At 38.6% G+C, this 1,153,433-nt stretch overlaps 1 protein-coding gene and 1 long non-coding RNA gene across 3 annotated transcripts; one reads left to right on the top strand and one right to left on the bottom strand.

Moving 5' to 3' along the window:
- Positions 1-61,453: 61,453 nt before the first annotated feature.
- On the top strand, positions 61,454-159,493 carry LOC105724754 (uncharacterized). Of its 2 annotated transcripts, none has more exons than XR_001109105.2 (9): positions 61,454-61,622; positions 92,982-93,125; positions 93,292-93,445; positions 95,124-95,165; positions 103,810-103,886; positions 108,478-108,653; positions 111,468-113,374; positions 114,461-114,536; positions 159,060-159,493. It is a non-coding gene; the product is annotated as an uncharacterized LOC105724754 (long non-coding RNA). The 2 variants fall into 2 exon arrangements; XR_010339123.1 differs by having other exon boundaries at positions 111,468-113,089.
- On the bottom strand, positions 75,740-614,766 carry CA10 (carbonic anhydrase 10). Its single transcript, XM_012463586.3, has 9 exons — positions 614,682-614,766; positions 518,726-518,800; positions 376,020-376,162; positions 192,051-192,236; positions 98,315-98,410; positions 93,829-93,901; positions 80,908-81,062; positions 78,856-79,030; positions 75,740-77,043 (listed from the first exon to the last, which is right to left on the bottom strand). The coding sequence occupies exons 1-9, from the start codon at positions 614,740-614,742 to the stop codon at positions 77,021-77,023; spliced, it is 987 nt and encodes a 328-aa protein (XP_012319009.1). The 5' UTR covers positions 614,743-614,766; the 3' UTR covers positions 75,740-77,020.
- Between the last annotated feature and the right edge of the window lie 538,667 nt (positions 614,767-1,153,433).

Consider the following 1,153,433-nt stretch of genomic DNA (forward strand, 5'->3'; position numbering starts at 1 on the left):
ATGACCATAGCGCCATCACTTGGTAGCTCTTGGAATTAAGTTTTCCACATTGAAGTTCAAAGAGTCTGGGATGCTTCTGAGTCACAGCATTGCCTGTTCTCTTTGTTAGCCCCAGACTAGACTCTGGCTTATTGACTCTGCCTGGCTCTCCAGGAGAATACTTACCCTTGGCTAGTGTTGGCCTGTTCTGACCTTTAGGACAGTCTCACATGTATGCACCATATATCTACCAGCTGATGAAGGTGAGCCATAGTTGTTTCAGGGCTGTTTATTGCAATTGACTTGCACTCTGCTTGCTTCTGCTCTGATGCTGTCCCTGCCTAACTCTGAACCCTTGGCACTGCCCCCACAGCGTTATTCCTCTGGGTCTTTGACTTTTGTATTTGCATTGGTCTCTTTGGCATTGGATTCATGGTTCTCTCTAATAGACTTTGGCTTGTAACCTGTCTCAATCTGAACTGCCCTCACTATACATGGCCCTTTAGAAACTAATCTCTGATAATTTCTTTTTGGCTGATGCCCTCCCTCATTGGGCTCCCCAGCGAGATGGTTAGGAGTGGTATTCCAGTAGCTATGACCTTGATGGAGGATCGAATCATGCTCCTCATTCTCCTAGCCACTAGCTAGGGTCCTATAATGAATAAATCGATCACTTGAATCATGAAAACTCTTCCCTTGACTTCATGTAATCTCCACTCTTGAGCTTTGCTATTGTGCTCTTCTGTCAGTTTGGACTTGTCAGCGTTGATACTCACCCAGACCATGCTTGAGCTAATGAGACCCTTTGGTCATGACATCTTGAATTGATGGGGTCCTCTCTGAAGAAAAACCAGCTTCTATAGCCTGGTCAGCTCCTTACCTCAGCAATGCCCTCTCAACAGCAGCTGGTATTGCTGGCTCTTAGCACATTTTGACATTGATTCCAACCATATTCTTTCCAAACAGCTTAAAGGCAAGAGTATGTGGTGAGTAGGTAAATTATGTGGTGACTTCAGGAAGGCAGGTGTCTTCTCCTTTCTGTCCCATTTAATAAGCATGGTTCCCTTATCCATGCTTGGAAAACCTGCTCTGGCATTTGTAGATTCTATTTCCAAACATCCTGTAGACCCCCTCCTAACCTCCCATTCCACCACTCCTTGCTCATGGCTTTCTTATGGCTCAGTCTTCCCTTATTTGGATTCTAATTCCCAATTTCCTTTCCACACCTTGGTTGGCCCCCTGGTTTGAGCCACTGTTTTGGCTTTGTCATTGACAGCTTTCTAGGAAATGATCTTGATATTGGTCCTCCTGCCCCACATACGGGGGTTGGGGGTCTACAGGTAAGAGGCATCCTGACTGTGTGCTACCTTCTTACTAATGGGACTGACCTCCCAGCAATGTTTTCCTTGACCTTTGGCTTCCTTGTTCCTTCCTTTCCTTGTTAGGGTAAGTAATTTTATTCATAGACACACTCTGGGGACTGATTGTTGGAGATATTTCCTACTTTCCCTAAATTTTCTGGGAGAACTTCATAATCAGCTCAGGCTTAGTAGACCAGTAGTTTTACCATTTTGCTAAGATGCTTCATTTTGGTAGTCTTTCCCCCATCTAGATTAGGGAGTAATAGGGTGACAATTTGGGAAATTTTAAATGTGGAGGCTACGTAAGACTTGATTGTTTGGCTAATCCAGTACACACTCCTCTTGCTCACCTGCTCTATAGAGGCTAGAAAAGCTAAATGCTCTTTACTCAGCCTCCCTTGCTCCTGGGAATGGTCCCCCCATAAAGAGATGAACACAGCTGACATCATCTCTACTTTTTCCCTTCTGAGAACATGTAGATCAAATAACTGGAGCTGAAGCTTCCAACTTAAAACCGTGTGGGAAAGGCTAAGAAGATTGCCTAGAAATTGGCCATGCAATCATTGAGCTACTTTCAGCTGTTTACTTTCAGACTTCTTATGGGGAGAATGTCTTATTTGTTTAAACTAAATAAAAATACTTTATTTGCTTAAATTAGAGTGTCCTATTTTATATTTTTCAGCCCAAATCATTCCCAATTGATAGAGACCCTGGCTGATAACAAAGGCGACACAATGAACTGACCTAGAGGAGTGGACACAGATCTGTGCTGCTGCCTGGACATAAACTACGAGGGGGGAAAATTAGGCTTCTTTACCCAGAGCTTTAGGGGAGAACTCATGATTGTCATGAGGATGCAGGTTGCAGAGCTGAGCAGCTGTCTAACATGCTGCAGACTGATTATCTTAGACTAATAGGGAAGATAATCTGAGGCAAATATGATGAGGTCACATTAGCCTCTATTCTCTTAACCAAATAAACTTGGGCAGCTCTCAGCCTGAGCTTGAGCATATCGCTCTTAATGGTGATAAAAGCTATCAGCTCTTTGACCCAATTTAGCAATTTGCTTTCTTCTCTCTTTCTTATTTGCCTGACCTTAAAAGTATAACTGTCTCTCTGAAAAAGAGAGACCCTGTGCTCATATCTTGGGTCAGTAGTTCTGGGGCGGGGGGGGGGGAAGGTGACATTTCCTCTCCCCATGCAGGGGACATTTGGCAATGTCTGAAGACATTTTTGGTTGTCACAACTTGGAGGGGATGCTCCTGGTTCCTAGTGAGTAGGGGGCAGAGTTGCAGCTAAATGCCCTGCAGTCCACAGGACAGCCCCTTACAACGGCGGTCCCCAACCTTTTTGGCACCAGTGACCGGTTTTGTAAAAGACGATTTTTTTCATGGACTGGGTTGGGGGTGGGAGGAGATGGTTTTGGGATGATTCAAGCCATTATATTTATTGTGTACTTTATTTCTTTTTATTATTACATTGTAATATATAATGAAAAAATGATAGAATTCACCATAGTGTAGAATCAGTGGGAGCCCTGAGCTTGATTCCTGCAACTAGATGATCCCATCTGGGGATGATGGGAGACAGTGACAGATCATGAGGCATGAGATTCTCATATGGAGCAAGCAACGTAGATCCCTTATGTGCACAGTTCACAATAGGGTTTGTGCTCCTATGAGAATCTAATGCTGCCACTGATCTGACAGGTGGCGGAGCTCAGGCAACAATGTGAGTGATGGGAGTGGCTATAAATACAGATGAAGCTTCCCTGGCTTGCCTGCTGCTCACCTCCTGCTGTGTGGTCAATTTCCTAACAGACCCTGGACCAGTACCTACAACAGTAGGGCCCCTACCCTACAACAGTAATTATGCAACCCAGGATATCACTAGTGCTGGGTTTAGAAGCTCTGTTTTGGACCCATTAATCAATTGCATCATTTGGGTTTAAATCCTCGGCTATCTCTCAGCTTCTACTTCTGTTCATAATAACTGTTGGCTTTGGGATTCCTATTGAATCTGTCTCCAGGACTCTGTTTGGTCATTGCCCTCATTAGGTCTGGCCTCAAGCCCTGAAAAAGAGACTCAGACAGGAGCGGGGTGTGCCAGAGCAACATTGTCTTGTTTTCCTAGTAAGCCCTGGGAGAAAGAAGTTAAGACAGAAGCGATTAGGATAAAGTGTAGGATAGTTTTGTCTGAGTGGTAGAGATGAAATGGGATCTTGTCTGTGTCAGGTAAAACTAGGAGGCCCATGACATGAAGGAATTGGAAGTAGGTTAATGGCTGCTAAAGCTGAACGGGAAAGGGTAATTGATGCAAAGTAGCATGCAAAGAAATCATGTAAGGTGGATTTATAGGAGGTTAAATTAAACTTACATTGTTCAAGGTACAACACTGCACAGAAAGTGGAAGGCAGGACAGAAGGGAGAGTCAAGGAGACTGGGAGAGTCCCAGTGGTGGATGAGCTACCTGTACCTCAAAGCAAGAGGGCTTTGAAATGGACACAATGCCTGCCCCAAACAGCCTCTTGCACTCTACTAAAGTAAGAGAATCACTGGCAGTTTAGGGCTTAATAAATCTCTGGTTTAGCTATAAAGGCTCCTGTTAGGTAGCAACTGGCTGCACTTGCAAGACCAGTGGTTCTTAATAGGATGAAAGGAATTTCTTCTCACCTACCCACGTCTGCTCTATCACCATTTTAGGGAAGTTTTCTGATACACTGCATGGCCAAGGAATCAATTTTTTGGTTAATTGGACACTTTAGTTAATGCAGAATTAACATGAGGCTGGGGAATGGTGGCAAGAATCCTGGGCTTAGATCAAAGGCATAGCTCTGTTGCTTTTTAGTGAATTACATCAATTATCCAAGCTTCAGGCTTTGAATCTTCTGAGTATCATACACCTGGCCTGTTTGCCAGTGATAATGCAGAAATCAAATGAAGCAATGATGTAGGAGTGTTTTGAACATTCTATATTGAAATATACATATTGAAGAGATTATATTATCACATATACTAACCATGAATTGCTATTTTCAGGGAATTAGAATAAAGTACACATGAAGTTCAAATTACACAGAATAAATTTTATTCTCTTACATGATACAGAATAGTTTTCTGTATCAGAGAGAAGGAAATGGTGGAGAAAAAAGAAACGTAGAAATTTCAAAGTCACTGTCCAGGGTTCTGGCCTCTAAAGTGAAAAACTTGATGTTTCACCCTTTATTTAGTGAAACACATTAAGATGTTTCAGATTATGCAAAGGAAGACTCAGGAGTGTAGGTTCCAGAGGTAAACTTGGGAAGAGTTGAGTTTCAGAAGAAGCCAGAGAGTGAAGGGAGCCTAGAAATGAAGGGACAGAGGAGGCTGAGCACTGTGGTGCTGTAAACCTCCACTCTTCAGATCTTCAGACACCTGCTACTTCCTCAAATGACTCCAGAGAGTAGTGTCCACTTTGGGGCAGATGTCGAGTGTCACCACAGAAAATGGGCTGAGTTCCAGATGAGTGAGAGACAGAGAAAAAAGAGATGCTGTAGGTGTTGGTAGTGAAACCAGAGTAGCTGGGACTCAAAACTGTAACATAGGGTAACTCTTAAGGTCTCTCTTAGTTTTAGCACTGAAACTATATCTCAGGAAACCCCTTAGTCCCAGGCAAATGGGGAGAGTTGGTCACCTTCTAAGTGTGATGCTGGGATAGGAAAAGTCAGAATTTCCAGGTATCTTTGGAAAGCCGTTGGACCTCTCACCAGGCATGAATAGAAAAATGAGACAATTAAAAAATCCCTAAGGACAGAATGACATCTTGTTTGATATGTGTACTAGAATATTTAGGTTAATAAAGACATTGGGTTGACATGGAGGTAGAAGAGAGCACAAGTCTTGCTGTTTTCATTGGTTTGCATTAGTTTTCCCTAATTCTGAAATTTCCTGGGCTATTGTTTCTTTAATTCATCTTAAAAGAAGAACATATTCAAGGTTCTTGCATGTGAAATTCAGGGTAAAGAAGAAACATGACTCTAAAAGTACTCATGAATAAAAGTAAAAACAAAAGCCAAAAAAATGCCCATTTTATTAAAAAATAGACTTTCAGAAAAGCTACAAGAAATGGGATATAGTTTAAAGACCACCAATATACTCTTATTCCAGATTAGCTATTGTTAACATTTTAGCCCATTTGCTTTATGATTTTTCTTTCTACAAACACACACACACACACGCACACATTTTCTGAAACTTTTGATATAAGTTTGTATATATCATGGCCCTTTGCCCCTAAATACCTTAAATATGTATATCCTAAGAATAGGAATATTCTCTTATGTGTCAACTTCAGTAATTTAACACTAATATGATGCCTTAATCTGCCATGCATATCCCAATTTTGTCAATTAATTCAATAATGTCCATTATAGCATTTTTTTTCCTTCCAGTACAGGAACAAATGTAGGCTCAAGTACTTCATTTAGTTGTCGCATCTCCTTAGCCTCCTTTAATCTGGAACATTTTACAGCCTTTATCATTTATGACATTGTTGTTTTTGAAGGTACAATCCTGTTTTTGTGTTTAACAGAAAGTTTCTTGTTTTGGGATTTTTCTGATGTTTCCTTGTGGCTAGATTCAGGTTATGTGTCCTTGCTTGAATGCTGTATAAGCAATTCTATGTCCTTCTCAAGGTATCACATCGGAAGGTGCCCATCTCCATCTGTCCCTCACTGATGTTAATTTTGACCATCCAGTCAAAGAGTTTCTCCGATTATGCACTGTTGAGTTACTGTTCTTCCTGATACACGTATGTTCTTTTTTTCTGTTATATTTTAAAAATACATTCTTTATAAATTCTAAATATAGATATTGTTAGCATCTCACCCGATTTCAGACCTGTACTTTCTTTGCAACCATGGGCAGGTAAAAAGTGTGACATGTTTTCATTTCTATTTGCACTACAAGAGAAAGTTGTATTTAAATTTTATACTTTGTTTCTGGAAATAAACCAACCTCTGAAGGTTTCTTTGTACTTGAGTAAAGAAGTGAAAAATAAAACCAAAAAACAAAAGAAAGAAAAGAAAACAAATATCCTAGAATAAAGCAACCCTACCCTAGTCACTCTGTCTCCTCCACTGGAGGAGATGATTGGGTTTCACTGAGCTAACTATTCTAAGAGCAGATTTCCATTTGCTGCCTCTTGATGAGAATTTGACTGGAAGATCCCTGGAAAAATGAGAGGCAACTGGGCTAACATCTTAGTCATAAAACAACACAGGAAAAATTAAATATATCCTAGTTATGAGTTCATATCACTTGTATCATATTGACACTGATAAGCAGCGTAGCTTTCAATAAGAGGAAGGCAGAGAGTTCATTGTTAGTAAAGACAAATTTGATTTCAAGTGAGAATAATGTTGGCCTAACATTACATCAAGGACTAATATGGACCTAGAACATGCTTGCAGGTGTTCAGCATCATAGACGAAGACGTAGAAGTGCTCTACTTTTCTACAATGTGTGGCCTTCCTATCTGCCTTTTCTATTGTCGAGTTTCTCTTCTACCTAATACTTTCACCTACAGTGCCCTGTGGCCACCCTTGGCTTTGATTCCTGGTTTCTTTTTGAGATTCAGTTCACATGCAGTTTTCACGTGAACTGATAACTGGGAATAAGCCCCTGGTTTGGCATAGGCTTAGGATATTTGATACTTGTGTATCACTCTTATGGACTGCTCAGCCTGGCCCCATGGGCACCAGATGAAGAGGGGCATGAACTGACAATGCTGAGAGAACTATATTAGACCCTAACTCCTGACACAGTTGACCATGTACAGTCCTTCTCCCAGTGTGGAAGAAGGCAGGGAGCAGACCCACTACTTAGCCCCTGCATGGGATCAGGTAGCAAATAAGCAAATTTGTGCCCCCAGAGAGTGTGGAGATCCAACAGATCTTAAGCAGGGTAGTTAAGGAAGGGACACCAATCTTAGGACCAAGATTTAGAATCAAATGGGGGTCAGCACATGGAGGTAGATAAAAAGAGGTAGAAGCACGGTAGAATTAGTGAGCAAGATTGTTGCTTGAGCTAATTCTGGAGGTGGGGATCTTAGGTCAAATTTCAGTTTTAGAAAGTCAAAGGCGTGTTGGGAAGATCAGGCTGGGTTCATTTAAAGGCACCAGCATGCAATAGACAACCTCTGTAGTGCTACACTGATGTTCTGGCAATTGTCTAGCAAATTTGAACAGGGAAGCCCTACGTCAAAGGAACAATGTAGAATCACTCAGTGGTGAGGGTTACAAGCAAGGTGACTGTTTAAGTGTCTCACTGATTTTAAGATTTCTCACTTAAGGCCAGGCATGGTGGCTCACACCTGAAATCCCAGAATTTTGGGAGGCAGCGGTGGGAGGATCAGATGAGGCCAGGAGTTCAAGACCAGCCTGGGCAACATAGGGGACCTTATCTCTAATAAAACTAAAAAAAATTAGATGAGTATAGTGTTGCATGCTTGTAGTCCCAGCTAGTCAGGAGGCTGAGGGTGGGAGGATCACTTGAGCCAAGAAGTTCAAGGTTGTAGTGAGCTATGATTGTGCCACTACACTCCAGCATGGGTGACAGAGCAAGACTCTGTCTCAAAAAAAAAAAAAAAAAAATTCTCACTTAGAATCTTGGAAATTGGAAAGTTGAGAAAGCAAATGCTAGTGAGGAACGTTGTCTCTAGGTTTTCTCCATACTTATTTAAAAAAACCTACAAGATTTTCCACAACATTCCTTGGTCAGAGCTGGGAATTTTGATTGTTCCAGATATTTTTATCAGCTCAGGTTGCTATCAGCTGTAGTTATATTATTTTGGCACCAGCTTCTGCTATACTACTAAGCTTAGTTCTCATAATCCTGTGAAATGGGTACTATTGTTTTCCTCTTTTTAAAAATTAGAACATAAGAGACATGAAGTTAAGAAATTTGCTCAAGTGGCCAAGCTGAGGCTTAAACGTGGGGCTCTTAGTCCTGTGTTCTTCTGCAGTGCTTCTTAATCCATTTGAGGTCAGGAATTCTTAAAGCCTATGTTATGTAAGCTGTGGATGCTCTTTCCAGAAAATTGTACTGTGGGCATTTTATCTAATGCTTCAGGGGGATCAAGACCATCTGGGATTCCTCTGATGAACTGAAAGTTAAGAACTTCTGAATATATGTATGTGTGCATATATACATTTACAATTTTTTTAAAGAAAAAGATGTGTCTATATATACATAATAAATATTTTTTTTTACAAAAATGCATTCTGAGTTTAAAATTGTTCATATAAAGTTTTAGAATACAACATATTTCTGAGTTGAGGTTTGCTAGCATAAAGTTTTGAAGCAAATACTACCCATGCCTCACCTGCATTTTTTTTGGTACTTGTTGTTCTAGCATATTCTAATTAATCCTACTACAGGCTCTTAAAATCCTACACTTGAGAGTTTTCTAAACTTGCAGTTGGGGCAACCAGAAGTGTTGGGGGTTTAATGACCCTGGGAATAGTCACTGGCCAATGAAATATGGAAACTGGAGGATAAATAACCCTGCTTCCTCACTCCTTGAGAGAGAGACAACTCTGGGGTGGGTTCTGCCTTGCCTCTCAGTTTCCCAGCTGCACTGAACTTCAGATTCTACAGTGGAAACCTGTTTGATAACATACCCTTTATTGACATTCTTCCCATCTCCGTCTCACTTTTCTACTTCCCTAACCATGTTTCTTGGGACCACATTCCAAACAAATTTTCTGTGCTCAAATCCTTGTCTCAGGGTCTGTTTCTGGGGAAATGTGGCATCAGGTAAGATTGTACAAGCATGGTGACAATTTTTAAATGATACCCTATGCAATGCAATGTTTTAGACACTTATCAAATGACAAAGTCTAGCTTTGAATGCTTTTGTCGTTGTGTAAAGCCCAGTTTAACCTGTTGGAGGATGAGAAGCCATATGGAAAAGAATGTTGCCCTCCCAGTCAATAGTTACAACCATCTGCCAGATGCCAGACATGTGAGTGGCCATTGGGAACCATCTAGCCCAGCCAACTACCACTTGAGCATAAAAACATGAATGAATGCAGCTGACGCCAAATGGAGTAAAGAGGAGCCATCCCAGCTGAGCCCCTGCCCAAATTATCAGCCCTTTGAATAAAGAGGAGCTGTACCCAAACAACCTTGACTACATTAGAACATGCTACAGATCATGGGATCATGACTTTGAGCCTGATACTGTGATTAAATGAGAACTTGGGAATCTTGGGAGAGGGTGAGTATATTTCATGTATTTCACATGAGTCACTGGGGCCCGAGGGAGGACAGTGGTAGTTAGTTGGAATACTGGCCCCCAATAAATGATGCCTCCTTGTCTTCTCCCTTTGCAATGTGACTTTGTTTTTCCCTTCATCCACACATGGAGTCTATTTCCCCACTTCCTGGATCTGTGCTGTCTTTGTGACTTTCACTAATAAAATACTACAGAAGTGACATCTGAGACTTCTGAGGCTCAACCTTAAGAGACCTTACAACTGTCACTGTCATCTTCATGGAATGCCCCGTCATCATGGAAAAAGCCTGGTCTAATTACTGGGGAAGAGAAGCCTTTCAAAGGATAGGCATAGCATACTGGCTGAAAGCCCCAAGTAATTGCCAAACATGTGACTGAGTCCCTCTGGGTCAGCCAGCCAATAGCTGACCAGCACAAATGCATGAGTCAGCCTAGCTGTTACCATGTGGAACAGAGATGAGCCATCCCAGTGGAGCCCTACCAAATTCACAACCCAAAGAATTGCTAAGGGGAAAAAAAGATAATGTCTACACATAGTGCTTAGTCTTGCTGAGTTTTTCTCTCCATGGCCTCATGACACCAAGCCAGGGAAACAAAGATGGCTCCAACATGAAGGCTGAAGACCCTGCCTTGGCCACTGCCAAGATTACTTTCTCAGTGAGGTCCAAACTCAGTATTTTCTTGACTCATATATCCATGACACAGGGGCTGAGGGTCCTTTGGATTTGTTACAATGAAAGACCACTGGGCCTTTCCAATTTTCCCTGGACTTGAACCAACCACCGAGCTAAAAGAGATTATGTATAGCAAACTGGCATTGATGAAGGAAGACTCTGAGCAGGACTCAGGATTTTTCATGGATCTGTGAATCTTGGCATCTCCTTGTAAAACTCAAGAGTATGTAAGTGAGTCACAGCCCTGTTACTGTACTTTTGCCCTTTGCTTCTCATGTTAAAAGTCATGGAAAATACTTTAACTGAGAAGAAAATACAAATGAGAGAAACAGAAGGGGATGTTCATCAGAAACAGGCAAAAAAAAAATAAATAAATAAATAAAAAAGGCACCAGTCTCCATGTAGCAGTGATAATTACAATTTGAAATAGTTTTGTTTTGGGGACACTTAAAGAAAGGTGGTTTTGACACATTTTTCTCCATCCTCTTCTTTCTTCTGTGTCCATCATGAGATGTTTGTATTGGAGCTTCAGGTAAAAGAGCACATTTTGGGACAGCTCTCCTTTCTGAACATTTATCCTTCTTTTGTGGAGAGACATTATAACACTTTGTACATGTGTAATTTCAGATTTCCTGCCCTTCCCACTTTTGTTCTTCACTTGTCCCCTTTGAGGGTAGAAAATGCTAGAGAAAATGCTGATTTCTGATGAAAATAATGCAATTATTGATTTTCCAAGCTACCTTTGAAGCTATTCAACTACTGATCAATTTATGCATATATTGTATAGTTCCTCTAAAAATAGCAGAGTTTTCCAGACCTCAAAAATACAGGTTCATGGAGGTCATTATGTTAAGTCAAACCAGCCAAGCACAGAAAGACAGATGTTGCATGTTCTCTTATAGGTGGGAGCTAAAAAAGTTAATCTCATGAAGGTAGAGAATAGAATGATATGTACCAGAGGCTGGGCAGGGTGTGCAGTGTGAGTGGGGAATGAAGACAGATTGGTTAATGGGTATAAACATACAGTTACATAGAGAGGCTAAGTTCTAATGTTCAAAGCCAAGTAGAGCAACTATAGTTAACCACAATGTATTATATATTTCAAAATAGTCAGAAGAGAGTACTTAAAATATTCCCAACACATAGAAATGATAAATATTCAAGGTGATGGATACCCTAAATGCCCTGATTTGATGATTACACATGTATGCATGTAACAAAATGTGAGTACCCCCAAAATATGTACAAATATTATGTATCAATAAAAATACAAGGTCATTTTCTCCTATTACTAAATTTAAATTAGAGGGAACTCTACATTGCTAAAAGTACTTTTGCAAAGTGTATGTACATTTGAACACTCTTCTGTTTGCTACAGTCCTTCTGGTCTGTTGATCCCAGGCAGCCCTACGGTTAAAAGGGCAGGGACAACATCCAGGGACTATAATGTAGACATAACCTCACAGGAAACACAGTGCAGATAGAAAGTCACACTTTAGCCTTCCCATACTCCATAATGAACCAATATAATGGTTAATTAGGAAGTTTTTGCTTATTCATACACCCAAAATCTGTTTTTTCTTTCTGTAGTTACACTTGTGACAGGCAAGAAAAATTATGACTCTATTAGTATCTTTGTAGAATCTTTTCCACTCCAAACCTTTGCTAGGTAAACTTCTGGGTTTTCTGTTTGACTTTATTCCCTCCTTTCATCTGCATTCTTCCCCTAAATCCAACCAAGATGACATGAGAGAAAAAATAACAATGGCAGAAGGTGAGACGGAGGAAGGGAAAGGAAGATTGAAGGGGTGTTGAGGAAGGCAGGGCTGTTTGTTAGAACCTCCTTGGGAGTGTTTTTAAAATGCCATTGCAAGGATTCCTGGGCAACAGCTCCAGTCTGCAGCTCCCAGTGGGACCACCTCAGAAGGTGGGTGATTTCTGCATTTCCAACTGAGGTACCCAGTTCATCTCATTGGGACTGGTTAGACAGTGGATGCGGCTCATGGAGGGCAAGCAAAAGCAGCGTGGGGCATTGCCTTACCTGGGAAGCACAAAGGGTTGGGGAACTCACTCCCCTAGTCGAGGGAAGCTGTGAGGGACTGTGCCATGAGGGATGGTGCTATCTGTCTCAGATCCTATGCTTTTCCTATAGTCTTCACAACACACAGACCAGGAGATACCCTCAGGTGCCTATACCACCAGGGCTCTGGTTTCAAGTACAAAACTGGGTAGCCATTTGGGCAGACACCAAGCTAGATGCAGGAGTGTTTTTCATATCTCAGTGACACCTGGAACACCAGCAAGACAGAACTGTTCACTCCCCTGGAAAGGGGGCTGAAGCCAGGAGCCAAGTGGTCTAGCTCTGGAGATCCCACCCCAATGGAGCCAAACAAGCTAAGATCCACTGGCTTGAAATTCTCACTGCCAGCACAGCAGTCTGAAGTTGACCTGGGACACTTAAACTTGGTGGGGGGAGGGGCATCTGCCATTACTGAGGCTTGAGTAGGCAGTTTTCCCCTCACAGTATAAACAAAGCCTCCAGGAAGTTAGGACTGGGCAAAGCCCACCACAGCACTGCAAAGCTGCTGTAGCCAGACTGCCTCTGTAGATTCCTCCTCTCTTGGCAGGGTATCTCTGAAAGAAAGGCAGCAGCTCCAGCCAGGGGCTTATAGATAAAACTCCCACCTTCCTGGGACAGAGCACCTGGGGGAAGGGATGTCTGTGGGCACAGCCTCAGCAGACTTAAATGTTTCTGTTTGCTGGCTCTGAAGAAAGCAGCAGATCTCCCAGCGCAGTGCTCAAGTTCGACTGAGTGACAGATGGCCTCTTCAAGTGGGTCCTTAACCCCCATGCCTCCTGACAGGGAGATACCTCATACAGGAAAGCTCAACCTGGCATCTAGGGGGTGCCCCTCTGGGACAAAGCTTCCAGAGGAGGGAGCAGGCAGCAATCTTTGATGTTTTGCAGCCTCCGCTGGTGATACCCAGGCAAACGGGGTCTGGAGAGAACGTACAGCAAATGCCAGCAGACCTGCCGAAGAGGGGCCTGACTGTTAGGAGAAAAATTAACAAACAGGAAGCAATAGCATCAACATCAACAAAAAGGATGACTACTCAAAAACCCCTTCTGAAGGTCACCAACATCAAAGGCCAAAGGTAGATAAATCCATGAAGATGAGGAAAAACAAGCACAAAAATGCTGAGAATTAAAAAAGAACCAGAATGCCTCTTCTCCTACAAAGGATCACAACTCCTCACCAGCAAGGGAACAAAACTGGATGGAGAATAAATCTGACAAATTGACAGAAGTAGGCTTCAGAAGGTGAGTAATAACAAACTCCTCTAAGGCAATGGAGCATGTTCTAACCCAATGCAAGGAAGCTAAGAACCTTGATAAAAGGTTACAGGAACTGCTAACTAGAATAACCAATTTAGAGAAGAACATAAATGACCCTATAGAGCTGAAAAACACAGCACGAGAACTTCATGAAGCATATGTAAGTATCAATAGCTGAATTGATCAAGTGGGAGAAAGGATATCAGAGATTCAAGACCGACTTAATGAAATAAAGTGTGAAGACAAGATTAGAGAAAAAAGAATGAAAAGGAATGAACAAAGCCTCCAAAAAATATGGGACTATGTGAAAAGACCAAACCTACGTTTTATTGGTGTACTGGAAAATGACGAGGAGAATGGAACCAAGCTGGAAAACACACTTCAGGATATTATCCGGGAGAACTTCCCCAACCTAGCAAGACAGGCTGACATTCAAATTCAGGAAATACAGAGTATACCACAAAGATACTCCTCAAGAAGAGCAATCCCAAGACACATAATCATCAGATTCACCAAGGTTAAAATGAAGGAAAAAATGTTAAGGCAGCCAGAGAGAAAGGTCGGGTTGCCCACAAAGGGAAGCCCATCAGATTAACAGCGGATCTCTTGGCAGAAACCCTATGAGCCAGAAGAGAGTGGGGGCCAATATTCAATATTCTTAAAAGAATTTTCAACTCAGAATTTCATATCTGGCCAAACTAAGCTTCATAAGTGAAGAATAAACAAAATACTGACAAGAAAATGCTGAGGGATTTTTGTCACCACCAGGGCTGCCTTACAAGAGCTCCTGAAAGAAGCACTAAATATGGAAAGGAAAAACCAGTACAGCCACTGGAAAAATGTACCAAAATATGAAGACCATCAACACTATGAAGAAACTGCATCAACTAATGGGCAAAATAACTGGCTAGCATCATAACAACAGGATCAAATTCACACATAGCAATATTAACCTTAAATGTAAGTGGGCTAAATGCCCAAGTTAGAAAAAACAGAGTGACAAATTGGATAGAGTCAAGACTCATTGGTGTGCTGTATTCAGGAGACCCATGTCACATGCAAAGACACATACAGGCTCAAAACAAAGGATGGAAGAAGATTTCACAAGCAAGTGGAAAGCAAAAAAAAAAAAATGGAGGGGGGTGGCAATCTTTAAAGTTGGTTTAAAACAGACCTTAAACCAACAAAGATCAAAAAAAGAGAAAGAAGGGCATTACATAATGGTAAAGAGCTAACTATCCTAAATATATATGCACCCAATATAGGAGCACCCAGATTCATAAAGCAAGTTCTCAGAGACATACAAAGAGACTTAGACTCCCACACAATAATAGTGGGAGACTTTAACACCCCACTGTCAATATTAGGCAGATCAACAAGGCATAAAATTAACAAAAATATTCAGGACTTTAACTCAGCTCTGGACAAAGTGGACCTAATAGACATCTACAGAACTCTCCACCCCAAATCAACAGAATATACATTCTACACAGCACTTATTCTCAAATCAATAACATAATTGGAAGTAAAATGCTCCTTAGCAGATGCAAAAGAACGGAAATCCTAACAGTCTCTCAGACCACGGTGCAATCAAATTAGAACTCAGGATTAAGAAACTCACTCAAAACCACATAACTACATGAAAATTGAACAACCTGGTGCTGAATGACTACTGAGTAAATACCAAAATTAAGGCTGAGATAAATTAGTTCTTTGAAACCAACGAGAACAAAACACAATGTACCAGAATCTCTGGGACACAACTAAAGCAGTGTCTAGAGGGAAATTTATGGCACTAAATGCCCACATGAAAAAGTGGGAAAGATCTAAAATTATCACCCTCACATCAAAATTAAAAGAGCTAGAGAAGCAAGAGCAAACAAATTCAAAAGCTAGCGGAAGACAAAACTAAGATCATAGGAGAACAGAAGGAGATAGAGACATGAAAAACCCTTCAAACAATAAACGAATTCAGGAGCTGGTTTTTTGAAAAGATTAATAAAATAGACTGCTAGCCAGACTAATAAAAGAGAAAGAATCAAATAGACATAATAAAAATGATAAAGGGGATATCACTACTGATCCCACAGAAATGCAAACTACCCTCAGAGAATACTATAAACACCTCTACACAAATAAACTAGAAAATCTAGAAGAAATGGACAAATTTATGGGTACATACCCCATCCCAAGACTGAACCAGGAAGAAGTCGAATCCCTGAATAGACCAATAACAAGTTCTGAAATTGAGGCAGTAATTAATAGCCTACCAACCAAAAAAAGCCCAGGACCAGAAAGATTCACAGCCAAATTCTACCAGAAGTACAAAGAGGAGCTGGTACCATTCCTTCTGAAACTATTCCAAACAATAGCAAAAGAGGGAATACTCTCTAACTCATTTTATGAGAGTAGCATCATCCTGATACCAAAACTTGGCAGAGATACAACTAAAAAAGAAAATTTCAGGCCAATATCCCTGATGAACATTGATGTGAAAATCCTCAATAAAATACTGGCAAACCAAATCCAACAGCACATTAAAAAGTTTATCCACCATGATCAAGTTTACTTCATCCCTGGGATGCAAGGCTGGTTCAACATAGGCAAATCAATAAACATAATCCATCACATAAACAGAACCAATTACAAAAACTGCAAGATTATCTCAACAGATGCAGAGAAGGCCTTTGATGAAATTCAACCATGCTTCATGCTAAAAACTCTGAATAAACTAGGTATTGATGGAATGTATCTCAAAATAATAAGAACTCTTTATGACAAACTCACAGCCAATATCATACTGAATGGGCAAAAGCTGGAAGCATTTCCCTTGAAAACCAGCACAAGACAAAGACACCCTCTCACCACTCCTATTCAACATAGTATTGGAAGTTCTGGCCAGGGCAGTTGGGCAAGAGAAAGAAATAAAGGGTATTCAAATAGGAATAGAGGAAGTCAAATTACATTTGTTTGGCGATGGCATGATTATATATTTAGAAAACCCTATAATCTCAGCCCCAAAACTCCTTAAGCTGATAAGCAACTTCAGCAAAGTCTCAGGGTACAAAATTAATGTGCAAAAATCATAAGCATTCATCTATACCAGTAATAGCCAAATAATGAGTGAATTCTCATGCACAATTGCTACAAAAAGAATAAAATACTTAGGAATATAACTTACAAGGGATGTGAAGGACCTCTTCAAGGAGAATTACAAACCACTGCTCAAGGAAATGAGAGGTTACAAACAAATGAAAAAACATTCCATGCTCATGGTTGGGAAGAATCAATATTGTGAAAATGGCCATACTGCCCAAGTAATTTATAGATTGAATGCTATTCCCATCAAGCTACCAATGACTTTCTTCACAGCATTAGAAAAAAAACTGCTTTAAATTTCATATGGAACTAAAAAAGCCTGTATAGCCAAGACAATCCTAAACAAAAAGAACAAAGCTGGAGGCATCATGCTAACTGACTTCAAACTATACTACAAGGCTACAGTAACCAAAACAGCATGGTACTGGTACCAAAACAGGTATGTAGACCAATGGAACAGAACAGAGGCCTCAGAAATAACACCACACATCTACAACCATCTGATCTTTGACAAATTTGACAAAAACAAGCAATGGGGAAAGGATACCCCATTTAATAAATGTGTTGGGAAAACTGGCTAGCCATATGCAGAAAACTGAAACTGGACCCCTTCTAGTTTGTAAACTTTATACAAAAATTAACTCAAGATGGATTAAAGCTTTAAATGTAAGACCTGAAACCATAAAAACCCTAGAAGAAAACCTAGGAAATACCATTTAGGACATAGCTATGGGTAAAACACCAAAAGCACATGCAACAAAAGCCAAAATTGATAATGAGATCTAATTAAAGAGCTTCTGCACAGCAAAAGAAACTACCGTTAGAGTGAACAGGCAACTTACAGAATGGGAGAAAGTTTTGCAATCTACCCATCTGACAAAGGGCTAATATTCAGAATCTACAAGGAACTTAAATTTACAAAAAAAAAAAACAACCCCCAAAAAGTGGGTGAAGGAAATGAACAAACTCCTTCCTTCCTTCCTTCCTTCCTCCCTCCCCTCCTCCTCCTCTCTCTCTCTTTTCATTTCCTTTCCTTTCTTTTTTCTTGTCTTGCTCTGCTGCCCAGGCTGGAGTGCACTGGCACAATGTTGGCTCACTGCAACCTCTGTATCTAAGGTTCTAGCAATTCCCTGCCTCAGCCTCCCAAGTAGCTGGGACTACAGGTGCACACCACTACACCCAGCTAATTCTTTGTATTTTAGTAGAAACATGGTTTCACCATGTGGCCCAGGTTGGTCTCAAACTCCTGTGCTCAGGCAATCTACCTGCCTCGGCCTCCCAAAGTGCTATGATTCAAAAGAAGACATTTAGGCAGCCAACAAACATGAAAAAAAGCTCATCATCACTGATCATTAGAGAAATGCAAATAAAAACCACAGTCAGATACCATCTCACACCAGTTAGAATGGCGATCATGAAAAAGTCAGAAAATGACGGATGCTGGAGAGGATGTGGAGAAATAGGAATGCTTTTATGCTGTTGGTGGGAGTGTAAATTAGCTCAACCATTGTGAAGGGCAGTGTGGCAATTTCTCAAGGATCTAGAACTAGAAATAACATTTGACCCAGCAATCCCATTACTGGGTATATACACAAAGGATTATAAGTCATTCTATAAAGACACATGCACACAGATGTTTTTATTTATTTATTTATTTTTTATTGCATTTTAGGTTTTGGGGTACATGTGAAAAACCTGCAAGGTTGTTGCATAGGTGCATACGTGGCAGTGTGATTTGCTGCCTCCCTCCCCTTCACCTATATCTGGCATTTCTCCCCATGCTATCCCTCCCCAACTCCCCACATCCCCCACTGTCCCCCCACTCCCCCCCAACAGACCCCAGTGTATAGTGCTCCCCTCCCTGGCACACAGATGTTTATTGTGGCACTGTTCACAATAACGAAGACTTGGAACCAACTCAAATGCCCATCAATGATAGACTGGATAAAGAAAATGTGGCATATATACCCCATGGAATACTCTGAAGCCATAAAAAATGATGAGTTCGTTTCCTTTGCAGGGACATGGATAAATCTGGAAACCATCATTCTCAGCAAACTAACACAGGAACAGAAAACCAAACACCGCATGTTCTCACTCATAAGTGGGAGTTGAACAATGAGAACATACGGGCATAGGGAGGGGAACATCACACTGGGGCCTGTTGGGAGGTGGTGGGAGGATTGGGGAGGAATAGCACTGGGAGAAATACCTAATGTAGATGATGGGTTGATGGGTGCATCAAACCACCAAGGCACATGTATATCTGTGTAACAAACCTGCATGTTCTGCGCATGTATCCCAGAACTTAAAGTGTAATAATAAAAAGTAAAATCCTAATGCATGGACCTCTGACTTAACTGGTCTAGGGATTGGCATTTTAATAAAACTACGTTGGTGATTCAACTGAGCATCCAGTGTTTAGGGCCATTGAGGTTGAGATTTGATTGAGGGTTTGGAAGGAGGAGGTTCCAGTATAGCTTTGGCTTGTGAGAAAATTGGAAATCAAGATGATCAGGAGAAAGAGGATTTAAGGAAGTGTTAAGTAATAGTGCTGTGGGCACGCTTGGTTTCTCAAGTTGCCTGCTTGGCCCCCTTCCAAGTTTTACTTTCCTTCTTTCATTTCCTTCCCTTTCTTACTGTTCTAAAGCTTTTTAATAAACTTTTTCTCCTGCTCTGACAAAATAGTGCTGCAGATTATAAATTGGATCTTTAATTTTTTTCCCAAGAGATGCATGTAGAGATTAAAATTTCTTTTGGATGCTAATCTGTAGTCTTCAAAGACAACATCATGATGCTATGGCAAGACTTTTCCTCTTCTGGATTCACCAGTCCTCTTTATAGAATTTAAAATGAAGGGATCCACAGAGCTTTCTATGAAACTGTTAAGACCATGTACTTCTCACCTTTAAACACCCTGTATACGAACTCCCTGCCTCCTCTGTTTACACTGTCCAAGAGACCATTTCCAAGAAGGACATCACTAGATCTGATTATCTGCCTCCTTGTAAGCCAGTGTTTTCCAAATTATAGAGTAGTGGATCAATTCAATGTATTGTGACCAGCATGTTGTCTTTCTAATGAAAACAAAATAGACAAGGAAATAAACAGATTTTTAAAACAAGCCGCGTGACAGATAGTAAAGGCAGGTATCATCTGTTAAAGCCTTTGTTTCACTATATGTACATTAATGCAGCATTTCTTATATTTTTTTAAAACTTAAATTGACAAAAATTGTATATGTTTACATTATTTGCTGTGGTTTGAATATTTGTCTGTCCAACATTCATATATTGAAATCTAATTCTCAAAGTATTGATATTAAGAGGTGGTGCTTTTGGGATGTAGCTAGTTCATGATGGCAGACCCTACATGAATGGGATTAGTGCCTTTATTAAAGAGGTTCGAGGGGGTTCTTTTGCCCATCTACCATGTAAGGACTCGGCACAGGGCATCATCTGTGAATCAGAGAGCTTTCATTAGACATTGAATCTCCTGGTGCCCTGATCTTGAACTTTCCAGCCTCCAGAACTGTTGTTTATAAATTACATGGTCTAAGGTATTTTGTTATGGCAGCCCAGATAGGCTAAGACAGTATACAATATGGTGTGTGTGTTTGTGTATATACACAATATAACAATATACCATATACTTGAAAATCGCTAGGACTGTAGATTCTAAATGTTTTCACCACAAGAGAAATGTTAAGTCTATAAGGTAATGGATATATTAATTAGCTTGATGTAGCTATTTCATAGCTAAATGATACATTATAACTGTGTGTGTGTAAGTTCAAGATCAGGACACCAGCAGATTCAGTGTCCGGTGAAAGCCCTCTGTTTTATAGATAGTGCCATGCTGCTGCTGAGTCTTCACTTGGCAGGGGGGCAAAGGAACTCCTTCAAACCCCAAACCTGTGTATATGTGTAGTATACATATTGTGTATAATGTATAATTTAGCTATGAAACAGCTAAATTGAGCTAATAAATATATCTATTACCTTACATGCTTAACATTTCTTTTGTGGTGAGAACATTTAGAATCTTCTGCTCTAGCAATTTTCAAGTATACAATATATTGTTATTAACTATAGTCAATAGGTTGTACAATAGATCTCTTGAACTTATTCTTCCTGTCTAACTGAACTTTGATATATTTTGACCAACATCTTCCCCAAACCCCTCACTCTCAGTCCCTGGTAATCACCATTCTACTCTGATTTTGAGTTGGAATTTCTCAGATTCCACAGATAAGTGAGATCATGCAGTTGTCTTTCTGTGCTTGGCTTATTTCACTTAGCATAATGTCCTCCAAGTTTAATTATGTTGTTGAAAATCAGGATTTCCTTATTTTTTTTTAAGGCTGAACAATATTCCGTTGTGTATATATGGCACATTTAAAAACATCCATTGATGGGCACTTAGGTATATTTCATGGTTGGTTATTGTGAGTAACCACATTGAACATGGGAGTTCAGTTATCTCTTTGACATACAGATTTTATTTCTTTTGCATACATACCCAGAAGAGGGATTGCTGGATCATATGGTAGTTCTATTTTGAATTTTTTGAGGAACCTCCACATTATTTTTCATGATGTCTGTACTTATATTAGTGTTGTTATAAGGTATTTCTTTTGGCGAATTTCAGTCAGAAGTGATTGAAAGCCACTGCCCTAAGTGACCACAAGGACCAGTTGCATCACACCCTTATGTGTGTTTACCTCACTTACCAAGGCTTTCAAGCTTCTAATTTGACCCATTTTCACTTGGACTCTCATCCACGTATGGGTGTGTACATCCCCCTCTCTGACCCAATATATCACTCCTTGAACTCCTCAGACCTTTCCACTCTGCCCTTTGAAACTCATTGGTCTGTTAATAGCAAAATTCCCAGCATTCTCAAACTCTCTTTGTAACATTACTTCCTTTCCTTGCTCTATATGAGAACTGACTTTCCCCTGAAGCCCCTGATTCCCCTATATCCTCTCATGTGGGTTTTCCTTACCCCACTTCCTGCCAGCTACTGGTCTTGAAGGTGCTGTAAGTATCTTTCTGTTCCTCATGCTCACTTCCAGACCATTGTTTCTTCTGCACCCTTAAAGAAACTAGCTCCTTCAGATCATACCATTCACTGCCCTTCCTTGTTGCAGTCATCTTCAGTTCTTTTTTTTTTTTTTTTAAATATACATATTTTATTACATTTAGGTTCTCGGGTACATGTGAAGAACATGCAGGATTGTTGCATAGGTACGTACATGGCAATGTGGTTTACTGCCTCCATCCATGTCACCTATATGTGGCATTTCTCCTCATGTTATCCCTCCCCAACTCTCTACCCACCACTGTCCCTCCTTTAGTCTTCCCCAACAGACCCCAGTGTGTGATGCTTCCCTCCCTGTGTCCATGTGTTCTCATTGTTCAACACCCGCCTATGAGTGAGAACATGTGGTGTTTGATTTTCTGTTCTTGTGTTAGTTTGCTGAGAATGATGGTTTCCAGGTTCATCGATGTCCCTACAAAGGACATGAACTCATCATTTTTTATGGCTGCATAGTATTCCATGGTGTATATGTGCCACATTTTCCCTGTCCAGTCTATCATCAGTGGGCATTTGGGTTGGTTCCAGGTCTTTGCTATTGTAAACAGTGCCACAATGAACATACGTGTGCACGTGTCATTATAATAGAACAATTTATAATCTTTTGGATATATACCCAGTAATGGGATTGCTGGGTCAAATGGTATTCCTATTTCTAGGTCCTTGAGGAATCACCACACTGTCTTACACAATAGTTGAACTAATTTACACTCCCACCAACAGTGTAAAAGTGTTCCTATTTCTCCACGTCTGCTCCAGCATCTGTTGTCTCCAGATTTTTTAATGATCGCCATTCTAACGGGTGTGAGATGGTATCTCAATGGGGTTTGGTTTGCATTTCTCTAATGACCAGTGATGATGAGCATTTTTTCATATGCTTGTTGACCTTATATATGTCTTCTTTTGAAAAGTGTCTGTTCATATCCTTCACCCACTTTTGAATGGGTTTGTTTTTTTCTTGTAAATCTATTTTAGTTCTTTGTAGATTTTGGATATTAGCCCTTTGTCAGATGGGTAAATTGCAAAAATTTTTTCCCATTCTGTTGGTTGCCAGTTCACTCTAATGCATGTTTCTTTTGCTGTGCAGAAGCTCTGGAGTTTACTTAGATCCCATTTGTCTATTTTGGCTTTTGTTGCCAATGCTTTTGGTGTTTTAGACATGAAGACCTTGCCTATGCCTATGTCCTGAATGATTTTGCCTAGGTTTTCTTCTAGGGTTTTTATGGTGTTAGGTCTTATGTTTAAGTCTTTAACCCATCTGGAGTTAATTTTAGTGTAAGATGTCAGGAAGGGGTCCAGTTTCTGCTTTCTGCACATGGCTAGCTAGTTTTCCCAACACCATTTTTTAAACAGGGAATCCTTTCCCCATTGCTTGTTTTTGTCATGTTTGTCAAAGGTCAGATGGGTGTAGATGTGTGGCATTGCCTCCAAAGTCTCTGTTCTGTTCCATTGGTCTATATCTCTGTTTTGGTACCAGTACCATGCTGTTTTGATTACTGTAGCCTTGTAATATAGTTTGAAGTCAGGTAGCTTGGTGCCTCCAGCTTTGTTCTTTTTGCTTAGAATTGACTTGGCTATGTGGGCTCTCTTTTGGTTTCATATGAAGTTTAAAGTGTTTTTTTCCGGTTCTGTGAAGAGGGTCATAGGTAGGTTGATGGAGATAGCATTGAATCTATAAATTACTTTGGGCAGTATGGCCATTTTCACAATATTGATTTTTCCTAACCATGAGCATGGAATATTTCTCCATCTGTTTGTGTCCTCTCTTCTTTCATTGAGCATTGGTTTGTAGTTCTCCTTGAAGAGGTCCCTTACATCCTTTGTTAGTTGTATTCCTAGGTATTTTATTCTCTTTGTAGTAATTGTGAATGGCGGTTCATTCTTGATTTGGCTCTCTTTAAGTCTGTTATTGGTATATAGGAATGCTTGTGATTTCTGCACATTGATTTTGGATCCTGAGACTTTGCTGAAGTTGCTTATCAGTTTCAGGAGATTTTGGGCTGAGACGATGGGGTCTTCTCAGTATACAATCATGTCGTCTGCAAATAGAGACAATTTGACTTCCTCTTTTTCTAATTGAATACCCTTTGTTTCTTTTTCTTGCCTGATTGCTCTGGCTGGAACTTCCAATACTATATTGAATAGGAGTGGTGAGAGAGGGCATCCTTGTCTTGTGCCAGACTTCATAGGGAATGTTTCCAGTTTTTGCCCTTTATGTATGATATTGGCTGTGGGTTTGTCATAAATAGCTTTCATTATTTTGTGATATGTTCCATCGATACCTAGTTTATTGAGGGTTTTTAGCATAAAGGATTGTTGAATTTTGTCAAAGGCCTTCTCTGCATCTATTGAGATAATCATGTGGTTTTTGTCTTTGGTTCTGTTTATGTGATGGATTACATTTACAGACTTAGGTATGTTGAACCAGCCTTGAATCCCCAGGATGAAGCCTGCTTGATCATGATGAATAAGCTTTTTGATGTGCTGTTGCATTTGGTTTGCCAGTATATTATTGAAGATTTTTGCATCTATGTTCATCATGGGTGTTGTCCTGAAGTTTTCTTTTCTTGTTGAGTCTCTACTGGGTTTTGGTATCAGGATGATGTTTGTCTCATAAAATGATTTGGGAAGGATTCCCTCTTTTTCAGTTGTCTGAAATAGTTTCAGAAGGAATAGTACCAGCTCCTCTTTGTATGTCTAGTAGAATTCGACTGTGAACCCATCTGGACCTGGGCTTTTTTTGGTTGGTAGGCTATTAATTGCTGCCTCAACTTCAGCCCTTGTTATTGGTCTATTCAGTGTTTCGACTTCTTCCTGGTTTAGGCTTGGGGGGGTGCAAGTGTCCAGTAATTTACCCATTTCTTCTAGGTTTACTGGTTTATGTGCATAGAGTTGTTTGTAGTAATCTCTGATGGTAGTTTGTATTTCTGTGGAATCTGCGGTGATATCCCCTTTATCGTTTTTTATTGCATCGATTTGATTCTTCTCTCTTTTCTTTTTTATTAATCTGGCTAGCAGTCTGTCTATTTTGCTGATATTTTCAAAAAACCAGCTCCTGGATTTACTGATTTTTTGAAGGTTTTTTTGTGTCTCTATCTCCTTCAGTTCTGCTCTGATCTTAGTTATTTCTTGTCTTCTGCTAGCTTTTGAGTTTTTTGATCTTGCTCCTCTAGCACTTTCAATTTGATGATAGGGTGTCAATTTTAGAGCTTTCCTTGCTTCTCATGTGGGCATTTATTGCTATAAATTTTCCTCTAGACATTGCTTTAAATGTGTCCCAGAGATTCTGGCATGTTGTGTCTTCGTTCTTGTTGGTTTCAAAGAACATCATTATTTCTGCCTCCATTTCATTGCTTATCCAGTCGACATTCAAGAGCCTGTTGTTCATTTTCCATGAAGTTGTGTGGTTCTGAGTTAGTTTCTTGATCCTGAATTCTAATTTGATTGCACTGTGGTATGAGAGACTGTTTGTTATGATTTCTGTTCTTTTGCATTTACTAAGGAGTGATTTATTTCCAATTATGTGGTCAATTTTAGAGTAGGTGTGATGTGGTGCTGAGAAGAATGTATATTCTGTGGATTTGGGGTGGAGAGCTCTGTAAATGTCTATTAGGTTTGCTTGGTCCAGATCTGAGTTCAAGTCCTGAATATCCTTGTTAATTTTCTGTCTTGTTGATCTGTCTAATGTTGACAGTGGAGTGTTAAAGATCTCCCCCTATTATTGTGTGGGAGTCTAAGTCTCTTTGTAGGTCGTTAAGAACTTGCTTTATGTATCTGGGTGCTCCTGTATTGGGTGTGTACATATTTAGGATCATTAGCTCTTCTCGTTGCATTGACCCTTTTACCATTATGTAATGCCCTTCTTTGTCTCTTTTGATCTTTGTTGGTTTAAAGTCTATTTTATCAGAGACTAGGAGTACAGCTCCCCCCCCCCCTTTTTTTTTGCTCTCCATTTGCTTGGTAAATCTTCCTCCATCCCTTTATTTTGAGACTGTGTGTAACGTTGGATATGAGATGGGTTTCCTGGATACAGCACACCGATGGTTTTTGACTTCTTATCCAATTTGCCAGTCTGTGTCTTTTGATTGGAGCATTTAGCCCACTTACATTTAAGGTTAATATTGTTATGTGTGAATTTGATCCTGCCATTTTGATGCTAGCTGGCTGTTTTGCCCATTAGTTGACACAGTTTCTTCATTGTATTGATGCTCTTTACCATTTGGCATGTTTCTGGAGTGGCTTGTACTGGTTGTTCCTTTCCTTGTTTAGTGCTTCTTTCAGGAGCTCTTGTAAGGCAGGTCTGATGGTGATGAAATCTCTCAGCAATTGCTTGTTCATAAAGGATTTTATTTCTCCTTCACTTATGAAGCGTAGTTTGGCTGGATATGAAATTCTAGGTTGAAAGTTCTTTTCTTTAAGGATGTTGAATATTGGCCCCCACTCTCTTCTGGCTTGTAGGGTTTCTGCTGAGAGATGTGCTGTGAGTCTGATGGGCTTCCCTTCATGGGTAATCCAACCTTTCTCTCTAGCTGCCCTTAGCATTTTTTTCCCTTCATTTCAACCCTGGTGAATCTGACGATTATGTGCGTTGGGGTTGCTCTTCTTGAGGAATATCTCTGTGGTGGTCTCTGTATTTCCTGGACTTGAATATTGGCCTGCCTTGCTATGTTGGGGAAGTTCTCCTGGATAATATCCTGAAGAGTGTTTTCTAGCTTGGATTCATTCTCTCCATCACATTCAGGTACACCTATCAAACGTAGATTAGGTATTTTCACATAATCTCATATTTCTTGGAGGCTTTGTTAATTTCTTTTCACTCTTTTTTCTCTAATCTTAACTTTTTATTTTATTTCATTCAGTTGATCTTCAATCTCTGATGTTCTTTCTTCTGCTTGGTTGATTTGGCTATTGAAACTTGTGTATGCTTTGCGAAGTTCTTGTGTTGTGTTTTTCAGCTCCATCAATTCATTTATATTATTCTCTAAGCTGTTTATTCTCATTAACATTTTGTCAAACCTTTTTTCAAGGTTCTTAGTTTCTTTGCATTGGGTTAGAACATGTTCTTTTAGCTCAGAGAAGTTTGTTATTACCCACTTTCTGAAGCCTGTTTCTGTCAATTCATCATACTTATTCTCCACCCAGCCTTGTTCCCTTTCTGGTGAGGAGTTTTGATCCCTTGGAGGAGGAGAGACATTCTGGTTTTGGGTGTTTTCATCATTTTTACACTGTTTTCTTCCCATCTTTGTGGATTTATCTCCCTGTGGTCTTTGTAGTTAGTGATTTTTGGGTGGGGTCTCTGAGTGGATATCCTTTTTGTTGATGATGAAGTTATTTATTTCTGTTTTTAAGTTTTCCTTCTAACAGGCTCCTCTGCTTTAGGACTACTGGAGGTCCACTCCAGACTCTGCTTGCCTGGGGATCACCTGTGGTGGCTGCAGAACAGTAAGGGTTTCTGCAAGTTTCTTCTTCTGTTATCTTTGTCCCAGAAGGATACCTGCCAGAAGTTAGCCTGAGGTCTCCTTTATGAGGTGTCTCTTTGGATATATGGGGATTGGGGAGCTGCTTGAGGAGACAGTCTGTCCTTTATGAGGAGCTCAAGTGCTGAGCTGTGAGCTCTGTTGTTCCATTCAGAGCTGTTGGGCAGGTACGTTTAAGTCTGCTGCAGTGGAGCTCATAACCACCTTTTTTTCCCAGGTGCTTTGTCCTGGGAAGGTGGGGCTTTATTTACAAGTTCCTGACATGCTGCTGCCTTTTTTCAGAGATGCCCTGCCAAGTGGGGAGGTAGCCTAGTCACAGTCTGCCAGCAGAGGTGTTGCTGAGCTGCCGTGCACTCTGCCTAGCTGCTGTGCAAGCTTCTTTGTGGTTTTGCTTATAGAGGTATAGTTAAAACTGCTTCGGTAATGGCAGTCTGCCACAGTAATGGTGGTCTGCCTCAGTAATGGTGGGCTGTCTCTGTAATGGCAGACTGCCTCTGTAATGGCAAGTTGCCTCAGTAATGGCAGACTGCCTTGGTAGTGGTGGACTGCCATGGTAATGGCAGACTCCCTTCCTGCCACAGAGTTGGACTGTCCCTGGTCCTGCTGTGCTTGCTGTGAAACTCTCAATCTAGAGCGTTTCAGATTGCTGGTATTTGTGGGGGTGGGGCCCACCAAGCCAGATCACCTGGTTCCCTGTTTCAGCCCCCTCTTTTTCAGTTGAATGGGCAACTCTGTCTCCCAGGCATTCCAGGCTCCAGTTGAAACGGTGCCCAGATTTGTGTGTTTTTGTGCAGAGACCCGCTGCACTGGCTGAAATAGCTGTGCTGGAGACTGTTGGCACTTTTCGGCCTGGGAATCTCCTGGTCTGTGGGCAGTAAAAATTCATTTGAAAATGCTGTTATCACTCACCCTCTGTGTTCTTGCTGGGAACTGCACTCCAGAGCTTTTTCTATTCCGCCATCTTGGATTGTCCTCCCATCTTCAGTTCTTATGGTTAAACTCGTTCACTGAAAATTACAGCAACTGTTTTTTGCTTCCTTCTTTCCATCCCTAGTCCTCCCATCATTCTTGGTATTTTCAAAATCTACATGGTTGATCCATCCAACGTTCTGGCTTCTCAGTTCCTTGGCTACCTTACTGCAATGGCTGTGTCCACCACACTCAGCCAGACGTTGTCATGATCAAACAGTAGACCTTTACTGTTCAGTAAAACAGTAACTACCCACATGCAACTGTCTGAATTTGAATTTAATAAAATATAAAAATTAGTCCTTCAGTAGCACCAGCCACATTTCAGTTGTCCAATTGCCATGTGTGGTTAGTGGCTACCATATTGAAGAGCATAGATATAGAACATTTCCATCATTGCAGAAAGCTCCATAGAACAGTGATGCAGTAAGACCTTATCATTACAATTTCAAACATTAAAATTACAGACTACTATCTCATATCATTGCAGTTAACTCCCTCACATACCTCACTCTAATAACTCTTCAACTCCACCAAGACCTTCAAAACACTAACCTCAACACTTTCCATTGTCCATTATCTTTCTCATGCCCCCACTGTCTCTGTTACCCAACTTAAATTACAAGGCACCTGTTTATAGCCCTTTGCTGTTATGGAGCAACTCTCTTGCTCCTATTTCCCCCTCTTACTCAATAAGACAAACACTATCCCAGGTTAACTCTCTCCTCCTACACTGTATCTGCACCCAAGGAGCTGAATGTGGCTGAAGAAAAATTTTAACTGTAATGACTGTTTGACCTGAAGTTTGTGACCACAAAACAAAAATACCAAAACCTAGAAATAAATTTTAAAAGCTTTGACAAAACTTGTACCTAGAAGATGAAAAAATTGAGAAACATTTAAAAACAAATAGATTTAATATGTTCGTGCAAGGAAAAACTCAAGACTGTAAAAAGTAAACACTCTCTAAAGTGATTATATATGCATTGCAATCTCAATAAAAGTTAAAACTTTATTCTTTTTAATTTGACAACTGGTTCCAACTTTCATTTGGAAATGCAAAAGTCCAGGAATAGCCAAAGTGCTTTTGGATACAAAGAAGATGGAGGATTTGTTCAAGACTAATTTTAAAGGATTTAAAAACTCATTCTAGAGCTAAATAATTTATACAGTGTTATTATGCTAGTTAGCAATTTATTGACTTGTAGCTCTAAATTTACCCTTCTTTGCTCTGCTTTGTGATAGTGGAGCTGGACCCTGTAAACATTTCAATGCCAGGTGGAAGACTGTTAGACTTTGTTAGTAGAGGGCACTGGAGGGACACTGCAAGGTGTAGCAGAAGGAGGAAGAGGGTGTTTCTTTTGGCTCTAGGATGCTTTTCTTCATCTGATCACATGGCCCTCAGCAGCTTGTAGAAGTCTCAATAGTGCCCACCTTCTAGCTTGTTCTGCCAGCACCTCACTGGATACCTTCCAGCTTGCCAGCCTTGGACTGTAGCACCAGGGCTAGTAGCTACTCCCTATTTTGCTATTTCTGTCTTCCTGAGAGTGTTCTTTAAATTATTTTAGCAGCAAACTACCTTTTGCTAGTTAATACTTCTTTTTAAAAAACTTTTAAGTTCAGGGGTACATGAGCAAAATGTGCAGGTTTGTTACACATGTAAATATGTGTCATGGGGGTTTGTTGTACAGAATATTTCATCATCCAGGCATTAAGCCTAATATCCATTAGTTATTTTTCCTGATTCTCTCACTCCTTCACCCTCCACCATCTGATAGGCCCCATCGTGCATGATTCCCTTCTATGTGTCCATGTGCTCTTATCATTTAGTTCCTACTTATAAGTGAGAACATGTGGTATTTTGTTTTCTGTTCCTGTGTAAGTTTGCTGAGGATAATGGTCTCTAGTTTTATCCATGTCCCCTCAAAGGACATGATCTCTTTCTTTTTTATGGCTGCAGAGTATTCCATGGTGTATATATTTCACATTTACTTTATCCAGTCTATCATTGATGGGCATTTAGGTTGATTCCATGTCTTTGCTATTGTGAACAGTGCTGCAATGAACATATACATGCATGTGTTTTTATAATAGAATGACATATTCCTTTGGGTATATACCCAGTAGTGGGATTGCTGGGTTGAACGGTGTTTCAGTCTTTAGGTCTTTGAGGAATCATCACACTGTTTTTCACAATGGTTGAACTAATTTACACTACCACCAACAGTGTATAAATATTCCTTTTCTATGACATCACCAGCATCTGTTATTTCTTTTTTTGACTTTTTAGTAATAGCCATTCTATCTGGTGTGAGATGGTATCTCATTGTGGTTTTCATTTGCATGTCTCTAATGAGGAGTGAGGTTGAGCTTCTTTTATATGCTTGTTGGCTGCATGTACGTCTTTTGAGGAGTGTTTGCTCATGTGCTTTGCCCACTTTTTGATAGGTTGGTTAGTTTTTTCTTGAAATGTATTTAAGTTTCTTATAAATGCTAGATATTAGACCTCTGGCAGATGCATAGTTTGCAAATTTTTTTTCCCCATTCTGTAATTTGTCTCTTTGCACAGTTGATAGTTTCTTCTGCTGTGCAGAAGCTCTTTAGTTTAAGTAGATCCCATTTGTCATTTTTTGCTTTTATTGCAATGGCAGAGCCTCCCTGGCCTCTGCTGTTTGTTGGACACAGCAAACATGCCCCTGCCTCAGAGCTTCTGTGATTGCTTTTGCCCTTGCTTGGAATGTTCTGCCTCTGGATATCTGCATGGTTTCATTTAGCTCTGTGCTCAAAACACCTTTCCTTAAAGGGAATTTTCCTCTGAAAAGAAGAAAATAAAAAATATTATTTCCCGGTGTTCTTTAGCCCCTTACATTATTTTATATTTTTTCATAGTACTAATTTTAAATACTCATGTGTTCATTATTGGTTATTTCCCTCTTTAAATGTAAAATCCATCAGGAGATACATTTTGTTTTATTTAATGCTCTATGTCTAGCACTTAGTTTTCAACAAATATTTGTTGAATGAGTAAACAAAAGAATGAATGAATGATACTGACACTGAGCCATGTGGGCCCTAGGATTTATCTGGGTTACATGTACATGTTCATATAGTCTCTAAGCTGCTGTTTTAGACTCACTCCAGGGGAAGCTCTGCTGCTTACTGGCATCGGGCTCTTCCTCTAATGACACCTATTTTAGAGACTGACTTTCATTATATTGAAGACGTTAAAACTTGATAATGAAAATGTAAGTGAGATTATTTCACTTCCATGCTTAAAGTATCAAATAATTTCCAGTTACAAAATAAAATTCAAACTCCTTTCTCTGGCCAAATAGACTTAACCCTATCTGTCCTCTTCCAATCATTTTCTGACCCCTTCTCCTCGTAGTCTTCCTTTTGCTCCTTCTCCTTTAATCACACTTCGTTTCCTTCTGTTCTTTGGACACCACCCTGGCTCACTCCTTATTGCCTTTAAACTTATGTCTCTTGTTTAGAACACTATTCCCAGATTTTCATTTGCTTAATGCTTTGTCAGTCAGTGCAAACATCACCTTGCCAGAGAGATCTTTATTGCCAATGTAGCTCTCTCCCTTGTACCACCTTGCTTTATTTTTCCAAGGAGTCCTTCTCACTCCCTAAAAATTATCAGGCTTTTAAAATGGTTGATGCTGTCTCCCTTCTCTGGCAGAACCTTGTTTTATTTGCTAGTATATTCCTAGTGCCTAGACAAACAGTGTGTGATACTTAATAGGTGTGCAATAAATATTTGCTAAATAAATACAGATACCCCTTGACTTACAATGGGGTTACAACCTCATTAGCCTATTGCAAGTTAAAATATCTTAAATAAAAAATGCAGTTAATATACCTAACCTACTGATCATCATAGCTTAGCCTAGCCTACCTTAAAGGTGCTCAGAACACTTACATTAGCCTATAGTAGAACAAAATAATCAAATACAGCTTATTTTAGAATAAAGTGTTGAATATCTTTTGTAATCTGTTGAATACTGAAAGTGAAAAGCAGAGTGGTTATATGGGTACTCTAAGTACGATTTCTTCTGAATGTATATTGCTTTCACACTAATGTCAGAGAATCCAAGCTGAACCATTGTAAGTTGGGGACCATCTGTAAATGCTTCATCAGTATCATTTAAGGGATAAAATGCTAGCTTTAGGTGAAATGTAGATGCTGTTAGAAATAATATGAGCACTTTGGGGAACTTCCTGTTTGCAATAATTATAATAAATTGACTTCACATTCATGCATACTTTCTTACAAAAGCCTTTCTTGGTTCAGAAAGAAGACATTAATTTCTAGTTGCTGATTATAAATAGGGTATGTTTTGTCACTCATACTCTTCCTTTGAAGACTGTTCTTACTATGATTTGCTGCTTATCTGAGTCTTGTCCTTTTGTGAATGCATGTAGGCTAGTATTTGCCTCTCGTCTACGGGGTCTTTGCCCTTGGCTTCTGGTATATCAGCTGCAGTCAGTCTCTGCTACTGTTAAGAAGAAAAGTATTAATCTTCTTTATTTATTTTATGTATTGTTTATGCCCCACCTGCTTCAAAAACCAATTTGAGGCAGCTAACTTATCTTAGTTACATTTGCCTTTGTCCTTTGAAGCTTCCAGGCCCTGTAAGGTTTTTCAGCAGTGTCACTGGGTCTTTGATTTCTTCTTGAAGAGTACAATGTTGGGTGAGTGGATTGGATAATCTCTGGGATCTTTTATAGTTGTGACATTTTGAACCTCCCTTCAAAATAAAGGCAGTTAATGACCAGTCACCTAGGGAGGCTGCATAACTCACCCACTTTTTCTCTTTTTTGGTTATGTCTTCACCACTTTCAGCTATACTTCTTGGGATCTAAGTTTGAAATGTAATGTATGTATATTTTCTTTTTTTAAAAAATTAAAATGTGAACTCTTAAGTTGTTATATGTGAAGCTCTAACACCATTTATTGAGCACCTACTATTTGCCAGGTACTATTAGTTTTCTTATTTAATGTATATAATTTAATTTATACAAAATTTCTATTATGTAGATATTAGTACCCACATTCTGCAGAATAGAACAACTAGGGATCAGAAGAGTTAAGTAACTTATGTAGAATAAAATAATAATAAGGGCCAGGACCATGATTTGAACTTGGCTCCATAAATCAGAATACTCTGACGCTGGCCTCTGCATATGTATATACTCCTATGGGTATAAATCATAGAAAAAGAGACATTCAATCTTAGCATTGGAGTTGGGATGACTAACGGAAGCAAAAAGCTGTGGATAGAAACAGTGCCTTCTCTGCTTCTGAATTATACATATTCGTGAAGATACATATATGCTACAACTGTTATGGCAACAGTAGGCTGTTAGATAGATAGATGGGATCACATTTGACTGTGGTCTTTAAGGTTTCAAAACAGTTAGCTCAGTCAGCAGAATGGAGGTTGAGGTAAAGAATTTGCTTTCTAGGCAGAATAAATAGCATGTGTGAATCCCTTAAGATGAGGTGCACTTGGAAACTATGACATGTTTGGTAGAACCAGAGTGTAGGCTCTGACTGGCTACATGTTTGAGAAAGGGTTGGAAATGAACCTGGAAAGATCAGCAGAGGCAAGGTTATGAAGAGCCTTTTGTATTTCACTAAGTATCTTGGCATGGGTCCCGTGAGTGATGGAGGATCGTTGAATAATTGAAGAGGAGTGATGTGATCTGGCTTTGCCTTATAAAGCTTGCTTTCCTCCAGTATTGTCTCTATCTCTTAGGACCTGACTAGCTATTGTTGGCCAGTTATGAGTATTCCCTTTGGAGAATGCCTCATCTTTCTGTGGGCCAGGATTCTCACCACGTTACCCAGCACCTGTGTATAGAAGGTGATACATCAAGGACAAGCAATGTCAGAGCCTGAATGGGACTCTGCAGATGGAAGGCTACAAAACTCAGTTTTCAAAGGCATTTTTCTATTGCTGTTAAGATTACAAGGGAGGCTGTGTTTGCCTCAAATGTCAAGGCATTCTGTGAGTAAATTTTCTGCTAGAGGTGAATCGGTGTCAATTTGAATTCATACAATAAACTCTGGAAAACAGAATTCAATTATGGTCCTCTTTCCCTTCATAGCTAAAAGGAGCTGAATACTTTGCCTCATGTTCAGACACCTGGAAGGAACAGTGGACAGCTTCTGGAGTGAACCAGAAGGGAACAGAGAAAAGGGATGGAGACCTTGAGGCAGAGGTCTTGTCTATAGATCTTCAATACCTAGACAGGATTCTGACACCAACCACAACACTCCCCAGGCAATGCATTTAAAATGGAAGTGTAACCAATGTTTGTTAACTGCTTGTCAATTGGGAAAACATTTTCCAAACACATAGCTTAAGGTGCCTTGCACAGTGCTTGTCAATTATCAGATACTAGAAAGTACGGTTGAAAATTCTTAAAAGTTACAAGTGGAAAATTTAAAAAAAAATTTTTAAATTAATTTTTGATTTTATAAACTCACTTTAGATTGAAAATGTGAGGTTACTGAGTAGTAAAATTTTTTAAAGACTCTTTCCCCAGTCTGACAAAACATGCCAATTCTGTTGTAAAAGCTACATGTGATAGGGAGGATGATAGCCCAGTGGTTTACAGGCTTTGGAATCAGACAAAATAACTTAGAATACACTCAAAATTTGAGTGTCAGCTGGGCATGGTGGCTCATGCATGTAATCTCAGTAACTTGGAAGGCTGAGGGGGATCGCTTGAGCCCAGGAGTTTGAGACCAGCTTGGGCAACATAACAAGACCTCATCGCTACAAAAATTTAAAAACATTTAGCTGGTTATAGTGACACTTGTCCATAGTCCTAGCTACTTGGGAGGCTCAGGCTGGTGGATCGCTTGAGCCCAGGAGTTCAAGGCTGCAGTGAGCTATGATAGCATCACCTCACTCTGGTCTGGGCAACAACAAAGTGAGACCAAGTCTGAAAAAAAAAAAAAAAAAAAACCAAAACAGAACCAAAACCCCCAAAACAAAAAAACATGAGTGTCCTTGGGTCAATCATTTCATCTCTGTAAATTTTAGTTTCCCATCTAGTCCATCCGCATTTCTGATACTTACTTCCAGTTCTGGCACTGACTTGCTCGATCAGAGTTCTCAGTATTTATCTTGGCCTCCTGACACTTCCATTTTCAGTTTATCTTTCTACCTGACATTAGTGCTTGTAGATGACTGATAATAACCCTTTGTCCTTCCATCATCTCCCAACTACCTCCTGCTCTGGAAGGTCCTGAGACCTCCTTCCTTGTAAACTGCCTGTGATTGGCAGAATAATGTCCTTCCTTCCTCCTTCCTCCCCACAAAGATGTTCATGCTTTCATTTTCAGAAGCTGAATATCTTATGTTATATGATAAAGGGGAATTAAGGTTGCAAATGGAATTTAGGCTGACAGTCAGCTGACCTTGAATGGGGAGGTTATCCTGGATTATCTGGGTGACTCCAATGTAATCACAAGTGTCTGTACTAGGGAAAGGGGGGTCAGGGGAGTCAGGGTCAGAGTAATGTATGTGAGACTTGAATGACCATTGCCGGCATTGAAGATGGAAGGGGCTGTGGCCCAGGAATGTGGGGAAGCTCTAGAAGCTGGGAAGGGAAAGAGGACAGTCTTCCTGAGCCTCCTGGAAAAACTGTTCTGCCAACACTTGGATTTTTGCAGAGCAAGACCCTGTTTAGATCTCTAGGACTGTAAGATAATGCAGTTCTGTTGTTTTAAGCTGCTATATTTGTGGTAATGTGTTAGAGTGTCAATAGGAAACCAATGCTCTGCTCTTTCGGGCAGACTGTGTGCCTTCTGGTGGATCAGCTCAGACTTAAAGACAAGAGGACAAGGTAATATGGATTTCAGAATATTTCCCAAAAGACCTGATACACAGGCAATTTAGGACAAATAATACCAATCCATTGCTTACCCCAGCTATCCAGTCCCATTTCAGTGTGGAGAGAAAAGACCCTTTATGACTTTTTAAATTATTTTCCACTAAATACTTTGGTTAATCATCCATCTTTCTTCCCCTTCTCCTCCCCCTTCCCTTTCCCTTTCCTTTTGATATGGAGAGAAAAGACCCTTTATTACTTTTTATTATTTTCCACTAAAATACTTTGGTTAATCTCTCTTCTCCTCTCTCCTCTCCTCTCCGAGAGAAAAGACCCTTTATTACTTTTTTTATTTTGTATTGTACTTTAGGTTCTGGGGTACATGGGCAGATCATGCAGGATTGTTGCCTAGGTACATACATGGCAAGGTGGTTTGCTCCCTTCCCCCCCATCACCTATATCTGGTATTTCTTGCCATGTTATCCCTCCCCACCCCTTGCTGTCCCTCCCCTAGTCCCCCCCAACTGACCACAGTGTGTGATGCTCCCCTCCCTGTGTTCACGTGTTCTAATTGTTCAACACCCGCCTATGAGTGATACCTTGCGGTGTTTGATTTTCTGTTCTTGTGTCAGTTTGCTGAGAAAGATGGTTTCCAGATTCACCCATGTCCCTATGCAGGACACGAACTCATCGTGTTTTATGGCTGCATAGTATTCCATGGTGTATATGTGCCACATTTTCTTTATCCAGTCTATTGTTGGTGGACATTTGGGTTGGTTCCAGGTCTTTGCTATTGTAAACAGTGCTGCATGAACGTATGTGTGCATGTGTCTTTATAATAGAACAATTTATAATTCTCTGGGTATACACCCAGTAATGGGATTGCTGGGTGAAATAGTATTTCTATTTCTAGGTCCTTGAGGAATCGCCACACTGTCTTCCACAATGGTTGCACTAATTTGCACTCCCACCAACAGTGTAAAAGTGTTCCTATTTCTCCATATCCTCTCCAGCATCTGTTGTCTCCAGATTTTTTAATGATTGGCATTTTAACTGGTGTGAAATGGTATCTCAATGTGGTTTTGATTTTCATTTCTCTAACAGCTAGTGATGATGAGCATTTTTTCATGTTTGTTGGCCTCATATATGTCTTCTTTTGTAAAGTGTCTGTTCATATCCTTTGCCCACTTTTGAATAGGCTTGTTTGTTTTTTTCTTATAAATCTGTTTTAGTTTTTTATAGATTCTGGATATTAGTCCTTTGTCAGATGGGTAGATTGCAAAAATTTTTTCCCATTCTGTTGGTTGCCAGTTCACTCTAATGATTGTTTCCTTTGCTGTACAGAAGCTCTGGAGTTTAATTAGATCCCATTTGTCTCTTTTGGCTTTCGTTGCCATTACTTCTGGTGTTTTAGCCATATGAAGACTTTGCCTGTGCCTATGGTTTTGCCTAGGTTTTCTTCTAGGATTTTTATGGTGTTAGGTCTTATGTTTAGGTCTTTAATCCATCTGGAGTTAATTTTAGTGAAGGTGTCAGGAAGGGGTCCAGTTTCTGCTTTCTGCACATTGCTTGCCAGTTTTCCCAACACCATTTATTAAACAGGGAATCCTTTCCCCATTGCTTGTTTTTCTCAGATTTGTCAAAGATCAGATGATTGTAGATGTGTGGTGTTGCTTCTGTGGCCTCTGTTGTGTTCCATTGGTCTATATCTCTGTTTTGGTACCAGTACCATGCTGTTTTGATTACTGTAGCCTTGTAGTATAGTTTGAAGTCAGGCAGCATGATGCCTCCAGCTTTGTTCTTTTTGCTTAGGATTGTTTTGGCTATGTGGGCTCTCTTTTGGTTCTGTATGAAGTTTGAAGTGGTTTTTTTCAGTTCTTTGAAGAAGGCCGTTGGAAGCTTGATGGGGATAGCATTGAATCTATAAATTACTTTGAGCAATATGGCCATGTTCATGGTGTTGATTCTTCCCAACCATGAGCATGGAATGTTTTTTCGTCTGTTTGTGTCCTCTCTTATTTCATTGAGCATTGGTTTGTAGGTCTCCTTGAAGAGGTCCTTTACAACCTATGTTAGTTGTATTCCTAGGTATTTTATTCTCTTTGTAGCAATTGTGAATGGGAGTTCACTTTTGATTTGGCTCTCTGATTGTCTGTTATTGGTGTATAGAAATGCTTGTGATTACAATAAAAAGAAATTTAAAAAAAGAAAAAGAAAAAGGAAATGCTTGTGATTTCGGCACATTGATTTTGTATCCTGAGACTTTGCTGAAGTTGCCTATCAGTTTCAGGAGATTTTGGGCGAGACGATGGGGTCTTCTAAATATACAATCATGTCGTCTGCAAATAGAGACAATTTGACTTCCTCTTTTTCTAATTGAATACGCTTTATTTCTTTTTCTTGCCTGATTTCTCTGGCTGGAACTTCCAATACTATATTGAATAGGAGTGGTGAGAGAGGGCATCCTTGTCCTATGCCAGATTTCAAAGGGAATGTTTCCAGTTTTTGCCCTTTATGTATGATATTGGCTGTGGGTTTGTCATAAATAGCTTTCATTATTTTGTGATATGTTCCATCGATACCTAGTTTATTGAGGGTTTTTAGCATAAAGGACTGTTGAACTTTGTCAAAGGCCTTCTCTGCATCTATTGAGATAATCATGTGGTTTTTGTCTTTGGTTCTGTTTATGTGATGGATTACATTTACAGACTTAGGTATGTTGAACCAGCCTTGAATCCCCAGGATGAAGCCTGCTTGATCATGATGAATAAGCTTTTTGATGTGCTGTTGCATTCGGTTTGCCAGTATTTTATTGAAGATTTTTGCATCTATGTTCATCATGGGGTGGCCTGAAGTTTTCTTTTCTTGTTGATTTCCTGGTGGGTTTTGGTATCAGGATGATGTTTGTCTCATAGAATGAGTTGGGGAGGATTCCCTCTTTTTGTATTGTTTGGAATAGTTTCAGAAGGAATGGTATCAGCTCCTCTTTGTATGTCTGGTAGAATTCGGCTGTGAACCTATCTGGATCTGGGCTTTTTTTGGTTGGTAGGCTATTAATTGCTGCCTCAACTTCAGCCCTTGTTATTGTTATTCAGGGTTTCAACTTTTTCCTGGTTTAGTCTTGGGAGACTGCAAGTGTCCAGGAATTTATCCATTTCTTTCAGATTTACTGGTTTGTGTGCAGAGTTGTTTGTAGTAATCTCTGATGGTGGTTTTTATTTTTGTGAAATCTGTGGTGATGTCCCCTTTATTGTTTTTTATTGTGTCTATTTGATTCTTCTCTCTTTTCTTTTTTATTAATCTGGCCAGCAGCCTATTTTGTTGATCTTTTCAAAAAACCAGCTCCTGGATTTATTGATTTTTTTGAAGAATTTTTTTTTTGTGTCTCTATCTCCTTCAGTTCTGCTCTGATCTTAGTTATTTCTTGTCTTCTGCTAGCTTTTGAGTTTTTTTTATTGTGCTCCTCTAACTCTCAATTTTGATGATAGTGTGTTGATCATTCTCATTGGTTTCAAAGAACATCATTATTTCTACCTTCATTTCATTGTTTATCCAGTCGACATTCAGGAGCCAGTTGTTCATTTTCCATAAAGTTGTGCAGTTTTGAGTTTGTTTCCTAATCCTGAGTTCTAGTTTGATGCACAGTGGTCTGAGACACTGTTCGTTATGATTTCCGTTCTTTTGCATTTGCTGAGGAGTGATTTACTTCAAATTATATGGTCAATTTTATAGTAAGTGCAATATAGTGCTGAGGAGAATGTATATTCTGTGGATTTGGAGTTGAGAGTTCTGTAAATGTCTATTAATTTTGCTCGGTTCAGATCTGCATTCAAGTCCTGGATTTCCTTGTTGATTTTTTGTCTCATTGATCTGTCCAATATTGACAGTGGAGTGTTAAAGTCTTCCACTATTATTATGCAGGAGTCTAAGTCTCTTTTTAGGTTGTTAAGGACTTGCTTTATGTATCTGGGTTCTCCCATATTGGGTGCATATATATTTAGGATAGTTAGTTCTTGTTGTTGTATTGATCCTTTTTCCATTATGTAATGCCCTTCTTTGTCTCTTTTGATATTTGTTGGTTTAAAGTCCATTTTATCAGAGACTAGCATTGCCACCCCTGCTTTTTTTTTGCTCTCCATTTGCTTGGTAAATTTTCTTCCATCCCTTTATTTTCAGTCTATGTGTGTCTTTGCATGTGAGGTGAGTCTCCTGAATACAGCACACTGATAGTTGTTGGCTTTTTATCCAATTTGCCAGTCTGTGTTTTTTGATTGGGGCATTTAGTCCATTTACATTTAATGTTAATATTGTTATGTGTGAATTTGATCCTGTCATTTTATTACTGGTTGGTTGTTTTGCCCTTTGGTTGGCCTAATTTCTTCATTGCATTGTTGGTCTTTACCATTTGGTTCTTTTTTGCAGTGGCTGGTACCAGTTTTTCCTTTCTGTGTTTAGTGCTTCCCTCAGGAGCTCTTGTAGGGCAGGTCTGGTAGTGACAAAATGTCTCAGCAATTGCTTGTCCATAAAGGATTTTATTTCTCTATCACTTATGAAGCTTAGTTTGGCTGGATGTGAAATTATGGGTTAAAATTCTTTTCTTTAAGGATGTTGAATATTGGCCCCCACTCTCTTCTGGCTTGCAGGGTTTCTGCCAAGAGATCTGCTGTGAGTGTCATGTGCTTCCCTTTGTGAATGACTTGACCTTTTTCTCTGGCGGCTGTTAGTATTTTTTCTTTTGTTTCAACCCTGGTGAATCTGATGATTATGTGCCTTGGGGTTGCTCTTCTAGAGGAGTATTGTTGTGGTGTTCTCTGTATTTCCTGTATTCTAATGTTGGCCTGCCTTGCAAGGTTGGGGAAGTTCTCCTGGATAGTATCCTGAAGAATGTTTTCCAGCTTGGATTCATTCTCCCCATCATTTTCTGGTACACCAATCAGCATAGATTAGGTCTTTTCACATAATCTCATATTTCTCGAAGGCTTTGTTCATTTCTTTTCACTCTTCATTCTCTTTTCTTGCCTTCTCCTTTTGTTTCATTGAGTTGATATTCAATCTCTGATATCCTTTCTTCTGTTTGATCTGTTCGGCTATTGAAACTTGTGTATGCTTCACGAAGTTCTTGTGCTGTGTTTTTCAGCTCCATCAAGTCATTTATGTTCTTCTCTAAGCTGGTTATTCTAGTTGGCATTTTGTCTAAACTTTTTTTTAAGGTTTTTAGTTTCTTTGCATTGGGTTAGAACATGTTCCTTTAACTCAGAAAAGTTTGTTATTATCCACCTTCTGAAGCCTGCTTCTGTCAGTTCATCAAATTCATTCTCCTTCCAGCTTTTGTTCCCTTGCTGGTGAGGAGTTGTGATTTTGTGGTGGGGGAGAGGCATTCTGGTTTTTGATGGTTTCATTCTTCTTGTGCTGTTTTTTTCCCATCTCATTGGATTTATATAGTTTTGATCTCAGGTAGCTGCTTGAGGAGGTGGCCTTTCCTTTGCCTGCAGAGGTGCTGCTGGGCTGCCACGGGTTCAGTGGAGCTGCTGTATCTTTAATTTACTCAGGAAAGTTAGGCCGGCTTCTGCAATGGCGGCTGCCCCTCCCCTACGGAGCTGGATCGTTCCTGGTGGCTCTCTAGGTGTGAAACTCTGGCGTGAGAGGTTTTTTCAGTCTGCCGGGCTTTGTCGAGGGAGTGGGGGACCTGTCCTGCCATATGGGCTGTTTCCCTGTTTTCAGTTCCCTTTCCCTCTTGGGGGAGGGTAGATCCATCCAGTTGGCTTTCTGGCTTTCACATCAGCCAGTGCTTCTGCCAAGATCTATGCTGACAGCCCTGGCACCGGCCGAAGTTGCTGTTCTGCCCTGTTCAGGCAGCTCACTGAGGCTTTTCAGCCCAGCGAAGATCTCCTGTTCTGTGGGTTGTAGAGGTCTTGGGTAGAGTGCCTTATCTGAACCGAAGTCCCAGAGGAGGAGATCCCTTTATTACTTTTTTTAATTCTCCACTAAATACTTTGGTTAATCATCCATATTCCCTTCTTCTTCTCCTTCCCTAGCATTTTACCATAAGCACTACATTTTTATCCTACAAAAATATTTTTAAATGATTTAAAAAAGGATCATGTTATAGAAGCATAGAATGCTAAGGGAGGTTTTTACACTTTTAATCTTCTTAAGTAGTGGTCCTCTTTATCAACTGAAATATGTATGATGTGACTGCATAATATATAAAACAGATGATGGGAAATAGTTCAGGTAGAAATGGACTGACGATGGGAAGGGGAGAAGGTCCCCAGAGTTCAGCCTCATCCTCTGTGGTCCCTGAGGCATTTTGTTGGAGCTCCAGTGAAATTGTTCCAGATTTGAGCTTTCATTCAACAGATGGGGACACAGTCAGTGCAAGAGCTCATGACCAGGTAATGCCAGGATGGAGTCTCGAACCTGGGCCTCTAGGCCTGGCTCTCAAACTGTGTACTTTCCACTAAAATACATTAGCCTAAAACCAAACTCTTGTTTTGTTTGTGTTTTCTCCCTCACTAATAAGGTGAGACACAGGTGTTCTCTGGTGGGGGAGTGGCAGAATATTTTTTCATCCAGGAAATTCAGATATCATCATGTATTAGCTACTAAAATAATTTCTGAAATCTGCTACAACCATTCTCTAGATGAGGAAACTGAGATTCAGAAAGGTGAAATGACATACCTCCCATCCATTTCCAGCTCAGATCTCAATCAGAAAGTGTTTCTGCCCATTAGAGGTGATGAAAACCCTCTTCTATCCTAGTGGAAGGCTGTGCCACCTTCCTAAGCACTCTGGTTAAAAAAAAAAAAAAAGGAAATATGAGGATTTATTCTTGATAGGAATACACACAGCCACTATTTTGCGCTTGTTGGATTACATTAGAGGAAAATATTGCCTTCTGTGGAAATCAATGAAAAATGGCTAAATTCTTAAGGATTTCTCTTTGAGCAGGTGGAATTAGTAATGAGGACCTATAGCAAGAAGCTAGCTTGGGAAACAGGGGATCCTTAACATTGGAAGGAAAAAGGACCCATTCCAGACCAGCACTGAGAGTTATCATTGCCCTTTCTTGAAGAGTAAGCATGGATGAGGATCAGGACTCATGTCTTTTTTCTAGCCCACTTAATACACATTCACATAGTAAGTAGTACTCTTTTTTTTTTCTCTTTTGAGATGGAGTCTTGCTCTGTCACCCAGGCTGGAGAGCTGTGGTGTGATCTCAGCTCACTGCAACCTCTGCCTCCTGGGTTCAAGCTATTCTCCTTCATCAGCCTCCCGAGTAGCTGGGACTACAGTTGTGCACACCATGCCCAGCTAATTTTTGTATTTTTAGTAGAGATGGGGTTTTACCATGTTGGCCAGGATGGTCTCAATCTCCTGACCTTGTGATCCACCTGCCTCTGCCTCCCAAAGTGCTGGGATTACAGGTGTGAGCCACTGCGCCCGGCCGTAAGTAGTTCTTATTCCAGACTAAGGCTCTAATTGTTCTTCACAAATCCACCCTAGGCATTGCTGTGTCTCATATTGGGGCTCGTGCTCGGTTAGTACACACCTCTATGCCTTACCAATAGGCATCTGCTCTGACTGGCCAGGGCTGATGCCATAAGTGTCTTTACAGCTTTTGAATATCACCCCTGATATAAATACCAGGATCAGTCAAGATTCTGGTGCCTATGGTGAGCCAAGCTAGGTAAGCAGGGTCACTTAGAGAATTCCTTCTCAGTAAAATTTATTTTGATATGGGTGAACTATTAAGCGATGGAGCCCGAATTCCAACCCCTTTCTAATCGGCTTCCATGGCCGTATACTTTTCAGCACATGGTGCTGCTGCATTTCAGGTGATGAAAAGCATTTTTCAATTTGATGGTTTTCATCTGCATTTTATTAGTCTGTTTCTGGAAAAAACACTATTTGTACATCATTTTGCTTGCAGGCTTGTCCTTATTATTTTTTTCTCTACCTCACGTGGTGGGCCCAGGATCTGATTTTCTCTCACCTCTTGGCATATTTCTCATTCCCTCTTGGAGCAATTTACCCTCTGTGACAGTCCATCTGTCTCTCCTGCTTCCACTTATGAATACTCTGCCTTTTCCAATTTTCCTTATTTCCTCTTTAATATCATCTGTGTAGTCTTCCCTGACCTTTTCCAGCCCTTCAGATGGCCCATTTATTCCTTATCAATGCTGTTTGACTGGTGGAATCTTGCAGAGTGCGTTGACAGTGTTTCTCTCATATCTTGCCCTGTCGTCACTCTTTCTTAACTGTCTTATTGACCTTTAGTTGTATGTTATGGGTTTGTGTTTTTCTGTTATTAAAAATAAAAAAAAAACTGCAAACATTAAATGTGCAGCCATTATCTGAGTGTTCCTATTTGAGAGCTTATCTGGGCCGTGTGCCTGCTGAAGTTGGTAGAAGGGACTTTGTGGACTTATACGTTTCAGAGGCCACCTCTGAAACTTGTGGAGGATTATTTGATGGTCCTTGTTGATGAGTGTCACCAAGTACATGGTTAAAAGAAAATCCTTAGCCAAATGAAATTTAACAGAATTGAACTAAGCAAAGGACGATTCATGAATCAGCTAGCCTACTCAGCCAGAGTAGGCTTGGAGACACTCCCACACAACCATGTGGTAGAAAAAGATTTTTAGAAGGAAAAGGAAGAAAAGTGACATACAGAAAATGGAAGTAAGGTACGGAAACAGCTGTGTGGGTTACAACTTGGCTTTTGCCTTATTTGAACACAGTTTGAAGAGTTGGCCCCCTTTGAATGGCCAAAACCTGGCAATTGGCACCAGAGTGGGTTACAGTCTGTTTACTCCTCCATTTAAGTTATAGTTCACTATGTACAGAGAAATCTTTAGGCTGAGGTTAAAAGATGTAAGGAAGGCTGAGCAGGTGGATTGCTTGAGCCCAGGAGTTTGAGACTAGCCTGGAAAACACGTCAAAACCCTGTCTCTACAAAAAATATCAAAATTAGCTGGGCATGGCAGTGTGTACCTGTAGTCCCAGCTATTTGGGAGGCTGAAGTGGGAGGATTGCTTGAGCCCAGGAGGTTGAGGCTGCAGTGAGCTGTGATTGCACCACTGTACGCCAGCCTGGGTGACAGAGCAAGACCCTGTCTTAAAAAAAAGAAATAAGGAGTCAGCTTTAGGCTAAACTTCATTTAATAACATTTACTCTCTTACACAGGATCAGCAAACTCTTCCTGTAAAGGGCATGATGGGAAAGATTTTCAGCTGCTCAGGCTATACAGTTTCTGTTGCTGTAGCACAAAAGCAGCCTAAGACAGTATGTAAAGGCATGGGCATGACTGTTTCAATACAGCTACTCACACAAACAGGCAGTGAGCCAGATTTGTTTGAGGGACCTTTGTTGACCTCTGTTTTAATTTTTATTTTATAGCTTTTACTTTTTCTTGTCTATTTGTGCTTTTGCCTTGGGTATATTTAAAAGTGTTTCTTCAGTAGTAAGTTAGCATTCCGTCCTGGGATACTCTCAGAGGTCACCTAGAGAGGGAAAGAGCAGCAGGGAAAAGGGAGTTTGGTGTGCTGTTTTGGCATTGACAGAGGGTCCCTCATTCAGACCTGCTTGAAGAAGTTGGACGTGTTGTAGGTGGGAGACAGCCTGAGTTAGGAGAGTGAATATTTGGCTGTGACCCTGAATGTTTTGCTCAGGAGCTTGGTAAACTGGAGTAAGTCACTTTGTGTTTTTGGATTTTACTGATCTTATCTGTAAAATGGGGTCATTATTATTAATTATTACATGTAATCTATACTGTTTTACTTCACATCTCTGATTATCAGTTGCTAGCTGGCACAAGGACTCATATCTTGAGAGCATTGTTGTCTTCTAATATCTCAAGAATAATGTAGTGTATAAATTATAATGAAGTCTTCCTGTAACAGGAAATCAAAATATTAGACATTAGAAAATACAGATAAAATTGAAGATAAAAAATGCACAAGACCCATGATAATTGTAATACCACAGTACATATTTTCTTCTATATTTTTCTGAGTGGTTATATATTGTATATAATGGGGCATGTTGTTTTGAAAATGGCTGGTTTACACTTAATGTATTCTCAATGAATATTCATCTTATTTATAATAGCTAAAGTATCCTATTTCTATATACAGAATATTTTGTGTACCACATGTGTATTCATTCTTTTTGCTCCATAAAGACAATGACATTATCCTCTCTACCAGTGAACCTGACTTTAGTTGGAGGCAGCATAGAATAATAGTTTAGAGTACTGGGCTTTGAATTCAGATAGATCTTGGCATTATTTCTGGATTTGTCACTTATAAGTGTTAACCTCATCAAATGAAGAATGATGAAGTTCATTAATTTGGAAAGGAGGGCTTTATTTCTCATAAAGGGTTGTAGCTTGCCGGGTGGCCATTCTAACAGGCTGGGAAGCATAGCCTTGGGCTAGAAGCCAGTAACAGGCCTTTGAGGGAGAGGCAAAATGAATGGGAATTTGTGCTGAATGAGGCGGCCAAATACACATGTTTAATAAGCTGCAGGAGGAGTCATGAATGCTTATGAAATGAGAAACATGTGCATGCACTCTGAGCTTCATGTCACTCCATGGATCCCCTGTGCAAAAAAGGGCAGCGTTAGCATGATCTGAGGGTGGAGTTTTCATCCCTCTGATATCAAAGGGTGAAGCAGAGGACATAAAAACCCTTTCTGCATATCCTTTGTAGACTGGCAAGAATCATTCCATGGTCATTGGTCTCTTATTAGGAAGAAATGCTGGTTGGTTGTGGGGAAACCACAAAATGGCTGGGTAGCATTAGGTGGTTGGTTGATATCAGTGGTTGAGTCTTTCAAAAGAGCCAGTTTCTGTTTAAACCTTAGGGAAGAAAGCCTAATGGTGGTTAGTGAGGGAGGAGGTATAACAAGGCATATCTGATCACTCATCCTGTTGTGGCTGGGGATTCAGCTTCCAAGGCTTCTCTGGGATTGCCTTTATTTTTATTTCTCAATTTATACAGTTTGTATATTTGTCCCCACCCAAATATCATGTTGAATTGTAATCTCCAATGCTAGAGGGTGGGGCCTGGTGGGAGGTGTTTGGATCATGGGGGTGAATTCCTCATGGCTTGAAGCTGTCTTTGTGATAGTTCTTGTGAGAGCTGGTTATTTAAAAGTGTGTGGTACCTCCATCCCCACTCTCTCTCTCTCACTTGCTTCTGCTTTTGCCATGTGATGTGCCTGCTACTCTTTTACTTTCTGCCATTATTGTAAACTTCCTAAGGCCTCCCCAGAAGCTGAGAAGATACCAGCACCATGCTTCCGATAAAACTTGCAGAACCATGTACTAACTAAACCTCTTTTCCTTATAAATTACCCAGTCTCAGGTATTTCTTTATAGCCATGCAAGAATTGTGGAACACAGAAAATTAGTATTGAAGAATGAGAAATTCTTATACAGATATCTGTAAATGTGGAAGCAACTTTGGAACTGGGTAACAGGTAGAGGTTGGAAGAGTTTAGAAGGCTCAGAAGAAGACAGGAAGAGGAGAAAAAGTTTGGAACTTCTTAGAGATGGGGTAAATGGTTGTGAACAAAATGCTGATAGTGAGATGGATGGTGAAGTCCAGGCTGATGAGATCTGATAGCAGTGAGAAACTTATTGGAAACTGGAGCAAAGCTCACACATGTTATACCTTAGCAAAGAACTTGGATGCCTTCTGTTCATGCCCTAGGGATCTGTAGAAGTTTGAACTGAAGAGTGATAATGTAGGGTATCTGGGGGAAGAAATTTCTAAGCAGCAGAGTGTTCAAGATATGGCCTGGCTGCTTCCAGCAACCGGTGCTAAAATGTGGGAGCAAGGAAATGACCTAAAGTTGGAACTTACAGTTAAACAGGAGGCAGATTGAGTTTGGAAAATTTACAGCCTGATCCCATGGCAGAGAAAGTAAACACTTTTTAGGGAGAGGAATTCAAGCACCCTCCAAGCAACCACTTGCTAGAGAAATCTGCATAACTAAAAAGGAGCCAAGTGTTAATAGCCAAGACAATTGGAAAAAGACCTCAAAGACATTTCAGAGACTTTTGTGGCAGTTCCTGCCATTACAGGGCCAGGCCCAGGGCCCCACTGCCGTGCACAGCCTTGGGACACTGCTCCTCACAATCAGCTGCTCTGGCTCCAGTCGTGGCTCAAAAGGGCCCAGGTGCAGCTCAGATTGCTACTTTGGAGAATGCAAGCTGTAAGTCTTGGTAGCTTCCATGTGGTGTTAAGCTTACAGGTCCACAGATTGCAAGAGTAAAGAATGCTTGGCAGCCTCTGCCTAGATTTCACAGAATGTATGAGAAAACCTAAGTGCCCAGGTAGAAACCTGCTGCAGGGTCAAAGGGAATTGTGGAGTTGGAGGCCTCAAAAAGAGTCCTCAACGGGGCATTGTCTAGTGGAGTTAAGAGAATGGGGCCACTGTTCTCCAGACCCCAGGATGGTAGATCAACTTGCAGCTTGCACCCTGTTCCTGGAAAGGTATGGGCACTGAACAACCTGTGAGAGCAGCCTTAGAGGCCGAACCCTGCAAATCCACAAAATGGAGCCACTCAAGGCTATGGGAGTCACCCCTTTCCACCAGTGTGCCCTGGATGTAGGACATAGAGCCAAAGGAAATTATTTTGGAGCTTTAAGATTTAATGACCATCTTTCTAGGTTTTGAACTTGCACAGGGCCTGTAGTACCTTTCTTTTGGTCAATTTCTCCCTACTGGAATAGAGAAGTTTATCCAATGCCTATACCTCCATTGTATCTTGGAAGAAGTAACCAACTTGTTTTTAATTTTGCAGGCTTGTAGGTGGAAGGGATTTGCCTTGTCTCAGATGAGACTTTGGACTTTTGAATTAATGCTGAAATGAGTTAAGACTTTGGAGGATTGTTGGGAAGGCATGATTGTATTTTGCAATGTGAGAAAGATAGGAGATTTCGGGGGAACTCCTGGCATAATTGTATTTTGCAATGTGATGTAAAATCCTAAGCCCCCTCTCCAACCATCCAAATGGATCCCCCCTCTTGGCCAAGGGCATCCAAAGTTAACCTGAAAAATCTATTTCAGGTCATGATGAGAAGGAGGAGCCAGACATGCATCATTAATTATACCCACTTTCCTTTTGGAATTACTGATAGAACAGACTCTTTAGTCTGATAAGAAACATTTACAATCTATTCTCTCTGAAGCTTGTTACCTGGAGGCTTCATCTGAATGATAAAACCTTGGTCTCCACAACCCTTTATGGTAACTGAGACATTACTTTCTATTGATAATAACTCTTTCTACCAATTGCCCATTAGAAAATCTTTGCATATGTCTATTATTTGGAAGTCCCCACTTCCTGTTTTCTTACCTTTCCAGACCAAACCGATGTACATCATACATGTATTGATTAATGCTTTATGTCTCCCTAAAATGTATAAAACCAAATTGTGTCCCAACCACCTTGGGCACATGTTTTCAGGATCTCCTGAGGGCTTTGTCATAGGCTATTAGTCACTGATGTTTTTCTCAGAATAAACCTCTTCAAATATTTTACAGAGTTTGACTCTTCATCAACAGTGAGAGGACATGAGATTTGGGAGGGGCTAGGGGCAGAAAGATATAGTTTGGATATTTGTCCCCACCGAAATCTCATGTTGAATTGTAATCCCCCATACTGGAGGTGGGGCCTGGTGGGAAGTGTTTTGATCATGGGGGCAGATACATCATGGCTTGGTGCTGTCTTCATGATAGTGAGATCTTGGAGATCTGGTCATTTAAACATGTGAGGCACCCACCCTTCTGTCTTGGTCCTGCTTTCATTCTTTGCCTTCTGCTATAATCAAAAGCTTCCTGGGGCTCCCCAGAAGCTGAGCAGATGCCAGCACCATGCTTCCTGGAAAGTCTGCAGAACCATGAGCCAATTAAACTTTCTTTTATTATAAGTTACCCAGTCACAGGTATTTCTGTATAGTGATGTAAGAATGACCTATACATCAACCTAAATAAAAAGAGAGAGGTTCTCTAAAAGTAAATGATATTTATTTGGGAGTAGGGCATTGCAATGGGATCACACATGCCCTAGTAAACTATGTGAGTATTCAGGGAAGTAAAATAAGACAAAGGGTTTTAAAGAGAAAATGAGGAGAATTATATAACTGTTTTGAGATAATTATCCTTGGCAACAGGGATTAATAACAGTCTGAGGTTGAACAGTCTGTTGCTGGGCAGATGTCCTTGCAGAAGTATATTTTTGTATGAAGTTATGATGGCCTTTGTGCAAGGTTGTGTTTTTTTGCAGTCTTTTGTGACAGTTTTTGTTATCACCACTTATGCATGAGAATTCTCTCTTCATGGCCTTCCACATCTATTTGTCAGGGTTATTTGACACAAATGAATTGATTTTTATTCCGACAACTTTCATATAAGCCATATGATTTTAGGGAATTCTTTTAACTTACCCCAGTTTCACTAGCAATATAATATGTATAATAACTCTAACTTCACAGTGGTATTTTGAGAATTAAATTATATATAAAATATGTAATGTTCTTAGCATAGGGCTCAACACAGAATAGTTCTGCAGTCACTGGTAAGTGCAATGACCATTCATTTATCAGTGCAATAACATTTACTGAATAGCTATAGAGTTTCAGTCACTATGACAAATTCTTAGGCTAAAGATTTAGAATATAGCCCTATCCTTGCCTTGAAGAAGCTCCAGATAAATAAAAACACAGTTACAGAACAAGGAGATAAGGGCAGCAACATTGAGGAATGCACAGGGAGTCAGGAAGGAGATGGTGCATAGGCTTCTCAGGTGGCATGTCATATCAGGGACACAAGTATCATGCCCTCTTAGGCTTGTCTTTACTTTCTCTTTTCCTCATGCAGCAGAAATGTGGTGTAACAAAAATCATATTCGGTCCTTGTTTCTGGTTCTGGAAATAGAACTTCTAAGTCTTTGGAATTTTCTGAGTGATAAGAGTGTCTTTTGTTACACAAAACAAGCAATGTTTGATTATACTTCAGTTTAGGCTAACGACTGATTTCGGGTGGGGATCCTAGACAGTCTCTGGATAGGTCCAGCTACCAGAAAGACCAAGTGATTAAAGAGTAGACACTTTCAGTTCCACCACCAAGTATTAGGAAGGAGGATAGAGCTGGAGATAAAGCTTTATAAAAACTCTTGAATGACAAGCTCTGATGTGATCCCAGGTTGGTGGACACATGGAGGTGTTGGGAGGGTGACATGCCCAGAGAAGGCATGGAAGGAAGCACCATATACCTCTCCACCTCCATCTGTGCCTTATGCATCTCCTATTTGGCTATTCCTGAGCTGTATCCTTTATAATAAACCTGTAAAAGTAAGTATAAAATATTTCCTTGGGTTTTGTGAACCATTCTAGTAAATAATTGAACCCAAGGGGAGGAGGTGGTAGGAAGCCCCAATTTATAGTCAGTTGGTTAGAAGTATAGGAGGTCAGGACTTAGAACTGGCATCTGAAGTTGGCGCAGTCTTGTGGAGTAAGCCTTCAACTTGAGGGATCTGTTGCTGACTTCAGGTAGTGTCAAAATCAATTGAGTTATTGGACACCCAGTTGGTGTCCAGAGAGTTGGAGAATTTCTTGGTATATATTTGGTATCTGAAGTGTTGTGTGAATGGAGGAAAAAGTTTTTACAGAAGAGGAAATCAGTTTCTTTTAGGACCATGAGTAAGGATGCCTGTATCAGCTTACAAACATGTCTCCTGTGCGCTTGCTCTGTGACTTGGAATATACCTTCTCCATCCCTAATATTTATCTTCTGGAGACATGTTGTTCAAGGCCAAGAGAGATTCAGCCTTATGAAACCTGGGCCAGCCCAGGTTGGCCAATGGGTCATGAATGACCCGACAGAACAGTGCTTATCAGATAGAAACTTCAGGTTGAATATCTCTTATCCAAAATGCCTGAAACCAGAAGTGTTTCAGATTTCAGATTTTGGAATATTTTCATATACATATTGAGATATGGGGATGGGGCCCAAGTCTAAATGTATAATTCAGTTATGTTTCATATATATCTATATATGAGAAAGGTAGTTTTATATAATATTTTAAATAATTTTGCGCATGAAACAAAGTTTGTGTACATTGAACCATAAGAAAGCAAAGGAGTCTGTCTTATCACCCATGTGGATGATCTGTAGTTGTCTGACATCACCGTCATTCCTGACTGAATTTATATGTTACCATAAGCAATCATTTTGTTACATTTATTCACCCATAGGTACTTAACATTAAAAAAATGACATGCTATTAATAGAGTGAACAAATAATATGTTCAGGATAACTAAGCAGCACAGTAGCGTCTCCATAATACCTGCATCTGCTGTTAGGCATCAGCAACGGTTGCCTAGCAGGCTTTCAGTCTCCACCTTCGATGCTGTGTTTTGACTTAAGTTACTGTGCATTGTATTTCATTTTCCTTTGGTGAGAAGAAAAATCTGAAGCAGCTGAGGGCCCAGGACATGAGTCACTTGGGATGAGGAGGCATTGTGCTGGATGGCATTTTAAATCTGTTTCCTCGAGGATCACTTGCTTCATGATTGGTTTTTATCTTAGAAGATTCTCTGGTTTAAACTGACATGATTTCTTGTTCCGTTATGAATGCATACTGCTCTAGTTCTTCTAAAAGCCCGTTATACATTTTCTCCATGTTGTCTACGGGCACTTTTTCTGCAGTGTTAACAGTGTCATCTTTGTCACTGTTCATCACCTTGATTTACAATCACTTGCTATCCGTCAATGAATGAACAACTGTAACCTTATTATTAACTTTAAAAACTTCTTTGATATCCACTTCTTCCAGCTTGCTGATGGACTCTGAAGGTATATTTTTTGCATATGTAAGGAGGTTAGACATCATTTTCTCCTCACTTGACTTACAGAATCCTTCAAAGTCACCACCTTGTTGACCATCTTCACTGAATGTAGTTGCAGGCCAGAGGTTGTGCCAGGCATGCCCAACTGTGTCTCCAGTCACTGTGTTCCAGGTGTTGGCCACAGCATATATGGCATCCTTTGCACTAAACTCCTTTTGAAAACCTCTCACACCCATGCCTCTCCTCACTGTTGGTAGCATGCTGTTCAAGAAAGTGTTTCAATATTTACTCTTCATTGATTTAAGGATAACCTGATCACATGGCTGAATTAATGAAGTCACATTTGGAGGAAAATACATAGCATAGACATGATTTTTGATGGGACTTTCAGCTGGAGGATGAGCATAACAGTTGACAAGAAAGAACAAAATCTTGCAGTCATCATCCAGTCTGGCTTCCCGGTAGTGAGTATAATAGTGAGAGAAGTCTAACATAGCTGACTCCATCTCGCTTCTGACCTCACAGGCTAACCACCTTTGCTCATTCCTGCATGTAAGCCAAGCCAATTGTGGGAGGAATTACGTTTACAGTTTAACTTTAAAAGTAAATGTGGCCGGGTGTGGTAGCTCACGCCTGCAATCCCAGCACTTTGGGAGGCTGAAGCAGGTGGATCACAAGATCAAGAGATCAAGACCATCCTGGCCAACATGGTGAAACTCCGTCTCTACTAATACAAAAATTAACTAGGCGTGGTGGCATGCACCTGTAGTCCCAGCTACTCGAGAAGCTGAGGCAGGAGAATCACTTGAACCTGGGAGGTGGAGGTTCTAGTGAGCCGGGATCGTGCCACTGCACTCCAGCCTGGCAACAGAGCAAGACTCCATCAATCATTCAATCAATCAATCAAGATGATAGCACACCCTTTCCAAAAATAACTCCTGAGGAGATAAGGAGGGTGCGCCACAAGTAACAATGTTATTTAAAAAATTTATAAGAGCATTGTAATTGGACCAAGAACAGAAGTTTCGCAAGCCCTCTCGTATCTGCACCTAGGAGGAGTTCTGGTATATTCATCTAGGAATTACTGAGGGATGACAGTTCTTTGGATGGGACCATTCTTAAACATATACCATGTATGTTTTATAGCTGATGTGGCAGAAAGATTTACTCTACTGGGCCAGTTTTGGTTTATTCATGTTAGCTACCTAGAGCACTGCCTTGACACAGATTCAAGGGCCATGTTCAGGCTCAGTGGGATAGAAGGTCATGACTGCTTGGTGAGTCTTTCACAGGCACAGGAAGGGTCAATGCTTGTACCTATTAAAGAATGAGTAATATGGGTAGAGAAGTATTTGTAGGGATTCTGTATATGTTATAAAAAATCTTGCATCTATTAGAGTTTTCTCATTCAAGCCCTCTGCTTAAAAAGCAAAGTAAGGGATGAATTAACATATTTAATAGACAAAGGATTATTCCTATTAGTATATAAAGAACTTGTACAAATCAGTAAGAAAGACAACCTAACAGAAAAATGGTCAGAATTACAGATAATTTACAGAAGAAAAAAGAGTACCAATAAATATTTAAAAAATTGTGTACTCTAATAACGAAGGAAATAAAAATTTAGATAACAATGAATGAGAGATTATTTTTTAAACCTATCAGATCTGCAAAAAAACTAAAAAGTAAGAAAGCCCAGGATTGAATGGGATTGTGAGAAAATAGGGACAGTCATATACTGTAGATGGATGCACCAATCAGTAGAGTCTTTATGGAGGGCGTTTTGGCCATACCTATTGAAATTTTAAATGAACATGCGTTCACCCAGAAATTCCAATTCCAGATTTTTGTTTTAGAGAAACACTTATTCATGTGCACAAATACGTACAAGGATACTCATTACAGAGTTGTTTGCACTTGTGAGAGTTAACCTAAATGTCCATCAAGTGGAAGTTGATTGAATAATTATTCACACACACACACACACACACACACACACGATGGAAATTGACAACAGTTTAGAATAGTGAGATAGATGTACACATGCCCAGACATAGGAAGATCGCTGAGATAGAAAGTTATTTTGCATATTTTATATAGCATATGACACGTATAAATATATATAATCTTATTATTTAAAAAATCCAAACAGTGCTTTCATATGTGCACTGTAAATATGAGAATGCATTTTTAAAAAGTCTACATAGATAAAACCTAAAATGTTATATGATTACCTCTGGGGAGGAGGATGGCGTTGGGGGTAAGAGGTGGAAGACAAAGAAGAACTTTTTTCTTTTACTCAATGTATTTTTTTATTGTTTAACATTTTAATCCTGAGAATGTGTTCTCAATTATTTTATAAGAAAAAGTCAAGATGTGGGAGCATGTGTCATTCCAGAAAAGTGCAGCTGGGGACATATGCTGGGGCCAGATGATGCAAGCCCTGTATCTCAGGCTCAAGGTTAAACCCATTCTGCAGGCAATGGGGAGCTATGGGAGGGTCTACAAAGAGAAGAAAGGGATAAAGCCTACATTTCTGATGGCCGCCCCTGGCAGCAGCTAGAGAATGGGGGATGCAACAGGGTCACTATGTGTTTATCAAACAAATAGGTGAATGACTGATTGCTTGTGGGAAAGTCTGAGTGTAAAATCACAAGTTTCACCTCTGAGATGATTTGTCTCCCTCTTTCCAAATCAGTTCAAAGAATGCGTTAGCAGCTTTGAAGTCAGTTTGAAAAATGAGGGCGCCAGATTGAATACAAGTCGTGAACCATCATCATTAGTGTGATTATTCTCAGTAGTTGAGTCTTGACTCTTTGGTGAAGTTTGTCATAACCAATTTGTTGGTAGTAATGAAGTAACAGTGTTTGCAAGCAGTGTACTTAGGAAAAGTGAGAGCAGCCCCAAGATTATGTTTATAGAATTATTATCCCCTATGTGTGGCATTCTGATATGTTTTCTTCAGTGGAGGGGAAGGGATGGGCATCAGGCAGGGTGCTGGGAGAAATCAGACTTATGTGTCTTTCCTGTGACATTTATTGGACTGGGAGGATATTTTCAGAGCCACGGTCTTGAGGAAAGGATTATGGCCCCCCTTATAGCTGAAGTACCATAGAATTGAGTATGTTGTTTAAAATAGCTTTCCATTCATTCTATTCCCAGGTGAATTTCTAATCACTGACCCTGACGCTCTGGTCACTTCCAAGTTGTTCACTTTGCCATTGGTATGCTGGTAAACCAGCTCTCCAGGAAGAAGAAAAAAGCCTGGTTTGTAATGTTTGCCAATTTCCATGATGTAAATTGCTCCCACTGTGGCAGATTTCAAACCACCAATGGTTTAACAACTAGCTTACAAAATTCTTGAATACTTTACAGTCAGCTTTCTGTGAGCTGGTATGAGTTGCCCCAGTACACCATTGCTCCTTGACCTGAAACATCATTGTAATTGAAAACAAAACAAAACAAAATCCTGTGTTCTGTTCTAACATAGGGAATGGCTTGGTGAAGAGGTATTATTAACCTACATCTCTCCTGTCTCTCTCCTCTACTTTGTCGGGAACTCTTTCTTGATAGCACAGTAACCTAAGTGATAATAACCCCATTTTATGGAGGAGAAAGCTGAAATTCAGAAAGAAATAACTTGCTCAAGACTCTATGTGTCAGTATATCTGGATGTAAATTCCCTCGAGAAGAATGGGGCTCCCCCAAGTTCCAGTGCATCAACTCCTGCGTGACAGACCCTTATGATCAAATATAGCAGCTCATGCACAGTCCTCTGTAGTTATAAGGAAAACAGCATGACTTAAGTGTTTCCACAAAGATTTAATTCTCATAATACTTTTACCATTTATGAAAACATTAAGTGAAAAGTGATTGGTTAATTGTAAATGTGAGAGATGTTAGTTAATAACTACTTGTTCGTATCGACAATAATGTCATTCATCCTCACAGTGGCCGTATGTCATAGGCAAGATGATCTCCAGGCTGGAAGTGAAGATGCCAAGGGTCTGAGAGGTTAATTCATTTACTTGAGGCCTGATAGCCTGTGAAGGGCTAATCCCAAGGGCTGGATCTGCAACCCATATCTTCAAAAGCCCAGCATGTTCCATCACATTGCTTCTTTGTACATGTCCTTTCTTCTCTACTGGGTTATGACCCTGTGAGGGCCAAGATTCTCCTTTGACTCTGATGTCTTTGCTGTTCACCAGCCAAAATGAGCTTTGATTTCCAGGAGGTAGTTTTTGGCCTGGACTAGGTAACACGGTTAGCTAATGCAGTCTTTCAACTGATTCTCATACTAATCCCTTAGCTCTCTAAGGGAGAAATCCAGATAGACCTTTTACATCAGATAAGGCACTTGGGAAATTGCAGCTAAGTAAGAAATTGTTGTTGACTGAGTTCTCCCTATCTGTGCAACTGGAAAAGAAGCCCAAGGTTCCTGTACAAAATGGAGCTGAATCATGAGCTTTATAAAGAGGGCTGCACATCTGTCAGGTCGCTGACATGAGATGTCTGCTTCTGAGTTCCCAGTCTACCCACAAAGGGTTTGCATTTCCCACCATTCCCTCCATTCCCCACCACTCAAGTGGACTTGCACACATTTCGCCTTCTTGCCTGCACCCAGTTGTTGTGATTTCCTGGCTTTTCACTCCAAGACTTATTTTCTGCCTTGTGGTCAGTCTTTAATAACCTGCTGAGAAACAGAAGGAAGGCCAGAGTGTAACGAAGGATGGGTAGGGTTGCGGGAGGTGAGCCTGAAGTGAGACGTACGGGCAATATGCATTGTGTACTGACTTGCGTTCAAACTTTTTCTGGTAGGTGTGTCTTTGCAACAGTAGGTTACATTCCTCCTACAGGAGCCAATTCCTGTTCCTCAGAGTAAATAGCACAGTGAAAAAGTAAATATTTATTGAATGAAAGCCAGTGAGGAGAGCTGGTGTGGCCTCGGGCAGGTCACTTGACTTGTCTGTACATCACTTTGATAATCTTAAAATAAAGGTAGGAATAAAAATACTCCAAAGTTGCAAGGTATAAAAAAGGGATCAGCAAACTGTTCCTATAAAGGTTCAGAGAGCAAATACTTTAGGCTTTTCAGGCCATATGGTCTCTGTGGGACTACTCAACCCTACTGTTTACCACAAGAGCAGACACAGAACAGTGAGCGTGGCTGTGTTCCAATAAAACTTTATTTATACAAACAAGCAGTGGGCTGATGCTGGTATAGAGAGAAGGACTTGAGAAATGAGATTAGACCCATGGGGGCTTAACTCCTACCTTGGACACTAGAGAATTGACTTCAGGCAAGTTCATTAATCTTTCTGATCCTGAGATTGTTCGGCCATAAAGGCCATGTCGATAATACTAACTTGCAGGGACGGTTGTGAGAACTGGATGAATATATATCTAGTATGTATCCTGGGGTCTGGAACAGGTAGTCATTGCTGCTTTCATTATTATTTTCATTATTCTAGCTCTACTATTCAAGGAGTCTCTGAGTCTCAGAATCCCGCTGGTATTGTTAGTTTAGGCATCTCTGAGACGTAGGCTGACAGCTCCTAGGTGACATTTCCTTTGAGAAACAATAAACAATTTGAGCAGATTCCTTATCCAGGCTTGTGCCATGGGGATAGATAAAGAGAAGCTTTAGGAATAGCATTCTGGGTGGGCTGGTGGAACTTTACTTTTTAAAATGCCAGCCTGGGTCAGGCACAGTGGCACACAATCCTAGAACTTGGGGAGGCAAAGCGGGGGGACCACTGGAGGCCAGAAGTTTAAGACCAGCCTGGGCAACATAGAAAGACCCTGTCTCTCCCAGAAAAAACAGAAAATGCCAGCTTGGGCCCCACCCTCTGGTATTTTTTCTTTTTCAGGCAGCCTGTGCCCTCTGCTCTGAGCTTCAGAGAGGCCCACCTAGGTCCCCTCCGTGTGTTATCCTGGCCTTTGCTCCCATTCCTTCCCAAGGCCTCCATCAGAGGACCTGGAACCTGGCCTCTTAGGTCACAGGAAACACAGACCTGCAGGTCAGGTGCAGGTCATTGACTGTCAGGGTTCAGGTGGCATCGTGTAATTCAAGGCAAGTATGGGAAATAAAGCCAGGTCTTCTGAGACCTGGGGAGTGATGAGGAACTGATCACAGTATCCCCAAGTAGGGGTTGAGCAGGTAGCCCTGTTGTCAAATTGCCCAGGTGTGAATCCTGGCTCGCCACTTGTTACCTGTGGGACCCTGGGCAAGTGCTGATTACCTAATGTGGAAAATGAAGACTATAATTGTACCTATGACATAAGAGTGCAGGAAGGGTTAACTATGGCTGTTTCTTCTAAGAAGCAGCTTGATGTCCAGCTGCTGAGGGGCTTCTCTGTTCCCTCTCTCCAGCATGCATACTTATCGGCTTGCACAAGACCCCAAGTGCTGACTTCAGCTCTGGATTTTACATGACTGTGGCATTGCATGATTGCATAGTTTGATTTCTCGGTAGCTCTTCTTAGCAGTCATTTAATTATTTCTTTAATTCATTCTTTATTCATTTACATATCTCTTCATTCCACATTAATTGGGCATCTACTTTGTGCCAGGCATTATGCTTCCTGCTCAGATTACAAATAAGACATGATGCTTGCCTCCAGGGAGTTGCTCATCTAGCAGGTAGTAGATAAGCAGACAACTGGAGTACAGTGCAAAAGTGCAATACAGACATGTACATAGAGGAAGGGCAGGTGGCGAAGTCAGGGGAGGGTCTGCCAGGAAGTGGTACTTAGAATGCTTTTACTATGCAGGTGAGAGCGGTTGGGGAAGGATGTTTCAAGCAGAGAGAAAAGCATATACCAAGGCTTGAAGTGCTGTGCTTTGTTCAAGGCCTTTGCCATGAAAGGTACAAGTATTTGTGTGATTAGAACATAGGAGATAGGAGAGAGAGTCTGAGGTCTGGGAGCCATGGGGAAAGGTGGGGGTCAGATGATAAAAGGCCTTAGGGACCCTACTAAGTGGATTAAATTTCATCTTTATTCCAAGGGCCATGGGGGACACTTGAAAGATATAAAAGCAGGAAGTGAAAGGTCAGATGAGCCCGGGGGCTGCAGGGGAGGCTTCTGGAGACTTCCTCAACAAATCGGCTCTGTTGCCATTGCAGCCACAAGCCCTCAGTGTATAGCAATGTTTTTTCCTTTTTGCATTATTTTTTCTTTTTTGGACAAATCCATAAGAAAATGTCATTTACACTCTAAAGAGTGTTTTGCCCAGGGCAGAGCTGGACATCAGGCCAACCTGATTGCTGTAGGAAATGAGGTACTTGGCGTGAATAGGTAATGGTCCCAACTATTTTACAGAAAGCTCAGAACTTCAGACTTGAACTCTTTCAGGATGCGTTTTCCGTCTCCCAGTCCCGGGTAATTGCTCCCTGCACTGTGTACCCTTTGTGTTTTGTTCAAGTTTTGGCTGACCTCCACCTGTTTCAGATGCAGGGAGATAATCTGTCTCCCTTGTCAGAGTCCTAACCTCTCTGGAAGAGCATGGGGCTTACCTCATCTTGTGTCCTCCACGGCCCGCTGCAGAGTTGCCTGCCCAAGGGAGATGATTAATTAAGATGTTGTTTAAAATCTGATTGTTGTTTTAAATCTGATTTAAAAATTCCCTCCTTTACTGTATGGGTGAGGAATTTAAGAGGGAGGGAGGAAGGGAACAAAGAAGGAAGGGAAGAAGGACAGAAGGAAAGAAGGAAGAAAGGAAGGGAAGAAGGAAGGAAAGAAGTTTTTTTCTTTTTTCTGATATTTTTTCTTCTTTTACTGAAGGCTCCCCTCTCTGGCTGGCACTGCACCTGTATTGCTCATTTCGTTGTCAGGAAAGGGATGGTTTCACCCTGTTTTCATAGATGAGAAAAACGAGGCTCAGAGAGGCCAAGGAACCTGCCCACATTTGTGAAACAAATTACTGTCCCATCTGAGTCTAGACTCAGTTCTCTTTCTAGCACATGCCACATCTCCCTGGGCCTGAGGCTGCAGTGAGGACCCACGCTGCACTGAATCTATCAGCCTTGGGGTCTAGGTCCTCATTTGGCCTCCGAATCTTTGACATGGGATGCAGCTGCTCTCTTGGAGGGGCCACCAGGTACCCAGACACACACAACATAATGCCTTAGCCACGGGAACATGGTGGAGACTCGCGTCATGGATATATGAAACCCATGGGGCGGAGGAAGGAAGCAGCTGATTTCTGAGGCCTTGTAGCTACAGGGAGGGCTGGTCCCTGGAGCTGTGGCCTTTGACAGACAATCCAGACACTGTGAGCCTGTTGCCTGGGAGAGGGAGCTCTGGGAATAAATAGCTCCACCTCACTCTCTCCCCATCGTCTAGTCTCTCGCTTGTCACAGGACTATTACTGGTCCCAAATGGGAGTGAGAGCCAGGGAACCTGCTAATGGGTGCCAAGGTCAGTCTCCTGGGATGCAGAGCAGGATAAAGACGAGTGGAAAATGAGTCTGGAAGGGAAAAGATTACTAGACGGTATAGTACCCGGGGAAGTGGGGAAGCTCTGTCCTGGGACTTGTGGATGGACAGGGCCCAGGACTCGGGTGTCTGCTAAGTGTGTGTGTTCCTGCAGCAACGTTCGCTTTCACAGACGGCCTTCCCCTTGTGAGGTAAGTCTCCCTTTCCTAGGGCTTGCACAGGTAGAAGGGCAGGCCAACCTGCTACTGAGTGAAATTGTTACCTCCCACCCAGGGCGCCCAGCTTTCTCCCAGGACAGCAAACCTTCTCAAGAGCAGGATGGGCCCTGGAGACAGAGTAACTGTTTCTTTCTTTTTTTTTTTAATTGTACTTTAAATTCTGGGGTGCATGTGCAGATCATGCAGGATTGTTGCATAGGTACATACATAGCAACGTGGTTTGCTGCCTCCATCCCCCGCCGTCTCCTATATCTGGTATTTCTCCCCATGTTACCCCTCCCCACCCCCTGCTCTCCCTCCTCTAGCCCCCTTCAACAGACCGCAGTGTGTGATGTTCCCTTCCCTGTGTCCATGTGCTCTCATTGTTCAACACCCACCTATAAGTAAGAACATGTGGTGTTTGATTTTCTGTTCTTGTGTCAGTTTGCAGAGAATGATGGTTTCCGGATTCATCCATGTCTCTACAAAGGACACATACTATTTTTTTATGGCTGCATACTATTCCATGGTGTATATGTGCCACATATTCTGTGTCTGTGACTGTGTTTCTTAAGGCAGCAGCAGAGTGGGTAGCACTCCTCCCTGTACTGCCTGTATAGGTGTGTATTGCAAAAAAAAAAAGGAAAAGAAAAAATATCTGTATTGCAGACACTTTTGAACTGTAGTCTAATTGTTCGCTTATCTATTACCTGCTAGATGAGCAACTCCCTGGAGGCAAGCATCATGTCTTATTTGTAATCTGAGCAGGAAGCATACTGCCTGGCACATAGTAGATGCCCAATTAATGTGGAATGAATAGATATGTAAATTAATAAAGAATGAATGAAACAACTAAATGATAAGAGCTGCTGAGAAATCAAATCATGCATTCATGCAATGCCACAGTCATGTAATATCCAGGGCTGAGGCCAGAAAAAAACAATTTTGTCTCCCTTCTAGTCAAACAGGAAGACTACATTTCCTAGTTTCTTTTGCAGTTAGAATGGGCCATGTGATTGGATCCTGGCCAGTAAGATATGGCTGTGAATGAAAGATGACACTTCCCAGTCTCAACATTAGATCTCTTGAGTCGTTGTCCACAAACTCTGGTTTTCCATCTATGCTGCTAGAAGCAAAGGACTCTCTTCTTCAAAATTGATGGTGGTACCTGTGATGGTTAATTTTAGGGTCCACCTGACTGAATTAAGATATACCTAGAGAACTGGTAAAGAATTACTTCTGGGTGTGTCTGTGACGGTGTTTCCAGAGAAGAATGGTGTGTGAGTCAATGGGCTGTGTGGGGAAGATTAGCCCTCAACGTGAATGGACCCACAGCTAATTGGATGGTGCTTGTCCACATTGAAGACTAACCTTCCCCACTCAGTCTATCTCTCCCTCTCCCCCTTCCTCCCTCCCTCCCTCCCTCCCTCCCTCCCTCCCTCCCTCCCTCTCTTTTCCCCTCACTCTCTCTCTCTCTCCCTCTCTGCCTCAGCCTGTCCCTCTCTGTTTCACCCTCTCTGCCTCTCCCTCTCCGCCTCTCCCTTTCTTTCTCCCTCTCCCTCTTTCCCTCCCCACCACCGTCCGTATCCTATTGGTTCCATCCCTCTGGAGAATCCTGATTAATGCAGTGGCTGTATGTTTAATATAGCAGTGTCCTAAATGGGAAAAAGAACTTGGATCCCTGAGTCACCCCCTGCTCAGAGGACACCTACCAAAGAGAGTTGACATTGATATTGAACTGTAATGTAAGAGAAATGTAAATTTTTCTTATGTTAAGCTTTTGGGGTTGTTATAGCAGCTAGCTTTAACCTCACTAATTAATACACTCTTCTCCTCCTAGTTTTAACATGCCTAATTCATGCTACCTCAAAAGTGTGCTGAGCCTTTAAATGAAAATATTCAGGGAAACATTTCTACCAGTGTGTGGGAGGAGATACTACCTCTATTTTGGCATTTTACTCTTAGAGAAAGATAAAAATGACACCTGATGCTGACTCTGTGTTCAATACTATGCTACGCATTTAAAAAATATGCTTGGCATGTTCACACATATTAACTCAGTTAATCCTTTCAACAATCATGAGAGATTCATTACCTCTGCTTGGCATAAGAAAAAACTGTGGCTCAAAAAAAATTAAATAACTTTCAATCATTGCACAGCTGGGGGGCCATCAAGTTACTAATAATCTGGAAGGAAGAAGGAAACTTTAGATGACACAATACAAGAAAGACTCAAAAAGTCATATGAAGAACAAGACATTATCTGTAATGCAGAGGGGACCAGAGTCAATGAGCTGTCAGAATTCAGAAAAGTTCAACAAGGATCGTGTAAAACACACATATATGTTCTCAGTGGAAAAAGAAAAAAAGAGAAGGCAACACCCTACCCATTTTTGTGAAAAAACTGAGGCTCCTAGAGGTGAAATGTCTCATCCATGTCACCTGGCTAGTAAGATGGAACCCTGGGATTGGAACCCATGTTCAAAGCCCACTCTTTTTTTCTTCTACTGATAATCAAACCTCCCCTAGAAAGTGATCAGTCTCTAATCAGAGCTTCTAGAACTGTTCCTGCTTAATTTAAAAAGGAACCCACCATGTAGCCACATTTCAACACTAGAGGAACTGAGCTTGGGTGATGGTCCTGCACCTTCGGTAGGTGGGAGCAACTGGCACATAAAAGGATCCCAACTTTGACAGATTTCTTCACCCAAATCAAAGTCTTACATTCACTTTGCTTCTGCTAATATGTGTGTGTGTGTGTGTGTGTGTGTGTGTGTGTATGTAGTTATGAATCTAAAAACTATCAGTATCAACCTATAACTTTAATTCTTTTCTTTCCAAAAGCCATCAATTTTATAGAATGTGCTCAAGGAGAGCCCAACTAGCTCTCTCTTTGATCTCAAATGTGGGCTGATGTGTGGGGGTTTCTTGGAGTTGGTAGAGTAGTTATTTCCTGAGGTTTCTGGCAGCTAGGGTAACCAAATGTCTCCTCTGTTTTTATTAAATTATGCTCTCCTACTAAGGTTTCCTTGGTGTCATCAGTTCTTCTTAACTCAGCTTTCTGTGAAGCCCGGCTTGTTTGCCGCTTGAGTGAGGGTTCAGCTGTCTGCATTCCTGGAATTAAGCCACTTGCCCCACTTCCTCTTGTCAGTGTCCAGTCTCCTCTTGAAAATATTTATTATCTATCTTTCATTCTCTGCTTCCCTTGGGTGTTTGACAGATCCATAGTTATTTTCAGACTTTGCACACTGCAGGAAGGAGTCTGGGTTCTCTCTGATGCTGGGCTTCTCTCTATAATTGGTTTGGGTCTTTATCATGCAAACTTCCCTTCTGAATAATTCTGTAACAAGAGTCGAAAAGATGGTCTCAATGGTTTGACAGTTGTTTTAATTCACTGGAAAGAAAACAATTGCTCTAAGCCGCAATGACTACTTGTCTACCTCTGAATAGGGAAAAATAATTGGAAGCCCATGGCTGAGCTGCCTACTATTAGTTTAGACTCTGGCAGGCAGGGAACTCCATGGCATTCTGCTGGTGGGAGGATGAGCTCACTTCTCTTTGCCCAAAGGATGGTAAATATCTGAGGTGAAAGTATTGCTGGATGTCTACAGTAGCGATCTCCTCAGTCCCAGAGTAACCCAGTTATGAGGAGGGATGCTGACGTTTCAGGGACAGAGGATTAGTATAGTAAGATGCAGTGTTGAGCAATCTGAGAGACCTGGGCTTCAGTCCCGGGTCTGCCACTTTACTAAGATGAGGCTATTGAGCAAGTTCCTTCAACACTATGAACCTTTGTTGGGCTCACTGTGCTTAGGGACAAGTATTATTTTTTAATGACAGAATACTATTGGAGGATTGGATAAAATCATGTTGGTAAAGGGCTTAGCATAATGTCTGGCACATGGAAGGTATTCATGGGGTTTTAGAGAGGTTTTCTTAATATAACAAACAATAGAAAGCCATTGTAAGTTGTGAGCAAGAATATGGCATAGCCATATGGGATCTGGAAATACATCTGGGACTTAGATCCAGAGAACCTGTGGAGGGGAGGGAGAGGCAGCTTTAGATCCCTGCTGGTCAGATGGGAATAAGCGCAAAGCCCCACTCCTCTAAACTTGGTGGCTCCCTGGTCCCCTCTCTTTCCACCTCCTGGTGACCACCAATCTGTCTCTATGGATCTACATACTCCGGATATTTCACAGAAATGAAAGCATGCAGCATGTGGCCTTTTGTGTCTCGCTTCTTTCACGTAGCATAATGTGCTTAGGTTCATCCCTGGTGCAGTGTGTATCAGTACGTCATTCTTTTTTATGGATGAATAATAGTCATTGTAGCATATTTTGCTTATCCATTCATCCATCCATAGGCATTTGGGCTGTTTCCACCTCTTGGCTGTTGTGAGTTGTGCTGCTGTAAACATGCTTGATGTGTACTTGTTTGCATACCTGTTTTCAGTTCCTTGGGGTATATTCTGGCTACTTATTTTAATTAATCTCTGCTGTGTTTTTTGCCACCACATTTTCTGAGGGGCACCATGACAGAGTGATGAGGCATGAGGACTCTGGTGCCTGGCTCTCTTCTTTGCTGCTTACTGGTTGAACCATATTGGTCAAAGGGCTTGACCTCTCCGTACCTCTGTGTTCCTCTCTGTAAAATGGAGTTCATCCTCTGTAGGATTGTGATGATCAGATAAATTGACACCTGTAAAGCACATAGTCTGTGTGTAATGCACATTAGCAATCACTGCTGTCCTCTCTTTTTAGTACTTACTTCCTGGACTCTCCTTTTGGAGCTCGCTCGTATTAGGATCTTTCATTGTTTCCTGGAGCAGCCGGTGACTAAAGTTTCTTCCTGGGTAAGGTGGTTGAGCCACTGGGCTGTCCCATTAACACAGAGAGTCCTGGGAACTTTGGGAGTCAGCTTCTCAGGAACAGGAAGAAGGCACCCACCAAGTTTAGAGGAGTGAGGCTTTGTGCTTATTTCCATCTGACCAGTAGGGATCTAAAGCTGCCTCTCTCTCCCCTCCACAGGTTCTCTGGATCTAAGTCTCAGATACATGTGCAGATCCCATATGACTATGCCATATTCTTGCTCACGACTTACAATGGCTTTCTATTGTTGGTCATATTACGAAAACATCTCTAAAACCCCATGAAGTAGATAGCTTTCTCTCCATTTCATTTTTGTGTACCTGCTTGCAAAGAGGGTAAGGGAGATTTCTCTACTTTCTATGGATAAGGAGTCTTTGACTCATAGGCATGACATAATTGTCAAGTGTCATCAGCATGTGAATTGCATAGCCCAGACTAGAAGACACGAGCAGACCCAGGAGCACCTGCTAATTCTGGTTTGCACACTGCCTTCCCTCTCTGACCTCCTGGTATCAAACCCAGCTGATTTTTCCTTGGTCCACTTTCATCTGATATGTACTAAGCCAGTGAATTCTGATCATGCCCAGAGCTCCTGCCAGGCTCATTCTAGCTTCAGATCTTAGCCCCAGCTGTTCTGTTTGTCTGGAATACCATCCTGCCTCCCACCTATTCCAATCCTGCCACCTGGCCGGCCTAATTCAAATCCCTCTTTCTTCACTAAAGTTTCCTACTGAGCTTTTCAATCAAGACCTTGTTCTTCTTTTCTGAACTTCCTATCAATTTTTCAAGTTGCTGCTCTTTGGCCCTCAGCTAGCACAAGCAGTGTCTTTGTGTGAATTACAAGAAGGCATTCATTTACCCTAGGCTGATGAATTGCAAAAGGATGTCTTTAGTCTTCTTCTCAGCTGGGCACCTTTGGACAGTGTGCTGACTGTACAACCATACTCAGCCAACTTGCCTATCTGAGAGTTTCAAAATATTGCTTTCTGAGTGTTAAACATTCTTAAGTCACATAGATTGCAAGATTTCCATGCTCATTTGTTGTGTCTTCCCAGTTAGATTTGAAGCTTCTTGAGGGCAAGAACCACTGGTTTTCTTCAGTTTTCCCCACTGTGCCTGGTCCAAAGCCAGGTGCTAAGTCTCTGGTGTCCAGCAAATGAAGTGACTTAGAGAAGTTTGTTAGCCTTGGCTCTGAAGGGACCCAGCAAAACTCTTGCAGGAAAGAGCTGACTGACACCCACAGGTGACCTTAGCCACACTGGCTGTTTCACTGTTTTGGGGGCACACCCACTGACTGCCGTTCCATCATTTTGAGCTTTATCAGCTGAAATGGCACTCTTCAGGGAAGGCTTCTCTCTCAGAAGCCTCTGTTAGAATCAATTTCTACCTCCCATAATTTTCAAGGTGGCCTCTTCTAACCCACAGTTCTCAACTCTCAAAAGTATTTCTTAAGATGCAGCTCAAATTTTTACGTTTAAAATCTGTATCAGGGAGGTATATCCCAAAATACATTGGGGCCACATCTCCCCTTCTGTACTATGTTCTTTTGTGGACAAGGTTTGTGCCTGGCACATAGTAGGCCTTCATGCAATGGCTTTTGAATCTGTGTCCACCAGGTTCCCTAGTTGTGTACGTTTTCCAGCAATGCATCTTCATTCACTGCAGCAAAGGTATTTGTATCCCTTCTATTAGCACTATTTGACATTTGTTTAACACTTTGCCCAAGCTTTTTCTCATCTCTTCTGTGGTTTTGTTTTCTCAACCTGTTAGGTTGTGAGAAAAGAAATTATATGCATTTCACTCATGAGGCACCTTAACTCCAGGAAGCAGAAGTATCTTATCTCATTGTCTAGTGACAGGGGTGAGGCTGTGACTCACTCAGGTGACCACTCAGGCACAGTGACAGTTTAGCTCTAGGTTCTTTCTCTTAACTCTTGTCTGAAGTTAACCACTCAATGTCCTTAGAGTTCCCAGAGTCTGATCCCTGGGGTAAAGAGGGCAATTTGGGTGGGAGGGGTCAACATCCTCGTCAACTCTAGAACCTGCTACAGGTTGAGCATTGCAGACCCAAAAATCTGAAGTCCAAGATGCTCTAAAATTCAAAACTGTTTTGACTGTTGACATGGTGCTCAAAGGAAAGGCTCATTGGAGTATTTTTGATTTTCAGATTTGAGATGCTCTAGAGTGGTATTCTGCAAATATTTCAAAACCTGAAAAAGTCAGAAACACTTCAGCCTTTCAGATAAGGGATAATCAACCTGTAGTACATCTCACTGTATTCATGTGTCAGAACCTAGCATCCTGGGCCCCTAAAAGAATGGCTTTTTTCTTTCATCCACTCTTAATTCTACCTTTCTATCTGAGCATCTGTTTTTCTGTCTACAGTCCCAAAGGGAAGCACTATTCCATTCTGGCATCAGCTAAGAAATGTTCACCCGAGGCTTCTCTAGCCTCAGCCTTTGCTGTAACCTGTATGCATTTGGAACTGTTTGGAAAAATACCTTTTTTTTTCCCCCCTTGGAAACTATTTTCTAGAGGAAAGCAAATGTTCTCTTGCAGATAGAAGAGTAGAATCACCTGTGACTTTGAAAAAAACATTAAAAAATATATTGATGGCATGGACTCAAGAATCAGACTGATTTAATTGGTCTGGGGTTGGGAACGATTGGCAGAGTTCCTGTACCTTGGGTCCTGTCTTAGTCCATTTGGGCTGTTTTTAATAAAATGCCATAAACTGGCTGTATTATAATCAACAGAAATTTATTTCTCACAGTTCTGGAGGCTGGAAAGTCCAAGATCAAGGCAGACTCAGTGTCTGGTGAGGGTACTTTCTGCCTTATTGATGGTGCCTTCTTGCTGTGTCCTCACATGGCAGAAGGGGTGAGGCATCTCTCTCCTGCCTCTTTTATAAAGACACTAATGCCATTCATGAGGGCTCCACTCTCATGACCTCATCACCTCCCGATAGCCCTACCTCCTAATACATTTGCCTTGGGGGTTAAAATTTCAACATATGAATTTTAGGAAGGCACAAACATTCAGATTAGGCCAGGCATGGTAGCTCAAACCTGTAATTTCAGCACTTTGGGAGGCTGAGGCGGGAGAATCACTTGAGCCCAGGAGTTTGAGATCAGCCTGTACAATATAATGAGAGCTTGTTTCTACTAAAAATAATAAAAATTAGCCAGGCATGGTTGCACACACCTGTAGTTCAGCTACTGGGGAGGTTGGGGTGGGAGCATGGCTTGAGCCCAGGAGATCAAGGCTACAATGAGCTATGATTGTGCTACTGTACTCCAGACTGGGAGACAGACTGAAAACCTGTTTCAGAAACAAAAAAAAAATTCAGACCATAACTTAAAGAGTAAGACTAGATGGCTACAGTCCGAAAGGACAGCACTATCCATTCTGGCATCAGCTAAGAAATGTTCACCTGAGGCTTCTCTAGCGTCAGCCTTTGCTTTAACTCTGTTTCCATTACACACCAGCTATATAATTCTGGATGTGTATGGTTAGCTCTTTGATAACTTCCTTGACTATAAAATAAGGTCAAGAGCTACTTGTCAGAACTGCTCAGAGCACCAAATAAAATAAAGAATGTATGTAAAATACATGTAAAATAACCCAGCACTGTGCCTGATACACTGTGCCTGTACTTAGGTCAACAACTCTGAATTGAAAATAATACTACCCTCCATTCCATAAGAAAATTCTATGTAGGAATTTTTTTTTTTTTAGTATCTCCTATTTTGCAAAGCATTATGATGTGATTTCTTTCTATTTCTCTTTCTGTGCATAGAAGGGAGAAAGACAAAGATGAATGAAGAGATCATCTCTGTCTTCAGGGAACTTCAAATTGTCACACGCAGACAGAAAAATATAGAACCACATGAAGTTTTTTAAAATGTATTACATACACGCATTTCTAGCATAGAACCGAATGAAGTAAATGTTAATTAGAGATATAATCAATATGCTGTGTGAGCTCAGAGGATGAAAGAAATCATTTCCCCTGAGGAGATGAAGGAAACCTGCAAAGTGGCATTTGAGCTTGGTCTCTTTAAAGGTATGTCATGTTTCCATAGGTGGAGAAGAATCAGAAAGAGCATTTTAAGCTGACCGATGACATGGACTGTGGTTAGGTGGCTAGAAAGTATGAGCGAGTGTCTGGATGTCAGCACAGGGTGTAGGATAGCTGGTCCCCCAACATGCATCAGGAGGGCTGAGACGCAAGTTTTTGGACCTCTGCTAAGAATCTATTAAGAAAGGCTTTGTGAAGGATTTTGATCATTTAACCTTGAAACAACTGGGGACCATTGAAAGCTTGAGTGTCGGGAGATGTGGTCTGGTTGGAGGTTTTCATTCATTGGTCCTAGTGATGAGATAGGAGTGGGCTGGCAATGTCCGGGTCGGAATGTGACTCTAACCCTTCCTCCCCACCTGAGCCATGGCTAAGACCTCAGACACCTTGTGAAGAGCAACTCAGGCAATTCTCCTGGGTTCTGATTCCTATATTTATTCCAGGTCTGGCATCCAGGTGCTGTCCTCTTGCATTGCACCTGAAATCAGTTTCTCTACCAAATCAATTTGGAGTGCTGCCCTGTTGGATTTTCTGTGTAGCTTTGTGTTCTGGTATCCTCTTTGGGAAGTGTCTGAGATTGTTCCCTACGTACTCCTCAGACCAGCCTAAATTTCCTTCAACATTTATTCAGGGTGAACTCAGGTTCCCTTTATATGAGAATGGTGTTTGGGTATTTTTATACTCTTGACATAGGGTCTTTCACTTATCTGGAGACTGGAGGCAGAAGGACCTTCTGGGTAGATATTGTTGTAGTCCAGGGCCAAGAGGATGAGGGCTGGGACTAGGTCTTGTCACGGGGCTGAAGGGTTGTGGGAGGGAGTGTGACATGAGAGAGACTCGATGGAGTTAGAACTGATGGGGCCATAGCTGGCTTATAACTTTTAGTGATGGACCAAGCTTATGTTTCTGAAATTCGGGTATCCTGACTCACAGCTTGTTTTCATTTGTTTATAATAGTCTGAGGTGTTGGAAACTTTGCAATCTGAGTTATTAGAAGTGAACTTGGGGTAGATTTTAGAAGACTGATGCCAAGCCAGTATTTCAAATAGTTATGTTTCTGTTACTTAAAAAGAGAGAGATTTGTTATTCAAACTCCGGACCTGTTAATTGGAGGAAATTGGGATGGGGAACATCTGAGGCCATCCAAAATAGTTAACATGCATAGGAATCTGGATCTGATTCTGAAAAGGGAATGGCCATTAGATAACTCTGGCCTCTGGGCTCCCATGGATGCCCCTCAGAGGTGAACACTCCTCTGAGAAGGTCCTTTAGATAGAGGTGTGATCCCCAAACTTTGCTGCATGTTGGAATCATCTGCAGATGTATACACTGAAGACTGCTCCCAGACATCCTAATTTAAGTGATATGCAGAACAACCTGGGCATTGGGATTTTAAAAACTTTCTAGGAGATTCTTTTCTAAAATTGTTACTATTTATTTTTATGGAATTATATTTTTATTATTGACATATAAAATGAATGACATATAATGTAATTATATTTTTATGATATATAAAAATGTTGCATATATTTAATGTATGTATATCTTTTATATATATATATATGTCTTGATGAATTTGAAGAAAAGTATACACCTTTGAAGCTATCACCATAAATAATGCCTAAATGCAACATTAATCTCTAAAAGTTTCCTCACCTTTTGTCATAGGAACACTTAGCATAAGATCTACCCTATTATTTTTATGTATACAGTTCTTAAAAATAAAAGATAGCATTGTGAACTATAGGTATTATGCTCTACAGTAGAGCTTTAGGACTTACTTATCCTGCATAACTAAAACAATGTACCTTTTGACCAACACTGCCCTGATTTCCCCTCCCCTAAGGTCCTGGTAACCACCATTCTACTCTCTGCTTCTGAGTTTGACTATTTTAGATTCCAAATATAAACGGGGCCATGTAGTATTTGTTCTCCTGTGTCTGGCTTATTTCATTTAGTACCCACACAACTCAATAGCAAAAAGCCCAAATAATTGGATTAAGAAATGGGTAAAAGACCTGAATAGTCATTTCTCCAAAGATGACATACAAGTGGCCAACAGGTATATGAAAAGGTGTTCAACATCACTAATCATCAGGGAAATGCAAATCAAAACTACAATGAGATACCACCTCACACATGTTAGGTTGGCTATTATCAAGCAAACCAAAGAAAACAAGTGTTGGCAAAAATGTGGGGAAAAGGGAACCCTTGTATCCTATTGATGGGAATGTGAATTGGTACAGACTATGGAAAACAATATGGACATTCCACAAAAAATTAAATAGACCCATTGTATGATCCAACAATCCCACTTCTGGGTATATACCCAAAAGAATTGAAATCAGGATTGCAAAGAGATATCTGTACTCCTACATTCACTGCAACATTATTTATAATAGCAAAGACATGGATAAAAGCTAAAATGTTCACTGACAGATGAACAGGTAAAATGTGGCATAGACAAACAATGGAATATCACTCAGCCTTAAAAAGAAGGAAAGCTTGCCATGTGCCACAACGTGAATGAAGTTGGAGGACACTATGCTAAGGAGGTTCTACTATGTAGTAAAGTTTGGGAACTTCTGGAGTAGGAAGTAGTAGGGATGAATATTTGATTTATGGTGGTTCTCACATTTGAGTGTGCATCAGAATCATCTAGGGGGCTTGTTAAAACACAGATGGCCGGGCCTCACCCTCTGAATGTCAGTAGGTCTGCAGTGGGGTCTAAAAATGTGCATTTCTAACCAGCTCCTACGTGATGCTGATAATTGGGGCCATGATTTGAGAACCACTGGCTTAGAAGAGTTGAGTCTGGCATTACCACCTAAGAGCTATGTGACCCTGAGTCTATCACCTGGTCTATGAGAAGCCCATTTCTGCATTTATAACCCAGGGACAGCAGTGGCAATTACTTTGTGGGTTACTGTGTGGGTAAAATGAGATGGTATTTGTAAATTGTTTGGCACAGGGCTTGGAGCACAGAAAATGTGCAACCTATGGCGGGCCTTATCAATAATAGTATGTTTTTTCAGCTGGAGTCTTGCAAGATCTTTCCTTATGTTCAGTTGTGCTAGTTGGTGAATAATATTACAGTGAGTTTCTGCTCCTAGAGGTCCCACTTTTAGGATTCCTGGAACAGGAAAACTGAGATAATCTCATGAATTGCAGGTGTTCTGGGTTCCAGCAGGAAGGGTCCACCCTTGGGGTGTGGGCATATGCTAATTGACCATTGTCAGTCATCCCCTTTGGCCTGATGTGTGTGTTATGGGCTGTGGTTAAGGACTGATTTCCTGTCCAGCTTCCATGTGATTCTCTCACTGTCCTGTACCACATTGCAGACACATTTAGTGCAGCGAGTTGTGGTTGTCCTGATGTTGCCATGGAAACTTAACTGCTACAGAGGGAGATGGGAACAAGGCCTTAATGGTCTTAGAAACCACAGAATGTGTCCCCAAGAAGGGACTGGGGCTGTGGATTTCACACGATGTTTTCTTTCTTTTATTATTATTATTTTTGAGACAGGGTCTCTGTTACCCAGGCTTGAGTGCAGTGGCATGATGGATCTTGGCTCCCTGCAAGGAATAAAAATACATCAATAGATTTCGCAGCCCATGAGCACTCAGGAAGTCCAAGGGCTCTTTGGTACTTTAAAAACTACCATTTCTTTTTCTTTTTTTTCCTTTTCTTTCTTTTTTTTTTTTTTTGAGTGGTACTAATCTAGCTAATCTTTTTATTACTCCCATGTACTTTGAGGGGAAAGTGACTGCATTTTCTCTTTATAGTTTGGGAAACCCAGTGAGTATGGAGAAAAGGGCATTTACGACTGGCCCAGAAAGTCAGAGACAGGAGCCAGTTTGTCCCATTTGAGTCCTGTTTGGCCAAGGTGAAAAGTCTGCCTATGCCCAGGGACCCTAGGAGTTATGTAGCCTGGCTTTTTCTTTGTTCTCACTGGACTAAAGAACTGAATGAGAGGCACAGTTAGGGAATGAAGAGTGGAAAGGCCAGGGGAGGTCATCTTGTCCAAACCATTTTGTAGACAAGGACTCAGTCTCAGGGAGGGGAGTTGACTTGCCCAGTGTCAGAGAGGATGCTGTGACAGGATGGGGCCTAGAAACCCAGTTGCCTGTCTGCCTTCTCGCTTGTGCTTCTCCTTCTCTTCCTCAATGCATCCTAGGCATTTATCTATGTGCTGTCTGCTGGGTATCTATTGCTTTTGTTTGCTGTCACTCTAGTGTCCTTGTTGTGACTGATGCTACCATCACCCTGTAAAGGAAGGCATGGTATGATTCAGATAAACTTTTAATAGGAAGGTCATACAAATGTTCTTCTATTGGTACCATTTATAGAACAGCCATTGCAGGTATTGTGCGAGCTGCTTTAAGTAGCTACATAGAGTTTAAGCCTCATAACTCATAGAGGCAGTTATTAACCTCCCCAATGTACAGATAGAGAAGTAAAGCAACTTGCCTAGGGTCACACAGCAGGCAAGAGGCAGAGTAAAGTTGATTTACCATTTATATTCTTCAGCTCTTATACTATATTGCTGCCTGCCATTGCAGGATAAGGAAGATTCTACCTCAGAAGCAGTAGCATAGTCAGGTTTAAAAAAAAAAAAAAAAAAAAAAGATTTCCACCTGCTCAGTGAATATTTAGTTCTCTGGAAAAATAAGGTTGCTCAGAAATAGGCCTAGATGCCATCATAGCTAAGGTTGTCGTGTGTCTGACATTGATGCAAAAAGTAAAAGAGAAAATCCAGTTAAGTAAAGTATATTATTTTGAATATGAAATAACTGGGTGTTTTGAATTTTTTATTGTCAATCTACCTAGTCACTAGGCTGAAGTTTTTGATATGCTTGGGAATGTTCTCATTTGCACAGACTCTCCTTGCCTGAGCTTTCCCCCTGCCAGGAGAGTGTGGCAGAAAGGAGAGATGAAAGTTATTTTTAATTTGGCCACTGAACAAACATCCAAGTATTCTCTTCCAGCAGCTAAGCCTATATGTTTTCTCAACAGGGTATTAATTACCTGGCTCTGGGAATGGCCAGACAGGCTGTTCTGGCTGCCCTGCCAGCCCCATATGCAATTGCTCCTGTACCCAGCAGGACTCAGAGGCTTCAGCAGGGAGCATCCACTTTTTCAATAAACTCAGACATGGGTACTGGGTAACTTGTTAAACACATTTATTGATTTCTTGACAGTAACCAAACACAGTGAGTGACCATTATAAACAAGAAAAGAAAGGCATTCGTTTGTACTTTGTGAAATCTGGCTGCACCTGGAGAGAAAAGATACCCCTTTCCCAGGAACTTACAAGGCAAAGTGCATTCCTTCACGGGAGCATCACAGGGGGGCATGGCAGTTTTGAAACGCAAGAAATCTGTCGCCTGCTATCTCAGGCTGAAGCTCACCTCATGTGAATGATCGAGCCATGGAGTGGAGTTAAAGTTATACTTGCTTAGCAAATGCATTCCTGATTGCCACAAACTCAGTAAAAACTGGCTGCAAATGAACAAAACATGTAGATGACGGAACAAGTGAAATCAAAGAATGCAGTTGCATGGAGCCAGGGCTTAGCCTGTAAGGAAGGAGAACAGACCAAAGCCAGAAAAATGAAATTAACTCGTTAAACACATTTATTGAGCTGTTAACAATAACCAAACACAGTGTATGACCTTTGGAAAACAAGAAACAGCAAATGGATCATTTCTGATCTTGGCAAATCCTACTACAGTTATGTGACAAAGAGGGAAATAATTCCATTTCTTTATAGTCTGTGGTGATATATATATACAATGTGTAGCTCTTCAATGTCTGTCCTTTTTTTTTTCTTTTTAAATTGTTGAGTAAACAGAAGAATCGTAATCTAGAAATAAGTGTCCTTGGCTAATTTTGTCCTGCTCACCTGCTACCAGACCCTCAAAGGATCCTAGGACACTGTCTGAAATTACCTGATGCAAAGTCCGTTTGATGCCATCAGAGCTGTATTTTCTCCTCTCTCTTTTGGAAGAATTTTTTATGTACAAAGGCTGAAAAGTCTCATTGAGTAGATTTATTAGTTCAGGAAAAACGGTATCAAAATTGTAATCAGGTTAACTGGTTATTTTCTTCTAAGACTTCTTATGAATGAATGAGACTTTTGTTTCTGAAACTTGACTTCCCATGATGGAGGTTGTAAGAGAGTGTATGTGTGTAGGTATGTTTGCATATGTGTGTGTGCATGTGCAAGTGTTTGTGTGTGTATGTTTGTGAGTGTGTGTGAGATATGTATTCCTCTGCCATAGTTTTGCAGACACTTTTTATGAAGAAAGGGCCAATCCCAAGAATGAATGAGGCTTGGGGAAAAGGAGGAGAGAGAAGCAAGAAAGGGGACATTCTAGGTTACATCAATTCACAGTTGTAGCATTTCACTGAGGTGGGATTCTTCTTGGCTTTGTTCCCTACTTGAGGAGCCATTCATTTACTGCAAAGAGAGAAAGAAAGAAAAAATCACACATACAACACAAAACAAGGCATACTGAAGTAATCTGCACACAGTTTTAGGGAATTCCGCCAAAGGGGAAGGGCCTGTTTTGTAAATGCCTGCTTACTTATATGCATTCTAACTACCCCCTTCCAATTCTCCATGACCTTCTAGGCCTGTACTGACCAATATGGTGGTCACCAACTGCCACATGTGGTTACTGTAAATTTAAATTAATTAAAAAATTAGTTGCATCATTGTACTAGTCACTCATCCAATGTTCAATAGCCACAAATGGCTAGTAGCTGCTGTATTAGACAGTGCAGGATAGCCCCTCTACCTATCATGAAAACATTCTCATGATCACAGACAGTTCTAGTGGATGACACTGCTCTATACCAGGGATGGGCAAACAGCAGTCCACAGATCTAATCCAGCACAATACCTGTTTTATAAATAAAGTTGTATTGGAACACAGCCATACTCATTCATTTACATATTATCAATGGCTGATTTCACACTACAATGCCAGAGTGCCACAGAGATTTTATGGCTTCAAAGCTTAACATATTTACTTTCTGTCCTTTATGGAAAAAGTGTGTAGACTCCTGCTCTAGACTGTAAGCTCTGTGTGAATAGGGGTCGTATCTGTCACCCATCACCCAGTTAAGTAACTGACACATAGTAGGGACACAATATAGGGGTGTTGACTAAAGAGAAGAAGCAATGAATGAGTTGGGTATTTATTTTTCTGGTAGTTCTGGCTGGAAGGGAGTGGAAAATAGATAGTTTGGGCATGGAAGTGTGTCTGAGAGAGAAAAGGGAACATGGGGAAGTAGGAGGAATGAAGTAGAGGATCAAGGGGTAGTGGTGGAGGCTGCTTCTAAAGCTGTGTGGTAATAAACACAGTCCTCCTATTTGGGGGGCATGTTATTTCTGCAAAGTGCTTTCCATCCAGGCTCTTGTTTGCTTCCTTTAACAAGCTGTGAAGTAGATGGCATAGGAACTGTCATGTAGAAGCCAGGTCTAGGAGGTAAACAGTGTGGCTGGGTTTGCACAGCTTGTTAGAACCAGGCCCAGAACTTGGGTGTCCTGACTTCCAGTCCAGGGCTCTCCAGGACCCCATCCTGCCTCCATCTTTCCTTCCACAGTGAGTATTTACCACAATGTTTAACAGATATTTAGTAGTAGGCAGAAGGGAAGAGAGAGAGGGCTGGGTGTGGACCACAGAGTTACAAGAGGCAGATGTCACCTTAACCACTTCTAGGGACATAGCACTGGGCAAAGCTACATTCGCACACTACCCCATTGGATCCTAATGGCCTGGCTTTTAGAGTATTTGTTCACCTTATACGGGAAAGAGGGTATTTCTTGCATATAATTAAATGTCTAATGCTTTTGGCTGTCCTGTTCTAACAGATAACCTTGGGAACATCAGCCTTTATGGGCTCTTCTGTAAAATGGCAATAAAAAGAAGCTGTCTTGCCTGATATAGAGGGGGTTTAAAGGTTTGGTATATGTGTTTAAGGGTTATATATCTCTCACATATATCAAAACTCTACATTCTATCTATCTACCTACCTACCTACCTACCTACCTACCTACCTACCTACCTAGATGTATTCATACAAATATCTGTATCATGTATAACAAACCTTTAGACCTTCATCACCATGCAAATGGAGCGTGATGGTTATTGTCATTTATAATCATTCATATAATGGAAGATAATGCCAGGTCTTTAAGAACAGGTCTCAGAAGAAGGACTGAGCTCTGGTCTAGATCCTCCATGCTCTGAGCCACTGCACCCACCTCTATACTGAAGCTTCTGGGCTCGGTTGTTGGGACAGTCCTTCCCCTGTAAACTGAAGTTGATGTTGGTGCGGATGCAGCGGTTGTTGAGTGGCTGTACAGGCCTGAAGTTGTCACTCATGCTCAGAAAGATCTGAGATGGCTGGTTCTGGCTTAGCAGGCGTAAGGAATGCATCTGAGGAGAGAGAAGTAGCCGTGAGTTCCAACCATCCTCTTAAATGCTCTAGGGAAGAAGTAAGATCACAGCGACTGTGGCCAAGCTAGGTGGTATTGGCTGGATGAGGAAAGGGCTGTATAAGCCCCACAGAGTCCCTTTTTCCCATGGGTTCAGTCGAGCTGAAGGCCCACTATGCCTCCAGGCATGAAGCCAGCCTTGCTTCTAGCTTACTAGTTTGTATATACCTCTGAACAAGTCACTTGCACTCTCTCACCCTCAAATGCAGCATCCATAAAAGGAGGAAATCTGGCTAGGTTTCTCTAGGGTTCTTTCTTTCTCTGATACTCTTTGGTTCAATAATTCCATGACTCCCACATGGTATTACCTGGACCATAGTGATTGGTCCAGGGGTCAGAGCGAAACTAAGCTGGACCAGTTTGGTTTCTTTTCGGTGAGACTATGAGGGCCAGGAGGCTGGACCATGTTTGCAGCCGTGTTCTGCCATAGGACTGCAAGGCAAAAGAAGATAGTCTCTAGTAGGAGAGAAGAATGAAGAAAATGTGTGGTGAGAAGAGGGCGACAGAGAAGGCACTTCTTGGGTTCCCATTCCAGTACATTTCTGATTTTAAATTCTGTAAGATGCCCCCATAGCTCTTGAATAAATCCTTTTTCTAAGCTTAAGCTGAAGCAGGGAGTTACTGTTGCCTGTCACCCAGCGAGTCCCAATCAGTACAGATAGGATAAGGAACTTCAAATTGTTCAAATGGTTGTCGGGTGCTGAACACATATCCTGTCAAGGAGATTGGCTTCTGCTTCCTTTGCTCATCTCTCTTTTGAATTTTTTTATAGGCTCCCACAGTGATAGAATGTCAGAACTGGAACAAACTCATGTAATTTATCCCCCTCTCGATAAAGAAGAGGAGTATTCATTTCGTAGAGGTGGGGTGACAGGCCTGAAGAGCACAATAAGCCGTGTAGCTGAGCTCACACAGGAGGACCGATCTCCTCCCCCTCCAGTCCTGAAGAGTACTAACTCTGTGAGATGATCCAAAAAAACCCCTACATTCAAATACGTGTGTGAAAGGCTACGTATCACACCACTTCCTCTTGAAGACTGACGCATGTATTCGCATTTAAAAAGGACCCCAGAAGTTCTTCAACAATGGAATCTATTGAACTTTTTAAAACCCAACTTTTTCAAGTGCATGATGACATCTTCCATTTTGCTTCCTTTCTGAACACCATAGTTGCAGAATACACTCTGGGAACTAACGGCTGTCTTTTCCCACTGAGACAGGTGAGATACTTCTAAAATTAGTTCAGGCTAAGCCTTTTGGATACAGGCTTTTTAAACTTAGGCATATGGGTTGAATTGTGTACCCCTGAAATTCATAAGCTGAAGGTACTGGTAACCCCCAGTACCTCAGAATGGGACCTTATTTGGAAATAGTCACTGCAAATGTGATCAGCAAAGAGAAGCTTATTGGGGTAGGGTTTAATGCAATATAGAAGGTATCTTTATAAAAAGGGGAAATTTGGACACAGAGCCTCAGACACAGGGAGAACACCTGATAAATATGGAGGTAGATCTTAGGGTGATGCTTCGAAATGCCAAAGCACACTAAAGATTATCAGCAAACCACCAGAAGCTAGGGGAGATGCATGGAACACATGCATCCCTCTGAAGGAACCGGTGCTGCTGACACCTTGGTCTTGGACGTCTAATCTCCAGAACTGTGGGGCAATAGGTTTGTGTTGGTTTAAACTATCCGGTTAGTGGTACTTTGTTACTGTGGTCCTAGTAAACTATTTCAATAGGCACTGCACAATTCAGTGATTTTTTTTTTTTTAACATCATTCTTCTCCATTAGTTAAAGGACCAGAGAGAAACTCACCTGCATCCTGGTTATATAGACAGGTTTGTTCATTATTATCCAACTTGCTGTCTCATAGCAGGGTGGGATAGTCATCGACCCATCGTAAGTAATGAAACTAGAGGTCTCTGGATATAGTTCCTCTATATTAAGTCCCTGTAGTAAATATGCATCATCTAGAGAAGAAAAGAAGATTTAAAAATTAGGTTTCTTGAGAAAGGGATGGTATTGCTGACATATATACATACATATCTGTATTTCCTTTTTGAATTCCAGAAGGCTGTATCTGTCAGGATAGGCAGCAGAAACAAGCAGCTGCCCCCCAAATCTCAGTTGTTTTAAGCAATAAGGATTTAGTCCTTGCTCATATACATGCTCATTCCAGGTTGGCTGAGGGCTTCCCTCCATGTCACTGTTGCCCATGCTTTGGGACCTGGGCTCTTAGAGCAGTAAACACCTGGACCCTTGTGGATCAAGTGACAGAAGCGAAAGCGTGGTGAATGCGTGTTCTCTCTGAAAACTTCCATCCTAGAAGTGGCACACATCATTTGTGCTCATGTTTTGGTGGCCAAAGAAGTCACATGGTTAAGGCTGATGTCAGGGATGCGAGGAAGCACATTCCTTCCACAGGATGGGACCCTAAGCATCGCTGAGGTGTAAAGCAATGCCGTCTACCACAGGGATTGTTGGGGGAGTCTTCGGTTCCAGTCCCTGAGATCTGGATTCCTAGGCATTACAGTTATCATGAGATGGACAATTAAAGCTTCAAGACTGTTGAAAGTCACCTGGTGACCATTCTTAAAACAATAATAAGAAAATATTTTTGGATAAAAAAGTAAATCTGGCCAAATCCCACTGTGAGATTCTGTGGTTAAGCTCAACAACTGATTTTTTTTGTGGATTTCCTCTCTCTCAGGTCTATGCAGATAGCCTCTTCTCTTACACCTATTTGAGGTATTCATACCCATATATCTTGTATTATTAAATATAGTAATTCAGTGGTAAAAATGACATAAGTACATCTCAGACTATATGAAAAAGAGAAAAAGAAAACAATTTCAATCATCTAAAACTGTTACTATCAGCATTTTGGTGTTTTTCCTGTTAATTTTTATTCAACGTATTGGTTATATTTTTGATAAAATTGTATGCATTGGAGTTTTAAAATATCAGTAAATTGCCATGTATCTCTCATCTCCTACCCTCTTCATGATCCTTCTTCCTTTCTTTTAGCACATGATTGCTCTCTTCTGCTGGCTTCAAAAACAACATAATTAGTATTTCCATTTTTCTTGCCATTCCTTCTCAGGTTCTGTTGTCTCCTGATCTTCTGCCTGCTTCTCTCAGTGATGCAATTCCCCAAGGATCAGTCCAAGGCTCCCTTCTTTTCTTACTCTATCCTCTCATCTGAGAGTAGCTTATCTACCTCCATGGCCTCACTTGCCGTCACTTGTATCCCAGTGATTCCAGATCTGTGTCTCCAGAGGTATCACATCCCTATGGGTGACATGAGCATTCATCACTGTGGCCAGTCCAGGAGACCTGGAGAACACATGGCAGGGTCCCAAAGCCTGGCTGGCAGAGGGCTAAGACTGGCTCCCCAGGCCCATGGATGCACACATGTTCCCTCGTCCATCTGTCTAACTCCCTGTGGGAAAGGACTCACTCTTCAGTGGTTGAGGTAACCTCTTCAGTTTAGTATTGTGCACATATATGGTAACGGAGGACTTTCGCATACAGCTGGAACCTCACTGACACAATGAGATGGGTCAAGCAGATGGTAGCATCCTCACTGACAAGAAATGAAAGATCAGAGAGGCAAAGTAACCTGCCCGAGGTCACAGGGGTAGCTGGTGACTGCAGAGTGGAAATTAGAACTCGGATCTTCCGACCTCCAGACCAAGGTCATTTGTTCATTCAACAATTATTCACTAAGAACCTCTTCGTGCTAGGCACAGTGTTAAGCTCTGGGGACAGAGCAATTAACAAGAAAGATGCATTCCCTGCCCTTATTCTAGTTGGAGAGATAGATAACAAATGGCAAAATAAAGATGTGTAGGCTATAATGTCACCGTAATAAGTGCACCTTGACCTGCCTGTACTTACCTATTAATTAATGCTGCTAATTTATTTTCCTGGGCAAAGATGCCCTCTCCTCCATTTCTTCCTCTAGTAATTGCTCATTCAGCTTTCTCTGATAAGAAAGAGCCACCTTTGCCAAGGGAACTTGAATTTCAGTGTTGCTTTGTCTATTAAATTTTGAACAAATCAATGGAACTAATGGTTTGGGATGATATAAATACAATTTGCCTACTCCATTCAAAGCTGCCCCTCCTGGCCTCCTACTCCCTTGATGGGGTAAGGGAACCCCTCCAGGGTTCCATCCATGCATAGCCTCTGAGGAAGAGAGCTCCATTAAGCTGGATTTGGAGACCAGCCCTAGGAGGAAGCACTTTCTTTCACTTTTCATTTCAGTGTTTCTACCTTTCTGTCAAAACACCAAGGAACAAGGACCTGTTCAAGAGAGACACAGCGTTTGCAATATAGCCGGCCTGGGTCTGCTCTATGGCCTGTCTGGGCAGACGCTTCCATAACAAAACCACCGTGCCCAGGGCACACACCCACGTGAGGGACCTTGGGAGTTACATCAGGGGCCAGCACAGTAAGTTGACATTGGATATCAGCATTTGTCTCAGACTGCCTCTTAAGTCCCTAATATGTGTCGGGCACTAAGCCAGGTATAAATGAGTAGGAAATAATTAAGTGAATGCAGAAGGCATCATAGAGACAATGACATCAATCTGCACTAGGGCCAGAGAGAGGCTGTGAATTCTGCCTGGGGTGTGGGTATAGGGGACTCGGGAAGGAATAAATTGAGGAGTTGACTTGAACTGCATCTAAAACAGCAGCAGGTGATCAGTGTGTAGCTGGCAAGGAGGTAGGGTGTCAAGGGCACTGTAGACAGAGCCACAGTAGAGGGACAGCCAAGGAAAGAGTGGTGTGTATTTGGGGATAGATGGAGTGTGAGCTGCAGGGGGATGTGGAGATGCAAGGAGAGCGCTGCCATGAGAAATGTGGCTGGTGAGGTCAGCACAGGCCACTCCAGAAGGTCTTCCCTGTGCTACTGGGACTTTGGCTTCATCCGGAGGCAATGCAGAACCACTGAAGGGTTTGAAGCCAGGGAGTAGCATGACCAGATTTGCACTTAATGAGGCTTGCTCTGATGGTGGTTTGGCCTGAAGATTAACATATTGAATAAGAGAAGGAAGCATTTGGCACATTTTTGTTAAAGGTCAATGTGATTTGTTTAACCAAGCTTGCACGAGGTGCACATTGGGTACTCTAGCATGCTGTTATTATTGCATTTTATTTTATTCAGGGCGGCAGGGAGGAGTAAAGGAAGCAGTAGAAAGGCATTCCAGGCATGACTGGAGGAAAGAAAAGGAACATTTTTTTTGTTTCTCTGAAACTAAAACCAGCCTTTGTACTGCAGCTGTATTTGTGGAAAAGATTGGGGGCTGGGTGTGAGGCAGGCTAGGAGTAAGAGGCAAAGGTTATGCTCAGGGATTTACCATACACGGCAGGTTTCCAAAACACTGTAGTGCTGATGATACCCCAGACTCTACCCACTGAGGTCCTGCCAGGAGATCCTCTTAGTCCACTTCCTCTACAAGATGCAGCAGTCATCAGAGGACACAGGCAGCTTCTGCTCTCCTGACATCCTCACTCCCCATTGTGTTCTTTCTGTGAATCTTGTTAATACTTCTACTCTGCCTTTTGCCCTTTTTATATCCTCACACAACAGAACTTTGAAAGACCCAGTGTGGAGAGTGTGAGTTTTAGACTCACATCTCAGTTGGAGTGCTGGCTTTGTTGCTTACTGTCTGTGTGTCCTTGAACCCACAGGTACCCATCTGCGCCTCCGTTTCCACCTCTGTAATATGCAGATGGTTGGGGTACTTGGCTCATGGGGTTGTTTGATGAATAAACATGATCATGCTTTTCAAGCACCTAGCACAAGGCGCGGTCCAGGTTTGTCACGTCCTCCTGCCCTGCCCTGGAGTGTCCTTGCCCTGCTTCCCCGGGATAACTACTGCTCCTCTCTGCAAGGACTCCCTGGCTTCCCCAGCTGGGCCAGCACCCTCCTCTTTCACTGTATTTACTGAATTAGCTTGCCAGTGATTATTTGCCTATTTGACTGTCCCTGCTAAGCTGTGAGCCCTCAGGGGAAGTGTTTGCATCTTTTATCTCTGAGCCCCCAAATGCCAGCATGAGTCCACCACAAACTGGGTGTTTGGTAAACACTGCATGAATGAATGAATGAATGAAATGATTTCTGCTCAGCAGCTCTACCTGCTGGCAGTGCTCGGTAGGAAGCAAGGGAGGAAAAGAGGCCATCATCTATCAGATGATGGGAAGCATCTCTGCGGTTCTATTCTAGTCAGCATCTTTAGCTTAAATCCATGCTGCCTACCATCTCCCCCATATGTGTCAAACCCTAAGACATCAGAGTAAGATTGCCTGCCCTGTTTCCACCTCCCTATGGTATTACCAGGGTTTCATACCAAACACACCTGTACCTTCATATTTGCATTGCTGAATCTGTGTGCATTTAACATGTAATATTTGTTTTCATGACTCATGATGCTGCCTCAAAGGCTGCCATTACATCAGTGTCTATCTTTTAGGTATTGGCATTTGAAAACCACTGGCTACCTTTTTGCCTCTTCTTTTCTCTCTATTGAAGCTTGCTTAGTATGTTTGATAGGACAGAAGCAGGAGGGACCCAAGAAAAGAACATGAGTAAAACAGAAGTTTTCAGCCCTAATGTCACTGGGTTTTTTACAGGGCCAATTAGGACAGGAACTAGTTTTCAGTCACAGACTATCTTGTCCATATAGCAGCCAGCAGAAAACCATTGTTTGATTTTTATCAGCGTTACTGTCTGGGCATTATAGACAGAAAGGAGACTGAGAACCAATATGCCAGAATGGGGATTCTCCTCTTGATACTTTCATGGCTCTATTCATGAGTAAGGATGCAAAGATCTAGAGGAGGTCAGAGTTGTTTGTGAGCAAAGATGCAAATTTGGGACGAAGCTCAGAGGCCAATGGGAGTGATCATGTATGCGTCTGCTAGCTCTAAGAATATTTATTGGAGGAAGTGATGACAGATGTTCACATCAAGTTTCATGAATAGTTTTATAGTGAGGTTTCTTTACCTATTCCTTCTCTCTCTCTCTCATATCTCTATCACCTGTCTATTTACTTGTCATATGAGAAAATAGCTTATAAAGGGCAAATCCTAGATGTCAAGTTGAGAGTCTTAATTCAAGTCTGAGTTCTAATGGTAGCTTTGCCAGCAACTCATTTTTCCTTCATAGAAAAGAACATAACCTCCTACTTGAGGGTACCAAACAGTCATGGAAAATTGCATCATCAGGTATTATAAAAAATTCTTTCTATGGGTCCAAAAACATCTTCCAACATACACAAGCTTGTTAGCCAAATTTATCTTAGGTACAGTGTTATAATTTTTTATGTGTTGGCTATATCTTTATAGTAAAGGAAGACCCGTTGGATCTTGAATAATCAGTAAGTGTAGAATATTTGTGTATAGCTTGTAGCCCAATTTTATTATTTCAAATGGCTGCAGAAGTTGACAGCTGAACCTTTGATTTTATGATACATTTTTGATGAATCTGTAATTTATCTTATGCTGAGTTCTTAGTCATGGTTACAACTCCCAAGTTCACTTTTTCTTTTTGTAAGAGACGTACACTATGATAAAATGCCTAGGACGGCATGGGGTGGGTGGAGGGAAATTTTCCCTCAGTCTGAGCTTTATTTTATTTTATTTTCTAGTCTGCATTTAACAGGCAGCCTCTGTTAAATGCATTGTGCTTACTCATGTGGGCCACTGATGAGATTTAATATTGCCTGGCTTCCTGCTTATGAAGTTCCCATTTGAAGAGAATGATTCCAATGAGAACAAGGCATGGCAGTTTCAGAGATCAATACTAAGCTTGTTCCTGATCAATATGGAACTATTTGGCAATTTTCTCATATAGAATGACATTTCCCCTTGTAATCTGAGGCAAATTTAACTGAAATGAAAAAAGGCAATTACTAAAGAATGAAGTAATATGATATTTTGTTTTACACAAACAATAAATGGAAAAAGGGGCCTCTGAGAATTGGATTCATGGAGGTAAGCTGCTCCTGTTCTATTCCTTGCTGACATTAGTAACTACTTAGATTGCAACATGGAAAGTGGTGTGCTGCATTTCGAATTCTGTGAAAACATTTCCTAAGCCGTTCCTTTGAAATGAAAGTACAAGTTCAATTAAGCATAGAGAAAGGCACCAGGAGCAATATGCTTAAACTCCTTGGTGATATTTCATCACATTTAACATCGCATCCCTCTGAGGAGCAGCACGTAAAACACTTCCCAAAGAACAGAGAGGTATAAGGCAGTTCCAAGTTGGTCGGTCCTTGCCTACACATTCATCTTTTAGCTGAATAGAAGATTTGGGGGTGGGGTACAGAAAGCAAAGTTATAAACAGGTAAGACTGAAAAAGATGCTTTAAAGGGCTTATGCCACGTGTCAAAACACTGTATTTAAAAGCTATTTAAAAGCTCTCCTCCAAATGCCTTCAGTGGTGTGGTTTCATTTCCTTAGAGGAAATACATTAAGACAATAGCCATATTCTCTTTTTTTTTTGATGGAGTCTCACTCTGTCACCCAGACTGGAGTGCAGTGGCGTGATCTTGGCTCACTGTAACCTCTACCTTCCAGGTTCCAGCAATTCTCCTGCCTCAGCCTCCTAAGTAGCTGGAATTGCAGGTGCCTGCCACCATGCCCAGTGAATTTTTTTATTTTTGGTAGAGATGGTGTTTCACCATGGTGGCCGGGCTGGTGTTGAACTCCTGATTTCAGGTGATTTGCCCATCTTGGCCTCCCAAAGTGCTGGGATTATAGGCGTGAGTCACTGCACCCGGCCGCCATACCTTTTTAAATTTGAAATTTGTGATCCTTTGGATTCTTATTGGACTAAAGCTCACCATTGTATTTATTAACTATGAAATGAATGAGGCATGTGACTTTGAAGGAGAATGAAGCTACCAAAATAATACTGTCCCAGGATGTTGGAAGCAAGTGATCATTTATATGCAATGTTCTGAAAGCTATTCCCTCTTACCCACTTAAGAAGGCTCTTTGCATTCCATTGGTCACTAGTTTAGCCACTTGAAAATAGCATAAAATCTCTTTTTAAGAAAATTCTGGCTCAATGAAATCAGGTAGATACTAAAATGATAAGAATACTACCTTTTATTTAATTGGGGTTCTGTTAATCAATGCTAATTAACACCAGAAAAATAGAGGGATATTAGCATTATTCCAATACACTACATTAAAAAATTAAAATACTTCAAGTAAATTACCAGTATCTCCTCCAGAAAATCCATTCAGAAAATCTATTTTTCAATGTCATGATTTCAGTCTTAATTCCCAATCTGTTGAAGGGGAATTTGACTTTAATAAAATGGATTTTCTTTAGAAGACTTTCTAAATTCAGCCTGAATTTAATTCAGGCTGGTCTTTTCCATTGCCAGTCCCAGTTACTCAGAGTGTTTTATAAGTTTCACTCAGACATATGAAATCTAAGCTTGCAAGGAAAGTAGTAGAATCTCATTAAGTCATTACCATCCACTGCATGGATTCAAGCACAGGAGCGGTGTTTCATTTAAAGTAAGCAAATTCTGTTGCCTGTGTGTCCTGTATTGCATTTATCTTCAACATAATTTTTACTTGGTGTCATAGCAACCTGCCTCCTGCCCTGCAGGAAGCTGGATTTGACAGCCACATACCTTAGGACAACTTAGAAATACACATTTATTGAACACCTAGTTTATACCACTCATTGCTCAGGCAACTGACTCATTACCTTGTTTGATTTCACGACAGCCCTCTCAATATCAGCATTAATATCCTCCTCTTACAGATGAGGGAGATGTTTAGAAGCTGGCTTGAGTCAGGCAACAAAGGAACTGGTAGAGCCAGGATAGGAGCCCAGATCTCTCTTCACTTGAACACACTGCCTCCCATGAGTGTGGTGCCTTTACCAGCATGGCATTTAGTTTCCAAAATTCCCAATCCTTTTGGCGAGATTCTCCCTCTTTCCTCCTCTTATAAATTCCCTGGCATTGATTTTCTTAGCTGGTTCAGAAGAATGATTTTGCATAGTTCACCCCCTTTTTTGGTCATCCATCGTGTGCCCAATCCTACAAACCGGGCAAATGGGCGGTATCTCTTCCAGCTGCCATGTTGTGATTTCACCCCGCTGCCTCCATGCCTGCAGCACCTCCCTGCACCTTCTCAGCGAGCTGATGAGGCAGCCACGCCGGAGCCTTTTCCAGGGTGGGATTTTAAAGATATCTTTAGCAGTGATTTTCAATCCTAAGTCATGGAGATCTGAGTTGCTCTTTCAAAAGTGAGGACACGTCCCGCCTCTCTTCTCTATTTATTCTTACTCCCAGGATTTCACCAGCATTTAAACACCATCTGGGTGCCAATGTCTTCCACATTTATATCTCCAGTTCTCCCTCCTGAGATCCAGACTCATATAGCCAACTGCCTACTCCACACCTCTTCTTGGGTACCTTATAAACATCTCAAGCTCAGCATGTTCAAAATTTCTGATTTCCTTCCCACCCACGAATCTGCTTCATCCAGTCTCCCCATCTCAGTTAATGAAAATGTCTTCCTTCCAGTGGCTCAGGCTAAAAGCCTTAGTCATCCCTCACTCCCCTCTTTCTCTCACATAAAACATCAGATATATTATCAGATAGCAGTACATTTCTTGTCTTTTTCTTCAAAATATACCCAGTTATTTCTCACAACCTCCCTGCCAATCCCCATCAACCTGGTCATGATCAGTGCCATCGTCTAATTTGGGTTGCTGCAATCATCTTCTACTGCTGACTCTACCCCTTGTAGTCTATTCTCAACCAAGCAATGAGGTGATCCTTTTGTCAGAGATTATGTCACTCTGCTTAAAGTCCTAGATTGGCTTCTCGGGACAATGACCTTCAAGGGGCAGATGTGCAGAAGACTGACCCCCTCTAGAATTAATCTCTGTGCCTTCTCTGGTGACTATGTATATCAATAATGGCAATGTCACTGTGTCCCTCTGAATGATCGATTTCCACTGGAGATCCCATGTTCAGGGCCAGGCAGGAGTTGGAGAGAGCTTGGGTCAGGATGGACTTGAACTGCCAAAGTTCCCGTCAGTTGTGTGGTTAGTATATGTCCCTTTCAAGTGGAGGAACATGCAAACAGTGAAGAGATGCTTTTTCAAACTGAACCAAAGTTGGAATTAAGAGAAAAACGTGCTGTTTTTTCACATTCTATGAAAGTATCTGTATTGCAATTAGTTTTAAGACCCCAGAGCTAAGCTTTCCTTGCTCCTTAAGGAGAAAGCACTATAGGAAGGAAAAGACAGAGGAAACAGTACCCGGGACGACCTGTGTTTGGATCCTTGCTCTTCCACTGTGGAAGAATAGACTATTTTTTCAGGAAATGTTCCCTTCTTCCTCATCTTCTTCTCCTTGGGAGGATTTTTCATGTTCAGCTTGACCATATGGCTTGCTTTGGCTTGTGGAAGTGGACAGAGTGAGTGTGTGAGTTTCATGACTGGGCCTTAAGTCACATCACTTATTTCTGCCCTCCACCATGAGAAGTACTTGCCCTGGACATCATCTTGATCCTAGAAAAATGACAGCCATGTGGAGCTGAGCTGCTTCTGTAGCTGGAGGCAAAGCCACCCCTACCAACCCACAGAGGCAGCAACAGGAATTCGATGCTTATCACTGAATGCTTGTTTATTATGCAGAAGCTGCTGACTGATACAGCCAATTACTCAGTGTGAGTCATTGGTCACATGACTTCACTTTTGAAGCCTTGATTTTCCCGTCTGTAAACTGGGGATGGCAATCGTACCACTCTGCAGGACTTTGTGAGCACTCGGTAAGGAGCCTGTATATAAAGCATAGACCTTGATGTATGGAAAGTGCTCAGTGAGCATCACTCCATATTCCTGGGGCTCAGCACCTTGCAGAGTAGATACGGCATGTAAATGAGAAGGGCAAATTGAAGCTATGCTGGGATGCAGTTCTGGGTAGCAGCAGTAGAATGGGCAGGGGTGGAGGTTAGGTGTCTCAGTAGCGTGGTAGAAATGATGGAGTGTGGGTTGATTTCTCTCTTTGGCACACTTAGAAGGTTGAAAGCAGGATACCCTGATAGGGCCCCCTGAGCAGGTGGTGTTGTCTTCATCTTAACCTGAATTTATGGGTCAGTGCTGACCTAACCTGCCTGTTGCAGAGCCTGGGGAGAAACTTCAAGTCTAGTGTTCCCCACCCACTGGCTGTGTTCTAGTGAATGACTCCTGTTCCAGACTCCCCTGCCTGCCACTTGGGCCAACCTGCTGGCTGCCCTAGGGACAAAAGAGAGCTGTGGTTTTCTGCTGAGCAAATTAATCCGTTTCTGCCACAGTGTTCTGGGCAAAGCAGTGTTGAGGTCATTCCCATGAATTGGCCATCATTATCCCTGTGGTGCTGCTCCCTTCAGGTATGTGACAAAGGTCACTACAGAGGGCACCTCCATTATTCCCTGCAGGATTACAGGAGCACAAAATTCCCGTTATTAGGGGGCCCAAATCAGCTACCTTTCCCATGCAGGCCAGGGTCTCTCTATCTTGCTTTGGCCCGTTTCTCTTCCCTGGGCCCTGACAAGTGTAGAGTGTGGGGGTCAGAAGGAGAGGGTGTTCCTGCTGGCTTCTATTTGCATTTCTAGGAATGTGTCTTCAGAGGGGGTAAGGGTGTTTAAATGTCTGCCTGCCTTCTGCATAAATACCTTAACATGCCTCCAGATCTGGCTCCAGAACATCTTTCTTAGCACTCCCTCTGCCCCGTCACTGCTTCTAAAGGAGGCCGTTTGTCCTTGTATTCACCCTGGCCATCACCAGTGCTCATTGGGCATGCCTTGTCTTAGGCACTGAGATGAAGAGCTGATGAAGACACTTCCTCCCTCTGAACTCTTCGCTGGCCTTCAGTGCTCTCCAGGTTTTGTGCATTTGGTTCCCCACACTTGGAATGCTTTTCCTTCCCTCCCTCCCTTTCTTCCTTTCCTTCCTTCCATCCATCTTTCCCTTCTTCCCCTTCCCCTCCCTCCCCTATCTTGCTCCTCCCTCAGTGGCACAAGCCACAGCGCTTAATATTAATCAGGCCGGGGGTAGGGGTGGGGGTGGGTGGGGAGGAAAGTCCCTCTAATGATTGACTCTGCAACTGGCAATCTGTTAGACTGTGTGTTGGGGCTTAATGTGTGATTTCATGCATTTTCACGGTCTCTAAATTGCAAATCCAAGATTATTTGAAAACATTTTATTTAATTTTCATGCTTTTTTAATCAAAAAAGTTAAAAGAATAATAATCTTTTATGGGCAGTTATAAATGTGCTATTTACACACAAGACAGAAATATCTCCCTTAGCTGAGCAATCTAAGTGTGTGCTTAGCGAGGACTCCATAGGAATACTAATGAGGAAAGGCAGACGATGCTTGGAGACAGCTTAATTCATTCTTCTGGGCAATGTCTATCTAGGTGGAGTGGGATTCTCTAGGTTCATTCCTCAGCCCTCCCAACCTCCCAGCCTATGCAGATGGGAGGGATTTGGCAGGGAGCGCTGGGTAGGTGTAGGGCTGCTGCCTGGGCCATCTTTATGTCCCTGGGGCCTTGCTAGGTGCCTGTCATGGGGCAGGCATGCAGGAAATGCTTGTCGAATAAGTGAGTAAATGGCTGAGTGAAGGATTCTCCATACTCTCCCTTGGCAGTCCAAGGTGAGATCTGTACACAATCATTCATTTTTTTTTTTTTTTTTTTTCACATCGGCATTGGAGATAGAAGCAGCAGACACAGCTGAGCTCCTGGCTTGGTGAAGGGCACACCAAGGTGATGTTGGGTTGTGGGGTGCTGGGATGTTTGCAAACTGTTTTTCACTTTTGTTAGAATCATTATTTACCTATTGCTTGATTCAGAATCCCAGACCTAGAAGGAATTTGGAAACTTGAAGTTCAACTTTTTTACTTTACAAGATGAATGACAGAGTTAAAGTGAGGAAACTCCATGATGAAGGACAAAGCCAAGACTTGAATCCCAGTATCCTGCTCATTCCTAATTAGGTAAAGACAGTTTTCTTTTCTCATACTTACTTTTTTCATCTGTTAGTGTGCGCTATCTAACACAACTTTTCCCAAATCCTGCAACGTCTGGGAGTGCTGGGGATGGCAGCAGTATCTTGTTTCCTTCCTCCTTTAACTTTGCACTGTTCTCTCTTTTCTGTGTAAGGAGTCTGGGGATAAAACACTCTGGAAACCAAGGAAACTGGACAGAGTCCTCTATATCCATTGGACACACATGTGGATAAGAGAGATGCCATCCTGTCTCTGCCTGGAAAGGAGATCCAGCCACACACAAAGAACTGGTCTAGCTGAGGGCTTCTGTAAGTGTTGAGATTGGATCCAGAGTACCTGATGAGTGCTTTCTCAATCTCATAATTGGCAAAGCCCCAACTGTGGCCAGCTGACATGGTGGAGCGTGTTAGCCAGCAGAGTCCCCTGGCTCATTACCAATCCATGGGATAATGATGACCACCATAATCATTATTGCCTTAGACAGGCATGGATGACAAAGGCACCCTGGGGACTTCTGCTCGAAATGAGCTGCTGCTTAGCCAAACCCCACTCTCTAGAGTGACTTCCGATGGAATTGCAGCATCATGAAACTGAAAAGGGCCCATGGAGATCATCAGTTCTGGCTTTCTGCCTTCAGGCAGGACTAACCTTTATAGAACAGTTGCTATAGAGGAAATTGAATCAAACTTACTTTTATATGTTATTCTTGTGATAGTATCTCTGTTGAGCATTCGATTAAGAAATGGGTTTGATGAATCAGAAACCTGGAGGAGAAAAGAAAATATTAATGACTGGGCATCATTCTTGCAGGACAAAGATCTCCCCCCTGCATTCACTTACTCACTCATAGTTACTGAGTACCTACCATGAGCCAAACACAATGACACCTGGAAATTCAGAGATCAAAGCCAGAGTCCCTACTCTCAAGGACACCTTAGTCTAGAGAGGAAGACAGGTAAATGAACAAATCATTCTCATATAATGTGAAGAGTGTTATAATTGAGTCATTGGTGTAATGATGTTGGAGAAAGACCGCCCACCTCCTGAGAATGTAAGTCATGAGTCTGGGGGGATGGGTAGAAGTTAACAAAGTGTTTTGGTGGTAGAGTGTGGAAAGGGAGGAAAGGCAAGGAAAAGCATTTCATACAGAGAATCTGTAAGTACACGGCCATGAGGAAGTGAGAACCAGGCATGCTCATGCAAGGGCTTCAGTGTACTTGAAACTGAGGGTGTGGGGAAGGATGGGAGGTGAGCCTAGAGAGATTGGCAGGGGCAGATCACGTCAGGCTTTTAAGCAAGGTAGAGACTGCCATGTTAGGAAGGGGAAATTTATCTAGGTAGAGAGTGGGACAGAAAGAGTACCCAGAATAGAGGTATCAGGAAAAGGGAAAAAACTGAGAAGTAGTATAGAACCTTGGTATATCACTGCTCATTATTGCATGAATTGACTATATCATAAGCCATGTTAATTCAACCATCCATCCATCCATCCATCCATCCATCCATCCATCCATCCATCCATCCATCCAACAGATATTTGCAGAGGGTCTATTATGGGCCAAACATTGTACCAGATGTTCAGGGATCAGTTCCCATTTTATGCCTATGCCCTTATAGCTTCAAATTCCTCCTTAGGGAGAAGAAACCAGGTTTCCAGGGGCTTCAGCTAGGGAACCATCATTCATGAGACTGTGATGTGGCCCTACATAAGAAAAGGGTTTTCTTAACAACCCCCGTTTACTCAGCCTTTTCCGGAGGACCATTGTTCATCCTAATCATTTCTCTCCTACCTTGCATAGCTCTGCCCTGTAATTTATGCCTCAGCAGCTAATCGGATGTTGTGACACATCAACATTTTACATCTGATTTATCTGAGGGTTGGAAAAACTGCAGCAGATGATTATTATTATTAGATAAGCAACAGGTAATTTTAGCTTGGAGAAAGCACAGACTGTTTATTTTCCCTCCATCTGTCTCTTTTTGCAGTTTCCTGGCTGTTGTGGTGAGACACACACTAAAGGGAGCTTGGTGAGTGACAAAGCCCAGTGGAGGTAAAAGTCCAGCCCTAAATATAAAAAGTCCCAAATTGAATACTGTCGCTCCCCTCAGTGCTATATACAGTGTTTACTTTGACATCCTCTTCAGCCGTTTAAAAGATAGCTTGGAGCCTACTTCTGGTGCTGATGCATCCCATGAAAGAAAGATGGCTAGGAATATACTGTCGTGGCAGGTAAGGGATCTGCCATCTACCTTATTCCCTGGGTGCCTTGGGCTTTTGATACCTGGTGAGTCTGGGCAGCCCTCACATTGGGATCAGACCCTTTTGAGTTGATTAAAAATAATTGAAAAATTTCCAAAGTGCACACAGATGATTTGTGGGCTCTAGTGTGTTGGCTGCGTGGGTGAGAGGATAAAATATGTACTTGGTATAAGTGAGCTTAAGTGGGAAGTTAATGGTGTGTGATTGAGCAGCAATTACAGCCAAATCTCAGTCCCCTGTGGTCACAGCAAGGGCGGGGGATTTGTGGAGGACAGAGATAAATAAAACGCACAGATAAGCAAGTATCTCCTTTTAGCCAGTAACTCCAACTTTTCTATGGCTCAGCTTTTAGCCAGGGCGATAACTCTAGGGCTAAACTACTAGGATGTGGGGCTTGTCATATCCCATTCCTGCCCACCCTGCTGGGAAGGGAAGGCAGAGAGTTCAGAAGGAGGGGAGGACAACTACAAGAGGTTGTGCACCCTTAGAGACCGAAGGCTTTGTTCATCCCATTTCTGGGTACCAGTGCCTAGCAGACGGCTGGCTTGTAGTACCCCATGCTCCATCAGAATTTTGAGATGAGTTAATGGTCAGCCACAGCTTGGATAACTCACGGTGTTGGTTTTCTGGGAGTTGATTATGTGGAGCAAAGACAGAAATGTTGTGGCTTATTTTGAGATCTAGCAAGAAAGCTTCAGGTCTGCTCAGGGAAAGAATGGCTTCATCCCTAGGGGCTAAATTGACCTGAGAAGATGCAGGAGCTAGTCATTATCCCTTCACTGACCTCAGAGTCCATAGCTTAAGTTCTTTTCAACAACCTGTGGGCAAACAGCCAGGACCTGCAAACCTAACTGCAAGTCATGATCTTGGTGGGAGTGAACGTTTCTATAGGAACACTTGTGAAACACACCAGTAGTTTGCTGTTGGCTTCCTGGAGTATCCATCACTCTGTCAGCTTTAATGTGCCTGTGCTTCCAGGATGACAGTCACTGCCTCAAGCCTTCATCCGAGGCAGGCAATGTCAGGGCCAAGGCTGAGACACCCTCCAAAGGACAGGCATTGCTGGGGCAGGCAGGATTTGTGCTGTGAAAGCCACAGGGGGAGGTGAGCTCCTGGACATGCATGACAATATTGTGACATATCTACAGGCTTCACAGCGAGTTGCAGCCCAGGCTGAATGCACAAGTTGGTTATCAATGCCATAATCAGGGCTGGATTAAGAGATAAAGGAATTTGCCCTGTGCTTATGAGTAGCATGGGGTTGTGGGGAGCATGGGAAGAATGTTTTAAAATGTCATTTTATCCTTTCTTGCCCTAGTTGCTTTCTCCCAGCTCTACGGAGAGGCATAGAATGAGAATAAGGTCATGAGTATTAAAGTCAGGGAAGACTTGGGTCCTCTCCTGGCTGGGCTGTTGTAAGTGACCTGAACTTGGGTGAAATGCCAAAGGTTCTCTGAACCATTTTACTCATCTGTAAGATACAACATTAATGCCCAACCTCTGAGTTTATTAATTATTAAACAATCAAATAGGTGTAAAATGCATATCATAGTGTCTGGCATTGAGAAATCTACTGTTTATTAGTCCCGGGTTTGTGATGATGCCAGGAGAGATTTACAGATACGATTAGGATCTATGCTGGGACCAGTTTCCTTTGAGATGTCATGTCAAGTATCACAAAAGCACAAAAGCCTAAAAATATGCTTCCTTGGCCAAATATCCCTTCCTGTCTTTGCTAATGACAAAGCAAAGGACGGACAAACCAGGGGAGGTTGAGGTTAGTGGCCAGGGATAGCAACATGCCATAGAGGCTCGGTTCAGTCCCTGCCCAGTGCATAGATCTGCCCTGATCTGACCGAGGGGAGGGTGAGGAAGTTAGGAGAGGGTATGAAGTGCTGATGACCAGGGAGGGTGAAGTGCCCGTTTTACAGGGAAATGCTTTTGGGGGGCGGGGAGAGGGAGTAGTGCCCATTCTTCTGAGTAATGATGATGTCGTCATGAGAGCCCTATTAAAACTTCCTGGTGGCAAATGCTGGGTTTCTATTGACCATCTCCATCAGATTCCCAGTTCTAATTGGGGCACTTTCTGTAATGATCTGGCCAAAAGTTTGCCAGGAGCTAGCACAGTGACTGCCAATGTTTGGAACTGCCACACATTGCTTTTTAAAATTTTTATATTTCCAATTAGAAAAGCAATTTCTTTTTTTATTAAAAAATTTGCATACCTGCTTCTCTCTACATCTGCTAAAATGTTAAAGGTAATTGGTATTATTATTATTTTCTTTAACAAATTGGAACGTGCTTGGTTGGAGATTTTATGTTGTTATTGTTGACTGTTAGGGAGATGTGGAGTTTCCTTAGAATGTCATAAAGTCATTGTGGGTGATCTTATTGCCAGGGATGTTTATGAAGGAACAGGAGAGTGAGAGAGAAAGATGATGCTCAGAGCAACTGCGGGGAAGCTGGAAGGAGCTATTTAGTGCAGTGCCTGGAGGGGAGAGACATCTTGCTGCTTCTTGTGTTTACAAGGGGCAGCTGAATGGCGAACAGGACTTTAATCCTGTGGGGCATTAGTGAGCCACCCATCCTTCTAGTATTACATCCTTCTGATTTGATTGCATTAGGTGGGTCTTAAAGCCTGCTCCTGTTTCCAGCACCCTTTTTCTTTCTAGGACAGAAGCTGCTTGAATCCTCAGGCCCTGATGCTCTGAAATGGAGCTTATCATTTTTGCATCTCACTGCAGGGGACCTCATTTTTCCCAAATCTCATATATATAAAAGTCACCACCCTGTAGTTTTCTTAGGCATGGATAGCACCCCTTTTAATATTTCTAACTCCAACCGAGACTGTAAATTGGTATTCTGATTGAGGTGGGGATGGTGAGAAGAGAAGAATGAAGGAATGCAAGAGACTTACTTTTATAAATATAGAAACTACCACCAATCCATTTGGACTCTTTGCAGCTTCTGTGACATTTGTATATAGCTCATGGTTATAGTGGATGAGCTGCACCTGGCAGGAGGAAAAACGAGAATCAGAATAATCCAACATGAAAAGGTAGGAGGCATAGCATCTGCGTCTACATAAGGGTGAACTGCAAAGTATATTGAGGAACAACTTGGAAGACAATCCTAATTGAAGGGATTTCAGAGGATGATATGTGTATGTATGTGTGTAAAATGCATGCACACGCACACAAAAATGCCCACACATATTTGCAAATGTTTTATGGTAACAAGCATGCTTTTAATAAGGTCAGAGCCCATCTGGCTCTGGCTCCATCTCAGGACTTTTCCCCTAAAGCGTGTGTAAAGTGAATTTTCCTTATTAGGAATGGAACTGCCCTGCAGGAGTGGACATTGTCTCCCTGCTGCACCAACAGCTGCTACTGGCAGCCAGTAAATCTTCCTTGTAGCCACGGGGCAAACAGGGAGCTGTTAGGTCCTGAGTCAGCTGTGACCTGGGATGAAACTGGCCAGCCTGAAAGAGGGAGTAGTAGCTGATGGATCAGGCTTCTGATGCACCGGCCTGCCCCAGTCATCTCGTTGTGCAGGACTTGACTTCCTCCTCTTTCAACAAGGATCAGCAGTCTACCTGCTGAGCCTTCTCCTTGTTACTTAATTTTTTAAATTCATTTTTTAAAATTGTGTATCAGCATACATATGTGTTGAAACAGATGCTCCAGCAATTTTTAGCCACATGATCAAGTTACCCCCCATCACTGGGATCAATTGTTTCCTCTGAAAAATGGGTATGATTATCTCTCCTTGAAATTCATCTCAAGGCTGTGATTTTAAAATACTTTTTTCTTAACAGTATGCAAACAAAATTTTTTAACAAATTAAAATATAGAAGTAAAAACAGTGATGCCCCCAGCCACCTCTTTCTAATTCTAGTCCAAGCTATACATACAACTATGAACAGTTTAGTGTACATCCTGGTGGATGCTTGTTTTGTGCCTATAAATCAAACACACACATATAGGTATAAAAAACAATCTGCTAGCCCACAGTGAGTGTTAAAACATAGAAAAGGGATGATTAATAATTATGCTTCTGAACTTGATTTTTTCAAATTTAAAAGTAGTTTTTAGCTATCTTTCTTAGTCAATGCATATAGACCTCCCCAAGTCTTCCTAATAACTATAGAGTTCTCAGTTGCACAAATGCCCCATAACATATTTAACCATCTTTTACTGGCTTTTGGGTTGTTTCTATTTTTTTTTTTTTTGTAGCTTATAAACAATGTCACAGCAAGCACATCATATATCTTTCTGTAATGGTGTTAGCATTTTCCACAGGCTGACTTGAGAATCCAATAAGGTAGTGCATGCAGAAGTGATTTGTGACTCTGAAAGTGTGAGAGTACTCATTATTGCCAAGATCTTGTATTGCATTAAAAAAGGTGAAGTTTTAGAAGTTGAGAAATGTGATGATCAAAAAAGATGCTTTTCCTCGAACTTTGAGGAAAAAAAACCATATCAAACCCAGTGGTTTGCAGCCTTCACTGTGCATCTAGATCACCTGGGTGCTTTTAAAGCCCACCTGTGCCTGTCTATGCCTTCTCACATTCTGATTTAATTGATTTGGGGTGATATTTGTGTTCATCAAAAGCTTGCCAGCTAGAAGGAAGTTAGAGCTGAGAACAAGTGGAACATAACCAATGAACATGAATATCCCATCAATGCCTAATCAGATGGACAGTACCTTGAATCTGAGAATATCCTGAACCTCCTCAGGTAGTGGAACTTCTCATGAAGACAGAACATGTTACTGATGCTCTTGAAATATCCTGTTTGCTTACCGGCTTTTCACCTATGAGTTTTGCCAATGGAGACAGATGACTCTGCAGTAGATACTCTGCCACCAGAAAGGCAACCACAGGCAGAGGTTGCTTTGCCTCTGCAGGACTTTTAATCTCCCCTTCCTTATACCCCACACAACCAGGGACTGGGGGGTTCTCACACGCTCAGCACACTTCCCTTCCAGTGCTGAGTAAGCGTCTAATGAGAACAAAACACATCCTGCCATCTGCTAAGATCTTCCCACTGATACAGGTGACCAACAAAACTGCCAGGGGATGTGCCAGTGCTTCCAGACATGCCTTGAAGTTACAGCATATTCTGAACACCAGAGCAGGGAAGTGAAAGGCAATCCAGTGAAGTGATCCTTCTGTCCAGCTTGCAAGCCAGAAAAAGGCAGGAAGAAGTCTCTTGGGCCATGGGATACCCCATAGGGTGGGATTCTTTCAGGGGCCAGGAGCTGTAAGAAAGGGGCTGGTGAGTACAGGGCTGAGGCTGTGCTCTGCTTTCAGCTTAAGTTAACACATTTAAAACTTTGATCTGAAGTCATGCCTCTTCTCTGTTCCAAGGTAAGTTGGCTAGGATTCTGATATCAGGAGCTTTGGTTTCTATTAGCAGTTGTTGATGGACTGCCTATTGTGTTAGGTGGAACCATATGAAATTGACCTTTTGCTTTACAAAACTGGTAAATTTATAGAGTTAATACGTTCTAGAAATAAAGCCATTTTGAATATGAGTTTTGAGCATTTTCTTTCTGACCCCCAGTCAGATGTTAGTAAGATGACATAGTGCTTGGCTACTCAGTGTGTGCTCTAGGGATGAGCAGCAGCCTCAGCATCTGGGAGCTTGTTAGAATTTGGAGCGCCATCCCAGGTCTCCTGAATCAAGCTCTGCATTTTCTCAAATTCCTAGTGATTTGAATGCATGCTAAAGTTGCAGAAGCACTGCTTTAGCAGATACTGTTGGCTGGTGAGCAGAGTCCTATTTTATCTGGCTGTTTATCCCTTCTCCACTTTAGTTTGGGTGGGTTATGGAGTCCACGCATCACCTATGTTGGAAGACAGGCTGAGTCCAGATCATAGAAGACCTAGAACATCAGCAATAGAAGGGCTTTGAGCAGGGAATGAGATAATCGGCTGGTCTGTAAGAGGGCAGATTGGAGCCAGGAGAAAATAGAGGTGGCAGTTGGAGGGTGTTTGATGTCATGTGATGGCTATTAAGGCAGAGATGCAGTCTATAGGCCTTTGCAGTTTATAGAATGTGTATGTTTGTGTGCTGAGGTGGCACCAGGAGAATCCCCTGGCAACGGAACATCTAGGAGCAACAGAAGAGCCCAGGAAACAGTTTGACAGTTACCAGGTTTTCTGTTCTCAGATGTAAGAACACAAATTGGGCATCAAAGGTAACCTGGGACCTGTACCAGTTCATGCACCAGCAGCAGGGCTCGAGCATGAGCCTCCCAGGCCTCTGTTGGTGGCGGTCACACTTCCTGCAGCTACTGCCTTTGCTCTTCCCTAGCCAGACACAAGGATGCCAACCCAGAACCCACTAACCACTTACAACATGCATGAGTCCATGTGGGTCTGGAGAAAAGGGGGGTTCACCGCTTTTCCTACCATCAATTTGGGCTTGTGGAGCAGCAATGTGCAAATCACGTCCCGCTAGGGAGAGTATCAGATTGGCAGACAGGTTTTGACAGTGATGCCTGTGGATTACTTTTTGCCATTTATAGGTAACACTTTTTTTTTTTTTTTTTAATTGCATTTTAGGTTTTGGGGTATATGTGAAAAACATGCAAAGTTGTTGCATAGGTGCATTCATGGCAGTGTGATTTGCTGCCTCCCTCCCCCTCACCCATATCTGGCATTTCTCCCCTTGCTATCCCTCCCCAACTCCCCCCCCGCGCTGTCCCCCCCACTCCCCCGCAACAGACCCCCGTGTATAGTGCTCCCCTCCCTGTGTCCATGTGTTCTCCTTGTCCAACACCCTCCTATGAGTGAGAACATGTGGTGTTTGGTTTTTTGTTCTTGTGTCAGTTTGCTGAGAATGATGGTTTCCAGGTTCATCCATGTCCCTACAAAGGACGCGAACTCCTCATTTTTAATGGCTGCATAATATTCCATGGTGTATATGTGCCACATTTTTCCTGTCCAGTCTATGAAAAAATGCTCATCATCACTGGTCATTAGAGAAATGCAAATCAAAACTACATTGAGATACCGTCTCACGCCAGTTAGAATGGCGATCATTAAAAAATCTGGAGAAAATAGATGCTGGAGAGGATGTGGAGAAATAGGAACACTTTTACACTGTTGGTGGGAGTATAGGTAACACTTTTAAATCTCAACCCTATAAAGTCTGAATTTTGAATAACTTAGATGGGCCCTAAGCTATACTTTAACTGAGCCCCAACTTTAAGGCTTATGCAGAGTAATCAGAGTGTCTGATATGAAACAGATGATCAGTAAGTGATTGTTCAACTGTCTGAGTAAGTGCATGATTTGACTAAGACTGCAGGGACAATGAGAGCAAATTCTTTGGGGACTAATGATGACATGCTAATTAAACACCAAGTTCAAGACTTTAAGACATCATTAAAGAGATGCCTTGAGGGCTTCTGCTAGTTTAGTTGGAATTACCATGTGAAAGGACTAAACCTGGATTCCTGGAAATTATTTTATAATCTTGAGTTTTAAAAGTAATTTTACATGAGTATCCTCCTAGAGAAGCTTCCTGGAAATGCAAGACTGAGGAACGTCAGGCAGTCTTCCAGGAAGAATACTACCAGTCTTGTCATGATGCTCCAGCATGGCAGGTGCCATGCTCCAGTGCATTCTCTGTATCTAAGTCCTCCATGACCTGATGTGACTTGTCCTTGTGTTCTCATCTCAGAAATGCCACCTCACCTCGGTCCTTTACGTGGGCCTGGAATTCATTGGTTCCAAAAATCTTTGAGGGCCAACTATGAGCTGAGGTCAGTCGGGATAAAGCTGAGAAAGTCTTTGCCCTCTTAGAGATAGTTTCAGATGGCAGCAAAGATAGCTTTGAAGGAAACAAAACAAGATTTTGACTTACAAAGTGAAAGGCAGTAGTGGAAGGAACGGGGGCGGGGATGCAGAAGTGGAAGCGACATTCAGTAGTATAGTTGGTGAAAGCCTTTGGGGAGGCTAACATGTGAGCTGAATTCCAATGATGAGGAGGAGCCAGGTACGGGAAGATCAGAGGGAGGCCTATCACTTGCAGAGAGGACGGCCAAGGCAAAGAGCCTGAGATAGGGACAAGCAGCTGAGAATGGCTGGGAAAGGATGAAGGTGGCTCAAGAAGGAACCAGTTCATGCAAGTCTTTGTAGACCATGGTGAGGGGCTTTGATTTTATTTGAAACACAATGGGAAGTCACAGGTGTTAAAGAAGAAACCAGTTGAGCTGATGTGCACTTTTGAAAGATCTCTCTGGTGTGGAGGAGGGGAAAGTGGGGGCTGAAGAAGCCTTTCCTACCCTTCTTTACCTTATAGTTCTGCTGGGATTGTGCCCAGTTCCTACGACTATTTGAGTTCACACTCAAGCACATGCTATTTTGCAACGATTCTCTCTGTGTCTCATCTTCTCCAGGACTCCTTCCATGAAGCACTGACTCTGAGCACCAAGTGCAGCTCCTCTCTCCTCTCCTCGGTGCTGTCATCCAGGAGGCAAGTTTGTGATGGTTAATTTTATACGGCAACTTGACTGGGCAAAGGGATGCCCAAATAGTAGGAAAAACATTGTCTGGGTGTGCCTGTGCAGATGCGTCTAGAAGATATTAGCATTTGAATCAGTAGACTGAGTAAAATAGATCTGGCCCTATCACTTTGGGTGGGCAGCTTCCAATCTATTGCAGATATTAATAGAATAAAAAGGTGGAGGATTCTTTTTCCTTGAGCTGGGACATCCCTCTTTTTTTGCCCTTGGACATCAAAGCTCCTGGTTCTTGGGCCTTTCGATTTTAGACTCTGGGACTTCGAACACCTCTCTCCCTGTGGTTTGGGATTGGGAATTACACCATCAGCTCCCCCCAGTTCTCCAGCTTGCAGACTGCATATTGTGGGACTTCTTGGCTTCTATAATTGTGTGAGCCAATTCCCATAATAAATCTCCTCTTATCTATCTGGATATATATCCTATTGATTCTGTTTGTCTAGAGAACTCTGACTAATCAAAATTCAAAATATTTTGCAACCAAAATAGCATGGGGACTGGGTGATCAGAACAGATGTAAGCCACAGACGCCAGGTGCAGTCACGTGCGTGCTGAATATCATCGTCAAAGTTAGTCATCACCACTTGATGACCGTCACCAACATTTGTTGAGCACCTCTTTGTGCCAGAGATGATCCCAGCAGAAACATCTCATTTAATTCTTGAAAAATTCCATGAGTTAGTGCCATGATTTCCATTTGAGTCACAGGGACACCAACCCTCTGAGAGACAGTGGCAGAGCTGGGATTGCGCCCAGTTCCTATGACTATTTGAGTTCATATTCAAGGATGTGCTATTTTGAAACTATTCTCTTTGTGTCTGTCTCTACTTTTGGGCAAACATCTCAAGGCCATGGATATTCATCATCACAGCCCCAGTGATGGGATCTGGCTCAGAAGAGATGTTGGCAAGCATTTGCTGAATGAATACCAATTCTGCATCTTGTAGAGTCTTAGTCTTAGAAGGGGTCTTAGAGAAAACCAAGGCCTTAGTTCTCAGCCCATTACTTTAAAGAATGAAGACAATGAGGATCAAAGAGGAGCTATGTCTTGCCCATGATGACACAGTCATTCATAGATCCAGTCATTCAACATGTGTTTACTGAGCAACTCCTAAGTAAGGGAGAGTGGTATGAGAAGAAATTGTATTGGAAGGCAGGAGAAGACCGTGGAGATCTTGGCAGGCCAAGGTAGGGGAGGCCTTGATTCCATCTGAAGGGTGATGAAGAATTTCACTTATGTCCTAGAATTCTCTTAGGACCAGAGGCAAAGCTTCTCCTGTGCACATAATTGAAGTGGGATCCTGAAAACCATTGGCCTTTGGTGACCAGTAGCTCAGCTTTCAAGCTAACAGACAAGTACTCCTCTGTGTTAAATGAGCAGAGCAGCTGCAAGCAGGCTTCCAAGTTGACACAAGTGCTTGTCATCAGTTAAGCTGGGAGCAGCTTTAGCAGCACAGGTCTCAACAGTTTTCATTTTGTGGTAGCAAGGTGAGGCACCAGTGCATGCCAGGGGCTGCTCACTCGCCCCTCATGCCTCAGGAGGGCAACGGGCTGTGTTCTCAGACTTTAGATTTCCTTTCTCAGCATGATGCTCCATTAGCAGAAGCCCTTTGGGGAATGCGAAAGAGCAGCCTTGTAACAGAAGACCACACATGGCATTCGAAGTGACAGTGCTGTCACCTTACCCCTGCTTAAACATCTCAGTGGCTTCCCACTGCCTGTAACATAAAGATGCACATCTGTGGCCCCTGACTTTTCTAACCACATCTCCTTGTTTTCTGTGTTCTGCTCAGTGTCTTTCAGTCTCTCTTATAAACTGAGCTTCCTCGTTTCCCAGAGCCTGTTCTTATTCTGTTTCTTATGCTTCCCTTCCCTCAAACAGAGAAGGGAGGGAATACCCTTAGGACCAGAGGCAAAGCTTAGTTTCCTAAGGATAACTTAGGACCTAAGTTAATGACTTTCTATAAATAAGTTCTAGCTTATAATTGTTGTTCCAGCAACAGCTGCTGAAATCTGATCGCCCCTCAAATACAAAACACCTTTCCTTTTTTCTTTACTTTCTTGTAGAAAGAGACTATGTGCATACTCTCAAGTAAAATGAATAGTCACTGTCACTTTTTGGCCGTGTGACCTCAGAAGACGTGCTTAACCTCTCTGTGCCTTAATGTCTTCCTTTGCCTATTTTAGGAACAAATGTGGTATTATGAGTGAGCTCTTTTATTCAGAGAAGAATAAGGGAAGACTAAGAGAAGAGAAGGGAGGGAATACCCTTCCTTCCCTTCTCTGTTTGACTCCTACTTATGAACTCCTTTGTATCTTAGCTCAAGGGTCACCTGTTGAGGGAGATCCCTATAACCCACTCTCATGGCACTCTGTACTTTTCAAAATACGTATCATAATTTTATCTTGACATTTACTGTGGGACTGAGGAATGCTCACCTCTTTCACTAGACTTCAGGCTTCATCCAGGCAAGGGCTCTATCGTATCGGTCCCTGTGACATCCCCTATACCCAGCACTGTACCTGGTACATATTAACTGTATCAAGGCAGAAATAATTGGTAAATGAATTAATGAAGCAGTGCAGGCTGTGTCTTGTACAATGAAGTGTGATGTCCCAAGGGATGGGGGGAGCAAGGTGCTTGGCTGAGAACAGTTAAAGCATAGTCTGGAATTCCAAAGGGTATCTCTAATGGGAACCAAGACACTGAGTATCACATTGGGCTATGTGGGTTGCAAAGCCTGGTTTCACCCCTGGGTACCGTTAGGTGAGTAAGTCTCTCATCTATAACAGGGATAGTAATAATAATTTGTAACTAATACTCATAGAACTGTGTGATGATTCTATAAGACTGAATATACAAAAGCACTTAGCCCAGGGCCTGACAGGCAGTAAGCATCCAATATTAGCTATTATTGTTGTTATGCAGTATTTATTATACAAGCAATAGATAATATAGCCTCAACTCCTGCAGAAATAGGGGTTAGGTATGTGCAGGTCTCCTTTGTGGATCCTGCCATTGTGTCTGTTCTTCAAAGAATCTTGAGGAAGTGTCACTTATTGGAGCGCCCACTGTGTTTCAGACACTGAATGAGGCAAGAACTTTTAAAGAGAAATGCATTCTGAATGGCTCACACTGTAATTCAAAGGTCAGCAGACTTTTTTCTGTAAAGATTCAGATAGTAAATAGTTGTATCTACGTCAGCTATATAGTACGTGTCACAGCTACTCAACTCTGCTTTTGTAGTATGAAAGCAGTCACGGACGAAATATAAAAGAATGGGCGTGGCTGGGTTCCAGAAAAACTACAGAAACACCGAGTAGGCTAGATGTGGTCTGTGACTGTAGTTTGCTGACCCTTGCTAGTTTAAATTTGGGAGACGAATAAAGAACTTCCAGGACGTATGTTTTCCAGTAGGTGTTCTATACAGAGAGAAGGAAAATACATGTTGAGAGAACCTAAGCATTAAGCTCTCCCTTTCCTTTAAGTGATGATGATTACTATTGTCACCTTTCTATGGTCCTTTAGACTTTTCAAGGAATATTCAACTCAAGTGAGCTTAATTCTACTCAACACACAGGTCCCAAATGCCCACCTTATGCCAGATCCCAGAAGTCCAGAGATGAATGCTATATATTCCATATTTTAAAGGAGCTTATGCATATGACCACATTTGTTCCTAAAATAGGCAAAGGACGACATTAAGGCACAGAGAGGTTAAGCACGTCTTCTGAGGTCACACAGCCAAAAAGTGACAGTGACTATTCATTTTACTTGAGAGTATGCACATAGTGTCTTTCTACAAGAAAGTAAAGAAAAAAGGAAAGGTGTTTTGTATTTGAGGGGCGATCAGATTTCAGCAGCTGTTGCTGGAACAATTATAAGCTAGAACTTATTTATAGAAAGTCATTAACAAGGTTGCCTTTATGTGTAAGAGCACACATAGTCTGCAGAGAAAAACACAGTTTGATGTTTACTAACCGCCACATTCTCACCCTAAGGTTCGGCAGTTATCACTGGTCTGCCCAGTGATGAGATTTTCTTCATCGTAGGATATGGAATGCAATTATGGCTAAAAATAAGAATTTTTTCATAGTTTCACTGAATGAAGACCCCCCAAATGTGGTCTGGCTATCAGAGCAACCTAGAAAACCAGAGTGAAATATAATTATTTTCTCCACAAAAAAGAACAAAACTTAGATTTTTTTTTCCTACTTCTCCCTTTTGGAATAAAAACTTGGATTTGCACAAATGTAGAGTCAGATATTTGGGTGCAGAATCATGCTGGAAAATGCAAGACCTTGAGGCTAGTCAGACACCTCTTCTGTCCAAGTAACTTAGCTCCTCTAATTATTTTTTAATCCATAATATAGGGATGCATCTAAGAATTGTCATGAGAGTGAAACAAGATAATCAATGTCACAGTCTTTCAGGAACTTGGCAGGATATAAGCAAGCAAGAGAAACAGATGAGATAACACACATAAAGAATCAGGGATGCTCCGTAATGCTTTTTTTTTTCCCCCCTAAAACATTCTGAAATAGCTGCTTCCAGAAGCCAACTTTTCTTCTATGATCATTTTCCCAAAGCATCTGTATCCTTTCCACTTCTCATTAAAGAAGCTGCTGAGAGCCAGAGCGGGATGAGCCTCCTGCAGTGACGTCTAGATCCTCCCAGAAGTGACTTCTAGGCAGTGGCTGCCACCATGCAAGAATTAAAGGTGAGGTCTGCAGGTCCTTTTGAAACCTCTGCTGATTTTAGTTAATACTCCTTCTCACTGATATCCTACAACTTGCCCTCTTTTTCTCTGCATCTGCCTATTTCCTCCCCATGCTCCTGTGACCTCAAACTCATCACAGCACAGGGCATGGATGAAGAGAGTTTGGCTCTGGATTCAAGTGCTGGGTCTTTTGGTCTCTTAGAACTTCGGCTTCTTCACAGGCAAAACTGTGATGACAACATAACCACTCAAAGAGTTGTGCTGATTAAATGAGCTCAGGTGTATGCATGAGATAAAGGGGGCTTCAAATGCAGTGTCTGGCACAAAGTAAGCCCTCATTAAATGGGAGTTGCAATGATTATTATTAAAAATGTCTGGCTGCCGGGGATTAGAGAGGCTCTAGAATGATGAAGTGACTTGTTAAGTTCCATAGGTAACAATAACGTCAGGCCGTTCACACTTTTGGACCGTATTTCTTGAGTGTCCATATATTATTCATGTTTGTGTCTTACTTTATCTTATTGTCAGATGACTACCAAGAAGATTTTGCCAGCCTTTTCTTTCTGTAGCCATATTCTTGTATTATGAAAATAGATACACTGAACATGTCTCAAACTATATACCTTGTCTCTTAGGATTCTTGTCAATTCTGTAGAAGAGTTTGCCCCTTGAGAACCTCTGTACTGGTATGTACAGGGCATTTTTGTTAAGTATTTATTAAGTCATCCCAGAATCCACAAAAATACTGTTAATAAAGTCTCGCTTTGTTTTAACTAATTTAGAGATTTAATGTTAAGTAGTTCATTCGAATTAAGGCAAGAATTATTTTGGTCATCTCCTACCCACAAAAAAGTGTTAGTCCAGATGGGTTTGCAAGTATGTTCCAGCAGATATCTGAGGGGGAGATTATAAGATAAGAGATATCTTACAATCATATATGCAAAAAGCCCAAATTAATACTAGCTAGTGGAAAACAGCATTAAAAATAATTTATTACAATCAAGTAGGGCTCATATCAGGAGTTAAGGGTAAATCAATGATGGAGAAAACTTCCAATGTGATCTTGCACATTAACTGAATGAAGTAGAAGAAAAAGGGCCATGAACATCTCAATAGGGACTACCTATGTTTACATACATCTAACCAAATTAACATCCATTTTCGTGGAATTACTTCTCACTTAAATGGATGAACTGTACAAAAAAAAAATAGAATCCAATACTTCAGCCTGATACCTGGGATGTCTTTTGCCTGAGGTCTGAGCTCTGGAGTGAATGAGGAAGAGAGCTTCCTGGTGATCATGAGACAATTTCGGCCAAAGCATGTCTCTGGAATGCTGAGAAAGGCTCTGAAAGCTTCAGCAAGGCAGTGTCCAGAGCACACTGTGATTGAATGACATTTCAGGGGACCACAATGCAAGGTTTTATCCTCTTCTAGTTATTCATAAAGGTTTATAGCTTCACTGGTATAGATATAACTAAATTGAAGAGGAATGTGACTTGTCAAATATCCAGGGCAGTGACTCTCACTACCTGTAATAGTGGATGCACATCAAAGGCTTGACTGAGAAGACTCTTCCTAGCTCACTTCACAGTTAGTCCCCATCCTGGAGGAAGGAAAGACGGAATCCTCACACACTGTTTGCCAAAGCCCTCTTATTCACTCAGGGTTAATTCAGAAGAGTCACTTTAGGTGGCTACTCTCCTAACTGACCTATTCATGGAAAATAGACACATAACATCTATTAGATAAGAGAGGAGGGTTTTCTCTCCTCTCATAAATGAAGCTGCATAGCAATTTGGATAAAATGTTCACAAAACTAGGCTTGATTTTGTACACATTAATTGCATAAAGAGTGATATTTAAAAAGCAGAAACACATACTGGTTTGTTTCAAAGCCATTAAACCTGCAGTGGAGTGACTGTAGGGATGAATACTAGAAAGTGCATAGGGCTGGGAGTCAAAGGGGCTAGGTTTTAAGTGACAGCTCTGCCACTCATTAGGTAGGTGTGCTCAGTAGGTCACTGTCCCCTTTTAGACCTCAGGGTCTTTATCTGGAATACATGGAGATTTTAAGGACAGGGTTTTGTGATTCTTCTAAAACACTGGTGGGAAATATAGGATGTTGCCTCCTAAATTTCCATCAAAGTCAACTAAGTTACAGTCATACGTTCCTTAATGACCAGGATGCATTCTGAGAAATGCATTATTAGGTGATTTTGTCATTGTGTGAACATCATAGAGTGTACTTACATAAACCTAGATGGTATGTGGTATAGCCTATTGCTCCTAGGCTACAAGCCTGCACAGCATTTTACTGTACTGAATACCATAGGCAATTTTATTGCACACAGTGGTGAGTGTTTGTGTATCTAAACATAGAAAAAGGCTCCATCTAAATATGGTATTATAATCTTAGGGGACCATTGCCACATAGGCAGCCTGTCTTTGACAGAAACGTTGCTATGTTGTATGTGACTGTACATAGAATTGAAACCAAATATTTAAACCAAAGTTTCAGTAGGCAGAATGTTTATGCCCAGGGTTGCAAATGGGTGACTATGGGACCAGGCTGGTTGCATTGACAGAGAAGAAGGCTAGGCAAAGACCATGGCCAAAAAATATATAAATATGCAGCTTAGTCCCATGGCCTCCTGGCAGCCACTTTGTGACTTCTGGTTTCTCCATTTGATTGTGTTTAGGTCAAATTGAACCAAATTCAAACGAAACTAAATATCCCAAACCTGAGAGCTGCAACCCAAACCTTCACTCATTTATTCTTCCAACAAACCTTTATGTGTTTCCCTTTGCCAGGCACTGTGCTGGGCATGAGGAGATGAAAAGAGGGAAGACTTTCGAGGCAGTAGGAGGCACACGTGCAAATATCCTGTAGCATCATGGAAGACCATATGTAAGAGGAAGAGGCTGGAGCCCAGAGGGAAGGGGAATGAGGTAGGCTGACCCAGGAGAAAAAGGTAAGAACAGATCACATTCAGTCTTGGAGACCCTGGTAAGAATATTGCCTTTATCCTAAGAACAGTGGAAAGTCATCACACGTTTGAAGATGGAGAAGTGGGTATACGTGCAGGAGTAAGGAATGTTGATGACAGCAGCTTTGTTTCTAACACTCAATTGAAAACTCTAGAGAGAAGTGACCCTTTACTATACCATATTTTCTTTTCTTTTCTCTCTTTCTCTCTTTTTGAGATGGAGTTTTGTTCTTGTTGCCCAGGCTGGAGTGCAATGGTGTGATTTCAGCTGACTGCAACCTTCACCTCCTGTGTTCAGCAACTCTCCTGCCTCAGCTTCCCGAGTAGCTAGGATTCCAGGTGCACACCACCATGCCCGGCTAATTTTTGTATTTTTAGTAGAGATGAAGTTTCACCATGTTGGCCAGGCTGGTCTCAAACTCCTGACCTCAGGTGATCCATCCATCTCGGCCTCCCAAAGCGCTGGAATTATAGGCATGAGCCCCCATGCCTGGCCATATAGCACATTTCCTCACTGTGGCATCTGATTCTTCCAGAAATTATGCTGCCAACTGCCTGCCAGCTTTCCCCTATTCCTGCCCTTCCAGAGCCTGCCTAGCTAGGTTCTTGGTTAGCCAGGCATTCCTAACCCTGGAATCAAATCACCCAAATTTAATAATGTCTCTCATATGCCAGTACTTGACAAAAGTAATTTGAATATCTGCCTGAGTATTAATATTTTAACTATACAAGGCACCACAAATTATTTAGTGATTTATTTTCTTAATAAAAACGCAAATAAGAAAATGATGTATCATTTCAGATTACAGGGAATAGGAGATCCCAACACAGGCTTCTGAAAAATTGGGAAAAGCATCCGAGAAGATTACAAAAGATGAGTAATAAGCACAAAACCACTTTTGGCGAACACTGAAAAGTATTAGTTTATTCCAAGAAACAAGACACATTTCATCCAATTATTGGAAAATAAATGGCAAGAAATATCACATACCAAGAAAATCCCCGTATTTACGTGGAAAAGTACAAAAGCATTGATTCAGGAACTAATTTGAACAATCCAGGGTTAGTCACATTGATTCCCACCTGTTGCTGCAATTTGAAATGAAGCCGAATGCTAGAGGACAATGACATCTGTTTTACAGGCTCTTACATGCCATGTAGGAGGGAGGGAGCCACAAGGACACACCACATTGAAGAAGGAATTATGAACTCCGATGAAAGGGCCTTTGCAAGTTAAATCTCAGCATCCAGCTCTCCCCCTGTTCCCCAGACAGTGTTACTAGAGACCAGTGAACAGTGGGGTCTGAACAAGTCTTCATTGTGTGTGACCGTCCCATGCTTGTAGGGCCTTTAGAACCTTGGAACCACTCCCACTAACTGCTTGCAGTACTTCCATCATGATGTCAACCCCAAATACCCCCTACACATTTGAAAACAGCCCTCATGGTATGTATGTGCGTGTCCTGCCCAGATGGAGGGCTGTGGCTAGGGAAGTCAGTTTCCTTTCCGGTAAATTGAAAGAATGATAGGTTCTTGTGCTACACATTTCTGCTGAGCATCTTCATGAACGCTGCAGTGTCTTAGGGGTCCAACAAAAAATGACCTTGGGTTGTAACATCCTTCCTGCTGCACCCTGTGTGGTCATTCAGTGTCACTTCTGTGGTGGATGCAGCTGGTTCTTTCCTAGTGGATTTTGTTTTATAGAAGGATCTTTGGTCCTGTGACTGAAAGGTGAGTTGGGGGTGAGAGTAGGGAAAGGCAACAGGAGGAGGGAAAGCCAAATTACTCTCACTGTACTGCAGGGAAGTCCAGATGGTGCCCTCGTCCTAAGCTTCCAAAATATACTCTGGGAGGGAAACAGAGACAGCATTTTGCTGACAGCACTTGGGAACAGGCATGTGGGCAGTCTATATTAAGACTTCAGTATCCATTCCAAGTGTATCTCTGTGTATGTGAGAGCACTGTGGCTTTACTTGGAAACCACTGGTCCCAATCTCCCTGAGGCAGATTGCATTTTTCATTCTTTCCTCCCTATCCTTGTAACCCAGGCCCAGCCAGTCAGCAAAGGGTTTAGCCCCAAATACCATGGCTCCCTTTAGGACCTCTGTCTTTTGCCAGGGCAAAGGCTGTTTCCAGTAGAACTAGGTCAGCTAGAAGGGAAGGTCTTCACCCCTTGGGTATCCAGAGTCTGAGGCATTCCCAACGGTGAGTGGGGACAGTGTGGTTCCCATCCACAGAGTGGTGGCACCCATGCCATACCAGCTACTATACCAGGGAGGGGCAATTTCAAGATGGAGACTCAGTCTTGGCCTCAAGCAGTTCTAGTCCAGGGAGAGAGAAAACCAGCTCTTGCAGGCAGAGCTTTATAATTTACAATGTGTCTTCCTGCCCACTTCCTTTCTGAACCCAAACTATAGCCCTTCTGTGAATTAGGCCAGGGTGCTTTGAAACTGTCTTTCAGACAGGAAGGACTGAGGACTCAAAGTCACTTAATTGTTTATAAACAGATCTAGACATGAATCCTGGTCTCTGATTCCCAAACACAGTTTATTTTCCATCTGTAGACTTGGTCAAGCTGCTGATTTTGTCTGGTGTACCCCCCCGATATAGTTTGGCTGTGTCCCCACCCAAATCTCATATTGAATTGTAGCTCCCATGATTCCCACGTGTTGTGGGAGGGACCTGGTGGGAGTTAATTGAATCATGGGGGCGGTTTCCCCCATACTGTTCTCATGATAGTGAATAAGTATCATGAGTTCTGATGATTTTATCAGGGGAAACCCCTTTCACTTGGTTCTCATTCTCTCTCTTTGCCAGCTGCCACGTAAGATGTCCCTTTGGCCTTCCTTCGCCTTCCACCATGATTGTGAGGCCTCCCTAGCAACGTGGAACTGTGAGTCAGTTAAACCCCTTTCCTTTATAAATTACCCAGTCTCAGGTATGTCTGCATTAGCAGTGTGAAAATGGACTAATACACCTCCCTACTCTTGTCTGCCCGTCTTATCTTGCCTGATCTTCATCTAGAAGAATGACAGTAGCTACCATTTAAGGAGGGTTTCCCATGTGCTATCAGGGTCCTAAATGCCCTACAGAAGTCATCTCATTCAGTTCTCACAACACATATACAGGCAGAGATTACTGTCCCCATTTAGCAGATGGGGAAACTGAGGTGGGGGAGGTGAAATAAATAACTTGCTTGAAGTCACTTGGTTAGTAAAAGGCAGAGCCACATGTTTGTTGGCCACAGAAGCAGCCCCTTTTTACCAAGGGTTGAGGGGAGCTTCTCTGATCGTTTAGGTCCACATTCTCTCTTTTTTTCCTGGACTCTCTGGTACACCAACTTACGTGTGAACCTGGGGAATTCATCTCTTTTTGGGCCCTGGCTGAGGGGTTCAATGACTCCTGAGCTGCATTCGAGCTCTTTCTCTGGCTTTATCTGGATCATCCATACTTCCCCAAGTTTCCAGGCATTTCTCTCTTATATTCACAAGGAGTAACAACACAGCTAGTGAACACTAGCGAACATTATGTGAGCCAGGCTGTGCTAACCAGTTCTCATGCACTATTTCATTTAATCCTCACAGAAACACGTATGAGAACTTATCACCTCCAACTTAGAGTTAAGGAAACTGAGGCTTAGAGATGTTAAGTAATGTGTCCAAGTCACATAGTTATTAATAGAAGAAGAGCTTGTATCTGATGCCAAAGACAGAATGTTAGGTACTAAGTTACTTGGCCTCCAATGGGTGGAAGGGATTGTCACTCAGGCTTAGTGGGTGGCTAAATAAATGAGTCCCTGTGGAAGAAGTCCCCTTGCATTCTTGTACTGAGTGTTTTACTTCATGCCAGCTGTGGAGAAATAGGTGCAGCTGGCTTGGTGTATCTGTCAGCTGTAAGTCTTGGGTTCTGTCTTCTAGGTAGGAGCTACCCCAGACACAGCACTAACCCTCTCCTGCAGGTTCTGATTGGGAAACAGTCTTTGGCTCTTCGCAGCTGCTCATGCTGTCGCCTTCCCACCTTCAGGCCTCCCTGCCTTGAGCTGTCTCTCTGTTTTCCACAGCTCAGTTCTGACTTTTCCAGCCTTCTCTCATCTCCTCCTCAATAGCATGTACCTGTTATTGAAGGGGCTCTTTCAGGCCCCCTGAACATGCCCCACAGTTTCACACATTTGGGTCTTTGTCCATGTGGTTTGTCTCCATCCAGAATGGCCATTGTTTTGGCTGTAATTCTGTTAGTGGAAAGCCCCTCCTAAATTGCTATCTCCTCCATACTGGCCTCCTGGATTTTCCTATATAAATTTGCTCTCTTCCTCCTCCTGAATTCCTGTAACATGAAAACGTGGACCTGACTGTGCTTTAAATGATAACTTTGGTGCTTGTAGCAGTTCCTCCATAGCTTGTGAGTGCATACAGGAACACAGCATGCCAGAGCTATAAAGTTCACTAGCAGTCCATGGGTTAGTCACTGTTTTGCAAATGAGTAACTAGCACCTGGGTTGGGATCAGTTGACCTAAGTTAGTACGGTAATACAGATAACATGTATTGGGTACAACCCCAAGGCATTGTACTTGGTGTTTTATAAGCATTATCTTATTTGATCCCCCTAATGAATCCCCTATGGGGTTAGGTAATAACATTTTCATCATGCCTATTTTGCAGTGGCGGGGGCCGGGGGACCAAACCTTAGAGGTTAAGTAGTTTACCCAATAAGTTGAAGAGCTAGAAATTGGACCCCAGGAGCCTAATATTAGAGCCTGGCTCTTAACCAGAAACCAGAATGAAGGTGAACCGCAGAGAGCCTGCAGTATTTTCAGAGTACTCTCCAGTGTCCCAGGAAGAGCTTCAGAAATTCAGAAAAAGCTCATTTCTTGATTCCCACGCCATTTGCCCAGGGGAGCTGAATTGAACAGAAATGAATTCTACCAGCCTGGATCCCTCACCCTGCCAGTCCCAGTCTTCTCCCAGAATAGTTAAAATGAGTTCCCCGAGGTCTGGCTGCTTTCTAGTGGGGAGGGAGCTCCAATGGCTTTGCAGGAGGGAAAACCTGGAAGAAGAACTCCACCAACTTAGTTTATTCCAAGGCATACCCAAGAAACGGATACTCTTGACTCTGTCTTGGCTGAGACAAAACGCACACCCCTGCTGTTGGTCTGAGTTGAAGTCTTGTGGCCTTAATGCCTATCACATTGGATGGTTTCAGGCAAGGGCCATTCTTTGCTTTCTTGGTCCATGAATTCAGAGCTGCGTTGAGCAGTGATGAGAAAATGAACCCCCTAGTCCCAGCCAGCCCTGGATCTTCTCGTGTTCATTTTCTTTTGTCATTTGGTAAGCAGGAACCTTGATGTCCCAGATGCTAGAGACAAGGGATGGCCCCAGGTAATCCATGCAGCTACCTCAGCTGGCTGTGGTGAATCATTGTCTATGCAAGTAGGACTTATGAGCACTCAGTGGGAATTCTGTACTTCAAATAGCCTATTCCCAGGCAAGCTCGTTATCCTGCCACCCCGAACTCCACTCCAAATCGCCGCCTCCTCCTCCTGCGTCCCCTCTAACATGGCCATCATCCTCCCAGTGCTACATTTATAGACTTGAGCGCCTACAGAGACTCTTTTGTCTTCCTTATTCGTGAGAGCTCATTAGTCACGAAGTTCTGTGGATTTTTGTAATATGCTTCACGGTTCTTGCAACTGTTGCTGTCCTCGTTAGGCCCAGTGCTACTGCTTCAGATCAGGGCCTCAAGTCGTCTTACCTTATTATTGCATCATTTCCTATCTGGCCTTGCTGCTTCCAACCTTATGTCTCTCCAAGCCAGTCTCTCCATAGCCATTGTGATGGCTCTAGATCTAAACATTTCACTTCCTTGCATAGGAAATCCTTCGGTGCCACCTTAGGTTCCTCTGGCAGATATCCAGGCTCTTTTATCCACCCTGAAAGGCCCTCCATGACCTCCAGCCTCACCATTCACCTTCCTGCCCAGCCCACATACACTGGCCAGCCAAGCTACTGCATCTTCCTGGGTGGACCTGGCTGTTTGCACATCCGTATCTGTAAACACACCTTCCCCTCCTCCTAGAATGTCCTTCCCCCAAGTTCATCTGGGAAACTCTTACTCATCCTTCAAAACCCTGCTCAGGCTTCACCCTGCAGGTAGAGATGCTCATGCATGCCTCTCTGCCACCATCACACCCACAAAATACCTCTATTGAGGCCTCAACTGCTCCATATTGCAATTATTTGTGTATAGGGCATCTCCGAGGTAAAATGAGAATTGTTTGAGGGCCGGACAGTGGTTTGTAGAAATTATTTCCCCAGGACCTAGCACAGCTCCTGACACATCATATGCATTAAATATACTTTGTCGATGTAGATGGTTTTTCCTGAATTGATAGAGCTGATTCCTTTCACAAGCACAACCACCTCAGGGAAGAAAAACAGTCCTCTTACTTAGGAAAAAAATTACTTGACATGTCTTAAAACTGTAAAACCCTTGAACAAGCACTTTATTCTTCTTGTGTGGTTACTTTTTCTTTTTTATTGTGTGGCTGTGGCCTGGATAAAGTTGTCTGAGTTTTATTCATTTCTTAACTCTGATCGTTATCTTGCAAGGGAGGGGGGATGGGATGAAACAACAATAAATATATTCTAGCTTTTTTCTTTCCCAGAGACATATATAGAGTGGCCTCTGAAGAAGTATTAATATTGGAAAAGATGCTATTATCTGCATTATATTAATTAATCCATACATCTACCTGTCATTCTTTCTTCGGCTTTTCTCAGTGGTGTGCTCTTCCACCGCTGGTAAATTGGCACAATAAATCTGGGGGGGACCACCTCTATTTCCAGCAGTTCACTTAACATTTTATCACATGGCTGTGGACTCAGGATTGAAGTCAGTTAAAAAGATTAATACCATTTAATACCACCCAGAAGGAAGATGCCAGAAGTCTGTTTAAGGTCTTGTTATTCATGTCTTCATTTCCTTTGTGCGGGTATTGTGATAAGCATAGCCATCCTTTTTAGGTTGCTGCTAATAACTACTTAAAATGATTAAGGTAACTAGTTATTTCCTGTAAGAAAATTGCTCTGCTGTCATTAACATGAAATTAACACAGCTCCCGTTTCTTCTTTAGCACACAGCCTGTTGCCCCCGGTTGCCTTAAATAAACAGAACCACCTCCAGGAGGGTGTGTGCTCCTTTGTAAGAGATAAGTTCTGAAGAGGCAAGGAGGTAAGAAAGTGTAGTTTTGCAGAGGACATTGCCCATGGAGGTTGCTGGTGGAGGGAAAACCATAGTCCCCCCAAACTGCCATGAGGTTTGGAGGAGTAATTAGCATAATTGTCATTATTCTGTGGCCTGAGCAATGTGAATGGAATCCATGCCCTTTAAAATTACCAATTAGCAGCTGGGCATAGTGGCTCATGCCTGTAATCCTAGCACTTTGGGAGGCTGAGGCGGGTGGATCACCTAAGGTCAGAAGTTCAAGAACAGCCTGGCTGAACCCCATCTCTACTAAAAATACAAAAATTAGCCAGGTGTGGTGGCACACACCTGCAGTCCCAGCTACTGAGGTTGCAGTGAGTTGAGATCATGCCACTGCACTCCAGCCTTGGTGACTGACAGAGTGAGACTCTGTCTCAAAAAAAACAAAAACTAGCCAGGTGTGGTGGCAGGCACCTGTAATTCCAGCTATTCAGGAGACTGAGGCAGGAGAATTGCTTGAACCCTGGGGGCAGAGGTTGCAGTGAGCCGAGATTGCACCACTGTACTCCAGCCTGCGTGAAGAGCAAAACTGCGTCTCACACAAAAAAAAAAAAAAACCTTCCAATTCTCTGAATCAGTGGTTCTATTAGGTTCTATTAGCAATTACTTTTATACTAACCTAATAAAATTTTCTCTTACTTGGACACATGCAAGAGAGTGAGAGACACTCCCATGGAAATACTCTGCTTTTGAGAAGGATCTACACATATCTTGTAGGGGCATGAAGTGCTGTGATGCTTGCAATGTCCTGAGTATTAATGGTAAGTCAGCAATGGCTGGTTATTGGGAGTCTTGGCACAAATAAGATTGACTAGTGCTCCTTAAAGTGGAGTCTGTGAACATGTGTGTACAAGTTTTAGTTTGAGTAGCTGTTTCCAGTTCTTTTGGGTATATACCTAGGACTGGGATTGCTGGGTTATATGATAAGTTTATGTTCAACTTTTTGAGGAACCACCAAATTGTTTTAGTATATTTTAAAATTGAGCACTTATGAGCGCCAGGCCCTGAGTTGAAGAATTCACAAGATAGTGTACTTGGACAGTGAACATCTAGAGCCAGGAGGAGACCAGAGGGCCGGAGTAGTTCCAGTCATCTTCGGGAATCTGTCGCAGTTGTCCCTCTTGCTCACTTACTTTTCCTTCTCTACCCTACTCTGATTGATTGTCTGCTAGGAGTGGCATCACCTGACGCATATTAGACCTGCAGAATCTGGCACCCTGCCCAGACCTACTGCACCAGGATTTCCGGGGGTGAGGTCCAGGAATCTGTTTGTAAGAAGCCCTCTAGGTGGTTCTGATGATTACTCAAGATTGAGAAGCTCCGAGATAGATGTAGGTGCAGTGTTATCCTTGTTGCTCTCACATCAGAAACACTATTGGCTGCAAAGTGAGCAACAGATACTGCTTTGGAGATAGCTTTGAATCTGCTCTAATTTAAAGACAGTGAATCATATGCAACACTCCCTATTTTTAGCAAGTTATGTGCATTCACTTCACTTACAACTAACTGTAAAACCCTATCATTCCAGGCAGAGTCACCTCAGTTCCATGTCATGTCATGCCAGGGGCTGTTAATTTGTCACAGCAGAAATAATCCAGTGTCATTTTAGTAATCCTGAAACTGTGCTCTTCTTTACCACCCAGGCCAGCCTGCATATGTAATGATGGGTCTGCCACAGAGTCCACAGCCACTTCCTGACAGCCAAGAGCAGCCTCAATTTGATATTTGGGGTTTGTTTTAAGCCTTCCCTGTTTCTGCTGTCAAGAAGTGGCAATGTAGTAGGGTGTTGAAAGAGCATACATTTTGGTGTCAAATAGACCAGAGTTCAAATTCTGATTCTGCTACTTGAGCCTGCAAAATGGGTGAATAATATTTGTTCAATAAATGGTTGTGATGCGGTTTGGGTCTCTGTCGCCACCCAAATCTCATGTTCAACTGTGATACCCAATGTTGGAGGTCACTGGATCATGTGGGTGGAGTTCTCATGATGGTTTAGTACCATCCACTGGGGGCTGTTCTCTTGATACTGAGTTATCATGAGATATTGTTGTTTAAAAGTGTGTAGTGCCTCCTCCCTTGTGCTCTTCCTCCTGCTCCAGCCATATGAAGACACCTGCTCCTGGTTTGTCTTCTGCTATGATTATAAGTTCCCTGAGGCCCCTCTAGAAGCAAATGCCAGCATGCTTCCTGTAAAGCCTGCAGAACATGAGCCAATGAAACCTCTTTTCTTATAATGTACCCAGTCCCAGGAATTTCTTTATAGCAGTGTGAGAATGAACTAATATAAGTAGTTATTGATTACTGTAATTAATTATTGCTGATAATTAAAAAATATGTGCATAAAAAGAGGGAGACAGGGTGGAGCGAGAGAGTACTGTCACAGATTCCTAAAGACTTCTTCGGCCCTCTGTCTCCTCTTGGCTCTAGATGTTTGTCATCCAAGTGCACTATTTTGTGAACTCTTCAACTCGGTGCTTGGTACAGGGTAAGTGCTCAGTTAAAAAATGTAGAAAACAATTTGGTAGGTGCTTCAAAAAGTTAAACATATAATTACTATATAACCCAGTAATGCCAATCCTAGATATATACCCCCGATACCTAGGTGAAAATAGGTACCCAAACTGAAAACTGTACACCCATGTTCATAGCAGCAATGTTCACAATAGCCAAAAGGTAGAAACAACCCAAATGTCCATCAATGAATGAATGGACAAATTGTGGTATACCCACAAAATGGAGTATTGTCCTGCCATGAAAAGGAAGAAATTACGATACATGCTACAATGTGGATGAACCTTGGAAACATGCTATGTGAAAGAAACCAGACCAAAAAGTGCTCACATACTGTATAATAATATGAAAACTCCAGAACAGATAAATCTATAGAGACAGGTTGCCAGAAGCTAGGGAAGGGAGAAATGGGAGTGACTTTAATAGATAATGGAGTTTCCTTTTGGAGTGATGAAGTATTTTGGAACTAGATAAAGGTGGTTGCACAACTTAATGACTGCTAAGTGCCATTAAACTGTTCACTTTAAAATGGTTACTAAAATAACTCCAGATGGATTAAAGACTTAAACCTAAGACCTAACACCATAAAAACCCTAGAAGAAAATCTAGGCAAAACCTTTCAGGACATAGGCATAGGCAAGGACTTCATGACTAGAACACCAAAAGCATTGGCAACAAAAGCCAAAATAGACAAAAGGGACCTAATTAAACTACAGAGCTTCTGCACAGCAAAAGAATCAATCATCAGAGTAAACTGGCAACCAACAGAATGGGAAAAATTTTTTGCAATCTACTCATCTGACAAAGGGCTAATATCCAGAATCTACAAAGAAAACAGATTTACAAGAAAAAAATAAGCCCATTCAAAGGATATGAACAGACACTTTTCAAAAGAAGACATATATGAGGCCAAGAAACATATGAAAAACTGCTCACCATCACTGGTCATTAGAGAAATGCAAATCAAAACTACATTGAGATACCATCTCATGCCAGTTAGAATGGCGATCATTAAAAAATCTGGAGACAGCAGATGCTGGAGAGGATGTGGAGAAATAGGAACAATTTTACACTGTTGGTGGGAATGTGAATTAGTTCAACCATTGTGGAAGACAGTGTGGTGATTCCTCAAGGACCTAGAAATAGAAATTCCATTTGACCCAGCAATCCCATTACTGGGTATATATCCAAAGGATTATAAATCATTCTATAATAAGGACCCATGCACACGAATGTTCATTGCAGCACTGTTTACAATAGCAAGGACTTGGAATCAACCCAAATGCCCATCGATGATAGACTGGACAGGGAAAATACGGCACATATACACCATAGAATACTATGCAGCCACAAAAAAATGATGAGATGATTGTGTCCTTTGTAGGGACATGGATGAACCATCATTCTCAGCAAACTGACACAAGAATAGAAAATCAAACACCGCATGTTCTCACTCATAGGCAGGTGTTGAACAAAGAACGCAGGGACACAGGGAGGGGAGCATCACACACTGAGGTCTGTGGTGGGGAACTAGGGGAGGGAAAACATGGGGAGAAATGCCAGATATAGGTGATGGGGAGGAAGGCAGCAAACCACATTGCCATGTATGTACCTATGCAACAATCTTAGATGTTCTTCACATGTACCCCAAAACCTAAAGTGCAATAAAATATATGTATAAAAAAATAAAATGGTTACCTTTATGCTATTAAAATGAAAAAAAACTAATTAATATATATATGTATATATGTTTACAGAACAATAAAAGATGAAAGACCGAGCCTGAATAACTGATTTAGTTATTCCTGAAAAGCAAAGTTATTTTAAAAAAATTTTACTTCTATTGCTTCTGGCTGTAACTGAAAATCCCTCAGTCCATGTGGGGAACTCAGATGAAGAATATGCAGCCCTCCAGCAAGTGCATGTGGTCATTAACTTGGCCTTGCTGGTCCAGGGATTTCAGGCAAAATTCAGGAACTATGAAAGTTATTAATAACTCAGTTGCTTCTAAGGTGAACCTGTAAGACAGGACCATAGCAATGGTTTAATGCAGTCAAGAGAAAAATGTGAGGGAGAAGGATGCAGGCAAGTTCTCCTGAGAGACAGATCCAGGAGCATAAAATTGGCAGTTCTTCTCCATTAAACGATTTGGGATGATCTGAAGTCTCCTCCAAGTTCCTGTCTCTCTCTTTATCTTAATTAGCAAAGAAAGTATTAGGTACAGTAAGCCCTCTCCTTCCCTAATGGATTAGCCAGCAAATAGGAAACTAAGCTTTTGGGAGAGACTAATAATAGAATGAAAGGAAAGAAGGACAAGGACTGCCTGTACAGTTAAGCTTTCTCCATTCATTCCTTCATGCTCCGAAGCAATTGCATTTCTTACTTGTATAGTAGTCATTCTTTACCCTCAAAGAGTTTACCATTGATTGATGGGGGTGGGGGACATGGACACAAGTGTACAGTAAACCACAGCATTGCATGTCAGGCTGCACTGTGCACATGAATCCTTTGGCAGTCTTGTTAAAATGCAGATTCTGATTCATTATGTCTGGGGCAGGGTCTGAGACTGTGTAAGAGCACTGAGGTGAAGACTGTTGTCCTGGTCTGAGGGATTAGAATGTGATAACCACAGTAAAAAGGTGATGCTGTACAACAGATTCAGCAGACAGCCTGCAGGCCACGTCCTATTTTTGTATGGCCTATGAACTAAGGATGGTAATACATTTTTATGTGGCTGGGAAAAAAACCAAAACAAATGAAGAAGGTTGTTTTGTGACAATTGAAAATTACATAAAATTCAAATTTCAGCATTGTTTCATTGCAACAGCCACCCTATTTGTTTGCATATTGTCTATGACTGCTTTCCCACTACAAAGGCAGAGTTGAGTAGTTGCAACTGAGACCATATGGCCCACAAAGCCTAACATATTTACTATCTGGCCCTTTACAGGAAAAAAAAGTCTATGCCTTGTATAAAGTAATAGGGGATTTCAGGAGAGAGGAAAAGATCATTTAGATTCATCAGGGGAGACTTCATGGAGAAAAAGCATCTGAGTAGGTTGGCCAGTGGGTAAGATCTGAGTGGCAGCCTTTGGGGAGGAAAGAAATCTAGTGAATGCACAGGCTTGGAAGTAAGCAAAGCAGGTGGCATGACTGCCGATCTCAGTGTCAAAACCCTTAACAAGCCAGGTTGCTGTCCAGACTGCCAGCTCCCCTCTGAATGGGAAAAAGAAATGATCTGACACAAAGAAACTCTGGTTCCCAGCTCTGGAAGATAAAACCAACCGGGCAATGAGTATCTGTGAGCAATAATGAAACCCAGGTATAACAGTGGATTTCTGGGTGAACATTTGGAACCAGTGGTTCTCAAAGTTGGGGGGTGACAATCCCACACCCTGCTGCCCAGGGAGTGTTTGGAAATGTCTGGGTTGTCATAATACTTAGAGGACATCTCCTAATATTTACTGCCCAGGAGTCAAGAATGCTAAAGGATTTGCAGTGGGATACAGAAGACGATAGTTCTGGGCAAGGTCACATGTCCTCTCCTGAATGTCAACAGCACCCTCAATAACACACTCTATGGTGTGGAATGACCATAGGTTGAGAAATAAAAAGTCTTGGATGAAGGGAATGGAACCTCCTTGGACAGTGGTGAATGGAGACCAAGCAAGAAGGCGGATTGATGCTATTGCTTGGCAGTGAGACCAAAAGACTTCGACTTCCCCCTTACATTCCAGGAGAGCCAGAATGACAGGGTAGTGTACAAATCCAAAGATAATCTATATTGTAAGGGATATTTATAGTGCCTATGAAATATAAGATTTGCATGATGGGTAAAGGTCAATGACCATTATTCACAACCAGTCTTCCAGCCTTAATCTGCAATCAGAAAGAGCTGGGTATGATTTCAGTTTTGTCTCTTCCTAGCTGGGGAGACCTGGGCAAGTTATTTAAAATTTTCTTATTTTCTGATCTGCAAAATGGATATGGTAATAGATTGTTTTAAGTATTGATTGAGATAATCTGTGGGGCAGGCTTAGCACACTATTGGGGCCCCTAGTGGTGCTCTGTGAATGAGTTTCCTTCTCTCTTTGCTTCAATGAACACGAACTGATTTTCTGATGCCATCAGTGCTGCTATTGGTATCAGAATAGCAGGTGGGAAAACTAGAGGGGAACCAATTTTAGCCACCTGTGGCATTGGCTGATGTCAGGCATAGCTTCTCAACCTTGGCACTATTCATATTTTGGGCTGGATAATTTTTTGTTGTGGGGGGTACTCTGTACATTGTAAGATGTCTGATAGTATCCCTGGCCTCTACCCACTAGAGATGCCAGTAGAACCCCCAATCATGATAACCCAAACTGTCTCTAGACATTGCCAAATGTCCTCTGAAAGGCAATATGGTCCTCGATCGAGACCACTTGTTTAAGGTGAGAGAAAAATAAGTTGTGTCTGTTTATCTTGGTATACAAATGTAAGGGGTACAAATGCAGTTCTGTCACATGGATATATTGTGTGATAGTGAGTATGGGCTTTTAGTGTAACCATCACCCAAATAACATACATTGTAGCCATCAGGTAATTTCTCATCCCTCTCCCTGCTACCCTTCTGAGTCTCCAGTGTCAATAAGTCCATCCTCTACGTCCATGGGTATATATTATTTAGCTTCCACTTAGACATGGGAACATGAGGTATGTGACTTTCTGATTTGCAACTACTTGAGAGGAAGAGAGAAATGCAGGGTTGCTTTGATTTTTGTCTTAGCAAAAATTTTGACCATAAATCTGTAAATACAACAACATACCATGTTTTCCTTTAATGCCATGCACTGCATTCGATCCTGGGGACTAGATAGAAATAAGACATGGCCCCTGTTCTCTAGGTAGGGGACATTATTTTTTTTTGCAGAGCCCCACCTGGTGAAGAAGACTCTTGAAACTCTGGCCCTCAAGCAGCCATTCGTTTTCCAGGCAGAGTCTGCCATCGGGTTTCTAAAAAACGTGGTTGGGCAGCCACACTGATAAGATAGGAGGCCAGGTGGATTTATGTGCATGTTTAATCTGAGAGTTGGACCAAGGCACAAGCTGAACCTACTGGCAAAATGAAAGTTCCCCTTGCCATCATGAGGAGGCTAAATTTATCTCGGGAGATGTGGTTTGGTTGACAAGACTGATTATATGGGGTTTATTGTTTGTATGAGTATAATGTACTCGGGGCTCAAGGCAGAAGGTGGATTTTATAAATCAGCAGATAAGTCAAATAAATGCATTGGGCTAGATACTCCTGCTTCCTGGATAAAGGTGAAAGGGGATGGTGAAATACATTTAATGCAGAAAATGGAGAGAATCCAATAAACCCAGCGGATTCTTTAAGTGACCACTTACTGCCATCACCCAAAGGCTTCATCCCATTTACCCCACCTACCCATGGCCATGTATTCTATGAGAATATTCTGGAACTTTGTATATGCATTGGAAACAGAAGCTTGTCTCCTTACCATTAATAACCAAATGTAAGGAAATGGAAAGATGGAACATGCCCTGATAAAAGCGGGGTGAAGAAAAGAAACCTGATGATGATGAAGGACTCCTGTGGCAGGCACAGTGCCAAGTGCTTGATATATACATCATTTCATTTAATTCACACAAAAATCCTGTGTGTGGTTATTTCCCAAATTTGCCTGCTTATAAGAACTACCAGGCAGGCTTATGATAAATCCAGAAGTCTTTGTCCCTCCCTTGGACCTACGGAATCCTACTCTCGGGGGAAACATGAAAATCTGTAACCATCACTTCAGGGGTTTCTGACGATCAGGCTAGTTTGGAAAACACTTCATTAAACTGTAATTCATCCCCAAGTTATATAGATGTGGAAAGTGGCTTTGCCTGACCCTTAATTCTAAACCCTTTTCATGGCTTCATGCTGCCTCCTTAGAAATGACAGGTCCAATTAAGACTCAGACAAGATGGGCTTAAAATTTGTCTCTGCTTTGCATATCAGCTCCTTAGAGCTTTGAGAGGCAGTGTGGTGGAGAGGACATGACCGCTGGAACTGGAGTCCAAGGACTGAGTTACAGCTGTGCAGCTGATTAGCTCTGTGACCTTGGGTGAGTTACTAAAGCTCTCCTGGTCAGTTTTTTCATCTGTAAAATGGTGATAAAAAAAATCACACTTGCTCTGACTGCCTCCAGATCCATTGTGTGGACCGAATGAGATAATGGACAGGAAAATGTTTTGCAAATGGTAAAGCTGCCTATGGGGTCTTAATGATACCCAGTCCTGATGGAGTTGATACCCCAATCATCTGTGTAACCAGTTTCTTTTTGTGCAATATGTAAAGCTTTGAACTTTTCTTCTCACCTTTGGATGGCTTCACATAGCGTGGATGATGTGAAAACAAGGAATTCACATTTATTGACAGACGAAATAAAGTATGAAAAGTGCTCTCTGGCAAAGGCTGCTAGTCAATGCAAGAAACCCCGGGACAAGCCACCCGCTGAAGGCATCTGCACGCGTGTTCTCTGAAATTCCTGATATGAGACAGCCAGTGCTCCATTGGATTAATGTGGATAAGTGAATATTAATAGAACCACAACTTTAGGAAGGATAATTGGGGGTTGCCTAGATCACTCTCTAGTGGCTGAGACACTCAGAGCACCTTCAGACTCCTAAGCCTGGTCCCACCCTGCAGCAGGCTGAATAAGTAGGTCCTCAAAGATGTTCATGTTCTAATCCCCGGAACCTGTGAAAATGTCATCTTATGTGAAAAAAAGAACTTTGCAGATGTAATTAAGTTAAGGATCTTGAAAAGATGGGGGAGATTATCCTGGATTATCCAAGAGGGCTCAACATAATCACAGGGATCTTTCCAAGTGAACAGGGGAAGGAGGAGAGCAGAGGAGGAGATGTGATGTGGGACCGGAGGTTGGAGTGTGCTGAGTGTGAGAAGGTCTCAACTGGCCATTGCTGCCTTTGAAGATGGATTCTGCCCTCCGTCCTCCAGAAAGAATGAAGCCCTACCAACACCTGGATCTTAGCTCAGTGAAACCCACTTTGGGCTTCTGACCTCCATAACTATGAGATAATAAACGTGTGTAGTTTTGAGACACTACATTTGTGGTAGTGTTTGAGCCACTACGTTTGGTAGTGTGCCCTGCTATGCTAGGAAACCAGTGATCCCCACCTTTCCTGGTGTTTATCAGTGGGGTGCTGTTGTCATGTGAGTGGAGGCTGGGTCTTAGCATAGCAGGGTGCCTAGCACCTGGTAGGTACTAAATGCCAGCCTCTCTCCCAAACCATTGTTAACTACCCAAAATGTGCCATGGCCTGGTTGAAAGGCACAGCTTACATTACTGGGACATCTGGAGACTAAAAGAATATGTGGGAATGGGCTTCAGAAAAGCAAAAGTAAAAAAATACATTTAAAGCTTAATGGTTCTCTTTACTATTAATTTGCTCATTATGAGACTGGAAACTTCTTTATGCCTACATGACCTCTGTACATCCAGATCCACCGCCTGGCCCAGAGCTGGTGCTAAGTGCTTATGAAGAAAATAAATGGATTATTTGATTATTTCTCACTCCTCCAAAAAGAATTTATGATGCCTTAAAATATTAAAAAGTGTAAGCTGAAAATAATGAAATCAAATGCCGTTAAAAGGAGCAGAGAAAGAGATACCTAGATGCCTGGGGTGGCTGAAAGCAGGGTGGGTGGTTTCTTGTTTCTTAGCTCCACCTTTGGACTTGAATTCCTGACTGCAAAAGTTAGGCATTACCCACTTGAACACCTTCTTGGGTCTCACATGTGGGTCAAAGGCAAATTGTAGGATGTTAGGAGGGACATACTGTTTACCACATACAGCCATCTGAGGACTCTTATGCTAAAAATACAAATATATGTTTGATCTCCAGAAATATCCCTTACAATTAGGCTAGGGATGGTTGAAAAACACATCCAGCTTGATTAGAGATAGCCAGAGGCATGCTACTATGAACAGTTTATTATTGATATTTCTGGAGGCTACGAATGATGGGAAGATGGCATGAAGACTCAGATTTGGAGTCTAAATCATTTGAGACTCTCTCTCAGTGTCATAATCAGGACTGGAAGAGAAGTCCCAGATGCGGGGAGAGGGAGATGGGAGGGCTAGAATGTCATTGTGTCTTCTGCTAAAGAAAACAAACAAGCCCACGTCCAGCCCCTTGTGTCTCCTCCTGCCTCTACAAAGCTGCCAGGTACAACTGCTCTGTGTTATTGATGCTAATGACCCACGTAATGACCCTGCAAGAAGGATTTCAAATCTGCAAATGATGGCTTTTGCAGGCACGACAAATCACTGAGCCTTGCAATCAAATGCAGAGGGTCCCAGATCACTGAAGGACTTGGGATGATGAATGATAAAATGCAGTTTAATGCGGACAAACGTAAAATAATATGTCTTGGAACAAACAATCAGAAGGAGGAACAGCTGCTAAATGAATTGGTTTGCAGTACACTGACCAGGGAATAGAAATGGGCTTGAGCGGCAGCCAATCAACAGAGGTGAAGGCTGAAGAGGCTGGTCCCTGTTGTAGGAAAATAACCCTAGAAAAGTCAGAGGGAGGAGAATGATCAAGTTAACTCCTGCCTCACAGGGACCTGATACTCCACAAAGAGGAATACAAATGGCCTGACACCCATTCTGAGTTCAATGCTCAAGCTCCAAATCTGGGGTGCCCCAGGGTTTGGTGTGCTAATATGGTTTGTCTGTGTTCTCACCCAAATCTCGCCTTGAATTGTAGTAATCCCCATGGGTCAAGGGCAGGACCAGGTGGAGGTAATTGAATCATGGTGGGGGGCCAGTTTTCCCCGTACTGTTCTTGTGGTGGTGAATAAGTCTCACGAGATCTGATGGTTTTATAAATGGGAGTACCCCTGCACAGGCTCTCTTGCTTGCCACCATGTAAGACATTGCTTTGGTCCTCATTCACCTTCCACCATGATTGTAAGCCCTCCCAGCCATGTGGAACTGTGAGCCAATTAAACTTCTTTCCTTTATAATTACCCAGTTTCAGGCACATATTTATTAGCATCATAAGAACAGACTAATACAGTTGCTCTAGGACTTGGGTCTTGGCTTTCTCCTCTTCAGCCTCACTATCTCACCAAAGAATCTCAGTCAGTCCTGTGACTTTTAAGTATCATCTATATTCTGAAGATAATCAAAGTTACATCTTCAATTGACCTCTCCCTAGCTTAGGTCTCTGAGTCAGTGGGACTCAAAGTTTTCTATGCATTATAATCACCTTAAGGATATTTTTAAAAATCTTAATATCTACAGTCAGGATCTCTAGGAGTGGGACCGAGGCATTAGTTTCAACTCTGTGGTAATTCCAATGTACAGCTAAGTTTGAGAACCACTGCTCTAGACTTCTATACCCAACTACTTAATCTCTTTTCTTGGATGTATAATTAGCATTTCAAACATAATATGACCAAACAAACTGCATTATTATTCCTACTTCACACTTGATAATCTTTAGACTTCCCCATCCATTGATTGCTCAAGCCCCAAATGTAAGTTTGATTCTAGTATTTTTCTTTTTCTCTCACTACCTATAACTACTCCACCAAACTCTTCAGGTCCAACTTGAAAACATACAATGTCATTCTACCATCAAGTCCAACCTGGACCACTGCAAGTTTTAATTAGCCTTTGCTTACATTTGGCTCTTTGCTCCCTTTTCCCTCTTGTATCCAAAGTAATCTTAAAATTAAAACCAGGTCATGTCACACCCCTGCTTAAAAACCCAATGGCTTCTATCCCATGTAGTACAAAATCCAAGCTCATTGTCCTGACTTCCGAAGCCCTCAATGACTTTCTCCATCTTAACTTTTCTGATCTCATTTTGTATCATTCATCCCTTATTCATCAGGCTCATTCCCATGTTTGGAATTTTGCACCATTTCATTTGTGTAAAATGTATTTCCTTTGATCTTTACAGGGCTCATTGAATCTTGTCATTTAGATCACACCATAAAAATGTCTCCTTTTTAGATCATTCTTAGTCATTCAATATCAATTAGTCATTTATAACCATGTAGTATTTTCTTGTTTATTACCTACAAGCCCTCACTAGAATGAAAATTCCATGAAACAGGAACCTAGTCTATTTTGTTCACTGCTAAATATTCAGTGCCTAATATAGAGCCTGGTATGTAATAGGTGCTCAATAAATATATGCTGAATGAATGAATGAATTTTATCAATGAAAGAAAGCAAGGCCCAGAGAAACTAGCTTAAGATTTTATAGCTTGTAGTGGCCATGCTCTATGGTTTATACCAGTGGTTTCCAGAGTCTTTCCAGGCCAAAGTTTTTGTCAATCCAAAATGAAATAAGAAAGAGATCATGGCGGTTCTATCAAATATAAACAACTTCCTGATATTTTGAGATCATTTACTTCTTGCTTTTTTGGTATTAAAATGTCCTTGATCTTACAAAATGCTATTGATAATGTATGACAACTTATTTGAGAGTTTATTTTAACTTTCTCAACAAAATAAAAATGTGATAACCCAATAATGTTTCTAGTTTACTAAAAAAGTTACGATTGTGGTATCCAGCCTCCAAGAATACCCCTTAATGATCCTTGCCCCCTCATATTCATGCTCCTGTGTGGTTTCCTGTCATGTTGCATAGAGTTGAACTGTGAAACCAACAGGATACTGAGTAAATGACAGTGTGTGACTTCCAAAGCCACATTATAAAACACCACATCTTCCTTCTTATGCTCCCTTGATCACCTGCTTTGGGGAGATATGGCTGCAATGTCATGTGAACACTCGGAAGCAGCCCTATAGGAAATGTGTGTGGTGAGGAACTGAGGCCTCCTGCCATCAGCCAGCACTGACTCACCACCCATATGAGTAAGCCACCTTGGAAGTGAATCTTCTACCCTAGTCAAGCCTTCAGATGACTGCAGTCTTGGGTGACATCAGACTGCAACCTCTTGGAAGACCCCTAGTCAGAACTACGCAGCTAAGCCACTCCCAGATTCAAACTGTGTGAGATAATGTTTTTTTCTTTTAAGTCATTACATTTTAGGATAATGAATTATGCAGCAATGGATAACTAATACATTGATTAATAAAATTCCAAGAGTCTGGAGACCTCTGCATTGCTCTAATCTTTTCTGAATCATGGTTTTCACGACTGGCGAGTTTAACCACTAAACATCCCTAAGCTTTACCTTTCTTGTCTGTAACACAGAAATAGTATTACTATTCATTTGTACTTCTTAGGAGATGATGTCTGTTGTTCTATATTATTAAGGACTATTTCATGCCTAAATGTCTTTGCCTTACTATCTTCTATGCCTGAATTGTATCCCTTTCCCCATCTGCTTGCAGAATTACTCGTTATTCCAGATCTAGGACAAGTATCTGTCCTCCATGATGCCTTTCTTGACCTTAGAAGAGCTGATTCTTTCCTCCTTTGTCCCTGTATTCTTTTCTCTATTATAGCACTTATCATTGTGTATTACAATTAGTTACTGACATGTCCATCTCTTCTACCATATACAATCCTACCAAGCACTTGTTTGGCCATCACTACACACCAGGTGTTAACACTTCTATGTATCGACTCATGTAATTGTTAAAATAACTCTATGAAGCAAGCACTATTTTTATCTCTATTTTTATATAAGGAGAAACGGAGGCACAGAGAGGTTTAAGCATGCACTAGAGCCAGGATTAAAACCTGGGCATTTCAGCTCCCAATGTGGTGCTCTTAACCATATTATTCCCTAAGAGAAAAGGAGCCCCCTATGGACAGAAACCCTGGCTCACTTATGTTGGCCTCCCTAGTACCCACTAGAGTTTTGGGAATATGGGAAGCTTGTAATCAAAATAACAGCAGTTATTATCTGCTCCATAAAATACTATGCTGAGCACTTTACAAAGCAGGGATTTAAAAAATCGCCATTTACAAATGAGAACCCTAAGGCTTAGTGAGGCTAAATAACTTCATGTTAGGCTCCTAGGGGTGGCATAGCAGTCAGGATTCCAGCCCACAGCCATTTGATTCCAAGGGCCATTCTTTTTCATGACATCAAACACTCCCAATAATCTTGAATGAATGAATGAATGATTACATAAATATGTGATGGAATATCTTTGTCATAAGTTGGCAAAGGAGAAAGTGGATGATCCATGTCTACTTATTTCTACTTTGAGATAAATATAATTTGAAATGATAATGGAGTTATTGAGATATAAGGAAATGATGCCACAGTAAGAAGAACATTGGCTTTGTGCTGGATATTTATTTTATGTGACCTGCTGATTGCCAGTGACAACTTCCAGTATAGAGACTGACATCCTTTACAATTTGAGCTGTCCCCAGCCTCCACGTGCCCTGTGGTGTGGAGAACATGCCTTTTCTTTCTCTTTTTTTCCCCTCCCTTCATCTTTCGTTTAGCATTATTTTAAAATTTATTTATATTTTTAACTGACAAATGAAATTGAATATATTATGTGCAATGCATTGTTTTGAAATACATTGAAATCTAGCTAATTAACATATGCATTACTTCACATATTTATTTTGTTTGTGGCAAGAACACTTAAAATCTACTCTAAGCAATTTTTTTTCTTTTTTTTGAGACAGAGTCTCACTCTTTCACCCAGGCTGGAGTGCAGTGGTGCGATCTCAGCTTACTGCAACCTCTGCCTCCCTGGTTCAAATGATTCTCCTGCCTCAGCCTCCTGAGTAACTGGGATTATAGACACATACCACAATACCCAGCTAATTTTTGTATTTTTAGTAGAGATGGGGTTTCACCATGTTGGTCAGACTTGTCTTGAACTTGTGACCTCAGGTGATCTGCCTGCCTCAGCCTCCCAAAGTGCTGGGGTTATAGGCATGAGTCACTGTGCCTGGCCCCTCACTTAGCAACTTTTAAGACCACAGTACATTGCTATTAACTATAGTCATCATGTTGTACAGTAGGGCTATTGAACTTATTCAAACTAAAATTTTGTACACTTTGACTGACATCTCTCTAATCCTCCAGCCTTCCTCCAGCCTCTGGTAACCAACATTCTTCTCTAGACTTCTATGAGTTTAACTTTTTAAGATTCCATGTGTGATATGATTTGGCTGTGTCCCCACCTAGATCTCATCTTGAATTATCACTTCCCTAATCCCTATGTGTTGTGGAACGGACCTGGTAGGAGGTAACTGAATCATGGAAGTGGGTGTTCCCGTGCTGTTCTCGTGATAGTAAATAAGTCTCGCAAGATCTGATGGTTTTATAAAGGACAGTTCCCCTGCACATGCTACCTTTGCCTGCTGCCATGTAAGATGTGCCTTTGCTTCTCTTTCACCATAATTGTGAGGCTTCCCAAGCCATGCAGAACTGTGAGTCCATTAAACTTCTTTTTCTTTATAAATTACTCAGTCTTGAGTATTTCTTCATATCTGTTTGAAAATGGACTAATACAACATGTGAGATCATGTGGCATTTGTCTGTGCCTGGCTTATTTCACTTAGCATAATGTCTTCCAGATTCATCTAGGTTGTCTCAAATGATAAAATTTCCTTCTTTCTTTTTTAAGGCTGAGTGGTATTCCATTGTGTGTATCCACCACATTTTCTTTATCCATTCATCTACTGATGAACACTTAGGTTGATTTCATATCTTAGCTATTGTAAATAATACTACAATGAACATAGGATGCAGATATCATTTCAATACACTTATTCCATATCCTTTGGGTATATATACAGTAGTGGGATTTCTGGATCATATGGTGGAATTTTTTGAGGAATCTTCATACTGTTTTCCATAATGGCTATGCTAATTTGCATTCCCATCAATAGTGTTCCAGGGTTCCCTTTTCTTCACACACTTTGCACATCCTCTCCAATACTTATGTTTCATCTTTTTGATAATATTCTAAGTTATGAGGTGATATCTCACTCTGATTTTAATTTGCATTTGTCTGATGATTAGTGATGTTGAACATTTTTTCACGTACCTATTGGTCATTGGTATGTCATTTGGAGAACTATCTGTTCCATTTTTAAATCAGGTTGCCTATTTTTAAATCAGATTGTTTTTACTACAATTGAGTTGCTTGAGTTCCTTATATATTTTGGATATCAACTTCTTATCAGGTGTATGGTTTACAAATATTAGTACTTTCTCTCCTGTAGGTTGTCTCTATGCTCTGTTGATTATTTCCTTGACTGCACAGAAGGTTTTCAGGTTGATGTAGTCCCATTTGTTTATTTTTACTTTTGTTGCCTGTGCTTTTGTGTTCATATACAAAAAAATAATCATTGCCTAGACCAATGTCATTGAACTTTTCCGTTATGTTTTCTTCTAGTAGTTTTACAGCATCAGGTCTTACGTTTTAAGTCTTTAATCCATTTTTAGTTGACTTTTGTGGTGCTTGCTGTGAGTTAGTGTCTAATTTCATTCTTCTACACATGACTATCCAGTTTTCCCAACACCATTTATTGAAGAGACTGTCCTTTCCCCAGTGTGTGTTTTTGACACCTTTGTCACCCTTGCTATCATACTGGCTTGAGTTACTTTCAGATGTTGCTGAGAAAAAAAAAAAAAATCCCAACCCACAGGGATGCTTAAAAATAAAACATGGCTCGTAAAACTTGTTTTAAAAGTGCTTTAGTTATTTGAGATTTGTCAGGATTCCACATTTTAGGATTTTTCCTATTTCTATCAACAATGCCATTCGTATTTTGATAGGGATTGCTTGAATCTGTAGACCATTCTGGGTAGTATAGACATTTTACCGATATTAGTTCTTCCAGCTCATGAGCATGGGCTATCTCACTACATTTTTTGTGTGTCCTCTTCAATTTCTTTTCTTAGTGTTTTATTGATTTCCTTGTGGATAGCTTTTACTTATTTGGTTAATTTGTTCTTAGGGTTTTTTTGGGGGGGTGGTAGCTATTGTAAATGGGATTGATTTCATGATTCCTTTTTCAGATTGATCACTGTTAACATATAGTAATGCTACAGTTTGTTATCTATTTAGTTTATCATTTACCATAGGAATAATAGAACTTTTTAAACCTAAGATTATCTCATTTGCAAACAAGGATAATTTGACTTCTTTCTTTAAAACTTGGATGCCCATTATTTCTTTCTTTTGCTTAATGGCTCATGAGCCCTCCAGTACTATGTTGAATGAATGTGGTGAAAGTGAATATCCTTGTCTTGTTCCAGCTCTCATTTCTGTTTATCACTGAATAATATTTCATTGTGTAGATGCACCATGGTTAATTCATTAGTTATTGGCCTATTGAAGGACATATTGGTGCTTCTAAGTTTTCACAATTATGAATAAATCTGCTATAAATATTTGTGTCCAGGTGTTTGTGTGGAAATAAGTTTTTATTCATTTGAATGAACATCAAGGAGTGTTATTATGAATTGACCAGTTTCAACTGGCTGTGACTGGCTTTGACTGGTTTTGAGCAGCCATCATCACTGGTTTTGGCTGTCCACAACCAGCTTCAACTGGTTTCCACCAGTTTTGAATGTTCTTGGCTGGTGTTGACCAGTTTCAACAGGTCTTGGTTTCAGTCAGTTTCAGTCAGCTTCAGCTGGTTTCATTTGGTTTTGACTTGTTTCAACAAGCTTCTGCTACTTTGCACTGGTTACAACAGATTTTGGCTAGTTTTGGCCAGTTTTGACTGGTTTCAGCAGGGCTCAACTGGTTCCAGCTGATTTTGACCAGTTTCTTTTGGTTTTGACTGGTTTTAGCCAGCTTCAGCCAATGTTGACTGGTTTCATCCAGCTTTGACCAGTTTCAGCTAGCTTCAGCCATCTTTTTTGACTAGCTTCAGCTGACTTCAACTGGTTTAAAGCAGTGGCAGCCAGTTTTAGCTGGTTGTGACTGGTCTTGAACAGTTTAGACTCCTCTGGGCAATTATACCTTTTTTGTTCTTTTTTTTAAAAAAATAATTTCAACATTTTTGACTTGGGGGTATATGTGCAGGTTTGTTACTTGGGTATATTGAGTGTTGCTGAGGTTTGGGCTATGACTGCTCCCATCACCCAGGTACTGAGCATAGTGCCCAATAGTTTTTCAGCTTTTGTCCCCCTTCCCAGCAACCCCCGACCATCTAGTAGTCCCCAGTGTTTGTCTCTGTCATCTTTATGTCCATGAGTACCCAATGTTTACTTCCTATTTATAAGTGAGAAGATGCAATATTTGGTTTTCTCTATGTTAATTTGCTTAGGATAACAGCCTCCAGCTGCATCCATGTTGCTCCAAAAACATTTCACTCTTTTTTTATGGCTGTGTAACATTTCATGGTTTATATGCACCACATTTTCTTTCTTCAATTCACTGTAAATGGGCACCAAGGTTGATCCATGTCTTTGCTATTATAAATAGTACTGTGATGAACAGAGGGGTGCATGTGTCTTTTTGGAAGAACTATTTATTTTCTTTTGGATATATACCCTGTAATGGGATTGTGGGGTTGAATGGTAGTTCTGTTTTAAGTTCTTTGAGAAATCCCCAAACTGCTTTCCACAGTGGCAGAACTAATTTGTATTCCCACCAATAGTGTATAAATATTTCCTTTTTTTCCATAGCCTTGCCAGTATCTGTTGTTTTTCTGACTTTTAGTAATAGCCATTCTGTCTGGTATAAGATGGTATCTCATTGTTTTTTCGATTTGCATTTCTCTGATGATTGGTGATGTGAAAAAATTTGTTGTTGTTCTTGTTGTTGTTGTTGTTCACTTGTGTGTTTTCTTTTGAGAAGTAGCTGTTCATGTCTTTTGCCCACTTTTTAATGGGGTTATTTTATTTTTTGCTTGTTCAGTTGTTTAAGTTTCTTGTATGTTCTGGATATCAGAGCTTTGTTGGATGCATAGTTTGTGAGTATTTTCTTTAATTCTGTGGGTTCTCTGTTTACTCGGTTGATAGTTTCTTTTGCTGTGTGGAAGATCTTTCATTTAATTAGGTCCTACTTGTCAATTTTTGTTTTTGTTGTAATTGCTTTTGAGGACTTAGTCATATACTATTTTCCAAGACCAACATCCAGAATGGTGTTTCCTAGGTTTTCTTTTAAGATTCTTATAGTTTGAGGTCTTACATTTATATCATTAATAGATCTTGAGTTGACTTTTGTATATGGTGAAAGGTAGGGGTCCAGTTTCATTCTTCTGCATATGGCTATGCTGGCTATTCCAGCACCATTTATTGAATAGGAAGTCCTTTTCCCATTGCTTATTTCTACTTTGTTGCATACTAGATGGGTGTGGGTGTATGGCTTATTTCTAAATTCTCTATTCTGTCTCATTGTTCTATGTGTCTGTTTTTGTACCAGTACCATGCTGTTTTGGTTACTGTATAGTATAAAGTTGGGTAATGTGATTCCTCCAGCTTTGTTCTTTTTGCTTAGGATTGCTTTGGCTATCCATGTTCTTTTTTGGTTCCATATGAATTTTAGAAGTTTTTTTTCTATTTTTGTGAAAAATGATGGTAGCTTGATAAGAATAGCATTGAATCTGTAGATTGCTTTGAGCAGTATGGTCATTTTAATGAAATTGATTCTTCCAATCCATGAACATGAAATATTTTTCCATTTGTTTGTGTCCTCTATGATTTCTTTCAGTTTTTTTTTTTTTTTTTTAATTCCCCTTGTAGAGATCTTTCTCCTCCTTGGTTAGATGTATTCTTATGGGGGTTGGGGTGTGTGTGTCTGTTATAAATAGGATTGTATTCTTGATTTGACTCTCAGCTTAAATGTTATTGGTATATAGAAATGCTAGGTTTTTGTGCATTGATTTTGTATCCTGAAACTTTACTGAAGTCATTTATCAGTACCAGAAGTTTTTGACAGAGTCCTTAGGGTTTTCTAGGTATCATATCATCAGCAAAAGGAGACAGTTTGACTTCTTCTTTTCCTATTTGGATGCCTTTTATTTCTTTCTCTTGCCAGATTGCTCTGGCAAGGACTTCCAGTACTGTGTTGAATAGAAGTGAGAGTGAGCATCTTTCACTGTTTCCAGGTCTCGAGGGAAATGCTTCCAGCTTTTAACTGTTCAGTGTAATGTTGGCTGTTGTTTTGTCATAGATGACTCCTATTATTTTGAGGTATGTTTCTTTGATGCCTTGTTTTTTTGAGGGTTTTTAAAACATTACAAGGGGTATTGGATTTTATTTAAAGCTTTTTCTATTCTATTGAGATGATCATATGTTTTTTGTTTTAAATTCTGTTTATGTGATGAATCACATCTATTGATTTGTATATATTGAACCAATCTTGTATCTCAGGAATGAAGCCTATATGATCATGGTGAATTAACTTTTTAATGTGCTGCTGAATTCGGTTTGGTAGTATTTTGTTGCAGATTTTTGCATCTATGTTCATCAGGGATATTGAACTTTAGTTTTCTTTTTTGTTGTTGTATGTTTGCCAGGTTTTGGTATCAGGGTGATACTGACTTCATAGAAAGAGTTAGGGAGGAGTTCCACCTCCTTGATCTTTTGGAATAGTTTCAATAGAGTTGGTATCAGTTCTTCTTCATTTATATGGTAGAATTTGGCTGTGAATCCACCTGATTTGGGCTTTTATTGTTGTTGGTAGGTTTTAAATTACTGATTCAGTTTTGGAACTTAATATTGGTCTGTTCAGGGTTTCCATTTCTTCCTGATTCAATCTTGGGAGGTTGTATGTTTTCAGAAATTTATGTACTTCTGTAGGATTGTTGTATTGCTACCTTCACAGTTTCGGATTGTGCTTATTTGGACCTTCTCTTTTTTCCTTTGTTAATCTAGCTAGTGATCTATTAATCTTGTTTATCTTTTCGAAAAGCCACCTTCTGGTTTTTTGGATTCTTTGTATTGATTTTGGATTGCCAAATTCATTCAGTTCTGTTTGATTTTAGTTATTATTTCTTTTCTTCTGCTACCTTTGAGGTTAGTTCATTCTTGTTTTTCTAATTCCTCTAGATGTGATGTTAGATTGTTAATTATTTGAGATCTTTCTAACTTTTTGAGTCTGGTGTTTGGCACTATAGACTTTCCCCTTAACATGGCTTTTGCTCTATCCCAGATATTTTGGCATGTTGGACCTCTGTTTTTATTTATTTCAACTAATTGTTGGATTTCTTGGATAGAACTATACAAGCATGGGCAGCACAAAACAAACATATAGTTTCATCAAACTAAAACGAGTTTGATGTAACTATATTCTTCTGCACAGCAAAGAAAACAAAAGTGAAGAGACATCCTGTAGATTGACATGTGTATATATCTGTGTTGATGTGATTCTGCTATGGGAAATTATTCAGTAAACCACAGGACTTTTATTTTAATTTATACACATGGGTAGGTATCCTCCAGGGGCTTCTTAAGAGGTAATAATGCAAATTAATAATTAAAAAAAGCATGTGTTAGAGGTGGACTGTACCATCACGTATGTACTATCTCCGTGTGGGCAAATTACTTAAACTCTCTGTACCTTTGCCTTCCTATCAGTAAAATGGAAAGAGTATCATGTATTTTAGTTTCAATGTGAGAATTAAACATACATAAATCTGTACCTGACTTGGCTTTCCATCCTTCTCCGAGCTTATGTCCTAAGATACTCTCCCCAATGCACATTTCTTTCCAGCTGCCTCAGTTTCTTAGTCATTCCTCAACTTCACTGGGCACGTGCCTGCCTCAGGGCCTTGGTACCCGCTCTCTCAGATCACCAGATGGCTCACCACAAATCTTGGCTCTCATGTCTCCTCCTCCATGAGGCTTATCCTGATTCCTCTGATTAGTTCTGTATTCTCCTCCTATCACTCCCAAGACCCCTTGCTTTGCTTTCTCTTCTTTCCAGAGCAGTTAACATCTCCTTGTAGATGAGATGTTGTATTTATTTATTACTTAGTATCTATCTATCTCCAACTGCTAGAATGTAAGCCATATTATGGCCAGGGTCTTTGAGTTTTATACTGATATATCCCCAGAAACTAGAACACAGCCTGGCATGTAGAAGGCACCCTATAAATATTTACTCAATGAATGCATGAATGAAATCACTCAGTACAATGCCTGGCATATTGTATACATCCAATGAATGAATGTGGCTATTATTGTTGTTACCTGGATGCCCCCAGGCTTCTCATCCTGGGGCTGTGAATAATTTTAATGCCCAATTTCACTACTTGCCAAACCTGCACACCTGCAAGATGTCACCCTCCTTTTCAACCACTACCATGATGTCTCCTCCAGTCATTTATAATTGGGGCCAGGTGGCCATCTGATTTTGTTCTTTAGCTCTGGGCTTGTGGTGGCATTAGGTACTTGAAATCCTGTGTGGGTGGCCCCTCTCTGCCCAGCAGCTGCTGCCCTCTGTGGCATGCTGCTTCCCTGCCTCCCTGCTGGACTGGTGGGTCCTGCTGCTTCCCTGCCTCCCTGCTGGACTGGTGGGTCCCGCTGCTGCTTCCTCATCACCTTGCCAGACACAGCAGATGCTGCTGTTGCTACTCCCTATCCTTTCTGACTGCTGTCGCTGTGTACTCCCTAGAAACTCAGAAAACGCTTCGCTCCCTCACCCTCCGTCTGCTGGCTCATCTGGACCCTGAAGTGAAGCAGCGTGTGCTCCAAGCCTCTCAAGGTCACTGGACAAAACAGTCGTCTTCAGTTTTCACTTAGGACCAATATCGGACAAAGAGACACCATCCTGCCCTTAATTTTCTCATCTCCCCTCTGTTTTTCTTCCTGCTTTACCGAGGTATAATTGAAAGAAAGCAATTGTATGTATTTAAGGTATACAACCTGATGTTTTAATATTTGTAGACATTGTGAAATAATCTGTCAACTTAATTAACATATCTATCATCTTACATAGTTACCTTTTCTCTTTCTTCTTTAGTGAGAACACTTAAGAGCTACCCCATACAAATTTCAAATACACAATACGGTATTGTTAACTATTGTCACATTACAGTGCATTAAATCTCCAGAATTTATACATTTTGCACACTGAAACTTTGTACCCCTTGCCCAACATCGCCTCCTTTCTCCCTCCTTCCAAAGCCTTATAACCACCACCTACTCTCTGCTTCTATGAGCTTGACTATTTTAGATTCCATGTTTAAGACATCACATAGTATTTGCCTTTCTGTGCCAGGCTTATATCCCTTAGCCTAATGTCCTGTAGGTTGGTCCATGTTGCAAATGGCAGGATTTCCTTAGTTTTTAAGGCTGGATAATATTCCATTTTCATTATTTTCATTACCCATTCATCTGTTCATGAACATTAGGTTGTTTCCATATCTTGGCTATTATGAATAAGGCTCCAGTGAACATGGGAGTGCAAATATCTGTTCAGAATAAAAATTTTATTTCCTGAGCTGGGCATGGTAGCCCACGCATACCTCTAACCCCAGCACTTTGGGAGGCTGAGGCAGGTGGATCACCTGAGATCAGATGTTCGAGACCAGCCTGGCCAACATGATGAAACCCCGTCTCTACTAAAAATACAGAAAAATTAGCCGTGTGTGGTGGTGGGTGCCTGTAATTCCAGCTATTTGGGAGACTGAGGCAGGAGAATCGCTTGAACCCAGGAGGTGGAGGTTGCAGTGAGCCAAGATCGTGCCATTGCACTCCAGCCTGGGTGATGAGAGCAAAACTCTGTCTCCAAATAAAAAAATATATTTCATTTGGGTATATATCCAGAAGTGGGGTTGTTGGATAGTAAGGTGGTTTTATTTCCAATTTTTCAAGGAGCCTCCATAGTGCTTTCTAGCTTTCTTTGAACTAATCTCCTCCCTTTCTTGCAACCAGAGACACACACGACCCCCAGACCTACGAATTCCTGCAAATGCCTATCTGCCAGCAGGTGTTTGCTTAGCCCAATCTTTGCTTAACTTCAGCCAAGACATCCCTCCAGAGCATTAAAAAAAGTCATCATTTTTAAAAATATAGAAAAAATCTAATGCTTTATTGCATGTTGGTAGACTGCTGTTCCCTTTGACGGTCCATTTCTGCATGACAAGGCTACTTGCATGTCCCAACAGATGGTCCATGGTAACAGGGCATTGCTGATCTTGTTACAATGAAATCTATTAAATGAAAAATTCTCCCCAGCAGATGTGTACACCAGCTTCATCCCCATGTGGGTATCAGTCTCTTCATGAGACACTGTTTTGGTGGTATTTATAAGCAGACAGTTGCAGGATAAAGAGAGAGGCAACTGTTATTAGTATTAATTATAATCTCTTGCATTTATCTAGTGCTTCATGCTTTTTCAAAACTGCTTCCACAGCTGTTCCTTCATTTGACTATTGCAACGTCCCCATGGGGTAGACATCAGAGTTGATGGCAAGGGAGCAGGGAAGGCATGCGAAGTACTTTCCTTCCTTCCTTTCAAGATCTCAGAGTAAGTTTGCATCGTGGTGGTGGAGGGAGGCCTGGCCATCAGGTGGTAGACTGCATGATGCTGTAGAGAGAACCAGATTGGGAATCCCAGCTCTGCCTTTGAAACAGGAAAGTGTCCTTGGAAAACTGGTGAATGTCCCTGTCAATGAAGTAATCTTAGCTGGGTTGCTGCAGTGGCCTCCTAACAGGTCTCCCTGCTGTCCTTGTCTTGCTTCCATCTGTCCTCAATGCAGCATCCAGAAGGAGTGTTTTAAGTCATACTTCAGATCATATCACTGCACTGCTCATAGACCCTCCCAAAGTTCCTCACCCCACTCAGAGTAAGAACGGAATCCTGGCAATGGCTGACAAGACCCCTGGGTTTTGTCCGATACCGTCTCTGGCCCCTTCTCCCACCTCCATTTGCTCACACTGGCCACATTGGCCTTCTTGGTGCTCCTTGAACATGGCACAATTCCCTAGGCCTCCATGGCACCTGCTTCCTCTGCTGCCACATTCTTCCCCACCTGTGCCTGCCTCGCTCTCTCACAGCCTTCCATCTGCTCATCTCACCTCCATGAAGCCTGTCCCAAAGACTCTATGCCTTCCTTGCCTGCCTGGCCTCTCTTTCCTAATCCTTCTCACCTGTTCTCTGGATTGATTTTCATGACAGCACCTAGAATCGCCTAACATTCCATAAGTGGTCGGTTCCTGGGGCTGCCAGAACACCACAAACTGAGGGACATGGATGGAGCTGGAAGTCATTATCCTCAGCAAACTAACACAGGAACAGAAAACCAAACACCACATGTTCTCACTCCTAAGTGGGAGCTGAACAATGAGAACACGTGGACACAGGGAGGGGAACCACATACCCTGGGGCCTGTTGGGGGCAAAGGGAGCAGGGAGGGAGAGCAGCAGGATAAATAGCTATTGCATGCAGGGCCTAATACCTAGGTGATGGGTCGATAGGTGCAGCAAATCACCATAGCACACGTATACCTAGGTAACAAACTTGTATGCTCTGCACGTGGATCCCAGAACTTAAAAATTTAAAAAAATACATAGAATTTCTTTTTCAAAAGTCTGATATCAAGGTGCTGGCAGGGTTGTTTCCTTCTGGAGGCTCGGAGGAAGATCTGTTCTATGCTCTCCTCTAGCTTCTGCTGGTTGCCAGCACCATCACTCCAGCCTCTGCCTCTGTCTTCACGTGGTTGTCTTCTGTCTGTGCCCAAACTTCCCTCTTTTCATAAGGACATCAGTTACTGGATCAGGGCCCACCTTAATTCAGTATGACTTCATTTTAACTTCACTGAGCACATCTGTAAAGGCCCTGATTCCAAATACGGTCACATTCAGAGGCTCTGGGGTTTAGGACTGCAACATATCTTTTTGGAGGAGTCAGTCCAACCCATGACACTCGAATTTATTTATTTTTATGATGTCTCTTGTTTCTTATTTGTTTACCTCTGCTTAGTAAGCTCTGTGAAGGTTGGGACCTTTAATATATGAGCTCGTAGGATCCCATGATACAAATGTCAGCTTCCTTCCCTCAAGTTCTTAATCCTTTAAATATTATTTATATCCCCAAATGAAAGTCTCATAATAGTTAATTCTCAGTTATTCACCCATATTTGGTAGCTGGCCAAAAAAGCAATTTCACAGTCATTTGTAATGTATTGCCAGAAAAATCCTATTTTGACAAATTAGACATTCTATTAAAGTTTCTAGCTTGCATTCACATTCCATTTACTTAGAGGCAGCCACAGTCTACAGAAGGTTATATGACTAGAGACAGTTCTCAGACACATTGTCTCCACTCAGAACCTCTTTCTGTGGACCTTGTAGTCACATGTGCACCTCTGGCCACCCCATCCTGCCCTGGGTCTTGCCCTCAGCTTGACACCTTACCCAGATGTCACAAATGCTTCTCAGAACCTGCCAACCAGACTAGAGAATCAGACCCCTACCATCCGAGAGCCAGAAGGGGTCCTAAAAATCATTCATTTATTCACTTCACAATATACTTCTTGAGCACCTGTTATGTGCCATGCAATGTGAGTTTCCTATTCTATTCCCTTTGAACCTCACAGCACTGTGCAAGATAGATATTATGGTCCCTGCATTCCAGATGAGAGCACGGAGGCCAAGAGTGGTTGAGAGACTTGTCGTGACTACTCAGCTAGCAGGTGGTAGATCGAGATTCAGATCCAGCATTCCTAGATCGGGAGCCCTTTACGTGACCTTGCCTTGAACTACTGGACCTCTGCTGTTCAAACACTCTCATCTGTTCCTTGGTGGCCCACTAGACAGCTAATAGAAGGTGGATGACAGGTCATTCTTATTCTTGGGCTTGTAGATAATTTTGTATACTAGTTGACATTTTCTCTTTTACAGAGAATCTATACCTTTATAAGATCACTTTCATGAAGGCAGAGCAGGTTCTGTATGATGGTGGCTTCCACCTGCACCCCAGACTCCCTCTCCTTTTTTCTCTACTCTGCCTGAGGAGACCCACTGTGTGCGTGGTCTCACTCACTGGCTCCATACTTCTGGCTATCAAAGGTTTCTGCCATGGCTACCCTGGAAGGAAACCAGAGGGAGGTGAACAGGGAGATCAGGGCCTTTCTACCCTGCTTCCTGCTCTGTGAAATTGTCTCAGGCTGGCTGTGTCCCAAAGGTCCCTGCATCTCTCAGGTATGCCAACTCTACAAGAATCTCTCCCCTTCCAGTTCCTATAACCTCTCCTTGTCTCTTTAGAACTTGGAGTACTAGCAGCCAGGCTCTTTCTATCTCCAGGTTGGAGCATTATCTCTGGTGGCTTCCTTACACCCATACCTTTGTGAATGGTGTTTTTGTAATACACTGTCCTCAAATAATTCAATTTTGAGTGTCCTATGTGCATCCTGCTGGGAGTTTGTTGTATATACATTACTGTGCCCATTTAGCAGAGAAGGAGACTGAAGCTCAGGGAGGTTAAGTGTCTTTCTCTAGGTCATATTGTGGAGAAAGTAGCTGACTGGGGACTTGAATGAGGTCCCTAGTTTCATGCTCTAAGGGCAAAGAGGAATGTCCATTTGACCTGAGATAAGCCTCTTGACTGTACATAATAGTAACCAACAAATGTTGGCTGATGATGAAGATGTTTTCTTTGTTCATCAGTGATAGTGATTACGTTCTAAATAACTCCAACTAGGAAGTCAGCACATTTGGAATATCATTATCTTTCCATGGAAAGTGTCTGGAACTGCGAGTGTCCCTAGCAGACCTGAGTCTGTGTATTGGCCCTGGGGTGGGCAAGCCCCTTAGACTCTATGGTCTCATTCTCTTTGTTTACAAAATTGAGCTAAGGCCTCATTCTCCCCTCCATATTGTTTTGAGAATAAAATGAAAGCATATGTGTCAAGGGTATGTTTTGGCAATAGTCTCTGAGCCATTTTCTGAACATCCCCATGCTGCTGTCACTCAAGATAATATTTCATCAGCATTCCATTCAGGGTCCTCCCTTAATGAAGTATGGGATGTACAAGAGTCGTGGGGTGGCAAAGGCTGGGCTCCTGAGGAAACACTTAGGAAACTGGGCTTTCTGCCATTAAAAGAGACAAACCTTTGTGGTGACCTAATTAAAGTTTTTAAAATTAAATTTGGACAGTTAGCAAGCTAGGCTCCTTTCCAGGAAAAATAAGGAGTCAGTGTATGACCTAACCGGTCCCAGGCTGCTTGCCATTCCAAACCACTGCAGTAAGTTTATCACCTTCTTTCAGGGACTGAGGCTCCCAGGCACAGACTTGGATAAGAAAGGATGTCCTATGGGTCACACTGATGCTGCGGCCCAAGAGTGGTTGCCATGACTTGAGAAAGGTTATGAAGTATAGTTCTCACTAAAGGAAAAATGATTTCTCTTTCCACTGTTTCTATGGAAGCTTGTGGATTGCAAAAGAAAAGGTATCCTTTCAAATCCATCTATCCATGTACCTACCCGTCCATCCATCCATCCATCCATCCATCCATCCATCCATCCATCAATGCATGCATGCATCGATCATTCATTCATTCATCATCCACCCATCATCCATCCATCTATCCACCTATTCTTCCAGCCATTTATCCACCCATCTCTTATTCATCCTTTCAACATATACTGAGTTGCCACTTCCACCAAACACTGGAGATTCTATACTAAATATGACAAAATCAATACTTTGAAGGAGTCCAGGCTTCATGTAAATGCACATAACTGAAACAATGGTTACAAGCAGAAGGCTTTAAGTCAAAAGACCATGGTTTGAGAGTTGACTTTGTAATTTAAGTGGCCCTGTGGTCTTGGGCAAGTGTTTCTCTGTAGGCCAAATTTTTCATCCATAAAATAATGTAGCTGAACTAGAAGAATGCTCTCTAAGATCACTTCCTGGTCAGATATGATAAGATTCTATGTCCAGGCAAATTCAGTGGAAAATAAGATCATCATGTGAGTGCAGACAGTGCAATAATCTAGTCAGCAGTCTCTTCTGTCCACCTTGCCCATCCACTCTATCTTCTACGGTGTAGTCAGAGTCATCTTTTCAAATGAAAATCTATCACAGCCAGACATGGTAGCTCACGCCTGTAATCCCAGCACTTTGGGAGGCTAAGGTGGCAGATCACCTGAGGTCATGAGTTTGAGACCAGCCTGGTCAATGTGGGAAAAACCCTATCTATACTAAAAATACAAAAATTAGCCCAGTGTGATGGCACACACCTGTAATCCCAGCTATCAGGGAGGCTGAGGCAGGAGAATTGCTTGAACCCAGAAGCTGGAGGTTGCAGTGACAGAGATCGTGCCACTGCACTCCAGCCTGGGCAACAGAGCAAGACTCTGTCTCAAAAGAAGAGAAAGGAAAAGAAAAAAACAAGAAAAGAAAATCTATCATATCTTTCTTTTCATTCATCCCTGTAGTGGTGGATTCTATTCCTCTTTGGCTAAAGATCAACATTCTTAAGGAAAGTCTTTGCAGCTCTTCCCAATTCTCCAGCTCATTTTGCATCAAGCTTTGACTTGCTTTCTTTGCTCCTTAAACTTGCTATGTTTTCTCTTATTACAAAGCTTCCATGTGGACCACTCCTACCTTTCTCCATCTTCTATCCTGGGAGAACCGCTCATCCTTCAGATAGCAGCCTACTCACCATTTCTTCAGGGACACTTTCTCTCACCTCCCAAGTGAGGCCTGGCTTCTATATATACACATAGGCCAATGTTTCTTCCTTTTAGAGCACAAACCCTCGCCCTGAACCCTAGCAGAGGGGTTCCTTAGTTTAACATCTGCCTGCCCCACCAGCCTACCAGCCTCATGGGAGAAGGAACTGGGTCTAGTTTGCTTACTTCTGCATTTTCTAAAACAGTGCTTGGCACATAGAGGACCCTAAGCAAGCATTTTTCTGAACAAACATGGAAAATATAGTGAGTACCATAGGCTGACAAATATGAATTCCTCACACCTGGAGATGACAGAAAACGGCATCCTTATTGGGGTAATTCATTTGAAAAAAAAAAGTCTTAAAAGAAAGCCACCCATATGATGTAAACTCGCTGCACATAAGAGCAAGGTGCTCTCTAAACCCCACAGGTCGTCCAGGGTGTCTCGCAAACTTTTGAACCAAAATGGATGTAACAATAGCTGTGAAGCCACTGCTGAGCTGTTGACGGAGGGTATAGGTGACAGGTAGAGATGGAGAAAAGAAAAGGCCAGAGAGACAGAATTTGACCAGGGGTCTCTGCCACTGTGCAAGGCAGTGGTTGTTTTTCAGTCTAGAATTTTGGTGAAGTAGTTGAAAAAGCCCTAGAGGAAAAAGAACAATCCATAAGTTTTCTTGAGTGTGGTTAAAAAGCATTTTGAGTAGGAATCGGGTAGCACAGTGGTGAGTGCATGGCAGACAGGCCTGGTTGAAGTCATGGTTCCAGCACTGAGAGGCTGTGCAGCGCTGGACAAGTCACTTTGCTCTGAGCCTCAATCTCCTCATTTATGGGGACAATAGGATGTTTAGCAGTGGGCTTTTGGGAGAGGAAACGGAGTATGTCAGCTCATGCTTAACACAGGGCCTGGCATGTTCTCAGCGCTCTGTAAGTGAAGGCTGTTGCCAGTGAGATGAATTACTTTGTCATAATTCTGTGCTCACCTAACTGTCCATCTGGTCTGCATTTGGTTCCTGAGTAAACCCATTTGCCAGAAATGGGCTCTCATGGAACCTGCTCCTTTTTGCGGCTCTAAACCTTGACTCCTCTCTTTTTCTCCATAGCATACCAAGTCTAGCTGCAACTTGAGTTGGCTCTCCCTTCAAAATGCATGCAGAATCCAATTGCTTCTCTCTCCTTTTGCTGCTGCTGCCCTGGTTCAAGCTGCCAGCATCTCTTCCCCAGATGACTGCAGTGGTCTCCTAATAGGCTTCCCTGCCTGGGCCTTTGCCCCTGTGGTCTCCTCTTGGCCAACAGCCAGAAAAAGCCTGCTAAAAGCTGAATCAGATCATGCCACTCCCCTCCTTGAAGACCTCTGATAACTCCTATCACACTTAGAAGAAAACCCATATCCTGATCCAGTATCCTAAACCTTCAGAATTCACATTAGCCAACTTTTTGATCCTATCTACACTCTCCTAACACATAGGTTCCAGCTACAGTGGTCTTGCCACACCAGGCACACTCCTGCCTGAGGACTGGAAGCCCCTCTACCTAGAAACCTGCAATCTGGCCTTTCCATCTCTTTTAGGTCTTTGTTCACATGCCACATTCTAACTGAGGCCTTCCCTGACTGCCTCATTTAACACTGCAACCCCCACCCCACACTGGACGCCTTTTCCTATAACTCATCTCTACGTTATGTTACCCACAGCACTTGTCACTATTTTATCCCTATATATTTTACATATTTGCTTATTGTCTGTCTCTCCCATAAGTTCCATTACAAAAGAGTTTTTGTTCCTTTTTTGTTCCCTGTTGTTCCTCGGTGCCTAGATTCTCATAGAAGCAACATGCTAGGTGCTTAATAAATATTTGTTATATGAATGAATGAATGGTCAGCCTACTTCTTAGGGGTATAGAAGCCTTCTGTGTATGCTCAGAGAACTGTCCTGGATTGTAAGGTTAGTGTGGGCCAGGCTCCCCGAGCATTCTCTTTACAGAGATTCTGCTAAAATCAAATTGCTGAATCCTCTGGACTGCAGAGTCAGTCCAGGACCTTAGATGTCCCTGATACCCAGCTTAAGCTTTAGGCACTGTGACACATATTTGCAATGGTGGAGAATGAGTCAGACTCTGATAAGGTGTAAATATTCGGCTACTCACCTCCTGAAGGTGAATTAGCTCTCACAGGTCACCATAAATATCTCTCGGTTCCCTGAAGCAGAAACACACTTGCTGATGTGCATAAATAGCCAAAATGGTGGGAAGTGGTAGAGTCTGCCATTATTCATCAACTTTCCAGGGAAGGAAAATGGATAAATATATTATATATATGTGAATTAACACAGGCATTGTGCCTGCTGAGCAGGTCTACAGGGAAGGAAAGTGGATGAGAGAGAGAGAGAGAGATAGAGATAGAGAGAGAGAGAGAGAGAGAGTGTGTGTGTGTGTGTGTGTGTTTCTCATTTCCTATCCTTAATCAGGAAAATGGAATTCCTTCTGGAATACCTCATGGCCAAATTTGAAACTGTACCTTTTTTCTGTTTTGGAGAATAGTGATTTGGTTTTATAGAAAAACTGGAGGTAGCTCTGAGTAAGAGAAACACAGAGGTGGTGATTCCTAGAACTCTTCAGGCTTCTCCAAATTGGGACACTGCTTGGTCAAAGGATGAGCTGCTGGCGATTCATGATAAAGGCACTTGAGGGGATAAGACACTCACGGAGACACTGGAAGCAGGACACCAACCCAGGAAGGATCTGGAGTAGAAGTGGGTGGAAAATGGCACTAAAAGTGGAAGAAAATCATGAAAGGCATGATCTCTCCTTGCTGCTTCAGTGTATTACAAGTAGGATCCAGTAGTCCTTTCAATCGGATTCTGTTGAAGACCAGCGTATTATTTAAATGCTTCTCTCAGAAGCTTCAAAAGGAGGGGGAGCAAATAGAGAGGGAGAGAAAAGAGCTCTCATGCCTCCACTATGGCTTGGCCCTGGGTGGGGAGGGCACAGGTGCTGGATGGCAAAGCGTTGGCTTGCTATTCTGATGGCCATGCTGATGGGACACATGGAAGGAGAGGCATTGAACACTTACACTTTCACAGAATTTTCATCGTCAATATGCAACTTGTGATAGGTTGTAGTTAAATAAATTAGTTGTTGTTTATCAACATTTTGTGCATCGTCATGTTAAGGAACTCAAATTAGAAAATAATGTCTGTAGAGCAAGTATATTTTTCCCCAGGTGTACTGAGTGGCAGCTCTTATCAAGTGAAGTATACTATCAAAAATAGTAACTTGGACTCTGTGATGGTTAATATTGAGTGTCAACTTGATTGGATTGAAGGATGCAAAGTATTGTTCCTGGGCATGGCTGTGAGGGTGTTACCAAAGGAGATTAACAGTTGAGTCACTGGACTGGGAGAGGCAGACCCACCCTCAATCTGAGTGGGCACCATCTAATCAGCTGCCAGTGTGGCTAGAACAAAGCAGGCAGAAGAATGTGGAAGGACTAGACTTGCTGAGTCTTCCGGCCCTCATCCTTCTCCTGGGCTGGATGCTTCCTGCCCTTGAACATTGTACTGCAGGTTCTTCAGCCTTTGGACTCACACCAGTGGTTTGCCAGGGGCCCTCAGACCTTCAGCCACAGACTGAAGGATGCACTGTGGGCTTCCCTACTTTTAAGGTCTTGGGACTCGGACTGGCTTCCTTGCTCCTCAGCTTGCAGACAACCTATTGTGGGACTTCACCTTGTGATCCTGTGAGTCAATACGCCTTAATAAACTCCCCTTCATATATACATCTATCTTATTAGTTCTGTCTCTTCAGAGAACCTGACTAATACAGACTCTAAGGGCAGAGACTCATTCATTCATCTATTCATTCCTATATCCATCTCTTCATTTACTTGCTCATCTAGCAAATATATTTTGAGCACTTACTATGTATCAGGCAGTTGTCCTGATACAGAAGTCAACAAGATGAACAAAATCCCTCTTTTGAAGCTTGAATTACAGTGGGGAAGACAATAAATAAAAAATAGAAAAGCTAACTTTAGAGAGTGGCGAGTACTATAGAGATAATAAAATCGGTGAGTGATGCAGAGTTCTAGGGGTTAGAGTTCAGGCGACTTCAGAGAGGATGGCTAGGAAATGCTTCTCTGGGAAGGGATCTTGGTGCCCAGACCTGAACAATGGGAGGACCCAGCCACATGAAGATTTAAAGTAATGACTCACGACCTTTGAAGTGCATTAATATCACCCAAAGCTTTTAAAAATAGATGGTGGACCCCACCTCCAGAGGCTGAAATTTCCTTGACCTCAAGATGAAGCTTAAAATGATTCTAACATGTAGCCAGGGTTGCAAACCGACCTAGACTAGAAGTGAAACTTACTAGACAGAATAGCATATGCAAATGGCCTAAGGTAGGGACTGGCTTGGAGTGTTCCCAAGGCAGAAAGAAGCTAGGTATGGGTGGAAGGGAATGACTGAATGAGAGGGCGGTAAGACACAAATTTGGAGAGTGAGTCAGGGTTTATACCACTTAGGTGAGCTGGTGAGCATGTCACGGATCTACAAGTGGACCCCATAGTACACAGAAGTCCACAGAAAACCGTCGCTCCTTGCTGTATGCAGTGGCATTGTCTTGTGAGGAGCCAGGGAGGTGGAGTGGGTGGTAGGGAGAAAACCCCACACATTTCACTTCGTCAGTGTCATCACCCAGCAAACTAATCTGAACTGCAGAATTTCTCTGGTGATCAGCTGCCTATTTTCCTGGGGTGATCAATCTATGAAAAGTTGCCAAATTGTGTTAAAACTGCCAGTTTCTCGACAAACAGCACAGAGTGTACTTTCCGGGGAGAAAAGTTCAATAATTAAAATGAGTCAGCACTGAAGAACTGGAGGGCGGTTTGATCTAGTTTAGCAGCCGACGTTTTCTTAGCAGAAAAATGCAATATCTATAATACATTATTTTGTGCTGAACAGAAGTCAACTAGAACAGAAGTGTCTCAGGAGGGACCAAAGTCAGCTTGCCAGAAAATCTCTTTGAAGGCAGCAGAAAACCTGGTCTTCAAAAGCTGAAGTTGGGGAGTGGCTGTGGGGCCATGTCTCAGGTGCCTGCAGGCTGGAAGAGCTTCCTGAGCTGTTTTGACAGGGGCTCCCCTCTTGCTCTCTCCAGAGCAATTCTAAAGGGCAGATAAACCCAACACCCAGGTTGTCTCAACACCTGGAGTTTAGAAGCCTGACTTCTCACCAGCAGCAGGAAGACCTACTCAATATTGGGCAGCTGTTATTCTAGGGACTAAGTCTGCCTTTGCTTGGGGTGTTACCACAGGAGGTGGGTGTTCGGGGGTAATTTTTCGTTTTTCTGAGAAAAGAAGAGCTATTAAAGGAGAACATCATTTCCTCTGGGTGGTAAGGGTCCCTGCAAAACATCCCCCCACTGAGTTTCCAGGAAGAGTGAAAACTGCCAAACCTGAAAGTGGTTTGGCTTAGAGTCTAAGTCTCGGCCAGAGGTTGCAAGTTCTCCCAGTGCCCGCAACACAGTCCCTCTTCCTGGGCTGGCTCTGCAACTTCAGGAAAACAGAGAAATTGGCTCTCTTCTGGCCTCCTGAAGTTCATGCAGTTATGGTCCCAACTAAATTTGTGTTAGATTATGCCAAAGACTGAACAACATTTTGCTGCTTTTTAAAAAAATTTTTTTTTTGCTTCACTGTCAATAGTCCAAGAGAGGAAGCCTTCAATCAGAGTAGCAGAAAATACTGATTAGAATCAATCAGCACCTCTAGAAGTTTAAACACTTAAGTTAATTAAATGGTTCAGTAAACTTGAAGTGAAATTTGCAAACAGAAATTGCAATGTATAAAAGGATGCTTAGATTTTTAAAAAACAGATAATTATCCAACAAGCTCAACATCAACCTCACCAAAGGCTCTGTGAAAATGATCAGGCAGGGAATGCATTAGTTTTCAATGCAACTCACACTTAGGTCACATCACTACTCAAAAGTAAAAACTCATGACTCCTGTCAATGGGTGTGATGCTCACACACACACACACACACACACGGACTGGTTTAGAGATACACTGTTGGGAAACTGGCAATGTACATGTGGTTATTTGAATAGTCCTGAATATTTTAAGAGATCACTGTTTCCTTAGTCAGTACAAACAAAATCCTGCAAAGACAGATCTTGCTGATCTTGTTTAATTTTAGGGAAAGGCCCAATCTGAATGAGTGAAAACATGAAATACAGATTTTTTTTTTTCCAGAAACTAAAAATTTGTAACTCTTCTGCTGCAAAATAAAGTCAAACTAGATGTCTTCTGCTGGGTTCCCTTAGACACAGCCTGAGATGGAGGGTCTAGTTCTAGTGCTTTGCTGAGGATATAGTCCCTAGAAAAGAAGAAGAAGGAAAGTGGGATAGAGCTGAAACAAAGATCTAAGCAAGGCTTTTGGCTTTCCTGCAGATTGCTTCAGTCTGAGTCCATAGAAAAGTGCTAGAGTATGAATCTCACAATAAAATTAGTTCCACCCGAGGCAAGAAGATCAGCCACTCATGCCTCTTGACATGCATGTATTAGTCGCTGGCTGTGGGCTTCTGCTGCGGGTGAGGTGGGAGTGTAGCCTCTTGAGCAATTAGCAAAGAGCAATCCCCCAGGAAAAGCGGTGGCTGTGAGATGTGATCAGAAGAAGTCACAGCTGCTGGGGGAGAGGTGCAGCGGCTACCGGATGGGATCTGGGCAGGAAGTATACATGACTGGACCAAGGAACTTCTGCCTCATGGAGAGGCAGGGAGGGATACCATTAGGAGAAATACCTAATGTAGATGACGGGTTGATGGGTGCAGCAAACCACTATGACACGTGTATACCTATGTAACAAACCTGCATGTCTGCACATGTATCCCAGAACTTAAATTATAATAAAAAGTAATAATCAAAATAAATACGTATAGATATAAACACACTCAAACATTTCACAAACACCCCACTGAAGATGAATAACTTGCTACTTGAGGTCAGTCCAATCAGAAGACATGGGTTGAGCCCTTGTGTATTTTTTCACTAGGAATGAGGCCTTGTACCTCAGTTGTCCAATCTTTAAAATAAGGAAAAATCACAGCATGACGGTGCTGTTGTGAGGGTTAGGAGAAATGGCACATGAATATACTTAGTAATTTAGCTTTTTCTCATAAAATGCTTTTCTTTGGCAGAAAAACTGAAGTGCAGGAATAGAGACACTTCAAGCTAAAGGATTAGAAGCCTCTAATAATAAAATTTTACTCTGTAAAGATAAAGTAATACTGGAACTGTGCTGTAGTCAATAGTCACTGGGGATTGATATTGATCTAGAGAATACACTTTTAGGAATGAAGCTACTCCATAAAGCCAGGCACGTTGAGAGTGAGCATCTCATTGTTTCATCTCCCCGCATAGTTTGCAGGTCAGGCTTTGAACTCTTTTTAACTAGAAAAATTGTGAGTTGCAAATAAAACAGGCGTTGGCCATTAATGAGGTCTCTATGTGCAACACTTACTATACTCTCTCTCGGACTACGTGGAACAGTTTCTCCTTTTGGGGGTTTGCCAAAAACAAAGTAACATTTCCTACCGCCTTCCATAAAGGCAGGAGGAGAGTGAGTGTCTTTGTCTGCACAGGACACAGAGCTGCAGGAACTCTGTGACTTGGTGTTCCCACTGTCTAATGATCTGCTATGTCCTCCACAGACCCTCTTTTCTTGCCCCCGCTGGGCAGCTGTCTGTGGGTCCAGAGCAGACGGTCATCACAGAAACTCAGCCAAACAGTAAACTGGAGGTTAGTTTTTATCAGGACCATGAAGACTTCACTTGTTCAACCAAGTAACTCCCCAAGAAAGTATTTGCCTACTTTAGAGATCTGGAAGGACTGGGAGCTGCTCAAGATGACCTTGCACAGTCACTGAATGGTTTGAGCATCGTTCTTATCATTGATTAAGGGACTGGATCAATGGCTGGACTTCAGGCATGGTCAGAAGGAGAAAGGAGCCTATGATTGGCTACTTCTTGGCTGTGTCATGACCAGAGCAAGGGCATAGATGTTTAACAGGCAGCGTAAGGTTACGATTAGAAATATCCATTAATTGAACCCATCAAAGATGTCTAGTGGGGACAACAGGAGGACCTGAGGACACTGGACATTGGTGATGGTAAGTCATTTGACAAAAATAGGGCCTGAAAAACCCACAGATTTTGGTTCTGTATCTTTTGAAAAATATCACTCCCTAGTTGACACTTCAGCCCAGAACCAAGGGCTAGCTTCCCTAATCACTAGGCTTACTTCCTAGAGCAAAGGGTAGAGTGTGGGTACAGGCATCTGCTGTTATCTTGCCCAGCATCTATTTATCCCCCTTCCCTTGGTAACAGCACCCTTCCTTTTGTTTGGAGAACTGTGCCTACTGCGTTTCCATATGGCCCTGGGGGACATCAATCCCAGTACCCTGCTCCTGGGTAGGTCCATAACCTTAGAGATTGGCTAGACTCAGTCTCCCAGGAATCTGAATTATAAGTGCAGTGAAATATAAATGGAAGGTGAATGAAGACAAGTCAATTTGATTAGAGTGCTCGAAAAAAAAAGAAGAAGAATCTGAGATCCCTGGTACTGACCTGATGTTCCTGACCTTCTTTTTGTCCTTGATTCTATGAATTACCTAGTGTTCTCTCAAATACAGTAATCCTTAAATTAACTAGAGTGGCTTTCTGCTTCTTACAGTCAAAGAACACTGAGTGGTCCAGTGTAGGGGGCCATGGTGCCCCTAAGGAGAGAAAAGTCAGTCTCTCTTTCTCTTGCTCTGTCTGTATATGTGTGCATTTGTGCTGGTATATAAGCACTGACACCAGTCCCTGAGGCTTCCACAAAAGGTACTTCAGGCCCTTTTCAATTTGAGAGGCAGGGTGTGATATTATAGGTTACCATCCATCACTTTCTTAAAGAGGCAGAATCTCAGAGGGCAACAAGCGTAGGTTTTGCAATCCAGAGAAAATTGAGTTTGACAGCCGGTTCCATCATTTGCAATTTGTGTAATCTTGGGCAAGTTCTGTATCCTTTCACTTTCACCACCTGTAAAATGGGTACACTAATAGCTATCTTCTCACAGGGGTTTGTGAGATTTAACTAAGGCAATGTACAAAAAGGGCCAAGCATTGTGACTTGCACTAGAAAAAATAATTTCCTCCCTCCCTCTGGAGCTCTTTGGGAGATGGGCTGGAGTCCTCATCACTGTGGTTATTTTACAAGGTTGAACCTTCTTCAGATACCTGATGAGGCCACATTCAGGTGGGTGGGTAGAGATACATGGTGGTTTCAAACATGGGAGATACGACTGAGAAGGCGATGGTTGCTCTTGCTAAGACAATGCACTTCAATGGGGATGGGAGAAGCTTAGTTTAGATGTAAGCAAGGATGTGCTCAGGTGGAGAGAAGAAGGAATTCACTGATACAAGAAGTCTACAGAATGCCAGTTTTTAAATCTACATCTATGTGGGATGATTTCAGTTTGTGGACTGAGAAGATACTGGGCAGGGAGGAGTTAAATATCATGGTTCTTCCTTCACATTTGTGATTGTGGCTAAATAGGTGCTCATTATTCAGAGAATGAAGAAAATAGCAGAGCCTGGCAACACAGGAACCCTCTTCTGAAATTATCAGTACATTATAAGAGTTCTAGCTTTTCAATAACCATAGTTTTTATAGCTTCATGTTCTCACATTCTAAGTTTATTGTGGTGAAAAGAACAAAATAAGGGAGGATTAAAACATTTTTGTGGAGAAGTTTCCAAGTAATTGAGAAATTGTTTTGCCTTTTTAAAAATTTTTGTGGGTACATAGTGCTTGTACCTATTTTTGGGGTACATGAGAGGTTTTGATATAGGCATGCAATGTGAAATAACTACAAAATGGAGAATGAGGTATCCATCCCCTCAAGTATTTACCCTTTGTGTTACAAACAATCCAATTACACTCTTAGTTATTTTAAAATGCACAATTAAGTTATTATTGACTATAGTCACCCTGTTGTGTGATCAGATAGCAGATCTTGCTCATTCATTCTTTTCTGTTTTTTTCAGATGGAGTTTTGCCCCGTCATCCAGGCTGGAGTGCACTGGCGCAACCTTGGCTCACTACAACTTCTGCCCCCTGGGTTCAAGGGATTCTCCCGTCTCAGCTTCGCGAGTAGCTGGGATTACAGGCACCTACCACCATTCCCAGCTATCTTTGTTTTTTAGTAGAGATGGGGTTTCACCATGTTCGCCAGGCTGGTCTGGAACTCCTGACCTCAGGCGATCCCCCCACCTCAGCCTCGCAAAGTATTGGGATTACAGGCATGAGTTGCTGCTCCTGGACCTCATTCTAATTATTATTTTTTGTACTCATTAATAATTCCCACCTCCTCTCCAGCCCCCTGCTACCCTTCACAGTCTCTGGTAATCATCCTCCAAGTAATTTGATTCAGAATTTTGTGTTTGTTTTCCTGAATCAATAAATCCTACACAAAACAATGTGAAAATGGCTATTTTATTTCCCTTGCTCCCCACCTGGGGACGGTCCCCTGAGTCACCTTACTCAACAGTTTTCCCTCTAGATTTGATCCAGCAAATGAGATTGAGTGATATATTATAGACCTTTTAATCACTTTCAGAAGAATTGGGTTGGGGTGGAAAAGCCCTGGGCCTGGACGTGAGTAGATTAGGGAACTGGATCAGTATTTTTGGGAGAAGCAACCTGGGGTAAGAAACTACCCCCAAATAAAAGGATGCCTCAAATATTCATGGTTCCCCACCTTTTTTTGGCCTCAAAAAGTGATATTTATTCAGAGAGAGAAAAAAAAAGCCCAGAAGTCCACCCACTGACTCCTTCTCGGTCCCCTCCTGGTTCTCGCCAGCCCCCAGGGTTGAGCTCTGGTTGGAATGTGCAGCATGGTTGCCCCTAAGCTGATGTTAGTGACATGGTTCAAATACTGTCTCTCCACTTACCAGTGTATGAATTTGGGGCTCAGTAAGCTGCAGCTCCCTCCATGGCATCTTGTAGGAGAGTTATTTAAGGATGTGCTGCATACCCCACTGAATCACAGGCCTCAGTAAATGTTGAATTAGGTATAAAATCCTTTCCTTTATGCACCCTTCAACTTTAAGCCCTATTACTGAACAATGATAGGAAAATGGTTTATCATTCAACAGAAAGCCCAAGGTTGGTCAAGGTCATGGTAGGTCCAGCATTTGTTCATCAAGTTTATATATAGTTTTCTGAGCTTTGAATATGTTGGCAGGGAGATCTTAACTGGGATGAGACACAGATAAATGAATTACAGTGTTACTTGAGTAATCTTTGCCATAAGTTGCTGCCATCTTTGTAACCCTCACTTGTGAAATAAGACATACAATATTGGTCTCTGTCACAGAGCTGGCACAGAGCTCCTAAAATCCCTGTAATTTCCTGAGTGACAGGAGTGCTAGAACTTTTTGTTCTAATGCTTAGCTTCTGCTTCAGTTCCTGAGACAGAGCTCCTAATACCCTTGTAGATAGGGGTGCTGGAATTTTTTAACATTTGGTCCTTGACCCCCTTTTTCTGACACAGAGCTTCTAAATCCCTTGGAATGTCCTGGGTGATAGAAGCCTCTTTTGTTCTAATGAGATGACTTTTGGTGGGCACCTGGCTAGCCCAACATGGGCCTGGTTGCCAGGAAAATGAACCATGTGATTAAAAGTAGAACTACTATTTGATCCAGCAATCCAGAGGAAAAGAAATCATTATTTGAAAAAGATACTTGCACACACATGTTTATTGCAGCAGAATTCACAATTGCAGAATCATGGAACCAACCCAAATGCCCATCAATCAACAAGTAGATAAAGATACTGTGGGGTGTGTGTGTGTGTGTGTGTGTGTGTGTGTGTGTGTATATATATATATATACACGATGGAATACTACTCAGCCATAAAAATGAATGAATTAACAGTATTTTCAGTGACCTGGGTGAGACCGAGGACTATTATTTTAAGTAAAGTAACTCAGGAATGGAAAATCAAACACTGTATGTTCTCACTGATATGTGGGAGGTAAGCTATGAGGACACAAAGGCATAAGAATGATACAATGGACTTTGGGGACTTGGGGGGAAGAGTGGGAGTGGCTGAGGGACAAAAGATAACAAATATGGTGCAGCGTATACTACTCAGGTGACGCGTGCACCAAAATCTCATAAATCACCACTAAAGAACTTAAGTAACCAAGTACCACCTGTACCTCAATAACTTACAGAAAAAAAGATTAAAAATAAAATAAAATAAAAACAAAGTAGGTTACAGTAAAAAATAAATAACTAAGTAAATAAATAAATAAAAATAAAGTATTGGAACTTTTAGCTCCACCTCAACCTCCAGGAAGAAGAGAGAGGCTGAAAGTTGAGCTAATCACCAATGACCAATGATTTCATCAATTGTGCCTAGGTAAGGAAGCCTCCATAAACACTCAAAAGCACTGAGTTCTGGGGACTTCCAGATAGCTGAACACATGGAGGTTCCTGGAAGGCAGTGGGCCTGGAGAGGGCACGGAAGCTCCTCAACCCTTCCCCATACCTTGCTCTGTACAGTTCTTCCCCCTGGCTGTTCATTTGTGTCTTTTGTAATATCCTTTGTAGTATACTGGTCAGTGTTTCTCTGAGCTCTGTGAGCCACTCTAGCAAATTAATTGAACCCAAAATAGGGGTCATGGCAACACGGATCACGTGGGAATATGGGTCACAACCTGTGCTTGTTACTGGCATCTGAAGCAGGGGGAAAACTAAGCCCTCCACCTGTGGGAGCTGATGTTATCTCCAAGTAGATAGTGTCAGAATTGAATTGAATAAGAGAATACCCAGCTGGTGTCTGCTGCAGAATTGATTGCTTGGTTGATGGTGGGAAGAAATCCTCACTTGTTTTGGTAACCAGAGGTCACAGAAGTGTTGATTGTTGAGTGAGAGGATAGAAAAGAAAAAACACTTTGCTTTTTTTCCCTCCATATCTCATACTACTGCCTGAGGATGTCTTCTCTACCTCTATTTATAGCATAGCATCACACACTAGAAGCACTGGCACTTCCAAAAATGGTCACACTTTTTCCTCTGACCTCACTCCAGTTCTTTATTCCCTTCTGAGAGCTCATCTGAGCACACCACACATCAGCATGTGTGCAGAACTACATTATGGAGAAGAGGGATTTGATGAATCATAAAATCTCACACAGCACTGGAAAAAGTCCGGGATAAATGGGCTTTGAATAAAATAAATGCCACCAGAACCCCCACATAAATGATGCATGACATTGCCTGCAAATTGAGGCATGAAGGCATGAAATTTTAAACTCCCAGATGGCTCCTTCTCTGTTCTTTCCAACTTACCCTCACAAAACTTCTCTCACCACTGAACCTAGATGACACGTGAACTTCACCTATTGCTGAAAAGTAGACTAGAAAGTTGAGTCACTGGGGAATTGAAGGCAAGATCCATGGTATATTTACCCCTGTAGCCCAGCACCTAATATAAGTTTGGGACACAGCAAGTCTCAGAACATGTTTTTGGCATGTTTACAAAAGGGAAGGAGCTGCCTCTGTTCTAGAGAAGACCCATCAGATGCCTTTCATTCATGATGTCCCAGCCCTCCCTATGTTTGGGTGATTTAAAAGGTTAAGTGTTGGCCAGGTGCCGTGGCTTATGCTTGAAATCCCAGCACTTTGAGAAGCTGAGGTCGGGAGTTTGAGACAAGCCTGGGTAGCATAGTGAGATCCTGTCTTTACAAAAAGCAAAAAAAAAAAAAAAGCCAGACATGATGGCATGAGCCTGTAATCCCAGCTACTCAGGAAGTTAAGGTGGAGGATATCACAAGTCCAGGAATTCGAGGCTGAAGTGAGCTGTAATCCCATCACTGCAGCCTGGGTGGCAGAGCCAGACGCTGTCTCAAAAAAATAAAAAGTAAAAAAACTTTTCCAGCTTTTAAGAAGGCAATGAAGTGGGCTTTGAGACCAGAGAGGCTGCAGTTTGGTTCTCAGCTCTAGAACGTAATAGGCATGAGATCGCTGAACCTGAGAGGATGATAACAATAAGTGTAATAATAACTGTGGTATAATAATTATTATTTGGTTAATAAGAAATATTATTTGGTTTTTGTCTGTGGTTCCTGGCACAGAATTTCCAAAACTCTTGGTATTTCTGGCTTGGAACATGAAGACAGGAGGAAGTGGGATGGGACAAGTAGAATGAATTGTTCTGTTACTTGAGTAATCTATGCGATAGGTTGTGGCCATCTTTGGAAACCTACCACAGTGAGGAAGTCTTCTGCACTTCCTTCCACAGCACAGTATTGCATCCTGGAAGCAGTGGACATGCCTGAATGACGAGAGAATCTTTTGCTATTCATAATGAGCCCCTTTTAATCATATCTGAGTTTATGCTAATGAGATAACTTAAGGTGGAGACCCTACATAGCCTCAGGAAGAGGCTGGTCACCAGAATGACCAACTGATTAGAGGGATGAAACTTTAGTCCCATCCACCAACCTGAAAGCTGGAGATATAAGCTCTGTAAAAAGTCTTGAACAACAAGTGTCCATCAGTGGATAAATGGATAAAGAAAATATGGTATATATACACAATGAAATACTATACAGCCTTAAAAAGGAAGGAAATTCTTGATTTGCAACGACATGAATGGAACTGGAGGACATTATGCTAACTGAAATAAGCCTGGCACAGAAGGACAAATACCAACTGATCTCACCTATATGTAGACTCTAAAAAAGTCAATCTCATAGAAACAGAGTAGAAAGGTGGTTACCAGAGGTTGGTGGGGAGAGGGAGGGAGAAAGGGTAGAAAATTTCAGGGAGACAGGAGGAATAAGTTTTAGTGATCTATTATGCTCTGCTCTGTGATGACCAAAATTAGTAATAATGTATTGTATATTTCAAAATTGCTAAAAGAATAGATTGTTAGCATTCTCACCACAAAAGATGATGTTAGTGAGGTGATGGATGTGTTAATTAGCTTGATTAAATCTTTTTACGATATATACCTAGTTCAAACCATCACATTGCATCCCATATATATACACAATTATTATTTGTCAGTTAAAAATAAACTTTATTAGGCTGGGCGTGGTGGCTCATGCCTGTAATCCCAGCACTTTGGGAGGCTGAGAGGGGCAGATCACCTGAGGTCAGGAGTTCAAGACCAGCCTGGCCAACACGGTGAAACCCCATCTCTACTAAGAATACAACAAAATTAGCTGGGCATGGTGGCATGAGCCTTTGATCCCAGCTACTGGGAAGACTGAGGCAGGAGAATCGCTTGAACCTGGGAGGCAAGATAATGCCATTACACTGCAGCCTGGGGGACAGAGCGAGACTCCATCTCAAAAAAAAAAGAGAAACTTTTATTTTTTAAATTTGTTTTTTTTTGAGATGGAGTCTCATCGTGTCACTCAGAATGGAGTGCAGTGGCGTAATCTCGGCTCACTGTAACCTCCACCTCCTAGGTCCAAGCGATTCTCCTGCCTCCGCCTTCTGAGTAAATGGGATTACACAGGTGCCTACCAACATGCCCGGTTAATTTTTCTATTTTTAGTAGAGATGGGGTTTCACTTATTGGCCAGGCTGTTCTTGAACTCCTGAGCTCAATGACCCACACTCCTTGGCCTCTCAAAGTGTTGGGATTACAGCATGAGCCACCACGCCTGGCTAGTTAAAAATAAACTTTAAGGGCCAGGCGCGGTGGCTCACGCCTGTAATCCCAGCACTTTGGGAGGCCGAGGTGAGTGGATCACGAGGTCAAGAGATTGAGACCTTCCTGGTCAACATGGTGAAACTCCGTCTCTACTAAAAATACAAAAAAAAAAAATTAGCTGGGCATGGTGGCACGTGCCTGTAATCCCAGCTATTCAGGAGGCTGAGGCAGGAGAATTGCCTGAACCCAGGAGGCGGAGGCTGCGGTGAGCCGAGATCGCACCATTGCACTCCAGCCTGGGTAACAAGAGCGAAACTCCGTCACAAACAAACAAACAAACAAACAAACAAACTAACTTTAAAATGTCTGAGTTAAAAAAAATCCTATCCATCAGGTGAGGGGTCAATTTTTTTTTTAAAAAAGTCTTCATGAGATTTGATGAGCTTTCAGGTTGGTGAACATATTGAGGTGCTTGGATGGTGGTGCACCCAAAGAAGGCCTAGAAGCTTCCTGCATATCCCCTGGCCCTGCCCTTAGTCCTGCTGCAACCTTACACTGTGCACCTGTTCCACGTGGCTGTTCCTGAGTTGTAGCCTTTATAATAAACCAGAGTTTCTGATGTTTCATTGAGTTCTGTGAGTCACTCTAGCAAATGATCAAACATGAAGAAGGGTTGTAGGATTTATAGTTGCTTAGTCAGTTTGAGGCCTAGACTTATGATAGTCCTCTGAAGTAGGAGGAGTCTGATGAAACTAAACACTTTATCTCACGGGATCTGATGTTAACTTTAGGTAGATCAGTCTGAGAATGGAATTAAATTGTAGAACAGTCAGCTGGTGTCTAGAGAACTGGAGAATTTGTTGGTATTAAAAGACAATAATAATAATAATAATAATAATAATAAATGATGCTTTTACAGCATTACTTCTGAGACAGCTGAATTCTCTAATGCACCCAGAGTGACTAGAAGGCAATAGCACTGTATCAACGCTTGTTCTCTGTCATGCCTCCCCAGCCTCTTCGATGATCTGGGCTAATTCCAGTGGCCCAACTCCTCGCTCCAACATCAAGGTCCATTGCAAATTTGTAGGTGTGTGACATTTTACCCCTAATAAGCATCTTTTCGACAGGACTGATGTGGGTATCCTGTTAATCCGGTTATATTTTGCATGCTTTCTAAGTTTTCTTTAATTGAAGAAATGAGAAGGAGGGATGCATTTTTGTAGTCACAGCTCATGTAAGTAACTCTGCTAAACAGTACGTTGTGCAATGGCCTCAGGGCCTCCTGCGCTCCCTGCTCCTTTACCAAAATTAAAAGTGCGCCATGGACTTTCATACGGTTTCTTATCTGACACTCACACTAGCCTTGGGAGGACGTTTCGAGTAGACATATTATCACTATTTTCCAAATGAGAGAACGGAATCTCAGAAAGACAGACTTATAATAAAAGAATCAAAGTGTATTAGACCTGGAGGGCATTTTGGAGACCATGTGGCAAAATCCCTTCCTTTTATGAATGGAAAATGAAGCCTGGATCAGGAAGTGATTTGCCCAAGGACACATGGTCACTGGTAGAGCTGGGATCGAAACCCCTTTGTCTTGATTCTTAGTTTGCTGCTTTTTCCTTTGGTTATGTCATTTAGGCCCCCAGTACAGATTTTCTTTATGGTAAATCTAGGATTTACCCCCTCCTGTCCCTGACAGTACTATTATCTGTGAAATATAGACTCCTCCTCAAGTTAGTTTCCCTCCTGTTGAGACAAAGATTGGAAAAATGTAATGAGACTAACAGCACTCAGCTTTATTAATGAGCCTTTCAAGATGCTGCCTGGTTCCCACATGTGGGGCTGGACCAAATGGGACAGCTGCCCAACAAGAGCCCAAGGGAAGGAGAATGTGAGACATGAGTGAAACCTGGACATGCACTTACTCAAGCTAGCCTAGCACATGTAGTGGGTGGGAGAACCTGAACTGTGACAGGGAGGATGAAGGTTGCAGCTAAAAATTAGTGCTGAATGTCAAGTTCAAAAGGTGAGGCTAGGGATGAGACTGGAGGATCAATCATGAAGTTGAAGCCAAAAGATTCAAGGAAAGGATGGATTTAGTATGAGAAACGTGGTTCAGAACTCAAGATGTGAACACCCAGTAAGTGCTACTGGTGTGCAAGCTTGGTGCCTGGGATGTGGTGATTACTACGCAGGACAAGACAGGCATCTTCTGAGTGCTCCTGCAGATACCATCTACTGGAAAGATACACACTTTAGGGAAATAACATCCATAATTTCAAGGAATTACATATATATGCTCTCTGGGGAAGCTTTTTCAAACTCAGTTCATCTTTCCTTTGATGTGAAAAAAGCAGAATTAGACTGAAATCTTTTTTAGGCTACTTGTCATTCAGATAGGGTGCTTGCCGACCCTATTATCTTTGCCCAAATCAGAATCCTTCATGTCTGACACATGTGCTGGTGCAATGCTATCTGGGCTTCAGTGTGAAGCTGTTTTCCCCCTCTGCCCTCTTTTCCATCTGTCCTTGCATTTCTGAGTACAGATTAAAAGCCTGGCACTCATTAGCTGGGCACCACTGCAGCCAGTCAGCCCATGTTTACTGGGTACCCAGGGGTGCCTGGCATTGCCCTGGGCACCTGCAAGAGAAGCCAACGGCTCTGACATCCCTTGCCCTGAATCCTGGCTCCCAACAGTGCTGCAGGGCAGATGAACAGGCCTGACAAATAGTAATTAGGAGGATAAGCGGGGCTGGAAGTTTGTAATTTTGAGGGGGCTGGAGAGGAATGAGGTTTTGGATAGAATTAGAAAGTGTGAGATTTTGTAAACAGCCATTTTAAATGAAAGAACTTCCAGTAAGTACAGTTTATATTACTGTCCTTACAGAGTGGCAGACACACCCATTCTCATGAATTCTGTAATGGATGGAATATGAAAGAATATTGCCAAAACAAGTGACATTCCTTGGTTGGGAGATGTATTGAGGTTATTTGGGTCTGCCTGCTATTTTCTACTTAAGGAAAATATTCCATATATTAGGAGGGTTTAGTTGGGACATGCACTTTTAAATAACCTGGATGTTCAGAGTGGGCTCACTATAAACATTGGCAGTTGCCAGCAAAAGTATAAGATCGGCTAGAATTCCCATGCTTTGGATGAGGTAAAAGAGGCCCAAATGCCTCTGAATGAAACACTATTCCTCACTCTGTCTTTACCTAATAAAACTGCACTCACTCTGGACTTCGGAAATCAAAAGCAGCTCTGATTTTTGTGGAGAACTGTGGGTAAATTTTTTCCTTTTTTTGTTTTCTCAGAATATCATTATGTTGTCTGTGCAGGGTGGAAAAACAATTACCTGCTCTCTAAAAAGATGAAGGTTTGCAATTGAAAATACAATGTAAAAGAGAATATTTCCCTTCCTGACTTGAGAATAAAACTGAACCATGCCTATCCCTGAAGACCCAGGGAAAATTCCATTCCCTCCATGAATTTCCCCTCTTAAATATATTTGTGCTTCCTGAGGGCCCAGCATACTGGTGTGAGTCTACTGGCTGCTCAGTAAATACTTGAAGATAAAGGGCGCAGCAATAGCTAATCTAGTGATAACAGTTTTCACTGTTGAGTGCCTACCAGGAGCCAGCTCTGGTGGGAGCAGTTTTATGGTCCTCAATAGTCAGCATCTGCATTCCTCATAATGAGCCAGCAAGGAAGGAATTATAGCCCATTTCACAAACGGTCAGCCTGAGACTCATAGAAGTGAAGTCTAAGGCCACACAGTCAGTAAGTGGCAGGACTGGAATCTGATTCCAAAGCACCTGCTCCATGCAGAGACCTCCGTGGCTTCTGCATAGGACAGGACAACACGTGGCTGTGACCAGCCAGTGTGCTCCTCTTTATTTGCACCTGGACAGGACAAAGATTCATGAGTGGGCCAGAGCCCCTTTGAAAATAGCTTTTGAATAACCCATGTGAGAAAGGACCAGGAAGTTGGCTTGGTTTCTTGGTTTTCCCATTGCTATAGCTTGAACTTTAATAAAATGCACATCTTTTATTAGTTTCACTAAATGTCAAGGTTTCATCAGTGTGAGCCACACTTTTCAGGGAGTGAAGTGTGCACCACTGCCCAGCATATCAACAAGGCAAGGAAAGCTTTCCCAGTAATCCTCTCGGTGGCAGGGCCAGCAGTGCAGCCCTCCTGGGCGTCTCCACACGTCCCTAGGATGTGGGAGTGGGCAAAGGGGAGGTACCCAGTGACCACTTGCTGGCTGATTGATAAAGAGTAATTTTTGGTTTCTCTCTCCTTCTCTAGCATCCAAGGGTGTGTGTCAGCTCACTGAGAGAGACCCTTTTTCTCTTGAGATTTCTCTGCCCTTTCTCTGCACCCATCCTGCATGCCTGTTTCTCAGGCTTGAGTAGAAGGCAGATGCTCACAGCCAGCTGTGACGAGCTCTGGGCTTGTCCTTTACTCATATATGTGTGCACCTGTGCATTCATTATTTATAGAGCGCCTACTCTATGCTCAACATTGTGTTCTAAGCAAGACAGGAACCCTGAACCATCTTGGGGATGGGAAGACCCTCTAGGTACAAAAATATGTGAAGTATGATGAGGACATGTTTATACATTCTGTGAGAGCGCCGAAGAGTCATCCATTCTGTCAGGGAGTGAAAGTGGTGATGCTAGTGCTGTAAGAGAAGTCTTCATTGCTCAGGTGCTCATTTAAACTGAATCTTGAAAGAGCAGTAGTAGGATTTGACAGGCAAACAGGGCAGGGAGATGGAGTGTTCTGGGCAGACGAATGCCTATATAAAGGCCTGGAAAAATGTGGTTTTCAGAGAAGAATCTAGGAAATTCTCATTCTCTGTTTATGTAAATGTGACATATCCTTTAAGTCCAGCCCAAGTTCCCCTTTCTCTGAGAGGCTGATCTAGACTACGCCAGGTAACACCTTGCTCTCCTTTTAAAATAATCCTGGGCCGGGCGTGGTGGCTCATGCCTGTAATCCCAGCACTTTGGGAGGCTGAGGAGGGTGGATCATGAGGTCAGGAGTGCAGGACCAGCCTGGCCAACCTAGTGAAACACCGTCTCTACTAAAAAATACAAAAAAATTAGCTGGGCATGGTGGCGCATACCTATAGTTCTAGCTACTCAGGAGGCTGAGGCAGGAGAATCTCTTGAGCCTGGGTGGTGAAGATTGCCGTGAGCTGAGATCGTACCACTGCACTCCACCTTGGGCAACAGAGAGAGACTTCGTCCCAAAAAGAAAGTAATAATAATCATCCTGATGTTGGTCAAAGGATCCAAAATTTCAGTTTAGACGGGAGAACTAAGTTCAAGAGAGCTACTGAACAACACAGTGACTGTGGTTCAGAACAACACGCTGCACTGTGTACTTGAAAACTGCTGAGAGAGATTTTTAAGTATTCTCACCACAAGAAAACGATAAGTACGCAAAATAATGTATGTGCTAATTAGCCTGATTTAGCCCTTCCACAAAATACACATATTTCAAAACATGTTATACACCAAAAATAAATACAATTTTTGTCAATTGAAAAAAACTTTAAATATATACAAAAAATTCTGTAGCATTATCTGTCTATACTTAGTCAACTAGTGCCTTGTGTTATTACTTAACTCTCCAATGGATATCTATTTTTTCCCCTAATTATACTGGTAGCCCTTGGAAGGCACAGAGCATACTCTATACATATTCTGTTTCCCCTACTATGACGAGCAGAGAACAGAGTACTTAAAAATATTTAACATGTATCTAGAATGAGCCAGAAAAAGAGATTTTTCAGAGAACTGCCCTCATTTGACAAATGAGAGGCTCAGAAAGGGGAAACGAACTTTAATGAAATCATTTGGTGGCACAGGCGGGACCAGAACTCAGGTCTTCTGATTCTCAGGTAATGGGCTGGCTGTTTCATCAGCTGCTTCCCTGTTTGTTGTGGGCGGGTGGATAGATGGATATCATGGGTGTGCGATGCATGTTCATTGCAGCCTTGTCTCAGTGCCACCCACTCTTCAGCTATCTGCTAAGCCTCTTCATCTCTTTCTCTGTTGCCTCCACACCATCTTGGGGGAGGCAAGTTTGTATTTCCAAAAGTGGAGACTCCTCAGCAATGAACTATCTCCTACCAGAGCCTTCTGAGGACACCTTTCACAGAGCAGTTGGTATTAAGGGGAGGGGGGAAGAAAGGGAGTGTAGAGGATGTAATTTCCTGCTTTCATTTCTAATTCTTCAGGAGGAAAAGTCTTCCCCCCTCTGTCTTTGGTGAGTGTTTTCAGAGTAATAATCAGCTGTGGAGTGGGAGGGGTATCCCACACATTTTTAATGAACTCAGATTAATGAGATGTCACCAAGATGATTTTTTTTACTTTAAAATGAAGTTTCTCTTGTCTTAGAGCCTTTGATTCAGAAAAGCCTTATGAACAGAGATGACTGCATGTCAGTGATGCCCAGAAATGCCTTGATCACATACAGTGGCTCACACTGGTCCTGGGCTAAGCTGCCACTTTTTACAGCTATGCCTCAGGATGTGGGCAGTCCTTCTCCTATTCTAAAATCAAAATAGGGTAATAGTGATATTTCCTTATATTTGTAGTGACTTGCGAAGTACTTCGAGCTTGGTAAAGCACTTTAAATGCTTCATTTATTTTTTTAAAGATGGCATCGATGATTTTACTGCATGTCCATCCTATTTATTTATCAAATATTTATTGAGTGCCTATTACCATTCTAAACATTAGGAACACAGCAGTGAAAAAAGACAGACAATGCCCCTATTATTGCAGAACTTTCTTTTTTTCAAAAAAAGACAGGCTGGGCGCAGTGGCTTGTGCCTGTAATCCCAGCACTCTGGGAGGCCAAGGTGGGCGGATCATGAATTCAGGAGATGGAGACCATTCTGGCCAACATGGTGAAACCCGGTCTCTACTAAAAATACAAAAATTAACTGGGTGTGGTAGCACGTGCTTGTGATCCCAGCTACTCAGGTCGCTTGAACCCAGGAGGCAGAGGTTGCAATGAGCCAAGATTGTGCCACTGCACTCCAGCCTGGGCAACAAGTGCAAAACTCTGTCAAAAAAAAAAAAAAAAAAAAAAAAAAAAAAAAAAAAAAAAAAGACTTCTGTAGATCTTTTTTTTTTAAAGACTTAAAAATATTTTTAATGACAGAGTCTCATTGTCGCCTAGGCTGGAGTGCAGTGGCATGATCATAGTTCACTGCAGCCTTAACACTTGGGCCCAAGCAATCCTCCACCTCAGTCCCTTGAGTAGCTGAGACTGCAGGTGCATGTATGTCACCACACCCAGCTAATTTTGTTGTTGTTGATTTTTGGTACAGACAAGGTCTTGCTATGTTACTCGGGCTGTTCTTGAACTCCTGGACTCAAGCGATCCCCATCTTAGCCTCCAAAACTTCTGGGATTATAGGTGTGAGCCACTGTGCCAGGCCTTTAAATACCTTCTATTTTAAAATAATTGTAGATTTGTAGAAGAGTTGTTAAGATAGTAGAGGATGTCTGCATATAACTTGCATCCATCTTCCCTTAACATTTTTTTATTGAAAAAGTTAACACTGGCACAACACTAGGAACTAAACTAAAGACTGTATTCAGATTACTTTTTCTACTACTGTCCTTTTTCTGTTGCAGGATCCAATCCAGTATCTCACATACATTTGGTTGTTATCTCTACTGAGTCTCTTCCAATCTGTGATAGATCCTCCGTCTCTCTTACTTTTCACAACCTTCACACCATTGAAGGGTACTTAGCAGATTTTTTTGTAGAATGTCCCTCAGTTTATGTTTGTCTGATGTGCTCTTACAATTATACTGACCTTCTGGATTTTTGGATACATATCACAGAGGGGGAGTGCCCTTATCGTTGCATCAGAGGTACCCGATATCCACATGACGTCCCTGGTACAGTTACCTTTGATCACTTGGCCCAGGAGGTGTCTGCCAGGTTCCTCCTCTGTGAAGACATTGTTTTCCCTTTCTATTTGCTCTTCTTTGGAAGCAAGTTATTAAGTCCTACCCACCACACTAAAGGGGAGGGGAATTAGCAGAGCTTGCATTTTAGTGAAAGGATTCAGAAAATAATGGAGTAAATAATCATGAAAAATTATGAGTGAATGATGTTTTGAGCAGAGAAGTAAAAAAAAAGTGATGTGATTGTGAGTGACTGGGTGGTTAGGGACAGTTTCAGTTGAGATCCAAATAATGAGTCTGCCATGAAAAGACCAGAGGGAGGAGCATGCTAGAGAGGGAACAGCTTCCGGGGCAGGAGCAAGCTTGGCATGATCAAACCATGCCTCTCCCTGTCCAAAACCCTCCAACGACTCCCATTCCACCAGAAGGAAAGCCGCAGTCCCAACACTGGCCCACACAGTCTGCACAATCTGTCCCCCATTCGACCTCTGGCCCCATTGACCACCTTGTTATTCCTCAAACACACCAAGCACACCCCACACTTAGGCCTTGGCGTTGGCAGCTCCTTATGGAGAAACTGTTCTCCTATTTACTCCTGTGGTCATCTCCCTCACTTCTCTAAGGTTTTATTCAATGTCATCTTTTCAGATACTTAACCTTTTTTTTCCTGTATCAACACACACACACACACACACACACACGCACACACACACAGAGAGAGAGAGAGAGAAGGTGCCCCAGCCCCTAGAAGTATTGGCACGTGGGTTAGAGGGAAGCCCATTGCATATAATTAAGTCTTGGAAACTTTCTTAAGCTGACTGGGCCTGCTTAAAATGCCAATAGGCAACTGTGACTCTTTAGCGTCCACCTCCTTAAGGATGTTTTTCTGGCCGTTATCACCACCAAGTTGACAAGTAATCAATTCCTTTGCTCCATGCTTTAGACACTGCCTACATTTCAGGTATTAGCAAATTCTGCTGCTCCCTCTTCATTTGCTGGTGATTAAAGAGGCATATGTGTCATGCCTCCCACCAGCTGGCATGAGTTGTATATCATACAGTTTTTACTAAACATCATAAATCTCTGCTTTCTCTAATGATGTGGATGTGGATATTGAGGTTACATTTCTTTTCAGGGAAAATAAAAGGCAAGTCAAACCATGTGGTCAGATTAAGAGAAATAAGTCTTGAATAAGAATCTCTCCTAAATGGCCAATGAATCAGCACAGAAAATAAATTAATGAGGCATAAGTTAGTACCACTATAATTCTCATTTTACAGATGAATAAACTGAGGCAGGGAGTAATAAATAACTTTCCTAAGGCTAGTGCCAGCAACAGAGCCAAGAGTCAAGTTCAAGCCATCTGGATGTGCCCACAATCCCCTGGCACTGGCTGTAGTGAGGAGAACTCCTATTGTAGACAGTGTCTTCTCCTAGCAAAACATCACCAAAGACAGACTGTAAATATCTCCTTCCTAGAATGGAAGCTCCCTGAGGGCAAGAATTATGAATTACTCATAATTGAACCTAGAGATTGGCAAAATGATTCACACAGTAGGAACTCAAATAGGTATCTGTGAGGAATTAATATTATTCATTATACAGAGTTTCGATTATTCATTGTTTTGGATTAGTCATTCTTCTGTTTCCTTGATGAGGAAGGCATCAGAGACACTGATCAGACTGTAATGCAAGAATCTACTTTCCTTCGTTGGATTCCTTTTCTACACTTTTTGGGTATTATTTCCTTGTAGAAATGTTTTGTAAATCTGGCCAGAAAAATCAACAGGGAGTTAAGGGAGGTTAAAGGAATTAACATGTATTTGCATCAAAGCGAGTCACGCTGTAGTTAAGGAAGTAGTGGTTTTGTAAATGTAACCCTGACACCAGCTCTGAACCCAAGCAAACATTCTTTTTCCTTTAGAAAAGAAATCAAATACATGCTAGTATGAAAAAAATGACTCTTCCATATTAAAGGTCCACTGTAACTAAACTTTTAATTAAAACAAGCACAAAAATTCAATAATATAACCTGCAATGTTGATCAAGCTTAGCCTCTGCTCAAGAAAGCTGTGTGTTTCTAACCTATTGACATTTTTCAAAACATTAATAACGGGAAAACTATCCCAGTGGGGATATCTTGGACTTAAATATTCAAAAGGTTTTTAGAAGGTGTCCTACATCTGGGACTATTAAAAAGGTAAATCAACACGAGGGATTAAAAAAAAATGCTTGGGTTGTTTTAGTACCTTGGAAGGGACAAATACTAAATACAGTTGTTATAGACCAATCTCCCCTCCCTAGATCAGATGATCCCTGACCTGAGTGGACAAGAGGGAGATAGGAGGATTGGCTGCACAGGACGGTGCACACCTACAGGCTCCATATCAAGGAAGGGAAATGGATCCTGGTCAATGACTACTCTGGAACAATATAAACAATTCTTTTTGGTTTGAGTTCTGGAAACTGACAGGGAGACAAGAGATGAGGACATATCTGAAGGGCCATTATGTAAGAAAAGTTCCTTCTTGGTGGTGGGGGGAGTCCTTGTTTTAACTATTCTGTTTCTACATTAGACCACATGCATTTTTAAAATCTATGACATCTCATCAGCCTGCAACTGGAAAAGAGAGAGGCAAGGGAAGGGACTGGTTAAAAAAAACCCAAAAAATCAAAAACAAAACAAACAAAAAAAAAACATTATTTTTTTTTTATGAGACAGGGTCTCACTCTGTTGCCCAGGCTGGAGTTCAGTGACAAGATCTTGGTTTACTACAATCCCCGCCTTCTGAATTCAAGCGATTCTTGTGCCTCAGCCTCCCGAGTAGCTGGGATTACGGACACCCACCAGCACACCTGGCTAATTGTTGTTTTCAGTAGAGACGGGGTTTCACTATGTTGGCCTGGCTGGTCGTCAACTCCTGGCCTCAAGTGATCTGCCTGCTCCAGCCTCCCAAAGTGCTGGTACCCTGTGCCAGACCCAGTGCTAAGGTTCTTTATCTCACACTAACTCCTTTTATCCCAACAATAGCCCTTTGAGATTGACATTATTATTATCACCACTATTCTCACTTGGGAAGAGCCTAGGTAGAAGGCACACAGTAGGTGGCAGAGCTGTCATTCAAATATGTTTGCTTGAAGCTAATGCCAATGCCAGAGCAACTCATCTGAACCCCACCCTGTGATTATGCATTGACTGGCAGAAAGGAAGGAGAGGGAGAACAATGTTAGCAGCCAGGAATATGAATCACATGGCTGTGATGTGCCACTGATGTCCCTGGGATGAGTGAGACTGTTGTGACACTCAATTACAAGATTCTAAATTGTTTGAGTGCACGTTATGGATTGCTTATAGCTATTCTTTCTATTAATGGGTGATATTCCTGTTTGTCTGGGATGCTTTTATCCTATTTCAGCTATGTTCATGCTTCTCTTTTAAGATCTTGCTTATGTCAGAAAGTCTTCTCCACCCCCCTGATTTGAGTCAGATGTGTCAACAGCACTTGAGCTTGTGAATTTTGTCAGGCTGATCTGAATAGAACTGTCTATCTTCCCCACCAGGGCAGACATCTTTTAGGGTGTCTGTGTAACTGACAGTGCCTACCTTCTCCAGATAACTGTTCTGTCCACCATACAGGCAGGTAACCAAGACCTATTTATCTACATGACTTCATCCCACATAGATAGCTGATTAGATCAGAGGGGACATAAGGTCTAGGCTGGGAAAACCAATTTCTTCTTTGGAGAATTTGGAATTGGGATAAAGAGCCAGCCAGCTAGTCAGTACAAGAAGGTCTTGCAACAAAGGAACATAAACTTGGGAGCTGAAGTGGGACCATTTCTACCCTCTATGTACACAGAAAATTACAAAAAAAAAGAAGACAGCTCATGAGGAGAATGAGAATAAGGCCATGGTGAAGAGATGAGCAATGGAGTAGGAGTGATGACCTGGTTCATGACCCGGTTTCAGTTTCGGCTTTGGCTTTCAGTTCCTTCATTTGCCCAGTTACCCTTGAGTTCTATGACATATCCCAAAGGTCTTCTAGTCAATCTCCCTTTCAGCTTAACCCCATTTGAGAGAGTTTCTGTTACTTGCACCCCAAAGCACTTTACCTAAGATTCAGGAACTAGAGCCCCCAGAGGACAGTGGGAGGATTTGTTCATGAGTGCAGTCCTAAGCTAGTACAATTCCTCACTTAGTTCTATGAATTTTTGTTGAATTTTACTGACTCGATACAGCTTTTCTATCTATGAGATAGAGATAACACTACCTGGTCCTCCCCAAATTGCCATATGCTCTGGGAAATTAAATGAATTGAAACCAAGGGCTGGCTGGTTCCACTGAAAGCCACACTTCACCTCACTGTTGTTCCGTCTCGTTTCCAGTTTGAGAAGGCAGGGAGGCTGGGAAGCCGAAAAGCGCTCAGAAGGCACGGAACAGCAGGAGAAAGTGACAGGCGAGACAGGGTTTGAAAGGGGCTTGTTTTGTTCTGAGTGCTTTGGAATCAACTTGTTCTTTAATTAAGGGGGAAAATCTACCCTCCAGCTAGTAAAGACACCCCTAAGACAATTAAAATAATGTAAATCAAGCTAAATGAATACTCCAGAAGCGGCACTAGAGCTTTGTAGGATGGAGTGTTTGGATGCCCCTGAGGTTTTAAAAGCAAAGCCTGCAACTGCTTTTTGGAGCAGAAACACGCTCCCTTTTGTTCGATGGCAGAGGAGGCTAAATGCCAACACCAATAAGATTCACGCAGGAGTTGGAGGTGACAGAAGCTTCTTGCTGCTTCTGCTCTTTGAAGACCACAATTGAAAAAAAAACCTAAGTGGATGATGCTGATAATTCCCGGGGTTGCTTCCTAGGGGTGCTCAGTGCAGAGAAATCATTTAACTTGTAATTAATTATACAAAGCAAAATGGTTCAAGGGGAACCTAGAGTTTCTCGTAAAATACCTTATTCACTACAGGGGCATTTTATCTGGGAGGTGCAAAATGACTGAGGTGTGACTGTGTGTGTGTGACTGTGTATGTGGGGGCGGCTGTGTATGTGTGTGACTGTGTGTGGGGGGCCGTGTATGTGTGTGACTGTGTGTGTGACTGTGTGTGGGGGGCTGTGTATGTGTGTGACTGTGTGTGTGACTGTGTGTGGGGGGCTGTGTATGTGTGTGACTGTGTGTGTGTGTGCATGTGCACATGTGTGTGCGAGTGCATGCTACTAGTATGGTAGTGGCAGCAGCAGGAGGTTCAATATTTTAAGCATTGTACCAAGAAAAGGTCACACATCCAAGTGAGCAGAACAATCTGAACTTTGATTTTTGATGTTACATCAAATGACTTAATTTCCCAAGATTTTACCTCAAAGGAGGTATGAGGGTGGTTACAAAGTATCTACTCAATCTTCACGAGTTGGGGGGAACCTCTCCAATATTACACAATGAATTTATTACACGTCAATGTTTCTGACCCTCAAGAGAGCACTATAACTCCTCAATCAATGGTTTATAAGTGATGACAAAATTATGCAGTATTTTACTTCCATAGGCCTCTTGGTGCTGGAAGAGCTATTCTAATCTTTTCATTGCTGGATGAAGGAAAAGAGATCTAGAGAGAATAAGTGGCTTGGCAAAGGTCACCTAGTCCTAGGGTGATCATATAATTCATTGTGCAAACTGGAGCACCTCTGAAGGTGAAAGGAGGTACTATAATATTAGTTATACCAGGACTAACTGGTGTCAACCTGGACTGTTCAGGCAAAGCAAGGCAGGTGATCATGCTATCTAGACAGCTCAGGGCTTTGCTTCAAACTCACAAGGAATGAGGAATATTCTATTTGCTGGTCTTCTTTACTAGAATAAACTGCCATCTGGGGGCAGGGAAGGATACCACCTGGAGGCCAGGAAGGGGAGGGTGCTTTCTTGCAGAACCTCAAGCTGATGCATTTTCTCCAAAATTAACTGGGCTTAGCAGGGGCTTTACTGTCTTCCGCAGGCCTGAGTGAGTGTCTTAGTCCATTTATATCAGAATATCAGAGATGGGGTAATTTATAAAGGGCAGAAATTTATTTTTCACAATTCTGGAGGCTGGAGAGTCTAAGATCAACACAGCAGGCTCGGTTCTCTGGTGGAGGCTGCAGCCTCTGGAGGGGAGGAATGCTGTGTCCTCCCATGGCGGAAGGCAGAAGAGAAAGGAGGAGGAGGAGGCTTTTTCTCCTGGCAGCCCTACAGCAGGGAGCACTGACGCTGATAAGAAAACAGCACTCAGAAGGGCCCTCAATCGATCTTCTTAGAATAAGCGTATCAGGAACCAACTCACAACTGCTGATGTAATTTTTAAGAGTTTCACTTCCTGCATGGAAGATGCTCTGGATTCTTGTTAGATGATGATGGAAATGCGGACCCTGTATATATACAGCATGGAATACTACACAGTCATAAAAAGAACAGAATTATGCCTTTTGCAGTAAGATAGATGCAGCTGGAGGTCATTATCCTAAGTGAATTAATGTAGGAACAGAAAATCAAATATTGCATGTTCTCACTTATAAGTGGGAGATAAACATTGAATACTCAGGGGCATAAAAATGGCAGCAACAGACACTGAGGACTCCTGGAGGGGCAGAAAGGGAGGGAAGCAAGTGCTCAGTACTATGCTCAGTACCTGGGTGATGAAATCATTCATATCCTAACCTCAGCATCACGAGATATACCCAATCAACAAACCTGCACATGTACTCCACCTCCGAATCCAAAATAAAAGTTGAAATTATTTAAAAAAAATGTGGCCCACAGATGATGCAGCTTGAAGAAGCAAGTCATTGCTAATAAAAACCACCATTTTTGGGCACTCGTTCTGTGCAAGGAACTATTCTGAGTATTTTTTTAAACATTGATCCTCTTAATCCATAAAACTACTCTATGAAACGGAACCGTTCTGTCTCCTAATTGTGCTGACGGTCATCCAAATCTATCTACCTGTTAAACTTCAGAGAACTGTAAGACAAAAGAAAAAAGTCAATTCTACTGTATGACAACTTAAAAACAACAACAACAACAAAAAGACTATGTACTGTATACATCCACGGATTGAAATTCAAGAATGGCAAAACTCTAGTGATTGCAGATCAGTGATGCCAGGGGCTAGGGTTTGAGGGAAAGGACTGCAGAGGAACGTGGAAACTTTCTGGGGTGATGGAAGTGTTCTAGACCACTGTGGTCATGGTTACACAACTATATATCTGTGAAAAAGCATCACATTTTGCAGTTTAAATTTTTTTTTTTTTTGTATGCAAACTATACCTCAACAAAGCTGGGGGAAACCACCCTGTAGCATGGACATCATTCATATTTGTCTCAATAATGAGGAAATTGAGGCACAAGGAGGTTGAATAAATTGCCCAGGGTCACAGCTGACAGAGCCAGGATTCAAACACAGGAATGAATAATTCCACCAATTTTCACTGCCACAATTAACAGCTGCTCATGCAAGTAGGTCATGGCCCTTAACCTGGGCCATGGGAACACATTAGCCCTAGAGAGGCAGCTGCAACAGGCAGGAAATGCTTGACCCCCACAGAGGACCTTACAGAAACAGCAGCTGTTTGGGGTGGCCATTTGAGTCCACACACAATTAGTCTTTCCCAAAGCAGGCACAATTATTTGATTTGAAAAACTAGTGCCGGGATGCTAAGTCCTGATGCAGATATCTGGTGGCCCCTGGGCCTTCCCCGCTTTTCTTGGCTGGGAGTGTGATTTAAATCCCCCTGGCTAAGCTCATTTTGCCAAATAGCTCCTGCAGGATTCATTTCCAAGGCCGAGTCCAGAAATTTCTAGCTCAGCAAATAGATCCAAAGCAAGATAATGAATTCACCCAAGCTACCTCTATGACTAAGGAATATGGTTTCTTGTGCTTTGCAGAGGCAAATAGATGTGTTTATACACAAATTTACAGACATACAATGCCTTGCTTGTTATAAAGAAGAGAAGAAAAATATAACTCTACATCTGTATGTAACTTCCCAGTAGCTGTCCGTCTGGGAGGGGAAAGTGAATGAAGCCACGGTCCTCAGCAGGAACACAGAATGATGCTGTGTCATATTTCACACCGTTGCTGTACCACTTGGAGAAATAGGCTCCTGTCTCACTTTACAGCTAGAAAAAGTGCAGACTGTTCTTAAGGTTAATGCAGAACTGAGAGGAACTGAAAGATCATCTCAGGTAACAGAATTGGGCACTTATGATTAGAAGAATGGACTTAGGATCAATCAGCTACTTAGTGGCAGAGCCAGAGAGGTAAGGTGACTGTCTAAGGTCACTCAGTGCATAGCTGGAGTCAGAGACCTGGGTTCTCTTCCCTGGACCAACCATGCAACTGAAAGCAGGTTCTTTAACCTCTCAAGGTTTCCATTCCTTGAATATAAAATGAGGCTAATTAGTGCCAGCTCTCAAGCTTATTGTGGGGACCAGCTGTGATCAGGCCCTAAGCACAATGCCTGAGACGCAGTACATGCTCAATAAATTACAGCTGATGGTAGAAGTCCTTTTAGTTCACTGTGGTTATGCTAATATATCTTATCTTCAAGGGCTTTGGACTAGATGAGTTCTAAGGTGAACCTTAGAACTTAGTTATTAGCTAGCCAATAACTGACTTGTACAGCACTTTATGGCTTAAAAAGCCCTATCACAGAAGAATTTTCTTTGCATTGCACAATTATCCTATAACATATAGAGAACCAGCATGATAAGCCCCATTTTCCAGTTTAAAAGACTCAAAAAGGCAAAGCGATTTACTGAATTCTGCCTTTTCCAAGATCACACAGTTAGTAAGTGGCAGAGAGGAGTGTTGAAGTCAGATCTTCTAAGTCACAATGTTGCCCTCTGTCCGGTGGCCCAAGTGTCCAACTCTTAGGCCACTGTCCTTCCCCTTAGTGCGTGTGTTTGTTCCTGCTTCCCTGCAGCTCCCCTTCCAGGCCAAGCCAACCATTGCTCTTGGAGTCTGCCTCTCACCAGCCAATCCAATGAATAATCATGAGAGTAACCCTACTATAGCCCTTTTACTGCACAGATGGGGATACATTTATAGAGGCTGACTCTGGCTGGTATTTGGGAACAGATAATTACCTTCACTTACTATATCCTAGGCTGCTTTGGCTAAATATTTACTGCCCGGAATTCTGCCCTTTCCAGCCAATTCTGAACACGAGCTTGCCATAGGCAACTAAGTGGCATATTTCATTTGGGGCAACCATAAATCTAAAGCTTCCACCAGAAATGATGCAAAAAATTAATGGAACATGAAATCAAGTAAATGGAATTGAGTACAGTAATTAGTTCATATTTTAATCCTCAGGTCTGTTTATTATCTGTCAACTGGTGAGCAATTAAGTCGGCACCATTGAAATGATTAGCTTTGTTTCAGCAGAAGTTTATCGATATGTCAGAGCAAATGAATCTGGGGGTTTTAAACGGCTTTATTTTGAATTGTAGAGCAGCACATCCATGGAGCAGCTAGACATCTAATGATTTAATTTAGCAATATTATTATCTAGATTACTTATATTTAATATCACATAACTGTTCTGGAGGGTTATTGGGGAATGTGGGCGGGGGAGATTTAAACTGCACAAAAGCATTGCTTCTGTTCTAAGGTTCTTAATGCAATAGTATGATTGCCTTTTCATATTGAGACCTAAGAGGAATGTTTAAGATATTATATTTTTTGGCCAGGCGTGGTGGCTCATGCCTGTAATTCCAGCACTTTGGGAGGCCGAGGTGGGCGGATCACAAGGTCAGGAGTTCGAGACCAGCCTGACCAACATGGTGAAACCTTGTCTCTACTAAAAATACAAAAACTGCTGGCCGTGGTGGCGCACACCTGTAATCCCAGCTACTCAGGAAGCTGAGGCAGCAGAATCACTCAAACCCAGAGGTGGAGGCCGCAGTGAGATGGGATTGCGCTATCGCACTCCAGTCTGGGTGACAGAGTAAGACTCAAAAAACAAAAAAACAAAAAAAAAGATTATATTTTAGTCTTCCAATCTTTAATTCTCAGATTTATCTCAGTTGGGCACTATTATGGCTTGCTCTCACATTGGTGGTCTTTTTTCAGGGTGATTTGGTGATTTCTAGATCCGTTTCTTCACGGATGCTCATCATGGCTTGTGTTGTGTAAAATAATCTGCCAATGTCTTTGCCGTTTTAAGGCTGACGCTATAAAATGCCCTGTGATGGGGCTGTGCTCACAAATGCAGGAAATCTGATTCTCAGGCTCTATTTGCTCTATGAGGTGACTAAACCAGGGGACCCAAAAAGGTTTTTTGAATCTTGGGATTCCAAAATTAAAAATCCCCAATTAAGAGTCAGGAAACTTGGGTTCTGGTCCTAATTCTGTCGCTAAATCTCAGTGACCTTGGGCAGGTCTCTTGCCCTTTCTGACATTTGATTTTTCCTTTGTACATACAGGAAGTGCACTGGAAGAGATGGCCTCAAAAGTTCCTCCCTTTAGATGGAGACTTGGAGTAGATTTGTCCTTTCCAAGTTCAGGTCTCTCTCTTGAAGTGAGAGATGTGACCTTTCACGGAACCTCTACAAATTTTCATCAACTGTTGATCATATCAGAGTCACAATGAATATAGGCCATTCTTACTTAACACTTTCTTTTCCAGTTGATTTTATTCCTGTGGCACTGGAAATGAGTTAAAAAACACAGCTGGTTCACGGAAGCACTGTGAGTGATACTTGTCCCTCGAACTGCAGTTTCTTTGGCTACTAAATAAATGCAGGCCTCGTTCAACACTTGCAAAATGATAATAGCCATGGTCTCCATGGTGACAGGTCTGAGGCAGGACCCTGATCAAATTCCAGTTAATGCCTGTCTTTAATATTGTCCTTTGTAATGCCACACTTCCCTCCTTGCTTTGGATGAAACATCAGCCGGGAGATGAGAGGCAAGTGGAGGAGGATGGTGGCTGTTATATGCCATCCTGGGGGTCCAGGCGAGAGTTATGATGCAGATTAGGCTGGAGTCAATGGGATAATGAGTTGATTGCAGGAGGCTGTCTTCTAATGCAATGTCCTCTCTCTTAGGCTGCACTAGTGACTAATACTGGCAGTTCAGGAACTGCTGACTTGATTGGGCCGTGCTTTCCCAGAAGTAATTATAAAAAATGCCCAGAGGGAGATCTTCTTCTCCTTAGATCAGAGTCATCATTTGCTTGCTGGTATCGCTGTAATGCGCCTTGCCACCATCTGAGTTCCTGCCTGTTTTCTTTGCTTCTCGAAGGCCAGTTTGCTCACTCTAGGTGGGGCTGGCTCCTAGAATCTAGAACTTTGATGTCTAGCATTGGCAAAGCTCCCTAGTCTGATCCTAGGAGTAATTCCAGGGCTGAAATGAAGACTCTAAATGAATTTTTCTGGTTCACGGGCTGTCAATTGTTCCATTATTTCTCCCAGGCACACTAAACATTTTATTTACCTTGTATTTGTGAATAATTTAACATAAAAAAGTTCTAGAACCTCTTATATTGACGACAACTTTATTAGGTTTGCCATTATGACTACAGAATTTAATTCATGATATATTGGGCGTAGTTTAGGTACTTTGAAAGCTACAGTCTTAAGTTATCTTCATTTACTCATTTGATCTCTGCTCAGCAATACCTACCCAGTGCCGATTATGGGTATGGGGAGATATTTAAAAAGTACAACCCACTCTGCGACTGTAGGGAGTTAACAGTCTGATTGGAAAGACAGGATTCTCTACTAGACTGGAGGCTCCTTAAAGGCAGGCTCTATGGCCTATCAGTCTTCGAATTTCCCTACCAAGCTAGGGTCCAGAGCAGACGAGTAATCATTTGTATTGGGTTTATGGATAAACTGTGGGCTACATGAGGCAGTGTTACAAATCAGAAGACCTGAATTAAGTCCAATCTTGGTTACGTATTGCCTGGATAATCTTGGGCCTTTGTTAACCCAAGAAGGTTGAGAGCAAACCTCCTTGAGGTTTAGTGATCAAATGGGAGAATTTCTGTAACTGTGCTTTGGAATTCATTCGGAATAAAAACCGAAGTCCATACAAAGTGCACATAAAGAGGACCCGCGTGGTCTGCAGCAGTCCCTGGCCCTGCTCTGCCCTCTCTAACCTCCTGCCCCATCACTCTCACATGTGCTCATGCTTCCTCCGCTCTTCCTTGCACACTCACAGCTCCCTCCCACTTCAGAACCATGGTACCTCTGCCTGGGATGTCCTTCCCCAGACATCTCCCTGGCAACCTCACCAATGTCATCTTCTCATTGAGGCATATACTGGCCACGCTATTTAAACTTGTAGCTCACTCCCACTCCTCAATCTCAGATCTCTCTTATTTTGCTCTAGTTCTGTCTCTGTAGCATTAGGCATATTCTAAATTAACATGTAAATGTGCTCATATATTATGTTTATTATTTATTATCTGTTTACCTTCGCTAGACGGTAAGCACCTTACGGGTAGACATTTTTATTTGTTTTACTCACTGTAGCACATAATAGATACTCAATCAGTATTTGTTAACTGGATGAATGAATGAAGGTAAACGACAAGGCATGTCAACAGTGGCCAAGTGTTCGCAGTGAGATTCTGCAGCCACCTGTGGGAATGACTGGGTGAGTTCTAGATTGTGCTACACATTAATTAATTCAAGCCTGTGGCTTGTCCTTCCCATGGCTCTTAAATCCCTCCAGGGTAGCACTTAATTGTTCAATCCTTTTGTTCCCTTTACCACCTTTAGGATAGGGCTAGGTGGGTGCCTTCTAAATACATTTTAAATTTCTCAAAGCATATTTCTTTCCCAGAGAAATTCCAGGATATGTCTTAGTAGTAACTGCAAACTGAACCACTCTACTTCTTTTAAAGTTTCTTTTCTTTTCTTTTTGTTTTTTTAGATGGAGTCTCACTCTGTAGCCCAGGCTGGAGCGCAGTGGTGCTATCATGGCTCACTGCAACCTCCACCTCCCAGGTCCCGGTTCAAGCAATTCTCCTACCTCAGCCTCTCAAGTAGCTTGGATTACAGGCACAAGCCACCATGACCAGCTAATTTTTGTATTTTTTAGTAGAGACAGGGTTTCACCATGTTGGCCAGTCTGGTCTTGAACTCCTGACCTTGTGATCTGCCTGCCTTGACCTCCCAAAGTGCTGAGAATACAGGCGTTAGCCATCGCACCCAGCCTTCTTTTACAGTTTCTAATAGAATGTAATGCTTTGGGTGGCCTTCATTAAAATGCTCCATCTTCAATTTAAATGGGGCTGTGTATTTCCTGTATAGTCAATGAATGCAACATACCTCAGAATTTCAGAGGAAAAAAAAGTCTATAAGATTTTTGTTCCTGGGACACAAATGGTTGACTGAGTTGTTGACTCAGTGATTTAATGACTCATTCCACAAACACCACTTAAGCATTGACTATGTGTCAGGTACTGTGCTAGGTGCATGACATGCAAAGATGAATAGGTCTTGTCCTTAAGAGTTTTACCAAGGTCATTTATTCCCTCATTCAGTATATATTTATTGACTATCCTCACATCCAGACAATGTGTGAGGTGCTGGGAATATAGCAATGATCAATATAAAATTCCCATCAACAGAGGACTGTGGTTCCCATAGAAGTGAGATTAAACAGTTACAAAACCCACAGTGATGGGCAATATAATAGATTAGGGTCAGCTAAAAAGGCCAGGTAGTAAATATTTTGACTTTTGCAAGCTGCATGTGGTCGGTCAGTCTCTCTCTTTTTAATAGCATCCTTCAAAAATGTAAAACTAGGCTGGATTTGGCCCACAGGGGATGGTTTGTAAACCCCTGTAATAGATGAATAAACAGGATCTTCTGGAAGTCAAGAGGAGGCAGCAACTTCCTGTCTGGGAGGAGAGAAAGGGGCTTGGAAGCTATGATGGGGGACTGTGGCAGATGGGGGAAGGGAGATGGGGCTGGCATTCAGAGTTGAGGGAACAGCTTTACCATGGCGTTTAAGTAGCACTTCTGTATGTACTGTCCATGTACCTGTTCTTAAACATCCCGATCCTCATTCCCTCTCAATCTCCAATTGTGCCAACAGAACACCAACGGAGCATCTCTACCAGGAGGTCCTGGCTGAGCAGCAAAGTGCTAATTAGATCGCCTGAGCACCCCCCAAAGCTATTCAATACCTAATGGGGCCCTGGCTCTCAAGGATGTTCTCCTCAGCACTTTTCATATGCTAGCACACTTCAGGACAATTTGATGTTAGTTGGGTATTCCTACAAATTTGTGTTTCTTTAGTGAAGCCAGTCTCTCAAGGATGCAAATAATTGATTCCTGGAAGAGGACAAGGCCTGCATTTTCTGTTGTTTAGTTTCAGTTGTTGGTTCTGAGATAATTGTTTTCTCTTTTCTGATTCAGAGCCACTGAGAGAGGGAGAGAAAGCCCCATATTTTACAGATGACTTTAATTCTCTCCTTTTAATTAAACACATCCTATCTACATCACCATAGCAACAGCTATGGACTTTTCCCTCTCTCAAATGTGTTTTGAGCCAGATCAGAGATTCCAGAGGCTGAGATGTAGAAAGGTCAAGGTGTTTCTACCTTGCCTTCAGAGGGAGCAGCAAGTGGGTCAGGTTGCACAGCTGCTCACCCATTCTTTCCTTAATGCTATCCACTGAGAGCTATTTTATAATCCCCTTCTGGAATAAGCCTCAAATATAATCCACATTATGTGGTAATATCAATATACATATTCCTCGATAGACTTTGCACGTCTGTGGGCAGAAGCTGCCCTCTGGCCCATGCCTAGCTCAGAGCCTATCACACGGCAGAAGCACGAGAGTCATGTGACGAGTGAGTGAAATTAACAGGAGCAACTGGCTATAGATTTTGCACGAAGCAGCTAATACAGTTCTCAGTGTACCCCTCTGCCCCCTTGGAAAGAAGAACTTAAAGGATTTTTAAATGAACTTGTCCGATTTATCCCAAAGAAGAAAGATTCTTCTTGTCTAGTCCCACTACTGCAATGGAAACCAAGGAATGATTCTTTTCAAATATTTTTTGTCTGGCTAATGTATTTGCTTCTTTTCATAAATACCCTATGTTATACTGGACATTAATCTAACCATTTAGACATGATTAGCAAGCTAAGGGTCTTACTTATTAAAAACAGTTAATTTTTCCTTCTTAAAGAAATGGAGACATTTGAATCCCTGAATGTGCTCATTTATCACCAACTCCCAACAAGGAATCTAGGAGTTCTCTGTGTAGGACATGAGTAATTTCTATAAAAATGCAGTTGCTGACTGTGTCATACATCCACGCAGCTTTATAAAACAAGGCAAATGATTACCATCAATTATAATAACCTTGCTAGACAAGACTGCAATTCATCTACAGCTCTTCAGATAACGACTGTTGCACTGTGCCAAGGAAAATGCCTGGCATTAATTGACTTATCACGATCAGCAATGATAGATAGGGCAGATGGCAATGGGATTATTCACTGTCAACAAAATAAACACATGCTTTCTTGCCAGAAGTGTCTACTTGGGTCCTCTCAAAGGACAGCCAAAAATAGAGGCCAAAGGTGGCTTTGAAGGTGGCACAAAATAAAAATTAAGTTAACCAGAGTCACACAAGCTACCCACATAATAAACCTGCACGTGTATACTTTAATCTATAATAAAAGTTGAAATTAATTTTTTTAAAAAGTTAACCTTCAGGATGAGATATACTGACTTTTACTGAGGTGAATCCTCAGTAGAACACAATTGAAGGAAATTTCTATAAGAAAATCATGGATTGGTGTGGTGGCTCACGCCTGTAATCTCAGCCTTTTGGGAGGCTGAGGTGGGCAGATCACTTGAGGTCCGGAGTTCAAGACCAGCCTGGCTAACATGGTGAAACCCCATCTCTACTTAAAAAATATAAAAAACTAGCCAGGCCTGGTGGCATGCACCTGTAATCCCAGCTACTAGAGAGGCTGAGGCAGGAGAATCGCCTGAACCCGGGAGGTGGAGGTTGCAGTGAACTGAGATCATGCCACCGCACTTCAGCCTGGGTGACAGAGCAAGATTCCATCTCAAAAAAAAAAAAAAAAAAAAAAAAAAAAGATTATGGATTGTGTAGAATTTCAACATCAGAAGATACATTAAAACTGACAGTTTCTCCTGCTCATTCAAATGTGAGTCACTTTTAAGGAGTCACCGAGTTCTGTTTGGTGTTTAATAATTCCAGTAATGGAGCTGGGTATAGTGAATCACACCTATAATCCTAGCAATTTGGGAGGCCAAGACAAAAGAATTGTTTGAGCCAGGGAGTTAGAGGTTACAGTGAACTGTGATGGTGCCACTGTACTTCAGCCTAGGTAACAGAGTGAGCAGAGTGAGACCATTTTTCTCTCTCTCAAAAAAAAAAAAAAAAGAATTCCAGTACTAGGAAGTCACAATTTTTAGAGGCAAATTCATTTCATCAATGTATCATTTTCTTCATTAGAACACATACATAGCTGAATTCCCTTTTTCTGTAGCTTCCACCTACTGGCCCTAGGTGTTTTCCCTTACGCTACATGGAAGATGCCAAACTCTTCTTGCTCACTGAATCCTTAAATGGGATCTCAAAGGTCAACTGCTTATCCCACTACTTTGCATATAACATTGTTCTGAGGACTTCAAAATTCTGGTCTCTTGCACCTAAACCCATACTGTTCGTCTATAAACTACTGACATTGAGGGGCTTGGAAACAAATGTGAAATGATGAATTCAGTCTATCCAGGGCAAGGTATAATTATACCTATGCTGAGGCCAGTGCTCAAGCCTACCTTGGAGCAGAGGATATGTACATGTGACCACCCAACTTGGGAAGCTGTTCTCCAAGTCTCATCAGTCTAGATAGCACCCTAGCCTTGCCATTTCCAGGGGACAATGACCAAGGTGTCCTCCTTCCCTCTCTTTTTTGCAGTGTAATTTAATTAAGTCCCCTTTGTTTAGAAAACTAGGATAATTCAGGAAGAGTTTCACCTAAAATTGGCATAGTGGTCGCTAACCAAAATCTCTTGGGGGAAGTTTTACAAATGTGCAAATTTGGACCCTATTCCCTGAGACTCTGATTCAGTTGGTTTGGGGAAGGAATGAGAGGAAATATTTGACGAGGCTTCCCAGTTAATTGTGATTTGCAACCCTGCTTACATGCTTTCTTCACTCTATACTTTCTTCATTGGGAACATATAATAATGTACGAATGTGAAAGTACTTCACAAGCCTAATCGTCAGACTCTCTTGGGAACTTTTAAAATGAAAATTCTTTGGAGCACCTGATACCTGTGGTCTGGGGTAGGTCTAGGAAAATTTATACACTAAGAGATCAAATTTCTATGTTTCCCTTAAGGGTTTTGGAAGCACTCATTTACTCTAAAATTGTGGTTCATGTATAAGTTACAAAGCACCCTTATCATATACTAAAGAAAAGAGTGACACTAAAGAATAATACAATGTAAGAATTTTAGCCTAGTAAACATCTATATGTTTTCCATCATTCACTTAAGAAATATTTCTACTCTGAGGCAATGTTGTGATAGGTGTTAGAATATGAAAGAATATGGGGGAGAAAAAGAAATAATAGCAACCAAAAAAATGAGCAAGTAAGCCAACAGACAAAATAATTACAAATCTTAAAATAACTTATTAAGAGGAAAAGTTCATCTAATTTTGAATATTCTCTAATTCAGACGGGCAGTACCCAGTCATGCTCAAATTGTGAGTTTTGGTCCTGCTTTCATTATATTTCTTGTACTGTAGTTCAGAATCGGCAACTTGGGAGCCTTGCATTACATTGCATTTGGCAGACATCCCTAATCAATCCTAGCATGTTTTTCCCCTACAGATCCAGGAGAGAGACCCATACTACAGCTCAACCCTATTGTCTATGCAGGCATTATTAATAGATCACAGATAAAACGCTAGATGAAATCTTTATGCAGTTTCTCTAGCACACACTGCCCTGACATGCCTTGGGGCTTTTGCTCACGCTAGCCCTCATTTCCTGCTTTATCATTGTTGTCTATCAATCATTGAGTACTTTCAGTATTCTTACATCTGGAATCTCACTTTTTAAAATAACCTCTAAAGGTGTCTAAACTGTGCCTTAGAAGGCCCAAATAACACCCCAAGATCACACAATGTGTATCAAAGCAAGACTACAAAACTCAGGTCATTGGACTCCAAAGCTGATGATCTTAAAATTGTTCATTATTGCCTCTCTTTATAGCCCAGTTCAAAGGGTGCCTTCTGTGTGAAGCTTCTCCTGACCCCTTCAAGCAAAATTTGTCCCTTCTTCCCTTGAGTTTTCCAGGGCCTTTGTACATCTCCATTACAGCATGACATTATACTTTAATGACTTGAATATAGCACTCTGAGCTCCTCTGTGGTAGGAACCTTTTTTTTTTTTTAAATCTCTGTATCCCTGGTAACTAGCTGAGTGCCTAGGCAGGCTCTTAGTGATGTATTTTGAATGCATATTAAAATCTGGCTGCTGGACTCATTAAGATTGCGGGTCTATTTCTTAGTGCTTGGTCTTAACACTAAAAACAAGGCCAGATTTATACATGACCTTTAAAAAATTAAAAAGACCACATGTGATACATATTTTTGTAATTTCAAAGCCTTCCTGACATCAGTTATTGAGGACTAGCAGAAACCTAGTTACAGGGCATTTAGCATCTAAGGACCCCTGATCCCCAAGTTCATAAACATCCTCCAGTATAATGGAGGTAAAACAGATCAAATTAACTACACCCTGCTTGTGAAGTATCACACCACAGACGACAACTGTTTACACTGTAGCTCTTGTCCAATAAATGAAACTGTGGTTGAGCTCTCTGCTGTGGCCTGAGTTCTGTCTGGGTTGATGGTGGCACACAGTGACATTTCCATTTTGCAGAAACTCAGGCAAACTATTTAGTTGCTTGACACTTATTTCACAGTATGTTATAGTTTTATGCAAATATGACTCATTATATTCAAAAGAAAAGTGATGGAATCTGTGCTTTCATATGTGACACATGAGAGGCCGATCACCCAGATAGGTGTGAGTAAAGATGTATTATATATATAAGGTGAGGGTTTGGGGTTGAAATAATGCTCTAGAAATATCACTGGGCATGAGTCTCAAGAGAGCTGCACCCGTGTCCAAGAAGGAAAGAGTCAGTTTCATTACAGCCTTCCCTGGGCAATACTAGAAGCTTGTTACTGACTTTCATGTCAATCTGCAAAAGACAGATGGAGAAAGAAGGCATGGGCCTTCTCACATCACAGATTAGAGAGAATCTTTCCCTTTGTTATGTTATCCCATCTTGGATATAAATAAGCACCCAATCTTATAAGTGGACATTTAACCTTAGTACTTTGACAGACTAACGTACCTCTCCAGAGAAGGCCTGTCCATTGAGGAGGTGCTCCGACCCTTGGCTGTCCTCACTCCCAAAGTGTAGCCGGATCTCCTCCAGCCGGTGGCTGTATGTCATAGGCCCTCCAGATATGTTGACCAAGTGCTCCTTGTCCAGGCGAAGGGATACGTGTCTTCCAGTGTTGTACATGGTCCCACTGACCTGCAAGGCAACCAGCAACAGGTCAAGAAAGGCCCTCCTTCTTCTATGCCTCCCCAAGCCCAGCATGGTGCTTAGATCAACACCTTTTGCTTCCTCTTGATGGGAAGATGGGCTAATTCCACATATGGAGTAGGGAGTGGCAGCTGCCACAGAAGGTATACATGGGATCTATGGTAATTTCTGTGAGGCATAAACCACATTATCCCTTTGGAATTTGAGGTAAGAATTCAAAGGAGACTTACCAATTGTGACTAATGTTTTGTGCATTGCATCTTATAAAAAGTGGAACCAACCTAAATAACCATCAAAGATAGATGGGATAAAGAAAATGTGGCACATACACACCATGGAATACCATGCAGCCATAAAAAAGGATGAGTTCATGTTCTTTGCAGGGACATGGATGAAGCTGGAAGCCATCATTCTCAGCAAAGTAACACAAGAACAGAAAAACAAACATCGCATGTTCTCCCTTATAAGCGGGAGTTGAACAATGAGAACAATGGACACAGGGAGGGGAACATCACAAGCCGGGACCTGTCATGGGGTTGGAGGATAGGGGAGGGAGAGCATTAGGAGAAATACCTAATGCAGATGATGGGTTGATGGGTGCAGCAAACCACCATGGCATGTGTATACCTATGTAACAAACGTGCACATTCTGCACATGTACCCCAGAACTTAAAGTATAATGATTAAAAAAAAAAGAACTTGTCCTTCTTACTATAAGTATTTGGAATGTAAAGATACCGCAAGAATTCTAAAGCTGCGAGAAACTGGAGAAAGCAGTTAGCAAGGGGTGAGATACTAAGAAGGCCAAACGAGACAGGCAAGAGAAAATGAGTGAATAGAAGCAGACCCTGATGGGAGACCGAAAGCCTGGGTCTGAATTCTCAAGTGCCACCTGGTGTGTCTTGGTAGGTACTTTTCCTGCCCTGCAACCAGACATCATTTGGAATCCTCACAGCTTGTGGGCCTCAGTGTTAAACTAAAGGATTCACTCAAGCTTCCAATGTCATAGATTCCCAGACTTACTCCTTATTCCTGATTCCATCTTGCTTCAGCCTCTCCAAACTGCTAACATTACTGCTTGGCATCCCTTTTCCTTCTTTCCTTCCTTGTTGGACTTGATGTTCAGCTTCATTTGCCTGACTGTGACCTTAGCACTTCCCAACCACAATTGATTCTAGAACACTCATTCCCACTGAAACTCAACTTTCTTACTCTCTTGGGTGGACTTAGCTCTGGGAGTAGGATCTGGAGCTTAGGAGAGATTTGAATGAGTCTGGAAGGAGTGTTTCTGGGTTACGGGATGCTGAGCTACTTGGATTTTCTTCCTGCTTACTCTGACTTCTTTGGGCCAAACCTTCAGCCCTAGTGATTTCCTGAAGGGCTTCCATAACTTCTGATACCTTCAATAGACGTGGTTTTCATATATATGCTCTATAGCACTATCCTTTACCAGCCCCTCCAACCTTTCTGACACTGGTATTGTGAATGATTCTCTCTTGGGTTGTTCACTGTTGCAGAGATCATATCGCTCACCAAATACTCCAGTGACTCACTTTGTTTGCCGCCACCTTACTGTAGAATGGAGCCCATGTGACCGGCGGGGGCCGTGGGCTGGGAGGGGTCATGGCAAGTGTCACTTCCAGGCTGAAACAGTGGATTCCCCAGACTCACCTTCCCCTGGTACATTGACCAATGGCACTACATGGGAATGGAAATGTGGTACAGCGACTGCATGGAGCTCATGTCAGCCTGGGCTCCCAGAGATGATGTGCAGTTTACAAAAATTGCAGGAATTCTTCCCCTCCCTGTAACTACGCTCCCAACAATGTGACTTTGTAGCTGCTCTCATCCAGATAAGAGGCTATTTCTCTACCTCACGTCTGGGCCGGCCTTGTCACTTACTTTGGCCAACAGCATGTGGTGCATACAACATGCTAGTCCTGAGAGCAGACCTTGAGGCCATGCATGCTTCTTCACTTCCTCCTGGAGCTGTGAACTACCATGCAAGTGAGCCTGGGCTAGCCTGCTGGAGATGGGACAATAGTGAGGAGAGCCATCCCAGAGAGGCTGTCCTAGACTGGCTACTCTGTGGCTGATCCACTAGCTGACTGGCCCAGCTGAGATCGGCTTAGCCTGGCCTAGATCAGAAATGTCCACTGACCCATAGGCTTGGAGCTAAATAATTATTTAAGTCTCTACGTTTTGGGGTGGTTTGCTATGCAGCAAAAGTGAACTGATATACACTAAGTCATCTTCTCTCTCCTGTGAATCTGGAACTATCAACAGAAACTCTCTGGATAATCTCTGTTGAGTTCCTGAACTGCAAGGTCACATGGGTCCCAACCATATTGTTAAGGAGAGAAAGGCAGATCAGAGAGAGGGGACTGAGGCAGATGTACCAACGGCGACAGAGGAGAACACACACTAGGGAAGGAATGGAGAGAACAGTAACTCCAGATATCTTTGTATCTCTTTGTTCCAGTTCCTTCAAGAGGCCTGAACTCTACTTTCTAATATTCTACATCTTACCAAAAGATTTTTTTTAATCTCCAGTTTTCTATTCCTTGCAACCAAATGATCCCTGTCAATGACATCACTCCTGTTCTCCAGCCTCAAATAAATGTATATTTAGTTAGTGTGACATAATCAGAACTTGTCTTCTTTTCATTTCCCATATCTTCCTTTCCAGTACAATAGTTCATGACAGGTTTGTATTTGACATGACTTCCATCTCTGAATATAACTTATTTTTCTAATTATTAAGATAATACACAGGCATTATTATATGGTTCAAAAGATATAGGTCAGCTCAGGAAAGAAAAATCAGCCACAATTTCACAATTAACCAGTAATCACCACTAATATTTTGGCATATATATATATACATACTTTTCACAGATTTTAATGAGATCATTTTATATATGTGCATTATAAATATATAATAAAATACTTTTCATTTGAATAGATGTGTATTATATAAGACTTTATATGTTATTTTCACTAACATATGTATTTCCATGTCATTAACTATTCTTTAGCAATATCACTTTGAAATGTCTACATCATATTCCCTTGTAAAAATATATAGCTGATTGTTGAATCTTTACATTCCTTTCACGTTTTCATTATTGTAAAAAAAATCTGTAATAAACATCCTTACGGATAAATCTTTTCACTAATCTAGAGATATTTCATTATGCAAATCCTAGGTCAAATAGTGTACACATTATTACGGCACTTACTATGTACTGTGGCATCCATCTGCTGTGGGGACTAGATCCCACAGAGCAGGGCTGGAGCTCTGTAATTCCCTTCAAATGACATTAAGCACAGAACCATAGAATTCAATCCAGTGATATTCTGTGATATGAAAGGCAACAAAAAACACTGCTCTGAGTTCCTATGGCATGCATGCTCTGTGCCATTGGGCAAGTATCTTGGGCTTCCTATCACTTCTAGAAATTCTTTCATCTATGTCTGTCTAATGTTCCCATGAAAATTCTTGCCCATCGAATCAAGGTACTGACTACATTTTATGCTTGTCTGAATTTTCCCAGGACTTGGGAAACACGCTGGCATCAGCAGGTGGAAAAATCAGGGGCCCTGGAGTCAAAAGATTCTCAGTCTGCCTCTTGTTAGTCATGTGACCTTGGGTGGTTTACTTAATGTCTTGAAGCTCCAGTTTTCTTAACCATAGAGATAACAGAATTTCCTCTATGAAAATGATAGACAAAAAAGCTATAAGGCATACTGAAAACAAATAGCAAAATGACAAAGTCTCTTCTTATCAGTAATTAATTTAAATGTAAATGGATTCCACTTGTACGCTGTATCTAAAGTAGTCAAAATCATAGAAACACAAAGTAGAATTGTGATTGCCAGGGACTGAGGGAGGGAGGAAGAAAGAGTGTTTAATGAGTATAAAGTTTCAGTTTTGCAAAATAAAAAGAGTTCTGGAAACAGATGCTGGTGATGGTTGTACAACGATATGAATGTACTTAACACCACTGAACTGTACACTTAAAATGGTTAACATGGTAAACTGTATGTCATAGGTATTTTACAACCATAAAAGGTTGGTAAAAATCGCCCTCACGAGGTTGCTGTGATAATTAAATAATAGATGCAATGGTCACACACGTTTATTCTCTTCCTTCCCTTACCCTTGGCTATTATGGCATGGGTGCCTAGGTGATATTGAAAGATTCTCATTGATCTATTTTCCCCATGTCTTCCCCAATTCCCAGAGCCCAGTGGAATATAATGTTCCTTGCTAAATGTCATAATGAAGAACTGGAGCTGACTTCTGCCTTGTGATGATTCACTGGCCTCTCATTTTGGATTTTAAGGCGCTAGATGTGAGGAGAATGCAAGATCATCCTGAAGGCCACGAAGCAAACCCCAAACCAGAAGGAGAAATATACCAGTGTGCCTTCCAGGTTTTCCATCTCACTTTCAGACCCCTTCTGCACACATGGCTCTGTCTTCATTGATTCATTCAATTGGTCAATTACACAGGAAAAAAAACACAAAAACATTCAATGCACTTAACTGTGTGCTAGGAGCTGGAGCTGGGGTTTGTGTGGATGTGAACAAAGCCAGGCCCTCTCCCTGCCATCATGGAGCTCATACTCCATTATAGGAGACCTGAATGGGACATAAAGTTCTGGACAGTGCATAACTGCTATCGTTCTCCTATGTATTCTTACAATTAGATGCAACACCCCCTTATCTCCACTCTTCCCCTAGACACCGAAATAACATTAATTTGTATTAATCAAAAAAAGCTGTGTAGCCAGGGTATGGTTTGTTGCACTTTAATTTAAAAATAAAGGCTTGACAATGTTATGTATGATATCTAAGGGTACATCTGCACTACAGTAATTAACATTGCAGCAGTGTCATTTTATCTCGAATGCTAATTACTGTGTTTTCAATGAACGACTTTGGTGCACAGCATGTTGGAAAAAGTTGTATTATGCAGACCAGGAAACAAAGCAGAATGGAGAAGTTGAAGCTGCAGGGGATATCCAGGTTGCCTCTGGCTGCCTCACCGTTCTTTTTGCTTTATCTTAATTCACTGCAAAATAAGGTGCCAGATGTGTGTGATGTCCATTTTACCAGCAAGGGAAGTAAGTGGGGGCTGGTGGAGGTTCAGTGACTTATCCAGAATCACACAGTGGTAGGTTGTAAACCCAGGTCTTCTGATTCCAAGACTAATGATCCTGATGTAAGCAAATGCAAGTATCCTCGCTCATTTCAGAGAAAAAATATGTTGGGGGGTCAGGCAAGGTGGCTCACGCCTGTCATCCTAGCATTTTGGGAGGTCGAGGCAGGTGGGTCACCTGAGGTCAGCGGCTCGAGACCAGCTTGGCCAACATGGCAAAACCTCATCTCTACTAAAAATACAATTAGCTGGATGTGGTGGCGGGTACCTGTAGTCCCAGCTACTGGGAAGGCTGAGGCAGGAGAATTGCTTGAACCCAGGAGGTAGAGGTTGTGGTGAGCTGAGATCAGGCCACTGCGCTGTAGCCTGGGTGACAGAGCGAGATTCCATCACAAAATAAATAAAACAAAAGATAAAATAAATAAAAATAAAAAAAATATGTTGGGGATTTTCATTTATTCTCCGGTCTGCATATGCAGATCTTAGGCAGTTCAGAAAAAGTGGGATCTTTTTTTATTATTTATTTATTTTTAGGATATTCCTAATGCCAAAAAGTGGGATCTTTTTCAGGAAAAGAGAGGACTGTAAGTGGAAACTAGGCTGCTGAATTTCATTCCAGGAGGAGGCCTGGAGAAACCTGAAGGTCAAGGAAGTCCCTCAGTTTCCTCACCTGCAGAATGTATTCTGGTTTGAGACTGGTTGGAGCTAGATATATTGAGGGCAGCAGGTAATAGGTACTCCACAGATGTGTCTGTCCAGGTTGTATGCCAATCAACATTATCTTGATAGCCTGAGACCATCTAGAAGCAATATGTTCTTTTGCAAAGTAAAAATTTTATGACTGGTGTATTTATTTTGCAAAATTAGATGTCCTGGCATAGCAAACACAGTGCTTTGCAGCAGTCTGTGATTCAGGGCCTCTAATAAATGGGGTCATCTTTTTTCATTCTGGTGACACCATCCTGTTAGAGGGAAATAAATTTGGTCAGTACATTTTTAAGGTGAGAAAAATTTTTATTCTTTGGAAGTCAGCCACAATCCTGTTTGTAATAGATGGCATATCTTGGTTTGAAGCCTTACTGGGTGTCACTGAGGGTGGCAAGTTCTGAACCTGAACTTTCGCTGTCAATCCTCACAATTTCTCCCTCACCAAACCCAGCACCAAACATGGGTGGTACTTGACACCATTTGCTTATTCTCAGTGGGAAGATATTAGACTTGACCTTCATATAGAAGGCAGGCCTCGCACAGGGCATACCTGTCTTATTTGGCTTCTGTGGCACTTTCCATAGAAGCAAACAGCCATCAGTAGGGGGCCAGAACTTGCCCTCAGCTATCTTTGGTTCTAAAGCCTATGCTTTTAACCACTGGAAATTTTTAGATTGTGCAGCTATTTTTTTTTTTTTTTGAAACTGTCTCGTTCTGTTGCCCATACTTGAGTGCAGTGGTGCGATCTTGGCTCACTGCAACCTCCCCCTCCTGGGTTCAAGTGATTCTCCCACCACAGCCTCCCGAGTAGGTGAGATTATAGGCACCCACCATCATGCCTGGCTAATTTTTGTAGAGAGAGGGTTTCACCATGTTGGCCAGGCTGGTCTTGAACTCCTGACCTCAGATGATCCGCCCACCTTGGCCTCCCAAAGTGCTAGGATTACTGATGTGAGCATTCGTGCCCCACCGCAGCTGATTATTTAACAATGTAATATTTATAGTATTTTTCTTCAAGAGGTGGGTTGAGAGTGTGGGAGCCTCACAGTAGTTTGGAGTTCAGGATGTTTAGGATTACTGTTTCTCTAGAGAAACAGAATTGTGTGTGTGTGTGTGTGTGTGTGCATGCACATGCACACACATGTAAAATAAAGAGATTTATTTTAAGAATTGTCTCATCTGATTGGCAAGTTCAAAAGTTGCAGGGTGGGCCCGCAGGCTGGAGACAAGAGCTGATGCCGCCGCTTCCCTCTGAAGGTTCCCTGCTGCAGAATTCTTTCTTGTTCAAGGAGGTCAGTCTTTTCGATCTCTTGAGGTCTTCCACTGAATGGACTCATCCATCAACCTTATGTAGGACCATCTGCTTTACTCAAATTCCACTGATTTAAATGTTTATCTCATCCATAGACACTCTCACAGAAATATCCCAATTAATGTTTGACCAAATATTTGAGAGCCATGGCCCAGCCAAGTTAACATGTAAATTAACCACTACACTTATTTTCAAATTCTATTTGCCTTCTTTGTTACATCTGTTCAAATAGCTGTTAACCACATAGTTGTTCTGATACCACACATGAAGGGTTATATATGTAATACAAATATGTGTGTGTATATGCATGTATATATTACATAGATACATTATCTACAAATGTATATACTTAGATATACACATGTACATTATATATAATACAAACACATACATTTTATGTGTATTTTATATTTCCTATATCACGTAATTTTAAAAGTCAGCTATATAAAGACCGTTTTCCAAATGTCAGTCACATGGAAGAAGAACCACTTTGAAAAAATGTACATCTGAATGACAGAAGAATCATAAAAAAATAATTCAACTTTTCTCATTAAAGAACAAGGCAGGTTTATCCTTGAGTATAGATGGGACCTTGGAGATTATTTTGATGTAAATCCCTTATTGTTTTGGGTCTTAGATGTCATATAACCTCATATTTTTAGATAAAAATGAGGAGGAGGTATATTTTTTTATAAAGACCAATTCACAAAATACATGTGTCAAAGGTCTTTGGGTTTAATGGAGATAGCGCTTGTAGGTGGATGCTTATTGCAGAAAGCTAAGTTAGAGGAACTCTTACCTTCAGAAATTCCAAAAGATTCGGTAAGTAGCTACTTGCTTCATGTAACACAAAGATTATGTGAGGTTTCCGATATGTTCTCTCTCAAGGCAGTCTGACTTAGATCTCCTCTAATATAGTAAAAATAATTCTCTGCAGCTTAAATGGAAATATCACCCTACAAATGGAGTAACCGGGAAGAAAGAGAACTTCAGTCGGGTTGAAGGAAGAGATGGCCCACCTGACGTGTGCAGGGGCTACCTGCATTCTTCACACAGGAAAGGAAGGGTGGAGGGCACCTACGAATTTGAAGGATTTACTACGTGTCAAGTGTTATACTGCTTTTTAGATTAGAAAACCAGGCACAGATAGGCTAAGAATTCTACTCAAAGATATAAAAGGAACAAGTGAGGGGACTAGAATTCAAGTCATCATGACCCAAAGCTCATGCGCTTCCCAGGGTCTCAAAGAGCAGCTTCAAAGCCACTGTAGAGAGGGTGCACCCCCATTTGTCAGTGACCCTGTACATTCCAGAAACTTAATAATGTTATTTTTATTTATTTACTATTCTATATGGAATTGGCACCCAGGCCCTGTTTACTGGTAGCATAGGAGCACTGGCGTTCTTGCCTTTGGGATTTGGGATACAGTCTTACTCAGCAGATTTTTTTTTTTTTTTTACCAACAAGAATGAGCTTTAATCAACATATTTTCTTTTACCGTAACCATAAAAACACATAACTACAAATATGCTGGGCGGTAATGGACCACAACATCCACGACAGCGGCTTGAAGGTGGTGTACGCTGGGCCGTGCACTCAGTCCCTTTCCATACATCATCTCATTTCATCCTTACACTGCCCAGGTGAGGAAGGCATTATCCACATTCTACGTATGAGGACATAGAAGCTCAAAGGGGTTAAACGACTTTACCTAAAGCAACATAGTTGGAAACTGGCGGCCCCAGAGTTCTAGCCCTGGCCTATTTGATGCACATTCTATAGCTCTTTGAAAGAGAAGTCAGAAGTTGGTAAGAAGAGTATCGGGAGATGAGGTAGTTTTTAAAAAGCTTCTGGGGTTAGGGATCAACTCTTAATCAAAATACGAGGTCTGCATGGATATGCCAGATTGGGTTTAATGTGTCCAGACCTGGTCTAGACCCAGGGTGGCAGGACAATTTCAGTCCCCGCTTGCTGTGAGTTGAGAGATGGGTCACACCTGACTCTCCTAGTGTTGGCTGAGCAACTGGGTGGCTGAGCTCATAATGCTGGAAAGCCACTCAGTGCTAAGAAGAGTTAGTGAAGAAGGTTCAACAGCCATGTTGTGAATTAGGTGACCTTTCTTTGCAACTGATGTTTCCTGTTATATGTCTCTGGCCACTCTCCTGAGGTGTGGAATAGGCCTTCTTTGCAATGTAATTAGTGAGGCTGAGATTTAAGAACACAACTTAGTCTAGTTTTCTGCAAAATAGCTCAAGAGATCACAGGGCTGATGTGTAAAGAGTGAATACACAAAGCCAGTGTGCTGCTTGCTCACATGGGCACTCTGGAAGCATCACCGCAAGAAAAAAAAATAGTGCCAAAAACTGGAGTCAAATCATTGGCTTCAGTGCAGCGTAGCAGACACACAAATTAGCAAACTTAGGGGCGTGTGGATTCTAAGCTAAAGGACTTCAGAGATCATCAAACCCAACTTCTTATTCAATAAAACAGGGAACTAAGACATAGAGTGGCTGAGTGAGCTGTCCAGGATTATGCAAATAAGTGGCAAACCCAAGATTAGAAATCAACTCACTGTTTCTTGCTGTGTGTAGCACACTTCCCCTTCCACTTATTCTCTTGCCTTTCCTTTAAATTATCTCATGCTGAGGGTACTTAAGAATACTAACTTAAAGTTAGAAATGCTAGAGCACTATAATAAGTGTGTGTATACACAACTACCACAACCTATAGAAAAGTAGAAACAATTCAAGTTGACATCTGAACCTGCCGTTTACATGACACCATGAATCTAGATACTGGGCTCTTCTCAGTGTTTGTCCAGAGGTTTTATGCTATGTAGATTTCATCGTATTGATTAGAAATGGAAAAGATTAGAGGCTAGATGAAAGCATGCTGGCAGAGGGTGTGGAGCTTCAGGAGTAGACTTTTTTTTTTTTTTGCAATGCATCTTTGAAAGAAAGCAGAAGGAAAATATTTCGAACTTGTGGGCTGGGGCTATTAGGAAGAGAGTAGCTTAGATGTAGGTTAATAAGAAAATGGAACCAGACTAGAGTAATCTGCTTTGAGTTACCATTGGTAGGACTGGGTAGGAGAGTTGACGTACTTCTAAGATCTCACCCACCACTCTTAACTCTGCAGGGAAAATAGTATTTTTGTTTTTCCTTAGTAATGTTGTTTACTCTGATCTTTCTTATCCGTCCAACCGAGTCAGCCTGTGTTTCCTCTGTGAAAAGACTAGGATTTTGGAATCCACACTGAAAAGCTAGATGAAATGATCACATGTGCTGCTTATTATTATATTAATCCTATTATTATTAAAAACATTGAATCTGTTTTTGATAATATTGACTCTTCAAATAATAGATAATTTATTTTCACACCCTGCAGCGATGCTAGGTAGCACCATTGCCACGAAGCATCTCTTCAACTTGATTGATGCTGGTGGTAATGACAAAAGACACAGAGAACAGATGTGAAACATACTGCCTGGTCCACTAAGACATAGGCTAAGTCAAGAGAATGCTCCCTTTCCTCTATTCTACCCAAGGAGACCATGGGTTGGTGGCTGGCATTAGGCTGAACATGTTCTCGACACATGTAGTCATTGGCACTGAAGCCCATCACCTATTTCAGGCTGCCCAGCCTCTGACCAGGAAGGCACACTTCAGAGAGTGGTATCTGGAATGAGTGTTTCCCTCACAATCCTGGTATGTGGGTTTCTGGTGTTGAGTCCCATGTATTTCTTTCCTCCTGAACCACCACTGCCAACCAATGGTTTTATTGGTTTAATATTGTTATTTTAATAATTCAGTATTATAAGTAAAATTCAAATTTGATATTTTGTCTTCTGTGTCTGCTTAGATGCCTCATGAACATTTAAAATCCTGACACAAAACCTGCAAGGTCGGCATGAGCTTCCCACTGTCCAGTAGGAGGGTGGTGCCGTGTGCTCAGGTCATATGGCCAGTGGGTTCAAGAGCCAGACGGTGAATGCAAGACTGTCTGATTTCAAAGTCAGTCTCCTTATGCTTCACTGTGCTTCTCCTAACTGTCAACAAGCAGGCCTAGTCCGTATGACCCCAGTTCAGTTTGGGTTTCTGGTTTAGGTCTGCAATTCCTTTACCTGGGTTAAAACTCTGCTGTAAACCTTAGCTCACTCTTATGTGGAGAGCGCAGAGTTCTTGCCAAGCCCGTCATTGTTGGTTGTCTGGAACCATTTTTTTTTTTAACTTCTTAGTGAGTGGCTGGAGTCTTATGCCAACTGGATAAAGTTACTGGAACCAAGATGGTACCAGCTGATTGATTAGCAGTATGTCCCCAGTGGAACGGTCTGCACTGCTGCTCCTTTCCTGGGTTGGGGGCCCACCTTAGCTGTCTATGCCAGCCCAAATCAAGCTTGGGTTGAGTATACTTCTTTGCTCTGTGTGTGTGCTTAAAATATATTTTAATATATCAAATACCTGTAATATATTATATGTATTTTAGATATATATAAAATATTTAACATGTTTTATTATAATATATAATAATCTATATTTAATATTTTTTGGAGGGTAAAGATAATATAGGCATGATCGGATGTCTATTTACCTATCTTGATTCCTGCCATATCTCAGCACTTTTGCAATGTTTGCTTTCCATTTGTTGAACGAAAATGGATAAGCTTTTGCATTGAGCATCATCTGGGTACCTGGGTCCAAGCTCCACCCCCTATTCTGCCTCAGTAGGTCTGAGGTGGGACTCAGGAATCTGATATCTTCCTCTTTTGGTCTCCCTTTGATGTTCATTTGAACTGGGCTTCCAGTTCTTCGGTGCTGGGGGAAAGGGGTACAGAAATATAGAGTAAGCTTCTTTATCCTTTCTCCATCCTCCTTTCATGACTTAAGGAATTGCTTTGAGAATTATAAAGATATAGCCCTGGCCGGGGGCGGTGGCTCACGCCTGTAATCCCAGCACTTTGGGAGGCCAAGGAGGGTGGATCACGAGGTCAAGAGATCGAGACCATCCTGGACAACACGGTGAAACCCCGTCTCTACTAAAAATACAAAAAAAATTGGCCTGGCATGGTGGTACGTGCCTGTGGTCCCAGCTACTCAGGAGGCTGAGGTGGAAGAATCGCTTGAACCCGGGAGGTGGAGGTTGCAGTGAGCCGAGATTGCGCCACTGCACTCCAGCCTGGTGACAGAGCAAGACTCCGTCTCAAAAAAAAGATATAGCACTAAAGCTCTTTCTAAATATATGTAGTAGGTTATACACTGATTCATCTTCAGGCCATCATTTTCCCTTAAACTATGAAAATTCAAGGTTAAGCTGCTTTAATTAACATACTAAAACTTACCTTAGAAACCTTATTTCTAGTTTAAAGTCATTTAATTCAATCCCTGATTCACAGGGCTTTAGGCAAATAACTCCTGATCTCTAGTTATTTTATCTCCAAAAAGGAAAATGCCTTTTAAGGGTTCCTGTGGAACACAGTGGCGCACAGGACGCTGCCAGGGTCCACAGATCACCTTCTTAACATTCCCCGTGTGCTCGTCACTGGTCAGATGTTAGAATCCTTGATGCCAGTTTTTCAAAGAAAGTAGAAATAGCAAATGTTTGGGGATAAGTAGGTAGTAAGTCTCTTTGCTCATCTGTCATTTAATTGTATGCAAGTTAAGCATGTAACATTTATTTCCCACGGTGTCCTTGCCCCTGTGGACTCACTCACTGTGACTGCTGTCCTCTAGGACACACTCTGCCAGCCACAGTGGTCAGCAGGCAGTGTAAATCAGTGAGAAGGCCAGGTGTGTGACAGCAGGGAGCGGTGGGGACAGTGGCGGTATGGAGGAGCGTCATCTCTCATCTCTCAGATGTCTTTCGGGCAGTATTCAGGACACCGGGAGGTGGCCCCTGGAGGAGGGGCAGAAAGGAACGCAGGAAAAGGAGGGAAGGGGATGCGAGACTCACTTTTCATTTTGTGCCCTTTCATGTTTGAATTTTGAAAACAAACGAAATGATTTTTAAAATGAAATAAAATACACTGTAGACAATGACATCTGATGGTATAACCTGCCCTGTGCGACGGGAGTCCTGTCCAATACAGCACCTATCCATTAGAAACAGAAGGCAAACTACATCTGCAATTTAAAAATTTTCTAGTAGCCACATTAATGAAACAAAACAGTGAGATTAATGTTAGGGGCATATTTCATGTAACCCAATATAACCAAAATATTATTTGAACAGGTAATCGATATAATAATTATGAATGAGGTATTTTACATTCACTTTTCATAAGGTGAAAATTAAAATTCTCAGAAATTTGATTTGTATTTTATACTCAAAACATGTTACAATTCGAATGCACCACATTTCAGGGACTCAATCCCAGCACGTGGTTAGTGGCTGCCATTCTGAACAGTGCAGCCCGGTCAGTTTCCTTCCCAAGCTGTCCCCATTCGTGTGATCACAGCTATATTAAGGAGCAGCCAGCTGCACAGCTGCTGAGGATACCAGGCTCCAAGGAGGCTTAAACACTCCAGGAATAAATTAGGAGTCTAATGCCAATAACTTATATTTGTTTCCTACCCCAAAAATAGACAGATAGGCCTCTATCTGTTTGGGTTTTTTCTTTTTGTGTGTGTGATTCATCTTGCAAGCTTTATGGTCCAACCATCCTGGGAGCAGCCAAGTGACAGTCGCTTGGGTTGGCAGTTAGAATCTATTGATGTTGAAACTCAGTAATGCATAGCTTAGTGCTATTTACTAGGAATACATAATGTGTCCCATTATCTAAATTATAAACCTCTTCATATCTCTCCTAAGAATTTGGTGGAATCTGAAAATCATTAAAAAAAATGAAAAGATAAATGACATAAAAGTGGGAAGCCTTTTGTTCACAGGTATATTTGTTGGGGAATCATGGAAGAATTCCCAGGGGCTTTCATTTCACTGCTTCTTCCTCCTCCCAAGATTACATAATCCCTGCTCCCATCTTGAAGGTCAATTATTACTCTATTCATCAAAGCTCTTAGTCCAGTCAGTTAATGACTGTGCATTTGATATTTCACATTGCTGTCCAGTTTTCACATATTTGCATTTCTCAGTGGCTCTGCAAGTGTAATGAACATTTTCTGTGCTGTGGAAGCAAGGCGTAGGGTCTTAAACTGATAAATAAACATCATCTACAACCAAAATCCAAACAGGATTCTACCCTTCATACGCTTATTATTGGATTCACCACTGATGCTATTTACTACTGAAGCCCTTAACAGGTGAAGTGTGACCATAGAAAAAGATACCAATTTCTAGAAACTGCACTCATTTTTTCTAGAAGCAAGCAACCAAGACTGTATTTTCTAACTAGAGGTCACAGCTAGATATACTACTACTGATAATCCATCAATAGCACTACCATCTATTGAGCTCTATAGGGCTGCAACTGCGCATGCATTAGCCACTTGATCCTTGCCACTACCCCATGAAGTGGATATTTTTATTATCACCATCTGATGAAGAAACCGAGGCTCTGTGAGGGTAAATAGGCCACAGATCTATAAGTGTAAGAGATATTATATGTGAAAGAGCCCATGCTGATTGCATGCTGAGCTGCTGTATTGGCTCTAAGGAAAAGAGATGATTTCTGTCCAGGGGTACCAGGGACATTTCCTGGAGGAGTGGGCATTTGAGAGAGGTCTTGGAGCATGGGTTATTGGCCCTAAGGAGGAGAGAGAATTTCTGTCCAGGGGTACCACGGGCATTTTCCAGGGGTGTGGGCATTTGAAATGGGTCTGTATGGGTAGGATGCAGGCATCTGGAGATACCTACAATAGGGAATAAAGCCAGTGAAGGCTTGGGAACTGGCAAATATAAGGTATGCAAAGGGAATGGTAATAGTGACAAGTCCAGTGTTCCCAGAGTGATTGGAACGGGAGCAGCTGAGGGGAGGGGTTTGCACAGAGCATCTGTGACAGTAGGTGCCAAACACCCACTGTGTGACAGATCCTTTGCTAGGGCTTCACACAGTTCTATTATTTACTTTCCACCAAAATCTGCATGATAGGAAGTATTACTATCTCTGCGTCCCAAATAAAGAACACCAGGCTCTGAGAGGTTACGTAACTTGCCTAGGTCACATGCTAGCAAGAAAAGGAGGGAGGATTTGAATGCTCATCTGTCCAACCCTTTCCACTACAAAATGAAATAAACCATGTTTAAAAAGGACACCTTTCCTAGGACATGATGTCCTGTTTTTAGGCTCTGCCCTGCTACACCAATTCTCCAGATTTGCCACATTTCTGTATCGAGGAAGCCCCCACTCTCGGTGCCTCCTCTGTGATAAGCACCCCCATCTCCACTTCCACCACACCTCTTTCAACAGTCACCTCCCTCCCTCTTGCCTAGTCTTTGCCTAACAGGAATAAAATATAAAAATCAACAATCAAGGGAAGCCCAATGGCATGATTATCAAGTAGCTGACAGCACTGGCTAGGATTTTACCTTAGGGGTGAGAAGATTTATATTGCAATAATCAATATCTCAGAAATATGTAGCTCAGTTTATGTAACTGACATTCCACTTCATGGTTTCAAAGCAGTGGTTCTATTAGCCAATTTGGGTGTTTAATATAGTGAAATGCCTACTGAGGGAAGTTGGTGGAGTATGTGCTGTGAGGGTGGGGAGTCTTTATTGCTATCTAATGACCTTAAAATCAGTTCTCTGAGAATCCAGCATGGGAAAGAAAATGGAACCCTTCAATCTCACCCATGACAAAAGTATTGAGTGGCTCTGAAGTTATTTGTACAATTGATCCAGCTAATATCAGGAAAGCATGTTCACCAGATGAATTAGAGACAATTAAATGCAATTCTGTGCTGTTTTCTATAAACAGAAGACAATAATAAACCCATAGGGTCCAGATGAAATCATATGATCCATTTTAACACCCTTTCTGTCCCACTTTCACCATTCTAGTCCACTGAAAAGCCTCTCGGATTTCTACTAAATGTGGTGATTTCATGGTACATTTCTGTTATGTAATCCCCCTACCTCTTTTACTGACAATGAACTTAAATGCTCATAGCAGAACCTATTTTCACGAGTTCCTTCCAGCTATTTATACACACACACACACACACACACACACACACACACACATCAGAGGAAACTTTTCTTCTTCTCCTCCTTCACCTCTGACATACAATCATTCAACAATTTAAAGAAATTCCACCTCCTAAAAGCCCTCTATAATCTTCCCTTTCTCTCTGTCTCTGCTAAACTATCTTATTCTATCCATCACCTTATTCTGTCCCCTCCTCTCTGTCCCCCAGACATGGCCCATTTTAAGCCCTTATTTTACCATGTTTCCTGAAGTATGCCATAGGTTGCAGAATATATCCTGATTTTATGTACCACCATGAAAATTAAAAAAACTACAAATAAAATAAAATATGCCATTGTTTGTAAGATGCCTCTTAAAGAGATGTTGAAATAGGAAAAGACAATGTGCATCTTAAATGGGCGATACACAGTATCTCCATGAAACCCTTATCACTGTCTCCTGACTGCTCATGCCCACGATCTTGTAGTGGCACAACTGGGCCTTCACAGTCAGGTCTTAGTTGCATCTCCTTTTTCTAGTCTTAGAAAGCCCCTTCTCATTTTCCAAGACCACCTCCTCAAAGTCCTTTGAAACCCCACAGGCTTGTGATTATGCTTCCCTGAGTTCTTATGACATCCTTAACTTCCTCAAGTGTAATAGCACATACACATTGCTTTGTAATTATCTGCGCATGTCCCACTATGAGAAATCCTTGGAGGACAGACTATGTGTCTCGTTCACCTGAATATCGCCAGTCCCTGACATAGGATAGGGCAGGTCCTCTGTGAATTGCTGAACGCAAAGGGCTGAGTGATACATGTAGCTTCTGAGCATAGTCACTAGAGGGCAGTGTGGAACCATCCCATTGCCCAGAACTGCGGTTCCCCGAGAATCTAGGTTGCAGAGGTTGTAGGAAGCTGGCCTCCTGTGGACAAAATGGCTGAGAGCCTAGGAGGCTATATAACCCCAAGAGCCCAGTACCATTCTGCAGAATCGACCCTGAGGATGCTCCTAGCATCTCCGTATTTCTTGCCAACCTGCCCACTAGGTGCTTTCAAGTGGCTGCCTCAGCACATTACTTGATTAAGAGTCAAATGCTCTTCCTAGCTTTCCACCCTATGGGGATGGGGGCAGAGGCCACAGACAGGAAAATAAATGTCTCCTTAACATCTCCATTTTCATTTCTAATAAAGGCAGGCTTACTGTGAAGGGCCTGCAATATAATTGCTCCACTTTGAAGAACAACAGGTAGCAGCATCAATATTTGATTTTTAAAAGGTTGTGTGAACAGTTTTAAATATTAAAGATAAAGGCAAAGACTTAGATCGTCTTTTTATCTCAGCAGTTGAAGATTTTAAATGAAAAATGGTGCTAATGAGCAGAATAAGACCGTTCACCCATCAAATGGTATCTGGTTGCAATAAAGCAAAATCATTTTGGGGTGGGGTGGGGAGAAGGGGTGGAAAGCAGTATCTGCACCAGGGAAGTTTTCTGTTCATTATCTCTGTAATGACAGAAAAATAAAGCCGCTCTGCTGGAGTAACTTTCTTCTATCTCATTGTGGGCTGTTTAGCTCCCTCAATGAATGGTCTGGGACAGGCTCTGAGAAACCTCATAAATTAACTATCCAACTTCCTGGCTAATGAGCCCAATATGTCAATTTCTAGTGATCAAAATGATGCAATTCAATAAAGCACAGTTCATTTTGTAAGGAAATATACTCTCAATAGAGAAAACTGCAGGGTCACGGTCTTCCCAAGGTAATTACGGGCCAGAGGTATTAGAGGCATGGAGCTGTACTTACTGTCTGGAGGTATCCCATGGGGTTTGTGTGGCAGATATTGTCTTTCAGGGACAATAAATTCCTTCATTATATTTCCATTACTGCATTAATGCAGTGATCTCAGTCTTACTTGTAACCAAGAAGGTTGGTTATTCCCGAAACTTGGCATTTAATGCTAATGAGAGCTTGCAAGGCAGGCAGCTCCCTGCGTGTGTGTGTGTGTGTGTGTGTGTGTGTGTGTAGTTGGGGGGTGGGGGGTGTCGGTAGAGAATCCAGCAGAAATTCCAAGAACTAAAAGGGTACCAGGGTAGCGTCTGGAGGCCTGAGATGGCTCTGGCCAGATGGATATCTGGAAAAGTCAGGGGTAAGTGGTCTGAGAGCTAAGAGTAAATTACAGCTGAAAAGAGAAGCTGAGATCACTAAGACGTAAGCAGTGCCAAGTCCAGCCAGAGAAAGCAGGTGGTCCTGAAGGTGAAGCGAACAGATGCAATTTAAAAAACAGGAATGCTGGGCAGCAAAAGCATTCAGGAGCCAGGTTTGGAAGTAAGACGTGATGTTGGAAACATTCTAATTCAGGGTTGCCTACGAGGTATGATGGTGGTGGAGCCAAGGGCAGCCCCAGCCTATGGTGTCTCTTTCAAAGGCTCCAGCCCAAGATAGACCCTTTAAGAGCAAGGACTCCATGTTCAGTCTTGCTGGAAGTGCTTGATTCTATAATCTGCACCCAAGAATGATAAGATACTTATTTGGTTTTGAAGTTAGAAGTGGATGAAAATGAATTCCACAAGTCTTCATGTGGGAGCTGATGAATATCCAGCATGCTACCTAACCAGGCTGGGAGGCTGTGATCTGGTGGGGAGAACCAGGTGGGAAATACTGGTTTCACTAGCATTTTTCAACTTGACTCTGGTGGAGTGGACAGGACAGCTCCTGGTGTCAGCCTCAAGTTCTGCCTCCTTTGCTCTTAGCACCATGGTGTTGGGCAGGTTGCTTAACTTCTTTGAGCTGTGGTTTCCTTAACTGACATTTAATTTGCTGGGCAATCTATCTATTTGCAGGGAAGTGGGGGAGATAAATGAATATGTCAGTTTGCTTATTTTTGCTTATTTTTATTTCTCTAACACCAAAGATAAGAAAACATAAGTTATAAACAGAATCAGGATTCTTTCCCTTGAAGCCATTCTTATCTAAAAGGGACTTTCGCCAGGAAAGTAAGGTTGTTGTTAACTCAAGTAACTTGGAAGAATAATCTGTGAAAAGAAAAATTTTCTACGAATCAGAGGGCTCAAAATTCTAATGTGTTAATTAGGAAGTGTTTACTTAAAGTGAGAAGTGGATTGTGCTAAGTTCAACATTCTGCCAGAGGTCCTTGTTAGGCAATGACTAGCAATGCTCATTAGCTTGCTCCATCCTTGAAATAAAACTCATTGTCCGGAAGTTTTGGGAAGTGCCTTGGCAGAGAGTAGCTACTAGTTTGAAAAATATCTTCTTTGACTTTTGACTATTACCTTGTCTTGGAGTTTGACTAAATCTAACTATTGTGCACTGAACCTTTTCTAACTGCAAGTTCATTTTAAATGTTCTTTCATTTGATGTTTATAAGGATTGCATGAGGAGAGTTTAATTATGCCTGTATTTAGAGATGAGAAAAGTGAGGTTAGGGAGTTTAACTTAATCATATGGTTAGCTACTAACAGAAGAAGAGGGGAGCTTCATACTCACACTTCATTCACCCTTGAGTGGATTCTGTATCTCACATTTTTTTTTAGTACTTCATCCTCAGTGACCTCTAGATTTGAGTCACTTAAATTTGTAGACTAAATCTGATATTTTGGAATAATTTTAGTAGGTTTGCAGAAAAGTTGCAAAGATAGTACAGAGAATTCCATATATCCCTCACCCAGCTTCCCCTAACGTTGACATCTTACATAATCATTGTACGTTTGCTACAACTAGTAAGTTAACATTGTTTCACCACTATCAACTAAACCAGTGGTCCCCAATCTTTTTGGCATCAGGTAGTGGTTTCATGGAAGACTATGTTTCTAGAGACCTAGGGGTGAGGGGACAGCTTTGGGATGATCCAAGTGCATTACATGTGTTGTTATTATTACATTGTAACATGTAATGAAATAATTACACAACTCACCATAATGTAACATCAGTGACCCGAACACTGAGTTTTTTCTTTTTTTTTTTTTTTTCTGCAACCAGATAGTCCCATCTGGGGGTGATGGGAGACAGTGACAGATTGTCAGGCATTAGATTCTCATGAGGTGCACACAACTTAGATCTCTCACATGCACAGTTCACAATAGGATTCATGCTCTTAACAGAAGCTAATGCTGCTGCTGATCTGGCAGGAGGTAGAGCTCAGGCAGTAATGGGGAGCAATGGGGAGTGGTCCATGGAAAATCAAACTTGGGGGTTGGGGACCCCTAAACTAAGCTACAGACTTTATTTGGATTTTACCAGTTTTCTTCACTTGTGTCTGTTTTCTATTCCTGAATCCAAGTTGGGATACCACATTGCATTTAGTGGCTCTCAGTTTTAATCTGATTATTTGCCACAACTTCATTTGGGAAGAGGTTGGGGTAGGGATAAAGGCTAACGTTTTTAGTAGCCTGGATCCACACAAAGATTTGCTTTTCCTTTCTTGCTTATTTGTTCATTTTTAAATCTTGCTTCTGGTTGTAGCAGTTCTTAAAACTCATGGCACATGATACTTTCATTTCAGCCTGGGATCTTGGTCTGCTTAGACCATGGGCGCCAAGGTTTGGGATTGAGATTCGGTGTTCAAAAGCAACTCTCCATCATTGTCTTCTTTCAAGGACAGGAAATTTCAAATCAACTTCGGGCTTTAGCATTCAGCATGCCAGACATTCCTGAAGTTTCCATGATTGCCAATAAATAAGACATTCCATCATCTTTAAGACGTCAGATCTTCTGATAAATTGAATTTCATAACATATTGCTCTATTGATCTTAGTGCTCAACTTTCAATAAGGCGAGCCAGCAAGAGTTGCTGGCTGGTACTTTTTCTGCAGTGAGGATGTCATGTGCTTCTATGGTGAGAGACATTTATGAGGCCAGGGTCCCTGACTTTAAATTTCAGTTCCTGGCACTATATCAAGTCCACAGTGATGAGAGTTACCTTCTCTCCATCGCTGCTGCTTTAACTTTACAGTAAAATTTTGCTTATGCTTATTAAACAGTGTGGAGCAAACCCTGTGAGTCTCCTCTGCAAGTCATGTAAGCTAGCACTTGGCACACAGTGGGTTTGTGATCTCTGTTAAATCTCTCTTTCCAGCCAGCACAAAGGAAAATGAAACTTGTCTCAGAACTCAATTTTTGAGAGTTCATCTCATTTTCAGAAAGGAGAGGGTCAGTGATGAAAACTGATGACATGGCAAGACTGAGAAGAAAAAGCACAATATTCCTTCTCCACCCCAGTTTTTCCAGGGCTGCTCTGGGAATCATCTGCAGTGATGTGCAGGGTTTTTTTTTTTTTAATTTAAAAACAAATAACATTTTCATACTTTTATAATGACAACAGGTCTTGAATGCCATCTGTTCTTGCCATTTGTTACGGCAACTCAGTGAGAAAACAGCATTTGGATGACTAATATTTAGCTTGTTCATAGTTGTTAAAATGGATGGACAGATTCCCTTGAGATTACACCCCAGGATCTATGATGAGTTAGTGAGGTGGGCGTTAGACCACTGGGCACACTGGGTCACTCACCTAGCATTTCTTAAGCAATCACAAGGTGCCAGGTAGTGTGCTACAACTAGAAATAATAGAAAGATAGAGAGTCATCTCTCTGGTGGGGACTGAGTTGTAATTACACAATTTTATACAAAATGGTAAGTGCTAAGACAGAGGTTTGCAAAGGGTGCTAGTGAAATATGTAAAGGAAGTTAATGACTCACACCGTGTGTGTGTGTGTGTGTGTGTGTGTGTGTGTGTGTATTTGGGGGTGATGGGGAGTGGGTAAAGGGATACTTAGAAACATTTCCAGGAAGTAAATAAACCTGACATCAGTGTAGCAGAATTAGTAGACATCAGCCATATGTAAAAAGGGGTAGATCCAGGCTCACATAAATTCTATGAGATCTGCAGAGTGCATCAAGGATATATACACTCAGTCATCCTTCTGCTAGAACTGGGCCAGAGAAAAAGAGTATTTAATACAGTTGACTAGTGAGTTAAACACGACTTCCTGGGCACTCACCAGCACATCCTAAAACAACTGATCAACATGAATTGATTGCTCAGCCCCAGACCAGGTAAAGAGGGGACACAAGAGAAGCCAACATGGTTGATGATGGGAGGGCAGTCGCAATTCAGCCACAGGCAATGATCAAATAGCAATGCGGGGCAGTGTGTAAAATACGGGGGTCCATTTGTGCTTAAGGAATGGATGGATCTTCTGTTAGTCTGAGGCCATAAAGTTGCTACTCTGAGTCTTTTTTAGGCCAGTTGCTGGAGGATCGGGTGTAGAAAAGCTAGACAGGAGATCTAGGAGCCTTCCTCCTGAATCTGAGATTCTGTATCTCTGTTGCTCTTTTACAGGACTGAGGTTAAACCTTTTAAAAATAGCCTCTGTAGGTTTTTTTTTTTTCATAGAGCTATTTGGGAGTACCTGTCTGTTTTTAATTCACGAGAATGCGCAGTAACTGCACATTGTAAAATGCATTCCTGACACTCTCCCCGCCCAGAAATAAAAAGCTTTTCAGGCATGACTTCTACCTTACGCTCTAAATCATAGTTATCTGTGGTGAGCAGCAAGTTACCAAGTACGGCTATAACATCCTATGTTTTTTTCATATACTATGGAGAAACAAAGAATCCCTAAACAATGAAAACTATGGAGACACAAATCCTCCCCCCAAACCCTAGGCTTGGAGGGGCACAAAATAAAACCACCATTAATACTAATATCTGCTAAACTGTATTGAATGTTTCCTCTGTGCAAAGCCCTGTGCTGAGCACAATATCTCACTGAATCATCACGGCAATCCTATGAGCTGGTACTGATTGTATTAGGCTGTTCTCATGCTGCTATACACAGATATCTGAGGCTGGGTAATTTATAAAGAAAAGAGTTTTAGTTGGCTCATCGGTCTGCAGCCTGCAGAGGAAGTGTGGTACCATCATCACCTTGGCTTCTGGGAGGCCTCAGGGAGCCTTTATTCTTGGCAGAGGGCAAAGAGAGAGCAGGCATCTCACATGGCCAAGTGGGAGCAACGGCGGGGGAGAGAGAGAGAGAGAGCGAGGGAGCGAGGGAGGGAGGGGGGGAGGTGCCATACTCTTTTGAAAAGACCAGATCTCCTGTGAACCCAGAGTGAGAGCTCACTCATCACCAAGCCATTCACAAGGGATCCACCCCCATCATCCAAACACCTCCCACTGGGCTCCCTCTCTGATACTGGGGATTATATTTCAACATGAGATTCAGATGGGAACAAATATCACTAATATTACATTTGTTTTATAGATATAAAAACAGAGACTCAGAGAGGATGATTGATCTGTCCAAAATCACAGAGCTAGGAGGTGATAAAAGTAGGTCACCAAGCCAGGCTTGCCCACTGCGAAGACTTCTCCCTAGTCTATCACCTCCCAGAAGTAAGAAAATGGAGTTTCCCCACACCACACCCAGCATTGCCTACAATCCATAATGGCTGTGGTGGATCTGGAGACCGATTTTCCATGAAACTCGACAGTCATACACTTGGAAATCTCAGGTTCTGTCTTTCCCCGTTTTGCCACGGCGGTGGTCCCACTACGTCTCGGCCTTGCCACCTCTTCCTAAATTTGAGAAAGTAAATTTTAGCCAGCCCTGACTCTTTCCTGTTGACTAAGCAAGCACTGGTTGAACTTGTACTTGGACCAAGGTTTTCCTAGGTTCTGAGTGGTGGAATGGGGCAGGAGGGGAGAAGACCGGTGAGGCGAGGCTTGGCCAATATCAAGCTGGCTAACATCAATATGACTCCTTTCCATTCAAAGAGGGTTCACATACCCATTCTCCTACAGTTCCCAGAGAGGAATTTCTGAAGTAGGAACAGGCACCCCATCTCACAAGTGAGGACAAAGCCTCTCACAGAGTGTATGCACCTCCTCTGTGGCCACGTGCCGTGCAGAACCACAGTTCATTGACTATCCCTGCGATGCCTCCTGGAGTGCTCTGCGTTGCTGCTGGAGTCCTACGTCTCCTCTTACTTACTTGCCTCTATTTTGTTCTCACACTCAGCTGAACCTCTCTGTGCCTCACTTTCCTCGTGTGTACATAGGAGAACAATAGTGGCTACTATTTTGTCATGAAGATTCGATAAGGTGATATATGTAAAGACAGAAGAGTACGTAACACATAGTAATTACTTAACAAACATGAGGTTCAAGTAGTTAGTTACTACGACTAATTACTGGTATTACCATTACTGCCAATCCTATGATGCTCACACAAGTAACAATTATAAAGTTATATGCAAATAAATGCAAATGAGCACAGGCACTTGCTTATTATTTTACAATGAAAGTGTTGAATGATATGGGGCCAAAAAAAGTGATATAAAATAAGATTTCCTAAACTTGGCTGTTTCTGATATGTATATTCCTAACATTTCATGTTTCAGTAATTAAGGCCACAAAGAGAACTAAAATATGGACTAAATCCTGGAGGAATTTCCAAATGGGAAAAAATAGAAAGACACACAGAGAGAGAGGCGACCAGGTTAAAATGAGGCAAGGCCCACAACTGCCATGGGAACAGGGAAGAGAAAGAGAGGGAAAAGAGAGAAGCATTTTTTTTTTTGTTTGAACTAGGCCAGCTAACACAGTTACGTAACTTAATCCTCACAACTGTCACGTGAGATACATGGTATTAGCCTCATTTTACAAATATGGAAATTGAGACTCAAGTTTAAGTAACTTATTGAAGTCACAAAATGAAATGGAATTTTAACAGCCATTTACTCTAAAACCCACGCTTTTTCTACCTCTCTACCACCAGCAGACGCCTCTGGGGAGCACCTCGGGAGAACAGCTTTTGGGGTCTCTCCTCTCTGAACTCTCAGAGCACTTGGCATCTCTGTAATTCACACACACAACACGCACACACGGTATGCATTGCTTTATGTGCACACCAGCCCATCAGCTTCGTGAAGACAGAGTCAGCATCTTAGTCGCTTTTATATTTCCTGCCTAACATATTGACGTGAACATGGCAAGTATCTGTTGAATAACCTAGCAGAGAGGAGAGATTCTATGATATAAAAGGTAGAGGAGAATGCAAAAGCTTTCATGATCAAAAGTTGTTCAGTGTGTAGAACATTCTGGAAGCCAGGCTGGAGTGATACATTCCCACCCCTGGTCTTAGACGACTGACTTGAGTATGGATCCTTTACTGAAGCTGAGCTGCTCAGATAACTGTCTTTCTAATTTGGGCCTAAGACTAGAAGATTACGTCTGTGCTGGTCTCTTAGATACAGGGGATGTAAACTGAGGCATTGTGGGCTGATCATCTCCTGTCTGAGAAGCAGAGAGAAGGATGAAGTAAACATTTAGTAGGAAGAAACACTCAGAGTCTGATGGAGAAGTTGCTAGATTTCTGCAGGGTGATCATCATGGAAGGATCTCACCGGACCTTTGGAGCCAGATTGCTCAGGTCCAAATCTTGGTTTTGCTCCTTATTATCAGTGTGACCATGGGAAAACTGTTTAACCAGCCCATGCCTCAGTTTACCCCTCTGTGAAATGAAGATGATAATACCTCCCCCAGGGTCCCATGTCATGTGCTTCAGCACAGTGCTGGATGCATCATACAACCTCGATGAACTGTGGCTATCATTTTAAGGTTGTGCATCCATTTGATTCTGCTGGGCTTTCCATCTGAATGTTTCCAGCATCCTGGATACTTTTTCCTTCCTCCCTTCAGAACCCTTAGAAGTCCAATTGCGCTTGCAACACAAAACAAATCAAAGTTGGCTTGGTTGCTGGTAGAGAGACCTGTTTCTTCGATGGTTTCTGCCTGAGCGTATTTATCAGCTACTAGCCAGAAACACACACCTGTCTTTTTATAAGTGGCACCCCAGGTCCCAGCACATTTCAAAGCACAGACTCTTCCCTCCTCCTATGGAGAAGGGCCTCTGTTTGTTTGTCGTCTTTGATTCTCAGGGCTTATTAATTTGGTATAGGGCTGGGGACATTAATGTCCTCTCATTGTCAAGTACATTCTCCAAAGTCATGAATAATCATGTCGTCATGCCTGTGTGACTTAAAATACAAAAGGTGCAATTTATGCAAGTTTTAAAGTTTCTTTTTCAAAAGAGTTCAACCAATGAAGCTGTCAGGCTGTCAGAATGTAAGCACCAAACTAGAACCTTAGCTGTTACTTATGAATTTTCAAAGGACTTTAGCACATTTTTAATTGGCTTCTCCCCCTGCCCCCAAGCCTGCAAAACAATCTGTGTGGCTATTATATTCTGTGAGTGGGGTGGCAATATAATGCTAGGTTGGTGGGAGGGGTGAGTGGAAATCTTGCTTCATTCAAGGTCATCTTCTAGGCTCAAGGCCATGGGCCAAAGACTAGTTTTTTTCAGACCATAAGTAATTTTTATTTTTATTAAAAGAAAGATAAGGAAAGAAAGCAGGATGCCAGACAGCCAAGGTGCATGCAGGGGTTTTCACTATATATTCCCTATAGTTACACACCATTTCTCCAAGCACTTACATGTACCCCAATCCACCTGACCTTCCCAACAGCACTGTTTATTCCCCTCCTCTTACAGATGAGTAAGCAGGTTCCCAGGCCTTGGGTGACCACTGTCCCCCATGCCTCCTGACTCATGAGAAGGGACTCTCACCAGAGAAACACTTTAGGACTCTGCCCCCTTCTCACTCCTCTGAAGTGGGGAGGGGCTCCCTACTCTGGTGACTTTGAGTGGAAGGGCCGGGCCTGTGAAGCTCAATGCCACAATCTCTGCTCTGAAAGGCCTGCTCACAGAGGGGGCACAGTCTTGTTTATTCTCTTGGCTGTGCTGGGACTTCAGTGGTAAAGGCTTGTCCTCTCTGAGGTCAGCCTGATGGTTTAGGGTAAGTTTAATTTGGGGTGATGTGAGCAATGTTCTCAAATTCACTTTGCAGCATATGTTAGCTGCATCCTCTAACATAGTTTTCATCATCAATAAAGCTAACATTTTGGCTTTCACCTGACTCCTGGGTCTTTCTCTTACTTAATTTGAACCATGCAGGGTACAAGGGGGTGGGAAGGGAATGTTATTTACTAGCCCTCTCCAACACAAATAAGAAGAATCTATTGTAAAGAGCAAAGCTGTTATTTATTCCACACATATTTATGGGGTATCTACTATGTGTCAGGGCCCAGGTTTTAAATAAAGAGTCCTTATCAAGTATGTATTTTAGTGGTGGAGAAAGGCGCTTAACAATTAAATGCACAATTACACGGCAATAAGGAAACAGCGAAGAAACGTGGGATGCCAGGAGAATGTGTAACAGGGAGCACAACACAGTCTTGTCTGGAAGTTGAAGGTTGTTTTCTCTGAGCAAGTGACATTTAAACAGGACTCTGAGGGATTAGTAGGAAGAGGGCCAAGCAAAGTACGTATGTGGGAAAGAGTGAGGGATGATTTCCTCACATGGTACTTGGGAACCTGAAGGGAGGCAGGGGAGGCTGATGCAGCTGGTAAGGCAGGCCAATTGTGCAGGATCTAGAGAAGATCTTAGAAATGGGAAGGCATTGAAAGCCTTAAAGCAAGAGTGAGATAGTCTGAGATTTGACTTTCACAAAGGTCACCGTAGCTGTTGTGCAAAGAATGGATTAGAGCTGAGGCAGGGAGATCTCCTGAGGTCAGGAGTTTGAGACCAGCCTGACCAACATGGCAAAAACCTGTCTCTACTAAAAATACAAAACTTAGCTGGACATGGTGGTGCACACCTGTAGTTCCAGCTACTCGGGAGGCTGAGGCAGGAGAATCACTTGAACCTGCGAGGGGGAGGTTGCAGTGAGCCAAGATTACGCCATTGCACTCCAGTCTAGGTGATAGAGAGAGATTCCATCTTAAAAAAAAAAAAAAAGAATGGATTAGGGCAAGAGCAGAAGCAGGAACCTACCTACCTAGGAGGTCATGACCATAATTCAAATATGACATAGAGATAGAAACTCACCTCGTTTTAATAGAGATGGTTTAGGTATCTTAGTCTGCGTTGCTTTCAAAGCAGACCCTGAGACCCAAATACAGTAATTTATCTGGGAAGTGATTTCAGGAAACAACAGTGGCAGAAGGGGATGGTGAGAAAGGGAAGAGAAGGAAGTCAATAAGGCATGAGTAATCGAGCTACTGTACTGAGGGCAACTGGAGCTTGATCTCACTGGGACATAGGCCTTAGAGCAGCACTGACCACTGGAAACAATGTAGGATCAGGTATGTAGTTTAAAATTTTATAGTAAGGGAGGCTGAGGCAGGAGAATTGCTTGAACCTGGGAGGTAGAGGTTGCAGTGGGCAGAGATAGCGCCATGGCACCCCAGCCTCGGCAACGGAGTGAGACTCCATTAATAAAAAATTAGGTTATAAAAAAAAATTTTTTATTGTAGCCACATTAGCAAATGAAAAAGAAAACTGATGAAATCAGTTTTAAGAATATAGACCATTTAGCTCAATGCATCCCAAAGATGATCATTTTAACAGGTAGTCAGAATAAAATTATTAATATTTTACATGCATTTTTAATATGAAATCTTCAAAATCCAGCACCTCTCAACCTGAGTTCCAGATTTTCTTATAAGTACTTGATCTGTGTTTAAATTTTGCAAACTTTATAGTTGAAAAAAATATTCACACACTTAAGTCATACTGACAGATTTAAAAACTTTCCTGTAACTGAACTGAGTATCTGTTTTTCAATTTAAATTAGTCCAAATTAAGTAAAGTTAAAATGTCAGTTGTTTGCACTGGCCCCATTGCAAGAGCTCAGTAGTCATATGTGGCTAGTACCTACTTGTATTGGACAGTTCAATCCTAGAGAATCCCATCTGTATGGTGGGGCAGGGGTTTTCATATACCAACTGCAGTCAGTGGCTCAGGACCGCTCCTGGCACCTCAGGCCTGCTTGTGATTGGACAGAGAGGACTCTGGCAGCCAGAAGAAGCCACAGACAATTGGTAGTTGAGTGGCCATGAACCCTGCTGTAAGTAAAACCCAAGGGGAATAGGGTAGGGCTGAAGCCACTCCAAGAGGATTCATGTTGGAAACAGTTTCTAGATTGTACAAAATGACAGGAAAAAAAATCAAATTATTTGTAGGTTTCTGGCTTACAATTGTGTGAATAGTAGTAGCATTTACTGAGATAGGAAAGATGGGAGGAGGCCTTGGTTTGGGAAGAAGACCATTGGTTTGATTCTGAACATCTGAGTTTGGAGTTTCTGTGAAAGATCCAAGGGCTGATGAGTTGGCTTTGAGATAGACCAGCTGAGAGATCAGGAAAGATTTCAGGACAGTTTAGAGCTTGACTAATCAAAATAACATCTACAGTGGACCCATGAATGGCATGGGTTTGAAGTGCATGTTCACTTCTACACAGATTTTCTTTAACCAAATGTGGATCAAAAATGCAACGTTTGAGGGATATAAAACCCACACATATGGAGGGCTGATCTTTGTTCTGTACGTGAGTTCTGCTGAACCCATATAGGACTTGAGTATGAGCGGATTTGGGTAGACTTAGAGGTCCTGGAACCAATCCCTTGTGTATACTGAGGGATAACTCTAAAGAAAATAATCAGATATGTGCAAAGTCATCTTAAATTTTATAGAATAGCTCCTAGGCTGAGCACAAGATAATGGCCAATTTGCAGATATTAATATTTATAGTCCAGGCGCAGAGGCTCACGCCTGTGATCCCAGCACTTTGGGTGGACTGCTTGTACCCAGGAGCTCAAGGCCAGCTTGGGCAGCATGGCAAGACCCTATCTTTACAAAACATAAAAATATTTAGCCAGGTGTGGTGGCATGCACCTGTGGTCCCTGCTACTCTGGAGGCTGAGGTGGGAGGATTGCTTGAGGATGGGAGGTTGAGGCTTCAGTGAGCCATAATTGTGCCACTGCACTCTAGGCTGGGTGGCAGAGCAAAACTGTCTCTCGCTGTCCATATATATTACATAAAGATATATATGATGTGGTTATTGATGGAGCCTCATGTGTTGTGAGACAGGATTGGCTCACAGTGCTCCCCTCAGTTTAGACAGAAAAGATCCTTTAGGAATGTATGTTCCCCTTTGCTCTCTGAGTCCAACCACCTTTTGTTGACAAACGATGGTAAAGAGAGCTGTGTTGGGTAAAGGAGATAGTCTTAAGAAAGTGCACTCTCATTCTAAATAACAGCAGGCTTCAGATTTATGCCGCCTTTTTCTGGGCGTTTGTTTACCTTGGCTAGTCTTTTGGGACCCATCAACTCTGAATGTCCTGTTTCATGGGACAAGGCCACTACTGGGTACATGGGAAGCTCTCCCCAGACTCAAGTGATGGACTGGAGAAGCACCGCAGGCACGGCTCACAGCCCTTCAGACCCGGCATTCTGTGGAAGTCAAGCGTGGCCAGCTGGCCTTGCCTCTACGCTTCTTCAGGGGCATGGATTGCTGTATGAGTACTCTTCAGATAGCTTTCTACAGATAAGGCCACCAAATAGGTGATCCAGATGATGAAGTCTTATAGGATTTCACACTTTACTAGTAGGTTTTGTTCCATCAACTTAGAGGGGATTGCAGAAAACACACCTTGACCACATAGTAATAGTCCTGATGGCTGTAAAATCACATATGACACCTTTACACGGAGGAAATAATTCAGCGTCAATCATTTGTTCAACTCAAAGTGGTAAAGTGCCTACATTTTCCCAGGCCTTGTGCGAGGCATGGGACTCAGAGGTGAGCAGGGCAGTTTCTGCTCCCGAGACAATTAGAGGAAGGCATGCTAGAAGTTACAACAAAGGGAGGGGACCCCAGAAATGGGGCCTCTAGCTCCAGCTGCTCAGGGAGGAGGAGAGGGGTAAGCATTTCCTGGAGAAATAAATTGCTTAGCTGAAACTGCTGAGGAAAGAGAAACACTGGAGCCTCGTGTTCTTGGGTCAGAGTTGGACCTGGGAACTTCGGCTTCTACCTCCTAGAAGGACCTGACCTCCATCAGCCAGCTGAATTAGCGCTTTATCTAGAGCAAGATCAAGAGAGAGTTTGGCAGGAAGTGCAGAGTGTGGGGATTGAGAAGAAACAGAAAACTATAATAATATTGAAGCCCTCAGAGCCAGGGAGGGGACTTGTGGGTGCAAAGGAACAGGTGTTTGGGAGTTGGTAGGTTATAGGCACTGTTTTCCCTTTCCAAAAATGGGAGGAAGATAAGTGCTTCGAGTGAGACCCCTGTGGAGGGGCTGGGTGTCTCGAGGCTCCCTGCCTGGCACCCCTGCTGTGCCCTACACCTTCCCAGATGGAATTCTGGCCACAAGTTATCAGGTTGCAGATAAACAGTGAATACTTTACTTTTCTTTTTTGAATTTCATCATTCTTCCCCCTAGTATGATTCATTACAAATTCCATGTCCATGTGATGCATTAATATTGATTAAGAAACAGGTGCTCTCAGATTCAATTAGCAAAACCGCAATTATTCACAGAGGGTTACGCTGGAAAATTGGGGGAAAATGTGCAGGTGTGCAAAGAGCCTAATCTGAAGGTGCTGCAGCAGGTCTTGAAAAATGCATCTCCTCCAGCAAATGCTTTCCTGGAATTACCCTTTGTTCGGGTGACTGATGGACTTGCCATTTCAACCAAACAGTGATGCTGAACCTCCATGGCTTAGGAGCCAGCAGAACTTCGCATTTGGAGTCAGACTCCTATGGCGGCATTCCCAAGCTTGCCTGTTGAACCCCTGAGGGTGTTTGAAACACACAGCTTCCTTGGTCCCACTCTAGGCGATTCAGATTAAGCAAATTTAGGGGAGGAACCTGAAAATCTGCACCTTGCACAGTAATTCGTGTGCCTCTTGTCACAGACAAGTTAGGGAATGCGCCTCAGGAGAAGGCTGGAGCTGACTGGGGCTGGGAAGTGCTGCCTGTGGTTGGATGATGGTGGGTACCACAGTGACATCGGCCAACCCCTTTCTGGCTTGGCTTTGCCATATGTAGTAACCAGAGGCTACATCACTCTCTGAGCATGCTGAGTGAGTAGCGCTCTACTCTAGCACACATAAAAACAGGAAGGAAAACCACGATTTGGCAATAAATACTTTTTTATAGAAGAAAACTTTAAATAGATTCTAGAGTATAATCACAGACACTCAACCTGGACTTCTAGAACATTATCAGGCTTCTTTCTAGCAAAACCTCCTTTGACAATAAAAGAGTTTGTGACTTAGCGGTCTTCCTGACTGTATTTTAGAGTGCTGAACTTCAGTCATAGGCATCAGAGTCTCAGGATTTTCAGAGCAGGGAGGGACATTTGCGATAACCTAGTTCAACCCTTTCATGGTGCAGATGAAGGCATGCAGGCTCAGCGAGGTGAAGGGACTTGCTCAGTGCTTTTCGGGAGACAAGGCGAGAGACCTAAAGATGAGGCACCACATTTTCTGAGTCTTGTCTTCCAGCCTCCGGTGCCTCTTTCTGGCCAAGACACTGTTTCTGAGATCCCCTCATTAGATGACTACAGTATGCTAAGAAGCAGGGAAATCAGCAAGGATTTCATTTTCTTTCCAAACATATTAAGTGAGAGCCCAATATGTTCAAGGAATTGAGTGGCATGATGAGGGGTAAGGATGCAAGCTCACAGGGACATGCAAATGAACAACTGCAATGAAACATGACAAATGCAAGAATACAAGTACACACGGAACCGTGGCAACTCAAGAGACAAAGTGACTAACTCCTCGAAAAATTAGGGGCATCTTCTCAGAGGGTATTGAGTCAAAAGTCAAAGCTTCTTACATCTTGATGAAAGAAACGACACTCCTGGCAGAAAGACCAGCATGAGCAGGAGCCTGGAGGTTTTGAACTGTAAAGCAAGTGTCAGCAAACATTTTCCGTGACAAGCAAGGAAGCAAAGATCTTAGGCTTTGTGGGTCATATGGCTTCAACTCTGTTGTAGCAGGAGAACCACCATGACAACACGTAAGTAAATGGGCATGGCAGTGGGCTGAGAAAACTATTTACAAAATCAGGCAGAGAGCCAGATTTGGCCAGTGGGCTGCAGTTTGTTGACACTCGCTTCAAAATATGTGTAAATCATAAGTAGTTCAGAATGGTTGGAGCGTAGAGCTTGGGGAGGAAGAACTGGGAGGGCAGGTGTGACAAAAGATGAATCTGATCAGCCTGGTAAAGATGAGATCAAGAAGGGACTCAAATGGTAAAGACATGCTTGGACAAGTTATTTATCTTTTCTGAACCTTACTTTTCTCATCTGTAAAGTGGGAATAAAAGTAATTCCTGAGAAGAACTGTTACGGACATTATTATAATATCTAAGATAAATCCAACACAGTTCTTGCCATTTAGTGGGTGTTATAAAATGTTGACTGCTATTAAGGGCACTTTCTCCATAAATGGGATGCATTTGCAGATGGAAATGTGAGATTGTCATGAGTTCAGAAATATGCTCTAGAAGCAAGGTGCTTTGTTTTTTTCCAGCAGGTTAAATAATGAGAGATGCTATTTGGCCATGAGTCCAGAGGGAAAGTCTTCAACTGAGGCTCCAGATCAAATGGACTCTTATTTGAACTCACTTGCATTAATAATGATGAAAATCTATTTGTTCATTTCCTCCAATGGACTTTGAGTTCCTTGAAAGTGGACCAATTCATTTGTCATCCACAGAACCAAAAACACCATGGGACTCAATGAATGGCTAATAAAGATGCCTTTGTGTCTGTTTCTCTGTCTGCATGTGACGCTTTCCTTCTCCTTTCCCCTTCAAGCCCCACCTTTATCCCTATGCCATGTAGACTTTGCTCTTAGATCATGACATGTAACAGTTTTTGAATTCTTATATTAATATTAATATTAGCTTACTCCATATCATCATTAGGAATTTTAATCTATCGATCTCAGCTAATATAATCTCTATTATGCCTACGAGGCATAATATTATCAATATTTATTATAATCACTCTCATGACTTTAAATATACATTTCATTCTTGCATCCATAATACCCATTATCCTCTCAGTGCTGACTGCCTGAGAAGCTGCAATAGGTCTTACCCTATTAGTTTGAATCTCTAACACATATGGCCTAGGTTACATATAAAACCTAAACTTACTTCAATGATAATCCTTAACAATAAGTGTATACCATTTTATATCTTATATAATAAGGTAGGCATTATATGACAACGAGACAGGTATTGTTATTATTCCTATTTTGCAGATGAGGAAACTGAGCTCAGAAGATTTGCTCCAAATCTTAACAGCTAGTAAGTGGCAGGACTGGAATTTGACTTATCTGACTCTCAAGCCTGAGTTTGTGCACTGTCTTCCACTGCTCCAATTCATTCCATGTAAGTTAGTCTCTTTCCCCGAGCAGACTATTTGCTGAATATTTTCTTTCTCTCATACCCAACCTAATGTGGAAAAGCAGACATTTATTAAATACTCAGAGATTTAATTTGAAAGGACCTTTGTCCCATGGTCATCTTATTATTCCAAAGAATGTACTACTAACTTGTTCTGGCCTTTGGGAATCACCACTCCTTTGACATATGGGAAAAATGAAAATATTTTTCTCTGTTTATATGCTAAGCAGCATTCTAACAGCTGCCTGAAAATCTAGGCTTCCCATCCATCACACTGGCACCTGGATGCTGTAATCACAGATGACAAACCAGCTCATCAGTGCAGCCTCTTTGCAGAACAGGCTTGATACTAGGGAGCTTCATGGAGAAAACATTTTCTCCATCAAAATGAAGCCAAGGCCCACTGAACTAGAATCTTCCTTTTAACAATGGCAGATGGTATCCAGCATTGGTTTGTTCCTTTCTGATAAGAAAAGGCCAAACTTGCTGCTTTCATCCTTTCATTCTCCATGGAATCAGGAAAACAGAAAGAAAAGTATGATAGAAACGTGTCCATTTTCTGATTGTCCAGCATCCAACCCCCTTTACCAAGGGGGACTCTCTCTCTCCTTCAGTGTGTATGGCCTTTGCAGGAAAGCAGTTCTCAATGCCTGTCCCCCACTCTAGAAAGCTGGGGCTTAGATCCTTCCAATATTCCTGGATCAGCTGGGAGGCGGGATGTTACATCTTGAGTATGTGATAGCAAATGGTGGCTTGGTGGACGTCAGCTTGACCCAGCAGTGGTAGAGAAGAGATGGCAGCAGTGATGTGTCAGTGTCACTGACAGCCTCCTGCCCAGAATGTGGTCATCCCTGATGCTTGGCCTCCCTTGCTCCAAGTCTGCTCTTCTACTTTCCCACCAATCTCCTTCCAGAAAAATCTCCATTTTGCTTAAGACAGCCAGAGCTGATTTCTGTTGCTTGCAACCATGAATCCTGAGTGTCATAATATGGAATATAGACTTTTTTTTTTTTTTTTATCAACAATCACCCAACTAACTACTGTCTAAATAATCATCTCTTCCCCAGAGTTGTTTTACTGGCTGAAGAGAAACTACTTTTTTCCTTCCTTCCCATATTTCAGAGACAATGATAAGCAGGGCCATGTCCCCAAAGCAGGAACTACATTGAAAATGAATACTTACTGAATGGCCCGTTAGAGAGGTAGGAAAGCCTGTGTTGATTTTGCTCACTGCTCTATTCTCAAAATGTAGAACTGTGCTTCACACACACTGGGTACTCTGATTAATAAATTAATTAAATGGTACTTATTAATGGCTAGATAAAAACTCAGATATTTTCACATTTAGTCTTCACAACAAATACACAAACTAGCTACCACTGTCTACATTATACACATAAAGAAAAACCAAATCCCAGAAAGGTCAAGTCACTTTCCCATTATAGCTGATTAATATTGGAGCTGGAATTCTCAGTAAGGACCACCTAACTCCAATCCAGGCTTTTTCCATTCCCTGTACTGAGGCAAGCAAGGAGAAGAAGAATGGAGAAGGAAAAAAGGAGCTGAAAAGAAAGAAATAGAGAAAAGAAAATGAGAGACGAAAAGAAAAGGCAGTAAGGTGAGGTGAAGGTCTGGTTGGTTTAAAGGTAGGTCCCTTTATTCAGATAAATGAGAATTTCCTGAGGCAGTACTTTCTCAGATACAAATGGCAGAATAGGGTGGGCTCTGTTGGGTGCTGAAGTTCATCCTGGCCCAGACAAAGCAGGTGTGAGGGGGCCCTGAGTGGACAGCACAGCAGTTCCCAGAAACAGCTGTGTCAGAGCAAGGCTGGAAAGCTGGACTGCTCCCCATCTTTAGAATCTGTCTACTGGGCTCTTTGAGAGAGGAGAGGCCTGCCAGGGATGTGGAGTGCAGCAGGGATGGCGCAGGGAGGGACCTGCTTCATTCAGCAGACAGCACTGTGTAAATGGTACCTGGAACCCTTTCTTTACCTCTACTTGCCTAGGGGTTAAATATTATTATTCCCATTCTTCAGACAGGGAAGCAAATCAGACAGCTTCAGGTGCCCAAGGTCAAGTGCCCAGTGTAGACTCTGGGAAGACTTCTCAGAGGAGCTGGCTGGACCCCAGGGAGCTGGCAAACCCATGTATGTGGTGGTAATGTTACCTTCTCAGCCAGGAAGGAACACCCCATCCAGCTGGTGCCTGGAGCCCAGGAGAACCCTGCAGTGCTGTGATTCTCTTTAGCCTCTGGAAGGTGTGAGGGAAACATGGGAGGCAGTTATGCCTGGTTTTGGAAATTAGGGAGGTTTAATTTAAAATGTGTCAATTTAAAACAGCTCTCATCAAAACCTACTATAGAACACTAGAACTTACTCCTTCTGTCTGACTGAATTTTTTTTACATAACCAACCTCTGTTTAACTCTTCTCCCGCCCCTTCCCAGCCTCTGGTAATTACCATTCTATGTTCTACCTCCATGAGAACAACTTTTTTTTAGCTTCCACACATTAGTGAGAACATGCCATATTTGTCTTTTTTAATATAATTTTTTAAGTTTTGTGGGTACACAGTAGGTGTATATATTTATGAGGTACATGAGATGCTCTGATACAGGCATGCAATGCATAATAATCACATCATGGAAAATGGAATATCCATCCCCTCAAGCACTTGTCCTTCATGTAACAAACGATCCAATTATTCTCTATTAGTTATTTACAAATGTATAATTCAATGATTGTTGACTATGGTCACCCTGTTGTGCTGTCAAATATTAGGCCTTATTCTTTCATTCTATTTGTTTTGTATCCATTAACCATCCCAACCAGCCCAAAGCTCCCCAGTATGCTTCCCAGCTTCTGATAACGATCCGTCTACTCCCTATCTCCATGAATCAATTGTTTCGATTTTTAGATCCCACAAATAAGTGAGAACATGCAAAGTTTGTCTTTCTATACCTGGCTTATTTCACTTAACATAATGATCTCCAGTTCCACCTGTGTTGTTGCTAATGACAGGATCTCATTCTTTTTAATGGCTGAATAGTACTCCATTGTGTGTATGTACCACATTTTTTTTTTTTTTTTTGAGACCACGTTTTGCTTTGTTGCCCAGGCTAGAGTGCAGTGGTGCGATCTCAGCTTACTGCAACCTCTGCCTCCTGGGTTCAAGCAATTGCCTGCCTCAGCCTCCCAAATAGCTGGGATTATAGGTGCCTGCCAACATGCTCAGCTAATTTTTGTATTTTTAGGAGAGATGGGGTTTCACCATCTTGGCCAGGCTGGTCTTGAATGCCTGACCTCGTGATCCACCCACCGTGGCCTCCCAGTGTTGGGGTTAGAGGCATGAACCACTGTGCCTGGCCCACATTTTCTTTATTCATCTGCTGATGGACACTTAGGTTGCTTCCAAATCTTGGCTATTGTGAACAGACCTGTAATAAACGTGGGAGTGCAGATATCTCTTCAATATACTGATTTCCTTTATTTTGGGTGTACACCTAGCAGTGGGATTTCTGGATCATAGGGTAACTCTATTTTGAGTTTTTTGAGGAACCTCCAAACAGTTCTCCATAGCGGTTGTACTAATTTACATTCCTACCAACAGTGTACCAGGGTCCCCTTTTCTCTACATCTTCGTAAGCATGTGTTACTGCTTGTCTTTTGGATATAAGCAATTTTAACTGGGGTGAGATGATGTTTCACTGTAGTTTTGATTTGCATTTCTCTGATGATCAATGACATTGAGCAACTCTTCGTATTTCTATTTACCATTTGTATGTCTTCTTTTGAGAAATGTGTATTAAATATTTTGCTCATTTTTAAGCAGGATTATATTTTTTCCTATATAATTATTTGAACTCCTTATATATTTTGGTTATTAATCCTTTGTCAGATGGGTGGTTTGCAAGTATTTTCCTCCCATTCTGTCAGTTGGCTCTTTACTTGGATGACTGTTTCTTTTGCTGTGCAGAAAAGTTTTAACTTGATGTGATCCCATTTGTTCATTTTTGCTTTAGTTTCCTGTGCTTATGGGGTATGACTCAAGAAATCTTTGCCAGACTGATGTCCTGGAGAGTTTTCCCAATGTTTTCATGTAGTGATTTTATAGTTTGAGGTTGTAGATTTAATTATTTAATCCATTTTAATTTGATTTTTGTATAAGGAAAAAGATAGGGGTCTAGTTTCATTCTTCTGCATATGGATATCCAGTTTTCCCAGCATCGTTTATTGAAGAGACTGTCTTTTCCCCACTGTATGTTCTTGGCACCATTATTAAAAATTAGTTTACCATAGGTGTGTGGATTTGTTTCCGCATTCTTTGTTCTGTTCAATTGGCCTATGTGTCTGTCTTTATGCCAGTACCATGCTGTTTTTGTTACTAGAGCTCCGTAGTATAATTTGATGTCAGCTTTTGTGATTTGTCCAATTTTGTCCTTTTTCCTCAGGAAAGCTTTGGCTATTTTGGGTCTTTTGTGGTTCCATATACATTTTAGAATTTTTTTTCTATTTCTGTAAAGAATGCCATTGATATTTCAATAGGAATTGCATTGAATCTGTAGATTGCCTTGGGTAGTATGGACATTGTAACAATATTGAGTCTTCCAATTCATGTACACGGAATATCTTTCCACTTTCCACTTTTTTGGTGTCCTCTTCAATTTCTTTCATCAGTGTTTTCTTGTTTTCATTATGGAAATCTTTCACTTATTTAGTTAATTCCTAGGTATTTAATTTTATCTGTGGCTGTTGTAAATGGGATTACTTTTTTGATTTCTTTTTCAGAGTGTTCATTGTTGGCATATAGAAATGCTGCTGATAAATTCTATTCTTCTAGAAGAAAGGGAGAAAGCATTAAGGGAAAACCAGTGGTCTCTGCCACTGAGAATGAGGGAGAATTGCCAGTTTTCTCCCCTCAGGAAAGGGTAGTGTGATGCGCTTGGAGCTGTTTGGAGAACCAGAGTCTCTTAATGCCCAGGATTCTCTTGGAAACCCTCTTCTCAGTTATCTAGATTCCACTCCTTCCCAAAAATGTTCTTATGAGCCACAGCCCTGGCAAAGATGTAAATCTAACTGATACTGTAATCTAGCAATTATAAACTCTATCTCTGTTTCATCAAAAAAAAAAAGAGAGAGAAATGCTACTGATTTTTCTATGTTGATTTTGTATCCTTCTACTTTACTGAATTTGTTTATGAGTTCTAATAGCTGTGTGTGTGTGTGCGTGTGTGTGCGTGTGCATGTGTGTGTGTGTGTGTGTGGTCTTTAGGCTTTTCCAAATATAAGATCAGGTGGGGCACAGTGGCTCATGCCTATAATCCTAGCACTTTGGGAGGCTGAGGCAGGCAGATCACTTGAGCTTAGGAGTTCAAGATCAGCTTGGGCAACGTGGTGAAACCCTGTCTCTATGAAAAATAAAAAAAAAATTAGCCAGGCGTGGTGACATGTGACTGTAATCCCAGCTACTCAGGAGGCTGAGGCATAAGAATCACTTGAGCCCAGGAGGCAGAGATTTTAATAAGCTGTGATTGTGCCACTGCACTGCAGCCTGGGTGTCAGAACGAGATCCTGTCTCAAAACAAACAAACACAAACAAACAAAAGATCGTATTATCTGTAAACAAAGATAATTTGACTTCTTCCTTTCCAATTTGAATGCCCTTTATAGCTTTGTCTTGTCTGATTGCTCTTGCTAGGAATTCCAGTAATGTGTTGAGTAATATGTTATTCAAAGTATGTTATTCAGGAGATTGGGCATTCTTGTCATGTTTCAGTTCTTAGAGGAAGGGCTTTCAGATTTTCCCCATTCAGTATGATACTAGATGTGGGCCTGTCATATATAGCTTTTATTGTGGTGAGGTATGTTCCTTCCATACCTAGTTTTTTTGATGAATTTTGTAGTAAGGAATGTTGAATTTTATATAATGCTTTTTTTTTAGGATTAATGGAAATGATCATGTAGTTTTTGTCCTTCACTCTGTTGACATGATGTATCATATTGATTGATTTGGTATGTTGAACCATCCCTGCCTCCCAGGGATAAATCTCACTTGGCCATGTTGTATGATCTTTCTAATATACTGTTGAATTTGGTTTGCTAATATTTTGTTGAGGAATTTTACATCAATATTCATTAGGGATATTGGCCTGTAGTTGTCTTTCTTTGATGTGTCTTTGTCTGGTTTTGGTATTAGGGTTATACTGGCCTCATAGAATGAGTTTGGAAATATTCCCTTCTTCTCCATTTTTTGGATTTGTTTGAGTAGGATTGGTAGTTTTCTTTAAATGTTTGGTAGAATTCAGCAGTGAAGTCAATCAGGTTCCAGGCTTTTATTGGGAGACTTTTATTTACGGCTTTTATATCATTACTTGTTAACAGTCTGTTCAGCTTTTGAATTTCTTCATGGTTCAATATTGATAGGTTGTATGTGTTTAGGGATTTTTCCATTTCTTCTAGATTTTCCAACTCATTGGCACATAGTTGCGCGTAGTAGCTAGTGATAATCCTTTGAATTTCAGTGGTATCGTGGTTCATTCTTTCTTTCTTTCCTTTCTTTCCTTCTTTCTTTCTTTCATTTTCTTTTCTTTTCTTTCTTTCCTTTCTTTCATCTGTCTTTTTTTCAGAGTCTCACTCTGTCACTCAGGCTGGAGTGCAGTGGTACAATCTCAGCTCACTGCAACCTCTGCCTCCCAGGCTCAAGTGATTCTCCTGCCTCAGCCTCCCAAATAGCTGGGGCTACAGATGAACACCACTATGCTGGGCTACTTCTTTTTTTCCTTTTGTATTTTTAGTAGAGATGGGGTTTCACCATGTTGACCACACTGGTCTTAAACTCCTGACTGCAAGTGATATGCCTCTGCCTTCCAAAGTGCTGGGATTACAGGCATAAGCCACTCCACCTGGCCTCAGTGGTATCAGTTTTAATGTCTCTTTTTCATATCTGATTTTATTTGGATTTTGTTTTATTTCTTAGTCCGCATAGAGGTTTTTCTATTTTGTTTAACTTTTCAAAAATCCAACCTTTTGTTTCATTGATATTTCATATTGTTATTTCTGCTCTGTTATTTATTATTTCTTTTCTTCTACTAATTTTAGATTTGGTTTGTGCTTGCTTTTCTAGTTCTTTAAGATACACAGTTAGGCTGTTTATTTGAAGTTTTTTTTCTTTTTTGATGTAGGCACTTAGAGCTATAAACTTCCCTGTTACTACTGCTTTTGCTGCTTTTTGCTATGTTGTTTTCATTATCATTTGTTTCAAGAATTTTTAATTTCCTTCTGAATTTCATTACTGACCCACTGGTCATTCAGAAGCATATTGTTTAATTTCCACTTATCTATTTAGTTTCTGCAATTCCTCGTTATTGATTTCTAGTTTTATTCTATTATGATCAGAGAAGATGCTTGATAGTATTTCAAATTTTTTGGATGTTTTAAGACTTGTTTTGTGTCCTAACATATGGTCTATCATTGAAAATGGTCAAGTGCTGAGGAAGCAAATGTGTATTCTGCAGCTATTGGGTGAAATGTTCTGTAAATACCCACCATATTTGTCTTTCTGTGCCTAGCTTATTTAACTTAACATGATGACCATGGAGAAAAACTGATTATGCCAGTCACTTGATTCCTGTCTCTGCTGTTCCATCTTTTTTCTGTCTCTATGGCCAATGCAGAGGACTCAGCATGCCTTGCATGTGAGCTCCAGAAATGGGAAATTTTGCTTTATGGTTTAACATCACCTTGGGGCAGAGGGGAATAGGGAGAATGCTGGGCTATGAACTTCTGGCACTGCCTGAATTTCCTGACAACTTCCTTTGTTATCAATGGCCATTTGGGGGGAAAAATCAAGGAAACAAAAAATAAGATGTTATGAAACCACGTGGTTGCGGTTTTATATGATGGGAGTGGGTTTAGGATTAGTTGCTTGCCCTATCAGTTAGTCACATGATTGAAAAGGAGGAAAGACTGCAACAAACTGAATCAAGACTGGAACAGGGCCAGGCATAATGGCTCACACCTGTAATCCCAGCACTGTAGGAGGCCGAGGCTGGCTGATCACGAGGTCAAGAGATCGAGACCATCCTGGCCAACATGGTGAAACCCCGTCTCTACTAAAAATACAAAAATTAGCTGGGCATGGTGGCACGTGCCTGTAATCCCAGCTACTCGGGAGGCTGAGGCAGAAGAATCCCTTGAACCAGGGAGTCGGAGGTTGCAGTGAGCTGAGATTGCACCACTGCACTTCAGCCTGGTGACAGAGCGAGACTGTCTCCAAAAAAAAAAAAAAGGAACAATAATCCTTGACAATCTTTAATTTGCTAAAAACTTACTACATTATAATCTGAGAGGCTAGATACCCCACAGAAACCAGGTTTTGTCCTGTGTTAAAACTGCTGGCAAAGATGGGAAGCTAAAACAAAAGGTTTGTTTGGTTAGAGGTTGAGTGTAGAGACATTTGCTGTAGTTTGGTAATAAACTTGTCTCCTGCACAATGGACAGTGGAAACGCTGAACAGCTGCTGATTGGTAAATTAGTACACAGACCCACATGGTATCTGTAGAGGAAAGACAATTTCTTTTTCCCTTGTGTCTTTTAGACAGATGTTTGGTGTTCCTTGTGCTTTCTTTCCTTACCATTTCATTTCTGACCTTTCTTTGTCAACTGTTCATTCAGTGTGGGGTTATCATTTATCCACCTGCTGTGCCTCCATCTGCCTTCCATGCCTGAGCATGCTCAGATTCTGGACATCCAATGAAATCTGATAGGGAATTACTTTTCAGAGTCCTTTTCTCTTTGTACACAACGCATCAAACAGCAAACGGTGACTGTGGGATCCACCTCTGCAAAGTCAACAGATGCCAGGTAGTTCAGAAAAAGGCTGAATTGAACTAGGCAGGACAGATATCTGCAAATTAAAACAACTGCTTTCCTGTGAGGGTTTCTGTTGGGTCTTGAAAGGCCCATGGAGAGAAGTTAATTACACCAGTCACCTTGAATTTCTTAAATATCACAAGAGGGAAAGGTGTGTTTTTAGTTTCTGGTTCCATTGTTAACAAAAATGAGCCTGTTAACAGGGCATTATGCTGCCTGCGCTCCCACATGTTTAGAGAGGGGTGTAAGAACTGGAAAGAAAGCTGCTGGAAGTGGCCCCTTCTTCATTCTATCAGCAGAAAACTGAGGTCGGAGAGGCTACATGGTTGGTTCAAGGTCATATAGCTAATTGTGGTAGAGGTGGATGTGGAGACGATGTCATTTTACCCCTGGGTTGGCAGGTGTCATCTCACTAGATTGTATTAATTTTAATTCCTCTATATTGGGCTGTAAGACTCCGCTTCCTAGTCAACTAGAGTTCTATTTTTATTTAAAATTTAATCGTGTGGTATTTACTAAATAACACCAAAGACATAAAACCATATAAGTATCATGTATTATATATCTCTATATACACTACATATAACATGCAACATCATCAATTTTCTTATTCTTTCAACAAATATTTATTTAGGGCCTTTGTGCAAAGCACTGGAATAGAGATTGTCAGAGTTTCAAAGGTAAATATAAGAAATCTACAGTGGAGTGAAGAAGTTGAGAAATAAAAAGTAGGGAGTACAACCCACAAAATGTATTAATCGCGGGTTAACCAAAGGTATTTCCATGTCTATAAGGCAAGATACTTGAGGCTTTTTAAAACATGCCAAATCCTCACTTTAAACAGGGTTTATTGTAAAATTTTATTTAACTAGAGGGAATTATTTGGGATGTTCAGTTAATCAGAACTGTTTTTGCTAGTTCTGCTTTGGGAGAAAGAAATCACAAAGAATGCAGGATGGCATCAGAAAGAGCCTGGGTTCCAGGCCAGATTTTCCAGAAGTCTTAACTTCTCCATGGCTCAGTTTCATTTACTGAAAAAGGCCAATGTGAGGCTTCATTGTGTGGGTGACAGAATAAAATACGTGCAGAGTATGTACAGGCCCCGAGTCTGACATTCAGCCCCTGCTTAGTAAATGCTTATTTTCTTTCTCATTTCTAAAAATGCACTTCCCGAGGACTTTCCTGGGCTTGATCCATACTCAAAGCTGTCTCTGGCACCATCCACACCATAAGATAAAACAGTGAGGACCAACATTCAAAATGATGGCAGTGAGGCCCCAGGAAAGCTGTAGCCATCTAAACACAATTCCATTCTCACCAATGTGTTCCAATTACTAAAGAAGAGCAATGGAGTTACACGTTTTGGAAGGGCTTTTTAGCCAGAGAAAAGGAAAAAGCATTTGCCACATAGTCAACCAGAAGATTTAATGAACCAAAATACAGCGGCTATGAGAATTGTGGGTGACTGAGGTTTTGTTTCATATTAACAGAACAAAGGTGCCTTTGGTGCAGGTCTGTGTTTCTCGGCATCACTTCCTCCAGGAGGTAAAGGACCCAAGTGCCCTTACTAAAAATAGTCTCTCGCAGATCTGTCCAGTGCTGACAGAGCTCAGGGCTCACCCCAGGGAGGCACAAGGTGACCTCTGCATGGCCCTCATCCTCACTTGTGGTGGTCACAGGGCGTCAGTGTCCTGGGCAGTTGTAGGAAGGAACAGGTGTGAGTGTCCACGTGCTAATGCTTCCAAATGTGGCAGATCTCCCTGCTTTCCAAAAATAGATTTTACGGGTAGATTGAAGTGAGAAAGAATTCAAAGCACAAGAAAATCATGGCATAAAAAAGTTGTAGAAAGCAGAGCTATTGATCAGAAGCTTTATTTTATAGAGTGGGACTTGCGGTCTGGAATGGGACAGAGGTTTCTAGTAAGTAGCAGCAGTGAGACTAGAACCTGGGGGTGCTGGTTTTTCATCCAGTGCTTTTTGCTGACATCTCTGTGATGACCTGGTTCTTGACCTTCTTTCCTAAGGCCACCCTAGGACCCCTAACATGGAATTAGATGTTACCGATAGAAGGCATTGTACAGAGTCTGTGTTCCAATCCTGTTCTTTTTTTAAAGGTGACCACTGAGTCCCAGAAAAGGGAAAGTACCTTGTCTGGGATCTCATGGAAGTTAATGATAAAGCCTGACTGAGATCACCTGCACTACCATAGACCCAGTGCCATTTCTACTGCAGTGTGCAGATTTCAAAGAGGACCAGTGTGCTCCCCTCACCCTCAGGGACTGCAAGTTCAAATGTCCTGTCTGCACTATCCTGAGGCCATTCTAGAGCACTGTGTAGAGAAATCTATATTCTATGGGGTATGGGAGATAGAGAGGAGATTGAGTCAACGAAATAGATTAGTTGACCTATTATTCCCTAGTCTTAATATTTTTTAGGTAATTTGAGTAAAACTCATGAATCCTGGAGCACTCTAGCTTGGGGTTAAATCTAAGTTCACAACAATAGTCATAAAATTGTATTGCTCTGGGCTTTTTCTCCACCTCTAATTAGAGTGCCTGGAACTCTTCAAATGGGGGAGGCCATTCTCCTAACTTTAATGTAGCATCTGTCATTGCATCCTCTTCCTCTCCAACTCCCTGAGGTCTTTTCCATTGCCAAGTCCTCTTGCATCCATACAAGGAGCCCTCTATTTTCACACAAGCAACCCACAAGGCCTGGGGAGGTCACAGCAAAGCCAGTTCCCACAGCCATTAGATACATTGGCATTTTTTTTCTGTACACTATAGAAAAGGTGTCATTAAAGATGAGGATGGTGACCTCCCTAACAGTGATCCAGTCATTATTCCCATCTTTAAAGACCTATTTTTACTCCCAGAAGCATCTCATACACACTTAGGTTTTAAGCCACAGACCATCTGCCAGCTGTTTCTGCCGGAACAGCTGCCCACCGAAGGAAGATGGACCAAGACAGCCTCTGCACAGCTCCAGAGTGCATCTCCAGCATCAGAGAGGCGGGCAGCCTTGTCATGGGCAGCCCCAGCTGTTGGTGGATGACACAGCCAACTTGGACATGGAACAGGCACCGAGGGCATTAAAGCAGCATGAAAAAGGATATGGAGGTGTCCACATGGTGCAATGTGCTGCTGTTTCTGTGGACTTCCCACGGTCAAGCTTCAAACCCTATCTTGTTCTAAATCATAGCATGCATGTACGCGTGCATGCGCGCATGCACACACGTGCGTGCACACACACAGACACACACAGACAGAGTCACTGACTCATGAGGTGACCTGACCTGAGAATCATTTAATCCAGTGGTTCTTAAAATTGACTATACCTACTGACCATCTGGGGGGCTTTTAGAAATCACAGACTCCCAGGCCCTAGCCCTGACATACTGAATCAGAATTATCAAGAGGTAAACCTCTTCACTCTCTTAAAAAGAAAGAAACAAAGAAATCTATACTTGACAAGATTTCCAAATCATTTGGGTGTAGCTAATCTCCCACACATCCATGGACTAGCATGTAGGGGCTACTGATCACAGTTCAAGTATCCACCCATCACTGCCATTTTTATTGAAGAGGACACAATGGCCTTGGGAGAGGAAGTGACTTGCTTTAAGCAAAGCCCTGACAGAAATGGGACTATGAGACTAGAAATAAATGGCTTCACTTCTTATGTTTTGCTCCTCACAATGCACGTGCCCTGTTCCTTAATGATGGCCACAGCTCCCTTCCTATTTCTCTATATTCATAATACAACACATGCATATTTGGCCAGGCAAGCACATTTACTGATAAAAAATATGTAACCTTCCTTCCTTATGGAAGTTCAGGTTCCTTCTATGTTGTTTAAGGGAAGCCCCGAAAGCCTTAGAGATCAGCCTCTGAGAATGTATAAATACTATTGTGTATGTGCATCTGTGTCTGTTTTAGGCAAGAAATTTCATAGCTTTCACAGATACTCATGGCATTTATCTATATCCCTAAAATGGCTAAAACTTCTGGCTTACAATATCCCTAATAAGAGGCTACTGTTTTGAAGGAGATGGTTTAGAACTTAAAAAAGAATAAAAAATAATTTTACTTGAGAGATGCAGCTTAAGTTACTACTTTTTGGTACATCTAGCTGTGCCGGCCATAGTGGAAATGTTCGATAAAATGTCAGCATAGAAGACATGATCATAAAAGCTAATGCAGCTTAAGAATTTTTTTTTTTTTAATTGGCTTGAAGTTGCATTGTCACTAGTGGGAAGCACAAGTATGGCCAACCCAAAATGCCTCAAGGAGAAGGCAAGAGAAGCCAGAGAAGGCTTAAGACATAGACTTGGAAGGATAATAAAACATTTTATCAGGGCAGGACTTGAGAGGAATATAAAGCAGTAACTTTTAATTAAAGTTATGCTAGTACACTAATTTGGGCAACCAAGATTCATAATTAAAATTTTATGCCAACTCTGCGCATCACCAAACATTTTTAATGGCTCCAGGAAGAACATGATGTGGGTACAGGATACATTGCAGTGAACATCAAGGGAGCCAGTCAAATGCACAAGGTGGGGAGATAGGGGGGAGTAGCTAGGAAGCTTTGTTCCACAAACTCTGAGAGCTTCCTTCAGTCTCATGAAAGCCCATTTTCTCATGAAAAATGGGCAGTCATAGCTACTTGGTCAAAGGAGTGTACAAATGTCTTTCACAGCACAGCAGAGTATCGTTTGCTGGTACTTTCCTGCCTTCCCCAGTTCAATATGGTTCTTCGAAGGCATGAATCACTTCTTTCATCTTTTTATCCTCAGTGCTTAAGACACTGACTTGTATCCATTATTTAGTTCCTTAACAGTGCTGCAAAATAAACCACCATAAACCCTCAGTGGCAGATAACAATTTATTTAGTTTATAAGTCTTTGAGGTTCTGGTGATTTTAGCTGGATGTGCTCATATTTCTGTGGTAATCTGCAAGTCATCTAGGCAGCTCTGCTAAGCTTGCTCTGTTTGCTCATCTAACTGGGGAATTGCTGGCTCTTGGCTGATCTAGCATGGTCTTAGTTGGGAGGATGGGGCAACTTGGCTCTCCACCATGAATCTCATCCTCCAACAGGTTCCCTTGGGTACAATCTTCTAACGTTTTATTGGCCACGCAAGTCACGTGGCTACGTTCAGAGTCAGAAGGAGAGAGTGCTACCAAATTATGTGGCAAACAGTATGAAAATAAAAGACAGTAAATAATTAGGGCCATTAATGCAATAAGTCTCTTACATGACTAGACTAGGGTAAAGACTCAAGAAAAATTTGTTGCAAAAAATGAGTATATTATCCAAGGAAGATACACAAATGGCTCATAGGCATATAAAAAGAATGATCACATCAATAACGATCAGGGTAAAGCAAGTTAAACCTACAGTGAAAGGCCATTTCACTCCCACTAGGATGGTTAAAATTTAAAAAGTCAGATAATTACAAGTGTTGATGAGGATGCACAAAAACTGGAAGCCTCATAGACTGCTTGGAGAAATATATGTTGGTGCAGCCACTTTGGAAAGCAGTTTGGAATTTCCTTAAAAAGTTAAACATAGAGTTACCATTTGATACAACAATTCGACTCCTAGGTATATGCCCAAGAGAAATAAAAATATATGTCCACACAAATGTTCATAACATCATTAGTCATAATAGCTAAAGGGAGAAAAAAACCTGGATATTCATCAACTGATTAGCAAATAAAACGTAGTAGATCCACATAATGAAATATTATTTGGACACAAAAAGGAATGAAGTACTGGTACATGGTACATGAATGAACCTAGAAAACATTATGTTAAATGAAGGAAAACAGACACAAAGGGCTATGCATGCTATGACTCCATCTATATGAAATGTCTAGAATAGGCAATCTGTAGAGCTAGAAAGTCGATTAGTGGTTGTCTAAGTCTGGGTGGGTCAGAGGGAAATGGGGGTGACTTCTAATGCATTTCTTAATGGAGCGATAAAAATGTTTGAAAATTGATCATGGTGGTGGTTGCACAACTCTGTGGATGTACAAAAAAATTATACACTTGAAATGGGTGAATTTTATGGTGTCTCAATAAACCTTCTACAAAAAAAGAACCAAATGAGATAACTCCTTTAAAGTTACCCGGCACAGTACCTTATGACCTTGGCTAAGTTAACCATACTTCATAAAATCTATGATGCTGTAGATTGTAAGAGACACCATTATTTAATATCCACCAAGAAAAAAAATTACCAAGTAAACTATGACAGATAATCAATTATAAGATGTATCTTAATTTTTAAGATGTTAAAATGTGGAAAAATGCATATTACAACCAATGAATTATGGCATGTGTTGAAGAAATAGCATCTGAAGTTAAATCTATTCAACTGAGTAGATGCTTCTGTCTTCAGATTCCATTTTTAGGCTCAGATATCTTTCCTAAATTAATGGATTTTGGGGGTGCCCATCTTTAACTCTTAGTCCTCATCAAATTCAGCAGGTGCGCCCAGAAGAAGTGCCTGTCATCTCCGGTCCAGTCCTACCTCGTGCTCTGTCATTTCCCTTACAGCTCTATCCTAGGAGTGCCTGGTGTGCCTGAGAATCTCCTGTGTTTTTGAAGGCATGGATCCCTTAGTGTGAAATGGACCTCCCTTTCTCTCATGGACTGGAGGTCACTTCTGCCTCCCACACCCTTCAAGTATCTTCTCCCTCTCCAATGATGGGATGTGACTGGGATAAACAAGGAGAGTGCTTTGTTGTGGCAAGAGACATCTGGTCCCCAGTGGCAGCTTTCATGGAGAAGAGACTAAAACCACATACATGTTCACTTTTGTTTGGGTGAGGAGTAGTCAGAGCTGTTGACTGACGGATAATAGAATATATGAAAAGTCCACCCATCTATCTTGTGGTCATCAGTAAATCTCTAGTCTCCCTTGGGGACTGGGGAGAATTATTTTCTCTCTCTTGCAATTTACAAATCTCATCTAGGAAAGATAAGACAATGGCTTCATTGTTGGCAGGCTGTCATGCACTTTCTTAACAGCATGAGTGTGCTTTCGAATTTTCAAACTGGAGAAAAACAAAAAGACAGGCTCTTCAGTTCTGTCTTCCATATATGTGAACCTTACATGAGCTGCAGAATTATTCTGTGAAGACAGACAATGAAAAATGTGTGATCAGAAACCTTTCTTAGAAACAAAATCTAGAAAGAGAAGAGTAAGCAGTGTGGTAGATGCGACAGCTACATCACTACAGTTCTCTTCGGCTGGCGTTTTGTTCTGGGTGATTCCAGGTTTACAGCAGAACTTCATGAAAATTATAGTGAGGTAAGAGGAAGGCATTCTAGTGCCAGACAGGCCACATTTCATGATAGGCGTCTAACCCAGTGACACCGGGAAGTCTTTGATCATGGTGCGTAAGGTGTGTAATTCCCATAGCGGTTCTTGTATTTGACACATGTGAGATTTTCTTTTTGAAGTCTCAATTTCAACCCTAGTGAAGACACTGCTCAGAGAACAATTACCCATAGACCACAGCTGATGAAGTTTCCTGGGAAGGAGGTGCAGGGTGTGGTCTAGATGCCTACAGTTTCATCAGAGATGAAAAATAGCATCATTCTTCATCTGGATTCCAAATGGTGGAAAGTGACTACTTGGCATATCCTGTGAAGGATTCTGAGGCTGCTTTAGAACTTCCGGTGGAAGCCAGCTATTATTGATCATGCCTATCTATGGATTTAGCTAAGGCTTGGGGTGGAGTTGAGTTCTACCCATTATACTACGTCTCATTAATTTCCTCTCAGGGAGACAGTATCTTAGCAGGAAACGAATTGGAATCAGGCAAACCCGGTTTCTATCCTGGTTCTGTTTTCCATCACATGATAGTGGGACAATTTATTTAATCTCCCTGAACTTCCATTTTCTCCTCTGACAAGTGGGAAGAATGACCGCAAGTGATCTCTAACATAGAGCTCACTTTGCCATGCAATGTCCAAGACAGATTTGTCTATTTAACTCTTGCGATCTTCATAAATGCCCAGCAGAATCAATACCTGGCATCTGTAGAAGTAAGACACTTTTCACATGGGAAAACTCTTTCCCCTCAGGCTAGTGCCTTCAGACCCAGTCTAATGTACTCTGCAGGCTCTGCTTGGATCGTTGCTGCCTGAAGTCTGAAAAAAAAACAAACAAACCCAGAAGCACTCCCTACATCTGGGAATTAATCCTGAGGTGAAGGGGGGTTGCTGAGTCTGGATTCAGCCTGAGGGGCAGATGGCTAGGGATGTCCTGAGTGTCCCCACCTCCAGTTCATGTGCAGATGACACTGACAGCTGTGGTAAGGAAGGGCCTTGCCACCTCCATGCCATGCTCATTAAGCCATGATATCTAACAGCCAACAGCTCTGCAACCTGTACCTGCTTCTGAGGAGTCAAGCTCTATCTGCTTCCAGGCTCTGCTGAATCTGCTTATATTTAAGTGCCCCATTCCCTTCCCAATGGTAGTAAAACAGCCATCTCATTGACATTAAGTGCAGAGTAGCAGACAGCAAGACTCCTATTTCAAAATCTCAGGACCCTGCCAGCTATGACAAGACACCCTTCTGGCTACAGAATTAACATGCTACTCCTGGTTTAAATGGCGCACGGGGGCTGGCCGTGGGGAGGGGATTAGGTTAACACAGGGCAAACCAGTTTTTTCCTTATTTTCCCTGACATCACTTGAGACTTCCCAGAAAATGGATAATTTTCAGCTCTCTGATTTGTGGGCAACTAGGATAATCTTGCAGGAAGGCTGTTCAGGAAGATGGTTTTGGGGTTTGTTCCCTGAGAAGCTGATGAGGATGGGGTTTTCTGCCTAGTGATTTCTGCAGCAGAAGTGGCCCTGCCTTCCATCCTCCTGGGATGGGGCCTCCTTTTCCTGAGCCTTCACTGTCCCACAATGGCGGCAGGAACTGGACAGCTCTCCCTGCAGTCTCCTGCTCCCGTATTCCTACATTCCAGGCCTCAGCTGGAGACCACACTTTTCCTTCCTGCCTCTTCTCTCCAAATCCTGGTTTCTCAGTCTCTCTCTTAGCCTTACAATCTAATACAACAACCAAAAAAAAAAAAAAAAAAAAAAAAAATTCTGCCTATTTTGAAATCATGGAAAATTGTTGGTTTATTTCTACCTTTTTTGGGTGGCGTGAGGGAACAAGCAAAGAAATACTACATTTTAGGAAAAGTAGAAATGCACACAATGCTTATTTTTAAGTTCCAGTTTTAGTCAGTTGAGGAGCATAAGGCTATCCTCTACAACTCAGTTTTCTGATTAACTGGTGACTGGTATATTACATTTTAAAGTATAATTTAGTCAGACAATAATTACCAGTGAACTAATTAAATTTACTTTCAATGTTTTTCACTTTCACTGCAGTGAACCTGAAAGTTACTGAGCTGCAAGGAAGCTAGCATCTTTCCTTTTGTCAGAGAATGAAAAGCAGGCAAAGCAACGATAATCAAAGAGACTTTCTTCCACACTGTATTTTATATGAACTGTGTAGTAGTTAAGTACACAGGCTCAGGAGCTGAGCTGTTTGGTTCATGGTATGACTTGGATACTCACTGGCTGTGTGATCTTGACCAAGTTACTAACCCTCTCTGTTCCCCAGTTTCTTCATATTAGTGCTCATCTCATAGAGTCATTGTGAATAAATTAGTCAGTTAGTATACAATTTAGAATGGTGCCTGGTACATATTTAAATTAGTATTCTCTATGATGATTTTTAAACAGTCTTTGCACTTTCTAAACGTATCTCCTCCAACGTCAAGCCTATTAAAAATACAAATTTCTATAAATGAATCTGAAGAAAAAAGAGAACAAGAACATAAAGTCATTGATGATAATATCTGCCACACAAAATTAGCCAATCATTCATAAATTCTAACCCATCACTGTCCACACTTTTGTTTCCAGTGCTTCTCTTTCATCCGCTTCCCAGACGGCTGCTGGCTTACTGAGCTCGGACCAAGTTCCCTCCCATCTTGCCCACCTAGCTCTCCCCACAGCCCTAGACTCTTCTTTTATTTATTGGGCCTTCTCTTTTGAAATTGGTCCCTGTATCTCATTCACGGTCAACTTTTGACTTCATGTTGGACATTCTGGTTTCCCCTTATTGAAATAAGCTTCTGTTTCTGTTAATATAGACTCTCAGTCTTCACTAAGACACGACCTTAGTTTCCATTTTCACTCTTGCAGCTTGAATAGAGCACCAAAGAGAACAAATGAATGTGCTTTCCCAGGAGAAATAGTTACACACATTTCACTAAAAATGGGGGAGGGAGCCTGATAACTTTCTAGCTCATTTTTACTAATTAAACATGTATGTGATGCTATTTGTATTTTATTATCTAGCAACTTGTTTTTGTTGTATCATCTTAGTGAATGCAAAAACCACCATAAGAGTTTGCACAGGTTTATAGCACTTTCTTTAACCCTCTTTTTGCCAGAAGGTCTTAAGTTCCTCAACTGCAAATTTTCCCACTTTGAGGGTGGAGAACTAGGGAAGGGAGAGAGAGTACCTTTCCTGAACTTTCCATTCCATATTGCTGGGCTCCTCCACGGAGCACCTGCATTTCCTGTGTCTGGGGTTTTTCCACATTCCTTTGCAAGGTTATGTGACCATGATGCTGGTTTCAGTGGTCCCTTTCAGCACTGTTTTGATGATTTTCACAGAAACATCTTCGTTCCAGCTACGTTTGCCACTCTGGGCAGTTCTTTGGCAAACACACCATGTTAACATGCCACGTTCTTTCATATTTCTGTGCCTTAGTGAGGGCTTCCCCTCCATCTTCCGCTATTCTATTTATTTGTTTAATAAACATATTATGCAGCTACTATGTGCTAGAGACTGGGGATTCAAAGGTGATTGAGTAACAGTCTCTCCCTTAAGGAAGATTTTATTGTAATTCCTGAGAAGGACAAATACTGAGTAAACAATTGAGTGACTAAGACAATTACAGTGCTGTGAAGGCAATAACAGGATGATAGTGCAGTGTTTCTCAGTTGTGTATATACATCAGAATCCTTCGGAGAGCTTCCAAACTTAAGGGTGCCTGGGCCCCATTCTCAGATCAATTAAATCAGAATTTCTGAGAATGAGGCCTAAGTTCTTCTTTTTTTTTTTTGAGAAGGAGTCTCACTCTGTTGCCCAGGCTAGAGTGCAGTGGTGCAATCTTGGATCACTGCAACCTCTGCCTCCTGAATTCAAGTGATTCTCCTGTCTCAGCCTCCTGAGTAGCTGTGACTACCGGCATGCACCACCATGTCCAGCTAATTTTTTGTATTTTTAGTAGAGATCGGGTTTCACTGTGTTAGCCAGGATGGTCTCAATCTCCTGACCTCATGATCCAACCTGCCTCGGCCTCCCAAAGTGCTGGGATTACAGGTGTGAGCCACCATGCCTGGCACCCTAAGTTCTAGTATTTTTAAAGGCTCCCCAAGAAAATTTTAAAGACAGCTTTATTGAAGAATAATTTACATACCATAATATTTACCCATTGTAAGTGTAAAATTCAATGATTTTTTAAAAATTACAGAATTGTGCAACCATCCCCACAGTTCAATTTTAGAACATTTCCATCACCCAAAAAGCTTCCTCCTACCCATTTACAGCGACTCCCTCTCCCATCCCTGGACAACCACTTATCTGCTTTCTACAGATTTGCCTTTTCTAGACAGTTCATTCCCCAGGAAGTTTTATGGTGTAGTCTGGATTGAGGACCTTTATGACTGAGCAAACGAGGAAGAGAATGGTGAAGTTAGATCTGAAGGATGAGAACAAACCAGCTGCGTAAGCAGTGTGTAGAAGAGCCCTCTGGCAGAGGGCATAGCAAAGGCTAGGATGTGGAGGAGGGAAAGAGCTTGGTCCAGGAGCAGAAAGGAGGCTACCGCACTTAATAAGCAAGGGTGAGAGTAGAGCAAGAGGCAGGGTCCAGAACCTTCAGAGCTTTGTGGAATGGTGAGGAGCTTGAGTGTTCATCCGGGAGCACCGGGAGATCACAAAGGGGTTTTACATAGCGTGTGACATACTTCAATCCTCATTTAAAAAATTCTGAGCAGTTTTGTAGAGACTAGATTAGAGGAGGGCAAAAGAGAGAAGCAGGAAGGTCAGTTAGAAGGCTACTTCTATGTGACTGAATGCAACTCATTCTTTAAGGCCTGATTAAATGTGAACTATTTTTTTTTTTCCTGAGACGGAGTCTTGCTCTATTGCCCAGACTGGAGTGCAGTGGTGTGATCTCAGCTCACTGTAACCTCTGCCACCCCAGTTCAAGCGATTCTCCTGCCTCAGCCTCCCGAGTAGCTGGGAGCACATGCCACCACACTCAGCTAATTTTTGTATTTTTAGTAGAGACGGGGTTTCACCATGTTGGCCAGGATGGTCTCGATCTCTTGACCTCATGATCCACCCACCCTGGCCTCCCAAACTGCTGGGATTACAGGCATGATAAATGTGACCTATTTTGGGAGACTTTCTCAGTGTTCCTGCTTTTGCTTCCATAGAGCTCAATTTACACTTTCATTAAACAAACAACTATAATAATCTGTTTACATGTCTATCATAGGCTATCAACTTGTTTTGTGGATTGCATGGGGAAAAACATCTCACTGAACAAGTAAATTAATGGTAAATACAACAAACAAATAAAAATGAGAAAGAAGAATTATATGTTGTTTTTCCTTCTATTTCTAGCACTTGGCACTATGCCTGGTGCAGTAACAGGTGTTCAGGAAATAAACGTCTGTTGAATTGAATGATGCATCTCTTTAAGGATCAAGACCATGCTTCATGTTTTGAATCCCCACAAGAAGCATAATTTAATGTACAAAATAGGCAATGCATAATTTCATGTTGCATACATGAATCTACCTTGAGACTGGATTCCATCAGCACATGGAGTATAACGCGTGATAATTATGTATCGTTTTCAAAGCACTTTCCTTCATTGGGGAAACTGTTGCTGAGCACCTATGAGATAACAGGCATTATGTTATGTGGCACTGGCTAGTACCTGGTTTAACCAGATAGTAAGAGTCCCCTTGAGAGGGGCTGTGGTTTTGTTGAAAGAAGTTAAGGAGCGGGGGATCATGTAACAGACTTGAGGGGAGAAAAGTCCAATTTCATTATCCCCATTTTACAGGTTAAAGTGCCTGTCTAAGGTAATCGTTGCGATGCAAACCTGTGCCTTCTGCCTCCAAGTCCTTTTGCTGACTAGTGGCTCTTGGAAAGGAATGCCACATCTGGGACATCTGGGAGTTTCCCTGTAGAAAGCAATGACTGTCTCTAGGATGCACACCATGGTGAACTCTTTTGAAACATGGAATTTGCAGCTGGAGGAGACCTTGGAGAGCATTTGCTTCAGCTTTTATTTTATAGATAAAGAAACTGAGGCCCACAGAAACAAAAGGACTTTCTTTCAGGTTACACAGGTGTTTAGTCAGAAGGCCACACATTCCCAGAGTGAAAAGTCCTCATTCATTTTATTGTTAAGGAAATTTAGAACCAGCGACATGAAATGATTTGTCTAAAATCACACAACTAGGAAATGACAGAGCTCCAACAAGAACTCAGGTCCTTTAGCTCTTGGATCACTTTTCTCACCACTATTTTGTAGAACACTTAAATGCTTATATCTGTTATCCACTAAAAGACATATAAAAATGTCCATGCCACCTTTTTTCATAATGGCCCCAAATAGAAATATCAAAAACATTCCTCAGTGGTAGAATGGGTACATACATTGTGGTTTGGTGAGAACATGGAATATTACCTAACACTGAACAAGAATGAACTACTGCTTCACAAAACAAACATGGGTAAATCTTAACAGATACAATGATGCGCAAAAGAAGTCAGACAAAAAGAGTCCAGACTGCATGATTTCACTTATGTGAAGTTCAAGAACAGGCCGAATAGTGACCAAGGTCTCAACAGTGCCAGTGGCTATGGCTGAAGTGGAACATCAGTGGACCCTTGCAGGGTGCTGGGAATGTTCTGTGTCTGGATCTGGTGGAGGTAGCACAGGGGTATCAACATGGATAAAAATTCACCAAGGTATCCTCTTAGATCTGTGTGCATTTCCAAATGCAAGTTATACCTCAATAGATGCAGTAAATGAAAAATAAAGTTACCATCTGTCTCATCCTATTGTTTTCACGACAGCTCTGAGAGGTAAGACCAGGTTTAAGAATATGAGGCTCCACTGGGTGCAGTGGCTCACAGCTGTAATCCCAGCACTTTGGGAGGCTGAGGCAGGTGGATTACAAGGTCAAAAGATCGAGACCAACCTGGCCAATATGGTGAAACCCCATCTTTACTGACCAATCTCAAAGCCCAGGGAACATGCCAGCCCAGCCACAATCTCTACTTGAAAAAGCTGCTGGTTTTCAGTCAATAGAAGAAAGATTTTAAGTTTCTTAGAGAGTTTATAAATGTGTTAATTACAGTCATCAAGATTTTGTATTGCAATAAATGTTTATCTAATGGGTTTAGATTAGGCAATTTAGGCAACTTGCTTGTTATTTTCTAATTAACTTCTGAAATCCTCTTTATCTGACTTTTCAACCTATACCAATGGAGTCTGGATCTAAGGAATTTTATTTTTTCTTTTAACAGTACCTATAGCTGTTTTTTTCTTTTTTACCCATCTAAAAGTTCTACAGGCAATTTCAGATTTATATCTGCATCTCTGTTTCTTGAACTGTTGATTTTGTTTTGTTTTGGGGGAAGACTCTATCCATGCAAAAGCTTACTGCTATTATTTAGAATAGAAACTAATAGAAAGCAAATAAATGACCAATGATAGGAATGCTTAAATAAACTATAATGCATCTGCTACATGGAATATAATGCGGCCATTAAAATCTAACAATAGCTTGGGAAGTGCTTATAATATGGTAAGTGGAAAAAGCAAGCAGAATTGTTCATATAGCATGTCTTGATTAAGCAAAATTACACATGTATAAAAATAAAATATACTAAATGTCAACAGTGATTATGCTTAGGTAAGGGAACTAGGGTATATTGTTCTTTTTCCTACTTTTCTGTATTTCCCAAATTTTCTTTAAAGAATATGCACTATATTTACAATTTCAAAAATGTCATCTTTGAAGACAAACAAAATTCATTCCCAATATCTTTAAGGCTTCCTTTCTAAATGTATTCCATTTTTCAAAGCTATTGAGTTTCTCTTATTACTAATAACATTATAGTTTTAAATCAGCAAACTGAAGTTTATTAAGCCCTGACTTGGCATCTAGAACTTCTCATAGCATTATACAGGCTAAAAAAAAAAAAAAAAAATGATGCTGCAAATAAAAGGAACAAAAGCAATAGGGAAAAAATAGAGGCTAATGTAAGAATGAAAACTAATGCTTTATTTTGACCTATTACTTACTAGACCCTTGAAATAAGTTTTCTTATATATAAACACTCCCTGATGAAGGTAAATATGATCATTCCCATTTGTTTATTCCACAAACATTTCTAAACACCCATTATGTGTCAGGCACTGTGTTCAATGCTGGGGTTACAAAGATAAGTAAGATACTAACCTTATGACTGTATGTAAATTACACCAAAATTATTACACCTAAATTTATACTTAACAAAAGTATAGCCCTTTATCTCAAGGAAGCTTTCCCACTGAACAGATGTGAAAAACAGATTCAGAAATGTTAAATGACTTGTCTAGTGTCTCACAGAAAGACAGTGCTGGAGCCAGGATTTAAATGAAGATCTCTTGGGCTTAACATGTTCTTTGTAGCACATCTGGTGGCTTCTCTGCAACATGCTGGTGTCGAAGACCACCACATGATGCAGATGACGGTTGCCACAGGACTGACAAACTCCTCAGTAGCTGGCAAGCCTTTCCTGAACAATGGAGGACCTCACTGGGCTTTATTGTGCGTAAGATTTGGATATGTGAACATACTGGGGAAGATATTAATAGCAGCTCAGAAAGGCAGGCAGGTGAGAATGATCCCATGATCATGGTGTTGGGATGTAGCAGGGGAGGGTGTGCTGGGTTGAGGTGGGTGGTGATTTTCCTTCAGGGAATCACAACTGAGTCCAGTGAATTATGTCAAATACAATGCAGAGGCTGCAATAAGAAATGACAAAGAGCCAGCCATTGATTCCTCAGATACTCATCAAACATCTATATTTCGTTGGGGGCTAGAAATGATGTGTAAGCCACCATCCAGCCTCCCTGAGTCTTGGAAGGAAAGTGGGTCCATAATCAGATCATGAGTGCCTAACATGGGACAGAATGTTGTCATTCAGCTTTCAGCCTCAAATTGTCACCTCTGCACAAAGGCCCAGTCTGTAGTAATGATCCAGTCATTTCCCAAAGACCTCAGTCTTAAATCTATACAGAATATTAATCAATATTGGTTATGTTTCTCAGTTTGTCACTTTTAAGCAAAAATTATTGCTTATTTCTTTTCATTAGAATATAAAATCCAAGAGAGCAGGAATCATGCCTGTCTGATTTCTAGCTGAATTCTTAGATCCCCAAACAAAGCTTCGAAAAGAAAACATTCACTAAATATTTATTGAGTTAATTAAGTGATTTTTTTGGAGCACTAAGAAGGGTTTCTAGCCTGAACAGGAATGGGGGGGTGGATGTCAGGGAAGGCTTCCTGCAGGAGGTGGCAGTGAGATGAGCCTTAAAGGATGAGCAGAATCTCTAAGGAATCAGGGCAAGAACGAGAGGGCTGAGGAAAGGCAGGAAGGGCATTCCAGGGCACAAGGACAGCAAAGGCAGACAACGGTGGTGAAACGTGGTATGCAGGGGAGCTGGGAAGTGTCAGGCAGGACTTGCCTAAAGAAGAGGTTCAAGAAGAAGCCCTGGAACCTTCTGTTTTATTTGAAGGACAAAGGAGATCAATTAGAGAGTTTGTAGGTGGAGATATGACATGATGAGGTCTGCATTGTGGATCATCAAGTCAAGAGATCGAGACCATCCCGACTAACATGGTGAAACCCTGTCTCTACTAAAAATACAAAAAAAAAAAATTAGCTGGGCATGGTGGCATGTGCCTGTAGTCCCAGCTACCAGGGAGGCTGAGGCAGAATTGCTTGAACCCGGGAGGCAGAGGTTGCAGTGGACCGAGATCACACCACTACACTCCAGCTTGGCGCCTGGTGACAGACCGAGACTCTGTCTCAAAAAAAAAAAGTTATGCAGTATAGAAAGACACATTTGGGTGACATAAGATTGGGGTGAGGATCCCTGTTGAGAAAAAGTGGTCCCTGACCTCCAGGAGCTGGGCTGGGACTATCAGTCAGGACTTGATGCTCATTTGATCATCATACACATTTTCTCCAACCACATCAGGCAAGTCCACTGCAATTCCAATGGGTCAAGTCAAAAAACAAAGTAACTCCATAATAATTTCTGAACACAGGCTGGGCGCAGAGGCTCAGACCTGTAATCCCAGCACTTTGGGAGGCCGAGGTGGGCAGATCACCTGAGATCAGGAGTTTGAGACCAGCCTGGCCAACATGGCGAAACCCCGTCTCTACTAAAAATTCAAAACTTAGCCAGACTTGGTGGCAGGTACCTGTAATCCCAGGTACTTGGGAAACTGAAGTGGGAGAATTGCTTGAACCCAGGAGGTGGAGGTTGCAGTGAGCCAAGTTTGCACCACTGTACTCCAGCCTGGATGACAGAGAGAGATTCCATCTCTCAAAAAAAAAAAAAAAAATTCTGAATGAAAACAAAAAGCATGAACATCGTCCAAACTATAAAAATGACCAAACATTCCCCTTTCTTGGCCAATATGAGTGGCTAATTTTTTTTCCTAATTACAGTTTTAATCCTGCTGCATTCCTCCAGCTGTGTAGATAAGATTTACTAGGATACGCAGTCTTAGAACTAGCCCCACTTCCTGACAGCACAGTCCAGAGCAAAGCCCTGCTTCCTTGAACTCTCCTCCAAAGTATCTCAATCTGAATCCTGTAAGTCCCTCCTAGAACCTCTTGCTGATATGCCTTATGATATCTTACACTATGTATTGTCTCTCATTAGAAACAGCAATCCACTCACCTTGTTCAACTGCAGATGTGTTCCCGTCTTTGTCTGGAAGGCAATGGCACTGCCAAAAGGTTGCTGCAGTCACTAACATGTGGGAGCCCACCCGTACCAGCTCTTGTGAGCTGATTGCCAAATTTTTAGGAATTTCGCAAGCCAAGTATTAAACATACCACTACTACGAATTAAGTTATATAAACTTAAAATTAAATACATTTAAAGATATTAAAAACAACGGCAATACATTCTCAAAGCTCATTACTTTCTAATTTTTTTCATACTTTTACTATTACGTTTTCTCTGGAGTACATTAGCATCGGTTGTATCTGTATGGTAGAAATAGCACAAAATGGTGTCCTGCTGTACATCTCTTCGCAATTCCATGTTTAGTGTCACCATGTTGCTATGAAATTTGCCATAGTGAAAATATTTACACCACTGAAATTGGCAAACACTACAAACCAAGGCTTCTGCTCCACTTTCTCCAGTTGATTGGTAAGCATTTGCTAGCACACCACTGCTTACACTAATGCACAGATGTTGAGGCCTTATACAAGGCATTGAGAGCAAGGCTGGAGACCTGTGGATGGATTCAAGAACTGTTTAGGTGATAATATAATTGATAGAGGAGGAAACTAATTATCTACACTCTTTTCCTGCCCTCTGGTATAAAAAGTATAAGCATCAGATTTCCTTTGTCTAGAGAGCTCTGTCTTTGGGCACTAAGATATCCTTTTGTAATGCTGTCCTGAGTCCCACCTGCTCCCAGGCTGATTGCTTGTCTACAGCTTAAGTACAAGAAAAGGCAAGAAATAGCTCAGGGAAGTATTGCTGACAGCACTCTTGGAGTACTGATGAGAGCCATCAGGATGAGGGGACCTGCTTAACCATCTCCCAAATAGCTCCCCATTTTCAACTAAGAGAACGGTCACAATAGGTGAGCCTTATTTTTATGTCACGGGCTGTTTAGAAATAAACATGCACAGGTTATTTACTGTAAAAAGTTCAATCAGCATTAAAATTTCACTTGGACTAAATCAGATAATAGAAAAAGCACAGAGTGAATTGAAAAAGCACAGGGTGAATAGAAAAGAGAGTCACAGATAACAGATTAAAAATTATACCACCGGGAGAGGAACAAGAGCACCGCACTCTAAAGGAAGCGGTTTCCTCTAGTGATGGTATCTGGCACATTAATAGTCCAGGTAATTAATGGTTGTAAAACACTTCAAAAGCATAAAGCACTGCATCAATGCTGAGACATAATTGTGCCATTATTTCAGAACGTGGAGCTTCATTACTGCACACCTACAGTGCAGGTTTTTAAATTGCTGCAGTTTTGGCATAAATCCACTGGTTTCCATCAGGCACTGGCCTGCCCCATTCACCCAGGCTGCTGTCAGGGGCCGTGCCTGTGCTTACATGTGAAGTAAGCGGTGGTCAGCACATCCCCCTTCTCCCCCACGGAGCCCTTTCAGATGATCAGGGCCTGTTTAGAACTCCAGTAAGTCCCACTATTGGGTGAACCTAAGGTCAATGTTATGTTTCACTGGAAGGTCTAAGATCATTCCATCTGCTTCTCTTACCCACTGTGAAGGGACCTGCCCATCAGCGAGAGTTGCAGCTTTAGTGGATTCTCCATAAAGCTGTGCACAATTGCACAATGAGAGTGAAAGCTTTCCCCTCTGAACGGCTCCGCTCCCACACTGTAGTCCTGATGTTCCATAGAATACACCGAGTTTGCCAACCGCTTTTGGGAAGCAGGTATTATATAAAATTTCTACTTTATAGATAGGGGATGAAAGGCTCAAAAGGTCAAGTCAAATGCAGAGGGCTCAAGCTTAGTTCTGACCCTAAATCTAGCATCCTTTCCTCAGTGCTTCCAAGCTCTCTGGTGGCTTATGCCACCGTTTGATTTTCTACTGCCTTGATTCCTGCTGCAGTCAACAATCACGACGCCAATGACAGGAGCCACTGACATTGCAGAGAGTGCTTTTCCAGCGCTCAGAGTGCTTTGGTATTTGTCATTTTAATCAATCTGGTCTGTGACTTCATTTCTAGCTGCATGACCTTGAGCAAGACCTTAACCTCTTGGGGCCTCAGTTACTTCAATTATCACATTCATTAGCTCAACATTGAAGAAGGCAGGCAAAATTTTATTAGTAGTAAATTATTAATAAATATGCATTAATAATGAACTCTTAAACTTTTATAACTCTTCAGAGTTTACAAAGCACCTTCTCAAGTGTCTTCTCGTCTCTTTGCCCAACAGCTCTGGAAGGTCGGTAAGGCAGATGTTACTACTCCCGTGTGACTGTGAAGAAACTGGGGCCTACAGAGACTCCAGAGGCATTTTATATAAAATGTGTTTTGGGAAAATATTAGTCCCTGAAGATACTCTATAAAGAAATGGATGAGTGGAAAATGCTGCACGCTATGTCCCCTACTTACAAAAAAGGGCAAGGTAAATTAAAGGCTCTGATAAGAGCTGCAGTACGGAAACCTGCTTAAGTTTGTTTAAATATGAAAGAGAAACTGCCTTCTCTGAACACATATTAATATTTTGTAAAAGTAGGTTTTTTGGTGTTCCTGTTCTGTGGAACATTTAGCATAATCAAGACGAAGAAATTTAATCAAGGTCATGTGGCTGGCGGAAGCAGTTCTTCTGTTTCTGAGTCAATATGCAGTTGACTTGCATAATAGCAGAAACATCTTAAATTTCTCTGTCCATGACAAATTTAACAATTTTGTTCAGTTTCCTAGCTGTTCTGGCTCAGTGGAGGTGGGCAACCACTCCGACCCCCACCAAACTCCACTTGCTGCCAGTTAAATCCTAAGTTACCTGTACTGAGCAAATTTCACATCACTGTGTAGCTGGTGCAGATTCTCCCTTGTCTCTCTTAAACATCCAGCCAAAGGTACGGGGGTGGGAGTTCAGGGAAAATTGTGGTGAAACTTCTGGGGTCTTGTTGGCTTTTCTTTCTGGGTTGCGTTGAACATTCTAGAGACAGTACGAAACACCAACAACTAGCTAAAGAGACTGAAACAGCAGTTCTCAGCTAGGAGCAGCTCCACCCCTGCCTCCTGCCTGGGGACATTTGAAAGTATCTGGGGACATTTTTTGCTGTCACCCCAGGTGGGTGGTACTGGCATCTAGTGAGCAGAGGCCAGGGATGATGCCGAATACCCCATGATATGAAGGATAACTTTCCACAACAAAGAATTAACCTGCACCAATATCAAAAGTGCTGATGTGGAGAGACCTCGGACCAAAGGAAGTGAGATGGTCTGGGTTGCGTGTCCAATTATTGAGGCAGCTTGTCTTCATGGAGACACCACTGCTCGGTTGCCTGAAAGTCAGTGTTCAAATCCTGCTTGCACCAGTGTGAGAAAGACTTCTGGTGTTCACTGCCATGCAGTTCTCCTCTCCTTCCTGGTGCAGATAAAATTCATGCAGTGAGCTCCTCCCTGCCTCTTACCGTGGACTGGTGAGTCCTGGGACTTAGTGCCTGGCAGTGAGCTGCAGAGGAAATGATGAGGCCCCTAGGCCTTACTTTTCTCTAGTAGGTGGTGGTGGGGAGGGATGGACTGCAGGCTCTTTACTGCAGATAAAGAGCCTGGAGGATTCTACCCTCCCTGGGCTCAATGGGAAGCCTGGAGCTGGCTGGACACAGAAGAACACAAAGCATGCCTGCCACCTGTGGACCCTGTGCGAACTGAATTTAAAGCCAGAACCTTTAGTCCCCTGTGTCACTTGCTTGACTAGTTAACTGTATTGATGGGTACATGGGTTTGTTTCCTTTTATGAAGCAGACAGACATCCTCAGATCTGGAAGGCATGCATGGGGCAGAAGACCAAAGCTGGTTTGTCCCGTATCTTTCCAGTGGTACACCCCTTAGCACCGGTATGTAGCAGTGCAGAAGATATGCTCACACCCAGTCTACGTATGAGGAAACTGAGTCACAGAGAGGTTAAGGGAATATGGGAAGGAACCTACCATATAAAGACAAGTGTAGTCAAAGAATTCGCCCACCGTGGTGTAATTAGTAAGTGGCAGAGCTGGGATTTTAACCTAGCTTGATTCCATGCCTAGCAGTCTACCCAGCCCAACATCACTTTCTCCATCATTTTCACTGCTGTTAGTATCATCATCTGACAGCCTTTGTGCAGTGTATGTGTTTGCCAAGTATAACTGTGACAAGGCTGCTGCCAGAATGGTCTTTCAAGTGATGCAAGTCAACTCTTATTTGTCTCTGCTGTTGAATTGCTGTGTGATCTTAAGAAGGTCACTTAACCTCTCTGAGCCTCACTTCATTCAACCATCAGAACAGAATTGTAATTCTTATCCTACCTCACTGAGTAATTCCAAATTCATTTAAATAAGAAAGGAAATAAGTTAGCTGCGTAAATCTTCCTAAGTCTCTGCACTAAAAAATATTTTCCTTTGAAATACTCATAAAACTGACAACTGCCAAAATTAGCATCTGACTCTCTTAAGTATATCTTATTTGCTTCTATTACCACAGCACATCATAGAATGATGTAATGCCAGCCCTGGAAGGGCATTTAGGTCACCTTTCTGAACGAATCCTCCTTTTAGCTGTTGAAGAAACAGGCATCTAGGGAGGCAGAAGGATTTGCATCTAGGAATTATGAGCTGAGACTAGAACTCTGGTCCTTGGTTCCCAGGGACCTGTGTTCTCCACACTACCCTGACTCCTGAAGGGGGGATCGCTTTTGTGATGATGGTTATCTGAGTGCAGAAGTCACAACTAACATGTCTCTTTTCTTTCAGGGTAGGTGTGCAACATTAAATCCACCAGCTTTGGCTTCAGAAAGACCTGAGTTTCATTGATGCCTCTGCCACTGATAAACCTTGGGATCTTGGGCTCTTTTATTTCCCTCCTGCAGATTCTTAGCTTCCCTATGTGTAAAACAAGAATAATAGCCCTTACCTCACAGGGTGTCGAGAGGTTAAATAAGATGATGTGGATAAAGCATGTAATAAAGTTCCTGGTATGTAGTCAGGCTCTATCAATGTGGCTGTTATCATAGTTACTGTTTTAGCTGCCCAGCATAAGGATCCTACATCAAAGCCTCCTTTGCACAATTTACTCATGGGGCAGGAAAGAGGCTATGATGTATCCTCCTGAGGTCCATAAACAGGATGCTAAAAAAACAAGTCATAAGCAACCATGGCCATCTGCCCAGTTTTATAATTGAGAAAAATGCCATGTTAGAAAATCACTGTTAGTTTAGGTCTCTTGCTTGGAATCACTAAATGTGAGTTTAAATCTGTATTTATTTTGTGTTCTTATGTCAGCAGGTGTGGGTATGAGGAAACCACCTATAAACACTTTAAACTTCCTGAGTTAGAGCTCCTGTAGACGCTTTCTTTCCGGTCAAGAGTTGGTATGGGCCACTTGATTCAATCGCCACTGGGGGCAGCCTCCTTCCTGGCCACAGAGCTGATCCTCAGAACTTGGTGGCTCCGGAGATCCATGCCACCGCAAACCCTTACTAACTATGAGATGTCTTGAAGCATTAAGCTTTGAGGAAGGTAATGCCCAGGAAACAGGCCCCTTTGCCACTGACAGAGGTCACAGGCTCGCCAGCTTACACACAACCGAGCTCTCAGTGGAGCCCTGCGGGGATGGGAGCTGTTTGGGGCTAATTAGCCTCATTAAGAAACTGCGGATGAGCTAATGGAATTGAAATGTAGTCACCTTCTGAAGTCACTTAGCAGATTTGCAGCCTAAAAATAAAGTAACTTCCCAGCAGTTTCCCAAGGCCCCAAAGTCTGTGCTCATATTTCTTCTAAGAGAAAATAGTGCAGATGGGGTTCTCTTCCCAGCTGGGCCAGAGCCTGGAACGTGGAGGGGCTTCTGGTACAGTGAATAACTCTCCCCTCTCTTCCTGTTGCCTCTAGACTCAGCCTCCAGAGCCCTACTCAAATCCTGCTCCCTACTGGAAGATGCATGCATGCTCTCCATCCGTCTTTCTCTCAGTTTCTTGGTCGCTGTCTGCATGTTCCTCTTTGTTTATCCCCCTCTCTGTCTCTGTCTGTCCTTGTTTGAGGATTTACTCTGTGCTGAGTTCCCATATACATTTTCTCAATCATCCTAAGAACCTGATGAGGTTGTTACTGCCATTGTTCCTGTTATGTAGATAAGGCACAGAGAGGTTAAAAGACTCGTCCCAAGTTCCACAGCTTGCAAGTTGCCAGAATTTGAACCCAAGAATTCTGACTCCAGAACATGAACCTGAGACCTCCCCAGGTAATACTCCCTTCAACTATGAATTCTTTGAACGTTCTGTTTGCACCTACACAGTTTCCCACTCCAATGTGTTCTTACCTTGTGCATGTACAGCGAACCTCCCCAGCTGGCGCACAGTGGGTATTCAGCCAATGTTTGCTGGAGGACTCACGGGGTATAATCTTTTGAAGGCAAGGATCTTGTTTTACAAATCTGGGGATTCCCCTGCCCCTACTCTGATTTTCTTGTGCCAAGTTGAGCTCATAGTTTGAATCTGTTATGTTCTTTCTGAATAGCAGGTAGTCTTTTTTTTTTGAAAAAGTTCTCATGTCTAGATGAAATCTCTGACACACAAACACATTTCCTATAGTCTGAATCACATTTGAAAATTTCCACCTACACCTGAAGACTGCTTAACACCAAGCTACTTTAATAGGGCAGAAAAACATGGAGCTTCGAGTCAGAAGACCTAGGTTTGACACCCCGTTCTGTTATCCATTGGCTGTGACCTTTGACAATTGGCTCAAGATTCTCGAGCTTCAATTTTGTCATTTGTAAAATGGGCATACTAGCATCTACTCATTTAGACCACTTCACAGAGTTACTGTGAGGGTTAAGTTAGATAATACATTGCATCTAACTTATACATCAGTTATTATTCTTACTGACCACAAACTGAATGCAGAAGTGTTTCTCTTGGTAGAATAACTGAGCAGTGATTTATTTTGGATACCAAATCCAGTAGAAAGTTTGAGGATGGTTACCCCAGGTGAAATTCCTTAGTCAAAGGACTGTAGCTGATTAATTTCTTCTAAGATCCATCCATCCATCCATCCATCCATCCATCCATCCATCCATCCTGCCTCCTTCCCTCCTTCCCAATATTTACTGTGCACAGAATGCATGTCAGGTACTAGATGCTAAGTGATAGATATTCAGGTGCTAGATGCTGGGTAGATGAAACCAAATGAAAAAGCTCCTTCCCCTCATGGGAGCCCACAGTTAAAAAGGGATTAGAGACCGGTGAATCCCTAACTACCTTGAAGTAGGTCAAGTGCCATGGACAAGTGGAAAGAAGGAAAGTCATTGTTGAACCAACGTCCTTGGAATCATCTTTGACTCCACGGTTTCTCTTATATCTTGTAGTTCATCTATCTGCAAATCATGCCAGCTTTACTCCAAATACATCATGAATCTGATCACCGCCCTTTCCCCGCAGCTGGCCCCTCAGTCCAAATGATTACCATCTCTCCCAAGAACTAATTTGAACAGCCTCCGAATTGGTTTTCCTGCTTTTACCTTCACTCCTATCCGATCCAGTCTATATCCAGGGGTCAGGAAGAACTTGTAAAAATCTAAGTCAGAACACGTCACTCCTCTGCTCAGAGCCGCTTAGTGGCTTCTCATTTCACTCAGTGTAAAATCTGAAGTCCTCACAAGGTTCTGGATAATCTGATCCTGGATGATCTCTGCTCTCACCTGTGGTCACCCCTTTCCAGCTCAGGCCACATACATCAGCCTCCTTGCTTGGCCCTGATGACTTCCAGCACATGCTCACCTGAGAGTTTTTGCAGAGACTTTGACATCAGTCCTGGCCTAGACGATCCTGTCTGCAGATATACACATAGATCATCCCTCACTTTCTTTAGGCCTCTGCTCATATCTCATACTAAAAACTCCATCCTTGGCCAGATGTAGTGGCTCACGCCTATAATCCCAGCACTTTGGTAGGCTGAAGCAGGCAGATCACCTGAGGTCACCACGACAGGCCTGGCCAACATGGCAAAACCCTGTCTCTACTAAGAATACAAAAATTAGCTGGGTGTGACGGTGTGTGTGCCTGTAATCCCAGCTACTCAGGAGGCTGAGACACGAGAATAGCTTTAACGGAGAGGCAGAGGTTGCAGTGAGCTGGGATCTGCCACTGCACTCCAGCCTGGGCAACAGAGCAAGACTGTCTCAAAAACAAACAACAAAAAACCATCCTTGATCATACTCACTCATTATTACTACCCACATTCTCTTATTATTACTACTCTCCTGCTTAATTTTTCTTCAAAGGACTTAATACCACTGGACATACATAAATTGCTGAGGTGTTTACCATCCTTCACTCCATTAGAATGAAAGCTGATTTGGTTCATTGATGTATTTCTAGTAACTGTTACCAGTGTCTGGCACATAGTAGGTACTCAATACATATAAGTAGAAAAAATGCATAGGGTGGTGCACTAGAGACAAAAAAGGGGTCATCTAACTGCACTTGGTCATGAGTCCTTCTTGGAGACCTGCTCCAAGATTTGAAGAATTGAAAGGTGTAAGGAAGGAAGAAGGTATTTGATGGGAGGTCCAAATATCATGTGAGACCATGATTAATTTTTGAAATTTTTGGTGTTTCTAGATGGAATGACAGCCAGAATCCTTCTACAATGGCCTAAGGAGGAGGCATAGCCATACTCAAGCGCCCTCCCTCACCCACTTTTGCTGCTTAATAATCCACTAGAGGTTTTTATCAACGGAGAGATTTTAAACATTTCCCCATGCCTGCCTTTTCTAACCTGGGCAGCATTTTATTTATTTTACTTTTGTTTTCCTTTTTGTGTTTTCCTTGATTTTTAACAGACACAGAAAGTCCAGATGAAGAAGAGGTATTTTTCCTCTCTTTACATGTTGCTGTGCTGGAACCCAACAGCCACGAGTTAGTGAAACGCCCAGGCGGTCACATCAGAACCTCAGCAAAGGACCACATGGGCTGGGCCCAGACAGATCAGCCGACCCCCAGGAAGCTGCAGTGGGTATATGCGCTCAGGTTGCTGCAGTTCAGAGTATGGAGCAGCCCCTCCAGTTCCAGCCAAAGGCAAGAACTTGGGCGACGTTCTCTACCCGAGGTTGGATGCTGCTCTGGGTAGGAATCATGTTCACTTTGGATACTAATTGTCAAGGGGCTGCTTTCCAGTTCTGTCCATCATTTTTACTCTCTTCTGCATATCTGGGTTCTCCTCTGTTCTCTTTGTATGGAACAGGATGAAGCTCAAGTGTGCTCATTATGGAGGGAGAAGAAGGTGAAACTTTTCTGATCACTCCATTTTCCAGGTCTCAGGGCTGGAGAGCTTCATGCTCCCAGAGCTGAACCAGGGGATGAGGACCACTCTTAAGACTTGAACACTGTGTCTGTGCACTTAGCGGTTGAATTGTTAGAATTGCCCAGAGTTCTGAAGTGTCAGCTTCATAGGTGGCAGCATAGCCATGTCCATGGGTCCCAATCTGTCATTCCAAACTTATCTTTTTCTAGCTAGAGCCACATAAATAATCATTTATTAAGTCACTAGGCTGTGTTAGGCATTGTGACACACGTTAGACATAATTGTCTCATTTATTCCTCTTTATAACCTTTCTCTAAGCTCGTCCTTCTTTCTTACCCCTCTCTGCTGCCATCACTCTGTCACTCCACCCTGGTTTGCTTTTCTTCTAAGCATTTACCATAACTAGGCTACATGGTATTTCATACTATTTTTACTAATCATTGCTCTCTCAAACTAAAATGAAAACATCTTAAGAATAGAGATGTTTCGTTTTGTTAACTTATATTCCGTATGCCTCAAGAACATAATAGGTGCTCAATACATATTTGTTGGTAGATGAATGAACATATGAGTTAGGTTTTATGACTCTTTTACTGAGAAATAAACCAAACATTTAAAGAGGAGATAAATTACCCATGGTAACATACTCAGGATGTGGCTGGGAACAGATCTGAGCCAGGACTTAAGCTTGTGCCAGATGAGTTCAAAGACATCTCATTTAATACATCCCTTCAGGTGGTCTATACTCCAGCAGGGCCAGGTATTGGCCGGTATGGGGAAGAGAGGTACTCATCTCCAGGCACAATTTAAGAAGGCACCAACATTCAATGACCAAAATAAATAACATTGTAATATACTTTAAAAATTCAGAAATTTTAATGCCGAAAACCCTAGGGTGAACAAATCTTTAAAATTTTAAATAAAGGCAAGATCAGTCTTACTGATTTTTTCCTTTTGCCTCAGACTTCAATATGGCTCAGACCAGCGCTGATCCCATCCTTATTTAAAATGGTAACACCATGACCCCTACCCTGCACTCTGGTCATAATTATGTGTTGGATCTTTTATTCTTTGGACATTTCTTCCCTCCAGGTCTTTGTGCTCCTAGACTTTGGGGTATCGGCCTCTTGAAATATGTGCACTTTTGTGTGTTTTATCTATATTCTTAAACCACAGTGAGCTGACCATGTGCCACTGTGTGACATCCTCCCATATCGCTGCTTCATCAATTCTGACTTCCTTGCTTTCCTAACCGATGGCCGTTTGCAGGCGTGGCCTCGGCACTGGCTAGCCACTGGTTCGCTTTGTCAGCATCACTGTCTACACCGCCCGCTGTTCAACTTTCGGATCGTTTTGTTGCATTTCCTTTATTATTTTGTGATCATGGGTGGAAAGCAGAAAAATGAAAGAGCTGAATCTAGCAAGAGGAAGCATAAGTCTGCTAATCTAATCTAATAGGAACAAAAATGCAAATCATTAGGCATGTCAAAAGCAATGCTTTCTCAGCTCAATCAGAGGCCCGCTGCACTTGCCTGTTGACTGTGTGTCCACATGCGTAAGAGCAGAACAGGATTAAAGAATGTATACAGCTGCCGAAGATACGTTATCAAAGACAATGTCAAAAGCTGAAATTTAATCAGGCTTTGATGCTTTCTGCCTTCTTTTTAAAGCTCTTCTGGGACCATCTTTGTAATATTATTATAATTATTAACGTAGAATATACTCTGTACCCAACACTCATCTCAGCACTGCATATGAATTAACTTACATAATCCTCATAAGAACCCTATGGGGTAAGTGTGAACCTTGCCTGTTTTACCTGTGCTACCTATTATAGATGAAAAAGCAGGCACAGAGAGGTTAATCAACTTGCACAAGGTCACACAGCCAGTGAGCATCAGAGCATGGACTTAACCCAGTTACTCTGACTTCACGATTCCATCTTTTAAACCAGGACACCAAACCTCTTATGCAACATGTACATCAACTGGACTTCACGTATTTCACTTTTGCACATGTTTATTTTTGTTTTCAATTGCACACTCATTACATACAGGCACAGTATCTCGCCTATGCCCCTCTCCCATTTTTGCTCATCTTAACCCTTGCCTTTTCTAAGGCTCAGATTAAAGCTACCTCTTCCATAATAAAGGAAATGCAGCAAAATGATTCAAACGTTGCACAACAGGCAGGACAGACAGTGGCTCTGACAGACTCAACCAGTTGCCTTCCCTGGTACTCCAAGACAGGACTTCTCTGTCATTCCTAGAATGACATAGCACCTATTTCTTAACGTACTTTATTGCTCTTTCACTCTACACACTTATAATCTCTCTTAATCCATTGTGTGGATTTCATCTTTGCTTTGTGCAAAATGGCATGATAATAAGTTCTTGCTGAAGTGGGTACAGAGGGATGGGGTCCGCCCAGGAGGAATGGCCTCTCAGCTCCTGGGAGGCCTGAGGTTTCTGTGGATTTTCCATGGTCTTTTTATGCTGTGGATGGGAAGTATAAAGTGCTATACACATGTGGAAGAACTGAAGTGAACTATCTACTGGAAAGTGAAGCAGCAAGTGACTAATGACAACATCCTTTCATGGAGATGACCCTTCTGGGACACCGTCAGCAAAGTACATCATTGATGGGGTGGAAATTGCACCAGGTTGGTTTCAGGAAATTCTGCCTTCAGGTTCCAACGTGACCTTTCCAGCTCTGACGTGAGAAAGGCAGCTTCTTCATGTGTAAAATATGGGTAATTACTCCTGTGCTGTGTACCTCAAGGGCTGCTGTGACAGCAAATGAAAGATGATATGAAAGGACTTCATAAGCTATGAAACAATGAGGCAGTTGGAAGGCGATCAGATTTTCCCTGGGTGGATTTAATCATGCTTAATCCATTTTCCATGCATCCTTCAGAGCCTTGCTTGTGTGGATATTCAGAGTTACCCCTTGCTCCGGCCTCCTCTCTTTCCCACCCACCTCTGCTCTGGGAGGTCGCCCTTGAGGGTCAGCAGTGGGCTCCCTTACACTCTGCCTTCTGGTTGGGTTTAGCCAATGGGGGTCCCTGGCAGGAAGACTGGAATGAGGAAGGAACAAGAAGCCAGGGTATTTATTCTATTGTCCTGTCCCTACTCAGGGTCTCATTGGTCTGGTTTTGTCCCTCACCTGAGGTCACTGCTGCCTTCAAGGCAGCCCTCTCTACCTGGCTTTTTCATTCATGTATCCCTTCAAGCCTAAAGGCAGTGACAGCCAGTGCTGGGCACTGCACTATCCCTGTGGTTTCTCTACACCCTGTACACAGCTTTGCACAGTCCCTCTACCAAACTCTCCTCAAGTTCTCCAATAAGTGCTATTGTTTCCTACTGGGACCCTCGTGATTCATCTGTGCAAGGTTTTACTTTCTTTCTGAGGCCTTCCTAGCAAACCCCAACCCAGCAGACAGCGACTCCACCTGGCACTGAACCCAAAGCTCTGTTTTTTTTTCTTTATCAGTTTTGCCAAAGTGAATACCATGGAACATTCAATCTCATGGATATTAGTGACATAAAAAATTATTTTCTAAAATATCTTTGGGAGACACAAAGTTAAGCAGACTATATCACGACCACCCCCTTTTATTTTCAATCTGCAAGACTTCTCAGAGCATTTCATGTGGTTTTGTGCAAATTATGCATCACTAGGAGACACACACACACACACACACACACACACACACACACACACGTGATGGGGAGGAAGGCAGCAAACCACATTGCCATGTATGTACCTATGCAACAATCTCACACGTTCTTCACATGTACCCCAAAACCTAGAACACAATAAAAAATATATAAACAAAACTGTAAGGAGCCTTCTATTATAAAATGTATCACTATTTTAAAGGTGTTAAAATGTGAAAAAATGTTGGTTTTAGAATCATGTAATATGGTAATATGTAGACATTACAAGTTTTCTTACTTGAGGAACCATTTTTGGAACAACAACCTCACAGAAAGAGAGCTTTAAGGACATATTTTGGCAAACTCATAACTTTTACCAGCTAACAGCATACATGATACCTATATATTTCTTTCATGATTGCATTAAATATAATAGCTGTAGATGATTAATCTCTTGCAGGCAGTGGTCATTACTAGTTCCATCTTTGGACATAGAGCTAAGGCATCCTATGGGCTGAGTGGGTACTTGGTGATTGAGTAGGCTCTGTGGCACAGGCTAGCTAGCTGTTTACCTAGCCTGGTTCTGTTTCCTCCTGTACACAAAATGAACTGCATTTCCCAGCTTTCCTTAAACTTAGGTGTGCCCACGTGAGTTCCAGCTAACAGAATGTAGTTAGAAATAATGTGGACCACTTTCAAGCCCGTCCCATAAAACGCTCCCCTTTTTGTTCTCTTCTCCCATATGCTGGCAGGATGTCAATACCCAGGATAAACTTGGAAACCTTGCATTGAAGATGGCAGCCACCTCTCCGGCCTCCATCTCTGAATACATGAACTTCCCTTATACCCTCTTCCCATTGCCACTATTTGGACTTAGAGTAAGCAGTAAATGGCCAGGCATGGTGGCTCACGCCTGTAGTCCCAGCACTTTGGGAAGCCGAGGCAGGCAGATCGCGAGGTCAGGAGATCGAGACCATCCTGGCTAACATGGTGAAACCCTGTCTCTATTAAAATACAAAACTAGCCAAGCATGGTAGTGCATGCCTCTAGTCCCAGCTACTCAGGAGGCTGAGGCAGGGAATCACTTGAACCTGGAAGGCAGAGGTTGCAGTGAGCCGAGGTCACACCACTGCGTACTCCAGTCTGTCAAAAAAGAAACTTCTACTGTACAAAGTCATTGAGATTGTAGAATTCATCTGTTACTGTGTCTGGTGTTGTACAAACCCACCCAGCCTCTTGTGACTAGGGAGTTAGGAGGGTTAGGGTGGTCACCTATGGCTGGGCACTGCAGCCAGTGGTTTTCCTGGAGATTTATACAGCCTTGGCCTCTTCAAACTCAGAACATCCCTCTGCATCCAGCCTTCTTCTCTCTGAAGTCTCCCCCACGTCCCAGCCTGCCTGGCTGTTCCCTTGCCCATTCTTCCTGCTCCTGTGCACATAACTTTATGCAAGCACTTGTTAAACTGCATTTCATTTCTCTGCATACATGTTGATTTTCCTCCTTTGACCATGAGATCCATGTGGTCAGAGACCTTAATGTTATTACTGTCCTTCCTCTCAATGTTTTATGTGGGGCTTGGAATTGGGTAGATACTAAAAAAATAAAATAAAATAATGAATGAATTCCTAGGACTTATTATAACCAAAATAAGGCATCTTGAACTTTTACTTCCCTACATATTAGACTGCCCCCGAGTAAGTTCTACCACTGAAACAAATATAAAAACTAACTCAAGACACTCGGAGAGGAATCAGAGCTTCAAGAACAACGAACATGGTAAACAAAACCATTTTTATGCTCCAGCTTTCCAAAAGGGAGGTGTTACAGCTAAATGCATTTTGTTCACGAAATAAATCTTTCCAAGATTTACTGGCTGAGTAAACATTTATGTTCAGTTGCTTCATCTTTTTTTGTCTCTTTTTTTCTCATTTGTAATGTGTGAAGAATAAAAATCCCTCGTTGATATGAAGAGTTATGTTAAAATAGTGCATGGCATACAGTAAGTGCTCACTAAATGTTAGCTATTTTTGTTATTTCATAGGTGAAGAGTTTCATTCCCTGATTTTATTAAGATGTCTGGTTGTTACCTGAGTCAGTAAACTACCCCCCTCCCCAGGTCAGTTTCAGCTCATAGCCTATGTCTGTATGGCTCTGCAAGCTGAGAATGGTTGTTATATTTTAAAGGGATACAACAAAAAAATAAGAGCACAGAAAAAAAAAAAAAAAAGAACATGCCTAAAATATGTACTCTTCGGTTGTTCACAGAAAACCGTTTGCCAATCCTTGCCTAAGGGTAATAGCTCAAAGACCGGCCCCATGGATGTGTTTGGAATCCTCTAAATAGCCCATTGCAGCTTCCCTGCAGTTTCCTCCTTGAATTTTTAAAGTGTTTGACATCTTTACCAAGTCTGTAGCTTTGGTGGCTGTAAAGATTCATTATACATAGGGATTGTCCAAGTTGTTAGAGAAACAGAGCAGTGAGGTGCTGAAGCTGTGTTCCATGAGGGTTCAAAAGATTACCCCTGTGACATCTTGCAAAGACAGTGCTTTGCAAATAAAGGCAGCCATGAGGAGCTACATTGAAAAGCTTCATGCTAATACTTAGGAAAAAGTGTCATAAGGGAGGTATGCATTTGACAATCAATGCCCCCCTCTAAGCAGAAAGACTACAAAGGGAAAGAGATGGAAACATAGCATTTATTTTGGTACCTACTATATGCCAGGCATTGTGCCAGATGCCTTCGTTAGCATTTCATTAAATGCTAGCATAGTAGCATTTAAATTCTCATACCAGCCCAGCGAGGTGCTTATAATGATCATCCCAAATTTTCAAACAAGGAAATTCTAGTTTAGAGAGGCAAGTGGCTTGCTCAATCAAGGTCTCATTCGGACAGGATTGGAGTCTACGCTAGGTTGATTTCTAAGCCCCTGTTCTTTCCTAGAACATAAGGTGGCTGAGACTTTGTTATGACATTCAGAAGTAGCCCAGCCCACAGGAAGGAAGGGATCAATGTAGTCATAAAGAGGTCAAGAAGGTATTTACACACAGGTGACTGAGCATGAAGAGTGGTCTGGGGATCCCAGAAAAGTCTCTGAATGTAGTAATGAGATTCATGCACAGTAGAACAGGGATGCCTTCCCACACCCCCTCCTCAGATGTACCTAATTTACAAAAAGTATTGTACTTTTAAAGAAACAATTTCTGAGATCCATTCCAGCCTTACAATTCTATGCTTCCATGTTTTGTAGTTTCCATTGCTTTTATTCATGAAGGGTTTATGATCAATTGATGCCAAAAAGTTATAACTCTTGACTAACTTTAGGAATTCACCTCGTTAAATGGCTTTGTCACAACCCTGAGCTTGCAGGGTCAGGGCCCACGCGTTCCAGGGATAGAAAGCTGACATTTCGGCTTCAGCAAAGAGGCCAACACGCAATCTCTCTGCTTATTTCACACCTGACAGAGGGGAGAGAGCCATGAAACAGAATACTTGACTGACACTGGCTTAACGAATGATGATGTGTTTGTGTGACTCTAGTAGATAGTTGCCATTTGTGGCTGTTCCACATCTTCCCTATATTTTGGTTAAATCTCATATTACAAGTTTTTCCTGCTCAAAAATAAGAGACTAGAAAACTGGTGTTTGAAGACTTCGCAGTTAGAGTTCAGGCCTGAACTTGTGTTCTATTTTCACAATTGGATGTAATGGCAGAAACTGCTATTGTTATGCACCAACTTATACCAATCGACTATACCCACATAAGACTCGGATTCATGAGTGAGCAACGTGTGGGGGTGGCCACGTGTGAGCACTCACTATGCCGAGATTCACCATGGCAGAGGCTGCTACTTCTTCCAAGGAGCCAAGCAGAGCTTCTAGCATTCCAGCGTGTGCAGAACTGGGGCTGAGAGGGAACGGCTACAATGGTGATGGTGATGCTGTCACTAAAACAGGTGGCATGGCTGGACACTGTTCTTGTCTCTGTAGTTTCAAAGGCTGGCTCTCTCTGGCCCTCCTGGAGAGTCTGTGAGTCATTAAAATTATTGCTTTTTAACACTTGAACTAACTACAGTGGATGCTGTTTGCAATTCAGATTCCTGACCAGGTGCTGTTGTTTGCAGTTCAGATTCTTGTCAAGTAACAAGAAGTAAGGGGCAGGAATAGGTGATTTCAGGGTTTCTGTGGTGGCTCAAAGTATCAGTAAGGATTCAGCCTCCATCTTCCCATGTTTTGTGAGTTTATTTTTTATATTAAGGCTGGTTGTCTAACGGTCACTGTCAATGACCAAGAAGGCTGTTAAAGGCTCCAAGTAGCACATCTTCTCAATTTATTTTTCCAAGAAGAAGAGAAAAAGAAAACAAAAATGAAAGGAAGACATCCTCCCAACTTATTTTTCCAAAGAGAAAAGAAAAAGCAGCAGCAGCCGCAAAAGACCTTCCTTCCACCTTATTTTTCACTGACTGGACAGGGTTATTAGGTCACCACTAGTTGCAAGAGGATCTGACAAGGAAGAATGTGATAGACATGGTAAGCTCAGACCAACCATGCTTTATTACCAGGGGCGAAGACATTCAGATTCTACTGTTAAGAAAGAAGGGAGGGGAGGGGCTGCTGGGTAGACAGCTGATGTCTACCAGAATCCCACTCCAAGCTTGTTCCCTCTTCGACAAGATCTGAAAATGAGACTCTACTCCCAGAAGAGGGAGTTTTCCTAGAAAATTCCCATTCCTATTTTCCCCTGGGCAACTTCTAGATGTTTCAGGACCTTCAGTTGGACCCATTGTCAGAGAGACCTGGGTCTGAATCTGGCTCTTCCACACCCTCAGTGCAACCTGTGCCAGGGTTTCCTCTCTTCTCTTTCTTCATCTGTAGTGTGGAGATAGCAATAGTGTTGTGAAGACTGAATGCTATAGTGACACACAGTCCCTGAACATGATAAGAAATAACTACTTTAGAAGGAGGAGGAGGACTAGTGTGGAGTGTTCTGACACACAGTCCTTCTAGGGAGGGTGACTGACAACACATGTATATAACCCGGTGATTTTAGAATACAGGTAGTTTGGTGCCATGTGTAAGGTGAGGGTTTCCTCAGATATGTGCTTACAAGTGTGTTGCAAAAACAATGTTATGTGCCTCAGCTTATTTAATCTCATACAACACCTGTATACAGGTGATGACTCAAAGACTTAAAGATGTTCATGATGAATCTGAAGGGAGAATATGGTACGTGTTAGGTAGAATCACTCATTCAGGTCTACCTGGGCTCTTGACATTCAACCTCAGTGCCTGGAAACTGAACAGGAATGTCAGTAGCAGATTGCCTGATGACCATCAAGGATTTACCTGGAGAAAACCCAGGAGCTTTAAGCTGGTTAAGCTGGTTTTCTTTAAGTATCAGCAGCACTGGCTTGTGAAGCAGCAATTTCATGTATATGTTTAGTCTCCAGAGATTGAAGATAAGGATCATATTACTGGAGAGAAATTTTGAACAACAGAAGAAAGGGCATCGGGTATAAGCTAGGCAACAGTGAAATGAGTGGCCTCAGTGAGCAGTGAGTTCCTGTCACTGGGGGTAATGAAGCAGCACATCACCTATAGAGGTGATTTGTGCTTCAGATGGAGGCAGGGAAGCAAGGGTGGATACTTCTGACGACCTTTTCAGTTCTGAGATCCCAAATTCTGTGAGAGCTAGGGGCAGGGCAACACCAGCCACACAGGAATTTCTGGAATGGATGGAGCCTACCCTTCCAGCTGTGAGGGGTGCTGAATTTAAAGAGGCCCTCTGGAGCCAAACACAAGTGTAGATTCCTCTGCTCTTCCCTAGTGCCTCTGCTGGGACAATGACTATAAAGTCCTCCCGGTATCCAGGCTTCTCCCTTGAGCTTTAGTTAGAGCAGCTTGTTCTGAAAGGGAATCTGGCTGTCCATTCTAACTGGTGGATCTCAGGAATGCCACCATCCTGGAGGCAAGGAGAAACCAGTCCATCTTCTTGTCAACATTCTTTCCCTCCAACGTGACACAGATTAGGAGCTTATTTTCCAACAGCCTTTGATGCATTTTTAAACATTTACCCTCAGGATTATTTCTCTTTCTCTTGTTCTCCCAACTTCCAGCCAGCTGATTAAAATTCCAGTTCAGTTGAAATACTCTTTCAAAGTGGGCCACTCAGAATTAAGCCAAAAGCACTGAACTTACTAGAGGTCTAGCACTTTTGATTCATCTTTAATTAATACTTTGCTTTAATTTTCAATGCTACCTTTAAAACACAGAGCTGTGTTCAAACCACAAACTCATTATCTCATCATTCTGAAAGGCAGGACTGTCTGCCAGAGAAAAAGAAAAGGGTACTGTGTAGTAGTCTCTTCCTGGAAGTCAGTTTTGTAAAGCTTGCATTGATAGACAGTAGTTCTGAAATATGTATATATATATTAGAAGACAACCATCTTCTAAAAGATCTAAAGAATCAGCTGGGAGAAAATTATGGTAACACAGGGTAAAATAATATTATGCTATGTTGACATAAATTTATCTTTATTTATCCTGATGATTTTATGTTTTTTATTGGTGTATTACATTGTTGAAAATGTGGTTTATAATTTAATTTCCACTGCCAAGCACGGAGAAGCCACTGGAGGCATTGTAATGAGGAAAGAATAGTACGACCACAGAAAAAGATGCGAAGATGATTTATGTAACTTTCTTTTCCCATTTGCAGTTCATTAAGTCACTGTCTTTTCCCAATGGCCAAGTGAAAATTAAAACACTTCAGAGAAGAACTTGGGGTTCAGCATCATTAGGGGCAGAGAAATGGATGCCTTGATGAACTTGACTATGGAAACCTATAGAGAACAACTTAGCCTTCAAATTGATCTTGGATGCTCAAAGGCAGGTTTAAGACTGAACAAATCTTTTTAATGCATGTTCTTTCCCTTTCAAAAGCAACATATGATGCATGCATGAGAACGATTTAGAGATTTTCTCACTTCAATTCATAAAGTGTAACTGCATGTAGCACTTTCTGGGATTTCATGGGAAAATAGGAAGAGAATGGATTCTCTTCATGAACCTGCCTCCTTCCTCAGATTCTCTGTCCATGCCCCTGAAAGACCTTATCTGTACAACGGCAATTACTTAGAAAAAAGGGAAGTTGCTTGCTGTCCAAATAATCATAATAAGATCAAGCCATGGATGTTCCACTTTCTGTTTAACTGCACGTTCAGATACACCAGCAGACTCTATGCATCTGGGCTGGTAAGAAGCGGTGAGGATTCTTTTCACCAGTAGCACACCATCTCCCTCCTCCATGAGGAGCAGGAGCTTCCACATGAGGCAGGTGAAAAAACAACAAGGCTTTGGTTTCAGACAAACATGGCTTTGAACCCCTGCTTCTCCACTTACTGCTAGTCCTTGAGCATGTGGCTGAAATTAGTTGAACTCCAGATTTCTCAGTTGCCAAAAGGTGCCAATTAAACTTACTTCATATAGTTGTCTAGAGAATTAAAGATACTCATTAGTGGGGACTAAAGGTAATGGCAACCATCTCAGTGTCATGCAAAGGAGACTTTATTGGGCAATTTATGGGCAGAGGATCAGCACGACAATTCTATTTGGTCCTCTGACAGAGAGCAGTTCCCAGGAGCTGAGTTGGCCGGATATAGTGCGAGGTTGTCCTCTGGGAATGGGATCCAACCCATCCCTGCTACTCTAGCTTTTTATAGGAAGAACATGTGAGAATTACCAAAAGAGCAGCAAAAGCAATCTGACCTTGTGCCCCAGCTGCTCAAGGGAGTTGTAGATAAACATATTGCAGCTGGACATCAGCTTTTCAGAGGTGTATTTATTCCTAGGCTGATAGCCCCCATTTGCAGGCAGTCTTAGCCCCTTCCACTGGAAGAGTTAAGTGTTAACCAGAGAGTGATACATGCTGGGCACACAAGGTGGGGCAGATGCTTTCAGCAGCAGGCAGCAAGGTTTGCATTTTAGTTGAGGCTATGCCTTGGAGTATATGGTTGCAAGGAGAGACCACTTTCCCTTGACCCATATATTTTGTGAGTCAAGATTTACTTCGTGGCACTTCAGAGGTGGAACTGTGGCCTGCTGAAGATACAACTGTACTTCTTAAATATCCCAGCTATCTATGGCTTGCCACACACATTCAGCAATCAGGCTTTCCTCCTCTGCTACGTGGTGAGTTCAGTATCAGCACTGAAAGCAAACTAGCAGAAGGCAAAATGAAATTAGGTTTCTAAGAAAGGCGTTGTTATCTTTCGATTCAACAAAACAAACATTCACATTGTACCTACTTGGCGCCAAGAAATGTAGCTGCAGGAGGGGGTTTAATAACAACAACAATAATTCCTAACAGTGATTGAGCTTGACTGCCTGCAGGCAGTGCTCTAAGTACTTTATGTGTTTTATAAAAATAACATATAACACCTGCCTTTGATTCAAGTGGGAAGTCAGCTACTTAACCAACCTAATAGGCAGTGGTGCTAGCGCTCAGTGCCATGACAGTGTAATAGACAGAATTCAACTGCAGCAGAGAAGGGTTGCAAGGAAGGTCACAGAAGGTGACATTTGAGCCAGAAGGGTAAGAATTAGCCACACAGAAGAGGAATGGAAGGAAGAAGATGAATAAAGGCATAATGATGGTGTTGATGATGATGGTGATTAAGACCCAAGGGCAAGGAGAGAAAAGAGGAGGAGGAGAAAAAAAATGAAATAAGATGTAACAGAGTTATACTTGCAGCCATCATCAATAAACCTCTCAGTGAAGGTTTATGTTTCCATACACACGTTTCTTTCATGGACTTGGAAGGGACTGTGAGAAGCAAACACAAATAGGACTATAAGAGCCTTTCTTGACTTGGCCAAAAAGCAAGGCATCCTGTCTATAGACTAAAGGTTGGTTCTCCATTTCAGGTAAATACACTGTTAAGGAAAACTGCCATTACTCCTCTTGTGATCTTTCAAGCCCTCATGAATCGTTTGTAAATTTGGTGAGATGCTCTATGTAAAAGCACTTTGAAAAAGGTAGCAGGACCCAACAGGCAGGCAAAGTTAGTCTGGTAAAGAAATCAGGTTCCTCCTTTGCAGTCAGAGCTCACAGGTCACAGGCAGCCATGGCCAAGGAGTCCAAGGGCAGAGCTACAACAGCACAGGGCACTTGGATAACTCAGGTCTTCTTCCCACTCGCCTGTGGGGAGCCCTCAACATAGCATCCTGCCCACACCCTTCCCCACCAGGTAGTAAAGGCTCCCAGAGAAGAGAAAGACATGGGTTCATTCATTTGCAAATGCTTAACATTTGTGAAGTGCCCAGGTCAAGTGCTTTGGATACCTTTGTTAAGGATCTCTCAGTGTATGAGGAAAAGAGACTTGTAAGAAAATAATTGCATATAACGTGCTGAATGTTATAAAACAATGATGGCACAAAGGAGGGAGGCAATTGATGGGGTGAGATTTGTCAGGGAGGGTGTGGGTACAGTAAATACTCCCCAAAGGTGAATATGCTTGAATATGAGAGAGAGAAGGGAGCTTGTTATGAGTCTTATATTTAGTTCCTTCCATTGGAAAGTTTTACCCAGGGAGTAAAGCACTTGGCAGGGCATAAATGAGTAATAAAGGAGGGAAAGGGGGCATGAGGCTGGGGAGAAGGATGGACTAGGGAGTGAAATACTGTATGAGCATTTATAATGCCATAAGAAATGGTACATATACACTGGTTTCAGTTCAGACCACACACATACACACGCACACACACACACGCACGCACACACACACATGCAACTTGGGAAGGTCAGTGATAAGGTTAGTGCTATGTAAGCTCAAACCTTCAGGAAAATTCTCCAAGGAAGAGGTCCTAAAGGAAAACAGAGTTAGCAGGACTTTGCACAGCTTTCCTTTGCAAGTCCAGTGTCCAGAAAATATAAAAATCTTTTAGCATTATCCTGGCACCTGTTATAAAAGTAGGACCTTCTTCTACCAATTACAGTGGAGATGAGGGGAGGGCTGATGTTTCTGAGGGTCTATCCAGATTAGATGGACAGATTGATATAGATATATAAAATTTCATTTGATCCTGATGACCACATTACAATGTTGAGTATGAAAGGCTAGATCCATTTCACCAATGTCTGGAAATCGTGGCTTAGAGTTATGAAATAATTATCTAAAGTGACATCGGTGGTACAAGTCAGGACTGGAACCCAGGCCTCCTTTATGTCAAAGCATTTGTCTTTCCCACTATACAGTGTTTCCCTGAAAGCATTAGCTGGAATCATTGCTTCATCAGAGGGTGCCTTTTGTTTGTCCATGATCAAATGTGAAACTGTAAAATATTTTATATATGTCACGTATACCTCTATAGTTATTTGTCATAATTTCAGTGTTATTGAAAACTTTCCATTATTTATAACTGTAAAATTTTATTTTTGAGTCGAGTCCATGGGAGGCTAGATATTTGGAGTTTCAAATCAGTTAATTATCTAATAAAAATGCAATATAACATCTGCTCTTCAAGTTAACATTTCTTCTCTCCTGGTCAAGGGCAAATTTGGATGAGGAAAGCATTTGTACATTCTCAGACTCTGAAATCCTTACAGTAATATTTATCACCACTGATCTAAAAATTGGAGGGCAAATGTCTTGAAGCATTTTATCTTTCCAATGTATAATTAATTACCTTGTTTAAAACTCTTATGAAGTAGGTGGTGCAGGTATTATGATCCTCATCTTACATTCCTCCACTTATTCATTCATTTTACAAATATACATTAACAGATTTTAAAAATCTAAGCCCCAGGGAGATAGTTGATTTACCTCTAAGTCAATAGAAGGAGCAAATGACAGACTGGAATATCAAGGCTCCTGGCTCTGGGTTCCGAATTTAGGGCATTTCTATTAAACCGTCTTGCCTGAGTCTCAGTATTAACGTATGTCTTTTGTATATATATCCTTGATATCTTAATGTCTTGGCATATTTAATATTTCTATGGTAGAAAATATCCTGATGGAATCAGTAGCTTCTAAATCAACACTCATTTGCCTCCAAACCCCCCTCCCCATGGAAATGTGGGTCTTAGGACTGCTGTAGTTTCAGCAATCCTGAGAAATAAATGTATGAAGTGGCTTGTGCACTAACTCAATTACAGGGGATGGGACTGCTTAATTGCCATGAGGAGCTGAATGCAGTTAATACTCAGAGGAAAAGAGCCTTGTTTCTTAGTTTCTTTGAAGACGATTATTTTGTGGAATGACTTCATGCATTATCAAAACTTCCACAGAAATTCAATGAGACATTGCATAGTAAAGCAAGAGCCCTTTCCCTTTACACAGCAAATATCTCTACATACCCTGTGCTTCTCAAACACAAAGAAGATGGTTGGAAAACACACAGTTATGCTCAAGGGAGCCTGCAGATTAGCTCTCCAGCACCATCCACAACCTTGCTCCTGACCTTCTCATCTCCACTTCTCCCATCAAACAATAAATCACTTCTTCCCATCTACCATCATTGTGTCCTTTATAGACCTCTACGAATAGTAAAGCTCTTTTGTTTTCATTTTTTATTTTCTTTCAAAATAAACTGTGTGCTCACCAGAGTCAGCGATTGATTTTGTTTTATTTTCATTTGTAGCCTCAGTGTCTAACACAGCACCTAGCACAAGACAGGAACTACACAATGTTTGTTGGAAGAGACACAAATGCACACAATCATGGTTTCCATCCTCAGTTAATTACACGTTCATTGTTAAGCAAAAGCAGCAACAGGCTTTGAACATATTCCGGTGGTTCCCTACCATGTGCAGAATGTTGTGATTAGAAAGGCACTACCTTGTAGAAGAGGCAGTTAAAAACAGAAATGATGTAAAAAGTTCATTGATTTATTTCTCAGATATTAGGTAAATACTCATTCTGCTCCAGGTATGAGCTGATAACTAGACATATAAAGTAATGGCAGGGGACCCTGGAGGGGCTTATAGCTTGATAGAAAGAGATTGGCCTATAATCAACTAACTAAAATAAACCAAAGTCCTAAATGGAAAGAAGACTGAAATGTAAAATTAGAAAACTTCAGAAGAGATGCAAATATAGTTCTGGCAGAGAAATCCACGTGAAAATCAATTCCAGGAATCAGCAATGGGTCTCTAACATTTAGATAAAATGTTACTCAGTGTTAGGTGGTGTTGCAAGTTTCTTCCTTCTATAGTATCATTTATTCCTTACACTTACCCTAGAAAATAAATACCCAACTCCTTTTACAGATAAACACCTGGGATCATGGGTATAAAGTAAATATAGTGGTTAAATATACCTGTTTTGGAGTCTAGCAGAACTAGGTTTGAATATTGGGTCCATAACTTAACTGTGCGACCTTGGACAAATCATGTTAAGCCTCAGGATTTTTACCGCAGAAAGTGGCTGATGATAGTGCCCACCTCAGTGGAGAGCAGGTAAAGTATTTAATATGGACCCCACTAAGTGCTGACTATTTCTTTAGTTTGAGAGCATATTGCGAGCAAGGATCAAGATAGGGTTTCATACTCAGGCTTTCTTTATCACAGAGCTCATGCTGTTTTTACTGAGTGTGTTGCCTTTCTGGGCAAACTGGATAATTGAAATACATTCATTAGATGTCTGATGTGGGCAAAAAGGCAGAATGCAGTCCTTCTGATTGCATTATTAGGGCATTTCTGTCCCAACAATAGATTTTGTAATGTACTTGAACTCTGAATCCAATCCCAACCTTTAATTCACACACACACACACACACACACACACATACACACACACACGTAATATAGTTTCTTGTATCTATAACACAGAGTCGGTAAGTGATAGGTAACGGGAAGGAGAAATTAAGACTCCTTCCTGTGTTTTTGACTTTGGAGAGTAGGTCTTAGCTTGAGGACGGGAAGGATGATGATTTCAGTTTTGAATATATTGGGTCTGAGATTCCCAAGCATTATACAAGTACAGAGGAAAGTACAAGTGGAAAAGCTCTCATCTGTAGGAAACTGACTATAAGAGAGAAGGCCAAGAAGCTTTGAGCATGAAAATACAATATGAAAACCACAGCCAAAAAAAAAAAAGTGTGGCTGTGACTACAGATATCTTAAAGAAAACAGACCAGCACTGAAACCAAAGCAGCAATGGAGGCAGACCTCAGGGAGAACAAACTCACAGTCTATCACTTACGAAACAGAAAGCAAACCAGAACAGAGTCCATTTCATGAGACCCATGTGGTTGCTCGGAAGCAGAGCTGAAGTAACATTCTGGAAGGCTAAGTGATGGGAGTAGAGAGAGATGGTAATGGCCTTCAGTTTTATCAACCAGGTAGTCAGGATCCTGCTTTCCTGAAGAGAATCAGTTTCTTATGTGCCAAGTCCCTTTTGTTTACCCATAAGAAAGACTATCTCTCTTGGTTCCTTCCATTCCTTTTCCTGTGGGGGTTCAGTTAGGATGGTGGGAGAGACTATAAAATTATAAAAGTCACAAACCTTCTTGGAAGGCCAGAAGGTTTTTTCAAAAGCCTTGGGAAGGAGGTTATGGCTGAAGGTAGCCTAATCCCCTTTCCTTGTGCAAATCACATAGAGCAGATAAAAAGGAATGTAAGGGAGTTTATCTAAGTAAGTTGTTTACTCATGTGGTCCTAAAACTAGCCTTTCATTATTCACGGGCCGGATGGCTCTCTTGTGGGGAGGGCAACCAGGTAGGTTTATTACCCATAAATGGTGTTTGCTTTAGCTCTAGGAACCTGGCCTTTAATCTTTACCCTCTAATGGTGTTGACTCAAAGCCTTTGTCATTGAATGTCTGCTGAATAAAGGCTGGCAAGGCCAGAGAGTTGAGGCTGTGGCTGCTGTATCTTTACAGCACTCTCCTTGAGTATCTGTGAGTGGCCATGGACCTCAAGTCCACTCTTTCACTGTATTCTGTGTTTGAGTGTATTTGTTCATACATCACTGGGTTGGGGTCTGCAGGTCAGACCCCAACATGTCAGGACTTCACCCTCCTACACCAACCTTGAGTCTTCAGTCCATGTGTCATTCATAGTTGCCATCTTATGTGACTGTGTGTAGAGAGATACTGATAGTTAATTTTCATAGTTCCCTTTCTTGGTTTCCTGGCCTCTACACACAGCTATGATACTAGTATTGTCTCTAACTCTGGCAGCATCTTCCCCAGTAAACCAGTGTGCAAAAAAGTGTCTCTTCCTTGCTAGTGACATTTTACTGAATGGTGCTCATGGCAGTGTTTCTGGTGGACATCAGGCTCTTTCACAGGGGAATTTCCAATGTGAGTGTAGGAAGAGAAACCTACAAATAAACTCCAATAAATAGGATAAATAGCAGGATGTATGCACAAGGTTTCATGAGAAATCATGCTAGAGTTCATTGCACTTCAAAGAAACCTTGGCTAATCTTCAAAATCACCACGTAAACGCAGGCAGAAGCTCCCTCTGAGCAAAGCACACAGCATGGGTTGATTTATTATTTTGGCTACTTTTTCAAACCACTTTGGCAAAAGGAGCAGAAAATCTGGACATCTGGACTTAACCAGCTTAAATTTAAGATTTATTATCTCCCAGAGCAAGGTGTCCACAGGTCAGGAGAGCTCTAGGGAGGTTATCTTAGGACCCTGACCTCACTTCACTGTGACCCTGTCTTCCTTTCCAAGTTTTTCTTCCTCAGCAGATCCAGACATCCTATCTAGGCTTGCCAATGACTAGAGGAAGACAAAGGGCTTTCTTTTCCTTGTGCCTCTTTTATTTTTTAAATTTTTTTGAGGAGTTTTGCTCTTGTTGCCCAGGCTGGAGTACAACGGCACAATCTCAGCTCACCACAACCTCTGCCTCCCAGTTTCAAGGAATCCTCCTGCCTTAGCCTCCCAAGTAGCTGTGATTATAGGCATGTGGCACTATGCTCGGCAAATTTTATATTTTTAGTAAAGATTGGGTTTTTCCATGTTGGTCAGGTTAGTCTCAAACTCCCGACCTCAGGTGATCTGCCCATCTCAGCCAAAGTGCTGGGATTACAGGTGTGAGCTACTGTGCCTGGTCTTCTTTGTGCCTCTTTTTAAGACCAAGGAAGTATTTCCCATAAATGCTTTGACAGTTTCTCATTTCACTGGTCTGAACAAGGTCTTTGTGCATAGCTCTAAACCCAGTCACTTATAAGCGGAATGGGATTCCTGTGATGGTCTTAGACTATTCAAAATTTGTCCCTCAAGGGGGATACAGTCATGTTTTCTGAGAGGGCCTACCTGAACAAAATCGATACTCCAGCAATGAAGAAGAGAAGATCAGATTTGAAGTGTATAGCCAACAGGGTCTGCTACAGTTAGTCTCTCTATATAACACTTTTTATTTTTTTTTAAAAGAGAAGAAACAAAAACAAACACAAAGGATGCTATTAGAATAGGACCAGCCTCAAGAAGATACACTGATTCTGGGAAAAGGAACTCTGCTTATGGACAGCATGACACTATTATAGAGAAAATCTGAAGATCTAAAGAACTGACTGCCTGTGAGCAACAGCTGCAGAAATGTAAAAATATCTCCTGTGTATCCATTAAACACTACTGAGATTGAGCACTACGCCATGTCAGATAACTGTGTTCACTATCAGAACGTGTGCAGTTTTAGAGTGAGCAGTCATTACACGTTATACCATGTGCAGTTTTAAAGAGTCACGGTCACTAGGTTTACTTGTTGGAAACATATCCTTGTAAAAGATGAGGCGCCGTTGGCATGCATCTCTTTCCCATATGTACTTACACAGAAAAATATGTATAACTAATCATTTATTTTTTCATTCATATTAAACCTTTTTTTTTTTTTTTGCTTTTAGTAGGAGTCATATCAATGAAAATGGAAACATTTAGTCTGAGAAAGTTAACAGCGTATGGTATGGAACCACACAACCTGACCCCATATCTTCAGCTGGCGTTCAGTCTTTATAAATGAACTTGTGAGAGACAATCAAAAATTCATTTCTGTTGCAGAAAAATGAGCAGAATGAGGGCTATGAATGGGTTATTTTCAGAAGCTGAACAAGGGGACTGCTTATATGCAGGCTTATTAAATTACCTGCAAATGATAAGTACAGTGACCATCTCCATTGTTAAAAATTCGTTGTGAATGTGTGGAAGCTGGGAGTGATGGAGATACTGAAGTGACAGTCAAAATTCACCCAGAAACAAGCTAAAGTGAAGGTTAAAAAAAAAAAAAAAAAAGAACAGCTGCAGAAGAAACAAACCGTGGAGACATCTGCAGCAGCTGAGGTAATCTGTTCTTGAAGACAGCAAGGAACTCCAGGCATCTAGCACATTCCAAGTGGGTAAAGTGGGACTGGAGTGGGTTGCTGCGGAAAGGAGCCATTCTCTAAAGAAAGACAGACTGCTTCTCATGGCCGGGCCTCTAATATTTGGCTTGAAAAACTTATTTAACTGACAACTCTCTAACTACACAGCCTTTGAATAAACCATGACATTTGTAAGAAAAGACGTCCTGTCATTTATTTTTGTTGCACTGGTTTTTGCCTTGCACACTGGTTTAAGACTTTGTGGGAGTTCTAAAGAACAAATTTTAGACCCCTGCTGCAGGGCAGGTTAAAATGGAATCATCCAAAAAAGAACATTTTACTTGATTGTTTGCAATAGTGAAGAAAGAAAACAGATTATATTAGTCAGTGTGCAAAAGTAAATAATTTACTGCTCTCTGGGTATTTAAGAACCGCTCCTTACAGACTGTTGTAATAGGTACACATAGAAAATGGCAAAAACATAAGGTGCAAGTCAAATTAAATACTAAATGTATATGTTACACAGTAGCTGGCACATACTGGATACCTATTAAATATTAATTACAGAAGTGAAAAAAAAGTGGAATCATCCAGTTGCTGGTTGGTTTTTTTCCCCCACACATGAAGTCTCCCTTGGAATCAAACAGATCTCCTCTTGGTTATCTGAAATGATGTGTGCTTCTCTTCAGTAAAGAAGTTCATGACGCAATTAGATGCTAGTAATAGTGTCTAATTATATATGCCAACCTTTCCCTACAGCAATATACTTCCCTTCAACATAATTCTAATATTATTACTTTTTATGGTATTGCATGAAAGAAGATAGATTTTAATGATATCTTTTGGAGGATAGAAGCGTAGCTGTAGAAAGAAGAGAAAAATTCAGGGAGTTCTTACTGCCTGGTTTTCATGATTGGAGTCTCCACAGTTGCAAAGTTTTACAGAAAAGTAAATCCACAATAGCATGAAAATGTCATCACGGAATTGACCACTTATAAAATCAATCTCCATTCAAAATCAGTCTCCACTTAACACTAGAATCTTAGGCAACATCAAAACTGATCTCTCACCAACTCTTGTAAAATAGTCTTATAAAAATGCTCTGTAAATTGATTATAGGGTAAGTTTTTAAATTTCCCTCAGAAATGGGAGACTCATGAAGTTAAAAAAAAGTGATGTTGAAGAACTGCTGGAATCACATGCAGAATTATTGGTATGATGATGTGACAGAAACATTACTACACCTTATTTGAAGAAGAGGAAATTTTTAAGGATAATGATAGTTGAGGCTTATAGAAGAGAAAGCCATGAATCCCAATGGCATTAGGGAATATTGATAAAATATTTGAATTTTGCAAAATAACCCTTTTTATGATTATGTTGAGAAAGTCAAATTTTACGTGAGGAATATGTTGTAAAATCATTAATTTTTCCTTAGAAAAATTGCACCCAAAAGTTGAAACAAAACATGACAATTTATTCTTCAAGAATTAGTGAATGGTTATATTTATCACCTGAAATATTTTTCAAATTCAAGTAAAATATACTATTTTTTAAATAAATTTTTATTGCAAAATCCCAGTCAAATTATTTGTACTTATTTTTTTCTTTCTTTTTATTATACTTTAACTTCTGGGGTACATGTGCAGAACATGCAGTTTACATACAATCATAAAGGCATGTGCACACATGTTTATTGTGGCACTGTTTACAATAGCAAAGACTTGGAACCAACCCAAATGCCCATCAATGATAGACCTGATAAAGATATTGTGGCACATATACACCATGGAAGACTATGCAGCCATAAAAAGGATGAGTTCATGTCCTTTGCAGGGACATGGATGAAGCTAGAAACCATCATTCTCAGCAAACCAACACAAGAACAGAAAACCAAATACTGCATGTTCTCACTCATAAGTGGGTATTGAACAATGAGAACACATTTGCTCATCTTTAAATGAATTTTGGTTCTCGTTTTAAGATAACTCACTTAAAATAGCCTTTTCTAGGTATCCATTGTCATTAAATAACATGGAATGTCTGTAAATATTCTTTTCTCTTTTCACTGAGCTACACAATCTCACATGAGACTAGAAAGTGCCAGCATAACACATATCTGGAATGGAAGTGTAACACTGTTCTTGGGGTAGTTTCAAAATATGTCCACAAATTTTTTGATACTTCTCTCTTCAAGAGGCAGAGCCTAATTCTTCTTGAGTGTAGCCTGTACTTATGACTTAGAACTAATGAATAAAACAAAACAGAAATGATAATGGGTAGAGTGGATTGCACAGAAACACTCCCACCCATTCCGCAAATTTGATGTCCACCCAGAACCTCAGAATGTGACCTTATGAGGAAATAGGGTCTTTGAAGATATAATTGGTAAGATGAGGTCATTATGGCTGGCCCTAATCCAATGACTGGTGCTCCTAGACAAACAGATACACAGGCAGAAGACAGCCATATAAAGATGGAGGCAAACAACGGAATGATGCATCCACAAGCCAAGGAATGCTGAGGTTTGACGGTGGCCACCAGAAACGAGGAAGACGCAAGGAAGGATTCTTCCCCTAGAAACTTTAGAGGGAGCACAGCTCTGCTGACATTTTAATTTTGAACGTTTCACCTCCACATGTGAGACAGAATAATTTTTTTACTGTTTTAAGCCACCAGTTTGTGGTACTTTGCTATGGAAGCCCTAGAACATCAGCACAGGAGATCACTTCAAAGACTGTGAGATAAAGGCACTGCGGCTTCCTCTTTGTTCACTCTCTCTTGGATCTCTCACTCCAGTGGAAGTTGGCTGCCAAGTTATGAAGATACTCAAGCAGCCTGCAGAGAGGCCCCGTGGTGAGGAACTGAGCCTCCTGCCAATGGGCATGTGACTGAGCTGTCTTGAAAACAGACCTTAGTCCAGACTCCACATGACTACAGCCCCTGCCTGAGGAACCCTGAGCCAGAACCCCAGAGAAGCTGCTTCCAAATTCCTGATTCACCAAAACTGTGTGAAACTCAATATTGTTTTAAACCACTGCCACTTACTGAGCACTTACTTTGTGTCAGGCCCATCTATGAGCATATTTAATGACCAGAATAACCCCCTGAAACAATGCTCTTGGCATTGCCATTTCAGAGGTGAGGAAATAGAGGCATAGAGAGGTGAATGGCTCCAGTTCAGGCAACATGCCAGGTGGGGGCCGGGAGAGACCTGGGACCTGAGCCCAGACAGCTTGAGAGCTGTGGGAGTCTATGCCAACAGCACCAACTAGTGCTGGCTAAACACCTGTTTTTACCTTTATTTTTTGAGATACAGTCTAGCTCTGTCACCCAGGCTAGAGTGCAGTGGCGCAACCTTGGCTCATTGCAACCTCCACCTCCCGGGTTCAAGTGCTTCTCCTGCCTCAGCCTCCTGAGTAGCTGGGACTACAGGCATGCCCCACCATGCCTGGCTAATTTTTTTGTATTTTTAGTAGAAACGGGTTTTTTCCATATTGAGCATTGGCATAATTTTATGCAGCAACGAAAACTAATACAGTCCCCTTTGTTCCCTCAGATCCAATTTCCCCAAATCAAAAGTTTCTGAAGACCAACTTTATTCAAAATGCACTCAACATTGAACAGATCTTTCTTCTTCCAAGGCTCTGATAACTTTTCATAACTTTATTTCCACTCTTTATCCGCCTCTTTTTTGACAGGATAAAAAGTGGGCTTCCTTCTTGCACAGAACACTCTGTCATAGAGGCTCATCATCTCTGATATGTGAAGCTTCTAAATAAAGGGCGACTGCCTTCTGTGAATGAGATTTATTAGTTTTATTACCTTAGATATTTCAAAAATGATCTGAAGTTTCTCATATTCCCTTGGAAAATGCTCGTGGTTGTGAATGCCAACACTGGCATTCTATCCAGTAAGCTTTAGAGGACATTCAAGGGAACTCACATATCTATGTGAACAGCTGGTCCCTGGTCTCCCTGATTCTTCAAGAGCCCAGTGAGGGCAGCTTGCTGCTCCAACAGTTTTTCCAGTGAGGAAGGGAGAGGATACTGTCCATGGAGCAGAAAGAATAGAAGCACTTACAGACATATCACAGGTTTACAGAGGAGGCATTGATCTTTGCCTGAGTTCACCCAAATTGATCAAGTGCCTGCCATGCACTGGGCACAATAGGTTAAGGGCCTGTCATTATCCACCAGGATGGACCTTCCATGTGATAGCTGCATCCATCCAATGTTGAAGACAGAAGAGTTAGAGCAGGGGAGGAAAAGCAAATCCACTTATACAGCAGCCTCAGAACTGCAGGCTCACACCCCTTGGGTACACAGACAAGTTCTGATGACTGTCTGAGTGTGGAAACCCTGAGCTGGGGCTGCCTATGGAAAGAAATGCCAGCTAATCTTATGTGCCCATTGCTGCACAATGATCTATGGACTTTACAGATATTAGCCCTGGAAATCCTCATAATAACCTTAACATGAAGGTACAATTATTATCCTCATTTCACAAATAAAGACACTGAGACATAGGAAGAGGCAAAGCTGAGTTTAAACCTGGGCGGTCTGGCCTCAGGCCATGGCTCTCCATATTAATCTCTGTATAGTCTCTTGAATGCCAGCAAAAAGGATGCTTTACTCTTTACTACATCTGATTTGGAATTTTGATAAAAATGATGTGAGGCAGAATTTCAAGCCTTTTAAGCAAATCAGGCAAGTCTAATGTTGGCCAGCTTGCTCTACCACTGTGGGCTGATTTGTGTCTATGCTGAGTAGATAGGTTTTAGGAAAGTACATGATGGGAGGGAGACTCAGCTGTTTTCTGATCATGTCCTAAAATGGTTAGGAAGCCAGTGGCTGACTTTGATCGGTGTAGCACTGTGAATAAGTCTAAATAAATATTAATGTAATATTTTGGAATGAAATTAATTACGTGTGTTGATAGTTGCCTGGTGGGGTAGGCAGATCAGTAGAATGTGGAATAATAGGGAGAGTTTCGTGTTATATAACAAACCCAAAACCATTCCTATGACGCCCTGGATGACAGGGAATTTCTGGAGCTCAACATAGATTTACTTTAAATAGAGGCTGGTAACGAAAAGAGATTCTGAGTCTCACATTAGCTACACTGCATCAGCCCTCTCTCCTTAATCTGTGGCTCCAAATAATTTTGTAAGTAGATAAAATTCTGAACCCATCCAAGAATAATATAATCAGACAACTAATACTGCAATCTTTCCTCTCTCGGGGAAATCTCTCCAGAAGGCAAATGATGTGGTCTCCTTTTTAAGCATCCTCTGCTTTTCTGTTAGTTTAAAGTTAGTCTCATTGCAGGGATCACATCAGCTTTTGACAGGCTGAGGGTGATGAATGGACCTCTGGATATTTAGAGAATGTCAAAATCCTTTTATGTCTGTTATTGCAGGGTACCCTTGAGTATAGTAGTCTCCCCAGCTTTTTCAATATCATGGTCACTTGGGTATGATAATAACACATTTTCCCTAATTCCAAAATGCACTTTTTTGCATGATAAAAATCTCTTAAGTTGGGATATATCTTACAATTGTTAGTACCTTACAATTGCTGTCATCTTGGCAGCAGGAACATGGTACATAAAATCATGCTGCTTCTTATGTTGGCTGGAATTAGTGGGATATGCTATTTATGCAGCATGCTGGGGTAAATGCATTAGGCTTCATCTGGCTGGAGGCAGCCGTTCCTGGGTCTCTGTAGCCAACGCTTCTAGGCAGCACCCCTTGGGGACTGTGAAACTCAATCTCTCAGGAGCACCTGTGATTCATCTGTGACACCTCAGGAGTGTGTCTTGAGACTTGCCTCCTCAAGTCTGAGCCACCCTATCTGTAAAACAGAGATCAGAACAGCGCTTTCCAGATGAGACCTTTTGGGGACCTTCTGCAACTTTATGTACGGAAAGTACCTTTCATATCATCTGACATCAAGGAATTTCAGTTACTGCTGTTGGCTTTACAGAGCCAGGGCTAGGTTAAGGCAACTGAGGCATTCGCCTTGGGCGCAAAATTTAAGAGGTGCCAAAATCTCAGTAACTGAGATAAATACTATTTTCATGCAATATTTTTAAAAGCCAAAATTAATTCAAGAAAAGATAAAAAAAAAATCAAAATTTTAAACAGAGACAGGATCCAGCTCTTCATTCGGTTGATGCATCTCATTGACTTAGCCTGGTCAGTCCTTTCAGATACTGTCTTGAATATTTAAAATACTGCATTAAAATGCTATTTATCTTGATTACTAAGTTTTTTGGTGTCCCCTTAAATTTCGCACCTGAGGCTTGTGCCTCACTCCCCTCACCCTCATCTCGACTCTGGTGACATTTCTGATGATTGTTTCGAATTGTGCCTAAATTGGTCTGATGTTAACTATCTGTTGAGTCATATACTCATTCAGCAAGCTTCCAATCTGTTTCTGGTACTGTGGCAGGCAATGGAGATACACAGCACTGGCCTGTGGAGAATGCACATAAGCAAACAAACATGTGCCATATATTCTTCAGGGCTATCATGAATGCATCTATTCATTGATTCATTCTAAAATGTTCAGGAAGCACCTCCTCTGAGTGTGCCCAATATGAGCCTGGGACAACTGGAGTCACAGGAAGAAAATAGTCACTATGTGAGTCAGTGTTTCCTTATAAAACATTTATAGTAGCAGAAGGCAGTCATGAGAAATCCTTTTGGAACTAAAAAATTGCTGTGGGCAGGGCATGGTGGCTCATGGCTGCAATCGCAGTACTTTGGGAGGCCAAGGCAGGAGAAACACTTGAGCCCAGGAGTTCTCCACCAGTTGGGGCAAAATGGAAGATCCTGTTTCTAAAATAATAATACAAATAGCTAGACATGGTGGTGCATGCCTGTGGTCTCAGCTACTCAGGACGCTGAGGCAGGAGGATTTCTTGAGCCCAGGAGGTGGAGGCTGCAGTGCAGTGAGCTGTGTTTGTACCACTGCATTCCAGCCTCAGCACAGAATGAGACCTTCTCTCTCTCTCTCTCTCTATATATATATATACACATATATAAAATATATAATTATGATAAATATTATATACTATATTATGTTATATTTAATCAAACATATATAATATATAATATATATCAAATATATATATTTGATTGTATATATATCAAATGTATACATATATAATCAAATATATATATATATATTTGATTACTAAGTTTATTGGAGTCCCTTTAAATATATGTAGTTGTGGCTAGCTCACATGATCACCTAGCTAGCACGTAAGATACACTTAATTAAATGTCTGTTGAATGACATTCAAATAAATGGCTTCCTCTAAGTAAGATGGAGATGATGAGGTTACACTATGCCCACCTAGAACTCCTTTGTGTGCTCTGGATGCTGGAGGGTTTGGTGCAGCAGAAAGATCTGTGGTCAGTAGATCTGAACTTGAAACTTGGTACCATTCATTATCTGTGTGACCTTGGTCAATGTATTTAATCTTTCTACAGCTATTTCCTTTAATAAGGTCAATAGTGCCACATGTGCAGGTCTTTAGTGGGATTACAGATCTGTGAAGTGCTTCATAGTCTGCCTCAAAGAAGGAACTTGGTGGATGTGCATTGCTTTCTTTTCCATTTTGTTTCAGAACTTGATGGAAGAAAGGCTGAGTCAACCCCAGGCAAAGATGATCACTTGGGAAAGGGGCAATGAGATTTCACAGCAGCTGTCATGCCAAGGGCTCTGACCATACAAAGAACGAGACCACTCTGCTTCTTTGCATTAATATCCCATAAGCAAGTCGAATATGGGATGTGAATAACTCAAGTCCATTTCCACAAGACAGTCATGGAAGGATTGGCTTCTTCAGGAAAGATGCCAAACTGGGGTCTTTAGAAACAGCCTCCTGAAGAAATGCTTCAAGGACAGGGAAATACACATGCTGCAAGCAGGGAAGTCCTGAGTGCGATAGCAGAGATGCAAATTGGGGCTGTGTCATGAAAACAAAAGTTAAACCATAAAACGTCACTTTACATGCAGTTTAAGAGAGATCTATGAGATATAAACTTTAGAAAACTGCTCACATATATCAGTGTATTACAGGTGCCTGGAAGAGCATTTCTATGAAAATATGCAGTATGGCATATGTATAAATCTGTCCTGAGTTTTATGGTTTCATATACAGAATCATAATGTACATAAAGAGGAGGAACACGGAGATCCAGTTTATTGCTTTAACCCATGCTAGTTAAATGGACTTGGAATAATCCACTGAACTTACACAGAATCAAACAAGTACAGTCACCATCTAGTGGAATGCCAGCAGCAAAGGCAGGTCTGTTTGCATGCATTTTGTAGGGTGGCAAGTGGGTGGAGAACAGACTGAGATTTCTTGACCACTTGCAATGAGTGAGGTCTCTGCAAAGCACCTTGCATTCATTCTCTTCCTTCAGCCTTCCCATAACTTTATGAGGCAGGTACTACTGTCTCCATTTCATGGATGGGAGAACCGACAGGCAAGAGGTTGAGTTACATGTGGAAGGGCACACAGGCAGCAGATATTGCACCGGAATAGAAGCCTCATGAAAGCAAGGGCCTTGCACATCACAGTATACTCACCTCTTAGAACAGCGCCCAACACCTAGTAAGTGCTCAGTGCATATGTTGAGCAAGTGAATGAAGATGGCAAATCTGGATTCAGCTGACTTTTTGTCTTGTGTCTTCCCATAGAATCTTTGCAGTGATGACAGGAATGAAGCAGCTTATATGTGCAGAAGAGAGGATTCATGGGAGTGCAGAGAGCTGCAGCCTCTGAGAGGGCAGGTGATGGAGATCCTTTGGAAAGTCACAGTTTAAAAGGCAAGCTGTCCCTTCTTCCCAGTGCCTGCCCTGACCATTCCTGCAGACTGTGCTGTCATACTAAATTCTTCTTGTGCTCACACAGTAGCTTCTGAGGAGCAAAGGGGAGGCAGCATGGAGTCTAGAAAGACCGAGATGCATGGGGGCAGCAGACCCAGTTCCAAGCTCAGCACTGTCACTTATCAGCTATGTGACTTTGGAGGTGTCAACCGACCCTATGAAATGAGTACATTAATGCCCATCTTACTGTCTTACAGGCTGAACACAGCTTCACAGGCTAGATAGTGCCCAACTCCACAGCCTGTAACCTGCAATGCAAATGGTGGCCCCTGAAGTTGTGCAACACAGTGGCCCTGCTCCTGGATGAGGACAAGGGTACACAGGAGAAAGAAGGCACAGACAGGCCGGGCACAGTGGCTCAAGCCTGTATGTAATCCCAGCACTTTGGAATTCCGAGGCGGGCAGATCACAAGGTCAGGAGTTTAAGACCAGCCTGGCCAATATGGTGAAACCCCATCTCCACTAAAAATATAAATATTATCCAGGTGTTGTGGCATGTGCCTGTAGTCCCAGCTACTTGGCAGGCTGAGGCAGAAGAATTGCTTGAACCTGGGAGGCAGAGATTGCAGTGAGCTGAGATCATTCCATTGCACTTCAGCCTAGGCAACAGAGTGAGACTCTGTCTTAAAAAAAAAAAAAAAAAAAAAAAAAAACAGAAGGCACAAACGGAGCCAGCCAAACCTGCATTCAAACCTCAGCTCTGCCACTCTCAAGCTGCGCCATGTTGCCTCAGTTTCCCCACCTGTAAGTGAGAATAAAAGAAATATCTACCTCATGAGTTGTTTTGAGGATGAAATTAATACATGTAAAGAATTTGGAAGGCATATAGCAAGTGAACAAGAACTATTTTATTGTTATTTTAAATTTATGATATAATTTTACTATTTTTTACTCTGTATCAAAGCAACTTATTTTAGGGTCTTTTCCTGACCAGACTGGAAGCTTCTGGAAGTTAAGAGTTGTATCCATTTATCCACATGTCACCCTTTGTTTAGTGATGGGCAAATACTGGGCCCTTGATAAATATTTGCTGAACTAATATGAACCAAATAAAATCCCTAGTCTCTTTGACTATGTCTCCTTATCAATTACTTTCTTCTGCTTCAAACATTGGAAAATTTGAGCCAAATGCTTGTTTTGGTTAAAAGGTTTAGACTTCACTGAACTTCAGATTTTGTTAAACTTTCCTTCTCCACTTTTAGTTCCATCTTAAATCCCCATATTTTGAAAGAAATTAAGGAAAAGCTCTCTATCTGGCTGCTAGCCAGAAATCCACACATAATAAAGACTTCTGTTAGAAAGGGGTTTAACAAATCTGCTGCTCTTTTTTGGGTCATACAATTAAGTAGAAGAAATATAAAGAGAACACTTTCCACCCAGGACCCAGCCAGCAACATGCAGCCTTTAAACCTTCCAGGGCCAGTGTTAGAATCTGGGCAGCAGCACTGGGTTTGTCACTTGCAGTATTCATTTGTCCATGTTTGCAAGACAGTATCGGGGTGGATGGGCACTCAGCCATGACCACAGCCCAGCTTCTTTCAAATAGATTCCAGCTGCACCAAGTCGGAGGAGAGGATATCAGGTTTGTCTGTGTTCTCCCCTCTATAATGATAACTGGAGGTGATCAAGTGCCAGAGAAACTGCAGACAAAAGCCCCCACTGATTTTCTGAAATACTTAGGAATTTGGGTAATATTTCTTCAGCATTAAATATGTGTCACAAATAGTGCTATTATAGTACTACTAGGCACTTGCTTACATATTAAATTTAGCCATCATGTCAGTTAAGGCAGGGATGATGAAACTTCAGATTACAGACTCAGAGAGGTAAGGTAATTTTCCCAAAGTCACACAGCTGAGATTTAAATCCAGGTCTGAATCTAAATGCCCTATGCTGAGTTAAACACTTGGGCTGTGGACTCAGAAGGATCTAGATGTAAATTCTAGGTCTGTTGCTTAAGAGTTGTATTGTTTTGGGGAACCTATTCAGCTTTACCAATATCAATTCTACCACATGGTAAAATGAGAGGAAGAACTCCACTCATCTTATAGTGTTGTCGTGAAGGTTAAGTGAGATTTGGCACCTGAGTCTCTCAGCACAATGTTCCCCACAAAGTAAACAATTAATCAAGTTCAGATTGTTTATTGCTACTGTTTAAATTTACTACTCCTACATCATGCTACTTACATAATTCAGGTATCTCCCATTCTCTTAATTCTTAAGAGAACATTGGCTTTACGGATGTTTAATTTAGAAACCCAAATTTGTCTAAGGTGTTTTATTTAAATGAAAATGCATTCTATTTAGAAATAGTGGGGCTTTATCATACGTCCTTGGAAAAATTGAAAGGGGACAGTGGATAGCTAAATAGAGCTCGAGTCTACTGAGAGACATTAACCTGAATGCTAATATATTTGTTGCTTAATAAAAGAGAAAATGTTTTTAAAGTCCAAATGATGATATTTAACTGTGTAATAAGCCCCACAGAAACTGCTGTTTGGGAGTGGGGTGATGAAGTACTACAGATATCTAATGCTGGCAGCCTTGGCATTGCCACCTGTTGTGCCTGCTCTTCAGGCTGTTCTGCATAAGGCTGGACAAGGGATGATCTATGGGGCACGGCCTGGAGCTTGTCTGCTGTCCCTGCACTGATCAGGGGCCTTGCTCCATGTGCAGGGAGCTCTGGCTACTTAGAATGTCTGCCCCAGTGATTCCTTTAATCAGATATGGCCTGCCCATATTGGGAGTCCCCTAAACCCCAACAGAGGCACTTGCTCATGATTTTGAACATAGCCCAGGTTACCTCTTGGTGCATTTACTCCAATCTGTGTTTCTGTCTGCTCTTGGTTCCTTGGTTCTCCAGACCCGTTAGCTCTCTGTGTCCACCGTAGGATTCCTGACATGGTTTGGCTGTGTCCCCACCCAAATCTCATCTCTGTAATCCCCACGTGTCAAGGGAGGGAGGTGAATGGATGATGGGAGCAGTTTCCCCCATGCTGTTCTCACGATAGTGAGTGAATTCTCATGAGATCTGATGTTTTTGTAAGTGTTTAACATCTCCTCCTTCATATGCTTGCTCTCCTGCTGCCTTGTGAAGACGGTGTCTGCTTCCCCATCTGCCATAATTATAAGTTTCCTGAGGCCTCCCCAGCCATACGGAACTGTGAGTCGATTAAACCTCTTTCCTTTATAAACTATCCAGTCTCAGGGAAGTTCTTTATAGCGGTGTGAAAACAAACTAATACACCTGGCCTTGGTGACCTGTTATAGAGGTATGGTTTATGACTCAGTCTCTGCATCTGCTTTCAGATACACTTCAGATGTTTACCTTCTGGTCCTGCACTTGCCCATGGATGAGAGGCACCTTCTCCTCCCCAAGATTCTCAGGGAGTGTTCAGCCAATTGGCTTGCTCAACAGTTTTCTTTCTCTACCCTCCTCAGGAGGTTACTCTGGGCAACCAGTGGTCCCTAACGAGAAACCAAGGCCAAGTAAATGGGTTCACAGAGCAGGGGTGGCAGCAGCTTCACCCCTGCCGGACATTGTTAATGTTCAGTGAGGTCAGACAGTCTTTGGTCATGCAGGAGACCTAGGATTAGGACCAGGCATTGGGAAACAATGGCAGAGTTGTGGCTGGGAAATGTTTCTCCAGGTGAGAGTGAAATGCACGTCCATGCAATTTGTAAATGAACAGCAGGGACTCAATCTCTTGGCTTTATGACTACTGGCATGAGTAGTTTTCAGGGGCTAATTTTGTAGGCAGATCCCCTTTAGCCTGCGGAATTTGGATGAAGAGATGAGACGGCTGAGAAGTCACTTCCTACTGACAGCAGCATCTGAGGAAGCTGAGTTCTGCTCAGTCATCATCCCAGGACTGTGGAGGGGTCCGGGAAGGCAGAGGCATTAAGTCTGTGGTTCCCCTTTCTCTCTCCTAGAAGAGGATATTTGGTACATGGAACTCCAAAGGCTTCTGGGCACGTGGCTTATGACCTAACACAAAAAATTGGAGCACATTCAAGGCTTACCGTGGTGCCCACAGGGGATTAAGCAAACCAGAGAATAACGTGATCACTCATCTTTCCTTAGCATTGGGTGTGTGTTGGGTCAGTGTCCCAGTGCTTTATCCAGCTCAGCTCACTTAACCCTCACAACTACCTTATGCTCTTTTCACCCCAAGATCACAGACGAGAAAATGGAGGCACAGGGAGACTGAGTAACTAGCTCCAGGTAACTCCAGAGTCAGTATTCTGATGCTGCCCCTCTTACCACCCATTTGGTTCTGGGGGAGACTGAGTGCAAAACCTGATAGGAAGAGAGGTGAGAAAAGGACCAGTTTTGGGTTAAAGTCACCCTGGGTGGGGCTGTGGCTCTGTATCTTACTGCTTTGGTACACTGGCAAAATTACTTTGCCTTGGTTTTCTTCTCTATGAAATGGAAGATAATGCCAGCTTGCAGAGTTATGAGGAAGAGGTTAAATAGTGTATCTCACCAAGGCCACAGTGCCTGCTCCACAATGAGCATTTGATATATGTTAGCTTTTATTACTATAAGAAAAGCACTTTGTAAAATTTGAACTATAATAGACCTTTAAAATTCATAATAGCAAGAGTGTAATATGCACCATCCTTTAAAAAAATAAAGTTAACAATTAAACTATCACACATCATTGACTATAAGACCCATCTCAACTTCAGTGATGCTAAATGCAAAATATAATATAGTCGGCCTAGGTGCAAACAACTCAAAAAGCATTTGAGATCCCCTTTCCAGCAAGAAGGGAAAGAAATGCAAAGGAACAAACACAGAACTGGTTTCTCGAGGAGCACAGTGCCCGGATCATAAGACAAAGGAACAGTAACACCCAGATGTTCATCCAGGCCAGCTTTCTGCTGGTAGGTAAAGCATGAGGCAACTAGGTGCTGGCTGGTCTCTTCAGCATTCATGGAGCTGCAGAGTTTAATAATGTTGAAATCTGGTGCTCCCCCAAAGTAAAAAGAGGTAATGCTGAAAGTTGTAATTAATTCCTTAAATGAATCCTAAAAATGTCAAAATTTGAACTAGACGAGTAATCAGTGTACAGAAAGATGCTGCAAGGTATAGAGGAGGAAAGAGCGGGGAACTTGGAGCCTGAAGACTGTTGTCACGGTCTTTGCTTTCCTCCCTAATTGCTGACACGACCTGGACCTGGACAAGCTGATTCACCTTGGGACTCAATTACTATATCTACCAATGAGGGCTGAAGGAGCAAACAGTCAGGTTCTTCCAGCTCTTAGCAGGTATGCCTGTGCCCAGGGCAGATGTGCAAGGGTTCAGCTGAAGAGGGTATTAGGAAAGTGAACTTCCTAATGTTTCCAGTTTCCCAACCTGTGCCCTGGACCATCCTGGCTCTTGGCTGCCAATGCTTTCTATTTGCAGAAGGACTGACATGCTTGATTAAAATGTCTAAAGCACATCCAGTCCTAATGTATTAGATCTTTCTTTCCTTCCATGCAATAGCAGCGGCAGAAACTCTGCATTGCAAACTCATAGTCTGTTTCCCAATGTTAATTCTAGTTATTTAAGGGGTCAACCACATGAAAACTCGTGAGGGAGACATTTCAGTAAAAACAACAACAACTCCCCGGGTCCCCAAATGTTTTACAGGAGACTTCAAGGAGTCTAGAAACACTTAATATAAAACAACAGATAGTTGTAAAGTAAGTGGCCGCCAAGGAGCACAAAAATAATGATGAGGCACGCAAATCACAGATAAACAAGTAGAAAATTCAGAACCATGATAGGAGCAGCATAAACACCAAACTTCTGCACAAACCGGCCCTTATTGATTTACTTGGTCCACAACTGGGAGATACACAAAGCTGAATATGCCACAATTCCCCTTTCCAGTCGGTTCCCACATTCTCATGGAGCAGAAAGGCAGCCTCAAGATCTGTTTACTGCAAGCTGCTTGTACAGAGTCCTAGGATGGAGGTATGATGAAAGGTTACCCAGAGGTCTGAGGAACCCCAAGTTGAATCAGGAGGCTTATGAAAGGCTCCAAAGAGGGGGAGGTTAGGTGGGGTTCAACAGGCTCACGAAATGGTTCTATATGTAGAGAAAGATGAAATTGGCATTCTAAATGACTGAAGCAACATACATAAAGTCCATGGTTCAGGATAATAGTCCAGGGTGAGTGGTGGCTGAATTATGAATTTTACAGGTGTTTGTGTGTACATGTGTTGTAGGAGACAGAGAGAGGTTGATCTTATCTTATATGCAGTGCAGAGCAATTCATTTGTCTTGAGGAGGAAAGTGATATGAGAATTGCATAAATCAAGGATTTAAAAAATTACAAATTGAAACCATTGTTTTTTGTTTACCATAATATTGTCATTTATGAAGTGTCTAACATCACCAGGTGTTTTACAATTGTGATGTCCTTGCCAAAACCCTCCTAAATATGTATTATGATCCCATTTTACAGATGATGACATTGAGGTTCTGAGAAGTAACATAATCTGCATATCATGGCAGATCGAGGACTAAAGAAAAGGCTGTCAGATTCAAAAGGCTGCTCTCCTCCCACCTGCAGTATGCGCCTTCTACCACATGCTACTGATTTTGGCAGCCAAGAGCATGACTCTGTATTTTAAGAGGAAAAGCCAGAGATGAAAAGTACCATCATTAGCATAGCTCCTCAAGGTCACTCTTAGGAATCCAAAGCACCATACCATACAGCATTATACAATAATCTGGTTCGCATAATGATACTGGCCCAATTTATCTGTCATGATACAGTTAAGACACACATGGCTTCATGCATCAAACTACTTTGCAACAAACTATCAGCAAAAAACTATTACGGGGTTTGGGGGAAGAGCAACAGTCCTATTTTGTATCCCCACAGCCATTCTCATAGGAAAGCGTTGAAAATAGAATGGAGTTTATCTTTATGATCTGAATGACGTAAGAGACAGTGAATGATACAAGCCCAATGTTCTGTTTTCATAATTTTATGATTTCCTGTCTAGTCTGCAGGAGAAAGTAAAACAACAACCTCTCTCATTCTGTGACAGCATCTGTCCTTAGAAAACAGTCATTTTTAGCACAATCAGGGTTGAAACTGGATGAGAAATTCAGGAGTTTCTCCTTAGCCTCAGTCGTTCGAACTTCAGAGACCCACTGTCTGAAATTCAGGGGAAAGGGGGCTCGGTTAACTTCATACTGACTTTTTCTTCATGTTTATAACTGTGACATGAAACCATAACTATATTATTATGTAAATTGAGAAACAGAAGAGGAGAGAAGTGACTCATTATCTATCTCTCTGAGAACTTCCACCAGAAATGTAAATCATGTAAGTTTCAGAATTCTAGGTGGGCACCTAGGATCCTCCACTTGTAGTTTGCTTTCGAGCAGATTAAAAAGAAAGGAAACCATATGTTCCACTTTAGTGAGCAAGAGTGAAGGGCCATTGGTATTAAAAGCAGAAGCAAAACAGGCAGATGAGAGCTTCATTTTCTAGTGAGAAGGCATGGGTGCAATTCACCTGCAGGCCATTTTCACTGGAGGACGCAGAAAATGTGCCTGTGCGGAGAAAAGGCATCCCTATAGTCTATCCCTTCCACCAATTTTCAGTGTTTTCCTGAACAGATTTCAAGCTACCAAACAGTCAGCTGCTGGGTAATAGCTCCAGTTACAGCTGAAAATGTTAGTCATTTCATTATACACACTCCAAAAGGGGTATATAAAAGTTGTTTACAAGGGCAAAGCCACAGTTCTGAAAGCTGGCTAAGAGCTCCTTCTACCTTGCCATATTTTAATTCTTTGAACCTGCAGCAACAATTACATTTTTATAACTGCTGGCACAGGAAGTTATTAAAACACTTGGCTCTATGTGTCTTGGTCCTTGCCTCTGCTGGAACATTGTAAATTGTTATGGCTAGCACATTTGTGCAAACCTACTGAGAGAAACATCGTATCAAAATAATTTCAGTGGCTAGTGAAGCGTAGTTCAGGACCACCTTAAAGTCTAGGCTGTGTGACGCAGTGATTAAAAGGAAAGGTGCTAGAGTCAGAGGGACCAAGCTTGAATCCTAGAGCTGCCTTTTAATCCCTATGGGAGCATGTCACTTAGCCTGTCAAAGTCTCAGTGTTCCCATCCACAAAATGGGAACAATAAGGGTACCTCATATATAGGATGTGGTAGGAATTAAATGAGACATACAAAGCATCTAATAAGTACCCAAAGTTAATTAATAATTAACAAACATTAAATGCTAATTACTAACATTTATTTTTATTACCAATTAGTTGTTAGTAATAATTACTAATAAAAAGTTAATTAATAATTAACACTAGATGTTAGTTCATTAATAATTAACACTAAATGTTAATTATTGGATTGATATCATTTTCTCTTCTACATCAGGGCAGAGTTCTTGAATCTGTGGCAGAATGAAATTTCATGACCAAATCCATACAAGAAATTGTTGCAATCACTTTCTTAAAAGTACTGAAAGTGAACAATGACAAAACTCTACCTTGTCTCTCCTTCACCAAGGGGTTCCAGCCCACAGCAAGATTTACTCTCCTGCCTGGCCACGTCTGTGAGTGAGTGACAGCAGGTAAACAATTGGTAGCATCCCAAGCTAGTACGTTAGTGTCTCCCCAGTTGCCCCATTTGTTATCCTCTTCCCTCGTATTGGAATTACTTGGCTCAGGAGAGTTGCCAAGAATATACTTTTGGCTGGGTTTTGAAATCACCCTGGGATACCCAGTCACCCAGTGAGGCTTTGTGGCACATGGTTCTTTGTGCCACGTTTCACACAGGTCACTGAAGGGCTGTCAATATTGGCATCAGGAGAGCCGAGTTCAAGTCCTGGAGCTTCCTCCTATCGATGATATAGTTTTGGGCACATCACCTGAACCCTGAGCCTCTGTTTTCTCATATAAAACATGAAGAATGGAGATCATATTATTTATTTCATGGGGTTTTTGTGAAGACTAAAAGATGTGATGCAAAAGGGTATTGTAAAGCTTAAAGAGCCACATCGATGTTGTCACTTTTGGTGAACAGGACCATCAATGTTGGATCAGTTGCTTATATTAAGAATTCTGAGGGTTTCTGTGGCTGAAGATTGCCATGATACACATAAGAATAAATGTTATATTTCTTATTTAAAGGTTAGAGAGGTGAGATTGGATAAGGATAGCGCACAATGGTGAGAGGTGAGGGGTTGTTTGCCCAGGGCTGTGTCAGGCTACAGGGATGCAGTAAAGGAAGTGTGCAAAGAGACAGCAAGAGGTACGTACTCCTGATTTATTAGAACTGAACTTCTTTACACTTTTCTTCCTTCCTTACAGACATATCCCATTTCATCCTTATGTTCTTTTCAAATCTCATCCCTGGAAACTCTTTCTCCTCCAGTCTCTTGCGACACTTTGGACTTAGCACTCATCAAGCATTCATTTTTAAACAGTATATGCTTTTACAGGATCCAGTGCTGACCCCACGAAATTAGCCCTTCCTATTTAGAGGCCACCCAATTATGTAGAGGCTCCAGCACAGCCAGATTTTGCAATTCTCTTTGCCTCACCAGTCTTAAGGCTTTATTTTCAGCATTGTCTCGTTTTCTTTCTCCAAAACACCCAGCAAACTGAATGGCTGGGAGTCTGACTGCAAACAATGGTTAGGAGAGTGGCCAAATATGTGATGTTTCTGAACATGGAGGAGGTGGGCCTGGCATTCCATGCTGCAGATATGCAAGAATAACTGAAGGAAGGAACCAACTGGTGGGGCATGGTTGGCTCCTGTCCACATTCACTTTTCCTAGAGAGTCTTGGAGGACGGATGCTTTTCCCCTAAGTTAGGCTCTATCCTCATCCTCCTCTTAGGCTTTTACCTATATAACAGAAACAGGCTATGGACTTTTAATGATATATTTGTATATGCCAGTAATATACATCATACTTTATATATATCTAGAGGTGATACCACTGCCTATCAACAGTTGCTCTGCTGTATGTATATAGAAACACAACACAGCAGTTATTGATTTCTCTCCCCCACTAAAATACCGTTAGAAATAGAAGCCCCTCCAGCAGCCATCTTGATGAACTAAGAGTTGGGGAAGCAAACAAAAACAGACTGAGCATGGCATGAAGATATCACACTAAGTATTGGACTTAATCTTACTCCCCACAACCTGTGGGCTATATTGGGCTGACCTCCTATTAAGCCAGGGACAGAACGCATACTCTTTGAAATCTTAACATAAAATATCTTACCTGCCATTTATGAAGTTACTGTCCCTCAGCTTCACGTCTAACTTCCCATACTTTGCTTTGAGGTGCTGGGACTAAGGACTAGCAAACTGCATTTCTGCTTTGCCAGCTGATCCTTGTTAGGCTCTGCCAGTAGGGGGTGCTAAAGGAGACTGTGAGGCCAGAGGACGCGGGAGAGATTTGATACCCTTAGTAGTATCTGCTTAGCGTTTGCTCCTGGCAAAGTGTTACTGGCCTCGCTTTTTCATTCTGGCAGCAGCAGTGTTCCTCCCTCTAACAGCAACCTAATTCAGTTTCAGCTTCTCCAACATTGCAGAACCAGCCTCGTTGTGGAAATTTTCTAAAACCACGAGTTAACATTGCAAAAGTGGAAAAATAAGGATGTGAGAGAGAGAAAAAAAATGATAGACATACATGAAGTATATAGGATTAGAAAGGTATTAGGAAAAGCTTTACCTGTGAAAAATTCCTCTTTTCCCCCTATTACATTTTAAACCTGCTGAATCTGAAAAAAAAAATGAGAACTAGGTCACAATTGCAGGTGTGTGTGTGTGTGTGTGTGTGTGTGTTTTGAATGAGATGATTTGGGTCAACTTTCTATCTACCAACTTTACATACTGTTGTTTCAAAGGAGACAGCATAGCAAAGAGAGCATAATAAAAAATTCATGGGAAAAAAAGCTGCAATCAATGTAGAATGAGACTTTGAAAATTAGCCAATTAATCTGGCTTTGCTTTGTTTCCCTCATATCGAGGGACTTGATTTACATAAAATAAGTCTAATGTGAACAATGAATACATACACAGAAAATAAGAGCTGAATAAAAGATTACTTATGTATATGACTAGACACTTCAAAGGCTCATCGTGAAAGATGAATCACCAAAGGCTAGATCTGAAAAGAACTCCAGACCATGATTTTCTTAAAATGAACTGTAATGGATTCTGTAAGGCTAGAAAGGGTTCAGAACAGAACTGTAAGACTTCTCCATGGTCCACCATATACAACAGCCATCTGCTTGCTATTGCCATTAATTTCTGCCTTAATTTTCTTGTAGATAGAACCAGATAGAACAGTCTCCCTCTTGCTAATTCCATTAATTTTTGCCTTAATTCTCTCACAGATAGAGTCAGGACCAATTAGTGGAAAACACACAGTGGTAAATTTCAACTCCTTGAAGAAACTTTCTAATGATCTCATCTGTATGATGAAGACATCAGCTACCTATCCTACCTAGGAAGGTAGTTAATTTGCTACAACTAGTATTAGTCAAGGTTAAGCTGGAGCACAGCTTGAATCTAGAATCAGATGGGGGAGTCCCTTTTGCACTGAAATTCCTAGGGTTCTTTAGCAACTAGTAACAAGAATATGTTACAATAGAAATTTACAGCTCTATTCATTTAGGTAAGGGAGGATTTGAGACAGAACCGGCCTTTAACAGGAGTCTTTTTTGGGGCTTCAACCTCAGCACCTTCTCTCACCTCCAGGTGTGCATTATACCCTAGAGGAGACAGGAAACCTTACAGTAATCATATTTTTCAGAGGCTAAGTTGCTCTTCCCAAAGAAAATACAGTGCAATAATCATGGATAAGAGTTCTGGTTTCAGAAACAATCTTTGCTTGGATTGCCACAACAAAATATCACAGACTGAGTGGTTTAAACAACAGAAATGTATTTCCGTACAGTTATGGAGTCTGGAAGTCCAAGATTAGGGTGCCATTGTGGTTGAGTTCTGGTGTTCTGGGTTTTCCTCTGTTCACATGGTCTTTTTTTTTTTTTCCCTGTGTGTGCTTGTGTGTGTGAGTGGGAGGAGTTGGGGAGAGAAGAGAGCAAGCTATCTGGAGACTCTTCTTAGCAGGGCACTAATCCCATCATGAGGGTCCTGCCCTCACAACCTCATCTAACGCAAATTACCTACTGAAGGCCCCATATCCACATACCAATACTCTAGACATTAAGGCTTCAATACAGGAATGTGGAGGGGAGGCACAAATATTCACTCCATAACATAAACCGGAGTGTGAAGCAAAGGTGTGGCAACCCACTAGCTGGATGACTTTGGGTAAATGGTATACACCCTCTAAATCTCACATACTTCGCTGGAAAATACAAACTACAATAACTTCCTGATGAGGTTTTGGGGTATAAGTCAACAAACAGTAAGCGCATTTCACGTAAAAATAGTCCAAGGAAATGTAGCCACTACTACTGTTATTATTATCATCATCAATTCAGATGGGACAAGGATGACTCTGGAAGTTATTCCATATGCTGCTCTTTCTGTCTCCATTACCTGGCCCCAGCCTTGCTTTGCTAATTATTAGTCATGCTTAAACTCAGCTCAAGTTTTACTTTGTCTAGAAGGCCACCTTTTATTATCCCCATGAGTTAGATGGCATGGACCTTGCTCTTTCATGACATACTAGGATATATTTGCATGCAAGCGGCCTTTCTACTGCTCAGTGAATGTGATTGTTTTTCTTTTAATTTGCTAGCTAGACTCTGAGCTACTTGAAGAACTACCTGGAGTTAGTCCAAGCTTCACAGTTAAGGGCATAGTTTTCTACAAACTCCTCTCACTTAAGATGCCAGTCACAAGTTTGTAGGTCTCTTGGGTCACTGTCACTTTTGATCAGCTGGATACAAATTCACTGGTCCCCATGGATACCCTCAGGTTTGGTAATTCGATAGAACACCTCACAAAACTCAGGAACATGCTATGCTTGTGATTAGAATACAAATAGGGACCAACCAAAAGAAGAGATGCATAGAAAGAAGTCTGGGAGGATTCTAAATGTAAAGCTCCCACCATCCTCAAGGATGTCTTGCCCTCTTGGCACATCAATATATGACAATACTTACATGACTGCCAACCAGGGAAGCTCACCTGAGCTGTGCCCAGAGTTTTTACTGAGACTTCATTATGCCCACTGATTGACTGAGCCATGTGGCTGAACTCAATAACCAGTCCCTTTCCTTTCCCCAGGGTTGGGTCAGTATTAGGCAGCTCAAAGCCCCAGCCTTCTAATCACACAGTTGGTCTAATGCAGCCAGCTCCCATCTTGACTCACCTTATTAACGTGATTTACACAAAAGTCCACCACGAGTCACCTCACTAGCAAAAACTATCAGGTATCTGTTCCAAAGGGTCCACCATGGATAACAAAGACATTCCTATCACTTGGGAAATTCCAACAGTTTAGTGGTTACTTCCCAGAAATCAGGGAAAAAGGAAAGCCAAATTTTTTATTACATAGGGACAAAGATTATGCACCATAAGCTGCTTAGCAGTGTACCCAAAACATGGTAGGTGGTCCATAAATATTTGCTAAATGAGTAACAGAGTGAATAATAAAAGTCAAGACAAGGCCACTGTTTTAACCTTACATAAAGAGAGTTGGCCAATTTATTTTTCTGGATAGATTTACTTCTGGCATTTGAAAGCTTCACATCTCTTGTTCTTTTTCCTTCTCTACTTTCTCCTATTTTCATTGAATTCTTCCCACTATCACCATTTCTTACTACTGTGAAACAGACTTTGAATTTCTAGTTAAAACCCTGCTTTTGACTTTCACACCTTTTCAATGGGATTTTACAGTTCTGAGAGCTGAGGAAGTGAAACAGAAAACACTGTGTAAGAAAATCAAGTTGTTCTCTCAGTAACAGAAGTGCCTTGATGCAGGACAGCATTTCAGTTCTGGTGTTCATTTCCCTCCACATTATATTAATGTCACTTGAGTTGCCACTCCATTACTTATTATTAGTCAAATCAATAAGCAACATGCAGACTCAGAACTCACTGCCTGTCAAAATGAGGCGTGCAGGTGGAGCTGTTAATGCAAACTGATATTTCAGATGTCAAAGGGCACATTGGCTCCTGAGCAAAGTTTGAGGAGTGCAGTTTGGTTCAACAAACAATTATGGAGTGCCTCATATGTGTCAGATGTTGTGCTGGGGGCCAAATACCAGTACTAAGAAGGCACAGCGTCTTCTTGAGGAACCTAGTGTCTTAGGGACAGTGGGGATAGGGACAGGCAGAATGGACTTTCCCTCTGAGGTCCTTTAATTCAAAAAAGTTCTTCAGGGTCTCTTCATCACCTTCTGAAGAATGACTGGTATGCTTCATATTGCATTTATTCTATTGCACCCCGACACTCCTCACCTTACTTTCCTGCTTAATTCTTCTCCATGGTACTCACCAACCTCTGACACACGATGTAATTTGCCTATTGGTTTATTTGCTTGTCTCTCCCCCAGCTAGCATGTAAGCTCCATGAAGGCAAGGGTTTTTGTCTAGTCATTCATAGCCAGATGTCTAGTTTCTAAATCTGCATCTGAAACATGGTAGGTGTTCAATAAAAGTTTGTTAAATTAATGAATGTATCTACTAAATAGAGGGTTCCCCCTGTTGCCCAAACATCTAAGACTCCTCTTGGCTAATAAAAATTTTGCAAAGACCTTTATATTGCAATTACCCTCCAGAGTGGGCTAGACATGTTCCTGAGGCTGCCAGGCCACAGGGCAGTGTCCATGTCTTCAGGAAGGAGGGGAGAGAACCAACGTGGAGTCAAAACTAGACAACATAATACCTGTTGTCTCATTCAACCCTTGCTGCATCCCTGTGAGATAGAATTTTTTCTTCTAATTTCAGAAATGAGGAGATGAGTGGTGAAACAGCTTGTCTATAGTCCCACAGCTCATCTGTGCTAGAGCTAAGCTTTACATCCATGCCCAAGGGATGCCATTGTTCATGCTTTCCTCACCTATGATGTTAGGCCGCCGCTATTTCATATCCTGGTGAATGTGAAAAATAAGCAAGATGCATTTGCTCCACTGGAGGCACTCACAGCCTAAACTAGACAAATATGCACAGAGGAAACCACGTTGATTCTGTAAGATGGGACCATGCATCCCTTTGCACCATTCACAGAAGGCTGAACAGGTATAAAAATGATGCAGTGAATGAGCTACTGGCTTCCCTCATCTGCCTGTTGACTGTGCCTTGGTTACTTACTCTTAAGAGACATCAAAAGAGGAAATAAATGGCTATTGCCAAATAAACAAAGGCAATGTTTTAAAAGTCTCTGTCATGTCCTGCTAGCTTCTGACTATGCCACTAAGCCCATTTCAACTGTCTTTAATCTTAGTCTGACTCATTCTGGTTGAGGACTACCGCTCCCCATGTCTGAACCAACAATGCCCCAGGGAGGCACTAGGTTAGGAACCATTCCATCCCTCGAGCAGGAAGAAGACTCTGAAAATAGCATACTGTCTCCATGCCCTGCTTGAAGGTGGACTGGAATTCACATAATAGCATCTGTAAGTAACCATACCTCCTGCACTCCCCCTAAACCTCCTTGCCACTTTGTGGCTCCTTTTCTTGGCAGCTAGTTTTTACTCTTGTTCTTTCCTGTGTTCTCATCTCACTCCTGTCAGTGTTTCCCCCAAAGTGGGCCATGCTTCCAGCAACTCCTCAGCCATGACAGGTTTCTCTGTATCTAGAGCATAAGCAATTAGCTGATGCTAAGACCTCTGCTTTTTAATTGCCCTTGCTCCTTCTGCACCCTGGACATCTGCTGACCTTCACTGAACTAACACTCAAGATATCCACCAGACTTCATAATTCCTGGCTACTCCTTTGGAGGTGACAGGGCTTCCTCACCCTCCGTTATACCACTTTTAGGGTGGTCAGCTAGCCAACCATTGAATCAATCCAGATGTCTCCTAACATAGTCACATGGTTTATGATGTTTTGTTTTGTGAAGCTTAGAAGAAATGTAGCTCCATATAGTTGTTTTCAAACCCTATAAAATAACACTGAATATTTTAATGTAAGTTAGATAATTATCAATATGAAAATTAAAGGGAAATTTGAAAATGGTAGGAAGAGCAATTCCTCAGAAATACTCTCCTTAATTCAGAAGTTAAAACTCAGAAGTACCTGGATCACACCAAGCTGATGGACACCCAGTATACGGAATGACCACAATGGTTTATTTCTGTTTGGTTGGCAACAAGACTGAGATATTTCCTTGGCTCACCTGTGCTATTAAAAAAAGAGCCTCTAAATAGAGACTACTGCCTATTTCAGTAAGAAATGAGGCCACATGTCAATAAAATATAGGTAACTAGACATTTATAACACTGGGCAGTGATGCAGAATTGATTAGCAAGTATAATTGCAGTAAGTAAGATGCTCTCTGCTCCTGGTAATGATGACTTGTGGCACACTAAAAGGAAAAAGCACGATTTTCAAGGAAATGAGATTCTCAAAATTAAGATGGGGTCTAAAAGTGCCTAAATAGATTTGGAAATAACCTAACTATTGAATGAGACTGTAGAGTGTAATGGTTAAGAGCATGGGCTTTAGAGGAAGACAGATCTGAATTGAAATACCAATTTTAACAGGTATTAGCTTTGACATGCAGTAAGTCCTTTAAATTCTCTAAGTCTCAGTTTCCTTTATAATGAAACGAGATGCTCACTGTTTATTCTCTAAGCGATTGTGAGAATTAAAGAGACATTGCAGATAAAGGACAGACTGTGCTTGTCATACAGCCAGTGCTAAAACAAACAGACAAATCAACCAATCAACCCCAAACAGAAAACTACCTATATTGTTTTCATAGTTCACCAGCAATTCCAGCTGCTGGAAGACAACCAGTCAGGGACCTACTGAAGCTAAGTCAGTCTACAGATGAGATGCATGTCTGTAACTGATTAGATTCAGACCTAGAGGCAATTGGCAATCTGGTCCCCTCTGGGCAGAATCTGGGGTTCTGCCTCATGAACTCAATCTGTATCAGGAAAAATCTTCCCAGAATGGGAAATGTTAAAAGAAAGGTCCAAACATGCCTGATTATTTCTAACAGCTTCTAAAAACCTCTCAAAAGGAATTCTGCATAAGATGTAAATCTAAACAGTTTGATGATGACTGACAATTTCTACATTATCCAGTCTTTAAAAATAAATAAGCTTGGGTTTTCTTTAAACAATTCTATGACAGGGTTCAAAAAAAGCAAGTGTAAGACGCACATAAACACACACACACACACACACAAAGAGAAAGATATTCTACTTTGGCTCTCTCTTGTATCTGGAAATCATTCATCTTATCTGCTGCTCACTCTCCCTCTCTCTTTTTAAGTAAACATTAATCTGCACAGATGGTGAACCCCGGTAATCTCTGCTACCAGCTGCAGAGAAGAATTTTTAATGAAACGGGAATTTAAAGGTTTTTACACACAAAGCACCAGAATCTATTTCACTCCTTCTCATAATACTCAAATTATTTTTACTGCCATGGGTTATAAATGCATGTTTATGGTACTGCTTCTGAGAGAAACTGACCTATTGCTCAGAAGATGCTTACTGCTTTAAGCATGCTGTCTCCTGCCTCACCCAGTATAAGGGTGTCAAGTCCCCAGTAAAAGGCACTCAGTGGTTCAGATTACAAGATTTATCACTGGACTGACCTTATTTTACACTATGAACCCTACCCAATCTGTGTCTGACTTTTGTTGATATGTCTCCTGATCTTCTGGCCTCCCTTTTAATAAATTCCACAGAGTTGTGGCCTTCATTTAGCTGCATCTCTAACTGAAAGATTTGATTCCTGTTTTTTCTCCCCCTAGTCCAGCACTGCTCAGACTAACCACCTGGTATTTTGACATCTCCTGCTTGGCCTCATGACCTCCCCTTATAAATAACACTTATGGGCATCTCTGTTGGACACCACTCAGTGTTTAGAGTCACTAGCTTACCTCAATTCTTGCCCAAGAGTATTGATATTAAACAGTCATGATCATTCTGAAATCTTATAAGAAATCCCAAGTTAGCCATGAAGCCAAAGTTGTTGTTTTTTTAAACAAAAGATGTTTTAAAAGGTTACATAAACAAACAAGTATAAAATTTAATTTAAAAAATGTCACAAATTAAGGCTACATATACAAGAAGAAAATATTAATAAGATTAGGAAGTTCATCTCTATTGATGTTATGAAAGTTTCAGTCTTGAACATTGACTTATGGCCACAAAGCCAATCACAAACCATTTCAAATGCACTGGGAAAAGATTTCAATGTCATGGAAAGTGTATCTGCTTAAAGGTCAGAAAGCCTAAGAGCTGGTCTTCTTGGTCCTGCCATCAACTCACTCAGTTGGTAGGCCTTTTCTGGACTCAGTTTCCTGATGTGTAAATTTACTTCTGTGGCTTCCCAGGTCTGATTAATATGAAATCACCAGGAAACGTTATAAAACATAGCAATAAACTTAACAGGAGACTCCCTTGAAATGATTTCATGTGATGGACATGTAGAAGGCAGTTTTCAGAACCCTGGACAGAGCTAAATTGACTCGGAGTCACGGAGTGAAAGTAATTTAGGCTAAGTATAGCGGCTCACGCCTGTGACCCCAAAACTTTGGGAGACTGAGGGGAGAGGATCACTTGAGACCAGGAGCTTGAGACAAGCCTGAGAAATAGAAAACCCCTGTCTCTACAAAAAGTAATAATATGAAAAAGCAGTTTTTCTTCCAGAGTAGGGAAAAAAAAATCAAAGGATGAGAAAATGTATGAATGCCAAATTTTTGGGAAGACTGGCCTTAACTACCCAAAACAGAGTTTCTGACTACGTTTTTTGTGCTCCTAAAGCACTGTATAAAGATGTCTATTAGAACCCACGTTAACATTCCTAGCAAGATCATGAGCTTCTTAAAACAGGACTTCTCAATGTTTTAGTGTTTGCCTGAGTCATCACAGCCAATCTTCAGACCTTCCTGCCCAAATCACTTTTTAATTAGTATTTACTAAGACCAATCTATTGCTGCACGGACTTTTAGGATTCAAGAATCTGACATACAGTTACGATGCTCTGTCTTAGCCTCTCCTTATAAGGAAGTTGAAAGCCGAAAGAATCACATTGAATCAAAGCCAGTGATAAAATTCTTTCAATGACTGACTATACTTATACAGTTAGCAGCCCCTCCTAGGAGATTGCCCTGCTGATCCAAGAATCACCAAGAGCTTTTCCTGAGCCATAGCTTTATAGGGCATGTTATGCTATTTTGCCCATCATGAAAGAGCTGGCAGTCCACAAATCACCTGAGGGCAGGATCACTCTCTGAAGTGACTTCAGCAAATGATTTGTGTAAGTTAATGTGAACCTCCTATGGCTGTGCTGTCATCAAAACACTGGGTCAAATCAAGTAAGTCCATCAAGGTGCTATAAAATATGCATGCAAAGAGAATGGATGTGATGTTGTTCAGAATAATAAAACAGTCCATAAAAGCTATGAAATAAATCAGCTGTTCTTTCAGGCATGGAATACAAAACACCACATACATCCATATATATTATATATGCTGTAAGCACACATTTATTATATATGAGTACTTATTGACCTGCTAGAGAAAACAAAGTGATTAAGGTGTTTGTTTCATGGAAGTGTTCACCATCAAGGAAGCATTGGCACAAAGACTGAAACAATCCTTTGCTCTCTGATCAATGGCTTTGCCAAGGACAGCCTCACTGGTGAACACTTCTTGTGGAGAACATATGTATCCCTAAAAAGGATGAATTACAAATAAAAAATACAGTAGGTGTGGGGGGGGATCACTCTTATGCCATGACTCAGGCAGCTAGCTCTAAGATGTTCTAAAGAGATTCTTTGCTTTCCTCTAAAAACATATTCTTAATATCAGATCATGGGGAAAAATGCACCCTCACCCTTCAGAACAAACAATGAATGGTAGAGATTTCTTCTTTTTCCTTCCCTCCTTCCTTCTTTACTTTCTTCTTCTTCTTTTTTTTTTTTGTGTGTGTTTGTGTGTGTGTGTAGGTGTGTGAAACAGAGTCTCATTCTGTCACCCAGGCTGGAGTGCAGTGGTGCAATCTTGGTTAACTGCAACCTCTGCCTCCTGGGCTCAAGTGATTCTCATGTCTCAGCCTCCCAAATAGCTGGGACTACAGGTGAGTACCACCATGCCTAGCTAATTTTTGTATTTTTAGTTGAGATGGGATTTCACCATGTTGGTCAGGCTGGTTTCAAACTCCTGACCTAAGGTGATCCACCCACACTGGCCTCCCAAAGTGCTGGAATTATAGGCATGAGCCACCGCGCCATCCCTTCTTTCTTCTTTAACCCCTCTATTTGTTTTTTTTGCAGGGGGGCAGGGAGGTAGAGTGCACTCTAATACCAGTTGCTTCTCTGCATGCTATATAAGCAATATCAGCATTATTTACTGAGCATGCATATGTGACAGCCCTTTTCTATGTACAGAGGAACAGTACCACAGACACAAAGGAGCTACCACCACTACCCTGAGAAAGTACATCAGGTACCTTCAGAGACTCATGTGTAGGCAATTAATGCTAATGCCAACAAGAATGAAATATGTACCTTGAAAGACAATATAAGCAAAGGAAAGAATTACTAATCCCAAATGTAGAGATTCTGGAAAAGGGTCCCAGTGTACTGTACAAGATGGCATTTGAATTTTGACTGAAGAATAGGATTTTTATTGGTAAAGAAATGGGAAAAGCATATCCAGGTAAGAAACAGCATTTTTAAAGACAGAGAGCAGAAAGGCAGTGACTACACTTAGTCTTCTCTATGGAGAATCTCTGCAGTGCTGGTGCTCACACAAGTCTCTGGCTAGAATGGAAACACCTTTCCCTCCTTTTGATAGCATAAAGAATAGGGGCTATTCCACAGAGTGACTTGGAACCTTAGTCATAGTGTTTTTTCAGCTTTATTACTCACCTACCTGTGATAAGGGCCTCCCCGAGCAAAATGTCTTGAATCTCTAAAAGTTTCTCTCCTTTGTAGGGCTCATGGTTAACACAAGGGCCAGAGACCAAGCAAGTTCGAGAGTAGCACCCGAAACTATTGTTTCTTCAGATATTATCAAGCCCATCCCACCAGATTTATGACAAACCTCTGGTGTCCTTCCTCTTCAGAGACTGCTTTGTCTCTCTCTGCTATCCACCTTCTGTTAGGAGATTTCCAGTGTTTAGACATCTCAGTACATGTCAGAACTCCAAATGTAGAAAGGATTCAAGTTTCCTTGTAAGGGTATCCTAGGTCCTGAATAGAGACCATTTACAGAGCTGTCTAGAGCTGGCTTGTACCGGCTTGCAAGAGCCAATTGTTAAATTTTCAGGAATTTTGCAAACTGGTTGGTACCATATTGGTAGCTTGAAACTGGCCATGGTTGGATTATTTATATCACAAGGGCTGGCAAAGGCTACCGTACAGGACTCTTATTTTCAGGGAGCTTGTTATTAGATTTTTCCAGTACTGCACCAAGTATTTAGCTCTAAAGAGTCCTCAAACATTCCATACCAGTTAGCCAAAAGCACCTCAGTGGCTTTCAGAGGATTACCATCTTACTCCGTATGCATGGAATGTTGGTGTCTCAGGGACTGTTGAGAGATACACATCAACAGTGGTGCTGATCAAACACCCACTGTCAAGACTTCAACGTGCTGTTGGAAGAGAAGTGCTAGAGTTTACTTTCTAAGTGTGTTGGCTCTAATCTTTACTAACTGTGGGATCTGAGGAAAGTTACTTAAGTGTCTGCTTTTTTTTTCCCCTCACCTGCAAAGTGGGAACCATAATACTTATGTAACAGAGTTACATTAAAGATTAAATAATAGTTGAAGGTACTTAGAACAATGTACAGAGCAGAGTAAGAACCAAGTACATGATGACTATGAGGATAGACAACTAGATGTGAATGCTGGCACTGTTACTTTTCAGTTTTTACCATCTTGTTAAACTTATTTCACTTCTCTGAGCCTCGGTATTTTTCCTATAAAGAATTAGAAAAACATAAACTCCTTCACAGGGTGCAGTGTATTAGGTAGTTGGCACTCAGCGTTCATTCTAACATCCTTCTGATCTCAGTATTACAGGACCTGGGAGGCTAAAAACTACATTTCCCACACTCCCTTGGAGCTAGCATTCATAAGTGAATTAGGTTCCACCAATATGATGTATGTGTTTGAAATGCAGATGCAAGATAGAGGCCAATTTTGTGCTTTTTGGCTTTCTTTTTTGGCAAGCAGGGCTGTGGAAATGTTGGGCTTAACTGCAGCACTATTATCGTAGAGACGAGGTCTCTCTATGCTGCCCAGGCTGGTCTCAAACTCCTAAGCTCAAGTGATCCTCCCACCTTGGCCTCTCAGAGTGCTGGTATTACAGGCATGAGTCAGTGCACCTGGTAGTTTTTATTTCTTTAGAGTCCATGATGGCCATGGGGGTGTTGAGAGGCAATTGTGCTGGCTGGAGTGCACCTTGGTTCCTCTCCTTTCGACTGTGGCAGTAGAAGCAGCTCTCCTGGTTTCCACAGTGTTGTTCTGGGAGTCACTCGTGAGCATCCAGCCTAGTGTTTTTCTTCAGCCTGCTCCATGATGTAAATACACAATTCACTGCCTAAAATGACCAAAAACGTGTTTGTGTTCTGCAACTAGACCCTGATTGATAAGCAGGTTTGGAAGGATTATATAGGCATATAGAATAGTGCACCTGCAACATTTACTATTGTGCTTGGCTACTGTTGTGTATTCTTAATGAATTTCAGTTCTTTTTCTTCCAGATGTATCAACCCTTCTTTCTTGATGAAAGAAAAAGACCCAGGTCACCATAGCTTGTAATCATTATGTTTTGTTTTATGAACTTTCTGTGTCTAGTGTAGGGGAAGTGTATATCTTTGCTTCCTGAAGAATCCAGACCAATGCTCTAAGTCCATTTTTGTACATATAAATACTCAAAGGATACCAAACAATATTACAAGACTGTGGCTCTCATGGATAGGACTATGTGGTATATTTTCCTTGAGATTTAAGAACAAGGTTTGGGTTCATTTATGCCCATTCTTAGTGGAGGTTGTGTCCAACCTGAAATATTATCTTATTAATTCCATTAAAAATTTCTCATCTGAGCATCTACTCTAGGAGTCATGATTAAAACAAAAACAAAAACCAAAAACTCAGCTCTCCTTTTTCTGCTCTTTTATTCAAATCATTTTCAAATTTGTTTCCCAGGCAATAGTAATTGTTTCAGTAATTAAAAAGGCAGGAGGTGGGCAAAGCTGATTAGAATAGCCTCTGATCACCCGCACCAATAAAACCATATGAGAGAATACCAGGTGACCTCATTATTAACATGGTCTATTATATTAACCTTGTTCCACATGTAAAATACACTGAAAACATTGATACTCAGCTCTTCCTGGTTTTGTTGCTGATACCTCAGGCTCACTATTAGAATTAAACGTTGCAAGATTATTACAAAATGAAGGTCTGAAAAAATGAAATGTATACATGAGTTGAAATAACTCTAACATCAAATTCAGTGTCTGCTTCTCTTCTCTTGCTATCGCAACTTGAACTGGGTCTTTTCTCCTGGTGACATGTCTCCATGGTTACCCTTGGGCATCCTGTAGAGGGTATGCATCCTGCAGCCTTGACCACCTGTGTTCAAACCATCCCCCCACCCAAGTAGCTGGGACTACAGGTATGAGCCACTATGCCCAGCTAATTTTTAAATGATTTTTAGAGATGGGAGTCTCCCTATATTTCCCAGCAACCAGGAGAGGTGCTTCTACTCCTTATATTTCCCAGGTTAGTACTGAACTCCTGGGCTCAAGCAATCCTCCCAACTTGGCCTTCCAGTGCTAGGATTAGAGGTGTGAGCCACCGTGTCCAACCTAGAAAGGTAGTTTTGACTTGGATCTAGATCTGTGTTTCCAGACTGATGGAGAACCATAATAATATTACAAGGATCCCAAGTCACAATGAGCACACTTAACACTTTCAAGAGTCAACACAATGGAACAACAAATACTTTTGAACTTAAGTCATTTAAGCTCTGCTTACAGCTCAGAGTACTTCCTTGTGTGGAGGCAGCTTTAAGCAATGGTGAAGAAGGCTGTCTCTACAGTCATTCTAATCTGGGTTCTGTTCCTTATTCTGCATCTCAATCTCTGAGTCACAGACAAGACTCTCAGCCCCTGTTCTTTTGTGTTTTTACTTATTTTTAATTTTTTCAACTTAAAAATTATTTACATTACTAAAGTTTATTTTTTGCCAGGGGAGGTACATATTTCAATGAGTTTTAGTACATGTGGATTCTTGTAGCCACTGCCAAAATCAGGATACAGAACAATTCCAAAATCCCTAACATTTCCCTCAAGCAGTTCCTTTGAACTCAACTCCCACTCACCACCCTCTGACACTTCTTACTCCTGGAAACCACTGACTATTATCTATTTCTATTTTTTTTTTTCCAGAATGTTCTGTAAATGGAGTCATATAATATATAACTTTTTGGAGCCAGTTTCCTTGACAGCATAATGCCTTTGAGATTCATATATGCTATTGCATTTATCAATGGTTCATTTCTTTTTAATTGTTGAGTAGTATTCCATTGTATGGGGGACCATGGCTTGTTTATATATTTAACTGTGGAAGGACATTAGAATTCTTTCCAGTTTTCGGTGATTATGGATAATACAACTATAAACATTCATGTATAGGTTTTGTGTGAAGATAAAATTTTATAATTTTATTTCTTCCTTCTCTCTTTCTTTTTTTTTTTTTTTTGAAGCAGGGTCTCACCCTGTCACCCAGGCTGGAGTACAGTGGCATGATCTCAGCTCACTGCAGCCTGGACCTCCCAGGCTCAAGCAATCCTCCCACCTCAGTCTTTTGAGTAGCTGAGACTACAGGCGCATGTCACCACACCCAGCTAATTGTTTTCATATTTTATTGTAGAGATGAAGTCTCTCTATGTTGCCCAGGCTGGTCTCAAACTCCCAAGCTCAAGTGATCCTCCTGCCCTGGCCTCTCAGTGTGCTGGGATTGCAGGCATGCGTCAGTGCACCTGTCAGTTTTCATTTCTTTAGTGCAAAATTTCTCCACCTTGAATTTAAAATGGAATAATCATTTGTTGTGGGGAATGTCCTGTGCATTGCAGGATGTTTGGCAGCATCCTTGGACCTACTCATTAGGTCCCTGTAACAGCCTCTGAACCAGTTGTGAAAACCAAAATGTCTCCTCACATTACCAAATGCTGGGGGGCAAATTTGACTTCAATGAAGACTCAGTGCTCTAAGGTGAAAAAGTCATAATCAGGATCCTGGTCCATATTGTAAGTGTATGTTTCACTTTAAATGAAGCTGCCAAGCTATTTTTCGGGGCATCTGTACCATTTTGCATCCCCTCCAGCTATGCCTGAGAGTTCTACTTGCTCTGTATCTTTGTCAGTACTTGAAATTAGCAGGTTTCTTAAATATTTTGCCATTCTATAATTAGGAAGTTTCTTGATTTTAAAATCAGGGATAATGACACTGTGACAGATATTAGTGCATGCAATTCACTAATATTTCTAGTTCTGCAATCTCCTCACTTGAGAAAGTTTTATTTCCTGCTTTAAGTTGTATGTGACTATGTAAAGTGGCTTGGCCAGAGTGAAAGTGAGGTGGGTCACGTCATGGTGGACATGTGTAGGAGCTACTGCTCCATCTTCCCTCCCCCAAGCTTTAACAACCACCTACAGTCCAGATGGTGGAGATGTCATCAGCCAATATTGCTGAGTGGAAATGACATGGAAGAGAGTCTCTTGCCAAACCTCAAATGGACAAGAGGTACGAGTGAGAAATAAACCTTTGTTTAAATCCACTGGTATTTAGAGATTGCTTGCTAGCTTATTTTTGACTAAATAAAATTCCTATGTGATAGGCTCATTGTGAGCATTTATATGATGAATATCAGTAATGAATTTAACACAGTTCTTGTCTCAAAAGAAGTTCAGAGTGAATGATTGCTACTATTATAACTATTCACTCTTCCCTGACCATCCCACACCATGATGATTCTCCCTCTCATAAACTCATGGCTTTTACTCTCTGTGACGCATTAGCAGAACTACCTTAGCTTTTTCAATGCACCTGGCCTATAAATCAAATTCAAAGATACGAAGTAAAGTAGGTACCCATTTCATTGACCACCTGACCATCAGGTGTGCTGCTATACCATCTAAGTTTGGTGCTGGTACACCATCTAATATTCAAGGAGGTAGCATCACTGTGTCGACACAAACATATTCTTCAAAATGATAATTAGCATTATTAAGTCATTTTAAAACCTGTCTTCTATAGGCCAGTGTATAGAAGGTCTTTCATTAACCAGCAACTTTTTCACTTTTTTTTTTTTATCTGCTTGTCCATTTCCTAAGAATGTAAAGAGAGGTAAAGAGGTGTAAAAACACACTGCTTCTCAAAGCTGATCAGAATTACCGCAGAAAGTTGGGAATTCTGGTTCTAAAATGTAACCACATTGAGTCCTGAGGCTTAACATATTTTTTTTTTTTTTTGAGACGGAGTTTCGCTCGTTACCCAGGCTGGAGTGCAATGGCGCGATCTCGGCTCACCGCAACCTCCGCCTCCTGGGTTCAGGCAATTCTCCTGCCTCAGCCTCCTGAGTGGCTAGGATTACAGGCACGCGCCACCATGCCCAGCTAATTTTTTGTATTTTTAGTAGAGACGGGGTTTCACCATGTTGACCAGGATGGTCTCGATCTCTTGACCTCGTGATCCACCCGCCTCGGCCTCCCAAAGTGCTGGGATTACAGGCTTGAGCCACCGCGCCCGGCCCGGCTTAACATATTTTTAAAAGTTCTCCACATAATTCTGATGGGTAGACAAGTTCAGAATCCCCTGCATTAGTTGTAGAAATGTAGGAAGTATGGCCCTAAGAAACCTGGCAAGACTCAGAAAAACTCCTGCAGTCACCCCAGCTATTTAGGGATGTGAATAGTCTATACAACCTACCTGGCAGAATCACAATCTATCATAGGATATTTTTCACATTATTGTTCAAGATTGAAATGTATCCCTGGCTCTGATCTAACTGGCGGACAGACCTGGGGAATAGAGCTCAGCTCTATAGGCACCTGGGATCATATCTGCAAAATGTGGTTTGCACTTCCACCTATAAAAATCTTGGATTATCTTCTGTGATCCAGGTATTCATTCTAATTACTCAACTAGATTATTACATGTGTTGAGGTATCTTCTACCCTTTCCAGCATTTTAATACATAATGCGAGCCAAAGAAATGTTTCTCAAACTTATAACTATTCATTCACCGACAAACAGTGTGCTCTTCCAAGGATCTCATCAGTTCAAGTTTTGGTTTTAAAATAATATTTTTATCATTCCAAATATAATATGTTCTCATTCTCTCTTTCTGTATATTTTATATATACAGAGGGATAATTTTATTTATATATATATATATAAAATGAACAAATATAACAATAAAATTCTATAATTCCCAAACCTCAAAATAACCACTGTTGGTATTTTAGATTATTGTTTTTATTTTTAAATAAAAACATATGCTATATAACTTTGTAACTTTTCCTTTAAATTTTCCATTATAACATGAGAACTTTCCAACGATTCAAATTATTCAAAATGGCCCTTAAACAACTGAATAGTATCTTATTAGATGGTTATCATACTTACGTAGCCATTTACCTACTGTCAGATATTTCAGGTGGTTTCTAATCATTGTCCGCTGAACATGGTATTACAGTGTTTTATGTGTACCTATATTTCTTCAGAATAAACTACCAGAATTGGAATTACTGGAAAGACAAATACTACAAACAGATGCATAAGCCTTTAAATTGTTCTGTTTTAATTCATTCCTTCTTCTACTCATCTTCCTTACTACTCCCAAGATTATCTATGTAACCCAGAGATTCTACCCTCTCTGTATTCTACTTCATTAACTCTATTATGGGATCTCCACCCATGATGGTAGAACTGATCACACTTATTTAACAACTCCCAACTTCTCAATATTATTAAAATGAACAAAAAGTTCTAAAATAGAGAACTAAATCAATGAAAACTCTAGAAAACAGTAATGGATGAAAACTTTGAGAAACTTCTGAATGATGAAGAGCAAATAAAATAGGCCTGGCTGAAAGTGAAGGCAAGAGAACAGAGCACCCCAGAGTTGATCAATGAAAAGCTCACTGCATCAAAAAGTGGGCGAAGGATATGAACAGACACTTCTCAAAAGAAGACATTTATGCAGCCAACAAACCTATGGAAAAAAACTCATCATCACTGGTCATTAGAAAGATGCAAATCAAAACTCAATGAGATACCATCTCACACCAGTCAGAATGGCGATCATTAAAAAGTCAGAAAACAACAGATGCTGGAGAGGATGTGGAGAAATAGGAACACTTTTCCACTGTTGATGGGAGTGTAAATTAGTTTAACCATTGTGGAAGACAATGTGGCAATTCCTCAAGGATCTAGAACCAGAAATAGCATTTGACTCAGTAATCCCATTATTGGGTATACACCCAAAGGAGTACAAATCATTCTTTTATAAAGACACATGCACACATCTGTTTATTGCAGCACTGTTCACAATAGCAAAGACTTGGAACCAACCCAAATGCCCATCACTGATAGCCTGGATAAAGAAAACGTGGCATATCTATACCATGGAATACTATGCAGCCATAAAAAAGGATGAGTTCATGTCCTTTGCAGGGACACGGATGAAGCTGGAAACCATCATTCTCAGCAAACTAACACAGGACAGAAAACCAAACACTGCATGTTCTCACTAATAAGTAGGAGTTGAAAAATGAGAATACATGGACACAGGGAGGGGAACATCACACAGCAGGGCCTGTTGGAGGTGGAGGGCTAGGGGAGGAAGAGCATTAGAAGAAACAACTGATGTATATGATGGGTTGATGGGTGCAGTAAACCACCGTGGCACGTGACTACCTATGTAACAAACCTGCACATTCTGCACATGTACCCCAGAACTTAAAGCATAATTGAAAAAAAAAAAAAGAAAGAAAGAAAAGCTCACTGCAGAGAGGTCAGTCATTGCTCCCAACAGAATTCTGGAGAAACTGTGAACACAAGGAGCAGTAATGAAATGCAAAAAACTCTCCTATTAAATTCTTCTTATCCATATTAGAGAGGAGAATTCTCTTAAAAAGAAAAGGAAGTGACGTGTATCCATGAGTGAATTACACTGACCAATGGCACTCCTTGAGTGAAGGTGTATTAAGCATGTCTTCTATTTTCTGCATGCTTCGGTATCTGGGGCATTGTTGACTCAGGAGGAAGTTCTCCCCCTCCCCAGGGTTAGCCAGTTTCTAGAGAAAACAAACAATTTGGTTCAGTATCCCTTTCATATACAAACTGGACAATCCAAAATCCTCACCTCAACTATGGGCTCTCATACTCCAGGCCACTAACCACCTGCTCTAATCACCCCAGAGCCTGCTGAAATTACCAAATAAGTCAATCCTAACTCTGCTTTCCTTGCCTTGCCTCTTCCAGCAGAAACCATAATAAAGGCTCTTGCTCGCAGTTCCCTCCTCCCTTTATTCCTCCTGACCAACCCTGGTATGTCCCTACGTGGTACTGAGCAGATTGGCATTCCCCTTCCTCTTGGGAACTGTGAGCAACAAATATTTGCCTGCCTTCTCCCTTCTCCCTTTCCTTTCCTTCCCTTCCTCCCTTTCTTCCCTCCCTCCCTTTCTCTCTTTCTTCCTTTCCTTTCTTTCCCTTTCTCTTTCTCTTTCTGACAGTGTCTTGCTCTGTCTCCCAGGCTGGAATGCAGTGGCACGATCTTGCCTCACTGCAATCTCCATCCCCAGGGCTCTAGCGATCCTCCTACCTCAGCTTAACACTTAGAGGGGACTACAGGTGTGTGCCAATGCACCCAGCTAATTTTTGTATTTTTTGTAGAGATGGCATCTCGCCATGTTGCCCAGGCTTTTCTTGAACTCCTGGCTGAAGCGATCCTCCTGCCTCAGCCTTCCAAAATGCTGGGATTATAGGTGTGAGCCATTATGCCCACAAAATGTCTTTTCAGTGGCAATTATTTCCTGATCTGTTGGCCTCACTGTACCTCACATTTTTAATATGTACACCATATTTTTGAATACAAGCCTTCCTTAATGTGGTGCTTCTGGTGTTCCCAACTTAACTGTTGACTCCCTGCCAATCTCCTATAGAAAACCATGTTTATTGGCATATGCACTAAGTTTCAGTAATAAAAAATACATAACTAATAAAAGACCTATATGGAAGCATGAAGAAAAAAATAATGTTCATAGTGCATGGATAGATGAAGAAAGAAACTAAAAGAGGGAGCACAGAACAGATTTCTATATATACATGTAGAAATTTAGTTGACTTTCAAATTAGTGGTGGTTAAACTATTTAATGAATTGGGTAATTGAAAAAAGTTATATCTTTTTATCATGAAATGAACTTTTTAACATGAATTAAAAATAATTTTGAGAGAGATTATAGACATAAATGTAAAAAAAAGATTAAATTAATATAATACTTGTTTTTAATCTTATGCTAAAGAAGGCTTTACCAATAAAGGATAAAACCCAGAATTCACAAAGATTGACGCATTTTATATTTTAAAAATGGAAGTTTTTGTATACAGCAAAAGTCACCATAAACACATTCAGAAGGGAAATGATAAAAAAGAAAAAAAACTGCAACACCTAAAACATGAGAATGGTTAATATTCATAATGCATTAAAAAAACATAAAAATCAATATGAAAAAGACAGCCTTTCTGATAGAAAAAAAAGAACAGGGATATGAATAGGCAATTTACATACAAAAACAAAAGGCAAACACCTGAAAAGGTGATGAATGTCACTAACAGGGAGATGCAAATTTTGTCAATAACGAGAAGGTATTTTTCCCATATTAGACTGTCAAAAATTATAAAGACTGATAATATCCAGGCTTGGCAAAGCTGGTGGGTGGTGGGTGGGGATGGAGCATCCTTCACTGTTAATGAGAGGAAAACAGCTTTGGAGAAGACAAATAGGCAGAATCTATCCAAACCACAAGTTCGTAAGTTTTTAGTTTGGCAATTTTACTTCTAGATACATATCTTACTGGAATGTTTGCTCAGAGGCATAACGACAAATGTGCAAAATGTTAGATGCAATATTATTTGTAATAGTAAAAAAGTGGAGGAATGCTAAAGGTTTATCAATAGACATGGTTGAATATTGTGGAAAACTTCGCATTGGCTAAAAACAAAAGAATAGAGTCACGTGACCTGACTTTTAAATAGACGCAGATGTTACATTGTTGGCTAAAAAGTTGCAAAATGATACAACATGTACAGTATTAGCTATGTATATGTGTTTATAAAGATACTTTATATAAGATAGCTATTTATATACACAAAATATAAATAATTCATGAAAAACTGTTTCCTAATATTACTATGTTATATCATCATATCCTTTTTCATTTTTCCCAGCTGATCGTTTGAACTCCCATAAGCTTTAGCACAAGGAAATCCAGGATCTCCCACCTGAGATTGCCTATCTCCAAAATTGCCCAAAAACCTTAGCACCTCATGAATGCCAATTGTAAATTGTGTGTGTGTGTGAGTGTTGGGAGAGGATGGTAATTCATCTTCCAGACTCAAAAGATGCTGCTAAGTGGGGCTGGTTTTCTCAAGGTGTCACCTGACTACACCAACCTGGCATAATCAGGTCTATGATGGTAACACTTGACTGTGATGATGCCCCCTGATTTAGGCATGTCAAGTACTTGGTACTTGTAGGGGGATGCTCCCCACGGCCATGGCTTTTGGGCTGAGTTTAGCTGCGAGTATGGCTCTCTGTGCTCACTTCTCTTGTTCCTACACAAACAACTTCCAGGGTCCCTGCCATCCAGAGCACTGAGTCAAGACTGGAATCTGTCAGCTTACAGACCCAATCTTGCCATCTGCCTTCCCTCTCTAGGGAGCCTACGAAGAGGTCCAGGAAGGTTTTCTTTTTAAAATCTCAGAAGTTGCTGTGTGTTCTCCTTTCTCAGAATAGAGTAATAGTTTGGCACTTCTCTCTAGAAAACAACTGTGCTTCCAACAGATATAATCCTGGCTGGGTACATCTTGGGTAAGGTACTGGTGGAAAATTTTGTTCGTAGGATAGATTTTATGTGCACAGTGCAGGTCTAGAAAAATTTACACTAAACTATTAATTAGTTGTGAATCATCTCCTTTTGGGAAGTCGGGGAGTGATGGGAGCAAAACTAACTACTGTCAGCCACATTTACTCCTTAGCACTTTGGAGTAAACTTTGGTTCGATTTCATTTTGAGAAGGTTAACAAACTTCGACATACACACACATACACAAACATACATGCGAATCAACTTAAAAATAATGCAATAAAATTTCTCTCCTTTGATTAATTTTTCCTTTTCTGTTGGATCATTCTTCTCAGTGTATACTCAATGCTCTGCTATTCTTTCCAACTAAAAGAAAATTCCCTCCTGATTACTCTTCCCACCTGTGCTATTACTACTCCATATCTCTGAGCTTTTTACATCAACAGTCCTCAAGTGTTATCCATATTCATTTGTAAATCCTTTCCTCCCATTTTCTCACAAATACATGTTAGCGATGTCTTCCCCCATCCCATGCACAGGTACTGCTCCTGTTAAAGCCACTAATAAATGGCCTCCACGTTGTCGACTCCATGGTCATTTTCAGTCTTTGCCATACTTGACCCACGAACAGCCCCTTCTGCCTTAGTACCCTTTTTTCTTTTGTCTTCCAGGATATCACACTCTTCTAGTTTTCTGGCTCCCTCCCTGGCAGCTCTGTCTTAGCCTCTGTTTCTGATTCCATCTCATCTCCTCCCCATCTTAATGGTAGGTGCTCCAGGGCTCAGTCCTTAAACCTTTTGTTTAGCATGATTTCATTAGTCATGGCTTTGAATATCATCTATGTTGAACACACCTGAAAATTTTTATTTTAGCCTAACCCTGTCCAGCATTCTAGGTTGATATACTCTGTCTCCTATTTAAGGTCTCCATTTAGATGTTTGACAAATATGTCAAGCTCAGCATACTCCAAACTGGCTCATCTCATGATATTCTCTCCCAAACCTGCTTTTCTTATATTCTTCTGCAAAATGATAAAGGATAACTTCAATCCCTTCAATTGCTCAGGAGAAAACCTTGCAGTCATCCTTGACCCTTCTTTGTCTTCACATTCCATATTTAACCTATCAGCAAAATTTGTTGACTCTACCTTCAAATTCTTCTCACTAGCTCTTCTGTTACCTTCCTCAAGACACAGCCACCCTTTTCCCGGATTGTTGCAATGCCCTTTTCACTGGCCACCTGGACTCAGTCTGTGAGAACCTTCAGTAGTTTTCAACGCAGAGTGATGCTGTGAAACTCTAAAACAGATGGCCAATTTGCTCACAGACCTACAGAATTTCCTCACTGTGCTAAAGTTGAAAGCAAAATCCTTGCAACCCCTCTCACCTTATCATCCTCTACTCCTCCACTCTCCCTCTCAGCCTCCAAGCTTTCTCCAGAATAGGTGTCTTGGGACCTTTGCATCTGCTGTTCTCCCTGCTTGGGCCACTCTACCCTGCAAACATCCAATGGCTTGCAAATTTAACTCCTCCAGGTCTTTGACTTATGTTCTGTTCTCAGTGAGGCTTTCCATGACTATGGGATTAAAAATAGCACCCAGCTTCTCCCACCCTCTATTTCCTAACCTCCTTTTCAGCATTTTCTTCTTCATAGCACTTAGTACAAAATGATTAGTATTCTAGGGCTGCTGTAACAAATCAGCACAACCTGGGAGGCTTAGCACAACAGAAATGTATTGCCTCACAAATTCTGAAATCAAGGTACTGTCACACTTGGTTCTTTCTGGAGGTTCTGAGGGAGAATCTTGCTATGCCTCTGTCCTAGCTTACGGTAGTCACAAGCAATCCTAGGAGTTCCTTTGTTTGTAGATACGTAATTCCAATGCCTTTCTCCATTAACACATGGCTTTCTTCCTTGTTTGTCTGTATTCTTGTACCTTCACATGACCTTTCTCTATGAGGATACCAGTCACTGAATTTAGTGCCCACCCTAATTCAGTACGACCTCATCTTAGTTTGACTATATCTGCAGAGTATTTCCAAACGAAATCACATTCACAGGTATCAGGGATTAGGGCTTCAGCATATATTATTGGGGGAGGTAATTCAACCCCTAGCACCATATGACATACAACATATTTTTCCTTAGTTTGTTGTCTTTCTCTTTATACAAGAATGCAAGCACTAAGAAAGCACAGAGTTTTGTTTGATTTTTTTTCCCACTGGTATACCTGGGTGGGATGCAACCCATAAAGACTTGTTGAATGACTAAATCCCCCTGCTAGCTCCTCATGACCAAGAGGATAAAGGTCCAAACACTGGATACAGCATTCATGCTCTTAGGCAAACTGGTCCTCACTGAAGTCTTCACTCTTAGCTTTCATCACTTCCCTCAGTATCTCGCCTTGCTACGAAGGTGAACTCCTGGCTCTTCCTCAAACAAACACTTTGACAACTCCCCTTATTTTCTCTTTCATTCCCCAAAACCCCTGTCTACTCCTCTTTTCCTTTACAACACATATTTCTCTGTTAAAATCTTATACATTCTTTTAACACCAGCTCAGTCCTCACTCTGAAACCTTCCATACGAACAGTTAATAACCTCTTTTTCTGGGTCCCTTTCAGTTGTTCTTTTTTGCATTAGAAATTTTATCATCTTAGTACATGAATGTATTGGTGTTGAATCATGACAACCAAGATCATCTCCATTCATTTGGGAGATCTTTCAGAGAGGGGCCAATGCCTTCCTTATCTCTTCATTTTTCCTTCAGTCCAACCTCCAGCATCTATCCAGTGCTGAGACTGTAACAGCTACATGCTAATTACCTGTCGACCAAATGAAAGAAGTAGGGTAGATTTGCCTTCTTAAGCTTTGAAGTAACAGCAAATACAATTTTTACACTGGATGTATGTACTACAGAGTTAGCCAATAAGTAGGGGTGGGAAAGATGAGGTTTCTAACCAAGGCATTTTGGAAGTTACTAAAAACAAGTGCCTTCGAGGAAAGGCCTCAGTCATGGTCAGAGAGTCCAGAGAGATGAGCATAGGAGTACACAAAATACACTGTTCAGGAGGGCAAAAAATGGACTTAAGCTGTCTAACAGCTAATGCCCTTCCAGTAAGTGAAGGGGAGAATCCTCCCACAGCCACCTGCATTGTTTCTAAAGACCATCCCTTAGAGCCACTTTTAGAGGTATTCTGAGCATTGTGGGTGAATTTAGCAGTGTGGTCTTAGATATAGATGAGACTGAGTGGCTATAAAAACTGCACCTTCCAACTATAAAAACTTCCTGGAGTAACAAACAATCCCCTCCCACAGTGTAACTGAAAAGTGCAATTGATCTTATCTTTAAACAGTGTTCCACAAAATCTTAGAGCCACTCTGTTAGAATAACTTGACTGATTTTAATAAACCTAATTCCTGAGTCTCATCTAAGATGCCGTGGAATCAGATCCTTGCAGTAGTGTACTAGAATTTGCATTGGCAACAAGCTCCCAGGAAATTATGAGAATACTAACATTTGAGGATTTCTACATTAAGGAAACCCATCCCTAAATCCATCTATATGATTTATCATGGTCAACCATTGTGATGGTTAATTTTATATGTCAACATGACTGGACTCATGGATGCCCAGATAATGGGTAAAACATTACATTTGGGTGTGTCTGTGTAGGTGTTTCTGGAAGAGATTAGCATTTGAACCAGTAAAACTAGTAAATAGTCCTCACCAGAATGGGCCAGCATTATCCAATCTGTTGAAAGCTCAAATCGAACAAAGCAAAAGAAGAGTGAATTTGCTCTCTGCTTGAGCTTGGATATCCATCTGATCCTGCCCTGGGATTTTGGTGCTTCTTGTTCTTAGGCCTTCAGACTAGAACCTGGACTTATCCCACCAGCTCCCCTTGTGCACCCTGCTCCATTCTCATGCCTTTGGTCTTGGGATCGAAACACACCACTGGCTTTCCAGGTTCTCTAGCTTGCAGATAGCAGATCACGAACATTCTTGATATCCCTAATCATGTAAACAAATTCCTATAATGAATCTCCTCATACAGATATCCTGTAAGTCTGTTTTGGTAGAGAACTCTGACTAACACTATTCTATTCTTGAAAAGCTAGAAAGAACAAAAATGAGAAAATCACAAGTCTTCGTATAGATTTATTTGTCTTCAAGTTAGGGTCTCCTTAAATACTCACCTCCTCTAATAGAACTGCTCTTAAAGAACAGACATCCAGAAAGAAGCCTGCAGGCTGAGGCAAGCAGACTCACAAGGCTGAAACACAGAATGGAGGAGAGCAGCAGTTCTTGAGAGCTTGTTACCAATCACGCCCGAAGGCAGGCGGGGACTCTCAGATGCGTAGAAACTCTGGGCAGCCATTCTGTATACTTTCCAGCAACCCAGAACTAAATGTAGGCTTCAAATACTGGAAACAGCAAAGTCTTTGGACTAAAAAATAACATGGTTGGGATCCTTGCTCTGCCAGTCACTTTTGGTTCAGTGAATCTGGGTAATTTATTTATCTCAGCCTCGGTTTCTGCATCTGCACAATGGGAACATCACCACTTGGCTGGCCTATTCTGAAGATTAAATGAAATAAAGTGAGTGTGGTCACTTCACATGATAGTTGAAACTGGGAAGTCCCTGAAATATAACATCTTCTAGATTTCTTTTTCTTGTCTCCAGTAAGAGATAATCAGAAGGTGACACTGATTTAAAAAAAAAAAAAAAGGGGTGGGGGCCGGGCGCAGTGGCTCACGCCTGTAATCCCAGCACTTTGGGAGGCCGAGGCGGGTGGATCACGAGGTCAAGAGATCGAGACCATTCTGGTCAACATGGTGAAACCCCGTCTCTACTAAAAATACAAAAAATTAGCTGGGCATGGTGGCGTGTGCCTGTAATCCCAGCTACTCAGGAAGCTGAGGCAGGAGAATTGCCTGAACCCAGGAGGCAGAGGTTGCGGTGAGCCGAGATTGCGCCATTGCACTCCAGCCTGGGTAACAAGAGCGAAACTCCGTCTCAAAAAAAAAAAAAAAAAAAAAAAAGAAAAGAAAGGAAAGAAGGAAGGGCGACAGGAAGTAAAAAAGAAGGAAAAGGAAATGGAAAAAAAAGAAAAGATATATAAATAGAAGAAAATTAGCTTGGTTCAGTTTGGCCGATAAAATAAGCTACCTGCAAATATAATCTTTTACTGAATATTTACGTTAAAATCTTTAAGGGGTACACCATGCCACTGATTGCTCTAAGTAACTACATAGTAGAATAAGGACCACTTTCTATAGCTGAGAATGAAATAATATGAAGGTAAACATTGGAAAACTCTTAAAGAATCCTTATTTTTCCTTCCTTCAGATGTCAAAATACTCATCTCAGAAGATATTTTTAAATTGCGGTCCTCTTTCAAGATCCTTCTATCCCTTGTGTCTCTTGCTTTGGAATGAAAGAAATAACTTAGTTGGAAATGACATAATCTTGGTAGGATGGGAGAGGAGTTCAAATAAATTCCAATTGACCATCTTATAGATCTTGGTAGATATTGATAATGTTTTGCCACTGAGTTTGGTGGAAACTGGAGAGAAAAATAATCTTTTTAGTGTGTTCTGCTGTTCTCATTACCTACTGCTACCTAACACATCAACTTCAAAATTCAGTGGCTTATAATAGTTATTTATTATTATAACTCATGGCTCCATGGATTGAGTGGAATCAGCTGGGCGACTCTCACTTGGGGGGTCATTAATATGGCTATAATCTGGAGAAAAATTATTTGAAGGTTCTCTGGGCTGGATGTCTAAGATAGCTCATTGCAAGGCTGACAGTTGCTCTTAGAAGCTGGCCAGGAGCTCAGCTTGGGCTGTCAATCGGAATAACAACACTTGGCCTCTCTAGATAGCTTTGGCTTCTTGGGCATAGTGGCTGAATTCTGTGAGGGAGAGTCCCACAGTGGGCATTTCAAGAGACGCAGGAGGAGATTGCAAAGTTTCTTATGACCTAAATGTGGAAGTCATGCAGTATTACCTCTACCACCATCTACTGATTACACAGAGTAGTCAAGAATCAAGCAGGTGGCCAGGTGTGGTGGCTCATGCATGTCATCCTAGCACTTTGGGAGGCTGGGGAAGGCAGATTGCTTGAACCCAGGAGTTTAACACTAGCGTGGGCAATGTGGTAAAACCCTGTCTCTACAAAAAATTAGCCAGGTGTGGTGGTGCAGGTCTGTAGTCCAAGCTACTCAGGAGGTTGAGGCTGCAGTGAACCATGATTGCGTCACTGCACTCCAGCCTAAATGACAGAGTGAGGCCCTGTCTCAAAAAATAAAATAAAATATAAAAGAATCAAGTGTATTAGTACTTGAGTGCACAAGGTTCATTGGGAACGACCTTTGGAGACTAGCTGCTGGGCTTGCCTACATTGTAATTAAACTTTCTGCTCATAGGAGCATTTCTGTCTTTGCCAGATCAATAGTGGGATCACGTACCATTTAACTACAAACTTCAAATGGAAGTTTCACCTGCGTGTGTGAAAACAAAGTTTCCATCAAAGGTAACAAAACACATGACCAAACGTGTTTTTGCCAAAGAATTTGGGAAAGCTTTTTCATTAGATGAACACCCACTGGAGACATCATGCTTTGAGACTTTCTGACTTCAATCCCTAGAGAGAAAGAGAGTTGGAGTCTTCCAGTTTCCAAGCAGTCCTGGGGAAGTAGGTTGGCACAGATGAACCCTTTATGTTGATTATCTTGGGCAGCTCAAGTCACCTAGTTTTCTTCACTTAAAGAAAAGGAGGTCGGGAGGCTGAGGCAGGAGAATTGCCTGAACCCAGGAGGCGGAGGTTGTGGTGAGCCGAGATCGCGCCATTGCACTCCAGCCTGGGTAACAAGAGCGAAACTCCATCTCAGAAAAAAAAAAAAGAAAAGACGGTAGCAACACTGGATGAATTTTAGGGCACTTCTCTCCTGCTATTCCACTAATGTGCCAGTGGCTTAGTGTTTTGGAGGGAACTCACAGAATAGAACACTTCAGTGAACTTCTGGTTGTTGCATTACATTTTTACTTAATAGTCTCTCTTTTGTCTGTGTTTTGATTCATTCACGGGGATAGAGTAGGCAGGGTATGTAGAATCTTACTCCATCACAGCATGAAGCTGAGTGAAGACGTTAGACCATGGCACCTGCATATATTGGGCTTGATTTATGGGTTTTTTAATTCATGAGTATATGACCCATTGACACTTGCTCAATATTTCTGATCCTTGGCTTTCTCATTTTGTAAAAAAAATACCAAACCCATAATTTTGTTGAGAGGAACCAAAGAGCTGAACTTTAAGACCCTACCGTAGGTCTCTGTACTACTGGGCTATTTTGTTGTTTGGTTTTTGCCTTTTTAACCTCACTTGAATGATTTAATAGTTATGGTGAACCTGTAGCTTTTAGTTAACACACATCTCTTTGAGAAGTAGTCAGGGTACAAATAATACACACAAATAAAAAATGAGTGAACAGTATATTAAAGCAAAGTAAGCCTGTTTGGAAAGTTGAACTCAAGTCATAGTTTCAGACCCAAAAAAATATTTATTGGGTCACAAGTATATGTAGTGTACTGTACTAGGCTCTGTAGAGGACTGAACTCATATTTCGTCCACGTATCCAAAGCCGTTTTTATTCTACTTATCCAGAGGTTGCTGAATTTGGAGCCAGTTGACAGTTATGCCAGGAAAACAGACCAATCTGCCTGCCTGTCAAGGAGAGAATTAAAAACTTGTTTCTGCTCAGTGCACAGCAGACAGCCCGGAAAGAGTCTTGTGAACCAAGCACTGCAAACAAGGCTATTTCTTCTCCTTTCCAGGTTTTTATAAGTAGGTCAACAATAGCTCAGGAAAGATGGGATTTCAGATCTAAGAAAATTAGATTTAAAAAGATGCAAACAGCAGTAGAGACAAATAAGAGATTCCAATGATTATCAGTGGTATTTAAAACAAAAGGAAAGAACCCAAAACAATCGCATCTACTACTAGCCATTCATTACTATGGAGGTACTAAGGATCCACTGGGCAAGGTGCTGTGCAGGGATTAAGGTGGTGTGCGTGATTGGGAGGGGTTGTTGGTGGTGAATAACAAGGCTTATGGTAATGCACAAAGGGAGAGATGAGACAGATACTCAAATAACTGTAATTTAAGAGAGACAGTGCTAAATATTAAAGAAGACTCCAGTTCTAAGGAATGAGAAATGGCACCGTCAGGCAACATGAGGAAGACCTGTTGAATGGGGAGGTTAGACTTCAGCCTGGCCTTGAAACAGGCTGAAGTCTGACATCCCCATTCAACAGGTCTTACTGTGGTAACCATTAGCAATTTGGTTTAGATGAATCATAGTTCATGAATAGAAGAAGTGGAAGACAAGTCTGGAAAGAAGATAAGAGATCTTCTTTCCAGACTTTTCTTCTTTCTTCTAGAGGCCAGACTCTAGAGCATCTTCAATATTGATCTGAAGGGTTTACATTTTACTTGGGAAGTGTTATCAAGTAAGAATGCAGTCAGCTACAGTTCATGGAAAAACATAACAGACAGTGGTTTACATGAGAAAGGAGTTGGTTTATTGCATGGAATAAGAAGTCAGGAGGCAGGCAGGTAAGGGTTGGTATGGTGGCTGAGGAGATCATGGAACACTCAGACTCCTTCCATTTGCCCCACTCTGTCATCCTGTGCAGGTGGCTTTCACTCTTATGATGGGAACATGACTGCTCCCTTCCAGCCCCATGTCTGCACTATAAGCAGGAAGAAAGTTTAAGGGTAAAGGGACACACTGGCCAATCCACTCCAAAAAACTGTCACCTACATCTCACTGGCTAGGAATGTATGGTGCCATCCCTAACTACATGGGAGGCTGAGAAATTGAGTATTTTCTATTTTCTGAGTCTGTGGGAAAGAAAACTCAGAGAAAAGGTAACTATGAGTCCCTTTTTAATAGCTAGTTCATGGTGTCCGCCATTTAACTATTATTATTTTTGAGTGGAGAAATAAAACACTGCTTGATGATTAATTTGGCTGTAATACATAACCAGACTTGGCGAGAATAGTTACAAAGAGAAAGATGAGAACTCAAGGTGCAGAGACATGAGTGCTGGATTCATGGTCCTCTACGAGTAAGTGGTGGAACTGGGATTTCAATCCTGGCTAGTTGTTCCCAGTCTTTTTCCACCTATCTCTGAAAGCTGACTCAGTAAGGCCTTTAACAGAACAATCTCTTATATAGAGCCATCTGCCTAAACATCAATGCTAGGAAGCCATTAATTCATCTATTCCCTCAATTCTGCTTTAATTATGTATACTGTTGCTTTGTAAACAATTCTGGGAGACAGTGTAATAAAAGGAAAGAATGAGAATTCAGAGAAAGATGGAGATAGGTCCAAATCCATCCACTTCTCTTGCTAATGGTATGATTTTGCGTAAGTCATAAATTCTCTGGCCTTCACTACCCTTAGAGGAATAACAATGGCAAAAATGTATAAGATAAGATCATCTGGTTATGGCAAATATATGGCCAATATGGGTTAGTTGGCCCAACTTCCATTCCAAATTTATTCTCCCCAGCCAATTCCAGGCAGTTTGCATGTTACTATTCTGGCCAATTAGACACAGGTGCGATCGGCTATAGTCTCAATGATACTTTTACTACTCTTATACCGCTTTCTTCTTTTTTATGGCTGGAGTTGACTCAGTCATTTTAGCACAATGTGAACAAGACCATGTGAGTACTAGAGGCTTCATTATGAATGACACTGAACAACTGGACCAGCGCTAGCAGCTGCAAATCCTCACACTTCTGATTATGTGACAAAAATAAACTACTTGTCTTAGACACTATGGCTTTTTCATCACTTCCAGTTAAAAATACTTAAAATTGATACAGTTTGTAAAAGTACTTGGTACCTACTTTATACTCAATAAGTGACATTTATTATTATTCTTGTCATCATTAATATTACTTTTATTGTTTTTATAAGTTCCATAACATCAAGTTACAGGCTAACTTATAGATGAAAAGACTATCATCAAAATACATAAGTATGTGATATTCTCATGAAAAAATGAAAATAAAGTCATCGTGAAGGACTGAGAGTAACATAAAACCATGTTGGTTCTGCATGGGTGGAAAATGTCTGTACAGATGTTGGGAAAATCCATGCTCTAAGCCTGAAGCCAGGGCTATAGTAAAGGACTCTCTCCAGATGCAGAAACACAGCAACCATGACAGGGGATGAGAGGAGGGAAGCATTTCCACTGGGGCATTTTGACTGATGACTGTAAAGTTAGTGCTTGGACTTCAAAAGAGGGATTTTGTCTCTATGACTTAAATGTGTTCAGTGTTCATGGAGAGAGAATGTAGTCAAACTAGCAAAGAGATTCTGGTTTCTGGGAAAGAATTTAGAAATAGGGAAAGCTAAGGGCCCTGGAAATGAATTCTCGGACCTTCAGACTTCTCTAGCCAACTACTGAATGAGATACATTGATAATCTATAATGTATGCTAAATGTTCAGAATAAAATTAAAGTGCAAAATTGAATCATACAAACAATAGACACCATGAAGAATAAAAAGGCTGATTTTTTAAAAAAGTAACTCCAGTGAATAACATAGCTTAGGTATAGATATGTTTGCTAAATAAGCAACTGATGCAGTAAATAACAATGTTATTCAGACAAAATCAGAGATCCTATATTTGTGAAGGTCAATATAGATCAAAATTTTTATGTACTTTTTTTTTTTTTTGAGACAGAGTCTCACTCCGTTACCAGGCGCCAGGCTGGAGTGCAGTGGTGTGACCGCAGCTCACTGCAACCTCCGCCTCCCGGGTTCAAGCAATTCTCCTGCCTCAGTCTCCCGAGTAGCTGGGACTACAGGCGTGCGTGACCACGCCCAGCTAATTTTTTTGTATTTTTAGTAGAGACAGGGTTTCACCATGTTGGCCAGGATGGTCTTGACCTCTTGACCTCGTGATCTGCCCGCCTCAGCCTCCCAAAGTGCTGAGATTACAGGCGTGAGCCACCGCACCCAGCCAATTTTTATGTACTTATCTATTGTCTATATAACTTATATTCACGTATACATTTTTTTAAAAATATTTTTACAATTTACAGAGACACATATATGGCAGTAGAATAAACAATAGAAAAAAGAATTTAGTATTCAAGATAGTTGACTATGCATGTCTCCAACCTCATATCCCACTGAAACACAAGATATTCACAAAGAGGATGAAATTACATCACTAGAAAAGTATAGGGAGCTTGCATTTGGTAGATCAGAATATTGAGGAAAGTCTGAAAGGTGTAAGGCAGATAGTAACATATTGACTGAGAATATAAAAAATAATTCATAACACCCAAAATGGAAGAAAGAAGGGGCCAAAAAATATGATTTCCCAGCAAAATTCTTTGGGGACTCCAAGATCGGGGGCAGAGAAAGGTGAGGGGTAACTAAATAAAGAGCCCTGAAAGAGCTATCCCATTCAAAAGGCTAACACTGTGTTTTTCCCCGAGCAAAGCTGAAAGAACAGCTTCCTGAATCAACTGGTGAATCATCTGTGAGAGGTTCCCAGAGTGGGCACTAGCATCAAAAAAGATGCAGCAGTGAACTCCCAAGTTACTTTGATTACCATAACGGTCCATTAAAGGATAAATTCTCATACTTTCTAAAGAAAAGACTTCCCAGGGCTCCATCCACTGAAAGGAACCGGGGCTCTGTCTTCAGAATCCACACCCATTGTTGGAGGCACAAGAATTTTTTCATTTAAGGAAAATTACATTTCAGGTACCAATTATGTTTTCTTAGATTCTGATTTATAAATGTAAGTAAGTAACTTTATTCCTTCAAAGGAATGCCCCTAGTTAACATCTTGATTTTAGCCTAGTAAAATCCATTGCAGATTCTAACCTCTAAAACAATAAAATAATCAATTTGTGTCGTTTCTAGTCACTAAGTTTATGGTACTTTGTTACAACAGCAATAGGAAACTATTACACAGAGAGAACAGATTCAATAGACCCAATACCTCTGTAGTAAGAAATCACAAGGAAAGAAAGATGTAGATGGAGGGTATGATGCAATCAAATAAATATTAGAAAGATTGACTCTAAGCTAGAAGGGGACTTGAGTTTTCAGAGAAGAAATGGCAAACTGAATCCTTTATGGCAAAATTGTAAAAAATTGGAATCCCTAAGGATAAAGAAAAATCTCACAACCTCCCATAAAGAAAAATGTAAGGTTGGTATAAAGGAATTATTATTCTCATCACTGAGTCCATTATTTTTTGAGCTAAGTATTTTACTTTAATCATCACCACACCAGGACCCTATACCATGCTCTTATCTACTAGTATGAGGATATGGAAAAAGAGGATCCTCGAAGTTATGCAGTTATGCGGCTAGTAAGTGGTAGAAATGGAATTCAAACTCAAGTTCAGAAACATGGGTTTCTGGAGCCCATTACATTAATTGCTAGCATCAAACTTCTCATTTACAATTCAACAAACAGGAAAACAATGAACCAATGCCTGTAAGAAGCTAAAGACGTACATTTTCAAGCTCAAGTCCTATCATTAAAATAAGGGGTAGAGGAGAATGTCACTTTTAGACATACAAGAACATAGAAAGTTTACCACTCGCATAACCTTTTCTGAAAACAAAGCAACAACCAAAAACATCAGGTTGTACTTCAGCAAGATAAAGTTGAGACACAGAAATACATAACATACCAATAAAACGAGCAATGATATCAGTAAAACTTACAGCTAATACTAAGTAATGGGTGAAAATATGGCAGTGAAATTTAATGGAATTGTTAAGTAGGTAGTTATAAAACAGAAGAGGCACAAAGTAAAAAATTAACAATCTGGAACCAAAAATTCAAGATAATTTTCAATAATACCAAAGACGTAGTAAGGCAGAAATAAAGGGAGGTTATAAAGTACCAATGATACAACCTGTATTTGGTTTAAGTGAGGTTGTTGTAGACACTATTTTTATTTGGATGGGAAAATAATTTGATCGTGATAAGTTTAAGAATGTCCGTTAGCAGAACAAAAATGTAAGGTGAAAATTTCAAACTGTGAGGTAAACTGTAAATAAAAAACAAGAAAATAAAGAATGAAAAACATGAAATAAGAACAAATACATAAGACAATATAATAAATATCAGTTGAATGTTTGCTACCTTCTCTAAAGTATTCTAGAAATAGGCAATGTTCCATGTTACAGTTTTTTAAAAAAACCGACTTCATCAAGTTATTAGTTGCATACAATAAAATGCACAGATTTTTATTTATTCTTAACGTTTATATTGGATTTAGGGGTATGTGTGCAGGTTTGGTATATAGGTAAATTGCATGTCATGGGGATTTGGTGTACAAAGTATTTAATCACCCAGGTAATAAGCACAGTAACCGGTAGGCAGTTTTCTAATCCTCACCTTCCTGTCTCCCTCTACCCTGAAGGAGGCCCCAGTGTCTGTTGTTCCCTTCTTTGTGTCCACATGTACTCAATGTTTAGCTGTCACTCATCAGTGAGAACACGTGGCATTTCATTTTCTATGCCTGCATTAGTTTACTGAGGATAAATTGAGTTCCAACTCTGTCCATGTTGCTTCAAAGGACGTGATCTTATTCCTTTTATGGCTGGGAACCATGGTGTATAGGTACCACATTTTCTTTCTCCAGTCTAATGATGATGGGCATTTAGGTTGATTCCGTGTCTTTGCTATTGTGAATAGTGCTGTGATGAAGACACATGAGCATGTGTCTTTATGGTAGCACGGTTTATGTACCTTTGGATATAAAACCCAATAATGGGATTGCTGGGTCAAATGGTAGTTCCGTTTTAAGTTCTTTGAGAAATTGCCAAACTGTTTTCCATAGTAGCTGAACTAATTTGCGCTCCCACCAGCAGTGTATAAGCATTCCCTGTTCTCTGTAACCTCCCCAGCATGTTACTTTTTGACTTTTTAATAGTAGTGAATATTAATACTGAGAACAATACATAAAAGAGAAAAGAATCAAAGAATGATTTTATTAAAATACATATGGGGAGCCGAGGCGGGTGGATCACGAGGTCAAGAGATCGAGACCATCCTGGTCAACATGGTGAAACCCCGTCTCTACTAAAAATACAAAAAATTAGCTGGGCATGGTGGTGCATGCCTGTAATCCCAGCTACTCAGGAGGCTGAGGCAGGAGAATTGCCTGAACCCAGGAGGCGGAGGTTGCAGTGAGCTGAGATCGTACCATTGCACTCCAGCCTGGGTAACAAGAGCGAAACTCCCTTTCAAAAAAAAAAAAAAATACATATGGGGAGATTAAAAAATTCTGTGGATACCAAATTAAGGATATAGAGAATTTCAGTAACATAATTAACAATCTAGAAAGAATGAGAGAGAAAAAGGGAGAGAAGAAGAAAGCAAGGAAGGAAGGATGAAATGAAGGGAGGGAATGAAGGAAGGAGGAAAGAAAGGAATTAACAAAGAGGAAACATTGAATTTTGTTCCAGACATACTGAGACTGTACGTTCCTTTTATATACCTATGAAATATTTACAAAAATTGATCACACAGTTTGCCACAAAGATAATCTCAGTAAATATACAAAGACTTATATACTACAAGTCAGATTCTCCACAATAAAGTTGGATATTAAAAGTAAAGTTGTAATAGAAAAGTTAAAAAAATAGGAAAATCAAAATTCTTGGACATTTTAAAGCACTCATGTACGTAATGTTTTAGGTAAAGAGAATGTCAAAAGTGACCATCCAGACTCCTTTGAGATGGGAAAAAATAAGAATAGGATATGAAGTTCACACAAAAATGTCATAAAGAACATCAGGTTTAGAAAGCAAAAACTTAAAACTTTTTATGTAGCAATAGTCACAAACTGATTAAAAGAAGAGAAAAAACTCTTACAGACTATTTAATAAATGCTTAGCACCAATAACATACAAAGAGAATCTACAAATTAAGAAGAACAAATTAACAGGTCAATAGAGAAACGGGTAAAGATTTATACTGGCAAATGATCCAGAAATAAATAGAAATGGATAATAAACATAGCAACAATGTTCATGTCGGCAATGAATGAGAGAAATGCAAATTAAAACAAGATATGGTTTTTGCCCATTAGACTGGAAAACATTTTTAAATGTTCTACTATCAATTTTAGTAGGGTGTGTAGAAAGAAGCTTTTCTTTTCTTTTCTTTTCTTTTTTTGAGACAAAGTCTTGCTCTGTCGCCCAGGCTGGTATACAGTAGCACAAACAAGGCTCACTGCAACCTCTGCTTCCTGGGTTCAGGCAATTCTTGTGTCTTAGCCTCCAAGTAGCTGGGATTACAGGTGCATGCCGCTATAACTGGCTAATTTTTGTATTTTTAGTGGTGATGGGGTTTTGCCATGTCGCCTAGGCTGGTCTCAAACTCCTGACCTCAAGTGACAAGCATTCTAATACCTTATTGGTTAGTGTTTACATTGGTTCAGTCTCATGGAAGGTAATTTTAAAATATTGATTCTTTTAACATATAAATTCCTCAGAAATTTTAAAATATTGATTCTTCTACATAGACTACTTCTCGGAATGTATACTGCAAGAAACTCAGTGTATGATTATTTGAAGAGAGAAAAACTGAAGATTTCAATTTTGGCAACAGAATGGCTAGACAAAATAAAGATCTGCCATACCATGGGATACTAAGCAATTTTGTAACAAATATAGAACTTTATGTACTGCCATGGAAGAATGTTCATATATTGCTAAGTAAAAAAAAAAAAGCATGTGCACATGCACACACCTGTTTACATGTACACATGTATGTATCTATATATGCACATATGTTAGGTATTTGACAGTTTAAATTGTCTAAAAGGATACACAATGCTGAACTGTCAACAATGAAATTCCCTAGATATTGATCCTTGGGACTTCACTCGATACTACTGTATTTAAACTTGAACTTGTGCCAGGTGCTCACGCCTGTAATCCCTGCACTCTGGGAGGCTGAGGTGGGCGGATCACAAGGTCAAGAGATTGAGACCATCCTGGCCAACATGGTGAAACCCAGTATCTACTAAAAATACAAAAATTAGCTGGGCATGGTGGTGCATGCCTGTAATCTCAGTTACTGGGGAGGCTGAGGCAGGAGAATCACTTGAACCCAGAGGTGGAGGTTGCAGTGAGCCGAGATCGCACCACTGCACTCCAGCCTGGCAACTGAGGGAGACTCCATCTCAAAAAACAAAACAAAACAAAACACAAAACTTGAACTCGTAACATTACTTTTATAATTAGCCCCAAAATAGACAAATTGATCATGGTAAAGGCAAGATAAGATTAGGATAATAAGAGGACACTGGGGGTACATGAGTTCACACAAATCCAGAGATTTAATAGGACTAGTTGAGTCATAAATCCAGTATTGAGCGTCCCAGTGGTCAAAGCAAGAAGGAAAGCATATCTAGTATAATGGTCACAGAAACCATAATAACCTTGCAAAACAGTGGCCATATTCTCCAGTGGTACCATTTTTTCTAGCATTTTCTACGTATTCTCCTCGGGCTTCATATAAAGCACTGATGCAAGTGACCTCAACAACTCTATCCACAATAAACACCACGACTAATTTCTAAGGCTACTTCTTAAACTAACCACTCACTTATCAGATTAGTCCCAGAGAAGAACAAATTTCTTCTTTTTTGAGAAAACATCAGTGAGTCTGAGGTTAGTTCTTCAGACAGAAACATAGTAACGTCATTAAAAAAAAATTGCTACCCACTTGTACAAAGTGAAGATTGAAGGAATGAATGCTTGGTGGGGGAGTTTGAGATGAAGCAAGGTTTGCTTTCACAAACTCCTCCCTCAAAGATTGAAGCTCCTTGTAAACCAAAGCCATGACTGCGACTGGATAAAGAGTATGATGACAATTTGGGGATGCAGAGACTCTACCTCATTCATACATAATATGAGGAATTGATTCATTTCATGTTAGCAAGTGATAAATCTGTTCCTGAACAGGACAAACAAAGTGTAACAATTTGTGACTTAGAAAAAGATCAGGCCAATACATTCCAACAAAGGGATCCCCATTATGATGTCCTGTCCTTACTTAAGAAGAAGATGGTAAGGAAAAGGATATTAATTCCAAAGTGATGTGAAAGGTTTACCTTGCCTTGTTTTAGGGTGGGACATAATTATCCATGTCAGTCATACTTGTTCTTTTGCCTTCCTAGCATATGAATTAAATTTGTCACTTCATGAAGCACGAAATTACCTTTTCAATACTAATGCAATAATAATGTTGAATAAACTCTGAGCAATTATCACCCTAATAAGGAAATACTATCACCCCTGCTCCTGCCTCCATCACCTTTAGTTACTAACAATAGCCTTCTTTGTTTATACTGTAAAGGAGATAAAACTGATTTGATGAATATTTCCAAATCAAGGTAAACAGAAATATTTCAAACATTTGGAATCCCAACCCACGCCCCACCCCCCAGACATTTACTACCTCCTTGAAATTGCTGGAACCATTTATGGCACTGTCACCTTTATTATGGTGAAAAACACATTAAGTCATCCTCTAAGGGCTTATGCTTTTAGTAGTCATAAGACCTTTTGTGATCAGATCACAAAATTCTAGACAGAGCAATAATAAAATTACAAATAACAGAAGCGTTAGTGGTAGTAATTACTGTAATACTATAACAAAAATAATTGTTACCCTTTCATGGGTGTTTATTACTTGCTAGGCATTTTGTTAAGTGCTTCCCTAGTATTATTTTATTTAATCTTCATAGCCTCCTTGCTTCATATAGGTGGCAAAATTGTGGCTTAGTGTGTGTGATGGACTGAATGTTTGTGTTCTTCCAGAATTCACATATTGAAATTCTAACCCTCAGTGCGACACTTTTAGGTGGTGGAGCCTTTCGGAGCAATTAGGCCATGAGGATAGAGCCTTTATAAATGGGATTGAATGCCCCAATAAAAAAAGACCCCAGAGAGCTCTCTTGCCCTCTTTCTGCAATGTGAGGATATAAGGAATTGGCAGTCTGCCACACAAATGAGGACCCTCACCAGAACCTGTCCATCCTGGCACCCTGATCTCAGACTTCCAGCCTCCAGCACTGTGAGAAATCAATGGCTATTGTCCATAAGCCACTGAGTCTATGGCACTTTGTTATAGCACCCCAAATGGACTAAGAGTGAGAGGTTCTGAAATATCTTCAAGTCTCAGAGTTATTAAGTACAAAATTGTGATTTAAATCAAGGCCTGAGTATACAACCCCATGACCTCTCCATTCTTCCACACTAGCAGAAAAAGTCGCAGAAAACATCAAGTCTGTGGCCATGTAGTTCTGTAATAGAGGAAACATTCCGAGTGCACAAATTGGGAACCCAGGTTTATAATTACAAGTGTTTACTTCTGGCTGCCCTTGCCCAGAATCAACAGCAAATGAGGAGAAAATGGCATTCATTTATTCAATACATTTTCATTTTGGCAGTTGCTATTTGCTAAGCAGTGTGCTGGGTAAAATTATGTGGTTCCTGCACCAGTGGAGCTTGTGGTACAGTGGGGAAGGTAGGCAGAATTTAAATAATTACACAAATGTAGGTAAAATTGTAATGGTCATAACTGCTACAGAGGAATAGCAAAAGGTTAAAAAGAGTTTATTATAAGGTCATGGTAAGGAATTTTGTCTTATCATAATCACTTGAAAAAGTTCTCCAGGGCCGACCCTTCTTAGCTTTTGAGATCAGATGAACACTTGGAAAATTTCTGAAAGGTTTTAAACATTGCTAGTGTAGGAGATTGTGAGATTCTAATTTCAAAACCTCTGGATAAAGAGAATGGAAGATGAATGGGAACATATCAATGAGAAGATTATTAAGTTGCCTTGGAAAGGGAGGATGATCTGTTTAGGATAGAGTTGGGAGTACACAGAGAAGTGGATGGATTCCTGGAGGTATACAGGAGGAAGTACCGACATTCACATATGGCAAATCATTCTCATGAAATCAAGCCTAGACTGTGGTTCTTAGCAAAACATGATTTCCTTCTTCTAACTATGATGGGGGCTTTATCCATCTATTTGAATCTTAATTGATTTTGAACCTGCTTAATAAGGTTTTTGTTTTTTTTTTTTTTAGACAGAGTCTTACTCTGTCACTTGGGCTGGAGTGCAGTGGTGTGATCTTGGCTTACTGCAACCTCCAACTCCCAGGTTCAAGTGATTCTCCTGCCTCAGCCTCCCAAGTGGCTGGGACCACAGGCACGCACCACCATGCCCAGCTAACTTTTGCTTAATACAGATGGGGTTTTGCCATGTTTGCCGGGCTGGTCCTGAATCTCTGATCTCAAGTGATGTTCCCGCTTTGGCCTCCTGAAGCGCTTACAGGTGTGAGCCACTGTGCCTGGCCTTAATAAGTATTTTAAAGGTCTGTACTTAATGGAATGCAAGGAATTTTTACATGTGTTTTTCTTCTAAGTGACTCTAGTTAAAATCAAATTGGCGGCCGGGCACAGTGGCTCACGCCTGTAATCCCAGCACTTTGGGAGGCCGAGGCGGGTGGATCACTAGGTCAAGAGATCGAGACCATCCTGGTCATCCATTTCTACTAAAAATACATAAAGTTAGCTGGGCATGGTGGTGGGTGCCTGTAATCCCAGCTATTCAGGAGGCTGAGGCAGGAGAATTGCCTGAACCCAGGAGGCGGAGGTTGCGGTGAGCCGAGATTGTGCCATTGCACTCCAGCCTGGGTAACAAGAGTGAAACTCTGTCTCAAAAAAAAAAAAAAAAAAAAAAAAGTCAAATTGGCTTACTATACGGTTGAGAGAGATATGGGCTCTATGGGTCTCTCTGAGATACAGAGGGAAACTCAAACCATAGTGTATGCTTCTTATCTAAAAATAAAAAAATATGAGGTACTATTGGTGAGTTTTCTGTTAGTGTTCCATATTACACTTTCTCAGCCCCCTCATAGCAGATGCCTCCACTTGATAGCTCATATATATTCTATATGACACTGTGATATGCTGTGTATGATTCACCTGGCTGGACCATGCATCAAAGTAAAAATAATTGCTGTAAATCTAAGATAAAATTAGCCCACACTTACATGAATCATGCAATGGTATCATTGTCTAGTTATGGTTAGGTGTAAGACTTTGTGTTTTGCCAATTCTGAGATTGATCTCGCTCTCTCATCTATTTTTAAGTAAAAAATGAACAGTCTCCAGTAAATACTGGATCATTTGGGCAGTAGATCCACCCTTTGGCAGGGGCCAAAGAGAAGACAGATAAAACCATCTTTGATGCAAAGTTCCCACACTTTTCATAAACTTGGTCTAAACTTCTTTCCTCAATCTAACCTCCTCTTTATCCTCTATGGCAGATGATTTTCTTTTTCACTCCTGTTTTTATTCTCCTTACTTCACCCTTAAAAGTTGACTTGGTACCACTTTCCAGGCTACAATTTTAGTTCCTACTCTTGATTATAATTGATGTTGTCTTAGAAACCCTACTTCAGATCACTTTGAGAAGAAGGATATGGAAGAGGAAGGGAAGGAGGAGGAAAATAAATGATACTGACAATGTCAATAATAGGTAACACTTGTCGGGTGCATCTCTTCAGCAGGCACTGCACTGAGCACTTCACATAGGCTGCATGCCCCCACAATCCTTCCTGATGAGGAAACTACTGTAATTATTATCCCCATCACATATATCAACAAATGACTCTCTGAAAGGTTAAGTGACTTACTCAAGATCACACTGCTAAAACATAACAGAATGGAATTCAAACCCAGAGCCTTTGTGCTTAATCACTGGTACGTTGCCTCTATGAATACCCTTTCTTCTTTAGTCCAGGCCTTCAAATCCTCTCCTGTGGACCCATTCTAGTCCTGCAGGACAGGACCCAGTAGGCAGAAGTCATGAAGATACAGCTCTGTCTGTGTAACAGGGCCCAGGCTAGAGTCAGCTTTTATTGAGTATTGCTTCTATTAAGTGATGATGACAAGAAGGCAACAGTCTACTCAAAGGTTAAATGCTCTAACCTACATATGCTGGCAGAGCTATGAATATGAGCACCAGGAACTTGATAAATTCTCACGGGTGTTCCTATTATCTAGCTATACCACTCATATACATTATGAGTCCAGTGTAGGAAGGCTAAAGGGGAAAAAGAATTATTAGTGTCATGTAATTTTTACAGGTTTCTATGTTCCTTGCATTTTGAGAGGGTTTGATTATGATAAGGCAACAGTGAAATAATTCCTTAAGCATTTTATTAAAAAATGAGGCTGGACACGGTGGCTCACGCCTGTAATCCCAGCACTTTGGGAGGCTGAGGCGGGCGGATCACGAGGTCAAGAGATTGAAACCATCCTGGCCAACACGGTGAAACCCCGTCTGTACTAAAAATACAAAAAAATCAGCCGGGCATGGTGGCAGGTGCCTGTGGTCCTAGGTACTCGGGAGGCTGAGGCGGAAGAATCGCTTGAACCCAGGAGGCAGAGGTTGCAGTGAGCCGAGACTGCACCACTGCACTCCAGCCTGGTGACAAAGCAAGACTCCGTCTCAAAAAAAAAAAAAAAAAAAAAGAATTAGTAGTGTAGGTATTATTTATAATGTCTAAAATTCAGAAACACTACATGTCTAATACAAGAAAACATTAGGTCCTGGCACTTTGGGAGGCCAAGGCAGGCAGATCACCTGAAGTCAGGAATTTGAGACCAGCCTAGCCAACATGGTGAAACCCTGTCTCTACTAAAAATACAAAAATTAGCTGGGTGTGGTGGTGCACACCTGTAGTCCCAGCTACTCAGGAGGCTGAGGAATAAGAATTGCTTGAACCCAGGAGGGAAAGCTTGCAGTGAGCTGAGATAGCGCCACTGCACTCTAGTCTGGGTGATGGAGCAAGACTCTGTCTCGAAAGAAATATCAGGTACACCATGGTAATTTTAATAATGATGACAATGTGGTTGTTGACAACAGCAGCAGTTAACATTTATTGATACCTCATTAGGGATCATTAAGAACAGATTCACTATCTCATCTTTTTCCTCACAACAATCTCGCAAAACTAAGTTATAAAGTTAGTGTAAGATAATGTTGCCAAGAGTTTATAATAAAGTGAAGAAATGGAAAAAGAAAGACATACAATTTTATCTTTTATAAGGGAAAAACAACTTACTGAAAAAACTGGAAAGAAATATATATAATATTAATAGCTGTTAGTTCTCAAAGGTAGAACTACGTGTAGTTTTTCCTTTCTTCTTTTCTTTCTTATTTTTCTCTTATAAGCCCTTGTTACTTTTACAATGGGAAAATACGAGAAAATTTATTTAAAATAAATAGACGATGTGCAATTTCTTTTCTGGAGATGACTAGGCAATGTGTGTTCTCAAAGGATCTTTTGGAGCCTCAAGGAAACCTAGGTTAGATTTTGCTATTCATCAGGTAAAAATGCATTTCCTACTGTTCCCTCTTGGAGGGACCACTGCAGAATGCACCGAAAGAGAAACATGGTTTTAGACTTCTCAGAAATGGAAAGATGTTCTCTGATGAGTGATAATGGAAAGAAAGAAGTCACCTCAGGTATCATGATGATTTATACTTTTCTCAGTAACTTTGTATCTTTTTTTTTTTTTCCCACATTTGAGCCTCCTTACAAGAACCACAGGAGACTAGGACACCAGGCATTATCAATGCCTATGTTACAGAAAATGAGGGACAGTGAGCATAGTTACCTGCCAAGGCCACACAATGAGCTATTAAAAACCTGAGCACAGAACACAATCTTAACTCTTAACTCAGTGCTTTCTCCATGACAACAGCTTATCTGTGAGTCCTGATTACTCTTGTCAGGAAAGACAAGCCTATCAATACATCAGCAATCTAAGATATTTATGGATGAATGTTCTGTGTAACATCTGCTGTAAATTCAGTTTACAGCTCTCAGCAAGATCAAAGGAATACCAGTTGTATCCCACCTTTTACTCTGCCATTCATTGATGCTCACTGATTGCTCGCAGAGAACTATCAAAGTGTTGCACATTCAGTGATGCTTGCCTTCAGGTAGCTTATAGTGGGGAAGCAGTTAATTAAATCTAGAAGCATGATACAATGGGATCAGCAACATGAAGGAGACATAATGAGGTGTCATGGGGTCTCAGTAGAGGAACATGCTGCGTGTCATTCATTGACTCATTCATTCAACAAATGAAAAATGCCTTTTTGTTGCCACACTTTGTGTTGAATTCTGGGGATACACAGTGAAAATAGACACATGATATTTATCCTTAAGGATTATCATCTAGTGGGAAATTTAAGATTAACCAAATGATTCTACAGACCTACATTAAATCAGAAGTAACAAATGTGGCAAAGGATAGTGCTGTAAAAAGCATGTGATCCAGCAAAAGAAACTATCATTAGAGTGACAACAGAATGGGAAAAAATTTTGCCATCTACCCATCTGACAAAGGGCTAATATTCAGAATCTACAAAGAACTAAAACAGATTTACAAGAAAAAAACAACCCCATCAAAAAGTGGGTGAAGGACATGAACAGACACTTCTCAAAAGAAGACGTTTATGCAGCCAACAAACATGAAAAAAAGCGTACCATCACTGGTCATTAGAGAAATGCAAATCAAAACCACACTGAGGTATTATCTCATGCCAGTTAGAACGGTGATCATTAAAAAATCAGGAGACACAGAAGCTGGAGAGGATGTGGAGAAACAGGAACACTTTTACACTGTTGGTGGGAGTGTAAATTAGTTCAACCATTGTGGAAGACAATGTGGCAATTTCTTAAGGATCTAGAAATAGAAATAGCATTTGACCCAGCAATTTCATTACTGGGTATATACCCGAAGGATTATAAATCATTCTACTATAAAGACACATGCACACATATGTTTATTGCAGCACTGTTCACAACAGCAAAGACTTGGAACCAACCCAAATGCCCATCAATGATAGGCTGGATAAAGAAAATATGGCACATATACACCATGGAATACTATGCAGCCATAAAAATGGATGAGTTCATGCCCTTTGCAGGAACATGGATGAAGCTGGAAACCATCATTCTCAGCAAACTGACACAAAAACAGAAAACCAAACACCAAATGTTCTCATTCATAAGTGGGTGTTGAACGATGAGAACACATGGATATAGGGAGGGGAACATCACATACCAGGGCCTGTCGAAGGGTGGAGGGGATAGGGGTAGCAGCGGGGATAGGGAAGGGATAGCATTAGGAGAAATACCTAATGTAGATGACGGGGTGATGGATGCAGCAAACCACCATGGCACATGTATACCTATGCAACAAACCTGCACATGTACCCCAGAACTTAAAGTATAATTTAAAAAAATTCAAAGAGCTTCACATACAATAAAATAAAATATCCTTTGTAATAAACTGGTAAACATTAAAAAAAAAAAAAAGCATGTGATCTATCCTTTTGATTCAAGGTTTTCTTTGCAGCCTTCTACTAGAAACTTTGTACTTCTCTGGAATAATAATAAACACTACTAATCAATTCTCATCCTTAATAATAATAATGGCTCTAGTAATAAAACCAGGAATAGCCCCCTCTAGTAGTAAAATTAGGAATTCCCCCTTGGAGGAAAATTTGTATTTCCTCCAAGGCTTGGCCGTTCATAGAGAGTTTCAGGTGCTGATTGGAAGAGGCTTATTTAATATTGCTTATATCCTTTATTGTGATAATATGATAGGCCATTTCTTATCACACTGCTGCTTCCTTTTCCTCCTCAACAGCCCTGCATATAGTAGATGCTAATCCTCCTGTTCTCAGTTTATATATGGAGTGTAATGTTGGACTGTTCCTCTTTACCCAATGAGCCAGGCACACACTAATGGAGAGAAAACTGCAATCATACCCACAGTGTTCATAGTAAAGCATTAGCTCCCAACCTGAAGCATCTTCTGCTGAGGGTAACAGATGGCATCAGAATGCCTATGCTAGAAGTAAAGCGAACCTGATTATACTCTTTCTAATTTTTTCCCCTCCTACATGAAGCATGCTGTAGCCACCTCACAGAATATGGTGATGTGTCAAAACTTAATTAGCCAACACTTATACCCCATCTACATTATGTCAAAAACTACGCTTTCAAGAACAAGAGAAGAGAGCTCCAAAATATTCTGGCAGACAGAGAATCCTTAGAACACGAAGGAAAAAGAATAATGTAGTAAGCTATTTTCTATTATCAAGGCCTTAATTCTTTCTTGGTTAATCAGAAACAGGAGAAAAATTTATTGGTTCCCTGGATGTACTAAGAGTGAAACTCTGTCTCGAAAAAATAAAAAAAGAAAAGCTCTTGACTTTCTTCATGGACAGAGGATGGATGAAGCTGGGGGACTCTTCTCATGCTGCAGTGGCTAATTGAGCATTCAGCCCCAAAGCTGTGAGCATGACCATTAAGAGGCAAGGAGCTGGGCCATAGGAGAAGAAAAATGGTCGGAGAGGGGTGAGGGGTTTGGGCAAATGGTTTGCACTGAGTCTCAGGGGAGTTAATTCCCCCTGACCTCAGGGGCCTATTGGATATACCAGGATTGCCCTATCTTCCTTACAAAAATGGAAAAATCTATGACCTGATGATGCATGTGGGAAATCTATGGTCTGGTGTGTGTGTGTGTGGAACTAGAAGCAAGCATATTTGAAATAAGCACAATTTCTGTTTATCTGGTATGCATCATAGGGTGACCAACCAGCCCTGTTTGCTTAGGATGGAGGGGCTTTCTAAGATGCAAGAACTTCAGTGTTAAAACTGGGAAAGCTCCAGGCAATCCGAGACATCCCTCGATGAGTATGATGTATGACTCTTAAAAAATTCTTATATACTTAGAAGGTCATGTTGATCTGTACAGTGCTGTCGCCTTTGTTATCTCCTCTGACCAACGTGGAGGAATGAGGCTGCCTACTTGTAGGAACATCAGAGATCTTTCTAATTGCTAAACTGGCTCATCTACCCAAACCCCTCACCCCACTCCCGCCATTTTTCTTCTCCTTGCCTCTTAATGGCCATGCTCATAACTTTGGGGCTGAATACTCTATTAGCCACTGCGGCATGAGAAGAGTCCTGCAGCTTCATCCATCCTCTGTCCATGAAGAAGGTGAAGAGCTTTTTTTAAATTATTGTTATTTTGAGACAGAGTTTCACTCTTGTTTCCCAGGCTGGAGTGCAATGGCGCTATCTCGGCTCACCGCAACCTCTGCCTCCAGGGTTCAAGTGATTCTCCTGCCTCAGCCTCCTAAGTAATTGGGATTACAGTCATGTGCCACCATGGCTGGCTAAATTTTGTATTTTTTTTTTTTCAGTAGAGACAGGGTTTCTCCATGTTGGTCAGGTTGACCTCAAACTCCTGACCTCAGGTGATCTGCCCGCCTCAGCTTCCCAAAGTGCTGAGATTACAGGCATGAGCCACCACATCTGGCCCTTTTTGTATTTTTCTAGGGATTTTTCACCAGAGTATAGAAAAAAAAAATCATGAGATAAACTTTAAGTCATAAAAGGGACTAAAAAAAATCTCACAATAAAAATATGCATTTGGAAATCTTATATGCACACGGAGCAAGTTCTCAGTTTGCTTATATATTAAGTTCATGCCCAAGAGGGTCAGTGCCTCCTCTAATCTATTCCTAAGCCCCCTTTACCTCTATTATTTGCAGGCTTGGTGAGGAAGCCTCTATCCTAGGCTGCGTCTGCTTCTCATGCCCACAGGAGGCAGTGCATGTAATACAAACCATATGGAATTTGGACCTCTCTAGCTTGTTCAGAGCCAGTTTAAGGTCCTTGCTCTGCCACTTTTTAGTTCAATATACTTAGATGAATTATTTAATCCTCTAAATCTCAGTTCACCTGTTACATTTTCAGAGACCTAGAAACATTAAAAAATACTATTTACATGTTCCCAACCTCCTAAGGTGGCTGCTTCATTTGCCATGTTCAGCATGACAGATAATTGCAAGACATACAAGAATTACAACCATCAAAGATATAAGTAAATTCTCTATATTCTTCTCATGATGACAAAATAAGCAGTTGAATATCTGTCCTAAGATTGGAAATCAAAAAGTGTATCCATCAGTGCTCCATAAATTGCAGTTGACTCTTCCCTGTGGCACTAAGACAGCTGTGCAGGTGGAAAATGGGGCTTAGACTTGGAGATAGGAGTCTTTGGGCAAACGGTTTGTGCTGAGTCTCAGGTGGAGTTAATTCCGCCTGACCTCATGGACCTGTTGTAAAAATTAATTGGGAAGTGATCTAAAAGGGTATGGCACAGAGTAAGCTCTTGACTGTTGGTTAAGTTGGGCACATTTCTTTTCTCCTCTTGGCACAAGGCATAGAAGTGCCACATGCTATTAAGTGGTATTTCTGTCATTTTCTGGCTCTCCTTGCCTGCTTAGAGTTCATAGTCCATCATCACTATCAGCCCTTTTTTTTTTTTTTCAACTCAACCCTTTGCTATTCTCTTTCATCAAACTCACCTGTCATTCTTTATAGCTGGTGGACCTAGCTCTCTGCCTTCTCTGTTCTTAGCCCCAAGCTATCCAGTGAATCTGGATAAAGACATACAGTTATCATTTCATCTGTAACCGTACATCTCAAATGTGTTTCACAATTCTCCCACATTGTTCCAGTCAACTCATGCGCCCACATTCAGGGATAGCTATTTCATTATCTGCCTTCCCCATCACCCAGATTTCCAATTCCAGCTCCTCACTCTCAGTTGATGACCTCGATTCTCATTTGACAACATAAAACAGAGGTACTTTATCCTCCCACAGCCAAACCTACTTCCCCAGCTGCTCCCACATGGAGACCCTCCTCTGTCCCTCCAGTTATGGGGGTGAGCTATCCCATCACCTACTGATGGCCAGCACCTCCTTTCTTGGATAGGATCCCACATTCTCTTGCGTGGAGGAGGACTTGACACCTACAGAGAAACTGTCTTTCCTTAGCATCACCAGTGAATTGGATTATTCCCATCAACATGAGTATGTCCTAATATGTCCTGGATGAAAATAGGTCCTTATTTTGATCACTATTTCTCTCTAGCTACCCTACCCCCATTTTGTGCTCCCTTTTATGTCAAAAAATTTTAAATAGTTTTTATACTGTCTTCATGATCTCATTCTATATTCATGATCTCATTCTATATTTATCGACTTTCTGAGCAACTATTTTCCCCCCACTATTCCACTGAAAGTGCTCCCATCAATGACTTCTGTCTTGCTAAATCAAAGGATCAGCTAATTGCTCTTTCCAGGAAAAACTTTGTTCTTCATCTGGCTTTTATGACACCACAGTCTCTGGATTTCCCTCCTTTCTCACTGGATGTGCTGTCTCAGTCACCATTGCTGGTTGCCTCCCTTGCTGCCAATCTCTAAAAGTTGGGATACTAGAGGACTCAATTCTTTTTTTTTTTATAGTTTTACAAATTAAGTTTATTAATATAAATAATTAGTCCCTATGTTGTAAATTGTTATAATTATTTTTTTTAAAATTTAAACCCAAAGTGGGAGGATCTCTTGAACCCAGGAATTTGAGACCAGCCTGGGCAACACAGCGAGACACCATCTTTACAAAAAATTCAAAAATTTGATGGGCATGGTGACATGTACCTGCAGTCCCAGCCATCTGGGAGGCCAAGGTGGGAGGACTGCCCGAGCCCAGGAGGTTGAGGCTGCAATGAGAGCCATGATAGCACCACTGCACCCCAGCCTGGGCTCAATTCTTAGCCCTCTTTTCTAACTATACTCACTCCTTAGATAGTCTAACCTAGGCCCATGGCTTTAAACATTTGTTATATGCCATGGACCAATAAATTTATGTCTTTGGCCCCACTCTCTCTCATAGTTTCCAGACATGTATTTTGCCTATTTGACATTTCTATTTGCATGTCTAAAAGGCACCTCAAACTCAGTAATTCCAAATTTGAATTCCTGATCTTCCATCCCTGCCAAAACCCCCTCCTCCCTCAGTCTTCTCTATTCAATGTATCAAAGGCCCATTCACTCAACGACTGCTCTGTTTCACAACCAATGTCCAATCCATCTGCACATCCTGCTTGCCCTACCTTTGAAACAGATACTGCACTGCATCACTTATCTGCACCTTGCATCTACCATGTCTTGTATCTTTTCCAGATGACACAGTGGCTTCCTGGCATTTTGTTTCCATCCTTACCTTGTACAGTCAGCTTCACACACAGCACTTAAAGTGATCTTTTAATGACTTAAACCAAGTCCTTCCACTTTTCTACTGAAAGCTTTCCAGTGGTTTCCTGTAATATCCGCATTAAAATCAAGCTTGTTTCCATAGCCTATGTGGCTCTTGACAATCAGACTTTTGGGCATTCTTCTGTAACCTGAATTCACCCTCTGCTCACTCTCCTCTGTTTATAGTGACCTTCTTCCTGTTTATTGAACATGCCAAGTCTGTACCACCTGATGGTCTTTGAGCAGCTGTTCTCTTTGGCTCAATAATCAATTTCCTGGTGTTCACCTGCTCACTCCACTTAGGTTGGCTCAAATGTCACCTCTTCCTTCAGTGGGGCCTTTCTGGCTGCCCAATCTAAAATAGCAACTCTAGCCTTTTTTCATTCTGTTTTATTTACACTAAATTACCACATTAAAAATACTTTACATATATATGTATGCATACATATTTATGTGCTTTTTTGGTTTAACATCTGTTCCTGACCAGATTTCTCTTCAAGGCTGAAGGACTTATTCCCCCAACTGCTGAGAGTCCTCAGTGGCCATCTCTTTCCCAGAATTGTCTTTAGCTGATAAGAGCCCCTGTCCAAGATCACACCTCATTCCCAGTTAGCCCACAGTCAATGACTGACCTATACACTTGTCTGAAGATGAGGGTTCCCTCGCCTCAGTGGGGGACCATTTTGAAGGGTCATCCCAGCTTCAGAGCTTTCCACAAGGTCAGCTGCAGTGTTTGCTAAGCCTGCCTCACAGTCTAGTCCTTCTTTCTTCCTTTTCCCTGCTGGACTTGAGCCCAAGATACGTTTCCAATTAACTTCCTAGGGAACCTGATCTGTAAAACCTTCATTAAAACCTAAGTTTCACCAGTGCTTAGGCCTCATCTGTCTGATTTTCAGTTATCTGCCCAGAGCCTATAACAGTGCTGGCACATAGCAGGTGTTCAATAAATAGTGAGTAAATGAACGAATAAAGTAGAAGGGCTGGGATCAGACCCAGTCCTGTATGATCTCAAAGGCGCTGTGTTCTCTGCCCCACAAACACTACCATCCAGGCAATTCTGACTTACAATTAGAAATTCAGTTCCATTTGAAATTTTGCCTTTGCTTCTCCATGCACCTGGTACCAGATGAAACTTGCAGTTAGCTAAAGCACACAGATTAATTGAAAGAACTCATTCCCACAAATGGTGAACCTGGGAGAGCTCATGCATGGCGGTGTAATTACTTTGGTCACACTGACACATCAGAAGGTCCCTGGAGATCCCAGAGTCAGGCTCAGCCCGAGGTTTCCATCTGAACTTTGAATTTCCATAGGCCTCTCTCCCTTGAAGTTAAATGACATAATTTAACAAACTTTGAGTGTGTGAATAATTTCTCCTTTTCTTCTGCCCTGGTATGTACACTGATATTAAAGACTAAAATATTTATCATGCTGGCAGTTCCTGCCTGCTGGATTTGATTTTGTTAAGAAGGTGAGTTTTCCTCTGAAAGCGTTTGACTTCCTATCTTCTTATTCTTGACTTTCACTTTAGACACTTTTGGTATTAGCTAGTTCTACACCAAAATAAAATGGGAGGCAGCCAATAGGTATAGCTAAGTATACTGACCATATTTATTCCTGACTACTAGGGAAACACAAATCCTGTTACTAAACAAAAAACCAGTTCAGATAAGGAATGATGCTATATCTTCCAAATGATTCCTGTCGCATTCACTGGATTAAAACCTGCACCATCACCACTTATATTCCAGTGATGTATTTAGTACCCTACTTTACCAAATCACTAGGAAAGCCAGGACTGTAACATCTGTCCAAATGCAGAGAGAATCAAACTCTGATTATGCTAATCTGATATCGACACAAAGACATTAGTAAAATAGGTCACTCTCACTGAATAAAATGTCCTTCGCTTTCATAACTGATATTTTTGACTTCATCTGGTTTTCTGCAAAAGCCAGAGATACAGTTGCATACATTTCAGGGAAGACTGTACCTCCAGTGAATGCATGCTCCAGCACACATGATATTTCAAAGCAGCCATGCTGTCTTTCCCATAGCCACTATAAATGTGCAGGCATTTCCTCGTCACAGGTGAGATAGGAGGTGAAAGGTGTACTGAGATATCTCTTTCCTGGCCTCTGTTAAAGAATAAAAAAACTCATTTTTCCAGCTAAAGCAATACCAAATAAGACTGCATGTCATCTCTGGTTCTGCAGAATTACACTGAAGAGGAGCTCAAAGTTCTTTGGAACTGGAAATCGGGCTTGCAGAATTAGTCACTATTTATCTGAAGACCGAGAATCCAGCTTGCTACCATGATTTCAAGGAATTGAAAGCCACACAAGTCAGGTGGAATTCAGAGGTAAATGCTGCAAATTTGAAATAGGGAAGTTCAGCGTCCTCTGCTCTTTTTACTGAGCTATTTTGAGACACAGGAAGACACTAAAGAAACATGGCAAATATTAGAAATAAAAAGCAATCCTTTATTAGAGCAAAATTACATTGTTGAGATGAAATGGAACCTGTCAATTTCCAATCACCCATTCAGAGGACAAAGACTCCATTTCAGGGAATCTTCTACAGATGTTCTTTTGATAGCTTTTTATTTAATAGTCAAATGGAGGCTTAGCTTTTTATAATTTAGTTTCCCAGAAAAAGCATCCTATTCTCTTAGATCATTTAGTACCTCTGAGATTTGCAGTATTCCCTTTTCGGCAATGTTCTCATCTCATTGACGTTACTGCAGAAAGTAACAAGAATGTCGAGAAAGACCCCTTTCGTCGACCACCTACCTGCCAGTCCATTGCCCCCTTATCCATTTTTGCTGCACTGGCTCTTTTAAACTACTACAAGTTCTTCCACTCTGTAATTGGAAATATTTTTCTCTTCAATTTTAAAAATTATAGACATATAAGTTTGCCCTGCACTGCTTGCTTAAACTATCTGTTCCTCCTCTTACTGTCATCTTTTCTTTTCATATCCTGGTAACTGAGGCTATTTAAACAGACGCACCATGAGAAGCAGGGTGATAGGAATTAATAACAGGAGGGGAGGCTCATGTCCTTTTGTGGGTTCATCCTGGAAGGTGGGAGGAAGAGAGGCTAGGGAGGGACATGGTGAGAGGGCAGCATTAGAGAAAATGTGCTCAATCCCCCTTGATCCTGCCCTTAAGCTCTTTCAGAAAACTTAATCTCCAAAGATTTAGTTTAATTTTGATTATAAACAAAATATCCTTCTGCCAATGGTAATTGATAACAATGAAAGAGCAAGGAAACACTCGAGCTGATTTCCCTCTCCTAAATCAGCTGTTCCTAACGGTGCCCAGCTTCATTTAATTGTTTTGTACTTCCTTCTACCTTGTCTCACTCCACAAAAGACTTGTTATGGCTTACAGGAAAACAAAAACATATTGTATCTAACATTATGTATAACGACAACAACAACAAAAATCAGATCAGGTTCAAGACAAATTCAGATAGAATGGCAAGATCCAGAGTAATTCAGCAGTTTATAAAGTTCCTCTAATTTTATTACAAGTGAAAATTTAGCTCTGAAGCCTTTGACACTCAAAGCGAAATGGACAATATAGTTACACGGTTCTTACAGAGAAGGGGGAAAAGCACATCAATTGTTCAAACGAAGCAAGGTTTTTCCCAGCACTTAGGGTTAAACAAATTTCTCATCTAGGGCTTCCTTCAGGAAGACACAATGACACAATGTCCTTTACAAAATGCCAATAGCAATTCCTCCAAACTGCTCATAATTTTAAGTTTTTCAAAGCAAAATGAATCTTAAAGGTGTTTGTCACTGCAAGGAGGGGACACATTTGGTCTGTAATTTATCACCTTTCAATTTATCACTGTTGTCAACTCTGAACTGTTCTATGTTAAATTTTCAAGTAAAATCCAGTCTCTGCAGTGAAAAGAATGTGGGTAGAAGACAGAGGTGACCATGCACCTTTGCCCATGGAATAAAAGTGGAGATGGCAGTGGGCCGATTTTAAACCTAAGGGATTACGTGGCATTGCATGGTTCCACTTGCCCCTCCAAGAGCTTTTAATCTCAGTCAAGAGGACATGCTCCTTGTAGCTGCTGCCTTTTCACCCTGGGCCACAGAACACATCTGACCTTGACTTGAAGCTTGAATCAGACCTTTCACAGCAGACCTGAAGACTCATGAGCAAGACATCCATGTTGATTTATACCACTGAGACTTTTGTGGTTGTTAGCATTATCACGGCAATAACTTACTAACACCCTGCCTTGACAACTTCACAAAACTGTGCAGATTAAGCGAGGGAATGATCTTGGATATTATTCACATATCCAGATTTAATGAGCAAGTGAAGAATTAGAGAAAATGGTTCATTCTGCATAGCATTACCAGATCCATTAGTTGACATATTATATGGATGCTTCTGTATTGCAATAGGCCCTGTGTATATTTGGTCTGCCAAGCAGGAATGAAAGGCTAAGCTGAGACTGCTGGTTGGAATGATACCAAAAGGACAATTTAGATGTTCAAAAGAATGAGACAGAATAGTAATGAGCTACAATAGGAGTTTGAAAACCAGAATGGAAGTCTGGCTGGTCTATAGTTAGGCACTAATCATCTGATATGATGGAGAAGCCTCTGCTGAATCTGTAGAATTCCGAATTACCTATCAGTCATTTTCGGGGGAACATCATAGAAGTGATAATGAAATCATTCATATTTCCGGATATTCTTTAACCTCGTTTGGTCTTCCTAGTCCAAATAAGTATAATAAACATTTATCAAGCACTGACCAACCATTTCAGTGCATATTAATTGGGCACGTACTATGTGCCAAATAATTTGCAGCCTCAGAAATAAGCAAACAGACCATCAGACTTGGTTAAATATCGACAAATTATAAATCATGTGAGTGATTACATGAGTAATTTACATATATTACTGTATTTCATGAAGACTAAGGAGTATAGATATCACATTCTATAAAGCCCCCACATCTAACACCCATCTCACCATGTTATATGTAGCACCTACTCTTTTGTGGACTAAGCAGCATAGTCAACTTGATGGAATAAATAACACTGACTTCGAGTCACAAGCATATTATTACATGAGTAGCCTCTATTGATATCATTTCCGGGGTCAGCTGTTTCTCTGTGAAATTAAAATTAAATTGTGGAAACACTATGTGCTAGGCACAATAATGGGAGCATTCCCATAAGCTGTAATCCTCACCACCATTTTTAAATATGAACTCCGGTCTATAAGTCAGGAAAGAGGCTGAAGGAGGTAAAGTAACTTGCTTAGGGACCACTGGAGTCCAAGTGCATTCCTCGTTTTCATTCATCCTGCCACCTTCAAAGTTTATTTACTGCACTCCATATGGTACAGTCACTACAAAGCAAATGGCAATGAAAAAGAAAAAAAGAAAAAACTTACCTGCCATTTCTCTTCTTCATAGCTAGTGCAAGAGTTTACTAACATCAGTGTCAATGATCATAAAGCTAAAAGGTCCTAAGCCTTAAATTTGCTTTTCAAATACCAGTATTTCAGAGGCAGATTACCTGACTCCAATAATATGCCTCAAACCTTGCACTGTGTGTGCCATGAAAGGGAATATTTTCATCCATTATAAGAGGCTGTCAGAGGAAAACATTTTCCTGATATCATACCCAAGAGAACAGCGTGTGAGGCAACATTATCATATTTTACTGAACTTTCATATACTCCATGCAGTATGATGTATATTTTATCTTTTGAAAAGCCTTGGTAACAAAAGGATAAAATATCTATCTAAAACTCAAAGTACATTCTAATAATGCTGCATTCACATTAATAGCATTCAAAAAAAAATCTCATAGCCTTCTGCAGGCAGTTCACTTGTCTGTGCTAAGAATCTACCCTTCAGTTACAGGAGGAAAAGCTCAACCCAATGACTTTGCCCACTCTTTGTAGCTGGGGAAGAGAAGCAAGCTAAGGGGCAGAGTAAAGGGCACCCATTAACTAAGGCTTCCTCCTGAATGGCAGGATAGTGGGAGGAATTTGTTTCCTGTGCACAGGGAGTTAAGTCTGAGCTGAATTTGCATATCTTGCTAGAATCACAAGAGTATTGATTCTAGCCTCTAAGACATATTTACATAAAGGTTTCAGGGCTCTGAAACAGCCAAAAAAAAAAAAAAAAAAAAAAAAAACTCTCAGGAAACGGCAAAGAAGACTTTGGAACTGACAGTGAGAATCCCCAGAAAAGCAGGGGAAGGAAATGCACCAATTTTTGGCAGTAAAAGAATTGAAGGCAGAGTGAGTCTAAAGACATACATGCCTAGCAGAGACATCCTTGTGTTGGTGATTCAGAGTCTCTGAGTCTCACCTGGTGCAGTTCACTCAAATGGCATCCTAGCAAGTCCCCAGGGATCTTGTTTTAAACTGTTTTGAGACTTTTGTGAAATTTCAGGAAGCCATGCTATCTTCTGGGAAACTCGAAAGAAGACTCAAGTCCCTTCAAGGTCAGACCTTTTAGGCTTGGGAAAAATTTCTTTATTTGCTTTGGAGAAATACTGCTGTCATGATGGAAGTAGCAGTGTCATGTTTCAGCAGTGCTTGCAAGAGCAGAGTAGAATGCTGTTGGATGAGAGAAGTCTGAATAACCACATCTCCCCAAGCACCAGCCTCCAAGGAAACATGTGTCTCCCAGGACTGTGCAGAAGGGATGACCCTGGGAGGCTGGGTAAGCTGGCAGCAATAGTGTTTGGTGGGGATGCTGAGTCAAATACCATTGCAATCAAAGCCTTTGATTATCCTCTTCCTGATATGACTTGGGAACTGAGGGTCACCTTTGAATTCCTTTCAGTCTTAACACTGAACTAGGAGAAGAACAAATCTTAAATTTCCATCTATTATCATTATTATTATCCACACAGAACTGAGGGCAGCCTGATAAATGAATGGCAGGGATGTGTCAGCTCTGCCTCTGTTAAATTATGCACATCATATGAAATGACTTAAAGGTTGACTGCCTAGGAGAAACAGAGACAGGCCATTTACACTGGCCAGTCCTTTGAGGCTCATGACTTTAAAAGTTATTCCTGATCTGCTCTGAACCCCAAGGAACTTGGAAATGTGCCTATTAGGGTTTCCAAAGTGCCATCATGCTTTTGGGGTGAACATCCCAGCTGCAAAAACACTAAGATCTGTCCTCATTACAAAGTAAGAGACTGAGCAATGAAGAGAGACTGCAGAGGAGACAAAGAAAGCACCACTGCCATTTTTCTTACAGAGTGAAAGCGTATATATCGTGCCCTAGAAATTAAAACTATGTGTTTTCCCCTGACTCTATAGCTGCCAGAACTGGTACAGTGATGATAACTATCTTGGGCATTTTATGTGCCATTTTTTCGAAGAAGAGTGTAAAAAAATTAACTACCCATTCAGAAATGACATTCAGTATGTAATTTGCCACCTTGCCAGGGAAGAGAGCAACAGCCAGATAACAAAGCAGACATGTAGCACCACTCCTAAGGATAAAATATGTATGGTGCTACAGTCAAAACAAACAGGCTGCAGAGGTGCAATTAATAGGCTGAAATCTGGTGATATCAGGACACCCACCTTCCCTCATGCTCTCAAAACATGGCAAAGGAAGGAAACTGGCTGAAGGTCAGGACTCCTCTGACCTATGCTGCCTTCTTCCTAAGCCCTTGATATAGGTAGAATATATTTCTCCCCTGTCTTCAGTTTCAGTGCAACGTTCTGGAAAGGAAACCAGTTGTGGAGTCAGACAACCTAAGATGGAAATTCAGCTCTGCTTCTTGTCATCTCTGTAACTCTGGGTAAATTATTGAACAACTGCACATTTCAGTTTCCTGGTTTGTAAAACTGACCATCTCAGGTCATTTGGGGAATTAAAGGAGATAAAATATGTATGTAGAAATGGAGGTAGTAGGTACTCAATATATTTAGTCCCTTTCCCTTTTTTCATTTATTTGTAATTCCAGGATCTGGGGCATTTTAGAATTCACCTATTTATTATTTCATTCAATAAACACTTATTGACTGCTTTCTGTGTATTACACACCTTGCTGCTAACCAGATGCTGTCTGATACAGCCAGAAAACTTAGTGGGCCAAAAGGAACCCAGGCTGTAGGTTGAACAGGGTCATCCATATGCAGATCCTATGCCTCATATCTGTTGATATTTCAAGCACACCATACATGTAGGAAATACCAGATCTCGTGGTAATTGGCAGGACAATTTGTTCGTCCAGACAGATTTTGTTGCTCCCACTTGAATGCCTCCTTTAGAAGTCTGTTATTAATTCACCTGAAAGGTGATCGACAAACTCTAACATTCTTCCCTTCAGTTAACAGATTGATTCCCAATAGATGGATTCCAATCTATTGGAAATCAGATTAAGGTTCTCACCAAGTGTAATCCTGAGAGTTTGTGTAACATTCAGCTTTCCCATGTCTTCATGATTCTTTTAATTTTATACTTCTAATCATAGAGGCCAACAACATAGAACACAGAACTGTTTGACTATATTAATAAAGTTACTTATTTATATATTATCTGTGGCCACTTACTTTCCCCCATTACATTCCTCCAAGTGGATAACTCACAGTTATTAACTTTCAGGAAGTCCCTATATATCATAGGATCATACCATTAAGCCCTTTGGAAATTCATCACAGATCGGTATACAGATGACATTGATGTCTTATTGCTATTAATTCCTCCTGGGCCGTTTTTAGCAGTTCATTTTTTATATCCCTACAGTGCAGAAATATGGCTCACTCCAGTATCTGTCCTTTTTGTAATCGCTAAAGGAAAGCTTGGCAGTTGTCATATATTACACTCTTGAGGAAAATGCTAGTAATACATCGAATTGATTGAACAGCATGGACTCAAAACTGCTTGGCATAGGGCTATTTCCTCACTGCTATTCAGATTTTTGTAAAAAAAAAAAAAAAATCTTACCTTTTAGATTCGGAAACTGTGAATCATTAACAGGCAATGTGTAGAATAAGGATCACATACTTGGAAAAGCCTAAAAGTTCCTTCCTATTTCCTCTCTTTAGGTTTTGAACATATTTCCAGCATGTATTTACAGTGCTGCATGCTATGCTGCTGGAAACACAGTGTCATTGGCTGGAAGCTGATTGGCATCTGGGTTCTGAAATAGCCCAGGACTTCCCAGGCTCTGGAGGAGTAGAAGCTTAAACTCATAACGAAGTTGAGAACATTGTGACTGCTAAGGCAATGAGCAAAAGCCAAACCTATATGCCAACCTTTTCATTGCAAAGGCATCACAAGAAGGACTGTGGTCTTGGAGGAGGCAAGCAAGGAAACAAGACTGGCATGGTTTGTCTGTGTCCCCACCCAAATCTCACCTGGAATGGTTGCTCCCACAATTCCCGTGTTATGGAGCAGACCTGGTGGGAGGTAATTGAATCACAGGGGTGGGCCTTTCCCGTGCTATTCTCCTGAGAGTGAATACATTTCACGAGATCTGATGGTTTTATAAAAGGGAATTTCCCTGCACAAATTCTCTTCTCTTGTCTGCTGCCATGTGAGACACGCCTTTGACCTTCCACCATGCTTGTGGGGCCTCCCCAGCCATGTGGAACTGTGAATCCATGAAACCACTTTTCCCTTATAAATTACCCAGTCTCAGGTGCATCTTTATCAGCAGCATGAAAACAGACTAATACAAAGATGTACTAAAAAAGGAATTAAGATGAAAGTAAGAAAAGTCATAGCTCCATATAATCATACCTGTGCTTTCTCCCTGCCTCTCACCTTTGTGAAGGAGGAAGTGGCAACTGGGCCTGGGAGATCGAAATAACAGGGCACAGGCAGTTCAGTTTGAATCATTCTTCAGGAGGCCAAATCATGGCCACTGGAGTCCTTTCTGATATGAATATTTGTAACGAATCTGAGGTTTTCTTTCCAACACCAGCTACAATAGTTGGTGATCCACCTGGGTTCACTTTTTAAGGCCACTGGACATGTCCCCCAGCTTCTATTAATTTTGGCTGCAATCAACTCACCTTTCTTCTGGGAATTGCCCTTGACCTGTAAGAACAGTGGTGTGCTGATAAATCTGTATCATCCAGCTCTCCAGCCAAAATAAATAAATAAAATTAAATAATAAAGCCCTGATATGTAGCATTTGCAGGTTTCTGTGGTGTTAACACACCCTACCATGGTGGATTTCAAGTCACCACCTTGATGGCACCCAATGTGGAGGTGGGAATAGAGACACATGTTGGGCTCTGAAAGGCAGAATAAACCAACTTGTTAAGGATACCACTGTACAGGAGACACCTTGCCTGGGAATGCCAGGAAAAGATGTGCCTTTTAGAAGGTACTGAAGGCTGCCTCTCTGTCCCCTAGGAGTGAGTGGCAGGACAAGAGCACTTTGATGTTATTCACACTTAAGAGGTCCCTGTGTGTGTTAAGCTGTCCATGCCTTGTTATATAGAAAGAGACAAGGCTGGGTGATTTATAAAGAACAGAGGTTTAAGTGACTTACAGTTCTGTAGGCTGTACAAGCATGGTACTGGCATCTGCTTAGCTTCTGGGGAAGCCTCAGGGAGGTTTTACTTATGACAGCAAAAGTGTCAGCAGGCAAGTCACATGGCAAAAGCAGGAACAAGAGCCAGAAAGGGGGATGATACCACACATTTTAAACAACCAGATCTGGTGAGAACTCACGAGGACGGCACAAAGAGGATGGCCCTAAACTATTAATGAGAAATCCACCTGCAAAGTCCAATTACCTCCTGCCAGGCCCTACCTTCAATATTAGAGATTGTAATTCAACATGAGATTTGAAGGGCACAATATCCAAACTGTATCACTGTGGGATCAGGCTATGGTTGGACTCCAGTTAAACTCGCACCTTTGCTGAACTTCTCCCCAGGCCTACTTCCCCCATTCCCTTGCAGCTTTCACCTGAGAACACTTGTTCAGAAAATTATTTGCATAAGAATCCTCATCTCAACCTCCAAACCTATGCTTAGAGAGCATCAGACTCTGGAAGGGTGACACAACATTTATTTTGAACTGATAATTTTGTGAAAATCTTATTCTATTTGAATTTGACAAGCTCAGAATAAATGATGTGCAAGTCAACAAACACTGAACTGATTTCTGTATTCAAACCTACCTAGCAACGATGCATTAAATAGCAACATACTAAGTATAATATGTATTCATTTTCTCCATCATATCACAAGTAATGCATTCTGCTTATATTGAGAAATTAGTGAAAATAGTTACTTGGCTTAAAGGGAAACAAGAATGGCTTTTCCTTAACTTAAAAAAAATAAGTTTCTGAATATTTCAGAGGAAAATGCACATTGAGAAAAATCTCTGCTCCTTAGATGAGATGTGAAAAATATTCCTGATATGAAGGTGGCAGAAAATATTTTTAGGCAGGTGAGATGCTGATAGTTTTATAGGTTTCTATTAGATATGACATACCAAGCTGTGTGAGTGTATACATTTTCACCCACTGGTAAAAATGAAACCATGTGCCTTCATCTTATGATATCATATGTAAATGTTTGAAGGGCACAATATCCGAACTGTATCACTGTGGGTTAGAGCATGCATGTTTCAGAGTTAAGGGCCAGAACAGACTGACATCATATCAAGTGTCATATCTGATGAAGATCTGAGTAAAAACAGAACACGCATCTTTTCAGAACATTAGGTGGGAAAAGACAACATTAACAAAATAAAACTTAAAAATTCGCCTTACTGAATAGACACTGGGTTTGCTGTATGAGAAAAACAGATATTAGGCTGAGTGGCTTATTTCAATATTATCTGCAGTTTGGATCTTGGCCCTAGTATATTATAGAGCAAGGAACTAAAACATCTAACTTTTTAAAATGTTAAAAATATGACATACTGGAAAGAGATGGCTTACTTTAGTTATTCTTAATCTTTCATGCAACATTAATAAAGTTGTATCTATATGACATTAAATCTTCATCGGAAAAAGTAAGTCTGAGAGTTGCTCAGATGTTCAATTGTTTACACTGCATAGACTTCCCAAATTGCATTATTTATCCCAGTTTCTCAGTTTTAATCCAGTTCTTTTGTTTCAGAAACCAAGCTTAGAAGAAAATGAGCATTTCCTTAAGTCCTTCTAACAGAATCTACTATATTTCTTTTCTGAGGTAGTGGATAAATTATTTTTATTTTAATTTTCCAACCAAAGATAGCTGGTTTATAGGCAATAATATCCCTTTAATAAGATTAAAAGTCTCTAAAGTTCACATAGAACAACTTTGTGAATTTATTCAAATAGTCAGGCTTACAAAGAGTAGATCAACCAATTTCAGAGCCTTCTTGGGGAGAATGCACAACTGATACCAGCTTTTTAAAATCAACATCAAAAGCTTATCTTGGGTGTACGTGACTGTTTCTCCCACGGTCCAGGAGACCTACCAGTCTTGTGTTTTTAACTAATGTAAAACCATTTGTCTTAGGCTGCTTGACAAGTGAAGCTAGCTGGAAAGAAGTCTGTAAAAATTAGGTCATGGGTTTTTCTTTTCTCTCCCATGTTTAGATCGATGGTAACAGAGCTGAGCAGCAAGCAGTGTTATGTGAATAGCATATTTTATTGCCTATGTTTAAGAGGCTGGTTGTTTTGTAAAATGCCTCTTAGTTTTGTTTGTTTGTTTTTTGAGACCGAGTCTCACTCTGTCACCCAGGCTGGAGTGTAGTGGTGCAATCTTGGCTCACTGCAACCTCTTCCTCCCTGGTTGAAATGATTCTGCTGCCTCATCCTCTCGAGTAGCTGGGACTACAGGTGTGCACCACCACGCCCAGCTAAATTTTGTATTTTTTCATTAGAGACAGGGTTTCACCATATTGGTCAGGCTGGTCTCGAACTCCTGACCTGGTGATCTGCCTGCCTTCCTCGGCCTCCCAAAGTGCTGGGATTACAGGAGTGAGCCACTACGCCTGGCCAAATGCCTGTTAGTTTTATTTGTAGGATTACGTAACCAGAAAACTAAAGTGGTATGATGTGATGGATATTGAGCTCATGAGATTCCTGGAGAACAGTCTCTCTTCTAGGAATTCATCTGCCTATAAATTAATTAAACATCTCAAGTTAGTCCTTCTATACTTTTAATAAAAATTATACTCAGTTCTGGGATAACTTAAATTTTCTCTAAGTATTGTCACTAAAATTGTACAACTGTCAATCTTTCTGTGTTTAGTTAAAATGTTCTATGAAAGGGGAGAACCAATTCCACCCATACAGAAAAGAGAAGGCACAGGTTCCTTGGTCATATATACACAGAACTAGGAGAAAATAGGGAGGAAGGGAAAGGACAGGGAAAGAGACACAGGGAAAAGAAAGAGAGAGAGAAGGTTGGAAATAAAGACTGGAGAGAAAAGAAAAGGCTAAGAGAGAAAAAGAGATTTAAAAAAGGAGAAAAAAATAGAAGTATAGAGAAATAAAAAACATGACGCAGGAAAGAAGAGCAAAATTTTTTCTAATACTCACCAGAGGAGTAAAGATTGAGAGATAATTAGAGACACTTATGCAATACGAAAGCCAACAACCAGGTGTTTCCTTGGGAGATTTGCCTAATGACTGCACTGATTTTCTGGATGATGTCAACAGGTGAGCATTACAAAGAACTGCCAAGACAGTGAGCAGCAATCCTCAGCCTAGATCTAAGCTCAGCAATGGTGCATGAGAACCTGAGACCCACAACAGAATGCCTCTGTGCTGAATCCATTTCCCAACTTAAAATACAACATCTTAGTCTTTCACGTTTTGCTTCTGTTTCATCACTTTTCACTGCTACACACTGAAATCTTTCACTCCCTGCAAAAAGCTCGGCTCTGAGTACAAACACAATTACCTTGGTCTCATTTTTAAAATCTGTAATCAAAGTCCTCTTTTATAACATTCATTTTGTTCTGAATCCTTCATTCCAGCTACTCAGAGCACAAAATACCAAAGGAGAGAGTCTGTATCTAAAACTTTGAGGAATAATTTTGATAGCGGTTGAGAAGAAGATGATGCAAGTATCTTCCAATGCTAGTGCTTTAAGGAATGCTTTCCTTTAGGAGGATTTACATCCTAGTTAAATCCTCATTCCAGGGTGGCTGCAAGCAAATATATTCCACATATCCCATCTAACCACTACTCACACAGAATCAAAGTACATACAGGTTGGAAGGGGGTTCACAGGTCAAGTCAAAGCTCTCATCTGATGCTTCAGTGTGTTCTACAATTTCAAGTATTCCTGAATGCCCATCAGAACTCTTTTTGTGCCAAGGGTCTCAATGAAACAGAAGGTCATTCAATTTTCACATAGCTTGAATTCCTACATTGAATTGAAGTCTGGCCAAAGCTGCTTCCAAAGAGCAGGGCTAGTTCTCTCTATGTCTCAGCCTGCACAGAAAAGGCACGATTAAAAGTCAGCTGTAATGACTTCTTAAAATCTTTTCCTTTCCAATAGATGCATAGATTGACAGAGAAAATTGAATATAGAACATTTTGATTTTTCATTACTTTTTCTTCTTCTGGACTTTATTTTGTCAATGTCTTTTCTATTAGTTAATCTTACCGTCAGCACTAGGGGAACTGATGGCAGTATTCCAGATACTGTCTTATCAGTGAAGGGTATTGCATGACAATGGCCTCACTTGTCATGGATGTAGAACCTATGTACTTTGTAATTAGACTGAATTCATCTCTTAGCATTTTTCCTGTGTTATTTACTCAACTAAGCACATTATCCACTAACTTCCTTTACTTTTTCACATGTAGTGTTGTTACAGAATATCTTGCCCAGCCTGAATCTGTGACATTTTATGTAAATATATGTTTTAGAGGAGAGTTTTATCTTCATGCCTACTGATTTTTAACCTTTTGGGTTGGCGGTACTAGCGAGGTGGCTCTGAATTCTTCTTCTGTCTTTTCAAGAGTTGAAATCACTTCACCTCTCAGTACCTATGCTACGAATTCTAATGCAAACATTAGTTTCTTTGACAGAGAAATTCAAGTGGGAGTTGTATTTTCTTGCTGACACCACCACCACCTGTGATGGTAGCTGACAACATGTTCTTCTCTGCCAGTCACTGGCTTGATAATTTGCATTATAACCTGCCTAATGAGTGCATTTTTCCATATAATTCTCTCCACCACCACCTTGTGAAGAAGGTAGTATGCTGATGGTACTTTTAAAAATGAGGAAACCTAAGCTTAGAGAAGTTAAGGCAAATAAATCCTTTATTTGGTAATCAAAGATAATCCTGGTTCACTTCGAATCACCCAGCACCTTCTCACATGTACCGACGACAGTACTGGCTAGGCAATGGCAATCTAAAATTCAAACCCAATTCTCACATCTGGTCATCCGTGGCCCTCTATTCTCCCCCAAATGGAGGTACACATTGTCTTACTTACCTTTCTTCCCCTAACCACAAGTTTTTAAAGTGCTCCTCAGTTTTTGGAAACCTCAACTTGTTCTGGGCTTTATTCTCTGTGAAACCATTTACAAATCATTTCTCCTCTGGTCCTCCTTGGCCGTAAGCCCTTTCTCCTACATCTCTTACATGCCATTTAACAATATTATTTCTCATAAAATTCCCTGTGCAGCCACATCCGTATCTTTAGCCCGTACCAGTTCCTTTTTTGGTACTATCATTTGTAATTGTATTACCGTAATCTTATTTTTAAGAGGTTCCCAATCCACTAGAGTCATCTTCCATGAGGCAATGAGATCACATCAATTTTAACCATGATATTTTTAAAATCTGCCTTTTGAAGTTTTCATATCCATGTCTGGCAATGCCTATTTTTTTTTAAACCTTGCTACCATTATTTCTAAGACAACACACCTGCTTTTTCCTAGAGTTACTGTCCATTCCACATCACTAAGCCTTTCCTTGTTGGTTAGAATTAGATTTAAATAAACAGACCCCTTGGTGCTTAAAGACAACTAGTGAGCTTTAAATGAGTAAGGATACTTATCCATGAAAATTTAACATCAGTCATCCAATAAAAATCAGCATGACTGCAACACATTTAGATGACAAAATCGATCTATCTTCTTCTTTTCTTTCCACTTTCTGTACATGGAGTAAGATCATCTGACATTTAAAGATCCTCCTGCAACCTACATATATTTCTACCTCCCTTTTCATGCTAGCTCATATCCTAGCACCTCCATTAAAGTCTTATTGGACCAACCCAACTTCTTATTCTCATTAAAACATTAATGCCAAGATGATTGATTTGCTAATTAATCATTTCTTAATATCTATTCCACTATTATCTCAAATAGTTATTTAAATCAGTTACTGCCATTTAACTTCTATGTATCTATATTTTCTCCCAAAACATATCGTAAATTTTTTGAAGGAACATAAAAGCCTCAAACATAAAAGGTTTCAGAACATAGCAATGTGGACATGTTGTGAATGGCAATGATTAAATACAGTCAACTAAATTTTGCAGTCAGGTTCACAGGAAAATTTAAAAACAGAGAAGTGATAAGATTTTAAATACCAAACTAATTCACATTTTATATTTTTTTCAATTTATTTTAATAGTCATAAAAACACAATAACTGAAGATTAGTTTTGGTAACAGATTCTGTGGATATCAAAGTTATTTTCCATCATGGGCCTTCTCACATTTCCTCCACTTTGGATCAAAGCAACTATTGGTGAATTTCACCTAAATGCTTTTCTTGGTAAGCAAGGGTACTCTTGGTTCAGTTCAAATCAGCCAGCACTGTCATAGATAACCCCACGAATATAAAATGAAAATGTGAAAGCATATTTATGATAAGGAGCTCTTAATCTAAGGGCTAATATCTATAGTATATTTGTCTTATTATTCCTTACAAGGAAAGCAATATTAATACTATAGGCCAAGGTTCAGATGCTAAAATAAATGTAAGTAAGGTGCTTAAGAACCAAATAAAGAGAGATTTCAGTTAGCTAAAGAGATCAGGAGGAGTTTAATGAAAGAGATATTATTGGAGCCACAGAGGTTTAATAATAAAAAAGCAGGGGTTGGGACTCCTTAGGCAAGTGGGGTGAAGGGCATATTGTGCCCAAAGCACAGATCCCAGGAAAAGGTGAGAGGGACATTCAGTTTTTTTTTTTTTTCTTGAAGGTTACACTCTCACTGGGAATAAAAGGTATGTACAAAATATAGTATAAATGTCTCTGGAAAGGAGACTCGGGGCTGTATTACAAGGGCTGTGAATGCCAGGCTGAAGCATTTATACCTCATTTATAGACAATTATGAGTTTTATTAGCTCATATTTATTTCATGGGAAATGTGGAAACTTCCATGTAGATATACCTATAGCTTTGTGTTGAATGTCTTCCGATCATCCATTTGGATCCATCTTTACCTTGCTTAGGGGCTTGGAGGCTAGCTTGCATGGACTGATTCAACAAGCACATTTGGCTTCTGCCTTCTTTCCATAAGAGGGGAGGAAGGGATTGCAGTTAGGGCCTTGTTCCCTCTTCAGCCCAAGGGTTGCCCTGAGCTGGTTGCTTCTCTCACTGAAGGTCAGGTGTTCCTCTCCATGGTTGGTTCTTTTGGTCTTCAGGTTCTGGTCATCACTCCCTCTCCTCAACCCTTCCAGACCTGTGGTGGTTATAAATGATCCATCTGTGAGGGATCCTCATGCAATGTTCCATGTCTCTTGCTGAGACTCTTCCTGATATAAGCCCCAGGTATCAAGAAACCAAAAGGAAATTGGTGACAACAGTAGTTTTAGCCTCCACTGGGCAAAATTTCAAAAAAGAAACTTGAAGATATGGGGGAAAGTCTGCTTCTTTGAGATAATCCATGTAGGTCCACTGATGCCTGGTCTCTTCTCTTTTTTGCTTTTCTCTCTTTCTCTGTCTCTGTTTTTGAAGATGGGGTCTCATTATGTTGCTCAGGTCTTGAACTCCTAGCTTCAAGTGATCCTTGCACTTAAGCCTCCTGAGTAGCTGGAATTACAGGTGCCAGCCACTGCACCTGTATATTACTTTTATATTCCTGACTGCCAATAGGCTGAGGTCAATTATTTCTACCACCTGCCTCCTCCCCAGAGGTTTCAAAATCCTCTCCCCTCTGTATCAAGAACAGATTGTATTCCAAAAACTTGGTGAAATGTTGATGAATGTTGGTGAAAGTCTGTCAAGTTGTTAGGGAAATGAGAGATCACTTCACAACCAATAGGATGGCTATTTAAAAATTAATAAGTAACAACGAAAAAAACCAAGTGTCTGTGAGGATATGGCAAGATTGGAATCCATGTGTTGCTGTCGGGAATGTAAAATACTATGGCCACTGTGAAAAATACTGTGACAGTCCTCAAAAAGTTAAACATAGATATGCCCCAGTAATTCCACTCCTTGCTATACGCCTAGAAAAACTGGAAGCAGGGACTCAAACAGTTAGTTGTTTACCAATTTTCATAGTAGTATTATTCACAGTAATCAGAAGCTGGATGCAACCCGAATGTCTATCAACAGAACAAACAAAATGTGGTATATACATGCAATGGAATATTATGTAGCCTTAAAAGTGAATTAAATGGATACATGCTCCAACATGGATGGACCTTGAAAACATTATGTTCAGTGAAATAAGTCAGACATAAGATAAAGATTATATAATTCTACTTCTATGAGGTACTGAGAGCAGGCAAATTCATAGAAACAGAAAGTAGGCGGCACTGTTCACAATAGCAAGGAACCAACCAAAATGCCCATCAATGATAGACTGGATAAAGAAAATGTGGCAGATATACACCATGGAATACTACGCAGCTATAAAAAGGATGAGTTCTTGCTCTTTGCAGGGACATGAATGAAGCTGGAAACCATCATTCTCAGCAAACTGACACAAGAACAGAAAACCAAACACTGCATGTTCTCACTCATAAGAGGGTGTTGAACAATGTGAACACATGGACACAGGGAGGGGAACATCACACACTGCAGCCTGTCGGGGGGGGGGATAGGGGATGGATAGCATTAGGAGAAATACCTAATGTAGATGACGGGGTGATAGATGCAGCAAACCACAAAACACTGCGTACACGTACTTTGATCAGGGCAAAAAGACATGAACGATAAAAATTTTTGTGAAATTTTACAAGTTCAATAGCTAACAAGGGTCTCAATCTTTAAAACAGTCAGTGAGGCTTAACTCAGCGTAAAACATCATTTATATTATAATCAAACTTCTTCATATATGGAGACTTTAAACAACCTGAAACCACAAAGAATTATCTCCCTATCCTCCTCCTTTCTGATTCTTGAGTTAATTTAATAGCTTTAATTAGAATGGATTAATTAGCTCCAAACAATTTAGCAATTGGAAGTTAAATTTAACAGGGTCAAAGGTTGGAGATTGGTTCCGAGGTAGGAATCTTACATCTATATGCAACTCAGCCTTAAGGGCGTGCCGTTTGTAAAAATACAATTACATATTTAATATCCCTTATGCAAAATGCTTGTGATCAGAACTGTTTCAAATTTTATTAATTTTGGATATTTGCATTTATATATCTTGGGGATGCGACCCAAGTCTAAATAAAAAAATTCATGTATGTTTCAAATACGTTATGTCTTATGTACGTAGCCTGAAGGTTTTTATATGCGACATTTTAAATAACTTTTTGCATCAAACAGTTTGAACTGCATTTTGACTGCAACCTGTCACATGAGGCTAAAAGGCGAAATAAATCTCATTTTTAAGTGAGAATGAATTATTTCTCTTACATTCAAGGCACAGTGCATAGGATGAGAAGTTTACTCCAGAGTAAAGAATAACTAACCTTCCTTGTTATTCTTGTACTGAGGTTGAATTTTAGCCTTAAACTATGGTAAATAAAGTCCTTGTTCCTTCATTTGAGTCCAATGTCAGGCCAAATATGTTAAAATAAACATAGTAACACAAGTCAGGGGTTTCCAGAGAGCTGCATCATGGTTTTGTGCATAAGATACATTTAAACACCAGGAAGAATAATGCTTGTGGAAAAAATGTGACACAAAACACATAGTTACTGGGGTGCTTTTCACCTACTGACGCCCAGCTGGTCTCAGACTTCAAAATGTGGCATCTTGCCCAAATCCTACAAAACTTTTCAGTCTTACAGGGCGATTTTCAAATCTATTATGTTGGGTATTTCTTTAAGGGAAAGTGAAATTCAGAGCAGTGATCTGAATTCTCACTTTCAAAACAAGTCTCCAACTCATTAAACATCACCTTCAAAACATGATGATGCAAACATGATTTACCTACTGTCTATCAAATTAAGGCATTTCATTACCAAATAATTTATCCTACGATCGACTATATTTTATTTTCTACCTTTCACCAATGCAAAAGGAACCATCAGACAGTTCTCAGCTCTTCAAATCACCGACAACAAAAGTTGTGCCAGATATAAATATTTACATCATGAAAAGCAAATGTTGCCAAGACTCCAAACTCCAATGCATTTGAAAATTGGTTTGGATCAGGTATACTTTACTGAATTGGAAAGATACAAAATCATCTGTTCAAAATAAAAACCTCTAAAACATAAAAACCCCAAATCATAACATGTGAGTGATTTTTTAACACTAGACAATCTCCCAATCTCTTCTTTCCCAATAAATTTTACGGAGAAGCTATGTTGACATTTTTTTCTCTTTCACATCAACATTTTTCCTTTAAGACATTCTGATGGAAAATAAAAACCATATATCCATTGTGTGTGTTAGCCTGACACATTTTTCATCTCAATCCCAATCTATACTTTATCTAAAAACCCTTCAAATGCTTACGATGACTCTTGGGAAAAGGATTCAGCTCCCCAGCATGCCTCAGGATCTGCCCTCTTCTATCCTCTCCAGCCTACCATCTTGCAAGTCCCTCTTCAGCCTCTGTGTTCAGCTTTGCTGGCTATCTTTCAGGTAGTTTCTGGAACTCAGGCACCAAACCCCATTCTGTATCTTGGACTTTTCTCCCTCTGCTTTTCCTTTTGCCTAGAATGCAATTATCTCCTACATCACCCTTTCCAAGAAAAAAGGATGACTGAATATTTCATCATAACTGCAACTTCTCTTTCTTAAATACTGACCAGCAAAGGCACACATGTGCATGACTTTAAATAAATAATTCATCGTTTTTAAAGAGAGGTGTACTTAGAAACCATGGCAAGTTCCTTGTAGGATTTATAAAAATAACACTGAAAATGGAGCAATAATTAGGATAGCTTAGTTTTATACGGAATTAAAGCAATAAACCAAATGACCTATATACAACCTTTCCACAAAATGCTTCTCAAGTCGTATTTACAACTGTACACAAATACTAGGTAACTAAATAGTGTCCACCACATGCAATGTCTTTTAAAACTTGCCTTTTGAGCTGAGTCAGTCACTTACACCTTTTTGATGAGTCATTAGGGTGTGTGTGTTTGTAACAGTTACATTGTATGAGAAAATATATTTCAATATATCAGAAGGAGAAAAAAATTAACTTAACAAACTTCATGGTATTTATGGTGAACAGACCGCACAAAGGAAGAGAGAACAGAGCCCAATCAGCCCAAACCCTAATGAATCAGCCGCTGGTATTAACAAAAGCTGTCAACAATTTTAACCTCAATTTTTTTGCACACATGTTATTTTCCATATCTCTTGAGTTAGCAACAGTTTAATTACCTTCAAACACAATTTTCTGCATGTGCATTTTTTTTTACCCTGAACGACCTACTCAACAGTAAACGATAGCCAAGTAAACACGAGCCAACAAGAGAAATGCTAAGATTCCAGTGATGAGAAGACCCGATGGGCACTATGCCCTTGCACAAATTAAGGAGGAGCTCATTATGGGGGGAGGAGAGTGAAAGAGGGATTTAGGTGTGAGAATCGCAAAGCCCAGCTCAGCATTAGGATTCTTAGCCAGCAAGTCGCCCCTAGGAAGTTTAATTATTGATTTTCTTATAAATCATCTAAGGTGATTTTTGTTTGTTTTTTTCCTCCCAAGATGATAAACGTCTGATTTTACTTTTGTTAATTGGTTTTCCCACTTCATTGAAGTTAAAAGAAGGCCTAGTAAAGCAGTTTCTTAGAGGAAAGATTTTTCCAGCATGATAGGCAGGAGTGGCCACTATACTTTCTGTTCTTTATGGGGGTACCAAGGTTGTCTGATAAGACCTCAGGCAACCTCCAGGAGCACAGAGTAATTAGAAACACAAGAATTTGACTAGTTAGGGAGAAAAAGCGTAATGTAGACATATTATCTAATGGCAGCAGGTCTGAAGTCTGTGGTATTCCTAGGTGGGAGGCAAATTCATCACAGTCACTGAAGCCTGAAGGATCAGCTTTCAGAATCAAGATGGCCCCATCTTCAACTTTACCATGGAAGCAATATGGTGGCTTACCTTCCTGCCCCCTGTGTTGATGCGAAGAGGTGTCAGAAAGGGGTCAAAAATCATGTGACTGGTCTCTATGTTGACCGGCGACTGCCGTTTCCCCACCGAGCAAAGATTCCAAGCTGAGTTCACCAATCCCCAGAAAGAAGGAACTAGAAACAGAAAGAAATTATAGAATTAGGCTGAGTGGCAGGCTGGGGAAACAACATAAACAGACAGAGCTATGTACAAGAGTGGTAAAAATGGAAGAGAACCACCAAATGTTTCCACCCATGGAGATCCCTGGGGGTTGCTATGGGATTTTCCTGGCCTGAATCTCGGTCCACTTCTCTAAGTCCTACCTTCACGATCTCGTCATCAGATTTCCTTGTTTGAGGCCCACTCATACTGCGGTTTCTTTGTTGAGGACAGTCATCATTAACTCTTTCATGCTAACATCATTGTTCAGTCCACATCATCTTTGCAATATACCTGAGGTAGTCCAAATATTTAGCAATTCCCTTGAGTTGATGCTCTGCTTTTCCTATCTGACAAGAATCATGTGAAAATCAACCTTATCCTATTTAGAAGTGTTTCAAAGAAAGTGTCATTCAGTATACACAAAGTGTTTTTCTTTGGGTTGTCAAGACTAAACTGAGGGAGTGACTTTTTTTTATGAGCCCACCCCCTGAGTCAATGCCAGATGAGAGCTTAGCAACCTGACTTCATCTTTGTTTAGTTCAGCACTGTGTCATTAATCTAATGGACCAGAAGACAAAGACTTGGTGTTCATTTGATAGGCAGAAAAATGGCATTGAGAGCTGAGCACAAATACCCAAAGGAAACGATCCACTCATTTTCAGTGTCACATTAAAACATCTATTAGAATAAATGTCTATGGCAATTTCCAGTTCTATTTCTCTTTATTTAAGAACGTTTTCAGGGCAAGGGTGGGGAGCCAGCCTACTAATTTTATATCAGTGAAGATCAAAACTATACTTTCAGCCTTTACCTGTCCCTCTCAGTACTTCCATTGAGCCTCTGGATCCATGGATCCTTCAAATTCCCCCGGGGATGATATGGCCAATTATGCATCCACCCATAAGACCTGCTGTGAACTCCTATTTTGCATCATGCCCTGGATTAGGCTGAATCTTGAGGAAGGCAGATAAGCATAAGAAGAACTAACACACGCTGGACGCGGTGGCTCACGCCTGTAATCCCGGCACTTTGGGAGGCCGAGGCGGGTGGATCACAAGGTCAAGAGATCGAAACCATCCCGGTCAACATGGTGAAACCCCCGTCTCTACTAAAAATACAAAAAATTAGCTGGGCATGGTGGTGTGTGCCTGTAATCCCAGCTACTCAGGAGGCTGAGGCAGGAGAATTGCCTGAACCCAGGAGGCGGAGGTTGCGGTGAGCCGAGATTGCGCCATTGCACTCCAGCCTGGGTAATGAGAGCGAAACTCCGTCTCAAAAAAAAAAAAAAAAAAAAAAAGAAGAACTAACACACTGGGGAGGGTCACCAGTGTTAGGTCGAGTGTGATATTAGCCAACCCTGCCAGGGAAGAGGGGAGTCAGGGAGTGACTCCTGGAGGAGATGAACCTATCAATCAAGTTAGCCTCCTTAAATGGACCTGTCCTCTCAAAACTCAGATTTAATTAAACTCAAACTGAATAAAGCCTTTAACTTACAATAGCCATCATTCTGCCTATAGCATAGATGGAGAAAACTAAGGCTAAAGACAAGTTTGGCAGACACTTGCCAAAGATACTCAAATTCTAGGACTCTCTTCTTGTTACAGGCAACTGTAACAGTCGTGGGAGGAGAACTAAGAACAAGTTCCTTGGCAAACACTTCAACATCAACATAAGATGGGCCTCATTTTGAAAGATGACAAATATCTAATTTGGTTTCATCCATGCCAATAAGCCTCTGGCAGTCCATTCCCTTTAGTTTAAGGAGTTTGAATGGGCTTTTCAGTTATTAACGACTTTCAAAATGGTAGCAATGGCCTGAGTTACAGAGGGAGAAAGAGGAGGAGGAGGAAGAGGAGAAACGAGAACATTGACACATGTGCACGTGCTTCATCGGCACTCTTATCATTGCTTAAAAATATGTTATCACTGGCTGGGCGTGGTGGCTCACATCTGTAATCCCAGCACTTTGGGAGGCCGAGGCGGGAGAATCATGAGGTCAGGAGTTTGAGACCAGCCTGGACAACATGGTGAAACCCCTTCTCTACTAAAAATACAAAAAATTAGTTGGATGTGGTGGCAGGTGCCTCTAATCCCAGCTACTCAGGAGGCTGAGGCAGGAGAATTGCTGGAACCTGGGAGGCGGAGGTTGCAGTGAGACGAGATTGCACCACTGCACTCCAGCCTGGGCGATAGTGCAAGATTCCATCTCAAAAGTATACACACATATATACATTATCACTATAGGTTACTTAACACCTTTGGAAGGTACCATGTCCTGGCAAGACTACAATATTTAAGAAAATTTTTGCATTATGAATGTACTTACATTATACATATAAACTTGTCTTTTCTAAACTACTCTTTTTTTAAAAAAACACTGACTTAATCTTGTATTTATTTATCCCTCAGTAATCTCAAATTTATTATGAAAATAAAGCCTTCATTAGGGCATTCTCCTAGCAATCTTTGTCAGTAATGCACACACAAGTGGCAAATGTGAGGATGCCGGGGATACACTCAGGGCACCTCCGCAAGTGAGCCGAGAGGCCCTTGGTAAGTCATGTGTCCTTTGGACCTGGGTCGTTCTTCATGGTTCCTGTGGTAGGCTGAATAATAACTCCCGCAAATGATGCTGACATCCTGATCCTCAGAACCTTTGAATATGCTGTCTTGGGTGGTAAAGAGTATTTTAAGTTAAGGGTCTTGAGATGGAGAAATTATCTAGGATTATCTGGGTTGGCCCAGTGTAATCACAAAAAGTCCATGTAAGAGAAAGGTAGGAGGGTCAGAGATACAGAGTAAAGATCTATGGATGGAAACAGAGGTCAGTCAGGAGAGAACATAATACTGTGTTGGTTTGAAGATGGAGGAAGGGGACATGAACCAAGGAATGCTGGTGGCCTCTAGAAGCTGGAAGAGGCAAGACATGCATTCTCCACCTAGAGCCTCCTTGCTGTAAGGAATACAGGCCTGCTGACACCATGATTTTTAACCCCTTGAGATTCTTTTACTTTTGGCCTTCAGAAACAGAAGATAATAAACGTGTGCTGTCGTAAGCCAGACAGTTGTGATCATTTGTTGTAACAGTAATAGAAAAGTAATACAGCACCGCTTTACCTTTAAAACTGTGAGACGATAACCTCTTTGACAATCAAGACATCTATGAGGCTTGCAGGGCTCTCCCTAGAAGGCAGCTGCATGATAAAAGTAGTTACAGCTGGTGCACACTGCATGTCATCTACTCCCATGAAAAGCATTAACAAAAATAATTCCAAGTCCATAAATGGATTGTAAGACTGCTATTATGTGGCAGCATGGGTGGGCAGCTGCTGCTGTACTTTACTAATAAACGTCATGCCCAAAAAGTACCCCCACAAAAACAAAAACAGCAAAAGTTTTATGAGAACATCTGCCTTCTCTTTTACTGGGCATGGAATTCTTTATGACAAACAGTTTCAGGGTTTTATATCCCCACTTCACTATCGAAGCCTGAGTCTCTGATGCTAATCACCTGCTCAGCCAATCGAGGAACAACCGAGAAACAATCTCACCCGCTCAGCTGCGTCCCTCATTGCTCCAGTCCTGAAGGGGTATCTAAGTTTATTTACCCCTGAATTGCTGATTTTAAATCAGCTATGAATTAACAGCTCTTCAGAAATAGAAGCCACCTTACAGATCATCTGACTTAAATGCATGACATGGATTTAAGGCCACAGAGGCAGGGAGTAAAGTCCTCCACTCTCGGTCACACAGCCAGGTAGAGGTGAGAAAGGACAGAGTAAAGAACAGAACTGAGGTCTCAAGATTCCCAGTGCCACTGAGCCTCTGCTGCTCTAAACCCCTTCCTCTTCAGCAGGCTCATATATGAGCAGATTATCATAGGAAATTTCAGTTAATTGTTGTCAAGACTCCTGTAAGACTTTTGATATCATTTCTCTTTTGGTAAATCATGAGTCAGATTAGTGTCTATTTTCCAGTTAAAATAAATTTCTAGTGCAAAGGTTCAAATCAAACTGCTTTGAAACTCAACTATTCTAAATAAAATTAGGATTTTAGGGAGCCATGCAACCACGGGGCAACACACACAGAATGGTCTGGGTATGAAAATACTTCAGTGCAGGTGATGGAGAATGTGTTTGGGTCCCATCTGCAGGCCCCTGAGGAGACCTAATGGGATGATTACACACAAAGAGCTGCTCCAGGGATAGTTTCTGGGGTCAGCTGCACCGGGCAAGGTTTTAGTGCAGACAAAAATAAGAAGTCAGTGCTGTTAGAAGCAGTGTTAAGTGCTGGGGCAATAATTAAGGTATTGAAGCTAGTCCGGGGACCTCAAGTGCCAAATGGACCAGAATAGGTCTGCAAATATGGTGTGATCTGGATTCTAGAGAAATGGTTTAGGACAAAGGCTGTGAAAACCGGAGGGCAGGAAGTGCCCGTGCTTACTGGGGCACGGGAGTGAGATGGCTGACTTTGCATGCAGAGCAAGGATGGGCATATGAACTAAGGTTTCAAGATTTAGAGTGAGAAACTTGCCCTGTGGGTTTGTGCAGAACTCTCAGTTATCCCCAAGGTTCTGATACTTAACTACCCTTCATAGTGTTATCCTTCAGGTTTACAGATATCCATGTCATCTTTAGGGGCAAAAGTGGGTTATATAATGCTGTGGCAGGCACTGCTTCTATTTCTAAGCCAAGAGAAATATTGTTGAATTCTTTTTCTCTTAGTTTCCATGGCTATCCTCCCAGATCAGATTTCTAAACTTTTATTTTTTACAGACTCCGTTATCATGGCTTATTAGCTAATGCCGTGTCTTTTTTTCTTTTTAGCTTTATAATACAACTTATTGTTGAGAGAAAATGCAAATAAAGCAAAATAGAGTAAGAATCACTCTAATTAACGGACAACCAGTCTGATGATGTTTGAATTCCATCATCCCTGGCATCCTTTTTGTACAATCTTCTAATTTACATATAAACTAGAACACAAAACAGACCTGAATATTTTTTGCAAATTAATTTTCACACAGCCTAAACCATGGAACTTAACTGCTGCATCACAGCGATGTGTTATCTTGCCAAAATATTTCCCAATGGCACTACTGCCATTCTTACCATAAATTACAAATCCCAAACGTTCTCTTGGCTCTGGGTCCAGTGAGTTATGAAAGATGTTCAGTGACTTTGTGATTTCAACTGCTTAAATCATGAGCCTTGGCAAACCCAAAGCAAAACTTATCAGCTGCTTGTTCACATCCAGGCAATAAAAAAAGCTCCAGTTGTTTATTAACACACCTTGGCAACGCCCAGACAAAAACAACAAAGTTTTCACCAAAAACAAGAAATAGGTCAGGAGAGCAAGGAACCAGAGAAATCAAGTCCCATAATGAGAGTTAAAACTGGCCTTATGACATCTTTGTCCTAGAGAAGATATTCCAAAGTTAGATTGTAATTTTAGGCATCTTCCTTTTTCATTCGTCCTGAGCCAGCAGCATTTGCTGTTGTGGGCAGGATGTTAGACATTTGGAATTAATTTATACAGCTTATGTGAATTTGCTAAGTCCTACAGCAACAAGATAAATTCAATTCAAAAGCATCTACTGACAGCCTCTGATGTGCCAGGCATTAGGCTTGGCACTGAGAGTTGATGCAACGAATCTTTACTGAGGACCTACTAGGTGTCAGGCACTGCCATCTGTTCTGGGAAGTCAATAATGAATGAGAGAAATGGTTCCTATTCTCACGACTCTTGCAGGCTAGTGGGAAATATGGGAGATAAGTTTATATATGTCTATCTGTGCAAAGCTTTTGGTAAGCATGTTGTAGAGACAAGATGGAAATGAATCATAGTGTAAAGTGTGGATGGGAGAGATAACCTAGGTAGCATGGTCGGGGTTGGTCTCTCTGGAAGCATCAGCTGGTAAACTCTGGAAGAACTGGAAAAACTGCTTCTTAACAGTGGCAGGGGAAAGGACATCCAAGGCAGAGGAAAAGAGCAGAGGTCTTGGCAGAGAAGAGCTGATGTGTTTAGGAAATGAGAGGAAGTCAGTGGACTTGAGCCTGATGAACCAGATGAGGAAAAGAGTGAAATGAGATGGGGCTGGCTGGATAGACCAGGAGCAGCTGGTTCAGGGCTCTGCAGGCCACACTAAGGAGTTTGCATTTTATTCCAAAGTAATAGAAAGGCACTGAGAGTTTAGGCAGGGAAGTACCATGTTCTGATTTATGAATTAAAGGCAGGTATCTGCTTCCACTGGAACACAGCCAAGAGCAAGCTTGATTAACCTTGGAGTAGTTTGAATGGGAAAAGAATTGGTTCCCAAGCAACAGTTGGGGACATAGGTTTTTATGTGAATTTAATCCTATTGCTTTGATTGTGTTTAAATTCCATCTCAAGGCAGAACTAATTGAATGTTTTAAAAATTACTCTCTTCAACATATGTGCGAATAAAATCATGTTTTCCTAGGATCCAACTAGTGTTTTACAAGCCATTCTTTGAAGCAAGGAAGATTTTCCTGAAGACACTCAGCTAAAGCAATCTTTTCTCATTTTCAAGCAATAAACTAAGTCCCCTACTTTTTGGTCAAGAGAAAGCAAATGAAAGTTGGGAAAATGAATACTGGCATAAAACATATCTATAGTGAATTCAGTCCTACAAATAAAGCCTTCCACTTCAATATAGCAATCTCTACTTTGGGGTTATAAAGCATATGAATACATTTTAAATAAGAACTCATATCTTTCCCTTGCTCTTTTCCTCACCGATTCTGATTTACTGTCTCTTCCTCTCTTCTCAACTGTAATAAATCTCCACTTTGAGCCATTATTAATGAGCAAGTTTAAAATACCCACTGCTGCAGGCTTTTGGTCCCTTTCTGATTTCAGATTTATTTCATAGATGGAGTTGGCCTTAAAGTTAACCCCTTTGCTGATGAATTCTTCCTCCAATGCAGGGCCACCGACTCATAGCTCGTGGAGGGTCTTTAATTAGGGCTGCCCATTGTTAAAGATAAGTTCTCCCACTGAGAACTAGGGCTGTCACTTGGGAACCTCTAAGGAATTACACATACCCTATTTAATCCATAATCATTAATTTGTGCATTCATCTAAAAAATTAATGGACTGTATCTAATGAACCAGGGATAGAAGGATAAATCCAAATGTTCCCACTCTTCAGGGCACTCAGTATGGTGGGAAGATAGACAAGCTAACAAATAGTTATAACAAAACATGGTAAGTGTTATAATATAGGTATGTGTATATTAAAGCTTAAATTAATTCAGAGCAAGAAGCAGGCTGACCCTAGCCCTTTTCTCAAGTGCTAAGGTAAGCCTTTCTGGTAGAGAGTGCACTGTTTTAAGACATACAAGTCTTGTAACTAGTGAAAACACTGAAGCATTTCCTCAGAGATATACTAGTCCTAACAACTAGGAGGGATTATTGCTAGAATGCAAACTATTATTGAGGGAGAACTGAAGCCACTGAATCTTCTGACTTCTTAATGTTTCTCCTCTACAGCTATTATTCTATGGGGAAAAGATCCTGAGCTACCATGTCCTTACCATAGAACCATGAGAAGGTGGCTGGCTATGTGACTAGGTGGCTTCATTTCTCTATCTAAAAAAATGGGGATGACAGCTACTTCACAGAGTTGTTGGGAAGACTGTGAGAATGTATTTATAAATGGTCTAGCATAATGTTGGCTCTATATTAAAGATTTAAAACATTGAAGAAGGGGTTGAGTGAGGAGGGGGAACAGCATGAACCACGCTGTGATTCCAACACTGTAGCATTCTCAGGGCAGAGACAGATGAGGGTGAAGGATCCAGGCAGAAGGATACAGGGAGGCAGCTTTCAGATGCCCACCCAACCCATCCTGGTTTCAGAACAGGGAGCTTTGATGGGAGTCTAGGTCACAGGATTAGTCGCTTAATTCTATACTTTTAATAAGCCACGCACATTTATTTCTTGGATCCATAGCTCTCAGTGTCTGGATACATGGAGGAAGTGAGCAGTGATATGGGTCATCCAAAAGGGTTTTCAACCCTGAAAGAAAAGTCATTTTAGTTTAGCTTTCTGGAGGTTGTCAGATTATTTATTTGTGCAACAGCAGCAGCTGTTTCCTTCTTCTTGTTTGTGCTTAGCTCTAAGTGGTGACTGGCTTGATCCCCAAAAACACATCACTGAAGATAAAGAGAAAGGAAGGAAGAGGGAATTCTCTTCTGCTGATTACCCACTGGTTAACAAGTTCTGTTCTAGGAACTTGACACATCTTATCTTGCTCAATCGTCCTCAATATTATTGTTTTACATGTGAGAAAATTAATACTCAAAGAGGTTAAATGACTTTCCAAGTTCACCAGACCAGTAGGTTAGGGGACTAGAATTTGAGATCAGTTCCTTTCTTTAAAACAAACAAACAAAAAATCAAAGAAAGTAATGCATGTATGATACCATGCCAAATGATACACAGGTGTATAAAGCAAGAGGTAATCATCTCTTCCTCCTTCCAGTGACACCCTGAGGTAACCAGTGTGACAGTGTATTAGGCATATTCGACATCTTTCAGTGTGCTCCTACAACAACACATATAAATACAGATATATATGATATATATTACAGATACAGATATATATATATAACAGATACAGATATATATTATATATATATAATAGATACAGATATATATTACAGATACAGATATATATATTATATAAACATATATATATAACAGATGCAGATATATATATAAAAATATATATTTGAGAGGTTCTTTTTTAAAAATCAGTATTTTTATAAAAAGTGACATTATGCCATGGATGTCCCTCCATGTCCATACTAATAAAGCTGCTCTCTCTTGTGTAAAGCTACAGAACTTCTGTAGTTTGAATGCACCTCACTTCTCTCAATCATTCCCTAGATGAAAGACATTAAAGTTATTTCCATCTTACTTTAGCATGGAAAATCAATGCTGCAGTAAATAACCTCAGAGATACTCTTTTTCATACTGGTGCTTTCATTTCAGTAGGAAAGACTCCTAAAGGTAGTATTGTTCAGTCAAGGTATGCACATGCTTTATTTTAATAGATGCTGTCAAATTAGTTTCAAAGATACTGGTAGTGACTTTGATGGATATTTACTCGCCTATCGATACGTGTGAGGCGTCCATTTTCCCACAATCTCCATAGTATTGGATGTTATTTATTATTTATTTACAGCAATCTACGGAAAAAAATGGCATCTCACTGATTTAATTTGCATCTTCTAGCTACTAGAAATATTTCTAGTATATTCTCATATGCTCATTGGTTATTTGCATTTCTCTTCTGATTGTATTATTCATGTATTTTTTTCTCTGGGTTATTTATGTTTTTCATTTCAACTTTAGCTGTCATGTGAAATGTAGAAATATTAACCTTTTGTGATATGGTATAAATATTTTCTCCTACCCTCTTATCTAGCTTTTAAATCTCATTTTTGGTATTTTGCTATAAAAGGATTTTACCATTTTGTACAGTTGGATCTGTTGATCTTTTTTCTTTATAAAGTTTCTGGGTTTTCTCCCTCATTTAAAATGGCCTTTCCAACTACAGGTTACATATATGTTTTCCTTAAATTTTTATAAAAAGTTTTTATGATTATACTTTTTACAACTTCATTAAAAATATACCAGTGATTAATATTTGTAATGCTATGAGACAGGGGTCTAATATTTTTTCCTAGATAAAAAGTGAAGAGTGCCAGCATTATTTATTAAACAAACTATCTTTCACCATCAAATTGAACGCCCCTTTTATCATAGACTAAGTTTCTGTATGTACTGGATTTGCTTCTGGTCTTTTCAGATTGTTTCACCTATTTGTGTATTCCTGTGTCAGTGCCATGCTGTTTTGAGTATAGTAACATGTATGGTAATTTATATGACAAAATGTCCTGATCAAAAAGACTGTGCTTTTCCTCTGCTACCACTATAGGACCATAAACACCCACGCTCCAGGGAAATCTGGAGTTAGGACTAGTGATCCTAGGAAACCCTTACACTTTTGGAGCATTCTTGGGGGCACAAGACCATGAGAAGTTATCTGGCTCCTCCTCATGTCTTCAGGTAGTTACGTACTTCAGCCATACCCGGTAGAGGACAGTGCCTGCCCCTTTCCTCAAAAAGCCCTCAAGGGAAAATTTACTCTTTTAATAACCTTGGAGGTAGAATTATTATTGCCTTGATTCTTACCAGTTTTATAGGAATCTGAGACATAGAGATGTTAAACTAACTTGTTCAAGATAAACAACAACAACAAAACACCCTGGCAAGTTTCAAAACACAGATTGTTCCGGCTCCAGATGCCTTGTTCTTTTAACTCCTGTGCTATACTTCCTTCCTATTCTGGTGCCCTGACTTAAGCCAAACATGCTTTCTCTTGAGCCTCAGTCTCCTCATTTGTAAAATCAGGGTCCTAAGAGGATACACTTTGCTGAATATCTTTGTCCACCAAAGTGATAATGAAAAATCAAAACAACAAAATTAGCAATGACCAGCATAGCCAATTCTATTTACTTATGGAGTCATGGCATATACCATTGGTGGGAGACCAGAAAGAAGGTAGCTTCATCAAATTATTCATAAGTGCAGTCCCCAAAAATGGGTACAAGTTTTCTCATTTTATAGATAGGAAACTGAGGTTCAGAGAATTGAGTAATTTATCCAAGGATATTCAGCCAGTGCACAGCTAAGCTGGTGATTTGAACTCACCTCTAGAATTCTCATTCTCATTCTGCTCTTATTCATTACTCAGACCCAGCCCAGAATTAAGACAAATTAAGCTGCCATCATTGTTTCCTCCTCAATATTTTGCTTTCCCAGAGTTAAGGCTACTGAATCAGATGACTTGTTCTTGCAAGAAACCACGGTAAGGCATAACAGACAGTCTGGTTTATGTAGGCATTAAGCTCTTGTGTGCCTGTATCAGGTTTAAGATTTAGTCTAACAGTTGTATTAAGCATTATCAGGTTACATTTTGGAGCCAATTTTTCTTGCCCCATGTAATTACAGGTGCTTCAGATAAAATCTGAAATTAGTTGATTGAAGCTGGGAATTAAAGCCACAAAGATAAGAATGTCCAATGCATGTCAATAAACCAGCCCATTAATTATTTCTACCTACTCAACTCTGAAGAAAATGACCAGGCTGACACTTCTGGATAATCACATGACCTACTTGATATTTATACAAAAGCTGAATCTTCTTGGCTTCCAGAAGCACATACCAGTAATGCTGAAACCAGCAGGGACATGAGAATTAAATGCCAGATAAAAATAATATGGCCACTGAAAATGGGAGATCATCTTCTGCCTTTGTAAATTCAGCAAGTTCACTAAAACAGTATCAGGTAATGATTTCCTACAAATTCAAACATCTGGTGAAGCACTTATAAAATCCTGCAAAACATCTGGATATCTTGGAATACACTGTCCTTTATCTATTTTAGTATGCAAACATCTCACTGTCCCTCTATCCCTCTAACACTCACTCAATATGTATGTGCAAATTATACTCTTACACGAATGTCAACAGTAGGTGAATAATAAAGGGTAAACTGTAGAATTGCAAACCCTACCACCTATTAATAACTGCATATGAAGATCAGTTGAGCTTAGCATTACAACCCATTGCAATTTTTTATTGTGTTGACATTTGTGTAATTCTACAGAAATTTCCAGCTTTTCCAGTCTGTCTTGAGATTTATGTGTATGTAGGGTATTTTCTTTATCATTTACAAAAAAAACAGGGCTCAGTTATCTTTATGAGACATGGGGAAAAATAATCTTCATTCTGTCACTGAGTTTTGGAGCCCAAACACAACACAATTGGTCACCAAACATGCAACAAAACCACATGTACGATCTGTTTGTGTTTTAATGATTTTGCACTTGGATTCCTTGTCCAATAAATGTGCAATGTGTTTTTTATTGAGGTGCTAGATTTAGCTTCTATGATATAGTGTCTTGACCAACACATTTAATTTGTCCTCTTAACTTTCCTGTTAGACTTTTGTGTAATCACACTTCCTGTTAGCCAAGAAGGTAATCTTGTAGGCATTTATTATATATATATATATATATGTCATCCCTTAAATTTTACCAATGATCAAATCTGGGTGACAGCTTTGAATGCTTTGAATGTTGAACCTGGCTACTAGTAGTCTAATCCATGTTCCCACTGCCAAGTACCTTAGCTTTTGTTACAATATCTTACAAAAGTTTCCTTTCACAAATGACATGAGAGCTTGGCAGACGAGGAAAGGCCAGGACTGAAAACTGGGCTAGGTCCATGGTCCATAACAGAATTTATGTGTGTGTGCAACATAAATAAATTTATTAGTGTGCAACAATGTCAGGATAAGGTTACTCTAGACCTGAGTTCCCTTGCAGCCCTGGAGTTCTGATTTGATGCCACCACTATGTTGCCAGTTTTCATTCCAATACGTGACACAATGCAGATACCAACAACTACTTATTGAATGGGTGGATGGATGGATGGACGGATACACGAGAGAGGGCAGGATCAAGTGTCTGCTTTGCACACCATTTTCTCCCCCATCCTTATCGTACTCCAACCTTACAATACAATTTGTAGGATGAATGGAGGATTATTCTACTTCATTTCAATACCCTCAACAACACATTATGCTCATGCTTACTTTGTGCTTTTAATTATTCTTTCCATTTTGTATACCTCCTAGTCAAATTCTATACCTCTTAGCACCTCCAATTTAAATCCCAATCCCTCCATTATGCCATTCTTTGCTATTGAAATCATCACTCTTGATTTCTAGAGAAGCTCCTTCAGTGCTAGAGGATTTCTACTTAATTATTCATGGTTATATTGTTCATTGTTTTAAATATGCATTTCCTAAGTAGACACAAGTTCTTTAAGACCTGATTACAGGGCCTGGGCCTATAAAAGGTGACTGACCAAAAGTGAATATCTCTAAAGGGCTTTTTAAAGAAAAGCTTTTGTATTCAAAAATGACAGTAGCAGGGAAATAGATTTAGTGACTTTTTGGCACACCTCACCACCCTGTACCCAAACTTACGCCCAGCCTTATGGGGCTCCTGGCAGTTCCAATAACAAGCCTTTGCCTGCAGTGGCTGTACTTCCTGGAGTGCACTTCCTTACTTGCCTATTCATAGAGTATATTCTCATCCTTCAAGGTGCAGGTCAATGACCCCTCTAAGCAGCTTTCCTCATCTTCCACTCTCTCTACTCTGGACTCTTTCCGGTGGAGTCACATGCCCCACCCTTGTGATCTTTGGGCATTTCTCTATTCTAATACTCACTATGCTGTAAGTTTGTGCATGCCTGCCTCCTTGGCTAGGATGAAAACAGATTTCCGTCTCTCATCATTCCTAATACAACTGTCCGGTATTGGTAGATCCACAGGCAATGGTGTTTAAATTAAAAAAAGAGAAAAAATTAGTCAAAACCTGATATATACTAGTGGAACATGAGGCAAATGATAGGAATGGAAAGGGTAGTCATTTTACTGGGCATGTACTTGTGATAGGCCCAGTGTTAGGCATTTACTCAGGCTATTTAATACCCTATAACCCTCCCCAGATGAAGACAAGGCCTGATTGCAGAAACATGGTAGTGTTTATCCATATTGTAAAGTGTGGATACCATCTATAGAGGGAATTTGATTACAGTCTTGGTAAGGCAGAAGTCCAAAGTTGGGATACCAAATGGAATAGGAAAAAAAAGTGATTCAAGATGCAAAACTAAAGAAAGGAAATAGATTAGTAAGGAGATTTGGAGTGGTCAGTAGGAAAAGGAATAGAAGAATTTTATGAGTTGTACTTTAAACAAACAGAGAATCATTTTATCCATTTTTATGTTCATGAGCATGGTATACTCAGAGCTTTCAGAAGTATAGCCCTGTGGCAGGCATTCAATCCATCCTTGTACCAATTATGAAAAATAGATTTAAGACTATGTCCAATAATCAAGTTGGAAAAAGAAGAAATAAAATGATACCACCTCAAGACATCTTGAAATTGGTCAATATGACTTTTAGAACATAAAATAATGCATACCTGTACTTAGGTTTTCATTTTTAAAGAAACTTCTCATTTCCATAGAGTACTGCACAAAAAATTCAATGATAAATGAGTGTGCACTGGCTTTGTCAATTGTTATAGATTCTTGGTTTCTAATTATTCACATTTACATTGCAATATGCATACAAATGAGCAGCACTCTCTTGGTCAGTAGGGTCTCTGTATTTCAGGACAATTTTGCTGTCCAGACAGGACAACAGCTTAAGTTCATGTACTAAACACAAGGAATGTAACTTTGTTGCAATGCTTGCTTAAGTATATGGCATGGATATCGGCTTTTTCCTTTATTGTTGCTTCCCAAAGGGCTTAACAAACCCTACTCCAACTTGAAGCCTCCCTAGGAGACCCCCAATAATCCAGCAAAAGAAATTCATGCTGGTCTAAACCAAGCTAACCTTTTTTTAGACACTGATGAAGTGTAGAAAATTCTCTGAAATCAATGGCTTCAGATATTAAAGTTCAACATTTGTGTGTGTGTGTGAAATAGTGAGAATATGAAGTTTTCTCAGTACCACTGGTGGTGCTGCCCTGGTTTTCACTGAGAACTCAAACTGCCCCGAGGAAACACCAGTCCATGGTGACAAGTCATGAAAAGAACATTTGAGTTTTAAAGGCTGTGATGCCTAAGACAGTCATAAGGACTGCTAGGAAATTGTATTAGCAGTGACTACATTCTAAAAAGTTTCCTCTGTAAGCAGCTTAAGCGTTAGCTCCAGGTTCATCATAAGGCTGCCCCTTACTGCCCTTTTCTATTTATTTCTGCATTGAGAAATCTGGCTAACTCAGCAGAGCTCTAATCTTTGTATTAATTTATGGTTTATAAAGAACGTTCTCAAAACATAAATGTTTCACTATTACTTTATATAGTAGTACATGATTTCATATGGCAGTTCAATAAAAGCCCCTTGTATAAAGTCCAAGTCACCAAACATGAGATTGTATACCTTCTTCTCTCAGAAGGAGGCAACTCTTTAAATTTCTCTTTGATCTAAAGAGCAGGAAGAAAAATCCAAGTCCAGAAGGAATCAGAAGTGATGCATTACTGACACCTATAGATATATACCAATGAAGGCTTAGTGTAGTGATAAAGCACTAATTTCTGGGCTTAGCAAGACTTTATAAGCATAAGAGGCATTGGTTAATATTAGTTCAGTGAGGAAATAAGGGAGTAGATTAATGTTTACAAAGAAAGGGAAACAAGAATAATGGTTAAAGGGTCAAAGGTCTTTGCAGGATGCCATAAACAGAGTTGGTCTAATGCTGTGGTTAAATGGTTAATATTTATTAAATGCTAAACTCATTCTAGGCCCCATTCTAAGTGTTTGACATATGTATTAACTCTTTTAACCCTAACAACACTCCTAGGACGTAGGTATAGTTACTATCCCCATTTTATACTTGAGAAAACTGAGATACAAGGAGATTTGAAGCAAATTTCCAAAGTATTACAGCTAGAAAGTATTCAAAGCAAGGCAGTCTGGCTCCAGAGCCTATACACCTTAACCACTGTGTGATCCTCTATTATTTTAATTTATGATTTTCAGGATAAACAACAATTGAATGGAGTGCTTGTTGCAAGTGCCAACTGGGACTCAAACCAGAGACTCTGATTAAATAAGTCTACGGTGGGACCCAGAGATTTACATGATTTAGCAGGCAGCCCAGGTGCTTCCAATGCAATTATCCATAGGTCATGGATAGGAGAAACCAGCTGATGAAATTAACATTTATTGGAAGAAAGCAGGTTTCTTGGCTTTACAAGGTCAGCAACATGATCTTAATGATGACAGCCCTAAAGGGAAAAACATATCCACTGAAGAATCAATAAGGAAGTATGGAAAAGAGAAACAAATATTCAAACTTTGCCCCTGCCCTGCCCCATGAGAGAGGTGCAGAACAGTATCTCTTGGTGGGATTAGTAAAATTTCACTGGGACCCACCATTGCTCTCAATTTTGTCTGCCTTTTGTTCTAATGCTTTGTCCACCAAACAGCCTTTAGATAAAGGTTGCCAAGTGTTCTAATCCCAAGAAAGAAAAAGAATGTCTTAGATGGCAGACATGAATAGTTCTGTTACAGAAAGGGGATTTCCCAATTCCTGCATGATAAAATGAACTGTCATAACAGCTTATTCATCATCCTGTGCTATTTTAATGATCACCAGTCAGCCCTAAGGTCCTAATCAGTGGATATACCAAGACTACTCTGTTTCTGGATTTAAGAATCTGTTTATCAGACACAGGTTCATGAGATTTTAACTAGTATGTGGCCCCCAACAGGCACTGCCCGCAACCAGACCCCGCCTCTCAATGCCCTACCTCTGCAGGCTACCCCCACCTTATGGGAAGAGAGTCTGCAAGTCATCATCACTTTAGAAACAATAAGCTGCATTTAAAAACCAAAAATGACTTGTGCACAAAGACATTAACCAGAACATAATTTATAATAATGAAGCACTGAAAACAATCTAAATGTGCAACAATAATAGGGGAACAGCTTAGTAAATTAGGGACACTCACATAAAGAATATTGGTGCGGTCATTAACATAAATGTTAACAATACAGCAAATTTTTATATATAGCCCCAAATATATAAAACAATGTGCACTGGAGGGACAAAATTAACCAAGTTGTAGATAGACGTTATCTCTGGATAGTGAAATTATAGGTGAATATTAACATATATGTATATTCATTGTAAGTTATTTACAATGAGCATGTAGCACTTTCAGTACCAAAACATTAAAAAGAAAATAAGACTGCTTATTTGGGCCAAATTTTAACACTACAGAGAATTATACTCTGTTAAACCGATTAATTTTCTTATCATATCTCTTTCCATTAGCAGGGAAATGATAGAGACTCTACCTCTCTGCATCCACTTTCCGAATTTCTGGGTCAGTTGGGATGATCAGGGTGGACCCAGGAATAAAATGCAGGTGGTAAGCCCTCCCCTCATAGGAAAGGAGAGAAAGGGCAGTCATACGTAGCAATTGTTCAAAAGAAGACCCGGGAGACCTCTCTATATCAAGCAAGAGTTCCTCCTTTGCATCCCTGCCCTTGGACAAGAGAAGCTAATAGGGATTTAGTTAATTGGCTGGTTTTCATCCTAATTGGCTGATGAATCTATTCCAATCTCAAGAAAAACTGCAGAGCAGCAAACAAATAACAGGAGGGCTCAGCTGCCCATTGATGTTTTAACAACCACATTTTATGTGTCAGGAGGTCTGAGGTCCTGGAGCTCAGAGTATTAGCTTTCCTGGAGACCGGGGGCTCCATCAAGGTTGGATAAATATCCCTGCTGGGTCACCACAGGCTTTCCTGTCTCGTTGAAGAAAAACTGAAACCGATGGCACACATTTGATTTTGTCATCTAATGCTAAATTCAGATTAAATTAATACAGACTCGTTCTAGGGCAGGGACAGAAGACTCTGTGGGGCTGAGGCTCTTGCATCACGTGGGCCTTCTGAAGGTGCCAGGTAAGTCCATGTCAGTTGAGTTTGCTCCATCTTTTCCCACACCAGTCAGTTCTACCACTTAACAGGGGGTTAGCAATCTCATTCCCTGGGACTGTCATCAAAGAATCAGAATAAAACCTCTTAGTAGAGTGAGCCTTCTATAAAACGTTGCGGTGGGCTACATTAGTCTTTCATACCTTTTCACCTGCCTTTTAAGCTGCCTTCCCCTCGGTTCCCTTACCAGGTAGCCTGTTTCCATTTCTCACTCCCTTTCAGTCTATCTCTCCTGCTCCCCATACAAGATTATACCTCTCACAGTCACATAGTCTGAACTGCTGATTGGTACTTACGATCAGACATAAGCAAAAACACTCTTAGGAAAGGTGGAGATGGTGATTGAAATTTCTGCTAGATATGAAATTCAGGCCAGATGAAGGCTATGGCCAAACCGTCCTAAAAAGATGACAGGAAATCTTATCACTTGGGATAATAAGGATGAACCTAGAGGGTGGTGTATTAACTAAGTAAGCCAGGCACAGAAAACAATACTGCATTATCTCACTTACATGTGGATTCTAAAAAAGTTGAACTCAGAATCAGAGAACAGGATGGTAGTTGCCAGGTGCTAGGACAAGAGAACAATCGGGGAGATGTTGGTCAAAGGATACAAAATTTCAGTTAGGAGGAATAAGTTCCAGAAATCTATTGTATTAACATGGTCATTATAGTTAAAAACTATGTATGATTGTCTACTTGGAAATTGCTAAGAGCAGATTTTAAGTGTTTCTCACAACAATAAAGTAAGTGTGTGAGGTGGCACATATGTTAATTAACTTTACTTCAATCTACTGATCAGATGCTTGTAGTATCTCTGGGGACAAAGAACAGTCATGGTTCCTCATTGCCACTGGTGCACTGGGCCTCCTTTAGTCTGGCTTCCAATGCCCTCTGTGGTCTGGCAGCAATCCAGCCCTTGGGGCTTGTCTTCCGTGGTTCCTCATCTCGGCCTCTGGCTGGCTGAAGTCTGACATTCCCGGTGTGTCCCGGTGCTTTCCTTTCATACCATGTCCGTCACTTAGCATGCTTACTCATTCTCCAAGGTTGGACTCAAGTCTTGCTTCCTTTGAGGATTTTCCTCAGTGCTTCTTACATTAAGTGGTACTTTCTTTTTCCTCTAAAATTCTGTTGTATCTGATGTCTCTCTTATGCCATTTGTAATATATCTTATAACAATAGCAGAAATCATGTTTTTGTGTCTTAATATTCCTTGTAGTTTATAGTATGATAATGGAATCTCCATTGTTTGATGAATGAGGGGTGAATTTTTAAGGTGTCCTGAGCACATACTGAGTGAACACTACCGCACCACACAGATGAACCTTTCTCTCATTCTTGCTTACTTGCTCTGCCTCTCATACATTTGCACATTTCTGTCAGTGAGCACAATCTGAGTATGTAAATTGAAAAGTAAAATATTGATAAGCAGAGAGAAAAACGGTAAAAACAAAAATAATGATGAATGCTTCCATTGTCTCAGAAATGGCAGACCTTTTTCTACTTGGCCTTTAGAATGTAATTATTTAAGTATTTCTGTATGCAGAATCTACCTTGTTCTGCAGAGGCCCTCGGGCACTTTTTACAATGCAACATTTTGATTTTGGAATGCATCTTCGTGTCAAAAAAAAAAAAAAAAAAAAAAAAAAGCCCAAGACCTTGTCTAGACTTTCTGAATCACCTTTATTTGTGTGGTGTAAAAGACGGGTAGGAGCAGCCCAAACAGCTATAGTGAATGGGATAGCCTCATGAAATCCGAGGGAGGTTCACATACCTGAGGTTTGTAAACAGAGCATGTGTTCTTGACAGTGTAGACATGACCTTGCCAGTCTCTCTGCAGACTATATTAGTGCTGTGCAAATATTTCTACTCAATTGTAAAGGCACATTATACTCCAGGAAATTATTCTCCCAGCAAACAGACAGATGTTTAACTTCACTTTAATATGACACTATAATCTGAATTCTTAATGTGAGACAGGGGTCCTGTTGGAGCTAGGATAAAACTGCACATGCAAAGTTTTAACAATGCAGCACTCTGTAACATAGATTAAGTCATTACCTCTTTCTGACTAAAGCTGTCTGCTCCTCCTTTCTTCTCCTCCTTTCTCTTGTAGCATCATGCATAGGGGCCACAGTGCACTTAGCACACCTTGGAAATCCTGAGATGACGCAGGACGCAGGAGGTGGCTATGAGGATGTTTATTAGCCTCTCTGAGTACTTTCAAACACTTCTGCTTGCAAATCTCTACAGAATAACATGGAGCAACTTAGGTCCAATTGTGAGGTTCTGCTCTTAGGAGAATATGAAACATGCCTATCCTAGAGATATTAGCAAAAGGCTTAAGAAATTCAAGGAAAAAGAAAAAGGTAGCTTCAGTAGACCAAACCCCTATATCTAGATTCACTCTGGGGAGCTTTGGCATACAACAAACAGATCCATCTTCAACCTGCTAGTTGTTGTCAGGGTTAATCATCCTTTAGGACTTCAAGTAAAAGAGGCCCAGGAAACTGAGCTCAACTCAAGTTTAGACACAGTGGAATTTCTTCTACTTCTGGGACTTAGCAAAAGACTACCACCCTTGTGAGGTTCTCTCACTTTTCAATCCACTTTTCTGCACTCTGCCTGTGTTGCTGGGGCTCAATAAGCCATATTTCTGCTTTGTCGGCTCATTCCTGCAGGCTCTGCCCATAGGAAATTCAGAGGAATACTGGAAGGCTGGAGTTCTTTTTGTTTGCCTCCTGTTCCTTTCTGTTGGCATTATTCCAGCGATGGGTCATTGCCCTGGCACTTGGTTCCACTTTGCAGATTTATTCTCCCATATTCCTAGAACCAGACTCGTCATAACCCTTTGGAGACACCAACACTAACCCAGCTGCAACACTCCCCAGAGGACTGGGTTCTGTTCTACAAGGGCCTCCTTCAAGCTTCAGAGTCCTCAACAGCAGGTGGGGAAAGCCCTGCTCTGAGTCTCCAGTTCTGTGGTCTCTGATGCTCAGCTTCTCCTTATTCTGCCGTCCCTGAACTGGTAGTTGGTTCCTTTTATGATGACTTTTGTGGTGCACCAGGATCTTTTTTTGTGTGTACCTTTCTAGCTCACTAATATCCAATTTAAAAATTATTTTATATTAAATTATCACAGTTGAGATAATTGCATGGTTTCTGTTTTCTTCACTGGGCCATAATTGACATAACTTATTACTTGTAACAGACTTACACAGATTTTTGCTATATTGCTGATATTATATATTTTGAAAGATACATTCATGTGCTAAAAATGTATGATTAATCTGTATCTATTAAAAAGAACACGATAGATCAATATTACTGACCTGAAAGATGTCCATAATATATTGAATGATAACATCAGTGGTTTTTTTTTTATTAGTAAGCATTTGTTTCACAATTAGAGAAAAATAAATGAAATTGTTAAGAAGTAAAAAATAAAAGGATACTATGATCTCTACGAGAGTACTTTATTATCCCTATTTAAATAACTCTTAGAATTTCTTTAACATATGTAATTGGGGAAGCAAGATTTTTCTTCTGCCCAATATTTGATTGGGATTGCAATAACTATCAAACAATTAAGATGCATTTTTATGGCTTTGTCACAATTTGAAACCCAAAACATTTATATAATATGTGTAATTCAAAGGCACACATGTTACTGCATCTAAAATTTAACTTTTTAGCTAAATGTAGCTAAAACCAACTCATAGGAAAGTCTACAGCTGGGAAGAAGAATTAGTAAAAACTTTAATTACGGTCTCATTTACACTCCTATTTTCAAATTCATTCATGAATTAATTTTAACTCTGTGCCTCTGCCTTCAATCAAGCCATAAGTACCTGTCAGAAAATGACACTGTTTGAATATCTGCACATATGTTGGAAATTTCTACACTTTGATTCCTTTGTCAAAATTTCCACTTAGAGCTGCGTGGGTGAGGCTCTAAGGCACAGGTAAGGAGGTTAGTCTCTCACTGTGGCCAAGATTCCATAGCCAAAGAATGTTCATTTAGTGTGTAACCAACATATAACTCCTTATTAAGACGGTTGTCCCTCAGCATCTTATAAAGCAGGAAGGGAGTATGCTGTAGGAAGCAAGTGTTGAGCAGGAACTACAGAAGACTGGACATGAGGGTGATGCTCCATAGAGGAACCTTGGGCTAATCTTAATCTGTGAAAATGGACATTGGACTACAGAGCTTTGTTGCCCCTATGCAGCCTGCCATTCTACAAGATCACTTAACTGCAATGTCTTAAAGTAACTCAGTCTAAGGCAATGGTAGAAAAAATGTTGGATAGTCTATCCCTATCAGGGAAAAAAATGTAGCATGCAATGCCACCATATGATTATTTATTTGAAAATTACATATGGATGCTGTTATACTAATTATTTGTACAATTAGGAACAATTAGTATTGGTTACACTGTAAGACTGAATATCAGCCTGCACCCTCTCATTCAGTTGTAGTCAAACTGACCTTCTTCCTGATCCTATACCTTGCCAAGCATGCCTGATCTCACCATCTCTGCACTGGATGCCTCTCTGTCCACTAGTCATTTGGTTCATATTGTCACCTACTTCAGGACTGCTCAAAGGTCAATCTCAGAAGTCCTTCTCTGACTTCTCGTGTTACATTTGACCCTCCATCTCCTTCTTACTGTAGAACACTTGTGCTGGGTTTCTCTGTTTACCTTGCAGACACTGCTTCCCCCTTCTCTGTCCTTTTCTGTGCCCTAGGAGGCTGACTTCCATGCATGACATTCAACTGGGCTCCCCTGAACTCTGGCTTCTCTTTGGGTTTGGCCAATAGGAGGCACTAGCAGGGAACTGGAGGATGAGAGGAGAGATGCCTGGACATTTATTCCATCAGCAACTACCCTTTCAGGGCTATGGATGGGAAATGGCCTTTTCCTCTCCCAAGGGCACACCTCCTACTGGGTGTCCTTCTCCTACAACCAATCACTGCTTCCTCTTCATTTGGGCGACCACTCCTTCTATTATTAGAAGCCCCTGGACTATTTCACCATTCCTTGTTGGTTTCTCTTAAACCCTGCCTAGCTTTCTATAAATTGCTTTTCGTGCACTCTCCTCAGACATTTACTTTGAGCATGCCATCTGTTTCTTCCCAGGACCCTGAATGATACAGCACTTATCACCAATAAATATAGCATATATTTATACTGGTAGTCTGATTCCTCCTATCTGACTGTCAAATAGCTGAGGACAGAGATTTTTCAACTGTTGTTGCTTTCTGCTATGTGCTTAGTTCCTAGGATAGTGTACAGCACTTAGTAGGCACCCAGGTAGCTGCCAAATACATAAATGAATAATATTTTCCTCCTAGGTCCCAATGGATTGTCTTGCACATTCCATTTTGGAAATCACCAACTTAAGGGACAAATACATATTATTCTTCACCAGGTTTTACTAAGTGTTGGACTAACTTAGCTTAATTCTTACAAAATACATATCCCTGATTATTTTTAAAGCACACAAAATGTAATTCAGCAGCAAACTCTCGTAGAAGATCACACTTTCCTCCCCCAATAGTCTTGTAATGAAAGCTCCAACAGATATTGAGCCAATCACAAGAAGGACCTTATTAGTTCACCTTTTTAAGTTGTCTTTGAGTTAACAGATTTGTCCTTTTCCCTCTTGATTTCTGTTTTAAGAGCATTTCTTCCTTTCTTTCAATAAAGAACATAAAAACTGGCCAAGGAAGCAAAGCCTTGGCTCACTCACTTTGTCCCTACTTGCAACAGGAGAAAAATCAATCAAAATCCTGTTCCCCAGCTCAGTTACTTAATTTGCATATAATGCTCTATTACTTAATGAACTTACAGATCCTAGGGCTTAGTTGCCCAGATCAGACTTAACAACTGTCTTTGGTAACAACATTCCTTACAGCAGAAGAGCTATTCAAAAGAAAATGATTTTTTAAAAAATGAGAAACACATACAAATACCTTTTTGTCCACTATGTGAAAATTTGGGTAATGGATTATTTATGAATTGCTCTATGCCTTTTAAACATGCTCAGTACTTTACTATTGGATAAACCAGATTATTTTTCACATGCCTGAGTTTCCTTTCTCTGCATTAATCAATAACTGCAGCTGTACTCTAAGAGTTGCTACCATACTGAACAAAATCTGATCTTCAGAACAACCTCGTGGAACCTGCTGAGGTTGCCTTAGGAGGGAGAACCTAAGTGGCGAGAAACTGCTGAATCCAGCATCCAGGAGGAAACATTTTGTACACACAATAACTTCTATGTGCATGTGGCTACATTCTTTAATGCTGTGCTCATCTCTGGCTATATATAGTAGTATGAGTAAGAGTTTTCTCATGTTCTTTTAAGTTTCTTGAGCTGTAAATCAAAACATTGTGACGTTCAGTCTTTGGGAAAAAGAGAAAATTAACTGCCAATGTTATTAAAATAGAACTCTACTTTCTATTAGAACCAGAATGGAATAGCTCGCATGAATAAGTATGCGCAAAATAAGATATAATTTTCCATCACATGAATGGCATTTGTATTTTCCCTCTGCCAGCAGTGGTATGACTCTCCAATGTTGTATCAGTTTGCTAAAGCTGCTATAACAAGCATCACACAGTGGGTGATGAAACAACAGAACTTTACTGTCTCACAGTTCTGGAGACAGTTCTCATTTAACTTGAATAATTACATATGCAAAAACCCTTTTTCCAAGTAAGGTTACATTCTGAGGTACTGGGGGTTAGGAATTCAACATGTACATTTGGGGAAGGTGACATAAGTACACATTGGCTCATGCTCAGCTATTTGGGAGGCTGAGGTGGGAGGATCATTTGAACTCAGGAGTTTGAGGCTGCAATAAGCTATGACCATGCCACCACACTCCAGCCTGGGTGATAGAGAGGGACCCTGTCTCTCAAAAAAAAAAAAAAAAATGCAAAACTAAAAGGAGATCAATAAATTTTGCAGGGACACAATTTAACCGATAACAAATGGTAAAATAAACAGTGTTAGGTCTTAAGTAAATAGTAAGAGACACTTGATCCAGCTCTTTTGTTTTTTAGTGATAAATAGAAAGGGAAAGTGACTCATCCAGAGTTACCTGTCAGCAATAGCAGCATAGACAGACTCAGAGCATGAGGCATATGGCCTTATGAGCACACACTGCCTTGATGAGCACACACTGCCTTTATTTCATTCTTCCCAAAGATGAGACTCACATGCATTTGTGGAGGGGAAGTAGCAGCAGTGACTCATCATATATGAAAAACACATCCAAAGACTTATGTGACGTATCTATAGCACCTTGCTTTGTGGAGATCATCCAAAATAGGAGAATTAAAAAAGGACTAGGCTGGTCTTGAACTCCGGCCTTCAAGAGATCCTCCTGCCTCAGTCTCCCAAAGTATTAAAATTAGAGGCATGAGCCACTGCACGCAGCCTAGATTCAGTCTTACACAAACTTCCCTTGTTTAAATCACCCTGTGGTTTGTCTCCTGATTGGATTCAGACTGCTACAGTATGTTCTAATACCAGTTTGTTTTTACATTTAAATATTTGCTCCATCAGGAATTTATCCTGGTATAAGCTGTGAGTATGGATCTAGCTTTATTTTTCACAGATGGCTATCTATTTGATCCAAACATTTATTGGAAACCCTTTTTCCTAACTCATTTTAAATACTATCTTTATTGTATACTAAATTCCCACATGTATTTGGGTTTATTTCTGGACTTTAAATTGTATTCCATTATAATACAGTCTCTGTCTTTTCCATCACCACTACCACATTGTTTGAATATCTGTTTAATATCTGATAAGAATAATCCCTGGATATTTTTAAATTTGAACTTTGTTATCAGAATGTCTAGTTTTCCTGTTGGAAATTTTATTGGGAATTGCATTACGTTTGTTGATTTCTCTGAGTCTTCTCAAGAACTAGCCACTTTTTATTTGTTCAAGTCTCTTGCTGTTTCTCAATAGTATTTTTTTTAATTGACAAAAGGAACATCATATATATTAATAGCATACCACATATTTGATATAAATATACCAATAGCATTTTAATTCATATAAATCTTGCATATTAATTATTAATTTTATTCCTAAATACTTGATCATTTTGGTTATTGTGATGGCATCTTTTCTTCCACTATAACTTTTTAACTTGTTGCTCTTAGACATATAAAGGGTACAAATATCAAAAATAAAAAGGGAAAGCAAGATTTGAGTACTGAATAATAAAACTTTAGTGCCAGACACAGTATCTGGCAATTGCTTAGCACTCTAATAACATTAAATCAATCGATAAAACCAATTTTAATAGTGATAATTATTACTCATTTTTGGTTAGTGCTTCCACCATATAAAGTATGTTCAAATCCATTATCATTTGTTCTCTGCAAACTCTGAGTGACAAACATTATTCTCATTGACAGAAGGAAAACTGAGGTTCAAAGATAAGTGACTTTTTAAACTAAAGTGTTACAACCCAGTCTGACAAAGCTTGTATGCTATTGTAATTTCAGATTCAATTTCCAATGCTCCCTTTCCTAAATTTTTATTGTTTCGAGCAAAATTAAACTAAATATTCAAAAAGTTCATTTACTTCCATTTTTCCTATGCCTCCCTTGAAATGTAAATTTAGCACAAGCCAACCATCTCTTTCTAAGCATTTCCAAGTTCTTGAGGCATCCACTTCTCTGCACTTAGCAGATGGTCATAAAATATGAACAAATGATGACAGTTCATCTTTAGACCCTAGGGAGTCACAGAGTCACATAAGCTTAGGATTTGAATGGGCTTAGAGGATTTCTAAATAATGCCCTCTGTTTTATAAATAAAAAAAGCTAAGGGACTAGGTCCCAGAGCAAGTAAAAAACCCAGATATCCTCACTCCCAACCCAGTGTTCTGAGGCTTGTAAGATCTGGCACTGGTTTAATCAGAGAGTGACCAGCTGGAATAAAGTCCTGATCAGATTGCTTTTATTCCACTTTCTCTGAAGCCAAGAAAGGTCATTAAAGATGCACAGGAGAGACTGCAAATGAGTACAGTTCTGTGCAACAGTGATATTCAGAATGATTAAATTGGAAGCCCTGGTGCCCTTTGCAGGCACAAAGCAGCTCCTCTGTAAGGAAATGAAGAGGTTGCATGTCGAGGGATGAGGCTTCTTTCTAGAGAGACCCCATTTCAGCTCCAGAGGAAAGAACATCAATTCCTTCCAGGGAGTATGTGTAACAGATAATGTATGCTTCTTTTCAGGCTGTCAAGATTCACAAAAGAGATAGGAAGTTTGAGCCTCTATTACTGGTGACCTTCCCACAGAATATACTGCATCTCATTTTTAAAAATAGCCCGGCTCTTGGGTGGAGTATTTGATGGCCTTCATAAAGGAACTGAAAACTTTGGGAGAAGTATTGAAAGGAATAAAGAGTGAGAAAGAGGAAGAGGAAAGCAAGTGGCAAAAAAGAAGAGAGAAACTGGTTTCCTACTGCTCCTCCGTCTTTCTGGATCTCAAAGGGTCACCTCTTTGATCTCAGAGCCTCATTACCTCTGAGTGCCTTTCCTGACGGCTTCAACTCATCTCCACCATCCTTCACACGGCTAAACAGGTTGGATTTTGTCATCACCCATGGAAACCTTTGTTATTTCCACATTATAAAGTCCGCACTCCACAGCATAGCACACCAGGTGCTTTTTGGAAATTCAGCTTCCTCTCCAGCTTCATGTTCTGCTCCACTTCTTCAGGTAACTCATGTTTTGGCCATGCTGGTAAACTTCTCAAACATGCCAATGGCTCCCCACTCTCTCAGGCATGCTTTTTCTCCCCGTTTCCTTCATCAATCAATATTATCCCTAAGAATCAAGGCTCAGATCAGAAGCTGCTGTTTGTGAGAAACCTTCTAGCCAAAATGAATCACTCCTCCACCTAAGCTTTTTCTCTGGTCTCAAAGCCTTCTACTCTAAGCTCTGGTTCTTTTGATTAGACCTAAAGACAAAGTCATTTATAAACTGATGAAAGATCGAATAACTTTCATTCTCACTTATAAGTGGGAGTTGAACAATGAGAACATATGGACACAGGGAGGGGAACATCACACACCGTGGCCGATCGGGGGTGGTGAGAGAAGGGGAGAGAGAGCATTAGGACAAATACCTAATGCTTGTGGGGCTTAAAACCTAGGTAACAGGTTGATTGGTGCAGCAAACCACCATGGCACATGCATACCTATGTAACAAACCTGCATATTCCGCAAATGTATCCCAGAAATTAAATAACAAAAAATTTATTTGGACTAATTTTAGATTTCCAAAAATGTTACAGAGATAGTATAGAGAGTTCCACCTAATAATTTTTAGAAGAAATATTTTATAAAAAAGCATAAAGGATGATATTAAAAACACCCATATACACATTTTCCATCTTTTTCAAATCTCAACATTTTGCCATTTGCTTCAGATTTTTTTTTAAAGATATAAAACAATACTTGGTCCTCTGTATAAGTCTCCTAGATTGTAAGGAGACTTGATTCTAATTCTTCCTACTCAGAATTAATCACTCTCCTGATTGGCATTTGTGGTTAATTGGCATGCTTTTATACATTCACTACACATGTATGTATCCCAGAAGTTATATTTGTTTTGTATGCTGTTGTATACATGTGGCAAAATTCTATATATAGATCAGCTGTACATATTTTGATTTTCACTCAATACATTTGTGATTTTGTAGATATAGTTCATTCATTGAATGTTCTGTACAGTATTTTATTGTATGAATACAGAAAAATAATTCTCTTTGATGGATATAAATTTTAGTTTCTCATTTGTTTTTTAATGTAGAGTAAGAGAAACATAAAACAGTGCACATTGCAGCACTGCTTGTATTAGCAAAAATAGGAAGTGGATGTGGATTGATCCATTAACTGGGAATCTTACCCATCCTTAAACACCATTTAAGCCCTTAGGGTAGAAAAGAAATTATGGGGAAATCAAAATGATACACTTGGCAGTGGTGAGAGGTTTCCTGTTCCTTTTGGTTCAGCAAAAAACTTTTTATTCTTTAGACCTACAAAAAAGCAGAGGCTTTTTTTTTTTTTTTTTTTTTACCCACACCTTAAGCAGAGGGAAATCAATCAGCATTTTTAAGGGAACTACACACGCTAAGGGGCCCTTTCGCCTCTGCCAAGCTCTTCCAAGTCTGAAGAATGGAGGTAGGAGAAGTTGTTCATGCTATTGTACAGAATGGTAGAATTAAGTCCAAATGACACCTGGAGTCTTACCTCTTTAAATCCTAGTTTTCTGTATTCAGCACTGGCCCAGATTGCTTTTATCTTCTCTTGAAATAATAAACTCTTTTACAAAAAAATATGATTTTTTTCCTCAGTTTTAAAATATGCCTATAAGTAATTCTACAGAATAGAGGGTCACAGATGGGCTCGAGTATTTTGTGAGCTAATTAAAGTAGAATTTGGATTTATTTCTTAATGATTTTATACAAATTGAAAGGAAAGCAAGAAATGTTATTCCAAGGGGTTCAAGGCAGCCCTTGGTACCATCTCACTTCCCACCGGTTCTACTGAAGTATTTACATTTATCACTTTTTTCCTTCTGTTTATTATAAGAGTACCTAATTTTATAGCATGATGGTAGAACAGTGCGGTGAATAAGATGATGTCTGCTGTTGAGAAGATACTTGCTATTTCCCGAATATATGAAAACTTTTTTTTTTTTTAAGAGAGCGTGATGGTATGGTTCACTGAGGAAGGCAGGAGATTGAGTAGGAGTTCTGGAAAGTCACATAGGAAGTACATTCCACATAGATGGAGCACAAAATTTAAGGCCAAGTTGTAACCATCTATCACTGCCTTCAAGGAACACCTGCAACAGCCCAAGTTCTGGTTTTTATAGTGTGGTCAATTCCATCATCGCCCAAACCGTGATGTAACAGAAATAATACAACTCAGTTCAAGAGAATAAAAACAAAATGGAGTGTGCCACACACCAGCTATTTTGAACTATTTTCTGCTCTCCAAGAGTGCCATGCATGTGCAAGCCTCCAAGCCTTTGCTGATACTCCTGCTTTGAATGGCATTCCCTGTATTCTGTACCTCTCCGCGGCGTAATACACCCTTAAAGCTAATTTTAAGCATTGTCTTTCTAGGAAACCTTCCTTACTCCCTACCAGAGGGGTGAATCATCCCTCCCCTGTGTGCACTCTCAGAGAAGGCTGTTTCTGCCTCCGTAAAATACAGCACTCAGCACAGTCTGACAAATAGTCTCGTAAATTGTGCATGCCTCTGTGTCCTTTACTCTTAGAAGGCAGGTACTCATCTAATTCATCTTTGTCGCGTCCTCAATCTGTGGCACAGTACTAACATATAGCAAGTGTCCAGTGTGAAGTTCATCAAATGACAAGTGTAGCTGAAAAGAAAAAAACATGTAGTATTAGGAATTAGAGTAGTCACACAGATAGTGGTAGCATAATGGCCTCAAACTCCACGTCAGTATGATTCTACTGAAAATAACTGAGTTTTTTTTTTAAATAATTGGCATGAATTTCCTTGGCTTTACAAAGAGATCTTAGGTTCAACTCCCTGGGCAAGCAACCAAATTGTGTATGTTTGGGTGGGTGAGGGTATTCATGAATCTCTTTAGAAATTGTGTTCAAAGCAGGTCATCTCCTGCTGGATTCATTGCCTTTTCTAGATAGCAATGGTGAAATGTTTACTTTTATTAAAGTAAATAAATATCTCAAAATTGTGCCCAGGAATAAAAACTTAGAGGCATGAAGAAACGCACTAGGCAGGAAATATAAAGTGTATTATTTTCCCCTCAATATTATGGTTCATTATATTTTTGAAACAGTTGTGAATGGCTTTTCCCTAGGTGATATCTGGCCTCCTTTCTCTAGATAATTTACAGGAAAAGAGAAATATACCTTAGCAAGGAAGGTAAAGAAAAATTATTTTAAAACTCAAACATATCAGGCTAATATATTCATGATATAAAAACAAAGCAAACAAGCAAATAGATAAGCAAAAACAAACCAAGAAGAAAAACATGAGAATACCAACAGAAGGAAAAATATGTAATTCAGTTTGGTTCCAGTTCTGGCTGTGATTGGGTAAGCATATACCACCCTCCATTTCCCATTGATTACAAATAAATAAATGTAAGGAGTCTATCTGAAAATTCAGAAAAGTAAATAAGTAACAGGTGAATTGGGGAGTGACATGAAAATTGAAAGTAGCAGTATCAAGATGGTAGTGAGTTTAATGGTATTATCAACTTTCTTCTTAATCCTCCAGCTTGGCCTCTATGACAGCCCAAATCCCAGAACTGCACATTAGGGACAGACAGAAAACACTTCAAGAGAAATGTTTGCAACTGTCTCTATCCTAGACAAGCCCCAGTTACAAAGCCTTACACTAGTGAAAGCAGCAACTATGCATACACCTCAAACTCAGGAAGACATTTTTTATTTTTGAGCAGAGAAACTGGAAAACTGGGTTCTTGTAGTTCGCTGTGTGTGTGTGTGTGTGTGTGTGTTGTGTGTTGTGTGTGTTGTGAGTGTGAATACTCATTAATTTTCTCTTTCTAGTCTCTGGTTGTTTTGCCCTCAAGGGAAGCAAGTCATCATGGGAAGTGTGAAATAGCATAGAGAAACTAAAGCCCTGCCTTTTATGATAGAAGATCAGAGAAATAAGCCCCTAGGGACTACAGAGTGAAGAGAAATCATGGAGGAGAAAGTGGTAGAGGAAAAAGTACACCTAATTTTGTGTGTGAAGTCCCAGGCTCACCACTGAGTAGCACATGTGTTGAAATTACCCAAAGCAGCGTAACAACCACTTTAATAATTGAACTATGAAACAGAACAAAGCTCAGGTTGAACCCTGGGTGGGTGGTGTACGTGTGTGTAGCAGACAAACTAGCTCTACAGAAGGTCTGAAAACTAAACTAACACAGAAACCAAAGTCTACATAAAGCAGGTTGAGGTTGGACTTGTGACAAGAACCACAGGAGACTGATTATCTGCTGAGACAAAAAAAGAAAAAAATATTCTATAGAGAATTTAACAGGACCAGAGTCTAATATATAATACCCGAATGACCATAAGATAACCCCAAATTACAAAAAAAGATCATCTCAAAAGTCAATCAACTGACATCGATCCCCAAGGTGACAGATATGTTGAAATTATTAGACAAAGATTTTAAAGTAGTTATTGTAACTATCCTCCATGAAGAGAAAAAAGTCTTTAAAAATAGATGGAAAGGCAAATGTTGTAAAGAAATAATAGAAAATATAAATAAGAAGTAAATAAACATTTTAAAAATAAAAAATAACTGAAAAATGTACTGGATGAGTGCAATAGCAGAATAGAGATGCCACAAAGAAAAAAAAAAAAAAGAGTCACTGAATTTGAAAAATAGATCAACAGAAATAATCCTCTATAAATAAGAGAGAAAAACACAAATGAAAAATATGAGTAGAGCCTCAGGGACCTGTGGTACAGGTCTTGCATTTGTGTTACTAGAATCCCAGAGGGAGACAGGTAAGAGATTGGTGCAGAAAAAATAAAGCTAAAATGTTCTCAAATCTGTGGAAAGTGGAAAGCCATAAATTTACAGATTTAGGCTGAGAAACCCCCTCCCCAAAACAATTTCATGCAGAGTCTCATACCCAAACCACTAAAATCCAAAGATAGATAAAAAAAACGATTGACAGCATCAAGTACAATGGACACTTTACATATAGGAGAAAAATGATTCAAATGAAAATGTATTTCAGTGAAAATCACAGAATACAAAGGCAGTATTATAATCTATTTATAGTGTTGACAGTGAACAGTTAATTCAAAATTCTGTATTCACCAAAAATTTCCTTCAGAAGAAAAGTGAAATAAAGACCTTCTGATCACAACAAAATTAAACTAGAAATCAAAAACAGATATTTAAAAACCTCTAAATATTGAAAAATTAAATAACACACTTTCAAATAATCCAAATATGAAAGAGGAATTCAAAAGAAACATTAGAATATATTTTGAACTAAGTGAAAATGAAAATACCACAAGTGATGGTAAGTTCTGTGTTTTCAACTTGGCTAAGTGGTAGTCCTTGTTATTTAATCAAACATGAGTCTAGGTGTTGCTGTGAGGTATTTTGTAGACATGATTACGGTATAATTATTTAGCTTTAAGTAAGAAGATTATTAGTTGAAAGGCCTTAAGAGCAGAACTGAGGCTTCCCTAAAGCAAAAGAAGACATTCTAACAGTGGATTGCAGCTTTGGCTCCAACTCATGCCCAAGAGTTCCAGCTTCTAATGGTTTGCCCTATGGATTTTGAACTTCTGTAGCCAGAACCCACAACTGCATAAGCCCATTTCTTGCCTGTACTCTCTCTCTGTACTCACATGCATGTGTGCGCACATGCACACACACACACACACACACACACACACAGTTTCTTTAGGGAAACTGATATACCTCATATTAAAATTTCTATAATGCATTTAAAGCTTTATCTAGAGATAAAAATTATAGCATTAAATACTGAAAAGTTATAGCACTAAAAACTGAATTAGAAGTGAAAAAATTCAAATCAATAACCTAGGCTTCCACATTAAAATGTTAGAAAATAAAAAGCAAATTAAGCCAGAACCAAACAGAGAAAAACAAATGTCAAACACAAAAGAAAAAAAATAAATGAAATTTAAAATGGAAAACAACAGAAAGAGTCACTGAAATCAAAAGGTGGTTTGTTGAAAAGGTCAATAAAATTGATAAACTTCTAAGAAGACTGACCGAAGAAAGAAGTAGCAAATTTCTATTAGGAATGAGAAGATATAACACAACAGACCACACAGACATTAAAATGATATTAAGAGAAAATTATAGACAACTCTATTTCCCCAAATTTGACAACTCAGATTAAATAAATCAATTTCTTGAAAGATAAAAACTACCAAAAGTCACAAGCAATAGGGCGGTAGTAGTCACCTAGATCAGCAGTCTGAGCCAATCAACCCTCCCTGTACATAGATTCTAGTGCATGGATGCCCTCTCTGCTCTGTGCCCAAGCAGATTCCCGGGCATTCAGAGCATCTGCTCACCCAGATTGACAGCCTGGGCTGCCTCACCCTTCCTGCACAGAAATCAGGGTGCACCCAGGCCCTCTCCACTTCATGCCCAAGCAGATCTCCAGGCAGTCAAAGCACCAAGTCACCTGGGTTAGCAGACTGAGCCACCCAACCCCTCGTGTGCAGAGACTGTGGTGAAATACTGAGCCACCCAACCCCCTGTGCAGAGACTGTGGTGAAGCAGGACCCTGTCTGTCCCATGCCCAGGCACATCCCCAGGCAGTCAGAATGCACATTTGCCTGGATTATAAACCTGAACTGTCCTACCCTTTCTGTGCAGAGATTGTGGCGCAGTGGGGCCCTCTACACTCCATGACTAGGCATATGACCAGGCAACTGGAGCACATACTTTCCTGGATCAGGAGTTTAGGCTGACCTCACTGCTGTGCAGAGAACTTGGGGCAAAGGAGGTTTCTTAGACCCTTGCCTAGTCACATCTCTGCGGGCTTGGTGGCCATTCACTGCTTTCTTGCTTGGTGCTGATGCATGTGGTTGACACTTGGGGACCTGTATGTGGGCCTGCTCAGTCTGACCCCACCCATCTGGGTCCCCACACCCCTCAGGGCTGAGCAGAGAGCTCAGACCACTGTGTGCTCCATGGATGAGCCCATTTGCTAGAGGTAACAGAGAGCTTCTACTGGTAAATAAGAATCAAATATATACCCAGGCATGTCGGCCACAGCCAGCTCTTAACCATAAGCACTGTCTACTGGCTTGTAAGTGAAACCACACAGCTCAATATAAAATTTACCAAAAGGAAGTGTATATGGCTACAGAAGCAAAACAAAACAAAACAAAACTCAACATTAAGGTCACACCACACAGGGAGGGGGGAAAGAAAGGAAAAGAAAAAACCCACCAATAATATTATAGGTAAAGAAAAAAAAATGAAAAAATCCTACACATAGTTAAATAATTATAAAAATTAGAAGTCCTGTCATCTCTGGATGAGAAAAAAAAAATGGTTCAAGAATTCTGGCACCATGAAAAATCTGAATGTAGTGATGCCACCAAATGATCACAATAGTTATCCAGCAATGGTCTCCAACCAGAATGGAAATTCAGAAATGACAAAGAACTCAAAGCATGGATTGAGAGGAAGTTCAATGAGATGTAAAACAAGGTTAAAAGTCAACACAAATAAACTTCTAAATAAATCAATGAAATGAAAAAGAGACAAACACCTTAAAAAGAAATCAATCAGAGCTTCCAGAATTGAAAAACTCACTTAAGGAATTTCAAAATATAACTGAAATCTTTAACAGAATGGACTAGAAAGAAGAAAGAATTTCAAAACTTGATGAGTAGTCTTTTGAACTAACTCAGACAAAAATTAAGAAAAAAAATTTAGAAAAATGAATAGTCTTTGAGAAATATGAGATTATGTAAAATGAACAAACCAAAAAATTATTGGCATTCCTGAGAGGGAACAAGAAAACATAAGCAAACTGAGAAACATATTTGAGGGGCTAATTCAGGAAAATTTCCAGGCCAGGCACAGTGGCTCACACCTGTAATACCAGCACTTTGGGAGGCCAAGGCAAGCAGATCACAAGGTCAAGAGATTGAGACCATCCTGGCCAACATGGTGAAACTCTATCTCTACTAAAAATACAAAAAATTAGCTGGATGTGGTGGTGCGTGCCTGTAGTCCCAACTACTTGGGAGGCTGAGGCAGGAGGATCACTTGAACCTGGAAGGTGGAGACTGCAGTGAGCCAAGATCATGCCACCACACTCCAGCCTGGTGACAGACCAAGACTCAGTCTCAAAAAAAAAAAAAAGAAAAAAAAAAGAAAAGAAAACTTTCCTAATCTTGCTAGAGAGGTAGATATCTAGATACAAGAAGTCCAGAGAACACCTGAGGTATCCTATGCAAAATGAACATCACCAAAGCAATTGCCGACTAGACTGTCCAAGGTCAATACTAAGAAAAAAATCTCAGAGGTAGCTAGAGAAAAAGATCAGATCATGTATAAAGGGAACCACCTCAGGCTAACAGTGGACTTCTCAGCATAAACCTGACAAGTCAGGAGAGACTGGGATCTATTTTTAGCATTTTTAAAGAGAAGAAATTCCAACCAAGAATTTCACATCCTGCAAAATTAACCTTCTTAAGTGAAGGAGAAACAAAATGCTTTAAAGACAAGCAAGTGCTGAGGGAATTTGTTACCATTAGAACAGCCTTACAAGAGACCCGTAAGGGAATTATAAACATGGAAACAAATGAATGATACCTGCTACCATAAAAATATGCCTAAGTACATACCCCACAGGTCCTATAAAGCAGCCAAACAATAAAAACTATCAAACAACCAGCTAACAACTTCACAATAGAATAAAAATCTTGTATATCAATATTAACCTTCAATGTAAATGGTCTAAAAGCCCCACTTAAAAGGTACAGAGTTGCTAGTTGGATAAAAAACAAGACTCATTCATCTGCTGTCTTCCATAGACCAATCTCAAACTAACTGCACTCATAGGCTCAAAGTAAAGGGCTGGAGAAGGATCTATAACACAAATAAAAAAAAAATTTAAAAAGAGCAGGAGTCAGTTGTCTTAAATCAGGTAAAACAGTCTTTAAACCACCAACAGTTAAAAAAAAAAAAAAAAAAAAAAGGACAAAGAGGGGCATCAAATAATGAAAAAGGGTTTTCAACAAGCAGTGTTTACTAAATACATATGCATCAAACAATGGAGCACACAGATACATAAAACAACTTCTAGAACTATAGAAAACCTTACACAGCCACACAGCAATCATGGGGCACTTCAGTACCCCAATGACAGCATTAGATGGATCATCAAGGCAGAACACTAAAAGAAATTCTGAACTTAAATTTGACATTTTGACCAGTGGGACCTAATAGACATCTATATAACACACCACACAGAAACCACAGAATATACATTCTTCTCAACTGCACATGGAACATACACCAAGATTGACCACATGCTTGGCCATAAAACAAGTCTCAATAATTTCAAAAAACAAATTGAAATTAAACCAACCATACTCTCAGACCACAGTGGTCTATAAAAATAGAATTCCACACCAAGGAGATCCCCCACCTCCAACCACACAATTACATGGAAACCTAACAACTTGCTCCTGAATGTCTTTTGGGTAAAAAAACAAATTTAAAACAGAAATAAAAAATATTTGAAATAAATGAAAAGAGACACCATATATCAAAATCTCTGGGATGCAGCAAAAAACAGTACTAAAAGGAAAGTTTAAAGCACTAAACACCTACCTCAAAAACTTAGATCTCAAATTCATGATCTATCATTGCACCTAGAGGAACCTGACAAACAGGAATAAACTGACCCCAAAACTAGTGAGGGACTACGTTAACTTCTCTTCCCAGGTCCACAAGGGGTGTGGTTTCAAAGGCAAGAACTTCCCAGCACCATGCCTCCATCCACCTCCCCATCCGGGAACCTAGAGTTCTTTGTCCAACTTTCCCACCCACAGGCTAGGTAAAATTCCAGGTGAGCTTCCTTTGCTCAGAAAGCCCACCAAAGGTCCTGGAAGGAAGGGCTCTGTTGTGGGCCGAAGCAACCAATCTGAAATCAGACTCGAAGATCGATCACTCCAGAGGAAGTTTGAAAGAACTCTCTCACTGAACAAGAACATGAATGAAGAGGGAATAACTTCAAAGTTAAAACCCCACTGCCCCTTACCTGTGCAGATTCCTTCTCTTGATCCTCTCCCATGGCAATGTGGGAGCTGTTTTTCCCTCTCTACTCGTGTGGATTTCCCTCTCTAGGATCCTCTCCCACAACAGCGTGGGAGCTCTCTCAACTTCTGTTCCCTTCTCTCTCTGCCTAATAAATTGCTCTCTACAAAACATTTTGGGTCAGATATTTACTTAACAGATAAGCTCACCCCGCTGCCAGGGCTTCTTCCCCATTCCTGGGGCCAGGAAGCCAAAGAACCTGGAAGCTGAGGCCCATCCTGTCCTATGACCTGATTACACTAGCAATAGAAAAGAAATAACTAAAATCAGACAAGAACTGAAAGAAATTGAGACTCCCCAAATCCATACAAAGGATCAACAAAACAAAAAGTTCATTGTTTGAAAAGATAAACTGTCAATAGACCACTATTTAGATGAAAAAATTAACAGACGGTCCAAATAAGCACAATCAGAAACAACAAAAATGACATTATAACCAATCCCATAGAAATAAAAAAGATCATCAGAGAGTATTATGAACACCTCTATGCACACAAACTAGAAAACCTAGAGGAAATGGATTAATTCCTGGAAATGCCTAACCTGCCAAGATTGAATCAAGAAGAAACTGAAACCCTGAACAAACCAATGAGTTCTGAAATTGAATCAGTCACATAGAAAAGCCGCAAACCATATAGAGTCACAGCTAAATTGTACAGACACACAAAGAAAAGCTAGTATCAATTCTACTGAAACTGTTTCAACAAATCGAGGAGAAAGGATTCCTCCCTGACTCATTCTATGAAACCAGCATCAGCCTGAAACTAAAACCTGGTAAAGACAATTTAAAAAAAAAACTGCAGACCAATATCCCTAATGAACATAGACACAAAAATTCTTAACAAAATACTAGCAAATCAAATCCAGCAGTGTATCAAAAAGTTAATTCATCGTGATCAAGTAGGCTTCATTCCTGGGATGCAAGGTTGGTTCAACATGCACAAATCAATACATGTAACTCACCACATAAACATAATTAAAACAAAAAATCATACAATTATCTCAATAAATGCAGAAAGCACCTTTTATAAAATCTAGCATCTCTTCATATTAAAAACCCTCAAGAGACTAAGCATTAAAGGAACATACTTCAAAATAATTACTGCCATCTATCACAAACCCACAGCCAACATAACAAATGGGCAAAAGCTGAAAGCATTCGGGAATTTTCCTTAGAACTGGAATAAAACAAGGATGCCCACTCTTACCACTCCTATTCAACATACTACAAGTCCTAGCCAGAACAATCGGGCAAAAGAAAAAAATAAAAAGCATGCAAATAGGAAGAGGGAAAGTAAAACTCTTTGTCTTCACTGCTGATATGATACTATACCTACAAAACCCTAAAGACTCTGTCAAAACGCTCCTCGAACTGACAACTTCAGTGAAGATTCATGATACAAAGTCAACATACAAAAATCAGTACTATTTCTATACACTAATAACATTCAAGCTGAGAGCCAAATCAAGAATGTAATCTAATTTCCAATAGCCATACAAAAAATACCTAAAAATATATCTAATCAAGGAGGTGAGAGATCTCTACAAGGAGAACCTCAAAACACCACTCAATGAAATCGTAGATGACACAGATGGAAGAACATTCCATGCTCATGAACTGGGAGGATCAATACTGTAAAATGGCCATGCTGCCCAATGCAATATACAGATTCAATTCTATTCCTATTATACTACCAATGTAATTTTTCACAGAACCAGAAAGAACAATTCTAAAATTTATATGAAACTCAAAGCGAGCCTGAATAGCCAAAACAATTCTATGAAAAAGAAGCAGCCAGAGTTATCGCATTACCTGACTTCAAACTATACTATAAGTCTACGGTAACCAAAATACCACTGTACTGGTATAAAAACAGACATACAGATCAATGGAATAGAATAGAGAATGCAGATGTAAGCCACACAGCCATAATCATCTGATCTTCAGCAAAGTCAAGAAAAATAAGCAATGGGAAAGGACTCTCTATTAGATAATAGTGCTGGGATAGCTGGTTAGCTGTATGCGGAATGAAGCTGGACCCTTACTTTTCTTTTCACCTTATGCAGAACTTAATTCGAGATGAACTGAAGATTTAAAAGTAAGACTTCCAACTATAGAAATCCCAGAAGAAAACCTAAGAAATACCATTCTGGACATTTGTCTTGGGACAGAATTTATGAGTAAGTCCTCAAAAGCAACTGCAACAAAAAGAAAAATTGGCAACCAGGACCTAATTAAACTAAAGAGCCTCTTCACAGAAAAAGAAACCATCAACAGACTAAACCTACAGAATAAAAGAAAATGTTCAGAAAGTACACATCTGATAAAGGTCTAATTGACGACTTTAATAAACTTCTGCCGACCTCTTGAGTAGGAGGCAGTCATGCAAACGCAGAATATCAAAAGTTTGCTAATGGAGATAGGAGTAATCTAGGGAAGCCTCTTCAAAATTTTTAGCATTTACTCTATGTTCTAATGCTTTAAAGTAAGAACTGACTGCCTTCAGCCTATCCTTTCATTTGAAGCTATGTAAACCACCTGGCTTTCCAAGGAAGTTTTGTGACTGTTTCTTACAACTATCTCTAGTATTTTTCCCTTAATATTTTGCCACTACTTTGACTGAACTACATCTAATATCTAGACTCTATAAGGAACTTAAACAACTCAACAAGCCAAAACCCCATTACAAAGCAGGCAAAAGGCATGAACAGCCACTTCTCAAAAGAAGACAACACACATATGAAAAAATTCTCAACATCACTAATCATCAGAGAAATTCTAATCAAAACCACAGAGATACCATCTGACATGTCAGAATGGCTATTACTAAAAAGTCAAAAAACAATAGATACTGATGAGGCTGCAGAGAAAAGAGAACACTTACATACTGTTGGTAGAAATGTAAATTAGCCACAGTGGAAAGCAGTTTGGAAGTTTCTCAAAGAATCTTAGAACTACAATTTGACCAATAATACCATTACTGGATATATATACAAAAGAATGTAACTCATTTTATCAAAAAGACACATGCACTTGTATGTTCATTGTAGCACTATTCACAGTAGCAAAGACATGAAATCTCCTGGTGCTCCTCAATGGTAGACTGGATAAAGAAAATGTGGTACCTTTATACCACTATGCAGCTCTAAAAATGAGTAAACTCATGTCCTCTGCAGCAACACAGCTGCATCTAGAGGCCATTATCCTAAGCAAATTAATTCAGAAACAGCAATCTAAATACTGCATGTTCTCACTTATAAGTGGGACCTAAACATTGGGTATTTATTAAAGATGGGAGCAATAGACATGTGGAACTACTACAGGGGAAAGTGAGAGAAGGGACAGAGAGTTGAAAAACTGTCAGGTCCTATGTCACTACCTTAGTGACAGGATCATTTACATTCTGGACTTCAGCATCATGAGACATACCCACGTAACAAACCTGTACATGTACTGCTGAATCTAAAATGAAAGTTAAAATTACAAAAAAATAATAGGAAGGTAGAATACTAAAAATGGCCTCCCAGTATTTTCCAGCTTAATGCCTGGAACTGTTGGTAAGATAAGATATCATTCCTGTATGTCATCCTATATTGAAAAGGGAGATTATTGAGGTATAAGTAACCTAATCACATGATCCATTTAAAAGCACAGGGTTTTCTCCAGCTGAGAACAAAAAAGAAAATCAGAGACATTCCAAGTCTGGTGAAGATACAGAGCAAGAGAAATGCTAACATTGCTGGGGGAACATAAGATAGTACAACCACTCTAATAAACAGTTGGATATTTGCTATAAAGTTAAACATGTATCTTTTATAACCCACCTAGGCCACAGCACAGCATTACCCTAGAGAAATGAACATTATATTCAATCAAAAACTGTATGCGGATATTTATAGTAGCAGGTATTTACAGCAGCATTCTTCATTATCACCCCAAACTAGAAATACCCCAATGTCCCTCAACTGGTGAGTGGATAAACAAAGTGTGGTTTTGTTGCTGAGAAGTACTCCATGGTATAGTTGAAGTACTACTCAGTAATAAAAAGGAATGAACTCCCGATACATGTAACGTCATGAACGAATCTCAAATACATTGCAATGAGCAAAAACAAACAAAACAGATTCAAAGGTCGCCTACTGTGTATTTCCATTTATATGGCTTTCTAAAGAAACAGACACTATAGAGACAGACAGGTAGTGGCCAAAAGTTAGGAGATGGGGATTAATATTGACCACAGACAGGTAATACCAGGGGATCTTGAGGGGTGAGTGAACTGTTCTGCAACCTGACTCTAGTAGAGGTCACGTGACTCAGAACGATACACCACAAAAGAGTGAATTTTATTGTATGTAAATAAAAAATAAAAATAGTGAACTACTTTGATTAGCTTCCACATTGTAATCTAAAATTTTAAACTCAAATTTATATCTGAGTGGCAATGAAGGGCATGATGATACTCACCAAGTAGTTTTAGGAAAAATGATTCACTCAGTTAAAATATTTACTGTGAAAACAAATCTGTAAGGTGAGCACAACTATCATTTTTAAACTTATTAAATATTAGTTTTCTTTTGTTTTTAACTTGGACTACATTGAATATCTTTTTTTCTAAGCTGCTTTCATCTAATAGACATTGCTCAGGTCTTCAAGAATCATCGAAGCATGGATTTTTTCTCTACCCAGCTTTGATAAGAAAGTAAACAAAAGCCCACATATGTTTGGATAAAGGGCAGCAATCTGTTCCAAATATCATGTAAAATGTCTTCAAAACCAAATAAGCCTGCTTTTTGAGCTTCATCTCCTGCCTATTTCTCCACCCAATACTTGTACCACAATGAACTAATTAACAATAATAATATAGTTATTTCCAATTATTTACCATCTTCTCTGTGACAGGCACTTTGTTAGATGCTTTATATATGCCATCACATTCCAGATAAAATAATGGTTCCTATTTTACAGGTGAGAAAACACACTCATCTAGGTTAAACACTTGCCGAAGTTCAAATATCTGGTAAGTGGGCAGCGTGTAGTTTCACAGTATGTGAGTCCAGATGCCTATGCCCTTTCTATTACTATACCACACTCATAGCTTTGTTATTTTCCCTCAATACTTCTTCAAATGTGATGCCTTTTTTCACCTTATTTCTAGCAAACTGACTGAGAGTCTTAGAGGAGAACAGTGTCCCCTCTAGGATGTCTTCCCTAATCTGCTACGTTGAAGGAAGAATGAATAGATTGGAACCATAAGAAACAGCCCAGTTTTTACTTCAACTCAGCTACATATTCATGCTTCCAGACAGATAGATATTTATTAAATAACCCCTGTGTTCGAGGGTCTGCATTAAGCAATGGAGATTGGATCAAAAATTTTATAAAAGAAATAAACTGTAAGAAACTTTTGTGGGGATCTTCTGAGGAGGAAATAAGCAGAAAAGTCCACTCCAGGCAGAGGGAAACAGTATTAACAAAGAAATGAAAATAAAATAAAAATTATGCTCTGAGAAACTACCCTTTCTGCCCCTTAAATGCTCTTTGCTTCTTTTCACAGCTGTCTGACAGTAGAGATTGGATGCTCTAAGCTGCAGTGAAACGACCAAAGCATATGGAGTTACTAAGTGGGCTGTTCGTAGAGTAATATAAGCTCACAGAATAGCTAGCCCAAGGAGTGGAAAGGGGAGAGATGGAACACACACCTCAGGCCAATGTAGATTTTGTACTCCAAATAGAATTTTTATAGCGTCTTTAATTAAAAAGATACTATGCAAGGCTGGGCAAAAACTTGTCCAATTCTGAGCTACCCAAGCTAAGTCTTTACTTCATTTAAATCCTATTAAAGCACAATCTTCTCAAATATCCTTTTATGACATCTAGAAAGTCTTATTCTTCAATTTAACTTTATGAGACTGTGGATTAAAAATATATGTGAAAAATAGAGGGAATTATCCAAAAAGGCATTTCCTTCAGGAAAGAAAAAAAAATCCTCCACAAAGTAAAAGGAATATTTTAGTTTTATTATTTTTTTGTTCCTCTTACACATGAGGAATAAAAAGAGAATGGAAAGCCTAAAAATCTGAATTAAAAGCTACTACTGCAGCTTATTTTAAATTTTCTCCTATACAGCTTTCACAGAGAAAAAGTGATTATGTTATCACTCTGCATAATTTTTTATAGTGGTGTTGCTAAGCCAATGCTGAAATGACTATTTGGCTTATTCAGAATTATGTGAACTATTAGCTTGCATGAGATAAGCATGATATGCATTAATCCTTTTGTGATCTAATTCAACAGTCTTTTAAAGTTACTAAAGCATCTTCTTCAAAGATTCTTTACTCTTTTATCCTGAAAATATTCAGTGTTTTGTTTATTCTGCTTATCACAAATCACAGAGACGTTTGATTTGCTCTCTTACAATTTCCTTTTAAAAATAAAGTAACATTTATATTGTAAGCTAAAATATCTACACAGAGGAACCAAGAAGAACCAGCAATAATAAGTGGTTTTGAGACTGGAAAGAGAAGCAGTAGAGAAAGGGGAAATGCAGTGGTGAAAATTTACCTGACTACACAATGGACTTGCAAGGCAAATATTGCCCTGATCATTCCATATTTGGGTAGGTACTATATGGTAATTGGTGTTCACTCATTAGTGAGTGTTTTCTAAATATGATTTCAAAATACACTATAAAGGAAATTCAGATCAGACTTTTGACTTGATTGGAATATTTTCATAAATGATTTAGTAGCTAAAGATCTAGAGCTGTTCATTAATCTCAGACCAACATTTTTGGAAAGTCTCAAACCACAGGGCTTTGAGACTCATTTCTCAAACCACTCCACATTTTCATGAGGAGTGTCTAGAGACTAACCTAGAATACAACATGTGCATTTTTACAGGCACCTCCAAGCTTACAGTTTCTTATCTGTAAAGGGCAACATTATGCTTACTATCTTCATAGGATGAAGAGCAGAAAAATCATATGAAACATCTACCAAACAATCTACCAAACAATTTCTTTCCTAAGAAGCACAAAATACTTAGTTGAGATTTTCTTTTAGTCTGTCCTTGGGCAAGATGAATCAAAAAGACATCTGTGTATGAGATATGGATCTTGTATTACAAAGGAAATCTTCAGAAAGTCTAGGCTTTTCCTTTTGAAGGATAAAGCTTAGTCAACATTATTTAGGGATGATAGAGCTAGACAGCAACCACTATAGAAAATTATTATTTGCTTAATCAGAACTTGAACTATTTCAGATAACATTAATGTAGGAGTGAAAGTTAATCTTATTTACTGATTTTTATTAGTAGGTAAACCAGAATTTTAACAAGATATTGGAAATGTTTAAAAATACTAACGTATTTTTGAGCTTTCCATTTCTACCATTTAAAAAAGGACTCATGTTTCAATGTTCTGTGTTAATAAAAAGTGATTCTTACTTGTTTGTACATAGAATGAAGATACAAGATCTATTTTATTAGCCTAAGCTAGTCTAACATATATTTGAAATAATTTTAAATATTTTATTTGAAATTATAAAAATTAAAATTGAAAATTTCATTAAGATTTCCTCTCAATTTATAAGAATTATTCCTGTATTCTACCAATGAACATTTATTTGGTTTCTATTGATTTCTCAGAGTAGTCATTTGATCACACTAGAGGGGGATTAAAAAATAAGTCTAAGCACAGTTTTCTTATTTCAAATATCTTGCAGCCATGGAGGAAGAACAAGACATGGGCATTTGCAATTACTTAACAAAATAGAACCAGAAATTATAGAAAATGTGATATGTGAGTTATATAAGGGAAGGATGCCATTTGGGGAATCAAAAAAAGAACAGGATTACAGAAGAGATGTGAGATTACTCAGTTCTCTTTTCTTTTTTTCTGGTCGTGGAAAGCCTCAGACTGAACACTGAAAACTTTTTGGAGATCAGCTGAAAAACCAATGCCATGGTCATAATTTGCCATTTTACTTTTTATGTTCACTAATATCCAGGAGTCCTAAATCTTTATTTTTAGATTCAATATCTAAAGTTAATACTCACAATTATTGATGGTATTCTAAAATAAGTTTTGTATAATGCACTTTTCTGAACATGTAAGTTATCTAAAAACAGTTGTGACTTTCATTGCTGTTATAGACAGAGATTAATAAGAATTGACATAGAAGGATAAAAGAATTGATATAGAAATTCATAAGACTCCTGGCATAGAGAAGGTCCATCCATTAAAGGAAGTAGATTTAGTAACAGATAAATCTCATACACTGTAATAGCAAAATGTACTGGGTGATCAAAAGGAGACTCTTGTTTGAAAACATCACAGATTTCGGAAAACCATGTCTTATATTTCTCTAGTGATCATGTTGAACTTTTATTCATATGACTGTTGGCTGCATGTATCTCTTCTTTTGAAAAGTGTCTACTCATGTCCTTTGTCCACTTTTTAATGTGGCTGCTTTTTAAAATACATTTAAGTTCCTTATATATGTTGGGTATTAAACCTTTGTCAGATGCATAGTTTGCAAATATTTTCCTCCATTCTGTAGGTTGTCTGTTTACTCTATTCAGAGTTTCTTTTGCTGTGCAGAATCTCTTAAGTTTAATTAGATTCCATTTGTCAATTTTGCTTTTGTTGAAATTGATTTTGGTATCTTTGTCACGAAATCTTTGCCTATTCCTATGTCTAGGATGGTATTGCCTAGGTTGTCTTCCAGGATTTTTATAGTTTTAGATTTTAAATTTAAGTCTTTAACCCATCTTGAGTTAATTTTTGTATATCAATCAAGGAAGTTGTATATACTCAAGGAAGTTGTATAAGGAAGGGGTCCAGCTTCAATCTTCTGCACATGGCTAGCCAGTTCTCCCTGCACCATTTATTGAATAGGGAGTCCTTTCCCCATTGCTTGTTTTTGTCAGCTTTGTTGAAGATCAGATGGTTGTAGGTTTGCAGGCTTATTTCTGAACTTTCTATTCTGTTCTATTGACCAGTTATATTGACCAATTAGTTCACAAACTGTGATATATAGTTGAACAACATGCATATGAAAAAGGGTTCAACATCATTAGCCATCAGGGAAAATGCACATTAAAAACACAATTGATTATCACTACATGCCCAATAAAATAGATAAAATTGAAAACACTGGTGACATTAAATGCTGGTGAGAAGGTAAAACAACTCCAATATCCACATATTGCTGTTGCAAGTATAAAATGGTACAGCCATTTTGGCAGTTCTGATAGTTTCTTAAAAGGTTACAAATATACCTACCACAGGATTCAGCCTTTTCAGTATTAAATATTTATGCAATAAGTATTAAAATCTATGTTCACATAAAGACTTACACACAAATATTCATAGGATCTTTGTTCATCATAACCCAAAATGAAACACCCCAAATAGTCATCAACAATCAAAAGGAAAATAGATAAACTGTGATAGAGTCATAGAGTGAAATGCTATCTGGTAGTAAAAAGCAATGATCTATTGATACATGCAACATGAGTGAATCTCCAAAACATGATGTTGAGCAAAAATGTCAAACAGAAAAAGAATACATACTAAAGGACTATAGTATATGAAGTTCTAGAATAGGAAAAACTGACCTATGGTGAAAGAAATCAGAGCATTGGTTCTCTCTTGAGAAGGTGGTTGATTGAGAAAGGACCCAAGGGAACTCTTTAGGGTAATGAAAGTGTTATATCTTGATGGAGATGTGTTACATAGATGTTTACACTTGTCAAAATTACTGAATTTTACAGTTAGGTATATGAATTTCACTGTAAATGAATTATATTTTTATTTCTACAAGACTACCCATGTGATTAGCAATAAAAGCTGACACTTGCTTCTGCCTACCCTAGGACAGCCATTTTGTTTATTTTCTCACCGTTACCGGGATGTACAACAAATGATAATCAAAATAGCAGAATTTGACAATACTGAAATTGGTCTGAACACTGGGAAGATACTGCTTAAGACAAAAGAACTCACTTAAATGTTAGGAAGAAATGGGCTGAATTCAGTAAACTACTGTATTTTTTATCTTTTTTTCCCTAACATTTTCTAGGGTAAGCCCAACATAATATACAAGGCTATTAAGAACTTAAGGCACACTTGGAAAATTGCCACTAAGGCTTATAGATTAAACAAATACCAGATGTGGAACTACATTCTTAATCATGAAAATTTAACTTATAATGTACCGTCAGACTATACAAATTATTTGGAACCTTTCCTCCCTCTTACTTCAAACATTTAGAACTATAGGGGCTAGGTAAACATCAAGGAGAAATTATGCATAAATAATAAAGGCACTGTGCTTTCACAGAGTGTTTTTCCTGGTAATTAACATTTGCCAGCATGTCCACTGTGTGCAACCTTCCCCTGGGGATTTAGTGGGGGTGGCAATAAAGGCAGTAAAGTCAGGAAGATTCTCATCACTACTATCAATAACCACAATGTGTTCAGCTCTTGGTTGACTTAAATTGTGCAATCAGGGTCCATCCAGACATTTAGCTATATTCTGTCAGACATGATGGAGCCTTTCATGTCTATGAGTTAAAGGTGTCTGGGGGGAAATGTAATGCCCTGATTGATTCCAACCTTCAAAAACAAAGGATTAAGTCAACAAAACAGTAAAAAAGATCCCAGTTTCACATGTTCAAACTACGGTTGAACTAACTTGTAACTGCAAAGGCTATTCCAAACCATGTCTGGTGATCAATATTCCTTTATGTCTCTATTTGGAATGTTCTCTCTCCTTTTCCTCGATGGTTAAAGCCCTACTCTTAAGACTGGCAAATACCACAACCTTTTCCCAATAAATTACTTCACCAACTTTAGGTATTTTAAATATATTTGCTCATGTCTCTTTTCTACAAGACTAGGAGCTCATTGAGGGCAGGTACCTTGTAATATTAATCATTGACCTTGGGGTCTGGTTCATAGTAAGTATCAAATAACTGTTTGATAAGGGATCAATCACCTGTATGAAGCAGAAATTTTCAAATACGGTCACTCCTAAAATTAGATTAGCTGCCAAATTTATGAAGATAATTTCAGCTTAAGATATTCAGTTATGTTTTAAATCACTTTTTCTCTTGAGTCCTCCTCTACAGTAATATTGCTTTTTATCTCAAGCCTAATCTACTTTCATATCTTTGAGTCTGCTTTCAATATTGTTATAGAAAATGATGTATTTTTCCTATTTCCTTCAAACTCTTTTGTGTTTTATATTTGGTCACCCTTAATAGACTGTGCCATTTATCCACCGTGAGACTAACTCTGTCCAGATAACTGACCATTTAATGTTCCCTGTCAGCTTTCTGGGCATCAGCAAACCTGAGCACTTTTCAAGCTATATTCTTATCTAGGGCATTCATAACAGAGAGTGCTTTCTGCCATCATGAATAACTTTTCTTTCTTTTCTAAAAACAAATTGGAGGTTATTGTACACAGTCTCTTTCACATCAGCCTTCTGACTTGTCTGACTGATTTCTTACAGTATGATGTGCAATATTAAAAGTACCATGGAAATCTCAATAAATTATCTGTACCTAGATTACCTCGTCTCTGTCTCCTGAATGCAATAATGTACTTTACTTAAATAACTCTGGGAATGGATAGCAGGCCTTATTTGTGTTTGTGAATACCAGTTTACAAAAAAAATTAAAAAAAAAACGGTTTTGTGGCTTTTCTTTTTCTGCCAGGTGACTGCATATGTATTTCACCTTTTATTTGTTTACTTTTTATAGACTTAAAATCATATACAAAAGCAAAACAAAATGAGATACTGTCTATGACTGTGTATCAGCCATAAAAAGAACACTATAATTAGATAAAGTTTCAGCAAACATCCAGCAACAAGTTCTAGTTCCTGAACAACGATAATGAAAGTCAGTGACTTTGTTAGTCCCTCACACTTTCATGATTGGAGATAAAATTTTAAAATCCTGTGCCAACAAATCAAGGACAGTACTTTCACTGCTTGGGTGGCAGGTGGAAGACTTTTTCAACTGTTTTGGTAAGAGTACCTTGATTTTTGTTCCTTTTGGTAGATATTTCCAACATGAAGTCTCTATGCAAGAGTTGACTTTGAATAGTATAACTATCATGGCTTTTGTATTTTGATTAGTTTCCTCAAATTATTTTTATTCTGGTACTTTTCAATCTTTAATGAATTCTCGATCTATTAGACTACTAATGCAATGAAAGCACTCTCTCCTTTCACCAATAAATGTACATCTACCCATCTATAATTCTATATACAGCCTCACAGAATAGCATGATGGGAAAAGAGATACAAAACAAATGAAAACAAGATGGTCAATAACACAGTATGAAAAGCAAACTCACTTTAATTCAAGCCTATTAAAGTGTTGCACTGAAAGGATTATTTCATGGGCAAAATAAAAATTGGAACTATAACTATTCTGAACTTTTATGTACTGAATAATATAGTACTGAAATACCTAGAGCAGGATGACAGTGAATGCAGGGAAATTTTAGAGAGAAAGTAAAGGAAACAGTTTGGTAGATAATTTCTAATCCTTTCAGTTTTCAACTACTAAAAAGACAAAGCGAGGGAAGAAAATGGAGCACCTGAACAACATAATTAATAAAGTTCATCTAATATGTGTATGTGTTTGTGCCAACAAACATTGTAAATATGATCATATATTTTTATGCCATAAACATCTTCAATGAATTAAAAATATAGAACTGAATAAAGTATAAACAATGACAACAATCTACTTAGATTTAAATTTTCTCTACTAGTTCTTATATCCAAAGGATATTAAACTCATTAAACACCAATTATAAAATAACTAAAATATATTTGACCTGTGAAATACAGTTTGAGCTTCACTTGGAGAAAGTTTAGATAATTAAATTAATAAATCAAATTCACCTAAAAAGATTTAAAAAGAACAAACAAACAAAATAGCCACAAGACAGACAAAGAGGGAATCCTTCCTAAATCAATCTATGAAGCCAGCATCACCCTAGTAGCAAAACCTGGAAAGGACATAAGCAAAAAAGAAAACTACAGACCAATATACCTGATGAACATAGATGCCAAAATCCTTAACAAAATACTAGCTAACTGAATTCAACAACATATCCAAAAGATAATCCACCATGATCAACTGAGTTTTATACCAGGAATGTAGGGATGGTTTTAACATATTCAAGTCAATAAATGTGATACACCACATAAACAGAATTAAAAACAAAAATCACATGATCATCTCAATAGACACAGTAAAAGCATGTGACAAAATCCAGCATCCTTTATGATTAAAAGTGTCAGCAAACTCAGAATACAAGGGACATACCCTAATGCAATAAAAGCCTCTATGACAAACCCACAGCCAACATGATACTGAATGGAGGAAAGTTGAAAGCATTTCCTCCTAGAACTGAAATACGACAAGGACACCTACTCTCACCAATTCTCTTCAATATAGTACTGGAAGTCCTAGCTGGAGCAATCAGACAGGAGAAAGAAATAAAAGGCATCCAAATTGGTATAGAAGAAGTCAAACTGTCACTAATGGCTGATGATATCATTGTATACTTAGAAAACCCTAAAGACTCCTCCAAGAAGCTCCTAGAGCTGATAAAAGAATTCAGCAAATCTCCAGATACAAAATTAATGTACACAAATTAGTAGCTCTCCTATACATCAGCAGCAACCAAACTGATAATCAAATAAAGAACTCAACCTCTTTTACAACATCTCTAAAAAAACAAAAATACTTCAGAATATACCTAACCAAGCAGGTGAAAGACTTCTACAAAACTCTGCTGATAGAAATCACAGATGACTCAAACACATGAAAACATATCCCATGCTCATGGATAGGTAGAATATTGTAAAAATGAACATACTGCCAAAAGCAATCTACAAATTCAATGCAATTACCATCAAAATACCATGATCATTCTTTACAGAACTAGAAAAAAGCAATCCCCAAATTCATAGGAAACCAAAAAAGAACCCACATAACCAAAGCAAGACTAAGCAAAAATAACAAATATGGAGACATCACATTACCTGATTTGAAACTATACTTTAAGGCCATAGTCACCTAAACAGCATGGTAGTGACTGAAAAATAGGCACATAGACCAATGGAACAGAATAGAGAACCCAGAAATAAACCCAAATACTTAAAGCCAACTGACATTTGGCAAAGTAAACAAAACTAAGTGCATAAAAAACACCCTATTCAACAAATGGTGCTGGGATAATTGGCAAGCCACATGTAAGAGAATGAAATTAGATCCTCATCTCTCATCTTACACAAAAATCAACTCAAGATGGATTAAGGACTTAAATCTAAGACCTCAAACTATAAAAATTCTAGAAAATAACATCAGAAAAACCCTCGTAGACATTGGTGTAGGCAGGGATTTTATAACCAAGAACCAAAAGCAAATGCAAGGAAAAAAAAAAACAATGATAAATAGCTGGGACTTAATTAAACTAAAGAGCTTTTGCATGGCAAAGGGAACAGTCAGCAGAGCAAACAGACCATCTACAGAGTGGGAGAAAATTTTCACAATCTATACATCTGCCAAAGGAATAATATCCAGAGTCTACAATGAATGTCAACAAATTAGCAAGGAAAAAACAAACAATCCCATCAAAAAGTGGGCTAAGGACATGAACAGATAATTCTCAAAAGAAGATATAAAAATGGTCAACAAACATAAGAAAAAGTGCTTAACATGACTAATGATCAGGGAAATGCGAATCAAAACCACAATGCGATACCACCTTATTCCTGCAAGAATGGTCATAATCAAAAAATAAAAAACAGTAGATGTTGGCATGGATGTGCTAAACAGGGAACACTTCCACACTGCTGGTGAGAATGTAAACTAGTACAACCACTATGCAAAACTGTGGAGATTCTTAAAGAACTAAAAGTAGACCTACAATTTGCTCCAACAATTTCACTACAGGGTATCTACCCAGAGGAAAAGAAGTCATTAATATGCAAAAGATGCTTGCATATGCATGTTTATAGCAGCACAATTAGCAATTGCAAAAACGTGGAACCAACCTAAGTGCCCATCAATCAATGAGTGGATAAACAAACTGTGATATATATATATATATATATATATATATATATATATATATATCACGTTACCTGATTTCAAACTATACTATAAGGCCGCAGTCACGAAAACAGCATGGTACTGATCTAAAAATAGGCACATAGACCAATGGAACAGAATAGAGAGTCCAGAAATAAACCCAAATACTTAAAGCCAACTGATCTTTGGCAAAGTAAACAAAACCAAAGTGGGTGAAGAACACCCTATTCCACAAATGGTGTTGGGATAATTGGTAAGCCATATATATATGCACATGCATGTTTATAGCAGCACAATTAGCAAGTGCAAAAACATGGAACCAAACCAAGTGCCCATCAATCAATTCCATCATCAATATACATATAGATATAGATATAGATATAGATGATGGAATACTACTCATCCATAAAAAGGAATGAATTAATGGCATTCATAGCAACCTGATGAGATTGGAGACTATTATTCTAAGTGCAGTAACTCAGGAATGGAAAACCAAACATGGTATGTTCTCACTCATCAGTGGAAGGTAAGCTATGCGGATGCAAAGGCATATGAATAACTCAATGAACTCTGGGGACTTGGGGGAAAGGGTGGGAAGGGGGCGTGGAATAAAAGACTACAAATAGGGTGCAATGTATACTGCTTGGGTGATGGGTACACCAAAATCTCACAAATCACCACTAAAGAACTTACTCATATAAGCAACTACCACCTGTTCCCCAATAACTTATGGAAATAAAAAACAAAATCATGTAGAAAAGATAAAAAAGGATGAGAAGTATTTACTTAAAAATGCATTCAACAGATATCTATTCATAATATTCTATATGCCAGATAAAAGCAGAAAATAAAAGACAGAAAAACTGCAGATCTGACTATTAAATCTGATACTTTGGTCTATGGAAAAAAGTAACAGCAATAAATAACAACTCAAAATAGGTCAACTATTCACCAAGGCAATTCAGAGAGGGGCCCAGTACAAGTATATGAAAATTGAAATTCAAAAGAAAAACAAAATTTGAGGGAATTTGTCATCAGCAGACCTGTGTTGCAAGAAATATTAAATTAAGTTCATCTGAAGAAGGAAAATAATATAGGTCAGAAACTCAGATCTATTTAAGAAAGGAACAATATTATAGAAAGAATAAATGAAGGTAAAATCTTTTCTGTTTCTTATTCTTAAATACTCTAACAGATAGCTATTTGTTCAAAGTAATCATGTATCTTGTGACTATAATTTATGCATAGGTGAAATGAATAATAGCAAGGTCATAAGGGAAAGGAGGTAAGAATTGGTAATACTTTAAGAAACTTGCATGACCTGTGAAGTTGTATAGTTGTATTTGAAAGTGAACTTGGATTTGCAGTCAATGCATTTTGCAAACCCCAGGGAAATCACTACATTACAAAAGAAAAAGTCTGGTTAAGAGACTGAAATCGAGTTGGGTTTTAGACACAACTTTGAGAAAGTTATTAAATATGCAAGTATAGTTGGTGGGGAAGATGAAGAGAAATCAGGTAAGAAAATGAAATCTAGCAGTTAGTAAGATAGGAGAAAAACCAAGAGACGATGGTTTCCAGAATGCCCACGAAGAAAGATTCTCACACAAGGAGGTTAAAAAGTATATTATTAGATGTTGAGTACACATAAAACAGAATTTCAACAGTGGTTGTTTCAGTGTGGTGGTTTTTCCGGGTAATTTAATTTTTTCCATTCTGTTTCTACCTTTTAAAACTGTCTTGCAGTAAATATGCAACACTGTTGTAATAAGAAATAAAATAAAAATCATTTTTAAAGTATCAGGTCCTTTACTCCTACCCAAGAATAAACATTATTTTTACCTTTCTACTAATGTCAGCTTCTAAGTACAATACCGTATTATAGGGAAATCTGTTGGTAAAAATGTCCTAGGGCAGTGCTGTTCAATAGAGATACAATAGGAGATGCATACATAATTTTAAATTTTCTAGTATACACATTGAAAAAATATGTGAAATTAATTTAATATTTTATTAGCTTAGTATATCCAATGTCTTATAGTTTCAACAATATAACCAATACAAAAATACTAATGATTGATTTCACCTTTTTCTGGATATCTTTGAAATCCTGTGTATACTTCACACTTACAATACTTCTCAATTCATATTTGTTTCAAGTTCTTAACACCTGCATGTGGCTAGTATCTACCAATTTGGACAGTATGTTCTAGACCCTTGCTCTTCAAAGTACGGTTCACAGATCAGCAGCATTGGCTTCACCCAGGAAATTGAAATAAGTGCAGAATCTCAGTCCTTACCCTGGAGCTACTGTATCAGAATCTGTTTCTTTCTTTCTTTCTTTTTTAACTTTTAGGTTTAGGAATACAAGTACAGGTTTGTTACATAGGTAAAGTTGTGTCATGGGGGTTTGTGGTACAGATTATTTTATCACCCAGGTATTAAGCCTAGTATCCATTAGTTATTTTCCCGATCTTCTCCCTTCTTCCAATGTTCCACCCTCTGAAAGGCCCCAGTATGTGTTGCTCCCCTCTCAATGTCCATGTGTTCTCACCATTTAGCTCCCACTTATAAGTGAGAACATGCGGTATTTGGTTTTCTGTTCTTGTGTTAGTTTGCCAAAGATAATGGCTTCAAAGGAATATAAATCATTCTATTATAAAGACACATGCATGTGTATGTTCACTGCAGCACTATTTGTGATAGCAAAGACATAAAATCAACCTAAATGTCCATGAATGAGAGACTGGATAAAGAAAAGGTGGTACATGTACACCATGGAATACTACACAGCTGTAAAAAATAGTGAGATTATGTCCTTTGCAGGGACATGGATAGATGGAGCTGAAGCCCATTATCCTTAGCAAACAAACACAGGAACTGAGTCTCTGTTTCTAACAAGTACTCAGATGATACTGTTGCTGCTAGGTTCACGGACCACACTTTGAGTAGCAAGACTACCTATGTCCAACTGAAGCATTTTCTAGAAGCTCTTCAGCAGTTCCTTAATCTGTTTTCTGCTGCAGTTCTCTCTCTCTTCATGTCCATCATTCCTCCAAACAGCAATGATTACGTGCTGGTTACTGCGTGCTAATGCTTTACAAGTTTTATCATCCGCATTTTACAGAAGAGAAAACAGAGGCACAAATAGATTATGAAACTTGCTCAATATCACCCAGCTAGTAATTAGTGGAGTTGGGATTTGAAACCAACTAATCTGCTTCCAGAATCCAGCGTCCTAACCAACCACTATTTTTTTTATATATGTGTCTCTTCTACTTAAGATACATCTAGCTCTTCAAAGATAGATATCTTATACATCTTTTCTCTACAACAACTATTTAATACAGTAAATGTTTCTGTAAAGAAAGGAAGGATGGCTTCCTTCGTGTTTGCCTGATAGGACTGCCCTTCCAGGACCAATTGCCCCAGAAACCAACTGCCCTGTTTTATAGGTGCTAGTAGACATATTATTGTGTGGCAGCCATGGTCAAAACACCTGCCAGGTGCTATCTCTGTGTCTATCATTTCACATTAATATTAAGAACATATGAAATTCTATAATATCCAAACTGAATTTTTGCTAAAAATGTATTTTTACTAATTAAAAAAAATTAATCTAACTGATAATCTAACAGGTCTGAGATTTACAAGCAGAAGTTGTGCTAACCAGTGAAATGCCCATAAAGGAAGTAGTAGGGGAGAAAGTATGAAGCTGGGATAATTCTAAATCCAAACAACCACTTTCTTGATATCCAGGTGGTAAATTTTCCCGCACATCCATTAGTGATCCTCTTTTCAGACTCTCTTGCCTTTTATTCTAATCAATCTAATTCCATTTACATTTTCTTAGTTAACATGCCTGCTTTTTGGAAAGGGTCCAAGTCTTCTTCCTTTGGAACTTTCAACTCTCTATTTCTCATTTGACTGCACTAAAGCAGCTGGGATGTTTTTGAGAGTTATGGGTAGGGAAGCCCTTTGTGCCCTTAGGTAGATGCACACATTGGCTGTCAACATCTATTTGATTTTCCTAGGAGGTGCTTCCAGGAGAGAAACACCACTTGTCTCATAGATGGCCCCAGTCTATGTCTCAAATAAAACAGATACCAGAAACAGGGAGAAGAACATGTCCTTTTATGAGAGGTATAAAGATAACAATGGTGTGCATATATCTCCACCACTTAAGAGCTGTGTGCCCTCTGACAAGTTACTCAGGATCTCTGAACCTTATGTTTTTAACTGTGTCAACATGAACTAGATAACCACTATGAATCTCAGGTTCCATCTATAAATAACTTGGTATTTTAACTTATCACCTAGGGTTTCTGACAGCAATGAGAAAAATGATGAAAAATATAGTGCAGATTCCAACACCTGACAAATAATAATCCATCAGCATTTTCCTTCAATACATTTCCTAGTGAAGCACAGGAGTTTTAAGACCTCAACTTGATATTATCCCTATTTTAAACTTTCCAATGGCCAACTGCAAACATCTCCATATCAACTCCCTCCAAAACATACTTGTCCTTCAGATGTATTTCAGATGTATTTCTTGCTGAATAATCTTTGTATGCAATGATCCCCTATATTTACTTACTTACAACTGCATCATAAACATCCTAGGAGATGTTTAACCTAGGTTAGTTTCATTTCAATTTGGGGGCATTTATTACAATCCCAGAAATAAACAGGTGCTTAATAAATGCTTTTTGCTGATACCAGCCATTCCTAAAGTCTTTAGATAACCATTCATAATTACCCCCTCCTCTGCCCACTCCAGCTCCATCCTCTCATCTTACGCTGGGGCCCTCCATCACAGACCTCACTCACTTAACTGCAAATTGGGCGTTGTTCCTTTGTTCTCATTATAAAACATTTCAAACATACAGAGAAGTAAAACATCTATGATTTACTCTACCACTCAATTTTTCATGTATGTTGACATGTGTTATATTCTTTTGGTCCTGGTTTTTAATGATTATAAATGTTTCAGATACAGCTGTGAACCTTCCAATCCTATTCTCTTCCTCAATCCTTGGAGGCAACCACTGTCCTGCTGTGTCCATAGTTTCATTTTTGCTTTACTTTAAAACAAAGGGGTTACAATATCCCTTTGAAAGGGTTATGAGGCTTAAGTAAAATAAAATTTATGCTGTGACTGACAAAGAGTTAAAACAATAGTTGCCTCTATCATCCTCATCATCACCATCACTCTTGACCTTATCATTTTTCTCTGCACATTCATGTGTCCTCCAGTAGGTCTTTGCTTTTCTGAGATCTGGAACTACACATTTTTACTATATACCTATAACTTAGCCTAGTTCCTGATACACAGGAAACACACAAAACTTGTAAAGTACATACATGCTATAAACGCTGGACTGATTGCCTTCTGTTCTCTGATTTCAGGCATAGTCTTAGAGCACATTAGGCATAGTTCTTTACCAGTTCTCTAAAATAGTAACTTAACCAGAATATGCAGGCTAAAATCCATTCATCCTCAAAAACCCAGAGTAATGACAATCTCTTCATTCTTTCAAGTGGCCTGGATCACCTGATTGTTAGTATCACGTATTCGTCTCTAATACCTGACACCAGAAAAACAAAAACAACCAGGACAAAATTAAGGTTCCTGAAGTCCAAAGGCTGAACTAAAAGATAATAGATAGATGAGCACTCAGTCTTCTGGCATCCTCAATATCCTCTCAGCCTTTTAGATTGCTATAACCCAACTTGCTATTTCCCTTTCAATTACCAAGATTTACAGAATAAAAAAGCTGAACTTGCCTTTAAAAATTATTCGCAGTAAAATTCGATTTTGTTTACTTGATGCTAAATACTGATAGTCAAGGAAGTTGCAGGCAATCTTACTCGTTTTCCCCCATACACTAATTAAACATTTTAGTGCAGATATCAGCATAATTAAATAATTAGGAAACAATAAGAAGTGCTTGGGATAATTTGTAATATCAGTGCACTGATGCATTGGGTCCAGATACCAGGATTTGATTGGCAGGACTTTATTAGGTTTTGGCAGCACTTAGGTAGGCTGGGAGCTCCTTTATGAGGCTCTTGCACATTAATCCAAGCTCCTGTTCTCGTTAATACTGATGAGTGAAGGCAGTTAATTGAATTATGTATGAAGCACTGCTGATTAAATAATATTTCACTCCCTACTATAGAATTAGCTCTGCTGGATTAACATCTACTGTTGTCTCTGACACTTAATGTTATAAGGACCTCTTCTCAAGCATACACTTTGATTCTTTCCCATCTGTTCAACTGATGCATCATCTCAGTTGCCACTGGAACAAACTATCCTTCAGCTCTGACATAAGGTCACTTTGGAGAACGGATATAGTTATTTATTAGCATCTGTCTAACCATGAACAGAAATCCTCCCTAGTGTCTCCAGTATTCTAAGGGCATTATTATCTAAATTCACTGTGGAATGTGAAGAAAAATTCTAATTATTTATCACTGTATTCTGCTTAAGGTGACAGGAAGAGAAAATAACTCAAGGTCTTCCAAATCAGCCTTAAAAATAAGTATTATTTTGAGCTGCATATGTAGTTTTGCCTAAATTTGTACACCTTCTCTTCTCATGTAATCTGGTGTTGAGAAAACAGAAGTCTTTCCTAGTGGAAGATACACTCAAGTTTCTTTTTCTCTCTTTCCTACCTCGCTCCTTCCTTTCTTCCCCCTCTTCTTTTATCAAGAAATTACTGAGTGCCAGATGCCGTAATGGGTGCTGACGTGCAGAGATAAACAACCAGTAGTTCCTCTTTTAGAGGAGTTCATGTCTTAGCAGGAAATAAAATAGGCACATATTTAATATCATGTGGCATACAATATATGGTACATAATAGAGATGCACATGGGCAGAAGAGAGAATGACTAACCCTACTTGGAGAAATGGCAAAAACTTTGAGAGTGGAAGCAACAAATGGTGAATCTTAAAGAGTGAATAGATGATGTCTAGGTTCTGACTCCATCAGAAAGAAGAAAAAAGGGCACAGGGTGCATTAAATTGTAGGTAGCCCCATTGCCCATTGAGGGGTTACAAGAGTAGGGATTAGGTTGATACATAATTCAAGAGTTTTGTTTCCCCTTATGACTTGGATAAGATTTGTTGAATTGTGTCCTTAGTCTTTCAAGGATAATGCTGTATTAAGAGAGTGTATGGTACAATGGAAGGAACATAGATTGGGCAAGAGACCAAATTTGTATGTGACCTTAGTCAAGTCACATTTCTTTTCTAGGCTTTAAATTTTTCAACTGTAATATAAGGGGTTTTTGGCAGAACACATTTGGCTGAAGGTTTGCAAAAATCCTGAGAGACAGTAGGAAATGAGATTGGTCCGTCTTTAAGAGAGGTAGGCTGGAAGACTACCTTGGTGAATTTACTATAGTTCAGTATCCGCTTTCTAATTTTGAAAGTCCAGAAACTTCTCATCAGTGCTACAGAGACCTGAACTTGAATACCTGATCTACACAGACTAAATTTAGGAGAGATTAAACTATATAAATGTGGATCAATTTATTGATTTATAGTAAATTTTCTTGTCAACTTACCCTAAAATTTCTTATTAAAAATTACAGAGAAATCTACATTGTAATCAAAAGTTACTTAAGCCTGGACTCCCAGCAAAAGGAATTGAATGATTTAAAAAAAATATTTTATGATATTAGGTCCTGAAAGCACCTACCTCACTATATATCCGTGGTAGAGTTTTGTCTGTCAAGGGGAATGGCTTTAATAAGATGGGCCAGAAACACTTTTCTAAGGACACTGTTGAAGAATTGCCTCTCATACTTTCTTTTCTTTTAGACTTTTACTATTCACCAATTTTCCTTTTCTATAGGTCTTTTTTCTTTCCTATAGATTACTACAATAGATGCTTGAATGGAACTGAATGTGATGGGAACACAGAAATCAACAAATATGCATAGTCATATAAGAAGAGAGAGCATAAAGCTGATAAAGTATCAAGATTATGGTTGATAAACAAAGTTATCATAGAGGAGTAAGACCATGTAATATGATTTATTGTTCACATCTCAAGTTACAAAATATTTAATACAAACAAAACAACCAAAAGAAAAAAAATAAAGCCCAACACTCAGCATTTGGATTACGAGAAAAATGTAATTCTTTAATTAAAATTATTAATTGCTTTTATGTTGTGCTTCGCTTACTACAAATAAGTTTAAAAAATAGGGAATATGATGCCTGAAACACAAATGCTGAATTTTCAACTAAGAATTTTGTTTATATGCCTTAGCATTGTTTTTTTTAAAGATATGCAAATAATGATTTAACTAAATAATTGAAATTTTGTAATTAGGAGAAGACATCATTCAACCATTGAGAAAATTTTAAAAACCTCATGGGCCACTTTAACATTTTTATGAAAGTTATACTAAATCCTTACATTTGGTGACACTCCCTAAATAAAAGGAATCAGGCTAACAAAAACAGGATGTAAACAGAGAAAAGTATAACCAAGGTTAATTCCAAAATTTATGTAATATCTAAGAAAGTTCTTTGTGCAAAGGTTCTCTGTCTATCCGGGCTTGAAGATGACTCAACTGAGATGGTTGGATTTTCAGAACTAATTTCCTGTGTTACTCTTGCTTTCAAACCTTTCCAGTGGCTGCATTTTAGCAGTGGAACCAAACTGGGTCAGCCTTTGTGTCCCCTCACATATTACATTTCTTCTTCCCTTAGGAGCTGTCACTTTTCTCCTCCTTGAAATAAATTCATCTAAAGAGAATTTCTCTCAATCAACTTCCCATCATTCTCTCTGGGGTATTCAGAACTATTATACTGTCAAAAGCGTGCCATCCATGCATTCACTGAAACACAACTATTGAAAGCTTAATAATAATAGTAGTTACTACTTGCTGAACTCCTCAGATATGCTTTGTTACCTGCACCTTGGGGTCAGTAATAAATAAAGCATCTTTGTCCTTGAGGAGCTCCCGGTAAACCAAGAGAGGCAAATATGTAGGTTGTTATCCATGTCAGAGGAAGAGCACCAATGAGGAAGCAGCTCATTCAAATGGTGACTCTCCCACATCCTCCATTCTTGGTGTCATCATCCACCCTGTCCTCCACACTTCACAATCACACCCCTCTCCTCTTTCACCTTTTCATATCAAATGGTATTTTCTCCTTCAGAAATATGTCTCTTCTCACTGTCAATAAACTAGGTCCTCCATATCTCTTGCCTGGACAACAATAACCTCTTTGCCACTAATGCCTTTCTTCCTTAAATTATTATTATTTTTAAGCAGCACTGGTTCAAAAATTTCCACTAGGTCTGACTTACTCACAGAACAAGTTCAATCTCCTCGATATGGCCCATGGTTTAACTCTTTCTAGTGTGGCCTTCTTATATTCCTCCAGCCTAATTTCTCATCTCACATTCCAGGATACACTAAAACTTTCCTAATACCTTAAACATGCCCCTTTCTTTAAATTGTCTGTAGCTTACAGCAGGTACTTTTCTCTACTTGGTATGAGTTTCTTCCTGACCCCATCTTCTTTATAAAAATGCTTATTAAGTAGATCAAAAATCATGCCCACTTGGCCTTTTTGACACCCACCTTGTAAAGGGCTAACAGATGGCTACACCAAACCACAGCAGGCTACTCTAAATGAGAGCAAAAACTTGCCTTGTACATAACATCTGAGGACCCCACTTCAGCCAAACACAAAACTACACAGGTGGTAAAAATGTCACCAAAAGAACTTCTGTAATATGCTCAACTATATCTCCCAGATCTAAAGATGTAAAGAATTTCTGAAAATATCTTTCTCACAGCCAACAGGTGTAGGCTAGGGGTTCAGAGCTTCTGGGTGACAGAGATTAGATTGTACCTTAAGCTTCATGACTTTCAATCCTTCTGTCTGGTTGGTCCCTGCTGACCCTTTAAGTTTTGACTTATCTTCAACCTCCTCAAGAGATCTTTCTAGATGCTCAACCAAGATTGATCCCCTGCTATCAACTTTCTTATAGAATCTGGTTCTTTTCCTTCATAGTACTTATACTAATTTACCATTGTAGATTTATTATTTGTTTGCTGTATTTTTCTGCACTCGTTCATAAGCTTTGTAAAGATACGTTCATCCATGCATACCTAGCACTGTTTTGTTCATCCATGCATACCGAGCACCAGCCGGGCGCAGAGTAAGTCTCAGTAACTATGTGTGGAATAAATACAACTTCATTTTGCATCCTGCCAGATAAAAGTATAAAAAAGTAGTAGATGGCATGTTCTTAGTTTAGCCTATGGATAAATCAATTATTGATGAAAATCTACTTCTATCAGAGTAGCTAAATGGTTTTCAAGAATTTTGTCTGTATGAGGAAACTATGGATACCTTGAGACAAAGAGGGGAATAAGTACTTTGAAATTTGCAATCATGATCAGACAAGTTTTTCTCAAACTCCCCAGGGGATGGAAAATTCATCTGGAAGTAGAAGAGGGTTAAGCTGTCCAAGTTTCTTTCAAGAAACATGTTGATTTTTTTGAGGGGAAAAAAATTTTAGAGGTAACACAATGTTGAGACAAATATTATCTGACTCAAACTGGGAGAAATCATATTTAAAATATCATGGTCTAAAACACTAAAAATACAGGGCAATACTTTCAGGGATCATCAAAGAAAACTGACACCACTGAGTAAACATCCCGCCAGATTCCCAGTGAGAGAAGCACTCAGAGTAATGGAAGAAAGTCAACATAAGCTGTTGTAACAATGTCAGCCTCCTGTGACAACCCTAAGCTTACTTTCCTAGTGGGAACCACAGAGACAGAAACATGTAGGGAGTATGGCTATCAAGTGGCAAACTGGAGAGCAGCGTATTAACTGTAGTATCTGCCAATGTAAAGGATAGGTCACCCTGGAACCAGCCCAGTTGCAGACAGAGGAAGTATTGGGAGGCCAAGTTGCTCCACTGGGTGGGGACCCAGGTCAAAGCCTATGTTCTTTACAGTGCCATGTCCTTTGTTCATCCACCTTAGGCTGCTACATACTGGGGAACAAGGATAAAAATGACTCATCATGCGAGAAAATGCGCAAACAATGAAAGTAGTGTAACAATTTTGTGCTCAATTACACATTCAGACTCCAGGTGCTACAGATAGCTAGAGACAAGAGAATGGGCATCCAGAAAAGGACAGGGTACAAGTATTTGCTCTCCTGCAGTTCTCCATTGAGTCGTCAGCCAAGAATAAATTTAACTTTACTTTCTTTTAATGCCTGTCCCTGGACATTTCTTATCTCATAAAACACCAACCTCATAAAATTAGAGTACCATCCCGTTTTCCTTCAATGGATTTTTCTTCTCATTTTCTTCTTATTAATTAAAATATAATGCTCTAAACTCTGATAGTACCCCTTTTCACTGTGGGCTCCCCTGGCTCACTTTCTACAGTACATCAACTTATTTATATTTATCTGTCCTAATACATATATTTTCAATTGGTTTCTATTATGCAACACACCACAGGGAAAAGAGTCTAGTAGTAAAATCACACTGTGTAGTTTAATTTCACTTCAATGCTAGGACTCTGGTTTTAATCAACTTATTCTGATCACAGAATAATTTTCAGCCCATTCAGGGATGTTAGGTAGGCCATAAGATGAGAATAAGCAAATGAGTCTCTCTACCTCTTCTTTCTCTCTTCCATATAGAACAGCACATTCCTTCTACTTCACATAAACTGAAGCTAAAGCCAGGTTCCAAATTGGTCTGGTGAAACTGTAACTGACTCTATATTACCAACTTATATTGGGAATTAATAGGATGAATAATCTAAAATCACGGGTAGTTCTGAATTAATGATATTTGTCTTGAGTAACACAATATATGCTTTTCCCCTCCAAAATATTTACCTTCCTTATTAATGATGTTTTCTTGATCTCTAAGTAGACATTAAGAAACAGAAGATACTACTTTTTAGAATGTCAAGCAAGCACTGTTTGGGTATTTTGTAAACATTGTTTTGTGTAATCATTCCATGATGAAGGCATTCATCTAGTTTACAGAGGAGAAAGTAAAGAGCAGCCGAGGATTATGGGAAAATCCCTGGGCTAAGAGTTAGGGAAAACAGTTCTAGATCATCCCATATGTACTAAAAATGGAGGATATGTGTTGTGGCAATGTGGCTAAGTTGGAATTTTGTTTTCAAAAGATCTTTTGCTACAGTTCCGAGTTAGTGTGGGCCACAAGAGACATTTTGTGTGGGACTGGAAGGCAGAAGTAAGGTGTCAGCCATGTTCTTTTTTGTGTGGGCAAGATCGGTGCTGGGTATGAGGCACTGTTAGTGCACTGGGTAGTGCACACGTCTTGTCACTTTTCTGCCAGCCTGAGTTGTTAGTGTGGGTCAGTGGCCGGGCCTGCAGCACCTTCAGTTCCTGCTGGACATCCTCTGTGTGTTCATATCTATGAAGAAGGGTGTCAGCTCTTCCTGTAGATTATTCCATCATCAAAGTTGAAAGCTGGGTATGGTGAGAGACTGATGTATGTTTCAGCTGTCCTCATAGGTTCCAGCCTAACCATTTTGCCCTTGTTTCCCCGACTTCACATCCATCTTTTCTTCTCTACTGCTTTACATATGGACTTCAGACTCTAGCACCAAGACATAGAAGCAGTAGCTTCACATAGACTGTTTATCCAGCACCCATAATTGCATAATATCCAATCCTTGTAATAATTCCTTACTCTTTAGAGTTCCATTCAGGTCTGCTTCTCCGATCAAACTCTGACAATGAGAAATCCTAGGAAATCATTCCTCTCTTCCCATAACTGTTTCTTAATCAATAATTAGTCCTCTGGCTCTACGGTGAAAATGAAGAGTGACCCAGAATTGTGCTAAGGGTTTTTTCTTTCTGTTCAGATAGTTCACAAAATAGTCATTTACATTTTAATAATTACAAGCTAAATTAACAGGTGACACTGTTGTGAAGGTAAGAATCACCATTGGGAATTATGTCTTGGACTTCATGATGTGAGCAATATTTCAAGGAAGTCCTCAAACCCGAAGCCACTGACGTGAAGAAGCCTGTGAAGAAGATGAAGGTTGAGAGCAAGACCTATGGTTGCTGAATGTCCTGTTTTCATGCAGGTGTAGTGAAAGCAATAAATCCAAACATGAGTTTAACACCTTGCTTCTTTCAAGCGCTTTCACAGCTAGTGGCCACACTTGTCAAAATGTCTGCCTTATAGAGTTGCTGTGAGAAACTCACTGATAATAGATCTGGAGACCTCAAGATGAAGCGAGGCGCACAGTTGTGAATTCACAGTAATTACTATGTTTTACATTTGTATGTTTCTTTGACTTTTGCTAGCTCTCTTCAATGGATCTTCAGAGTAATCTTGAAATGCTGTTAATACCCACTTTTCTTAAGAGGAAATAAACACCGAGTATAAAAATGGCTTGCTTGAAGATCATATGGCTGGCAAGTGGTGGAACAAGGACCAATAATCTGATTCACTGAAATAACGACAGAGCTGATAAGTATGGAACATGTAAGCATGTGTCAGACATTGCCTATGCATATCAGTTTAATTCACCCTCATAAACCTATGATGATAATAATAGTATCCTTTTCATAGATTAGGGAACTGAGGTTCAAATATTAAGAGAGGTTATCTCTTTATGTTGTATCCCAGTTAAATGGTAATGAGGATTAAAATCTCAACTATAGATGATCAACCAGCTGGGGGTGGGGTGGGTGCAGTGTTCTAAGTTTAGCTTATTAACAGTGAAACAGTATAGTACTTAAACTATTATTCTGAGGACTAACCAAGCTAAGATAAGTAAGCTGCTGATACCATGCCTGACATGTACTGAGCACTCCTTTTGTTGTTCATTGTCTCACTCACTAGGGCTTAGTCTAAGAAGACCTAGTGCCTTTATTGCTTATGCCGGGGATTAGTTCACTATGGTCTATGGGTCAAATCCAGCCTGAGACCTGTTTCTGTGTGGCCTATGATGTAAGAATGGTTTTTACATTTTCAAAGGATTGTAAAACACAAAGAAGAATATGTAACAGAGGCCTGTGTGGCTTGTAAACCCTAAAATATTCACTATCTGGCCTTTTATAGAAAAAGTTCGGCAAACCATAGACTATCCATGCTGTTTTTTTGACCTTGAGATGCAGAACTGAGAGATCCAGAAAGCCTGTATTGATTTACTCTAAAAAGGCAGAGCTCAACCTAGAGTGAATAGATCTTGGAAGACAGGAGGAGTGAATGCAAGAAGCAGAAGAAAGCTGTGTTTGGTGTTTTTCAGTGAAGTGAATAAGAACGGATGAGATAGTAGATAATCTCTGCCATCACTGTAGCACCTTTCTGTAAGCAATTAAAGGATAAGTAACTATTATAGGGAAGTGGGTTTTTTTTTAAATAGCGGATATTGCTCCCTGTCATGCCATGTAATCTCTTACCATTTTTAGAAGACATTCTAGTACAGATTATTATAACTTTTTGAAAGCAGATTTGTGTTTTCTTTAGGGTGTTGCACTGTATAGAAATAGGCCATGAGGCAGACCAACTTTATTAGGGTTACATATGTATCTTCTAAAAACTAACCTGCCTGCAGCAGATTTAAAGTTTCTACTATTCATATCTTTCTATGATAAAAATGTGTGTTTGGGAGACAGCATTTATCTTCATGAAACACACACACAAAGAAATGCCAAGTCATTGTGCTGGAGAACTCCAGGACATTTAGCTTCCATTTGGCTGACCCTGAAGGCAACAGTTACCCTGAGGTTCAAGGCTACTAGCCTCCTTTCTAGCTCAAAAATAAGGAGGGGCAAGAAGCACTTAAGACAGATAACCCAGTCACCACTATGAGTTTTATCCTGGTTTTACCAAAAATCTGTTAGGAAGAGAGTAAAGAGTCCACATATTAAAGCAAGCAAATGCTTCCAAGGCTGCCATTAAACTTTAATTAAAAACATGAATCTCCTGGAAATGTTTCTTGGTTGGCCCACTGCAGAGATAAGATGTGTGAGACAAAAAAAAGCAGTGATCTGTATCAGGGAGAGAGGAGAGGCCAGAGGGCATATGAGGCAAGTTTGCAAATTCATACAGAGCCGTAAAAAGTCCCAGATGCCTCTGGGACTACATACAGGAGGTGCTACTGCAAAGAAATGACCAGCATGGGGTCACTGAACAGAGAATGTAGAGAAGGGAAGATGGACAGTTATGGAGTCAAATAAAGACAGTCCAGTATCTAAACAAATGGTGAGTCTTTAGGGGTTCTTTAAATGTATGCCCATACATAAATAAATAATGAACATGCACTGTATCTACACTTATTTATTATTTTTAAATGCATAATTTTATTTTATTCTTAAAATTCATGTAGGGAGAAAGAATCAAGTTCTCCATTTCAGAAATTTTAAAAGTTTCAAAAAGGGAAAGGAAACATATCCATTAAGCCTGTCTGATTGACATTCAGGCACTCCACAGATATTTCCACATTGCCTCATGTAAGCATTGCAAGAAGCCAGTGTGCTTATTATCATGTATGTAGTCGTTATTGTAGTCTTTTAACATATGAGAAAGTTGAAACTGAGAAGTTTGAGATCTCACACAAGTAACAAGTTCTAAAGCTGGAATTTGAACTCTATGACTGGCTATACCCTTGACCTCTTTCCATTATACAACCCTTCCTTCTCTATGTAGGATTATCCTACCTTCAGAAATAAGGAGAGAAAGGTTTGCACAGGAATGAGGTTTGCTGTCTCCAAGTCTCTTGTTCTTTCTAGATATCAAGATGCTTCCACTTTGTTCTTCAGGTTATATGCTGGACCTGTCAACAGATTGATCTCCTTATTAATCCCTGTATATAGTTCCATTAACCTGTGGACCATTGTACATGTCACTCCCCTTGCCACAGATATTTTAACCTGTTATTTACATCTTTCAAGTTAAACTTGAGCATCAGCTCTTCCTGGAAATCTTCTCTCACCCTTTTTTCACTGTGACAACCATCATGGCTCCCCAAGGATGCCCTCCAGTTTATAAAGATGCCTGTCCTGTGGGTTCCCATAAGACCTTATCCTCTCCCTATCCAGCAAGGACCACAGTACATTGTAAGAGCCAGATTGCATATTTATTTCCTTTATTTTACAATTTATTTTATAAATTCCCTGAAGACAGGAGCTGTGCTATTTCCTGAGGCTCCAGCATGGTCCTTGACTACCAGTGGTCACTTAGTATCTGTTAAAAGAATGAGTAAATGAAATCTTTGTTTCCCTATTTTGTACTTTTTAGGCTAGAATTTTGAATCATAGATAAAGGAAATACAAACAAGAAAGTTCCTTATTTTATTATTTATCCATTGATATTAGAGTAGGAGAAACTTAAGACAGAGGGATTTGTTATGGAACTTGCAAATCAGGTAGAAAACAAAAGTTCACATATAGGGGAAATGGGTGCACTTAGTTGCAATGGCTTTCTTTAAAGAAAAGGCAAAGAAAGAGACCTCCCAACTGTCCTGTTGGCTTTTATCAGCTTTTACCGTGCTGGGGATACTAAGCTAGTCAAATCAGTATCTCTTCTATTTCCATGTGCAAAAAAGCTTATTAATAAGGGATTAAAACATTTCCTAAAAATATCCAGAATAGATACTTATAGTAAAAAACTAAAAACTACAACAAAAAAAGAACCTAACACAACACATAAATAAGAAGGTATCTCTTATGAGGACAACCACCAAAAATAACATGCACATCCCAAAGGGCTGCTTCCTAGTTATATTAATACATCAAAATATCCACTTACGATGATTTATTTGTAGATCTTGATGCTGAAAAGCCATTTATCATTTGCAATGCAATTTACCCATCTTTACAGATCATAAAAATTCACTGAATTATGCTTCTTCTTATGGTATAATTTAATATCTTGTTTTTCAGCACTAGAATAAATCCCCATGATAAGTAATAATTTCCCTATGTTACCCTTTAGCAGTCAGTCGTAATCAATGCATTTTATATACACACATGCATATGAAAAGTTAATGAAACAAATTTCTCACCTCATAATTTTTTAACTGGATCCCAAACCAAAAGAACAGAGAAAAGTACCTAACCTATTTAGGAATCAGAACAAAATTACCCAGTTAATAGGAAAGTCAGCTGTATATTTCTAGAATAAGTGTAACATCTTGCTTATTCCACCAAAACTGTAATTTATAACCAATATTGTGAAAAAGACACATGTATGTGTTTTCTTAGAAGTTCACAGTAGAGATTCTTAGTACAGCCATTCTATCTATGCCTTAGACAATAACGAGAGAATAAAATGATGTACATTGGAGATCTGGAATAAATTTATGACTTTTACATTATTAATATGCATGACACTATCTTACCTTATTTTCACAACATTTCTACAAAAAGATCTAAGTGCTTTAATAATTAATATGTACTTTTTCCATCCTTTAGAGAAACTGAGGCATGGAGAAATTCAGAGAATGCTTCAAAAATACTAATGAGATCGTGATAAATGCTAAATGATAAAACAAGACTAGTTCTCGTGTTATAAGATAACAGACCAATCACATCCTCTAATGCAAAACTCCATTTTTATTATAAAAGTATTAAAATCCCTAATTATTTTTAGCCTCTGAAGAAATTTGCTAATTGTTCTCAGACATCCAAAGCTAGGTCAAGAACAAGACCTTTTTTTTCCCCTTAAGTCATAAATTTGTCTAAAATAGAGTAAAACAAAGACTTAAGAAATAAGACTCTCAAGTTCTAAAGTGCCTTTTAAACTTCAATGGCATATTAGCAAGTTTTTCTGAAGTATATAACCAAGATCCTGGATCTCCATAAATCTCAAGTTTTGAATACTTCTATAGCACATCATTTCTCCCATAAACTGTAATAAAGTACAAAATAATAATTTGGTGAACCCTTTAGAACCTTAATGAGTCTATTAATACACTAATAGAATCATTTTAAAAATCCGTAAAAATAAATTCTACTTCCCAAATAAACACACCACCACACTGTGCTTCCACATTACTGCTGCAATATTGTGAAGTTACTGGAATCTTAGACTTTGAATCTCCATTAATTATTGATCTCTAAACAATGAATAATAGATAACTTCCAAAGCTTATTGAGATGAAGGTGGGCAGTCCACCTTGGGCTACTCCCTGGCCAAAGAGACTGGCCAGATCACACTGTGTGTTTCCGGCCTATGCCTCAGTGGTATTATACTCATCACACGTTATGACTCTTTAGGGCACTTTGTCAACAGGAAACACCGTGAGTGTTGCATGCCTCCTGGAAGAGCTCTCTTCAGAGGGTTTGGAGAAGAGCTATCAAAGCCATTTCATGGATCGACAATTCTTTACCAGAATTTCATGGTCCAGGGTAGCAGTAGTAGGGGGCTATTGGGATTTTGTATCCTATGTTGATGTAATGATAAACTTCTCAAAAAGATCCTTTTATATCCTCACAAGTTCTGTTTCAGAGAACTTTCCCTAAAATGTATTGATCTCTTGGCTCTACTGACTCATACTAATTAGTCATATGATAAACAACCAGGAGCTGGAGAATGGTGGGCCATAAACCAGATTTACTTTCAACATCTGGACCTGGAAGGAGAAGAGTGACACTTGAAGAGGTAAGAAAGGTGAAGGGTAAGCGGATTTAAAGGTTCAAAGCAAAAAGAAGATGAAAAAAGACTGCCCTTGTGTATAAAAATTTCCATCCCACACAGAGCTTCCTTTGGTCTTAAAGGTGATGCCAGATTGCAACTTTTATCTGATGTACCTGTGAGGTAATGAGGTGGTCAAAAAGAAGATGATGCAAAAGGCACATACTATAAAATTGCTGATCAACAGAGACCAGAGATTTTGTGGTCTCTGCCTCTGTACAGAGAAGTAGCACCTGATATTTCTATTGAATGCTCCAGCATTAGACTAGCAGTTCCTACAGAAAAAAAGATTAAGTCATGACGGGCAAATTATTCTATTCTGTCTCTTTGTTCCTAACTAGCTATACTGAAAAAGAAAATGGGGTAGACTTGGGGCTAAAATTATAAAATATCAAAATAAAGAATTTCATAAAATGCAGAAAATAATATAAAAATGCCAATGCCATGTACCTCTACTCAGATTTAGCAAATGTTAACACTTGCCATTCTTTCAACAAATTTCTCTTTGTGAGAAAAATGCAAATGCAGGAGAAAATCAATTTTCGTCACTTTTAAACATTTTTTCCCCTCTTTCCCTAGAGGTAATCAAGGTCCCAAATCTGTTTTATATCCTTTCTGATTGCTGTTCATATATTTTTATCACCTATCTGCATCTCCACACAACACACAGCGTTTGAGTTTTTAGAAGTTTCACTTAAATATAATGATATAGTATTTATGCTGCAATTTGCTTTTTCACACAAGATTGGTTAAGATTTTTCAGAGCTGATATGAGAAAATATAGCTCATTTATTTTAAGCTCAAGAATATATTCCTTTATCAATACCTCTTCTAAAAAATGTCGGTGTGATTCTTGGACCCTCTTGGAATTTTTATTAGAATATTACTAAATGATTAATCTGAGATAACCAATGTCTTCATTATATTAACTTTGGCCAGTCATGCATGTTGTGATTCTTGCTCTTTCCTCCAATCTTTTAGATCCTTCAACTGCACATTAGAATTTTCTTAATTGTCGTTAAAGGCATTTCACACATATTATGTACATAGTTACAGGTTTCTTGTAGCCATTATCATCAATACTAATTTTTTTCTTATTATATTTCATTGGTTATGGCCAATGCATAAAAACACTCTCAAGTTTTTATATTGATCTGATATGCAGTAAACTTTTTAAACACTCTTCTAACAGTTTGGCTGTAAATTCATTTTCAAATATCTGTATAATCATATTCAAATAGTGACAATTGTTTTTTTCTTCTTTTCCAATCAACCTATAGTTTATTTTCTTCTCTTTTCTTTCCAGTAACAAATTTAAGTGCTAGCAATGGCTCTGAATATCTTATATCTTATTAAATACCTGCCTTTAATGAAAAAATTAATTACATTTCATCCATAAATAAGGTGTTTGCTAGAGAATGTTGGTGGATACTCTTCAATAGATTAAGAGTATTTGATCCTTACGTTGGTAAGAATTTTTGTTATGAATAATGCTGAAATTTAGAAATATTTTTCCTGCTTCAATCAAAGTGATTATATTGAAATGATTATGTGATTATTTTCTTTAAAAAATGTACAGAATTATACTGAGAGATTTTTATGAATTTTTATGCTCGTGGCCCACTGTCATATTCCTGGGGCAAAAAGACTTTTAAAAAACAGTTCAGTGTATTTTTATTACTCTGTTGGATTTAATTTGCTGGTGTTTTATTTACAATTTTGTATATGTGATCACACGTGAGAATAGCTTATACTTTTGTTTCCTCTTCTATTTTTACCTCATTTTGATGTTAAGAACATATTAGCCTCATAAAATGAATTGGATAGCACTCTTTATTTTTCTATTTTCTAAAATAGTTTGGACTATATATACTATCATTTACTCATAAATCCATTTATAGCTATAGTTTTCTAAGAAAGACATTTTATAATAGCTACTGGTTCATTCTGGCTTCAAACTAATTTTTCAAGCAAGTTTAATAATTTATTAAGAAAATTATCCATCTCTTAACATTTTAAATATTTGGTGTAATAAAATAACTGATCAAAATAGTATTATAGTTTTCTTTTATCTTTCCATTGTATCTCCTTTACATTATTTTTTCATTACTCATTCAGTCGCTCTTTATTCTTAATCAATCTTGCTTATTTGTTCTTTAATACAATCAGTTTTATTTTTCAAAGGGCTAATTTTTCTTGTATTAATCATCTCTTGTTTATTTTATTATTGCTTCTTTCCAGGGGATTCCTTTGCAAACAAAGTTCTAAACCATTTGAGGAAAACTATTACAAAGGAAGTTGATAATATCAACAATTAAGATTTGACTATATTCAAGATGGAATAAAAATAAAGAGGAAACTGAAAGTCAATTTTAAATGAGATGGTTCTTAATACCAGACTAGATAAAAACATAAGAACTATGTCTTATTAAGAAGATAAGGTGTTAGACAACAAATACTAGTGGATGGGGGCATAAAGTATTCAATGTAAAATTGTCTTTTGGTGGGAATAGCATAGAGAAACTAAGTAATTTACACATTGCTTAAGTATGCTAATAATTTAATGGAGTACTTTGCTAGAGCCTTTCTAACTTCAATTTTCTTTTTTATATTACTGCTATGTGTATGAATCAGAAGAAGGGCAATGTCATCTTGACTGGAAATCCATAGTATACATATTGGAAGTGACAGATCCTCCAAATATCTTTCTTTTTTTTTTTTTTTTTTTTTTTTGAAAGAAAGAAAGAAAAAGAATAAAGAAGAGGAGGAAAAAGGAAGAGAAAGAGAGAGAGAGAATGGGAGTATTGCTTTCTTGCCCAGGCTAGAATGCAGTTTAGTAATGGGTATTGAAAACCTCTTTTATACCAACAATTTTACTTGATATAAACAGGAAGGAATAAGGGAAGAAAATAACAAACGAGCAGCCAACCAATATTTCATTTAAACCTATGAAATGCTATGCGATTACTGAGGAGTGATTTACTTCCAATTATGTAGTCACTTATGGAATAGGTGTGAGGTGGTAATGTATGTTTTATGTATTTGAAGTGGAGAGTTCTATAAATGTTTATTAAGTTTACTTGTTCCGGGTCTGAGTTCAAGTCCTGGATGTCCTTGTTAATTTTCTGTCTCGTTAATCTATAAAATCGTTAGCTCTTCCTGTTACATTGATCCTTTTGCCATTATGTAATGTCCTTCTTTGCCTCTTTTGCTCTTTGTTACTTTAAAGTCTACTTTATCAGAGGTGAGAATTGCATCTCCTGCTTTTTATTTGTTTATTTTTACTCTCTGATTGGTTGATAAATCTTCCTCCTTCTCTTTGAGTCTTTGTGTATCGTTGCATGTGAGATGGGTCTGGATGCAGCATAGCAATGGGTTTTGGCTTTTTATCCAATTAGAATATATATAACTTTAATACTAGCATTTGATGCTAGCTGGCTGTTTTGCCCATTAGTTAGTGTAAATTTTTCGTTGTATTAATGTTCTTTTCTTTTTGATATATTTTTGGAAAGGCTGATATTGGTTGTTCTTTTATATGTATAGTGCTTCTTTCAGAAGCTCTTGTAAAGCAGGCCTGGTGGTGGCGAACTCTCTAAGTACTTGTTTGTTCGCAAAGGATTTAATTTTTCCTTCGATTATAAAGCTTAGTTTGACTGGATAGGAAATTCTGGGTTGAAAGTTCTTTTCTTTAAGGATGTTAAATATTGGTCTCCACTCTTTTCTGGCTTGTAGGGTTTCTGCTGAGAGATCTGCTGTAAGTCTGATAGGTTTCCCTTTATGGGTAACCTGACCTTTCTCTCTGGCTGCCCTTAGTATTTTCTCCTTCATTTCAACCCTAATAAATCTGGCAATTATGTGCCTTGGGGTTGGTCTTCTTGAGGAATATCTTTGTGGTGGTCTCTGTATTACCTGGAGTTGAATATTACCCTGCCTTGCCAGGTTGGGAAAATTTTCCTGAATGATATCCTGAAGAATATTTTCCAACTTGGATTCATTCTCTTCATCACATTCAGGTACACCTATCAAACGTAAATTAGGTCTTTTCACATAGTCCCATATTTCCTGGAGACTTTGCTCATTCCTTTTCATCCTTTTTTCTCCAATCTTGTCTTCTCGTTTTATTTCACTGAGCTGGTTCTCGACTTCTGATGTCCTTTCTTCTACTTGATCAATTCGACTGTTTAAACTTGTGCATGCTTCGTGAAGTTCTCATGTTGTGTGTTTCAGCTCCATCAATTCACTTATATTCTTCTCTAAATTGTCCATTCTCGTTAGCATTTCGTCAAACCTTTTTTCAAGGTTCTTAGTTTCTTTGCATTGGGTTAGAACAAGTTCTTTTAATTCACAGAAGTTTCTTATCACCCACGTTTTGAAGCCTGCTTCTGTTATTGGAACACACTCATAATCTATTAAGCCTTGTTCCGTTACTGATGAGGAATTACGATCCCCTGTAGAGGGAGAGGCATTCTGATTTTGAGTATTCTCTGCCTTTTTACGCTGATTTCTTCCCTTCATTATATATTTATCCATCTGTTGTCTTTGTAATTACCGACTTTCTAACTAGGTCTCTGAGCAGACGTCCAACTTGTTGATTCCCAGCACCGAAATCTGAGCAGTCCACTGCGCCGGCCAAAATAGCGGTGTTAAGATTGATGGTGCTTTTCTTCCCGGGAATCTCCGGACTCTGCACCAAAAACTGGCGCGCAAAGGCACCAGCAAAACCGCTGCGCCGGCCACAAGAGTCGCCCTGGCGACACGTGGGGCTCCTCTGCTGGGAATCTCCTGGTCCGTGAGCAACAAATATTCGTCTGAAAGTGTGGCATCCTCTTGTTCTCTGCGCTTTTGTTGGGAGCTAGGAGCCCGAGCTGCTAGTGATCAGCCATCTTGGATCTCATCTTTCTTTTACTTAAGGAAATTTTGAAAGATAACCTCAGTCTCAAGTGTCATGTAGACTTTAGATACATAAAGCTCTTTGAACTTGCTAAATTTAAAAAAATGCAATTAAAACATAAATGTAGTGGGCTTCCTATCTGAGCTTATTTCTTGATCCTGCTTCTGAATACTTTTCCCTCTTCCCAAACAGAATAGTTGATGCTGCTCTTGAAGGTTTGGCATTTTTCTGCCTTTCTTTGTTTACAGTTTCACCTTCCCTCAGTTCCTCACCTAAACACTAGACCATAAGCTCCTAGAGAATGGGAAGTACTTCTTATCATTTTGACTTTAGTGCCTGTACAGTGCCTGGCACAGAGTACTCAACAAAGATTTCTCTAATAGTTATAAGCGCTTCCTTTTGCCATATATATTAGTCTACCCCATCTCTACAAATGTGAACATAGCCCTTAAAGATACTACAAGTCTAAATCTCACTCCTTCAAGATTCAGCCTTCCTCTATTGTAAAGCTTTCCTTTATAGTCATAACTGGAAAAATTTTAATTTTGAAAATTTATTTTAATATGTTTCTTTTATGTCACTTATTGTTTTCTCTAAGATAATAATTTATGGACATAGACTCTCTTTTTTACAGGATTGTAAACCCTCTAAGACCAGGATCCATCTATTTTTTGTTCTATACATAGCAAATTATAAATATTTGATGAATAGTTTATAACATAAAGGCAAATGATCATGTTTGGATTTTTTATTTGTTTGCTGTTTAATTAATCACTATGTTCACCAGGCCTATATAAAGATTGCTGAACTATGATGCTGACATGTCACCTGGAGAGCAGATGTCCTATGAGCGTGAAATGTTGTCTTCCTTCCCTTTAACAAGAATCAATCCCTCAACATTGGCTTTGTAGCAAGGCGACATAAAATTACCAGGCTTTTAGAGTACCTCTAAAGCAAAGGTCAATTATAATTTGTTGGAGCATTTCTCTTCTAAATTGATAATTCTGAGATGTTTAACTTTAGAGTGATAAAAAATTATGATTCCAAACTTACATTTTAAATCAGAATGAGCAAATTTAACAAAAACAAAGATAAATAGATGGGGCTTAATTAAACTAAAAAGCTTCTGCACAGCAAAAAAAAAAAATCAGGAGAGTTAACAGAAACCCACAGAGTGGGAGAAAATCTTCACACTCTATATATCTGATAAAGGGCTAATATCCAAAATCTATGAAGAACTCAAATCAGCAAGGAAAAATAAAAACAAGCAATCCTATCAAAAAGTGGGCTAATGACATGAATAGACAATTCTCAAAAGAAGATACACAAATGGCCAACAAGCATACGGGAAAAATGCTCAACATCACTAATTATCAGGGAAATGCAAATCAAAACCACAGCACAATACCACCCCACTCCTACAAGAATGGCCATAATAAAAAAACAGAACTAAAGTAGATCTACCATTTAAACCAGCAATCCCACTTCTTGGTATCTACCCAGAGGTACTTGCACATGCATGTTTATAGCAGCACAATTTGCAATCGCAAAAATATGGAACCAATGCAGATGCCCATCCATCAACCAGTGGATTAAAAAAATGTGCTGTGTGTATATGTGTTTGTATATACACATACATCATGGAATATTAGCCATAAAAAGGAATGAAATAATGACATTCACAGCAATCTGGATGGAAGTGTAGACTACTGATATAAGTGAAGTAACCTAGGAATGGAAAACCAAACATTGTATGTTCTCACTTATATGTGGGAGCTAAGCTATGAGGACGCAAAGGCATAGAATGATACACTGGACTTTGGGGACTCAGAGGAAAAGGTGGGGCATGGTGAGGGATAAAAGACTGCATATTGGGTAGTTTACTCAGGTGATGAGTGCAACAATATCCCAGAAATCAACACTAAACAACTTAAAGACCACCTGAAACATTTTTATATTTTGTTCAACATGGATTTATTAATATATTTTTATTTCAGAAAAATGCATGTTAGTGTTATTTCAAGTAGACTCAGAAAAGCTGATGTAATCAAATCAAAAACTTAACTCCATTCTATCGGTAGATAAATGATTAAGGTTTCAGTTCTACGAGCAGGGAATGAAGTCAAGTTTCAGCAAATTTACTGCAGAGAACAATGAGAAGCAGCATGAAAGGTGGAATGTTACCACACAAGCAGTGGGGCCACAGAGACGTGGGTTCCTGTCCTGAGTGAGCTAATTACCAACCTGGGAAAGTTACTTAGCCCTTGTAAGCCTTACTTTCTATGCCTAAAAACTGGGAATTGCAATTCTGATTTGAAGAAAGCTTGTTAAGAATACTGAAATGTATGTATGCTCCTAATACCATATTTGGAGCCTATCATTTATGTTATAATTTGTGATCCTTTATCATGATCATTTATGATGATGATGATGAAAATTGTCCACAAAGTCAGCAATCCTGGGCTTAACAGCCCTCTGGTCAGCCTTGCAAATCAGAACTTGAGTTTTTGCTTCAATCAGGTAGAAGTTTGTCCTCAGGGTCATGATCATGACAGTATGCTCTGGTGCAAATACTTAACGGCAATTTTAAAAGTTTCATTTTCAATGGTTTGGTCATTAATCTTTTTAAAATAATCATAATACAGTGGAATAGTCCATCATAAGAAGAAGATGTAGCCAAATAATTTTGTTCAGTTATATTAACCAATATATAAAACATGAAATGCTTTATTAGAGCAAATGAGGAAGAAAAATCTACTTTGACAAAAGAACATTTGGATTTTTTTCTGTACTATATATCAATGGTCTTTAATATGGGAGAGCTATTTCCCACTTTATAATGAAAATGTATGTTAAATACACATGCAACACAAGGACTGCATGTATAAGTGACATGACCCAGGAAGAACTACAGGAGATTATGATACTAACAAGGGTCTATGAATTGGTGGGGAAGAGAGAGCCATCAAGATAACAGAGACCAGAAATACATACTAATGGAGAAACGACTTCAACATTATGAAAGACACAGGTAAAAACTCAAAGAAATGAGAATTGCTTTCCCAGGTAACCAGTCTCAAGGATATGGTGGTGAAGACAGTTGTGTTTTAATGTGATCCTCAGAAAAAGTGACAGAATAGTCTGTGAAGCCAGATAGGACTGAAGGTGAACCCACATCTGGAATGAGTGAGGGAGGCCACACCAGGGATGAGGAGGAAGCCTGGCCAAGGAGACCTTCCACCTGGGAGCCCCAATATGCCACGAACTGAGTTGGTTATGGTAGTTTGTCATTTATTAGGTATAATATTAATGCTAAGCAATTTGTTACAAGATCTCTGATAATCTTTGTAATGATTCTGTGATGGTTATTATCTTGGTACTACAGATGACGAAACTGAGGGAAAAAAAGATGTTAAGTAACTTTTGCTGATTCTTTTGAAATCTCTAATTCTCACAAGAACCAAGGTTCAGTATTATTAACTTTATTTTCAGGTAAGAAACTGAAATTTGGAGACACTGAGTCACTTAACAATGACCACATAGATGGTAGGTAGAAGAATCTAAATTTGAATATGGATCTGTAAGAAAACACAGAATCACATACATGCATATATGAGGACTTGGGATAATAATGCACTGTCTCCTACTATCCTAAATGGTAGACGCTGAGGCTAGGTCACATGGTTGTGAAATATCTACTATACGCAATGATCAAAGTTTATAGAATTTTAGAGATGAAAGGGCCCTTAAAATATCTTTTATTCCAATATGCTTACTTTATACATGAAGAAATACTCCAAGAAATGTAAATGGTCCAAAGTTAAACTATGTTCAGTATGTTCAATAATTATTAATATAAAGAATGGGAGTCATGTACACGAAGTCGAACCTGCCGCACCTACATGTGTAATTCTGTGATACCAAATTAACATTTTCTAATTAATTGTCTATAATTTTTCAATATCGAATAATTCTCTTTGTAAAAACAGAAAACTGGAGAATGTTAAATTTGAACATAAAAAGGAAATGGAAATGTGTTATTTTAAAATGTCCTATTTTAAAGTTAGGTGGCTGTTAAGAGTTTTTTTTTTTTTTTCTGCTCAGGCTTGACCTTGAGGGGGCTTCCTCTGCCGTAAATAGGGAATTAGGAAAACTATGCCTATTTATCTAAATACAAAAATACCAATGTAGCTTATTTGCCAGCCAATGTGTATATGTAGACATCAATGTCATGTGAGAAATTTTAACTTAAATGCTGCAATGGGTATAAGAAAATCTTAAATTGATAAAGCAATCATCCTCTGGGAACCAGGAACAGCAAAAACAAAATTGTTCTATAGAAACACTTTTACAACCATCCTCACAAGGAACTTCCACAGAAAAAGGGATATCCATTGAATAAAAGATTCCTAGCCAAAATCAATGGGAGGAAATAAATCAACTTAGGAAGAGTCAGAGGCTAAAATTAAACTGAGAATGTATGTTGTAAGAACCAAAAATAATATATACTCTTGAAAAAGAACAACATACTTATAATAAAAATGTAAAAGAAGAGATAGAAAGCACAATCATAATGAAAGAACAAGACCCCCTATGGGAAAAAGAAAAATCAGATTTAAAAAGAAACCAAAGTAGACTGATAAAAATGAAAATTATAAGAATAAAATTAAAATGCAGTGGGTGTATTAAACAACAGATATGAATAGCTAAGAGGGCATTAGAGAATTGGAAAACAGATATGAAGAAGCAACACAGAATGCAGCATACAGAGAGAAATATATATATATATATATAGTAAAAGACAGGTGAAGAGATATGGAGCATAGAAAGAAACAGATTACCTTCCAAGAAACAATTTATTTGAGTATATACTTGTGGCTTGTTAGTCTTCCCTTATGTCTTTGATAATAATATTTAACTGGCTTTCCCTGTTGATTTTGTGATATCTGAGTTACTTACACATTCAGAAGTAGATTACAGTCATCCCACAGTATCCACAGGGGACTGGTTTCAGAACCCCACTCTGATATCAGAATCTGTAGTTGCTCAAGTCCTTTATATAAAATAACATAGTATAGTTGACCCTCCATAGCTATAGTTTTCACATTTACAGAGAACTTACTGTCCTGTGCTGATCAAATTTTGATTCTCTTAACTCATGTAAGCATAGTTTAAATTTAAATATTTATTAAATGAATATAAATAGAACTCTAGGAAACTAGAGGAAGCAAAGATAAATCATAACAAAAATATGATAGAAAGTGGTAGATATTTGACTAAATATACCAGTAATCATGATGAAAATTAGAATTAAACTTCCATATTAAAAAACAGTATCAGATGCCATTTAGAAATAACTCAACCTTATAATAAAAATTACAAATTCATACAAATTAATTTATTAATGAAAATTATAAATTCATATGAAAAAGGAAAGCACCAAGACAAGTCTAGGAATATAAGGAATGATGACTAATTATGCCAGATGATATCAGGACCTATATAAGTATAAGCTGTAGACAACAACCAGACCAGTGGCAGAAGAGAAAGCCCAGACTCACACGCATTGTGTAGGAAGCTGGAATATGAAGAACGTGGCATTAAAATCAATATGGACTTAAGGATAGACTATTTAACTTATTTTAGTCATTCAGCTGGCTGTGGGAAATAATTGGTTCCCTACCTCATATTAATACAATTCAAGAATTTCATACAGATAAAATATCAAAATGTAAAAAGCAAAATTATAAAATTTAGAGAGAAATATGAAATATTTTTATAATCTTAGCATAGGGGAGGATTAATGAATGAGGCACAACATCTATCAGCTATCAAGGAAAAGTTAGATAAGTAGATAAATGTGACATATTAACATTTTTAATTGTCTGAATAAGCAACGTTAAATGCCTTAGACTGGGAGAAGATATCTGCCGGGCACATAAGTGACATAATACTAGTATTCAGAACTCTGACACATTAATAAAAAATAGTCAAATAATATAAACTAAAACCTCACAGTACAAGACACCCAAGTGACTAGATGCTTATTTTCACTTGTAATTCAGAGAAATGCATATTTGAAAAACAAAGGTATCTATTCACATCATCAAAATCTTGCAATTAATTAGGCAAACATTTTAGAAAAGGAAATAGATAAATAATTGTGGTATATTTATACAATGTAATCCTCAAGATCAAATAAATAAACTATACCTACATATATGAACATGGATATATTTCAAAATATAATTAAAAAGGCATGTTGCAAAGGACATATATAGTATGTGCAATAATTATGAACACATATATGTACCAAGAATAAAAGATGATATACTAACTTGGGTGTAGTGATCCCCTCTAGTGATCAAAAAAAACCCCACAAAACACGAAAAACAACAACAAAAAAACTGGAATGAAGAAGAATATAAACACATAATGACACTTTTTCTATAAATAACATCTCTGAGATAATACTTGATTATTTTTTGTTGCTGCCATTTGTCTTTGGAAGGACATCATGTTGGGGTTGGGTCATGAAGCTGATGACTTGATGTAAGTTGCACAGATGTTAGTTTCCTCTTCACTTGCCTTTTAGATCCTTAAAAGCAAACAGGGAGTTTGTCCCAAATAGTATATTTTTCAATAACTGATATAGTTCATAAAATGTTAGTTGTTAACAAAGAGCATGATGAGGAGAACACTGAAGTAATGAACAAATCCTAAAACAGTTAATAGCTAGATCTTGAATGAACTTGAGAGGAAGTTATCCAAATTGAAAACGAAGGCTTAAGGAGGAAGGTAATTGCCAAAGGCCAAGTGATTGGTGAGAAGTAAGGTTTTATAAGCCACAGGTCTACATCTATTTCTTCTAAGCCGGTGGTATGTAAAATTCTTTGTGTCAGAGACTTCCTTGAGAGTCTGAAGGAAGCTTTAAGTCTTTCTTCAAGAAATGAGCACATACATGCAAAATTTTCATGTAATTTCTGAAGTCTAAGATCTGAACCTTACCTAAGGACATCCATGGTTAAGAATTTCTGTGGACCAGTCCTAGGCTACATGTTCTTGGTGTAAAATCTAATTGTGAATGCTACTTTTTCCTTAAACAAAGCAGATATTCTTTTTGGTCAACTACCTTGGATGTAGGGAGGATCATTTTTAGAAAGGGAGCTCCTCAGAGAAGGTAGTTTCCAGATGAGTGGAGATGGCCTTGGAGTAGACATTGGATAAGGGTTGTGATGGATGGAGAAGAAGAGTCCTTTGGGGGAGGCATTGGATTATGCTGCCGTAGCTTGAACTGAGAGCTTTAACAGGCTGGGGCTTTCAGACACCTGGATTCAAAGCAGCTCAGAGCATTTCCATGCAAAGCATCCAAAGCACTTTGTAGCCAGCCTTTCCCATAATACAGGCACTCTTTCTGTTCTTAATTGTATACTTTGTCCTAAGAAATTAGAAGAAACAAAGAAAAGCCTTACAACTACGAGAGAGAGAGATTACCTTTTTAAGGAAAGATCACCCCCATCACTTCATTAACTCTGTATTTCCAGTGCATTGCAGATGGCTGGGAACTTTAATCACCACTCAGTATATGTATTGATTGCATTGATCACAAAAATCTAATTTGATATGCTTTGGATGTTTTGCCTTCTCCAAATCTCATGTTCAAATGTGACCTCCAATGTTGGGATCTAGTGGGAGGTGTTATTATGGGAGTGGATCCTCATAAATGTCTTGGTACTATCCTCAAGGTAATGAGTGAGTTCTCACTCTGAGTTTGTATGAGACCTAGCTGTTTAAATGAGTCTGGGGAAAGGTGTGGTGGCTCACGCCTGTAACCCCAGCACTTTGGGAGGCTGAGTTGGATGGATCACTTGAGGTCAGAGATTCAAGACTAGCCTGGCCAACACAGTAAAACTCTGTCTCTACTAAAGATACAAAAATTATCCAGGCATGATAGCATATACCTGTAATCCCAGCTACTCAGGAGGCTGAGGTAGGAGCTGCCTGAAACTGGTAGGTAGAGGTTGCAGTGAGCCGAGATTGCCCCGCTGCCCTCCAGCCTAGGTGACAGAATGAGACTCCATCTCTAAATTAATTATTTAGTTAATTAATTAATAAAATAAAATAGTCTGGCACTTTCTTCCTTGCTCTATTGCTCCTTTCTCACCCTTTGACCTGCTTCTCCTTTGTCTTCCACCATGATTGGAAGATTCTTGAGGCTCTCACCAGAAGCAGATGCTGGTGAGATGCTTTCTGTACAGTCTGCAGAACTGTGAGCCAATTAAACCTCTTTTCTTTATAAATTACCCAATTTCAAATATTCCTTTATAGTTATACAAAGCAGATGAACACAGAAAATTGGTACTGAGGCATGGAGCACTGCTATAAAGATACCTGAAAATGTGGAAGCAGCTTTGGGACTTGGTAACTGGCAAATGTTGGAAGAGTTTGCAGGTCTCAGAAGAAGAGAGGAAGACGAAGGTAAAGTTTGGAAATTCTTAGAGACTTGTTAAGTGATTATGACCAAAATGCTGATAGAAACATGGACAGTGAAGGCCAGGCTATTTAAGTGTTTTATGAAAATGAGGAAGTTATTGGGATCCAGAGTAAAATTTAACCATGTTACCTGCTAGCAAAGAACTTAGCAGCACTGTGTCCATGTCCTAGTGATCTGTGGAAGTTTGAACTTAAGAGGGATGACTTAGGGTATCTGGTGGAAGAAATTTCTAAGCAGTAGTATTCAAGATGTGGCACAGCTGCTTCTAGCAGCCTATAATTAATTAGATGCAAGAGCAAAGGAATTACTTAAAGTTTGAATTTATAATTAAAAGGAAGGCAGGGTGTAAAAATTTGGAAAATTTACAGCATGGCTTCATGGTAAAGAAAGAAAGACCTTTTCAGGAGAAAAATCCAAGCAGGCTGTGGAGCAACCACTTGCTAGAGAGATTCCCCTGACTAAATGGGAGCCACGCACTCACAGCCAAAGCAATGGGATAAAGGCCTCAAAGGCATTTCACAAGTTTTTGAGACAGGCCCTTTTATCACATGCCCAGAGGCCTGGAATGAAGAATGGTTTCATAAGCCAGGCCTGGGGCATCACTTCCCTGCACAGCCTCAGGACACCGCTCCTCACTTCCTGGCTGCTCCAGCTCTGGCTGGGGCTCAAAGAGTCCCCGGTACAAATCCAACCAACTGCTTCAGATGGCACAAGATGTAAGCCTTTTCAGCTTCTACATGGTGCAAAGTATTCAGGTCCTCAGAACCAAAGAGTGAAGGCGGCTTGCCAGCTTCCACCCAGATTTCAAAGGATGTATGGAAAAGCCTGGATACTCAGTTAGAAATCTGCTTCAGGGGAAGAGCCCTCAGAGAGAGGCTCTGCTAGGGCAGTGCAGAGCGTGGGGTTGGAGGCCCCATACAAAGTCTCCACCAGCACACTACCTACTGGAGCTGAAGGAAGGGTCACGCTGCCCTCCAGACCAAGTAATGGTAGAGCCACTTATACCCTCAGTCTGGAAAAGCCACAGGCAATAGACTCCAACCTGTGAGAGCAGCCATGGGGCTTTACCTTGCAAAGCCATACAGACAGGCCAGTCCAAGGCCTTAGGAGGCCATCCCTTGTGCCCATGTTCCCAGGATGCAAGATAGAGTCAAAAGAGATTACTGTGGAAATTTAAGATTTAACATCTGCTCTGTTGTGTTTCAGACCTGCATGGGGCTTGTTGCTCCTTTCTTTTGGCCAATTTCTCCCTTTTGGAATAGAAATATTTACCCAATGCCTGTACCATCGTTGTATCTTGGAAGTAAATAACTTATTTTTGATTTGACAATCTCATGGGTAGAAGAAGCTTGCCTTGAGTCACAGATGAGTCTAAGTCCCTCAGACTTTTGAGTGATGTTCGAATGAGTTAAGACTTTTGGGGATTATTGGGAAGGAATGATTGTATTTTGCAAAGTGAGGTGAACATGAAATTTGGAGGGCCAGGGAAGAAATGATATGGTATGGATATTTTGCCATCTCCAAATCTCATATTCAAATGTGGCCTCCAATATTGGAGGTGGACCTAGTGGGAGGTGTTTGGATCATGGGGGTAGATCCCTCATGAATGGCTTAGTGCTGTCCCCATGATAATGAGTGAGTTCTCATTCTATGAGTTCACATGATATATGGTTGTTTAAAAGTGACTGACACTCCTTCCTCTATCTCTTGCTCCCTCTCTGACCATGTGACATGCTTACTCCCACTTTCCTTCCACCATGATTGGAAGCTTCCAGAGACCATCACCACAAGAAGATTCTGATGCCATGCTTCCTGTATACCCAGAAGAATTACAAGATAAATAAACCTCTTTTGTTTATAAATTACAACATTCCAGGTGTTCCTTTATAGCAGCACAAAACAGAATAACATATAATTCTAGCTTCTTTCACAAACACCAATATTCAGACACTTTAGTGGTTTAAAATTAAGGTCAAGATTCTCTTGCTTTTATTCCATTATTTTCCTTAATGAACAAAATGTTAGTTGTGAAATTATACATTTTAATGAAATTTAGTATAGCCACTTACATTAACGTTGTACATTGTAAACATGTTAATGTTTCTCTGTATTGTCTCTCATACCAAAAATGTTATCTTTGACCGATTCACCCTCCCTGAATGCGGAGAGAGAAGGGTTATTTTGGTTTCATTTTAATTTGTCAATCCCACAAGCAGCTTTCAGCAGATAGAAGGGATTTTCTTACACGCAACAATCCAAGCATACACTTTATGATTTTTTTTACTATGTTTAAATTGATGTTTACAACACATGCAGAAAAGTGCACAAATGATAAGTATATAATCTGATTCATTTCTACAAAGTGAATACCTCTACATCTTTGCCACCTAAAATCTAGGTCCTACAATGAAACATGGAATACTACCAGCATCCCAGAAGTCCCAGGTGGAAGTAGGAATATTTAAGAAGTATTTTGTAATTTCCATGTAATTGCTTCTTCAATCCATGTGTTATTTAGAAATATGTTGCCAATTTTCCAATATTGGGAATACATTTGGGAATTTTCTAGTTATATTCCTGTTATTTACTTACAGTGTAATATCATTGTGAAGAGAAAAAAAAAATATATATATATATATATGTATATTTACACACACAATTGGCTTGGTATTTTCTGGGTTTTTTTTTTTTAAAATTTGTTATATTAGTTGTTGAGAACTGTTGTTACAGTCTCCTACTATAACTATAGATTGTTCTATTCTTCACTTAGTTCTATCAATTTTTGCTTTAATGAAATTGAGTCTGTGATGTGAGGTGAGTACAAATTTAGAACTGATGTATCTTTTTAGTGAATTGACCCTTTTATTATTGTAAAATGTCCTGTTTACCTCTAGTGATGTTTTTGCCTTAAATCTCCATTACCTTATATTAAACAATTTGGATGATATATTTTCAGATATTTTTGGCACTTCCTGAAAATGCAAGCTTTTAGAAGCTTTAAATTTAATGATGCCCTTTCCATATTTTATATCATTGTTTTGGGGGTATTTTAGTTCTGCATTCCTTTTAAACTCAAAACAATATTAGTAGCATTATTTTAATATCACTTTATAGGGTCAATATTAATTTGTATGTATACTTTTCCCTCATTACTTCCTGAATTTTCTTGCTTCAATCTAGGATCATTTTTATTCTGCCTAAAGAATTCACTTGTACTTTGTTTTCTTCAAATATGTCAGTTTTTGTTTGAGACTAAAAATATGTTTTGTCTTCACACTGAAAGGATAATTTTACTTGGTATAAAATTTCAAAATTTATGTGATTTGTTTTAATTCTTAAAAAATGTCATTCCATTTATTCTGTCTTCCATAACTTTTATTCAACTTCTATTTTAGATTCAGGGGTTACATGAGTGAGTTTGTTACACAGGTATATTGCATAATGCTGAAATTTGGGGGATGATTCCACCACCCAGGTAGTAAACATAGTACCAAATAAATAGTTTTTCAACCCTTGCCCATCCTTCTTTACCCTCTCCAGTAATCCCTAGTTCTATTGTTGCCATCTTTATGTCCATGTGTACCTAATGTTTAGCTACCATGTAAGAAGAGTGCATGTAGTATTTGGGCTTCTGCTTTTGTTAGTTTGCTTAGATAATGGCCTCCAGCATCACTCATTGTTGCTGCAAGGGACATGATTTTGTTCTTTTTTAAATTGCTGTGTAGTTTTACATGGTTTATATGTGCCACATTTTATGGATCCAATCTACCATTGATGGGTATCAAGGTTGATTCCATGTAACAAACATACTCATGTACTTCCTGAATCTAAAATAAAAGTTGAATAAAGTTATGGAAGGCAGAATAAATGGAATTACATTTTTTAAGAAAGCAAATCACAGAAATTTTGAAATTCTGTACCAATTATGGGCATCGAGGTTGATTCCATGTCTTTGCCATTGTGAATACCACTGCAATGAACATACAAGTACATGTCTCTTTTTGGTAGAACGATTTGTTTCCCTTTGGAAATATACCCAGTAATGGGATTGCTGGGTTGAAGAGTCATTCTATATCTTTAGTTCTTTGAGAAATCTTCAAACTTCTTTCCACAGTAATTGAATATAAATTGAATTTATATTCCTACCAACAGTGTGTAAGCATTCCTTTATCTCTGCAACCTTGTCAATATTTGCTATTTTTCTATTTTTAATAGTCATGCTGACTGATTTGAGATCTCACTGTAATTTTGATTTGCATATCTCTGATAATTAGTAATGCTGTATGTCTTCTTTTCAGAATAATTAAATAAAAATCTATACAAAGGATTATGAAAACAAAAGTTTATTTTTTGTAAGGGTAAAAAAGATTAATAGACCACTAACTAGATTAACAAAGAAAAAAAGGGAGAGTATCCAAATAAGCACTATCAGAAACAACAAAGGTGAGATTACGACCAATCCCACAGAAACATTAAAGTTACTCAGAGATTATTATGAACAGCTCTATACACAAAAGAGAAAATCTAGAGAAAATGAATAAATTCCAGGGAAGACACAACCTTCCAAGATTACATCAGGAAGAAATTGAAACCCTAAACAGAACAATATCATGTGCCAGAATTGAATCAGTCATTAAAAGACTACCAACAAAAAAGGCCCAGGACCAGACGGATTCACAGCCAAATTCTACCAGACATACAAAGGGGAGTTGGTACCAATCCCTACTGAAACTACTCTAGAAAATCGAGGAGGAGAGACTCCTTCCTAATTCATTCAACGAAGTCAGCATCAGCTCGACATTAAAGCCCAGAAAAGACCCAATGAGAAAAGAAAACTGCAGAATACTATCCCTGATGAACACAAATATGAAAATCCTCAACAAAATACTAGCAAAGTGAATCTAGCATCACAGCAAAATGTTAATTCACCACAATCAAGCAGGTGTTATTCCTGGGTTGCAAGGTTGGTTTAACATCTGCAAATTGGTAAATGTGATTCATGACATGAACAGAGTTAAAAACACAAACCATATGATCATCTTGATAGACACAGAAAGATTTCAGTAAAATTCAACATCTCTTCATGATAAAAAATCCTCAACAAAGTAGGCACTGAAAGAACATATCTCAAAATTATTGGCGCCATCTGTGACAAACCCACAGCCAACATCATACTGAATAGGCAAAAGCTAGAAAGATTCCCTTTAATAACTAGAAAAAGGAAAGGATGCCCATTCTCACCACTCCTATTTAACTGAATACTGAAACTCCTAGCCAGACCAATCTGGCAAGAGAAAGAAATACTATTTATCCATATAGGAAAAAAAGTCAAATTATCTTTCTTTGCTGACTACATGATTTTATACCTAGACAACTCTAAAGTCTCCACTAAAAGGCTCCTAAAACTGATAAACAACTTCGGTAAAGTTTCAAGATACAACATAAATGTACAAAAACCAGTGCCATTTCTATACACCAATAATCTTCAAACTGAAAACCAAATCAAGAACACAATCCCATTTACAATAGCAACAAAAATAAAATAACTAGGAATGCATCTAGCCTAGGAATGCAACTAGTTCTCCATCTAGCAAGGAGAACTAACAAACACTGCTGAAAGAAATCACAGGTGACACAAACAAATGGAGAAACATTCAATGCTCACAAATTGGAAGAATCAGTATCTTTAAAATGAGTATATTGCCCAAAGCAATCTATAGATTTGATGCTATTCCTAGCAAACTGCCAATGTCTTTTTTCAAGGAATTGGAGTGTGAATCCTAAAATTCATATGGAACTCGAAAAGAGCCTAAATGGCTAAACAATCCTAAGCAAAAATAAAAGTCTGACTTCATCATATTACCCAACTTCAAACTATATTACAAGGCTATAGTAATCAAAACAGTAATGGTACTAGTAAGAAAACAGACTCATACACCAATGGAATGAAACAGAGAGCCCAGAAATAAAACCATATCCCTACAACCAACCAACTGATCTTTGACAAAGTCAACAAAAATCAGCAACAAAAATCACAAAAAAGTCTTTCCTTTTTTGTGTGAACATTTTCATTTTTATTAGATATTGATAAATTACACATTCTTTAGACAAGTTAAACATAAGCAGTATGGTTGCAATTGGCTTTTCTTTTTTTATTGTTATTATACTTTAAGTTCTGGGGTACATGTGCAGAAATTGCAGGTTTGTTACATAGGTATACACATGCCATGGTGGTTTGCTGCATCCATCCCCCCGTTATTAATATTAGGAATTTGTCCTACGGTTATCCCTTCCCAATCCACCAACCCCTTGCTATTCCTCCCATAGCCCCACCCACTTATGAATGAGAACATGCAGTATTTGGTTTTCTGTCCTTGTGTCCGTTTGCTGAGAATGATGGTTTCCAGCTTCATCCACGTCCTTGCAAAGGACATGGACTCATCCTTTCTATGGCTGCATAGCATTCCATGGTGTATATATGCCACATTTTCTTTATCCAGTCTATCATTGATGGGCATTTGGGTTGGTTCCAAGTCTTTGCAATTGTGAACAGTGCCACAATAAACATTCGTGTGCATGTGTCTTTATAATCCTTTGGGTATATACCCAGTAATGGGATTACTTAGTCAAATGGTATTTCTATTTCTAGATCCTTGAGGAATTGCCACGCTATCTTCCACAATGGTTGAACTAATTTACACTCCCAACAGTGTAAAAGAGTTCCTATTTCTCCACATCCTTTGCAATGGGGAAAGGACTTTCTATTCAGTAAGTGGTGTTGGGACAACTGGCTGTGCATGTGCAGAATGAAACTAAAACCTCTATCTTTCACTGTAAACAAAAATCAACTCAAGATGGATTAAAGATTTAAATGTAAGACCTAAAACTATAAAAATCCTGTAAGAAAATAAAGGAAATACCCTAATGGACATGGGCCTTGGCAAAGAATTTGGACTAAGCCCTCAAGAGCAACTGCAACAACAAAAAAACCCTCAAATTTACAAATGAGATGTGATTCAACTAATGAGTTTCTGCACAGCAAAAGAAACTATCAACAGAGTAAACAGACAGCTTACAGAATGGCCAAAAAAAAAAAAAAAAATCGCAAACTATGCATGCAACCAAGGTCTACTATGCAGAATGTAAAAGGAACTTAATTCAACAAGCAAAAAACAACCCCATTAAAAAGTGGGCAACAGACATAATTTGTGTTGAATAAAGTCTGCATTTTATTTCTTTTTCTTTAAAAGTTATATGTGTCTTTTCCTTCTGTCATATTTAAATTTTTTACTTTTTTTTTTTTTTTTAACAGTTTTACTGTTTTTACCTATGTGCAGTTTTGTTTTATTTTATTCTTCTTGGGGTTTGACAGGTTTCTTGGCTCTGTGGGTTAGTGTGTTTATCAGTTTTAGGACATTCCCACCCATTGTCTCATCAAACATGACTCCTACCTTATTCTGCATTTCCGTTTTCTCTGGGCTCTTGGCTGCTTAGGGCTTGGTAACCTCAGTTACTGTAAAAACCTTTCTGGGATATTTTTAAATCATTTTATGCACATTATCTAGTTCTCTGCAAAAGGATCAATCTGATCTAAGCTAATCCTCCATAGCCAGAAGGAGAACATTCTCTTTTGAGGTGATAGTTCTTATACTGTCATAATCCTAGCCACAGACTGAACACATAATATACTTATTTTTACTTAGACAGTCACATATGTGAAATGTGAGCAAACTTTAAGTTATGTAAGAAGATAATAATGTTGAGCCTATTAAGTCTGCTGTCCTAGTCACCAATTATCCTAAATGAGAGACTTACTAGGGCAATGTGACCTCACTATAAACCCACGCATGCTTGTGGGGCTGCCAAATCGCAAGCTGAAGTCAGTAGCCAGTAGGGTAAAGCTACTTCCAGAAATCCCAAGCTGAAGAGATGCAGAGGAAGGGAACCACACGAATGAAGAAGCAGTGTGGTATACTGCATATTGGAAGATATCCAGAAGCACTCTGGGGCCCTCACAGGCTACTTTCTCATCCATAGATGATGCCCAGGCCTCCCTCTAAAAACAGATAACTCTCTAAGCTTCAGGTTTCTTAAAATGATAATCATGATTATATTACATGCTGGTAGTGACTGTAAATAATTAATATGCAAAGTACTTAGAATAGTGTCTCATTCATGGTAATTGCTTAATAAGTCAAAGCTATAATAATGGTGATAATGATAATGATGACTATGCATAAGATATTGATGATGGTCATGAAGTAAAAATGATTATCATTATCAGGAAAAAGAGGATGTCATATATACAGTATATGCATCTATACACTCCCCCCAAAAGTCCATTATGACGTGACAGAATGCTAGACTTCTCCTTTTCCCTTGACCTTAATATACAGTAGATATGTATGCTTGAATCATCCCAAAACCTTCCCTCTCAACCCCTGGTACATGGAAAAAAAAGTCTTATATATACATATATACTGTATATTAAGGTCAAGGGAAAAAGGGAAGTCCAGTATTTACTGTTTTTAAAATATGTTTTCAACTGTAAAGTGGTCATGCTTCTGAGCCTCTATCTGATTGATCTGGCTGAGTTCTATATAAGGGGACCAGTGTCCTAAACAGGGTCTCTGTGACACAGTACGTACCTCCACCTGGGTTCTACTCTACTTTCCCTCATACCAGTAATGTCAAGGAGAAAATAAAGCTAACTTACTCATTGTCAGAGCTTGAAGAAGGACTTGACACTAGTTTAGATAGCTCAGAATTTCAGGATGATTAATAAACAAGGGCTCCAAGGAGAAACAGCACATATTTCAGAAGAGACACATTCCTCATTGCGGCTCTTGCTGGAAAATATTGATAATAGAAAGCAATTTTCCCAAGGCTCATTCACATAGGACTAGATGGATTTTTTGCTTCAAATGCACTGCATTTTTGAAAGAGGATAATTAAAAAAAAAAATCTAACTGCCACTTAAACCAAATAGGTAAGGTACCTAGATAGAAAATGATAAAATCAGGACAGTGTCATTTCTATTTATGAACACCTTTCCTGTCTTCATTTAACTTAGGATATTTTTGATTGTAGAAAAGTAAAACTTGCATAAAATGCCAGCCTTCTCAGCATGTGATAGGCAACTCTGTTGATACAAGTGGATTTGATTATTGCTTTTCAAGCTGTGGATAAAGACAGAATTGACGGTGACAGGGAAGAGATGGAACCCACATGGGAATGGCTGAGGAAATAAACTTGGCCAGGATGTATTTTTATGCTTTTTTATGTACAAAGAAAAAATACATAGTATATATGTATATATAATGTGTATATTGTGTATATTACATATAAATATTATATATGTGTGTGTGCATACATATACATGTACACACAGAAGGAAAATACCTTTTAAATGGAGGGAAGAATAATAGTCTTCCTCTAATCTGGCTGAAGTTAAGATTCTAGCAAATATGGGCTCCCATACAGAAGTAAACTTGTCCCAGCGAAGACAGAGGAAATTGTCTAAGAAAGTCAAAGGGTCTTCCACTGAGGAAGAACAGACTGACATAAGTTAGGGGCCCCATGAAGCTTAGGATGCTTCATCAAAGCGAGCATAAATGTGCACTAGAGTAAAATTACACAAGCCTCCAAGTCTCCTCTGAACCACCACTGTCTTTCTAGGACTTGAGGAATCTCATTTTCCTCTCTCATACAACTCCCATGGTTCTCTACTCAACAGCAGCTACCATGTCCCCTTTTTTTTCTAGCTTAATTCTCCCAGGGATCTAGAGTTTTCAAAACCAGAGGCCTCCTAGAGCAGCGGTCTCGATCATATTGGTCTGTTTTCACACAGCTAATAAAGACATAGCCAGGACTGGGTAATTTATAAAAGAAAGAGGATTCATTAGGTCACAGTTCAGCATGGCTGGGGAGGACTCAGGAAACTAACAAAAGGGGAAGCAAACAGGTCCTTCTTTACATGGCGGCAGCAAGAAGTGCCGAACCAGAGGGGGAATAGCCCCTTATAAAACCATCATATCTCGAGAGAGCTCATTATTACAAGAACAGCAGCATAGGAGTAACCGCCCGCATGATTCAAGTCCCACTCATGGGCTCCTTCCCACAACATATGGGGATGATGGGAACTAAAATTCAACATGATATTTGAGTGAGGACACAGCCAAGTCATGTAATTAACATTCCTGGCATGAAGAACCAGTTTCGTGGAAGACATTTTTTTCATAGACCTGGGGTAGAGATTGGGGTAAAGGTTTCAGGATGATTCAAGCACATTACCCTTTATTGTATACTTATTTCTATTATTACATTGTAATATTTAATTAAATATTTATACAACCTTATCATAATGTAGAAGCAATTGGAATCTTGAACATAATGTAAACTCATGGAATCCTGGAACTAGATGGTTCTATCCAGGGGTGATGGGAGACAGTGACAGATCATCAGGCATTATTAGATTCTTGTAAGGAGCACACAACCTAGATCCCTTGCATGTGCAGTTCACAATAGGGTTTGCCCTCCTATGAGAATCTAAAGCAGCCACTGATCTGATAGGAGCTGGAACTCAGGTGGTATGAGTGATGGGGAGTGACTGTAAATGCAGATGAAGCTTCCCTCACTCACCTGCTGCTGCTCACCTCTTGCTGTGTGACCCAGTCCCTAACACGCCTCCGACTGGTATGGGGGTGGAGGGTGGGGGGTGCTGGAGGCTCTTCTGCTAGAGGAAAGGAAATGCAACAGACTTTCTTCTTGGAATCCCCTCATTGGTTCTCGGTTTTCTCATCTATAATAAGAGGGGTTTGAACTATAATTATCTTAAGTCTGCCCCAGCTGGGTGCTCTGGAAGTCTAGGATCTAAAATTGGGGAAAGAAGACATGCACATAGAAGTTATATTTTAAAAATCTATGTACTGTAGGAAGCGGGGAAGCCCTGAGGCTGAAGTAGCAACCATCCCACTCTTCTTACAGAAGCCATGTTCAGAAGAAGAGCAAGATGCAGACCCTCATTCCCCTTTTCCCCTTCATCCCTACTCAGAAGCAGAGCTAATCTTTCTTAGGAAATAATCTCTTTCCAGAAGTGAGCCAGATACTATGCTCTGCATTTTTCAGATGAGAAAGCTGTGAGTTAAAGTTGAGTAATTTGTCCACAGTGACACAGTGTATCTAATGAGTGGTAGAGAGAAATAAGAAGACAAGGACAGTCATTTGACAGAATCTCACTTCCCATGAACCCTTGTGTCAAGACCTTCTGGTATCCAACTTTCCATACTGGTAGGCTGGACTATTTTTGGCTCAGGTGAGTTCTCTCAAGACTTCTTGCTGACCATCACTTTATATTGGCTGAACTCTCAGAATTTCCTCTCTGTAAACACAAGTAGCAATCTCTGAGTCCATGCCTCCCAGGGAGAGTAAGATAAATGAGATAATAAAGGTTAGAACCAAATGAGTTCTTCTTAATGATGGTGTTAAAAAATCCATGAGGTACTATGGTGTTATTAACAAAATGCAGAGGCTGCAGAGTTACATTGGGCCAAATTCTTACACCTCTCAATTTTTTAGCAAGGAGACACATATATGAAATCAATGTTTCTCAATAGCGAAAATGACTACAAGTGTGTGCTCATTTTTAAAGAAATCCACTCTACGCAAACCCGATTGACAGAAAAAGTATACCAATCAAGGATCTATACATATAGCTATCTTTCACTAAACTATTCTAGTTTTCATTGTTTAAAAACTTCAATATATTTCATACTTTGTGGCATTTCAGTGAAACTGGAATTATAAAACAATGACTTCCTGAAAACCTTCTATTTATTATTATTTTTTTTATTGTACTTTAGGTTCTGGGGTACATGTGCAGATCATGCAAGACTGTTGCATAGGTACACACATGGCAATGTGGTTTGCTGCCTCCATCCCCACGTCACCTAAATCTGGCACTTCTCCCCATGTTATCCTTCCCTGACCTCCCCTCCCTTCTGCTGTCCCTCCCTTGGGCGCCCCCCAACAGACCTCAGTGTGTGATGCTCCCCTCCCTGTGTCCATGTGTTCTCACTGTTCAACACCCACTTATGAGTGAGAACATTTGGTGTTTGATTTTCTGTTCTTGTGTCAATTTGCTGAGAATGATGGTTTCCAGATTCATCCAGGTCCCTACAAAGAACATGAACTCATCGCTTTTTATGGCTGCATAGTATTCCATGGTGTATATGTGCCACATTTTTCTTGTCCAGTCTATCGTTGATGGGCATGTGGGTTGGTTCCAGGTCTTTACTATTGTAAACAGTGCTGCTATGACCATATCTGTGCATGTGTCTTTATAAAGGAATTATTTATAATCCTTTGGGTATATACCCAGTAATGCGATTGCTGGGTCAAATGGAATTTCTGTTTTTAGGTCATTGAGGAAGTGCCACACTGTCTTCCACAATGGTTGAACTAGTTTACACTCCCATCAATGGTGTAAAAGTGTTCCTATTTCTCCACATCCTCTCCAGCATCTGTTGTCTCCAGATTTTTTAATGATCACCATTCTAACTGGCGTGAGGTGGTATCTCAATGTGGTTTTGATTTGCATTTCTCTAATAATCAGTGATGATGAGCATTTTTTCATATGTTTCTTGGCCTTATATGTCTTATTTTGAAAAGTGTCTGTTCATATCCTTCTCCCACTTTTGGATGGGTTTGTTTTTTCTTGTAAATCTGTTTCAGTTCTTTGTAGATTCTGAATATTAGCCCTTTGTCAAATGGGTAGACTGCAAAAATTTTTTCCCATTCTGTTGGTTGCTGGTTCACTCTAATGATTGTTTCTTTTGCTGTACAGAAGCTCTGGAGTTTAATTAGGTCCCATTTGTTTATTTTGGCTTTTGTTGCCAATGCTTTTGGTGGTTTAGTCATGAAGTCCTTGCCTACGCCTATGTCCTCAATGGTTTTGCATAGATTTTCTTCTAGTGTTTTTATGGTGTTAGGTCTTAAGCTTAAGTCTTTAATTCATCTGGAGTTAATTTTAGTGTAAGGTGTCAGAAAGGGGTCCAGTTTCTGCTTTCTGCACATTGCTAGCCAGTTTTCCCAACACCATTTATTAAACAGGGAATCCTTTCCCCATTGCTTTTGTCAGGTTTGTCAAAGATTAGATGGGTGTAGATGTGTGGCATTGCCTCTAAGGCCTCTGTTTCATTTCATTGGTGTATATCTCTGTTTTGGTACCAGTACCATGCTGTTTTGATTACTGTAGCTTTGTAGTATAGTTTGAAATCAGGTAGCACGATGCCTCCGGCTTTGTTCTTTTTGCTTAGGATTTTCTTGGGTATGTGGGCTCTCTTTTGGTTCCATATGAAGTTTAAGGTGGTTTTCTCCAGTTCTGTGAAGAAGGTCATTGGTAGCTTGATGGGATACCATTGAATCTATAAATTACTTTGGGCAGTATGGCCATTTTCACAATATTGATCCTTCCTAACCATGAGCATGGAATGTTTCTCCATCTGTTTGTGTCCTCTCTGATTTCCTTGAGCAGTGATTTGTAGTTCTCCTTAAAGAGGTCCTTTACATCCTTTGTTAGTTGTATTCCTAGGTATTTTATTCTCTTTGTAGCAATTGTGAATGGGAGTTCGCTCATGATTTGGCTCTCTGTTAGTCTGTTATTGGTATATAGAAATGCTTGTGATTTCTGCACATTGATTTTGGATCCTGAGACTTTGCTGAAGTTGCTTATCAGTTTAAGGAGATTTTGGGCTGAGATGATAGGGTCTTCTAAATATACAATCATGTCGTCTGCAAATAGAGACAATTGGACTTCCTCTTTTCCTAATTGAATACCCTCTTTTTTTTTTCTTGCCTAATTGCTCTGGCTAGAACTTCCAGTACTATATTGAATAGGAGTGGTGAGAGAGGGCATCCTTGTCTAGTGCCAGATTTCAAAGGGAATGCTTCCAATTTTTGCCCATACAGTACGATACTGGCTGTAGGTTTGTCGTAAATAGCTTTTATCATTTTGAGATATGTTCATTTGGTACCTCATTTAATGAGAGTTTTTAGCATAAAGAGCTGCTGAATTTTGTCGAAGGCCTTCTCTGCATCTATTGAGATAATCATGTGGTTTTTGTCTTTGGTTCTGTTTAGGTGATAGATTACCTTTATAGACTTGCATATGTTGAACCAGCCTTGCATCCCCGGAATGAAGCCTACTTGTGCGTGATGGATAAGCTTTTTGATGTGCTGCTACCAATCGGTTTGCCCGTATTTTACTGAAGAATTTTGTACCTATGTTCATCATTGTTATTGGCCTGAAGTTTTCTTTTCTTGCTGAGTCTCTGCCGGGTTTTGGTATCAGGATGATGTTGGTCTCATAAAATGATTTGGGAAGGATTCCCTCACTTTGTATTGTTTGGAATAGTTTCAGAAGGAACAGTACCAGCTCCTCTTTGTACGTCTGGTAGAATTCGGCTCTAAACCCATCTGGACCTGGACTTTTTTTGGTTGGTAGGCTATTAATCACTGCCTCAACTTCAGCCCTTGTTATTGTCTATTCAAGGTTTCAACTTCTTCCTGGTTTAGGCTTGGGAGGACGCAAGTGTCCAGGAATTTATCCATTTCTTCCAGGGTTACTGGTTTATGTGCATAGAGTTTTCTGTAGTAATCTCTGACTGTAGTTTGTATTTCTATGGTGTCAGTGGTAATACCCCCTTTATCATTTTTTATTGCATCTATTTGATTCTTCTCATTAATCTGGCTGTCTAAGTTGTTGATCTTTTCAAAAAAACAGCTCCTGGATTTACTGATTTTTTGAAGGATTTTTTTGTGTCTCTATCTCCTTCAGTTCTTCTCTGATCTTAGTTATTTCTTGTCTTCTGCTAGCTTTTGAGTTTCTTTGATATTGATCCTCTAGCTCTTTCAATTTTGATGATAGGGTGCCTATTTTAGATCTTTTCTCACTTCTCTGGTGGGCATTTATTGCTATAAATTTCCCTCTAGACACTGCTTTAAATGTGTCCCAGAGATTCTGGTTATGTTCTATCTTTGTTCTCGTTGGTTTCAAAGAACATCTTTATTTCTGCCTTCATTTCATTGTTTATCCAGTTGACACTCAGGAGCCAGTTGTTCAGTTTCCATGAAGTTGTGCAGTTCTGAGTTAGTTTCTTAATTCTGAGTTCTAATTTGATTGCACTGTGGTCTGAGAGACTGTTTGTTATGATTTCTGTTCTTTTGCATTTGCTGAGGAGTGATTTACTTCCAATTATGTGGTCAACTTTAGAGTAGGTGCCATGGGGTGCTAAGTAGAATGTATATTCTCTAGATTTTGGGTGGAGATTTCTGTAGATGTCTATTAGGTCCGCTTGGTCCAGATCTGAGTTTAAGTCCTGGATATCATTGTTAATTTCCTGTCTCGTTGATCTAATATTGACAGTGGAGTGTTAATGTCTCCCACTATTATTGTGTGGGAGTCTAAGTCCCTTTGTAGGTCATTAAGAACTTGCTTTACATACCTGGGTGATTCTTTATTGGATGCATATATATTTAGGATTGTTAGTCCTTCTTGATGCATTGATCCTTTCACCATTATGTAATGCCCTTCTTTGTCTCTTTTGATCTTTGTTTCTTTAAAGTCCATTTTATCAGAGACTAGGATTGCAACTCCTGCTTTTTTTTGCTCTCCATTTGCCTGATAAATCTTCCTCCACCCCTTTATTTTTAGCCTATGTGTGTCCTTGCATATGAGATGGGTTTCATGAATACAGCACATTGATGGGTTTTGACGTTTTATCCAATTTGCTAGTCTGTGTCTTTTGATTGGGGCATTTAGCCCATTTACATTTAAGGTTAATATTGTTATGTGTGAATTTGATCCTGCCATTTTGATGCTAGCTGGGTTTTTGCCCATTAGTTGATGCAGTTTCTCCATTGTGTCGATGCTTTTTACCATTTGGTACATTTTTGGAGTGGCCGGTAGTGGTTGTTCCTTTCCATGTTTAGTGCTTCTTTCAGGAGCTCTTGTAAGGCAGGCCAGGTGGTGATGAAATCTCTCAGCAATTGCTTGTCCATAAAGGATTTTCTTTCTCCTTCGCTTATGAAGCTTAGTTTGGCTGGATATGAAATTCTAGGTTGAAAGTTTTCTTTAAGAATGTTGAATATTGGTCTCCTCTCTCTTCTGGCTTGTAGGGTTTCTGCCGAGAGATACACTGTGAGTGTCATGGGCTTCCCTTTGTTGGTAACCTGACCTTTCTCTCTTGCTGCCCTTAGCATTTTTTCCTTCATTTCAACCCTGGTGAATCTGACGATTATGTGCCTTGGGATTGCTCTTCTTGAGGAATATCTTTGTGGTGTTCTCTGTATTTCCTGGACTTGAATGGTGGCTTGCCTTGCTAGGTTGAGGAAGTTCTCCTGGATAATATCCTGAAGAGTGTTTTCTAGCTTGGCTTCATTCTCTTCGTCACATTCAGGTACACCTACTAAGTGTAGACTAGGTCTTTTCACATAATCCCTTATTTCTTGGAGGCTTTGTTCATTTGTTTTTACTTTTTCTCTATTCTTGCCTTCTTGCTTTATTTCATTGAGTTGATCTTCAATCTCTGACATCCTATCTTCTGCTTGGTTGATTTGGCTATTGAAACTTGTATATGCTTCGTGAAGTTCTTGTGCTGTGTTTTTCAGCCCCTTCAAGTTGTTTATATTCTACTCTAAGCTGTTTATTCTAGTTAGCATCTCATCTAACCTTTTCTCTAGGTTTTTAGTTTCTTTGCATTGGGTTAGCACACGTTCTTTTAGCTCAGAGAAGTTTGTTATTACCCACCTTCTGAAGCCCATTTCTGTCAATTCATCAGATTCATTCTCCATCCATCTTTGATCGCTAGCTGGTGAGAAGTTGTGATCCCTTTGAGGAGAAGAGGCGTTCTGGTTTTTGGTGTTTTTATCCTTTTTGCGCAGGTTTCTTCCCATCTTAGTGGTTTTATCTGCCTGTGGTCTTTGTAGTTGGTGACTTTTGGATGTGTTCTCTGAGTGGATGTCCTTTTTGTTGATGTTGAAGCTATTTCTTTCTGCTTCTTAGTTTTCCTTCTAACAGTCAGGCCCCTCTGCTGCAGAACTGCTGGAGGTCCACTCCAGATTTTGCTCGCCTGGGGATCACCCGCGGGGGCTGCAGAACAGCAAGGGTTGCCGCTGGTTTCTTCCTTTGCTATCCTCATCCCAGAAGGGTACCTGCCAGATGTCAGCCTGAGTTCTCCTTTATGAGGTGTCACTTTGGGTATATGAGGGCCGGGGAGTTGCTTGAGGAGACAGTCTGCCCCTTACAGGAGCTCAAGTGCTGTGCTGGGTGCTCCATTGTTCTGTGCAGAGCTGCTGGGCAGGTACCTTTAAGTCTGCTGCAGCTGAACTCATAACTGCCTCTTTTTTTATTTTAAAAAAAAAAGGAAGGTCGGCTTTATTTATAAGTTCCTGTCATGCTGCTGCCTTTTTTCACAGATGCCCTGCCCTGCACAAAGTAATGTAGTCACAGTCTGCCAGCAGAGGTGCTGCTAAGCTGCTGCAGGCTCTGCCCTGCTGCTGTATGAACTGCCTCAGTAGTGGTGGACTGCCTTGGTAGTGGCTGACTGCCTCGGTAGTGGGGGACACCCCTCCCCGCACTGAGCTGGACCATCCTGGGTCCAGCTGCACTTGCTGTGCAACTCTAGTGTTTCAGATTGCATGTTTTGTGGGGGTGGTACCCACCAAACCAGATCACCTGGCTCCCTGTCTCAGCCCCCTTCCTTTCAGTTGAATGGGCGGCTCTGTCTCCTATTGCCAGTTGAAACAGCTGCCCAGATTTGTGTGAGTTTCTGTGTGCCAACCAGGCACCAGCTGAAACCACCACACTGAAAAGTCGTGGCATTTTTTTGGCCCAGGAATCTCCTGGTCTGTGGGCAATGAAAACTTGTTTGGAAATGGGGTGAGCACTCACCCTCTGTGCTGTTCTCACTGGGAACTGCACTCCAGAGCTGTTCCTATTCAGCTGTCTTGGATCTTCCCCACCAAAAACCTTTTACAGGTACAGATCTGGCATGAAGCGAGATATGACTGAAGTTTGTAGACAACCATTTGAGATTTTGGCAGTGGGGCCCTCCCAAGAGACGATTCTAACAACCAGTTGTATTGCCTGCAAATGTTGGAGGCCATTGCTCTGGAAACGCAACTAAAAATAATAAATGGATGTGGACAAAACAAGAAGGGAGCCACACTTGGCTGTGAGCCACTGTATTGCAAAGGGCCAGTGCTAGTCAAGAGCAGTGGGGCCATCATCTTGATTTACACATACTGTCCACTTCTCTAATGCGAATGCACAAAATTGCTGACTCTTTGAGTTCCCACAAAGCTTCTGCTGTGTTGATAGGACTTTTAGAGTCACAAAGAAGCTAACATATTTATATTTCAATTTTTACCTTTTCCCACATAGCTTACACTAAAACTCTTCCCAACTTGTGGCCTGGAGAATGTATTTTTCTGGTATTACATTTCCTTTCCAACCCTTTTCCTGTCCCTCAATGTTGTTTAGTAATCTTATTTAAAACTACTGGATAATTCCTTTGAGGGTGCTATCATAGCCCAAATATGTCAAGGTCTGAGGTTTTTCACTAGTAGTCATAATTTAAAACTGAAGATGTTCAATAAGTTAGTTCTATAACTTAACTGAGCCTATTTATGTTTATTTACTGCTGAAGTTCTCTCATATCTTGCCTTCTTTCAAATCTTCTCTATAACCCAAGAAGCAGAAGGAACCCACCTAGATCTCCTGGACCCCTCTTGCCTAATTTAGGTAGATCATCATAGGAGATGGACAATTATCTCGAATTTAAGTTCTCAAGAGATGATCTCAAAACACACTTCTGTTCAACAAACCCAACCATATTCCCACAACCTTTGAGTGCTCTTCCTGATTCTAGAGCAAATAACACTGATTTAGATAGAACACTGTTTCTGAACTTTGGATAATCCTGTTGAGATTGATTTAGGGGTGCATTAATAGAGCACAGGTGTTGGAGTTAAACCACACCCACCCCTGCCCTGGAACACCCCACAAAAGGCTTAGGAAGGTTGCTCAATGTCTCAAGGCCTCAGCTGCTTCTCATCTGTAAAACACCAAAGATTCCCATCCCCATCACTGTTGTGGGAGATCAGCAAGGCATAAAGTGCCTGTCAGGGTGTCTGGCCAATAGTGGTAGCTGATTCAGTCACATTCAGTGACTTTCACAGTCACCTTGAGCTTGATTCTCTCAAGAAAGGTAAAGAAATTAAGAAGTATGAGCCATTGAACCTTGATCACAAATATTCTAAGAAACTTATAACTCCTAAGCCATATGTTTCATTTCAAATCCAAGTATGAAAGAAGCTATGTAACAACTAAAAAGTGGATTTACTTTATAATTTATTGTATTACAATACATATGTATACATCTCACACACTATGTATTTATACTTTTAGAGAGAAAGACTTTTATAAGACTTTTTATGTCAAGCGAGGGCATCTGTTCATTTGTATAGAGCACATATTGCTTTGCTGCAGAGTGCAGAGGAATGGCTTTGCTCTTCATACCCTAAAATTAAGTCCACCAAGGATGAAACTCAGGCTTGTAGTAGCAAAGGCTTCAGTCCAGCTGTGCAGTAAATCCTGGCTGCCCCTGATGATCATGGGGACTGGTTCCTGGCAATAATTTTGATGTCATTATCCTCTCCTAGAAATGCATGAATGGTTCTGGCCTTTAAAAACAGATTTAAGAGGACGCATTTATCTTGACATTATCAGCCTTTTAAAGATCATGCCGTAGGGCCTGTTGACCTTTCTATCTTAACGATGAGTTGCAAAACAGTGGGATAACATCAATGGACGAAAGGGAGAAAGAGCGTGTACTGAGGAGCAGCACCCATGGAGAGGAGGAGGTGAGAAAGGGATGTTCAGGCTCACAAAGTAAACTTGCTTTAGTCCTGTGGGAATTGAAGACTCCTACATAAATGGAATCACAGGAGGTACAAATGGAATTCCATTTCCATCTCTGCTCTAAATATGCAGTCTTTGGGTACTGTGATAGTTAATTTTAGGTTTCAACTTGACTGGAATGAGGAGTACCTAAAAACTTGGTAAAGCATTATTTTTATGTGTCTGTAAGGGGTTTTCTGAGGAGATTAGCATGAGGATCTCAGTAGAATAGGTGGGGAAGATCTGCCTTCAATATGAGGTGGCACCATTCATCCTTCTGAGTCCAGAAGAGAACAAAAAACAGGTGAATGTGTCAATCTATCTGTTCAAACTGGGATACACTCTTCCTCTTGTTCTTGAACAAAAACTTCAGGCTCCCAGCCTTTGGGCTCCAGAACTTATACCAGCAGCCCCTTTCCCCCACCGAGGCTCTCGGGTCTTTGGTCATGGAATGGGGACTATCATAAGCTTCCCTAGTTCTGAGGCCTTTGGTCTTGGACTGAGCCACATTACTGGCATCCCAGGGTCTTCAGCATGAGGATGTCATGGGACTTCTCGGCCTTCATAATCACATCAGCCAGTGCTTTTAATAAATCTCTTCTCATTTATCTACATACATTTTATTGATTCTGCCTCTCTGGAGAACCCTAATAGAGGCATACATCAAGGCATGCGTCAAGAGAAATAAGATATTTGGCTTATTAAGTGGTTGGCAATGACTCTAACTTTTTTTTTTTTTTTTGATATGGAGTCTTACTCTTGCCCAAGCTGGAGTGTAGTGACATGATCTCAGCTTATTGCAACCTCTGCCTCCTGGATTCAAGCAATTTTCATGCCTCAGCCTCCTGAGTATCTGGGACTACAGGCATGCACCACCATGCCTGGCTAATTTTTGTGTTTTTAGTAGAGATGGGGTTTTGCCATGTTAGCCAGGCTAGTTTTAAACTTCTGACTTCAAGTGATCCACCCACCTCAGCCTCCCAAAGTGCTGGGATTATAGGCATGAGCCACCAGGCCTGGCTGTGGCTCCAACTCTCAAATGGATAAAGCACAAACACATTTACTTAACTGCACCCAATCTTGTAAATTTTGACACGTTAAAAATAAAGGTAGTGTTTATCAATTCACCATTGTATAATAGGAATAACATGAGATTCTGTGACTGTTCATGTGAAGGATTCATATAAAGCTCTATTATTTTCTAGTAGAGTTTCCCAAGGTATTTTTTAAAAAGGGTTTCTAACATCTCAAGGATAAAAAACAATAATAAAGAGTTCTTCACACAGTTATTTGGTGATACCATACGTTTAATAAATGCTAACATCTTCTCCCATTCTCCCAAATTTCCCTTTTGCAGTAACTTCCTCAGTCTATAAATCATATGATGAAAAAAATACAATTGATAAAAATTGGAAACTAAGAAGGTCTGGTTTCCCTGAAATTTTTGAGATACAGTTACCATGAACACATATTTAGGGCATCGTGGAACTTTAACAGAGGGACAGAAATTTGAAATTGAAAGCAATCTGAAAAAATACAAGCACTGCCATGAGCACAGTAAATATCTCTAATACAAACAAATAAAAATCGAGAACTGGCTGTTCTCCTGTACCCAACAGAGAGGTCACATCAATGCACAAACTAAAATGTATAATTGTATGGTTACCACTACCACTACAGCTCAGTGAATGCTTTAAATCCCAGACATGGTTAAAATATAGCTGGTAATGTGATTTTCTATTAAACCAAATATAGTGGATGAACCATAATACCTTACAGGAGCAGGTGAACTAGTATTTCCAAGGCAACCAAAGCATGTCAAAATCACTTTATTATTGTTATTTTCATTCTGCAAGGAACTTTCCTTGATGAGCAATTCCTTTTATGCATAGGTCTGCTTGATAGCTTTCTGAATAATTCTAATCCATAAGGCTTTGTACCTCTTTTTGCATGCTGGAAACACACTGACTTAATCTAATTATCTCATGAAACTCAACGCTTAAATAAAGCTTGAAGTAAAATTAGAAAGCAGCCTCTTTCTTTTCCTTTAGTTACTGTCTTCATGGTACCTTCCTCTTGGCAGATTGCTCATAAGAAAATGGGCTATGCCGCTGCAGCAAAAGGGTTCTTTACACTTCTCTCTGGCAATGAGAGGTGAGTTTGGGCCAAGTTGGGCCCCATGAAAAGAGAATAAAACATGACTGGAAACCCTCCTTCTGGGTGACAAAGGAGTGGCTGGCTTGATGCAAACATTTATTGAGAAAATATTGGAAGTCAGGCACTTTAGAAAGATCAGTGGTCTAGGAAATCTCAGATTTGCAGGGAGAAAAATGGGCCAACATCGGATGTCAATATACTTCAATAAAGCCCTTAACAGAGTTAGCATCAGGGTCAACATTGATTCATTACCCAAACAGGATGACATTTGAGAATGAAAGAGGCAGTGTCAATAATTATGCAAGGGCAACTGACATAAACATTATCCTAATTAGGATCTAAATGTCTTGGAACACAAAGGAAAATCCTAATAGAGGTATACATCAAGGCATGAGTCAAGAGAACTAAGATATTCGGCTTACGAAGTGGTTGGCAATGACTCCAACCCCAACGTGGATTTGGAGGAAGGTGGGCCACCAGAGTTTTCAAAGGAATTTTTGCATTGGATCATGAAGGCAAAACAGATGTTAAGTGGAGAATCAGAAGAATGTTACATACAAAAATGAAACAGCAAGGACAAAGATATGAAGTAGTAAAATTGGATACTGTGGCTCATACCAATTTGAACCCAAAGAAAACAATTAGAAGATTTCATTTTTCCCCTTCACACTGAAAAAATACAGAAGACTGACAATGCCAAGTACTGATAAAGACATAGATTAATACTCCACATATAGGTAGAACTAATTCAGAGAACACCACAGAAAACATCTAATAAAACTGAAGATGCATATACCCTATAATCCAGAAATAAAATTCCCAATATAAACCCACATGGGTATTGAAGAATACAACAGAATGTTCACTGCATATTGTTTATCATAGTGAAAAATTAGAAATAAGTTTTCATGAAATGCAAAATGGAAAAATAAATTGTAGTAAATTCATTTAATAGGGTACTATGCAGCAGTTAAATGAACTAAAACCCAACAGATCTATGAAAATAAGTAAGCCTCAACAAACATATTAAGCGGAAAAAGAAAACAAACAAACTACAGAAATATATGTACTATAAGATACCATACCAATAAAGGTTAACGGCATGGAAATGTACTACAAACTGTTTAATGTATATGTTAAAAAGCTTGCATGGCTATTGTAAATAATATTGCAATAAATATGGGAGTGAAAATATCTTCTTGATCAAATACAATAAGGTTTGAACTCCTATGAGATTATTCAGCCCTTAAAAAGAAGAAAATCCTGCCATTTTGCCTCAACATGAATGAACGTAGAAGACATTATGCTAAGTGAAATAAGCCAAATACAGAAATAGAAATATTGTGTTATATCACTTATATGTGAAATCTAAACTAGTCAAACTCATAGAAGCAGAGTGGAACAGTTGTTGACAAAAATTGGGGAAGGGGTAAGTAAGGTGATATTAGTCAAGGCATACAAAGTACTTCATGTGCACTTGGAACATAAAAGCCCTAGAGATCTACTGTACAAGATAGTGCCTATAGTGAACAGTATTGTATGGTATACTTAAATATTTGCTAAGAGGGTAGATCTTATGTAAAATGCTCTTATCACACAAAAAATAGTAGTAAAAATAATAGAGCAGAAAGAAACTTCTGGAGGTGATAGGTTTATGGCATAGATTGTAGTGATGGTTTCATGAGTGTGTATTTATCTCTAAACTTATGAAGTTGTATACATTAAATATGTATAAGTTATATCACAGTAAAGTTTTTTAAAGCTTGTGTGAGAATGCAAATATACAGTCTTGGATAGTGGTTTGCTCTAGGTAGAAAAGTAAAGAAGAGAATCGATTAAGATGTACATAGTTGCCTTTAACTATGATTGCATCTTTACTTCTTAGAAGAGGGAAATGTGAAACAAAATTGGCAGCAGGCGTTTTAGATCTGATAGTGCTGGGTGATGGGTACATAGGAGTCCGCTCTATTTTATGGGGATATTAGTGGGGATCTGAAGCCAGGCTATCTGAGTCCAATCCAGTCCAGCTCAACCACTTCACCAGAGCATGACACCTTGGGAGAATGATTTTACCTCTCTAAGTCTCAACTCCTTACCTATAAAATATGGCTAATAACAGTGCTGCAAGGACTAAATGAGTTAGTGTTTGAAAGCTCTTAAAGACTACAGGAATAAATATAAGTGATAGTGAAATAAAAATAAACAATGTAGCATACAGTTCAATTAGGTAGAGGACAGGAGAGCTGGGATAGGTGATAATAACCTTACTTCAATCTCATTTTTCATGACAAGGAAACTAAGGTTTGGGGAGTACGACTAAATTTTATTACAAGGTAGATACAATCAGAGTTATCACACTGGGCACATAATAAGGAAATTGTACAACTGGAAGGATCCTTGGTGATCCTATTGATAGGGACAGAAGGCAGAGAAATTGTAGGCAGAAAAAGGCAGATCTCTGGTAAAGCCCTACCTTCAAGCTGAAAAGCCTGAAACAACAGCCCAAAGTGAGGAATTCTATCCCTATTTTTCTGCTTGAATGTTTCCTTTTCCTAAACCACCCATGGCCCCACTGCACCCCATCCTGTGCCTATAAAGACCCCAGACTCAGCTGGTAGAGAGGAGAAGCAGCTGGATGTTGGAGAGAAGTGGCTTGACTTCAGAGGGATGGCTTGACAGAATAACTTCAGATAAGAATCTGGACAGAGATGGCTGGACTTCAAGGGAAGATTACCTACTCCCTCACCCGTCCCCTTTTTAGTTCCCCTTCCCACTGACAGCCACTTTCATCCACAATAAAATCTCCTGCATTTGCCGTTCTTCAATTTGTTTGTGTGATCTCACTTTTCCTGGATGCTGGACAAGAGTTTAAGAGCCATGGGTGTGGATAGAAAAATCTGTCACACTGGCCCTTTGCCCTTGCTGGCAGAGGGCAGTCACCTCACACAAAAAATCCAAGGACCCACTGAGCTGTTAACACTTAAGCCATTCTAAGTGCTAAAAGAGCACTGTATCACACACTCTGGGCCTTCTGGGGTCGCAGGCACCCCTACCTGGATGCTGCTGTGGGGCCCACGTGGAGTTCACTCCTGCTGGTGCTGATGCAGCCAGCCGGTTCCAACACTCATGCACTCCAGTTCCTGCCGCGTTTGCTCATGAGCTGTCTCCCACAAGGAGTTGAAGGTAGCTAGCTAAGTAAACAAGGCACCCCTGTTGCAAGTCCCATGAAGAGGTCAGGGAAATATCCTGCTTCACTACCATTTAGTGCAGAAGTTGGCAAAACTTTTCCATACAAAAACAGGCCTTAGGTAGGATTTGGCTCATGGACTCTCAGGCTGTAGTTTGCCAACCCCTGGTCTAGTGGTTCTCAAATATTCCATGCATCAGAATCCCCTGGAGAGCTAGTTAAACACAAGTTGTTAGGCCGCACTCCCAGAGTTTCTGATTCTGTAGGGGTGGGACCTGAGAATGTGCTTTTCCAACAAGTTCCAAGAGGATGTTGATGCTGCTGCTGGGCCAGGGGCCACACTTACGTGTCCACTTTTATAATGTAACTTTCTCATTTTATACACGAATAGAATGAGGCCAGAAATACTGATCCGATTTTTTAAGTGAGGTCAGACAGCAAGTAAGAGAATTTGGACTTCATTTAAAATCTTATTTTAAAATAACATAAAATTACAACTGTATCCTGGGTGCTGTAATAGGCTCTGGGTATAAAAAGATAAATGTGACATGATTCTTGCCTACTAGAGGCTTGCAGTCTAGTGGAAGAAATGAGGTAATAGATGATACAGTATATAGGACTTCTGAGAGCACAGGAAACATTGGGATCCCAGAGAATTACCTGGGTTCTTGAAGGAGGGGCCACCTGGCATATCTTGAAGAATAAAGAGTATTCAACCAGTAAAAATAAGCAGATGAGAGGGGAAAATTTCAGGTAGATGGAAGAGATTGTATAAAGCATGAGAGAAGCGACATGGCATCATGCTTAACAGTAGGAATTCTGGCTCTGCCACTTGCTAGCTGCAAGGCTGGGTCAGTTATTTAACCTGAAAACCTCAGTGTCTTCTTCCAAACGCAGGGACAAGAAAAAAAACTGACCACATAGGGTTGATGTGTGAATTACATAAGATAATGAATATATAGTGTTTTGGTCTAGTGCCTGAAACACAATTAGCCCTTAATAAATATGGGCAATTGTTATTAGTATTATTATCATAGCCAGTGATGTATGAGAGCATGATACATTCACAGTCATTAATGAACTAGAGTATGAGGTGCAGGTGGAGCTACTGAGGCAGGCAAGGCCAGAAAATGAAGGACCTTAGTCCTTGCCTGCCTCAGGGAGGGCAATGAGCAGACTGTGGCAGAAGAACGGCATGCTAAGGTCTACATTATAATTAAAGGAAGAGAGAACGATTAACCCAAGTGATGTGGTAACTCAAGAAGTGGGGAAAGATTTTGAAGAAAAGATGATGATGTCAGTTTTGGAAATCAGTGGGATATCAAAATGGTAATGGCTGGAACTCAAAAGAAAGATCTTGGCTACCCAAATTTGAAATCCCTTGGTTGGCAGTTGAATAGATGGAAGTGAAATAAATCACCCTGTAATATTATGAAGGGAGAAGACAGTTCACACCAGTGCTTAAAAAGTCAGCACTGAGAAGTAGAAAAGAAGAATCATGAGACACTATCCAAGTAGCTAATAGAGAATAATTTCAAGGAGACGTTGCAGTCAACAATATAGAATGCTCCAGAGATCAAGCAAGAAAGATCAGTGAATAACACAAGGATTTAGAACCAGCAGAGGCATTTAAAACTCTGCTTTATACTAGGTGGAATGCATTGTGTACATTTCATAAAGAAATATATATTTGCATATAAGAAGGTAAAGGGGATAAGCAGAAATTAAGTCAAAGAGCAATTTTTCTCCCTGTAACAAATAAAATACTCTCCTCCTAAAAACCTCCGGAAGAATAAAGATTTGAAAGCTTTACTCTCACCCTCTCCCCAAGGATATTCCAGGCCCTCTGTGATCTGCCCCAGATGACACTATCCCAGCCTCACCTTTTCAGACATTTTTATGAAGACTGTCCTAACCATGCAGAGTCTGTATTTTTCCAATACACACCATGACTTTTCTAGCCTCTGTGCCTTTGGTCATTCTGTTCCCTCAGTGAACAATTCCCTTATCTTTTCCTAAAATGAGGAAATAATTCTACTCATACCTTAAAGCTTGATTCTTGTTCCATACCAGACCCTCGTTATCTTGCCCCCCTACTACCACCCTCTGGCCCAACACTCTTCATAGCACTTTTTCACAATCTACACTTCATGTATTTAACTCCTCAGTTCCTCAAGGTGAAAAACTACTCCTTCTCTGTTGGTCTGTATTCCATCCAATTGTTCTATCGTATCCAAGTGCCTGGTATATAGAAAACATTCAATGAACAGTATTGAATGGATGGAGGAAACAGGTGTCATGCTTAAAATGCATTTCTAAATAATTTAGAACAAAAGAAAATTAATTTAAGAAATTATGCACATAAACGGAACACCTGAGTGGGACACAGAGAACTAAAGTTTAAAGAGAGGATATGGGGGTGGGGAAGACTTACAATGAAAAATAACCGGGTACCTACTAGGCACACTTGTCACCAGTAATTTTATCAACACATGAACTCTAAAATAGTGTTATTATTCCCATCTCATGAATGAGTGCCCAGAAACTTGGAGAGACTACCAATTTGTGGCCCAAATTGAGCAGCTGTGTCAGTATTGAAACGAGTATGATTCTTCAGTATTCTCATACCATGTTGCTTTTAGGACCAAGAATACACAAGACTAGACTGAATTAAAGATTAAAACAAGAAGCAAATAGACACTTGGCATCTATTAACGGATCTATAAATGGCATCTGTACTGCTGAGGCAAGAACAGATACGTGTATAAAGGATGGATTTATAAAGGAGAAAAATGAGATCTGTTCCATCTACTTGCTTCATACAATTGTGATGAGAAACAAGTAAGACATTTTGTGGACACTTTGCAAAACTGGAACAACTCTGTGTATCTAAGAGACAATAAATTATAGGACCCCTGACTTCCTCCTTGGTCTACACCTTTAAACATGTCTCTTGCCAATTTTTTGCTTATCTGTTCCTTTTTGTCTTAATCATCATAATATGACTGCAATTAAGATTTGGTGTTTCTCTGAGTCCTGCTTCAAATTAATTTAATAACATGGTATATTTCAAGAACTATTTCAAATAGTTTAGTAGAAATTTTGACAGGGGTTCAGAAGTCCTGTTCCATCACACACCAACTATGTGACCACATGGAACACGTGGAAATAATTTTATTTCTCTTGGCCTCACTTTCTTTACCTGTAAAGTGAAAGAATGGAATTAAATGATTTCCAAAATTTTTCCCAACTCATGCATTTTATAATTATTTAGTCTTCTGGAATTCCTGTGATAAGGGAAATGTAGTTTAATTTCCCCATCTTGACAATTTGGTTTTTAGGAATCTGAGAATGTCTTTATTTTCTTGTTCTTGACATGATTCTGAGAAAGAAAACACATATTAGACAAATTTCTCTATGAGTATTATTATTATAGCACTGAAATCCAGGATAAGTAACTTTTTCCTCTAAATATTAGATTAAGTTTCTATTCTCACTGTTGTCAGGGATTAAAAAATACTTCCATTCCATGTAGCACCTTTTGTCAGCTGGAAGCTGCTAGAAAATTTCAGGAGAGAAGTGATCATCTTAAACAGCAGGCACTCGCTTTAATTCAGGGAATAAAAGTTACACTGATTGTTTTTAAAGTGATCTGAAACCAGCACGAATCTCTATCTAAAGCCCAGACAGATGGACGAACCAATGGGCTCCCTGTGATCATCTCTGCTACCCATGTATCAATTGGGTAGAAAGTATACGTGTTTTAAATTACCTTTAGTTACAGATACACCTAGAAATTAAATCTCTACACATTTGAAAAAAGTTAATACCACCTTAAGCTGCATTAATAGAAATCTAATTTCCTTGTCATGGGAAGTAATTGACGCATTCACTCCATATTTAAGTTAGAGTATTCATTTACTGTAATCATATGCTAAGTGTAAAAGAAACACATTAGAGTTTGTCCAAAGAATAATGGGTAGCACGGAAAGAGGGTCTGAAAGCCATGTTCTCTATAAGACGACAGAGGATTGTAATTCAGATAAAAACTATTTAAGGGAGACCTCATAATGGTGGTCAGTGATTAATATCTAACACAATACATTCTATGTTTTTCAGGAGGACAGAGCAGATCAACAGGAGGAAGAGCTATTTGGTTGAATGGTACAGAGAAGATTTCAAAGGATCAAGCAATCCTGCATTAGAACAGGTCCTCTCAGGTGACACTGATTAGACACACCACGTGTGTAAGGAGAGGTCAGTTGGAGATGATATATCTAGGAAGTAACAAAGATTCTTTATAGAATTAAGATGGCCTTTTTTCTTTTTTGGGGGAGTTATTCTCAAGTGACCTTCAAAATCAATAACAGAAAAACCACCATCTCCACTAGAGGAAAGACATAGGCTTTCATCTTCCTCTGTAAACATGGAACTCTGATATCGAACCAGTATCAGGTACCTGCTCTATTTATGAGCGCTCATGCTTGTTTTCCACTAGTGATATCACTTTTACTGCAGGTGCTGGGACCCTCAGATCCTTCTCTATGATAGTAATTTGCTTCCTGTTTTTCCTTGAAAGTCATATTTGCATTCTAGAGATGTTGAATGTAGGTCTCCAAATAGAGAATGATTAAATAAACTTTCATTTCAGACCACCATGGAATGACAGGGATGAGATAACCCTTATGCCTTAAATTATTAGATAATTAGTATAGATACATAAAAAGTGTTTTTCAGACATTGGACAGCAGGTTATGCAGGACAATGATCCCTGAAAGAAGAGAAACAAACAAGATGAATCTGAAAAAAATGTTTCCAGGTCAAAGCACAGAGAAGGAGAACCCAAATCGAATCTGGTAGCCTCACTGAGTGGAGGAGACAGAGTTCACAGTTTGGAGATACCAAGGCAGCTAGAAATCATGGTGCAAGGTACTGAAGAGGAATAAACTATACCAAGATGGAGTGCCAGAAATGTGCAGGTGGGTCTTTTTGAGTGTTTGGCTGAGGATGAATGTTAGCATGCTTGAGAGAAGACTACCCAAAGCCAAGGTAAAAAACTGAAAACAGGTAATCACAACAAAGGTCACAAAGGGCTGGGAAGAGTTTGTATTCCCAACAGGTAAAGAGGAAATACATAGCTATATAATACACACAGTATCAGGTAGAACCCATGAAAGGGCATGGTCTTGGTACAGGAGCTAAATTAGCCTTAGAATGATTTATGGAACTACCCTAATGAAGCAAAGATTCAAAGGCTGCAAAAGATTCCAAGTAACTTAACTGAATACTGGAAAAAAGATCCAACAATAGAAATGGAATATAACAAAATCCAGCAATCCAAAAAGTAAAATTCACAATATCTACCATCAGTTCAACATGGCAAGTCATACAAAGAAGCAAGAAAAGATAACCTATGCCTAAGAGAAAAACCAATCAATGGAAACAAAAGCAGAAATAACACAAATGATGCAATTAACAGACAGAAACTTTAAGATGACTATTATCATGATTTTCCATATGTTCAGGAAGCAACATGAGCATGATGAGAAGAGAAATGGAAGCATTTTATTCCCCAGCTTTATTAAGGTATAATTGACAAATAAAAATTGGATATATTTAAGGCACACAACATTATTTGATACATGTATACATTGTGAAATGATTACCACAATCAAATTGATAAACGCATCCATTACCTCACATAATTACCTTTTGTGAGAATGTGTAGTGAGAACACTTAAGATCTCCTTTAGTGAATTAAAGTATACAATATGTTATTAAATATAGTCACCATACTGTATATTAGATACTCAGTACTTAATTATTTTATAATGAAAGTCTGTACTCTTTGATGAACATCTCTCTATTTTTTCTGTGCTCTGCTCTTTCTCCTTCTCCAGGCTCTGACAATTACCATTTTACCCTCTGCTTCTATGAGTTTAAATTTTTTTGATTTCACATATAAGTGAGATCATATAGTACTTGGCTTTCTATGTCTGGCTTATTTCATTTAACATAACGTCCTCTAGGTTCATCCATGGTGTGGCAAGTGACAGGATTTTCTTCTTTTTTACATTTAGATAATATTTCTGAGTATGTGAGAAAAATTGCATTTTCTTTATCCATTCATCCATTGATGGATACTTAGTTTGTTTCCATCTCTTGGTTATGATGAACAGTGCTGCAATGAACATGACAGTGCAGGCATCTTAGAGATACTGATGTCATTTTCTTTGGGTATATATCCAGAAGTGAGACAGCAGGATGACGTAGTAGTTTGATTTTAAAGTTTTTTAAAGAATCTCCATACTGTTTTCATACTGGCTGTACACATTTACATTTCCATCAACAGTGTGTAGGGTTCATTTTTCTTCTCATCTTCACCAACATTTATTATCTCTTGTCTTTTTCATAATAGCCATCCTAACAGGCATGAAGTGATGTATCATTGTGGTTTTAATTTGCACTTCTCTGATAATTAATGATGTCCAATACGTTTTCATGTACCTACTGGTCAATTGTATGCCTTTTTTAAAAAAGTATTCATCTAGCACAATTTTAAATTAGGGTATTTTGTTTGGTTTGGTTGCTATTGAATTATGTAAGTTTCTTATATATTTTGGAAATTAACCATTTATCAGATATACAATTTGCAAATATTTTCTCCCGTTCTATAGGTTGCATTTTAATCTTTATTTTTTCTCTTTGTTGTACAGAAGCTTTTTAGTTCAATGCAGTCCAACTTTGTTCTTTTTGCGTTGCCTATGCTTTTGGTGTTATATTCAAAGTATCATTGACAAGACCAATATCAAGGAGCTTTCCTCCTATGTTTACTTTTAGGAGTATTAGTTTCAGATGTTATATTTAAGCCTTAATCCATTTCAAGTTTTTTTCTGTGTGTGTATGATGTAAAACAAGAGTCTAATTTCATTATTTTGTATGTGAATATCTAGTTTTCCCAACAACATTTATAAAAGAAACTATCCTTTCCCTGTTGTGTATTCTTTACATCCTATCAAAGATGAGTTAAGTGATGTTCATAGGTTTATTTCTGGGCTCTTATTCTGTTCTATTGGTCTGTTTTTATTTCACTACCATACAGTTTTTATTACCAGAGCTTTCTAATATAGTTTCAAATCAGAATGTGTGATGCTTCCAGTGTTGTTATTGCAACTCAAGATTGCATTGGCTATTCAGAGGTGTCTGTGGTTGCATGTAAAATCTAGAATTGTTTTTTCTATTTATGTGAAAAATTCCACTGGAATTATGTTGAATCTGTAGATAACTCTTTATAGCATGAGCATTTTAACAACATTAATCCTTCCAATTCATTAACACAAAATATCATTCTATTTATTTGTGTCTTCTTTCATCAGGATCTCAGTTTGCACTGTATAGATCTTATATCTCCTTGGCTACATTTATTCCTAAGTATTTTATTCTTTTTGGTGCTATTGTAAATTTAATTGTTTCTTAATCTCTTTTCGGATAGTTTGTTGCTAATATACAGAAACAAATTTTTTTGCATGTTGATTTTACATCCTGCAACTTTACTAAATTTATTAGTTCTAACAGTTTTTTTGGTGTAGTGTTAGCATTTTCTATAAATAAGGTCATGTCATCTGCAGAGAGAGACTATTTAGCTTCTTCCTTTCTGATTTGAATCTTTTATTTCTTTTTCCTAATAGCTCTGGCTAGAACTTCTAATACTATGTTGAATAAATGTTTGAGAGTGGGCACTCCTCTCTTTTTTCTGATATAAAAGAAAGAGCTTTCAGCTTTTCACTGTTGCGTAGGATGTTAGCTGTGGGCTTGTCATACATGGTCTTTATTATGTTGAGGTACATTTTTTCTATAGCTAATTTGTTGAGAATTTTTATTATGAAAGGATGTTGAATTTTGTCAATGCATTTTCTGCATCTATTTAAATAATCATATATTTTTCATAATCCATTTTGCTATGTGGTACATCATGTTTACTGACTTCTGTTTGTTAAACCATCCTTGCTTTCCAGTGATAAATCCTACTTGATCAGTGTGTATGATTCTAATAATGTGCTGTTGAATTCAATTTGCTAGTATTCTGTTGAGGACTTCTGCATCTATGTTCAGCAGGGATATTGGCCTGTAATGTTCTGTTCTTGTAGTGTTCTTATCTGGCTTTGGTACGAAGGTCATGCTGCCCTTGTAAAATGACTTTGGAAGAATTCTGTCCTCCTTAACTTCATCAAAGAGTTTGACAAGGACCATATTAATTCATCTTTAAATGTTTGGTAAAATTCATCCATGATCCATCTGTTCCTGGGTTTGCCTTTGTTAAGATGTTTTTGATTACTGGTTTCATCTCTTTTCTCATTATTGGTCTGTTTGGATTTTCTGTTTCTTCATGGTTAGTCTTGATAGGTTGTATGTTTCTGGGAATTTATTTTTTATTTTTATTTAAGACAGGGTCACCTTCTGTTGCCCAGGCTAGAGGACACTGGCATGATGATCACTTGCTGCAGCTTCAACCTCCTAGGCTCAAGCAATCCTCCCACCTCAGCTTCTAAAGTAGCTGGAACTATGGGTGCATGCCACCACACCTGGCTAATTTTTGTATTTTTTGTAGAGATGCAGTTTTGTCATGTTGCCCAGGCTGGTCTTGAACTCTTGAGTTCAAGCCCTCTGCCTGCCTTGGCCTTTTAAAGTGCTGCAGTTACAGCTGTCAGCCACTGCACCCAGACTGGGAATTTCTTTAGAGAAATTGAAGCTTTAAAAATTATACAAAGGGATCAGCTGGGTGCGGTGGTTCACACCTGTAATCCCAACACTTTGGGAGGCCGAGGTGGGTGGAACATGAGGTCAGGAGTTTGAGACCAGCCTGACCAACATGGTGAAACCCAATCTCTACTAAAAATACAAAAATTAGCCAGGTGTGATGGTACATGCCTGTAATCCCAGCTACTCAGGAGGCTACGGCAGGAGAATCACTTGAATCTGGGAGGCAGAGGTTGCAGTGAGCAGAGATTGTGCCGTTGCACTCTAGCCTGGGAGACAGAGTGAGACTCCATGTCAAAAAAAATAAATAAATAAAAAATTATACAAAGGGATCTTCTAGACATAAAAAAATTGAAATACCTGAAAATGAAAAAATATACTTCTTGAGATTAATAGCAGATTAAACACTGCAGAAGAAAAGATCTTGAACTAGAAGAAATGGCAATAGCAACTATTTTGAAGCTCTCTTATTAGTACATGGATATCTTACAAAAGTAGACTTCCATTGCCCTCCTCTTGGCTTTCTGTTATTAATGTCATACATTTTATTCCTACTCATGTTATAAACTGTATTACAATTGTTATTTTCACTTTAAATCATAAGCTATCTTTTAAAGAAATTAAAAATGAGAAAAATCTTTCATTTTTATCCAATATTTAACTTTTATGATGTTTATTCCTTGTGTAGATCGAAATTTCCATCTAAATAGCTATCATTTCTTATCTGTTGTATTCTATTTGCTAATACTTTGTTAAGTATTTTTGCACTTATGTTTAAGAGGTATATTGGTCTAAAAGTGTTTTTTATTTCCTATATAACGTGTTTGTCTGGTTTTAGTATCAAGGTGATTCTGCGTCTGGTCTCATGAAATGAGCTGTAAAGTTTTGATTATTGGTTTTATCTCTTTTCTCATTATTGGTCTATTTAGATTTTCTGTTTCTTCATGTTCATCTTGATAGGTTGTATGTTTATCATCTATCATCTGGATAGAAGATGTCTTCCATAATTTCTTTATTTTCTATAAAGATTTCTTTAATTTCTATAAAGATTTATAATTACTACTTCTATTTCTTGAATTATTACATGATTATCCAGATTATTTCTTCTGTAATAAGCTGTAGTAGAAAGTATTTTCAAGGAATTTGTCAAATGCAGTTTATCCCAGAAATACAATGTTGATTCAACATTCAAAAACAAATCATTAATTCAACACTTTAACAAACTAAAAATGAAAAGACCACACAACCATTTCCATAGATGCAGCAATTCCTCTCCTAGGTATTTAATCAAGAGAAATGAAAACATATGTTCATACATGGACTTTGCAGATGAATGTTCATAGACAGACAAAATCTAGAAACAACTCAAATGTTCATCAATATGTGATTGTGATATATGTATCGAATAAATCACTATTCAGCAATATTAAAGAATGAACTACTGATACAGTCAACAATATAACATGGATGAACCTTAATAGCACCATGCTAAAGGAAGTAAATGCTACAAAAGATTATATGACATGATTCTGTTAACATGAACCTCTAGGAAATGTAAAATTATATTGATTTCCAAGGGTATAGAGGTCAGAGGAATTGATTAACTACCATGGGGCACAAGGAAACATTTTGGGAGGATAAAAATACACGCGCAGTGGCTCACGCCTGTAATCCCAGCACTTTGGGAGGCTGAGGTGGGTAGATCACGAGGTCAAGAGATCGAGACCATCCTGGCCAACATGGTGAAACCCCGTCTCTATTAAAAATACAAAAAAATTAGCTGGGCGTGGTGGCATGCGCCTGTAGTCCCAGCTACTGGGGAGGCTGAGGCAGGGGAATTGCTTGAACCCAGGAGGCGGAGGTTGCAGTGAGCCGAGGTCGTGCCACGGCACTCCAGCCTGGTGCCTGGTGACAGAGTGAGACTCTGTCTCAAAAAGAAAAAAAAAACAAAATAAAAAAATAAATAAAAATATTACATAAACTGATATTAGTTACAGTACTGTATACACTTGTGAGAACTCATAAGATTGTAAATTTGAAATTAAAGAATTTTACTGTAAGTAAATTGTATCTCAGTAAAATAGATTTTTAAAAGACTATAAGGTTTTCACTAGTCTTAAATTTTACAGACTCTATGAACTCTCCACACCTTTTTTCATAATTCTTTTAAAATAAAAGCTCAATTTTAACAGAATTTTCACATAAAATTCATGTAAATTATTTTAAAAAACAGAAAACGTAGAAATGTACAGAAAAGATAGTAACCATCATCCAGAAATATATGCTTATTTTTTGCAGCTTTCCTTCCAGAGTTTTTCTGATGTAGTTATGAGATAATATAAAAAAAGAATCATACTATATATTTGATTCAATATCTTGCTTTTATTACTGAAATTACAAAGTTAAAACTTAATATATGGAGTTTATTTTCCTGATCTGAAAACCCAGAATATCTAATTCATAAGTATTGCAAAATAACTCTTTCCAACTTAAAAAATTCCAGTTAGAAAATATGTTTTATTGTGAAAAAATATTAGTAAAATAAAAACCTGAAAAAGTTTCATTTGGTCTTATTTAGATGAAAACAAATGAATTTTCAAGACTTGCTTCTCATCTATATACCAATGGCTCCTCCCAATTCCCCACATCCACAAAAATAAAAAAAATAAACGTTTGTTTTTTGGTTTTATTTCTTTTGCAGAAGCATCTGAAAGGCAGTTTGCTGAGTGCTAAACTGGGGAAAAAATGTCTTGTTTAGAGTTCACCCTATCTGCAAAAGGCTTAACTTTGGAGTCAATCCCTTAACGTTCTTGGATTTAGTATATATTTCAGGAAAAGGTGTAATAAATCACTCTACGATGCGAATGCATCTGGGAAGCAGATTCATTCCACTGGAAAGCAAGACAAAGCGGGCAGTGCTCTGCAGGTACTAATCAGATTGAAAGAAGCAGCTGAGAGAGATTTCTTGCATCTGTTTATGAAGTACATAAATACTTTAAGCACCTACTGTTAGCCAGGCACCTTGCAGGCAGTATAGCCGGTGAAAAAATACAAATTATTTGCTCTCTAGGATTTGACAATCTGTACACACAAATTCCTATAATGTGATGTCTATGGTAAAGAGTACAAAGAAAGTTTAAGAATTCAGAATAGAATTTGATCACTTCCAGTTGAAAAATCAAGGATTCATGAAAGAAGGGCCTCTACAGCTGGCTCTGGCTTGTGTGGAATGAGTCACATTCCAACAGGCAGGTATAGAAGCTTTCAGGGTGAGGTAGAGTAGGAAAATAATCTAAATATGCTGAGAGGCATGACAAAGTTGCTGAGCTGAGAATGCTGAGGACATACCCAGGGAAGAGTTAATTAGTCCAGGTTGACAGCAGTAGCTACATGCTGGGGAATTGTGACTGATGAGCTTGGAAGTTAAGGCCAAATTACAGATGGCTATGGCTACCAGGAGAGGAGTGTAGACATTGCCCTACAAGAAATGAGCGGTCACTGAAGGTTTTTGATCAAGGATATAATAGGATGCCGTTGTGCTTGGATTAATCTCGTTGCAATAACTAAAAAATGATTGGAGAAGCCTGAAACCACAATGGTAGCAGAAGGCATACAATAAAATGACATCCATAAGAATTATTCTTTAGTTAAAAGCTATGAGTTTGAGCAATATTGACTTTAAGTGGTGCAAGTTAGGAAGAATCAAGATCCAGAAGGGTAAAAAGGAGCAGATGTACTTTCATTCCCATATCACTATTCACTTATGACTGGGAGAATCTCACTGAATCCAGGTGAGACCACAGGATGCTCAGAATAGTATCGTGGCAGAGTATTTAGTGTGTGAATTCTGCAGCTGGACTGCCTGCATTTGAGTCCAGATTCTGCTTCTTACTAGCTATGTGACCTTGAGTAAGTTACTAAACCTACACATGCCTCCTCTTGTAAAATACAGTCAACAATCATAATAATTTCTTTATGTGAAAGTTATGAGAAATAAACAAGTTAACATTTGCAAAGTGCTTGGAATCACGCCCGGCACAAAGTAAGTATTTTACAAGTGTTTGTTAAAACAAACAAAACCTCACTATGTTCATACAGTCCTGTATTAATGTGACTTGTCATAGTGTGTGAAACTTTTGGCATCTCTGCCCATCTCCTAAAGTGTTTTCTTAGTTCTTAATCTTTTGTTTGAAAGCTATATTTTCTCTTTAGCCAATTTCATTCACTCAGTGGCTTTAAATACCATTTGCATGTTGGCAGGAAACAAATGTGTATGTCCCCTCAGACTTCTCTTGCCAACAAGATGCCTCCTTTTCAAAGTCTTACAAGTGCATCAAAATTAACATGACTGAAATAGAATACAGTCATGTGCTGCATAGGGATGTTTCAGTCAATGGTGGATTGCATATACAATCATGGTCCTATAAGATTATACTGGAATATCATATTTTTTTACTGGAACTTTTCTATGTTTAGATACACAGATACTTAACCATTATGTCACAGTTGGCTACAGTATTCAGGACAGTGACATGCTGTGTAGGTTTGTATCCTTGGAGCAATAGGCTATACCATACAGACTAGGTGTACAGTAGGCAGTGTCACGTAAATTTGTGTAAGTGCATTCTATTGTGTGTGCACACGACAATGAAATAGCCTAGCACATCTACCAGAACACATCCCCAATGGTAAGTGACACATGACTGTATTTGACTCCACCAGCACCCAACTTGAATCTCCTATAGTTTACCAATTCAGATAATGGCACCATCACTCATGGAGGTGTTGAAACCCTAAACTTAAGATTCAGCCTTCATTGCTTTTTTTCCCCCATTCAATATATCAAGATGTTCTGTAGACATTATCTCCAAAACATTTCCAGAGTCAGCCCATTTATCCCATTTATTGCTCTCTTTACTCCTGACTCTCCAGGTCTCGTCAATATTCTTGAGACAGAGTCTCACTCTGTCACCAGCCTGGAGTGCAGTGGTGCGAACCGCAACCTCTGCCTCCTGATTTCAAATGATTCTACTGACTCAGCCTCCCGAATAGCTGGGACTACAGCCACGCACCATCACGCCCAGCTATTTTTTGTATTTTTAGTGGAGATGGTGTTTTACCATGTTGGCCAGGATGGTCTTGGTCTCCTGACCACGTGATCCACCACCTCAGCTTTCCAAAGTGCTGAGATTACAGGTATGAGCCACTATACCTGGCTTAGTCACTATTATTTCTTAAATGCACTTCTGTAATAGACATCTAATCAATTTCTCCAAGTCCACACTTGCTCTCTTCTAGTTGATTCTCCCCATAATGGCTAAACTGACTGGAAAACAATGTATATCATGCATGCACTACACTGTTTAACACCTCAATATCCTCACAAGGTCTACAAAGCCTCTTCTTTCAAGCTTCTCGTTCTCTTTTCATGTCCTTCAATCCCTTCCTTGGCTTTCTCTATTATCCACCAATATGCCAAGCTCTTTCTGACTTCAAGGACTTCTGAGGTTTGTGCTCCACCTTGTTGCAATTTTCCAAACTTGCTGGTCCACTGAACAAATTCTACTTAACACTCAGGGTTCCCTTCAAATGACATCTTCCCAGCAAGGCCCCCTGTTAACTCTTATTTCCTTCATAGAATATGCATACACTGAAAATATCTATTTATTGTGGGCTTTTTAGGTTGATATTTGCCTCCTCTCCAAAATTATAAGCTGAGAGGACAAGACCATATTTTTTTTGTTCACTGCTATACACCCAGACCCTGTTCAGTGCCTGAATTTAAACGTATATTTCAACAAGAAAGGAAAGAAAAAAATGGAAGGAAGGGAGGGAGGGATGGAGGGAAGAAGGGAAGGAGGGAGGGAATAAATGAAAAAAAGAAATAAGGGAAGATGAAGAAAGAGAAGAAAAGAAACAAAAGCATACAAACCCTGGAAGGCAACCTAGGCAATACCATTCAGGACAGGCACGGGCAAAGATTTCATGATGAAGATGCCGAAAGCAGTTACGGCAATAGTAATAATTGACAAATGGGATCTAATTAAAGAACTTTTACACAGCAAAATAAACTATCAACAAAGTAAACAGACAACTACAGAATGGGAGAACATTTTTCCAAACTATACATTCGACAAAGGTCTAATATCCAGCATCTGTAGATAACTTAAATTTACAAGAAAAAAAACAACTTCATCAAAAAGCGGGCCAAGTACAAGAACAGCTATTTTTGACAGAAGACATACATGCTGCCAACAAGCCTATAAAAATAGCTCCACATCATTGATCATTAGAGAAATGTAAATCAAAACCATAATGATACCATCTCACACCAATCAGAATGGCTATATTAAAAAGTCAAAATATAACAGATGCTGGTGAGGTTGTGGAGAAAAATGAAAGGTTTTACACTGTCAGTGGAAGTGTAAATTAGTTCAACCATTGTGGAAGACAGTGTGACAATTCCACAAAGACCTAAAGGGAGAAATACCATTCAACCCAGCAGCCCCATTACTGGGTATATACCCAAAAGAATATAAATAATTCTATTATAAAGGCACACACATACATATGTTCGCTGTAGGACTATTCACAATAGCAAATACATGGAATCAACCTAAATGCTCATCAATAATGGACTGGATGAAGAAAATGTGGTACATATACACCACGGAATACTATGTGTCCATAAAAAAGAATAACATCATGTCCTCTGCAGGGACATAAATGGAGCTAGCAACCATTATCCTTAGTAAACTAACACAGGATCAGAAAACCAAATACTTCATGTTCTCACTTATATGTGAGAGCTAAATGATGAAACCACAATTTATACTGGGCCTTTCAGAGGGTGGAGAGTGAGAGAAGGGAGGGGATCAGGAAAAATAACTAATGGATACTAGACTTAATACCTGTGTGATGAAATAACCTGTACAACAACCCCCCATGCCACAAGTTTACCTATGTAACAAAAGAACCTGCATTTGTACCTCTGAACTTAAAAAGTTTTTTGTTTGTTTTCTTTGTTTTTAAAAAGACAGGCATTCACCAACCCTGAGTAGTAGCCATTAACTTTTGCCTCTCAGACCTGGCAAGGCATTAAAACAATGGAGTTGAGAAGAATAAACCAGGTTGGTATGAAAAGAGGACTCACTCTGTTTTGGCTTATTATCACTCAGGGCACACATATTTACTCTCTTCTCAATGCATGTTTCCCACATGTAATAACAAAAATGATATTAACAAAGAAATGAATATATAACAACTTCAGTAAATATGAACAAGTGGCACTTGCAGGGCCAGGAATTTTGAGGAGTTTTCAGAAGACACCAAGTGGATAGGATCAGATTTAATAAAATAATAAATAAATAGCTAGGACTGAGAATAAGCTCCTTGCATTGTAATAGCTTTTCTTCCTAACTTCTCACTGGCTCCCTAGAAAAAGGTTAAACCTGCTGACAGAAGTAGTGGGAGCAGAGGCAGCTTACATAGGGAAATAACTAGAGTACAACCTATGAAAGCCTTGGCTGCTTTTCCTTCTCTTCCTTTGCATATTAATGCTAAGGCTGGATATGGCATTTGCTCCCATGTTGAAAGCATGTAAAGGGCCTTCCAATAAAGCAATAGGGTATGTGTGAATGTGTGTGTGTGTGTGAGAGAGAGAGAAAGAAAGAGAGAGCGCGAGCACCTGTGTGTGTGTGTGTGTGTGAGAGAGAGAGAGAAAGAAAGAGAGAGCGTGAGCACCTGTGTGTGTGTGTGTGTGTGTGTGTGTGTGTGTGTGTGTGTGTGAATGTGAGTGGTGTGTTTGTGTGGTGGCTTCCTGTTATGAGCCTGAGACTAGGGAAAGCAGACCAAACCAAGGTAACTTCAGAATCACACAGCTGAAAAAATAAGGACAATTCTTTAGAGGACTAAAATGCAACCAAACTTATCACTTCCTAATGTTTCCTTTACTTTAGAAATAGATTTTACCCACTTGTCTCTTTATCCTCTGCTTCTGTATTTTGAAGGAAGATGGTGCAATCAGCATCTGCTCCATTTTTAACCCTCTCATTAAAAGTAGGGGCCTATCATAGACACAGGCATAACTGCAGAGGAACCCATACCAGTTTCCGATACTAACCGAGATATTTGTTTAAAACAGGAATAAATAAACATAACCAGACATCATGAAATAATTTCAAGACATCTGGAAATCAACAGCATGAGAGAGAAGAACCAAGACTAACAGAAAGAGGTAACATAAAAACAAAAGAAAACTTTAAAAATGTCTAATCAGTATACTTGTGAGACTTAAACTAATATGTCTATAAAATAAGAAAATTACTGACAGATAAATAGAAAAATTAGTTTTTTTTTAAATCAAAATATAATTGTCAAAATTTAAGAAGTTAACATTTACAGAAGTCTTGTATAAAAGAATGGACATTGCTGAAAGCCAAGAAGAAATATGGAAAATAAAGAAAGGAAATCTAAAAATTAATACAAAAAGGCAGAGATAGAAATTGAGTGCAAAGAAAGGATATAGAAATTATAAATGGAAAGGAAAAAAAGGCATAAAAGACCCACATGTCCCAAAACTTATCCAGAATGAGAGAATAGGAGGAACAGATGGGAGAAGATAATCAAAGAAATAATAGAAGAAAATTTTTCTAAGAAGTGACTTGAATATTCAATTAGTTGATAAGATTTAGTGAGCTCTTACTTTCTGCCAGCCATTGTTCTTAGCATTTATAGATCAGGAAACAAAACAGGAGAAAAAGATATCTCTGCCTTGCACAAATAATTAACAAATATATACACTTAGATATATCCCAGTGACATTCTTGAACTTCAAGAAAAAAGATAGTATCTTAAAAGCCAGTAAGAGCCTGGACTGGTAGGGAACATTTATCTATGAAAGCATCAGACTTATCTGGGACTCTCTGCAAGCTGGCAATAAAATAACACCTACGAATATCTTAAGGAAGGAAGTTAATTTTGACACTAGAATTCTATTACCAGACAAACTGTTAATAAAGTGTGAGGGTGAAGAAAAACCTTTTATTGACCATCTGAGGACCCAGAAAATAATTCATCACTCATGTACCCTTCCTGTAAAAAAAAGCAAAGGAAAACTGCAATGTGGAGTTTCTGAAACTATAAAGTGAATTTAAATATACACCACAAAATATGAGAAAGAATAGGAATAATCCAGGCAGTAAAACAAAGTCAGTATGATATCTGAAAATCAAGCTTAGAAAGCCATCAGTTGACATTAGAACAGCATGTTAGAGGCTCTAAAAATGTCTTCAAGAAAAAGTAGTGTAACAGAAAATGTGTGATTAAAAATCAAGAGTGTAAATGTATTGTGAAATTGATATAGTATATTATAAAAAGTCTTATAATAATTTATTACTGATACAGTTTCATACTGATAAGTTGAAAGGTTATTTTCTCCTGATTAACCATAAAAAAGGTAATATTTTCCCAGTAAAAATAAATGTAATAAAGCCATGGTCTAAATATAAAACTCTTCAAAATAAAGCATAATTCTGGGCAACTGATACAGTGTTAGAAAGATATTTCAGGGGAAAAACAGCTTATCTCCAAGAATAAGGCAGATAGCCTCAAATAAAGCATAATAGCATTTATCATTGATATTAGCTATACCCGGTGAAGTTCAGGTGCTCACATCGGTAGCTAAAGCTGTCCAAATTCTTGGAATATGAGGTTGTACTGGAAAGGAACTGGGACTAGGGAGGGAGATTTTGCAGTTGTTCCCATAAAGCAGGTGACCACTGATGGAAGCTGTGAGAAGAGGAGATGGCAGACGAAGAGGCTCTGGAAGTCCACCTTTTAGGAGGTGAAATGAGGAAGAGCAGGCACAGCAGGCTGCAAAGGAGCTCTCAAATCTAAAAATGTGCACTCTTCCAGAAAGGAAGAGGAAGTGACCAAAATGAGAGCCATTGGTGATTAGTGATTGGAAAGGAGCCAAGGGCACTTGGCAGGAACTGATGGCCCAATTCTGCCCAGTGAGGAAAGAAGGCAGCTTGCAGGGCAATTTGGAGTTAGAATGCAAAAATCATCACAGTCACCACAGTCTACTCATAAGAAGCCATGAAGTGGGTTGATGGGGGAAAAAGAAGCCCTAACCTCAGCCATGATCATCAAACAGGTCCTTCAACTCAGACTGGGCTGGGGAAGAGAAGCTAGCTTGCTTGTGTTGTAAAACTTTCAAAGTAAGAGCATCCCATGCTTGATACTTGCTTCATGAAAGCTTTGCTATATTGTTTGTCTTTTTTAAAACTGTTATAGAAACTACATTTTATAAGTGTCCACAGGCATATCCCTGTCATGCTTTTGCAGTTATAAGAAGTAGAATTCCTGGTTAGGGGTTATAGTCTTGCTGTCTTTGATTTTCTTCTACCTGACAAAAAGGCATAACCCGAGGTTAAAGCATCCTGCTGTGTATTCTGTAAACAATCCCATTATCATACAGCAACCCAGTGAGTACTATTTACCTTCATAAAGTATCAGCAGATAACCAAGCTGCACTTCAGTACAGCTGTATCTGTGGCTTGTGAAAGCAACCAAGTCATGTCTTTCAAAATGGCTTTGCCAGAAGAGAAGGGTGAATTTTCATCGAGTTGGCAAGTCAGAGGTCAACACCCAGTTGGTTAACAAATGTTAACCCAGTCAGCTCACTAATGTTAGACCTCATGCCCAGAAGGCAGCCAGGAGGTCTGATTTTGGATTGCCCATTCCTTGGATGGGTTTTCAGTGAGTGGAAACTTACTGAGCCTAAGGCTGGATATGATGGCATACCTGAAGCATCTGACCTCGGAGGTGATCATTTTTTATACCCTCTCTAAACAACACAATTATTTTCTCTAATAATCATACAATAATCATTCATATTAAAATAATCATTTTTCTTTAGTTTTTAAACAATTTAAAAAGAAATTCAAATGTTAAAGGTATCATTCAGATTCAACAAAATATTTAATGTATGAATTTACACTTGCCAACAAAAATATACCTTGCAGTTTACATCCTGCTTCAGTGTTTTAAATTTTAAGTACAAATAAAAGCTCCAAATAGTCACACAAAATGACATAGTGGATGTAATTCAAGTTCTGTTCTTCGTGTTTACAATCACAATGCTATTGTTTATTTTATATGAACTGCTGAAATTCGGGAATATGCAGTACAACAGGGATCAGAGACAGGACCTGTGCTACAGCGGCTCCACCAATCTGGAGCCCTTTGGAATGTTCTCTTGAAACAAAACTCATGTAGCTGAATGCCTCTGTGTTGGAGGCTAACTGAATAATTAGAGTTTGCCAAATCAAATTCTATGTACAATACAGTGCTTATTAAAGGATCAGTAACAAATACATGTATAGACGTGAAGATTAAGCATATACAGTTGACCCATGAACAACGTGGGTATGAACTACATGGGTCCACTTATACACAGATTATTTTCAATAAGTTTCACCAAGGGTGCCTGCCTCCCCTGCCTCCCATCTATCTACCTCTTCTGCCTCTGCCACCACTGAAACAGCATAACCAACCCTTTCTCTTTTTCCTCCTCCTCAGCATACTCAACATGAAGACAAGGATGAAGACCTTTGTGATAATCCATTTCCACTTAATGAACAGCAAATATATTTTATTTTCCTTATGACTGTCTTAATAGCATTTTATTTTCTCCAGCTTCTTTTATTGTAAGAATACAGTATATAACACATATAACGCACAAAATATGTGTTGATGAACTATTTGTTATCAGTAAGGCTTCTGGTCAACCATAGGCTAATAGTAGTAGAGTTTTAGGGGAGTCAAAGTTATACATGGATTTTTGATGGCATGAGGGGTCAGCATCCCTAATCCCCACATTTCTCAAGGGTAAATCGTTTTGTTAAAACTCAATGGTAACTACAGCAATTGTTTAGAGTTTAGATCAACAAAAGTTTTTTTGAAGTGGAGTATTTTATCACTGGCATTTTTACAATTTCTGGCATCTGGAGATAACAAAAAGCAGGTCAAACTTTTGGTGGGTTTCATTATTATTATTACATTCTCTCCAGACAATGCACGCTCTTAATCTGCACCCAGCATAGAACACTCCCAATGTACTTTCCTTTGTGCACTTCTGACTGTGTAGGTCCTGAAGTTCCAAAAGTGCTTCTCAAGAGGTTGATTAGCTAGAACCACTTGTGTTGATCGGCCAGAAATTTCCTTGTGTGACCGGGAAAGCCATGAACCTCTGAGAAGGATTGCTACAAAAGCCTATCCAACAGGAGTACTTCATATTGGATGATTGCAACCTGACCCAAACCCTCTCAGTGCTGAAATATATGTGCACATTTATATATACTTACATGAGGTGGTGTTTTTAAATACAATATGCTATAGTTGGCACATATTGAAAAACCTTTACATGTGATTCCCTGGATCGGAATGATGTGTTAGGAACTCAGAGTAGTGGTACAACTGATCGTGTTACTTTTATGCAACTTTAAAAAGCCTAAAGCAAAATAATAATAAATAGTAATATCTCTGTATACTTTCATAGCCCATGATGGAGGACTAGCTCTAATACAAAATTTTATTTTTACAAAAATATTTGAGACACAGCTCTTATTTTCTGTATTTTACAAATGAGTAAATTGAGGCTCTGAGACATTAGGTGATTTTCAAACACTACTGGAACACAATAGAGTGGGACCCTAAGCACGACCTTCTGAGTTCAGAATGCTTCCCACCATGCAGCTCTGAAGTGTGGTAGGGACTCTCGTAGATGAAATGGTAAGTAGAACTGCTTACTGGTTACAATAAGTTTTCAATCTGTTATTTAGTAGCTGTTCAGATTTCACTATGTTTAATCCACCAGCAATGATCTTTTCCATCTTGCTCACCTGGCAGATGTCTACACATCTTTTTTTTTTTTTTTAATTGTACTTTAGGTTCTGGGGTACATGTGCAGATTATGCAGGATTGTTGCATAGGTATACACATTGCAATGTGGTTTGCTGCCTAGGTGACGGGGAGATGCCTATACATCTTTTAAGCCCTATCTCAAGAGAAGCCTTCATTTGCAAAGCCTTTTCTGACACCACAAGTAGGGTTAGTTGCTTTCTCTTTTGTGAAGCCAATCCACACGTGTGGATCCCACCACTCATGTTTCACATGCCTTATTAGGCTAAACTGTAACTTCTAACTTGCATATCTGTCTCTAAACTCAACTGCAAGCTCCTAAGATCAGGAGCTGTCATTTATTCTTATTTGTATCGCTAGTGTCTAGGAGGGTGTCTGGCACATCAGGCTCTGAGTAAATTTTACACACTATGCATCCCTATTTCTGGGAAAAAACATAACAAAGTATTTCTAATTGAGTGTGAGTCAGTGTGACGTCACCCTCTCACACTGAGAGAATATATCCATTAAATTTTGCTTGCTTCCTCTTAGAGATGAAAAATCAGAAATCTAGAGAGAGAAAGAGACTTGCATCACTGCCTTCACTTACAAACACTGATATTGAGAACATAATAAAATTATCCTGTGAATGAAGTCAATATTCTATTTCTTAATGCTGCTAAATACAACTTCCAAAGCAATCTTAGCAAGCTGACAAAAAATATCAGAGCTGAAATGGGTATTTGAAAACCATGCAGCTCAATACCCTGGTTCTATATGTGAGGAGAACAAGGTCCTGATATGCTAAGTGACTTGCCTAAGATCTCATGCTTGGACGGTGGAAGACACAAGCCACTGGGCATTTTCCAATACCCGTTGCCGCATCTATTATCCAAAGGAAGAAGACAACTGATAATAAAAGCAAAGTCCAGGGGGCAAAATACTGGTGTGCTCACCCACACACTCCCTGTTCGAGAAAATTCAGTGGCTGAAATATGAGAGAATTATTCAATCTGCCACAGGGCTTGTTAAAATGCAAGTTTTATTCTTAAGATAAATTGAAACAAAATTCTACTCTCAAACACGAACGTTTACACATACTTTTGTAGCAAAATAATTAATGTCATAAAGTAAGACATCAGAAAGGGCTTTGGAGTACAGTCCAATTTGAGAAATACTACCTGTCAATGCAAGAGATCTAGGTTCTAGGTCCAACTCCAAGATTTGTGTGTTCTACAACTAAAGACAAATCTTTAGCCTTGTTAAATCTTCCACATCTACTGATTGGTGATAGAAATATGTGTCTGTCTTTTTTATAAGTTGTCACAAATGAGACAAACACATGCTGATATCATGTATCCTCTGATAGGACGTAATGCAAATGGCACTCTATCTCCAGGGAACATTTCCCCCAAACTCACAATCCCAGATTAATAAAGAAAAGCATCAAATGCACAGAAATTCAGGAATTTTTTACAAAATAGCTCATCAATATTTCTCAAAACTGTCAGAGTCATTAAAATACAAGAAAAGATTAAGAAACTTTCACAGCTCAGAGGAGACTAAAGAGACATGAAGGCTAAAGGTAATGTGGTTTCCTAAATTGGATTATGCATCAGAAATAGAACTGTGGAAAAACTAAAATATTGTTTGAAAATCTAGAGTTTAGTTTAATAGTAATATATCCAGGTTGGTTTCTTAGTTTTGACAAATGTATATGCAAATGTAAGATGTTAAATTTAGGGGATCTTGGGTAGAATATATGGAAACTCCCTGTATAACTTTCCTGCAAATCTAAAGTCATTCCAAAATTAAAAAAAAAAAAACAACTATTTTTAAAGATAAGATGGCACCTGGAAAGGCTTTCTAAAATGTAATAAATGATATCCAAATGCTAGATCATGTCTAGAGAGAAGTTAGCTTTGTGTTTTCAGTAGATTAATCTGGTATATAGCCTTTTATTTTTGCCTCCAGTTAATTTTTTTCTAGAAGATAAGCAGAACAGTACTATTTTCTAGCCAAGAAGCAATATCATCTGTTAATCAGATTTATACATGTCTGTAGTGAAAAGAGCACTGGATTAGAAGTGTGCTTATTTCCAGACCTGTACTGGAAATTTAGAAAATAACTTCACCTAACTTGCTTTGTTTTCTCATCTGGAAAAAGCGGGGTACAAGTGCAAATTTTATAAGGGTTTAATGAAGTAATATGAATGAAGATGTACTGACGACTACAAAATCATATGTTCATGTGATGGGTTATTGTGCTTCCATTAGCTTTGGAGACAATGTGAGTATGAAAAAAAGAATAACAGTCTTCCCAAAATGTGGGAAGACCATATATTCTAATCCTCCAAACCTGTGAATGTATTACTTTATATGGCAAAATATACTTTGCAGATATGATTATGTCAAGGACCTTGAGATGGAGAGATCATCCTAGATTATCCAGATGGGCCAAATGCAATCATAAACATTCTGAAAAGTGGGAGGCAGAAGGGTCCGAGTTAGAGAAAGATGTGTGCTAACAGCAGCACAGATTGGAGGCATGCAAGGAAGAGGCCCTGCACTAAGTAATGCAGGTGGCTTCTAGAAGCGGGAAAGGCAAGGGATTGCTTTCTCCTCAGAGGCTCCATAAGGTAGACTGCCCTACTGACACCGTGATTTTAGTGTGTCCAACCTTTAAAATGGTAAGAGAATAAATCTGTTGTTTCTAGCTACTAACTTTAGCATAATTTGTTACAAGAGTGAAATGGTTAGGCTTCGTGTCCCCACGTAAATCTCATCTTAAATTGTAATTCCCAGGTGCTGAGAGAGAAACCTAGTGGGAGGTGATTGGATCATGGGGGCAGTTTCCCCACATGTTGTTCTCATGAGACTGAGTTCTCATGAAATCTGATGGTTTTATAAGTGTTTGATGGTTCCTCTCTTGCTGGCAGCTTCTCTCTCCTGCCTCCATGTGAAGAAGGTCTTTGCTTCACTTTCACCTTCTGCTATGATTGTGAGTTTCTTGAGGCCTCCCAGGCATGTGGAACTGTGAGTCAATTAAACCTCCTTTGTTTATAAATTACCCAGTCTTGGGTAGTATCTTCATAGCACTGTGAAAAAGGACTAGTACATGGAGCTATAGGCAACTATATACAATGACTTTAAATATCACTTAATTGGGATGTTTTGAGGGGTAAGTTTATCAAAGGGAGACTGAATGCAGGTCTCTTGAAAGGGGTGGTCACAGTGAATTTATGAGGGAGAAAACCTCAGTAATTCACTATATGCAGCAAAGCAAAGCTTTCAAGAAATGATGTGGCCACTTTTTTTTTTTTTTTTTTGAGATGGAGTCTTGCTCTGTTGCTCAGGCTGGAGTGTAGTTGTGTGATCTTGGCTCACAGCAACCTCTGCCTCCTGGGTTCAAGTGAGACCTATGTCCCAACCTCCCAAGTACCTGGGACTACAGGTGCCCACCACCATGCATGGCTAATGTGTGGCCACTTTGAACAGCTTACAGTAAGATATGGCAGCAAAGGAGTTACCTAAAGGTGGAACATATAGTTAAAAGGAAAGCAGGATATAAAAACATGGAAAATCAGTCTAACCATGTGACAAGAAAGGAAAGAATGTTTTCAGGAGAAAAACCCAATGGTGTTGAGGGGTAACAACTTGCTAAAGAGATTAGCATGGATAAAAGGGAGTCAGGTGTGAAGAGTCAAGAAAATTGGAAAAAGGTTTTCCAGAAATCTTTGTAGCCCCCTCCCATCACAGGCCCAGAGGCCTAAGATAACAAAATGGTTTCAGGGAAGAGGCCCAAGTTACCCCCAAGCCTCTTTGGTATGCTTTCCCAACATTCAAGCTGCTCCAGCTCCAGTTGAGGTACAAATAGCCCCATGTACTATTCCAGCTGCTGTGCCAGAGAGTGTAAGCCATAAACCTCAGCAGCATCCACTTGGTGCTAAGTTTGTAGGCTCCTAGAATGCAAGAGTAGTAGAAGCTGCCAAACTTCTAGATTTCAGATGATGTATTGGAAAGCCTGGGTGCCCAGGAAGAAGTCTTCTTCAGGGATGGAGCTCCCACAGAGAGCCTCTAGGGTAGGGCAGTACCCATGGGAACTGTGGGAACAGGAGTTCTTTAGACCCCAGAATTATACAGCCACTAGCAATGAGCCACACTAGCATGGAAATGCTGCAGGTACTAGATTCCAAACTGTAAGAGCGGCCACATGGGCTGCACCCAGAAAAACTATGGGGGCAGGACTTTCTGAGGGCTTGGGAGCCCACTTCTCATATCAGTGTGACCAGGATGCAGGACATGGAGTCAAAGCTTATTTCAGAGCTTTGAGATTTAATGTCTGCCCTGCTGAGTATTAGACTTGCATAAATACTGCTACCCATTTCTTTTGGCCAATTTTTCTCTTTGTGAATGGGAATGTTTACCTAATACCTGTGCAACCATCACATATTGGAAGTAGATTAATTGCTTTTGATTTCACAGGCTCATAGGTGGAGGAAGGACTTGCCTTGAGTCTCAGATGAGATTTTGGACTTTTGAGTAGATTCTAGAACAAGTTAAGACTTTTGGGACTATTGGGATAGAATGACTTTATTTTGCAATGTGAGAAGGATGTGAGGCATGGACAGTCAAGGGTTAAATGCTCCAGTTTGAATATTTGAACCTTCAAACCTCATGTTAAAGTTTGATTCTCAATGTTGCAGGTGGGGTCTAATGGGAGGTGTTTGGGTCATAGAGGCAGATTCCTCATGAATGGCTTGGTATCATCCTTACAGTAATGAGTAAGTTCTTGCTCTACTGGTTCCCGTAAGAGCTTGTTGTTGAAAGAACCTTGCAACTTCTCTGTATTTCTTGCTTCGTCTCTCACCATGTGGTCTTTGCACATGCTGCCTCCCCTTCCCCTTGCACTATGAGTAGAAACAGCTTGAGGCCCTCACCAGATCCGGATGCTGGTGCCATGCTTCTTGTACACCAGCCTGTAGAACCATGAACTACATGAATCTCTTTATCTCAAAATTTTTTATGAATTATCCAGCCTCAGGTATTTGTTTCTGGCAACACAAATGGAGTAAGACAGCCCCGAAGATTCCTACCTCCTAGCATGAGTGGGATTTGTGAGTATAATGGAATTTCACTTCTTTGATTAGATTACCATTTCTGGCAAAGATGAAAGGATTCTGCAGATGTGAATAATGTTCTTAATCAGTTGACTTTGAGTTAATAAAAAGGCAGGTTATACTGAGTGGGCTTGACCTTTAAAAGAGAGTATAGGCCTTCTCAGGATGAGGAGATTCAAAGTAAGTGAATCACTTTCCTGCCAACCTTGAAGATGCAAACATCTGTGTTGTGAACTATGGAGCAGTGACAGCCTATAGGAGACTAGGGTCTCAGCCCTATAACTGCATGGAACTGAATTATGCCAAGGACCTGCATGAGCTTGGCCCCAGATGAGAATGCAGCCAGAATGACACCTTTTTTAGCCTTATGGGACTCAACAGAAAATCCACTTAAGCCATGTCCAGACTTCTGACCCAAGAAAACTGAGACAATAAATGTGTTTCATTTTAAGCTACTAAATAACTGGTAATTCTTATGCAGCAACCAAAAAATCAACACAGGTACCACTTCATGAATTAAGCAATGAGGAGTACGCAAAGCCCCAGGCAGGCCATCCTGAATCAGCAAGTTATCCCCACCATCCAGCCAGATTTCTTTCCTGGGAGTATTGTGGAGAAAGAAGACCTTATACTCCTTACCTCTGTTAACCATGAGACTTTTTTAAACAAAAAAAAAATGGACATTTTGATAAATAGTTAGATATTAATGGTAACCCACACATGGTTGGGTATAATTACTTTCATTGTCCAATAATATTTATATTTTAAAACTACTCAAAAAGAAAGGGATGGAAAATAGCATGTTGGGAAGGTTATTGCCCTGGGTGAACCATTTCTACCCAATTTTAAAGAATACAACAAATGATGCTGTCCTGAGCCATAGTAGCCTGCGAGGTCCAATGCTGATCAAAAATGGCAGCAATGAGTTCCTCTATTAATCATTCAGAGGAATTTTGTATTATGATGTTAAGCTGCTAAATAAGTGGTGATCTATGATTCCTCAGAAATCCCTGTTTCCCAGATCTCAGAGGAAGAGTAAATTGCTTATAATTATTTATTGTCCTTTATTTCCAGGATCTCCATCCAAATACTTTGTATGGCCCACAAGGCCCTCTATGAGCTGGCTCCTGACCACCCCAAACTCCAACCACTTTGCACTTGTCACTTTCCACTCCAGCCACAGTGACCTTTGTTCCATTTCTCATACATGTCATGCCCATGCTTGAGGCTCATTCTTTTGCCTTCAATAACTGGTCTAAGACCACTCTGCACTAGCCATGTCCTTCCTTAGCTTAGCTTCTCCTAGATTACACAAGGAGGCTCTTCTTGATTTCCAGACTATTTCTACTGGGCTTCTCAAAACCTCGAGTTCTTTCCCTTTATAGCATGTACTGCAGATTGTACTGATGTATGTGTTATTATTATTATTTTATAACTCAGTTTAAAGGTTGAGTGATAGCCCTTGACTTTGTCTTTGTCTCCAGAGTCAAGATTTTCTTTTGTCTTTTTTATTAAGGAGCAAAGATTGCTGTCTGTTCTGACCCAAGTTTGTTTGGCAAACATTGAGTCCCTGCTGCATGGAAGGCCTGAGGTGTATCCTGGAGGGATAGGTGGTGGAAAGAGACAAGGTCCCTAACCCTAGAAGCTGCACCCTCCCCAGACCCCTCACTGTTCCTGTCTTAGCTCATACCACCCTCTTCTCTGACTTTGAATTCTATAAAAGTTTCAACTTCTCCTTTGGTTCTTTAGGGTAAAATCCAAACTTCTAGTTCCTTTCGGGTAAATCCAAACTCCTAGTTGGTATGGCCCTCCATAATCAGGCCTCTGCTGCTCTCCAAGGCCTTAATTCCCAGAGTTCCTCCTGCTCTAATGAACATTCTCTTCCAAGCCTCCAGGCCTTTGCCCATGGATATGGTTTGGCTGTGTCCCTACCCAAATCTCAACTTGGATTGTAGTTCTCATAATCCCCACGTGTTATAGGAGGGACCTGGTGGGATGTAATTGAATCATGTGGGTGGTTACTTCCACGCTGTTCTCTTGACAGTGAGTGAGTTTTCATCAGATCTGGTGGTTCCTTCCCTCAGCTCTTCTTCTTCCTGCTGCCCTGTGAAGAAGGTGCCTTGCTTCCTCTTCTGACATGATTGCAAGTTTCCTGAGGCCTCCCAAGCCATGCTGAACTGTGAGCCAATTAAACCTCTTATCTTTGTAAATTAACCAATCTCATGCAGTTCATTATAACAGTATGAAAACAGACTAATACAGTAAATTGGTATCACAGAGAGTCAGGTGGTGCTACCAAGATACCCAAAAATGTGGAAGTGACTTTGGAACTGGGTAACAGGCAGAGGTTGGAATGGTTTGGAGGGTTTAGAAGGAGACAGGAAGATGTGGGAAAGTTAGGAACTTCCTAGAAACTTGTTGAATGGCTTTGATCAAAATGCTGATGGCGATATGGATAATGAACTACAGCAGGTTAAGGTGGTCTCAGTTAGATCTCCACACAAATCTCACCCTGAATTGTAATAATCCCCACATGTTAAAGGCAGGGTCAGGTAGAGATAACTGCATTATGGAGGTGGTTTCCCCCATACTGTTCTCGTGGTAATGAGTCTCATGAGATCTGATGGTTTTATCAATGGGAGTTCCTCTGCACAAGCTCTCTTGCCTGCTGCCATGTAAGACATGACTTTGCTTCTAGTTTGTAAATCTTAGCCAAGAGTAACCCTCTGGGACTGGTAAGGGGCTCCTTCCCTGAGTGTATGATGGTATGGAGGGCGAATGTGCAAGGGCTCTGCCTGCAAGACAGACTCTAGTTGTGGGTGAGGTCAGAGGAAAGCATAGGTTTCAGCAGGTAAAAAACATCTGTTAAACACTAGGCAGGCAGAATCCCAATATTGTGTTGCCTCCTTTCCATGTATAAACCCTATTGGAGCACTTGTTACCCTGAGTCATGGGTTTATGACTTATCTTCCTTTAGACTGTAGACTCACCTTTGAGTAAGAATCATGTGTTGGTTACCCCTTTATTAACCACCCAAACTTGGGGCTCAGAACAAGGTAGGTACTCCATAAATGCTATTGAGTTGACCAAAGGCAGGCATTTGGGTGCTGAATTAACCTTGCACTCACTGTTGTTCTAGAGCTCATACATTTTTACCCACCACAGCTTTGTTGAAGTCACAGATTCACAACTGTTATGCCAACTGACTATTATTTCTAGACACATCAGTGAGGAACTTATGGGACAATAAAACTAGTTCAGTCATATCAAGTTCTCTATTTCACACATCCATAACCCAAAAAAAATCTCAGTAACAAATTGAAGAACACTCTTAACTTTATAGTCAAGTAGTAAGAGGTAAGGGGTCCATTTTTTGCCACAACTACCCCCTCAGATAAAGTAGGTCATCTGGAGTCAGATGTCAGAGCCCCAGGTTCAATTACTTAATTCACAAATTCTCATGACTTATTCTTTTCAATAGAACTGGAGTTCCTAAAAGTTTAGAAAGTGAAATTATCAGATACCAATCTTCTCTACCAAAAAGCCAAAAGGCTTTAAGACTGTTAAATTCAGAGAATGAGGAAGCCATCCTTTAGTTGTCCACTGTATAGAAACCCTTGACCTTATAAATTCAAGCATCCCCCTTGTGTCAAGCATCTTGAGAAACCCTTGCACACATTACTACACCTTCCAGTTTGTAGTTGTCTGCCTCTTCTCAAGCAGATACCAATACCAATTGACATATACTGACTCAACATGCACCAGACGTTACCGTAAGCACTTTACCTCCATTACGTAATTGAATCCTCAGTACACCTCACAAGGCTGATTTCTCATCTCCATTTTACAGATGAAGAATGCAGAGGGTGTAGAATAGGTACATAACTTGCTGACAGTCCTACTAACAGGAAACCACAGAACCCAGACTCAAACCCTATCAAGTCTGACTTCAGAGGCCATGATCAGACTTACATAGCTTACTGCTTCCGATGTAGTAGGGTTTACATATATTATCACAATTACATTTGAGAGTGAGGAAAAGTTCAATTCTTTTATATCAACACATAAGGGAACAACAAAAATGCTTTCCTGTGGTTGTCTTAGAAGCAAAAACCAACTAAAAAAAACTTGAACATATATAAAGAAAGAATGTGACAACAGAGAAGAAAACATCAATAAGTGTGAGGCAGACACACAAGATTTTGCAGCGACGACCCACTGTTACCTATGGCCATGTCAATCACTACAGAAGATGTTCTCTTTAGGGGTAGTACTAATTTAGCAAGACTTCTTATCACCTGGAGGGAATACCCTTTGCTTCCCTAATTTCATACTCACAAGGTACAAGAATATAATTATAAATGTAACTTCCAGGATACCTTGAATATGACAGATTCCTTAGAAAACAAAAGCATATAAACATGCTAGTTCTTTAAAAGGGATGTCCTCAATTGTAAATATTGAATGGCATTTATCAACATTATTTCACATGAACATAGCTTGTGCCAATGAAATTGTTATAACATTATCATTAGAAACTGGTCCTTTCTAGATGCATTAATCAAGTTCAGTTTCTATGTTCACCGGGCCATAGAATAGATGTGTCATAGTAAATTTATCAAGTTAATAATGTTCATTTCTGAGGCTATTTGGCAGACAGCTGGCTTTTTCCTGGGTCATCCACTCTCCCTTACGATGCCTGCTTTCCTCCTACTTCAAAGCCTCAAGAAGACTTTTAATTGCCCCATCTTACAAATGAGAAAAATGGTGCTCAGAGGGGTTTTGTGACTTGCTTAGCTCTGCACAGCTGGTGTAATAGACTCTACTGAAGGACAGGAAAAGAAGATATAGAAGCCATGAATGAATGAGGTGACCTGGGACACCGCTCTTTCTATTTGCCACCAACTACAGAGACCTCAACTGACATCTCCAGCCCTCTGTTTTCAGTGCCTGAGTAGGGATCGCACATTGACTCCTGTTGAGAGCTTTATTTCTTATTCTCACATCTGAGCAGTTAAAAATACTTTGAAATATGTCACCTGCCTTCCCTTCTATCCTTGCCTTTTGCTTGCTTTTTCTCTTGCCTCTCTCTTTACTAAAGCAGCAAAAGCAAGTGGACCATTAAAACCAAGAGGACCATAATGAGGGTAAGAGTAGCGGGAGGAGATGCAAGGACCCTCCACCTTGCTTCTGAACTAAAGTCATAATATAATCCTTCCTTTAATCTGTCTTTAGTTCTCTGTCCTCTGCCCCATGCTGACAGGATCCACTTTGCCTGGTATTTTTAGCTGGTGCTTGGCCCGATGTGCTAAGTCCTGGCCATGGATGCTGCTAAAGTGACAGCATGTGTTCCAGCAAGCTTCACGGCCATGGTCAGTCTTTTCATAGTTCGTCTTTCATTAATGTTAAAAAATGGCTCTTTCTCACTTAACCAGATGTCAGCAGACAGAGCTTGGGCCCTCAATCATCCACCTCCCTCCCCCTGCCAGGGCATCTATAGATGGAAGGACATTGAAACTGCAGGCTCAGATGGGAAAAAAAAGTACTCTCATTGCCCGTTACATAACAAAATTTGTCTTGATAGAGTATTCGTCAAACACATAAATTAGACTGTCTCACTTTTTGCAATATAAAATACTGGAAATAATGCTAGATTTCATTCTAAATGGTTTTTAAATAAATAAGTAAAATAAGAATTAATGTGTACTTACCTGGAACAAAGCTTCCCTGGACCACCTCCTTGTATGCCCACCAGCCTTCATGGATTTTTGGTGAATTCTGTTGAGCTAAAGGAAAAGCAAAAAAGAGAGACTGAGATGATAATAGAGAAGCACTGTGTCCTGGCTGTCCAAGCAAGAAGGGTGAATATCCATAAAATAATCCTCTTCTACCCCAAAGTCATACTACAACAGCAACCTTCCTTCTCCCTTCCCTTTTTCTATTCAAATAGATCACTGATGAGTAAATATATTATAATAGAATTTTTATTCAAAGTACTGAGATCTTTTGATTGGTGTTAAAGAGACAGTAATTATGTATTTAAGTCCACTGCTACTTGTCTGACTGTCCTCTTCATCTTACACACACACACACACACACACACACACACACACACACACACACGCCCTTGCTGGAATTGAGGAGAGGAGGCAGATCCCAACCATGTATGTGCATGGAACCCTTGTTTTGGTAGAGATTGAAGTTTGCTGAAGGAGTCAGTCTAGAAGGCTGAAAGGTGTACCCAGCCAGCTTTCCTTAGGTCCCAGGAAAACAAAAACATATAGAATATGGTCCCAGGAAAATATAAAGAATATAAATAACTGTGGTGAAGGTTTTCGACATCACAGGCAAAAAGGGCAGAGGGCTCAAGATACTGGAAAATATCATGGAAATCCATGACCTCATACTGACATGACCTCAGGGAAACCCTTGAATTCATGACAGTTGACAAGTGAATTGGGATAATGCCATTACACAAGCATGTGAACTCCGAAGTATAGATGATAAACTTATGCTTATCCTTTTATCAAACTGCATTCATATTTCAAGTCCCAGCCACATTGGAAGAAAATAAGTGAATCAATCATATTTGTAATTGGGCTAGCATATAATTAATGTTAAACCTTCACTTTTTTCATTTCCTTCTTTAAATCTTGTGGGGGTTTTCCAGCCTTCCTCTTCAAAGCTGTAGCAAAAAGACTCATAATTCTGAGTTAGAAAGAATGGGTTTAAGACAATGACTTTGAATGCAAGACTTTGTATAGAGAGAAGATTTACTAGATTCCTCTAGCCTCCAGATAAGCTTGTATTGTTTAGCTTCAAGTCTCTTCTCATAGTATAGTGGAGATACCTTTTCTTCCTGTGATTTTAAGAGCCCTGAGGCTTATATCTTTGTGGCTGAAGGAGATTTTTTGACATAGGATGAGTGAAACTGGAGCCTACTCCTTCTGGAACTGACAGTGGGCTTAGGGGACTTTAAAAACAGATAGAAGAGAGGCAAAGAGCTTATTTAAGACTCTGGAAAAATTACACCTTTAAAGTTGCCCAGCACAAATCTAGGGCATGGACACACAAAAGTATACTGGATTTCCTGGTATTCTTATTGTCCCCTGTGGTGTGGATAAGGTTCAGACATTTTCATAGCCCTTGAGGAAGATCCCAAGGTCAGCTGAGTTGGAAGCCAGTCCATCTGCCCCTGGACAGCAGGCTAAGGAGTAAGTGACCTCAAAGCGGAAGCTGGAAAGGTTCTGTCCAACCAGAGAGTCAGGCAGAAGATTCCACTGAGACTCTGAGAATTTATATCTCAAGGCCCAATCAAGTTGAGAAAACATATCTTTAGGCCTGACCAAGTTGAGAAACCAAATCAAGGGTGATATGACTGCAAAATTCACCAAGTAGGTAAACAAAGAACATTTCTCTAGAGTTCAGAAAGGATTCTGATTCTTCCTGACCCACCCTCCTTCTCCCCCAGTTCATTAGACAGTCCTCATAGGAGCCAGAGGAGAATCCCAAAGGCTTAGAAACCTGTGAGATCAGATATCTAATGGCCCTCTTATGAAACAACTACTTTGTAATGCTCACCTTGACTGTAATTAAATAAAATTCACAGACAGCACAACCCACTAAACAACAACAACAAATCCAAACCCCAACCCTGACACAATTCACTAAACTTCAGCCTAGCTCTGCTAGACATGTAAGATGTCTCCAGTCTGGGAAAAATGTACATTTCTAACATCTTGAAAGTTTTGAACTATAAACATCACCTAACAGATTTGCATCAGAGATAAGCCAGGACTGGATTTCTTTATCACAGACAAAACTTTCTGAGGTTTATAAAAACTTGCACCAAGTTTTAGCCAATCAGGATTGCTAACTATCATCAGACAATTTAAATCATAAATGCAGGCTTCTCTCTTTATGCTAGGAGCTGGTCATTGGGGAAGTGGCATTGTCTTGCATATGTTTCATTAAACCAAATAAATATCCACTTGTGCTCAATTTTTGTTTTACATTAAGATTTTATCTAATTTTTTTTACAATATTTACACACATCACTCTAAAAATTTAATATAGTGCTTTAACTATAACATAAATAAAAATAAATGTAATTTATAACAATATATATTTCAATGTGAAAATGCCTGAGCATGAATGCTAGAACACAGACTGGAAAACCAGTGCCTGCTAACCAAATATAGTCCACTGCCTGTTTCTGTACTGCCCAAGAACTAAAAATGAATTTACATTTTTAAATGATTGGAAAAAAAAAAAACAGTTGAAAAAAATATTTTGACATGTTAAAATTATATTACATTCAAATTTCGGTGTCCATAACATTTTATTGCCAAATAACCACAGATATTTATTTACATATTCTCTAGAGTTGCTTTCTCACTGCAATGGCAGAGTGGAATATTATGACAGAGACCATTCGGCCCACAAAGCCTAAAATGTTTCCTCCACGGCTCTTTACTGAAAAAATTTGTTGAGTGCTAATTTACATACATAATTTCAAAAAGAAAAACAATCAATATAATCAATATAGTGCTTTATAATACAAGGGGGCATTCAAGGAACATAATGCATAATAAAATATTACATATTTCTATCTAAAAATACTCAGGCATGATGCACTAGAAGATGAAATGAGAAGACCCAAATAACAACTTTCTATTATATTGGAGATTCCAGAACCCACAAATGGCATTGCTCTCAATGGTATGTGATTTTCCAAAATAGTGAACAACTCTTGGCAAACACTGGAACACAATTAAGTACCACTTTCTCTTGATTTACATGATCTTTGCCTTTGTGAAGAACCAGGTATAATAGAACTTTGTAAGACATGCTTTGTGTGCATATGCAAAACGGAGTTTGATTGGAGGGTCAGATAAATAAAACAGTTTTTCACTCACTTGAATGTCTGTTGGGACATGGGATAATTTATCACTGTTTCTAACTATCTAGTATGTTGCAGAGCGTAGCATCTCTGTCCGCCTTTAGTTGGTGCTAACCGCTACTCTTTCGTTATAAGCTCAAGTGCCCTCCCTCATCTATTTCCAAAATATTCCCCCAGAAACAGTGATATCCCTGTTGACAGTCACTGACCTAACAGTGCTATTTATAGTACTTATATATGCTAAAAGAGATAACATGAAACATTACATTGGACACTAATCAGAAGATAGTGCTTTATCTAAATAGACAAAAGACACATCTTTCCTTATATATCTGAATTGTAGTGTCATACCAAATACATTTGCCACTCTATTACACATTCAAATATTTTTTCTACTCTTTCCTGCCATTTGACCATATCATTAAGAAACTTTCATTTCTACAGGGGATAAAGCAGTAAGGAAAAAAGAGAAAGCATAGATGTGTGTTGTTAGGATAGCAAAAAAGGGGAAGCTAACTCGAATAAAAACTGAGTAAGATGACTAGATTCTTAGATTGTTAGATGCATTTCTCTTTTTATCTCTCTTTCTTACGTGTGCACATCTTCTACACACGCCTATAAGGACAACCTATCAGTCAAACTGAAATATCAATTTAAGAAACATCCCTCTAGAAAGAAGAAAGAGTATTGCAACTGAGGAAGATTATCACCAAAAGCCTCTGTTTCATCCAGAAAGTTGCAAAACACTTTGCTCTTTCTTCATCTCCAATCATCACTTCTTCAGCTATCCCATCCGTTCAGAACTATGTAAGATTTTAGCAGGTAATATGACAATCAGACCATCTGAATAAAGCCTATTGGAATAGTAGAACTGCAGACCTCCTGTTAGCTGTCTTTGATGTGCCTCGTGAAGAACCTAATTCACCCTCCAAAAATCAATCAGCCTGAAGAGCCCATTTGATGTCTATCAATTACAAAATATAATAGCTGCAGACTCGAGTTGAAGAAAATAAAGAGGTTTTATGTAATATGTTTTCAAATGCCTTGGATGCTCAGTCTGGCCTCATACTGTTTGGCAATTTAGAAAAGAGGATGGTACATTTAAAAAGATACCTCATTTAAAGTTCTGCCACAGTACTATAAGAAATTTATTTTAGACGGAGCTCCTAGAGAGATACAAGATTCCTGTTTTAACGCCTCCCACCAGATCCTTGGTAGTCATCTTGTTGTTGTTTACATGTGATTTGAAGTGAGTGAAAAGCTGATTGAGAATTCCTCAGAGCAAACAGGTGAACAGAGAGCCGCCTGAGCTTTTACAGCATTCTCTGCTCCTCTTTGCCTATGTATGGATCAGAATTTTTTAATGTGCAACCAGCCCCTGGGAGAAATCCAGGTGTCTAATTAAAAAAACTGTGTTGACAATAAAAATTGTCATCACCGCCAGAGGAAAAGATATACATAGCAAGGAAAAATCTATTTCAATTTTATTCTTGGTTTATTTTTCACTGTGACAGTTTGAGAACTATGAGTTTCAAAAGAAAACTCTGAACCTCAGGATTCTGAGAGACAACATTCATTGCTCCAATGGCTTCTTATACAAACAAGCAGAATTATCTTACAGAATTCTACTTCTGAATGAATGAGATAGCTGAAGAAGCCATGACTGGGGATGAAGAAAGAGCGAAGTGTTCTGTAGCACTTTCTGGATGAAACCGAGGCTTTTGATGATCCCTTCTTGCAGAGAAAGAATCTCATTCATAAGAGTTTGGAGTCTTAGAACAGAGGTCAGCAAATTTTTTCTATAAAGGGCAACATAATTGATATTTCAGGCTTTGAAGCCCATACTATCTCTGTGCCAACTACTCAACTTTGCCATTGTAGCACAAAAGCAACCACACACAATATGAAGGGGTATAGCTGTGTGCCAATACAGTTTTACTTACAAAAACAGAGAGCTAGATTTGATCTGTAGGCCATAGTTTGCTCAGTCCTGTCTTGGATCTAAAAGATTTTTGTTATCTAGTTCTGTTTCTTACTTAAATGTTTAGAAGTGAGCTACTTTATGAAAAAAAATCAGAAAGAATGTTGAAATATATGGGTTTCTAAATTACATGTAGCTGGTATCTGTTCAATATGCACTGCAGAAGGTATGTGTCACACTAAATCTTTTCCAGATCTGAAATTGGTCACCAGCATCTACATAATATTGAATAGGTCCCTCTCTCCACCCGATTTCCATTGGGTTAAACCACCAAAGTTGGTGGAGCCTCATATAAACAAGGCCAACAACCCATGCTGGGTTTTTCAAAGCAGTCAACAAAGACCTGAACAATACCTTAATTCCCTTTTATCCTTCCCACAAGTTCATAAGATCTGTCAAGCAAGTATGGGTCTGTCAACTAACTTAAGAAAATTATGTCCATATTCCCATTGATCACAAATACAGGCATCACACCAACGAGTCTTTGGATGCAGACTAAAACCTCCCAAGGCTGAAGTGAACTGGATGGTAGATAAATCCCTATCATTAACAGAGTTTACTGCTTCAAGTCACGTAATTTAACTAACTTAGGTTCAGAGAAAACCTAACTGCTAAATACCTCCATTTGGAAATCATAGAGATCTCTTGACCTGGTGGGAAATAACGCTTCAAAGCAACATCTGAGACATCACAGTTGACGTGGGGAAGGAATTGGTGTAAGAGGAAACAGAGGAGCCCTCACAGAGGGATCCACTTGGGGAAGGGACATTACTAAATAAAACTCCACCATCAGTCAAAAACATACCAAACCGTAAGCACACACATTGCAAAAATGAGCTTCTGCGCCCTGGATTAGTACAATTACACCTGTGCTAAGTGGTCCACAACTAGCAAAGATGGAGCCAGATAGAGAGGAGAGGCAGAGTACATATGCCGCTGTGGTTACTTCATTTTAAAGTAATGGTAGAAGCACTGAATGGTTGTTTCCCTCAGAAACTGCATTTCTCTGCTGGAGGAGGTAACTCAAGGAGGGAGGAACCAAGTCTATTGACCAGGAAACACCATAAGTTGGAAGGTAAAAAAAGTACTTCTAACATTGGATGCATATCCATGACATCACTGTCTTTCCTTGAATGGCCAATTCTGTCTTCTAAGTGGGAAGCAGGAACCTTGAGAAGTGCATGGATCATCGGAAGAAGCATAAATGACTGCCCCACTGAGCTGCGTGGCACTCACTGGACAGGGATAATACCCTTCCTCCAGTGCTTGACTTTGACAACACCCAGAAGGTATTTTTGTTCTGTGCACTCTGCATAACACGTGGTCCTACATTCTAACATTTAGACAGTGCCCCACACTATCTGTTTTCATATCACTCTTTCCCACCTAATGGTAACCTTCCTGAGGTCAGAGAATATACCTTATTTTAAAAGTCCATTGTTTGTGCAAAAGCTTAGTACATATGCCAGAAAAATGTTAGGTGAATGCCCGATACATGTGGTAGTGAAGCTGTATATTATACCAACTTGCAGCCCAGCTCACACAATCCTTGGGAGATTTTAGTCTATATCCAAAGACTTGTGGGTGTGACGCCTGTATTTGTAATCAGTGGGAATGTGGACAAAAATGGTTTCAAGTTGGTTGACAGGCCCACACTTGCTTGACAGATGGAAGAGCACCAGGAGCTGACACCCTGCCTAGGGAAATCAAAGCCTGAGCAAACCCACTTTTATTTAGCACAATGTGTTTCATTTAAAAGCAAAGGGGAAAATGTGTCATACCTGGAACTATTTACATCTCTGTCATTCTTTACTTTTCCCAAATTCACAAGACAGGATGAAACTCATTTCTGTCTCTCCACCCTATGTGACACCCCCACTTATAAAAACTAGACAGGACACTCAAATCATCAAGAATTGCACTGGCTAACAGGTGACAAAGCTACTATTTCCAAGCAGAGAAGATGGGTATGACCTAGAATCACCTTGCATGTTGGATCAGACCTAAGCAAGCTGACAAAATTATATTTGTGTTGGGAAAAAAGAAATTTTGGTGGGTAGCCTGTATTATTTTCACCTACAAAGCTTAGCATGATACTATTGTTAAGAAGCTCAAAGGTAATTAGAGTTAAAATCAACATGAAAGTCCCTGTTATGGCTAATTCTCAGCCTAATATTCTAGAATTTCTGCAATTTGGGTTTACCACACATTTTAATCTCATTTCTCATAATATTTTCCAGAGTCATTCTTCCTGCTGTCCCCAAGTGTACCATGTTTCTTACTTTCTCCACACCTTCACTCTACCCTTTTTTCCCCCGAAATTCCCTCTTTATCTACTTTCTATTGACTTGGTCTTACTGAATTCTCAAAGCCTCTCCAATTCCCACTCCTTTCAACATCTAATGATCATTCCACCTCTCCTGTAATCCCTCACTTCCCCAAACTTCAGAACTTTAGTGTCTATTTCTCATTCACCATTCTTATTAATTCAAGAAACATTTAGTGAGTACCTATGACTGTCAGAAAGTGTTCTGAGCTTTAAAGGTACAAAGTTTCTGTTTTCCATGTAGTTATTAGGTTGGTGTAAAAGTAATTGCGGTGGCAAAACCACAATTAATTTTGCATCAACCTAATACATTCTCTGTGAGGGAGACAGAGAAAAGGAAACAACCGAATTCACATATTTAAGAAAAATTGGAGAAAAGCACTCTGCAATGTAGTGGGTGAGGTAGTAAGGAGATTAGAAGAACATATTAGATTGTGTGACACTGATGGTCTCTGGAATTATGACAGAGATTTAGATGACAAAAAAAATCTGGCTTCATGAATATCAACAGTGGTAGAATTTCAAGTGGATTCAGAGACTGAAAATGGGCAAAAATAAGTTTAACTTCTTCAAGAAGACTAAAAGTGCCCAAGAGGTGTGGCAATAGTAGATGCAGGGAGAGGGAGGCTAAAAATGAGGCTGGACAATGGAGGTAGTGGCCCAGGAGAAAGATGGTGGTGGCTTCAACTAGAGTAGTTCTAGTGAAAATAGAACGTCATAAGATTCAGACAAAGCATGGATAGAACTTGCTAATGAACTGGATGATGGAAGTTGAAGACCATATATCAAGGATAACTCCCATCCTTTCTAGTCTGAGTGACTAAATGTTGGCAGTTACTGAGAAGACCAGGGAGACTGAGGGAGGAGGAGTTTGGGAGCATAAAGTCAAGAGTTTGTTAGAGATAGCCAGCAAGTATTATTACGGGGAGATAGATGTCAAATAGGCAGTTGGACATAAAATGAGTTCTGAGAAGAAGATGAGATATATGTTTATAGTTAAATATTACATATTTAAAATATATAATATTTAAATCCAGGAGCCTAAGAGAGGTCACCAAAAATGTGAAAACTGTGTAGAAAGAAACCAGAAGAGACACTGAGTACACTCCAGGATATTCAATATTTTGAGGTTGAACAGAGGATCAAAGTTCAAAATGAGACTGAGAGGAAGAGGCCACTAAAGTTGAGAAAATAGTCCAGTGCCATTTCTCTCTCCTACTCTTTTTGACTTTCTGTTTCTGTGTGTGTGTGTGTGTGTATGTATATATATGTGTGTGTATATGTGTGTGGGGGGTGTATACACACACACACACACACATATATATACACACTTTTATAGTTTTGTATCTATGGAACAATTGCAAAGATAATGCAGAGAGTTCTCATTACATAATTCATACCCAGATTCCCCGATATTTAACATTCTATGCTGACTATGGTATGTTTGTCGCAATTAGTGAATATTGATACATTATTAACTGAAGTCCACACTTCATTCAGATTTCTTACATTTTTCACCTGATGTCCTTTTTTTGCCCTAGGATCTCGTGCGGTATCTCACGTTACATTTAGTTGTCATGTCTCTTTAGTCTCCTCATGGCTGCAACACTTTCTTTGTATATTTAATGTATATTTTGCTATTACTCCTCTCTCCCTAACTAAATTAAAACTGTCTCAAAGGTAAAAATGTTGTGCCTTGTCCTCCATAATGCAACACATATCATAGGTACACTGGCACAGTGCTTAACAAGTATCTGTTTAATAAATCTAGGAAATGGAGAATGACATGTGAAGCTCCATTTATAAATGTTATTTACAACTTTTATAGAAATATTCACTTTTACGGCTACTCTCTATTATTTCCTTGGAATAAGTTTAATGATAAAAGGTCCTTAGAATTCAAAGAAGAGTGTAACTCAAACAATAATAGTGGAACACTAAAGAAAAGGGACAAAAAGATCCCCTCTAATCTCTGTAATTTTAAGAGGGTAGCTATAATTTTTTTGCTCTCACCAAATATAACTTCTTGAACTTTTTCCATTCTTATTTTTAATGTGCAGATAATAGTCCTTTCAGTAGATATGCCATAATTTACCAATTATTCCTCCCTATTGGTTATCTAGTTGTTAGAATACTGCACTTAACCTTTTCAAGTGCGAAGCTTCCCTTTTTCATCCCCCTTTAGAACCCTTTTTTTTTTTTTTTTTAGCACAGTGTGACAAGCTCAGAGTCAAGGGACAAAAGTGTATATGTGAAGTTACTTTGCAAAAAATGTTATAACCATCTGCATTCCCACAGTAGTATAAATTAGTATTTCTGAAAGGAAAATTCTGGCAGTACTGCCAGGACAAATACATAATAATGTTAATCCATTTAAACATAATTTTGACTTCTGACAAATAGCAACTTAAAATCATCACTACTGTATCTAATGAATGATTCTCTTGTCATGAGTTCATGAGATGGACATTTCATAGAAATCTATTCCATATTTTTACTATTATTTATCTGTTTGGAATCAGGTATAAATTTATTCTCTGTAAATATTCTAGCTCCTTTTGGTAGTAGAGTGTATTTATGTTTTTAAACAGATGGATGAAACTTCAGATCCCAAGAGTTCAAGTCCATGCCCAGGTTCATGCTGCCTCCCATAAATCACAGCAGTAAGGAAGATGTGTATGTGCTGTATTCAGAATACTAGAAGTATACTGATATAATAACTCCATTTTCAAACTGCAATTGGAAAGAAGCTATTGGTAATTCTTAAAATCAATGGGTCAGTCAATTGTGGGATTAATCTCATGTCACATAAAACATTGTGTCACAGCTAGAAGCTCTGAATAAGACTAAAATCTCCTTGCATCTCTCTTAAGCTTGAATTCAGCAAGGCTAAATGCAATGAAAAGAAAAGAATCAAGCAGAATTGTTGGTTTGAGAGGCAGTGTGAAATGATGGAAAATATATGGCACCCTAGGGTTAAATCATAAATTTACTACTAATGATGTCACTTTGGGCAAATTATTTCTCTTTTAAAAAAAAGTTTATATAAATTTAAAAAGTACAAATGCAGTTTTTAAAATACAGATATATTGCCTAGTGGTGAAGTCTGGGCTTCTGGTGTAACCCTCACCTTAATAGGTATATTGCACCCCTTAAGGAATTTCCCATCATCCCCCTCACCCTCCCATCCTTCTGAGTCTCCAATGTCTATTATTCCCCTATCTCCATGTGTACACATTATTATAGCTTCTCTCACTTGTAAGTATTTATGTGTGGTATTTGACTTTGTTTATTTCACTTAAGATAATGGTCTTCAGTTCCATCCATGTTACCTCAAAAGACATTATTTCCTTCCTTTTTTATGGCTGAGTAGTATTCCATGGTATGTACATAAGCCATTTTCTTTATCTGCTTACCCATTAATAGAGACTTAGGTTGATTCTATACCTTTGCTCTTGTGAATAGTGCTGCTATAAACATATGAATGCAGTTATCTTTTTGATGTAATTTCTTTTTTAGAGTAGATACCCAATACTGTGATTGCTAGATTGAATGGCAGTCTATTTTTAGTCACTGAGAAAACTCCTCTAAATTATGAAACAACTTGTGGAAGAAAAAAATAGCCCTGCCTGACTGAGGAAGACTTCAGGAGCCTCTGAGGACATTCACGCAATTTGTGGGTCAAAGTAGAGTCACTGAATAAACTTGGGGAACAGAACATAAGACTTGCAGCAAGAAAACAACTGAGTCAGGGAACTTACGCAGGAAATGTGGTCTTTGCTGGGACAAAGGCCAGAGAAAGCCCAATGTCTGATGGAAAAGTAGGCGAAATGACTATTGTTTTTCATGTTAATTTGCCATGGTGGGACATAAAGTCATATGCAAACCATAGAAAAAGGCCAGGGTAGTTTATTCATTATTTTTTTTTTATGTATCATCACTCAACATACTTTTGTCCTTCATTCTGATTCCAATCCACACAGCACTTGCTGAGCATGCACAATATGACAGGCGCTGTCACATACTTATAAGTGGTAGAGCCAGTGAATTATTACCATATCTGGGCTTTCCAGACAAGCCAAACTGAGCTTCATTATATAAATAATCAAGACCAAACTAAAATGTGGACCTTGAATTGTCTGGAGAGTTATAACTGAGGAGATTTGAGTACCATCCCTATATCTCAGCTACTACTTCAACGAGGACGACTCTCAAATTTATATTCCTCACCTGGATTTTTCATTCCAGTTCCATGAAACCTTTTTTAGCAGCCTACTAATTAGAATATTGCTGTTTTCCACGACATCATGACCACAACTATCTTCTGGCCCGGTGGCAAAAATAGTGCTATTAATCTCCCAATATTTATTTCCCCTCTTAATAAGGAAAACCCTGGTTTTAGTAAGACAAAGACTATATGGCAGAATAAAGACTATATGGCCCTATCTCCCTTGTAGCTAGGTGTGGACACGTGACTAAGTTCCGGTCAATGAGATGTTAGGAAATGTATAAGAGTTCCAGGAAGTGTTACAAGGAAATGCTATGCCTGTCCTCACCTCTTCCAGCAAGCTGGGATGTGGACATGATAGCTAGACTTCAAACAGCCATCCTGAACCATCATGCAAATGCTTCCTTTTCTGCATCAAGATAGAAAGAGCTGGGATCCCTGCAGTCTACATTTATAAAATATAAACAGACATCCATCTTCTTTAGAATTATCCATCACTCATAGCTGAAACTAATCCTAGCTGATACACACTTGCCTTCAGTACCCATGGAGTGAAGACATTGACTCTACTTCTACTATAGTTCCAACCCATTCTTTCCTTCACATTTCTATGCCTAGACACAGATCCTAGACAAAGGCCCTCAGTAATTACTTACACAGCCAACTATAGTGGCCTAATAACTGGACTCCTGTGTCCATCCATGCTCTCTGCTGTTGTCTTCACACCTCCTGCATGATTACCTTTCCTGTCTATATCAGAACCGTGTGCATGTTTTGTTTTACTTTTGAGGGGCAGTGAACATGCACAGAGTCTTCTTATGAAGCTCATTTACCAACCATTTACAATGCAGTGTCCAAACTCATTCACCATCTTTCAAGGCTCTCCACAAAGCCCTTCAATGACTCCCTATTGGTTGCACAATAATGTGCAAGTGTTCCAGTGAAACTTTCAACAACCTGTACGGTGTGGTTAACTTATCTGTTTTCCAAAACTCATCCTATCTCCTTTGGGCATCTTTTCTCTGTGCTCTTGTGGCATTTATTATATATGTTTACTTTATCACATATATATTTTTCTTAAATCACCTCTTCATGAGGTTGTCCTCCTGTCAGAATAGGTGCCCAGTAAATATATTTGGACCGAGGTCAATTTAAACATTTGTTTCTCCCTGACTGACCCCACATCCTAGTCAGACAGAACTATCTGCTCTTGGTGATGTTTGCCATGTGCTCACGCTACTTACTTTACTAGAATATCATATTCTTTACTGTACATCCAAAGTAAACCAATATTTCAAGTGTCTGCTCAAACACTACCTTCTAAAACCTTCCCTGGTTTCTCCAGACAAAAGAAAGAATTATGGCCTGGTGCAGTGGCTCATGCCTATAATCCCAGCATTTTGGGAGGCCGAGGCAGGTGGATCACGAGATCAGGAGCTCAAGACCAGCCTGGCCAACGTGGTGAAACCCTGTCTCTACTAAAAATACAAAAATTAGCTGGGCATGGCAGCATGCACCTGTAATCCTAGCTACTCAGGAGGCTGAGGCAGGAGAATCGTTTGAATCCAGGAGGCGGAGTTTGCAGTGAGCCAAGATTGCATCACTGTACTCCAGCCTGGGCAAGAGAGCGAGACCCCCCCCAACCACCAAAAAAAAAAAAAAAAAAAAAAAAAGCTTTATTATCTCCAAAGTTTCTTACCATATTATATACAATTTATTTCATTTCAGTCTAATTCAGTATGATTCAATTCAATCAAATCCAGAAAATAATAATATTTAGAACATACTCCTTATGTTTGAATACTTATTCTAGGTCTTTTTTTTGGAGTGGTTTATAGTGCAATGAGATTTCAGGGGATGTCTTTAATATATTCTAGGCTAAGATGCATGCAATATACAAATTAAGATAATGATAGTGTTGACAATGCTTGTTTACCTGCTAAAAGAGGCAAACTCTAAAATCTCAATGGCACCATACAAGTTTATTTCTTATACATATAAATTTCCAAACTGGTTTTCCTGATTGGCATATAGCTCTCCAAGTTAGGGCCCATGCTCCTTCTTTCCTCTGGTTCTGCTATCTGCAATACATGACTTCAAAAGGCATTATACTGTGTAGGTCAAGCCAGAATGGAAAAACTCATGGAGGATCTCTCAAAAGTTGTTTTCCTGGCTTAAACCTAGAATTAATACTCACTACTTCCGCCTGCATTTCATTGACTGGAACTTAGTCTCATTAATACAACTAAATATAAAAGGAGGCTAGGGAAATGTAGTCCCGCTGTGGACTCCACAGTGGTGTTGGATTGGATAGAACTGAAGGAAGTCTTGTAGAATCCCTCACACACCACAGTGATAATGAAGAGAATTTGAAAGTTTTCCACCCCTTTAAGATGGACCAACAAGAGGAGTAAATATGTTTTGGAGAACATGCAGCCAGAGTGATTATAACTTTTAATTTGTCTAGAATATTCCATTTGCATTTGTTGTCCCAATATAATTATAAATAGGGTCTCAAAGATGTCCCACGTTAGGTGATAAATTATATGATCATATCTACACTTAGCAGTCTTTGCCACATGCAGCTTTAGGCATTTTGAAGACTCTGCCTGTAGGGCATTTAGATTTGTATCACATCATCCACATGCTGACCCACATTTTGTCTTGTATGTTTGTTGCCTAAACTAAATTAAGAATGTGCATCTTCTCCCAATCTTCCTACAATCTGTCTCTTTCCCCTAATTTCTTACTTACCATTTGCCAGCCAATAAGTCTATATAAACAATTCAATTGGCTACAGAAAAGACACAATTATTAGAAAGCTGATGACCTAGATACCTTTCCTTGTATGCATGTATGTATATATGTATGTATGTATATATTTATTTATTTTTGAGACAAAGTCTTGCTTTGTTGCCCAGGCCTGAGGGTAGTGGCGTGATCCTGTCTCACTGCAACCTCCACCCCTTCGCCTCCTGGATTCAAGCAATTCTCATGCCTCAGCCTCCTGAGTATCTGGGATTACAGGCATGTGCTATACCTGGCTAATTTTTTGTATTTTTAGTAGAAAAACAGGTTTGCCATGTTGGCCATACTAGTCTCAAACTCCTGACCTCAGGTCATCCTTTCACCGTGGCCTCCCAAAGTGCTGGGATTACAGATGTGAGCCACTGTGCCTGGTCCCTTTTTTAATATTTAAATGCTAGATGAAAAGAGGCAAATGTCGAGAAAATAAGCTTATTCGAGGTATTAAAGGCAGAGTGGTAGAAAGTATGGAGAATGGTTCCCTCTTCTCTAAATAGCTTTTCTTCATCAGCAAATATTCAACACAACTCCCTATGCCATCTTCAATTCTGTTCTATACAGTAAGAGTAGCTGCTGGAATAAGTTGTACTACAAATTACTGAACATAAGTTATAATTATCTTATACTGAAATTATTTAATTACATTAATTTTCTCCTAAATATGGGCCAGCATGTTCAGAAAAAATGAAAATGCAACATAGATTATAGATGTGGAAGGGACATTTAAGACAATGTTTTCTGTCCCTTTATCAGATGGGGAAACAGTCCTAGAGGAATAAAAACCCTCAGAAGAGTTAATAGTAGGAGCCAACACTATGAGGTCTTAAGGTGAGCAAATTGCTGCTCTTTCAACTACATACGAAAGGATTTTAAAAGGAGCTGAAGGCTCCTTAGTAAACTAACACAGGAACAGAACACCAAATACCCTATGTTTTTACAAGTGGGAGCTAAATGATGAGACACATGGACACATAGAGGGGAACAACACACACAGGCCTATTGGAGGATGGAGGGTGGGGAAAGGGAGCGGATCAGAGAAATAGCAACTGGGTACCAGGCTTAAGACCTGGGTGATGAAATCATCTATACAACAAGCCCCCATGACACACGTTTACCTGTGTAACAAACCTGCACATGTACTCTTGAACTTAAAAAAAGTTGAAAAAAAATTGTAAAAGGAAGAATCAGTTTTCAGCTAAGCAGAACATCTGAATTCAGTTATTTTGGATAATTAGTTCAGTAGTCAGCAAACTCCAAAGTTTTTAAATATCACATGCATTTATTCCATCAAAGAAAACTGTAACAATGAGATTCTGTCCTGATGGCATGTAGAAACGGGACCCTAGAGGAGGATGTGTACTCTGTCTAGGAGAATGGAGTGGAAGAACAGTTTGGCAAGCTCCCAGGTCACAAGTTATAGTAAGCACCTTTTGTTCTTCCATTATTCATCTCCAGAACTCTACCAGGCACCCTCAAGGTCTACCCACTTTCCACATCAAAGACAGATGATTACGAATGAAACAGAGAACCAATGGAAACCTGCTTTCCCTGAGATCCCCCTCTAAAAGTTAATCTTTAAAGGAACAAAGGCAAATACACTTCAAAATAGGCATTTTTTCCCCTCAAACAATAGGTTTCCTCAAATTTCTGGGAATGCCAAGAACACTATATTTTTGTTATAAATGTTGCATGCCAGCATATGATTATGAAAGCAAGAAATGAAAAGAAAGAGAAAAACCCCTACGAATACTTTTTTAAATCACAGGTGAGGCAGATGCCACTCTTAAGAGCCACAGCATCCTCAATTTTCAGACAAAAAAAAAAAAAGCACAAAAATGAAAAATACACTATAGATTATATGTAAATCTGTCAATAAAATGCTTTTATCATCGTGACCAGATTTCCCAGATTATATTTTGTTTGGAAAGTAAGCAATTTCATCATTAGGTTAATGCTCTGCAGTGTTACAATTCCACTTCCTGTGGAAGAGTTAGGATCATGTAATCATGAATTTCAAAAGGCAGGCAAAACCAGACCCAGAAAATGTTCTGCGTGCTGCCGATGCAAATGTTGTGCTCTAATTTTAAAGGTCAAAAAGATAGGATAGGAAGATTAAAGAAGTGTGCATGAAATACATTAATATTGACCTAAACTGAGTTTTTGTGTTACTATGTGTTTACTTACTATGGTGTTCGATGAAAAGATGCTGGTTTTGGTGAGTGCATAATGTGTGAAAGTGTCACCACAGGGACCAGGGTGTACTGGCATTAGGTCTTGGACTGGAGTTGGATTCCAAGGTGTTCTTTGCAGCCAAAAGTTAGTCAAGAGAAGAAATAATAGCTAACATTTAAATAGCTTTTGTAGGATGGCACTGTTCTAAGCATTTTATATATGTATTGACTCATTAAACGCATATCAACTATCTTTAGTGTTACAGTATTCCTGTCTTATCTGCAGGGCATTATGTTTCAAGAACCTCAGTGGGTGCCTGAAGTCTCAGATAGTTTGTGACTATTTATACTGTTTTTTTTTTCCCTCTACATATACATACTTATGATAAAGTTTAATTTACAAATTAGCCACCATACTAGATTAACAGTAGCTAGTAACAATAGAACAATTAAATACGGTTTACTTTAACACTAATATTAAATGTATATATATTTATATGACATTTATAATATGCATATTTTAAAACTCTCAAAATAAAACTAAATTTTATGCATGCATGCATATGTGGTAAAGTTATAAAACCATGTATACATATTAACTTTGAGAAATTGGTTCTCTATCTGGAGAGGAAGGGAGAGAATGGGGAATATAATTTGGAAAGGATACACCAATTACTACTAATTTTATTTATTTTTAAATATCAGAAGGAAATATGGCAAAATGTTAGTATTTGCTATTTTAGAATAATGGGTTATTAGTATTTCACATATTCTCAGTAGTTTTTCCAGTATGCTTAAAAGAAGCCATAATTTAAAAATAGGCAAGGAAAAATAGGCATAGTTGTAAACAAACAAGTTATTAGATAACCTTAAACATGTGTTTTTAAAAATTAGCTAGAAAAATGCAACCTCAAGAGAAGAGTAGGACAGATAAATCAGCAAAGCAGAGATCAGTGAGAATCTTCATAGTTCAGAATAGGTTGAATAGGCATCAATTCTTAAATAGATGTAGTTTGGGAGGCTGAGGCAGGAGGATCACAAGGTCAGGAGTTTGAGACCAGCCTGACCAACATGGTGAAACTCTGTCTCTACTAAAAATACAAAAATTAGCTGGACGTGGTGGTGTGCACCTGTAATCTCAGCTGCTCAGGAGGCTGAGACAGGAGAATCACTTGAACCCAGTAGAATTAGGTAATATTAAGAGAGTCTTTAATTACCTGGAAGAACAATATTTTTTAAAAAGAAAATTCTAGGGATTTACTTGTGCAGATATCAAAACTTTATAAAGTTATAATAACTAATATGATAAGGCATTGGTAAGTAATTGACAGGTCAATGAAACAGCATTGATGATGCTGAAATATTCCCTAGCATATTTTTATACAATATGTAACAGCATAAATATCAAAATCTATGGCAAAGAAGTGGACTATTTAACAATTACTAATTAAATTAGCTAATCGTAACAAAAATTCTTAAATGTTTTTGTCACAATATACATCCTAGAATGATTTAAAATTTAAATGTAAATTGGAAATTTAAAAATAAGTAAATAGAATATAACTATTTTTTTCTGTAAATAAAGCATCTTTAAGTTAATGTAGGCTCCTCTTTGTCCTAAACTTAAGGCTTTTTTTAATGCATTCTAGGTAGACCAGCAGCCTAACTCCACAGAACATTCAGAGAAATTAAAATAAATTCTGCCCATACCCCTATGGAAGATGAACTGGAACATGGTGTAAAACTGGGTTACAAGTCTATGTAGATCTGATGATCTGGGCTTCTTTAAAGGAAAGATAAGTGGATCCCCTACAGAAGTTACCATGAGCCAAGGAAGACAAAGACTTATGTAAACAGCTGCCGACTACACACTCTTATTAGTAAACTTTTAAGTAACAGAATTTTGAACAATAGAGCATTAGCTAAATATACCATGGAACACTCACACTAAGAAATATTAAATAATGTTTTTGAAGATTATTTAATGATAGAAAAATCCTCACCAAAAAATACTATCTGAAAAAAACGAGGATATAAAAAAGTATATAAAATATGATCCTAATTTTGAGAAGAAAAAAAAAAACGAAAGCAAATACAAGCAAATGTTAAGTGAGGTTATTATCAGGTGGCATGGTGATGAAGTTGAGTTAATTTTCTAACCATTATTTTCCTGTATTTTCCAAATTTTTTTTGCAATGTGTATTTTTTAACGATTAGGATAAAAATGTTATAAAAATTTTTTTAAAGGCAAAATCTCCCACTGTGTGCTGAGCTTCCCAGAACCAGTGACCCAGGTTTCACCCTAACAACTTCTCAGTGGTGAAAGTAATGAGTTTTCCCAACAATAATATTTAATTTTCAGTGCTATAGATGGGAGCAAGAAAGCCCAAAGGACATTGATGGTTTCTGAGCATAATTTCTCACTCCTGCATATTGGCCACTGTGTTCCTGGCTAAACAATTTCCCCCCATTCTTAGTTACTCACTTTGCTCATGCATAAAAAATACATGTTGAATCTGAGAAACCACCCTAAGGGTGATTAATGATGAGGACAGCCTGGAGTATTACTTCGAGCTCTAAGATCAGGGAACTTGGTAACACTTTGGACTAAATGTTGAATTGCAGTTGTACCAGACAATGAACATCACTTTGGGGATGGGGTTTTTCACTGTATATGCCAGAATTCAATTTGGCAGGAAACTGCAAACACTTTAGGTAACCCAAAGACTGTTATATCGGGGTTCCGGGGTGCCCTCAGTTCTCCTAAGAGGACGTTTGGGTTCTTGGTCTATCGCCTTCTCAAGAATGAGAGGGGAGACCATGGCATAGTGCGCCCATGAAAGTAAATGCTGGACTCAAAAGTGTTTGTAGAAAGTGATTTATTTAAAGCAGAGAGAGAAAAAGGAGGAGAAACAGCTAACTCTCACACTGAATGAGAGAAAGAAAAGCCGCTCTCACACTGAGTCAGAAGGGTTCCCAGAGGGGGAAAACCAGAGGGAAAGCTCCTTTCACACTGAGTGAGAGACTCCAGAAGGATGGAATCCAGGAGAGGAAAGACAGCTTCCACACTGAGTGATATGGAATTGAGAGAGAGAGTTGGAGTTTAGGAGAGGAAAAGCAGCTTCCACGAGAGTGTGTTATAAAAACATGGAGTCCAAAGGGGTGTGGAAGAAGGGGACTTTTAACCTGGGAGGAACCCCCACCTGAAGACCCCAGGCCAATGAAAGGAGTTCCTTAGAATTTCTGCTGTGGTAATTGACTTTTTGACCCTTTCCCACGCCCTCAAAAATTAAAACAGAGACCTTTAAATCTCCTGGATGGAAAGAGATGGGAGTGAGGCATGGCACTGGGAAGTTCTTGCCCTTAAAACTATGCCCCCTGGTGGACCCAGAAAGAGAATACATTCCCTCAAGACCATCTTCATGATGTAGGGTTTCCTAAGAGGACATCCACTACACAATGAAATAAATGTGTCCTGGAAAGACCTGCTTTCTGCATAGCCAGTAGGGTTTCATAAGCCATGTTGAAAATGGGATAGATGTTACCTATTACCTTTGAAAGGTATATGCTGCCTATGCTGTTCACACACCTGGGCTTCTAAATCACTACACGAATGTCTACATATCGATCGATATATTTTTCTGTGGGAGAGATGAGTGAAAACAACCTTTCTCTGTCGCCCCTCTTTCTTTCTCTGCCTGTCTCTATCTCTGTATCTGTCCCTATCTCATTCTGACTCTCTCCTTTGTTTCTCCCTCTTTGTGTGTGCTTCTATGACTGTCTGTCTGTCTGTATTTTTCTCAGCGTCTATCTCTGTCTCATTCTCTGTACAACATTCTTGTCCATGGAATGTTTTCTTAAAAGGGAAGAGGACTAATAGAGCATTCACTTTTTCTGGCACTATGCTTGTTACTTTATATACTCTAATTCAAGCTATTCAGCAATCCTAAGAGGAAGAAAAAAAAATTTAAGAAAAAAACAAAAACTTTTCTTGTAAATCAGGAAACTGAGGCTCACAGAAGAATTCTGTCCAAAGATCATCTATTTACAGAAAACAAAAGATGGCTGTTTGATAGTGAGTCCCCGTGGACGCTGGAGTAACACCCTTTTTGGTATGTGGACATGCTTGCAGAGGGCACCTTCTCTGTGATACAGGGCTATTCTTCCTAATCTATAGGCTGGGAAATCCATGGCCTAAGATGTAAACTGATCTAACCCACAGGTATAAAGGCAGCAGAGCAATCAGCCCTCCATCCTTCCCACCTCCATTCCCTTTCCGTCAGCTCTCTAACTTCCTGCAACCTGATCTTCATTCCTGAGACAAAATAAACATAACCTTCATAGGGTTTTCTAATGCTGTAGACCCAATGTCCTTCACTCAGTCCTTACAGTACTTTCTCTCTGAGGACTGAGCACCATGGAGCTCATCTTCTTAAGCTGCTCTTTCCTTAGCTTCTGTAAGATAATGTAGCATTTGATTTCTATTTATTCTCTGTAAAAAAATAAAAGGTAAAATACTTTGTGTAAGTCCTCACCTAATGTTGTTGATAGGTTCTTGGAAACTGGAACTTTAAGCAAAATAATGTATAGTAGGTCCTTCAATAATGTCATTTCCTTCAATGTAATTTTTTATAATGTTGATGAGAAAAAAAGATTGGCCTTGTTTATATGTTGCTTCACTTAAAGTCCATTTGCAAGAATCTATTGGTAATGTTAAGTGAGGACTTACTGTTCATGTGTTCATGTGTTTATATATGTGTAGATACATAGGTACACATACATATATCAGGGAAGTAAATGGGGGCACACAGCTGGGAAAACCAAGCAACATAGAAATGGGCACATACTAGCTGCTTAATATAGTAATTTGTTGAATTAATGAATTAACCAACTCATAGAATTCTCCCAATCTAAGCCAATCTTTCACTCCAGCCAGCTAGAAAAGTGCCCTCATAAATGCAGTGTGTTTTCTTGCTCACATCCCTAGACCTCATTTGAGATCCGTCTCTCTCTGTACAAATGCTGTTTACATCCTGACTGAAACCATCACCAACCCACAGAAAATCTTTGTTGTTGTGAAATCTGCTTTGTTACTCTTCCTTTCTAAATGTTTATGACAATGTTCACCTATTTAGCAATTTATCCTTTCCTTCTCTGTGGGGTTTTAATCATTACCTAACTTTTGTGTTGTTATTTCACTCCTCCCTTGTTATCATTGTCTCTTCACCTAAGAGAACCTTACTTCTGTGCCTTTGTTGTGTCCCTTTAAGACAAGATGCTAGTATAAACAGATGTTTAATTTATTAATATTTTGAGTGCTAGAGGCCAGCGCTTTTAAGTATTGCTAGCTTTTATGCAGTAGAATGGAAAAGAGAGTAATAACTAAATTTTCTGAGAGTCTCCTCCGTACTAGATGTTTTACACATACATCTTGTTTTATTCTCACCAGAAATTTATTAGGTAGGTTTCATGTTATTTACACATGAGGAAACTGAAGGTCAAAATTATTTGATCAGATACATTCATCTGGTAAGTTGGAAACCTGGGGCTTGAAAGCAAGATTCAACTCTAAAGATTATGTTCTTAAAATTATGTCACACTAAACAATAAAGTTTCTCGAAGAATAGATGGGAAGGTATCATCAGGAAACTTTTTGTTAGCAGGACACAAATAGCACTAACCACTAGGGAAATAATTGATTAACTGGACTTTTAAAATTAAGAATGTCTGTTCACCTAAAGGTATCATTAAAAGAATGAAAAGGTAATTCATGAGTTGGGAGAAACATATATACAGGCAAAATTCTTGAATTTAGAATATATTGTATCCAAAATATACTCATACAGTATCTAGAAATACTTTAAACATTAATAGGGAAAAGACAAATATCCCATTTATGGGCAAGAGACTTGATAGACCCTTGACATAGGAGAATATCCAAATGGCCAGTAAGCATATGAAAACTTGCTCAACATTACTCAAATTTAAACACCAATGAAATACCACTACCACCACCAGAATGACTAAAATTAACACAATGGATAATACCAAGTATTGGCAGGAATGTGGTACAACTGAAATTCTCATATACTGCTGGTGATAATATAAATTGTTATAGCCACTTTGGAAATGCTTTTGGCCGTATCTTCTAAAGTTCATAAAAACTACAAATTTAATCTACTCTATGACAACCTCTATGACAATTTCACTCCTAGGTATATATGCAAAAAAATATTAGTGCACATGTCTACTAGAACACATGTACAAAAATGTTTACATCAGCTTTATTTATCATAGCCAAAGACTGTGAACAACCCACGTGTCTACTGACACCAGAATGGAGAAATACGTTTTTGTACATTCATACAATGGCACACTACACATTGAATGGATGAATAATTCCTACTTGAACATTGGCGAATCTCAGATTGTACAGTGAAAGAAGCCAGACACAAACAGTACGTTCTGCATGAAGTTTTGTATGTGAAGTTTAAAAACAGGCAAAACAAGTTCATAGTTATAAAAGGTCAGAATATGTCTTTCTTCCATTGGGTGGGAGTGAGGGTTTTGGTAATTGACTGGGAAGGGATGGGGGTGAACCTACTGGAGTGATGAAAATATTTCATATTTTGATTGGTATGATAGTTATGTGGTACATACATGTATAAAATTAATCTGTACAATTAAGATTTGTGCATTTTATATGTTAATCTCAATTTAAAGAGCAAGTAATCAACCAAACAGCACTCTGTCTCTCAATGAGAAGAGCAAGGCAAATGGAAATATACTTGTAACTACACTAGTTTCCCGAATAAGAATTTATGTGATCTCTCCATTTTATATTAATAATTGAAGTCCAGGGAAAACATTTGTCTCTCTTGACACTCTGACATGCTTCCCTTTATCAGATAATAAAACCATACATCCGGTCATGTCTCACCTCTGTCAGGAAGCACACACGAATTCAATACTAAATAAATCATTTTAGCCTGGGTTTCAGTATATTTACTTTCATTCTTTCTTTCTGCTCCTCACTCCCCAAACTCCAGCCCCACCTCCATTCTGATGAAAATGTTATATGTATGCCTTTCAGTACCTTAAAACCATGGATGAAGGTAAGAATATAACATGATATACTAAATGAACAAGGTGCTTAGCACAGAAATTGAAGGGTGGTATAAAAGGAGAGTAATATTCAGTGTCAGAAAACTTTAGCTTGACTCTATATGTCCTTTATTACCTGTGAAATCTTGGGTTCAATTTGTTGAACCTTGGTCCCGTCACCTCTAAAAACCAGGCTACCCCTATTTACCTCCCAGTATTGTGAATATCTCTTGGGGTAAAGCATGTGGGGAAAACACTGTGAGCTAGAAAGCATGGGTAGTAGGGTTCACCTGGCTGCCAACATAGGGGTGCATGGGCTGACATCAGAGAAGCAGCAGGTCTGAATGTCCACTGCAGCTTGAACATCTCATTGCTCTCCATCTGTCACTTTTTCTCTGACCCACATTTCCTTTCTGGAACTTGGTGGGTGTTCTCACTAACAAACACACTTTCTACTGTCAGGAAGGAGGACTATCAACAAGAAGCCTGTGAGAGTGTCTTAAAAGGCTTGGCTGGATAATGACCAAGGAACTCAAACCACTTGTCTACCTTCTTTCCTCCTTCTTTAGAGAAAAAGCTCCTGGATACTTTGGTACCTCTGATACAGAAGAAAGAGATGAGAACTGGCTCTGAGGACAGAGTGAACAGTCTTTTATCCCCCACCCTATCAACGTTCATGACAATTGGTTTCCCTCAGTTTTAAGAATTACTACATATCAGATTCCGAGAAGCTCAGGCAATAACATAGCAGACACCAATGTCCCCAGTATCCTTCTGGAAGAGCCGTTGAGATTTTGCTCAATGTACTAAGATTAAATCACAAATAGGGTTGAAGTTCTACTCTATCCTTTCTCTTTCTCTCCCCTCCCTTGAGGTACCTCATTTCTGAGGTTAGTGAAAGCAATTTGGATATATGCTTTTCGTTTTCTACCCACTGTCTTCATATAATATGGTATTGGTATCATTAAAGTCACAGAAAATGTATCTAGCCCTGTCTATCCTTTGTAATTTGATTTTCTCATTTATCACGATGCAGATACAATTCATTCATTTTAACTGCAATGTATAAATCATCATGGATTTGTCCATTCTGTTACAAATAAATAGCTAGATCCACCCCACTTCTACCATTTTTAGCTATTTTAAATTGTGCCACAATGAATATCCTTGTGTAGATCTCATTGTTTATGAACTAGGATATTCCATTTGTAAAAAGTCTAGAATGGATGCTGAGAAGCAGAATTGCTCACTTGTAGAGCGTGCCTATCTTCAAATAAATTAGATCTTTCTAAAGTGGTTATAACAATTTAAAGCGCCACATCTTTCGGCCACAGTTGGTATAATCACATTTTTAAATGTGTGTCAATAGATGGGTTTGTAATGCTATGCTACTGCAATTTTAATTTCCCCTGAATCCTAGTGAGGCTGAGCAAATTTTTCATACATTTATGGCTGTAGGAATTGCTTTATCTACACACAGTCTTATGTATTTTGCACATCAAATGGTTTATTAGACAGTTTGGATAATTCTGGTTCCAGAACATTTTAGTTCTCCCAGCAAAGCTCAACCTGTTTTTCTCACACTTCTAATTTTCAGAAGTTTCTTTTTTAAAATTGAACCCAAATCTGCGTTGTTGATATTTCTATCCAGTACACTGGTTTTGCACTCTGGGATGATACAGAATAAGTCTGATCTTTCTTTCATATCACTGCCTTACATATCCATTTGTTCATTTATTTATTCATTCCTTCACATATTTACTTATTTATTCATTTCAGCAAACATGAATTAAGTACTCACCGAAGTCAGGAATAAGACCTGGGTCAAGTCATCAAGGAGGTAAGTTTAGTAAAGGAGACAGACATCGAATTAACTAATGATGCAACATGGTAAGCCCAGCAATAGTGGTGTGCACAAGAAACAAAGATAGGACAGAATGAGGATGACTTTAACAGATATTCACCCTCTCACCACACCATTTATTAAAATAGACATTTCTATAGAACTTGCCTGCAGTAAGTATCCCCTGACATAGGCCTCTTGTATATCTTTTCCCCATCACCTGGCCACTCTTCCAGGGGAAGTCTCCCTGGTATTTCTATATCAATTAAGGGGGTGGCAGGGTGTGAGAGGTATACCAAGACCTTATGTCTGTGCTGAACCTGGCTTCTGTTCTGATGGGTTGGTGCCCAGAACTGCATTACATATTTGTCCTTTTTGGAAGGAGCTACTTTCACTTGTGTCCTGGTTACAGGTATTCTCACCATCCCAGTCATTCTCTTTCAGATCTATCTTTATCCTTCAATACATTATAGTGCTCAAAACAATACATAGGTTCATGGGAAAATAGTCTAAGCACAGTGCTTAAGAAACTTCAGTGTCTTCATGAAACATCTACATGTTTTTAAATTGAAGATTTGATTCAGAAGGCCTGGGCTGGGGCCTGAGATTCTGTATTTCTGAGAACTTGCCTGGTGATGCCAATGCTGCTAGTCTGAGGACCATATTTTGAGTAGCAGGGGTCTTTCCAGCTTAAAATGTAGTTGAACCCACACCACCGTAATTCTGACCCAACACTAACAACCCGGCCCAATGTCAAATCAGTTCTTTGACAACAGTGTCACACTATAGACACATATTGACCTAAGTTCTCTAAGTCTTTTTAGGAAGGGCAAAAGTTAAAGCCAATACTACTTCATCTTCCCTTTATGGAGATACGGTTTTGCATACACATATCTCTTTGTAGCTATACTAGTTTGGAGGCTAGTGATATTGGGAGGGGCCTTTAATACCTATCTGTTCCTCTGCCTGTCAGTCCATAGAGGAGGTATACCTAGCATGCATCCAACAATGCACCTGAGCTTCTTTAGCTGTATAAATGCCCATATATTAAAGAAATCCTCTAGGGAGCTAAGGATCTAAGACATATCTTTACAATGTTTCATTCTTTCCTTCAACAAATAGTGCATGAGCATTCATACCTGGTGGTCATTGCTTTAGGTAATGAGACAAGGTGCTTCCTCTCATGGAATTTATATTCTGCTGGGGTCAGATATGCTACAAAAATACATGAATAAACAAGAATAATTTTTATGGTGGTGTTATGCTGAAAATAATAGCAAGAGGTGAGGGTGGTAGGGTGGCTCCTATGGATTGGGTGGTCAGGATGATGTCATTTAAGCTCAGATCTGAATGACTAGCAGGAAGATAATAAGAAAAAAAGTATTACAGGCAGGAAAATAGATGGTACTAGAATTTGAAGCAGGCAAGAGCTTAATATGCTCACAGATCAGGAAGGTCAGTAAACTTCCTGGAGCAAAATGAATGGGGGTTGGGATAGAACACACTGACATTGAAAAGGTAGAAAAGGGTTAGATCCTGCTAAGCTACATAAGTCAGGGTCAGGAGTACAGATTTTATTCTAAGTGTGATATGCAGCCTTAAGGATCATTGAGGTTTTTGGATTTTAGAGGTAGAGTCTATAAGACTTCAGATAGAATTACTGGGTATCTACTTTTTCTGTTTGTTTTTGGCTTCAGCAGTCAGTTAGCTGTTGGCGTCATTTACTTGGTTGGGGAAAGCTGTCATATGGCTAATGTTTGAGGAGAGAACACAAGAGTTTCATCTGATCATGGTAAGTTTCAGATGGCTACCAGTCATCCATGTGTTGGTGCCAAGCTGACTGTTGGAAATACGAGTCCTGGAGAACCAATGAGCTGTCAGGCAAGAGCAAAAGACCTGGCACATTCAGCAGATGGTTCTTAAGGCATATCCGTAGGGAATGTCATACTAACAGATTGATCAGAGGAGGAAAGACCAGTAAAGGAAAATTGAGAAGTGGCCAGTTAATTAAGGCAGAGGAAAAATGAAAAGAGGAAGACTGAAGATACAGAGTCTTGTGAGCTCAAAGAAGTGTTTCAAGGAGGCAGGGGCTGACTATGTGATACTACTGTAAGGTCATGGTAGCTAAGAATAGGGGAAAACCCACCAGATTTGGCAATACATAGATTCCTGGTCACCTTGACGATAGTGGCCCTAGTGGAGTGGTGGAAAGTAAAGTCTGATCAGATGGGTTGAAAAGAGAATGCCAGAAAAGAAGTAAAAACAATGACTGTGGATAATAAGCTCAAGATTTTATGTGAAGGGAGTGAAGAGAGTGGTAGTTGGAAGGAAACAAGAGATCAGTTTTTTAATAGGAGATCCAAGAGGATATCTGCACAATAATGGAAATGGACTAGTTGAGAGGGATAATGTGATGATTCAGGAATAAAGGAAGATAATTGCAGGCGAAAAGACCTTCAGAAGGTGAAAAGAATCAGGATCCAAACCAAAGCATTAGGAATGATTTTTGATAGGCACAGAGACATTATCTTCATGAAGACAGGACTGAGACAGGGTAGAGATACAGATAGTTTATTTGGGCAGTGAAAAGGTGTAGGGGTTTCTGTCTGCCTCAATTGTCTTCTATATAAGCAGAGGAGAAATCAAATCCCATATGGACAAGCAACTGCTGAGATATTTCGTCACTACCAGGCCTGCCCTACAAGAGCTCCTAAAGGAAGTACTAAACACGAACAGGAACAACCAGTACCAGCCACTGCAAAAACATACCAAACTATGAAGACCATTGACACTATGAAGAAACTGCATCAACTCAAGGGCAAAACAATCAGCTAGCATCAAAATGGCAGGATCAAATTCACACATAACAGTATTAACCTTAAATGTAAATGGGATAAATGTCCCAATCAAAAGACACAGACTGACAAATCAGACAAAAATTCAAGACTGTTCAGTGTGCTGCATTCAGGAAGCCCATGTCACATACAAAGACACACATAGGCTCAAAATAAAGGGATGGAGGAAGATTTACCAAGCAAATGGAGAGAAAAAAAAAAAAGCAGGGGTTGCAATCCTAGTCTCTGATAAAACAGACTTTAACAAAGATCAAAAGAGACAAAAAAGGCATTACATAATGGTAAAGGGATTAATAAAACAAGAAAAGCTATTTTAAATATATATGCACCCAATATAGGAGCACTGAGATACATAAAGCAAGTTCTTAATGACCCATAAAGAAACTTAGACTCCCACACAATAATAGTGGGAGATTTTAACACCCCACTGTCAATAGTAGACAGATCAATGAGACAGGAAATTAACAAGGATATCCAGGATTTGAACTCAGATCTGGACCCAACAGACCTAATAGACATCTACAGAACTCTCCATCCCAAAATCATTCTTCTCAGCACCACATTGCACTTATTCTAAAATTGACCACATAATTGGCAATAAAACACTCAGCAAATGCAAAACAATGGAAATCATAACAGTCTCTCAGACCACAGTGCAATCAAATTAGAACTCAAGATTAAGAGACTCACTCAAAACTGCACAACTACATAGAAACTAAACAACCTACTCCTGAATGACTACTGGATAAATAATGAAATGAAGGCAGAAATAAAGATGTTCTTCGAAACCAATGAGAACAAAGACACAACATACCAGAATCTCTGGGATACATCTAAAGCAGTGTCTAAAGGGAAATTTATAGCACTAAATGCCCAACAGAGAAGCGAGAAAAGATATAAAATTCACACCCTAATGTCATGATTAAAAGAACTAGAAGATTAAGATCAAACAAATTCAAAAGCTAGCAGAAGACAAGAAATAAAAAAGATCAAAGCAAAAATGAAAGATATAGAGAAACAAACCCTTCAAAAAATAGATAAATCCAGGAGCTGGTTTCTCTGAAAAGATCAACAAAATAGACTGCTAGCCAGACTGATAAAAAAAGAAAAGAGAGAAGATTCAAATAGATGCAGTAAACAACGATAAAAGGAATATCACCACCAATCCCACAGAAACACAAACTACCATCAGAACGCCTCTATACAAATAAACCAGTAAATCTAGAAGAAATGGATAAATTCCTGGACACTCACACCCTCCCAAGACTAAACCAGGAAGAAGTTGAATTCCTGAATAGACCAATAGCAAGGTCTGAAGTTGAGGCAGCAAGTAATAGCCTACCAACCAAAAGAAGTCCAGGACCAGACGGGTTCACAGCTGAATTCTACCAGAGGTACAAAGAGGAGCTGGTGTCATTCCTTCTGAAATTATTCCAAACAATACAAAAAGAGAATCCTCCCTAACTCATTTTATGAGACCAACATAATTCTGATACCAAACCATGGCAGAGATGCAACTAAAAAAGAAAATTTCAGGCCAATATCCATGATGAACATTGAGGCAAAAATCTTCAATAAAATACTGGCAAACCGATCAGCACATCAAAAACCTTATCCATCATGATCAATTTGGCTTCATTCCAGGGATGCAAGGCTGGTTCAACATCCACAAATCTATAAACGTAATCCAACACATAAACAGAACCAAAGACAAAAACCACATGATTATCTCAATAGATGCAGAAAAGGCCTTCGACAAAATTCAAAAACGTAACCCATTCTCAAGGGCAACAGGACTGTCAAGAAAAACAGACAAGCCGACACCTAGCGGGACCCCACAAACTAAGTAAAAACAAAAACAAAAGCAAAACTCTACATGAAAGTGGCCAAGAAAAAGGTAAGGAACTTCTAAACAGAGAAACGGGCAGAGGATATACGATATCCTCAACAGCATGAAAACCCCTTAAAATTATGGAACTATGTCTTATACTGTCTCATTTCTCCCACACCATTTGTGACACTTAAAATGGTACCACGGATAGCCTTCTTCCCATCCCCTGTCTCTCATGCTGCTATGTTGAGAATCTCATTCATTCTTCAAGGAACATCTCAAATATATCAAGCCCATCAAGTCTTTCCTGATATCCATCAATGTCACCCACCATTGATCTTGCCCTGTTTTGATTTCTCATAGCTTTATTACATTCTCAGCAAAGTCTTTCTTGTACTGTATTATAACTTTGGTAGGCTCTTTGAAGAAATAATGATATCTTCATTGTCTATGATGCCTTCTAAATATTTTTTGCTACTCTGACTCCCAGTCCAGATATTAGCTAATCCTTTGCCCAAATGAGGCTTACTCTCTTTTGTTTCTGAGTCAAAAAAGTTGCAAAACTTAGACTTTAACACATTTCCCCAAGAAGCCTAGTCTCAACAACCCTGAGAATAATGTAAACTGATGCCATCATTCCCAGCCAGCAGGATTTTTTGGGTACATGTTGATGGCCTCCAGTAATGAGATCCAGGTGAGAGCTAAGTCCCTTCCTCCACAACTCAGCCACTAGGTGGAATGTTGTAATGAAAACATGTATCTCACCGATTTCTGCAACACATACACCCTTTTATCAATGAGCATGTACACAAATTTTTGTTTTCTCACATGAGCTGGTGAAGCACCATCTCTGTTCATTAAGACACTTTCAAAAGAACCCTTGTATAAAAAGATTACTTAGGGCAAATGTGACATGTCAGCAGCAGAATTCAGCCAATATTCCAGTTAAAATCAGCCAACCAAATTCATTGTTAAGTGGAAGGACATAAGATTTATTAAATGGATCCCTAAGCTAGGGGCACCACTAGAAAAAAACATACAGCTTTTGGGCTTGCTACATCCTCACACTTCATTTATTCAAGGGAAGCAGTTTCTGTATGATACTTCTGACCAATCCACATGTCTTGAAGACCATCCATTTCACCAATAAAAAATTATTTATAATATTTCTTATGTTAACCAACAAAGTCTCTAGGTAGAGATTTATGTATGGAGAGTTGATCATTTGTCTTGGCTGCCTTTGAAGTGTTGACTACTAATTATTTTCTCTTCAGTGCTACCCTCTGGAGAATGTATTCTTTCCAGAGGGACTTCAAATGTTAGCTGTTCCTAGGGTATGAATAAAATCAGCTAAAACATATATCACATAGGGTTTAAATAGAAATATTCAAAGGTAAATAATAAACACCTAAATTAATAAATTTCTTTCTCCCTCTCTCCCTTTCTTTTTTCTTTCCCTTCTCTCACTTTTTCTCTTTTCTGTTCATTTTTCCTTGGTAGTCCATACTGAAGAGTGATTGAGTCATTGTAAAGGATATTTTGGAGTGCATATGTTTTCCACTAAAATTAAAATCCACAGACAATTCTGCTCTCCAAAATCCCTCCTTAGCCACCCTGACACCTGCAGCTCTCCTTTCCTGAATCCTGTTCCCTCCTCTTGTAGAATTTCAAATTACTTTCCCATGTATTTTGACTCCTAAACATAGCATTCTGCCAGCCCTTAACTTGCCAGCCTCAACACCAAGATTCTCAGGAAAACAGAGACTCCTCCAGGGAATTCAGTCTGACTTCCTTGGAAGGCTGTTTGTGGAACATCTTTGTTTACTTAAACATGTCCTTGAGGTCTCTACCTTTTCTCATCTCCTTAGTAAACAACTTTGCTGAACGATTCTCTCAAGCAAATGCAGTGTTGTTAAAATAAAATAAAATGGAGACCAGGCATGAAAAATTCCAGAGCAGACATAGTTAGGCCTTGAAAATGACCTTAAACTTGTTTGATTTGCAACCATAAGTGAAACTTGAGCTATTTCTTATAAATGCCTACATTAAGAAAAATGCAACTTAGGCGGAACCAATCAAAAGCTGCCATGTAACATGGAGTTATACAACTAGAAGCTTTTCAGTAGGATAGACAAAATGAGGCAACTGTGTAACCAAAACCAATCAGATCTATCTTCCTTGCCTTGCTTCTGTGTTCACTATAAAAGCCTTTCCCTTGGGCTTCTTCAATGGAACCCTGAACCTCTTGCTGCCTGATTCATGAGTCACTGTTTGCTCAAAGAAACTCTCCAAAATTGTATTGTGCCTCAGTTTATCTTTTAACAGTATTCTTCTCAAGAATGTTTGTAAATCAAATTTTCTCATCCTCATGATAGATCTAAGAATGAGACATCATTCTTAATGATTAAACCTTACACAAGGTCCAAAATGCATGTCATCCCAGATATATTCTTATTTACCCTCCACCCTCTATGGAAGTCACTTACTCTTGACCTGAATATACATCCTCAAGGGCTTTCATGTATTAGATTTCTTTTTCCTGCTATGTGCATGCACGTCTTCTTTTTGTTCTCTTTGGGTTATCTCAGCCTAAGGTAATCATCAGAATAAAGTAGAGATTTTGAAACTACCTAGATCTTTTTAATCAGAGTCTCAGGGGTTATACCCAGAATCTGTGTTTTGTAAAACCATCTTCCCTTGTAATTTTTGTACACAGCCCTGAGTAAGACGTCCCCACCATTTAACACAGGTGGATAGCGTTATTGTTTTCTTTCTTTGGGCACCAGCACACCACCTCCTGTGGTTAGACAGAGAATTAAGGCTTTTCAATGACCACAAGCTGTAGCATTTGCTCCAGTATCAACTCCCTGCCAATCCCTCTCCCAGTCATCCACGGCACAATCCACAGTGACATCTAAGGCCAGAGAGGCAAGTTTGCGCTTGTTCGCACATTCAGTTTTTATATCATTGGTTGTCACCTGAACCTCATTCTTGCTCCCCCACAGAAAGTTGGTCAATCTTGCACAAGAGTCAGTCTGGGTACGCCCCCTCCTAATCAGAGCAACTCAATAGTCTGTGCCTGTGCCTGAGACTGCTGACGCTTAAATTAGGGAAACGCAACCTCTGCTACCTTCCCTACTGGATTAGGTGGCCATGACTGTTTGGTGCTGCAGCTAAAATGATCTAGGGCGATTTCAGCATGACGTTTGTCTTTAGTGATAAAGCTGGGAACTACTGTTGGTGATTAAAAATACACGAAATGAAGGATGCATTTGTTGTATCATCTCATTTCTTCTTCCAAGGCTCTCATTTGTTTCGAGTACATGGCCCAAGTTTCTCCTTACTGCACGAAGCAGTCACCCCAGCACTTGGGTGGTTAGCTGGATGACATGACTTCACACTGGCATGGGCGCTGCCTCACACCTTAGATGTTTCCACATGGGCAGCCTGATGTAGTGAAGCAAGCTTGGGCTTTGGAGCCAGACTGATCTAGGTTCAAATCCCAACTCTGCCACCCAAAGTTCTGTGGCCTCGGGCCAATGACCAGACTTAACTAAGATTCCATTTGTTGTCCATAAAATGAGGATAATAACAACAATAATACCTGCTTCGCAAGTGTAATGGACTTAAGACGACATTAGGACATCTGTTAGGCAATTAGCACCTGCTCATTCCTCCTTTGGCTCCCTTTACAAAGGAGGGTGGGGTCCCTCATCATACCTCCTGTCTTTTTTTTTCTCCCCCTCTGAGACACTGTCTGGTTCTGGCTCTCTCGCCTAGGCTGGAGTGCAGTGGCGTGATCTCTGCTCACTGCAACCTTGGCCTCTCAGGTTCAAGCCGACCTTCCTGCCTTAGCCTCCCTAGTAGCTAACTAGGACTACAGGTGCACGCCACCATGGCTGGCTAATTCTTGAATTTTTTTTTGTAGAGATTGGTTTTCATCATGTTGCCCAGGCTGGTCTTGAATTCCTGAGCTCAAGCAACCTGCCGTCCTCAACCTCCCAAAATGCTGGCATTATAGGTGTGTGCCACTGTGCCTGGCCCTCCTGTCTTGCTTTTATCTTTCTCAAACAAGGGCACAAACAGCAATAACTACCAGAGAGCTTTGTCAAAACATCCATTCTTTCACCCCTAGAACAACCCTCTTTGAAATCTCCAAGCTTACCTCCTCCTCCTCTCTCAGGGCCTTCTCCAAATGTTTCCCAGGTTCTCGACTCCGTGGCACAGCAAGTGAAGCACTGAGGGTGCTGACTTGCTGGGGAGGCACTCACTCTCTCCCCAGTCCTAAGCGCTGACTCCCTAAATTGTGGGCCCTGGGGGCCTCTCTCTAGTCTTGGCCCTGCTAGGGCTGTCTATTCATCACTTGCTGCACTGATGACAACCATTTCTTTTCTCCCAGTAGGTTAGATAAAGCTTAGGTTAATTAACAGTAGAGCTTAGGCAACTTTCCTTGCTGGAGTACTTCTAAAAAAATAAGCGTTTTCTGAGAGCCACCCAGACTGTTGAAAGATCACCAACCTAGCTGCATGTTAGACTCACCTGAAGTGTAGACCTCCAACCTCCGGGGATTCTGGCTCAACTAACCCGAAGTGGGGCCGATGGGTAATTTTAAATAGCTTCCCAGGTGATTTGTAAGATGATTAGGGTCAAATCACTGGCCTGGGCTCAAGGAATCTGGATTCAAGCTCCCAGGTGATTCCTATCCACACTAAAGCTTAAAAACCCACTGGCTTCCTGTTAAACTCTCCAGATCTGAAGTCAGACCCAGGTTCAAATCCTTATTCTTGCACTCACAATCATATTACTTTGAGCAAGATACTTACCCATTTCTTCACCTACAAAATGACAATAATAACAGTACCTGCCACGGAAGTGTTTATGGGAATTAAGTCAATCACTTAGCATAATGTGTGACACACAGCAAGTCTCACTAAGTGATACCTTATTATTATTAGCATGGTAAAGCATTTATTGAGCCCTTACTATGGATGAGCATTTTATATGTGTGTATATATGAGACACAGTGTCCAATCTCCAGCCCAGTGATCTTGGGCTACTTAATGCTTTTGTGCATCAGGAGATTATAAACAGCAGAAAAGAAGCAAGTCATGAGGATTCAATGAAATATTGCACTAAAAGTGTTTAGCAGAGGCCTGGTACATAGTAAATGCTCAATAAATGCTAGCTGTTATAACTTCACATAACTGTAGATTTTCAATAAAAGTCGATAATTCTGGAGTAATTTTAATACATTTCCTGTCCAAGAAAATACTCAGCTTGGCTCCTAAGTAAAGCCAAAAATCTTTCTTGTACGTATTTCTTAGCTTTGGCTACAGGGGCTGGCCCACATCAGGGGTTTGAGGAATGTTTTCCAAATACACAAATGAATGGATTACTAGGGAACTTCCACTTGCTTTCACGCTCCACACTGATCTCACCTATGTCCCAAGATTGTGAAAGTCTTCTGACCACGGGGCCATTCATTGTTTCCAAATGCTGCAACCCGCCCGCCCGCCCGTGGCTCTAATCAAGAGCAGAACTGATTTATGCTGCAGGTGGAGTGAGCCAGGGAGGTGGAATCCTCCACCGCTGATTTGTTTATTGCTGAGTCCTTGAAAATTGAATAGGGAAGAAAAGGGAGGCGTGAGAAATGAGTTAAGAGCTACTCCCCATCACATTTGATGAGAGGTCCTTTCACTCTGGAAGAGTATAGCTTTTTTATTGTTGTTAATATGAAAATTCTATAAGTTCTACAAAAACACATGGCAAGTCTCATGCTGTCTTCCACCTGACAGCTACCAAGAGCCCTGACTATGATGGAATAGCAAGCTGCCTGGATTTCTAGACTTAATTAAGGAACTGTAACAGGGTGTACTATAACTCTGTAATACTCTTTGGTGAATGACTACAGTAGATAAAGAAAAATTGGTTGCCTCCATTTAGCAGATATTAAGAGTTTGTTTTAAAACATTTAGACTAACTTGGTTCTTTGTTTTATTTATTCACTTCCATGTATTAATTGAAAGCCCACAGCTCAGATTGCATTAACTTGATCGCCCTCTACTGGCCACATACTGAAGTAGATGCCTGTTTTTGACCAAGTCCTACAAAAAACTACAGCTATTTTTAGAAAGTATTGGCCTTTTCAACTCAAACACACTTTTTCAAAGTCAGTTATGAGTATGGTGGAGAGACTCCTCTATACTAAACCCCAAATTGTCTGCTCTTGTTTCTGAATATTCTGCTTCCTAAAAGATCTTTCGATTTCATATATTTGATAATTTAAGAAGAACGGTGACCAGGAGCCAGAAGATCTGAGTTCACATGGGCGTACCCTCTCATCTGTGAAAGGAGAAGGTTGAGACGAGACAGGCACAAGGCCTCTTTTTAATCTCTCAAGCTGGGGTGGTGGGGACTGCACTCCATGTTAGAAGCCAGGTGCCCTGCAATCCAGTCCTGCTTTGAGGTTTGGTTGTGATTCTCTTTAACTCTTGCTCTAAAGTGAACAAGGAGGGTATGCAATCTCCAGGATTCCTTTGAATTCTGATACGTTAGGACTCAAGTCATACTAACCCCGAGCACATATAAATGACAGGGAGGAATTTTCAGAAAGAGAATTCCTCTTAAACCCTTTTTAAAAGATTTTTTTTTCCTTTTTTCCTAGGATGATTTTCTAGAAAACATAGGATTTGTTCCTTACAAAGCTCTTCATACTTGCAGCTGAAACTATTGTCTCCACATGAACAGTTTGAATAAACTGTAACATTTTTATTATCTAGAACACAGGAGAGAAAAAAAAAGTCCAACACCAGATTCTAGATAGAGACCTATTGCAGATTTTTATAATTTGGAGGAAAAAATGAAATAATGAGGCCCTTCAAGTCCAAGGGAGAACAGCTGGTTCTGAGTCCCTGTGCAGAAGCTGCACTACTTCCCCCACAAAGCAGATCTGCAATATGATCAGCAACTTTTTGCTTCCATCGTTTTTGGTGGATTATCCAGTCCCCAGTCACAGGTCAAAGGAGACATTTGTTCAGGCAAGGCGAGCACAGTATAATCCTCCTTCTTTGCAACAAACATTAAGAGCATTTAAGAAAGTCAGAGCAAGGCAATGCTGGGATAACTCTTTTTCTACCATGAGAGAAAGCAGAAAATGCCACATAGAACAATGTAATATTGATTGACTTAGCAATGCTTTGGCCTGGTGAAAATTTACCAAGTTTCAAGAATTTGTTTTTAAAAACAAAACATCTTTGCATTTAATTAGCCAGGAACTTATTCTATCAGGCACTTTCAAACGAATAATTAATTGTATTTGCTTCTTAAAAATCAATACTAGGTATATCATCCAGGTCATTGCAAATGCTGTTAATTCATTCCTTTTATGGCTGAGTAGTATTCCATACTACTCAGCATATATAAATGACAAGGAATATGGATTACTACTCAGCCATAAAAGGAATGAGTTAACAGCATTTGCAATAACCTGGATGATAATGGAGACTATTATTCTAAATGAAGTAACTCAGGAATGGAAAACGAAACATCATATGTTCTCACTGATATGAGGGAGATAAGCTATGAGGATGCAAAAGCATAAGAATGATACAATGGACTTTGGGGACTTGGAGGGAAGAGTGGGAGGAAGGTGAGGGATAAAAGATAACAAATATGGTGCAGTGTATACTGCTTGGGTGATGGGTTTACCAAAATCTCACAAATCACCACTAAAGAACTTACGCGTGTAACCAAATACCAGCTGTGCCCCAACAACTTATGGAAAAATAAAATACTTCGGTATACACTTTTTAAAAAAAATGTAAAAAACACATACAGGATCTATATATTAAGTTACAAATTCTGATGAAAGAAATCAAAGGAGACCTCAATAAATGGAGACATCCTTACTTTGTTCGTGGATTACAGAACTCAACATAATAAAGCTGTCAATTCTCCCCAAATTAATCTGTAAGTTTATTACAACAACAACAACGCAACCAGTACTAGGAAGCGGGTTATAGGGGCATTACGCTCATGTTGTAGATGATACTGAAGAAGATTATGTACCTTCCCTACAAAGACCAAATCACACAGATAATAAGTACTATGTTCTGCTATTTAAAATTTTGCTCTAAGATTTTCTAAGAAAACATTCAAGTCCTTCTAAAGATGTTAGGGCTATATGAATGCATATATGGGTGTATCATCTTTTCCAAAGAGAGAAAAAACAAAAGAAACCATGTATTTCTAGGGAAAAACCAAAGCAACAGAGCAGAGAGAAGTAATGTCTGAGCTTGAGTTCGCACTAACTTTTCCAAAACAGGAGTTCTATTCAATGTGAGTATCTCCCAGAACAAGGCACTGTGTGGGAAACATTGTAGAAGGCTGTCATCTTTCCCCAGCTCATTTCCTGGTTGGGGAATAAACTACTGCAGATTAATGCAGATTACATTGTGTTCTCTCGAGGACTGCGGACAAAATAGTGGCTATTAGTTTCTAGGGATTGGAAATTAATAAAAAGGAAGTTTAATGCAAGTCACATTCAATCCCATGAAGAAATCTTTCAAATCTATCAGGCCTAGTTCAAAAATATGTCTCACATTCCATCATTCTCTCCATCTCCACTATTACCATCCGAGATTAGTGGTCCAAATGATAGGAACAGGATCATCCATGGTGTGTGTCATGACTTTCAGGTAGTCAATTTCAAAGAAGGCAATCTCAAGGAAGAGTCTTTTTCCTTTCTGACTTAAAGAATTTAAGATTCTCTTCCTATTGTCTCAGGAATCTAGAAGCATCACATCCCATGCCTTCTCTGGTATCACGATCACAGAAGTTTTATCTGCAACAGGTGTATGAGGAGCTTATATAGCATTACTGTGCATGCTCATACCCTCCTAATCTCATCCACATGACTATTCTGCAAACACAAAGCATAAAATACCCCAGACTAGACACCAGCATGAATCCAACTAAAAAAATGGAGAGATCAGCATGGTCTCTGTATAAGCATGTGATAAAATCTCTATAGTCATGTTTTTCAAGTGAATGCTAGCTCTCCCTCCCCTGGATTCCCCATAACCTTTCTTCCATTCTCTGATAATAGTTTTTTATTTGCTTTATCTGCCTATTAAACTGTAAGCTCCTGTAGGTAGGGAGCAGGGAGGATCATGTGTGTTACTCAACTCAGACCGCAGGATAGAATGAGGAATCTGACAGACCTATCCTGGAAAGCCAACTTAACCAACTGTAGGGCTTTGGGCACTTAACCTCCCTGAGCCTCAATTCTAATAGGAAAACAGTTATTGTAAGTATCTAATGACTTTGATGTAAATTGCTTAGCCAATGCTTGCCCACAGCAATTGATGTGATAAATAATAGCACTGTATCTTAGGTTGGGCTCTCTAGAGGTAATATTTGAGACAGAGATTTGAGTGTCTATGATTTAGCTAAAGGAGAGGTCTCAGAAAGAAGGGAGTGAGGGAAGTAAGATAGAGTGGGGAGAGGAGCTAAGCTGAACTCTAACTTCAGCCTGATCCCACAGGGATAAATTGCACCAACAAGTTGGTTCCCTCTTGGGATGGGTCCATCCATTTCTATCCTCCCCCCATTCAAACCCTCCATGTCTGTTGTTTACTTGCTATAGGCTGCCTCCCTTTGGGGGCAGAGAAGGACATATCCTTCATGCCCAATCAGCTCCCATGGCCAAGGACAATTCCCTGAAGAATAGGGCAGTTGTGAGCTAGCACCAACCTATACTCACAGCAACCGTGTAAGGGAGATCTTGGCAAGGCACCAGCAGCATCCACTATACTATTATTATATTTGTGTCATCCTATGTCCAAATATGAGCTTTTGATATGACAGGGACTCAATAAATAGTTGAACTAAATTAAAGAATCTAAATTTATAGACTATGCAAAGCCAACATGAATAGCTTATGTCTCATCCACATGTCCAAAGTCTTTGGAGACAGCTGTCACATTCCTCCCCTTCACTGGCCCTCAGAATTGCCAAGACTACACAAGGTTGTAGCATGCTCCTAATTCCTTGGCACACTGATTATGTGTAAAGCTCACTTAACTGTAAATTTTCTTGCTTCTCTTGTTTCAAAGATTTTCTGGTGCTAATTACACCTACGCTTACATCCAAATATTTCATTGTGATGTAGATTATACTTGTAAGTGCATGAATTATTCTTCGAAGGCAAAAGGAATTAATAATGTTTCACCATTCACTGTGACATGTTTCCAAGCATGTAAATGACAGATGCACTTTTAAATAATGTACTTTTTCTACTCCTTGACAAGCAGGAACCCAGATTTAAAGAGATAGAAGATGTGAAGAATTGCCTTGTGGATCTACTGATGTCATGCTTGGGTTTCCATCTCCAACAGCAAATGCATGAATAAGTAATGTACTCAGGTCCTAGTACCTGCTCAGATTACATTGTATCAGCAGCCTTACACTCTGAAACACCATTAGGACAAATCCCCAGACACCCAGGGATAGGCACAGAGAGCTGGGTTGGTCATCAGTAGGTATGGAGAAAAGCATTTGTAAATCACAAGGTGATTTATAAAGGTCAGTTACTAGTATTAATTATTCTACCATCAACTTTATGTTCAGTGCTCCTGGCTCTACCTACGTCTCCTTCTGAATTAATCAGCCCCTTCCAGAGATTTTACATCTGTTCAGGTGACTGGAGACAAATAAAAAGGAGCCTAAACAGGTTGAAGAATCAGCTCTTTTCTTGTACTTTTATCTGATACTCTCTCTACTGGTAGAGACTAAATTTAATTCAGAAAACAAATCTAGGTCATTGGAGACCCTTAATTACGAGCAGCCAATAGATATATAAAAAGGAAATGGGGATTTTATACATTATCATCACTCTCATGAGGTCAAGGAAATGAATATCTAAAAACTAGTTGAGTTTCAGAAAATTCATGTGTGTGAAACAAGTGGATCTACTGCCCCAATTCACCAGATTTCATTTTAGTTCTATTAGATCATGAGGTATTTTACAAAAGAAGAAAAAGCAAAAAACCAAAACTCACTATTTGATATAGGCAATACAAAAGGTTAGCCTCGCATGTATTAATACATCCACTGTAATGGCAAAAGCAGACTTTAATTTTGGAAAGGAATATAGCTGAGGTCTAGACTAGAAGCCCACGAACTATGGATCAAATCTCTCTTCTGCCTGTTTCTGTTAGATGAGTTTCTTTAGAACACAGCCATGCCCATGCATTTACATATTGCCTATGCTGCTTTTAGGACAGCAGTAGTAGAGTTGAATAGGTGAGAAAAAGACCATGCTGGCCCACAGTGCCAAAAGATATTTATTATTTGACCCTTTACAGAAAACGTTTGCTGACTCTTGCTCTACAGCCAAACTCGTTGGGATTAAATGCTGGCTCTATCACTTATTAGCTGTGGTACTTTCAGAAAGTTTCTCAGTATCATCATAATGCTGAAACTAACACTACCTATCACTTAGGGTGGATGTGAAGATTGAGTAAGTTTAAACATTCAAAGTGCTTTGACCAGCATCTAGCATATAGTCATGATTCGATAACTATTAGCCATTATTATTATGAGCAGCAAGAACAAGTATCCCTTTCCCCATATATATTGTTGGCTCTCATGTCAATGGAACCACCCAGAGGCCCTTCTGCCCTTTCTCATGGATAAGTTTGGAATGTCTCTCCAACTTTCTGAATGCAGACAGATACTTTCTAGGTATTTTAGGTATTCTATAGCAACTGTGCAGATGGGAAACAACTTCTTTTCTTCTCCTCACTTTATTCTTCAAATATGTCTTCAGTAAAAAGCTCAAGCAGAGATTTCAAACCTCCTTCCTCTGTCTAAAATATTTAATGACCAGCCTAACAACCCTGGTAAAACAACTGGTTTGTTTTCACACTGACAGTGTTTTCTCATCTTTAGAATCAATTGGCTTAGAATATAAACCTTGAATTCCTAAGAGACTTTACAAGTTTGTCCAGATTAGATGCTTAAGATGAACAGAGGGCTCAGCCTCTGTAAGGGAGGAATGTAAAGTGAGGGTAAAATTAGGAGAAGTTTGAATAATCTACCTCCTGGAGGAACACAGATGAATGAATAGATTATACTTCTTTCTCTCTCCCTTTCACTTCCTTTTCACCTTTTCTTTATGGCCAGGTTAAAAATAAAAAGTTCAGTGCTCAGAGTTCCAAATATATATATATTAATACTCATATGTATAAGGCACTGCCCTGGGTACCATGGAGAAAATCAATGTGGTAAAATTCTCATCCTAGGGAGTTAAAAATCCACTTGGGAAAACAAGACAAGCCCATGAAAAGTTAAATAGCAATTAATTAGTTCAATGACAGTACAAGACAACAATGGAAAAGATACTGCCATGTGTAAGGCCGGTGCCTCCTTGGGAGCCGAATGGACATGCCCTTCTCTCTTCGTGCCTAAAAACTACATCATCATACTGAGCACATTGCTCAGCATTTGCCCTCTCCACGCAGGCTCCCCTTGCCCATGTCCGCATTCCAATCTCAGTCCTGCACCTGCCATAAATTTTGAAAAGGGCCTGCCAAGAACCTGCCCTATGGTAGCTCCCCCGTACATCCTCGGCCAGCCCCTCGTCCGTGCTCACTCCCTTCATACCCAATGGAAATGCCCCCGCTTTGTTCACCTCGCCCGTCCCCAGTCTTTTAATACCCAATAGAACTACCTTGTCTTTGTTTCCCCCGTAGTCAATCAGCTACCTCTAGTCCCTATAAAACCCCACGCCACAAGAAGAGAAGCGCGACTTCTCTGGCCCCTTCTCGGACCATAGAACCTCGCCCGGGAGCCGAATAAATTGGCTTTTAATTTCCTCACTCCGGTCTCTGTTTCCTCATTGAACTCGGCGGAAAGTCTAACATTTGGTGCCGAAACCCTCTGCGAGACCAGGAGCCTTCCGCCTCGAGGTAAGACTTCTATTACCCACAACTTTTCCCGCTAGCTGCTCCTCGGACTCCCTGCTCGAAAACGCGGCCGCGTCAGGGACTCCCCCTCCCCTCGTTTACCGCGGGCCCCGCAGCCCCGGTCTCGTCTCGTTTCAAAGACTTAAGTGTGCTGGAGACGTCCGTACACTTTTGTCTTTCTCCCCGTAAGGGGTCACCCAGGAGCAGAGTTCTTCGGGAGACGTCCCGTGGATCCTGCATCCTCTCGTGCTCGTTGGTGTTCGGTGGGACGGCTCGGGACGCTGATCCGCCCTACCGATCATCTCCGCAGCGGCGGCGGTTTGGGTAATTAGGAGCCCTTTAAACCTCTGGGTCTCAAACTTCAACTCGCTCTTTCGCGAGCCGGCTCCCGCCTGGGTACTTTTCCTTTCTTCTGCTCTTGAGAGTGTGCCTGTGAGACTGAGTGTATGTAAAGGCCCACGAGACGCGGCCAGAAAGGCATCAGACTGCTCTCCCATCGGCGGGTGGGGGGGGGCACCCGCCCTTTGTTCGATACTCCTACATGTGGTTCTGTCTTTACTGTCGATTCACCAGCTTTGTTAGACTCCTGCTGGCCGATATACACTGGTTTCAGCCTGCCTCCCTCGGGGTAACAGATATTCTGCAGTGGATAACTGACCATTCCTTGTAGGGGACCTTCATTGAATTCTTCCCTCTGGAAATAACTCTGTTCTCTTTTCTCCTCCTACTGTTTTTCTACAACTGAAACCCCACTCCCCAGCTCAGCCCCTTTCACTTCCCTTACCTCCTGCATGTGGCAAATTGCTTTAGCCGTGTCCCTTTTTATTTTCTTTCTCATTGTTATCAGTGCTGTCTGTAACTTCTCTAATCCGCCCCCCTCCGGGAAAGCAGCTTTTCTACCCGTGCTGGGTATAATTTCTCTTCGTCTCCACTTCTTGCTCTTAAGCCACCTAATAGCTTAAAATATGGGTAATCGGATATCCCACCCAGATCCCCAGTCGCCATTAGGGTGCCTGGTCCGAAACCTGCCTAAGTTAGGTCTTTCTGTAAAAAAGAAGAGGTTACTCTTCCTCTCCACTGTAGCCTGGCCACAGTATCCCCTGGACAACCAGTCCAAGTGGCCTCCGGAGGGCACCCTTGACTTTAGTGTCCTGACGGCATTGGACAACTTTTGCCAAAGAAACGGCAAGTGGGCAGAGGTCCCCTATATTCAGGCTTTCTGGCATCTCCGCTCCCATCCTGATCTCTGTTCTTCTTGCCATATCGCCCAGGTACTTCTGGCCAAGGACGCTCCTGAAGTGCCCTCGGCCCTGTCGCCGACTTCCTCCTCTTCCTTTTCAGACCCTAATCTGGCCGAAGAACTCTCCCTGCCCCCAATTCAACCTGCGAAACCCCCGCCTTATGCCAACTCCCAATCGCCCCCTCCTCCTTCTCTTCCAAGTTATCCCCAACTGGCCCCTCCTCCTCCTCCTCTTTCAAGTGACTCCCAATCGCCCCCTCCTCCTTCTCTTCCAAGTTATCCCCAACTGGCCCCTCCTCCTCCTCCTCTTTCAAGTGACTCTCAACCGCCCCCTCCTCCTTCTCTTCCAAGTTATCTCCAACTGGCCCCTCCTCCTCCTCCTCTTTCAAGTAACTCTCAATCGCCCCCTCCTCCTTCTCTTCCAAGTTATCCCCAACTTGCCCCTCCTCCTCCTCCTCCTCTTTTAAATTATTCCCAACCCCCTTCTGCGCCTCCTCCACTGTGTTCTGACATGGCCTCTCCTGTTAGTGCCCATACTCGCTCACGCAGTGCTCCCAGCGCCAGAAGCTCCCTTCTTTGTCCTCTCCGCGAGGTGGCTGGAGCAGAGGGCGTTGTTCGAGTGCACGTTCCCTTCTCTCTTACTGATCTGTCCACCATTGAGAAACGCTTAGGGTCATTCTCTGCTGACCCTACTACTTATATCAAGGAATTTCGTTATCTCACTCAGGCATATGACCTAACCTGGCATGACACTTATGTAATCCTGTCCTCTACCCTCACACCTGATGAGCGCAACCGCATCCTTGAGGCAGCCAGGGCACACGCTGATCAGGTACATCTCACTGATCCTCAAATGCCCGTGGGTGTGGTTGCAGTCCCTGAGGCAGATCCAAACTGGAACTATCAAACTGGTCAGAACGGCCGCCACCGCCGAGACCAGATGCTGCAGTGCCTCCTGCTGGGCATGCAGAATGCATCCCAAAAGATAGTTAATTATGATAAATTGCGGGAGATTACCCAGGGTCCGACTGAAAACCCAGCTGCCTTCCTTAACCGACTCACTAATGCTATGGCCCTCCATACTCGGGTAGACCCTGACTCCGTGGCAGGGGCTACCCTCCTGGCGGCCCATTTTATTTCACAGTCAGCACCAGACATAAGAAAGAAACTGAAAAAGGCGGAGGAGGGCCCCCAAACTCCCATAAGGGACCTGGTGAACATGGCATTTAAAGTCTTTAATGGCCGAGAGGAAAAGGCTGAGGCCACCCGTGTGGCTCATTTACAGCAACAGGTGAGCCTCCAAACCCAAGCTCTTGTAGCGGCCCTAAGACCAGCAGCTTACCAAGCGTCTGGCGTAGGGGGCTCATTAAGACCCCCCCAAAGGGGTCCCTCGAGACCTGCCCAGACTGCTTCGAAGATCCCGCCCGGGCCCTGCTTCAAATGCGGCCAGGAGGGGCACTGGGCCCGACGATGCCCCTGTCCACGTCCGGCCCCTGGCCCCTGTCCTATCTGCAAACAGACTGGACACTGGAAGGTAGACTGCCCGTCCCGGACTACAGGCTCGCCCCCTGCACCTCCATGTGAGGGGCAGGCCGGTCCGAAGGACGCAGTCCCTTCGTTTGAGCTCCTTGGCCTCATGGACGACTGATGCGGCCCGGACTCGGAGACCCCCATCACCCTTGCCGAGCCCAGGGTCATTCTACAGGTAGCGGGTAAGTGTATTTCCTTTATGATCGACACGGGGGCTACCTATTCTGTGTTGCCTTCCTACTCAGGACCAAGCATACCTTCCCAGGTCTCAGTTGTGGGAATAGATGGAAGGCCCTCCTGTCCTAACCGGACCCATCCCTTAGCCTGTAACCTCGAGGGACATCCGTTCACACACTCTTTCTTAATCATACCCTCGTGCCCAGTCCCCCTACTAGGACGAGATATCCTCCAGACTTTAGGGGCTACCCTCCAACTCACTGGCCCCCTACAGTCGACCCCATCCTCCACCCATCTCTTGGTAGTAACTTTAAATGGCGACACACCCAGTCACAGCCCCTCACTTCAACCCCCTATCTCTCCTGAGATAGTTCACCCCTCAGTCTGGGATACTTCCAAGCCAATAGTTGCCACACATCACACACCAGTCAAAATATTTCTCAAGGACCCCACCCATTTCCCCTCCCGTCCTCAGTTCCCCATTTCAAAAAACCACCGCCAGGGTCTAAAACCTATAATTTCTCGACTTTTAACCCAAGGGCTCCTTATCCCTACCAGTTCTCCTTGCAACACCCCTATTTTACCGGTCCAGAAGCCATCTGGTGACTATCGCCTGGTCCAAGACCTGCGCCTAATCAATGAAGCAGTGGTGCCCCTCCACCCAGTGGTTCCCAACCCTTACACCCTCTTATCCCATGTTCCCTCTAATACCTCTCATTTTACAGTCCTTGACCTCAAGGATGCCTTTTTTACCATCCCCCTACACCCGGATTCATATTTCCTCTTTGCCTTTACTTGGACTGATCCGGACACTAACCTCTCACAGCAGTTGACCTGGACAGTCCTGCCCCAGGGCTTTAGAGACAGCCCTCATATATTTGGACAAGCATTAGCGGCTGATCTAACCTCTTGCCCCCTGCAGCCTAGTCTCCTCTTGCAGTACGTGGATGACCTGCTGCTTTGCAGCTCTTCCCTCTCCATGTCACAGCAGCATACTGCCACTCTCCTTAATTTCCTTGGGTCTAGGGGATACCGGGTTTCCCCCTCCAAAGCACAGCTGTCGGTCACCTCGGTAATCTATTTAGGTGTTCATTTAACTCCCCAAACTAAAGGCTTAACTACTGACCGTCGGAAGGCACTACTTGCACTGCAGCCCCCGGAAACGGCTGACGAAATCCTCTCCTTTCTAGGATTTGTGGGTTTTTTCCGTCACTGGATTCCTAACTTCGCCACTTTGGCTAAGCCCTTATATGCGGCAGCCAAAGACACTCCCACGGGACCTCTCTCCCATCCAGGGGCTGTGAAGAAAGCCTTTAAAATTCTGCAGGCTGCCCTGTCCACGGCACCTCCTCTTCAATTGCCAGATCTTACACGTCCTTTCCATTTGTTCACTGATGAAAAACAGGGAACAGCAGTGGGGGTCTTAACCCAACCTCTAGGCCCCATCTATCGTCCTGTAGCCTATTTGTCTAAACAGCTCGATCCCACTGTCAGAGGATGGCAGCCGTGCCTGCGAGCCCTAGGAGCGGCAACAGAGCTGACCAAAGAATCCCTAAAGCTTACTTTAGGCCAGCCCATCTCAGTGTTCTCTCCTCATCGACTTACTGACCTTCTCTCTCATAAATCCCTCATGCATCTAGGACCCTCCCGTTTACAGGAGTTTCATCTACTCTTCATTGAAAATCCTTCAGTAAGCCTCCATCACACCTCCCCTCTTAATCCGGCTACTTTGCTTCCTCTCCCATCTCACTCTCCCTCCCCAGCCCACTCCTGTCCTGAACTCATAAACACATTTGCCAAACCCAGAGAAGGCCTAACCGACCTTCCTCTACCTAACCCAGACCTCACTCTATATGTAGATGGGAGTTCCATAACAACAGCTGAGGGACAGCGAAGAGCAGCTTACGCAGTAGTTACAGATTCAGCTACTCTCGAGGCTGGCCGACTTCCTGATGGAACCACCTCGCAGAAAGCAGAACTCGTTGCCTTAACCCGAGCTCTCACGCTTGCACAGGGAAAGCGAGTGAATATTTATACTGATTCAAAGTATGCTTTCCTTATTACCCATTGCCATTCTGCCCTCTGGAAAGAACGGGGATTCCTCACTACAAAGGGATCTCCCATAGTAAATGCTACTCAAATCTCTAATCTCCTGAAGGCCCTACTGCTGCCCAAGGATGTTGCTGTCATTCATTGTCGAGGGCACCAGCCCCAGCAAGATGCTGTTTCCCGGGGCAATGCAAGGGCAGATGCAGCAGCTAAATCCTTAACTAATATCAGACCAGCCCCGACTCCTGTTCTTTTCCTTGCCACAGCTACACCGCCAGTTTACTCACCCTCAGAAAAACAGGCCCTCATATTAGAAGGGGGAAATGAGTCAGACCAGGGCTGGATTTTCCTGGATAACAAAATCGCCCTTCCTCGGGCACAGGCCTCAAAGATAATTGCTGAAATACATCGATCCTTGCATATAGGACCCAAGGCGTTATATCGCTTTGTACAGCCCCTTTTTTCACTACCGGGCTTGCAACAGACAATAGAGCAAGTACACAAAGCATGTGCCACTTGCTCTAAAGTCTCCTCTCAGGGTGGCTTAAAGCCACAGTTCCCTACTCACCAGATGCGGGGCAAATTACCAGCTCAAGACTGGCAAATTGATTTTACCCATATGCCCTCTCACAAAAAGCTTCGCTACCTCCTAACTTTTGTAGATACCTTTTCTGGATGGATTGAAGCCTTCCCTACCTCCAAGGAGACTGCGGACACGGTGGCCTCCCTCTTAATTCAGGAAATCATCCCTCGCTTTGGCCTGCCTGTAACCATCCAGTCAGACAACGGCCCAGCATTCATCGCTCGGGTGGTCCAGCTGGTTGCCGAGTCCCTTAATATCTCTTGGAAATTACACATCCCTCACCACCCTCAGTCGTCGGGTAAGGTTGAACGGGCTCACGGCATCCTCAAGGACCATCTGGCCAAACTCGCCATAGAGGTAAAACTCTCTTGGCCCACACTCTTACCTCTCGCTCTGACCCGGGTCCGAGCTACTCCACGGGAGCCAACAGGTCTCAGCCCCTTTGAATTACTGTACGGTCGGCCTTTTTTGGTCTCTCACAATCTCCCAGCACAACCACCCCCTCTGGCTTCTTACCTCCCCTACCTCTCTCTTCTCCGTCACTTACTCAGGGAACACGCAGACCGCACTCTTCCTGTAGTTCCAGGACTGGAGGACTCCCATCCTGCAGTACCTCTCCAGCCAGGTGACAGCGTCCTCCTCCGGGAACTCAAACCGGGGTCTCTGCAGCCCAGGTGGTCAGGACCCCACATCGTTGTCCTAACTACCCCAACTGCCGCCAAACTTTTAGGCCACAACCCTTGGTACCATGTGTCCCGCCTCAAATTGGCCCCTGAGGATTGTCAATGGAGGTCTGAAACCTTGGGCCCCACTCGCCTACGCCTCACACGGGGCCCTTGCTCGTTATCCTCTGACCCTCCAAACTGTTCTCATCACAGTCATTCTAGTCCTTCCCCTTAACGCCAGTCCTTACTATGTCTGGCGGTTCTACCTTCAAGAGTCCTGGGCAGATGGCCCCACCACTAAAACTCATTACCTCGCCCAAGCAGACTGCCAACCCGCGGGGTGCCAGTCAGCTATAAAGTTCGAATTCCCGCAATCCAAGTCCAACACTATTAGGAGTTCTAAAGATGCCTTTGCCCTCTGTTTCCTATATCAGCAAACCCAGGACCGCTGTCGTTTATGGAATCAAACCTATGGTGGGTGCCCGTACGCTAACTGTGTCATACACAAGCCCTTTCATACTGAAGGTGCCCCACCAAGTGATATGCTCCTTTTAGACAACCAAGGTAAAGTGTCTCTTATTATCCGTGACCCCTGGAACATCCGCTGGGAAAAGGGCACTACAGGCAAAATATACTCCTGGTTTCAAAATAGCCACCCCAGTGGTACGTGGCTAATATATCGAGTCTATACCCGCACTCTGCCCATAGAAATAGACCGACTTAACTCATTGAGCAACACCATCCGACAAAATGAAGCCACCTTAACTGACCAAATCGAGCCCTCTAGTAACACTCCGCAGCCTTTCTCATGGATAACACTAGTACGACAAGGTGCTAACATGTTGAGCTTAACTGAAGCCGATAACTTCACAGATTGTTTTCTATGTGCATCTCTTAACCAACCCCCCCTAGCTGCAGTTCCCCTCCGGACCGGATTCAACTTGTCACGAACACCCACAGGACCTGACACCACCTTAACAGGAATCCCATTATTCAAAATACATTCCCACTCTCTCTCTCTATGTTATGGAATAGCTAATAACCCCAGCCTCAGGTGCAACACCACAGTGAATGTAAAATCTTCCCTTTATGCGCCCCCAGGAGGATACTTTTGGTGTAACGGAACCCTAACCAAAGTTATCAAAACGTCCTTTACGTTCCCGTGCGTGCCCGTCACCCTAGTCCCACAGTTAGAAGTGTATGGGCAAGCTGAGTTCCTATCCCTCATCGTACCCTCCCCTAATCACCAGAACAAACGAGCAGTCTTCCTCCCAATAGTAATAGGCCTCTCTTTAGCAACCTCTCTGGCAGCAGCTGGGATAGGAAGTGGAGCTATGGGTTACAGTGTCACTTCGGCCGCTCAGCTGGAGGACAAGCTCCGGGTGGCCATTGAAGCATCGGCTGCCTCTCTGGCATCTCTCCAGCGACAGATAACGTCACTGGCCCAGGTAACTCTCCAAAACCGGCGGGCCCTAGACCTGTTAACGGCAGAAAAAGGGGGTACCTGTCTGTTTCTCCAGGAACAGTGTTGCTATTACATCAACGAAACAGGCCTAGTAGAAGAAAATGTCAATACTCTCCACCGCCTCCAGGAAGACCTCCGAAGGAAACAGAATGTACAAGTCTCTTTCTTTAACTGGTGGCAATCTCCCATATTTACCTGGTTGGCTCCCGTTGTAATTCCCTTAATCATAGTTTGTCTTTTACTAATGTTAGCCCCGTTCTTTCTCAGGTTTCTTCAAGCACGCATAAGGGAAATTTCCAGGGTAGCCGTAAACCAGATGTTACTTCACCCCTATGTCCGAATCCCGACTGAGGCACCGGCCAACTGACCCCCCAACTTCGCCCCTGTTCAGCAGGAAGTAGCCAGAAAAGAAGCGACGTCCTATATCATCAAAAAGGTCGGAATGTAAGGCCGGTGCCTCCTTGGGAGCCGAATGGACATGCCCTTCTCTCTTCGTGCCTAAAAACTACATCATCATACTGAGCACATTGCTCAGCATTTGCCCTCTCCACGCAGGCTCCCCTTGCCCATGTCCGCATTCCAATCTCAGTCCTGCACCTGCCATAAATTTTGAAAAGGGCCTGCCAAGAACCTGCCCTATGGTAGCTCCCCCGTACATCCTCGGCCAGCCCCTCGTCCGTGCTCACTCCCTTCATACCCAATGGAAATGCCCCCGCTTTGTTCACCTCGCCCGTCCCCAGTCTTTTAATACCCAATAGAACTACCTTGTCTTTGTTTCCCCCGTAGTCAATCAGCTACCTCTAGTCCCTATAAAACCCCACGCCACAAGAAGAGAAGCGCGACTTCTCTGGCCCCTTCTCGGACCATAGAACCTCGCCCGGGAGCCGAATAAATTGGCTTTTAATTTCCTCACTCCGGTCTCTGTTTCCTCATTGAACTCGGCGGAAAGTCTAACACCATGCAGTAAGTAATTAGTTGCTAAATTCAGATAGTTAATATTACAGAAATTTCAGGGAAAAATGAGATCCATATGACATAAATTTGTTAATGAAAACACAAGAAAATGGTCCTCCTTCCTCCTACTGAAGGAAGATAAAAAATGCTAAAGTTAAATATGTATTTATATCTCAAGTGAGTAATTTAAGGTGTTTTCATTTAAAATAAACATTAATTAACTAGCTTCCCAGGATAACAATGCATGTGAATCAGTCACTGAACCTTGTTTTCTAATAATTTCAGTTGTAATGTGTAGGTTAGACCAAAAGATTCAGAGGGAAATCAGGACACCAGGAATAGTGAAGCCTTGAGAAGAAGGCATGCTCCTGTAGCAAAACCAGGAGGATGGGATGGGCTCCTGAACAGCACCAAAAGACCCACAAGTTGACAGAACATAGCTGAATTCAGAGTAATCTCCCCAGAGACAGTATGAATGAACAGGCATGGCTCAATTCTAAAACATTCTAGAAAGATTAAGCTAAAACACCTACAAGTGAGTCTCCTGAATGAAGCTTCTTTATCATATTCACCAATTCACTGCAGCCACCTTTATTTCCTAGATGTCTGGGGAAGAGACTTATTTCCAGATATGCCACCAAATTCAAATTTAACTACACCCTCAGATTTCTGTTCCTTTTGGACCACTAGAGGTCTTATTTTGGAACTTGATGATCTACTTGTATAAACTCCATAAGCATAGCAGTTAAGAATGTGACTCCCAAACCAAACTACCTGGGTTCCAATCCCAATCCCAATCCCACTGTTGTGATCTGGAACAAATTGCTTATCCATCCACTGAGCCTCAGTTTGCCTAGTTGTAAATGGGAAGGGTACTAGTATTAAACTCACAGAGTTGTCATTAGGGCCAAATGAACTTACATGGGAGGCTTTCTGAACTTCCCTGATACATAGTAAATACCTTCTAAATATAAATTGGCATACCCTTCACTGCTAAGTAACAGGGTAGAATTAGTAATTCTTTTAATTATTTAACATGCCAGTTATAGAGGCACCCTGCCTCCTTCTCTGGGACCAACACTGGTCCTACAAATGGAGATATAACAAGTTGGAGTTTATCAATTTGGTAGTCTTCTTTCTGGCCTTGTATGTATCTTACCTCACTCCTTCTACTAATAGGACCTAATTATAATATTATAATTAATTTTAAAATTCTCCTTCTACCTATCAGGTCCTGGCTTCAGACTACCCCACTGTTTCTCTGGAAAGAGCCATTAGTGTTGACCCATGTCAGTGATTCTAAAAACTAAGTCATTGCATCCCAGCCATTCTCCATCCACTGGTGCCCCCTAATGCTATGCTCTGCCACTGATAGATGCAGAAGGCAGATAAAGAAGGGTCCCTGGAGAATTTCTGGTCCCCAGAGAATTTCCCCACAAGTATTTACACCAGATGTTTTTATGCAGATAAGGGAACCTGCACAGGGTCTTGTCTGGGCATGCCCGCATGCCCTGAAGGAATGGGGTGGAGCCACCAGGAATTCACACCTTATGCAGGGGAAGAGCCTGGCCTTTTCAGCTCCTATGTGGTGGCCTGATATTTAATCTGTGAGGTGGGAGCCTATTGGTAGGACCTCCTCTTTTTTTGTTGAGAGCTTTCTTTTTGCCTAATACATCCACTTTCTTCAACCTTCAATGTGTCTGCATGCCTAATTTTTCCTGGTCTTGATACAAGAACCTAGATTTTAGCCAAGCTGAGGAGCAAAAAATCCTGCATCATTTTGCTGGCCCATACAGGGACCTGAGGAAGGGTGAGTAAAATGTGGACCTGAAAATCTCTTTCCCTTTCATTTTGGAGCCTTCTTGTCCTCAGACATCTCTAAAAGTAGAAAAAACTGAGACTTGCCTTGTCGCTCTTGAGGGTTAGGAATGTTGGCCTTAGTTCAGCCCAGTTTCTTCTATGGCAGTTTCCTTTTTTTGTCAGGACTATAATTGCAGCTATGTTTTCTTTCACAAAATTACATCCCCACCCCAGTGGCCACAGGTGCATGCACAGGATGGATGAGTGAGCAGCAGCTCCCCGCTCTCTCCCCTCTTGGCTGGGGCTAGGGCACCTGGCCCAAGGGCCCTGCATGGCCGGCTGGCCAGCATTCGCTGCCATGTACCATGGACTCTTCCCTTCTCCTAGCCGGTCCAGCTCAGTTCAACAGCAATAAGAATAAGAGGTTATTCCCCTAGGCATCTTTCCAGCCCTGCACTTAAGCTATTGTTTTGTTCTTTTTTCCACTCTGTCAAAAATTAACTTCTTTTATGTGAGAGATTTTTCCTTTTAGAAGGTGTTTTTACTAGGCCAGGACCCCATTTCATAAGACACTTTTCTCTCTCCCCTGTTAGAGAGGGACTCAGTTCCACAGCTTTGCCTTAACATTCAGCTTATAAGAAATTCGTGCAACACCATGAGACACATTTTTGTCCCAAACTCAATTCCAGGCTTTGGAACTTGAAGGCTACTGACAGCAGATGGGAGCAGGTGAGACACGGCATCCATGGGTAAGAGCAGATAATCCCTCCCACTAGGCTCCCCTATTAACATGGGTGAAAGCCACATTGACACCCATGGGCAGCACTTTCTGTCATAGTCACTGGGATTTGGGAATATAAAAATGGAAGAAGGAAAAGGATGCTTTTTCCTTCTCTCCCTCATGTACCCTGGGTATTTGGTAAAAAGAGAAAGGAACCAGGGATGCCTTCTCCCCTTTCTACATGAGTAGCCATTCATCTTCAGTCTAGTTGGCTTGGAGCTGAGCTTGAGGGAAGGGAACCCAGAAGCCCGACATGCTGACCAAAGGGTAAGGGATTTTTTTTTCCTGTAAGGCTTTTGGCTTCCCTCTTCCTGTGCAAATCAGTAAAAGAAATGATAAGGATCACTGTTTATATTCTCTGTAAAGTTCTGATTAATAAAAAAGGATTTATGAGGTTGGTCTTAAGCTGCAGCCAATCTGGTATGCTTTGCGTGTCTTAATTGAGGCTTGTTGGTTTCACTGGTGAGGTTACTTTTGATAAAGTTCAAAAGCTAGATATACAGGCTCTTGGCATGGCTAGTCAGCTAATAAGGGATTTAAAAGGATTTTCTTAAAGAGAGCGCAGCTTAATTAGAGGTGTATTCCAAGTTACAGGTATATTTAAAAGGCCTTTATGTTTTTCTCTTCTCGAATCTTGTTTTGCTGAACAAAAGTTTTTCCTCAGTTGACTGAATTATTTTTCTTCATTTTGCCTGGCCACTCTTAATGCAAGCGTGAAAGGCCCTAAGATAATTTCTGATGGCCTGGGACTCCTTGGGAAAGACAGAAAAGGCACCATGGATTCTATTTTGGGAGAAGTCTCTGTTTCCTCATGGAACCCTTGGGAATTAAAAGTGGATAAACCCCTCTCAAAATCTGTTTTTGTCTTCCAGCTATACCATTTATTGGGCCCTAGAAACAGTGTGCTCTTAAAGGGCTCCACCCTGAGGCCAGTAATCCAATTGGAATTGTGGAGATTGGAATTTTTTTTTCTTCTTTTCTCCACCCTGAGAATTGAGATTGGCAAATGATAAATTTTATAGCTACTGGATCTTCTTCTGTCTGTGTAGTTATATATATGTTGTGTGTGATGTCTATAAAAAGGAGCTCTAATTAATTGGCTTAAAGAAAAATAAGCACTTAGATCAAATATTTTTGAAGGAAAGATAAAAGCCATAATGCCTTTTAGTTAACATGACTTTAGTCCTTGAGAAATAAAAACAGTTCTAAAGATAATGCAAATGTTAAAATGTAAATAGATGATCTATATTATATGGGTCAAATACCAGGTTTGCTAACTATTTTAAAGTTATAAACTGCTTCTTTAGCTGTTGAGAACTGTTCCACTTGTCTGCTTCACAACTGTTCAGGCCTGGGGAAATGTGGAATTAGCCACTCCCTAATTATGCTGGAAGAAGTCAAACTTTATCAGTGCCTAGTACATAATTAAAACAACCTACCAGATTTTATATTACAGTTAAAAATTGCTAAGAGTTGCCACTATAACATATAATTGAGACCACTGAAAATAGATTTACATGCAAGGTGTGTAAGAACAGTAAAATGTGTTTTTAGTAAAAGATTCTAAGAAGGCATGGAAATATAAATTTTTGCCTAGGGATAAAGAATTGTTTTAAATTAGATATGATAAAGCTGAAGGTTTAAACACATTGTAGAATATTTCTAAGAATTAATCTTGCAAAAGAAATTCTGTGTGTGAATATTGACTAAATTCAAAAGGGTATTATACGGCTTTTCTGTAAATGGAGCATTGAAATAAAAGCCTAACAAGGTTTTCTTAAGGCACTAATTTTCTCTTTAGCAAAATTTGCTAATAGTAAGGGTAAAATTGCTATTAATGTAAGGGTAAATTTGCTTAATAGCAAGGGTAAAATTACTATTAATGTAAGAGTAAAATTTGGCTTTCTCTCCCCTGTACAAGATTTTCATGTACCATGTACTAGTAAAGGATAATGAACGATTTTCATTTGGCTTCCTGATAGACTGCCAAGGAAAAGAAAGAGAAGGAAAGAGAAAAATTTTTTGGAAAGCTAAGTCTTCCCTGTTAATGAATAAGAAATTTTTGGCTTATTTTAAAATTCCTACGTCATCATTTTGGCAAAATAAATAACTTATGGTAATCTGAAATTCTATTTTATAACATCAAGTGTTTTAAACTTTTAACATATTTAACAGGCTTCCCTGAATCGGATTTCAGCTTCAGGTTGTCTTTTCCGACCCCTAGCTTTTGGATGCTATAGATGGCCCCTGGAGCATCCAAGAGAGAGGTGAACAGGATTATTTGATATATTTAGGTACGTGGGACTACCAAAATGATGTTTAATCTTCTTCAGGTTATAATTTAGGGAATAATATTAATACATGTTCCAAAATTATATGGGATTTCTAAAATTCTAATGTCTGAGTATATGCTACCAATCACGATTGAGGTTGATATTATGTTAAGTTATTGTAAACCACAGAGATAACCAAATTTCTTTGTCCATCGTATTTTTGACTGTTAACAACCCTGGAAAATTTTTTTTAATCACAGAAAATTGTCTTGTTTTGATCCTGTCCAAAAGATGGTTTATAATCAGCTATAAAACTTTGACGGGTGCTCTCGAATGCAGGTTTCTGATAACTTTGGAGATTGTGGCATTGGAATAAACAAAATGCACAGGATTCATGAAGAGCTGAAATGTTCACAAATGTCAAACAGAACAAGAGTTAATGGAATGGACTGAACTAATAGAAAACTGAAGCAGTCTTTTTAAATTTTGGCTTAGAACACTGCTGATCCTTGTTTTGTTTTTCAGAGTCAAGGAAACTTATTTTGAGCTAGTTACAGCCATTAATAATTGAGTGAAGCGTAATTCTGTGAACAAAATTTGGAGCATATGTGTTTTTCTCTGCCTGGTTTCTCCAGAATTTAGAAACTAGTCATGAGTATTTGTGACTTACGGCAATATAGTTATTTGTGTCAGTGCAATAAGAATCCATTTTCTTTTGCAACAGGATGCAAGTGGAGAAACTGATTGTTTTATCACAGCTTTGACTGGAAGGGTATGTGTCCCTTTAAGGAATCAAGTTGACTTGAAAAGCTGATAAAAAGTCCCTTGGGAAAACTGGCCTCATATCTTGTCTATACAGTCCCTGTACAGGGTTTCTAACCTGTGGTAACTAAAGGATGTCACTTTCTAACAAGCCCAGGAACCCCATGTTCTTGCGACCTCAAGAAGAGAACTTATCCAACTCAGTTATTTGAGGGTACAAACCCATGGCTGGGATCAGCTTTAAAAAAAAAAGGAAAAAAGTCCTGTCTGCGATTGCTTGTGGAACAGAGTTCCATCAAAGCCAATCTGAAAGGTCTATGTAAGATAATTATTTGCGCTGCACTTTATGGAAATAATCAGGCCAAGTATAAGACTAAAGTCTATTTGCAAACAACTCAGTCCCATCATGATTTGTTTTTAACAAGAATGAGGACTGGAGAGAGATAAATTATGTTCTAAAACTTATGTATTTGTCATTAAATTCTAGACTAATTAGTTGTTTTAGGTTTCCCCACCCACCAACATTATAAACTAACTCTGCTTACTCCTGTGAACTAATCAGTATATTAGTATAAGGCTTATATATACTTATATAAGTATAAGGCTTCAGCTCAGAAGAAACAAAAGGGATGGGTAATGTAAAAATCTGCATCAATATTCTAGTTCTGGGCAATTATCCTGCAAATCCTGGCAGGATATAGGAATAAATAGTGTGCCTATCACCTGGAGGTTTCCTTTTTGGGAAAATAACACCAAAGGAGCTAACAAAAGTCAAGCTTTATGCACCGAAATCTTAGCAAGCATAACTATAGCCACCAGTTATCTGGGTATGCCCAGCAGCCTTGGGATTTTTTAGCTGCTCTTACCCATCCCTTTTTGTTTCATTTTGATACATGTTTTCCAATAACTTGTTTTGTCTCTTCTGGCCTTCAGGCCGTCAAACTCCAAATGGTCATGCCATTAGAGCCTTTGATGATGTCCCCTTTAACTAGGCACCCTTAAATGGCGCTCTGATGGAGATCTCATTGCTGTTTTCTCAAAACAGTGTCCCCCATCAGCAGGAAGCAGTTAAGATTGGTCTTTATCCTTATCCTTATTCTAAGGGCAGTTGGATGTACTTCTTTAGCGGGGGAATGATAGATGCAGGAGGCAGATAAGGAAGGGCCCCTGGAGAATCTCTGACCTGCCCCACAGTGTTTATGTCAGATGTCTTTGTGCAGATAAGGAACCCTGCACAGGGTCTTGCCTGGGCTTGCCTGCAAGGGACTGGAGGCCCATGCACACTGGGGCAATGGGGTGGAGCCACCAGGAATCCATGCCTCATGCAGGGAGAGGAGGCTGGTCTCTTCAGCTCGTGTGTGGTAGCCTGGTATTCAGTCTGTGAGGTGGGATCCTGTTGGCAGGACCTCCTCTTTCTTTGTTGAGCTTTCCTTTATCCTGATAAATCTACCCTCCTTACCCTTCAATATGTCTGTATGCCTAAGCTGTCCTTGTTGTGACACGAGAACCTGGATTTTAGCTGAACTAAGGAGGAAAACATGCTGTATCATTACCTTCTGAGAACTTGTCTATGGTAGAACTACTCAAATGATAACTGCATATCAATCTGGATACCTTCCACTGTTCTGTTGAAATATTTCCCCATCAGCTCCTCTGCCTCCAAGAATCTGGTTTCCATGTCTTTGCCATGTGTGATTTGGTAATCTACTCAAATGGTGTCAGAGTTTTCCATGTCGCAGATAGCCTCAAAAGGCTGAATCACCTTCTCTCTTGCAGACGTTATGGCAAATACACCAAGAGTTCCTTCCAAGCATTCTCAAAGGATTCACCTTCTCTGCCTCATCTCTGGTCATTTAGTTTGACAAAATGAGAAGACAAAGGTGACATTCAGAACTCCTTGATTCTGCTATTATTGGCAAAAGTGCCTCATTAGCATTAAAATAGGGAGAAGATCTAGGTGAAAAGGGAGACTGCTTAAAAAAGACAAAAAAAAAAAAGACTTCTGCTTAGCATGCAAACTAAAGCCTAATACTTAGTATGTACTGCAGAACAGAGTTGCTGAATAGTACTTCCATAAATCATTCTACAATGCTTAGGTATGTGAAGCTGTGAACCCATTCCATAATTTTCATTAGAAAGAGACCTTCATTTCAAAAGAAAGAATTGCAGTCCCTCAGTAGACATCCTCCAGAAATCACATAAAAGGGAAAAAAAAATGAGGGAATCTCTAGCTGTCTCTAAACACACACACACACACACACACACACACACACACACACATACACAAACAAACACATCAGGGCAAAATATTAACTTCCAATCACTGCTAGAAGCCACAAGGTTAATCACAGCTCAGACACAGTGCAAATTGTGTTACAAAAGCAAGCACGTCTCCCAGATAACAACCCTCCCCCTCCTGCACACCTGTGCTGCCTTCTCATCCAATGGCCTCCAGAAACCTGTAGGCAAGAAGCTGATCATTAGAAGCCTTGACCTACTCACTAGTCCTCAACCTCTGGCACATCTCTCAGAATGTAACAATTATTATCCTACCACCAAGAGCAGCAAACTAAAATCTCATCCACAAATATACTTCTTACTGCCTTTCATTGTGCAGCAAATATCCTTTTATGTATACCTCCATCAGAATTACCCAAGCAGCCATTAACAGAGCTTGGAAAGGGAGAAGAGTAAGAAAAAGTTCTAAAACCAGACAAATGAGCTGCAAAGTCACATTGATATGAAGAACCCACAGATGCTGGGGACCAGTTGATGGAAGTTAGGCAGGTAAGGCAAAATTTAAGGTGCATTAAAAAGCTCAGTGACTGAGATAGACAAATTATATTCTAATGCAATACACTTTTAAAAATAGAAGTTAATGCAGATAAATTCATTGTGAACCAAATATCAAAATTTTAAATAATAAAATTCAGTAATACCATCATGAGCCACTTTAAAGCCTAAGGCAAAAGAGAAAATCAGTAATGCTCATCGTGTTTTTATTAAAATGTTGGATATTTCATTCATCATGGATTTTCATATGAATTTTGATTTTTAAAAAGTATTTTATTAAAATATTACAAATCTTGATTTTAGAGTTTCTTGGCACCCTCTTAAATTTGCACCAAGGCAAGCACCTTGCTTATCTCATTATTATTCCTGCCCTGCTCCAAATTACTGATAATTCTTACATCACTAGAAAGAACAAGGGTACTGTCTTCTGATGTAGCCTTCCAAAATATTGCTACCCATCTTATTTAAAAAAATCAGAGGCCCCAGAATTAGTACAAGTGGAATAGAGGGCAGATCCTACTTAAGCATTCTTAAACAGCTTAAATATACTTCTTGGGTTCAAATGCTATGGCTTTTATTCAAGAGAAACTGTAATTGGAAAGTCCTAAATATAACATTAATTTTTCCATTTCTGCTGCATTTTGGGTTTTGGTTTGCAAGCAAGATACTTTTAGACCAATAATTTCCAGCCTTTATGCCATCAAATACTTTTTCTCTTCACCTATAACCAGGGATTGTGTTTTAAAACACATTTTTTTTTTTTTTTGCCAAACATCTATGAATGCATTTATGCATAAATTCTATCCACCATTTAATAGGCCAAGATATCTGTATTTGCAAATCATATCTTCTGATCAATGGGCGATCACCTGTGATTGCCAGCGAGAGCCAGCACAATTATGACCAAAGGTGGAGATACTTGACCTGCAAGTCAGCCTGCCCGGCCTCATCAAGGATGCCGCAATTTCATTAGCTATTTTGAAATTCTGAGTTCTCAAAAATAATTATAATGAAATATTAATTTAAAAGAGTGACATGAAAGAAATATAGGTATACCATGTTTTCACCTAGCTTTATAAGAAAATAATAAGTAAAAAAATGTTTGGTATAGTAACAGGATTACATATAAGTGTGTGTGTGTGTGTGTGTGTGTGTGTGTGTGTGTGTGTGTGTGTGTGTGAGATGTTTTCCTTTAAAAGTTGAAGAAGAATTCAGATCTCCATTACCAGCTTTCTAATTCTTTGGGGACCTTAGGACCTCCTAGGTAGGAACCATTGTTTTGTTGAAATGAATCAGCTATGGCAAAAGACTGAAAGAGATCTGGTAGAACGATGAGTTTCTGACCAGGTATGAATGAATACAAGGCTTATAAATATACGGAAGGAAAGCAGACCAAGGGACCCAAAGCCATTGACCAAAGCTTGACACAATTCATTAGGAAATAGCATTTCCAGTTGTTTTTCAAGGTTATCTACAAGAGTGTAAGCTCCCTGAGTTGTCCAAACCATGGTATGTCCTAATATCCTGCAGTGTCCTCCCAGGACAGACTCAATGCATATTTATTGAATAAATAAATGAATGAGGAATACTTCTTTTATCACCATTGTTTTAACATGTGAATAAACTTTAAAAGGCATCAGGATTGGAAAAGTGGGGCGGATCTCTGGAGCTGCCTTGCTGCCTGCCATCCAGGAGTGCCCTACATATAAATCTTAACTCGTCTGCTTTCCAGGCTTCACTTGTCCAAGTCATTCTTTGGTCTCTTGACACCTTCCTAGTTTGGGGATAGGGTGTTTTTCTCATAACAATTATCCTTAAAGATTTTTTTTCTTCTTTAATATATTTCCTGCCTTTCCCAGAAGAGACTGTGATCAGTTTCTCCTTGATTTTCCTTATTGACGATTCATTTCCATATTTTCAGTTTCTACTCTTTAGAGTTCTTCCATTGTTTTGGGGGTGACTGATGTTTGGGGGTGACTGAGGGTGACTGATGTTATTGTTTGAGGGTGACTGATGTGGTGGAAAGAATGCTGGATTGGGTGCTAGCTCGGGCTCAAGTCCTATCCATTCACTCATTCATTTATTCTTTCTTTTTTGCTGTTATTTTTTTCTCTTTTTTTAAAATTATACTTTAAGTTCTGGGGTACATGTGCTGATCATGCAGGATTGTTACATAGGTAAACACATGCCATGGTGGTTTACTGCATCCATTCCCCCATCACCTACATTAGGTATTTCTCCTAATGTTATCCTTCCCCAATGCCCCCCTCTCTGCTATCCCTCCTCTATCCCCCTTACCCCCTAACAGACCCAGGTGTGTGATGTTCCCCTCCCTGTGTCCATGTGTTCTCATTGTTTAACACCCACTTATGAGTTTCAAGAGCTATTTATGGAATACTTTCTACCTATGTGCTAGGTACTATTCTAGGTGATGAAGGGAATCAGCAAAGCCTCTGCCCTTATAAGGTTTTCCAGTAAGGGAGTTAGACCAGAATAAAAAAAGATAATTACATATATAATGTAATATATACTGGTGGTAAATGTTATGAGGAAAAACATGGCTATGATATTGCTCATCCTATCCCGGACAAACCTGGTAAAGCCCTCTGAAACTCAATGTTATAAAATAACATTATAAAATGGTGCTAATAATATCTGCTCTAAATAACTAGCAAGGGTGGCTGTGAGGCTCACATATTAAAGAATAGGAATGCATTTTGGAAAACAGATCAAGTATATGACTTTATTCTTATTATTTTAATTTTGATGTAATGCAGTGTCTATTTACCCTTTTCAAGAGCCAACACATGAATTAAAAAAAAAAAAATCCATCAGTCATTTAGATGTTTGAAAATGAGCAAATGTCTGGCTGACAGCTTTGGTCTTCATCTGAATGCTTGTATAACCTATCTGCATGGTTGGAAAAGTCATGCATTTACTGTTGTGCCCTTGAAAGCATTAATCTCTGGGATTATTATTTTTTTTCTTATACTATTGATATAATGGTAATTTTCCTGTCTAAATGTAAATTTTAAATGGGCATTTTCATGCCCACCTTGAAAAACAAAGGACTGTCCATCTCACATAAATATTATTTATATTTCTACGTAGCTCATTTTTATTTGGGGCATATGTGAATTCTAACAACGTGTGGCAGAACATTAAATCATTGCCCATGAAACTTAGGAATCAAATTTAATTTTGCAACTGTTTGCAAAATTTCAAAAAATGGCAGCATACTTTATTTTAAGTAGCTTTATAAAGGATTAGTACATAAAAATTAACTAAGCAATGCTTTTTCTACGTTACATTTTGCTAAAGAATGTTTTGATGTCAACCTTTCTGAAAGCTGACTAGAAGTGAGGGGAGAATATAGCAAATGGAGGAGAGCACTGGCCTCTTTGTTTTACTTATGTATTTGTATATTTACTTGCAATTATACAATAAGATGTGAACACATGCTCACAATAATTTAGACGCTACTTAAAAGGCTCAAATTCCTCTTACGTATTCTCCTCCCTCATCATAACCTTACCCCAACCATGAAGTAATTACTGTTATTAACTTGATATGTATCCTTCTAGAGTTTTTAATATGAAATCACAAGCATATATATATAGAGATGTGTATATAGATAAATAGATAGATGTTTTATATAAATAGCACACTATAAATATTGTCCAGCAAGTTTGTTTCCGACCTTACCATGTGGGGACATCAAGTTCTAGCACATTCCTCTTCACTGTGGCATAGTATTGTATTACATGGATCCACTACAGTTTAGCTACCCCATTCCTGGTGGGTGGGCCTTTGGGCTGTTTCTGATGTATTATGTTGCATATGCTTCCTAGGACACATGTCCGTATATTTCTCCAGGATATACACTGAGAAATATAATTATGGCTTCAGGGATATTCACTTCCTTCTCCCCCTTTAAATTTAAATAGATCCCGCAGACTTGCCCTCCAATAATGAAGTAACAATGTACACTTTCACCAATAAAATCAACTCGAGTTAAGGATCTCTGTGCTGCTCTAGGGAGGTCGTCAGTTGGGCAGGAGAGGCTGGTGTTCTCTAGCTCTCTGAGGGTTATGAACATACATTCAGTAGGCAAATCCCGAGAGGTGAAAGGAGCTCAGCTGGCAATGATTCTCCCTTTTTCATTTCACTAGAGCAAACTCCTTTTCAATGCCTCTTTGTCCTTTCTTGTTTCAGTTCTCAGCTGTCCTAGATCTTTGATAACAGATATCCTGTGAACCTATGTTTCTCCTGACCATTAAAATTATCCATTGAAATTAATAACAACTACCATTGATTAACTGACATACACTTTGCATGTACTATCTCAGTTAATCCTCAACATAACTCCATGAGATAGGTATTGCTTTGATCTACATTTTTCAAATAAGTATACAGTCAAAGCAGTATATAAATCTACCCAGGGACATAACATCTATTAAGACATAGAGCAGAAATCTGAATCTGGGCTGGGTGGTTTCAACACCAGTTCTGGGGCTATGAGCCACTAGGCTCTACTGCAAGCAATCATTCCCTTCTCTGCTCTCCTAAGGCTGTTTATCTCTGCCTCCCTTGTAACAGGCATTGCTTTCTACCTTTTATTAGTTATTTATCAATAGGATTTATCTTATCTTTTAGCCTGTTAGCATCTCAACTGAAAAATGCATGGATGAGTCACCTCTGTCTCCAAGACCATTTCAAAAAATACAGTACCTCAAACACAGTAGGAACTTGATAAATATATCTTGAAAGAAAGACATACTTACCATTCAGCTTCACAAAAGTTCTCCCTTACAATCCAAGATCACTGAGTGTCCCCCTGCCGAATCTGACAATGGCCTTCATGGGTAACCCACTGTGGCATCTTTTCAGGAGGTAATTCTCACATCAGAACCTCCAGGTATGAATGGTTTCTAATCATATCTCTACCACTAAGAACCATTTGCTTTATGGTCCATTCTCATAGGACTCCACTGATACAGGATCTGATGACTTCATGTGAGTTAATTTATGGGATGTATTAATTAGAATTGATTTACCTTAATTGATCAATTGGAGACCTTCATATCTTGCAACCCTCCAATTCTAAACCCTGTTTTCTACCTTTCATTTCAAGACCTCTTCTTCCAGCATTTAACTCCAGTTTTTAGTCTTTTGGGTATGCCTTTATTTTGCCTTCCAACTTAGCTGCTGAGGGAAATCCTGATATGACTGTCTGGCTTCCATGACAGCTAAACATCTGGATACTATCTCTTGAGTTACCTTCCAGTTCATGCTTTACTTCCAAAGGGTGAATCACACCCTACCTATGACTATTGCAAATCCTCACTATTTCAGCTTAGATCCAGCATCTTGATTTCTTGTTTATTTGAATGGTAACTGAAATAACATACAACAAACACTGTAACAAGAACTATCAGTGTTCTATTGAAAGAGGTGGCCCATGTCAAGAAGACTAAGCCACCACTTTCTCCTCTACCTCTCTGTAGCCTACTCATTCTGAAAGCTATAGTCCATGTTTCCTTCCTCAACTGTCCCCAACAGTTATTAGAAACCTTATTAACTTCTGATATTCATCAACCAAACTAGCATTTAATTATATATGGTCTCATGGTGTTTTATGTGATCTGTCATCTCCCTTATTAGGCAAAAAGCTTCTTGTAGCAGGGAACATATTACCATACTCTCCTTTCTCATCATTGTCCTCTTCACCATTGCAAATATTTATTTAACTTACTGAATGCAGAATGATTTACATGAATTCATTTAATCTTCACAAGAACACTACGAGGTAGATGCCATTGCTAACCCCATTATGCAGATGAGAAAACTGAACACAGACAGGAAAAGTAACTTGCTCAAGATCACATGGATATACTATGTGGTGAAACAGGTATTTGAATCTTGGCAGCCTGGTTCTAGAGTCTAAGAGCTTAATCAGTGAGACGTCCTCTTTCATGTGATCCTTTTATAATACCAAAAGCAGATGAGAACATAGATATAGTACTAAATAGTAATGAATGCGTAGAAAGTAAGTACTTATTAGATGCCTAATTTATAGTTTGATGCCCATGGTCTTTTCAGTGTCCTTGAGTCCTCTCTATAATCACCTCAAGACTCAACTGCATATGGTTCAATTACTTAACATAGGCCTGGACACAGGGAAGGGGCCAGACTGAAACAAGATTTGTGGACAATTCTGCACAGAAAAGTAAACAGTCAACAGTTTAAAGAGAACACCCACCATACATTTGATATCCGAAATATACAAGAAACTCAATAGTAATAAAACAACTCACTTTAAAAATATCCAAAGAATCTGAATAGACATTTTTCAAAAGAAAGCATGTAAATAGCCAACAGGTATGTGAAAAAATGCTCAACATCACCAATGATTAGTGAAATAAAGATTTAAACCAAATGAGATATCACCTTATCCCTGTTAGGATGGCTCTTACCAAAAAGATAAAGGATAAGAAGTGTTATGAGGCTATGGAAAAAAGAGAACCCTTGTGGACTGTTGGTGAGAATGCAAATCAGTACAATCATTAAGAAAAACACATATGGTGGTTCCTAAAAAAATTAAAAATAGTGCTACCATATGACCCAGCAATCCCATTTCTGGGCATGTATCCAGAGTATATGGAATCAGAGGTTGAAGAGGTATCTGCATTCCCATGTTTACTGCAGCACTGTTCACAGTAGCTAAAATATGGAATCAACCTAAGTGTCCGTCAATGGATGAATGAATAAATAAATGTGCTATTCATACAAATAGAATCCCATCCAGCCTGTCATTTGCAACAACATGTGTAAACCTAGAGGACATTACATTAATTGAAATAAGTCAGAAAAAGACAAATATCACATTATCTCACTTATATGTGGAATGTAATAAAGTTGAACTCAAAGAAACAGAAAGTAGAATGGTGTTTACTAGAGACTGGATGGTGGGTGATTGAGGAGATGGTGGTCAAAGGATATACATTTCTTCTTTCTTTCTTTTTTTTTTTGAGATGGGGTCTTGCTCTGTTGCCCAGGCTGGAGTTCAGTGGCAGTATCATAGTTCACTAAAGCCCCAGACTCTTGGGCTCAAGTGATCCTTCCACCTCAGCCTCCTGAGTAGCTGTGACAACAGACACACACCACCAAAGGATATAAATTTCAATTAGACAACGGGAATAAGTTCAAGAGATCTATTGTACACCATGGTGACTATAGTGAATAACAATGTATTATATACTTGAAAATTGCTCAAAGAGTGTATTTTAAGTGCTCTTAAAAAATAAGAATGTGCAGTAATGCATATGTATAATTAGCTTGATTTACCTATCTCACAATGTATATATAAATCAAAACACAATGTTACATATGATAAATATACACAATTTTTATCTTTTTTTTTTGTTTGTTTGTTTGTTTTTGTTTTTTTGAGATGGAGTCTCACTCTGTCACCCAGGCTGGAGTGCAGTGGCCTGATTTTGGCTTACTGCAACGTCCACTTCCCCATTTCAAGCAATTCTCCTACCTCCGCCTCACGAGTAGCTGGGACTACAGGGCGCGCCACCACGCCCAGTTAATTTTTGTATTTTTAGTAGAGATGGGGTTTCACCATGTTGGCTAGGATGGTCTTGATCTCTTGACCTCATGATCTGCTTGCCTCTGCCTCCCAAAGTGCTAGGATTACACGCGTGAACCACTGTGCCCGGCTAAAATTTTTATTTTTAAATTTAAAAAAATTTAAACAACTTGTCCGCAAGAGCTGTGGAAGCAATGGAGAGGCAGACTCAGAGGAAGACACTTCAAGAGAGGTGGTTTGACCAGAGAGGCACTGGGCATGACAACAGAATATGGTCCAGATGAGGCAGACAGTGAAGCACATGGGGGGTGAAGAAAATGGACTTTGAAAGAAGACTGCCTGAACGGGAATCCCGGTGTCACGGAGTCCCACTCATGGAACTATTACGAGCTGTGTGAGTCAATTCTTCTAAAGTGCTAAGCACAGTAAAGGAGAAAGTAGGTGTGCTGTACCTGTTAACTGCTAAATTATTCAGAATAGTCAAAATGAAGACCAATATCTCACTTCCGGGTTTCTAACTTATCTGTGGGGCACAGCAACAGGGAATGAAGGCATGGTGAACATGCAGAATTCAGCATCTTCCCTCAGGCTCTGGTCATCTGAGCACACTTGGTTTTAGTGAAGTTAGCCTACAGGCAGCTCTAGAATCAAACAGAGGGAGGATTTGGGGCTCTAAGCCTAGAGATCCCAAGGTCCCTGTGTAGGTTAACACAACAGAAATGCATGTACTAGGTACAGGACAGAGGGCCCTCATCAGAACTGGGGCACAAACTGAGGGCTTGGTCCCAGACACAAGTGAAATCTCATGGCTCAACTGAGGCATAAGACCACAGTAAGACAGCAGCAAGTGTGCCTTGGAGCAGAGCCTAATATATGGGGTGGAATTATAGGGCTTAAATCAGGGCTACTTCTTCTCAGGAGTAGCCCAGAGGACCATGGGCCGGCTGAGTATGCAGATAAGGATTATATAACTCCGAAGGTAAAGAAAAGCTGGGAGTCTAGGCTGGACTTAATCCATGTTGCATGGAGCTGCTTCACTGCCTTGTCCAGGCCTCACCTTCTCAGTGAGCAAGCAGTCTGGTACCATGCCCTTTGGTAAAAGCGGGCACCAAGCAGGTGACTGACCCTGGGGAACGAAAGCCAAGCTGTCATTTAGCACAGCCTATGGTGCAAACCTCTAAGGTAAGCCTTGGATGCCCAGTGGGGCATCCGTCCTATGGGCAGGGAACTTCAATTCACACAGCAGGAGAGCCATAACATAGCAGGAGACACACAGAAGGCTTTTAAATGTCTATTTTTTAAAGTGGTTAGCAAAGCAGAAGAGAAACTGTCAGAGATCCGCAATGCAGAGTGTAATCCAGAAAGTCAGTGAAGAGGTGGAAGGAAAGAAGCAGAATATAGGGGACTGGAAGAAAAGACTTCAGGATTTGGGGAGAGTGAAGCAAAAAGTGGTAACAAAAGGCCAGGCGTGGTGGCTCAGGCCTATAATCCCAGCACTTTGGGAGGCCAAGGCGGGTGGATCACGAGGTCAAGAGATCGAGACCATCCTGGTCAACATGGTGAAACCCCATCTCTACTAAAAATACAAAAATTAGCTGGGCATGGTGGCGTGTGCCTGTAATCCCAGCTACTCGGGAGGCTGAGGCAGGAGAATTGCTTGAACCCAGGAGGCAGAGGTTGCAGTGAGCCAAGATCGCGCCATTGCACTCTAGCCTGGGTAACAACAGTGAAACTCCGTCTCAAAAAAAAAAAAAAAGTGGTAACAAGAAAAAAAAAAGTCACGTATCGGAAACTGCTCAAGTCTCAAGTCAACATTTACAGAACAATATTTTCCATTCTTCTGACTGCTCTACGCATTTGACAAATTTTTACTTGTTCTTAACTCTAGCTCAAAGTTCACCACCTTTAGACAAAGCCATGTTTTAATAGACACAGTGTTTCCAATACCATATTTCAAAATGTTATGCAAAGAATTATGACTCCGGATATTATAGCCACCCATCATTTTCTTGAGGGTATTTATCTTTATATCTTTAGGACTTAGTAAAGCTCCTGGCACACATTAGATAATGTTCAATTAATGATCACTAAATGAATAGAGGATAAAAGAATGAAGAAGGAATGACAGAGGGAACAAGAAAGGAAAGAGGGAGGAGAGATGCTTTATGATTGCACAGGGTGCATAGAGGGGGTGCAGGAGGTGAGATTTATAAAGGTGTCTTAGCATATCATGCTGGTGATGTGGGCCAAGCTAAGCATTTCAGCTTTCAACCACTGGCAAGGTAGCATAACAAAAGGTTGTAAAGCAGAATGTTTCAAAGAGCTACCTCCAATGCTGTTCCCCCAGTGCCCTCTTCACTCGATGTGTTATCAATCTCATTTCTTCCCTACTTTGAAATAATGTGCTCACATCCAAAGATTTGGCATATATAGACTCATTCAAAACAAAATGTTTCAAGTTCTCCAAGAAATAATCCTAAACCTCAACTTCTCCAAGAAATAATCCTAAAATAACCTCCTAGCTGCTTCTTTGTTACTCAGTACTTTATTCTTAACGTATCCTAAGCTTGTACCTATTTATTTGTCTCTTGGGAGGTGATAGTTTTCTTTAAGAGTTATGAGTGTACTTTTTAGTGCCAAACGTGGGTTCAAAGCCTAGCTCATCCACCCGCAAGCTTTCTATCTTTAACTAAATTATTTAATATCACTGAGCCTCAGTCTGTTCACCTCTATAGGCATGATAAATAATGCCACATGATTTGGGTAAGAATTGAAGGCAACTGTAAAGTTTAAACATGAACTAAACAATCAATACCCACAGCTAGTAATAGTGCTGCCAATATTAGTTAAAAGTAATAATAATAATAAATTTGTTCTTATGCCCTGGTGTACTCTCTGGGAGAAAGGACTGTCTTCTCTTTCTTTGGTTATTTCTTTTTCTCTCCCCTCCTACAACTGCACATCTGCCTTTTTCTTTCACAGTGTTTTGCAATTCTCTGTGTGACTCAAAGCAGAGCTCAGGTTATACATGACAGCTGCCTCTTCTACTGTGCCCTCGCACCGTGAATGTCACCGCCATCCACCCCATGCATGAGCCAGAACCCTGGTCTTCTTCTGACTCACCATTCTCCCTCACCCCCACCATACACAGTTCATCAAGCTCTGTTAATCCACATCCTGAACAGCTCCTGATGCTGGCCATTGCTCCCCTTGTGTGCCATCACCTTCAACAGGTTACCTGCATCTCCAACCCAGACTGCCACCAGAGCCTCCTGTCTGCCCTCCTGAGGCCACCCGTGAGGAATAAAAATGAAATCGTAAACTCCCCAACTGAAGAGACCCTCTATTGGCCAAGGGGACCCTGGAGTAGCCTTGAAAACTAAGTTCTCAGCCATGACAGGATGGGAGGTCAGACATGCCTCAGTATACCTCTCCTCCGCTAACAGAAAACTGAGTTCTCAGCCGTGACAGGATGGGAGGTCAGACATGCCTCAGTATACCTCTCCTCCACTAACGGTGTTAAGCTTTCCTCCCTGAGGGAAAAGCAGAAACTAGCTCTTTGGAAAGACTCCACTTTTGATATCAACCAACCACCTGATGCTGCCCCTCCTTTTTTTGCCTAAGAAGAGACCACTGACCACGCAATGGTTCTGGCCAGTCTACAGAAAATGTGCAGTAAAGGCTTTTGTGTCCTCTGCTTCACCTTTTGACATCAGAGGGCTGAAAACTCCACCCATGGATCATGCTAATGCTACCATTTTTTGTATATGGGACCCATGAATGGGCATGAAGCTCAGCTGCACAGGACCACGTTTCTTCTTTCGTGAATATCCATGACTCCTCCTATAGCTTATTAAATATGTATATTCAGCCACCCTGCTCAGCACACGTTCCTATTCCCTTTGTCTCTCCCTTGAAGGATCTGCTTCCAACTTCTGGCAGGAAGCTATGCTTCCTAGCCTGTGGGAGTGGGCACCCTGAGGCAGCAACACTTTATGAGAAATAACAGTGTTTTCCCTATGAACCTTATCATTCTTCAGCTGATATTTGTCTCCCTCTCTGCTCCTCATTCCTGCTCAATTCTCCACTCTGTAGCCAGAGGGGTCTTCTAGAAGCACAACTATGATCATGTAAAACCCCCACCCTAAGGCCCTCTCCTGGCTTCCCATTGCTCTTAGCATATACTTGCAACTTGTTAAACATGGTTATTTAATTGTTATGCTTATTATCTGTGCTGGAGCCACACTGACTATATCAGGCCTCGTCTTTGCATAGGCTGTTGTTATTCCCTCCAATAAGCTCTCCAAATAAGTAAGCCTTGCACAATACTGCTTAAAAAAACAAAGTTAAGTCCCGAACTCTGGACTAGGAAGGTCTCTTTTTAGTTCAGGATATTGTATGTCACTGATATAAAGCACTGTGTGGAGACAAGTCTCAGAGAAAAAGGCGAGGCTGGCAGAATACAAGAGAAAGTGACGGATGGAGGAACTGGGTGCCTAAAAGCACTTCATTTCACTTTTCTAAATGTGCTCTGTCAAAATGAAGGGAGCAGACCCAGTAAGGCTTAAGGTAGTGCATGCACAATAAAGTAGAATATTTATCTTCACTCTGTAGCTGCAGACCATTAGCAGTAGAAAACACCACCAAGTCTGTCTCCTAACTTGCCTGGGGCCCTTGGAACAGGGAGGATCCTGATTTAATGAGCAAGTTACACCATCTGTCAACAGGACTGCTGAGAGGTAATTCAGCCAACAGTAGCTCCCAGAATCTAAGGAGCAAAACACTTGGGTGCTATTCGTGTAAGACATGGCCCCTAGCTTCACAGTCAAGGAATCCTATGCACCCTAACTACTCAAGCTGGGAGTGATGAGTGGTATCTGTGTGTCTTGCTCACAGTGCAGCCAGCTTCAGCTTTTTTTGTGTGGGTGCTTGATGAGCTTTGCAGAAGGGAGGCATCCAGCTGGAAATTCCCTCTGTCCCCCTTCCTGAGCCTAATAATTTCTGGCAAGAGGCTACAAGGGGTATTAACATAAATGATATCATTGGCCAAAGTATTCACACTGTGATGGATGGAGGGAAGGAGGTGATGGGACAGTACAATTCATGTATTTTCCTTGTGAGATATGATTTTGGAATGGAAATAATTTAAGAGAATAAATTTTGCACCTAGGTAAGTGAAAGCAACATAGGGTTGCTTTGTAAAATACGTCAGTTGTAAAATAATGTCACCTTTTACCAAATGAACTGGTAATTAATATCCAAAGGAAGGTTTTTTTTTCCCCTATAAAAAATTAGTCAACTTAGAAATCTATATAAATTCTTCATCTCTATTTCTATAGCTCATTTTATAATATCTATTAAATGTTGCAGTTTACTTATGTGGGGATTTTTATTTTTTCACACACACGTGAGTCCCTAGCCCAGGGCTTGGCACATAGGCAGGCAGAGTGGCAAAAGTGTATAGACGTAAAAGTCAAGTAACCTGAAATTCAAATCCCAGCTCTCTTACCTAGCAGTGAAAATTTAGTCATATTTCCTAAGCCTCAGTTTTCTTATCTGCAAAATGGGGAGAACAACTATCCATTTCTTCTGGGTTTGATGTAACAATTAAATGAAATAAATCATATAAAATATTACTATTATCTGTAACACACAGGAAGCACTCAATAAATGTTGACTACTGTTAGATACATATTCAAGTGAAAATATTCATTTCAGTATAACGCTTTCATGCATAAATTGTTGTGAAATCGACTCCCATTGTTCAAAACCCATTGCTTAAAACAAACAATATAAATTTTGGGTAGGATTTGATATGAAGAGACAACTGAAAATCAGTTAAATATAAGCCTGGTATCTACGGACTTCTTGACTGTTAGCTTTGAGTCTTACTCTCTTATTCTCCTTTGAAGCCATAATATCTTTCACAGTTCTTGGCACTCAGCTCCAGTAAATATTTATTTAATAAATGGAACATTTGTTGGATAAATCATGGGGAGAATAAAGTGGGTGAACAATCAGAACAATCAGAAGCAATTTTACTTAGCTTGTTCACCCAACCTAGCTTTAGGATTCTATTAGAATGCTCCCAAAAGGTGGAGAGCACTGGATGTGGGAAATATGAATAATTTTTCTAGCTTTCCTTCACAGCAGCTGTGCTGGGTATTTGTCATGCTCTCTGGACTCTCATCACATTCTGAATACCTGTCCTATGTGCATTGCTTTCCTATTGCTGCTGTAACAGATCTATGCATTTCGTAGTTTAAAACAACACTATTCTCTTACAGTTCTGGAGCTCAGAAATCTGAAATGAATCTTAATGGGCTAAAATCAAGGTGTTGGCAGGCATGTGTTCTTTCTTGTGGCTCCAGGGAAGAATTAATTTCCTTGCGTTTTCCAGCTACTGGGGACCTTTTACCTTATTCGTTAACCCCTTTCCTTCATCTTCAAAGCGTATAAATCCAACCTCAGCTTCTGTGCTCATATCCTCTTTTCCTGACTCTGATCATCCTGCCTCTTTCTGATGACATTTGGCCCACCCAGATAATCTAGGATAATCTTCCAATCTCAAGATTTTTAATCATGAATGCTAAATCCCTTTTACCATGTAAAATGAACATATTCACAGGTTCCTGGGATTAGAATTAGGACATGAACAACTTTGGGAAGCTATTCTTCAGGTAACCCACTGTGTTTGAAGTATTTCCTGCCTTTTGTATCCAGTCCCACCAGGTAGAATCATACACTTTACTTTGACAGGATGCAGGCATGCGACTGAACTTGGTCATTCAGATGCTTGAGACTATGGTTCTAAAGTGAGCAGCATAAGGGAGCAGGTTTGATACAGAATCCATCTTCCGATGAGGTTGGTAGCAGCAGTGTCCAGCTTTCCGGATACCAATGGTGTACAGAGCTCAGTCCACACCAGTGATGAGATTTGGCTGTTTCTACACAGCAGTGACAGGAGTCTTTTTCAGAGCGATGCCACAATATATCCTTGCAAGTACAGTTTCCAATTCCTATTTTTTGGCCTACCCTCAGACACTCTGTGAGGACCTCAAGTGCTTTAATAAAATTTTTTTTCTGCATATACTAGTCCTAAAGCTTTTATTGTTTATAACTAAGGAACCCAATGGACATAGTCTCCTGTGCTAGGTTGTAAGAAGGGCCTGCAGGGAGGCTGAGGGAGTGCTCCTAGAAAATTGGAACAGCAAACAAAAATTTGGGGCACCATTTAGGTGCCCAGTACTTAGTAAAAAGGCCCTGAAGAAATGGAATGCAATCATTCAAAGTAGGAGTAAGTAAATGGCACTGCCCTTTATAACACCTTGTGTAGGGGGAGGAGAGAAAGCTAATTTCCTATGGAGCACTGTTCTGAGACTCCAATCTTCATCTCTTCTCAATATAACAGAACAATTCAGATAGAATTCTGTTTGTGAAGGAATAGCAAGAGAGATTTTGATTACTGACTCTGGTCAGCATGGATGCACCCCTCAGTAATTTTCAAAGCACTTTACAGCCATTAGTTGTTTATATTGAATTGAATAGATTTGGATCTCCATTAGTTTAGAAAGCAAAATTATATCTGGCTTAAAACTGCTTTTTGCCTCTTGCTACCCTCGCCTCTGCATTATCTAGAACTTGCTCACACATGGCCCTTACTTTATCCATCTGTAAGACAAGGTGGTTTCTTTTTCCCCAAAAAATAATGTATTTCAATCCCTCTCTGTTCCGTGTCTTCTGCTTGCAGTTTGGAGAGCTTGGTTCAAATCCTAACTCTAGCAGTTAGTAGCTGGGTGACTTGAACTAGTTACTTAACCTCTCTGAGCTTCCTTCTACAAAATGTTGATATTATACTTCCAAATAGACTTGTAGTGAAGACTCAGTAAGTATGTGGTATGGTGGCCAAGTTCAGACTCTGGATTCAGACAGGTCCACATTCAAATCTTAGCTTATATCTTAACAACTGTGTGCTCCTCGGTGTTACCTGGGTACCTGTCTCCTCTCAATAGAATCAGAGATGGATAAGAACTCCCTCACAGGGTTAGAGATAAAATGAGATAATAAATGGAGAGCACTTTGCACAGTGCCTGTTAAGTTCTAATATTATGAACAGTTAAGTGGCTGTTGGGAGTGGGTGTTTGGAGTGAATTAAGGAATTATCAAATGAAAGGATAAAATCAACTTCACGTTTTCACACACCCCCACCACTGCCTTCCCTCAACACAGTCTCTAGTGATCTGAAATCCTTTCTAAGTAATTGTTTAAAAGTTGTTACTACTAACACAGATCAGATCCATGGTTACCCACGCAAGGATTACAGAGGGACTAACTGCAAAGAAACATACAGAAATTTGGGGAGTGATGGAAATGTTCCACATCTTAGTTGTGGTGGTGGTTACAGGGCTATATTTTTCACCCCAAACTCATCAAACCATACACATCAAACCATACACTTAAAATGAGTGCTTTTTTTTTTTTTTTGAGACGGAGTTTTGCTCTTGTTATCCAGCCTGGAGTGCAATGGCGCGATCTTGGCTCACCGCAACCTCCGCCTCCTGAGTTCAGGCAATTCTCCTGCCTCAGCCTCCTGAGTAGCTGGGATTACAGGCACGCACCACCATGCCCAGCTAATTTTTTGTATTTTTAGTAGAGACAGGGTTTCACCATGTTGACCAGGATGGTCTCGATCTCTTGACCTCATGATCCACCTGCCTCGGCCTCCCAATAAAATGAGTGCATTTTACATTTATTGCACTTCAATACAAGTTTATTTTAATTAATGTATTGTGCATACCCTAGAGCAAGGGTTAGCAAACATTTTTCTGGAAAGGGCCAGATAGAAAGTAATTTGAGCTTTGCCCGCCATAGGCTCTGTTGCAGCTACTCAACTCTCGCCACTGTAGTGTAAAAGGAGCCATCAAAAATAGATATTAGACAGTATATAAATGAATGGGTGTGGTTGTGTTTCAATCAAACACGACTCATGAACCAAAATTTGTTTTCATATAATTTTCATATGTCATGAAATATATTATTTCTTCTTTTCATTTTTTTCTCCAACTATCTGAAAATATAAGGGCCATTCTTAGCCCATGGGCCTTACAAAGACAGGCAATGGGCTGGATTTGGTTGGTGGGCCACTGTTTGTCAGCCCCTGCTCTAGAGTTCCAAAAGGCTTTGTCAGGCAGCGTTATGAAATCTGCTTTAGGGACTTAGTGCAAATGCCATGTCTAAGAGGACTGGGAGTCCAGCTCCTGTGAGCTCTGCAGGGCCCTTGCCAGAACCCATTCCCTCTGTGGCCAGCCTAAGCTGCTGCTTCTTGACTTCAATTTTGCCATCTGTGCAGTGAGGACAACAATCATCTCTCAAAGCCTGGTAAAGCTCATTCAGCTTGTTATTTGAGAGAAAATATTCTATCCAAGTGCAGAAGCCGATCATGGCCCGGGTTATGAGTCTGGCCTGTCTCAATCATCAGGGGGAAAGGTTTGATTTCTCAGGTTGTCATTCCTAAAATTGCCTGTTCTCCAGGTGATGTTCTTATTTCTGAATACGGTCTGACCTTCATTCCCCAAAGAGAAGGGTTATTTTTTCAAAGAGCTGGCAGAAGAAAAGTACTCAGAAAGCTTGCTCCTTCCCTGCCAAACTGCCATCCCAGCACAAGCCATGCCTTAGGGGAGGGTGGCTTTCCCCCAGAATGTTTGCCTGGATGGGGCCAGGGGGACTCTAAGCTCCTCTGAGAGCAAAGGGAGCTTTATAAATGCAAACCAGCACAAACTGAGCTTTCAAGTTTATGGTTTCTGACAGTAGAAGGTGCTTGAAGCATCACTTTGGGGTAGTAAAATGGCCAAGGTATTCACAAAAGTCAGGATAGTTCTGAGGTTCCTAAAGCTTCAAAGCTTTCAAAAATTGACTATTACAAGTAAAATTCAATCAATCCCTTATTGAAAAAAAATATTATCCAGGCACCCAGCTTATTCTCCCACCTGTTGGAAGCATTTGATTCAATTGTTTCTCACAAATGTATTTCTGGAAAGAGCCAGAAAATAAATGTTTTAGGCTTTGCAGGCAGTATAGTCTCTGTTGCAAATACTCAACACCACTGTTGTGGTGTAAAAGAAGCCCTAGACAATACATCAATAATGAGCATGACTGTGTCTCAGTACAACTTTGTTTTCTAAGTTGTAAACAAACAAGTTGTGGGCTGGATTTAGTCCACAGGCTGTTGTTTGCTGAGCTCTGGTCTAAGTTGTGTTATATCTAGAAGGGACTAGGTGGGTTAGGAAAGAGAAAAAAAAAACATAAATTAGGAGAGACTACTGGTGAGAATGTGGAAAAACTTATCATTACAGATGAGAGAGTAAAACCCAACCAATGAGCATGTTGTATTAGGAGTGGGGTGAGGATACACTAGATGAATCCTGGCCGTGGTGAATTTTCCTGATGCAGATAGAAAGGCAGCCAGTGGATGAGCAGCATCGGGGACAGGAAGAACCAGTGGGGCATTGTGGGGAGATACCACTTTTGTGCCGGCTGGACTGCTCATAACACCGTTCACAAAGGAGCCTCTGGTTGAACATGTGAGAACCTATGAGTGAGTCAGGTAGGATTCAGGTGGGTCAAAACAAGGCAAAAACCACACCATAAGCAAAAGCACGAGTAACTGTGTGCAAAGAGTCTTCACAGAATCCTGATTGACAAATTAGAGCAAAGTTGGAAAGGTCAGTCTATGGCACATCATGGAAGACTTTTAAACATCACGTTCAAGTGTGAACTCTTTATTTTTAAGAGTTAGTGGTAGGTACTGAAGGTTTCTGAGCTTCTAGTACCATATCCCCTACAAAGCAGCTAACTCAAATGGTCCTCCTCCTTTACAGAGACACTGTGGTCGGCTGCATCTCATATGCTATGAACGTGATGCTACTACCAGATCACATTTATGAAGCCATCATTATCCACCTGATAATACTGTACTAAATGCTTTGCTTTCACATGTCATTTAATAATGCTTATAAAAAAAATCACTGATGAGATTATTTTTATCACCATTTTACAGATTAGAAAACTGAGATACATAAGAAATTAACTTACCCAAAGCCAACCAGCCTGTAAGAGGCAGAGTATGGGTTTAAATGCAGCTCTTAGCCATTCTCAACTCAAACTATATGGCTTCTCAGTGCATTGAAACATATTTCTGCATTTTAATAGTTAAATAAAACACTTTTGACATCACTTCTAAATTGTTTCTCCAGTGCTTCCTCTCTTCAAAAATCCCCAGTACTATAATTACATTTGTCATCTTTTTATCTTCCTATGAATCATTTTCTAAGATCACTAGATTAATAATAAAATGTTTGTAAATTTAAATTTTGTTCAAATTTCATACAATCCCAGTGCACTGATTTAGTATGAAATCTTGATTTTCACCAATGGCATATCTATCCATCTATGTATATAATTAGTTTCACATTATTTGGTCTACATTTTAGGAGGATGTTACTTTAATGAACACAAGCCATATAGTTATCTCACATGAATTTTTGGTCAAACACAATAGTGTGATATAATTTTAAATAAGTAAAACATGCTTATGTAAATAAAAACTTAAAAAGATACAAACCAGAATATTAATAATAGTTGTATTAGTTATATGTGATTATGTGATCTGTTTTTTCTTTTTTATAAATTATTTTATATTAGTGTTAAAATTTTAAAATATAATCATGTGAAAAATGTTCTTTTTTAAAAAAGAAAGGTTATAAAATAATACATTGGGAACTAATCAGCAACTAATGAAATAATCCCCAAATGCAGAAGTGATGATGTTCCATAAAGGTTCCATGTACTTAAAGCTATTGGATCTCACTAAATCACTGGGACCTAAAATCAGGCTAGCTGGGGTGGGTCTATACTCAGCTTCTCTAAGTACAATCAATTTAAGAGAAACAGGAGTAGGGGTTTAGTGGATTAGTCACAGCAGGCCATTAATCTCTGCATTCTCAGTTGTAATCCAGCCTCTACCAATGAGATTGGAGGAAAAAAATCCCACAAAAAAACAAACACTGGGACAAGCTCTAAAGCAGGCTCCCTAGAGACAGACATACTCAGGTCACAGTTTGCTTGTCTTTACTTAACATCGGTACAGTATTTATCATCTGTCCTATTTCTTGTTGGTTTTCCTTTTATGCCTTTTGCTGAAATTCTCAGATCAGATATATTTGAAAAGGAACCATGCCACAATCCCAGGAATAGCTCAGCATTTAATTATCATTTTAAAAAATCCTTCTTTCAAGTGAATATGAAACATAAATCAAAGCTATGTTTTCATGTTGTGAATAGGTTGAAAAAACATGGTTAAGGTTACCATAAGCACAAATTAATGCTTTGGGAAGCAGGTAAGACTGAACAACGAAAAGGAAATAGAGTAGCCAACTTCCAGTAAAAATGAGTGACAGTTTCAAAAATTGCAGGGTAAATAGTACATCTTTTATCGTAAATGGATTAGACCATAACAATACCTCACTTCTTTATTGCTCTGGCAAATGACCTAGAATTTACCAATGTATTAAGTGGGAAAAATAATAAGCAAATTCCTGAGCTAGGGTTCTATTTACGCCACTACCATCAAAGCCGAATATTTACTGGATTATATGAGACCATATGCCTACATTAGAGGTTTTGATAAATTTAAAGTGCAGTTGTAAAATAAAAATATGTGGCATCAACTTCTTAATTTAAAAAAAATTATTAAAGAAACATATGGGTTAGACCACGTAAAGTGTCTCTGAAGATAAGTCTATGAAAAGACATGATTGTCTTCCTTCTTATTACCTTTAAAATATTCCCCAAACATCCTAGTTTCCCCTAGTGAATCAGATTCGACCAACCTTAACTGATTATGTGCTACGTGCAGACATTGTGCTAAACACTTTCACATGCATTGGCTCATTTAATCCCCATGTTTTACATGATATTGCCAAATTCCTTCCTAATTTTACTCAACGTGTCTTTTATTCTTTTAGCTTCAGCCATAAAGAAAGCAAAAGCCACCATTTATCAAATGCCTTGTATGTGCCAAGCACCAGGCTCCATTTTTATTTCAAGCCCCCTTAACTCCAAAGATAGGTGTTATTGCCTCCAATTTACAAATAAGAACACTGACACTTAGAGATGTTAAATAACTTCCTAAAGTCACACAATAAGAAACAGCAGAGTTGAGGTTAAATAGTAAGACAATGTACAGTGTTTTTGATGAATGCTCTTCAATAAATCTGTAGCAGTCAATGACAACCCCTAGACTCCTCCCCAGCATTGCACGAGACAGTTACAAGGTAATTATTCACAAATATTATTTAGGTTATTTTTCTCATAATGCCTTATCTTATGATTGCCCATCTAAAGTCATTTGCCACTTTTCTGTTCATTCACAGTCGTGAAAGATCTTCCTATATTTTTATCTCGCTGCCTCAACATTTCAAAAACTGGGGAGGTTTGGCATCAACATGGACAATTTGCTGTAAAAGTCTCTTCATAGACTAAAATTCCCAAGTTGGAAAAGGACCTAGAAACTACTTAGTCAAATATGCCTGTTTTAACTGTTTAAAGGGAGAAAACTGGCCCCAGAATAGTAAAATTAATTTCTCCATGGCACAGAGCTAGTAGTGGCAAAATTAACACTAAATACAACATGTCCTAACTTCCATCCTAATAATCTCTTTAGCAAATCACCTAATTCTGTCGTCCCTACGATGTGTAAAAACGTGCTCCAGGAACAATGCTTAAGAAGGCTTAAAATTCTAGACCTAGAAAAGATATTTGTTTATTCTTAACCACAGAGAAAGTTTCCTCTCTCTGATCTAACTTGTTATGCAAAATAACATCTTGAATTCCCTGGCTATTTAGGTTTGTTTAATAGATTTTGAGGTAAACCACAGCTGAAAGGATTTTTGAAAGACTAGTCACTATTCTACATACTTGCTTACTCTCTCGAGGAATTCAAGCACATTACTAGCACCTCATAAACAGGTTATACATTACTTTCGAATATAATATGGTAAAATGATAAGGAACTTCATACCGTTTGACCCAATCATCACAATATTGAGATTATTTTAAAAAAATAATTTAATAGGGCTGGGCACAGTGGCTCACACCTGTAATCTCAGCACTTTGGGAGGCTCAGGCAGGCAGATCACAAGGTCAAGAGATTAAGACCATCCTGACCAACTTGGTAAAACCCCTTCACTACTAAAAAATACAAAAATTAGCTGGGTATGGTGGCATGCGCCTGTAGTCCCAGCTACTTGGGAGGCTGAGGCAGGAGAATCACTTGAACCTAGGAGGTGGAGATTGCAGTGAGCCAAGATCTCACCACTGCCCTCCAGTCTGGTGACAGAATGAGACTATGACCCCCGCTGCCAAAAACAATTTAATAAATATCTACTTGCATGATGCCAAAAAATTTCATAAACTAGAAACAACATAGATGCTTAAAAACAAGGGAAAAGTTAAATATAAGTAATGCTATTTTAGATGAATAAACTACTATGGGGCTATAAGAAAAAAATAAGGCATATTAAAGTGGCAGATACTAGCTAATTGTTCACAAACCATTTTCCCCTTGCTCCTGGCTACAAGGCTAGTCAACAACTCTCTGACTGCTTTAAAATAAGATGTGGCTGGCCGGGCACTTTGGCTCACACTTGAAATCCCAGCACTTTGGGAGGCTGAGGCAGGAGGATCACTTGAGGTTGAGACTCTGAGACCAGCCTGACCAACATGGTGATACCCCATGGGAAAATAAATAAATAAAAATAAACTGTGTCCATGTCACTGACCAGAAAGGATGCACACAGCTTTCCTTCTTGGCCCACAACAACCCCTCCCATGGTCTTCCTCTACACTTTTCTCCCCATCTGGTGATGTTGATGTCTAGGAAAACTTTGGAAACCATAGGAGGTAGCAGAGCCCCCATCAGCCTGAGACTCCCAAGTCACTATTAAATATAGAATTTTTTTTACCTTTTTCTTCCCTTCACCAAGCACCTACACACCCACACACATTCACTGACATCTATTGGACAGTTAATGCAAATAAGAAATAAGCCTCCATTGTGTTATGTCACTGAGATTGTAGGGTGTATGTGTCAGGGTCCAGAATATCCTGAACGGGCACAACTAGGAAGCAACATGGGGAAATACTTAAGATATAAAGTGTCTTTTTAAAGTACAAATTGGAAAAGTTATCATTTCAAAATTTAGTAAACAAAAATTTGGTCTATGGGGAATAATATTTTTCCAAAATTTTCTTTCATAATATTGTATCATATTTGGCATTAAAATACACTCAGTGATTCTCGGCTTCACTCATGTTTGTGACATTAAAACATTTTGCATATAACATCCCTGTCTTGCAAGGAGCACTGCTCAAGGAAGAACATCTCACTTGAACACATGATGGCCTAAACAACCGATGCATAAACACAACTCTCATTTATTAAGTTGTTCAACTTGTCTTACTTTGGATGTGGCACATTATATACTTTTACCTTGCTTAGTCAAGCTCTAATTTCAGCAGTTCTGAAAGCAGATCTTTAAAAAAAGCCTGCACTAACTTACATACTTAAAATTGCATGTGGCTCTCATTCAGCCAATAAAACTCAGTGCTAAAACAAACTAAAAGGCCACGAAGAACTTCACCACAGTGGAAAAACAGGAATAAAACTTGTTACAGAAATAAAACATAATAACTTCACTACTTTATATTCCACTCTACAGGGGTTCGAGTCACTGTAACTTAGAGCCAGTATCATTACGGTACATTACAAGACTTAGACATCAAGTGACATACTTCTATTCACACCCAGGTCATACAATAGAAACTTGATACCCACAGATGTCTCACTCTAAAATCCCCAAACATCCACTGAGAAATTAACAATAGGGCCCTTTTTTTTTCTGTAACCCCCTTTCATTTTTAGTGTGTAATTAAAATAATAAGCAAACAACATCAAATTGTCCAATTGACCATTTCCTCACAGTTGTAAAGATTAACCAGGTGATTACAGCTGAATTTACTGCCAAGGACAGCAAATCCACTCTGTTTTTTCAATTTCTAGCTCTTCTCTGGTAAGAACCAGTCGGCTACACCACAATTCTGTTACAAAAGGCCAGAGGGGAAGTAATGTTTTCTGACACAAGACTGAAAACACCATAGAGACCATAGTAATTTCCTGTATTGCTCTGCATCAAGACTAAAAAGTGGGGCAGGCTATTCTCCCTAAAGCACTCTAGTTCAACACTAACTAGGGACCAGTGAGCGTTCTAAAGTGCTGTTTTCTCCCAAGCTGGAACTTGGTAAGAAATATCATACATGTCCTAAGCAATCTCCTCAAGTGGGAACAGAGATGATATGCAGGAAAGACCGACAACGTATTCACCCATCTTTCATTGTCCTAGTTCAAGCCTTTGGCATGGTGTCATAAACACAAAAGAGCCAAAACACATTGTAAACAACTGTAAGTGCCCCAAACAAGGATGGTTTAGTCAAATGGAAATATAAGTCAGAGCAGGGACTAGAAAACTATCAAACATATTGCTCATTGGGAAGGTTCCCATTCTCTGTGACTCTGCACACTCAAAAACCACTCAAAAACCTACATGCAGTAGAGAGAACACAGCAGCTGAGAGAGGTGTCTTCTTCGTCTCCTCTCCCCCCGTGGCCTCAGCTCTTGCCCCCCAGTCTCCCCTGGAGGCAGAAAACCCATTCTCAATCACTCCTTGTTATTCATTTATGTGTTAATTCAGTCATTAATTATTAAGCATTTTCTAAATGCCAGCTACTTGGTCCGGTAATGGGAAAACAACACACACGCATTTGTGTGTCACGGAATACACATTCTATAGGTCAAAGACCATTGCTGTTTTGTTTGCTACATTTTATCTTATGCCTGGCCCAGTGCCCACCTCATAGGAGGCATTCGTTAGCATTTGTGAAATAAATTAACAACTACATTAAACCCTGGGAAGAAATATCTTCCTTATATATATATTACTTTATTGTTCATTTCAAGAATCCTCTAAGGTATTTATTATTCTAACCTTGTGGTGGAGGACAGGTCTATGCTCCCTCAATAAGTACAGCAGCTATCAGAATTGTTTTCCTGAGGGTAAAAGGTAGCTGTGTGTGTAGTGAGAGAGAGGGGAGCGGAAAGAGAATATGTTGACTCATATCCTTCAGTAAATGTGTTTATTCTAACTCTGGCATTGCTGCCAAATGTGTTGCAAAGCCAGCAAGACTTGGCTCTGGAAAACTCACCTGAAAGTCACAGGCCTTATTTCCTACTGCCAGCCCCTTCAGCCACCAAGCCTGAAGTATTGGACAAAGTTGAAGATTAATTCTTCATTTACTATGCCAAAGGTACCACCTCTCCCAGCTCAGGAGGCAATGGCATTTGTATGCTGTCTCCTTCATAACCATTGATAATCTCTCCACTGCCATCCTGATGGCCCCCTTATGCAAATGTAATCAAACCCCACACTGGCTATCCCATTACCAGCCCAATCTTGCTAATAAACAACAATTGTGGCTTTGTTATAAAAGTGATCCTAGACCATTCATCACCACCCACGTCTTCTCACCCCAACCCCTGACTGCTGGAAATCCTTTAAAGTTCTGTTTAAAGTTACATGAAATAAAAACTGCAAAACAGTTACAGAAAACCTTCACTAATCAACCAGTAAGATGATAATAGCCATACTGCAAAATCCATGATCGGTCAATAGGGTCCTGGATTTTTTTCCTAGAGTGTAAACATATGGCAAATAAACTAAGTAAAGAGATGATATAAACTCTGTAATCTATATCTGGGTTACTTCAAAAGCTTCTGGGGAGCCATCTGGAACCAGGGACAACACTGGAAAATGACCAGTGGTCTGGGCCAAGTGCAGCATAGCTGGACAAGAGCCAAAGCTTTAATACTGACTGGTGTCTTCTTAATGAAAGTTGCAAACTGCATACTCCCTTGGGCCTTTGAAAGATGCCTTTCATGAACAGAGGGACACAGGGTGATTTTCACTGATGTTATTACACGCAAGGCATTACTGTTATTGAAATTATATACCCTAAATATCCTTCCATCTCAACCTCATCCATCACACTACACTCTTTAGTTGTGGCCATGTTGACTTCTTGGCCATCTCCTGAATTAATCATGTCCTATGTCCTATCTAATCTCCCTTCCTTTGCAAATGTTGTTTCATATGATCATCCATCTCTCATCACATCCCTCTTGGTTAATTAGCCAAAATCTTCCACGACAATTCTTTAACATCCTTTGAGACTCACCCTAAGCATCCTCTACTAACACTACTTACTCTCCTTCTCTACCCCTTCTACCTTCAGGAGGAGTCAGATGTCCCTTCTCTCTTCTCCCCAAACATTTTTTATACCTCTTTTTATTACAATGCTTATCACATTCTGTTGTGACTGCCAATATTTTAAAAATTAGTCTCTTACTAGATAAAGAATTTTTGGAGAAAAGGTCACTGTCTTAACTTATTCTGGTTGGATTCTGAGGACCTGATGTATGGTGTACCCTCAATAAATGTTGAATAATTAATTGGACAAAGGAAACCATTTCAATTTAGGTCTCTGTACTCATTCTATAGTAACTGGACCATGGAGTGGGTAAAATGGATATGTCATTTAGTTAACCATGGATATGTTCTGTTAAGTGAATGTGTACTCTATTGGAAGTAAGGGTTGAACAGAATGTAATAAGATAAAACTGCTACACAATGCTTTGTAGTGCTTCAAGCATCTGTTTTACGTCAAATAGTGTATCTATTGCTTAGCCCACAATTAATCTTCATGACACCAATACATGTACAGATGATTCATTTCTCTTAGCCTTCATCTAAAGCTGAAGACATTGCTATTATTATTCAAGTACAGAACTGAAGACATTTATATTTGCTTAACCTGAAAATACCAAATCTCAAAGATCAGGGTACGAGGGCCACAAAAGATTTTTTTAAACGGAATTATTTTGAAGTCTATCACTTAGAATGTCCCATAATGGCCTAATTGATCTATTAGGCCAGAATTATTTTTAAATGGGTTTTATGATCAAGAATAAATGTTGACAGAAAAAGAAGACAAGGAGTTGGTATTCTAAGTAATTTCTCATATGTCATTTTTCTTAGCTCCCCATTAGCTAGCTCCTCGTAAGTAAAAGGTTAAGGGCTAAGCTTCTTATCATGCCTTATAATCCCTTTCACGTTGACCTCAGGTTATTTTTGTAACCCCCATATCCAGTCATTTATTCCAATCCATCCACTCCATGTGCCCAGTCCACCATACATTAATATTTTGTCTTTTGAATACCGTATTGTCTATGAACATACTATTCTTGCCACATGGTATCCCTTCCTTCTCCCTGTTTTTTCAAAATCTTATGTATTCTAGTTCTAGTTCAAATGTTTTCTATAAATCTTTTCCCTTCCTCACTTGTTCCTACCAACAACAGAATTAATTGCTCTTCCTTTATACTCCAATTGTACTTTATACACACTTCCATTATACAACATGCACTCTATTGTTAAATACTAAGGACCAAGCATTGTTCATTTTTGTGATTCCAGTGCCTGGCATACAGTTTGCTGTCAATACTTTTTTGTTGAATATAGAATAAATGATTAAATAATTGATTGACATTTATAAAAACAGGTCAAAAGTGTCAACAAGTATTATTATTAATGTCAATGATGATGATGATGATAATCTTATGGCAGCAACTTCAATTTACTGAATTATTAATATATGTCGGGTAGTATGGCAGATTCTTATATACATTTTCTATACCTTTCCTTTTACAGATGAGGAGTTAAGGTGCAAAGAACTTAAATGACTTATTCAAGACACACAAGAGTGAATCCCAAAGTTAGAATTCACACATCTGCCTATCTGGGCTCCAAAACCCATGCTTACTTTCATGTGATGTGTATAAATTGGCCAATGGTTACTATATTCCAGATGCCACATTAGCCATTTTACAAATAGCGTTTTGTTGTCCTTATAATTACCTTGTAGAAACAACAATCTTGAGGGGTAAATATTATCTCTGTTTTACAGAAAAGAAAGCTGAGACTTACCTCCAGTCCCCTCCAGTAGACCCCCCACACAAAAAAATTTCAACTCAACTGTCTACAATCTCAAACAGGCTACAAACTATGTAAAGAACAGCAGTAGTTGTAGACGTGCAACCAAAATTTAAAATCCAAAGAAATGTTAGAATTTCAGACAAAGTCTAACCAAGAATCCATTGAATCGATGCAGAGATCCATAATAAAAAAGCAAGTCACAAAGCAAATAACTATATTAGGATACTCCATATTCTCTCAATTCAGTAGCTCCCTAAGTGGGGTCATCCCAACTTTCCAGTATCTCTCAAAGTGAATCTTTTGTTTCATTTGGAACATTCTTTAGTGTACATCTTCTTGTTTCTATTCCTCCTTTTTTATGATGAGATCCCTTCTCTCTTTCATCCAAACCTCCAAAAGCAATTTAATATACACCTTTTCTTTCATGTCTAGACTTCTACCTTCTATAAAATTTAGGGCAATTATCAAACAATTAGACATTATTCTTATTCCTTTATATCACAATGCATTTTAGCATTATAACTTTGCATTTATAATATCTTAACAAACATTACTCATATTGCTTTATGTCATTCTAAACTATGTATCTCAACTTTGCTTCTATAACTATATCTGAAGTATGGATCATTCCATAATATGGTAATGACACAGATACTTTACACTTGCATAATGCAAAACATGTTTCAAATCACTCTCTGATGTTTCCCTCAGCAATGCTTTGAAATAGGCAAAGCAAATATAATTTTTATTTTACCGATGAGGACTGAGATTCCAAGAGGTCAAGAAAACTGCCCAAAGTTATAAAAGTAACAAAGGTAGAGTCATATTGAAAGACATACATGAGGCCAACAAACATGAAAAAATGCTCATCATCCCTGGTCATTAGAGAAACGCAAATCAAAACTACATCGAGATACCATCTCACGCCAGTTAGAATGGTGATCATTAATAAATCTGGAGACAACAGATGCTGGAGAGGATGTGGAGAAATAGGAACACTTTTACACTGTTGGTGGGAGTGTAAATTAGTTCAACCATTGTGAAAGACAGTGTGGCGATTCCTCAAGGCCCTAGCAATAGAAATTCCATTTGACCCAGCAATCCCATTACTGGGTATATATCCAAAGGATTATAAATCGTTCTACTATAAGGACACATGCACATGAATGTTAATTGCAGCACTGTTTACAATAGCAAAGACCTAGAACCAACCCAAATGCCCATTGATGATCGACTGGACAGGGAAAATGTGGCACATATACACCATGGAATACTATGCAGCCATCAAAAACGATGAGTTTGTGTCCTTTGTAGGGACATGGATGAACCTGGAAACCATCATTCTCAGCAAACTGACACAAGAACAGAAAATCAAACACTGCATTTTCTCACTCGTAGGTGGGTGTTGAACAATGAGAACACATGGACACAGGGAGGGGAGCATCACACACTGGGGTGTCGGGGGAAATAGGGGAGGGACAGTGTGGGGTGGGGAGTTGGGGAGAGATAACATGGGGAGAAATGCCAGATATAGGTGATGGGGAGGAAGGCAGCACATCACACTACCATGTGTGTACCTATGTAACAATCTTGCATGTTCTTCATATGTACCCCAAAATCTAAAATGCAATTTAAAAAAAATTATTAAAAAAAAAAGGAAAAGGCAGAGCCGGCACTTCTCCAGCACTGAGAATTAGCTGTTCCTCAGCCACATTATGAGATAAATTCAAATCTGCTTAGAAGTTGGCCAAACACAGTTGAAGTGAACAGGAAGACTGAACTATGAGTTACATCTGTTATTGTCAACAAAAAAATCAAGCTGGCAGGGAATATTATGTCTTTAGATATTAGTCCATCATAATATGAGGCCATCATGATTAAGCGTTTAGAACATTATTAATAGTATAATTATAATGAAGGCAAAGGGGGTGGATAATATTAACAAAATAAAATTTGAGATCATTTCATGAGTATTATATATTTCATCTTTATCTTATCATTTAAATTCTGGGTTTTGTTGTTGTTGTTTTGAGACAGGGTCTCACTCTGTCACCCAGGCTGGAGTGTAGTGGTGTGATCTTGGCTCACTACAGCCTCCTCCTCCCGGGTTCAGGCAATTCTCCCAACTCAGCCTCCTGAGTAGTTGGGATGACAGGCACACACCACCATGCCTGGCTAATTTTTGTATTTTTTGGGTCAAGGCAGGCTTTCACCATGATGGCCAGACTGAAATTCTGTTTTTGTAAATGTTTTGACACTACTTATATAAAACTCTAGACATATAGAGAAGAAGTATTCCTGCATCTTAACATGTAATGGATTACTGACAGGTGTGCCCAGTGGAGCATAGGAAAGGACAGTGGATTGCCTCAGTGATTAGGTGTGGGATCTCACATGCATCAATTGATAGGAGAGAAACAGCTAAGAAGCAGGAGGCTTGGAGATAGAGTTCTGTCATGGAAGCTATTCAGACATAAGCTATGATACGTGGTCATTTGATGGCATGGTAGAGGGGATTGTAGGAATGTTTGGAGATTTGGACTGGAAGACTTTTGAAGACTTTCCACCTTGAATTCTTTGTGTGTGTGTTTTTTTTTTTTTTTTTTTTTTTGAGACAGAGTCTTACTCTGTCATCAGGGCTGGAGTACAGTGATGCGATCTTGGCTCACGGCAACCTGTCTCCCCGGTTCAAGAGATTCTCCTGCCTCAGCCTCCAGTAGCTGGGATTACAGGTGCCCGCCACTAGGCCCAGCTAAGTTTTTGTATTTTTAATAGAGACAGGTTTTCACCATGTTAGCCAGGCTGGTCTTGAACTCCTGACCTCGGGTGATCTGCCTGCCTCAACCTCCCAAAGTGCTGGGATTACAGGTGTGAGCCACCACACCCTGAATTCTATATTTCTGTGATTCTTCTGTGCTTCCAATGTACTTTGGTCAACTTATTTCATGGAATTTATCTCATTCTACCTTTCATTGTGTTGATTTATGTATTTATTTGTCCTTCTGAAATATTAAATTTTTTGAGAGAGAAAAAAAAGAGAAAGGTTTCCATACTCTTTATATAATGGTTTGCAACCATATACATTCATGATTCCTGGATCTCTTTTTGACCTAACCCCTAGGCCCAAGTATGTAATGTTTAATTAAAGTGATAAATTGAGATGTTAGTTACTGACTTAGGCTGGTAATCAAACCCCTCTCCCCAGCCAAGGGACTGACTGTCCACATTGACATTTACTTTTCCCTGGGGATTTTGTAAAACTCCAAAAGACTTTCTTGACTCACTATCTGGAGAGTTTCGTTTATGATGGTGGTTATCTGTCTAGGATATATGACATCACATGGGAAACTGGATTTAAAGAAACCATATTGCTAATGAGATAATCAGATAAGTAGTCATTGTAAAAGTGGGGCTTTTTATTTGATAAGACATCCTATTTCAAGCCATATTAAAAGCATATGTAGTTTGCCATTTTGAAGCACTTTAAAGTTGGGTCTATACTGCATTATAATATACAATAGAAAGAAAAGTTCTGTTGATTCCCCTGGGTAATATGTATTACATGATTTCCAGGTAGTTTATTAAACTTTCTAAGCCTCAACTCCATATCGGGCTCACAGAGATAAAGTGGGTTATGCTCATGACTGTGCACCAAAGCTTAATGGTACCAGTCTCATTCATGTGAGAAGGAAAATGAAGAGACCTTTCAAAATTGTTTAGTCAAGGCTTCCTGGAAAATAGGATTTGTGCTTAGTGTTATAGATGTGCTTGCTGATGATGGTTTTCTTTTTGCTTTTAAGCAAGTTGACATGGAAAAAGGCAAAAGCTTACTCCACCATTAACCAAACCTATACAATGTCAGATTTGTAGGAAATAATGATACTATTGCATGCTTACTATGATATGGCAGAAACTGTGCTATGTGAAAATCACTAGACACAATATCTCATTTAGCTGATATAACAAACATGTGGGATGTGGACTATTCTATCTTTTCTACATGTAAGGAAACTGAAGTTAAGCCATTATAATGTTAAGATTAGGAAAATAATGTAGTAAATATTTCTTGTTTGTAGAGATTGCTGATACTAAGATGCTAGAAGCATTTGGGTAATAGTCTTATCTGTTTGATTGACAGAGTAATGTACAACTCAAATGCTACCTTAATTCTGAACTGTAATCATCTCAAATTTTACTTCCAAATTTTTTAAAACTTATATTCATTTAACCCAATTTATGCTTTCAGAGACATCGAAATAAAAAATATTAAATAAAAATATTTGAAAAGAATCTTGTACCAAAACATAAATTATATACTGAATTTTGATTCAGGTAGACCTGGATGTGAATGGACTTTGGTTGCTATATCTAGAAAATTGTCCCACAAATTCTAAGAATAGATGAGTTAAATATGTACAATATATGTAAAATGTGTGAAAATGGCACATAATTCAAACAGTTATTGATGTTATTATTATGAATAAATGGGCAAAGAAGTAAAGTTACATAAGGAGGAAGTAGGATGCATTGTGTAAATTAAATCAGGGAGCTCTGGTTTGACCAGGAAATCCTCTCCTCATACTGCTAAGCATACATTCTTGCTGATCCGAGCTGCTTTGGTAGGAAGGGAATGGTGCTCTTGCAGCACACAGAAAAATCATTCTAGTTCTCTCTCTCCTCCTCTCTCTTTCTTTCTCTGGTCTCTTCACAGATCCTGGATGCCTTACATTTTCAGCAAAGTAAGATCTGAATTTAATGGAAAGCCAGAAGAACTCCCAAATCATAGCATTCTCCCTTTAGTCTAGCTGTGTTGCATTAAGTAGCCAAAACTGATGTGATTTCTCAAATAAAAGACATATGTGCTACTGACCCAGCATCTAGCTAAGCCTGGCCAAACAGTCCCATTTTCCAACAGTTTCATTACAACCAAATTATTAGTGCAAAACCATCAAATATGCCAAGCCCAGGTGTCTGTACTTTAAGCAATATATCCAAACAGGCCCAAGGAGAAATTTGGGGGTGGGTTAGAGGAAGTGTTGGAACCTTTGGTTAACAAAACACTAAGCTACAAAGCACCAGTGTGTTTCTGAAAGCAAATGCCACCAAAAGAAATTCATTCAATCAATATATCTTCTATACGACAAAGCTACTACCAACATTTTCCTTCTGCAAAGTGTTTAGACTGCAGACTTTTACTAGTCTTTTCCAGCCTGGTATTTCTCAGTAATGAAGCCAACTCTATCAATGCTTTAAGTATCAATGTCTGGTAACTCTGTAAGGATTAGCACCCATTTACTGGTCAGGAAAATTCATTCCAAGATGGTAAAGAGGTGCTTTGCTTTTATTTATTTTTTTTTAAATTTAAGATTTAGTAGATTCTATGATCACAGGGTTATGTTCCTTTCACTAGAGCTCAGTCATGAGTAAATTAAAACTGCAAATCATGGAAACAGAAATGAAAGACCCACTAAACTCTCCCAAAGCCACAATTATTCAACCTTAGTGTATTGCATTTCCTATACATCCTAAGGCTGTCAGATGGAAAAAGAATGGAGTCTGAGTCTCTCAAACTGTAACAATTGTGAGTCATAATCATATTACTAATCATAATTCTCACATACATGTGCATTATTGAGTGAGTGGCTCTGTTTACAGGAGGATGAGGCCACCCTGGCCAGGAAGAAGGAATGGCCTTTTAAAGTTGTTTATGGATGTGCAAAATAAAGAGTATATAATGTTGCATCTCTGCCTAAATGTCTTCATAAAGTGCAAATTAATGCAGATTCTAACTAGGCATTTGGAATGCTAACCTAGTTTTCTATGTTTAGCTAATAGCTAGCAATTTTGCTTACACTTTTATCCTCTCATTACATAGCAATAATGATTATTTAGTAAATAAATGTGAAAGGCCATGTACTCCGTAGCACTCCTCCTGGGTTGGAAATAACCCCCTCCTAATGCTTCCATTTGAATAATTTAGTTGCTGATACACCAAATCAAATGTAGCTGTGACAGGTATGCCACTAATGCCTCTTTTGGAGGCCAAGATCAGATCCTTTCTCAGCCTGTTCCCCTCAGTGATTGCCTGGCCAAATTCAGAGTAAGGGCTGGGGACAAAGAGGATGCTGGAGGAAATCCAGAGCCTTAATCAGTGTTAACCCTCTATAAATCTTAAAGGTACTCAGATGGCTTGTGTGATTTGAAAATTATTCATGATACTGGGGAGAAGTAAGGAAAGGCTATTTTATAACTAGTCAAATACTCTGGAATAAGAGGGAGAGTTTGAAGTAGATATGTAGAAGAGAAAGATGTAAAATATGGCCTTGTGAGATGCCACCCAGTTCATCTCTGGACACATGACTGATATAAACCTTTACAAATCACCTGAGAATTTTTACTTCTAGATGCAGAATGAAATAATAGAAGTCCCACTAGAGGAGTTGGGGTGACCCCAGGGCACATTTTCTTGTCTCCCAGGTGCACAACACATCTCACTGATGTACCACAGAGACAAATTTCTTAATATGGTACCCAAGCCCCACACAGAATGATTTCGGATAACAGATTCCCATTCCTTCTCTGTGAGGAGAAAATTGGAAATGTAGAGTGGAACAGGGTCTAGGGTGAAGGCAGAACTAGGGTTGTTTTCACCTGTCCAGAATCAGGTCTGGCTTGAGGGGAGGGGACTGACAGGGCTCAAGAGGCAGGAAACATGTCTCTCCACCCCAACGCTGCTTAAATGTGGCTGCTCAAAGGGGCAATATCCTGCTCTCCTCTTCTGATGACTTCATGGGAAGTTGGCCGAGTCCCCAGTTCTGCAGAAGGAATGCAGGCAGAAGGGAGCACTACAAATGCGCTTTTCCTTGGGTGCTTAAGCGGCAGGTGTGAAGGCAAACGGGGTGGATGCCTTCAATGGGAGGAGCCACTGAACTGGGCAATACTGATGGTCCAGGGGCTTTCTCCTTTTCCTCCCAGCTTACTCCCATCCCCAATTCCCTGCACCGACAAAGACACTGCTCAAAAACCCAAACCCATCCTATCACATTCAGGCACAGGTGTGCACAAGCCCTACCTCTTCACCTCAACACCCTGAATTCCCATTTGCTTTTAAAAGCACAGACAGGCACAAGTAAACTGAGAGGTCTGAGCCAGCATGCTTGCTACTGGGAATTAAGAAACACCATGATGTAAAGTGGTATTTGTGACACTGTGGTGCTTTAAAAAGAAAATTGGGGGGTACAGAGGGGTGTGCCAGCAGGTTTCAAAGCATAGCAATCAGTCCCGACGTGTTTGAGGAAGGCATGGAGGACATCTGTCTGATCCCTGCTGAATACTCTCCAGTCCCGCATCGCCCCAGCAGTCTCTTGAAAGTGTTTATATACCGGGGCAGGGCCCTGCGTCCATTTTGCCAGCCAGGAACCACCGAGTTTGGGAACTTTGAAAGCCAGAGGATGGGGGTGGTGGTTGCCAAGGCTCAGATTTCGGCGCCAGAGTTCTCAGCCAGGAAAGCAGTTGAAAATCAACACCCATCTGCCTCTTCTTTCTCATCCCCCACCACTTTTTCCTTCACCCTTCCAGGACTGCACACAGATCCTAAACCCACCACATACACACACAGACACACACACACACACACACACACACACACACACACAGACACACCCTTGGGCTGAGAAGGTTTTTGATTCTGAAGGCGGCAAACCCGCAGAACTGAAAGGGTCTCACCACCCCCTTCTCCCGAGGCTACATACAATAAAACCCCATACACCCCAAACATCACAACAGAACCCGAATCCGCCAGTGAGTTCGGCGCGTCCCGTACCTGATATGCAGACGATGAAATTGGCTTGAAGAAGAAAAAGCACCTCCCAGACTATTTCCATCCTCTGATTCTCATTCCAAGTGCATCACTCGACGGGAAAACAGGGGGGCCAGGGGGGAGCCCGACACGGCACACACACATACACACGCGCGAACACTTCCGAGCGAGTGCACACTCGCACTCCCACCAGACAGCCGGCCAGGGACAGTCACCCCCAAGATCAATATCGCAGTTTGAATTGTTCTGGCAAATCTCCCCTCGGGCTGGACGGATGTGCGCCCCAGATGTGCTGACACATGTCCGATGCCTCGCCGCCTCGGAGGTCTCCCCGCTCGCGTGTCTCTTCTCTTCGCACCAGCGGCTGAAACCGAACTAGCAGCGGCGGCGGCAGCCACCTGAAGCCACCAGCACTGGGCTCTTCCAGCAAAAAAGAGACCCCGATTCGCCTGGCGCACCAAGAAGACATAGACGATAGCCCCCCGCTGGGCCGCGCCGTGCAATTCCGGGCTCCCGGGAGGGCGTAGCTGGCTGGCTAAGCCCCGGCAGTCCGCGGCAAGTTGCACTCGAAGTCCGCCCCCCTCACCGAGGCATGGTCGGAGGGTGGCTGCTGCTCTCCGGGGCCGTTCTTCTCCTGCTGCCGGGGGGCGGGGAAGGAGCAGACACAGCAGACACACAGAGAAAGAGAGGCAGGGATTATTGCCCGAAACCGCCAGCCGCCGGCTGCCTCCGCCGACCCTCCCTGCTCCCCAAGTCCGCGCGCAGCCGGCCGCCTCTCAGCCGGGTTCCTGCCGTGCGTCCAGTGCGCCGAGTGGAAGGACTGGGCCCCGGGGACGGGGGCGCGGTGGGAGCCCACGGACTCTCCAGGTCGCGCGCGCCCTGCCTGCTCCTCTGCTATTTTCCTGGACTCCCCCGAACCCCCAGTTGCCTGGCTTCCATCGCCTGCCACGAGCGCCGCTGCCGAGATTTTCCGCAATGCAACTGCAGGGGTCGTTATTTCCTCGCCTACGGATCCCGACGCTTCCCGACTCCGAGAGGAGGAGGGCAGGTGGGGGCGGGAGGAGGAGGAGGAGGAGACGGAGGCTCGGCCAGGTGAGCGTCCTCGCCGCCGCCGGGAGTCCCGGCGTCAGCCCCGCAGCCCGGCATCCGGGGGCGGAGGCAGGAGGCCCGGGCGGGGAGGTGAGGCTGTGCGCGTCCATGAGGAGGAGGAGGCGGCTGGGTGTCAGAGCTTCAGGCCACTTTGGCCGCCGCCTCGGCCCCAGTCCCTGGCAGCCGCCTCCGCACTCCGCCCCGCCCTGGCTGCCTCTGTTACCCTCCCGGATTTTAGAGTTTCTCTTAAAAAGAACTTCGTGCTTGCGGGTTCGGCGCGGGAGACCCAGGCGGGACTCATCCTGGGAGTGCTGTGCTGTGCTCTCCCTCCGCTGCGAAATAGTGGAGTTTTTTTTTTTTTTTTTCATGATTCATTCCCTGCCCTCTCCATTTCGTCCCTCTCATGCCCCCCACCCCGCCCCTTCCCCCTTTCCGCTCCAGTGCCAGAACACTACTTACCCCAGAGTTCTTTTCTCCGCAGCTTCCTAGACCAGGTGCAACTCTTGCCTGAGAGTCCCTGCCTCCCTCCTCCCGAATGGGGGAAATACCGCCTTTCCGAGTCCGGGTGCCAGCAGCGGCTGCTGCCAACTGCGCCTTCTCCCGACTCCAGGGGGATCCGGGACTATTGGAAGCCCGGACTTTAGGGAAACGGGCTTCCCTTCTTGTTTTTCTTTTATTCTGTTTTTCTCTAGGGAAGCTCTATTGCTTTGGAGGCCTTTGCTGGGTTTCAGGATACTTTCCGCCAACGACACTCAGCAGCTTCCACTGAAGGAGATTTCCCCACCAAACCCGCGCGCGCGTGCACACACACACACACACCCAGCGCGCGGCTCTCCAGGGCCCCAGGGGAAGGTAGGGGCGGCGCGAGCACCACCCACCCACCCTGGCCGAGGCCAGAGGCAGCTGGTCCACGGAAGGTTCGCGGGGAGGCAGGCTGTCTATAGCCGGGGAAAGACTTGCACCTGGTTGCAGTGTGAATGCGGGAGAATTGGAAGAAAACCCTGTGCTCGGGACTGTTCGCCTAAGAGGGCTGGAAACGAAAAGGGAAAGATAAAATCTCAACAGATTTGTTTGCTTCCATCACTGCAGTGGTGGTTTGCGAAAGCCCAAACCTACCTCTTTGGGGTTACTGAAGAAGAGGAGGGCAGCGTAGAGGGAATCCTTAGGAAGATCCAGGATTTCTCGGCGCGCTTGTCCCGATTGGGAACTGTGACGTTAGGAGATTTTGCATAAGCGCGGATGAACATACACACAACAAACACAAACACACACATACCCCGCGGGGATTTTTTTTTACTTTTAATGTTTGATGTTTAGAAGCTATTTCAGTATAAACCTCGGTCTAATAACTGCATAAAGGGTAGATAAGTGGAGAGGGGGGAGGGGAAGGTAAGGGTGCCGTTCATCCGCACAGAGTCAATCTAGTGAATCCTCCTGTGTTGATCCCAGCACCCGGGCTGTACGGCATCCAAGGGTGCGGAGTGGGAGCTAAAGCAGTTGCATTACAGTGTCCCCAGGATTCTTGAAGGGACTCCAACTGCTCAGGAGTCTGGCGGGTCTTTTTGCTGACTGGCGGGGGGAAGAGGGAGGAACAAGAGAGAGCGCAGAGCAGAGGAGCAGCTCTCTGAGCTGTCTGAGCTGGGCGGCTGCGGGAGCCAGAGCTTCGTAGTCCGACCAACTCTAGGGATTCGAAAAGGGAACCGCCTGCAGACCTGCCTACTCTTTAAGGAGATGTGGCTGAGAGATCTGTTCTCTGAGACAAAGACCAAGGACTCCAGGTGGTCAACACGTTAAAAATCTAGGCCCAGATGAAATAAATCCAGCATTCTTATGTAGAGAGCTTCCAGGCTCAGCAGGGAAAAGAATGAAACATCAGAACATTAGAAGAATCCCAGATAGTGAGAATTAGCCCGTTTTGGAAACATGAGGGCGTTTGTCTCTGTGCCTTGAAAGTAGACTGCATGATTTGTTTGTTTGTTTGTTTGTTTGTTTGTTTGTTTTTGGAGGGGGGAGAAAGCGGTTTGACAAAGAGAAGCAGATGCATTCCTGGTGAGAGTTCAGAACCGTGGACAGCGACTTACCTACCTTCTGTACTTGGGTGGGGAGATACGCTGGCAGAAGAGCTCTCTCCTCTGGAAGAAGTAGCATGGTGCCTGAATTTTTATGCCACTACCCATTCATTTACCAATGATTTCTGCAATTATAAGTGTCTTATATGTGTCAAACACTGTGGCAAGTTACTGGGGTTTTGTAACTGAAATGCATAATTCTTGCTTTCAAAAAGCCTACAGATCATATATCCCTCTATATTCTGCTTTAAAAGCCAATGTCAGTAAAATAATACTTTATTTCCACCCTTTCAACCTGCATACTCACCTCCAGCATTCCCAAAGAATATATAATCTGTGATCTGCCTCTGAGTGCTTTCAGGTTTTAAAAAAAGTCAACTTATATGAGAGTGTTTGTTTAAAAAAATGTTTGAATGTATTGATTGTTATGTGTGAAACATGTGTATTGAATGTTGTGTGAAGATTATGTGTGAAGCATTATGAATCCCTTACATAAATTATCTCATTTAATCATAATGTGACTGTGAGATAAATGTCATTATTACTTTCATTTTACTGACAATAAAACAATACCAGGGTAGTTATTTGCCCAAGGTTCCACAGCTACTATCAGTAGTGTAGAGATCATAGCTGGAAAGTCCAAACTCAGAAGCCATGTCACACCACTTCCTTATATGCTCTGTAAAATTAAAAATATCATCTTGGGGAGGTCACTTTGCACTTAAGGAGAGCAGAAGTACACACATGACAACTAGAAGTTAATCAAAGGTAGTATGAAAATTTAATGGTAGATAATGCAATTTAGAACCCAACTACATTAGAATTGGGAGAAGGAAAAGATAATTGGAAATTGGAAGTAATAAAAAGCATTTCTAATGACAGAATTGGGGTGCCTGCTAGATGTCAGTTCTGTTTTTGGCACTTGGAATATAGCAATTAACACAATAGTCCTCAACATATTGATTCCATACTAGCAATTGCTAGAAGAAGGAGCCATACTTTCTTGAGTCCTTTCTAGGCTACTACATTTCTAGACTAGGTTGGTATATGTTTTTCTGAGAAATTCACCATCTTAATACAGAAAATAACTCAGTAAAAAAAAAAAAGTATTAAGTAGAAGCCTTTAAATTTAAGTAAATTCTGCCTCTCCTTTTTGTCATTTTTTAGCCCACAAAACAAACCAAAGAAATATGAAAAAATGTCCATGAAGCTAGAAATATTCTTAGCCCTCTTCATATTTTAATGTGCTTATATGCATATCTAAATAACTACCAAGAATCTCTTTATGCCATACCTGTCTTTTTCTTTTGTTTCTTTCCTATTCCTCTACATTTCTGCACTACAAATTCAGTGCAAGTATCTTACACATCTAACAGAGTCTTGACCAAGCCCGCCCAAGTGTGAGAGATACCAGTTGTCCTGTGGAAAGCAAGGCATTACATTTCCATTTAATTCCTTGCTTTCCATCAGATGACTTATCTGATGGTAAACTTTGTAAGAGTTTGACTTTCATTAGGGTACATTTATCAGAGGCCAGGCCTTACTGTATCAGAAGACACTCTTCCCTACTTCTCCATTCTCTTGTAAGTTTGGGTTAGACAAAGATTTTCTACATATGACATCAATATCATCATTAATTAAAAAATAATTGAACTTTGTTGGCATTAAGAACTTATGTTCTTCAAAAGACAGTCATAAGGTAAATTTTTTTTTTTTCGAGATAAAGTGTCACTCTGTCGCCCAGGCAGGAGTATAATGGCATGATCTCGGCTCACTGCAATCTCTGCCTTCTGGGTTCAAGCGATTCTCCTGTCTCAGCCTCCTGAGTAGCTGGGATTACAGGCACCCACCACTATGCTCAGCTAATTTTTGCATTTTTAGTAGAGACAGGGTATCACCATGTTAGTCAGGTTGGTCTCAAATTCTTGACCTCAGGTGATCTGCCCACCTTGGGCTCCCAAAGTGCTGGGATTACAGGCATGAGCCACTGCATCCAGGCTGTGATAAGATAATTTTTAAAAGTCACAGTCTGAGAGAAACTGTTGGAAAATTATATATGGGACAAATGACTTATAAATAAAACAGGTAAATAATTCTCAAAGCTCAAAAAAATTTTTTAAATGGGCAAATGATTTGAATAGACACTTTACAAAAAGATATATTAATGGCAATTAAGAATACAGAAAAAAGCTCAACATTACTAGTCATTAGGAAAATAAAAATTAAAACTCCAACAAGATACCAGTATACATATGTTAGTTTGGATAAAACTGAAAACAAAACAGAAAAACAAACAATACCAAGTGTTGGTGAGAATGTGGAGCAACTGGAACTCTCATACATTGCTGGTGAAAATGTAAAATGATGCAACCACTTTAGAGAAATATTTGGCATTTTTTAAAAAATTAAATATTAATATCTATAAAGCACATGACCTTCCCATTCTGTTCATAGATATTTATAAGCAAGAAAGAAAAGCTAATGTTTATACAAATACTTTTACTCAAATATTGATAGTCCTTTATTTGTAATAGACATAACTAAAAGCAACCCATATGCCCATCAACAGATAATAGATAATTGAATTATGGAATAATTATGTAGCAATACAAAAGTAACGAACTATTGCAACATGGAACAACATGGGTTAATCTCAAAATTATTACACTGAGTGAAATAACTCAGATAAAATAGAGTACATATAGTATGATTCCATTTATATGAGATTTTAGAAAACAGAGGCTAATCTTCACTGACAGAAAGCAGAATAGCGGTTGCCTGGGGAGGCAGGCAGGAAAATGGGGAGGGACAGGAGGAAGAGACTGCAAAGGAACATAAGGAGACTTTTTGGGTTAATAGCTTTGTTAATTATCTTAATTATGATGATGGTTTATGGGTGTACACATATGTCAAAAATTATCAAAGTATACACTTTAGACACATGCAGTTTGTTTTAGATCATTTTTACCTGATAATAATTCAACCAAATGAATGAATTAGTTTTTTGAGAATATAAGGAGAAACTATAATTATAAATAGATATTTTAATAAAGTGTAGCTGGATTAGGCTTAGAGAAACTCAACATTACTGAACTGTTGTTTCTCTATGTAAAATGTTACTTACTACTAAATTACTTAAACTCTGAGAAATATTAAAAGGAGTTGTTTTTCTCTGCAATTTGTAAGCTCTGGTGTAAAACAAATAGCTTTGATGTTGTAGCCATATCTTTATCTACTTTACAGGCATTGGTTTATTATATTATAAAGTAATTATCCTGTTGGGACCATAGGGTAAAATTCCCTGTTATTAACTGGGCAGATTTCCTTTGGAGGCCATGGAAAATACCCAGGTTGGCCAGACGTGGAGAGAGGCAGATCTTGGGATAAAAATAAAGACTCGAAATATGAGCCTTAGACTATGGCTTAGCAATAAATTCTTTGTTCATTGAGCAAAGACATTAGGTTAAAGTGTCTGTGTACACTCAGGGGCATGTATAATGGTGCTTGGAAAGCTGAATGCTGTCATTGAGTTGTGGGCTGTGAGCTAGGCATGGAGGAAGGCTTTAGTAAGACAGAAAGGTACACTGAAGTGACCTAATGAAATTGGCATGTAACTCCGTGATCTGAGAGTAGTCACATCTGGTAACCAGTTACAAGTTAGTCTTAATGTTATTCCTTACTACTAGCTCCTCAGAAAACTATTTATAAGCATTGTAACATATTTTGGAAAAATTCCATGCAAACACATGGACTAAAATGATGAGGGGAATTGCTACAGTTCTGAAACCAATGTGGAAATGGTAGGAGAAGCCGAAACAAACGTTGGTGGTACCCCAAATCACAGAGTAGAATGGACAACAACACGAAGTGCAGACCTGTGGCAGCACAGAGGTGGGGGATGGTGAAGACACTGGTGATGACAGGGATTAGGAACAGATGAGTCAACCCTGAAGGGACTCCCCGAGATTTATTAGGTGTTCCAAACTATCTATCTGACAAGGAATTAATAACCAGAATATATAAGGAGTTCAAACAACTCAATGTAAAAAAAAATTAATAATCTGATTTTAAAATGGGCATAAGATCTGAATAGACATTTCTGTAAAGACATGCAAATGGCCAACAGCTATCTGAAAAAGTGCTCAATATCATTGTTCATCAGAGAAATGCAAATCAAAACTACAATAAGATGTCATCTCACCCCAGTTCAAATGGCTTTTATCCAAAAGACAGGCAATAATGAACACTGGTGGGGATATGGAGAAAAGGGAACCTCACGTCCTGTTGTTTGGAATGCAAATTGGTATCACAACTATGGAGAACAATATGGTTCCTCAAAAAATTAACAAAAATGGCAAAATCTGCAATTACTTTTGCACTGACCTAACTATGATCCAGCAATCCCACTCTTAGGTAATATACCCAAAAGAAAGGAAATCAGTATATAGAAGAGATATCTGCACTCCCATGTTGACAGCAACACTATTTACCGTACTGAAGATTTGGAAGCAGCCTAAGGGTTCATTAACAGAAGAATTGATGAAGAAAGTATGGTACATATGTACAGTAAGTACTATTGAGCCAAAAAATATATGATATCTTGTCATTTAACACAACATGGATAAAATCGTAGGTCATTGTTTTAAATGAAATAAGCCAGGCACAGAAAGACAATGTTACATGTTCTCACTAATTTGTGGGAGGTGAAATGAAAATAATTGAACTTATGAAGTTAGAGAGTAGAATGATAGTTGCTAGAGGTTGGGAAGGGTAGTGGGGGTGTGGGAGAAGTGGGGATGGTTAATGGGTACAAAAATATAATTAGATAGAATAAACAAGATCTGATATTTGATAGCATAGCAGGGTGATTACAGTCAATGATAATTTATTGTACATTTAAAAATAACTTAAAAAGTATAATTGGAATGTTTGTAAATGATAAATGCTTGAGGTGATGGTTACCCTATGCCCCATTTACTCTGATGTGATTTTTATACATTGCATGCTTGTGTCAAAATACCTCATGTACTCTTTAAATATATACACCCATTACATATCCATAAACATTAAAAAAAAATAAAATAAAAGCTATTCAGTGAAGAATAAGGTCAGGAGAGGAAAGAACTTCAAAAGGGGGACTAGGAATCCGCTCTCCAGTGTGAAGACTGGGGCTGTCGAGCTGTGTTAGTTTCTTATTTCTGCTGTAATAAATTATTACATAACGGCCGGGCACGGTGGCTCACGCCTGTATGTCTAGCACTTTGGGAGGCCGAGGTGGGTGGATCACCTGAGGTCAGAAGTTCAAGACCAGCCTGGCCATCATGGTGAAACCCCATCTTTTTAAAAAAATAAAATAAAATAAATTATTACATACCTAGTGACTTAAAATAACAAAAATGCATTTATTATTTATTTATACTTAAATTTACTGGTTTATTATAAAAGATACCAATGAAGAGGTAGATCAGACAAGGTCCAGGAGGGTCCTGAGTTCAGGAGTTTCTCCCATGGAACTAGGGTGTGCCACCCTCTCAGCACATGGATGCATTCACCAACCTGAAGGCTCTAAAACAATGAAAATTTATCCTTGACTTCTGAAATCTGAAACAAATCTTCAGGTCAGTGTTCTTTATGGTGGCTTTAGGGGAGAACCTTTTCCCTGCTTTTGCTGTATTCTAGATATTGTTTATATTCCTTGGCTCATGGCTTTTTTCCAGAAATGGTTTTACTCCACTTTCTGCTTTCATCCTCACATCTTCTCCTCTGAGTCTCTGATTCTCTCTTTTCCTTATAAGGATTCATATCCTACATTGGACCCAACTGGATATTTCAGGATACTCTCTTCATCTCAAGATCTTTAATTTAATAACATCTGTCAAATATTTTTTGCCATGTAAAGTAACACATTCCCATGCTTCAGGGATTAGGATATTAATATCTTTAGGAGGTCATTATTCTGCTTATCACAAGCAGGCTGATTTGGATCACATGAAGAATGCCAAGTGTAGCTCAATGGAGCTTCTCATAAAGTAATTGAAAGAAAAAAAGCTGCCACTTTTCAATCTACACAATAATGTACCTTACATTTTTCAATAGTGAGTTCATGAGGGTTATTTGAGGAATTGGTATGAGACCTTGTTCTCTATAAATGAGTCTATCAAGAGGAGATGTTAAGGTATTTGAGTGGATGCAGTTCATTTCTCTGGAGAAAGAATTTGGGGATGCTGAAATGACATATACCACTAGAATAGATTATTTACCTCTCTTTGACATCAGAATAGATAATAGTTTAATTACCACCAGTACACATTATATTTTAAAAATAGGCTTTCTTCTCACCCATACTGTAATTTGTGTCCAACATCAAGGAAGTAAAATGTTATACCTTACTTGCTATTGAAAATTTTGCAGATGGATAGTGAATATGATGAAATAGTTCACATTAAGATTGTGGCATTTGGGCCAAGGCTTTGGGCATCATTTGAAAGTTAGTGAAGCCCATGTTACACTTTTCTTCTTTTTATTAAAATTAATTTCTCTCAAATATGCAGCCTCCTTAACACAAGATCTTATAAATGGAAGACTTATTTGCAATGAGTACATAGCAGGCACTCTAAATGACTGCTGAAAAATTGAATAGGTTTGTTTGTTTATTCAAATAAATCCACTTTTTCTTCCATTTTTTTATAATGAATTTGATAATAAATGTTTTCTAATACATTGGCAACCTGCCCTTTTCCCCTCAGCACATTAATATACTTTCAGTCCTAATGTAGTCCAACCCCCTTATTTTTTTCTGTAGGAAGATGGAAGCTTAAGATTAGGTCAAGTGATGCATCCAAGTTCAAACAGAGGCAAAAGTAGGGCAGAGTCAGAATTTCAGCCTTCCTAATTATTAGTTTTTATAAACCTTTCATCTCCATCATTCTTTTTGACCAAGTGACACAGTACAACAGCTGAAACATAGATGGCAAATGTATTAGCCAAAACCATGTATTTTAGTGGGTGATGTTTTTCTTAGATTTTCTCTTTCTGTTCAATGCACTTTCAACACTACCTGACCACATGTGTGTGTGTATGTGTGTGGGTGTGATTGGGTGGTATGTGTTTATTTTATATTAAGCACTTTCCAATGAAGTTTTATATCAATGGGAACCCTTTGCTGTTCTCTGTGAGCCGGCTGCCCTACCATCAGGCAGCAGTTATAGATCAATATAGAATTATTTTAGTTTCCTCATGGTTCTTAGGTATAAAGAAAGGCTTTAATTAGCACAATAGTCTGCTTTCACCACAGCTTGCATAATTTTGGAGTTAGCAACTAACACATTAGGTTTTAAAATTATTTGCTGAGATTTTTTTTACATTGCCTTCCCAATGATTAGCATTAAAATTACAAGTATTAAGCTTCATTTTTCACTTGAAAGACTCTTTGTAGTTCTCTATTCAGCAATGACTACATGCTAGATTATAGAGTTATGTGCCTCATTTATTTATTAGGAAAATTAACAAATAAAGGGTGTGGCAGGCAGATCCACTGTGAAAAATCAGAGATCTTGGACAAGAGTCTTTCTTCCCACAAGCCCATGGCTCTTTCCCCTTCCCTTTCCACTCTTGGCTACTGTCTCAACTGTCAGGGACTCACATAGGGTCTTTCAGGTTTGTATGAGCTATTTTAAGATCAAGTACCTTAAGATCATGCTTTTACACACATCTATTTAGCAGGCCATTCTTTAACCACAGATTCAGTCTTGGATATGCACTCATCAGCATTGCATTCTACTTTTGGGGAAAGAGATCATCCCTGGCCCTACCCAACCACCACAAACACATATCTTAACAATATTAAACATTAAATCCTTGTGTTAAATAACAATTCTTTTATTCACAGCATTGAGGAATGTTCAGTAAGTGAGGAATGCTGCAACTGGAAGGCTCTAAAAGGAAGTCCACTTCCAAATCAACACAGAAGATGAGACCCTGCTATAGAGCGCTAGTTAATTTTCTTCTCCTGCCAATGAGATTTCCTGAATTGTATCCAACTTCAACAACAGATTTTTTTTCTCATTGATTCTATTGTGTGGATTTAATAAAGTAAGAGTTGAGTTACCATAGCAGAAAACCCTCAGATTTCTGGATCTGTTCTCTGATTGTTACTAGATAGAGAAGAAAACTAATTAATACAAAAAGAACCTCCTGCCCAGCAGGACAAGAGAGATTGTGAGTAGCCATAATTCTATGATGGAGTTAACAACAACTGAGATGAAAGAAGGCTGCAAGAGTAAAGGTTTTCCTACAAAAATATAAACATGCCGTTGTCAGGTATTAAAAAATATCAAGGTTGCTGTATAGGTCACAAAAACATATGACTAAGTAATGGTTCTTATCTCACTAGCTCAAAAGCTTTCTCTTAATGAATCCTTCAAGACTTCTATGAGTTAATATTACCTTATGCTGAGAATTTCCTCTTGGGAAGAGAAAGAACATAAATATTACATATAAAAAGATATTCCATTTTCATGTTCCATAAATTATTATTTCTTTAGGAAAATAGATTTTTAAATGAATGTGAGTGAAATCTTAAATATATTTAAATGATAAACTATTAAAATAAAAACTTACATCCTTTTTGTCTGTGTTCACTCAACTTTTCTTATAATAAAATAGAAATTTCTGGTGGCTGTTTCTCACTTTCCTTCCCATAAAATGGGAAACAGTCTGGCAACCTGCCCTTTTCCCCTCAGTCAATTTTTGTTGGAAATTAAATGAGCATAATGAGCTCTATTTTCTCCTCTTGTATAAGTGCATTTCAGACAAAGATGGCAGTAATTTTGGAGATGTTACCATAATAATGTTTGAGTTATTGGATTCAGCTCAATCAATAACTTCTTGAGTTAGCTTGTTGGATAGTTCTCAATAATCAAATATAAAGAACAGGGCTTCTTATCAAGCAGAAGGTGGGTGCTACTCTAAAATTCTTCTCAATTACCTTTAGGAGTTTTATAAAATTGTCAAAAAAATAGATTTTAAAATACTCTAATTATAATGGCTCTTAAGGAGGTGTAGGGAGGCTGGGCACAGTGGCTGATGCCTGTAATCCCAGAGTTTTAGAGGCTGAGGGAGGAGGATCACTTGAGACAAGGGATTCAAGACCAGCCTGGGCAACATAGCGAGACCCCATTTCTACAAAAAAAATTTGAAAAAATTAGCCAGGTGCTATGACATTCACCTGTATTCTCAGCTACTCAGGAAGCTGAGGTGGAGGGTGGATTGCTTGAGCCTAGGAGTTCGAGACTGCAGCGAACTGTGATTGTGTCATTGTACTCCAGCCTGGGTGACAGAGCAAGACTATGTTTCTAAAAAAAAAATTAAAATTAATTTACAAATGAGGTATAGGGGATGAAATTGTCACAAAACCAAATGACAAAAAGTTTGAGTAAGGGACATTGATATAAGGAGTAGAGTATTGGTTCAGAAACTGATTCTATCCAAACACTTTGGCAACTGAGCTCTGTCAGGATAGCCTCTTTTCACCTCCTGTCTACCAGCTATCTATTTTCAACCAGCAGGGTGCAACCTTGAGTCAGGCTGGATATGCTCTATCCATGTGGAGAAGCAATGACCAAATTTAACATAAAGATACCTAGAGGTAAGGGAACTTAAGAAACTCAATGTAACCATTCACACTGAAGGGAAGACATTTCGGGCTACTCTAGTGTAAACCCAAACTAGATAATGCAGACCCAAAAAAACAAGCAGAGTCCTTCCAGGAACACAAAAAACAAGGCATTTTTCAGAGAGAATTTAAGGTAGAACTGGTTGAACAGGCATTGGAGGACTAAAAAGCTACCCTGAGACACCAAGTTAACACAGAGAGAATAACTCTAGGAAACAGATACCACTATTATGACCAGGGAGGCAACATAAAGATATTAGGATGATAAGAACGTAGAAGCCTAGAGGAGGGGTCCCTGATAATCTAGGAACTGTACCTTGCAAGAGAGAGTGCATCCATTGGACTGGCACCTGAGAGCTCAGAGGAGGAGCTCTAACTCAGACCTCTGAGTACAGCCTCCCTTTCAGCTGACACTGAAACCTAGTTGGGGCTGGTTCTGAGACTGCCGAAAGAAACTGGAACGTGGAAGCAACTGCTGCTTGCTGAAGTGAAGAGCTGTTGCTGGGGGACAATTGCAAAACCAGGAGGCAAAACGGAATGGATCAAGTCCTTTCTTTGCACCTCTTGTTTTCTAGGCTCCCTCTAACACTCCCTGTTGGCAAAAAAAAAAAAAAACTAATAGAGAGCAAGTTGACCAAAGAGAAATGTGCTTGATGGAGACCCAGTAATAGCATCACAGAGTGTGGAGGGATTGGGAATTAAAAGATTATAGGTTAGGTTAGGCATGGTGGCTCACGCCTGTAATCCCAGCACTTTGGCAGGCCGAGTTGGGCGGATCACCTGAGGTCAGGAATTTGAAATCAACCTGGCCAACGTGGTGAAACTCCTTCTCTAATAAAAATTAAAAAAAATTAGCTGAGTGTGGTGGCAGGTGCCTGTAATCCCAGCTACTTGGAAGGCTGAGGCAGAAGAATTGCTTGAACCTGGGAGACAGAGGCTGCAGTGAGCTGAGACCGCACCTGTGCACTCCAGCCTGGGCAAAAAGAACAAAACTCTGTCTCAAAATAAAAAAAATGTAGGTTAATAACCCTTACACCCATTAATTCCAACAATGATAGGACTTGGGTAAAAGAAAAATTAGCCTCTAATGTTGTAGAGCTGCATTGGCTATTATAGTGCAGGGTTTTGAGGATGAAGTGCTGCTCCTCAGAAGCTTTTCACAGTGCTTGATATTGAACCAGTGCACTTCTCTCTCATTCAACAGCAGTTCTGATATCTAACCCACAATTTCATATATATTTGGCTTTCCAAAAATCTGCTATTGAGCTAAGCTCTTGCTACCCTATGAAATTAAGGAGCCTACCCCACAGTCTCTTTTCTACCTTCAAATTTGTCATCCCACAGCTCTGGCTTGCTGTTATCACAATGTCTAAGCCCTCCTTACAATCACAGTGGGGACTAGCCCCCAAATAGCTGATCACACCAAGGATGTTGCCTCACTTTCATGTCCCTAGAACCTACCAGAAAACAATGTTAATGATAAAATAAAAAAAGATGTTTTCCGATCCAGAAACTTGACCCTGAAGTCATCTGAGTAAGAGACACAATGCTGCTGACTTACAGTTTCAGAAACCACTGTAGGAACTCAGAAGAGGAGTGCCCAGTATCAACCACGTATTTGGGCAAATTTCAATGAAAGAAGTGGGTTGCCTTGAACTTAAAGATGTGCCAACCTCAGGCACTGTGGAGAATACAGTGGGTAAAGAAGCACTGCATCCTGCATCAGAAGGCTAACATATGAATCTGAAGTCTGCCATTCTCCAGCTATGGGATTTTAAAAGACATTCAAATTCTTGAGCCACAGTTTCTTTTTGCAAAAGCAGAATAAAAACATATTTTATATAGACTGAGACAATGAAATGGAATAGTATAAATAAAAAGCATTTAACACATCATATATAATTATTAATTTAGAATTGTCATTGAACAATGTAATATGTGGTTTATGAAGCATGCCAACCAAGAATTTTAAAAGACATTACACCAGATGTTTAATGTATACCAAGTTATGGTTCTCATGCATCCTATTCTATATCCCTTCCCCCTTCACCAATAGGGCACCATGATCTTTGATTATCTGGATGGGAACGGGGGTTAGGGAAGGTAAAGTCAAGTGTACTAGACTATTATTCAATTAGACGTTTCTGTGTTAAGCAAATATTTATTTGGCATTCATTTAACAAGTCTTTTTTCTTGTTCTTATCAGAGAGGAAAAACACCAGGAAGATGAGTTTCTAAGAACTGTAAAAGGAATCAGAAGACATGAGTTGATGTCACTGCTCTGCAATTTAGAAGTTATCTGGGAAACTTACTTTTTTTTTTAATGATATAATTGCAGAGATATTTCCAGCCTCAGTCTTTGTTGTTGTTGGTTTTTTGTTTTTTGGCTTTGTAATAGGTGAATTAGTATCTAACCCATGGCTGTTTAGGGGAATGAATGAGATATTACATGTAAACTGCCTAGTACAGAGTAAACCCTAAAAGCCCTAATGAGGGTCATTATTGTCAGTTTCTGAGCATTTAGTGTTATATGGACTTTGGAATCAGTGAGATGAGGACTTGAGTCTTGGCTCTGTTACTTATTGGCTGTGTGATATTGGGTAAGTCACTTAAAATTTCCAGGTCGGCCGGGCGCAGTGGCTCACGCCTATAATCCCAGCACTTTGGGAGGCTGAGGCGGGTGGATCACGAGGTCAAGAAATCGAGACCATCCTGGTCAACATGGTGAAACCCCGTCGCTACTAAAAATACAAAAATTAGCTGGGCATGGTGGTGCAGGCCTGTAATCCCAGCTACTCGGGAGGCTGAGGCAGGAGAACTGCTTGAACCCAGGAAGTGGAGGTTGCGGTGAGCCGAGATCGCGCCATTGCACTCCAGCCTGGGTAACAAGGGCGAAACTCCATCTCAAAAAAAAAAAAAAAGAAAAAAAATTTCCAGGTCTTAGTTTCTTCATCTTTGGAACAAAAAGAGTAATACTGAGTCTCCCTACCTTATGGAGTTACTCAGTGGTTGATCTGATGAAAAAAAAATCAGTGCCAAACACTTTATATGTGTGTGCCTATGTGTATTTGAGTGTATATGTGTATGTTTTTATGTATATGTGTGAGTTCATATTAATATGTATATATATGTTCATATGCACATCTATCTATATATATACACACACACACACACACACACACACACATGAAGGCTTATTTCAGATAGCATCTTAATATTAGATAATCTAGCTATTATGATGCTAGGACTGGAATTTACTGATTACGACAAGGAAAGGGCATCAAAATACAGGGTCTGCTGTGACAATTGAGGGAAGCAAATATAGCCTCTCAATTGTTACAAATAAACATTAATATCTTTATTCCATTCATTAATAATTAATTGCTCCAGGCTCTGATTCTTGTATAATTGTACCTTATGAAAGTCCACAGCAGAGAAATATTGTGCAAAATGCAAAACACCAATTTTATCATGAGTAATAAAAATTCAATTAAGTTTAGAATAAATGTGTGAGTTAGTAACCCAAGCTTAACATAAAGCCATGGAATGTAAATAGATTTTGGAAAACAAAACAACAAGGGTATGACAATTTATAAAGTGTATTGAAAATCCATCATTGCTTTCTACACACTGGCAAGAAAGGGTCTACATTACAGGAGAGAATAATTTTTGACATTTTTATTGTGCTTTGTAGCCAGAACATTTCAATGAGGAGGTTAAATAGAAAACTTCCTATACAGCATAGTTTGAGAAAAAAATAAAAAGTAGAGACCTCCCAGAGTTATTTTTTCCATGTTTCTTTGGTGGGGCCTGGAATTTTGCAGCATTGGTTAAGGTCTTCATTCTAGACCAAAGTGATCAGGGTGAGGTGAATAATATGACCATGAACCTAGAATCAAGGTTTGAGACCTGGTCTGCACTTGATTAACTCTGGACCAAGTAACTTAATATGTCTTATCTTCAATTACACATCAGAAAAAGAGAGAAACTAATGATGTTTATTGTTATGAAGCATTAAAATGAGATATTTGGTTTAATCACTTTGCATATATTAGGAAAGTTACGAATGTTATGCAAGAGATGAGATTGTAATTTAATTTGATGATTTCAGTATGTTTCTTTTTTAATCATGCAAATTAAAATTTGCAAGTTGAAATAATTTTGTTCTTCAAAGGAGGAACCTCAGAAAAGAATTTTTCTAATTTTATCATTTGTCAAAATAATACGGGAATTCCTATTTAAAAAATAGATTTTAAAAGTCATGACAAAATGAAGTAGTCATGTAACAGTCACAGCGATTCTTTGAAGTACAAAGAAACTATTATCAACAAGACTTATCACTCACTTTCTTCAGCAAACTTGAATTTGTCAGTAATAAATGTGTTCTAAAGAATGAGCCATAGACTTGGAAGCAGTTTCTAAGAAAGTATTTCTTAAATGCCCTGAATAATGGTAACATGAGTAAAATCTCTGTATCAGAGCACCTTGGGACTGGAACTGACCAATCAGACCACTTCCTGCAGCTATCTATTTTTGTGCTAAACTGCTTTCTACAGCTGTGCTCATCAATGATTGTCCAGGCTATACTTGGACATCTTGAATGATGGCAGACCCATGATTTCACATTGAAGTCCATTCTATTTTTGCTTATTTATGGCTATTAAATCCCTTTCTTAAAATGAACTTAGAATCTATTTTTCTGTAACTTTTATTCTTAAATGTCCATCTATTCAGGCTCTACCCATGCTCTCTTTACTTCTATTTCAGATGGTTATTTTTTAGGTTTTCAAATAATTTTATTCATTTTTTAAAAGATAAAGAGCCTCATTAATTCAACCTAGTAAAGAGGATGTAGAATTAAACGCAGTATTTCTAGTGTGGTCTAATCAGAACAGATTGAGTGTGTGTGTGTATGGGTGTATGAGTGAGTGTGTATATATATGCTTTTGCTTTTCCTAGAGAGTGATGTTTACTTATTTATTCAATAAATAATAATTAAGGTCTTAGTACTTGACAGACACTGCTACAGATAGTAAAACATTGGAGATGAACACAACAGACACATTTTTTGTTCTCATAAAGCTTATATTGGCTGGGTACAGTGGCTCACGCCTGTAATCCCAGCATTTTGGGAGGCTGAGGCAGGCAGATCAGGAGATCAGGAGGTCAGGAGTTTAAGACCAGCCTGACCAACATGGTGAAACCCCGTCTCTACAGAAAATATAAAAATTAGCTGGGTGTGGTAGTGTGTGTCTGTAATCTCAGCTGCTCAGGAGGCTGAGGTAGGAGAATCATTTGAACCCAGTAGGTGGAGGTTGCAATGAACTGAGTGAGATCATGCCACTGCACTCCAGCCTGGGCGACAGAGTGAGACTCCATCTCAAAAAACAAAACAAAACAAAAAAACTTACATTGTAGTTGGGGAATAGTACATATATCATTATATAATTATATATCAGATAGATAAATGAGAAGATTAAAGTAGAATAAGGTAACAGAGCATGAAGAGCAGGTAGCTCTTTGAGATCAAAAGATAAGAATAGGTTTTGCTAAGGAGATAACATTCAAATTGGGACCTGATCAAAGTAAGGGATGAAGTTACAGAGTCCAAAGAGCATTTTTGGCAGAGCTAATAGTAAGTTCAAAGACCTAGAAGATCATGAACTTGGTATGAAAAACCACAAGAGATTTGTGTAGCTCTCTCAGAATGAACAAGAGGAAGGGTAGCTGGAGGTGAGGTCAGAGAGGTAGGCTGGAATCAGATGCTGTTGAACCTTGCAGGCTATGGTAATGTGTTGGATTCTACTCCTACAAGGCTGTAGAAGTCATTTTAGTGTTTTGCTCAAAGGCGTTATTGTTTTGAGAAGATTGCTGGCTTTATCTCCTGTGTAGAGAACTGACCCAGATAACAACAAAGAGGAGGACATGGAAAGTGGAAGCAGAGAGATCATCTGAGAGAAACTACAGCTGCAGACCAGGCAAGAGATGTTGGGGTCTTAGACTAGACAAAGTGGTTGGATTTGGAATTTATTTCCAGGGTAGTGTCTTCAAGATGTGTTGACAGTTATAGGAGATGGAGGAAAAAGAGGAGCTAAAGATTTTTACTGTGGAACAAAGACATAATTGTCTTGCAAACAGGCAGAGAATCAGCAGGTTCAAGGAAAAGTTTTATTGTAATGTGAAAAATAATATCCTGACATATCCCACTGATAGCCCGACATAGCCACTATGGCACTGGACTAGAACTCAGATACTTTTCTGAACTTTGCCGCTTATAATTTTGCCTTGAATAAGAAATTTTCCATCTCTAGGCACTTCAGTTTCCTTATATGTAAAAATGAAAGAGTTAAATTAGATTCTCTCTAAAGGTCCATTTATTTCATTTATACCATGTCTCTAAGGATCAAACAAAACCTTTGTTTGCTAATAGATATTTTGAACTCATTAGTGACACTGCAGTGGACTTTGCTTCATAGGGGCCTGTAAGGCAAATATTTCCCAAGGGGAAAGTGTATAGAATTCCATTAGGAATGTACTCAACAAATTGAAATGTCATTTAAAGCTGACAGAGAGTCCCATTTTGATGACCTGACCTAATAAAACAAAGTGAATAAACAAAAATTTGCCTCACTAATGCTTGGGCAAAGGGAAGGGACTCAATCCAGTTATTATACACCGCTATGTGTTTGACAATGTTTCGAGTTACTTCGGCCAAAAGATTAATCTAAAAAGTCAGTAAATGTTTGTTCAGTGGGGAAAGAAACGCATGGTGATTGAATTGCATATTACAGCTTCATTGATTGACAGCAAAAGTACTGAGATACTTGGTCTGGTAAATTGAAACTCTGTTGCATAGGAATAAAATGAAGATGAAACCTCTATTGTATAATCAGAGCATGTTAACACATTGTTATCATTTCAAATGTGTGGGGTTATTTTGTTTCCTTTTGCAAAAAATAAAAAATGAAAAAAAAAGCCTTGGTTTGTTTATACGAAAGATCCTATAGGTGAGGATCATGAACTGTAAATAGGAAGGCAGTCATAGCTAAAGATGGGGTAAAGGGAGAAAATGGGAAACATTTGGGCAAAATGGGAGAAAAATCTACAGCAGGAAAGAAGGCAAATTGAATACCATGCTACCTGTTTTTCTTCTGCTATTATGAGTTAATAAGAGAGAGGGAATAGGAAATAATCTTTCCATAAATATTGTCAGGTTCTCTTAATAACTACTTAACTCTTCCTGCACAGAGAAAAAGTTAATTTGGAAGCTTTCCATGTAAAATCATCCAAATACATAAAAAGTGAATTTATTTTGGTGATGCTTTGTCATTATTGTTTTCAGGCAGTTGTTCTCAAGCTGTAATGACCATAGGAACCACCTGAGGAGCTTGCTGAAAATTCAGACACCAGGACTTTATCCCCCAAAGATTCGTACTCCATGTTTCTTAGGTGGGGTCTTGCAGCTTACCTTATTATTATTATTATTTGAGAAGGAGTCTCAGTCTGTTGCCAGGCTGGAGTGCAGTGGCTCAGTCTCGGCTCACTGTAATCCCTGCAGCGCCTCCTGAGTTCAAGCGATTCTCCTACCTCAGCCTCCCAAGTAGCTGGAACTTCAGGCACACGCCACCGCGCCCAGCTAATTTTTGTATATTTAGTAGAGATGGGGTTTCACCATGTTGGCCAGGATGGTCTAGGTCTCTTGACCTCGTGATCCGCCTGCCTCGGCCTCCCAAAATGCTGGGATCACAGACGTCAGCCACTGCTCCTAGCTGCAGATTACCTTTTTAACAAATATCCCAGGTGATTCTGATGCAGGTGGTCCACAGACCACACTTAATTATCTGTTTTTTAAGAGGCAATAGAGTATGTAGTCTGGGTCTTTTCCTTGTATTGTACCTAAAGTGAAAATGTTACTTTTTATAGTTTAGGAACATTTATCCCCGAAGAGAGTCTATAGACAGAGGAAAACCATCTCTGCAATTACATCATCAAATTTGCTGACTGAACAGAATGCAAAGTACAATCTGAGAAATATGGTAGGACAATGAGGGCATAAGTGAAATTATAATTCAAGGTAAGAAACATTAAATGGAAAAAGCTGCTTATTTTATACTACTCACAGCATAGTCTTCAATAAAAGATAACAATTGTAAACATTTATGTACCAATTAATAAAATATCAAACTTTTTTTAAATGTAACTTTTGAAAGTAAACTTTTGAAAGTAAAATTGTGGAAGGTTTTAATACACCTTATAAATTGTGTACCTGAAATATTCTAGCAGCTAATTTCATCCATTTTCTTCTGCATTTATTATATTAAAGGCAACATAAACCTTCTATTGATTTTAGTTAAAAACATAAAAATTACCTATGCTTAGTTAACTTAGTATTGAAAAGCAAAGCATAGAATGTGAGCAAAACAAGAACAAACTGAAATCATATTTATTTGAAACAAAAGCAGAAAGGAAAAGCCAAAGAATAGTCTTAAAGTTAATTAACAGCATATAACAATGATTTTAAGGGAGTTCTCAGCAGCTTATGTGCCAGATGTAAAGAGTAGTTTTTAATTGTCTAAATGGGCTTTTGGTGGTTTTCGTTTTTCCTTCCTCCAAATGTCGTGATGTTTGTATTTATTCACTATAAATTCATGAAATGCATGTATGTGTGCACCACACTAAATGGAAGAAGAAACTAGTATAAATAAAAAACAATGACTAATACAAATTATTTTTACTTGCCTCCAGAATATGTGAGTAAATGAAATAGCAACATAGTCTTTGATAACTTCCTTGCTTTCTGGTCTGATGAAATGCTACAAGCACATCTGATACAATTTCCATCAACAACTCTCAAAGAGTCCTGGTATTTGAGACCATATTCTGTCTGATAGGGGTGTTCAACGCTCCTAGACTGGCCATAATTTCTAGGTCTTTACAATACACAGAATCAGAAGGGGAAATATATGCATACATGTATGTATGTGTGTGTACATATGTACATTTGTGTCTGTCAACACACATAAGTGCATGTTTATTAAAGTATGTTTGTTTGAAGATAAAACACATAAGTTGATGGTACTTCAAAATAAGCTTTCTTGGGCTAAGTTTTAAATTCGTTTGTTCAAGCTTGTATCTATACTTCATTCTTTCATCAAAAATCTTGGTTCCCAATACCAGCAACATGAGTACTAATTTTTGAAATTTTAAAATTCATGACAGTCTCAGAATAACTACCAAGACTGCCACAAATGTAGAGATAAATGTTTTCCATATATGTAAAGTCTACTGTCCTTAGCATGTATCTTACTAGAGATATTCAGTATAATAAACATGTTTTAAAAGCACTTTAAATAATTATCCTATGTATGGCAGTGCTACCAGCTCAACACACAGTTAAGTTCTTTTATTTCATTATGATTTCTAGTTTTAGGAACTGCCTTTATATTTTTTATTTTCTAATTATGTTAAATATATATTTTATCCCAAGATCAAGGGTATAAAACAAGCAGTATTTAAACATTTCTAACTTCTAATCTCAATCCTCTGTATCCTCTTTTTTTCTTCCTCCCACAGGTTACCATTTTAATTTTTTAAATTTTTCTATGACTTTTTGAAATAAGCAAACCAAACACACACATTTTTGCATCCCTTTCTTCAAAACATTTCTTCACCTTGATTTGGTTTTGTTTACATCATAGAAGCCCCTCCCCACCATAGGAATATATAGAGAAACTATTGTATTTTGTGTACTATTATAAATTTCTACCTATAACATAAAGCAATCTCAAAATTAATAGATTTTTTAAAAAAGTTAGGGACTTTGACTAAATTCCAGGCCCCTAATCTTCCGTAATTAGCAAATAAAACAGTATTTGAGAGGCTCTAAGTTTGTACAGAAATTCATACCAAGAAATCCACTTTTATTGGTACTTCTAGAGATGGAATTTGCTGCTCAGTACATCCTCTTATTCATTAATTTATTTATTTTGAATAAACAAATGTTTATTGAGCACTTCCTGCCAGTATCAGGCATACGAAAATATGCAAGATGATCTCTGGCTTCAGTGGTTATAATGTTAGCAGAGGAATCACATATTAAGTGCTTGGCACATGGCACTGAAGTCCCTCTTTGTCCCATTCTGTTGGCGACAGCAAAGGGCATGGTGTCGGGGGGCAAGTTGGAAGACTGCAGGTGGTGTCAGGTTGGTCCCTAAAAGTTACAGCTGGCTTAAATGTATAAGAAGAGACAGGTAGACATATAACACCTATTAATATTTTTCTTCTCCCCACCCCCCTCCCAGATAATTTCCTTCCTGTAGTGCTGTTTTTCATCCTCTGACTTACACCTTTGCTATAACAGTCAGACTCTCTGCAGTGAGTATAACCATTCTCGCACTCATACCCCGTTTCCATTAGTTTATCATTTTAAACGTCTCCTTTAAATGCCTCCCCCCTTCCCACCACCTTTCCTCTTTTCTAATGCGTCTCTTTTATAGCTTTCCAGTCATCCCTGCTGTTTACTCTTTTATTCTGATGTAACCAATCAGACTCACACAAACCCAATTCATTCCAAAAGGAGACTTAATGTGCCATAAAACTAACAGGGAGATTGCTCTCAAGGTGGGCAATAAGCTGACACAGCACACAGGTAATATTTATACGGCAATGCTACTTCCTGAAATACCAGCAACTGCACTGCTTGCAAATCACAGGGTAATTATCTGCGTTAGGTCCTTAATCACCGGAGCAAAGCCCTTTATAAGTAAACACAAATACTGAATGTGAGCCTGGATGCTTAGGAAAAATGAGACAAGGGAAAGGCACTCTGCGAGGCTGAGGTGAGAACAGGTAGAGAGGAATCCTCCCTACAGTTTTTATGGGGACAATAAAGTACAGTGGTCAATGTGAGGGTCTCTGAATTCAGACACAGGTTTAAATAATGTAGTGACCTTGGGCCAGTTACTAATCCTGGATGCGCCTTGGTTTTGTTCCACAGTATATGACCCAAATACTCCCATCTCATGGATGTGTTATTTGTTGAGGTGCTAGTTAGATAAAGTGCTGACACTTAACACGAAGGTGTTTCTCTTTCTTACCAATCTCACTGTCATCTTTATGTTCATCTATCACTACTAAGATTTTCTTCTTAGAGACCTTTCTTTATTTTGGGAAGACCCAGAAGAAACCACAAATTGAACTGATTGTCACATCTGTTCTATCCTGTTTCTGCAGAGGAGACCTAGCCACTGAGACTCACCCTTGAAGAAAAGGGTGACAGGAGCCACACTTTCAGTTTGCTGGTGTCATCGACTTACAGATGAGGATTAAGTTCTAATGTCTGGAGAGAAGGAAAAACGGTACCTTCACAGAAGCTGCAGTTACACTCCAGAGTTTACATAGCAAGCATTGGCTCTAGCTTGAGTATTACTAGTACTCATGTCTAAGGATTCCTGGCACATTTCAGAGCCTGCTTAACTGTGACCCTCACACCCACCTCCCCCACCCCTCATTTTTTAAATAAATATAGAATCGCAGGCCTTAATTTTGGATGAGATAATTTTGTTCTGATGAATCCAAGTCTTGCTTAAAATTATATACATGCTTTAAAAGCATACAGAAAAAAACAACTTTAGCTCAATTTAGTTTTATCACCACTGTTACAAGGAGAGCCTCATTGTATGTGCATTCCTGGATTTTTTCTGCTTTAATTTCAGCTGAATATTGTCATAGGCTGGAGGATCCCAGACATTTGAGAATAGATTCAAATCTGAGAATGGGCCTTGTGACTATTTCAAGGGATACCCTTCCGTTATTAAAAAAAAGAAAAAAAAACCCCATGAGTCTGGTAATAAGAGCTCACATTTATTAGACATTTACTGTCTGTCAGGCTGAGCAATAAGAACTTTGTATTAACTCATTAACTCCATCTCATATACTTTCAAAATAGCTATTATTATTTTTACATTACAGATGAGGAAACTGACACACAAAGAGATTAAGTTACCTTTTCATAATTATACAGCTACTAAGTAGGAGTCAGGACATTGAGCCCAGATAGTCGGGGGTAGATAGATCCTGTGCATTTGACAACCACACTATACTGCCAATATGCGTTTTCTTCTCTTCAAGGCATCGAGAAATAACCTTTCCAAAAATGAGTTGAAAAAAGCAAAATGCAATTACCAATAGCTAATAGCATAAATTAACATATGTTTTAAATATTAAAATGTAGTTATTCCATCATGTCCTAAATAAATTGGGATTCTCAGTGAAAATGAGATTTCAAAGCACTTTTTGGATTCAATTTCTGATATGGTTAATCATGTAGACTTCCAGAACTCAAATGGCCTAAGAATATATTTCTACATTTTGCAAACGAGAAAATCTATGGAGGGAAGTGGTATAGCCAAGGACACTACTGTGACTGAGTAGAGACTAGACCCCTCCATCTCTGGTCCCTGGTGCTCTCTTTTCTTGTTCACTCTGTAGATAGGTTAGAAGTTTAATAAATCAAGAATAATGCATCTTGCTTTGATACAGACAAAATAAAATTAAGACAAACCTTAATATGAGGATGATAGCATCTACATGTGTCTTAAGAGGCTACATTAGACCTGCCATGTCCAGCTAAATAGAATTTGGAGATAGAGAAATGATGATATGTTAGGCAGAGGAGAAAAATCTGTAGTCATATACTTCCATGGCCCAATGTGAAAGCAATTCATTACTCCCAAACTATTGCCCTTGCTTTATAGGGATACAGGACCTAGGATGTCTCTTCTGAGACCATATGTTACACTGTGGACCATAGCTGTCATTGAGAGATAAAGCAATGTGTTTTACTTGTCAGTCGATCTGGGTAGTGAGGGCCGTTTTCACTTTGTGCAACTGTTACAAACAACATGCTTAGTTGATTTTAAGATAGTTGGACTGAGTTGCTTCTTATAAACATTCCCCACTGTGTTTTCCATTTCTGAAACACACTTCCTTGAAATCCTGCTAAAATTATAGTAGCAATGTGGTGGGAGGTAGAATAATGGCCTGCCAAAGATGTCCACACCCTTGTCTCTGGAATCTGTGAATAAGTTACCTTACATGGTAAAAGGGACTTTACAGTTGTGACTAAGGGAATAGATTTTGAGATGAGATTATCCTAATGATTGAGGAGGGCCCAATCTTCCATTTCCAAAAAAAGTGGGAGAGAAAAGCAGAAGGATTAGTCAGCGAGATATGATGAAAGAAGAGGAGAAACTCCAAGTATGAGAGGGACTCAACTTGTCGTTGTTAGTTTTAATAATAGAGGAAGGCAGCCATGACCAAGGAATGCAGGCAGCCTCTAGAAGCTGGGAATGGCTCTCAGTTGAGAGTCAGTAAAGAAATGGAGAACACAGTTTTATAATCACGAGGAAATGTACTTTGCCAACCACTTGAATGAATAAGGGATTGGAATCTCTCCTAGAGCTTCCAGAAGAAACACAGCCCTTCCAACACCTTGCTTTTAACCTGGTGAGACCAAATGTTAGATTGAGCTACACAACTGAAAGGTAAATTTGTGTTTTCTTAAGCCATTAAATTTGTGGTTATTTGTTACACCATAATAGAAAGCTAATACAAATCCTTATTTGAAAACATTATTTCAACACTCTCAGTGATTTTCAGAATCAGAAGAGAACTTATTCAGACCAGTCTGCCTTCTTAACCAAGGTTGTTTTTTTTTTCTTATTTCCCACTGTCCTGATTTTGTTCCTCTACCCAACATATATTTTACAGATAGATATCCTTTGATTATCCACTGGTAGTTTCAGTGTTGTAATAGTGCCACACATTGAGCTTAATGTCAGTGTTTATGCAGAAATTGATCAGGCTGGGCACGATGGTTCATGTCTGTAATCCCAGCACTTTGGGAGGCCGAGGCAGGTGGATCACTTGAGGTCAGGAGTTAGAGACCAGTCTGGCTAACATGGTGAAATCCCATTTCTCGTAAAAAACACAAAAAAATTAGCCAGGCCTGGTGGCATATGCCTGTAATCCTAGCTACTCGAGAGGCTGAGACAAAAGAATTGCTTGAACCCTGGAGGTGGATGTTGCAGTGAGCCGAGATCACACCATTGCACTCCACCTTGGGCAACAAGAGCAAAGCTCCATCTCAGAAAAAAAACTGATCAAAATAATCTCTTTAAATCATAAAGCTACCAAATAAATGAAATGACCACTGTTGGCTACAAAGAATTAGAAAAAAAAGAGTTAATTATTCTCCCTCCTCTAGAGTTCATCTCATTGTATCTAGGGGGTTGGATTCATTTATTGGTTTTAGCTATTTAGGGCCTATTGGGCAGGTATGGGGTTAATTCAACCAAATCCACCAGATTGAGAAAGAAAGTGAGTTAGTTTCCCAAAGGAAATTCATGGTCTTGCCCCCAGAAAGAGGGTAAATGGATGCTAAGCTGAAAACAACAGATGTTCAGGAAACCATATTCCTCACTGTTCAAAATATACCTATATACCTACATTTTCATACATAAAAGTCACTCAAAGGGAAAAAGTTCAAGTCCAGGATTCCTCCTTAACTGATGTATAGCTTTCTTGCTCACTTTGGGATGTAGCTCCTCCTTGTTTTTTAATATATGTCTAAATTATAAATTTATCTACATCTAACTTAACCAACACACTGTGGTGTACAGATGGTATAGGACTCCTCTTTGAAGAAGTAGATATTGGTGAATAGTATACAGTAGTTATATATCCATGGCAGTCATCATATCCTGCAGGTCAGAAAGTAAGAATTTTTGTCTCTGATAAAGGCAGAAAGTCTTGGTCTGGAAACCCAGGTGTTCTCTAATGGGTTGTTCTTTTTTCATTGCCCTCTGCGGCCAGATTTAAGAAGGCCATTCTCTGTGTATAGGTTGTACCTCTTTAGCAGCCTACATGACACAGTGTGAGCTCAGGGACATGGGAATTTTCTTAGGCATGAAGCTAGTGGTCCTCAACCACTTTTGTTCCAGGGACCAGTTTCAAGGAAGACAATTTTTTCCACAGATAGGGGCAGAGATGGTTTCAGGATGAAACTGTTCCACCTCAGATCATCAGACATTAGTTAGATTCTCATAGGGAGCGTGCAACCTCGATCACTTACATGCATAGTTCACAATAGGGTTTGTACTCCTGTGAGACTCTAATGCCTCAGCTGATCTGACAGAAGGTGGAGCTCACTTAGGCTACTCACCTGCTGCTGTGTGGCACAGTTCCTAGCAGGCCATGGCACCATGGTACCAATCAGTGGCCCGGGTTTTGGGGACGCCCAAGTTAATCAATCATGTAACAGTTAGATAAGCTTATGATTTGTTTTGTTTTATTATTTCTTAATACAATTATCTTAAAGGTTAGTAGGTTATTTGTTTCTCTGCTTCTTTCAAATCAAATAGGTTGCTGAACTATAGTCTTTGAGTCCAGAACCTAAAATAGGAATAGTGGTTTGCAGCAACCGACCTCAGACGGTTTTCTTGCTGCTTTTCTAGCCCTCACATTAATAGCTTCCATATTTGACTAAGCTTCTGGACAATTCAAAATAGTCGGTCGGGAGAAAGAGTCCCTGATATGCTCCTTGTCACAGTTCCTGATGTGCTCCTATATCTCAGCTCCATCATCACATAGAGATTCAATCCAGCTTCCCCCAGCGTGCACTCGGGAAATCACTTGCAAATTTCTGTCAGTCTGCCCATTTTTTCCACTTGAAGAAGTTGGCCTTTACTATTTGCCACCAACAGTATGGGGCGGATATGACAGTGAATGTAGAAAAACTCTGTATAGAGCTTAAGTGTTCTTGATTTGCACTAAAGTGCTCATATGCATTTTGAAATACTAATTAAATATGTTTTCATTTGAGCCTTTATGACTTTAAGAGGGAAAAGGGGGTATTTGTATTCTGTTAGCAATAAAATGAAAAAAAAAACTTCTGTCTTCTCATTTGTATGTAGCATATAAATGTATTTATTGTTTTAAAATTCTAATCTCCAAATATGTCTGTTACCTGACAGTTTTGGAGCACTTTACATTTATTGTGACTAATTATAAATTTGGGATTATTGCTATCATCTTAGTTTGTGCTTTCTATTCACCAGGCTTCTTTTTAACTCGTTTTTCCTTCCTTTTCACCTTCTTGGATTAAGTAGTTTTTATTCCCTTTTAATTTTTCAATTGTTTTAGAAAATGCAGATATATATGTATATAATATGTTTGTGTATAAAATGTCCGATTGTTATGTTACTCAACTATAAAATATGCTTCTTAAGTCTAAAAGTAATTAATCTTTGTATTCTCCATTTAATCAATATAATAATATTAAAATGCTTTAAGTCATTTACCTTATATGTTGATTTTGTCCAGTATTTTAATTCCTTCATGATTTTATACACTCAAAGTTACAAATGATTATGAGTTATGTTCCATTGAATGATTGCTCAGTGAATGTTCACTCCTCAATGTTTCCATCGGTGAAATGTTCCTTCATGGCCCGTTACTCTGATCTAGATCACGTGGACTTGCTTTAACCAATGGGATATTCATAAATGTTGTGTGAGCAGAGAACTAGTACTTCATTCGTTCATAAGGATAAGAAATATTTCATTGTGTGGATATATCACATTTTGTTTATCCATTCAGAGTTGAGGGTTACAATTTTTTCAAATCCTCACCTATACTGGTTATTTTCCATTTTTAAATTACAACTAACCTAGAAGGTATAAAGTAATATCTCACTGAGGTTTTGATGTGCATTTCCCCAATGAATATCGCTGCAGTTATATATGAATTTTAGGATCAGTTTGTCAATTTCAGCAGAAGAGTAAGCTGAGATTTTTGGTAGAGATTGGACTGACTCTATAGATCAATTTGGAGAGTGTGGCAATCTTAACAATATAAAGCTTTTCAATCCATACACACTGATGTGTTTTCATTTTTTAGCTCTTTAATTTATTTCAAGGTGTTTTGTAGTTTTCAATGTGCAAGTTTTATACTTAAAGTTTTTCCTGAGTATTTTATTCTTTTTAATGCCGTTGTAAATGGAATTATTTTCTTAATTTCTTTTTTAGATTTTTCATTGCTAACATGTAGAAATAGCATTGTCTTCTGGCTACTCTTTTTTTTTTTTTTTTTTTTTTTTTTTTTTTTTTGAGACGGAGTTTCGCTCTTGTTACCCAGGCTGGAATGCAATGGCGCGATCTCGGCTCACCGCAACCTCCGCCTCCCGGGTTCAGGCAATTCTCCTGCCTCAGCCTCCTGAGTAGCTGTTCTGGCTACTCTTATTGTAATCTTCCTTCCACCAGTGGCCTTCTAGACCACTAGAAGTTCACATGAACTTCTTACTCATGGTTGGTTATTTCTCATGTCTTTCCTAATTTTGGATGTAAAAGTTTCCTTAGACCTGCTTTCCCTGTGAAAATCCTGGCTGGCTTAAAAGCATATTTCTCTAAGATGGTTTGGAATTTTCTTCTGCCTAGAACTTTCAGATATTACAAATTGAGATTAATTTTGATATTCTCTTCTCTGTTTAGAAGTCCATACTCTATGCAGATGGTATAAATTTGGCACCAAATCCATATGCAACATAATTTGATAATTATACATTTTTAAGGGAGACTTGTCTTTCCATGCAAAGACCAAGCAAAAGCTGACAAAGTATCTTGATATATTTTACTAATCCCACTGTCGAGGTCCTCAGCTTGATGTAGGTGTCAGTTCCATATCCCTATTTCCCACTGGCCTGAGGTTTCATCTCCTGCGATAATGAATATAACAATACAAAATACAGATCATAGAGGCTGACAGTATCTCCTAGGGAAGTTGCAACTTCTGCTCACCTATTTACATTTGTAGTTTTCAGTATTCTCTTTATGTCTGGTCCCCAAGAATTTCTCTTCTCAGAATTTTAGCTATGCATTTAAAGAGTGTTCAACATATCATTGTAGACTTCCTGTTTGTTTAGTGGGAACATTTTCTGATTATCCAGTCTATTATTTGGGCAGAAGTAGAAGCTGAAACATGTGTGAGGGCTGAATTTTGGCTGCAGGAATATAGTGGGATCTGGCTAGCTCTCTACAAATGTATTCTGGTTGTCTCACATGAAAAGAAAGTTGATTGGTTTTCTATCCTTAAGAACAAATAACTCAAGCTGAAAAGCCTACCATAGGATATAGGCTATAAAATGACAACATCTTACATAAACCCTGATTTTTGTTCTTTTCTCCATATGTATCTTAAAACTATATGATAAACTGTTTGAAAATAATTGCTGAATGATTTGTTTGGTCCCTCAAGAAAAGCGAACAAAAGTTAATGCAACTGTGTTTTCTGTTAGTATGAAGGCTGGAGTTCTTGTTTTCTTTGACCACTACTGGTATTTAGGAATCCAGTGTTTCCTGGGAGGGCATCTGTTCTCATTTATATTCTTTCTCTCCCTTTTCAACAAGCTGGTGGCAATTCTGGTTGGTAGCATCACAAGGAGAAGTCCATTGAGATTGTTGCCCCTCACAGCTTCAACAGTTTGATTTCTGTCTTTTCACTATAGCATTAGAACTTTATCATTTTAAACTGTAGCATTTTAGATAATGCCATGTTTATAAATTTTTATGATGTCTTACAAATGAGAATTATATTGAAACTAGAATAATAATGAAGAAAATAATAATACTACCTCCAAAACAGTAAAGGGGGATTTTCCAGTCAAGATGTACAAATGAATTACATAGGTCTCTTGCTTCATATTTCAAACATATATAGATGCTTTGTGAAAGTGATGAGATTACAATAATCATTACCATAATATAAACATAGCACCAAAGTAAATGTTTTAAAAGAAATTTTACAACTATTGCACTAGAGTGGAAAAAGTAATCCCTGAAGTGTGTGAAATGGCATAGTTCATGGGGCAATTACATGGGATATATGCCTTAGGGTTAGTGAACAAACACCTTCATAGAGCCTGGCTTCAAAGCCTCAGACCTCTCTCATAGTTCAAATAGGAACTATGGTCCTTTGTTAACTCTGGGAGATAGGAAAGAAGGTTTTTTTAGATAAATTTATCACTTCCAGTGTGCTTCAGAGAAGTAAGTCATCTCCCCAAAGGCATGAATATAGAGCGTCAATGTGGGAAATGGAATAAAAATTATTGAGTGGCATATGCCTATGAAGCTTGAATTCATACACTATCCTTATATGCAAAAGCCCTTAGCTAAACAGTAGTATAAAAACTGGTCTGGAACTGAGACCTATTAGGGCCTTACAAGGCTGATCATAAAACTGCCCCTAGGAGAATCTCCACAACATAGAAACAGTTGCAACTTCCTCAGAATTATTTTCTTAGGACCATAAAAGATCATTCTACGGACAAAAGTTACAAAGTACACAAGGAAATACAATGACATGAGGAAGAGGCAACTGAGCAAATTACAAAAATCATGAACAATGAGTTTCAGAAAATAGAGCACTCTGATATGGGTGTTAAATTAACTGTAAATGTTCAGATGGATAAAATAAGGTATAGAAATTTTAAGAAATAATAGAAAATTATGAAAATAGGCATATTTTTGAAAAGAACTAAATAAAAATAATAAATAATAAAATTTATAAACAAACACACAAACAAATATCTCAGGGAACAGACCAAAGAATAGACTAAACACAGCTGAAGAGAGAATTAGTATATTGAAAGAGGAAGATTGATGAGTAAATCTCTCAGACTATAGAGAGATGAAGGATGAAAATTTGATAGTTATGAGAAAATAATATAAATACCTCAACATAATTGCAATAATGTTTCAAGAAACTGAAACTAGTTTAAATCCTTGGAAAGGGGCAGAATCAGAATTAAAATTTCTGTTCTCTTTAAAGTCTACACTTTTAAGCCCCATGTGATATCTTTCTTGGGTGCTGGACAAGTGCATTAAATTTGGAAAGACAGATTCTCACAGATCTTGTCATTGTTTGTGAGGCAACATTTTTTGGAGATGGTTCTCAAAGAATAACAATGATGATGACAATTTGCACATATACATCTTTAAAATTTATAAAAATTTGTCTTATTTTATGCTCAAAAGAACCCAGAAAAGTTCATTTTTAAATGTTTATTTATCTTTTTATTTTTCCCATGTAAAAAAAAGAGTGTAAGGAAAAAAACTCTCAAAAGTAAGCAAAGTTAACAGTACATTTTTACACCTATATTGAGTGCTACTTACATGATATTAATGGTACTTAGTGGTCATAATTCTCATTTTACAAAGATTATGAGGCTGATAATCACATGTTATTTGATTCCCAAAGTTACACTCTCTAAAGCATTTAATCTGGCTCGAATAAAGATCCTCTGATTCCAAATTCTAGACTGTTTATTATACAACATATGCAATTCCACACAACTTAACTTTGCTGCCAATTTATGACACTTCTGAAACGGAAGTTGTGATTTTAAAATAACTTTCTGGAAGCTTTGTCCTAATTGGTAGCTCCTCCAACGGATGCTGATGGTGGGATGATAAATGAGGCAATGAGTAAGTCTCAACTCCTCCGTGTGCTGGTTACTCTCCTGCTCCCACTCACACTAAGTTACCCAAGAAGCCTCAGTAATTGATCATCTCTTTATAATCTGACACTGTGGAAACCACACTCCATAATTATATACCACATATAGTATGTACCTGCATCATTAGACCACACTTGAATTACTAGTTAAAATAATGACTGCAGTAGCAAAGAAATACTCATCAGTGTGTGCACCTGGCCTTGGGAATTCACAGCTGGCAACAACTATAAGTCCTCCTGGTCTATGAAAATGGCAACAGCTAGATGGTAAAAGATGAGTGCTAGTATTGCTTATGACAGTTTTAAGTTCTGGGACCTTAGATTAGTAAATAAATCACTAAGGTTCTGTTTCCTGTTTTATAATAGAGACATCATAATTTTTGCCTCTAATAATTGTTGTGATGGTCAAATAAGTTAAGAGACATAAGCTTTGTAAACTGTATGGTACCATCTTATGATGTCTAATATAGTTTTCTGTGACCTGTGCATTAGTCTCGTCTTGCCAGCAAGACTATAAGACTTTGAGCTTATATTTTAAATATGCTTTTGTTTTCACCTCCAAGAATACTGAGTTAGGCTGGGCTCTCACTAAGTATTTGCTAAAATGATATAATTAAATATTTGTGTTCTTTTATTATTTGATTACATAGGTATTTACCATCTATCTTTTCTACAAGAATATAAATGTTATGAGGGAGACATTTGTCTTTTTTTGTTCTTTGATAGATTACAAGCCTCTAGAGCATTGTCTGACACATATAGACAGTCACTAAATATTTAATAATGAATAAATGAATGATGTTTCCTAAACGAGTAGCTTTTGAGGTGGGAAATTTAATATTATTCTTTATATTGTCAGTGCCAAAGTATTTTTCTGGCCTGGTAGGCATTTACCAATTGTTGCTGGATGCATTTTAAAACCCTCAAAATTATAAATATTTTACTGCTTTCCTGTTTGTTCTCACTACCTGCCCAACCTTTGTTCAGGTGCAAATTACATCACACTCAAACTGTTCTTATAGTTTCTTATCTCCTGTTTTAATTCATTCTTCTGTAATTTATATTGCACTGTAATACCCTAAAAGCCACCTAAAACACAGATTTCAATTTGTTGTTTCTCAGCCTGAAAATCTTTAATGTCTTCATATCACTAAAACACAAATTCTTACATTCAAGACTCTCTGCAATAAATACAGCATCTGAATTTTGGTTCCTTTCCCTTATGACTCCCTTTCTACCTGATACCACTATTTTGGCTAGCCTGTATACTTTTCCATGAATCTCAATTTTTTTTTTCACTTTTGCTCCTGTGGTTATATTAGTTGCTACATGAAATGTCCTTCCTCCATCTTGAACATGTCTATTACAGCCAGCAATCTTTATGTTTGAATGCTCTGTCTAAATCATATCACACTTATCCCAGAGTCCCTTTGGTTGAACTTAATTTTTTTTTACAAGATAATGGAAGAGGGCAAAGATATCTTGTAATTTATGTATGTTTTTCCTTATTTATTTATAATCATGAGCTTTCAAGAAGAGTTGAATTTCATTCTGAGTCTTATGGAAAGCTGTTGAAGTGATTTTAGCAGGAGAGTGGCACAATCTAAAGTTTTAAAGCAGAGTTTTTCAACTTCAGTGCTTTCGGCATTGGATCATATAATTGTTTCTTGTGAAGGGGTTTCTGTGCATTGTAGGATGTTTGGCAGCATCCATGGCTTCCACCTCTCAGATGCCCAGATGCCAGCACCACTACAATCTCCCATTATGGGCCCACTGATACGGTTTGGCCTTGTGTCCTTACCCAAATCTCACCTCGAATTATAATCCCCACCATCCCCATGTGTCAATGGTGGGACCAGGTGGAGGTAACTGGATCATGGGGTCAGGTTCCCTGCTGCTGTTCTCGTGATAGTGAATGAGTTCTCTTGAGATATGATGGTTGCATAAGTGTCTGGCATTCCCCTGCTTGCATTCACTCCATCCTGCTGCCTTGCAAAGAAGGTGCCTGCTTCTCCTTTGCCTTTTGCTATGATTGTAAGTTTCCTGCGGCCCCCTCAGCAATGTGGAACTGTAAAGCAATTAAACCTCTTTCCTTTATAATTTACCAAGTCTCAGGTATTGGCTATTTCTTCATAGCAGTGTGAGAATAGACTAATACACTCACCAGCTCTATTTTCTCTAAACCTGCACGTGAGGCAGGAAGGAGAGAGAAGAAATTTTCGCCAGCCTTATGGCCGAAGCTTTACTGTAAACTGAGCAGAAATAAATAATTCAATAATGATTAATTGTTCTCTGATACACAAGAAAAATATAGCAGGTTCAGACAATATAATTAGAAAGTCTATGCTATTATGTTAGATCTAATTGTATACAGATACAATGTTATTATTTGAAAGCAGAGAATATATATTTTCACAAGCACTTTTTTTCTATTTTAAGCATTCACATTTGTCTCTCTATGGGATCAGACCGGGGCTTGACAAGCAGGTTTAAAAGTTTAATTCAGAGTAAAGTAACAATAATTTACATCCAAACATGTTTAAACACCACTACTACCATTGCAGTATTCAGAATTTAAAATAGTTTATTCTTGTATTTGAAAGATAAAGATGTTCCTATCTTCTTGAAATCAAATGTGAATAACAAATTCTAACTAACAGATGATAGGAACATCAGTTCTTACTTCCTGCAGCCTCTGACTGGGCCAGATATTGCTCCTTAATCCCAGCCTGCAGCCCAGGATGTCTGGGCTCCAAAGCCAAACCTGGCTCCAGGCAGGGGCAATAGAAGGCGCTCCATACCATTTACTTTGGCTCAGCTTTGAGTGTGTATTGCTTCCAGTTCTAACTCAACTTTGGAATCAGCTTCCCAATGATCTGGCTCCTAATTTGCTTTTTCATCTCCCCTAACGCCTGGATTTAATGTGCCGTAAACCAATTCTCTTCATCCTGTTGAAGTTGTTGCCACTCTTTTTCTGATAGTGGCTTTTCAACTAAGGTATACTTTTTATAGTTTGTCCTTTCTTTTGCAATGAGAAAAGAGTTTTTGAATTATTCACTAGAAAACCGTTGGAGACTTGAATATTTATTACCTAAGAACACTAAAAATTTTCAATCACTGGAGTTTTGGATCTGGGTGGAGAGCTCCTGTCTAATATGTAACAATGATAAAGTATTAACATCAATAATAACAGCAATCAGCAGCAGCAACACAAATGTGATAGTACATGGTTTTTTTCATTTATACTTCTCTGTCTACTCTTATTCCTTCTAGGACTAGAGGTGTTCAGTAAGAAACATAAATGATGAAACAGAGACAGTGTTTGTACAACAATGCATTGAAGTGATGCTATAAGAGTAAGTAACACAGTGTAGAGAAGAGTCTGTTTGTGTTGAATAAGATTGCCTCTTTAGGAGAAGGACTTACAGTCACCACACAGGGTGTTAAGTCTAAAAGATCTGTTTCTCTTTCTCCAAGATGGAGCTCTGACCATTGCAAGAGAGGAGAATAGCAGAAAAAGAGGAAGGGATAGAAAGAAGGAGGAAAGAGACAGACTGGAGATTAAAGAAACTCTGTTCTATAAACTGATAGATTATTTGATGAGAAAGGTTCAGAAATCTTTGTTCCACCTCTGGCCTCTGGGAGTTCATGATTGTCTATTAGCAGTTTTTGTATATACGGTAATGGACTGAATTTAGCCTACCTCCTACTGATTAAGAAGGAGTCACCACAAAAAGTAACACTTTCCTTGCCTAATTATTCTGGCTAGAACTTCCAGTACTGTGTTGACTAGAAATGACAAGAATGGGCATCCTTGTCTTCTTGTTCTTGATCTCAGAGGAAAAGATTTTAATTTTTCACTGTTAAGTATGCTATTAGCTGTGGACTTATAATTTATTATGTTGAGGTATATTCCCTCTATAACTAGTTTATTGAGCATATTTATCTTGAAAGTGTTAAATTTTGTCTAGCTGTATTGACATCCATTGAGCTGATTATGTGATTTTCATACTTTATTATGTTAATGCAGTGTATTCAAGTGGAATAGTTGTCTGAGGTCATACCCGAGGTATGTTGCCTCATGCCAAGGACATCAAGGACACAGACACACACAAGAAGTGACTTTAAGAGCAGAGGTTTAATAGACAAAATAAAAAGAAAGGAGAATATCTCTCTCTCCTGAGAGAGAGAGGGGCACCCTAGTGGGAATTCTGACCCATGCCTGGTGCACAGGGTTTTATAGACAGGCTTGAGGAGGCAGTGTCTGATTTACATAAGGCCCAAAGATTGGCTGGACCAGGTGTGACATTCACATAGCTGATGGGGAAGCTGACGGCCCCACCCTAATCTTATTATGCTAGTGGGGTCTCTACTTGGCCCACATCCATGTTGCTTACTCCTTACTATGCACGTGGTTGACGAGAAAGGGGGAAGATGGAGCCACCATTTTGAACATGGCTTGTCTCCAGGGAAACCCTTTCCTATTGGCAAGCTACTGGCATTCGCCTGTGCAAGCCTCCAGCTTGCTTGTCTACATCTGCAGCTCAATTTTATGGGCTGCTCTTTAATAGAAAACAAAATGATTTGGAGGCTGCTTTTCATTAAAAGGAAAACCTTACCAAGGATTTCCTTACCTTCACTGCCTGCCTAAATAATTTCTTCTTAATTTCTATATCAGTATTAGAGATTATTCTCCAAGTATCACAATTACAGATTTGCACATGGTAAACCATTATTGTACCCCTGGGATAAATTCCACTTGATCAGTGTATGATCCTTTCAATATCCTGTTGAAATCAGTTTGTTAGTGTTTTGTTGAGAAGTTTTGCTGAGAAGTTTTGCATTGATAATGGAAAGGAAGAAGTAAAATTATCTGCGTTTGCAGATGACATGATCCTATTGGAAAAAAAAACTAAAGATTTTACAGACAAATCGCTAGAACTAATAAGTAAACTCAGTAAACTTGTAGGATACAACATCAACATATAGTGCATTTCTGTATATTAACAACCTTACAGAAAGGAAATTAAGAAAATAATCCCATTTACAATAGCATAAAAAAGAATAAAATACTTAGAAATATATTTAACTAAGGAGGTAAAAGACTTGAAACAAATTAAAAAATTAAAGGAGAAACAAATAAATGGAATGACATCACATGTTCTTGAATTTTTAAGACTTAACATTGTTAAAATGTCTACACTACCCAAAGCTATATACAGATTCAGTGCCAAACTTTTCAAAATCCCCATGGCAGTTTTTACAGAAATAGAAAAAACAATCCTAAGATTCACATGGTATCACAAAAGACCCAAAATAGTCAGATGATATTGAGAAAGAATAATGAAGATAGAGTCATCATGATTCCTGATTTTAAAATATATTAAAAACTACAGTGAAAACAAAGACAAACATATAGACGACAGCCTAGAAATAAATCTATGCATGTATGTTCCACTGATCTTCGACAAGGGTCTCAAAAATACACAGTGGAGAAAGGAGAGTATCTTTAATAAATGGTGTTGAGAAAACTAAATATCTACAAGTTTTATAAAAAATTAACTCAAAATGAATAAAAACTTAAACATAAGACCTGAAACTATGAATGTGCTAGAAGAATACATAGAGAAAAAACTTTTTGATACTGGTCTCAGGAATGATATTTTGATGATATGATGATATCAAAAGCAGAAACAACAAAAGCAAAAATAGACAAGTGGCACTACATAAGACTAAAAAAACTTCTGCAAATCAACAGAATGAAAAGGCAGCTTACAGAATGGGAGAAAATATTTACAAGCCATATCTGACAGGGAGTTAATGTCCCAAATATATAAGGAACTCCTACAACTCAAAAGCAAATGAGAATATTAATAACTCAGTTAAAAATTTTGCAGAGGGCTTGAACAAACATTCCTCCAAAGAGGTCATACAAATAGCCAACAGGTATGAAAAGGTGCTCAATATCACTAATCATCAGTGGAAAGCAAATCAAAACTATAAGGCGATATCACCCACATGTGTTAGGATGGCTATTGTTGACAAAGAAAACAAAAAGAAAAGATAACAAGTGTTGGTAAAGATGCAGATAAATTGGAACCCTTGTACGATGTTAGTGGAAATGTAAAACGGTGTAGCCACCATGGTAAACAGTATAGAGGTTCCTAAAATAATTAAACATAAAACTACCATATGACCCAGCAATCCCATTTCTGGGTATATATCCAAAAGAATTAAAACTAGGATCTCAAAGAGATAACTGCACTCCTATGCTCATTGCAGCATCAATTATTGACAACAGCCAATGTATGGAAATAATCCAAATGAACATGGGCAGATGAATGGATAAAGAAAATGTGGTATACGCATACGATGGAATATTATTCAGCCTTAAATTAGAAGGCAATCCTTCCATTTGCTACAACATGGATGAACCTGGAGCATATTACGGTACGTAAATAGGGCAGTTATAGAAGGACAGACACTGCATGATTCCACTTATTTGAGGTATCTATACAGTTGTCACTTGGGGGATTGGTTCCAGGACCCCACAGGATATCAAAATCTGTGGATGCTCAACTCCCTTATATAAAATGGCATAGTATTTACATATTACCTGCATATATCCTCTGTATACTTTAAATTATCTCTAGATTATTTATAATAGCTAATACAATGTAGTTCTTATAATATACTTTTAAATTTATATTATTTTGTATTCAATTGTTTTTGTGCTTTTTTCCAAATATATATGTGTATTTTTTCCAAATACTTTTGATCTATTGTTGGTTGAATACACAGATGTGGAACTTGTGGATTGAATATAATAGTCAAACTCATAGAAGCAGAGAATATAAAAGTGTTTCCAGGGGATAAGGGAGTGGGACGGGGAAAATGGAAAGTTGTTTAATGTGTATACAGCTTCAATTATGCTAGATGAATAAGTTCTAGAGATCTAATTATACAACTTTGTGCCAATAGTTAATACAGTATTGCATATACTAAGATTTGCTAAGAGGTAGATCTCATGTTAAATGTGCTTACCGGAGAGAGATCCAAGATGGCTGATGATTAGCAGCTCGGGCACGTACCTCCCAGTGAAAGCGCAAAGAACGAGAGGACGCCACACTTTCAGACGAATATTTGTTGCTCACGGACCAGGAGATTCCCAGTGGAGGAGCCCCACGGGTCGCCAGGGCGACTCTTGTGGCCGGCGTGGTGGTTTTGCTGGTGCCTTAGCACGCCAGTTCTTGGTGCAGAGTCCGGAGATTCCCGGGCAGAAAAGCACCATCAATCTTAACACCACTGTTTTGGCCGGCTCAGTGGATTGCTCAGATCTCGGCGCAGGGAATCAACAAGTTGGACGTCAGAGACCCAGTTAGAAAGCCGGTAATTATAAAGACGACAGACAGACAAATATATAATGAAGGGAAGAAACCAGCGTAAAAAGGTAGAGAATACTCAAAATCAGAATGCCTCTCCCTCTACAGGGGATTGCAATTCCTCATCAGTAACGGAACAAGGCTTAATAGATTACACGTGTGTTCCAATAACAGAAGCAGGTTTCAAAACGTGGGTGATAAGAAACTTCTGTGAATTAAAAGAACTTGTTCTAACCCAATGCAAAGAAACTAAGAACCTTGAAAAAAGGTTTGACGAACTGTTAACGAGAATGGACAATTTAGAGAAGAATATAAGTGAATTGATGGAGCTGAAAAACACAACACGAGAACTTCGCGAAGCATGCACAAGTTTAAACAGTCGAATTGGTCAAGCAGAAGGAAGGATATCAGAAGTCGAGGACCAGCTCAGTGAAATGAAACGAGAAGACAAGAATGCAGAAAAAAGGATGAAAAGGAATGAGCAAAGTCTCCAGGAAATATGGGACTATGTGAAAAGACCTAATTTACGCTTGATAGGTGTACCTGAATGTGATGAAGAGAATGACTCCAAGTTGGAAAATACTCTTCAGGATATCATTCAGGAAAATTTTCCCAACCTGGCAAGGCAGGGTAATATTCAACTCCAGGTAATACAGAGAACACCACAAAGATATTCTTCAAGAAGACCAACCCCAAGGCACATAATCGCCAGATTTATTAGGGTTGAAATGAAGGAGAAAATACTAAGGGCAGCCAGAGAGAAAGGTCAGGTTACCCATAAAGGGAAACCTATCAGACTTACAGCAGATCTCTCAGCAGAAACCCTACAAGCCAGAAAAGAGTGGGGACCAATATTTAACATCCTTAAAGAAAAGAACTTTCAACCCAGAATTTCCTATCCAGCCAAACTAAACTTTATGAGCGAAGGAAAAATTAAATCTTTTGCGAACAAACAAGTACTTAGAGAGTTCACCACCACCAGGCCTGCTTTACAAGAGCTTCTGAAAGAAGCACTATACATATAAAGGAACAACCAATATCAGCCTTTCCAAAAATATATCAAAAAGCAAAGAACTTTAACACAATAAAAAATTTACATCAACTAGTGGGCAAAACAGCCAGCTAGCATCAAACGCCGGTATTAAACCTATATATATTTTAATTGGATAAAAAGCCAAAACCCATCGGTATGCTGCATCCGGGCCCATCTTACATGCAACAATACACAAAGACTCAGAGAGAAGGAGGAAGATTTACCAATCAAACAGAGAGTAAAAATAAACTAATAAACAAAAAGCAGGAGATGCAATTCTCGCCTCTGATAAAGTAGACTTTAAAGCAACAAAGATCAAAAGAGGCGAGGAATGACATTACATAATGGCAAAAGGATCAATGCAACAAGAAGAGCTAACGATTCTATAGATCAACGAGATAGAAAATTAACAAGGCTATTCAGAACTTGAACTCAGACCCGGAACAAGTAAACTTAATAAACATTTATAGAACTCTCCACTTCAAATACACAAAACATACATTACCACCTCACACCTATTCCAAAGGTGACTATATAATTGGAAGTAAATCACTCCTCAGTAATCGCATAGCATTTCATAGGTTTAAATTAAATATTGGTTGGCTGTTTGTTTGTTAAAAAAAAAAAAAAAAAAAAAAAATGTGCTTACCACAAAAAGTAAAAAGAAAAAAAAAGCAAGAACAACAAAATAACAATGGGACACTCTGGAAGGAGTTGAATATGTCTTTGCTTTGATTGTTGTGATGGTCTCACAGGTGTTTTCATATTTCCAAAGTCATCAAACTATACACAATAAATAGATTAAGTTATTTGTGTGTCTATTAAAACCCAATGAGGATTTTATACATGGTTAAATGTATGGCAGAATAGTAAGCTAAACTGTCATATCAGCATTTGAAGATAGTGAGATTAGAAAAACAATTTTTGAAAAGAAAAATAAGAAAACCTTGAGATTTAGTTAAGGCTTGGACATGCCACCACCTTGCAGAGGGCTTGCTAAACCAGCCGTTTCTCTGTGCTTTTCCAATATCTGATTTCTTGCAGGCTTCCTTCTCAATGAATTGGAAAAGCCAGTGCCAGCTGTGAGTACAGAAATACCTTGGAGGCATTGCTGCCAAATGAGTTCATGAGCAGGGACCAAAATAGGGCAGACTATTTTTTCCTAGGAGTCTGACTACCCAGAGGGCTGCCTGCTCTGCATTGAAACTGCTTTGTTCATTTCTCAGTGACAAGAGCCTGGCGGCTGTCAAGACAAGATCCTTGGAAGCCCAGATCTGAAGTAGAATGAAGCTTCCCCTTTCGAGGCTCTGACTGAATTGTTGCTCTCTGAGGACTGCTCTTGGACAAGCTCTGAGAGAGGACCACTGGGCTGTGTGATTGGCCGGTCTTTGTCACAAGTGCAGAATTTCACTCTGTGGCATACCAGAGTGCCGATTAGCTCTAGGGCTAATGATACCTTGAAAACCTGGGTTGCAGATGTTTTCAGCTGGCTGTGGGGGAGCTTCCTCTTCCCAAAATAGCACTGCACATGGTCCTCTTCCCACCATCCCAACCCCTGCCCTTTACCCATTACCACTAATCACCCCCTTGAAGTGTTATGACTGTACAGCTTTGGTGAGCTACATCAGAAGGGAAATAAATCCTCAAAGTGAAGGCAATTTGTCAGTGCAATATTAAAGTGTGGAGAAGGAACACTTCAGCAAAAGCCAAGCTCACTAACCTTTCAAAAGTAACTGTATTTAATTTGAGCTGAATCAGGAAGACCATTTGGATGTCTTGTGTATTTATAAGCGTATGTGCAGGCTTCATTTTACCCCAAAGGCTGCTTGTAATTTTGTCCCCCTGCACATATGTCTTCTCAAGCTGTAAACTGAATTTTCAGTCCTCATTACTGTGTGTAGATCGAGCTCTGGTCACCGAGTTGGGGAAGTACTCAAAAAATAACTTAATCTACCTTAGGGCTATTTCTTGGATATCACTTCCTTCCTCAGTTTTTCTGCCTGTTCCTCAGTCTTCACATTCTCACCCCAAAGGAGACTGCTAGATGAATTTCAGAGATGGGATTTTTAATATAACATCTTAACTGATCTTCCTGTCTCCAGTTTCCATCTCTCTTGCTGAAAAGCAATGTATACTCTTCTTCACATAGTTGTCAAAGTGATCTTTCAAAAATATATGCCCATAAACCTGCTCTCCTACTTGAAACTTCTATGGCTCCATGTTGCCTATAGAAATAAGTCCGAACTACTTATACTGGAATTCATGGCTGTCCTACTTCTATGCATAGTCTTGCTATATCATAGCTTCCATACGTCTAATTGGAATGCTTCTTCCCCTTAATCTCATGGCCAGAGAAGTCCTATGTGCATGATGTCATTGGATTTTCACAATAACTTGATTTTCTAGATAGCTGAGGAAGTATTATGCTTGTTCACAGATGAGGAAACTGAGGGTTCAAGAGACCAAGCAACTGGCCCAAGTTTACACAGTAAGTGGCAGCACCAGGACTTGAACCTACACTTTTCTAACTACAAGTCTGGTATAGTTTTTATGTGTCTATTATGATTTCAAAGCTGCTTATTTTTAATTTGTAATGAAAATTCCATAACTAAAGAATAGGAACTTTTCCTGGTAGTATTTTCCTCAGAATTTACTCCCTTATGACTAAAAACTGGAGAGGACTATCTCTGTCTTTCCCTCAAACTCCACTGCTATCCTAAGAAGTGCCACTCAGGAGGAGGAGCTTGAGTAGACACTGTTGGTGCCTGGTTCCTGTTTCCTAAGCTTTCTTTTTTTTTCCTTTTTTTTTTTCTTTTTGAGATGCAGTCTTGCTCTGTCACCCAGGCTGGAGTGCAATGACACGATCTAGACTCACTGCAACCTCCACCTCCTGGGTTCAAGCAATGCTCTTGCCTCAGCCTCCCGAGCAGCTGGGTCTACAGGCATGTGCCACCATGCCCAGCTAATTTTTGTATTTTTAGTAGAGACAGGGTTTCACCATATTGGCCAGGATGGCCTCAAACTCCTGACCTCGTGATCCACCTGCCTCGGCCTCCCAAAGTGCTGGGATTACAAGTGTGAACCACCGCGCCTGGCCTTGCTAAGCTTTCTTACTGTTAGCATCTTTGCATTTCTGCCTAGAGCCTTCTTTGGCTTTGGGAATATGCTTCAGTGCACACGCAGGGCAGGCTGGAAGTGTCAGGGAGTTTACCAGCCCAGGGCAGCTCTCAGCAATGAGTGGCAGTTATTGGCAGATAAATATTCCAGATTCCTCTTCCTCCTTTGGAAGAGGGTGAGTTCTGAGGTCTGTTTGGCACCATCTCTTGGAGTTCTCCAAGGAAATGGGACCTTAATTGCCCATAGCAGGAATCTGCTTATTAGTGGTCCCTGCATTAACTTTCTTCTCTTCTCTGTCTCAGTTCCTTACTTCCATGCTATACTTGCTCCCCTCCCAAATAAATTACTTGCACAAAAATTTTAATCTGTGGTCTTGCTTCCAGAGGCAACTAATTTAAGACTTTAATTCCTTCTTAAAGTCTGAGCCTTGAGCATGTGCAGATAGAGAATGTTAGCGTTCTCTTCAGTTATCAAATCAGCTTGAAATATGACAGTAACTGACCCGCACAAACTGACTTCCCTCAGATTGGGCACAGGAGAAGATGAGCATCTAATCGAGACAGGCCATTGGCCAAAAAGTACTGGAGCAGTGGTGAGCAACTCCTAGATGTACGCTAGCTCCAGGTTGTTATTTATGTGTTTGCATTTGTCATCAAATTCTGCCATTGCACAAATTGCCTTCCCACTGTTCTCAGAGGAAGAAGTATGCTTCTTTCTGTTATGGCCAATTCTTCTTCCACCCACGTTACAATTTTATCCTGTTTCACCTCCTCAGGGACTCTGCTACATCACTTCTACCCTCTCTTTTGTTACCTCTTTTCACCCTTTACCCATAGCTGAAATTTGTATTGTTCTTTTTCTATTTTCAGCAAAGCTTTTTAAAAACGATAGATTCCTCTTAGTGCCTTCTACTTCCTCACCTCCCACTCACTTCTCTGTCTACTGGAATTTGGCTTCTACTCTCCTCATTTGATGGAAATGCCTCTTTTTTTTTTTTTTTTTTTTGAGGGTCAAAGTGATTGTCCTGTGGCAAAATCCAATCGTAAATTTTCAGCCCCTATATTACTTAACCTCTTCATGATAATTGATAGTACAGAGATGAAAAGCAATATTGCATTTAAGTGCTCAATAATGTCATCTGGTATTACTAAGATTATTATTGCCCACTTGCTAACTTCTTGAGACCTGTTGAGGCCCCCTGCAAAGAACTTCTGTCTGTTCGCTTGTTTTTCTCCTCCTCTTCTGGTTTTTCTTACTTCATTCGCTTTATTAGACCTCATGTTTTTGCTCACTCTTTAAATGTCTGTGTTCCTACAGAGCTCTATTTCCTTCTTCTCTGACTCTACACTTGCTCCCAGCAAGATTCTTTTTACTTCTATAACTTCAGAAATTGATTTCTCCAGTCCAGGATTATTTGTTGAATTACATCTTTGATTTCTGATTATCTGATGAACATCCCGATCAGGAGGTTCTAAAAGGCTACCGAACTCAACATATGCAATGTGGAATTTATTTTCTTTTCTATGCCTCTCTACCCCTCTATATGTCTTCTCTAGTATTTTCTATTATAAATGGCGCCACCACCTCCTTACTACCCCAAGCCAGAAACCTGCGTAAAATCCTGTTTCTTTCCCACTGGCACACCAGCCACCCCTCCAACTGTGTCCAGCTATCTACTATAGCCCATAGATTGTAATATCTGAATATGTCTCCAATCTGTTTCCTCCTATACAACCCACAGATATTACTGGAGCTTGTGGTCTCATTATATCTTGCTGGGAAGCTTGCCCCAGCATCCTACTCGCCCCCTGTCTCCAGTCTTGTCTACTTCCAGTTTATTGTCTGATGCCAAAGATGTATTCAAAAATATAATTCTATATATAATATGACCATGTTTGAAATATTTTTATTGATCTTAATCACCCACATAAACAGAAAAACCCTAGACTTATAAGAATCTTGATGATCTAGACAGGTTCAGCTTTGAAGCCCTATAAATCACCCCACTCCAAATATATCACAGCCATACAGACTGCTTAGCGGCATGCCCTGTTTTTGTTTCCATGACTTCCTGCTTTACACATTCCTCATCTCCACTCTCCCAAAGGAAGAATTAGGATTCCTGTACTGCGGTAAACACCTATGCATTATCCCCACTCTATATCATATTTAGAATAACTTGTTTATATGTTTGTCTTTTTTAGTAGCCTGTGAAATCCTTAGAATTGAATATTTTATTCCTCTTTAAAATCCCAGGGTTTATCAAAGTGCTTTAGTTCACTCCAGACTATGAGTTTAGTAATTTCTACCCAATTCCTGTCTGTTATCTTTTAAAGACTGATTCACAGAAGTACTTCAGGGATTATGAAGAACAGAATAAACATGCAAAGACAAAGTTTGGTTTCCAATATGAGAAAATTATGACCTGCTGGGAACTGAGTCAGAGGCCAAGGGTTCAAGTCCTAAATTGTGCCATATTCTCTTTCTGTGAGTTTGAGCAAATTACTTTAAACCCTCTGTCCTTAAATTGGCTCATCTTTAAAGTTATGTTAATAATTCCTGTTTTACCATCCTATTGTACAGATTAAATGAGATAATATATGGCAAAACCCAACTTTGTAAATTGGAAAATGCTAAACAAATGCAAGATTTTATGATCACCACACATAAGTAGCTTATCAGATGTTGAAAACACAACTGCTCTATCATTTGGAATGATTTCAATGGCAAGAAACAAAACCAGAAAAAGAGCTGCTTAAACAAATAGGGGCACATTTTTTTTTCATTGACTAGAAATATGGAGGTAAGTTGCTGATTCACCTGGCTTACTGTGCTATCAGGACCTGAGGATCTGCTTCTAGTTTTACTCCATTATCTTTTTCTTCTTGGCTTTTGTCTTTATGCTTGTTACCTCAAAGGTGGCTGCAACAGTTACAAACATACATCTGCATCCAAGGTAGAAAGAAAGGAGATAAAGGGAGAAATGCCAGCTTACTTGTTCTTTTTATTAGGAAAGCCATGTGTTTCCAGAAGCTCCCATCAGACTTCTGCTCCCTTCTCCTTGCCTGAAACTCACATGGCCATTGTGAACTGTATGGGGAACTGGACACGTGTTTAGCCTTCTCAGCCTGTATATGAAGATAGGCAAAAAACAAGGGGCTGGCTAGAGGATGGATGTTGGGTTTGCCAGCTAACAGTGTTTGCCACATGTATCTTCCTGAAAATTCTGTTTTCAATCAGTTGATGAACAATAAAGCATAGCATTGTGTTCTCAAAGCTGCTTTCAGTGGGCATGGATTAATCATTAAGACTGATTAAGAGTCAGCATGTCTTTTCAGATGTCTGGTCTTTCCATCAAATATCAATACATTTTTAAATAAAGATCATGGAGTTCTGTCTTTAACGGAAGAGAAATTCACCCAAGGTTTATGCTTTGACCTCAGAAAAATGCACCCATTAGACATTGGAGAGTAAATGAAGAGAAGAGACTTCCTCAGAATTGGCTTTCCAGTACAATTTTCAGTACCATACAGTGTAGAAAGGCAAGCAAGAAAGGGCTGAAGATGAGTGAAGATTTACAAACAGGAAAGAAATGCTGGAAGAAAGCAAAAAACAAAACGAACAAACAAAATTAAAAGAATTTTATTCCACTTTCTACTCAAGTCCCAACATAGCATTTAATTTATAAAGAGCAACACAATTTCCCTCCCTAGTCCCACCTGCTAGCTGGAATAACTGTAGGGAAACCCAGGAATTATTTAGGTTTGCTAGCAAGTTCACTGGGGTTATTTTCATTTTCTAGTTCTGGTATCATTACAAGTAGCTTCTTTCTGTTCATTAGTTATGTCACGTAGAAATAGAGGGCACTTCAAACCATATGTTGATTGAAAGCATACAAAGCCATGACTCTGTCTAAGGATCAGTTTGATCAAGGAGTATACCTTGTGCTGTGTCTGTTCTGCTGGGCTACACAGCACTCTAGAGTAGAATAGCTCTGCAGCCCCAGCAGATGGCTACTTTCTGTTTTTAGAAGAGCCGACTTGGGATGCCTTATGCTTTTTATCTTGTTGAACGGCATTTTAAAAGCTCAGAGCCTATCAATTGCTCTTCATCTTTTCCATTCAAGCTAGAGGAAAAATGCATTAAAATTAATTTATTTTTTAAAATGATAGGAATGGAATGTATAATGTCCTTCACAGAAATGTAGGAATTAATTTTAGCCATAAACCTGAGACCAGACTGCAAAATCACGATGAACTATTATAACCATCTGTACCTACCATTATGTGAAAAATTACCTAGTCAAAGCAGTCTATTATGGACTTCCTTCTAGGTCTTCCCATCCCCTTCATTCCTTCCTTCCTTCCTTCCTTCCTTCCTTCCTTCCTTCCTTCCTTCCTCCCTCCCTCCCTCCCTCCCTTCCTCCCTGCCTTTCCTTCCTTCCTTCCATTTCTTTCTTCTTTCTTTTTCTGTCTCTCTCTTTCTTTCTTTCATTTTTCTCTCCTTCCTATAGTCCTTAGCTTAGGCCACAAAGGAGGTCAGATAGGTGACTTTGTAACAGCTATGTACCTGAATCATTCCACAGGCTTTTATTTTAAGGTCTGAAAACACTTTTATCTGCAGTGCTAACATTGCAATGGCCAGTTCTTTTGTGAAGGACATGATTACATCTAGTCTCCTCTTTCTTTTTCCCACATACATCAGCTAATGACATTTTCACGGTTAAAACTAAGACATCAGTTTCTTAAATTGAAAAAGTTTCAATTATGTTGAAAATGCATTTTTAGTTGAAGACAAGAATTTGATTTATTTGCTATCTGAATTTATGCATTTTCATTGGTCAACAAGGCTTCAAATAGCTTTGAGTTGTCATCTTCAAATACCATAATTGCCATGCTCCTAAGTTGCATGCAAGTGAAGGAAGTTGGCTAATGTGTTGAGATATGCAGACAGTTGGATAATTTTTTTCTTTAAAGTAAATTTAAAATTATCTTTTTTCTTATGACTCCCTTGCAAAAGGTAGTGTTGAAAATATATAAAGAGAATGAATTCTAAAGGATTGGATAGACCCTTAAGTTGGGAGAGCTAGAAGAGACACTCAGAGTTTAATTTTTCAAGTTGAATCCTTCCCCCACTGCTAGTCTTTACTCCCCCACATTTTTCTTTAAGTAAGAACATTTTCCCAGATAAGTGAAAGACTTCCCAAGGTCACATGACTCACTGGCAGGCGATCTCACATCTCATTTCAAACCGTGTTTATTCGGCTGAAACTGCTTTTCAGTATGAAAAGTATTTTTAAAGTATTGAACGTACATTGAAATTAAACTCAAGTTGAAGGAAAGAGTTTGTGTTTAACTGGTTATATTAAAAACTTCACACAGAAAACTTACATCAAAATGAATTTAAACATTTCTTAGGGAAATGTAGTGCAAGATACACATGCTTGGGAGTCAGATGTATCTGGGTCTTTATCTCAGCCCTGTGTTATAACCTTGAGAAAGTTATCTACCCCCTTTGAGGATAAGTTCCCTATTCTACACAGTTGTGAAAATTAGTACTATATTTCAAATACCTAGTGCAGTTCCTGGAATATAGTAAGTACTCAAAAAATAGTAGCTTTTATCAGGTAACATAAAACCCAACTTTTGTATAAATGATGCTAAGGATTACATAATCTCAGAAGTACTGGGAAAAATGTGTACTGTGCAGGTGTCCGTGTAAAGAAAATAGACTGATAAAAGTGAGTCTAGGGAGCTAAATACTAGAAGCTCACAATGTTAGTTCCTGCTTCCCTGGACGTGAGTCAGGCCAGATGTTGAAGGCATTTCAACTACAGGTGTAGTTCTTAGTCAGACCTGCGCAAGGTAGGGGAGAGTATCAGAACCAGCCACTCCAGCTGATGGGGCCTGGAACTATTCTTTGCATACTAGCCAACAGGCTTGGGAACTCCACCTGTATGGTTTTGCCACTTGTATTAGTCTGTTCTCGTGCTGCTAATACAGACATACTCAAGACTGGGTAAATTATGAAGGAAAGAGGTTTAATGGAATCACAGTTTCACATGGCTGAGAAAGCTCATAATTATGGCAGAAGACAAAGGAAGAGCAACGGGATGTTTTACATGGTGGCAGGCAAAAGAGTGTGTTCAGGAGAACTCCCCCTTTATAAAACCATCAGATCTCATAAGACTTACTCACTATCATGAGAACAGCATGGGAAAGACCTGCCTCCATGATTCAATTACCTCCCACCAGGCCCCTCCCATGACACATGGGAATTATTATAATTCAAGGTGAGATTTGGATGGGGACACAACCAAACCATATCACCACTTAAAAAAAAACTTATTGGTTTGTCTAGCTTTGGTTCTGAACGTCTATGCTGGTGTCCTGATTCAGATGCTGGTTCCTCTAGGGAAGCCCAGGACACTGTGCTGAGACACTGACATCTCACCAAGTCCTTAACACACATCTGTTTTAGAGATAGACACTGTTACTTACAGCCTTTGATGCTGACTGCACTCCTGTTCTATGTGGATGTTTCATTTGTAACCAGAATGCTTCCACTGCCTGGACTTGCTGTTTCCTGCAGTAAGAGAGCACAGGATCAGAAAAAGCTCAACCTCACCACATCCTTCTGAATATAATGAATTGTACTGTTGGTTACTTCCACCAAGTGCCTATCTTCCATTTAGTTAATTCATCCACCTAGATTTTATTCCAATCCAGTTTATTTTCTGTCTCTCACTGATGAGCTTCCATAGATTCTTGTGCCAAGTTGTCTTGAGCTAAGAATTCTCTAGAAGATCTGCAGGTAAAAGAAAAGATGAATGTAGCTATCATTGTTGAAGCTAATCTGTGCAGGACATTAATATTGTCATATGATCTGCATTTCTTTTGAGCTACAATTCTTTGAAACTCTCTGTGTAAAGCCACAGCTAAGCTCCCAAAGACTTACTGTGGAGTTTCAGTACTACAACTCTTTCTTTCCTAGGAGATTTGGTGGAGCAGGGCATCATTTAAGTAATGCAAAGTCATCGCATTATTTGGAAATCTGCCCTTCTGTCTGATGTTGACCCATGTTTCTTGGACAAAGTTGAGGCACCCTTAACTTTCTCCTTTGCTAGTCATTCCACTGTACAAACAGCTTTGATGATAGGCTTACAAATGTCTTAAGTAGCAGAAGATAAACTAATTACAAGCTCCTTTAAGGAAACTTAACAGAATAAAAAATAAAAGCCAGGAGTTATGGCTCACACCTGTAATCCTAGCACTTTGGGAGGCTGAGGCAGATGGATCATCTGATGTCAGGAGTTCAAGATTACCCTGGTCAATATGCTGAAACACCGTCTCTACTAAAAATTATAAAAATTAGCTGGGCATGGTGGCAGATGCCTGCAATCCCAGCTACTCAGGAGGCCGAGGCAGAAGAATCGCTTGAGTCTGGGAGGCGGTGGCTACCGTGAGCCGAGATTTCGTCATTACACTCCAGCCTGGGCAACAAAGAGAGACCCTGTTTCAAAAAAAAAAAAAAATCAGTTATAATTTTAGCCTTTATTTATGCAAATGATGACAAAACCCGAAAGAGGTCTTGGGTGCAATGTTTGGTCACTGAGGGGCTCTTGTGTGAGAATGAGTGGGACAGAGGGTCTTAGGTTGCTGTGTGCCAGTGCCCATATTTAATAAGTTCTATTCTAGAGGAAACGGCAATTGCTCTGGCCTCTGTGGAACGTAAAAGCAGAAACTCTGATGGAGGTCCCTGAATGACAACCGTGGACTGTAATTGTTAACTTCCACAGATTTACAGTTGCAATTTTTCCTCAATAAGGGCTCCTGACTTTGACTCATTTCAGATTATTTTCTATTATTTCAAAATCAGAAAATAAACTTGGTAGTCTAATATGTTTTTATAATTAGGTAAATACAAAGATTACATTATAGACCCAACATGGATAAAATGCATGCTTTTTATTGCTTTTCTAGGAGTTGGGATGGATTTCTGCCCAAAAACTCTTACTATTGCCCTCAGTTCCCATTACGACTAATGACACGGATTGACAGGAGCCAGGAGTATCATCTGCAATCGTGAACCAGAAGAAATTTTATGGGTTAAAGAACCAGAAGTGCACAAATGGGACCTAGATTACTGCAGAGCCATTTGTATTTCTTAAGATTCTCTTGGTCACATGCAACAAAAATAACCCTGAGAAGCATAGGCACACTAAAAAATATATTATTGTAGTCACAATGTGGTATCTTACGTAAATGAGGGAAGAAATGAGTAACTGAGCCTCATGAGGGAAAGGAATAAGGACAGCGTAGACACCTCCTCAGGGACGTTTTGGACCTTTTCAGGGGCAGGTAACAACACGTCAGCTTTAATTGTTCCCAGTTTCCAAATATCATTATTCCAAATTTCAAAATCCCATGGGGTCTTTCTGGGTCCGGCATCTATCCTTGGATTACACTTTCATGGTCAGTGGGGTAGGGTCACACAGAAAGGATGAGGTTTCCGGACCTACAGGTCCTGTGACCTACAGGTCCATCTCAGAGAAGGAGTATTTGTTTTGAGCTAGGCAGCCACCACCAAAATTGTCTGCTCTACACCTCATATTCCAACATTAATTCTCACAATTAAAAAAAATTCCCAAGTACACGCTGCATGGAAAATAAAAATGAACTACACACACATGTGCACACACACACACACTCACACACCCCCTGAGTATGAAAAAAAATAATAATTTGATGCTTATAGCAAAGATGCTGCAGGTTTTTGTTTTGTTTTTTGCTGAAAAGAAAATTTATTTTTCAGCTTATAAAATGTTGGTTATGGGTTGGATTGGGTCTCTCCAGAATTTATATGCTGAAATCTTAACCTCCTGTACCTTGGGATGTGACCAGGTTCTGTGCAGAGGTAATCAATTTAAAATGAGTAATTTGGATTGGTCCCAATACAATATGACTGGTGTCCTTATTAGAAGGGGAAATTTGGAGATAGACAACAGACATAGCACACAGAGGAATGCTATGGGAAGATGAAGATGGCAGAGATCTAGTGTTGCATTTCTAAGCCAGGAACACTCAAGATTGTCAGCAAACCGCTAGACAGTAAATGAGAGACATGGAACAGATTCTTTTTCACAGAAGGAACCAACCCTCTAGACACCTTGAGCTCAGATTTCTAGTAACTAGAACTGTAAGGCTACAAATTGTTTTTAAAACACTCACTTGGTAATACTTTGTTACATCAGCCTTAGAAAACTAGTAGAATGTTATGATCAAAATGTGAAAGGGTATTGGTTATACATTTTAAAGTGACTCAACGAGAATTTAAGATTTCAGAGAAAAAGACACTTTCATAAAAATATTTTTATATTAAATTGTTGGATTACTTTTTCACTGACATTAACTTTCACCTTCATTCCTGTAGTATGACATGTGACTAATTAAATTCTTGGATGTATCACAGACCAAAAAAGATTGGTTAAACAAGCTGTGAAGTAAATGGGCTACCAGTCACATATAGAAATGTGGCCTAATATTCTTATGTTCTTAGGGAAATCTGATGTTAAGAAATCCTTTCTCAATTTTGCAATAATTAGGATTTAAGCTAAACAGTCAGTGGAAAGTTATAAAGTAATAGATTTCATAACGTTTTTAGGTCAACAGTGGACTTTTTTCTTGGCAATTACTAACATTAGCTCAGCCATCTGTCCTTTTTATCAGTGAACCCATACATGTCAAAGATTCCAGCTGAGAAAAGCTTGACTGTTTCTTTTCTCCTGCAAAATATAATGATTCCCAGTAATTTATAAATGTTTGGCATAGCAAAAAATCATGCAGATATCACAATGAGTTGTGTTGAGGCTGCTAAACCTCAAATTCCCTGGCAAACACCATAGTTCAAAAAAAATGTGTTCTGCCACTTAAAAAAAATAACTCCCACAGGTATTTGGTGAGAAGGATAATGATGAACTAAATCTAAAATCTTTGTAACTCAGTACCAGTGAGTTCCTGAGGCTATTCGGCATGTTACTGTAGAAAGATCTGTGATTATCTCTTTTATATATTTAATGTTTATCTCCCCAGTAGATTGTAAACTCCATGAGGACCAGAACTACATTTGTCCTGGTCAACATTATGTCCTATAAATCTAGCACAGTACAGGAATTTTAATTAATATTTGCTGAATAAAAGGATGATTAAGAGTAAAAAATCAGTGGTTAATGAAAGGTCTGGGCAAAATATTACCAGTTTGATACAGAATTCAGACAACTTAGTACTTACAGAGACCTGTTTCTTTCTTTAATGATATTTAACCTAATACATATTTCCTGTGTATGTTTCCCAACCTAGATATGTCATATGTTTTCTTTTAAATTTTTAGTAGTTCTTCAAGTCCTATAATACCAAGTTCAAAATCTATAGCAGAAGAATTCTCTTCACAGTCTAAAGTTACTCAACATTCCTAGCCTTATTTCTTTCCATTTCCCCAGTCTTTGCTTTCCCTTACCTTTCTCTCCCAATGTGTTCTTTACAATCTAGCCACAGAGCTATACTCAAGCCCATATGTTCCATGTACTTTCAGAGCTACATGATGGTATTCTTGCATAGAATAGCTGCCTCTTTCACCTCTCTCTGTTGAAATCCTATTAATCTTGCAAGACCTATCTCACTGACTTAGTGAAAACTTCCATAAATTCACCTTTCTTTTTGTGCAAATTCAACCACTTCCTCTTCAGTTCCCCCTCCAAAAAAAAAAAAAAAAAGCAAACAGTTTTGCCCTGAGTGTCTGTATATTTCTACTGTTTGAGAATCACTTCTGGAAATGCATTTGTCCCTCCATCCAAAGAACATAGCTCAGTGTGTAGAACATAGTAGGTACTTAATTAAGGTCAAATGAGTCCTTAATTTTTTTTCCTCTCAGAATTCTTATTTTAGAATTCACCCTTTCAAAAAAATATGTCGATACCTGGCTCCACTCCTACATATGTACTTAAACCCACCCTCCAGAAGTGGCTTGCTCATTTGGCCAGAGCAGACCTAATGTTTTACAGAAGAGTGCACGACTCAGACTATTGAATCTTCAAATCTACTTCTCAGCTAGTTTTAAACTAAAGAAATGTACCCCAAGTGGCTCAGAACAGTCTGGTATAGATGGCACATCTCAATGCTGTGGGACTATTCAAATTTTACATTTATTTCTTTCTATTTTTATAAAATAATCAAGCTAGTGAAATAATACAGCTTCTTGTTCCTATTATACCCTTAGTTTAATTGACTTAGATTCCTCTAGAGTCAATTAAAACTGAATATGTTATTCCACCCAGTCATGGGAAATGAATGCAGTTTTCTATTTTCTTTGTAGTTTTATATAATCTTCTGTAGGGAAGTGCTTAAAGCATGTATATCTACAAACAGAGTCACTTTTGAAAAGAATGTGGCTGAAGTTGAAAGGCAGGACTTTTCTGGATCAGTTGGGCGACTGCCTTGCTAGTGGCACTGGAAAGCTCCCAACTTGTTCCCAACAGGCTAGCTGGGAATGAACTCAGCAAACCCTTTTGGAATCATGGAGCCTCCACCCTGGATCTAGTAGGTTCCCAGAGAGGTGCACAATCAATGAAAAGCATACAGATGGTGAGCTGAATTTATCTAGCACCTCGTAGCCAAGTTTTTGTGTAGATTGCATGGTTTGGAGTTATTGATCAGGGACAATATCTTCTATACCTTTAATAAACTCTCAATTGGAAAAATCCTATTTTAAGAACATCCTAACATAAGCAAGTTTGTTATTGGAGAGTGGGAAAAATTTAACAGTATGGCAAGCTATTAGAGCAACAGAACTATTTATTTCTTTGTTGAAACAAGTCCTTCCTCACTGAGCATCCAGGGCAACACAACACAATTTCTGGTTCTGACAAATAGTATGTTTATAATTTGTAGGGAAAATTTTATATTTTCTTGTCAAATATTAGCCAATGCTTAAATTATAATAAGAATATTTAGCATTCATATGTTGCAATGCAGTTTACCAAAATGTTTTCCTCTACCTTATATTTTTACATTCTCGATGATCCCATGATTTGGATGGCATTTAGTGTGACATGAAATGTTTTGAAGAATTACATAATTTATTTAAGGTTATATAACTGGTAATTGGTATTTCTGGTTGTCAAATCTAGGTTTTCTGAGTTCCAAGCTTGTACCTTTTTATTAAATGGCATGATATAGGGTAAGCAATATGCAACAAGGGCACACATCCATCTCTGGCTGTGACTTGAGAGAAACTAAATAAGGCCTATTATAAGGTTTTATTTTCTAGTGGCCTTCAAGTGGGTCATGTACGTTTTAACCAGGTAAAAGCATTATGTTGTCTTTAAAAAATTCCCAGGATAAGCATCTAAAATAATATTATCAATTCAAGAGCTGTTCATTGCGTATGGCCTATGTCCTAGGCTCCATGCTAGGCATTAGCACTACAAAGATGAATATGACATGGTTCTTCCCTTGGGTAGTTAGTACTAAAGTCAAGACACAAAGAAAAGTTCTGAAAAGTCAACTGTCATACCAGGCTCCAAAAGAAAGTTAAGTCAACTAACATCTCACTCAAAGTAAAGATCCGAGCCCTTACAATGGCCTCCAGGCTTACACATCCAATCCCTCTAATCTCTCTGATCTCATCTCCAATCAGTCTCTTCCTCCATCCCTCATTCCAAGAGCACAGTCCTCTTTATAGTTCCCTGAATTTCCCATTGGCAGTGGCTATTTCTTCTGCCCATAATACTCTTTTTCCAGATATCAGCTGGCTAACTTTCTCACCCTCTCGCTCATCATCCTCTTTAATACTCTGACCTATGCCTCTCCTGTCACTCCCTCCTGCACTCTTGATTCTCCTGTTTATACTTTTTCTTCTTCTTTTAAACATGGCACAAATCACCTATCACATAGTACAAACTTTGTTAATTTGTCTATTTTTTGGCCATCTGACTCAACTTTGTTATGTTCATCAATATATTCCAAGCTTTCAGAGAGAGAGAGAGCATCAACATTTGTTGAGCAAATAAGATTCACAGAGTGCTGGCTTTGTGTCACGGCATTCTCATATGTATTACTTCCATTAATCTATGTACATCTGGACTGTAGCTTTTTACTCTTCACAATTCACAGATGAATAAAAAGATACCCAAAGAGCTTACATATCCTGACATGACTCCTGCAATTGGTCTGTTAGAGATTCTTTCCAGTACACCATGATACTTCAAGCTGGCAAGAAGATTTGTACCACTGATGCACAAATGTAATAACTGGGTTAAAAAAAAAGGATACAGATAAGGATAAAGAATATTCAGGTATGGGCACTGCCAGTTCTTAGAGGCATATTGGCAGGGAATGGAGGAATAGATTCAAACATTTGAGTCTAGGGGATATAAATGGGGTACTATAAAAAAGATCAGAGACATCCAAGAGCAGAGTCATGTTGTGAAACTATGATGAAGACCATTCCAGGTAGGAATCAGGTGGAGCAGGGCTGAAGTAGGTCTCACAGGAAGTCAGAGTAAGGTAGAAACACAGAAGTGGGTCTCAAACAAAGGTGAGCTCCTTAAGGTCTTCAATAGATGAATATTTGTGATAGTGTCACCTCCTCACCTCAACCTGGCATGTATACTATGCCAGAACTTTTTTAAAATTTATTTTTATTTTTATTTATTTATTTTTTAGACAGAGTCACATTCTTGTTGCTCAGACTGGAGTGGTGCAGTGGTGCGATCTCGGCTCACTGAAACCTTCACCTCCTGGGTTCAAGCAACTCTCATGCCTCAGCCTCCCAAGTAGCTGGGATTACAGGAATGCACCACCACATACATACATATGCTTTTATATACATACACATATATATACTTTTATATATATACACATATATATACTTTTATGCACCACCACATCCAGCTATATATATATGTACTCTTAGTAGAGATTTTCACCATGTTGACCAGGCTCGTCTCAAACTCCTGGCCTCAAGTGATCCGGCCACCTCAGCCTCTCAAAGTGCTGGGATTACAGGCATGAGCCAATGTGCATGATTATTTTCTTAAAATTAGTATGAGTTACAATGGTTATTCATTCTGTATATTGTCCTCTTTTTAAAGCATACGCCTCTGTGTCTCTGTCTGTCCATTCAATCAGTCTCCCTTGCCAATTTTAATTCTTTAAAAAATTTCTACCATTGTATCCTGGCAGAAACAGGCATTTGGCAGGAAGTGGTGTGGTAAAGAGATCACACAGAACTCAGGTTCATCTATTCTAAACCCTAGCCTTGTCACTTGCTAGCTGTCTAACCTGGGGCAGGTTGGTTCTGTACCTTAGACTCAGTTTCCTAACTTGAGGAATGGGTTTGATAATACTAAATTGTGGGCCACTATGAAGATTGAATATATGTAACAAATTTGCTTCAAGGCCCCTTGTGGTGGCTAGCAAATAATAGGTGCTGAGCAAATGGTAGCTATTTTTTACTTTTTTTGTCTGTAAAAACACATTGCTGGGATTTAGCCTTCCTGTTCTATTCCAAAAATGAACTTCTGGGGTAATCCAGGAAACTTAGCCACCTTGCTGGGGGCTTAAAGAGTAACCATAATTGGGAGCAGTGGGAGGTAGTAGGGGAAAAATATCTTAAAGAAAAACACTGTCCTTTACTTTTACCGTTTACATAATCAAGATGTTTGGAATTTTAATGTTTGAAATTTAAATGAGAAAGACATTTAAAATTTGGCTACAGGTGTTCAAACTGCAATTAAAAAGATTTAGAATTCTGACCAAAGAGAAAAGATGCACCATTAAAATGGAGACCCTTCATAACTTCAAATTAATCAGGTAGCACTCAGATTTCTATGGCCAAAGTGAGATGCACTTCTCCTAGTTTTGTCCCCTTTATCCTAAACTATACACATTAAATGAGCCCCAAATGATATCTGAACAGATGGGTATTTGCATAATTTAAAAAATACCATAGTAAATGTCACAGTTAACCTAGTGTTCCCCCTGGGGTCCTGTGGTCCTTAGGATAAAATGATCAAAATTAGCAAGAGATCCTTTTCCTGATTCAGGTGCAAAATACAGGTCAGAATCCGTGGAGGAAAATGTATAAACTGATTCCAGTTTAAGTTTTAGTTCAGGTGCTCAGAGGTAGATTTTTTTAAAGGAAAATAATGTGCTACACTATTTATCCATTTAACATTTACTGAGCTACCGAGCACCTATTATGTACCAGGCACTGTGCTAGACCTTGGGGAGTCAGTATTGAATAAGACAGACATACCCTTTCCTTTAAAGGACTTACAATCTTGCTGGGGAAAGACAACTTAAAAAAAAAAAATCTCAGAAGTGGGCCAGGCGCAGGGCTCACGCTTGTAATCCCAGCACTTGGGGAGGTCAAGGCGGGCAGATCACGAGGTCAGGAGATTGAGACCATCCTGGCTAACATGGTGAAACCCCGTGTCTACTAAAAATACAAAAAATTGGCTGAGCATGGTGGCACACCCCTGTAGACCCAGCTACTTGGGAGGCTGAGTCAGGAGAACCGCTTGAACCTGGGAAGCGGAGGTTGCCTGTGAGCCGAGATTGCACCACTGTACTCCACACTCCTGCCTGGGTAACAGAGCAAGACTCTGTCTCAAAAAAAAAAAAAAAAAAAAATTCTCAGAAGTTTTGCTCATGTACTGAGAAATGTGTATATAAAACAACGTTGTGAATCTAAATATATGGTTTTCAATCTTCCCTGAAGATAATTGTCAGAAACAGGATTCATAGTATAAGCTTAGTTTTAAAAACTCAAGAGGTATTCTGGGTGTGGATGAAGTCTAGAAGGGCATTCTGAGCAGAGGGAGATGTTTGAGCAGGATGCATTCAAGTGATCTGCAGTTTATTAGATGTGAATAGAGCATAGGATTCAGGTTGAAGTTGGGGAAGGAGTTGAGAAGAAAGTGACGGTCTGTAGGCGTCGGAAGGGCGAGGTCTTGGAGGGCTTGGTGTGCCCTGCTGAAGACCAAGACCTTATCCTAGAGGCTTAGGGAAGATGTAAATAGCCATGTGATGCATCAGATTTCAAATGCAGAGAGATGACTCTTGCAGATTGTGAAGGTTTGGAAAAGCGTAAACCTAGTGGCAGGGGACTGTATCAGATAATTCTTGGAAGAGTTGCAGGGGAGAAAAAAATTTCACTCTACTCTTCTGAGTTTTTACCTGGAACTCCTATAATAAAAGACGGATTGAGGGCCGGGTGTGGTGGCTCATGCCTGTAATTCCAGCACTTTGGGAGGCTGAGGCAGGCAAATCACCTGAGGTTGGGTGTTTGAGACCAGCCTGGCCAACATGGCAAAACCCTTTCTCTACTAAAAATATAAAAATTAGCCGGGCATGGTGGCATGTTCCTGCAGTTTCAGCTACTCTGGAGGCTGAGGCAGGAGAATGGCTTAAACCTGGGAGGTGGAGGTTGCAGTGAGCGGAAATTATGCTACTGCACTCCAGCCTGGGTGACAGAGTGAGACTCTGTCTCAAAAAAAAAAAAAAAAAAAAGACCTGACAAATTAAGAAGAGAAAAACCAGACAGGAAACAGAACAGGAGTTTGCTAACATCTATATCACCTACATACAAGGGAGATACCCAGGGAACAAGTAAATCTCAAAGAGGTAGCTTATCACTTCAGCTATCTAGCTTCTTCCACAAACAAGAGCAACATTTTAGAGAAGTGACAAGGAAAAGAAAAAGGTCTTGGAATTTCTAGGACAGCAAAATGTGGGAAAGCAAATAAATGGTAGATAAAGGTTAGTCAGTACACCTTGCTATGCTGGTGCTGAAAAGGTTCTAAAAGTTTGTCCTTCACAGTAGAGAGGAGAGGGGGCGCTTTTATAAATTCAGGTCCTGCTTTTGGACGAATAAGGGGAGGGCAGAGAGATTTTCTTGTGTCCACTTCTTTTCGATTACTTTCAGCTCAAAATAATCTTTATGCCAAAGTGGCATATTTGGAGGTAGCATCTTCTGCCACCCTTCAGAATCCAGATATTCCACTAACTGGGTATCAAGTAAGTATTCAGGTATTCGGATAGCTAGGTATTCAGATATTCACATATTGAGGATCTGAGCTAAAAACTCTTCTTTTGGAATTGTTTCTTAAAATCCTACTAGGTTTTTTTTTTTTTTTTTTTTTTTCAGATATCATCTGGCATGTGGCTCACTCCCCAACTGTTTCTACTTCCTTCTAAACAAACTACATGGAAGGTGAAAATATTTTGTCCAAGTCACCAGAACAGAACAGGTACACAGAAACCCACTTCCAGATCCTTCAGCCTTCAGAACCAGGAATCTGAGGAAGTATGGAGAGAAGAAAGACAATGTGATTAGGTTTCCATTAGTTAGAGTCTAGAGAAACAGCTGAGACAAGAGGTTAATGTCCCAATGGTGACTCAAATGAGAAACAAGGAGCTAGAGCAGAAAGAAAGGAAAGAAAGTGCTGAGGAATCAGACGTGTGACCCTTTCAAACCTTGGCATACGAGTGAGAGTGAGACAGGAGCAGAGAGAAGAGTGGGGTTTAGAATCCTCACTTTTATTTTAGGAAAACTAAAATGGTCTGGTGAGAGACACCAGAAAAAAAAAATCCGATTGTTCTGCTGAGAAAAACAGGAACACTCAAGAAGAACAAACTCATGACCCCCCACCCCCGCCCCCTTTCTCTTTTTGGAAAAGAGATTGCAGTGAGAGCACTTACATTAGTTCTGCTGGATGTCTGTGAAATTAAGAAAAAATAATCATAAAGAAGAATGAGGAAATGAGTGAAAGCAACTATATTAGAAACAATGAGAAGTCTTTCGCTCTGTGCTTACAACATTGTCACCCTGCAGGAGCATGAGGAGGTCTGATGATGACTAAAACGTCCTGGAAACAGACCTGTTAAGTAAAGCAGAGAGCCACAGAGTCATCTCCAAAGATGAAAGGATTTCATTTAAAACACATAAGGCCTGATTCCCCTGTGGCTTACACAGTGTGTGACTTGAGTTTCCAATTTCTTGCCCCCCACGACTCCCTCTGCACAAGTTCACATATTTCATTGAAAAGATATTATAACATGCACACTGGGTAGTGTCTAGAACAAAAGATACACTGTACAATGCGCTTGAGAGGAGAAAGCCCTAGCAGGTCTTAGAGATAACGTGTAGCCATGGTAAATTACCTGAACTAAAAATAAACAAAATGCAGATGTAGATTTAACAACTCACGTTTTAAAAGGCAGTGTATTTCAAGTGCATGTAGTGGGGGTGGATCAGTTATGATCTAGGATATTTTGTTTAATGAATGAGAGGTTCTCATATTGCCCAGGTTGGCCTTGAACACATAGACTTGCCTCCTCAAGCTCCAGGACAACTGACCAGAGCCACCGTGGCTCCTGATCTAGGATATTTTGAAGGGTTTTGTGCTGAAGTCTTATAATATTACCAATGATTTGAAGAGAATGTAAAATACTTGGTATTTAAAAGCCAATAGCACTGGGTTTTAATTTTTCCTATTTCCATTAACCATTAAAGGTTTTGACCCTTAATTACTTCTGGTGCATTTCTAGTTGTATCTTCTCTTATATACCTGAAAATGATAGAAGTAAAAAGACCCTTGGAGATTATCTGTGTAGTCTCTGTAAACAAGGAAACAGAGGCCCAGAGAGATATGTTTAATTTCAGGGTTTAATATCTGTCCTGGTAAAGAGATTGTATACTGAATTCAGAGTCTGTATTATTGTAGGGCTGGGATTCTGTAGTTGAAGAGCTGACACACTTTTTCCTAGTGCCCCTTCTTAATTTAGTGATATGATAGCCAATGCAGCCCTCTAAAGCAGCAGGTTAGAGAAAATGCTGGGTTATATAAATTTGCCTCTTACATTAGAATAAAAGATATGGCCATAAACAGCAAAACAACTGTATGGGTTAGTCAGTCTGCTCAAAACCTTGGGACAGATGTTTTCCAAGTTCAAAAAGAATGTAATTTTGCTTTCTTACTCACATCCATGAAAAGTTTACAAGCAGCTAAAATTTTATCTCTTACAAAGAGTCCAGAATGGTGATGCTTAAGGGATAAGACTATGTCTCTTATGGTTATAGCAATTAAACAATGCAACCAAAATTCTAAACAAAACAAAAAAAATAGAATGACAAGGGATGAAAAGGAAATCTTCTTTCAAGATCTCTCATGCTGTAATTTTCATAAAATGTGGACAAGGATAAATTATGCAGTATTTTTGCTTTCTCCTCACTCTCTTAACCTGTAGAATTACTGCTGAAATGTACCTAAATTATTTCAGCATGTGATTTTAAAAAGGTAGCAAAAGCATTGACATTCTAAGTTAAATCGTTCCTGCTATTGACATGCAACTTAATGAAATTCCATCTCCAGTCAGTGATGAAACCGGTTACCACCCGGATTGACTGCTTCACTCCCATTCTCATTGTCTTCTTGCTTACCACGCACTGATTTGGTTCTTTACTAAACATTTGAGAATTCTAGCTCATTTACGCAGAGTCTGATGTTAGTAATCAGTTACATGCCTTTTACATGGAAAAGGCAAGATAAAGGAGAGGCATCTTTTAAAAAAATGTACATTTGACTGTGTCTTATCTGTGTCATTCACTTATTTAACAAATATTTCCTGAGCCTACTGTGTGCCAGAATTACTCTCCCATATGTTCAGACTTATTATCTTCCCCTCTGCTGTCACTGGATGTTATTGCAAAAGCACAGACATGTTTGTTACCAAAAAGCGGTCCCAGTCTACACCCCAAGAGAGGGTTCTTGGATCTCATACAAGAAAGAACTTGAAGCAAATCCGTAAAGTGAAAAATAAGTTTACTAAGAAAGTAAAGGAATAAAAGAATGACTACTCCATAGGCAGAGCAGTGGTACGGCCTGCTTCAATGAGTATACCTGTAGTTTGATTATATGCTAAACAAGGGGTGAATTATTCATGAGTTTTCCGGGAAAGGGGTGGGCAATTACCGGAACTGAGGGTTCCTCCCCTTTTTAGACTATATAGAGTAACCTCCTGACATTGCCATGGCATTTGTAAACTGTCATGACACTGGTGGGACTGTCTTTTATCATGCTCATGCATTACAATTAGTGTCTAATAAGCAATGAGGATGACCAGAGGTCACTTTCAGCACCATCTTGGTTTTGGTGGGGTTTGGATGGTTTATTAACTACATTCTCTTTTATCAGCAAGGTCTTTGTGACTTGTATCTTGTGTTGATCTCCTCTCTCATCCTGTGACTAAGAATGCCTAACCTCCTGGGAATGCAGCCCAGTAGGTCTCAGCCTTATTTTACTCAGCTCCTATTCAATATGAATATGCCCTGGTTCAAATGCCTCTGACATGTTCTTATCATTTTCTTTCTTAAAATTACTCCATGTCTCTTCATTGACTGTAGGAAAAACAAACAAACAACCTCTAAAGTCATAGCTTTCTAGGATTTGATCCCTATCTAAGTCTTCGATCTCCCTTTCTACCAATTCAACTTCATATTTCCTGTTCTTTTATTATACCAGCATATTGGCTATTTCCACTGAATATCCTGATATTTCTGTCCTTATCCATCTGGGGAATCTCAGCTCATACTTGAGAACAAAATCAAAGATCTTACCTTCTATGCAGACTTTTCCTATCCACCCATCAAAGCTGACTTTTCCTCTCATCTGAGCACACAAAAGGTATCTTTTCACTACTGTCTCCTCAACACCTAGCCTGTGTAGCCTTGCCTGAAATTGATGTTTGAAAATTGTTTCCAAATGAGTATTAATTGCCTCTTACCTCTTATCACAGCTAAGATCCACGGCCACATGGGCACAAATGCTTCGTTGACTGACTGATGGTAGAAGATTTATCATCTTCCACTAGAGGTTTCTCCAGCTGCAGCTTAAGCTCCCTGACAGTCTACAGTTCAGCCTCTGCAAGTGCATGTGCAATTGATGATTGTAAGAAATCTGTATTTCTAATTTGTGTGACACTGGGCCTTACACAGGCATGAGAGCATGAGAAGTGCCGTTCTCTTCCTGGGAGACTCAGAAAGAGGCTGTTCTGCTCTCTGACCTTTCATTATGTGCTGCTTGTAAGCAAAGGACAGCATTATCAGCACTGGCACAGCCTCCCACACCAGGGATCCCTTTGCTCCTGGTGCTTGGTGGAGAGGCCCTGGGATCCCTCCTCCTGGCTGAGATACATTTACAAAGTAAAACTGGTATTTTATCATACCTGAAATAAGAAACTATAATCACTAATGAGATTTAGGAAATTATAGCCCAAGCCAACTTCCACTTTCGTAATAAAACGTACCTCACCTTAGCCTGCCTACATCTATTGTCATAGTGAAAAACCTCTGGAGACGACAAGATGTCCTCTTTGAATTATGGATTGATTAAAAGGAGCACAACGCATTATTTGAAGGTCGTGTGAAGGCTAAATAATCCCATCCGTGTGAGACAGGATGCAATATTTTATAGTGTCTGCGGAGATTCCTCCAATTATGTTTTACGGTCTGCATTCAAAAAGATTCCGGCTTCTTATCTTATTTAACTCTGCAGGCGAGTGTTTAGCAGAATACCCACTCCCTCCGGGGTAGAGGAGATGGAGGATATTGGGATCTGGAGTCTTGATTTAGCTTCAGACCTAGATTGTTTTATGGCAATGGGCACTCCATTTGAGTTCTTCTACTGTACCAGAGAAGAAGAAAACAGATGGTCCCAGACCCTGAGCTCATCCTGGGGTTATGAAGGGGAATCTCCTTCTTATTATGGCATAAAACACTTGACTCAGAGTCTGGTGCACATACTTGCACAAAGCCCTGGTAGTGAGCTTTGTGGTTCATTATATCCTCCTGTTTTCAGGTCCTCACAAAGTCTGGTGTAAGGTGAGGCTTTTACCTCTCAAAATTGCCTGCAGTTGCCCTTCTGTCTGCCAGCTTATGATTCCTTTGGCCATTGTTTCCAGAGATTTCAACTCATTTATGTCCTATATTCATTAGACTTGGATTTGGTTATTTCCTAATAGAAAGTTCACTCTCATAGCCTATGATCAAACAAGGCCTGATTTCCACAAATTTATTTTATGTCCTTGTTCAAGAAAACAAAGAAAAGATGAGGAGGGCACAGAATTGTCCTATTTGTTATCCCTAGCCAAGAATGCTTTCCTTTCAGAAGCCTAAACTTTATCTACGGGAAAGTAGAAAGAATATTTCTTGATATGAGTTCCAAGAAGCAGAATAAACATCAAATTTTCCAAAATGCTCTAGTCAGCCTTCTGGAACAAGTGATGTTCTCTGTTTCAAATGCCACTTGTTGAATAAATAATTAAATGTGAGTTACCACTTTCTTAGATATCCTTTTCTCTGCCATAAATTAGTGGACCCCAAGTTGGGGACCTCAGCTAACCTAGGCCAGTCTGTGGGCTTCTTTTGAATTTGGGAGCATAGAGCAAGTCACAGCCACTCTTGGGAGGTGACGTTGAGCTATGCAAGGTTAAGAATTTGTCCACGTTCAAGTTCTCCCACTTGTAGAGAAATCTGTAAAAGAAACTGGCCTGCAATGAGAGCGAGAGTGCGCACGCGCGAGAGAGAAGTGATTCAGCACTCCCTTTTTCTTGGCTGCCTTCTTATCCTTGACCTTTCTTTGTGTGTATGAACCAATAAATCTCCTTTTGCCTAAGCTCACCAAAGTCTAGATCTGTCATTTGCAAGACCAAAGTGTCATAAACAGCATCAAAATTGAATCTTTTGCCATTCTTAGAACTAAGATTCTTCCAATTGCTCATTTATAAAGCACTTCTCTAATCTTTTATTAATGTCCCATTTCTTTGTCTGAAGTTAATAGCCATCTTTATCTGAAGGAGGATGTCCCGAGTCTGATTTATTTCATATCTAAGAAGTAGCCACATTTTTACAGTGCTTGATCTATACCTGCTAAACACATCTTCCTAACTGTTTCCATGTAGGCAGTCATGTTCAGTGGTCACTAAGATAAACTGTTATTAAAATTGCCTAGGATAATTGCATCTCATTAAAATAACCTAGGATAATTACCTTTCATCATTGCTCCAGGTATATATTGAGTCATGGGCTAAGCTTCTGAAATACAGACCCCAGAATTTAGTTACTCAAGCATAATGGTGGTTTTTTTTCCTCTCTCTCTTTCATAGCAATCCAGAGGTCCAATGGTTGTTAGATGGGGGACAGGTGGGTAGCTTCACTCCATGAGAAGCCCAAATTCCTTCTCTCCTGTTGCTCTATCATTCCTTAGAGTTCTGGTTGAGTTGGTTCACCAGCAAATATGAGTTCCAGGTTATGGGGAAAGGGCAGGGGGTTTTTACTTAAGAGGGATGTGAAAGCAGCACACATTATATCTACTCCATTGATGAGAACTGTCATATGGGAGGCTGTGTAAGAGTGGTTGGGATATGTAATATCCAGCTGTGGAAGGAACATATTACTTAAAGGAAGGAGAGAATGGATATTGTAGGACAGTTATCAGTCTTTGCCATGGGTTTGCAGACTGATACTATAGGGAAATAAACGTGCTTTCACCTTGGCTAATAGGACACCCACATTTCCCATGTGCTAAATAAATACATTTTAGTTTGTGACACCCTCAAGCTACTGCCCCCTTTTCATTTACGATCAAAGTTCTAAAAAGCAGTAATTTAGTCTTAGTACACAAACTTCCCTATCACACATGTACTTATTCTGTAACTCACTGCAATCTGACTTATCTTTCTAGGTCTTTTATGAAAAAGCTTGCTCAAGGGTCGTAACTGAGTCCCCTCTTGTCAACTCAGTCACTTCACCATCTTGCCTGCATTTAGTTGCTATTGAACATTTGTTTCCCTCTGGAAATGTTCTCATTAATTTCTGTGACTCAGCACTGTTCTGTTTCTTTTTCTAATTCTTTAACCATGACTCTCCTTTCTTTTTCTTTGCACATCTTCTTCCTCTTATATTATAAATGTGGCATTACCTGAAGGTATAAATTCTTCTCTACCTAACCCTTAACAATTTCACCAGTGGCTTTAGCTAACACTTAAATTGATCTCAATTTCACCCATATTCCCTTTGCCTTCTTATATGTACAATTCACCTATCACCCCAGAGTAATGCTTCAAGAGGGATCTTGATACAAACCCAAGCACAGTTCCCTATTAGCTTCCAGTGACAAAGTTGTGTTGTGTGACTTTTCTATTGTGTCAGAGCTCTTTTGATTCCAAGGAACAAACACTCCCTGTCTACTTTAAATAAAAGATGATGATTCAGGGGTATTTGGGGAGGTATTCAAAGGTTTGCTGACACCAGCAACAGACTGGAGAGAGGGGTCAGAGCTCCTAGAAGAATGAAACACGATCATTTCTCTTGCTGCTACTATGCTTCTTCCTGCTTTTGTCTCATCTTTCTTCTGGGAGATTGAATAATTGTGGTGAGATCTAGCCATTAACAGCTTCCAGTTACTTTGTCTCAATTTCAGGCAACCAGGGTGAGGCTTACTTTCCCTCTCTTCTGTTTCTAGAATTCATGGAAAGATTTCAAGTGGAGGTGGGGAAAGTAAGTTCTCAGAAGAAAGAAGAGGAATGGGTTCCATAGAAGACGTTTTAGGGAAGCTACCTTAAAAAGCATCTATTTCATGAAGTCAGCCAGCTCATAAATGCAAGTGCTCTCTCTATGAAAGCTATAACTGTGAAAAGAACATCAGACTTGGTGTTAAGAAATCTGTATGTGGCTTTCAGGCTTGCCATTGTTTTAGCTGCATGATCTGTCAAGTTTATGAGTGCCAATATTTTCATCACAGTGATCCTTATGTCCAGTCATTATTGTGATAACTGAATAACATTACACATATGAAACTGTCTAGTTTAGCACCCGGCGTATATTAGACATTCTGTAAATGTTAGCTGAGTCTAGTTGGCCAAGAAGTCCCTAAGGGAAAAAAGACATAGGTTTGGTGAATTTGGGCAACCACTTCCTTTGGGCTAGAAAATAACACAAAAGCTTCCTTTCCTGGTAATCTCCTTTTATAAAAGACACAGTATTAATGTGTTCTGTCTGTTCTTCAGTGGGTTAGTTGGCTAAGGATATTCTATGCAGTGCTTAATTGACCTTGCCAGTTCATTAGACGCTGTGGAGCAGCCTCACCACCTTCCAAAGGAAGATGGATGGTGGCCGGCTTGCTCACACAATGGAAGCTGCACATCAGCTGAAAAGTGCACAAAGCAAAGTTTCCTGGCTTTGTCAGGGCGGGAGGAATATTTCAGTTCAATTCAAAGCAGACTTGCAGCCTCATTGCAGTATTAGACTGGAGATAATTCTGGGTGGAGAGTGGGGAGTCTGGAAGACTGGAGGCAGGCAAGAAAGATGATATCCTCAAATCCGGTGGTATTGATTATGTCTGTCTGAGAATGAATAGAGTCACAACCTATTAGTTGGGAGTTTGTTTTTCTGAATCTTTGTGTTGACAAAGGGATGGTTATTTGGACTCTTCAATTCTTAATTTCTCCTAAACACTGCTTCTAAGTCCTGTTGAAGGCTTCGCATGAACGGGGATGAAACAGATCTGACAATATGCAAAGTGGGGAGAATCAGAGAAAAACAGGCTGCACACTTCCACAAAGCTGGTGGGAGTTTCTAGTACTCTTACAGAGTCCCAGTTTTGTTATGCTGTGAGGGGATTCAGGGCCAGGACCTGTTTAATCACTAGACTCATTAAGTGTTTCCATTTCACAGTATTTGTCAGATAAAGCAGTCTCAGACCCTCTAGCACATAGAGGTACAAGAAAATCTGGTATATTGTCATGAGGATCTTTTTAGACCTACAGAAGAGCAAAGTCATGTAGCTGAAAGTCACACACAGAGTCATATATATATATACATACACACAGACATATGCATGTATGCATATATATATCTACCATATTTTACACAAAATAAAAGCATATACTTTTTATAGAAAAAAGAAGGTATATCAGACTCAACCAAAGAAGTATGATCAGTAAGATATATATTCTACTATACATACACATTTATCTTCCTAAATATACATATAAAATACGTATATTTGCCTAGGCAGATTCAAATTCCATATGACAGGCCATTAGGAAGCACAGGCTGGAATTCTCAGGCACAAGCTAAAGCTGCCTCTCAGAAGCAGCATTTCTTCTTTCTTTGGTTAGTCTCAGCTCTGCTTTTAAGGTCTTGCAACTGATTGATCAAGTACACCTAGGTTATCTAGGATCCTTTCCTTTACTTAAAGTGAACTGATTGTGGACTTTTATCACATATGCAAAATACCTTCATGAGATTAGTATCTGATTAAATAACCAAGGACTATAGTCTAGCTAAGTTGACACATCAAACCATCACAGAAATTTAATTAGTATATAAACTGAAGAAGAAATGTCTATTCCACTTAATCCCATCATAACTTTATTAATATTGACATGCAATGTTCAAATAGCACAGTATTTTATTTATCAAGGCAAACTATCCATATTCTAGTTTGGGAACATTTAGCCATGATGTTTATGAATATATTTAAATAATTAAAAATGATACGACTCTGCCTTATGGACCAAATATTGTGTCTTTTCAAAATTCATATGTTGAAATTCTGACCTCTAATATGATATTTAAAAGCTGGGCCATTTGGGAGGTAATTAGGTCATGAAGGTGGAACTGTCATAAATGAAATTAATGCTCTTATAAAAGGCACCCCAGAGAGCGTGCTCTATCTTTTCTGTCACGTGTTGGGTACAATAAGAAGATGGTAGTATGCAACCTGGGAAAGGGTCCTTACCAGCACCCGACCCTGCTGGCACCCTGATCTCAGACTTCCAGACTCCGAAACGGTGAGAAATAAATTCATGTTGCTTATAAGCCACACAGTTTATGGTGTGTTGTTTTAGCCTGAAATGACTAAAACACTATGTTAGATATTTCATACTTTTTTTTAAACCCTTATTCTGTTTGAATTAGCTGTGTGTATAATCCTGTATACTGCTTAGCAAGTGACTTTTTTATGAAGAAAGCAAAACTTAATAGACTTTTTGGAGGTATTATATATTATTTAATATTCCCCCAAATCCTGTGAAATAGGATTATTATATCTATTTTTTGTAGCTGAAGAAATCGAGGATCAGAGAGGTTAAATTGTCTATGATCAGGGAATAAACAAGTGGCTGCTTTCCAGATTCAAATGGGGCCTACCTGATTCCAAGGCTTGTGTTTACCCCACTGGGCTGTCTCTGCCTGTGACTGTCACCCACTGATGAATGCAGGCTCTGCATAACCAGGAACTGTAACAAATGACCACATTTAATGTTGATTGTTCTTTGCTTTTCAAGTATCAATGTAATCTAATTTTTGAATTAGACTGAGTTAATAAAACAGAATAAGCAGATGCTAAAGGAAAGAAGTTTGTCTCCCACCCCCTCCTGAGTGAGCTGCTCTCAGGTAGGGTTGGGGAGAAGGGAAGTGGTTGGAATCTAACCACAGATTAAATTCAGGGAAGGAGAGGATGGACAGCGATAATTTAGGAGGAGCTGCATGTAAGAAGACTTAGGAATTCACCTTACCAAATATGCTTGTGAAATTTACTGGTATCCTAAAAGAATAGCGACTTTAAGAAGGAGAGACCTGAGGTTGTCCTATTTCTGAATTTGTTCCTGATTATTTAGGTGATGGACAAATCTGTGTTCTCCTAAAAAATACTGTGAATTTCCTGTATTAGCTTAAAAAATACCATGAATTTTATGAAACTTGCTCTGAACTGTTTGCGGAAGGTGTGTGGATAAAATAAACTGCAAGTTGTGAAAACGCCACAGAAAATGTCATTTAAAGTGCTATGCAAATACGGTGATGCAGGGTGTGAATGTAGATGCACTGCCTTCATTTTTTCTGGGTTGAGTAATTTATGGCCAAAACGCCTGACTGTACTTCCCTACAGTCTGTTCATGACTTGGGTCTTGGAGTTTTCCAGTATCCTTGTAGCTAGCACAGCATCTCTTTTCGATTGAAGCTTCTGGCTAGGGTAAATTCATCAGCAGCCCCCTTGACACTATAGCCTGGTGCTCACTGTGTAAAATATTTTCTTTATCAAAACATCTGGGATAGGGCATATCCACCATGGGGATACAATATGTAGTGCTTTTCTTTTCTGAAGAATAACTGCATTTCTCAAAAGTAATGCCTTTAGATTCCCTCTCTTCACTTCCTCCAGCCTGGTGCTCTCTGTTGCATTATTATTAGAATTGGCTAATCATATAAAACATTTGACGAGCTGTACCTCCATTCTTCCATTTGTGTATTACTCTTATAATCCTCCCAACAAGATCAGCTTAACCTTGATCTATTTGAACCAAAGATTTTGTGCTTATATATATATATGACTCCCAATTACCTATTGAAACAAAAACTTTGTACATGAGGCTTAATTCCTACTATTGCACAGTTGCAGAAAATCCTACATTGTTGCACTTTGATTCTGAAGTGTATTCCATGGATTTTTCTCTCTTCAGTACTTTGTACTGATATTCAGTGTGGGATAATGCAACAAGAAGTCTATATTCCCAAACTACCCACCAGTGCTATTGTAGAATGGATTCTCGTAAGCTGAATTTTAAATGTCCCAGATTGTTGACAAGCACTAGATTACAGATTTTTCAAATTTACAATGGTTTATTGAGATTCTAGGTGAAATATATCGTAAACTGCTGACTAAATAAAGACTCACTAACTTGAAATATAGAAAAATACAAAAAAGGCATGAAAAGTAAAATACATACTTGTCTGAATGAGAAGCCACAAGTCTGTGCACAGAGGGACTTACCATCAAACGAGGATTTTAATGAGAAACAATTTTCAGATATGCTTCAGCACTTGGTTAAAACTACAATTTCATGGATTTTATTTTGCATCTGTCATGAAACTGTGGTTGAAGTCACTGCATATTGTAATTCAAAACCCCCTACAAAATATTCCAAAGAAACATATAATAACCAAGGCTAAAATAGTTTTAGCAAGGAATTTAGCAGGAAACGGCAGTCACCCCTATGACCTGTCATTTCAGTAGTCACATACACAATGCTAAAGTCTTGAATATGAGCTATGAATTCACTTTTATTCAATTCTCTTTCCAATTTTTTGGAAAAAGTTCCCTTGCTCTGCTGCACTCTGTACCGTTAATTAGCTGTGACCACAAAAATCCTGAGTGGAGCAAAGAATTCATGACAATGAGTCAGACATAAAAATACATGCCTGAGCAATGAATGACCATACATACGAGGTATCCTCAGAGTATGTAAGGATAGTAAGGGCCAGAATGCCTCTTAAAACAACAGGCAGAAACTCAACCATAGCTTAAACAATGATATTACATCGAAAGAAAAATATGTGTCAAACAAGGAGGTAGAGGTTGTAATCAACTGCAAAAAAAAAATACTATTATTGAATCATCTATGTATCCAGGACTTTTGCTGTATAACTTTATGACTCCTCTTCAAGGTAGAAGTTCTTAAATATAAACTAAACTTTTCATCTCCTTTGATAAAATGCAATAGAAGTCATGGTGTTGTTAAAAGATAAACTTAGATACATTAAAATTTTAAGGAGTATATTTGAGCAGGTAAGAAATTATGAATTAGGCAGACCAAAGGAAGTTTGGGGTGCTCTGCCAATGGGCATAAGGGGAAGCTTTTATAGGGTGAACTCAGAAGCCAGGCAAAGAAAATATTTGCATGGTTAAAGTGGAGCAGTAGCCTTATTTGGATCATTCCAGGACAACATCCCTAGTTAGAGATGTGGTTTGCAGTTTCTGGTTAGTTAAGCTTAAGTTTTATTTTTTTATTTACATTGAGTTGGGTTTTGGCTGACTTACGTAGGGAACTCTGCATCTTGAAGTCTTAGAGGAGTTTGTTATGCAGCAGTAGATAGTGAGACAGAGGTCATAATCTTAAAAAATTGAGTTAAGAGATTAATATTGTTGATATGAATATAACCTTGTCCAAAAAAGAAATCTGGAATATCAAAATGATCCAGTTCCTGGGCTTTCCCAGAGCTTAAGTGAGGCACCCCCCAAATTCTGACTCCTGGCCAGAATTGGCAATGTGAGCATTTCATGTAACAAGAAGTTAAGATCCTATTGTTAATATACATTTGTACTTTGGATTTCTATCTTTCAGCCTAATGTGAGTTTGTCTGATCATCTCAGACAGGGTGTGATGTGAATGTGAAGTTTCCCTTCATGTGGAAACTTGCCTAAGGGGATCTCCCTGTCTAACATCAACATTCTCCTTGGTGACACCAAGCACAGGGTTCTACTAATCAATACAGACTCATTAAATGTTAGAGAATTTTACAAAGGCAATGCTTTACTTTTTAAATTAATGGTGTGACCATATACCAATAGCAATGGGTATTGCACCAGAAATATTTTTCCTGTGGATATTAGCTCAATACATAGAAGATTATTTAGCCTTTTATTTCAGTATTGTGAGAATACACAGGCCTCAATTCACATTAACACAAATATAAATTTTGAAATAGGGAACAGAATTTAAACTGTGTAGAGTATTAAAAGTGCCATCTTCTATTAATTGATCATTTCTAGTTTTGGCAATTATTAGAGTACAGATTTTGAAGAAATGGTAATAAACATTACTAGTTGGTAGTAAATAGCACATGCTAAGTTCTTTGGTTCCTATGTATGAAACCAAAGACTGATGAAAGTCAAAGAAAACTATATAGTCTCATGTGACTTTGGATAGATTTGTCCATAAAGTGAAAAAGAGAATAGTATTTTTCAGTATCATTTTGGTTATGCCTAGAAGTCTTCACTATAAGAAATGATGAGGTTTACATGAGGAGCTAGGGAAGGATTCTCAAAGGAGTGACACTCACACTGGTTACTGACGTATGAGTAAGAGTCTGACAGGCCCAGAAAAGAGGAAGGAGTCTCAGGAAGAGATAGCAGCATATGCCAAGAACAGAAACATGCAAGAGAATGCTTAATTGAACCAAGACCTACAGTACTGTGAACACAGACTACTTTGTGCATATATTTTATAAAGAAAAAAATGCCAGTAAGAATTAACACAGCAGGGAGGATCAATTAATTTTGTTAATCAGAATTTTTTAAAAAAGAAAAGTTAAATTACTTTAATGAAGCGAATAGATATATTAACTTTATCAGTCAAGGGCTCCAACTTCTGTGTACGGCTTTGGACAGAGCCTCCAAGAGCCCTGGGTATGATAAATAACTAGGAGTATGAACCGAAGCACTCATTGCCAGGCATTACTTTTCACTCTCTTTAAGGAATCAGATATGTTATTATACCAGAGGATGCTGACGCTTTATTATTATTATTTAGTGGTGTGACCTACGGGAATTTAATTCCCTCACTCTGAGTGACCATATGTTATTATTCTATTTTGGATTGGGCATTCACAATCTGACCTTATTAGCTGCAAACAGATGCCAGACCCAGCTCACTTGTTCTTCCCTGGGGAATGGCAACCAGCCCATTATAGGCCCTGCCTTACAATGGTTGAACTCGGGCAATCAGGCAATAGGTCTCCAGTCAGGGAAAGCCAGAAAATAGAAAGCAAACTGTTTTTCTTACTTCTCATTAAACCTCTTACCTCATACTGTCATAAACCTGAGTCAGACTCAGCCCTTGGTCAGGGGCCTATAATTGGCTGATTGTAATTGGCTCCCTGTTTTGCCTGCCCTAACTATAGTCTGAAAATGACCTGAAATGCTGGCAGAATCTTTTGGGTTTTGACATTTGCTGTGTGGGATATCCATATATTATTGCCAGTTTCTGAAGCAGGAGAAAAAGGTATGAAATTACAGAAAAATCAGTTTAAATTTCATAATTGGTCATAGTCAGTTTTCTCTTTCTGGGGAAGAAAGGCTGGGTAGGGTAGGTCCAGGTAGTTTGAGTCATTTGGGTGCTACAATTGGGATAAGCAGGGTACAAGTGTCATTTGACAAAAAGGGACAAAACCTTTAGGCACGTCAAAATGTAAACTTTGGCACTGAATTGGAAAGGGAAGTCTAAAACTGAGTGTCGAAACCCAATGGTGCTTGAAGAAAAAAACAGAAATTGAGATGCAGAGCTAGGAAAGATGAGAACAGAATAATGAATGGGCGAGATGAGGTAGAGGTTGTCTCAATACATACCCTGGTGACAAAGGCAGGATCCTGACATCCAATTCTCATAAACTTCCCACCTTTTTGCACACCTTGATTAATTTAATTAACAGGATAGATAGAATGTGACAAATAATAAATGAAACATTTGAAAAACCGTATTATCTATTATATATATACATGTATGTATATATAATATATATATCTATTAGATATATATCTATATATATACATACATGTATATATATCTATGTATATACACACATATATATTTGAGACAGGGTATCATTCTGTCACCCAGAGTGGAATGCAGTGCCATGATCTCGGCTCACTGCAGCCTTGACCTTCTGAACTCAAGCAATCCTTCCAGCTCAGCCTCCCAAGTAGCTGGGACTATAGGTGCTCTCCATTAAATCTAGCTAAGATTTTTGTATTTTTTTGTAGAGATGGGGTCTCATCATGTTCCCCAGGCAGGTTCTGAACTCCTGGGCTCAAGTGATCTGCCTGCCTCAGCCTCCCAAATTGCTGGGCTTACCGGTGTAAACCATCTTTCCAGACCTAAATAACCTTATTATCTAAATATACCTCTTAGAAAATTGCATTATAGTCTTCAAGTGGAAGAGGCATGCTATTTAGAGTATGTTGACTAACAGTGTAGTTTCTGGCCTCAGAAAAAAAACAAGGTTTAAATCCCAGTGTTATTAATGATTAGCCACGGGACCTTGTTCAAATGCTTAGTAATTCTGACTCTTATTTTTTTCCCAACTGTTAAGTGGGGAATAAAAATAGTATCTACCCTATAAGGTTGTTGTATTCATTGAGATAAATTATATGAAATATTTAGCAAAGTGTCTAGCATGTTGTGAATGTTGCATATTTACTACTATTAGGATTCGGTGGGTGAAGATGATGTTGATAAAGAAAAATTAGTGTTTTGTGGAAACAAATCAGACTGAGAGAACTTATATAGCTAAGTTAAAGCATCCAGCTGTAGTTTTAAATCCTGAGATATGAATCTACCTGGCACTAGACCTTTAATTTCTTGTATAGCAGATTCGGATCTCATGGCATAATTATTCTTACAAATGAGTCAGTGCTCTAGGTCTTTTTCTGTGGATTTGAAATCAATCAGCAAAGGCCTGAGTGGTTTGTAGTCGGAGTGCTAGAGCGTTTCACACGGTCTCTCATTAGCAGATTGTGTTACCTCCCAGGGCAGGGTGGAGACTGCCTCTGCTGGGCGATTGTGCTGATGCTGCGCATTTTCAGGCTCCTGTCTGTACAGGTTACTCTTCTGGTGTAACCTGTACAGATTTACTCTTCTGACGCTTTAGTGGATACATGGCCAAGTTTCAAAGACAGTTTTCTGTTCAAACACTGTCACTCTTTCTTCTTAGAGAAACAAGTTGATGTGAGTCAGATTAAGGGCAAGTAGGAAGAGGCAGTAGTTCTTGAATAATTCCTTGACAGCTTTGAGAATAAATGTAAGTATTTAGGAAGATGGGTATCAACTTGCAACTTTCGCTTTTTGCAGACATATTGTTTCTAAATATTCCTAATGTTGATCCTCATAGCCTCAAGGCTAGCTCAACAGCTACGTTAAAGAATGAGAATTTAAACTGTTATAACATTTGCAATGTGAATTTATTTTTCTAGTTCATTTTGGTCTCAGGCTGCCTGCTAATAAAACAGGTGTATTTACTCATTTGTGTGCAGACATTTCTATGAGGTAAACCAGGTCCTGGCACATTCATCAAACTTCCAAATATGGCAGAGATCTCTGTCTCCTTATGAACCTCGTTCCTTGAATACTGGTCCTCTGCAACACACTGGATCTACGTTGTCTTTATCTTTCTCTCTTATTCTCCTAATACACAAACCCTCTCTTTGAACCAGACTCAGTTTCCTTTGCCTGCAGCAGGTGGGTTTACTGAGACTTGAGCCACAGGTTCAGGGCTGACCCATTCCTGAATGAGTCCTGACCAGGAAAAAGAGAGTGTCTGATGCCTTATCTCTGTTTACAGGTAAGTAGAGTCCAGGTGTCGTCTTACTTCCCCAGGTTTAGAGTCTGACTAACTGCAGAGTTAGTTGGGCTCCCACATTTCATTCACCTATAACCTACCAACTACCATGTTTATTTTGTCCAGACCCAGAGAGATTTTTCTTGCCTTTCACATGGTTGATTAGTATAGTACTGTTTGAACATCCAAGTGAATTGCCAACATTTAAAACTTGGGGTTCTCAGAAAAAAATATGTGGATTTATAGCTGAGATCTAGCAAGACTTTGCCTTCATTCTTGGCAATAAACAATATATGAGCTTATCACACCTGAGCAGCCCTTATCATTCATATTTAGTCCACATATTGGTTCTGGACTCCTGCTAAAAACCTCAGTCTGCTTAACTGGAGCACTGGTTACTTGCTGAGTTCTTGTAGACTCTCTCTTCCCAGGCCAGGAGAGGGTTTCTATCCTCTGGACCCCCAGTTGCTGTCCTCTGCCCCACTTTAGAAAGATAGACTGCATTGAATCATGAGAAACTGTAGCCACTGGGTCAGCAGATAGCTGTCTAAGCTCCCTTTAGCCCCACTTTAAACCCTACTTAAGACTGTCTTGGATATTGATATTGTCCAAATACACAAAACCCTCTCTGCACACTCTCATTACACTTTTGGGCAATCCCTTCAAGAGTCTATCCTACAGCTTGATCAATTTCCTACCCAATTAAGCCCATTTTTACTTTCCTTCCCTTGCTGACTAGCCCCCTACAAAAATCCCAGCATGGGCTGATGACCTTGCATCAGCTGAAATGATTTTAGCTTTAACTACAAACACTCAAGTAGCTTAAACAATAATCAGATTTTCTTCTCATATGAGAAGATAAACACAGATATGATAGCCTCCAGGCTTAATACTTCAGGGATCCAGCTCCACTTTCCTGAAAATCGCTTGACTGTGATATCTGCCTGTTGGGTTCATCCTCAGGTTGGCTGAAAGATGACTGCAGCATTCCAGACAGTAAATCCATATATCTAAATCATCTGGATGAAAAAGTAGAATACCAACTCTCCCCGTGTGTCTCTTAAATCAGCTAAGAACTTTTTCACGGTTTCTTCCCCAGGGGATGTCCTTTCGCACTTTGTTGACCAGGACTGGGTTTTCTACCCTTCCTGTACCAGTCACTGGCAGGACAGGGGAATGAATCACCTTGCTTGGCTTAGAATAGGGAGAGGCACACTTTTTCTGTAAAGAGCAAGAGAGTAAATATTTTCAGGGTTGTGGCGCGTAAGGCCTCTGTTGTAATTACTTAATTTTGTTGTTGTAATGCAAAAGCAGCCATAGACAATATGCTCTTGAATGAGTGTGTCTGTGTCCAGTAAAATCGTACACACATTCAGTTTGACCCTCAGGCCATGGTTTGCTGATCTTTGGCTTGCACTATTAGGACTTGCCCATGAAGAGAGTGACCATATAATTTTTAGTACAAATCAGAACACTTTTGACAGTGGAAGGGAATGCTGTTGCTTATACTTAAATAATAGGCATAAATTAAGAGTTTATTAGAGTCATCCTATGGATCATGTGAAAGGGATTAAAAACCTCAACAAAATTGAATTCTGACATAAGAAGGAAATGGAGTATATTGCTGCCCAGATAACCAATAGTATATGCAACAAATGGTAACAAGGAGACAGGAAACTTAAGACGTGGAAGCAGAGCACAGGCTGAGCGCAGATGGAAATGATGTGGAATGAGCGTGCAGGTAACAGGGTGAGGCCCCTGTGCTGGAGTATAGTGAACAAAGTAGAAGGCATTATGAGTTCGGAGAGGAGGCAGTCTCCAGACCACAGAGGACCTGCAGGCCACGGTAAGAAAATCAGAATTTATTCTAAGTGCAGTAGGAAGGTGCTGGCTGATTTAAGTAGAGGTGTGGTATCTGTTTTGTGTTAGGAAGATACTCTCGTTGTTGTGTGGAGAATGGATTGTAAGCTGGCAACAGTGGAGGCAGAGAGACGGGTTAGGACATAATTACAGCCCTGCAAACGAGAGATGACAGTGACTTGGAGAAGTTAGCAGTGGAAATAGATGAAAGCAGACTGATTAAGGGAATGTTTATTGAGGAATAGCAAGAGAACTTCTGGAAAGATTATATAAATGTGTGGGTGTGAGGGGGGCTGTTGGGGGTGGGCTGGGTAAGAGAAAGAAAGGAATGCAGAATGATAATATGTACACAGCATTTATTATATGCCACGCTTTTGCGTATATGAATTCATTGGGTTGATTTAACAATTCTGTATGTTAACGATCTTCATTTTCGAAATGAAGAATTGAGGCAAGGAGAGGTCAAGTAACATGTCCAAAGGCACACAGCTGATAAACGACAGAGTCATGATATGAACTTAGGCATCTGAATCTACACTTGTATTTCTTATGCTCTTCCAACTCTTGTGGTGCTATACTGTGCTGCTTCTCACAACACTCCCGTGACCCAAGGCTGTGGGCTGGAGTTGCTGGGTAGATGGAGCTACAATCTGCTACAGGGAATTTCCTTTTCTTTTGAACAAATCCAGTAAATCAGAATGATGCATTTGCCAGCGTCACCGAATAATGACATTTCTTTTTTCTTATTTGTGGTTATATTTACTCACAATTTAATTTATAGTTGCTTATATTATCATGTCATTTTAAATCTTGCTGTTTCACTGGACTGACAGCTGAGAAAAGAAACTATCTTCTTCATTTGTATGACCCATATTATGTAGCTCTACTATTTACATGCAGTAGATACTCAATAAATATTATTTTATTTGAGTTGGAAAGCCCTGGACTACTTATTTTCTAACCATCTAATTATTTAATTTAAAACTTGTTAAAATTCTCCACAATGATTTTTAATTGGAACCCAGGGGCAAAACAGCACTGATTTGAAAGGCTTGCCTGAATGTTAGAGTACTCTTAAGAAATGTGATTTTATTATTTTCCTAGTATTTTCCTTTTTTTAACACTCAAGTTTTTAAAGACTTTTTACATTTTAACTTTTTATTTTGAAACAATTTTTGATTTCCATTATACATCCCAAAAATAGTCCAAGCAATGAATTCCCTTGTTCTCCTCACCGAGACATCCCAAAGGCTAACACTTTACATAACCACAGTATAATTATGAAAATCAGGAAATTAGCATTGATGCAGTACTACTGTTCTCATCTACAGATCTTATTACTGTTTTAGCAATTGTCCCACTAATGTCCTTTTCCTGTCCAGGATCAATACAGGATCACACGCTGCATTTAGTTGTCACGTTTCCTTACATCTCCTTTAGTCTGAGATGGGTCTCTAGCCCTTCCTTATCTTTTGTCTCTAGCCTTTCTTTAGCCTTCCTATCCTTGACACTTGTAAAGAGGATTTGGCCGGTTATTCGGTAGACTGTCTCTTGTTTGAAGTTGGCTTTTGTTTTTCCTCCTGTTTCACGGGATGCTTCTTTTCCGACTCTTTGGTAGGTTGCTTTCCAACCCTCTAGCTTCTTGAAGCTTCTTAAGGTACCATCCTAATTCCTCTTCTCCAGTCCCATGACACTCACTCTCTTGGTGATATCTAGGCTCATATTTTTAAATATAATTTATCCTAAAAAAAGTATAAAGTTATATCTATAGTTCTGGCATCTCCTTTGAGCTCCAGGTTTCTGTATCAGACTGACTACTTGCCATTTCCACCAGGTTGCCTAATAGACATTTCATACGTAATATACCCAAATAAAACATGGAATTCTTCCCTCACAGTCCTCAAAACTCTACCTTTCCAGTACTCCCCTCTGTATTGAAGGACACCACCATTTTCCATATTACTTAAGCCCTAAACGTCTGCTGAAATATTCATATACTCCGAGAGGTCTTTCCTGACTACCAAATTTCAATATCTAGACACCTTTATTTCAAGGTAACTAGGATATTGGTTTCTTGGGTACGAGGACTTTGTTTATCTTGTCCAGTGCTTAACAAACTGCCTGCCACATAGTAGGATTGCAATAGTGTTGGGAAATGAATGGTTAATGAGTTATTATGCATTTGGCAAAATAAAATTCAATAAATATTTCCCACAAATCTTAGATGGAAAATTTTTGTTTTAACAAGTTAGCTCTGAAAATAATGTCCTGAACAAGTATGTATATTAGTTGTAAATCATTTTAAAATGCATGTGTATTTAATGTAACATATGAAACTTGCTTATTCTCTTCTATAAATATGTAGCATTGATACTGTCTTAAGAGGCAATGAATTATATTCTCTTAAGGTAATAAAAAATACAGTGTTACCACAACTAATAGAAAGGCAAATGCTTAACGGTAAAACATTAGAAACTGCAATGAAAAATGATGACCACTAAAACCATCACTATATAACATGTTGCTGGAATTTCTTGTAAATGCTGTAATACATGAAGTATTATATATATATATATAAAAATATATATAAAATATATAAAGATATATTTTATAAATGAATATTTATATATTTACTTATAGATTTACACATATACATTATATATGTAAAATATAAATATATATGAAGTAAATATATGTCAAAATTCTTTTGCAAATTAAAATCTAGAAATATGAAAAAAACTAGTTGATAAACTCATCATTAGTGAAAGAGTTCAGGTAATAGATAAATAGAAAATGAGAATAAGTCTGTGGACTCTATACATTAAGTTAGCAAATTAATGTGTAGAATCAATAGGCACTTTTTATTACAGAGAACAAATAACTATATATTTTAGTAATGCTCCCACATGAAACTGGAGTTCAAAAAAGTAACAAGAATACCAGCTAATGGCATATGCCCTGATATGGTTTGGATCTGTGTCCCCACCCAAATCTCATGTTCAATTGTAATCCCCAATGTCAAAGATGAGACGTGGTGGGAGGTGATTGGGTTATGGGGGTGTTGCTCACAAATGGTTTAGTACAATCCCCTTAATGGTGATCTCATCATAATCAGGGAGTTCTCATCAGATCTGGTTATTAAAAGTGCCTGCTATCACCCCCACCACTCTCTCTCCAGCCATGTGAGGTGTCTGCTCCCTACTTTGCCTTTTGCCATGACTGGCAATTTCCCGAGGCCTCCCTACAAGCTGAGCAGATGACAGCATCATGTTTCCTGCACAGCCTGCAGAACCATGAGACAATTAACCCCTTTTTCTTTATCAATTATACACTCTCAGGTGTTTCTTTATAGCAGTGCAAGAATGGCCTAATACATGCCCACAAGATAAAAGACTATGGGAGATATTTTGGAAATAGGTAAACACATAGGAGGCTGGTACCTCACTTATTACCAAACCTGAGAAATGTGATTCTAAGCTGCCAGTGGGGAATACATAAGCAAGCTAACGCATGCTGTGGGCGTATCAAAGGCTCAGGAAATGGTGGCAGTAGGTATGTAAGGATGATCAGCTAGTGGGTGATTATGGAGCTTAAAAGAGAGAGAGTGATTGAAAGACTGGCAGGATACACTGGCTCACACCTGTAACCTCAGCACTTTGGGAGGATGAGGCGGGTGGATCATTTGAGGTCAGGAGTTCGAGACTAGCCTGGCCAAAATGGTGAAATCCCCTTTCTACTAAAAAATACAAAAATTAGCCGGGCGTGGTGGCACACGCCCATAATCCCAGCTACTCAGGAGGCCGAAGCAGGAGAATCACTTGAACCCAGGAGGTGAAGGTTGCAGTAAGCCAAGATCAGGCCACTGCACTCCAGCCTGGGTGACAGAGCAAGACTCCAACTCCAGGAAAAAAAAAAAGAAAGAAAGAAAAGCCTATATAGACTCCTAGAGTCTGTCCCCAACTTCACCCATGTCGGTGATTATCCTTTCCTACAGTTTTAGCAGAAAATTGGAGGATACTACAGGGAATATAACAGTAGGAACCTCTAGGCTCAGTTAAGAGTGCTAATACTAAAAGAAGGAAATAAATATATGTTTATTCACTGACTGTTGAGATCTTCAGCCTTCTTTTTTGGTGGCTCTTAGAAGGCTAAAAATCCATTTATGCCCTTTAGTCAGGACATCTTAAACACCTTTTCTGGTGAATGTGACCAGTCCAGGATAAATGACTAAATGCTATCACATTGTTTGTGGTCATGGTGAGGCAGGGGAATGGGAGGCATGAGATCATTCCACTGTATAACACGTTCCACTATTTCACATAGTGTTTCTAATCAGCTTTTTAGGTCTTCTGTCTAAATTATGAGAAAACATGAAAGATCAAGGCCAACACAATAAACATTAATAAAACCTGGAAAAAAGAATTCCAAGAGATATTTTTTAAAAAACATCAAAAAAAGAGAAAAATATGACATATAAAGGACAAAATAGAGGTTTAGGAAATGAAAACTACAATTTCAGTAAAGCAGAATTTAAGAAGTATTGACAAATGTCACAGAGATGAAAAATAGAAGAGAAACAAGAGAATGTTAAAGGAATTCTCTAAGAAGTACAATGGCAGAGAAGAGTTTCAAAAAAAGACAAAAGAGAAAATGTATAAATGGACTTAATATGAACTAATTCCAAAATGGAAAGGTTCATGAGGGACTCAGGTTTCCTGATTTGGAGGGCCCACTGAGTGCTCAGCAAAGTCAACCCACACCACCCACGCTGAGAAATTCCGGGACACATTAGAGAAAAAGAACATCCTAAAAGCTTCCAGAGGAAATAAAGCAGGTATGTGTAAAGGACCAAGTTTGAATGCAAAATCTTTCTCAACAAAGACACTGGAAACTGGAAGCTGTTATGGAGATGCCTTTACACTTTTGAGTGAAAATAATTTTCAACTTAGAATTGTATACTCAGTGATACTATCAATGAAATGTGAGGGAAGAATAAAGGCATTTGTAGACATGCAAGGTATAAACACAAAATTGTCTCCCAGGCACTATTTTTAAGGGAGCTACTGAAAGATATGCTCTGCCAAAATACAATAGTGAAGTATGAAAGAGGAAGAAATGGAATCTTGTAAACCATGGATCCAACACATAAGAAAGATTGCCAACCCTAAAGAAAGCTCAAGGGAATAACTGAATTGAGGGAGACCCACTTAAAATAGGCCTAAAGTGTACACATCTCTAAGGAAAACTGCTCCTGCAAGATGAATGTGATAGAACACTTAGCATTTTTAATGTCTTGAGAGGATTTTGTACCACTGGGAAAGAATATGAAGATGAATTAGAGAGTAGTATATAGAAAGCTATACCCTACTTCCTTCCCCTCCCAAAATTCCACCCAAACAAATACATAAAAGCAAGATAATTACAATGTCAGGGAAAACAAAAAGTTGATCAGGAAAGTTAAACTACTGCTCAGCTGTCAATATTTACAGAAAAATAATGTAAATATTGATTAAATAAAAAATTAAAGGGCCGGGCATGGTGGCTCACTCCTGTAATCCCAGCACTTTGGGAGGCCGCAGCTGGCAGATCACCTGAGGTCAGGAGTTCAAGACCAGCCTGCCCAACACAGAGAAACCCTGTCTCTACTAAAAATACAAAATTAGTCAGAGGTGGCACATGCCTGTAGTCCTAGCTACTCGAGAGGCTGAGGCAGGAGAATCACTTGAACCAGGGAGACAAAGGTTGTGGTGAGCCAAAATTGCAGCATTGCACTCAACCTGGGCAACAAGAGTGAAACTCCATCCCAAAAAAATAAAATAAAATTAAGATATTGGAAGGATGAGTGGGGAGACTGCAAAGTAAAGCTTAGTTTGTACTTTCTACAGGAGAAAAATCAATAGATAATCCTTAAAAATGAAAGTCAATACATAGTAATATAAGAAGATTATTTAGAAATGTGGAAGTAAATACCAAAAGGATCAGCTCAAAGTGTTGAAGGCGGTTGCTCATGGGAATCAGAAAATATGGAGGGAGTGGTGATGGTAAGGGACTTCTCTTGGTTGTAAAAGCCTTGTAAAGCTATTTGATGATTTATTTTCTGTATGTGTATTAAATTTTGATAAAATACAAATTTAATAACAGAGACAAATAATTATTGAAGAAAAATGTTACTTCATAGTAACAACAGAAACAGAAATACCTAGAGATACCCTTGAAGAAGAATATGTTGTTGTCATGTGAAGAAAATGGCAACATTTTATAGAAAGAATAAAGTATAAAAATTAATGAAGAACTATATCATCTTCCTCAATAGAAAAACTAAATATCTTAATAATATCTATTTTAAAATTTATTTATAATTTTAGGACAGCATCAATCAAAATATTAGAGGTTTGGAGACTTTAGTGAAATTATATTAATCTATGGAATATATAGGATAATTTTGAAAAAAGTAAAATAATGGGGAAATCTGCCTTTTCAAATATTGAGTTATTTTAAAGTTCAACCAGAGTAAAACTGACACATTAACCAAGAGAAAACTCAATGGAAAATAATAAATAATTGAAAAAATTAATAATTTATATAAACTTAAAAAAGCATTTGAAACACCAAAAATAATGTTCAGAAAGTTGATGTTTGAAATATTACGTTAGATTGTAGGACATTTTAGAAAATATATTTCAAGGAATTAAAGGGCTTAAAATGTTTAAAATGGAAAATATTTTTGAAAAGATAAGCAATATTTAAATTGATTACATGGACAGGATGAATTTTTTAACAATAAAAGTCAATCGAAGCAATTCCAACAAAAAGATTATTAATAGCTTGCACTACATAAAAATAAAAACTTTTGAATAGCAAAAAACAAAAGCAAAAAACTGCCCTGTGCTTGCTCAGTCTATTGGAGCTGACTTTAGGGGGAGTAGGTGAGGGCTGGCTATATTGATGTTGACCCCACATCCCCAGCCAGTGATGTGCACTTCACTCTGGCTTATGAGACTCCCCTCTCCAGGCTCACTCCTCCACCCAGAGCTAGGCATCTCTAGCTTCCTCAATTAACACACTGAATTTCTTTAAATAGGTTTATTTATGCTTTGTTTGTTTGCTTGTTTCCCTGTGCATCAGCATCAGACTGTGTTTTACTGTAGATAGGCATGGAGTAGGGAGTAGTGGTGACTATCAGGGGTCTTTTATGAACAGACTTAGCCTGCCTTTTCACTTCTGTCATTTACCTCTTCATCAGGATCCTTCCTGAAGGTCTCCTGGACAGATGAGATTTGTCTTCTGCTTAACTTCTCTCTTGCGTTTCTGGGCTGTGGTTTCCTACGGTTTGTTTCAATTATCAATATGCCCCATCTATTTTTGATATCCAAAAATCTGCTGAAGTCTCTACTCTGTTAATGTTCCCCTTGTGTTCTTTTTGTTCTGATTTTATTTCCCCTTTTACTTCTGTAGCATCATTTTAATAGGAAGTCACACGAGAGGGAGAAAAACGTGTGCTCAGTCTATCACCTGGAGCCAGTAGTCTTTTAATCAGTATTGTGCAAATATTTGATTTAATGAAAAAATACTCTATAATATATAAAATAAAATGCCAAATAATAAAATAATTCTAACAAAAATTTACATTTTATTAAGATATTTGTGATCAATCAGTATAAGAAACACTAATGATTCACTGAACAAAAAGTAAGCTAAAGAAATTCGAATAGCCAATAGCTATATGGGAATATTTTTAACTTTGCTAGTAATTAAATGAATTCAAGTGCATGTAACAATAAAGTATTCTTTTTTATGTGTTAAGCAGAATTTAAAAAATTTTTTTATATTAGTACTAGGGTGAGTACTGTGAGGTGGTCACTCTGTAGACTTCTAGTGGGCATGTGTGCTTGAAATGCTTCTGAAAAGCACTTTAGCAAAACATATTAAAGGTACCTGAATTTCTTCTTCAATACCACTTCTAGGTATCTATCTTACAAGTATAATAAAAAGTGTGGATAAATTATTACAACATTATTAGTTTAATAAAGAAAAAATGGAAACAATACAATCAACAAAAATAGAATTTAAAAAATAAATAATAAGGTTATACAAGTATTAAAATAATATTTTGAAGAAATACATACTCTCATAAGAAAATGTGCATAAGTTAGATTTTTAAAACTTACTTCAGAATTCAAATAATATATACAATTGTGGTTTTCACTTTTGGAAAAAAAATATAGATGAACTTCCCTGTATCAATAAAATGGAATGCCCTGCCTTTATGTTTCCTTAGCTTTTTGTATATTTAGAGCTGGTTACATTTTTCATTATAGCATGTTTGGTTGACCATGAGGTATTTGATAGAAGGGATATGTTACATTACTCTTTATATTTGTGATTTTCATCAAGGGGCCTGATGCATAATAGATGTTCCACAAATATTTGTTGAATTGTTAAATGAAGGGAATAATTACTGATTGATTGAATCAACGAATAAATGAGTGAATGAATACTATACCTTTAGACATGGAGCATTGGTCCTGGTGGTTGTTTAGTGCAGGTATAACAGAGAGGTGAAAAGAAATAGAAATGGAAGAAATACAGGTAAAGTTATTTCTTTGGCCAGAGGAACAATACAATAATATTCAATTAAACAGGGCTATATAGAGAAACAAACAAAGGGAATGAGACCAGGGAAGGATAATAGAGATTCCTCATTGTACTATTGAAAGTTCATTGGCTCTTAAGTCAGAAACATTTGGAGTTAAACATCTTAGGTTCTTCTTGTATTGCGTATGTGATCTTAAACATGCAGAAGTAGACATAATAGTTCTTTCTTAGTGAAGATTAAATGATATAATATGAAAGTTTCTTGGGACTTGGTAGGCCCATAGTGAGATAAAGTAAAAAAAAAATTGATAAAATCAAGGAGAGACAGAAAGATAAAGAAAATTAGTTTTTGATAACATGCAACATCAGTGCAAAGTATTGGAAGTATAAAGTATTGTCTTAGGGGAGAATTAGATGTGAAAGCCACTATCTTGAATAATAAGGAAGTATGCATTTCTACCACTCATCATCCTACCATTTTCTTGCTGGCAGTGAATCTAAATTATATTAGCAAATAGGTAAAAATATCCTTAACAATATGCCAAGTCTATTAAAAAATCTTTTATAATTCAGTGTCACAGTATTTACATGACTTATATCCCATTAGAGTTCAGCAGAAATACTAAAAATAATTTATGGTCCTTCCTTTTTTGTTTTTCTTTTCCACTTCCATTGCCCAGGCTGGAGTGCAATGGTGCTATCTTAGCTCACTGCAACCTCTGCCTCCTGTGCTCAAGCCACCCTCTGGGACTATGGGTAAGTGCCACTATTTTTTAAATTTTTTGTAGAGACAGGGTTTCACCATGTTGCCCAGGCTGGTCTTGAACTCCTGAGCTCAAGCAATCTGCCTGCCTTTGTCTCCCAAAGTGCTGGGATTACAAGCATGACCAACTGGGCACTTAGCCTTTTTTCTTGATGAGAGTAGGGAAACAGCATTTTTTCATTGGTGTGAGGGGCAGTGGAACAGACACATTCACAATGGTTTTGTTTTCAAGACCCAGCCAAGTGTTAAATAATATATTTTGGGTACACCCATATTCTTGTCCATGAGATAGCTTGGTTGAGTCTGGACTTTGAAGACAGATGGACCTGGGTTCAAATCTCAATTTCAATACCTACAAGCCCAGTGGTCTTGGAACTAAGTGTTAATTAAACTGTGGGCATCCATTGTTCTCATTTGGAAAGGAAATTAATGGAGTGATTTTTTTAGGGTATTGTAACACTTAATAATAATATATGCAATGTCCCTAATACATTGCTTGGCTTTAGTGAGAATTCAAACTTTCAAAGATTCTTTGAAAGTTGGGGTGGCTAACAGGCACTTGAACAGAAATTGCTTAAAAGTGCTTATCCCTGTACCACTGCAATTGATGCATTTCTTAGATTCTGATATAGATTTTTCTAGGCAAGCTTGCAAGGGATTTTTGCCTACTCCCTCAGGGTTTTATGATGACTGTTTTGCTTGTTCTCTATTTGTGCCAGAAATGGTCAGGAAATATTTCACCAGTGTAGAAAGATGCGCCTCTAATTCTGACAACCAGCAATTCTCTTCTTTGCAGCACATCTTTTGGACATAAAAGGGAAGAGTTAGAGAAGTACATATACCTCATTCATCACAGTTTTAGAGAAGCAGATTCTATCATTCTAGAATCAAAAATGAGCCTTCGACTTGAGGACAAAGAGAGAATCAATTATACTGGTGGCATTAAAGCATCATAACAAAGAAACAGAGAAACTCAGAATGAGATCTTACATTTTCTTTAAGTTAAAGAAGCCAAGCTTCCATTCTTTATCCTTGGAAAGAACATCAATGAGATTGATTAAGAAAAGCCAGTTGAATGTTAAAATTATACAGCATTTTTGCAGCTCGGCTGTAATTCATGCACACAATGGGCTATTACCTGTGCATTGTTCTATAGAAGAAAAAATACATTAATTGCTTCTTCCCTTCCCTCCTTCCTAAAAGCCTAATCAGTGATTTATCTTTAAACTTACTGCTGTAAGTCACTTCATTATTATTTTTTATCTTTATTTTTTTTAGAGACAGTGGGAAACAAATTTAAAGTTCTTATTAGGGATGGCAGCCAGTGATAAATTAGTATGACTCATATCAAAACTTTCTCTGGACAGTCTTTGGGGTTTCCGATTTTCTGGAGAGCAAATTAGTTAGTTACCTGTGTGGCCTAATATTTATAATAACAAAGAGGTAATTAGGCTTACCATTTTTTATCTCCAATTTTTATTGTTCTATAGCTGTATCTGATATATACCCATCAAGGAAGTTTATTTTTGCTAACACTGGAGAAAGGCTTGGCACTTTGCTTTGGCATATCTTATGGCAATCCTCTTTTGAAAGATTTTAGAAATTCACCTAACCAACAAGCATTTATTGAGAATCTATGTTCAGTGTACTCTTCAAAGACTCTGTGCCAGTCCATTGTACTGGTCAAAGACCTCACTCTTTATTATAGCCCCAAGAATTTAAGCTTCTCTATGGATAGCCCTGATCTCAACCATAGGAGAAGCAACATAAAAATCTGAAGGATCTACCCTTAGGCAGACACATGCTCAAATGCTGGCACATAAACTTGCCACTGTGTTATGCTGAGCAAATTATTAGTGGAAAATAGGAAATGTATCAATTCTCTGGCAAGTACGACTTTTAATTAGAGTCTGAATTAAGTGTTCCTCCTTTGTATTCCCTTAGAAACTTATAAATTGCTTTATCATATGCACTTACAGCTTTTTAAGTTGTTAATTTACAAGTCTGGCTCCATTAAATCATGAGATCCTTGAGGTTTTGGTCTGTGCCCCATTCATCTTGGTAACCTGAGCACTTAGTGTAGTGATATGTACCTCCTAGGCCCTGAAATGCTTTCAGAATTGAAAGTCAAATGTAAATCAGGTTACTGGAATTCAGAACCAGGAAGTATTAGTCCATTGTTGCTATGTACTTAATACAATAAAATCTTTAAACAGTTTCCGATTGGTGCATACTTATGTTTTTTTTTTGTTAATTTTTCACTATTATGGATAATACTGCATTGATTACATACGTGTTTATATTTTTGCAAAGCTATGTGATCATCTGATTATCTCCTTAAGATATTCTTTTTCCCTGGGGCAGTGTCATTTTTACATCTAGAGGTTTGCAGTTTAAGATGTTGCTGCATATTGCCCTCCATAAAAGTGGTATATTCTCACTAGCAGCACAGACTGTCCATTTCTCCACACAGTTTTGTAATCAGCACTGGATATTTTAAGTCTTTTAAAATATGCTTCCAATCTGGTAAACACAAATTACAATCTTTTTCTGTTTTTATTTTCTGATAGTTAATATGATTGACCAATTTTTCATATATTGATTGGCACTGACATTCCTTCATACAAGTACGTCCTTTACCTAGTTTTCTTTTTAACAATTGCTACGAGGCTTTAGTTTGTACGCCTTTACCTAAACGTTTTATGAAGATGAACATTGTATCTGACTTGGGAGTATTTCTCCTACCTAGTACCGATACAGCTCCCACAACCGGAGGAACACCCTGGTTCTTGGTCTCATGCTGGTTTGAATAAAACTACATGGACACATGTGGAGTGGTTTTAAGGAGTGGAGAATTTAATAGGCAAGAAAGAAGGAAGAGGCTCCCCCTGTACAGAGACAGAGGGATTGGGGGGGCTTCAAGCCAAAAGGTAAAATCCTGAGTGTGGGGGAAAACAGTCAGTTATATGAGGAGACTGGATAAGGTGGTGTCTGATTTGCATAGGGCCCAGGGGATTGGTTTGACAAGGTATGTCATTCAAGTAGCCCACAAAAAAACTGGCCCTCCCACCCTAGTCTTCTAATATACAAATGAAGGACACCATGATGTTCTACACATGTGGGGACACGTGGGGGTGGCCATGTTGCCAGGCACATGTGGGGGACAAAAAGATGGCGGGAATCGCTATGTTTTGGTGGACCCAGTTTTGCTAATGGCCTACGTTTGCATATCAAAGCTTGCCAGGGCGAGCCAGGTCTTTTCTGCTAGACAAGAAATGTTTCTGGAGCTGCTTTAAAGGAAAAAAAAAAATTTTCCAAGAACCCCTTTTCCTATCTGCCTAAGATAATTTATTAATAACTCTTTTTTTTTTTTTTTTTTTTTTTTTTTTTTTTTTTTTTTGAGACGGATCTCGCTCTTGTTACCCAGGCTGGAGTGCAATGGCGCGATCTCGGCTCACCGCAACCTCCGCCTCCTGGGTTCAGGCAATTCTCCTGCCTCAGCCTCCTGAGTAGCTGGGATTACAGGCACGCGCCACCGTGCCCAGCTAATTTTTTTGTATTAATAGAGACGGGGTTTCACAATGTTGACCAGGATGGTCTCGATCTCTCGACCTCGTGATCCACCCGCCTCGGCCTCCCAAAGTGCTGGGATTACAGGCTTGAGCCACCGCGCCCGGCCTATTAATAACTCTTATAACAGTACTATAAAACAGAAGACGTGTAAATCCACCTTTGGGCAATATTACAATGTTAAGTGGACATGCTAAATGGAAACTATTAAGATTGCCTGGCGCACAGAGTGTAGAGTGGAAGACGGAGTGCTGGTCAAGGACGAATTCTCCACTTGGTAGACCTTTATGGAGTATTTACAGGGGCTTATGGCAAAAGCCTGTGAACACCTCACAATGACAAATACTGAGACTGTGGACCAGAGAATTTCTACTTCAGAGGCATTTACTGACTTGTTGCATGATGTTAACTGAAGCTACCCTGATGCTACTGGAAATGGGGTGCCCAAAAGAATGCCATGATAAAATGGAAATCATTTATGATGGATTTGGCTACCTGGGGAATGCAAGGAGGAGATACTAATGAGCAGGAAGCCTCTTTTTTCCCTTGGACTGATTCTGGAACTGTGTGAGGAGCTGCCAGATTCTATAGTGCCCAATAAATAGCTCTTAACTGACTGACAAAGAGTTGAGTGGCTTATAAATGGCAGTTCCAAGGTGAACAAACTACATTCTGTTTGGAAAGCTACTATTCTGATTGAAGATGAGTCAAGAAAAATTTTTTCTTTTGAGGTATTTATATCTTAAAAAATCAAGTAAAAGTGTATTTCTGTGAGCAAAATTTACCTTGCTCTCTACCTGAGTTCCAAAATTTGGAAACTATTTGTGAGTATTCTTATTTTATGTCAATATAGTTATTTGCATAAGCTCAGTCAGAATATGTTTTCCTTTGTTACAGGACACAATTGAAGACATTGGTTATTTTTCCAAGGCTTTGACTGAAATGACATATTTTCAGAGATGACCACATTATGTTGAGAAATTGAGGCTGACTTTATAGAGCTGATAAAAAGCCCCTTGGAAAGACTGACTTGGTACATTGTTTCAGTGGTTCCCTTCAAGATTCCTGTCCTGTGTGGTAAGTAAAGATTATCACTTTCTAACAGACCCTGGAACTTCAAGGTATTTGGAAACCTTGAGAAGAGAGGAATTTGTACAGGTGTTACAAGCACAATAGATACTTGGCTTGGCTTCTGGCCTCAAGACTTTTAAAAAGTCAAATCTCAAATTCCCTATAGAAGTTCTAATAAAGCCAACTTCAAAGGAGCCTATATGGCTAACTACTATTCTTGCTATACTTGGTGCAAATAATCAAGCCAATTATAATGAGACTAAAATTTATTTTGCAAATAAATTGGTCCTATCATAAGTTATTTTTGGTAGAAATTGGGAAACCGAAGGGAAAAAAATTTAGAATCTAGCTCTGCCCGTTGTTTTGAGTTTCAATTATTTGTCCACAATTTGGGCTAACCCTGAATTATTTCTTGGATACAGGTAGTCTCTGAAAAAGAACCAGGTTTTAATTTTCTTCATGATACTTTTAGTTGGTTCCTAAATGGAATAGGTCCGTTGTTGTTGTTGTTCTGGCATACAAATTTTCTTTTCATTGGAATCATGGCGTACATTATTTTTCTGCTATTTAAATTATTCATATTATGTGACTCTCATTGTTTTACTTCTGCAAAAACCAAAGTCATGATATTTTGAAGACTAGAGATGATTCAACAGCCTGTAAATCTACCCCATTTGGAATCCCACTGGACTGATCTGTTTTCCATTGCCAGTGCACTACTGTATAAGCTCTATCATATTAAGCACCCTCTCTAAAGGCTCAGGGACCATCACAGAACAGGAGGGCAGGTGAGATTGTAAGAGCCAGATTGGAGTTGGGTGGAGGTGGAGTATGGAAGCCAAAGGGACTCTATCATGGATGCTAATCCACCAGGTTGGCTTCAGATTAACCTCAGCTCTGGGAATGCCTCTAAGATTTTCAGTTTATCTATTGTTTCTTGTGTAAGAACACATATTTACAGTAAATCCTACCCTTAGGGCAAATTCATACCCATTCCTTCTGAAGCACCTGTGTCCCTTTTCTACAGTATATTCTGTTTTTCATAGATGTTATACAAATTTAAATTCATATCCATAGCGTAAGAGCATTGCCTTTCCTCCATATCTTCACCTACAACTGTTATTTTTTGACTTTTTAAAATAGACACTCTAACTGGTGTAATTAAAATGGTGATAGATCATTGCCATTTTAATTTTCATCTCTCTGAATTAGTGACGTTGAGCATTTTTTATATGCTTTTTGGCCATTTGTATGTATTAAGAAATATCTGTTTCCACCCTTTGCCTACTTTTAAATAAGGTTGTTTATATGTTTTTTGTTGTTGTTGAATTATCTGAGTTTCTAGCAGATTCTGGATATTAGTCCTTTGAAGGATGCATAGTTTGCAAATACTTTCTCTCATTCTGTAGGTTGTCTGTTCACTTCGTTGATTATTTCTTTTGCTGTCCAGAAGCTTTTTAGTTTAATTAAGTCCCGTTTGTCTATTTTTTATTGCATTTGCTTTTGAAGTCTTAGTCATGAATCATTTGCCTAGGTCAATATCTAGAATAGTTTGTGTATTAGTCTGTTTTCATACTGCTATAATGAACTGCCTGACATTGGGTAATTTATAAAGGAAAGATGTTTAATTGATTCACAGTTCAGTATGGATGGCAGGCCTCAGGAAACTTACAATTATGGCAGAAGGTGAAAGGGAAGCAAGGAACCATCTTCACAGGGCGGCAGGAAGAAGTGCTGAGCAAAAAAGAAAAAATCCCTTATAAAGCCATCAGATATCCCGAAAACTCACTCATCATGAGAACATCATGTGGGAAACCACCCCCATGATTCAATTACCTTCACCTTGTCTCTCCCTTGACAGGATTACAATTCAAGATGAGATTTGGGTGTTGACACAAGCCTAACCATATTGGTTCGTATAGTTTTTTTCCTAATAGTTTTATATTTTCAGGTCTTACATTTAAATATTTAATCTATCTTGAGTTATTTTGTATAAGGAGAGAGATAGGGATTCAGTTTCATTTTTTTGCATATGGCAATCCAATTTTCCCAGCACCATTTATTGAATAGGTCTTTCCCTAGTGAATGTTTTTGTCAGCCTCATCAAAGATCAGACCTATGTAGTCAATAAGTATGTGCCTTTATTTCTAGGTTCTCTATTCTGTTCCATGCATCTATGTGTCTATTTTTACACCAATACTATGATATTTTGGTTACTATAGCCTTGACTTATCATTAGAAATCAGGTAATATGATGTCTTCAGATTTGTTCTTTTTCATAGGATTGCTTTAGCTATTTAGGTTCTTTTTTGGTTCCATGTGAATATTAGAATAGTAATTTTTAATTTTGTGAAAAAATGACATTGGTATTTTGATAGAAATTGCATTGAATAGATTCCTTTGAGTGGTATGGTCATTTTAATGACATTGATTATTCCAATCTATAGGATGTTTTTCCATTTGTATGTGTCCTCTATAATTTCTTTCATCAGTGTTTTTTTTTGTTTGTTTGTTTGTTTTTCTTGTACAGATCATCCACCTCTTAGGTTAAGTTTATTACTAGGTATTTTCTGTAGCTATTGTAAATGAGATTGACTTCTTGACTTGTTTCTCAGCTTGACAGTTATTGGTGTATAACAATGCTACTGACTTTCATACATTAATATTGTGTCCTGAAACTTTACTGAATTTAGTTATCAAATCTAGGAGATTTTTGGAGAATTCTTTAGGGTGTTCTAGGTATTAGATCATATATTTAGCAATGAAGGACTATTTGACGTCTCTATGAATTTGGATACCATTTATTTTTTTCTCTTGCCTGATCTACTTTCCCCATTCATTCAACATAGTCCTGGCTAGGACTTCCAGGACTATGTTGAATGAATGGGGAAAGTAGGCATCCTCCTCTTGTTCCAGATCTTAGAGGGAATGCTTTCAGCTTTCCCCTGTTCAGTATGATGTTGGCTGGGGGTTTGTTGTATATGACTTCTATTACATTGAGGTATGTTCCTTCTATACATACTTTGTTGAGGGTTTCATGAAGGGATGCTGAATTTTATCAAATGCTTTTTCCGCATCTATTGAGATGATCATATGGTCTCTGCATTCATTGAGATGATCATGTGGTTTTTGTTTTTAATTCTGTTTAAATGATGAATCGTATTTATTGAATTATATAGGTTGAACCATCCCTGCATCCTTGGGATAAAACCCACTTGATTTTGGTATATCATTTTATGTACTGTTGTGTTTGGTTTGCTAATTTTTTAAAAGGATTTTTGCATATATGTTCATCAGGGATATTGGTCTGTAGTTTTCTTTTCTTGTTTTGTCCTTACCTGGTATTAGGGTGATAATTTGGTATTAGGGATACTGGCTTTAAGGAAAAGTTAGGAAGGATTCTCTTCTCCTCTATTTTTTGGAAGAGTTTAAGGGGGATTGGTACCAATTCTTCCTTGTTTGTTTTGCAGCACTTAGCTGTGAATCCATCTGGTCCTGAGCTTTTGTGTGTGTGTATTGGGAGATTTTTTTGTTACTGATTCAGTCTTGCTACTCATTATTGGTCTGTTCAGGTTTTCTAAAAGTGTCTCCATTTTTATTTCTGATTTTGTTTATTTGGGTCTTGTTATTTTAGCTACTGGTTATCAATTTTGTTTATCTTTTCAAACAACCAACTTCTGGTTTTATTGATGCTTTTTATTTTTATTTTGGTATCTATTTAATTTAATTCTGATACAATGTTTATTATTTATTTTCTTGTGTCTCTTTTTCTGTAGTTGGTATTCTCATTCATTGGTTTATCTGTCATTGCATAAATACTTGTGTAGTTATTTTTAATTGCTCCCTTTCCTACTAGATACTAAATTGGCAAACTCAAATTTCTTTTCCTCAGTATTTCGGTATTAGCACTTAGGATGATGTTTGCCACAGAATGAAGTTGATATTTTCTAAATATATAAAGTAATTAAAACTTGTGATTATAAAAATAGACACATGTTTCACATTTACATTTTTGGTTTATCTTTTTATCCTCTAAGGAGCATTATCCAGCTTTATGTTTTTCTAAGTGGCTATTTGCCTTGACACCATATGCCAAATAATCTATCTTTTTCTCCAGTGATTTGAAATGTCATTGTTACTAAAAGATGGAGTATATTACATGCCCCTTTTGTCTTGTGTCTATTTTTAGACTATATTCTCACCCCTGTCTTTAATAGGAGAAATTTTAAATTGAAAATAGTATAAACTGTAGAGTGTAATTTTAACATTTCTTAGCAGTAAAAAAAAATCTAAGCAACTAATACTCCCATGTTTAATGAAAAAATATAATATGTAAATATGGAAAAATGGATTGTATTTATTTATGCTCCATTAATTATTGACAGAAATGATTTACTTGAAAGTTTGCAAATAACTTATTACTATAGCCTGAAGGACTAATTAAATGAAAAGCTTCAAAATCTTCAAAATGCAAAACTTCAAAATGCATCTCATTACCAAATATTAGTATAACAATATTATTTTAAGCATAATTATTAAATTTTATCAAAACATAAAATTTCATATAAAATACTGCTATGATTTGCATAAAATTGTGGGTATTTAGCATGATATTAAAATATTTATTGGTATTTTTTGTGTTTGTATGTCTTTGTAGGCAGGTATAATAACTATTGTGTTTAATTTGCATGCTTCAGGAACTGAGGGGAAAAGTTTGAATATGTAATTAGAAGACTTACATTTTAACATCTTGTCTGAGTTTACAAATGGGTAAAATAATAATAAAATCTTCTCTGCCTCTTTCACAGGGTGTGTGAACATGCTTGTTAAAAAGAGTCCCATTGAATTAAAACCTATGGCTACTACCTGGGCATTTTGAGCTCCTGTGTCCAGCAACCAATAAACAAGAAAACTCTGTTTTTTCTAATAAAGATACCACAGCTGGCATGACCACTGTGATTGGTGACACTAGTTGATTGCACTTGCAGTAGTCTGTAATCTATCACTGAGATTCCATCTGGTTTCTGCAGCATCTACACTAAAGAATCAAACGGACACATGATGGGGACCACTCCCTCTGCCTCTGCCTCATTTAGATCTTTAATGGTGGCACCAATCTTTGCCATTCCCTGCTTGTCAGGATGCTATATTGCTTTGAGTTCACTATTTTGCTTTGGGATGGGGATGTTTCAAGGTTTCCACTAGACCTCCACATGATAGTTTTTTTTTCCCACAGACCATGATTCCACTGTGGGAGGTACATTAATTTTCAATGATACTAATTCCAATTTTACATACCTGAACTGGTGTAATGACCACTATAAACTTGATATTGTCTAGGACTTCATTTATTACCCAAGTCCTGTGTGTCTTCACTTTAATTTTGTGGGCATGATGATGTTTTAGATCTCAGACTCTCAATGTCAACATATTTCCTGTGTCTAAGAATTTTTAAAATGTTTATGCATGTTGTACCATCTCTTGGGATCCTTGTCAGCTGTCAGATTCTTTAATGTCTTTATATCAGGAGAGTGCTTCCAAATCAATAAAGTCTCTCGTATCAAATTACATGTTCTTAGCACCTTTGTTTAAGTATCCTGAGGATCCTGTTCCACAAGCACTTGCAAGCCAGGTTGTGCAGCTCCTTAGGCATGTAGTCTCTTTCCTGCCACATTAGACCCATACGTTTCCAGTTTGGTTATGTTATGATTTAACCTTTAGGTACAGGCCTACAGGTAGAGAGGAAAAGTCCACAGAAATGCATCTGTTCCTTTGTGAGAGAGATGCCTGGCATTGTCTTCCCGTTGGAGGAGGGTAGTGCCCACTTTTATTGGGGAAAGTTGAACCACTTCTGCAAACACAGAAGGCTCAGAAGAGTCTGGGGAGTTAAATTTTTTGGAGGCCTCCACCTGGATGTTTTCATTTAGGTTTTTCTGATCTAGGTCCTGACATTGGCATAACAGACCTGATTTAATTGTGTTTAACTTTCTTTGAGATTTAGACACTGGCTTTATTAAGTGTTAACTTAGATTTATCCATATCCCCGTTGCAGATGAGAGCTTAATTGCATGAAAACAAACAGACTTACTGGCATTTGCCCCTGACCTTCAATTGCCTATTATTGGCCATCATCAGTTCATTATATTTCTGGAGCACATCAATCATGCTTCTCGAGTATTCAATACTGTTATTTTTAGAGCTCCTAATTTCTTAATGTCTTCTAAATGACAGCTAGTTATATTTTTCCACCAATACACCATTTCAATTTAGTACTAGTGAAAATTTTAAAAATCAGACCATCACTTTGTGCTAGAGGCTGTTTGTGCTTTACCTGTTATCAGCAATGGCGGGTTGGGGAGGGGGTCCTCATTATCAACCAGGTGTGAGCAATTTGCCTCCAAAAATCCCATTGTACCACCATTTTGGGGGATTACTCATAGTACTGACTGCTATAGGTTGGGTTCAAAGGAAATAGCCTCTAGAATTTTGGGTACAAGATGCTTATTAGGGATTAGCACCTGTGAAAGAAAAAGTGGGGTTTGGTAGAAAGAAAGTCAAGTTGTGATGCAGGCTTGACAAAAACAAACCCAATTTGGAGCTCTAGAGTTGACATTTATACTTTTGCTCTATTCATTCATCAAATGCTGGGTTGACCCAGCACAAATATGATCTTGGCAGGATGGCTTTCTGCAGGTAAGGCAGATCCTTGAGGTGCTTACAAGTGGAAGCTGTCTGTTGACTGTGCTCCCCACAGCTGGCCAGCAGATTTTTCCCTGAAAAGATCTAGGTGGTGTATCTCTGTGTCTCAATTATGTTTACACACAGCGGAGCAGGACATTACTGGACAATCTCTCTAGTACATTTTGTGGTTAGTATTAAAGTGACAGAATGTGTTTTTGCCAATTTTCACCTTCTGGTGAAATACTCATGGTATTACTAGACCTCAGATTATCTTTTAGTTTGCTGGTTTGTATATTTGTTTGCTTTTTATCTTTAAAATGGTAATGTTCTCTGGCCCACACATATCTTGATGGGTGATGACACATATCCTGATGGGTGACTGTGATAATCAGATGAATAACGCTAATTTTAAACACACACACACACACACACACACACACACACACACACACACACACAGAGTAAATGACAAAGCCTTATACCAATGTAACATGTTAATGCTAATGGCTGTTTTACTGATTTCTAGGGCTAGGTATCCAGAGACCTTTTCTTATCGTAACTTTCTTGTTTGACATCATACTCTCTGACTTGGAAACAAAGTCAGACCTGAGAAATCAAGTTGGGCATGACAGGGCAGATTATAAGGTCTTTATCAATCTATCAGATGATCCTTTTCATGAACAAGATAACATATTCCCTCAAAACTGATTTTGGGTAAAAGTATTCATATTTCCCAAAATGAGATATACAGAAAGTAATTATGGGGTCAGCCAGTTCATCTCCGTAGCTCAGAAACCCCTGGCGCAGTTAGTATCATTCATTTGTGCCAATAAAGTTCAGTGTGTCCTGACACAGAATTCTTCCAGCTATCATAAAGGGACTCGGGTACGTTTGGATACCATATGTTGGCAATAAGTCTAGCCTAATAGCCAAGTTCAAGGTCCCCTTATTGCTTTTAAGTCATTCCTAAGCATCACAAGAACCCCCTCAAAACTACCATTTAGCTGTCACACATGTCAGCAGAGGCAAGCTAAGGGATGATGAATAATGAGACCACCAAAAATAACATGAGCCAATATGTTCCCTATCAACTCTTTTTCTTTGTAAATGCAGATCTTACACAGCATTAGGTGGTGAAGACAAACGCAGAACTGCCAATGAAGTGTCACCATTAGATGTGTTCTCTTATCCAAGACACCCACCTACTTGGGTAACAATCCCAGGGATGCTAGTCTTCCTGAAGATGCAGGTGATGGGAAAGATTTAGGAAAGAACAGCCTGCCAGTGAGTGAAGTTAGTGAAGAGAAGCCAGATTCTCCTATACAACCCCTTACTCCTACAAGAGATTTTAAATGGCCTGAGGTGGGCCTACTGCCTGCTGGTGCCAGAATAGCATGGCAGATTGGCTTGATATTCCTGCTCATGCCCTACATTTAATAAAGGCGGGGGTGCTTTGTGACTTTTTTTTTTTTAATCTAAAATGTACTTTCTCCATTTCTTCAATCTCATGATCTCCCCAACATCCCTTTGACCACATCTACCATTCAATTCCAGCCTTCCTAGCCTCTTTGTTAACCCCAAATCTACCAACCTGCTCCTCTTTAAGGGTCTTCAGTGTTACTGCTCCCTCTTGTTTAAATGCTTTTCTCCTAGATATTTGCAAGACTTGCTCTCTCCTTGGCCTTTTACTATAACAGAAATGCCGCCTTCTCTTCCATTCCTTTCCCTGTTTTATTTTTCTCCATAGCAGTTATCCCCACTTGATGAGTATATATTTATTATTAACTTATTTGTTCATCCCCTATTTGTCACTAGCCCTCTGAGATGAAAGCTCCATGAGAACAGGAGTTAGGTCTATTTTTGCACTGCTGTCACAGAACAACAATCTAAATATTGTTGAATATTGAAGGCTATGTAATTTCTTCCTCATGCCCCGTTAAAATGTCCTTTATTTTCCATTAAGCCATCTCTCATCTCCAACCTCTACCCTGGTCTTCTCATGTCTTTCATTGGTTCTATAATAATTTCTTAAGACATCTGACACCTTTTCCTTGATCATGTGATTGAAATAGGTATCAAAGCTATTGACATTTCATCTTATTAGACTATAAGCCCATCAAAGTGTGGGCTGTTTAATTTAATTCTGAATCCTCTCTAGTACATTGATCTGTGCTCATTAAGTATTTGGAAGATACATGAATGTCTGCAGTGTTACTAGGTTAATTCATTTGTTCATTTACTCATTTCTTTCATAAAAGACTAACAATCACTGCACTAAGTGTCCAGACCATCAGTAGGCCATCATGTGATAAGTACATATGTTTTACTAGGTAGTTTTCATGGGTCATTATTATATATATTTAATCCTTTTGATAGTTCAAAATGATGTTATTATTCCCCATTTAAAGGATGAGCAAAAGAGAAACACAAAGATGTTGAGGTTTTGTTTTCTCCTGGATTTTTATCTTTATCTCTCCACTATCAATATATGTCCTAAGCAATGTGCCATGTATTCTGGTTTTGTACAAAACCTGATACCCAAGAATAATAACCGCTTTAGGATATTTGATGATTATGTTTGTGTGACACTGACACAAATCTGCGGACTTGGGATAAATGTCTCCCTCTCTCAGAGCCTGTGTAAAGAGATCTAGCACTGTGGCTCAAAGGCAGTGGGACTCCTTGATTGAACACTCAATGTTTGTTCCAAAATACATCTTTCCTACTGTTTGCAGCACCTGTCTTGGCTTCTGTGGCTTTTGACTTCAGTGACCTATACCAGTGGCTCCACCTTGGAGGCCACTCTCAGGCTACTGGAACCACTTTGCCCCTGAAGTAGAAAAAGTGGGAAGTGCCTGGGAATTAATACCACACCCCATTCATTTCTAGGGGTGATCCTTAACCGATAAATATCTGTGGGTGAGGAGGTTTAAAAGCCCAGCTCTTTGCCTTAGGTTGCAATAATGCTGAGACATAATTTATACTTCTATACTTCCAGGGTGTCTCTGTCAGATCAGGTTGAGTTTAAGCTCTGGAAGCTTTGCATGAAATTGCACTCTTGCTTCCTTTTGCTTTTTTGCTTTCCTTACTCACTTATGAGTTTTTCCTCAAACTTATTTAATAAATCACTTGCATCCAAATCCTTCTCTCAGGGTCTCCTTTTGAGGATTCCAACTGAAGATGGCTGCCTAGTAGGAAGCATTAATTGAGATGTTCTTCATGTGGAAGTGTAGGGTTCAGCCCTACAGGGTCCTATGAACCCCTCTCTACTAGTGCGGAGACGAGAAACTGTGGAAATAAAGACACAAGACACAGAGATCAGAGAGTAAAGAGTTTGGGCCCAGGGGTCCACTGCTAACAAAAGCGCGGAGTCTGGCAGGGCTCTGAGTGCCTGAACGCGCCGAATTTTGTTGAGTACAAAGCACGGGGCAGGGCAGGTAGGGTGAGGTAATTGTGGTCAGTGATAGGGTTAAGTACATCACGTGTCATAGGGATGGGGACCCAGGACCTTCAAGTAGCCAAGATGAGGTAAGGAGCATAATGCATCAGCACTTTTCCTGTACTTACCAAGAAAGAACAAAGACATTAAGATTTACCTTACTTTTACTGATTATATCTTCTAAGAAAAAGAGGAACCAGGTGCAGAAGCGGAACATGAAAGTGGACAGGGAATGTGACCACTGAAGCACAGCATCACATAGACAACTGAGCCCCTGATGTCTGTGGGCCTCCCTGACAGCTGTCAGGCCTACAACGAGAGCTTGGAGAAGCAGAGTTTCCTCCTAACACCCCTGAGGAAGGAGACATCTCGGCCGTTTTGGACGTCTCCTTCTCTAGCTGGCTAAACAGCGGGAGCTTTCCCAGCGCTGGTGCTGCTGCACAGCCGAGGCATCCTCCCTCTCTGACACAGGGGTGACAAAGAGCTTAAAGCATCTTGCCTTAGGGTCAGTTCTTTCACAATGTCATCTTAGAGTCATTGCATTTGCAACCCGAGAAGCATTTGCAACCCGAGTATCTATGATTACTTATGTGACTATATTTCTAATCTCATCATTTATATGGAAACAGGCTGAGGTTTCAGACCCTTGCCTCAGCACTTGCAGGGTCTCCCACCCTCAAGAAAGGAATTGTGTCTTGTACATGAAAGCTGCCCTGCACTTTTGGAGGAAGCTGCTTGCCTCTGGGTTAGAGCTGGTCCTTCAGGGTACTTCATGGCTATCTCTTAGTGGTTCTACTCTAACCTAGATTGGAAATAAAACATATTAAAATTATTTCTTTAGATTGTATATTGCATGTAATTGCCCCAAACACACACACACACGCACACACACACACACAGACACACACTCATGATCAAATGAAATAAATAAAATCAATACGTAGAGAAAAGTTTATTTTAACTCCATTTATTCCTGGCTGAACATTCATCACTTTCCATGGATTCTACTAAAGACCTAGAATATAAGAATAATACATAATTTCTACCTTTGGGAAACTAATAATGTGTGAGGCAGATAGAGATGTGATCAATGAAAACACAGGACAGCTGGGTAAGTGCTGCAGTAAAGATTGGTATCAAGTGTTGAGGCACCAGAAGAGGGAGCTATGCATTCCGGTAGGGAGAAAACACTAGGACGGTTTCACTGAAAAGGAGATCTTGGATCTGGTTTCTGAAGGAGAGAAAAAAATTGCCTGAAAGAAAGGAGAGTATTGCCTTGATAGAATACCAAGAGTAAAGAAACATAATTTATTGAGGAATTCATTTATGTCTTATTTATTTTTCGTACCCCACACCCACAACAAGTTTTTTTTATTTCTGATAAGCAATCAATCAACCTCCTAACCAGTTAGGGGACTTTTGTGTTTGAAGCTTGAAAGAAGTGATCTGAAAGCAACCTCCACTCTCCACTCCATGGGAGTGATGCTAGTGGGAGAGGCATGCGGCAGGGAAGCAGAGTGAGGGTTTATTTTTGGAAGGCAGAAGGAGTACAGGGAAGTTGGAGGTCTGCAAACCTTGGCTTGGACAACAGGCACATCAACAGAGACTAGTAGTGACCAGTATGGAGGACACTAGGGGAGTCTCTCTGACTGCTCTGCTTAACATATAATTTTAAAGAGCTGTAGGAGGAGGACTTGGGTGGAGTGAGAGCCCACAATGACTGAATTAATTTGCCTTCAACCTGGCAACATGGATGCAAAGTTAGATTTATTTTAATTTAAAGAGTATAAAGAAGAAAGATAATTCTTGTGTATCTGAGCCTGCAAAGTAAAATGCTTATTGCTGGCCTGTTGAACATTGAAAACTATGAGTAGTTTGCATGGCTCAAGCGTAGGATGCAAGGGGAGGGGAGAGCTGAGGCCAGGATGAGAAGCTGAGATGTGCACTGATTGAGGGCCGTTAAATATTTTAACTAGAACAATAAGGGAGTAAAGATTGAGTGGAAGGCCCCTACGTGTGGGCTGCAGTGATAGACACTAACAATGAAAAAGGCAGAGGCTATCCTTGCTCAAGGGTTTCCCATCCCTCTGGAGAAATAAGACTTGCTCTGAAAAATATTAATAGTTAATAGTTAGTTGCACAACTAATGCTATAGGAAAAAGTGGTAGTCAGAGGCTACTCACTTAGCTCTTGTTTTGTTTTCTACCCTTTTGCTCCATTGAGTCTGAAGGTCAATTAATATTGTCAGCTTTGATGGCTCAGACTGAGCTGTCTGGTGAGGACTTGGATAGAGTCACATTTGCCACTCCGTGATATTTTTAGAGATTTGATGGCAAAACCATTACCTGTGGACTCCCATATGCTTTTCCATACCCTCATGTTTTACCAGAATCTATTACTGACAACCTGAGCAGACCGCACGGTTGAATAAGTCACAAACAGACACATGGCTCCCACCCTGTCACATTCCCCACCTCCTGGGTCAGGTCAGTCCTATAGACTGGATCTTTACCTCTCTATGTCCATAGACCATCATATTTTCTAGGGTAGATTTCCAGTTTTCTATTGTTGGGGTTCCCAACATAACCTCCAAATACTTGGTTGGTGTTCTAATACCCACCTTAACCGCCACCTGGCTGCTAGATTCTGCATTCCATGTTCTTAGCATGTTTTCCAGTATCCTGACACAAGTGGCAAATCACTCATAAGACACACTAATCAGGATACTTGACTCCTAAATTTGTGAGGTTGCCTTAATCTTTGGACTGTCCTCTTGATATAATGTCTCAATACTGAGCTCCTTTAGGATCCTGAGACTGCCATACTCACTTTCCCTAGATCAATGCCTCAAAGCCTCTTCTTTAACCAAGACTTCTTAACCCTGATTGTTTAGAATCGTGTTTATTGCCCCTCCAACAAGTTAAGAATATGGAAAGGATCTAAGCAGTAACTGGTGAGGTACATGACTGGGGTTATGGAGAAGGAATCAAAACAAAAAATGGAGAGAAGAGATAACCTAGACACCACTGCAAAATTGAGATTCCCAATCACTATTCACTGATTTTTGATTTTCATTTGATCTCAGCACATACAAACAACAGGATGCTAGCCTTGCCAGCAGAAGAGGTTCTGAAAGCTTTGACAAGATTCCCTTTATGGGATAGGAGATGGCCCTGCTGTGGGACTCTCACATTTCATCATGACAGAATGAAAAGTGGTACTTGTGAGGGTGGATGCTGAGCAAGAGAATGATTTAGAGCATCTCTGTGATGATGTTTTGCCATTTTAAAATAGTTCAATGCTCGTTCTTTAGAGCAGTAATCTTAACCTCTTAAAAATTCAGCATTGAACCTTTTCTGTTCAAGGAAATCTTATGTAGAAAACTAATACAGAAAACATACAAAACAGAACTGCTCAGAGTGAAGCAGTTGTGTTATGCCTAGCCAAATGCTTTTTCTCCCAACTTTCCAGTGATGGTGTACCCAAGGCTTGCAAAGCTCGCTGTAAAGAATCAATAAAGATCCAATTTTTAGGATGCCAGTTTGTCTCCTCTGCTCTGTGGCTATCATAGTGTGAGCTTAAGAATCAATATCGTGAAAATGGCCATGCTGCCCAAAGTAATTTATAGATTCAATGCTATCCCCATCAAGCTACCAATGACCTTCTTCACAGAACTGGAAAAAATCACTTTAATCTTCATATGGAACCAAAAGAGAGCCCGCATAGCCAAGACAATCCTAAGCAAAAACAACACAGCCGGAGGTATCATGCTACCTGATTTCAAACTATACTACAAAGCTACAGTAATCAAAACAGCATGGTATTGGTACCAAAACAGAGATGTAGACCAACGGAACAGAACAGAGGCCTTGTAGGCAATGCCACACATCTACAACCATCTGATCTTTGACGAACCTCACAAAAACAAGCAATGGGGAAAGAATTCCCTGTTTAATAAATGGTGTTGGGAAAACTGGCTAGCAGTGTGCAGAAAGCAGAAACTGGACCCCTTCCTGGACACCTTACACTAAAATTAACTCCAGATGGATTAAAGACTTAATCATAAGACCTAACACCATAAAAACCCCTAGAAGAAAACCTAGGCAAAACCATTGAGGACATAGGCATAGGCAAGGACTTCATGACTAAACCACCAAAAGCATTGACAACAAAAGCCAAAATAAACAAATGGGACCTAATTAAACTCCAGAGCTTCTATACAGCAAAAGAAACAATCATTAGAGTGAACTGGCAACCAAAAGAATGGGAAAAATTTTTTGCAATCTACCCATCTGACAAAGAGTTAATATTTAGAATCTACAAAGAACTAAAACAAAAGTGGGAGAATGATATGAACAGACGCTTTTCAAAAGAAGACATATATGATGCCAACAAACATATGAAAAATTACTCATCACCACCGATTATTAGAGAAATGCAAATCAAAACCACATTGATACCACCTCATGCCAGTTAGAATGGCGATCATTAAAAAATCTGGAGACAACAGATGCTGGAGAGGATGTGGAGAAATAGGAACACTTTTACACTGTTGGTGGGAGAGTAAACTGTAAGGTCTGCTCTCGCCGAGTTTAAAGAGAAGAAACTGAGGCCAGCACAAGAAGATCTGATGCGAAGGAATTTATTCAGGCTCCTGGACAAGGTTCTGCAGTCTGACAGGAGGGGCCAGAGAAGTCGCATGGACTCCTCTCAGGCACAGGGTTTTATAGGGAGTGGAGGAGCTCGACTGGTTGTGGGAGAGCAAGACTGTTACTGGGTAGAATTACAAGCCTTCAGCTAGGACTTGGCTTGCCGTTGGTTAGAATTACTTGGCTGCCATTGGCTAGAAAGGCTCGGCTGCTATTGGCCAGAAAGACTTGGCTGCTATTGGCTAGAAGAGCTAGGGTTGCAGCACCTTGTTTGCATACTGGGCTTTTTAAGGGAAGGTCAGGCTGTGTGAGCATGGGAGAAGGGAACATGCCTGAGCATGTCTGAGCTTGCCTGGGCTTTGGAAAAAAGGGGGAGGTCTGTGTCCGTGCTCCCGGTGAGGCTACTGGCCTTATATTCCGACCTTTTGGTGATAGATAGAGGGCGCCACTCTTCCTGACTACTTCCTGCTGAGTAGGGGCGAAGTAAAGGGGACAGGTCAGTTGGCTGGTGCCTCGACTGAGACTCGGACGAAGGGATGAAGCAGGATTTGTTTAACAGCCATTCATCCAATTTCCCACATATGAGCTTGTAGGAACCTGGGCCAGTGACGTGATTTGTTGCTGGAGGGAGGCCAGAGAGGCGGCTGACACATCAATGGCCACACGGAGCTTGTCTTCCAGTTGGGCAGCTGAAGTGACACTGTACCCTAGGGCACTGCTCCCGAGTCCGGCTGCTGCTAGAGAGGATGTCACTACCTGTAGCTTTACCCTGGGCTCAGCAAGGGTGATGGAGGTTCTCGAGTCCAGGCTGCATCAGTCATCCAGAAGGCTGAGAAATCCAGGCAAAGGGATGGCTTCCTGTGGACCAGCCTGCTCCTCACGTAGAGGTGTGGGGAGTGGGCCTGTGGTCCAGGACGGGCAATCAACCTTCCAGTGTCCAATCTGCTTACAGTTTGGGCAAGGTCCAGGAGGTGGACTAGGACAGGGGCACTGCCGGGCCCAATGTCCCTCTTGGCCACATCTGAAACAGGGCCTGAGCCGGGTCCTTGGAGCCTTTTGGAAGGGTTTCAATGGAACTCCTCCACCAGATGTTCGGTGGGCTGCCGGTCTCAGGGCTGCTACAAGAGCTCGGGCTGCTGTAAAAACCCGGTCCCGCTCATTTGGGGTGAAGATGGATAGATTGGAGACGGAGAAGGGAATGTGCACTCGGACAATGCTCTTTACTCCAGCCACCTCGCAGAGAGGGCAAAGGAGGGAGTTTTCGTCATTAGGAGCACAGTGCGAGCGGGTGTGTGGACTAACAGGAGAGGCCAGGTTGGAATTAGGAGGTGGAGGAGCTGAAGGGGTTGAGGTCTATCATAAGGCGGAGGATTATTGGGTTGGGCAAGTGGAGAGGAGAGTTCCTCGGCACATCGGGGTCAGAAAAGGAAGAGAAGGAGGGTGGAGGGGCTAAGGGTGAAGAGGAGGTTTCTTTGGCTGGGAGCACCTGGGCGGTGGTGCAAGAGGAACAGAGGGTGGGTCGGGAATGAAGATACCAGAAAGCCTGCATGGTTACAATAATTATTATCAGGAAGAAAACAAAAAGAGACAGGGTTAGGGCTATCTGCCACATGGGTAAATTAGAGGGTACAATAAACACAGCACCACATATGCAATGAAGATGAGGAGGAAAACAAAAGGGGTTAGGATTATCTGCCACATGGCAAAATTAAAGGTTACAACAAAGACAGTACAAAGACTGACGGACAAAGGGTGGGTGCCCTCCAGATGGGAGACCAGTCTGATGCCTTCCCGGCCACGTCCCTGTGGAACCACGAGTTGAGGCCCACACAAGCCTCGTAGCTGTTACGCTGTGGGACTACACATAAACTCACTCACTCACTCACTTGCATCGGAATTAGAAAGAGAGAGAGAGAAGGATAGAATTAAAAGTGTAAAGCAGCCACCATCTTAAGGGCGAGGCACAGCCACCATCTTAGATGGGAGAGAAAGAGAGAGCTAAGAGCAGGAAGTGGCCACCATCTTAAGGGCAAGGTACGGCCGCCATTTTGAGAGGGAGAGAAAGAAGAAAAGAGAAAAAAAAAGAGAGAGAAACAGAAAAAGAAACCGAAAAAGAAAAACAGATGAGAAGGAAACTGTATTTTCAGTTTCTTTTTAATGGGAGCCTTTATGCCAAATGGGCCAGTTTGAATTAAAGAGTTTGGTATAAGCCAGGGGTTTGACTCTGCCGTGAGGCAGGGCTGCTTAAACAGGGCTTCTGAATACCCACACCTCGGTTGCTGATGAGGGTTCAGGAAAGTGGGGACATCTCCCTCAAATTCCTGACCCTAAAAAAAAACCCCTCATGGGGAGAGGACAAGAGTGTAGGGATGTCTCCTCTTACACTCAGGTCCTAAGCCGGAGTCCCAGACTCAACGGCAGGCAGCCAGAGTCCCGGACCCAAGGCTGGAGTCCTGGACTCAAGTCCCGGACCCCCAACAGGAATCCCTGACGCTGCAGTGGTTTCAGACAGGGATCCTGAGAACAGCTAGTGGGGTGGTGGGCAACAGAAGTCTTACCTTGTGGTGAAACTGCAGCTCCCCGGTCTGGCTTTGGGTGGAGGAGTCAGTTTCCCCCAGGAGGGGTCTTACAACTCCTCCCAGGTTTCAGCACATATGTAAGGTCTGTTCTTGCTGAGTGTAAGATGAAGAAACTGAGGCCAGCACTAAAAGATCCGATGCGAAGGAATTTATTCAGGCTCCCGGGTGAGGTTCTGCAGTCCGACAGGAGGGGCCGGAGAAGTCGCACGGACTCCTCTCAGGCACAGGGTTTTATAGGGAGTGGAGGAGCTCGACTGGTTGTGGGAGAGCAAGACTGTCACTGGGTAGAATTACAAGCCTTCAGCTAGGACTCGGCTTGCCGTTGGTTAGAATTACTTGGCTGCCATTGGCTATAAAGGCTCGGCTGTTATTGGCCAGAAAGACTTGGCTGCTATTGGTTAGAAAGACTTGGCTGCTATTGGCTAGAAAGAGGCTAGGGTTGCAGCACCTTGTTTGCATAATGGGCTTTTTAAGGGAAGGTCAGGCTGTGTGAGCATGGGAGAAGGGAACATGCCTGAGCATGTCTGAGCTTGCCTGAGCTCGTCCGGGCTTTGGAAAAAAGGCAGGGGGGGCGGTCTGCGTCCGTGCTCCTGGCGAGGCTACCGGCCTTACATAAACTAGTTCAAACATTGTGGAAGACAGCATGGCACTTCCTCAAGGACCTAAAAATAGAAATTCCATTTGACCCGGCAACCCCATTACTGGGTATATACCCAAAGGATTATAAATCATTCTATTATAAAGACACATGCACACGTATATTCACAGCGGCACTGTTTACAATAGCAAAGGCCTGGAACCAACCCAAATGCCCATTGATGATAGACTGGACAAGGAAAATGTGGCACATATACACCATGGAATACTATGCAGCCATGAGAAACGATGAGTTCGTGTCCTTTGTAGGGACATGGATGAATCTGGAAACTATAATTCTCAGCAAACTGATACAAGAACAGAAAATCACACACTGCATGTTCTCACTCATAGGTGGGTGTTGAAGAATGAGAACATGTGGACACAAGGAGGGGAGCATCACACACTGGGGTCTGTTGGTGGGGGCCAAGGGAGGGATAGTGGGGGTTTGGGGAGGTCGGGAAGGGATAACATGGGGAGAAATGCCAGATGTAGGTGATGGGGGGGATGGAGGCAGCAAATCACATTGCCATGTGTGTACCTATGCAACAATCCTGCATGATCTGCACAGGTACCCCAGAACCTAAAGTACAAAAAAAAACAAAAAACTGGATCTTTAAAACATAAATGTGTGTGGGTTGGATCTTACAACATTTTACAAAAACTGGAGTCAATATTTAATCAATGAGCTATTTCATATTAAAATTTCAATTTTCTATCTTGTCTTGCATATTTTAAAGTTCATTCAATATGGGGTGTGAATTCTCATAAATAATCTTATTTCAGAAAAGAATTTCAGTATATTAGTCAGATATGTTAGTGGGATTCATTAGGGAAACAGAATCAATAGAATATATTGTTTTGTTTGTTCTATTTCTATTAATGTTAAATTAGATCACTTTGTTAAGGTAGTGTGTGTATATTTATATATATACACAGACATATATACACATAATTCATATATAATTTATATATATATGAATAATACATTTTCATTATTTCATATATATTCTATTTGTGTGTGTATATATACACACGTCTAGATAGATAGATAGATAGATGAGAGGGGAGGGAGAGACAGAGATAGAGAGAGAGTTGCAATTTGAGCCTGATGGCAGTCTACTGGCAGAATTCTCCCCACCTTATCTGGGCAGGTCAGTCTTTTCTCTCTTAAAACCCTTAATGGATTGGACAAAGCCCAACCATATTATTGGATAATCTGCTTAACTTAAAGTTTACTGACTTCATGCTAATCTTATCTAAAACATGCCTTTACAGACATATCTAGGATAATGTTTAACTAAATATCTGAGTACCATGACCTAATCAAGTTGATACATGAAATTAACAATCACAAACAGCTATCCCTTTAATTTATTTATTTTAAAAAGCATGCTATTGGCTAAAAAAAACTTTTTGTTTTTTTAAGTATTGTAATAATTATACATATGCAGAAAACCTGGAAATACAGTACAAAGAATTTTATTCTCTCTGAATGAATATAGAATATGTTGCCAACTTGATGTCCCATTTCTCTTGAATACTTTGGGAGGCATTTTGTGCAAACAAGGCCATTCTCCTACAGGGTCTCAACCCACCACCAGAATCAGAAAACGTCATTATTATATTGTTATATTATATCCAACCCTCAGACCTTACTCACATTTGGCAAATATCTCCATAATGTTCTCTATGGCAGAGGAATCCTGTTCAGAATGAGGCATTGCATTCAATTGTCATGTCTCTTTAGTCTCCAGTCTGGAACAGTCTTTTTACCCTTTCCTTGATTATTATAACCTTGGCACTTTTGAATATTACAGGTCGATTATTTTGTAGAATATCCCTTAATTTGGGTTTGTCAGTGTTTCAAATGGTTAGATTTAGTTCATGCATTTTTGGTAAGCTTGTTCCTTTTGCTGCACCCTTTAAGCTAGTGCTCAATTTTTGTTTGTACTATTACTGTTAATGTTAAAGTAGATCAGTTAGTTAAGGGAGTACCTTCTGGGCTGCTCCAATGTAAACGTACTTTTTTCCAATTTATAATTACTAAGCCGTTTATGGGGAGACACTTTGAAATTATGTAAATATCTTCTTCTTCATCAAACTTTGAACTTATTAACTTATTTATGGACTTATAATTTCCTATTTTATTAAATTGGCTATAATTCATTACTATCATTATTCATCCTTACATATCCTCTCAGGCTAGTTGGAGAACCTTCTATCTTGCCTTCATGTCCTCTTGATACATTCTCATTACTTCTTAAACATTTCCCTGATTTCTGGTACAAAACAATATTCTGTGTTTATCATGTACTTACTCACTCCAGTGCTGGAATCATCTATTGTTTAAGGTGTTCTTGTTCCATTTAGAGAAGAAACTACAATCCGGAATTAGGTGTACTCATTGCTATTGAATTATTATTTTCCCCTGGCCCTGTCAGTGGATAGAGGTAAAGAATGCATAAATAAGCAACTAATACGCATGTATTTCTCTATCTCTATATATTTAAAATCATGGGCTAACACCAAAGTTGCCATTTTTTTTCTTTTTTTCTTTTTCTTTCTTTCTTTCTTTTTTTTTTTAAGACAGGGTCTCACTCTGTTGCTCAGGCTGCTAGTGCAATAGTACAACCTTGGCTCACTGCAACCTCCGCCTCCTGGGTTCAAGCAATTCTCATGCCTCAGTTTTCTGCATAGCTGAGATTACAGGTGTATGCCACCACACTCAGCTAAATTTTTTTTGTATTTTTAATAGAGACAAAGTTTCACCATGTTGGCCAGGCTGGTCTTGAACTCCTGACCTCAGGTGATCTGCCCACTTTGGCCTCCCAAAGTGCTGAGATTACAGGCATGAACCATGGCAACTGGCCTAATGTCATTATTTCTAATTCAACCCCACAGGATGCATTATAGTTTTCCCAGCATTCATATTTGTACCACAACTCCACCAGGACTTCCAAATACCATTAAACAATCTCCACTGATGTTCAAGACAGTATGCATTCTTCTGTAGTCTCACTGGATGTCTAGAGCTCTGTTTTTTTTGATCAGTGTAAATACAATAGTCAAGATGATAGTCAGTTACTTCTTTGGAGAAGTTGAGTAATTCCTGGGGACTAAGTTTTTTAAAAGTTTAATTTGGTAGTTCCAGGTTACTATTATTATATGAAATAAAGCAGTGACCAGCTAGTTGAAAAGAGCTCATGTTTCTAACAAATAAATGTCAATACTCTCTAATGGTAGTGGGAACAAAAACAGTAATAATACTACGATATTTTAATATGCTATCTATACTTGTCAGATATTAAGTGTTTTATAAACATTTTCTTATTTAATCCTGATAATAAACTTGAGAGATAGGTATTATTATTCCAATTTACAGAAAAGGAGCTAAAAATCAGAGGAATGAGATAAAATGCCTAAGACTTCTATTGCATTTTATCTTATCAAAGTAATCTTATTAATCTTATTAAAGATATCTATTACATTTATTATCTTATTGAATAAAATGCATAAGCTGCTTCTTTGTCTACTTAAAGCTTCTAGAAAGGGTTGGTTATGCAGAGGATCTAGGATTGGTAATCAATTAACTCACAAAACATAATGATTCCTAAAAAGAATTTTGAAGACAGATACAAATGGGATCAAAATTTGTTTTTACCACTTGTCAGCTATCAAATAGACAAGGAAGCAACTGATTATGCCACAGTTAATGGCAATTCAGGAATTTGCAAAACTGACCAAGAGAAGACGACTGGCCATCTCCAAGCAGGGTGTGTCTGTATGTGTTTGTACGTTTCTATCAGCCACTAGGGAAAGTGAATCAATGGGAATTCAGACATCCCCTCTGTGATTATAGTCGCCACTGAGTCAATAGATCTCTTTTACTCATTACCAACCCCATCATAACATTTAATTCTCTGTTAGTGACATCAAATCCTTCTTGATCTCTCTTCTCTCTTGTGGTCCAAAGGAGAATTTTTCCGTCTCTTAATCTTTTTCAGTTTTGCACTCAAAAACACATGGTGCTGAGATATGATCTTTTAGTTCTATTGTTTCAATATTACAATATGATATACTATATCATGGACAGAACTATCAAGGGACATTTCCTATACATATTTAGGACCTAACAGTTTCTCCTTAGAGCTTAGTAGTTGAGATGTGGGACCTGGAATTGGACTGCCAGGTTTTGACATTTTCTATTCTACTTTCTAGCTTGGGCAAGTTATTAAACTGTCTATTCCTCATTTTCTTCAACTTTAAAATGGGGTTAATATCTGTCACTTAGAGTTAATAGGATTAATTAAGTGAATTACTATTGCAAATAACTTAGAACACTGCCTGGCTCTGAATACATGTAATTATATTATTTTTACTATTAAATCCAGCAGCAACAGTAAATACCACTATTGTTTATTTCAAGTAATAAAGTTCTTTGTCAGTAGTCCTCTCTGTGTTGGGATTTTAATTCTAAGAGAAAGGATTTTACTCCAACTAAAGCTATTTTTGAAATTCTCAATAAATTGTTTGTTGGACATCTGTATTTATTTCAAATCTGTTCTATCAATATATTCTGAATAATTCATGTAGTTGAATAATAAAGACATACACTGATTCATGTATACTAAAAATCACCAAGGATCAATATTTAGAATTTGAATTGTTTTGGTTTGTTCCACTTTAGTTGTAGAGTTCAAATAATTTTGAGCTTTGTTACAAAACTGGTTTCCAAAGCTAACTTCCAACATATTTAAAATATGTTTTTGTATGCATACATACGCTCATTTCAATTGCATCCAACTAAATTAAATGGCATTAACAGTTGCATAGTGCTCACAATATATCAGGCACCGTGCCAATCATTTCGTATTTGTTATCTTACTTAGTCCTAGTAACAACTGTAAGAGATGTTTCTGAATATCTTCATTTTGTGGATGAGAATATTGAGATTCCAAGTAGTTAAGTAACTTGCTTGATGCTGTATAGCTGGTAAGAGGAGCAACGGGCATGTAAAGCTTAGTCCCCCTTACCCAGGCCTGTGTTCTTAAACCACAGCACACTACCTCAAATCTCTAAATATGCAACTCCGGGTAGCAGCCTGTTGGTGGGAGAGTTAGTTCTTGGGATGGCAAGCCATTCTCCTGACACTGAAGCTGTGACATCAAAGTCTATCACCTATTTTAGTTATAGATAAAGCTTTTACCCTGAGCGCTTGGTGGATGAAGGAGAAAAAAAAGATTGCTACAGGGACTTCAGGAGTTTCAAAATGAGAGGAGAGGATGGTGAAGTTATCATTTATATTCAGCTTTGATAGAAACGAAGAATGCTGATGGAGAGAAGAATTACAATAACACAAACTATCTTTTCTTCAAATTTTATGGTGTCATTGATATTCATTCTTGTCATTATCTTGGAAAATAACAGATAACTTTAGGGAAAAAGGAAACACTGAAATATGCATATCAACTGTAACAAGTATTACGATTTCAGAAACATTAAAGTGTGAATTCTAGAATGCAGTGATTACTGTAATAAAAATCTCCCAGTTTTTCCCTAATACTTTACCAGGTCATTGGGGATAAGGATAATGATAATCAAATGAATTCACTGACTGTAGATCTGTGACATTACTATAAGGTCATTTAGCTATGCTTTTGTTAAGAACTGGTTCCCAGCCAGGCATAGTGGTGCACATCTGTAATCCCAGCACTTTGGGATGCTGAGGCAGATACAGCACTTGAGGCAAGGAGTTTGAGTCAAGCCTTGGCAACATGGCAAAGACCTGCCTTTACTAAAAATACAAAAATTAGCCAGACATGGTGGTGCACACCTGTAATTCCAGCTACTTGGGAGGTTGACGCATGAGGATTGCTTGAACCCAGGAGGGAGAGGTTTCAGTGAGCCAAGATCACACCGCTGCACTCCGACCTGGGTGACAGAGCAAGATCCTGTCTCAAAAAAAAGAAACAAAAACAAACAAAAAAGCTGCTTCCCAAGTTCTGTTTGGTTGAGGATCTTATATAAAATGCTTTTGCATTTATTTTATCATTGAATACAAAGATAACTAAAGAGATCACATCTAAGAATGCTATGAAAGTACAAATATATGCAATCGCTCAATCCACTGTTATCCCCTACACATAAAGCAATACTATATGAATTTTACTCACCGCTTAAACTTTGCTTCTCTATCAGACTCCCAAAACTATTTAGAGCAGTGTGAAAAGTTTTACTAACTAATCCATGATACATAACAGCCTCACACATTCTCCAGGAAGACAGCATGTATTTGGAGAAAGAAGGCTTTCTTTAGATTCAGAGAGGATCACATTTAAAACCTAGCTTCTCCTCTTACTAGCCATCAACCTTCAGAACCTTCAGGGTCTTAAGTTCTCTAAGCTTCTAGTCCTACAATAGGAGGAAAAAAAAACCCAAAAACCTCAAGGACTGTGTCAAATACTAAAGAAAATTATGTATGTAAAGTTCTTTACCTGTATTAGATATTCAACAAAATGATAATAATAATAAATTATTACATAGTCCTTACCATGGCAAAGACACTTTTCTAAGCGCTTTACATGTTAACTTATTTGCTTTACAAAATATCTCTGTGAAGGGAAAGTTGTCATTCCCATTTTAAATTCCTATATTTCTTTAAAGCCTTTTACTTCATAATAACTTTACATTTACAGAAAAGTGGAAAAGATAGTGCACAGAATTCTCACATACCATTTACCCAGCTTCCCCCATGTTAGCATCTTACATAACAATGATGCATTTATGACAACTAAGAAGTTGACATTGATACATTGCTACTAATTCAAGTACAAACTTTGTTTGGATTTTCCTAGCTGTTATGCTTATATTCTTTTCTGTCTCGGGACTCAGAAGATAACACATTGCATTTTGTTTTCATGTCTCTTTAGTCTTACATTTATGATGTCTCTTGGTCTCTCCTTGCCTTTCATGATCTTGGCACTTTTGGAGTAGTGGTCAGATATTTTATTGAATGTCCCTCAATTTGAGTTTCTCTAATGTTATCTCATGATTTTGGATTTGGGGGAAGAAAATCACAGAGGTAATGTGCCTTTCCCGTTATATTGTAAATATAGATCCATGAATCCTTACTGTTATAGATACATTATTAAATGAATAAGCTACTGGTAAAGAAGTGACATACCTTCTGTACAGAGTAAGTCCAACTCATCAATGTATAAGGAATGAAAGAAATAGAAATCACCATTAGAACACTACAGTAATAATTGCTGCATATTAGATCTATTGACACATGCTAAAATTAGTGTGCAAAGCTTTAAGAAAAAAAGAGATATTTGCATAGCCTCAAAGTATCTCCCTGATATAGTTTGAATTTATGTCCCCACAAAATCTGATGTTGCATCGTAATCCCCAGTGTTGGAGATAAGGCCTGAGGGGAAGTGTCTGGGTCATGGAGGAGGATCCCTCATGGATTGGTGCTATCCTTAGTTAGTTTAGCTAGTGAGTTTTCGCTTAGATAGTGAGTTCTCACAAGATCTGGTTGTTGTAAAGTATGGCACTCCCTCCCACTCTCTGTCTTGCTCTGCTTTTGCCATGAGACATGCAAGTTCCTGCTTTGCCTTCCTGAGCAAAAACTTCCCAAGACCTCCCCAGAAGCACATGCCAGTGCTATGCCTCCTGTACAAACTGCAGAACTATGAGCCAATTAAACCTCTTGTAAATTAGCCAGTCTAAGGTATTCCTTTATAGCAATGTAAGGAACAGCCTAATACATGCCCAAAAATATTACTGTGATGGCTTTAACATATTCTGACAGCTCTTTTATACTCTTTTTTTCTAGGGAATGGTAATTTTCCTACCTTTAAAGGTAGGCTAGACTGGTGACTCTCTTCTTATGACTAGAGTGTGGAAAGGGAACATTAGTAATTTTACAGTGAAGAAATCTTGCAGACACCACCTTAAGCAATATTATCAATGATAGTCATAATGAGACTACATATAGTTAGTTCTGCTGTAGTAAGACATAGCATTTCTTAAAATGACCATGCCACACAAAACTACATAGTAAAAACCACAGGGCTTGTGGAAAAAGTGGGATCGAGGCACAACACCAAAAAACTTCATAAGTGACACATGAAAACAAAAGCTCGGAAACTAATAAAAATCGTAGCATCATTGTTCACATGTTAAGTGGTTAAGAAACGCATAAGTGCTACAATTGATGGTACTTTCCTTAAAGAAGATCTGAAGTTTGCCTATAGAAATGGATGTGAGAAGAGCTGCAGCTTGTGAGTTATCATGAAGTGGTGGTAGAAGTGTTATTCAAAATCAGACAGAAAGTTGTAAGACCAGATGTGGATGGATAGAGCTGGTAACACAAGATGAATTGAAGCAGGTGAAGATATTTCAGATCTGTGTGGGTGTGTTTTGTGTATTTCTACTTGGGTAGGTTCAACTGGGTGGAGTTTTCTGCCTTCACTTAATATCTGTCCCAGATGAAAACATGCATAAGCAAATAATATAACATTTTCAGTTTGCTTAAATTATTTCCTAATACATCAATTGCATTAGAACAAATTCAAGTTTTCACAACAAGTGCTAGAGCTAATCTGATTACAAGTTGAATCTGAATAAATCTGCTTTACTTTGATAATTTAACATCTATTTTTACTGATAAAGATTTGGAAAAAGAGAATCTTAGAGTGTCACTGGAATCAGCCAAAATACTTGAAAGTGCACAATAATGTCCGTCAACAGAGAAGACTCATGGTATTAGTTGATATATCCCCTACCATATTTGCCTTAGTACTTTTCCTGAACATTATTATTGTCATTATTATATTTTAGACACAGGGTCTTGCTCTGTTGCTCAGGTTGGAGTGCAGTGGTGCAATATCAGTTCACCATAGCCTTGAATTCCAAGGCTCATGCAGTCCTTTCACTTCAGCCTCCCCGTCCTGAGTGGCTGGGACTATGGATGCATGCCATCACATGTGGCTAATTAAAAGAATTTTTTTTTTTTTTGTAGATACAGGGTTTCTCCATTTTGCCTAGGCATTTTATACCCACAGTTACTCGTTCAGGGCTATCAATTGAACAGGTAGAGAAATGGTAGCAAAGTAATCTTTCTCTGCAACATGGTACAGTCTATTTGATAAATATCTACCAGGAAAAGTGACTATTTCTACATGAGAAAAATGAAAGAAAAGAGGAAAAATATTACTGAATTTGTACCTAAAAGAATATGCAATATATAAATGGAGTTTTTGTGAAGAATTTATGTGATTGAGTATGTGAGATAATTCACTGCTATGTAGTTAAGAGTCATTAATACAGACATTGCAGGCTAGCACATTAATTTTCCAAACTGTTTAGAAATAGAATTTTATATAAATACAAAAGAAAGCAGTAGACATTTAAACTTTTTTTTCAGTTTTGATTTCTGTACCAGACCTCTGAGAGTTTTTTTTTTTTACCTCTCTTCCAGCTGATTTCAATAGTCCTGTCTTTTCTCTGGGCTTTTGACAAGTGATGAGACTCACTATTCTTGACAGTCCTCAGACTTGGATTTTACTGAACAAAGCGAGGCTTTAGCTGAACAAGTGGATTTCATATTTAGAACTTCCTCTGGTAGTGATACTAGTTTAGGGAACAGAGGGTATAACTGTTCTTTTAGCACCCTACATCCATCCCTTTAATACTTCAGAATTCCTCTGAAAAAAAAGGGGGGGAAAAGAAGAAAACATATTCCTTCCAGGTTTAAGTCACAGTCCATCTTTGCCTTGACTAGATAGCATTTTTTCTTTTTTTAAAGCATGTAAGTTCTCTCTTATGGAGAGAGACAGTGAGAGCTATCAGCGTCTTGGACAAAAGGTGTGATTTCAAAGAACAGGCTAAATGGAGAGAGGCATAGACCTGCTGTCTCATTCTACAATTTGAACTGTACCATGAAAAAGATCACTGGACAAGTATGCTCATTGAAACACTATTCATTATAGAAGAAAAGTCTCATAAAATCTGGAAGCAAATGAATGTCTATCAAGAAATTATTTTTATCTAATGGAATAATATGAATCAACTTAAAATTGTGTATTTCTTTACATAGAAAGGACTTTGTGACATATTGTGGAAGGAAGAAAGGAGACACAGGAGAGTCTTCACATCAATCGGCGTGTGTGTGTGTGTACATGCACGTGTATGTACACATAAATGCTTGGACTAATGTTCACTAAACTATTGATGGAAGCTAATTCTGATTGGTGGTATTTCTAGTGATCTCTTTGTTTTTATTTATTAAAATATCTTTTGATTTCTTTTTTAAAAAAGAATACACCTATTTCTGGAATAACAATAAAATAGAATTTTCTTCAAGAATAGAAAAGACATTTATCTACTGGTGTTCATGAAAGCATACTAAATACATGATAGAAAATATATTAAGGAATAAAACTTAATTAGCAGTGATAACAAGAAGCAGCTAAAACCAGAGGTCCTAAGTTATGAAAAATACCTGCAATACAGTGACTTTTCTCTTTAATGAGGAAAATGGCAAAAGTGTATTCAGACCTCTCCAGTTTTCAAACAAGGTGCATACAGCTCTGAAAGTAAAACTTTCCTGGGAGGTCAAGTGGGTAAGTATCTGCTTGAAATAATGTAGGGGTCAAGCAGCCCATAAATTTTTAAGAGTGTGCCAGAAACTGTTCTAAGTGTTTAATGCATATTAGTTTATTTAATCCTTGCCCAGCCCAATAAGGCTCATACTACTAGTGCACTCATTTTACAGATGAAATTAATATCTGTGAGGCACAGAAGAGTGAGACAACTTGCCCATGGAACATATGTGAAACCACAATCAACTGAGGCAGTCTCATTCCTCATAATCATAATATGAACCTAAGATCATCATAATAAGTGTGGAATACGTTTTGAAAGGATAAAACCATATTTCAGACTGTTGGAGAGGCAGGGTTTTAGGAGGGGTTTTGCAGGATGATACCTTTGTTTTATCAGATGTGGATACAAAAGATGAGAGATGGCCATACTATTGGTAGCTCCTGAACAGTGGTAACTGAGCAGAAGTAAATAGGCCTTGTACCATTGAAAATTCTCATGAGCATCCTTGTCTAGTGCCAGATTTCAAAGGGAATGCTTTCAGTTTTTGCTCATTCAGTATGATATTGGCTGTGAGTTTGTCATAAATAGCTTTTATTATTTTGAGATATATTCCGTTGATACCTAGTTTGTTGAGAGTTTTTAGCATAAAGCACTGTTAAATTTTGTCGGAGGCCTTTTCTGCATCTATTGAGATAATCATGTGGTTTTTGTCTTTGGTTCTGTTTATGTGGTAGATTACGTTTATAGACTTGCGTATGTTGAACCAGCCTTGCATCCCCAGGATGAAGCCTACTTGATTGTGATGGATAAGCTTTTTGATGTGTTGTTGCAATCGATTTGCCAGTATTTTATTGAAGATTTTTGCATCTATGTTCATCATGGATACTGGCCTGAAGTTTTCTTTTCTTGTTGAGTCTCTGCTGGGTTTTGGTATCCCGCTGATGTTGGTCTCATAAAATGATTTGGGAGGGATTCCCTCTTTTTGGATTGTTTGGAATAGTTTCAGAAGGAGTGGTACCAGCTCTTCTTTGGATGTGGAGAAATAGGAACACTTTTACACTGTTGGTAGGAGCGTAAATTAGTTCAACCATTGTGGAAGACAGTGTGGTGATTCCTCAAGGGCCTAGAAATAGAAATTCATTTGACCCAGCTATCCCATTACTGGGTATATAGCCAAAGGATTATAAATTGTTCTATTATAAAGACACATGCACAGGTATATTCGTTGCTGCACTGTTTACAATAGCAAAGACCCGAAACCAACCCAAATGCCCAAGGAAAATGTGGCACAGAATACTATGCAGCCATAAAAAATGATGAGTTCACGTCCTTTGTAGGGACATGGATGAATCTGGAAACCATAGTTCTCAGCAAACTGACACAAGAACAGAAAATTAAACACCGCATGTTCTCACTCATAGATGGGTATTGAACAATGAGAACACGTGGACACAGGGAGGGAAGCATCACACACTGGGGTCTGTTGGGTGTACTAGGGGAGGGACAGTGGGGGATAGGGAGTTGGGGAGGGATAACATGGGGAGAAATGCCAGACATAGGTGACAGGGATGGAGGCAGCAAACCACATTGCCATATATGTACCTATAAAACAATCCTGCATGTTCTGCCCATGTACCCCAGAACCTAAAGTGCAATAAAATGTATTTTTAAAAAAAGAGAGAAGAAAGAGAGGTTTCGCTATGTTGCCCCCTCAAAAACAAATTCTCATGAGCTACAGAAATTCATTGATTCATCACTGACTGACAGGATGATTAAGATATCCTTCTCCTGATTGATATGATAACCCCAATAATGAACTCTGAACATTAAGAGGGAGTATGCTCACACCACAGATAGCATTTGTTTGGGTAGGATAGTATTTTAAGATAGAAGTCAGAAATTAGGGGCTACCTGTCCTGATATACCTTAGTGTCCCCTACTCTTCTTGAGAAAAACTGGCAGGCCATGAATGAACTACTCTCATTCAGAAAACAAAAACTCCCAGTTTGGGATTGTACTTGGATGGGAAAAAACAAACAAACAAATATACAAACAAAAGCTAAATGACATCATCAAGATGAGAACTACAACTTAAAAAAGACGAATAAAAGTACATTTAAAAATGATTATTTAATTAACAAAATAATATTTTATTTTATTTTTTAAGAGATGGGGTCTCACCCAGGCCAGGATTGAGTGTGGTGGAATGATCATAGCTCACTGCAACTTCAAATTTGTAGGCTCAAGCAATCTTTCTGCCTGTCTCCCAAGTAGCCAAGATAGAGGTGCATGCTACCACACCCAGCTAATTTTACTTATTTTTTTTGTGTGTAGAGATGTCTCACTATGTTGACCAGGCTGGTCTTGAACTCTAGGCCTCAATAGATCCTCCTGCCTTGGCTCCCAAAGTGTAAGAATGTAGCCACTACGCCTGGCTACACAAGAATACTTTAGATAACCATTCCTTTATGCTCTCAAACAACAAAAGGAATATAAACATTTCAAAAATTATAAGCGATCAAAGAAAAGTTAGTATAGCTACAGAAAGAAAATAAAAGTGAGATGACAAATGTCAGAAAAGACAAGAATTTACTTATATGACAACCACACAGTAATGCAGAAGGAATTTGGGTAGATACTAATAAAACGCGGATGGTGAATTGGATTGTGAAAATTACTCAAAACAGAGAGTAAGGATAACAGCAACTAGAGAGAAGCAGAAATATTTGGAGGATACAAAACATACACCCAGTATATGTATACTTGCCATCCTCTTATTAAATAGAGGAAACAACACAACACATACATTCATATAAAACAGAAAAAGTAGTCAGAAATATAATACAAGGAAATTTTCCCAAAATGAAGAAAGCCTTGAATACATAGATTAAAATAAAACTACATGAGTACAAGGGAAAAACTGCTAAAGAATGTATCTGTCACCACTAAAGAAGTATCATGTCTTTTGCAGGGTCATGGATGAAGCTGGAAATCATCATTCTCAGCAAACTAACACAGGAACAGAAAACCAAACACCACATGTTCTCACTCATAAGTAGGAGTTGAACAAGGAGAACACATGGACACAGGGAGGGGAACATCACATACCGGGGCCTGTCGGGGGGTGGGGAGCTAGGGGAGGGATAGCATTAGGAGAAATACCTAATGTAGATGACAGGTTGATGCATGCAGCAAACCACAGGGCAGGTGTATACCTATGTAACAAACCTGCACGTTCTGCACATGTATCCCAGAACTTAAAATATATTTTTTTTAAAGAAGAGGTATCATTGTAACATCACCGTGATGAAATCATGATAATCATACAAAAATTAATAATATTGTTGTCTAGGCAGAAAGAAATACATTTAAAAAGAAAAAAAATTGGTTTCCCAATTTTCCTCAACAATACTTCAACAGCAGAGTACAACAGAACTATATTTTCAGAATTGTGAGAAGAAAGTGAATATATAATTTCCTACCCAGCTAAGTTATTGTTCTTATAAAATGTATAGAAAAGTAATGTCTGTAACTTCAGAACTTAAGAGAACAATTGCACTAGATGGATTGATAGGATAAATATTTTATTGAAATGTAGCCAATTAGAAGGTAGGAGAAAGAGAAAGATGTGGAGGAGATAGAAGAGGAGGAGCAGGAGAGGAAGCAAAAGAAGAAACAAAATGAATAACTCAGAAATTTCGAAGCTGAACTATAAAAGAAGTAGTAGAGATCACTGAATACATGTAAATACAGAAATTAGAATTCAAATATATATATATTAAATGGTTTATAGAATATAATGCAAATGAAATAAAATTTGACAAGGGAATATTACTACAACTAATCAATATCAAAGACAGAAAGAGATCATAAGAAGAAAACATTTGAAGTATAATAATGTTTTTATTTTAGGGCAAAATATCAGTAGATATTGTTGAAGCTGTTAAATTCATAAATCAAATTTAGGTTTGTTATTTTGAAGTTATAAGGTATTAAAAGGTGGCCACTGGAAGGCCTTTAATTTTAATTCACAGTGTTGGAATTACCAAAAGCGGGAAAAGGCAAAATACACCAAAAAGGAAACACAAATCATAAAGCAAACATTTAAAATCAAAGACACATTAATAAAAGAAAAAGTAAATAACCGAAAATTAAATGAAAAAGTTTTTTCTCAATATTTCTTGAGATCAATGAGTGAATCAAAATTTTTTTTAAACATTCAGGACCTTAAATACTTATATCACTCCAATGGATTTTGTGAGTGATACACCCAGGATTCTCCCTTCTTATTAGAAACTAACTTTTTCTCAAGTATTTACCCCTCAGAGCCACAGTTCTGTTTCTCAGAATAAGCTAAAGATTGGCCTGATGGAGCCAATGGAACTCTCACCTTCTTGTCAGTAACTGATTGAGGAATATTTATGTAAACTAATTCTGGCTAAAAATATGGCAGGAGGAGGCATGATACAGACTTCTGAGAAAGTTCTTCTGCCTTCTTGAGTGAGCCAAAGAATACCAGTTGTGAATGAGGAAACACAGAGCTCTAATTGCTACTGACACAGGGGAATCCACTTAGAATGTAGCCTCTGCTAGAGATCACAGAGTGGAGATCTTTGAAAAACCTAGGTCTCTGAAAACATCATGAAGCTTCCGATAAATCAACCCTGAAGTCCATCCTACCTATAAACTTCCTCTTAGGTGAGCTAGCACATCTTCTTTTTAACTAGTTATTGTTTTCATGTCGTTTTTACATATAGCATTTTGCATCTGTTTGATAGAATTAGTAAACGAGAAAGGATAACATATATACATTAGGCAATTCAATCATTCTCCAAACATTTATTGAATACTCACTATGTGTTGTGCATGGAAATAGGTTAGTAAACATGCAGCAAATGTACACACATGTACAAACATATAAATGACTTATGTACCCCCACACACATAGGCATACAGAGGGGAGGTAAGAGACAAGAAGATAAGAAAGATTTCAAAGGAGATATGACAAAATTCTGACAATATGTCACATTTCATACCAATTGAATTCTTTACAAGCATGTATTACTTTAACAACAAAATGATCTTAAAAATTTTTAAAGATTAAAAAAATCTATTTTCATTTTGGCAACAAAGAAATCCCTGCTGTCTTCAGTATCTTCGCTTACAAAAAATGTCAACATTGTGTCTTTGGCTATAATCCACTGGTGAGAAGACCTCAGCAGGAATACAGCAAATTTCTGTAGTCTTGCTGGGGTTAGATTTCCTATTTCATCATCTGATAAAAATCATAGAACAAAATGCTTCAATAGCCCAGCCTTTCTGGAACATTCATATATGCAGAATAAAGAGACTAAGCCTTATTTTAAAAAAGAAAAAGAAAAAGCCCATCCAAAGAGGCATATTTTGCAGAGCTATAGGTCTATAGCACACACATTGTACTGGTGAAAAATAAAGATCTTGTTTGTCAAGGACAACACATTTTAATGGCTTGGGAATTAAAATCTGGTTTCAGCAACCCCTTTGCCCCATTGTAGTAAATTAAATTTAATGCTGACAGCAGTAATGCACGTTAGACTCCAGAGCAATAAATTTAAGCACCAAATTAATGCAACTGGACAGAAATGAAGGGTCTTGAAAGAACATTACGGAAAGAACAGACTCCCAGTGATTGTTCTTTTCATAATGGGGAAAATCAGTTCTAAGAAGTAGAAATGCAAGACTATCTGCAGTCTCTGAAGCCTCTGGGATTGCTGGCACTTGTTTGTACATCTCTGTTGAACTTCCATTAGCGGTATTTCATCCATTCACTGTCCTCTCACTTCATGAATATCTCGTTAGTTCTTTTGGCTATAGCATCATCGTTTTAGGAGAAGAGTAAACTGTGCTCAATGAAAGGGCAATGAGAACTTGTACTGAAAGGTGAAGGGAAAAGTAGAAGGAAAATACATCCTTAATGAAATTGAAAGTGCTCACTTTCAGCCAGGTGCAGTGGCTCACACCTGTAATCCCAGCACTTTCGGAGGCTGAGGTGGGTGGATGACCTGAAGTCAAGAGTTCGAAACCAGCCTAACCAACATGGTGAAACCTCATCTCTACTAAAAATACAAAAAATAAAAATAAAAAATTAGCTGGGCGTGGTGGTGCACGCCTGTAGTCCCAGCTACTTGGGGAGGCTGAGGCAGAAGAATCACTCAAATCCAGGAGGTGGAGGTTGCAGTGAGCCAAGATCGCACCACTGCACTCCAGCCTGGGTGATAGAGGGAGACTCCATCTCAAAAAAAAAAAAAAAAAAAAAGAAAGTACTCACTTTATTTTTCTGTATTATATATATAGGCAGTTTTTATAATGATTGATTTAATTTTCAGAACAAATACAGATCCCAGGTTTGTAGGAGTTAAAAACTCTACCTTGCTCTGTCACCCATGCTGGAGTGCAGTGGCATGGTCTCGGCTCACTGCAACCTCTGCCTTCTGGCTTCAAGCGATTCTCCTGCCTCAGCCTCTCAAGTAGTTGGGACTACAGGTGCACACCACTACACCCGGCTAATTTTTGTATTTTTAGTAGAAATGGGGTTTCGCCATGTTGGCCAGGATGGTCTCCATCTCTTGACCTCGTGATCTGCCTGCCTTGGCCTCCCAAATTGCTGGGATTTTAGGCGTGAGCCACTGCACCTGGCCTCTACCAAAACTTTCAGTTAATAATCACAGTAGTCAGAAGTGGAAATGATTTTTTGATACCCTATTGCAAGATTTCCTTCACTTTATAGTTAATATTCTCCTGATAGCAATTTATTTCTTTTTCTTTATTAGTAGGAACCCAATTTGTTTAGGTAACTTTCTTGTTTTCCAAAGGAAGTGAGCCAGTGTCTCAGAAACAACTAAACTATATTTGTCTAAGCTGATTAACAATGGTCCTGTTCCCCCAGCCAGTGTGATTAGTTTAGATATGAGCAGGAAACTTAATTCTGGTCAACAACATGCAAGGTGAAGTGTGCTGAAGAGCTTATGGAAAAGGTTGTCATACTCCTTAGAAATAAATAGGAAGAAGTATCTATTGTTGGATATTGCAGCATCTCCACATAATGCTTAGAATTCTGGTGCCTGTCCTGAGACCATGAAGAGCAGTAGTCCAGAGCCTCTGTACTTGATAATAATGTTGGCGTGCTGCTAGAACTACTCTCCTCCAGACTCCCTGATGTGTAAGATAAAACATTCCTATGTTGTTTAAATGTTTTTAAGTTTTATTTTTTCCTGGTACTTGGAGCCAAAATAATCCTAATCAATAAAGAGATTCAGGAACCAGAGCTTTATTCAGTCACTTAGCCAACCATTTTGATTTCCTTCTAGGTATCAGCTGGTATGTTTGGTCATAGGAATATAACAGCGCCAGGGACACAAGATGGATATAGTCTCTCCCTCACAAAGCCTGCGGCTTAGTGAGGATTCAAGACTTTAAAAAAATAATCAGTTGATAGATGCACTGAAGACCCTGACTTCACAATGCAATATATCAATGTAGCTAAATTGCACTGTGTCCCATGAATATATATAAGTGGTCATTAAAGAAATGCAAATCAAAACCACAATGAGATACCATCTCATGTCAGTTAGAATGGCGATCATTAAAAAGTCAGGAAACAACAGATGCTGGAGAGGATGTGGAGTAATAGGAATGCTTTTACACTGCTGGTGGGAGTGTAAATTAGTTTAACCATTGTGGAAAACAGTGTGGTGATTCCTCAAGGAGCTAGAACCAGAAATAGCATTTGACCCAGCAATCTCATTACTGGGCATATACCCAAAGGATTATAAATCATTCTACTATAAAGACACATGCACACGTATGTTTATTGTGGAACTCTTCACAATAGCAAAGACTTGGAACCAACCAAAACACCATGGACTACTATGTAGCCATAAAAATGATGAGTTCATGTCCTTTGCAGGGACATGGATGAAGTTGGAAACCATCATTCTTAGCAAACTAACATAGGAACAGAAAACCAAACACCACATGTTCTCACTTATAAGTGGGAGCTGAATAATGAGAACACATGGATACAGGGAGGGGAATATCACATACTGGGGCCTGTCAGGGGGTGGGGGGCTAGAGGAGGGATAGCATTAGGAGAAATACCTAATGCAGATGACAGGTTGATGGGTGCAGCAAACCACCATGGCACGTGTATGCCTATGTAACAAACCTGCACATTCTGGACATGTATACCAGAACTTAAAGTATAATTTTTAAAAAGGCAAAAAAAAAGTTAAAGAATAAGTATAAGAGATAAAAGGTAATTGCAGTTTTGAATTTAAAAAGTTTTAAAATAAAAAAAAAAAGAAAGAAAAGGAAAAGCCAATGTCTCTCTCTGTCTCTCTCTCTCTCTCTTTCTCCTTTTGGGAGACAGAGTCTCACTCTGTTGCCCAGGCTGGAGTGCAGTAGCACAATCATGGATCACTGCATTCTCAACCTCCTAGGCTCAAGTAATCCTCCCACCTCAGCCTCCCAAGTAGCTAGGACTACAGGCATGCACCACCATTCCTGGCTAATTTTAAAATTTTTTTGTAAAGACAAGGTCTCACTATGTTTCCCAGGTTAATCTTGAACTCCTGGGCTCAAGCAATCCTCCCACCTTGACCTCTAAATATATATTATTTTTAAAGTAAGAAAATATAGAATAACTAATCTGTTACTGCCAAGAATTACATATAACAGATTGGTAGGCATAGCTGTAAAGGAATAGCACAGGGAGGAATTCTTGTTATGATGGAGCAATTTTTTATGTTGATTGTGGCAATCATTACATGAATCTACATACATAATAAAATTACACAGAACTATACACACACATATGCATGTATATATACACACAAATGATAACATGCAATTCTGGGGCTGTATCAGCTGTGTGGATTGTACCAATGCAAACTCCTAGTATGCTTTAGCACAGAATATTGTACTGGCTATGCAAGGTGTTACCACTGAAGATAAGTGGGCAAAGGATACATGAGCCCTTCCTGTACATTACATTTTTTTACAACTTCCTATGAATCCAGAATTATTTTAAAAATGAAAGTTAGAGTTAATAATAATAAAAATTAATTTCTTGTTAGAATAGTAAATTGAACAAATACATCTTATTTCTAATTTCTAATCTTCCAAAAGCCACCACTAAAACTACTAGAAAGATTTTTATCCCCCCTTGAGACTTTTTAGAAGTACAGCAAAAACAAGAGAGAAGACACAACACATTGATGGTATATTTGAACCTGTAAAGCAGACAAACCAGTTCAAATGAGCCAAGCAGGCCAGCTGTGGTGGCTCACACCTATAATCCCAGCACTTTGGGAGGCCGAGGTGGGCGGATCACAAGTTCAAGAGATAGAGACCATCCTGGCCAACATGGTGAAACCCTGTCTCTATTAAAAATATAAAAATTAGCTGGGCGTGGTAGCGCATGCCTGTAGTCCCAGCTACTTGGGAGGCTGAGGCAGGAGAATGGCTTGAACCTGGGAGGCAGAGGTTGCAGTGAGCTGATATCACGCCACTGCACTCCAGCCTGGTGACAGAATGAGACTCTGTCTCAAAAAAAAAAAAACAATGGGCTAAATATATCAAAGAAAGCCAAATTGAGCCAGCAGTGCAGCTGGGAAACAACCCAAATAATACAGGAAAGCCCCTAAAAGACTTGGGTTCTGGAAATACCAGGAATTTTTAGAATTAGGGGGAAAGGATAAAAAAGAAAGCCAAAATATGTTTTATTGGGTGAAACATTTTTTAGATCTAGTTAGAAATCTGTATCTTCTCCCCCATTTCATCATGCTGAATGACTATACATCTTCCTCCCTGGCAAAAGAATGGATATTTATTTTCTGGCAAGATTTATTCTCACCAGGATTGATTGGCACAGTTGAGAACATTGGTCTCATCTGAAAAGCAGGGAGGTTACTTGACTATACACATACTGAAAGCTGAGGTCCTCTAACACTTTTTTCCAGTTAGTTCTCAGAGTGCAGGCTGCCATACTTTAAGTTCCAGGCAGGGGTTTGAAATACTTCTCTCTGAGAAACCTGACAAGTCCAAAGGAAAAAAAGACCTCCTAATGATACTGACTCAATGATCTAGTGCTGTCTAATAAACCACTGAAAAATGTGGGGGCTTAATATAACAACTTATTATTTCTTGTAATTCCATAAGTGGACAGAAGAGTTCTTTAGGTCCTCTTGACACTGACTTGGTTATTGGATGGATGGAATCATGTGAAGCCTCAGCTGGGGCTATTAGCTAAAGTTCTCAGTTCTTCTCCATGTGGCTCTCTCTACATGACTGCCTGGGTGCCTGACATCATGGAAACTAACTTCCAAGTAATGTTTCAAGAGGCAGGAGTTCAAAAGGGAAGACCAGGACTGGCACAGTATTACTGCCACCATATTTCATTGATTAAATGAGGCAGAAGCCCAGCCCACAGTCAGTGTAAACATTCATAAATTCTGAGAGGCATGATGCATTGGAGGTCACCAATTCAACAGTCCACCCTGCTCACCGACATTGAGGGCTCACTGCAAAGAGCCCATCATATTATCCTTAAGGAAACTCAAACTGGAAAAGCCCCATCCACATCCTCAGAGATGCCAATCAAGTTTTTATTTGTCCACTCTGAATTATGTTTAGACAAGTCACAATCTACTGATATCTGAGACAACTGAGGAAAGCCTTCAACACAGAAGAGACCGAAGTAAGAAAAGAGAGATGGTGGCGGCAGGGAGGCATAAATTTGAGAAACTAGAAACTATTCAGAGAATAAGAAACTTAAAAATATATATTAATATCTTCAGAGAAACAAACTGTGTAAAAAAGAATAAAATGACATATATACATAGATGGATAGAAAAATTCAAGAGCAATTAAAAAAAGCTTTAGGACATTAAAAGTCTAATCGAAAGAGTTGAAAGATAGAGTTGGAGATGTCTCTCAGAAGGCAGAACAAAAAAACAAAATGGGAGGAACTTTGAAAGAAAACAGTTTTATATATATCAAGTTCCAGAATATGTGAAAAATAGGCATTTCAGAAGAAACAACTGAGAAAATGGATTAGAATTCATCACTATAATAATTCTAGTAAGTCTCCAGCATGGAATTTTCAGAATGAAAGGGATCAGTGTGTGCTCAGAACAACATAGGAAAATATACCTACACGAAGGGAAATCACTGTAAAATTTCAGTATAGTGAGCACAGAGAGAAAGTTCTCCAGCTTTCAGAAGGCAGAGGTAAAGGAATTGTTACATAAAACAGAAATCTGAATGTCTTTGGCTTTCTCAGAACAAAGCTAAATGCGAGAAGATAAGAGAAAAATTCAAAATGATGATTTCACATTTAAAAATTTTCCTAGCCAAAATATTAATAAAAATATCAGTTAAGTGTATTGGTAGAATAATGACATTTTCCAACATTTTAGTAAATAATCTTTCAATACCATTTTCTCTGGAAACTACTGGAGAATGAGTTCCACACAGGGCATAAACAACAGCAAAAAAGATACTGGCTACAGGAAAGTTGCAACAGACATCTCAGGATGACAGTGCAGAGAGAATTCAAGATGAAAACTGTGAACCAGGCATAGAGGGTGATCATTCCAGTCTAGAGAACTTGACTCAAGAGCTGAAGCCTATCATCACAGTCTTCTCTGTCATTGTACTATCTTTTAAACGTGAGAAATGTACGGGAAAAAGTGCTCCATGAATGAAATAAAACAAATCCTAAAAGAACAATAACAACAAAAAGTCAATCTAGGAAACAGGGAATGAAACTCAGGAGGCAGACAAAAGAAACTCAAGGATAACAGCAGAAGGAAAACCTAGGATAACAGCCGTGCAACAGTCCTGGAGTGCAACCAGCCAGATGGAAAGATGAACGTCTACCTGAGGGACGTCTCCAAGGAAAAGAAAACTCAGCTGATAGAGCCTCTGTCTGGATTCAGTTCATGGAAAATTACAATGAAAGGTTATTGAAAGGTATGGAAAAATTTAAAAGAAGTACAAAGAAACAAAGTGAAAAAAACACAGGGACCATTATTTTAAAAATAAAAAAGAAAACCTAGTCATAGTACCCAACAATGCTCAGCTGTGAAATATTTTTTTCTAGCTACAGGAATATAAACACTGCATATTCTTTAACAGAAAAGTGTAATATAACTGTATCAAGATGATGAAAGGAATGCTGAGGAAATGGCAGTGGAAAAGAGTGAAATCTTCATTTCTCATACTAGAAAGCCAATAGATAATAGAGAAATATAAGACTATTATTTTAAAATAACCATCTGCTCTTATTATTTTGATAGGAGAAAATTACTTTAAAATAATCAATGTTAAGAAAAAAATGTATGATATTCTTAAGAAAAGTATGTGTGTAGTTGAGCTAAAGGACCTGAGGCAGTTTCCCCAAGGAAATATTCAAGATGAGACTAAGCCAGCGAGCAGGAATTTATAAATCCAAATTGAGAAAGCAGGGAAGGGTGTAGAAATGGGGAAGCATTCCAGGCAGTAGGACCAACAAATATAAGGACCTTCATGGGAAAAAAGCCTGACGGAGTGAAGATACTGAAGAAAACCTTTGTGGCTTAGCAGATAAGACATGAGAGACATGCAATTATGTTGAAGAAACAGTCAGTGGCCAAAGCATATAGAGTCTTGTGGGCATATGAAGCATTGTGAACTCTGCCCTTAGGTCAACAGGTTTTAAGCAGAGAGGAAAATGACTTTTATTTATTTTTAATCTTCTTATTTAGTCAGTTTTTTAGAGACAGGGTCTCATTCTGTCACCCAAGCTGAAGTGCAGTGGTGCCATTATAGCTCACTATGAACTTTGATCTCTGATTTCAAGATATTTGTCAGCCTAAGTCTCCCAAGTAGCTAGGACCTCAGGTGTGTGCCACCACGACTGGCTCATTTTTAATTTAATTTTTTTTTTTTTAGAGACAGAGTCTCACTATGTTGCTCAGGCTGGTCTCAAACTCCTGGCCTCAAGAGATCCTCCCACCTCAGCCTCCCAAAGTGCTAGGATTATAGGCATGAGCTATCACACCTGGCCCAGGAACTGACTTTTATTTATTTATTTATTTATTATTATACTTTTAAGTTCTGGGGTACATGTGCAGAACTTGCAGGATTGTTGCATAGGTACACACATGCCCTGATGGTTTGCTGCCTCCATCCCTCTGTGACCTACATCAGGCATTTCTCCCAGTGTTATCTCCCTCCCAAACCTTCCCACCCCCCGCTATCCCTCCCCTAGCTCCCCACCCCCAGTAGACCCCAGTGTGTGATGTTCCCCTCTCTGTGTCCATGTGTTCTCATTGTTTAACACCCACCTATGAGTGAGAACATGTGGTGTTTGGTTTTCTGTTCTTGTGGGAACTGACTTTTAAAAAACTAGTTTGGCTGCTCTTTTGGAGAGCGGTTTGGTGGAGGCAAGGGGAATGCAGAGACAATAATGAAGAATATCGCTCAGCAGTTAAGGAAGGAGATGATGGTGAAAGTAATAGCTGAAAGCCACAACATGTAACATGCAGAGAGCCACATCTATCACCAAGATATGTCATTTGAAATCCAGTGCTTGACCTGTATGCTGCATGGCAAGATGACAGTTTAGCATTAGTGTGATCATAAGAATAAAATTTTTAAAAGATGGTTTCATTTTAATAGAAGTAAGTAGGTGGAAGTGTCTATTTTAACCTGGGAAAAAGAGAAACTGCTTTTTAGCTCATGTCAATTCTTAGAGTTTCCCATTCATTTGTTCATCTATTCAGCAAGTATGTCTTAGCAACAGCTATATGCCAGACCCTATTCCCAGGAGTGCAGCTAGGAAGAAAAAAAGGTCTCTGATGTCTTTCATCATACAGCTTTCATTCTACCTAGGTAGACAACAAAGATTGTATATATTTAAAAAACCCACCATAACAAAACAAACTAGAGAGATAGAGAATGCCAGGGTGGAAAGGTAAAGTGGTCAGGGAGACTCTCTCAAAAAGTGATATTTGTTTGGATGGCTGTGTGAATTGGGGGAAGCCAGTTCATGATCTGGGATAAGAAAATTCCTTAGAGAGGAGAATAGCTTTCCACTTCCAGGCAGAAGTGATGAGCAAAGATCTTGTTTTGAGAGTTGTACTTGATCTGTTAAAGACATAATAAGGCTGGAGTGGAGAAAGCTAAAGAATAGTAGAAGATGAGGCTAGCAAAGTAGCCAGGACAAGATAAAATAAGGCTCTGCCCATACTCAGTCTTAATAAATTAAAGATTAAAAGTTACATATCAAAGCCAGTATTTCTAAGTCTGGGCTATGGTAATAGCCTCCTGGTTGATTTTTCTGCCTCTACTCTCTGTTCAGTCAACATGTACAAGATTGCCAGGTAAATCTTCCTAAAGCACAGATTTTTATCACATATCTCTCCTCTCCTCAATAACTTTTACTAGCCTTTCCAAATCGAAAGGAAATTCCTCAAGCTTGACCGGTTACCTGCAAACGCTTTCCTAGCCAGCCTTTCCCTTCCTACATACACTTGTCTCTCCACATGCCCCAAATGGGTTCGTTGTTTCAGTATTTCTGTGCCCCTCACCAGCATTCTGTGATTCTTACTTCCACATCTTTCAATATTCAAGTCAATATACCTTGGTTGTAGTTATAGATGTACAACTCCTATTTCCAGAGTGCTTAAAATAGATAAGGAGAAGATATCAATCACTGTGATGCAGTGGTAGAAATGAGATAGACTATTGAAAAGGAATAATTGTTGCTATGGAATGTTTCAAAAAAAGAGATAATTTTCAGTTGAAGTACTCCTGGACAACTTTGTCCCTTGATGATTTTTATTATCTTGAACTATTGGGCACCCTTACAGAATGCTTTGGATTTTTTCTCTTTCTCTTGTGTGTTTGTCCTCTAGAACTAGACTCTAGCTCCTCTAGAGTGAGGGATATTGTCTCCTGTTAATTTCCAGTGGCTGTCAAGGCTTCCCACTGGGTCTAACATAGACCAGGAAGTCTCTAAATGCAGATGCAGTGAAAATTGATTGCATTTGAATCCAAATGCCATTACTGCATGATTGTACTATTATATGATCCTGCTGAGAGCAACCTTTCTACGCCATAGTCACCACCCAGTGGACTAACAGGGAATAGGAGTTTAAAAACTTGTTAATAAAGAGTATCTGAGCACCAGATATATGTGGTCTTTTGGTTTGGACTGACAGCTCATCTGTGATTCTTCTATTAAATTAAAATGAGTGATTTCTAATTCATTATGGTACCAGTGTTGGGTACGTTAGCGTCAAAAGGATATTTTCAATATGAGTGATAAGACAACCAGAACACAGCTGGGCATATAGTTAGGCATTGTGTCCTCACCTAAATTTTATCTTGAATTGTAATCCCCACAATCCCCATGTGTTAAGGGAGCGGCCAGGTGGAGGTAATTAAATCATGAGGGTGGTTCCCCCAGGCTGTTCTCGTGTTAGTGAGTGAGTTCTCACAAGATCTGATGGTTTTATAAGGGGCTCTTCTCCTTCCTGCCACCTTGGAAGAAGGTGCTTGCTTCCCCTTCCACCCCGGTTGTAAGTTTCCTGACGCCTCCCCAGCCATGCTGAACTGTGAGTCAATTAAGTCTCATATGTTTATAAATTACTCAGTCTCAGGCAGTTCTTTATAGCGGTATGAAAACAAACTAATACAGCTAGTATATTGGAATCAATTATAAGAACTGTGTAATGTTATGGCTAACATACTAGAAGTTTTGAACAACTCATGCTTTTTTAAAAAACCTATTTTTGTTCTTATATTATCTAATGTCAAGATAGCATAGGATTTTGCCATTACAGGAAAAAATTGAGAATCCATGGTCTAATCCTTTTTTAAAGATCAGTAGATTTAAGCTTGGAGAGTGAAAATCATTTACCTGATGTGACACAATTACTTAGTAAGAAAGCTAGAGTTAGAGCCTGGGTCATCTGCTCTTGTCCTAGCTCTTTCTGTTTTGTGGCATAGTCTCCTCAAAGGGAGGGATCCTCAGCTAATTTCTATTACTTTTGTTCCCAGCTGCTGCCAGTTTTCCTATCAGTGGGCACCACCTGGAAAAATAAGGCAGGAGGGCAGCCTCGTGTACAAGGTTTTTCTATTTTACCAACAGATTGCTCTCATGCTTTTGGGGAAAGAGTAACCTTAAAATGATGAATGCCTGTCCTATTAAAAGCTCTTCCAGCACAGGCATTATTGATAGTGTGCAAAAAGGCCATCCATTTTAGTGCAAATGAAAATTGAAATGGAGAGAACATCATGTCTTTTTCTCTAATCTATGATGCCGGCTCACGCGCAGTGTGATTGGTGTGAGCTGAAAACAGCTGTCCAGAGTCCTTACAACCTTTGCCTACCTCCCACTGGTGATAACAAGGTCACCTAATCAGAAAGAAAGCTAACTTCCTAACATCCATATAATAAACGTACAGTCTTAGCAGGGCCCTCAAGCACCCTCATGATCTAGTATCAACTTACCTCAGATTTGTTTTCTATTATTTTTTGTCTCAAAAGGAATGTGGTAGTTATCTGAGGTTATTATCATTGTTATTTCCCCATCATGTTATGTTTTTCTGAGCTCCTTCCTGCATAGGCTGTTTCCTCTGCTTTGCAATCCTCTCCCTTCTTTTCTGCAAGGCTAAGTAATTTTCTTCCTTCACAGTTCAGCTCAGTTTTACCACTGCAGTCTTTTCCACCCCTTCTATTTCTCAAGTTGCCTGAAGTATTCCATCATCAGGATACCTCTAATGCCTTTTAATTTACTAAGAATATTCATGTTACATGGAATTACGGTCAGATATATGTTTGTCCTCTCATCTAGAGGGTGTGCTTCCTGAGAGCAGAGAGCTTGTGCATCTTTGCATCTCCAGTGTCTAGCACAATGCTTAGGAGTTAGCACACAATTAAATATTTGGTTAAAGACGGAAACTATAAATATAGTGGTGAGTGAAAGAGGAGCACATGTGAGATCAGAAAGCATCATGCTCTTGGTTATTTAGAAAGACTTTCTCAGCCATAGACTCAATTTTAGACACAGTCAGTCCCAATTATCAGGAATTTGGAGAGTCTGCCTGGGCAATCATCCCAGTTGCCAAAGTTTGTGTCATCTGTATATCACCCAGTAATGATTTTCCAGTGAGTAATATGGTGTTCACCTGAAAGAGGTTTGTCTATTAAAATAAAGCCATCTTTTTTAGTGACATGACAGAGCACTTGGAAACCTCCATGCTGGATAATTAACATTCATGCATTAATCTTTCTGCTTTGTCATTGGGTTTGAACCCTGAGCCAGTGATCATTATCTCATGATATGAGAATTTCAAAGTAAACTGGCAGTTAATTTAACAGCATTTAAAAGTAATGAGAGAGTAAAAATGTCAGAATGAAATACACATTTCTTTGAAAACCTAGACAACTATTGCAACTATTTTGAAATCTGGTTAAGCATGCAAACCTTTAAAAGGGCAGGATAAAAGAGCAGCTGAATTGTGATTTAGTTCAGACAGGGAACCATTAGGGAGGCAATATGGAAAAATGAAAAAAGGATTAGACGTAGAGCCCTGGATTTAAAATCCCAGCTTCACCTGTTCTTAGCCGTGTCATCTTAGCTAAATTCCCATTTATTTTGTCCATAAACTATGCATATTAATTTCTACATTGCAGTATTGTTAAAGGTAAAATACAATAACATATATGGAAGCCCAAGATCTGGCATGAAGTTGGTGCTCAAGAAATATGCCTTAATTTCTTCTTCTTCAAAAAAGAACATTGTGACAGCATGTGTTATATCTCTGTGCCCTTTGTGAGCATAGAAAAAAACAGCTGATTCGGAAATGGGGATTTAGTGGAATCAAATACGTATAAGGAGCTAAGATCACTCAGGAGCTTAGTACAGCACTTCAGACTTATTTCAAATTGAGAGAAATCAGAGGGCCTACTCAATCTTACTTCCCCACTGGTACAGTAGCTAAAACCTCTGGGTAGCTAAAACAAATAAGATGTGTCTAATACCAAGCCTAACCTCTTAACTCATAACTGAAACTCATAATAGTAGAAAAAGCAGAAGTTTTGGAGCCAACACGAACTAGGTTCAAATCCTAGTTCAGCTGCTTCCAAATCCCAATGATAAGAGTAATGTAATTCCTGTGAAATGAAGAAACAAAATGACTGACCCCTCTGAGTTGCAGTTATTTTGTAGGTAAAATGGGAGTACAGTACTTCCTCCATAGGGTGGTTCTGTGTATTAAATTTGATAATGCAAATGAGCACTAAGGTAGTACCTGAACACACAGTGGGTGCCTGACCATGTTATCTTTCTTCCCAACTTGGATCTTAGTATCGGTTTTCCCTTACAGAATGATCATTAATCACAAACGACAAAGTGTGACAGCTGAACAGGCCCATGGGAATCATCTCCTCCAAATTTTAAGGTTAGATTACACAGATCCCTAGGATTTCTGAGTTGTACCCCATTCCACATGAGGAATTAAGGGGGTAAACTAGGGCAGAATTATCTATTTTAACCTCTTTTTTTTGTTTGTTTAAAACAAATGGATGACTGTACTAACAGATCCAATATCAACATGACAAATGCCTGCAAACCAGAGATCTAGTCTGAACCCCTTTTTTCATATTTGTGTAAACTTGAGCCAGTTAAGGGTAAGAACTTGCCAGAAATCATTCTGCCTGGGAGATAGGTAAAGGCACATTCAGCAAGTAACATAGAATTCGGACATGTTGTTCCAATATCTATGATGTCATGTAAGATAAATTAGTAGAAATTCTCACATGAGAATATCATCTCCTACTTACTATGAGGGTTTTCCTAAAGGCACCTCTCCCCTCCACACAAAATAACCTCATAATTTTTCCCCAAACTAGCTCTGCTTACAAAGAAATTTGCATAAGATACATAAAAATATTTCTACTCTATAAATAAATTTTAAAAAGGAAGGTGATATGGGTCATGAATGATATATTAGAAAGGTGGTAATAGGCATTGGGATTTGGGATGAAGGTGGAGAGATAATAAACTAGAAAGCAAACTTCTATGAGCAATAGAAGATAGTGTTCCATGAACTACTGAAGATGGTTAAATAAAATCTTTACAGAAAGAAACACATACACATGTGAATGTACTTATATCCAGGTTTGGGAACTAAAGACTCAAGTTATAATTCTCAATCTTCCAGTCACTTGGAAGTTCAGTATTTCAATTTACCACTTAAGTTTTCCCTACCTATAAAATGAAACACTTGAGCAGTTATTTTGCTCATCTCTTCCAGTTTTACTACTTTTTATAGTTGAGAATTATATTAATCTTCTCCCACCTCACATTTCTTATATGCCAAAAGCTGAGAAGAAGTTTTGTTATAGAAGATGTCTCTTAGGTTTATTCTGCCCTACACTTTCTCAAGTCACTTCTATTCAAGTACTTAACTCTGTTGCTGGGATGCTGGTTCTGTAGAGGACACTGTCTTTTGTCCCTGGTCCTGTCCCATGTGGCAATGGCAACACTAAAGTGTGTCAATCAGACAAGAAAGATATTTCACCAAATTTGCTTTGGTCTGCACTTGGTCCCTGAGTATCAGCTTCATTTCTTCTTCCTGTTTATTTTGAAATCTATCAAAGTTTCTTTTCCGGGCTGAATTAAGTATTCTTATTCCTGTCACCAGCCTCTGTAGCCTGCAGTTCAGCAAAGTTTATTCTCAAGCACTCTGGAACATTACAAGCAAAGCAGTCCACACACAGTCACCCACACCAGTCAGAAATGTTTTATATCATTACCGTTTCCATTATGTACTTATTTGGATGATTATAAGATTAATATTTGTTATAAGATGTTGATTTATTATCTAAAGATTTTTAATCTGACATTTTGTTCACTGCCATACACTTTTAACAATGTTGTTTGTATCACATGCTCCAGCTGGGATAGTGATAAGGTAATTTGGTATTTAGTAGAGAAATAACTACTTGGAAGAATTAGATGTTTTATACACAGGGCAGGCCTGCCTGGAAAATATACCACTTTAGAGGCTGATAATGTATCTTAGATAGTTTTTATTTACAGATGACATTTATTTTACTTTCTGAGTGTTTGTGGGAAGTGAGAAGAACACTGACAAGAGATCAACATTTTCCTGCTTTATGGATGTTTAAAATTATTCGTTAAAAACCTGCAAGAGATCAAACCTCATAAAAATATCCAGTCTAAAGATGTGGGCCACTGGATTTGTGACTTGCCATTTTCTTTAATAGAGATGCTTTGATTCCTTTAATGAGATCTGAAAGATTCTAAATGCTCTGGCTCTTTCCTCTCTCCCCATTATGCCTGTAGTCTTTCTCCTGTCACACAGACTGGCTTCCTCTCTTCCAAATGAAAGTTTTGGCACAAAATATTTCCTGTCCCTGGAGTGTGTCTCTTCTCTCACCTGTGATATCTTATCTGGCCAACCTCTAACCTCAGTCTCAGCTAATGTGTGACTTTCTGAAAGAATCCTTATCTTCCTCAAATATGGAACCACCATCCCTCTTTTCCTCTCTCATATCACCATATAGCTTACCTTCATAGCACTTACCCTATAATTTTCATATGATTGTTTAAAATACATCTTACCTCTTTCAATATGATACAAACCATGATGTTAGGGATCATGCATATTTTGTTTTATCTATATTTCTCATGTCCAGAACATAGTGAGCACTCAATAAATGTCATGGTATGAGTGAGTATTTTGTATTCTACTAGTTGTTTGTTCAATTCTGGACTCAGCCTGGTAAAACTACTATACATCTTTGGGCCTGCTGGGTACCAAAGTTATTAAAAGAAAGGCAACAGGTGAAAATTTTAATTTTATAATAAACTGATCAAATTAATTTATATCAACATAATACTACTTATATTTCAGGTGAGTATTACTCATCCTTCTTTAGGGATGATTTGGTAGTAAAAATAAGAAATTGATTCAATAATGCCAAATATAAACATTATATTGTAAGAATACAGGAAAATTCCATAGAACCAAATGCAGAATAAAGACTTCTATTTGTTTCATAGGACCAAAAGTCTTCAGGCGATCTTACTTTCTTGTTCTTTTCTGGAATTAAATATATATATATATATATATGTATATATATATATATTTGCCTCTTTCTGACATGTTGTAACTTTGTTTCAGAACAGTTTCCTCAGTGAGACTTTTAATTACTTCCTCTCATAATCGTAACTTGCATAGGCAATGGCTTATCATGAGCCTGACTGTCCCTAAGTCTGTGTGACCTCGCAACTCCATTGCCTTGCATTGTCCACTCAATCAGCATTTTCCTGGCTGAGTTCAAACTCTTGAGAGGCAGATACTGTCATTGGTTGCTGTCTATTCAGAAGATTGGCTAATTAGGACCTAGGTATAGAAAGTCTTTGTAAAGGCCAGGCACAGTGGCTCATGCTTGTAATCCCAGCACTTTGAGAGGCCGAGGCAGGTGGATCACGAGGTCAGGAGATAGAAACCATCCTCGCCAACATGGTGAAACCCCGTCTCTACTAAAATACAAAAAATTAGCCGGGTGTGGTGGTGCAGCCCTATAGTCTCAGCTACTTGGGAGACTGAGGCAGGGGAATCACTTGAACCTGGGAGGTGGAGGTTGCAGTGAGCCAAGGTCACGCCACTGCACTCCAGCCTGGTGACAGAGTAAGACCCTGTCTCAAAAAAAAAAAAAAAAAAAAAAGGAAAGTCTTTGTAAAGAACTGCAATGTGCATCCAGAGGCCAGAAACAAATATTCATGTTCCAGATATTGCTTTGAATAAGAAAACATAGCAGTAAACAATCTAGACATAATTCTATCAAAGTATTTTATGGAATAATTTTGGTGTGGATTTTCGAATTACATGTTTATCTGTGTTGTTATTCTATGGGGAATAATTTATTACTCAAAGACTAGGGTGTTGTTGAGTCATAATTATCATAATGTTGGTGTCATAAGTATCATGATGATATTCTAAAACCAGGGGCAGAGAAAGGCTCAGGTTTGACTTTGTTCCCAAGGGCAGGGGCAGTGTCTATGAATGAATAACTGCCCTGAGTGTTTCTGTACACTTTGTAGGTGCTCAGTACATTTTTGGGTGGCTGGCTGGCCACTCATAGAAGTTTGGAAGCTCCTGTATTCAGTGTGGGTTGTTTGAGTGATTTCCATAGTTCAGAATGTGGGGTGTGGGTCATGCTAATAGAAACTTAAGTATGAGGGTTTTAAAGAGTGAAGGTGCTGATAAATGCTATGCCTCTTCTCTCTGAGGCCTGAATCAATTTAAATAGACAAAATATTACTGAAGAAAAAGAAAACACATTGGTTTTATTACTTCTTAAAGCACAGTAGAGAACAAAACGATTATACCACATGATGGACCTCCTAATACTCTCACCTCCTTCTCCTGTACCTCCTCTGCACCTTGTTGAAGTCTAGGCCTATCATGAAAATTGGATTAATGGGAGTACCAGCTCCAAACTGAAAACTTCAAGGAATAGTTTACTTCTATCTTACTCAAGTAGCTCTAGAAACAGGCAAAAATAATGAAAAGCTGTCTGACTTATTTTACGATGGTAGCATAACCTTGATACTAAAACCAAAGGAAAATATGCATAAAACAAATTTGCAATTTCATGTTCTAAAACAAATAATAATGTCTTAAATATTTAGCAAACAGAATTTTGTTGTTCATATACCTGCAGAGGCAAATTTATCATGAAAATAGAGACATTTAAGCCTCAGGGTCCTTCAGTTAGAAGGACAGAGTCTCGGAGTTCCTTCTAGGTAATATTACCAAGGGTGTTGCCAAAAGAGGTTAACATGTGAGTCAGTGGACTGGGAGAGGCAGACCCACGCCCAATCTGAGTGGGCACCCTCTAATTAGCTGCCGGCATGGATAGAATAATGCAGGCAGAAGAAGTTGGAAGGAGCAGACTTGCTGAGTCTTCTGGCCTTCATCTTTCTCCTTTGCTGAACATCAGACTCCAAGTTCTTCAGCTTTGGGACTCTTGGACTTACACCAGTGGTTTGCCAGAGCCTCTCAAGCCTTCAGTCATGGACTGAAAACTGCACTGTCGGCTTCCCTACTTTTGAGGTTGTGGGACTCAGACTGGCTTCCTCCCTCCTCAGCTTGCAGATGATCTATTGTAGGACTTCACCTTGTGATGGTGTGAGTCAATTCTCCTTAATAAACTTCCTTTTGCATATGCATATATCCTATTAGTTCTGTCCCTCTAGAGCACCCCAATATAGTCAGGTAGATATTAACCATGCCTGTCATGCTTTGCACACCTTTCCTGATATTTAGGGAATTCCTCATTGGGTGATTTCTGCTGCTTCAAGGCAGAAACCAGGTAGGGCATGGGCAGGGGCCTAGGTTTCAGTGGTTGAGGCATGCAGAAAAGACTTTGAACAGGAACAAAGCCCTTGGTTTTAGGGGACTGCAAGAGGTATGTCCAGCCTTCAGGCTCCAGGTTTGTTAGTGGTACCTGAAGTGCTTAGGCCCAGCTGTGCAGCAGTGGGGTCTTTGCTGGAACAATCCTGTAGTGTGATCTGGGAGAACCACAGGGCCTTGAATCGGACTCTTTACCCCTCCTGGAGATTCTATTATATTAGTTGCCCAGTATCCTTTTAATATATAACATTTCTGCTTAAACTGGCTGCAGTGTATTCCCTGCTTGCAAAAACAATGACTCATACAATTTTTACTCAGGCTATATAAAGAATTCTCACCAAATCAATAAGATAAAAGAACTTAAAAAATGAACAGGCAATTCAGAGGAGAAAACCTGAACTGAATTGCTAACTAGTATGTGAAAAGAGGCTCAGCAGCACTGGTAATCAGGAGAATGCAAATTAAACAATGAGACAATGCTTCACACTCATCAGATAGGCCCACATTAAAAATATCTTAAGATCAACCGAAGGGGAGGCTGTGATAAAAGATAAAGTGTCGCTTACTGTTGGAGGAATGGTAAATTGGTTGCAACCATCTGGGAAGATACACATTACATCAAGTGAAAGCTGTGCATACCTATGACATAAGTATAAACTCCGGATAAATCTTTTCCCATATATTCAAGGCATGTGCAAAGATGTTTATCAGAGTTGATTGTAATATGGAATATTTAACAAAACTCAGAAATTTTAATAGGAGGATACATTCATAAATTACACTGTTTGTATTTAGTGAAATTCCATGTAAAAGTTAAAATGATTTGATAAAATAAACATGTACCAGGGATAAATATCAAAATAATGTTGAATGGCCAAAAAAAATGAAACCGAGTATTGAACAGTGTCATATCATGTTAGTATTTTTTTTTTCAATAAAAAACAGCTCATATGCCTGTAATCCCAGCACTTTGGGAGGCCAGGGCGGGTGGATTACTAGGCCAAGAGATCGAGACCATCCTGGTCAACATGGTGAAACCCCGTCTCTACTAAAAATACAAAAAATTAGCTGGGCATGGTGGCGTGTGCCTGTAATCCCAGCTACTCAGGAGGCTGAGGCAAGAGAATTGCCTGAACCCAGGAAGCAGAGATTGTGGTGAGCCGAGATCGCGTCATTGCACTCCAGCCTGGGTAACAAGAGCGAAACTCCGTCTCAAAAAAAGAAAAAAAAAAAAAAACAGCTCACAAAATACAGTTTGGGGATTTATATATATGTAGTGCAAATTTCAAAATTATGTGCATCAATAGTCCTCACCAATTTTGAGATTTTTTTTTTTTTTTTTTTTTTTTGAGATGGAGTTTTGCTCTTGTTACCCAGGCTGGGGTGCAATGGTGCGATCTCGGCTCACCGCAACCTCCGCCTCCTGGGTTCAGAGCAATTCTTCCTGCCTCAGCCTCCCGAGTAGCTGGGATTACAGGCACGAGTAGCTGGGATTACAGGCATGCACCACCATGCCCAGCTAATTTTTTGTATTTTTAGTAGAGACGGGGTTTCACCATGTTGACCAGGATGGTCTCGATCTCTTGACCTCGTGATCCACCCGCCTCGGCCTCCCAAAGTGCTGGGATTACAGGCGTGAGCCACCGCGCCCGGCCTTGAGATGATATTTAACACTGCAGAAAAAGAGTTTGAAGGTAAGATGAAAGGAGAGAGCTTCCAATTATAAATACGGTATTTAAAAACATAAATATATTATTGAAGTAAGTGTAATACAATGATAAAATGTTAGATTAAGTGATGAATACATATGTGTCTTTTACATTACTCACATTCTTACATATATATATTTGTCATATTTCTTATTTACATTTATGATTGAAAACTTTATAGATATTTAAGGGAAGGAAGACAGAAGAAAGAAATGGAGATGACTGATTGTCAAACAACAACAGCAGTATGGTCCATGTCTTGGAAAGTTTTAGCCTAATGTAGCACAAAAATATGCAGCAATAATGCTTTGTTAGCCTCTACTTATTACTCTTCCCAGGGCATGGGTGTGAATCCTCCTTCTTAAACTCCAAATCAATTATGCTGACATTCAACGTGGTATTTCACATAACAAAAAAGAGTTCTGCAAGTCTGTATTCCCCTGAATGAGCATATAGGAGATATTTTAAAATGCTGGTTCACTGCTTAAATCAATGAATTACCATCAAGGCTATTATCCTTAGCAAACTAAAGCAGGAGCAAAAAAACAAATATTGCCTGTTCTCACTTATAAGTGGGAGCCAAATGATGAGAACACATGGACATGACACAACACACTGTGTTGTTCCCCTCTATGTGTCCATGTGTTTTCATCAGAGGGTGGGAGGAGGGAGGCGATTAGGAAAAATAACTAATGGGTACTAGGGTTAATACGTGAGTGATGAAATAATCTACAACAAACCCTTATGATACAAGTTTACCTATACAACAAACCTGCACATGTGCCCCTGAACTTAAAAGTTAAAAAGTTTTACACAATAGTAGTAGCAAATATACTATATAGTGGGGTTGCAACCTTAAGAGCAAAATATAAAGTGATTTTAAAGTGGAAATGAAAGGTAGCTAAAATTGCCCTTGAATATCCTGTTGCAAAATTTCATGTTGTGGGAAGTTAGTTTCAAAGAGGTTTAATATAGCACTTCCCACCTGCCTTGGGATAATTTTTTTTTCAGTTAAAAAGTAGTATAAAAGTATAAAAAACAGTTGTCTTGCATTTATGGGTGAAGTTGTGCTAAAAATATATTATCATAAAATGTTATAAGCACAGCCAGGGAGAAGAGAAGGCTATGCTATCAGAAATATAAGGAACCTGGGCTTAAGGGAATGGCTCTGCCTCTCCCATGTCAAGGTTGCTTCTGGCTGCACACTAGTGAATGGATTATCAGGTCGAATCATGTGCTAAGTCATTGTTTATTCCTCCTTTGTCGTTACAGAGCAAGCAAGCACAATTGAATTTATGTAAGTTAACTGAGAATATGATGTGATTCAACCTTAAACAGAATTGTTTCATTATTACCAAAATAATCATAATTAGTTAAAGCATGCCAGAAACCTGTTGTTTTACCAATGCAACATCATCTAACATGCTTGCATTAATGTTTTTGTGGTAATGTGTTTATTTTGGTTCAATTTACAAGAGGACAAATTTCTAACGCTTCCTCATGATGCTTCACTTTTACAAATTGCTGTACCTGCACCTGAAAAATTCACAGTTCATGTTAATTTTCCACTACGTGTGTGCTGGCCATGTGGCATATCCCAAAATGTCAACATGGGAACAGGCATTTCTAAGACCATGATATTGGGTGTTGTATATAGTCCTGATCTCTTCAAGATTTTTATGACAAATTGAAGGTAGGCTTATCAAATTTTCAAATGACAGGAGGTTCACAGACATAGAAACTATTTGTAAATGCAAACAATAAGAATACAAAAAGAAATGACAGCTCTGAATGATAAGATGAGTAAATCAAAGTGGAATTTAAAAGGCTTAAAAATAAAATCCTAGACCCGAGTTGAAAAATCAGCTGTTCAAAGAGATATCAGGAGATATATGTCTCAGGAAGACTCCATTTGAAAAATAATTCAAAATTTTAATAAGATGGGTATTTAATAAGTGGGTTGCATTAGTCCATTTTCACACTGCTGATAAAGACATACCTGAGACTGGGAAGAAAAAGAGGTTTAATTCTACTTATAGTTCCACATGGCTGGGGAGCCCTCAGAATTATGACAGGAGGTGAAAGCACTTCTTACATGGTGATGGCAAGAGAAAATGAGGAAGAAACAAAAGCAGAAACCTCTGATAAACCCATCAGATCCCATGAGATTTATTCACTATCATGAGAATAGCATGGGAAAGACTGGCCTGCATGATTCAATTGGGTCCTCCCATAACATGTGGGAATTCTGGGAGATACAATTCAACTTGAGATTTGGGTGAGGACACAGCCAAACCATATCATTCTGCCTCTTATCCCTCCAAATCTCACATCCTCACATTTCAAAACCAATCATGCCTTTCCAACAGTCCCCCAAAGTCTTAACTCATATCAGCATTAACCCAAAAGTCTACAGTCCAAACTGTCATCTGAGACAAGGCAAATCTCTTCTGCCTATGAGCCTGTAAGATCAAAAGCAAGCTAGTTACTTCCTAGACACAATGGGGGTACAGGTACTGGGTAAATACAGCCATTCCAAATGGGAAAAATTGGCCAAAACGAAGGGGTTACAGGGCCCATGCAAGTCCAAAATCCAGCCAGGCAGTCAAATTTTAAAGCCCCGAAATGATCTCCTTTGACTCCAGGTCTCACATTCATGTCACATTGTTGCAAGAGGTTGGTTCCTATGGTGTTGGGCAGCTCCACCCATGTGAATTTGCAGAATAAAAGCTCCCTCCTTGCTGCTTTCATGGGCTGGCATTGAGTGTCTGTGGCTTTTCCAGGTGCGCAGTGCAAAATGTCAGTGGATCTACCATTCTGGGGTCTGGAGGACGGTAGCTGTCTTCTCACAGCTCCACTAGGCAGTATCCCAGTAGGGACTCTGTGTGGGGGCTTTGACACCATATTTAACCTTCTGCACTGACCTAGCAGAGGTCCTCTATGAGTGCCCCACTCTTGTAGCAAACTTTTGCCTGGGCATCCAAGCTTTTCCATACATCTTCTGAAATTCAGGTGGAGGTTCCCAAATCTCAGTTCTTGACTTCTGTGCACCCACAGGCTCAATGCCATGTGGAAGCCACCAAGGCTTGGGGCTTCCACCCTCTGAAGCCACAGCCCAAGCTCTACATTGGCCCCCTTTCAGCCATGGCTGGAATGGCTGGGACACAGGGCACCAAGTCCCTAGGTTGCACATAGCACGGGGACACTGGGCCCAGCACACAAAACCACATTTTCCTCCTGGACCTCCATGCCTGTGATGGGAGAGGCTGCCATTAAGGTCTCTGACATGGTCTGGAGACATTTTCCTCATAGTCTTGAGTATTAACATTAGACTCCTGGCTACTTATGCAAATTTCTGCAGCCAGCTCGAATTTCTCCTCAAAACATGGCTTTTTCTTTTCTACTGCATCAGGCTGCACATTTTCTGAACTTTTATGCTCTGTTTCCCTTTTAAAATGGGATGTTTTAACAGCACCCAAGTCACATTTTGAATGGTTTGCTGCTTAGAAATTTCTTCTGCCAGTTACCCTAAATCTCTCTCAAGTTCAAAGTTCCACAGATCTCTAGGGCAGGGGCAAAATTCTGCCAGTCTTTTTTGTAAAACATAACAAGAGTCACCTTTGTTCCCATTCCCAACAAGTTCCTCACCTCCATCTGAGACCACCTCAGCCCAAACCTTATTGTTCATATCATTATCAGCATTTTTGTCAAAGCCATTCAACAAATCTCTAGGAGGTTACAAGCTTTCCCACATTTCCCTGTCTTCTTCTGAGCCCTTCAAACTGTTCCAACCTCTGCCTGTTACCCAGTTCCAAACTCACTTCCATATTTTCGGTTATCTTTTCAGCAATGTCTGACTCCCAGTACCAATTTACTGTAATAGTCTGTTTTCATGCTGCGGATAAAGACGTACTTGAAACTGGGAAGATAAAAAGGTTTCATTGGACTTGCAGTTCCACATGGCTGGGGAGGCCTCAGAATCAGGTCGGGAGGCAAAAGGCACTTCTTACATGGTGACGACAAGAGAAAATGAGGAAGCAAAAGCAGAACTCCTGATAAACCCATCAGATCTCGTGAGACTTATTCACTATCATGAGAACAGCGCAGGAAAGACAGGTCCCCATGATTCAATTACCTTCCACTAAGTCCCTCCTACAACATGTGGGAATTGTGAAAGACACAATTCAAGTTGAGATTTGGGTGGGGACACAGCCAAACCATATCATGGGTTGTTTGGGATCTTATAAGAAACCAAACATTTTGATGAGAAGAAATGAGCCCAAATCCAGGGGAGTACTATGTATTCTAAAGATGCTAATAATTTAGGCATATTAATAAGCTGCAATTTGGAGATATTGTACAGTTGAATTTCAGTGTAAATCCTTTTTGATGAATGAACTAGTACTTCCAAATATGGCTAAAAGTAGAGTGTTTCAAGTATATACTGCGGTGCAACAAACTAGCCCAAAACCTAGTTGCTTAAATTTGTTACTTTTCACAATGTTGTAGCATAGAAATTTGGTTAGGGTTCTGTTGGGTGATTTTACTGCTCCAAGCTGTGCCATTTGGGGTCATTCACTCACTCATTCAGTTTCATGTAGCTGACACGTGAGGTAGGCCAGAAGGTCTAATAAGTCTTCAATTTACATGTCTGGTTTCTCAATAGTCTTTTATGGGACCTTTTTCTCTCCATATTTTGATTCTCTCATCATTCAAGCCAAGGTTTCTCAACTTCTCAACTATTGACATTTTAGGCTAGATTAATTCTTTACAGGATAAGACAACAGAGGGCGATCTTGTGTACTTTAGGATGTTTAGCAGCATTCTTGGCCTGTACCCACTAGATATGTTGTTGTCTCATCCCCAAGTTGTGACAATCAAAAATATCTTCAGACACTGCCAGATGCTCCTTGAGGAAAATTTACTGACTGGGAACCACTGGTGTAACCCTCAAACTTTTAAAGCATGGCAACTGGCTTTCCAGAGAGGGAAAAATGAAGCTCGTAATCCCAAGGCTGGGGCCCAGAAATCCCAGATTGTTACTTCTGCCACATTCTTGCAGTCAATGTAAGTCATATGTCATCCCAGACTGAAGAGGAGGAAACAATGACTCTACCTCCTAAGGGAGGAGAAGCAAAGAATCTGGGGCTGACCTTAATCCATCATAGATAGCTTCTTTTTTGCTCTTGTGTGAAGTCTTCTTTCCTGTTCTACTACAATTTCTCTTCTGTGTCCCATTCTATTTTTATGCAAAGACTGTTCTATGTAGTGCAGGAAGTCCATATTGATAAAGTGAGACACGGGTCTCTATTGTGGAAGTCTGACCTACAGACCCTGGCTCAACCACTGATGAATGAATGCACTCTCACACCATTACAGTGTTTCAAGTGGGCTAGGGATGGCCATTGGCTGCTTTCAGAGGGTGAAATGCAACCAATCGACCCAAACCCTCTGTTCATCCACATATTTATTCCATCAAGATTTTACAACAGAGGTTCTAAGTTAACATATTTGTGGATAATTAATATGGTTAAAAGAATGGTTTTAAGACTGATAGAAGCTTTAGGTTCCAGGGCCCAGAGTAAATGCTATTAACAGGTAATTCCCCTTTGATCTTTTCCCAGAGAGGCCACCCAGCACAAAATTTGCATGAGTAAACCGAGTAGAGACAAATGGGTGTATGGTAAGGCCTTCGATCATCTTTATCTCTCCCTAACTTAATGGACTGGCCAGTCGCCTTCAGCCTGCCCCAATAAAACCTTTCGGCCTTCCAAAATGTTTGAGACTATAATCTGTAACTTTCCCTAAATATTTTCCGTAATATTTTGTGAACCACCCTGAGTGAATCTCAACAGTATAGCGTCGGTCTATGGCTCTAAGTCGGGCAGACCTGGGCTGAAATCCTAGCTCTGCCATGACTGGATGTGTGCTTTTCCAAATTTTAAAACAACAATGCATCCATTTCTTCATATTTTACCTGCTTCTTCAGATTATTACCCCTTAGGGCTGTAGTGAATATTAAATGGAATAATAAATAGAAAGCTCTGAACACAGCTCCTGGTGCTTAATAAATGTTTAGTCAATGTTTATTATTATTATTTGTAAAATGATTGAGATTTTGTCCTCAGTTTCGACTTCTGAATTTACACAGAGTTAATTTTAAGAATGACCCTTATGAAGTGATTTCTAAGGAACCTAATGCTACTGACAGTTATGTGTTAACCTGGAAAGGCTTCTCTCTCTGTATGTACAGTTTGCCACCTCTGTTTCCAAATGGAATGCATATGGTGTCCCAAACTGGTGCTATCTGTACTGCTGAAGTACAGAGTAATTTTGGTGGGAAAAATTACTTTCCAAATTGAATCTAAACTGAAATCAAATATTTTCTATTGAGTATAAGCATGATAGTCATACTATTTACCCATAACGTCAGTAAACAACTTGTTTTGACTGCAAAGGTTTGAGATTTGACAATTTAACTACATTGCTTCTATTCTTCTATTAAAAGCACTGTAGGCTGGCACAGTGGCTCACACCTATAATCCCAGCACTTTGGGAGGCTGAAGGGGGTGGATCACCTGAGGTCAAGAGTTTGAGACCAGCCTGGCCAACAAGGCAAAGCCCCCATCTCTACTAAAAATACAAAAACTTGCCAGGCATGGTGGTGGACGCCTGTAATCCCAGTTACTCTGGAGGCTGAGGTGGGAGAATTGCTTGAGCCCGGGAGGTGGAGGTTGCACTGAGCTGAGATGGCACCACTGCACTCCAGCATGGGTGACAAGAGCGAAACTCTGTCTCAAAACAAAACAAACAAACAAACAAACAAAAGCATTGTATAAAAATTTTATGGGAGGGATTTATTCTTAAGTAAAATTTAAATAAAATTAACATTTAAAGATTAATATAAAAATTAAATTACCTAAAATATTGAAATACTATTATTTATATATACTTCTCAGTGTTTATTCAATCATATCAGGACTATTTAGAAATAAATACACAGAGAAATAATGAGAATTGTATTAAGTCCAAGATGAATATAATTTTATAAGGCATTAAAATTATGCAAACAAATTTAATATCAATGATTTATAAGAGGCAATCCTTAACGCACGTGCAAGGCAGTCATTAACATTCACTTGAACTTGAACAATAAAATTCAAGTAAAACACCAAATAAGTATCCAGGTGAAATTAGGTTTCTGCTCTGTTGGAACTCCACCTACACACTAGGCTTTCAGTCTCTCCTCAGATATGTGGAATACAAACCTTATCTAAAACAAAGCAGAGAGGAGAGACAGAATTCGGTGTAGGGACTATGACAAGGTTGAAAAGCTGGCCAGAGTTCTGGAAATGTGATTTTCACAAGAATGATAAGAACAAAGACACGATTACACCAAGTCCCTTAAAGACATCTTAGTAGGTGGCAAAATATGGGATTATAATGAATGGATTTGTTTAACTGCATCAAGCATAAGAAATCTTTACACACTGATAAAATTGGAAGATGAAAAAGAAGAAAGTTGCCAACCTGCTCCTGGATAGATGAGAGAATATAATGACTAGAAGCCAACAAAGTCATTTTTATGTAGTGTGTGCTTTAAATAAATTTGACATGAAGAGAGCGGAAGTTAGAAGGTACCAAATGGGTCAACCTAAATCAGCAAGACTCAAAGTGAGTAAAACATCAGCAACAAAATGAAAATGCAGCCAATAGGTATAAAGAAAATATTTGCAAACCATATATCTGATAGGGAGTTAATACCTATAATACATAAGGAACTTGTACAGCTCAATAAGAAAAATAAAAATAAATAACCTAATTAAAAATGGGCAAAGGACCTGAATACACATTTCCCCAAAGAAGGCAGATAATTGGCCAACAGTTATATGAAGAGGTGCTCAACATCACTAATCATCAGGAAAATGCAAATTAAAACTGTAATCAGATATCACACCTGTTAGGATGGTTATTATGAAAAAACAAGAGATCATAAGTATTGGTAAGGATGTGGAATAAAGGGAACCTCTGTACCCTGTTGGTGAGAATATAAATTGGTAGAGCCACTATGAAAAACAGTGTGGAGGTTTCTCAAAAAAAAACCCAAAAACAACAACAAAAAAAAAAAACTAAAAATAGAAATATCATATGACCCAGAGCTCAGTCTGCTGGATATACACTCAACAGAAATAAAAAAAAAATCTTGCAGAGGTATCTGTTCTCCCATGTTTATTGCTGCATTATTCACAATGATTAAGATATAAATACAACTAAGTGTTCATCAATAGATGAAAAGATAAAGAAATTGTGTGGGGGATGTGGGTGTGTTTGTGATAGAATATTATTCAGTGTCAAAAGGAGGTGAATTCTGTCATTTGTGACAACATGGATGAACATAAAAGATATTATGCCGAGTGAAATGAGCCAGACATAGAAAAATACTGCATGATCTCATTTATGTATGGAGTCTGAAAAAGTAAAATAGAACAGAGAGTAGGAAGGTAGTTACAAAAGAAGGTGAGGAAATGGATACAGCTACATCAAGTGGTACAAACTTGCAGTTATATAGAATAAATATGTCTAGTGATCTAAGGTACAGCATGAAGACTATAGTTAATAATATTTTATTGTAAATTGAAAATTTGCCAAGAGAGTAGATTTTAGGTACCCTTACCCCACACACACATACACACTCATAATAGTTAACTTCGTGAGTTGGTGAATATGTTAATCGGCTTGCTTGAAATCATTTCATTATGTATATGTATATCAAAACATCATACCATACACCTTAAATACGTACGATAAATTTTTAAAAGATCATCTCGACTTATGTCTGTCTCACAGAATTCTTTTACATGTAGGCTGCTTTCTGTATAGCCATTGTAACAAATATAGAGTTCCAACTGGGCAGTTAGATATTTTTTGAGGAATTAGGGTGAACATATTAATTTTTTGTAGTGCAGTGAACACTGAGCTAGAATTTAATAAACTTCTAGAATTGGATGCCCATCCTACTATTTAATAGTAACGATGTTAACTAACATTTGTTGAGTGTTTATGTTGTACTGCATATCAAGTCAAACATTTTATGTATGTTAATCAACCTCATAATATAAACTTTTTATAGGTGATATGGGTTAAGGTAATATTAACATTTACTTAAAATAAATCAGAGCAGAGATTTAACCTCAGGTGTGCCTGACTCTTGAACTTAACTTCTCAGCAATGACACCATAATGCCAACTTGACTTCATTCATTCATTTTCTTTTCACTTATGCATGCATTCATTATTCCAAGCCATTTTTAATGTCTGTGTCTGCCAAGATAGGGCATCTATATCAGTCAGAACAGGACAAGTTCTGCTTTACAAAAAATAAGCCTGAAAAATTAATAATAATAATAAAAAGTTATATTGCTACTCATGCTACATCCAGTGTGGGGCAAGTTGCTCTCTTCCAAACTGGCTCAGTGATGCAGATGTGACTTAAATGTGGAAAGGGCATATATTCTTTCTAACCACATTCTGTTGGCCAGAACCTAGTTGCATGATCCCAAATTAACTTTGAGGGGGACTCATAAATGTACGATTTACAGCCTTCATGTGAACACTAGAGGAAACAAATAAAATAGAATTTGATAAACACTGACTACTTTCTCTACATACTCCCACTCAAGCTGCTTAATAAGTCTTGAATCTACATTATTGTCTTCCTCCCCAAACTGTAGTTAGCTAACTTTAACAATTTCCAGTAGTCATCCATTATTGTTTCTTGAATATCTCAAGCTTAAAAGAAATATTTTAAATAAATATTTACACATTATTATATAAGTTTGGCAGTTACAATCTATTATTCTTTTAAAATATCACTTACACATTTTCAGCATAGCCATATGCCATATAATGTTTCAGTCAAGGACAGACCACATATGCGACAGTGGTCCCATAGGATTATAATGAAGTATTTTAACTGTGCCTTTTCTATGTTTAGATATCTTTAGATACACAGCTCCTTATCATTGTGTAACAATTGCCTATTGGATTAAATACAAAAAATATGCTTTGCAGGTTTGTAGCTAAGGAGCAATAGGCTGCTATATCACATAGCTTAGGTGTGTAGTGGAGCTCTACCATATAGGTTTGTGTAAGTACACTCTACTATGTTTGCACAATGCCAAAATCACCTAATAATGTAGTTCTCAGAATGTACCCCATTGATAAGTGATGCATGACTGTATTAATGCCTTAGACTAGACATTAATAAACTACAGCCTGCATTACTTCAAATATCTCTCATTATATTATTTTCCTTCTCAGTTTTTCTCTATCATTATTCTGAAATTATTTTCTTAAAATAATGTTTCCTTTATGGCCCTTCCTTGCTTAAGTGACTTCCTATTTTTCTCAGCATCAAGTGTAAACACTCAAAAATCTCATAGCCTTGCATATTCTGGTACCATACCACCCAGAAGGTTTGATCCCCCATTGCTCACCAACATGTTTCTCATTGTTCTCCAGTGTTCCCTAGGACATTCCTCTCATAATTTCTTTACCATCCCCCCATCCCCACAACCTTCTATACATACAAACCAAGGTATTTCTTGCCCTAGTGGTCAGGGATATTTTCCTAGCCTAAAATACATAAACTCTTTGATTCATTGATCTAAATTCTATTTATTCTTTAAGACCCAACTTCAATTCTACTTCTGTGAAGTTCTTTGTCCATTTCAAATAATGCTAATCCCTTTGTTCACTGTTATTAGTTTAGCACTTTATTGTTTTTTCCCTTATTTCATGTTAGATTTTTCTCCTAAATTAGCATATAACACTTAAGGACTCAAAGCTTTCTCATGACTGCAGAACTCAACTCTATGTGCTAATATGTGGCCTATTTTTCTCCTAATACAACACCTAAGAGAGTAAAAGGCATACAGTCAATTCTAAAGAAAATGAAAATGCTGCAAAGTTAAGAAAAATGCAATGATAATACACCAAGAGTAATTGTTATTTTTGAAGCACATCTTTGAAGCATAGATATTTTCCTGAATTCTACCATGTTTTTATTTTCCTCATCTATTGTGAGTAACATATAAAGTTTTTATAGAACTCCAAAAAAGCTTCAATATAGTATAAGTACTCTTGACATAAACCTATACTGATACCTTTAATTAATTCAAAATAGTACATATAACATTTATTCAATATGAAGTATATAAAATATATATGTGTATACATGTATATATGTGTATATATAGAGAGAAATATATATATGTATGTATATACATGTACACACACAGAGAGAGAGAGAGAGAGAGATATTTGGGCAACTTCTATCTTGAAACCTACTTGCAGAATTTCAAGTTTGTTCATTATTTTCCTGAAGATTTAGGTCTCCTCTGGACTTACTCAGCTATTCTTTCAGGTGTTTGTGCTTTGATCATGTTTGACTATGGGCTTTCAGGATTTGGTGACTCATGCAGTTAGTGCAGGCTGCTTATATGTCTTTCTTAACTTGCAGCCCCCTGTCAATGAGTTCTTGATTTCCTTGAAGGAGTGTCAAGAATCAAGCCCACTTTGCAGTTAGTTAACCATATTTCTCTCTTCCTTTAAAGCCTATCTGGGGAATTACTTTCTGTGTCTATCAGTTTCTCCATGAGGTCCTCTTCCCTTTGGTGCTGTCCTCCTCTTTGGTACATTCCTATAAAAAATTCTGTAATTGTCATTTCACTCTCAAATAGATACTCAACTATAAAAACTTAAACCACCCCTGCCATATGTATGCTCACCTAAAATTAGTTGAATCACAGCAAAATCATTCAAGATATTTACAAACACTACCTTTCTATGCTCTTTCAGTTTGTTCCAAACCTGTTAGTTAAATTTAGTGAAGTCTCTGGCTTCTGGCTTCTCTATTGTTGGTATTATCCTTGAAGCCCCACAATGATGTTGGGACATGTAAGAGAACCCCTTTCCTATAAGAATGTTGCTATCTTGTGAGTAATTAAGTGGAAAAGACACTTGAGGAAAACCCTGTTTTTAGGGCCTGATTTAAATATCCACAAGTAGCTAAAGAGGCAGGAAACGTAGAATCCAGTCCCAGCTCTGCCACTGACTCCCTGTGTGACCATGGGCAAGCCAGTGAATCTCTCTACCCCTCAGGTTTCTCATTTGCAAAGTGACAGAGTTGGACCAGATGATTTCTGAGGCCCATTTGCAATCTTCTCTGCCGTAATTTTTTTCATCATTGATATTCATTGTGATTTGCAAAGAGATGAGAATTTTGAGCAAAGCTTTTGATTTAAAGTCTGTGCTCAGAAGTTCTGCTTACCAGGTACAGTGAATACTAATGAGGGGATTTAGATGTTTCATAGGATGAGCTTCAATGGCCACCGAAATCTTCCTTCTCCTGAGCTCCACATACAAGAATGTTCTTTTTCACATCTGCTGTTCATTCCTCAAGGTGAATATGCATAACAATAAGAATTAAATACTTTTTTTTCGAGAAATGTTAAACATTCTATTAACCAGTCTTGCAAATACAAGTCACACATTTACCAGCCTACCAAGAATGTTTCCAAAAATTTTCCTACTAGACCCTGCCTAGAAAGAGAACAATTAGCTTACTTGTGACTTGTCTTGAAAATAAAATTAAAAATATGGCAAGAATGACATGAATATCTACTAGAATACAGGAAAATCCTGTTCCTGACCCTGATAAATTCCCACTCAAGTCGTATCATTATGAAGCTTATTTCTATGTCTAAGAGAGTTTATCTATCTCGCAAGCTTCAGTGAGCTTAAAAATCTGAAAGATTTGTTAAAACATGAACTTTTGGCACCCAATCTCAGCCATTCTGATTCAATATGCCGGGGTGCCACATAATTTTTGCATAAGCGTTTAGGTGATGCTGCTGCTGATCTGATAAGTATATTTTGAGTAATACTACCCCATAGTATTACTGTATTATTTGTCTTAATTTTGTACTACAAACGATACCCAGCAAATATTGGCTAAATTAATTAGATATGCATTAAACATAAACAAAATGTTTTCTATAATCAGTGATTATTTTTTGAAGCTGATTCTCAAGTTTCTAATTTCTAAAGTGATGTAAATTATAAATAATAACCCCCATCTCTTATGGTTTTTATGAGGATGGAGTGAGATGACTTATGTGCAAGCACTTTGTAAATTTAGCAGTTTTATTAAAATGTGAGATGTGGTAGTAATTTTAGCATTAATGGCAATAGATCCCACTGAGATTTGAGAATACCGTAAATTTGACTGTTGAATTTGGAAGTGAATTCTAAATCCTGAATCAGGGCTTAGTAGGTTTCTGTAGGCCAGACTGGGAACCTAACTCCCATGTATAAATAGGGCAGTATGCATACAATTGTTTCTTTGTATGAGAAAATGCATCCAAAATTCTAAAGTTAAGTTTTAGAAGACACTTACTTATAGATTGAAAGGATATAATGATTAAAAACACCTTGGTTTTCACTGTCAAATAAATAATACACAAATAAGAGGAGAAGGCTAGAATAATCTCTTTGTTACTGGATTATAGTCAGAGATGTTCATATGAACTTGTGTTGTAGATAAATGATAGACAGACAGACAGATAGATAGAGATTGGATATATGTGTAAACATAGATTAGCATATATATATGAATTTTGCAGATCTGTCTGCTGTGAGGGCCTAGAAGCAGTGACACTTCAATGGAAACATGCATAGCTAGTACCCAGATCTTGGTTTCTAAACACCATTTTCCAACCAAAGAAGGTAGGGCTTCTTGAAGAAATGGCTAATAAGAGTGGTAGGGAATGGAAAACACAGAATGAGCCCAGAGCATCTTGTAGTGCTCAAAAGTTAAAAATGATATACTAAATATATATATATGTAAAATATAATTCACTAGGTTATATATACATATGTGTTTGTGTATATTTGTGTAAAATAAATATATAGATGCATATAAAAAAAATAAAGTTATCCTGAACGAGTTCCTAATGTCTAAAGTTGAAACAATCTGAGTAATAGAATAATGACCATATTGGGTTACAACCCAAATAACAAAATAAGTGAAACTGAAAATAAATTAAAAAAAAAAAACTAGTTATGAATCCTCTAAGCACCTCTCCAAGACTCCAGTGAAAGGCAACTTTTAATGTTATATAAAAGATAGAGGATTTGAAATTAGAAATCTTTATTTAAAATTTGGTTCTGATACTTATTGTATATCTTTAGCAAGTGGTTTAACCCAAGCCTTGATTTCCCACTTTGCTATCCTCCTTTTCTGAGTCATTAAAAGCACCACACAAGAAAATACATGTAAAAGCACTTTCAAACTATAAAGTGATAGAAATTTAGTTATTATTTACCAGCTTTATTAGCCTACTGTAGTGGTTTTCAAAGGCATGGTCTGGGGACACTGTGAGACCCTCAAATTCTTTATGAAGGTATATGAAGCCAAATTATTTCCAAAATAATCCTAAGATGATATTTGCTTTTTTAACTCTTATTGTCTCACAAGTATAAAGTACAGTTTTTCAGAGGCTACATGGTGTGTGATGGCACTATCATTCTAATGTACGATGAAACACGTATTATTTTTCTTGTGTTTTAACAGCTTCTCAGTTTTAATTTCTAATACAGTACACGGCAATAGACACAAATCACATAAACAAAAACTTCTGGGGACTTCAATTAGTTTTAGGAATGCAAAGTGCTTTTGACACAAATAAGTTTAAGAGCTACTACTTCAATTATTTCCTATATACTCTACAGTGCTAATTAAAGCAAATTTAAAAATCTATGATCAGGCATTTGAAGTCAGGCTTTTCCGCTGGCTAGCTGAATTGTTATTAAACTATTCTAAATTTGAGAAATTATTTCATTCAGTGAAAAGGGGCTAAAGCCATATGTATCTGGGATATTGAGATGAAAATGTGATCAGAACCTCTAACCCTGTGTCAAGTGAAGGTATACAGAAGCATAAATGAACATTTCTAATACAATATAGTAAGTCTTGAATATATTTGTATGGAGAGGAATCCCTGATGTAGAGATTAGAAATATTTATCAGGGCAGGGAACATTTGAAGTTTAGTCTTAAGGAAGAGAAGAATGGGGAAACCAGAAATTAGGTTTTTATTCCAGAATTTCACACATTCTAGGAATGAGAAATAATCATAGCAAAGGAATGGCAGCCTGGAAGAGCATGGCATGCTTAATAACAGCAGGAAATTTGTTATGATTTATTTTCCTGCCAAATATAGGTCTCGATGGCTAGTTTTACTACCATTTTTAAAAGATTCCTTCCTACTGATGTTAAAACAGCTGTTTCCTAGGTCATAGGTGAATAGAAGTCAAAGCAGCAAGAATCTCCTGGGATAGAAAGAAGGATTTTTTAGGCAAGAGGAGAAAGGAAGAAATAATAAGGGGTCTTTGTTTTCATTAAGTGCATAGAATTATTATATTATTTATTATATTAAAAGTTCTCATGGTCAGTGCAAATGAGCCATGGGAACTTTTGCCTGCTTTCCTGATCTCAAATCATTTGGCACTGAAGCCTCAAAGATCCTCTCCATTATTTCTCTCTTAAGAACTTCGTGAAGATTGAAGGGTTTTGTCTATTGTACAGGCATAATCTGATGTGCATTTTACATATATCATCTTGCATTGAAAGAAAGAAGTAAACTATATTTTGGTGGGCAGCTAACTGCATAAATATTTGAACAACAGTGTTTTTCTCCTTTTCAAACATTGTCTAAGTGCAATTATCTTTCTAAAAACCCTCACATTTTTGTTCTCTGGGGTTTGATCATCATTCACTGTTACTGATGGCTCTTCTGACTTAAATATGTTGTTGTCCTCTGGAAACCAGCTTTTATTTTGTCATTCAACTGTCCAGGTTTCTAGTATCAATAATAATTTTAATCCTTCAAAAATTTAACTATTTTGTAAGGCATTTTGCTTAGGAATGTCAACCCTTTTAAAAGTTACAAGTTGATAAAGAGAAGGATGGCACCCAGCACTTCAGAAACTTTAATTTTCATAAATATTTGTTTAATGGATTTGGACAAATCTTGTGGCATTTAACGAAGGCCAATTTGCCAGTTTTAAAAAATTTTATGTTCTTAGTTTCAGATTAGACCATAACTTATGACATTGTACATTTCAAATAGTAAAAATGATTTCCAACTTATTTAGATAACTATAGACACAACCCCATACAGGGTAATGGGAAATATCAAGGTCTAATTTAGGGAGTTTCAGTTTTCTTCCCTTTTCAGATTGACCATCTGCCTAAAAGCATAGTTATGGAACACAGCTCCAATGAGAAAACCAGCGACCTATATGAGGTCCTTGATCCTGAAAAATGCAACTCATTGATTTACAGATTGCTGTTTACAATTCAAAAACAAATACTTTAATAAAGCAAGTTGTTTTTAAATGTTAACATAATAACCATGATAGGCAGCTTTTTCTAATCAGAGGCTAATCATTATTAATTCCTTTGACATTCAGTGCAGTGACATTAATTATAACAAGCCCTTTCAGTAAACATCAAGTGCATTCCAGAGCTCTATGGCAAATGTGTTGCCATTTGGAATTCATTGTTGCACAGTTACTGTGAAGTGTGTCCGTATTATCTAGTTTTCAGCATCTTATTAATCAAAATAAATATCTGACTTTTCTGTAGATTGAAAAAATTCTGAAATCCTGTGTTTGAGATGTTTCATAATTATGCCCTTGATTTTAAGACTTTGAAATTTTATTTGACCTTAAGAAATTATCTATTTTCCATAGCTAGATTTTCTTCCTTTAAATCTCTACATTTCATTTTTGTTTTTGTTTTTATTTCCACATGTTATTCAGGAAGAGGTAGTGTTTGCTTATATAAGTACTTTAGTGGTTATTTGTGAGATTTTGGTGCACCCATCATCTGGGCAGTATACACTTCACCCTATTCATAGTCTTTTCTCCCTCACACCCTTATCATCCTCTCCCTCTGAGTCCACAAAGTCCATTGTGTCATTATTATGTCTTTGCATCCTCATGCAAATGGATACCAAATTTGAACAAGAGTAGCTATTCTTATATCAGACAAAACAAACTTTAAAACAACAGCAGTTAGAAAAGACAAAGAGGGACATTATATAATTATAAAAGAACTTGTCCAGAAGGAAAATATCACAATCCTAAACAAATACGCAACTAACACTAGAGCTTTCACATTTATAAAACAATTACTAATACACCTAAGAAATAAAATAGCGGCACCATAATAGTGAAGGACTTCAGTATTCCACTCAGAGTACTAGACAGGTCATCAAGACAGAAAGTCAACAAAGAAGCAATGGATTTAAACTATATCTTGGAACAAATGGACTTAGATATAAAGGAAGAGAGCTTTTGCAGGGAGACTCCTGTTTTTAAAACCATCATATCTTGAGAGGCTTATTCACTAACACAAGAACAGCATGGGTATGACCTGTCTCCATGATTCGAGTACCTTCCACTGGGTCTCTCCCATAACACATGGGAATTCAAGGTGAGATTTGGGTGGAGACACAACCAAACCATATGAAGAGCAGAACTAAATGAAACTGAAACAAAAAATAAATACAAAAGATTAATGAAACATAAATCTGGTTCTTTGAAAAGATAAATAAAATTGATAGACCATTAGCAAGATTAACCAAGAAAAGAAGAGAGAAAATTCAAATAAGCTTAAAAAGAAAGAAACAGGAGATATTACAACTGACACCACAGAAATACAAAAGATCATTTAAGGCTAGTATGAACATTTTAATGTGCATAAACTAGAAAACCTAGAAGATATGGATAAATTCCTAGAAAGATACAACCCTCCCAGCTTAAACCAGGAAGAATTAGACACCCTGAACAGACCAATAACAAGCAGCAAGATTGAAATGGTAATTTAAAAATTACTAATCAAAAAAGGCTAGGTTCAGACAGATTCATGGCAGAATTCTACCAGACATTCAAAGAAGAATTGGTACCATTCTTAATGTCACTATTCCACAAGATAGACAAAGAGGAAACTCTCCCTGTAAATCAATGTATGAAGCTGGTATCACCCTAATATCAAAACCAGGAAAGAACATAACCAAAAAAGAAAACTACAGATCAATATCCCTGATGAACATAGATGCTAAAATTTTTAACAAAATACTAACCAAATCCAGCATCATATCAAAAAGATAATCCACCATGATCAAGTGGGTTTTACACCAGGGATGTAAAACCGGGAATGGTTTAACATAGGCAAGCCAATAAATGTGATACACCACATAAACAGAATTAAACACATAAATCACATCACAATAGATGCAGAAAAAGCATTCAACAAAATCTAGCATTCCTTTTTGATTAAAACTCTCAGCAAAATCAGCACACAAGGGACATACCTCAATACAATAAAAGCCATCTATGACAAAATTACAGCCAACATAAAATATCTACATTTGATCTTGCACATTCTTGTTGTTTCTCTTATTATTTCCTGATTCGTAAAAACTTTTTAAAAAGGAATATTACATCCATAACCTATGTTTAATAAACTTAGTGGAGAGCAGCTATTATTTCATTACCTTTGAAGTTTAATTGTAGTAGAAAAATAATCATCCCATGAAAATATGAATATTCAAAATTAATTCTAATTTATTTTGTCTCAGGCATATAGATTTTGTTACCTCACTGTGCTTTTGTTATGTTTTTACTCGTCATTTTTGTTAGTAGTGTCTTTTTTCTTTTTGATCAGTTTTATCATATTTAACAGTACTGTCATATTTTAAGGACAGTGATATATATGATGTGAAGGCTTTGGAGTCAGACAGCTCTATTTTTTATTGCATGCTTCTAAGAAAAGGACTGTGTTCAATCTAATGGGAGAATAAATTTTGTAAGGATTACCTGTGATGCAGCTCAAAGCACATGACAGATGTTCAATTCAAGATTAGTAATAAGAGCTAGCATTTACTGGCTAGTCAATTTGTGTTAAGCAATGTGCAGCTTACAGGTGTCATTTTATCTAATCATCAGAACAACTTAGCAAGACAAATAAACATATTATACTCACTTTAAAGATAAAGCAACTAAGACTCATAGATATTTAATATTTTGTCCTAGACTGTATAACTAATACTTGATGATATAATTAGAGGATTGAGGATTTGAATGCAGAAAGTCTGATCCTTGAGCCTCTGGTTTTAACCTGTTGTTTTTTTAATATTTTGATTATTGGATAATTTTATGCAAGAGAACCTAAGCTTTAGATCACAAATTCTCTTTAAGAATTCTGAAACAGGATAAAAGTATTGTTATAGGATTGTTCTCTACCTACCAGTTTTGAGTATGTTTTGACCAGTAACAAATTCTCTTTTAAGAATTCTGAAACAGGATAAAAATATTGTTCTAGGAATGTTTCCCACCTCCAAGTTTTGAGTAATTTTTGTCCAGAATTCTTCTGAATTCTCTACATAAATAATTTGTATTTTCCTCTCTTCTCTTTCCTCTTCCTCCTCCTTTTCTCCTTCTCTTCCTTGTTCTTTCTCTTTCTCTCCATCTCTCTGACTCTGTCTCTTTCTCCTTACACTTTCCTTCCTTCTCTTGCTTTTCCATTGTCAGAACTATCTGCCTGTCCTAAGTGTATTTAGCAAGAAGCTATGATTCTAGGGCTATGCAGAGCTACCTGGAGTGTACAGGCATTTGTTCTTGCTGAGTGCTAGATTATGTTCACAACTATCTCCATCACTTTAATACTTCCTATTCCCCAGCATAAACAGTAAAAATATGTACATATAAAACACACACAAGAAGAACCACGAAGAAAACAGTTCTGAGGATCAATTAGAGCACTGACTTAAATCTGGAATTACTGAAAACAGAAGGAAATACCCTAAGTCCGCTGCTTATACAAAGCAGAGGTACCTCTAACAGCATAGTCAGTAAAAGTTGCTTTCTCCCTTTGCTCCTTTTCTCTTTGCCTTCCTTAACTTCTCCAGGTGATTTCTTTTTTCCCTTAAAGAAGCTCAATCCTTCCCTAGAGGTTACCAGTCTATGCCATTGGTTTCCCCAAGTGGTTGGTTAAAATAATCCTTTATTCAGTTTCCCCAGCATAAAGAGTTAGCTCTACTCCACCTAAATCTTGAGGTCAAAAAATAGGCGGCCAGTGTAGTTTGAAAAAGTTTCATGGTATTTCTGAATTGCAACTCTCCTTCTTGCTGCCCCAATCAGTTGCATCACAGTTATACATTTTAAAAAAGAAAACTGTTTTTTCACTTCATTTCTTGATAAAAGAATCTAACGTGATGCTGTCCTGAATTGGCACCCTACTAGTGATTATACAGAAATCAATGAAGGAAGAAAATCTGTAGTGCTTTGGAAACATTCTTTGCTTCCTTGACAAAATAATTCTTGTTTAAATAGTTACATTAAAGATTTCTTCTATTTAGGATCCTAGAAAGTTAAGAGTTATAAAAAAGCATGAGATCATTTACTTCAGTGAATCCATTTTAGAGATTAGCAAATGAGGTTCCAGGCAAAGGAAATAACTTGTTTTATCAAGTGCCAGAGATGACTGGTGACTAAGCCAGGGCAAGAGTCCAGTTTTTCTTGTTCAAAAACAATTTTGTACAGGCAGAGGAGTCTTTCTGAGAAATATGCTGTTATATCAGTAAGTTGCTAGTATCTTCCCCTGCTTAGTCCTCTTTTTGAAGTGTTGGGAACAGTTATTTTGGCACTAGAGCATGAGTGCACCTTCTTCTCATCCAATGTTGCTCTGTTCACCTGTAACTCAGGTTTCAAAAAATGTAATCCTCATCTTTTTCCTGTGCTTGTATTAACTGCATCATACTTTATACCCTAAAGTAAAAGAATGAGTTTTCCATTTGATAGTTGGTTGACTACTTGAGATATTTAATCCCAAAAGTCTCCTAAAGGTTTTTGCCTGTTCTGAATAGCAACACATGACACCTCCTTACAATAATCCTAAGGCAATAAGAGTCCCACCAACAAGTATAGGAATGAAGAGGCTGCAGTCATAGAGAGTCTAAAGACATAAGATAAAATCTTGTTTTTATCTTTTTGATGGCTGCATAATATTCCATGGTGTATATGTGCCACATTTTCCCTGTCCAGTCTATCATCAATGGGCATTTGGGTTGGTTCCAGGTCTTTGCTATTGTAAACAGTGCTGCAATGAACATTCGTGTGCATGTGTCCTTATAGTGGAACAATTTATAATCCTTTGGATATATACCCAGTAATGGGATTGCTGGGTCAAATGGAATTTCTATTTCTAGGTCCTTGAGGAATCGCCACACTGCCTTCCACAATGGTTGAACTAATTTACACTCCCACCAACAGTGTAAAAATGTTCCTATTTCTCCACATCCTCTCCAGCATCTGTTGTCTCCAGATTTTTTAATAATCGCCATTCTAACTGGCGTGAGATGGTATCTCAATGTAGTTTTGATTTGCATTTCTCTAATGACCAGTGATGATGAGCGTTTTTTCATATGTTTGTTGGCCTCATGTATGTCTTCTATTGTAAAGTATCTGTTCATATCCTTCACCCACTTTTGAATGGGCTTGTTTGTTTTTTTCTTGTAAATCTGTTTTAGTTCGTTGTAAATTCTGGATATCAGCCCTTTGTCAGATGGGTAAACTGCAAAAATATTTTCCCATTCTGTTGGTTGCCGATTCACTCTAATGGCTGTTTCTTTTGCTGTGCAGAAGCTGTGGAGTTTGATTAGGTCCCATTTGTCTATTTTGGCTTTTGTTGCCAATGCTTTTGGTGTTTTGGTCATGAAGTCCTTGCCTATGCCTATGTCTGAATGGTTTTGCCTAGATTTTCTTCTATGGTTTTTATGGTGTTAGGTCTTAAGGTTTTTATGGTGTTAGGAAATGTGTATCTCATGTATCAATGTATCAGAAAAAAATCCTCTACTTAAATATCTCTATTTTCATAGCATAAAATGTATGGCTGTTTTCTGAATTATTTTTTAAAATCATTTGTATATTTTTTCCCCATTAATGTCTTGGTCTTTCATATTTACTCATTTATGTAATATGTACCATTTGTCAGTAAAATCACTGTGTATATAAATGGTAAAAAAAAGAGAGAGAGAGAGAGAGATCCAAGATGGCTGATCACTAGCAGCTCGGGATTGTAGCTCCCAGTGAAAGCGCAGAGGATGAGAGGATGCCACACTTTCAGATGAATTTTTGTTGCTCATGGACCAGGAGATTCCCAGGGGAGGAGCCCCACAGGTCGCCAGTGCAATTCTTGTGGCCGGCAACTGCCAGCGCCTCGGCGCGGCGGAGATCCCCGGGAGCCAGACTGGAGATTCCTGGGCAGAAAAGCACCATCAATCTTAACACCGCTGTTTTGGCTGGCACAGTGGATTGCTCAGATTTCGGCTCTGGGAATCAACATGTTGGATGTCCACTCAGAGACCTAATTAGAAAGTCAGTAATTACAAAGATGACAGATGGATAAATTTATAATGAAGGGAAGAAACCAGCCTAAAAAGGTAGAGAATACTCAAAATCGAATGCCTCTCCCTCTACGGGGGATCAAAGTTTCTCATCAGCAACGGAACAAGGCCTGATGGAGAACGAGTGCATTCCATTAACAGAAGTAGGCTTCAGAAGGTGGATGATAAGAAACTTCTGTGAATTAAAAGTACTTGTTCTAACCCAATGCAAAGAAACTAAGAACTTTGAAAAAAGGTTTGATGAAATGCTAACGAGAATAGACAATTTAGAGAGGAATATAAGTGAATTAATGGAGCTGAAAAACACAACACGAGAACTTCGTGAAGTAAGCACAAGTTTTAACAGTCGAATTGATCAAGACCTGAATGTGACGAAGAGAATGAATCCAAGTTGGAAAATACTCTTCAGGATATTATTCAGGAAAACTTTCCCAGCCTAGTAAGGCAGGACAATATTCAACTCCAGGTGATACAGAGAACACCACAAAGATATTCCTCAAGAAGACCAACCCCAAGGCACATAATCGTCAGATTCATTAGGGTTGAAATGAAGGAGAAAATACTAAGGGCAGCCAGAGAGAAAGGTCAGGTTACCCACAAAGGGAAGCCTATCAGACTTACAGCAGATCTCTCAGCAGAAACCCTACAAGCCAGAAAAGATTGGGGGCCAATATTCAACATCCTTAAAGAAAAGAACTTTCAACCCAGAATTTCATATCCAGCCAAATTAAGCTTCACAAGCGAAGGAAAAATAAAATATTTTGCGAACAAGCAAGTACTTAGAGACTTCACCACCACCAGGCCTGCTTTACGAGAGCTTCTGAAAGAAGCACTACACATATAAAGGAACAACCAGTATCAGCCTTTCCAAAAATCTATCAAAAATAAAGAACATTAACATAATGAAGAATTTACATCAATTAATGGGCAAAACAGCCAGCTAGCATCAAATGGCAGTATTAAACTCACATATATTATTATTAATCTTAAATTTAAATTGACTACATCCACCAATCAAAAGATACAGACAGGAAAAAGCCAAAACTCATCAGTATGCTGCATCCAGACCCATCTCACATGCAACAATACACAAGGATTCAAAACAAAGGATGGAGGAAGATTTACCAACCAAACGGAGAGCAAAAATAAATAAATAAATAAAAGGTAGGAGTTGCAATTCTCACCTCTGATAAAATAGATTTTAAAGCAACAAAGATCAAAAAAGGCAAAGAAGGATATTACATAATGGTAAAAGGATCAATGCAACAAGAAGAGCTAACGATCCTAAATATATACATACCCAATACAGGAGCACCCAGATACATAAGACAAGTTCTTAATGACTTATAAAGAGACTTAGACTCCCACACAATAATAGTGGGAGACTGTAACATCACATTGTCCAGGACTTGAACTCAGACCTGGAAAAAATAAACTTAATAAACATTTATAGAACTCTCCACTTCAAATACATAAAACATACATTCTTATCAGTGTCATATCATACCTATTCTAAAAGTGACTATATAATTGGAAGTAAATCACTCATCAGTAACTGCATAGCATTTCATAGGTTTAAATGAAATATTGGTTGGCTGCTTGTTTATTATTTTCTTCCCTTATTCCTTCCTGTCTCCATTGTGAAGCACAATTATTGGCATAAAAGAAGTTTTCAATTCCCATTTTTAGACTGCATTCTAGCCTGGGCAATAAAGTAATACTCCTGTTCTCTCTCCTACTTTCTCTTCCTTTTTCTTCCTCTCCTTCATTCTTTTTTTTCTTTCTCTCTCTTTCTTCAAAAAAAAAAATCTTGTGTACCTCACTGTTCAGTCTCAATGTTTAGACTCCATTACATTAATATGTAGGAATACCAAAGAGGCATCAATTGTAGAGGGAAAGTTAAAGAAGGATGAGACAAATGACTACGTGTATGCACATTAGAATACTACAGTTTTGGTTTTGGAGCCTGGCTTTGTCCTTGGGCTGCTGTAGGACCTTGGGCAAGGATCTTAAGCTCCCCGGGTATGAAATAAATGTTAGCACATATTACTCTAATAATAATTATTAAATAATTTGTACTCAAGAAGGACAGAATTAGAGGTTTTCTGACTTTGGTTTAAATTCTAAATCTTTACTGTTTGATGTCATTGTAGTTAAGTAGATGGTTTCCAGAGGGGTGTGTGTGTGTGTGTGTGTGTGTGTGTGTGTGTGTTTTAACCAAAGCTTTGCTTTCAAATGAATGACAGCATGCTACTTGTTTATATTATTTAAGATGGTGTTAATATTTATTTTAGTGCCTTTAATATTATTTTGTTCAATCATTTTTTGAGTTAATACTTGTTTACAAGGACTGATAATAATTTTATACCTTTGTTCAGAATGACAGAAATCTCAAAAGTTTTATAACATCTATCTCTACAGGATATCAGACTATCCACCCTAAGATAGAAATGCATGCATATACCTGGGTAGGTATTTCCAGGTATGAAAGCATGAGTTGGGCATTTTGGAAACTGAATTGATTTAGTCAGGCTATTAGGACTGCCATTCAACCAAAAACAATCCTGAACAAAGACTCAACAATTGGTATTTAGTACAAATTAAAGAATGAATGGAAAAGATCATCTTTATATTTGATTCTCCCTTTTCACCTAAATGACCACAATACCCAACTTTATACAGTGAGCTATAGGTCTCTCATACAGGCAAATCTAGCCATGAGTTGACACTGGATTTGGAGAAAGTCACACAGGACCTGTGACTTTCTAGACATTGTACAAATACTGAACTAAATTTGTACATCTACAGGTTGAAAGCCAAGATGTTTTCAAGTTCTGGTTACAAATTTACAGAATAGTGAAAGTATGAAGGATAGAAGAAGTCAAAACAAAACAAAACAAAAGACCATCTATCTCCTTCGGGGATTTCAGCCTTCAGATATAGAAATTCAAGCTTTGGAAGATGAATAGGGGCTGCTGGAGAAGCCTGAAAGGGCTGAATGTTCTGTTAATAAGATAGATAACAATAAGTAGAACTTTACTTGGTGGTCCACATAAGACATTCATGAAACTCACTATTCCTTACTCCAGATGATATCAATAGCACAGCAGAAATACATTCCTATTCATGGAGCCATAGAGGGAGAGAATGCCTTCTTAATGCTCTTTCTGCCTACTTACATAGTCTTGTAGTCCTCCTAGGAATCTGACACTTTCAAGATTCTAACAGAGGCAGCTTTCCAAGGCTCTTTCCTAGAGGTCAGCCACAATTCAGTGCCAGCCTTCTGCTTTGTAGTTATATTAAGCCTCGAAAAATGAAAGTTGGGCTATTTTACCCTCCTGTCTACGTTTTGCAAATTCTTCCAGTGGCTCCCTTATTGTCCAGCTCCTTGTATGGCTGTCAAAACGTTTCACATCTTTCTCCTGCTCAACTCTTATATATTTGGTCACATTCTTCATTGACCCTACACACAACCACTCTCAGCCTCTTGCAGTTCTGTCAACTCATGATTTCATACCTGTTTTGTGCTGTTTCTCTTTAGAAATTCTTTCCCACCCATGTTCATCAACTCCTAGTCATTTCTTACTCTGAGTGTGATCTTCCCCAGTAAGTCCTTCCCTCAGAAGGAAATGAGTAATCTCTCTTTTGGTTCTCTTACTGTTCCAAAACATAGAGCAATCACAGCACCTACAATTGTTAACCATACCATTTCTGTTTATACATTTGTCTTCCCTACCATGCTGTATCTTTCTTGAGTGAAGGATTAAATCTATATCCTTTCATGGTAGCATCCACAGACAACATGAATCAAATTTCTTGGGCTCCACCCCAGACATATAAATCAGATTATATGGAGAGGTTCAAGAAAATCTCAGAATCTGCATTTTAACGCTCGCCAGATAATTTTAAGGCAAACAAGTTTGAACAACAGTGAATTATATTGTTTATTTCTCTACTCAGTTTGTCAGCATAGTGCTTGCAATACTTGTTTGAATGAATGTTAAATGAATGAAAAGCTGAATGGATGAGACATCTCAAGTATATTCTTATGTAATCCCTATGTGATGTGGAGAACTCTTTGCCCCTTTGTTGTAAAATTCTCTAGTTAAAATTCGATATAACTACATATTTCCTGCTCTGTAGCAGTCTAAAGACCTTATAGTAACAATAATTCTTGAGGGCCTCTACTCTTACAGTCTGTAATGATTAATATTTAGCTGGCATTATTTCTGGATATGGCTGTAAGCATGTTTCCAGAGAGATTGGCACTAAAGTCAGTGGACTGAGTACGGAAGATCTGCCCTTTCCCAAATGTGGACAGGTACAGTAAAATCGGCTGAGGGCCCAGATAGAACAACAACAACAAAAAAAAAACAGAATGAAAGGCCAGTTCTTTCTTTCTTTCTCTCTCTCTCTTTCTTTCTCTCTCCCTTTCCTCTCTCTCATCTCTCTCTCTCGTTTCTCTTCTCTCCCTTCTCTCTCCCCACCTTTCTCCCTCTCTCGTTCTCTCTCTTTTCTGGATTTGGGACACCAATCTTCTCCTCCTCTTGGGTATCAGAACTCCAGGTTCTCAGGCCTTCAGCCTCAGACTAAAAGCTACACAGTTGCCTTTCCTGGTTCTGATGCTTGCAGACTGGGACTGAGTCATGCTATTGGGTTGCCTGGTTCTCCAGCTTGCAGACTATCACAGGACTTCTCAGCCTCCATAATTATGTGAGCCAATTCCTCTAATGAATCCCTGCTCATATATCTATATCTATAGCATATATATCTCTACATTTGTACCTGTACCCATAGCCCCATCTATATCTATATCTATCCATATCCTATTGGCTCTGTCTCTCTAGAGACAGGGTCCCTGCTGCTTCCCACTCTGTTGTTGGTACAGGTACATTCTGTTTTGCTCCACATCATCCCAGACACACACACAAAATCAATCCTTCCATCAGTTTCTATAAGAAATACATTTACATGGAGCATTTTGTGTTTAGTAGATGTGCTGAAGATTATGGCTGTTATGGGAAAGGAGTCACACCATGGAGTCCTCTTTAATTTTCTCCTCCTGACAAGATTGTCCACAACCTTTTATCCTTATTAAGCATAGCTTTTAATCTCTCTTCAGCACTCACCTTGAAACATACCCAGTTAAATTCACCCAACCAATGTCAACTCTATTTGCTCAGTAAACAACATAGGCTGTTTCATTGATCCCTCATCCTAAGGTAATTGTAAGTTTATTTTTTTGGTACAGACTTAATTTTTTCTTTCACACTTCTACACACCTTGCAGGATTGATGGAGATAACTTTCTTTGAATCATGTGGCTTAATTCTCCGTGATGTCCTTGAGTACACAGAAGGGGTGGTTCAGCAGGTAAAGAGTTACACCTTGCAAGATTAATATATGGAGCAGCTCAGCCAGAAGTCCAAGCTTGGGTTCTTTGTTGGTGGGAAGAATGAGGGAGGAAAAGACAGAAATATAGCTAATCCTTGTCTTGTCTAACAGGATACTGAGCCTTCTGTTTAATTTTCAACTCTCATTTCTTGCACACTCCTCAATTCAATTCTGGTCAGGTTTTTCCTTGCATTTGGCTGCACCCGGAAATCCAGATCTGCACCTCATAAGTTGAAGAGTCCAGACGTTTAGTGGAAATTAGTTTACTCATCGCTTTGACTGACTCTCTGTTTAATTCACAAGGCCAGCGAGCCCTGGAGTGCCCCAGACACAGAGGTAATTTGGAACACAGAAAGGAAAACTAGCCTTGGGATGGATTGGTTGTCATGGTGATATTGTGGGCCATTGAGATACCTGCACTTGACCATACTATAGGGAAAAACTATTTTCAAAGCTTAAAGCTAAACTTTTTATCATTCTATATTACTATTATTATTGTTACTTTATTCAATGAGGCATAAGAAAACACGTTAGGGAGCTACACGAACTGGAGTTTAAATCCATTTCTACTACTCACTGGTCTGTGACTCTGGCGAAGTAACTAACCTAACTGTGCCTCAGTTTTCACATTTTACAAAGGTGATAATAATAACATCTAGTTGATATTAGGGTTAATGAGGGTTTAATAAGATAAATGCATACAAAACACATGGCAGGTTGCTAACAAGTAACTGTCCTATTCCTCTCTGCTGGCCTTGTCATCTTTAGTTCTAAGATTATTTCATCAACTAGGCCCATCATCCATCTATGGAAGTTTATGCTTAGGTGTAGAGATATCTACAGAGGAGAAGTACACATGTATGTGTGCGTATGTTCATAAATACATATGCAGAAAGCAGAGGGGTTACCTTTTCCTTTGTTTCAAAACATATTTGAGCATATAATAGAGTGATGGTGGTTAGGTGGTTATAGTTTTAGTTATTTATTGTACATGTGTATTGTTTATAGTTTTTGAAATGATTTCATGGCTATTATTTCATTGATGGTACAAATTATACCAAGTTAGGTAATGTAGGAGTTGTTTCTGTTTTATAGAAGAAGATCAGAGGGTCTCAATGGCTTTCCCATGTTCATTCTTCAAGGAAGGGATAGAAAGAGCTCAATGTATTTCTAACCAGTGAGACTTGCTCACACTCAGATGAGAGGTGTAATATTTTTTATTTAGTTTAGATTAAACCTAGTTCAGTTCTCCCTCCACCAAGGTTGGCAGGCATAGCGACAGTCATCTTTCAAGGATGCTTTCTCATTCATTGGATAAAACAAGGACTCCTGAGATAGGGTCATGGCATTTTGCCATAGTGGTCACCAGTGCCATTGCCTGTTGCCCAGGCCTGGTGGTCTTGAGGGCAGGAAGCTCCCTTGGTGCACCATTCCCTCCTGCATGAGTTCAGCCATGGGAACTGTTTGCCTGATCTCTCAAGGCCTTTCCTCAGTGGGCACCATCACGGGCTTTCACATAGGTTGTCTATTGCAATGGAACAACTACCCCAACACTTGCTTCTGCTGAGATGACTCAAATGGCTGAAGCTGGAACAATGGAGGAGCTGGCTGGGTCTCTCTCTCTGTCTCTCTCTTTTTCCCTCTCTCTATCTGAGTTCTTCCTTACATTGGGCTTTCTCACAGCAGAAGCAGCTTCCAGGTAATCAGGACTCTGGGTTCCAAGAACAGGTGGTAGAACATGCTCCTAAGGTGTGGTCCTAAAATCTGGGGCAATATCATTTTCTGTTGGTCAAAGCAGCCCCATAACTTGCTAAGATTCAAGAGAAGAAGGCATAGATCACACCACTAGGTGGGAGGAATGTCCAAAACATTGCATCAGACTTTAATTTGCCATACCATGTTTCTGAGATTCTCTCACCTATAGGAAATTACATTCCACTTTGCTTAGATATATACTCTCCATAAAAGGGATATCTTTGAAGTACATTTACCTTTGAAGAATAATGCCTTCATTTTACCACCTCATCCTTTGTCTCATGGTGAATGAGATTTAACCTCTTATTAGGAAGTATCTGATAATCACATAGCCAGGTGTCATTTCCTAAAACTGCAAAGGGTCCTCCCACTTCTTGGTGTTGGGGCTGTCAGCAGGAGATATTTTTATTGTGTTGTGATAAGTCAAATGATTCTTCTAAATTAGGCTTACATGCTCCATCCCAGAAAGACTTAATCATCTGAGTTTTTGTGCCCTGATGATTTTTGTTTATATCAAATCCTCTTGCTAGATATAAGTATAATAAGTACTGACTCGATGAATGGGTAAATGAGTGAATGAGAGTAAGCAGTGCTGAAGGGATGCACATCTGTCTCTTATAACAAGGATAACATTAATTTACAGTGTTAGGTACTAAGTCTCTTATCTATGTCAACATGGACCTTACCCTGTCCTCAAGCTGCTTATATTTTCATAGTTTACTAATATAAGACACACAAAATCTGGTGTGAGTTTCTCATTGCGTAGACTCCCAAGAAATGGCAGCTGGCTTTGTTTTCTCTCCTACAATAAGACTTTCAATGCCAACTCACTGTGATAATAAAGTCATTGTTAATTCTTACGTGGTAATCCCTCAGGCAAATCTGTTTAAAGCACTAATTTCTGAGATAGCTCAAAACAGACAACAAATTGTACTTTTCATAAAAATTCAATGGAACACTGAGCTAAAGGCAGGACAGATGTTGCCTTTATGAAACGATCAGTGGAACACTTGCTAAAAGTTCATTTATAGGTACATTATTTTGTGTAACATGCTTGTTAGTAATGCTTGGGATGTCTCACTAATGAGCTGTTTCAGTTGTTTCTAGGTCTTGACTGGAACCACAAAATTTGCATTCTTAACAAGCTCCTTAGGATTCTGTGGCACACTAATGTTTGAGACAGTGTATTGAACACACACACTCATACATAAATATATTAAATTGGTGCAAAAGTAATTGCGGTTTTTGCCATCGAAAGTAATGGCAAAACAGCAATTACTTTTGCACCAACTTAAAATATATTTGCACAAATAAATGGATGCCAAAAACATAGAAAGGAGCCAACGAAAGGTGAAATGGGATAGTGAAAGGGTGATGGAGAAAAGAACATCATCTAATTAATCTGATCTTCTGACTTTAATTTCATCCTCTCTCTATTCCATTCTCCTTTATGCCAGGAGACTTTTTTAAACTACAGATTTAGTCACACACTTTTGCACAGAATCATCAAGAGTTTCTTATCACATGTGGAAGAAAGTATAAATCACTGATCACATTTATTTATTGAGATACTTCCCACCTTCTCAGAGCCATTTTTAAGTTTTTTTATTTTTAATTTTTGTGGGTACATGGTAGGTATATATATTTATGGAATCCATGAAATGTTTTGATACAGGCCCACAATGAATAATAATCACATAATGCAAAATGGGGTAGCCACCTCCTCAAGCACTTATCCTTTGTATTACAAACAATTCAGTTATAGTCTTTAAGTTAAATGCACAATTAAGTTATAATTGACTACAGTCACTCTATTGTGCTATAAAATAGTAGGCCTTCTCTATATTATTTTTTTGTACCCATTTACCATCCCCATCTTCACTTCCTCCCCTGCCCCCCACTACCCTTTCCAGACTCTGGTAACCATCCTTCTGCATTCTACGTATATAAGTTCAATTGTTTTGATATTTAGATTACACAAATAAATGAGAACACATTTGTCTTTCTATGCATGGTATACTTAACATAAGGATCTCCAGCTTCATCCATGTTGTTGCAAATGACAGGATCTCATTCTTTTTTTATGGTTGAATAGTACTTCATTGTGAATATGCACCACATTTTCTTTATCCATTTATCTGTTGATGGACACTTAGGTTGCTTCTAAATCTTAGGTATTATAAACAGTGCTGCAAAGGCAGGACAAACATAGGAGAATACGTATGTCTCTGATATACTGATTTCTTTTTATTTTGGGTGTATGCATGCCCAGCAGTGGGATTGCTGGATCATACAGTAGTTCTATTTTTATTTTTTGAAGAACCTTTAAACTGTTCTCCATAGCAGTTGTACTAGCAACTTACATTCCCACCAACAATGTACAAGGCTTCCCTTTTCTCCACATCCTTGCTAACTTTTGTTATTGCCCGTCTTTTGCATGTAAGCCATTTTAACTGGGGTGAGATGATACCTCACTGTAGTTTTGATTTACTCTGATGATCAGTGATGTTGAGCACTTCTTAATATGTCTGTTTACCATTTGTATGTCTTGTTTTGAGAAGTGTCTATTCAGATCTTTTGCCCATTTTTGATCAGATTATTATATTTTCTCCTATAGAGTGTTTTCAGCTCCTTATATATTCTGGCTATTAATCCCTGTCAGATGGGTAGTTTCAAATATGTTCTCTCATTCTATGGGTTGTCATATCATTTTGTTGATTCTTTCCTTTGCTATGCAGAAGATTTTTAAGTTGATATAATCCAATTTGTCCATTTTTGCTTTGGTTACCTGTGCTTGTGGGGTATTACTCAGGACATCTTTGCCCAGAACAATGTCCTGGAGGTTTTGTACCATGTTTTCTTATAGTAGTTTCAGAGTCTGAGGTCTTAGACTTAGTTATTTAATCCATTTTGATTTGATTTTTATATATGGTGAGATATAGGAGTCTAATTTTATTTCTGCATATGGGTATCCAGTTTTCCCAGCACCATATATTGAAGAGACCATGCCATCCCCATGTGTATGTTCATGCTACCTTTGTCAAAAGTGAGTTCACTGTAGGTGTGTGGATTTGTTTCTGAGTTCTCTATTCTGTTCCATTGGTCTGTGTATCTCTTTTTATGCCAGTACCATTCTGTTTTTGTTACCATGGCCCTGTGGCATAATTTGAAGTCAGGTAATGTGATTCCTCCAGGCTTGTTCTTTTTTATTAGTGCAGCTTTGGCTATTCTGGGTCTTTGTGGTTCCATATAAATTTTGGGAATGCTTTTTCTATTTCTGTGAGATTTCATTGGTATTTTGATAGGGACTGCATCAAATCTGTAGATTGCTTTGTGTAATATGAACATTTTAATAATATTGATTCTTCTAATCCATGAATATGGAATAGTTTCATATTTTTTGATGTCCTGTTCAATTTCTTTCATGAGGGTTTCTATAGTTCTCATTATAGAGATCTTTCACTTATTTGGTTAAAATTTTTGCAACCTACCCATCTGACAAAGGGCTAATATCCAGAATCCACAAAGAACTTAAACAACTTTACAACAAAAAAACAACCAAAAAATCAAAAAGTGGACGAAGGATATGAACAGATACTTCAAAAGAAGACATTTATTCAGCCAACAAACATATGAAAAAATGCTTATCATCACTGGTGATTACAGAAATGCAAATCAAAACAATGTTGAGATACTATCTCACATCAGTTAGAATAGCGATCATTAAAAAATCTGGAGACAACAGATGCTGGAGAAGATATGGAGGAATAGGAACGCTTTTACACTGTTGGTGGAAGTGTAAATTAGTTCGACCATTGTGGAAGACAGTGTGGCGATTCCTCAAGGATCTATAAATAGAAATACCATTTGACCTAGCAATCCTGGGTATATACCCAAAGGATTATAAGTCATTCTATTATAAAGACACATGCACATGTATGTTCATTGCAGCACTGTTCACAATAGCAAAGACTTCAAACCCAAATGCCCATCAATGATAGACTGGATAAAGAAAATGTGGCACATATACACCATGGAATACTATGCAGCCATTAAAAAGATGAGTTTATGTCCTTTGCAGGAACATGGATGAAGCTGGAAACTATCATTCTCAGCAAACTGACACAAGAACAGAAAACCAAAAACCACATATTCTCACTCATAAGTGGGTGTTGAACAATGAGAACACATGGACAAAGGGAGGGGAACATCACACACTGGTGACTGTTGAGGGCTGGGGGGCTAGGGGAGGGATAACAGGGGGTGGGGGGATTGGGGAGGGATAACATTAGGAGAAATACCTAATGTAGATGACAGGGGGATGGATGCAGCAAACCACCATGCATGTGTATACCTATGTAACAATCCTGTATGATTGGCACATGTACCACAGAACTTAATAATAATAAATTGGATTACTTTTTTATTACTTTTCCAGATTTTTCATTTTTTTCATACAGAAATGCTACTGAGTTTTGTATGTTGATTTTGTATCCTGCAACTTTACTAATTTGTGTTGAATTCTAATAGTTTGCCTCTATAATCTTTAGGATTTTTCAACTATAAGATCATATCATCTGCATCCAAATTTCATTCCAATTTGGATGCTCTTTCTTTCTCTTGCCTGATTGCTCTTGCTAAGACTTTAAGTACTATTTTGAATAACAGTGGTGACAGTGGGCATCCTTTTCATGTTCCAGATCTTAGAGGAAAGGCTTTCAGTTTCTCCCTATACAGTATGATACTAGCTGTGGGTCTGTCATATATGGCTTTTATTATATTGAGGTATGTTCCTCATATAACCAGATTTTTAGTATTTTTATTAGCAAGAGATGTTGAATTTTATCAAATGTTTTTTCTGATCATTTGGTTTTTAACCTTCATTCTGTTAATCTATATACCCATTATTCATTGGGTATAGAGATTAACAGAATAATGGATATATATATATCTATATATATCCATTATTCATTGGGTATATACATTACATATCACATTGATTGATTTGGGTATATACATTGGGTGTATACATTAACAGAATAATGGGTATACACATATACCCATTATTCATTGGGTATATACATTATAGATCACATTGATTGATTTGCATATGTTGAACTATCCTTGCATCTCAGGGATAAATTCTACTTTGTCATGATAAATGATCATATGTGTTGCTGGATTCAGTATTGAGGATTTTTGCATCAATATTCATCAGAGATATTGGCCTTAGTTTTCTTTTTTTCTTTTTATTTTTTGATGTGTCTCTGATTTTGGTATCAGGGTAATACTGGCCTCATAGAATGAGTTTGAAAGTATTCCCACCTTCTCTGTTTTTGGAATAGTTTCAGTAGGATTGCCATTAGTTCTTCTTTAAATGTTTGGTAGAATTCAGGAACAAAGCCAGGCATTTCTTTACAGGAAAACTTTTTATTGTGGCTTCAGTCTCATTACTTGCTAATGGTCAGTTCAAGATGCATCATTAGTTGGTTTACCTGAGTGTTTTCTTTTTTGATGTAGACACTTAGAGATATTCATTTGTCTCTCAGTACTGCTTTTGCTGTATCCCAGGGGTTTTGGTATGTTGTGTTTTCATTATCATTTATTTTAAGAAATCGTTCAATTTCTTTCATAATTTCTTCATTGATTCACTGTTCATTCAGGAACATATTGTTTAATTTCCATGTATTTACGTAGTTTCCAAAATTCCTCTTGTTACTGACTTTGAGTTTTATTCCATTGTGGTTAAAAAAGGTGCTTGATATTATTTCAATTTTTTCATTGTTTGAAGACTTGTTTTTGTGACCTAACATATGGCCTATCCTTGAAAATAATCCATGTGCTGAGGAAAAGAATGTGTATTCTGCAGTTGTTAGATAAAATGTTCTGTAAATATCTAGTAGATTGGTATATAGTACTGATTAAGTCTGATTTTTTGTTAAGATCTGTCCAGTGCTGAAAGTGGGGTGTTAAAGTCTCCAGCTATTACTGTATCAGGGCCTAGCTCTCCCTTTAGCTCTAATAATATTGCTATATATATTTGGGTGCATCTGTTTTGGGTGCATATATATTTAAAATTATTATATCATCTTCATTAATGCACTCATTTTTCATTATATAGTGATCTTCTTTGTCTCTTCCTATAGTTTTTGTCTTATAACCTATTTTGTCTGATATAAATGTAGCTACTCCTGCTCCTTTTTTGGTTTCTATTGCCGTGGAATATATTTTTCCATCCCTTTGTTTTCAGTCTATGTGTGTACTTATATGTAGACAACAGATCAATGAGCCTTTTATTTTTTTTAAATGGAGTTTTACTCTTGTTGCTCGGGCTGGAGTGCAATGGCATGATCTCAGCTCACTGCAACCTCTACCTCCCCAGGTTCAAGCGATGCTTCTGCCTCAGCCTCCCAAGTAGCTGGGATTACAGGTGGCTGCCATCATGCCTGGCTAAATTTTTGTATTTTAGTAGAGATGGGGTTTCACCATGTTGACCAGGCTGGTCTTGAACTCCAGACCCCACGTAAACCAACTGCCTTTGCCTCCCAAAGGGCTGGGGTTACAGGCTTGGTTCACAACGCCCAGCCAATGGGCCTTGTTTTTGTAATCCATTCATTTAGTCTATGTCTTTTGATTAGAGAGATTAGTCCATTTATATTCAATGTTATTATTGATAAGCAAGGACTTACTCTTGCCATTTTGTTATTTGTTCTCTGGTTGTTTTGAGGTCCTCTCTTTCTTCTTTCTTTCTTTTTTGTCTTCCTTTAGTGAAGGTAATTTTCTCTGGCAATATGATTTAGTTTCTTGCCTTTTATTTTTTGTATTTCTGTTGTATGTTTTTTGACCTGAAGTTACCATGAACCTTGCAAATATCATCTTATAACCCATTATTTTAAGTTGATAATAAATTAACAGTTTGTATAAGCAAACACACAAAAACAAAACCAATAAAAACTCTGTCTTAACTTTGTTCCCTTGTTTTTTTTTTAACTGTTGTTGTTTCTATTTATATCTTATGATACTATGTCTTAAAAAGTTGTTGTAGATATTACTTTTGATTCATTCATTATTTAGTTTTTCTATGTATAAGAAGAATAGTTTACATACCACAATTACAGGGCTATAGTATTCTGTGTTTTTCCAGCACAGTACTGGGTCTCATCCAAGGCCTGATATAGCCACTCGCTATTGCCAGTGAGTGTTTTACCTTCAGGTGACTACTTATTGCTCATTAGTGTCTTTTCTTTAGCATTTCCTATAGGACAGGTCTAGTGTTGATGAAGTTCCTCAGCTTTGGTCTGGGAATGTCTTTATTTCTCCTTCTTGTTTAAAGGATATTTTCACCAGATAGACAATTCTAGGGTAAAAGATTTTTCCTTCAGCACCTTAAATATGTCTTGCCTCTCTCTCAGCTTGTAAGGTTTCCACCAAAATTCTTTTGCTGCTTTTAGGATCCTTTCTTTATTCTTTTTTTTTAATTGAGACAAAGTCTCACTCTGTAGCCAGGCGCCAGGTTGGAGTGCAATGGCACAATCTCAGCTCACTGCAACCTCTGCCTCCCGGGTTCAAGCAATTCTGCCTCAGCCTCCCCAGTAGCTGGGACTACAGGCGCACACCACCATGCCCAGCTAATTTTTGTATTTTTAGTAGAGATGAGATTTCACCATGTTGGCCAGGATGGTCTCGATCTCTTGACTTCAGGATCCGCCCACCTCAGCCTCCCAAAGTGCTGGTATTACAGGCTTGAGCCACTGCACCCGGTCCCTTTCTTTATTCTTGAACTTCAGTAGTTTGATTATTAAAATGAGTTGAGATAGTCTTTGGGTTAAATTTCTTATCATTCTAGAACCTTCTTGTATTTGGAAATCAGTATCTTTCTTTAGGTTTAGGACTTTCTTTGTTATTATCCCTGTCAATAAGCTTTATACCCCTATATCTTTTTCTACCTCCTCTTTAAAGCCAATACTCTTGAATTTGCCATTCTGAGGCTGTTTTCTAAATCCTGTAGGCATACTTCATTTCTCTTTTTTTATTCTTTTTTTTCTCCTCTGACTCTGTATTTTCAAATAGTTCATCTTCAGGCTCACTAATTTCTTTCTTGTTTGATCAATTCTGCTATTAAAATATTCTGATGCTCTATTCAGTATGCCAGTTGCACTTTTCAGCTCCAGAATTTCTGCTGACTTTTTAAAACTTATTTCAATCTCTTTGTTAAATTTATACGATAGAATTATAAATTCCTTCTCTGTGTTATCTTGAATTCTTTTGGGTTTTCTGAATATTACCATTTTGAATTATGTGTCTGAAAGGTGACATATTTCTGCTTCTCAAGGATTTGTTCTTGGTGCCTTATTTAGATCATTTTATGAGGTCTTATTTTTTTCCTGGAAAGTCTTGACACTTGTAGATATTTGCTTCTGTCTGGGCATTGAATAGTCATCACTGTCTGGGCTTGTTTGTACCTGTCTTTCTTGGGAAGGTTTCCCAGATATTCACAAAGACTTGGATGCAGATGTTCCTTACAGATCTAAGCTGTATCTACTTTAGGGAGCACCCCAAGCCTGGTAACCCGGTGGTTCTTAAAGACTTGTGTAGGTACCATCTTGATGGTCCTGGACAAGATCAGGGAGAATTCTCTGGATTACCAGGCAGGGACTCTTGTTCTCTTCTCTCGCTTTCTTCCAAACAAACAGAGTCTCTCTCTTTTAAGCCACTGGAAGCTGAAGCTGGGGGTGGAGTGACATAATGACCTCAGTGGCCACCACCACTGTGACTGCACTTGATCATAACTGAAGCCAGCACAATAATGGGTCTCACCCAAGGCCTGATGTAATCACTCCCTGGCTGCTGCTTATGTTTGCTCAAGGCCCTGGAGCTGTACAATCAGCTGGCAGAGAAGTCTTCCAGGTCTGTGTACTTCCCTTCAGGCCAACAAGTTACCCTGTCCCCCAGCAGGTCCAGAGGTGCCTTCCAAGAGCTAGATGTTCCACTGTACTACAGCTGAGCTGGCACTCGACCCATAATCTGCAATCCTTCCCACTTTTGCCTCTCATTTCCAAAGGCAGAGGAACCCCACCCCATGGCCACTGCCACCCCAGGTCCATAAAGAGTACTGTCAGACTACTGGGAATGTTACCTTAAGGCCCAAGAGTTCTGAGTCAGTTTGTGGTGAATGCTGCCTGACCTGGGACTCAGGCTTCAGGGAAGTGGGCTCCCCTCTGACCCAGGACATGTCCAGAAATGCTGTCCAAGAGCTAAGTTCTGGAATCAGGGACCCCAAAGCCTGGTAGGTGCTCTACCCCACTGTGGCTAAGCTGCTACTGAAGCCAGCAAATCTCAGAGCCTTACCTAAGACCTTTGACATAGTGCCTGGCTATTGTGGCTGGTTAGTCAAGGCCCAGGGGCTCTTCAGTTAGCAGGTGACAAATCCTGGCAGGACTGGGTTCTTCCCTTCAAGGCAGCAGGTTCCCTTTGTCCCAGGGCATGTCTAGAAGTGTCATCAGAGGCGAGGACCTGGAAAGAGGATCTTGCAGCTCTGACCAGTGCCTTATTCTGCTGTGGTTGAGCTGGTATCCAAGATGCAAGACACAGTCTTCCCTGCTCTTCCCTCTTCCTTTCTCTAGCTGAAGAATAGGGTCTCTTTTGGAGCTGTGAGCTGTGCAGTCTAGGGTTAGGGGAGGGGTGATGCCAACAACTCCTTAGCTACCTCGGCTGCTGTATGGATAGGTTGTGTGTCCTCCCCTCCCCACTGTCTACTGTCTCTGGGTCCAATTCAGCACTAGTACTCAAATAAAGGTTACAGTCCTTGTGGCCTATACTGCCCTTCAAATTTATTAGGGCCCTAGGGCACTTTAGACTGCAGTGATGAGGTTTGCAGGAACAGCCACTGGGATCTCAGTTTCCTGTCTGGCTAGGGCTGGTTTAAATACTCCCTCTTTGTGCAAGGTGGGTGGAAGGTGTTAGCTGAGTTTGGTGCAGTTTTCCTTTCTGCTATAACAGGACAGCGCTGAGTTTAATGCTTCACAATTGCTGCGTGCTCGCTTTGCCTGCCACAGAAATGCTCCCCACACCATGCTGCCACTGCGGGGGGTCAGGGAGGAGGTGGCATAGGTTATTCAAGACTGTTTTTCTGCCTCTTCAGTGCCTGTTTTAGTGACATGGAGTTAAAACCAGGACTGTGAGTGCTTGCCTGATTTTTAGTTCTTATGTAGGTGCTCATCTTGTGTAGGCAGTTTTTTAATTGGTGTCCTTGGGCAGAGGAGGGGGAACTATCTGTGGAGCCTTCTATTCTACCATCTTGCTCTTCCTTTCCAGACCCATTTATTAATTTCTTCCCCCATCTCCTACTCTGGCCATACTTGTCTGCTTGCCATTTGCTAACCAACACCCATGTTTCTACATTTCTGTGCTTTGCTTTGAGCTTTCTTCCTGGAATATTCTTCTATCAATCTGGATTAAGAAATATTCATACTTCAGTACTAAGCTAAATTTTGTTATCATTATTTACTGATACTACCTAACATTTTAAGAGATAAAATTAAGAAAATCTACTCACAGGTCAACACATGTAGTTTTTGGGGGTAAATTTTGATGCTTATGCATTATTCTAGGAAATTACTGGAAGGCAATGTCATTGAAAACTATATGGCCTAGGGGAGTGGCACTGGGATTTCTTAGCCATCAAATTTCTTCATGGTTCATATCTATTTTAAGTATATGTAAGACAGAGCTTTTTCATTTTTGCTTTATAATGTAGACGTTAAGAGCCTCAGATTGTGCATTTAAGTTTTAAACAGGTAAATCTTCAATTTTTTTTTTTATGGAAACAATGTAGCTCTTCATTCATACAAACCACTTCAAAGCATTTTCAGTGTTGATAGAAGAAAATCAGGAATTTCTATTATTTTTCCCCGATATATCATTATAAACATTGTGGAACATATAGAAAAGTTGAAATAATTATATAGTGGACACCCATACACTTATCATGTAAATGCTACAAATGTTAAAATTTTGTTACATTCGCTTTGTCTCATGTTCATCCTTCTAGATTCCCATCTGACCATCTATTGATCCATCACTCTTTTCAAGCATCTCAAAGCAAGTTAAAATATCAGTACACTTTAAGTCCTTTCCCTTCTTTTAAAAATAATGTATTTTTAATTAACAAATAATAATTACATATATTTATGCAACACAATGTGATGTTTTGATCTATGTATACATTGTAGAAAGATTCAGTCAAGCTAATTAATATATCCATCACCTCAACGACTTCTCCACATCCTCACCAACACTTGCTATCATTTGTCTTTTTGATGATAACTGTTCTAACAGGTGTAAAACAATGTTCTGTTGTGATCTATATTAGTCTATTCTCATGCTGCTAATAAAGACATGCCTTACACTGGGTAATTTATAAAGGAAAGAAGTTTAATTGACTCACAGTTCCACATGGCTGAGGAGGCCTAACAATCATGGTGAAAGAGGCAGGGATGTCTTACACGCCAGCAGGTGAGAAAGAGTTTGTGCAGGGGAACTCCCCTTTATAAAGCAATCAAATCTCATGAGACTTATTCACTACCACAAGAACAGCATGGGAACGACCTGCCCCATGATTCGAGTACCTCCCTTTGGGTCCTTACCACAACATCTGGGAATCGTGGAAACTATAATTCAAGATGAGATTTGGGTGGAGGGGGCACAGCCAAACCATATTATGGTCTTAATTTGCAATTTTTCTGCTGATTGGAGATGTTGAAAATCTCTTATTCATATCTCTCCTGTTGAGAAATGTCTGTTCAGACCATTTGCCCAGTTTTAAATTTGGTTATTTGTTTTCTTGCTTTTGAGTTGAGTTTCTTATATATTTGTGGTTTTAGTCCCTTATCAGACATATGATTTGAAGATATTTTCTTACAAGCAGGGTTCTGTCTCTTCACCATGTTATTTGTCTCCTTTACTATGGAGACATTTTTTGGTTTAATACAATCCTATATGTATATTTTTGCTTTTGTTGCCTGTGCTTTTGCAGTTCTATCCAATAAATCACATGGTAGGCAACAAAACAAGATTTTCTCTTCTTAATACAGAATGTTAAGCCTTCAATCTGAAAGCTTGGCAATTCAAGCACATACATTTCTTTTCAATATTCAAGTATGTCATAACTACAGTATAATCTTAAAGTGCATGTGGTTTGTTTCCTGTCAGAAGCATGGTTAAACTGAATAACATTTGAGTCAGCTCACCTATTTCTCTGGTTTCTCACAAAATGCTATCAGGTCACATCATCAGAAAGCAAAGCATTTTTAATATTGCAAGCTTAGGTGTCACTAAAATTATGCAAGAAAAGTGATTTGATACTATGTCATTACTATTTATATGAAGCCAATAGAAAAAAATTCTGGCTAACCTATGTTTTTCAGTTTTTGTATACCAATAGACAGTTTCTTTAATATGACTTATTATCCTTAATCTATGAGTCAATAGATGCTGTCTGGCTTGAATGAATGAGTAACTGATGCTTGGAGAGATAACTTTAAAGTTGCAGAGTTGCTTAGTAGAAGAGTGAGAATAGTGATACAGGAGTGGAGGAAAAGAAGGTGGGGGTAAACTACGTAAGTTGATAAATATATATTAGAATGTTATTTAGCACTATGAAATGAACAACCAGAAGCAATAAATATAAAAATAGTTTAGAAATATAGGAATTTCCTGTGAGCTAGACAGGACAGGAGAAGTTTGTGTCAGGAAACTCGATTTTTACTACAAGTCTTCCTTTAATAATAATAGTAATCATCATTATCATCATTATAACACTCATAGTGCTTATTATGTACCAAGCACTAGTCTAAGCTCTTTATATTTGTATTAAATTTTATCTTAAATTTTACACTGCATTCATTTAATTTACATTTAATCTTTATAGAAGTTCTATGAGATAGATGTTGTTACCACCATATAACAGATGTGGAAACTGAGTCTTCAAGCAAGATTGAAGTCTTTTAACTCAGAAAGTTTATGCTCTTCACTGTCACATCTTGATAATTTGCTAAAGGAACAATTTTTCTATAAGATAACTTAATTTTAGTCTTTAGTGCCAGAAAGACTTTCTTCTAAAGGTTTTATAAGTTTTCGTTTATCAGATGGGAAAACTTGTGTACGTTATTATGTAAGGCCCTATTTCCTGTTTGCTTTGGAAACTCAGATATCAATATATCACTCAAATATTGTAATAATTTTTCTCTTGTTTTGGTTTCTGATCTCACTTTTATCTTTACCTCTGTGTATTCAAAATATTCAAGGTAAATAAACAAGTAAACAGACAAATGTGACAAGAAATTATTCCTTTGCTCACTTGTTTGCTCCTACTTGGATGATTTTATTTTAAACTCTATACCTATCATAATTTCTGGTATTGTTATGACTTCTGTAAGAATGCTTTCTGAGCATTCTTAATAGCTAATATTCAAAATAGCTATAAAGCCATTCACTAATAAAAATTCATGTGGTGTTGAGGATGCAACATGGAAATCTTTGCTCAGCGTCCATTAAAATTGAAACATCACTTGCTTTTCACTAATGAGAGATTTGCAAAACTGGTGGATTATGGGCAGAAAACCTGATGTTGTCAAGTCAGTCTCTGTCTTTCCAAAGGTATGAAGAGAAAATCATGGGGCTTACATGTTGATTAATGATTCTTAATATGATAAGAGTGCCCACACCATATTCTGATCTTATTATTTTTGAACATTCAGCCTTCTTGAATACATTTCTTCTTCAACATCCTAATGGACTGCTGAGCCTCCTAAGTGTTGTCATAATGCGACTCTGGTTGCATAGCACTAGACCCCTTAGCAGATTGTCAAAGAAAGAGTACCAGGGAGCTCCAAAGTGAGATAGATGTGGGCCTGACAATGATCAACTGATCATCTCCAGTATGAAGTAATTCAATTTCAAAAGAAATAACTATGGCCAGGTGCAGTGGATCACATTTTTAATCCCAGCAATTTGGTAGGCCAAGGATGCCAGATTACTTGAACCCAGGAGTTCAAGACCAACCAGGCAACATGGTGAGACCCTATCTTTACAAAAAAATACAAAAGTTATCCAGGAGTGCTGGTGTGCACCTGTGGTCCCAGCTATTTGGGAGGCTGAGATGGGAGGATTGCTTAAACCTGGGATGTTGAGGCTGCAGTGAGCCGAGATCATGCCATTGTACTCCAGCCCAGGTGACACAGGGAAACCCTGTCTCAAAAATTAAAATAAATCATTTTATTAAATAAGAGTTTACAAATTCTTCTTAAGGAGTATATTTTGCCTTAAAGGATGGTGTGTCTTCTCTTTCCCCCAAGGATTGATGAATATTTGTCTCTGAAACAAAGGCTATGAAAATGCCTGTATTCAAGCCAAGAAAACCAAAAGCTGCTGAACATATAGTTGCAGCCACAGTTTATCTCAAAACAATCAAAAGAGAAGTCTCCTGCTCTTGCTGCAGTACCAGCTCCCAGTGGAGTTGGAATGTAAGATGTGAGCAACTGTGTCCAATGTCATGGGGTGTTTGTACCACGGCTAGGAATGTTGTGCTGCTGTCCCTAGCATATTAAAAAGAGAAAACCTCAGAACTGAAAATGTAAAAGAAGGAAAAGTTTGAGCCAAGATTATTGTTATAGCAATTGATTACTTTAAGAAAGCAATGCTGGTTGGTAAAATTAACCAACTGAGCATAATTTAGGCTATAAAACTAAATGACTATTACTAAGCTATAGAAAAGTTTAGTTTTGGCTTGTATGTTATAAGGTGAGGGGAATAAAAGAAACTGAAATTTGCTAAATTTCTTCTCTAATTTTCTGTTTTGCAATTTACTTCCTTTTAACTCAAACACAACACTTTTGTAAAATATATGTTTGTTATTCCCACTTTATAGTTTAAGAGACCAAGGCAGAGTGAAGTAAAATAACTATGTTCAGAAAGGGAGTGGTGGAACCAAGATTCCAACTAAAGTGTCATTCTGAAGCCAAACATCTTCCATCTATATTAAGCATGTGAGTAGGACTAGTTTATCCCTAAAATGATTGCATATAAATCTTACATAATTGGTTTGCCCAGACTAGGAATTACAAAAAGTAAATGCAATAAAACAACCGGGTGAGCATAATGTGGACATGAGATTGAAAATATTCCTATTAACTTTATAAACTTAATCAGGGAAGAAGAGAAGTAGGAAATGAAAATAAATCAGCAGCACATTCAGCAATAATCATTAGGTCAGCTTGCTCTGATTCACTTCTCATAGTTATTTGCTGCCAATTATGTAGACTTTGTCACAAAATTATACTTCCCCTTAACTCCTGTATAGACAACAACATTATGAAATGTTATCCTATCTGAGATATTATTTCAGGTCCTGTATACTAGCAGAACAATTAATGTGAGCTGGTCTGAAGTATCCAACAAGGAGCTGACTCACTAAAGAATGAAGTTTCCACATCCTGGTGATTTAATCCCTTTTACCCTGACCAATCAATAACCCCAATTGTCCAGCCCTTCATTCACAATCCCCTTAAAAATCTCAGCTCTGAACTCCTCATGGCTAAGGATTTAAGGGCCTCTTTCTGTCTCTTTTCTTGGCTACCCTGAGATTATTAAACTTTTTCTCTGCTGTAAACCCTGCTATCTCAGTGTATTGGTATGTCACTGTGCAGCATGCATGTGAATCTGTGGGTTCTATAACAAGATGCTGGTTGAAGTAGTGATTATGCTGGTTTAGGCATTTGGTTTATCAACTTCAACACTGGAGAATCATGTACTAACCTATGTTTTGTAGATAAAGGGCAAAGAGGCATTAGTTTTTGTGGGTTCCTACAGAATAAGAAATTTAGATTTTATTCTAAGGTCAAAGAAATTTCAGAGCCTTGGAAATTAATCAATCAATGAATTTAAGTTTATTAAGTGTTATAGAATAAATTATATTTGAGTTATATTTAAAATAATTAAAAGGCTCACTTTGGCTACAGTGTAGAGAAGATACAGGGTATACAGGGTAAGGCAAGAATAAAAGCAGAGTGATGAGTTAGGTGGTTATTCCCATAGACCAAATTTCAGGTGGTAATGGGGTAGATTATGGTAGAAGGAGTAAAATTGGAGAGAAATATGTATTTTTGGTATATATTGTGGACATGTAGAAAGAAAAAAGGTATTAATGAATTATAGGGGTGATAGAGTGATAGTAAACAAAGGAAAGCAAGACTAACTTTTAGTTTTTTGTTTTGCAAGTCACCAACATGGGAAACTTGGGATTGGAACAAATTTGGGGATATAAACTGGGACTTTTATTTTGGATGCAATGAATACACTATTGATTCCCAAGTGACATAGGAAAAAGAACTTGAGCTAGTTAAATGTAATGGACAATAAAATTTCATTGTCTCATATGTGTACAAACATGTACAAGCCAGTATCAGAAAATTCATGAATTAAGGTTTCCACTGAAATGCCTATAAGCAATTCTTGTGCTTTACGTTAAATATGATGCTCTGATTAACTTTGAAAGCATCAGAAAGTGGTTACTCCTTGGAAAACTTCATAGTTGTAAAGAAGAAAGCATTTTATTAAAGTAGATTTTTAAATTTTTTATTCATTTATTTCTACCTTACCCCATGAGATCTATAAAGTGGATTTTTCAAACATTAATAATTTTATTTGTTCATAAAAGAAAAAATACTTCAGGAGTTTCTCAATGCATGCTATATAAATTGCATCAACTATGAAACTAATTTTTCTCCAACTGTATAAAACATTGTTTATTTATTTCAGTGGCTTAAATGTGTTTGTTGAATGAATGGCCATTTGCATATCATATCTTTCCAATTAGGCTGTAAGCTTTTGACAATAGAAACAATTCATGTATTATGCTACTTGAAATCCACCCAGTTACTAGGAACATGGCATAATAAAAAGCATTGAGATTTGGGATTACAGAAGATATGGATGTGAATTACAGTGCCACCGCTTATATTTTGTTTGAATTTGAGCAGGTAACCTTAACACATTTATATTTTTTCACCTGTAAACCATCATAATAATACCTATTTTCATACAACTGTCCCGAGGATTAAGTCATGTTTAGAAAAAGCCTAACAGTTCTTGGTGCATATTGAAGTCTCCAGTAAATGTTAGTTTCCCTTCCCTAAGCATGGTTTTATGGAAAGACTCAATAAACATTTGTCAAATAAATGAATGACATTATCTTTAGAATATCATTTACGATTAATTCCTAATGGATTAGAATATCATTTACCATTAATTCCTAATGGATTTTGCATTTTAGGTCAAAAGGACACTCCGTCAACCCATTCGTATTTGGTGTTAATAGCCATAGAGTGTCACAGATCACAAAACCATACTTAGTGTTTGTTGCCATTCTCAATCAGTACAGCTGAACCCACGCCTACAGAACATAATTGAGTCAGACTAATTTTAATAACTGAAATGTGAACATTAGCATTCTTGGAAATGGGAATAAAATTCTCTCCATCACAAGTTAAATTACTATGGGTGTTCATAAATTTTAAAATAGCTGACTCTGAATTTCCACCAGCATCTTTTGAAATCGATGTTTCTGTCTTCCCATTATTCCTTTAGGCAGACTTAGGCAGACTTTCATGTAAGCTTGTACTTAGAAGAAGGAAGTATAATTATGTTAGCTAAGAGAAAAACCTTTTCTTATAGTACTATTTTCACTAATAATACTTGAATTTGAAGTGAGAAATCAGAGAAGCTCAACATGTTGTTTGCCTTAAATACTGTCTTTGACACTGTTTTGTATAATTATTCTCCTCTTGTACTAATTTATAGGAACCTTTGCTACTAAGTAGTATATCATAATGCTCACATTATTATTTTTGTATTATACTTTAATGTCTGGTATACATGTGCAGAACATGCAGGTTTGTTACTTAGGTATACACATGCCATAGTGGTTTGTTGCATCTATTCCCCCATAATCTACAGTAGATATTTCTCCTAATGTTATCCCTCCCCAATCCTCCCACCCCCTACTATACCTCCCCTAGCCCCCCCACTGCCCCGACAGGCCCCGGTGTGTGATGTTCCCCTCCCTGTGTCCATGTGTTCTCATTGTTCAATACCCACTATGAGTGAGAACATGCAGTGTTTGGTTTTCTGTTCTTGTGTTTATAAATCATTCTATTATAAAGACACATGCACACATATGTTTATTACAGCACTGTTTATAATAGCAAAGACTTGGAACCAACCCAAATGCCCATCAGTGACAGACTGGATAAAGAAAATGTGGTATATATACACCAGAATACTATGCAGCCATAGAGAGGATGAGTTCATGTCCTTTGCAGGGACATGGATGAAGCTCATATTATTATTATTAGTTTGAAGCTCATATTATTTAAACTCTAGACACCGAACAATAATGTGAGAATTTTCTGTTAATAAATAAATAGATTTTGGTTGCTTTTGTAGGAATCATTGTAGCTTCTATTTTCTGTCCTTATTTCTATTTTCTACAATAAGCTCTACTCTATCCCCAGCTCCAGGGGTGAATATGAATTAGCTGTATCCAAAGAGTGCAATTAAAACACTAAATTATTTCTATTTGTTAAATTGAAAAAGGTCAAAATTGTTGTTAACATTTATTGCTATCAGGATTATAGGGAAATTGGCACTCATACATTTTCAATGGGTATGTATGTTGATACCTTTAAATTTATATTGTTCTTAAAAACATATACAACATAAATTGTTTGTAAGAAAACACTATATGAATATGTCATCAAATGTAAAATTACATACTTTAAATTCCTAAATCATCTTCTAGACATTGATCTTAAGGAAGGACAAAAATTTACCTAAGGAAGGGCAAAAATGTTTATCACAGTATTGACTATGATAGCAAAAATGTCATTGTATCTTAAATACTAGGATGTGAAACTGATTTACTAAGCAAAAGCATACTATAACAATACAGTAATTCTAAAATTAATAAGAATAATATTTATGTAGCACTTACCAAGTACAAGTCACTCTAGTCATAGCTCTGTACTTATGATGTGGAAATAAATGTGTATTTTATATAAAAAACTTTATACAACTATGCATAATATTTTATTTTTTCTAAATAGGCAAGCAATCTATAGTGTGTATATTCATAGAACAAATTCTGGAAGGTTACACATCAATTGAAGGTAGAGTGACCACACTGGGATTCTCCTGGGAGAGTCTATTGTCCCAAAGTAATTATTACCACCGCTTTCACTCTAAAAAGGTCCCGGTTTAGACAACAAATTGTATGTGATATGATAGTTATGTGTGATTGTTTTAACTTTCTTAATTATTTACATCAATATTCAACTACATCTTAAAATAAGCATATATTTTACAACTTGGGCAAGGAAGAAACAATCATACAGCTATTTCAATGTGGAAGAACCAAAAAGTATGTTTCAGACAGTATGTGCTTTATAGCAGAGAGACACAGATTAGATATAGTTAATTAAAATGCTAATGAAAATGATCCAAATTTTGATGATTTCTCTCCACTATTTTATAGTCATTTCCTTGTTGAAAAGAGTTTCAGGGAGGTGGAACATGAATTACCATCTTTTTCTCAGTTTTACCACTCTGACCCTGTGATGAAAGAACTGTAAACTCATTTCTAAAAAGAGTTCTGAACAGGAAACATTTTCAATGGGAGGAGGAAAAGAACCAGTTCCTATCAACGGAAAGTAAAATGCTAAAAATCTCTGAAAGTTGAAGAGGATTTGCAAAGAGCAGTTAAATATTTCATTAAGTAATGAATGCTTCAAGCAGAAGGAAGAAACTGGAGGGGTACAAGAGACAGAAGTAGTCTTCAACAGGGATTCTTGGTTAGAGGATGTTGTGAGAGAATCTCCCTATATTGGTGATAACACATGATTTTCTTTAAATGCATGAGTTTGTCATGAAAGAGATTTGTAGAAGATTGAACAAAAATTGCTTAATGGAATGATGGAAATGTCAGGTCTTGAGGCTCAAAAGTGGTGTAGAAAACTTAAATTAATTAAGATCTAACTGGAGAGTTAGCATCAGCCTCTTGATGCAGTGGAAAGGGTTGGGTGGAGAGAGAAATTGTCTTTACTGGTTTCAATAGAATTTTGCATCAGCGTAACTCAGAGGATTTCTGACGTTAAGAAGAAAGTCATGATGAAGTTAAGCCAAGCCCTTAGAGAATACCAGTTATATTTAGCAAGAACTAGCATTGTTGAATTATAAATTATAAAATGTACCAGGACATGCTCAGATCTGAACTGCAAATGTCAGCTTGGGTGAATTTATAATATCCTAAGTAAGACTAGCTAAACCCTTTCTATGATTTGTGTAAAGTCTAAGGCTCTTCCTATGAAGTCTGAAAATTCCTAGGGGAATTCTTTTCTCAAGTTCACCTTGATCTGAGTTTCTGCTGCTGTTTACTGTTCTATACATATGCTTTACTCATGGAGGTCCACATGTAGAATTCTGTCCTTTCATTTATTATACATATTATACATACAAATGCACATACATACAACTCACACACCACTCATAGAGGGCACTTGTGTGTGTAGGATACTTTACTGAAAGATTTGGAATAAGGAAAGTTTTAGAACCACACAAACAGATCCTTTGCATTTTCTAAGGTTTTAGACATTTCTACAAACCTAGTTTCTACCTCTGCTTAGCCCATCTCTCTCTTTTTTTTTCTCGCTGTCTCTCCTCATCTTTCCTCCTAGGCCCCTTTCTTTGTGGACATAAAAAACAAATATTTCCGTATTTTTATACACAGCATTAGCTTTTTCTTTTCCCTTAGTGTGGGGCTCCTTTTGTGAATTTAAGCTTTAAAATTACTCTGGTCTAATTAAATTCTCAGACAATGTGTATTATTTCTCCATTACCCATCTAGGTAAAGTGGAGATTTTATTTTACAGTTTAATTGTATTTCTCAATCTCACCACCAATTCACAGGTCTTTTTCATTTCTATGGCGGTCAATTAAATAATTCATACTCTATTTTATTAAATAGCCTATTATAATAAAGAGTTACTGAAGAGAGAAGAGTGTTTTTATTTTATCTCTATCAGTTATTCAAGTTTGAAATAAATCTAAGCTTTTTGATTATATTTAAGAATTCAAAGCAATATTGTTCATCTAGGAGTATTGAGACACATTTTAGGCATTGGAGAAAGTTTGGGTAGATAACTAACGCGTGTTGAATTCCAGAATACTGACTAGGTTTTTTACAATATCATGCTTGTCTTTTTATTTACATGTTAGTTGGATTTATAAAAAGTGGAAATAAGTTAAAAAATTCAAATCAATATACATATTCTCATGAGAAGTAAAACATATAAGCAGAATCAATGCTATAAACGGTTGAAAAATGTTGAAGTTGTATTTTGTTTTTGCCACATTTACTTATTGGTACAATAAACAGATTTGGAAACAATGAATGCATACAAATCTCTATTGTGAGAACAAAAGTTAGAAACAGTGATCAAATGAACCACAGAATAAAACTCAGTGTTAGTTCTTTTATCCTCTGTCATCTCTGTCATAGATATCTTGCACAGGGAGTCCTCTTCATATGCAGTGGTTCCAGCCTTAGCACACATCCTTTTGCCTTGGCAGCACTGTCAAATATCTCTCTGACTGTGCTTTTCTCGCTGTTAACAGTGATCTTTTCACTACTTTTTCAATGGTTCTTCATCTGAATGTTTTCTTATGACATTAACTGAAGTTTCTCTAGATGAGAATATATTTGAGTAAAACAGCAGCAACTATAAATCTAACAAAATAAAACAGGAACTCAGCACATAGCCTCAGAAGATGTGAGCAATACATAGGAACTGGGAGGCAATGAATGTTTCCCACAGTGGCCTCATGTCTTTACCCAGAATACTGTTATCTGGGTCTCCTTCACCAATGGTGGAACCCTGCAACTGGTACATGACTTTGGTGTGCATTTTTATCTGACATCAGTGTGTATGTATTTTAACTTATTTAAGTTGTCATTTTTTAAAAAAACAATTAATTGCATGTGCATTAATTTTTTTACAAATTGGAAGGTGGGTATAGTTCATTTAATTTTTCCCACTGGTCTCAGAGGTAGGACTACTATGTTTAAAACAAATTATTTGACTTCTCTTCAATAGTTTCATTTCTCAGACTTTAATGATTGCCTGCTTTTACCTTTCTCCAACTTTTGTCACAAGTAGATAGTGTCTCTAATTAAGCAGGCGAAGGCAGAAGCTAATGCTATATATGTATATCCATGTAATACGCCACCGATGTGCCTTACAAACTTCCTGTTTTGCTAACTCACAACTGGCAGATCATTACTTTCCATTTGTTATGAATGCAGAAGTCTGATTTCAGCATGTGGAAATTTTTCCTTCTTTTATCTGTTTGTCAGTCTTTTAGTTCACTCCTTTGGGCAATGACATAGTGCAATGCATCACGTATTCTCACGATCTAGGTTCATTTGGTGTTGCAAGTTGGTTTCTCAGGAACAGACTCTGAGATGCACCTTAATGAGCAGGATGCTTATTAGGGAGAGCCCTGGGAACTTAACAGTGAGGATGGAAAGGGAGCAGGATTGGGCAGAGGCAGCTGTGTTGCTGTCCTAATGAAGGGCTCATCTGGTCCCATCAGAGGGTGTTCTGGAGACTTTGATGGCTATTCGAAGTTGTCGTGAGTTGAAGCAAGAGAGCCAGGACTTTTTAAACCCACATAGATTGGTCTTTGTATATGCGCTTTTCCTAGAAGGAAGCTGACCTTGTACCAGACCGTTTTCTTCAGCTGAAGCAATCTTCAAAGATGGATGGGAGCTAAGGTTCATCTTCTGGTAGCACTCTCAACAGCTGGAGGAAAAATTTCCTCATTCCTGTAGATCTGTGTGGTCCATCACAGCACCTACCCACACACTTTAAACATCATTCAGTTTACCAGGTTTCTCTGGATCAATAGAATATTAACTTTAAAAAAGTTTTGTTCCAAACAATATCTTACACAAAATTTACAAATATACATATAAAAGAGATAAAACCATCTTATTTCTCAGAGTACCAAATATATGACTCCACAGATATCTCCACAGATACTCACATATTTTGGGCTTCTTGGAACATATTTGAAAAACTACTAGATGGAAAGTTGTAAAAATTCGCTGATCATCAGAATCAACTGAAGAGCAATAACAACAAACAAGATCACATACACACATAATCTTGGGCTCCATACCAGGAAACACTACTTCAAAAGGTCTGAGTTTGAGCATGAGGATATAAATATAAACATCCATACATATCCATATGCACATACACAAATGCACAGACATACACATATGTGCGTGTATGTGTGTGTATCTCATGTGATTCTAGATTTGTGCTGTTGGATAATAGCTTTTAAAAGCCAGTTTGTTTTAAGTTAAAAGGGCAAATATGAGTTCCTATTTATTACCTAAAAAAAAAAATTAAAAAGATCATGGTACGCAGATTGGGAGATGGTCAGGGTTAGGAACCCTGATATGTCGGAATTCTCTTCTGTTCTTAATCTTCTGCTTTTTTATTAGTTACATGTCATTAATTTTGTGGATTTGAGTTATTACTCAAGATAACTTGGTGACTCTTTTTCTTGGAGCTGACTTTATTGGCTCATATGGTTAGGTGCTGTGGGAAAAAGTTCTGTGATGAACTTTGACTACCATCCTCACATTCACTTCCTTGGTATGTGCATCTTCAAATATAATTGACAATGCCACAGTTCTCTTCAAAATGACACTATCCACCAGAAGTTTATGGACGATCCTGCTACTGTAAGTAGTAATTAGAGCTTGGGATTATTTATTTATTAAATATTTATTGATTAAATGCTGCATGCTAAGCACTATTCTTGGTGTTCGTGATATTTCAGTAAACAAAACAAGACTTTCTAGCAGACTGACAATAAACAATAGACATATTAAGTACATTTTGTTGAATGTTAGAATATGGTAAGTGCTATAGCAAAATGAAAAAGTAGAGCAGAATCAAGAGGGATCAGAAATGGTATAGAAGGAGGAATAGAGGTTCTCATTTTAGATATAGGAGAACAATAGACATTGTGGGCTATGAAAGAATGGCAGAGGGAGGAGTGGGTTAAGAGAACTACCTATCAGGTACTATGCTCACTACCTGGGAAATGGAATCTTTAAACACGGAACCATGCAATAATTCCATGTAAAACAATCTGCACATGTATATCCTGTATCTAAAATAAAAACTGAAATTAAAATTTTAAAAAATGCCATAAAGAAGAAATTTAAGTGAACAAAAGAATAAGTAAATAAATGGGGTTCAGATAAGTTGTATTTAGAAGGTGACATTTGAACAGATCTGAAAAGGAATGACAGATTTCTCTCAGATAGCCACAACCCAGACTTCTGGTTATCGGGGAGAAATCTGTTCTTACTAGAGCTGAGTTTCTCAGTGATGACACTATGACATTTGGGGCTGAATAATTCTCTATTCAAAGGGGTAGGATGGGGAGCTGCCATGTGCTTTGTAGAACATTCAGCAGCATCAATGACCCACTTGACACCAATAATATCTTTCCCTTCCAGTTTTTACTCCCAAAAATGACTCTAAACATTGTTACAGGGGCCAAAAGCATACCAATTGAGAACCACTGGTATAAATTACTGTGATAATTTTGTGCTTTTTTCATTTGCATCCTGTCTCAGCACTACCTATTATGTAGTTCAACTTCCTGCTGAATTGTAAATTACTACCTTTGTCAAACATAAAGTCCTCATATTTGTGTCAGAGTTGTTCTCTCTCTTACATTTCAAAGATCAATTTCTCTATCTCTGAATAAATATTCTCCTAGTTACTATAACTTTATAAGTCCAATAGGGAAAATTCCTCCTCCTCATTCTTTGAAATTAACCATTCTTGGCTATGCACTTGTCCATATGTGTTTTCAAACTAGCTTGTCACAGTCTATAAAAAACTGTGATGGGATTATGATAGAAATTCATTAAATTTATAGATTAATTTACAGCGAATTGACACCTTTATGAAATTGATTCTTCCCATCCATGACCAAAAGTATCTCTCTTCATTTACTTATGGGATTTTTATGCCTTCAGTAAAGATATTATTCATTTTCTCTATATAGATCTTGGACCTTTTTTGATAGATTTATTTCTGGCTATATGATAGGTTCTGTTGCTAATGTGAATGATGTTTTTAAAAACAATTATATTTTCTTAATGGCTGTTTCTAGTGCATAGGGATGTAACTAATTTTTGTATCTTCAATGCAACTGCCTTGCTTATTATTTCTAGCATTTTTCCTGTAGATTGTATTTAATAGTCAAGGAAGACAATTATATAATTGGTGGAATACAAATTATTTTTTCCTCCCAATACTTTTACTTCTAATTGCTTTTGATTGTCTTGTTGCTTTAGTTGGCAGTAATAGTAGAGATTTTGCATTCTGTTCCTGATCTTAAAGTGATTTATTCTATTATTTTGCCTTAAATTCAGTAATTACTATAGCCTTTTAATAGGCAACCATTATCAGGTTAAGGATGATTCCTTCCATATTTAGTTTGCTATGAATTTAATATCTCCTAGGTTTTTTATTTAATATATTTTTGCATTTATTGAAATGATCTCATAATTTTTCTCTTTTAATCAATACATGGGGATAAATTACATTAACAAATTTTTCTAAAGTTAACCTTTCTGACATTACTTGAACAAACACTACTTGTTAATACTTCTCAGGAAGGATAACGACTCCACTCTGCAAGTAAGGAGCCATCTTCTCCATTTCTGCATACCTCACTTCTAGAAGAAGCTGTCTATAGGGGAAAATTCAGGTTTATAGGAACCTAAACTTACTCAGTTTGGAGTCTGTCTATAAAAACAAACTCATAGAATTATGAATACAAACTATATAAAACTGAATATATATTTAAAATGGAAAAGAAACCATAATTAACCATAATTATAAACTTTTATAAAGCTGACAAGTATCACAAATACTGCAAAATCTAGAAGAAAATATCTTTTTTATTCATGAACTCCTTGATCATATGCCATCATAATACTTTTATTTTTGACAACTTTTGACCACATACTCTTTAATAAATCACCTCTTTGTGGGACAACAATTTAAAAAGATTTTCTATATAGAGTCTGGATAAATTATTCAGTCCTTTCTTTAGTGTAAGTTACCAAAAGTAGTTTTTAAAAAAGTACTCATACTGGGTATTCATAACACTTGAAAATTCTCAGACATGTATTGTCTCTGTTTCATATTTCTACTGCAGGTCAGCAGGTCTGCCCCACCAGAATTCTGATAATTTTATTTTGCATGATTTCCATAAAAGTGCTTGGTACATTTATAAGTATATAATCTGCATTATCTCATATATTGATGACAAGGAAACTTCTGTTTTGAAGAGGCATCATTAAGAAACAAATTCTCTACTTATAATTTTACACATGTGATATTTGGAAGAAATTTCCAGAGACTAGCTTATGGCTCCATAAAATTCAAAGCTTATTTCTCTTCAGTTTTTCACATATTGCCATTAGTGAGATTTGAGGCATACCTACAGACTATGATACCACTTTGGGCCTTGTTTTTCAACATGTCATAGTGTATTAGTGTGTTCTCACACTGCTATAAAGAAATATCTGAAACTGGGTAATTTATAAATGAGAAAGGTTTAATTGGCTCACTGTTCCACAGGTTATACAGGAACATGATGCTGGCATCTGCTTGGCTTCTGGGGAGGCCTCAGGAAATGCATAATCACAAAGGAAGGTGAAGAGGGAGCACACACATTGCATAGCTGGAGTAGCAGTGAGAGAGGGCAGGGGAGATACTGCACACTTAAATAACCAGCTTTCAAAGAACTCACTCACTATCATGAGAACAGCACCAAGAGGGAAATCCATCCCCATGATCCAATCACCTCCCACAGGTCCCACCTCCAACACAGGCGATTACAGTTTGATAAGAGATTTGGGTGGGGACACAGAGCCAAACCTTATCACATAGTAAATCTTCACAGTTCGCAGGAAGATATTTCTGGAAGCCACTTCTACACTGAGATGTTTGGCAGTAATGTAACTATACACAGAAGTGACTCTGAAGCTCATAACTATATTTCACTAAATGCAAAATATGTGTATCTCCCAACTCCTCTTCCCCTTAAGAGGATTTCAGAAATGGCCATGACTATATCACTATCAAATGGCAGTAAGGTAAGTGTGAAGGAATACCAGTTGGGGTGGAGAAAACCTGATCTTAAAGATTGCAGCAAATATATCTTTCTTTTCTTGTTTTTTTTTTTTTTTGAAAGAGAGAGAGAGAATAGGAAGGAGGAAAAAGGAAAAGAAAGAGAGAGAGAGAATGGGGAGGAGGGAGAAGGAAAAGAAAGAGGGAGAGAGAATGGGAGTATTGCTTTCTTGCCCAGGCTAGAATGCAATTTAGTAATGGGTATTGAAAACCTCTTTTATACTGATAATTATACTTAATGATGTAGTCAGGAAGGAATAAGGGAAGAAGATAACAAACAAACAGCCAACCAATATTTAATTTAAACCTATGAAATGCTATGCGATTACTGAGGAGTGATTTACTTCCAATTATATAGTCACCTTTGGAATAGGTGTGAGGTGGTAATGTATGTTTTGTGTATTTGAAGTGGAGAGTTCTATAAATGTTTATTAAGTTTACTTGTTCCGGGTCTGAGTTCAAGTTCTGAATATCCTTGTTAATTTTCTATCTCGTTGATCTATAGAATCGTTAGCTCTTCTTGTTGCATTGATCCTTTTGCCATTATGTAATGTCATTCCTCGCCTCTTTTGATCTTTGTTGCTTTAAAGTCTACTTTATCAGAGGCGAGAATTGCATCTCCTGCTTTTTGTTTAAATATATCTTTCTTAACCAATTTTACAAAAAGATATGACCAGATGCCATTGCTAAGGCCCCTCTTGGGGCCTTGGGAAGAACCTGTGCAAGGTAGGGGCCATGAAACTTGCATTTTATTAACTTTATGGTTCACACATGCCTGGTCACATTTATGCAATTAAAAACAAAGCAAAATGAAACTGAATATATAACATATGGCATTAGTAAGCTTATGTGACATATTTCACAATATGTTCCCCTTGCAGCCTTGCAAAGTGAGGACACACACTCAACTTTTCACAGAACATTTACCTCCAGACTGTTAATTAAAATAAGATGCCCATAAATCATGTCTCTGATAGAGAGCTTTGTCATGAGACAAAGGCAAGGAAAATTAACTTTAAGAAAATTTCTGATAATTAAACTTTAATTTTCCTTCCCATCCTGAAAATTTGCTTGCTTTTTCTACAGATTGAAGTCAGTTCTTTTTTCTCCACACTTACATAACTCCCACTAATATTTGATATTAATGAAATGAATACTACTAAATATTCTTGTATGTGATGATTCTCCACTTACTCATAGAGGGATGATTAACGACATTTTCTAAGTGCTTTGATCTCTAAACATTAATTTACTTTTGTTTTTATATGGAGATCTTTGGAAATACTGAGGAGATGTTCTTGAACTTATGCTGTGTCAGAAAAGAGTTCCACATGAAAAAATCAATATACTAGCTTCACATTCTTCTCTCCAGAAAATATTCAGATTTCTGAGAATTATTAAGAAACTCAATTAAGGAAATATTCTAAGAAACTATGGAACAGATAATTTTTTTCTTTCTTTTCTCAAATATTTCCTTTCTGTGCACTTTCCCTCCTTCCTTCTATGTTCATTCTATTAAGATACCCATAGTATTTATATTCTTTCTAGTTCATCTTAATCTGATTTTAGGGAAGCTTCTGATAGACTCCTATGCATCAGTATCAATTTCTAATGAATTCATTACTGATGGTTTGTTTTTCACTGACATTTCTGCTGGGTCTGTGAAGCTCAAAACACACAACAAAATAAACTGAGAATAATTATCTGAAAAAGTGCTAAGAACAAGGAAATACATATTGGTTCCAAATATAACCATAAAGCATTTGAAATTAAATAGTTCTGATTTATTAAAGGAAAGATAAACAGTGAAGAGACATCTTTGAAGATGACTAGATAGTAGGAAAAATAAAAACTTAAGAAGATATTGAAGTAATCACAGCTTTTCAAGAGTCAGAAAAAACTTAAAGTGAAAATAGATGAATCCACTCCAATTCCCAAATTTTCAGAATGGTTAGGGTAAATAAACCTTCTGAAATAAACTTTGAAATAAGGAAATTATAGCAATACCTAAGGACGGGAATTAGCTTTGCTAATTTTGAACCGAGAGACTATAAATTCTAGTGAATGAGAGGGCAGCTACCCTCTGTCCTAAGCATAAGGTTCCATAAAATGCAAGCCATTTTTACTAGGCACTTTTATCCCCAGCCTTTTGTCTTGGGGATAAAAATCACTGTACCTTGGCTGGGGGAAGGGAGCACATTGAAATGGGAATATTGTTGGTACTATGGGCCCCACATGTGCCTGAGCATCAACATCACCTGTGAAGCTTGTTAAAACCCAAATGCTAGATGCACAACCTGTACTGGGAACTACTGGCCTATTAAATGTAGATCAGAAGCAAGAGGCTGCTCTTAAGGAATATTTTTTTAATTAAGTTGTGGTAATTGATAAATCATACTTCGTCACTAAATATAATCCAGCCAAGTCATCCAGATAATCATACAGCAGACCCCTGGATCATTGCTAAAGAGTTTTCAACTCTTCTTTTTCTCAATAAAGACTGTTTCCCTTTTTTGCACCTGACATTTTAAAACCCTCTTCCTCATGGTGGCAGACTAAACTAAACTACTACATACATGTGATAGATGCAAGAGGCAGATAAGGGGGAGAGTCGCAGGAGAATCTCCAACTGGCCTGCACACTGAATAGATGGGGTGGAGCCACTGGAGGTTCCTACCATTTGCAAAGGCGAGGAGCCTGGCCTCTTCAGTTCCTGTGTGGTGGCCTGGTATTCAATCTGTGAGATGGGAGCTGGCTGGCAGGACTCCCTCTCGCTTTGCTGAGAGCTTTCTTCTCCTTCTTCTCCTTCTCCTTATTCTTCTTTTTGCCCAGTAAGTTCCTCTCCCCTCACCCTTCAATATGTCTGTGTGCCTCTTTTCCTGGTTGTGACACAATAACCTGGATCTAGCTGAACTAAGGAGCAGAAATTCTGCAACATATGTGTATGCATAGGGACTAAAACTACGGGCCTTAAACTTGCATCAGAGCCTGAATACTGATTCTGATACTTACCACTCCTGTGACTTGGGCATACCACTTAATCTCTGAGCTTCTCTTCTCCATCTTTTAAATGAAGAGGAATATTATTTAATTTATAGAAATTCTTAAGCATTTAATGTAATGATTGTACTAGAACGTTATTTACAAGGTACTAGGCACATTTTAAATTACAAATTGCAACTGCTTCCTGTTGACATTTAGAATAAACACTAATCTCTTCAGTGAACTATTTACAGATCATGTTGTCAGGTATACTAATCTTCTGAAATCATCATTAGAACAACCTGACTTTATTGACCAACATTACATTATTTTCTGAGTTGTATTCACTTGTCACACCTATGAGTTCCAAAATACAATGTGTATTTAGGCTTTTGTACCATACTGGTCACATATATCTTTCCAGCTTTCCTTTCTATAGGAAATACCCTAGTCTAATGTCATAAAAATCCACTTCAGTTTCCATCACCTTACTGACCAGTTAAGAGCATTTCAACACAAGGAATATCAGAATAATTTCAGGTATAGGGATGCTGTACAAGCAAAACCTAGTGTTTTTTCCTGTACTTTTGTAGAAGTTTGTTGAGAAAGACGTTCCTTGATATTCTCTAGAATCACAGGCTGTAAAGGGACATGCAAGCCCAAAATTGTTCATTGTCTTTCTCATCACATGGAAACAGCCTCTGTGAAAATGAAGGCAATATAAATGGAAGTACAGGAAACAAGAAAGAAATCAGTGGTGCCTGCAGTGTGAGTGCCTGGTTTCAGCCATGCCTGAAGTGAATCGTGAACACTGTATACCCTCATAGATATTCTAGTTTTATAAGCCAGTATGCATTTGTTCCAAGCTAGTTTGTACTGGATATCTACTTTTATTCAGAAATGTTCTGTCCAATAAACATATCATAGTTTCTTTTGCTTGGAGTGCCCATATGTTTCTATGCATCTAGGAGGTGCTATTTTATTTTTGAATTCCTCAGTAAAACCTTCCTGAACCATTTCCTTTTTTGCATCCCAGCTAAATTAGTGAGGGACTCCACCCTTTGTTCATGCCCCTGCCCAATGCCAATTATGTTAGCTGTCTTAAGTATGTGATTTCCTGTTAAATCCCCCGGGACCTATCCTGTGTCTTATTCAACTTTATAATTCCAGAATCTTTCAGAGCACCTAATGCCTAGTAGGAGATTAATGATATCTATTGTATGATTTAACTAAATGAAACATAAGAAGTCACTTGCAGTTTTCAAATGTAGAGTCACAATTTTATCTCCTCCTTGGCACACCTTAGACACAAGGACTATTTGATCACAGCATTAATTCATTGAATGTGAATACTGGAATCTGAGAGACAGCAGACCACATCTTTCATGATGGGGAATGTTAAGCTAATATAGTTCAAGCACTTTGCTTTCTGATAATTTGGAAATTTCGAAAATCTAGAATAGATTCTTTACATAGTCCACTGGATTCATTATCTTCCAGTATCAGCTGTCTTAAATAATCCTTTAGCGGACACTGGCTTTCCATCAATTTGTGATTAAATTCTCTAGCAAATGCCTGTAGTGCAGATGGTCTCTCAAGCAAGTTTCCCTGCTGGGAAGAAAGTACACTGATTGGCTACTGTGGATAGCTGGAATCCTGGCAGTCAAGATTTCTTGTAACTTATTAAAGTAGCTTTCTAATACCAATCAATCCTGTGTGAGTTGGATTGGTGTAAGCCCGGTTTCCTGGGGCTAAATTACTACAAGTAAGCTGTTCAGGCTGTGTACCTGGGAGATCAGAGTATGGATTCATGCCCATAGAAGACCTGCCCTGTGATAGCTGTCAGTCTGCCATTGCAGCTCCACTCCTTTAAGCCCAGGTCTGTCCTGCTGAAGTTGCACACTGAGCATATCAATATTTCATCAGGACATGCATGCCATTTTCCCTTAAATGTGGCATTTGTTAAATCCTCAGATACAGTTTTGATTGTGTCTTATAGCCTCTTTTGCTTTGGAGTCTCACCTCTGAAATTCAAATATAAGGCAATGAAGAAATATAATTTGATTTTTAAATGCATTTAATTTATATTAATTTTAAGAATAAACATCATTAAAGGTTGGAGAAAAAGTGTACTGTATAGTGACCAGTGGACATGGAAGTCTTTTAAATTCCAAAGACTTTCCCTACCTTTCTTAGCTGGATTCTAGTGTTCAGCTATTGTATCGTGTACAAAGACATTCCTCAAAAAATTTTTCAATATCCCACCTAACACTGTGTGTCACGGGCTTTGAGAGAAGGGGTGCCATTCTTCAGTCTCAGAATTTCTCTAAGATAAAACAATGCAAATCCTTTGGCATAATTAGTGAGCAACTGCTCCCTATGGGTATGTACCATAGTTTGTTTTGCACACATTGGATTAAGTTCCTTCAGAGGGGCTTTCAGAACACTATGGACTCAAATGGGAGTTTGCAGGAGAGGGGAAGATTTAGTTCCCAAAGAGAGGCAAAATGGGAAACAAACATTTATTGAACACCTGCTATGAGGTTGGTGTACCAGATATGCTTTGTTATCAAAATTCCCTTAAAACTATGAGATGCCAGCAACTATAGCAAATAAGGATTCAAAAGTTTGGGTGCAAATTACAATTCTATCCTTTACTAACTGAATAACCCTGGCAAGTTATGTAATCATTCTGAACCTCAATTTCTTCTTTTGTAAAACAGTACTAATGAGAGAGGAAGGTAGCAGAGAAACTTTAGGTAGACAAGGGTGGGATCCTGGTGTAAACCCTGCCTTCAAGCCAAAAGTAGCCTGAAACCCACAGCCCAAACGGGGAGAGTGACCTGTCCTTCCTGTCCCCTTTCCAGCTCCCTTCTCCTCTGAGAGTCGCTTTCATTACTCAATAAAATTCTCCATATTCACCATCCTTCAATTTGTCTGCATGACCTCACTCTTCTTGGGCACCAGACAAGAACTTCTATTCCTGTTTGTCCACGCTCTACAGAGAGGTTCTTTCTGAATAATGTCTTTTTACCAATCAAATGTTGCCTTTTCCAAAACTACCCATGGCCCAGCCCACCTCCCATCCTCTGCCTATGAAGACCCCAGACTCAGCTGGCAGAGAGGAGAAGTGGCTGGACATAAGGGAGAGGCAACTTGCCCTTCCTGTCCCCTTTCCAGTTCCCTTCTCCACTAAGAGTTGCTTTCATCACTCAATAAAATTCTCCACATTCGCTATTCTTAAATTTTTCTGCATGACCTCATTCTTCTTGGGCAGCAGACAAGAATTCAGGGCTCACCAAATAGGGGTACCCAAAAAGGCTGTCATACTGCCCCTTTGCCCTCACTAGTGCCCCACGTGATGAGGCAAAGGACCCACTGAGCTGATAACACACTACTGTCCACAGATAGTGAAGCTAAGAGAGCTTTGTAACATGCATTGCCTGCATAGAGTTTGCTCCTGCCAGTGCCAACACAGCCAGCCAGTTCCCACACTCACTTGCCTGTGTTCTCCCTCCCACAAGGGGTGGACTGTGGCATGCACAAGTAAATGGAGTTTGCTTCTGCCAGCGCCAAAGCAGCCAGCTGGTTCCCACACTTGTTTGCTCACATGCTCCCTCCCAAGAGGGTTTGAGCATGGTGGGCTGAGTAACAGGGCACCAGTGTCATCAGTCCTGTGATGAGGTCAAGAAAATATTCTGCATCATTACTGATAGTCCATATATTAATAGTTTTTAAAAGTAAAAATTAAGTGAGATGTCACCTTCAAAACCCGGTAGTGTATAATGGCTTTTATTGTGGATTCATCTTTATTCATTATTTAACTAAATCAGATTTTATTTAAATCACATTAGGAAACTGAGTATCCAACAAGTTGGCCATTTATGAATGCAGGTTGACCCTTATAACCCTATTTTTTTGGTTTTGGAGGTATAGATGATGGGAAGAGGAGAAAGAGGTATGCATTTAAGAGGTAGAAAGTAGAGTTAATATTTTTGCAGAGCCTTGCAAAGTTGGATGATGATAGCAGACTCACTATTCTTTTAAGTATTAGATTATGATTCAGCTGCTCAGTTTCTTATTATGTTTTTAGAGTCTATTTTAAAGTCTGCCATTTTTAGGCTTGCTTACCACATGTCTCGATTTTTCTGATGTCAGAAATGGCTTTGAAAAGTTATACAATACTGCAGCAACCTTGGTCATTCATCAGCTCTCAAGCATCAAAAGTGCTGCTGCTATTGTTCAGCAACATTGAAGGAAGGGAATTTGCCCTCGGGACTCACTTTTGATTGCTATTAGAATTTTAGTTGTAGCTATTGCCCTCATAAGAAACATCCGTACCACCTGGGCTGCCCTGCAGTTTTCCATTATAGTGCCCAAGCTGTTCACTGAGATTCAGTGAGGGTTTAAGCAATGTCATCCATCCCAGCCTTATTTGACTTGAGAGTAAAACCCAGTGTCTGAAATCTCTGTCTCTTGCCATCCTAAAACTGTGCCGATCAATCTTTCTTCTCATCAGTTCTAGGAAAAATGACAGAAACAGACATTTTCCTCCTCGCTTTCCGGTTAAGGAAACTGAACTTGCTTTTAAGCATGTCACCTACACTGCATTACACAGCTACAACAGAGCATCAGCTGCCGCATGACGAATGACGGTGCCACTCTTAACCTTGCTGTGGAAGGGCAGTTTTTCGTTTTAACATAGTCCTTAGAAAATGAAAAAAAAACCCTGAAACATCAACCACTCAAATATTGTTTCTTAGAGCCCACTTTACTCGTTTTACACTAGAGAATCTCAGAATTCTGTAAAAAGCCAAGTATGGGTGTTCGATATTTTGGCTTCAGATCCTAACTGCAGCTATATCCATAGAAGAAAAGAACTATTATCCAGTTTTCAAACTTTCAATAAATATTTTCTTACCAAGTATATTCATTTGTTTCATATAAGCTTCAAAGCTTTTAGAATAAATGTTTCTGATGAAATTATACCTGAGAGTTGGCTCTATAGTGTCTTTGGAATGTACCGCATTTTATATTCCCACCACAGCCAGAACATTTTAGCATCACTGGCCAGGTAGTCAGTATTGTTAGGGAACTCCAGTATCAAGAATTAAGGTAGGTATTCTCTCTCAAGGAAACTAGGATCTTGCTTTGATACAAAAAAAATTATAATGCTGGGTAAGAGGCCTGCCCTGAAGATGCAAGGTAGGGCTTTATGAGGATGTGCTGGTATACGGCTGAAAACAGAACTAGGTTCTTAACCATCTTAGTGCTATGAAAGCTTTTAGGGATTATACAAAACTCTCCATGACTTAGGGTCAATTATGTTAGGTTTAGGGCTGTTGGGGGTTAAAATATGAAAATAAATAATATAATTTCTGGTATGTATTAATAAAAAATGTGGGAAATTCTAGACTTACTGCATCAGAATTTTTCAAAGTAATACACAACCCTGAACTGCACAGGACATAGGATGTACTGCCTGTCAAGTACTATAGGGGGACCAGGGATATTGCAGAGGCTAAATGACATCACCACTTTTCACAACAGTGAGGCTGGAAAGCTCTTATATCTTTATTATCTTACTACAAAAGGACAAAATTAAGATTTTCAATTTTCTGAAATTCTAGTTTTTAAATGTTTCAGAATCAACCTGAAAGTCACAGGTGGTGACTGCATTGAAGCCTCATATCATAAATATGTTTATTCCCAAAGAGCATGAGAGGATGAATGAATAAATGAAATGTGGTATATCCATCAGGGCACGGTGGCTCACGCCTGTAATCTCAACATTTTTGGAGGCCGAGGCGGGTGGATCGCCTGAGGCCAAGAATGTGGGACCAGCCTGGCCAACACAGTGAAAGCCTATCTCTACTAAAAATGCAAAAATTAACTGGGCGTGGTGGCGCACACCTGTAATCCTAGCTATGTGGGAGGTTGAGACAAGAGAATTGCTTGAACCCAGGAGGAGGATGCAGCAGTAAGACAAGATTGCACCACTGCACTCCAGCCTGGGTGACAGAGTAAGACTTGATCTCAAAAGTAAAATGTAGTATATCCATACAATGGAACACTGAACACTGTTCAGCCACAAAAAGGAACTAAGTACTGATGCAGGCTGCAGTATGTGTGAACTTCAAAAACATTCTGCTAAGTGAAAGCAGCCAGACACGAAAGATCACAGCTTGTGTGATTCCATTTATATGAAATGTCTAGAACAGGCAAATATTCAGAGACAGAAAGTAGATAGCAGTTGCTGAGGGCTGGGGATAGGAATGAAGAGGACTGCACGTGGGCACGGGGTTTCTTTTTTGGGGTGATGGAACTGTTCTAAAATGAGACTGTGATAATGGTTGCAGAACCCTGTAAATATCCTGAAAAAACTTGTTCATGTAAAATGGGTGAATTTTTATGGTATATAAATTGTATCTCAAGAGAGCTGTTTAAAAATAAATAAAAGGGCAGTAGAGGCCTTTGCAGAGGAAGAAGAGACCTCATGCACTCGGAAAGACACCAGCATTAGTCTCATTAAGGGGAGCACATGTTCTTGACAAGTAACTATGACTCAGGCATCATATTACTTACACCATCTCATTTTCAGAGGAGAAAGGGATTCACAAGGCTGAGTTCTTATCACAGCCTATGGGACACAGTTTAGTTGCCACTAGAGGGCACTATTATGCCATTGCCTTTGACAGCAATACTAGAGCAAATCTTTGCCACCACTCACTGCTGCTGCTGTGTGCAGGAACTTGGAGAACACGCTTATGGTCTTCCATGTAAATGACTTACCCTGGACTTGGGCCTCACTGTACTGGCTATTGGTCCTTTAGATTGTGTTAGAAGGTGTTAGAAGGCAGAATGATCACTGAAAGCCTCAGACATTTATCTCCACTCATAGGACTGAGTACATTCTAGACTACAACCCAGCAGCATATTCACCCAGGGCTGCAATATCCCAACGAGCTCTGGAACTGAAATAAATAGCAGCTCAAGGAATCTTCAGGCTTCAGGTTAGTATTCTTTGAATACTAACTACTCTATTGGCCTAGAATGGGTCTTGGTGGGCCTCAGGGATAGTGGCAATTGTGAGAGTGGTCCTCAGTGTCCAACACTGAGCAATGGAGGCTCTAACCTACTTTGCAGAGTGGAGAGGTTCAAGTTCTGCAACTGTAGAGCTTGGGACAAAAGGGAACTGGTGCCACTGACCTGGGTGAATGAAGGTAGATGGGAATGGAATTACATCATGATGGCAGATGGGCAGGGCTGAGCACATTGCCTGGTGTTTGGTTGACAATTAATGTGCTAAATGAAGAAAAATGCAAATACTGTCACAAAGATCAGCAACAGACTTTCAGAATGACCAGAAGACTCATTTGGGGAGCAGTAGTAGAAAGTGCCCTAGTTAAGTCTGAAAAATTGGGGTGGGGGGAGGAGTTTGCTAAGGATCTGAGTTTAAGCCAAAGTCTTGGGACAACTTTCAGCTTGGAGTCTGTATTAGGCTAACATCAAGCCTTAAACTGGCAGTAACATTCCCTTTGAATGCAGTAGACTCTTAAAAAAAAAATGATGGCCATTTATAATTTCTTTCAGATAACCCAGGAAGAGAAATTAAAAGAAATCCTTACTATGATTGAATAACTAATTATTTCATGGTATTATAAATATTTATATCTTATGGGTTATAGAGTTTTTTGAAGATTCCAAATTTATGGAAAAGTAAATACGTGCCATTAACTTCTACCCTAATTTTTTTCATAAACAATTGGAATTGGAATAAAATATGTAGAAACAACAGCACCAACTCCAAAATTAAACAGGTATTGGCATGATTGATCAGACTCACAGAGCCTAACCACAGAGATGTCTTCATAATGTCCTCACAGCAAGCTAGCAAGGAGGCCTGTGTTTTAACAATGTTGACTTTGGGTGGGAAGGTACAAAAGGTTATTCACATATTCTATTGCTCTCATAAATTGATGATTAACAGGTATTAGCAGTTTTGTCATCATTGCTGTTTCTCCTGGCTTCTTTGTTGATAACTGAATTCATTTTATTGGAAATTCACACATGAATCCATATCAGAGAGTCTTTCTGAGCTGTGTCTGAGCATTTGCAGGGAAAAATAGGAAAGGTCATACGCACTCGAATCACAAGATTTTTTCTTTTTTTTTTTTTTGTCTCATGAATGTTTTTGATTTGGGAATCAGAGGAATGTTGTCCTTATAACATGAGTTGAGAAGTATTTTCTATTTTCTGGAAGGATCTGCATGAAATTAGTTTCTTTATTGCTCTTTGGAATTTAATTCACGAATGCTCACAAAGTGTTTTCATCACTGTAACTGCAGAGGGAATTTCTTTTATGAAAGGGAACAACTTTGAGGGAACGACTCACTTTTTTCCCCATCCCCTATCTAAGGGAAGCTTACTCCCATCTTGCTAAAGTTTGAGTGCTCTTTTGGCACCTTCCTAGAGCAGTCTCTCATATCAGATAGACCTGGGATCAAATTCTAACTTTGCCTCTGATTTTTCTGTAATAGACTTTATTTTTTAAAAATTGCATTTACAGAGAAAATTGTGCAGAGAGTACAGAGAATTCCCATACATTACTTTTCCATCTCCTACAGTTTCTACTATTATTAACATTTTTGGATTAATATGGTCTACTTGTCCATAGTTGATATTAGGATTCACTCTTCATGCTGTACAGTTCAGTGAGTTTCAACAAATGTATAACGTCATGTATTGGACTATTACAGTATGTATCACTAAGAGTTTTACTGCCTTAAGCTTATCCTGTGATCTATCTACTTATCCTGCCCTTTCTTCCCTACCCCGGAACCCTGGAAACCACTGATCTTTTTACTGTCTCTATAGTTTTGCCTTTTGTAGAATGTCGTATAGTGGGAATCAGTATGTGGCTCTTTCAGACTGGCTTCTTTCATATAGCAATGGATGTTTAAGTTTCTTTCATGTCTTTCCATGGCTTGATAGCTCATTTATTTTTGTTGCTGAATAATATTCCATTGCCTAGGTGTACCAAAGTTCATTCATTCACTTACTATAGAATATCTTGGTTGCTTCTAAGTTTCAGGAATTATAAATAAAGCTTTTATAAGCATCTGTATGACATAAGTTTTTTGTGTGCACATAAATATTCAACTCATTGGGGTAAATACCTAGGAGCACGGTTGCTAGATTATATGATAGAACTATGTTTACTTTTGTAGAGACTGTTTTCTAACATGGCTATACCATTAGTCATGATTCATTCTCATCAGCAATAAATGAGAGTTTCTGTTGCTACACATCCTCTTCAGTATTTGGCGTTGTTTTATTCTGGGTTTTAGCCATTCGAATAGGTGTGTAATGCTGGCTGATTTTTAATTTGCAATTCCTTAATTAGATATAATGCTGAGCATCCTTTAATGTGTTATTTGTTGGGTTTATCTTGTTTGTTGATCTTTGGCTCATTTTTCTTTTTCTTTTCTTTTTTTTTTTTTTTTTGAGACAAGAGTCTTGCTCTGTCACTCAGGCTCTAGGGCAGTGGTGCGGTATCTCAGGGCTCACTGCAACCTCCGCCTCCCAGGTTTGAGCAGTTCTCCTGCCACAACTTCCTAAGTAGCTGGGATTACAGGAATGTGCCACCATGCCCAACTAATTTTTGTATTTTTAGTAAAGATAGGGTTTCACTATGTTGGCCATGTTTGGCCAGACTGGTCTTGAACTTCTGACCTCAAGTGATCCACCCACCTCCCTGAGTGCTGGGATTACAGGCATGAGCCACTGCTCCTGGCCCCATTTTTTGATTAAGTGATTTATTTTCTTGTTGTTGAGTTTTAAGTTTCTTTGTATATTTTAGATACACGTTCATTATTGGATATGTGTTTTACAAATGTTTCCCTAGTCTGTGGCTCTCCTTTTTATTAATTGTGTAAACTGGACCAAAACTCTGAATCTTTTTTAGCCTCAGTCTTCTCAGCTCAAAAATGAGAATAATGGTATTTCTTTAATAACATACTCACTTGTGGGGCTAAGAGACAGATGTGTGAGCTATGTGAAAGATTCTACTATACTGCCTGGCTCAGTTAAAGTTAGCCTTATGGCTTTGTCTCTTTTTCTTCCATTTCTCCAAACATATGTCCGCTTAATACTTATCATGTTTTACATATGGTTCTTTTTGCACTTTAATGAGCACATGAAATACCAGATAACTTATTAAATTGCAAACTCTGATTTAGTAAGTCTGGAGTGGAACCTGAGATTCTGCATTTCTAACAAGCTCCCAAATTAGTTAGTGCTTCTCATTCACAGGCACATGCTGAGTAGCAGAATAAATTTCTAAGCAGCAAAGCATTTGAGAAGTGGTGTGGCTGCTTCTAACAACCCATAATCAGAAGTAGACCCAGATGTCTCGGCGGAAAGAATGGTTTAGGGGGCCAGGTCCAGGATCCTACTTCCCTGTGCAGCCTCAGGACACTGTTCCCTGCATCCCGGCTGCTCTGGCTCCAGCTTTGGCTCAAAGTGGACAAGGTACAGCTCAGGCCACAGCTTTGGAGGGCAGAATTCAAAAGCATTGGTAACTTCCATGTGGTGTTAAGTCGGCAGATGCTCAGAAGGCAGACGTGAAGGAGGCTTGGCAGCTTCTACCTAAATTTCAGAGGATGTGTGGAAAAGCCTGGGTGCCCAGGCAGAAGCCTGCCATAGGGACAGAGCCTCCATAGAGATATTCTACTAGGGCAGTGCTGAAAAGAAATGTGGGGATGGAGCCCTACAGAGTTTCCACCAGGACACTTCCTCATGGATCTCTGGGAAGGAGCAACAGCCCTCCAGACCCCAGAATAATAACTCCACCAGCAGCTTGCACCCTGCACCTGGAAAAACTGTAGGAACTCAACTCCAATCTCCAACCAGTGAGAGCAGCTGTGTGAGCTGCACCCAGGGAAACACAGAGGAGGAGCTGCCCAAGGCTTTGGAAGCCTACCCTTAGTGTCAGCATGAGACATGGAGTCAAACAAGATTATGTTTAAGCATTAAGATTTAATGACTTCCTTGCTGGGTTTCAGACTTGCGTGTTGCCTGTAGCCTGGTTTTGGTCAATTTTCCCTTTTGGGATAGTAATGTTTACCCAATATATGTACAACCATTGTATCTTGGGTGTAAATAACTTGTATTTGATTTCATGGGATCATAGGTGGAAAGAATTCATCTGCAGATGAGTCTTTGTACTTGAGACTTAGGACTTTTGATTGAGTTGATGCTGGAATGAATTAAGACTTTGGAGAATTATTGAGAAGGGGTAATTGCATTTTGCAATATGAGAAGGACATGAGATTTGGGGGGCTGGGGTGGAATGAAAAGGTTTGGATATTTGCCCCCTGCAAATCTCATGTTGATATGTGATTCCCAGTGTTGGAAGTAGGGCCTGGTGGGAGGTGATTGGAACATGGAGGTGGATCCCTCATTAATGGGTTAGCATAATTCCCTCAGTGATGAGTGAATTCTCGCTCTGAGTTCATGTGAGATCTGGTTCTTTAAAAGAACATGGCATCCTCCTCCCCTTTGCTCCCACCTCACCTTCTGCCATGATTATAAGCTTCTTGAGGCCTTCACCAGAAGCTGAGGAGATGTTGTACCATACTTGTACAGCCTGCAGAACTGGAAGCCAATTAAACCTCTTTACTTTATAAATTACCAGTCTCAGATATTCTTCTATCGTAATGCAAGAACGGCCTAAAACAGTTGACAATCCTCAGTTTTCCATACATAGAACACAATAGGAAGAATATAATAGAAAATACTATAGAGAGTTAAGCATTACCAATGCTGTTTAATGAAAACAATTCTAAGTTACATACATATACCATGTACATATTGAGGTCAAGGTGAAGGAATTTAAAGTTTACTGTATCTCACTGAAGGAAGGCTAAGAACCTTGCTTCTTCACACACATATTGCCAGTTTCTTTAATACACATGATAAGTAAATTAATATTTATTACTTTGAATTGGTTGTAGGAAAAAGTAAGATGAATAAAATAGTCTGAGTAATCCCCAATGATGAAGCAGAGACATAGGCTGGATTTTGAGGAACAGATAGGATGATATTTGGCAGAAAAGGGGGAGGAGGTGGGAATGACCCTTGAGCTTTAAATAGAAGGTGCACAGTGAAGGGAGTGTCCAGTGGGGAGCTAAAGGAGAATGGCTGGGCCAGGTGTGAGAGGAAACTGGGAGCCAGTGAAAGGCTTTAGCTGTGTCGTCAGAATTAGAAGACAAAAGCAGAAACACACTGAGGATTAGAAGGAGTAGAACAGTAGAATGAACTTAAACTGGAAGACTAGTTAAGTTTCTTCTCTGTTGTAGTAATTAAGACATGCATTGACAAGAGCTTGTGCCAAGTTAGTAACAGAAAGATGAGGAGAAAAGGAAGGATTTATTGCAAAGGATAATTCAATAGCCTGAGCTCTCCTGCTGTGCATACTGCTGTGGAGTTCCCCCGTTAAGAAAAGGAAGGGGACCCTCAAGCCTCCTTGCCTATATTGTGATGATAGTCATTTCTCCTATCCCTAGGGATAGAACAAATGCATCAGTGATGGAGGACCCTGAGAAAATAAAGTAGGAGAAGGGAGGGATAGGGCATGAGTGCAAAACTAAATTTGTCTGCCTCTTTATGGAATTCTTTCAAACCTTTCCTCCCTTGCTTCTTATACCTACCAAATAAAGACTCCCATCTAAACCTCCAACTCCATATCAACTTTGACCATTTTGAAGGGCTTCCAAGCCAGGAATGTTAGAGCTGTAAGGAACATGATAGAAAGAAGGAAAGTGAAAGTGAACAGTTCACATAGTCAGCAGCACAGTAACTGGCAAGGGGCAAACAAACCCACAGATGCTTCCTGAATGAAACAAATGAGATACTTACAGGGAAAAGATTAAAACCCAGAACCTCTGACTTCCAGACCACTTGACTCTGCTGCGTTACCCTCAGCTGGCTCTTCTTAAACCCATGCTGCCTGAGTAAAAGTCCAGGCTCCACATATTTAGACCACACAGGGAAACTAGAGTTCATACTGAGACTTGTGAGAGCTGCCTTTTAGTAAAGGGGAGGGAATAGGAGAAAAGTATCTGGGGAAGCCATAAAATTAGATTCATTACGTTATCAGAGCCCTAAAAAAATCTGGTACCACTGGTGATACATTGAAAAAAAATAAATGGTTGGGCTGGCCATAGGGGACTAAAGGTGGTAAGAAAAAGAGCTCAAGGACTCCCTCTAAGCTAGCAGTACTTTCTTTCCTACAACTTCATTTTAACTTGGCTTTGGTTTTTACATTGTTTGGGGCTGTTTTATTAAGCCCATGGATCCCTCAGACAGGTATATAGCAATAGGGTGAAATAAAAGGAGAAGAAATATTTGCTACAGAGTGGAGCGAGTAAAGAAAAAGATTATCTTTTGTGGGGAGACTGAAATCCTTGGGTCTCTAGATCAATGCCTACTCCTCAATTTTCCTTTCAGTTCCCACCTAGTTGGATTGTGGGCAATCAGACTCAAAGGGGAGGCTCTGAAGAGGGGATCCTTTCTGGTGTGTTGAAAAATCCCTGGGCTTGTGGGTCAGCAAGAACAGTGTGGTGTCTCTCAGCTATGGAAATATAAGGTTTACATTTTGGGGCCACGGAATTAAACAGATGAGGGTGGACTCTTAGCTCTGACTCGGTCAAGTTCTTAACCTCCTAGTTCAGTTTTGATTTCTAAAATGAAGATAATAATCATATCTATTTCATTCACCGTTTTTAAGGATTAAATGGATAATTTACATATGTAAAGTGCTGAGCACTTGGCCTGGTACCAAAGGAAGCACATAGTAAATAATGAAGATTATCATTATTAATAGAAATTGTTGTTATTATTATTATTATTATTATTATCGCTAGGGAGCTTCCTGGAGTGCCCACTGGGAAACAGCGTGGTTATGTGGCTACAACCTTGGCAGCAGAAGTCGGTGATGGAGGGGAATAAACCAAGAGTTTGGCCTCCAGAACTCTGGGTTTCTGTCTTTGCCCTAATACTTTCCAGTTGAATTTAACTCAGAAAAATCTCCCAATCACTCTAGATTTTGGTTTCTTTGTGTCTGAAGAGTTCAAAAAAAGTATAATAAAAGCCCCAGGGAGATGATGGACCAGAGAGAAAACTTTATACACTGAACTGTTATGTTATACATGTGAACTATTTTTTTATTTGTAGCAAATCTGGACAGTCCCTTCCTTTGTACCTCCAGCTCCTTTTTAACCACTGAAGCCAGTCTGCCCAGTACTTCTAGGGCAATCCCAAAGGTGAAAGTTGACTATAACTTTCTATTTGTTTGCTATGGTGATCTGCATGGAGTCTTTTTGTCAAGCTTATCACATCACAACACATTCCCCAGAGCAGCTGTGGGTCACTCCCCTTCCTAACCCTACCTTTTTCAATCCTTCTACCTGCAGTATCTGAATGGCATGAAAACATGGCCTTAGTGCCTATGAAACAGGCTCATGTCACATGGTAGGGGTCTCAGTCAATCAGAAAACCAGGAACATGGGAGGGTCTGCTGTGACTGCAGAGGTGCGGTCTCAGTTCTTTTTGGCAGGTTTATGTAATCTCCTCAAAAAGACAGAAATATGTCTGAGTCCCTGGGAAGGAGAATAATAACAAAGAGATCCTTTAGCCTGGAGGAAGAACCAGGCTTGCAAATAGAGAGTCCTGTGCTCAGGCAACATTCGGCCAGCCAAGTTGTAGCTATCTGCAAAGATCCTCAGAGGCAGGTCTGCATGGAATTCATCTGTCATGTAGCCTACATCTGGGAGCTTGGCGTGACTATGAAACACAGAGATGGCTCTTTAAACAAGTATTCCTGCACGTTGGCATCCAAAATAATGGTGCCCTTTAAAACAGATGCTACTGGAGGCTAGTACTTATTTCCTTGTAAATGCACCCTACTGTATTAATTCCCACTATGTAACATATTGGGAATTTTTCCCTTCACATGGTTTCAGTGGCAGTTACAAACTGCAAATAAAAAAGGCATCTAACATTTGGTTGCCAAATTACATTGTCCAACTTTATCAACAATGTAACTTATTTTTTAATTTTATCATGAAAACAGTTAAGAATTTATTAAATATGTTGAGTTCCTGAGCTCTGCAGTTTTCAACTACATTCAAGGTGGGAACAGTCATCCTGGGGATAATCCCTAGATTTTAGTTGTCATTCCAGTGAGCTTCTCAGTGTAAATTCACACTCAGAATTGTTTAATTCCAAAGTCAATAAAATTTCCATTAGGGTAAAATGATTGTTTTCCAAATTTCAATCCATCCTTTAAATGACCAAAAATTGCCAGAGAATGTGCTATGAGGAATTCTAAAAGTGGTTTTGTAAACATAGAATCAAATTTTACATTTAAAACTTGAGTTGGCTCTGCTGAAGTGAATTTATGTATTCATGTAATATATAACTACTTTAAAGGGGAGGTTTGCTCATTTCCTATCACACATTACATATGTTTATTTGGAAAAAATACTTTCTTCCTCAACTGTAATCCATGAATTTTTTCTCTGATGCTCTTCACCTTTTTAATTTTTAGCTTGAAAGATATTTCTAGATTTGTTTATTCAAAGTTAATTCATTAATTCAGCACACCAGCATGCCCAGGTGCATAGTATGGCCCATAGTCTGATCCAAGTCAGCTGTTCATATCTCCAAGCATTCTTCCTGTCACTCTTTATCTGATGCTCGGGTAGCCTTCTACCTCAGCCTGCTCACCATTTACAATAGAAAGTCAAACTTAATAAAATTCTCAAAGGTGGTATAAATTGCACTAAAGAGCAGGGCTTCAAGCTCTCACCAGGAAGCATGACCCAAACTTAAACGAAGAAGTGGGTGTGAAAGAATCTGTACAGTGCTTGGCACAGAGAAGATACTCTAAGATATTAACTTTTTTTTCCTTCCATAAATCATCTGCTTTACATTTCATGGGTGTACATGGGGTAAAATAAGTCTTATTTCAGGAAAAATTCTTTAAAAGGACATGTTGTGAGTCTGTTTCTCTAGATATTCCAAGCTCTTCCTCAGAATCACTCAGATGGATTATAAAGTCAATATGCAGAACCTCTTGACCAGTGATTATCCACTGTCCTCCATGAAACTTAGGGCTTCACGAGTTATCTTTCAGAGTTTCTCAAAGGACTTAGTGGTTTTAAAAGCCACAGTTCCTTAATCTAGTTGAAGACATTGTTGAAAAAAGCATAAATGTTCTTAATCAATGTGTTACACTGGAAAGACAGTAAGCTGGGAGCCTCTAGCTGATCTTGGTTCAAATTTCAATTTGACTGCCTACCAGCTGTATGATCTTAGGAAAGGCATTGTACTTTGTTATGCATAGTTACACAATATGCATGTATATATACATATACATCAAATATATACATTTCTATATATGATATACAGTATATGTATATATGCTTACGTATAAAGATATGTGGTATATTTCCAATACAGTATATGTATATATGCTTATGTATAAAGAGATGTGGTACATTTCCTAAGATTGTTTTGTGTGTGTGCGTGTGTGTGTGTGTGTGTGTGTGTGTGTGTGTAGAGAGAGAGAGATTAGATACAGTGAAGAGATAACTGAGGTTATGACACAGAAGAGATTACCTAAAAATATGTTTCCCTGTTTTTCCTATTTGCTCTTCAACTAGGTAGGTCTCTAGAGAGTGGAAGGGAAATTCCCTGAACACGTCCCATTGAGATAGATTATGAGACGAGATAGTTCAACTGTGGTCCCAGAGCCAAAACAAACAAACAAAAAAATACATTCTGTCCTAGGCCACCTCCCATCATTCAAAACCAAACCACCACTCCAGAGCCCAGAGCCCAAACCCTGCCCCCTCTATGGAATTCTTCTACCTGTTCATCTTCCATGTGGCAAAAGAAAATGAAACTCCAGATTTCCTGATTATCTGTTGAACATTCAAGGAAGACAATCAGCATAAATTGTAGTTTTTCTTAGAAACCCCTATCTCCATCCAACAGCAACAATTAATTATAATTTCCATTTTAGAGTTCTGGTTTATGTGTTTCCCTGTTTTATGAGTATGTACAGTAGAATCACGAAAATAAGACCAACTCTAAAACAATACTTAAGGTTCAGAATTAGTCAGTGGAATGGCCAGATTCTATTGTGGTGAGCTCCCTTAGAAGAATTCCATCCATCCTGTGGGGCTCAATTTTTTCTCCTGCTTCACCTCCTTTTTTATTGGACACGCTGCTCTCACAGTCAAGTTCATGAATCATGCATCGTAATACCTGTCTGTATATGCCTCTTGAGGGCAAACTCTTCAGAAATTCAAGGACCAAATTATCAGATGATTAAGATGACAAATACAAGAAGCCCTTTGCTGCCAATAGTGTGAAGCAAAAAAGGTAACCAGGCTGAGAACATTGGCTATTAAGGAGGAAAATCAAAAGATCAGAAAGGAAGCTCAAAAAATATACTGAAGGGGAACACGATAATAAAAATGGACTTCGTGGTACTGAAGGAATTCTGGGATACAAGAACTTAACAAACAACCAAGACCTTCAGGTTGTAGAGTTCAGTACCATAAAGTCTTGCTACATACATTCTTGCTTGCTGTTTTCTTTTTCTTTATTATTTTTAACATCCCACAATGTGCTGGCCTGAGGAATTAGCATTGCTTTAATAGATGTAATTTTTTTACCCACTGGCTTAAAAATGTTCAGGCCATGTGGGCCCAGGTCATGCTTTATGATGGCTTTCAATTCTTTTGGAACATTGTTTTTGGTGATAACCAGCTTTAAAAGTCTAAATGGTCTTTTTCAGGGGATAACACAGAATATATAAAAGGTATCTTTTCTATCTGCACCTGGATATGATAATAGTAGTATTTAACAAAGGCTTTAATACATACATGTAGAAGAACACATTTATAGCCTCAGTTATTCACTTGTCCACATAACTACTTCTTTTGCCATGTGACGTTTTAGTTCTGCTTATCAAAGAAATACATTATGGGCTGTAGGTGCCCAGCTGACTTTGGCTACAGCTCTGTGACTTGCTGTGGTCAGTTGGATGTTAATGTGAGTGATGTGACCAATACATTGAAGAGCACTTGTACAGTTGGTCTTGGTCTTTTCTTTTTGCCAGTTATTACTGTGAGAAGGACATCAGTGGGCTTGTCTGACATCCCAGAGAAGGATGAAAGACACAAGAAAAAGAACTGTTCTGATTAAGCCCAGCCTCAGGCGCTGACTCCCAGGCAGTTCACAGGCGTGTGAGCAAAATAAATTCTTACTGTCATGTTACTGTTGTATACTACTGAGCTTCTGTGGTCATTTGTTTCACAGCATTGCTGTCATAGACATTATATATAACCTATGACCTACCTGACCTGTGAAAGATAGACACATTTGTCATATTTTTAAAGTAGCATGGACACTTGAGTTGCTTTCCTGTTGTGCTTCTCCATGTGTTTTTTTGTTGCTTGTAATCTAGTTGCCTCCCCCAGTCTTACCAGCATTCCCTGGTCTTATCTGCTCTGCTTTTATTCCCGTGGGACTCACATCTCTAAATTGTATTACCTGTATTCTCTTGTACTCTGGCTTATGTTTGCATTTGGCCAATAGTGGATATTAGTGGGTAGTGGAAGAGAGAGATCAGTCTTTAACTTTATTTTCTTCCTTCCTTGCTGCAGTTCTAACACTGGTTGTATTCCTTTATAGCTACAGTTCCTGTTGAACAGCACTCTGTCCATGGTCTAAGCTTTCACTGGGCTCCAATAACTTTGTTCCCTCCTCTTACCCCCAGGCTGGGGTGAAGACAGGGTAGGAGGGTGTGTGTGTGTGTGTGTGTGTGTGTGTGTGTGTGTGTGTGTGACAATTTTTCCTTGATGCTTATTTCTAAGTATCTCAAAATCCCTTGGTGAATTCTCTTGTTTCTGTGTATACCTCAATGCCCAGTTTCTTTATTACAAATTACTTTTGGAGTAATTTAGCTTTTTTTGGTACCACCTTTTTCCTGTTGAGACCCTCCTCCTACATACTTTAAATTGTACCTATTCAAAACTTCCGTCAAGTATTTCATAGAGAGTCCTTCAAACAATTACAAAAAACTCTATAATTACTAATCACTAGTTTTTGTGCTTTGAAAATAAAATGAGTATCATGTATTGTTATTTATTTTCAAATTATACTGAAACAAATCAGTTTGAGACTCACAATATAACCTGATTGACCTCAATCAGGTGAGTTGGGCAAGGCAAGAACTTTTCTCTTTGGAGATGTAGAACTGAGGCACAGAATTTATTTCTAATTACTATTAGTTTTATTATTTGATATAAGAATAAGATCACAAAGCCTGGCTTATGAAACTTTTTTAAAAACTGTGTTAAGAAACACATATTATAAAACTTACCATCTTAATTACTTGTAAGTGTACAGTCAGTTATGTTGAGTATATTTATATTGTTGTGAAGCCAGTCTCCAGAGCTTTTATTCTTGCAGGAATGAAGATCCGTATCTAACAACTCTCCCCTTCCCTCCCTCCTTCCATCCATGAGTAACAACCATTTTACTTTATGTTTCTATGAATTTGACTATATTAGGTACCTCATATAAGTGAAATCATATACTATTTGGCTTTTTGTGACTGGCTTATTTAATGTAAGATAAATATCCTCAAGATTCACCTCATGTTGCTGTATATGACAAGATCTTCTTCTGTTTCTAATGCTTATTTTATATGGAGCATTTTCTTTGTTCATTTATCCACTGATGACCATTTAGGTTGTTTTCACATCTTGGCTATTTTGAATAATAGTCCAATGATCCTGGGAGTGTCAATATCTCTTTGAGATCCTAATTTTAATTATCTTGGCTAAATACCCAGAAGTAGAATTTCTGGGGCATATGATAGTTTTAATTTTAGATTTTTTTTGAATCTGCATTGAACCTAGAGATCACTTTGGGTAGTAGGAACATCTTAACAATATTGTCTTCCAACTTCTAAACCTGGGATATCTTTTCGTTTGTTTATATACTTTTAAAAGATTCATTTCAGCAATGTTATATGGTTTTCAATGTACAAATCTTTGATCTCCTTGGTTGTTTATTCCTAAGTATTTTATTATTTTTGATGTTACTATAAATGGGATTGGTTTCTTAATTTAATTTTTAGAGTTTTGTTGTTAGTGTATAGAAACACAAATGATTTTTGCATATTAATTTTGTAGTCTGAAACTTTAATTTCTTAGTTCTAAGTTCGTGTGTGTGTGTGTGGTTTTTACAATTTTCCATGTATGAGATCATGCAATCTGTTAACAGAGTTAGTTTTTCTTCTTCCATTCTGTTTTGGATACCTTTCATTTCTTATTATTGTCTGATTATTCTTGCTAGCAATTACAGTACTATGTTGAATAGAAGTGGTAAGAATGAGTGTCCTTGCCTTGTTCCTTATCACAGAGGAAAAGCTTTCAGTTTTTGAACACTATGATGGTAGCTGTAGGATTTTCATGTATGATCTTTATTATGTTGAAGTAAATTTTTTGATAAGAAGTTTGTTGAGAGTTTTTATCATCAAAGGATATTGAATTTTGTCAAATTTGTTTTCTGCATCTATTCAGATAACCATGTGATTTTATTCTTTGTTTTGTTAATATGGTGTGTTACATTGATTGATTTTAGTATGTTGAACCATCCTTGCATCCCAGGGATAAATCCCACTTGCCCATTTTTTAATTGGGTTAAATTTCCCAGTTAGACTTTTGTCTTGTTACTATTGTTCTTTATTTACCCCAGATGTTAATTTCTTATAGATACATGGTTACCAAATATTTTTCCCATTCCATAGGTTGCTTTTTTACTCTGTTGTTTGTGCCCTATTATGCGCAAAAGTTTTCAAGTTTTATGATGTCCCATTTGTTTGTTTGCTTCTTATTTTCTGTGTTCTTCATGTCATAGCTAAGATATCATTACCACAACTAATGTCATAAAGCTTTCCCCCTATGTTTTCTTTTAGAAGTTTTAAAGTTTAAGATCATATATTTAGTTCCTTCATCAATTTTGAGTTAATTTTTGTATATGGTGTAAGGTAAGGGTCTAAGTTTTTTCTTTGCATATATATATTCAGTTTTCTCAACATGGAGGCATATATACATATTTGAGTTAGCAACAGAGCTAATAATCTAATATCTAATATTAATCTAATAATATCAATCTCAAACATGTATATTTGATATTTTTGATAAACAATTTTAAAATTAGGTGGATTTGTGATAACAACTGCTGTTTCTATTTGGAGAGCATGGAATGAACTCTTCCTTTAGTTTCCTCTAGGCAGATGAATTTAGATAAGCTGTAGAACAGTGTACCTCTAACCATACAGCATAGTCTTAACCCTATTATTTTCCTTGTTTGAGCCTTAGTATTGTATATCTACCCAGGTTTTACTTTTTACTTTTTACTGATTCCTTCTTACATGGATTTTTATTTGTAGATGACTCAAAATAGAGATTGAATATTAACATAGTTAGAAATAGTTAGAAAAACCAAGCAGTTTGGGGAAAAAATGAAAAAGGAAATGAAACTAGCACTTACCCTATAAAAATCCTAGAAGAAAATCTAGGAAAAACTCTTTCAGACATCACCTTAAGCCAAGAATTTATGACAAAGACCCCAAAAGCAAATTTAACAAACCAAAAATAGACAAATGGGACTTATCAAATGAAAAGGCTTTGCACATCAAAAAAAGAATCAATAGACTAAACGGATAACCTACTGAATGGGAGAAAATATGTGGAAATTATGCTTCCAACAAAGGATTAGTATCCAGAATCTATAAGAAACCTGAGTAACTCAACAAGAAAAACACCAACCAACCCCATTAAATACTGGGCAAAGGACATGAACAGGCATTTCTCAAAAGAAGAAATACAAGAGACCAAAAAACACATGAAAAAGTGCTCAACATCATGAATCAGAGAAATGTCAATTAAAACTACACTGAGATATCATGTTTAACCAATCAGAATGGCTATCATTAAAGTCAAAAACAACAAATGTTGGCATGGATGCAGAAAAGGTAACACGTGATTGGTGGGAATGCAAATCAGTTTAACCTCTGTGGAAAACAGAATGGATCTATCTTACATAACTAAAAATAGAATTACCATTCAACTCAGTATTCCCACTACTAGGTATCTATCCAAAGGAAAGGAAATTGTTACATAAAAAGACACCTGCACTCATATGTTTATTGCAGCACTATTTACAAAAGTAAAGCCATTAGGTGTCCACCAATGGTTGACTGGATAAAGAAAATGTGGCATAGTATATATACATATACTACATAGCCATAAAAAAGAGTGAAATCACGTCTTTTGCAGCAAAATGAATAGAGCAGGAAGCCATTGTCCTCAATGAACTAACTAAGAAGCAGAAAAATATTGCATGTTGTCACTTATGAGTGGGAGCTCAACAATAGAAACAAATGGACCTAAAGATGGAAATAACAGATACTGGAGAATCCAAAAAGTAGGGATGATGAGAAGGAGGTAAGGGTTGAAAAATTACTTATTGGGTACAATATTTGGGCAATAGGTACACTAGAGGCCCAAGTCCCACCACAATGCAATATATCCATGTAACAAACAAATACACGTACCCTCAAATCAAAAATAAAAATTATTTTAAAAGATGAATTCTAAAAGTATAATACAGTCATTCTATAAGCTGATGTGACATCACCACTTTAGATCGTTGGTAATTTTAGTTTCTATTCAACTTGAGCACTCATCCAAAGGGGTACTTACTTCACCAGTTGTACAACAATTTATAAAACTGATATTTGATCTTATCATTTTGCTTTCTTTTGTGTACTAACCCTGGTCTGTCTTATCCCTTGAACCAGTATTTCTCTAAATAGAATCCATGGACCCACCAAACGTGAATCATCTGGATTACTTACAAAATAATTATCCTGGGTCTGTCTCATTGCAGACTTCTTGGTTTAAAATAAGCAAATTTCAAGAAAGTTTGAGAATAATTTTCTGAATCTTTGTTTTACTAGTAGTATTACTCTCACCTCTGTGCTCAATTTTCTCTTTTCTGAGTTGGAGGTCTCACTTTATCTCCCAGGCTACAATAGAGTACGATGTCACAATCATAGCTTACTGCAGGCTCCAACTCTTCCATGCCTGGCCAAGTTAAAAAAAAAATTAGAAAAGGGGTCTCCCTGTGTTGCCCACATTGGTCTCGCACTCCTGGCCTCAAGCAATCTTTGTGCTGCAGCCTTCCAAACTACTGGGATTGCAGGTATGAGCCACTGTGTCTGGCCATTTTTTTTTTTAATGTGTTTCCTAACTTGACTTAGAGGTTCATCTAAAATTCTAACTATTACTCTATATGCTGATCTCGTGGACTAATTCCTGGTAACTTTATTCTCTTTTCCTGCAATAGCAAAATTCCCTACATCTGAGGGCAAATTTCTGCTTGTATTTACTTGTTCCACACAGTGCATGCATTCAACAGGTCTCTGTCATTTCATCCTAGCAACCATCCTCTTTACTGGACTTGCATTAATTGTCAATGTAGCATAAACGTTTATCACTTATTGAATAGCCATGCACTCCTGCATATTTCTCAGCAACCTTGCAGTGAGGCATGCCATAAAACTGCTTTGGCCAGTGGAATATAGAGGGGAAAATGTATCATTTTCAGAATAAAGTATTTAAAAGTTGGTGTCCAACCCATCATATCTCCTTTCCCCATAAAGAACCGCCTAACAAGCTCCAAATAGCCTGAATTATAGTCACTTAGAGCAGCACAGGTACTCTAGAGATCTCTTCTTCCAACTCACATAAGAATTTGCATGAACATGCAATACATCTTTATTGTGTTAAACCACAGAGATTACAGGACCAATGTTATCACAGCTCAGCTTAGTCTATACCCATTGACATAGTTAATGTAACATACTAACCTCTTGTTTTGCCATATTAGGCTTTGCAGTTCTAGTGAGTTTGTTATGCAAATGAGTCTTTCCCTTTCTTGACTGTTTAACAGATTAATATGAGTCATATTCAATCTACAAGACATTTCCAGTAACTTAGGCTTGTAGTCATTGATAATTAGAATAGACCTTACTCAGTCTCATGCAGAGCATTGATTACAACATTTACTTCTTTTTGTTTACCTAAGTCCCTGCATGTCTTTAATGAGTTCTGGCTTCTATGACTCTACCTTCCAATTCTAAGTAAAATTCTTTTCCTAGGTACCTTATATAAGATTGTTGTAGATTAATGAGTCAATGTTACCCTAGTGAACATATAGTACATTTTATAACTTAGGTGCTCTTCCAATCAGAGCAATATATTCAGCAACTGGATCATTTTTACCTCTCTGATGGGGATACTAGAACAATGCCTTGGAAATAGTAGGTGCTTAATACATGATCATTACAACTTATTTGTAAATGTATTCATCTCTTTATTTTGGGGGGATCATTTGCCACAAAGGAAGGGAATATATCTTATCCTTAAGTTCCTCACAATGTCTTATTCATATTAGGCACTTGGTAAACATTTAATTTCAATTTAACAAGTCTATGTTCAAATCAAAGAGGGTTAGCACTTGGGGATGAGATGTGACTACTGAACCTCCATCTGCTTTTGATTCTGATGAATTAATGCCAATGAAATATTCAGAAACAATATCTCAGTGAGCCATTTATTCACTGTATTTCATGCTCCTCCCATAGTCAATATTTAGCCACAACATTTATTGAACAATAAGAATGGCAAACAATTAAATAAAGCCTCTAATTTCAGTTTGGCTTGCTTTTGAAAATTAACACTATGGCTTTTAAATGTCAGTCAGATCAATACAGACTCAAGACTCATAACTACATTTCATAAAATAAATTTGATTCTTGAGTAAACACATATATACACGTGTGTGTGTATATATGAATATATATTCATTTTTGGAAATAAGCTAATTCTGCTTTAATGTTTACCTTTATTACAGGAAACTTTTCACATGAAAATGTTGTTATTCTTGGGGAAAAAAACAATGCACTTTTGGTATTTAAAATGTTTGCAAATTATTGTGATTTATTGCTGGTGTAGCTGGAATTTCTCTGGCCATATTTTTCTCATTTAACTAAATAGATATTTTCCCACTCATTTATCTGCTGAATGGCCATTGCTCTGTTGACATGAACATCATAATTAGCAATTCATTATTTTTTCTTTATCTAGAATCAATTAATTAATGTATTTAGTAATGTGCTTTACTCCACTACAGGGGATTCTTTCTGCTTCTTGAATAGCAGCATAAACATTATAGAACAATTTGTAGGTTTTCCCATAATTTCTACTTACACACTGAGTTGCAAACAATTTTAATATGAATGTTAAAAATCTGAATATATGTCATTATTTTTAAAAATACAAGTTTAAAAGTATTTTTTTCATTGAGTTTTTTATATTTTTCGAGTTCAAACATTACATTTTTGACTGTTTAAATGTATCTAGCATGTAGTAAGTGCCCACTAGGTACAGAATAGAGTGATAGACTTCAGAAATGCAGAAAAGGATCCAGAGAGAAATCCCTGCTTTTATGGAACTCATGATATAGTCAGTGTTATCTAAATACTTTCATAAGGTTACTTAGGAGGAGAGCAGAGGGGCTGAAGCTAACATCACTTGAGGGTGGGTTGAGGTAGAAAGAAGTGAACAAAGAGAAAGTATGGGGTCAGGAGCAAGCTGAAAACTATTTCTTATTTCTTAAAGAATGAGAAAGATGTTACCAAATGGAGAGGATACAGCCATGTGAAGCATTCCAAGCAGAAAGAACAGCATATTTAAAAGCATCAGAACATATATACCATATGTTCCTTGACATAGATTCAGACTGACATGACCGTATTTCAGGATATACAGGAGAGAGAAGGAAGAGATAAGACTAGAAAAAGTTGCAGGAGTCATACCACAAGGGTATCATACCAGGAGAGAGTCATGCCAAGACAGGCCAGACAGAGCTTTTGCCTAATAGGAAACAAGCAACTAATGAAGGGTTTTTAATAAAGAATTGCATAATCAGGAGAATTTGTGTCATCAGATTTCATGACTGGAAAGCAGAATCATATGGGAAATCACTCTATTATTTTCACCATCTTTATACCTCGTTAATAATAGTTTATTTTAACTCAAAATCACAGGCTTCACTAGCTGGCAATTAAAATTGTGGTCATATTTTACAGTAAGGAATCACATTTAGGTGTACTGAATACTTCCACACTGACTATCAGGAAGTTCTTTGCTTTCTAGGAAGTTTCCTGTGTTAAGATTCAAGAAAACCCCAAAGGTTTTTTGGATATTCCTTGCATATTTGGTGACTAGTTAAGGCCGCTTTCTTCTTTTGAGTCTTCTGGTGTTTGGTAGGGCATAGGGTATCTTACTACCTGGTGTTCTGTGATTCCTCTGCTTATGCGCCCAGTGTTGCTCTGCTGGTCTCAGGCCACTTTCCTCATTACTGCTATTACCCTGGACTTCTGATTCCCCAAGCAGTCCCTAGGAAGCCTATGTTACTGCAGGTCTCCTTTATATCACCAAACTGTGCCATTTCTGTTTAATTTTTAACTGAGTGACTTCAACAGAAAAGCTGCTTGGGGTCTTAGAAGCAATTATGTTTTTATGTAAAAGGTGTTTTCTTCTGAGAGAAAACAATCACTTAGGAAGATAGGGCTGGTCAGAGAATAAGCATATGTTTATATAGTAACACAAAGGTCAGGTAAGGGAATCTGCACTACACTAATAGTCTTTTCAGTTCACAATGGTGAGTGTGTTTTCTGAGTCATCTGTGTCTCCAGTTGTGCAGGGTAAAGGAAACACAGTTTGGCAGAAGTATTTATAATTACAGAAAAATTTTGCCTTTTTTGTTCATCTGGTTCTTAGTTTCCAGGCAAAGCAATGGATATTTCTGGGTACCCACTTCACTCTATCCCTCCTTTCTTGAGAGTTAAGATATTCTAAGATATCTTAGGAGGAGGTGTTACCATACTCTATATAGTGGCTAATTTAGCTCGGGTTCAGCTAATGATGTATATAAATATTAGTATAAGACATCTGATAAAACTGAGATGGCCACTGCTTATGGTATTTTAAGAAATATTTATTGAACTTCCACAATGTGTTGGGTGGTGCTTCTATTGGGTAGATTTTTGTTATGACTCTTCACATTCTCCAGTAGATCACTTCTCGGTGGAGAGAGCTCTAAAGGCAAGAAGAGTAAGTCTTGTTCTCTCCATCCTTCCCCTGTTTTCTAAAGATAGTAACTACAAGCAGGTCCCTGGGGAATGACATGATATGGAAATGACATGGAAAACTATACTTTCATCCTTCCAAAGGGGCAGGTTTTACTTTTTGTGACCAAGAGCCAAATACGTTTTAAATGTGATAGATGCCAGCTGCTTTTTGATCTGTTCTTTATGCTTTCCGTTTTTGGAACTTTCCTTCCTCCAGATGATCCTATTGGAGATGTCATTCATGAAACACATTAGTTTGTAAGATGAGGATGAGAAACATATGACACTAACAGGCAGAGGCGTGCTCATAACCTGCCCTCTCCAAACAAGGAGGTCCTGATTTGTAGCACTAGCATTTGTGGTGTCTCTGTGGTATACACACCCCCACTCTCCTACCATGACTGACTTCAAGCTAATAACATGACATCACTAAATGTGGACATGGGAGAGAGGCATGAAATTGGATGTGTCACGTTTATACAAGCCTGCTTCCTTAAGCCACTACCAACACACCAATTATGCCACAGCCTTCTGGACATAGTGAATGGTTCAGAATCAAGTACATAAATCCAGACTAGACTGATTAACAACTTTCTGAGGAATCTGTATGGATGTTTGTGAGCAAAGGGCCATTTGCTTCCTTCTGGAATTAAGGCTGTGCAGACAATGTAAATGAACAGCAGCTGATCACCGTCTCTGCTACCCTAGAAAGAGAGTGTATGTAAAAACAAAGCAGAGAGGAGAGTAAAGCCAGGAAGTGAAGAGAGTCCTGTTGACAATTTGAAACGCTGTGTCTAGTTTTACCTGACCAGAATCAGCCCTCTGAGACTTTCTGATTACATAAGCAAATGAATTCACTTTTTTACATAAGCTAATTTAAGTTGGGTTTCTGTCACTTGCAAGCAAAATAATCTTCGTTCTAACGAATAAAGAATGTCTCAGAATAGGGGATTTATATTTTTGCATTCTGAAAATACAAAGTTTAGAAATCTTTGGGGACCCAGCTATAGATGATTAGGCTTTCCTTAAATAGAGGGTATGTATAAGAAAAAATTGAAATTTCCTTGGGAAACAAAACAAGTCAGGAGACCACAAAGCAAAGAGGAGAGTGTCTTGGACCAAGAGACTCCAGAAACAGTATCAGCCAGAGGACTGGGCCAGGGACTTTGAGCTTCTTGACCCAGGGGGCCATTCTATGGCTTTTAAAATCAAATGCATGTGAAAAGTTGGAAGAGATGATAATAGCCTCTTGGATAATACATGCAATCTTCTCCAAAAGTTCTACCCTTTACATTATCGCCAGAGTTATCTTTATAACTGAACATCTGATCATTCCATGTTAGATGTAAACTACTTTCATAATGTCCCTTTACTTAGGTAGAAAAAAAATCAAAACTCTATTTCATGGCATGTCAGACCCTTTGTAATTTGGCTTTTTATAGTATTTTATTTCTATTTCCTTTCATTTTCCTCTAAACACCTAAACACTTACCCTTTTGCACTTCCTGGACCCCTGAATAGACCACGTTCACATGGACTGCACATTTGTGTACCTAAAGGATACTTACCCTGCTGTTGACCTAGTAAAGACCTGTTCACTATCTATGTCCTAGCACAATTATTGTTTCCTAAAAGAAGCATTTCCAGACTCCTTCAAGTGGCCTGCATAACTTTCTCTTCCATTCTCTGTTGCTATTGTACCTGCCTCATTATTGTCACAATTATAAATGTTTTAGTTAGTTCTGGCTGCTATAACCAAATAGCTTAGACTGAGTGGCTTTAACAACAAACATGTTTTTTGATTTGTTTGTTTGTTTGTTTCTTATAGTTCTGGAAGCTGGAAAGTCCAAATTTAAGACCCTGGAAAATTCAATGTCTGGTGAAGTCCCACATCCTGGTTCACAGCCAGCCATTTTCTCTGTGTGTCCTCGTGAGGCAGAAAGAGAGCTAGAGAGCTCTCTGTAGCCTCTTTAATAAGGGCTACAACCCTAATGATGATAGCTCCACCCTCCTGACTTAATTTTCTCCCAAAGGTCTCAGCTACTAATACTGTTGCATTGGAGGTTAAAATTTCAGCATATCAGTTTGACAGGGATGGGAGGCACTAACATTCAGTTCATAACAATAAGTTAATTTTCTTCTTTATTTATTTTTATGATTGTTTCCTACTAGACTGGGAGACTCTTGCTGATGGATTCTTACAGAGTAAATCACTTAAAAATGTAGCCTAAAGGTTATTTACAAATACAACCCTTTAGATCATCCAATTGGTGTTTTTCTCTGACTTTAGAGTAGCAAGCAAATTTAGTTTCACAATTTTTATTAAATGTCAGACATTCTGTGAAGAAGTAGAAAAATTAGGATGGCATGGCTCAGGAGTCCTTCAGGCTATTACATTTGAGAACAAAAGACCGGGAGAGAGGCAGATGGATGACTAGCTAGACACATAGACAGACAGACATTCATGGTATAAAGGAGGTGTATATAAACTTCAGGGATAACCCAAGAGGCACTGTGCCTAGATGAGCTGCATGAGGCTTCATAGAGAAAATTACTTTTGAATGGAATATTGAAGGGTATACAGAAATTATTCCAAAAGGAGAGAGGAAAAGGAAGGAGGAAAATCTCATTACAGGAAGAAGAGACGGTACATGTAAAATCACAGATATACGTAGGATGATCATGGTGTATACCCAGTGCTATGATCAGAATGTTTGTGTGCCCCTAAAATCCATATATTGAACTCCTAACCCTTAGAGTGATGGTATTAAGGAAGTGGGGCCTTTAAGAGGTGATTAGATCTTGAGGGTCAAGCCATTATGAATGGGATTAGTATCTCCTAAAAAGAGGTCCTAAGGGCCAGGCAGTGGCTTATGCCTGTAATGCCAGCACTTTGGGAGGCCAAGGCGGGCAGATTACAAGGTCAAAAAATCAAGACCAGCCTGGCCAACCTGGTAAAACCTTGTCACTACCAAAAATACAAAATTAGCTGGGTGTGGTGGCACGTCCTGTAATCCCAGCTACTCAGGAGGCTGAGGCAGAAGAATTGCTTGAACCTGGGAGGCAGAGGTTGTTGCGGTGAGCCAAGATCATGCCATTGCACTCTAGCCTGGGCAACGAGTAAAACTTCGTCTCAAAAAAAAAAGAAAAAAAGGGTCCCAGGAAGGTACCTTGTCCTTTTTCCCTAGGAGTTATGTGACAGGCTCTCACCAGATACTGATTCATCCTTGATCTTGAACATCCCCAGACTCCAGAACTGTGAGAAATTCGTTTCTATTGTTTATAAGATACCCAGTTTATGGAATTTTTATATAGCAGCCTGAACAGACTAAGACAGTCAGATTAGTGTGGCCACTGTGTGATTTTAAGCTCAGGTCCTAGAATGCAGTAGGTATTCAGCAAATGTTCAATGAATGAATGCATGTAGGCTGCATGAATAAGAATGATAGGACAAATATGTAGAAAGTAATTTGGGACCTCCATTGGAAGAATCTTAATTTGTCAAGGTAAGACCTTAGTACTTCATCCAGAGTTAAATAAGGCATTACTTTTTAGTGGTTAAGCCTAAGCACTATTCAGACCTCCCAGCTTGAATACTGGTTCCATCACTTACCATTTTTGTGTCTGTAGGAAAGCCTAAATCTCAGTTTATTCACCCATAAAATGGGGATAATAATTATATACATTTTATAGGTTGCTGTGAGGATTAAAGAGTTTAGTATAGAGATGTATACAATGTGAATCCCTGATAAAGGCTAACTATTATTGTTATTAATACTTTATGCCCTAAAAAACATTTGAAGAACTTTAAAGGAAAGAATGACATGAGTAAATTTTGTTTCTTTAAGATGCCACAGGACTGTTGGCATGCCTAGGTGCACAGATTGCCACCTTAAAATTTTTTTTCAGACTCTCTTGATTTGGATAAAAAAGATCTCACAACCCCATGAAAAACACTGGTGATTTTAAAAAGTCCAGCAGCAAAAAGAGTCTAGAATATGAAAAAGTACCAGTCAAATCCTAGGACTAGATAATGATATATATCACTGGTTGCAAATACTCTTAGCTCTGAAGGAAGGAAACAGTAGCTTGGTACTGGGACTGAAGTAGGACCCTTAGGAATGAGAGTAAGAAAGGCTAGTATTAAATTTCACGTTTAACCAGGCATAGAAGAACACGCAAAGGGAAATAGAGAAAATGGAAACATGGCTAAATGTCCAATAATAGTTACCAAAAGAGGAAAATGCATTGAAATGTGTAACTATTTCAGTGCCCCTAATTCCATCTTTTACCCCTTGAAGGACAGCTCCAAATTCTATCATTTGGGGAGAGTGCAGCCCTTGGTGGTATGACTTTTGCATGAAGTCTGATGCAAAATGGAGTAGCAAAAAAGAGTGAGCAACCTTGGAGGTTTTCAACAACTTTCTGCAACTTTGACCTGAGTCCTTTAACTATGGCTGGAGTTCCAACAGCTACTTGGTGCATTAATGGATGACATAAAGAAAAGGCATAATTTCCAGCAACTACACTTCTATACCTAACAATCCCTTGGGCATTAATGTATCCTAATTAGAACGATTGACAGCTCAGCTGTATCATGTAATTTGGGAGGCAAAGAGGGAGGTAGTTGTGTTATCTAGATTATTCCTTGGGGGTTTTGTGAGAGTAATACCTGGGCTATAAAAAACGTGATTTTGCAGTCATATTAGTTTGGAAACTGGCTCAACCAAAATTAAGCTAGTTTATTTATTTATTTGTAGGTCTTCTCAGTTGCTTAATATGCCATTGTTTATAATTAGTTTCCTGAAGGGAAGATCTAGGCAATAAGAAAGACAGCAAGGCATGGAGTATAAAGTTTTGCTCTCAACATGGCCAATTTAATGAGAGAGACAGAAAAGAAATCCAACTATAGCAACAGTTTGTGAATACTTCTGCTGGGTGGAATATCTTGCTTATCACTTACCACTTCACTAATGGTTCTGAATGCCAAAACCAAACCAATTATCTTACTGGCATTTACCTCTTGTCTGCACAGTGACATTGGAACTTAGTTAAATACTTAATTAAAGACTGTTAGGCATGCTGATGACAACTCAGTCTTACATCTGGCCCTTGTTTTGCAATCAATTCTTTTTTTTTTTTAATTGTACTTTAGATTCTGGGGTAAATGTGCAGATCGTGCAAGATTGTTGCATAGGCACATTCATGGCAAGGTGGTTTGTTGCCACCATTCCCCCGTCACCTATACCTGACATTTCTCCATACGTTATCCCTCCCCGACCCTCCCTCCCGCTATCCCTCCCGTAGCCACCATCAACGGACCCCAGTGTGTGATGCTCCCCTCTTTGTGTCCAAGTGTTCTCATTGTTCAACACCCGCCTATGAGTAAGAACATGTGGTGTTTGATTTTCTGTTCTTGTGTCAGTTTGCTGAGAATGATGGTTTCCAGGTTCATCCATGTACCTAGAAAGGACACAAACTCATCTTTTTTTATGGCTGCGTAGTATTCCATGGTGTATATGTGCCACATTTTCTTTATCAAGTCTATCATTGATGGGCATTTGGGTTGGTTCCAGGTCTTTGCTATTGTAAACAGTGCTGTGATGAACATGCCTGTGCATGTGTCTTTATAATAGAATGATTTATAGTCCTTTGGGTATATATCCAGTAATGGGATTGCTGGGTCAAATGGAATTTCTATTTCTAGATCCTTGAGGAATTGCCACACTATCTTCCACAATGGTTGAACTAATTTACACTTCCACCAATAGTGTATAAGTGATCCTATTTCTCCACATCCTCTCCAGCATCTGTTGTCTCCAGATTTTTTAATGATTGCCATTCTAACTGGTGTGAGATGGTATCTCGATGTGGTTTTGATTTGCATTTCTCTAATGACCCGTGATGATGAGCACTTTTTCATATGTTTGTTGGCTTCATATATGTCTTCTTTTGAAAAGTGTCTGTTCATATCCTTCACCCACTTTTGGATGGATCTGTTTGTTTTTTTCTTGTAAATCTATTTTAGTTCCTTGTAGATTCTGGATATTAGCCCTTTGTCAGATGGGTAGATTGCAAAATTTTTTCCCATTCTGTTGGTTGCAGGTTGACTCTAATGATTGTTTCTTTTGCTGTAGGGAAGCTCTGAAGTTTAATTAGATCCCATTTGTCTATTTTGGCTTTTGTTGCCATTGCTTTTGGTAATTTAGTCATGAAGTCCTTGCCTATGCCTATGTCCTGAATGGTTTTGCCTAGGTTTTTTCTTCTAGAGTTTTTATGGTGTTAGGTCTTATGTTTAAGTCCTTAATCCATCTGGAGTTAATTTCAGTGTAAGTTGTCAGGAAGGGGTCCAGTTTATGCTTTCTGCACATTGCTACAATTTTCCCAACACCATTTATTAAACAGGGGATCCTTTCTCCATTGCTTGTTTTTGTCAGGTTTGTCAAAGATCAGATGGTTGTAGATGTGTGGTGTTGCTCCGGAGGCCTCTGTTCTGTTTCATTGGTCTATGTCTCTGTTTTGATACCAGTACCATGCTGTTTTGATTACTGTTGCCTTGTAGCATAGCTTGAAGTCTGGCAGCGTGATGTTGCTAGCTTTGTTCGTTTTGCTTAGGATTGTCTTGGCTATGCAGGCTGTTTTTTGGTTCCATATGTAGTTTAAAGTGTTTTTTTCCAGTTCTGTGAAGAAGGTCATTGGTAGTTTGATGGGGATAGCATTAAATCTATAAATTACTTTGGGCTGTATGGCCATTTTCACAATATTGATTCTCCCTAACCATGAGCATGGAATGTTTTTCTATCTGTTTGTGTCTTCTCTTATTTCCTTGAGCAGTGGTTTGTAGTTCTTCTTGAAGAGGTCCTTTACCTCCTTTGTTAGTTGTATTCCTAGGTATTTTATTCTTCTTGTAGCAATTGTGAATGGGTGTTTGCCCTTTATTTGGCTCTCTCTTTGTCTGTTATTAGTGTATAGGAATGCTTGTGAATTCTGCACATTGATTTTGTATCCTGAGACTTTGCTGAAGTTGCTTATCAGCTTAAGGAGAGTTTAGGCTGAGGCAATGAGGTCTTCTAAATATACAATCATGTCATCTGCAAATAGAGACAATTTGATTGCTCTGGCTAAAACTTCCAATACTATATTGAATAAGAGTGGAGAGAGAAGGCATCCTTGTCTAGTGCCAGATTTCAAAGAGAATGCTTTCAGTTTTTGCCCATTCAGTATGATATTGGCAGTGGGTTTGTTGTAAATAGCTTTTATTATTTTGTTAGAGGTTCCATTGATACCTAATTTATTGAGAGTTTTTAGCATAATGGGCTGTTGAATTTTGTCAGGCCTTCTCTGCATCTATTGAGATAATCATGTGGTTTTTGTCTTTGGTTCTATTTACGTGGTGGATTATGTTTATGGACTTGCATATGTTGAACCAGCCTTGCATCCCTGGGATGAAGCCTACTTGATCATGATGGATAAGCTTTTTGATGTACTGTTGGAATTGGCTTGCCAGTATTTTATTGAAGATATTTGCATCTATGTTCATCATGGAGATTGGCCTGAAGTTTTCTTTTTTTATTGAGTCTCTGCCAGGTTTTGGTACCAGGATGATGCTGGTCTCATAAAATGAGTTGTGGAGGATTCCCTCTTTTTGTATTGTTTGGAATAGTTTCAGAATGATTGTTACCAGCTCCTCTTTGTACATCTGGTAGAATTCGGCTGTGAACTCGTCTGGACCTGGACTTCTTTTGGTTGGTAGTCTGTTAATTGCTGCCTCAACTTCAGCCCTTGTTATTCATCTATTCAGGGTTTCAACTTCTTCCTGGTTTAGTTTTGGGAGGATGCAAGTGTCAATGAATTTATCCATTTCTTCCAGGTTTATTGGTTCTGTGCACAGAGTTGTTTGAAGTAATCTCTGATGGTAGTTTGTATTTCTGTGTGATCGGTGGTGATATCCCCTTTATCATTTTTTATTGCATCTATTTGATTCTTCCCTCTTTTATTTTTAATTAATCTGGCTAGCAGTCTGTCTATTTTGTTGATCTTTTCGAAAAATCAGCTCCTGGATTTGCCGATTTTTTGAAGGCTTTTTTGTGTCTCTATCTCCTTCAATTCTGCTCTGATCTTAGTTAATTCTTGTCTTCTGCTAGCTTTTGAGTTTTTTTGATCTTGCTCCTCTAGCTCTTTCAATTTTGGTGATAGGGTATCGATTTTAGATCCTTCCTCATCTCATGTGGGCATTTATTGCTATAAATTTCCCTCTAGACACTGCTTTAAATGTGTCCCAGAGATTCTGGTATGTTGTGTCTTCGTTCTTGTTGGTTTCAAAGAACATCTTTATTTCTGCCTTCATTTCATTGTTTATCCAGTCAACATTCAGGAGGCAGTTGTTCAGTTTTCATGAAGTTGTGAGGTTTTGAGTTAGTTTCTTAATCCTGAGATATAATTTGATTGCGCTGTGGTCTGAGAGACTGTTTGTTATGATTTCCATTTTTTTTGCATTTGATGAGGAGTGATTTACTTCCAATTATGTGATCAATTTTACAGTAAGTGCGATGTGGTGCTGAGAAGAATGTATATTCTGTGACTGTCAGGTGGAGAGTTCTGTAGATGTGTATTAGGTCCATTTGTTCCAGTTCTGCATTCAAGTCCTGTATATCCTTGTTGATTTTCTGTCTCATTGATTTGTCTAATGTTGACAGTGGAGTGTTAGTCTCCCACTATTATTGTGCGGGAGTCTGAGTCTCTCTGTAGGTCATTAAGAACTTGCTTTATGTATCTGGGCGCTCCTGTATTGGGTGCATACATATTTAGGATAGTTAGGTCTTCTTGTTGTATTGGTCCTTTCACCATTATGTAGTGTCCTTGTTTCTTCTGATCTTTGTTGGTTTAAAGTCGATTTTATCAGAGACTAAAATTGCAACCCTTGCTTTTTTATGCTATTTGCTTGGTAGATCTTCCATCCCTTCATTTTGAGTCTATGTGTGTCCTTGCATGTGAGGTGGGTCTCCTGAATACAGCACACTGATGGGTTTTAACTTTTTACCCAGTTTGCCAATCTGTGTCTTTTGATTGGGGCATTTAGGCCATTTACATTTGATGTTAAAATTGTTATGTGTGAATTTGATCCTGCCATTTTGTTACTGGTTGTTTGTTTTGCCCGTTAGTCGACGCAGTTTCCTTATTGCATTGTTGGTCTTTACCATTTGCTTCATTTTTGCAGGGGCTGTTACTGGATGTTTTTTCCTGTGTTTAGTGCTTCCTTCAGGAGCTCTTATAGGGCAAGTCTAGTGGCGATGAAATCTCTCAGTAGTTGCTTGTCTGTAAAGGGTTTTATTTCTGCTTCACTTATAAAGCTTATTTTGGCTGGATATGAGATTCTGGGTTGAAAGTTCTTTTCTTTAAGGATGTGGATATTGGTCTCCACTCTCTTCTGGCTTGTAGGGTTTCTGCCGAGAGATCCACTGTGAGTCTGATGGGCTTTCCTTTGTGGGTGACCCTAACTTTCTCTCTGGCTGCCCTTAGCATTTTTTCCTTCATTTCAACCCTAGTGAATCTGACAATTATGCGCCTTGGGGTTGCTCTTCTTGAGGATATCTCTGTGGTGTTCTTTGTATTTCCTGTATTTGGACGTTGGCCTGCGTTGCTAGGTTGGGGAAGTTCTCCTGGATAATATTTTGAAGAGTGTATTCCAGCTTGGATTCATTTTCCCCATCCTCTTCAGGTACACCGATCAAGCATAGATTAGGCCTTTTCACATAATCCCATATTTCTTGGAGGCTTTGTTCACTTTTTTTCACTCTTTTTTCTCTTTCCTTGCCTTCTCTCTTTATTTCATTGAGTTGATCTTTGATCTCTGATATCCTTTCTTCTGGTTGATCGATTCGGCTATTGAAACTTGTGTATGCTTCACGAAGTTCTCATGCTGTGTTTTTCAGCTCCATCAAGTCATTTATGTTCTTCTCAAGGCTGGTTATTCTAGTTAGCATTTCATCTAATCTTTTTTCAAGGTTCTTAGTTTATTTGCATTGGGTTAAAACATGTTCTTTTAGCTCAGAGAAGTTTATTACCTATCTTCTGAAGCCTGCTTTTGTCAGCTCGTCAAAATCGTTTCCTGATCTGTTTTGTTGCCATGCTGGTAAGTCGTTGTGATCTCTCGGGGGAGGAGAAGCATTCTGGACTTCTATGTTTTCGTCCTTTTTGTGCTTTCTTCCCATCTTCTCTCAGTGGACATCCTTTTTGTTAAAGTTGGGGTTATTTCTCCTGTGTGAGGCTTTTTTTTTTAAACACAGGTGTCCGTGTGCCACTTGAGACAGTCTGTCCGTTGTCTGCCTGTGGGGGCGCTGCTGGGCTGCCTCTGTCTCAGCCAGGCTGCTGTTTATTCTTCACCTGGTTTCTGTACTGGTGGGGTTAGCCCCGCCTTCCCTATGGGGGGCTCTTTCCCTCTGCTGAGCCTGCTGTTCCCTGGTGGAGGAAGTGTTAACTGTGAAACTCACGGGAGAGGGACTCCAGTTGCTGGATCTTGTGGGGGGAGGGGCCTGTCTGGTCCTATCACCCTCCCTGCTTTCAACTCTCCCTTCTGTGGGATGGGTACTTCCTTTTTGCAAGCTTTCTCGGTATTAGTCCAAATCTCTGCCCTGGTCTGTGCTAACAAGGCACCGGTCTAATCAATTCTTTCTTAGGGATCCTAGTCTAAATTCTATCTTTCAGCTTCAATGCTGTCCACAAGACAAAATCATGAGCTGTTTCTTTCAAATGTGTACAATTCCTAGAATCAGAGACATTAGAATAGGAGGAAATCTTAGTTATCACAATATTCAGTCCCTTCATTAGATATCATGTTCACTTCCTTAATTTTATACCAGAGATTCACTAAATATGTAGGTCTAGACATGACTGGCAGGTATAGCTGCCTAAGTTATACAATGCACAACTGCAAGGTGCCTTTCACTAGACCATAATGTGAATTGCACCTCTTGAAGTAATCTGTGTAACCATAGGTAGTGGCCTTGGCTTAGACATACAGTTTTGTTTTCTCCTAGAAGAGATAGCTATGTATTCTAAAATGTCTGAGAATAGTGATTAAAATGCAATAATCACAGAAGCATAAATCTCAATGTCTGAAAGGTATGTCATGCTTCTAAAACACAATGTTCTATTATAAAAGAAATAAATTGGGTGAACATGTGGCAGTTATTCAGTAAAAAAACTTGTATATTATTCATAGTTTCAATTTTTTACCTCCTATGTTTAGTAAGTGATTAAAAGGTAATAAAGAAGGAGAGCAGGAACAGTGGAGCAGCAGAGAGTGACACTGGGACACTGGGTGTTCAGGAAGAGGATAGAAGCAAAACAACAACAACAACAACAAAACTACTCAGTGAACATCTCATGGAAAACCAGATGTCAAAATAACAATGAAATATATAAATCTCAGTTTTATATAATTCTCCTTGGTGAGTCATCTCATGTGGCTCACAAGTTACAAATAGAATAACCCAAGTTCCTCTTCTTAAATAAGAAAATTTAGGAAATGAAAGTTTAAATGTTTTCTGATACCTCTTGGGAGTTAATTTCCAGAATGCCTAATGCAGACAGCATCACCAATAAATCTCAGTCTTATGCCTGCTGCAGCTTTATGATCTGTCTCCACTAGGTTTGTCAAGGTGCTCAAAACATAAATAGCCATCAGGAACAGAAGCTGCCTTCTCTACACCACTCTGAGGTGTACCTTGTGAGATAGGACTTAGATCTCAATCATTGGAGGGGACTGCACAGCATGGGTAGGATTGCTTTACTTCCTTCGCTTGCTTTACTTATTTCTTACTGGGCTGTGACGATATTGAGTACAGGGACTATTCCATCCTGGGTCACATAGCAGACACTCAATAAATAATTGTTGTGAGAGAGAAAGTTGTAGTCTCTTTCACCTATCATTTGAGAATCTCAGCTCCAGTCCCTGTAAGCTGTTTGTTCATGCCTATTAAGCCCCAAGCCTATTGGCATTCTACAAGGTCCAAAAGGCTATTTTAGCCAAGATAGATGTTTGCACAGCCTCCTCACTTTCCCGGCAAGAAAAGAAGTGGACAACACTAATATTCATTCTGGATCAGAATCAGGAATTCCTGTTTGCTTAGTTTCCAGAGATAAATCTCCCTTTACATAGAAATGTATCATGTTGTCGCTTCTGATGGGCAGGATTCCCAGAGCTTCATTGAGTTATCAATGTTTCTACTTGATCTATTGACAGTGGAGGCTTGAAAGTAAACAGCTTTGCTGATTCCAAATAGCTGGTTTGAGGCTGGGCAAACAGGAAGGCTTTGCACAAAGTTAAAAGCTGGCACAGAACTTGGGGTTTTCAGCAAGTTTCTGAAGTTGGTTTTTAGGAAGAGAAAAAGAACTCTGGATTATAAAATCAGGGCAGGAGATTAGACCTTGAATTTAACCAGTGTGTTTAGAGATAACTGACCCATTCAAGAAATGAGGCAGTGCTGTACAATAGTGAGAGAAAAAATGGATTTTAAGTCTAAGGCTACCATTTGGGGAAATCATCTGTCTTTTCTGATATCAAATTTCTACATTTCTAAGAAAGATAGCGTAACAACAAAGATGACTTGATAGAAAGGATGGTGATGAGTACTGCCATGAGAATGCAGTAACCTGGATTGTGATTATGGATATATAAAACTTGATATGGTTTGGCTTTGCATCCCCACTCAAATCTCATCTCAAATTGTAATCCCCACATGTCTAGGGAGGGAGGGGAATGAATCATGGGGCCAGTTTTTCCCATGCTATTCTCCTTTTATGGAGTGAGTTCTCAGGAAATCTAGTAAGTGTTTGACAGTTCCTCCACTTTCAGTCACACTCACTGTCTCTACTGCCTTGTGAAGAAGATGCCTGCTTCTCTTGCCATGATTGTAAGTTTCCTGTGGTCTCCCCAGCCACTGTGAGTCAATTAAAGCTCTTTCCTTTGTAAATTACCTAGTCTCAGGCATTTCTTTATAGCAGTGTGAAAATGGACTAATACAAAATTCAACTTAAGACACTACTCAGCCTCATGGAGCTTTGTTTTTTTTTTTCATATGTAAAGTGGCGATAATAACCCCAGCAGATTACCCAGAAATAATGAACTTGATATTCACACAGCAACGTAGATAGATGTTAGACATTTTATACTGCGTAAGGAAAACAAGAATCAGAATACACACAAAACATTGTATGTATGTGTAAAGTTGACATACGTAATCAAAAACGGAGAGACAACATATAAACTGATTAGAATTAGGAACTAATGTGAAGAGGAGAAATTAGTGCTAAAAATAATGGAAGATAAAAGTAAAACATAAAAATTGTCTGACATGGACCATAGATAATTGTACTCCTGAACTGACTGATAGGATTAACTCAATTCTGTGATCCACAAAGGGGAAAAATAATCATGCAAATAAATAGGATTAACTCAATTCTGTGGTCCACAAAGGGGAAAAATAATCATGCAAATAAATCTATAACTAGAAACTATAATAGCTGTTATGAATCAAATAAAAAAGATGCTATGAGTAGGAATAGGCAGGGGTAGGGGAAGCTCTAACATGGGTGTTAAAGCGAGTTAGAGGAAGAGTATACAAAAAGACATTCCAGGCAGCATGAATAGCCTTTCAAAGTTCATGAAGTTGCAAATAGATTGCATTCAAGAAACCAAGAGAACTGTGAGCTGGTGAGTGAAGATCAGAATGGTTAGAGGTGAGCCTGAAGTTGGCCTGAAGAGGCCAAGTTATGCAAGACCTTATAGACCACATAAAGAAGTTGCATTTTAACCTGAGTGCAAGGAAAAGCCATTAAGGGATTTTAAATGCAAGGGCTGGTGGATAATAATAAAGATAGTGGGAAGAGAATGTATGTGGCATGGTCAGATTTTTGTTGAATAACTGCTGTCAGGGAGCCAAAGTGGATGCAGACAGATCTATTAAGAGCTTTTTTGGAGCAACCCAGATGGACCATAAGTAATTTGGTCAACAGTGTGGGCAATGGGGGTGCAGATAAATGATTGATTAGAGAGACACTTGGAGGTAATATCAACATGTCATATAAGTCTAATATGTCCTTGTCATAGACTATGTATGCGTTCAAATTATTTGCTCCTCATTTTTACTGGATTATACATCCATTTCCGATTGACATCATAAATAGTCATTTTACTTTTTTTGCTGGAGAAATGTGGATGAAAGAACTATATGTCACATCTAGTTAGAATTTGTAATAGCCAATGGATGCTTTCTTTTACTTTGCCTTTCCTCTGATGTGACAAGAACAATGCATCAGAAAGGGGCTGCCTTACCAAACTGGGTCTCAGAATGATCATGATGTGTGACAGAGCCTTAACTGATCAGTGAAAAAATGAGTAAGAACTTAACTTTCTTGCTCAAGTGCACATCAGATATTTGCTAAAATTATAATACATGCTGGTCTATAAAACAAATCCTATTTTTTAAGAGTAAAATCAAATAGAGATTGTTTTCTTATCAAAGTTGCATTAAAATTAGAGAATCAATAACTAGACAATATCTGAAAAATCCTCAAATATTTCAAAATTAACTCACCAGGAAATAATTCATGGATTAAATAAGAAACAAGGAAAATTATGAAATATTTTGAGGAAATAAAAATGAAAACAATATGGCAAAATCTGTAGGAAGCAGCTGGGAAAAATATAAAATTTAAATGATTATATTGGAATTAAAAAAATCAATGATCTGTGATTTCACCTTAAAAAGGTAGAGGAAATGCTAAATTAAACCCAAAAGGAGTAGAAAAAATTATTTAATAAAATATGTGTGGAAATTAAAAAAATAGAAAATGGGAACAAATATAAAAAATTGAAAAAATCAAAAATTTTTTTATTTTTTCAAAAATCAAAGGTCCTTCACATCCTTTGAAATGTTTAATAGATTGATAAAATCTAATAAGATTAAGAAAAAAACATAAACTACCAATATCAGGAATGAACGATAGGACATCATCACAGATTCCACAAACATTAAAGGAATAATAAGGGGAAAGGTTATTATAAGAAAAACTTTGTGCCAGTAAGTTTAGCAACTTAGATGAAATGAAAAAAAAAATCCTAAGTAGTACAACTTTGCTAAAACTAACATTAGAAGAAAAATTTAAAATTCGGAATAACATATATATTTTAAAAACTGAATTAAAACTTTAATATTTTTCATAAAGAAAATGTTAATGATTTGTTCTTTTTGCTTAGGATTGTCTTGGTTCTTTTTTGGTTCCATATGAAATTTAAAGGATTTAAAAAAAATACTGTGAAGAAAGTCAATGGTAGCTTGATTGGGATAGCATGAATCTACAAATTACTTTGGGCGGCATGATCATTTTCATGATATTGATTCTTCCTATTAATGAGCATGGAATGTTTTTCCATTTGTTTGTGTCCTCTCTTATTTTCTTGAGCAGTGGTTTGTAGTTCTCCTTGAAGAGGTCCTTTACATCCCTTCTAAGTTGTATTCCTAGGCATTTTTTTCTCTTTGTAGCAATTGTGAATAGTAGTTCACTCATGATTTGGCTCTCTGTTTGTCTGTTATTAGTGTATATGAATGCTTGTGATTTTTGCACATTGATTTTGTATCATGAGACTTTGCTTGAAGTTGCTTATTAGCTTAAGGAGATTCTAGGCTAAGATGATGGGGTTTTCTAAATAGACAATCATGTCATCTGCAAATAGAGACAATTTGACTTCCTTTCTTCCTATTTGATTATGCTTTATTTCTTTCTCTTGCCTGATTGCCCTGGCCAGAACTTTCAACAGTATGTTGAATAGGAGTGGTGAGAGAGGGTATCCTTGTCTTGTGCCAGTTTTCAAAGGGAATGCTTCCAGCTTGTGCCTATTCAGTATTATAATGGTTGCACGTTTGTCATCAATGGCTCTTATTATTTTGGGATACGTTCCATCAATACCTAGTTTATTGAGAGTTTTTAGAATGAAGCGGTGTTGAATTTTATCAAAGGCCTTTTCTGCACCTATTGAGCCATTCATGCGGTTTTTGTCATTTATTCTGTTTATGTGATGGATTATGTTTATTGATTTGTGTATGTTGAGCCAGCCTTACATCCCAGGGATGAACCTGGTTTGATCATGGTGGATAAGCTTTTTGATGTGCTGTTGGATTTGGTTTCCCAGAATTTAATTGAGGATTTTCACATAAATCTTCCTCAGGGATATTGGCCTAAAATTTTCCATATATATATATTTTGTTGTTGTTGTTGTGTCTCTGCCAGGTTTTGGTATCAGGATGACGCTGGCCTCCTAAAATGAGTTAGGGAGGAATCTCTTATTTTCTACTGTTTGGAATAGTTTCAGAAGGAATGGTACGAGCTCCTCTTTGTACCTCTGGTAGAATTTGGCTATGAATCCCTCTGGTCCTGGGCTTTTTCTGGTTGGTAGGCTATTAATTACTGCCTCAATTTCAGAGCTTGTTATTAGTCTATTCAGGAATTTGACTTCTTTGTGGTTTAGTCATGGAAGCATATATGTGTCCAAGAATTTATCCATTTCTTATAGATTTTCTAGATTATTTGCATAGAGGTGCTTATAGTATTCTCTGATGATAGTGTGTATTTCTTTGGGATCAGTGGTGATCCCTTGTTATCATTTTTATTGTTTCTATTTGATTCTTCTCTATTTTCTTCTTTATTAGTCTGGCTATAGGTCTATCTATTTTGTTAATCTTAAAAAAAAAAAAACAGTTCCTAGATTCATTGATTTTTTTTGAAGAGTTTTTCATGTCTCTATCTCTTCAGTTCTTCTCTGATGTCATGCTACCTGACTTCAAACAATACTACAAGGCTACAGTATATAAAACAGCATGGCACCGGTACCAAAACACATATATAGACCAATAGAATAGAACAGAGGCCTCAGGTATAACACCAGACATCTAAAATCATCTGATCTTTGACAAACCTGACAAAACAGAAATAGAGAAAGGATTCCCTATTTAATAAATGACGTTGGGAAGACTGGCTAGCTATATACAGAACACTGAAACTAGACTCCTTCCTTACACTTTATACAAAAATTAACTCAAGATAAATTAAATATTTAAATGTAAGACCTAAAATTATATTAAAAAAAAAAAAACCTAGAAGAAAACATAGGCAATACCATTCAGAACATAGGCAAGGGCAAAGACTTCATGACTAAAATGCCAAAAGCATTTGCAACAAAAGCCAAAATTGACAAATGGGATCTAATCAAATAAACAGCTTCTGTACAGCAAAAGAAGTTATCATCAGAGTGAACAAGCAACCTATAAAATGGGAGAAAACGTTTGCAATCTATCCATCTGACAAAGAGCTAATAGCCAGAATCTACAAGGAACTTAAACATATTTACAAGAAGAAAACAAATAAGCTCATCAAAAAGTGGGTGAAGGATATAAACAGACACTTCTCAAAAGAAGACATTTATGTGGCCAAGAAACATGAAAAAACACTCATCAACACTGGTCATTAGAGAAATGCAAATCAAAATCACAATGAGATAACACCTCACAACAGTTAGAATGAGGATAATTAAAAAGTCAGGAAACAAGGATCATATGGTTGTAGATGTGTGGTGTTATTTCCAAGCCTTCTGTTCTGTTCCATTGGTCTATATCCCTGTTTTGGTACCAGTACCATGCTGTTTTGATTACTGTAGCCTTGTAGTATAGTTTGAAGTCAGGTATCATGATGCCTCCAGCTTTGTTCTTTTTGCTTAGGATTGTGTTGGCTATGTGGGCTCTTTTTTGTTTCCATATGAAGTTTAAGGTGGTTTTTTCCAGTTCTGTGAAGAAGGTCACTGGTAGTTGGATAGGGATAGCATTGAATCTATAAATTACTTTGAGTAGTATGGCCATTTTCACAATATTGATTCTTCCTAACCATAAGTATGGAATGTTTTTCCATCTGTTTGTGTCCTTTCTTATTTTCTTAAGCAGTGGGAAAGCATTCCCTATTTAATAAATGGTGTTGGGAAAACTGGCTAGCTGTATGCAGAAAGCTGAAACTGGACCACTTCCTTATACCTTATATAAAAATTAACTCCAGATAGATTAAAGATTTAAACATAAGACCTAACACCCTAAAAACCCTAGAAGAAAATCTAGGCAATACCATTCAGGACATATGCATAAGCAAGGACTTCGTGACTAAAACACCAAAAGCAATGGCAACAAAAGCCAAAATAGACAAATGGGATCTAATTAAACTTAAGAGCTTCTGCACAGCAAAAGAAATTATCATTAGAGTGAACCAGAATCCAACAGAATGGGAAAAAATTTTTCTAATTTACCCATCTGACAAAGGGCTAATATCAAGAATCTACAGAGAACTAAAACAAATATACAAGAAAAAAAACAAACAACACCATCAATAAGTGGGTAAAAGATATGAACAGACACTTTTCAAAAGAAGACATTTATGCAGTCAACAAACATATGAAAAAATGCTCATCATCACTGGTTATTAGAGAAATGCAGATCAAAACCACATTGAGATACTATCTCACGCCAGCTAGAAGGTTGATCATTAAAAAAATCTGGAGATAACAGACGCTGGAAAGGATGTGGAGAAATAGGAACACTTTTACACTGTTGGTGGAAGTGTAAATTAGTTCAACCATTGTGGAAGACAGTGTGGCGATTCCTCAAGGATCTAGAAATAGAAATACCATTTGACCCAGCAATCTCATTACTGGGTATATACCCAAAGGATTATAAATCAATCTATTATAAAGACACATGTACACGTATGTTTATTGCGGCACTGTTTACAATAGCAAAGACTTTGATCTCACCCAAATGCCCATCAAAGATAGACTTGATAAAGAAAATATGGCACATATACACAATGGAATACTATGCAGCCATAAAAAAGGATGAGTTCATGTCCTTTGCAGGGACATGGATGAATCTGGAATCCATCATTCTCAGAATACTAACACAGGAACAGAAAACCAAAGACCACATGTTCTCACTCATAAGTGGGAGTTGAACAATGAGAACATATGGGCACAGGGAGGGGAACATCACACACTGGGGCCTATTGGGAGGTGTGGAGCAAGTGGAGGGATAGCATTAAGAAAAATACCTAATGTAGATGATGGGTTGGTGGGTGCAGCTAACCACCATGGCACGTGTATACCTATGTAACAAATCTGCACATTCTGTACATGTAACCCAGAACTTAAAGTGTAATAAAAAAAGTATTAAAGATTTGTTTTCTAAAGTTTATATGGTAAAGCAAGACCCTAAAATAGACTTCTCTTCCATCACCACCAACAAAAAACTTGAAAAGAAAAAAAAATTGTAGCTTTATACTATCTGATTTCAAGATTTATTGTAACGGTAATGTAATCAAGGCCATTTGGATTGTCAAAACTGTACAAATTTAAATCAAAAGAATAGAATAGAAAATATAAAAATGAACTCACACATATATTTAAAAATAGAAAGGTGCCATAGCAATTCAATGAGTAATGCAAAGAGTTCTTAACAAATGGTTGAGATGGACATGGAGTAACCGGATACAAAAGAACAGATGGATATCTGCAAAGATAAAATGAAACTGAAAACCTACTTTATGCCATATAATAAAATTTATTTTAGATGTAATGCATGTATACTCATGAAAGCTTAATCTATAAAACTTTTCAAATAACACATCAAAAACATCTTCACAGCCTTGAAAGAAAAGTCCAGTTATTCTTTTGGAAAAGATATAGAAAAGACAGAACATAAAAAGAAAATATTGATACACTGAACTTCAAAATTAAAACCCTCTGCACATCAAGAAAACAAATAGATAAGGCAACAACTGGATGAAAATATTCACAACCTATATATTTGACTAAGGACTTGAAGCCATGATATGTAAAGAAGTATTATAACTCTTTCATAAAAAAACAACTCAATTAAACATAGCAAGATTTGAAGGCACATTTCATGAAGAAAGATGTTCCAGTGGTTAATGGGCACCTGAAAAAGTGCTCAACACCAGTAGTCATTAGGAAAATGTAAATTGAAACCAATAAGATTCCACTATATACCCACGAGCTACATTGTTGGTGCAACTGTAAAATGGCACAACTGCCTCAGAAAACTGCTAAACTGCTTAGCTGTTTTCAAAACATTTATTGTGTGACTCAGCAATTCCATTCAAAGGAGGATAAAATCATGTGTCCACTAAAGACTTGTACACACATATTCACAGCATCTTTATTCACAATCATCAATGACTGCAAGCAATTCAAATGTCCAACAGTAAGACATCAACAGGAATATGTTGTTTCCTGCCTCAACAATGCCTTCACTCAAAATGGGCTTCCAAAATTGGGCATTTCTGATAATTTTCCAGGTGATAATGATGCTGTTGGTGCATGGACCACGGTGGAGAACCACTGATGTAGATTGTAAGCACCAAGCTGCAGGGATCACTTCTGTCTTATCTACTGCTAATTCCCATCAGCTATTATAGACACAGAGTGGCCCCTCAGGATAAACAAAAAAGCAAGCTGGCATATTTATGTATCTCCATATTATTTAGCAATAAAAATAAAGGAACTACTAATACATTATACAAATAAACCTTTTATATGGCCTTTAAAAACCCAATTCTACATTGCTTAACTTTTCCTCTGGTTTTGGCCTTCTTATGCCTGTCTCCTCTTTAGTCACTAAGGCCCCGCACCAACGTCTTCCTTTTGGTTACTCATAAGACTCATGATATTCAGAGAAATGTAAATTAAAATCACAAGGAGATATCACCTTACACCAGTCAAAATGGCTATTGTTAAAAAGTCAAAAAATAATAGATGTTGGCTAGGATGCAGAGAAAAGGGGAAGCTTATATATTATTAAAAGGAATGTAAATTAGTACAACCTCTATGGAATACAGTATTGAAATTTCTCAAAGAACCAAATTTCTCAAAGAATTACCATTGGATCTTTTTTTTAAAAATTATTTATTTATTATACTTTAAGTTCTGGGGTACATGTGCAGATCCTACAGAATTATTACATAGGTATACACATGCCATGGTGGTTTTTTGCCTCCATTCCCCTGTCATCTACATTAGGTATTTCTTTTAATGTTATCCCTACCCAATCCCCCAAACCCTGCTATCCCTCCCTTAGCCCCTGAAACAGGCCTCAGTGTGTGATGCTCCTCTCCCTGTGTCCATGTGTTCTCATTGTTCAACACCCACTTATGAATGAGAACACGCGGTGTTCGGTTTTCTGTTCTTGTGTCAATTTGCTGACAATTATGGTTTCCAGCTTCATCTATGTCCCTGCAAAGGATATTAACTCATTTTTTATGGCTGCATAGTACTCCACTGTGTATATGTGCGACATTTCCTTTATTAAGTCTATCATTGAAGAGCATTTGGGTTGCTTCCAAGTCTTTGTTATAGTAAGCAGTGCCGCAATGAACATACATGTGCATGTGTCTTTACAACAGAATGATTTATATCCCTTTGGGCATATACCCAGTAATGAGATTGCTGGGTCAAAAGGTATTTCTATTTCTAAATCCTTGAGGAATTGCCACAGTCTTCTCAATTGTCAAACCAATTTACACTCCCACCAACAGTGTAAAAGCATTCCTATTTCTCCACATCCTCTCCAGCATCTGTTGTCTCCAGATTTTTTAATGATCGCCATTCTAACTGGCGTGAGATGGTATCTCAACATGGTTTTGATTTGCATTTCTGTAAAGGTCAGTGATGATGAGCTTTTGTTCATATGTTTGTTGGTTGCATTAATGTCTTCTTTTGAAAAGTGTATGTTCATAACCTTTGCCCACTTTTGGATGAGTTTGTTTTTTTCTTATAAATCTGTTTTAGTTCTTTGTAATATCTGGATATCAGCCCTTTGTCAGATGGGTAGATTGCAAAAAAATTTCCCATTCTGTTGGTTGCCAGTTCACTCAAATGGTAGTTGCTTTTGCTATGCAGAAGTCTATTTTGGCTTTTGTTGCCACTGCTTTTGGTGTTTTAGTCATGAAGTCCTTGCCTATGCCTATGTTCTGAATGGTATTGCCTAGGTTTTCTTCTAGGGTTTTTAGGGTGTTAGGTCTTATGTTTAAATCTTTAATCCATCTGGAGTTATTTTTTTTGTAAAATGTAAGGAAGTGGTCCAGTTTCAGCTTTCTGCATATGGCTAGCCAGTTTTCCCAACACCATTTATTAAATAGGGAGTCCTTTCCCCATTGCTTGTTTTTGTCAGGTTTGTCAGTATATTGGCTGTAGGTTTGTCATAACTAGCTTTTATTATTTTGAGATACATTCCATCAAGCCTACTTTATTGAGAGTTTTTAGCATAAAGGGCTGTTGAATTTTGTCAAAGGCCTTCTTGCATCTATTGAGATAATCATAAGGTTTTTGTCTTTGGTTCTGTTTATGTGTTGGATTACATTTATAGATTTGCATATGTTGAACAAGCCTTGCATCCCAGGGATGAAGCCGATTTGATCATGATGGATAAGCTTTTTGATGTGCTGTTGCATTCAGTTTGCCAATATATTGTTGATCATTTTTGAATCAATGTTGATCATGGGTATTGGCCTCAAATTTTCTTTTTTAGTAGTGTCTCTGCCAGGTTTTGGTATCAGGATGATGTTGGTCTCATAAAATGAGTTGGGTAGGATTCCTTCTTTTTGTATTGTTTGGAATAGTTTCAGAAGGAATGGTACCAGCTCCTCTTTGTACCTCTGGTAGAATTCAGCTGTGAACCCCTCTGGTCTTGGACTTTTTTTGGTTGGTAGGCTATTAATTGTTGCCTTAACTTCAGACCTTGTTATTGGTCTATTCAGGGACTCAACTTCTTCCCGGTTTAGTCTTGGGAGGATGTAAGTGTCCAGGAATTTATCCATTTCTTCTAGATTTACTGGTTTATGTGCATAGAAGTGTTTGTAGTAATCTCTGATGGTAGTTTTTATTTCTGTGGAATTGGTGGTGATATCCCCTTTATCATTTTTTATTGCATGTATTCGATTCTTCTCTCTATTAGTTTGGCTAATGGTCTATTTTGTTGATCTTTTCAAAAAACCAGCTCCTGGATTTATTGATTTTTTGAAGGGTTTGTTGTGTCTCTATCTTATTCAGATCCAACAATCCTGCTACTGGATATCTATCTGAAGGAAAATAAATCGCTATTAAAAAAAGACTCCTGTGGCCCCGTTCAGTGACTCATGCCTGTAATCCCAGCACTTTGGAAGGCCAAGGCAGGTGGATCACCTGAGGTTGGGAGTTCGAGGCCAGGAGTTCAAGGCCAGCTTGGTTAACATGGTGAAATCTCATCTCTATTAAAATACAAAATTAGCTGTGTGTGGTGGTGCAAGCCTGTAATCCCAGCTCCTCAGGAGACTGAGGCAGGAGAATTGCTTGAACTTGGGAAGCAGAGATTTCAGTGAGCCGAGATCACACCATTGCACTCCAGCCTGGGTAACAGAGTGAGACACTGTCTCCAAACAAACAAACAAAACAACCCAAAAAAGGAAACACCTGCATTCCTATGATTATTGCAGCACTATTCATAATAAGAAAGTCATGGAACCAACCTAAGTGTTCACCAACCAACTACTGGATAAAGAATATGTAATGTATACACACACACACACACACACACACACACACACACACACACACAAAATAAAATACTACTCAGCCATAAAAAAATGTAATCATTTGTTTTGCAACAACATGGATGGAACTGGAGACCACTATTTTATGTGAAATAATTTAGAAACAAAGTAAAATACTGCATGTTCAGCTAAATAATGTGTACACATGGTGGTCATACAGAGGAATAATAGACATTTTTGAGTGATGAGAAATTACTCAATGGGTACAATGCACACTATTCAGGTGATGGCTACAGTAAATGTCCAGACTTCACCACTGTTCAATATATTCATGGAAAAAAGTACACTAGTACCCACTAAATCTGTATAAATAAAAAAAAACTTGAATGAAAGATGAATGAGAATTTCAGTAGCTTGGAACATGTTCTTCCCTATATCAAGAATGCAGTGGCCTAAGGCTGTAATCCCAGCACTTTGGGGGGCTAAGATGGGAGTATACTCACACCCAGGAGTTCAAGACCAGAGTGGGTAACGAAGCAAGACCCTGACCCTGTCTCCACAAAAATAAATAAATAAATAAATAATCAGCCAGGTGTGGTGGTACACAGCTGTAATCCAGGCTACTCAGGAGGCTCAAGTGGGAGGACTGCTTGAGACTGGGAGGTCAAGGCTACAGTGAGCTATGATTGTGCCACTGCACTCTAGCCTGCACAACAGAATAAAACCTTGTCTCAAAAAAAAAAAAAAAAAAAAAAAAAACAAGGAATGCCTTCACTCTTTCTCATTATTCACTCACCATTCTACCACTTCTAATCTTCCTCAAAGCTCACTCTAATTTCCTTGACATATTATGTCAATTTCCAAAAGATGAAAGATTATACATTAAGATCTTCTAACATGTATACCTGCTACCTAGATCCTACCATTAACACTTTATTATCCTTGCTTTATTGCATATATATTGTTATCCATTCTTCTATTTAATGGGCCACTTTTATTCCAGCAGTTTTTCAGGGGCACTTTCTCTGAATCCCCAAAGAGGCAAAGACTTTACATCCTATTCTCATACTCTCTCTTACAAATTCTCATCCGTCTGTTAACAACACTTTATGTAATTATAATATACAACTTTGTTTAATATTTGTCTTCTCTGATAGACCACTGTGATTCTCAAAGTTGAGCTTGTTTAAAATCATGGGAAGGCTGGCTAAAACATAGGTTACTCAGCCCCATCTCCAAAATTTCTGATATAGCAGGGCTTGGATGGGGTCCAAAGTTTTGCACATCTGACAAGGTCTCAGGTGATGCTGATGCTGCTAGTCCAAGAGCACCATGCTGCTGGGGTCATGTTTGTCTGTCTTACTTCTGATTCCTATCAGTTATCATAAGCATAGAGAAGGCACACAGAATATAATATAGATTTATTGAATGAGTGAACCAATGTGTATGTGTGTGTGCATGTTTGTGTGTGTATCCTTTTCATTTAATATGACATAGGAATTCCTTATAGCCATTGCTGTCAATGAATAGGATCATCAGTCTGTGCATCTTGTTTATGCATCTTCCCCTATTGTTATATACTTAAATTGTTCCCAATTAATCCTGTTATATTGGATACTGTTTCCAAACAGGCCTTGATTTTTCACAAGAATTTCTTCACATCATAACTAACAAAGGATAGGTACACTTTCTTATTTTATTTTTTTATTTTTCTTGTGGTCCCAGATTATAAACGCAGCATGTTATTTCCAGCTGAAGTGCAGAAGTAATTATGATTTCCAAAGGATCTTTTCTTAAGGGAGTGGAGAAAAAGAATCAGCATGCTTTAATTGTAAGTGAGACAATATCTGTGTGAAGTGTTCTGTGCAGGTGTGAAGGTGGGTTGTAACAGAACTGGCCTGTATCTGTCAATAAGCCATTATCATAACCATGAAGCACCTGGTTCTAAATGACCAATGACCAAAAGGGTTCTACAGTAAACAAGGAGTTGCCTGGTCCTGCCCTTGAGTTATTTAGGTAAAGGATTCCAAAGGAGTGCCATGGAGTTCAACAGAATTTTAAAAATCTGCTTATATTACGGTTCCTTAGCTTCAATATGAAAATTTAAAAGCAATCTTTTAATAACTTCTTTGGCTTTCTATAGTTATTTACACCATATTCAAATGATGGAAATTTTCCCAAATGATTTTTATTTCCTCTGCATAGGAAGCAGGGAACAAAATTAGCACAGGCACCATTCTGATGTCACATTGGCTATTGGAAGCTGTCTTCCTCATTGTAAAGCACCTATCAACCTATTTACAGTGTTCTCTATTCAACACAAGATAAAGTAGATGGCAAAACATTCATGTATTCTTAAATTTATCCAACCTCCTTTTACTGAAAGACTACTTTGTTCCAAGTATTGTGAGAACACAAGTTACAGGAAGCATTCTCTTTCCTCAAGAAACTTAGAGTCTAACAGGGAATGGACTTACTAATCTCAGTGCAATGGGATGTAGTCTTTAGGTGAAGCATGCAAGGGTCTTGCTGGGGAAAGACAAGCATTTAAATGAGACTGAAACATCAGGGGAGGCACTTAACTGAGTTGTGAAGGAAAAGTGGTGTTAGTATAAGAAGGGTAGCGAAAAACATTGCAAGTGAAGAATAGCATCTAGGTCCAAAATGGAATAAAGCATCTCAAAGAATAAGAATGTTTCAATGGAGTTAACATGAGATCACTTGTACAAGACAGTTCAGAAATCATTAAACAGATTGGCCAATGTCAGATCAGGAATGGCAGGGAAACATACCAGCCATGTCTGGCCTATGCCTCTTCAGCCTCATTTCATTACTTCCTCTTTGTTCTCTGTGTTACAGCCCCACTGGCCTTCAATTATTCCTCCCAAATCTCAAGTTTTCCTCTCCCTCTGGACCTTTATGCACTGCCTAGGATGTTCTTTCCTGCATCCCTCTTCATCCAGGTGATGCCTCCTTCACCATCAGATCTTGGCTTCAGTTCTACTTTCTCAAAAAGACCTCTCTGATCCTTCAGAAGAAGTCAGTCTCTAGCTTGCATCTTCTCGGTTCGCTATTTTCTTCCAGCATAGGCTGTATCATGGTTGATATCTATGGACATAATCATTTTCACACTATTCCATAAGTTCAAGCAGGGAAGAAAACATATCTGTTTTCCTCAATATTGTGTTCCTGTTTTAAGCAGAATTTCTTGCATATAGTGGGTGCTTAGCAAGGATGGGAGGAAATATTTGTTCCATATTGATAAGCCATGTTGTGTGTATGTATGTGTGTGTGTACACAATTCTTTTTATGTAATCCTTCCCCAAATTCTTTGAAGTAGGTAATATATATTTTTTCCAATGTACGGCTAAAATAAATTGGGCTAATGGAAGTTAATTCTTTTAACGTTGCAGCATGATCTCATGTTTGTATGTTGTATGTTTCTCTTTCTATCAATCCCATGACCATTAAATACTAACCAGAAATAAAGCAGTAATTTTTATCATCTGAGTTCTCAATTCCTCTGTGAGTCTTTTTAAATTCTACCTGCACCACAAGCAATAAAGTCTAGGCCATTCTATTGTCGATTCCCATTTAGCTATGTAGATTCTTCTAATGCATCACTAACACTGTTGACTTCTCTATTTCCCCTCTGTGTATATTCTGAGGTTCTGGAAAATAGGACTTTTGTCTCTTCACCATATTACCACTCTCAAGTACCAATGTGTACTTAAATTAGTGCTGAGGTGGCTTGTATGAGATAGTTTAGAAATTATTAGACGGTTGTCCAAGATCAAATTGTGAACTGCAGAGAAACTCATCCACTGAGTGTGCCACCTACCCACCTTTAAATTTAAGTTAAATATCTAAGTTATACTGTTCAGTCCCAGGTGTATGTACTGAGTAATTGCTATGTGGTAGGCACTGTTCTAGACTCCAGGGATACAGCATTGAGTAATACCAGTGAAGTCCAAGATGCTGTTACCATGGAGCTTATACTCTACTGGGAGTTCTAGCAGCTTCAGCCTCTAGATTTAGCAAGTCTTTTATAGATTGTTGCTCTATGCCACCTCCCTAATACAGTCTCTAAAAATATGTATTTTTTCTCTAATGATCACATTTAGCTTTATTCAAGCCTTAGGCATTGCTCTTTCCCCGAGATAATTCTTATTATCAGTTTGTAACATGACCCAACCTTTCTTGCCATTTTAAAAAGAAAATATTGCTTTCATTTTCATCCCCTCCATCATTGCTTTACTATTTTAACAAGCTTTGTCTCTCCCAACAGCAATTAGCATAACCCCCTTGTAGTTCAACCAAACATCAGCTTTGGAAGAATTAATTTTGCTTTTTGCTATAAAAAGAAGTATTTTCAACTTAATTAATATGAAAGAAGTCAATTTGTCCGGTACAGATCTTTTGTTTGAAACCCATTTTCTTTAATTTTGGCCAGTTATCCTCCAAGTACACATTTCCTACCACAGAGACTTAGTTAATATTCCTCTCACACTGCTCTTCAACCAAATCCAGGGAAGATGCTTTATTTTTTAATTATACTTTAAGTTCTGGGGTACATGTGCAGAATGCATACGTTTGTTACATAGGTATACATGTGCCATGGTGATTTGTTGCATCCATCACCCTGTCATCTACATTAGGTATCTCTCCTAATACCATCCCTCCCCTATCCCCTAACCCCCTGCTATTTCTCCCCTAGGCCTCACCCCCCAACAGGCCTCAATGTGTAAGGTTTCCCTCCCTATAATCATCTATTCTTATTGTTCAACACCAAAGATGCTTTATCTTTAAAGGTGGTTACTCTTCTATATACATTTATAATTCTGGTTTTCATATTACCTACTTTACATCTTCCTACTTAGGACTCACATCTCTTAAACATCTATATTTTGTTTTAAGCAATACATTTACCTGTACTGTTCTTTCTTCTCTCACTAACTGTTGCAAGTATCATCAAGTTAGTCTCATTGTAGAAAACAAAACAAAATAAAACAAAACATACCCGCACTGATTTTTATGTATGTATTCAGAGCTCTGTAAGTTACAACTGTAAACTTCTATAGCCTTCCATTCTCTCACACACTACTGTACTACCTTCTGTATGGTAGTTTGTGAGACAATGGGTCACTCCAAACATTTGTATGATTTTAGCTTCCTTTCTACCTTCCTTTTCTTCTAATCTTGGAGTTTTTGTTCCTTTTTTACTTATCAGCTCCTACAGGCCTATTTAACCCCAGACTCAAGTTCCTAAAGCATAAGCCCACTCTTTAAATTCTCTTTGGCCTTTCCTGTTAGGTTTGCTATCCCACCTCTATTTTATTTTCTCTGTGAACTACAGTCAAGGTTGAATTTTGTAAAGCATATCTTTCCTCCTGTTCCTGCTCCAGAAGAATTTTCATACCGTACTCCTTGTTCAAGACTAGTAACTATATTTTTCTCTTCACTGCCTCTTGAAATTTACCTTGACTTTTTTTTCTATTTCATTCCCAAGACCTTTTTATACTCTCTTCTCCTTTAGGCCCAGGAATCTTTCCTGTATAATTTTTGGCAGATGCTAAGCTATTTCATCACCTCATGAATCATCACCTCACAGCTTTTCTTATTTCTTTTTGTAAATTCTCCTGAGCCTTTTAGATATTGATCTCTATTTTCCACAAATGTGGCACAACCAGTCCCTTTCTGTAAATGTACAGTTATGGTCTTATTTTTTGTACCACCTTTTGAATATCATGCATTACAGTCACATTATATCACATTTATATCCTGTGTTTTCTTAATCTCAAGAATAAACTTGGTCTCTTAGAAAACTTAAAAATAACGTTTAATAATTATTTATTTATGTTGTTTTATATGATCTCAAAGTAACCCTATGACATGTTAATCTTATGTTTATTTTGTAAATCCAAAATATATAGAGCTCTTTCTAGTAGAAATATTGCAAAGCAAACACAAACTATTGGATTCCTGGAATTTAAATTTTTAAAATATGACTATTTGGTTATTCTTTCAATTATTTGAGTACCTAAACATACCTGAGTGTACGATATACTCAAAATCAAAAATAATGTTCCTCCTTAAAAAGCATTGAAAATATCATGAGGATACTAAAACCTAAAAAGTTTTGATTCATGTGATAAAATTAAGTAATAAAGAGTTATGGGGACATAAACAAGGGAGAAATTTATCTAGATAATTCAGAATAGTTTCACAGATAAGCAAATGCAATATGAAAAGGAAAAATAGATAAGCAAATGCAATATGAAAAGGAACTGAAAAAGACTTCTATGTAGCAGTAGTATGCCATATGTGAAGGTAAAAGCTATAAAATAACATGATGTGACTAGGAAAGGATACAAGTATGGTTTGAATTAAGTATTGATTACATAAGGTAGAGAGACAGACATCACACTGGAAATGTAAATTACAGTAGCTTACATATGTTTTGACAAAGTTTGGGTGATTGTCAAAGGTCACTGCAGATAATCCCTGGAAAATTAATAGCTTAACATATACAAGCCTATTCATTGCACTTGTAACATTCATGTAACTGAGTGTTCTTGTTAAGAATCTTCTACTCTACACAATTATTTTGGGGCTCAGACTGAAGCAGACTTCGCCATCGTCAACTCCCTGAACATCAGTATCTACTCAGCATAGGGAGGGAAAAAAGGAGGTAGTAGAAGATAGTGCAGAGGCTTCTAGGGGTCAGTTTTAGCTGCTGGACACTTCTCTTTACCCATATTCCATTTTCTAGAACTAAAGTAGAAGGCTCCATCTACCTGAAAGTGACACTGGGAAACAATCTAGCTGAGCACCCAGGAGAATAGTCTTTACCCAGACCATGTACAACTTTTAAGGTGGTGGGGATTTTATTTTATTTTATTTTATTTTATTTTTTTGAAACGGAGTTTCACTCTTGTTACCCAGGCTGGAGTGCAATGGCAGGATCTCGGCTCACCACAACCTCCGCCTCCTGGGTTCAGGCAATTCTCCTGCCTCAGCCTCCTGAGTAGCTGGGATTACAGGCACGCGCCACCATGCCCAGCTAATTTTTTTTGTATTTTTAGTAGAGACGGGGTTTCACCATGTTGACCAGAATGGTCTCGATCTCTTGTCCTCGTGATCCACCTGCCTCGGCCTCCCAAAGTGCTGGGATTACAGGCGTGAGCCACCGTGCTCGGCCTGGTGGTGGGGATTTTCAAGACGGGAATTAACATATCTAGATTTTCCTTTGGGTGAAGAATATCAAAGAAGCAACCTTGGAGGAAATATAGCAATTTGAATTTTGTATACATTGAGTTAGAATTGGTTTTAGCATAGGATTATAAAAGAAAGTCAAACCTGGAGCTTGTAAGTACTTAAAATTATTGCCAAAACTTTAAGCATGGTTCAAATAAAAGGGAGACAGTTTAAAACTAGAAGAATTAATTAGATTGGCCATGGATAGTGAACAGGACAAGGAGAAAAATGGTAAAAGGTATACCTTAAAAATTCTTATTTAGATAATTGAACAAGGGAACATGAGTCAAAAGAGAACGTGATTGTTGAAGACATAGGAATGAAACACAGGAAGAAAGCTAAGAGAGAGTGATGTCACCAAATCCAAGGGACGATATGGTTTCACAGAAGTATTTATTCAATAGCATAAAATGCAATAAGTTCAGTTAAGAAAAGTGCAAGCTAATGAACTTACTGATTAGAAGTTGTTTTAACCTATGAAAAAGCCATTTCAATTAAGTCCTTGAAGCAGAAGCTGGAATGCAGTTGTTTAAGGAAATAATGGGAGAAAACTATACAGAAACAAAGTATTGAGTTTTTCAAGAAACTTGGATAAGAAGGAGGGGAGAGTGAGAGATCATGACTTTGGAGAGAACAAGGGTGAGAAAAGGGTTTATTTTGAATTTTTTAAGATAGTAGATATTCCAACATGTTTGTAGGATCAAGGGAAGAAGTCAAAGGAGGATGGTTGAAATATCCAACAGACAGAATAATAGATGGAGCAATGCTTTAGAGGAGAAAAAGTTGCGAATATAGGTAGGGGTATCAGCTTTAGAAAGAAAATGTCAATATCTTCTTTTGGAGAGGCAAAATAGAAAAAGAAAACAAAAGTTAAGAGAATGCACACATTTCAGAACAGAGGGAATATGATTCAGAAACTATGTTCTATAGTTAGTTTCCCGAAGAAATTATTGGCAAGGTCTTCTAATGAGGGGATGGGGGAAGGGGTGAGAGGAGAATTGATGACTGAATAAAATGAAATATGTTTAGAAGACTCATAGTGAAAAACCAAAGGAGGTAACCAAGGTTTTGTAAAAGAGTTTCCAGACATAATTAAAGACCCAACCAGGACAGAAGTTATATCTCCAAACCCACAGGTATATTTCATTAAACACTTTAACTGGAAGGAGGGCCTAGACACCGTCTATAGCTATTCACTCACTGTGGTTTTGTTGCTTTCTTTAGTGTATTCACTACTTTTAGGAAAATTTTGGGGGGTGGAAGTGGGAAGATTAGGAATTGAGTCAATATGCTTAAAATCATACACAACCAGCTAATGATAGAAGTGAGACTAAGACCAAAGTCTCTAGACTTCCAAGTTTCATACTTCCTCTGCTCTATTCCACTTTTACTTCAAAAAGGGGTTGCCATTGTCTGAACAAAAATTCTAACTCTGCTTCATGTCTCTAAAATAATTTTGGGGGCTCAGAATGTAAAACAACTTCTGTGATGATAATAATGGGAGTCCACAATCTTTGAGAACGTATTATGTGCCACACACTTCCAGTGTATGGTATCATTTAATTCTCTAAACAACTCTGGGTAGTAGGCACTATTGATATTTTCATTTTCTAGATGAAAAACAAAAAGATTTAGAGGAGAATTAGATGTCACACCTAAGAAGTGGCAACTCTAAGGTTCAAATCTAGCTTGACTGAGTACAGAGTCAAAAATTATAACTAGAAAACTATAGACTATGTGCCTTTTAGAAACTGCTTGCCCTTATATTGCAGAAATGGTGTTTTATTTAGATTTTTTTGGTATTTTCATATTTATTATGCACCAATATGTCATTTGACCTCTACTATCTAAAGGACATGGCTATTTCCCCCAAATGATAAGTAAAACAATAACAAAAGTAGTTTATTCTCCCTCCTCCTCACAACAGAATTCCAAAACACATACTTCTCAGAAGCAAAATTAGGCATTATTCCCTAAAAGAATGAAAAAATCAGTATCCTGTGTTGCCAGAAACAATTTCACAATCCAAAAAATGTGACTGACAGCTTAAGGAGAAAAAGAGGTTGAGAGACATGTCTCAAAATTAGTGAATACCCAAGTTTATTAATAGTAAAACATCAAATGTACATTTGGTCCCTTTACCTCCTCAGTTTAGAGTTTCAATTATCCCCTGAGGCACATGAACCTGCTGTGCTAAGTAATAGTCTCAAAATTCAGAGACTCCCTCTCATAGCCCATCTTCACTACTGACTCACTGCATAATTTGCTAAAAACAAGTTTGACTCACTGAGATGGATTAAGAGAAATAACATTCCTAATTTTTAAAGCTGTGAGAAGACAACCATGCTCTTTGGGCAAAACACAAAAAAATGCTTTACAGACATAAGCAGTCTAGTTTTGTCATCAAATAAAACTTCCAACAGTAAATCGTCTGACACATAGTTAATGGTATGCTTTGTCATTATTTTCCTGCATTGTAATTTGACCTAAATTGTGAGCAGTTTGTGTAAATTGCTGTATGTCTTAGTGATGACTCTTAACATTTATATAGCACTGTAAAGCTTATAATGCACTTTACCATAGATTATGTTATTATCTCACTTGAGAAGGTCTAATGAGCTCAGTAAATGTTAGTGTAATTTAAATCACTCAAAGCCACATTAGAAAGGCTAGGTAGAGATCACCAATTCCTTTTATGAATGAGGAAGCTGAGGCTCAGATATAGACATACAGCTTCTTTGTGATTGGGCCAAACTAAAGCCAAAGTTATTTGACATCCAGTGATGACTGTTTCTTATACTATGTCACCTTTCACATAGTCAAACATAGAAAACAGTGCCTTGTGGAGATGAAAAATGGGTAAAATTAAATTTAAAAAGATAGCATCTGAGATATCTCTCTGTGGTTTAGTTTTCTTTGTATGCTTCAAGTGGTTTATCCTTCAATTCCTTAAGGCAGATCTCTTTTTTAATGTTGTTTGAGATTTCAGAGAAAGACAGAGAGAGAGAGAGAGAGAGATACAAACACACATCTCTCAAAAGATTACTGCTAGCTGTTAATAGTAAAAAGATCATTTCCTTTTTTGTGTCAGGCTTTGTAGATTTTAGAGCCTTTTTCTTAGGTGAACAGCAAAAGTTCAAACATCTTTGCTGTCACAGGACACTATTCATTATCTGGTCCTTCCCCACCTCCTTGGTATCAACCCACTCGCTCCTTCAGACATACTCTGTCCTGCCTACTTAACACAAAACTTAGTTTGTTCTTGCAAGTATTAAGCTATCTTAAACTTTCATAATCTCACAATGTTGTTTCTTTTGCCTTGGCTGCCTCTCCTCTACTTTATCCAAAGTTTCCAAGGCTTCCATTCTTCTTCTTCATCCTCAGTTATTATAGCACCCTAGAGGTGATTTTTAGAAACACTGTCTCTAGATTCCATCCTAGGCTAGTTGTATCTGATATCTATATTTATAAAAACTTTCCTATTTGATTCCAGTGCCTGTGAGGGTTGAGTATTATTATTCACATCTCTGACTATCCCATTAATCCTTCAACTCTTCAAGGGAATGGAGTATGTTATTCAATTTTGTATTCCCAAAACCTAGTATTGGAGTCAGACTCATTTATTAGTCCTTCCTTGTCTCAGAAACAGGACTATTTGGACATGCCAAGGGATGCTAGAGTTTCATATTCTTCTTCTTCAATGCTATTTGTAGTTATTTATTTAAAAAAATGAGGCAGCTTTTTATGTACCTATAGACATGAAACAGTCCTTGCCTCTGTTATCTATGTCCACCAGAATTCCATGTTACACATTATCCAAAATGTAGTGGCTTAACACAATAAATATGTATTTATCTTAATCATTTGTAGGTCAGTGATTTAGGCTGTGCAGTTCTCATTTTAGCTGGACTTGCTTGCATATCAGTGGATCAGCTGGATGTTGGCCAAAGTGATCAGAGGAGAATCATTTCGCCTTCCACCATCAAATGTGCCATCATACCTGCATTGGTGCCCATACAATGCAACTTCTCTTGGGTCATAGCAGGTGTGTTGACCTGGTTCCTGCCTAAAGATCATCCCTCTGTGAGTAATTCAATGACTTGACTCTGTAATTGTTCCCTCTCTTGAATCAGCTATTTACCCTTCTGCTATATCATTCCTTTCAAAACACACTACATTGCTTTGCATTTAAACAAAATACATTCTGTTAATTCACTGACTCTTTCAGAAAAAACACAGAGTTATCTATACCAACTTTCTTCACTTCCTCACCTTTCATTCTTTCTTGAACCCCTTATGTCAGGAACGGCCGTTTGTTGAAGATCAGATGGTTGTAGGTGTGTGGTATTATTGAACCAGGAATAAACTGAACCCCTGAGCAGACCATTAAGAGTTGCAAAATTGAATCAGTAATAAAAAGCATACCTGAATATCCTGCAAATGTACTCCAGAACTAAACTAAAATAAAATGCTTACCAAACAGAAAAATACCAGGACCAGACAGATTCACAGCTGAATTCTACCAGATACATAAAAAAGAGCTGATATCATTCCTTCTGACACTATTCTCAGAAGTCCCTGATCCACTGATACTGCCTTTGCCAGTGTCCTCTGTGATGTCCATGTCACCTCATCAAATGTTTCCTTCTTTGTCGTCATCTTACTCAGCTTCTTGGAAGCAGTTGGCATAGTTGATTACTCCATCCTTCTTGAAACTCTTTCTTCACTTGGCTTCAGGGAAACCACCCTCCTTGTTTTCCACCTATCTCACTGGTAATTACTACTCCTTTTTGTGGGCTGAACCTTCTTTATCTTACTGACCCTTAAGTGTTGGAATGTTCCAAGCTCAGTTCTCAAATTTCTTCGCTTTTCTATTTTTTTTTCTAACTTATTTTAGGTTCAGGGGTACATGTGCAGATTGATACATAAGTAAACTGTGTGTCAGAGGGGTTTAGTAATAAGCATAGTATGCAATAGGTAGTTTTTCTATCTTCTCCCTCCTCCTACCTTCCATGCTCAAGTAGGTCCTGGTGTCTGTTGTTCCTTCTTTGTGTTCATGTGTACTAAATGATTAGCTCCCTCTTTTAAGGGAGAACATGTGGTATTTGGTTTTCTGTTCCTGCATTAGTTTGCTTAGAATAATGGCCTTCAGCTCCATGCACATTGCTACAAAGGACATGCTGTCATTTTTTTATGGCTGTGTGGTATGTAATACTACACAGCCATAAAAAAATATATGGTATATACATACCACATTTTCTTTACCCAGTGTAATGTTGATGGGCATGTAGGTTGATTCCATGTCTTTGCTACTGGGAATAGTGTGGCCATAAACACACACGTGCATGCATCCTTATGGTAGAAGGATTTATATTATTTTGGGTGCATTCCCAATAATGAGATTGCTTGGTTGAATGGTAATTCTGTTTTGGATTCTTTGAGAAATCACTCCACTGCTTTCCTCAATGGCTGAACCAATTTATATTCCCACCAGAAGTGTGTAAGCATTCTGTTTTCTCTGTAACCAAGCCAGCATATGTTATTTTTGACTTTTTAATAACATTCATTCTGACTGGTATGAAATGGTATTTCAATATGGTTTTGAATTGCATTTCTCTAATGATTACCAATGTTGAGCAACGTATATGTCTTATTTTGAAAAGTGTCTGTTAATGTCCTCTGCCCACTTTTTAATGGTTTGGGTTTCTTTTTAAGTTGGTGTTAACTAAAAGTCCTTATAGATTCTGCATATTAGACCTTTTTCAGATGCATAGTTTGCAAATATTTTCTCCGTTTCTGTAGGTTGCTGTTGTCAGTTTGTTTTGCTGTATAGAAGCTCTTTAGTTTAATTAGGTCTTATTTGTCAATTTTTGTTTTTGTTGCAATTGCTTTTGCTGTCTTTGTCATAAAATCTTGGCCAGGTCCTATGTTTAGAATTGTATTTCCTAGGTTATCTTCTAGAGTTTTTATACTTTTAGGTTTTACATTTAAGTCTCATGTTGATTTTTGTATATGGTATAAGGAAGGGGTCCAGTTTCCATCTTCTGCCTATGCTTAGTAAGTCATTCCAGCACCATTTGTTGAATAGCAATTCCATTCACCATTGCTTGTTTTTGCCAACTTTGTTGAAGATCAGATGGTTGTAGGTGTGTGGCATTATTGAACTAGGAATAAATTGAATCCCTGAGCAGACCATTAAGAGTTGCAAAATTGAACCAGTAATAAAAAGCCTACCTGAATATCCTGCACATGTACTCCAGAACTAAAATAAAATAAAATGCCTACCAAACAGAAAAATACCAGGATCAGATAGATTCACAGCTGAATTCTACCAGATACATAAAGCAGAGCTGGTATAATTCCTTCTGGAACTGTTCCAAAAAACTGAGGAGGAAGGATTCATCCCTAACTCATTCAATGAGGCCAGCATCATCCTGATATCAAAACCTGACAGAAACAAAACAACAACAACAAAAAATCTTCAGGCCAATTCTTGATGAGCATCCATGCAAAAATCCGAAAAACATTAGCAAACTGAATCCATCAGCACATAAAAAAGATAATTCACCACAACCAAGTAGGCTTTATCCCTGGGATGCAAGTTTGTTTCAACATATGCAAATCAATAAATGTGATTCCTCACATAAAAAGAACTAAAAGGAAAACCCAAATAATCATCTTGATAGATGCAGAAAAGGCTTTCGATAAAATTCAACATCCTTCATGCTAACAACCCTAAACAAAATAGGCACTGAAGGAATATTCTTCAAAATAAGAGACATCTTTGACAAACCCATAGACAACATCATACTGAATGGGCAAAAGCTGAAGTATTCTCCTTGAGCACTAAAATAGGACAAGGATTCCCTCTCTCACCACTCCTATTAAACATAGTACTAGAAGTCCTAGCCAGAGCAATCAGGCAAGAGAAATAAATAAAAGGTGTTTAAATAGGAAGAGAGGAAGTCAAACTATCTTTGTTTGTAGAAAACATGATTCTACACCTAGAAAACCCTGTAGTCTCTGCCCCAAAGTTCCTAGATCTGATTAACATCTTAAGCAAAGTTTCAGGATACAAAAATCAATGTATAAAAATCAGCAGCATTTCTATATACCAATGACATCCAAACTGAGGGCCAAATCAAGAATGTAATTGCATTTACAGTAGCCACAAAAAGAAAAAAAAAAAACCTAAGAATATAGCTAATCAGGGAGGTGAAAGATCTCGACAGCTAGAATTACAAAACGCTGCTCTCAACAAAATCTGAGATGACCAAACAAATAGAAAGGCATTCTGTGCTCATAGATAGGAAGAATCAATATTGTTAAAATGGCCATACTGCCCAAAGCAACCCACAAATTCAATTCTATGTATTTATTTATTTATTATTCTTTAAGTCCCAGGGTACATGTGCAGATCATGCAGGTTTGTTACATAGGTATACACATGCCATAGTGGTGGTTTGCTGGATCCATTGCCCCATTATCTACATTAGGTATTTCTCCTAATGCTATCCCGCCCCAATCCCTCTACCCCCTGCTATTCCTTTCCTAGACCCCTACGAATTCAATTCTGTGACTATCAAACAATGACATTCTTCATAGAATTGGAAAAAAAATTAAAATTCATATGGAACTTAAAAAAAAAGCCCAGATGGCCAAGGCAATCCTAAGCAAAAAGAGAAAATACTGGATACGTTATGTTACCTGACTCTAAACTATACTGCAAGACTACAGTAACCAGAACAGCAGAGTTCTGGTACAAAATCACACTCTTTTAAACCAAGACTCCTCAGTATTACTGGATCTTCATGTAGAGCTACAATATGTGTCAGTGCTCCACAGCTTTCAGTGCTGGATGGTATTTTCTGTTTCACTTATTCTGATCTGATTCACTGCAGTCTCTTATCCTGGTTTTCTAAAATGTAGTGTTTCCATTTTAGTCCCTGCCCTCTGCCTAGGCCACAACACTTCTGTACACAATTACTATCTGAAATTGATGATGGCTCCATTTTTTGCTTAGTCTGAAAATAGCCTCAGAATTCTTCTCAACCCAGAAATCCAAGAAGCCATTTCAAGTAAGAGTAGGTATATGAATCAAAATCTATTCATGATTCCTGATCTGAACCCTTGAATTGGTGACATGAATTTACATTTGGCTCTTTTGGCTGGTCAATTTCCTCTGCCATAGAACTTCCAACATTCACTGGCTTTAGCACTAACTACATTTCTAGAAATGAAACACACTACCTGGTTCCCCATTTTAAGCCTTGGTTTAGCTCTCAACAAGGAAAAGGAAATGAGTGTTGATTGCATTTCATGAGGACATCCTATACTCCTATGTCAAATTTGAAACACATACAAATAGACTTGAATAGGAAATGTAATCAAATTATATGTATTTTCATTCCACTTATATTCACAGGTACCATTGTGCTGTTCAGACTTGGGCAGTATGGTTAGATCACTATCTCAGGTCTATAACTAGATGTCTTTTGGGGTCTGAAAATGGTTGGGGTTGACTATTACAGGTCAGCATTACCATAAGAAAAAGAGACCCTGTATAGATGGCTGACTCAAAGGCATGCAAGACAAGTAAAGCAGAACTATGCTGAAACTGTGGCTTGGAGTTATGTCCCATTACACTTGTTACCTTCTAATTTTTATTATGGTATTGTGGCAATGTGAATTTGGGTAAGTGAACTCAGATCTTTATACTCTGTTCCCAGTTTGTAGAATGAAGCTATTGAGACAGAGGGTTCTAAAGTCCATTCTGGCCCTAAAACTGATTCTGATATATTTGTGGAATGAAAAGAAGGCAGAGATTAATGTTTCTATCATATAAGTGAGTGATTTGGGGCTTTTTCATTTCAAAGATATTGACAAGAATTATTCAGCTAATAAGTGGTGAGGTCAGGATTAAATCAGGAGCTTCTGACCAGAATACCACAAAATGATGTCCCAGATCACATGGATTTTAGTTAAATTTTATGTTACAGGTTAGAAACGAAAGATGAGTAAATTTATCAATCTTAGAAAATTTGGGTTTGGAGAATAATGTAGTAGAATTGATTTAAAGTTAACTTTCAAAACTCTGAAAAGCTTTAGGGCAACCTGGAAGAGGGCCAAGCTCAGTGGGGACTTCAAATACCATATATTAGTTTGCCTGTTTTTGACATGTATATAAATAGAATATAGCTTATTTAATTAAATGTTATGTTTATGAGTTTCAAGTATTTTTTTTGTGTTGAAAAAGTCATTCTCATTTTGTATAGTATAAATTCTATTGTATAAATATAATACAATTTATTATTTTGTTTTGTTGATGACATGTATTTGTCTTTCAGTTATTTGGCTTTTACTAATGGTGCTGAAAGGAACATTTTTATGCATGATTTTTGGTTTATTCATACATTTCTGTTGAATATATACCTATAATTTTGTTGAGCTGTTAGTAGCTTCTGACATATCCAGTTTTTTAGTCATTCTAAATAGTGACATACCTACTCCAGTTTCAGATTAACCACATCCTTGCTGACATGTAGTATTGTTAGACTATTTAATTCTTAATTTTAAAACACTAGAAATAAGCTTTATTTTTGTATTCTGTCTAAGAAATGAAGATGCTCTAGCATATTTTATCTAGAAGCTGTATTATTTTAATTTTCCCATTTTTATTTCTAATCTATCTGGAGGAGCAAGGGTAAATGTTTAGTTATTTGATAAACATCTAATTGACTCATCTCTGTATTGAAGAGACTGTCATATTGCCACTGAGCTGCACTGTTATTTTTGTCATACATTTGTAGACTTTTATATGCCTATTTCTGGACTCTCTCTTTTGCTACATATGTTTTGGCTGTGTCCCCATCCAGATCTCATCTTGGATTGTAACTCCCATAATTCCTGTGTGTCATGGGAGGAATCTGGTGGGAGATAATTGAATCATGAGGTCAGGTTTTTCCTGTGCTGTTCTTGTGATAGTGAACAAGTCTCACAAGCTCTGATGATTTTAAAAACGGGAGCCTCCCTGCACAAGCTCTCTTTTTTTAGCCTGCTGCCATCCATGTAAGACATGACTTGCTACTCCTTGCCTTCCACCATGATTGTGAGGCTTCCCCAGCCATGTGGAACTGTAAATCTAATTAAGCCTCTTTTTTTGGTAAATTGTCCAGTCTCAGGTATGTCTTTATCAGAAGCATGAAAACAGGCTAATACACTACATTTGCCTGTTTCTTTGTACTATCTAAAACACTACAGCATTATGAAAATTCAATATCCAATAGAGTAAGTCCTCCAGTTTTAGCCCTTTGAATCTTTACATATATCTTATTATCCACTTATTTATTTCCACCATAAAAACTGATTTTGGGATTGCATTAAACATATAAATCTATGAAGTAAGAATTAAAATCATTACAAGAGTTATAATTCAAGAGCATGGCAAATCACAATTAACTTAGGTCTTCTTTAATTTCTCTTGATCATGCATGTTTTTAGTGTTCTACATAAGTCTTGCACATAATTCACAGATTGATTCCTAGATTTTTGATACTATTGTACATATAATAATATGTATCTTTAAAATATTCATGTTCCATTTTTTTGTTGCATTTAAAAATAGTTAATTTCTTAAAATACTGCACTTTTTTCCAAACACCTCATCATATGTACATTTTACTTGTAATAGGTTTATTCTGTACATGCTTTTGAATCTTTTGTGTAAACAATATCATCTATAAGTAGAACAGTTTTATTTCATCAAGTCCTTTTAAAAAATATTTACTAAAAGTGACTGTAAACAAGCATTTTATCTGCTCACAATTTCAGAAGGAAAGTGATCTTCATTTCACCATTCAGAATGAAGTTTGTTGTGTATTATTTTATATTTTGTTAATAACACACTTCTATTCTCAGTTTTAGAGATTGCATCATGAATGATTGTTGGCTTTTATTAAATGATTTTTTCTGTGTCTATTGAGATTATTATATATTTTTCTTCTTTAGTTGTTCATATGGTGAGTTACTTGATTTTGAATCTTAAAAAGCAATAATGTCAACTTAGTCATAGTATATTACCTATTCCATGTTATCACTGTATTTGATTTTTCTCTCCTTCCTCCCTTCTGTCTTCTTTCCTTTTCTCTTCTTTCTTTCAGAAATTTGGCACATAATTTCATTAGAGAAGAAGTCTATACTATTCATTTAACTTCCTTATCTTTTGTTACCAGAATTAGGCTGACTTCATAAGAAAAGTTGGTGTGTGGAAATATCAATGTATTTTTTAAGATACACTGAATCATAAGGCACATTCAACATGTAAAAAATATTACAATATACTAATAAAACCAGAGGTGTTTTAAAGAGCATTAAAGGCATATTTTTAAGGGTCATGGCATTTGCTCAGGGAGTATACAATGCAGTTAATCTGTAATCTGAAAAGAGCTACCTGGAAGCCAGGTATGTTCAACATGGAGTATGAACTCCATCTTCTTTTCTCTTTGTCACCACATGTACAGTAAAGAGGCTCCATTTTCTTTTTTCTTTGTCACCATGTGTACAGTAAAGAACCAGGCAACATGGCACTGGCCAAGTAGAGAACCAATCTGCATAATAAAATATTAGGGTGGGTTGGCCAACTTCTTTGCATGCTATGCAAACAGTACACCCGGTTAGACCAATCTTTTGTGCCCTAGGTAAATCTGACACTGCCCCCTCAAGCTCATCTATAAAACCTGCATTTCACTGTGGAAACAGTGACCCATTTTCTCTGGACCCTTCTCTGCTCAGAGATCTGTTTTCATTCTTTCACCTATTAAACCTCTGCTCTTAAGCTCACTCTGATGTGTCTGTGTCCTAGTTTTCCATGGCCGTGAGACAACAAACCTTGGGTATTACCCCAAACAATGATGCCACTTCAATACTGAATAAGTTCTTGTGAGATCTAGTTGTTTAAAAGTGTTTAGCATCTCCTCCCTCACTCTCTTGCTCCTGCTTCTGCCAAGGGAGATGCTTGCTCCCCTTTGCTTTCTGCCTGCAGAACCATGAAAGCCAATTAAACCTCTTTTCTTTATAAATTACCCAGTCTCAGGTAGTTCTTTATATCAACGTGAGAACAGACTAAGAAAAGCAACAGACTATTGTTTTCAAGGGATGTTGCCATATCAAGTGCACAGTGTCATTCTGTACTATAGGCAATTGGGCCTTGAACAGCAGCTGTGACATTGTTGGAAAACAGCTGATGCTTTTGTTCCTGTGCATCCCATTCATCCTCATGTTAAGTCTACTCATGAGGCCATTATGTCAGCCCTGAGGTGGTTAAGATGAAATACTGGCTGATACCCATGGAATATGTTGTCATGTCAACCTGGTTGTTGAGAAATTCCTGAGTTTGTTTAAGTGATTAATATGAAACACACAAACTTAGATGCTGTGTGCCTACTCTAATATTCTCACTCACGTACTTCTTCTAAAGGCTTTCTCATCCTTCATTTTTCAGTATTATTACTCTTGGATCATGAGTAAGCTAGTTGCCTTTTCCCAAGTAATTGCACATTCTAACCTCATTCCAAGCAAGCTCCCTCCAAATGAAGTGGTTAGTCAAATGTGTTGTTCATATCCCTGTCTATAAGAAGAATTTCCCAATGCTACAGTCATCACTAAATGGGGCTGTAATGTAGAAGATGTCAATTCCCAGCAATTGATAAGCATTACTTCAATCCATTTTTGAATGATGCCCACATCAGCATCCATCAGTTGGCCATAGGGAATTCCCATTCTCTTGTGCAATAGGTTTGCTTTAAGCAAGAAGTATACATGCATCAGAGGTAGATGCCACAGCCCGCTTATTTCTGTAATTTAATTATATCATCAACATACACTCAAGCCTGGTCCTGAATGTATGACTTCTTCTATGTAATAAATTTTTGCTGTGCCCACAAATATTATCCGATAAAATGAATCTGATAACACTAAGATCAGAATAGGCTGTTCAGGCCATGTATTCATTTGGCATTCCATGTTCAAATACGCAGTCTCAGTTAGATCCAAGGAGCATGCCAAGGTTACTTTTTCAAACCAAAAGTAATCTTGTGATGTGGAGGGCATAATTTTACTCCAGAAACCAAGAGATCTGTACTCTGTATCTTCTATTGGGGCTTGACAAGATAAGGATCCTTATGTCAGTCTAGCACAGTATTTCTCAAGTGGGGGCTATTTTACCTACCAGGAGGCAAATATCACTATGTAGAGATGTTTTTGATTGTCACAACTTGAATGGGGATTGCTACTGGCATCCAGTGGGTAGAAACCAGAGATGCTGCTAATCATCCTACAATACAGTGGATACTTCTTTCTCCACAACAACCAAAAATATTCAAGCTCAAAATATGAATAGTACTGAGGTTGAGAAACTAGTCGAGCACTGTTGAATCTAATGCATTCTGTGACTTGAAGTTGGACAGATTATACTGTATCCTAGACATGCTGCAAGTACTTCCTTTGCTCTTGACCATACTTGAAACTTGAAAGATTCCAGGTCATTCAATACATGGTTTGGAGCAGTTTTCTAAGTGTGATGAATGGTGTCTCCAAAATCCCCTATCCTCCTTCAAAATGCTCATAAAGTGTTGTGAGAGATGTGAAGTGTAACAGTTGCATTTACCTCAGTGGTATCTTCTGGACCATATATGACCCTTAAAAACTTTACCAATGTGGTAGACTTCTGAATCTTAATGAAATTTATTTCTAACCCTCTGACATGAATGTTCCTTTCCAAGACATATTTGTTACTTTTCATTTTCTACTCATTGGGTCAAATTCTTGTGCTGTGAAGAACTTCAAGATGATGAATGTTCCCATAGAATTAGTTTATGACAAAGAGAAGAAAATTACATTGCCTTGGGTCAAGATAGTAAAAGGCAGTAGAAGCGTACTGTTGTCCTTATTGTGTAATAGTGAACAATTTTTGAGTCTTCCTAATGATGGAGAACAAGAGAAACAATCATTCACAAAGTCATTCATAAATTATCTAACGGAAATTATGTTAATCTATTATAGTAAAGACTAGACCACATTTTGAAAAGCATCTGAAATTGGAACCAACACTCAGTTATGTTTATAGTATTTCACTATCATTTGCTGTGATTCATCTGCTTTTTTGCACAGACTAGAGAGATGAATTGAATATGGGTATAGTAAGGTCTCTTGTATTTGTTAAACTTTAGTGATCCTAATCTTCAGTTTTTCCTGAATTACTCTATTTCCTTTATTTTCTTGGCACAGGAGAAATAGGGTATGTTGAGGGCCTTCCACTTGACTGTTTTATAATGGCCCTTACTCCACAAGTCAGAAAAGCAACATAAATTCCTGCCAGGTGTTACATATATCAATCCTAATTTTACATGCAAGAAACCCAAAGATAACCGCAAGGTGGGTTCACACAAATTGGACATAATAGGAGAGATTGGGTTCAAAATTCAATGCTACTTGCAGGACCAAGAATTAGGTGAGTTAAGCAGAACACGTAGGAAAAAAAATCTGAGGAGAAAATTATTCTCAGGGCTGTGTAAGCACAAACCTGCACTTGCGTTAACACTGAAAGTGAGTGCTTTCTTAACATTTGTTTCCTAGGCATCTCGTTCACTTTACCCTGGTCTCAGTCCTAATCACCTGACCTTTATAAGTCCCACTGTAAACATAAGGGATTATATCTCACAGTATCTCCTGGTTTAAAAAAATCTTGAATGCACAATCATCCAGGAAATTGAAGAATTTGAGAAAAGGAATATTTATTGCATATACTTGTGATGATCTTTTTCAAAAACGACTATCCTCCACTTTGATCAGCGGGTTCTGGCTTTGTGAACTTCAACCTAGAAACAAGAAACCCTACATTTTTTTATTATTATTACAGCTGACCTAAGTCTTCTGCTTATTCTCTCTCTCTCTCTCTCTCTCTCTCTCTCTCTGTTGTTTATACATAGTGATTAGTACCCTTGTTGGCTGCCTAGATCTTGGTTCTATAAGCACCATAAATTAGGTATTTTCTGAAGTTTCAGGATATGAATCTTCTTTAAATCTGACATAGAGACTCTAGCTTTGAAAGCATGCCTTTAATTGCAATTGACTGCCAAAATCTATGTTCTCCAGTTCTGTTCTTCTGTTCTCCAGTGCTGTAAAAAGAAGACATGTTCCTCCACAATTCTTATAATTGTCATTGCCCTTATACTGATTGAATATCTTAGCCACTTGATCCCACAATGCCTGCTGTCCCAGACTAATTTAGGATGAAGAAGTAAAATAGTCAACATAGGGATATATATTGATATGTTTATCTGAATTAAAAACTGAGTAATTAAAAAAATTAAAAGTAGATACATAATTACATTCTTTCTGACATAAAATATGTCATATTTGCCTAATTGTTTTTGCTAAATAATTTATATGCAGGCATTTTTCCATGAACCAAATGCTCAGCTCCAACATTTTCAAAATATATCTCAAGCACAAGAAAAGTTAAAAGCTCTTAATCCAAAATGTAGTATTTTTAAAAAGCATTAAAATTAACATTATTTTATTTTTTCCAATAATCTAAGTCTATCAAATTAAGCCAGATGTCTTTAAATTAAAAGTTGTCAGAAAAATAAAATAGATAGTTATTAATCTTGGTGCATTTTTTTGATACACATCTCAGAAATGGAGGCACTGCAATTTATTTAATAATATACAACTAAAAAAATTTGTTTGTTAGACTTTGCGTTGTTGTACTTCGTTTCTTATAAGAAGGTATAAGAAATACACACTTTTTATAAATTGAGTATGGTATATTTTATATATATAAATACACTTTATGTATATAAATTGAAAAGTAGGCATAAAATGAATGCTTAATCATGTCTTATTCTACTAATAAATCATAACCATCCAAAGATAAACAGACATAGTTTTGTGTAATTGTTTGTGTTAGTTTCTTATAGCTGCTGTAACAAATTACTGCAAACTTCTTTGCTTAAAACAGCAGAAACTCAACATCTTACAGTTCTGCAGGTTAGGTGTCTAAATGAGTCTTACAAGGCTAAAATCCAGGTATCTGCAAGACTATGTTCCTTCTGAACACCCCAGAGGTGTATCTGTTTCCCTGCCTTTTCCAGTTCCCAGAGGTCACCTGCATTCCTTGGCTCATCTCAATCTTCAAAGTCCATCATTCCAATACCTGCTTCTGTCATCACACACCTGCTTCTTTTTCTGATTCTGACCCTTTTGTCTCCTCTTATAAGGGCTCTTGTGATGTTGGATCCTCCCAGATAATCCAGGATCATCCCTCCATCTCAAGATCTTTAATTAAATTGCATCTGAAAAGCCTTTTTGCCATGTAAAGTAACATAATTACAGATTATGGGGATTAGAATGTGAACATCTGTGAATGGGTCATATGCTGTCTACCAAAACCTCCTTCCACCTCATTGGAATAAATTTTAAATAAAATTTTAATATTTATATTAACAATTCTTTACTAATTTTAACAATATTTTTGTTTATAAGATCAATTTTTTACATAAAAATCTAAATAAGTTTAGATTTTTAATCCAAAGGCATGAATTTAACAAGACTCTTATGATTATAGAAAATTCAAAAAATATAATGTGCAGCTATATGTCTTCATTACAAAATATATGATCAAATAATATAACAATATTTTATATAGAAAAATATACCATAAAAGGGCAAAATTCATTTAGAAAGTGAAAGAAGTATCTGTATTCAAGAGGAAATGAAGTGATGCAATTTTCTAAATGTTACAGAAGACCTATTTCATATAATATATAAATGGATAAAGACATGTGTCTGAGAATAAGTTATTTAAGTTTCTTTGGCTATATTAAAAACACAAAGAAACTATTATTTTAAAATGTAAATGTTTACAGTATTCCAGAAATTGTGTAATTTACAGTTATTTGATCTTATTATAGAAATTTTTGGTCATAATATAAAACTGTATGATAGGCTACACAGTTTTCAAAATTATTTTGTAAGATAAATGAGCAAAAATTAGTAACCTCCAGCTGTAGGCTGTAATTATCATACTGAACATCATTCCAGGTTTGGAGAGTGCCCATCAGTACCAGAAATTGCTGCAAACAGAATTTGATGCATAATCATAGGGTAAGCTATTTTCAGTCCCAGTCTCTCTGCCTGAGTCTTCATTTATAAATGGTAGTCATAGCACCAGCTTTGTTCTCAGGGTTGTTGTGAATAACAAATGAGACACTTTGTCTAATTTTTTTCATAAACATATAGTATAAGTTTCAATTATTAATGCTGCTTAATTTTATGACAGCAATAACCAGTAACAGGGCTTTTCCTGCACCCTGTGTTTCGGAGACAAATCTGCTACGAACCTGCTTATGAGGAGATCAAAAGATCAAGTAGGAAATCCTGACAAATGCTCTTCTTCTCACTCATTAAATTGCCCCTAAGGGGAGACTTCAAAGGGAATGACTTGTGACTGTTTACTGAGTTGCAATAGTTCAGGTCTTTGGAGATTTTTCTTTTACACGAAATCCTTCAAAGGGGACTTTTAAAGGTTACATTGAAATATGTCATTCCTACTCCTCAATCTTCATGCCTCTGAACTCAGAAGGACACTAATAATAGCTTTGTGAAGGGGAATTTGCTACTCACTAGAGATACTGGTAATAATTACTTGGTGGGAAAAGCTAATGATTTTCTCACTTAGAGGCAGACTGGAGCTTCCACTGGTTGTCATTCCTTTGGTAAATTGAATGGCTTTTCTTATGGTAATGTAGAGAATGAATGAACAGTACATTAAGGAGCTGTCTGAATAGGGAAATGTACTGACATTTCAACATTATCTGAATTATGTACTAAGAGTGGCTTAGTCAAATTAAAATGAATGACAGGTCAAAGCAAAAATTACAAGCTCTTTCTCATTACTCAGAATACATATTAAGTGTTCTCTAATTCTAAGAGTCCAAAATATATTAGACAATTTAGTTTACAGGGACAAGTTATCATTATGGGGTTTGGGTAGGAGACATGGAGAAATTTGAAGTTCTAACTCTCCATTCTAGCCAAGTTTTGACAAGCCAATTCTTGCTCTTCACTTTGCTACTTTATATCATTCTCATTTCCTCGTTAGCTTTTTTACAGAGTATAGCTTTATAGTGGAAATGACTTTAATTTACATATGGTAAATCACTTTATTTCTCTGGTTCTCATTTATAAATTTCTGACGGTTGTGTCAGATCAGTTCTTTTTTATAACAAGCTACACAAATAATGATCATGGTATTACAGAAACCACTCTCTTGGGCTGGGCTTGAGACTTGTTTTCCTGATTTTATAATAAGGAGACCTATTTTATGAACATAACACTAACTTTATCTTTGCTTTTCCACTCCAGAAAGCTATTAATGGGTGACATGGAGATTATTATAAGGCTAACCTTGAATGTGCTTTAATTAATTTTAAAAAATGTTTTGACTATGAAATGGTAGATGCAGGTGACTGATGTCCAATGAGGAGAATAATGACCAGAGAGAGAATGTGACCTTCTGAATGACACAGTGTCTTTGCAGATCATCTAGTGAAAAAAAAAGCTCAAAGTCCAAGGAAGCTAGGAAGTTCTACTAGATGGCTAAGAGTTTCTTGAGCTGACATTGGTTAAGTTAGAAGATGAAAGAAGCTAAAGCTGAAACTTATAAATGAAAAAGTAACGCAAAATTATCTGGCCCATCTTCAGAATTCATCTTCAGAAAACTTGCAACATCTTCAACTTCTTCTAACAGAGTCACAGGCCAATAACTATATAAATTCTGCATTAAAAGAAGTCTATGCAGATGAAAGTCTGATTGCCAAATGGAAAAGAGAAGGTTATGAGGACCTGTGCTGCCTTTGATATATTCAGGATGCCAACTCTGGAACTCACTTGCTGGGCTTGAAGCTGCATGTGGGGATAAATATCAAGGATTATCAGTGTGGCTGCAGGGGTAGCTCTGCTGAGGCTACTCTGAGCCCAATTCCCACCCTGCCCTAGACCTTGGACTTCAATGATGGCTGCTTTTTCACTTGCACCTGCCACCCCATTTCCTGATAGGTTCTTCTCTGTATAGCAGGAAACTAAGTCAGAGTTAAAGCACAGTCTCTATAGTTGATGGCTTTGGTTTTCATCAAGTGCAATTATTTGTAATTTAAAAAAATTAATCCTTTAAACCTAAAAAAAAGTAATTTGGATACACTTGTACTTTTCCTTTAATATGGCCTTTAGAGTAAGACATGTTTCCAAACTCATTCTAAGAAATATACTGTTGGCTTCAACTTTTACCAACAGTCTTACCTAAACTTATTTCTTTTCCTATTATGTCTGAGGAAAAGGTTAACGTCCACTTGTCAGACAAGTAGCAGTTTACAACTCCTCTGGAGGAGAAAAAAAATTGCCTTAAATTGTCAATTCCAAGAACCTCATTGGAGATACTTTTTCAAAGGATAGAGTCTTAGGAAGAATGTAAATAAGTCTGTATCTTTTTTTGCCCAAGAGCTTTCTAAAGAAAACTCAGCTTTAGGTTTTTGTTTCTCTTGTGTCTCTTCCTTTCTTTGGCAGAAATCCTTGGATAAAGATTCTGACCTCCTTCTGTCTTTCTCTTGGGCTCTTGTTGGTTCCCTCTGGGTTTTCCCCACAAAGCCCTGAAGCTTTAGAAGCTGCCCCTTCTATGACAAAGTTGTGTGGCATAAAGCCTAAATCATCTCTGCTCTAGGCATTTGTAAACTCTCTTACATTCTTTTGCTTGTCTCTTCTCCCTGGCTACAGGTTCTGCTTGGACCACTTTTTTTTCCTTTCATCAGAATTTTATGGCAAAGCAGCTCAGAATTCAGGCATGAGTTTATAGAGACAGAAACAAAGGGGGTTCAATCTGTTTGGCTTCAAGGTTTCAGGCTCATCTTTAGCCAAGCAAAAAATATTACATAAGGAAAAGTCCAGCCAAACAGGCTACTGTGCTGAGCTTTTGAATTGAAGTCTCATAGTAATCAAATGAGAGCATCTTCCTGTGTTTTACCCAAGTCACATCTTTGCCCTTACTGTGATTCTAGCTGTCATGTTAGATAATAAATAACTTGAACATGATTTTAGATTATTGTGAAAGAACTAGTAGAGGAAGAGAGGATACAAAATCAGAAAATAGAGGGAATGATAATGAAGCCAGGTCCCTTTATTTTTTTTGTCCGTTAATTTTCCTCGAGGTATAATGAAGAGACTTGTTGTTAAGTAAACAGCTAAGAACATAATTGGCAGATTCAGAATTGAAAGCTCAAAACAATCTTTCCCTAAGCACATTTTATTCCCAACACTGCCTGATATCAGTTTTACTTTTACTCCAGGTTTAATTTCATCCCATAAAGAGAAACTCAGTTTCATCAATATTTCCTGTATTTTTGATTCTTCATTCTCTTGTCCTCCATTAACTTCTTCTCTTTATCCTATCAATGTGTTCAAATTACTTATCTTAAAATGGCAACAACAAGGATAAAGGTGTGAGTTGGTTAACACTGGAACATGCATTCTGCTAAAGTGACTCATATGGACATGACATATGAGTTTAGACTGCGTGGCAACTTGGGAAATCAACAGAAGGAAGTAAGGAATAAGGCATGGACATTCAGAAAACTAAATGTGTAAATTAATAGCATGCATTCGAATCTTCTTTGTAAAAGAGTCAAGTGGATGTTGTTCATAGTGGTTTTGGAATTTTGGTATCTAAAAGTACAGAGTCAGGATAGGGCCCAAACTCCAGAGAGCTATGAGTGCTCTTGATGATGAGGTTTAGTTATGTTGTGGCTTCGTAGGAGCAGAAACCACAATTATTCTGCAGTGGGGAGACATTGGGGAGCTTATGGAATATAAAGTGATTATTAAGGAGGTGGCAGCACTTGAGGTATTCTGCTAATTCTCTGTGTAAACCCTGAAGTAGGAGAGGTAAACCAAAGTTCAAGGGACCTTCAATAGGTTCATCCAAAAACTAGGACCCAGCTGGGAGCCCCAGTCCAAGATCAAAGTGTTAGGGCCGTTGCTGAAAGTAGAATATCTCCTAGACTATGGCTATGAATCTTTTTCTGAAAAAGAAATATGGCAAGGTAACTAGATTCGCCTTTATTAACACAACTGTACTAAAGCAAGTGTTTGCCTCATAGAATTTTGAATCAGAATACTAAAGGGTGATACCTGAACAGAGTATGTACTTTTATTATTTTAATTAAAAAAATTAATATTAGTAGTTTCAAATTTTACTACAAGTCTATAGTATCCTAAATAGCATCATAATGGTATAAAAATAGACACACAAATAAATGGAAGAGAATAGAAAAACTAGTAATAAAGCCACATACCTGAAGTCAACTAATCTTCAACAAAGTTGACAAAAACATATACTGGGGAAAGGACACCCTATAAATAGTGCTGGGGAAATTGGATAGTCATATACAGTAGAATGAAACTGGATCCCTAGCTCTTGCCATATACAAGTATTAACTCATGATGGATTAAAGATTTAAATGTAAGACTGGAAGCTATTTAAAAATACTAGAATATGTGCTTTGAAATGTGACTCATCACATAAACAAAACTAAAGACAAAAAAAAACTTAGTAGATGCAGAAAAGGCTTTTGATGAAATTCAACATCCCTTCATGTTAAAGCTCTCAATAAACTAGGTATTGACAGAACATACCTCAAAATAATAAGCACCATCTATGATAAACCTACAGCCAATACGATACTGAATTGACAAAAGCTGGAAGCATTCCCCTTAAAAACTGGCACAAGACAAGGATGTCCTCTCTCACTACTTCTACTCAACATAGTATTGGAAGTCTTGGCCAGAGCAATCAGGCAAGAGAAAGAAAGAAAAGGCATCCAAATAAGAAGAGAGGAAGTCAAACTATCCCTGTCTGTAGACAACATGCTTCCATATCTAGAAAATCCCATAGTCTCGGCCCAAAAGCTCTTTCAGCTGATAACTTCAGTAGAGTTTCAGGACATAAAGTTAATGTACTAAAATTCTTAGCATTACTATACAGCAACATCAGCCAAACTGAAAGCCAAATCTGGTACACAATCCCATTAGCAATTGCCATAAAAAAATAAAATACCTAAGAATACAGCTAATCAAGGAGGTGAAAAATCTCTATAATGAGAATCAAAACCACTATGAGATACCATCTCACATCAGTCAGGAGGGCTATTATTGAAAAGTCAATAAATAAGTGATGCTGGTAAGGTTGTGGGAAAAAGGGAATGCTTACACACTGTTGATGGGAGTATAAATTAGTTCAACCATTGAGGAAAGCAGTGTGGCAATTCCTCAAAGACCTAAAAAATAAAAAAGGCAATCCCATTACTGGGTATATACCCAATGAAATATAAATTGTTCTGCCATAAAAACACATGCGTGTGAATGTTCATTGCAGCACTATTCACAATAGCAAAGACATGATGGAATCAATCTATATGCCCATCAATGATAGACTTGATAAAGAAAATGTGGTACATATATACCATGGAATACTATGTAGCCAAAAAAAGAAAGAGATCATGTCTTTTGGAGGGACATGGGTGGAGCAGGAGGCCATTGTCCTTAGCAAACTTACACAGAAACAGAAAACCAAATACTTCATGTTCTCACTTGTAACTGGGAGGTAAATGATGAGAACTCATAGGCACCAAGAGGAGAACAACACATATGGGGCCTACTTGAAGATAAAGGGTAGAAGGAGAGAAAGGATCAGGAAAAATAACTATTGGGTAGTAGGCTTAGTATCCAGGTTATGAAATAATCTGTACAACAAATCTCCATGACATAGTCTGCCTTAATTATTAGGTACTAAGCTTAGTACCTGGGTGAGCAAATAATCTGTACAACAGATCCCCATGACATGAGTTTGCCTATATGACAAACCTGCACATGTACCCCCTGAACCTAAAGTTACAGTTTAAATTAAAAAAAAAAAAAAGATTCACCTGAAGACCTTCATTTGTGTCTGGCTTGAATTCTGTTTGACGATTGTGACTACCCTGCAGTATCTTTAAAGGAAAAAAGGAAGTTTGAGTCCAAAGTTTATAGTTCGCATACCCCCTTGGATGGATGGAATTCAGTCATGTTGCTAGGAAGTCGTCAGTTTAATCTAAAATATTTATCTTACATAGCTAGTATGGAGGTAAATCCAGACACAGGGCTATCAAAACAACAACTAGAACAACAAAGACAATGAAATGGGAGGGCCTTCAATGTTTCTGCTTGAACAATGGCATGGCAGAGAAGATGAAAGATTTGGTTTTGGATCTTGCTCGAGAAAATACAAGAGAATAATAATCCTGCAAATACTCTGCCTCTCAGACTCTTGGGAGTTCAGTTCGAGAGATCTCAAAGTTCTTCCAGATGCCCACAAACAAAGGTATTGGGCTGCTGCAGACACCAAAGCCTTGTCATTTCTACATGTGACAGCAGGACTACAAGTTTGGTGGGTGGAGGTGCTTTCAAGACAGTAGGATTTCAGAACCTACTGGCGACTGGTCTTTTGAGAGTTAGGGTTCTTTTGGCAAAGTAGTTAAAAACAACAACTGAAAGCCCTGGAAAAGACAGGCTTCTTTCCGTTTGGCGCTAGTTTAGCTTTCCAGTGGATGCCCATCTTCTGTTTTTCTGTGTCTGGGGCATTGAATACTACCAGAGAAAAATCCTTCTGCCAGGCTGATTGGTGCCTTTACAAATGCCTGCATTTTAAACTTGGTTAGACCCCTTGACAATCTGTTAATTCAGCTCTAATTATCTTTCATTTCTTTCTCACAACACTCTATCAAAAGAATTTCCCTTATGCAATCCAATGTGTTTTGAAAATACCATTTTATAAAGGACATTTTTATTTTTCTATTCTATCATAGGGTTGTTTGTACATGTATTTAAACATTCTCTTATTGTTATGTATGAAGGTTGTTTCCACTTTTGAGCTATTATGAATAGTGTTTCCATGGATATTTTTGTACTAAATCTTTAACAAATCTCCTATTATTTCCTTACAGTAGATTCCTACATGAAAAATTGCTAAGTAAAAGAGTATAATATTTAAATATGTGAATGTATACATGTATAAATATGACATAAATAACAATGCTTATTATAGAGAGTGTATTAATACGGACAAGCCAAATCCATAATTCTCAAACTTATTAATGCAGTTAATGTTTTGCTATATAATCTTTTAGAAATGTTTTATGCATACATTGTCATAAAGTCTTTGAAAGGCCCATTATACTTCTTGCCAAATTGCTGCCCAGAGGAACATGCTAATATATACTCCTACTTGCCGTATATGATCACCTTGATTATTATAATTTTAAAAATCAACATGTTGGGAAATAATATCTTATTGTTATTTAATTAGAATTTATGTAAGTCTAATAAGGTTGATTAACATTTTGCATGTTGACTTTTTATTTTTTATTAACATTTTGCATGTTGACTTTTTATTTTTGTGTGTGAATTAATTTACTGTTTCTTTCTCTTTGTTCCTTTCTTGGGGGTACAGTTATTTAAAAATACAAAAAAATACAAAAAAGAAAACGACAGTCACTCAAATATTCATCACACAGAATAACTCACTATTTTTATTTTGGTAAAATCGCTCTCAGTCTGTTTAATGTTTGCAAGTTGTTTCATTTATACAAGTAATATAGGAAGACAGTGTCCCCTTTTAATAAAAAAGAAACACTGTATATCAACCTAGAGTGTCCCAACTTTGATCCTTCCATTTTTATTTATTCTGCTTCTGCAAATTAAAAACTAACATGAGTTTGAGAAGCAATCTTCTAAAAATTATACACACATGCCCACATATGGATACAAATCGATCCATAAAAAGTATATGATGTGGTCTTGTATCAGCATTGTTCTTCAAATCTTTACTTTTTCAGTCAACATGTTTTTAAAATTCCATATTGATAATATTGAGCCCCTTCATTCCTATCTGGATTCGTAGTGTCTGTACATACAGATGTTTTATCTTTTCTCTTATTTTTGGACACTGAGTACATTGAGTTTGTATAATTATTTTTAAAGGAGTTTCAGTTCTCTAAGGGTATTTGAGAGAATTTTATTTTTCCCAATAATGAACAACAGTGCTCTGTCAAACTTGTTCCCATGGCCTCCTGCTGAGTAGTAAGATCCCTTAATGATAGCTTATTTGAGTCAGTAAAGTCACTTTCTGTTATTAAACCAGTCCCACTTTAGTTCTTTAGGATTCAGTAATGTACACGTATTTTATCACTGTTATCTCATATTTGATTCAAAGCAATATTCCCTTTCTTTCCCAATCCCTGTATCCAAATAAACTTCTGTTTGTAAGGATTTAGAGGGGGAAGCAGAATAGACTGCTCCTGACGTCTCATCCCCCATTTTGTTTCCACTTTTCCCTTCTCTTTTTTTTGCCTCCTGGTGTTGGCCAAGAAGAGAGAAAGGGATAAAAACATACCATCTCTTTAAGAGTCCAACTTGGAGATCCTCTCCTGGGTTAGTGATGAGCTCTCTCCAAGCTCACTGATTTCACTGCCTAAGAGTGGTGGCCAGCGTCCCATAGACTGACACCTCACAGTGCTCCTCTAGACCAGCAGCCTTACGGTCTCCTACTGCAGCAGTCCCTAGCAGGAGAGCCCAGTTTCCATACCTTCTGCAGTTCCTGACTCTGGGTCAGGGGAACAAAGCAGGATCTATTTTTTATACCAATGGGAACTTGGAACTGTAGGGCACTGTCAGTGTTCCAACCCTCTAGACCCTCTATGGCTGCCCCTCCAAGCCACCTCTCCCTTATATTTGTTCCCTTGCACCTGTAGGATGGTATCTCTGGTGACTCATCAAAAATCTAAGCAGAGATAAAATGTCAGTCTCTTTTTCTTCTTTAGTTATCTCTGAACTGTTCCTAGGGTGCACTAGTCTGTTCTCATGCTGCTAATAAAGACATACCAAGACTGGGTAATTTATAAAGGGAAGAGGTTTAATTGACTCACATAGTTCCACATGGCTGGGGAGGCCTCACAATCATGTGAGGAAGGTGGCTGGAGAGGCCTCACAATCATGGTGGAAGGTGAATGAGAAGCAAAGTGACATCTTACCCAGCAGCAGGCAAGAGAAAAGTGCAGAGTGAAAGAGGGTGAAATTCCTCTTATAAAACCATAAGATCTCATGAGAACTCACTCACTATCACAAGAAGAGCATGGAGGTAACAGCCCCTATGATTCAATTTCCTCCCACTGGGTGCCTCCCATGACACATGAGTATTATGGGAACTACAGTTAAAGTTGGGATTTGGGTGGCGAGACAGCCAAACCTATCATAGGGGTTCTTCTGGCCCTTCCTTTCCTGGCTGTAGGAATTGGAAGAATCTCTCTCAGAAACTTTTATCTTCCTCCCATTTCTGCTCCCTGGGGTAGGAATGGAGGAGGGTGGTGGTCATGTATCAGTTCTACTGACATATTGCCTATGGGTAGGCTCCAGGGGAAAGGGCTGTCCCCTATATGGGACAGTTTTCTGTACTTAAAGAATGTGAGGCCCTTAATGCCTTTGTTCCTAGCTGTATATTACAGTGAGTTCTAGAAAAAAAAGGGAAAATCCCATTGTGTACTTTATAGCATTTTTTACAATTGTTTCTAAGTTTTTATTCTTCCACACAATGCTCTTCTGAATATGCTGTGCCAACCTTCTTATACACAGATATAAGTGCATAGAGTGTGCACATTTTCAGTTTTAATAGATACTGCCAAATTGCCTTCTGAAGTGACTACCAATTTGCACTCTTATAACACTGCAAGAAATTACTTCCCCTAAACCTCATCACATTTGACATTAAAAGCTTTCTATCTTATGTGTGAAAAACAGTAACTCATTTTTAATTTTTTTCTGATTTTTATGTAACAATGAGTACTTTTTCATTGGCTCCTTTTTTTCTCCTCTTGCAATGTTTATCTTTTTACTTATGTGTATGAGATAATCATTTTTAGAGAATGACAATGCTTTGTCATAGTATATTTCACTACCATTTTCCCTGCCAGTTATTAGTAATTCTTTAGTCAGAATGATCTTTCTAAAACTTAAATGTAATACCACACATCTCTGCTTAAAATTTGATGTTTCCAATTTTCCTGAAGATAAAATTTAAAGTCTTTAACAGGCATGAAAACTCCTTTAGAATATATCTTCTGTATACTTGTTCAGCTCATCAATTATCATTGCCTGCCTTATACTCTGTGTGTTCCATGCACACTGAACTATCTATGGTAATATAGTTTGGCTGTGTCCCCAATGAAATCTCAACTTGAATTCTATCTCCCAGAATTCCGACGTGTTGTGGGAGAAACCCAGGGGGAGGTAATAGAATCATGGGGGCCAGTCTTTCCCATGCTATTCTCATGACAGTGAATAAGTCTCATGATATCTGATGGGTTTATCAGGGGTTTCTGCTTTTGCTTCTTCCTCATTTTCTCTTGCCGCCACCACGTAAGAAGTGCCTTTCACCTCCAGCCATGATTCTGAGACCTCCCCAGCCATGTGGAAGTACAAGTCCAGTTAAATCTCTTTTTCTTCCTGGTCTCGGGCATGTCTTTATCAGCAGCATTAAAATAGAATAATACAGTAAATTGGTACCAGGAGTGGGATGTTGCTGAAAAGATAACCAAAAATGTGGAAGTTACTTTGGAACTGGGTAACAGGCAGAAGTTGGAACACTTTGAAGGGCTCAGAAGAAGATAGGAAAATGTGGGAAAGTTTGCAACTTCCTAGAGACTTGTTGAATGGCTTTGACAAAAAAATTGATAGTGATGTGAACAATGCCCAGGCTGAGGTGGTCTCAGATGGAGATGAGGAACTTATTGGGAACTGGAGCAAAGGCGACTCTTGTTATGTTTTAGCAAAGAGACTGGAGGCATTTTGCCCCTGCCCTAGAGATTTGTGCAACTTTGAACTTCAGACAGATGATTTAGGGTATTTGACAGAAAAAAACTTTTAATCTGCAAAGCATTCAAGAGGTGACTTGGGTGCTGTTAGAGCATTCCATTTTAAAAGGTAAACAGGATAAAAGTTTGGAAAATTTTCAGCCTGACAATGTGATAGAAAAGAAAAACCCATTTTCTGGGAAGCAACTCAAGCCAGCTGCAGGAATTTGCCTAAGTAACAAGGAATCTAATGTTAATCCCCAAGGCCATGGGGGAAATGTCCCTAGACCATGTCAGATACCTTCATGGGAGCCCCTCCCATCACAGGCCTGGAGACCCAGGAGGAAAAAGTGGTTGTGTGAGCCGGGCCCAGGGTCCCCATGCTGTGTGGAGCCTAGGGACTTGCTGCCCTGAGCATGGCTCCAGATTCTGTGGGAGTGTCATGGAAGCATCACTCTAAATATTTGCCAGGTCCAGAGAAAAGCCATTATTGATGTAAAGACTTTCCTTAACTCTTTCTTTCTCTTTATTTCTCATGGTTCAACCCAAAGTGGCCCGAAACTAATTTAACAAAATGCAGGTAAAAGGTGGAAATTAGCGAGTAAGGAGAAAAGAAGCCACCTACACCCTTTTCCTTCACTACAGGCTTCTAACAATAGTTCAGGGATGGCAGGGAGGTGTAGGGGAGGGGAGAGGCAGCAGAAGCCTTAATTTTGAGGCTGTTTGGAGTATTGAACATATATGAAATGGGACATATCAATTCTTAAATTAAAAGTAAATTAATAATTATCATGCATATAAAAGAGTGTTCCTGAATTTTCTATAGGAACAGAAAAAGACAGAGCCTCACTAAACAAATGGGCAGGGATAGTGATAGATAAAATAAAATGGCTTTCTGATTTTATTCCATGAATCATCGTTGTTCAGTGTGCTGATTACATTTCACTCAGAGCCTGGTGAATACTTGCAGTGCAGTGGCAGCTACTTCAAGGCTCTATGCCAGGGTAAACTATTTTAATAATTTATGTGTTAAATCAGTTCTATTATATTTTATAGACACGTAGATTCCACTTGAGCTTTTCCCTAGATATCAATGCTCGGATTCCTCGTTTTTCGCCTCTGTCTTCTGGACCTCTTTGGCCCAGTTTAATAAGCGAGAAGTTGCACATATAATGAGGCTCACTCAGATAAGCTGGGATAGATTTTAATACTCTTCATTCTGGCCTCCTGGATAGAATCAATACTATTGATCAGAGTGGCTGAGTTGGCCAGACAGCTGCTACCCCAAGAAAAGGATCTCATCAGTCTGCTGCTGAAAACTCCCAGGAAGAAATGGAAACTTTTGCAGAGGATTTTAGAGAATTCTCTGTGTAGTCAGGTAAGCAAATTTATAGAAGGTGTGGATGTTACAGTTTGCTTTGTTTTTAGCATTGACTCTGATATTAGGGATATTCTGTGTTCCATTAATTATGAGAATAATGCTTATTTCCAAAAGAAAGGAAGGTTGCTCTTTACTTATAGGCCAGTATATCAGTCAGAGTTTGAGTAGAAGCAGAATCATTATGAGAATTATGGTATGAGACATTTATTATTGGAGTTGGACCTTATATACTTGAGAGAGAAACTGGAGAATTAAAAGTCTGAAAAAAAGAGTTAAGATCAGAAAGACACATCAGTGACCAGCCCAGGGGCAGGTAAATGAGTTGGAGCCTGCAGGGAAATCTGGATGTTAGCCATGTCTGGAAAGGGAATGCCAGTGGAAGCCTGGTGGTTCTTCAGGGCTATTCATTCTGTGAGTTTGCAGCAAGGCATCTTGTAACAGGCCTAAGGTGCTGTTAGTCAACAGGATCAGTGGTTGGGAAGAAAAACTGGATACAGAGTGAGAAAGAGCCAGGACTAACTAGAATCTTCTGGGACCTTTGTATCTCTCACCATCTCTGATTTCACAGAATGGTGGTTGCTGCTTCTGTCTCATAAAACTTGATTTTTAGCAAACTCCTATCCAAAATTATATAGAAAAGAAAATTTTGGGAAATGTAGTTCTCAGCAGAACTATGCTGAAAATAGAGCAATCCAGTACAGTGCATAGGCATACATACATACTTCATCAAATAGGCATATATACACACCTTTTTACATATATTTAACTTTCATGTAAAGACAATAATAAAATGAGGCTTCTGTTTAACATGATATAGCTATTTTTTGTAAGACTTCAAACACACTTATAGTCTCCCCCAAAGAAGATACATAGAGTCTCAATCTAACCATATTTGGAGTGATATATATTTCCCCTTTAACTGAGGTACATTCTCCCTTGATATCTGTTATTTAAATAGTGAGTTATAAAGTTGACTTATGGAATGTAAAAAGAAAGAAAAAGTGAAAAATGAGGGAAAACAAAAAGAATCAGTTAATATCCGTATACAAATATACTCACATCACAATGAGAGAAGTACTCTTCATAGCACTGTTCATTTTTCTGCAGCTGTTCATCTCATGATCATAGGTGGCAGTTATAACTTCTTTCTTCCAACACCTGTACCATATCACCTGTACCTTCAGCAAGCACTTCAGCTAGCCATTTTTTTTTTTTTTTTTTTTTTTTTTTGTCTATGAGGATGACCAAAACCTTTATTTTTACATGGAGTTCTTGTACTTTCCCATTAACTTTGACCACAGGACATGGGACAATTAAGAGGTGCACAAGAGGATTTCCTGCATTCTAGACCATGATTTTCCCCACTTCCATTGTGTAGAAGCAATGTTATTTCTTTCTGATAGTCAGAATCAATCACCTCAACACTACAATAGCCCTATCTTTGCTTATTTTTTTGTTGGTTCAGGGAGACCAAAATGACCAGGCAGGCGTTTCAACTAGCTTAATGACATAATTACTATGCCACCTGGTGGAAGTCTCCTACTTGAAAACCTGCAGAACCCATGAAGTTAGGAATTTGGAGAAAATATTTTGCTAGATGATCATTAGGAGCACTAGTGAGTTTAGCTACTCTTGTTTCCACCTACCAAAACCCTCATATGTAAATACCGGCTAAGGAAAAATAGGACCATATGGCTGCAAAGGAAAATAGCATCAGGGTCACAGATAAAGACTATTTACAACATCTTGAAGGTTATCAACCCAGACCTACAAGGTGCTGCCACTTAACTAGCACACCACGTCTTCAAAACCCCATTCTAAAATTTAACTGTTTCAGGGCTAGGGAACATAGTAACATCAGTAAATTTCATAAGTACAAGGCCATCACTGCACTTTGTTTCCTGAAAATGAGTTTCTTGGTCACAAGCAATGTTGTATCATCCATAAAATGGACCAGTGTAAAGAAAGGAGAGGCAATGAACAATGCTGTAGACAAAATTAGGCTGTAGGGATTAAGAGTTGACATAACCCTTAGCTAGTGCAGTGAACAAGGCTGACCTTGCCAACTGAAAGGAAATTAATTTTAGTGGTCCATACTATTAAGTATAAGTATCATTCACCAGAAAAATAGCTGGGTACCAGGTACTGGGGATATGTTTACCTACTCTAATAGCAGCAATTGTGTCTATCACCAAGTTAAGTTTACAGTAATTCTCTGTTAATATTTTAAAATCCATCTGTCTTCTGCACAGGTCAGATAGGCAAGTGGAATTGACATGTAGTCTGGATTACCACTTCTTCATTTTAGATCACTTTTATGGTGGTGATAGTATTTGTAATTTCTCCAAGAATACCATTTCTTTGGTTTACTATTTTGGTAAGCAGAGTCCACTCTAATGGCTTCTGTGTGACTTTTCCTATAATAATAGACTTCACCTTATGTGTCTGGGAATCAGTATAGAGACTGCCAGTTCCTGAGCTACCAACTTTGTATTACGGAGTAGAGAAGATAAACATAGATTGGGTGTGGAGACCCATAGTACTCATTGTGAGATACATACAGGTCAAAACTTTATAATCACATGACCTCCATAAGCCCATACTCTGACTGGTAGAGCACACACAGTGACATTTTTGGTCTTCAGAAATAAGTGTCATTTCAGAGCTAATGTCTAATAATTCCTGAAAGGTCTAGATATTCCTTCTTCTATTCAAATCACTCTGATAAATGGTTAATCATCACATTAAGGAAGAACAGGAGAAACAGTTGAAGTATGTAAATTTTGGCAGTGTAATAGGATTCTTTCTTAAGGGGACCTGGTTTCTTCTTCATTCAACTAAGTCTGGGTTAGCAAACTGGCTCAAGTTAGTTTGGGAACCAATTGAGGCTGCAAATCTATTTTGACAATGAAAGACAGATTTCTCTTTGACCTAGAGCTTTTTTTCCACTGATAAAAGCTAGATGCTGATTTGCTGCCATTCTACTTTAGTCCCAAGGATAACATAATCAATTAGCTGAGACTGAGGATCTCAATGGGTTCAATTATTGTGAAAAACACTGCTTTGGTTTCTATTATTATAGAAGCAACTATTTCACAGAATTCCATTTCTTAAGTAGTTTTGTGTTTGTGTTCTCTAGGAATATTTTGCATGAGATTTGGAACGCAGAATAGAGGGAGCAGCCATAGTAGTGTATGTTTAGAAGGCCTGTCTTGGGGCACCATGTGCTGTAGTAACTCATGCACACTGTTGCTGACCTGTCAATTTACGTTCAGCTCCAGCTCAGGCTTGAACATCTCTTTTTAATCTCTGATTTGTGGTCTTAGATGTACATCTTCCGGGGCAGCAGCCAGAAGTGATGTTCCTTCAGCTTCTACTTGATCTTTTCCTTTAGCTTCTCTGACTCTTGATTCAGGCCCTACAAGAGATACAGAAGCAACAGCTAAACCTAAACTAGTTGAGTAGCTTTTCTAAGCATATAGGTCAAGTTCCTATAAGAAATCTCAGATTCTATATCATACCAAGTGGTTTTGTTTTTGTAATAGAACTTTAACTGATATATTCACATTATTTCCAGTATATATAAGTGCTTATACTTTACTTCTGCCATTGTAGAATCACATCATTCCTTCTGAATATGAAGAGTCCAGATCAATTTCAGCAGCCCCTAGTATCATTCCTGCCCTGCAGGGAACAGCCACCAAAGAGCTGTTCAAATGTGTGTGTGGGCTCCCTTTTTAATGTGTTTCTCAAAGCCTTGGTGAAGGGAGAGTCGCAAGATTCTCCTGGCAGCAGAGTTAGGAGAGTTGGGGCATAGTTCAGTGAGACTTACATAATAAATTTATGTGCATAATTCTGATATTTCTAAGACTTGGATGCCTTTCTTTACATATAAAAAGTCCGTCCCAGCATTTCAATTATATTCATTATAGGCTATGTCTGGATCTAAGTTTTAGTTCACCATTCAGGCATACTATTACTGCTACTCTAGGCCATCGAAGTGAGCACACTAAATCTAAAGTTTTTGCGACATGCACTTGTATCAATGCATTTAGCTTGATGCAAACTATTATACATTCTACCCTGATCCAACATCCTTAGGATTCATTTCCATAATTATTTGATAGTTTTTACTTCAGTGTAAATTGGGAAAATCTTTCATTTATTAGGTCTGTATGAAACATTCTCATGGGTCATGTTTTGCATTTCACCCCATGCTTCCTGCCAGGACTTTAATCCAGTTATAAATTTGGAAGTAATGAATGGTGGGAGTGGGTCCTACAGGGGATCAGCAGTCTCTTGTAGGCAACTATCTCAGGGGAATCTAACACATATTACTTAGGTATTAGGGGACTATTCTACTCAGACAAGGGGGCAAAGTCTGCTTCTACTGGAAAAGAAGGCTCTGCAGAATTTTCATGGTGTGATGTTCTCAGCTTCATTAGAATCTACCCATTTAATGTCTTCATCCAAAGTTTCAAGATCTTGTTCCTTCCCAATCAATGCCTCATGCCCTATCATAAAAGGCCCTATGAGGTTACAGATTCAATCTGCCTTGTACTTTAGCCATACACCAGATTAGACATTTGGTTTGATTTTCAAAAATCTTGTCCCTGTGGTTACAGGAGATAAGATTTCTTTTTAGGATAGGCATATAAGCTTTATGATTTTGTTTTGTACTGGACCTTCTAGTGAGAATTTAAAGCAAAAAGATCACCAGTTTCTTTCTCCAAGTACTCTAATATAAACTTATAATTGACCAACTAACTTCAAAATGCCTTTTTTTTTTTAACTAAAAATTTTTATAGCAGTAACCACTGGGTCACCCAGAACACTACCTTCTATAGATGCTTGAATACAGACTGTCCATAGATACATAGCTTTGTCACTGAATACCTTGGACCAGCAATATGCTCTTTAACACTAGTAGCAATGTCACTAATTAGGTCTTAAGTCTAATCAGATCATAAAACCAATTCTAGATTCCTATTCTAAAGATTCTCTTCCCTCTATGCTTCCATATGTTCTCATCATTTAGCTCCCACTTTTAAGTGGGAACATGCAGAAAACTGTTTTTCGTTCTTCTGTTAGTAGGCTAAGGATGCCTCCAGTTCCATTTGTGTCCCTGCAAAGGACATGATTTTATTATTTTTTATAGCTAGATAGTATTCCATGATGAAGATGTACCACATTTTCTTTATCTAATCTGTCATTAATGAGTACTTAAGTTGATTCCATGTCTTTGCTGTTGTGAGTAGGGTTGCAATGAACATATGCATGCATGTGTCTTTATAACAGAATGATTTATATTTACTTGGGTATATACCCAGTAATGGAATTGCCGGTGGAATGTGGAAGAAGGGAGAAGAAGAGCAGGAAAAATAACTCATGGGTACCAGGCTCAATACCTGGGTGATGAAATAATCTGTACAACAAACCTCCTTGACACAAGTTTACCTATGTAACGAACCTGAACATGTACTCTTGAAGTTAAAATAAAAGTTTAAAAAATAAAATCAAAAATTCTGTAGTCTTAGTACCACTGCTGGTACCCATAACTGTATCAGTCAAGGTTTGTTCAGGGAAGAAGGAGCATGATGACTATTATAAAATGATAAAGCTATTCAAATAATTAGGCATTAAACAATTATGGAGGGAGCTGGATAGCTGGAAGTTTCAGGGGAATATTGAAGCTGACATATCTGATTGTTAGAGTAAGATCTTTAAGAGAGACTGGTAAAGAAGTCTGTAAATGTTATTTGTTCTTCCTGGCTACTGCCTCTGTGAATTTGCAACAAGGCATCTGAGAGTGGGCCTGAGATTTCTTTTGGTGGGCAGATATATTAGTTATCTGTTTTGACATTACAATTTACTATACATTTAGCAGTTTAAAACAGCACATATTATTTCAGAGTTTCCATGGATCAGGGGTCTGGGCACATGTTGTCCCATTCCTTTCCATAGGGTAACAAAAGGCTTTAATCAAGGTGTCAGCCAGGCCCAGGGGTCTCTTCTGAGGCTTGCAGTCTTTTCTAAGCTCGTGTAATTCTTGGCAGAATTGACTTCATTGTCCCTGTAGAACTAGTGGAGAATGTGTCTTCAGGGCCAGTAAAAAGTGAACCTTTCGACACTGCCTTTTAAAGGCTCCTATGATTATGTCAGACTCACTTCAGTTAAGCTTCCTTTTGATTACCTAAAAGTCAACTGATTAGGAACCTAAATGTGGGAGTGATATGCTATCATATTCACAGCTTCCACCCACACTCAAGAGGAGCGCATTTTTCAGGAAGAATATACCATCGAGCAAGAACCCTGGATCTGTCTTAGAATTATGCCCGCCACTGTAGGAACAGCAGTTAAGAAAAGAGTTGGATGGGTAGTAGAGAAGAGCCTAGCCAAACTGAAATCTGCCAGCACGCTGTGTCTTTCTCCCATTACCTTTAAACAATGATACACTTCAGAGTGTAATAATGACTGTCACTTTACTTCTTCCTCCCAGAAATCATTCAACTCTTGTCTGTCCCTAAACCAGAACCTTACAGGGAAGAGTTCTGGGAAATGCAGTTCACAGTGTAACCAAGTTGACAATAGAACTAAGCAGGCACACCTACTTCCCAAAGAATCTATTGTATATAATAAAATATCATTATTGTTTTCATATGAGAAAATTTCCTTCCTGTACTGTTCATAGAGTCAACCCACATGAGTTGGCTCTTAGTGAAATGAAACCAGCCATTCTCTATTTGTTTCAGGTATAGAGAATGTTCTCCAGTCTCACTTTTATGACACAGCTAGATAGAAATGAATATCTTTCTAAGATAGAACTTCAAAAAATCAAGTTTCTATTTTATGCAATTTAAATGAACATTTGATAGCAAGAGAAGATGATTTTATTTCTAATGTTGAATATCTGCCTTTGTCTTCATAGCATTTTTTTAAACAAAACCTCAGATGACTTTATTTCTGTCATGCTTATTTTCATGTATAAGCAATAGCAAGTTGCATTTATGTTATTATATTAAAGTTAAAGGGCTTTGAGTAAATGAAGCAAGCTATAAAATCAGCACAAATTAGAACATGCCACAATATCCAATGACTTCCAAAAAAATTAGTCTGTATTTGGGAACAAAGTAAACTAGCACTTAGTTAGAATGTGAGAAATTGGACAAAGGGGTGGAAGAACAGGTACAAGACTCAAGAAATTTTGTCACAAATTTCCTGTGAAACTTCCTTTAACTTGCTTTACCTCTCTGAGCCTAACATTTCCTCATCTGCATTGCCAGGGCTGAGGACGGTGCCTGCTACATTGTCTGTGCTCAAGACCTGTTGAATCATTCAATCACCCAATCAACAGCTTAATAAATCTATAAAAGGATTAGAGTTATCTTTCTGCCAGCTTTGATACTCTGTGATTCTGTTACTTCCTCACTCTGAATTTATGGTTAGATTTTATCGACCTTGGTGATTATTTCAGGACTTGAACAAAAGGCAGGACTTCTCAATGGAGCTGTCAGCTCAATGCCACTTCCTCCCCTAGAATTCTTTACATCTTAACAGCTCACGTAGACTATGTCAATCCGCAGATACCAGATCCATTCTTAGCCTGTGGGGTAAATGACAATTTGAGTAAGATCCCACTGCTTGCTTTTTCTACTATCTGAGGTAGTAAGACAAAGTATAATCAGAAAACCATGTCATCTCAGTCCCTTAGAGATTGATCTCACCTGGGTCCTCTTATTGGATTATCACACTATTGTTTTGTGATTCTACTCATCTACCTTACAGAAGCTCTTCCGGAGATTATACTCCAATGTCTATGCCTATCCACCACTCACATGCTATTAAAACGACCTGCTCTTTTCCCTTGTACACTAAAATAAAATCCTAAGTCCCCCACTGACTTGGCCAAAGGGACCCCAGAAAAATCTTAAAACTGAGTTCCTGGCCATGATGGGAAGGGAGATCAGATACGCCTCATTATACCCGCTTCCTTTTGTGGTTCAGATGCAACAACTGACCAACGTTAATGTTAAAATAGAGATCATAAGGCTAATAGAAAATAATATTTGCAGCAATAAGATTCAAAATTATGAACACAGGCTGGGTGTGGTGGCTCACACCCATAATCCCAACATTTTGGGAGGCCGAGGCGGGTGGATCACCTGAGGTCAGGAGTTTGAGACCAGCCTGACCAACATGACGAAACCTCGTCACTACTAAAAATAAAAAATTAGCTGAGTGTGGTGGTGGCAGCTGTAATCCCAGCTACTTGGCAGGCTGAGGCAGGAGAATCGCTTGAATCGATGAGGAGATTGCAGTGAGCGGAGACTGCACCACTGCACTCCAGCCTGGGTGACAGAACGAGACTCTATCTCAAAAAAAAAAAAAGAATTATGAACAGGATATAAGTCCATGCCAGACAAGGGTTAAGTCATGCACCTCTCTAGTTAAATAATGTGTTCTAACTTCCATAAGGTTTTTCTTTTTCTCTGGCAGCTAAACATGTGCTGGCCTCAAAATACGCAATATTAACACAATTACAATAAATCCAGCTCATAGATGCTAGCTGAACCTCTGTTTAACCAGCCATAACTATATCTTTTATTGGGCAAGAGATGGATTTCAGTGACTTTCTTCTAGATAAGAAAACCAGAGACCAAGGTCTGGTTATAGTGGGTTCACAGAAGTCATGCACTTGTGTGCCCCTGTGTCCTGAAAAGACATTTGGATATATAAAGCCTAATTGTGATACATCTAAATGTTAAGTCTCCACCCAAAGTGAACATGGGTCATATGTTACATGCATGTTTGTTTTATATGCATGTGTTAGGACCACCTTAATTAACATTTATAGCCTCTTCTGTAACCTGTTGAATATATACATTTAGCCAACCCATTTTGCATAAAGTTCCTACCCCATCCCCTCCTCCTTCAAAGTACCTGTCTCTGGTCTTGGCCAGAGGCACACTTCCAAGTCTGCAGGATAGTCACCTTGCAGGCAATAATGCCTTATAAGAAATGAAGTCTTCTCCTTTAAAAACATATAGATTTTTTTTTTAAGTTAGTATGCTTCATCTCTTAGTTATTTTCCTTATCATCCTGATTAAATTCACTCTAATGTCTCACAAAAAATGGCTTGCTCCTTCCTACTTCTCTTTTCTGCTATCTCACTTGCTTTTTCAGCTTCAAATATCACATTGATACAAATGATCTCCAAACCTGAGTCCCAGATACAGACTTACTTCTAATTTTGAACCCCACATTTCTAGGTATCTTCTAGGTATTTAACCTGAAGTTTCTGCCATGTCCTCAAAATCATTATGCTTTTATCTGAAATAATCAGTTTTTCTCTGGTTCTCCCACCCATGTAAATGAATGATTATGCTTCCTTAGGATTGAAAACTTGGTATTCTTCATGATTCCGAACTCTTTTTCCTGTTCTTTCATTTCAATGTGTTGTCAAGCTCTGTTACTTCTGGTTTAATTCAAGCTGGTTCAGTAGCAAGGCACTCTGGGACCACCATATTGTTGAATATGGAAGAGGGGATGAAGGTGTAACATTGGAAACTGTATTGGAGGATCTGACCCAGCTGTAGGGGGATGGCTTCATTGGAAGGGTTCCTATGGATCCTATGGCCCTTTATTAGTTACTATGATTTAATGTGCTGGACTCAGGCATATTGAAATCAATGTTAATATCCATATTCTCTAACCAGAAGGCAGGAGAACTGAAAGGGCATAAACCATATTTGAAATCAAGTGTGTGGCAATGAGAATACAATTCCAGAATGCCATTCTGGGGGGAAAAGTCTAGCTGCTCAGAGCCCAGGGCTCCACTGACCCAGGTTTACCTTGTCAATCTTCCTAAAGCACACTTCCATCATTTCAGTTGCCTGATCAAAAATAGTCAGAGGCACCACCACAGTTTTTACTAAATTGTATGCAAACCATTTTGACATTTTCCAAGTTCTCATTATACCAGTACCAACATCCCCTTTATGGCTAACTGTTCACACTTTGTAAATCAAACCTTGTATTATGATCTCATCCAACTTCAGCAAATAGATGCGATAAGGAAAATGAAGGAAGTTTAGGTGATAGAGAATGAGATGGGTTGGAGGTGTAGTCAGGGAAGGCAACTGTATTAAGGTATCATTTAATAGGAGACCTGAAAGAAGCAAAGAGCAAGCCACCAAGATATCTAACAGAAATGCTAGATATTAAGGGCAGAGACAATACCAGTGCAAATGCTCCCAGGCAGAAGCATGCTTGGTGTGCTCCAGGGTTACCAGGAGGCCAAACAGGCTGAAGCACAGTGCATATGGAAAAGCAGGGCAAGGTCATGTGGGGCCATTCAGGTGTGGCAGCCAAAAGTTCCTATTTGCAACAGTCCTGGTTTATGTCTATTTTCTGAGCAAATTATTAATAGCATCTGTTTAGCCTGGTGTAGTGGTACACGCCTGTAGTCCCAGCTACACTGGAGGCTGAGGTCAAAGGATCCCTTAAGCCCAGAAACACTGGTGACCACTAAATCTTCTTTCTATACCTATGGGTTTATCAATTCTGGATATTTTATATAAATGAAATAATATGTGACCTTTTATTTCTGACATTTTTGCTTCACATAACATTATCAAGATTCACCTATAATGTGGCAAGTGTTAGTACTCCATTCCTTTTTAATGTCTTAATAATATTCCATTGTATAGATATACCACATTTATTCATTCATTAACTGATAGACATTTGTATTGTTTTGGCTATTGTGAATTGGGTTACTGTTTGGCCATTCTGAGTAATGCTGGTATGAACACTGATGTACAAGTATTTGTTTGTATACCTGTTTTCAATTATTTGGTGTGTATACCTAGGATTGAACTTGCTAGATGATGGTAATTCTGTTTAACTTTTAGAGGAATGGCCAAACTGTTTTTCTACAACAGCTGTACCATTTTACATTCCCACCAGCAGTATATGAGTATTCCAGTTTTTTCGCATTCTCACCAGCCCTTATTATTTTTCACTTTTTTTGATCATTGACACTTTGTGAGACATTTACTTTCAACATAAGTGCATTATCTTACTATTTAAAAATTTTTTTCTTACATGTATAATGTTTCATTTTATCTCACTTACTGCCCTTTGTTGGATTAAATATTTTATCACTTTATTCCTCCTTGTTATTTGAACATCTCCTTGTTATTTATACTAAATAATTTACCATTAATTTGTGCTTTCTCTGAGACATGACAGGAATCACCTTTGGCTTATTATCATAATTTAATACAAATGAATACATTTTCTAGGACCTTAGAGCACTTTAACTCTTTCTATCCTCCTTTTGCTTTTCCGTTATTGTCTTCATGCATTTTAATTCTACAAATGTTTGTAGTATTACTGTTTAAGACAGCAATATCTATTTTGATTTACTTACATATTAACTATTTCTATCATTCTATAATCCTTCATTCATGTTCATATTTCCATCTGGATTTAATTTTCTTACTGCTTTATTATTTCTTCTTATGCTTGAATATACTCCCCGTAGTTATTTCCTTTAGAGTGAGTATAAGGGCTACAAATTCTCTCAGTTTTTGTTTTCCTGGAAATGTCCTTATATCACTGTTACTTTTTAAGTATTTCACTATTATATTTTTACTGAATATTGAATACATTGACAGCCATATTTTAATATTTAAAGTCTGTCACTTTGTTGTTTCCTGGCTTACATGTTTCTGTGAGAAAAGAGTGGTAAATCTTTTTACTTTAAATTGATCCTTTAAAGTATTATATCTTTTATTTTACATAGTTTGCTTTTATTAAATTTGATCTTCATATCTTAACATTTTTACTCTGTTATAACTAGGAATTACTTATTTGTATTTATCTTGCTTGTACTTATAGCTGCCCTTGTATTCAATATATTAATGTTTTCTTATAAGTTTTTGAAGATTTTTGGTCATTAAATATTTAAATCTTATGTCTTCTGCATTTGCTATCTCATCGCATTCTAGAACTGCTCTGTTTCATAAATTTATTATATTCTCTTTTTGGTATTTTCTATTCTGTTTAGTCTCTGTACTTCAGCTTGGATATTTCCTACTGATTTATCTCTTCACTAATTGTCTCTTTCACTATATTCAATCTGTAGTAAAATCCATCCATTCCATTCTTACTTCTAGTTATCTTATTTTTTTTAATTTTTAGTTTCAATTTGATTATATTTATAGATTCCAGTTCCCTGTGAATTACTATTTCTTATCATCTACTTTATTGTTGATATTAATCACAATTTTAAAACTTTTGATAACTCCATCCGTAGATCTGTTTCTAATGTGTTTTTTTTTCTTTTTCTCCTCTTCCTTGGTGCACTATTCATTTTTGACTGAAAAAAAAAAGCCCTATCTATCTCTAGTTTGCTCCTGTCTAAGATGTGTCTCTCTAGGACCCTAAAATAATGGTCTCTGGTATTTTTAAGGGCTCTTATTTCTTGGAAGGTCTAGTACCTCATTTGTCTCTGCTAAGTTCTTTGAGGTTGCTTAAAATTTTGCTTTACATTTAAGCAGCCTTCTGCTTAGCTTCTTAGCTTTTATCCCTGAACAGCTTAAGAAATAGGCAAATAGCTTACGTGGAAAATAACTGAGTGTTAGTCTTTCTTCCTTATTTCTTTGTTTTCTGTCTAGGATACTAGCCCATCAAGTCCTGGCTGTCTTTGAAAATCCAGACTCCAATTTCCATCTTCCCATCTCTATCATATGGCTAAAATTTCCGCTGACTTCTATATTTATGAAGGACATTGATATGGCCACAAACAGGCAAATATCCCAAGGAGAAAATTAGTATGCAGATTGTCAGCCCACCTCTGTGTGACTTTCCTCCTTCAAAGATCTTAGGTTCTCAAGTCCTTATTACCTCAGCATGTTCTTATCACATTCAACTGTGTGTGTGTATGGGTGTGTGTTGATTTGTTTGTCATTGTTTTTAGAGGCAGAACAATTATTCATTTTATTTCATAAGTAATATATGATTATTAATATTTGCACATATAGAACTGAGAACCTAATATAGGGGAAAGAAATTTTGGGGGCCAAACCCAAGTATCCAGAGTGGGAATCAAGTTCTGATATGTGATCTGAATATACTAATCATACAATTACCAAAAATTAAAAAATAATAAAGCTATGCAATGAATTGTAAGACAGTCAGGGGAAATAAATGATGATAGAGTCCCTATTTGATAAGGTGTTCAGGAAGGACCTGTCTAAAGAAGTGACATCAAGAGTGGCTGAAGGAGCACAACTTGTGAAGATACAGAAAAAGATCATCTCAGGAAGGCAAAAGGGCCATCAAAGATAAAGGATTATCAACAGTCATGATCCTGAGATGAACTATTCTGTATAGTTGAGGATCAGCAAGACAGTCAATGTGGGTGTTGCTGAATCAGTAAGATGATGCCCAAGAAAGAAGGAGAGTACAAGAAAGAGTTTGCATTTTAAGAATTTTTCCCTTTCCCTGACCGAATGGATGAAGAGTGATGCTGAAAAAACTTGAGTGAAGCTTCAGGGTAAAATCAAGACGTGAGAAGGTTGTAATACCTATTGGAAACCTAAGTAGAGATACTCAGCCACTTGAATATGTTAGTGGCAACTCAGGGAAGAGGGCAATGATAGCAATACAAATGCAGAAGGAATCAGTAAACAAAATGTATTTAAAGCTATGGAATCACGTGAAATTATTTTGTGAATGAATATATGTAGCTACAAGAGAGAAATGCCTGGGGTCTGATAAAGTTTACATTCAGGGAAGCGGAGGTGTTCCTAGCAAGTAAAACTGAGAAGCAGCCAATGAAAAAGGAGAAACACCAGAACAAAGGAATTTCCCTGAAACCAAGTGGCTAAAGGGATTAGGAAAGAATAAATAGCCAACTATGTCAAATGTTTCCAAGAGATCAAATAAGATAAGGACTGAGTATTGACCAATGGATTTGAAAAGATGAGGGCTATATTAGATACCTTGACACGTGGCTTTTGCAGAGTGACGGGGATGAAGGCCAAATGGAAGTGGGTTAATAGAAAAAGGGAACTACAGCCAGGTGCGTGGCTCACACCTGTAATCCCAACACTTTGGGAGGCAGAGGCAGGCAGATCACCTGAGGTCAGGAGTTCGAGATCAGCCTGACCAACATGGAGAAACCTATTAAAAATACAAACTTAGCCAGGCATGGTGACACATGCCTGTAATCCCAGCTACAGGGAGGCTGAAGCAAGAGAATAGCTTGAACCCAGGAGGGGGAGGTTGTGGTGAGCTGAGATTGTGCCACTGCACTCCAGCCTGGGCAACAAGAGCGAAATTCCATCTCAAAAAAAAAAAAAAAAAGAAAGGAAGAAAAAGAAAAAGAAAGAAAGGAAGGAAGGTACAGAAGTGAACAATGTGATAGCTCACAGGAGTTTACTATACAGGGCATCTGCAAAGTAGAACTGTAGCTAGAGGGGGTCATAGGGTACTAGAGAAAAGATTTAGAAATGCGAGCTATTATAAACTACTTGTGTGATCATGAGAACGATGCAGTAGAGAGATAAAATGATGTGCCAAAGAGTGTGGGCAAGGAATGTCTTGCAAGATAAACTCATGGTGATCCAAGAAGCGACTTAAGCCTGTGAGCAAACTCAGTGAGGAGAAAACCAGCACCACTAATATTTATTGCTTACATATTATGTGCAAGCATTCCACTAAGCTCTTCCCTTTGTAACATTTACACCACAACTCTATAGTCTAGATATTATTATTTCTTCCAATTTATAGGTGAGGGAAGCATATCATGGAGGGTTCCAATGACTTGCCCACAGTAACAACAGTAATAAATGGTAGAACTTAATTTCAAACCCAAGTCTGTCAGCCTGTGCATGTAATTACTCTCCTGTGTATGAGCCAGAATTTCTGTCCAGCTCAGTGCGGAATACGTCTATGCAATCAGAAATTATATTTCCTACTCCTTGCTGCTGCCTAAAATTTTTATTAAAAAGATCAATGCCTTAGTAAATTTGATAACTCACAGTTTCAGTTAATACTAATTTCAGAGTTTCAAGATGCCCAGATCCAATCTAAAAGTTACCATTTCACATAAATTTTCCTGAGGACAGGTTATTTGAGAGTGCACCATGCAGTAGACATTTTACCATTTTGCCTGCAATTCCTCAATTTAATAAAAAAATTTAATGAGATATATTGAACTAAACACTGAGTTAGTTGGTAGGCATATGTAAATATAGAAGACGAAATTTCTGTCCCCAGATGTTTCAAGCCAGAGGAATAATCTGGGTGGATAGTGTCTTCTCTAGGGTAATTCTCTCAAAAGAATTGAATTGGGGTCTTTTAGGTTCCCATATCATTTATTCCCAGCACAAATACATAACAAAGTCTCAGATTTGGAGAACAGAGAACATTAGGGACATCATTTTTCTGAAAGAAAGCCAGTCTGTCAGAAAACATTTTTTTTTTTTTCAAAAAGAAAGATGATGGTTTGATTTTGTATTCATCCCAAAAAGAATGTGAGGAAGTTTGTAAAGATACAGAATATGAGTTAACATCACGAAGGACAGAAACTAAAGAAAATAAAAAAATAACATTAGGTCAAGGGTAGGGACTGAATACCTCCCATAGGTTGAGAAGATTAGCCAGAGGTGGGGAAAGAATCCACATATAAATACAGTGCAGATGCTCTCTAATTGGATAGAAATGGAGTAATTATGTTAATTTCTCTTTTTATACTCAGAGACAGTTTTAAATTCTTTTTATGGATTCAAAATTAAAATATGTCCACATTATTTGGCCCTTGCCTGAATCTCTCCTTTCAGGACAAAACAACACTCTCTTGTGACCTTCACACAGTATAGATTTCTCCCTTGAAAATCAGGTTAGCAGGCAGTCTTCCTCTTACACCATTCACGTGTGCCCACCTGGCTGTTGGGCAGATGTTCTCCCGTAGGGTAAAAAAATCTCCCAACATTAAGTTTTAATTGCATCTCCGTAATTGTTGTTTAAATGTTGGCATTCATTTTATGAGCTGATTTTTCTATGCTAATCAGTGCTCAATTCAAATCAGAACAAACAAACAAACAATCACAACAACAAGAAAAACAGACTTCTTCTATATTTATAGCTGATGACTAAAATAGTACCATAAATCCTGACTGTGATGGACTAATTGCTTGAAATCCAACGCAGGACCAACAGAGACTCTCTTTGCACAGCGTTCATTGCTGTGAACAAAAGCTACTCTGATTTGTTTGGGAATCAATTTGACTTGAGAAGGCACTCGGGCTCTGTCAATAAGCAACAAACAAAATAGGATTTCCTTTGAATGGAATTGGGATTATGCTTTGAGGACACTGCTTTTTTCCTTCTTAAGGGAATTGGGAGAATGAGGTTGGAAACTCTTTGCCAATTGCAAAATATAGAAGCCAGTTGATCAGAACCTCTGGTGCTTTTCTTCAAACTGTTTGGGCAACAGAAATAAAAGAAAGGTTCTCAATTCTCAAGAATGTGATTAATCAAAGCATTAGAGAAATCATTTAATGGTATGGAGTGGGTTTGAATTTTGGTGTCAAATGGTTTGGTTCTGGTATAGATATAGCAAGGATATGGATCTAAGCAAAACTGTTATGTGATTTTGTTTAACCCCAGATGTGTTCTGAATCTCAGATTTTTTTTGCAGCAGAAACTTGATTGTAAGTAATTCATATTCTATAAGGACATTGTAGGGATTAAGTGGGAAAATATGTTTAAAAGTTTTGCAGATGATTAAGAACTAAACAACAAGAAAATATTGTGTCTTAAAATATCGCTTTTAGTTGATACATTTGGGAATCTTCTGAACTCCCTACTCCAATTTTTGACATAAAAATAGGTGGATATTTGAATTCTATGGTTCAGAACAAAGAGACATTTCTGCTAATTTTGGCTTCAGGTTTATTACTCAATAAATTATGGATTTGCTATGGTCTTAAAGTTAGAAGAATTTAATCAGTGTACAACACCAATTCCAAAGACAGTTATTTTCAAGCGCTTTTCCCATTTGGCTGACAGGAACCCAATTCTTGAAGAGGTCTTTCATTTTAGCATAAGGTCCTCCAATAATTAAAGCAATGCTTCTGCAGCAGATCTTCCTTCACACCCAAGTACGTTACTGGAATTTAGCACCAATCCAAGAATGAATCAAAAGAATATTAGATGTATTTCTGATTGTCCCAGTATGGGTTACAATTTGTCATCTTGATAAGGAGGCAGAAGGGGAGAATAGAACTTTAGTTACAAGTGTGCTATTGCCAACATTGCTGCCCTGATTTTAAAACTGATGTAAGTCCTGGTCTTAGGCTGCTGAAATATGGTAATCTTTTTGGGTAGGTTCAGCATTTACAGGGCAGTTTCTCCACCCATGATTTCTGGTTCAACATTGTCTGCTTTCTGATATCTGTTCTCAGCAGCTTATGGTTTTGTTCTTTTAATGGCAATCTAGAGAATTCTTTTTATAGCAATTCAGGTAAGCTCAGATATTACAGATACTTAGTCCTCAACAATATAAGCTCAGCAATATACACTCCAGAGAGTGAGGGTAGAAGCAGGGAGAACAGATAGGAGGTGATTATAATTATCAAAAATCTATGGCAGAGCTTCTCAAATTTTAATGTGCAAAGGAATTATAGAGAAACTTGTGAAATTGTAGAATGGAGTGGGGTGAGCCTTGAGATTACGCATTTCTATGAGCTCCAAGATGATGCTGACGCTATTGGTTCACGGTACACACTTTGGGTAGCTAGGGTCTATGGTGTGCGCATGCTTCTTTTCTGCCTCTGTGCCTTTCTCCTTTGACTTGACACTTTAGACCATGGTTTTCTACTCGAACTGCCCATTAATTCCAACTGTATTAAAAAATACTGATGACTGACATCGCATCTCTGGAATTCTGGTGTAATTATTCTGGTGGAAGACCTAAATATGAATACTTTTAAAAAGCTCTCCAGATAATTCTAACGCACAGACAGGACTGAGAGATCTGGTTTTAGTTTATCTGGCTTCACCATTTGATGCTACCTTCAGGTCTCTGTTAGATCCATGCTTCACAGAATGCAGACGAGTTGTTACCCATCCAACTAAGCAAGAATCAGTAGTACTATGCAGCAGACCTGACTCGTCCAGCAAAGAAACTACAGTAGATGGTCACTATCTCTCCATTTGGTGCCCTCAATTCTTTGTGTACCCACAGACTCATTTTTCTTTTGTAAAATTTTGCCATTTTTTTCCACTATGCCTATGTCTCCCTCATTTTGCAACTCAAGGAAGGGACTGTGTCATATCCACCTTTATTTTATCAGTATAATGCCTGGCATAAACTAGCAATCTGTACAGATGCACAGAGTAAATGAAATGGATTGTTGCAGCGTGGTTGGTGGGCTTGAAGAAGATCTTAAAATTCTTTTTTTTTTTTTTTTTGAGACGGAGTTTCGCTCTTGTTACCCAGACTGGAGTGCAATGGCGCGATCTCGGCTCACCGCAACCTCCGCCTCCTGGGTTCAGGCAATTCTCCTGCCTCAGCCTCCTGAGTAGCTGGGATTACAGGCACACGCCACCGCCCAGCTAATTTTTTGTATTTTTAGTAGAGATGGGGTTTCACCATGTTGACCAGGATGGTCTCGATCTCTTGACCTCGTGATCGACCCGCCTCGGCCTCCCAAAGTGCTGGGATTACAGGTGTGAGCCACCGCACCCAGCCCCTTAAAATTCTTAAGTGAGGCATTCATGTATGGAATGTGGATGATATACGTTGCTGCCCCATTTCTCAAATGTGGGCAAGAAAAACCTAATTGAAAAAAAATGACCAAAATAAACATTAGTTTATGTCACATAGAATTGTTCTACTGAAAATTTCAGGATAATGTTACTCATATAATAATTTCTAATACTTATTTATAGAGCTTACTGTCATATTACTGGATATGTCTAAAAAGTATATATATGTATGTATATGTGTGTATATATATAATATATATACATATATAAAATATTTAAGCCTCAAAATGACCATATGCAGTACATGCTATTATTACTCCCTTTTTACTGGAAAGATAATTCTGGCATGAAGAGGTTATGTTTGACTCGAATCACATAGCGAGTAAGTGGCAGAACTGGGATTTTAAACTAAGCAGTTTGTATCCAGAGATTGTATCCTAACCACTACACTACACTACACTACACTACACTACACTACACTACACTACACTACACTACACTACACTACACTTCCTGTGTAGCTCACAGGCCACCAATGACCTGGGCAGTTCTAAAGCAAGTGAGGCTATTGAAGCAGGTATTTCTCTGATCCCTTCACAGGACTCATAAAGAGGGTGCCCTGTTTACTCAGCCCACAGCTCTCAACTCCTTGCATAAGGTAGCATGCCAGCAAACAAGGTGAGTACCGGAGCACACAAGTGCTGAAGTGAGCTGGCCGCACTCGCACTGGCAGAACTCCTCTCACTGGACCTAATACGTTCCACCCCTCATGGGAGGGGGCACGCAGGTGAGCAGGTGCAGGAGCTGGGGTGAATGTTTTGGGGCACCAGCAGGAGTTAATTCTGTGCTGTCTCTGCAGCAGCATCTAGCGGTGAGGGGATGTCTCTGACACCTGAAGCCCGAGAGGGAGTGTTATAGTGCTCTTTGTAGCTCTTCCATCTGCAGTTGGCTTAAGTGTTGACAGCTCAGTGGACCCTCTGCCTTTTTGCGTGAGATGGCTGCCTTCTGCCCACGAGGGCAAAGGGTCAGTGTGACAGCCATTTACATCCACACTCATGGTTCTCGAGTTCTTGTCTGGTATCCAGGAGGAATGAGGTCACATGAACAATTTGAAGGATGGTAAATGCGGGGGATTTTATTGCTGATGGAGGTGGCTCTCAGTGGGAAGGGGAGCTGAAAAGCATACTGGAGGGAAGGTAATCTTCCCCTAAAGTCTAGATTCTTTTTTGAAGTTATGACATCAAGCTGTCCCTCTGAAGTCAAGCTGCTTTTCTCTGACATCCAACCGTAGTCTTTGACATGCAGTTGCTTCTCCTCTCTGCCAGATGAGTCTTGGGTTTTTATAGGCACGGGATGGGGTCGGGGGGGCATGGGTGGTTTTGGAAAAAAGCAACATTTGAGTGGGAAAACAGGGATGTAAGTTCTCACTTTGGGCCATGGTCTCAGGCTTGTCGGCTTGAGAATGCAGCCCTCACTGGGACCCACCCTTTTCTGCCCAGAATTTTCCTGCCTCCTGTCCCTCCCACTATCAGCCTTATATTAAAACACCTGTTCCTGTTTTGCTTTGTTTGCTTTGTTTTTGATAGTTACTGGTTATATCTCATGTTATGCTCATAATCAACTTTCATCTGAATTTTTTAAATGCCATGAAATCCCTTAAATTATGTTCTTGTATATTTAATTACTCTCTATAATCTAAATTTTTTACATCAGCTTATAAACTTGAAGCTCTAAAATGAAAAATCAAGCAAATAAAAATATACCCTCTGAAATTCATATTTGTCTTCAATTGCCACCCCATCTCTCTCCTTTCCCTTATTCTTATTACAGTATATTATGATTATATTTTACACCCATTCTTCACCTATGATTTTATCCTTAATTCAATGTAGTCTGACACCTACCCCCATCATTCCATTAAAAACCATTCTCATTCTGCCACTTGTGATTTCCATACTATTAATTTCCTTTAGCCCCATTAATTTTCAGGACTTACATTATTTGATCTTTCAGAAGCTCTGGCAGTTATTAAAACACTCTTTCCTTTGATTTCCATGATGCTTCATGCTTATAATTTTTATTCTGCTTCTCTGGCTAATTATCGTGGTTCTTTGCAGACTCATCTTCATCTATGTAGTAATTAATGGAATTCCTCAAGCTTTGCTCGCTCCTATGACCTCTTTCTCCTTACTCAATGTCTCTTCGTAGGTGATATACTCCACCTGTACTAGTCTATTTTTACAATGCTATAAAGAAAAACCTGAGGCTGGGCAATTTATAAAGAAGAGAGATATAACTGACCCACGGTTCTGTAGGCTGTACAGGAAGCAAGGTGCTGACATCTGCTTCTGCTGAGGCCTCAGGAAGCGTCCAATCATGGTAGAAGGTGAAGGGGTGTCAGGTGACTCACTTGGTAAGAGCATGAGCCACAGAAAGAGTGGGGAGGTGGTAGGCTGTTTAAAAAAACCAGCTGTCGTGTGAACTCATAGAAGGAAAACTTACTCGTTACCATGAAAATAACACCAAGTCATTCATAAAGGATCTGTTCCCATGATCCAAACAGCTCCCACCAGGTCCCAATTCCAAAACTGGGGATTATATTTCAACATGAGATTTGGAGGGAACAAACATCCAAACCATATTACCACCCTAAGATTATTTACTACAGTATTTGGGGTAGATATTTCCTCTGAGCTCCCAATAGCCTATTTGGAAAAACTTTTTAATGTTTCAGGAGTCCATCAAAATTAACATGCCCCATGCTGAACCAACTGTTTTCCCCATATATATCCCTCTTTAAAAAAAAATCACAGTGAGCTGTACCTTATTTCATCTAGTTATGCTGTTCTCCTATAAGTCGTCTATACCATTTTTCCAGCATTTCTTTTTATTTCTACCACTTCCACTCCCCTAACTGCTATGTCTACAATAATTCTCAATTATCCCTTTTGTTCTCCACACAGGAGATTTTTAAAAATATATATATTTTATTTTATTTCATGTTATGAATAAAATATTTTATCTTAAAAGTAAACCTGATTGTGTTACCAAAACAGAAACCAAAACAAACAAAACTTCCCTGTTCCTTCCACTTTCAGTTAAAAGCACTTCTTACAAGTCTTAGGACAAGGATCAGGTTCCTCACCATGGCCCATGAGTCTGTCGTGCTTTGCCCTCACTTACTTCTGTAATTTAATTGTGTAATATTTCTCTCCTCCTCATAGCCTACCATAGGCCTCCACTTCAGCTGCATTATATTTCAGGTATATTAGTCTTCAGCTTCAACAAGCCCCCTAATTTCTCCTCCACAGGGCTTTAACCTATGCTGTTTTTCTGAATGAAGCACTGATTGCTCCGCTTCTCCTCATTGGTTACTATTTGCCCTTCAGGTCTTAATTCATCATTTTTTTAAAGAAATTAATCCTTAATATTGCTTACTAGGTTACATTTCTCCATATTATCTCATAGTATTCTGGATTTTCTGTTCTTAGCACCGATCCAAGTTTAATGTAAAATAAAATTTTTGTCAATATCCGTCTTTCTCATCAAACTATAAGGGTCATGAGAAGAGAGACCATATCTATTTGCGTTCATTTTTTATTCCCAGCACCAAGCAATGGCTGGTACAAGGAGTCATGAAACAGATATTTTTAGTGATTGAAAAAGTGTCATTCATACTGACTACTGTTAAGATGATTTAAGGCTTTCTGTCCTTATGAAGGTTTTCTGCTATTTGATTTTTTTAATTTGTAGAAGTCAAATGTTATTCCAGCTTTGATAGTTTTTCTGAGGCCCCATAACAATGCTTACTTCAAACTTAACTCTTGATTTTCTCAAGTACTTTTTATTTTAAGTTATACAAAGCTGTATTAGTCATCTAAATGTTAGTATTGACCCTTGAAAATCACTTTGTTTTCCCCACTACAGAATCTAGCACCCTTTTCACCCTTTAACCCTGAACCCTGTGCAAACTTCCCCTTGATTCTCTTCTCCAGCGGAGAAGATGGTTCTGGAGGAGACAAAGAACATGGAGACGAGGACTTTTTTCTCCTTTTTCATATTTTGCTTTGTTGACAAGTATGTGAGTCTGTGTCTTCTGCTTTTCTATTTATGGATGTTTCTTGGAGATATTTAATAATTTTTCAACCATTTCAGTCTTCTTTTCCTCTCGCATTAAAATTTTATTTTTATTTTTATTTTTATTTGAGGGGCACATGTACAGGATGTGCAGGTTTGTTACATATGTAAATGTGTGCCATGGTGGTTTGCTGCACCTATCAGCCCATCACCTAGCTATTAAGCTCAGCACGCACCTATCAGCCCATTACCTAGCTATTAAGCTCAGCACGCATTAGCCATTTTTCCTAAGGGAATTTCAGTTTTTGCAGGTGATTCTCCCCTTCTCTCCCCTGCCTGGTGCATGCAGATTCACAGGTTTGAGAGGCAGAGATTCACCACAGCCTCTTACCTGTGGCAACAATGCTCACTGAGGAAATCAGCTTCAGATTGATGCACATAGGACAATCAGCCTTTCAAAAACACACTTCTCATAGTGAAAGAGTAGAGCACGTTCAGATTAGAGTTGAATAAATAAAAATGAAGAGTGCAACAGAGAAAGGACCACACATGTAAGAAACACTCATTGAGTGTCAGAGTGTCAATGTGGCAAATAACATTAGATTACCTAGTTCAGCCTTCTTCTTTTGTAGATTAAGGAAACAAGGCCAAGAGATTTTGGAAAATTTGATACTGTAGCAAAAATAGCTACTGTAGGAGCAAGAATTTTCTGTTTCCCAGGCTTATTCAGACAGGTCATTACATGCCTATAGGTGCCTATGACATTGCCAGTCTCTCTGTTCGGATATTGTCTTGGGTATTGCCTATCCCATCTAAAATTTCACTCTTTCTCATCTTTGAACTAAAGTTATTTTTAAAAAGTCTGAAAGGCAAACAAATCTAAATAGTAACTTGCCTTTACATGTTTCCTAGAAGACCTTAGAAGTTAATTTTGCTCCCATTCTTGGTCTACACAGACATAAGGGATCATTGTATGTATCTCTACTGGGTAATTTTTTTCCAGTCCTTGAACAAGTTTCCACCTGACATTTGGCATTTAGTTCTAAGAAGTGGGGCAAGGCAGTGTAGAACTAGCTACAATAAGAAAAGGTGGGAAAACGATGTTTTAAGTGGCCATAGGTGAGTAAAGAAGACATGACTGCGGCTACCTGACATTAGGTACTTGTTATTACAGGTAGGAAATGACCACAATCTAGAAGACAGGCCATTGGTCTGTAATGATTGAAATTCATTTTCTAACTCTGTGAGATTAGATGCTATTTTTCTTACATTCATCCTGAGATCTATTTTTATTTTAACATTAGAAATCACTAAAGAAAATTTGTGAGTACATTTCAGAGGATGCTATTTTCAACAAGTATTCTTAAAGGCATGTAATATATGAGGCACTTTTATAGATGCCTGATATCTCCCTTTCTCTCTCTCTCTACAAAAGTAACCAAGATAGATACAGGCTTAGTTCACATTTTACTCACAGTTGAGCACATGGAAGCAGCTTTAAGCCTCTCTCTCTGGCCTGAAGGGATTATCCTGGCTTCTGCATCATCCTTCTAAGATGTATAGTAAGCGCTCAGTAAATGGCAGAATTATTTTGAACTGTTAAGTTGAATTCCTAACTCATTGAATTATTTCCTGAAAACTATATTCTTACCTGTGTTAAATGCTGACCACACATCTCCATCCTCCATTTTTTTTTGGGGATTAAGTTGGTGCAAAATGCCCATATCTATGTCCCGCCTGCCGTAACCTTAGTATCCTCCATTATGCTATCCAGAGCCGTCCATGGGCCAAGCTGCCTCTTGTTGCCCATCTCTAGGGTCTCCAAATAGGTAATCATTTTTCTTAGATGAGATATCCTCACCTTACCAATAGTAGGAAACTTTGCTCTTTTTCATCTTTGATACCTGGTCTGTTCTATGGACATGCCGAATTAATAATCTCATGTTCTTTCCAGTGTAGTAGGCCTACCATGGCAAGTCATATCATGAGCTAAGCCACTTGCAGATTGCCAAGGCACGCAATTCTCTTTTATCCTGATTCATTGCTTTTGACTCTTCATGTTCAATCAAGGGTCTGCCTGCCTTGCTACTGATTCTATCTCTAATCCTGGCTTTTCCCAGGGCAAACTATGGCCTAGCTCCTGTGACTGCTCAGGATATTATGGAAAACCTATAACTATAGAGATAAGCTAATTGACAACTTATGATTTTTCAAAGTAAACCATATTATTAAATTTTGGCCCAATTCTCTCATTGACACTAAGTGCTTAATCATTCAAAATATTTTTTCATTTATTTGTTTTAAGGCATCAATATGATACTAATCAAAGCCTTCCAAACTAATTAGATCGAATCTGGATAAAACAAATTACAAGTAGGAGGTTTATGCTGATCAGCACTAAAATCAAAAGAAGATATTATTAGTGGAGAGATTGTTTCACTGGCAATATGTATGAGATATTGAAGAGGTCAGATCACTTGCCTTGGGCAATCAGAATAATTTAGAATCTGAGAGTTGGAATAAACCTTGAGCATATTGTAATGAGACCTCCTCACATCTAAAGCATCCTTTTGGTGGCCTGAGAATGCAAAGCCAGCAAGTGCAAATGACAGGTGGCCATTCTCTCTGGTACATGTGTCTCAAAATTGTCAAAACTATAAGAATAGCAAGAAGGAATGGCAGTTTTACAAAGTACTTCTGTTGATGTTTGAGAGCAACTTAAAATTCAGATTTTCAGGTAAGAAAGCCAGTTTCCATAGCAGTTGTTACATAGAGTTTTTCCAAAAGAATTATTCAGGATAATTATAGCTATACATACCTGTTGTATGCCAGACACTGTATTTTTATAACCCTCACAGAACACAAGGAAATAGGTATTAACAGATCCATTTTATAAATGAAAAATCAGGTAGGCCAGCAAGTTGGAGAACTTTGTCTAGAAATACGCAGCTAATATGTGAAAAAATTGGATTTGGACCCAGAAATGCCTGACACCAGTTCTATAGTCTTTTTAAAACACTTTGCTTCTCTTTATTTAATTCAGAAAGCCATGCTTTTTATAAGTTGCTTCTGATTTCAACTTAGGTGATATCTTTTATCAGCCAGGCATTATATGATATATTATACACAACATTTTGTTTCAAAATAGATAGCTATTTACGTGGTGATCTGGGGAAAAATTATTTCACCTGAATTAGGCTGCAAACATATCACTGTCACTAATACAATGATGAGAATATACAATTGATGCAAAATTTGTAAACAAAGAAGCCAGCGAGGGTATATCACTTTGAAAGCTGTGTTATTTTGTATCGGATGTTAGAGAAAAGAAGAGACAAATATGTGGCAAAGACTGCTTATAAGCTGGTATGAGATTTTTGCTATATTTGAAAGGAGTGAAGGAAGAGCTTTCTGGCTGAACAACTGTCCATGTGGGTGGAGTCAGGAGTGGTTAGTTTTGAAGCATTCTAGTTCTGAGGCACCTACACATAAATCTGTCTCATTCTTCTTATCAGTGACTGAATTCACTTCTGCTGTGTTTCAGCCAAAGAAAATCTTAATATCTATAGCAGATTGAGTAGTGGCTCAATCGAGTTCTGTCCAAATCCTAGTCCTCAGTACTGTGAATATGACCTTATTTGGAAATGGGGGGTGTGGTTTGGCTGTGTTCCCACACACAATTTTGTCTTGATTTGTAATCCCCATAATCTCCATAATCCCCATGTGTCAAGGGAAAGACCAGGTAGAGGTAACTGAATCATGTGGGCGGTTTCTCCATGCTATTCCTGTGAGAGTGAGTTCTCATGAAATTTGATTGTTTTATAAGTGTTTGGTACTTCTTCCTGGATTCATTTATACCCCCTGCTGCCTTGTGAAGAAGGTGCCTTGCTTCCCCTTTGCCTTCTACCATGATTGTAAGTTTTCTCAGGCCTCCTCAGCCATGCAGAACTGTGAATCAATTAAACTTGTTTCTTTCTAAATTCCCAGTGTTGGGTAGTTCGTTATAGTATTGTAAGAACAGATGAATACATGGTGTCTTGCAAATGTAATTATGTTAAAGATCTAGAGATGAGATCTTCATAGAATTAGTGGATGGGCCCTAAATCCAATGAAATGTGTCCTTATAAAAGACAGAAGCAGAAAAGGCAGAGGAGAAGAGAGACAAAGGAAGAAGCTTGTAAAGATAGAGGCAGAAATGAATTGTACTGCCACAGGCCACACAACAGCTACAGTTACCAGAAGCTGGAAGGGGCAAGGGAAAATTCTTGCCTGGTGTACACAGAGGAGTCCCACCAGCATCTTGACTTCAGACTTTTAACCTCTACGACTGTGAGAAAATAAATTTGTGTTGTTTTGAGTCACTCAGTTTGTGGTAATTTGTACAGAAGCCTTAGGAAATGAATACAAAGTCCAAGCACAAATCTGTCTCACTCAAATCTTTCTATTCTTTGCTCTGGCCAACAGGGAGTACATCTCTCACCCTTCTTGTAAACTATATGCAAGGTCATTATGCATGAACTGAAATGTATTCACATTTTACCACGTCAGCTTAAGTTCTCAATCCTTACAATAAATTTGACCAGTAAGAGCTTGAACACATAGTTGGGAAAAGCCAGACAAAGCCCTGGGATTATTTTTCCAAAATGCTCTCGGCTTGGATTTAACAGTTGGGTGGATCTGTAATCATTTGGGAGTAACAATATTCTTAATATGTTTCCCTATCTCTTCTCTGAGTTTTACTTTAGATAATATAGTCAGAGCTGTTAGTTGATCAGATATGGTACAATTTTGTATATTGTGGCTGTATGAGTTCTGCTGCCCTCCCTTCATTTATAGCTTGGCTGCGTCTTCTTGTAGGTTTGGTCCAAATCATGGTATATCTTGTTATGTATATCACAACTGGTTCTTCAGGGATTAAGGCTCTACCCCCATTTCCACCTTGCAAATTACTGTTGAGGGAAAGACCTGAGAGCTTAGTATCTCATCCTCCAGAGTTTCCAGATTCTGTTTCTGGATTCTTGAAATATACAAAAAGATAAACCGTACTATGTCTACTGCAATAGCCAATTCCATTTTTTTAGTAAGCATTTCAGCTACCCAGGAAAAGTGTTTTCCTGCTGATAAATTCAAACATGGAACCATAAAACACTGGCAGTTCTTTCTCTCCTACATGCCTTTTTCATTTGCATTCCTAAACAAACCGCACTCCATATCCCATGTATGTTTAAGCACCCACAACTCTTAATGGCAACTTTTTAATAACTGGAGGTTTGGGATAAGGGGAGTTTTGGCAGAGGATTCAGAAGGCTGGGTTTAACCCAATCTTGAGAAACCGTCAGGTTCTGGAATGGATACAACTATCCCGAAGCTCAAACACTTAAATGCATAACATTAGAGAATTTTTTTCCTTCTCTTTTGTCAATGTCTTACACAATAGTACTTTAAGTTTTTTCACTGAAGTATTTCTATGCTTCCATTCTCAGATTCAGGTTCAACTAACATCTGTCAAATATCTATAACCTTCCAGACAAGGTTGGATGATTTACATACTTTAACTCATTAAATCCTGGAAAATAACACTGTAAAGGCAGGAATTTTCATTCCTTTTTATCTTTACAGCAAAGAAGCTAAGAGACAGAAAAATTTAATTACTCATTCCAAATTTACCCTGAATAAATCTCAGAGCTATGACTCCAACTCTGGTCTTTAGGTCTAAATTTATTATTTATTTCCCATTTCTTTTTGTTTAAAAATTGAATTGGTCAAACATTTCTTAATATGCCATGTATATAAATTCAGGTATTCTGAATGGGCATTATTTCACAGTAGCACTTACCATGGCAATAACTGCAGAAAATGAGTTCTTCAGAGTAAGTTATAGAAGAAGATCATTATGTACAGGGAGATTTAATTTGATAAAAACCCAAATTGCCCTTCAAACTGCAAGCATTTAAATTTTAATGTGCTAATTTTAATTAAGTTTAATTAATGCTGCTGAGCTTGGTAAACTTAAAGAACTTCAAATGATACCCCCAGAAGCTCTGAAACATTTTTCTTATTTGTCAAAACCTGCCTCTGGCAGAATCCCAACTCATGCATCCACAGAAATTGCTTACTCCTTGCTCTTTCTGAATCCATGCGATCATTTATCCATTTGTTATGAAATCTGATTTGTAATTGAATATTTGTCCAGTAGTTTATCAGAGAGAGCTATGAACTCTGAGATTATTCATTATCTTAAATAGTGCAACTGAGTTCTGCTGCCCTCCCTTCGTTTATAGCTGGGCTGTGTCATCTTGTAGGTTTGTCCAATTCATGGTGCATCTTGTTACATATATCGTAACTGCTTCTTTGGGGATGAAGGCTCTACCCCCATTTCCACCTTGCAAATTAATGTTGAGGGAAAGACCTGAGAGCCTAGTATCTCATTCTCTAGAGTTTCCAGATTCTGTTTCTGGATTCTTGAAAAATACAGAGTAGATGTCCTTTCAAACCCCAAGTTGAGGTAGAGCATGGAGCCTGATCATTCAGATTTTAAGGTAGCAGAAACCTTCTGGAAGCTGTCAGATTGAGGAGCTTTAGAGTTTTTTTAGATTGAAGACTCTAGAGAACTCTGACATTTAAACTCCTAATGTCAGTTCATGTAACAACAGTTCTGAATTTTTTCTTAAAACTGCCTCAGGCTCTTCAGCCAAGTTCCTTACTATTTCCAGATCTCCACATGACTCTGTCACTCTCTGCCATTCTATCTCACCTTTTCTCCAGGGGTCACATAACTCCATCTTCCCGACTGTCATTCAAGATGAGTAATGTTTGTCCTTACATAACTTCAATCTCACCACCTGTGCACTGTCACACAGCCCACCACACCTCAAAAAGTTGACTTTAGGAATCCTTCACTTACCACATTTTATCTCCCTCTGCTAGAAAAAGACATTTCTCTTATAAACATGCTGCTAATTCTCCCACCTGAAAACACATCTCCAAATAAAACTAAAACAAAATTTCTCTTGATTTCATTTCCCTGCCAGCTACCATCTCATTTCTTTGCTCCTCTGTATAGAAAAAAAATACTTAGAGTGTTCCTACTCACTATCTCTAATTCTTCAGCTTCTATTTTATTTTAAAGCTACTCCGAGTGGGCTTGTATTTATAGTACCAGTTTGCATCGGCTTTCCTAAGACATTATTTTCTAACTCATCATTATTTTCTAACTCATCACTAATACTGATTAGCTCTAGTACTCATTTTGCATATCCTAAGAGCAGAAGTTATCATGGTGGACCACTTCTTTTACATCGGCTTCCAGGTGCCATTCTCTTGCAGATCACATCCTACATCAATCATAATTGCTTTTTCTTAGTCTCACTTGCTAGTTTTCCCTCTTTATCCCATGACTTCCAAATTTATCTCCAGGGAAGACCTCTCTCTTAAACTCTAGGCCCATATGTTCAATTGCCCTCTTAAATATAGCACTTATCATGTCAAAACTAAACTCTGGAAAACATGCTCTCTCATATGCAAACCCACATCACCTGCAGTCTTTCCCATCTCAGTTGGTGGCAAGGGCATCTCTCAATTGCCCAGTTCAAAAAATGTTAAGTTGACTCCTCTCTTTATCACATACACAATATCCAATTCATTAGGAAATCCTGTTGGTTCTAGTTTCAGAATATATTCAAAACCTATACACTTCTTACATCATTCACTACAACACTCCTAGTCCAAGTCACCATCATCTTAAGCCTGGACTATTCCATTAGCTACCTAACTGATATCCTAACTGGAATCCTTCCATCAACCCTTGCTAACCTTCAGCCTGTCCTCAACAGAACAGTCAGTTTATCCTACTAAAACACATTACAAATCATGGCATTCTTCTATCCCAAAGCCTTCAACGACACCTCATTTAATTCTGGGTAAAAGCCAAGGTCTTGGTATTTTAGAGCAGATGTAATGGCTATGCCACTATAACTGCTTTTATGACACAAATTAGTCATTTACCTATTACAAAAACTAAAAGAAAGTATGTGCCTTAAGAAATTCTCTTAATTTTTGCAGTGAAATAGAAAGCTCGGTAGAATGATATATGAAAGGTGAAAAAAATCATATTTTAATATAGTCAACTCAAGAAGCAAATATTGAACATCTGAGATAATTAAAACAGCATGTTAGATAAGCTGGAGATTAAAATACATAGACTAGAATTTTAGGGACTCATATGCAGTTGACCCTTGAAAAATGTGGTGTTGGTGCATTGGTCCCCCTCATGGTAAATAATCTGCATATAACTTTTGATTACCCCACAACTGAAGCACTAATAGTCTACTGTTAACCTTATGGATAACATAAGTAGTCAATTAATGTGTATTTTCTATATGTATTTTTATAATAAAGTAAGCTAGGGAAAATAAAACACAATTTAAAAAATAAGGCAGAGAAAATACATTTACCATTCATTAAGTAGAAGTGGATATCATCAAGAAAGTCTTCAACCTTGTCATCTTCAGGTTGACGAGGCTGAGGAGGAGGAGGAAGAGGAGAAGTTGGTCTTACTGTCTCAGGAGTGGTAGAGGTGAAGAAGATCTGCGTATAAGTGGACATGCACAGTTCAAACCTGTGTTGTTCAAGGGTCAACTGTAGATACATATTCATACAGACATATGACATGTGAGTGATTCTTACATGTCAAACTGTGATCATGCTTTAGTAAAAGTACAAAGTCTAAGAGATTATAGAGTAGGATCTGAGAAGAAATTGATATTTAGAGTTCTGATCTTTGGATGAGATTTGGAAAGACTCCATGGTGAAGGATGGGTATTAATGCTGAAGAATGATATTGCATAGAGAAGGAAAATACAGGAGAAAATAAAAGGGAAACGTGTTTCAAACATACTGTGTAGTCAGGATATTAAGGGTTAAAATGCTTAGTTGGAAGTGGAGGACAGGGAAGTTGTATTTAGCACACAGGCAGAGACAAATGACAAAAGATTTGAAAGAGCTGAGAACTCTTGATGCAGTATTTTTTTTTCTTTTTCTTTTTTTTTTTTTTTTGAGACAGAGAGTCTTGCTCTGTCATCCAGACTGGAGTGCAGTGGTGTGATCTCGACTCACCACAATCTTGCCTCACAGGTTCAAGCCATTCTCCTGCCTCAACCTCCCAAGTAGCTGGGATTACAGGTAGGGGCCGTCACACCCGGAAAAGTTTTGTATTTTTAGTAGAGACAGGGTTTCAACATGTTGGCCAGGTGGTCTTGAACTCCTGACCTCAAGTGATCTGCTCGCCTCAGCCTCCCAAAGTGCTGGGATTACGGGTGTGAGCCACTGCACCTAGCCTGATGCAATATCTCATATGTCAAGATAAGAAATATATAAGCTTTTCTTTATTCCAAGAGAAGCCATTAAAAATGTTGAAGAGAGTGCTTTATTTGATTCACAGTTTTATTTCAGTTAATTTAATTATAATTTATTAAATAGTCAATCTGTCCTCATTACTATTCTAGATGGTTTGATATTCATAAAAATCACTTAATCTATTGGACAAAAACACAAATTTCAGACTTATGTCCAAATAAGAGCTGGTAGTTCTAGCATGGGTCCCAGATATCCATATTTAATACAAGCCCATGAATAACTCTGTGGGCAATTGGGGTGAAGAACCAATTTGGTAAAATATTAATGTACAACATACAAAGTGGTGAAAACCTCATTAGCTTGTGCTCTCCAATATCCTATATTTTAACTTGGGAATCAAGATTTCTAATCCAAATCTGTGAAGATAAAATAAACCTCACAGGTATGTGATAGAGACATAAAATGCTTGTTGACACTTGTGATTTGTGATTTCTAATTCTTATGAAGTTAAATGTATCAATTTACGTTTCTAAATATACATTTATATATTTATACTTAGAAAAATCTCCGTGGCATTTATCTTTACAAGAAGTATTGTAATGCATGAATAGTTTCACATTAAAGTTTCCTAGGATTTGTTTTTCTGAAAAGTGGAAAACAGTGCTCTAATTTAATTTTTGTTTCTGAAAACCACTAATTTCCCCAATTATTTGTTAAATATACCATCCTTTCTAAGTTTATTTGTGATTTTTCTTTTTAATCATATGTCCTTTAAGAAATTAGGTTGAAATTAGGTGAAAACTATAAAATATATTAACATATAATTGGGTCTTTTTTTCACTTTAAAGCCTCAAAAAATTAAAAATAGTAAAGCGAACATCAATATGCTCCTCTCTTAGATTCAACAACTCCTTTCTCTGCTTGATTCTAATCCCCATTTTATTTCAAGGAGAAGAGAAAGACCCTGTATCCTGAGAAGAGAATAGAACCACGAAACTGTATTTTTCCAGATCATTTTTCAACGAAAGACGCATTACAAACTAACTATGTAGTCTGGGCAATTCATATGGCCTGGTGTCATGTGAATAGCACTGAAATCTGACCTGGAGCCTTATATTCCAGATCTGGCTTTGTCCCTTACTCTCACTATGACCAGTAATAAAGTCATTGATCATGGACTTCTGCTTATCATTATGTCTAATGTAGAGAAAATAATAAGTTAAATGGGAAAATGTATAGTACAGAGAGAAAAATACAATTAGGTAAACATCTTTCGAACATTATGTACGCTGACTAGATGAAAGAAAGGGAGAGGGAAGGATCAGGTGGTGTGGAGATAAAATAAGATATACAACTAATGCTTAAGAGATATTAAGATAATAGAAAGGATGATTACAAATTTTAAAATGCAAAATGATCAACAAAAATAAAATGTGGTGAATTGCATAGTGATCCAAACATGGAAATGGGCCTAGGTATGTGATTAATGGCAAAGAACAGGCAGACAAATTACTAGTTCTTTAAAGTCACATTTTACTCATGATCTATGTTAGAAGGCAAAGTATTATATGATCTTCAGCAGTAATATGTTATATTGATAATGCAGGCTATGGAAGAAGCTGGGTAGCACTTGGTAATACAAAGTTTTCAAAATACAAAATGATAAATAGTAGATTCAGTTAATTAGTAATGGATAATCCATCTACAATTCCTGCATTCCAGAAGCCAACAGTTGGAGATAACAATGACAATACTAAAGGTATTAAATATAAAGAGATGGCCACATCTAAAAAAAGGACAGACAGAATATTCACGTGATGATTAAGTCCTGCATGGTGAGGTAGGAATGAGTGATGGGGAGAAGGCCCTGATTGGCTTCCTATAGTCATGGACACTGGCAAAAAGTACCCATTAGCTGAACTTCTATAATCTGGTCTATTCCTCTCCTGTTATGTGTGATTAGTCATGGTATAGCAAATACTCAAAAAAGTTTCATGGTTAATGGGTGGTTTAATAAACCTACAGAAAGCACTTTAATTAATTCCCCTTGTGACAAGAACCAGAGAGACAGAACTGAACCTGAGCACTTGCCCTGGGGATGTGCAGATTTCTAACACTAGTGCATAGATGACATCTCAGAAGAAGAACTACAGTCTGTACTCTACTTTAGAATGTTCTTAGGATAATTGACAATTAAATAGTTTTCAAAATGTGGATTGATATGAGTAAAATTGAATTCTCTTTTTCCCTTCACAAATTGACTTCTTTTCATGGGTGCTCTGTTGCAATCAACAGCCTCATCAATTTCCCAATCACCTAGACCTGAAGAACTGCATGTCATTTTTTTATGTTCCTTCTTTCACAAGTCAGTAACTTAAAAAAAAATTAAAAATTACTTATTGAGAACTGAATGTTATACATCGTACTATATAATTTACTTAATTACCTAATTTTATTCTGGCAAAACTCTTCTGAGTTAAGTATTATTAGCTGATTATACAGATGAGGAAAGCAAGACTGATAAAGATTAAGTAATTTTGTCAGTTTTCATGCTGTATCAACCAAAATTTAACATAAATGAATGCTTATTACACACACACACACACACACACACACACACACACACAGTTCAAATGGATCCGCCTTCTCAAATAAGAAATTTTAAGGACGGGCCGGGCGCTGTGGCTCATGCCTATAATCCCAGCACTTTGGGAGGCCAAGGTGGGTGGATCATGAGGTCAAGAGATCGAGACCATCCTGGTCAACATGGTGAAACCCCGTCTCTACTAAAAATACAAAAAATTAGCTGGGCATGGCGGCGCATGCCTGTAATCCCAGCTACTCAGGAGGCTGAGGCAGGAGAATTGCTTGAACCCAGGAGGCGGAGGTTGCGGTGAGACAAGATCGCGCCATTGCACTCCAGACTGGGTAACAAGAGCAAAACTCCGTCTCAAAAAAAAGGAACTTTTAAGGACAAGAAAAGGAGGAAGAGGAAGCCTGTAATTAAAAGACACTTACTTAGTAGATATACATATTTTGATAATGGAGGAAAAGCTGTAGGGTTTGAAGATGCACATCTGGATGAAAAAATTATAAAATAAATACAAGAAATAAAAAGTTGAGGTAGTGATTGCTACTTGAGAGAAAGGAATAGATTTAGAACCCGGGAGTAAAGTAGGTTTTCTAATAAGTCCCTCAAGAAAAGATCACGGGAATAAATTTCCCTGAGTCCTTGCATGTTACTATCAGTTTATTCCTTCCCAACTGAAAGTCAGTTGAGCTGGATATAAAACGTGTGGTTCATATTTTTCTCCTTACTATTTCTTAATACTTGTAACACCTGAAATATGCTATTCCATTTTCTTCTGGCATACAATGTTTTGACATAATTTTGTTTCCCTTACAAGTCTCCTTTTTCTTAGCTGTGGAGGTTTTATATATCATTCTCTTTCTTCAAAGTTACATTATTTGGCAATATTATATTTTTATGTTGGTCATTCTGGGTAACATAGTGTCCTGAGTCAGACCAACTGCTTAAAGCAGGGAATGGACTAAGGGTCGCTGTCAACCACTGCCTGTGGATGCAGCTTATAGGAAGATCTCTGCCAATAAAGCAGAGGAAAAAGAGCCTCTGAACAAATCCTGAAACAAGTTGCTTTCTACTTATTTTTTCCCCACAGAGTCACATATAAAATATACATGTGAATAGTAATGACAGAGGGTCTTTTGAGTTTGCGGACATTACCACAAAATCACTAGACCTGGAAAAGTGAGCTGAGTGAGAGAGACAGAGACAGAGAGAGAGAGAGAGAGAGAGAGAGAATGAATGAGAGAACCTCAAATTCATGAAGAATATGAAGATTGCTCTCAAGCCACCAAAAACATTTTTCTTCTCGTATACAATGTCAGAAAGCACATCCAAGCTTCTTTTGATGTTAGATAAAACATGTAACTCCATCTTTCCCTGTAGAATGTGAACAGACATGCAATATGCTATTTCCCATTTTGGCCTACCAAACAAATCTTATGAATTATCTTCTATACCTCTATACTTTTTTCCCTGATTAGGATAGCTAATACCTAGGACAGTTCTGGAAGCCATATACTGAAAGTATGACAGGCATAATTCAATGATGCCCCATGTGATTTTCTGCCCCCTTGTGTAGACCCAGTTATTCAATCAAATGTCAGTATAGGTGCTGCTGTTTTTGCAAATGTAATTACGGCCCTACATCACTTGATCTTAAAACAGAAAGATTATATTTGGTCAGTCTGACTTAATCAGATGAGGCCTTAAAAAGAATTGGGTTCTTCATGGAGATTTGAAGTTTGAGAGAAATTTGACCTGAGAGATGTTATCAGTTGCTGGCTTCGAAGATGGAGGGAGCAAGAAATGAAGGTGACCTCTATGAGCTGACAGCCAACTAAATACTGGAATCTCAGTTTCTCAGTGTGGAAGGAAATTCTGCCATCTCCCTGAATGAGCTTGGAAGTAAAATCCCTAGAGCCTACAGAAAGAAACACAGCCAGGCTAACACCTTGATTATCTTATTGGAAAACAAAGTGAATTTAGTCATGTTGTATCTCCACTCTGACCTCCAGATTTCTGAGTTTAAAAAAAAATGCATGTTATTTTAAGATACTAAGTGTGTGCTAGTTTGTTATGCAGCAATAGAAAACAAATACAGAAGATGGCAGGACCACTGTCACTCTGGGTGTGAATAATCCCAGGGAGGAGAGCCATCCTGAGATGAACATCCCTGCTTGACTACTATGCAAGTCTGAAATAAACAAATTGCTAAACTACTGAAATATGGAGTCTATTTATTTTACCAGCCTACTTTACCCTAATGAATACACTGCATGATACAGATTATGTCATTTATTTGAAGTCTACATATGAGCAAAACAGTAGTATCTATTTTGAACAAACTAATACACTTTTGAATACACATATAAACATGGGCCAGAAAGAGATATCTTCACCTCTTTTGAATAGGTCTTAGAGAGAGACACTACTTATCTGGATGACATCCTGGGGCCAAATCTAGGGGAGAGTATTTAGATATAATCTAATGGGAATGAGAGTTATATAACAAGTTAGTTTAAAAGGAAGGGTGATATAAAATAGATAAAGCATACAAAAGGGGCTATGATATGGTTTTAATTGTTAATAATACCTGTAGTAAAAATGGCAAAATGTTAAAATTCATTAAAGCATAGAACTTTTTCATATATATGAAATTGTTTGTAATAAAGCGTGATTATGAACTATGTGATAATTTATCCCTTATCACACATGGACACATGTATGGGAATTTAATTTATGACAAGGGTGGTACTATTAACATCTGTATAACAATGAACATATGGCCGCTATTAGCAGTGGGGTATAATTTGTGCCAACAGCATTATTACTCTGAGTAAAATTTTTCATGTTACTTTTCACTTTCTCATTACCCATCCATCATACAGTAATGAAGTGGCCCTTAGGAGAGGAAACTTGACTTCTGAAGGTGAGCTTTAGCCAGGCACAATGGCATATGCATGTAGTCCCAGTTATTTGGGAGGCTGAAGCAGGAGGATCCCTTGAGCCCAAGAGTTTGAGGTTGCAGTGAGCTATAATCTAGTCACTGCACTTCAGCCTGGGTGACAGCGAAAATTGAAGGTAAACAATGTCAAAAAAGGATCTCTTGGCCTTGTTCTGTGCAGGAAATGCATGAGGGGAGAAGAAAAAACACACACATAATATCTTTAAGGGTAAACTCTGTTTTGTTTACACAGGCCTTCAAGGAGTCCTTAAGTTTCTTCAGGGAAATTCAGGGTAGGAAACTCTAAAGCTTACCTTTTCCTAAGCTAGCAATCAATAAGCCAGAAAGCCACATATTTTGATCCATATTATGTGGTTACATTTATATCCTTATTTAGTTTGTCCTTCTAAATCTTTAGTAAGTTTTTAGTCTTGTTTAAAAGTCTTGTTTCTTGGCTGGGCACAGTGGCTCATGCCTGTAATCTCAGCACTTTGGAAAGCTAAGGAAGAAAGACTGTGTTTCTTCCTCAAACACCTCAAACTCCTAGGCTCAAGTGATTCTTCTCCCCTCCTCTTCGTCCTCCTCCTCCTCCTTCTTCCTTTTTGAGACAGGGTCTCTCACTCCCATCACACAGCTGGAGTGCAATGGCATAATCATGGCTAACTGAAGTCCTGACTTCCTGGGCTCAGGTGATTCTCCAGTCTCAGGCTCCCAGATAGCTGGGACCAAAGGCATGCGCCACCACACCTGACTAATTTTTGTATTTTTCATAGAAATGGAGTTTCAACATGTTGCCCAGGCTGGTCTTGAACTCTCGGGCTCAAGAGATCTGCCCACCTTGACCACGCAAAGTCCTGGGATGACAGATGTGAGCCACTGCACCTGGCTCCTTTTTTTTTTTTTTTTTTTTTAAATAAGGACATCATTCCCATCATAGGGGCTCCACCCTCAAGATGTCATCTAAACCCAGTTACCTCCCAAAGGCCCCACTTCCAAATACCATCATTGGTATTAGGATTTAGGATTTCAACATATAAGTTTTAGGGGAACATAACATTTAGTTCATTGCTGGCAACATTGCAGAGCAGCTGAATTAATTCCAGCAATAGCTGTATTCTGAAATTTTTGTTATATGAGAAAAATAAACCAATAGTTGTTTAACCCACACTTATTGATTGTTACTTTCAGCCAATCTTATTCCAACTGTTAACAATCATTATTATCAAAATCTTTAGCATTATTATCTTGCTAGCCATTATTATACAGTGTGCTGAGCAGTATATACATTCTTTAGATATAATTTTTTTTCCAGGGCAATACCAAGAAGAGTTTTTCCTAGGTTTTTCTTCTAGAAATTTTATAATTTCAGGTCTTAGAGTTAAGTTTTTAATTCATCTTGAGGTAATTTTTGTACATGGTGAGAGTTGGGATTCAGTTTCATTCTTCTACATGTGACTATCCTGTTTTTCCAGAGACACTGGCAATGCTTATAAACTACTGGTGGGAATATAAATTAGTACTACCTCTGTGGAAAACAGCATGGAGATTTCCCAACTAAAAGTATATCTACAATTCGATCCAGCAATACCACTAGTGGATGTCTACCCAAAGGATATCTATAAAGAAGTCATCATATAAAAAAGATGCCTGCACACATATGTCTATCACAGCACAATTCATGATTGCAAAGACATGAAATCAGCCTAAATGCTCATCAAGTGATGTGTGGATAAAGAAAATGTGGTGTGTATAGATGTATACATATGCATATGTACACAAACACACACGGACACACCATGGAATACTACTCAGCCATAAAAAAGAATGAAATCATGTATTTTGCAGCAACTTGGAACTAGAGGTGATTGTCCTAAAATGAAGTAACTCAGGGATGGAAACCTAAAAGAGAGGAAGTAGAGAGAAGGTGAGGGGTGAAAATAATCACCTGTGGGGTATAACATACACTACTTAGGTGAAAGCCCAGACTTCACTATGCAATTCATGTAACCAAAACCTCTTGGGCTACTATAACTATTCAAATAAAAAAATTTAAAAATTATATAATTTTCTATCTAGGTGCAGTGACTCATGCCTGTAATCCCAGCACTTTGGGAAGCCAAGGCAAAGTGGATCAAATGAGGCCAGGAGTTTTGAGACCAGCACGGCAAACATGGAGAAACACCATCTCTACTAAAAACACAAGAATGCTAAAAATAGCTGGGTGTGGTGGTGCATGCCTGTAGTTCCAGCTATTTAGGAGGCTGAGGGAGGAGAATCACTTAAACCTGAGAGATGGAGGTTGCAGTGAGCTGAGATAGTGCCACTTTACTCCAGCCTGGGCAACAAAGCGAGATTCTGTCTCTAAATAAATTAATTAATTAATAAATTAAATTTATTTAATTAAATTAATGAAAATTATTTTGATTAATTAAAAAATTAAAAGACTTTGTTATTTTCTTCCCTTATTCCTTCCTGCCTCCATTGTTAAGCACAATTATTGGCATAAAAGAGGTTTTCAATTCCCATTTTTAGACTGCATTCTAGCCTGGGCAATAAAGCAATACTCCCGTTCTCTCTCCCTCTTTCTTTTATTTTTTCTTCCTTTCCTGCATTCTTTTTTTTTCCTTTCTCTCTTTCAAAAAAAAATTAAAAGAAAAGATATAATATTTTAAAATCAACCTTTGCAGTAGTTCTGTGAAACACATATAGTTATTTCTATGATAGAAGAAAATAAGAAGGAATTTAAATAGTTTAGCTCAGGTTATATTTAGAAGGTTGCTCTGTAGGCCAAATTCACTAAAATTCCCTTGTTCTTAACCTCTGTTATAAACCACTACCTACATGGAGCATATAGTTAACCAAATTTGGTAGATGATTTAAATTTTCTTGCATCATTCTAATCAGAGTCTTTTTATCTTTTTTTTTTTTTTTTTTTTTTTCTTTTTTCTTTGAGACGGAGTTTCGCTCTTGTTACCCAGGCTGGAGTGCAATGGCGCGATCTCGGCTCACCGCAACCTCCGCCTCCTGGGTTCAGGTAATTCTCCTGCCTCAGCCTCCCAAGTAGCTGGGATTACAGGCACGCGCCACCATGCCCAGCTAATTTTTTGTATTTTTAGTAGAGACGGGGTTTCACCATGTTGACCAGGATGGTCTCGATCTCTTGACCTCGTGATCCACCCGCCTCGGCCTCCCAAGGTGCTGGGATCTTTTTATCTTATAATCTTACATGACTTACTACTTTCTCTAACATTCTTTATTCATTTCCACATCAACACTTCATGCTATAAGTTTCCATACTGAAGACTGAGACAGGCCATTCCAGTCATCAAAGAGATCACAAGTTAATAATGAGAATCAGACAAAAAAAATCACTTCTTATAATGGAATTTGTAATTAGTACAATGGTATTAACAGAAAATAAATTCTACAATTTTGGTTAGGTATTTATCCACAAGTCATTTTTTCCTGCTAGGGTTTAGCTTGGTGAGATTAGTCTGCATTTTTCTGATTTCGGCATTTTTAGTAACTGCACATTATATGCATGAGAAATTTTCTAAAAATTTGAATTAATTTAACCCTCCATAGCAGCATATTTTACACACGTGCACACTCACATACACACATTCAGCTTTATACATAAAGAGGATATTTGCTTTACATTGCATTTTTTTGATAAACTTTTTATTGAAAGGCAAAAATACAGAGATTAATTTGCAGCTTAAAAAGAGAAATAAATAATAAAATAGCAGTGAAAGCTCACATTATCATGTAGTGAGCACCTAATATTTGTCATACTACATTCGTGACATGTATATTTAAAATAATTACAACAATCCAGAAATGTAGAATCATTGCTATTTTAATGATAAAAATATCTAAAGCCAGAATAAGTAACCCTTCTAAGTCAAGGGTCAGGCTATTTTGTGAAATAAAATTGTTCTGTTGTTGATGGTTGGTTTCACTGTACAATGGTAGAACTGAGTGCTTGTGACAAAGCCCATGTAGTTCATAAAGCCTAAAATATGTATTATCTGGCTGTTTCTAGAAAAGAAACATTTCTAAGCCCTGAAATTGCTTCCATTTATTCAGTAGCAAGTAATAACGACAAAGTGTAACCAGTTCTGCCTATCTCTAAACACCATTTAGATAGGCTTTGGAAATACCAGAACTCAGATTATCAGTCTCAATTTGACTAGGTGTTAGCTGTGAAACCATGGGAAATGTCTCAAGCCTCTCTTTCATTTAGCGTCCTCATCTGTAAAATGGAGATAATAGTAGTATACATCTGATGGTGTTATTATAAAAATTACATGTGGTGATTTACATAAAACCCTTGTTGCAGGACCTGTTACCTTTTAATTGGTTAAGATGTATAAGAATTTACTACCTCTGTTGTTGCCACCATTACTCCCACCTTCATGGTAACTATTATTTTTACTATTACAATTATTACTCTAAAACAAGGCATTCTTATAATCTCATGGTTATTTTTATTGCAAATTACTATTAAAGCCCTATTTCTTATTTCCTATTTTTGTGCTTTTTCTATTTCTTTCCACCATTTTAAAAATGGTTGTGGCATTACCATATTCTTTTTTTTTTTTAATTTTTAAGTTTTATTTTTTAATTGACATATAATAATTGTACTTATTTATGGGGCACATAGTGATATTTCTTTTATATATATATAATTGCATTTTAGGTTTTGCGGTACATGTGAAGAACATGCAAGATTGTTGCATAGGTACATACATGGCAATGTGGTTTGCTGCCTTCCTCCCCATCACCTATATCTGGCATTTCTCCTCATGTTATCCCTCCCCAACTCCTCACCCCCCACTGTCCCTCCCCTAGGTCCCCTCCACAGACCCCAGTGTGTGATGCTCCCCTCCCTGTGTCCATGCGTTCTCATTGTTCAATACCCGCCTATGAGTGAGAACATGTGGTGTTTGATTTTCTGTTCTTCTGTCAGTTTGCTGAGGACGATGGTTTCCAGGTTTATCCATGTCCCTACAAAGGACATGAACTCATAATTTTTTATGGCTGCATAGTATTCCATGGTGTATATGTGCCACATTTTCCCTGTCCAGTCTATCATCAATGGGCATTTGGGTTGGCTCCAGGTCTTTGCTATTGTAAACAGTGCTGCAATGAACATTAGTGTGCATGTGTCCCTATAATAGAACGGTTTATAATCCTTTGGATATATACCCAGTAATGGGATTGCTGGGTCAAATGAAATTTCTATTTCTAGGTCCTTGAGGAATCGCCACAGTGTCTTCCACAATGGTTGAACTAAAAACCTGGCAGAGACTCAACAAGAAAAGAAAACTGCAGGCCAATATCCACGATGAACATAGATGCAAAAATCTTCAATAAAATACTGGCAAACCAATTGCAACAGCACATCAAGAGCTTATCCATCACAATCAAGTAGGCTTCATTCCAGGGATGCAAGGCTGGTTCAACATACCCAAGTCTATAAACGTAATTCACCACATAAACAGAACCAAAGTCAAAAACCACAAAAACCACATCTCTGCATCTCAATAGATGCAGAGAAGGCCTTTGACAAAATTCAACAGCCCTTTATATTATTCTTATTCGTAATGAAGTAGTAATGCTCTTGTTATAGGTCAAAACTGACTTATATCAAGGTCTTGGCAGAAAATGTGATTTTTGTGTATGTGTGTCTATGTGTGGCAGGGTGTCTAGCATAGAACAGGGGCTGAATAATTATAGAATTAATGTTGAAGCATTAGAAATAGGTCACATATGAAAAATAAGGACAGATACAAAATACTACTTAGTTTTCTAGGGCAATAATAGGGAGTAGATATATTGTCTTTGAGAGAGAATCAATAAAAACTAAATCTGATATTTCAAGTCTTAGTAAATAATCCTTTATTCTCTGCCTATTTACATATTGTACGTGTTATCTCTTAACCAGCAGCCCACTTTTTTTTCACATACACTTGGCACTCCCTTACATTAAAATAACTATGGGGATTTTCCATTTATATTATTTTCCACCCCAGTGCCATTCTGGGGAACTCAAATCTTTCTGTAATGAGGTATTCAACTCCAAGTAAGATGGTTGGCCTGCACTGTGCAAAGCAAGCTTACTTATAAGAATCCTGCCGGGACAAAAAGGAGAGTTAGGAAGTCTCCTGTGTTTTCCCGGTGCTTTTGAAATTAATAGCTGGCACATTGAATCACAGCACAAGAGCAACAAAATAGAAGATCTATTTTAATAGACTTGAATCTATACCTAGAGGGACATAGTGAAAGCAAGGAGAAAAAGAATTTGACCTTTATTTGTTCCAAAGGGATCTTTACGTAGGTAAAGAAAGCTGGGCAACAAAATAATGAAGTTGTTGCACATGGTACTATAAGTACAAATATCTTTCTCAGGGGAGAAAGATATATTGCTGGATTTGGAAAACAATAGAAAACAAAGCATTTATTGACAGGCAATGAGCTCTGATTGAAAAATGTAAATATTATTTCATCTGAACACTCAGTTAATTGGAAACTAAAGAGAAATTCAGTGGATATTTGAAAAAGGTAGCAGGTCAATGGTGAAGATAACATGGTATAAAGAATAAATGGAAGTGAATTTCTTACCTCAGAAAACTAGTATACCCTTGATCCACTTATTTGTTAATTCAAACATGCATTATGTGTTAGGTGCTGAGGAATCTGAGAAATAAATCGTGTTTATTTTAAAGTTGATTTTAGTTTAGTACGTGAAATGTGCAAGTAAACATACAATTACATTTGACAAATGCAGTGGTAGAGTTACACCAGGATACTGTGTGAAATGGTTTGGCTGTGTCCCCACCCAAATCTCATCATGAACTGTAGTTCCTATGATCCCCACATGTTGTGGGAGGGCCCTACTGGGAGGTAATTGGGAGGTAATGTTGGGGAGGGCCCCACTGGGAGGTTACCTCCATGCTGTTCTCATGATAGTGAGTTGTCATGAGATCCAATGGTTTTAAAAGGGTTTTTGCACCCACATTTTTCCTCACTTCTTGCTGCCAACATGTGAAGAACATGTTTGCTTTCCCTTCTGTCATGATTGTAAGTTTCCTGAGGCCTCCCCAGTTACGCTAAACTGTGAGTCAATTAATCCTCTTTCTTTTATAAATTAACCAGTCTTGGGTATGTCTTTATTAGCAGCATGAGAATGGACTAATACAGCATGAAGTCACAGTGAAGTGGGATGCAGGATGTGGTTTACAGTGATTACTGTAATATCTTTGCTCGTTTTGAAATCAGGATAATCCTGGCTTCATAAAATAAGTTGGGAAGTATTAGTTTTTCATTTTTCTGGAAAAGATTGTGAAGAATCAGCATTATTTCTTACTTAAATATTTAGCAGAATTAACCAGTGAAAGATTTTTAACTCTAGATTCGAATTCTTTAATAGATGTAAAGTTATAATAGTGCATTTTTTTCTAGAGTTAGTTTGTGCCTTTGAAGGAATGTGTTCTTTTTTTCTATATTCAAATTTATTGGCATTAAATGTTTATTTGATGTTTTCTTGTCATATTTTAATGTTCATTGTAGTAATATCTTTTTTATTCCTGATAATATTGTATCCCATTTTTTTGTCATTCTTGCTAGAAGACAATGAATTTATTCACTTTTATTCAGAGAATCAGCTTAGCTTCACTGATTTTTTCCGTTGCTGTTTGATCTCCATTTCATTAATTTTTGACACTTTATTATTCCTTTCTTTCTTCATGTCTGGGGGATAATTTTATCATCTTTCCTTGGATTCTTAAGATAGAATTTGAGGTCTTTTGTTTGAAATCTTACTTATTTTTCTAATACACATTTAATGCTATATATTTTTCTTTAAACACTACTTCAGGTAAATTCCACAGATTTTGATATGTTTCATTTTTATTTTCATTGAGTTCAAAATATCTTCCAGTTTCCACTGAATTTTCTTATGTTATCCTTAAGTTGTTTAAAAATATTTTGTTTAATTTGCAAATATTTGGAGGATTATTCTGATATTATTCTGTTACTGGGTTTCAGTTTGGTTTGATGTAGTCAAAGAATATATTTATATGATTTGAATCATTTTATATTTACTTACAATTTTTATGACAAAATGGTTATCTTTGTAAGTGTTCTGTGTATGTTTTAAAAGAAGGCATATTCTGCTACAGCTGAAGGGAGCATTCTAAAATATCAAATAGGTCAAATTCGTTGACAGAGTTGTTCAGTTATTGTGTATCTTTACTGATTTTCTCTGAACTTTCTTTAAGAATGATATTATTTTTTCTACAAAACTTCTTTAATTGTTCAGAGAAGAGTGTTAAAATATCCAACTAAAATATCAACTTTTTAAAATCTACTTCTTTTTTTTAAACAAATGTATTTTATATAATTTGTACCTCTGCCATTGAGTTCATACACATTTCAAGTTTTTAATTTTTTTAATTTTTAATTTTTATTTTTTATGAGACACTGCAATGCCCAGGCTGGAGTGCAATGGCGTGATCTCAGCTCACTGCAACCTCCACCTCCCAGGTTCAAGCAATTCTCCTGCCCCAGCCTCCTGAGTAGCAAGACTACAGGCACATGCCACCATGCCCAGCTAATTTTTGTATTTTTAGTAGAGACGGGGTTTTGCCATATTGGCCAGGCTAGCCTTGAACTCCTGACCTCAAGTGATCTCCTGCCTTAGCCTCACAAAGTGCTGGGATTACAGGTTTGAGCCACTGTGCCCAGCCACATTTGGAGTTGTTATATCACCTTGATGAATTGATCCCTTTATTATTAGGAAAAGTTCTTTATCCTAGATTATAGTCCTTGTTCTAACATCTGATTTGTCTACTATTAATGTATGCACTCAAGCTTTCTTTTAAATAGTGTTTAAAATGGTAGATGTTTTTCGATCCTTTTACTTTATATACACAAATAGATATGTGTTTGTATACAGTGTGTATGCATAAATATATATATATATATAAAATATGTATATTGTATATATTTTTTCTAACATGAGTTTACATCAATTGAGGTCTTTTTTTTTTAATACAATGTGACAACTCCTGACTTTAAATTTGAGTGCTTAGACTGTTCACATTTAAAGTAATTATTGTTATGGCTGAATTTGAATCTAGCACCATACAGTTTACTTTATATTTTTTCTTTCAATACTTTTTAAAATTTTTCGCCTTGTCCCTGCTTTTGATTTTACTTTTTACCCACCATTGGCTTACTACTAATAACTCTTTGAGTGTTTTGTTTTGTTTTATTGTTGTTCTACAGTTTACAGTTAATATTATACTACTCCATTTACAGTGCAAGACTTAAAACAGTATGTGTTCATTCCTCACCCTCTGATATCTTTGTGCTACTCTGTCATACATTCCAATGATCATTTTTACATTTTTTAAATAGATATTTATTAATTTCCCTATCAGGTTGCTAGCTGTTCATTTGTTGTTAGTTTATAATTTTTATTTTATTATGAGAAGGTGCTCTACTCTTCTATTTATTTTTCAGAATTCTAGAATTATGGTTTGTTTTCTACTTTAATTTTAAATTTATAGGAGGTAACAAAAATATTACATCTCTTTAGAAATGTTTATTTTTCATATTCCTTTGACTGTTTCAGATTTAACACAAAATAGTATCTCTAAGATACTATTAGGGGGGTTGGGTGGTAGTTTTAAATATGTTTGTATTTATATATCCCAAACAAACAGCACTTTGGGAGATATTTAAGTATATTTTCTGCTAATCTTTTTTTTTTTTTTTTTGGCATTTATCCCATGGTTTAATTTTTTTTTTTTTTTTTTGAAACAGAGTTTTGCTCTGTTTCCCAGGCTGGATTGCAGCTATACAGTCTCAGCTCACTGCAACCTCTGCCTCCTTAGTTCAAGTGATTCTCCTGCCTCAGCCTCCCAAGGAGCTGGGATTACAGGTGTCCACCACCTTGTCTGGCTAATTTTTGTATTATTAATAGAGACGTCGTTTCACCAAGTTGGCCAGGCTGGTCCAAACTCCTGACCTCAAGTAATCCATGGACCTCGGCCTCCCAAAGTGCTGGAATTACTGGAGTGAGCTACCACTCTTGGCCTATTTTCTGTTAATCTTTAGATGAATAGTATTAACATGATGAAATAAGATGTATATGTCAAAGTTATACCTAAGCTATTAACACATTCTTATAGAGTGATAATTATGCAAATAACGTAAGTTAGTTGTAATAATGTTGGTATAACTGTAGACTGAGAATAATTATATGGAAGATTGTTAGGTAATACCCTTTTAAAACATTTTCTATGTGGATGTAACAAACAACAAAAATTCCACCTTCTGATAATTTGGAATATGTTACTAAAGAGGATTCTGCTTAAATTTACCTTTTGACTCTTAATTAGCTCAAGTTTAATATAACTTAATCAACATTTATGTATCTGCTGTTCTATGAAATGTATGTTTTGTGAAGGGGTTGCAATGAGAAGGAACTAGAACTCCTATTCTCAGTGGATCTGAATTGAGAGGATGCATATTGCAGCACCAGTATGGTCTTTTAGAGATGCTAAGGGAGTTCAAATTAACATAATACCATAGCAGAATTATCAAAGACTTATTTGAATGAAAAAATACACTATTGTTACAGATATGCTAATGTTAACTTTCCAATAACTAAAACTGATTAACACTGGAAAACCCCTCCTTTTATAGAATGTAACAAAATGTGAACTGAATTGTGTCTTTGTTTTGTTTTGTTTCGGTTTTGACAAAATGACATTATACCAACTTTTTTTGAGCCCAGTGTTTTGTTTTCAATTTCTCCAAAGTATGCTCGATACATTGTGATGTTATGAGTGGCAAGGTTACCTAAAGGACATAAATTATCTTACCTCACTGCCTTCCTTTCTCTGAATGACTAGGATCCAGTGAAAATCCTGATTTTCTTCTTGGATGTTGTTTAGAATGTGAATATATTTAGCATTATGGGTTTTTATTCAAGTTATGTGTTCCATATACCAATTTACTCAAAATAAAAGGTAGCGTATAACCTGAAATGGAAATCTGACTATCATAGCACTCTTAGAAAATTCTAATGTCAATTCAGGGAACTGCTAAAAACATCAGAAATTTGCTACTTTCAAAGTTTCCCTTAAGTCTGTCCTCCTTAGAAATTGTTATTTCCTGTATTCTGGAGGCCAGGGTTGGAATGTTCTAGTCCCTTCCTAGCCTTCAAGATAGCAAGCTCTGTGTCTTTGAGGCAGATGGACATATTTTCTACTCAAGGGCCAGAAGTATAGATCTCAGGAAGTTCCCAGTATAAATAATATGTGTAGCATCAGTTCCTTGGAAAATTAAAGTACTACTCAGAACCAGTTCTTGAAAATGCATTACTTGATCTATTTCTGCAGGATGCACTTTCTTTTGATGCAAGTTTGTCTATTTGACTTGTGAGTTGGCTTCTAGTGAGCTGGCTTCTGGTTCCCAATGCTAATACCTGGCTCTTTTGCAATAGGTGTTTGCAGTGATTATTTCTTTGATATTAAACCAATGGGGCCTTGTGAGATGCCAAATAATTCTTTGTAAGCATCACGTGAGGTCCTGGTTTCCAAAGTAGAAGTTATTTAGAATGCATGTCAAATTTATTCATTTGTTCACTTACTGAATGTTCACTCAACAAATATTTTTTAATTCCAGTATCATGCTGAGAATTCTTCTTGTTGAAAATCTCTGCCTGAAATTAATTCCCAGATGAATGCAGAGAAACATACATATTTGGACAAACATTATAAAGAGATCCACAGAGGACTGATAATGAATACCAAGAATAAGGGTCAGGGTGGTAGACATGAGACGGAAATTTTGCTTAAAGTGAGACATAAACTTCTAATTGGTTTCAAAGTTTATACTTTCAATCACATCTTTAGCAAAAAGGAATGAGCTCAGCATTTTCTAACGTAACATGTAGACAAGATGAAAAGAATTTCTGCCAAATATGTAGTTTTTTCCTTCCCCTTTCCAGGTTTTTAAAAAAAGACAGAAATAAAAGAAAGAATAGATAATCAGGCCTAGAATTTAGTAAAAGCATGAGGCTCTTTTGTAGATTTGGTAGAAGCTTATTAATTCTTATTCTACTCAAAATGAAATTAAGATAATTTTATAAAGATCTTAGCTGAATTACACATTAACATAGAAAAAAAAGACAATTGCTAAGAAAATTGATTTGGAAACTTCTTCAGTATATAATAACCATTTTTGAAATATACTTAGAGTATCTCTTTACATATTATAATTTTGAATAGAATAAAGTAATATATGCATGGTTTTGGGAAGATTCCTCTGATCATGGTAAATACAGAAAAAAATGATAGGAGAAGACAGAAAATAGCAACAGATACCAGTTAAGAAAGAGTTATAATAGCTGGGCTTGAATCAAGGACTACACAAAAATGATGACAGAATCAGGAGGCAGAAGCATTATCTTCAAGCTCTTTTATGAAGAGTTTGTGTGATTAAGTAGCTTCTAAAATGCTCCCCAGGATTTCGGCCACATAGTATTCACAAACCTGTATATTCCTCTCCTATCAAGTTTGGGTTGAACCTAGTGACTAGTTTCAAAAGAGTAAAATAGAATAGAATTGCTCTAAAGATAGCAAATGGGATGTGATGTCACACTGTGGTTAGGTAATAAAAGACTGACTTTTGCTTTGATCTCTCTGTGTTGTCTCACTTACTCACTCTGATGAAGCAAGCTGCTGTGATATGAGATGCTGTAAAAAACTGTGGCCTCCAGACCAACAGTCAGGGAAGAACTGAGTTCTGCCAACAACTACATGAATGAGCCTGGAAACCGATCCATCTCCAGTTGAGCTTTGGGAAGACTGCAGTCCTAGCTGGCACCATCGTTCAGACTGTGAGGAACCCTAAGGCAATAACACAGCTAAGCTATAACTGGATTCCTGACCAACATAAACTGTGAGATAATACAGCTTCTGTTTTAAGTTACTAAGTTTTAGGGTAATTCATTATGTGGTAATTGATAACTAATACAGTCTAATTCACTTCTCCCTCAATGTCTCTAATTCCTGGAGGTGATCTAATCAGGCTACTTGACTGGGAGAAGTCAAAACAAAGCATCAATAATAAACAGTAAATATCATAAACATTACTTTATCGTTTTGTTACTTTCCTATAATCTAGTATGTATTTATTCCATTTGATTATTAAATAATTATCTGGGCCATTATTTCCACTTCTGGGAATGAATTACAGAAGACTAATACAAGATAAAATTAAAATTATATGCACAAAGTTGCTCATACTATAGTTACCTATAACTATAGAAAATGGGAAACTATTGGTTATTCATCTGTATGAGAATAGTTAAGTATGTTATGTGATGCATCTGCTCAAGGAAACATTACCCAAAATTGACTTTGAAGGCTAAATAGAAATGAATTAAATAATTTATATAGTCTTGAAGTGAGATGAGCAGAATAGAAAATGACACATCTGCATTAAATTATATCTGCTCAAAGTACAAAGATCACATAAGAAATGTTAAAATGGTTAATTTTTAGCAGAGAAGAATCCTAGAGAGATAATAGGGAAACCATGACAAAACTTTGAAAGACTTGTGTTTGAATATTGCATCAAAAATTAACTAGCTGTGTGATTGGAGCAAGCATTTAATGCCTTGTCTTGACAAATACGCTAAAGATATAATTATATTATGGATTATTGTTAGAACGAAATTGTGAGTGTGTATACAGTACCTTATACAATATCTGGCACAATGTTGATGTTTGTTGCCTTTTATTTCTACCATTATTAATGTATCTGGATATCTACAAATTATATAAATTGAGGAATATTAAATTTCTTGCTTTATACCTGGTACTGCTTGAAAGTAATGATTTGAACATTTTGTTGCTACCATAAAAATTGATTGTATCCCATGCTTTGTTGTGTTGTACTATTTCAATGGTGACCATTGTGGACCTATTTTGGGGTGTCACTAGCAGAATATCTTTTAAAGTACTCTAGTTCCTGCAAATCTTCATAGTGTTAAGTTTCAAGTTCATATTTCTTCCAAGTTTTATAATAAAATCATATTGATTAGAGTAAAATTTCATCACTTCACTTTAAATACAAATAATAAGTTTTCTTATTTGAGGTTGGTTTTTCTAGGGGAAAAAATTTCATAATTTCCTTGGTGTGCTCAGCGTTCTTTATTAAAATATATATATATATATATATATATATATATATGATAATGTAATTTTTGTTTTATTCCACTCTCTCCACTCGGAAAACCTATTGCTTTTGTGTGATACTCTTCTGTTACTTTCTATAACTCTGTGACCATATCATATGATATTCACTTAAATAATTTATATCCTTAAAAACTCTCTGGGTGATCAATATATTAGACTGATACAGCAAGAACAAGCTGTTTTCCTGTTATTAAAGCCATATATGTTTACCCATTATTCAAATTTGAAATTGAACATGACAAAAATGCATCAGCATTTTCCTGGGTAATATCCCTCTGGTAATTCAGTGTATCCATATGTAGATAGCATAATTTTAACACAGCCTTTCTAGATCAATTTACGCACCATTTTTGTTACATGAAACACTTTATGAAAGTATGTTATCTGCAGAGATTCTGGAAATTTTAACTCCATCAGATTTTGCTTAAGGTTTCAGTATTCTTAACCTACTTCATTTCTTACTTTTTGTTGCTTGGATATGACAAAATGATTTCCCTTTCTAAAATTCTTTCTCATTAGAGATCTAAATATAAAGTCCTGAATAAGTGTGCTGGAGTATATAAATTAATGATATAAATTGCTTAAAACAGTATAGTTTCTTTCACTCTCAGATAAGGCACTTGATAACAATTGCCTCTGTCTTTGTGTGCAGAGAAGAGACTCACAGTAGTGGCTACTGGGCCAGTGGGAGGAAGATCTTATGGGAAGAAACTTCTTTGGCTCATCTTGTGTTACATCTTAGAGGTAAGTGACTACACTCAGAAATAGATGAGATTGTCTCTGGCCTGATTTATCATCTTTATATTATGAATGAAAGAATGGAAGTCTGGTGTATTAAATACCTTTCCTAGGTTCCATGGCCATCTAATGGTAGAGACAAGAGTAATTGTGCAGGTAGTAACTTCTTTCAGACTCAGTTCAGAGTACATGTTCACATAGAATATTATGGGATTTGCCTCAGAGATTGAAGAAATAGTATATTGATAAATTGAATGCCCTTTTGGGAGTTTTGAAGCTTAAAAAAAGAAAAATATATCTCTTTGATTTCCTTTCAGTCTAATACACAATAATGTTTTATTTTTGAATGTCATTTTATGATTTCCAAAGTGCTTTCAAAGGCATTCTATTATTCAATAATAATCCTGTGTGAGTGAGACATTTTTACTTCTATTTCACAGTGAAGAAATTTTGGCTCAGAATAGTTAAGAGACCTTTCAATAGTCACACATTGTGAAGGAAAGAAATTGAGATTGAAAGGGAAAAAGAGAGAGAGAGTTAGAACAAACTCCCAGCATAAACAGAATCAATGCATTACCCCCAAAATGAAATTATATGACAATTTAATGTTCTGCAAATCATACATAGCACAGACAATTTCTGTTCACCAACTATTTATGGGCTTCCTTATATTTTCTAGGAGTCTATTAGTTAAATGGAACTACTTTACTGTTAGATAACAGCTCTAGCTAATTTGCTATAAACAGAAGTGCTGTGGGCTGAATCCCTCTATGCTGGTGTGTAACACTAATTCCTCTTTTTCCCTGCCCCAGTGACCTCAAAGGCCCCATTCCATAAGGCACAGCCACAAAAAAAATAAATAAATAAATAAAAAAAAAAAAAAAAAAAAAAAAACCATGGCCTCTACCAGCGTGGATCCCTGAATGCAATGGGCTCAGAGCCACCTGCTCACACCTGGTAAGTGTATATCATGAATAAGAAATCAACCTTTTGATGTTAAGCCACAAAGATTTCAGGAGTACTTTTTATTGCAGCATAAAGTGAACTGTCCTTTAAAAGTATTCTTTTAAAGATTACTATTTTAAAGGAGCAGAAAAGTAACATGTTTACACATAAGATGTATAAAACGTGTTACTTTTCTATAGTAGATTTTCTTAAAGACAATTTATTCAACAAATCCTTTTGTCTTTAAATCCTGACATGCACAATAACACAAGCTCAGTGTCTGGCCACCACTCTAGAACTGCTAAATGATGGCAAGAAGACCATTTATGAAGAAGGAGGGTCACGGATAGCTTCATAGGTAGGTGGCTAGTGGGTTGCACACTCAGAAGCTCCTGTGATTAGAGTTTAATGCACTGTAGTTACTGTCTTAAAAATCTTAATATATTTATCTTTGATTTTTTTTTTTGTAAGCAAAATCTGACAGCACAATGGCAGTTGAGCCTGGAGTTTGCCTTGTCTGACATGGTATTGCCTCCAGCTCTCTCTTCAGGATGAATTCTCAGCTGCATGCTCCTCTTATCCTGTGCTCTGGTCTGCCTGGCCTCCCTTTTCCCAATCTGGTCTTGCCACTTTCTGCCACAGGTGGGAACCTGATAGTAGATGAGGGATTAGGGTTAGGCACAAGTGCCCCATGGTATACAGAGGCAAGAGTAGAGCATAGTGGTGACTATCCCTGCCCTGAGCAGGCAACTCAGCAGTGAATAGGTGGTAACCAGGGGCATCCAAGGATCAGGCTGCAATATCCTTGGTAATTGCCCAATGCACAGCATGCTGGGGAAGTAGGCCTGTGGGAAGAGGAGTCATCTGTCTGGACTCCTCAGATGCTACCCTGGCTGATGCATGGTATGTAGTCCAGACAGCTGTTAAGCAGAGTATGTGCACACATGGTCTGTATCATTTAGCAAAGCCGTAGGCACTTGTGAGGGTCTGGCTCACTCCGTGGGTATCGCCATGTTAAAGGGTGCTTTCCTGGCCTGCTCCATTCCTGAAAGTAACTTTTATTCCTCCTTCCAACCTTCCTTAATCTGCCTTGTGTCTTTATCTTCTGTTAGCTCCAGAGACTCTCTGTGGACAAGCCATGCAATAAGAATTGTGTAGTTTCAGTGCTTCAGCATACAACTTAAATATTCTGATATCTGCATTTAAAAGTGGCCTTGCATAATATAAACATGGATAGTAAGATCTACCTAATAATTTACAATTTTATTTTTTCTTTACTGAAAATTAAATAGCAAATGTAGAACACCGTGGAAAAACACAAGAGAGAGACAATAAAGGAAAAGAAAAGGATTTACATTTCAACACATCAAATGACAATTTTTTCAAATAAGAGGCTCAGTATTTTTATTTTGCATTGGGCCCTGGAAATTATTTAGCACATCTTGAGGAAGAATCAGCATTGAAAAAAAATCAAAATCAAAACCCTGTAGAATGTGAATAAATGACCCAACAGTGAGGTATCTTCCAATATGAATCTCTAGTGGTAAACTCCTGACGCCTTAAGATGCTGTTTAGTTGTCCAGATCTCTTTAAAAATCACAACAACCTGCAGCTGGCCTCTCCAAACTGCCTCTGAAGTCTTTCTGACTTTGAACTGGGTCCAGCTATACACAAAAGGCTTACATTTCTTCCTTAACTATAACGCTAAAATAAAACATACGAGGTCTAAAAAAGAATGGCTGAATGGGTTTATCAGATCCCCACAGCAGTGGGAAGTCACAAAGAAAGACAAAACAGTCTTTTGCTTTATACTTGCTTTTGAAATCGCATCCCTCCAGTTCCTCTGTGCTTCTTTTACAAAGGGCAGACTTTATTTCTGCCAAAATCTTTGCAACAGCTCCAACAGAATTTATCTCAAGCTTGGCAGCCAATATACATTATCCACAGGTTTCTGGCTAAACTATTAAAATTAATCAGGTGGGAAGCTTTTATTTTAGCAGCTCTAATAAACAAGAGAACCAGATTCCCAGGGGGTGGAAATGTCAGTAAATATAGCAGCTTTAAAAGGAAGAAATTCTTCAAAATGTCTGAAGATGTACTTAAGCTTTAGTCAAATGGACCTAAACTACAGTTACAGTATAGGCAAAACCATTCATTTTTATTGAGGCATTTTTCAGTGCAAGAGGAATCAAGTGCATTCTATGCATAGGATTTCAAACAAACTTTCTTCAGGTTGCATGGTACGATGCTCTATTTGAGGGATAGTAGTGTAAAAGAGTCTCTACAGATATAGTTTTCCTGTGTACACTAAAATTTAGGGGTTTCAAATAATAGGTCTGACTCCGGATTTTTTAGAAGACATATGTGGCAGGAATAGAAATATTCACCAAATATTTCACATGGTCCCTATGTTTTCTGGTACTTATGCAGTTAGGCAGATTCTCACAATTTATTGCAAACTTGTGACATGCATTACATTTAGACTAAAGCATAGAAGTGAGTTCCCAGGTTTCTCTTCCCCTCTATGAGTGGTGTGTTGAATTGCAGATGGTGCACCTCTGCTCAGTATCAATTCCTGAGACCCTATGTGTAGTATGTCCCATGCCAAACTGTGCTGGGCCTGCAGCATAATCATTGGGTCATCCCATGTTGATTGGAAAATGAACACTTGTTGCATTAAGGCAATGGCATTTAGAGGTTAATTTGTAATGCAGTTATGTCTAGAGTGTCCTAATTAATGATAAGATTAGTACCAATGCTATGATGTCACAGAAAAATTTAAAATGGTGGAGATCAAAAATACTAATTAAAAAAAAAAAACAGCCATTAACAATTCTTGTTATGTGATGGCAAAACATTTGGCAAACTGTCCTCCACAGTAAGTCAGATGGAAAATAACATATCTGATAAACCACAGCTCTGGGGGAAAGGAATGGAAAACAAGATGATAGTAGTATGTGTTTATTGGTAGTCTTACTTTTTTTTTTGAATTTAGTTTGGAATTATACAAAGAAGGAGATAAACTCATGAAAGAATTGACCATTTGCAAGTAAAAATGGAAGAGAATAGAAAATTCCAAAAATGCATGAACCTGTAATGTTGAAAAATAAATTTGAATGACTATATCAGCCTTTAGGAAAAATTAGATTAATGGCATGACCTTCAAAACAATTGATAAAACTCTTTCAGTGGATTAAAGTACCACATGACAAACGGCAAATTAAGGATATAAATCACCAAAAAGCATATCAATTACTTAAATATGTCAGGGCAGAGGTAGCATTTAAAATTTCTCTCTATTCAGGAAGACTCAATGTGCCCACCATTAATTGCAGACAAAAGTTTTAGTGTCAAGAAGGCAAATAGCAAACTTGGACCAATTTTTCAAAAGGACTCTATGTTACGGGGAGAGGTTGGCAGCACTAATTATTACCACTTGGAAATGACAGGCAAATAAATATAAAGCCTACTAAACTTTTTAGAGAGTGACAAAGAAATAACAATCCAGGACTAGAACATCTTGGGTCACAATCTTCTATGGGCAAGGTGTGGATTACCCCAGTGATCACTTTTGTATGGTATGTGGCAAGGAATTATGAACCTTTCAGACCAGTGAACAATGCGCCAGGGAGAACAATGGATAGAGGACTCCTCACAGAAAGCAGAATCTGGACCAAATATAAAATTCATCTCTGCACTTAGGGCTGCAGTTCTATGTGGTGTTTGCCCAGTCGCATTGCAGATTTGGACCTATGACTGATGCATGGCTCCAACTTTAATCCTACACTGATTATTGTACACCCTGTATTGGGTATAAAACTAGAAGGGTGAAATTGTATGCTATATTTTATTAATAGACTTTCATACCCAAAATTTCAACCAAATTTGGTATGGAGGCTATTATACATTACCAGAGACCCTAGGTTTTGAGGTGACACAGTGACTGGATAAAACTTTTATGTCCTCTCAATGGGAGATTGTGAGTATGTTATAGGTGTGAGAAGAATAAAGTAGAGAGATTTTTTTTTTTTTAGTTTCCACAAGAATGAAGTGTAGCTGAGATCACAATAATCAAAATATTCCAAATGCTCCTCTATATTCTGAGCCTCTATGAGATAAGAAGGGGTCATGTGACTAGTTATGTAATAAAGAATATGTCACGTCCAAGTCTCTCAAGTACTCTCTTCCTATGTTATGGTGACCAGTAACATTTTCAGTAGTAGAAATTTCTATCAGCTGATGCTCTTGAAGAGTCATGAGAAGCAGTTTTCTACCTCTACTCCCATATACAACCATATTCCTCATGAAAAAGAAATAATCCTTGGTTTAATTAAACAACTGAAAATTCTGAATTAATATCTTACTGCCACATAACGTAATTTAACCTGACTAATACAAGAAGATATATGGAATAAACTTTCAAATGAATGGAAAAATGTGAGAATGAAACCAGTGAGTTTCTATGATTAGAGAGGAAATTCATCTCCAGTGAAAGGGATGTGGGAAAGAGTCCGAAATTTGTAATATGGTAGACCTGATCTGAATCTACTCCCTTTTACATTATTAATTCTGTGAGGTTGAACATGTTATTTAAACTTTTTAGCCTTAATTTCTTCACAGATAAAGTGGAGATAAAGCCTACTTTATAAACTGCTATAATTATTAATGAGAAAATGTTGTATAAGGGGTCTTTTACTATGCAATGGCAATACAAGACCAGCTAGTTCTCATTTTTCCCCAGCCCTACCATTATTGAACATCGTTAAAAAATGAAAATAAAAGTCATCAAATGAGGTATGGGATTGCTGCAGAACTCAATTGCATTTCAGGGAAATGAAACTCATTGCATATACAAAGCTCAACTCAACCACAGAACACATCAGTAAACGGTTAAAATGAACATTTATTGATGAGTTTCACGGTTGGGTTGGCCTTTTTATTTGTAATGTTTTAGATAGGTAACAGAAATTCTTGAAGCTGCCCAAAACTATCAAATATGGTGCCAGATTCTGGTGAAATTGAAAGTGCATAACTTTACAGAAAATTTCTCAAAAGGAATAATAATAATAATAGGCAAAAACTCCAAGCAGATCAAACAGAATGAGTCAGTGGCTAGAAGATTAAGATTAAACCATGAATTTGTCAGTGTATGGACTCTGAAGTGAGATAAAAGCTGACTCTCTTGTGTCAAACTGCCTGCGTTCAAGTCCCAGTTCATTCACTAATTTTAAGGAAGTCTCTGTACATCTCTAGTTCTTAGTTTTCTGTGTGTGAAGCAAGAATGATTGTCTCTCCTTCATATATTGGATGCGAAGAATAACCACCTGTAAAGCAGGTATCGTACTGCCTGGTAGGTACTCCACAAATGTGAATATGACCACCACCATCAACATCATCATTAATGTTGGATAGGACAATTTAAAGGGTAACTTAAAACTGGGGAGAATTGTAAGGATAAAAATGATAATTACAGAATACGAATCTGGTAGTGTTTAGGAAGATTTGTAAGCCCTCTAAGGTAGAGTTCTCTGATCAAACATTGCACACTAAACACACAGATACACTTCCAATCTTCATTCCCATAAGAGTTAATCAAATTATAGTTGACCATTGAACAACATGGGGTTAGGGTCACAGACCTTTCATTCAGTTGAAAAATCCATGTATAACTTTTGACTTTCCCATAACTTTATTAATAGCCTACTGTTAGTCAGAAGCCCTGCTGATAACATAAACAGTTGATTAACACATATTTTGTATGGTATATTTATAATATATGGCACTCTTACAATACAGTAAGATGGAGAAGAGAAAATGTTATAAAAATCATAAGGAAGAAAAAATATATTTACATATATTAAGTGAACATGAATAATCATAAAGGTCTTCATCCTCATTATCTTTATATCCAGTTGACTGAGAAGGGAAAAAGAGAGAAGTTGATTTTGTTATCTCAGGGATGGCAGAGGTAGAAGAATTGGAGGGTATGGAAATGGAGTTAGGAGTGGTGGACATATTTGATATAACTTTTGTTGAAAAAAAATAAAATCTGTGTATAAATGGACCTGTGAGTTCAAACCTGTGTTGTTCAAAGGTCAATTGTGATAGCATGAGAACTGCAAATTGAATACCTTTCTAACGTATCGAGAAAACTTTCTATAGTCATTGGGTAAATGCATTCTTCTGAGGCAGCTACTATAATGAGCTAATTATAAGTAAATGTTATTTATTAATTAAAGATAGGTTTCATTTTGCTGATCAAGTACTTCACTTGCTTAATTACTTAATCATTTAATTTTAACCTAGTGAGTGAACACTGTGCCAGGTGCTGGGGATACAACTGAAAAAAGGTATGACATTTATCATGGTCTTCATGGAGCTGAAAACCCAAACACCAAAAGAATAAATCACTCTATGATTCTACCATTTCTATAACTGTTCTTCTCACCTTGCTCTGCCCCGATTTCTTTGATTCCCATGATAGCGACAGCTATCTTTTACCTGAAGGCAGTGACAACATCTTAATCTTCTTGATAATAATCGCACTAAAATAGAGCTGGATTAAAATCTATATTTTGCTAAGGCTTGTTGAATGGATTAATGAATGAAACAAAATTAGTCTCGGAATAACCCTATATATTTATATCCTTAAATTTATTGGAAGAAAATATACAGAACTTATTTTAACCATTTACTGATGGGTTCTGAGGTTAGGTTGCGATTTGTGTATAAAATACTTTAGAAATTTAAATAAAATTAAATAATATTTTATTTCATTAGACTGAAATAGATCCAATTTTACTTATAGTAGGTTTCTTGCCTATATGCAGGTATAGGATGTCCAAATGTCTTTCCAGTCTTACAGAGAGTAAAATGATTTCATAACTTTTGGGTTGTATATATTATAACAAGGAGGTTAGGCAAACCTACACTGAACTCTCATTTTTACTTTTAAATTAAATTTCAAAAAATTGGCCTTGCCAATATACATTGAAAGTTTTCCCTTTGAGTATATGATGAATTCAGCATACATGCAAGAATGCTGTACAATCATTTCTTCCCCTGAGATACCCGTACCCACTTTAGGCAGGGTCAGAGCTGTGCTAAGAGTAGAGCTTAGGTTCTAGAGAGATGTCTCTGAAGCACAAATTCCTGTCCAAGGCAATTGAAGAAAGTAAGTTTGGATACTAAATACAAAGAGTAGGGGATCCAGGTTAGCTCTCTGAGACCAAGACCTGAGTACAACAAAATATCACATTATAATATGGAGACCCACGTTCTAATCTTAGCTTGACTATAATGTACGTTATATGTAACATGATTTAGCCACATTGAGAATCAGTGTTGTAGCTGGTTGAATTCATTAGGGTAGAGGTTCCCTGGTAGTCAAACTCCTGAACTATTCCCTGGAGGTATACCTACTTGCTATAGTTCTTCTCTTAAAACTACACAGATATTTCCATTATAGCTGTGTTTTCATGTTGTATTTCCAAACCAAACATTGAAACCAATACTGATATGTACAACTTGTAAGTATATGAAATTGTATGTTCTTTCTGGAAAACAGTTTGACAATAGCTATAAAAAAATCCTTTAAAGTATGTGTACCCTTGACCCAATAATCTTAGTTTTAGGAATCTTTCCTAACAGTTGCATTCAAGAGTTTTTTATACCAGTATTTTTACTATAGTATTATTTACACTTTGAAAAAGCACATACGATTTAAATTTTCAGTAGAGGAAAGGTGTGGATACATGACAGGAAAGTATACAGCCATCAAAATTCATGTTTTCACATAATATTTAAAAATATGTGGAAATATTGTCATATAATATTATAGGAAAATAGTTTGGTATTAAAGCTGCTTTAATCCAAGTTTTGCTTATGTGCCTATACATTTAAAAATCAGTGCCTATACATTTTAAATATATATTTGTGCAAATAAATATTTGCACAAATGATTTTTAAATGATATAAAAAATGTTAAGGTATGTACCTGTTACAGGCAGAATTGTGTCCCCCTCAGATAAATATGTTCAAGTTCCAACCCCTAGAATCTCAGAATGGAACGATTTTTGAGATAAGGTCTCTAAAGATGTAATTGATTTTAGATGAAGTCATCTGGGTGGGCCCTAAACTAATTAGACTGGAGAAGAGGAGATCAGGACACAAACACTTAAGGAAGAGACCGTATCAAGACAAGAGGATAGGATGGCCATCTACCTGCCAAGGAGAGAGGCCTCAGATAAACAAATTCTGCTGACACCTTGATCTCAGGCTTGTAGCCTCCAGAATTGGCAGAAAATAAAATTCTGTTGTTAAGTCACTCTTACAACATTTTTTTTTTTTTTTATGGCAGCCCTAACAAACTGATACAGTACCTCTGGGAGGTGGACTTGAGTGGTTTTTATTTCCCTTTTTATGTATTTTTACCTTGAGCTTAAACAATGGGTCCAGGCACTGTTTCCTCAGAGCCATGAGGCTTTCTTTTTCTTCTTGTAGAATAATTGGGTCCTGATTACACTTTTGTAAGTCGTTATCTATGTATGTATCTTCCCTACTTAACTGCGAGCCCTCGGAGGGTATATATTTGGTTCAAGTACACTGTCCAATTCCTTTACCTAGTATTCAAATTATCACACACTGGACAGCCCCAGATGTTTGTGGAATGAAATGTAGACAGCACTGATTTTAAATGTGTGTAGCCTGCTCTCTCACATTTTAGGAGCAGTTTGCTCTGTAGCTGTGATGAGGATTTCTGAGTGTTTCCATCACCTATGAAAGGCATCATTTCTCAATGCTAAACTCAGACTTCCCTTTATAGGGAAAAATACAATATTGTGTTCCTCTGGCTTCATGACAGTGTTGACTAGTTTTTGCTCCAACTTTCCTTTAGCAAGCCCTATGCTTCAGGCCTCTTTATATTCTCTTTTCCCTCCACCCTCTTTCCTTGGCAGTCTTTGTCCACACATGGGTCAAAGAGTGGGTCAAAAATACTTTTGAGCTCAATAAGAATGTGCTACATATAAAAGACGATTGATCTAAACTTCAGAGTAAAGGAAAGTAGAGGGCCAAAGAATGGGTTTCCCTGTTTATTTAGTTAGGGGGAAAAGAAAGGGAGCTGGAAAAGAAGGAGGAGCTAAGAGGACAAGTAGCAATAAATTCCTGCCTCCCTCATTTTAGCCACTTTCCAGAAGTAAAATCAGTCTATTTTTCTGGAAGGGACAGGAAAGTCTTGGTGGTTTGGAGTGAATCCTATCCCTTATTAACTGAATTTGTTCTTAAAAATGTAAGACCTCAACATCCTTTTTTAGCTACTTTTGAGTATTTCCAAAGACCAAGGCACATTGCATAGGCTACTCCTAATCCAGAAATCATCCCCCAAAAAGTAGCAGTATTAATCTTAAAGAACCTGCTTTCCAAAGGTTAATTGTCTTACCTGGAGTCACAGGAAAATGTCTCTGAGAAAGGCAATTGTCTTACTGAAAATTCCTCTGATCTTCCCAAGAATGGGTTCCAATAAAATACATCACATTTATTGGAGGTCTAATATGACAGAAATTTCGTATACACAATATTGTTCAATTTGTTCAATGTTGTTAGCAGGTAGGAGTTAGCATCATAATCTTACATGGCAGAAAATTGAGGCTCATGAAGGTAGAGTAATCTGAGAAATGAACATGACATTATATAATGAAGCTGAGATTTAAATCTATTTCCATCTCATTCTGAAGGAAGAAATCTAAATAAAGGAACAGAAATTTTTATTAAATAGTAAGAGAGTACCTTCAAATAGAAAGAAAAAGAAGAGTGCAGCAGGACCTATGCTATCGCTGTCTCCACTTCAACAAATTCCTCTTGACTCAGGTAGATTAAGGGCAATCCCATATTGTTAGCAAGGGAGTGAAGCTAATACACATTTTACTTTTAAGAAATTGTGCTGTTCTGCTTTTAAATGACAGCAGAAAAGTAGAGGCAAACCCAAGTCATATATTAGGAACATAATTTTCTCAGTTGCTGAACAAATAAGAATCTGACAGTCACTGTTTTCTAGGTGATACTTTGTCTACAACTAACCAGTCTAACATGGTAGCCACTGACACCATATTGTTTTCTAGCAGCATTAAAATTAAAATTAATTAGAATTAAATAAAGTTAAGAAATCAGTTTCTTAGATGCACCAGCCACATTTCATACATTGAATAACCACTAATGGCTACCATATTGGATACTGCAGGTAGAAAATATTTTTTTTTTTTCAGACAGAGTCTTGCCCTATCGCCATGCTGGAATGCAATGGCACCATCTCGGCTCACTGCAACCTCGACCTCCCAGGTTCAAGCAATTCTCCTGCCTCAGCCTCCCGAGTAGCTGGGATTACAGGTGTGTGCCACCATGCCCAGCTAATTTTTTGCATTTTTAGTAGAGACAAGGTTTCACCATGTTGGCCAGGCTGGTCTAGACTTCCTAACCTCATGATCTGCCATTCTTGGCTTCCCAAAGTGCTGGAATTACAGGTGTGAGCCACCATGAGCAGCTGAGAACATTTATATCATTGCTGAAAGTTCTGTTAACAGAACTGATCTACATTAATAGCTTAGAAAGAGTTACAGCTTCCTCTTTGCCACCGGGTATATACTACAAACAGCTATTGTGTTAAACAAAAGTTGACTTTGGGTTCTTACTTATTAATTAATCTCCTCTATTTGCAAGGGATAATTTTTTAAGCTTGACAATGAGTCCTATTGTTAGATAAATGAATTGCAGGAAATAGCCCAAGCAAAAGTCACCGGTCAAGACACTCATATTCATCTTTATTTTATGAAAATAACAATCAATGAAACAATTTAGAAACTAACAGGTAAATTATGGATATTTTGCATGGCTTTCATTTGTTTGTTTATTTGTTTATTCTTGCAAGTAACACACTCAGTTTCTGCTATTGATGATAGGTACTGCAGAATGTAGAAAACAATGTTTTTAAAGTTTTCAGAATCTGGAAACAGAAATAGAAACAGACAACTTTATCTGAAACACAGGGAGCTAACTGCCAGAACAGCAGGCAGTTTGTTCACAGCACAAGATTTTTCTGGTCGCCTGATCTGTGGCTTGAGAGAGAGAGAGACAAAGAGAAAGACAGAGAGAGAGAGAGAGACAAATGCTGAACTCAGTACTGTTGGAGCAAAAGGGTGTCCAACCCAGATCTACATGCCATTCTTCCTTGTCTTACTCTTTCCAAGGAGAGAGGCTGACCCCAGTGGACTGTATCATCTGAACACTCTGGGTTTGATCACTAGAAGTTACCCATAGGAAATCAAGGGTCAGGAGAGGAGAGAGGTTAGGTTTTTATGCTTATCTCTGGCAGGAGCTGGAACTATTACAGGTCTCAGATCTAACTCTCAGATGGAGCTGCACAGCCACAATCTCTTATCTTGGTGCTTTCAGCTACCAGACTTCTCACTACCTATCAGGTCTGAGTGTTTCATCATTTCTTTTCATTCCCTTAACTCTACCCACCCCTCTGTAAATAGTCCCTTTATGAAAGCCTCTGTATTTGAGACATCCGGGACAAATTCTATGTTCACCTGGGACCCTGACTTAGTACAGCTAAGGAAGAGAACTTTGAAAGAAAGATCTGTTTTAAAAAAATTTCAAAAGAGCTGGTCTTACAGGATTATATGAAGAACTTCAAAGAGGTTATAAGATTTGTGTTCTATTTTCCATTTCCTGACCCTCCATTCCTGCTCCCAAGAGATAACCTTAGTGAAGGGTTTCTATATAGCCTTCAAAATATTCTACATTACAGGCTTCTTCAAACACAATGAAGAAAAAGAAGTCTGTCTCCTTGTTAGAAAGAACAGTAGTTGCCATCATAAGATTTCCTCATCTGATGGCACTAGTGGTTCCCAAAGGGTGATCCCATGATGAGCAATACCAGTATCACCTGGGAACTGGTTAAAGCTGCAAATGTACCAGACTACTGAATCAGAACTCTGGGGGTGAAGTCCAGAGCTGTGAATTTTTATTATGCCTGCAGGTGACTTTGTTGCACACTCAAGGTTGAGAACCAATAGGCTGAACATTGCTTTTATATAGCTCTTGTGCTCACTCATCTGAGGGTCACTGCAGCCCTATACAAAGTTGGATGACCTCAGGACACCTCACCAACTGCTTCGAGCAGCCATTCTGTGACAATAGTGATAGGTAAACAAAGCTAAGTCACTGGGATTTAAATACTCACTTCTCTGTTTACACAGGAGATTGAGAAGGTATCTACATTTGTATCATCATTTTTGCTGTTTTTATAAATTACATTTTTATATCTGTTGTCTAATTTGTCATTGTTTATATCAGGAGTCTTTTCTATTTATCTAGATATATATAATTTTCATACTCTGTGTTTTTCAGAAAACATTCTCCCAATCTGTTGTCCTTTAACTTTTAAAATGGTTTAGTTTTATCATTTCTTTTCATTCCCTCAACTCTACCCACCCCTCTGTAAATAGTCCCTTCATGAAAGTCTCTTTATTTGAAACATCCAGGATAAATTAATTTTTAAGTTTTTATTTTGTCAAGCCTGACAATCTAAAAGTTATAGATTCTCAGTTTCTTGACTGGCACAGAATTGTTTCCCTTCAAAATAATAAACATGCTCTCTAACACTTTCTCCTTTATATTTAAGTTTTAAATTTAGCTTTTTATAGTTTAGATCTTTAATCCATATCTGAATTTACTTTTGTGTATGATTTTATTTATGGATATAAAGCCTTTAGTTTGTCAAATGTTCAATGACTTATTTTATATCTAGGCATTTCAAATTTTTTTTACCAATTTGAAATTTCACTATTATGATATACTAATTCTTCATATATAATGAGTTTTCCTGAGATTTCGTGTTTTTGTTATTATATCTGGTATATAAAAATTCTTTATTGTCTGTCTTGACAAATATTATTTTGACTAATGTTTAAATATGATTTTTTAAATTGCCATATGCTGGTATTGTTTATTATAATAATTATTTTCTGGGTAATTTAAGTTTTTCCATAGGCATATATTACAGGAAGCAACAAATGTTCAATTTGCAATACTCTGTGTATGAAACAACTCTCTTGTTCTGTCTTGCTCTTTTTCTTATTGTGGTTCATTTTTGTGTGCTGAATAAAATAAACACTTTGTACTTTTTGTGGATAGCAAGCAATTATATAATTTTATTCTTTTTTTCCCTTATATGTTTCCTCTGTGGTCAGGGATTATTATTTTTTAATGCCTGTAGTTTTATTTGAATACCTGGGAATGCTTGATTCCTTGTATTTATGACCAAAGGCCAAGTTGGATTAGCTGAGAAGCTTCTGCCAAAGGTATTTCATTAGGTTTTGTTCCTCAATATGCTGTTTCATTAGGCGTTATTCCTCAATTTGGAGGTTGACTTTGGGTTCTGGGTAGTTAATCAAGGCATGCAGACAAGAATAACTCTTTTTAGGATATAAAGTCAAGAAGGAGTCTGGAAAATCTCTTAGATGCTAATATGGTTTGGCTGTGTCCCCTCCCAAATCTCATCCTGAATTGTAATCCACATAAGCCCTATGTGTACCAGTGGGAGGTACCCAGTGGTAGGTAATTGAATCATGATGGCACTTTCCCCCATGCTGTTCTCAAGATAGTGAGTGAGTTCTCAAGACAGTGAGTGAGTTCTCAAGAGATCTGATGGTTTAGTAAGCATCTGGCATTTCCCGTGCTGGCACCCATTCCTTCTCCTGCTGCCCTGTAAATAGGTGCCATGATTGTAAATTTCCCGAGGCATCTCCAGTCATGTGGAACTGTGAGTCAGTTGAATCTATTTTCTTCATAAATTACCAAGTCCTGGGTATTTCTCTACAGCAATGTGAGAATGGGCAAATAAAGATGCCAAACTCAAAAATCTTTAATTTGAAGTGAGGGCAGCGGTTGAGCACTTCAGCACATTTAAATATGGACAGAGGTAGCTTGTTAGAATCCTCCCTTTCTATTCATTATTTTTATGTATGAAGTTTTGAATTCATGATGCCTTGCTTTCCTCTTTAAAACTGAAAACCTAGGTAATGTTTCCTTCCCACTTTGCCTTTGTTAATCTCACTTGGTTTAGAGCTTCCTTGGAAGATCTATCCTGTTTGCCACAGACACACTCCTGAGGGTAGAAAGTGTTTTCAACATTACAAGCTTTTCAGAGGCAGTTAACTGTGCTGACAGAATTCTAGATGTTCTATAAAACATCTGTTTCCATAAAGCAATCTATTAGGGTTACTAATTGGGATTACTTCAAAGCTATATGTTGAATTGGGGAAGCAATTATCTTCTCTAGAACCTGTACTTGTCCCAGAGCTTGGAATTTCTTGGGTGTTCATTTTTTGTTTGTTTTTCTCCTTTATTTATTTTGTTTTGTGCTTTTTTTCTTTGCTCTTTATAATTAATCAAATCTTTTTGCTTTCTGATTTTTCTCAAAGTTTTTGGTCTGATTATCTCCCACACTATCAAGAACTACACGTTGCTCATGTCTTTTGGTATCTTCTGTGAGATTGTGGGATCAGGAGGAAGTAAATGAATATGCTTGGTCTTCAATCTTGATATAGATATAATTGTCTTTAACTTTCTGAAGTTCAACCTTGGCTCCAAGAGTCCATGATTCTCCATTTGTGCCCCTTTAGAAAAGGAATAGAGTAACCAAATTCAGGAACACTAGCCTTAGAATATGATTCCAGCCCCTTCCTGGATATCAAGGTGAATAGGACTGACTCCTTCTGGCTTTCGTGACATGGTTATCTTTGGCAGAATGATGAAGGAAAAGCAGAAGTAAAATATATTAACTAACAATATTTAATATTTTATTTGTATCATGCTATTTGATTCTTACAATAAACCTTCAAGGTAAGTATTGCTTGCAGTCTCATTTTGCCTATGAGGAATTTTGATAAAACTGTACAAGGTCATTCATCTAGAACGGGGAACTAGGAGTCACACGCATACATTTCTAGAATTCAGATCCTGAGCTTTTTAACCTCTAGAAATGTTGCCTGGCATCAGAGAGCTTATATTTTCTTTGCCACTGATCTTATTTCACATTTTTTATGCATTTTCCACTCTTCTCCTTTTCACCAAAACTATATTCTCAGAGTTGCCGGCTCATTAATTCAGTACTTTACAGTTCCATCTGCTCCCAGGTGATATGAATGCTGGTAGTCTATGGACCACACTCTACGGCAAGGCTCTAACTGATTACCCAGATTACTTTGATCAAGACTTATACAATTGAGCTTTAATAATTGCCAGAAGCTCAAGAATCCCTGGTTACCACATCTTAACCCTAAATCACTATAATCTTACTCAAGATTTCAGTCGTCTTAAAGCATTCCTAACAATTTTGGCCTAAATCAACAATGTTTTCTGTGTTCCCAGCTGCCTCTCAGAATGATCCTAACAGGAATGCAGATGTCTTCCTAAGTTCCTTTTAGTGGAAGCTAATTTTTGTTTCATATTGTACATACCTCATGGCCTCTAGGTTCTTTTCACTGCTGTTTCAAGGCTACTTATTGTCCTACCCTCATCAAAACTTGCAGGTTCTTAGAGCTCCATGTCATTACAACTTAACATTTGGTAGCCTCCCTTCTTGCTCTGTCTAATAACCTTCATTTCTCCTACCCCACTATACCCAACAACCCCTGTTGTTCTAGTCATGCAGAGTAACTGCACCTCCTCTAAAATCATGATGATATGCATGCTCATGTCTAGATACAACATCTTATCCTTCCTGGGGGTAATTATGGTAGTTAGTCTAGTCTCCCAGTTCTACACAGTGTAGGTTAATGCACAAAGTGATTCTTGCCAGAGTCTGGATGCATCAAATTTAAAGAAGTGTGCAGAGCTGCAAATAGGGTGAGGCAGAATGCCAGAAAAAGAAATCCACATGGGTCATCAAAACAAATAGGTGCTCCAGAATTAGACTTCAGTGTCAGAGACTAGAAAATCTGCAATCTAGGATAATGCAAGCAAAGAGCAATAGCTCTGATAGGCAAACAGATAGATGCATAAGTAGTGGCAAATAATCATCCAGAGGATGTTATCTCAGCTGGTTTCCATGGATTATTTGATTGATTTCAGGTGTCAGGGATTGAGCAAATACCTATCAAGGTTACCCAAGGATCAAATGTAAGTATGGCATGGATGTAGAGGAGCTTTCCAATGCAAATGCCAGTTGTTCCTGTAACGCTTCATTAAAATGACCTATCTTCATCTTATACAAAGTATGAAAACTGTGGGATTTCTGCTTTCTCTTGAAATCAAAGCAAATTTTTTTTCCGTGCTTCTTCAGTGGTTAAGAGAATTATGCAGAAACTAGCTAGGGTTGGTTAATTATTCAAACGTGATTATTATACATAAGCAGCATATTTGTTCTGTTTCTATTTGTGCATATATATTTATTTTTTATGAACCTACTTCCCATCAGTGAAGATAAGAGAGTAGAATTAGCACATCTGTCCCATTTGTTGTGACAAAGTATAAACTTAAGATCTGTGTGGTGATTTAGGAAAACATATTCCTGGGAGTCCATGGTGAGCCTGATGGAATAAAATTTCAGTAATAAATACAGTTGTGGGAATCTGCATTAAAAAGCAGCACTAAAAATAAGACATGAAAGAGTGTTATAGAAGTTTCTTAAAGAGAATTTGAACAGAAATAGAGCCAACCCTGGAGAGGTGGAAGATTGGGACAAATCATTTGTGGGAAGGAGGTGGGAAGAGACAGAACAAGAGTGAGGGTTTTCCCTGACATTTTCCAAAATATTTGAATGCTTGTACCTTGAAGGAATCATAAAAAGGGTGTTTAAGACAGCAGGAAGAGAGGAGAAAGCAACAAAATATAAGCATTGTTTTATAGGCAAAATATACACAAAGTTAGAAAGCTTTGCATGGCTTTAGAAAAAGTAAGGAAAGGGATATACATAAATGTGCTGCAGCTAATTGTACTGCAGCAGGAGGAGTGTCCAGAGTTACTGTTGGGCTCTTTGCTGCCTCAGAAAGAACATATATTCCTTGGAATACAAGAATACATACCATACATCCCAAGTTCTTCTTTTATCAGATATAATTAGGAATGGGACATCTTTTGAGGTATTTTTTTTTAACATATCTGTATTGATTGCTTTCCCTGGTATAACTGTGACACACATTAGTAACATGCAATAGGAATTTAGGAAGGAGACAAATAAACAATATTAAACCAAATAAACGTATATTTCGATTTTGCTCTCCTCTAAGGCAACTGATACTGGTCTTCTGTTTGCAGTATAAATATAAATATGGTTATGAAATGAATGTATTTACATAAAGAATGGATTATAATTTTAAACAAAATTACCTACATAATGTTAGGTTAGCCTACATGTAGGCAAAATTTGTGAAGGAGGTGCTCAAGTGACTGACATTTGGAAAGCACTGAAGTATTACATGATAAGGCAGAAACAAAAGCTGAAAATAAAAAATATATGAATTCTCAGATTAGCTAATATTTCCTGTGCAACTGGACAATGATTTAACCAGTATACTTAATCTCAATTTTCTTTCTTTCCTTTTTTTCTGAATATGAATAACTAATCACAATTTAGCTAATTAACAGTATTTTTGTGAGAAGTCAATGGAAAATGTGTGTGTGTGTGTATATATATATATATATATATACACATAATTGTTATCTAGTGTTATAATGTGAAGGTACTGTGGATATATCCTAAAAGGGTCCTAATTGAATCATGCTTTTGGATAATACCCCTTATGTTGAGTGTGGCCAGGACCACCCATGACTTGCTTCTAAACAATCAAATATGACAAAGTGATTTTCATATTAGGTTTGGTTATATAAGTTTGAGATAGAGAGAGAGAGAGAGAGAGAGAGAGAGACAGAGAGAGATATTCTCCTATTGTTTCTGAAGAAGCAAAAAGCCAAAAAGCCATACTGTGAACTGCCTATAGAGAATAACTTTTAGGACATGAGGGTCACCCCCAACCAACAGCCAATAACAAGCTAGGACCCTAGGGATTACAGTCACATGGAAATAAACCCTGCCCACTAACTCAATGAGCTTAGAAGTAGATTCTTTCCTAGTTGACAACTGATATGATTTGTCTGTGTCCCCACCCAAATCTCATCTTGAATTTTAGTTCTCATAATCCCCACGTGTTATAGGAGGTACCTGGTGGGAGGTAATTGAATCATTACTGTGGTTACCTCCATGCTGTTCTTGTATTAGTGAGTTCTCATGAGATCTGATGGTTTAATAAGGGGCTTCTCCATTCACTAAGCTCTTGTTCTTCTCCTCATGTTTGTTTCTCCTTCCACTATGATCGTAAGTTTGCTGAGGCCTCCCAAGCCATGCAGAACTGTGAGTCAATACAATTTCTTTCCTTTATAAATTACCCATTCTTATTAACAGTGTGAGAATGAACTAATACAGTAAATTGGTACCACAGAGAGTGGGGTGCTTCTATAAGGATACCTGAAAATGTGGAAGCAACTTTGGAACTGGGTAACATACAGAGGTTGGAACAGTTTGGAGGGCTCAGAAGAAGACAGGAAAATGTGGGAACTTCCTAGAGATTTAGAGGGCTCCGAAGACAGGAAGATGTGGGAAAACTTGGAACTTCTTAGAGACTTGTTAAATGGCTTGGATCAAAATTCTGATAGTGATATGGACAATGAAGTCCAGGCTGAGGTGGTCTCAGATGAAGATGAGGAACTTGTTGGGAACTGGAGCAAAGGTTTTAGCAAAGAGACTGGTGCCATTTTTTTCCCATCCTAGACATCTGTGGAACTTTGAACTTGGGAGAGATAATTTAGGGTATCTGATGAAAAAAAATTTCTAAGCAGCAAAGCATTCAAATTGTGACTGGGTGCTGTTAAAATCATTCAGTTTTATGTATTCACAAAGATACAGTTTGGAATTAGAACTTATGTTTCAAAGGGAAGCAGAGCATACATATTCAGAAAATTTGCAGCCTGATAACATGATAGAAAAGAAAAACCCATTCTGAGCAAGCATGCTGCATAAATTTGCATAAGTAATGAGGAGCCTAATGTGAATACAAGACAATGGGAAAAATGTCTCCAGGGCATGTCAGAGATCTTCATAACAACCTCATCCATGACAGGCCCTGAGGCCTATGAGGAAAAATGGGGCAGACTCAGGGTTCCCCTTCTCTGTGCAGCCTGGGGACATGATGCCCTTCATCCCAGCTGCTTTAGCTCGAGCTGTGGCTAAAAGGGGCCAATATAGAGCTCGAGCTGTTACTTCGGAGGGTGCAAGCCCCAAGCCTAGGCAGCTACCACATGGTCTTGGTCTTCCAGATGTGCAGAAGTTAAGAACTGAGCTTTGGAAACCTCCATCTAGATTTCAGAGAAAGTATTAAAAGGCCTAGATGTCCAGGCAGAAGTTTGCTGCAGGGGCAGAGCCCTCATGGAGACCTTCTGCTAGGGCAGTGCAGAAGGGAAATGTGGGGTGGGAGCCCCCACAGAGAGTCCCCACTGGGGCACTGACTAGTAAATTTATGAGAAGAGGGTTATTGTTTTCCAGGCCCCAGAATGGTAAATCCACCAACAGCTCACACCATGCACCTGGAAAAGCTGCAGACACTCAATGCCAGCCTGTGAAAGCAGCCAGGAAAGGGGCTATATCCTGCAAAGCCAGAGGCAGGGCTGCCCATGGCTGTTGGAGCCCACCTCTTGTATCAATATGCCCTGGATGTGAGACATGGAGTCAAATGAGATCATTTTGGAATTTTACATTTTAATAACTGCCCTATTGTATTTCAGACTTGCAAGAAGCCTGTAGCCCCTTTGTTTTGGCCAATTCCTCTCATTTGAAATGGTTGTATATACCCAGTGCCTGTAACCCCATTGCATATAGGAAGTAACTAAGTTGCTTTTGATTTTACAGGCTAACAGGTGGAATGGACTTCCCTTGTCTCAGATAAGACTTTGGATTGGGAATTTTCGTTAACGTTGGAATGAATTAAGACTTTGGGGGACTATTGAGAAGATATGATTGTGTTTTGAAATGTGAGGACATAAGATTTGAGAGGGGCCAGGTGTGGAATGATATGGTTTGCCGTGTCCCCACCCAAATCTCATTTTGAATTGTAGTTCCCATAATCCCCAAATGAAATGGGAGGGACCAGGTGGGAAGTAATTGAATCATTGGGGTGGTGACCTCCGTGTTGTTTCCATGATTGTGAGTGAGTTTATAAGGATCTGATTATTTTACATGGAGCTTCTCCTGTCACTCAACTCTCATTCTTCTCTTTCCTGCTATCATGTGAAGAAGGAAGGGCATGTTTGCTTCTCCTAGCACCATGATTATAAATTTCCTGAGGCTTCTCCAGTCATGCAGAACTGTGAGTAAATGAAACCTCCTTCCTTTATAAATTACCTAGCAGCATAAGAATGGACTAATACAAGCACCCAGATGAAAACAGGGATTGAATGACTCTGTTTCCCCTTATGAGTCCCTAAGCAGAAGAAACATCTAAGTCATGCCTACACTCTTGAATCATGCCAATTGTGAGATACATATATGCTATTTTAAATCTTTACATTTGCGATGATTTATAAGGCAGCACTTGAAAACTAGTATGAGTCAAGGGAAACTGCTTTCGCTGTCTAGATATGTAGATAATACTTATTGCATTATTGTATTTTCTATACACACCTAGAATTACTATGACTTTTGTTTTGGTTAGGTGAACCATAGAAATCTAAGAAAGTTATGAGTATTTTGAGAAACTATCCTGAAGACCTATGATTGATCTGTATATATGGACAACTAACAGTTATTGTGATTTTTCCCAATGTTCTAAGCAGAATATCTGGTTCTTCACATTTATGACTTTGTTCATCCCCATAATGTCCTAGAGAGGGATATGATTGCACTCCTTTTTCAGATGAGGGAACTTGCCTAATGTCATAAGCATTCTGCAGTATTAGTCTTTTCTTGCTGGCCTATATTGATTAGTCCTACATCTTTTAGCAATGGAGCCTGTAATTAGGCCCAACCAAAGGACTGCATTCTGCTCAGAATGGTGATTATTTCAGGTTCAGTCATATGACCTATAGTGGAGCATTCTTGGGATCAGCATAGAAGCTACCAGAATGAGAATCTGTGTTTTCTACTAGACATGTATTTATGAGGATTTCAGAAACAGTACCTTCCATAGAGAGCCCAAGAATAAATCTTAAAACAATGTAAGGTAGATTCCAGGAGGGGCAAGAAACCAGGTCGTGGTGAGAATATTGAGCCCCCAAATCCAGTTATGTCCAAATTTAGAACTATTTCTAGACTGTATAACTACATGAACCAAAAAATGCCTTTTATTTCATTTGGATTTCTGTCTTGGACAAAAGGGAACTAATTAATATAGTTAATACAAAAAAGAGCTGAGTGGGAAAGCCAGGTGTGCCTAATCACAAATTCAGAGAAGATGAGAGAGCTGTATACACTCATTTGCCAGAACCTCTCTACCCTCACCCCTTTTTGTCATATGTACAGTGATAAAATGGGAACAAGAACAGATTGAGAAATAAAATACCTGGGTTCTTACTTAAGGAACACACCTGGTATGGGATGGAGTCAGAACTGTAATTTAGATCTTCTGACTCCCATCCCAGTGTAATTTCTGCTACATTACAAAGCAACAAGGAAAGTTACCAGAAGGAGAAACCACACTCCCATTCTCACTTTTCCAGAGGAGAAAACTGAAGGCCAGACAATTAAAGATCATTATTTTATAGTCTTTGTTAGGGAGTTTGGTGAGGCTGTGGGAATGATGTCAACACAAAGCCCTTAGAGATTTTGTGTTTCTTCCAACTTAGACTTTTCCTTTCATTTCCTCTTCACTAATGCTACTATTTGAGACAAGATGTGGAGACTGTCAGTAGAATAATTTAGCACAAACACCTAGAATATTTACTGTTTTAAAAAAATCAACATGTTTACCTATCACCTGTGGGCCTGGTTGGAGGCACATTGGTCATAAGTTATAGATAGCAACATTCATTAACAATGAAATGATGATTACTTTGGAAAACCAATGAACCACATTTCAATTAGCTTAATAGTTTAACTTCTAAATGTTTTTAGCCTTATTTTTTTTTAAAAAAGCAGACTTCTTGCTTGTATCAATCAAAAATAGTATAGTTGTCAATTTTGCCAAAAATATAAAAATGTCTCTTTTTTCTTTCTAAAATTACTGGAAAAAAAACAATTCCCATTTTGATCCACATTTTGAGTGTAATGATCAGCCTAGTTAGGTTGTGGTTCCAAGAAACAATATCATACAAAGTGGTCCCCAGTAGGGTTTACAAACTCTATATCTATCTCCAAAATACAGTTTAGACTTTGGAATTCATAGTTATGTCACAGATTTATGGAATTAAAATTATCTGATCGGTGTTGTAGAACATACCATGACTTTTCAAAGTAGGTCCTATTTAGGCAGGAGACTGACTTTAATCAGTAGAGCAATGGTGTTCTTTGGGACTTTTCTGAGATACTGATCACTTGTTAATGGAATAGTTTATAACTGGGCTAAACATTTAACATTCTCCCTCATACACCAATGTACGAGGGACTCAATTTCAAAGAATTTTTTTAGTCTATCTAAGTGGAGACAAATCGGGTGTGTGTGTGTGTGTGTGTGTGTGTCTGTGTCTGTGTGTATGTTGAGAGAGAGACTATAAAGAAAACCAAGCCAGGCATGGTGGCTCACCTGTAATCCCAGCACTTTGGGAGGCTGAGGCGGGTGGATCACTTGAGGTCAGGAGTTCAAGACCAACCTGACCAACTTGATGAAAACCCGTCTCTACTAAACACACAAAAAATTAGCTGGGCATGGTGGCACATGCCTGTAATCCCAGCTACTCAGGACGCTGAGGCAGGAGAATCGATTGAACCTGGGAAGTGGAGGTTGCGGTGAGCCGAGATTGTACCATTGCACTCCAGCCTGGGGAACAAGAGTGAAACTCCGTCTCAAAAAAAACAAAAAACAAAAAACAATAACAGAAAATTAAATACAAGTAATTGAGCAGCAGGGTTTATTACAAAATTGAAATAGCATGAACAATCTAAGATGCCTTATAATTTGCTATCATAGTGGGGATTATTTACCACTCTTCTCTGCCTTAGTGAGAGCTTCAGGTGATATGAGAAGAACCAGGTCTATCTGGTGGAGCCAGGAGGTCTGCCAAAAAAGCACTGGCCCAAAGCTAAGTCACTTGGGAGAACTATGGCTTCAGCAATCAACTCCCTGTGGTCAAAGATTGGCTGAGAAAAAGAATTTTAGTGATTATGAGGTACAGCAGACTCTGCTGGTATCTCATTCAGAACACACTGCATCTAGTTTCTCAATCTGGTGTGCCCATCCTTCAGTTTCTGCATCTCATCTTTTGTGGCTAATTGCTTAAATCTGAAGATTTCCCTTGGACACTTAAACCACTCGCCAATGGTACAGCTGGAAATGACATGGTGCTTTATGTTGGGTGGAGTAATAGCCAATGACTGACTAGTATGGGAACACAAAAGTCCAGTTTCTTTGCTTGAGGTGAGATAATAAACTGTAAGGTAGGATATATGCTCTAAAGCTGATCAATCCAGAAATTATAGCTCCTAAAATTTAAATCAATTAAATAAAATTAAAAGTTGCAATCATCAGTCGCATTAGCCACATTTCAAGTGCTCCTTTAGCCACATATGGTTAGTGCTTAGCATACTGAACAGTACAGATATAGAACATTTTCATCATCACTCAAAGTTCCATTGGACAAGGCTTCCCTGGAGCTCCCTGAAGGAACAGACTAAGTTTGAGTCTTCCCCTGTAATTGAAAACTGGTTTACAACTTTCCCTTTATGTATCCTACCTCCTCTACCCCTATATTGTTTTCTTGTAGGCATGTTTTGTTTACAAATCTTTTACACAGAAATCCATGACTCAGGATCAGCTTTTGGGAAAGCTCTACCTGACTAAGAGAAGTCAACTGGAAGAAATTTCAGTTTTTGTAATTTTATTCCTGGGTATTAAATGCCAGAATATACTTTCATTATTCCTGATTTTATTATCTTATTTCCTTCAAGGTAACTCACTTCATTCTATTTCCAACAAAACTGTATTTAAAACAAGAGACAGAGTTGCAATTCATGGCTGGCCCTTTCCTGAGAACATAGTCCTCTTTGAATCATAATGCAGTGACTTCAGGACTCCAAGAGATTTGCTATACCCAGAACCTTGTGGGTCCATATATAATAGACATCAAATGTGTTTCCTGATTGTTGACTAGTTGCAGTATAACTATAAAGGTCTAGATGTGAGTTAGGCTTTAACATGCTTCCTGTTAAAGTATCTGTAATCTCTGTTTTAACTAGTCTAACTTATTTTTCTATTACATGTGCACAAACTTAACTAATAGGTCAAATACACTCAGTTGTTGACATCATTATAATCATCATCAACCATTTACTGAGTCAGGGAAATATGCTAAGGTTTTTACAGGCATTATTTTATTCAATACTCATAACAAGCCTAGAAGCTAGTGCGATTGTTATTACTCTGATTCTATAGATAAACAGAGTAAGGCAAATATTGAAGACTTGCAGTAATCAGATAGGACACAACTTAATTCCTTTCCACTATGATTCCAATTCATTACAGTTTGCCACCTCGGTGGGTGTGGGGGAGAATAGTGATTTCCAACCAATACTGCTTGGGCATATTTCAGTCTGTCTCCTTTTTGGCCTACTAGTGCACAGTCAGTACTAGCAAAGGAGATCAAGCACTTTAGTAAGAGTAGGCCAATGTCTCTTTTCTCTCAAATTTCTTGCCTTATGCTAATTTGGAAAGTGAACATTAACAGATTTGGTTCCATTACTTAAAAATAGATGTATAGCATTTCCTTTGCCTGAATTCCAAAGAGCTGTTATTACTGTTTCAAAATTGAGCTAACTAATACAATACAACTCTATACTTAGATATCCTTTGCCCTAGATATTGGCCAGGCATTGAAGGCTTATTCTAGAGAATGTTCTTCACAGCATTGGGAGAATAATGAATCTCATTCATGTTTAGCTTGGGCCACATGTGAACTAGTGACCTAGAGGTGGATGGCTCAGAGGTCCATTACCAGCACCCAAAGCCATCTATTGTGACAAAAGTGTTGATGGATCCAGCTTAATGCTGCCCAGATATTATCTCTGAATCCTAAGCAAAAGAAAAACTGCAGCTACAAGGAAGACATAAAAGTCTCTTGTTGAGATTTGTAGAAAATGCTGTCATTTTAATTAACATTTCCAAACAATAATAATCATTATTTAGTGCTGCAAAGCCAGTCACACACCAAATGCTAAATTTCTGAGTGTTTTAAAGCAAGAAAATACTCTTCTGTAAATGGAAAGGTAATTTGGTTTATAGTTTCTAGACTGGGAATATCAAATTAAAGTGGGTTTTTTTCTTCTTTTTTAAAAATAAGAACTTTGTAACTTATTCTGACATCATTCTTCCTTTGCTGATTTGCCCCCTGACATGCAGTACCTTTGCAATAATTCTTACAGTGGATAAAAATTGTATTTTTAAAATTGATCTTAAGATCTTGGGGTTTCTGGTCTGTAAAAATTAAAGGTAAGTAGAAGTGCTTTGGAACTTGGAACACAAAGGAATACAATCAAATTTTATAAGAGATTTTTTTTCATGCTAAAGAATGTAAGCAACTATTTTACCACTTCCATTCATCAGTCTATCTTCCCATTCCTATAGTTTCTATGGTCTTTGTTTTGAATCTGGGTTTTTTGTTCCTAATTCTTCCTTCCATCTGTCTTGCTTAACCCTCCCAAATCAGCTATGGGTCTTGATGCCATCCAATAAAGTCTCAGCCTCATTGAGCTCTAATGAGCTTATTCTGATTCAGGCAGAGCAATTTCAGACCCATTAGCCAATGGAGTCAAAATCTTAATAAAAACTAGCATTTACTTACTGCTGCATGTGTGAGACAGTTCTCTAAATCATTCATTCATTTGATCCTTCCAGCAACCCTGTGACCACATATTGTTACAATCATCCTGATTTTACAGGGAGGAAGGCTGAGGCACAGAGAGGTTAAGTAACTGGCCCAGAGTCAGGATCTGAACCCAGGCAGCCTGGCCACACATCCAAGTCTCTCAACCTCTACTTTGCAGTCCCTTTTCACTTACTCATAGGTGTGTGCATCTGGCCACGCCTGGGACTTAATCATTTTCTTGTCCAGCAGGTCTCAGATTTTCTTTGAAAACCCCTAGGTGGAGCCAAGTTTTGCATTAGTGTTTAATTGTGTTTTTTTAGACCTTCATAGGTACTAGAAGTCTTGCCCTATGTCCTGAATTTCAGCCACTTGACAATTTTTTAAAAAGCTGTACTTGATTCTCACTACTCTCTAAAGCAAGAAGATTCTGCAGAATTCCATTTGTCCCTCAGTAGCTGACTTAGATCTTGTTCTAAATAGATAGATTACCTAGCAGTTGGCTATCTGTATTTAATATAACATTATTAATTGAATGGGTTCCACTATCTCTCTTGAGTCAATCTACTTTGCTCCATTTCTTCTTTTACATATTGTGTATCCAACCATCTTCTCTCACTAGGATGAATGTATTAGATTCCCAATGGGTCTCTGGGATTAATTTCTCACCTCTCCAATCCATTCTCCATGCTGCAACCAGTGAAGTCTGTTGAATGAGAAAAGCTGGTCATTTTTATGATTAAAACTTTCATAGCTGCCTATGACTTTCAGGATCAAACCCCAAATCTCTGACATGGGTGGTGAGGCCCTGCCTGACAGGAATCCAGCTTTACCTTAATACACTCCATCACTATACCACGCATCCTCCCATTACAGAAATTTCACACAAATTCCTTCTGCCTGGGACCATCTTCCGAAGATATAAATGGCTGGCTTATCCTTTATATCTTTGCTTAACATTTACTTCTCAAGAGAATTCTCCCCTGTACTTGAAGATCAGATCAAACCCTTCTTGCATAAGCTCTAGTAGCCCCTTCCTTTTGGGTGCTTAATTATATATTGAGTATTTACTGTGTGTCAGATATTTATCAGTTGGAAATTGTTAATGCACTATAAGACTCAAGAGCATTAAGACCTTATTTATTAACCTGGGCAACATGGTGAGACCTTGTTTCTATAGACATAGAAACAAAAATTTAGCCTGAATGGTAATGCACTCCTGTAGTCTCAGCTACTAGAGAGGCTGAGGTGGGAAGATCATTTGAGTCTCAAAGGTAGAGGCTGCAGTGAGCCATGATTGTGTGACTGTACACCAGCCCAGGTGACAGAGTAAGCCATGTCTTGAAAAACAAACAAACAACAACCAAACAAAACCTTATTTGCCTTTTTCACAGCTGTCTTCAGTGTATGTAAAGTACACTGCCTACCCTATAGCAGATGCCAGATAATGAATGAAGGGGTGAATGAATGAATGCATGGACTGCTACATAAAATTTGCTGCAGTTAGCAGATTGGAAAGCTCTATAAAATATAGCATTTATTGGGCACTTAGTACACACTATAAATATTATGGGATTAAATATTTTTATCTCATTTTATATTCACTACAACCTAATAAGTTAGGTTCTAATGTTAGCCTCATAATTGCAGATGAGTAAATTGAGGCCCAGTGACAAAGCTAGATCTGAATCCGGGTGATGTATAGATGGCCAGCTTTTGACTGATAAACCAAATGTCCTTCTCCACATCTTTACACACACACACACACACACACACACACACACACACACACACACACAGAGAGAGAGAGAGAGAGAGACACTGTTTTTCTAGCCTAATGGTTTATTCATGATACCCTTGATTCTATGGCTATTGACAGGCTTGGGGTAAAAACAAGGGTCTAAAAAGAAGTTTGTTTGAAGAGAACTTGAAGTATTGCTCATATTCTTCTTAGTCACCTCCCAAATAAGAAGTGGGTGTGGGGTGGCTGACAGGAGGACCTGAAGAGAGGGAACAAAAATGGGCTTTTGCTTTTCTCTTGAGGCCAAAGTTCTATTTATTTTAAACACGCAAGCTCTCTTTGGACATTTGTCAAGTGACTTCTCACTTCTCCTGTAGGCCTTTTGAGTAAATATTCTTTGATGTATCAGATATTTTGTGTGGATTTAGCTCATTAAAGGATCAAATTATATGCAGCATGCTGTGCAGGTAAGGTTGAGATATGAAGAATTGGGCCTATATTTTGGAAACCATTTCTCTATTGATTAATTCCAATTTTACATAAAAGTTGAAAACACTCGGTTCTCATGGTTTTTCAATGAAAATGTAAAAAAATATTATTTCTAATTTAAATGATACTAAGATTTTATTTGATAAATATGGTGTTTGAATGAAAAGTATTTATTTGTTATAAACATGTACTTGCTAATTATAAAATCACCAAACTAGGAAGCTGCAAAACCTGTTTTCCTTGTATTTTTTTTTGTTGTTGTTGTTGTTGCTGTTATTCCCTGGGTTAAGTTTAAAATTCATAATTTGGAAATTATCAAACCATGGCAAAGATGCTGAACTCCTGTAACATATTTTAAGATCATAAATTTGTTTATTTCAGGAATGTTAAGCTCAGGTCAGGAGATTTTATTATAGATTCGAGGTTCTAGCTTTGTATTTTTAAAATTTAATATATTGTTAAGATTTTATTCCTCTACACTGTCAGCCATATTTTCATTTTATGACACCATCTAACTCAGTCACTAGATAAGGCCTTAAAGAATAATCTGACAAGATACACTGAAATCAGGATGACAGCCAGGTGAATGTGTTGTGCAATTAAATTATATATAACAAAGACAAGTGGCTTCTCTACATCTAAGAATAATTGGACAATCATGTTCACATTTGATTGTTCAGCCCACAGATGTGGGCTGAAGTTTAAGCTACTAACTCAACTTGATCATGTGATATCATGCCACTTTTACCATCCTTTATACTAAATGCTTTCCAAGGTAGATTGTTAGGTTCTTGGCAGATTGTATATTTAGCAATCTACAAAATTTCATTCATTAAGGTATTGGAAGGAATTCTCTTTTTAGTAAAACAAGATACATGCCTGTTAATGCTAGATCTTCATAAGAAACCTCAGCTCATGCATTATAATTTCTTTAAGCCTCTCAGGGTGATTTGAATATGCAATTTTGTGTTTCCCTCAATATGCTATTAAGTTGATGTAGGCAGAAAAGAGGATGCTTTTGTTAATACAATCAATTGAATGATGTATAAAGAGAAGGGATAAAATTAGTTTACACTAATCATGACTCCTTGATAATAGATTTGACGCCACATAGTTAGAGAAGGATTCCTTTCTAAAACCAATTCTTCCAGGGTAATGAAAACAACATTTTAAAAGCATATAGAGGAGTTTTTGCAAGAAGGTAAAATAATAAATTATTAAAAGTACTGCAGCTTCTTGATAAAAATTTTATGATAACTGTACAAGTGTTCGTCTAACCCTGCCTTTTAGCAATATGGAAACATAAGTTCTGCTTATTTCAAGTTGTAAATTGGTTTCCTCTTATTGTCTCATTTAAACAGTCTTTTCCTGAATAGATCCAGAGGTGCCAAAGGCCTCCAAATTATAAGCTACACTTTTTTTTATCCTGCAGAATTACTGCACCCATGATATGAACACCTTCCACTTTGTAGTAAAGCAACTTGCATTTACAGAGGTTATTATGTTTACTCAAAACAATATGCCAACAGAATATAAATATTAGTGAAGAGAAAGAGAGTCAGAGCACTGGCCACAATCTTAACTGAAAAACATCTACAAGTGTAGTATTTAGAATATACCATGTGAGGGTGGGGGAGAAAACAAAGGGAAAAATTTCCGGTTGGCTCTTGTATCCATTATAAAACTAACAGAGGTGACTGGTGAAAACAAAGAGTACTAACTCCAGCCTTTTCTGTCTTCAGATGTTGTATTTGCTCCCTTCTTTTCTATCACAGATTTACACAGGAGGGTAAAGAGAGAAGCAAATACCTTTTGGGTACTCTTATATGTGGAAATACCATAAAACAACAGTTCTTATTTCAATTTATTGCTATCTTTAGGCTTGATGATTGTTGATTGCAAGAATTTCTTCTACAGATTTTTTTTATTCTGGAGGACTTGCAGCCTGACATCATAGGAAGGAGAATGCCCTCAACACCCTACCTTGCTACTGAATACTATTTGCCGTCATTCTACAACTGCTCCAGCATGAGCACTTGGATTAAGGTGTTAGACTCAAACTTGATCAAAACTGCCCAATAGCCAAGGGACTGTGTTTTCAGGAGATACACAAAGTTGGAAGTATTTGATTGAGGCTCTAGAGCAGTTATCAGGACCCAGGTGTCACAGTCAGGAGACCAGAGTTTCAATTACGCTCTTACCACATATAGGTTGGTACCAAAATAATATTACTGAAGGTAAATAAATTGTTTCACCTCTTTAAAACCCCACTGTCTTGGACTATATTTGCAATGATTAGATCTAAAAGTAAGTGACTTAAAATAAATGAATATCCTAATATAGTACTTATCACAAAGATTATTCTCAATAAACAATGTTATATTCACTTTTGAATTTATCTACCCCTAGGGAGTTGTTCTTTTTTTCCATATATGTGAGCACATATTAATTTTATTTCTGTAATTATGATTTTTTGTCAAAACAGCCCCACTTTTAATTTGGACTTCTTGAAATATTAAGGATCAGCAAAAGCTGAGAATGTTCACCATGCAGAAAACACAAAAATCAGTCATGTTAAAGCAAGCTAGGTGTGGCATATTATTTAATAGAATTGACTCAACCTAGAAACCCTCAATCTTGCAGGATAACTGTCCACTGAGTTCTATTTGACCAAGAAAATGTATGTGTATATGTACGTACATACGTATGTATGTATGCACATTTTTCTGAGGAGACAAACAAATGATTTTCTGGGAATTATAATTTAGTAATGAGAACTCAGAATTGTTGACCCTATAATACAGGCAGTGGGAGCTGAAGGTGATTTTTAAATAATCTTCATGAGAAATTGACAATAATTGTTCTCACTAGGACTTAAACTAGAGTATATTATGTTCATTTATAGACATTGTTACCTGCATATAGTAAATGGGCCCTTTTTTTCTAAGAAGGAAATATCCAAGTAAAGTTTACATAAACTTACATAGTGCTCCCTACATAAAGGATACTTTCTGTGTGTTTTATATTCACTACTTCATTTAATTCTCACACATGGACACTGTGAAATTTTTTCTTATTTGAAAAAGGCACTGATTACTATTTGCATATAATACTTTATGTCTTCATTTTTGGGAAGGGTAACTATACTTCCAGGTTTGCCTGGTGTGATACTGGGTTAATGAATGTTGCCCTGGTATAATTAATTATGGTTTTTCCTTTTAGTATTGCTCCAGTTTGGAGAATAAATTATATAGTCCTCTGATTATGAGACCTGTATTCATTTCCAGTATGCTGTGGACAATGCTGGGTCCTACCTTCTTGAGAACCTGAGGCTAGCCATGTCCTTGACCCACTCTTTCTGCATACGCAGTCTGGCAGCACTTTCTCTGCTTTGGAGAATAGCTTCAATAATAATAAGAAGGAATAAGATAGTCAAAGGATTTTTTCCCAACCGTTTGTGTTATTGGAACATTCACTTTTTCTAAGATTTCATAATGTCACCTGTGTAAAACCAATAAACATCTCCCATGCATGGTATCAAGAATATTGATCCTTAATAACTTTGTGTTCAATAGCATGTATATAATTATGTTTCAGTTAGGAGTGACCAGTAATTAGTGGGTTGTAAAATCTATGTAATGATTCCAAAGAATCCCTTAAAAGCAAAATAGAAATCTACTAAAGAACATCAAGATGCGTTTCACAGATAAAAGGATACATTACTTGGGAAAAGTTTTGTTTCATATGTATATGAATAGAGAAGAGACAGAAATATATTAAGTTCTACAATGTGTTGGGTGTTGTGTTAGATGTTTTTGTATTCTTTAATCTACAAAATACTTGAAAATAGATTTTATTAACCTTCATTTCTATTGAAAATTAAAGTAAAAGTAACATGTTGCACAAACATATTCTTTGCCAGTAAGCTGTTTTAACTTCTTTAGACAATATTTTAGGTTCCCTAAAATACTGAAGTAGTGAATATAAAACACAAGGAAAGTGTCCTTTATGTAGGAAAGTGCTATGTAAACTGTACTTGGATATTTCCTTCTTAGAAAAAAAGGGCCACTTACTATTTGCCGATAACAGTGCTTAGAACCAAACATAATATACTCTTGTTTAAGTCCTAGTGGAGAACCATTATTGTCAATTTTCATAAATTAGGAGCTCTGATGCAATATATTTTTACCTATGTGTTCTTATCCTTTCCTTGACTTCTCATTTAGCTGTTTCAATATCCTGATGCTTCTTTTAATTTTTTAATGTTGCCATCATTGTAGACCATTGTTTTAATAATTAGACATTCTTTTAAAAAGTGTTAGGTAAACAAAATATTTCTGCATTTCACAATGTTGAATAAATCAGTGGGTAATGGATATGTTCATATTTCTGCAAATTCTAATAATTTTGTATGTTTTAATGTGTTTTTAGACTATAACGTCTACTTTTAAAAAGCAGCGTACTTGTAGTTATCCCAATGATTTCAGAAAACAATAAGTCAGGAATAGCTTAAACAAAGTTATTTTTTATTATGAATTTTAAATTTTTTGGATTGTTGCATCCCATGGTGGGAAAGGTTGTGTAGAAATTTATTGAATTAAGTTCGGGGTGAATATTTTTGAGGAAGAAGACAGATAGGATTTGTAGAGTACATTGTATTTGTGGGAAGATAGTCCTATTAGTAGTAATGTTTCAATAGCAGCTGTAGGACAGCAGGTTACAAAATTTTATGAAAAAAGTTCACAGGTAGGTGAGAGAAGAAAGGAGGGAGGGAGGGAAAGAGAGAGAATACTAGAGACTCAGACAGAGTATCAAGCTCAACACAGATGTTACATCTCCATTTCCAGGTCAGGCAATTCATTGTCTATCACATTCAAGCTATCTGTATTTTCACCAAACTTTAAATCTTACTTGAAGCATTCTTCTTTTGAGGATTCCATTCCTACTTTCATAATTTTTTTCTAATTTAACCATTATTCACATGTTAAATTTAGTTCTTTTGATTTTTTAAAATTCAGTTGTAACTGGCTGGATTTACCTATACAAGAAAGCATTGCCAAGACAGTTTCTATTTCTCCCATTGTTTTTATTTCTAGTTAAGACCTCAGTAGGCCAGTTCTGATACTAACAAACCATCATCTAGGCCTCAGTGCATCACATCTCTTCCCTGAAATGGTGTTCTGCTGTTGTTGGCTTAGTATAGTGATGCTCAAACCTGGCTACATGTGAGAAATACAAAATATTCATGGCTGGGCTCCATGCCAAGGGATTCTGATTTGATTTGGTGTTATATTTCATACTGGTATTATTAATAAGCTACCCAGGTGACTGTAATGTTTGATTCTGTTTGAGAAACATTGGTGCAAAGTAAGTTATTAGGTAAATTTGAAAATAACTTAAATGGTAGTTAGAAAAGCGTTTTCTTTCTAAAACAAAATCTTATATTTACTTGTGTATCTTCACAGCCCTGGCTTATCAATCCTTAGAAGATGAAGTTCAAGCTCAAGTTCTTGTTCCTCTCCAGCCTCACTGCATGATAGGTTCCTCCTTTTGATATACATTCCAGTAATACCAGAGTGATGGCAGATTCCCAGTTATACTCTTGTTAGTTATATTTCAGTACCCTTGTCCACCTAAAATGCCCTTTGTCGTCCTACCTTCACATTTCTGATACTGATTCTGTCCAATCACATTTCAGAAACTTCCATTCTGAAAAAATTTCCATGACGCTTCATGTAGCACACACTCCTTCAGTAACTTTAAACTTCATGCAGTGATAGAGTTGTATATGTACCTTCATGTTGTAATTTATTTATTCTGCAGCTATCCTAGGTTGTGGATCCCTTGTTCTTCCTATTTTTCTGTCTTTTCTACTCTGCATTTTTTCTTTCCTTTCTTCTATTCTTCCTTTCTTCCTTTTCAATTCTTTATTTTCCTCCATCTCTTCTTTTGTAATGTCTCTGTCTCACTTTATCTTATTCTTTCTTCCTCTAAATTTGAAAACATTCAGACCTTTTTTTACTTATTTATTTCTCATATCCACTATATTTCATTACTGTTCTAAATGCCAGTAAGTCAAAGATAAATAAGGCACACCTATCCTTAGGAAAGTAAGAGTTTCATGAGGCAGAAAGACAAAAAAAAAAAATCAAACAATTGCAATGAGAGATGTTATAGATGTTAAAACAGATGTATTGCGAGGTGCTAGGAGGACACAGAAGACCAAACAGAATGCCTTATAAAGTATAAAATATTCTTAAAAGGTCAAAGGAGAGGACAAACAGGATAATTTGAGTGGCTGTCATGTACAAGCTTCTTACTGAGCACTGGTTTCTTCACATTATTAACACTTACAATCTTTGTAATCAACTGTATAAGATGGGAACCATAATTACCACCACTTATTTAGATTTGAAAACTAAATCAGAAAAGTTGTGTGACTTTCCAAGGTCTCATTTCCGAGAAGATGTCTTCTTGCCTTAAATATAATTATTAATATTATTATATGCAGCTGTAAGGGACCACATACTACGTGGTGCTGCTTGTTATTTTTTGTGATAGAAGACATAGCTGTAAGTTAACTAAATTTGTTAAGTCTGTGCCAAGTAGTCTTCTAGGTCTTTGTGATATTAACTCATGAACACCAGTTTAAGTAGGCAGTCCTATTATCTATTTTAAAGATGAGTAAACTCAGCAAAAACCAAAAGGTTAGGATTTTAAAGGTTAAGAAAGGCAGAATTGATTGCTGTATGTAGCCACTCTTGAGCTAGCCATGCATGAGAAACAAGACCGACTTAGGCAAGAAAAGGTCATGATAACAAGCGTGACTTTGAGGTGCCAAGTAAGTAGCACAGATGACAAGTACTTTACCTCAAATGCTACCCATAGAAACAAGCTCCACTTTTCTCACTATCTGGACCAATTAAGGTGGCAGCAGCATGATGGGATTGAGGTCACTTGAGCTCCGGAGTCAGCAGAGAATTTCAGTTCTACCTTTGCTCTTGCTTGAGTGGTCTTCAGAAAATTACTAAAATCTTGAGGGATCAAGTTCCTCATATTTCTAATTCAGAGAGTGATAAATATTTCAAATGATAGGTGGACCAAGTGCATGGTTCATTCACATAGTAGGTGCTCAGGAAATACATATTTTTTCTACTTCATTTGATTCCAAAATTTTACTGGTATGTTAAATAATAAAAATGAGAATAAAGAATCATTTTGGCTAGTTTCTAAGCACTTTAAATTACCCATTATGGTTTGATATTTCCATCAAACTCCATTTAAGCTCTTTATTTCCTTAAAAAGTATGTTCTGCATTTGTTTTGCATGTCTTATGTTTTGACTTCCTAATACTACAACATTTTAAAGCCACTTCTCACTGTTGTTATTTAGTCTACAACACCGTATTATATATACAGCCTTGTACTTTGTATTTATTAGTTTATGAGTACATATTCCTGGAGTAGATGTCTTGGCTCCATCATTTCAAAGTCTCAGAAAGAAGGCTTTTCTCTCTTAACTTCTATCCTATTTTGAAAAGGAGAAAAAACTGCTCAACAGGAGATTGGGGTAATGGAGTAGTGCAAGACATTTTGTAGCAAAATTAAATTATTCAGGAATATGAATAAGCTTATAATTTACGTGAGTCTTAAGGGAGTAATTTTTGAGAGGAAGATAACTTCTGTGGAGAGACCCACACCTGTATCTTATGGTATCACTTGTTTTATCTTTCTTTTCTTCTCTCCACTTCTAGGAGAGGTTTAGTATTTTCTGCAGCTTGTCTTATGGAATATCCTTAAATGGCATCAAGGTTCTCTCATAGGTGCATATTGTAGCCCATTATTGCTTTGGGAGCCAGCAGGCAGAGGAGCAAAGCAGAGTAATGAGTCCTTATATAACACTGCAGTATTTGCTGTTCCCAACCACTCTGTTCCTTGCTAAGGCAGTATGGGGAGTAGTTACCTCTGCCATATACAGTCTGAATGCCTTAATCATTCTTGGAAAAACAATTTCAGTACACTCATTAGAGCCAAAAGAGTTCCACTTCTCCAAAGGGATTTTTGAAATGGAAACACTGAAGTAGAATCTGACAGTGGCAGAAAAGCTGGAGGCATTCAGAGGGATAAGAATAAAAATAAAGGCAGGGAAGAGCTTGTTTAGATTCTGTCATTGGGAATGAAACAAGCCCCCATTTGATCCAGGTTTTTATGACCATCGTAATAGAAATAGCCACTTGAATAAATAAAGATTTTTTCCTATGTGTATAACAAAATGTTAATATTAATAACCCATCTCTGACTAGACATCAAAGTCAGACTAAACCTCTTTTGTGATTATCTTTTGGCAGTCATAAGGGTAAAGATAAAGGGATTTTCTACTGCTGGCCATGCTAAGGTAGATTATGATCAGGTCTAATAGAGTCTGCTTCAAGAATCAGATGAGTTTGGGAGGACTTCTTATAGTTTACAGATTAGGGAGAAGAGCAATAAAAAGTTTTCAATTCATCCCTCATCCCTAGATCACCCTATATTGCTGCTAGTAGCAGTAGTGGGTACAGGGCTCCAACCTCAGGGGCAATTCATATAGGACTCTGCCTCATCAAGCAAGCAATAAAGAAAAAGAAACCAGCAGAGTGACTCCTTGTTATAAAGGAAAGTAACTTCCTTGAATAGCGTGTTTATACTGCTAGAATTCTCTCAAACTCATCCACTCTGGCACTCTCTGCCATATCTTTGCAAAATGACTATAAATGTGTATGAGTGCATACATGAAAATTAGACTCACTAAAGAATCTACTAAAGTAGACTAAGGTATACATATATACACATACACATATACACAAAATAGACTCATTAAAGTATATATATACCACATACATATATATGTATATATACATGTATATAAATATGTACATATAAAGTATACACAAACATATATATATACACATATATATGGATATATATATATGATGCTAACAACCAAGTTTAAGCATAGAATATCACAGTATATAGTAACTATTGTTGAACATAGAGGAAAGATTTTCTTTTATGCTTCCTACCCTCCTTCACCATCATACACATACATGTATATCAGTGATTCTTGTGCTAGATCAGAGGAGGTAGTGTATATTTTGGCCAATTCCATCTAACAAGCACTATAGGAGTTGCCATGTGGCAGTTACACAACAAATAACACAGAATTTGGCGAATTGGGTGCATAAAGTTCCTTTCTTTCTTTCTTTCTTTTTTTTTTGAGACGCAGTTTCGCTGTTGTTACCCAGGCTGGAGTGCAATGGCGCGATCTCGGATCACCGCAACCTCCGTCTCCTGGGTTCAGGCAATTCTCCTGCCTCAGCCTCCTGAGTAGCTGGGATTACAGGCACGCGCCACTGTGCCCAGCTAATTTTTTTGTATTTTTAGTAGAGACAGGGTTTCGTCATGTTGACCAGGATGGTCTCGATCTCTTGACCTCGTGATCCACCCGCCTCGGCCTCCCAAAGTGCTGGGATTACAGGTGTGAGCCACCGCACCCAGCCTCCTTTCTTTCTTTATCTTTCTTTCTTTGAGAAACTAGAACCAAGTTAGCTCCTTGAGATTCATGGACTTACCTTGGGACTGAGGACTTCCACAGGAGGAAAAAAGGACATTCCCATTCATAGTCTGATAGGGCCAAGGAATAATTTAACTTTACACTAACGAGTGGGATCACATTTTGTATTTAATGCTGCTGAGATATTTGTTTCCTCTATTGTTTACTAATATAAACAGGCATTTCAGAGCTTGAGGAAACTTTACAGGGAAAAGGAATGCAAAAGAAAAGACAAAGGAAATAGCATGTATTGGGCACATATAATGTTATGTTTTGGGTACATAATCTGTGTGTTTAAAAGAACTCTTAGATAATACTAATAACTAATCTAAATTCTAACCTTAACCTTAACTGTATTCTTAATAACAGCATCAACACAAAACCCAGAGAACAAGTAAGTTGGGCACATAATCTATGTCCTAAATATTCTGATGAGCCTTCCAGATATGTTAGCTCATTCGATCCTCCCAGAAGTTCTGTAAGATATTTCAGGTTGAATCACTTTAAGGGGTAGGAAAGGTTGAGTAATTTACATTAAGTCATATAATTATTGGAAGGTAGATTTGCAGTGTGAACTTAGAAGTCACTGACTTCTTATTTAAAGCTGGGGTGAATGAGATGAAATATGAAGGAAAAAGGCTTAAAGACAGAGCCAAAACTAGAGCTCAGATTCAATGCTTGCTAAAAAGCGTTCATTCTATCCTACTTTTTTCACTGGGGCTGTTAAGTACCTACACAATTAAGTATGAAAGTATCAATGGAAAATCAGAAGGAAAAAAGGTGGAGAAAATTGCACTTGCCACCAAGAGCACTCAGGATTTTGACTCCCCTTCTTTCTTGCTATACAGAATTGCATCATCTAAACAAAAAAACTCCAAGAATTTTCAGTCACAGTTATAATGTACCTGGTAATATTTTTATGTAGCTTTTATGTTTTTTTTCTCTGCATTGCTTTTATTACCTGCTGAGTATCATTAGATTTTACACATTATTTGACATGAAACCTTGCCCTTGATGAAATGATACTTTCTTATAGTCTCTTGAAAGCTTGTAAGACTGGAAGGAGATTTATTATGCCATGGCTTCTACCTTTCTTGAATAAATCTGCATGAATACACTATAACTTTGGTCTTGGGAATGGAGTTTTTTTTTTTTTTTTTTTTTTTTTTTTTTTTTTGAGACAGAGTTTCGCTCTTGTTACCCAGGCTGGAGTGTAATGGCGCGATCTCGGCTCACCGCAACCTACGCCTCCTGGGTTCAGGCAATTCTCCTGCCTCAGCCTCCTGAGTAGCTGGGATTACAGGCACGCGCCACCATGCCCAGCTAATTTTTTGTATTTTTAGCAGAGACGGGGTTTCACCATGTTGACCAGGATGGTCTCGATCTCTTGACCTCGTGATCCACCCGCCTCGGCCTCCCAAAGTGCTGGGATTACAGGCATGAGCCACCGCGCCCGGCGGGAATGGAGTTTTTTAAAGAGAAATATAGATGGAAAAATATCATTTTGTCTTTTAACTTTTACATTGGCAAGCATAGACGAGCAAAGAGTAATTCAAGAAGAGAAAGATTTTACATGACTTCATTGATTCATTTAGTAACTGGTAATATATTGACAACATATTATATCTAATTATATTTGCCCAATATATATTATTAACAATTCAAATCTCACGGTATCATGTTTTTCTCTTAATTTTTTTTAAATTGACTTTATTTTTTAACTAATGAAGTACATGTGATATTTTAATATAAGCATACAATGTATAATGATCAAATCTGGGTAACTGGGATACCCATCACCTTGTTTCTCTATTTACATTTGTAATTCAGGAGGTCTGTGGTCAATTGGAATGTAGAAAATCTAATGGTGTGCATTCTGTATTACTATTTGCTCACTGATTTGGACTTAGATATTTTATCCTTATATTTCCATTTTCTGTTTTAAAAATATACTCATTTTTGTGTTCTTAATTAATTACATTCATTTTAACTTTTTCAAATTCTTTTGGAAAATGAAGGACGATAGGTAAAGAGCTAGTTAATAAGCAAGCAAGAAAACTACATTTACTCGACAACATTGTGTCAATCAGCCCGTTTTGTTTGTTTTCAGTTTAAAGTGAAAAATTTCTTAAAGGGATTTAAACATTTTATCCTGTTTGGCATGGTTCCTAATACCTATAAAGTATTTCCTGCTTTCTGTTTTCAAACAAGAATGATAAATTGGACAAGGTTGGTAGAATTGAGCAGCAATGCATGTGTGACATTTTGTGTCATGTCTTCAAATCTGTTCATAGAATGTAAATTTCGCATTGTAGTTGAAAGTAATTTATCTATTTTAATGCAGATGCAGATGTATTCAGCTTGACTGATTATTATTTCACTGTATACACTGATGAGTTATTTATGTTTGTAATCTTATTAGTGGTTTTTGATCACTTTTATTTTTTTAATGGTGATTAAAAGATACTTGAAACAAGTTGCAGTATCTTTCTTAAGTAGCCTAATGAATGTAATTAATCAAATACTAAAGTTAACTCATACAATTTGTGACTCATATAGAATAATCTTCAAAATAAGACTCTACTAATTTATAAGCTTAGGTGTTAGTATGAACTAAGAATTCTTCTAGTCTTTCATTACTATCTTTTTCAGAATACCTGATCAGGATGAATAATCAGAGAAGCAATATGTGAGTTTGAGGAGGTTTCACTGTATGATATATACAATATATCATCTGACTCTAACACAGTAAAATATACCAATTCTAATTTCATCCTCTCTAATACTGAGGAAAACATTTTAAGACACAACTGTAGCCCAAATTGTAATAATACATCTAAAAACTAACCCTAATTCTGGGACTAATCTTAGCCAAAATCCTCATGCTAATGCTCAATCTATTTAAAGTCTCTAATGCTAAGAGATTAACATTTACTTTCATGCTGAAGTTGAATCCTAGCCTTATCCCTAACTGTACCCTTAATAACAGCATCAACACAAAAACATGAAAAAAGCAAATAAGTTTTAACTCACATATGAACTTTGACTGGTAGTGTGTTCTCAGTCAAAGTTCCTAAGGCTCAGTGGAAAAGAGTTTGGAGACGATGAACAATGTCTTTCCTGATACATACTGAAGTAAAGGACAGCAGCATGGATGCTAAGCATTTGCTGTCTCTATCCTAATAATAGCCCTTGCCCTGGTCTGGCTGTGACTCCCTAAAGGTAAACATTGCTGGCAAGTCATGCGACAAGAGAAGAAAATCATTCTCTGCTTTGGTCTCTATTATAATAAAGAGGTAGGGCTTGAGTTCCTAAGGATGAAGTTTTCTTCCCAAGAGGAAATACACTTGTTTCAAATGTCACAACTTGTCAAAACAATTCATTCTTTCCCTATATATTAAAGAATAGAGACAAAGAATTAGAACTTAGTATCTCAATGCTCAGTTTTAATATTAAAGTGACTGATTACGAAAGAGAACACCTAAGAATCATTCTGCTATCAAGAGAATACATTGTTATTTTACTTCTCTGAGACATTTATGTAATATATCAAATGTTATTAATCTCTGCCAATTGTTAATTTGAAATAATCGATGTAGTATTTCACAGGAAATAAGCATACATTTTTGAGTGCAGTTTATTTTTCTAAGCATATGGGCATGATATTCAAGTCATGGCTAGAAAAATTCTTTTTAAATTTGTTTCATTGAAAATTCGTAGTACAGATATAACTAAAAAACACAGTATGATTAACTCCCAGATACTCTTAACCAGCTTCAACAATTATCAATCCATGGTTAATCTTATTCAATTAAGTATATATTACTTACGTTTTTATTCAAATTTTAGACATATTATCTGAACATATCTCTATAACTTAATGACTTGATGTTTACAAATAGCTTAATTGAAGAATATTTGACTATCATAAAATTCACCTATTTAAAATGTACAATTCAGTGGTTTTTCATATATTCAGAGTTCTGTTAGAATTACCACAATCTTATTTAAGAACATTTTCATCACTCCCAAAAGAAACCCCATATACATTAGCAGTTACTCCACATTTTACCCCCACTTGCAACCCTAGGGAATCACTAATCTAGTTTTCTAATGATTTTCCTATTCTCGACATTTTAAATATAAATTAAGTCACATAATATTTGGTCTATTGTGTTTGCTTTCTTTAATTTGGTATAATGTATTCAAGATTCATTAATGTTACATTATGTATCAGTACTTATACCTTTTTATTGTCTAACAATACTGCATTGTCTGAATATACCACATATTGTTTATTCATTCATAGTTGATATACATTTTGATAATTTCCATTTTTGCAGCTATTAGAAATAACAGTGCTCTATATATTCATGTGCCCATTTTTGCATTAGCAGATGTTCTCATTTCTCTTGGTTATGGAACCAAGAGTGAAATTGATGAGTAATATAGTAATGTTTTGTTTAAAAAAAAGTTAAAAACATTTCAAGGAATGACCAAACTCTGCCAAGGTGGTTCCACTATTTTGCTTCATCACCGGCAAAATATGTGGGTTCCAATTGCTCCATATGTTCATGAACACTTGTTATTGTCTGTCTTTTTTTTTTTTACCATAACAGAATTTGTGAATTTGTATCTTATTGTGACTTTGATTTATATTTCTCTAACGATTAATGATGTTGAACATTTTTTATGGGCTCATTGGCCATTTGTAAATCTTTTAGAGATGTCTGTTCATATTTTTTGCCCATTTTAAAATTAGAATACTCCTCTTTTTATTATTGAGTTGTAAAAATGTTTTACATATTCCCTTCTCTGATACAATTTGTAAATATTTTCTCTTATGCTTTGAGTTGTTATATTAGTCTGTTCTCACACTGCTATAAATAACTGCTTGAGACTGGAAAATTTATAAACAAGAAGTTTAACTGACTTATGGTTCTGTTGTCCATACAGGCTTCTGCTATTGAGGAAGCCTCAGGAAACTTACAATCATGGTAGAATGCAAAAGAGAAGCATTTTCTTCACCTGGATGTAGGACAGAAAGAGAGCGAGAGAACACGAACACACACAGAGGGAAGTGCTACAGACACTTTCGAATAACTAGATGTTGTGAGAACTCTATCTGGAAGTCCACCCCATGATTCAATTACCTCCCACCAGGTCTGTCCCCCAACATGTGGGGATTACAATTGGACATGAGATTTGGGTAGAGACAATGAGCTAAACTACATCATTATGGCCCTGACCCCTCCCAAATCTCATGTCCTTCTCACATTTCAAAACCAATCATACCTTCTCAATTATTCCCCAAAGTCTTAACTCATTACAGAATTAATTCAAAAGTTCAAGTCCAAAGTCTCATCTAAGACAAGGCAAGTCCCTTCTGCTTATGAATCTATAACATCAAAAACAAGTTAGTTACTTACAAGTTAGTTATAATGAGGGTAGAGGCATTGAATAAATGCTTCCATTTAAAAAAGGAGAAATTGGCCAAAACAAAGGGGCTACAAGCCCCATGCAAGTCTGAAACCCAGTAGGGCAGTCATGAAATCTTAAAACTCCAAAATAATCCCCTTTGACTCCACATCTCACATCCAGGCCACACTGATGCAAGGGGTGAGCTTCCAAGGACTTTGGCAACTACACCCCTGTGGCTCTGCAGAGTAGTTTCACCAGCTGATTTCATGGGCTGGCATTGAATGCCTGCAGCTTTTCCATGTACACAGGGAAAGCTGTTGGTAGATCTACCATTCTAGGCTCTGGAGAACAGTTCCCTTTTCTCACAACACCACTAGACAGTGCCCCATGGGGACTCTGTGTGGGAGCTTCAACCCCACATTTTCTGTCTGCACTGCCCTAGCAGAGGCTCTCCATGAGGGCTCTCCTCCCACAGCAGACTTCTGCCTGAACATCCAGATATTTCCATATATCCTTTAAAATCAAGGTAGAGGCTCCCAAGCCTCAACTCTTGCCTTCTATGCACCTGCAGGCCCAGCATCACAAGAAAGCCACCAAGGCTTGGGAATTGCACCTTCTGAAGCCATGGCCCAATGTAGACCTTGGCTTCTTTTAGTCATGGCTAAAGCTGGAGCAGCTGGGATGCAGAGAACCATGTCCTGAGGATGCACAGAGCAGCTGGGTCCTGGGTCTGGCCCATGAAGCCATTTTTACCTCCTATTTTTCTGGGCCTGTGATGGAAGAGGCTGCCTTCAAGGTCTTTGAAATACCCTGGAGATACTTTCCCCATTGTCTTGGCTATTAACATTAGGATCCTCATTTCTTAGGCAAATTTCTGCAGCAGCCTTAAATATCTCCCTGGTAAATGGGTTTTTTTTTTTTTCCTACAACATGGCTAGGTTGTAAATTTTTCAAACTTTTTTTTTCTTTTTGTTTAATTGTACTTTAGATTCTGGGGTACATGTGCAGATCATGCAAGATTGTTGCACAGATACATTAATGGCAAGGTGGTTTGCTGCTTCCATCCCCCCATCACCTACACCTGACATTTTTCCCCACGTTATCCCTCCCCACCTTCCCTCTCACTATCCCTCCCCTAGCCCCCAACAACAGACCCCAGTGTGTGATGCTCCCCTCTCTGTGTCCATGTGTTCTCATTGTTCAACACCTGACTATGAGTGATAATATGTGGTGTTTGGTTTTCTGTTTTTGTGTCAGTTTGCTGAGAATGATGGTTTTATGCTCTGCTTCCCTTTTTAATGTAAGTTCCAGTTTTAGATAGTCTCTTTGTTTATACCTTCCACCAAACCCCTCCAACACATGAAGATTACAACTGGACACGAGATTTGGGGGGGGGGTACATGGAACCAAATCATATCAGTCATCTTCACTTTTTTTTATCATTGAGTTGTAAAAATGTTTTACATATCTTCTTGAATATAATTTGCAAATATTTTCTCTTTTTCTGAGGGTGGTCTTTTCACTTTCTTTGAGATAGTGTTTGTGGAAAAATTATTGGTTTTGATAAAATCCAATGTATATATTTATTCTTTTGTTGCTTATGCTTTTGGTGACAGCTAAGTAACTGTTGTCAAATATAAGGTAATGAAGCTGTATCCCAAAATTTTCTTCTAAGAGTTTTACAGTTTTAACTGTTCTTTATTGATTTTTTGGCACTTTTGTCAAAATCAATTGACCAGAGATGTCAGGGATTATTTCTGGACTTTCATTTTTATATCACTGAATTGTATGTCTTTTTGCTAGTACCATAAAGCAGTTTTGATTATTGCAGTTTTATAGCAACTTTTGAAATAAAAACAAGTGAGTCCTCCAACTTAAATCCTATTTTTCAAGACTGTTTGGCTACACTTGGTTCTAATTTTTGTATAAGAACCAGTTTGCCAATTTATTTTAAAAATGAGCTTAGATTTTGATAAGGATTGTGTTAAATTTGTGGATAAATTTGGAGAGTACTGCCATCTTAAAACTATTTAGTCTTCTAATCAATGACAAGGGATGCTATTCCATTTATTTAGCTCTTCTTTAGTTTAATTTAAAGTTTTATAGTTTTCCTTTTGCACTGCATTTCTTACATTTATTACCAAGTTTTTTATTTTATTGATGCTACAAGGAATATAATTGCTGACATGGAATGTTATTCCATTTATTTAGTTATTCTTTGTTTTTTTAATGATGTTTTATAGTTTTTTTTTTTTTTAACAAATCTTGCACTGCATTTGCTAAATTGATTACTATGTTCTTTATTTTATTGATGTACTAAAAATATAATTGTATTCTGAATTTCATTTCAGGTTGTCCTCACCAGTATATAGAAATGTAATTGATTTTTGTTTATTGGTTTAGTATGATTTGCTTTGTTTTCAATATGGATACTTTTCTTGTTTTCAATATGAATACTTTCTATTTATTATTTTTGCCCAATTTCTCTATCTAGAATCAGTATAGTGTTGAATAAGTAGATAAGAACACTGATCTTTGCCTCATTTCTAGTTTTAGCAGAAAGGCATGCAGCCCTTTGTCATTCATTCAGTAAGATGTTATTCCTGAGTTTCTGTAGATGCCCCTAAGTTGAGAAAGTATTGTGTGAAAGTTTTCTATCATGGAGGAGTGTTGAATTTTGTAAAATATTATGACTGAATGAAATGAAATGATCATGTGATTTCAGATTTCCATTCTATTAATATGTTGTATTATATTGATTTTCAGATGTTAAACTATGTTTGAAATGATAGGTTAAATCTCACTTGTTCATGGCATATAATCTTTTCAAAAAATTTCTTCAATTTAGAATGCTAGGATATTGCTGAGAATGAGTCTATACTCATATGAGGTGTATATCCATTGCCTGTTTTTAAATAAGATTATTTGGATTTTTTTGATGTTGAATTGTTTGAGTTCCTTGCATATTCCTTGTATATTCAGAATATATTCTGAAATATATTCTGAATATTAATCCCTTGTCAGATTACTAATTTGAAAATATTTTCCTGTTCTTAAAATTGTCTCTTCACTCTGGATATTTTTTCTTTGCTGGGAAGAAGCTTTTTAGTTTGATACAATCCCATTTATCTATTTTTTTCATTTTCCTGCGCTTTGCTTTTAAAGTCTTATTCATAAACTATTTGCCCAGACCAATGCCCTGAAGCTTATTCTCTATGTTTTACTCTAGTAATTTCATAGTTTCGGGTTTTACATGTATGTCTTTAATGAATTTTGAGTTAAATTTTGTTTGTGGTGAGAGATAGAGATGTAGTGTTATTCTTCTGAATATGGATATTCAATGTTCCCAGCACCATTTACTGAAGATACTGTTCTCTCCACAATGAATGTCCTTGATGCTTTTGTTAAAAATCAATTGACTGCAAATTCATGTATTAATCCCTGGGTTACCTATTCTGTTCTATTGGTCTCTGTGTTTGTTTACATGCTAGTATCATGCTCTTTTGGTTACTATAGCAAAGTGCTGTTTTTATATATATATATTTTTTCAGTCAAGGATGTTGATCTTTATTTTTAGTAGTTAGCATTACAAAAAATAGATGAGTTCTCATTTTCAAATGTAAAATTGTAATATTGATTATGCCTTTTCAAAGTATATACATTTCCCTCCCCTTGACCCTTCCATTTCTTTGGTTAGATTCTGGTATGCCACTGTAGGGGTTGTATACCCTATTCTACATTGAGAATTCATCTAAAACAATGAGTGTTTCTTTCTTTCTGTTTTTTTTTTTTTTTTTTTTTTTTTTTTTTTTTTTTTTTCGGGCTTGGGTCTACTACTCAGCCATGAATCCAGTAGGCACTTTTTTTTTTAAATATTATATTTTAAGTTCTGGGGTACATGTGAAGATTGTGCAGGATTATTATATAGGTATATACATGCCAAGGTGATGTGCTACATCCTTCCCCAACATCACCTACATTAGATATTTCTCCTAATGTTATACCTCCCCAATTCCCTCACTCCTAGCTATACTTCCCCTAGCTCTCCACACCTCCCCAACAGGCCCCAGTATGTGATGTTCCCTTCCCTGTGTCCATATGTTCTCATTATTCAACACCCACTTATAAGTGAGAACATGTGGTGTTTGGTTTTCTGTTCTTGTGTCAGTTTGCTGAGAATGATAGTTTCCAGCTTCATTCATGTCCCTGCAAAGGACATGAACTCATCCTTTTTTATGGCTGCATAGTATTCCATTGAGTGTTTGTGCCACATTTTCTTTATCCAGTCTAACACTGATGGGCATTTGGGTTGGTTCCAAGTCTTTGCTATTGTGAACAGTGCTGCAATAAACACGTGTGAATGTGTCTTTATAGTAGAATGATTTATAAACCTTTGGGTATATACCCAGCAATGGGATTGCTGGGCCAAATAGAATTTCTGTTTCTAGGTCCTTGAGGAATCACCACACTGTCTTCCACAATGGTTGAACTAATTTACATTCCCACCAAGAGTGTAAAAGCATTCCTATTTCTCCACATCCTCTCCAGCATCTGTTGTATTTTGACTTTTTAATGATTGCCATTCTAACTGGTGTGAGATGGTAGCTCAATGTGGTTTTGATTTGCATTTCTATAATGACCAGTGATGATGAGCTTTTTTTCATGTTTGTTGGCTGCATAAATATCTTCTTTTGAAAAGTGTCTGTGCATATCCTTCGCCCACTTTTTAATGGGGTCATTTGTTTTCTTCTTGTAAATTTGTTCAAGTTCTTTGTAGATTCTGGTTATTAGCCCTTTGTCAGATGGGTAGACTGCAAACATTTTTTCCCATTCTTTTGGTTGCTTGTTCACACTAATGATTGTTTCTTTTGCTATGCAGAAGCTCTTAAGCTTAATTAGATCCCATTTATCTATTTTAGCTTTTGTTGCCATTGCTTTTTGTGTTTTACTCATGAAGTCCTTGCCTATGCCTGTGTCCTGAATAGTACTGCCTAGATTTTCTTCTAGGGTTGTTATGGTGTTAGGTCTTATGTTTAAATCTATAATTCATCTGGAGTTAATTTTTTTTATAAGGTTTAAGGAAGGAATCCAGTTTCAGCTTTCTGAATATGGCTAGTGAGTTTTCCCAACACCTTTCCCCATTTAAATAGGGAATCCTTTCCCCATTGCTTGTTTTGTTCAGGTTTATCAAAGATCAGATGGTTGCAGATGTGTTGCATTACTTCTGAGGCCTCTGCTCTGTTCCATTGGTTTTTATCTCTGTTTTGGTACCAGTACCATGCTCTTTTGATTATTGTAGCCTTGTAGTATAGTCTGAAGTCAGTTATCATGACACCTCCAGCTTTTTTTTTTTTTTTCCTTAAAATTGTCTTGGCTATGTGGGCTCTTTTTTGGTTCCATATAAGATTTTTTATCCAATTCTGTGATGAAGGTCAATTTTAGCTTGATGGCGATAACAATGAATCTATAAATTACTTTGGTTGGTATGGCCACCTTCACATATTGATTCTTCCTAACCATCAGCATGGAATTTTTTTCCATCTGTATGTGTCCTCTCTTATTCCCCTGAGCAGTGGTTTGTAGTTCTCCTTGAAGAGGTGCTTCATGTCCCTTGTTAGTGGCATTCCTAGGTATTTTATTCTCTTTGTAGTGATTGTGAATGGGAGTTTGCTCATGATTTGGCTCTCTTTTTGTCTGTTATTGGTGTATGGGAATGCTTGTGATTTTTGCACATTGATTTTGTATCCTGAGACTCTGCTGAAGTTGCTTATCAGCTTAAGGAGATTTTGCACTGAGATGATGCAAATATACATCTTCTAAATATACAACCATGTCGTCTGCAAATAGAGACAATTTGACTTCCTCTTTACCTAATTGAATATGCTTTATCTATTTTTCTTGCCTAATTGCTCTGGCCAGAACTTACAATACTATGTTGATTAGGAGTGGTGAAGAGAGGGCACACTTGTCTTGTGCCATATTTCAAAGGGAATGCTTCCAGTTTTTGCCCATTCAGTATGATATTGGCTGTGTTTTTTCATAAATAGCTTTTATTATTTTGTGATACATTCCATGGATACCTAGTTTACCGAGAGTTTTTAGCATAAAGTGCTGTTCAATTTTGTCAAAGGACTTCTCTGCATCTATTGAGATAATCATGTGGTTTTTGTATTTGACTCTTTTTTTTTTTTCTTGTGGGTTTGTTACATATGGCTTTAGTGTGTTAAGGTATATTCTTTCTATATCTAAGTTGTTGAGACTTTTTATCATGAATGGATATTGAATTTTATCAAATACATTTTTCTGTGTCTACTGAGATAATTATTTGGTTTTTATCCTTTATTCTGTTAATGTGGTGTATCATATTTATTCATTTATGTATGTTGAACCATCCTTGCATCCCCACTAATCATCTTGTATAATTTTTCAATGTGCTTTTGGATTCAGTTTACTAATAGAGGCATTTGCAGCTTAAATTTCCCTCTAAAACTAGGTTAGCTATATCCCATATACTTTTCTGTCTTCTCAGTCTTCAAACAATGAAAAATAGGAGAAAAAAATAACTAAGTGGAAAAATTATTGATTCTCCTTCCTGCACTAATCAAGGAATCTGATCCTCAGTGATACAATGTAGTGCATTCTGAAAATCTTAGTGGATAAATAGCTAAGCTATGGTTGCATTTGCTTTAAAACTTACAGTTAACAATGAAACGGAGGACTTACATTGCTTTTTCCTTCTTCTTTGACATCTCTTTATCTCTATTCTTGTTGCACTTGTCCCTCCAATAAAACGTTATCCTATAATTGCTATATCAGGATCTGTGTTCTAAAAGACCAGGCTACGATTACCTGGCAATCCTTTACTGCTTCCCTAATCTGTGCTATAATCTCATCTTTCTGAAGTAAATTATTTCTCTAAATGTGCCAGATACATGCTATAAACATTCACAAATTTTATATTTGCATTTACTATTCTTTGCTTAGAACATCCTCCATGGATTCACTTGGCCATGCTCTGTTCACGTTTTAAGGCTTAGCATAAATATCAAACTCCAAACACAATTTTTCTCTCTTTCTTATCCTAAGATTGTTATTCTTTAAGGTCTCTAGGGCTATGGATATAGCTCTTCTATCACACTGCATATACTCATCTCTCTTTCAACTGTAAGATTCTTGAAGGCAGAAACTGTGTCCCATGTCCCATGTCCCATGTCCCATGTCCCATGTGTCTCTGTGTGCCCTGAGTTTAAAAAGTTACTTGGCAAAAGGAATCACTAAAATATTATTGAATTAAACTGATTCCATGCTATAAAAACACAATTTATAGGAAATTGGCTGTAGTTATTATTGTAAAATTTCAGGCATAAAGCACATAAAAAGAAGGCACATTTGTCATCGTTAGACAAAATAGATAAATCTGTAAATATATACTCAGAAGTAGCTATCTTGCCACATTTTGCATAGCTTTAAAGGAGAAGATTGCTTAAACACTAGAAGACAACATAATGGAGAAATGTTCCACACTTTGGATTCCATTTGTGCTTGGTAGTTGAAGATAAACCACTGGAAAAAATGGTGATAATGATAATAAAATCATTGAGCCTAAAATGACTTGGGTGTATGAACTCAAAAGCCACAGGGCCTTTTTCTGCAATGATTCAAGTTAACAAAAGATACTCTAATATGCTGCATAGTTTACCTTATAATTTTTTTAACTCTAAGAATGTATAATGGTGGCTGAAGTATAAATGTTTTAAAAGAAATGATAGGCAGATGTTAATGTAATTTTTAGTACTGTGTTCTATGTCCTCTGACTTCAAAATTGCAGCACATTTTACACACCATTATCAGTGATACCAGATCACAGAATACTTTTGATAAAAGCATATCATTTTACTGTTTATATTTTTAACCCCTTTAAGTATTACTATGGGATATAAAAATGCACTGCAATCCCTTTATAGCTATATAAATGCTGTGGGTTAAATTATCCAAATTTGTATATCTCACTACTTGATGTGAAATGTATGCTGTTTATTTCCGTAGAATAAAAAACAAAGTAAATACTAACTCATATTTTTGTTACTGTTACAAGTAACAATAAATTCATTTCTTCAAACTGAAATAAATAGTTTTAAGAAAACGTTTTTCAGTTTTGGGTTTAAAGAAAAACATATTAATGAAATATTAACAGAATATGATAACTGTCTATATTTTAAAATTTATATAAGAGGGGCATGTTCAAAAGTTAAAAATAGCCTGAGTATAAATTAAAAATGAAGTTTTCTCTTCTTATTTAGTTAGAAACTAGAGAGTTAAAGGAGACCAACACAAGTAAAAATCACTATTTGTTGCACTATGCTTCTATATATAGTTATGTCTATGTATACATATACACACATACATATATATGTGTACATATGTGTGTGTATCTGTGTGTTTTATAGTTACTGATATATTTTGCAGATCTGAGAAGAATGGGCTGCTAGAGCCAATGGGATAGCAAAAATGTCAGAGAAAGGGTAACAATTTTAGAAGCAGACAGCAAGAAGAGACAATGGGATTTGGGACTGAGTTTGTTTTTAAAGAGAGCATTCTCTACCACCTCCCAGTGGAATAATTTGTAAACTCAAGACCACTAGATACCCTCTGGGAGTAATTTAATTTTTAATGTTATCTGTGAAAAGTGTTTTATTTCAGTGTTAATCTGTGTAAAAACAGAGGTGGCTTGCTGAATCAGCCCTCAGTGTCAAAATTCATTCATGTCTTCGGCCAATGCCGTTAAAGGCATACCCCACTCCAGCCATTTATTGATTGGCTGTGATAATATGTTGATGAGCCAGATAACATCCCAGACTTCAAGTGGCCCTCAACATGCATCTGGCTGTGGAAACACATTCCATGTGTGTACAGACAAATTAATTACAAATAATAATAAAGGTCAATAAAATCAAAGCACTAGGTGTCCTGCATACACATAGACCAGGCACGTATCCTAGTTTGGGGACTCGTCTCAATTCTTAGAAAAAACATAAAGGCTGGTTTTATTACACAATTCGATTTTGAACTTCTTAAACAAATTACTCACTGAATATAAATATATACCAAATAATGAATTATTTAGTTTTCATGCATGAAAGTACATTGTAGAAAGAATATAGACATTAATGTTAGACACTTATAATTCTCGATCTCCCTAACTTGTTAACATGTAGGTATTAACATACAGGTAAAATTGGGAAATTAATTCACAATCTGTTTCCTCTCCTGCAAAGGAAAGATAATGTAAACTTTGTAGGTTGTGATTATCAGCTAATGCGGTGTCTGGTACTGTCTAATAGGCATTTGGTAAATGGGAATTATTGCAGAACTTTGCAGATCTTTTAATAGGCAAGTGTCACTGTGAATTTCAAAGAGGGGTCTAGAGTTTACGGTACTTCCCCAACTTAATTCATTTAAAGAATATGAATTAAAATATTTCCAAACACAAAATAAGAGGTTGCTTGTTTTCTTTAGGAGTAAAGCATCCTGAAGGAGTATAACAACATCAAAACTTGTTGACTACCCACTTGCTCTATCAATTTAAAAAAATCTAAATGACGTGAATGCAGTTTTCATAGATCAAAGATTTTGCAATAATTATAAACAAAAACAAGGTATATCATACTGTGGGATATTTTATGTGTAAGTAATTATGCTCAGTAATATTTTACAGCCCACTTAAACACTTTATATGTTAATATCATTTTTAAATGCTGACTTCTAAAACACTGGCTGTATAATGTGCTAGTACTTTGCTACCTCTGCATTCATTCTGCTTTAATGTACTTCAGAAATTCATTTGGAAGACATAACTGCATCTTTATTTCTAACATATTTTAATTGGTTATAACAATTAAAAGCAACAATACCATCAGAAATAAATAATTTTATCCTGCATTATTATTGTTGTTGCTGTTGTTCTGATTAAATGATCTTCTCACTTTAAGTATTTTATGATGAATTCTAGACAACATTCTTTGGCAGTCATAACTTTCTTTGGAAGAGAAAGCAAATTCATAATTATTATCTAACATGAAATACTAGAAAGTGATCTGATAGTTCGGAAACATGTTTTGCTTTTCTTATGTTGTTGTTTCTCCCCTTTGGTATTGGCTGAACCAGTGTGGTCAAATGCTGAGCTTTTTCTGAGCCAAGAGTCCCAAAATATAACCTGGCAAACAGCTGCCAGTCTGTCAGTCTTCCAGTCCAGAACCAATTTAATAACAACAATCCAGTCAAATCATCCCCTTCTCATGCAGAAGACTCTGTGGGTTCCTCATTTCACAATTGTCAATGCCAGCTTGTTCCTCTTATCTCTTCCCTCATATGGCTGTAGCTATTTGCCTATTTCTCCTCTGTCCTAACAACTCTGTTGGAGAGGATTTCTGTAGCCTCCCAAGTGCTCAAATAAGGTTTTTCAGCCACTGTTCACTGAGACTTCATTATCCTCCCCAAACCAGTTGAATCTCAATCAGGCAAGACCTGGGGTTAGCTACTTTGCACTGGCAATTTAGCCTAATGCAATACTGGGATAAGCGTGCAATAATCCAAATGAAATAATCACAACTGTGTGACCCATGATTGCATTGTTTATATTTATAAACATTTAAAACTATCCTGGCTGGATGTGGTGGCTCATACCTATAATCCCAGCACTTTGGAAGGTTAAGGCAGGAAGACCACTTTGGCCCAGGATTCAAGACCAGTCTGGAAAACAACAAGAACCTACCTCAAAAAAGAGAGAAAATTTCCCAATTCTTCAGTAGTAGAAGAATGATAAAATAAAATGACCACTATGTGATACAAATTGATGCCATTAAGAATAATTAGGTACATTTTTATTGACCTGAAAATATTTTCAATATACATTTTTACTAAAAAAACTTATAAAACAATATGTATGAAGGTTTATTAATAAAAATGAAACACATATTCATGTGTGTATATGTGTGTATGTATACATATATATACACACACATGATATTAGACACCACAGTGGTACTTGTGTTTATATCAAGGTAGTAGGATTATAGGTGAATTTTACAAATAATTACCTTTTCAGATTTGTATTTTTACCATTAACATTAATTACTTGTGTAATATTAACTTAAATAATACATAAGAACTTTTAATCATGCTCCTGTTCTTTCTCAAAATAATTTATAAAAGATCACAAACTCAAAAAATTCTCCACATCCCACTTTTGTCTGCACCCCATTTCTCTTTACTTTATTTAGACCTAAACCTCTTAGCATCTGTTCTTATTTTTATGTCCATTTCCTCACTTTTAAAGCAGTTTTCAAATTGTTTTAATCATGTTTTAAAATCTATATTCCATTGAAGTTCTTGATGAAAGTGATAAAGAATTACTTGTGGCTAAACTTATCTAATTAAAAATAATTTCTTGTGTCTCTTGGCCTCAGTGCATTGTTGATCCCTCTTTCCCAAAAACGTACTTCTGCGACATCCTAAACTTTCACATCACAGCATGCATGAAACTTGGATTGATTGTTTAATTTTCTCTCTCCATTTGAACCATAAGATACATAAAGGCAAGATACAATCAACTTGATTCTTAATACCAGGCCCTAGACCAGTGTCTCGTGTATAGTAGGTGACCAACACATACATATCAACTAAAAGAATGAATAAATAAATAATATACTGTTTAAGAAGAATATGATCATCCTGAAATGATATCTTGTCGATATTCTATTCTGGTTTCAGAAAGCTAAATAATTTTAATGTTACCTTCACAACAAAGACCCTACAACAGTTGTCCCAACCCTTTCGGCACCAGGTTCTGATTTTGTGAAAGGCTTTTTTTTTTCCATGAGATGGGGTGGGGCAGTGGATGGTTTTGGAATGATTAAAGCATATTACAGGCATTAGATTTATTGTGCACTTTACTTCTACTATTATTACATTGTAATAAATAATGAAATAATTATACAACTCATCATAATGTAGAATCTATGGGAGCCCTGAGCTTAATTTCTTGCAACCAGACAGTCCCATCTAGGGGTAATGGGTGACAGTGTCAGATCATCAGGCATTAGATTCTCAAACGGAGCATGCAACCTAGATCCCTCACATGCACAGTTGGCAATAGGGTTCACACTCCTATGAGAATCTAATGCCTCTGTTTATCTGACAGGATCTCAGGCTGTAATGCCAGCAGTGGGGAGTGGCTGTAAATATAGACGAAGCTTTGCTCACTGGCCCACCACTCACCTCCTGCTCTGCATCCTGGTACCAGTCTGTGGCCTGGGACCTGGGGCTCCTGACCCAGGAGATAAGAAAATAGGGTTCAGAGACTTTTACTGGAAAGTAGGTACAGTGTAGTTTTACTACAGCTCAATAGAGAAAGCCTCAGAAGGAATATATCCATTTTCTAAAATCACTCGTAGAAATCGTAAAGAATCTTTGGTTGATTTCCCTCTCTCATTCCAAATCTGTACTCCTATCAATCAAATATGTTATATAAGCTTAACCCACGCACCAGTTGATGGAAAAACAACAACAAAAACACAGGGCTGTTGTGATTTACTGAACACAGATCTCATCAAAGACATATAGCTGCAAAGAATCTAATTAAAATTTGTTATTTCAGCTTGTCAGCTGTATTCTTTCTGTAGAATTAGGGGTTGTGATTTTATTTAAACCAAGTTCCAATATTCTCTCCCACTCTCAGGTCACTGCCAGAGCAGTACTTGGCAATTAGGAGGAGAATATAGACAATACTTCCCTCAGCATTCTTTCTGGGATGTCTGTTTGGACTAAAATTTCAGCCTCTGCTTCACACATGTTGTATCTGACTATGTATTTAACTGCTGCAGAGAAGGAATTCCTCTTTATGATTTGAATGTTAGGTGGTTATTGAGTGTGGAAGAAATGATGGTCTCTGGAGTAACTAGACCCATTTTTCCCATGTGACATGTGTGATTGGACTAATAAACTTTCAGTCTTCTTTAACGAGTTTCTCAAACAAGCATTAAAAAGTGAAAAGAAAAATGCATTTTGGCTTTCTTCAAAATTCTAGCAATTTGTTCTATGGCACAGAGTGTATAGGGTGAAATGCTATGAATAATAAGACTCTATTCATTCAAGATGAAAACAGGAAAAGAGTTTTGTTCTCTGACTATACCTCTGTTACGTAAATTGCTAAGAAAAACTTTATTTATTAAATGTAGTATTCATAAAGATAATGCTCACTAATTTGATTCACAAATAGGAGTGTAATTCATTCTGTCTTCACTGTATGTGAGGGAAAGATTCTCTTCTCAGGAAGCTAATACTTACATTAAGACAACTATGGACTTGGCCTTGAAAATCAAATAATAACTTAGCTTCTCTAAATCATCATAGTGTTTATTTATGTCATTATTAACTATTTGACCATAAAAAATTTATAAAGGCAGAGGGACTGATTTCATTTAGTAACAGATTAATTTAGATTACAGGTACACAATGCCAACTCCTGCTTTTGTTGTTGCTGTTGTTGTTGTTTTAAAGAAATCTGTCAAATCAGTTGTTTATTCTTTTTTAATGATAAGGAACTGGTTGAATGACAGAAATGTTTTCTTCAACAGGTCAAACAACACCCTCTATTGTAATATAGTTGACGCTGAATCTCCCTTTCTATGGAATATGACACAGAATTTCACATAGTCTTAGGAAGAAAGAAAAGACAATTTGCATACTGTTCAGCATCTTTATGTTAGGCATTTGCATTAGTCCATTTTCACACTGCTATAAAGATACTACTGGAGGCTGGGTAATTTATTAACAAAGGTGTTTTAATTGACTCACAGTTCCCACATGGCTGGGGAGGCCTCAGGAAACTTACAATCAAGGTGGAAAGGGAAGCAGGCACCCTTTTCACAAGGTGGCAGGAGAGAGAGAGCAGCCCAGGGAAAGCACAACTTATAAAATCATCAAATCTGATAAGAATTCATTGTTACGAGAACAGCATGGAGAAAACTGCCCCCATAATCAAATCATCTCCCATTAGGTGCCTCCCTTGACACACAGAGATTACAATTAGAGATGATTTGGGTTGAGACAAAGGCAAACCATATCAGCATTGTACTAGACAGGGCTCCTTACTTTAGTTCACATAATTTTCTTAATAATATATGAAATCGGCATTATTAATTCTGCTTTTCAGATGAATAATTTGAAGTTCAATAAATTTAAGTTATTGACCAACATTGCCAACTTAGTAAGTGGTAGAGCAAAACACACACACACACACACACACACACACACACACACTTCTTTCTTCCCACTGAAAAGTCTGTTGTCTTTGGACTACACATGTTTTAACTTAGGGCCACACTGAAGATAAAATATATGGAAGGAGATAGAAACACACTTAACATGAATGGGCAGAGTGCAAAACAGAACAATGAAAGCCTTCATATAAATGGTTTCACTTTGGTACATGGTCTAACTTTCTAAAACGTGTTCCAGTAATTGGTTCAGGACCCGCTGCAGAAGCTCCTTAGCTGCTTGTGTAAGCCTGATGTGAAAAACAGGGTGAGGAAGTGACACAGCATTCATCACTAATCAACTTCTTTTGCACCTGCCTTTTCTTCCTGTTTATCATTATATTATTTATGCTATGAATTTTTTATATTCTGTTCTTTTTGATATATCTAATATTTTATCTCTCTGAGGATATTATAGACTATTTTAAAAAAATATTTTATTCTGCTGTCTGTATTGTCTCTCTTTCTCCCAAGGTCATTTGTTTTACACTGGAGAATTTCCCCCATTATATGTTGATCCTTGGCTGACCATGCATGGTTTAGAGTAAAACATATAAAAGCAGAAATGAAATCTGGCAGGAGGACACACTAATGAGAGCAGTTACCATGTACTTAAGTCAACTAGCGAGTGATTAGATAACAATTGGTATTTTTTTTATTGGAAGGCCTTTCCACAATTGAGTATCTATAAGCATTTTATTTTGGGCCTTATCCTGCAAGTAATCTTCACCTCTGGGGGTAGACATAGTGTAATTCTGGATTCTAGCTTATTAAAGAGAAAGAGGCTATAGTAGTTCTCAGCACTATGCACATTGACTTTCAAACATTTCCTTGTTATCAGCATGGTTTCTCTTTTCTATTCTCAGCTGTCTAAATATCTCTGCTAAGTAAACTCCATTATATTTTGGAATTGAGAATAAGTAGTCACTTGGCTAGTTGGAATGAAGTGAAATATATGGAAGTTTAATTCTTATATATCTAAGTTTTCTATGGCCCTCTTTTCAGCCCTGCCTTACCTTTACATTTCAGAGATTCTTAGTGGCCCCAGTCTCTGAGGCTTTCTGAGTTTAATTCAGTTTAGTTTTCTACTTTGTTGTTTTCTCCCTGCCTTCCTGCCAGGGTTGGATATCTGCTTTCTTCTGTCTTCTGAGTCAGTTAGTACTTATCCATCTGCTCTTGACATCTTGTAACAAAGACAAGTTATTGCTAAACAACTTTGCTTTCTTCATTTCTGGACACAGAGCTGGTTTATATTTCCGAGCCTGCCTTACAGCCATGCAAATGAGTTGTGGTAATGAAACACAAGGGAGGTAATGTATGCTGTGCACAGGTCTTGTTCAGTGTGGCCTTTGACATGTAATTGTATTCTCTTTCACTCTTTCTTCTGAAATAATTTTGGAAGCCATACATAAGACAAATTTATACTATGGGTGAATTGTGCAGCTGCGAATCATGCCCCCTCCATTGAAATATGTTGATGCTCTGTATTAGTCCATCTGCTGTGAAGAAATACCAGAGACTGGGTAATTTATAAATAAAAGGAGTTTAAATGACTCAGAGTTTTGCATGGCTGGGTTGACCTCAGGAAACTTACAATCATGGCAGAAAGCACCTCTGCACAGAGTGGCAGGAGAAATGAGTGCTGAGCAAAGGGGAAGCCCCTTATAAAACTATCAGATCTCATAAGAAATCACTCACTATCACAATAACAGCATAAGGGAAACTGCCCCAATGATTCCATTATCTCCACTTGATCCTGCCCTTGACATGTGGGTTTATCACAATTCAAGGTGAAATTTGGGTTTGGACACAAAGCCAAACCTAGTATGGCTGTTTTGGATATAGGGACTGTAGAATGCAATTAAGGTTAAATGAGTTCATAAGGGTGGTTTCCTAATCTGATAATATTACACTTCTTATTTAAAAAAAATACTAAAGAGCTCTGTCTCCACTATGTGAGGACACAGGAAGAAGGTAGTTGTTTGCAAGCGAGGATCCTTTAACAGAACCATGTCCTCATCTCAAACTCCTGCCTCCATAACTGTGAAAAAATAAATTTCTGTTGTTGAAAACATGTAGTTTGTGGTATGGTTTTATGGCAGTCTGAGATGACCAATACAAGGAGTCACAGATAGAAGGAGTTTGTATCTCTGAATCATTTCTTGGAGAATTGCCAGCCAGGCAAGAATATTCATTAGGACTTTGTATAAGAAAAAAAAATAGCTTCTATTAGGACTTACCTAGTGTAACACCTCGTATTACTTTAACAATTTACATTTCACATTGGCTGTGTTCTTCTATCTATTTCTGTCATCCTTGTGGATTTTATACTTTACTATTTTATTGTCATTTAGAGGACTGTTGGTGGGGGGCAGTGAGCATGTATGTTTTATTCACTATTTATTCACCTTGTCTTACTTAATCTATTCAGCTTATGAACTTTTAATTTTACTTCCCTGTTTTGGCAGGGTACTTAGACTTTAGACTTAATGAAATCCTTTGTTTTTTAGTTTGTTGATTCCTTCAGTATAATCTCTTAGACATTATCATGTATTCATTCATTTTTCTCATTTCTGACTGCTTCATGACCACACGGTATAAGTTCTAGTATACAAGATTCTATCTATGAGACATGCAATATTATCTTTCAGCTTCATTTAGAATATTTACATCTGTTGGATTTGGTGCACTGGAGTGAAGAGAGAGACAGTTTATCTCCAAGATCATATTAAGTCCTAGGTAATCCAATTATGCTAAAATGAAAAATAATGATTAAAATAAGGTTTCCTTGGAGGATGTCTCACTCTCAGATATTAAATATTTCTCAGTTTTTAACGTCTTCTCACAGGAGAATTTGAAGAGTTAACAAAAGATGTATATCCTTAATTCCTAGGGGTTATACCTTCATTCCTTCATTCCTTCATACTTGTGGAGAGGAGTCCACACTTGTGGAGAGGAGACCACACAAAAAAGAGACATCTACTTCCCTCCCTACAGGGATTTGTACTGGGTACTTTTCCTTGTTTTTTAAAGGCTATATATTTCTTAACAGCTCATGGTTTAATAGCTACACAAACTCATAGCTTACTTACTTATCTTCTCTGCTAGGGGAACTGATCTAATTGGGCCATATTCTTAATACTAAATAGTATCATTTTTCCTCAAAGATAAGTAAGAAAAGCACTGGTTTTCAAGGTCCATGCATCAGGTCCACCTAAATGAAGTCTCTTGGAAATAGTAAAATTGGAAGGAGGATAGGATTGTCCCTGCTCTTTTCTTCTTGGAATTGACTAAATAAGTGAGTTAGAATAAGCATTTGTTCTGAATCTCTTTGTCTTCAATTTAGCAAAGCAGAAGCCAACCACAAGGCTTTTGGTCCAGGCTACATTCTCCAATCCAGTTTGATTGGTTTGGTTGTGTACCCAGCCAAATCTCATTTTGAATTGTAATCCCCATAATCCCCAAGTGTTGAGAGAGGGACCCAGTTGAAGATGATTGGATCATGAGAGCATTTTCCCCCATGCTGTTCTCATGATTGTGAGTGTTTTCAGAAGATCTGATGGTTTTATAGTGTTTAAGGCCAGGTGCAGTGGCTCATGCCTGTAAGCCCGACACTTTGGGAGGCTGAGGCAGTGGATCACCTGAGGTCAGGAGTTCAAGAACAGCCTAGCCAACATGATGAAACCCCGTCTCTACTAATAGTACAAAATTAGCCAGGCATGGTGGCCTGCACCTGTAATCTCAGCTACTTGGGAGTTTGAGGCAGGAGAATTGCTTCAACCTGGGAGGTGGAGGTTGCAGCAAGCCAAGATTGGACCATTGTACTGCAGCCTAGCCAACAGAGCATGAGTCCATCTCAAATAATAATAATAATAATAATAATAACAACGTGTTTGAATGTTCCTCATTCACATGCTCACATTCTGTCCTGCTGCTTTGTGAAGAAGTTGACTACTTTCCCTTCTGCCATGATTGTAAGTTTCCTGAGGCTTATCAAGCCATGAAGAACTGTGAGTCAATTTAACCCCTTTCTTTTATAAATTAATCAGTCTCAGGTATTTCTTTTCAGCAGTGCAGAAATGGACTAATATACAGCTCTACCACCAGTGTTTAGAAAGTTTACTTTAATTATGTTTTTAACATTGTGAATACTATCTTCCTTAGCTAGAAGCTAGAAGCTAGAAGCAAGAATACATGAAGACACTCCAAACTCCCACAAAATTACTGTATTATTGTCAGTAGTCACTACCTCATGCTAAAATCCTGAAACAGAATTCCTGAACTTAACACATTCTTGGTTGGGCAAATCTTCTAGGTTTGAAAATAGGAAAGTTTTTGAGTTAGTGAAAACTATATTTAGATTCAAAGTCACTGAAAACATAGAGTCCCTTTTGATTATAAAAGAGGACTATATAATAATAGAGAATGAAGAACTCTGAAAGTCTATTATAGTTTCACGTTTTCATCGTACACATGGGGAGAAGCTTTATATACTTGATGGAAACTTCAGCCATGGGTAATTGCTCTGTGATCATTAGTAGTAGGTTGAACTTTCTTCCTATTGCATTGGCTGGCTAGAAAATAATAAACAAATTTTTTAAAACACCTGGATTTCTAACCATGGAAAACCTGATTGTTCTAAAAATATTTTTGTTTCCACTACCAATCTAATGATAAGGCATGCAAAAAACTGAAACTCAAAATGAACAAAAACCTAGATCTCTTTTAAATCTTAAGTAATGTATCCTATACATAACTCCATTGTCAAATCCCTTCTTCAGAACATATATGCTAAGTATCCTGAGAGGATACAGAATAAACTCTGTTTGGGGCTTGGAAAATTGTGGGAGATATTCATGAAAAAGTAATACAGGGATACTATAGTTGTTATTTGTATCTTTTAAAACATGTTAGCGGCAAATGAATCATCAAGGAAGAAGAAAAAAGTAGTGATGAAGCTAGGCAGTGAAGATGGAGTGGTAATGTAGATAGTGTTAAGAGTGGCAGTGAATCTGAGCTTGCTGGGGATGAAGATGGCAATTGTAGAATGAGGTGATAACATAATTATTTGAGAGGTGGTAGTAGACATAGTGTTGTAGGAGGTAACTTAATATCAAAATCTATAATAGAATATGTATGGCTTAGACCCTCCTATCATGTTTCCAGGAAATAAGCATTTTAAGTATTAAATTCAAACACGTTGAAATCTAATTGTCATTGCTTTTGGACTACCACTTAAATGAACTCTTGCTATGGGTGACTGGTGCTAAGTGAAGGTGTCAAATTTCTGTATACAGTATGATATAAATTAATGATATAGAAGATGATCTGTAAAAATGTTCAGCCAAACATTTATGGTTTTATAGCAAAACACAGTATTGCTCCATGTTTGAAATTGATTTTCTTTCAGGAATTCTTGTTTCTCAAATCAGTAGTGTTAGCAAGTATGTGGTGCCACTTTGATAATGTTTAAAATGCCTGTTCCTATTCTTCAAATGACACGTAAAAAGTAAAAATAAACAAGGGATTATTTCTGACAGGTCTGACTTAATTTCTGACTCTGAGTTCAATTTACCAAAGGGAAAATAATATAAACTAGTGCATAGCCTTGTTTAGAGGTGGAGGGGGTAATTTATTTAACTGCCATTTGTGCTATGTTTCTTTGGACGATGGTCCACATATACAAAAAATTGAAAAGCATTCTGTTGTCAATGTAGATGGGTATGAGCCTCTAAAGACCTTCATTCTCCCAAATGTACTTAAAGTGTGCTGAAAAGAAGATAATAGCACAAACATTTGCTTTAGTGTCTATGAGCTAGACGTTGGTTTATTTCATTCAACCTTTATAAAAAGTTTATGATACAAACAATAAAATAATAATATTAATTTTGAGGAATCAGATTTAAATTGTCAAAATCAGAATATGCATTCTGTTCCATCTAAAAGTAAGGTCTATATTCCTTCTTTGTGCTCATAATGGGCTTAAAAAGAATGAAACACAGATTATGTAATTTCAATAAACAGCACTGAAAAGATTTTATAATGTATATCTCAAACTCATTTTGCCCTTGATGTCTATCTCATTTTTGTTTCATTTGTGATGAATTATTAAATGAATGTATTATTATCTTGTTTACCTCTTTTATATAGTTAGATTAATTTTGGATTCTTATGATTAATTCAGAGATCATAGTCAAAATAATTAACAATCAATACAGCTCCACTGCACCAACCCACCACCAAGAGTGGAGGCCAGCTGTAAACAATCCTTCTGGAGGCTGTCACAGTGTACAGATAAGTATCAGCCCCAAAGTTATGTTCTCTTTTACTGACACATTAACGCTTTTGTTTTACTATATATTTTTTTAAATTCTGGACTTTTAAATAAGTCATTTCTTGAGGTGTAATGTGCATACATTATAAAATATACTTTTAGTTATGTTCTCTTTTACTGACACATTAACACTTTTGTTTTACTATATATTTTTAAATATTCTGGACTTTTAAATAAGTCATTTCTTGAGGTATAATGTGCTTATGTTATAAAATCTACTTTTAAATGTACATTTCAATAATTTTGACAGAGATGCACAATTACCATCACTATAAACATATGGATTATTTCTAACACATATTGACTTCTTTTAAGGCAAAAATAAAAAAAAAACCAAAAAACAATTCTAGATGCATTCAGAAGATGGTAAGAGAATAATTACTAATTATAAATCTTTAAACATTCCATTATTGTTAACACCCACATTTGTTTCTTTGTTGCAAGTACAGAAATGATTAGTTTTGAACTTTCTGGCTCTTTCTTTACATTAGGTTATATGAAGACAAGTTAGAAGTTGAGAGAAGGATGAGAGGCATTAATAATGCATAGAAGTCCCAAGTGCTATGTTTTAATGTACTAATGCTTCTACAAATATTAACCTTATTCTAAGAAAAATAAGTTTCAGATAATGAAAGAAACCTGGTCACGGAGAGTAAAATGACTGCTAATTGCATTTCAAGTAGTTTAGCTAAATTTTTGGTAATATTCTACATCATTTCCAAGTTATATTTATTTAGCCCCCATTAGGCCAAGCATATGTAATTAGTTTCTACATTACTGTACATTAGTCACTTTCCCCACTCCTACTCCTTACATATTTCTTTTTGTCTCACTCTCTTCCATACACTCTTTCCCTTTTCCTCTGAATAGGGTCTCTACTATAAGCCATTTTTCAGCCCTAGAAATTTCTTCTTGGCACCTCTATGCTCTGCACCCAAGAGGGAACATGGCTGTGGGTTTGTTAAGGATGTTGGAATTCTGTAAACAATCTGCCATCCTCTCCCAGTTCTCTTCTCCCAAGTTCAATTGGCTGCAAGACTATGGTATGATGATTTTTTTTCATTTTTAAGGTAAAAATTCCTGTGCAACATTTATAGACTATTTATACTATACAGTCATCATTCCCTCCTTTTAATTTTTGTGCCAGACAAATGCACTTTTTTCTCCTTCCTTTAAGAATCTGGAAGTAAAACAGAAACCTGCCAAGGATGAACCCTAAAGTCTCTAATATCTCAAGGGAAATACTCTGCAAACATCCTTAATGTTTAATAGATTTCAGCCTTTTCATTTCTCCTAAATAATATGCCATACTCCACTGGGCCTCTTGAGTTTTCTTCTGTGTTGACCTTGCTAATTATATTACGGCTTTTGCCATCTACCTGTAAGAATTCATTAAACATTAAACAATGGTATTTGGTGGACATTTAGAAGAGATGGGGAAGTGGGGAGTTGATTCCCCTTCTTATCCTTTCACATGAGATGCATATGTAAATCCTTTCTCAGGCAGAACCTAATGAATTCAAGCCATTGGACCATTACTTTCATTTCCTTTTCAGTGTTGTGGGTAATATCCAACCACACACTGATTTTAAATTAAATACCTTGTTATCACTGGAGTGTTTTCATAACTCTCAAACTATATATGCAGGCTTTAAACACTCTAGAGGGTAAGCTCTGATATGCCTTCAAACATCAAAACAACAATGAATGATTTAAGGATTTCCAAAGCAAACCAAGAATCAAGGAAATGAGTAAACTTTTGAAGAGTCTTAATGCATTCCAGAATGTTAACGTTTGAAAGTGCTGTTTGAGATCACATATTCCTCTCACTTTTATAGATGAGTCAATTGGGACCCAGAGACACACAGCTAACTAGGGAGACAGTAGACCCAGTGATAAAACTAAGTCTTCATATTCTCAGTCTAGGTTTCTTTCTACTGTAACATATTCCTAAACACAACTAATAATAGTGATCAAATGAAATATTTCAAATGTGTTGAAAATAATTTTATTTCAAAGAATACTATATAGCTATTTGTATGAACGATTTTTCCTCAAATACTGCTGAGAGTCAGGAGAGAATAGTTTTGTTTTTGATTCCTGCTGAAATAGCAAGCAGACATAATCAAGCTCATGATGATCACTCCAGAAGAATTTTTCTATGTGGTCTAGGTATGTTCTTTCATTTATATAAATCACTTTTTCATCTGCAGTCTGAGTCATTCCACCTTAGTAATGGGAAATAGTCTTTCCTATTGTTGGTTTTGTCTCTGCAAAAAGACCTTCATGACAAATTATTTAAGACAACTTGTACTACACATCAAAGTAGGGGAAAATTATTTCTTTCAGAGCCCTAACGTTCTTGAGAAGGTCAAAGGGGTTGTTGGAAAAATATAAGGGAGAATGCTTTACTATAAATTATTGTGGTTATTCAAATACAATGTTTTGGGAAAGGATAAGGGTGATCAAACTTTTTCACAGCTCTTTACCAATAAATAACATAAGATAATATAGATGCTCTGAATACTGAAATACTAAATAAGCAGGGTAGAGTTAGCAATATTTTAATTCTTAAATATCTTTTTTCTCCTCAGACAAGTTTGAAATAATAATCAGTCAAAGAACACAGAAAACAGAATCAGATATTTGGTCTAAAGCTTATAAGGGAATACGATTAGAAATGCCTTTAAAAATGTTGATCCTATGTTCTAAGTTTTGCTCTCACAAGTCAACAGAAATAAACCTAAGTACAACAATGCTTATAATTTTACATAAATGTAAGGATGAATATTTTTGAGAAAAATGAGGGAAGATAACTCAAATTATTTGAGTATCTATTATATGCTAGGCATTCTACCAGACAGTTTATGTACATGATTTTATTTAAATTCTACAGCAACCTACATAAGAAGTACAGTTTCAGAAAAGTCATTTAACCTACATAAGGTCAGATGGTAAATCGAGAACAGAAATAGCATTTATTTCAAATATTGTTGAATTCATTGCCTCAATTGCTGAGTTACTAATAATATTTCTTTTAGGGGTGAGGGAGTTGGCAGTAGATAAAAGAACTCTAGGAACTCGGTTTAGCATAGATTGTAGACAGAATGCCTCAATCAAATTCCTTGTCCTCCTCACCTTCATCCTCCTTTTCCTCCTCATTATTTCATCAACATTGTTATAATCTATATTTATTTGAGAACATATAATGGAAGTGTTTCAAAGTACTTTTTTATGTTTTTGTATGAAATCCTTTATTCATCCAATTATCATTATTGCTATCCTGCCATTAATTTTTGAAAATATTCTATTACTTTTCTTTTACATCCATTATACCTTATATATGATTCTATCCCTATCTTATTATAACTTAGTTATTAAAGTCACGGTTTCAAAGTTATTATTTGTGATTATTTTATGTCCACAGAAAAATTTAATCAATGAAATACTATTAAAACTTATTTAGTTCAATTCTGGAGTGCCCAGACTTTTTCAAGTGTTGGGATACAAAGGTAAATAAACATGTTATCTATCTTCCAGGAATTTACTTCCCAATTAATAATAATAATACCTTACATTAATATAGACCTTTACAGCTAATGAAACACTTTATCACAGAGTATTTCATAATTAGATACCTTGCAAAAATATACCAAACCTGTTGGTATATGTTACTTAGGGGAGAAACTTAAAAACAAGATTTAATGAGATAGCCAGTTTTATATCTGAAACAAACCAAAAAAAAAAAACCTATGAATGAGGTTAGGTATTACAGTAACCAGTAAAAAATAAAATTTTTCCCAACTCTTTTAGGAATATGTCTTTGTAATTTTTTTAATGAATCTAGATGAAGAAATTGGGTTATAATTTAAGGGTTATTGGAAGAAAATTGTAAAAGAAGAAGAAAAAAATTCAGGAAGAATAAGGTTTGAAGAAAGTGATTGAAATAGAAGTGAAATTAGGAGGGCAATTTTGATGATACTATGGTGACTACAGCTACATTTAAAGCTGTTAATTTAGATTTTTTTCATAGATTTTGATGCCTAGCTATTTCTTTCTCTCTCTCTCTCTCTCTCTCTCTCTGTGTGTGTGTGTCTCTCTCTCTCACATGCACACACACACACCACACACAATTTGGGATGAGAATGGTGGCTTCCCACTTTGGCTACGCCTAATTATATTAGCTCAGAGGTTTTTAAAATACAAATACAAAGACTCAACCACAGATATTTTGAATTTATTGTTCTGGGGTGAGTTCCAGGTATTGGTATATTTTTAAATGAATAAGACAATGACCATACAATCAAGGAGCACATGGTCTTGACATAAGGTCTAATATCAATTTTATGTCAAAAAGTCACTAAAATTTCATTATTAGAGAAAATAAGGGTGGAAGACTTTGATTTCATAATGCCCTTGGGCTCTTTCAGGTCTACACTTAACGTGATTTTGTTTTCAAGTTAGGCAATAGGATAGGAGATAAGAGCTTGAGCTCTGGAGGGACAGCAAAGGCTTTAGACTGAGAAGTCTGCACCGCATAGACTTCCTGGGAGAGAATTTGGACTCTGGTGAATTTTGTCAACAAAATCAATATATATGTCACAACATGTTTGGGTGGATTTTGTTATAAACAACTCACTCATGTCTTCTGAGTTAAGTCCTCATAGTCATGGAGAATTATCCTTATTCCATTAAGAATATTCATCTTTTTATAACCTAAGAGGTCAGTAAGTTCTGACTCATTTGTAATCCCACAAGGTGTTGATATCCTCATGGTTTAGGAGTGAATTTCTTCTACACCTTCCTGAAGACACAGGTTTAACAAATTATCTGGTTATTAAGTATTCTGCTTTAGCTTTAAAGTGTTAAAATAGATACTATCATACATAGAAATATTCACAGAGAAGGCTCTCATTCATAGTACCTGATCTACGTGTAAAATTTGTTCCTTTTGTTTTCTTCCTAAGTCTGAGAGATTTATTTCTTCATTCTATAGAAGAAAGCTAAAGATGTGAGAGTAGTATATTGTGAAATTTTGGGGTCTGTTTGTTTAATTTTTTTAAAGATAAAGGCACATAAATATGCTGACAGATTATAGTAGTCATTATCTGTGATAAGAATTACTCATTTCCGAAGATATATGGCTATAATTATCATAATAAAATTATATACAGTACATTTATATACAGATTACATGCCAGCATCTTTTTAAGTCTTATGACACTACAAGAATATTTATGATGTGAACTTGTTTGTCTTCTTCTGTGGATATTTACTGCCAGAAAACAGCAATCTTGAACACCCTAAAATGGCAATCCCAACCTCCAAATATATTTCTTTTTTTTTTTTTTTCAAAAACAGATTACTCCTAAAGAAGTGTATAATTTAGTTACATAATTTTTTTAAAAAAACAATCAGACAAAATCTTATCCTGAGAAGGTAAGAAACTGAAAATATCTACATATGCAAAGTGAATGAAGAATTTAATCAATCACTTTGTTGTTTTATCCCTCAAGCACTGGTATTAATGAAAACTGTGGAGTCTTCTGAGAATGAAGCTAGCTGATTCTGTTGCTTCATGAGTCTGATAAATGATTCGTTATGTATTTAACTGTCTTCCTTGAATTTAACTCAGAGTGGCAGGTAAATTTCTCCCTTGTAAAGTAGCCAGCTAGGGAAATCATTTTGGAAGGAGAAGGAACTTAAAACATCTTGGGGAAGCAAAGAAAAATGAATCTTGGGATTGCATAGAAGGCTTTGAAACATGGGTAAATTCTTGGTTGAAGAACACTTAAAATGCTACTCAAGGACTCTGAAAATGAGGTAACTTGGATTTGTACATGAAGATTACTGACTGCCAAGACATTGTCTCCACTTTCCACAAAATAGCATCCTCTACTTAAGAAACAAAAACTTGAATGTCTTCATTTTACAGTTTGTCCAAGAGGTTATGTGCTTTGTACACATGTGAAATAAGTATATGCAGTTGTTGTTTTCTTTTCATTTTCTTGTTTTTTTTTTTTTTTTTTTTTTTTTTTTTTTTTTTTTTTATCAGAGACTCATTTGAAAAAATTCAGAATTAATTCTCTAAGAAAATCAGAAAACCACTCTCTGGAATAACCCCAGTCTCTGAAATATATGGCTGTTCTTTGCCATAATGACTGGACAGGCTATAATATTAAAATACGTGTGTTAGTTCCAACAAACTGTAGAAAGTAGAAGGTACATGTATTATAGATTTACCCTCAAGAAAGGGACCCAAAATTTTATTGGTTCTCATTTCTTTTTGATGTGGCACTAGTAATTATACCACACTAGATTATGAAATTCAACTTTAAAAAATTGTCCAGTTAAGACTTTTTTTTTTTTTGTGAGAGGGAGTCTTGCTCTGTTGGCCGGCTAGAGTGCAGTGGTGGGATCTCTTCTCACTGCAACCTCTGCCTCCCAGGTTCAAGCGATTCCACTGCCTCAGCCTCCCAAGTAGCTGGGACTACAGGTGCGGGCCACCATGCCCAGCTAATTTTTTTTGTACTTTTAGTAGAGACGGGGTTTCACCATGTTGGCCAGGATGGTCTTGATCTCCTGACTTGTGATCTACTCACCTCGGCCTCCCAAAGCGCTGGGGTTACAGGTGTGAGCCACTGCACCTGGCCAAGACTTTTTGTCACCCTCAAGTTAAAGGGCTTAAGTATTGACAGATTATATCTTTATTGATAAAGAACTTAAGTATAGTCTCAGGTAAGAGGCTAATGTTTCTAAAAGATGCATCTATTTTTCCTAAAGTATAATTTCAGTAATTTTTTGGACATACTCTTTATATTGTATTTTGGTTTCCTTTTCAAAATATTGTTATTCTATGTTTCTCAGGACAGCACATTACTGAGAAAGAGGCAAAATTTAAGCAAATAGATTAGCACTGACTATTATTAGTACCATATGGAGAAATGTGTTAGGAACATAATGAGATTGTTTCTAGACTGTATTAATCTCTCTGCTGAATTTTACTCAGCCTTTGACTCTGTACTGTAACCAATGATGAAACAAATGATACAACCTCATAATGAGCTCCTGGGTAAAGATACTTTCACAGAGTATAAACCCCACTAAAACTGTAAGAGCCAGTCAGTATTGATGAGCAGACCGAATAATGACATGGTATGAGACGCCGGTTTACAAAATGTTTATTGCTTATCTTGTGCCCTCTTTAAAAACACTGGTTATGCTAGTGACACAAAATCATATTTGTCAGATCAAGATTTAAGATGAACTGCTATGCTGATAGAAAGATGTCTTCTCCTCTAATCTGATGATAGTTACACTGTCTTAAAAATACTTGTGGTGGATAATTAATCTAATATGACTATCAAAATATGACTTAGAATCTGTTATTCAAACCAACTCTTTGAAAACAGAAATCATCCCTCGGGTAGTTGTATTTCACTATTTATATAACTTAGCTCCAAAAATTCTACATAACCTATCAACTAATTTAGTTACATACAACCAGCATTTCCTGGGTAAATCACCAGGCATTTACATTGCAAAACAATTGCATGATTCCTATATGTCATATTAAGACATTTCTCTAGTCAGACGTTTTTGTGCAGACTTCTTGATATGATTTCCATATACAAATAGTTTTATTAATACTAAAACCAAGTCAATTCATTTTTGCTATTGTAAAATAGAAAAAAGAACCTAATACTATCTTACCAAAAGCCAAAAACTAAGGTTCCTCAGAAACACAGTTATGAACTAAGCAGACAGTCTTTTCCTCTATGGAACCTACATTTTCCTAGGGAAAAAAACACCTGTACTAAAAAATTACATAATGATTTAATTTTCATTTTCATGCAGGCTATGAAGGTAAAGTACAGGTTTCTAACAGAAATACCTGATTTCTCTTGGGAGTCAAGGAAAGGCTTACTGAAAAAATGATGTTCATGCTGAGCTCAAAACAATGAAATGTAGTTAACTATGTGAAGGATTGGTGAGATCATTCCAAATGCAGAACATAATGTGTGAGAAATCTGAGGCAGGAGGAATAAAGCATCATTCAAGACATTGAAAAAAATTGAGGCAAGGAAGAAACAAGAAATACTAATGAGTCTTCCTAGAGAAGCAGAATCCAGATGACATAGGGATATAGTTTTATACTGAGGATTTTGGTCTGTATTCTAAAACCAATGGGCAACCGTTGACCACTTTAAGTAGAAAAGCAACACAATTGAAGCTATGCTTTGGGAGAAAGGTAGAACATATGAATTTGTAAAACTAATTGGAAGACAGTCTAAGTAATCAGGGTGAGAACCTAAGAGAATCTGGATTGAGTACTGACAACTAATTCTGGAAAAACTAAGTATATTTGAGCAGCAACTGTCTACAGAAATTGGGTATTGGTGTATATAAGAAAAGAAGGATTCTTGGAGGATTGCTAGGCTTCCCTCATGAGCTATTGGATGAATGACTGAACTGTGTTATTCACTAATATTGCTGCAGAAGCAGAATCTGTGGTGGGGTTGAGAGACTGATGGAAGAGATTATGAACTCAGTTTTGTGCATGAGTTTGGAATTACCCTAAAATATCCAACTGAAGTTGTCTAGTAGATATTTGGGTGTGTGAAACTGAAACTAAAGGAGACATTTAGTCTGTAGCTGTTCTAATATCTACTATGTAGAGAGTGCTCACCAACTGCCAGGCATTTTTCTAAAACTTAACTTATACTAATTATTTCATCCTCATAACAAACCTATTATTATTACCCCTAGTTTGCAGAGGAGGAGACTGAGGTATGGAAAGCTTGAGTAAGTTGCTTATCATTACATCATCAGTAAGTGGATAAGAAGAAAAAGGTTAACAGCAGGCCTACAATCTATTCTTTCCCTTTACTGGGGAACATCCCATGGAAAAAAAAGAAAAGTAACATGATCAAATCTCCTAGTTAATATGGTAACAATAGGCCTCCTGGGAAGCACACGAGTAGTATTTTGTAATGAAAGAATTCTTACCTACGTAATTATTTTAGAAGAAATACCTAATCTTCCTAGAATGGCTTATAATAAACCTAAAATCTGTTGATCTATAAGCATATCTCTCTGGAGAACATCACATAAACTTCATTATGATCATAGTATAAAATTGGAAGTCTGAGATTCCTTTTTTGGTAAGTATGCACAAATACGTAAGTTAAATTCTATGTATATTACATACGGGTTTGTGTACATCCCATGTGTCCTAACGTAGGCAGCAAGGATGTGGAAAGCTGTGATGGCAGTTTGAATTTCTCCCTGTTTTTCTTGTGCATTGTGAATACTTGTGTCCTTGAGGCTAGAACACAGGACTAACTTTTTAAAAAAACCTTAATAATTGGAAATTATATCAGGGAGGATGATGTGGCAAGAAAATCTGAAAATCAGAGAAATATAAGAAAAATAACAGGAGAATGTAATGTCACAGACACCAGAAAAGATATTAAGTTGATATTTTTAGCAATCGCTGAACCTCATTCCATTGCTGAACCTCACTCCTGACCCTGAAGTTGTCCTGAAGGTAAGGTTGGGCTACAGATGGCTATGGAGAAGGAATAGCGTAGGTTAGAGATAAGGATTAGAATGAGTCTCAGACATATTGGTAGTTGTCAGGGAGGACATGTGCTCAGAGATGGGGTAAAGGAGGATGTAGTAGTTTGGCACCATCCATGTCAAATAATCTATAAACCAAAGACATGTGCACCACATCAGCTTAGTTCAGAAAAGAATTTCAATCATCTAAAGCACAATGTTTGCTTATTTCCTAACAATTATTTGCTATTCTGAGTGATTTTGCCTCTCATACTCACTAATTACTCTATAAACATTATGATGCTCATACTTATTCACTTTCCAATAATAATTTTAAAATACTGCTTTCCATTAAAAAATCTACAGGACAAAATTAATTTGCTTATGTAAACTTCCTAATTGAGGTAATTTTGTTTGATTGAATCTATATTAGGCACTGGACTAGAAAGGGGAGGGGAAAATTCGTGTGCATAAAAATATTTTTTTTATTTTTACTTTTTTGAGACAAAGTCTCTGTGGCCCAAGCTGGAGTGCAGTGGGGTGATCCCAGCTCACTGCAATCTCCACCTCCTGGGTTCAAAGAATTCTCCTGCCTCAGCCTCCAAGTAGCTGCAATTACAGGAACATGCCACCTTTCCCAGCTAATTTTTGTATTTTGAGTAGAAATGGGGTTTTGACATGTTGGCCACACTGGTCTTGAACTCCTGATCTCAGGTGATCTTCCTGTCTCTGCTTCCCAAAGTGCGGGGATTACAGGCATGAGGTACCGTGCCCAGCACATAAAAATATTTCTTTTACTCAGCTGCCAACTGTATAGTTAATCTTCAATTAAATGTTTTCCTTGTTTCAGAAAAATATAATGCCATAAGTGAACCTTTAAATTATGTTTTAGGACAAAGGACTGAAGTAACATAACCTAAATAAAACTAGACAACATTATTTTCTGGGGTATAAAACTAATATGGACTAAAAAATTTCAAAATTACATGGGAATAAATAAAGTAGAAGGTGGCTATTATAATGACAAAGGATCAGGAATATGGGCTGTGAACATTACCTTGTAATTAAAACAAAAGTCATTTTTATGAAATTATGCCGTCTTATATTAACATAACATTTTTATTAAAATGATTATATCAAAATTGCTATATCAAAACTTGATAAAACCTTATAGCAAACTCCTAGAGAAAGCAATTGTATTTATTAAAGTAGCTTCCATGGCACCCTCATTCTTTTGGTGTATCCTGAGAAATAAGTATTGTGTTCAACTCATTTTGAGAAATGCTGCACACTCCCACCCTCTCACAGATTCATAATGCACATTAACATTTTAAAGGTCCTGAAAAATATTTTTAAAGCCTTTTAAAATTAATCTACTCCAATATTTTCAAAGTTAATTTGATCACGAGACTCAGGATGTGTGTGTTTATAAAATGTTACTGGTATTTGCTAATATTTATTTAGCATTTATTTTATCCAGGTGATTATATGAAGGGCTTTATGTGCATATTTCAAATAAGTCTTAACCAATGTAGGTTGATGTTACTATTATTATTGTCACTTTTCACACAGGGAAAATGAAACATAAAATAATTAACTAATTGCCAAGGTAATCTATTAACATGTTAATTTAGCCAACAACATCTGGGACTGATTCCAACTGAGGTCTGACTGAATCTTCAGCGTGATTTCTTAATCAGTACACTGTATGATCCCTAACATTCCACAATACTTTTTGCTATTTTTGATGTAGCTTTTGAAGGACTCAGCAGTACATTTCTAAAAAATACCATGAAGTTGCATTGTATGTCTTTCTCCACTCACATGTATTAGATGGAGTTGCTAGAGTTTTGTTTTGGTTTATTTCTCAAAGCCCAGCTACTTCTGTAATTGACCCTATGGTCATTGTATACTCTTGGTCCTTGCCAGAACACATAATTTCAAATTCTCCACTGCTGCAGCCCAACCCTCACCTAAAGCCCAGTTACAAATAGTTCAGGAGAATTACCTAAAGGATTTGAAATCCATTCAGTCTTCTCAATGTTCTACAAACTGGTATACTGAATTAACTCTTGTGATCTTAGAGAGTGATCTCTTTCAATCGATTGCTCTGCATTGTATTTTAATGTCATGTACATTCTCAGTATGCATTGAGGAATGTTACTAAAGGAGTTGTGCAAAACTTGCCCTTGGAATTAGCTGACTTTCTTCATTTCACACAATGATTTATAGTCATTGTGACTATGATTTGCACTTGCCTGAGAAGCCTCTTAGGAGATAAATTTGATCATAACTAGGGTTCAATAAGAAATAAAATCTGGTGAAATTGTGGTATGGGTTTATATAGGCAACAGAAACCAGGCTGCAGAGGGACGATAGTGTCCCTGAAGAGTCACAAAGATAAAAGAAGTGAGTCAGAACCTCAGTGCTGCAGGGCATTTATGTGACACCTGTTGATGGACTGTCCCATAATCTTAGCTACTTTGGTAGCAGGACATTGACTGAAATACCACTCAGACAGTTGCCATTAGGCTCATGCATGCAGTCCATCTTGGTATAGCATGTGCTCGAGGCCTGACTTTGCTACTGTCAAATCTGAGCAACCATTAGAACAGCTTTCCAAATGAAAAGATGAATGATTATAAATATTTGAGGAAAAAAGACATTTTTTCAGGACCCAAAATTCCAATAGAAGCAGAAGGAGACCTACAGCTACCAAGATTCATTAATATAAATTGATTGTACTATATGCCTGGGTTGGTGAATGCTGAGTCACATAAATTGAATAGAAATTTATTTGCATGTTGTTCACTTCAGCACAGTGTTTTCTTAAAGAACCTTCATGGGAGAAACTTTCTCCTAAGTGTTTTTGGTTTTTCTTTTTTTTTTGAGACAGAATTGTACTCTTATTGTCCAGGCTGGAGTGCAATGGCTCAATCTTGGCTTACCTCAACCTCTGCCTTCCAGGTTCAAGTGATATTCTTGCCTCAGCCTCCCTAGTAGCTAGGATTACAAGCATGCGCCACCATGTCTGGCTAATTTTGTATTTTTAGTAGAGATAGGGTTTCTTCATTTTGGTCAGGCTGGTCTCGAACTCCTGATCTCAGGTGGTCCAACCACCTCGGCCTCCCCAAGTGCTGGGATTACAGGCATGAGCCATACACTGTCCACCCTCTCTTATATTTTAATTCCACGAGAAGTCCTACTTCTCCAAAGATGATCATACTTTTTTTTTTTAAGTCTTTGTGTGTTGTTTTTTTGAAATATCCAAAGTCAACTTGACTTTTTGGTGTGTATAGCTCTGTGAATTTTAGTACATGTATAGATTTGTGTATCCACCACCACAATAAAGATACATAATACTTTTATCACTTCCAAACACTTGCTCATGCTAGCATTTTTTAGTCACACCACTCTTTCACCCCATCCCCTGACAAGTACTAATGCTATTAATATATTTTGTCTTCTTAACTAAGTCATTTAAAAGGAATCATACAGTATGTGACATTGAGACTGGTTTCTTCTACATAATAAAATGAGATTCATCCCAGTTATTGCATTTTTGTTGCCAAAATAAAATTCCTTTGCATGGACATAATGCAGTGTGTTTATATAGTCAACCACTGGAGGTCATTTGGGTAGTCTCCAATTTTTGGCAATTTTTAATAGAGCTGCTATAAATATTCATGTACACATTTCTGTGTGAGCATAAGGGATTTTTTTTTTCTGGAATAAATATCTAGGAATGAGACTGCTAGGTCACATATAGGTGTATATTTTAACTTTAAGAGAAAAATGCCAAAATCATTCTCCAAAATGTGTGAATCATTTTACATTCTCGCTAACACTACCTGCTTTCTTAGTAGTTCTACATCTTTGCCAACTCTTTGTGTTGTTAGTTTCATTTCATCTTCTTCTGATTTTTGGCCATTCTTATAAGTCTGTCATTGTACCTTATTGTATAGCTCATTGTGGTTTTAATTTACTTCTCCCTGACAACTAACGATGTTGAGCATTTTTTTCATGTGTTTATTCATTAATATACCTTCTTTAATTAAAATATTTGCTAAAATATTTTACCTACTTTTGAAATTTGGTTTTATTTCTGTTGAATTTTGAGTTATTTACGCATGCTTGATACAGGTCATTTGGCAGATATATGATCTGCAGAATTTTTTTCCTTGTTCAGTTTATCATCTTTTTTTTGTAATTATTATTATTATTTTTACTTTTCTGAGTCATTCTTTTGGTGTCATATTTAAGAACTCTTTGTCTAGCCCAAGATCATGAACGTTTTTTAGATACGTTTGTCTGAAAGTGTAAGGCTAACTCTAGGAGGATGAGTTCATTTAGGTGATTTCTCTGACTATATATTTGGTAGACACAACTAAATGAAAAATAGCACCTTTCAATATGGTCAGGTTAATGTATTCTGGTTTGTGTCTTTGGTTTTGAATACGTTTAAACCATTAAAAACACATTTTAAATAGGCTAGTCAATTTTCTTCATGTAGAAGAGACTGCAAATTAATTTATTCAGTTTATTCAGTTTATACTGGGCATAATTTTATACATACTGTAGAGTTGCACCCATGCATTTAATAAAATGTAAATGCTAACTATGTAACAGGCAGTGTTCTAGCTACTGGAGAACATCAGTGATTACAATCACAACAAAATCCTTCCCTTCAAGCAATGTATATTTCTGTTAAATGTGTACATCAGGTTGAGCATCTCTAATCCAAGAATTTAAAACTCAACATGCTTCAAAATCTGAAATATTTTGAGCCCTACCATGATGCCGTAAGTGAAAAATTCCACATATAGGTACTCAACACAACTTTTATTCATGCACAAAATTATTAAAAATATAGTTTAAAATTACTGTCAGGTTATATATATATAAAAGGTATATATGAAATACAAGTCAATTTTGCACTTAGACTTGAATCCTATCCAAGATAACTTATTATGTATATTGAAATAGTCTGAAAAAAAAAATCCAAACTCTGAAATACTCTGGTCCCAAGTATTTTGGATAAGAGATACTCAACTGGTATGTGTGTGTGTGCATGTGTGTGTGTATAATTTACACTGGTTCAAAGACAGAGGAAAAATTAAAATTTAATTCTACCTGCTATTGTACTTAATTAACCTATGTCCACAAATACTTTTGAGATGGGATCAGTGAATCAGATATTTCTTCCATAAGTCTCAATTTCCACACAAATATGCTGATGGAAGCAATTTTCTTAGGTAACATGAGCCCAGTATTTAAAACTGTGTTTCTCATGGAATATGGTTTTCTAATGGTAAACAAAGGCATTCTTCGTTGAACAACATTTTTAGGAATTTTTGATGACAAAAATGAGCACTTCAGATCTCCCAGCACAGCTAGAGCCCAACCCCAAAGGTTCAGTAGTAAAAGGCACAGGCTGATCCCAATGCCCCAGGGCTATGCTGTGCAAATTGAGAGTGCCAACCCAAGATCTGTGGCCAACACTTGAGAAGGGGAGGTTGTCTCTACTTTCAGAACACTCAGAGGGGTGAGATGCATGGGTTTGTGGGTTGGCATACAAGCAGTGTGTGGCTTCCCGGGTTCAGCTGTGCTTGCTGTGAAACTCTCAATCCAGAGTGTTTCCGATTGCTGTTTTTTTTAACTGCCATCTACTGGATCACAGCCCAAACAACAGCATAAAAAATATCTTCCAGCATACATCCCTATGAAACCAAAGGCAAGAATCCAGACACAAATTAACATCTTGTTCAGAAACTTGATCCTTTGAAAGTACTCAAAATGAAGTCATTTGACTATACTCAACTGACATTACAATAAAAACAACAGCCCTCTTAGTTGAAAAAGAATCAGCATAAGAACTCTAACAATTAAAAACCCCAGTCTCCCCTTACCTCCAAATGAACCCACTGGCTACTCAGCAATGATTCTTAAGCAGACTAAAATGACCAAAGTGACAGACATACAATTCAAAATCTGTAAGGAAAGGAAGCTCATCAAGATCCAAGAGAAAGCTGAAGCCCAATCAAAGAAATCCAAAGAATCCAGTAAAGATTCAAGATCTGAAAAATGAAACAGCCCTTTTTAGAAAGAACTAAACCGAACTTATGAAACCAAAAAATTTACTACGAGAATGTCATAATACAATCAGAAGTATTAACAGCAGAATAAACTAAGCTGAAGAAAGACTCTCAGAGCTTGATAACCAGTTCTGCAAATCAACTCAAGTCAGATAAAAGAAAAAGAATGTAGGAAAATGCTGCTACATACTATACAAGATGTCCATCTCCAAGGCACACAGTCATCAGATTCGTCAAGGCCAACGTGAAAGAAAAAATCTCAAAGGCAGTTAGCGAGAAGGGTCAGGTCGCATACCAAGTGAACCCCATCTGGCTGGCAGCGGACCTTTCAGAAGAAACCTTAGAAGCCAGAAGAGATTGAAAACCTATTTTCAATATCCTTAAAGAAAAGACATTCAAACCAAAACTTTCATATCCTTCAAAACTAAGCATCATATACAATAGAGAAATTAAATCCTTTTTAGACAAGCATACAAGGGAATCTGTTACAACTAAGACCAGCCTTACAAGGAAGTACTAAACATATAAATGAAATAGTGACACCTGCTTCCACAAAAACTAAAACACATAGTGCACAGACACTATAAAGCAACTACACAATCAAGTCTACAAAATAACCAGCTAATAAGATGATGATAGGATCCAAATCTCACATATTAATACTAACTTTGAATGTAAATGTCAGTGAAAAGACACAGAATAGCAAACTGGAATAAAAAACAATGGCTGGGCACAGTGGCTCAAGTCTGTAATCCCAACACTTTGGGAGGCTGAGGTGGGCAGACTGACTGAGGTCAGGAGCTCAAGGCCAGCCTGGACAACATAGTGAAACCCCATCTTTACTAAAAATACAAAATTTAGCTGGGTGTGGTGGCAGGCACCTGTAATCCCAGCTACTCAGGAGGCTGAGGCAGGAGAACTGCTTGAACCTGGGACGTGGAGAGTGCAGTGAGCCAAGATCATGCCATTGCACTTCAGCCTGGGCAACAAGAGTGAGACATTGTCCCAAATAAAATAAATAAATAAATAAATAAATAAATAAATAAATAAAGTGTCCAACTATCTGCTGCCTTCAAGAGACCCATCTCACATTTAATGACCAGGTTCAAAGTAAAGGAATGGAGAAAGATCTACCATGCAAAGGGAAAATAAAAAAGAGTAGGGGTCACTATTCTTATAGCAGATAATAGTAGATAAAAGGGACTGTAAATCAACAGTAAAGAAGGACAAAGAAAGGCATGGCATAATGATAAAGGGAAGAGTTCAATGAAAAGATTTTACTATCAAAATATATATATGCACCTGATAAGGTTTGGTTTTTTGTCCCTACCCAAACCTCATCTTAAATTGTGATCCCATAATCTCCACATGTCATGGGAGGGATCTGTCAGAGATCATTGAATCATGGGGCAGTTCCCCCTTGTTGATCTCATGATAGTGACTGAGTTCTCACGAGGTCTGATGGTTTTATAAGGGACTTCCCCCTTTGCTCAGCACTCATTCTCTCTCCTGCCACCACATGAAGAGGTGCCTCCTGCCATGATTATAAGTTTCCCAAGGCCTCTCCATATATGCAGAACTGTGAGTCAATAGAATCTCTTTTCTTTATATATTACCCAGCCTCTGGTATTTCTTCACAGCAGTGACAGAACAGACGAATACAGTAAATTGGTACCAGGTGTGGTGTGCTATTATAAAAATACCCAAAAAAAGTGGAAGTGACTTTGGAACTGGCTAACAGGCAAAGGTTGAAACAGTTTGGAGGACTCAGAAGACAACAGGAAATGTGGGAAACTTTTGAACTTCCTGATACTTGGAGGGCTCAGAAGACAGAAAGATGTTGGAAAGTTTGGAACTTCTTAAAGACTTGTTGAATGGCTTTGACCAAAATGCTGATAGTGATATGGACAATGAAGTCCAGGCTGAGGTGGTCTCAGGTAGAGATGAGGAACTTGTTGAGAACTCAGAGAAAGGTGGTCTTTGCTATTCTTTAGCAAAGAGATTGGCAACATTTTGCCCCTGCCCTAGAGATCTGTGTAACTGTAAACTTGAGAGAGTCTGAAATTAAAACTTAGGTTTAAAAAGAAAGCAGAGCATAAAAGTTTGGAAAATTTGCAGCCTGACCATGTGGTACAAATGAAAAAACCAATTTCCTGGGAAGAAATTCAAGCCAGCTGTAGAAATTTGCATAAGTAATGCAGATCCAAATGTTAATCACCAAGACAATGGGGAAAATGTCTTCAGTGCTTGTCAGAAACCTTCATGGTACTCCCTTCCATCACAGATCTGGAGGCCTAGGAGGGAAAAATGGTTTCAGGGGCCAAGTCCAGGGACCCTCTGCTGTGTACAGCCTGGGACTTGGTGTCCTGTGTCCTGGCCACTCCAGTTGTGGCTAAAAGAGGCAAAGGTACAGCTCAGGCCATTGCTTCGGAACATGCAAGCATCAAGTCTTGGTATCTTCCATGTGAGGTTTGGCCTGCGGGTGCACAGAGGACAAGAATTGAGGCTTGGGAGCTTCGACCTAGATTTCAGAGGATGTATGGAAATGTCTGGATGTCCAGGCAGAAGACGTCTTAGGGGTGGAGCCCTCATGGAGAATCTCTACTAGAGTATTGTGGAGGGGAAATGTGGGGCTGGAGCCCCTACACAGAGTCCCCACTGTGGCACTGCCTAGTGGAGCTGTGAGAAGAGTGCCACCATCCTACAGAGCCTAGAATAGTAGATTTACCAGTAGCTTGCACTGTGTGTCTGAAAGAGCTGCAACTACTCAATACCACCCTGTGAGAGCAGCCACAGGGATTGTATCCTGCAAAGCCACAGGGACAGAGCTTCCTAAGACCTTGGGGGCCATTCCTTGCATCAGTGTGCCCTGGATATAAGACATGGAGTCAAAGATTATTTGGGAGCTTTATGATTTAATCACTTTCTGCTTAATTTCAGACTTGAATGGAGACTACAGACTCTTTGTTTTGGCCAATTTCTTCCTTTTGCAAAAGGGTAATTTACCCAATGCCAGTACCTCCATTGTAACTTGCAAGTAACAAACTTATTTTTTATTTTACAGACTCATAGGTGGAAGGGACTTGCCTCGTCTCAGATGAGATGTTGGACTTGGACTTTTGAGTTAATACTGAAATTAGTTAAGACTTTGGGGGACTGTTTCCCAACAGGTTGATTTTGAAATGTGGGAAGAGATTTTTTAGGGGTCAGGGGAAGAATGATAGGGTTTAGCTCTGTGTCCCCACCCAAATCTCATGTTGAACTATAATCCCTGGTGTTGGGGGAGGGCCCTAATGAGAGGTGATTGTATCATGATGGATTTCCCCATTGCTGTTCTCATTACAGTGAGTGAGTTCTCATAAGATATTGTTTAAAAGTGTGCAGCACTTTCTCCTTCACTCTCTCTTTGGACATTCATGTGACAACCATGCCTACTTTTTTCCCCTTTTCCTTCCACCATTATTATAAGTTTCCTGAGGCCTCCAAAGTCATGCCTCCTGTATAGCCTACAGAACTTTGAGTCAATTAAAACATTTTTTAAAATAAATTACCACATTTCAGGTATTTCTTTATAGCAGTATGAGAATGGACTAATATTAAGTTTGTGTGAAAATAATTAAAAATAATGGCAAAAACTGCAATACTTCACATCGACATAATACAATGGTCAAAATGAGAGTCAAAGAATGCAATCCCATTTACAATAGCCACAAAGAAACCAGAAACCTAGGAACACAGCTAAACAAGAAGGTAAAACATCTCTACAAGGAGGAACTACAAAATTCTGCTGAATTAAATCAGAGATAACACATGTAAATGAGAAAACATTCCATGCTTATGAATTTGAAGAATCAATGTCATTAAAATGGCCATGTTTCTTAAGTAATCTACAACACTATGCCTATCAAACTAACATCATATTTCACAGAATTAGAAAAACTATTTTAAAATTCATGTGGCACCCCAAAAGATCCTGAATAGCTAAAGCAACCATAAGCAAAAAGAACAAAGCTGGAGGCATCACACTACCCAACCTCGAACTCTACTATAAGGCTACAGTAACCAAAACAGCATTAGACTGGTATAAAAACAGACCTATACACCAGTGTAACAGAGAAGAGAACCCAGGAATAAAGTCACACACCTACAATCATCTGATATTTGACAAAACAGACAGAAATGAGTAATTGGGAAAGGACTCCCTATTCAATAAATGCTGCTGGGATAACTAGCTAGCCATATGCAGAATAAAACTAAATCTTTACCTTTTACCATTTACAAAACTTAAAATGGATTAAGGATTTAAATTTAAGACTTGATAGAAATTATATAAGAAGACCTTGGACACACCATAGTGTACATAGTCTTTGGGAGATAATTTATGACTAAGTACTCAAAAGCAATGGCAACTAAAATGAAAATTGACAAGTGGGACCTAGCTAAACTAAAGAGTTTCTGCACAGCAAAAGAAACTACTACCAAATTAAATAGACAACTTACTGAATGAGAGAAAATACAAACTATGCATCCAATCAAGGCCTAATATATGAAATCTATAAAAAACTTAAAGAATTCAACAGGCAAAAAACTAATAACCCCATTAAAATGTGGGCAAAAAGTAAAAGATACAAGCAACCAATAAAAAAATGAAAAAATGCTCAGCATCACTAATTATCAGAGAAATGCAAATCAAACCCATGAGATGAGATAACATGTCACAGTAGTCAGAATGATGATTATTAAAAATTCAAGAAACCACAGAAACTGGTGAGGCTATGAAGAAAGAGGAACAATTACATATTGTTGGTGGGAATGCAAAATAGTTTGGCCATACTGTAAATATATTTGGAAATTTCTTAAATAACTTTAAACAGAGCTACCAGCAAACAGAACTACCAGCAATCCCATTACTGGGTTTACACCTGAAGGAAAATACACCACTTTACCAAAAATACACATGCACTCATATGTTCACTGTAGCAGTATTCCCAATAGCAAAGACACTAAATAAACCTAGGTGCTCATCAATGGTGGACTGAATAAAGAAAATATGCACTAGAGAATACCATGCAGTCATAATAAAAGAATGAAATCATGTCCTTGGCAGCAAAGTGGGTGCAACTGGAGGACATTATCAATACTCAACTCTGTAGTAGCATTGTAGTTTAACAAAATAAAGAATTGAGGGCCAGAGAGTTACATGTTCTGCTCCAGGCCACAAAACTAAATAATTTGAATGTTGGGATCAAAATCCAAATATTTGGATTTTGAATACTGGCAAAGTCTAGAATTACTCTCCTCTTTTACCCGAAAGCTTCTTCCTCAACACTGATTGTGCTTAGGTTCTTCTCTAAATTTTGAATCCTTTGAATTTCCACAGTCCCTCCTTCAATCCAAAGAATATTATCCAGGATACTCTTTCTTGTTATAGTAACTTACCCTGAAGACCTGGATTCAATGTTCTTCCTCTTTGAAACATATTCTAAAGACTAGATTTGAATTTTAACCCTGGCTTCAGAAAAGAACTCTTCAGCATATATGGGTATATGTATGTTTATGTATATGCACAAATTTTTTATGTATTCCTGAAACACATATCTTGTACTAAATGTGATTTAAAATGGTTAATAGAGATAACATACAATAAAACAACTTACTGAGTTGTTAACTATTTGAAGATGACTTCTCATTCAAGAGGGAGGATTCAGCACACATGTATATATGCTGTTTCTGTGACTCCAATAAAATAACAGTAAAGAAAAAAAATGCATAAATTCATAATGATGATTAGAATGAGAACAGGGACAACATTAGATGATGAATTTTAATATTTATGATGACAAAATTAGATCAATAAGACTTGACTAAAGAGAAAAAGCCATGAGGACAAAGCCTAGAATATATAAAGAAGGAATTACAAGAGAGGAGGCAGAAAATATAATTTCTCAATACATTTCTCAACTCAGAAACTTCAAGAACATTAGAGAGTGAAACGTAGAGGATGGGATAAACAGACATTTAGTAATCTCTAATGTCAATACTCGCTATTTCTTACGGCAAACATCCCACAACCAAGTATTTATATCCTGACAGAATAAACAGCATCAGATTCTTCTGTAAAAATAAGTTTAAGGGAAACTAGCACAAGTACTCTGGGGTATTGACACCTCAGAGTAATGACTTTTGCATTTTAACATTTGGGAGTCTGGCAGTTCAGTGTCAGTTTCTTCTTGACTCCTTCCAATGTAAAATTGGTTAAGTTAAAATCTCTGCCCTTAAACTTTTAATTTGCACTCTCCTATTGTTTAATAAATAGAAAAAAAGGCAAACAAGGATCATTAGTCTTCTACATTATAAAGAAAAATTCCAAGAAATAAAAACTGCAAACTAGACTTCTCATCTCAGTCGAAAAGAGAAATTTTAAGGAAGATAACTGAACAAAAGCCTATGTAATATTGACAGAGATATATTCACATATCCATAAAATAGAAAGGTAATACAATTAAAATGGGCAAGGAGAGAATGTAAAGTGCTATTGTGAAAAAAAAGATAGTTGCTGAATTTTATATATATATACATATATATATATGTATATATATAAAAGTACATGTAAGACATAAGTACGTCGTTGTGGGATGTTTTTCCATAAGAAATAGAGAATATTGATATAGAGATTACAAAATATATAGATGACAGATATTCTTTTTTTTTTTTTTTTTTTTTTGATCACATATCTTTCTTTCTTTCTTTCTTTTTTTTTTTTTTTATTGCATTTTAGGTTTTGGGGTACATGTGAAAAACATGCAAGGTTGTTGCTTAGGTGCATACGTGGCAGTGTGATTTGCTGCCTTCCTCCCCTTCACCCATATCTGGCATTTCTCCCCATGCTATCCCTCCCCAATTCCCCACCCCCCCGCTGTCCCCCCCACTCCCCCACAACAGACCCCCATGTATAGTGCTCCCCTCCCTGTGTCCATGTGTTCTCCTTGTTCAACACCCTCCTATGAGTGAGAACATGTGGTGTTTCATTTTCTGTTCTTGTGTCAGTTTGCTGAGAATGATGGTTTCCAGGTTCATCCATGTCCCTACAAAGGACGCGAACTCCTCGTTTTTAATGGCTGCATAATATTCCATGGTGTATATGTGCCACATTTTTCCTGTCCAGTCTATCATCGATGGGCATTTGGGTTGGTTCCAGGTCTTTGCTATTGTAAACTGTGCTGCTATGAACATTCGTGTGCATGTGTCCTTATAGTAGAACGATTTATAATCCTTCGGATATATGCCCAGTAATGGGATTGCTGGGTCAAATGGAATTTCTATTTCTAGGTCCTTGAGGAATCGCCACACTGTTTTCCACAATGGTTGAACTAATTTACACTCCCACCAACAGTGTAAAAGTGTTCCTATTTCTCCACATCCTCTCCAGCATCTATTTTCTCCAGATTTTTTAATGATTGCCATTCTAACTGGTGTGAGATGGTATCTCAATGTAGTTTTGATTTGCATTTCTCTAATGACCAGTGATGATGAGCATTTTTTCATATGCTTGTTGACCTCATGTATGTCTTCTTTTGTAAAGTATCTGTTCATGTCCTTCGCCCACTTTTGAATGGGCTTGTTTGTTTTTTTCTTGTAAATCTTTTTTAGCTCGTTGTAAATTCTGGATATCAGCCCTTTGTCAGATGGGTAGGCTGCAAAAATTTTTTCCCATTCTGTTGGTTGCCGATTCACTCTATTGACTGTTTCTTTTGCTGTGCAGAAGCTGTGGAGTTTGATTAGGTCCCATTTGTCTATTTTGGCTTTTGTTGCCAATGCTTTTGGCGTTTTGGTCATGAAGTCCTTGCCTACGCCTATGTCCTGAATGGTTTTGCCTAGGTTTCCTTCTAGGGTTTTTATGGTGTTAGGTCTTATGTTTAAGTCTTTAATCCATCTGGAGTCAATTTTAGTGTAAGGTGTCAGGAAGGGGTCCAGTTTCTGCTTTCTGCATATGGCTAGCCAGTTTTCCCAACACCACTTATTGAACAGGGAATCCTTTCCCCATTGCTTGTTTTTAACAGGTTTGTCAAAGATCAGGTGGTTGTAGATATGTTGTGTTGCCTCCGATGCCTCTGTTCTGTTCCATTGGTCTATATCTCTGTTTTGGTACCAGTACCATGCTGTTTTGATTACTGTCGCCTTGTAGTAGAGTTTGATGTCTGGTAGTGTGATGCCTCCTGCTTTGTTCTTTTTGCTTAGAATTGACTTGGCTATGCGGGCTCTCTTTTGGTTCCATATGAAGTTTAAGGTGGTTTTTTCCAGTTCTGTGAAGAAGGTCATTGGTAGCTTGATGGGGATAGCATTGAATCTGTATATTACTTTGGGCAGTATGGCCATTTTCACGATATTAATTCTTCCTAACCATGAACATGGAATGTTTCTCCATCTGTTTGTGTCCTCTCTTATTTCGTTGAGCAGTGATTTGTAGTTCTCCTTGAAGAGGTCCTTTACATTCCTTGTTAGTTGTATTCCTAGGTATTTTATTCTCTTTGTAGCAATTGTGAATGGCAGTTCGTTCTTGATTTGGCTCTCTTTAAGTCTGTTATTGGTGTATAGGAACGCTTGTGATTTTTGCACATTGATTTTGTATCCTGAGACTTTGCTGAAGTTGCTTATCAGTTTCAGGAGCTTTTGGGCTGAGATGAGGGGGTCTTCTAGATATACAATCATGTCGTCTGCAAATAGAGACAATTTGACTTCCTCCTTTCCTAATTGAATACCCTTTATTTCTTTTTCTTGCCTGATTGCTCTGGCTAGAACTTCCAGTACTATATTGAATAGGAGTGGTGAGAGAGGGCATCCTTGTCTAGTGCCAGATTTCAAAGGGAATGCTTCCAGTTTTTGCCCGTTCAGTATGATATTGGCTGTCGGTTTGTCGTAAATAGCTTTTATTATTTTGAGATACGTTCCATCGATACCTAGTTTATTGGGGGTTTTTAGCATAAAGGGCTGTTGAATTTTGTCGAAGGCCTTCTCTGCATCAATTGAGATAATCATGTGGTTTTTGTCTTTGGTTCTGTTTATGTGGTGAATTACATTTATAGACTTGCGTATATTGAACCAGCCTTGCATCCCCGGGATGAATCCTACTTGATCATGGTGGATAAGCTTTTTGATGTGCTGTTGTAATCGGCTTGCCATTATTTTATTGAAGATTTTTGCATCTATGTTCATCATGGATATTGGCCTGTAGTTTTCTTTTCTTGTTGAGTCTCTGCCAGGTTTTGGTATTAGGATGATATTGGTCTCATAAAATGATTTGGGAAGGATTCCCTCTTTTTGGATTATTTGGAATAGTTTCAGTATGAATGGTATCAGTTCCTCTTTGTATGTCTGGTAGAATTCGGCTGTGAACCCATCTGGACCTGGGCTTTTTTTGGGTGGTAGGCTCTTAATTGCTGCCTCGACTTCAGACCTTGTTATTGGTCTATTCAGGGTTTCGACTTCTTCCTGGTTTAGGCTTGGGAGGAGGCAGTTGTCCAGGAATTTATCCATTTCCTCCAGGTTTTCTAATTTATGTGCATAGAGTTGTTTGTAATAATCTCTGATGATGGTTTGAATTTCTGTGGAATCTGTGGAGATGACAGATATTCAACTTGTAGAATTAACTTAGAGACAGAAGGCAGAATATATATATATATATTATATAAATAATCACACATATATATAATATATATATATGAGAGAGGTGGAAGAAGTGAAAAAGGAAGATAGAAAAGGAGAGAGCGAAGATTAGTTGAGGACAGATAACTTGATGAAAAAAGCAGATCAACACTATATATCTTATTAACCATATTGATGCTAGAAAGCATTAGATCAATGCCTTTAAAGCTCTGAGGAAAATTATTTTCAACTTAAAATTCTAAACCCACTCTTATTATTGATATAGTGGAAGTGTCAAAGAAAGTTATTTTGAGACATATTTGAACTAAAAAGTTTCCCTGAGAATGTGTTCTGGCAAAATTCATGCAGAAACCAAGGAAGATTGAATTTTGGAGCCAGTTATTCAGGAAAAGAAAAATTAAATGGAGTTTTAATTTAATAGCTATAATGTAGCAAAAATAACAATTAGTAAACGTTGGAAATGGAACAGAGAATTCAGGAAATAGGGTATCTGAAGAAACAGAAAGAAAGAGAAAGAGAGAACATATTACATGGTTTAGATAATGTTACGAAGGCATTAAAACAACTAAATAATTTGATAAAGGCAGACAGTGCTAGATTTAAAACAATGGTTAGAAACTTTTAGATAAAAATTAAATGCCATACAAAAAAGAAAATTTTATTACAAGATACTCTTTAACTCTGTAGCAAAATATAATTGGAAAGTCGCAAGAAAATAAAATCTTTAATTGATATTCAACTTGTAGAATTAATTTAGAAACAAAATGCAGATAACATGTCTTATTCTATTTTTTATTGCTATAACAGAGGTAGTTACCTGAGAGTGGGTCACTTATAAAGAACAGAGATTTAGTTTTTACAGCTCTGGAGGCTGGGAAGTCTAAGATTAAGGGGCCACATCTGGAAGACCTTCTTGCTGCATCTTCCCACAGTGGAAAGCAGAAGGACCAGATGGCACACTTGAGAGGAAGGGGAAGATGAAACTAAATTAAATTCTCTTTTATAAGGAACTCATTCTAATAACAGCTAACCTACTCCGAAGATAATGATATTAATTTATTCATGAGGCAGAGCCCTCATAACCTGATCACCTCTTATTAAGCCCCACCTTTTAATACTGTCCACTGGGAGTTGTTTCCATGACATGAACTTTGTGGGACACATTCAAACCACAGCAAAATAATCTCAGAAAAAATACAAAAGTGCAGATGATAAACACTGGGAGAACAGAAATGCAATCCAGGGGCATTTAGACATGCTACTGTGCTTGTCTTGTATAATGAAGAAGCATGAAACACAAACTGCAGTTAATGAAAACATGACGTTACCAAGAAAATGAATGCAGGGACTCTGCCTTAAGCCAATACTCTTTTTGTTCCTGCTCTGGAATTCTGGAACATCTGTCATCCTTAAACACTTTATAGTCATTAAGACAAGATGAGGCAGGGTTGTTATTCCTCTAGTTATAATTTGGTCAATCTTTAGAATTTCCAGGAGATGTAATAGAGTATATATTATCGGGTAATCTCCTTGTCTCTTTTAGTAGTAATTTTACAAGGTATTATGAATCAATGAATACAAGACTGCAAGATTTTTTTCAGAAACAGTTATTTTGTTAACACATCCTTTAATATCAGCTTATCTTGGGCTGGAATTAGCAAAGTCTTATATGAAATTGAAGAAATAAAGACATCTAAGTAGTCTAAATACAAGGTTAGTCAACTTCCTCTTGGAGGTGTGATTAGCTTCATGAGAATGAACATCCAGGCAGGAATTTCAGATATTGAGACAGATATTAACAAGACGTTTTCCATTTTCCATTCATTTTAACATTGTGGTTTGTCTCCCAATATCTATTTTCTAACTTCCTTGTTAAGGCTGACTGTAAACAGCAATGTGGTCTGAAGACTTAACACTATGCCCAGGAAAGGTCTTTAATTAGTCTAATCCAATTAATTTAATTCCTTTAATTCTCTTCCCCTTGACACTGTTTGTCTTAAAAAATCCAGGTTTAAGTCAATTAGCACAAAACCAGCTCCTGGTGAAAGTTATTGGAGCAGGGATAGATACATCATATAATTTCATCCAATCAAATAGAAAGATAAGCACTTTATCACATGCTTTATGAGACATAATAAGGAAGGTATTACTAAGTTGCAGTTGGCATTAATCATTAATTTTGTGACCAAGAAAGAAGAAAAAGGCAGAACAATAAGAATTTCAGAGAAATGTAGTCTTGGTCAAAACATGCCTGAAGTTCACTCATCTCTGCACTTACAGATATGTGAGATAATCCTGTATTGTTTAAGCAGAGTTGGCTTAGATTTCAATTATGTAGAGATGAAAGTATCCTAATAGAGATACCAGTCTAGCTGTAAGCCAATCCTGGCAGCATAATGGAAGTGACCTGAGGAGTCAATGTTCTCTTTTATTAGTTCTATTCCTTAGACACAAGAATGTTATGCAAGGGACAATCACAGATCCTTTTCTCCCTCATTCTTCTTGCAGGCACAACGATGGTAGTAGTGAGGATTATACTTTAAAGAACCGATCAAGGCTAACATGTACCATGTAAAACATGACGTTGTGCTCCATAATCCTAAACTGATGATATATTAAATTTTACCAACTCCATAAAGATATACTACAAATAATTACAGGTATTGTGTTGGTGTAGTATTCAGGAAATAAATACAATAATGTAGAATAAATACCATAATGTAGAAACCATACAGGTTACTATAACAAAATTAAGGGGAGGGGTTCTTCACCTGTCACCTTAAGCAATTACAAAATATTGAGGCATTTGAAGCTGGTGATAATGGATGCCAGCAAATCATTCAGCTTTTCCTCAGTTAGTTCATAACTTGCATAATTATTTATTGAAATACTTTTTTATAAATGAATCTGAAATGATATGGATATTCTGTCATAAATGTCACTTTTATTTACGTTCAAATGGATGGTTTGCCTGATAGATTAATGTCACGTTAATAAATGATGTCGCAGAGAAAACACATTCCTCATACTAAGGAAGGGACAACATTTTATAATTTAATCAACCAATTTCTAGATGACAGTGTGGGGAAGGGGAAAGCAGTTATCACCAGTAACCAGTAAATAGTTTAGTGGTGTGCCTTAACATGAAGAAACATAACCAGTTATTTAGTTCCCTTTCCTTTTCTAAGTGTAGATCTACTCTGTACCCAGTCAACAGAATAAATAATTGTGGACCAGAGGAGCTCAATGAGAAGGGGTTGGTCCAATTTTATGAGGATTCTAGGGAGAGAAGACGTTAATACTACCAACATGTCCTTCTGATATTTGGAATTGGGGAACTACTAGACAGAAGGTTACTAACCAAGACCTGGTAACAGTGAGAAGCAGCAGCAGGTATGTTATCCTAGCGGGTAGGTAGATGTTATCATGGAGGGTACAGAGTTCAAAATATTAATGACCTATAGCATTAAATCAGAAAGAGAGACAGAGAAGCAGGTTAGTGCTCTTAGTTACAAGTTTTGTTAGGTCTTGAGCTTATACATATTCTCTAGAAGCCCACAGTTAGTAAAATCAACCAAATTCAAATGCAATGATCCTGTAGGTCAATGAATTGAAATCAGTCTTGTTTGTTTCAGATTCTACACAATGTATAGCAGGAACCTTTAATTCAGTATCTAGACACATGCCAACTGAAATTATTGTTTTACTGTTAACTGACAAATTTAGTAGGAACCATCTACTTCCAACTTATAATTTCAAGCCAACTACATGGACTTAGGGAAAAGTGGTTTTTCAAACGAAAAACTGCTAGGCAGACCACACCCAAATATATGTGATACTACCAAATGTTTTGTGCATTCATAAATTGAATATGTCACAACATATCTAGTTGAATATTTACATTACAGGTGTATGTGGGTCGGGGAGCATGGCATAGACATATAGATGTGTCTCTCAGATTCCTCTTTAAGAAAGAATTTGTTGCCCACTCATGAGGAGTACAGTCAGTAGACAACCTCCAGGTGTCAGCTGCTTCAGGGTCTACCTCAACTGCAGACCTCCATAGCACCCACGGTTATGATCTTCCCAAAGCAGCTCAGATCCAAGGATTGAATGAGGTGTGGATATAAAATTCTGGTCATTTTGGTCAGACGCAAGACATTATTATGTTCCATTGCTCTCTGCAAAACTGGGTGAGGCTTTCTTGGGCCTGAATCAAAATTTTCCTCTGCTGAATCCTGCTACTCATTCTTTCCCTTCACAGATGTTAATTCTTAATAAACCCCAGACTCCATCACTATTTGCTTCTGGAGAACTTAATCTGCAGTGTGTGTGTGTTTGACTTTGCATCTGTATGTCTGTGTATATTCTAGAGCAAGCCCATCTGGATAAAACTCTTGGTTCCACTATTTACTAGATGAAGATAATAATTTATCCCAGAGGGCTACACTCAGATTGAAATAACTTACTCCATCAAAACTCAGAACAGTGGCTGTTACACAGTACCCAACAAATGTCAGTGATTAGCATAATAGCCATATATATGTATGCATATCTGTTGAACATTTGAGGAATATATACTTCTTCATTTATGGAAACTAATTCTAGAATATAGTAATTATGGCTAAAAAGTTGCCTGTTTTCCAGGCTTAGAACAAATTACTGACAAAACTGCTTCACTGTCATATACAATAGACTCACTGTAATTATTTTTTACTAATATAATCATAACAACTCCAAACAAATACTTAATTTAACAAACTACTCTTTATTGATTCAGTGTTTGTTGAAGATGATTTCTGAAAAAGCTCATAGAAAGCTATGTTTATAGGGAAATTTTCACCTGTCACACCAGCTTCATCTGAAACCTGCAAGCTGGGTCCATTGTAGCATGTAAGTACTGACTGGGAGTTTCCATTGCTTTCTTTTTGGTTTTATTCTCTGCTCTGGAGAGTTTCATATTCTCCAAGAAACACCACAAAAAATGAAGGTGTAGCAAAATGGGAGTCTCACTTTCAATGCTCTTTTCTATTTTGTTATGCTCTTTTTTAGCCAAGGAGTGGACATTTTCCTGGAATTCTCAATTACCTGTGTGCTGTGAGCCAGTTTGCACCATTAAAATGATTCTCATTCACAGTGGCAAATCCCTGATTCCTGTGGCTCTGAGGGAGGGAGCAGGGTATCCTTTGTCTCCCTTACCTGGGTGATCCCAGAGATTTGTTAGGTCATGTCAATGTTAAATGAAATAAACTTGAGGAAGGGGACAAAAAGAGAGAATTAGATGTCTGGCAATATGTTTTTGTGTACTTGAATTTCATGGACCAAAAGGCCTTCTGTAAGGCACATGGCTATGGGTACCAAGCATTTTAAGAGCTTTCAGAATGGAAGGAGCACAGATTAGGAAATGTTTAAAAGTCATTTAAAATGTTTTTATACTTTCTGTTAAACACTCAACATTTGCTCTTGGATGCTATTACCCGTACAAGCTGGGCAAGGTAACTGTAACTATTCATAGAGGACAAACAGAAAACGAGATTCTCCATTTTCTTCAAACAGTACATACTCATAAAAGAGCAAATTTCCAATTCCCCATCTTTTCCCCTCTACTAACAGAGATGCCTGATAAATTATTTTGACTTTATCAAAGTGCATCTTTATAAACGAATAATTACCCTTTTCAGAAGTTTTATGATTTAAACAACATATTGTTCTAAATCATACTACAATTATTCAGTAGTTTTATTCATTTTGATAAAATTAATAGTGAAGTTTGCTGGCTGTAATGTGTATTCTGTATGTTACCAGTTTTGTGAGATGCCTGAGGGCAGAGTTCATATCTTATTTCACATTCTTGGCATTTAGCTTATAATTCAAAATTTACCCCTGCATTTTTGTATCCTTAAATGCAATGGTATTAAAATACCAGAACTGCCTTGCTGGGGTTATATTATCAAATGTGTATACAGGGATGTTGGCCTTTCTGATAAGCTAATTGAAAGGTAACTTTCAAGGATTAATTTGAAATTGGAGACACCCTTAATATCCCCACTGTATGTTTCACAAACGGAAGAAAAAATGCAATCAACTCCAAAAGGATATGGATTCTTATTTTTCCTTCATGGTTATTTGTAATAGAAATAATATTAGTATGCAACAATCTTTTCAGTATATAAGCAAACATGAAGGACACATTTCTATTTTAATAGTTTGAGATTCAGGAGATGTCTTATAGTAGTAAAATTGTTAATATCTCCAATTTGTTTAAAATGCTTACAAGGAAATGTTAAAATATGCATATAACCTCTATTGAATAATGCACACTCACAGTAAGTCTTCGAATAATGTAACATTTGAATTGTGTATACTGCAGGTTGACCTGAATGATTGTTTTACCTATATAATTCACCAGCATCCCCTGTGTACATAAAGATTGCATTTCCAGAAACTATGCTGCTCTGAGCTGTTTAGGTGTATAGTTTGGGCCAATTACATGATTCATATATCAAATTCATTTTGATATGAGATAGATTATTATAATTCATTCAGAGACTTTTGGAAAAAAGTGCTGTCACTTTCTGATGATTTTTCCTTTTCATTAAATAATGTAAATAAATCATTACAAAATACTCAGGAAATTTAGGGAAAATATTTAATTTAAATTGTAATAGAGTTATGCACTAAGTTCTCTGACGTTTGTAATTATTGCTTTCATGTAAAGTTTTTACATGCAGTTAAATTACCAAATTTCATGAACTCTAAGCTACACTTTCAACCTCAGAGAATTTTGAAGATAATACTGCCCTTAATTTGTTCCTTAACCTTTTTTTGGATTTTTGAAAGTAGTCTGTTCATTTATTTTTGATCTATAAATATTATTGGGTACTGGACACTTCCAAATCATAGGACTGGGTATTAACAATAGCTATCAAGCTGGATTATATACAGGTATTTTCTTGCAGGAGGCAAAGGTTGGGGACAAATATTTATAAATACTAATTGCAAACCAGGCAGATGTATTGTGTTTTCACATATATACTCATTTGATTTGCACAACATGATGACGAAGTATATTTTTAAAATTTGATAAATGAGTGAATTGAATTACTAACTTACACAAGTTTGCACACTTGGTAGGCATGGAACCAGGAGCAAACTACTAAAAGCCTCCCTTATTTTGTCTTCTCTACTATAGTCTGTTGCCTGTGGCTAAATAGAAGAGATGAAGTACATATAATGTATAAAAAATAGAAAATGTTAACCATCAGAAGAGGAGTGCTAATAAAGTAATACGAGAGTTTTATAGTTTTATACTTCACACTACGACATTTGAAGCTCAGGCAAAGAACTTGACTTATAGTTCAGAATTTAGCATTTCTTTTAGCTCCTCATGTTTCAAACCTAAGGTGAGCTCCTTGGAATGGTGTGCCGTTTTAGAGTTTAAAGCATTAGAAACCAGCAGGTGATTAGGTGTAATGTTTGAGATTACACAGACATCAAAATATGGGAACAATTCTTTATTCTTTTACAAAAGATTCACTTTTAAAAATTAGTATTCCACTTCTTTTCCTTTGAATAGGTCTTCTAAAAGTCATTTCCAAAGTATTACAGCCCATGAAGTATTTACAGTGGCTAGCCTCCTTCTCACAGGATGATGGCAACCGTAGTTACAATTGTAGGTTACAACCTCTTGACTATCCCTATGGCTTTAGGGGTTATAAAACCATAAAGAAGCTCTACATTTCCATTTTTATGGTTCAATCTAATCTTTTTACTGTGGAAGTCACCAAGAGACCTATAGGTAATCAACCTTTTTCCTCACTGTCAGTCAGCAATTGGACTTTTGTTAAGAATTTGAAGACAGAAGTTATATCCACAGCTCTAAGTGTTCTAAATATGCCTCTATTTCTTACCTCCTACTTTTTCCCTAAACACAAAACATTTATTCACTGAATATTTACTACAAAGCCTACTCCAGATCAAGCTTAGGCAATATATGAGAACTGGACCTCCCAGTGCCAAGAGCTCTTAAGTGATGGATAAATAAGGAAAAGAGAGGGAGGATATGACTTGGGTCGCCAGCTCAATTGCAGGGATCATGGCTGGTCTCTGTGAAGAAATGAGAATATTCACGATATCTGAGGAGAACAGAGATTTACCTCAGGCTCAGTTAGGACTATAATAACTGTGTCATTTCAGTCACAGTGTCAGTTCAGTCACAAAATCGTCTGCAGCTTTGGAAGCCCCTGGAGAGACATCTCATGAGATGGGTGATCTATGAGAATGGTATTATCAGTGGTTTAAATAAATGTCTAGTGAATATGGTAGAGAAATAATAGAAACCTGGTGGGAAAACAGCCACAACAAGCAAATTCATATTGTTCACACATGTTACTGACTGTCCCATGAGACTTCTCAGAGATACTCGATAGAGAATTTGGCAGGAATTTATAGTTCTATGCAAACAGGAAGAACATAGAATCAATATTAATATAAATTTATTTGCGTATTAGAGAAGAAATAAGCCAAAGATGGATCCCAAATATGATTCTTGTACAGTGTTCAGGTGTAGAATGTACAGATTTGTACATGAATCTTGTATAGTTTGCAAACTGCATGAGAGGAGGTATCTTGTTTTAGACTCAAATTTTCTGGCACTCCTTAAATGTTTGCTAAGACCAGTGGTTATATATCCTAATATTGGAGGAATTCTTAGTCAAATGTTACAGGTAAAGGTATAGCAATGATAATTACTACAATTTCATCAATTCAGACTATGTGCCAGGTATTGGTTTTAGTTTTAACAAATGTCAACTAATTTAATTCTCATAACCAGCCTGGGAAGGAGATATTTTGATTTTAAATCTTCTTCTTGACACTTATTTGATGGTGACTTTGGGAAAGTTGCTTAGATTGTCTTTACTTCAGTATCAGCAGATACTAAAAAGAAATACAGGGGATTATACAGGTACTCTTGGGTGACTGTTATAAGTAAATGCTAAGTATTTGATGCCCTTTGCAGAGTGGCTGCCAATAGCAATGTTCATTTCTTCCCTTCCTATACTTCTCTTGTGTTACCCTGGACTTTTTCTATAAAGAAACATGTAAGTGATGTTTACTTAGAATTGGCCTGTGTAACAAACCTGCATGTTCTGCACATGCACCACAGAACTTAAAGTATAATTAAAAAAAAAAAAAAAGAAGTAGCCTGTATCATTCTCATTTGTTTTTAAAGAACATTTTAAATTACTTGTTTATTATAACAAAAGAATTTTTCAGTTTCTGGTTAGAATGAGTCTGCATCACTCTTGTTCAGATTGCTTTACCTGCGATTCCTTATTTCCTATCGCTACACAGCCCAGTATGTTGGAGACATCAAAGGTCACCGGAGAGAGTCATACATCATCTTGACACCTTTTATGAGTTTACTGCTCCTGATGGTGATTATAGGAAAGGCTGCTTCAAAGTGATAACTGCCAGAGGCACTTGATGTTCATAGTATTGAATAATAGAAATATGTCCAAGTTTGGGGCAACAGAAAAAAATAAATAAAAACTGAAGGACAAGATGAGGTAGAAAAATGCAAAGGCAACTCTAAAAAGCTGGTTCTGATTGAGAAATATTGATTTTAGGTAGAAATGAACCCAATTACAATCTATCCCAAAGGTAAGTTCTCATAGATTGTGCCACTTACACAATGCCAAATTAGTCACATGGCAATAAGCCCTTGGGCTTATTGTCTTCATATTTTGTCTGTATGACATCAAGCACCTAGTATCTGGCTGGTTTCAAACATAGGCTGCCATCACAAATGAAATCAATGACTATTCGAAGGAGTCTTGGTATTTCTAAAGTAAACATAGTGTTTCCATTGGTCTCCATTATCAAGTGAGGGGTGCTCTGTGCTGTTAACAAATGTGTAGTGAAAATGACCAATTATGTTCAATAATAATGACTAACATTAACTAAGCACTTAGGATATGCTATGCCCTATGTTAGGCACCTTAACTACATTTTCTTACATAATCAGTATTGTAGTCAGCACTACTGGGGGGATTAATCAACAATACCATGTTTCTCTGTCCACATTCAGAATTCATTAAGATATAGTACACAAGACTAAGACAAATGGAAAACAAAATATTGTTTTTATCACTGATAAAGTTTACTGTATAATTCAGCTTTAGGTTTGTACTCAGAAGGATAATGTGTTGGTTCAACGAAAACAGACTTACTGTTTAGTAGTTACTGGTTTAACTGGACAATATGAGAGCTCTCCCAAAAGTGGCGATACTTTCTCCATTGTGTTTACAGCATAGCAGAATGTATGACTCCTGGAGACAAGGTGACTCTAAAGAGAGAAGAAAGGACTGAGCTGGGCAAGTTTATTTACTTCTCCAAATCTGCTAATCAGATTAGACTCTTGAGTTCATGTCCTTTGCAGGGACATGGATGAAGCTGGAAACCATAATACTTAGCAAACTGACACAAGAACGGAAAATCAAACACCATATGTTCTCATTCATAAGTGGGTGCTGAACAATGAAAACACATGGACACACGGAAAGAAACATCACACACTGGGGCCTCTTTGTGGGTGGAGAGGGCTAAGGGAGGGATAGCAGGGTGTGGGTGGATTGGGGAGGGAAAATATTAGGAGAAATACCTAATGTAGGTGATGGGGAATGGATGCAGCAATCCACCATAGCATGTGTATACCTATGTAACAATCCTGCATAATCTGCACATGTACCCCAGAACTTAAAGTATAATTTAAAAAAAGAAAGAAAGAAAGAAAAAATAATCAGTGAGGAGGCAGAGAGTAGCTGGAAATGTTTCTCCAATATTTTCCACTCTTGAAAGTGAAGGTCATACTTCCTTCCCCAATAGAAATATGAGAAGTGAGAAACAGAAACTCCTACCCTCAATGGGACCCATACTACCATACAATTAATAACTGAAAAAACAAGTTCAAGTTGTTAAGGACTTCTTAGTTTCAAAAAAGTAGTAAGTGATATCAATGATACAAATTGGTTCCTAGTAAGTCTTCAATCTCCAAAGCTTTAGCTGTGACTAGCCATACATGTAAGAAATTATTTAGTAGCATAATCTACAGAACACAGAGAACTTTCAGTTTATATAATATATAACATACAAACAATACCTAGGATCAGCAGTAGTGCCATTATGCAATCAGTAGTAAATTCTACAAATAAAAATAATAAACATACTCAAGATTTTGTTTTTTATTTCATTTATTTCATTTTATTTTTTTCCAAACACAATGGATTATTAAGGAGGACCATGTGGGGGTGGTTTTCCAAACAGAGAGAAAACACCTGATAAGTCATAGAAACACCAATATTATGTTATTGAAGTGGCTATGCTGTCTAGGATATAAACCCAGGGTTTGTTGTCATGTGCAAAAAAAAATTAAGGACAGGAGCACACAAAAGGAGTCTAGGAGTGGCGGTTTAATAGGCAGAAGAGAAGAGAAAGACAAACAGATTTTTCTACAGAGAAAGGGGTCTCTGTGCAGAAAAGACCGCTGGTGACTAATGCACCAGATTTTATAGTCTAGCTTGGGGAGGTGGTGTCTGGTGAACATAGGGTTCACAGATTGCTTCTATCAGGTATGACATTTACATAGGGAATGGGGAAGGCTAGTTACTCCACCCTAATATCATGCAAATGAGTTTTCCAGCTGATTCCTTCCATCTTATCTGGTCCTTACCATACACGTGGCTGACAGAGAAGGGAAGATGGAGCCACCATCTTGAACATGTCTAGTCATTAGTTCCTGCTGACATTCATCCCTGCAAGCTCCCAGCTTGCTTGTCTATTTATAGTACTGTTTGTTACAAAATTATTTGAGGCTGCTTTTCATTAAAGAGAAAAGCCTTACTGAGTACTACCATACCCTTACTATCTGCCTAAGTGATTTCTTCTTAACTCCTATATCCTTATTTTCTAGGAATTACAAATACTTTCATGAGAATGGGGACAAGGGATGCTTGCATGTGAGATTATGGCAGGAGCTCATAACTGCAAAAGGGTAAACTATTCAACATGTGCTAAGAATTCTGGAATTTCTCCTGAGGTTCTCAGGGGTTCCTCAAAAATTGAAGAGAACTGTAACACTGCAAGGTTTGCAGCTTAGAAATTGCACTCTGACAGAATTGTGAAAAAAGTAGAGTGTGACTAGCAATAAGGAGACCATCCTGACAGTTTTTAAACTAGTCCAATAAAAGGAAAATAATGAAGTCCTATTTCAGGGCAATAGTTATATGAAGGAATGAATAGGTGCATAAGCTCTACACAAAGTATATTTGATTAGTTGAAGTAAACAATTCAATTTTGGGATTCAGCAGAAGAAGGAGGGTATCTGTCCCTACTAAGATGATGATGGTGATTACTCATTGCACAGGCAATTTGGGATGGAGGATGGTGATGTGTTCTATATAATTATACTGAGTTTCATAGCCCAATGAGTTCTCCAAATGGAGATGTCCAATTGACAGCAGATTCTTGAACTCAGAAGAGGACACTAGGCTTGAGTAGTACAACTGTGAATGACTGGATTAAAGAGGTAGAAGTTGTATGGGTAGCTAGGATCTATCAGAACAAATACACAAAATTAGAAGAGAAAGGATCAAAAGCATTCCGGAAATTAACATGTAAGAGCCGGGAGCAGAAAGAAAAGATTATTATTGAGGGGTTAGGCACAGTAGGTACAATTTAGGGACAGCCTCAATGTCATCATGGAAATGAAGAAAAGAAATTTAAAGAAAAACTGAAACCTTTACAGTGGATCATTAAATACTGCCATTTAATAATGACAATGTAAGTGATCGATATGTGTTTATTTACTTACAGCGCAACACATCCTAAGCAATCAGAAACTCAATGTGTGTTTCTGGAATGAGTGGCTAAGACATTAAGATAATAAAATATAAAAAAAGATTATATATGGGCCATTTTAGTTATAGAAACAATAAGGTAAAATCCATATCTCAGACAGTAACTTGGTAACATGATGAAGAAACTTTGCAATAAGAGGGAGATCCAAGATGGCCGGTTAGGAGGAGCTTGGGATTGCAGGTCCGAGTGAAAGCGCAGAGGGTGAGTGGACGCCCATTTCCAGATGGATTTTTACTGCCCACAGACCAGGAGATTCACAGGCGGAGGAGCCCCACGAGTCGCCAGCACTGCTATTTTGGCCGACGCGGCTGTTTGGCCTGTGACCTGGCGCAGCGGTTCCCAAATGCAGAGTGAGCGAGACTGAGTCCCCTCTTAGCCAGCAAGGGGAGCTGAAATGGGGAGCCAGGCCAGGAGATTTATGGGCAAAAAAGCGCCATGAATCTCAGAGCTGCAGTTTCAGCTGACGCAGCGGCTCCCAGTGCAGAGCAAACGAGATGGTGTCCCCTCTTAGCCAGCAAGGGGAGCTGAAACACGGAGCCAGGCCAGGAGATTCCTGGGCAAAAAACGCCATGAATCTCAGTGCCGCGGATTCAGCCAACACAGCGGCTCCCAGGGCAGAGTAAACAAGACAGTGTCCCCTCTTAGCCAGCAAAGGGAGCTGAAGCAGGGAGCCAAGCCAGGAGATTCCTGGGCAAAAAGGCGCCACGAATCTCAGAGCTGTGGTTTCAGCCGGCACAGTGGGTCGCCGCACGGGAAATCACACAGGTCCCGGCGCCTATTCAACAGGCGACCAGCTCACCTGGTAGAGAGCTGACCGTTCAACTAAAAAACAAAAGGCTCTGAGGCAGGGAGCCAGGTGACCAGGCCCGGCTGGTCCCACTCCCACAAAAACAAAAAAACAGCAACTGGAAACGCTCTGGGTTGAGACTTTCATGGCAAACACAACTGAACCCGGGACGGTCCGGATCTGTGGAGGAGGGGCGTCTGCCATTACGGAGGTACCCTGCAGTTCCCAAGGCAATCTGGCGTTGCCAAGGCAACCCACCACTACAGAGAGTGCCTCACTACAGAGGCAGGCCAACATAGTGGAAGCAGTTCTAACTACACCCATATAAACAGGACTGCAGGGAAGTTCACACGGCAGCTGGGTGGAGCCCACAGCAGCTCAGCGAACCCTCTGCAGGCTGAGTGTGACTAGGCTGCCACCTTGTGGGCAGGGAAAACGGCAGCGGCACAGCGGAAACACATAAAGCCCTAACTCCCTGGGACAGAACACCTGGGGAGAAGAAATGGGGGTTTATGAGTTCTGCTGCTGCAGACTTAAACTTACCAAAATCAGAAAGTCAGCATATACAAAGTTGACAGGTGGATAAATCCACAAAGATGGGAAGAAACCAGCGCAAAAAGGATGAAAACACCCAAAACAAGAACACCTCTTCTCCTACAAGGGATCACAACTCCTCACCAGCAAGGGAACAAGACTGGATGGAGAATGAATGTGATGAAATGACAGAATCAGCTTTCAGAAAGTGGATAATAAGAAACTTCCATGAGCGAAAAGAACACGTTCTAACCTAATGCAAAGAAACTAAGAACCTTGAAAAAAGATTTGACGAAATGCTAACAAGAATGGACAACTTAGAGAGGAATATGAGTGAATTGATGGAGCTGAAAAACACAACACGAGAACTTCGTGAAGCATGCACAAGTTTCAACAGCCGAATTGACCAAGCAGAAGAAAGGATATCAGAGGTCGAAGATCAACTCAATGAAATAAAACAAGAAGGCAAGATTAGAGAAAACAGGGTAAAAAGGAATGAACAAAGTCAACAAGAAATATGGGACTATGTGAAAAGACCTAATCTACGTTTGATAGGTGTATCCAAATGTGACGAAGAGAATGCATCCAAGCTGGAAAATACTCTTCAGGATATTATCCAGGAAAACTTCCCCAACCTAGCAAGGCAGGACAATATTCAAGTCCAGGAAATACACAGAACACCACAAAGATATTCCTCAAGAAGACCAACCCCAAGGCACACAATCGTCAGATTCATCAGGGTTGAAATGAAAGAGAAAATACTAAGGGCAGCCAGAGAGAAAGGTCGGGTTACCCACAAAGGGAAGCCCATCAGACTCACAGCAGATCTCTCAGCAGAAACCCTACAAGCCAGAAGAGAGTGGGGGCCGATATTCAACATCCTTAAAGAAAAGAACTTTCAACCCAGAATTTCATATCCAGCCAAACTAAGCTTCATAAGTGAAGGAAAAATAAAATCCTTTGTGAAGAAGCAAGTACTCAGAGATTTCATCATCACCAGACCGGCTTTACAAGAGCTCCTGAAGGAGGCACTACACATAGAAAAGAACAACCAGTACCAGCCACTCCAAAAACACACAAAATGGTAAAGAGCATCAACACAATGAAGAATCTGCATCAACCAACGGGCAAAACAGCCAGCTAGCATCAAAATGACAGGATCAACTTCACACATAACAATATTAACCCTAAACGTAAATGGACTAAATGCCCCAATCAAAAGACACAGACTGGCAATTGAATAAAAAGCCAAAACCCATCAGTGTGTTATATCCAGGAAACCCATCTCACATGCAAGGATACAAAAAGGCTCAAAATAAAGGGATGGAGGAAGATTTACCAAGCAAATGGAGAGCAAAAGAAAAAGCAGGAGTGGCAATTCTCATCTCTGATAAAATAGACTTTAAAGCAACAAAGGTCAAAAGAGACAAAGAAGGACATTACATAATGGTAAAAGGATCAATGCAACAAGAAGAGCTAATGATCCTAAATATATATGCACTTAATACAGGAGCACCCAGATACATAAGGCAAGTTCTTAAAGACTTATAAAGAGACTTAGACTCCCACACAATAATAGTGGGAGACTTCAACACACCATTGTCAATATTAGACAGATCAACGAGACAGAAAATTAACAAGGATATCCAGGACTTGAACTCAGACCTGGACCAAGCAAACCTAATAGACATTTACAGAACTCTCCACCCCAAATCCACAGAATATACATTCTTCTCAGCACCACATCACACCTACTCTAAAATTGACCACATAATTGGAAGTAAATCACTCCTCAGCAAATGCAAAAGAACGGAAACCATAACAAACAGTCTCTCAGACCACAGTGCAATCAAGTTAGAACTCACAATTCAGAAACCAACCCAGAACCGCACAGCTTCATGGAAAATGAACAACTTTCTCCTGAATGTTGACTGGATAAACAATGAAATGAAGGCAGAAATAAAGATGTTCTTCAAAACCAATGATAACGAAGACACCATATACCAGAATCTCTGGGATACATTTAAAGCAGTCTCTAGAGGAAAGTATATAGCAACAAGTGCCCACATGAGAAGAAAGGAGAGATCTAAAATTGACACCCTATCATCAAAATTGAAAGAGCTAGAGGAGCAAGATCAAAAAAACTCAAAACCTAGCAGAAGATAAGAAATAACTAAGATCAAAGCAGAATTGAAGGAGATAGAGACACGAAAACCCTACAAAAAATCAATAAATCCAGGAGCTGGTTTTTTGAAAAGATCAACAAAATAGACAGACCACTAGCCAGATTAATAAAAAAGAAAAGAGAGAACAACCAAATAGATGCAATAAAAAACGATAAAGGGGATATCACCACAGATGCCAAAGAAATTCAAACCATCATCAGAGATTATTACAAACAACTCTATGCACATAAACTAGAAAACCTGGAAGAAATGGATAACTTCCTGGACAGTTGCCTCCTCCCAAGCCTAAACCAGGAAGAAGTCAAAACCTTGAATAGACCAATAAGAAGATCTGAAGTCGAGGCAGCAATTAAGAGCCTACCACTCAAAAAAAGCCCAGGTCCAGATGGGTTCACAGCCAACTTCTACCAGACATACAAAGAGGAACTGGTACCATTCCTTCTAAAACTATTCCAAATAATCCAAAAAGAGGGACTCCTTCCCAAATCATTTGATGAGACCAACATCATCCTGATACCAAAACCCGGCAGAGACTCAACAAGAAAAGAAAACTACAGGCCAATATCCATGATGAACATAGATGCAAAAATCTTCAATAAAATAATGGCAAGCCGATTACAACAGCACATCAAAAAGCTTATCCACCATGATCAAGTAGGATTCATCCTGGGGACGCAAGGCTGGTTCAATATACACAAGTCTATAAATGTAATTCACCACATAAACAGAACCAAAGACAAAAACCACATGATTATCTCAATTGATACAGAGAAGGCCTTCAACAAAATTCAACAGCCCTTTATGCTAAAAACTCTCAATAAACTAGGTATCGATGGAATGTGTCTCAAAATAATAAAAGCTATTTACGACAAACCGACAGCCAATATCATACTGAATGGGCAAAAACTGGAAGCATTCCCTTTGAAATCTGGCACTAGACAAGGATGCCCTCTCTCATCACTCCTATTCAATATAGTACTGGAAGTTCTAGCCAGAGCAATCAGGCAAGAAAAAGGAATAAATCGTATTCAATTAGGAAAGGAGGAAGTCAAATTGTCTCTATTTGCTGATGACATGATGGTATATCTAGAAGACCCCATCATCTCAGCCCAAAATCTCCTGAAACTGATAAGCAACTTCAGCAAAGTCTCAAGATATAAAATCAATGTGCAAAAATCACAAGCATTCCTATACACCAATAACAGACTTAAAGAGAGCCAAATCAAGAACGAACTGCCATTCACAATTGCTACAAAGAGAATAAAATACTTAGGAATACAACTAACAAGGAACGTAAAGGACCTCTTCAAGGAGAACTACAAACCACTGCTCAATGAAATAAGAGAGGACACAAACAGATGGAGAAACATTCCATGTTCATGGTTAGGAAGAATCAATATCGTGAAAATGGCCATACTGCCCAAAGTAATTTACAGATTCAATGCTATCCCCATCAAGCTACCAATAACCTTCTTCACAGAACTGGAAAAAACCACCTTAAACTTCATATGGAACCAAAAGAGAGCCCGCATAGCCAAGTCAATTCTAAGCAAAAAGAACAAAGCGGGAGGCATCACACTACCGGACATCAAACTATACTACAAGGCTACAGTAATCAAAACAGCATGGTACTGGTACCAAAACAGAGATATAGACCAATGGAACAGAACAGAGGCGTCGTAGGCAACACAACATATCTACAACCATCCAATCTTTGACAAACCTGATGAAAACAAGCAATGGGGAAAGGATTCCCTGTTTAATAAGTGGTGTTGGGAAAACTGGCTAGCCATATGCAGAAAGCAGAAACTGAACCCCTTCCTGACACCTTACACTAAAATTAACTCCAGATGGATTAAAGACTTAAACATAAGACCTAACACCATAAAAACCCTAGAAGGAAACCTAGGCAAAACCATTCAGGACATAGGCGTAGGCAAGGACTTTATGACCAAAACACCAAAAGCATTGGCAACAAAAGCCAAAATAGACAGATGGGACCTAATCAAATTCCACAGCTTCTGCACAGCGAAAGAAACAGTCAATAGAGTGAATCGGCAACCAACAGAATGGGAAAAAATTTTTGCAGCCTACCCATCTGACAAAGGGCTGATATCCAGAATTTACAATGAACTAAAACAGATTTACAAGAAAAAAACAAACAAGCCCATTCAAAAATAGGCGAAGGATATGAACAGATACTTTACAAAAGAAGACATACATGAGGCCAACAAGCATATGAAAAAATGCTCATCATCACTGGTCATTACAGAAATGCAAATCAAAACTACACTGAGATACCATCTCACGCCAGTTAGAATGGCGATCATTAAAAAATCTGGAGACAACAGATGCTGGAGAGGATGTGGAGAAATAGGAACACTTTTACACTGTTGGTGGGAGTGTAAATTAGTTCAACCATTGTGGAAGACAGTGTGGCGATTCCTCAAGGACCTAGAAATAGAAATTCCATTTGACCCAGCAATCCCATTACTGGGTATATATCCAAAGGATTATAAATCGTTCTACTATAAGGACACATGCACACGAATGTTCATTGCAGCACAGTTTACAATAGCAAAGACCTGGAACCAACCCAAATGCCCAACGACGATAGACTGGACAGGAAAAATGTGGCACATATACACCATGGAATATTATGCAGCCATCAAAAACGATGAGCTCGCGTCCTTTGTAGGGACATGGACAAACCTGGAAACCATCATTCTCAGCAAACTGACACAAGAACAGAAAATCAAACATCGCATGTTCTCACTCATAGACGGGTATTGAACAATGGGAACACATGGACACAGGGAGGGGAGCACTATACACTGGGGTCTGTTGGTGGGGAGTGTCGGGGACAGCAGGGGGTGGGGAGTCGGGGAGAGATAGCATAGGGAGAAATGCCACATATAGGTGAAGGGGAGAAAGGCAGCAAATCACACTGCCACATATGCACCTATGCAACAACCTTGCATGTTTTTCACATGTACCCCAAAACCTAAAATGCAATAAAAAATAAAATTAAAAATTAAAAAAAGAGAAAATTTGAAATAAACAATAAAGAAACTGTAAAAGCAGTTACGTCACTCAGAACTAAAGTTTAGCATAGTAATGAAAAGCTGGTTTAGACACAGGATATAGGAAAATGAAAGCTTTAAGACCAAGTGTGACACTGAAATACTAATTAGGGCATGCTTATAGGCAGGGTTTTACTGTGTGTGTGTCTGTGTGTGTGTGTGTGTGTGTGTGTGTGTGTGTGTGTGTCAACAGAGACCTGAGAGCTCTTACATGAAAGTAAAACTCACTTTTTTCTTTTTGAAAGATGTCTTCAATTTCAAGAAAGTTCAGAAGCAGTAAATTATATGATGAAACAATATGAGCAAGTACTCTGAATCAGATGTTACAGGTTAAAACTTTGCAAACAGATATTAGAGGAGGGGAAAAAAGAAACATCTAAAAAAGAGCCAGATGGCACTGAGTGTTTCTTTACAGAGGTAAAGCTTCCCCAGCATCCTTGAGGGAAAGAATAAGAGCTTCGTAAAGATGCAAATGCTTTAATCAAAGTTCAGAAAAACTGACGTGAAAAAATTATGTACAAAGATGAGAAGGAAGGAAAGGAGGGAGGGAGGGAGGGGAAGAGAGAAAAGAAAAAAGAAAAGAAACAGTATGTGCTTAGAATTTTGTGAAAAATTTTTACCCTGAAGTAGTATTTGATCCACAATTACACATTATCCAGTGACTAGCTTCAGAAGAAGTTCTATTTTTTCCCTCCATGAGGATCAATAAAAATATATTACTTAAGTGTTCAACTTCATATTCAGACACTATGTACAAAAACGAGTAAAAACATAATACATCATAAAGACACATTTATCTTATATAAGTACAATGAAAATTAAAAGTTGGAAAATGAGCTGTGTAGAATTTATATTCAGCAATTTTTACTGCACAACAAATCCTAGAACACGGTTGCTTAAAATGATGGTCATTTATGTAGCAGGAGGTTCTACATGTTGACAGTTAGGTCTGGGCTTGTTTGGTATTTCTTTTGGTCTGACTCAGCTTGGCCCATCTGGTTGAGCTTGCTTATGCATCTGTTATCATCTGGTGACCAACCGAGATGATTGGTTTATGATGGCATTACCCAGAGAGCTAGGATGGCCGATACCTTTTTCTGTAGTCTTTCAACTTCCAGCTGGCTGTGACTTTGTTTGATGATTGCTGAATTCCAAGAAGAGCAAGAGTAGAAACTGCAAAGCTCTGGGGCATTCAGGCTTTAAGCTGAAACAATAGCATTTTTGCTGCATTCCAGTGGTCAAATAATATGTCACAAGGTGAGCTTAGATTTAACAGTTAGAATAATTGATTCCACATTTTTCTAAGAGAAGCTGTAAAATATTGTGGTGGCCAAGTTTGTTCCCAAGAAGAGAATAAAATATAAGTTGGAAGATTGTTATTTCTTAGAATTTCAACTACTAAGAGTAATACTTCATAGAATGTTTATTTAAAAAAGTAATGCCTTTACAAAGCCTATAGACTGACCATTAAAGATGGAAGCTTTATCACGTGTTTACCTACTCCTTTTCCTTGTTTTGTAAGTTTATATATTATCCTCATCGTTTAAGTTGTTTAAAATAGGGTTATTTATTATTTGTAGGAAAAAACATCCTAACTAAAAGATGAGTACACAACTTGGTATTCAGTGAACTGATTAATTCAAAGCTCAAGTTCAAATTTTTGTTGATCTCTATGACTCAGTAATTTTGTGAGGTGATAGAGATAAAAATGATGAGTAGAGCTAAGGAGACAGCAAAATGTTTCCATTCAGCTTACAGATGAGGAAATGGGGAAAGACAATTAAATAAATGATGATGGTATTCTCTGCCTGTATCAGGCCTCATCAACTGAGGGACAAAAAATAAAAAAGAAAACTTTTTAGAGGAAATGATGCCAGAGCTGACTGTCACCAAACAGGAAGGAGTTTTCCAAGAAGTCAAGGAATAAGGAAGTGGGAAAGCATGAGGTGAGTGTTTTAGTCTAAGGGAAAGCAAACATAATAGTGGAGGTATATACACAGTTTTTTTTTTTTCCAGAGAAAAAATAGTTGCACATTCCTTATGGCTAACCCAGAAAGTGGATAGTGAAGTGGGAAGTGATATGGCAGAGAATGGCTAGTGTTACACGGGATATTGCAGGCAATTAGAACTGATGATGTAAAAATATCAAGTTCCAAGCTGCCACTCAATAATTTCCTATAGTATTGCTCTTCTTTTGCTTTTGATTTTTGACACAGGCCTCAGCTATCACTGCAGATATTTTGCTTTTCAATTAATAATCATTCTGGGTGAGAAATCAATCATTTACTAGAAATAAGAATATCACTGTCACCATTTCAGATGTTTCCAATTTATTCTTGTTGATTTAAAATCTTATACCAATTCGAATTTATACCATGTGCATTTGTACATAACAATGGGGTTTGGTTTTAATCACACTATGGGGTTATTTTACTATATATGAATATGTATGATAGGTCAAAAGGAATGGAGTAGCAATTACTAATTATATGCTTATTAATTGATTTAACATGGATTCAGAATATTTAACAGTCTTTGATTTAATCAGTTTTTTTTCTTTATTTCTAGTTAGTTTTCTGATGAACTGGCTTCAATCTATATATTTTGCTTTGATTTTCCCCAACTTGGTGTGCAAGCACAACTGCTCTTCTCTGAAAGCAAATGTTAGTAATGATATTATAAAATTATTATGAACTTTCAGTCCATTCCCTTTAATTAAAATTTTAAGGGCTGGGAAAACTCACCAGAATGTTTCTTCTACATTATATTTATTGATAATTTACATTGTTAAAATATGTCTTCTTTTTTGTCAGCTACTCTTGAACACATTTTTTTTCTGAAATTGCAAAATAAGTAGAAATGTAAAGGTTATCTTTAGCAAGTGACAAATATGTATTAGTATAATATATTTGAAATGTAGAGCTATGTTAATGATGTAACATCTTATGTTAAAAAAGACATCTAAGGTATAACCATATGTTTAAGTTACTCATGAGATTCCTTTTAAGGATGCACAATTCAAGAGAATATGAAAAACAGCACTAAGAACTGAGTTTCAAAAGTCAATTAATATTGGCTCATGGCCCAAATAGTTTTACTTACATGAGCATTGATAATCTATATTTTATCAGTATTTATAGAAAACCTTAGAAGATCTAGAAAATAAAGTATATATATTAACACAATGTGAATTCCCGTAAGAGAAAGGCAAAGCCAGAAAATATATTCCATTGGTAAAATAAACAAAAACGTGATGCATTTTCATTTGATTCCAGATTATCGGTATTGAAGACTCAATTCTGTATAGTATTTTGGTTGCTGTTGACAAAATAGTTAATGTTGATAACTTACAGGTCACATTTGGCAGGATTCCAAATGAACCCATCTAGGAGAGGTCTTACAATTTATGACTATATCTTGTCCCTGATTAAAGAATCTTATCCTGAGTCTAATCTTATCATAGATTCCTCAAACTGCTGAGCTATTGATTAATACATCACCTACTGACATTGAAAATGATACTGATTTGTTTCTGAATCACAAAGTTTTACCAATAGTCTTGCACCTAGAATATTTCAGCCTGCTATGTTGCAATCCTTAGCCAATGATTACAACTTCTGTAGTGAACCCTCTAATGAAAAGGAAACTCCAATGTGAGGAGTCCTCCTCCCTTATTATAAACTTTCCCTTCCAACTTGTAGCAGATTCTGGAACATGCCCAATTTTGTGCATCATTCCTGATCAATCCACACATTTAGCTTTTAATAATGCTGTATCAAATTATTTCTCCCTCAACAGGCTTAATTTTGGTTGGCAATTTATATCAAATAAGATTATTAATACTGTGTAGAGATATTTAAATATTACAAGCCAAAGTTTTAAAAGAAAATGTAACATGTTAATTTCCATAGACTACCTGATTACAAAGCAGAAGGCATCACTGTACACAGATTAAAATAAACATGAACCAGAATGTTTCAAGGTGAACTGTATGGTAATTCTCTTCGTGGAAATTCCAGTTTCCCTCCAGAGGTTTTTGCTTGTGTAATGATGGAAGAATGTCTAACATTTGATCCCCAAAAGAGAAAGACTTTTAATATCCATTTATTGACTCTTGCAGCTTTGTAAATTATCTCTTTTGCTCTGAATTGAAACATCTGGCCTATTACTTAAAGATGAAACTTAGGTTTGGCACATAATTTGGGATTTTGAAGCCTACTTTGTGAGTGGGGGATAAATGTCTCTATGCTGCATAGGAGCTGAAGGCAAAGACAGACACACAGTTACTGCTCTGGCTCAAACAACTGAACATGGGTTCAGTTAAAATCTGAAAGTTGGCTGAAGTAGGGTGATTATTTATTTTTATTTATTTATCTCCAGAAATAGAAATAAACCACCACTATTATTTTGTCAAGTGATTTCTGACTTCAGCCCCACAAACTATTAATAAAAAATAAAATAAACTAATCTTTCATAAAAATTCTTAAAGATTAAATTTCTATTAGTTAGAAAGAGGAGGAAGAACAGCAGGAGGAAGAATAAGTAGGTATCAAAGGCGAGAAGGAAAACAGGAGAACAATTAGCCATTTCAGCAGCCAGTTTTTGAGCTACTCTCTACTGTGACACCAGTGTTCATTAAGAACAGGTTTTCATCAAATCTCTGATCAAAGGTAATAGTGTTGAGAATCTTGCCCTAATCACCTATCCCAAATCCTCATCTGCTTCAAGAGCACTTTGTACATGCCTTTAATTATGCACAGTGGCATTTAATTTTATTTTGTTGTGATTTCTTTGCTTCCATTTGATTAGTTGTTATAGTCGTGAGCATAGTGCCTGCCATGCAGCAGGTATTGTATACCTGTATGTGGACTGAACTGAAAGTCTAAGCAATGCTACATGTCACAGTGCTTAGTAGCATCCCTCATTGCAGAGGAGCTCCCTCTCATTCCTGTAGAATCTTGTAGCTCTTCTCTCATTTGGATATTGGAAATGGTTGAAAAGATCTGTACCTGGAAACACTTGTTCCCAAAATAAAAGGAGCTGCAAAACACACTCTAAACTCTGACATTTGTTCTTTCTCTCCAGGAGGTCAGAATAATACTAGAAGTCCTCCATCTACTTCTCATCATCTCACTCCTGAGTGTGCACTGCCAACAATGCCCTCAATGAAAAGTCACTGATTACTTCTAAATTTTGGCTTTTGAAAGGAAGTTCTATGACTAAGGAACTGAGAGTCAGGACAGCATCTGAATTGTGCTGTGAGCTACTGCATGTATCGCCTCATGTGATCTCCATGATAACTTTGCAAAATGTGGATTTTGCAAAATGTGGTCCCAAATAGTCAACTTTCTCCAATTTTCTCATTTCTTTGATTACATTTTGTGAATTTTGGGATTGTTGCTTACGGTATGCTACCTAAAGTTTTTCTCACTTCAGAGAAGAGGAAGCTAGCTAATGCTGTCAACGTCACAGTACATGTCATGTTTACAATGATGAGGTTAATATATGGCACACCTCTGACTTAAACAAGGCCTGTTTGTTTACAAAGTCAATGGTTACACTCCCTAGAGTTCTAGTCTCCATTCTGCTGCCAATTACCTGACAACCTATGTGACTTTAGACATGTGAAATAACTGTTTTTTTCACTTTTGAAAATAAGGAGGGGCATCAGTGAGGTAATTTCCAAGGCATTGCTTCTCAAATTTTACATTAATAAACATAATCTTGGGATCTTGTTAAAAAGTAATTTTTTTAATTCAGTAGGTATAGGGTAGGGCTTGAACTTCTGCAGTTCTAGCAAGTTTCTAGATGATGGCAGTGTACCTTGTCCATAGATAATACTTCCAGGAATAAAATGGCCTTTCTTTTCATTTGTTTAAAAGTCTGATTCTAGAAAGAATGGTCACTACAGAGATAGGGATAAAGCTATTTTCTACCCAGTGTTCTTCCAGGTAACATTAGATAGGCTCTAATCCTAAGGAAGTAAAGAAGACCTAAGTCAATTGGAACTATCCTAACACAATTGTTGTGTTGATGAGCAGCTTTGCATCTTTAACAGCAACTGCTACACAGACAACAAGCTCTCATGCATGTTTCACAGCTCCCTGAATTAGATTCCAAAGACCATCTGCCTGTGCCACACCTGGGGATGACTTTCCATCTGTACTTCATATTTCTCTTCCTTGCAATAATTGCCCAGCAGCCAAGAAGCTCCAGAGTCATTAAAGACAGAAACTCATATGACTCATTTTCTAGAGACCTATGATAATAGAGAATAGACCTAGCATTATACAATGCAGCATAGTATGCAGACATCTTTCTAATGCAGAGCAGGATTTGTTTGGTTTTAAAGCCAGGTATATCAGCAGATATATACTTGGCTTTGAATGGCAGTTATTTTTATATATTTGCTAAAAACGTTGATATATTTTCCCAATTAAAAAAAATCGTAGTATATGCCTATATATCACAGTATTGCAAGGGAGAAAGGAAAAAAAGAAATGTGTAGAATAGAATTGACAAGGAAGAACTTGGTGTTACAGACTGCTGGGCCCACGAGTCTGCCCACGAGTCTCTGTCACAACCAAATTAAATGGGCCATTGAGTCTTGGAGTTATAATTCAACATAAACCACTTTGAAAATTGCAATTTGAAGTATAATTATTTTATACAAAAAATATATCTCAGAAGATATATGCATTTAAATATGAGAAACAAAAATTAGAGATATATAGAATTATGTTTAGTATGTATGTTTTATGATATATATTCCCATATATCATAAAATAACCGGCCAAAGAAAACACAAAAATCAGAAAGCATAAAGAAAAACCTGGTAAAATTTGATCACAACAAAAATAAAACCACTATTAAGAATGAGACAATAAACAAAATTAAAAGTCAAAATATAGATTGTTAAGAGATGGTTGCAAAACATAAAACCAAAAAGGTATTGATTACACTTACAAACATTTAAGAAAATAAAAATGATTTTAAAGGAAAATAGCAGAAGATTGTGAGAGGACAACTCCTAGAAATAAAAATAAAGATAGCCAATAAACTTATAAAAAAATTCAGTGTCACCAATAATTAGGGAAATGTAAACATAAAACAAATTTAAAAAATTAAGTAATTAATATTCAGTACTGTTAACGGTATAAAACAGTCACATGTATGCCTTGATTTTGGCAGAATAAATGTTTATCAACATTTGGAAAATTGTTTAAATATTTGATAAATATGAAGATGTAAATATACTTTGACTTGACAGTTCCACTTCTTGGAAAATACCTTGGACATATGCACAAGGGGATACGTAAGAAATGTTGATAAAATAATTTGTAATAAAAAAGTTCAAACGTCCATCAGTAAAATATATACCACATTCATTATATTACTTTTCTCTGGTGAATGAAATACAAACTTCAAATGTAATTTTTAAAACAAAAATATTTGAAGCAAATTTGTTAAAATATGTGAAGAACCATAGCAAGCTGATGAAGTCCAAAGACTCTAGAATCAGGTATTTCAGATCCAAATCCCAGACTATAACCTGCAGCACTCAACCTCCCCGAATTTCAGTTTCTGTATCTGGATTAAATGAAATTTTGGTGAGGATTCAATTAGTTAATATAAATAAAACACATGAACTGTTTCTGACATATCAGTAAATAACTATAAATGGATAGTTATTACTTTTTAATTTGGCTCCATGAGTGAGTATTCTATTATTAGCTGTTCTATTCTGTATTTTTAAAAGGGGGGTTAGATCTTTAAATGTTAAAATAAATCTAATTCAACTGTTTTATTTTATATTTAAGGGAACAGAGATACAAAATAGCACATTCAAGTCCTCAGTGGTAGCACTTTCAGGAAGAAAGCTCATTTTCTCTGACAAACTCTGTGCTAGTTCTATTGCATACTCCTATTCACCTTATTTTCTAAGCCCAAAGTTAAACTGTATTTATGGTCTGAAATATGATCTGACATGAGACTTGATATTAGAAACCAATATGATCTTATGAGAACTCACATATGCACTTTGAGATGATTTGTTATGCTAGCTCATTGACTTCCTAAAAAAATAGAGTTGAAGGGAAAAGTGGGTTGGAAAATGCACGAAAGAGATGCTTCATTGTGTATTTACTTGTAATTCCCTTTTTTAAAGGTGTTTCTATTCCTTAATGAAAAATGAGAAAAAGAAGTGTTCATGTGTGTGTTTACAGATGCCTAGGTTAGATTTTAGTTAATGGCAAAAATGCGTGTGAGGATTAAGTGAATATTGGCTAATGGTCAAGAAACTGTTGAGACCTTCCATTTATAATTCTGATATTTCTTGTGCCTCTTCTTCCTTGGTTTCTCAGTCCCTGCTTTGTCCTAGTACTACTTTATTTTTTCCACCAGTTCTTCTTTCACCACTGCCTCCTCTCCCCATGAATTGATGTCATATGTCTTCCTAAGCCCTGCATCCTAGGAAATTCCAGATGACTCACTGTATTGAGTCAGATGGTGGGCCTTCAAAAAGTTACGTCCACTTGTAATCTGTGAATGTGGCCTTATTTGGGTAAAGGGTCTTTGCATATGTTATCAGGCTAAGAATATCTAGATGAGATCACACTTGATTTGAATGGACCTTTGCTTCAGTGACAAGGGTCTTTATAGGAGAAGAGCAGGAAAAAAAACATACACTGCATCAGTTGATGTGACAACTGAGGCAGGGTCTGTGTCTACAAGCCCAGTGGTACCAGGGATTTTCAATAGTTGCAAGAAACTAGCAGAAAGGCATGGAATGGATTCTCCCTTAGACTACCCAGAAAACAAAACAAAACAAAACCCTGGCTAACCCATCACTTTCAGACTACTGGTTTCCAGGGCTGTGAGAGAATAAATTTCCATTAAGTGACCAGTTTATGATAATTTATTCATTTCCTAGGGCTCCTAGGAAATGAACACACCCTTGTCATCCTACTAACTTACTGGAATCCTGGGAAGAGGGAAAGTTTTTCTGAGGAGTTACAAAAATATTTTAGTTAACACAAGAAAATACTGAGAAACTTCATGCCTTACCAATTATCTTTTAGACTCTCAAGGATATAAGGGTGGTCAGGAGCCCACAATGAAAAGGAGTTCAGTGCAAAAGATGCAAATCCAGGTCTTTCATTAAATATGTTATTTTGCAAAGAAAAAGTAAAGATCACGTGAGCAAAAAAGCAGGAGTAAGGAGGAACTAAAGTGATTTTTTCCTTGCCGTCATTCATTAAGTATGTCAAAGTGAGATACATTTAATTTCAAGGCTTGGAAAACCTTATTCCTATTTTACATTATTTTTTATTGCTTTAACTCACACTATCAAAGGAGCTATGTAAGTAGAAACTGTCAATCAACTAAAAAAGAGTCATGGTTTCCATAGTAACCTTCACTGTTCCTCATAAGTCATCATGCATGTAAAAGTGAGGGCCTGATTGCAGAAGTAACAAAGATCTGCTGTATCTTGAGGAATTTCATTTTTCCAACAAGACCAAAGAGATGAAAGAAAACCTGTTCACAAATTTGGCTTCTAAGACCTCAAAAAACCACAAGGTAAAAATAAGTTTTAACTCCAATTGATTCTTAAAACATAAGTTGCATTATAGTTCAAAATCTTTTTACAGTGACTTATAAGCCATTAATTGGCATACTTATTTATTATTCCCTAAAGTTTCATCAGTATGAGACATATTAAAAAGAACTACAAACATCAGTATCAAAAAAAATCAGTTTTATTATTGAAGAATGTGGTTCTTCTCAAGTTTACTTTACTATAAGAACTGCCTTAGATGCCTATTTAAAATTCATACTACGGAGGCTTACCACTGATGTGCAGTAACAGAATCATGATGTGGGGTCTGGCATTTGTGTTTTTAATAAAATCCCCACTTTGTTATCTGATGCAATTGGACTTGCATTAGTTTCTACATAGTTCCTTAAATCATGCATTTAGACAATGGAAGTTCCTTTATAATATCAAGGAAGCTGTTCTCCTGTTTAGTACACAGCTTTCTTGGGTCACCTCAGTGAGGGTCAACAGCTAATGACCCTTATTGTGTAAGAGCACAAGGCAGGGTGTTTTGCCAGGTTATCTCATTAATTCTAACAAAAATTCCATGAAAGAGGAAATAGTGAATGAGATTAACACTTTAGTCTCATTACAGAAACTAGGAGAATAAGACACAGATTATATAAATACTTGCAGCAGTGAAGTACAAGTAACTGATGGAGCTGGCAAATCTAAATCTACTAAGCATGAAAGCCCCACAGTCTTTTTTGGTCCTTTCATAATGATCTCTAGCTTTATGGTTAAAACGCATTTCTTATGATTGAAAATGAAACAAGAAAAAAACACACTTCTATTCAAGATAATCTGTGAAGGATGGCAGAATGTACCATCCCAGGGGGAGGGAGGATTAAAATGCAATAACAAGTAATTTTAATAATGGCAAAAAACTGCATAAGGCTATATAGTTTTTAAAATAGTTTTTATATACAATATCTTATTTGATTCTTCCAACAAACTTCTGTGATAGGTAGGACAGAAGTTATCAGCTACATTTATAGATGAGAGCAGGATGGCCCAGAAAATAAAGCAGGGGAAAGAGATTTTCAAGATTGCATTGACAGAGATAAGCCTTTTAATTATTTACTCTTTCTAATTCTGTCCACTGTCCCATAATGTGTCCTTATATTTTCTGAGGATGCCAACCTATCTTCACTGTAAACTCCAACCCCAATCAATTAGGGGATCTGATTTTCAGAAGCCAACATTATGGAGGAAAAGACTAGAAATGACAGTACAATAAGAACATTGACTTGGATTTCAGACTGAGATGCAAGATTCAGCTATGCAGTATACTAACTATATAAAAGTGCAAATTGAATTGTAAGGCTCAGATTTACTCCCATGTAAAACAGACATAAAACTAACATCCTATGTATTTGAGAAGTAAAGCATATAAATCACCTATATAAGCACTCTGAAATCACTTACAATAGATGCTGGTTGTAGTATACTTGTCACTATCACCATGATTACAAAGGGACCAAGGGACATGTGAAACAGCACAGATAGGGAAGACACCAGGAAGCCAGGGTGTTATTTCACAGAACGTTTGGCAGAGAATGAGGCATGTATTGTCTTCCTCTCTTTGGGAAGACATAGGTAGTCTCCACTCCAGGAATGGAGTGAGAATGCCTTGTAAGAAACACTGAGGGTTTTAATAAAAGCTTGATGAGGGAACAGTGATGTCAGCAAGATGGCTGACTACAGATCCCTGGCATTCATTGTCCTCCACAAGTAAGAACAAAGGCAACAAATAAACAGCTAAGATTTGACTGGAGTGTTGAAAGGAGAGTACTAGAGTGCAGTGGGGAAGGGGAGATACACCTGTGGTGATTATAAGTCGAGCAGTGCAGTATGGAAGTACTTGACCTCTGCAACTCCATCTTTCCTAACTAGATCAAATCTATCGGGAGTCAGGAGAAACTTCCTGTTGTTAAAGGGAAAGCAGAAGCTTCCCACCAGCTCTGATTATCACTGTAAGCATCTAGGTCCTTATAACAGGAGACTCTCACTGTCTCCTAGTTTGGAGAAAAACTGGGCATTAACACAGCTGCATTGCTCTGGATTAGTAGCACAAAGTGTGCACTCCCCATCTCCATCTCACTGCCTGTGAGCCAAACTACTGCAGGACAGCGCCACCTTTGGAATGTGTCCTGCTTTGAAGCCAACGGCCCCTGCACCTCTCCAGCACAGACTCCATCTTCATTATGCCAAGGTTATATAGGTGCTTACATGCCACAATCCCAGCTGCACGGAGCTTGTGCACAGGATTAGCTGTGACCCTTATCCTGAACAGCAAGGAACAAACCCACAGCCTGCACTTCCAGCCTGAGGAACAGTCTGCCAGTACTGACCAGGGTGAACCTGCCCTTGAGCTGGCCAAACTACTGCATACCCTCTCCCAAACATGAAAGCTCCCTGAGCCTCTGAGCAACTGATAAACCCGCTAGGCCAGTGGGGAATTTAGTCACCTATTTTCAGAATTTGAGAGCAGTTCTGCAGTATCCATGTCCCCTGTAGACATACCCTAAGCCTGTCCAATGGCCTTGTACCCAAATAAGGGCTGAGAAATAGCCCTACAGGCAGCTACTGGTGGTCATACACCTAATCCTGGAACCAGCCAAAAGCCCACAGCCAAAACCTGAGAAACAGCCCTATGGGCCTCTGCTGGTAGACACATCCTTGAGTTTGTCAAGCAGCCTTGCACTTGTGTTCCAGAAACAGTCATATGGGCCACTCACAACAGACATGCCACCAGGCTGGTTGAGCAACTGCACTCCCATGTCCCAGGCCTACAGTGCAGCCTCATGGACTGTACTCTGCACAAATGACCCCAGGCCAGCCAAGCTGTGCAGAAAAACAGCCCTGTGCCTTCCCATACCTGAGAAACAGCCACATGTCTGAAAAATGGTCCTATGCCTTCTTCCAGTAGAAACACCCGTGGGTTAGTCAAGCAACCCGGTGCCCATGTAATAAACCTGAGAGATAACCCTATGGGCTACCCCTAGCAGACATGCCCCCCGGCTGGCCAAGTAGCTGTACATGCATGTCCTTGTCTGAAAAACAGTTCCATGGGCTGTCCCTGGTGGACATGTACCCAGGACAATTCAGCAGTCCTGTGTCCACATCATGGACCTATGAAATAGCCCTGTGAGTCACCCTCACCAGACATGCTTCCCAGGCCAGTTGAGCAGCTATGTACCCACATATCAGATCTGAGAAACAGCTTCACAGGCTTCCCCTGGTGAGCATGACCCTAGGCCATAAAAGGAGTTGTGTGCCTGCTTCCTGGGACTGAGACATAGCCCCAGAAGCTGCTCTTGGTAGGCATTCTCCTAGGCCAGCTGAGCAATTGTGTGTGATTTGCTCTCAGTCATAGTAAAAGGCCTGTGGCCACAGCCTTAGCAAGGCTAAGGTATATTCCTACAAATGCTCCAAGGCATATTCATACAAATCAGAATTCCCCTATGAAGTCTACTTCATAAAATTGGAAGGGGTGTCTTTTTCTTCAGATGCATAAACGTCAACATAGGGACACATAAACCATGAAAAAGCAGGGAGACATATCACTTCCAAAGGAAAACAATAATTCTCCAATAATAAATTCCAATAATAAGGAAATCTATGAAATGACAAGAATTCAAAATAATAACCTTAAAAAACACAGTAAAATATAAGAGAATATAGACAATACAAATAAATCAGGAATACAATTTGCTATTTAAGTGAGAAATTTAACAGAGATAGATACCATTAAAAGAACAAAACAGAAATTCTAGATCTGATTTTAATGAATTAAATTTTAAAAATATATAATTGAAAGCTTCAACGACAAACCAGACCAAGCAGAAAGAAGAATTTCTGAACTTCAAGTCAAGTCTTCTGAAATAACACAGGCAGACATATTGAGAGAGGTTTGGGATGGTGGTAGGGTGGAGAGAGAAAGAGAAAGGGGAATTTTAAAAAATCAAGAAAGATTTCTATGACACCATTAAGTGAACAAATATTCATATTATGGGTATTCCAGAAGGAGAAGAGAAGGGAAATGATGAGTACAACATGTTGAATAAAATAATAGCAGAAAAATTCTCAAGTCTTGAGAAAGAGATAGACATCCAGGTCCAGGAAACTAAAAGTACTAAAAATAAATTCAACTCAAACAGATCCTCTCTGAGGCATATTATAGTCAAATTGTCAAAAGTCAAAGACCAAGAAAATATTTCAAAACCAGAAAGAGAAAAGCATCAAGTCACATATAATGAAACCTTCATTAGACTAACGATAGATTTCTCAACACAAACCTTACAGGCCAGGAGAAAATGGAATTACATATTTAAAGTTCTCATTTTTTTTTAAATGCTGTTAACCAAGAATAAGCTATCCTTCAGAAAGAAAGGAAAAATAAAATTTGTACAGACAAGCAGAAATTGAGAGAATTTATCACACTAGGCTAGCCTTACAAGAAACGTTCAAGAAAGTCTTAAAGGCTGGGCGTGGTGGCTCACCCCTGTAATCCCAGCACTTTGGGAGGCTGAGGCAGGTGGATCACCTGAGGTCAGGAGTTCAAGATCAGCCTGGCCACATGGTGAAACCTTGTCTCTACTAAAAATACAAAAATTAGCTGGGTGTGCTGGCACACTTCTGTAGCCCCAGCTACATGAGAGGCTGAGACAGGAGAATCACTTGAACCCGGGAGGCAGAGGTTGCAGTGAGCCGAGATAATACAACTCCAGTCTGGCTGATAGGGCAAGACACAATCTCAAAAATAAAATAAAATAAAATCTTACATCTGAAAGTGAAAAGACAATAACCACCATCATGAAAACATGTGGAAGCATAAAATTTTATTGTAGAGCTGATAAACAGGAGAAAGAGAAGGAAATCAAAATTTATTACTATAGAAAACCACCCAACAACAAAAATTAACTAAGCAATAAAAAAGGAAAAATAGAACAAAGAATATGGAAAATAAAAAACAACAATGAAATGATAGGAGAAAATCTTTACCTATTAATAATATCCCTGAATGTAAATGGAATGTAAATGCAATAAATTTCTCATTTAAGATACAGACCTATAGAGACTAGCTGACTGGATTAAAGGAAACCACACAACTATATGCTGCCTACAAGAAACTCACCTCACCTTTAAAGATATACACTGACTGAAACTTAAAAGATGGGAAAAATATTCCATGCAAACTAAAACCACAAGCAAGCAGCAGAAGCTAAAATCACATCAGGCGAAACAGACTTCAAGTTAAAAGCTGTAAAAAGAGACAAAAAAGAACATTAAATAATAATAATACATGCAGCAAAAGGATAAAACAATTGTAAATATAAATGCACCCAACACCAGAGCAACCCACTATATAAAGCAAACATTATTAGAACTAAAGAGAGTGATACACCAAAATACAAAAATACTCAGGGTCTTCACTCTACTCAGCATTAGACAGATCATAGAGACATAAATGTAACAAAGAAACATCAGATCAAAGTTACATGTAGACCAAATGGATCTAATATATATTGAAAGACTATTTTATCCAACAGCTGCAGAATGCACATGCCTTTTATCAGTATATAACCCATTATCCAAGATTAATTATATGCTAGAACACAGAATAAGTCTCAAAAAAAGTTTTAAAAAAATGAAATCTTAAGTATCTTATTTGACCACAATGAAATAAAATTAGACATCAATAACAAGATGAACATTCAGCACTATACAAATACATTAAACAACATGATCCAATAGGTGAATAGTTTAAACAACATGACCCAACAACCAATAGGTAAAGAAAGTAGTTAAAAATAAAATTTAAAAATTCTATGAAACAAATGAAAATAGAAACACAACACACCAGAACCTATAAAGCACAAAGAAGTAGTATTAAGAAGCAAGTTTATAGCAATGAATGGCTACATAAAAAACTAGAAAGATTTCAATTAACAACTAACAACGTACCTAAAGAAACTAGAAAAGTGAGAATAAACCAAACCCCAAAGTTAGGAGAAGGAAAAAATATAAAAATCAGAGCAGAAATAAATAAAACTGTGCCTAAAAAATTACAAAAGATCAACAAAACAAAAAGTTGATTTTTGAAACAATGAGACAAACCATTAGCTATAACAATTAAGAAAAAAAATGGCCAGGTATAGTGGCTGACGTGTAATCCCAACACTTTGGGAGGCTGAGGAGTGCTGACTGCTTGAGTCCAAGAGTTTAAAACCAGCCTGGGCATTATGACTAACCTCATCTCTAAAAAAAAAAAATTTGGCCAGGTGTGGTGACATGTTCCTGTAGTCCCAGCTACTTGGGAAGCTGATGCATGAGAATTGCTTGAGCCCAGGAATTTGAGGCTGCAATGAGCCATGATCACACTTCTGCACTTTAGCTTGGGCACACAAGCCCTGTCTCAAAAAATAAAGAAATGAAAAAGAAATAAAGAGAGAAGAATCAGATAAATCAGAAACAAAACAGGAGACATCACAATGGATAACATAGAAATGCAAAGGCTTTTTAGAGACTATCATGAAGAAATATATATAGTAATACACTTGAAAACGTAGAGGAAACAGGTACATTTTTGGACATATGCAACTTACCAAGATTGAACCCAAGAAGTAGAAAACCAGAACAGACCAGTAACAAGTAACAATATTGAATCAGCAATGAATACTCTTCCAACAAAAGAAAGACTGGGTCTGAATTCTACCAAACCTTTAAAGAAGAATAACACTTATTCTCAAACTTTCAAAAAACATGAAGCAGAGAGGATGCTTTCCAACCTACTCTTCAAAGTCAGCATAACTGTATTACTAAAACCAGACAAGAACACAAGCACATAGAAACTACAGGCCAATATACTTGATGAATATAGACACAAAAATCCTTAACAAAATACTAGCAACAACATTTGAAAAAGGTAATTCACCACCATGATCAAGTGGGACTTATTCCAAGAATGTTAGGATGGGTTCAACATATACAAATCAATAAATAATATACATCACATCAATATAATGAAGAAATAAAACTATATAATCACCTCAACACAGACAAAATATTATTATAAAATTCAATATACCTTCGTGATAAAAACTCTTAATAAATTAGGTATAGAAAAAAAGAATCTAAACAAAATAAATGCTATACACAACAAACCCACACGTAACATTTTGCAAAGTGGGAAAAAGCTTCAATTCAGCTTTTTCTCTAATAACTGGAACAAGACAAGGATGCCCACTTTCACTACTTTTATTCAACACAGTATGGAAAGTCTTATCCTGAACAACTAGGCAAGGTAAAGAAAGGAAAGGCATCCAAATTAGAAAGAAGCCAAATTGTCCTTGTTTGCAAATGACACACACACACACACACAAACACACACACGTATATACCTTAAAGATGCTATCAAAAAACTATTTGAACTGATAAACTCAGTAAAGTTGTAGGATACAAAATTAATATACAACAATCAGAAGCCCTTCTATATAACAAGAATTAATAAAGAAAGAAATCAATAAGGCAATCTCTTTTACAATAGCCACCAAAAAAAAAAAAAAAGTGCCGAGGAATAAATTTAACCAAATAGATGAAAGGCCTCTCAGGACAACTACAAAACGCTGATGAAAGAAGTTCAAGAAGATGTGAACAAATGGACAGGCATCTCATGCTCATGGATCAGAATAATTATTAATTCTAATTTTAAATGGGCAATACTATCTAAAGCGATCTATGGTTTCAATGCAATTTCTATCAAAATACTATTAACAATCTTCACAAGTATTTAAATTTTTTATAGAATCACAAAAAACAGCAAATAGACAAAGCAATGCTGAGCAAAAAAAGAAACAAAAACAAAAACTAGATATAGTATGCTATCAGGTCTCAAAATATGCTACAAAACTATAGTAAACAAAACAGTATGGACTGGCCTAAAAATGGAGACAGAACAATGGAATAGAATAGAGAACCCAGAAATTAGTCCATATATCTACAGCCAAGAACACTGGGGATAGGACAGTCTCTTCAATAAATGGTACAGGAAAAAGTGGATATGATATCCATATGCAGAAGGATGAAACTAGACTTCCACTTTCACTCTACACAAAAATCAAATCAAAATGGATCAAAGTTTTAAATGCAAGACCCATAATGATAAAAACCATGGAAAAAAACAACATAGAGCAAACACATCAGGCATTAGTCTTGGAAAAAGTTTTATGAATAACACCTGAAAAGCACAGGCAACAAAATTAAAAACATACGGATAGGATTATATGAAACTAAAAAGCTAGGAAGAGAAAGTTTAATGCTGTAAGTTCGCACTTATATGTGAAAATGAAAAAAGTTGATCTTATAGAAATAAAAAGTAGAACAGAGGATACTATAACCTGAGAAGGGTATAGGGAAGGAGGGATAGGGAGAGACTTGTTAATGGATACCAAATTACAGCTAGACAGGAGGAATAAATTCTAGTGTTCAATTCTACTGTAAGATAACTATTGTTAACAGTAATATTAATATATTAATGTGTAGTTTCAGATAGCTAGGAGGATACTGAATGATTCCAACACAAAGAAATGATAAATGTTTGAGATAATGGATATTTACTCTGATAGGATAGCTATATTTTATACATACCCAAATATCACTACATATCTATAAATATTTACAATTATTATCAATTAAAAACTACTTTTTGAAAAGCTTGATGAGTTACTCTTTGAATTCTAGGGTTTGGGAAGACTGGCATAAGTGCTTTTGGTGGCTGTCAGCACGATTTGCTTTGCTTTCAGTCTTGCTTCCACTGAGCTGAAGGGGAAAGCTAGCATGGCTGGCTGCCTAGGGCTGGTCCTAGCTTCTTGCTTTAAGAAGAAATTGATAAATGAGACCTTCAGCTTTCCTTTTAGTTGTTGTACCTTGATTCATCAGGCTAGGCAAGAAGGCAACACTTTAGGGAAACAGCCCTGACTAGAATAACAAATTATACATTTCTCTCAAATAACTCGAACTCCATAGGTCTAGAGGACAGAGAACAGGGAGCAGGGGGAAAAAAAGAAAGAAGAAACTAACCTTGGTTCAGTGCCTAGTATGGATCAGCAATGTATTTTTTATATTTTACCTTTTAACACTCAGAATAAGCCTTTAAAAGTGGTGTCTGGCCCTGTTTTACAGCACAGTAAACTGAGACTCAAAGAGTTTAAGTAAATTTTTCAATGATTTCCTATAAATAATTATTGAGCTGGTGTCAAAACCCATGTATGTCTAACTCTTAAGCAAGTATGTTCACTATACCATGCTACCTAATATTTTGTACATCATGTGACTATTGTTTTAGATTTTCATTAAACAGAAAATTAAAATATGATATTTAGAAATACATATTTCAAGCAGAATTTCTAGCTCCGCAGTTAAGGGTTGGCTATCATTATCCTTCAAGCATTATGATATTTTGAATTCTAAGAACTGAGGCCTCTCTCATCAATTACCCTCTGAGGAACTGCACATAGCTGTGAATAATACTCCCCATGCTCACAATCTTTACATGTTCTCACTTTCCCTTGGGATTCAAAAACAATGCAACAAAGTCAATAAGGACAATGATAGGGCAAACAAAGCCACCTGGCTTGATTGATCTTTCCCTTTCTTTATTCCCACTGCTAATCCCTTTTCCATATAAAACTTTACAATGTACCACATCTATAATTCCCTGCCACATAAAAATTACTAAGGACATAATGAATTTCAGGCACAAAAGCACCTAATTCTCACAGCATCCCAAAGCTATTATGGTGGTGATGACAGAATTTATAAAAAGAAAAATTAGCATAGCTCTTCTTTAGTTATCAGAAACAAAGCTAGTGTCCCAGGCATATACCAGAGGCCCAGATTTCAATATTTAAATTATTTGTATCTCTCCACTACAAGATTTCAAAGTAATGTGACCTGAGCTTTAAATTTAAAATGATTCTAACAAATAATATTTATTGAGGAATATTTGAAAATGCTGTGGATGGGGATAAGCAATTGCTCCTTTGTGATTTTATACATGTTTTAGTTTTACTTTGGTTTTGTGTTCATGTCACGTGGTGGTTTGTGATACCTTTGCTACCACATTCTTTTTCATCTCTCCATTCAAAATGTGTTTGAAATCCAAAGCAAGAAAAAAAAAGTGGATTTATTTTAAATTGGCTTTAGTGCTTGCATGCCTTGTATTTAAGACATTAAAATCAGAAAATTAGATAGATGCCTGCCAACCAAGGCAATTACTTCTACCCATTACACTTCAAGATCAAATTATTTTACTTCTTGAAACAGTTTCTCCTAATTGTTTTATGCTCTGCACAGTGACATTAAACCCAAATAGTCACTTCCTTAGTTTTATTGACAGTGTCTGGTTTGAATTATGGGTTGTTGACAGCCTTTTTGGCAATCTTATTCTCTACTATTTATTGTCTTTCCTGCTTTCATTTGCAATTTAATGTTGTTAGGGACCTACCTAAATTCACTGTTGCTTCAGAAGGTATAGGATTTTAAAATTTAGAAGCCACATCTAATGGAATTGAGAATGAGAATTTTCCACTTTTAGTATTTTCAGCTGTATTGTCCAATGGTATAGCCACTACCCACATGTAGTTATTTAAATTACTAACTCTACTTAGAATTAAATAGAATTAAAATGTGAGCACCTCAATAATACTGGGAATGCATCAAGTACTCAATGGTCACATGTGGCTAGTGGCTACGGTTGTGAACTGCAGAGATGTAAACATTTGCATCTTCATTGCAGAAAGGCCTACTGAAAAACATTGCCCCAAGGGTCTCTTCCAAATGAGGAAGCAACTGTGTTTTCATACAGAACTGTAATGGAGTCACCAAAATACACACCCAGCAAATCCCCTAAACATCCTTGTAATGAGACAGGCTTATCAGATGTTTATTTATCAGACTACAAGATATGGGATGTAACAGGTATGGGCTTGTGTATAAGCCATGTGCATCAGTGGAATTCCAAGAGCCCTTCACATATTTATTTGCATAAGGAATCAAGGATCCAGTTAAGAAAGGGACAGTAAGAGGGCTTCACTACTGAGAATATGTTTAGTATTATGTGGAGGTGACAGAAATGGAAGGAGAGGGAACAACTTGGAGCACTGTTGTAGATGAAATTTACATCTATTGAGTTAAGGCCTGCAAATGAAAGCTCCTTAGGGGAGAAATAGTTGCCCATAAAAAAATGGAAGACATGCTCATCAAATTTATAAAATAAAGGAGCATAAGAAACAGACTTCTAGGATCCTTGGAGCAAAATATTAAAGCAGAGATTCCTTCCCAATATACTTTAGGCACTGGGGAAACTGGATAACTATCTGTGACAGACCATGGGGAACAAGAGCATTTGTTAGCGAGGAAATACAGTGTCCCTTGGAACACTTGTGACATAAAGAAATAATAGCTTTGGGACATTAGCAACCACACTAGAACCTGGCAGGAAACACGAAGACCAGGAGTGGCATCTAGGACAAAGAAAGTTACCTCATAGCACAGGGTGGAAGTTAAGAGATGCCATACAAAGAAATGCTGACCACTTCTCAGTGCTTATTATTATGAAAAAATAGAATGATACATTTTACTTTCCATTAGGGAAGGACTATGGCTTAATACATATATTACTATTTGAATGTATAGTTCCTGGGATGGTTGAAATGAATACAATAACTTAACATATTAAGTTATTTAGTCATCATTACACTAAAATGCACTGATATTGGCCGGGCGTGGTGGCTCACGCCTGTAATCCCAGCACTTTGGGAGGCCAAGGCGGGTGGATCACGAGGTCAAGAGATCGAGACCATCCTGGTCAACATGATGAAACCCCGTCTCTACTAAAGATACAAAAAATTAGCTGGGCATGGTGGTGCGTGCCTGTAATCCCAGCTACTCAGGAGGCTGAGGCAGGAGAATTGCCTGAACCCAGGAGGCGGAGGTTGCGGTGAGCCGAGATTGTACCATTGCACTCCAGCCTGGGTAACAACAGCGAAACTCCATCTCCAAAAAAAAAAAAAATGCACTGATATTTATGTATGTCTGCACAACAAAGCCTTGGTAGGAAATAAATGGCTGTTATATAAGTATTTCCTCCTTTCTCTTTCTTACTTCTACATTTTGCCATTGAGATACTTAGGTATTTTAAATGCCAGTTGTAAGGCCAGCTGCCTTGCTGAAGAGCCAGACGGACACACTTATCTCTCTCCATGCTAACTCCCCACACACACTCCTATCTGGCTTCTCCATGCAGGCTCCACACGCCCACTCCTGCATTCCTCGCTCGTCCCTTTCAACAAGAAAAAAAAATTAAAAAGCCTGCCGGAAATTGTCCAGCGGCAGTTTAACATTGAACTTCCCTTAACCAATAAAACTGTCTGCTCTTTGTTTCCCTAACAATCAATCAAACTTCCCCACCAATGAACCTGTCTGTTCTTTGTCTCCTTAGCCCCGCCTAACTGCCAGTGCCTACTCACCCCATCAGTATCTCAACTCCCCTTAACCAATAAAACTGTCTGCTCTTTGTTTCCCTAATAATCAATCAACTCTCCTTACCAATGAAATTGTCTGCTCTTTGTTTCTCCAATAACCAATCAACTACCTACACTTCTTATAAAAACCCCATGCCCTGAGAAGCCTATTGCGACTTCTCTGGCCCCTTTCTTGGACCACAGAACCTCGCCCGAGAGCTGAATAAATTGGATTCTCATTGTTCTTCACTGGCCTCAGTTTCCTCATTTCGACTCAGCAATATACCTTACACCAGTAAAGAATAAATTATTCTTTAACAATGATAGATTGAGGTGAGATTTATCATCTAACTCCAAACACGTAAGATAATCTAGGAAACAGCTGGAATTTGGAGATTTGACAAGTACACATATGAACTACATCTGAATATTAACCCTCCTGCTATACTATTTATTTACAAGAAGTCTGGGTCTCAGCTGAATAAGCACTGAAGGCTAAAAATTGAAACAAAATAACTCAATCAGAATTCCAATCAAATGGGGGAGAACAAAGGTCATTCCTTCCCTTCTGTCCTCAAATGGGAGAATCACATAAAAGTTTTTATTTTTTTTTCTCCCTCTCCCTGGCATAAGAAGGTTTAAGCACTTCTCAGAAGCAGGAGCTCTTTCATAGGTCTGTCATCAATTTGCCATGTTGCATAAGTCCTGGGTCAAAAACTCTACGTTTACCTCAATTTTTTTCATAATTAACATGTAAATAACAGTCCCATTTTATATGTAAAAATCTGAATGGAATACAAAGAAAAAGAACCATACAAACTATGTTGATTGAACACATGCTAAGTGTCAGGTACTTTTACCAAAGTATTTCTTTTAATACAACTTCCTTTAATCTGTGATGTGCTGTGAGGGAGACGTATGATAGCAGTCTGTCCAGCATCTGAACATGTCTCTTAGTTTGAGAGACTCTAAAGATAAGAGGGAGCTAGGATTCATCTCTCTGTATAAATTCTAGAGAATGGAGCATCAGAGAGACGTGTCTTTTGTACCTTAGAAACTAAATAAAGGACAGCTAGAGTACTTAGGCTTGTCCATTGTTGGGGTCTGACCTGCAGAACCTGACCCAGAGATGGATGAATAAATTCACTCAGACACAAATCTCTAATGAAAGAGTAAGCTAGGGGTATTTGTGGCCACTCACAGAAAGTTCTGAGAGAGATAGCAGCTGTGGCCCCGACTTGCTGGCCTCCTCAGCCTGTATTCAGCACACATTAAATGACAAAGGCTTTGAGCCAATGCCACTAGAGGGTAAAGATTAAAGGTCAGGTTCCAAAGCCTAAAACAAACACCATTTGTGGGTAATTAACTCTGCCAACCCCCCTAGTAGAAGACAGTTATGCATGCGCAGATGATCAAAGGTTTGCTAACAGAGGTGGGGGCAAACAGACTTATCTGGGGAAACAACTATACAATTCCTAACGGCCTCTATACAATTTTTGCCACCACCCTGACTAAACTACCACAGTTCAGTCAGGAATTGCTGTTTAAATGCCTTAGAGTAAGAACCGACCACCTTCAGCCCATCCTTTCCTGAAGCTATGCAAACCACCTGGCCTTCGAAGGGGGTTTTGTGACTATTTCCTCTACTATCTCTAATATTTTTCCCTTAATATTTTTGCCATCACCCTGACTCAGCTACCACAGTCCATCTGCCTGCAAAACTGAATCAGAAGGGAGTTACTCAAATGTGCAGGGACTATTTGCAGTTGCTGTGGCAGAGATTCTGTGATAACCCATCCACTACTCCACAACACTTAGTGAGATAAGATCATGGTTGCACATGGCTTCTTTTGGTTCCCGTCCATTTTACTTTCCACTTTCCTAAAGTTTCTAGGAGTTCCCTGAGATCTTACCAATAAATTACCCTACTCTTCAATTTAGCTAAAGTCATTTCTGCTTCTGACACCAACAACTTTGGTGCAAAAGGAATTATCACCTATGTTTTTGTTATGTTAGACTTTTGCAGATGACATCCTCACCAAAGCTGCTAATGTGTTCATTCAGTGTTATACAAGTGGGAGACAGCTCAGCCAGAATTAAAATCCTATATGTCTTCCAAAAATGAATGTTCTTTCCTTTCTATGCTTTTTGATATTTTCTTTTCACATTTTTTTTTTTTTTTTTTTGAGACAGAGTCTCACTCTGTCGCCCAGGCTGGAGTGCAGTGGCATGATCTCTGCTCACTGCAATCTTTGCCTCCTGGGTTCAAGTGATTTTCCTGCCTCAACCTCCTGAGTAGCTGGGATTACAGGCACTCGACACAATGTTTGGCTAATTTTTGTATTTTTTAGTAGAGACGGGGTTTCACCATCTTGGCCAGGCTTGTCTTGAACTCCTGATCGTGATCCACCAACCTTGGCCTCCCAAAGTGCTGGGATTTCAAGCATGAGCCACTGTGCTCAGCCTATTACATTTTCTTATTCTTCTCTTTGCCTCTTCTCACCATTTCTCCTTTCCACATAAATAATTTTTGGTTCAAATAATAATCTCAAATTCTTATTTATAAGCAATGTAGTTTTTATTCTTAATATGTATTCACCAAAGTTAATTCTAGATTAATACCTAGAGGCTGGTAAATCCCTGTTATCCATAGAGTGTCATCTCAGGAATCTTCTGACACTAGGAACAATACATATTGACCTATCCCTTAAATTATTTCAAGTGCTTCATCTACACCTTGGTAGAAAAAAACTCAGCAACAGGAGTCTTGCTATAGACTATCTTATAAGCATGTAATTCTCACATAACAAAATGGAATAATGAATAATTGGTTAGCATATATTCCAAAACCAGAAACAGCATGAAATACTTGAGTGGTTCATTCTGATTTTATTGTACATCCCTTTAAACAGTAAATGAGTCTTAGAATGTTTTCAAGTTAATGCTGAATTAGAATAAATGTAGAAGCATTTTTAGTAAACAGATTATCAGTACCTGAAATAAACAGAAAAACTCCAAGTATGGGGATTGCATTACATCCAGAAAGCAAAGACTCTCCTGGGCTTTCTGACAGAATGTGTAAGACAGGCAGAAAATACAAGTACATCCTGACAGCTGTTAGAGAGATGTCCAAAAAGAATGTGTATGTCAACATGTATTCACCTTTTTGCAAAGGTGGGAAGCAAAGGTGAACTCTTATGAAAAGCTTGTCAAAGTAAGAAGGGTTAGGGACTGGAGTGTTTGTCACTCAGCCTGGCTACTATTACTAAATGGAGGCAGAGAAGAATGTCATGCCTGTCTGAGTGAAAACAGAGGAGATTATAAAGATGCTGAACAAGCAGGGCTTTGATTGCTGGGAGTAAGTGTGGATGTACCCTGAGGCCAGCTGTTGAACAGTGTATACCAATGCCTCCTAGGTGTGAATAAAATGTCGAAGGCCAGGCTAGCCTAAGAAAGTTATGACGCTCAGTTTCCATGTAGCAGAAATGGTACAAAGGGAAAATAAAAGGTCTTCTGCTGTTGGATCAAAATGAGAAAAAATACAAATTTTTTTCTTTTATTTTATAGAGGAAAGCAAGAAATCAGATACCCTAGTTAGTCTATGTCTGTCCAGAGAACACAGTACCCACGAAAATGCTTTGGAGATCCAAACTGGGTTGAGTTCTAATGAGAATGCTAACTCTGACTTTTTTCAATAAACTAGAAGAGATTCAATACATATCAGCCCAGTTATCTCTCAGGACATTTTCATTACCTGCAGCTATAGAGTAAGAGTTTCAGAACTTCAGTGTGCCTAAGATTAACCAGCAGAACCTCTTTAAATGTCAATTCACAGGCCTGGATGGGACTCAGTAAGTTATATTTTAGCAGGCACCAAAGCAGATCCTGACTCTGCTCCAGGAACCCACTTTACTGCCATGAAAAATTCTAAGCTCTGAGGCCAACGGGACCAGCTTTACTACCTTAATTTCCCTAAGCTGAAAGCAGGCACCCAGAGAGCTGTCATCCATAGCCCACCTGCTCAGGCTCTGTCCACCAGGCACTCTCACTTTCTTTTCTTCATTCTTCCTCTAAGTAGAGCTATAGGAGCACTGGCTTTGGTGTGTGTAAATCTTACTGAGTACCTCTGCTTCTAAAGGTTAACTTTGGAATAACAATAATACGCAAGACAGTCTCTCAGAGCCCAACTCTTGGTATTGGCATACTGGCTAGTTTGCCAAACAAGCCTGTTCAGTGACCTTGTATGGAGAATGCAGATATAATTCTGGACTATGTGTGCCAGGTCTTTATCATTAATCATCTCATCACTTCTTCCTAGGCCATTTATCATTCTCTCTTTGCTTTATACTTGACCCAACACACTTTATGACTGCTTCTGGCAATGGTCTCTTCATCCACATAGATCTATGCTGTATCACAGATACTGCCAAACTTTATCCATTTCCCTCTACAAATCTCCAAATATATCCCAATGCAAAGCATCTTTTGTACATAAGAAAACATTTTGTTTATTTAGGGGCTTACATCATTCCAGTTCAGCAATCAGAAAAGAAAATGAGCCTTTTCATCTAGCTTTATTTTAAAAAATTATGGGAAAAGTCTGCAAGTGGGCAACTGTGGATTATGTGCCTACCACTGGGAAGAAGGAGTAGTGTTTTAATCAGGCAGAGGACAGTAGTAGAGACATCACTATGAGGAAATCACAAACTTAGATGTCACAATGGCAATTTCTGACAAGACTCAAGGAGGATTAGACTGAATGCTTCTCCTGTTTTTAGACACTTCCCGTTTGTCATTTACACTGGCTAAACTTAAGTTACTCAGTTAAGCAGGTGTTTTCAGGGGAAAGCTAGGTAGCTCTCCATTCTTTTTTTACTTCTAAGATACAAGATGCTGTGTACCCACTTCAACCCAGAAATAAGAAAAACCTTTTCCTCTGTTACATCATCAATGCTTTGCATGGGAGGAGCCATTGTCTAATCACAATTCAAAGTTTTTATTTGCTATTTCAGAACCATTAAAATTGTCAAGTGTAATTTAAAAACTGGTAACTGAATATCTACTATGTAGTAGGTAGTCTGCTATAGATTTTGCCTAGATTATTTCATTAATTCTCACAAACACTGTGAAAGAGATGGTGTTTTTAAAATAATTTATTTAAAAAGAAACCATCTTGGATGTTAAATAATTTGCTAAAGGTCACATAGCTAATAGATAGTACATGAAAAATGAGAACTCAGTTCTTGATTTGATGCCCATTACTGTTTCTACTATATCACTATGAGAGTAACATAACCACTCAAGCATAAAAGAGTAAAAAGCAACACTCATGTTATACATTACATAGACAGCTTTTAATCTCAGCCATGCTACATTTTTTTTTGCACCTGTCCCCATGCATGGATGATTTCCATTTTCATGTCTAAATCTCCATGAGTGCTTACTTCACTTATTTCTCTTATCCAATCCCTTATTTCCAATGCCTTACTGGAAATCCCACCGTCCTGAGCAATGAACAAGCTTCTTTTGCCAACTGCGCTATTTCCAGATTGAAACTATGAACTTATCTTTGATCACTTCCTCATTCATTTTACAAACAATTTTTGAGTACCTGTTATGACCTCTACATCAACTCATATTTAATCGACCCATATACTTTCTCTTCATTGAAATTTTTGTGATTTATCTTATCTTTGATATGATTGCTTGATTTGACTATTCCACTTAGTTACTTGCTGCCCACAATTTATTCCTAGGTTAGTGAGGTAGCCTTTGACTGCTCTCCTTGTCATTAATGTACCACGGAAACTACTGCCATCATCTTTCACTAAACACTCACAAAATTTAGGGCTCAATTTATACATGCCTCCTCTGGGAAGTCTTTGTCTCTCTAGACTAAACTAGTTGTTCCAAACTACTTCACTCAAGACTTTAAAACAGACTTTAAAAAGACCGTTTTAAAAGAAATGCAGCAAATGGCTGTATTGTGGAGACTGGTCATATCTCAAACTGCATAGGTAAAATAGAAAAAAACATGCTCTAGAGACCTGCCAGATGACTCAAAGTATAACACAAATGGTACAAAAAGGCATTGATACTGAAGATGAGTGTGAGAATAAAAGAAATAAACATTTAAAAATTAACATATATATGTCCTTTATGTTTAATGTATTGAAATACAGTTTTGTAAGTAAATTGGTTAAAGCTTATATTTTAAGTAAATATTTGGAAATTTCACTTACATCATTGAATCATTACATGTTTCAGTCAGCAAAAAAAAAAAAAAAAAAAAAAATTGCTCCAGTTTTAGTATTTTACCATTATGAATTTGGAGTATTTCTCTATATTAGGCAGTCTGTTATTGATACGCATATGGATATTGACAGCCTTAGAGAAAGAATCAGTCCTCATAATCCCCGCCCCCACTTTGCCTCAGGGTAACATAGGAATAATCTCTTCTTAAAAAAGAATTAGAAACATAGAGTTTTATGTACATAAAGTGCTTTATGTCCATTATCTCATTTTATTCTTTCAACAACCCCATGGAATAGGTACTGTATCTATTACTATTTCATAGATTGAAAAACTGAAACAGAAAGCAGCTCAATGTAGGCTTCATCACCAGTAAATGAAGAGATGAGACTAAGGCCCGGGTTCTTACTGGAGAACTGAATATTTTACTTACGGTGCTGTATTAGCACATTGTTTATGAAACTAAAATTCCTGAAGGGTTATGGAAATTTCAGCTGAGCTGAGATACTTTGAAAATCAGACATTACGACTGATATTTGTGAATACATAAGGTTTTGGGTTGTCCAGTGAATTTGGAATTAACTAAATATCCTATTAGTGTTAGAAATTTCATTGACATTTAAAGCAATGCTACTTCTATCACTAGGCTTTCTCACTCATGAATCTACTTTAGCCATCAATTTAAAATTTAGATGCTAATAACCAGCATATGCTTCTAATAAAGCAATGGGTATGAGCCTTCAAGGACAGATCAAAAATGCCTAGCCATCTGGAACCAAGTCTTTTTGGTAGCAAATCCCTTTCCACGAAAATATTTAATATGGATTAGCTCTTTTACTTTCCAAATGTTATATCTTAAAATAGAGAGATGCAATTTCCCAAACAGAATGGTGCCTGATAATTAGTGATTTTTTGTCTTAATTCATATATAAATTTATAATTTACAAATTATCCTTATTAAACAGTTCTTTTAATTATTTACAAGCCATTTCTTTTTAAAAAAGGGTTAACATGACAAGTTAGTAAACTTTGCTTGCTCTTCTGGAAGCAAGAAAAACTACCCTAATTTTTATTTCTGTGCAGCAATCTGCTGCCTGTTCCTGTAAATGAAAGAACAGTTGAGGGCTTTAAAGATAGATTTCTGGTTGAACGCAAGGTTCTGACATTAATGAAACTAAAGAAAAGGAAACTCTGAGATTGGATTTAACATAGATCTTGCATATTTCATATTAAATAATATGAGAAAATGAGTATAAAATCTGAGCTCTAGCTAATCCTGTCTGACTATCTGAGCAAACATGAACACAATGCCATTCTGGAAAATATATTATTGTCTTAGGAGTCCTATTGTCATGAAATTCTACAGAGCACATTATACTAATCTTCATAAACAAGATGTTTATTTTTATGGGGGTATCATTTAGCACATAATTATAAATCTAAGTATACTAGAATATTTAGACACAATTACTCTCTTTTCAACCTTCTGAATCTGTTTGGAGGTAGGGAAGGATAGGGAAGAGCAAGTTTCCAATTTTATAGGGGAAGGTCTTTATGGCATGCTGGGGAATTGCTATTCAGATCTTATGGTTAAATGGCACTCATTTTCTGTCACTAACCATCAGCTGGGTTTTATGATTGGGCTTCATTATGCATATGATAGCCAAAACTGTAGGTTTTTACATTAGTAAATACAATGCTGCTATGTTCCACATTAAGGATATTTGAGAATAAATTACATCATTTGTTTTACCACAGAATCTTTGTGCAAGATGCTGTTTTAAGAGTTATTATATTCATCAGAAGATAAAGAGAATAATTAAGAAGAGAAAGAATTTTCTAAGAGTTCATAATGGGAAAAATGTAACAACTATGCTGGCTATTAATTTTATACCAGATCATATGTCTTCAAATCTTTTGAATTATGAGGTGTTGGGAAGAGCCCTGGGTTTACATTGAACTCTTTTGATTGTTATTGCTGGTTACGACACTTTAAACTGCTCTAAATCCACTTCTTCATGTGTAACATGAGATGGTGATGGGTCTGTCGCATGATGGATGTAAAAATTTAATGAGGTAAAGAAATTGCCTACACACACTGTTCAGTACAGAACAGGTACTCCACAAATGTTTAATTTGATTATATGAAAAGTCAAGAGTTACTAGCAAAATTTACTACATATAACTTTCCCAAGGTGCAAATACACAAAGCGCAAAGTGCACTATTTGGACAACAGTCAGAGGGATTCACAGGAAAGGGTGTCGATACCCCTTCAGCAGGTTGAGCATACCCTTATCATGTCAGGAAGGAATTGTGTTATATCAGGACTTTTGTCCTTCCTATCCCTTATATTCTAGAGAATAGTCTTACGCAATTACAGAGTAGCCTCTTTTGCCACTACCAGAATACAGTCCAAGGGAACGGAGTCACCTGCAGTAAATATCATAGTAAAATGACACACACACAAAGAGTTCAAAGAAAATAAAGCTCTCTTTTGAAAACTGTCCATATCCTGCAACCCACTCTTACTAAGTCTCACCCTTCCTACTCAGACTCTGTCTGGCCCACGTTAAAGAGATCACAGGCCACACATATTAAGGAAGGAACCAGATCTCTGATTTCTCGGAGTTGACAGAGACAGAACACTGACTGAAATGTGAAGAAACTGGGAATTTTCTAGATTATCATCACAATGGAAATAAGCCCTCGTACAAAGGGTAATCAATGATTAATATCACCTGTGACTATGTCAAAGTTCAGGGCAATAAAAAACCATTTCACAGTATATGTGATAGACATTAGAATTTGTCCATTGCCTTGACTGAGAGTCACTTTATTTTCTTAGTTTGAGTTTTCCTAGTCTCCCAGTATCACACCCAAACAAGGACCTGTGCACAGGTCATTTATCTGCAAGATGATCTGCAGAAACGCAAGTGAAGAAGGGAGGACAGTAGGGCCAGAAAGGGAGAGAACACAGTAAATGATGCTATCATAAGCAGGTTGCCATAGTAGGCTCAATCCCATGGGGGACCCTCTGAGGAACCGGGTAGAACACATCTCAGAATTGTGCCATCAAGGGCTAAAGAAGGATGCTATATATCTGCCAAGTCCTGTCACTCATTTGATGATGGTTGCCTCTGGGGGTAGCATTCAACCCAACATTTTCTAGGCTGCTTTGCCATGGTATAGCAAACTCCCAGGGAGCTAGAGAAAACTCTTGGGATTAAAAGTAAAAAAACAAGAGTGCTTGAAATGGAAAGCAGCCAGGATAAATAGGGACTACTTACTACAGAGTCAGTCAAGCACAGAAAGGGGCAATGGCATATGTGCCTGCCACACATTCTGTATGTCAAAATAATTAATTACAGCAGTCTGATCACACATAGCCCTGTGATAGTGTATGTGTATGTACATACATATGGATCTACATATGCATATGTGCAAGAAGTTTTAATCATTGAAAAACAGTTAGATTAGATGGAACAGGTCTATGCCTCTTCTTTCTCTTAGCCTATTTAAGAGGGAGCTTCCTCCTTCTTAGCCCACTCATTCTTCAGACATCCACTCAATTGTCTGTTATTCAAGGAACCCTTTTCTCATCCCTTTAACTAGGTCCAACTTATCTTTTTTTGTGCATTCATAAAAAATCTATCTTTTATGGCAGTGGCACTAATTGGAGTTGTACTTTTATTATGAGCTGTCTGATAATTTGATTAACATTTATCTTCCATGAGGAGCTCAGGTCCTTAAAGTCAGGAAACAGTGCCTTTCAGAAGGCTTCACTCCTAGAATGTACTAAATGGATACCTAGTGAATGAGTAATCCTTTCAAAGGGAACATAACCCCAGGGAAGAAGGATCTGTAACCAATTATAAAATGATGTGATAAGTACTATACGGTAATTACAGATTTTTGTGGGAGTATATAGAAAAGAGAGATGAATTCTGCCTGGTATGAAAAAAAGTAATATTATCAGAGCAGATATTCAAGGGGTGGTAATGTTGGAACTAGACATGAGGTAGGACAGTAAGATCTCTAGGAGAATAGTTGGGTGTAGCACTGCTTGCCTATAGTCCCAGCCACTCAGGAGGCTGAGGCAGGTGGATGGTTTGAAATTGAGGCCAGTCAGCCTGGTCAGCTAGTGAGATGCTGTCTCCAGAAAAAAAGATCTGTATGAGAAGAAGGGATAAAATGTGCTTTAGAAGAAAATCAGGAACACATTAACTCTATTCAGAGGTGGCCAAGTGAGTTTATTTAAACTTACGGTTGTATAGTTTGTATACAAAATGTGCATGCATGTTTGTACGTGTATCCATACAGATACATGATATATGTTATTGAGCCCAAATAAATCTTAATTGATGTGGAGTCTTTAAATGACATCAAAACTGTGATTAGCATCCCTTCGGGTGACTGCCAATCAGTTTTGACCAATCTCACTAGACAGAAGGTTGAATTGGATTTAACATTCACAAATAAGCCATGCATTTAAGGTCACTGTTTCATTATGAGCAGTTATGGGGCAAGATATTAAAAGGGACCTATTTAGGATCTATCTTTGGTCATAATTGTTCAGCATTAAAAAAAAACACTTTTAATATGATCCAATCATTGAAGAAAGCTTTAGCGTATTTGGTACAATTTTTTAAAAGTAAATAAATATGAGTACCTCTGGGATTTCTGCCCTGTGTCTATTTTCCAAATTACTAATTGCTATGGTCAATATGTTTTGTAAACTAATATTCATATGTTGAAATTGTAACTCCCAAAGTGATGTTGTTAGGAGGTAGAACCTTTTGGGAGGTGGGTTTAGGGTTCGTATAAAAGAGACACCAATGGAGCTGCCTTGCCCCTTCTACCTTGTGAAAACATAGAAAGAAGGCATAATCTATGAACCAGAAAATTGCCCCTTACTAGACATTCAACCCATTGGCATTTTGATTGTAGACTTCCCAGGTTCCAGAAATGTGAGAAATAAATTTCTGTTGTTCATAAATACCCAGTCAACAGTATTTCATTACAGCAACCCAAATGGACTAAGACACTAATGAAGCAAGGAAAAAAAATTTAAGACAGCTTTCCAAAATGTGCAACCCTTTTTTTTTAATTTTTAATTTTTATTTATTTATTTATTTTATTGCACTTTAGGTTCTGGGGTACATGTGCAGAACATGCAGGATTGTTGCATAGGTACATACATGGCAATATGGTTTGCTGCCTCCATCCCTGTCACCTATATCTGGCATATCTCCCCATATTATCCCTCCCCAACTACCTACCCCCCGCTGTCCCTCCCCTAGTACCCCCTAACAGACCCCAGTGGATGATGTTCCCCTCCCTGTGCCCATGTGTTCTCATTGTTCTATACCCACCTATGAGCGAGAACATGCGGTGTTTGATTTTCTGTTCTTGTGTCAATTTGCTGCATAATGGTTTCCAGATTCATTGATGTCCCTACAAAGGACATGAACTCATCTTTTTTATGGCTGCATAGTATTCCACGGTGTGTATGTGCCACATTTTCCTTGTCCAGTCTATTATCGACGGACATTTGGGTGAGTTCCAGGTCTTTGCAAGGTGCTACTCTTTATTTAAGAGAACAATGCTTAGGACTGGCAATCTTGAGTAGTTATATCAGTAGAGTAAGGAATCCAGTCACACAGTGAACTGTTGGCGACTGGTATCAAGTTCCAACATGGGTGGTTGACAAAGGAGTATGTCTTTGGGCAGGAGACAAAACCAGTATGATTCCCTTACCTGGGGCCTGGACAGAGGATGAGGAGAGAACAGAAAGGAGTATAAGAAAAAGAGCTGTGGTGAGCTCACAGTCTGTGTTAGGCATAGAACACATTAACTAATGCCACTCTGGGTGGTAACATTTTATAACTAAGGCCTATGATGAAGGGATAGCTAAATGATTTGACTATAAAACACATCATATTTTCCATCAAGGCATACACAACAAACTAGTAGTATAAATTTAAAAAGCAAATTTTTCATGCAAAGACAGCATTAAGACAATACCCCTATTTTCTTCTTTCTACCAAACTGTCATCTTTACTAACTACTTGTGGAATTTCTGAGGTAGGTCCTGCCTGGACAAGGTAGATAATGACCAAAGCCACATGGTACAAAATAGCAGAGCTCAGATGTGGGCCCGGGTTTTTGTTTCCAAAGATCACCTCTTCTTCTTCTTCTTTTTTTTTGACTTTTGTACCATATCTTTTATTGTCATACATTCATATGTTTCTTGTAGACTTGACAAATTTTTATTTTACAGTAATTTGTGTTCATTCATTCATTATTTTCCAGTTCACTTATTCCACTTTGAGGTCTTGGGTGGCTGCAGTCTCTCCCAGAACCCAGGGTGCAAGGTGGGCACCAGCACTGGACCTTCTTTGTTGAATTTGGAAGTTTGACCTTATCACCAGGACACTTTAGTATAGTGTGATAACCAATTATCCTTTTGCTCACACAGACATTTTTATAAGCCTGACAATCTGTATTGACTAATGAGAATAATGCACTGAGTTCAAAAACTAGTATTACTAGCATGGCATTTTAAATTATATAACATGATTACTTATAGGAAATTCATCCCTTTTTATAGACTCATGATGCCTGCTGTGTCATGCAATTAAAAAGTTTCAGAAAAGCATTCGCAGCATGTCAAATTCTTAAGGCTGATTTATAAGATCATAGTTTTCCCACTTTGTGATTCAATTAAAGCATTTTACACTGGGTTATTAGAGAGTTTAAAGTCTGATCATAATTTGGATGCTGAACTATTAGATTAGCATGTGATCTGTTTATAAATAAACTGAATTTCTTGTTTGCAAGGGAAAATAATTAGAGCTGCAGTCATAAGGAATACTTACTAAAAACTTATAAGATAGACATAGATGATAAAAATGGGTATTACCAATATGCAATTGATTAATGGATCTTACAGATAGTTAAATGTAAAAATGAAGACCTACTGATAGATGCTTCATATTTTAATCTAGGGATTGAATTCTTGGCCAGATCAGTAATGTGAGAAAAAAAGTGTGCTGATAAGGACCTGGGAATAGTTCAAACAAGTTATGATTCCAAATTATCTGAGATATGAGACCAATCTGGTATTATCAAGAAGGTTCTACTAATTATGTGTGCATCTAAAAACGCCTTAATAGGAAATGAATGTTTTTTCCACAAAGACTGGATAGTAGATTCAGGCATCTCATAATAAGAAAAGGAAAGAGAACCAATGGTGCTAGCATCTGACTTTGGTTGGTGGCTATTTCAAGAGAAAACGTGTTTTCTTTCATTTTGATGTTAGTTTTATTTTTGATTTTTGATGGTGAGGAGAATTAAACTAAATTGACTGATGTGGACTAGGCATTAAAAAATAGCACCTATTCTTCATAAAAGAAAGAGGACAAAGGCAGTCAAGCATGAAGACTAAATAAATCTTTAAATGATGCAATAAAGAAATGATAACTTAGAGATAATGTGTTTGCCATGGCCCTTAGAGATGTCAAGTTTCCACCTGTGGAGATAAATAAGAGTCTGTTTAATAGAGAAATAGAATTTTGAAGGAATAGTCGCCCAGACTACTTACAAAACCAAGAAATGAGTGATCTACTGATAACTTAAATTTGACACTCTTCAGTCTTTGAGAATGCTATTAGGCTAAATGCATCTCCATCAGGAAAGAATATTGCCTCATTTTAGGCAGGCGTCATTTTCCCTTGCCTAGGCTACTGTAATAGCCTTCACACTGGTATTCAAGCTCCTCATCTAACCACCACTCCAATCTATTTTTTTCTGTCACCAGCACAATCTTCCAAAGGCCCCAATTTTAAGCCATTTCCATGCTTGAAAACACTTCAAAAACTCTCCTTTATCTAAGAATAAAATCCAGATGGATTATCATGGTATAAAATGCTCTCAATCATCTGGCCCTCCATTACTCCACGGGTCTCCTCACTCACTATGCTATGCCTCATCAACTATGCTCCCACCATATTGAATTATTTAAGATTCTTTTTTGGGGCCGTGCTCTTTTTCACCTCCATGCCTTAGTCTATGAAGCTGTTTCAGTTTAAATAATCCTATTGTTTCTAGAATGCACTTAGGTACTTTTCAATCCTTATTTCTTAATGACTTTTCTTGTTATTTTTAATTGATTCTCTAAATTTTTGCCAGATTATACTCCCCAAATCATAGAACCTATACTGCTTAACTGAACTCATTGGTTTATGTGCATGGAGGTCCATTTACCCATATTAGACCAGATATTCCATGAATATAGTATTATATCATACTTTTCTTTTGTATGTACTATTTATCCAAGTTATAGATACTCCATGCTAATTTATATGACTTAATTAACAAAAGCTGTAGAGAATATTTATTAACATATTTAGTTCAATTTAGCTAAAGATAGGGAGTTTAGAAGCATTTATACAGGTTGGGTTTGAGTTTTCCCTCTATAGTTAGGCTTAGCCAGCAAGCTTAATACTTACTCAAAAACGTTTTAATAACAAAAAATTTATTCTATTATGTCATAGTGAATGGAGGTTACAGAGAGCTGATACATGTATGTAAGGTTGTTATATATTCTGTAAAAGTTCTCATTTCATTGCTATGGGAAATATTAAATTGGTTGAGTCACAAATGAGATACTGCACAGCCATCAAAATGAATAGCATATAAATATAAAAAATAAAATGTTAAATGAAAGAAATATTATAATTATAGTGTCAGCATATACACGGCATGCATATATATATATGTATATATTTATGTGTTTGTTTGTGTGTGTGTGTGTGTGTGTGTGTGTGTGTAGGAAGAGAGAAAGAGACTATCCTCCTTATTTCTGGATTTTATATTTACTAATTCACTTGGTAAAATTTATTTCTAACTCTTAAATCAATACTCACAGTTATTAATAGAAATGTGCAGAGCAACATTTACGTTCCCTGACCTCTCTCACACATTTTCAGCATCTGAGTTCAAACAAAATAATTATCTGCCTTATTGTTTTAGTTCTCATCCTGTAAAGAAGTGTCCTATTCACAGAATATTTAGATTTAGTGTCACATCTTTCACATTTTTGGTTTTTTTCTTGGTGATGCCACCGTTTAAAATGATTCCAAGTGTAGTGCTAAAATGCTAAAGATCTGTTGCTTTTGCTGCATTTGAGATAAGAGTTTGCTTTAACTGTTTTTTTTATTCTCTGAGTCTATATTTGTCTATTTGACATTCATTAATCACCAGGGTAATTATATTAACCATATTTTTGTATTTGCTATATACTGATGCTCTGGCATTTGAGGCTTTACAGATTTGCAGAAAGAGACTATCTCTTCCAGGGCTAGCTCATTCCTAAAGATAATAACAACTTGCCCAGGAGCATAGTTTTCATATGCAAACCAACCAATCCAGAGTCTCTACCCTCAACTGCTTCTTGATCTACGCACACACCAAGCCAATATTTTTCCTGCCCTAAATTGTCCTAGGGCAAGAAACCAGTCAGCAAGAGACCACTCCCATGGTCCAGAGCCCTCAGAATTATGCAAACTATCCAATTCTAAAATGTTCACTCTTTTCCTGCCTTGTCTTTCCCTGGAAGCTCCAATAAAAGCTCGACTCCTTCCTTACACCTTACAAAAAAATTAACTCCAGATGGATTAAAGATTTAAACATAAGACCTAACACCATAAAAACCCTAGAAGAAACCATAGGCAATACCATCCAGACATAGGCATAGGCAAGGACTTCATGACTAAAACACAAAAAGCAATGGCAACAGAAGCCAAAATAGACAAATGGGATCTAATTAAACTTAAGAGCTTCTGCAAAGCAAAAGAAACAATCATTAGAGCGAACTAGCAACCAAGAGAATGGGAAAAAATTTTTGCCATCTACCCATCTGACAAAGGGCTAATCTCCAGAATCTACAAATAACTTAAACAAATATACAAGAAAAAAAAATCCCATCAAAACGTAGGCAAAGTATATGAACAGACAACTTTTCCAAAAAAGACATTTATGCAGCCAACAAACATGAAAAAAAGCTCATCATCACTGGTCATTAGAGAAATGCAAATCAAAACCACATTAATACCATCACACGCCAGGTAGAACGGTGACCATTAAAAAATCTGGAGACAACAGATGCTGGAGAGGATGTGGAGAAACAGGAATGCTTTTACACTGTTGGCGGAAGTGTAAATCAGTTCAACCATTGTGGAAGACAGTGTGGCAATTTCTCAAGGATCTAGAAATAGAAATACCAGTTGACCCAGCAATCCCATTACTGGTATATACTCAAAGGATTATAAATTGTTCTATTATAAAGACACATGCACACGTATGTTCATTGCAGCTGTTCACAGTAGCAAAGACTTGGAACCAGCTCAAATGCCCATCAATGATAGACTGGATAAAGGAAATGTGGCACATATATACCATGGAATACTATGCAGCCATAAGAAAGGATGAGTTCATGTCCTTTGCATGGACATGGATGTATCTAGAAACCATCATTCTCATCAAAATGCCACAAGAATAGAAAACCACTGAATGTTCCCACTCATAAGTGTGTGTTGAACAATGAGAACACATGGACAAAGGGAGGGGAACATCACACACCAGGGCCTGCTGGGGGGTGGGAGGGCTAGCAGATGGTAGGGGGATTGAGGAGGGATAATATTAAGAGAAATATCTAATGTAGATAATGAGGGGATGGATGCAGCAAATTACCATGGCATATGTATACTATGTAACAGTCCAGCATGATCTGCACATGTACCCCAGAAGTGCTGTGACTGTGCATGAAATTTGGTGACTCCTTCTCTGGAGGCCATGAGTGTCATAAACTTCTTTTTTCCAAGCCTCATTCTACTCTCCTTCTGTGTCTGCATTCACTTTTAATACCAATCCAACATGTACATTCTTAGAACAGTTTTAGTAATAGGACCTTTTTCTTCCATATTCTTTCCATGTTATCCTACTTGGGGAATGTTAGATTTAGCATTTTATTTCTTCTCTGAACTTCCATGCAACTCTTCTAAGTGGATGTGCTGGAAAATGCAGCCTTTGTTTAGAAATCAGGCAATTCTCACTTCCTACCTTCACGGTCATGCTATTAATGAGAGCACTTCTTCCATATTATAAAACAAAGGCATACTGCTCACTCTTCCTAGGGACACTAAACACAGAATTAATTTAAAATATCCATATCTTTGACATATTGTGTAATCAAGGCACCAGAAACCCACAGAATACATATATCTGCTGAAACCCAAGTATAACATCATAAATGGCATAATTTTTCATGCTTTGCTATTTTCTGAATTTGCTTACAGAATGTGGTGTTAAGAACAATGATGATTTCTCTTTAACAACCTCAAGCCTCCCTTCCACAAACCAAGAAAAAAATAAATACATCTTTTCCAGGGGAGAACACTGTGAAATCAAAATAAAGTAAAGCATTGTTAAGACATATTAAAGGTAGTATTTCACTGTCAAATGCAATTCCCTACGTTCTTGCTTCCCTGACTTCTCCTATCCTCTTATTTGTCTTATCTTCTCCTCTTCTACTCCTCTTTATGTTTCTTTTCTTTTTTTTCTTCTTCATTCCCCAATCTCTGTCTCTGTAAAGTTTGGCTGCTAATAACTTTAATGCACTTAGTAATATAAAAACAATTAATTAAAATATGTTCTTGGAAGAAGGGTTCTGAATTTAACAACTGAAAATTTTTCAATTCCTTCTGACTATATCGTGTTGAAATAAAGTGCCTCTCAGTGAGAGTGTTATTATCAATAGTCATTTTGTAAGTTTTGGAAAAGTCTTTTTTTATTTCTCTCCAAATTTAGAAAATGAGTTATTGACTGTGTTTTCTAAAACTATCTTTTTGCAAGCAATGGGGTTTCTAATTTTTTGCTGTTAACAAAATTGAAGAAGGACATAATTCAGTTGCTTGCTGATAGATAGTTAAGAATAATTTTTGATAACATAGCAGTGTTTTATCTTTCTGTGTTGGGGAATTTATACTTCAGAAGGGCTTTAAAAAATTGATTGACATACAATTAGAACATTCCATTCGTTCTGATGTACTTGCCCATATGAATAATGTTTCTCTGTATAAATAAAAATTGCAAAATTAGTTTTGAGAACGGTCTCATTTTTGCTATAAGTACTCAAAGATACTAAACTCGAGAAGAAAATTTATCTTGATAAAGAAATTTATCTTCAAGATAAAATTGAAATAAAATTATACATTATGTATTAAATAATTTCTAAAGTTCTGCATATGCATGTAATTTTGTACAATTGTTTATTAATTATAGTTGTTATAATGAATCAATATATAGTAGGAGGAATTGTTTAATAAATACACATATAATCACAATAATTTTTTATTAATAAAATATATTTATAGCAGAGAAGTGTGGGAGTGTAAGGTATAATCAATAAAATCAATCAAGGAAAAAAAAAACCTTGTATTTACAGTCTATTTCTTCTAAGGATTGAATGCTAATTAGAATCCTTAGAAGAAATAGAATGCAAATACAAGTTCAAGAAGGATAAGGGGAGATGTGAAATTGATGGCTGCCAAAGGGAAATGATTTTTTTAAATGGAGTCTCACTCTGTCACCCAGGCTAGAGTGCAGTGGTACAATATCAACTCAGTGAAACCTTTACCTCCCAGCTTCAAGCAATCCGCCTGCCTCAGTCTCCCAAGAAGCTAGGATTACAAGTGTGCACCACCGCACCTGACTAAATTTTGTATTTATTGTTATTACTTTTTTTAGTAGAGACAGGATTTCATCATGTTATCCAGGCTGATCTTGAACTCCTGACCTAAAGTAATTCTCCTGCCTCGGCCTTCCAAAGTGTTGGGATTACAGGTATGAGTCCCATTGCCTGGCCCATAATTTTTTATAAGTGGCCAATGGTGTGTATCAAGTCACTGTAGTATTTAGATTCTATGAGCTGCATTTAAAAAGAATTATATGCTCTGTTTCTAAGAGGCAGACTTTTTAAGAGTCCACACATATGTGAAATCATATAGAATTTTTTTGTGCCTGGCTTATTTCACTTAGCAATATGTTCTTCAGTTCTATCCATGTGTTCTGAATTACAGAATTTTCTTCTTTATAAAGGCTGTATGGTACTCTCTTTTATATATAGGCCACATATTCTTCATTCATTCATTGATGGACACTTAGATTGCTTCCATGTCTTGGCTATGATGATATGCTGAAAAGAACATGGGAATAAAGATTCCTTTTTGACATACCAGTTTCAATTTCTTTAGATGTATACCCACAACTGGGATTACTGGATCATATTGTAATTCTATCTTTAGTTTTCTAAGAAAACTGCACACTATTTTTATTTTTGGAACTTGAAAAAATCCGTATCATAGAAACAAACAGTAGAAAGATGGTTATCAGAGGCTGGGGGCTAGGGGAAGGGATGAGTAAAGCAATTTTAATTTGATTTTACGTCACAAGTCTGCTATGTTTTCTGTATACTTTAAGGCATTAATCAGCAAAGACTGAGATTCTAACAATTGGAAGGAGACTATCTGAAGGACTGATAAAGCTAAGCAATCCTACTGCTGAGTACATACCCATACACACCCAAAAGAAAGGAAATCAGTATATGGAAAGGATATATGTACTCCTATGTTTATTGCAGCATTGTTCACAATAGCTAAGATTTGGAAGCAACCTAAGTGTACATCAGCAGATGAATGGATAAAGAAAATATGGTACATATACACAGTGGAGTATTAGTATACCATGAAAAGTAATGAGATCCAGTCATTTGTAACTTGGATGGAACAGGAGATCATTATATTTAGTAAAATAAGCCCTACAGAAAGACAAACAGCACATATTCTCACTTACTTGTGGATCTAAAATTCAAATCAATTGAATTCTTAGAGAACAGAGGATGGTTATGACAGGTTGGTAAGGAAAGTGTGGGGTTGGTGGGGAGTTGGGAATGGTTAATGGGTAAAAAAAAATAGAAAGAATGAATAAGACCTACTATTTGTGAGGACAAGGTGACTATAGTCAATAATTGGATATTTTAAAATAAGGAATGTAATTTGATTATAACTCAAAGGACAAATGCTTGAGTGGTTGGATATGGCATTCTCCAATTGATGTGCTTATTTCACATTGCATGCCTGATCAAAACATTTCAGGTACCTAATAAATACATACGTCTACTATGTACCCACAAAAATGTTTAAAAATAATAAAATAATTAAGACAAGCAAACAACAGCAAAAACCAACCACACTGACACATGACCCAGTGCTAGTGGATGAGACTAGACAATTGTTCTCATATGCTATTCCTCATCATTTCTCAATAGGTAATTGTAATTGGAACACAATATGGCTTGAATGGTGGCAAAAGAGTGCATGAGAAAAAAATTGCATTTAGAATAAATTAGTGGAATGTGCCAATTCATTCTATAAACAATTTAGGTTAAATAAGTGGGAACTGATTTTCTGAGTACAAATCAAACAAGGAGAAAGAAAAGTAATTGGGGGTTGGGCTAAATAGCTGTATGTGTACTCACCAGAGTTTCTGTCTTCCATGTGTTTGTTTGGGTGCTTCTCAGTAATTAAGACACTTTTTGGATTTGTTAACACAATCAGAACCAACGACCCCTACTAGGAGACACTACTAGAAAGGCTTTGAGTGATACAAGGTAAGGGATTCAGCAACTACAGATAATAGCAGTGCTGGACTCCATGTCAGAAGAACACTCAGCTTCTCACCATGGCCTATGAGCCATTCCACACCTTATTTCTCTTTAGATGGGTAAAACAATTGACCAAAATCTTTTAAGTAGAGCCCTCCTGGTAGTTCTCTGTAAGCCAGCAATGTCTATGAAGGCTTGTGATTTCTGATCTCAGTTTGGGTGGAATGAGTCTGAGTTTTCATCCCCAAGTGCTGGCAGTTAGATGCAATTAATGTACTCACTGTAAAAAACTGCAATATGACACGATTATATATTTAGAAAACCCCTTTGTCTTAGCCCAAAATCTCATTAAGCCGATAAGCAACTTCAGCAAAATCTCAGGATAGAAAATCGATGTGCAAAAATCACAAACGTTCCTATACACCAATAATAGGCAAACAGCCAAGTCATAAGTGAACTCCCATTCACAATTGCTACAAAGATAATAATATTTCTAGGAATACAACTTACAAGAGATGTGAAGGACCTCTTCAAGGAGAACTACAAACCACTGCTCAAGGAAATAAGAGAGGACACAAACAAATAAAAAAAATTCCATGCTCATGAATAGGAAGAATCAATATTGTGAAAATGGCCATACTGCCCAAAGTAATTTGTGGATTCAATGCTATCCCCATCAAGCTACCATTGACTTTCTTCACAGAATTAGGAAAAACTACTTTAAATATCATATGTAAACTAAAAAGAACCCACATAGCCAAGGCAATTAATGCTAAGCAAAAAGAACAAAGCTGTAGGCATCATGCTACCTGACTTTAAACTATACTACAAGGCTACAGTAACCAAAAAAGCATGGTACTGGTACCAAAACAGATTTATAGACCAATGGAACAGAACAAAGACCTCAGAAATAACACCACTCATCTACAACCATCTGATCTTTGACAAATCTGACAAAAGCAAGCAATGGGGAAAGGATTCCCTATTTAATAAATGGTGTTGGGAAAACTGGCTAGCCATGTGCAGAAAACTGAAACTAAACCCCTTCCTTACACCTTATAAAAAAATTAACTCAAGATGAATTAAAGACTTAAATGTCAGGCCTAAAACCATAAAAACCCTAGAAGAAAACCTAGGCAATATCATTCAGGACATAGGCATGGGCAAAGACTTCATGACTAAAACACTAAAAGCAATGGCAACAAAAGCCAAAATTGACAAATGGTATCTAATTAAACTAAAGAGCTTCTGCACAACAAAAGAAACTATAATCAGGGTAAACAGGCAACCTACAGAATGGGAGAAAAATTTTCCAATCTATCCATCTGACAAACGGCTACAAAGAACCTAAACAAATGTACAAGAAAAAAAAACCCATTAAAAAGTGGGCAAAGGATATGAACAGACACTTCTCAAAAGAAGACATTTATGCAGCCAACAAACATATGAGAAAAACCTCATCATCACTGGTCATTAGAGAAATGCAAATCAAAACCACATTGAGAGACTATCTCATGCCAGTTAGAATGGCAATCATTAAAAAGTCAAAATACAACAGATGCTGGAGAGGATGTGGAGAAATAGAAACACTTTTACACTGTTGGTGGGAGTGTAAATTAGTTCAACCATTGTGGAAGATAGTGTGGTGATTCCTCAAGGATCTAGAAATAGAAATACCATTTGACCCAGAAATCCCATTACTGGGTATATACTCAAAGGATTATAAATCATTCTACTATAAAGACACATGCACACATGTTTACTGCAGCACTGTTCACAATAGCAAAGACTTGGAACCAACCCAAATGCCCATCAATGATAGACTGGATAAAGAAAATGTGATGCATATATAGCACAGAATACTATGTAGCCATAAAAAAGGGTGAGTTCATATCCTTTGCAGGGACATGGATGAAGCTGGAAATCATCATTGTCAGCAAACTAACACAGGAACAGAAAATGAAACACCACATGTTCTCATTCATAAGTTGGAGTTGAACAATGAGAACACATGGACACAGAGACAGGAACATCACAAAGTGGGGACTGTCAGGGTCTGGAGGACTAGGGGAGGGACAGCATTAGGAAAAATACCTCATGTAGATGACAGGTTGATGTGTGCAGCAAACCACCATGGCAGGTGTATACCTATGTAACAAACCTGCATGTTCTGCACGTGCATCCCAGAACTTAAAGTATAATTTTTTTAAAAAGAAAAAAACAAAAATAGCAATATGGACATGAATGCTCTTAACCAGTCAATCACTCTGCAAAAAGAAAGTCAACAAATCACAAGAAAGCACTATTATTATTGGCTATGATCATGATGGTTTTTTCTTTTCTTTTTTTTTACAGGCACAAAGCATGAAAAACAGTGAAAACTAGAGACTCGGAATAAACAACTCAAGAAGTTCTAGTGTGAATGAGGAGGAAGAATTAGGATAATGACTAGAGGAAGACATGATGACCAGGAAGAGTTTTAAATTTGTATATGAAAGAGGATAAATTATCTGAAAACACTAGATCTCTTGGTTTGCCCTGATGATCAGAGACCCACAAATTTTGGAAAGAATTATAAATCATCTGGATGATAAACTCTTAGTAACGGGAATGGTAGTCTCCATTAACTGGCATAAGTTCCTCCAAAACAGGTCTAACTCTCTTTAGGCCTTTTTGGAAAGTTCTACTAGATAAAAGTTGTAGTAGTCCAATTGATGGCAGTGGCTGCTGCCATCATACTGGCTGCAGCCTGGAGGTACAGCTGGGGCTGCACACTACTTGGAGCTGATGGGAGCCCCGCCCCTCCTGAGTTGGGGCAGAAGCTCCCTGGGTGCCACTGCAGCCCCTAAAACTGTGGCTGCAGACCCAGGGCTCCCGCTCTACAGAGCAAGCAGGAGCCACGCCCTCCTGGGTGGAGCTACAGTTGCCCAAACTGCAGCTGTGAATCTCAGCCTCCCTGCACACTTGGCAGGGCCTGGAGCAGGCAGAGCTGCCATCCACAGCTACAGACCTGGGCCACCAACTCCACCGGAGCAATCAATAGCCAGGGGCATGCAAGAGCCTCACCCTTTCTGAGTTGATGGGGCAGGAGTGCCCTGGATTCAGATGCAGCCACCCTCTGAGGCATAGGACCTGGGCATCACTGCAGCCTGCACCCTCGGAGGCCCAGGAAGGCCCCTTGCATTCTCTGCTGGCTCAGGAAATGCCTGAAGGCTGGGGGCCATGCTGCCAGTCCCATGGACCAGAGTGGGAACTTGTGATGCCTCCTCCGAGGTCCCATGGACATGCATGGACCAATCTGCATTCACTTCCTCCCTGCTGAGGTCCATAAAAGCCCTGGGCTCAGCCAGAGCAGGGCAGAGGGCAAATGATGAAGAGAGGACTAGACAATGAGCTGCAGAGAGGAGCTACCCTCTCTGCTGAGAGCTTCAGAGACCTACCTGCAGAGATAGTTTGATCAACCTGCCTGTGGGGAGGAGCCATCCTCTCCAGGGCCTCCTCTCTGCTGAGAGCTGAACACTTCACAAGAGGAACAGCCTATAGAGAGGAGCTACCCACTGTGGGTTTCCTCTGAGCTGTTTTAACACTCAAAAAAGCTTCCCTTCATCCTGTTTACCTTCCACTTGTCTGCATACCTCATTCTTCCCGGATGCAGATCAAGAACTTGGGCAAAGGTGCCACTGGCCAGAGAGGTTTCTGGCCAGAAAAGCAACACTCTAAAGATCCTATAACACAGTGTCACAGGCATAGTTAAAAACATACTGAGAAATCATATATACTGAACACCAACTATGCACCAAGTCCCTGTTAGGACTGTCATATTACTAAAGGATGTTTTCTGCATTGCCAATGATTTTGCATTAGATGCCCTCTAGAATTTCTTCAACGTTTAATATTTTGTGATTTTCCTAGTTATAAGTAGGCTGGTATGTCTGTCACAAAATTGTATTTTAAAACTGTGCTAAAATGAAATCAGCCACAGCCATTAACTAATTAATCATTATTGTCAGAACACAGGTTCACTTGAGAACACTGCACTGCCTACACATTTATCTACACTGTGCACTTCTTTTTAATAAAATAAAGTTTAAGCAATAATTCAAAGCTTCAAATTGAGGAAAAACAAGCCAGTGATTAAGCTGCTACATTGGTTCTTAGTTTCTTATTGGTTCCCTATGATTCTTCTCTTTTATTTTTAATAAAACTCACATTTAAATAGCCTTATTTTAAAGCTGAAAATCATGACTCTTTGTATTTTTAAAATTGCTACACAGCTATAAAGCTATTTGCCTCTAATTAATGGCTATACAGTGACATGGGGGCCAGAGCGGAGGTGAAAGGGCTAGAAGGAAGACAACTAATATGACTTTGCTAAGTTATTAATATATGATTGTGGGAATTCACTCAGGGTAGTGGCAAAAATATTAAGGGAAAAATATTAGAGAAAGTTATAGAATATAGTCTCAAACCCTTTTGGAAGGCCTAATGGTTTTTTCTATAGTTCCTGGCCGAAGGCAGCAAGTCTCTTTGCAGGAGCCTGAGAGATTAGGGTGCAAAGACAAAGGAATGTGAGTAGTTTACCTAACTAATTAGTTTGCTCATGTGGTCTTAAAACTAACCTTTGAGCTGGATGGCCCTCTCCGGGGAAGGTCGACCATGGATATTACCCACTAATGGTGTTTGCTTTGGGCATTGGAACCTGTCCTTTAATCTTTGGTGCTGACTCAATCCTTTGTCAATTAAACTTTACTAAATAAATGCAAGTCTCTCTGGCAGGTAGGGGTCAGCAGTTGCAACTGTTTACAGCACTCTCCAGGGAGTCTGTAAGTGGCCATGAACCCTCAGCCAAATTGGCAAAGCATAATATCTGTGTGTCAGTGTACTTATCTGTCACTGAGTCAGGGTCTGCAGGACACACCTCTACAGGTGGTGATCCCAACATATGATCATTCTTCATAAATAGTCTTATTACTTTTTTCTAAGAATTGCATTAGAGGGTGTTATCCCCATATTCTCAATTAATGTTTTGTTTGCCATAACAATGAAGCGACGGAAGTTCAACTCTAAATTGATGTCAACCACTGGAATGCGTGCTCTCCTCTATCAGCTACTGACCTCTGGTGAAGAACTCATGTGAGGAGTATAGAAGGGAATGTTAAGAGACAGCAACAGCCAGAGCATTGGTTTTCTTTGCTGTCATACATAGCAATGAAAAAATACTTTTAGGTGAACTTCATGTTATCTCTCAAGCATTAAGAGGTTTGCATGGGTCATAATTGTATCAGTGAAGTTACCTTTTCTTAAAACTTCCAGTTAATCTATTTGCTGTCTCTCTGTCTGTGAGTGTGTGCATTGAATGGTTTAAATTAGAAAAGGTGATCACAATAATAAATGTTTAATAATAAATGGAAATGTGCAGCTATAGTGATTTACAAAAATATTTTTTAAGTTGACTGTGATTGATAAGTGATGTTTACAGAATGGTTGAATTGTAGTAATTAGAAATAATAATCAATGGAACACTAAATATTGTTAAGAGAAATAGTATTTTAAGATAGAGAACTATACCTACATCAGTGCCAGGTTCTGGTCTTATGGCTTTATATTTATGCTCTCTGCTATAAACCTCACAACAACCTTGGGAAGTTAGTAATGCCATTATTTCTTATAAGGTGAATTTTCTGAGGCTCTGATTATTTAAACATTGTTTTTCAATATTATTTGCCCAGTAAAGAAAAGTGGACCCTGATTTGAATCTTGTACTGATCAGCTCCAAAGCTTTGTTTTCTAATTTTCAAGGCTGTTGATACTTATACTTTGCCAGAACTGGGAGGAATATATACATAGTATTTTGAGAGGGAAATCTACCATTCCCCTAGCTCTGAATCAATGCTGATGCCAATGCTTTTAAAAAAAATTCCTTTTAGTAATTTATAAGATACAAAGGCATGAATCTGTTCAATTTGTTCATCAAAATTATTTACCTGAGATATGTAAATTAAATGATGTGTAAGTATAGACTGCTTATTCCTGAGTGTTATAACTAACCTTAGTTCTTAACTTCATTACATTGTGCCAGCTTGTTCTTACTAAATTTGAGAACTGCTGACTCCTATGACCTCTTTCTGGTATATAATAGTACTTATAATCAACATTTAGATTTCTTTACTATGCCAGGCACTGTGTTAAGTTCTTTGCAGGTATTAATTTATTTAATCATCATACTAACTCTATAGCTTGAGATGCAATACATCTATAAAATTTCATGTGCAGAATCTTATTTCTGCTTTATTCCTTGACGTCTTCAACCTAGATGTATGGAGAAGTGCTTAAGTGCTAATTGTAGTATTGTGAATAATTGGAGTGGGATACTATTTATTATTTTACATTAGATATATCAAGTATGAATTAGTTTGAGTGAAGAAGACAGAATATAAAGGACATAGACACATATTTACTTACTACAAGTAATAGTCATCATTTTTGTTATTAGTTTATAATTCCCCTTTTTATAAGAAACAGCGTTAACATAGAGCCAAACCCCATTTCCCTAATCTAGTTTTCCGTTTTTCTTCCCTAAAGATAGCTGCTACTCTGATATTGGCATACATCATTCAAATATATATGTTTTTATTACAAATGTTTGTGCATAAATAGTACATACTTTCTTATGTATTTTAAAACATTATATAAGTGATAACATGCTATTACTATCATTTTTTAATTTGCATTTTTATTAGAATTATATTTCTTAATTTTCCCATGCTTTTACAAAGAGTTAACTTTTTTGATTGTTAGAAGTGTTCTATTATAAATCAATCATAGTATATTTATCCATTTTCTTGCTGAAAAAGTTATATATTCAACAGCATCTTGCTTTCAAACAGTGCTGCTGTAAATATCCTTGGATACATGCTCAAAAATATCTTTAGGGAAAACAGAAAAAAACAGAATTGCTTGGTTATAGGATATGCATATCCTGTGTCAGGACTGCTTGATTGTTCTCCAAGGTGATACGAGCAAGTTATATCCCCACCGGAAATGTATAACAGGCCCAATTTACACTTCTTATTGCTAACACTTGTTACAATATATATTTATTTTTAAAAATCTTATGGTTACAGACTGATAAAATGTGATCTTAGTTGTACATACATGATTAAGAAAGGACTTGGGCATTTTTCTGTTTCTTTTTTAGAAATTCAACATGCGTTCTGGGTGAATTGTCTATTTATGTATATTACCAGTTTCTTTCTACTGAATCATTTCTGTCTGCTTTCTTTTTTGTATTTTGTTTTACAAATTGTAAGTTGCATATTTAGCTATCATTTTTTCATGGCATTTATTACATTCTATGTCATATTATTTGTCAGAAATATTAAATTTAAATGCAACCATTTATAAAACCATTTTAATAAAAGGTTTTGGTTTTGTAATTTTTTGTCATCTGTCAATACCCTATCAATTATCAAGCACTCATTCCCATATCTGTGAAGTCTATTCATGTGTTTCTTTTTTCTAATTAGACTTTTTATTTACATCCTGAGACCATATTTTAAAAATTAATTTAGCTATTGAAAATTATCAGTGCCTAATAATCTAAGTCTCTCCCCATTTTATTCTTTTTCAAAACATTGGTAATTTTTTTGCTTTTTACAATTCTATATACATTTTAGAAACCGTGTAAGTATTATTAAAACAAATCTATTAGGATGGTTATCTAAATTGCTTTATATTCATAGATAATTATTATTTTTTTGAGACAGGGTATTCCTCCAGTTCCTGGCTAGAGTGCAGTGGTGAGATCTCTGCTCACTGTAGCCTCGACCTTCAAAGTTCAGGTAATGCTTCCACCTTAACCTCCCAAGTGGCTGGGACTACAGGCCTGTGACACCATGCCTGGGCAATTTTTTTTATTTGTTTTGAGAGACGAGGTCTTGCCATGTTGCAAACACTGGTCTTTAACTCCTGGATTCAAGCAATCCACCTGCCTTGGCCTCACAAAGTCCTGGGATTACAGGCAAAAGACACCATGCCCAGCCCACAGATACATTTCAACTTAAAAAAACTTTACAATATTGATTTTTCCTATCCATTAACAACATACTTGTCTCTGTTTACTATTTCTGTATGAAGTTTCATCAAAACATTTGAAATATAAATACACAATTGAATAAGTTGACAATGTACCTAAAAGGTAGTCATTACAATATAAAATAAATTTAAAATATAATAGCAAATAACTTAGAAAACATACAGATTGATTTTCAAAACCAGGAAAAACTAAACTTCCAATGCATCCACAAGGGCTTTTAAGGTATATACTGATAGTTAGAAAAATTTATTTTTGACAAATTTGATTTCAGACAACTCAATGCAGGAGGCAAAATTTTAAAATTCATTAAAACCTGTATCAAACAAGGACAGTAATTATACCGAGATAAAATGAAGTCATGACAAAACCTACAAAATAATCAAATGTAAGAAAGTACTAGAAAGAACATAAAATATTTCAATCCTTTCTAAGAAATAAAGTCTTGAAATACTCATTTCTGACCACTCTATCATTCTAATCAATTGGTCATACTAATTAATTGTTTTCCACCATTCTACCTGGTCCCTTTTCTTGTTCACTTTTCAAACTGTAAATCTTTTTGTACTTCCATCTCCCTTTGTTTCATAGTTCCCATACTGCTATTGGCTTCTTTCTTCTCACCTGAATATTATTGTTCCCTTTCCTTTCAAATATTTCCACTACGCCCCTTTAGAGGTTCCAGTCCATGTAAAAATAATCCTATACATATTCAGCTTCTCTGTTGAAACCGCGCATCATTCAAAACTGCCTCCTACCTGAAGACACTAGTTTCTCTGCAATGTCCTTTGTTTGCCTACCACTTCTAATCATTCCAACACTTGATGTTTTCACTACGCCTTTTCTTCCATTCACCGAGAATGTCAGTACATTGGCTTTTCTATTTTCTCTCAATCTATTAGGGTCCTTTTGTATTCATTTTTTTTCTCTAGCCAGATAAAGATTAGAAATCCATTACTTTACTCTCTTGCCAGTATTCTCAGATTTTAAACCTACTCTTTACCTCAGAGGCATCTCAAAACATTTTTAACTCATTATCAATTTTTCACTTGGTATCAATCTGCCATTACTTCTCTTACACGCATATGTCCTTCAAAACTTGTGTTGAAATTTATTTGTCATTGTAACAGTGTTGGGAAGTAGCACCTTCAAGAAGTGATTAGGTTGGGAGGGTTCTGACCCTTATGAATGAATTAATGCTGTTATCATAAAAGTGCCTTGTTATAAAAGTGAGTTTGCTCCCACTCCTCTCTCATGCACAGAGGTTTTCTCACTCTTTCACTTTCTGCCATGGAATAACCTTTGACAAATTTTGGCACCATGCTCTTAGACTTCCCAGAATCCAGAACTGTGAGAAGTAATTTTCCTTTCTTTTTTTGTTACCCAGTCTGTAGTATTCTATTAGCAGAAAATGAACTAAGACAAACAGCTATTTCAAACTTTTTCCAGTCTCCTCAAAACTTCAAGGACATCCCTCCACTCTACGAAGATGACCTTGTCACCCATTTTACTGAGAAAATATAACCTCCTAAAAGAACTCCTCCAACTTCCTATGACATCTCAAACTTACCTGCATTTTTACTGTTTCTTTTTTCTTCCCTTCTATTAAAATAGAAGAATAGATTCATTTCTTTAATCCAATGATTCTCAAGCCTTATCTGCATCAGAATCACTAGAGGCATTTGTAGGTAAAACACAAACTGATGGACACCACACCTAGAAATTCTGAATTAGTAGGTCTGGGGTGGAGACTAAGGACATAGTTCCAACAGTTCCAGGTAATGCTGAAGCTCTCCTCCAGGGACCACTATTCTAAGATAAGTTTTCACTAGAATTAACTTCCTTGTTATACCCCTAGGGATAATATTTCTTCAATAACCCAATCTTCCAATTATTCCCATGCTTTCCTTCTTTACTGAATTCTTGCCATTAGCAGTCACATATCAAAGGAAACAGTCTTTCCCCATATATTTCTTTCAATTACCTTCTCACCTTCTCCTCCCCTTCACAATTAAGCTGACTGAATTACAGTTTTCATTTTGTTTTGTTTTATTTTACATATGCAAGTATATTTTACTAGCAGTACTTTCATGTACTTGTCATGCTATCAAAATCAAGTTACGACTCTACACATAAACTCTTTGATGAAAGTTAAATAGAATAAGTACTTATTAGAAAATCCAATGAACACTTTTCAGTCCTCTTAATTACTGCAATGACTGTGACTTACCTAGTCCTTCCTTCTTAAAAGACTTTTTAAACTTGGCTTTAATGTTTCTAATTATTCTTCAGTTTCTTTCACCATTTTGATTAATGTTTTGGAATTATCCATTGTTGATTAACTTTCTACTTCACAAATAGTCTATCATTTTAAATTATTGTTTAAATATTGAAGTTTCAAAAACCACACTAGATGTGTCTCCTTCCTTTTATCTCATCAGTGGGATCAATATATTTTCCTTTACTTAAGAGAGTTTAAAGAAGGATTAGACTCTTACAGGTGGAGGGAAACTACTCCTAGTGAAACATGAGGAAAAAATGATAAAAGCAAAAGGTTATAAAAAGACAGGTTAGTGAATTTGGGAAGAGGAGATGTTCTCATTCAGTCAAAATAAAATATGAACAAAAGCAGTAGAAGGTATCAAATAATCATTGAATATGTAAGAGAATAAGTTTATTATAATTTTTGAAACATTTTGAGGTGAATTTTAGAGTCTAAGAAAGTAAATCTTAAATTATTAATTATGCCAGTGTGTCTCATTTTGTAATTTTTTATCACCATGACTAGGTTCATAAATATAGGTGGGAAAGTTGATAACTATATTTTATTTGAGGCAAGGATTTGAAAATCAAGGAAATAAGAGAGTGACAGGTAATTGAAGCTATTAATAGTGGGGTGATTATAATGTTGAATCATAGATACTAAGCTGGGCAAGGGGAAGAATATACAAGAAAGAGCTAAAGAATAAAGAGAAAAGCAAGGTAATATACTTGGTGACTATGTAAGATTTAATAACTGTTATGTTGTAATGCATAAGCAGACTCAGTCAGAGGACAGAAGGCCATGATTAAGGACTAGATGTTTTATTTCAGGACTTCAGAGAAGTTTTTGGTGATGACAAAGTCTGTGGAATAACCTTAGAAGTTATTGGGGTGTCAGGGCATCAGGGAACTAGATGCCAGGTGCTGGATTCCCATCAAAGACACTTAGAATGATTATAGCAGTTGGAGAGGACATGACTTCCGTGAGCTAAATGACAAAGTCTTCAATGAAAGAAGAGGGAAGAGCTGGTAAGTAGGTCTATAAATGACTACTTGAAGGGAGTGAGTTATAGCAAGATGAGCTCAAAAGAACAAGGCATTTCACTGAGGTAAGAGTCCTTCACTGTCTGGAAGCAGCAATAGGAAACTTAGAGAACTCTGATTTTATTTTTATGTCCTAAGTCTTAGAAATATGGAATATTAGAATTAGAAAATGGAATATGGGAAAAAATCAAAGTTCACTTCATGGAAGGAAAATGATATCCAGAGGGTACAGTTCAAGGACATGGAGGACACCTCTGGAAAAGAGGAGGAGGACACAACGGAGTTAATAAAGATTACTGAGTGACAAAAAAGGTTCCAGCAGAAGAGTCTGGGAGGGAAGGGACCATTTCATATTATGCCATAAGGCATAATACAGGCATGAGAATTTGGGAAAATTTAGAATATAATAAATATCAAGAGAGGCTTGTACTTTTGGCAATAATTTTGGTAGACAGGGACATAAGATTTGGTAGACAGGGATGTAATATTGATGGCAGGACAGCAGTAGATCCGAAGTTTCAGTGATTTTCTGTCTATAGGAATGGGCTTTTGACCCCATATGTCTGTTGCTTCAGGCTTAATGCAGGATGTGCATAAAAGCTTCCTTCCTTGCCACCCTTGTTCTCAACTCTATTAAATTATCTGTTATTTTTTCACTTCTTTCCACTGAAATAGCAGAATATGTTATAACAATGAAGGCTGAATGGTTTCTGTATCATTCTAGAATTCTGGTAGCTGGTATTGTAAGCTCTTCTTTTAGCAAGACAGTTGTTATAATTTATTTTATAAAGGACCACTTCCTTAATTTCCCTTTGTGATTAATACAACACCCAAGACAATAACCTGCAATAGGCTGTAGTACTTTCAAACTCAGGTTGTCAGTATATGCATTCAAACATAAAAAGTTGAGTGATTTTTTTCAAGTTCAAAAATTCTCGAAATTTAATGTGACACAATATTCAATTTAAGATATTATCCAGCCTATAAAGCTATCATATTTGATAGGTCTATATTTTTATACACCCATTAAAATAATTATACTAAGGCCAAAGTATTAAAAACCTGATTAACTATACAGAAGCTGCATAAATTTGAAATCTACACATGATTTAGTGTGGCTTGTAGAATGATCAAAGAATCAAGCTCTACACACACAAAGCTTGAAATAGCAAAGAGGGTTGAAATGATGCATTTTTATTAAAGCCAACCAGTCTAAGGAGATTGTTCTCTAGGATATAATTCACCTATGCTTTTGTTGTGCTTCTCAATAAAGGTCTTTTTTTTCACCCCCCTCCAATTTCTCATTTTGCTCTCAATTTTCTGATTCTTTCTCTTCTCGATCCTGTCTTTCAGCTTGAGTCCAGGACTATTTTAGAAATGTTTCAATTGTAACTTCTGGTAAAGTATATCAATTGAAGTTATACTCAGCAAAAGCTAAATTCTGGTTGCAGTTTTAAATCAGATAGATCTCAGTTTAGATGCCAGCTTTGACATTCATAAGCTGTGTGATATAAGCAAATTATTTGAACTCTCAGAACCTCAGATGTTGATCTTCCTTATTGGTAAATGGATGATGATACCTATTGCAAAATGTGATTGAAGGATTCAAATGAAATGCTGCATGTAAAATGCCTCTACTATGCCAGAGTGTACTCAAGGGATATTTATTAGCTGACCACTTACAACTTCCTTTCCCTTATGTGGAAAACATCACTCAGCCTTGTGGAGATGGCAGGCTCTTTTTGGATCCATCATAGTGTATATAATCTGGAAGAGTGATTGGGACAAGAAACTGGGAATAGCTGTCCTCGCAGGTTGTTAAGTCATTGACTAACTGATGGACTAAATGACTAGTGTCTAAAATGTTCTAGACACTAACTAGAAACTCAATGAGTCCTCTAACATCCCAATTCATTTAAAGACCACCCTGTCCCGACCAAAACAAACAAAGAAAAAAAGCTGAAGCTCAGAAAGAGTTCATATGTTGTCTATATCACAAATTTAAAAATAGGTAGAACTGAGATTCGACTAGGTCCTCTGACATCTTCTATAAATGACTGCATCCCTCACACTAAGGTAGCAAGGCAAGGAGGACGAGTTCAGAAATGAGAAGCTGCTCATTTAAAATAGGTTTCCTTTGCAGAGATTAGAAAGAAAAACTTAAAACATGTGTTAAAAAGTGAATAATTTAAGTTAAACAGGAATAATTAAAAAGTAAAACTTAGTGATAAAACACCAGTTTCAGTTTTCCATGGTAAAATATTCTCTTGCTCAATGGCATTTTATCTTCCAGGTTTATAGAAACATGATTTAATGTAATGTAACCAGTATTTACAGAATTGCTTTAATCAAACCATTTTTTTCTAGCCATATTCTGTTAGAAAGTATCATGTTTTGTTGAAATGGATTCTTTATACTGTACTCATTGATCGATGACTGAGAGAATACTCCTATAATGATCTAAAATATGTCTGTAGAACCTCCAATTGCCAGATTCTGGATTAAAAACAACCAAACAAAACCAAACATGTTCTATGATCAAATAAATTTTTAAATCATTGCTTATCATTATACTAATTGTAGAATTACAAGTTAGCATAGCTATAACTGTTTAACACTGCAGTAATATAACAAGTTTGTTTTTAAGTAAATATTATTCAAATACACTTGATAGAATACCTCACCATTTTCCTTTTTTAACTGTAGTAATAATAACATCGCCGCTATTGTACCATGAAAAACAACTTCAGAAATGCTAGTTAGAAAACTAATCATATGATATTCATTTTTCTGATATTCATAATTATCTTTATGCAAAAGGAGCACATGGCAACTCTAAATGTTTTAGTACCTATCACACTATTTAAACAGAAAAGAAAGGTTTGAAAGAGGTAGATTGCAAATTTATGTCTGATTCAAGAGCCTTGATCTGATAGTCAGCATAAATGTGAGCCCCAGAAGCACCAGGAAACATTTATCATGGTAACTAAATTGCTCTGGGGAGAAATAAAGGACGCTGCCTTTGCAAATTCAGCTGTGTCATCATAACATCCCTCCTCCTTCTCAATTTCTCATCCCCTAAGAATCAAACACTTTTATATTCACTCATTTGGCAAGCATTCACTGAGTTTCTATTATCTGAGAGGCATTATGCTAACCTCTGGAGACACCAACACAACAACACTTATTTCTTACCTTTGTAAAATGTATAATCTAGTAGAAGAGACACAAGGTTGCCAAACCTTTTACTGATGTGATAAATATTGTACTAGAGGCATCAAAAGTCTCTAAAGACTTACTAATAAGAGGCACCTAGTGCATCCTTAAGCCAGCACAATTTTTCCAGTGGTGCTTGTTAAGTGGCAAAAGACAAGTAATATTTAACAAATAAATGAATGAAAATAAAGGTTTCTAGGCATAGAAAATGGCATGAGACATGGCATTGAGATGTGAAAAAGCACAGAGCACTTAGCATAAATCTTTAATGACCTACTAGGATACAAAATGCATGTCTGTGTGCACATGATCTGTGTGGCTGGTGAATTGGGAGAGACTGAGCAATGTGGCTACAGAGATTGGTATGGATCAGATTTATAAAAGGTGTTCTCAATTGTATTAAGAAGCCAGGACTTCCTACTAAACACTTTAGGGAAACACAATAAGTTTTAAGCAGTAGAGATTATGTAGCAGAAATATAGATACGAGTCTAGTGAAAATAAAGATTGGCAGCAAAAAGACCAGAAAAGACCATTATAGAAATCCTGGGAAGAAAAGATGAAGAACCCAACCACCATAGTGATGGTAAAGATATACAAAAAGAAGCAGCATGGTAGTCAGATTGCCAAAGATATTAGTGTCTTCCAATAGGCCATCTGCTAAGAATACATCATGCATTCCTCCTAGTATACTTGAATTTTAATGGAGGATATTTGGTTACAAGTCCTTAATGAAAGTAATGATGAAAATTTTAAACTTAGAGCTAGCCATAGTGATATATACAAAAAATCTTAATTGTTGTCTCAATCACATCCCATAGACAATCACTACTTTTCTGAGAGCTGACTCAAAGTGTGTGTGTGTGTGTGCGCGCGCGTGCACACGCACATGCACATCTGTGTTTAAATGGAAGATAATCAATTGGAAATTGAGTACATTATGTTTCATGTTTAGATCGAAGATGTTAATTTTTTTTTAAAAAAACTGCTATGGCTCTTTTTATTCATGAAAGACAGAATCTTTGACAATAATGACAGCAATGCTAGTAAGATACATTAACAGGTTCTCATTATGTGCCAGTCACTGTTATAAATCATACTTGTATATTTTGGTAGCTGCTACCAAAGATTAAATAACTTTGGTGGGGTTGGGGGTGATCTAGGTCTGCTCATTAAGGCAATACTTAGATCAAGGTTCTTGGGAGGAAAAACATCTCTGATATCCTACATTTCCTCATGCATTGATAGGATGAATATAGGTCTAACCCATATTTTATTTTGTCTTGGGACATTTTGAATTTTTTTGTAAAACAGAGGCTGATCCTTCACTTTTTCGTATTTGATAACTATCATTAATATACTTTAGGATACGATACATTTTTTCTACTCATATTGATTATTGGTGAAAGCCTTGTGAAGATCTGAATAAAATCCTTTGTGTAAAGATGTTAGTGGCACCTAGACCCCTCAGATAATTTTCAGAAAGCTAATGGATTGAGGTTGTATACTTCAACAAACTGAACTCGCAAGGAGATACAAACCAAAAAAGATGTCCAAGGACAAATTCCTTCAACGTGTAGGGATGGATTTCATTTAGTCTCATTCTCCTACTTCTAATAACATCACCATTACTTCTATGGGCTGTGATTGTTATGCTAACATAAAGTCAAATTGATTGTGGAAACATATATAATATAAGGTAAAGTCCTAACCTTCTATCTTTTGTGATGGTTAGTATTGACCAGATTAAGGAATACTTAGAGAACTGGTAAAGCTTTGGTTTGGGGTGTGTCTGTGAGTGTTACCAGAGGAGATTAGCGGACGGTTCTGAGCTAAGTGGGGAAGCTCTGCCCTCAATGTGAGCAGGCACCATTCAGTTGGCTGTAGGCCCCAAGAGAACAAAAACAGAGGAAAGGCAAGTTAGTTTAGCTTTCTCCTGGAGCTAGGATACATTTCCTTCTCCTGTCCTTCGATATCAGAATTCCAGACTCTTAGGTCTTTGGACTTCAAGACTTATACCTGTCTACTCTCCACCTCACCCTCTACCATGATTTCAGGTCTTCACACTTGAACTGAACCATGCGACTGGCATTCCAGGGCCTCTAGCTTGCAGAAGGCCTGTTATGGGACTTCTCAGCTCCATAATAATGTGAGCCAGTTCCCTTCATAAATCTCTTATTTTCTATCCATCTATATGCTATTGGTTCCGTGTCTCTGGAGAATCCTGACTAACCTTTGTTCAAATCTATTTTGTTAAGCTGATTTTGAAACTATCAATTCTCTCTTTTTTTCCTTTTTCTCTTTTTTTTTTTGAGACAGGGTCTCACTCTGTTGCCCAGGCTGGAGTACAGTGGTGTACTCTCAGCTCACTGCAACCTCTGCTTCCCAGGCTCAAGCTATTCTCTAGCCTCAGCCTCCCAAGTAGCTGGGTGTATAGGTGAGATATATAATCAACGCCCAGCTGATTTTTGTATTTTTTGTAGAGACGAGGTTTCACCATGTTTCCCAGGCTGGTCTTGCACTCCTGAGCTCAAGCAACCTGCGCCTTCCAAAGTGCTGGGATTTCAGGCATGAGCCACTGCACGCAGCCTGATTATTTCTATTTAAAGTATTTATGCCAAAACCAGGGACCTCAACTATTAAAAGAGATATGAGTTTCCATCATAATACCAAATAAACAACTGAGATTAACAATCTTTGTGTCTTTGTCAATTATACTAATATATAAATGGAATATAGATGATAGTTTTAAGAGGAAATTCTGGTAATAATGATCTGGAGTAGGGCTGTTTAGAAAAGTTTGCTTATCATCATTAATGTTTAATGAGAAGGCAGGACATCTCCTCACACCAGGATATTTTACAGACAGAAGGAAGCACTGCCTCTGCTCTACAAGAGCTTATAATCTATTATTTAGAAATGTTTCTGAAATTTTTGTGAAGATAAAGCCACAGGGAAGTGGGAAATATACTAAAAATTCCATGTACACAATCACAGAAGCATTACTGCTATTCCTTTCTCTAAGCATATCCATCTGATGTTTTTCTACTGATCACATTTCCAACCCTGGTAAAAAGAAAAATGAATAGGTCAAATCATGACCCAACCTTTGACTAGTCCTTATCAAAGACATATATATGCAATTTTGAAAGGAAATATAATAATGATTTTCTATGCATAAGGACAAATACTTCAATTCATTTTGTTCTTATTTCTTATTTTACAAAAGAATTTTAAATGTAGAAATATCATAATCCTATTTGGTTATAGTGATGTGGTATATACAGAAATCAGCTGCAGAGTTTGCTAATAATACAGATTTCTGGCTTCATCCCAGATATTTTGTTTTATTACGTCTGTGCTGAATCTGAGAATATACACTATTAACAAACTTATCACATTATTCTAACACAGGTGTTCCTTGATACACAGTGTGAAAAACATGATATAATGAGAGGAAATATTTAATATTTACTCTTCCTGAGTGTCTCTTGTCAGCTCAGGAAAGATTTTTGGAAGTTGAGTGGCAACAGGAAATTTGTTTACCTGAAGGTTTCTATGACTATAAGAATCAAAGAGACAAGGGACAAGAAGAAAGAAGATCAGCAGTACTTGACCAGAATTATGTTGAAATGGAGATATAAAGACAACATAATGAATAATATGAAAGCCAATGTCCAAGTATGTTGATGGTTTAAGAGTTATAAAGTAGTTGACTCTGTGAGATTTAGTAAATCAAATTACATTTACTGACCATATGAAAGAATGTTTTCTTTTTTTATATATACACTCAAGAGTGGAAATAGTTTCTTAAATGCCTTCTAAAAGATATACAACCACCACAAAAGAAAAGTCTTATACAGCTGTTATTTTATAGCAGTGGTACTGGACCTGTTGCTAGTCCCCAGTGGTGCCCAGTCCCAAGTGGTAAAATGGTGCCAGTGAGGGGTGGAACTCTCTTTGAATGGTCAAAGAACATTAATGAATTTACATGAAGGAAAATGCTGAACAAATGCCACTAAAGATTGAACAGTTAGGTACTTAGTACTTTCATGGTATTTTAAATGGGTGAACATTTTATATGGCATTGAATACTTTTGTAAGGGAAATATTCCAATAAGGTTCTAACAATAAACAAATTTCTATGTATGTGCTTTCCACTGAAAATAATAAGCAAGAGAAGATACATTTTCATCTATAGTTAACATTAAATAGTTTTAATTGGGCTTCGATGAATAGACAGCAAGTATTTTGCTGAGTATACTGCTATCTCATTTTGCCTAGGTTGAACTTTTAAAATATACTTTCAAATTTTTTGTAACATTTATTGATTTATTTTCTTGAACTAGGTAAGCAATTGCAAGTTACATTGGAAAGCATACATTTCTGGATATCTTTAATTTATACAATATATTTCTAATGTACAGAGATGTCATATTTGAGTGCCAAGAGCTTCCTCTGAATATGTACCATTTGAATTCTTATTCCAGCTTATTCATGCTTTTTATGTGAAATATATACAATTATTCTCTTCATATCTATTATTTCTTTTTATTTACTTTAAATATACATACAATGTGCTTATACCAAGCATTTTTCTTAGGGCTTTACAAATGTTAACACATTTAGTTCTTGCAACATTCCTATGAGGTAGGCGATTTTATTAGATGCTTTATAGATGAGGAAAATTGTGCACAATGAGGTTACCTCATTCATCTAAGATCACAGCTGTGCATCTAGAGGTCAGCCCCATGAACTTTGATTCCAGAACCTGTGCTTTCAACAATGATACTATTCTAGCTCTCCACCTTTGACAATGATGTAGGTCTCAGTAGCAGCAAAAGTTCACTGGAGATGTGAATGATGAACAGATAATGCCTGTACCACACATAACTCTGCTCAACAATGTTATCTGTTCATCTTCCTGGAGGGAAATCTTACTTCCTGCCAGGTAGGCATAGCCATATGAATTGCTCCAATCAATGAAACATGAATAGAAGTGAACTATGTCACTTATGGGCATAAATATTTAAGAGCTTTATTTGATTTGACACTCTCCTTTTACTTTCTATGCAGAAATAGGAAGCATGGGACGATTTGAAAGTGCCATAAAATCAAAGTAGCTCAGAATACCGAGCTACCACATAGAAGACAATTTCCCTGGTAAAGCTGCCCAATGTAATTTATGTAAAACAGAAATAATTGTTTGTGGTGTTAAACCACTGAGATTGTGAAATTATTTCTTTTTGTGGCATAATATATCGAAGTGGTTCTCAAGTAAGGATGGTTTTGTTCTCAGAGGATATTTGGCAATGTCTAGAGATAGTTTTGATCATCACAATTGGGAAGGGGGTTCCTACTGATGTATAATGCATAAAGCTGGGAGATGTTGCCAAGCATCCTAAAATGAACAGTTCAGACTCCACAACATATAATTATCTGGTCCAAAACGTTAACAATGCTGAGATTTACAAACCCTGAGTTAGTTTATCCTAATACAGATATTGCTTCAGAGTACGCACGAGAGTGTATAAAGCAGTCTGGCAGGGTGCAGAGGATCACACCTCTAATCCCAGCACTTTGGGAAGCTGAGGTGGGTGGATTATTTGAGGTCATGAGTTCGAGACCACCCTGGACAACAGGGTGAAACCTCATCTCTCTAAAAATGCAAAAATTAGCCATATGTGGTGACACATGCCTCTAATCCCAGCTACTCTGGAGGCTGAGACAGGAGAATCACTTGAACCTGGGAAGCAGAGGTTGCAGTGACCCAAGATTCTGCTACTGCACTCAAGCCAGGGTGACAGAGTGAGACTCCATCTCAAGAAAAAAAAAAAAAAAGAAGAAGACAAGTGTATGAAGCAGTTACAATAAAGATAATAAAGATCACCTGCACTGATTAGATATACAGAGGTCCCACATAAATAAAATTGCACTTAGAGCTACCCATTTCATATTTGCTCTTCAACTGGCAACAAAGAGCAACTTACCAATATAATTTCAGATTAAAAAAACCCTTACTTCATAAACAAACATTCTTCATCTCCACTCAGAAAACTCCCGACCTATACATGCCTTCCACTAAAGAAAATGCTCTGAGTTTGCTTTCAAAGACAATCTGGCTCCTATAAGACTTATGAGACCTAGCAGACATGCAAATCACCAAGCAACAACACAAACACACTAAATTAAGTGTGGTTGATGGCCATGGGGGATACATTTTTTTCTCCTGTGATTGACTTTTGTCAGTTATAATTAGGCATGTAAATTCTCTGTGCTTGGAAAAAAGATTTTTAAAAAGGAAATTTATTCTGGCCTCCGGGGTTTGTCCTTGTTTCTATTGCTTCTAAAGAGGTTGAATAATGCCTGATTTGTGGAGGCCAGAAAACAGAAAGGATCTGGCCACTGCTTAGGGGACTAACCCAAAGGAAATGGTTTAGTATATTAAATTCTACTCAGAAAACTGCTTTCCAACTGTTTTTACAACTTGGAAGAGTTAAAAATCTAGGATTTTGGTTTCAAGAACAGGGCTTGACAAACTTTTTCTATTAGGGGCCAGGTAGTAAATATTTTAGATTTTGTGGGCTGGAGCTATTCACTCTGCTGTTGTAGTGCAAAAAGAGCTGTAGGAAATCGGTAAATTAATGGCTGTGAATGTGCTTTAAGAAAAACTTTATTTAAAAAATAGGTGGTAGATTAGATTTGAGCGTTGGGTATTATTTTGCTGACTCTCATTCTAGAGAATATTTTCATCTGGAAGGTGAAAGGTAACTATCAGTTTAAATTATTCGGCCACTGTCAAATTATGGTGAAGTATGGAGTGAAATTCAAGAAAAAAATATTCATATAATGCCTGTTATGTGTCAAAAACTGTTCCAGGGAAGCCACTCACTATTTTATAATGCACAAAACAACCACTCACAAAGAATTATCTGGCCCAAAATGTCAATAATGCTGAGGATAACAAACTCTACCATTGGTAACAAAATGTATTTTAAAAATCACCACCATCAGCATCAACGGGAAGTATGTTAGAAATGGAGAATCTCAACCTCCTCCCAAGAGCTCCTGAATCATAATCTGTATTTTAAAAATATTCCCAGAGGATGTGTGTGCAAATTTAAATTAGATTCATGGTGGTCCATCCAGGTGTAACTAATATAGGGTTTATGAATATGGTGACATTATCAGAAAAATGTGCATCAGAATGGTTAAAAACTTGTACTGCTCAAAGTTTCCAAACTCATAAAGGTTTCAGAAATAACTTGAAGAAATCTTTCTGACTTGCAAGAGTACATTCTATCTGCTATCTCATGTTCTCTCTCTAGCCAAAATCTTAAAAAAATAGTTAAAATCCACCTGACAATTTATGCATAATTTACATGTATAAATTTTAACATATATTAATAAACATCTAATAAAGACAAGCGACAAATTATGCTCTCATGAGGAAAATAACTCTGCTTCTTCAGGAACCATTTATTATAATTTGTATAATGTCTATCTGTTTAAGTGCTATCCATTAACAAGAAGTAGTAAAATCAAAGTCAGAGCCAGATGGATTCAACTTAAAATCTTAATATAATGGCACTATCAATTTATTTATCTTTTCTGAGTTGGAGCTAGCTACCATGCAGTAGTATTGTAAAGACCATATTAGATAACAATGATTAGATATCACTTCCTGAATGTCTTCATGTGAACCGAATTGCCTTTTCCAGGAGTAAAATAATTTCTTGAAAGTCTCACTTGGAGTAAGGTGGCAACTTCTCCTAGAAGGATTTGTATTTTAAAAGTTAATTCTCTACCTATCCCCTCCATCTGTCCTGTCCAGTGGAAAGTACAATGGCAATGCTTGTATCTAAGGAATAACTTTGTTATGCAAGGTGGGGTGTTTGAGGTCACCATCTATCTTGCAAGAAGACACAGAATATTGGTGCATATTACACAATGTCACAAAATGTGGCATAGGGAATTGGATTTATTGGAGGAACTTTATAAAGCCAGCATTGACAAAAAGAAAAGGCAGAGAGTTCCTATATGCTCCTGTATAACTGGAGAGAAATTCTATGGTCAGAGTACACTATGCTGTGGGTAAAAGTCTGGAGATAGAAGAAAAAGTGCTTCTATATTTCTCTCTCATTGGAACAAGTATGAAGACAACTTTGTCAGTGAAAATAAAAATCTCTCTACTTGGACACTGGCATTTTGTATTTAGATGCTAGTTTCTACAAGAACTGTCTATTAATAGTAAAGTCATCCTTCCAAATTCAAGACCTCTGGGCCTACAAATCAGTGGTCTTATGAGAAGCTCAGTTTAGTTATGGCTCCTATGGTCTGATGGGAGTGAGCCTTCAGGTCCCTCTCGTGAGTTACCAAAGGCAATTTAGAGAATTTTCCTTGTTGCATCACAGAGTTATAATTTCCAGCATCAGTCACGTAATATCTGAGCTAGTATTGTTGGACAAGATAACTTCCAAAATCTTTCAACATATCAAATAAAAAAGTGTTTCTTTCATGGCCACCCACAACTATTTTGAATCTCGAAGAGCAAGAGGTTGCAGTCTGCACAAGGACCAGTTGAAAATCTACCTAGGTGCTGCTAGACACTTCTTTAAAAAATATAGTGAACAAGTGTTTATTCATTCACATATAAACCAATCATATTTCCATGACTGTAATGCCAGGCATGGTGATATGCATTAGGGAGACAAAGGTATACAAAATAATATTCCTGACCTTAAGAAATAAAAAAAAGTTAAAGAAACAAACATGCATAAATATTTCTAGAAATCAAATTGAGCATGAATTACTGCTTAAAAAATTAATAAACCAGCCAGGCGCAGTGGCTTATGCCTGTAATCCCTTTGTGAGACTGAGACAGGCAGATCACCTGAGGTCAGGAGTTCAAGACTAGCCTGGCCAACATGATGAAACCCTGTTTCTACTAAACATACAAAAACAAAAATAATGCTGGGCATGGTAGTGGGCACCTGTAGTCCCAGCTTCTCAGGAGGCTGAGGCAGGAGACTAGCTTGAACCCAGGAGGCAGAGGTTGCGGTGAGCCGAGATTGCGCCATTGCACCCCAGCCTGGGCGACAGAGTGAGACTCCATCTCAAAAAATAAGAAGAAGAAGAAGAAACCCCAGGTACCATGAAACTTAAATATATATTAAGTTTTAGTGCATATTCAACTATTTAAATTGTAGATTCATAAGGTAGCCTTAGAAGCAGATAGAACAAGATGTACTTTCTATCATCTTTCTTTCCATCCATCCATTTTAGGTTTACATAATAAATACACTCTTACAGTTTTATCAAACCAACCATAAATATCCTGACCACTGAACATTCTCTCAATAATACCATACTTAGTTTTCGGATTTGGATTACCAAGGATTCTACCAATACTTATAAGCTTGTGGCAAAATCAATTCTATGAGTTCTTAGATGCCAATGGTTAATTCAATTTTCCAGTAAATAAAACCATTGCCAGTTGCCCCATTCTCTTCATAGAGGCCTCTTTGGGAAGTCTCTGGATTCTACTGTGAAATTTTTGTTCACATTGGCAAGGTAGGTATGTATGGCCCTATATTCAATATGGAATATTCGGGGAAAGAAAATAAAAATACAATTTTATTGAAACCATAACCCATAATGTTGAGGTTGGAAGCATTGCTGGTATTGAAGAAAAAACAGTCCAACATTAAAACATACATTTGAAAAACAAAATAAGTTATTTGTATGTGTTTCTCAAGCACAGAAAGGAGATATGTGGTCCTCATTTAATGTTTTTATTCTTTTTGCGATTATCATTTGATTCATTTGTGCAGCTTCCCAGGCACCTCTTTCTTCAAACTCTTAAAAACTAATAGTAGTAATATTACCCCATCTAGCCCTGGCCCATGCACCTGTTGTCCTCTACTACTTCTCTTTTCTCCTGCTATTTTAGTATAATTTCATATCATTTTCTCTATTTTTACAATGTTTTATTCCCCCTCATTGTAGAAAAATGGAAAGACATAGTACTGCAATGATAGAAACCCTCTGAACAGAATTGAGAGGTGAACTTTTCCCAGCTAAAACCAGTTAATTTGAACTTTTTCCCCTTTTCAAAGTAAATGAATCTTATCCTGATTTTAGTTATTGTAAGACTTCCTACCACCTAAGCTGCAAGGTACTTATTCAATGGTTGGACTTCATTGCTCTTATCATGAGAAAAAAACAATATAAATGGAACAAGGAAGAACTATACCATGCAATTGTCTTAAAAGACATTTAACCCTACTGTCTGGTACAGAGGTGGTCTGTTTACCCAGTGTCTTTGTTTCTGCCCACTGCTCATGGGACTGAACTGGCCTCAGATGACCATTGTTCCTGAAACCTGGCATGCTGGCTGTCTGCTGTGTCCACTGGATAAGAGCATTTCGGTGGCCTAGGACTACTGTTTTTTCACTGCAAAGCAATTATGTATCATTGGGCAATATTTATCTTCAGCTATAGAATCTCCATGAAACATTAGGACATAATTCTTTTTATAGACACACACACATATGCACATGCACACACATGTGTACATATATGTGCACTTGTATACATGCACAGGTACACACACACAGACACACACTTTGTGGGTTCACAAGGTTGCTTCAGCTCAGTACACATTCTACTAGGAGTAACCCCTTTTGTCTCCCTATGCCTCCCTTAGTCCCTTCTCACACTGCTATAAAGATACTATCTGAGACTGGGTAATTTACAAACAAGACAGGTTTAATTGACTCACAGTTCTGCATGGCTCGAAGGCCTCAGGAAATTTAAGACCATGGCAGAAGACAAAGGGGAAGCAAGGCACATCCTACATGGCAGCAGGAAAGAGACAGAGAGAAGGAGAAAGCACCAGACATTTATCAAACCACCAGACCTCCTAGGAACTTGCTCACTATGATGAGAACAGCATGGGGGAAACTTCTCCTATGATCCAGTTACTTCTCACCAGGTCTCTCCCTCAACACGTGCAGCCCTTTCTCTTTCAATCTTGACTCCATCCTCTTTTCTTGAATTAAGATATAAAACACTTCTTTCCCAGGAAAACTCCACCATATTTTTGATGTATTAATATAGGCTGCAAATGTTTCTGTTACACCTACTCTAAATTCTCAATATTTATCTATATTTGAATTTTTGAAGTTTATCTCAATTCTTGGCACAACAGTAGGTACTCAATAAATACTGCATAAACTGGGCAGAACTGAATTACAAGGGAGAGGACAGTCCATGCAAAATTCTGTACCTTGTTAGCTAATAAGAAATAGATACAATTTTTATCATTTTCCCAGTTGTTTATAGATTTAGAATGTACATTTTGAACTCTATTTAGTGATAAGTGAAATAATACAGAATTGAACCTAAACAATGTTCACAGAGCATAGAGAGTAGGGAATACTTTGTACTGGGAAGCAGAAAAGTTAAGAATGTTTTATTTAAAAGGGGAAGTTTGCAATAGGCCTTGTAATTAGAGCTGCCTTTTGTCAGGCCTAAAGGGCTGACAGTGTGAAAGAAGTGTGTGAAAAGAGAGTGTTCCAGAAAGAGGGGGCAGTTTAAAAAGCCATGAACACATTAATGAATATACTATGTGGAGATAACAACCTCTGAGTGGTGCTATCTGGATTGAATAAGGTAACACATCTGGAGAGCTCTACAGCAGTCGAGGCGGGGCAGGGGTTTGGTAATTGTTGAATGAATCTATGTGCTAACTTGTAAGTTCTGCCAGATTTTTCCCTCATCTTTGGCTATCAGTTTTCACCATTAAATGAAGGATCAATGAAGTTATCTATGCCAGGTTTTTTAAAAATCTGGGTTAAGTTGAATCCATTAAAACCAGAGAAGGCATGGAAAATCACAAAGGTGTCTCTTAAGGAACACCAGGTTTGAAGCATGGGGTTGAACTGGAAAATGGCAAATGGTTGAAAAGAAGAGCAATAAAATAACTGGAGCTTCAGGAAAACATAAATAAATAAATAAGAAAAATACAGGTTTTCAAACATCACATGTTCTCACTCATAAGTGGGAGCTGAACAATGAGAACACATGGATACAGGGAGGGGAACATCACACGCAGCGGCCTGTTGGGGGTTAAGGAAAAGGGGAAGGAGAGCATTAGTACAAATAACTAATGCATGGGAAGCTTAAAACCTAGGTGACAGGTTGATAGGTGCAGCAAACCACCATAGCACATGTATACCTACATAACAAACCTGCACATTCAGCACATGTATCCCAGAACTTAAAAAAGAAAAATACAGGTTTATTTCATATGTATATGTTGTCCCTAAAGAAGTATTTACTTATATTGTTAGGCTAGGCACTTAAATTTAATCCCTCTAATCATAAGACAAATGACTTATTTTACTCTTTAGCTGCTTTAGGTCTTTAAGGAATAACATACATTGCTGTTTAGAGTTAGGGCATTCTTGTTCAAATGTTTTTATTCAAAAGCAGTAAGGTATAGATACAGTTTTGTTTTTTTTAATCAAACTGTTTTACTTGGCTTATGTTGTTATTCCAGCTCCGTGAACCCCACAGAATGTTGTTCCCAAATAAATTTTACTGAGATAATGAAATATTCAGTGAAAAGGGATACAAATGATCTTAGACCCTTAACTTCTAAACTAACACATTAGAATGAACATATTATGCAGCTGATATGATTTACTTAGCTTTCCTGAGTCTGATGACTGCAAAGGCCCTATGTATATCCAGCAATAGAGTTTCATCTCTTTTCAGTTAGTTTACATTATTTCACTCAATGTCCTTGGAAAATAAAGTTCCCTTTTAGTATGGATTTAAATGTGCACTCAGAATATAAAATTGCATGTGTATTATGTGGAAACAAATAACATCCTGCCGTTAAATACATTTCTTTGTTACTATGCTTCCCACATAAGTGAAAACATTAATTTTGTTTTAAATATGTCCCTCCAGAAATGGCTTTCTTACCTGTAGTGTAGACACAGGCAAGAACCAGAGTGAAAAGATTTATCCACAAAATGAGTTTTATTCAAAAGCAGTAAGGTATAGATACAGTTTTGTTTTTTTTAATCAAACTGTTTTACTTGGCTTATGTTGTTATTCCAGCTCCGTGAACCCCACAGAAATACTGCTCTGTGCACAGAAAACTCTGATTTCATGCTTGGAAGATTTTTATCAAATATTTAGAAACAGAAAATAGTTATTCCTGTGATACATGGACATATCATTAATACTCAGGCACACACACTTTCACTTCTCACACACTCTGATCTAGATAAGCAGCTGAAAGTTATTTCACATGAATTATCCAACAGAAATTTTTTAGTGCAAAAAATGTAATCTTTGTACTCAATTTCTTTCAAATAACAGATAGACATTTAGTTGTAGCTATAGGTATCCCAGAAAAATAAAATACAAAAATGCATTGTAACATTCAAGGATTTTGCAATTAATTACTTATATTTAGTCACCTAGTTTACAAATAGTTAAAGATAGGGCAAGGTTGTTAAGGTCTATAACTAGCTAAAATTCATATAAGTTAACTGTTCATAAAACAGTGGTTGACTGCATGAGAAAATTGCAATGTTGGGCAAGAACAAAGGCTTCAAAAATATTTAAATATACATGCATATGGTTTACATTATTGTGCTCTGCTCATTTTTACTAGGTCATTGGTTCTCAAAATGTGGTCTTTAGACCAGCAACATAAGCATCAGGCAGGAATTTACAAAAATGGCAACTCCATATTGAACCTTCCAAATCTGAAACTCTGGGTGTGGAGCCTGGCCATCTTGCTATAGCAGACCCACCAAGTAATTCTGAGTCAGCTTAAGGTTTGAGAAGCACTGCTTCACTTCTGTCCTGGAATTCACTAAAGATAGTTCCTGTACAAAGTCAGTCCTTCAGAGGATTTCCTGTGCTCACCTCTTTGACAAGTTACTTGAATCCAAATTCCTGCTCAGTCTGCCTTAGGGGCAACTCAAATTAAGAAAATGCATTCATATGATGTCACTACACACATACACAAACACACACACACACACATACTATAGTATAGTCCTAACAATATGCTTTCATGGAAGATTTACTGTATTGAATTATAATTTATTTTTGTATGTTTAATTTCCTTACATGAATGTGAGGGGATCTTTTGCTTTTTAAAAAATAATTTCAACTTTTATTTTGGATTCAAGGGATATGCAGTATACCCAGGTTTGTTACCTGGGTATATTGTGTGATGATGCTCAGGTTAGTGATTTGATTGATTCCGTCATCCAACTACTGAATGTACTACCCAGTTTTGCAACCCTTGCGCCTTTCTCCCACCAAAATCTAGTAGTCCTCTGTTTCTACTGTTGCCATCTCTATGTCCATAAATACTCAATGTTTAGCTCCAACTTTTAAGTGAGAATATGTGGTATTTGGTTTCTGTTCCTGTGATAATTCGCTGAGGATAATGGCCTCCAGCTACATGCCTGTAGTTGCAAAATACATGATTTTACCATTTTTTGTGACTGAATAATATTACAATGTGGTACATATACCACATTTTCTTTATTCAATCCATTACTGATGGACACCTTAATTCCACGTCTTTGCTATTGTGAATAGGTAATTCCAGTTTGAGTTCTGTGTGAATTCTCCAAATTGCTTTCCACAGTAGCTGAACTAATTTACATTCCCAACAACAGTGACTAAGCATTGAATATGAGTTTTTAAGAGCAAAGGATATTAGGTATAATTTATTTTTACATTTTCTAGGCCTAGGACAGTGACTGGCAAATAAGAGTTTTTCAATTAATACTGGTGTGATAAATGTTGAAGTAGATAAATTTGATGTTTTAGAGTTATTTTTAGTTAAAATTTATGCCATTAAATCACCAATATACTTATATTAATGATAACTGTGGCAATGGTTATAACTGAATTAACAAATGTCTGCACTTGGTAGTTAACATAGTTAACAGTTGTAGAAATTCCAAGTTGTTTCAGTTAGCTAGGCTATAATAAGAAATATGTATAATCATAGCATTATTGAAGAATACAACTGACCACTCTACACAGGTTCTTTGAAGGGATATTAGTATGCTTTAATTTCAGCAATGGTATATTTAAACTACTTACATGAATTGACAGTTAACTATATGTGCCCGGGGCTCTTGTATTCTGAGTTCAAGTTATGTATTGCTATTTTTGTCAGGAAATGTTCTTTTCTATTAGTATTGGAATATGTGCTGCTACAAGTCTAGTGTTTGAAGTATTCATAAAGTTATTTTTCACACAGAAATTGATATTTCAAGGTTAGAATCATTTATCCCTATAGAGAGAAGATATAAATGAAAATATTACCAAACTTCTAGTATGGATGAAGGTCATGACAACACTGCTGTATCAAATAAAGAGAAAAAGTAGTTTGCAATTATTTTTTCTAAATGAGACTTCCCCCATTGTGGGAAGCTATTTATTTCTGCATTATAGTCTGTGTGGCACAACCTCTATTTGCTACCTACTAGTTTTTATTTTTATAACAATTTAAGTGGGTACAGTAATTTATAGCTACTGGGCAGAATCTCTTAGAGAGGGGTGTCTTATGAAGAAAAGTATTGTTATCTATATTTCTTCTCTTGCATTAATTTTCCTTTGGTTATTGCAAACATTAAAGGAGAATATATGGGCAGCATAATTATCATACTTAATACTCTCCAGAAATACTGTATATTGAATTTGAAATAGGCTAGGGAACTTATTAAGCAATTGTTAAAACTTGCAAAGCACCACCAAATCTATGTTTTTTAAGTACATAAAATAAACTGAAACTTATTTTTTTCTGGTAAAACATAGGGATGTGTAAGTCTCATTTATTTCAAAGATAATATCTTAGGCTCTGATCTAGAGTTGTTTCACAGTGAATGAACATGAAAAGGCCTAGATTTCCAAATTGTAGTAGATTAAACATAGTTCTTTCCTTCTCCTGCATCTCTAATCTTTTGCTAATCTTTCTTTCATCTCTTTTTATTCATCTTCCTTGTATCCCTGTTATAACACACATGATTTTATATTGTTTCAAGTATCCTTCATTGTTCCATCTGTAGATTTATCCTCTTCTAGATTTGGAAATCCAAGATCTATCCAACATCTGGAAAGGACCTTATTCTGTTCTTTTTTAACACTTTTGTTTAAAAAGCTATGAAATTTCATCTTCCTTCCCCAATTTCCTTGTTGGTAATTCTAGTAACTAAGATTAGAATCTCCTATTTACGTTTATTTTCTGTGATTGTCATAACAAATTTGTCATGCTTCATAAAAAATCAAATAAAAAGGAAAATTCTCATAACTACAGGGTTGGAAAGCAGAACCATAAAGAAATCTATATTAACATTTCCCCTCAATAAAGGAGTTCAATAGCAGAGATTTTTGCAAAAAGATTCTTAAAAGCAGGCAGAATTTTTCTTAACTTCTCACTTGCTGGCCCAGATCCTTTTTCATTGGGGATTATTGAGTATTCTTTGTTTTGATGATGCGAAAGTTGAATTTTTATCAATTTAGCACTTGCTTTGAAAGACCGTATTTTGAGCCCAGAACTGAGCTGTAATTTTTTTAAGTTATTCATGCTTTCTGAATTGTTCATCCACCTTAACACAAGCCCACTGAAGAAACTTGCACCAAAAGATTATGGTTAAACAAAATGAAACTTGTCATTTCCAGAAAAGAAGTCATGTGGGAAAAACACTTCCCCTTTGGTAGAGCTACTGAAAATTAAAAAGAAAGATCTCAGTGTGAAGTTGGTGATGCTTTGTCGCAAAGGAAAAAAAAAAGTGCAAAGAAAACTCCATCAGCTCTCTCAGCTGAGAAAGAGAACAAACACAAAGGAGAATGAAGTGCAGGGAAGACTTACAAAGCTCTTTTGGAAACTGGAGACTAGAAGCTTTACAGGTAAATATCAAGATAACACAAAACAAATCTCAGTGGCCTGAGAGGTGAACCTAATGAAGTAACAGAGAATGAATTGATGCTTATCAAATTAATTATCTGTTAATGAATCTTCTAATTAAGAGTCACAGGCCAGATTAAGTAACATGGCAGGTAAATACCTCAAATGTGGAGCTGGGGAATGTCAAGACCAGAATAAAAGTGTTTCTACCAACTGCCAAGAAACAAATGAGGAGATGATGCATACTGAAAAAACTTTAAAATGATTTTTATAAAAATTGTTTGTGGTATAATTGTCGTTGTTTTGTTCTGTTTTCCTTAGTGCTTAGTACCTTATACAGCTTTTTCTAATCTTTTTTTTTTAAGACGTTGATAGATGCAAAGCCTTAATTTAAGATCTTTGCTAAGGACAGGGTTTTATGATAAGTGTTGCGTTCAGTCTCTGGAAGGAGTAGAAGAACAACTACAAAGAACTTTATTCAGGTTATATCCAAAAGAAAATTGGGTTGAGTATGGTGGCTCAGACCTGTAATCTCAGTGCTTTGGGAGGCTATGGCGAGAGAATCACTTGAACTCAGGAGTTCTAGAATGCAGTGAGTTATGATTGCACCACTGCACTCCAGCCTGGGTGACAGAATGAGACACTGTCTCTAAAATAATACGTAAAACAAAAGAAAATCAGTAGAAACTTCTGTATAATTTGTTAGGAATTGACAATATATCATTGTGCTTGGTAACCAAGTTTGTTCATCTGTCTTCTGAGCTCATTAACTTATTTACAGAACTGTAAGGCACAGCCTATATGCAGTAAAATTATTTGAGTCAAGCAAAGCAGTCCAAATAACTTAGAAATAAAAGTTCGTTTATACATTAAAGAAATAATTACTTTGATAAAATTTGCTTAATAAAAATTATTCACTATTTAATTATCTTTTATTGAAATTCTACTCTTGTAAACAGTACAAGGCAAAGTCTTTATAGCATGAAATAAAGTTTCTGCAAGTAGCTAGAAATATTTGAGTTACATAAAATTTAAACAAGCTTTAAAAAAATTTTAGAGATATTGTCATTAGCAAATATTCCCTTTGCTATTCCCACTCAAGAATGGATTCCATGATTAGAAAAATCTTGACTGCTAAACTGCATTGTTTAGGAAATATTTAATTAGTTTCTACTCTTTATTAATAGAAGTCCTATAACACAAATATCTAAAGTAGACTGTTTTCCTACAGTGCATAGCTGTAATTCCATTCCAAAACAAAGAAACTCAATGTGTTAATTAGTCTGTACAACCTGATCTTGAATAAATGTAGAATTTCCATTAACATTTTGGACATTTTCAAAAATTTTTAAAACCTCATATCCAATTACTACTCTCTAGGAAATTTAGGATCTCAGATGCCCCAAGCCATAAAGAGATTTCTGGACCCCAGAGAATAATTAGTAATAACAATAGTTGCAACAACAGTGAAGTCCAGACAAAATCAACCTTAACTAGGTTTTTATTGAACTGCAGAATACAATTTATTTTTCTAATAAACATAGTACATTTTAATATGTTTAGCATTTTATTGTTCTATTTACTTTTCATTTGTGCAATTTTATTTGATCAAGCTATGATATTTTTAACTTCCAGAATAGTTACCTCCCTACCTAGAGCACATCCCCAGAAGCAATTACTCCTTTAATTAGCTTTGACTCATTAATCTTTGCACTTCTCCTTTCCTTTCAAGTGGAGGGGGACCTCCCACCCATTTGTGTAGCATAATGCACTATCACAGTAAGTTTCTCTTGACCTCTGCATCTTTCTTTTTAAGATAATACTTCCCTTGTCAAACCATCCTAAGTATTCTATTCCTGGGATGTTTGAGCATAATAAATAGAATGCTCCCTGTGTTAAGGAAAAAAAAGAAAAAAGAAAAAGAATGAGACCTGTGATTTCATTAGGTCTTCATGGTTCTTTTTTTAAACTCATCATTTATTATTACCATAATATAATACTTTAAATGTACTATCTGTGGGACTTAACCCTCTTGTTGCATGTGTGTATTATATATGCACACAAAATACACATACACACACACATGCACACATATGTATATTTAAGTAGATAATTTAGTATAGGAGTTGATTGGCTGGGGTGATTGTGAAGGCCAAGGAATCCCACAGACTGTCATTTACACGTTGGAGAACTCAGAAAAGCCAGTGGTGTAATTCAGGACAAGCCCTAAACACCAGAGAATCAGGGTAGCCAATGGTGGAAGTCTGGACCTAAGTCCCTAGGCCTGAAAGCCAGAGTGCTGATGTCTGAGGACAGAAGAAAATGATGTCTCAGCCCAAACATAAAGAGTGAATTTGCCCTTTATGTTTTATCCAGGATAGGCTTTTGTGAGTGGATAGGTCCTGAGTGGATTGATGATTTCCACAAGTATGGATGAAGGTAACAGTTTCTTTACTTGGTCTACCTGTTGAAATACTAATCTCTTCCAAAAACAACTCCACAAACACACTCAGAAACTACTTTCTGGGCATCCCGTGGCCCAGTCAAGTTGACACAAAATTAATAATTACAACATCTACAACTATCAAATCTCCATCACAGATACTCTTAATTAGTGGATACAAGCTAATAGCAAATCACAGCAGAACAAACTCAAGCTCCAGGGCAGTGTTTATAACTGAGTGGTCTACTTTTCACAAATATTTGCCATAAGCTATTATTCGTTTGACCTCTTGTGTCACTGCTGCTAATCAAATCAGCCAAGAGTGAACTACCACATACTCATTTTCCCCACTTTCCTCTTCCCTCCAACTTCTCGGAGTCTCTTGGTCTAAAACTGTCTATTGCAGGGGCGGGTGGTAGGGAGGTGAAGCTGTAATAAAGTTATTCTTTAGCAAACAAGAAACTACTATTTAATGTCAGGTTCTATTTTGGGTGTCTGTTGAATTAAAAAAAATCATCATAAAAAATAAAGATAATTGTAAGACAAAAGTTGAAGAAATGTAATCAGGCCTTCCTTTGAAACTAGAAATCAATACCATCAACTTCCTATTAAACATAGCTAATTTAATTCTCTCTCTAAGATACTAAAAGATCAATGATGAATTATAAAAGTCCTAAGCCCATAAAGAGGAAGCAAATGTGTGAAAAGGCAACAGAAGAGCAGAGGCACAAAATACATTTCGGAAAGGCATTTTTTTGGTTCATGTTGTTACATCCCTTTTCCAAGGTAAGTAGTCACAGAACAGATCAACTGTTTTGTTGCTTTTTTTTTTTTTTTAACTTTCAGTTCTGGGATACATGTGCAGAACGTGCAGGTTTGTCACATAGGTATACATGTGCCATGGTGGTTTGCTGCACCTATCAACCTGTCATCTAGGTTTGAAGCCTCACATGCATTAGGTATTTGTCCTAATGTTCTCCTTCCTCTTGTCCCCCAGTCCCAGACAGACCCTGGTGTGTGATGTTCCCCTACCTGTGTCCATGTGTTCTCATTAGAAGAGACCATCTTTTGAAAAGGAATAGGAATGGGAGAAGTAGAAAGAATGAGAAAAATGGCTAATAGATAATAAATATTTAACCACAAAAAATGTTATTAATGGTAAATATCACATTAATGGAAAGTGTAATACCTAGTAACCATTTCCATGCTCATAGCTCCCCAGATGTTTTAACTAAAGACTAGGCAGTTATGTGTGCCTTGGATAGCCAGGACTCACTACTTTCTTACTCGTTCTCTTTCCTTATTTTCCTCTACTCTCTCTACCCTTGAGGACATGATGCAAAATAGTGCAATTTTTAAAAACACAGAAATTCTAAAAAACATAGTGGGGTGATAGGAATCTTTAAAAAAACAGTATGAAGAAATGCTTGCCTATAATGTATGCAGACTACATGGAAAATTGATGAGTGAAGTACTAAGATAAAATTTTATAGTTTATATTTTCAGTACTTATTTTAGGTGACATTAGTAACCCTGTTTTAACAAAAAAAAAAAAGAAGCAATATCTGTGAGGCTAAATACACTGGGCACTTTTATGCCAGCCATGTTGCCATTAAGTGACAGAATCAGCACTCAGGACAGAGCTTTCTGCCCTCAAATATCATAATTCTGAGGAAATTCTGTGCTTTCATTCACTAACACTCAAGGTTTCTTATGTTTGCATAACATTTCATGCCTCTGAAAATACATAGAAAGTTTATGACATACTTTAAAGAGAAAAGATATCAATGAGTTATAAAGAAGCATTTATAGTAGGTAAGTAAATATACAGGGATCATACCAAAATATTAATCATGTCCATCACTTGGTACATTTCCTGGTTCAAAGAGAAGTGCTTAATGAAGTATAGATGAAACTGGTTTTATGGGGTGGTAACCCAGATTATATGTATTTTTTTTCTTTTTTGCTTACCCTGATTTTCTAGTTTCCCAGAATGAATTACAATGGTATTTTTACAACATCCATGATCTCATCCATGATCTTGTCCATCATCTTAGAATGTTGAAGCAGGAGAGTCAAGGGAAGAGTTAATATTCATATTTCATAAACGCTTAGAATTTCAATAAATAATATAGGATAAGTCTCCTAATCAACATCTGAACAGCTTATTTCGACAATGAAGCAGTTTGTTGCTCTTCTCACAGCCTTGTTGTCAATACAGTGGTTTCCACATCACTGTTATGGTTTCTGCCTTCAAGAAGCTTGGTATCATGTTCTTTTCAAGGGTGTGTGTGTGTGTGTGTGTGTATGTGTACATGCGCATGCACAACATGGTTTGCAGGAATGGGTTGGCAAACAGAGAAAAGACACTGATTGAAAGTGTCAAGATCAATAAAAACCTGGGTAATCTGGCATCAAACAAACCTCACTTACTATGTTGTGCTTTTACATACCTGCCATTCCCATTTGTGCCTTTTAAAGCTGTGTCAGCATTGTTACTTCCTTATGCTATTTTGTTCTAAATTTTAGGGACACCATTGTGTTACAAGTCCATCACTGTTATTTTCTTTCCTTGAAAAGTCACAATTTGTTTTCTAACACTTATGTTCTAGATTATTCATTGTGTCCTTTTCTCATTTTAAAATGAACTATACTCTTTCTCCCATCAGAATATTGATTTTGCTTATAAAAAGGCCTCCCTATTCCATGGT

Source organism: Aotus nancymaae, unplaced genomic scaffold, assembly GCF_030222135.1.
Source record: "Aotus nancymaae isolate 86718 unplaced genomic scaffold, 86718_ANA_hifiasm-v0.15.2.pri h1tg000072l, whole genome shotgun sequence".
NCBI lineage: Eukaryota > Metazoa > Chordata > Mammalia > Primates > Aotidae > Aotus > Aotus nancymaae.

Coding starts and splice junctions, on each gene's coding strand:
- CA10 (XM_012463586.3), bottom strand. CDS start 614,742: ATGGAAATAGTCTGGGAGGTGCTTTTTCTTCTTCAAGCCAATTTCATC. Junction 518,801..614,681: donor TTTCATCGTCTGCATATCAG/GTACGGGACGCG, acceptor CTTTTCCTTTAG/CTCAACAGAATTCACCAAAA. Junction 81,063..93,828: donor CACAAGAATAACATATAAAA/GTAAGTTTGATT, acceptor TTTCTTCTCTAG/ATGATGCATATTTACTACAG.